This window comes from Sminthopsis crassicaudata, chromosome 3, assembly GCF_048593235.1.
Source record: "Sminthopsis crassicaudata isolate SCR6 chromosome 3, ASM4859323v1, whole genome shotgun sequence".
Lineage (NCBI taxonomy): Eukaryota > Metazoa > Chordata > Mammalia > Dasyuromorphia > Dasyuridae > Sminthopsis > Sminthopsis crassicaudata.
In genome coordinates, this window is record NC_133619.1 from 348,714,944 (window position 1) to 349,547,443 (window position 832,500).

Genomic DNA, 832,500 nt, shown 5'->3' on the forward strand with positions numbered 1-832,500 from the left:
TATGGGACCATGGTTATTCCAGAATGAAAGATTCTGTCTCCAATCCCTAAAGAATCAGTCCTTTCAGTGATACCTTGGCACATTTATGCTTTAAAACTCTTCAAATTGGGTATGTGAGCATTTTGGGAAGAAAAATATGTTTCAGCACTTGATCCTTGCTCGGCACTCATCACATTTGGTTGTTCTTTTGGCTGAGCAGTAGGAATGTAAGGTTAGCCAGGTTTACTGCTCAGAATGGCTGCTATTGCCCCAAAGTATGTGATGTGGATAGGACAGTCAGGTTAGAACCTATGATGCTGACGTTGTGTGCTTCAGTGGGCAGATCAGTAGGACAATGTGACTGCAACATAGAGTCTGGTTCCCAAAACAGTAATACTGGAAGAAGTATGGAGCAGCCTTCTCAGTGGGAAAAGAAGCAACAGAAGCAAGAGCAGTGGTGGTGGCTTGAGTAGCAAGAGCGGGAGCCCAGGTGAAGGTGGAGGAAGTGGAAGACTCAGGACTCCTGGCAGCCCTGAGCTCAGAGGTGGAAGCCAAAAGCCTGGAAAGCAGAGGGCTCGGTACCATAGGTTCTGCCTCCACATCCAAACTTGCTGTCTCCCCGGGAAGCTTAGATGGGTGGAAGAATAAAACAAAGGTTGAGGTTCCTCTCAGAAAATGAGTTACATCAAGAAGGAAGGAGCTCTGGGCAGGGCTGACTTGTTTCTCCACAGTTGGAAGCCCCGCTTACTCCTTTGGGGAATTAGGTAGGGAGAAATGATTAGGCTGTAGACTGGAGATGTAATCTTTATGGGAAAAAATCTTTTGATATTCATTGTTTTTTGACTCTTGTCATGCTTCCGGAACCAATTAATGATGACGTATAATGAGGTACCATTGCATCCCCTTAAAAACCTTATACCTTAAATGTTGGTAGGAAGGAATAGTGTCTGTATTTAGCTTCTTTCCTCTTCCTAGGCAGAATTCTGCTTGAGGCTGGGTTAGTATTGGCACCTTTACTAAACTGAGATCAACTCAGCTAGATGTCACAGTGGATAGTGCTGGGCCTGGGACCCGGAAGACTTAATTTCCTGAGCTTACTTACTAGCTGTGACCTGGATAAGTCACTTAATCCTGTTTGTCTTAGTTTCCTCACCTGTAAAATGAACTGGAGAAGTAAATGCCCAATCACTCCAGTATCTTTGCCAAAAAACAAAACAAAACCCATTAGCATCATGAAGAGTAGCATCGACTGAAATGAATAACAACATGAGAGCAACCCTAAAGTGTCATTCCTAGTACTCCTATATACAGGTATTATAAAGTTTTTTCCTAGGAAGCCTCTTGCTCAGATCTCAGAGTTCTCAATGGACAGATGGGATTGGGTGTAGGTCTCCTTAAGAATGGCATGATATAATCTTAGACAACATAATTACTGCCAAATCAAGTGCCTCCTTGAGTACATTTCTCTCAAAATCTTGACTCTGATCAAGATGGATTCTGGAAGAATCCAGGAGAAAAGGAGAAAAATTCTCTTCCTACCAAGCCTTAGTTACTGTGGAAGTCTGGTTCCTGGTTGGGTAGACCTGTGTGCTTCACTGCTTCTATTCTTCTTATCCCTATGCAGAGATAAGAAGTCCTTTTACACAGGACCAAGAGTCTTGCTGCTACTCATGGTCTCTAGGTTAGCAGTTCATGCCATTTTCCTTTCAACACAGCCAGCACAGGTCTTAAAACTTTGGCACACATTCCTTGCAATCCTGAGCCAGAAGCAGAACTTTTTCTGCACTAGAGTTAGTTTTCTCTTGACTAAGGTGTTCAAAATCATCATGAATGAATGAATGAATCAGTGAAAGAAAAAATACATTTTTAAGTGCTTGCTATGTTCCAAGTACTGTATTAAGTCCTGGGGATATAAATATAAAAGCAAAGACAGCCTCTGCCCTCAAAAGGCTTATATTCTTTTTGAACATTGAAAATTTCTTTAAAATAACAATAGCTTTTTATTTTTCAAAATATATGCAAAGATAATTTTCAACATTCATTCTTGCAAAACCTTGTGCTCCAAATTTTTCTCCCTCCTTTCCCCCAGACAGCAAGTAATCCATTGTAGGGTTAAACATGTGTAATTCTTCAAATATATTTCCATATTTATCATGTTGTGCAAGAAAAATGAGATCAAAAGCAAAAAAAATGAAAAGGAAAAAAAACCATGCAAGCAAACAACAACAAAAAGGATAAAAATATCTTATTGTGATCCACATTCAGTCCTTACAGTCCTCTCTCTGGATGTGGATGGCTTCCTCCAAAAGGGCTTACATTATAATGAAAAAGACAACATGTAAAAGGTAATAGTGGCCAGAGAGAGGTATTTTTGTCCTGAAAGACATAGGGATTGTAATTGAAGTCACAAGGAGAGTAGACTGACATAATCCTTCAAGAAATAATGATAGAGCTGTTTTGATTTTGATTCCAGAAATCCTGAAAATGTTTTCTAGATTCAAACATACCAGGACCACCATGCCCACTTTCTTGTGGATGACTACAATATCCCTGGAAAAATGAAAACATAGTATTATATAACCTAAATATAGGTTCTTTCTTGTTCCATAGAAGTCAAGTGCTTGCATAAACTTTGTAGGCTTCATATTTCCCATAAAGTGACTGTGATATAATTGTTACTTTGGATATATTGTCTATCAAAACAGGATTTACTACGTTTTCAAACTTTGCTGTCAGAGTTTAACAGAGTCCTATGAGTCGAGGTGGAAAGGGTCCAGGAAAGGTCAATGAGGACAGACTAATTATTTAGGGATTTGTGGCAGCCACTATCTCTGATCCTATTTCTGGTCCCTTCTATCAACCCAGTAGATTACAACTTCTAAAACTACTTGTTGAGTTCACATAGTCTACATGTGCCTATTTCACTCATTGAAAGAGCAAAACTACTGCTTGATTTATTTCGATGCCATTCCTGAAGAGGGAATCCTTGATCTTCCCTGCTAAACTTTTTAGTCTCTCTAGGAGGGGAGGACCTTGGCTTAATAGCCTGGGTTCCAGTAAGCTTCATTCTTATCTTCTTTAGTGTGAATTGTCCTTTTGGTCAGCCTTCTTTGGGCAGTGTAGAACAATTTTGTCTTCTGTTTGGTCAGTCTTCTTTGGTTTTGTTACTCTCCAAGTTCTCTTCTCGCCCATATATTTTGAGTCTATTAGCCTGATCAATCAGATCATTGCTGAATAACTATGGGCACTTATTGGAACTTGTACAGCTGTATGTATCATGTAAATATTCGCTCAACTATAGACTTTTGAAAAAATTACTCAGCTCAGTGTAGTTCCTTTATTTCCTGGCCACTTCACCTTTGATTTTTGTTCTTTGTAAAAGTCCTATCAATCTTAGCACAAAACTGGAGAGTCTTTCTCCCTCCTTCCTCTCTCCCTCCTTCTCCCTTTCTCTCCCTCATTTTCCCTCTCTCTCCCTCTCCCTTTGTACTTTTCTTTTTACCTCTTTCCTTCCCTTTCTCTTCCACTCCCTTCTCCTCTCTCTCTCTCTCTCTCTCTCTCTCTCTCTCTCTCTCTCTCTCTCTCCCTTTTCTCTTGGTCTCTCTCTCTCTCTCTCTCTCTCCCTTTTCTCTTGGTCTCTTTCTCTCTCTCTCTCTCTCTCTCTCTCTCTCTCTCTCTCTCTCCCTTTTCTCTTCCCTTTTCTCTTGGTCTCTCTCTCTCTCTCTCTCTCTCTCTCTCTCTCTCTCTCTCTCTCTCCCTTTTCTCTTGGTCTCTCTCTCTCTCTCTCTCTCTCTCTCTCTCTCTCTCTCTCTCTCTCTCTCCCTTTTCTCTTCCCTTTTCTCTTGGTCTCTCTCTCTCTCTCTCTCTCTCTCCCTTTTCTCTTGGTCTCTCTCTCTCTCTCTCCCTTTTCTCTTGGTCTCTCTCTCTCTCTCTCTCTCTCTCTCTCTCTCTCTCTCTCTCTCTCTCTCTCTCTCTCTCCCTTTTCTCTTGGTCTCTCTCTCTCTCTCTCTCTCTCTCTCTCTCTCCCTTTTCTCTTCCCTTTTCTCTTGGTCTCTCTCTCTCTCTCTCTCTCTCTCTCCCTTTTCTCTTGGTCTCTCTCTCTCTCTCTCCCTTTTCTCTTGGTCTCTCTCTCTCTCTCTCTGTTCTGTCTCCTCTCTCTCTCTGGTGGCACCCAATCATTCCTTAAGCATTTGAGATCTGTCATCTTAGGGTCACTGCATCTTTGAAGTGCATATGATATGGAAAGGTACAGGACTTTTCTCTTCATCCATGGGAGCATTCCTAATCTTTATTGGTCAAAAGTGAAGAAGGGGCAGATAGTTGGACTTCTATTGCTCACATACTTTTTTAGTGGTAAGATTAAAAATTAACTCAAAGTATAATCTGCCACAAGGTGGCACTCCAAGGCAGGGCTACCATCTCAAACTTCTTGATTAGTGAAAACTTGATAACCACTTGAGTTCTTTTAGAATTTATGCACAGGGACTTACTTGCTTTCTCTATCTCTTAGATTTTAGTACCTTGTCTTTGTTCTGTCTTGTCTTGTCTCATTTAGTTTAAAGTGGAAAACATAAAAAATAACAGAAATTATTAGGCTCATATCTCTTTTCTTCTTAAGGTTTTTATCTCCTTGCCAACTTCAGGTGACCCAAAAGAGTCTACACACACACACACACACACACACACACAATCTCTCTCTCTATACACACACACACACACACACACACACACACACACACACACACACACACACGCTCTCTCTCTCTATACACACACACACACATATATACATGTATGTGTGTGTGTATATATATATATATATATATAAAAATATATAGTTTACTTTTGAGTATATTTGCTCAAAGATATTTTTAAAAGTATATATAGTACTGAAATTTCTGACAGATTCATTCCCAGAAAGGTCTGAAAGTTCACCTTTCCAATGGCTATAGCAATTTCTTGTTAAGGTCTGAAGTCTGAATTCTACTTCTGCCAAAGGAACTGACACACATAGAGGTTACTCATAGAAAAAGGATATTGAACTTCCCTGATATAAAAAGTCACAAAGAAGGGAAAGGAAGCCATTTCACCAAATAGAAGATCCAGTTCAATTACAATTGGAATAGCATTCCTAACCAATCACCAGATGAAATCCAAAGTCTGATGATCAACAGAAAGTATTACTGATACTTGCGCTATAAAGGCACTCTAATATCCAATCATACTATATTTCACTTTATAAAATTTTCTATCAAAGCTTCAAGACCTGAATCAATTCCCTGACTGGGGCCTCTACTATAGATCTTTTCAACCCCCATTTTTGACACATAAATGACAGATATTAAAGGGAAAGCACCCAGGTACTACATTCCTCTAGACAGCAAACAATTTTGCAATTCCTGCAAAATTATGTAAGAAACATTTTAAAAATTTGCAGATATATATTATAAGTATCAGAATTCAATGTACTGAAGACAATTATCCCAATATCAATGTCAATTAATTATCCTACGGTACCTTTTATAGTCATCCAAATTACATGCATAATAAAACAGAAGGTAAAGTATTAATTGACATAACTATTTTAATGACTAAACCCCTAAATAGTAGACATACTATATATAGAATCAGATAGCAATAGTATCTATATATGATTGGTGCACAAGCAAATATAAAATGGCAGATAATCTAGAAAATATACAAATAGAATTAACACATATATCAATGCATATCAACAAATGCAAAATTGTATCCAAAGCATATGTTTCAGGTACATTTGTTTGTGTCATATGGCAACATACCAAATCCTTTTCCTTCTGTAATGAAGCAAGGTCCATTGGGTAGGGCATTGGTCTTGGAAAGTCAGGAAGACCTAAGTTTATGTTCTATCTCTTACACTTAACAATTATTTAATGTCTCTGTACTTCAATTTCCTCATTTGCAAAATGAGGATATTTAACTTGGTCTCTAAGACCCCTTTCAGCTCCAAGTCTTATGCTATTCTATGCTAGCTTTTTTACTGAAAAGATAATTCTAGCTCTTCTGTGACTTATTGACCATTCTGCACGTGTGCATGAGCTGGTTGAGGGTCTAGGCTGATTATCAACAACTCCAGATCTACATTCTTAGATTCCACCTGCATAAGTTGGTGGATGTCCCAGAGAGGTTATTACACAATCAAACATAGCAGATTGTCACAGTTCCCCAATATTCCAAAGTGGAAGCAATAAGGAAGGAAAAGTGCTAATTTTGAGCTTAGTCTTCTTGTCCCTTTGACTTCTGGACTGAGGTCCACCTCAGGCTGAAGGAGAGTCAATAGACCACATTCTCTTCTTCATCTGAATCATTACCTAGTAAATTTCTGTCTTTTTTAGATGGCTTCTTTACCCTTTAGTGAATAGTCTTTTCTCAGGATTTGTTTAGTTGATTAAATGGCTTTCCCTTTCTTTTACTCCTTCTGCTCACCACGGAGTTCAAATAATTCCTCTATAGGTAATAGGTGGTTGAAATTAATTATCTTTGTAGGCTCTTCTTCCTCCAAGTAATAATCTCTGGGAATACTTTCTCCATTATTCTGGAACTCTGTCTTCCCAGAAATCAGCCTGTACAGCTTGCCTTCCTTTCCATGCTCCTACACTCCCTCCAGGGAAGAACCCTCGTGGTTTGACACCTAATGAAATTTGGCAAATGGATGTGATCCATTATAAATCTTTTGGTCGTCTATCTTTTATCCATGTCGTGGTAGACACCTTTTCAGGATTCACATTTGCAATGCCAGCAGCAAAAGAGACAGCCTGAGTGGTCACTGAATTCCTTATACAAGCATTTGCAGTTATGGGTGTTCCACAAGCAATAAAAACAGACAATGGGCCTGCATATACATCTAAACATTTTACACACTTTTGTGCACAGTATAAGATTTTATACCACGGGCATACCCTTTAATCCTCAAGGATAGCAATAGTAGAGAGAAGAAACAGAGATATTAAGACACTCCTCCAAAAACAAAAGAAAGGGGGAGCCACAGGTAACCCTAGAGAACTTCTAAATTTAGTTCTCTATACCATTAATTTTTAAATTTTTGACAAAATGCACTGGCTCCAGTAGACAGGTTTTATAATCCACCAGAAGGGCAGTGTCCAGTGCGAGCAGCCCCACGTTGGGCGCCAGATGCTGGAACTCTGTCTTCCCAGAAATCAGCCGGAGTCAGGATCACTAAACATCTTTATTCTTGATCTTTACCGTCCCCTCCAACGCCAGGTCACAAGTGCGAGAGAGCGTGAGTTCCACCACCCAAGTTTCTCCTACTCCTCCCACACAAGTCACTTCCCCCTCTTTGTCCTACCAATCAAGTCAGCACAGAACAGCTGGGGAGGGTCAACCTTCAAACAAATTAATAGGGAATCGTCCAATTGGCAATTAGTCTCACGTGCTTCATTATCCAAGTGCATTGCTCAGTTTGCAGTAGAGAAAATCACTTGTGTGTTTCTGAAGCACCAACCTTTCTCTAGACTCTCATCTCACAACTACAATTAACTCAAGCATCATATCACCATTTGATATTTTGGAGCTCTCATCAGCTGAACTTATAACTGGTCAAAAGGCTTTCTATAGCTGACCTCTCAGCTGACAGATGACTGGTTATCTATACATTTTCATAATCTTTTGAGATGCCTAAGTAATAATGAAATTCATCCAATATCATCATTTTTTGGTAATCTTATATATATGTACCAGAAATATAGCAAGTTGACTCCACTGAGATTTCTGTTCAGACCTTAGAATTCTTAGCTTGCTTAGTAATGTATGATTAAAATGCTCCAGCTGTGGGTCATCTTGGGGATGGTGAAGTATAGTTTCAGATTTCTTGATTCTTTCCAAAACAAATGTTTCTTTATTTCCCACCTGGCTACACTCCTTTTGGATTTCTTCATTTCTTCATCATGCCCCCATGCTGGGAATCTTTCCTCCCTTTGCTTCCTGGTTGTCTTTTGGTGTGTTGTCTTCCTGCATTAAATTGTAAGACCCTTGAAAACTGTCTCTGTCTCTGTCTCTCTGTCTCTGTCTCTCTTTCTCTCTCTCTCTCTCTCTCTCTCTCTCTCTCTCTCTCTCTCTCTCTCTCTCTCTCTTTTGTATTTGTATCTCCTCTGCTTAGCATAGTAACCAGCATATAGTAGATGTATAATAAATATTTATTGAGTTGACTATTTCTCTGAAAAGCATCTTCTTAAAGCCTCTACTGAGATACTAGATATTTTTTTTAACTTATAATTTTCTTTTTCTTTTCTTTTCTTTTTGCTGAGGCAATTGGGGTTAAGTGACTTGCCCAGGGTCATTCAGCTAAGAAGTGCTAAGTGTCTGAGATCACATTTGAAGTCAGGTCCTCCTGACTTCAGGGCTGGTACTCTATCCACTGCGCCACCTAGCTGCCCCAATACTAGATATTTCCATAAAATAATGTTTCTCCACCAAAATTTTAACAACTTTAGAAACTTTATCTTGATTGGGTATATTTAACATTCCTGGTGAAATGGTTTGTCACCACTAAGATATGGCTTATATTTTTACTATCTTCCTCCAGAGATGCAAAGTCAATGTGCACAAGTTCCAAAAACATGGTGCTTATACTTTCACAATATTCAACAGAAGTTGGTTGTTCTTTCCTTTAGATGCACTGACCACAGGTTTCATACTTCTCAGTGATGTCTTGTCATATTGGGTAACTAGTTTCTTACTAGTTCGGGGTTTCTCTTTTGACCCCAAAGCCCAAAGTCATCATGCAGTGCCTCCATGATTACAGAATAAAATGTTCTTCCTAATGCCATGTGGATAATCAGTTAAAACTTGAGTCTAGCTTTTTGGTGCAGCCAGCATGCAGGAGAAAGGGCTTTCTTGAGTCTGCCTAGGCCAACATTGGTGCGTGTGTGAGGCACCTGATTGTTTGAATTTTTCATTCCAGGGATCTCCCCATAATTTGAGAGTGTTCAGACCACATGGACTCTTCTTGCTCTCATGCTTCCTTGAAAAGTTCTGAAGCCTTAAAGATTTTTTTAGAAGTGTCCAGTTAAGGAACATTTCTATCTTTTCTGGGCTAGCTTCCTTTGCTGATCTTTGTGTTTTGTAAGATCATCAGCCAAGGGAAAAAACTAGGCACTTTCACAATCAAGTGTTACAGATGTTAAAGACAGATTCATTTCTCTGTATTAATTTCTTCCTGATCCTGCAACATATTAGGGGCATTTTCTAGCCAGGTATCAAATATAGTTAAATGTTCCCAGTACATTTACTATATGATATTAGTGCTGGCAGCCTAATAGAGTAATGCTAGGGATGGTTAAAAATGAAAAAGGGGAAAAATGAGAGTTCAGATGAGCACTTCTAAATACTTTTCTGTCCAGTTCCATGTTCCTGTGACCTTCAGAATCCCTTGACATCCCTGCTTTTCTTCTTTCTAGCATCCTCTCTCTCTGCCTCTGAACCCACATCCTGGACCTGGCTTCAGGAAGCACAATTTGCAAAGATAATTCAATCAAGCACAGGTACCAGACAAAGGATCAGTTCCTAAGTCAAAATACAATTAGGTTCCAGTGTGTTTGGCACAAACATTATATGTTAGGGGTAGCTAGAAATGGAATGCCAGTGAGGAATGGAATTATTAGGAAGGAATTTCTATAAGAGATGAGTATGAACTGAGATTAGAGAGGATTAGGGAGGAGATTCCATGCATTAGAAATAGCCCCAACACATGCATAGACATAGCAATGTTCATGATGCATTCCACAGATAAAAAACTGACCCAACTGGCCTGCAGGAATCATGGTGGAGAAATATTATTATTATTATTATTATTATTATTATTATTATTATTCAGTTGTGGGTTATAGAAAACCATCAGTTCTAGGCTAAAGAATTTTTACTTTATCCTGAAGATCATGGGGAGCCTTTAATAGTTTACTAAGCAAACCATTGACAAAGTCAGGCCTGTGCATTAAGACCTGAAATTAATGTGAAGAAAAACCTGTGATACTGTATTTTAGACTTATGAGATGGGATGCAAGGAACCTAATTAGGTTGTTATCATAATCTTAAAGCAGGGCTTAAAGGTTTGAGTCTCTGTCATCAATTAGTCCAGCTAGAGTTAAATTACTTAATTAGTTAGCTAGACATTCAATGAATATTTGTTTATTATATGCAAGGCCTTGGGCTAGGCCAGGGAATAGAGACAAAAAGGGAACAGTCCCTGCCCTCAAGAATCTCACTATACACTGGAGCAGCTCATAATTTACCTCCATTCTTCACTGAAGATGTTCTTATTGAGCAGGTGCTTTATTTAATAAATATTTGTTTACTGGACTAGACCTGCACATGCTCCAGATGACCAAACCAGTGAAAGGTATATCATTGGCTAATTCAGAATGAGGCCACCTGGGAATTTGCTGAGTTCAAAAAAGAGCTACTCCGTATAATAACCTGCTTCTTTCTAGACTACAGAGGAGCAGACAAGATTTCTAAATATAAATTAATTTCTTCTTTTAGGAAGCCTTAATTTGAGGAGTTTGCATGAAAAGTGGAATGGAATTATCTCCTTTCTATTAAAATAGAGATAATTTTTCTCAAGTACAATCCGCAAGTTTAACAATTGCCAAAAAAGTTCAGTCATACAGATTTCTATATTCTAAGTATCCAACATTTTGATTATATTAGTAATACCATATTTTGTACATAGAGTATAATGCATTATGCATTTTATTTGTTATTTTTGATGCCAAATATAAATAGCATAGCCAATGCTGCATATTAAAGTTTAGTTAAATCCTGTTTTCCATATTGCCTTTTAAAAAATATGTCCTGGTGTATTTATTTTCATATTACTGGATCATTTTAGCTTCTCTTGGAAATGGACTAAAATTTTTTCCCTTCCAGAACTGCGTCCCTTTAAACAATCAACAACAACCATTTATTAAGTGTCTACAGTGTGCCAGCCACTGAGCTAAGTACTGGGGACACAAAGATAGCTAAAAGATCATGCTTGAGGGAGGCAATATGCAAACAACTCCATACAAACACCATATATACAAGATAAAATGGTGATAATCAACAGAAGGAAGACACTGGCATTAAAATGTATTGGAAAAGGCTTCTTGCAGATGGTGAAATTTTAGCTAATACTTAAAGGAAGCCAGAGAAATCAAGAGGCAGAAATGGGGAGGGAGAGAGGGATAAAGGGGAATAGTCAATGAAATTATCCAGAAATGGGAGATAATAGAGATACATATTAGAAAAAGAGCAAGTAAGCCAATGTTATTGGAATGCAGAGTATATGAGAGGGTATCAGTGATGTTGTCAGATGCCTTCAATGAGGTTGAAATTAGAATCGAGGCTCACTACTGCATTGATGATAAATTATTTAACTTGAAAAGACTGAAGTTAAGAATGAAGAGAAGGGGGAATTAGTGTGTGACTTTTTGTTTGCAAATGATTGTGCACTCGTGGAGCATTGAGACTGAGATGGAACAGAATTGATTCTCTGCCACTTGTGCTAATTTTGAACTGACAATTAACACCAAGTAAATAGAAGTTCTCCACTAGCCAGCATCACATCATATATATGTGGAATTATCAGTTACAGCAAATGAAGAAATTCTGAATGCTGTGATTAACTTAATTTACCTTGGCAGTATACTTTCTAGGGATGAATACATAGATGATGAGGTTGATTTATACATTTCCAGAGTTATTCCAGTGTTTGGAAGACTCCAAAGGAAAGTGCAGGAGAAAAGAGATATTAGGCTGCCTACCAAATTAAAGGTCTACAGAGAAATTGTATTGACTTTATTGTTGTACACTAGTGAAACCTGGACTGTATATCAGCTCCATGCAAGGAAATTTAATTGTTTCTATCTTAATTGTCTTAGGAAGATTCTGAAGTTTACCTGGAAAGATAAAATTTCAGACACTGAAGCTCTTTCTTGAGCTGAACTGCTAAACACTCAACCTCAATTGATAGGTTGGTCATGTAGCTAGAATACCAACTTACATTTTCTTAAAAGACTATTTTATGCACAAGGCAAGCACTCACACAGTGGGCAGAAGAAGTGATACAATGACATTCTCAAAGTCTCTCTAAAGAATTTTGACATTGATTGTGAGACATAGAAGACACTGGCACAGAAATGGCCAAAGTAATATACCCATATCAAAGGAGGCACTATATGAGCGAAACAGAATAGCATAGTTCAAAAGAAACGTCAGATGTGCAATTTTAGAGATCTCTCAACTCCAAATGTTCATACAGACTATCAGTGTCTATCCTGTTGTAGAGCCTACTGAGCTCGTGTTGGTTTGACCAGCCTCAGTCAGATACATTGTACTTTGATTGTGACATAGGAATGTTATTTTGTCTTCTTCAAACATGAAGGACAACAACCATGTATGGAGCGTGAAGGATTAAGAAGAGCATAAAGTTAGGAATAAGCCAATTTTGGAAGGCTCTAAAAGTCAAAAAGAAGATGCTATAGTTGATCCTGGATGCAATAAAGAGTCACTGAAGTTGACTGAATGGAGGTGGTAGAAAATGTGACATGGAGGCGTTAGGAAGATTGATTTAATAGCTAAGTGGAGGATAGATTGGAGTTGGAAGAGACTTGAGGCAAGTTGACCAAACAGTAAGCTATTGTAAAAAAAATCTAGGTGTAAGCTGATGAAGACCTGCTTCGCACAAGAAGAGGGCATTCTCAAGGTATGAATGGTACACAATGATAGCCCTTGACAGATGATTGAAAATAGGGTGAGAGGGAAGAGTCAAGGATGACATCTAGATTGAGTGACAGTTTTGGACCCAGGCTGTCAGATTCCAAATCTTAGACTCTTTCCCCTTTGCACCTAGACTAGTGATTTCAGAGTTTCACAAAGCTTTCTAATTCTCTCAAATGACTCCCTCACCTGTTCTACAGGTTTTTGCTTCAAATTCCTTTAAGAGGTTAATCATTACACAAAGAAAGAGGAGACTTTTAAGAAACAGTTGAAGCATACTAATTTATATTGATATAGGGTACAAATAAGTGAATTCAGATTTCCCTAGAGCCCTAGATTTACCTAGATTTCAGGTATGTTAGGGTTAAAAGGCAAAGAGAGCAAGAATGAGGATATAAACTGGCTAAGGGGAGTATCCTCAAAAGATTGGAGAATGAATGATTCAGAAGTGAGTGCTGGTTCATCAATTGTTACCAGAACAAATTTCTCTGGTTTCACAGTTTTATAGAGAGTCAGTTTATGGTAACAATATGGTTTGAGCATTTGGATTGAATAAGCCAATTCCAATTAATTAGTTTGATTTCTTCTCTGACCTGACCAAATTGGCTAAATCACTTGGAGATGTTGTAGTAACATTTGTTTGGGGAAAAGTCTGAACCTATGAAGGACAGCTTTGGACCAAGAGGAGGGTACAGATTAGTTTCTTTTCATAGGAGTAGAAGGGCTCTAATAATAATAATAATAATAATAATAATAATAATTCATAGTTCTATAGTGCTTTTAAGCTTTATGAAAAATACTTTACTAGAAACAACTCTGTGAGATAGATATTGCAAGTATTATTATTTCCATTTTCCAGAGGAAGAAAGAGAGACTCAATAACTAGTCCAAAGTTATAGTAAATGATGGTGCTGGGATTTGAACTCAGATCTTATCTGACTCCAATTTTAGCATTCTTTTCAGTAAATTACATTCTGTTAAGAGATAGGCTTGTATAGGCCATTAGCAGGTGTCATTTATTGTGTAATGGTTCATCTTGTTCTAGTGCCTTCCTAAAATGTTGGCTCCTCTCCTCTATTAATTAGTAAAATGATTTGTGACCATAAGTAAGTTACAACCTCTTAAATCTCAGTTGCTTAGATATTAACTGAAACAGTTATATTAGGTAATTTGTAAGGGCAATTCTAGCCCTAATGATTGGTGAATATATATGAACTTCAAATAATATTTGTCCTTCAATGACCAGTACAAGAGTACTTCCTCCTAGAAACATTTCCCAACTCTTTTTTTCCCTCTCAAGCTTTTAATTTTTGTCATTATGCTGAGCTTGACAATATTAACAAATGTGAGCATTTTCTCCTACAAAGAATAGAAAAAGAGAAATCTATGTGGAATTATTATGTATCAACTTTAGTTTTTAAAAAAGAATTAGAAAGGTTAGTTTTAAAACTGTTCTATTTGTCTGTCTCTCCCTCTGAATTTCCATCTCTTCTCTTCTATGCATTTTAAAAAATATTTCATTCGCAGTTTTTTCACAACTATAATATTTGTTCCTTCCTTAAAATAAATAAAAATTTAAAAAACCATAATAAAGCAAAACAAATCTACATTTGGCCATGTCTGAAAAGATATGTCTCACTCTATGGATCTATCACTTCTCAGTCAAGAAAAAGGAAGCATACTTACTTCATCATTGGTTGTTTGGAGTTAGGGTTGTCTAGAATTCTGAAATCTTTAAAAATTGGGTTTTTGTTTTCTTTTATAATATTATAGATCATTATATAAAGTGTTCTCATGATTCTGCTTACTTTGCTCTATATCAGTTCAAACAAGTCTTTCCACATTTCTCTGAATTCATCCCTTCATTACCTGACTTATCCAGACTACACTAATTTCTAATTTTTTTTAACTCCAGAAGCACTGTCTATACCATTCATTTAGTCTGTTTTTGTAATTTATCCTTTCTTTTTATCTCCCCAACTAGACTGTAAGCTCTGTGAAGTCAAGACTTGTGTCTTTAATGCATTATAGACCCCCAATGAGTGCACCAAATTCAAAATCCATAAATATTATAGTGACTGATTAATAAGTCATTGGAAACTACCTTCTTACTAAAATCATAGAACTAGAACCAAAGAGTCTAGCTCATTAACTTCATCTTCTAGGAAAATTACAAATGTTCAAGAAAGGTGTGGGAAAATAGGAGCATTATAATGTACTGTTGATGGAGAAGGCAATTTGGATCTATATCCCAGAAACCAATAAATTGTATGTACTTTTGACCAATCAATATCATTACTAGACCCATACCCCAAAAGATAAAAGTATGTACAATATTTCTGTGAATTCTTATAATGGAAAAAAACTGTACACTTAAGGGTTGGCTTTTTTTGAGGAATACTAAATTATAATCTATGAATGTAATGGAATATTGTTGTCTAATTTGAAATGGATGAAATGGACAGTTTCAGAGAAAACTGAGAAGACTTCCAAGCAAAATGAGCAGAAATAGGAGAACAATTAATTCAATGACAACATCATAAGAAAAATAATTTTAAAAGATTTGAGAACTGGGATTGTTGTCATTACAAACGAAGAATCTAGAAGAATGAAAATAAAACATGCTATTTATTCACTGTCTGAGAAAGAATAGTCCTAAAACGTAGAAAGAGACATACATTTCTGAACAAGGCCATTGAGGAATTTTCTTTGCTGGGCAATGAATATGTGCTCCATTTTACTTTTCTTTTTTTTACTGGTTTGCTGAAGAGGGGAAATAATAAGAGAGAAAAATAAATGAATGTTAAAAAAAACCAAATAAGTATCTTCCTCCTCTTTTCAGGTGATTAAAGTTCTGACTACAAAATTTTCTGCTTCAGATGAAACCTGTCATCTACACACCTGGTCTAAGGATATTACAGGGGGATGAATCAGCCCTTCAAAAGGGTGGTGAGGATGGAAAGTCAGGACAGGGACAATAAGTGACCCAACAAATAAATATACTTACTTTTCCCACACATTACACTCAATTCCTCTTCTTTAGGCAAAAAGGCAGGGCTAGTTCCCTGTGTAGTCAGAGAAGGCCACAGCCTATATGGATTAATTGGAGGTGTGCTAAGTCAACCTGCTTTACAATATGTTCTCAGCTGACTAGTCCATCTTCTCTTATTATCCAGTCTATGATTCCAAACATCAGAGTCTTTTCTTTGTGACAAGAAGGATACTATAAAAATACATAGATAGCTGTCAGTAAAGGAGGCCTATTCCTCTTTCACTGACACATTAGAGTAGTCTCCTAGAGTCAGGACAGGGACAATGAGTGACACCTAAAAATGGATATACATATTTTGTCCTCACATTACAATTGGCTTGTCTTCCAAAGGCCAAAAGGCAGGGCTGGTCCCTATGTGGTCAGAGAGGGCCACAACCCATATGGATTAAGGTTTATCCTTTTTCCACTGACTAGTTAGAGTAGATTTGTTTCTTAGATTAGCTACATGTCACTTTGGAAAGCAGAGAACAAGATAGTCTATTTTGATAGGCTATAGTGAAAGGAAAGAGAAAATCAAAAGATCAGGAAAGATCCAAAGTATGGAATGCCACTGGAAGAGAACAGATTTGGGTAAAGTGCCACAATAGAAAGAGGAGGAAAAGAGCATCCAGTAGACAGCTGACAGCATGTGATGATTGGAGGGTAGAAGGGAACAAAATACATGAGACAAATTTTACCTAGTTCAAAATTGCATCTGAGAGAAGTCCTACTAAAGCACATATATTTCTGTGAATGGGAATATACTGACATGAAACTAGGATTTCTTTCATAGTGCCAGATGGATGTATCATATTGTTTAACTCTGTATGAGTATTTTTGGCCATAATACATCAGCATCTGGGTCCACACTACCTAGCAATGAATTGTGCCCAAAGCTTCTCTACTAAGAATATCCTTATAGAACTGACTGCTAAATAGAAACACTTCTAATTACTTTTTCACACTGCCTGAAACTCTACTAGTCAATCTCTTGACAACAACTACTGTCTTTTAAAGTACTCATCCCCAGTCAGGGTCAGGACTAGAAGTCTATCACTTCTTGTTGTTGTGTTGTTTAATTTCTGTCCAATTACTATGCTCAAATGGCTATCAAAATGTGCATAGCCTTTGATCCAGCAGTGTTTCTACTGAGCTTATATCTCAAAGAGATTTTAAAGGAGAGAAAGTCACCCACATGTACAAAAATGTTTGTGGCAGCTTAAAGATGTTAGTGACAAGAAATTGGAACTAGTGGATGCCCATCAGTTGGAGAATGGCTGAACAAGTTGTGGTATATGAATGTTATAGAATATTATTGTTCTATAAGAAATGACCAGCAGGATGATTTCAGAAAAGTCTGGAGAGACTTACATGAACCGATGCTGAGTGAAATGAGCAGAACCAAGAGACCACTGTACAGATAACAACAAGGTTATACAATGATCAATTCTGATGGATGTGGCTCTTTTCAACAATGAGATGACTGAGGCCAGTTCCAATGATCTTGTGATGAAGAGAACCATCTACACCCAGAGAGAGGACTGTGGGAATTGAGGGTGGATCAAAATATAGCATTTTTACTCTTTTTATTGTTGTTTACTTGCATTTTGTTTTCTTTTTCATTTTTTCCTTTTTTCTTGTGCAGCAAGATAATTGTATAAATATGTATACATATAGTAGATTTAACATATATTTTCACCATGTTTAATATATATTGGATTATTTGCCATTTAGGGGAGGGGATGGGGAGAAGAAGGGAAAATTTATAACATAAGACTTTGCAAGAGTAAATGTTGAAAAATTATCCATGCATATATTTTGAAAATAAAAAGCTTAAAAAAATTTGTGTCCAATTGTTGACTGAATTTGGGGTTTTCTTAGCACTGGAATGGTTTGCTATTTCCTTCTCCAGCTCATTTTATAGATAAGGAAACTGAGGCAAACAGGTTTAAGTGACTTGTTCAAAATCAGTATAAGTGTCTGAGATCGGATATGAACTCAGGAAGATGATCCATCCTGACTTTAGGTCTGACATTATATTCACTGTGCCTTCTAGCTACTCCTTTCAGAATGAACTTTAAAAATCATCGAGCCCATTCTTATGCTAAGGATAGGAAAACTGAAATTCAGAGAGGGGAATTGACTTGCCCAAAGTCATACCAATAACTAGCAGTGGAAACCCAGATCTTCTAACTTTAATTAAATTGTTTTTTCCATTATGACACCCTTCACAGTTCAGTGATAGACTTTTCTGGAGGCAGGTTTCTTGAGAAGGGTAGAAAAAAGCAGAGACACTTTGAAGCCTACATTCCAGCAGAACTGAGTGCCCTGTAGAGGGATCTGGATAACCAGAGAATAGCACTGGGTATTCCCTGAGAATAGGTAGAAGCAGGAAAGAGAGAACCATCAGAAAGTGGAAGAGATCTGCAGTATAAGTTGTAGGATCATAACTTTGAATCCAGAAGGGACACTTAGAGTCTATTCTCTTGTTTTACCAATGAATCAAGTAAAACAATTTGGAGAACTCAAGTGATTTACTTACCCAAGGTCACCCAAATCAAAATTCTTCTTTCAAAAATATCACATAGTTTATCTAAGACAAGTTTGACCAGTTTCATGATTTTGTGGAAGTTCTCCACAGATTCTGGGCTCATTCTATGTCCATAAGTGCAAGACCACAGGAATGCAGGCCTTGGAAGTTTTTGAAGTTCTGTCCTTGGCCAACATGTGCATGAGGGTCTCTAAGTGAGCACAGTACTTGGAGCTTGGAGAACAAAGACACATGGATGCAACATTTTTCAGGCTTCCACTATAGGCTGACATCAATGACCCTCCAGGGAGTGTTTTGGTTTGGCAGGCATTTCTGAGTCATCTCCATAACTGTTTTCATTCCTCACCCCCCAAATTGTACAGCTGTCAGTCTTAAAATACTTCCAGAACTTGATTTGTAACACTGACATCATTGCAAATATAATGGGAAAATGGGGCCCAAGAGAGGAAGGACATTAGACAAACACCTTTACCCTTATCCTGATTTCCTGTACTCAAAGATTTCTGGTCCCATTTATATCTCATTGTCAAACTGTTCCTGAAGTTTACATTGATTTTAAACCAGCCAAAAGTATAATTTGATCCAGAGTGAAGTCTCAAGTTGAAGTTAATAACAAAGTGCCTCTTTTCACTTTGCAAAGTGATTTACAATCCATTATTTTATTTTATCCTTGTGATGTTAGGAAGTGTAGTAATATTAACACTATTTAACTGATGAGGAAGTTGACAGACATTCAGAGAGACTGAAATAACTTGTCTAAGGTCATGTGGTTGTTATTGGTTGACTGAGACTAGAACTTATATCTTCTACTCTGTTCCAGATACTATAATACATTTACTTACTCGTGAAAATTAATATCCCTAGGCTTTAATAGCCTTCTGTGCATTTGGCATGAGCAGAAGGCTAATAATGATAGCTTCAAAGTAATACGTCTAGACAAAGCAATTCCTAAATCTTATTAATATTCTTGTTAACATCCTTATTTTATCTTGTGTCAAGGAGCCTTTGGGCCACCTAATGAAGCCTGTGAACCTCTTTTCAGAATAATGTTTCTAAATGCATAGAATAATATACATAGAATTATAAGAGTAATGAAGAACCTTTATCAAAATATTGAAAAAATTTGAGTTCGCGGACCCCAGGTTAAGAATGAGTACCTTAATGAAAGTCTTAAAGATACCTAATGGTGTCTTAAAAATGTGAACTGTCATAAACAATAAGAAAGTTCAAAAGAAGCTGGTGTGGCTATTTTTGCAGTTACACCTTATATTGATTTTTATTATGTATATTATAATACTACTGAACTCATCATTCTTTCCCCCTTAAATACACCTTTCAGATTTTCACTTCTCCTTTTTTTTTCCTACTAGGCAATACAACTTTCTCACCTTCATGTATTCAAATATAATCTCAGCTCACAAAGTGCAATGACTGTCCAAGAGATTTTGTGTGTGTATGTGTGTGTGTGTGTGTGTGTGTGTGTGTGTGTGTGTGTGTGTGTGTGTGTGGTGATGAACAATCTCTTTGAATCACATATCCAACTGCATGTCATAATTTGGGCAATGTATTTCTTTTAACTGAAATATTTTTCCTACCTTTCTTTTGCTGAATTTTTACTCATACTTTAATGCTTCAAGGGATTCATGATCTTCCTGATAGAGTTATTCCTCTTCTAAATAAAATCTGCTATCTGTCCATGCCTTCTTATTTGGTTCTACTTTTATCCACGTTGCTCCACAAATCTCCCCTAAAGCTTCTGATCTGGGTCTGACTCAGGCCACTCCCTTGATAGCTTAGGTTTGATATTAGAACCAAATGAGACCCTAGTAGTTCCTTCAATATTTAACAACATGAGATGCTTTTAGTCATAATAGGAGATCTGGATTTAACAAAGATTTGCATCAAAGTTATTAAGTATTGGTTCAGCTGAATAAAGGTCTCCCTGCATCAGAGTTCTCCATTTTTCCTCCTAGCCAAACCTCAGAAAAAGGATGAAGTACCTTGTTTTTGTACTCAAATGATCAGAAAGTGGCGTCTACAATCTGAGCTGTTAGTCTCCTAACTAGGATGGTTTTAATACTTTTTTTAAAAAATTAAAAACTATTCCAACTTGCATGGGGAGGAGGGAGGAGTGGAGGGAGTGTATTTATTCCTCTACAATATTTAATCAATACACTGTAATTCTTCCCTTAGATCTTTTAACATGTTATGAAAATCAGGTCTTGAAATACACATGCATACATATATACATGCATATATATAATCCTTCATTTTCACTATATTTCCTTTTATGATTAAACATTTTCTTGATGATGATTTTTTATGCTTATTCTTGCACACGAGTCATTATTAATGCATTATTGCTATAGCCTTCATCTACTTGTGATATATCTCTTGATTCTACTTTTTAAAGTCCCCTACAATACTGATCCCTTGGAGATTGTGGCTTGTCTGGCTCGTTCACAACCACATAGAATTACTGTGAGGATATGGTATTAAAAAGATGAATTTTTGTATTGAGGAGAAGCTTGAGAGCACTGAAAATACTGAGTATTTTCTCTTAAGCAATCCAGCCTTCTTTCCTTCTAAGTATTTAATTACAAAACCAGCTCAGTACTCATTTGTAATGCCTGCCCAAGATATATGTGCTGATGGACAAATTCAGTGAACTGCCCAGCCAAATGCATGCTATATAATATTCTTGTTTTGTTTATTAGTTTTTCCCATGACAATGGTTCAGCTGATTTCTACTATGGCTGCATAATTCTTGAAAGTTCGACGCCCAGTGATTAGGGGAGTGGATCCTGAATAAGAGCTGTTAATGTGGGGGTACCCCCTACATTGTGATGAGGGATTTTCACAGTGCTATGAACTCTCTAGGGGAGTGTAAAAAATTGTACTAGGAAAATATGGAGAAAAGAGGACAGTGAGCTGACTTGCTTGAGGAGGCCCTCTAAAATTCTGGGGCTTAATGAAATCAGCACAAAGTCATCTATAATTGCGCACCTGGAAAATCTCAGTATCTATAAGAACTTCTTCCATTTGGAGTCTTTCCAGGAATCCTTCATGTTGATGAGAAAGGGCCTTTGGTGAGCACACATCTCTATGTTTTATGCATTGCTTTATCTTGGTAACCAGAGGTAACTTGAATAAAGTTATCCTTATTATGGCCATTGAAGGATCATGCATCATCCTAATTCATGCATAAGCGAGAGTTTATTGGAGAAGAACATGTAAGTTTGCATTTTGTTTTACTGCTTGGTGGGCGCAGGGAGGGGGGAACCAATAAACTATAAACGCAATATAATTCCTGTGCTTTTCAGGATGAGGCTTCTCTATAATTTTTAGGAAGATAAAGATATTGTCAGCTGTAGAAAATTTTTCTTTCAAAACCTGGCTATATGAGAGAGATTTTTCTTTTTACTTGTGTGAATGTGAAATCTAGTGATAAGATTTCAAAGAAAAGAAGTCTCATGAGGGCACTAATATAGTGAGTCCTTGATAGTAGTGGTAGTGGAACCACTAGGATGTCTAAGAAGGAACAGAAACAGGGTAGGTCAAAGTTTTTATGCTGATTAGCAGTGGGGCTGTGTAACAATGGACACCTGTACTTCTAGCCCACATGAGTTAGTTTCCCCCAAAAATGCATAGGAAAAAAAGGAAGAAAGTTTAGAAAGAAATAGAGGCAAGCAAGATAGTTTTGAAAGTAACACGTTAAATTTATTATACATTTAAAAAAGCAAACTCTACATAATGGATATCTACTTTTTCAAATATAGTACTTTTTACCTTCTAAATATAATGCTTTGTTTATAGAAATGTGATTTTATTCTTTTGTTTTCATTAAATTCAGAATAAAAAATAAAAATAAAGTTAGAAATAAAAGTTTTCCTGTTTCCCTTTCATATTCTCATCAAGGATGATCTTGATGCACATGTAAACCATTTAAATAAAGACTTAATAGAAATTATAGAGTAGATATATGGATTAGTAGATATTAATGTTTTCTCTGTTGCTTCATACTCATTTTATTAAGTTCTCTGGTTTTTAGTATCTACTGGAAAGACTGACACATCTTCATTTTCCTTTTAAGCTATTAGTTCAGACCACAAATTGTGCATGTTTAAATTCCCTATAGAGTATCTGTTCCATGCTAGGCTTGGCTCAGGATAACCCTAACCCTAATCCTAATCCTAACCCTAACTCTAACCTTTTTTTTTTTTTTTTTTGATACTTTAGGCTTGATAACAGTTTCCCTAGTATATTTTCTAATAATTCAGAATAGTTTCCTTATGATAACTTTTAAGTGGATATTTACAATAATCTATTATAATTTGTTTTACTGCTTTAGTCAGTAAGAGTATTATAGCTAGTGTTTAAAATAGGGTTTTATATCCTTAAAATATTGGCACCTCACTCATAAAGGCTCAATTATTTTTCTTTTTCTCGTCTCAGTGTCATCTCATATAAAAAAGAATGTTTCTTTAATGAAAAGAGAAATAACCCCCATATTCTTAGCAAAACTTGACTAATCCATTGAAAATTTCTGAAAATAAATTTAACCCTTCATACTCAGGAACCTCTTAACTTCTGCTTGGTAGAATTTGCCAGAACCTGTCTTCCACTTGCATAGTCTTTGTGAATCCATGCTACATTAATGCATTGAAGAAGTTTCTGAAGCCTTTAAAACTTGCATTCTACGTGTTCCCTATAGAGTTTCCTTGCCTTTCTTCCTATAGATCTCCTTTACAGAGGAATAATTGATAAAAACCTTTCTATTCCCTTTTCATATTTTCATCTAGATTTATATTACTTCACATTTTAGAATAATACTTTGTCCAAAGTGGGTGCTTAATAAATGCTTACTGCATTGAATGACTTTAAAGGATGAGGAGATAAAGAGTAACAATGCAGACAAAAAAGGCAAATGCACTTTTCCGAAAAAAAAAAAAAAACAAAAACAGATGTTTCACTCCAATTCCTTGGAATGTAATAAAAAAATTTAAAGGAGCTTTTGATTCATTCATTCAAACCTTATGAAGCAATTTTACAACAAAGTTAATTTTGGGGCATAGGTCATTCATCACCTCCAGACTATTTATACTTCTTAAAAATATGTAGTAGATTCATTTTTATGGAGGTTAAAAGGTGACCATGAAAAAAGAACCTCCAAGATTTTTCCCCAAGCACAGGTGGCAAATTCATTGCAACCTTGTTTAACTGCAGGGATCAGTAATAGATCATAAATAGGAGCAAGAAAGAGAAAATAATAATTCTAAGAAGGCTGGGAATGAAGGGATGCATAAAGAGGTTTAGATAATTGTAGCAAAAGAAAAAAGAAACAAAGAAAAAAAGCAGAGGTAGAGTCCTTGTGTACTCAAGAACTGGCAGAGTTTGATTTTGGCTGGAATGTGGTGTGATTTGGAGGCAAGATGAGGTGATTTTCATCTTTCAGAGCCTACGACCTCAAAATCCAAGTTCTAGTGGGAGAAGTAAGGTCAGAATGGCAGCAGCGTGCTTTGTAGCTTTTGAGTCACATCAATTTAAATAAATCTATTCTTCAAGTGAAATAAAATAAAGTGAAAATCAGTTAATAATTATTTGACCAGTATACAGAGGTAATGTCATTTTATTTTAAAGACCAAGGTATTTCTAAATATGGGTAAGAAAACCATTGACTACAGATAAATATATGTTTTGATTCTTCCAACTGAACAAGAACAATTAATAAATTTGTGTAGCTAATTGAAATAATCACTTGAATCTGAAAATAATTTTATGTTTTAGCTATGCATGTGATAGAAATATTCTATCACTTATGATATATTACTTTCATAAAAATTATGCTTTTATGAAAACACGTGGGGTACAACATAGAGCTTGGAGTAAGGAAGACAAGCTCAGATCTGGTCTCAGATACATTAGGTAAGCGACCTTGAGCAAATCACTTAACTGAGTTTCCTCAGCTGTAAAATGGGAATAGTAAAAACACCTACCTCCTGTGTTGCTGTGATTATCAAATTGACACTAGTAAATACTTTATACATGTTAATTTTTTTAAAAAAAGAAGTTTTGTGCCAAAAAAGAAGCTTATCTGTCATGCAATATTTTTTATGATGATCATTCATATTTGTTAAAATATGAAAATTATAAAGAATTTCTATAAACAAATCAAGATGTTACATTATTTTTGTTAACATTATTTTATTGTGTATTTGAGATGTTTGTATTATTATATAATTGTTAATTTTACTTAAAATGTATTTTTGTACATTATTTTATGAAAAGTATAGAAAGCATGACTTTTTTTTGGTTATTAAAAATGAGCTACTCTTCATAGTATAGGGGAAAACACTACTTCAAGGACAGGATTTTTTCTTCTTTATCTCTCTTGTAATTCTTATCCCCTCTTCTCTCTTCCCACTGTATAACTCTTCACATGGGATTTGGACACAAAATAGATTCTTATTAATACTGAGCTTCAGTTTTCTCATCTATAGATGAGACATAATAATAGTACATGCACTATCCTCCTCAGAGGATTATTTGGAAGATTCTGTAAGAATGTAAGTGGTTCACCAATTATAAAATGGGATATTATTTACTTAATAAGTCATTCTGGCTCTCAGTCCCTCCTTCCCCCCTCTCCATTTATCAACAAATCTCCCCCAGTCTTGCCTTTGGAGTGGCATGGAGGCTTCAAGTGGTGATAAATTGAATGTTTCCAGATATTTCTATGAAATATATATTTCCATTCATCTTGACTGATTTCCACCTCTAGAATCTCCATCATTATCCCAACAAATATAGAACTGCACAATAATCAAAGATGTGTCTGAATTGGGGGAGAGGGAAGGTGGTATTTGCTAAAGCTTCATGATACTGTCTCTAATAAGTTTTGAGGAACTACCCCAAATACAAAAAGAAATCATTATTTTTAAAAATTTTGACAAATTACACAATTTCTTTTCTTCTTTTCTTTTTTATTTCTTTTCTTTCTTCCCTTCTTTTTTCCCTCCCTTCCTCCCTCCCTTCTCTCCCTCCCTCCCTTCTCTCCCTCCCTCCCTTCTCTCCCTCCTTTCCTTCCTTCCTTCCTTCCTTCCTTCCTTCCTTCCTTCCTTCCTTCCTTCCTTCCTTCCTTCCTTCCTTCCTTCCTTCCTTCCTTCCTTCCTTCCTTCCTTCCTTCCTTCCTTCCTTCTTTCCTTCCTTCCTTCTTTCCTTCCTTTTCTTCTTTTTTCTTTCTTTCTTCCTCTAGTACAGAAACACTTACTCTTAGGCATTATAAATTAATCCAAGAGCAAATTATTTATTAGTTTCCTCATATGCAAATTGAGGGGACAGGACTAGGTGGTCTCCTGGATATCTTCTAGCCTCATATTCTAAGATTACGTGATTCCAAGATCACTCTTTTCTGCTTTGTATGTTGGAGTAGTTCTGCACTTAGCTGAAGAGGACCACCCATGAAAACATTGTGAAATAGAAGAAGGATCTTTACAGATAAACTACATTCCTTTCACATTTCATGCTTGAAGAAGTCCTCTCTGAGGAAAGAGTACAGAGCTGGGAGTCAGAAGATCCTGGACTCTAATCTTTGTTCTATCATTAATTCATTGTATGACTTCAGGGAAGTTACTCTATCGCTTTTGGCCTCGGCTTTGTCAACTTGAAAATAAGAGAATTAATAAGTAGTCAAAGAATATGATTAGGCAGTTTTTAAAGGAAAATATCCAAGATAGCAATAGTTAAGTAAAAGAAATGCTCCAAATCATTAATAATCAAAGAAATGAAAATTAAAATTATTCTGAGGTACCACCTAATACATATTGGTGTAAATAAGTTAGGTGATTGACAAAGTAGATCAAAAAGAAAATAACAAGTATTGGAGGAATTGTGGGAAAGCAGATATATTAGCACACTGTTTATGGAAATGTAAATTGGCTTTCCATTCTGGAAAGCAATTTAAACTATGCCTCCAAAGTTATCCAAAGTCTTTGACTCATAATATCACTGCAAGGTCCCTACTTCCAAGAGATCAAAAAAAGAGAAAGGGATTTATCATAGTAGCTCTTTTTGTTTTGACACCAAACTGGAAACTAATGGAGTATTCCAACTGAGGAAAGGCTGCAAATTATGGTATATAAATGTATGGAATACCTTTATGCTTTAAGAAATGATGGAGGCAAAGGTTTTAAAGAAACATGGAATGGCTTATAAGATCTGATGCAGAGTAAAATGAACAGAATCAAAAGAACTATTTATACAATAACAACATTTTAAAGACAACTTTGAAGGACTTTAGAACTCTGATTAGTTCAACAACCAACCAAAATTCCAGAAGGCTAATGATGAAACATATGAAAACATTATGCAACTCATGGTTCAGATTGACATATTTTTGGCATGGCCAATGTATGAATTTGTTTTACTTGTTCATATGCATTTTTTTAAACTAAACTTTTTTTTTTCCCTACAATGGTGGGGAAGAGAGAAGAAGGAGGAGAGAAAATAGATGGTTTTTGTTAACTGAAAAAATAACCAAAAAAGAAAGATAAGAGATTGGAGTAAAAAACATAGGAGGGTTGAACTAAATAAACTCTAAAGTTCCTTTCAGATCTGATATTTCGTGGTTTTATGATTCTATGTTATCAGGTTGCTTTTCACACTTTTTAGTTATACAGTTCAATATATTGTCTCATACAACCCCTTCATCCCATTTCCATCAATTCCATCCCTCTTCCCACACATCCTGTTTGACCTATACCTTACTTTTCATACTTATTCTTTTTTTTAATAATTTTCAAATTATATAATTCATAGGATTGTTCATTAAATTGTATAAAGATGTCATCAAAGTTATACATTTTTATGATGGGGAAAATAAGATTGGTTGGAAACATAGTGAGAGCAAGAGAGATAACTGATACTCATAAGCCCACATTCTTGACTGATATCCATCCATACAATGTCAAGAGATATAAAGGAAAGGTCCTATCATGTTATGTGGAGGGCCTGCTGTGTCAGATTTATAAGAGGTCAGGTATAAGATTACTTTAGGATGGGTAGACATAGATATGATCTATATACTATATCAGTGAGATCATAGATTCATCTAATTATCAAAACTTCTTTCAACAACAAAATAAACAAATATAATAAAAACAAAAGCCATACATATATATGTACACATACATACATATATACATACATATATATGTATATATACATATATATATGTACACATACTTCAGAATAAATATACTTTGAGTTTAGACCTTACTTTTGGTTATCTATTAAGTGTCAGAAATTACCTCTTTTCCTTCTGCTATATCTCCCACAGTGTCATAATATAATCATTATGTGCATACAATCACTGCTAATTATTGAATAATTGTTTAAGGCCCAGCTTCTGAAATTATGGCTTAAGACCCCACAAGGGCTCTTGTAACTGAATGTGAAGGTCAAGAAATTATGATTTCTTATCAGCAAATGTTTGATTTGTATATTTTATATATCTATTATATCAAGGGCCATTTAAAAATTTCTCTGGCCAAAAAGGGTCATGATAGGAAAAAAGTTTAAGCAGTCCTGGTTTAAGAAATATTTGTCATTAACCTAAGTAGTGGATGTGAAGTAACTAATATTTCCCACTCTGCGGTTATTTAAATGACATTCTGGGGCAGAACCAATAATTTGCCTGAACTCTCCCAAATTTATCTCCAATAAATATACAAATACCTTATAATGCCTTTATAGCACTTGTTCTCTCACCTGGACTTCTTAAGAAGTGGATTGAGGACTGAGGATAAAACTCCATGGACAATGGAAATATTCCTAAACTACCAACTGATCATACCCTCCTCATTCTAATAATTCTGAAGTGGTAGGTGATCTTATGTAGACTTTAAGCTTATTGCCTTCCCTTGTGAGAAAGAAGCCCATCTGGCTATTATCAGGAATAATCAAGACCTAGACTATCCTGTTTGTATGGAGTCATTAGAACTCTTTATCAGCCTCCATTGTCTACCCCCTCTAACATCTGGGCATCTTTCAATAAACTTTGAGATATTGATTAGTATATCTTTAGACAGACAGATCTGGGACCTGGTCTGTGAGGTATATTCCATCTAACTTCTCCTTGAACTACTAGACTCTTCCCTGCTATTTCCCCTCCTCCCCTGAGGTTATATTTCCCCTATAGATCTGTCCATGGTCTACACTATTTTTGCTGAACCCTATTTGGGTTAACTCAACACAGTATTTTGCCTTGTGGTGTCTTTCCTCTCACCCCCCATCGTGCCTTATGCTGTCTTTCTCCCTCTAATATGTAACTAACTCTTTTAGGTACTAAACACCTTTCTGGATTTAGTTTGCCAGTCAATGGTATACTTATATCTCATGGTACATTCTTTTAATGGTTTTTCTAAATTCTTTTCCTTGTAACCTTATTGCTCTCCAAATCTATTTCATATTTACCATCCCTTGTGCCTATTTTACCTCTTCATTTTGTTTATAACCACTTCTCCCAAGTAAAAATGTCCTTTTTGGCAAAGAGAATGGCCATTGTGAATTTGTCATCATATGTTTATTTTGAACTAAAAATTGCTTACATTGACCTCATTTCTAATGCTCTTTCCCACTACCCAATTCATTATTCCTATTCCCCAACAATCCACTCCAAAGCCCCTCTCTAAAGCTATTTGCCCTTTTTATTTTGCTCTCTGGAATACTCACTTTAGAGGCAACAAATTTATTTTTGAATGGAAATCTTTTCTTTTCCATTACTTCCATTTTTCTTTCTCACTGAGACCTGGCTTCCTCCTAAGGACACAATCTCTCCCTGGCTTCTTTTTTTCCAGCTCTGGCTGAACTTTAACTCAATCCTTTCTCTTACTTTTTGGAATCCTTACTCCCTGTTGCTACTTCCAAATTCTCCTTTTACCACCATCATATCTTTACTCAATCCATATCTATCATTCAATCAAAATTCTGATAACCAATTGTCTATTGCCCTCCAGAAAAGTCCCCTTTCTTTCCTTAACATGTTCAGTGTCTGGCCCACAGTCTTTCTCTCTTCAAGTCCTGCCTTTATGTTAGGGGACTTCAACATAAATATTGATACTCATTCAAACATCAAATATCATAGTTCCTTAACTTATCGATTTCACAAACCTGCCATTTCTATGTTCTTGAACTCTGAAATTTTCTTATCTGATTAAAATTTATTGTTATTCTATTTGTCCCTCTTTTGAGGTCTGACCTTAAATCCTTTTCTTTGTCTATACTTTGACCTCCAATTCCTTAACCCCTCAGGTTTTTTTTTTTTTTTTTTACCAGACCTTCTCATCACATTACACTAGCTATATTTTCCTCCCTTGCTATCTTGATCCTTTGGCAAACTAGTTGATTTCTGTCCCTTCTTCTCTGGGAGCCTTTTGGCCACTCATAACATTTCTGAACTAGACTTCCCAAAATCTTAGTCTTGGATCATTCCCACCGTCCAATATCTTTGTTCCTACACACATGCTAGTGAACAAAGCTGGAGAAAAATCAGAAAACTGTGTTGACTGCAAATTTATGTTAGGTAACATAAACATAACTATAAGGCAATCCTTTTTTACCTCTCTAATAAAATGGAGGAAATGGGAAAGTTTCCAGATAAGCATTGACACTTAATCTGATCTTTGCTTTAAGGGACCCAGAAATACCAAGTTGAAAAAGTAAGAAAGGAGAGCATAATAGGAATGACAATGTAAAGGCTCAGAGGTGGGAGTTAGTACATCCTATAAGGAAACATTTTATTAAGATTTAAGATGTCCTCTCCCTCAGAAACATTTGAATTATTTAAAGGAAACAAAATCCTTGGGACCTAGAAAATTACTCTTTTGGTGAATTCTAGGCTGCATGAAAAGCAATGAGAGATCTTTCAGAACACAAGCTTTTCTCGGGGCCCCTGATAGTAGTCAGATGGAATATAAATGAATAGGGAATAACAACAGAGTTGGTTTAGGTATAATGTGGAGTACAAGAGAGGCATAATATGAAGTAAGTCTAGAAAGTTAGGTTGGAACTAGATTATGAAGAATTTCTCTTTTACCCTAGGGATAAGAAGGACTCATTAAAAACTTCTTAAACAGTGCAGTGATGTGTTCAGCCTGAGCATTAGGACCACCAGTTTAGAATCCTCATGGAGGATGGATTGGGGAGAGAGGAGATTGAATAAGAAGGCTACCAATTATATGGCTTTGTAGTAAACAAGAGGTGAGGTGGTGAAGGATCTGAGAAGGGCATTATCAATGAGGGGAGAGAAGGGCACAAATGGTAGAATCAGAAATACTGAGTAATAAGGGAGAAAGAAAAGTTGAGGATGATGGATGTCAAGAGACAAACTATTTCTACAACATCTGGAGATGGAGAATATGGTAGGGGGAAGAGTTGAGGGTGACTAGTGCTGAGCACATCACTTATATCTACAAAGGAAAAAGAGGGAAAGGAGCCCTTTTTGGAAGCTGAGAGAACATAGATTCGGCTAGTTTTTCTGTGAATGCCAAAGTTGGAGGGGTAGCATTGTGAAGCCCAAATCTCTCACCAAACGCAAACACACCCTTGCCCAGGACATGCTGTTATGATTGCAGTGAGTCCTGAATTACTGGTGTTTCAGTGCCAGAGAAAGAGCAAAACCTTGGAACTGGGCTTGTGTTGATTCATATGGTAGAAGGCCCTGGGCCAAGCAAGTGGGGGCCTGGAGAACTCCTCCAGTGTTAGCACAGAGTGTCCTGGCATGAGGGTGTTGATTTCCTATGTGTATTAGAAATGATTTCTAACGGCAGTGTTATGTCTTACAAGCATCCAAGGGGTCAACCACATACTCACTCACAGGCTCACACAGAGGCTTACTATTTATTCCTTTTATAATTTTACTCTTTTGCAATGCCCCAATTCCCCTCAGCAGCTGCTAGTCCCTGCCTTCTTCTTGAAGCCAACGTCTGCCTGCATGAAAACATGAGAAGACTATCACAGGGATGGTCCTTAGATCTATCCAGTCCAGAATTCTGTCTCTGCTATGGGCACATAAATATATGTTCCAACATAGACAGCTGTTTAGTGTGTGCACTCAAGTTTCCTGAGAAGAGCCTATATTTTAAAAGATTCCCTCATTCTCTTCCATGGAAATGTAAATTCAACATCAGGAAATCATGTTGGGGGTCCCTAGGACTTAAAAGCCTGTCTTCTTCAATATGCAAATATTTTACATGAATTGATGCAAAGTGAAATGAACAGAACCAAGAGACCATTGTACACATTTGTGTATATTGTGTGAGTATCTTATGTGAATGCCTTACCTATTCTCAGTAATACAATGATCCAAGACAATTCTGAAGAACTTAAGATAAAAAGTGCTGTCCATTTCCAGAGAAAGAACTGGTAAAGTCTGAGCACAGATCAAAGATAATTTTTCTTCACTTTTTTTGTTTGTTTTAAATCTCTGTTTTCTTGACATAGAAATGTGTTTTACATCACTATACATATGCTGACCTATGTCAAATTGCTTGTCTTCTCAATGGTGGGGGGGGGAGGAAGAGAACAGAGGGAGGGAAAGAATTTGAGAATGTTAAAATTGTTTTTGACATATAATTGGGGGAAAATTAAAATATTAAATTAAAAAACAAAAACTAAATGTAAATATTCCTGGCAAGGTAGATATCTCATTGTCTGAAATCATGTTCTCTGAATAGGACATCTCTCCCATCTCTGTGCCTCTGTTTCCCTAAAATTTTCTTCCTCCTCACTTCTGGCTGTTGGTATTTCTAACTCCTTTCAAGGCTAAATTCAAGTGCTACCTCCTATATGAGGTCTTTCCTGATGTTCTAGTTATTATTGTTCTCTATGTTTCTCCAAATTACTTTGTATTTATTTCCTTCATATATACTTTGAATTTTATCTGTGTAAATATTGCTCCTTCCCTTTCACCTCCCCCACCCTTACTCCAGCCAAATGTAAGATCATTAGGGTCAAGAAATATATCATTTTTATCATTGTATCCCCAATGCCAAGCACAAATTGTTCCTGGAACATAATTTTTACATGAATTGTTGAATGTCATGTTTATTTGACAGTCAGATAATACCAAGGTCCTGAAGGAAAAGGACTTAGGAGAGATGTTTATAAGAGGGAGAATCAAAAATGAAGAGAGAATACCAAAATAGGAGGGGTCCAGCTAAGTCTCTATCATTTGCTGTCAGAGGGAAGGTTGGAGGGAGATGAGATATCCACATATTAGCCTTTTATTGATTTGATATTCTTGTATTTTTATGTAGACTAATTTTGACTTTGATTCAATTCAACTGGCATTGTTTTGTTCTGGACACTGTTCTAGTTCTAGAAACATAAAGACAAAAATAAAATAGTTGCTGTCCTTAAATAGTTCACATTCCACTAATGTCCTCTACTGATGAGATTAGATGATGCAATGGATAGAGTGCTGGATCTGGAGTCCGAAAAACCTGAGTTCAAAACCAGCCTCAGATATTTACTAGCTGTGGGACCCTAGGCAACTCAATTAACCCCAGTTTCCTAATCAAAAAACAAACAAACAAACAAACAAACAAAAAACCCTAAACAATAACAAGGAGATATCCTCTACTAAAATACTGCTATGGTGCCTTATCATGGTATGAAAGTGACCCTAAGTCCTTGCTAACAAGAAATTTTGCTAACAATTTTGGAATCTTCAAAGAGTTGAAGCCATAAATAGAGCTTTCCTCTCTTGAATAGCCTCTGACAGGAATGGCTAGGTAGCATAGAGGTTAGAATTTTATGCCTGGGATCAGGAAACCCCAAGTTCAAATCTTGTTTCAGAGATTTATTTTCTATGTGACCATGGGCAAGTCATTTGCCCATTTAATTTCTATGAGCCTCAGTTTCCTCATTTATAAAATTTGGAGGCTGGGCTTGATGGTGTTCATGGTCTGGGTCTAAATTTATAATTGTATGATCGTTTTTTGACTAGAGGTTTGGCAGAATTATTTGATTGAAATGTTGCATTCTGTCCACATGGCCTCATTTTTAGACAAAATTTAATAATTGGAAAGAGCTCTAGACCAAGAATCAGGACACTTGATTGGTATAGTCACTGGCTATGTAACTATAGGAAGGGCATCTCATTTCTTTAGGACTCAGTTTCCTATTCTTAGTGATAATAGTAGATATTTACACAGGATTATAAAGTGTTTTACATATATTAAGTAATTTCATTCTTATCACACCCCTTTATTGTATACAGTATATGTTGTATATATTGTGAGTATCTTTTTTTTTCAGATGAAACAAAGAACTTAAATAATTTGTCTAGGGTCAACAAAGTTAGTAATTGTCTCAATCAGGATTTGAACTTAGGACTTTCTGATTCCAACTCTTGAGTTGTGCTATTTCTAAGATCTCTTCCAAGTCTAATTAATGTAGAACTATGATATCAGAGAATGAGACCATCCTCCCAGTTTCTGAAGCTAACCTTCCAAGTCTCACCCATTTATATGTGTTTGGTGTGGTCCTGTTTCTTCAGTCAATCTTATTGTCTCAGACATCTTCAACCTATTCCTTCCTATAGTCTCTGCCTCAGCACACAAACATGCCTAGGCTTCCTTTATCCAAAAAATTCCTTTTCACTATTCCAGTACCTTCATCAAACCATTTCCTTATTTCTTTTTATCTTCACTATTAAACTTCTACAAAGTAGCCTACTCTTGCCATTATCACTTAATCCATTCATTTCCTTATAATCTGGCTTCTATCCCTCTTGTTATCATGGAACTTCTCTTTTTAATAGTTTTCTTATTGCCAAACCAAATGGCATGTTTTTTAGTACACATCTTTGATTTTTCTGAATTTGACACTGTTAACAACTTTCCTTTATGACATTCTCTTCCTTTGCTTTCCATTATATTCTATTCTCATGATTCTTTGCCTATCTCTCAGTTCTCTGTCCTTGGCCCTGTTCTTTAATTGATATACCCTCCCTTCATAATTTTGCCCATTCCCATACACAATCACTTGCCAAGTCTTAATAATTCTATCTCTATAATTTATCTCAGTTCTCTATTCTTCAGTCACATAGTCATAATGGTAGTTCAAACCTTTGTTACTTCTTGCCTCAACTGTTATAATAGACTTCTAATTAGCCACCCTTGTTTCAAATATGTCTCTTTTCCAATCTGTACTCTTTCAAAATGGTCTCTCTAAATTCAAGTCTGACCATGTCATTCTATTACATAAAAATCTTCAATGGTTCCCTATTGCCTTTAGGATAAAATATAAATTCCTTAGCATGACATTCACAACCTGGCTCCAGCCTACTTCCCCAGGCTTATGTCCAATTATTTCTCTTCATGCATTCTGTACTCTAGTAAAACTGGTCTTCTTGCTCTTCCTTGAACTTGGCATTCCATCTGTTACCTCTTTGCTTTTGCATAGACTGTCCCCCATGGTTGAATGCATTTAGTCCTCACCTCTATATCTTAGAACCCTTAGATATCTTCAAGAATCAGTTCAGGTGCCACCTCCTTGGAAAAACCTTACCTGAAACCTCTAGTTTTTAGTGCTCCCTCAAACTGAAATTGTCTGGTATTTAGGTATCTTATGTATGCTATATCCTCCCAGGTTAGTGCAAGCTTCTGGTAGAACCACCGGATTATAGATGTAGGGATGGAAGGGATTTCAGATACTATCTAGTACAAATTAGTTTGAGAAAATGGAAACTTAAGGAATTAATTGACTTGACCAAAGTTACATAGGTAGTAAGCATCAGAAGTAAGATTTGAATTCAGGCCCTTTGAGGTCAGAACCAGTATTATATTCATTATATGTCATTGATAATCAGAGACACTTCTTTTTTGTATCTCTAGCACTTATTATGGTGCCTTGCATATAGTAGATCTTTGATGATGTTCATTTAATTAAGTGAATTGAATGTACGTATGTGTATGTAACCATGTATTTCCCAATTCTACATCTGCAACTGTTAGAGCATTAGTCCTTTCTTCAGAGTTCTACTTCTCCAGCATTCTATATTTGCAGCACAAATTCCTCATGTCTAAATTTGAACTCAGTTTCCCTCAAATCCTGATTTTCCTCTTAATCTCTATTTTTGTTAAATTCTTAAGACATAGAGCTAGAAAACTGAATAATCTTTGAATCTTCCCTTCTTCCATAGACCTTCCAATTCTATTTCCATAGTCTCTCTTGCATGAATTTTATCTATTCTCCTTGGATCCTGATCATCCCAACTCTAGCCTTCATCACATATTTTATAAAATCCTCCTTTTGGGGTTTCCTGATTCCAGTTGTTCAAGTCTCACCATATCACTCTCCTCCTCAAAAATCTTTAATAGTTACTTATTGCCTTTTTAATAAAACATAAATTTCCTATTGTTAGCCTGATGCCATTCTGCATTTGTAGTTTTACACCATACTACTCACCTTTGTGTATTGCATGTTCAAATTGTCATATTCCTTTTTTATGGCATCCTCACTCCTTTCTGGTTTTTATTAACATAATTTATTCTCTTTATTTAAGGCTCATATCATGCCTCTTCCATGAAATATTTCTTGATCATCTCAGCCCAAACTGCTCCTTTCTTTCTTAAAATTTTCATAGCACTTTGTCTGTGTCCTAGGTTCATAGAGCTAAGAGCTGAGAACATGATCAAGTTCTCTTGCCTATTCTTCAACTTTTAGTAGTAAATGCTCTCTAAATGCTTTGTGGACAATATTATTTTAAATTGAAAGCAAAATCCAACTACATTTCAATTATATTCTAGAGAGGGACATTGAAAATTTTGCATCATGGTCAGATAGAACTTGGGTAAAAGTATGCCATTGACTGGCAGGCTAAATCCAGAGGGATTTAGCACCCTAAAAGAGTTAGTTATCTCTAAGAAGCATAAAAACATCATGAAGCATGGTGGGGAGGGTGAGAGGAAAGACACCATGAAGCTTTGGGTGGGGGGGAGGGGGGGAGATGAAGAAGAAAGACATCACAAGACAGAATGCTGTGGCTGGCTAATCCCCAAAGGGATTCAGTCAAAAAAACATGGGCTATAGGTAGATTTATAAGGGAAATTTAATCTCAGGGATTTGACATAATTCAGATTTCTGACTGGACACAGCAAGGTGGAACTATAGAAGACTTCCATAGGGTGGGACTGTAAGGATGACCGGATCCCTATCAGTGCCATGCTCCAATTGCCTCAGGGAGTAATCTTATCAATTCTTTAGGCTTTTTATGCCTTGTCTTTGTGGCAACTCAGCCTAGGAAAGACCTTCTGTAGCCTTAAATTTAGACATCTATCATCTAGTGAAAACCTGGCTGTTTCTCTTAGTTAAACTAAATTTGATATACTATAAGTGACATTAAGAGATTTAGTTCTCTCAGGATTGATAATTTGTTCAGTTTGAACATTGATACATTGATATAGTGAGGGTAATTAGAAGAATTCCTTGGTTTTCTGGACTGAGGAACCTCCCTGGAGCTGTTCATACAAATGGTCCCTTTTCTTTTTTTTTTCCCAGTTCTTCCTTTCTCATGGAAGGGAATTCCACCTTTATTAAATATTCATTTTTTTTCTTTCCCTTATATATATTTATTATTATAGTTTTTTATTGACAAAACATATGCGTGGGTCATTTTTCAACATTGACTCTTGTAAAAACTTCTGTTCCAACTTTTCCCCTCCTTTCCTCCACCTCCTCCCCTAGATGGCAGGTAGTCCCATACAAGTAAAATATGTTAAAGTACATGTGAAATACAATATATGTATACATATTTACATAGTTATCTTGTTGCACAAGAAAAATCAAATTTAGAAAGAAGATAAAAATAACCTGGTAAGAAAAACAAAAATACAAGCAAACAATAATAGAAAGAATGTAAATGCTATGTTGTGGTCCATACTCATTTCCCATATTCTTTCACTGGTTCTGTTTATTACTGATTAATTGGAACTGATATGGATCCTCTCATTGTCAAAGATATCTACTTCCATCAGAATTAATCTTCATATAGGATTGTTGTTGAAGTGTATAATGATCTCCTGGTTCTGCTCATTTTACTTAGCATCAATTCATGTATGTCTCTTCAAGTCTTTCTGCATTCATCCTTAAAAATTCTGGTCATTTCTTACAGAACAATAATATTCTGTAATATTTATATACCACCATTTACTCAGCCATTCTCCAATTGATGGGCATCCATTCCATTTCCAGTTTCTAGCCACTATGAAAAGGGCTGCCACAAAGATTTTTGCACATTCAGGTCCCTTTCCTTTCTTTAATATTTCTTTGGGATATAAGCCCAGTAGTAACACTGCTGGATCAAAGGGTATGCACAGTTTGATGAGTTTTTGAGCATAGTTCCAAACTGCTCTCCAGAATGGCTGGATGTATTCACAATTCCACCAACAATGCATCAATGTCCCAGTTTTCCTACATTCCCTCCAACATTTGTCATTATCTTTTCCTGTCATCTTAGCCAATCTGACTATACACTGACAGGTGCATAGTGGTATCTCAGAGTTGTCTTAATTTGCATTTCTCTGATCAATAATGATTTGGAGCATCTTTTCATATGATTAGAAATAGTTTCAATTTCATCATCTGAAAATTGTCTGTTCATATCATTTGACCATTTATCAATTGGAGAATGGCTTGATTTCTTATAAATTAGAGTCAATTCTCTATATATTTTGGAAATAAGGCCTTTATCAGAACTTTAACTGTAAAAATGTTTTCCCAGTTTATTGCTTCCCTTCTAAACTTGTCTGCATTAGTTTTATTTGTACAAAACCTTTTTAATTTGACATCATCAAAGTTTTCTATTTTGTGATCAATAATGCTCTCTAGTTCATCTTTGGTCACAAATTCCTTCCTCCTCCACAGGTCTGAGAGGTAAACTATTCTATGTTCTTCTAATTTATTTATAATCTCATTCTTTATGCCTAAATCATGGACCCATTTTGATCTTATCTTGGTGTATAGTGTTAAATGTGGGTCCATGCCTAGTTTCTGAGTTTCTGCCATACTAATTTCCAATTTTCCCAGTAGTTTTTGTCAAACAGTGAATTCTTATCCCACAAACTGGGGTCTTTGGGTTTGTCCTGTGAGCCTAACCTATTCCACTAATCAAATAGTCTATTTCTTAGCCAATACCAAATGCTTTTGGTGACTGCTGCTTTATAATATAGTTTTAGATCAGGTACAGCGAGGCCACCTTTATTTGATTTTTTTTTTTTCATTAGTTCCCTTGAAATTCTTGAAAAGGTCCCTTTTCAATGAAACATGTGTTCTGGAATTTACGGAAGGATATAATCTCTGCTTAGGTGACATCAACTCTTTATTTGTAGATCCTACAATCAGGAATTTATACTGATGATGATTGGTGACTGAGCGGGAAAGAATTGCTCACATTCAGAGAAGCTGAAGAGAAACCTGCATGCAGGGCAGGGCTGACTCTAGGAATGGTAGGTCAAGTTTCCCTTCCTCAGTTTCTCTGGTTCATTGTCACTCGTCTAGTGTGACTCTGGAGAAATCAGTACAACAGATCTTAGATGTGACTTTTGTCTAGAGTCCTCTTCAAAAGTGAACGAGTCCCTTCTAGAAAATGTACTTAATATAAATTATGATCATTGTATAGTAGAATCCTAAGTTTATTTTAGAGCTGAAAGGAACCTTAGATGTCATCTAGTCAAACCTCTTATTTTATATATGGGGAAACCAAGGATCGAGAAGTAAAGAGACTTGTTCAAGTTCATATAGGTAGCAAATGGAAAAGTCAGGATTGGAATCCAGGTCTTTGAGGTCCAATCCAGAAATTTCTCCATTGAACCACACTGATTCTCAGAATTGTTTCTTTCATCTACCACAAAAGAATATTTGATATAAAGACTCAATGGTGCACAACAAATACAACCCACAAAACGATAGTCCGTCATACTCATTGTATTTTCGTAGAGGGTAAACAAAGCTTTGGGGGGCTTCTAGACTAGCCGAGACTGATATTTTGTATTCAGGAGGATCTATACTCTTAGAGCAAATCACAAGACACTAATTTCCTGAACAGGAAGAAATCTTTCAGTCCTCCAGGTTTCAGGATAATTCTATTAGTAGTCATTTTTTTCTCTTTCAGAAGTGTTTTGTGAAAAATCACCTCCCACTGGGCAGCTGGCACTCAATTTAGAAACTCTTCAAGTCTCAAACCTATCAAATTACCACCAGGATTGAAAGCATTGATTTCTCAGAATTTGGGATCGTTGTCCTAGGTTCTGGGAAGAAAACAGGAAGCAGAAGTCATGTAGGGACATAAGTTCACTTAGGCAAACATGTTTTTTGCTTCCTCATGCTCACAGATATAACTGCTATTAGAAAGGTGAGGGAGAAAAGTTGCTGGTTTTCCTCTCAAATCTCAAAAGAGTCAGAGATTCTCAACTCCTCTGATAGTCCAGACAAGGAAGCTCTTTCTGGTTCAAGACTGATTATTTTGACACAACTCCTCAGCATTAAGTAGTGTCTGCAAATACATGTTCTTCAACAAGAGGCCAGAGAGTAGATAGTACGGAAGGGGGCCATAAAGCATGTATAGCTTCAAAGGAGGCCCTCAATCCAGATATTCAAGAGGTTCCTCTAAATATTCCACCCCAACACATTAATTTATATCCTCAGAATGATCTTGGCTGAAGCTACTAATATCTTAGGTGGCAAGGGAATAATGAACTCTTTTTTTTTTTTCCCTAAGAGTTGTGCTGGGCCAAAAGGCCTGCAAGTGGACTCTGACTTTGTCAGAACTTTCTACAACTAAGTCTAATCATATGATGACCAAGAACTTCAAGGATTCCTGGGGAACACAGATTTTTATGGCCTTTATGGTCTTGTAGTATTTCATGATGACTAGAGTCCTTGAGACTATGAAAAAAGGGGGCGACATTTTGCAGGAAGTTATTTAAAAATAGCCATTTTAGGCTAGTAATGGATTGCTGCTTGGCCTCCTGTCTTGCACAATTTGCTTATGAATAAGAATGCCTTTAGCAGCAGCACTGAAGGTGTCACTTGTGCAATCTGAGGAAGATTTCCCAAAGTCTACTACATACATAGAACCTTAGCCCTCTCCTTCCCCTATTGCTACTACAGACTGTTGACTCTGCCTGAAAGAAATTATTACAGATTGGGAATTGTTGGCAGTTAAGGTGCTGTTAGAAACTTGACATTGTCTCCTGGAAAGGGCATAGTATTCCACATCATTTTGATGCATCATAGAAATTTTGCTTTAAAATAAGCAAAAGAGGACTGTGCACTCTTAGGGTAGCATACATACTAGGTCTTCTTCTTTTCCTCCTCTTCCTCTTCCTCCCTCCTCCATCTTTTCCCCCTCTTCTCCTAAACAACATTTTATTTTTACTCCTGCCTATTCCTATTTTTAGTTCTTTCCATTGGGGAAAAAAGATGAACAAAACTCTTGTAAGAAATATGCATTGTCAAGCAAAACAGATCCTCATTTTGGCCATATCCAAAAATATATGTCTCGTTCTGCATCTTGAATCCAATATTTCTCTACCAGGAGGTGGGTAATGTGCTTCATCATTGTTACTCTGGAATTATGGCAGGATATTGTGCTGATCAGAGTTCTTATACTTTTCAAAGTTGTTTGTCTTTGCAGTGATGTTATTGTATAAATTGTCCTTCTGATTCTGCTTATTTTACTTTATCAATTCACACTGGTCTTCTCAGGTTTCTCTGAAACCACCATTTTTACAATTTCTCATGGCAAAATCATATTATATTCATATATCAACATTTGTTCACCCATTTTCCAATTGATGGTAATTTCTTTGGCTTGCTTTTTTTTGCCACCACAAAAAGAAGCTATTATAGATATTTCTGTATACATGGGTCTTTTTCCTCATTCTTTAATCTCTTTGAGGAATAAGCCTAGTAGTGATATAATTCACAATTCACAATTGTGTATTTTGGAACATAATTCCAAACTGATTTCCAGAATGGCTATACCATTTCAATAGTGCATTTATATTAGACCCTTCTCTTTTCACAGTTCAAAATAAAGTCAGTCTACAGACCTCCTCTCTTTTTCTCACCACCTTCACTAATAAACTTTGAAAGTTGCTATCAACAATAATCTTGTTTTTTTGTTTTTGTTTTTCCTGAGGCTGGGGTTAAGTGACTTGCCCAGGGTCACACAGCTAGGAAGTGTTAAGTGTCTGAGACCAGATTTGAACACGGGTCCTCCTGAATTCAGGGCTGGTGCTCTATCCACTGCGCCACCTAGCTGCCCCCAACAATAATCTTTAATATGGAAGAGCCAAAGGACACTGTTCATGAAAGTCCACTCTTCTCATTGACTGCATATACAAAACAGATCCAAGTTGACCATCTTAGATATTTTTGGTATCATGGGCTATCCCACATTCTTCAGAAGTATTATGATATTTTCCCCAGTGGACATTGAGGCGTCTTAACTTTCAGATTTCTTTCTAATTATTCTATTACTACCCAGGCTCTCATCCCCAGTGCTTTACTCCCAACCCCTATATCCAATATATTGCTAAGTATTGCCAATTCTACCTTCATAGCTTGATATGCCCCATTCTCTCTTCTAACATCGACACTTCCTAGTTGCAGGTCCATAGCACCTTATGCCTGGACTATTGTAGTAGCCTTCTGATTGATTTCCCTATCTCAAATGTCTCTCTGCTCCAGTCCATTCTATCTTCAGCTACCAAAGCTATCTTCCTAAAGCATCTTCAGGTCTGACCGTGTCCCTCTCTCTCTCTCTCTCTCCAACTTCCTCCCCTCCTTCCCACATTTAATATCAAATATAAAATCATCCGTTTTACTTTTAAAGTCCTTAATAACATGACTCCTTTTTTTTATCTTGGTTCTTATCTTCTTACTTCCAACTTCCTATGTCTTCTTACATTTGCTACTTTCCATGTTCTCTCAATGAAACTGACCTTGTTTTTTTGGATAAGATACTCCTTATCCCAAGTCCAGACATTTTTATTGGATACTTTTCATGTCTGAAATACTATGTCCCACTTCCACCTCTACTTTATGGCTTCCCTGGTCTTCTACACGTCTCAGATAATATCTCACTTTCTAGGAGAAGCATTTCTTGATCTCTCTTACTGCTAGTAGTTTCTCTATGTTGATTATTTCCAATTTATTTTGTCTACATAAAATTTTTGTTTCTTTTCTCCCCTGGTTATCCTGAGAGCTCTCTTTGTATCCACAGTGCGTTGTTTATAATTGTTGTTTTTCCATCATTTTCAAAGGGGATCAATGACATCACTGGTTATGTCTTGACTTGTGAATGAATTGGTTTTAACTAAGGAAGAATTGCAAAAAGCCATCCGTCTCACTCTTCAATGTGGAGTCATTGAAGTCCAGTGGCAGGACAAAACTCATGACAATTGGCTGTGGGATATAGTGGATGACTTTAGCATCCTTGAGGCCTAACTAAACTCTAAACACTCCACAGCTGTTTCATAGCTATTTGGACAAATTGCTCTTAGCCCATTCCACTGAGGGAAGTCTTCACATGCTTGGGATATAAATACCCCCTTCCTTACCGATGGATTTGTGGTCTTCTAGTTACTTTCAACCTAGTCCAGCACAGCTGTCAAGTTGGTTTTAGTAGGGGATGATCATTGGGCATGCTACCACTTCCACTTCTTGGAGCTACATGTGAGAGATGGACACCAAAAGTGGATGAACAAACCCTCAGAAGCGCTAGTTCTCCTGAACACCTCATACTCATCAGTGCATGTAACCACTTAATAAATATTTGTTGACTTGATTTTGGCACCAAGGTCCTGAACCTCCAGTGATAGTGATGTCTGTGCAGGCTGACAGTGTAAAATGACTCTTTCCTCCTTCCCTGAATATGTGAATTTTTTACGTCATTCTTAATGTGGAAACCTTTGGTCATACACTGGCTCAGAACAGTGTTGTCTTTTCATCTATGTCCCTTGGAGAGTATTGACCCTTTTTAGGCCCTGATGGTTTATAGATGCTTTGGGTAGGAAGGATTGGAAGTCTTACAGGGATGGTCTTTTGCTGGAGATCCATCAACAGGTCCATGATTAGACTTGGTTCACAGATTCTTGTTTGAAGATAAGTACTTTTCTCCATAGATCTGCAAAAACACATAGCATTTCATTCTTCACTTTTATTATATATATTTTTTGTGTTGCAGTAGTCCCAAAAGAAGTAGTAGTTCCCTTTTACTTGAGGTCTTCAAGCAGATCCTGGATCATTATTTGTTAATTATGTTCTTTCTTTCTATCTATCATCTATCTATCTATCTATCTATCTATCTATCTATCTATCTATCTATCTATCTATCTATCTATCTATCATCTATCCTTTCATGGATCTGTCTGTCTGCCTATCAATGTATCTATAGATATGTATACAGATCATTCTTTTTCAAGTATAGGTTGAACTACATGGCTACTGAGGTACTTTCTAATGCTGGGAATTTACGAATCTGTGAGATCTTTTTATGTGTCATAATGCTTTGAAGGAAGGTAGGAATAAATGTTTGATTTAAATTGTATATTACCCACAAGGCCTAATAGAGGACTGTGAAATTGGTCAAGAAGCATTTACAAAACATATACCAAGTGTCAGGCATTGTGCTAAGTACTGAGATACAAAGATAAAAGTGAATGAAAAAATGAGTGTGTCATAATCCAGTGAAAATTGTCAGCAAACATGAAAGGTCAGATGAATTGAAGCTGGTAAGGGAAGCTAAGAACAATATAATGTTTTTTCTTTCTTTCTTCCTATTTTTTAATTGAATGATCTTTGACTGGAAATGATAGAACAAAAATAACTGACAGGCAGTTGAGACTCAAGATAAATGAAGAGATATTAAGAGAGTGCGTAAACTGCCTAGATTAATTCAAGGCACCTGGCCTAGAGGAACTATATTCTTGAATCTGGAAAGAAGAACTAAGAGTCATGATAACTTGAGCTGCTATCAATGATAATTGAAAAATCATGGAAAATGGGAAAAGTGCCACAGAACTGAAAATAGTTTCTTTTTTCTTTCTTTCTTTCTTTTTTTTTTTTTCAAAGGTGAGAAAAATATTTAGACCAATGAGCTTGACTTCTTTTCCTGGGAAAATTCTAGGAATGATTATTAAGCCAATGGTTGGTGAACATTTAGGAAAGGAAGTATTGATTACAAAGTGACATCATCATGGTTTCATCCAAAACAAGTCCTGCCAGACTAATCTCATTTTCTTTTTTTGGACAGGATTGCTAAACTGAATGATGAAAATGATGTGTAGGGAGCCAGAAAACAGAAGCAACTCCATTTTGTCTGTAGTTCCTCTATTTTCTCTCTGATCTTGTTTATATTGCCTCCTCTACCTTGTTTAAGATCTTTCTTTGGAAACAGCAATTATCTGGAATAGTCCAGAGTTATGACAAATAGTTAACCTAAACAAGAATTTACACATGTCCAATCTTATCCCCAAACCCCTAGTAACAACTTGTACAATCAAAAGGTGCTCCATATACAATTTACCTTAATTGAAATCTATATAAGTCCTGTCCCTTTTGGCATTGATTATTGGTATTTATGGGCAAATTACTTAACTCTAAGGCATGTTTTTTCATCTACAAAGTGCAGAATATAATACTTGTTCAACTTATCTCAAAGGATTGTTATAAAAAATACTTTTTAAATCTTGAAGCACTACATATATTCTTTAGTTTTAATTTAGGATGAGAACTGGACCTATGAACTTTCCAAGCACCAATTTCCCGTTGAGAAAAGCAAATAAAAATGCATACAGGCTAGATAGTATCAGACACATCCATTTTGAGGTTCAGCTAAAAGTGTTAATGCTAATAGCAAATCAAAATCTGGGGGAAGAGAAAAATAACAATCCTCTCTCATCTGTTAATTTAACTAGGAGAAGGGCCTCTGCTTATCCCTTGTATTGAAAGATTTCAAATCATGGCATGAATGACTTCCTGGTGTAGAGGGCAGGGAGCCAAATATTCAGCTTCATTTCCAGACACATCTGTTATAGCCTGACTCCTTGACCTTGCTCCCTGGCCCAGGTGTGGGACTTCAGTCTGCTTACACCTGCCCTTTGGATTGAATTCCCTTGTTTCATTCTGCTTTAGTCCCACTGAAGACTGGGAAGAGTTACAGAATTAAAGCATTTCTCTGCAAAGAACTATCATTCTTGGCTCTGTTCTGAGGCCTGGACTCTTAATTTAGGCCTCCTACAATATAGCTGTCAATAAGCAGAATGTTTAAGAAGAGAACAGTTTGGCTGAACTGAATTCTTTCTTTAATCAGTTGAGGGCTAACCAGAGATCCTTTTTGTTTCAGCTTTAACTTGTAGCAAACCTTTTGTTATTTTATTTATTTTTAAATGATGGTTGAGTACTTGTTATACTCAAGCTGTATTGTTGTGTGTCTCTCCATCAGTCCAACCAAAGACTGTAATGGATCTGTCTTTGTAAACAGAGTTTCTCACACCCTCAAGGTCTTTTGTGAATGGAAATGGAGAAAATGGGAGAGAAATGGCTAGATGTGGTCTGGGCTCTGGAATATGGTGCTTTATTGAATAAAGAAAAATGATATTACTTCATTTTCCCTTATTTATTTCTAAACAAAAACATGGGAAGTTAAAACCAAAAATAACAGCATTGCTGATACCTAGAACACACTCCCTCATTATCCCTTCCATTGGAAATCCTTTCAATCCTTCAGGAACCTATTCAAAAACTACCTTCTTCAGGAAGACTTTCCTGATTCTATCTGTTAAAACCCTTCTCCTATTTCTCCACATTTTCCTAGACTTTTTTTGGGACTTCTCTTTTTGTCCACATCATCTTTTGTGCCATTTATTTGCATCATGATAGAGACTGTGGTTTGGCAGTTTTTCTCTCTGGGGACATGAAAGGCTCCTGGGAACTCCTAAATCAATTCATCAACAAGCATTTATTAAGCATTCATGATAACAGAAGTATTGTACCAGGTCATTTGGGATGCAAAGACCAAGAACAAAACAGAATAGTGAGACACCAAGCAGCAACAAGAACTATGTGTGGGTACAATTCTCAGAGATGTTATTTTCCCCTTTCATTTGCTCTTGAGAAACACTTTCTGTCCTTCATGGGGGACACAAGGATCAGAGAGCCGCTAAAGTTGGACAGACTTTCTGTCCACTATTTGGACTATGTGTAACTGAATTTGAGAATTAGACTCCTGGGTTGCCATGTGAGACAAAGGGAATGGGGAGCCACTACAATCAGGCTAAGACTTCTGGGTATCACAAGCTGCTGAGGCCTGAGCCTTTATCTGTCAAAGAGCCAATACTAGCACTGCAGAGGAGACCCAGATCCAGGAGCAGAAGCAGGAACTGGAAGAGAGAGAATATCGGAGTGCCAGAGAATGTTGCTGTCTTAAGTCCAGGCATATTGGTGAGCCAGGAGTGGGGAGACTTAGCTCCCTCCTTGTGCTTTCTCTCTCTTCCCTTTTCTTTCCTTACTGGGGTTCTGGACACATCTACACATACTCTCCCCACTTTTCAGCCACATTCCACCTTCAGTTGCTTCTCTGTATCTACAGGTAGAGAATGATTTAGAAATCCCCTGATCTCACCTAATGAGAATGATTTAGAAATCCCCTGATCTCACCTAATGAATGGGAAGGACTTTGGGGAGATATTTGGAAAGAATAACTACATGTAAGATTACTTAACATTTTTCCTTTCATCTTCTCTATGTTCAATAAACTATGTATCTATAATATATTGAATGCCTTTGCCATGTGGACTGGGGTTGGGGGGAAAGAGATCTTTTCTCAAAATGAAGAGATTACAGTTGTGAGGTAGGGATGGAGTCACAGATTTCTCAATTTAAATATTTTTGAGTAATATTTCATATAATTCTCTAGCTAAAATTCAGAAACCTGCCATCATAGATTTTAAACTGTTCAATGCTACCATTCAAAGGTCTGTATTATGGAAAACTTCTTCACACATGAACTTGAGATATTTAGACAAGGCTGGTATTTAGATAATAGAACTATTTGATGGATTCCTCTGATGTTAATGCTAATATAGTAGCATGCTGCCTTTTTATAGGCTTATGGAAGGCAGCACACCAGCCAATTGGGATCATTATTATAGTGTCTCAAATGTCATATAGTACATGAATGAAATATCTCATGTACAACTATAGGTGTCAAATTATATAGGATATGGTAAGCATCTTGAAGGAAATAATTATAGTTTTATTTTTGTTTTTTACCTTTTTATTCCCTTGGCACAAATGTTTACAGAATTAAATAAATGGGTAAACAAGGATTCTGGTAAAAAAATATCTAATGAATGAAAGCTTTACTGTTTCTAGTTCCTAATCTTGCTCTACTGATTCAAGTATGATTTATTCTTGGTTGCTGATTTAAAAGCAGAAAAAGTAACCAGAATGGATAGTGTGTATATAAAGGACAACTGTGTTGGAAATGAAGGACTGATTCAAGAAGCATATGAAGGAGAGGAAGACGTGAGGGGAAAAAATCTCATTTCTTACTGACCAACTTAAAGAGGAATTCCGTATAGTTTAGAGACACATAATACTCCTGTTTGAAGATTATATTATACTGCTGCATTAATTTCTGGAACATTAATGAGTTTCTTGAAAGAGACTCACAACTAAAGAGAAGAGTTTGTTCTGACCATCCATATAAGAATGAATTAAATGGATGAAGAATATTACCCTAATTCTGTTGAAAGGATGAGTTCAATCCCAGAACTCATCATCATCATGTATATTTGAAACAAAAAGTACCCATTGATGAGTTGGGACCAGAATTAAGCAAGAGAAAATCAATGGGGATGAAACTGCAAAACTCCTTTAATGATCCCAAACTTCTCATGGTAAATAACAAAATATGTTTAAAATATTAGTGTTCTATTATTTTTATTGTATAGCTGTAAAAAAAGGAATATCACAGACTTCAAGAACATGAATATTACAGAGAGGATAATGGAGAAGCCTCTGGTGGGACTGGCCAGTCTGTGATATATAATGATGAAAAATTTAGAAGAAGAATAGGAGTAAAAGATTTAGATAAACATTTAATAGAAAAAGAAGGTAAATTGGTCACAGGGTGAGTGCAAAGAATGATAGAACAAGTTCAAGTATTCAATTTATAACCTTCATATCAGAAAGAAGTGAGGAAAGCCTCTGGCACATATTTGATGGATTATCTTTGGTAAACTTTGAGAGAATATAGATTAATATCACCTAAGTTGTGCAAGTACAAATGATGTTCAATCTGCAAACCTGAAACAAATATACAAATTGGTGAGATCACAGATTCCTTTGTATTATTTGAATGATGATTTCTATTTCTGCTTCAGAAACTGCATCCTCTCTTTTACTCCTCAACTTAGCCTCTATAAATCCAGTCTAATGGTCACTTGCACCTCACATGGCTAACCTCATACTTCCTGTCTTTCCTGTCCATTTCCTGTCATTTTCTTGCTCCTCAATCAAGAGGGCTCCATCCTTCTCTCATCTCTAGCTCATGGTAGGTTCTGTCCCCAACTATACCAGGACAAGATCAGGAAGAAAAGCAGAAGATATTTGAACACATTAAACCATTGGAGAATATTCCAAACTAAAATTTCAGTGGTGGGGGAGATATAATGGAAAGAGAACTGAATTTAATGTCAAACACTTGGATTCAAAGCATGCTACTGCTACTTAAGACCTATGTGATTTTGATAGAGTTGCTTAATTGCTCTGGAATCAATCTCATCACTGATTTCATCACTTTTGCCCTGTAAAATGCATCAGTCAAGAAGTTAATAAGCATTTATTAAGTGCTTATTCTGTACCAAGTACTCTGTGCTCTATAACAAGCACTGGAATATAAATTTAAGTAGAAAGAGAATCCTTACCTTCAAGAAACTTACATTTTAATAGAGGAGACAATACGTAAAAGGAAGTTTAAAATGGGAAGGGAGAAAGGGAAAAAGTAGTCAGCATAGGGGTATGATAGAAAAAGTCTAGAGGAGTGAAGCCTTGTGAGAAATGAAGAGATAGCTGGCTAGGGCTTCTTACAAAGATGGAGATATTGGAAAGAGGTCTCCAGTCTTTAATCAGAGGGAGGGTCCTCAGGGGCAGAAGGTACTCACTTGATGTAAGTTCCAGAACTAACATAATTTTCCAAGATGAAGAAGTTTCTGGGGCATGATATGAGTCCTGAGGAATGCAGCTATAGGACATGTGTTTCTGACAATCTTTCCTGGGGATTCTGTGGTCTATGCAACACAAGAAAACCAATGAAGCTTCTTAGGAGGTTAGTATTACTAATGCCACTAATAATTAATAATTATTCCCACTTAATACTTATTAGTTATTAATAACATTGAGTTATCATTAACATTGCAGCATAAATCATAAAAGGCTAGCTAATTTGAAAATTAGATCAGTACTACTATTTTTCTGTATTAGCCTAACCTCAGTACTCTAATTACTTTAACAAAGCTATGGGCAAAAGCAATCAATTTTCACTTTGGGTACACAGTTCTAACTATGTTCCTTTGAGCCTGAATCTATTACTTAGACAACACTGTGAGTGAAGAGGACAAGATTAATTAAGAAGAGTCAGAATTGAGAATCTGATTACTTAGGTGGGGTCTGACAGATCAGAGATTGAGCTCTAGGAGAAATAGGTATAGAAATATTCCATCAATTAAATAAACAAGAGGTAGATGGAATCCAGAACAGCCAACTAAAGAAGAACTATAGGGCCAGAGAGATAAAGATCTGGCTGGCCAGAGTCAAATGTGGGAAGACAAGAAATAAGGGCATTGTTAAGCAAAGGCCCTCAAAGTAAACTCTGTTTCTAGGACAGAGGTAGTTTGCTTTTTGCTCTGTTTCATACTGTTTGCTGGGCATGGGGAAAAGAAGACAGGGGATAAGTGTACATAGGTGTTAAAAGGAAATCAGAGGTCTGAAGGTAAATTCTGTCACTTATTGAGGTTCTTGGATGACCTCATTGTCAGCTTACAACAAGTAGCCAAACTTGCTGGACGTGGATGCAATTTTCTTTCTGAAGGGGCAAGAATGAGTCATCATCAGTTTGAACTGTTCCAGATTCATGCCTTCTAGAGAAGCAGCTGCCAAAAGGGAATATGGGAGAGCTGAGCAGTCCTTGTGTGTTCAAAACCAGCTCCTGCAACAAGAAAGGCACCAACTCTTTTCATACGAGAGCAGGAAAACCAGAATAATAGGTGCATAATTCTCCTCTTCTGGGAGGTAGCACAGTATTGGAGAGAGCCCTGGATCTAAAATCAGAAGAAATCCTTACTAAACATGACACATGGAGCTTCTGGGAGGAAAGAGCTTTATAAACTGAAAAGCACCATAAAAATATGAGTTATTCACATTCCTGGGTAGCCTAGGGTAGAGGACAAAACATAGGACTTAAGAGTCAGAACAGCCCTGGGTTTGAATTCAGCTTCTGACCCTGTCAGCTGAGTGATCTGTGGGCATGCCCTTTAATTTCTATGTGTTTCAGAAAACCCTGAAGGACTTATAAGTCCACATGATGGTCTTCACTAGGAAAAGGAATTTTCTTTTTTTTTTTTTATTAATAGTTTTTATTTACCAGATATATGCATGGGTAATTTTACAACATTGACAATTGCCAAACCTTTTGTTCAAATTTTTCCCTTCCTTCCCTCCCCCCATGGCAGGTTGACCAATACATATTAAATATGTTAAAGTATAAATTAAATACAATATATGTATACATGTCCAAACAGTTGTTTTGCTGTACAAAAAGAATCAGACTTTTAAATAGTGTACAATTAGCCTGTGAAGAAAATAAAAAATGTGGGCGGACAAAATAGAGGGATTGAGAATTCTATGTAGTAGTTCATAGTCATCTCCCAGGGTTCTTTTGCTGGGTGTAGCTGGTTCAGTTCATTCCTGCTCTATTGGAAATGATTTGGTTCATCTCATTGTTGAAAATGGCCACATCCATCAGAATATAGTATTGTTGTTGAAGTATGCAACGATCTTCTGGTCCTACTCATTTCACAGCATCAGTTCATGTAAGTCTCTCCAGGCCTTTCTGAAATCATCCTGTTGGTCATTTCTTACAGAACGATAATATTCCATGATATTCATATACCACAATTTATTCAGCCATTCTCCAATTGATGGGCATCCACTCAGTTTCCAGTTTCTGGCCACTACAAAGAGGGCTGCCACAAACATTCTTGCACATACAGGTAGGAAAGGGAATTTTCACACCAGTAGCTACTCCACATTGACAAAAACAGATCCTTCCCATATTGATGTGTTGTTTCTGGGAAAGTTGGAAAGTAAAACTAGTGATTGGGAAGGAAACAATCATTTATTAAGCACCTAATATGTGCCAGCACTGTACTAAGCATTTTACAAATATCTCATTTGATGTTTACAACAATGCTGGGAAACAAGGAGCTATTATTATCACTATTTTGTATTTGACTAAGATAGATAGATGACTTGCCCAGAGGTTATAAATATAGGTTATAAATGTGAGGCTAGATTCAAACTCAGTGTTCTACCCACTGTACCATCCAGATGCTTTCTCTTGCTGCAAGGCTGCATTTCAGTGGAGTGTTATTTTTTATTTTTATTTTTATTTATTTTTTTTATTTTGCTGAGACAATTGGGATTAAATTGTCCATAGTTATGCAGCTAGGAGTGTTAAGTGCCTAAGGCTATATTTGAACTCAGGTCCTCCTGACTTCAGGGCTGGTGCTCTATCCACTGTACCACCTAGCTGCCCCTAGTGTTAAAATTTTTAAAGAAATTAGACTGTCATTTGTTCTACTGACTAGAAGCTTCGGTTTATTATGTTCAATTAGCAGATATTACCAAGGAGCCAGTTTTGTATATGGTTTGTCAAAAGATTATATGTCTAAGTAGAATGTACTGATTGAGCCCAATAAACACAATGAAGGTCCTAGTTAATTCTGCCAAAAGTCAGATATTCAATAGATTATCTGATATCACGTGACATATTTTAATATTAATAATCATTCACAACAACTGAATGATTTTTAATATGTTATTTTATTGTTTATCAATCATTTCAGTTGAATCTAAGTTTTTGTGATCCCATTTAGGGTTTTCTTGGCAAAGGTACTAGAGTGGTTCACGATTTCCTTCTCCAGCTCATTTTACAGATGAGGAAACTGAAGCAAATAAGATACATGATTTGACCAGATCTAGAGAATGTCTGAGGTCAACTTTGTACTCAAGAAGATGAGTTTTTTTTGATTCCAGGCTGGACACTTGTACCATGTAGCTACTACCATCAACATTGTTATTACTAAAAGTAACACTTCTTAGTTTTTAAAAGTCTATCATATGAACATTTTCCTCCTAGCTGAAACTCTGCCTCTTTTCATGGAGCCTTCCAAGACTTCCCAGGCTCATAGTGGTCTTTGTGTCTTTGAAGTTTTTAGCACTTAGAGTTTGTATCTTATTCGTTATCTTTTATTCTGTGAGTTCCTTGCTTCCGCTGCTAAACTCCCAATTAGTTAAGGGAGTATAGAGATCATGTTCTGTAACTTGCTTCCCTCACAGTGCCAAAAGCATTGATTCACAGAAAGTTGGTGCTCTGTAGCCCCAGGATCACTATTTCCCAGCTTTATGAAAGAGATGGGGAGGGAGTTGGGAGGAAGCTGCTCCTTTTGAAAATCCCTATCTTTTTGCTAATTGCACTTTCTCAGAATATTACAGTACCTACTTGTTTGCGTAGCTAATTAATCACTGGTTAATTAACTTTCTCCCTCACTGTTAAGCAGGTGAGTCAGGTGTTATTGCCACCACCAGACAGATGAAACAGACCCAGAGAAATAAAAATGATTTTTTTTTAGTTCCCTATACGTAACATTGACACATTGGCTGTGCGTTCAGGGCACTGAAAAATTTAGCAATTGGTCAAGAACTTGGTGTATCACTCAGAAGTTTAGTGTGGTCTACACATGGTCTTACTTATTCACTGACCCCTCAGGATGAGTCGACTGCACTGACTAATCAAATTCATTGCCAGGACTGTTAGTGCTCACTATTAGGTAGAAATGCATTTTACTGGATCGTGAATTCCATCCAAACTCCAAGAGCTTAAGGGGGTGCCTTACATGGGTGTGAATCTCTCACACAGTCCTGGAAACTGTTCAATTGCAGAGCAGATGCAAGCCATTAATGGCCAAGGAAGCATCTCTTCCAGCTTCTTTGCATGTCGAGGATAAGAGCTGTCTTGAAATATAAACAAAAAATGTTTCTGAACCTGGAGCTGGAAACCACATCCACAGGGCTCCAACGTGCCTCGGTTTGGGCCAGCGGATGGGTCCGCTCCCCATTCCAGAATGCCTTGGCCTCTTTCCACCCCCGAGGCCTCATTTATTCTTTTAAAAAATGATTTAGCCTTCGCAAGCTCAGCATCTGCAGCCTTCTGAACAATGAAGGATTGTAAAGTGTGAGCTGGGGAAGGAGCGAAAATCCTCACTTGGGTCACAGTTGCTCAGCGGAACTAGGGGCTTGTTCTGAGGAAGCGCAATTGGCAAAAGGGGGGACAGAAAGGCGTCTTCAAAAGTAAGACCGTCCTTCCAACTGCCCTCCCTCCACCCCGCAAAGTAGAGGACCAGTGATGCTGAGGCTAGCTCTTTAAATAAATGGACTCCTTCTCCGCTCTCTTGGCAACAGCAGGGGTGTTTGTGCTCTGGGACGGAGATCTCTAACCAGCTATATTTATCTTGTAGCTGTACACACACACACACACACACACACACACACACACACACACACACACACTCGCGAGTGGTTCGTCAATGAGAGTGGGGCAGTTGGCCAGAAGCCCGTGACTGCAGAAACTTTGTTTCGACCTCCCTTGACTTTCAGCTCCGAGTGCAGATAACAGGGTCTTGCTGCAGAAGAGCAAGACGCTGGCCCCCTGAGGGTTCCGGAAGGTATTTCCTTGACTCCAGGGGAAGGGCAGGGGCTGGGTACCAGGTGGTACCCTGGGTGGAATGGAGTTCCCCAGAAGCCCCAGGCTTGCCACGGAAGAAGGTCTCAGGAGATTAGAAGAGGAGGAAGAGGGTGATAATAGCAGTAATGTGGTACCGCAGGAGCTGGACTGGCTGCAGACGTACCTCAACCCGTTACCGGATGGCTACATGAAGGCAAAATTCACTCTGTCAGCCTACCTGGCATGCTGGCTCATCCTGAAGCTCTGCAAGGTAAGCGATGCATTTGTCTTTGGTGGTCTGTGGCTCTGGAGCTGGGCATGCAGAGAGAAGCACCGATGTGGATGGGGTGGGCATGGGGGTAATCCAGAACAAGGATCATGGGATCAGGGATTTAGAACTAGAAGATAACTGAACTATCATCCAGGACAATCTTTTTATTTTAAAGGTGAAGAAACTGAGGCCCAAAGATATGAAGTCACCCGTCCAAAGTCACCTAGGTAATTAAGTGGAAGAGCTAGCTTTTGAACTCAGGTGCTTTGTCAGATTCAGCACTCTTTCCACTCTACTGGGCTATTTCATAAGGCTGGCTTGTGGCACAAGGCTGAAATTAGGTTTAGGAACCCTAATAGCCGGTTTGTTCCATTCCATTCCTCTGATCTCCTTTCTTCTTAGCCTATCCCCTACCCCCATTTCACTGCTCCCTCTCCCACCTGCCTATATGTGTTACAAAGTCCTACTGTCTTTCCTCAAGACATAAGGAACATTTAAAAAAAAAGGTTAAAAAGGAACCTTAACTATTTTTTCCTGAATTCCATTGACAGTCTGTAGGAGCCTATAGAATGCTTCTCAGAATAATGTTTTTAACTTAACAAATTAAAATGCATAGGATTCAAAAGGAAATAATTTGTCTTGAAATGCAGTTATCACATTTTTTTACAAATAAGTTCATAGGTCTTAAGTCAAGAACTTTTCACTATAACCTACTCTTAGGAAAAGATTTGCTCTCCATTATTTACACCTCAGTATAAAGGTAAGTTGCTGGATTTTTTCTTGAAGGCATCCCTATTTTAAGTTTTATTTCTAGTTATATTATGAAAATCTTTGATCTTAAAAAGAATTTCATAAATTAGTAGTAAGGTGAAGGAGGGACTTTAGGGGACAGATAACTTTCTTGATGACAGCAGAATCATCTTGAAGACTGCCAAAGAGTATATCAGTATAGAAGGAACTAGAAAGGAAGTTGCATAGAAATACATTTAGGCATGATATAAGAAGGAAAAGCCTCTTTTCATCACTTAGAGATATCCAACAGTGGAATAGTCGGCTGCACCAGACTCTCTCCTTCACCGTAAGTCTTTAAGGGAAAAATAGATCTACTCAGAATTCCGGTTTAGCTAATGGTTGTGGTAAAGGGGTTTCCATATCCCTTCCAGTTTTAAGATTTTGAGATTAGGCTTGTGTTAAACTCTCCAGGGCCAATAGGAAGAGAACTTTAGAAAGAATGTTCATTACAGGTGGTGTTTTGCAGTTTAGGACTGAATTCAGAAAAAGGTTCCTGCTGAGTCATAAGATGCTACATATAGGGAAGGAACAAAAGGAACAAGCATTTATTCAGCAGCAACTATGTACTAGGAACTGTGCTAAGCACATTACAATTATCTCATTTGATCCCCACAACAACCTTGCAGAATAGGTGCTATTATTATCTCCCTTTTACACTTTGGAAACTGAGGCAAGGAGAGGTTAAATGACATGTTCAGGGTCACACAGCTTGTAAGTATCTGAGGCTTTCTTGATGTCCCCGATCTAGTTCTCTATCTGGTAGAGGAGAAACATCACACTCCTGTTTAGCAAAGACAGATTAAAATATAATTGGGAAATGATTAACGAAATAGATAAAAATATAATACAATATACTTAATGCTGATTTGTGATTTTCTAAGTCAGTGTGACACTTGGAGACATCCACTTGTAATTGGGTTTAACATTACTATAGCACCTATCTACTCTAAATGTAGAATTAAAAAAAAACTTTTGAGATTTATAGTTAAGGAAATTGAAGCACAGAGAAATTAGGCAATGTTCCTAGATTATGCATATTGCCCCAAATCCTAAGCAGATAGAGTTAGAATCTAGCCAGATGCCTGTTAAGGTATCAGAGCTCCAAATGGAGAGTTAGCTACTGAGTCAGTGAGAACATTGGGCTAGAGTCAGCAAGACCTGAATTCAAATCCAGCCTTAGACACTTACTAATTGTGCGACTCTGTTTGCCTCATTTTCCTACACCATAAAATGGGGATTGTAAAAATACCTGCCTTGCAGGGCTGTTGTGAGAACCAAATGTGATAATTGCAAATGTGCTTAGCACAACACCTGGCATATACTCAGTGCCTTATAAATGCTTTCCCCCTTCCCACAAATTCATTCAAAGGACCTTGCTATTGCAAAGAGAACTCCATGTGTCTACATCTGGAGTCTCTCCCCAAGTATTCAGTGAAACTTGGGTGTCACCCTGATTAACCTGACAATGTAGCCAAAAGAGTTCACAATGAGTGTCTGTATTCCCCAGGCCACCAAATGTTCCAATTCCAATTTTTTTTTTTCCTTTTACTGGTATTGTCATTGGCGACTTTTTTATTTTATTTTTTATTAAAGCTTTTTATTTTAAAAACCTATGCATAGATAATTTTTCAACATTGACCCTTGCAAAACTTTGTGTTCCAATTCCTCCCCCTTCTCCCTTCCCCTAGATAGCAAGTAATCCAATATATGTTAAACATGGTAAAATATATGTTAAATCTAATATATGCATACATATTTATATAATTATCTTGCATGAGAAAATTTAGATCAAAAAGAAAAAAATGAGAAAGAAAATAAAATGCAATAAACAACAACAAAAAGAATGAAAATGCTATGTTGTGATCCAGACTCAGTTCCCACAGGCCTCTCTCTGGGTGTAGATGACTCTCTTCACCACAAGATCATTGGAACTGGTCTGAATCATCTCATTGTTGAAGAAAGCCACATCCATCAGAATCAATTATTGTATAACCTTGTTGTTACCTGTATAATGATCTCTTGGTTCTGTTCATTTCACTTAGCATCAGTTCATGTAAGTCTCCCCAGGCCTCTCTGAAATCATCCTGCTGATCATTTCTTATAGAACAATAATATTCCATAACATTCATATGATGTAACTTATTTAGCCATCCTCCAACTGATGGACATCCACTCAGTTTCTAGTTTCTTGTCATGACAAAAAGGGTTGTGTGGTTGGCAACTCTCAAGAGGATTCCAAAACACATACTTTGAGGAAATTGGAAATCACATTTGGGAAGCAACATGGAATGGAGGGATGCCATAAGAGAAGAATTAGGAAACTTGAATTTTAGTCTTGACTTTGTCCTGAAAAGGTGTGCAGTATTGGCCAAATCAGTTAACCTATCTGAGCTTTCGTATACTCCTTGGCAGTTCAGGTATTGCAATTCCTGCTGGGCTTCAGTCACCTGATTTTTTTAGTTGTGGAAAGTGCTTTATGACCTCTTCATTCTATTCATACATGATGGGGTGATAGCACAATTATTTCTAATTGTGGCCATTTGTAAATTTCTAGGATATGTTTAAAAAATGAAAGGATGGGACTTAGTAGGTATAAGAATCAAACAGCAGTTGGATTTGGAGACAGAAAATTTTGTTTCAACTCCCATATTTCAAATATAAGTCCTATTACCTGTATAACTTCTAACCTCTTTAGTGTCAGTTTCCTCATCTATAAAATGTAGGGGAGGGACTTGATGGCTTTCAGCTCTAATCCATGGATTTGTGATTTTTTGATCCAATCCAATGTCCTGTGGTAGAATATAATCTACTTGAGGGGAGGAACTGTTTTGTTTTTGTCTTTGTATATTTAAGGCTCACCATGTGATGCTTGGACCCTAGAAAGTATTTAGAAACTAAACCCCAAGGTCAATGATTATTGTAATCATTTAGGGCTGAGCATAGTAGGGAAATTACAGTAAAGAGTTATCTCCATTTCTAATCAAAATACAGAATAATTACTATTTCTGTAATTCCATTAATTCAAGAGTCTTAAAACCTATGTCATCTCTATAAGCGGGGGAAGGATGAATATTATTAGTTCCAGAAAAAATTGTGAAATAGCTAAGGTTCACCTTCCTTCTTCCTCCCTCCTCTTTTCTTCCCTCTGCTCTTCTTTCTTTTAATAAATATTTACTAAGTAACGATTATGTGTAAGACACTATACCATTTAACCTAGTGATACCTGAGTGACTAGGTTTATTTCCTAAAGAATCAAAGAAAGAGGAAAATAATTATAGCAGCTTTTTGTGGTGCCACAGAAGTAGAGACCAAGGATACCCATCAATTGGGGTATGGCTAAATAAATTATAGTAAAATAATGTGATGGAATACTATTGAATTTTAAGATATGATAAAGGGGATGGTTTTAGAGAAAGATGAGAAATTTTTTTAAAGATCTGATACAAAGTTAAGTGGACATAATCAGGGGAAAAACTTATGCCAGCTATTTTTCTTTTAATCTTGAGACTCCTTTACACTCTTAAAAATTATTGAATATACCAAAGAACCTTTTCTTAGTTGAGATATACACAATATGTTTTATATGTGTGTATATATGTGTACATATGTAAATACATATTTATACACACATATATTTTATATACATATTTTTATTCCAAATAAGCAAATTTGCTCTTTTTGTGTCTTCTCTCTCTCCCTTCCACAAAGAGAGATACACATTATTGCCAATTAAAATATCTTAGTAGTATTATAAAAATAATTTATTTATAATAATAATAATAATTATTATTATTATGATCCTAAGACCACACTCTCCTAACCAATTATTTACAAGACTGTAAAAATAAACATTGGAAGACTCAATAACTATTATCAATGCATTGATCAAATGATTCCAGAGGACCAATGATAAAAAATGTTACCTTATCCCTTGAAAGAGAGATGATAGATTCAACATGCAAAATGTGACATATATTTTTGGATTTGACCTATAGGAGAATTTGTTTTGGTTAACTATGCATATTTGTTATAAAGGGTTTTTTTTGGGGGGAGGGAAGGTAGAAAGAAAAAAGAAAATGCTTGTTAATTTTTTTAAAAAGTTATTATAGAAATTACTGATAGGATGCTAAGCATTGCCCTCAATGCAATTTACCCAACATGACATAAATTCAAATAATCGTATTACAAAGTAATATACGATCAGATTATTAAGGATATTTCCTTCTTCCCTAATGTTTCTCATTTCTGTTTATCCCACAGATAAACAGAAACATTTTAGCAGTACTCTTCAATAGTTTGACTTGGAGGTATATTAGATGCATAGAATACTACAAGGGTAAAAAATGCTTAGATGGCAACTCTCCAAACTCCTCATTTGCTAGATGAGATGATGCTAAAGGAAATGTTAGATGAGTACTAGATTGGTACAGGTTTAAGGCAAGAAGACAGTATTTTTGCATTAGAGGAGGCAAAGTTTTTAACCTTTCCCAACAATTTAAAATTGGAAAGAGACCTTTAATCCAACCTACTAATTTTTTTAAAAAGGTACTATCTTCTTTTTTTGCTATAGAACTTTTATTTCCAAATATATTCCTCCCTTCCCCTCCTTACTAAATAAATAATCCCCTGTAATAGATATAAGGGTTTGGAGAAGGCTTGATTGAATCAAATAACAAACCAATCATCACCTCATTTTAAAAATAATTAACAAAATACTTTAAACCTTATAACTTAACAAGAGGAGATCATCTCTACTGAATGAATCAAAGGCATTGAACTTAAATTTGAAAAACTTAGTCAATGGATTTGGAATGAATGAATCTCACTGGCTGAAGAGAACTGAGGCTGCACAGGATGTATTTTGATACTGGCTCAGGAGATAATCATATTCTGTGGACCTTTTATAAAATACATGTTAATTTGGAAGCCAGATTACTCAAGTATCTGGAAGCTTAGAGGGAGGATTTTCTAGTTTAAAGTCCTGAGAGGCTTTTGTTGAGGAGCTGGGGACAACAATAGAGAGAGAAAGAAGTACCTCAACCTCAGCACCTCAGCTTTTGCTCTAGTTTGACCTTGTAAACTTTGGAGTGTTGGAGGGTTTGGGCTTTTCATCAGTATTCTAGCAGCATCCCAGCAGAAGCTATAACTGGCAACAGTGTCTACAGAAGGAGCCAAAGACAAAAAAGATTCACTAAGTAAAGGTATCTTCAGGACTTTCCAAGGAGCCCACAGAGAATGACATCTTACCTAAGTGGCATGCAGACTCTTTAAGAGAAGAAAAGGACTACTATGAGATACATGAGATATAATATATATATATATATATATATATATATATATATATATATATATATATATATATATATACTACTCTCTATATGTACTCTCCTAAATTGAGTCCACTTTCCGTAAGACTCTATATGTACTTCTGGGATAGTGTCCCATTGGTTTGATGGGAATGTTTTCTACCAACTGTTACTATAATACTTTAGGAAATACTGGTTTATAAAAGTTTATAAAAATTTATAAAAGTCACAGAAGCAATAAGTAACAAAATTAGGATTTGAATCCAGTTTCCTTTGCTTTTTGTTGAGTGTTCTTTATACCATGCAATAAATGATCCACTGGGGTTACTTGCTTCATCCATGGAAAATGTGAGCAAGAGGCTACTGTAGTCAGGGAAAAGAAGAATATAATCCCAGGGATGTAGGAATGACTTCTAGGAAGATGTCCTGACACAAAGAAAGAAGACAAGAAGAGCGTTCCATGGTCATTATTGAGTGAGACAAGGAATCGACACAAAAAACACAGACAAAGTAATTGTATACTTCTTTATATCCACATAAAGGGAAATGCCTTTCTCTTTGAAAACCAGGGAGCAATGATTGCAAGCTTTGAGAAGGGTTTTATAAGGTCGATAAATGGGAGTGTCCTTAGGGCCTGAAGGACACCATCTCATTTATAAATTCTACACTAAACAGAGTGAGATTGGGTAGGGCTTGCCTTCCCACCAGATTTATTCCCTCTGGAATTTTGTAATAATGGGACCATAGGCTATGGAACTTATGACAAATGTGCTTTTCACTCCAAAATCAGTGACTGAGCTGTCAAGCAGCATGAGACCATCAAGTGATAGCTTTAGTTGATTAATGAGCACTTTCCATACTGTATCAGGTAAATAGTTCAATATTATTTATTGTCCCCATGACACAAATGAAGAAATTGAGACTGAAATGTTAAGTGGCTTGCTTATAGTCACAGAACTAATAAGCATCTCAATCAAGCCTCAGACTTAGGTTTTCTGACTCTGAAACAGAGTTCTGACTGTTGTACCCCACTAGGTCTTTATAATATCACATATTTACATGATGCTTTAAGATTTCTAAAGAATTTTCTCACCAAAAATTCATTGAGGAAGGTATAATTACTGCTTTGCTGATGAGGAAACTGAGTTCCAGAGAAGTTAAGTGATTCATACAGCTACTGAGGATCAGAGTATATTCTCAAATCCAGGTATTTGGATTTTGAGACAAGAGCTCTTTGTACTGAACCATCTTGAATTAGGATTCTGACCATCATCTCTGGCAGCCTGTGAATACTGTGAATATACATTCAGAGAGTGATTTCTTTTTCTCCTCTACTTAACACAAAAAGAAGATCCCAGGTAGTTGATCCAAAGATGTGCAACAATCCTTTATTTTTTGGAAATGTGGCAGGATTGTTTGGAAATGTGGCTCACTGAATATCTGCCTCTAATCCAGTGCTGTTGGGTAGAAAATCCAATGATACCCTCCTTCAGATTTTGCTGTAAATTTTTACAGGAGTCTGTAGAATAAAATTCAAACTCTTCTGCTTAGCATTCAGGACCCTTTCCCATATTGGTTTGATCCTACGAATCTAACCTTAAAATCCTTCTTTCCAGTCAAACTGTTCTTACTATTCCCTCCATATACTATGTTAATTCCTTCTTCTATCCCTTAATCCTACCCTCTCCATTAAAGCATAATATAATAATATCAGTCAACATTGATTTATTTATTCCTACCAAACATTTAAACATTTGGAGTAATAAGTTATCACTTATTGTCTTTATTTTTGTTTTGTGAATTAGTCTTGTTTTTTAATTCACATGTAGATTATAAACTTCTTGTTTATTCTATAGTTTATTCTTTCCCCCCTCCAAACTTTTCTCACAGGTTTGGACACGCAAAAATATTCAATACGTACTTGCCTGATTTGAGGAAGGCTGACTCAGATCCCTATTGTGAGAGCCCAGAACTAACACCTTGTATCAATTATTTAGTCTGGAAAATGGGAATATTTTAAACTAATTCTTGCTTTGTGCAATAGCATCAAATTGCTCTAGTAAAACCTTCTTAGAGACCCAGGTGGGTATACAATGATCCCCTGTCTGCCAATTTAATTGAAGCTGGCACTGAGCAGTGTAGGGTGGTACCTTCTATTGGCATTAAGCTGCCTTTATCAATTTGATGCCAAGGAAGCCAACCCACCCACTTGGTATAACTGCATTCCAAAATGGCAACTCCTCCTTTTTCAAGAAAAGGCCAAGCCTTTGTATAGTATGAAAAAGCTATGCGTGACTGGCACTGGGGGACTCTGACCTTCCAAGATGCTGCTACCACACAATAAATGCAACTCTTCTACGTAAAGGCGGGGTGGAATATGATATGCAGTCACCCCATTGTATGAAAAACCTAAGGGGTTTTGGAGGCAAAGCAATCCTTGATGATTCAGAGTAATGACATCTCAGTCCAAACCTCCAGGGAAAAAGGAAAAGAGCAGGATTGTGTAGCACTCTTTAGGTCACCAGAGAATTCCACATGCTATAAATCTAAAAGAAAATCCGAAAATTTTAGGCCTTGTTTTAATTTATTATGCTTATTCCCCAGACATCTCACCATCTATAATTTCCTCTCTTTTATTCAGCCTAGATTAATCCTGTGTAACCTTCAAGAACAACTCAAGGATCATCTCCTCCATGCCAGATTTAGAAAATATAAGCAGCTAATAGAGAGACCCCAGATCTAGAATGATGATGTGAACTGCCTTAGTAGGAAGGCTCACATCAGTAATACTAGGGAGGCTGATTCTAATAGATCTCTTGAGATTGAGAGTTCTGAGTTTCAATGGGCTATGTAAATTGTTGTCCAAACTAAGTTCAAACTAATTGAGTCCCAGGGAGCAGGGGTATCACCAGATTGTCTAGGGAAAGGTGAATTGACTCAGATCAGAAACAGACTAGGTCAAATCTCCTGTGCCAATCAATTGTGAGGTTAAATTTCAACCTTGATGAGATCCAAACTTTAAAAACAAAACATAAATATGGTGACCCCAAAATTCAACTACTCCCTTTCCTTCTATTTCTATTCTACTTGTACAGACAATATAAATATACATGAAATAATAAGTGAATGATAAGATAATGTACAAGTAAGGGCTAATTTATGTAGGTCAGACCATTAAGTTTAATAGTACTTGAAGAAGGGCAGAAATTTGTGTACACTAGAGTGGTCCTCAGTGAAAACTTCATGGATTAAGCCTTGAAGGAAAAATGATATTTATTTTCTAAAAAGTAAAAACATATTTATATTCTCTCTTAAAGTTTACAATGCACTTTCTTTACAGTGTTCCTATAAGACAGGTAGCAAAGTTACATATATTCATATACATATACATACTATATATATATATATATATATACATATATTACAATGCATATTTAATGAATGAAAAAGCTTTTATTAAGTACTGATCATTTTCTAAGAACTATACCAAACACAAGGTAAAAATACAAAAATCAAAACAGTCCTTGCCTTTTAGGAGCTTACCTCTTTAAAATAATGTATGTATATACATACATGTGTGTATATATATATATATATGAATATGTGTATTTATGTGTGTATATGTATATGTATATATTCTCTCATAAATATACATATGTTTATATCTGTATATGAGAGACTATTCTTTTCTATTAGATTTCGAGTATCCTAATCTCTTTTTTTCCTTCCTCCCATCTCTTCCCCATTGAGGAAAAAAGAAATATAAAGTCCTTGTAATTTAGAAGCAGAATATAGCAAAATAAATTTCCATATTGATCACATCAAAAATATGTGTTCTATTATGCATATTAATCCATCGTTAATGAGTTAAATAGCAGTCTTCATCATTGTTCCTTTGGAATCATGGTTGAACATTGCATTGTTTAGAGTTTTTAAATCTTTCAGAATTGTTATTGTATTGATGATATAGTAAAAATTGCTCTCTTAGTTCTGCTAACTTTATATTGTATCTATCCATATGTCTCCTAAGTTTCTCTGAAACTGTCTTTTCATGTCTTATAACACACTATTATTTTACTAGATTCATATGCCATAATTTGTTCAGCCATTTCCCAATTCATAGGGCAACCCTTTAGTTTCAACTTTTTTGCCATTACAAAAAGCTGCTATAAATATCTTTATATATATGAATCTTTTTCTGTTTTCTTTTATTTCTTTAGGATATTAGGAAATCAGTGGCTAAACACAATTTAGGAACAATGGGGGAAATTTCAAATTGTTTTCATAATGGCTGTACTAATTCATAGTTCCAACAATGAAGCATCAATTTTCTTGCCAACAGTTTTTTCTCATTGTCACCAAACAGATGTGTGTGAAGTGGATGAAGGATAAGATTTAGATTCAGTGAAAGACAGAATATTTTAGATAGGGAGAATAGTGTGAATAAAGATAAGAAATTAGACACAAATATAGTGAGTTCAGGAAACTCAAGTTTGACTGTATCAGTTCCCTGCTGAAAAAACTCCAGTGGCTTGTTCCATCTAGAATATGAAATCCTTAATTTGGCATTAAACATGATGCTTTAGCCTACTTTCTTTTAGTCTTTTCCTACATTACTCCCCTTAAGATACAATTCCTTCTACCTAAGCTGCCCTACTAGTTGTTCTCTGAACAAAGTATCTCATCTCCTGCTTTTGTTTTGTCCCTTTGTATTAGTTGTCTTCCATGCCTGGAATGTAACCTTTTCTCATTTCTACCACTTATAATTCTCTGCTTCCTTTAAGGCTCACTCAATGTGCCATGCAATCTACTATAATAAGCTTTTCCCTATCTCTAATCACTCTCACCTCCCAACAGTTAATGCTTACTCCCTTATTCTCAAATTACATATAGTTTTCTGTATTCACATTTATTCTCCCACTGGTAGAATGGAAGTTCATTGAGAACAGGTATTGCTTTTCATTTTGTTTTGCTTATTGATCACTTGCCCTTGTAAAATAAATTGTAGATTTTTAAATGTTTCTTGTATTAAATTGGATTGGACTGGATTGGGGATAATGAGGAAAACAGTCTTCCTGGTTTTTTCTTGCTGGGCAGCTAAACCTTTGAAGGGCAATTTGGTCTTTTCAGCTTCATAGATGAAGTTTCAATGAGACAGATAACAAGAATATGAAAAAGACTAAACAAGAAGCATATTATAAATAATAATTTATATAATATTTTATAATATTTCCCTGGGAGCGAGATGTCTCTTCACATGAGTAGTGAATGAAAACTGGATCACAAGAATTGCTAACTTGAGACAGAGAAGGGGAAAGGAGGAATTAGTTTCTTTGGTAAGGCTTCCTGAAGGAGGTGGGCTTTTGCAAGGTAGAACCATACAGTAGTTATATATAAAATCTTCAGTTAGGCCTCTTTGAATGAGGCTGGTATTGGTCAAGGTCATATTTCCATAACAGGAAGGAAAGAAGCAGCAGCTTTGATCTTCTTGGGATAATGTTTAGAGACAGACAAATATGTTATTGAAAATACTGGGCTTAGAAAATATCAGTATTTTGGGGAGGTAGAGCATGCAATGCTTTAAAGAACACTAGGAAGGATTCTCTCCACTCAGATTGAATCCCTCCCCCAAATACAGTGACAAACTCATTAGTAAACTATGTGTGATAATACAATGTTACCTGATGCATTACTCTTTTTCCAGTTTGTAAGGATTTACCAAATTTTGAATTCCACAAATATAGCCTTTGAGATCATAGAATCCTTTCCACATCATGATTAAGCACCAGAAGAGAACTTTAGGGAACAAATCTCATCCCTTCCATCTTCCACCATCAATGTTATCTTTTGATGGATTCACTTTTAGTGAAATAAGTTCATTCTATAGACAAAAGTAACTTTCAATATGTTTCCGGGATCAGTTCACCTTCAACTTAATCCTTCATACATTCTCCATCCCCTCATCTATCTCAAAATCTATATAAAAATCACCTTTGTAATCTACATCAAAATCAGAGGCAATCTAGTTCAACTCATAACTAACCAAGAATTCCTCCTACAATGTGTCCACCAAATTCTCAGTTACCATTCATTCTGAGATTTCAAGTGAAGACAAATACCAATATTTTTTAAAGTAATCTTGGACAACTATAATTATTAAGAAGTTTCTTTGAAAGAAAGAAAGCAATCAAAGATTCATTATGCTATTATTGGGTGCAAGGCACTGTGCTAAGCTTGTTTGAGTCTATCAAAACTTCTGAGAAGTAGATCTTATTATTCACTTCTGTCTATCTCAGTTTCCTCAGTTGTAAAATGGGGAAACCATTTTACAATTGAGGAAACTGAGACAGACAGAAGCAAATTGACTTGCCTGGAGTCACATAGCTAGTAAATGTCTCAGATCGGATTTGAACTCAAGTTTTCCTGACTCTAGGTTCAGTACTATATCCATCTGCCCCATCTTTATATCAAACTTTTTATTATCTCTGGGCAATTTCACATACTACTTCAGGTTCTGTCTTCTAGGAGTTTAATACTTATTCCGAATAACACTTTGAATACTTGAAGGCAGTCACCTCCTCCCTTCTATGCCTTCTCTTCCTTAGACTAAGAGGCCTTAATTTCTTTACTGATCCTCATAGACCTTGATCATAAACTCTTCACCATCATCCTCAATGGCCTTCTGAACATACTTAAGACTAAAGAACTTCCTAAGATGTGAAAATGTGACACAGAACTGCACAAAAACTTTGGTATGTGGTCTGACTAGGGAAATGCAGTGAGACTATCATTTCTTTTGTCCTGGATCCAATGTCTCGAATCAGCTCAGGATTTTAGAAGCTTTTTGATGGCTATGTTGTATTGCTAACACATGGAGTTTGTAAGGTAGCCATATCCTTCTTCCCTCTCTCTTTTCCTTCCTTCCTTTCTCCTTTCTTTCCTCCGTTTTACCCTCTTCTCTTTCTCCCTTCTTCCCTCCCTATCTCCCATCCTCCCTTACCCCCTCCCTTTCTTCTTCCTTCATTCCCTCCCTATCTTGCTTCCTCCCTCCATCTGTCCTTCCTTCCACACTCTCTTCTTCTCCTTCCTTCTTCCTTCCTTCCCTTCTTTCTTTACCTCCTCCCTTTCTTCCTTCTTTCCTCCCTTTGTCCTTCCCTCCATTTTTCTGCCCTCCTTCCCTCTTTCTTTTCTCCCTCCCTCTTTCCCTTCTTTGTCTTCTCCTCCTTATCTCCCTCCCCTCCCTCCTTCCCTTCCTTTCTTCCTCCTTCCCTCCCTCTCTTTCTTCTTCCCTCCTTCCCTCTCTTTCTTCCTCCCTCCCTCCCTCTCCTCCTCCCTTCCCTCCTTTCTTCCTTCCTCCTTTTCTTCCTCCCTCCCTCCTTCCGTCCACATTGGGTATTACAATTGTACCTACATATGCTCTTTAAAACACTTTTTTTTTTCTTTTTGTATCTCTGAACCCTCCCAAGATTTATTAGGGTTTATTGGCTAGATTTCTTCCTTAAGGACCATGCTTTAAAACAAAACCAAAATTACCAAATTTTGAATTCCACAAACATAGCCTTTGAGAACATAGAATCCTTCTACATCATGATTAAGCACCAGAAGAGAACTTTAGGGAACAAATCTCATCCCTTCCATCTTCCACCATCAATGCTATCTTTTGATGGATTCACTTTTAGTGAATTGGCCAACAGTAGGTCCAAAGTGAAATCTCATTTGGTCATTTTTTGGATTCTGATTGACTCGGTTTGAATGTTTCTGCTTTGGCTAGAAACCCTGAGGGTCTTCACCTCCCAGATCAATTAATTAATTTAATTAGATTTTTTTGGACTGTATGACAGAGGAGATTCTTTGCCTCAATTGCTACCCAGCCTTAATCACTGAATGGGTGTGACCTCAGTTAAACTAAGTCCTGTTGAAGACCTTGGCTTAAAAAGGCCAAGGTCTCCCATTGCATCTAGGGCCATCTCCAATTGTCCTGATCCATATCTGGTCACTGGACCCAGATATCTCTGAAGGGGAAAATGAGGCAGATGATCTTGCCCAGCCCTCCCTCACATGAATCCAATTCACTTGCATGTTATGGCATCACCTCCTGAATGTCACGGTCCTCTTTGAGAATGAATAGCAACAAAAATCAGCCACAAACCCCAAGAATAATTTTTTGGGGCAATTTTTTTCAGAGTAATTTCTCATAGATACTCCTTCCTCATTTTGTACTTGTGAAGTTGATTGAAGAAAAAAAAAACAATTTTAGGTCTTTACATTTATCCTAATTTCATTTTTTCATATTTCATTCAGATCAACATTCTAACTTGTCAGTCTTTTGAGATCCTGATTTTCATTCAAACTATGAGCTGTCCCTCCCAATTCTGTGTCATCTGTAGCTTTGAAAAGCACACCATCTGTGGGTTTATCCAATGCCGCACATATTCCTATAACGACTCACATTTCTACTGTGCTTTATAATTCATGAAGCATTTTTCCTTACAGCAGCCCTGTAAAGTAATCCATACTAGAATTATTATCCTTATTTTATTGATGAGGAAGCTGGTTACCTAGCTAGTAAGTGTCATTGCTGGGATATGAAGTAGGATTTTTTTTTAATTCCAGCCCAGTGTTTTTCCATCTACTCCATATTATATCTGTGATTCTTAATAAATAATGAATTGACTCAAATAGGATGAAGATCACAAATCCTAGTTCCTGCAATAATCTAAGTCAGCAAAGTTCTGGTTCCTAGATCATACCAACAAATGTCAGTGAATATCAAATAAATATTCACTTGGGCATTCTAATTCTTAGAGGTTTATTCTAATAGAAAACATAATATTTATCTCTAAAAATAGGTCTTTTGAGGGAGAGAGTGAAGGGTGTGAGGAAGAAGGAAAAAGGCAAAACATGGACTCCTCTTTCAAATATTTGAAGAGCCATCATGTAGAAGAAGAATCAGACTCATTTTGAGTGGTGCCAGAGAATAGAACTAGTTCAAAGTTGCAGGAAATCAGATTTTGCCTAAAAACACATTTCTGAAAACTAAAATTATGGGAACATGAAATGACCGGCTTCTTTAGGCAGGACATTCCATATCCTTGACCATACGATCATCTGTCAGGCTGTTGTAAAGAGGATTCTTGTTTTGGGTGGGACTTTGGACTACATAACTTCAAAGGTCTGGGATGGTAGGATTTCATGAACTTAAGGGACCATCCAAGTCTTCTTTTCTTCTTCCTCCTTGTCCTCATCCTCCTCCCTTCTTCTATTTATTTTCCTCATCTATTAAAGTATGTTTCCTTCTTGGCAAACTAGGATTTTATGATGATGTGAGACATATCAGTATTCTGCTTCAACATGTACTTCACATTACTTGTTTACTGAAGGATTATATCATATACATTATCACTAAATTGACTTTCTCAGTCAGAAAGTCTGACCGAGGCTTAGATGTTTAAAGTTAGATGTTCAAAGTTCCCCTAAAACAGAGATTTTAATCTTATTTATCAATCAATCAATCTATCTGTAATCTATTTATCTGTTTGTGTCAATCTACCTCTATAGATAGATATAGAAATATTTTTGATTTCCTGAGTAATCATATGTGTTTTATTTTGTACATTTTAAAACATTCTGAGAGGGGTATCCATTGGCTTTCCCAAGCTTCATTACACAAAAACATACTTAAAACTCCTGAGGCAGTTAAGAGGCTGAGCCATTACTCCTAGGGAGGGGAAGAGGTAGCAAGAATGTGATCCAAAAAAGCATGGCATACTACATTGTGGTAGAACTGCTGGAAGCCTATCATTTGTTGAGAGCATGACAGGGAAAATAGTGTGAAACAGGGCAGATTACAGATAGTAGCTCCCCAGGGAAGTTAGTTCCTGGAGGGAAGCTTTCCAATTTTAGGATTAAACAGATCTTTCAGTTGATAAGACCCAAGATAAGTGAGGACATGATAAGAGATCTCCTGCCTGGGCCTGACCAAGTCCTGGCCTGGGTACTGAAAAAACATGATATAGTATTGCTGAATCATATTTATTCATTATATCCTTACATTCATCCATGTTCTTTCCTAATAAAATTCAAGGTTGGGAACTATTCCATTTATGTCTTTGTATCTACAAACCTAGCACAGAATATGGCATATGGCAGTCATTTAATAAATGCTTATTGATCTACTGGTATTTGAAAAATTATGGAAAACAGACAAGACGCTAGAGCAGAAACTGGGCCACTAAATCATAATAATGATACTTGTTGGCGCATATTGACTTAGAAAACCATATATTAGGATTATCTATGTTCTATTGTATTTTTATTTCTTTTGGGAAGCTTATGTTGAAACCCTCTTCAATAATTGTTTGATATTTCATGCTGAAAGATTTCAGAGAAGAAAATGTCCTATTTAGCATCTGAAACTATGCCCAAAGGGCCATAAATCTATGAATACCCTTTGATCCAGCAGTGCCATTACTGGGTCTGTATTCCAAGGAAATCATAAAGGAGGGAAAAAGACCCACATGTGCAAAAATGTTTGCAGCAGCTCTTCGTGTGGTAACAAAGAATTGGAGAATGAGTAGATGTCCAGAAATTGGGGAATGGCTGAACAAGTTGTTGTATATGAAAGTAATGGAATATTATTGTTCTATAAAAGATGAACAAGCTGATTTTAGAAAGGCCTCAAAAGATTTACATGAACTGATGCTGAGCAAAAGAAGCAGAACCAGGAATACATTGTACACAATAACAGCAAGAATGTGTGGTGATCAACTATGAAAGATCTGGTTGGTTCTTCTCAGTGGTTAAGTGATACAAAGCGATCCCACTAGACCTTGGACAGAAAATGCCATCTGCATCCAAAAGAGAACTATGGGGATTGAATATAAATCAACACAAGCTATGTTCACTTCTTTTTGTTCTGTTTTTAAAATCTCTCCCATGGCTTTTTCCTTTTGTTTTGATTTTTCTCTCCCAACATGATTCATAAAGCAATATGTATTAAAATAAATAAATGAAGAAACAGAAAAAGGAAAATGTTCATTACTTTTTTTCAAAAAAAAGAGGAAGAAGGTAGATTTTTTAAAAAAAATTCTTAAATGAGTGAATTTGTTTGATTTTGGATAAATGTCTAGAACATATTATGAAAGGCAAGAAATGACCACCACTTGGGTTCATCAACAGTAAGTTGTAGGATTCCCCATTTCTTTAATTTAATAAGGATATTAGTTTGTTTGAGGCCTTTAAATGGCTCAGTGAATAGAGTATTGGGTCTGAAGTCAGGAAAATCTCAATTGAAATTTGACTTCAGACATTCACTTGTTGTGTGATCCTAACAAAGGCACTTAACCTCTGTTTGCTAATGCACTGAAAAAGGGAATTGCAAATCACTCGGGTATTTTTGCCAAGAAAACCCAAGAAAAAGAGTTATGAAAAGTTGAACACAACTGAACAACAACAATAAATTAGTTTATTAGATCAAAGAATTTTCATGGATTTTATGTATAATTATGTGATCCTGGGAAAGTTATTTTTGACCTCTGCTTGATGGTACTAGAACAATGGCCTGGCATAGCTTCTTCACAAATTTGTAGAAGTAATAGACCTAGCAGATGTATTGAGATGTGGAATAGAGAAACGGTCTTTTCATTGGGATATTCTGGGAGTCTATGGCTGTGGTTCATACATTTTATTATTACTAAATTTGGGGCATTTAAGAATAATGACTGGGAACAGTTATGAAATGTATTTTTAAAATGTTCTATAAATGCTTAAGACCAAGAGAACAGTATTGCATAATGTGTTTACAATATGGAATTTTAGAAGCTTGATCATCTTGTGTTTGGATAAGTTGTATTAACATTGGCACCTTCGGCTTTATTAGGTGGTGAGTTTCCTGTCACTGAGCATGTTCACAGAGGGACTAGATGACCACTCATGGGGCATGATGTAGAGGAGATATCTATATTAGATAAGAAGTTGGACTGTATGACTTTTACAAACCATTACCACCTGAAATTCTAGGAGTTTCTTTCTGTTTTTTAACTCTACTTAGAGTTTTCACTACACAATTTCACTCTTGCTTCTGTGTTGATTAGAGCTGTTCTGTTTCATGAAGATGTCTATCCTAAATTGCTCAAAGCAGAGCGATCAAACATAGCAACACTTGGAGTACTCTGAACCAAATTAAAATGTAATTGTAAAATAGTTAACAAATAAAAATACAATAAAACATAGATAATGTTTTATTGTATTTTTATTTGTTAACTATTATTAACTATTAACTATATTAATTTGTGGTTTTTAAAGTCATTCTGCAGCCTACAGGGACTTGTTTTTATTTGAATATGATACAATCATTCTAGAGTATACAACACACAGTTCTATACACAGGTTGCATTCACTATACCTGCTTGATATTTGCTACTTGCATTTTGAAAAAAATGTCATTTCCAAGCAGAGTTTTGGATGACATTCTCTCACCCTAACTTGCCCTGATGCTTCTTTCTTATTTGGGCTAAGAGGTCTTTTAGTTTATACAGAAATAATTTCACACTTCAGCTACTAGAGAGTTTAAGCTAATATTGACAGAGCAGTTTTCACCTCAGGCTGCCCCTCTGTAATTATATAGGTCTGCCTCAGGCCAGATCACATCTCACCCTGTAGAACCCAACTGAACTTGTTGTAAAAAATGTTGAAGCCATTTTCTTTGGCTCTCCTGAGAGTCTGTGCATTCCAGCTGCTCTCAGTTGAAAAAGACAAATAAATTCTTGGTGTTTGCACACATTTTTTTGTGAGTGTATTTGGCTGCCAAAACTGACAGTTCCTATACTGTTGGAAAGAGAAGTAACATTTGCTTTTTTTTATTATGTTATTTTGTTTAAGACTTTGGTTGCTATCTTAAAGTTCCGGAAAGTTTCAAGGAAGGAAAGCATTAAATCACAGACTTGTCTATAACTCAAAGTCAGAAACTCTAGGTTTAAGTTCTAGTTTTTATCCTTTCTAACAGTATAGGCAAGACACTGACGTTTTCTGCTTCAGTTTCTTCATTTGTAAGAGGAATATAAGTCATATTACTTACCTCTCAGAGTTGTGAAGATAACATTTTTATAAACCTTAAACGAGCTGTGTAGTATTGGTGGAGCTATGAATAGGTCCGACTATTCTGGAAAGCAATTAGGAATTATACTGAGAAGTTTCTAAGTGTCCATACCCTTTCACTGGGAGATCCCATTGCTGGGAATACACACTGAGGAGATCAGTGATAAGAAGGATAGAGTGAGCATTTATTAACTGCTTGTTATGTATCAGGCACTGCACTAAGAAAGATCTCACATGCACCAAAATATTTATAATAGCAAAGAAGATGCCTACTTATTGGGGGACAGTCAGATAAATTGTGGTACATTAATATAATGAAATATTACTGAAGTATAGTAAATGACTTAAATCAACTGATAAAAAACAAAATAAGTAAAATCAGGAAAACAATATACACAATGATCACAACAATGTTAATGGAAAACATTATTGCAAAATAATCAAAATTGAATGATACAAAATTGTAATGACTAAGTTTTGTCCCAAAGAGATATGAAAGTTTGCCTCTTCCTTCTTTGCAGAACTAGGGGAACTATGGATATAGAACACTGATACGTTGATTAGTTTTGCTGAACTATTTTTCTCCTTTTTTATACTCTGTCATAATGGATGGTTGTCTGAATTCAAGAGAAAAAAAGGAATATTTGGGGAAATAGAAGTGTTATAAAACCAAAAGATTTCAATTAAAAATTTAAAATAAATACAAAACTAAATATACACTCATAAAATATATTATTTAGAAATAATGATTATCACAAAATAAACAATAATGGTCAAAATTACTGGATTGAACATCTGGAAACCAGGATCTCAGCAGCCACTTTGAAACTAAGTTACTAAATGATGTAGGTAAGTTATTTTACTTCTCTAATTTTCCAACTTATAAAATGGGAACCATAATGCCCTTTCATGTCTGCCTTGTCAATTCTTATAACTTATGGTCTTAGAGATTTATTTTCCTGAGACTTAGGTAAATGTCTAGAAACTCATCTATATTCAATCAGCAAACAAGCATTTATTAAGCAGCTACTATGAGCAGCTAGCTGGCACAATGGATGGAATGCTTGGCCTGGAGTCAGAAAGACTCATATTCCCAAGTTCAAATATGGCCTCAGATAGTTATTAGCAATTTGATTCTGGGCAAGTCACTTACCCCCATTTGTCTCAGTTTCATTATTTGTAATATGAGCTGGAAAAAATGGCAAATCATTCCAGTATCTTTCCCAAGAAAAAGGTCAGATATATCTGAAATGACGGAACAACAACAAATGTGCAAACCTCCGTGCAAGACATTGAATGTACAAATATAAAAACAAGAGTACATGCCTTCAAGGATGTTACATTCTGCTGGATTAGGGGTAAATACAACACATTCACAGTTAAGTAGATATAAAAAATATATAAAATACGTACAAAGTGATGGGGATGCTAACAACTGAGGGGCAATGAAGGTCTCCTGAAGAATGTGTCCTTGAGACAAGCCATGAGGGAAACTCCAAGGAGAGTAAACAAGAAAGTCATCAAAGGAGGAGAGAGGGACTGTCTTATATAGAGAAGATGGTACTAAAGTTTAAGATACATGAGAACAATAGAAAGGCCAATTTAGATGGAATGCTTTGTATCTAAGGAGAGGCTTAAGTAAATGAGTCTGGATATTCTCGAGTCAGATTGTGAAGGGCTTTAACTGCTACAATAAAATTCAGTAGCCATTTATTAAGAGATACTATGTACCTGGCATTTTGCTAAGCACTGGGGTTACAAATAAGAAAAAGAAAGACAGACCCTGCCCTCAAGGAGATTACAATCTAATGGGGAAGAAGATAACATTTACAAGGAAGCAGAAAAGGGAGAAGGGAAAGAAGGCATGGATATGAGGGTCAAGATGAGATGGACTCCAATCTATATGATAAAGGTGGAATTTGTTTATTAGTCTACATACAGTAGAGACCTCTGAAAACTTTTTGACCAGGGGAATGATATGGCTAGACCTGTGCTTTTAAAGTCTTAATTTAAAAATTACTTTTGTGGAGGATGGATTGGAAAGGAGAGAGCCTAGAATCAGGGAGAACAATTTGGAGGCTATTGCAATAGTTCAGGTGAGATTTGATGAAGGTGGTCGTGATATGAACTGAGAAAAGGATATAGATTGGAACACCTTGAAAAAAGAATGAATAAAACTTAGAAGTTGATTGGAAATGGGGAAAGCACAATACCTGGCACATAATAAGTACTTAATAAATATTTGTGCATTGATTGATTGATTGAGGAAAGAATCAAGGATGACTCCCAGGTTGTGAATCTAAGTGACAAGAAGAGTGGTGGCCTATTTTAAGGAAATTTAAAATTAAAACTAAAAAAGAAGGTGGAATGATAATGAAAATTTTGGACATGCAACTAATAAGTGTCAGAAAGTGGATGTGAACCCCAAGTCTTTCTGACTTCCAACCTAGCACTCATCCACTAAACCTCTGGCAGCCTACAGATTATCTCATGAGATAATGTATCTGGGGACATTTTGATTTTAGCTTTTATAAAGAGCTATTTATCATGAAGATAGCAAGGACAGAACACAAACACCAAATACCTAAGGCACATTCTCCCTAGTAACACTTCAATAACTGGGGAGTATGGGCTCAGTATTCTCATTAATAATAGATAAGTATATAAATAAGTAGGTAGTTAGGTAGATATGTAGATGGATGTATAGACCATTTATGCAGGGCATGTGCTAAACACTGGGGATATAAATACAAGAAAATAAGATAGTCCCATCTGTCAAAGAGTAGGGCAACTAGGTAATATAGTGGATAGAGTGTTGGGCTTGGAGTCAGGAAGAGAACTTCCTGAGTTCAAATTCAGTCTCAGACACTTACTAGTTGTGTGGCCCTGGGCAAGTCCCTTTACCTTATTTGCCTCAGTTTCCTCATCTGTAAAACGATTGGAGAAGAGAATGACAAACCACTCAAAACACTTTGCCAAGAAAATGGGGTTATGAAGAAGTAGGTATGGCTGAAAACAACTGAATAACAACTTTCAATGAAATTAAATTCTAATAGATGAAGATAAATCCTGAAGGGGGATAAAGGCTGAGATACTAAAGCAGTCTGGGGAGTGATTGAGTTGAGCTAGAAGTAAATAAGCAGCATCACTGGGGATCCTCAAAAATGACTGACAGGGGTTCACCAATCAATGAGCAGACCTCAGGGCAGAATCTTATTTAGGTGGGCAAGGCAGTTGATGGGGAGTTTGGGATATTCTGGAGATTGAGTTGAGTTGGGAGTGAACTTGGTTGCAATAGATTCACATCCATTTGCAGGCTAGTCCCTGGATGAGGGACTGTTGGTTCCAAAGGTCATTCATCTAGGTCTTAATTATGGACTGACTGGCTATCCTACCTGCATAAATCTATTCCATCATCTCCTGATGGCTTGTTCTCCTTCAGGACTCACAAAATCACAGCCATTTCTAGCCTCCCTAACCTAGAAGAAAGAATGAATACCCCAGAAACAGAACAAGTACCAGGATCATAAACTCTTAGCACAGGTTTTGAATGAGAGGATCCCAAGGCTCCTCCTTGGAGTACTTCCAAAGTGTTATATAATTACAAAATAATATTTACTAAGGATTTTAATGGCAGGGTAAATTCTAAGACTGTTGAGTTCTTTTACTGACTCTTTTTCTCACTTTATTTATGTGTATTTTATCTCCCTTTATACTAACCTAACTTATGTAAGATCCTTCCTCCACCTTTCGCAATCCACTGCTCTCTCCCTTTTACCCTCAGCTCATTTCAAAAGTCAAAAATATCTTCATCCCTGAGTCAGTATAGTGAATTGTCTAGAACAAATACTTGACCAGTTTGTGGCCAAGCTTCTGGACCAGTAAAGAATAGTTGATGAGCAGGGTACTTGGATTGGCAGCATCTTTTTGGGATTTCAGCCTAGAGCAATTGCTCAATTCACTCCCCCTACATACCTGACTCAGAGATGGTTGTCTACTTTAAGCTAAACTGTTTCGAAGGACAAAAATGACCAGCTATTTATTTCATACTGTTTCTCTTGGGGAAGAATGGGATCTTGGGAATAAGCCTGAGTGAATTCTCCTCATCTTACTCTTGGGGAGGGCATTTTCTAGACCCGAAGGAAGAATCTGGGTTTGGGGGTGTAATTTGGATGTTAGTAGAGTTTGAATAGGATAATTCTTATGTATTTTAATGTATTGGGCAGGGGTTCTTAAACTGGAGTTCATCAATTTTTAAAAGCTTTTTGATAATTGTATTTCAACATAATTAATCCTTTTATAATCTGATGTATTTTGTTTTAAGCATTTAAACACGTATAAATTGTAGATGCAGATGATTTTTCTATACATATTTGTATTCAAACATGTATGTATGTATAAATATGATTCCAAAAAGGGATGCATAGGTCTCATCAGTTTGTTGAAGGGATCAATGACATACAAAAAGATTTAGAATCCTCTCAATTATGACAGGTTAAGGCATATTATTTTTGGCTGATGAGTGCAAAGAGATTTGTTGGGAATACACAGAGTTTTGTCTATGCTACATTTCTGTTCTTCTCAAACTTCCCAGCTACTGGTTGATAGACCACAGGTATATGTGTTCATGTGTTCAAACATATTTATTTATGTAAAAATATGATTCCAAGAAGGGATCTATAGATCTCATTAGATTGCTGAAGGGATCAGTGACACGCAAAAAAGATTAAGAACCCCCTCAATTAGATGATCTGTTAATACAGGTTATAGCAGATTATTTTTGGCTGGTGAGTACCAAAAGGTTTGGGAATACACAGAGTTCTGTCTATGCTACATTTCTACTTTTCTCAATCTTCCCAGCTACTGACTGGAGAGACTATAAGTAAATGTGCAATAGAAAGTATACACAAAACATACAAAAAATAGGAAAATTATAATGATGATGATAGTATTTAAGTAGTGCTTTAAGGTTTGCAAAGTTTACAAATGTTATTTTATCTTCACAATGACTCTTTATTACGAAGTTGTTTATATTTTATATGTGTGCTCCTTCAAAGAAGGAATTGTTTCATTTATGTCTTGGTCTACCTAACCCCTAGCACAGTGCCAGGATACACTTGTGTTCAGTCATTTCAGTCATGTCTGACTCTTTGTGAACCTGTTTGGTATTTTCTTGGCAAAGATACTGGAAAGGTTTGCCACTGATACTCTATCTATTTCAGGGCTTAGCTGCCCTTAACAGTTATTGAATGCTTGTTGAATTGAGTTCTTCAAACTCTCTTACAGAGGTATACATGTAGCTTTTCTTAGACTTTTCTGGGAGTTCTATTTCCTACACTGGTCACTGATTTACTATATCTGTTTTGGGATCAAAGAGAATAATTCAAATCATTAAGGTGAATATTTGACTGAGAACCTACAGTGCTTAAATCACAAATGAGTTGTTAAAGTGACAAAGTCAAGACTTGAAAACACATTTTGGATCTGTTTTCAGGGGTCTTTTTTGGACCCAGACTTTAGATTCCCAGCCTTTTTTTGCTGTCCTGAATTTGTTCCAATACTATGAGTGGTGCTTTATTAGGTACTATGGTAGCAACTAAGAGAAGGAGAGAAAGAAACAAGCATGTATTTATTAAGCACTTACTATGTGCTCAACATTTCATCAAGCACTTTAGATATCCTCACAACAACCCTGGGAGGTAGGAGGAGGAGCTATTATTATTCTCATTTTGCAGTTGAGGAAACTGAGCCAGAGGTTAAGGGACCTGCCTAAGAGTACCTAAGTAGTAAGTGTTTTAAGGCACATTTAAACTTAGATCTTCCTAATTCCAGTTCTTTATGTCATCTAAGTTTTTGCTCTTAGGGAACTCCCCAAAAGATGTGAAACAGATGATTTATTAAATACTGGATTGCATTGAAGTAGATTGGCAAATCTCACTGACCTGCTTCTTCTCCAAGTCATCATCCCACTCCCTGCTAGAAAGATTTGATAAACTCAGAATCTTGGATTCAAATGTTGTACAATTATAGTTGAGATGGGGTCATTTGGGGGGTGCTTATATACTGGGGTTTAGCATCTTCTGAGTAAAAGTAGAGTTTGGAGGGAAAGAGAGGGAGTGATAGTAGGTCTGGGGAGTTGGAAAGGGCAACTTGGTGCACTAAATTGTCTTGGAATTTTTGGCTTGGCTTTCTATCAGCCCTCAGCTGTTCTGTTGGGTGTGTGGAATTTTGGGAAAAGGAAGCCAACTATTTTAGTAATTCACCTCCTTTATGGTTCAATTTACAGTAAATCTGCTAAGTACCTTTGAAAAGTTTGTCAGGAGACATGGTAGGGGAAACAGGATTGGAGGCCAGGGGTAGCACCAAATGACCTTTTCTGTTAAGAGACTTATTTTGCAATGAATAAACAGTAAAGGGGCCCTGTTTGACATTTCTGCCTGGGGAAGGGAGTGATGATAGTCTGGGGATGGGGATGATAAGCTAAAACTTATCACACTGAATTTGCTGCTACAATCCCTTTTTGGAAGTCTTGCTCTCAGATCACATCTCCAAGAAAAACATGAGTAATAATGAGAATACAGTTATCCCTGTGGCCCATTACTATGACCCCCTAACTTCTTTTTTGTCCTGGTTTACTCCCACATTCATGTCTTTTATATAAAGTATTTTTTGGTCTGTAGGAAATGCATTTTTAAACTTCACCTTAATTTCCATCTGTCTATCTGTCTAAATTTGTCTAAAGCCACTTAAATATTTGAGCTAACCCTCATAAATATTAACCATCTCAGCTCCTACAGCAAGACAGTTTCTATTCTTCCCCCAACACTATCCAATCCAAGTTTTTGGTTCTTTCTCCTTTCTAAAATTAACCTTGAATTAGTTTTGTGTTTATTTAACTGTGTGCCTGTTGGATACCATTCTCTACCATCAGTAGACTGTCCTCAAGGGCAAGAATTGTTGCTGTCTGGTGCATAATATGTGCTTAACAACTATTTCATGAGTTGAATTAAGTTGAATTGAATTTTTACCAGCAAAGGAAATGAGCAGCTAAACTATTCCCTGAGGAGTGCTGTGGAAATACCAATGTGTTTTATCTTAAGTAAACCTGAAATAAATACACACATCTAGTAATTATATGGTGATTACTCGGTCTACAAAGGGATTAATTAGAGGATTCTTTTAAGTAGTGCAGTTGCTAGTGGAATGGGCCTAGAATCAGAAAGATCTATTTCAAACCCATCGTCCAACAACCTGTGTGAAACTAGGCAACTCACTTAAGCTCTGTTGTCTAAGTCTCCTCAGTTGTAAATCGGGGGTAATAATTCTGACACACACAGTGTTTCATAAAAGCTTAGTTCCTTTTTGGAACATTTAAAACAAGGTTAAACTTATTCATTTTGAAAATTTTCACAGAGTCTTTCTAGAACATATTTATTGTATAAAGTGAGGTACACCTATAATGGCAAAGCTACCAGGGCTTCCTTTGTAGCCTTCTATTGATAATTCCCATTCATTTCATGTCAGAAGCATTTGTCATGACTTTGTCAATGGAGAAAAATTTTGCTTTCTTGTTTTCACTCATCTCTAATAGAAATCAACTAGTTATTCAAAAATGTTATTCTGAGAAAGTGTTCATAGGTTTTACCAAACTGTCAAAGGAAACTGTGACATAAAAATGATTAAGAACTTGCAATCTATTTCAACCTTATCATCTATAAAGGAGGAGACTGAGGTGCAAAGATTTCTCAGAAGTAACTAGGCATAGTAAGCATTAGCGTCAGGATTCAATCCCAGGTTTGATAACAGTTTATCTAAACTTCTTAGCCCTTAGCTTTCTCAACGGTAAAAATGACCTCAAGAGGCATCTTCTAGCTCAAAGTTAGTAAGCTTTCCACTATACTGCTCTGGTTGTGCTTTTGGTTATCAAATTATCTTTCTTCCTAACTTTCCATATTTTTTCTGTTTTTTATTTTCTTTCTGCAGAAAGCTTATGAGCAAAGATCTCGTTCATCTAAAGAGGTAAGACTTTTTTCCATTATGATCACATTACCAAAATGTATACAGTTAAGTGGTTGGAAATTCAGGAGTAGCCACTTCTTTCAACTCTTCAGCCAGGGAGAATTAAAAGCCAAGTGTTGGCTGATGACCACAAGTGTCATAAGTGATCAGAGAAGGAAGCCATTATTATGCACTGGGTGAGTAGGGAGATCTTTGCTCCTGGCATGAAGCTTAAGCTGGATCTTTGGGAACTTTTGACATCTTTGTCTTTCTCATTCTTGATAGGAGACATCTGATCTAAATAAATAATCTCCTTTTGCTTTTTCCCTTTTACCACCTGATCTGTAGAGTTTATGTGATACTTGGAACATAATGTAGAGCAGGAAGCTGCTCCAGATTTCCTAGGGCTATGCTTCGGGCAAGGTACCCCATTTTCAGGATCTCAAGAAAGTGCCTGGGCAGGGAACTTAATTCAGTTTCTTTGTCTTTGTAACATATGGAGAACTAGTTGACAATGAATTTCATTACTGAATGCCAATTGGATGTGTTTTGGCTGGTTAAGGGCACATGAGAAGCAATATGGAAGAAGATTTAGGCAGGAAATTGTGATGATTTTGTCATGCCTGATTCTTCTTGATACCATTTGAGGTTTTCATGGCAAAGATACTGTCATTTCTGTCGCCAGCTTATTTGACAGATGAGGAACTGGGGCAGACAGGGTTAAGTGACTTGTTCAAGATCACTTAGCTAGTAAATGTCTGAGGCCTGTTAGAATTCAGAAAGAGAATTCTGATTTCCAGGCCTTAAGGCAGAAAAATGTGGATTCAAATCTTGCTTCGGATGTTTACTAGCTGTGTGATCCTTCCGAAGTGACTTAATCCCTCCATATAAAGGGTGGATTCTCTGGCTTCTTAGATCCTAATGACATCAAAGTCTGTGACTTCTAAGCACTAAGGGATTATTTGCTAAGGTAACTTCAGGTAACCTTTCCTTTTGTCCTTCCAGGAAAGAGGAAAAGGAATCAGTAAAGATCTGTCATATCACCTACTTGTGGGCAGCTAGGTGGTACAGTGGATATAATGCTTGGTCTGAAGTAAGCTAAATAAATAATCTCTACCCACTCAAACTCTTCAGGGGAAAAATATGGTAAATTCAGAGCAATTGAGACTAATTTGGTTCAAGTTTAATTTGAAGAACATTTTAAATACTCCTTTTTTTTCTTGACTCAAAAGATTTAAAAAGAGGTATGACTCTTGATTGAAGGGGTTTACGAGGGCTTTTTAAAAATTAATTTTGTTTTAGTTCACATTTCTCTTTTAAAAAACTGGGTTCATTTCAGGTTTCAGCCGATTTATTGTGGTTCATTATGGTTTGGGCTTCCTGATTTGGTTCGGTTTAAGTGACCTTGTTTACTGTTATGGCTCATTACACAGTAACCAAATGGACTCTTCCCACTGGGAGAGTGAGATTTTTGAGAGCCAGTCAGTTGAGACTGATAGCTCTTGAACAGTCAGAGACAATGTTCTCCTTTCTTTTGTTTTCCCTACAGTGCCTCATCTGGGCAGGGGTACATAGTGGATATTCAGTAATAACCTAATAAATGAATAAATGAATGAATAGATGGATAGATTGATGGATAATGGATATGATAGCTGAATGTAGAGGTGGAACAGTTGGGTTGTAGTATATGACCATGATGGAGGCTTGATTTTTGCATGTTCCACTTCACCTCCTATTTGAGACTACTACTATTAGTTGGATATCATCACTGAATGCTTCATCTAAGGTTGAATGATAAGGCTGTACATTTAAGAATCATAAGACAAAAATAGACTCTGTCCTTGATTGGCTATCATAGAGTAGAAGCAACTAGGAAATGTAGTGGTTAAAGCAGAGAACTTAGAGATTTGAAATCAAATCCTACCTTAGACATTATTAATTGAGTGACTCTGTCTGCCTCAGTTTCCTCATCTGTAAAATAGGAGCAATAATAGCAAAGCTACTTCCATGTTTGTTGTAAGGATCTAATATTTGTAAAGCATGTTATAAATCTTAAAGTGTTCTATAATGCTATCTATCATTGTGAATGATTCCTAAAATACTTTTACTTGTTAAAACCTTTCTGCACAGGAGGATTTATAATAAGTTTGGTTCTTATTTGAAAATAGTTCACCAAGTGTTTTGAGAAATCAGCTTGTATACAATTCACATTTCAATAAAAATAAAATTTAGCTTCTGATGAACAAGATTCAGCAATTTTAAGTTCAACTTAGGTATTACCTCCTGATAAAGTCTGCCCTCATCTAAAAAATGGTTTCTTCTTCCTTAGACTTTTATGATACATGTCATCTATTATTATTAAATATGAGTTATTCTATTTTGTATCATTTTTATTTGTGTATATGTATTATTCTCTACTACTCTCCTGAGATTATAACACTGATGCTAGGAAAAAAAACTACTACCTTGCACTTAGATGATCAATAAATGTTGCTTGATGAAATTTTAAAAGACTTCCTGTTTTTAAATGCAAGAAAGAAAAAAATATTTTGTGTTTAGCTCCATTCAGCAAGACTTAACTGACACAATGAATGAACACTAGAAAAGTGGGGTATAGACTATATGTGTTGTAGTAATTCAGAGAAAGAAACTGTGAGTTTCATGGATAAAGAAGTCAGATCAAAGTTCATGGGGGAAAGAAGCTGAAATGGGTCCTGGACTTAGTTCTAAGTTGAATAGACAGATAAATGGTGAAGAGAAAGGAAGTTATTGTAGGAAAAGAACTCAGCATGGACAAGGATGTTGGCAGCACCCTGACTGGGGCAGCAATGATGCTGAGCCAGCACATGCAAGGGATCACACTGAAACACTCACAGATGGGTTGGATTGTGCCAGCATTGTGATTGTAATGGGTAGTTGTGTCTTGGGGGATTTGAGGAGGAGGAACACAGCCATTCATCATTATTGCAGGATTTTGCAATAATTTCAGTCACTTTAGAAGATGACTCTGACATTGATGAGCTCCCAGAATTCAAGATAGCTGTGCATTGCCTTTTTGAGATGCCCAGGTGATTTGCCTTATATAACTTTGTCACACTACCTCTTCCCCAGAAAGCCAACTCCTAAGAAAGGGCCAGGTTTGAGTGTATAACAAGCATCTATATAGCACCAACTATGTGCCAGGCACTGTGCTAACTGCTTTACAGATATCTCCTTTGTTCCTCACAATATCAGGAGATAGGTGCTGTAATTATCCTCATTTTATATTTGAAGAAATGGAGAAAAAATAGAAATTAAGTGGCCTGTCCAAAATTACATAGCTAGCAAGCTTGAAACTTATATTTTTTTTGACTCCAGGGCCAGTGCTTTAATCACTGTGTCACTTAGTTATGTATGTTTGCTCTACCTTTTGGCAACATGTGTGCTGTTACTTTCTGATGCACTGGGTAAGTCAAGCTTTAAGCTTTATGTGAGTCTGTGATTTTAAGGGACTTTGTAGGATACCCCAGAAGCCATATCTTGGTGTTAGAGTACTTCATAGAACTGTTCTCCATCAACCTTATGGGTGGGACTGGAAAGCCCAGAGGCATAGAGATAGAAATGAATATGGAATGTGCGTGGTGGGAGAACACAGGAGATTGATTTGGTTGGAGCAGAGAGTAAATATTGAAAAGTAATATTTGTCTGGTTTTAGCTGTTTAGAGTAAAAATTCCTATCCTAAGATCCACTGACCACTAGTCATCCAAAAACAAATTTCAAGGTATTTGTAAATATTGGTAGGAAAAAAATATTGCTAAGAAAAAATCCAACTCCTTCTCTCTCCCTCTCTCTCTCTCTCTCTCCCTCTCTCTCTCCCTCCCTCCCTCTCTCTCTCCCTCCCTCCCCCCTCCCTCCCTCCCTCCCTCCCTCCCTCCCTCCCTCCCTCCCTCCCTCTCTCTCTCTCTCTCTCTCTCTCTCTCTCTCTCTCTCTCTCTCTCTCTCTCTCTCTCTCTCTCTCTCTCTCTCTCTCTCTCCCCCCCCTCTCTCTCTCCCTCTCTCTCTCCCTCTCCCTCCCTCTCTCCTTCCCCCTCCCTCCCTCTCTCTGCCTCTCTTCCCCTCTTTCCTTCCCTCCCTCCCTCCATCATTTATCTGTCTATCCATCTATCCTTCATCTTTTCACTAATCTCTAAGTAAAATTTGTATTTCCTTCAATAATAATGATAAAAAAAAACAATCCAAACATTATTCTGAGAAAAGTTCCATAGGCTTCCCTGGAGAGCCAAAAGGGTCCTTAACCCACAAAAATGTAAGTATCCCTGAGCTAGAGATTAGCTTTTTAGCTAACTCTTTAGCTTTTTCAGGTCTTTGAAAATTCAAGAAAACTTAAAGCATGATACTTCTAGCCCAATCCTTTATTCCCAGAAAAGTAATTGCTGCCTCCATCTCTTTTAGTGTGTAACAAAGTCTCTCTGCTATTTGGGTGTTAGTGTCTTAGCTCACAGGTGCTTGGCTCTCTCTGTGCTTGTGCTCTGAACACAGTAGGTGCTTTATCGATGCTTATTGAACTAAATTGAAATGAATGGAATCTTTTAAATGGGTGCTATTGTTTGATATAAACTAGATATTGGGGGGAGGGGTTCCCAGCCACCCACTTCCTCAATTCCCTTTTAGAATTTGCCTTCCTTCCACAGGAGCCTCCTCTGTCTTTGGGAGAGGCAGCTGGCGGGAGGGCTGACCTCCCAAGAATATAAACTCAGAGCCAGCTAATCAATATTCCACTGCGGGGGCAGCTCCTTATGTGGTCAGTAATTACCTCAGGGATCTGCCTTCTCCCTTAGGAACTGCACCTTCTTTTCTTTCTCCCTATGAGCGAGAACAAAACATGTATACACATAGAACAGTAGAACAACTTTAAAACTGTTGAAATATTTAGCTTTTCATGTTTCTCACATTAGACCAAGTCCATTCACCTCTGCCCTGACTCCCTCCCCCAATCTAAAATGGATAAACATAACTATTCACAGACCCACAGAGAGATAGACACTACAATTCAACCACATGAAACCTCCACTTAAAGCCCTTTGAATTTTCTGTTTAATGTTATACCCTGCCTCCCTCCTCTCACATACACAACCAAGCAATGGCCCCTAATTCTGAACAGCATCCTCATTGTGGGTTTTGGCTACTGGGAGATATCTTGGCTTTTTTCCCCAGTACTACTGGAGGCTGGCTGGCTAGCGGTCTTGTGAATAGAATTCAGCTGAGGTCCTTGTTCTATCATGGTGTGTTCTGGGCTCCCAGAGGTTCATTCTAGACACAGAACAGGAGAGAATATGGGAGGAGGTATTTTAGGTATAGGTGCTTGCTGCAATTCTGCAGCTGGTATGGAAATAGGGAAAACAGATTAAAGAGGCTGTTGCAGTCTCCCCAGGAAGCCATAGTCCCATGGATAGGCTGAATCACCATCTCCCAGTTGCTGTGCAAAGCATAATTAGGTTTCGGCTCAAACCTATTCATGAGCATAAGCTAAGGTAAAAAAAATACCAATGCTCAGATCATAAATTAGAAATCACTTTATTTCAATTGCTTGAGCTGGTCCTGTAGTGTAATTGCTTCACTTCTGGACAGAGAGAATAGACTAATGACTAGAGATGGGGTGACTTACTCATTGTTACTCTGTCAACACATATAAAGGACAGAACTTGAATTTTTCCTGACTCTAAGGACTGCTCTTTATCTATTATATCAATTTGTCTCTCAACAATAACCACAACATAATAAAAATTATGCAGCAGCTAGGTAACATAATAGAGCACTGGCTCTAGATTTAGGAGGATCTGAGTTCAAATTCGACCTCAGATACTTATTAACTGTATGACTCTGGGCAAGTCACTTAATCCTGTTTCTCTCAGTTTCCCCATCAATAAAATGAGCTGAAGAAGGAAATGGCAAACATTTTCCAATATGTTTGCCAAGTAAACCCAGGAACAGCTGAGTGGTATAGTGGTTAGAGCACTGGCTCTAGATTCAAGAGGGTCTGAATTCAAATTCAGCCTCAGATACTTAGTAGCTACATGACTCCAGTAAGTCACTTCAGCAATCCTGATTGCCTCCAAAAAACTATGATGATTTTTTTTCTTTATGGTAGTTAAAACAATGAAGTTCTAGTTTTAATTAGAATTGTGACATATGTAAAATATGACTCTAAAATAGTTTTTGCTAGAATAAAATTTAATTTTCTGATTTAAAATTAAATAATGTATGATGATATTTTATACTTTCAAAATTTTCGGGTTATCTTTAGCTTTTAAAAAATCTATCTCATCATTGTATATGGCAACATCAATAGCACGATCAATTCTAATAAACATGACTCTTTTCAACAATGATATGATTGATGCCAGTTACTGGGTGATCTTGTGATGAAGAGAGCCATCTACACGCAGAAAGAGGAATGTGGCAACTGAGTGTGGATCACAACATAGGATTGCCACTCTTTTGTTGTTGTTTGCTTGCATTTTGTTTTCTTACTCATTTTTCCTTTTTGGTCTGATTATTCTTGTGCAACAAGAGAATTGTATAAATATGTGTACACATATTGCATTTAACACATATTTTAACATGTATAACATATATTGGATTGCTTGCCATCTAAGGGAAATGGGTGGAGGGAAGGAGGGGGAAATCTGAAACACAAGGCTATGTAAGGGTCAATGTTGAAAAATTTATCCGTGCATATGTTTTGAAAATAAAAATCCTTAAAAATCAAAAAAATCTATCTCAAGTCTCATACCCAATCAGTAATTGAAAAACAGGAGCTAAGAATCATCCTAATAGCAATGGAGAGATGCATGGTTGGTATATCAGATTGCAATATATTACAAATGAAGAATTATACTGGAGAAGAAGTGTAAAGGATAGTGTTAAAGAAATTTATGATTGAAAAAAGAAATGGGCTGAATATGTGGTAAGAGTAAGAGATAGCTGATAGACTAGCCAGTATGCTTCATTAAGATACAAATTGGGTAAACATAGATGGATTGAAATTTGTATCACTGGAGGGAATACTCTTATCAGTGAGATATCTTGAAATATGAAGTATGGAAAAGAATTGTGCAGAGTTACATGTGATTTTCCCATAGGGGAGAGTCATAGAAATTAAATCAAAGATCCATGAAAGTATCTACTTACCTCTTTCTACTCAAATGCAGAATGGACCCAAGATCTCACTGATGCAGGTATTTCTCCACCAATGCAGCCTGCAACCCATTCATATCTAGTCATCTTCCATAAATCAGGACATGTCCTACCAGAAATTCACCACAGGGGATGCAAACAACACACATGTTGAGGCTCTCACACACATATACAGAGCTAGATATTAATATAAGACAGTAAGTAAACACTAGAATAAGAAATACAGCTGTGGTATAGAAATTCAAAGAAGGAAGCGACTGAGCTCTAGATTAAAATAGGATAGGAGCTGGATAGAAGAGAGCGAGAGAGAGAGAGCGAGAGAGAGAGAGAGAGAGAGAGAGAGAGAGAGAGAGAGAGAGAGAGAGAGAGAGAGAAGATAAACTGTACAAGACAAAATCTGATCTTGTATTTTTCAGATCTGTTTTCTTCTCTGATACATTGATGATAGTGAGATAGTTTGGTCCCTGGAGACTGCTCTATGTCCTGTGTAGACATCCAGGACTGACTCATTATCTAGCATACACTAACTAAAATCTCCCTCACCACTACCTCACTCACACATTCTATGCATTTCATCTAAAACATTATTTCTCTATCTACTTGTCATCTGGTCTCTAAGCATCCACTTAACCAAATCTTAGGAATAAAATCATGTCCCAATACTCTTCAACAGTCCAGGAGAATGGCAGGTACCTGAGTGTGCCTTCTTGATGTCTTCATGGCAATTGTTGCTGCCTTCCATGTCATCCTTGAGCAGGGCTCCTGATACATTTATATGCATTTGCAGAACCATAGATTTCAAAATGGATGAGACTTATGAGGTCATCTAGTCCAACCTCTGTATTTTACAGTTGAGGAAACTGAGGGCTGGTGATTGTCTCACACATTTAGTGTGTAGCAGAAATATCTTTTGAGCCCAAGTCCTTTGACTCCAAATCTAGCACTTTTTCCATTGGCTGTTGACTTGTTTTTTGCTGATTATCTCCAGCTTCCTAGCTTTGGTAGCTCCCCCACCATGGTCCCCATAACAAATTTGTCTTCCCATGTCACTTTCCCTTGATTCCATAGGGAAGTAAGACTTTTGCTTTCTGTTTCTGATTAGAAGATGATCATATCTTAGGTAACTAGGAAGAAATGTCAATAGAAAAGGGAGAGGAAAGTTATGAGGTTGGGCAGTAGAAGTATTTTTCTAGCCATCTATGAACACACTTCAATAGGAGACCAGGCTCTAATTAAAGAGAAGTCCAAGGATTTGTATTTTTCTGGGAGGCAGCAAACTACCACTGTGTGTATTGTGCAATTGTCTGAATGTGTGTTGTATTGGTGTGGGATTTGTAGGTGTGTTTGTATGTGGGTGTGTCTGTTTGAATTATGCTGTGTTTTATGTCTTTATTTATACATGTGTATGAGCTTGGCTCCTGAGTGTGTAGAGTTTGAAATTTACCTATGTTTGCATATATTTGCGTGGATATTTTCTGTGTATATACTTGGCTAGTGTGTGTGTGTTGAGTTCTTCTGAGTGTGTGAAGTATGTTTGTATTGTTTTGCCTATTAATACATTATGTCTGTGAATAAGTGCTGAGTATTTCTATCCGAGTTTTAAAGCAAAGCAGATCTTTAAAACCATATGTTTCTCAAGGATTTTGCCAAATCAGGCAGAATGCCTCCTAGTGCTTTAATATAACCAAACTGTTAAGTTATCCCCCGTGACAACATACTACTTATGAGATCCTGGGCAAATAACCTATTCCTCAGTTTCCTCATCTGCAAAATGAAAAATTGACTAAGAAAGCATCGTAGATCTCTTCAGGTCTAGCTTTATGTACGAGAGAGAGAGAGAGAGAGAGAGAGAGAGAGAGAGAGAGAGAGAGAGAGAGAGAGATACACAGAGAGACAGAGATAGGGAGAGGCACAGATAGAAAGAGAAAAACATGCAGAAACATTCATACATATACACAGAGAGAGACACCGTGAGAGACTATAGAGACAGAGACGGAGAAGTCCTGAGTCTTTTTTCTTAGCTATGGCACATGTAGAGAAGAACCCCCTCTTCTGTTTTTTAAAAATTTTTATTTCTGTTTAGTCTTCAGAGTTGACCTCCATGGAAATCTGCTTATATGATAATTTATGAACCACAACAGAGAAGAATGTTCTGCACTCAATAAGCTCTTAGCAAATGTTTGCTCAATGCAATGAGATGGAATTGATAGGGAATTCCACCTTGGATGCTCACTTCTAGATGAGCTTAGGCCAATTATTTAACCAACCTCCCTAAATCTCAATTTCCTCATTTGTAAAGTGAAGAGGTTACATTAGATGACTTTTGAGATTCCTTTAGAACTCCACATCTATGATTCTAAGGGAATGAAGTAAAGTGAAGAGTAATAAAGGATCCTTCATACCCTGGGAGTGATTGGAAAAAAATTGTCTTCTTCCAGTATACTTGCTGCCTGGATAATAATGGGGGCTGGGGAAGCAACATCCTTTACATTTGTTTTAATTTTAAAACCCTTTTACCTCTCTCCTGGACTAATCTCATTTATTAGGAATTTTTAAAAAAGTCTTTATGAAGCTGATAATGTGCCAATTATTGTCAAGGAGAAAGAATAAATATAGAGGGTCACTACCCTTTGCTACTTTGAACTTTACCTCTGCTTATAACCTGTAATTTATTTTTTAGATCATTTACTTGCCCATTAAATGATTTCTTCAGATAAAGTTTTGTTGTTGTTTTGCATGTGTCTGTCACTTTGTGACCCTATTTGGGGTTTTCGGGCAAAAATACTGGAGTGGTTTGCCTTTTCCTTCTCTAGCTCATTTTGCCAATGAGGAAATTGAGACAAAAAGGTTAAGTGACTTGCTCAGGATCAATATATGCTAAGTGTAAAATGATTGGTACAAACAGTAAATGTTTTAAGAATTCAGAATACACTGAGGTGATTGGACAGTTTTTGTGGAAGAGGAAAAACCTGAGCTAATTTTGGAGGGTCCTGTGATCTCTGACACAGATACAGCCAAGAGAATAGAGAAAAGCTCAGAAGGTGTTGTCAAGGATGGAACTGTAAGTTAGAGTCATTTTCACTCAACTATTTTTATTTATTGATTGAGTCTTTGCCTAAGACTTTAGACTCTTTGTTGCAGAGATAAATAAGTAAAAATTTCCCTGGGAAATATGTAACACAGTGGAAAACAGATGCAGACATATGGGAAAACTTACCAGGGAACTATATTCCCTATAGCTATATATCTCTGTTCTTCTAAGAAAAGGACTCATCAGATTTCTTACTTTTCTTCCCGCTTTCCTACTTTTTCACTGAAATATAATCACAGCCCAAGTATCATCCCAAAGTCCCCAGGTTCTCTCTGAATGAAATCTTTGAGATACAGGTCCAGTAGAGACAAAGATCTCTGCTAGATCTGCTAGATCAAAGGGTATGTACAGTTTTATAGTCCTTTGGGCATAGTTCTAAATTGCTCTCCAGAATGCTTGGATTACTTCACAACTCCATCAGTAATGCTTTATTATCCCAGTTTTCCCACATCCCCTTCAAAATTTATCATTACCTTTTCCTGTCATCTTAGCCAATCTGAGAGGTGTGAAGTGGTACCTCAGTGTTGTCTTAATTTTAGGCAGAAAATATAGCATGAGCAAAGGTGGAGGGACAGAAATAAGCATTGTATGTTCAAAAGATAGGGTTCAACCTCTTTGGTTAGGGTAACCATCTGGTCAAATAGACTGTGACAGAATAGGACCTTTGGTTTCTGTTGAGCAGGATACAAGGATGATAAAGGGGGAAAAGGCTGTTAATCTTGACACATGGAGAAAAACCATATGGAAAGCCATTTTAGATAGGAGTAACCTCTTACATTTTTTTCATAGTCCTTTTACATCCAATATTGGTGTTATTTAGTCTTTTCAATCTTGTCTGACTCTTTGTGGCTTCATTTGGAGTTTTCTTGGCAAAGATACTGGAGTGCTTTGTCATTTCTTTCTCCTACATCCAATATATTATTATGTATTTGCACAATACACATACAGGAACCTACCCACCAAGAGTGTTAGGCAGCTTGATGCAATAGGAAAATATTCTATTTTTATAGTCAGAGGATCTGCATTTGAATCCTGGCTCTTTCATTTCCTAGTTGTAGAAACTTAGGCACATCATTTTCATTCTTTAGGCCTCAGTTTTTTCATTTGTAAAAAGAAGATATTGGACTGGATGATCTCCATCTATATATTTATATTCTTAAACAGGGCAGATGTTATTATCATTATTTGGCAAATGAGGAAATTGATTTCCAAAGACACAAAAATGACACAAGAATTAAGACAAAGAAGGGTAATGTCGGAAACCAAATTTCCTGGCCAAGGCTTACAGAGGTGAAGAAGTCAGCCAGTAAGTGTAGGAACTAAGAATGAGAGTAACACATACTTTTCTAGTTCCAAAGCTGCAATATTAGGAAAGAAATGAGTCCAATAGAATAGTTTTCTACAGAAGAAATTTAACCATGACCTCTTAGCTTCTTCAGAAATTTCTGTTTGGCCTTTCTAGGATCATATAGTGAGGATTTTAAAAAGCCTGGTATACTGGGCAGAGATGAAAGATTGCACTTATGGTTATACCACAAAGAAGAGATGACTTTAAGATGCTTCACAATTCCCAGTTATTGAAAGCAGTTTTTGTCTGAACGTCAGCTGCTGCCTCTGTGTTCTACCTGGAGGTACTAGTAGCTACAGGTACTAAAAGGAAGTAGATTATCTATAACTTAGGGAAGCTAGATGGTACATTAGTTAGAACGCTGAGCCTGGAGTCAGGAAGTCTCATTTTTCTGAGTTAAAATCTGGCTCCTGATACTTATTAATTAGCTATGTGACTTTGGGCAAGTTACTTAATCCTATTTGCCTTAGTTTTCCCATCTGTAAAATGAGTTGGAGAAAGAAATGGCAAACTACTCCAATATTTTTTGCCAAGAAAACCCAAATGTGATAATGAAGAGTTAGATGCAACTAATAAACAACTGAACAATAATAAAATATTGTATTCTTGAAGAATTAGTCTTAATGTCTATAATTTACAAGAATTTGAGTGTATGAATAGAATAAGAGAGAAGCAAAGAGAGGTTTGTAAACATAGCTGGACAACATAAACTTAGTATTTGGGTTTCTTAGGTATATGAGTAATTTATACGATAATAAAGCATTGTACTTAAAGGCAAGAAAACGTAAGTTTGAATCTTGTTTCAAACACTGTCTATGTGAAAAAGAACTTAATTTCTACCTCAGTTTCCTTATTTGAAAAATAAGTACAATAATAACACCTATATTAACAGAATTATAATGAGAATCAAATGTCATAACAAATGGAAAGCTCTTTAAAAACCTTAGAGTTTTATATAAATTATAGTAATGTTGATGATGATGAGTGACCCTAGTAGGTAGTATATATGTACTTTCCTAATTGGTCAAACTTTGGGAATAGCTTCAAGAAATTATAGTCCACTTTCCTAAAACATTTCATGTATGGTTCTAGACACTGTGTTCAATAGCCAGGAATTGATATATCTATTTCTTTTCCTTCTTTCTTTTTTTTTTTTTTATGAGGCAATTAGGGTTAAAAGACTTGCCCAGGGTCACACAGCTAGGAAGTATTAAGTGTCTGAGGCTGGATTTGAACTTAGGTTCTCCTGATTTCAGGGCTAACACTCTATCACACCATCTAGCTGCCCCCATATCTACTTCTTAAGAGAATGAGAGTATACTTAATTGAAGGGATCATGAAAGGACTTAGACCTGAAGAAATGGAGGTCTCAGAAGTAGACAACTCAGATGATGGATTTGTTTGAGTTTGTAAGAGGAGACCAGTTGATAGTTAGATAGTAGGAGAGGGTTGAAAGGTAGACCCATAACTAGTGTTGCCAAAACTTTGGGGTTGGCAGTTTCTTTATTAGTACCCGTACCTTTTTCAGTGGCTCAATTTTCTCCTGTTCCTAGTATTTAGAGTCCTTTGGTTGCCTAGTGCTCCCATTGTGGATAACAAAACCAAATTTCCCTCTTGTTTCCCTCAAGAGATAATTTGATAAATTGTTTTTTTTACTTTAATAAAATGTTCTGATGTTAGTGGATAATAGCTTTGTCCATTATCCTTCTCAAATGACATATTTGCATTTCAATGGGGGCCTTCTGTGTCTTAACTCAAAAGAGTAATGTGGGAATTTCTTAGCACTATGACAGACCATTAAGAGGAGATTTTTGTGGGCAGGGAGACCTACATGGTAACCCTCAATCCTCAAATCAAAATGTTATAGGTAATGGCCTAAGGCCAACCATACTTGCTGATGTGGACTATCAGAAAATGTTGATAGCTAGAGACCACAATACCATAAATTTAGAGCTGAGAAGGACCTTCAAGATCATCTATTCAATCCTCTTCATTTTATACATTTACCAAGGCAAAGAGGGAAAAGCCCAATGTTAAAAGTAGTAGAGTATTAGGAAACAGATCTCTGACTCTAATACTTTCCCCACTATATCAGGGGAGAAAAGAGGAATCTGTGGTATAAGAGGATTCTAGGCTGAAAAAAAAGTCCTAGAAGGAGGTGGGGATGGGGATGAAACCTATCCCAGTTATTTATATATATATATATATATATATATATATATATATATATATATATATATATATATATTTATATACATACATATATATGTACATATTTATATACATACATATATATGTACATATTTATATACATACATATATATGTACATATATACATATACACACATACATATATATATATATATGTTATAGTGATGTACTTACTAGTACATAACTTACTAGTTATGTGAATCTGGAAAAATCTCAACCTCTGGTTTTCTCAGTTTCCTGATCTATAAAATAATGGCACCTAAGGTGCTTGGTACAGTGTCTAGCATATAGTAAGTACTATATAAATGTTATTATTATTATTATGTCCTAAAGCTAGCCAGGGGACGCAGTGGATATAATACTGGGTCTGGAATCAGAACAACCTGATTTTAAATGTGGCCTCAGATATTTAATAAAATTATCTGTCAGTATTTATGTATAATAAAAGTATTATATTTAATAAAAGTATAAAAGGCAAATTATTTAACCTGTTTCAGCTTTCTTGACTATGAAGTGAAGATGATAATAGCAGTTACCTCCAAGGGTTGAAGTAAAGATCAAATGACATAATATTTTGTAAAGTGTTTAGCACAAAGTGCTTAATAATTGTTTCCTTCTTTCTTTCCTACTCTTCACAACAACTTTGGGACATAGGTGATATTATTATAATCATTTTACTGGGGAAACTGGGGGAAACTGAGGAAGACAGAAATTAAATAACTTGTTTAAGGTCATGCAGCTAGTATCTGAGATGAGATTTGAATTCATCTTCCTGATTCCATGTCCACCACTCTGTCCATTGTATTACAAAATTTTTATTGAATATTTACTACTTGTCTAGACAGAAAAAGTATAAGACAGGGTTCCTTCCCCTATGTGATTATGTTCTTTTTAAAGAACATAAGACTATAAAAATCCTGACACTTATTATTCTCATTTAACCCTAAAAATTCTCCTATTTTGTTCTTTTCTATGCCTAAATTGTTCATCAAATTTATCAAGGGACACAAATGACTGCTACACACCAGCCAATAACTTGTGGAATCTTTAAGTGAGACACTTGACTAACTAAACTAGAATCAAAAAGTCTCAGGACTGGAAGAGACTTCAGAGCCATTTTGTCCAAGCTGTTCTTGACTAGGAATCCTTTCCCAACATCTCCAATAAGTGGCTACCTATGCTCCACTTGTAATCCTCCAGTGAACAGGAATCTGTTATTTCTAGAAACAGCATATTCACCTTTTGGACATTTATAATACTTAGGGAGTTTTTCCTTATATTGAACCAAAATTGTCTTTCTAAAACCTCTTCCCCCTTTTCCTATGTCTGTCCCTTGAGACCAAACAGAACAAGTCTGTACCTTCCACATGAGAGAAATATACCAAGTTTCTTCATTTAGTTCTCATATGCCATTGTCTTTATCCATCAAAAAGGCCTTCCTTATCTTAATACTTTACAAATTATGGATGTCTCTCCTAAAATATCATCTCCAGAAGTGAAGGTAATACATATGTGGTCTGATCAGGCTGAACCTCCATCAGTGTAGCCTGAGATTACAATAGCTTTTTTTTTTTTTTTTTTTTTTTAACTATCATGGCACATGGTTGATGCATATCTACCTTGCAGTTTACTAAAATTCACTCTTTTTTCCCCCTACAAACTGTTGTCTAGCTATATCTCTCCCATTTTCTATATTTGTAAAGTTGATGTTCTGAACCTAAATGCAGGACTTTACATTTATCTCTATTAAATTTCATTTGATTATATTTAGCCCATTATTCTAACTTATCAAGGTCTCCATCTAATATGTCAATTGGTTCTCCCAACATTGTGCTATCTGGAGATTTGAAAAGCTTATCAGGTATACTCACATTTATGCCATTGATTAGAAAGGTTGAGCAGCACAGGACCAAAGACAGATTCCTGAGATACTCCACCAAACATGTCCCAGCTTACATGGAGCTATTACAAACAACTTTTGGGAGCTAGTTCAACCAGTTCTGGATCCAACTAACTGTATGACTATCTTGTCCATATTTCTCCATCTTATCCACAAGGAAAGTAAGAAACATCTTGCCAAATACTTTGCAGAATTCTAATTATACCTCATCCTCCTGATATACCAGTTTAGTTACACTGTAATTCAAAGGTCCAACCCTCTTCTCTTTCTTTGAATATTGAGAAACCTTGTTTTCTCTCCTTTTTTACTCCCGTCTCACCCATCTTCCATGATTTTCTAAAAATCACTGTTAATGATTTAGCAATAAAATCCAAAAAAAAAAACACTTTTCAGTATCTTGGGATATAGTTTATTAAATTTACTGAGGGCAGATGTGTATATTCTAAGTATCTTTTTATTTATTTATTTACTTTATTACCTTATTAGCCTCTTTTTATTCCTTCCACTCTGATTATTACTTAAACAGAGGAAAACAAAAAGCAAAATAAATACATGGTAGTTTTCCCTTCTTCTTGATGTCTGTGATCATAGTTCCACCTCAAGTTGCATATACTATCCCTTCTTTGATCATCCTCCTACTTCAACATGAGCTTCTTTTGTTCAATTAAGCATTGCGTGTTTCACAGAATCTGAGTTAATATCTAGAAGATTTTAAAGTTTAATTTGAACAGGCAAATCCATCAAAAATATAAATTGAAGATTAAATTTTAAACATTAATTCTTCAAGTAAAGCTCTTTCAAATGAACCTGTGATTTGATGCAATTAGGATGAACCTAATGATATAGATTACAACTCATCTGTGCCTTCTCATCCATTACAACTGTTATCCAGATACTCTCATAAATTCACCATCAAGCATCAGCCAGTCAACTAATTAGCACTTATTGAGCATCTAATATGTGCCAGGAGCCCAATATGTTAGAGCCCTTCTGTAGCGAGCTGTCGTCTCTAGAAGCTGCCGGATCGCTCTCTGGGAAGAGATCTGCTTTGTCTACTCAAATCTCTCAGACAGATTCTTCTTCCTGTAACGAACCGTTGTCTCCAGGCAGTTGCTGTTAACTCTTGTCCTTAGAAGTGACTTCCCTTCCTGCAGAGAGCCCCGTCAGGCCTGATGTAATGCAGAGAGTCTTCTTCTTGAATCCTGGCTCTGAATCTCCTCCAGCTCCTATCCTTCTCCAGGCCGATCTGCCCTCTGCGCCCATTGCTGTCTCTTTTTATCCTCCCAGAGAATGGGCGTGGGATAATGCAAGGGCTTCTGGGAAGAACCACCCCAGCCAATGAGCTTGCCCCCTCTATCAAGTCAACCTGAGTTCTCACCTTGTAATTGTCCAGAAAACCTGAATTCTCACCTTGTCACCATCCAGACAACCTCAGTTCTCACCTAGTAATCCCAACATCTCCCCCTTTCTTTTGATTTAGAACATAGGACAGTCATGACCTTGAAACATAAATCCATCAATATGGGAAATATTACAGATAATTACATAAATGACCTTGAAACATAAATCCATCAATATGGGAAGTATTACAGATAATTACATAAATTACATAAGCATATAGTAACATAGTAACATAACGCATGCTAGAAGTATATAACATAATCAAATAATCATAAATTGAAAATTTATAAATGTCCATAAGTCCATTGTCCATTATTCTCATCTTGTGTGAGGAAGTCCAATGATTCCTGCTGGTTTTTAAAGTTCTTTAACAGTCTTCTTATTATCCATGCTCTTTCAGTGTCAGATGTTTCTTAGATCTTCTCCTTTATTTTGAGGTCTTTCTCTTTTTCTGTCTCTCTCTGGTGGACAAGGCGAATATGACTCGTTGGCACCCATCTGATTCCTTCTCCTGCTGAAGAAATACAAGCAAACCCTCTCTCCCAGGCAGTTAACCTATCTAATTATTACCTTCTATTTACCACTTTCTGGATCTCTCCACATCACCTGGCGATTATCTAAGGACAGTGGAGATGCTCTCACTGGACACTGCCCTTCTGGTGGGTTATAGAACCTGTCTGCCGGAGCCAGTGCATCTTTGTCAAAAATTAGAAAATTAATGGTATAGAGAACTAAATTTAGAAGTTCCCTAGGGCTACCTGTGGCTCCCCCTTTCTTTTGTTTTTGGAGGAGTGTCTTAATATCTCTGTTTCTTCTCTCTACTATTGCCTGCCCTTGAGGATTAAAGGGTATGCCCGTGGTATGTAAAATCTTATACTGTGCACAAAAGTGTGTAAAATGTTTGGACGTATATGCAGGTCCATTGTCTGTTTTTATTGCTTGTGGCACACCCATAATTGCAAAAGCCTGTATAAGGAATTCAGTGACCACTCGGGCTGTCTCTTTTGCTGCTGGCATTGCAAATGTGAATCCTGAAAAGGTGTCTACCACGACATGAATAAAAGATAGACGACCAAAAGATTTATAATGGGTCACATCCATTTGCCAGATTTCATTGGGTCTCAAACCACGAGGATTCTTCCCTGGAGGGAGTGTAGGAGCATGGAAAGGAAGACAAGCTGTACAGCTTTTTACTATGCTCCTAGCTTCCTCTCTTGTGATTCCAAATTGTAAACGTAAAGCTCGAGCAGCCTGATGACATTTAGAATGAGATTCTTGTGCTTCCTGAAATAAAGGACTACTGGCTAACATGGTTAGAAGGCTATCTGCCTTTGAATTTCCATCAAAAATGGGACCTGGAAGTCCACTATGTGAGTGGACATGCAGGATATAAATCTTGCCTGGATGTTTTCTCACTTGCTCTTGAAGTTCCTTAAAGAGCTGATAAATATTGGAGGCTGCAAATTTTATTTGGGCTGTGGCAATTCTTTGTACTACACCTACTGAATAGGCTGAATCAGTAATTATATTTACGTCTCCTGGGTAATAAGTGAGAGCTAGCATGATAGCAAATAATTCATTCTGTTGAGTGGATTGAAAAGGAGTCCTGATTACTCTCTTTATGGTTAAATCATGAGAGTATATGGCACAAATATTTTCTTTGGAGGCATCTGTAAAGATTGTTGGTCCTTTAAGAGGAACCTTAGAAACCTTTTCTTCAAAAATCCATCGCCAATTATGTAGTAGCCGGGTAATCTTTAATGGAGATCCATGTGCAAAATTTGGAGCGGTGGCTAATAAAATTTGCCATTCTGGGATGGTCTCACAGCATACATTAATCTGTGCGTTAGTATAGAATGTGTATATTTTTTCAGGACTTATCCCAGATAATTGTGTTACTCTCTTAATAGCCTTTAATAAAATCCTAGCCACAAGCACTGGGTAAGGTGTAAGGCTTTGTTCTGGTTGTGCTGGGAGGTTCACCCACTCAATCACTCTGTCTCCTTGGTGAAGGACTGCTGTGGGTGCCTCTTTTGTAGCAAAAACTGATATTTCCAAGGGTTTTTGAGTGACTCTTTCAACCACATTGGATAAAGCCAGTTCAACTTCTCTCAAAGCCTTTTGTGCTTCTTTTGTAAGCTGGCGTGGTGAATTTAAAGCACTGTCTCCCCTTAAAATGTCATATAGTGGTTGTAGTTGATTGGTAGTTAAGCCTAACACTGGACGCATCCATTGGATATCTCCTATTAATTTTTGAAAGTCATTTAAGGTGTTCAACTTCTCTGTTCTTAAAGAAAGCTTTTGTACTGTAAGCACCTTAGGATATACTTCATATCCTAAATATTGAAAAGGAGCATGTCTTTGAATTTTTTCTGTAGCTATATGCAGTTTGTAGTACTTTAATGTTTCCATGGTCCTTTGTAGACATGCCTCTAACATTTGTTCCTCAGGTGCACATCCCAAAATATCATCCATATAATGTAACAATATTACTTTTGGAAAGGCTTTTCTTACTGGAGCAAGAGCAGCTGCAACATACATTTGGCACATAGTAGGGCTGTTTTTCATTCCCTGTGGCAAAACTGTCCATTCATATCTTTTATAAGGCTCAGCCAAATTAACACTAGGCACTGAAAAAGCAAATCTTTTCATATCCTCCTTATCTAGAGGAATAGAATAGAAACAATCCTTAATGTCTATAACCCACAGAGGCCATTCTCTTGGCAACTGAGTAGGAGATGGAAGTCCAGGCTGAAGAGTTCCCATAGTTTCCATCTGTTCATTTACTCTTCTTAGATCAGTTATCATCCTCCATTTTCCAGATTTCTTTTTCACCACAAATACTGGGGAATTCCAAGGACTTAGAGAAGGCCGCAAGTGTCCTTGGTCAAGTTGTTCTTGCACTATGTCTAATAAGGCCTGAATTTTATCACTTCTTAAGGGCCACTGTTCTACCCACACTGGTGAATCAGTCTTCCACTGAATAGGAACTGGTGAAAGTGCAGGTAGGCCTTCAACAGCAGCCCTGCCTAAAAAGCCGAAGTGCTTATTTGTAATCCTATCTGCTGTAAAATGTCTCTTCCCCACAGATTGATGGGGATTTTTTCAACCACAAAAGGAGTAAAAGCTCCTGTTTCTCCTTCAAATACCCATCTCAAAGGCCTAGCACTAACCTCTGCTGCTATTGATCCTCCCACCCCAGACATATAGGTGTCTGCTTTAATCTTTGGCCAGTGACCGGGCCAATTGGCACCTCTAATAACTGTACGATCTGCACCCGTGTCTACCAATCCTTCAAATGGTATTCCGTTTATATAAATAGTAAGCATAGGTCGGTCAGCTGTCACAGCTGCTGTCCAATATATTCCTGGATTTTGTTCATTGGAGTCAAAATCTAGGCGACTATCACTAGGTTGCTTATTAGGGGTCCGTAACAATAAGCCTGATGCTACTACTTCTCCTGGTTGATAAATCACACGTTGTCTGCCTGTGTTAGTGACTGGGATATTAGATACACGTTCTCCAGTCTCCCACATCAGTGTATGGATGGACACTGTTTTGTAGGCACTCTCAGAAGGTGAAATGGTCAAGCCTACTGTGCCTGGAGGCAAAGGATCCATAGGCTCAACAGGAACAGATTTCACTTCTCCAGGGAGTATCTCAGTAGTCTCTACTGCACACAACTCTATTTTTCCTAATTTCAATCCCTTTCTTCCATCTGATTGCCTTTTGGCTGATTGATCGTGTCTTAAAATTCTCTGGATGTAACCTCGGCTGCCATCATGCCCCACTTGGGGGGCTGAAGCTGGGCCCCACCTGTCATTTCCCTGTGTCAATCTACATTCGGAGGCCCAGTGGAGGCCCTTGTGACATTTTGGACATGGAGTTTTAGGTCTTCTCTCACCCTGTCTTCTCACTGTATCTCCATATCTACACTGAGCTCTTAGATGCCCAATTTTTCCACATTGAAAACATCGCCGAGTTTCTCTAGAAGGCCCTTGCCAGGAGGGACCCTGTCTTTCCACATTCATCATTGTCCGGGTGTAAAAAGCATTTGTTCCCACTGTAGCACAGCGTCTTATGATCTCCTCTAAAGGAGCATCTTTGTCTAATCCCCATATAATTCTTTTGCAAATTTCATTGGCATTTTCCTTAGCCAGATATCTGGTCATTATTTCTGTAGCTGAATTTTCTCCAATAGTTCTTTTGACAGCAGTTTGCAAACGTCCCACAAAATCTGCAAAAGGTTCATTGGGACCTTGCTGTATTTTAGTGAAAGCCTCTCCACGATCTTTCTGTCCAGGAAGGACACCCCAAGCTTTTATTGCAGCCTTTGCAATTTGTTCATATATTGTCATGGTATAATCAGTCTGTTCTGAATTCTCTCCATACCGACCTTCACCAGCCAAGTGCTCAAAAGTGAATTGTGTGTTAACTCCTATTTCCAAATTGCATCTGACTTGAATTTTACATAATTCATGAAATTCCGCAAGCCATAATAAATTTTCTCCAGGTTCCAGACATGTCCTTGCTATGGATTTCCAATCATTCGGGGTTAGGACTTCATAAGACAAACCATCTAGTAACATTTTGACATAAGCTGATGTAGCCCCATAAAGGGTACAACCTTTTTTCAAATCCTTAATTTTATTCAAATCTAAAGGTGCATATCTTCTCCTTTTTTTACCTACAGAGTCAGTATTTTCAATCACAGGATATGCATGTATAAAATCACTTATATCCTGTCCTTCTCTCTTAGCTTTAACCAATGCTTTTTCTAATCTTGTCATAGGCTTAGGCTTCTTCACAGGCAATTCTGTTTGTGTTTCTGCCTCTTCCCCTCTTTCTTCCTCCATCTCTGAAGGTGGGGTTGATGTGGGCCTGTCAATAATCTGTTCTCTAGGCAGGGTTGAAGCTTCTTCAAGAGAATCATACCATAATTCCTCATTTAAATCCTCTTGCTCTAGGGAAAGATCTTGATCTTTCCTTTTTTCCTCACACTTCCTCCTCTGTTCATTTTTAGAACTTTTCCTTCTCCTACAACTTGCTTGATAGTTTAAGGCTAATTGAACTATGTTGTAGATATAAAATACTTCTGCAGAAATTGAACGAGGCCCATTTTTTGCTTGAAATTCTTTCATTTCATATCCCACTAGCTTCCATTTATCTACATCTATCTTTTCTTCCTCTAAGAACCAAGGGGATGTGCGTCTTAATGCAGCCAAGAGTTTAGCAATCTGTACCCAGGTTACAAGTAAACTCTGCTCCTCAATTATGTTGATTATACTCTCTATAGTACCACTCCTGAATGGGGGTGGAGCTGAGGTTACTTCTGGGGCTGGGGATGAGTCGGCTGAGGTCCAGGGATTGAATATAGCTAACATCTGCCCCATTTCAGCTATAAGAGATTCCTGGTTTAGCCCTTAACAAGTTAAGTTCCTTATTTATCTATTAGCACGCTCACTTAATCTTTAACAAAGTTTCCTCGTTACTCACGGTTCTGGGTCAGAGAGACTGAGATCTAGATCAGAAGCTTTTCCACTGGAATCAGGAGCGTGTCTGTCCCTGTTCGGGCGCCAAATTGCAAAGGTCTGGTCTAGCTCTTCTTGTCAGGATAAGCAAAAGTCCTTGCCCCACGTTGGGCGCCAAATGTAGCGAGCTGTCGTCTCTAGAAGCTGCCGGATCGCTCTCTGGGAAGAGATCTGCTTTGTCTACTCAAATCTCTCAGACAGATTCTTCTTCCTGTAACGAACCGTTGTCTCCAGGCAGTTGCTGTTAACTCTTGTCCTTAGAAGTGACTTCCCTTCCTGCAGAGAGCCCCGTCAGGCCTGATGTAATGCAGAGAGTCTTCTTCTTGAATCCTGGCTCTGAATCTCCTCCAGCTCCTATCCTTCTCCAGGCCGATCTGCCCTCTGCGCCCATTGCTGTCTCTTTTTATCCTCCCAGAGAATGGGCGTGGGATAATGCAAGGGCTTCTGGGAAGAACCACCCCAGCCAATGAGCTTGCCCCCTCTATCAAGTCAACCTGAGTTCTCACCTTGTAATTGTCCAGAAAACCTGAATTCTCACCTTGTCACCATCCAGACAACCTCAGTTCTCACCTAGTAATCCCAACACCCTTCCTTGATTTATTCAGAAATTGTAAGGCTAAAAGGCTGTCCCTTTGTCATCTCTTGCTCTCAATATGCACATCTTCATTTTCTGTCATACAGATCATTGATAAAATACTTTATTCCTGTTCCTTCAGATCCCTTATTTATTATATTATTTGTTTTATATATATATGTATATATATATATATATATACACATATATATATTCTGCTTATTCTTAACATTCACTTCTCTGTTGAGTTTCATATAAAGTCTTTTCTTCCTCAAGAAGTCTTTCTTAGTTCTCAATTATTGTGCTTTCTTTTACTATATGTCTCTCTCTCTCTCTCTCTCTCTCTCTCTCTCTCTCTATATATATATATATATATATATATATATATATATGTATATTCTTATGCACTTTGTATAGTACTTACAGAATAGGTGCCTAATAAATGCTAGATCATCAGTTAATTCTTTCATTCATTTTCTATTTTTACAAAAGACAAAATAGACAATTTTAATAATTATAAAATTGAAAAGATTTTTTTCCAACAAAAATCAATGTAACTAGAATGGGAGAAATTACCAAATAGAAAATTTTTTGTATTAAGTATCTGTTATAAAAGTCTGACATCCAAGATATATATAAAGACTCAACATAAATAAGACTTAGAACCATTTCTCAGTAGCTCAGTGGTCTAAAGATATGAACTAATAGTTTTTCATAGAAAAGAAGTGAAAACTGTCAACTGTACCTCCAGCTGCAGAGTAAGCATGATACTGCCACCAGTTTTGTGGATGTGGTGAATACCTTCAAGAAAGTGGACCCTCAAGAGGCTATTAACTGTTTGATGAGAGCAATTGAGATCTACATAGACATGGGATGCTTCATCATCGCTGCCAACACCACATCTCCGTTGCTGAGATCTACGGAGCTGATGGACATCAAGAAGGTCATAGCTCATTATGAACAATTGGCCGACTATTACAAAGGGGAAGAATTCAATAGCTCTGCCAACAAGTGCTTGCTGAAGATGGCCGGCTATACTACTCAGCTGGAGCAGTACCAGAAGGCCATGATATTAAAAATGCTCTAATTAGCTAAAATAAATGCAAATAAAATGACTACAGGTTTTACTTTGTACCTTTCAAACTATCAAAAGATAGAAATGGGTTTGGAAAAAGTGATAGAGAAGAAGGCTTTTATAAACTGATGTAAGGCAAAGAAAACAAAATTAGGAAATGGTTATACCTAATGACTGCATTAATGTAAATAAAGACAACACCAAAAGATAGCTGATTTTAGATTACATACAAATACTAATCTTGATCCTGAAGAATATACTCTGAAACATACTTCTCTCCTCTTAGGAGAGAGAAATATGAATGAAAATATGTATTGCTATGATACAGTTGTTTTGTCAGTTAGTTTTAACTGTTCTCCTTTGTTGAAAGGGAGGAGTATATTGGCAATGACTGTGGGTTTTTTTTTTTTTTAAGTCGCATCAATACTATTTAAACACACACACAGACACAGACAAAAACACCCACAACCAAATACTTTAAGTAAACACACAAGAGTAATACCCAACTTATCTGTACCCAAGTTCAGAGTTCTGTCTTGAATAATAAGTATTCAAACTGTAGCCTGTGTTCCTATTTGGTATGTTACTCTATTATAAGAATACTAGACACAGAATAGTGTATACATACACACATATGTGTATATGTATATTTAATTAAAACATGAAACAAGATAAATAACAAGGAAAAAATCTAGAAATAAAACATCTTTGAGATCTGTAACCAAGAGAGTATTAATGCCTTATACCTTAAGGGGTTCTAGTCTAATTTTTCAATCTTTTCCTCAGTATAGGAGGACACAGTCACTTTCTACACACAAATTAAAGGGTAGACACTTAAGAGCACACTGTTTCTGTTTCTTGAAGACTTTCCTGAGGGTAGGTTTAAAAATAGTTGACAATCCCTCTCCCAAACTCTATATTCATCACTAGCATGTTTCAGAGACAGGATGCTGGATTCAGACAACCATGATTACTCCTGCCTTCCCTGCCGGGTCTCTCTTCTAACTTCTATTCTACTATCTCCTTATGCTCAAATATGCTGTCTCTGAGATTTTTTCAGCTCTTCCTTTTAAAATTTTCTACCTTCATCCAATCAGATTCCTTACTGGGTCACAATGTCACCATGCTGGGGGCCCATGTAAATCTTACATGGAAATGTAGTCCATGTGATATCCCCCAGTGAATGAGACTTTCTCATCCACAAGCACTGTGGGAAATCAAATTAGTACTGAAAACAAACTAGAATTGGATTACTTTCCTTGGACTCAGTTCAACCCACCTTGACTTGAGGCTTCTGATCTCCCAATTCTAAGAGTAGTGGTGGGGGGGGGAGAGAGAGAGAGAGAGAGAGAGAGAGAGAGAGAGAGAGAGAGAGAGAGAGAGAGAGAGAGAGACAGAGACAGAGACAGAGAGAAAAGAGAGAGAAAGAGAGAAAGAAAAGAGAGAGAGAGAAAAGAGAGAGACAGAGAGAGAGAGAGAGAGAAACAGAGAGACAGAGAGACAGAGAGACAGAGAGACAAGAGAAGCAGAGAGACTGGGACAGAAAGTTCTAATAAGAGTTGTTTTCTGTTTTTCTACTTGCAATAGAAGGACCTAATGACTGATAGATTAGCACCCCCTTCAGAGATTTTTTGTGTCTTCATATCCTTTCTACTATAGTCATATTATATGTAATATTTTCTTACTTTCCAGAGTTTCAGTAGCCAACTCCTCAGTTACTCTTGAGGTACACAAGTGCCACTCCTTGCTGTGAGACAAGTCAATTTCGAATTTAAAAAGTCTAAACCTGTTAACAACAGAAAGCCAAGTTCTCAACACAGTCATGTGACTTGTTTCTGTTCCTCCTTTCCCAGAAACATTACTCTAGCTAGAGCTGAGGAAGGAGAAACAAACTTTTTATTAACTGCCCCCACTCCCATTCTGAGTAGCTAGAAAACAAAACAAAACAAAACAAAACAAAAAACAAACAAAAAGAGAAATAATTAACTCATTCATACTGTTTATAAATTAGATAAACAAAAATTTACCTAAAGAAGAGTGACAAAGATAATTATCTCAAAATTCAAAAATACACTACAGGAAAAAATGGTTAAAAGAACATGGAATTTTTAGCCTAGAGAAGGGATAAGATCAGAGAAGGAAGAAAAAAGGAAAATAAAAGAAAGGCTTCCTCATTCTCCTGAGATAAGACCTGTTCTGTTTCTCTACAGAGGCAGAAGAAGCAATGGTTAGATATTTTAGAAACATAAATATAGAATTTATATAAGGAAAAACTTCCTAAATTTGTTCTGTTCCCAAATGAAATAGCCTGCTTCTATGAGTTTCCAGTCTCTAGAGTTCTTCAAGTAGAGGTTGCAGGACCATTTGTCAGAGGGTGAAGTAATGGGAAGGCTTTCAGAGAACCATTGAAAGAAAGCATTCAAAACTCTGACAGATTTTCCATGCATCTTGTGGTAAACTGAATCCATGAGAGAAGCATCTAGAGACAGTTTCTATTTCTTAAATATTAACCAAAATGTAGAATCTTGAAAGAAAGCCAAAGGATGTCTGCCAAGTGCCAGTACTCTTGCCCTAACGTGTCAGCCTTCATTCAAGCTGATGATTAAAGTTGTTGATGCCAGACCTTTCTGGCATTGCCAACTGATGTAGACCTGCCAGATACAACACCCAGACTCTACTGGAGTCAGGGAGAGGAGAAAGGCTCATTGGGTTGGCTGGAACCTTAGGAAAGAGTGCAAAAACCTAGGGTTCCATGGGGAAGGAAGCATGGGCTTTGAGCCTTGCGGGTTTGTGCCATCTGACAGCAGTGCCTGGTAATCCATTAGAGATTCAGCTCCTTTGCACTTCTCACACAAAGCTTACCATGTAATGATTTCAGAATTCCTTCAACACTTATATGTATTACCTGTCTAAACACAAACATGTACAAGCTCTCAGACAGACATGCATGTGGCCAGAGAACTCTCCTTGTGTAGAGACCAAGAACTGACCACCTCCAGTGATCTATCATTTCAGGCCCTTTGGTCAGTCTTACCTACAGATAACGCCCTCACAGACCTGCCATTGAGCTTGAAATTTATTATTCACTCCTTTGAATTAAGGTATGAAAAGGTTACTCTTAATATGCCTAATTGCTTCCAGGGTCCCCTTTACTCATCTTGGAACATCTAGCCAAGGACACTCCCCTAGATGTTTCCCTTCCAAGTATACACTAGTTCCTGATAGAGAATCTCAAGACGGGATTGTAGTCTCTCTTTACAACTGGGCTATTTGTTTCTCCTCAGTCGCTTCATTCCATTTCTTGACTTCTGTCTTTGTGCATGGATGGTTCCCACATCTGAAGTGCACTCTCTCTTCAAATTCACCTTTTAGAATCCCTAGCTTCCTTCAAAATTCAAGCTTTCCCTGAGGAAAGACTTCAAGGGGGAAAAATCTTCCCTAACCTCTTTAATTGAAGCATCAAATTATCTTGTATAAATTAATCAGTGCTTGTTTTGTACTGCCTTTCTGCTTGCTCTTCCTTCCCCACCACTTCAAAGTTGAATGTAGACTTCAAGGTAGAGTCTGGTTTTGTTTGTTTGTTTTTATTTCTTTGTCATCATCATTTAACACTACATTTTGCATTGGAGTAGGCATTGAACAAATTACTTGTTTGGATTAGATTGCATGTAGAAGTAAGTGCTAAGGTAATAGTAGTAATCATCGATGAAAAGTTATCTGATAGAAATTTAGTAGAGGCTCCGGAAGGTTGGTTATAGAGCCAATAAGTGGCAGAGGTGGAATCTCAGTCAACTTCTTTCTTGACATCAGCTTTAACATTCTCTCTACTGTATCATACTGTTTCTTAATAAAAAATAACAATAAACCCTTGTATTTGTAGAGCAGTTTTCCTGTCTGAAGACCTCTCATATTTATTAGATTCTCATGAAAAGGCAAATATTATTTTATTCCCATTGAAAAAATAAAATGAAAAAATAAAAAATAAAATGTCGACTTATCTATTTTTCCATAGTGAATCAACAGAGAGCTAGGAGCAATACCCAAGCATTCCATGACTCCTAAGGCCTGTATCTTTGTCCACCATATCACTGTATATCATACCTCACCACACTACAGTGTAATGTGGCAATTTTGTTCCATGAGACTCTGATAATTTGAACAAGAGTTAGACTGATGGATACTTTGTACCATTTGTAAAGAAAAAATTACTTAGTAAATTAAGAGTTTAAATTATATTGAGGAAAAATAGGGAGGAAGATTTTCCTTCTTAGAGATCCAGCTATTTTAAAGAACTTCAAAAAGATCTGTTTACATAAGCAATTTAAAAACTAATTAGAAGCCATTCCTTAATACAGGTCTACTTAGCAGTCTTTTTATTATGCATTGGGTTGTATTAAAGTACCTTCTTGAAAATAATACAAAATTTTGTTAATATATGAATTTTTAATTCTGATTTTTCATAGTCCAAACTAGACCAACTCCCTCTTCACTCCCTAGTTTGCAGTATCAGTGAGGTTTACCCAAAGTACCCACTGTTCCAAGGACCCTGGCCAGAAGGTAGCAGACAGTTTTGGCAGGTGTGAGCAAGTTAGAACTCATGCCAGGAAGTACCAGGAGATCAGACACTTATATTAGTGATTAGATTATTGCTCAGAAGGCTCTCCTGGGAGTTCTATAGCAAATAAAAATCTGAAAGTTTTCACTGTCTACCACTTCAAGTCCAAATTTCCTTGCTTGTCACTCAAAGCTCTTTATGATTTTGACTAAATATATATTTTCAAACCTTATCTTTTACTTTACCCAATATGTATTTTTAAAAAGTTTAATATGCATTCTTTTTTAATTTTTTAAAATATATGCAAAGATAGTTTTCAACATTCACCTTTGAAAAACCTTTTGTTCCAAATTTTTTCTCCCTCCCACCCTCCCCCACCTCCTTCCCTAGACAGTAAGTAATCCAATATATCTTAAACATGTGCAATTCTTCTATACATAGTTCCACTGTAACATGCTGCACAAGAAAAATCAGATTAAAAAGAAAAACAATGAGAAAGAAAACAAAAAAGAAAGCAAACAACAAAAAAAAAAAGGTGAAAAATACTGTTTTGCTCTGCATTCAATTCCCACAGTCCTCTTTCTGGATGTATATGGCTCTCTCTATCACAAGTCTATTGGAATTGTCCTGAATCACCTCATTGTTGTGAAAAAGCCACGTCCATCATAGTTGCTTATTATATAATCTTCTTGTTGCTGTATACAATGATCTCCTGGTTCTGCTCATTTCACTTAGCATAAGTTCATGTAAGTCTCTCCAGGCCTCTTTGAAATCATCCTGCTGATTATTTCCTACAGAACAATAATATTCCATAACATTCATATACTACAACTTATTCAGCCATTCTCCAACTGAGGGGCATCCACTCAGTTTCCAGTTCCTCACCACTACTAAAAGAGTGCTACAAACATTTTTGTACATGTGGGTCCTTTTTCTTTTTTATGATCTTTTTGGGATACAAGTCCAGGAGACACTGCTGGTTCAAAGGGTATGCACAGTTTTATAGCCCTTTGGGCATAGTTCCAAATTGCTCTCCAGAATGTTTGGATCAGTCCACAATTCCACCAACAATGTATTAGTAATTCCAGTTTTCCCATATTTCCTCCAACATTATCTTTTTCTGTCATCTTAGTCAATCTCAAAGGTGTGTAGTGGTGCCTCAGAGTTGTCTTAATTTGCATTTCTCTGATCAATAGCGATTTCTGGCATTTTTTCACCAACATTTACTTTTTATTTTAATAAGGCTATTTATTACTTTTAGTCACTGTCTTCAAACATGCCCAATTCTAATTTTAATGACTTATTTTCTTCAGCTAGCTTTTTTATTTCCTTTTGCATTTGGCCAATTGAACTTTTAAATGAGGTGTTTTGTTCATTAAATTATTTTTCCCCTTTCACAAATTCTGTTTTTCAGTGATTTGGTTTCTTTTTCATATCTATTTTGTAAGGAGTTATATGATTTTTCCATTTCATCAAATCTACTTTTAAGGAATTTTCCTTAGATAATTTCTGTTTTTCCTTTTCCAAACTCTTGCAAAATTCTCATTTCCTTTCTCCATTTTTCTTCTAACTCTCTTTTAAGATTATTTTTGAATTCTTCCAAGAGAGTCTTGTGAGATGGAGACCAACTCATATCACTCCTTGGGGCTTCATCTGGAGATGATTTGCCTTTAGGATCCTCAGGGTTTGAGATCTGTTCTTCTCTTTCTGCATAAAAGCTATCTATGCTTTTTTTTTTTTTTTTTCCTTTTTTGCTCATTTTTTTTTTAAATTAAGGTTTGCTCTTAGGGCAAAGTGGAGATTGTCCCAAGCTTCCTTTACAATTGTTAGCCAATTTAGGTTGCCTTGGGGCCAGTCTCCTGACTGACTTCTGGTATGGCATAGGGTTTTCCATTATTCTGAGATTCAGAGGCTTACTATTTGCCTTTTGTATTTGTACTGGATGTCTCACAGCTAATTCCTACCCCCTCTTTCTTTTTTCATACCTAATGTCACTTACTCTTCATCAAATCCCATCCCCTCTCATAACTGTAATTCAAGGAATGTACCCTGGGGTTCAAGCCTGGCTGTTGGCATAATACTTTCTTCATTAGTAGAGAGAATGCTTACTCATCGCTTTTCTCCTGTATGAGAGGAAGAGTTGGAGAATGCTTAGGAGAAGAGATTAGTTCTTCTGACTTTTTTTGCTGGGCATTCAGAGACAGAGGATGATTGAAATGACCTTTTCCAATCTAATGGTCTAATGATTCCATTTACTTCTAGTGCAACGGCCTAGTCACTTCATTTAAAATAACAGAAAAATGGCCCTTTGGCAGTTTTTTTTTTCAGTGAGAGAGGCTAACTTAAAAGTGTGTGTGTGTGTGTGTGTGTGTGTGTGTGTGTGTGTGTGTGTGTGTGTGTTTGATTTATTTCCCTGTAAACTGTGTGTATATCTTTTAAATAATTGGAGGTAGAGGGTAAGTAATCTTGCTGAAATCTGAATAATGCAGCTGGTGACATCAGCTTCCCTTTCAGGGAACATCTCTAAGAAATGCTTCATTCATCTTAATGCTTACCCAGGGCCTATGGTCAGAATGGAAAGGGAGGGAAAGAGAAGGGAAGCCATTAGAGTTTTATCACAGGGGTGATATAAGTGAATTAAAAGTTTGGGTTTTTTTGTTTTTTTGAGAAAACCTGCATCCCAGGAAGCCTGAGTAATGTAAGAGTTCAAGGAACCCAGGACCCTGCTGTGGACTTCAGGAAAGGTGCCAAACAGTAGCTCATGCTATGGAAACAAAGCCCTCTGGTGTTCAGGGAATTGAATAAAACACATTTATTGCCTAGATTGTACTTTTCTGTGGGCAGTGAGAATGGGGATGAGGTTAAGGCTAGGGAGTGGAATAGGATTAAGCATCATTTTTATCTATTATTTTATCTTTCTCCTCTTCCCACCTTTCTCCTTTTTTCTCCTCTCCTCTCTTTTTCTTTCCTCTCCTGTCTTCCCCCTTTCCTTCTTTATTCTCCATTCAGCTTCCTGCTCCCTCATTCCCAGCTTCCTTCCTTCCTTCCTTCCTTCCTTCCTTCCTTCCTTCCTTCCTTCCTTCCTTCCTTCCTTCCTTCCTTCCTTCCTTCCTTCCTTCCTTCCTTCCTTCCTTCCTTCCTTCCTTCCTTCCTTCCTCTCTCACTCTCTCACCTCCTTCCCTCTTTCCTTCTTTCATTTTTTTCTCATTTTATTTTTCTCCCCCCTCCCTCCTGTTATGTGGATCAACTTTCCTCAGTCTTATCACCATGAGAATCCACAGTCAGTCACTACCCAATTTTAGTGTCTATTGCCCATCAATAATGAACCCAGGCGTCTCTGTCCACTGCACAAATATCCTGATCAGACTAGGGCTCAATTTGTCATTGAAATGAGGCAATGGCCGGGAATGATTCTCTGATAGCTAGTGTTGCCTAGGTAACAGAAGGCTTTCAGAAGCTCTGTTCATAGACTCCCCTTCTGTGTCCCCTAGCTTCGAAACTTGGCACCAGTAGGCTTCTGGCTGAGTTTCTAAGAAATCTTTGCCCAAAGATGTTACCCTGTTCAGTTCACAGTCTGCAGCAGCCTGGGGAAGGAAGGTGGAAGGTGTTTGAGGTGTGTGTGGACTGGTAGTCAATGGTGGCAGAAAAGTCTAAGAAAACTCTGGGAAAGTTTCAGTGAGCAAAGACTTTGCTAGGGATAGAGACCAAGTCGTTAATAGAAATTTGTTCTACTTCCATGTTTACTACTTGTTGAAACTTTGAGAAAATCACTTTTATAATTATTTAGGGGAAAAGTTCTTTACAACCAATATCACTGACAAAGTAATCATCTAAGACTTAAAAGGATTTGATATGTCTACATAAGAGCAACAATCATTCTGTAATAGATAATTAACAAACAATTCTATAAATAAGAATAAATTCTCAACAACAATATAAAAGTCATCAAATCACTGACTATAAATGAAAATTAAAACAACTTAGGTTTTTCATCTAACACTTAGACTGGCATAGTAACACAAAAATTTAAATGTTGGAGGCACTGGAAGAAAGCATATTTACACACTCTTAAGATAGGCAAATTTAGAAGCTGTGAATTGCTGTAACACTTTGGAAAAATTATTTTGAACTACATTTTCACAATCACTAAACAAAATGTGCTCTTTGACCCATAATAGCACTATTAGGCTTATTCCTCAAAGAGAACAAAAATAGAAGGAAAAGTCCATACATGCAGGAATATTTATAGTAGTATTTTTTTGTAGTAGAAAACAACTAGAAATAAAGTATATATAGTTGAGGGTAATGACAGCAAATAGTAGAATGTAATTATTATAGAATGTTAATAAATCATAATTAATTACAAATATGAATAATTCAGAGAAACTTGAGATTTTAATGAATTAATGCAGAATGGAGAAATCAAAATCAAAATCAAATCAAAACAACTAACATAACAATCACAATAATATAAAGGAAAACACTAAAAGATCAGAACTCTCATCAATATAGTGACCAATCATGGCTTCAGAGAAGCTTCTCACCTTTTGGGAGAAGGTGGATTAGCAGCGAGGAATGACGCATGCATTTTCATCTATGGCCACAGTGTTGACTTATTTTGCCCAAATGAACTTATTTGTTAGAATAGAGAATTCTGCACTTATTTATTCTAGAGGGTAGAATGAGGAGGAAAAGTAGCAGTAATTTTGAAGAAAATTTAAAATATCATTAAAAACAACAACAAAAAAATGTTGGAGCACCTAAGAGGTTAACTGGCTTGTCACACAAACAACTTTTCTAGCAATGAGCCTTGAATGTAGATTTTTTGATTCATAGACCAGTTCCCTATTCACTGCGAAATATCCCTGTGAACTTAGTAGGAGTCTAATAAATATTTCTTGAATTAAGAAGAAAAGTAACTTCAGTTTTTCTGAGTCACAATTTCCTCATTCATAAAATAGGGAGATTAAATTTAATGACTTTTAAGGTCTCTTCTAGTTCTACAACTCACTAACAGAATGGGGATGATTATAATCATTGGCATTTATTTGTCTCTTGGTGTTCATTATCTCCATTTGAATCTTACAGCAACACTGAAAAATGTACACAAGAATTATTCTAAGTGAGGTATTTTACAGGTAAGGAAACTAAAGTTCAGAAAGGCCCCTAGTTCCACAGCTAGCAGGTATCAGAAGAAAGATTTAAACTGAAATCTTCATAACTCTTGAGTCCAGTATTTTGTTCCTATATCATATAGTAATGTTTCAAAAATGCACTACACATCTTCTAGGGCAAAAGACTGTAGGGGAAGAATATTAAATGAGGAATAAGGCATTCTAATATGAGTTGTTTGTAGGAAACTTGGGACTTTGAGAGTTGATGCAACTTGACCATGGCCCTATAGCTAGTAAGTATATAAGGGAGAATTTCGACTCAGGTCTCCTGACTTCTGATTCCTATTATACCTATTATATTACCATATAGTGTCCTAAAACTCCTTGCCTGTTTACCTGGCTTTAACGCATTTACTCATATCTTGTCCTCCCTTGAGCCTACTCTAGCACTTACCATTTGCAGTATTCACTCCTGTAGCATAGGACCAGTATCTTGTTCATAAACAGGACACAAATTGTGTCTGTGTAGCCAGTTGTCATTTTGATACTTGGAAGGATTTATTTGGAGTGGTTTCCTCTTGGAAAATGTTTACCTAATTTTAGCCAGTTCATAATGCAGGGGTAATTTATTAAGAAGATAAATTCCATAAAGACGATCTTTCAAAGGAAGAGAAAAATTTTCTGAAGAAATAGGGTTTCCTATAAAACTCAGGAGGATGAGGAATGACTGGGTGAACTTGAGAATTAAGAACCAATATACAGCCAAACTTGGAGTCTTTTTTCAAAATATAAATAAACCAGGATATTTAGAGAGTGCTAAGTGTGATTGGAAATCTCATAAAAAGACTTGTGGGTATGAATTTACATTTTCCTTGTATTTCTTTTTCTAAAGCTTCTGCTTTTATCTGAAGCTTAGCTCCCAGATCCCATGGGCAAAAAGTAAATAGTCTCTCTGCGGTATGTGGGTACATGCTGAAAGTGTAGGCTTTGAAATTTGCCAGGCTGTTCAACTTCAGAGATGTTCTACATTCAGTTAGGGTTCAGTGTGAGGATAGAATTGAATTATTTCATGTGGCTCCTTCTCCCTTCCTTTTGCCATCCTCCCCTTATTCTCAAAAGGAAAAAAAGAAAGGCCCTAAGAGAACAGATGGAGTTCCATGGAGCCTTTGGCATAGGAAACAGGGAATTCAGCAAAATAGACCTGAGGTCAACCTAAAAGGGGACTAACAAATGAAAGGCTGCCACTGAATACTGGAGCCAGGTTGGCAGCCTCTCTCCAGAGAACTGGAGCACAGCAGGGAGAAAAAGACTGACCCAGTGGGTAGACAAAACCCAATAAGCTGAAGAAAAGAGAAGGTACAGTTAACTCAGAAGAGAATGTCCCACAGGAATGAGCTCATAGGGAAGTCCTTAGACTCAGCAAGTTATCAGAGACCCTTACTTCATACTTTACTGAGAAAAGCTTTTTCATTCAGAGAGGCTATTCACAACTCTCTCTTCTCTGTTCTTCAACTGAAAACCCTTTGACATCATTCCCTACTCTCCCCTTTATTTACTCTGATGAAGAGTTGGCCATTCTCCTTGCCAAGGTCAACTTGTATCCTTGATCCCATACTCTCCAGTAGATCGCCCCCATACTCATTTCCCCACTCACACACTTACCTCTAATCTTCCATTTTAGGAGGGTTCAGCAATTTCATTAGGCTGTGTAGGTTGGGAATTTTATTTATTTTTAATACTTAATGATAAAAAACCTATCTATAAAATCAACAAAAGAAATTAAATTTAACTAGACAATTCTTTGAAGTTAACAATTAAACTTTTCAAAATACAAATTTAAAAAAGATGCAAAATGCCAAATTTTTGCTGTGTGATGAAGAATTTGCAAAGATAAAAGTAAATTTTTATGATTCTTATCTTTAATCAAATAATAATCTGAAGAGACAAAAGGAGATTAAATATCCTCATCTTTCTGTCCTAGAGAAAGATATTTTACCTAAAAGGAGTAGTTATATGATATAGTCATGAAGACCTGAATTCAAATGTGACCTCAGATGTTAGCTATGTGACTCTGTCTGGCTCAGTTTCTTCATTTATAAAATGGGGATCATAATACACCTATCTCCTAGTATTGTTGTAAGTATCAAAAGAGATAATAATTGTAAAATGCTTAGCATTTTGCTTGGCACAAAGGAGGCTTTTACGAATAGGTATGACTAACTGACAAAGTTAATTTTAAATATAAAAAGGCACTGAGTTAAGGCATTATTGGAACATTATATTTTTTTTATTTTCTTGTTTTTTTTAACATGTTCTAGTTACAAAAAAAAATTTAAAAACCTCTTTTCTATTAATAGCTTGTAATGGGTAAGACCACAAAGAACTGAATAGATCTGTAAAAGGTCTGGAATCTTCTTATCCCATGAAGCCAATTTCTGCTGGTATTTTCAGTCCTACCTTTATGAATAAATCCAGCTCAACCCCAAAGCAATCTAAATTCAGTTTCCAACTTACTCAAGGACACTTTGAATTTGTTGGCAATGATTCTCATCATTTTTGCCGTTGCCTAAGCTCAGCACTTTTTTTCACTGCAGTGGCAGTTTTATAAATCTTCTGTCTATATAGTGGTCAATGCTGGTAAATCACTGAATCTGGGAGTAGGTAAAACAAAGTTATTTTCTCCTGCTGAGCCTCAAACATGTCATCAATATAAGTGGACATTTTTTCCCCTTTCTTAATTGAAGAAATTCACATACCATTCTCCAGATACAGTCTTTGAAAAGAGATTAAAAATATCCTAGGCCACTTTTTGTCAAATCCAAAGAATTACACAAATATTTCATTTCTGTTATTGAAGTAAGTTTGATACCCAGTAGGTGCTTAATAATTAATAGCTTATAATAATTAATAACTGATTAAATATCTGGAGGTTGGAAAGCTTTACTTTGAACAAATCTGAAATATTGGGTGCATCATTTTGTAAGTAAAGATGAACTTGAAAGAATTTAGTTTATATTTATTTTCTATCAGTATGGCTTTTATTTTTATTACTGTGATGAGTTCTTTATTAATTTTTAGAAGGATTCTACAATGATGGAGTCATTTTATTCATAGTCAGCACTACTTCTGCTCTACATATTCAGTTTCTATTTTATGGTGATTTAAAAATTTTAAAGACCTCTCCATTAACAACGCATTGCATAGGACTACCCTCCAGGCATAAACAGTCTGAATAACACCAAAAAATTAAAGGCAGTTCTGTTGGTGTTTTTTTTTTTTTTTGAATGTGAAATATATGCATGTACTAGGACAGAGTTCATATAATGCACATGATAATGCACACAGAACATTTCACTGTTAGTTTCTTCATTCAATTTAAACTCCCTCAGGGCATGCAGATACAGTAGGCATGTCAGCAAAACTGACAGACATTGGTGATGACTAGTCAATTTAAACAATGCCAAGGACATCATTTAACTGGCCAAAAAGCAGACTGAGCTTCAGTTGTTAGTTTTTGAATAGACCCCAAATGTTCAATTGAAGACTATGTTTTTCATTGTCAAAACACCACAATAGACAACTGTTAACGGTGCCCACAGTCATTAAGGTTGGTGGTGATTATTAAGTCAATTTTTTTTTATTGAAGACATAATCTTTTGTAGCCAACTTTGCACAAAACCATGATGAAATCATTTTGGACACTACTAGACAACTAGATGATGCAGGAGATAAGAATGTTTGGCTTGGAAGGATTTCAGAAACTAGCTATGTGATTTTGGGCAAGTCATTTAATCTCCATTTAACTCTATTTCCTCAATTGTAAAGTAGGTTTAATAAAAGCACTTATCTTCCAGATTGTCGTGAGAATAAAAGTGAGATAATATTTATAGAGTTCTATGCACATCTCTTATTTAAATAAAATAACATTTTGAGGGAATAGTTACACATGCTTTATCATTACAGTAGGGTTTTTAATCTTGGGTCCATGAATGTATTAAATTTTTTTGATAATTATTTCAATATAACTGATTTCCTTTATAATCCTGTATATTTTAATTTATGCATTTAAAAACATTGTTCTGAGACAATTCTCAGATGATGAAATTGAAACTATATCCACTCATATGAAAGAGTGTTCCAAATCACTACTGATCAGAGAAATGCAAATTAAGACAACTCTGAGATACCACTACACACCTGTCAGATTGGCTAAGATGACAGGAACAAATAATGATGAATGTCAGAGGGGCTGTGGGAAAACTGGTACACTAATACATTGTTGGTGGAATTGTGAAAGAATCCAGCCATTCTGGAGAACAATTTGGAACTATGCCCAAAAAATTATCAAACTGTGCATACCCTTTGATCCAGCATTGCTGCTATTGGGCTTATATCCCAAAGAAATACTAAAGAGGGGAAAGGGACCTGTAGGTGCCAAAATGTTTGTGGCAGCTCTTTTCGTTGTAGCTAGAAACTGGAAGCTGAATGGATGTCCATCAATTGGAGAATGGTTGGGTAAATTATGGTATATGAAGGTTATGGAATATTATTGCTCTGTAAGAAATGACCAGCAGGAGGAATACAGAGAGGTTTGGAGAGACATCAACTGATGCTGAGTGAAATGAATAGAACCAGAAGATCGCTGTACACTTCAGTGCTGTATGAAGAGGTATTCTGATAGAAGTGGATATCTTTAATATGAAGAAGATCCAACTCACTTCCAGTTGATCAATGATGGACAGAAATAACTGCACCCAGAGAAGGAACACTGGGAAGTGAATGTAAACTGTTAGCACTACTGTCTATCTACCCAGGTTACTTATACCTTCGGAAGCTAATACTTAATGTGCAACAAGAAAATGGTATTTACACACATATATTGTATCTAGGTTATATTGTAACATATGTAAAATGTATGGGATTGCCTGTCATCAAGGGGAGGGAGTAGAGGGAGGCAGGGGATAATTTGGAAAAATGAATACAGGGGATAATATTATAAAAAATTACTCATGCATATATACTGTGGAAAAAAATTTCTAAATAAAATAAAAAAAATAAAAAACATTGTTCTGGAAGGTTTTCCTAGGCTTTACCAGATTGCCATAAGAAACCTTGAATTACAGAATCATATTTTTGGGGCATATCAATAAAATTAACAAGCCTTTCTCAAAGCTGTGAGATTTTTCATAGTGACCTCTGAATGAGCTCTCACTTTTTACCATACACAGAACAATCAATCACTTTATTACATTTGGGTTATGGTACCCGATGCTATTTTTTTAGACAAGTAAGCCTACATGGTTCTATTTAATAACACATGAATGGGTTTTCCTTTACTAAAAAGGTATTTTTCAGACACCATTATTTGGTAGGCATTATGCTGGGTAATGAAGTTAAAAATATTTAAAAACTACTCTCAAGTAATTGACAGGGGAAACAATAAACACATAACAAGTAAGTATATATAGAAAATGCAAAGGAAATATGTAGAGGAAAAATGTAAAAGAAATAAATCCATATAAATATTATGTAGTTAGAGAGAGAAGGCACCAGCAAAAGGGCAAATTAGAAAAAAATTTCATGCAGAAGCTAATATTTGAGCAGATTATTGAAGGAAGAGGATGGATGGAGAATTACTGGCCTTTTATCATCTGCTCTACCATTACACCATTCAGATCCCCAAGCACTGCTATCTGACCTGCCAATGAACCATAAGAACCATAAGAACACTTCTACGTATAGTGTTCTGTCAATTAAAATGTGAACTGCATGAGAGCAAGGGCTGTTTCAATGTTCTGTTTGTATCCTTAGCACATATCAAGGTTCTTAGTACATAGTAAATGCTTCATAAATGCGCTTTAATCATTCATTTCTTAATGAATTTACACACACAATCATACACACACACAATCATACACACACACACACACACACACACACACACTCATGCTCAATGGTATTCTAAAGCCCTGAAGAATTTAGAGAATGAGAAGATAATCTCTGTTTTTAAAAAACTGATAGTCAGGTGGAGAGACAATTTTTTTTTTACTAATATGGAAATATTATACATGATTGCACATGTAAAACCTTTATCAAAATACTTACCATCTTAGGGAGGAAACAGGTGAGGGAAAGAGTGATAGAATATAGAACTCAAAACTTTAAAAAGACAATCAATGTTAAAAATTGCTTTTTCATAAGATTAATATATAATTTAAGAAGATGAAGCTGGTGATAATATACAATGAATAGAATAGACAATAGATATTGGAGAAGATATAAAAAAGGCAGGAGATCAGTACAGTCTAGAGAAATTAGGGAAGGTTTCATAGAGGAAATAAAATTTGGAAGATAAATAGGATATAGATTAAGGAAAAAGAAAATTAATGAGGAGGGGGAGCAATATGGGAAACATGGGCTAAGCCCTTTCCAAATATACATTGTGAGCAAAGTTTCAGAAATAAAATACAAAAATAATGTTTGGGGGGCAGTGAGGAGAAAGTAGAGTTGGAAGGGATATGTAAGGTAAGAGGGGGAAATAAGGTTGGACAATCTATTGGGGCCAATAGGTTAAGAACCTATTGGTCTCCTATTCCAGGGCTCAGGGATGCTCTCCTAATTTGCCACTGTGATTTCCCCAAATCATACCCTACTTGCTGGCATCTCACGGCACCAGCCTGAGCATGTTAGTGTGATTTGGCTACACAGACACACTTCACATTCCTAATCCTACATTCTAACTTCTCTTCTCACTTCCAATCTAGCATCTCCAACTGCCTGTTAGAATCTGGCACTGGGAGTTCTACAGATATCTCAAGCTTAACATGTTCAAAGCTGAAATCATTATCTTCTCATCCCACTGCCCACCCCCTTCCCTAAACTTTTCCCTCTTTCTAACTTTCTTATGACTCTCAAGGGCATCCTCTAAGGCCTCCATAAGTTTGATCTTATGATTTAGGTGGAAGTTTTTAAAAGATGCTATTCCATTAATATTAATCCATTACGTTCTCTGTAAATCTCTCAAGATAAAATTGAAAAAAGAAGCTATGGATAGACAAAGATATTATCCTTGATTCATTAAAAATATTTATATAGTGTTTTCACACACACACACACATACTAAACTGTGGTTTGTGATCCTATATGGGGGTCTCATAAGTGAATGTGAGGGTCATGAAATTATGATTTATTATCAGTGTTTAATTTTATATCTATTTTATATAGTATATACCTGTGATCACATAAAAGTTTCTCAGGTGAAAAAGGGTTGTGAGTGGAAAAAGTTTAAGAAGGTCTGATCTAAGTCACCAGACTTACAGCCTAAGAGTATCCTTGACTCCTTACTCATTTTTACCCTCATTATTTAGTTAATTTCCAAGTTTTATCAATTCTATCTTTGTGGCATTTCTCCTATAAATCCTTCTTTCTTCTGCCACCACTCTGATACAGATTCTTCTCATCTCACATTTGGATTATTGCAACAGCCTTCTGGTTATTTTTACTGGTTCAAATCTCTCCTCATTCCAGTCTGTCTTCCACTTTGCTGTCACACTGAATTGATGATGTCATCCTCCAATTTAGTAAACTTCAAAAGTTCCCCATGGTCTTCAAGAGCAAATATAAAAATCCTGTTTGACTTTTAAATTCCTTTGTAACCTGGACTTTTCTTACTTTTCCAGTTTTCTTATACCTTACTCCACCTATTCCCTTTCCTATTCTTATGCTCTAAAATTCAGTAACACTGGCTTCCTGGCTTCTGTTCCCTAAATAAGACACTCTAAGCTTTTTCCCCTGGTTTCCTTCATGTCTAAAATACTCTTCTTCCTCATTTCTATATCCTGATCTCTGATTTCCAACAAGTTTCAGCTAACAATTGTATTTTCAGCAAGAAGCTTTTGCTAATGCTTCTTAATCTTAGTCCCTTCCCTCTTAGACTATTGTCAATTAATTTTTTTTTATCTTGTTTGTACAGAGTAGTTTATATGTTGTTCCCCACTTCCAGCTCCATTAGATGATAAACTCCTTGAGGCAAGTTTTCGTTTCTTTTTTCTTTTTTTCCTTTTTGTGCCATTTTTTTTTTTAGCACTTAATAAATTGCTGGTTGACTGATTTTTTTTTTTATTATTCTGTTAACGGCAGGGAAGCAATGGATTTTATTGAGTATGGGGATGGCATGGTTTTGGAGGATCATTGACAGCTCTTTGGAGGAAATAGTAGATTAAGGAGAAAGGCTGGAGATGTGGTAACCAAGCAACAGGCTCTGGCAGTGGTCCAGGAATGAGATGATGAGGATCTGCACCAGGATAGTGATATTGTGAGAGGAAAGAAGGAGGCACGTGAGAGAGATGCTGGGAAGGGAGAAACAGCAGTTCTTAGCTTCTGATTAGACATGAGGTGGGTGGGCAATTGAGTGGAGATTTGAGGATGACCTCACCTAGGTTGTGAGCCTGGGAGTCCGGAGACATGGTTTATCTTTTGGATGCTGACCCTTACCAGCTATGTAGCCTTAGGCCTCTTTCTCTCAGCCTCAGTTTCATCATTTTTTTAAAATAAAGGACTGCACGAAATGAACCCTGAAATCCCTACTAACTCTAACATTTTATTAGTCTATAGTGAGGGAGGAGTGAGCAGCATAAGACATGATCTAAAACCTGTGGTGTTCTGGGGGGAGGGAAAGAGGCTTCTAGTGGGCAGAGTGAGCATCAGAGGAAATAGGCAGAAAATAAGAGAAAAGTGATCAAGAGCTACCCCTCCAATTTTCCTATGATTGAGTCACTGGGGGGGGGGATGTGTCTCTGAGGCCAAGGGAGCTGAGCAAACAGAATCTGTAGGTGCATAATTTCCTCCCTCCCATTATTCTACATCTTCCCAAAACTAGCATCAAGCCAAATATGTGCCAGATTATAAAAATGTATTGTTTGGCAGTCATGCATGGAGAACAATGAAGGAGGTGGAGAAATCCATGGACAAAACACAAGAGGACATATGATAAATTTAATTTAATTTTTTAATGAATAAAAATTAAATTTTTCTCCTTTCCATCTCCCCCCATCAGGACGATATTTTGGGATAAATCTGCATAGTCAAATAAAACAGGAGAAGATATATTTCAGGACAACTTTGGGTTGGGGCACACATATATACTGGAAAATAGGCATGCCCTCCAGCACAGGTAGCATTGGGAGGAAAAGAAAGTAAAAAATACTCAACAGAGGAAAATTTAAACTTGATAAAATGTTAGGATTACTAGGTGAGAACTCAGGTTGACTTGACAGTTCTCTGGCTCAGACCTGTAAAGGGAGTTTACACCTTAGGAATCCTAGAAGGAGCAAGCTCATTGGCTGAAGTGGTTCTTCCCAGAAGCCCTTGCATTATCCCACGCCTATTCTCTGGGAGGATAAAAGAGGCAACTGGGCCTGGAGAGCAGATTGGACTGGGGAAGGACAAGGGCTGGAGACGACAGCTCGTTACAATTGGCGCCCAACGTGGGGCCAGGACCTTTCCTTATTCTGACAAGGACTTATTCTGAGCCCTTCAGAGGAGCTAGATTGGACCATAGCAATTTGGCGCCTGAATAGGGACCGACACAATCCAGTGGAAAAGTCTCCCATCCAGTTCTCAGTCTCTCTGACCCAGAACCGTGAGTAACGAGGAAACTTTGTTAAAGATTAAGTGAGCGTGCTAATAGATAAATAAGGAACTTAACTTGTTAAGGGCTAAACCAGCAATCTCTTATAGTGAAATGGGGCAAACACCTTCTGTTCAAGGAAAATGTTTAGAGAGCATCATCAAGGTTATGAAAAGCCAAGGCTTGATTATAATTTTGGAGGAGATTACTGAACTTTTAAGAACTGTGAAGGTCATATGTCCTTGTTTTTCTCTGGAAGAAGAATTGGATCCAGATGAATGGGAATTAGTAGGAAAGCAATTAGGTGAACACTACAATTCCAGGCCAAACTCAATTTCCAAAGATACAATTCATATATACAATGTAATCCAATTGGCTTTAAACAATGTTATTCTAAAGGAAGAGATGAAGGAGCAAAATGGGGAAGTGTCAACTAAACTAGGTGAAAAGGATGAATCAGATAACAATGAAGTTAAGTACAATTCTTAGCAACAGCAACAGGAGCACCTCCCATCTCCTCCCTCAATTAACCCTTCAGGGGTGGAGCAAGAAGGAGGAGAGGAAGAGGCAGAAACACAAATAGAATTGTCTGTGAAGCAGTCTAAGCCTATGACAAGATTAGAAAAAGCATTGGTTAAAGCTAAGAGAGAAGGACAGGATATAAGTGATTTTATACATGCATATCCTGTGATTGAAGAGATTGACTCTGTAGGCCATAAAAGGAGAAAATATGCACCTTTAGATTTGAATAAAATTAAGGATTTGAAAAAAGGTTGTACCCTTTATGGGGCTACATCAGCTTATGTCAAAATGTTACTAGATGGTTTGTCTTATGAAGTCCTAACCCCAAATGATTGGAAATCCATAGCAAGGATATGCCTGGAATCTGGAGAAAATTTATTATGGCTTGCGGAATTTCATAAATTATGTAAAATTCAAGTCAGATGCAATTTGGAAATAGGAGTTAACACACAATTCACTTTTGAGCACTTGGCTGGTGAAGGTCGGTATGGAGAGAATTCAGAACAGACTAATTATACCATGACAATATATGAACAAATTGCTAAGGCTGCAATAAAAGCTTGGGGTATCCTCCCTGGACAGAAAGATCACGGAGAGGCTTTCACTAAAATACAGCAAGGTCCCAATGAACCTTTTGCAGATTTTGTGGGACGTTTGCAAACTGCTGTCAAAAGAACTATTGGAGAAAATGCAGCTACAGAAAGAATGACAAGGCATCTGGCTAAGGAAAATGCCAATGAGATTTGCAAAAGAATTATATGGGGATTAGACAAAGATGCTCCTTTAGAGGAGATCATAAGACGCTGTGCTACAGTGGGAACAAATGCTTTTTACACCCGGACAATGATGAATGTGGAAAGACAGGGTCCCTCCTGGCAAGGGCCTTCTAGAGAAACTCGGCGATGTTTTCAATGTGGAAAAATTGGGCATCTAAGAGCTCAGTGTAGATAGGGAGATACAGTGAGAAGACAGGGTGAAAGAAGACCTAAAACCCCATGTCCAAAATGCAACAGAGGACTCCATTGGGCATCAGAGTGTAGAATAATTCAGGGAAATGGGATGAGGGGCCCAGGTCCAGGGCCCCAGGCAAAAAAGACTTGGGGCATGATGGCGGCTGATGTTATACCCAAAGAGTCTTTAGAAGGTCAGGACTCTGATTTGATCAACCAGCAGAAAAGCAATCACATGGCAGAAAGGGATTACCTGATAAGTGAGCCAAAAGGCAATCAGATTGCAAAAATGTATTACACTTGGGGAGAATACAGGCCTTTTAAAGCAACAGGGCTGTGTCCAGTGAAAGCAATTCCAATGTAATTGCCAGATGATGAGAAGAGATTTAGAAAGTGGTAAATAGAATGTAATTAGATAGGTTAACTGCCTGGGAGAGAGGGTTTGCTTGTATTTCTTCAGCAGGAGAAGGAATCAGATGGGTGCCAACACGTCGTATTCGCCTTGTCCATCAGAGAGAGACAGAAAAAGAGAAAGACCTCAAAATAAAGGAGAAAATCTAAGAAACATCTGACACTGAAAGAGCATGGATAATAAGAAGACTGTTAAAGAACTTTAAAAACCAGCAGGAATCATTGGATTTCCTAACACAAGATGAGACTAATGGACAATGGACTTATGGACATTTATAAATTTTCAATTTATGATTATTTGATCATGTTATTTGTTATATACTTCTAACATGTATTATGTTACTATGTGTTTATGTAATCTATGTATTTATGTGTAATGCCTCCCATATTGATGGATTTATGTTTCAAGGTCATGACTATCCTATGTTCTAAATCAAAAGAAAGGGGGAGATGTTAGGATTACTAGGTGAGAACTCAGGTTGACTTGACAGTTCTCTGGCTCAGACCTGTAAAGGGAGTTTACACCTTAGGAATCCTACAAGGAGCAAGCTCATTGGCTGAAGTGGTTCTTCCCAGAAGCCCTTGCATTATCCCACACCCATTCTCTGGGAGGATAAAAGAGGCAACATTGGGCCTGCAGAGCAGATTGGACTGGGGAAGGACAAGGGCTGGAGACGACAGCTCGCTACAATTGGCGCCCAACGTGGGGCCAGGACCTTTCCTTATTCTGACAAGGACTTATTCTGAGCCCTTCAGAGGAGCTAGACTGGACCATAGCAATAAAACAGATACACTAGGTGCTGATTCTATTCATCACAAATGTGTTCTTTACCAAAAAAATCTCTTTCAGGGTTTCTTCAAATGACTCTTCCCTTGTATTAAATGTTTTTAGATTGTTCTACAAAAAAACTGATGAGAGTAAGGCAGATTAAATATTAGAAATTAAAGGGCCAGAAGCTCCCTGCAAAGCCACCTGGGAGGAATAATATCTCAAAGCAAAAGTTAATGGTGAACTGAAAACCACTTGATGAGAGGAAGGCAGATTAAACCTTAGAAATTAAAGGGTCCCTGCAAAGCCACCTGGGAGGAATAATAACTCAAAGCAAAAGTTAATGGTGAACTGAAAACCACTGATGAGGATTGGGGCCCATTTTTTTTAAGAGCACAGAAGGGATGTGTCTGCCTGCTTATTAAATATGGAGCTTGACAGCATGAGTGAGTCTGGAATAAGAAAAATATAAGGAGGCCTATACAATAGGAGACAATTGCTCCATTTATGATAGAATCACAAAATAGGTGTCTGCTGTCAGCACGTCTGAGATGGCATATGGAAGAGGGATTCTATTTGTTCTGCTTGGACTCAGATGAGGCTGAAATAAAAGCAATAGATGGGAGTTTCAGAAAAGCTGAGTTTGTCTCAACTTAAAGAGAAACGCTGACAATTAAGAGATAGAGATAATGAGCTGTCTCCCTGAGCAGTGCCTTTTTTGGTTTAATTGGGTTTCTTCAAGTAGCAGCTGGGTAATCACTTGCTTGTTGGGGAAGTTGTAGGCTGACAGCCTCAGTGAAGGTCCACATGGCTCCAGAAAGACTGCCAACATACTTTACTCCACCTTTCTTCAACATGAATGGCACATCTGTAAAACAGGGTGGTGATATCTGCCCTATCTCAAATTTTTCTTCTGTTCTTCTGGAAGAGTCTTCTCAAACACAGTACCACTTTTCCTCTTTCACTTTTTCACACTATTTCTGCAGCAGCTATTCCCCTTTCTGGTCCAGCAGGCCAGTCCTCTCTTTCCTCTGACTCTCTATCTCTGTCTGTGTCTGTCTCTTTGTTTCTCTCTCTCTTTCTCTCTCTCTCTCTCTCTCTCTCTCTCTCTCTCTCTCTCTCTCTCTCTCTCTCTCTCTCTCTCTCTCTCTCATTTACCATATACATTTCTATCCAAATTTATATTCTTGTTCAGACTATTGCCTTGAAAGCCTTTTTGTCCTTCTCTACTTCAGCAGATCAAGTCCCACCCCTCCCAAGATATCTTGCCTTACTTCTCTGTGGCAAGGCAATCATAGGGTCATAACATTTAGGAGCATAGATTTAGAGTTTGTTTAGTCCAACTTCCTCATTTTGTAAATGAGAAAATTGAGGCTCAGAGTTTGAGTAATTTGTTCAGAGTCACAAAGGTAGATAGTGGGAATGAGATTCATACTCAAATCCTATGCTACAAATCCAGCCCTCTCCATAAAAACCATCACTTGGTTTCTGAGAGTCTCGTTTTTCTAATATGCAATATAGGGATAAAGTATTATATAAAGTCAGCTACTATTATTGACTTGTCTAAAGCCATACACATTACAAGCTCAGAAGTGTGATTTTAACCTAGATAAAGCTGATTACATCCTTTCAACTAGGCCCTGTTTATAATCTTTATTTTGTTTATAGTCCCTCACTAATTAGAATGTATATTTTGGTGTGGAATTATGTTCTGGTCTGCATTATTCTCTAACTTTTTATATGTACTAATTTTATTTCCTCACCTAGCTTGAAAGCTCTTTGAAAACAGAGATGGAGTTTTGATTTTAGGAGACAATGAAGCACAATGGAAAGAATGCTAGTCCTGGAACCAGATTTGAGTTTAAGACCCATATTTCACACTTACTAGCTGTTTGACTGTGGGAAAGATATTTCTGAATTTCAGTTTTCACCTCTGTAAAATGGTGATAATAATACATGCTCTATTTGTCTCACAAGATTGTTAGAAGGAAATTGCTTTATAAACTTGAAAGCCTCATATAAATGTTTGTAATTATTATCATTAATGAAAATAAATGACTGGTGTACTCAAACCTCAAAGCTTTGCCTCTGAATGTCCTCTGTTTCTTTAGTCTTCCCCCAGAAAGCAGTTGATAACTTAATATTAACGATCTTGACTGAGGCAAGGAAACTTCAGGTACTCAATACCAATCTTCTGCAATCTTCTTCAATTTGATTTGTCAGAATGTAGAATCAGAAGAGCAAAGGATACTGATTTAATCTTCCTTTAATTAACTAAAATTATGAAGTAATTATAAATTTCCATTTTATAGAAGAAGGCCTTTGACTAAGAAGAAAGTATATGTAGTATGAATATCTCCAAACTAATCTTGGCTTCTACTCCTGGCTCTGGCCCTAACTAGCTGTATAATTTTGGGCAAGTTACTTTGCCACCTGGATGGGTCTCAGTTTTGTCTTCTGTAAAATAGGGTTAATAATATCTGCCTTATATACCCCAGAGAGATGATGAGAACCTTTAATAGATGGAATATAAGATCACAGATTTTGAGTCAGAAGTAGCACTAAATGATGTTTAATTCAAATCTCTCATTTTATAGATGAGAAAATTGAAACCCAAAGAAGGTAAATTATTACCCATTTTCATAGAGCAAGGGCTTGAACAAAACTCTGTTCTATGACTCTAAAGTCAATGTATTGTTTACTTTAACATTTCTTATTTGGTTATCCTATATGATGCTGAAGACTTTATGGGCCCACAAGCTCAATATGTATGAAGCTATTGTGATTTTATATCCAATCTTTTTTGGTTTATAAATCTAGAGACAGATTTACAGTCAATGAGTATAAAAGTTGCAAGAAAGGTAGATTTTGGCTTAACAGAGTGAAAAATTTCCCAACAATTAGAACTTTCTGAAAGTAGAATGGTCTACTTCAAGTGATAGCAGGCTCCCCATCACTGGAAATCTTCACGTACGAGTGTGCTGGGCCCAGCTGAAACAGAGTGCCAGAGTCAATTGTTAAATTTTTCAATGTGAGCATTTACACTTTAGAAATCAGCAATTGCTACAAATTGGGACTTCATTTACTGTTTTTATGATTGTCTAGACTTAAGAAAGTTGATGAAGAAAATGTTAATAATGAAGATTAAACTTAAAAGTGTATACTGATACCCTTTTTTTTTTTTTTTTTTGAGAACTGAGTGTTAAACATTAACCAGTACATCTGTGATACTTCAGGCAGAAGCTGGATAATAATTTTTCAGGAATGTTGTGGACAAGATCTTCCTCAGCTCATGAATTTATGAAGATCTTTGAAAATTACTATATTAACATAAAGTATTACAACTATCAAAAGCAGTGTGGATAGCAAATAGGATGTTCATCTCTAGATTTGCCTTAGATAAGATACTTAACTTCTTTGTATATTGGGAACTCTCTATGATCTGAGGAAGGCAAGAAAGGACTTAGAGTTTCCTCTCCTGAGACAGCCAGATAGTACAGTGGTTAGAGTGTCAAACTCAAATAGAAATGAACCATAAAACTGTACATAAGGATCCTGTTGGCTGCACATTGACTTAGATAAACCACACATTAATATTATTCATATTCAACTGCATTTTTACTTATTTTGTTGATGTTTCCCAGTTACATATGATTTAAACTACACTTTGAAATGTTTCATGACACAATACTGTTTTCCAGGCCTGCTTGACATCTTTGGATCTCTGGACCAGGATGGAGGAATACTTGAGTTTAACATCATCCTCAAAATTATTTTTATTTATTTATTTTAAGGTCATACATGTACATTCATTTTTTTCTAATGGCATTTTATTTTTCCAAATACATGTAACATTTTCAACATTAATTTTTGTAAGACTTTGTGTTCCAAATTTTTTCCCTTACCTTTTTCCTCCCCAAGACAGCAAGCAATTTGATATAAGTTAAATAATGTATATTCATTTTTAACATATTTCCATATGAGTCATGTTGGGAAAGAAAAATCAAAACAAAAGGGAAAAACCATGAAAATAAAAAAGTTGAAAACAGTATGCTTTCATCTGCATTTAATTTCCATAGTTTACTCTGTGGATGTAGATAGAATTTTGTAGCGAGCTATCGTCTCCAGAAGCTGCTGGATCGCTCTCTGGGAAGAGATCTGCTGTGTCTACTCAAATCTCTCAGACAGATTCTTCTTCCTGTAACGAACCGTTGTCTCCAGGCAGTTGCTGTTAACTCTTGTCCAAAGAAGTGACTTCCCTTCCTGCAGAGAGCCCCGTCAAGCCTGATGCAATTCAGAGTCTCCCTCTTTCTCTGAGAGTCCTCTTCTTTTATTCTCCCAGAGAATGGGCGTGGGATAATGCAAGGGCTTCTGGGAAGAACCACCCCAGCCAATGAGCTTGCCCCCTCTATCAAGTCAACCTGAGTTCTCACCTTGTAATTGTCCAGAAAACCTGAATTCTCACCTTGTCACTGTCCAGACAACCTCAGTTCTCACTTAGTAATCCTAACATCTCCCCTTTTCTTTTGATTTAGAACATAGGACAGTCATGACCTTGAAACATAAATCCATCAATATGGGAAGTATTACAGATAATTACATAAATGACCTTGAAACATAAATCCATCAATATGGGAAGTATTACAGATAATTACATAAATTACATAAGCATATAGTAACATAGTAACATAACGCATGCTAGAAGTATATAACATAATCAAATAATCATAAATTGAAAATTTATAAATGTCCATAAGTCCATTGTCCATTATTCTCATCTTGTGTGAGGAAGTCCAATGATTCCTGCTGGTTTTTAAAGTTCTTTAACAGTCTTCTTATTATCCATGCTCTTTCAGTGTCAGATGTTTCTTAGATCTTCTCCTTTATTTTGAGGTCTTTCTCTTTTTCTGTCTCTCTCTGATGGACAAGGCGAATATGACTCGTTGGCACCCATCTGATTCCTTTTCCTGCTGAAGAAATACAAGCAAACCCTCTCTCCCAGGCAGTTAACCTATCTAATTTCCTTCTATTTACCACTTTCTAAATCTCTTCTCATCATCTGACAATTACATTGGAATTGTTTGCACAGGATACAGCCCTGTTGGTTTAAAAGGCCTGTATTCTCCCCAAGTGTAATCCATTTTTGCAATCTGATTGCCTTTTGGCTCACCTATCAGGTAATCCCTTTCTGCCATGTGATTGCTTTTCTGCTGGTTGATTAAATCAGAGTCCTGACCTTCTAAAGGCTCTTTGGGTATAACATCAGCTGCCATCATGCCCCAAGTCTTTTTTGCCTGGGGCCCTGGACCTGGGCCCCTCATCCCATTTCCCTGAATTATTCTACACTCTGATGCCCAATGGAGTCCTCTGTTGCATTTTGGACATGGGGTTTTAGGTCTTCTCTCACCCTGTCTTCTCACTGTATCTCCATACCTACACTGAGCTCTTAAATGTCCAATTTTTCCACATTGAAAACATCGCCGAGTTTCTCTAGAAGGCCCTTGCCAGGAGGGACCCTGTCTTTCCACATTCATCATTGTCCGGGTGTAAAAAGCATTTGTTCCCACTGTAGCACAGCGTCTTATGATCTCCTCTAAAGGAGCATCTTTGTCTAATCCCCATATAATTCTTTTGCAAATCTCATTGGCATTTTCCTTAGCCAGATGTCTGGTCATTATTTCTGTAGCTGAATTTTCTCCAATAGTTCTTTTGACAGCAGTTTGCAAACGTCCCACAAAATCTGCAAAAGGTTCATTGGGACCTTGCTGTATTTTAGTGAAAGCCTCTCCACGATCTTTCTGTCCAGGAAGGACACCCCAAGCTTTTATTGCAGCCTTAGCAATTTGTTCATATATTGTCATGGTATAATTAATCTGTTCCGAATTCTCTCCATACTGACCTTCACCAGCTAAGTGCTCAAAAGTGAATTGTGTGTTAACTCCTATTTCCAAATTGCATCTGACTTGAATTTTACATAATTCATGAAATTCCGCAAGCCATAATAAATTTTCTCCAGGTTCCAGACATGTCCTTGCTATGGATTTCCAATCATTCGGGGTTAGGACTTCATAAGACAAACCATCTAGTAACATTTTGACATAAGCTGATGTAGCCCCATAAAGGGTACAACCTTTTTTCAAATCCTTAATTTTATTCAAATCTAAAGGTGCATATCTTCTCCTTTTTTTACCTACAGAGTCAGTATTTTCAATCACAGGATATGCATGTATAAAATCACTTATATCCTGTCCTTCTCTCTTAGCTTTAACCAATGCTTTTTCTAATCTTGTCATAGGCTTAGGCTGCTTCACAGGCAATTCTGTTTGTGTTTCTGCCTCTTCCTCTCCTCCTTCTTGCTCCACCCATGAAGGGTTAATTGAGGGAGGAGATGGGAGGTGCTCCTGTTGCTCAGAATTGTACTTAACTTCATTGTTATCTGATTCATCCTTTTCACCTAGTTTAATTGACACCTCCCCATTTTGCTCCTTCATCTCTTCCTTTAGAATAACATTTTTTAAAGCCATTTGGATTAAATTGTAGGTATGAATTGTATCTTTGGAAACTGAGTTTGGTCTGGAACCAAAGGGTAAAATGTCACAAAGACAATTGTAGTGTTCACCTAATTGCTCTCCTACTAATTTCCACTCATCTGGATCCAATTCTTCTTCCAGAGAAAAAGAAGGACATATGACCTTCACAGTTCTTAAAAGTTCAGTAATCTCCTCTAAAATTATAATCAATCCTTGGCTTTTCATAACCTTGATGATGCTCTCTAAACATTTTCCTTGAACAGAAGGTGTTTGCCCCATTTCACTATAAGAGATTGCTGGTTTAGCCCTTAACAAGTTCCTTATTTATCTATTAGCACACTCACTTAATCTTTAACAAAGTTTCCTCGTTACTCACGGTTCTGGGTCAGAGAGACTGAGATCTAGATCAGAAGCTTTTCCACTGGAATCAGGACTGTGTCTGTCCCTGTTCGGGCGCCAAATTGCAAAGGTCTGGTCTAGCTCCTCTTGTCAGGATAAGCAAAAGTCCTGGCCCCACGTTGGGCGCCAATTGTAGCGAGCTATCGTCTCCAGAAGCTGCTGGATCGCTCTCTGGGAAGAGATCTGCTGTGTCTACTCAAATCTCTCAGACAGATTCTTCTTCCTGTAACGAACCGTTGTCTCCAGGCAGTTGCTGTTAACTCTTGTCCAAAGAAGTGACTTCCCTTCCTGCAGAGAGCCCCGTCAAGCCTGATGCAATTCAGAGTCTCCCTCTTTCTCTGAGAGTCCTCTTCTTTTATTCTCCCAGAGAATGGGCGTGGGATAATGCAAGGGCTTCTGGGAAGAACCACCCCAGCCAATGAGCTTGCCCCCTCTATCAAGTCAACCTGAGTTCTCACCTTGTAATTGTCCAGAAAACCTGAATTCTCACCTTGTCACTGTCCAGACAACCTCAGTTCTCACTTAGTAATCCTAACAGAATTTTATATCCAAAGTTTAAAGTTCTCTTTTGTTTTGTTTTGTTTTTCTATGAGGAAATTGGGGTTAAGTGATTTACCCAAGGCCACAAAGCTATTAAGTGTCTGACATTGGATTTGGACTGGCTTCAGGGCCATTGTGTGGCCTGTTTATTCACTGTACCATCTAACTGCCCCATTAATATTCTTAATAGCTACTCAAGTCACTTAATTATTTTCTGCCTCAATTTCCTCATCTGTAAAATGGAGGGCTGATGTGAGGATCAAATGAAATACTTGTAGAACACTTTGCAACCTGTAAAGCTTTTTATTTAGTCTAGCTTTGATGATGATGTTGATAATAAAACTATATATTCTTCAGTATTTCTTCCTTTCATAACATAAGTTGAAGAACAAGGTATTAAGTAGTTACAGATATTACTCCTAACTAAAGTTTTGAAAGGAACAGAACTAGAAAGCTTTAAATTTTTTTAAGATCTTCAAACTAAGATTATTTTGTTTGCTTTTCAAATAAACTTCTATAAAATCAAGCATTTTGATTACACAAGGGAGAAGCAACTTTATACTCCCTTACACAAGAGAAAAACAACTTTCAGAAAGCCAGGAAAAATCTGTTTAAGTTTTTTTTATTGTCCGTTCTTGAATGATGCAAAAAATCTCTAAGCATGTTACTCTGGGCCTCAGTTTCCTTATTTATAAAATGCAGAGGAATTGTAGTGGAAAAATCTGTCTTGTAAACCTTAATGTGTTTCACCTGCTGAACTGCTACTATTATTGCACAGCTTCCTATTGTAGTCAGAGTAGCACGCAGTTGACCTAATTTTAAAGTGTTGACAGTTTTACCAGGTTTCACTCACCAACCTTGATTCTCCCACGATCTTTGTGTCCTGTTTGTCAGCCCAGCCCAAAGGCAGAGAACACAAAATCCTTTTTCAGCCCTCTTTCCTCCTATCTGGGAATCTTGCGAATTGGCGAGCCATAACAATGCTCTATCTAATTCAATTCAGTTCACTAAAGATTTAGTAAGGGCTAGGAGAGAGGCAGCTTGTAGTGGTAGAAAGGGTGCTGGAATCTGAGTGAGAGGACTTGGATTCCAATCCCAGCTCTGTCACTAGATGTAGATGTTAAACTACTTGACCTCAGTTTCCACATCTGTAAAATGAATTTGGAGGTGAGGGGAAGAGGTTGGACTGAACCCAGATCAGGAAGTGAGAATCCTAGAAGTCTAGAACAGAACAAGCATTGGAGGAAGAATAAAGAATAAATAAAGGTTGCAGAGAGGAGAGGTTGAACAATGGCAGACCACCGAGTCACAGTTTTGTTAAGGGCCAGATTTGGACACATGATTAAATACCAGGGTTGGAAGGAACCACAGGAGATCATATTATCCAAGTCCCTCTTGCCAGAAGGTGAATAGTGTGGCCTATATTTCCCATGACAGAGTATGTCCCAAAAGTCCTAGTGGAGTTTTAATCTGTTAAAGCTTGATACAGAACTAGACTTGGCCTTTTTAATCTAAGGTCTTCCACAGAGGTCATACCCATTCAGTAATTAAGGATATATAGCAATTGAGGCAAAGAATCTCCTCTTTCATCTAACTATACAAATAAATGATTAGTGATGCAGACACAGTGCAAATAGTGTGAGATTTGTGGGTGGGTTCCCTTCTTCTGGACTCCACTGCCTATTCTTATGGGCACCTCCATCCCACTTCCTGAAAAGCCAAAGTATGGGTAGAATAGTTATAGATTATATTCATATATTCTTTACACTTTTACAAAGTGCTTTCTTCAACATAACACCATGAAATAGATAACAAGAAGCAATGTAATATAGTGCATAGCAGATAGGACTTAAAAGGAGGAAGACCAGGACTTTAATCTTATTTAAAAAACACTTAGTAGTTGTAGGTCATTGAACATCTGAATGTAAGTTTCCTCCTCTCTGAAATTAGGCTAAGGTTAATACCCTGGTTGTTAAGAAGCATAAATAATGTATAAAGGGCTTTTGCTATCCTGTATCTACATAAATTACAGCTATTACAATACAAGTATCATTATCATTTTATGATGTTGACATAGATCAAGACAAAGTGATTTGCCCACAGTTCTATATCTAGTAAAGGACAGAACTTGGATTCTAGTCCCACTCTATCATCCTGCCTCTTAAATGAAAGCTTTTTTTCATATTTCCAAAGCAGGATCTCTTGAATAAGGCTCCCATACCTTGGTTTTTCAGAATGATTGGTTGGCCTTTGGAAGTTGGATGGTGGGATAGACAGTGGAGTCCAGAAGAAGGGGTCCCAGCCACAAGTTCCACATATGGGGTGTGCATACATTGCTAATAGCTTTATTTATTTATTTATTTATATAGATTATTTTTTTGGACTAGGTGAAAGGGAAGATTCTTTGCCTCAATTGCTTCTTACTTTTAATCATTGAATGGGTGTGACCTCAATCAAGCTTAAAAAGGCCAACTCTGCATCCAGGGCCACCTTCATACTTTCACCTAGATGACTCTGGAGGGGAAAGTGAGACAGGGGACCTTGCCCAACCCTCCCTCCCTCACTTAAATCCAATTTACTTGCATGTCATGCATCACCTCCCTGATATTATGGCCCTCTTTGAGAACAAAGGACAAACAACAACAGGAGTCACCTAAACTCAGGCAGAATATAGCAGCAATCCCTTACCAGGAATCAACAGATGTGGTTATGGTCCTGATTCTGTGACTCTTTGCATCACCTTCAGCAAGTCTTTTGACCTTTCTGTGCTTCATCTTTAAAATGGGAATAATTTATGCCCTACCTATATGCCAGGAATGTTTGTTTTAGGGGGTGGGGGCAGATCTGTGATTTCACAGGATAGAGAATTCCTCTACCAATTTAGATGAGTTAGGCAAGGCAACAATCATTTATTAAGCACTTACAATTTTCACTTAAATCCGATACACTTGCATGTTATAGCATCACCAACCTGATGTCATGGTCCTCTTCAAGAATTATGACAAAGCAAAAAGAAGGATAATCCCTGCTTTCAAGGACCTTGCATTCTAATGGGGGAAGACAATACACAATGGGGAGCTTAAAAGCTGGGAGAGTGAAGGACAAGGTACCATGCAGGGGCACACTATCAAAGTCTGGAAAACCATAAACAGCCTGGGAATAAATGGGACTGGGATGAATGTCTCTCCAAAGTGGAGACCCTGGGATGAACTCACCAATAGGAGAAGGAGGCCAAAGTGTCAGAGGGATGTTAGGATAAAGAGTTTCTAGATGCTAAAGCAAGTTTCTGAATAACATGCACTAAGAGCCAGAAGTAAAGCCCAGAAGAGAATGAGATGGGTATTTGCTCTACAACTCAGAGAATGGAGAGTTATCTGGGTAAATGACTTGCCCAGGATTACAGTCAGCATGTATTAGACTTTCTGATTCTTGGATAGTCACTTTATCTACTGCAGGAAGATGTCTCTCCATGTTTAGCATGAAATAAAAATAAGATAGAAATGAAATCAGTTTGTAATAGTTAAAAGCATTGCACAAATAAAAATATTTTTATTATTATTAATATTTTTAAATCATTATTTTAATTATTACTATTTTTATTATTATTTTATATTTTATATTCATTTATTTGTTGGTTTGAACTTGTAATTTCATCTGTGAGGGAAAAATTTCTTTACCTATATAACTGAACATTCACAACTTATTATCTTTTTAATATTTAATTTCTTTATTTTCCCAATTAAATGTAAAACAATTTTTTTACATTTGTTTTTAAAACTTTGACTTCCAGATTCTCTCCCTTACTGCACTCTCATCCCTCATTAAGAAGGCATATGTCAAGTTATTCAAAACATTTCCCTAAAAAGTCATTATAACTTAAAGAGTTGCCCAGCTCAGTGAAAGGTCAAGTGACTTGCTTAGAGTCTGTCAAGAACTCAATCCAGTTCTTCCTGACTCCAAGCCCCACATTCACTAGATTTTGGTACTTCTCTGGTCACTGAAAAGTCTTGCATTTATCTTCCATAGCAAAGGATGGAAGCAGATTCCACTCTCCATTTGTTTCTCTCTGAAAAATCTATCACAAAGAACTGAAACTTGAATGGACTGCACCACCCCTAAATGGTCTAGACTCTAAAGTGAGTCATCCCATGAGGTACAATGAGTAGTCTGACATTCCAGAAAATGGTGAATGGGTTCTGTATGAACCAATTAGGAAAGGATTTTAGAGATATATGTGTGTGTGCATGTGTGTGTGTGTGTGTGTGTGTGTGTGTGTCCATCTGTCTTCCAGCCCATGTATATTATGAATGGAAAAAGAAATTAAAAGAAAAACTAATTTCAACCACAAATGACAAATACAAAAAGGATTACATTTAATTAGCACCAAGCAAGAAGTTTGAAGCAGGGATTAACAATTATTTATTTTTGGGTGCTGTGACTTGCTTTTTCATGCATGTTTCTCAGCCTGTAGCAATTAATGATGGTTAATATATGATTTGTTAGTTCTGGAGAAATCTCAACACAATGTACAATTACCACTGACAGTCTAATACTTAATGTTGTGAATCCAACGGAGCTGATGGAGCTGGGGCCACAGCTGGAGAATTAGGGTATGTCTTTGCATTTACTGTTGTAATTATAGCAACTCAAGAAGCATTATGGTGTTATTTGCATATGAAAAGTTGATAAGAGAGAAACAAGATTTAAATATTTTCCTTTTTCTATATATCTTTCTCTGCCTAACACTCCCCTTCTTTTTTTAAAATATGGAGACCAGATATTTCCCCTGGGATCCAGGGTGTTATTATCTTTGAGAGTTTGCTGAAGACACAAATTTAATCATAATTTAAGATTTAGAGATGATACAAGGAATATTAGAGATTGTCTAATCTAACAACTCTGCTTTTTCATAGAGGAGGTAAATGCCCAGGAAGTTGAGATTTGACCAATATTATACAAGTAGTAAGTGGCAGGTCCTCTAATTCTAAATTGAGCCCTCCCTATCACTCACTTAGTTCATAAAGGCAGATATTAAGAATAGATTGCTAATAATTCTTCTATAGGACAGATGGATGTGAATCTCTAGCTACTACATGTGCTATAACATCTAGCACATAGGATGCACTTACAAAGTTCTTTTTGATGAAATGTCAAAGGTAAAATAGTGGTATGACCTTAAAGTAATAAGAATGACTTTTTTAAATACATTGGCACATATCTATTAAAATGAATAAGGAAACTTCAAAAATAATCCACTTGAGAGTAAAGTTGTGTGCTTTAATTGTACAGAATAATGGACTTGGAGTCATGAAGAGCTGAGTTTAAATCCTTGCCCAGACACTGTCAATGCAATCCTAAGTAAGTCATTTAGCTCCTGTATACTTCAGTTTACTCATCTATAAACTGGGGATAATAATAGCATCTACCTCACTTATTTGTTGTGAGATCAAATGAGAAAATATTGGTAAAGCACTTAGACTGGCACATTGTTGTTCAATTGTATCCTAGCCACCTAGCTGCCTCCAGACCGGCGCTTAGTAAATGCTGGCTCCTGTTCTCTTCCCTATTCCCCTACTTAATTCCTGTGTGACTCTGGATATTTCTTTGGGCCTCAATCTGTGAGTTATGTGTGAAATTGGGGAGTTGGGCTAGTCCCCTTCCAGTTCTAGATTCTATAATTCCATTATTACATTGAACAACTAAAAAAAAGCTGCCTCTCAAGTTGCTTCCAAAAAAAAAAGTCTCCCAAATAGCTTTTCTTTGATACATATGTCAAATTAGTTGTCCATGGATTCTCCACAAGGCTTCTTTCATCTGCCCTGACCTTTCCTCTCATCCAGGTGCCAATCTAGGCCAGACCTTCAACATCTTTTGCCTGAATTGTAAAAGACTTCTAGATGTGTGTCCAGTTTCTCCCTTCCCCAGTCTTTCACACCATCCATAAGATCATATGACCAGACTTTACATAACCAAGTAGAAAAAGCCAGGGATTCATCTATAAACAATCCTCAGTTTCAAATGTTACTCTGGATGGTAGCCTCTCCTCTCCAAAAAAAGGGAAAATATTCAAGATTGCTAGAGCCAAGCAACCTTCCTCTCCAGTGAGCCCCACCTCTAAAGGAGCTACATAATCATCCTTACTTATTAAACTATCCTGGTACTGAGGTCCTCCTAAGAGGGGAATGTATTCAGGATAGACAGAGCCTTCTCTTGGCTTACCTAGTGCATATTTCTCATAGGACTAGAAAAAGGCAAGGACCTAATTTCTTTCTCTATAGCCATTGTATCAAATCACTGATATAGAAATGTAGAAATAGTGGCCATAAAATAATATGTAAGTATCTCTGCAGACCATATATTGACTCAGAAAACTACATATTAATTGTATTTCTAGTTTTCTGTATTATTTATTTTGTTAAATATTTTAATCATTTGGGCAGCACTAGAGAGTGTTGTGGGCCATATGTCGGCTGGCAGTATTTTAATGCCATTGCTGTATATCATGGCTTGGTTCTTACTACTCCCCTACTCTATCATCAGTTTTAATATGACCCAGAAATTCCTCTCCTTTTTCAAATAACTTGGTATGGTCTAGGATTTTCTCTGTTGAAGTTAAGAGGCTTAGTCCAGACACTTCTGTTGCCCGCCATTGTTCTTCCAAAGCACTAGATTACATTCTTAACATTCCCATCTTTGTCCAGTAGGTCCTCTCTCTCTTACAATTACTATTTCTGGGGCCATGTGGTTCCTTAAAGAGTTGCTCTCCAAAAATTTTAATCATATACCCTTATCAGTTATATTTTCAAAATTAGTGTACCCCCAAATATATGTTTATTTATTTATAAATTATATACATGTAATATCATATTAATTATACATGTTTCATAAATTATACAAAAATGAAAACTATAAAAGGATGCAACAGAGATGAGATATTTAGTCTTGGAGTCAATATAGAGACTCTAGAATTGGGGAGTGAAATGTCTAGATCTATTTTGATAGTTGTAAGGAAAGAAAATTGAAGGGGGGAAAATGGGAGTGGGGATGCCAATTTGGAGGCTATTATAGAGGAGAGTTACTGAGGGTCTAAACTGAGAATAAGGGACAAGATATGAAAGAGATTGTGGAGATATAAATGACAAGATTTGACATTCAATTATTCAAAAAGTGAAGAGAAGGAGTGTAAAGAATATAGGACAACACTGAGATTTTAATTCAGGGTGGTGGTACTCTTCACAGTAATGAGGAAGTTCAGAAGAAGGAGAGATTCTAAGGGAAATATAATGTAAGAAGACTTAAGATGCATATGATACCTCATTCTCTGTCTTGGATTGCTGAAGTCACAAAGTGATTTGGGAGCAGGGTACACGAAGGCTGAGAAAAGAAGGAATGGGAAAGTTTGCCTGAAGATGATTAGATAGAATCATCCCTAAAATTTCAAAGTTCGGCACTCTAAGAGACCAGTAATAGGAAAGGTTATTGTGGTGATAGTGGTGGGAATATTGGGCCCTATTGAATAAAAAGGATGTTATAGTGGGGAAGACAAGTCCATATCTGGCTGTCGCTGGGAGCATTAGATGTGGTACATTTTCCCTTCTATCTCCAAAATTGGATGATCCTACACCTTTTGAGGTCATGTCAGAAGCCCCTTTGGGTTCATGCCCTAGCCCTAAGAGGGTACGTGGCTCTCAGTTTTGCAGTATTAGTATTTCTGATGAAGTTATGCAATTGCACAGACTTCCCTTTAACCACCATGTTCAAAGTCTGTTGTCTGGCTCTTTGCTGACTGTTTGTCCCTGCTCTTCCTTATTGGGTGAAGCACCTGAAAGAGCCATAGAGGAGGACATAGACATGACAAGTGCATGGATAAGAAGGTCTGGTTGGATTTCATTCTGCATAGATTGAGGGAATGCTCACATTGATGAGATCACAGATCCACCCAAGTACTGACGATGGAAGAGTAATGTACTAGGCTTTCTTCTCCCCACCATGCTGCCTATACAGTGGGAGCCTTCAATGGGACTTTTATAAATAAAGCGTCAGTACAAATGCACTCTGCTGCTGTCATCCTCAGCCCTCTGTTACACGAATCTGCAGAGGCAGCCTCTGATTAGTCCCCCGTCACCTACAAAATTGTTCAGACTCCTTGATCTGGCGTTCAAGACCTTCACCGCTTGGCTCAAACCTACCTTTTCCTAGTACTAACCCTGAAATAGTTTATATTTGCCAAGTTGGACTGTTTATAATTTCCTGAATATGTCCAAGATCCAGGAAAACCCCACAAAAAAAGGAAATGGTGGACAAGATTAAATTTATATACATACAGAAGTACTCTCTTACTTTGGAAAGACCCTTCTTCTTTACTACCCAGAACTAATTGCTGCCAAATCCCTTCCCCACTTGTCTTTCATTCTACAACCAGAAATCAAGCTAAAAATGCTTAAACACACTTCACTTTGTAACTATATTCCATCATCAATACTGACCAAACCCACACATGGCCTCACATCGCCTCAACTCCTGGCCCAGGTTGAGCTGATGACTGAGCCTAGATCTTAGCTATTATTTTAATATATTCCAGCTGTCCAGCTCACCAATAGGCAGTGAAACCATGGAATGTAGAATAATTACACTACTAGAAACTCTGGAAAATTTTTTCCCAATCCTTAGGTCTCAGCTGAGACCCACCCAGTGGCCCCACAGGCCAGGTCTGCACGAGATTTCCCGTAAATAGTAACTAATAGCCATCCTTCACACTTGCATTCCATTTCATATTTTCCAAATTAGTTCATCTGTTTCTCACAAAACCCTAGAGAGATAGGCAGGGGAATGATTCTTGTCCCCATTTTCATAGATGAATAAACTGAAGCCAGGAGAGGCAAAGTGTTTGGGCCAAGGTCACTTAGCTAAATTAGTAGTAGAGCCAGAATTAGAACTTAGAACTCTTTATTCCCATGGAACAGTTCTTTCCATTTTAACAGATACTTTTACGTTGACACTTATTAGCAACTCACATGTCTATGTACAATCAGCTCCAGCAAGCATCTCTGTGTTGATGATTCTCAAATCTGCCTGTTTTGTCCGTTTTTTGCTGACCTCCAATCTCACAATTCCAACTACTTTTCAGACATCTCAAACTAGATGTCCAGTGGACATTTTATAGTCAATCTGCCCAAGACTTAATTCATTCTCTTTCCTCCTAAACTCTCTCAAACTCCTACTTTCTCCTATTATTATAGAGGGCAGCACCATCTTCCCAGACCCTCAGATTCACAATTTAGAAGTTATCCTTGAGTTCTCATTATCTGTCCCCCACTTCCCCTCAATCTGCTGTTAAAGTTGCTCATTTCCTCTTTGCAAAAGCTCTTGAATGTATTTTTTTCTCTCTGACCTGTCATCATCCTTGTGGTTCAGGTTCCCATCATCTCATGTCTGGACTATTGCTATAGCTTGCTGTCTCTCTCAAGTTCTTTCCCATTTATCCTCCGTTCAGTTACCAGAATGGTTTTCCTAAAATGCAGGTCTTACCATCTCACCCCTCTATTCAATGACTTCTATCATCTATGAGACCAAATACAAAATCCTCTGGCATTCAAAATCCTTCATAACCTAGTGCCCTCCCACATCTCCAGTGTCCTTATACCTTATTGACCAACATGTACTCTTTGATTCAGTGATACTGGCCTCCTGGCTGTTCCATGAACAAGGCACTCCATCTCTTTCCTTTTCTCTGGCAGGCACTTGTCTCTAGAGTTCTTTTCAGTCTCTGCTCCAACTACTGATCTCCTTTCTTTCCTTTAAGACCCAACTAAAATCCTACTTTCTTATTGAAAGCCTTTCCAAATTCTTTTTAATTCTATTGTCTTCCCTCTATTATTTCTTCTGTATATGTTCTCTCTATATATATGTGTACATATATTCCTGTAAATATTTCACATAAATATATATTCTTGTATTGCCTATACATATATTCCTATTTATTCTGTATATAGATTATTTGCACATATTTGTTTGCTTGTTATCTTCTTTATTAAATTGAAAACTCTGCAGAAAAGGGACTATCTTTTGCCTCTTTTTGTATCCCCATTGCTTAGCACAGTACCTGTTGTATAATAGGTGTTTATAAATGTTTATTGATAAACTAATAATATATTTTATGCTTTATAGTTTACTTTCCTCTTGATAATTCCATGATGCGACATGTATAAGGTAAGCCAGTTTCCTTCTTTAGCATTGGATTCCAAAGCATTGGATTTGGTGGCAGAACATTCGGATTTGAATCCTGTTGTTTCTACTTCCTGTCTGTGTAATTCCAGGAAAGTCACCTTACCTTACCTATCAGTGAAGAGGGTGGCTTGAAGGATTGATCTTTGATGTTCCTTCTAGCACTGATAAATCCTTTGATTTGTGGGATAAAAAGAGTGATTGTCATAACAAAAATTTTATTTCTTAACTCTATAGAACAAAGCTGTTTTTCCCTTTGAGGATGATTATATCTAGGGACTCCCCAGATGTTCTTTTCTTAGGACAGTTGCTTTAAAGCCTGTTCAGTTAATAGACTTGGGAGGAATCAGTTGTTTTGAGCACTAGTTGTACTATATTATCAGAGTGATACTAAAGAAATATTGTAAAAAATGAGATTTCAGCCTTCAGGGAGCTTATAATATAATTGGAGAGACAATTCAATTCAACAAGCATTTGTTAAAGGGACCTACTATGTATGAGCTACTGAAGTAGATGTTGGGGATGCAAAGACAAAATGATGAATCAGTCCTGCCCTCAAGAAGATAGTATTCTACTGTAGCATCATAAGTTGATCCACAGGCATTAATTGTGCTATATTACCAGGCCCAAGTTATTCTTGTTTTTCAATTATTTTTCAATTGTGTCCAACTCTTTGTGACTCCTTAGGGGACTTTCTTGGTAAAGATATTTAAGTGCTTTGCCATTTCCTTCTCCAGGTCATATTACAAATGAAGAAATTGAGGCTGATAAGGCTAAGTGACTTGACTATGATTACATAGACAGTAAGTCTCTGGGTCTTCCTGACTACAGATCTGGTGCTCTAACCAATGTACCACCTGCATGCCCCTATTAGGCTCTAGACCCTTGATAAAATGAGGAAATATTTGTACTAAGTGCTTAACACAGGTCCTCCCACAGAGTAGGCACTTAATAAATGCTTATTCCCTTCCCTTTCTTGAAATAGAAGAGAATAAGATGCTAGATTATATGGAACTGATGAGTATCATAAAATTTCCAAAAAAAGAGAATAATCTTATTTATTTATTTGGTGAGGGAGCCTATCAAAAGAATCGTACTGGAGGAAGATTAGTAGAATTTGAATTGCTTCTCACCTTTTCCCTCTAGCCAGTCTTTTATGTACCTTGGCTCTGTTCCACTCCCCACCTGCTATTCTGGAATCTCCCTGCCACCATTGGTGCTACTCTGTCAGGAATCTGAGAATATACAAACGTGGGAATCCCCCTCAGTTCAGACCTCCAAAGTTCTTCTAGGCTGGATTTCTGGTACCGTTTGGAAGAACTAAATGTGTGATTTTCTTTCTCTAAATCCTGCTTTACTCATATGTCAAATCAAACTGTTCATCTAGATGGTTCCTTCCTGTTCTAAGTCCTATGATATGTCATCCTATAGCTTTAAGTTGTGGTCCTCAGAACTGAGTCACCACAGGTTGGGTGAGATGGGAGGTTCCCCGGGTTCATATCCCTTTCACATCATGGGGGTTATGGGCAGGGTGCCCCTGCGTATTTGAACAATTCATGTAAAATTTTTTTGCCCTCTCTTTGTACCAGAGAAGAAGACTGAATTATTATGGTATTAAAAGATAAAATATGTTGTTATTGTACAATACCATACATATATTTTATGCACTTCGACTTTCTAAAATTTTTCTCCATTGTCTGCTAGTCTTCACATGTCATCTGTGGCTTCCACAAAACTCCTCCCAAATTCTCATTTAATTTCTTATGCTGATTCACAATAAATCAGAACCATGATAGGGAAAGGTGTGACATAGAAGGAATAACTATATATTAGGACAAGGCTTTTCCTGACCCATTTCTTAGATGGGACATTTTCTGAAATTAGGGACTAGCTTCTCTTTCCCTTGTATTCCCCCAGATTTAACATAATGTATATTTTGGTCCATTGGAAGTTCTCAATAAATACTTTTTGGCTGAATGACTTTCTAGCTTTTTTCCCCATGACTCCCCTTACCAGTAACTTTCCTGTCCCCCACCTGGAGTTACCCCTAGATGCCAGAGGACACAAATATAAAGTGGACATAATGGTCTAGATAAGTTGTGTCAAACTCAAGTAGAAATGGGGGTCACTAGATCATTCATGAGGATTCTTACTAGATGTGCATTGATGTCAAAAACTATATATTTACATTATCAATGTTGTATCCCATTTTTAATTACTTTGTTAAAAATCAATCAGTTACATTTGTCTGACACTCTTGGTCCAGATAATTATATTTTTAAGGAACCTACACTGTATGGCTGTGAAAGTTCGACTAGAAAAAATGCTAAGAATCAGTGCTTTTTGAATTGTGGTGGTGGAAAGAACTTCCAAGAGTCTCTTGGATAGCAAGGAGATTCAATCAGTCAACATTTAAGAAAGAAATTAATTCAGACTTTTCACTGGAAGCTCAAATAATGAAGCTGAAGTTTAAATCTTTTGATCACATAATGAGAAGACAAGATAAATTAGAATTGAGAAAGATTGAAGGCAAAAGGAGAAGGGAATGGCAGAGGATAAAATGTCCTGTCATGGAAATAATGAATATGAACTTGGACATATTTCAAGAGAGCAGAGCATAGAAGGAACTAGTATGTGACCATGGGGTTGTGAAGAGTTGGACATGACTGAACAATACCATTGGTATCCCTGTGGTTTCTCTCCCTAGGACAGTATTGAAAGAAAAAATTGTTAAATGCTCAAAAGTACATTGTATATATGCAACGTTGATACTGTCAGTCTTGTATCACCACCCTCATCATCATTATCAGCTGTTTTACAAATGATAAAATTGAGACTTGCAGAGTTTAATTGGCTAACATTACCCTGTGGTTACTATATGGAAAAAAGAATTTGAACGTAGGTCTTCTGACTCATATTTGATGACAACAACTATGATTTATAGGCTGTTTTAAGATTTGCAAAACATTTTACATATATTATTTCACTTGATTGTAACAGCTAGAAAGTGTTTGAAGCAGAATTTGAACTCAGCTCTTCCTTGAGCAGTTTCTCTGGAGTGCTGATTTACTAGTTAAAGTAGACATTTAAATAGGTCAAACCATGGGGAACAACTGTGGTTTGGTATCCATTCCATGCAAGAACTGGGCAGAGAAGTGATTGCTGGCCAGGGATCCACTCAGAACTCTATTCCAAGGAAAGCTAATCCTTTCTTAAAGTTGGAAAGGACCAACTTTATTCGCACTCCAGTCTTTGATGCAGGAAGGACTTGGCAGTTAGCTAAAGTCAATAGCCGTAGGTCCACCAATATAGACAAGGGGAGGCAGAAAGTGTACGTTTCTCACATAATCTTTGGGCTTGAAGCTCACTGGCCTGAGCTGCATGCCAGAAATTCAGTCCAAGTCTAGCAGCTGAGCATCTCAAGAGGTTGGCTCCCAGGGGGTTCCTGAAGAAAACCCAAGAAGAGAAATGTATAGAGAGAGCCCTGAGCGCTGGTATTCAAAAGACCAAACTTCTTGGCTGTGGAACTGTTCACTTTGTGACCTTGAACTTGACTGAGGTTCACTGGCATCTGTCAGAAAGGAAAAAGACTAATTACTCTCCCTACTCATTAGGTTATTTCAAAGATTAAATGAGATAATAGATATGAAGGTGCTTTGGGAAATTAAAAAATCCAAAAGAAGGATCAGTTGTAAACAAGAAGTTCTAAAACTTTTTGATCTCAGGATCCCTTTTAACTCATAAAAGAATTGTTTGTGTGGGCTGTATCTATAGATATTTATTCTCTTAGAAAGTAACGTATGTTAGTATTATTATGAAAACAGTTTTACTAGGTTTTTGCAAGTGTAAATGTCGAAAACTATATATGTATTTTGAAAACAAAAAAGGATTTCAGTTGTGAGGGGGGGAGAAAATGGTTTTGACATAATGGACTTTTTTGAAAGGGTCTTGATAATTCCTAGCAATCCTTGAACCACACTGAAAATTACTGGTGCACAAATTGTACCCCCACTGTCAACACTCCCCATTAACTCTGTTGCTTGTTTGTCCCTGGGTATGCCCAGGTTGTTGAGGGATAGAAGTATGTTTCTCTTTTGCTCTCCAATTAATCTTTATCCCCTTCCTTACTTCCATGTCTCTTTGAGGAAGGAAATGTAGATCCCTGTGCCCTGACAGAAAGAGGGACAGAAAAAACCTGCTACCCGAAGCTGGAGAAATTTCTCCTACTAGTTGTTGTTGGTGAGCTACAGAATTCACAATGAACCTCAATAGTACTGACCCCTGTGGACAGATATTCTTTAGTTTAATATTTAAAAAAAACTATTTTCCCTAAGACAATATTGAGAACTTATTCTGATCTATCTTGTCTACTGGCATGTAGAAATATATATAGCTCACATCTATTGTTTATCACATTATTTATTAATAAATCATTTGTAACGATCAGTGTCATGATGTGAGCAGACACTTATAAAGCATTCATGATCTGTAAAGCACTGTATTTCACTTGATGCTCATATTAACATTCTGAGGGAAAAACCATCTTTTAAAGAATCTTCTGAAACGGATTAAATTACTTGTCCATGGTCCTAAAACAGTAAGTTTCTGATGAAGATTTAAAACATAGCTTCCCTAACTCCATATCCAACACTCTAACCACAAGACCACCTAGCAACTACACTGGATAAAGGGCTGACCATAGAATCAAGAACTCAATTTAAATCCCATTAGTAATATTAGTTGTGTTCACTTTCCCCTTTTTTTCTCTTGTGGTTTTCCCTTTTGTTCTGATTTTTTCTCTCCCCACATGATCCATAAAGAAATATGTATGTAAAAATACATAAATAATCAGAAAAATAAAGAATTTAAAATTAAAAAATAATAGTAATTGTGTTGTTATTCAGTCATTCAGTCATGTCTAATTCTTCATGACCCATTTGGTGTTTTCTTGGCAAAGAATAGAATAGTTTGCCATTTCTTTCTCATTTTACATTTAAGGAAGCTGGATAGGTAAATGGGGGTCAGTCAGTGATTTGTCCAGGGTCACAGCTAATAAATACCTGAAGCTGGATTTGAACGCAGGCCTTCTTGATTTCAGGCCCTGCACTCTGTCTACTGTGGCACCCAGTTGTGCTGTTACTCGTCATATTCTCTCTTTGTGCCTCAGTTTTCTCATCTGTAAAATAGGGATAATGATACCTCTAGTACCTACCTCTCAGGGTTGCTGTGAAACTACAGAAAGCTAATGCATATCAAGTGCCTTGTAAACTTTAGTGCAATATGTAATTATCAGCTATCATTATTATATATACATTGCTTGTTCCTTGGTAACCCTTAAGACCTAAGTATTATATAAAGTATTATCATTGTTGCTCTTTTAAAATATTTTTATTCTTTGGACACTATTTGAGTCATCCTAATTTCCTTTTTTTCATGCCCCAGTGGAAAGTCAGCTGGGCTTCCCCACATATGCCACTCGGAAGGACTTAAGTGCTCTGCTTAAGAAATTAAACTGATGGCTGCCTCCCCAGGGTCTGGTGGCTTGGGACAGGAATATTTATGTCGGCTGCTCAGCTGCCAGGACTGTCTCTGTGGTCTGGGTTGTTTACAGGTGAAAGCACGGAGTGAATGGATTTCAGGCTGAGGGAAGCATGTGCTGGATCCCCAAGGGAAAGCTGCATAACACTGCTTCTGGGGGTCACTCAGCCAGACCAGATATTATGGAAATTAGGATCACCCTTTTGGTCTCAAGTTCCTTTGTGGGTTGGGTTTTGGGTTTTTTCTTCTTCCAGTTCAAAATAAGGCTGGATTATGACTCAGCCCAGATTTAAAACCACTGGAATGTGATCAGAATAAGGAGGTTACTTATTTAAAGAATAGAAGGAATCTGGCAGGACATGGGGAGAAGTTGGCAGGGTTAGAGAGGGTGAGCATAGCTCCTGGCGTGGCAAAAAGAATAGGGGACTGGGGGCCAAAAACAACTATTCAAATCTGTTCAGTCTCATTATCTGTGCGACCTCTTGGCACATCACTTAACCTCTGGATTCCTCAGTTTTTTGTAAATGATCTGTATAATTCCTTCCAGTTCTAAACCTATGATCTTATAAACCAGCCTCAGGGAGTGGGCCTTTTCTAATATATATATCCCATATCTGGGGAGTAGGGAGAAAGAAAGGCCAGCATCCCAGTCTAAGAAGTTACTTCCTCTTACACTGCTCCCCATGCTCTTTTCCCCTCAGGATTTTGGGGATCTTTTTGGGATAATGGCCTTTGGAATATGGGCCTGATTGTTTTAATCTGTCATAGCACATCCAGGAGTATGCTGGCAGTATGTTTTAATAAATGGCTCTCTGGAGGGAGGAATGTATGCAGGATGCAATTTTAAATGTAATCCACATTAACATTTTCTTCATTACTTTTTTAAGTCAAGGCAAATAAACAGAATGATAAATTAAGCTCTGATTTATACTGTTTGCTGATTTCCAGGCTATAAATGCTCACTGAAGATTTAACAGTCTGTTCTCTGGAGCCTGAATGGGCTGGCACAGCCTTGCCTGTACCTTCCACACCCTTGCTTTGGAGTAACAGCCTAAACAGAAACTTACCCTCAGGCTAGCCAAGAGTGGGCAAGTCAACAAGCAATATAAAGTACCTACTATGTGTAAGGCACTGTATTAAGTGATGGAGATATAAAGAAAGGGGGAAAAACTCCAATAGTCCCAGATCTCAAGGAGTTGTAGTCTAATGGAAGAGACAATATGCAAACAATTAAGTACAATAAGATATATACAAGATATGTTTGAAACAATTTTTGAGGAGCAGAATTAGCCTTAAGGGTATCTAAAAAGACTTTTTATTTATTTATTTTTTTGGTGAGGTAATTGAGATTAGGTGACTTGCCCAGAGTCCCACAACTAGTAAGTGTTAAGTATTTGAGACTAGGTTTGAATTCAGGTCCTCCTGACTCCAGAGCTGGTATTCTATCTGCTGCACCACTAGCTGCCTTCACAGAAAGACTTCTTGCAGAAGGTAGGCATTTAGTTATGGTGTAAAGGAAGCCAGGAGGGGAAATATTCTAAATATGGGGGAAAGTCAGTGAAAGTGGATGGAATCAAAAAATAGATTGCCCTGTTTGAGGAACATCAAGAAAGTCAGTGTTATTGGATCATAGAGTAGCCAGAGAAGGGTTAGTTGTAAGAAAACTGGAAAGATAGACTTGGGCCAAGTGATGAGTGAAGGGCTTTAAAAGCCAAATGGGATTTTAAAAATTTGATCCTAGAGGTAATAAGGAGTCCTTGGGAGTTTATTAAATAAGAGATTGATAAGTTAAGATCCTGTACTTTAGGAAGATTGATTTGTTAATTGTGTGAAGGATGTAAGGAGAGACCTAAGGTGAGGATACCAGCCAGAAGACTATGGCAATGGTTAAGCTAAGAGATGAGAGCTTGCACCAGGAAAGTAGCAGTACTAGAGGTATGAAAGGGGCACATGTGAGAGATGTCATGGAGGTAAAATCAGCAGATTTTTACAACTGGATGGATTAGATATGGGGAGCGAGAGAGGAAGGAAAAAGAAACTTGTTTACTTCAAGAGTGAAGACTGAAGGCATAAATGTTGCATAATCAACACTTACATAGAAGAGATAGCGAATCCATTCTTGTCCTGATCAAGAGACATATACTTTCAGCTCTTGTCCACATCCTCCCTGAGCATCTCCTTAAAGGGTCCAAGATCTACTCAACTTCTACAAGTTATACTCATCTCTCCTTCCTCTCCTTCCATTTTCAGTCACTATCTGAACTGTGTGACCTGAACTTATGAATTCATGTGTTCTTCTCCTGTCCTCTAATCATTATTTACTGATTTATCAAAACCACAGATTATTTAATACTTGGTAACTTCAGTACTTCAACAACCTGTGAATAAATCTGTCTGGGGACTCTTTCTGTTGTCTTCTCAGCATGATAACAGAATGTCCCCAAGGATCTCTATCTTCTCCAAATTCAGATAGTGAGCCTCTCCAGACTTAGCCAGGCTGGCTCTGGGATGACATGCAGTCCATCACTGGGCCTGAACTTGAAATTTTTCCAGCTTGGTAGGTAGGGCCTGATAGAACTTGTGTTTTGCAGCCTCAAAGTGTTTTAGAATCCAGGGTCAGCCCTATGCCATCAGGAGGCATCTGAGTCAAGCTTTAATGGAAGTTTTATTATAATTATAATTTGAGTGGATGTTTTATTATATTTCTAATGTATGATGTGAAGAAGCATGGCATGGAGAAACAAAGAGACAGAAAGAGACACAGATACAGAGAGAAGGAGAGAGAAAGAGAGAGACAGAGAGAGATAGAGAGAGAAGAGGAGAGGAGGAAGAGGAGGAGGAGGAGGAGAAAGAGGAGGGAGAGGGGGAGGGGGAGGAAGTGGAAGGGGAGGGGGGAGGAGGGGGAGAAGAAGAAGAAGAAGAAAAAGAAGAAGAAGAAGAAGAAGAAGAAGAAGAAGAAGAAGAAGAAGAAGAAGAAGAAGAAGAAGAAGAAGAAGAAGAAGAAGAAGAAGAAGAAGAAGAAGAAGGAGAAGAAGAAGAAGAAGAAGGAGAAGAAGAAGAAGAAGGAGAAGAAGAAGAAGAAGAAGAAGAAGAAGAAGAAGAAGAAGAAGAAGAAGAAGAAGAAGAAGAAGAAGAAGAAGAAGAAGAGGAAGAAGAAGAAGAAGAAGAAGAAGAAGAAGAAGAAGAAGAAGAAAAGAAGAAGAAAAGAAGAAGAAGAGAAGAAGAAGAAGAAGAAGAAGAAAAGAAGAAGAAGAAGAAGAAAAGAAGAAGAAGAAGAAGAGGAAGAAGAAGAAGAAGAAGAAGAGGAAGAAGAAGAAGAAGAGGAAGAAGAAGAAGAAGAAGAAGAAGAAGAAGAAGAAGAAGAAGAAGAAGAAGAAGAAGAAGAAGAAGAAGAAGAAGAAGAAGAAGAAGAAGGAGAAGAAGAAGAAGGAGAAGAAGAAGAGGAAGAAGAAGAAAAAGAAAGAAAGAAAGAAAGAAAGAAAGAAAGAAAGAAAGAAAGAAAGAAAGAAAGAAAGAAAGAAAGAAAGAAAGAAAGAGCAGAAGAAGAAGGAAAAGGAGGAGGAGGGGGGGAGAAGGAAGGAGGAGGAAAAGAAAAAGGGAGGGAGGGAGAAACTATGAGCTGGAAGTTTGGAAGATCAAAGTTTAAGTCCCTGCTTTGACACATCACCACTTTTTGACCCTCTAAAGTCATTTTAATCTCTCAGAGCCCCAGGCAACTTTCTATAAATATAAATCGCAAGGGGTGGGGAGATATTTCTCTGTAAAAGGAATTTACTCAACTGACTAACTGACAATTTAATCAACTAAGGTCTTATACCTAAGAAATCATAAATCCAATTTTTAAAAATTAACATACATATACAGAATGTCCCAAAAACCTTAGTTCAATTTTAAGTTACATTTGAACTAAGACTTTTGGGATACTTATTATCTGATGTATATATTCGTACTATACATATGAATATGCACGTATGTAGGACTGTATGGCATGTAGAGAAGCCACATCACGTCGGTCAGGGGCCAGTTGCTGCCTTTGCCACATACTACATGGATTCCACATCATTTCACCTCTCTGGGTCCCAACAACAGCCAGTTGCTAATTGGCACATTGGAGTTTATTCCTTGGAAGCTTCTCAAGATAATGAAATCAGTATGAACAAAACCCACCAGTGTATGCTATGTCATAAGTCTTGTTAACAAGTTGATTTATGCATCTCATTTGTCTCCCTGCCTCTGAAGGGCTGTTACAGAAGCTAGCTGAGGTGTAATGCAAAGAGCACTGAATTTGGAGTCTGAAGCCCAAGGTTGGAGGGAGGCCTGTCTTTATCATCAAATGGGCAAGTTCACTTAACCTTCCTGAACTTCTATAACCCTCTCTTTGGGATGGGTTGTTGTAGGTATCAAATGATTAATGACTGTAAATTAACCTCTATCTCTCAGTTTCTTCAATTGTAAAATGGCAATAATAATACCTAATAGGATTATTATAAGTGATTATTATCAATAATTCTTTCGTGTCTTTTAGCATATCAGAATTAAGTACATAGAAGATACTCAGTAAATTCATCCCTTCAGGAGTGATATAGGAGAGTACAGGATAAAAAAGATAATAAGTGAAATAGAAGAAACAGAGGAGAAAAGAAGAAAGACACTAATTTTTAAAAGGACAGGGAAGTCTTAGGGATAAAGAAAGAAACTTAATTTGGACCAATTCTTGCTTAATAGCTTTGTAACAAATGCTTTCTTTTTTCACTACCTCAATGGGTTGTTGTGAGAAAAATACTGACTTTTTGAGGAAAAAGTCCTGAACTTTGAACAGAAAGTCCCTATTCAGATGGGTAGGTGTTATCATCCTTATGGATAGTCTCTTCATTGATGTACCTTATATTGCCTGTTGATTGTACAATTTTTATCTAGTATATTTTTTTAAAAAATAGACTTTATCGATTTTTTTTACATCACTTACATTTCCTCCCATATTCCTCAAGGCATCCCCTAAGATGAAGAATTTTTTAAAGGATAAATAAAAAAGGGAAAATTTTTTTAATCATCAAAAATCGATCAATACATTACCTCTCTATATCTACATATACATATATATATATATATATAAATAATATACAAAATGTACCAACTCTATGACCCACATCCCTGCAAAGTTATTTATTCCTTTTTCTTCTCTGGGGATGTGATTAGATTGTATCCTTATAACTTAAATTATATTATTATATTATTTATGATCAATAGTCAATAGACTATACATTAATATGTTTTAAAACCTATTGAACCAAAGAAATAATTTTGAAATAAATATATTTTGAAATCTATATTTCAGTTATAGTGACAGGCTAGTAGTTAGTGGCCTAGGAGGCTAGCTTTATGGCATCCTTTCCCAGGACTTTCAAATAATATTCTGCCTTTACATAGGATTAGCCTTCTTTCCCCCTGTGTTTTTAAGACTGGATTTTTCCTCCAAGAGCTTTCCCCAAGTGCTATGTTTTCTCTTTTACTTTGCCTGACCACACCCTCCCCAGAGCCTGCTGGTGGACCACTCCTTTCAGGCCTGTAAGATTAGAAACATTTCCCACCCCCTCACCCCAGCAGGTGAAGTGCCCTGGAGCTGGCAGTTAACTCTGGGTCAGAGGATGGAAGAAGCCTGTGAAGATTAAATACACCCTGGCCTTCTTCCAGTCAGTCAGGATCCACTCTGCTATTTAGCACCCAGCCTGGCAGTTGGTATTTCCAATGAGCTTTTTTCCAGGACAGGGATCTCACTTAACAACATAGCATTCACTTTTCCTAAAAAGCTACACAGGAAGTTAGTGTGTGGAGCAGCCTGGTCTAGTCAAAAGAGCATTAGATTTAATGACCTAAGTTTGAGTACTTATTCTAGCCCTGCCTCCTACTATCTAAGAGATTTCATCTCTTTCAAGCTTTAGTTTACTCATCTGTAAAGAGGCTGAAAGAAAGGGAAGACATCATACCTATCTTAGAGCAATTTTGAGGGAAAAAAAGTACTTTGTATTTTGTGATTGCCATAGACTTGTAAATATGAGTTCTTATTTCTTTTTTCTTAATTTTTAATAATAGCCTTTTATTTTAAAAATTCATGTAAAGATAATTTTATCCTTGCAAAATCTTGTGTTCCAAATTTCTTCCCCTCCCTTCCCTATTCCTCTCCCCTAGAAACAAGCAATCCAATCTAGATTAAACCTGTGTAATTCTTCTAAACATATTTTCACATTAATCATTCTGCATAAGAAAAATTAAATCAAAAAATGGAAAAAATGAGAAAGAAAAAGAAAAGCAAGCAAACAACAAAAAAGGTGTACTTACTATGTTGTGATCCACATTCAGTACCCATCTGCCTCTTTCTGGATGCAGATGGCTCTCTCCATCACAAGTCCATTGGAATTGGTCTGAATCACTTCATTGTTAAAAACTTATTATTTCTTGAAATAGTGCAGTACTATGAAACAGACTGGACAGTGTAGCCAAGAGACCTGACTTTATGATGTTTAGAATTAGAAGAGGTTATAGGGTTGTAGGATCTGGAGCTAAAATGGACCTTAATGGCTGTGAGGTATTTTAGAAAGAGTGCTGGCTTTTCAGTCAAAGGAATAGACTCAATAATTATTTTGAACGTTCTTATTTTGACAGGTCTTTCCTCATTCCAGTCTATTCTTTACTTAATTGTCAAATTAATTTTCCTAATGTGCAGATCTGACTGTCATTCTTTGTAACCTCATTCAATAAACTTACGTGCTCCCTAACACTTCTAGATAAAATATAAAATCTAGTTGGAATTCAAAGTTTTCCTAGTTCAGCCCTTTACTCCCTTTCCAGTCTACTTACAGTTTGTGATCCAGGGATACTTATCTCCTCGTTCTTCCTTGAACTAGGCCTTTTATCTCTCTACTCCTGCAAGATGCTCCATTTCCAAATTCCAGGAATTTTCATTGGTCATCTTCCATATCTGGAATACTCCCCTTCTTCTTCTCTTCTACTTGCTTCCCTGACTTCTTTCACGTTCAAGTAAAACCCTATTTTCTAAAAGAAGCCTTTCCTAATTCCCCTCCATGCTGGTATCTTCCCTTTATTGATTATCTCCAGTTTATCAGGGTTATAGCTTATTTGTACATAATTATTTGCATGTTGTCTCCCCCATGTCTCGTTAAGAACAGAATATATTTTGCTTTTCTTTGAATTCCCAGAGTTTAGCACAGTACCTGGAACAAATTGGTGCTTAATAAATGCTTATTGTCTGACTGCAAATTTCAGATGAGTTGCTATTCTACATAAATGTCCAGGTCCCCACATCTGGAATCTCCTGCATTCAATTTCCCTCTTCATCTTCACAGATCAGAATTACTTTCAATTATAGTCTTAGAAATTTGCCTGACACTGTAAAGAGTTATATGACTTTCCTGGGGTCACAAAAATAGTTTGTGTCAGACCTAAGACTCAAACCCAAATTTCCCTTACTTAAGGATGAGCAAACTTTATCCTCTATGGCACCATAGAAGTCAAGAGAATGACTGGATGGAGAGCAGTGTGTTATAAGTGGAAGGAACCCTAGATTCAGGATCAGTAGACATTTAGCATTAATGTAGTAAGATAAGCATTAATAAATGCTTATCAGATGATTGATGAGAAAGAATATTGATGTTAATGAGATCATTTGAATGAGCCCTTCCAGGGGCTGCTCCCCAGCTTGGTCCATCTAGGATACAGGTTGACTTCCCAAGGTCAGTGGGTTCATATTCCTAAAACTCTTGCTCACGGTAAGCTTAACTTTAATAGTCATCTAGGAGATGTAATTAAATCAAAACAAAGGCAGCTGGTGGTACGGCAGATAGAGTACTAGACTTGGAGTCAGGAAAATCTGAATTTAGCCTCAGAAACATACTTGCTGTGTGGTCCTAGATAAGTCACTTACTCTCTGTTTCAGTTTTTTTGTCTATAATTGAGATAATAATAGCACCTAACTTTCAAGGTTCTTATAAAGATAAGATGAAACAATATTTATAAAGTGCTTTGCCAATCTTGAAGGGCTATATAAATGCTAGTTGTTATTAAGATGGCATAGAGAAAGCTGATAAATAGAATTATGTAAAGAATATTATATATATGTATATATGTTTTATATATATATATACATGCATACATAGGGCAGGAAGGAGGGAAGAAAAGAAGAAATTTATGTGATAACTATTATATATTTAAAATGAAAAGCAAGTTGTATATAATAGATTTTTTCAGCTTCATGTACAATGAATTTTGTTATACTATATTATGAAAATACTCATAAAATTCTGTGAATTAAAATAAAACAAAAACAATTTTTTAAAAAGATGATGTAGTAAAAACTATATCTACAAATCAACATCCACACTCTGTACCAATCTGGGTATTCTCTCCATGAACACATATGATATCAAGAGGAAGAATATGTACAAATTTTAGAGAACTCTGTTAGGGAGGTACTGATCTATGCGACTAAGGGAACTCACTGTTTGAGTACTGCAAGGTCCTGATATCTCTTTTCTCTTCTTGTGGTGTCCTCATGCTGTTTCCCTCTGAGTGAAATGTTTTTGCTGGCTAAATAGCTCTACTGCAACACACCATGGCAAATGTGGATTCCTCTCATCTGTTGCCTTCTAGTAGAGGAGGCCAGTGACCACAGTCCTCAAAGTTGCTTCTTGCCTCCAGTGTCTCAGAGCTGGCAAGGTTAACTTTTGGATGGTTATCTTAGGCATGATATCAAGCTCCCTTTCTCACATCTATGAGGAATTTTTCTCTTACAGCTTTCTGCAGGTATATCAGGGTGTGGGCAGGTTTTCTTTCCTTCAGTTTAACATATTAACACTTTGTTACTTCTGTTATCTGAGTGTATGTTTTATATATATATATTACTGCTCTATAATTCTATCTATCACCTGCCTCATTTCTGGGGGACAGGGAAAGGAAAAAAGAAGCAATTTCCTTTCTCCCTTTATAATATATACATTCACTAAACTGTATATATATATACACATATGTATATTATATATATATGTATATATATACACATTAGTGAATTTATATATATATATGTATATATATATATATACACCCACTAATGTGGGTAAATACATAATTGTAAATATACAAAGTGGATTATAAGAGTACTATAACACCATTTTTAGGTATCCAGAAATCTGCACGTAAATGTGGATATATATATACATACATATATACATACACACACACACACACACACATATATATATATATATATATATATGTCTATAGCTCAGGGAGAGGTTCTTTTGCTCATAGGTCTCAAAGTTAGATTCACATTGAATAGTTAAGTTACAAAGCTGGATTTTGTAGTCCCTGGCTGACACAGGGATAGATCTCCGCCCCTCCCACACCCCTTACTGCTAAATAGGTTTCAGGACACCAGCTGATTTTCTCTCAGGCCTGGCACAAACAGTAAATACAACTTCCACCCCCCACCTCTTCCTCAATTTGCATTTCCTCAATGGTGCTGAATTCCCTAGCAAAGAACTGGCTGGAGCTTTTAATAAACATGAGAAGGCAGGGCTTGGGGCGGGTGGGGAGTGGGGTGGTGAGGGAGGGAGACTGGGAATTCTGTACCCATTGCAAACCCACACAGGAGACTCTCACCCATTGACTAGGAGCTCGGGGCTGGCAAAAATTCAGAAGCCGAGGATGTAAGAGAGCATGTGCTCGCTCTGGAGATTCTCCAGCCACCAGGCTCCTCGGAAGGGCTCCCAAGCAGCCGTCCTTGCGTGAGTTCCTTGGGCATGGCATCATTCCGGGCATGCCTACTCAGACAGCTCTGGGGCCAGTAAACTGTGAACAAACCTGTTTGCTTTGCCTGCGTACAGTACAGTGCAGCTCCGGCAGATAAGCCTTAATTGTTATGCAACTCCTTAGCATAAGCTCCTGGCATGGCTCTAGTGCTTCACTGGGGCTGAGACCATCCAGAATAGCAGCAAGAAAGCATGGAACGAAAGGCCCAGTAGAAGAAGACGAAATCACTCCGGCTTGGAAAGCTCTAGGGATCGGACAGTTCCTGACTTGAAGCCTCCAAAATGCTCAGTGTGATGTATTTTCTCCGGAGCTTCTTCAAGGTAAACCAAGGAACTTTTCTTGGGCTGCTGCTTTACTTGGTAGAGAAAGAGAGGGGGAAATCTCAGAAGAGGAATGTGGGGAGGAACTCATGGGGGCCAGTGCCCGGCAGTAGCTGGGTATAGTTCAGGGCAGTTTGGTGTAAAGAAGATGATTATTTGCTTTAGTGTGTGTAAGCAAAATAAAAAAAGGGAGGGAAGTGGAGGGGGAGGTTGGAACTAAAGCCCAAATAAAATGTGTTGTTGGCTAAGTGGCTGACGGCAAACGTTTGGGGATAATAAAAATAGCTGACATCTCTATAAAAATTTATATTTTTCAAAAGATTTTCTATCTATGGGGGTGGGTATTAGACATATAAGTTGTATTAGACCAGTAGGAGAGATGACATCACTTGTCCATCAGACGGTCGGGGAAAGAATCAGAATTCTAAATGAGGCAAGTTGACTGACCCCAAATCTGATGTTCCTCTCACTACATCACCTTGCCTTCCTGTCCAGTTGTTTTCTGAGGATCTGCAGAATGCCAAGTGCTTTCTCAGGATGGATAATTTCCAAGGAAGCAATCATTCTTCGGATGATCAATCACCTTTAGTGCTTTCACTTTGAACATAACCTGTTTGCCTCACACATGGATATGAGTAGAGATATTTGAGTTCCAGTGCAGGTAGTTGGGTACTTTCTACATTAGAACTGAAAGGAATTACAATTATAGATCTGACCTCAAAGAATGAATTATCCTTACCTAGTGATTTGAACTTTCTGGGAGCTAAGTTCAAATCCCAGTTCTACTCCTTATTACCTGTGTGACTTTGGGCAAATCTCATAGCCGTTCTGGGTCTCAATTTTGAAGATGTTGTATTGGTTGCTCTGCGTCCATTCAGGCTTCTTCTGGACAGTGTGATGTTGCCCATGGCAATTATGTATCCATTTCTATTTGGTAAGGGACTTAACAATGCTTAGTGATGGATTGTTGTATTTCTACTCTTCCCTTGGTCATAGAGGCTTTAAATCATACCAGAAGCTCCATTTTATTGTAGAATGATTAAAAAAAGGTTTTTTCAAGGTGGTTCTTGCTAGAGTGCCTTGTCCTACAGAACACTCAGTGCCACCAATGAGAGCTAAGTTAAATGCCTTTTGGTTCTTGGGTAAGGGAACATTACAATAAAAGGGGGTTCTGTTAATTTGCACAAGATGAAAGGGATTATAAGAATCTTCCTTGGAAAGAAGGGAGCCCCCCTCCTGGATGAGCTGGTTACTTGTCAGTTGGTCTAACCTGCAATGTGTGATGGAAAAGCCATCACTCTAGAATCAGCTGCCATGAAACTTGTTGGCATTTGGGAAACTATTTTCCTTTAAAAAATGTTTTTACCTTCTCTCCTTTTCATTCTTCTGTCCATCTGGTCCTATCCCAGAAATGAGTAGCAATGACTATCAACTAATTTTTTTTTTTAATTTTAAAAAGTCAGAAAAGGAAATTGTTGATATTCAGTCACTGTGACTGACTGGGGCAGAGATTGTGAATATGTGATGAGGATGTGAAAACATCTGTCACACAAAGTCAGGTTAGAATTTCAAGCTCACAGATCCACAAGTGTAAGATAATGTTGAGTCCAAGGTAAGAAAATCCTATAGTTGTCCTCTGGTCCAACTGTAAGTTCAGTACTGTGGGGAGAATATTCATCAAATAGTTTATCCATGTTCTTGCGGTTGTTATCCAGTATGTGTCTGACTCTTAGTGACTTCATTTGGAGTTTTCTTGGCAAATATACAAGAATAGTTTGCCATTTCCTTCTCCAGCTCATTTTATAGAAGAGGAAACTGAGGCAGACAGGATTAATAACTTGTCTAGTGTCACATAGCTAGGAAACATCTGAGGTTAGATTTTAACTCAAGAAAATAAATCTTTCTGACTTTGTCAGATACTCTATCCACTGTACACCAAGCTGCCCCAACCATGATGAGCCTTCAACAAAATTGCGAAGTGCATACAATTTGTCACAGCAATGTTGCCTCTCTGTTTTTCAGACACTGAGTCTTCTTATAAGGGCTGCTAAGATAATGTCTACTAAGATATTAGTAACTGTATTGTGATCCTTGGAAATATTTGCAATGAGCAAAATTTAGGAAGAACGATCCAAAGAAATGCATTTCTAAGGAAAAGAATGTCTAATGGAAGTTAACCTGCATAAGCTAAGGGGAGATATGTTTAGGGAAGGGAGCTTTCCCAGTGCCCCTTAGCTCACTATATAAGATATACTTTACTGTATCTTTAAATCCATTCTAGGATTTTTTAAAATAGAGCAAGTTGTTAACTCCATTTAGTGCTACCAATGGTCTCTCACCAGAAAACAGAGAGAACTTGGGGTTTATTTTAAGTAGTTAATAGCCTAAGCAGAAGGCAGCACTAGAAATAGCAATAGTAAGAGAGATACTGTTGAACTCCACCTTTGTGAAGAAGCTTTTTCCCTGGCAGGGGAAGAAAATGAATTTAGTAACTTAGGAGAAGTTTTCCACTAAATTCTCCCCTATTTGGGTAGCACATATTTGGGATTGCTTAAGGACACAGGAAGTGATTTATGAAAAATGGACTCATGCCTTTGTTTAGAAAGCAACGCTGTTGTTATTACCTCTTATCACATTTAGTATCATTAATATTTCTTACCCAGTCTTGTGCTTGCTGCTATGATATGAAACAAAACACTATGTTTACTCTCACCAAATCATAGAACATCAGGGATGGGAGGGCTCATTGATATTACCTAGTCCAGACTATCTCCCCTTTTATAGATAAGGAAATAGAAGCCTAAATAAATGAAGTGATAAACATAATTATATTATTTTTATAAGGCAGGGCAATCATGAATAGTAGGACAAAAGGTGAAAATAAGACCAGAGAAAGGAAAGATTACTTTAGCTTAGATTAGGCAAAAAAAGTTTTATAAAGTACATGTGGCATGAAATGGATTTTTGTATTCAGTATTAGATATCTGAATAAAAAGTAAAAATAAGTAGAAAATCATCCAACTATTTCCAGATATTGCAATGTTTTGGGATTGTATAAAGGTGTTCTTTTGGCTTTCTGTGTCCATGGAAGTGAGACGTCATTAAGTAACAAACTGAGGACCAAATCTCTTTCTAGGGAGATTTACAATGAAGATGGGAATAGATAATACATGAATGGTAGTACAATTCTGTTATCATTCATTTTGCCTCTTAATACATTTTTAATAATACATAAGGACAGAGACTGGGACTGGGATTTCACGTTTTAGGGCAATGTTGAATGAGGAAACTCTATCAATGCAGATCCGCCCACCTATGCAATTTATAATCTGACCATTTTGAGAGTTGCTTAGGGCACTGAGAAGTTAAATAATTTTGCTAGGATCAAACAGACACTTTGTGTTAGAGGTAGAATTATAATGTACATCTTCCTGGCCTTCAGAGTCTCTATTCATTAGAGCACATTCCCCCCACCTATTCCATATCTTTTTTTTTTCTCATTTTTTCCCCTTCTTCTATATGCATAGGTGTGTTTCTACATACATAAACTCAGAGCTGATTGTATTAGAAATTATATGCACACACCTGGTTCAACTAGATTCTTTAAAATTCTTTACAGGTAAGGATTTTCCTACCTGGCCCTGAACGTGGTCACCAAATAGGCATTCAATAAAAATGAATGAGAAGAGCAAAGAAACCTGCATAGCCAGCTGTGAGCTACTGGGGGGAGGGTTATCCCTTATGTGATCTATGTAGGCCCCTTGTTCTGCATCTTTTTTCTCCTTCCTGTGATTTAGTACTTTGCTGTTCTGGAGAAAGCAGCTTAGGGGTGGGGAGGAAATGCATTTCAAAGCCCATTTCTCTGTTTGATGACCTACTTAGAAAACTAGATTATAACTTGTCTGGGAAGACATAGAGTGAGAAAAGAGTAAGAGAATGTGAGGTAAGGTTCTACAATCATCCTGGGGTTTTCAAATATCTGTATTTCATAATATTATATGGAGTGAGAATAAATGCATGAGAAAAGAGATTTGAGAGATTTCAGAAGCAGGTATGATAGATCTTGGCAACTGACTAAAATTACAAGCTAGAGGACAAGGAGATGACTTCAAACTACTGCATTATTGACAAGATTGCCATTCATAGAGCCATTCGTAGAAATAAGTAAGGTAAGAAAAGATTTTGGAAAATGTTGAGAATTAGGTTGAGCTTGAGGGGCTAATGGTATATTCTGGTAAAGATGTGCAGTGGTTGGAGTTATGTAATTGGTGTTCAGAGAGAGATTAGGGGTTGAGACACCGATTTAGGAATTATTTACATAGAGGTGATAATTGAAGCACAGGAGTAGATAAGGTTCCCAAGAGATGGTTGGAAAGACCATAGAAATGAGCCCGGGACAGAATAGTGGCCAACTCTGACTTTAAAGGAAGAGAAGGAGCTGGTAAAAGATACAGGGAATAAGTAGAAGTAGGAGAACCATGAAAGTACAATGATTCCAAAGTTAAGGGAGAGGAGGATATCAAGAAGGAAAAGTGATGCCCCATAGGGCCAAATGCTACAGAGAAATCAGAGAATTGGAAAAAGATTATAGGATTTGGTGATGAGAAAGTCTATAGTGACTTTGGAGAGAATAATTTAATAGATTAATGGAGATGAGAGACTAAATCACAAAGAGCTGAGTAGTGAATGAGGAAATGGAGGCATTAAGTATTTAATATGTTTTTTTCTTGGGGGCAGCAGCATGGCATGATGGAGAGAGTGCTAGACCCATAATCAGGAAGACCTGAGTTCAAGTGTGATCTCAGACATTTGCTAGGTATGTGACCCTGGGAAAGTTACTTAACTGTATTTGCCTCAGTTACCTCATCTGTAAAATGAGTTGGAGAGGGAAATGGCAAACCCCTCCAATAACTTTGCCAAGAAAATCTCAAAAAGGATCCTGAAGAGTCAGACAACACTGAATAAATGTTTAAATGACAAAAAAATGTTTCTTGGAGTATGGTAGGGAGGAAAGATGGAATTTTAGGTTGAAAGGGTGGGTAGAATCAGTACAAGTTGGTTGTTTTTTTTTTTTTCTTTTCAAAATAAGAGAGATCTGAACATATGTGCAAGATGTATGGAAGGAGTCATTTGAAATAAAGGGATATTGAAGATTTGTGAAGGGAAATAATTGATGGAAAAGTTCATAGAAAAAAATATTATGGGATGAGATCATGAGTACAGGCTTCCTGCAGCCAGAAGGGTCAACTCTTTTTTTTTTCTTTTAGTTTGGAGGAAAAAAATAATAGTTAAGGATGTAGAGATGAAACTGCCTTGTTAAGTAGTGAGCTCCTCATGTTTCTATAAATACAGGTCATGATATTCTCTGAAATGTATTATCTTAGAGAATTGCCTAGAATATTGAGAAATCAAAAACTCTGCAAAGTCATATAAATAATATATATCAGATGTGAGATTTGAACTCAGTTTTTTTTTTTTTTTTACTTCAAAGCCATTCTCTATCCACAAGAAAAACAAGTTCCTCAGGACCCGGTGAATCAAGAGTATAAAGAGTTAACCCAACAGAAAATAATGTTATCATAATTCATCCTTTACATTTGAGCCTATGGACTAATCTGTGTAGCTGGTAGGCTGCATAGTGGAAAGAGGGCTAGACTTGTAGTCAGAATGACAGACGTTGGAATGCCAGGTTAGTTATTTAACCTTAGTCTCAATTTATTTATCTGTAAAATGGTACCTTAGATATCTATAAATAGGGTCTATCTCATAGAATTGTTGGGGGGGGGGCAACTGAGACAATATGTCTGTTTTTACAAAGTAAGAAATTTAAACTCAAAGAGATTGCAGCTCATATGTGGTCACACACACAAATACCAAGGACAAGACTTAAATCTAGGACGTCTGAGTCCAGTGACAACATATTCTTCTCTATATCACCTTGACTTTTATTTTTATTAAAAAAAATCATCCTGTGTATCTGGTACTTATTTCTGGGGCTAACTTGTTATTGGTTTCTTTCTATTAACAAACTAGAAATTTAGCTACATCTATATAGTCTTAGAGAATAACCTCAATTTTTTCTGTACCTTGTAAAGATAACAGTAATTCTCACTCCCTCTCTGATGGTGTATTTTTCAAATGCTTAGTCCAGGGGCAATGACATTTAGAATTTAGAAGGCATAAAGATCCCCCTCTGTTATCTTTAATTCTGAGCTTTGGTAATAATCCCTATAATGATTTAACTTTTTTGAAGCACTTTGAAGTGTGTTTTACCATTGCATACTTATAACAAACTTTTGAGGTAGGTGAGATAGGATTTATCATCATTTTACAAATGGGAAAATTAAACCTTAGAGAGATGAAATGACCCCCAAGATGGTGACAGTGGTAGGACCAAAATTCAGATCTTTTATCTCCTCCGCTTGAGTTTTTTATTGCTTTGGCCCAGATAGCTAAGTTATTTGATATTTCCAGGCTTAAGTTTATCAATGCAAGATATATAGCCCCTAAATATTTAATGCAACTGAATGTACTTAGCATGAATTTTCCCAAATACTAGGAACAGTTGGGATGGTGATAGCTTTAGTTCCAGAAGAAACAGATTAGCTGAGTAACTGTAGTGACAGAGTACATTGTATCTAAGGCTTCTCCATTACCCAAGGAGCAAAGGAGCCTGTGAGTTAAATATAGAACTGGCAATGCAACATGCAGTCAAGGTTACAGCTGTCTTCCGGCTGTTGGGACCGATGTGGAGCACAGAATGTGTCAGGGAATACCTGGGCTGCCAGACGTGTCCTACCACGCCAACCATTCTTTACCATCTTTGTTTAGGTTCCGCTTCATTGCCCTGATACTCTCAAATACACAAAAACGGCCATGATCTTATCAATGTGGTTATCTCCTCCAGTGGAGAAGAACACAACCCCTTCATGCTTTTTTTTGGATCATATATGACTTCAGATCCTCTCTTGGGTTTGCTAAAGTGAATCAGGAATTAGAGGACCAACCTTCTCGAATTTCCCTGGACTTTCAAAGAATAAAAAACTGTCTGCCAGTTATTTCCCACTCTTGTTGCACGACCAGCCAGTCTCTATTTTTTGTTCATACCTTCCTTTAATGACTTATTTTTCTTTGACTCTTCCCTGTAATTCCCTATTTGTAATTTGTTTGCTCCCATTTACTTCTCTGTCCCTTTCCATTGCCCTCTGGGTGATATTCATTTCTTCTTCAGAAACAGCCATACAACAATGCCTATAAAATAATGGTTTTTAAAAGTTGGATCTTGGGTTCAGAGAAATGTTTAGGGTTATTAATATTTATTTACAGGTGTTTTGTCCTTTTTAATACCAACATATGGACAGCACTTTTCATCAGGATAATAGTGCATCCCCATAATAAAAACAGTGCCTACAGGTAGGAAAGGGATTCTCTTTATTTTGACAACTGATTTTTCTCCATTTATGATTTCTTTACTTATTTAACATCAATTCTGGGAAAAACTGTGAAGTTGATTCAGATTAATTTTCAGTGCCCTTCTATTTCCCCTTTCTGCTCCCCCTCCCCCAATCCTGGCTTTTCTTCTATGGATAATGCATTCTCTATAGTCCGCAGTTGTAAACATATAGAGATCCTGTAATCCAGTCCTTGATTCTTCATTTTGTAGGTGAGGAAACTGAGACCAGTACAAGTCAAATGAATTGCCCAAGATCATATAGATAGTTAACAGGAGAATGGTGATTGAAACTTGTGCCTCCTGTTTCCTATCCCAGTGTTCTTTTTATTATACTACAAAGAGGTACCCATCCATCCATCTCCAAAATTCTATTGTGAAAGAATCCAATCTTCACATTAGAATGTGAATGACAGGGGGAAAAAACTACTAAAGTCTTCCGGACACATAGAAAACTAAAGTTTGAACCCAAAGAAATGAATATAATGATGTTTCTTTCTATCTATCCGTTTTTACCTTTTATCACCATCAAGGAAGATGAAATCTCACTGTAAGTTTCACCAAAGGCTTGATTCTGCTACCATTAATAGGAATCTGGTTTAATCTTCCTCTACCATTTTACTCCCCAATGCCCAGAATTTAGAATTATAACTGTACATTTGGAAAAATCAGTTGATGGTGGAAAATATGGAACAGAAGATGGATTCAGTAATCAGTCCGTAGAGTTAAGGGTTATCACCCAGAGAATTTGGCTCTTGTTACAATGGAGATTGAGGAGAAAGGTGAACCCTAAGAAATAAATACCTTGGAAATGGAACTCTGGGAATCTTGCTTATGCTCAATTATCCATGTGCTACTGAAGGACCATCAAGCAAAATACTGGGATGACAGTTACCACAAGGAGGAAGAATGTTCCCTACTCAAAGGGACACAACCCCAAATGTCAATACCCTTATGCAATGCTCAATTCAGGTCAAGTTTCTTGGAGCTTTGCTGAAGCCCTGGACTTTGGCTAATGTAGACCATTGCTAGGGAATCTTCTTCCCACTTCCCAGGCCCCTCTTACCATTTCGTGGACTTCTTTATCTCCCAAGACTTCCTTCTAAATGTCTAAGAACCCTAGGAATTTTGTTGTGGCAATCATGGGCTCTTTCCCAAAACTATAGTTCAGGGAAGTAACCCTTGTGGGAGTGTGACCAGGCAATTAGCTGGATGGGTGCTATATCTCTCATCTCCTCAGCAACTTTGGATACTAAAGATCCCCAAAAGAAAATTCCCACTTCCACTGTCCTTGGCACAATCAAATGGTCCATCATCAGAGACAGATATGGTTTTATTAATGGAAACGACATTGCATGCATTACCATTGGTTTTTCTGATGAAATCTAAAGACCATTGGGTCTGTCCATGTGATTTGCAGTTTGAATCCTCTTCTATGCATTTCTCCCCCATTAGAAAGTCATCCTTTGAGAACAAGGACTATTTTACTTTTCTACTAATAGCTGTAGAGCTTAGTGCAGTGCCTGGTCCATAGTGAGCATTTGATAAGTGAATTTTCATTCATTCATGTTTGATACACTAGTTTGAGGGGCTCATAGACCTAAAGCTAGACGGGACCTTAAAGTTGATTTTACTTAAATCAGTTACATTATAGATAAAAAACAGAGATTGGGTGACTTGCCCAGGGTCACATAGGCAGTAAGTGACAGAACTGGAATTTGTATCTACATCTTCTGATTGCAAAAATGACATTCCTCTAGATGGCAAAGGAAAGAGTCTCTTCCCTTATCTTCTGAACTTCTAGGATGGAATTCAAGATGTATTTGTAAAGAATAGTGTTGTACAGGGAAGAGGGAGTATTATTGGTCTGGGGTACAAATTTTGCCTCTGTTGCTGACTACTTTTGTGTTCCTGGGTAAGTCCTCCTCTCTCAGCCTCATTTTTCTTATGTGTATGATGAAGAGGTTTGAACTAAGTGGTCCCTGAGGCCCCTTCCAGCTCTGGGTCTGGGAGTTTTGAGCATAAATGATCGTTTGGTTCAGCAGTACTGATGAAAAAATTTCTGTTGAACTTAGAATCAGGAAATCTTGAATTTAACTCTAGCCTGACTAGCTTTATGACCATGGGCAAATCACTTAAATTCTGAGCCTTTTTATAAAAAGTCAGGTTTATATAAAGTATTATGTGTGTCATCTCTATTATGGGTTAAATAGGTTTTTAAAGTTCATCTAAGCAGACCCCTTGTTGAATCCTTGGCAACTGAGCTTTAACCTAGGGTTCTGAAATGTAGGATGTGCATACTACTTGCATTTCTTAAGTGTAGCACCTATATCAAGAATAATTAGTTAAAATAAGAAGGTACCAGACCGAGTATTCTCTCTCCTTCTTTCCTTGTCTCCCCCATCTCCCAGCTCTTTCTTAGGCAAGTCTTCCCCTGAAGTTCTCCCCGACCCCAAGAGGTCCCCAGTGCAGCTTTATGGTGTCCCCCTCATCTATAACATGGGGTTAATAATACTTGCACTTACTACTTCATAAAGTTATTAGAGGATGACATAAAATAATGCATGTAAAGGTGCTTTTTAACTATAAAATGTTATCTAAATGTCAGTTATGGCCTTTTGGTGTCTAGCATAACTTTCAGCAAGGCAAAAAACCTTAGCTCCTTCAACTGTAAAGTGATGGAGGAAGCTTTTTTCCATCACTTCTGTGAATTTATGTGTTCAGAGTATGTGTCTTTAGCTGGACACATTATTCGAATGCCAAATGTATGCTTGCCAAAGAAATTATTTTAGAGGGAACCTACACAGGACAAGCACTCACTAGATGGTCAGAAAAAGCAATGTATTACTCTCAAGGTATCTCTTAAGAACTTTAGAATTGATTACATGGCAGGGGAGACATTGGCACAGGACCTCCCAGGATGGCATACCCTCATCAGGGAAAGTGCCATGCTTTATGAGCAAAACAGAATTGACTTAACTCAGAAGAAACATGAGATGTGCAAAGGTAGAGAAGCATCCCAAAGGTTCATGGGGACTTTTTGTGTCCAACCTGCGGTAGAGCATTATGAGCTCGTATTGATCTGACCGCCATAGTTGGACACACTGTAACTCAGCTCCAACGTGGTGATTTCATTTTGGTCCTCTTCAAGAATGAAGAACAACAACCAATAACCAATATATATATTGAACTGGAATACATGGGAACAAATTCTTATGGGCATGGGATGCAGTATAGGAGCCTGGCAGAGTGAGGCTAAGAACTGAAGTTTCAAAAGTTCAGCATGAATGTCAGTGAAAAAGCAGTTTGGTTAGATATTTACCACTCTAAAGAGAGCAAGACTGAAAAAGGGACAGTAGCAGGCTTGGGACATCCTTTTGGTAAAGCTTCTGCTGCTTAGATAGCCCTAGGAAAAGTGTTAGTCTCAACTGGTCCACTTCCATTTGGAAACATTTTCTGCTGAAAAGCCTAACATATTTTGGCTGTGAAAAAGGACTGCAAAACCAACAGAGCTTGAAGAAAACAGCTTTACAGTAAATCTAACATCAAGCATGTCCTGGAAAACTACATCAAAATCAATGTTATAATGGAATCCTATGGTAAATATTTTGGAAAAGGAATGATTGTGCCATTAATCTTGAACAATATAAATATGACTTTGTGTATATTGGATTGGATTAAAGTGAGATACAGCTGTGGCTTTGGGACTTAGTTTTTCAGTCTACAGACTAGAGAAAATACTGTGAAGATCCTCCTAATAAGAGGACAGATGAGTCTTAAAGAAATCTTGGCTCTGGCATTTACTAGCTATGGGATCTCATGGGCAAGTTACTTAAAGGATTATAAATTTAGAAGTATTGAAGAACCTTAAAGAGTATCTGATCCAATTATTTTTTCCCTTTCTATTGATGAAGAAAGTGAACCTTAGAGAAGTGAATTATCCAAGGTCACTCAATCACACAGTCAGAATTTGAGCCCAAGTCTGCTGACTCCAAAACCAATGAGTTTTCCCAGTGTCCCAGGATGCCTCTCAAATTCATCTGTTCTGAATCTCAGTTTCCTCATCTTAAAATGAGGATTATTTGCAAGACTTACCTAACTGGATTGTTAGGAAGAAAACATTATGAAAATTTTCAAGTATTATTAAATGTGATCTTATTACACTATTTTTGCCCATTCAGTCACTTCCAAACTTGGAGGAAAAGCTATTTCTTTGGGTTTTTCTGGTCTATAACTTTGCACTTTCAAATGCCTCATTTACCTCTCAAAGTAGAACCAGGAGTGGAATAAATTCAGATCCCCTTAAAGGAATAAATCCTGTCTGCTGAGTGTAAGCAAATCTGGCAGTCCCTGGCAGTCCAGAGGAATCTGGGACTGGGCCACCTACCTTTGATATCTCCCCTGTTAATTTGGAAAGAGCTTGAATTCTTTAGCCTCAGGCTCTCAGCCATTTGCCTGAGAGATACAGATCTTGGAGAAACAAATACATCTCAGGTTTTTAGGAGAGGAGGAGCTAGGGAGAGAGGCAAAGAGCACTTTTTGTTGGCTTTTCTAGTTCAGGGAGGGAGGTTTTTATAATTCATGAGCCACTAGTCAGCTCTCCTCATTCCACTGTCCTCCTACGACCTTTACAAAAACCTACTCTTGAACTCCACATTGCCCAGTGAGCACAGGAAGTCCCCAATCCTTCCTAGGAACGCAAGCTTCCAAAATTAGATTCTAGTGGGTAGAATCCCTTTTCATTCTAAAGGAATTCCAGGTTGTGTGAGAATGTGTGTTGTTATAAACTCACATAGAACACAGATAGTGTCTTTCTTGTACTGCTCTTGAATACCCCACAACTAGTAAACATATGGCATCCCAGTTTGGTCTCCTTGTCTCATTTTTCTCTTCAGTCTATCCTCCACATAGTTTCCAAAGTGATTTTCTTTAAGCCCAAATCTGGTTCCCTCATTCTCCTCAATAAGCTCCAGTAGCTCACTATAACTCCAAGGATAAAATATTAACTGTCTTGTAAAGTTCTTTCCAACCTGGTGTCTACTTATCTTTCCAGGCTTATAGTACCTGTTCTATACTCTGCATATCTAACCAAATCAACCTTTCCCCCCTCCCCCTATTTTTCAAACATACCATTCCATCTCTTTGTCTCTCTGCTTTTTTCATTGGCCATCAAAAAAGTCCACAATGCACTCTCTCCTTACGCCTGCTTCTTAAGAGTCTGTTTCTTCTTTCAATGTTTATCTCAAGCACTACCATCTACAGGAAAACTTTCCTGATCTACAACTATGATTGCCATTCTTCTCAAATTATCCTGTTTGTAACTACTTTGTATTTATTTTGCATATATTTCAATGTGTCCCTAATAAGAATGTGGCTTCTTAAGAGCAGGGATTGTTCATTCTTTGAATTAATATTTTGTCTGGTTCAGTGCCTGGCTCATAATAGTAGGCACTTAATAAATGAATATTGATGTATTGATTGACATGCAAATAATATTTATTGAATTGAAATTACTTCTTGAAATTACAGTGTGGCAGAAAGAATCCTGATCTGCGAATCAGAAGACTTACCAGTTATGGTGGGGAAACTGCCTACTGAATCTCTTTTTCCCCACATATATCTGATATTGTGATTCTCATCTGATGCCCAGATAAATTGGACCTGGTTTGAAATTATCTCAAGTTACATCTTGAAGCTTAAAGATAATACATCTCAACCTCCCTAATTTTATAGCTGAAGAAACTGAAGCCAAGAGAGGGAAGTGATTTATCCAGGACCAAACAGATGATTAATAGCAAAATCTGGATTCACATTCAGGCCTTCTCTCTTTGCCTCCCATTATTCACTATTTTCTTCTTCCCTCCTTCTCTTCTTTCCTTTTTCTTCCTGCCTCCCTTCCTCCCTCCCTTCCTTGTTTCCTTCCTTCCTTCCTTTTCCTTTTCCCTTCCTTCCTTCCTTCCTTCCTTCCTTCCTTCCTTCCTTCCTTCCTTCCTTCCTTCCTTCCTTCCTTCCTTCCTTCCTTCCTTCCTTCCTTCCTTCCTTCCTTCCTTCTCTTTTTTTCCTGCATTGATTCATTTGTTTAACAAACATTTATCAAGTGCTTAATATATAGAAAAGGACAGCTAGATGGCTCAGTGGATAAATAATGAGGCCTGGAGTCAGGAAGCTCTGAGTTTAAATCTGGTCTCAGACACATACTCACTGTATGATCCTGGGCAAATCACTTAATCTCTGTTGTATTAATCCACTGAGGAAGGAAGTGGCAAATCACTCTAGTATCTTTGCCAAAAAAACCTCTTAGACTGTATGATACACTGGGTCACCAAGAGCCTAACATAACTGAACAACAACATAATAAATAGAAATGACTGAAGTAGATGAATTCTAAAGTTCTCAGAAGTTCAGAAAAGCATTGGTTTTGAAGAAAATATATTTTGAAGAAAGAAACCCTGTACTCAAGGAGCTAATAATGATAGCGTTGGGGTAGAAAAAAAATTCAGGATACAGAAAACAATACAATACTATATAAAATCAAATGTTAAATTTTGTATTGGGTTGTGAAAGTTGAGAGAAAAGGAAGCTCATTAAAGGTTGGAGTCATAAGAGAATGTTCCATCCAAAAGGATGAAAGACAGAAAGCATAATAATGATAGAATCATAAACGCATAGAAATTTGGAACTGGATTAGGTTTTAGGAATCCTCTATCCCAAACCCTTTTACTATGAAGCCTTCCAGAAATTGGATCCTCCCAGGTCAGTTCAAGAACTAAAAGTGGTCTCTCTGATCTCAGATTTCCCAAGCCACTTTGTTTGACTGCTCCTATATAAATAATCTCTTTTCCAACTTATAGTTATTTATAAGCTAAGTACCTTATGAGTAAGAACTATGTAATTTTTCAGCTTTGTATCACTAATGCTTTGCTTAGAGGAGGTATGGAATCAGTGTTTATGGATTTGAATTGAAACTTAACAGCCTATGGCTTGAAAAATAGACTTTCTTCTGCCTTTACAATAATCGGACTTTTATCTGTCACTAATGCTGATGTGCTTCTCCTGTCCTCACTGTTCCTCAAAGCTCTTTACTGGGGGGATCAGCCAGGTTTAGGCCACAACTTCTTTCCAAATCCCTGGGTTGGATTTACTCTGAGCCTTGTAACTTGAACTTACTGAGGACAACTGTCTAACCATCTTCTTATCCGGAGATTCAATTCTTGGCTTTCCATTATTGTTCTAGTCCTTCCAGCTGGAGGTTCATTCTTTTCAGTATAGAAAACAAAAGCATATTTGGAATTAATGAAAACAAACAAATCCCATCCAATTAAAAAATAAAACCCCACAACAATCCAAATGAGGTAACAGAAAAAATAGTCAATAAAATAACATTTGATGAAGTTGTTTTGGAATATTGACCCCAAACTATCTTTTTGCTTAGAAGAAAATGAGATGTATGAGTATGGAGAAAAGCATTTAAAACAGATGTAAGGAACCACTTTAGTTTCTGGAGGGAACATTTAAGTCTTAAGCCAAAAATTCTTTGTCTGATGGAAAAGTTAGGACCTACATATAATGAGGCAACCACCTCTTTTCCTATCCCTTAAGTATTTCCTACAACTTCCCTTGATCCTGGGAAGAGCATCTGAGGGCATATGACCTCCTAGATAAATGGTTGGCTCCCCTCTGACTTGTGCCATTAACCCTCTAAAATGCCCTGAACATAATTCCAGGATCTGCCCACTCACTATTTCTCACCCTAAAAATAGGCCCCATTCTGTTCTTCTCCACCCCACTCCCTCCCCTTTTGGCGGCAAAACTCTGCTTGGAGAAAACTGTCACCGAGTTGACAGCTCAACAATACAGTGAATTAGCTGTATTCCAGAGGCCTATCCCTGCTCTTCTCTCTGTAGCCACAGACAGAAATAGTAACAAGGCCTGCCAAGTGTGAGCTCCATCTCCCGCAGCTCTGTCATTGGAAGCCAGGGTAGGGGCTGTGGCAATGTTGTACCACAGGGTCTAATTATTCATCAGACTCATCTGTGAATGGTTCAAATAATGCAGCATGCTTTATAGCTAAGGGGTAGTCCAGTCTGACCCAGGGAGGCACAAAGCCAGGCTGAGGCAAGGGAATGTTTTCCGGGAACTCATTACTCAACTATTCTTTACTTTGTCATCAAATCTCATCTGGCTTACCAAGAGGCAGCCCAAAGCCACGTTGTGAGGTATGTCAGGTGGGTCCTCTGAATTCCATCACCATTGTATTGTTCTTTCTCTTCCTTCTCCATTGCTCAAGTGCCTCAATGTTCTCTCAGGGTCCGGAGATGAACTCCTAAGCTTGTATTCTGTGTACCTGGGCAATTTTTTTCTGTATATTAAGCCCTTATAGATAAAAGCGCTGGTCCCAAAGTCAGAATGACCCAAGTTCAAATCCTACCTTAATCATATACTAGTTGTATGATGTTAGGCAAGTCACTTAATTTTTGTTTTCATCTATTACCTCATCTTTAAAAGAAGGAGATTAATAGCTTGGTGTTTTGTGAGGATCAAACTAGATGAAATAATACATGGAACACTTTGTAAACCTTAAAACATTATAAAAATGTTATTATAATTATCTTCTGGTCCATGTTCCAGTTAAGGGTGAATAACAGCTTTTAAGCAGCAGAAACTGATCATTTAATTTATACTGAGGCAATTATGATTGATACCAATTTGACTGATCCTTCTCATAACATTTTACCTCCTTGCCGAGCTTTTATAATGTCAAACTTAATAAGACAGGGATTTCGGGCCTCCTCCCCACAAGTTTCCATTAATTATTTGATGTAAAGGTTATCCTGGCTTCTCTAAGATTCTGTCAAAGAAGTAGAGACACAGGAACATCTTCCCAAGATGGAAAAGGCTTCAGATTTAGACTAGGGTGAGTCTGTTGGTAGAGAACCAAGATGGTCTAAGGGGAGACACTAGGCTGTGTGCATAGAATAATGAATTTGTCTTGCATCTCTTGATAACCATTGGCTAAGTGGCAGAAGGATTGCAATAATTTCATTTCTGTGTGTGAGTATACATACTGATGAATAGGATGACATAGAATCCTGGAACTAGAGCTGGAAGGGATCTCAGAGAACATTTAATCCAATGGGACATCTTACAAATGAGAAAACTGAGACCCAGAGAAGCTCAGTGACGTCCACAAGCAGTTAAGTAACAGTGAGAATTTGAATTTTGGTCTTGTACTACGCTTCATGAAGTAGTACATTAAGAACAAGTCTGTCTGTGATGGAGAGCGTTATGGGGGTGTGTTAGAAGGAGCTTTTGGGTGGTCTTCTGGAGTGTGAAATTTGGGATTTCAAGGAAGAAAGATATGGCAATAATAAACTTAAGCTAAATTGATCTAATTTGGGGATATGTTGAATTGCATACAAATCATTGCTTTGGCTCATATGGAAAGGGTAGAAGGCGTGCACCAGCCAACAGGTCCCCATCCTCTGAATCCACTGAAATGAAGCTACATATATTACTGCTCTTAGAAGATGATCTTTTCAGACTTGGGCCATGGAGGTTTTATCCTGAGATAAACAAAAGGAATAACTGGACTCTTATAAATGTGCCAATCCTATATAAGACAGATAAACACGAGTTGGCAGAATTTCTTCGGAGTTAGGGGATATTCTCATGGATATTCATCATGTTTCTACATGCACGTCTCCCCTTCTTCCTCTCAATGAAATCCCCAGATCCAACTGGCCTGCAAGTTTATCACATAGCTTATATTTACATTACAAAGGCATTCAAATGCATTATCCCTTTTGATCCTCAATTCAAAGTCCTCTAAGGTAGGTAATACTAAAACTAGGAATTTTGAACTTTGATCTTCACAATCCCAAAGTCCTTTGTGCCTTATTTTATTTGATTCTGACCAGAGAGGTGGACTGTGGAAATTACATTGAATTTTTACACAGGTCAAATAATTGACTCAAGGTCAAACTCAAACTTGGATTTTCTGACGCCAAATACAGTGTGCATCCTACTATTACAGTATTCTGCTCATGTGGTTATTCACTATTATACCTCAATGTAAGGCTGGTTCTTACAAATTTAATTGTGAGTCTAAGTTGTTGTTCCATGTTGAAGTTTCTTCCTGATTCTATTTCAGTTTCTATCCTCTCTCTGTAATCTTGGGGTTTGATGAAAAGCTGGGTGTGGATTCATTAGGCAAAATACTGGTTGAGACAAGGAGTGGCCCACAGGTAAAGCTCTGCTGTGTACAGAACCAAGGGTAAGAGACATTTAAAGAAGTACAAACCCTGATTATATTACCAGAAAGTTTTGCTTTCTGCATCAATCTTTCATTAAAACTTGCTTCTATTATTAGGAATTGTCATCAACTCTGATTCTAGTGTGTTGTTGTCATTCAGCATTTTTTCCTATGGCTCAGAGCTTTGGGCTCTGCATCTAGAATGAGAGGATCTGGGTTCAAAACCCTACCTAGGTAGCCTTAAACAATTAAGTTTTTTGGATCTCAATTTCCTCATTTATAAAATGAGGTAGTAGTATTGTTACGGGGTTAATGTTAGATGGATTCTAATTCCTTTTCCACCAACTTTAAATCCTATGACACTAAAACATTACCTAATAGGCCATATGAAAGTATTAAGAAGCTTTGTCTGATTCTCTCTCAGGTATACTCTCTTCCTCATGAATTTATTTTGTGTATGCTTCTGCCCTACTTCTCAATACAATATAAGCTTCTCAAGGACAGGTAGTGATTTTTCTTGTCATCTACACTCACCACCTGGCAAAGAAATTTCCATGTTTAAAATACAATGTTGACTTTTTCTTATAATAAATAGGCATTGCAAAGAAATTCTCCAGCTCTTCTTGCCATGACAGGAGTTGTGTTTCTATCATTGGAAAGGTTTACACTCAATAGTTCCACTATCTTCTGTTGTTCATGTGTGAAGCAGATAGCCTGAGCTAAACTATGTACTTAATGGTCACTCTGTGACCACAGGGTCAGAGATCAAAGTCTATAACTGGGGTTAGCTATGAATAATTAATTACCTGTTTTCAGTAATAGAGATCATAAGATCATACAGCTACAGTTGGACAAGACTTCAGTGACCATCTAAACCAACCCAGATTTTATTATCATGATGTCCTTCCAGCTCTAGAGATCTTATGATACTATAAGAAAAATTAGTTTTCCAGAAGATTAGAAAGAAATAAACAGTGAATCAGTTTTGTCCAAGGATACTTTGATAGGTTATATTGTTGTTTTTGAGTTGTTTTCATTCATTGTCAACTCTTAGTGATTCCATTTGGGGTTTTCTTGGCAATGATATTAAAATGGTTTGCCATTTCTTTCTCCAGATTATTTTTCAGTTGAGGAAAAGGAGGTAAACAGAGTTAAGTAACTTGCCTGAGGTTATTCAGCTAATAAGTGTGTGAGGCCAGATTTGAACACAAGAAGATGAATCTTTTCTGATTCCAGGCTGTGTACAGTTCTTCTATGTCACCTCACTACCTTAGGTATTTCTTCCATAATAATCATCAACTCAAAAAGCCATGTAAAACCTTTTATTACATACTTAGAGCATAGACTCACTATATAAAAAATTCAGTGAGTGATGAACAATAGTTTTAACAACCTTATGTAGGTTTTAGTTACAAAGACAGGATGACACAATATAAATTTTATGCAAAGAAGGGTGAATGTAATGACTTACACAATAGCAAAAGAAGAAAAATCTTTGTTAGGTAAAGTAACAAACTAGTCAGAAAACTCCAGGGTTATAATCAACTATTTATCATCAGAGCTAAAGTTGGTCTCAGCTTGATTTTGCAGATTCTACCTCATTTCATGATTTGCTCAATTTAAGAAAGTGATGGTAAGAAAGTTGAGCCAGAAATTCTCTTTTCACAATCAATAGTATTTAAATGCCTACTATGTGTCAGACATTGTGCTAAGAAAGGTAAAAGACAATTCCTATCCTCAGGGAGTTCAGAATCTAATGAAGAAAGAACGTACAAGCAACTATGCAGATATAAACTGAATTAGAAATAGAACATGTTGGAAATAGTCAGTAGCGGGAAGACATCAGCATGAAAAGGAATAAGAAAAACTTCCTTTAGACGGTATATTTTTAGCTGGAACCTGAAGGAAGCCAGGAGGCAGAGATGAGGAGGGAGATCATTCTAGGCACAGAGTAATTAATGCCTGAATTCTGAAAATGGAATGGATTGCTTGAGGAATAGAAAGAAAGCTAATGTTAGTAGATGGCTGAGTACATGAAGAGGGGTTGTGGAGAGTAAGGCTGTTATTCATTGTCCTTCATTCCTGAAGAGGACCATGACATTGGAAAGGTGATGTCATGACTTGCAAGTGAAGATGGTGTAAGAAAACTGGAAAGTTAGGAGGAAGACAGATTGAGAAGGCCTTTGGATGTTAAACAGAAGATTTTCTATTTAATCATAGAGGGAATAGGAAACTACTGGAATGGGAAGGGGTAGATGGCAAGGTCAAATCTGTGCTTCAGGAAGATTAATCAGTGAGCTGAGGAGCTGATGGATGAGTTGAGAGAGACTTGAGGCAAAGAGACCAAAGAAAGAGAAGAATTAGGATGGGCTATTTAGGAAGCTCAAGGAAGAGTTTTAAGGAGAAGGGCAATGAACTGTATGAAAAACTACAGCGTAGGCTAAAAGGATGAGGGCTAAAAAGAAGGGCCACTGGTTCATGTCAAAGGGGCTTTACCCAAGTTGATGAGAAGACTACTCCAGTGGTACCATCAATGATGTGGAAAGAAAGCCAAGAAAGCCTTTGGTATATCAGGCAGGCCCTCAGTGGTGATAGGATAAGGATGAAAATCATACAGGATGGGCAGGCTTGGATGAGTGATGATCAGCATTGTTGAAGGAGACTCCCAAGTCAATGAGATCACAGCTCTGTTTGAGTATTGAGTATAGTGGGTGAGGCACATATATTTGAAAGGAGGAAGTTGAGGAGGTTATTTCCTGAATAATATTTTAGTTTGGCAGACACCTTTATGGATTCACATGATATAAAGTGGATAGAGAATAGGTCTCAAGGCTGGAGTTAAAATGTTCTTCAAGTCAAGTGTGGCCCTTAGTAAATCATAACTTTTCAGTGTCTTCAGGCAACTAAGACTACAAATTGAAGTTTGTTCAATTAAAAAGGTTGGAGGTTACCTTATCACATGCTCTTAATAGGAATAAAATCACAGGACACTATGGCCTCTTTTCCTTCTCTGGGCTCAAAACATTATCCATCTGTACTGTCTTTTTTAGATAGATATAATGTTGGACAAGTTCTCTATAGTTTATTCAGAGATATAGGGTAATCTGAGTAACAGACATTTTTCATCCATTTAGGATGGATAGGATGGATTCCTTTGAATGATTGTGAGATCTCTTGCATGAGGCTTTGCAGTGTCCTGCAAACAGGACCATTTGGAGGACTCATTAGCCATATGATAGGAAATCCCTCCTCAAACTGAATTCTTTAGATCTCCTCTGTGGCAATGGAGAATATTTTTGGGGAGTATTCTTTTTTATATCTTGTCTGATGGTTATTATCAGAAGGTCTCTAAACAGGATTATTTTTGTTGTTTCAAGAAATTTTGAATGATGGTATGTAGATGAGAGACATACGTAAATTTGTCCTATTACAACAATCTACCACAGTATTTGAAATTCTTGTGATTTTAAGGCATTGTATTCTAAACTTCTCTTTTAAACCAGAAGGCATAACACATTAGGCAACCATCATTAGTATGAAATAATTTGTGGTGTGTGGATATAATTTTGCAGACAAGCTCTTGAGGATAGAGGGTAAATGCAAAAGGGCTCTTATTGGCCTCAGGTAACAAAACAGTGCTGGGCAATTGCAGACATTGGCACCTTTGGGCATAACTGAGGACTCATATCAAATTCCTGCTAACTGCTGAGGACAGGAGAGCATGATTGCTAGGACAAACTGATGGGTGTCTTTAATGCTTTCTCCATCTACATTCAGTAACTTATCCTTATTTCTTTCTAGCTTTTGTCTACTGGTATAGGAAACCTTACTTTCTGATTTCCTATTCCCAAGAACATCCCCTCTATTCTATATCCATTGTTCTCTGACAAAGTACTTTTTCAGTACTTTAAATACCGACAAACAATTGGAGCTTCATTTTATTTATATAAACTCATAATTACAGATTCATTCCTTTGGTTTAAACCTTGTCAATTAACTTTTCTCACTGCCTACTTCTCTTTTAAAATGTAGATTAATTCAAGGGACAGGCCATATATTAAGCCTCTAATATCAATGATGTGACTATTTGGTCTTATATGTTTTATTCCTGACTAAAGGAACCGGCCAACTCTGGATGCTGAGGGTGGAAGATGTTGAAAGTTGGGAAGGAAAGGAGATATGTAAAGAAAGGGGGAAGTAGAGGGGTGCCAAAAACTAACCACCTGCCTTGAAGTTTTCCTGAGATTCACTGTAATGCCCATGAAATCTCAAGATCATTCAGTTTGGTCCCTACTGCAAGCATAAATTCTTTCCACAATATTACTGACAAGTGGTTTTCTAGCCTCCACTTGAATACCTTTAATGACAGGATCCCCTTGTTTTCTAGAAGGCATTCAATTCTACTTAAGGGCAACTTTAGTCTCTTTGCTTGAGTGACCTTTTGCTGCAATTCATAATGTCTCTTTCATGCTTCCATATACTACTCCTTCCCCTTCCACTCTGATCATTAAAAACTTCCCTATTCTACTGCCTTCTCAGAGGTCAGTCTGGTAAACCAATCTGTTTATTGGAAGAAGATTAGAGAGTATCTCTGGAGCAGCTGGGTGGTATATTAGAGTGTTGGGCTTGGAGTTAGAAAAACCTGAGTTCAGATGTGAAATCATCCACTCATTAGCTATGAGACTCTGGCAAGTCAGATAAGCTCAGTTTCCTCAGCTGTATAATAATCATGATAATAGCACTTACTTTTTAGGATTGTTTGAGGATGAAATGAATTAATATTTGTAAAAAGAGTTTAATATAGTGCCTGGCATATAGTAGGCATTTTATAATACCTCCTCCTTTCTGTATTTTTGGTGTAAACTTCTGAAGTCAACACCTCTGTCTTTTCCTGTCTTACCTATGTGTAAAAATGGAAGGCCAGGTAAGAGGGAGAGAAGTTCAGGATGGTAAGTCACTGGAAGAGAAACTTTGGGGATAGGATGAGCTTTATGTCACCCTTTTAACCATGCTGTGGCATTTCAGAGCATTGCTGTAGGTAAGGTGGGCTCTAGCTGTATATCATTTTCCCACACATACCAAATCACTTAAGAAATAGCAAAGGGAGCATTAAGCAGCAGTCTGTGAATTTAGGAGTATTTACTGTTGCTTGGTTATTTACAGATTAGCATACACTTGGCATACTGGGACCACAGCCAGGGACCTTCTTGTATAAAATCAGCCGAGGGAAAGGGCAGTAAAAGAATGCATCAAGTACTTGAGTGGGCAGTCAAGGCCAACTGAACCAGTGTGCAAAAAATAACAGAATGACACCTGCAGAAAGGGGAGGAAGTGACTCCCTTTTATAATAAATATCACATTTTATGCATCTTATTTTATTTTTAGGACACTGATGGTTCAGAATTCCTGCATGCACCCTGCACATATATTGCATCATGTGGGCAGTCATTGACTATGTGTGGGTTTTACTCTGATGGTAATATCAATACCTAAGCTAGTGGCTGGGAGTGGGAGGCTTTGGCTAAGTTTACTCCATTGAGCTACAAAATTATAAAATCATAGAATGTTAGAGCTAGAAAGGATCACACAGAGGTTTGTCTAGTGTAACCCCCTCAAAACAATTTAATTTAATTCATCCAACACTTATTAAACATCTGCTATATGCAGAGTACCATGTGATACAATGAGAGAGTTATAAAATTTAGACAAGACATTTTCCCTGGCCTTGTGCAATTTATAATCCTTTGGGAGAAAAGATATATTGAAAGATAATTAAATACAAAATCTTATATGATAAGTAATGAGAGTGTGTAAAATAAAGTGGGGCCTAAGATGGGGGAACTCATTTCTGAGGTTGGGGAACTATAGAGATCAGGGATGGTTCCCTGAAGAAGGGAGTATTTGAACTGGAGTTTTAAAGGAAACTTTAATAATAAAAGGAATTTTAGTAATTCAAGAACCTAGGTGTTTCAGTGCATAGAATGTTGAGCCTGGAATTATTATGAGGATGACATAATGAAACAATAGCAATAATATCTTTTCTACTCACCTCCTTTGATTGTTGTGAAAGTGAAGTGAGATAATAGATATAAATAGCTTTCAAGAATATAAGGTACTCATGTTTAACTTATATTGGACTACTTGCTGTCTGGGGGAGGAGAAAGTGGAAGGGGGAAATTGGAACATAAGATTCTGCAAGGATTAATATTGAAGAATTATCCATGCATATATTTTGGAAAATAAAAAGGTTTAATAAAAATAAATAAATAAATGGGGGAAAAAAGAGTATAAGGTGTTATGAACTGAAAATGGTGATTTAAAAAAGCAGGACCTTGATTAATTACAGGTTCATTTACCCATTAGAAGAAGAGCAAATACTGATTTATTATCTGAAATATACAATTTTGCAGTCACTAATTCTCCAAGTAGGTATCTAAATTGTCCTTTACTTCATAGAACCATAAGATACAGAGTTAGAATTGGATTGTCTAGCCCAGCCCCTTTATTTAACAAAGTGCATTAGAAAGGCCAAGTGATCCTGTGGAAAGAGCACTATTCTGTCTGTCAAGAAACATGAATTCTAATCTATTTACTTACTGTGTGACCATAGTCAGTTTACTTCACTGTTTTGTTAATTTAGTCTTTTGTAAAATGGGAATAAAAACTCAGAAACACGGGATCCAACAATCACTACCTGTGGGATTGTTCGGTAAGCATCCGAGCCTCAGTGTACTTCCAGTGAAGTGTTGGACTAGGCAGCCTCTAAGGTCTATTCTAGCTCTAAACCTGCCATCCTTTTGATTTCACTGCCTGGCCTCTGTATCCAAAAAGATGCTTCTGTTCTAGGAATTGTGCTTTGGCTCCTCAGAAGGAATTGGATTCAATCATCTACACTTCTTGTGGAAGGCCTGAGCTAGGCTCTTAAGGGGTCTTTTAGAGCCAGGGCTGGGGTATGAAGTGAGACTTTTCCCTGGCAGAATGGGCAGATGAGAACAATTTTGTTCCAATGGCCATGAAGGTGGGGAATCCTATCCCTGGACTTCGATGAATCTGGAAGGAAAAGAAAGGCTGATGACTTTGTGCAACCCTGCCTCCCTTAAATCCAGTCAGTGCCTATGATGTTGTTGGTCCTTTTTGAAAACAAAAGATGAACAGCAATAATCTTGGACAAGTTATTTAACATCCCAACCTTGATTTCTCTAGCTATAAATGAGCGTGGTAAGGATTGGTGATTGATAAGATCCTTCTAGCTCTAAATCTATGATTCAATTTAAATCTGGAGTAAATCCTGCCTCTGACATGTACTAGCTATATGGCCTTGGAAAGTGCTTTGAATAATATTACTGGTGCTGTTGTTATTCATTCAGATTCTTTGGGACCTCATTGGGGCTTTCTTGGCAGACATTAGAGTGGTTTGGCATTTCTTTCTGTAGTTCATTTGATAATTGAGGAAACTGAGGCAAACAGGGTTTCAGTGGCTAGTTCAAGGTGACACAGCTAGAAATTGCCTGAGGCCAGATTTGAATTTAGATCTTCCCGACTCTAGACCTAGTGCACAATCACTACTCCCACCATTACTACTAGCAAGCTAGCATTTATAAAAAGCTTTAAGGTCTACAAAGCACTTAAATATATTTTCTCATTTTGGGCTTTATAAGAATCTCATGAGATAGAGGCTATTACTATACTCATTTTTTTTCCCCTGAGGCATTTGGGGTTAAGTGACTTGCCCAGGGTCACACAGCTAGGAAATGTTAAGTGTCTGAGATCAGATTTGAACTCGCGTCCTTCTGACTTCAGGGCTGGTGCTCTATCCACTGCGCCACCCAGCTGCCCCTACTATCCTCATTTTAAAGATGAAGAAATTGACTTGCCCAATATCACACAGCTAATTGTCTGAAAAAATATTTAAACTGAGGTTTTCTTGATTCCAAGTCCAGAGTATATCCACTGTGCTAACTAGTTGCTTATACTAGCATTTATTTAGTGCTTTGATAGTGCAAAATACTTTATGTAGATTATCACATTTTGGCTTCACAATGACTCTGTGAAGCAGATTTTGAACTCAGGGCTTCTTTTTCTATTTTCCTAATTCCCAGGCCAGCTTTCTGTCCAATTTAACATATAAATTCTTGCAGGGATGGTCTGCCCTTTCTCCCTCCCTCTTGGCCAAGTAAGTCTCTAAGACTATAAGTTAGAGAGTTGTTGCACTTCATTTGTGGGAGAGAAGACATACTGAAATTAGAGATCTGGCCCTACCACTTCTCCAGAAACAAATAGGATATCATTTACACTACCTACTTCACTAGGTTGTTGTGAGAGAAGTGCTTTGTAAACCTTAAAGGCTATTTAAATGTGAATTGTTATTATTACAGACAGGAGCTAAATTAACACACACCCCCATACACCTGGACCCTCTCCAGGATCTTTGATCCTCAGGCAGAAGCTGAGATGATGGATGTACTAACTGGCGTGGCGAGCTAATGACATTTCATCTGCAGCTGATAAGAGGCTGTAGGTCTGCACTTGTTGCCAAGATGCAACATGTTTGTTTGTTTGTTTATTTATTTTTACAGTTGGCATAAAGTAAAGAAAACAAAGTAGGAACAGAAAGAAGTGATTTCAACTGGGCAACTGCTTTTTCTGGCTCTTGGGCAACATACTATTGGCCCAGTTTCCAAAATCAGGGCCAGTTTGTTTTAGCAGCTTTGATGCTTTTACTCCTTGGACAGCCCAGCCTTTTCAAAAAGCACTAAATTGACTGAAATGCTTCTCATTGAGATTCTTCATGCTCAGATAACACATTTAAAAATAAGAAGGGAGAGATGATGAATAAGGAGCGGCTTCCTTGTCTCTGTCTATTTTTCTCTTTCTCTCTCTCCCTTTCCCCTTTCTTTTTATGTTTGTCAGTCTGTCAGTTTGAAATTTTCTCTCTCTTTGTCTCTGGAAAAACATATCTCCTTCCATTTAAAATATGGAAACTTACCCTCTGCCATGCCAGTACGAGATAAATTTGTAGCCAGAAGCTGGGGACACAGTAGCTTTGTCTCTGGGCCCTGAGACACAGAAGCATCTGGGGTCTTTGATTGCTTTGTAAGTCTTCACAAAGGCTGGTAAAGCTGAAGTCAGAGGGGTTTTGCTGGCAAGATTCTGGTGGTTTACACCCACACTTGTATTCAGATCACATAATGTGGTCTCAACATTAATGAAACCTCTATATTTCCTCTAGCCACTAGTCTCGTGGAGCACAAGATTGGGAATTAGTAGGCCAAAGTCTGATTTCCTGGCTGTGATGCCCAGCAGATGATCGGGCCTGTGTCATAGAACTTCTCTATTTATTTCCTCACTTATAACCACGGGACTCATGCCATCCTGACAGTCATCCCCACCACCATGTTTATCACTATTTATTCTCATTACTGAATCTCTAGCGTCACATTATTACCATTATTCACATATTCAGCAACTCTTCTATGGAAAGGAAGCCTTCTGTTAGGCACTGGGAAAGCTGCTGTTAGCAACAAACAGGCAAGAATAGAACCCGGTGGGCTGAGAACCAAGAAGAGTCTAGATACCCAGCAGTACCATCTCTGCAAGGACAATAACTAGATTCAGACTCCTTGTTGCTGCTATTGTTCGATTGTTTTAGTTGTATCTGACACTTTGTTATCCCATTTAGAGTTTTCTTGACAAAGATACTGAGGCAAAAAGAGTTAAGGGGACTTATCCAGGCTCACTAGCTGTATGAGACTGGACAAGTCACTTAACTCTTTTTGCCTCAGGTTTCTCATCTGTAAAATGAGCTGGACAAGGAAATGGCAAACTATTCCAGTATCTTTGCCAAGAAAACCAGATTTGAGCTCAGGAAGATGAGTCTTCCTGACTTCAGTCCTGGCATTCTATCCACTGAACCACCTCGATGCCATCACCCTAATTAATGGGATGCTTTTGGGGATTGATGATCTACTGATATTACAGAAGGTGAATTTTTTAAATGGAGGTGAATTTAAAAATGGAGAGGAAAAAAGCATTTTTAAGCACTTACTGTGTGCCATGCAGTAAGGAAATGCAAACCCCTCCAGTATCTCTGCCAAGAAAGCCTCAAATGAAGTCATGAAGAGTCAGACATGACCGAAAAACAACTGACTAACAAAATGTAATCCTGGCTAAGTATCATAATTTGGTTGTGCCTGATTTTTGCCTTCTGTAGAATAAAGATATTGGATTAGAGGGTTTCCAAAGTATCCTTCTAGCTTTAAATGATGTAAAATTGTGACCTGACAATGTGATTCTGCAGCTTCAGACTTTGTTATAGTGTGGCTGGGAGAGATTTGGAAGGGGTCTCTACTTTAAGTGAATCAGTATAGTCATGATAGTTTTTAGGGCTCCCTCCTTTCTTTATACGTTTTCGGTGACTTTCTCTAGTTCTTTAGCCTCAGGAGGATGCCCAGGAGGCATGCATTTAGTGGATGCATTTCCAGGGCTGTAGGGTAGCTAGGTGACAAAGTAGATAGAGCTCTAGGAAAATTTATATAATTAAGTTTGAATCCACATTCAAAGATTAGCTATGTGCCCCCGGACAAATCACTTAATCCTGTTTGCCTCAATTACTCTATTATAAAATTAGCTGGAGTAGGAAATGACCAACAACGACTCGAGTATCTTTGCTAAGAAAACTCCAAGTGGTATCATGAAGAGTCAGACATGACTAAAAATAATTAAACAGCCCAAGGGTATGGTCTTAATAGTACCGCTTGTTTCCTCTGATTGAAAACATGGAAGCAGAAATACAGAGCACACACTAAGGGGGGAAATCAATCAGGGAAGCAGCCAGTTTCTGAATTTTTCTGAAACCTTCTATTAATATTTTCTTCTTCCTCTATTTCAAATTGTAAGTATATTTTTGAAGGAAGGATATTAGATTTAAAAAAAAAAAAAAAGAGATAAGAGATTTCTGTGCCAAAGGAAAGTTTAAAAATCGTGCTTACCCCCTTAGAGCTTCCATGTTTATTTACTCATCAACCAGAGTCTGTGACTGTAGAGAGTAGAAAATGTCAGCAATGACCCTATATGTAAGCATTGTAAGAGGACTTCCTACTTGACATATGTATTGGACATTTCCTTGCCCCAAATATCCATATTTGGGAAAATTCCACCATTAGATATTCTTTTCTTTGGTACAAAGTTTTATCCCTTGGGGATAACAACAAGGCAGAATACATAAATTTATAATTAGTTATTTAGATTGGAGATACTGAGAGAATAGAACTAGTACTTCTGGGCAGCCAAAAAGCTGAGGTGGGGGCCAAACAGAAAAAAATAGAATCAAATACAGATCAAGACTATGAAAAGGAGCTAAGTACAAATGTCACTCTCTTCAGAGTTTGCTTAAGCAGAAATGTGACCAGGCAAGCACCTGGGGAAAATTCATTTTGGGGGTGCTGGGAGTGGGAGAGCGAAGAATCCAATCTGTTGAGATAAAGTTTCATCCAAAAGGAGGTGGTCTGTCCTGTGGTGGGCAGTGGTGGGAGGCAGGGCAGACTACTAGGGAAGGGCACTAATGATCATGAGTAGTTTTACATGCTGCTGGGAGGTGAATGGAAGGGAGGGATGGGGACAACTGTTGCCTCCATGAGAAAATGTTTCCTCCCACTCCCTCTGGAAAGCACAGTCTCAGATGCCAGCGCTCTGGGACACAGCCCGACTCCCTTGGCACTAATAGTGCTCTGTATGGAAGGCTTGGCCCTGGAGGAGTCTTTGTGGAATATTCAGTAGAATTCTTTCAGGCACTCTCTTTCTCTGCCTCGCTTTCTCTTTGTATTTTAGGTCTTTGGAAACAATGGTCACAGCCCGTGGACTTTTTGGATGCCTAGGGCATGGAAACAGAAAGGTACTTAGAGAGAAAAGAGCAAAAGCCATGGGAACCAGGATCAGAAATGTCAGAAGTCGCCATGATTGTTTGGGATTCAAAGCAATCTTTATTCTTCCTCTCCTCTCCCAAAGGACCGGGCCACCAAAGCGGTCTCAGGAAGCTTAAGCTTAGGCCTCCTAGGGGAGAAGCCCTCTCCTTAACCTTCCTTGCCCTGCCTGGCACAGAGAAACGAACCTGTCAGGATGTACACTTGGCAGAGCAGTGGGATCTTTCCGATCACCTCCCAAATTCTGAAGTGGGCAAAGTTTGTTTTCCGTGGCCTTTTTGTTCCTTCTGCCTCCGGGAACCCAGTGCGCTCGGGCTATCTTTCCAAATCTCTTTCTGTGGAGGTGTCTCTTGCCCCACACTCTCCCTTCTTAAGCAACAACCCCTGCCCAAACCTTTTTCTTCCTGCTCCCCATCGAAACAAATCTGTCCTTTGTTTTAAAACTTTTGTTTTTTGCCACTAACTAGAGGTAATTCTATTTGAAATGGGAAATTAATGGGTGATAGTTTTTATTAGTCTGCAGCAGATCTATAACACGGCTGGTTCTGGCCCCATTCTTTGGGGGACGGGACTGTTCCATTTGACTCCCTTCTACCCAAGTCCTCAGTCTCCTGAAGGAGTTGGAGCGTTTCAGTCATCTACTTATCACCTATATTCACTTTATTAATTAAGGGCCTGGTGGCTAGCACCCTAGCGTCAGGTGGTATGATGGGTCTGGAGTCAGGAAGTTAAAATCTGGCCTCAGACACTTACTGGCTGTGTAACTTTGGGCAAATCACCTAACCTTTGTTTACTCAGTTCCTCAATGGAAAAATGGGGATATAACAGCATCTGCTTCCCAGGGTTATTGTGAGGATCAAAGGAGAAAATAATTATAAAGTTCTTAAAATAGTGCCTGGCACATAGTAAATGCTATACACATGTTATTTATTATTATTGGTGTTGTCAGATTAGTTTTAAAAGGATATTTACTTCAAAGATATAGCAAAAACAAGAATATAGACACTTCTAATACTTCAGGGACATAATATCCGTACACTTCTAAGTCTGCTATGGGGAGGAGCAAACAGGAATTAGGCTCACAGTTGAGCTCAGTTCCTACCTACACAGCATTAGTTCCACTAAATTTATGTCCAAACTTGGCATCAGTGACAGCTTCTGGTAGTCTGGCATTATGGAACCCTGACTCTTCAAAGCCTCAGCTGCTCAGCTGGCTGCATTCAAACTGAATACCTGGCCCCCAGCTGTGGCTTGACTCTGGGCCAATTGGAGACTTTATTTTCTGCATCTAGAGTGAAAAAAGAACAAACAAAAAGGCCAACAAAAGAGGTCCATTTATGAGGACCACATGGCCTCAGGGGAAAAGGAGACTCCAAAGGTCTCCCCTTTTACTTCATGGTTTGAGTGAAGGATTCATCTGCACCCTTTAATTTGATTATAATAAAAGTCACAGCAGATGCTGTCGAGACGGTTTTACAACAGCACTAATTCCAGTTATATGACCAATGGAAATAGAGTCTTCCCAATTTATAGTGTCTACGTATGCTCCAATTATCCCCAGCATCTCTCCCAAGCAAATCCCTAGAGCATTTCATTGGATGATACTATCTTAGCCGGCTGATGGTGTCTGTGCATGCACCTGATCCCCATCACATATCTGTGTTAACAGAGGCATTTGCAGTGTCTTAACCCAATCTCATGAAGTCTAGCTTTGTTTCCCACTTCTTTATAGAAATGCCTCTCTCTAATATTACCAATGATCTCTTAAATGCTAAATTTTATGGATTTTCCTCAGTCTTCATTCTTGTTTACCTTCTCTGCAGTTTTTGGGAAGTAACTATCCCTTCCTCATGCTTTGACACTGAACAAGTGTCAAGCTCTGTATGGTTACCCTTCCCTCAGTTCTACTTGTCTTTCCTGAATGATATCACTTATGGCCTAAAGGGGTGTGTGTGTGTGTGTGTGTGTGTGTGTGTGTGTGTGTGTGTGTGTGTGTGTATTTGTGAATGGACTCAATCAGAATTTTAATTCTGTCTCCCACCCATTGGTTGACCTCTCCTCCTTTTGAAGGTACTGAATTTCAAGGAGTACTGATTGATCCTTGACCTTGGTATGATGGAATTGGTTCTTCATGGAAGCAGATGCTTTCCATATTTTTATTCTTAACTATATTGTCTTCATCAAATAAACTATTTCATAACAAAGTGATAATTCACAATAATAAACATCCACTATCAATTTTCTAAATCCTAGAAGTTTTCTAAATATAGAAATGATCCAGACTTAGAAATTCTAAGATGTAGAGAGCTTGAAATTCCTTTTGAACAAGCCAAGAAAGGTAATAACACATTTCTTTTGTAAAGTAGAGAGCTAAATGGTACAGTGATTAGAGTGCTGTACCTGGTCTGAGTTTAAAGGAAAATCACTTTCCCTTTGTCTGAATAAGTTGCCAATCTGTTAAATGGGGATAATAACAACATCTATCACCCAGAGTTCTTATGAGCATCAAAGGCAGTCATTCTAAAGTGCTTAGCAGGTGCCTGGCACATTGTAAGTACCATATAAATATTATTATTAATAATAATATAGCTTGATTCTTCTCTTAAGCAAGTAAAGCAAGGTAATAACACATTTCCCCTGTTATGTAGAGAGCTAAGTGGTTCAGTGGATAGGGTGCTACACCTGGAATCAGGAATACCCGAATTAAAATCCGACCTCTGAAACTTATTAGCTGTGTGACCCTGGGCCACTTAACCTGTGATTGCTTCAATGTCCTCAACTATAAAATGGGGATAATAATAGTAATTCCAGAACTGTTGTCAGGATCAAACGAAGTTAGAAAATAATATTACAGACTTTAAAAAGCTACATAAATACTAGCTGTGAAGGCTTCCTTTTATGTCCCCCTCAGACTTCTCCAAGGACTGGCTATGTATTTATGCAGGAACTCTGGAATCAGGTCTCTGCTCACTCATGGAGTGGGAACACGGAGTTTAGGTCCCCATTTAAAATAGAATGTGGATGAATTAGTCCTTGAAGTGCCTCCCAACTCAGAGGTCAGGTTGCTTACCTTTGACTTCAAATGAATGATGTAATCCTGTCACAGAACAGAGCTAGTGGATTAGGCATCCAAACCCAACAAGGAACCATTGTAATTTCTGTATCCTTTGCATTCTGTCCTCAACTATCGATCTATATGCCACTATATAATCCCTTTCTAGTCCAAGTGTCCCAGTGATGTACAGTGAAAAAAACACTAGTTCTGGAGTAGAAGATGTTGATAAAAATCTTGCCTCTGATGCAGAGTGGCTGTTACCTTGACCAGTATCTTTATCTTCCCGGACCTCAGTTTCCTTATTTGTAAAATGAGGAAATTAGATGGTTAGAGGGAGAATAGATGGTCTCTACTGTCCCTTCGAACACTCTAGATTTTTGGTCAGAAGGCTCTCTTCCACCTTAGTTTCTAAGGGAAGAAACTGTTTCATTTTTTCATCTTTGTATTCTTAGTCCCTAGCTTAAAACTTGTATAGAGTAAGGAAGAAGCAAATAAGATAAAGTATATAAAGTATTTTGCAAATCATATATATATATATATGCACATATATGTAGAAATAAATACATATCATATTTTGTATATTATATATGTATATAAATATATATTTAAACATATGTAAATTCTTCATCATCCTCATTATTATTACATATGATTATTGGCAAAAGAATTATGCAGATGTAAGATGTTACTTTATAAATGAGAGGATAATAGACAAGTAGCTCACCCCAGTTTTCAGTTGGCACCCCTTAGCCCCTTGCAGAAAGATGGAAGTGGGGTAAGGTTCTATTTATTAATAGTGTCAGCCAAAGTGCAGGTTACAAAGGTATATTTTGTCCCTGTTCCTATTTGGGCTCCTGCATGCATAGACTTGTTTCTGGAAAAGTCAACAACTTATTTTATCTTTCCCACTATCACACCCAGAGCTGCATTCCTCACTTCCATATTCTGCATTCCAGGGGGTAATTAGAACAAAGTACCCCAGCCTTTCCAGGGGAGTGTCATCAGTTTCTATTTGGCCAGGGAGGAAGGCCCAGGGCAACTGCTCAATAGGTCAGGACTTGCTCCCCCTCTGCCAGGTCGCTCAGCAAGGGTTTGTTTGGTGTGCCAGCCAGATAATCAATTGTAAGGTGGCCAGCTGCCAAAAGATACAGCTGGCACCTATTGTTCTTGAGGATGGAAAGTGTACAGGCCTAGGAGTCATATTAATGGTCTTCTAACCTTAGCTCTGCCTACCAGTCAGTCAATAAACATTTATTAAGTGCCTACTATTTTCTGAACACTGTAAATTGTTTTGTAACCCCAGGCAAGGCATTTCTCTCTCTGAATTTTAGTTCCTTTATCTTTAAAATGAGGATAAGAGAATTTTAATGACCAACTTCACAGAGTTGCAGAAAGAATCAAAATAATATAAAATATCCCCTGCTTTGAGGATCCTAGAATCAAGGGTTTGGAGAAGCAGAATTCCCTAATTACCTCATTTTACAGATGGGAAAACTAAGGCCCAGGCAGGTTAAATGCCGTTATCCAAGGTTACACAGAGAGAATCACCACATATAAAGTATGAAGAATCATACATAAAGTATATAAAGTGTGCAAATGCAAGATGTCATTCTAATCTATGGCTGGGTGACTTTGATCCCAGTCCTGCTAGTCACTCTATTATGAGGAAGGTTATGTAATCAGATCTGTGCAGTTCTTTCCTTCTTTTAATTATTTCTCATTTATGCTATACATAGCTCACTTCATATATATTTGTTTGCTTATTGTCTCTTCCATTAAATTGCAAGTTCCTTGAGGGAAGGGACTACTATTTGCTTCTTTTTGTATCTCTGGTGCTTAGTGCAATGCCTGGCACAGGTTCCTATGAAACTTTTTGAATGAATGAAAGGAAGAGCCTTGGAGCTGGGGAAGGAAAACATACACCTATTAAAAATGCTTTCTAAAAGTACGGGTAGAAAAAAATAAAAATAAAAACCAAAAAAATAAAATAAAAAGTAGGGGTGGAATAATGGAAAGTGCTAGATTGGGAGTCAGAAAGACAGGAATTTGAATCTAGCCTCAGAAACTCACTAGCAATTTGACCCTGGGGAAGTCATTTCATCATTTTGAAGCTTCCTTTCCTTATCACTAAAATGAGAAGGTTGAATTCTATTACCTTTAAGATGCCTCACAGGTCTAAAGCAATAAATCTTATCTTGGTCAACAATCATTTATTAATTATTTACTAAGTGCCAGGCTCTGTTCTAAGAGCTGCAGATATAAATCTAGATAACTAACCACGCAGTATAGGTGCTAAATGGGCAATAGCTGGTCTAAAGGAGAATAGAGGAAAGAGATTAGTGTGGGCTGAGACAGTCAATAATTAAATGCCAATTAGGTCAACTGCTGTGTCGAGGGGCACAAAGAAAACAAAAGTCAGTTCTTACTTTCAGGGACTACTTTCAGTTCACAATATAATGGGGAATGACGAGGGCGGGGGGGGGGGGGGAAACAGTACACATATACACAATACAACTATATACAAACAAGCTACATACAAGATAAACAGAGACAATTAATAGGGGAGATATTAATCCTCAGGAGGTGGGACTTCAGTGAGATGCTGAAAGATGGATATGATTTAGGTAGGAGAAGAGTAATGGGGAAGGGATTTCTGCCTGGGATGTCCAGGCCCATCCCTGGAACAAAGAGAGAACGTGTCTAGCACCCTGGTATGGTTAAAGACTGTTCTCTGATAGAGAAGTTGTATGAAACAAGCTGTTCTTTTGCACTGTTATTTCTCACTTGCTCCTTATTATCTCCAGCTTTGTTCCATCTCTCCTCCAACCTTGCCTTGGATTTGATAATCCCAAAACTCTGGCGTGGCATATTGTATAATCAATCCGGTGATTTGGATCATACCTTCTTTTCCTAAGAAGGTTGTCTCCCCTTGGATTCTGTAACTAACCACTCATGAGTATGGGCCCCAGTTCCTCGGAGGAAATGATGATGTACGATGAAAACCACCCAGATTAGCAGGTTTCTTCATTATAACTGTAAAATGAATACAAGAGGTATTTTCTTTTTCTTTTTCTTTTTTTTTCTTTCTTTCTTTTTTTTGTTTTGTTTTGTTTTGGTCTGAACTTGTAATTTCATTGCAGTAAAAAAAAAAAAAAAACACGCACATTGATGTGTGATATTTCCTCCACTGATGAAAATAGTCAACTCATCTGCAATTTATATTCTTAGAGACTTATCTGTGGTGCTAAGATTAAAAGACCTGCCCATAATCACACAGCTAACATGTCCAAAACAGAACTTAACTCCAAGAAACTGACTCCAAGGCTGGCACATGAACATACAAAGACCATATGGAGATAATACTAACAGATATTATTAACTCATTTTACAGATGATAAATTGAGTCTCAGAGAAGTTACTTTCCCATAGTTATTATAAAATCTGTAAATATTAGAGGTAGGATTCTAACCTAGGCCCTCCTAATCCAAGCCTAACTCCTCTTCTACTATCCTGCCCTGTGTCTCCCTTCTCTGAAATCCAGATTGTGATAACAATCAGAATGAGAAGTATTTGGGGGACAGGTGGAAATTTTGAAATCCTCACATTACCTCTAGCATATATATATATATATATATATATATATATATGTATACATATATATCTATATATATCTATATCGATATAGATATAGATATAGATATGCCTATAACTTTCCTACCTAGGGACTTGTTGCTTATCCATAGATTAATTGTGATCACTATCTATACAAATATTGCTCTGGGCATCATTATAATGGAATGTTGTGGAGAAAGAAGAATTCCCCTCCAGAAAGACTGTTTGATCTTACATCTACCAGCCTTCACCACAGGGAGTTTGGTGAGATTTCACTTTAATTGCTTATCTTGGCATAATTAGGAAGATGTTAGGGATGTTAATCTCTGTAATTTATCCTCTTATAGGTTTAACTATGTCAAAGCCAAACTAACTCTCAAAGGATTCTTCAAACACTGATTTGAGACCCTTTCTTCCCCCTCCCACCTTGCTTTTCTAGCTTCCTTTTTTTTTCCTATTAGACTGTAAATTCCTTGAGGATTATATATGAATCCCTAACACTTAGCATAGAGCTTGCCACATAATAGCTAATTAATATTGTGTGTTTGTCCTTTGTTCTTGAAGAGGACCATGACATCAGGGAGGTAACGCGTGACATGTAAGTGAACTGGATTTAAGTGAAGGAGGCTGGGCAAGGTCCTCTGCCTCCCTCTCCTCTCAGTTTGACTGAGGCCATATGTATTCAGTGATTTAGGCTAGGTTGTAATCCAGGCAAAGAATCTTCTCTTTCACCTAGTTTAAAAAATCTAAATAAATAAGAGGGGAACACTATCAAGGTTTCTGGCTAAAGCAATCAATCAAAATCAAAATGATCAAAGCAGGCTTGGCCTAGGTGGCCAATTACAACCCATTGGACTATTGAATGACTGAAGAAATATTTATTAAGCATCTATTTTGTGTGCATATTACCCAGGGTCACACATTACATAGCCACTAAGAATCTGAGATGGGATTCGAACTCAGCTATTCCAGTCTCCAGGGTCAGTGCTCTAACCACTGCTCCATCTAGCATTCCCTACACTTGACTTTGTTTTAAAAGGTAGTGCATAGTAAGCACTCTTCTCAACTTTGAGAATATAGTAACAAAAATTAAATTTAGAGTTAAAAAAGTACAAGTACTAATATTATTATCACTGGAAATTTCATGCTACCTATGATATTTATTACAATGTGGTTTTAACAATTAAGAAGCAAGGGCAAGATCCATTCAGGGGCATCTGTTTATAGAACCCACCCTGGCTTGAAGCAGATGATGGGATTAATTTTTTTCCAGTAGGTTAATCAGTGAAGGTACCACAAATATATTACTGTCTACAGTTTACCCTCTCTCCAAGGCTCCTTGTGTGGCCCAGATAATCAACTGCTCAAGGAAAGATGGGAAATAATCAGCAAATGGCACTATGATTATTGTCTCAGAGTCAGGCACTCCTTGGTCCAGAGTTAATAAGGTGATTCTAGAGAGTAAGCTCTCCTGGAGAGTTCTTGGAGAAAAGAAGAACACCCCAGCTGTGATATTCTGAGAAGGCTTTTACCATTATCAGGGTTTCCTGCTGAATCTTTCTCCAGATGATGGAATAACTAACTCTTGCCATCCAGACTGTTACATAGCCCCAGAGGGAACCCTTTACCAGCCTAATAGCATAGAAAAAGAGTTTTCTTGAGGTTTTTTTTTTTATCAACTTTGCACAAGTACTCTGGAAATTGGAAAGAGAAGGTGGGGATTGTAACTCCTGATCTCCTGACTTTACCAACATATTACCCCCAACTACTCTCCATACATACAATGCAATCTTATGTGAAAGTAAATGGGATATGGACTGATAACGAGAAGAAGTTGGGGGGCATCTATAGCCCAGAGAAGAAAAGACTTGAGGCAGTGTGAAGGGGGTGGAAATCAGTACAAATATTGGAAATTGTGGAGGTAGGAGTAGTTTTTTGGACTGTCACAAAGGTTAAGAATAGCATCACTGGATTCTACTTATAATGAGAAAGAATTCAACTCAATGTAAGGTGTATGTGTGTAGGGAAATCTTCTTACTAATGAGAACAGTTCCTAAATAGAAAGGGCTGCTTTTGGCAGCTAGGGTTTTCCTTTCACCAGAGGTTGTCAAGCAGAGACTGGATAGCTGGTTGTAGGGAATATCAAAGACTGGTTTCATGGTTTTGTTGGGACTTAAAACTAGAAAACCTGTGAGTCCAACTACAGATCTGTGAACTTCATTTTATAGATGAGGAAAATGAAACTCAAAGAAATAGAGGTGTTGAGGTGTGGGAATAAGGGGGAGAGATCCCCTCAGCTTGGAGATGCAGGTTCAAATGAGAAAGAATTCCCAAACCTTGATATTTGTGGCAAAAAAGGAAGTTTTATTGTTCTCTAAGAAGCTCTCTTAGGCAAATTCCTAATGAGGAATTTTGCAAAAAGTGTGTTAACAGACCCCTATTTTATGGGTATGTCTTAGCCTTGGAGCTAGGGGGCAATTTGAGCTGATTATCAGACCAAGATCTCCAATTGAATGAAATCATTTTAAAGGCTTTTTTTTCAGAGTCTGGAGTTTCCTGAAGAGGATCCGGGCCACCCCCAAAAGATCAATGAGAGTAATTTGACCAAGATCTCCAATTGAATGAAGCTGCTTAATTTGGGAAGGGCTTGTCTGGGAAAGTATGCTTTTTCCCATGGGAGAGTCTGAGACTTCGAATCTAGTTTCAGGGTTCACTCCCAACAGAGGGAAATGGAGAATAACAACTTGATCCCAAATTTGATTCTCTAATTCTGGGTTCCAGTTGCTCAGGACTAATTGTTTTTTAAAGGAGTTGGTCATAGAAGTTGGGCTTGAGCTGTATATATCCAGAATTTGGAGATTCGGAGGGTAGGGGGTGAATGAGGAGACCCACCTGGAGTTCTGAATTCAAGTCTGCAGGTTATATGAATAGAATGGTAATTTTAAAGTCAGGTCATATACTTCGGTGAACCTTAATAGCTATTTCCATACATCCTCCAGCAGCTGCATTTTAATGCATTTCTCCCTAGGGTGCTCGACATCTGTGTACAGTCCCTCTTTGAGGTTGGCTTTGCTGCCCTGCCCCATCTCTTGTCACACGACATCAGAACAAGAAAACATTCATCCTATTGAAGGAGCTCTTGAGCTCTTTTTATTCTGGCTTATTACTGTGGAGTCCCCACTTTGAATGCTTAGTTTCTGTCCATACTATTTGCTGCAACAGGAAGAAATTGTTTCCACCCTGACAAAGGCCAAAAGCAAATTGTCAAAGGAGGTTCTTACTCAGGGGTGGCCTGATGCATAGATGAAACAATTGATCATAAAGTTGGAGTGATTTCAGAAGTATTAGGAAGGCCTTCCTGCTTCATTCCTAAAACTTCACACTAGTTCTATCAATGCCTGAAAGCTTTTTAACATGAAAGAGTCATAACTCACACTTACAGAGTCTTTACGTTTACAATGCACTTTTTCATAATAAAATTATGTAATGTGAAACAGGTATTGCAAGTATCTCTGTCCCTATTTAATTTTGCTTTTTTTTTAAAATTATTTTTGGTTCCAAATTTTCTTCCTCTCTCTATCCTCCCTCCGACATGTTAAGATTATTACATTACAACGATCAGTATTATAAAATCTTTCAAAATTGATTATCTTCATAAAATTGCTGCTTGTGTATAGATTGTTCTCCTGATTTCTTCCACTTTACTCTCTATCAATTCATAGAAGTCTTTTCATATTTTTCTGAAGCCATCTCCTTCATCATTTCTTATAGCAAAGAAATATTTTATCATATTTATATCTCATAACTTGTTAAGCCATTTCCCAATTAATAGTCATCCTTCAGTTTTCAATTCTTTGCCCCTACAAATATATTTGTATATATGGTTTTTAAATTTTTTTAACCTTTTATTTTTTAGTGTCCTTGGGATAAAGCCCTAGTATTGCAGGTTCCAAAGGGTATATATACACTTTTATGACTCTTTGGATATGTTTCCAAATGGTTCTCTAAAATAGTCCACAATTCCACCAACAATGCATTCATGTATCTATTTTTGCATATCCCTTCCAGAATCTGTAATTTTCCTTTTCTGTCATGTTAGCCAATCTGATGGATGTGAGGTGGTACCTCAGAGTTGTTTTAACTTGTATTTCTCTAAATTAGTGATTTAGAGCATTTTTATATGACTTTTGATAGTTTTGATTTTTTCTTTTGAAAACTACCTATTCATATCCTTTGTTACTGTCCCCATTTTATAGATGAAATAACTGAGATTTACTGATTTGTCCTTTGTATGACTAGTAAGCTTAGATATACATTTTGATCTTCCAACTTCAAGTCTTATTTTCTTTCTATCATACCAACTACTTATAATTTTATATTAATGTATAGATCTAAGCATGCAAATATATCCAAGAGAAAGATAATGGATTTATTTTCATGAACTATAGCAGTGAATTAAACGTAAGACATAGCAACCAAAAACCAAAACAAAACAGTGAATGTGCTTTTAGGCTGCAGTAGAAACATGGCTTCTAGAATCATGGGAATGATAATCTTATAGTATTCTTTTCCTGATCCCACCATACCTGGAGTGTGGATCCAAACATTTAAGGAAGGATATTGACAAACTAGATGTCCAAAAGGACACCCTGAGACAGACAACCAGGATGGTATTTGGTAGGACCATGGAATTCATGCAAGAAGAAACTTTAGAGGCCATCTAAGCTACATCCTTATCTTACAGATGAGGAAATTGAGGAATTAAAAACCATGAAATACAAGGACCAACCGAAAAAAAATCCCTTCTTTTCCCTTACTCAGCAAACCATTCTTTGTAAGAGAGTATAAAAGAAAAAGAAAGAAAGCAGTTCAGCAAAACCAACAATACATCAACTAAGACTGAAATATATATGTAATATTCCACACTCATAGTCTCCTATCTCTGCAAAGAAGAAAGGGAGAGTTGCAGAAATTCACTTTTTCTATGTGGTATATAATCAGAGGGAAAGTCCTATATTCCTATACTCTAGTTCAGGTATTATTAGCCTAAGGGCTATGAATAGATTTCTGTGAACTTGAATAGGAAAACATTTTCATGATTGTTATTTGCTTTTCCTACAAATCCTACAAATTTTATTTTATGCAATTAAAAACACTACTCTGAGAAGAGGTCCATGGGCTTTGCCAGACTATTAAAGAGGCTTAGGATACAAAATGCTTAAGAACCCCTGCTTTAGGCCAAAATCTTAACCACAGCAACAATTTTACTTGCAGTCATGATGTGGAAATGGAGAGAGCATTGGCTTTGAAATAAGAAGACCAGACTTCAAGTCTCATTCTTGACATTTGCTACCAAAAAAATCAACCATAATATTTTTGTGCCTCTGCATTCTCATTTGAAAAACTTAGATAATTAGTTTATTGCCACTTCAAAGGAATAACTATGTGGAAAAGATTTTGAAAGCTTTTTGGTACTATGTAAATGTGAGTTATTAATCATTATTACAATATACCTGAAAAAATTATCTCTGCTTGAATATTTTCTGTGATTAAGCATGCACTGTCTCATAAGGCATGCAATATAGGACATTCCTAGTTCTTATAAATTGGTCCTTCCTTATATTAAATTGATACCAGAATGGCAGAGTAGTTAGGGGACTGGCCTTGGATTCAAGAAGACTCAGATTCACGACCTCCCTCTGGCATATGGGTAACCCTCAATGTCTCAGTGCAACTTTCTAAGTGTAGAAATTGGGGTCAGTTAGGTGGCACAGTAAGTTAGAATTCTGGGTTGAAATCGGAGGACCTGAGTTCAAATCCACCTCAGATACTTACTAGCTATGTGATCCTTGGCAAGCCACTTAACCTCAAAGGCCTCAAGCAAAACAAAACAAAACAAAACAAACTAAAAAAAAAAACCCAACCCACAAAACCTAAGAATAGAATTTATAAAGAAGTGAAAATCTCCTTTGGTGGATTGAGGTTATCTAAACCTTGGAGTTTCCAAATCAGGAACTAAATGAATGAGTGAATGAAAAAAATGAATAAATAAGCAGATAAATGGATAGATAGGTAAATAAATAATTGTAAACTAAATAAATATGAATGACTAGGCACACAAATACATAAATAAATGGATAGGTGACTGAATAAATGAATGAATGAACAAGCAAATAAATAAATGAACAAATGAAAAATAAATGGGTAAATGAATGAATAAACAAATATATTATTCTCTCTGTAGCTTCTATGTATTGGTTCTCCAGAACAGAATAAGTTCCTTTAGTTTGTCTATTGAATAATGAAAGTATACCTGCCCAACCTTATAGGGTTGTTATGACAGTTATATGGATAAATGAACACTTTAAAAAGTATAAAGCTCTCTACAAATGGGAAGAATCATTGTATTTGTCTTTTTCAAACATAATGAATAAAGTTCTAGCATAAGCAGAAAGAAAAGAACATTTAGCAAATTAATGAATTATGGTTCTCTTGGTCCTAATATTTTAATGGCTGAATTCTTTGTTTTTTGTAATGGGAAAGATCTGTGAGTTTTTTAAACCGAGAAATCATTAACTCTCTCAATTTAATCATTCTCTAACTCTATGTCTGTTGATAATTGTATGCTTTTTCCCTTTAATTCTTAGCAAAAGCTTTCTTGAACACCTGCCACACAGAAGAGAGATTTAAATCTAGGCTCTCTGACTCCAAATCGACTGCCCTTTCTATCATATCATAAACAATGTGAAAGTAAGGGTACAACTACATAGGAAAGTTAGCAAATATCAGAGTTAACAGTGTAATAGATTACACCAAATTGAGAATTTGAAATCATCCTCATTGTGAGGCAAGAGGCAACATGGTACATTGGAAACAGTCTTAGGTTTTCAGTCAAAACCCAATGTCAGACAAATCATTTCTTTGTTTTGGACTTTCTTCAGAGTTTCCCATCTTTAAATAAAGCATCTACTGTACTTTCTAACTGCTTAAATCTCTGACCCCTTTTTGCTAAAGACCATTTAATTAATGAAAATACATTTGTACCTACTCTAAGCAATTTAAATTTAATCCATTCTATATTTCGCTAAATGGGATCTAGACCAGTCAGTAGCTTCTTGTGCAGAATAAGCTACCTATAGGTAGAGGATGTTACTTAATACAAAGTGAATACATATTTCTAAATTTGCTAATTACTTTTCTGTTATATTTATTATCCTTTCAACTTGAATTATATATATGTATACACACACACACACACACACATATATATATATATATATATATATATATATATATATATATATATACATACATACAACCATTTGACGTGAATGAAAAAAGCATTTATTAAGGACTTAATATATACTTACACTGTGCTAAGTCCCTGGAATACAAATACAAAAGCAAATGATAATAAATAATAATAATAACAATGACATGTATATAGCTTTAAGCATTTGTAAATGCTTTTAAGATTTGCAGAATACTTTACTTATATTATTTTATTTGATCCTGACAACAATCCTAGGAGGGCATGTTTCTATTATTATTTATATATTATAGATGATGAAACTGAGGATGAGAAAGGTTAAGTGGCTTGTCCAGCATCAAGCAGTTATTAAATATTTGAGTCTGTATTTGAACTTAAATCTTCCTGACTCAAAGTACAGTGATCTATTCACTGAACCACCTAAAGACTAAGGACCAGTGCTTCCTCTGGGAATTTACATTCTAATGAGGGAAAAGATGAGCACTATAGTTCTCTTAGTGCAAAAACAGATGCTAACCTTCTAAGCCCTAGCAAACAGTTTTCCTAAGTTTTTGTGATCCTCAAATTTCATCATCTGGTAGTGCAGCTTAGAAGATGTGTCTGCTGACATTGCTTTCAAGGGCCTAAACTCCCCACCAATAAGGTATCTAGGGAAGACCTTAGTCAAATAATAGATACATGTCTCCACTTAAATTGGGTACTGCAACAGTTCTTTCTTCTGATCTCTTGTACCCTGGCAAGGGCTGCAGATTTGTGGCTGCCTCTGGGATTTTGGCAAGCAACAAGCAGGGCTTTGTTCTACAGTACTGCTGTCCCTGGATTCTGCTGTTAGTCATTCTACTCTGGGTCTCTATGGCAGGCACTGGGCTATGAGTTTAGGGAATGAGAGCCCCTTCTCTGAGAACAGAGAAGCCAAGACCACACAAGCTGAAAATACGATCAAACTCGCCTATGAGGAACAAAAATGAAGTAATTTGGGGCTGTATTTTACAGCTTGTCATCAGTCACATGTTAGATTTTTAAGAAGAGACTTTAAAAATAATTTTTAGATCCCTTTCCCCTTGTTTTTTTCCCAAAAAAAGAATACATTAGAGATAATTGATAGAGAAAAGGAATTAAGGGAAATCAGTAAAGGCTTCTTGTGGAAGATGGAGTTTTAGCTTGAAGTCAGGCAAGAGGCAGAGATAAGTAAGTGATGTGGTTCTAGGGGTAGAGAATTGAGGTGTGAGAATCCCTTCTGGGTGGTGCACAGGTCCAACTTGAAAGAATTCGGAATGTGAAAAGTCTGAATGGCAGAAAAGAAAAGTTTATTGTTCACTAAGAAGGAACTCTCTTAGCAGGCAAATTCTTAAAGAGGAATTTTGCAAAGAATGTGTTAACAGACCCCTGTGGTATGGGTAAATCTTGGCCTGGGGGCTGGGGAGCAGTTTGAGCTGATTATCAGACCAAGATCTCCAATTGAATGAAATCATTTTGAAGGCTTTTTTGTCCCAGAGTCTGGAATTTCCAAGGGGATCCAGACCACCCCTAAAAGATCAATGGAGGGTGATTTGACCAAGATCTCCAATTGAATGATGCCGCTTAACTTGGGAAGGGCTTGTCTGGGAAAGTATGCTCTTTCCCATGGGAGAGTCTGAGACCCTGAATCTAGTTTCAGGGTTCACCCCTGTCAAATGGAGGAAATTCTAGGTATGGGGTGAAAATTCATGAAGTTGTGGATTTTTTTTAATCATAAAGAAACTTAGCTTCAAGTAGAAATGATTTGCTCAATATCACTAAATGAGAACCAGAATTCAAACCCAGGTCAAGTCTCCTCTTTTCCCCCCACAAAAATCCATTTTTTTTCTGACCTTCTTCATAACTGTTGAGGACATCACTATTCTTTCAGTCAGGTTTTCAACTTTGACTCATTACTCTCATTCACTTCACATAGACAATTAGGTGGCAGATCCTGGGTTTCCATCTCCATAATAGGTCTCATATATGCCTGTGCTCCACTCACACAGCCACCCTTAGTTTGGACCCTCATAACCTCTCATTTGGACCCCTGTTTGTGTTCTGATGTCTCTTATCTCCCCATCCTGACTGAACCAACACCACTGCCAAAGAGATTTTTTCTAAAGCACAAATCTGACCATGTTGATCCTGCCCCTCAATGGTTTCTTGTTCTTCTAGGAACAAGTGTAAACTTCTCTGCTTGCCATTTACTTACTATCTGGTCTCTTTTTACCTTTTCAGTCTTCTTTCATGTTATTCATTAATTTTAGAGTCCAATCATGACTGACTTGCTAGTCTTCAGACATGACATTGAATTACTTGTCTCTGCAGTGATTGAACTCATTCCTGAAACTTCTACCCACTTAAATATCCTGGCGTTTTTCAAGAATGAATTCCACCACCTTTGATATCCTTTCATACTTACTCATTTGCTAGTTTCTTCCCATCCATGGCTACCTTATGTCTGCTTTGAATGTCTCATACGTGTATTGCCATTTTCCCTGTTAAAAAGCAAGTTCCTCGAGGGTAGAAGGTATTTTGCTTTTGTCTTTATATCCTCAGTCCTTCATAAATTGTTTACTGTTTGATAAAATCTTGTTGATTGAGTGATTTAACCCATTCCATTTACATACAATTCTAATTGTTGGAAAGTTCTCTGTACTGAACTAAAGTCTGCTTTCCTCTAATTTCTACCCTTTGGTTTTAATGTTGTCCTTGTAGAGCAAAACAGAATAAATTTATTCCTTCCATGTGGAATCCTTTCAAATATGTGAAAACATTAATCATGTCTCTCCTAGCACCATCCACCCCCATCCTCACCTCTCCCGGGTTTTGTCTTCTCCAGGTTAAACACTCCCAATTCCACAAACCAATCCTCAGCTAATATGGTTTTCACACTTCTTAATATCCTGCTCACCATCAGCTGGACACACTTCAGTCAACATTCCTTTGTGGTAACAATAATTAATACAATTATATCTGACCTGTGTTATACTGGATGGCTTAGTACAGTCATCTTCCTTTATATGGACACTGTGTCTTTATCACTACTGCCTAAGAGTGAGTACTCCTTCTCTCTCTCTTTCTCTTTTCTTCCCTTTTCCCCTCCATCCCTCCCTCCCTTCTCCCTTTTGTTCCCCCAATCCTTCGTTCTTTGCAAACTTGCATCATGCTGTTTACTAAACCCCACAAATCTTTTTCCTATTATCTCTTGTTAAACCAAGTTTCTCCAATAGTGTACTTGTAGAGTTATTTTTTGAAAATTAAATGTAGGACTTTGTAGTTATCTCTGTTAAGTTTCATCTTGCTTTATTTCAGTTCATTTTTGTGTCAAGATCATTTTGTATCCTGGTTCTGTCAATAACATTCCAATTTTCTGTCATTTCCAAATTTCATAATAGTGCTTCAGTGCCTTTCTGTAAAATTGGTTAAATAGTCCTACATCTGAAGAGAGTCTATTGATCTAGAAGCTCAATAGTATTTCATTTATTTTTTTATTTTTTTTTTTCTGAGGCAATTAAGGTTAAGTGATTTGCCCAGGGTCATACAGCTAGGAAGTGTAATGTGTCTGAGATCTGATTTGAACTCATGTCCTCCTGACTTCAGGGCTGGTGTTCTATCTACTGTTCCACCTAGCTGCCCCTACATTTATTTTTTTTAATGTGCTAAAGATGCCATTGACTTATCACCAGTGGTAGAACATGGGCTACATCTCAAAGAGTGGAGAAGGACTGAATTGATCCATCTACATATTCTTGCCCAGTCCTAAAGTCTCACATTTGTGAAATAGGTTGGAATTAAGGAGTTAACCTTAACTTTCAGGTAAACAGTAATATGTTCTGGGTCATGTTCTTCTAAGTACTTCTGAGGAAAGGCAATATGGGGAGGGAGCTTCCCTATTTAAGTTGAGAAAAATTCAATTTAGTTCATGTCATGTGTAAGTGCATTAAACTTGCTTTGCCTTATCACAGCTGGCAGGGAAGGAACATGAACTGGAGAGAAGTAAGTTTCTATTATTATTGTCTCTGGTGTCACAGAGTTTCTTCTTTTCTGGAGCCACTTGGTGTCCCCTCTCTACAGCCTCCATTTTTGGATATTTTTTATGCTGGTTACATCCCCCATCCCAATCCTCAAGGAACCTGAAACTATTATCTGATTCAGTGCTCATATGTTTAAATTCTGGCCCTCTCTCCAGATCCTCAACAAATCTGTTTCCTTTTATAGACAAGTCTGAGGGAATTCAGATCAGTGGCAGGCAGACCCATTCAAGTAAACATAGAATGCTATATGACTCAACCAACTATCATCACTAAGATCGTAGTATCTTGGGATCTCAGATTTAAAGCAGAAGGGACCTTAGAAGTCATGTAATCTAACCCTCTTCATTTTATAGATGAGATAACTGAGACTCAAAGAAGTTAAGTGATTTGCTAAAGATTACACAGGTAGAAAAAAATATTTAAACCCTCTTTTTTTTTTTAATACCTGCTTTAGCATACTTCCTCCTCCAGGGAGTCTACAGCTGTGAATTAATTCTTTTACATGGGATAAGTGCTGGTTCTTAGGCATTCCCCAAATTAATGGTAACTTCTGAAGGTTCAGACTTCCTATAACTGTATAGCCTGGGTATTATACTTATCCCCAACACATAAATGTTCAAAGTATATTTCTCTGGATTCACATTGCCTTATAAGAATCTGTCCAAATTTATAAAATAAATAGTAAATTAACAACAGAAAAAGAAATTTTAAAATAAAAGCAAAGTGATAGATTTAAAAAGAGAAAAGAAAACCCAAACATCTCCCCCTCAAAAAAGTAGGGGAGAGGAGAGAAACACTAGGCAACTTTACTAAAAAGATAAACTAGGTGGTCTCTCCTGATGTGCCTTTTTTGAGCAACAGATCTAGTTTAACAAACAACAATACAACAACACAACAATTCCAGATTAAAATCTATAAAACCCACAGGACAATAGAGAGATTAATATACAGTGTTCTAAGAAAAAAATTAGGGGCAGCTAGGTGGTGCAGTGGATAGAGCACCAGCCCTGAATTCAGGAGGACCCGAGTTCAAATCTGGTCTCAGATACTTAACACTTCCTAGCTGTGTGACCCTGGGCCAGTCATTTAACCCCAGCCTAAAAAAAAAAAAAAAGAAAGAAAAGAAAAAAATTGCTTCCTGTTCACATCCATTCCAATCATAGAATTTATCAATAGGACTTATCCAGTTCATGTTGCCATCTGCCTGCTGCTACTCCCCTGCTGCCCCTCACCTCATCCAGCCCATTCCATACCAAACCTGGTTATTGTTGTTGTTTTGTTTTTTTTTCCCTCTGAACTCCGGATCTCTCAGAGCCACACTCCCAGGAAGTTAATCCATTCAGCTTTGGAGCAGCCTTGCTAAAGCTCAGGTCAGTTGACTTGGTGATTGAGTGAGTGTAAACTAGTTCACCTAAATCATTCTATCTACTAGCTAGCTACAAGCACCAGACCATGTGGACCTGACCTCCACATACCATCTAGTCATTCAGCCATCCCCAGGCAATCTTGCCATCAACCTACCTCCTCAGTCAAGTAGTAATAGTTATTAGATCATAAGATTGTAGATTTTGAGCTTGAAGAGAAATCAGAGGTCATCTAAATCAGTGTTCTAGTTTTATAGGTTAAAAAACAGAAATCCCAAGAAATTAAGTGATTTACCTAAGGTAGTAAGCATCAGGGATCAAAATTGAATGTAGCATTTGGCTGCACAGCCAATGATGTTTTGCAAAATGTCAAGGAGTCAAAGATTTCCTAAACAGGAAAATTGACCATATTATAAAGTGGCGCATCTGACTAGAGGGTTTGCAAAGTCCTTTCAGTTTTCAAGATGTATTATTTTATGATTCTAAATTCATTGTTTAATGTTTCAAATTCTAATGCTCAGATACCATAAACTGAGCATTAAGGAATAGCTTCCTGAACTTGTTTATATCACTCATTATTTGATCCTTCTACGTGCTTCAAAACATTTCTCCCCTTAACCCTTCCCCTGTATCTCAAGCTCTCCTGCTCAGCTCCCCTTTCATTTCTCCATACAAATATCAGGACCCTTCTTAATTCTATTCCCTTCAAAATCTTATCCTTCCCTTGCAGAGAACTGCTGTAGTGAATCTTTATAATACTTTAATCAACATTCAGATAACAGCATTAACAATAATGCAATAGCTAACATGTATATTACACTTTAAGGTTTGAAAAGTATTTTTTCTATGTTATCTCATTTGATACTCATAGCAGTCCAGTGAAACAGATGATTTTATTACCATTTTATGGATTAAGAAATCTCCCTGCCTCAACCCAAGGAATTATACAGAGGTGAGAAATCTCACAGATCTAGTGTTAATCAGGAAACCTGGCTCCTAATCCGTCCTCTGCCACGGGGTCACCATATGACTATGGCAATCTTTCTCACTTTCTTAGTGTTTTTATTCGTAGGAGGAGATACTAAATGACTTCTGAGATTCTATAAGCCATTACTCTTTAGCTGTCTGAACTGATGTCAATCATTTCTAGCTCAATGTCAGGCTGACATTGTATAGGTAGGGCGCCTTCTTGGAGCCCTCCCATTGCACCTGGTAAGCAATTTTCTCCATATCAAAATAAATGCCATCATCTAGTAGCCCTGGGGGCCCAGAGCTTAGTTGTTGCCACAGTTCTGTACTATTCTAGGATGAATGGTAAGGAAATGTTGGGTTGCCTCTGTAGTTCTCTGTAACTGGAACTAATCAGCAAACATTTGGAACTAGTACAGCAGGGACACAATTTGTTGTCAGTCTTGTTCTGGCATCAGCCAAAAGGCCATTATAAGCTGCTCTCTGCTGCTTTCTCTAAACAGAAACAGTGTTTCATTATAGCAGGAACGTCCCCTTGGCCATTCAAGAACAATATTCATCTTTTCCTCATAATTCCTCATAATAAAAAAGACATTAAAAAAGAATTATATGTAGTTTAGATCCGAGGCCAGGGGTACTGCAGATTCCTACAGCTCTTCATTTTCCTCTCTATGTTTCTTGTCCACTCCTCAGAAAAAGCTGAAATCTGGCTCTTAAGGTGGAGGGGAACTGCAGCACTGGACCCAAAAAAATAGGGTTCCTTTGTAACTTATATTGGATGTGAATTCACATTCTTCTACTATTAAGAGGTCACTGATAACTTTAGAGAGAGCATAATCAGTAAAATGACAAGAGACTGAAGAAAGAGTAATAGAGTGAAAGCATAGGATATAGAAAACTTTCAGATCATTTTTCAGAAAGATGTGGCATAGTAGCAGAATCATAAAATCACAGATTTAGAGCTGAAAGGGATCTCAGAGATGAATAAATCTAACACTCTCATTCTGCAGATGGGAAACTCAGGCCTACAGGCATGAAGTGACTTACCTAGGGTCACACAGCTAGTGTCCCAGGTAGAATTTCCTGATAAGACACGATTCCACATTGAGAAGTCAAAGCAAGTTTTTTCAGGACTGAGCAGAAGTAGGCACATTTGTAGGCAGCTAGGAAGAAAGTAATTGTTACAAAAGATATAAAGATTGGTGTAAGAGAGAGAGGAAATGAAAGCACAAAGTCCTGCAGAAGACAGTTGGAGCAAGTCCCATAGGTGTATCCAATGGCTTTAGTTAGTTATAGCATGACTTCATCTTCTCTGACCAAAGGGAAGGAGGAGACATGGAGATGATGCTACCAAAATGTTTGAAGCCTGAAAAAAAGAGTTAAAAGGTTTTCACATGGAATGGCCTGTCTTCTCTGAGAAATAGGAAATTGTCCATACAAATTAGAATTAGCATTTTAAAATTCTTTTCCCCAGGAATATTCACCTCCATGTTTAATTATGGTCAGCCCTGGATGTATGTGCACATTCATTACCTGTCACCAATGTGTCAGACTATCTTTGTGACCTTGACCAAGGCTCTTCCTCTGAGCTATCTTCCCAGTTGTCTTTCCTGTGCAACGAGGGGCTTGGTGAGTAGACCTCCAGGGTTCTTTTTAATCTGAACATTCTGTGATTGTATGATATATTAAGCACTTCTTATGTGCCCAGGGCTGTGGGGGATGCAAGGCTAAAAAAGACACAGTCCCTGACCTTGAGGAACTTGCAATATTGTTCCGGAAATACAAATAACAAATATATAACAGGAAATGATACAAGGGATTATAGAAGTGCTAAACTGTATCCTGATAATTCTAAGAAGAAGATCAGTGCATTGTCAGCTGGAATATTCAGGAAAGGAAGGGCTTCATGGAAGGGGTAACACTGGAGCTGGGTCCCAAAGAGTGGGTAAGAATTGGATGTTTGGGGAGGATACAGAAGGACATTTTTTTTGAGAGGAGCAAGAATGGATGCATGATGGGCAGGAATGAAAGATAGTGTCTTTGAGGAAAAGCAAAGACTCCAGTGTACAAGGGAACAGAGGGAAGTAAGGTTGGATAAGGGTATGGGTTCAGGTTCTAAAAACCTCCTATTGGGTCAGCTAAATTTCTGAGTAACCATTCTTAGATGGGGAGATTTTGGGGGGAGATTGAGTTTCCAGCTCTCTTCCCCTGCTGCCCAAAGCTTAATCCTTCTGCCAGATTGGAGAGCAAAAAGAGAGAATGTAATTGCTTGATGGGATTTGGACAGGAAAGGACCTTGATCATCTGCATAAAGTTGGTCATTTTGCAAATGAGAAAAAATGGGAGCTGGGGGAGAGGGATGCATTAAGTGACTTACACTACTTCTGGTATATATCAGAATCAGAATTCAAACCTAATCCTAACCCCTTTCTCTAACTCATGTCAAAATATGATAGTCTTAAGGATTTCCAAAAATACATCCAATCTCAAGAGAAGCATCATAGTATAAAGAAAAGTAGCCAGAGAAACTTGAATTTCTGTCATTCCCTTTGATCCTTATATATGTGACAAACTCTTTGCACCTAGTTTCTTTATCTGCAAAATCAGAGGGGGGGGCTGTGCTAGATGGCCTCAAGAAATCCTTTGATCTAGAGGCAGAAGGGTTTTTTCTATTAATTGCCTCAGTCTCAGAAGCCATAATTAAAAACCATCCAGATGAGATAGAAATCCTTCTTTTCCTTGACCTGTCACTGAGTCTCATTCTTGGGTATGAAAGAATGCTGGTAGATAGGTTGGCAAATTTTCACTCTTTGCTCCAGCTTGGGCTGTGGCTTTCTGTATTAAAATTCTAGGCAGGAAGACCAGATCTATGTCATATTATAACCACAGAATTTACAGCTAAAAAGGACATCTTACTCTTGCCCCCTCATTTTGTAGATGTGAAGATCTGACTAGGCCATTGGCTAGGCCTTTGACACTGCACACGTCATTTTATATTTCTTGTTTTCTTCAGTAGAATGATGCTAAGAATACTTGACTGCCCACCCTCCCAAAATTGTTCTGAAAAAGGTATTTTGTTACCTGAAAGAAAGCGTTCTAGAAATGGTTTTATTAGTGCGAACTGCTATCTTGGGTATGAAGCCATAGGAAGGTCTCTTGGCCTCTCAGGGACTTAGTTTTTCCATTTGAGAGATAATAAAACTTGCCCTACTTTCTTCACAGGAGTGTGAAGGAGTTCAAAGGAGATAATGGATATGAAAGTGCTTTGCAAAATATAAACATCCTATAAACTTAAAGTAGTAGTAACAATAATAATAATAATAGTAACTGTCACTGTCATTTATCATGATGCTTATAATTTTACCTCCTGTGTCAAGGCACAGACTCTACTCCATAAGGAAATTTGCTTCCCAGAAAGACTGGCCAAAAGCCAGACCACTCCGTGGGGTGTATTCTCCAGAATTCTGCTCACTGTGGCACCTAGGTCTTAATTTTGTGATAAATAAAGTGGCATATACACTAAGATACAGGCAACTTACCAACCTAGTCATGAGCATAAGAATGCTATGCTCCAATTCTGGTAACTAAAGAGGTCAATTAGGACTCAGAAAATATATATAGGTCAGAGTCCCAGTGAGATTGATAAATAATAGATAGATAGATACAGACAGACAGATAGACAGACAAGTAGACAGATAGGCAGTTGAGATATAGAACAGAAAGATTTTAGTTATTAAAGGCTTAGTATATGACAAGTACTATGTTAAATACTGTGAATACACAAATAAAAGTAAGCCAGACAGCTCCTGCCTTCAAGGAGATTACATTCTAAAATAAGCTTTCAGAGCTCCGGACCCAACTTCTTCTGACTAAGGCAACCATCTTACCTCAGGCAAGAAGCTTATAAATATATTCTTTCTTCTGAGGGAAAGAATCAAATCCTGGGACATTATTTGTCCTGGGTATGAATTTATTCAACAAGTATTTATTAAGTGCTTCTAGTGGTGCTGGACACTGAAATTACAAAGATAAAAATGAAATGGTTTCTTCATTCAAGGAGCTTATATTCCCTTGTGGGCATCCAAAGTACACATACACATAGAACTATATTAATACAAAACAATCTCATAGGGGTAGAAACTGGCTGTTTAAGGAAATTAGGAAGACTTCATGAAGGGAATAGTACTTGAGCTGAATTTTGAAGAAAACTAGAGTTTGCAAGATATAGGGATGAAGGAAGAACACATTCCAGGCATGGAAGACTGACTATCCAAAGGAATGGAAGCAGGTAATGTGATATGCTGTAGACACAACAATCAAGGCAATTGGTTAGACCATAGGTCTATTGAATAGACCATCAGGTATTCAGCATCTTGGACAAATGATTAGCAGGCTAATTCTTTTTAGGAAGTTGAATATGAGAGCATATCCTGAATGACATCTCTATCTTCAGTATATTTCAGCTTCTGCACAAGGCTGACTTTCTTGGAGGCTGACAGAGTCAATCCCACCTTCTACCACCCTTGCCCCACTTATGTTAAGGACTTCCTGTGTGTTAGGGAAGGAACATAATGTAACTTGTGGACATTATGATACAACTTGTATAGCCGTAATAACCTACCTGGTTGTCTTGATCTCTTGGGTCATCTTGAGAAGTCAACAGAAGTATTATGAAGTATTCTTGAATCATGTGATTTAGATTTTGAAGGGAACCATAAAGATTACTGCCTTTATTTTGCAGAGAGGTAAGGTTAAGCTAAGGTCATATAGATAATGGATAGCACAGTTAGAATTAGAACTCAGATCCTTTGACAGCAAATCTAGTTCTTACTTTCCTGCAGAGTTATGGAAGAGAGACAATTTTCTCTGTGTCTGACTAGCTTGAGGTGCAGCTCATTTACCAACATAAAGATTCTTGGGGCAAAGTGTTCCTTCCCAAGAATCCTGATTCCCAGTGGCTGAGCCTGTCCCATAAACACACATGAAAAGCTTTTGCTCAAGTTTCACAGACTGACTCTTCAGCCCTTGTCAGCTCTCTGAACAAGGGAAAACTTTTATTTCCTTTCCTAAGTCCCCCGCCTTGCCTTTCATGTGGTTTGAGACATCTGGTGGCTTAGGGCCAGCTAGAGAGAGCCAGCCAACAATGTCTGCCTCTTTCTCTTTCAAGGCCCCTGCTCTCACTGCCCAGGGGATTCCCCCAATTCCTAAATCCTGCCTATTTGGGAATCTACCTTTTCCTGGGTAAAAAACAAGTTAACCCTTTCTATGTCACCTTGAAGCATGTCTACTTGGCTAATAGAAACATGGTATGCTTTGGGCTAAGATGCACAGAGACCTTTTTTTTTTTTTTTTTTTTTTAATTTTTTTTTAATATATATATATATATATATATTTTATAATATTATCCCTTGTATTCATTTTTCCAAATTACCCCCCCTCCCTTATTCCCTCCCCCCGACGACAGGCAATACCATACATTTTACATGTGTTACAATATAGTCTAAGTACAATACATGTGTGTGAATATCATTTTCTTGTTGCACAATAAACATTAGAATCCGAAGGTACATGCAACCTGGGCAGACAGATATTAGTGCTAACAATTTACATTCCCCTCCCAGTGTTTCTTCTCTGGGTGTATCTACCTCTGTCCATCATTGATCAACTGGAAGTGAGTTGGATCTTCTTTATGTTGAAGATTTCCACTTCCATCAGAATACATCCTCATACAGTATCGTTGTTGAAGTATACAGTGATCTTCTGGTTCTGCTCATTTCACTCAGCATCAGTTGATTTAAGTCTCTCCAGGCCTCTCTGTATTCCTCCTGCTGGTCATTTCTTACCGAGCAATAATATTCCATAACTTTCATATACCACAATTTACCCAACCATTCTCCAACTGATGGACATCCATTCATCTTCCAGTTTCTAGCTACAACAAAAAGAGCTGCCACAAACATTTTGGCACATATATGTCTCTTTCCGCTCTTTAGTATTTCTTTGGGATATAATCCCAGTAGTAGCACTGCTGGGTCAAAGGGTATGCACAGTTTGATAACTTTTTGGGCATAATTCCAGATTGCTCTCCAGAATGGCTGGATTCTTTCACAACTCCACCAGCAATGTATTAGTGTCCCAATTTCCCCACATCCCCTCCAACATTTGTCATTATTTGTTCCTGTCATCTTAGCCAATCTGACAGGTGTGTAGTGGTATCTCAGAGTGGTCTTAATTTGCATTTCTCTGATCAGTAGTGATTTGGAACACTCTTTCATGTGAGTGGATATAGTTTCAATTTCTTCCTCCGAGAATTGTCTGTTCATATCCTTTGACCATTTATCAATTGGAGAATGGTTTGGTTTCTTATAAATTATGGTCAGTTCTCTATATATTTTGGAAATGAGACCTTTGTCAGAACCTTTGTTTTTAAAAATATTTTCCCAATTTGTTACTTCCCTTCTAATCTTGTTTGCATTAGTATTATTTGTACAGAAACTTTTTAGTTTGATGTAATCAAAATCTTCTATTTTGTGATCAATAATGATCTCTAGTTCTCCTCTGGTCATAAATTCCTTCCTCCTCCACAAGTCTGAGAGGTAGATTATCCTCTGTTCCTCTAATCTATTTATTATCTCCCTCTTTATGCCTAAATCATGGACCCATTTTGATCTTATCTTGGTATATGGTGTTAAGTGTGGATCCATATCTAATTTCTGCCATACTAATTTCCAGTTTTCCCAACAGTTTTTTCCGAATAATGAATTTTTATCCCTAATGTTGGAATCTTTGGGTTTGTCAAAGATTAGATTGCTATAGATGTACCCTTTTTTGTCCTTTGTATCTAATCTGTTCCACTGATCTACCGGTCTATTTCTTAGCCAATACCAAATGGTTTTGGTGACTGCTGCTATATAATATAGCTTTAGATCAGGTACACTTAGACCACCTTCCACACAGAGACCTTTTTGAGATGCTCTTAGAACAAACTAAACATTCAAACTCTGATATCCGTGGCAGCTTTCAGCTCTAAGACACTAAGAACTTAAAGGTGGTAGAGCATCCTGACTGCCACTCAAAAGCTTTGTGATCTTGGGCAGATCACTGTGTCTCACAATGTCTTCATGTTTCTAAATTTATAAACAGAGGAGAATAAAGCCAACATCAAAGATCACATAGCAAGAACATTTTGAAAGTTTGTTCTTATTATTCAGCTATTTCAGTTATGTCCAGCTCTTTGTGATCCCTTGAGGTTTTTTTTTGGGGGGGAGAGGGGAACAAAGATACTGGAGTAGTTTGCCATTTCCTTCTCCAGCTCATTTTACAGATGAGGAAACAGCCAAACCAGGTTTGCCACACAGGTAACAAGTGAAAAAAATAAGATTTTACCTAGGTCATCTGTCTCTAAATTTAGTGAGGAAATTGGGGATAAGTGACTTTACCTATACAGAGTCACATGTTACACAGCCAGTAAGATTTGAACTTGGGCCCTCCTAACTCCAGAGCCACCTCGCTGCTCTAGCCACATATATACTATGTTTTAAAAAGTAGAGCAGAGTAGGCAATCTTAACCCTGAGGATATAGTAACAAAATTGAAACAAGGATAGGAGCATGTCTACCATATTATTACTTTGTGGGAGAATAAGCCAGTCAGTAAGTGACTGAGGCCAGATTTGAAGTCAGGAAGATGAATCTTCCTAACTCCAGACCCTCGTTCAATATTGACTTTGCTACCTAGATGTCCATTTTGAAAACAGAAAATGAGAAGCTATGAGTCATAGAATGTTAGAATTGGAAGAATGCCAAGCGTAGAACTCTGTAAATGTCACTTGATAGAATATCTGGAATGCTATGTTCTGTTCTGCATCATGAATTTTAGGAATAATACTAACAAGAAGGAAAGAAGGAAGGAAGGAAGGAAGGAAGGAAGGAAGGAAGGAAGGAAGGAAGGAAGGAAGGAAGGAAGGAAGGAAGGAAGGAAGAAACAGAGAGAAGAAGGAAGGAAGGAAGAAACAGAGAGAAGAAGAAAGGAAAGAAAAAAGAAAGAAAAAGAAAGGAAGGAAGGAAGAAAAAGAAAGGAAGGAAGGAAGAAAAAGAGATGGAAGGAAGGAAGAAAGGAAGGAAGAAAGAAAGGAAGAAAAGAAAGAATATTAACAAGCTGAAGAATGCACAGAAGAAGTTGATGAGGGTTATAAAAAGTCTTGCTAAAACTGGGGATTGTGGGGTTAAAGAATATGATGGCTCTGTTCAGGTAGCTGGAGAGCTAGCATTTTAAAGAGGGACTCGATTTATTCTGCTTAGCCTCATAGAGCAGAAATAGGTTAGAAACAAGAAAAACAAGAGACTGAGGTTTGACATGAGTAAAAACTTCTCCAAATGTATTTGGTTGTCTCTTGATATAGTAGGTTCTCCCTTTCTGGAGGTCTTTGGATAGACACTACTATGATCACTCCATTGGGATATTTCAGAGGAGATTTTTTTAGTCAGGTGTAAATTGAGTTAGACTAAGTGGCTTCTAACTCCTGAGATTCTATGACTAGGTGGTTTATTTTATAATTCTGTTTAGTGTTTATTATTTTGGGACATTCACTTATATGAGTCCAAGACAGAATACTACGTGACACATAGGTTAACTCTAGGTTAAACTCTTAGGTTTCTGAGCTTTTGATGACTTCTAAAGGATGTGTTTGTTTGATTTTAGACTGGCTCTCCCTATATTACTCAGGCAGAAATTGTAGGCAACTGTCAAAGGCAGGTTTTGTGTGTTCTTATCAGCTGGAGGGAGAAGGGGTTGACCTACTCCATTTCAGACCTGGGTCTGGTCCTTCCTTAGGAAACCTAGGGTCCACCTCCAGGAGCTCATCGTATTAGTGTCCCCGCTAGTATGGGCACCAAATTGGATTAACTCAGTGCAGGACTTAGCTCAGAACTCCTGAGCTCAGGAGATAATCCCTGCTTTAGCCTTCCCACTTACAGATATTACAGGTATGTGCTACCACACCTCACGATGACAAGTGCTCTTGTATTTTATAATTTAAAGTGTATGCTATTGGTAGTTACTCCTTTTGTCAGTCAAAGACATTATTCTTCCTGCGAATTGGTTGCTTGTTCCTAAAATAGTAAGCGGAAGCTTCCTGGGTGTGTGTATGTATGTAGGTTTAGGACAGGACACTTTGTTCTTGAATCAGGTCAGGTCCATCTTGAAGTCACCAAGCCAGGAAATGTACTCTCCTACAGTATCCTTCCCTCCCTAAGAGTTCCCCATCCAGAGAGTTCTGTCCTCTCAGGCTTAGCCTCTGTGCTCTCTCCTTCCCTTCCCTCCAAAGCCTTGTCTTTAAGGCTGAATCAAGCTCATTGTTGTACCTCCCTTTTCTCTCCTCTCTCCCCCATGACTGCCCTTCACAATCATAAATCTTAATGCCAGGGAAGTTCTTTTGTCCAACTTCCAGCTCTGTTCTTAATGAGGCCTCTAATCGAGGGAGTCAGAAAGGACGCTGTATTCTTGCCAGCCCCGGGAGAGAGGGAGAGGGAAGAATTTCCCTCTTGTTTTGGGAGTGGGGGTGGCAGAGGAAAAAGGATGAAGGTGGGGGATGGGGGAATTGGAATGGGGGAAGAAACAAGGTTGGAGAAGAGGGGATTGTGTTTTTTTTAAGAGCTTATAAAACTTATAAAACTAAGGAGAATCGAGAGCAAGACCAATTCTGAAGTTTGTCCTTGTTGGCCCAATGCTTTTCATTGTAGTACATCTTTACCTCTTTCCTACCCCTTGGAACCTTTTTCTCCAAAATGTCCTTTAACAAAGGTGTTTCTCTTCCCATAAGTATTTATATTTTCATAGGGTACTCTTAGAGGGAAGGGGTTACACTAGAAAAAGCAGTAGATTTGGCATCAGAAAAATTGGGGTTTATTTCCTCAATCTTTGTGACATGGACAAATCATGTTGCTATGAGCCTCAGTTTGTTCAACTGTATAATAGGAACAATATTTTGTAATTGTGGTATGATGGAAAAAGTATGAGATTTAGAGTTAGATGAACTAAGTCTATATCCAGGCTCTGCTACTAGATGACATTTGGCAAATCGATTCATCTCTTTGGATCTGAGGTTCTTTATAAAATGAAGGGATTAGAGTAACTGACCTTACCAGCTCTAATTTATAAATGTTGAAGCTGGAAACTACTTAGTCCAATCTCTTCATTTTGTGGATGAGGAAACAGGCCCAGAGAGAAAGAGGTATAGTCAGTTAGTCAATAAGCATTTATTAAGTGTTTACCATATTCCAGGCACTGTGCTAAGGTGCTAGGGATACAAATAAACAGTGAGAACATGGGCCTGGTCCCAAAGGAACTCACAATCTAATGGGCAAAACAACATGCAAATAACTATTCCCATACAAGGATCTATCCATTGTAAATAAAAAGAAAAGAATGTGGGCCTTCAAAGCAGAGATGAGGAGAGTGAACATTCCAGAAATGGGAAATAGACAGTAAAATGCCATTGGATTTGGCTCATAAAATGTTATGTGTGAAATACAGCATGCAAGCTGCTATAGCTAGATTGTAGAGGACATAGAGGGAAGGAAAGGAGAGCTGTGGAGGGAAGCTCCCCCAGCTAGGAGTCAGAAGACTTGTGTTTGCATTCCAGTTTTGACTTTTCTAATTGTATGACTATGAGCAAACTAACTTCTCTGGACATCAATAGGGATGGTAACACTTGTAGTAGCTTCTCTCACAGGGTTGCCATAAGAAAGATGGCTTTGCCATCCTAGGGTGCTATATGGATGTGAACGATGATTATGTTCAAAATAAATTTAATAACTTTTGTGTTTTACATTTCTGGAAATATTCTCTCACTTTCCTCCACCACCCCCCAAACCAAATTGAATCTTCCCTTTTAACAAAGGTAAACTTTCATTTCTACTTTAAAAGATTGCAGTGTTGGTCTTGAGTCCAGAAGACGTGGGTTCAAGTTTGGCTTGATGAGGTGGGCCTGGCATGTCACTCAATTTTTCAGTACCTCAAGCAACTCCGTAGTTCTGATCTATTTCTTCCAGGGGTGGGAGGAATTTCCCCTTATTGAAGAAATGACAAACCTTTCAAGGGTATTTACAGAATTTTCACCATAATTTTTATCCAGGGCTTTGTCCAAGATTGTACAACTTGTTAGTGGCTGAATTGACTCATTGTCTTCATTCCTTTAGATTGTGTCTCACTGATTCCTTCCTCTTGTTTGTAATAACATATAGGCTTACCTTCTATTTCTCACCTTCCTATCCTTGACTCTCTAATTGCTTCATGGCTCAACTCAATGTTTTCCTTCTTCCTCTTATTTCAAGAAGCCTAAATCTCTCAAATCCCCACTTCTCTCTTTACTTCTTTGAAATTTAGGGTTATCCTTTCTATAGATAGATCACGTATTTATTAATATAGATTGATTTAAATCAGAAGAGAAGTGCCCCTGCCTCAAAAGAGGCAGTAGGGTAGAATGTGCCCAGTAGGGTAAAATGCTGAATCTGGAGTTAGGAAAACCTGAGTTCAAACTCCTATGTGATACTGGACAAGAAGGAAATGGCAAACTGCTCCAGTATTTTTGTGCAAAAAAACTCAAATGAGGTCACAAAGAGTGAGATATGACTGAGACAACTGATGAATAACAATTCTTGTTAGGTATGAGGATAAAATGAAAAATATTTATAAAGTTCTTAGCTTAGTGCCCATATACATCCTTATTCTCTCGAAGTATTTCTACCTACCTGCCACAATCCTTGAAATTCTATAATTAGAGATCCACTCTGTTGGATTTAAAGTATTCACTGATTCCTATTAAAGAATAAATTATTCCAGAAAGATATTATTACATCTTCATCCATATTAGTATAAAGTAATTTTTGCAGATTCATCTATAATCAGAGGTAGCTAGGATAGAGTGCTGGGATTGGAGTCAGGAAGATCTGAGTTCAAATTTACCCTTAACACTCACTGTGGGATTCTGGGCAAGCCACTTTACCCTGTTTGCCTCAGTTTCCTCATCTATAAAATGAGCTGGAGAAGGAAATGGCAAATTACTCCAGTATCTCTTCCAAGAAAAGCCCATATAAGGTCATGAAGAGTCAAAGAGTAAGATATCACTAATTGACTAAAAAACAACAGCTACTATCAGAAATTAGAGGTATATAAGGAAGGTCTTCTTCAGACCTTCCCCTTCCTTTTCAAAACCAAGAGAGAGAGAATGATTTGCCCAAGATCACAAAAAGAATCATTAAGAGAGTCCTAAGTAGAAGCCAAGTCTTCTGACTACTGGTTAAGCATTGTTTCCTCTATTCAATGAATGACTGAATAAGTAAGCCAAGGACCAGAATGAGACACTCTGTGCCTGGGGGAAGGAACAAGATAAAAGAGTTTCTGGAGGGTTGGAGTGGGAACACCAAACACCAAATCCATCCTTTACAATTTTGCCAACTGCCATACAACACTTTTACTCTTTGGGATTAGTCCTTTAAATTTAGAAACTTCAGGGATGTGAGACCCATGTGTACAAAACATCTCCCAATACAGACTATGAATTCCCCCTCCTTTTCTCCCACCCCCAACTTATTAGTGAATCTTTATTAGTTTCTGTGGTTAAAAACACTCGGACACTGGCACTGAGACTCTCCTCTCTTAGTTAGGATACGCTTAGGCTAGAGACTTTCTGGATTGGTAGGTATTGCCAGAATTGAGCTTTGATGACATAGTTTTTAAGAACCAGGATAGTCTTCACATATTGTGAAGTAATGTCCTAGAATTTTAGAGGTAGGATCCATATTATTATACTATCCTTTAATTCAGGATATGTGAACCTATTTAAAAATATTTTGTTAATTATTTCAATAAAATTGGTTTCCCCTGTGCTCTTGTGCATTTTATTTAATGAATTTAAAAACATGATTCTGACAAGGTTTTATCAGACTTCCAGAGGAGTCCATGACAGAACTCTTGCTCTAAATGTTCTTTCTTATACATATTGTTCCCCTAGTTAGACTTTAATTATGTGGAAGACAGGGCTGTATTTTCTTTATCATTTACAGTACAGCCCAGCCCTATTTAGAGCACACAGTAGATGATCAGTAATAACTTATTGGTGTGACTATATTGATTCATAGTAATTCAGCTGACCATCTAACTCTGTACTGATTTAGTTATTATGTTCCATTCTCCTGTCTGAAACCCAATTATAGTTTATCTGAAAACAGTCCGGGGTTCAGCATGTTCTTAAGATGGAGAGTATATCTACTGATATCTTTCATCCGGGACTGGTAAGTGGGAGGTTCACTACCTGGGTCATTTACTCCCTACCCACACCACCTTACCCCTATCTCTCTTATCTCTGAACTACATTCCAAGGATAGTCGGAGAACTCCCTCCAAAAATTTTTCCTGGAGTTTTTAAGCTAAAGGCAACTTTCCAGTTCTCTTGGTTTCAACCAAATAAGGAATTATATCTCCACTATTCACCAGTGTGGAGTATGAAATGTCTGCTCAAATAACATACTGTCCTCTCCATAGATTTGGAGTATTTTCCCCAATACAATTTCCTTCCTTTCTACATATCTAAATAAAATTCTACTCATCCATCCAATCCCAGCTGAAAATTCCTTTCCTTCATGAAACCATCCCAGCCAAACTCTAGCCTACAAAGGGGCTTCCTCTTAATGTTGAATTTCCTTAACATTTCTTCATATTTTGCTCCACACCATCTCATACTTGTCATATGTCACCTTATACATACACATATATGTGCATGTGCATGTTTGTGTATGTACTATGCATGTATGTATATATCCATACATATATGTCTATCTATCTGTATCACCTATCAGAGATTGTTAACCTTTCCATGCATGGGTCATGACTCCTTGGGCAGACTGGTGAAAGTTATGGAACCTTCTCAGAATAATCTTTTTAAATACATAAAATAAAATATATATGAAATAAAAATAAATAAATAAAAGGGAATAACAGGGAATACAATAGAATAAAAGGGAATAAAGTAAACAAAAGGAAATAAATAATAAAGAGAATAAACAAATAAAAGGGAATAAAAGGGAAAGCAATTAATTTTGAAATGTAGTTATCAAAATATTTTTAAAATGAACTCCTCATTCCTAGGTTGAGAACTCTTGGTATAAATATTGTCTTCATATTCTATTCATGTAAAGCTGTTCTTACTGACTTGATTAAATGCTCTCTAGGAGTGAGATTATGGTTTTTTTTTCTTTCTGTAGCCTCTCATATTGCTTGGGACAGTTTGAATGTTATATCTCCAATTAGATTGTGAGCTTCTTAAGAGAAGGGACTCTACCTTTCTTTGTGTAACGAGTGCCTAACACAAGGACTTAAATATTTATTTGTTTTCATCATGGACTTCATTTCATACATTGATGCAGATCAATGAACCTTAGGATGTGTTTCATACAGGAATTTAGAGTTGGCAGGGAACTTAGAGGTCACCTAATCCAACCACTTGATTTTATAGATGGCAAAATCAAGATCCAAAGAGGTAATATGACTTGCCCAAAATTGTGGAAATAGTAAATGATAGGGTTTGGAGCTTGAGTTTTCCAATTTCAAATCCAAATTCTTTCCACGCACTAGAATATAATTTCAGGGGTTTCTGTGAAACTCTCAAATTCCATCACATAGTGACTAAATCCTTGTGGTTATGAGAGGACTTTACTAGATTACCAGACAACTGATAGACATTAAATCTATGCACCCTATTTATGCCTTTCTTACTATATAGTAATTGCCTAATTTTTGTGCTGAGCACATCCTTTGAGAGCTGATCCAGACTACCCCTTCATACTAGGAAGGAAACAAACATTCATTAAGTACTTATCTATTGTATCACCTGTCTCCATTGGAGATGGATATTAATGAATAGGTATACAGAGTAGGTTTTTAATCACATAAATGCTTGTTGAATGAATAAATAAATGCTTGCAAATTAATCTACCTTGTTTTTTCTGGCTGAGACCCAGAGGTTTTTAGTCACATTTTACAATTAATTATCTGGTTTCTAATGTGTACATTCCCCCTGACTTAGATACACTTCATTGCCTGCTCATATCTTAATTTAATGTCTTCACATGTAAACTGTATATATTTTGTAGTAGAAAACAGCCTCCAGCTAGCAAATAGGAAATCTGGGCTCTAATTCAAACTCTGCCACTAATACCCATGGACTTGATTAACTTTTGGGTTCACTTTCCTTATTTGTTAAATAGGGATAATAATTTCTGTCTGACCTATCTTGAAAGATTGTTATGAGAAACAAATGAGATAATGAATGAGAGAGAAAGTGTTTTGAAAAGAAAAAAATATTTTGCAGATGTGTGCTTTTTGTATGGGTCAGTCTTGCATCTTAATCAAGCAAACCACATGATCAGAAGAGACATGGATTAAATGGATCAAATTGTGAGTAAACTGCATAGTTGTAATGTTTTTGAATTGTGAGGGACTGGTTGTCTGCTCAATTATAATCCTTCTCTGGGAGGAGATCTGTAAAATCTTTTCCTCTGTGCGCAGGTTTATTGGGAGCTCTGAATCTCCTCCAGCTCTTGTCCTTTCTCAAATCAGACTGGTCTCCTTTCAGCCTGCCTGGCGTCACAACTCCATCCCAGAGTCGATTCTCTCAGACCCAATGCTGTCCTTCTTTTATCCTCCCAGAGAATGGGCGGTAAGGACTCAATGGGGCGTGGATAAATACTTCCACCAATGAACTTGCTCCTCTTAGGATTCCTAAGGTGTAAAATCCCTTTAAAGGCCCGAACCAAAGGTCTGAGCCAGAGAACTGTCAGGTCAACCTGAGTTCTCACCTTGTAATTGTCCAGACAACCTGAGTTCTCACTTGGTAATCCTAACACATAGTGATGATATTTAAATCTATAGGAGCTAATTAAGTCACTAAAATTAAAGAGAGATGAAAGAAGAGGACCTAATACAGACAAGATATGCCAATAGTTGAGGACAAGATATATATATGGTGACCTAGCAGAGGAGAGTAGGAAGAAGTCTAAGATAGAAGCAGAGCAGAGATAAGTGTTACTAAAACTCAGAGAGTAGTGAATATTCAGGAGATGGTCATCAGCAGTGGTAAATGCTATAGAGAAGTCAAGAAGGATGAGGACCACAAAATTTGGTGAATAAGAGTAGATCAAGGATAATTTTGGAGAAAACAGTAATGAAATTGCAGGGCAGATTTCAAAAGATGGGGAAAAAAGACCATGTAATCTGTAATTTTCTTTGAATAATGATTGTGTTTTAAAGTCTACGGAGAGACCACATGACATAGTAGCCTAACTTCAGATTCAGAAAGATGTAAGTCTTTTCTTTGACTAGCAATATTAACCTGGGCAAAAATATTTTTATTAAAATCCTAGGCATCCAGACACCCCCACCCACTTTCAGATAACATCCTTTATAACCAAGATTTTTTTTTTTAAGAAAAAAGGAAGAAAAAAGAAATCCAGCAAAATCAATCAAACCATTGAAAAAAAATGTGGTATTTCTTGCAATATTCTCTCTCCTTAGACTTCTGCAAAGAATAACAGGGAAATCTCTTCTCATATCTTTTTTGTTGAATGAAGCTAAGCTTCTTTGAAAATTTTCAACATTCAGTTTTGATGCTCTTGTGATTGTTCTTTTCATTAGCATTGTTGTAATCAGTGCATATATTGTTTTGTCACCTCTATTTAGTTCATCAGTTAATATGTCTTTCCATGTTTTTCTTTATTAACTAAATACAATGTTTTTACAGCAAGTAAAATTTCATTCCATTCATGTATCACAAATAGTGTAGTCATTTCCCAATCAACAGGTAAATATTGTGTTTCTAGTTCTTTACTAACACAAAACTGCTGCTATAAATGTTTTATTGTATATGAAGTCTTTGTTTTGTCAGCGACTTATTTGGGATCATATGTTTATCAGTAGAAACTCTGAGTTAAAGGGTATAGCCATTTTATTCATTTTCTTTGCATAATTACACATTGCTTTCTAGAATGGTTATACCAATTCACAGCTCCACCAACAATGTGTTAGCCTGCCTATCTTTCTAGCTCTCCAATAATGATTATTACCATATTCTGTGATCTTTGCCCATTTATCCTTGGAACATTAGAGAAATATTTGCAAGAAAACACACCTAGAGTTAGAGAGAACTCTTTTTTAAATTTTATTTTTATTAAAGGTTTTTAATTTTCAAAAAATATGTATAGATAATTTTTCAACATTAACCCTTGCAAAACCTTGTGTTCCAATTTTCCCCCCCTTCCTCCCACCCCTCCCCTAGATAGCAAGTAATACAATATATGGTAAATCCAATATAAACACACATATTTATACATTTGTCTTGCTGCCCAAGAAAAATCAAATCAAAAAGGAAAAAATGAGAAAGAAATCAAAATGCAAGCAAACAACAACAAAAAAGGTCAAAATTCTATGTTGTGATCCACATTCAGTCCCCATAGTCCTTTGTCTGGGTGTAGATGGTTCTCTTCATCACTCGATGAGTGGAACTGGTCTGAATCATCTCATTGTTGAAAAGTGCCACGTCCATCAGAATTAATCATTGTTTAATCTTGTTGTTGCCACGTACAATGATCTCCTGGTTCTGCTCACTTCACTTAGTATCAGTTCATATTTCTTCAGGCCTCTCTGAAATTATCCTGCTGATCGTTTCTTATTCCAAAACATTCATATGCCATAACTTATTCAGTCATTCTCCAACTGATGGGCATCCACTCAGTTTCCAGTTTCTTGTCACTACTAAAAAGGCTGCCACAAACATTTTTACACATGTGGGTCCCTTTCCCTTGGAGAGAACTCTTAACCCATTTTTCTGCCATAGAAAACTTCCAACTTAAACCACAAATGGAAATATAAATTTAAAAACCCACCTACAATCCACTCATTAATTTATCACTAACTGATATTCTGTGCCATCCTCTTGAATTCCTACTGCTACTCTTTCTAGTAAATTGAAGTTTCTAGCAATTGAGAATAATAAGTATTAAGAAAGTGACAAATGAAGCATTCTTTCCTGGGTTAGAAGGGTCATAGTGAGTGAGGTTCATGTATCACTTCCATTAATTTCTAAGACCAGTTTCATTCCCATCCTCCTCAAGCACAGATGCCAAACATCAATGAAGCAAGAAGAACAAAATACTAATCACTCACGTGTACATTTTGATTTATTGCTCACAAAAGACCATTTTCTTCAGAACTCTGTGAGACATAGTACAGTGTTTGGCACAGAGAATGTTTGATAAATACTTTCCTATTGGTTGTTGAAGGTGGCCATCATTAACAGATAAAGAAAATGAACCCCATAGAATTAAGAGTCTATAGCTGCAAATCTGGAAGTAGGAATACAAGTCTCCTCATTCCAGGTTTAGTTTGATATTGCCAGATTATGCATTCTATATGATTACTTTCCTAGAGAAGGTAAGTCTGAGAAATGATCAGAACTAACACTCAGTAAAATCAAGACATAGCTAAGATTGATCAATTCTCCCTGTAGTGTAATTTCCCTCACATTGTCCTTTGACTGCCTGGGTCCTCTCTTTCATTGCAGGGCAGGAGAGGTGAGGGAGGGAACTGTGGCTGATTCTTAGCTCCAAATATGGCAAAAAGGGGGCTTACATGCTTACCTTGTTGCTTGAAATACACAATAGACCGTAGACCCATGAATGTCTTCCAGATTATCTAGTCCAATGCCTTCATTTTACCTATGAGGAGTCAGATTTAGAGAACGAAGATAATTTGCCTAAGTTTACAGAAGTAGAAAATAGTAGAGCCAGGATTTGATTTTGTGATTCTGCTCTCCTTTACTAGAATATAAGCTCCTTGAAGGCAGGATCGATTTTAATTTTGTCTTCAAATCTCCAATACTAGCAGAGTACTGGGAAAACAAATTATTGTTTGATTGCTTCCCCCCATTAGAATGTAAGCTCTACAAGGGCAGAGACTATCTTTCTTTTTGCTTCTATTTGTATCCCCAGCTTAGCATAGTGTAATAAGCACATAATTAGCACATTAAAAAAAATATTTGCTGACTTGACTGTACAATTAATGGATCGAACTTAGATGCTTTGCATACAAATCCAAAGTTCTATTACATCATGGTAGATGTTCCTTGACAGAAAGTGTTGTTAAACACTTTAGCAGGCATATCAAAGAAACTTGAATAAAGAAATCCACTTTCTGGACATTTTTGAAATAAAATAAATGCTGTTTTGATCAGGGAAGTTTGCATGTTTTTGTAAGCAGTAGTATAGACTTAATGATCACTCGTGCCTCTCGATTCCAAAAAAAGCATTTTTAATTCCTGGGTATTTATTTCCATTCTCTAATGAATAACAAGGTGCTTCTCCCTTTGTTTATTTGGCAGCTCACCCAGGTTGTACTGCCCTGGAGTTAAGCCTAGATTTCCTGAAAAATCATCCCCTGTTTCCTCCTAAAATGCCTAATTAGACAAGCCACTCCTCTGCTAAAATAATATTATGTATTCAAGATCTCCCTCTGCTGGCCACAGACTGGTTAAAGTTTTAAGACTTTTTTTGTTCAGTTGTTTTCATTTATGTCCTGTTTTAGGGACCCCGTTTTGGGATTTTATTGGCAGAGGCAGTGTAGGTGGTTGCCGGTTCCTTCTCCAGCTCAGTTTAAAGATGAGGAAAGGATTAAGTGTTTTGCCTAGGGTCACACAAATACTAAGTATCTAAGGCCAGATTTGAACTCATGAAGATGAGTCTTTCTGACTCTAGGCCTGGAACTCTTTCCACTATGCTACTTAGCAGCCTCTTCAGGGATGAGATGAGCATGTTTTTAATATCTGAATCACAGAGTTATCAGGTGCTCAGAAATCATCTGATCCAAGGGTTCTTAATCTGTTTTCTTTCATGGACTTCTTTGTCAGTGGTGACGTTTATAGAAGATTACTCAGAATAATGTTTATAAATGTGTAAAATAAAATATACAGGAATCTCAAGAAACCAAATATTAGTGAAACTGATTATATAACACAGCTAGGTAGCATAGTTGATAAAGCACTGGCTTGGGAATAAGGAAGTCCTGATTTTAAATTCTATTTTAGCAATTCATTCTTTCAGTCTCAATTTCTTCAACTGCAAAATGCAAAATGCAAAATCTGCAAAAATCATACCCATCTAACAGGATTGTTGTGATGATGAGATGAAAAAATAGGCAATAAGCAAAAGTTAGCTATTTTTGTTCTGTAATTATATGATCTAAGTACATGAACTCCCTAAAATTTGTCCCTGGGATCCTTTTTAGTGTTTGTGGATCTGAGATAAAAAGAAAAAAATAATCCAATGCTCTCATTTTGTAAATGATGTAACTTAATCCAAAAGAAAAGACTTTTCCAAGCTATTGCCCAGCAGGAAATCAAGTCTCCTACTTCCCAGAACAGTGTTCTTTTCAAATGAAAACAGAGAAGATTTTGTTGACTAATGGGCTTCAGGACTTGGCTGAACAAGTGATCACAATTTAGCAAATAGAGGAGACACCAGGAAACTTATGAAGGGGTTTGTGTTTTCTGTTTTTTGTTTGTAAATTAAGTTACATTTATCATATTTCCATGAGCATCTGGTTCAACCACATGATTTATTGCCAGATTTCCTTTTGCAAGCTTAGAATTCAGGCAGCTTGGCAGGGTTGGGGTTTGGAAGGGTGATTAGTGGCTAGAGAATTGGCATTGAAATCAGGAAGACTTAGGTTTAAGTAATTCTGATACATATTAGCTATATAACCCTGGGCAGGTCACTTAATTTCTAAGTATACCAGGAAAACATGTATCATTGTAAATTGTAGTACATTAGAAGATATGTTGATTTGTAGTCAGAGGAATTAGGTTTAAATCCCACTTCTGATTCTTTCTACCTGTGATTTTATACATATCACTTAAAAGTCCTGGACTTCATTTTCTTTATCTCTAAAATGAGGGTATTGGGTTAAATGGCCTGATTTTTCCTTTGCAGCTGTATTTTGGAGCCTTCCATTACAGAGAAGTTGGCAATCTGCACTGGCAAAAGGACTTTCCATACCAAGAAGTCTCTACTTCACTATACGGATGAAATCACAGGTCTAAACAAAAAAAGCAAAAACAAAAACTTGAAGATGAGTTTCTAATAGTGAAAAAATAGCATCAAAACCTTAATCTACACACAAACGGATTTATTTAGGTCAAAATAATAAACCAGTATGAATCTTTACAGAATCTGCTGACTATGTTCATGCCAAAGAGGCCAATACTCACTGTGATCCAAGATAATCTCTAGACAATGATACAACCTGACAGGTGCAACTCATTTTGTATAGTAATTAGACTCTTAAAAAGCTATGTAGAACCTAAATCTAATAATTGAATCTTTGCAAAGTATGGGACTACAAGTCCAAAATTATTTAAGTCTCTATCTAGGCTCTGTAACTAATAAATAATATGACAATAAGAAGCAGCATGACACTTAAGTAAGGGAAGAACAATGGCTTTGGTTCAAATGCCACTTTGCCATTTACTACCTGTATGGCTGAGTATATTGTTTCACTCTCTAGATCTCAGTTTCCTTTTCTATTAAATAGGTAAAATAAATCCTAGAATGAACTTCCCTCAAATGTGTTCTCTAGTATAATCATGTCAAACTCAAATAGAAATGAAGGCCACTCAATTGTACATAAGGATCCCTGCAGTCTGCATATTTATTTTAAAAAACATACTAATATTACCCATATTTTACAGAATTTTTATTTTTGTAAAATATTTCCCAGTTATATTTTAATCTGGTTCAGGTCCCACTTGAGAATATTGAAGGCCACAGGGCACATGTTTGACACCTCTGAATGCTGCATTTGGAGGTCAGGAAGACCTGGGTTTGAATTCTGCCTCTGACATCTATTAGGAGCATACTTGTACTGTCTACTTCATAAATTGTTGAAAACTCAAATGAGATAATAGATATAGAAAAGTCAGTTATTATCTAATGAGATAATAGGCATGAAAGTGCTTTAGAAAGCATAAGGTGATACTCAAATAATATGTTTACTTATGATTGTTGTGTAAAACATAGAGTGGAGTAGTTAAATGCCACCTCCATAAATAACGGAGGTTCTTTTGAGTTAAATCAAAAGTACTTTTGTAAAGTGAATAAAAACCTGATGATTTTCTTTTCTGGAAATTTAATTTTCATATGCTGAGTTTGTTTAATGTGAACCCACCTGCAATCATGTTCCTCTTTTACATTGTTCTACCTAATTTTGGCAAATGATATAATGCGGATGGATTCAGCAAAGGACATCTAAGAACTATGAAACTAATACTATGTATCATCAAAGAATGAAAGACTTAAAAGGAACTTCAGGGGTCAGCTAGTACAATCCTCTCTCTATCTGGTCAATGTCCAAAAATAGAAATAACTACTTGTAGAAATTCTTATCCCCTTTCCCCAACCCATTCCCCTGTAAATCCTTAGTTAAAGGGTTTAATTCTGTCCAATGAGAAATATAGTTAACATGCTGAAGGTGATAGGAGGGGAATCTCATTCTTGCCCTCCCTGATGTCAGAAACCTTCATAAAAGTTTAAAAATTTTGAGGCGATTGGTTATGAATACCTCCCCATCCCTCTTCATCATATAGCCCTTAGCCTCCCTCTTCTAACCCTCACATACTCTTACACATGAGTTCTACTAATACATTCACATCCACTTTCCTGTTCCTCCTCCTCTGGGTCCTTTAGCTCTGCCTTCCTTGCCAAAACCTGCTTTCTCCTATCACTTTTCAAGGGCTTGACAAATTAATTCACACTAAGGTGTAAATGATGACTAAAAGCTTCCTGTGTGACTTTCTTGGGGCATAATGCTTTAATCTAGAGAAAGCAATGCAATTTTGAATACCCAGGCTGGTCAATGAAGTTTTGTTTTTCTAATACTGTTTCTCCCCCGGAAGAAAAGAGGTTTGAATCACAATATATGTGCATTTTCCTTTCATGTTGAAGATTGGCCCATTTTTTAGATATAGGGGAGTTAGGTAAAATTTTTAATTCGGAAACACTTTGTGAACTTCCCTTCTCTGGGACTTGTTTCTTCATCACCTGTAAATTGAAATGGTTGGAACAGACAACTTTTCAGGGCCTTCCCATATCTGGGAATCTATAATCTAGTCTATGACTAGATTATTATTTTACTCCATTCCAGTTTTTTGTTCTGTACCACAAGATGGCAGTCCAAGCAGGCTCCAATCAACAGGGAATTTTCTGAGGCCCTGAAAAAATGAAAAGCAGTGAAAATGAGGAGGAAATAGATTGATTTTGAGAGCTAATCATTGGACTGAAAATTATATACATAGCAAGCTAGACCCGGAACTATATCCTGGGAGTGCTCCCGTCTATAAAAGGTACAGGGGATAATCAGGAGACCCAGGGTCTGGTCTAAACTTTGTCACCAAATTATTTCTCTGACTCTGAGCCCATCACATCTCTCATCCTCAGTCAGTTTGTCTGTAAAATAGTTTGGACTAGACGATACTTCTAAAGTCATTATTAATTCTAATGTTTGCAAGTTCTATGAAACCAAGGCCCCTGGAGGATATGTCTTTGCATGTTCCTTATTTATCACATGAATTTCCCTTATACCTCTCTACCCCTGGAAAGCTTTCTTTATCAAAGTGCCAACTTCTTCAGGAAGGCTTCCTTGAATCCCAAACTAGAAGTGGCCTTTTATTGTTCACTTCTCTCAGGACTTTTTCTATTTCTGGTATACTATAGTTTATTATTGTAGTTTTTTGCATCTATCTTTTCTATCATTCTGAATTGTAAATTTTTTGAGAAACTTCATTGTTTAGTTTTGTTTTACCTATTATTAAATGAATATTCAACGAATTAAACATCTATTCTCAATACCTAATAACAATGTCTTATTAAATGAATGTTTGTTAAATGGAAGGCAACAGTGTAATAGAACGAGCCTTGGGCTCAGTACAGCCAGAGTACCTGAATTCAAATCCCTGTCACAACCTATGTGATGGAAGCTTTCACTGTTCTGGTGTTCTCATCTATAAAATGTAGGGGATAGTAAAGCTTATCCTAGGGTCCCTTATAGTTGTGATGATATCAATCATTCTGTGACTTGAACTGTATTTGACTAATGGTCATAGTAATTAATTGCTGACCTAGAACTAGAATCCAGGTCTTCTATGAAGTCAGTATTATTTCTACCACAAGAATCCTGTCCCCCTGTCTGCTACCAATTGTATTCCAGTAGAAAGACCAGACGGAAAACTAGTGGCATGTAACACTTACATTAATATACCTTTCCTCCAGAGTTATCAGCAAAGGAATAAGTGGAAAAATCCTTTGGACATTATTGCTATATACAAGTAAACATGCCATGACATTTCATATGTATATTCGTATTTATTTTACTAACATTTTTTGAGCAGGATAGGCAATTAGGGATTTTTTAAAAACAGTGTTTGGGGACAATGAGTCACAGTTCTTTGAGTGTTCAGGGCCAGAGCATGATTATGAGAAAGCTGATGGACCAAGGGATGATCTGTCTGCCGGCCTCAACCTGCCCCCAGCTGAATGCCATTAGAGGGAGAGAAGTTCTTAAGGAGTAGTAAGTAGCAGGGTGGAGTTAAGTATTGTGCACAACAATCTTTCTGGGTGGGTGGGCTCCAGATTTGGGAACCTAGCCCACAGTGGGATTCCCAAATAGAATCTCAACTCTGGAAACCACAGAAAGGACCAAAAGATCATAGAATTGTAGATTTAAAGATAGAAAACTTTTCAAAGGTCATTTTGTCTAACCCTTTCATTTTACACATGAAGAAATTAAGACCCAGAGAGCTTGCAGCTTGCCTACTTGAGACAGTGGCAGAGCTGAAATTCAAACCAAAGTTCTCTGATTCCAAACTCATTGCTTTCCCCTTCACCTCTACTTTCTTTCTGTACCATACTGCCTCTTTATAATGAAAATATAGAGAATGTCATTAGTTTCCCTTCCCCAGAGTGCTGGCCTTCTTTCTGCTTAGGCCAGTGCATTCCATTCACTTAGAAATTCATTTTTTTTCACTCAATAAACCTATAATAAAGTCTATATGTGTTCATACTTTTGCAAAATATAGTGGAAGGAAAAACAGAAACTACAAGATTTAGGAATTTGGAGTCCATAGCAGTGAATAAATTTGTTCCAAGATCACACAGCTAGTTCCTGTCTTAACATTTTAACTTCCCTGACTTAATCCTTTTCTATAATGATAACTTCTGAGATCCTTTCCAGTTTTAAATGCTGTCTGTGATGATGGAGGTCAAGCTTGTTCATGGTCCCACTTCCAATATCTTTCCTTAGATTCAGAAAATTTTCATTACTTTATAATACTGTCCATCAGAAAGAAGCACAGATTAGCTGGACAGCTTTGAAAGTTACAGGTTGAATGAATATACTTAGAGGAAAGGCAAGTTATACATAATAAATAGCTCCAATCATAGGTACAATTCTTTTTCTTTAGTTTACAATACTAAATGGGATTTTATTTGGTGCTTGTAAAAGTCAAAATAAATGCAATTTTTATAAAAATAACACAATTTGGGAGGATTCTGGGAAGATGGCAGATTAGGTTGGTAAATTTCAAGCTCTCCAGATTTCCTCCACAAACAAAACAAATTTGTGCCTCAGGATGAACACAAAGTGGTGAAAAATCAAGAAGACTTGGGGCAGAACAGGGATCTGTCCTCCAAGTTCAACCCAAGAAGATATGAAGAAAAACTGGGACTAGACATTAACTCATGTGAAGTGTAAACACCTCAGGGGTAGCTCCATAGAAACACTAAGTGGGGGGCGCACTAGGCTATCAAGGGTTGGCTGGAGCCTCAACAGGAAGCACAGAAACTTTTACCTCCTAGATTGTTTGTGGAGTCTGGGTCTGAGTCTGGGTCTGAGTCTGGGAAGACAGAGTGAACCTCAGCTTATTAGGAATCCCAGGCCCAGCTGTGTTGCAGAGATATAATCCTGAGTGAAAAGGAGCCAGCACTGGTGAGTACAGAAGTAGTGGGGCAGGGATCTTGCTGGCTGCAGGCACTTGCAGGAGTGGGGAGCTCTTGATTTGGGGTTGCAAGTCAGAGAGGAGAGCTAGAGGGAAGTTTAAAACACCATATCCCCATGCCACATTTAGAAGTGCTTATACTAATACCTCTTATTTTAAAAAATATGAACCAGCAAAGAAGAAAGAATCCTGTTCTCAACTGTGGGAACAGGGAAGTCGGTGATTCATCTTCAGAGGATGCTGAAGTAAAAAATCTCAAAGAGTAATGTGAATTAGTTCCCTGCTCAAAGAGAATTTATAGAAGAACTCAAAAAAGAATTTAAAAATTAAGTGAGAGACATTGAGAAAAAAAACTAAAAAAAATAATAAAAACCATACAAAAAATATTTTATATATATATATATATATATATATATATATATATATATATATATATATATATATATATATATATATGTTAAACTAGAAAAGGAGATATAGTCTCAAAAACAAAAATAACTCTTTGAAAATTAGGGAAGCCAGTGAAACTATGAGAGACCAAGAAATAACAAAACATTATAAAGAATGAAAAAACAGAACAGCATGTGTGAAACATCTTATAAGCAAAATGACAGATCTGGAGAACAGATCAAGAAAAGAAAATATAAGAATAATTGGACTGCCTGAAAATTGTAATCAAAAAAAGAACCTTAACATAATTATGCAGGAAATAATCTGAGAAAATTGTTCTGGAGTAATAAAACATGAGGGGCAAGTAGAAATAGAAAAAAATTCATTGATCACTACCTCAGTGAGATCCTTTGTGGAAAACACATAGAACATTATAATTAAATTTCAAAACCTCAGATCAAAGAGAAAATTTGCATGAAACAAGAAAAAATAGTTCAAATATGCTGGAGTTACAATTAGAATTGTATAGGACTTAGCAGCCACAAGAAAAGATCATAGGGACTGGAATCCTATCTATTGACAATCAAAAGAACTAGGCCTCATATCCTGCAAAATTATCTATAATATTGAGCGAGGAAAAAAATGAACATTTAATAAACATGAAGATTTTCAGAACTTTCTATCAACCAAACCTGAACTTATAGAAAATGTAACATGTAAGAGCCAATATCAAAGATCATTTTCAAAGAACTTACTCAACATGGGAAAATTGTTATATTCTTTTTACATGGGAAATGAATTCCATATGTTTAATATAGACATCAATAATAGGACAGCTCAAAAGAAAGATTGGAGCAGAGTTAGGGCAAAAATAGTGATTATGTTATACAAATGAGGTGCAGAGGAAGAATAGACACAGAAATATTAGGCGGGGAGGAGAGCTCATACTTCTAAATACTTACATCATGAATGACTTAAATAGACAACACTACATATATATTGTGAAGGATATAGCACCTTCCAAAAATCTCTAAAAAAATAAGGGGGAAGGGATGGGTGGACCAGGAAACAAAGGGTGTAGAAAGAACAAGAGAAGGATCCATGGATGGGGGGAGGGGAGATTAAGTAATAACAAGGCATATTAGGAGCAGAATAAAAGTAAAGAGTAAGCATGTGGAAGTGTATGTATGTGTTTATAGTCTATATATATATATATACATATATATATACATATATATATATACATATATATATACATATATATATATATATATATATATATATATATATATATACATAGCTACATATGAATACATAAATATATCCTGTTTGGTGGAGGGGAGAAAAGAATAAAGTAAATTTAAAAAATAAAGAATAAAGTAAAAAAAGGTGTGCAGCAGAGAACAAAAGAACAATTTACAAAGAAGTAAAGAAAAGATGGACACTCATGAATATAATTTCTTCTTTTAATATAAATATACTTTCTTAATCTGGTAATTTGTTGCTATATAGTTTAAATCCTACTTGATGTTTTGCTGGGCACATGACAATGTTCTCTTTTGTTTTATTTTGTTTTGTATTTCTTTTCTGTTTTTTCCTTATTCTGTTTTTAAATAAATAAATAAACAAAAATTTAAAAATAACACAACCTGAAATCCATCATTAGAAATTCACTTAGATTAGCAAATTAGAATTGTTTAGCCATTTTTCAGTCATATTTGACCCTTTATGACACCTTTTGAGATTTTTTTTTTGGCAAAGATACTCAAGTGGTTTGCCATTTCCTTTTCCAGCTCATTTAACAAGTGATGACACCGAGGCAAAAAGATTAAGCTACTTGTTGAGGGTTATATATCTAGTAAGTGTCTGAGGCTACATTTGAACTCAGCTCTTTGTGGATTCCAGGTCAGGCACTCTATCCACTGAACCACTAAGTTGCTGTTCTAACAATTAGGATTATCTAAAAATGGATTTGACTTTTTTGAAAGATAGTGAGTTCTCCCATCAATAGAGGTCTTTGAGGAAAAGTTGGATGATCACTAGTTTTTGATTGTTATAGAAGGAACTCCTGATAAGACAGAGAGGATAGATGAAATAAGCTCTGAATTTAGAGACTCCTTTATTATTCAATTCAAATAGGGAGTACAGATACAGAAAGGAAGGAATACTTCAAAGCATCTGGGAATAGCAAAAATCCTTTCAATAAAGTCAATCTGAATTCTTTATCTCTTTGTCTATCTCTTCTCTGTGTGTGTCTCTCTGTGTGTACATGTGTGTCTGTTTGAGATGGTGATAATTTCATCAGTGTTGGGTCTATGGCAGCTGAGAAGTAAGGATGTTAATAAAGAAAAGAGGTTTCCAAAATAAGGTAAAAATGGGTTCATTATTTAGATATGAAGAGTAATATTATAAGCAAATTAGAAGAACAAAGGATAGTTTATCTCTCAGATTTGTGGAGAAGGAAGGGATTTGTAGCCAAAGAAGGACTGGAATCATTACTGGAAAAAAGTAGATAATTTTGATTTCATTAAGTTAAAAAGGTTTTGTACAAACAAAACTAACACAGACAAGCTTAGAAGGGAAGCAATAAACTGGGAAAACATTTTTTACATTCAAAGGTTCTGAAAAAGCCTCATTTATAAACTATATAGAGAATTTAATCACATTTATAAAAATTCAAGCCATTCTCCAATTGATAAATGGTCAAAGGATATGAACAGACAATTTTCAGATGAAGAAATTGAAACTATTTCTAGTCATATGAAAAGGTGATCAGAGAAATGCAAATTAAGACAATTCTGAGGTATCCACTACACACCTGTAAGATTGACTAAGATGACAGGAAAAGACAATGATGAATGTTGGAGGGGATGTGGGGAAACTGGGACACTGATGCATTGTTGGTGGAGTTGTGAAGTGATCCAACTATTATAGAAAGCAATTTGGAACTAAGTTCAAAAAGTTATCAAACTGTGCATACTTTCTGATCCAGCAGTGTTTCTACTGAGCTTATATTCCAAAGAGATCTTAAAGGAGGGGACCCACATGTGCAAAAATGTTTGTGGCAGCTCTTTTTATAGTGGCAAGAAACTGGAAACTGAATGGATGCCCATCAATTGGAGAATGGCTGAATAAGTTATGGTATATGAGTATTATTGTTTGTATTTGTGTATGAATTGTATATGAATATTATTGTTCAATAAGAAATCACCAGAATGATTGCAGAGAGGTCGGGAGAGACTTACATGAACGGATGCTAAGTGAAGTGAATAGAACCAAGAGAACACTGTATACAATAGCAACAACAAGATTATACAATGATAGATTCTGATGGATGTAGCTCTTTTCAACAATGAAATGATTCAGACCAGTTCTGATGATCTTGTGATGAAGAGAGCCATTTATACCCAGAGAGAGGACTGTGGGAACTAAATGTGGTTCACAACATAGCATTTTCACTCTTTTTCCTACTATTTGTTTGCATTTTATTTTCTTTCTCATTTTTTCCCTTTTGATTTGATTTTTCTTGTGTAGCAAAATAATTGTATAAATATGTATGCATTATTGTATTTAACATTTATTTTTACCATATTTAACGTGTATTGGATTACTTTCAATCTAGGGAAGGGGTGAGAGAAGGGAAGGAAAATTGGAACACAAGATTTTGCAAGAGTTAATGTTGAAAAATTAGCCATGCATATCTTTTGAAAATTAAAAAGCTTTAATAATAAAAAAGTATGAAAACAGGTATCATTATATACTGCTCTAAGGTTTGCAAAACATTTTGAACTCATTTGATCCTCATAATAACCTATGGGGTAGGTGCTATAATTATCTTCATTTTACATGAAGAAACTGAGGCTGAGAGATGTTAAATTATTTGTTGGCAATCACATAACTAAAAATTTTGTGATTCTATTCATTACTATTCATCCATAGTCTGGGACTCTTCTGGCTATTGTATTGGTCTATCCCTGGCTGAAAGGAGGCAGCAGGAAGAAGTTATGGTAATGAGCATCCTCTTCTGTCTTGGTGGAGAAGGAAGGAGAGAAAAAATCTAGCCTTAAATTGAATCCCTAACCCTCATAATCTTTCTACTTCAGGAAATAGCATAGGCAAAGGCATAGAACTAGGAAATCTCAAGGAGTATTTAAGGAATGATGAAACCAAGTTGACTAGAGCATAATTAAGAGTTGGGGAAGAATAGAAGATAGTAACTCACATTTATATAGCATTTTCTTAGCACAGAGAGGTAGACTTGGAGTTAGAAAATCTGGTTCAAGTCCTGACAAAGTAGTTGTGTGATCTTAAGCAAGCTATTTCTCAGATTCCCAGGCTCCTTTGAGTCTTTCTTAGACTATACTTTTCTGAGAGAGTCTCTAATCTTCATTGGTAGAAAAAAAATCCCTCATTTCCCCACATACTTGTAATGAAGTCCTAAATCCGGGATTGTGCTAGGCTCTATACTAGATGTTAGAAGTAGGTCTTGCCCTCAAAAAGGTTACCTTCTATAAAGGGAGAGAACATGCAAATATGTAAGTATATACAAAATAAACACATACAAGGCAATTTTGTTGTGGGGAGGTACTAGGAGCTGGGAATATCAGGAAAAGCATCAGTATTGGGAGATGAGTTTTGAAGGCAACTGGATAAGACAAGATAGAACTGAGGGGGAAGTGCATTCCACTCAGGGGGACATCTTGTGCAAAGTCACAGAGATGGCAGGCTATGTTTAAGAAACAGCAAGAAGGCATTTCTGTCTTCACCAAAGTATTCCTGGCTGATAATTTATTGATACCGAGGTTATTTGGGATTCTTCCAAAGAACAGGAGTTTACAGAGCAAATTGTTTTTACCCAAAGGAATGATTTTGTAATGAAGATATTTCAGATGTTGAAGAAATATGACTATGGGGGGGATTCAGAATACATGTAGTAGGCAGCTTTGCAATGATATATAAGGGGTGGGTACTATAACTATGCTTTTGTTGCATTGATTTTTTTTTTTTTTGTTTAAATCGCAGATCATAAAAAAAAAAGAAAGCTGAAAGAAAAGCAGAGTTTGAAGAGAGTCATGTATAATAAGCTTGAAAAAGTATGTTAAAGTCAGTTTGTGAAGAACTTTGAATTCCAGACAAAGGAGTTTGTAATTAACCCTCGTCAAAATAGGGAGCCATGGAAATTTGTTGAGAAGGGGAGTGACATGACCAGACCTTTGCTTTAGAAAAATCAACTTTCCAGTTAAGGATATATTGGAGAGAGAGAGAGAGAAACTAGAGTCAGGGAACCAATGAAGAAACTAATGAAATAGTCTAAGCTAAAGATCCTGAGAGACTGAACTAGGATAGTGGTCATAGTAAGTTAGCAATAGAATGATTAGTGAAGATCATAGGGACCATGATCCTCATATTTTATTTAGAGGAAAAAAAAAAAAAGAGAGACAAATGACTCATCAGATGTAACCCATTTAGATCTTCTACAATCCATTGGCCCATGTTTTAGGCCTAATCCTGGCTGGGGAGAGAGTTCTCCTAAATTGTAGTGATGAGCATTCTCTCTCTCTCTCTCTTTTTTTTTTTTTTTTTTTTTTTTTTTTTTTTTTTGAGGACAGTTGGGGTTAAGCGACTTGCCCAGAGTCACTCAGCTAGGCAGTGATAAGTGTGTGAGATCAGATTTGAACTCAGGTCCTCCTGACTTCAGGGCTGATACTTTATCCACTGCGCCACCTAGCTGCCCCTCATTCTCTCCTTTCTGATGGAGAAGGAAGGAGAGAAGAAAATCTAGACCTAATTGAATGTCTAAGCTTTTATATTGCTTCTACTCTGAGGAATAGCCTAAGTAAACGCATAGAACCAGAAAATTTCAAGAAGTATTAAGGAAATGATAAAACCAACTTGGCTAGAGTAGAGCTAAAAGCTGGGGAGGAGTCTGAGATAGTAATGCACATTTATTTAGAGCTGAGATCTTATATTTCTAGCTGATAACTTATTTACATTGAGCTATTAAGGAGTCTTCCAAAGGGATTTGCTATTTTAGAAGAGCCTGGAAAGGGAATTGTCTTTATTTACCCAAAGGAGTGAATTTGTAATGAAGATATTTCAAATGCTGTAAAATATGGATGTGTGGGAGGTTCTGACCACATGTAGTAGGCAGCCTTGCAGTGGTATATAAGGGGTGAGTACTACAGTTATGCTTTTGTTGCATTGATTTTTTTGCATTATAAATCATTTATTTTTATAATTTTATATTAATTTTATAATCATTTCATAGATCATAAAAAAAGCTAAAGATAAAAGATAAAAGAAATAATCTAGTCCAACTACATTCATTTTACAGATAAGGAAACTAAGGCCACTAAGGTGACGCCCACATTTAGTGGCAGAGCCAGAACTAAGACCCAGAGATCTTCACTCCTAGCTCAGTTCTCTTTTAACTAGTGTATGATCATTCTCAGGGGTTTCTTACTCTTATCCTTCTTTCTCCCCTCATGCTATTTTCTCCCTCATACCTCCACCCCCAAGTTTCTTCTGTGATTTTCCATTGCTTTGAGTTGAACGCTTCCTTTCAGAGAGGGTCTGCTATCAGGGGCAAGAGCTACTCCTGAAAACCCTGGAAACAGCCTTCAGCTGAGAACCTGGCACAGATTCTGTGCTGATACTGTCTTTACAAAGGGTCCCCGATCCAGAAGAGGTTCATGAGAATCAATAGAAGGAGCCTACATTTCTTCCTGTATGTGCTTTAAGAGTTCAAGAACAAATGCCTTTTTGTTTTTCTGCTGGTAGTAAAGTTGGGCATGCTGAATCGAGTGTTGACTCAGTGACTGAATGTGGCCTAGTGTGTGGGGGGCTCAGAATGTTCTTTTAATGAGCTCATTATTCTGCTTGGTATAGTTGGGATTATTGGCTAATATGGTAATGTACTCTTGATTAACATCTGAACATCTAGTAAATAAGCTAGGCTTTCTTTCAGGCAACTTGACTGATGGATTAATTTCTAAGATGCTTCATTGTTTGGTAAATATTCTCTGTTATTCCTGAGCCTTTTCCAGATTTTCTGCCTGAATGTTGACATTGTGGTTTAGCCCTGGGAGAACAGAGAGACAAGCGCTGGGTTTTATGGACAATTAATTCTGGCTTTAAGCTGGCAGCAATGATGATCTCTGTAAGGGGTAGAAAAGATCTTGGATTGTGATGCAGGTGGATTTTTGATCCCTCTGTGATTCATTTTTTCAAAACAACAGTTTATCATGTCACTCCTTTCCTAAGGAATCTACAATGATCTTGAGTTGCTAATAAAATTGAAATCAGAGTCCTGTACATGTCATTCCAAGGGTTACCCCCAGTAGGCTTTGGATATTTGTTCAGTGGCTCAAAGAGATAGTTAAAGGGTTAAACTGGGAGTTAGAGGGTTAATGGTAAAGATTAGTTTCTGGATCCCAGATCTTTTTTAGATGAATTTCATAGCATCCAAAGCCATGAATTTACTCATATGAGAATAGTATTACACTATTTCCTATATCCAAAAGAATACTTTAATTTTTCTGGGCCTCAATTTACTCTTTTGTGAATTGGTAATAGCAAAGTTGTTGAGAGGACCAAACGAGATAAAATACTTAAAGTAAGCACCTGAAATATTATAAATGCCATCCAAATATAGGATGAAGGCATTATTACTATTATTGCCAATACTAATATTGCCATCATTATCATCACATCTGTCCATTCATATATGACTTTTCTTCCTCCTTTCCTGTTCTCTTCCACTCTTACAGGGAGAAGTTTAGGCCATCAGTAGCCTCTGATCTTTATCCTCTACTCTCCAGTACACTGAATGTCTGCTATCCTGACATTGTTCTTCCTCTATTCTTGGAAATTGACTTTGATTTGGAGTTCCTATTCATTCCTTGCATTCTGAAGAGCCCATGGAGGGAGAAAACAGGAGAGCTGGATCTGAGTTCCTCGAAGTTATCTCACAAAGGAGCAAAAGAAACACATAGTCATCATATATAGGACCCCTATAAAGTACAGGACTAGAATTATAGTTCATTTTAAGTAGTCAGACTTCTGACTACTTAAAGTGACTTTAATACTTAAAATATTTAAAATGGCAGAATGTTGCTTTAAAAAACCTTGCTAGTTGTAAAATAGTATGGCAGAAACTATGGCATCTCACAACATATACCAAGATAAGGTCAAAATGGGTACATGATTTAGATATAAAGGATGATAATAAGCAAATTAGGGAAGCAAAGAAGAGTTTGCCTATCAGATTTATGGAGAAAGCAAGAATTTGTGATCAATAGAGGACATTATGAAATGCAAAATTAACAATTTTGATTACATGAAATTAAAAAAGTTTTTCACAAAGCAAATGCAATCAAGATTAGAAGGGAAGCAGAAAGCTTCCATTTATAATTATAATTTATAAGAATATAATTTATTTTCCAATTGGTAGATGGTCAAAGGGTATGTAAACATTTTTCAGATGAAGAAATTAAAGCTATCTATAGTTATATGAAAAAATGCTCTAAATCACTATTGATTAGAAAAATGCAAATAAAAACAACTTTGAGGTGCTACTTCACACCTATCAGATTGGCTGATATGATAGAAAAAGAAAATGATAAATGTTGGGAAGGATTGAGAAAACTGAGACATTAATATACTGTTGATGGAGTTGTGAATCTACAATGGTTTTGAGTTGCTATCCAATAATTTTGGAGAACAATTTGGAACTATAATATACTCAAAAGAAAACCAAACTATGCATGTCCTTTAATCTAGCATACTATTACTAGATCTGTATCCCAAAGAAATCATAAAAAAAGAGAAAAGGACCCACATGAACAAAAATGTTTATAGCAGCTTTTTTGTGGTGATAAAGAATTAGAAATTAAGGGGATGCCCATCAATTGGGGAATGGTTGCACAAGTTGAGGTATATGAATGTAAAGCATACTGTTGTGTTAAAAGAAATGATAAGAATGAATGTTTCAGAAAAAAATTTGGAAAGACTTACATGAACTGAGGCTGAGTTAAGTGAGCAGAACCAGAACATTGTACATAATGGCAACATTGTGTGATGATCAACTATGATAGACTTAATTTTTCTCAGAAATACAATGATCTAAGATAGAATTATGGAATAATAATGTAGATTGAAGCATACTGTTTTCACTTTTCTTGTTTGTTTTTTCTTGTGTTTTTCTTTTTTGTTCTGATTCTTCTTTCACAACATGACTAATGTATAAATATGTTTAATATTATTGTTCATGTATAATCTATATCAGATTGCTTGCCATTTTGGAGAGAATGAAAGGGAGGGAGGGAGAAAAAGAATTTGGAACTCAAAATCTTATAAAAGTGAATGTTGAACAATAACTGAACATGTAGTTGGAAAATATAAAAATACTATTAAATAGGGGAAAACAGCAAAGACAAAAAAAGTTGCTAAAGGAAGAAAACAACAACTTGGTAACAAGAAAGGACTATTCCTGCCTAAAGCCATAAGTTGGAAGTAAAGAAAAAAACCTGCTGTATTCTTTAAGAAAGATATCTATGAACATCTTCATAATTCCTGGGAATCTGAAAGCAAGGATAACTTTGTGCAAATTTTGAAGTGATAGAAAGTGGTTTTAGGTTGCAAATCTTTGACTTTCTGTACACATATGACACATTTCTATACTTTTCCTTTGATTCTGTGTCTGCTCATAAGCTCTTCCAACCTCCCCCCAAACACACACACACAGTGCATATACATGCATGTGTATACACTGTCCCAGATATTCTTCTGTTTCAGTCTGAAGATAGCTAGGAATTTAAGAATTGTGTCATTAAAACATCTCATTTCTTCCTGTTCTCTCTCAATCATAGTGGCTGGAAAACTGACAGTGTTTTGTAGGAATCTAGGTATGTATGCCCGAGGACCCGGAGATGTAAAACCCTTCCACTCCTGGCTACACAGGCTTAACCTGGAACTTCTCTCCCTTTTATTTGTAGTAGATGTGTGTATGTATCACAGATCTGTGGAGTCTTTTCAGTCTCTAATGTGGAATGGTTCTTTGCTTCTTTGTATCTATAGTTAGTTATACATGTAGCTATAGATATATAGGCAAGGAAGAAGACACCACATGTGTAATGAAGCTTCATGTGTGGCTAGGATGTCATTGAGTTGGCTTGAAGGGATGCAAAATACACATCTCTAAGCTCTTCTATCCCCTATCCTTCTCTAAGGGAGACTTTTATCTTTGCCAAAAATGAAAGCAGGATGTTGACCTAGAGACTAGCGCTTTGCCTTCTATCCCCTATCCTTCTCTAAGGGAGACTTTTATCTTTGCCAAAAAGGAAAGCAGGATGTTGACCTAGAGACTAGCGCTTTGCCTTCCTCATAGAGAGGTTGCCAGGCTAGAAGTATATCTATCTGTTCTCTTAAATATTGTTTGTGGAGGAAGTATGTCTAAGAGGGTTTCATCTAACTAACTAATTGAGAGAAGAGAGAATACCAAAATCTATATCTAATACTTGACCCCTTCCCCACCTAATACCAATTCCACACTGGACCTAAATAGCAAATAGTAAAGAAGCACATTTATTTAAATTATAACAAAACAAAAATCAAAGAAAGTATACATAGGAAAACATACCCAGACAACAGAAAATAGATTTTTCCCATTAGGAGTGAGAAAATTATTCAGCTCAATTAAGAAAGTGAATCCTAGATCTCACCTAAAGGGAAATTCTGAAATTTCTAGACTAGTGATCTGGGAACGGGCACATGATGGAGACAGACAGCTCTTCTCATGTCATCCCAGAGTCTTTTCCTTCAGAAGTTATCTGATGTGGGGTAGGCCTCTTCCATTTTCTCTCTGAAAGTCAGCTTGCTGCCTGAAGAAAACCTGAAGCTTGACCAGTCTCAAAGTGAGGACTATTTTTTAATATCCTGAAGGGTGATCCCTACTTGAAAAGTCCCAAAAGGGGGATTCCATGGGGATTCTCACTTGGAGAGCCCCAGAGGGACAGAGCAAAATCTAGAGTTCTTTCTCTTATCAACTCTGTCTTTCCCCTCATATAAGGCTGGGTTTTTTTTTTTTTTTTATCTCCACCAATAAGGAAAGTGTCCCATGCCAATGGGCCTTTAAACAGCAATTACCCATAAATTTACTGTATACATAAGGGAAATTCTTTTTCCTAGCAAATGTTTATTTTTTCTAGAGCTGTCAATGTTACTTACGGGATAAGACATCTAGCTCTAAAGTCCCTGGAAAAGCATAAGCAGATCTGGAAAGCTAGCACAATGTAGAAGATTTGGAGTAAAATCTTGACTATTTTACTTACTGTAATTCAACTCAAATTACCTTTCTGGGTCTTAAGTTTCCACAGATATAAAATGAAAGGTTTGATCTAAGTCTCTCTGAGGTCTCTTCCAACTTTAAATACTTTGATTCCATATTTCCTTAATCCTGTTATTAAAAATATATGGTAGATTAGCAAGGCGTTCCCCAACCTAGTCCTTCTTCATCTCTTTCTGTTCTCAGTGGCTCTATTCCCTTACTAATCTGTACTCTGTACTTATCCTCTTTTCCTGTTACCTAATAGTGCCTTCTCTCAGGAAATGTTTTGATGTTAGTTTTATACAGTGATAATATGCTAGTAAATTCTTCTTCCATGGGGAATTTTACTTCTAAACCTCTTCTCTAATAATAGAATGGAAAGTTTTTTCTTTTGTAAAATGAATTTAGTGAATAAGAAAACAAGTAGGGAAGGTACAGAACAGGAGATAGAGAATAGAGAGCCTTCTCCTAGCTCCTTTATTTAAATCAAAGTTTTTCCTATAAATCCTGAAAAGAAATGTGTCTGGGCATCCTAAAATATGAAATTCCAGGAATTGAAGGGAGAGGATATTATTTATTTAAGTTCAGAAAATACTTGAATGAATATACCCAGCATTCCTACACTCTCTCCTTAAGCTGTCTGAGCTTTCTTCATCCCCAAAATGTTAACGTCATAGTGTGTTTAAGACATCACAGCTGGTCCCTATAGCAACAAGAGGCCATCAAATGTTGAAGTGAAGAGGCCCAGAATGAATCACTGAAATGGAAAAAAATAGACTATTGAAGGAGAAATCTATGCCAGCTTTGGTGCTGGATAAAAGCCTCTGAGAAAGGGAGGCACCTGTAGAGTTTGAATGGTCTGTTAGGTAGATACATTGGATTTCCAACACTTTTCTAAAAGAAATGTATTAATTAATTTGCAAGTTATTTCCTATTCAGTATGTGAACCACTCTTTGCTAGATTTTGTGGGATAAATTAAAAAGGGCACAACATCATCCCTAACCTCAAAGAACTTCAAGCTAGTTGGGGAGACAGGAGTAGCACATAAAATGTCTGTGCAACAGGAAAATAAGGGATCTTATTAAAGTGCAGTTATCCCTTCCACATCTTGACTTCCCTCATCAAGGTTTCAATATATTGTGGTTTGTCATAAGAAGCTAACTGGGAATTTGGGGAAGATTTGCAGAAGCTGCAGATGACATGTGAAGGCTTGCAGGTAACACAGAAAAAGGTTAGAAATTCAGAAATGAATAAAATAATAGATGTGATATCGACCCAAATTTTACAATAAGGTCTGTAAATACCCTATAAATGAAAAAAGAAATAAAAACAATCAGGCTTCTTCTCTGTACAAAAAGAGAGACAAAAAAATTTTTACATGGTTTTTCCAGATCACAGGATTGCTGCACCCCTAACCCTTGTGATATGGAAAGAATAACTGTATCAGATTCAGTATTATAGTAGGATAGGAGTTCATAGAAGAGCAAGAAATTCCATTGATTGATATGGTCAGGAATGACTTCTAGAGGAAGAGGTTTTAAGCTGAGCAGGGGGAGTGAGTAGAATGTGAATAAGTATTAGGGAGTGGGAGAGCATTTTGGATAAGAAAAACATTGTGAGCAAAAGAGGGAGGAGACTGGGAACCTAGTACATGGGAGACCTGGGGTGAAAAAGAAAAACCATGAAGTGAGTGATTGAGTTAATTTATGCTTTGGGAGAGCAGTGGGAGATAGGTTTGAATAGGTAGGGTAGGGGCATATTATAGAGGACCCTGAAGACATAGAATAGAATTATTATTTTGTATTTTTGTTCAATGATTTAGACTGGAATAATTAGTTGTTTCTAATAGTAAGGAACAAACTCTTCTAGCCTTGGATAGATAAAAATGTTTCAGAAATTTAGCCAGGAAATGCATTTTGAGCAACTAGCAGGCAATGAAAATTGATTCTGAAACTGTGAAGGCACATGAGCAGACATGATAAACTTGTTTGGTTGCTTGTAAAGTGTGACCATGATTCTGTAGGACTGCTGATTTAAAATATTGGTTCAGAAGGGCTAAGCTCCTTTATTTTCTTACCCATAGAGGGGCTAATGAACTCACCAATCAGTAAGGTCTTTCAACAAACCGTGGAACATAAGTGCGTTAATGTGGATTTAAAATTCTTTGTGCTTCTCCCCCTATCACTGTAACTTTGCTTATGTTGCTTTCTTTTTCTTTGTTTTAAATTTCTGCCCTGATGCTTAGGTTATTTTAGACTTCTCATCTGAAAAAAATGGTAATTAACCTTTACTGATTAATAGATTCTGTAAATCCTTGAGAAGTTGGGTTTTTTGATTTGTTTGTTTTTTATACAAGAAAGGATCTGAATATTTTGACTATGACCATAATAATAATTATGGCTAAAATTTATATAGTACTTTAAAGTTTGAAAAATATTTTACAGGTATTTGGTTTTATCCTCAAAAAAGAAAAATCTTGTAGGTAGGTACTATTATCATCCCCATTTTACGGATGAGGAAACAAAGTCATACAAAAGTTAAATGACCACTAACTAGCAAGTACCTGAGGCAGGATTTGAACTTAGGTTTTCCTAATTCTATGTCTACTACTCTATTCACTGTACCACCTAGTTGCCTTATAATGTAATGAGATCAGTTCTAGAATCTATGAAACCAGATGAGTGTATTATCTTCAAAGGAATCACTTTGGGAGTAAATAAACTTATTCCCATAATGTTACTTTTGCTGAAAACATATTTGGAGCTTGTCTTTTGCAATAACTTTCAGAGTCACAAAACAAAGACAGTCTTCATAATCTTATATCCATATTTCTTTTTTTGATTCAAAATAGAACTACCCAAACTTAGTCAACCACATTGTTCATTAAATTTGGTTTCAAAGAGCTTTGATCCATCTTTAAGAAAGTCCACTCTTAAGGCAGGAAGATTTGAAAGTTCAATGGTTTTCTGAGCTTTGACTTTATTTAAACAGGCTGTTTTTTGTTCAGGGAATACCCACTTTCTTTCTGGTTCTCTTTATAAATTCCTCCCTTTTCTGGAATTTTCTATACCCCGTGAAACTTCAATAAAATTTCAAACTTTCTCAATAGATTCTAGAGTATTGGTAAATATGTAACAACCAGCTTTCTAATGTAAGTTCATATGCTTTTTTAAAGTTTAATCTATATTATTAAGGTTTTCTCCATTATTTTTTAAGTTTAAACAATCAATAAAACAATAAATCAAGTACCAATTTGTAACATTAGTAATTTCCAAAGAAATTTAACCATCTGAAAATTTAACCATCCACTCTTCAAATCTGATTCAACATGTATCCAACATACCACTGACTCTATAAAAACCTGGCTCTTTGACTCATATTGAAAACTGGACCCTATTATTTAGTATGTAATCCAAGTACTCTTGTGCTCGACCCAGCAGAGGAGAGCCTAGCATGCTAGGAACCAATTATGGAGTGTGCTTCATTGATTGTCTTACTCTTCCAGACCCACAGACTAAAGATCATTTGAAGCACAGTAACCACTTTCCCACCTGAGTTGATGTGTCCCTCTATTTCAAGTTATTCTGACCCAGTAGTATTTATCTCTCCAATTATTTTGAACAAAATGTATCTATTGTTCTGAACCCCATTTTCCTTGTTCACTTCCTCATGTATCTTGCCAATTCAAGTTGGTCATTATGTCTATCCTTGTTGGGTAATTGTATAAATTAAAATATGCCAAATAAAGACCTATTTAAATACCATAGGCCAGCCTACATGTTCTATAGGGAATACATCCTTATATTTAAGAGAATGTGCCAGGAGCTCTTAAAGCAATTTCTCTTAAAACTTCTTGTAATACAGGCTTATTAAATTTTTTTTTCCTTCTAGCTCTATAAAAAAAAATCTTTTTTTGGTTTGATTGTTATTACACTTAATACATTAATTAATTAAGATAGCATTATAAAATTAACAATATTGGTTTGACTTACCATGAATAATTAATATTTCTACAATTATTTAACTTTGTATTTCTGTAAAGAGCATTTTACAGTTAGTTTCCTATAATGTGTGTGGGTTGATAGACTCCCAATCATTTTATACCTTCTGAAGTTGTTGGGGTTGTTTTTTTTTTAAATCTCTCTAGGTCTTCCTGTCAGGTTTTATTGTTAACATTCAGGAATTCTTATGATGATTTCTGTGGATTTATTTTTCTTATAACTTTGCTGAATTGTTTTAATTAATTTTTAGTTGATTCTTTAGGGTTTTCTAAGTAAATCTTCATCTTATCTGCAAAAAGTGATAGTTATATTTTATCCTTTGCCCATGATTATACACCCATTTGTGTTTTTGCTGTAGAGAATTTCTAACATTGTTAAAAAAGAAATGGTGATAAAAGAAAATTTTACTTAATCTCTGATCTCACTGGAAAGGTCTCATCTTTTTTTTATTATTATTATTATTATTATCAGTAATGTTTGTTCTTGATTTTAGGTAGATATTATTTACTATATTAAGAAAAGGTCCATTTATTCCTTTGCTTTCTAGTGTTGCTTTTTTTTTTTTATTGAAACTTGTTGGATTTGGCTAAATCGTTTTTGGCATCTATTATAATCATGTGGGTTTTATTATTTATGTTATTCACATGTCTTATATTTATAGTCCAGCTTATGTGGAACCAATCCTACATTCCTAGCACTAATCCAATCTGGTCATAGTATGAAATTTTTCCAGTATGTTAAGTCTTTTTTTAAACATTATATTTAATATCAATGTTTATTTGGGAATATTGATTTTTCCCCTAGCTACTTTGGAAGAGTCCTTTCTTTTTCTGTTGTTATAAACAGTTTATCAGTTTATATAATATTGGAATTAATTATTATTTGAATATTTAATAGAACCCATTTAGTCTTAGAACCACCCTTGCCCCTTACCTTTCTTTATAACTCATTCATGGTTTTTTTTTTTTTTTCTTCTTCTGATAGTAAATTATTTTAAATATCCACTTCTCCTTTTGTTAATCTGGGTGTTTTATCTTTTTATAAGTATTCATCCATTTCTTCTGTTATTAGTTTTGTTAGCATACAGTGTCCCAAAAGTCTTAATACTGTTTAAAGTTTTAACAGTTTAATATTGCAATAAGATTTATGAGACAGATTGAATAATTTGATAAAATTGTTTCTGATAAATTCCTATATTTTGTGAATTTTCCTTTTTTGGTTTTTGATATGAATCTTTTTTTAAATTTGTTTTTTAAAATGTGATAGATCTTATCTTATTAAGTCTCCCCCCCCTCAAAATCCCTAATGTTATTTCTCAATTCAATATTGTATGTTTGTATGTGTGTGTTCTGTTTTGTGCATCTCTTTAATTTTTAGAGTTTCTATTTTGTTGAATATATGGATAATTTTGATTTATTGGGGTTTTTTTAGTTGACTGCTCAATTTACTGATTTTACTGATTTACTGATTACTGAATAGGCATAAATTTGGCATTTGGCATTAATTAGGCAGCTAGGTGAAATGATAGATTCTGGGCTTGAATTCCTAAAGACCTTATTTCAAATCTGATCTCAGACACTTACTAGCTATGTCACACACTTAATCTTTGCCTCAGGTCCCTCATCTGTGGAAAGTGCAAATAATAAGAGTATCTACCTCCCAAGGTTGTCATGAGGATCAAATACGATAATAATTGTAAAACTTTTGACACTTAAGTATGCTATATAAAAGTTAATATTAGCTATTTTAATTTTTTTATCTTTTGTTATTAGAATCACTTGGAGATTGAAATATGACCCTCAGAAGAGGTAACTGTATCTTATAAATTTCAGTACATAGTCTCATTATTGCTACTTTCTTTAATGACATTTTCTTTTGTTTCTATAATTTGGTCTTTGACCTACTATTTTTTTTTGTTGTTGTTGTTGTAGAGGCAATTAGGATTAAGTGGCTTGCCCATAATGACACAGCTAAAAAATATTAAGTGTCAGAGATTGCATTTAAACTCAGATCTTCATGACTTCAAGGCTTGTGCTCTATTTACTGTGCCATCTAGATAATCTTCACTAATTTTACATGTCTTATTTTTAATATATTTTGTTATTTCCATTTTTAGTAAATAATTTAGAAATTTCATTTCTGAATACATATTTCTCTCTGTCCTATATATTGAGTCAACCACTATAATAAAAATTAATGGAAAGGGCAAAAAGCATCTGAAATCATAGGATCTGGTTTCAAATCCTGCTTTGGGAACTTGATAATTGTTTGATCTTTGGCAAATTTCTCAACTTCTCTGAACTTCATTTTTCATCTGTAAAATATGGGCATTGGATCAATTGACCCCTCTAGCTCTAGATCCAAGATCCTATGATTAAACATGAAAAAAAAATGAAGTTTGGAAAAATTAACTAACATTGACTGTCTAATCACAAGTGCAATATTTCACATCCACAGTTATATCTCATTCCCAACTCTGTCTCACATATAAACATTTCTGCAATAAGGGAGGGAGAGACATTTTTTTCAGCTCTTCTCCAGAGTTGATCTCAATCCTTATATTTAGCAGGCTTCAAGCTTTTGTTGTTGTTCCTATTTACATTACTGTATTAATGGTTCTATTATTTTACTTCATATCAGTTCATATGAATCATTACATGCTTCTTAGAATTCTTTATATTTGTTAATACTTAATGTTTAATAATATCTCATTTCACTCATATATCACAATTTGTTTAGCCATTCCAAAATTGATCAATGATGTAATTTTAAGGTTGAAGAAATGAAATCTTAGAGAAGTAAAGGGTGTTTGCCCCAGGGTACACGGGTAATATGCTTCAGAACTGGCATTACAATCCAAGTCATCTGACTCCAAATCTAGAATTCATTTAATTACTTTCTTCTAGTTTATTATTTAATACATAAGAGTAGCCAGATGTTTCATGGTCCTCCCAGTCTTCTCAATATTTATAAATACATCTTTGGAATTAGGCACATAGTAGGCACCTAGTAAATACTAAGTCAACTAAATAGAATTGGGCTGAGAATCCTCTCTGCTCAAACTCCTGAAGAAAGGCTGTTCAAATAAAATCAACAAGCATTTTTAAGCACTGTGTGTTAGGCACTGTGCTAAGTTCTAGAGAAACAAAAGAAAGGTAATTAAAAAAAAAAAGTTTCTACTCTCAAGGAACTCCTGATTCTCCTTTTTTCTTTCCTTTCTTGCATAGTCTGTGCCATTGTATATATCTGTACAGGGGAAGTTCTAACCCAGGCGTGGCAGTTAGGGGAAAGCAGGTGCCTCTTTTTGGATGTAGCAGGTTTTATGCTGCACCTGGTGATTCAGATCGCAGGGAATGGGAGCAGGGAGACACACGTTAGCAATGAAATCACCCTGGAGGCGATTTTCCAATTTCACAGAGCCTTCCCAGCAGCTCAGGCTCAGGCACATTTCCCTGGCTCTCTGATGGAAGAGGAGCTCCATCCCAGGCAGTCTTTGCAACTGGATGCAGCAGGTGAGGTGGGCAGTGCTTAGAAGGGGGCTGTGTCATGGGAATCTCACCAACAGGCTCATGGAGTGTACTAAATCTGCTAAATTGGATTGGGAAGGGATGACTTTGGGAGATAATAGGATTTTTTGGCTGAATAAACTCTATGGGCTTAATAAGACTACAATTCTCATTGTGCCTTGCCTTATGAGTTCAAGGAATCTTTTTACGGGAAACTACTAAAAAGTGGGTTAGATATCTCTTTTTCTCTCAATGAGTTGAGTAACTATCCTACTGGATGTTACGGAGATGGTCAGAGATGACCTTACCAAATTTCTTCTACTATAAAGAGTCAGAGAATGGATATAGTCTCTGAATTATTAACCAAGCCTTTTAAGTTAAAGACTGAGAGCACAAGCACCAACTTGTTGTGGATAGGATTGCTTTCTCTAATAAATATCTTGTCTTAAGTCAATTTCCATGCTCTTTGAAGGCACAGCAATGTAATTCCTATTTTTCTGTATGACAATAGTTATCAGAATGTGAAACTTATATAAATATGTTTGTGTACATGCCTACTGTGTATATAAAGAAGAAAGAAAGTGCCATTAAAATCAAATTGTTTCTTTCTGATCATTATGCATATGGCCGTAACTTTACAAATCCAGGTGCTGACATATAAGAAAAGTATATAAAATTCTGTTACAGAATATTAATGAAGAAGTCACATAGTCAAAAATGTCACTTAGCTAGTTGTAATTCAAAAATCATTGTTTATTTTGTCTTTATGATTCAAACACTGCTGGGGACTTGTTGAATGAATTTTTTTTGAGCATCTACAATGGATAGTCTAGCCCCTCTGGATACCATGGGGGATATCATGAAAAATAGGATCTATGCTCTCAAGGAATTTATTATCAAGTTGCAAAGATAAAACACACATGCCTGAAAAGATAATGGATCAGAGAAAGAAAAAAAAGAGGATACATGGAAATATCTGTAATGGAGGTGAACCTTGATTAAAGTCACTCACCATGATCAATGATGGACAGAAACAACTACACCCAGAGAAGGAACACTGGGAAGTGAATGTAAACTGTTAGCACTACTGTCTATCTACCCAGGTTACTTACACCTTCGGAATCTAATACTTAATGTGCAACAAGAAAATGGGATTTACACACATATATTGTATCTAGGTTATACTGTAACACATGTAAAATGTATGGCATTGCCTGTCATGTAGGGGAGGGAGTAGAGGGGGGAGGGGAAAATCTAGAAAAATGAATACAAGGGATAATGTCATAAAAAATTACTTATGCATATATACTGTCAAAAAATTTTATAATTATTAAATAAAAAAAACTAGTATAAAAAAATCACTCACCAAATATTGTTTTTCAGTCCCATCTGATTCTTCATGACTCTCATTTGGAGTTTTCTTGGTAAAGATATTGGGGTGGTTTGCCATTTCCTTCTCCAACTCATTTTACAGATGAGGAAAACTGAGGCAAGGATTAAATGGCTTGCCCAGGGTCACAAGGACAGTTAAGTGTCCGAGGCCAATTTTGAATTCAGGAAGATGAGTTTTTTGGAGTTTAGGTCCTACCATTCATATGCTGTACCATCTAATTACCCTTAACTAATATATTAAATATTTACAAATCATCTTCTGGGCATTGGATAATTGCTGGAGATATAAAATTTTAAAAATGAAGCATTGCCTATTTAGGAGCTTACATTCTACTAGGAATGAACATTATGTACACAGATAAATCAATACAAAATATGTAAAGTAAATATAATGTAGGCATACGTAGGTGGTGAAGTAGATAGAATACTGGTCCTGGGGTCAGGAAGATTCACTTAACAAGTTCAAATCTGGTATTATACACTTACAAGCTGTATGATCCTTGGCAAGTCCTTTTGCTTCTGTGTAAAATGAGCTGGAGAAGAAAATGGCACTATTTTGATATTTTTGCCAAGCAAACTCTAAACAGAGTCACAGAGGCAAACGCAACTGAACAATAAAAATATAATACAATTTTGGTGGAAGGGAATCAGAAAAGACATCCCATAGAAAGTAGGATTCCAGTGAGTTTTGTATGTAACTGGGGTTCTAGAAAATAGGAAATAAGGAGGGAATGCATTCCAGGTAAGGATTAGTATAGAGGCATGGAAGTAGGTATTCTAGACAGGGAACATTGAATAGACAAGTTTAGCTGAAGCCAAATGCTTATGAAGGGTAGTAATGTGTAATAAATCTAGAAAGGTGACATCTTAAGTTTCTCAACTTAGGATGAGTAGAATTCAATTAGTACCAGAGGAAGAGATCAGACATTCTAGAAAAGAGCCGTAGAGTGAGCAAATTTAATTTCTAGTCAAACCTCACTTCCACTGGAATCAGCAGCTGACACACAACTTGGTTTCCTAAGTGCATTGTGGGCTTGCTGGATCTGTTTCTGCTGATGCTGGATTTCATGTTCATGGAGTTGAAATGCATTTTGCATAGTGGTGATCCTGCAGCAGGCTGTGCCTCAGAGCCTGATGGAAATGTATTGTCTAACCAAAGCCTTCTTGTATTCTTGCATGATGAGTTCTAGTTTTTTGCTGAAGCCCTTAAACTTGTTATTCCTGCAAACGACTTCTAGCTTTCAAGGAACTTTTAAATAGTAATAAGGACTGAAAGCTGTTGGAGGACTTTGGTTCTGTCCAAGAAGAGCAGTACTGGCTACTGCTGACAGTTTAATCCCAGACCTGTCCATCTTCGAGTACTGGAGACTTTTTTTAGCCAGCTAAGACATAGGTGTCCTTCACTTTCAAGTCAGTCTGTCACTAAGTAGTTATTAAGTGCCTGTTATACGTTAGGTACTGTGCTAAGCGCCAGGAATACAAAGAAAGATAAATATGTCCTCAAGGAGCACACAGCCTAATGTGGGATTCAACTTGCCAACAAATACATACAGCAGGATAAATAGGAAATAATTAAAAGAGGGAAATCTTTTATAGAAATAAATAACTATACTACCCATAATGAGCACAGACTCTCAACTTCCTGGTCAGGAAGCAGGGGTGCCAAGATTCCAAAAGAATTCTGTCATTTGTATGTCAGGAAGAACACATTTACCTGAGTAGGAGAAAAGAAGGTTGTGAATTTATTAGGCACAGAAGAAGCTGCAAAGGAGAATAATTTTACCACAAAAATTCAAAAGCTGAAAAGGTTGAATGATTCAAAAAGGGGTAATCATGTGTAGTCTCTTAGGTCCGAGGAATCAAAGTAACCTTTACAATAACTCTACAATGCATGATCTAACTAGGAGAATGATACAAGCCCAGGCAAAGAGCCATGTTGAGGTAGAATGACATGAATATGTAAATCTCTCCATAGGCAAAAGCACATTCTCTTGCATTTATATGGCAATGTATATTTTTTCAAAGCTCTTTCACATGCATTGTTTCATATGATCCTTACAACAATGTTGTGAGGCAGGAAAGGCAGTTATTTGTAGAAGCCTTTCAGAAAGACAGCAAGAAGCCTTCTTTGTCCACAATATTTCCCAGATAACTTAGGCTCAGAGAAGAGTAGAGCTATAAAAGACCTTAAAATCTCGTCCAACTGGCTCCTTCAACAGTTGCGGAAACTAACGTTTAGAGAGAATCTGTGGTGACATGGTAAACAGGATTATAGAATCATTGTTTTTTAAGCTAGAAAGTGCTTCCAAGGTCATCAAGTCCAAACACTTCACTTTATAGATGAGGAAAATAAGGTTTAGAGAAGGGAAAGGTTACAAGTATTTATAACCCACAAAACTGAAACTCTAACCCAAGTCCCCTGACACCAAATTCAGTGTTCTTTCTCCAGAAGCCTTTGACAGAAGAGAATATTGAGGCACAGAGATAACTTAAAAAATTTGTCCAATGTCACTTAGTCAGTGAGTGGCAAGGCTGGGAGAATACAAGTAAACGATGGCTCCTGCTTTTTATACTTTTTCACCAGAGGAAAAAAAGAAAAAAAATCAGAGGATCTTTGAAGCTAGGAGAGCTTCCTGAAGGATATGGGTGGATAGAGCAGGAAGGGAGTCATGGCCTAGGCAGAGGTCTGGTGAAATGAATGCAGAAAACTTGCTGGGATTTGGATGAGCTCTCAGCTCTTGCTCTGGGCTTCAGAAGGAGCAGACTTTTTAGGAAAGCCAGTTCAAAGACAATGAGGCAGAAAAAGAAAGGCTGTGTAAGGAAAAGAGAAAAGGCAAGTTTGTCTGGACCATAGGGTAGAGGGAAGCTTCAGTTCTCTAGAATTAGTTGGTTATTGCCTCTATCAAAGTTTTCAAGTTTTCCCAAATTCTATTTCTTCATGATGTTTTTATTGTGTATATGGCTTTCTTGGTACTGTGTTGCATGTTAATTTCTATCCTTTGGATGAAATTCTTAACTTTTAGTGATGTGTGACATGATCAAAAGCCATGTTGCAGTTTTCTTACTTCTTTTAAGAATTCCATTGGGAACTATTCTGGAACATTTCTTCATCTCAGGATATCAGTATATTTATCAAAGTTCATTCAATGAGCTCATGACTTAAATATCCAATGAATTTGTTTTAAATCCCCAAACGTTTTTCTTTCTGAGGCAACTGGGGTTAAGTGACAATTAACCCAGGGTCACACAACTAGGAAGTGTTAAGTGTCTGAGGTCAAATTTGAACTTAGGTCCTCCCAACTTTAGGGTTGGTGCTCTATTCACTGCACCACCTAGCTGCCACAAACATTCTTCTCCATGGGTGGATGTTTAAAAATCTGATGAAGATGCCCAAATCTTATGGGCTCACTTTGACAACGTCTGAAAATACCTTTAGCTCTAGTTACATATAAATGAAAAAAAAAGAAGTCTCATCAATTAAAAAAAATATCTTTTTCCTTTCTTTAGAACTCTATTCTTCATATGATGCATGTTTTCTTCATAGTAATGGTCAATAGTACCTCAATTGGGCTCATGGTCTCCTCAAATGATTGTTTTTGAGATGTTTACAACAGCATCCAACCAAGACACACTGTGGCAAAAGCAATTTATGCTTGTGTCTCTTGCTTTGGGGGAAGGATTAAGCATGAAATCTGAACAGGAGCAGCTTTGCTTGTGAGAGAAAAAGAACTTTATTTAGTATAGAAAGCATTTACTTTTGAGAAATACCAGAAAATCAATATTACATGGAACATATTTTCTCTATCTGGGATATAATTTCAATAGGGCAAGAACTGAGCATAGCCTAAATGATTTTATTCACTCAAAAAAATTTTTATTAAGCTATGTGTTCAATTTTCTACTAGAAACTAGGATCAAAGAATTCAAATCTATAAGATTAACTACTTCTCTTCATTTTAAAGATGAGAAAATTAAAGTTCAGACAGGTTGAAAGACCTGAAAAAGGTCACCAAATATCTAATACTTCTATAGTACTTTAAGATTTACAAAACATTTATTTGTTTATGTATATGTGTATATATATGCACATATATGTGTATACATACACATAAAATCTCACTTGATGATAAAGCTATTATTATTCCCATTTTACAGCTGAAGAGACTAAGAGAGAAGTTAAGTGACTTGCATAGGGTCATTTCATTTATGGCAAAATAAAATCTCAGGTCTTCTTGACTCTAAGGACTCTCGCTATGCTCACTATGGCAGACCCTGATTCAAATTTAAGTTTTATTATTAAACAGCATGCTCTCTTCTTTTGTCCCTTTTTAAAAATTATCTTGATTTTCTCCAGTTACATGTAAAAACATTTTTGCTATACATGTACATTCATTTTTTTACATATTTCCATATTTATCATGTTGGGAGAGAAAAATCAGAACAAAAAGGGAAAATATGAGGGAAAAAAAGGTGAAAATAATAGATGTTGATCTATATTCAGTCTCCATAGTTCTTTCTTTTGATATGGAGGTGTTTATAGCCAAAGTTTATTGGGATTGCTTTGGATCACTGAACCAGCGAGAAGAACCAAGTCTTTCATAGTTGATCATTGCATAATCCTACTGTTACTGTGTACAATATTCTCCTGATTCTGCATAAATTCATGTAAATCTTTCCAGACCTTTCTAATATCACTGTTTATCATTTTTGTAGAAAAATAATATTCCATTACTTTCATAGTACACAATTTATTCAGCCATTTCAAAAATTGACAGACATCTAGTCATTTTCCTTGCCACCCCCAAAAGAGATGCTACAAACATTTTTGAACTTGTAGATTCTTTTCCATTTTTTATTATTCCTTTGGGATATAGATTTAGTAGTGGTACTGCTGGATCAAAGGATATACACAGTTTTATAGCCCTTTAAGTATAGTTCCAAGTTGCTCTCCAGAATCATTTAATCAATTCATAACTCCATCAGCAATAGCTTGCTCTTTTCACTATACTATGTGTGATGCAAAAAATGAAATCATCCCTCCTTTCAAATAATTTATATTCTAGTTGGGGATACAAGAGAAAGATATACATGAATAGAAAAATTTATATTTTAGGATCATAGATTTAGAGTGTGATCACGAGACCTTGGGAGATATCTTCTTGAACCTAGAAGAGTTAAGCGATTTGTCTAAGGTCCCACAGTGACAGTGTTGGTTTTTGGACTCAGGTCTTCTGATCCCAAATGCAGAGCTCTCTTCATACTACCATTGCTGTTAAGTAACAGCCCAAGATAGTAATTTGAGGTTACAAGGCCTTATGTGTTAATGAATGTTATTGACAGTAAGTCTTCTACATTTACAGAAAAAAAAAAAGAGACCTCCCTCAGGGGTAGAATAGCTGGTGAAGGTTTCATAGAGATGTAATGATAATTAAAGTGGGATTGAAGAAGATTTGAACAAATATTTAGTGAAGATTTACTGAACTCTGGATAACAAAGGTGTGTAGTATTGACATGTCAGAATTAGATTTTTTTACATAATATTTTATTTTCCCCATGTAAAATAATGTCTTAAAATGTTTTTTTAACGTTTTGAATTCAAGCCATTCTCCAATTGATAAATAGTCAAGGGATATGAACAATTTTCAGATGAAGAAATTAAAACTATTTCTAATCATATGAAAAGATGCTTTAAATCACTATTGATCAGAGCAATGCAAATTAAGACAACTCTCAGGTATCATTGTACACCTCTCAGATTGGCTAAGGTGATAGGAAAAGACAATGATGAAAGTTGGAGGGGATGTGGGAAAACAGGGATACTAAATACATTGTTGGTGGAGTTGTGAACTGATCCAATCATTCTGTAGAGCAATTTAGAACTATGCACAAAGGGCTATCAAAATGTGATCCAGCAGTATCTCTACTGGGCCTGTATCCCAAAGAGATCATAAAAAGGGAAAAGGATCTTTCTGCAAAAATGTTTGTGGCAGCCCTTTCTGTAGTGGGAAGAAACTGGAAACTGAGTGGATGCCCATTAGTTGGACAATGGCTAAACATGTTATGGCATATGAATATTATGAAATATTATTGTTCTATAAGAAATGATCAGCAGGATGATTTCAGAGAGGCCTGGAGAGACCTACATTAATTGATGCTAAATGAGGAGAACCAGGAGATCATTGTACACAGCAACAAGATTATACAATGATCAATTCTGATGAATGTGACTCTTTTTTAACAATGAGATAATTGAGGCAAGTGCCAATTATCTTGTAATGAAAAGAGCCATCTACACCCAGAGAGAGGACTGTGGGAACTGAATGTGGACCACAACATAGCATTTTCACTCTTTTTGCTATTGTTTGTGAACTTTTTTCTCATTTTTTCCTTTTTGATTTGATTTTCTTTTGCAGCAAGATAATTGTATGAATATATATGTGCATTTATTGTATTTAACTTATATTTTACCATGTTTAACATATATTGGATTATTTGCCACCAAGGATGGGGATGGGGAGAAGGGGGGAAAATTGGAACACAAGGATTTATAAAAGTTAATGTTGAAAAATTATCCATGCATATGTTTTGAAAATAAAAAACTTTAATTAAAAAAAGTTTTGTATTCCAAATTCTATCCCTTCCTTCCCTTCTCTTCCTGAGACTATAAGCAATCTGATATAAGGACATACATGTGCAATCATGTAAAACATTTCCATATGAGTCATTTTGTATAAGAAGATTTGAATAAAAAAGGAAGAAACAAAAAAAGAGAAAAGACAAAGAAAGGAAAGAGAGAAAGAGATGGGGAGGGAAGGAGGGAAAGAGGGAGAAAGGAGGAAGGAAGGAAGGAAGGAAGGAAGGAAGGAAGGAAGGAAGGAAGGAAGGAAGGAAGGAAGGAAGGAAGGAAGGAAGGAAGGAAGGAAGGAAGGAAGGAAGGAAGGAAGGGAAGGAGGGAGGGAGGGAGGGAGGAAGGAAGGAAGGAAGGAAGGAAGGAAGGAAGGAAGGAAGGAAGGAAGGAAGGAAGGAAGGAAGGAAGGAAGGAAGATAGTATGTTTCAATCTGTATTTAACAAATCAATTCTTCTTTGGAGGTAGATAATTTGCTTATCAGATGTTTTTTGAAAGATTAATTCATCCTAGCCCATGTTAGCTTTCTAATATGGCCACGTTAATGTTGGTGGTGGGGGGCGTATTTCTGGAATGCTGTCTCTTATAAAATAGTGTGAGCAGGTCACACCAATTCAGATACACTATCTATGTAGCTCACATATATATTATTCCATCGTGGCTACCTAGACACAGCCAAAATAGTTCAAAGCCATCTGTTCCACAAGTCCCAAACTGAGCAATAGAATGCTTTTGCTCATTTACTTGTTACTTTGATTTTTCTCCTTTTAACATTCTCTTTGATCTTATGGCAAAGAGCTCACCTAGGGAGATTTTTAACAGTCCCTCAATTATCTAAAGATCAAGGAAAGACTGTTCCTAATTTGAGAAAAGCTGGCATTAAGAGATCCAGAGTCAAAAGTACTTACAGGAGCCAGTAGGCAAATTACAAATAATAATAGCTAGCATTAAGGGAGGACTTTTAAAGTTTGCACAATACTTTATATGTTATTTCATTTCATCCTCACAATCCTGTTGTTTAGAATTTTTATCCCCATTTTATAGATGAAGAATCTGAGGTCAAGATATCACAGCAACACTATCTGAGGGCAGATTCCAAAGCAAGTCTTCCTAAATCTAAGTAAGTTTTTAGTAGGCTAAGGAAGGAAGATTTTTTTTAATGGAAGGGGGGAATTAAATTTTTTCATAACTGAAAATTAGATGCCTAACCTCTTTCTTTTACCTTTTTCCCCACTGAAAAAGAAAAATAAAACAAAATGAAACAAAAAATTTTATTACAAATATGCATAGTCAAGCAAAACAAATTCTTGCATTGTCCATTTCCAAGAAATGTGTTTTAATTTATGTCCACTTAGTGACTAAACTTTTAACATTTTAATGGAAATCTTTCTAAAGTGCTACATAGTTCCCTGCCTTATTAAGCTGAGCACAGCTTAATGTTTCCTGAAAACTTGGAGCCATAATTAACTTTATTTAACTGTACAGTACTGTAATATAGTAGCATTGTCAGATGTCATTGAATTCTGCCCTTGAAGTGACCATTTTCATATAATCGTTCTGTAAGAAGCAGTATTTCTTCCTGTTCTTTGACCTTTGTGGTTCATTTGTCTTTTGGTCATATCCAACCCTTTCTTGACAAAGATACTGGAGGGGCTTGCCATATTCTTTTTCCAGCTCATTTTACAGATGAGGAAATTGAGGCAACAGGGTTCAGTGACATGCTCAGAATCACACTAGTTAGTTCTTCCTGACTCCAGGCTTGGCACTCTATCCACTGTACAACCTGACCCTAGCCATTTTTGTTTTCTGTTGTCACTGCTGGCAAGTATCACCGACTGATTGTCTTGCTCCCACTACATTCCTGAATGAGGCTAAAAACAGAGTAAAATGTAATCCGGAAATATTTAATAAAATAAATATACAACCTTTCCCACCCCCCAGGAAAACAGATAACATTAAATTTTAAAACAAAGTTAAATGTGTGGCCTGCAGGGTCCTGAGGTACAATTTAGTGGCCCCTGTTTCTATGTGAGATTGACACATGGGTTACCTCATCTCACTGGAATCAAGTATCCATGTCACCGTTTGGACCTCTCCATACCATATTCCCTTGTGAACCCTTGCCATCATGTCCATCCCTCCCACTAGGATTGTAGAGCTTTTGTCTTATCTGACCCAGAAGCAGCCTCTAAATTTCTTGTCATCTCTGAACCATGAAATACACATATAACTTCCCTGCTTTTCTATCTTATCTTTATATATTTTATTTCCTCATTAAAACATAAACTCCTTGAAAGTAGAGACTGTCTTGTTTATTGTATCTAAAGTGCTTAACACATAGGAAATGCTCAATAATCTCTCTCTCTCTTCTCTCTGTCTCTCTCTGTCTCTGTCTCTCTTCTCATCTCTCTCTCTCTTTTGTTCTGTATCTCTCTCTGTCTTTTTCTCTCTGTCTCTGTTTCTCTCTCTGTGTCTCTCTGAATCTCTCTCTTTCCTTCTTATACTAGATGGAAAAGAGTTCTGGATAGAGCATTAACTGCTTTCTCCCTCAGTTTCCTCATTTGTAAAATGGGGGAAATAATAATGCCTACCTCATAGGGTTATGGTGAGGATCAAACAAGAAATGAGATATTGTATTCTAAAGTGCTTAGCACAGTGCTCAGCACATAGGGAATAAGCACTAAATGCTTATTCCCTCCCCTATTCCCATTCCCCTGTCTATAACCTACCACTGCTTGGGCTGAAAGCTGTTCTCTTTCCAGACATTTTTTTCTTTAACTTTCCTTTTACTCTTGCTTCTCTTCTTTATTTTTTTCATCTGCTTTTCTCATACTCAGCATTTGTGGTGATAGGGTTTGTCATTTGTACCCACTGAAAATCAAGAAGAGTCAATAATCGTCATCCTATTTTGTGAAAAGACTAATTTCACTGTATTTTCATTTTTTCTGTCTTTGTCTCAAACTTGATTAAGTTTATCTTGGGGCCTCTGTCACCAAGTTCCCACTCATACATGGGTCAAAGACATTAGCCATGTACATGGCTGGGAGTCCTTATGATACAGTGGCAGAGGACTTTCAGGGCTGACTGTGCTGTGCCAGCTGGAGCTAGGAGAGTGTCAGCTCATGAGGGCCAAAAGTAAGTAGTAAGTTAGACAGAGATGGTAAATTAGTTATCTGAGTATCAAGACTAAGACAAAGCAAATGGAGGACTAAGGAACTCTATGTGGAGCCTGAAAAGGTGGGTCAGTAACTATGCATCACTAAGATTTGCAGGATAAGGGAAAAATGCAATCCTACGTCAAGCCTGAGTTAAAAGAAACTAGTTTTCCCAGCAAGTCTTCATCTTTAACAAATAGAAGTCATACACCATTTGTCACTTAACGAGCTTAATTTGCATTCTTTTGAAGCCTGGGATTCTAACCCGTGTCTCCTTATTTTTTTGTAATGAATTTCAGCTGGGGACAGCTTCTGGCTATCTTCAAGAGTCAGGAATATGAAGGAATAAATCTGCAAAAAAAAAGTATTTATTAAATGATAACTCTGTGTCAAGCTCTGTGCTAAGAGAACATATGAGTTTCTTATGTCCCTACTCTGCCAGCACTTCTGTGTATCTCTCTATTTCAAAGTTATTACTATTGATAGTAAGACATCCAAGGATGGCCTGGGAAAAAATTGGAAATCATTGCATGGTCTGGATCCAGTCTTTAGACAATATATAAAGAGTTGCTACCCCAATCCTACAAATAATTCTTTAACATTCTAGGTCACTTCTATCCTTCTATCATCAATAATCAAGGTTGGTTTTATGTAGTAAATAATTTCAGTGTGTCTGAGGCATCCTAGAAAATCACCTTCCTCCTTGCTAAAAAAATAAAATCAAAGTGTTGAAAGTTTAAACATTAGAAACTCTTTTCTCTGATTTCAGCTTTATTATTATTTCCAGGATGCTCTAACACAAATTCCTCTGGAAAGAAACCCCTTGATATGAAAGTCTTTCTGTTCCTTTTGCTATGTGACTGAGTCTGGGGATAAGTGGAGGCACAAAACACTGCAAAATGTAGGGAAGGGGAAGGAGAAGAAAGAAAGAATTAGGATGCAGATAGGGAAGCAATAAGGTACATTAAGGGAAGTGGGGAGCTATCTGAGCAACAGATTTTATTGGGCAACTGATCAACAAATCTGCCAAGAAAGAGTCCTGACAATAATATTTAAATGTGGAATCTTAAGATTCATATTAACAGCCTGATTCTGGAGCAAGTTCCCTTACCCTCTACGAACCTCAGTCTCTTCATCTATAAAATAAAGAGGTTGGACTAGATGGATTATTAGATCTCTTCCATCTAGCATGACAGTGAAAACACAAAGCAACTAATAGTCATGGGGTGTGGTAAAAGTATCTGACCCAGAGACAAATTAATTAAGTCACTTGCCATTGTAGAAAGTTTGAGTAAGAATTATCATTAAGAAAAGACATTCTCTCCTCTAATTCCTTTGCAGAGGATGTGGAATACTGAATATATACCATTAGACATTTTTGATGGGATAACTAGTTTTGTTGAATTCTTTTAAAATTCGCTTATTTTTAATTTTAAGAAATGGTTTCATCATGAAATGAAGATAATATCAAAGCAAAAGACAGCAATAAAAATTTATTTTATAAAAATCATCATTCAAGGTCTGCTTTAAGTCCATACTTCTTCTAGAAAGCCTACTTTTAACTCTACTTTTAAACTCCTATAGAATTAACTGCCTGTACTATTCTTTAACTGATAATACAGGGGCAACTAGGTGGCGCAGTGGATAGAGCACCAGTCTTGAATTCAGGAGGACCAGAGTTCAAATCTTATCTCAGACACTTAACACTTCCTAGCTTTGTGACCCTGGGCAAGTCACTTAATCCCAACCTCAGGGGGGGAAAAAAAAAACCAACCAAAAAAAAAAAAAAAAAACCCAGCTAATACATAGTTTTCATGATGTCATATTATTTTTAAATATTTCATGAGTTAGTCTTGTCTCTTAAAATTATCATTATTAAGTTTTATTAATATCCTTTTAAAAATATATATAACCATACCTTCCTCCTCTCACCCCTATCCACCCACTGTCTCTTGTAACAAAGAAAAAAAAAATTAACCAAACAAAAGACTGACAAAGTACATAAAATCCACACCCATAGTTCTTTACTTCTTCTTTGAAAAACGTCTCCTCAAATTAGATCGAAACTTACTGAAGGACAGACAACTAGTCTTTTCTTTTGTATCTCAAATACAGGTCTGGGCATCTAGAGTTGCTTAGTAAATATTTGTTCAATCAATGAATGAATTGCCTAGAACTGAAGATATTGTTTCATTAACCGAAGAGAGAGCAGGCTCAAGCAAGTCCAAAGAGTTTTCAAGTTGTGGCTCAGAATTGATTCAAAGGAGGAAAATGTAAGAGGGATTTATAGAATCTCTCACTCTAAGGAATTTCCCTTGCATTAGAGATGCCCTATTCCCTAAATTTCCCACTAGCTCCCTAATTTCTGTTGAGGCACACTTGCTTGAGGATTGTGTGGGGCTTTGAGTTTCCTTAAAATTGGAATAGATCCTTATCTAAGTCTTGGGTTGGTTTTTTTCTACAGCTTCTCCATTGGCGTAGCTTATGCCTATTGTTAGCTCAAAGTCCTTGGGGAAATTATTTAGTGTCTCCAGGTTCGGTGATTTCCCTTTCAGTTAATCTTAACAGTGCTAATCCCTGGCACTCATAAAAGCACTTTTACTTTTTTCCCCTCAAGCTCTTTTACCTCAGTGAATTTATCTCATAATAAGTTTATAAAGTAGTCAGGGCAGCAAACAGAAGAAAACTAAATTTCAGTTTAATGGCAGAATTAGTACAAGGATTTAGGACGCCTCATTCTTGGACTAAGTTTATATTCCCCTAGACTTCATAGAGTTCAGAATTTGTAGGACCATGGGATTTGGAACTGGAGGTAATATGGAGATTATTTCACTCTCTTACTGTATTTAAAAAAAAAATTGATTCTTAGAGTAGGTGAAAGAACCAGTCCAAAGTCTACAGATATTAAGGAGCAGAGCCAGCTGCAATATTCTTTGCTCTTACAAAATTAGAGAATTTTTAAAATGGGGGAGGGGGAAAATTTTGAACTCCCTACTATCTTGTAAGAGATAGGCAGTGACTGGATTTTTAAATATATATACATACACACATATGTATGGAACAGCAACAATAAGATTATATGATGATCAACTTTGATGGAAGTAATTCTTTTCAATAATGAGGTGATTCAGGCCAATTCCAGTAGGCTTATGATGGTGAGATCTATTTGCATCCAAAAGAAAATCATGGGGACTGAATGTGAATCACAACATAGTTTTTTTTTTCATTTTTTTTGTTGTTTTCTTGATTTTTTTTCTTTCTCATTTTTTTCCCTTTTTTTGATCAGATCTTTCTTGTGCAGTGTGATAAATGTGAAAATATGTTTAGAAGAATTGCACATGTTTAACATATGTTAGATTGTTTGCTGTCTAAGAGATGGGGATGAAAAGAAGGGAGGGAGAAAAATTTGAAGCACGAGGTTCTGCAATTTTGTAAATGTTGAAAACTACCTTTATATGTATTTTGGAAATCAAAAGCTATTGTTGTCTCCTAAAAATAAAATATATGTAGATCTGTGTGTGACATGGTCAGACCTGCACGTAGAGATTACTGACCATTGAGTGGAGGATGAAAGGAGAGGGAAGAGACTTGAGGAAATGTAGACGATTGCAATAATTCAGGCATGAGATATTGAAAGCCTGCATAAATATGGTAGAAGTAGTAGAGAAGAAAAGGAGTCAGATGAGAAAGATGTCACACTGGTAAAAACCAACAGGTCTTGGCAACAGAATGGATACAGAAAGTGAAAAAAGAGTAATGAGTAAAGGATGACATCTTAATTGCAAATCTGAGGGACTGAGAGGATGATGCTTATAACAGTAATAATTTAGAAGAAGGGAGGTTTTCAAGGGTAATATAATTAGTTCAGTTTTGATATATTGCATTTAAGATGTCTACAAGTAATCCAATTAAATGTGCCTAGTAGATACTTGAAAATATGACTGGAAATCAGCAGAGATGTTAGGGCTAAATAAATACATCAGAGAATCATCGGTCTAGAGATGAGAATTGAATCCATGGGAGCTGTTAAATTCACCAAAGGAAGTATAGAGGAAGAAGATAGGGCCCCAACATCCCTTTTGAGAGATCCAGAATTATTGGATATAACCCATTTGAAGATCCAGGAAAGGACAATGAAAAGGGACAGTCAGATGGATAAAAGGAGAACCAACTAAGAAGAAGAAGTGTCATGAAAATTTAGAGAAAAAAGAATATCAAGAAGAAGTGAGTAATTCAATGGGAATATCAAGAAGTGTCAAAGCTGCAGAGGGTTGGGAAGGATGAAGCCTGGGAAAAGGCCATTAGGTTTGGCAATTGAGAGACAACTGGTAACTTTTGAGGGAGAAGTTTTAGTTGAATAATGAGGTAGAAGTCAGATTACAGAGTTAAAAGAGTGAGGGGAGAAAAAAATGGAGGCAACCATTGTAGATGGCCTCAAGTTGCCACAAAATATAGGAGACATATGGAATGACCACAGAATGGATGAATCAAGTGAGGGATAGGGGAGACATGGGCATATTTGTAGGCAATAGAGAAGCACCCAGTAGATAATTACTGGAAAAGATGTGATTCAGAGAAGGTATTAACCCTTTTCCACTTGGCCTCCAAGAGCAGAACTGGAAACAATGTGCAGAGCCTAGGGACTGGAGTGCTCTTCTAAAGTTGTGTTCTTAACTCAGTCTCATCACGTGTCCACAGATCTCCTTGTCGGTCCCCCTATGCCAAGCTGAGCTGTACAAATGGCTCACCATAATTTTTTCTGAATTTCTAAGGGTAGCTAGATGGCACAGTGGAGAGAGTGCTGAAACTGAAGTCAGGAAAACAAGTTCAAATCCAGCCTAAGACACCTACTAGCTGTGTGATACTGCACTTAATCTCTGTTTGCCTCAGTTTACTCATTTACAAAATGAGGATAATAACGGCAATTATCTCCCTGAGTTGTTATGAGGATCAACTGAGATAATGATTGTAAAACACTTAGCACAGCACCCAGCTGATAATAAGAGCTATATGAATATATATTTTCCCATCAGGTTTCAGTCTCCTCCATTTTCTAGATCCATTTGGGGAAGTTTGTGGACCTGAACCCACTCCACTGCTTTGCACTCATTCATTTTGACTCCACCTAATCCATTCTCCATTGATAAGGGCGGAGGCTCTGATGCCTTGGACTTTGTCTAAGGTGTTAGGATTTCAGAGTTCACTTCCACAAGTCACCATACATTTACCCTATTATCATAGAAAAGTGACTTAAACAAAAATACTAAAATTGCCATTCTCTTCCCAGGCTGGAGCTTTGTCAATAATTGAATGAACAGGTATTTAATGAGCACCTACTGAGTGCCCAATCCTGTATTAGATATTCTGAGAGAGAAATAAAAATTAAAGGGTGTCCTATTCACTAGGACGCACCCCATGTTCATTCCTGCTTCTTAATACTTTTAAATGCTTTACATTTGCATAGTATTTTACAATTTACAAAGAGTCCTTTTATATAAATCATCTCATTTAATCCTCACTAACAATCTTGTGAGGGAAAAAGAGCAGGCACTAATATCTCTAATTTACAGTTGAAGAAAATAGCAATTAGAAGGGCTAAGTGACTTGTCTAAAATCATCCAACCAACCAGTCAGATCACTCAATCCTTTCCAAAAAGTTCGTATTTTTCTTTAACATTTTATGTTATTATTTATTTATTTGAAACATTCTTTTCTTTTTGTTTTGAATTCCAAATTCTCTGCCTTTTTCTCATCCTTCATCCATCCACTGAGAAGGCAAGCAATTGATTATACATGTGAAATCATGCAAAACATATTTCTATGCTGGCCATATTTCCTCAAAAAGAAAAAAAAAAGTGAGAAAATTACCATTTGGTTTCTGATAGAGTTCATGAGTTCTCTCTCTAGAGTTTACACTTTTTTTCAGTATGGAGGGTTGTTATACAAGACAGGAGTTTGAATAATTATCTTCTTTTTTTTATAAGATTTTAAAAAATCATTTCATCTAATACTAAGAAATGGTCTTATTCCTAGAGCTTTCTCTGGCTTCACTTGTCCTGGGTTTATTGTAGGGATTTTTTCCTTTTTTTTTTTTTTTTTTTTTTTGCTGAGGCAAGTGGGGTTAAGTGACTTGCCCAGGAAATGTTAAGTTAAGGTCAGATTGGAACTCAGGTCCTCCTGACTTCAGGGCTGGTGCTCTATCCACTGGGCCTTGTAGGGATTTTTTAAGACCTCTTTTTATTGTTTTTGGATTTTATTGTAAATATTAGATCTCAGAGTCAACTAGATGGTACCGGGGACAAGAGCACTGAATCTGGAGTCAGGAAAAAGTCTGAGTTCAAATCCTGCCTTACATACTTATCAAGGATGTAACTCTTGGGGAAATAACAAACTCTGACTTCATTTCTCCATTTGTACAATGGGAATCATAATAATACCTACCTCTTATGTAATCTACAGAAAAAGTCCAATTTGTCTACTTCCCACTTGTATTGGGAATAATATTAGGTAACTATTTATAAACTGTTTTACAAAACTAAACTACATAAATACAATATCATTTCCTGCTTTAGAATGCCCATTAATCTTATTGGAAAAATGCAATTCATGCTCAGGTACTGACTAAGATCTTCATTATCTTTTAAAAACCTTGACATATAAAGGAATTCCCATGTAGCCATATTAGTGTCTTTAGAAAGTTCATTTGGCTTTTCTTTTCTGCCTGTCTGTGTCTGTTTCTCTGTCTGTGTCTGTCTGTCTCTCCCCTATCAGAGCTAACTTTCCCTAAGAAACATGGGCTACAATATTCTACCTGTCCATTTTCAGGACTCTGAAATCTTTTTTTTTTTTTTTCCACAAAGTTTAGGAAGCACATCAGATATTTTTTAGGATCACCTTGCTTATCCACTTGAACTCCAAGATGATGTGGTTACTGACATGGTTATAGATGACATATATATATATATATATATATATATATATATATATATATATATATATATATATATATATACTATATACATGGTCATAGATTTCAAGCTATGTGAGTTTTTAAAGGCCATTGAGCCCAAACCCTTTATTTTACTAATGAGAAATTGAGGCACAAAGAAATTAAATTACATGCTCAGGGTTTCAGACCTAGTAAGTAGCTGAAGAAAAATTTGAACTCAAGGCTTCCTGACTGTAAGTCTAGTGGTTTTACATTTAGCAGATTTATACAACTGCTGTTATCATCTTCAAGATTATTTTCTGAAGTAACATAACTTAGAGTCACTTCAGTTTTCCTTTCTTTCCTCTCTTCTTTTCTCACTAAGATTGGACTTGCATCCTGCCTTTCTACTTTGACACCATCATCTTTGACACAACTAGGGCTAAACTTCAGAGCTTCTTATTCCTAAAACAGAACTTTCCATTACCCTAAGTCTTTTGCTTATACAATTTCTACTTCTTTTCCTCACATGAATATCCTCCCTGTGTTAATACTTCAAGGCCCATTTAAAAATCCACCTCTGGAAGCCTTTCCTAAAGATTTAAATCCTCATTAATCTCTGCTTTCTTAACTATCTTTTCACTTTTGTCCATATCATTGAACTGATATTTTATTAAATATATTTGTGTGTATGTATATATATATATATGTATTTGCATATATGTATATATGCACACACACATATATGCATATGCTATCTCTTCTGATAAAATGTAAAGTTTCTTGAAGGCATAGACTTTAAAATTTTTGTCTTTATATACTCAATATTTAACTCAATGTTAAATATTGTAAATATTTAATAATATTTTAAAATATTTGTTATTGTTGTACTATCAACAATATGTCAGAAACATATATACTTTATTAATTGGGTCATATTAAGATGCTCTATCTTTTTTCCACAACTGCTCAAGGCTATAGTGGTCTGCTCCATTCTGAACTCTCCATTATACTATATTATATACTATATTTATACTACCCGGTATCAGTTATCTTTTCATGAATGTCCTGTTCCCTCAATGATGAACCACTCTACTCTCTCCAGTAGAATTTAAGCTCCATTTTTCACAAGGATAAAAGAGAAACATTCTCTGCCCTTTAAGGAGCTCAAGATTAATTAATGGAACACTATGAATATGGATTTTTAAGTACTAAATGGGTCATTTTATTGAGTAATGTGTGATTTGAAGATGACTTGTAGATTCCTAGCTCATCCAAATACTAGATGATTTTGAATACCTTTTAGCTTAGATTGTTTAAAAGCAGAATTAGTGTCATCATCTTAACCACAAACTCCAAAGAAAGCAAACTCCAAGTAAAGACTGGGAAATTTGTGGCGAATTATAAATGCCAGACACACCCCTTCCATCATACTACTCTAAATTCAATACTGTTGTTCTAAGATCCAACCAGGACATGGCATCCATTGCTAACTGGGAAAATAATGTTAGCTTTCTAGGAAATTACCAGAAAATTACTTAGATAAATTGATGGCTTAAATCATCCTCTCACATCCTATGGAAGACCATAAAGTGAAATCTTAATCATTAACAACATCAGCATTTCCTGTTTCTTATTGTCTGGCTCACCACATCCAGTGAATGATTGATAATGCCTCCAGAATGACTTGTAAAATCAAGGTCTGAGTTCCTGTTGTAGGCTGAAATAAGGGACAAAATTGTAGCCAGGAAAACTTAAGGAGATCCATTGTGTGGCTTCAGTAATCATAAAATTTTGTTATGCTTATAGAATAATTATTTTCAAGTTTGTGAGGGATTATCTTTTATTGTTTTTTGTATTCTTAGCTTTTAACACAATGTCTGGCACATAATAGGTGCTGAATAAATGTTTCAAGGCTCTCTCTCTCTCTCTCTCTCTCTATATATATATATATATGTGTGTGTATATATATATATATATATATATATATATATATATATATATATATATATATATATATGGTAAATAGGAAATCATCAACAGACGGAAGGCACAAGAATTAAGAGGAATGGAAAGGCTTCCCTTAAAAGATGGGATTTTATGTGGGATGTGAAGGAAGCCAGAAAATGGATATAAGGAAAGAGAGCATTGCATGGTGGAGGACAGATAGGGAAAAAGCTCTGAGTATCTTGTTCATAGAATAGTAAGAAGACAAATGTCACTGAATTACAGAGTGCATGGCAGGGGTAGGGGAGGGTGGGCAAGCTATAAGAAGACTAGAAAGGTAGGAGAAACTAGAACCAAACAAGAGAAAAGTGTCTTGCAAGAATATAGTTGTCTGTTGTGTTTTGGGGGAGTTTTGAGCAAGGGAGGATGGTGATGGTAGATTTTTCAGTTAATAAATATTTATTAAGCACTGACTCTGTCCCCAATATAGTGCTAAACTGGAGAAACTTATTTTATCAATGCAGATTGATACCTTCTCTGCAACTGTCAGATTATGACTTGCCAGTGGAGGTCAAAGATTTAGGTACTTTTGATTGGAAGTCCAGCTCAGAAATATTTGTTGAACTGAATTGTGAATTCTTTAAAAGAACCCAATTAGTTGTTATATTAATCATAGTTCACAGTTGTGATCATGTCACCTCAAGCAACTTCCTCCCAAACTAGTTACTACTCTGGAATGTCCTCCCTTTATAATAATCATTACATTTGAGTAGTATTTTAAGTTTTACAAAGTACATCCTTCACATCAACCTTGTAGTCAAATAATATGTTTTCCCCTTTAGAAATACTTGTTTATTGCTCAATATCCCTTTATTCTTTCTCCCTTCCCTTCCATTATTCACATTCAGGAAATCCTTGATATCAGTTATTGATACCTGAGTGTGAAAGTAGCTATGGTTTTTCTCCCAGAAGCCTTTACATTTTAAACTTAAAAAACAAACAAACAAAAACACACACACACACACACACACACACACACACACACACACACACACACACACAAAACAAACCCTTAGATTGTGCTATGAAAGGCTCTGCCCTCCTTTAAAAAAGGAATTGTCTCCTCTGCCTTTTTGTAAAGTCAGCTAGCTCTGGGGAGAACTGTTTCTCAACTCTAATCCATGAGTCTTACAATAAAGAAGAGCAAAAATCCACAAGCATGTCATTCTATCCAGAGAAGTTAAAGCTTAGTTCCATTTCTCCAGCTGTACTCTACTCTGTTCAGTTCCATTAGAATAAGTATTCTTTATCTTTTTTTTTTTTTAATTGTTCAATGCATTAGACAGCCTACTGAAACCTATGAATCTGCTATTAGGCTAATTGCTTATTAAATTAATAGTTAAAGAAAATGCTAAATTTCAGTTAGAAGTTAGTGAAAATAAAAATGTAATTTTTCCACAGTCAAATTCATAGGCCCCCCTTGAAATTTATCCATGAACCTCCTAGGTAAAGAGCTCCTGCATAAGAGAAGTGGCAAAAGTCAAGACAATGGGGTTCTCTTTCATTAGAATACTGCAAATCAGTCTTGAGTAAAGTAAGGGTTCCCAGACAGTTCAACTCCAATCTTGACTCAGGAAGTTTGATGGCTCATCGCTCAGTTAGTTCAGATGATAAAGTACAACTTGGTACAAGAACTACCTTAACCAACAAGCATTTGATTATTCAGAAACAAATACTCCCTCCAAGTTAGGAGATAATCAGATTTCTCCTCCCCACTCTATTTTACTCTGTGCCTACCCTTCAGCCAGTTTTCCTCTACTCTAGCTATTAATATTTTAGTAAATATTCATCTGTTTCATTTAAGTTGTTGATTCTGTTGGCATATTTTGAATCAAAAAAGTTTTTTTTTTTTTTTTTTTTTTTAATTCCTTAATGAACTCTTTGCTGTAATTCTGAATGGCAGTACAGAGAAATTATCAGTTGATAAATTTCCTTCAGGCAGAAAATAATTTCCAATACAGAGAAAAGATCTAGATTTAGAGTCTCTATGAACACATCTGGGTTCAGATTCTGACTGCCCTTTAATACTTGTGTGAGCTTAAACAGCTTATTCAGCTCCTATTTCTCCATATGAAAAAAATGAGTGGGTTGTGCTAGATGACCTATAAAGTCCTAACTATATCTAAATCTATGATTTATGGTATTTCTTTTCTTTTTTTTCTTTCTCAAATGAGTGGGTTGGACTTGATGAATACTTGCTATATCTAAATCTATGATTTTATAATTTTCTTTTTTTCCTTCTTTCTTCTTTCTTTCCCTTCTTCGTTCTTTTGTTCTTCTTTTCTTCTTTCTTCCTACTTTCTTCCTTCTCCTGGATTCCCTGTTCCCTGAACTGGGCCGCTTGTTTTTAGCTAACTAGTATTCTGGAACACATTAGCCACTTTCTCATCCATTAAAACCTATTCTCTACAAAGTCCCCCGTGATCATGTCCCATTAAAGATAATTTAACTGTGATGAGCAAAAAACCTGACTTGCAGGTTCCCCTATAATTCCTAGATATCTTTCCTATCAAAGCCCAGCACCTGGTCATAGGCCCATTGTTTGTCCATTCCAATCCAGCAAGCATTTATCATATATCCACTTTGTGTAAAGCACTGGGGATACAAAAATAAGTTGAAAAGTAGTTCTTGTTCAAAAGGCGTTTATAATCTCCTTCTCAGAAAATGGCTTTTATTTCATTTCTACACTACCTATGAGAAGTTTATAGTATCTGTGAATAAAGTCAATCATTCTCACCCAAAATAATTTTTTTTTTTTAAAAGACCTGCTAGTACTTGGGAGAATTCTTCAATTACCTTGTGTCATTCAGTGTGAGACTAGAATGAGGAATATAGAATTGACAAAAAGCAATTCTATTCAAATGGAATATCGGAAAGGGTACCTCATCAGGGGTACCTCATCATGGGTCCTCATCAGGGACAGAATCCTTGGCTAAAGTAACCCTAGGGCTAATAATAGGAGAACAGCCTATATAGGGTCAATATAATAATAGGGTCAAGTTAGAAACACAGTTCCTCTGACTACAGAACCAGTGTCCTTTGCAAGGTTCCTATATGGACTTTGATGGATTGGTAAGGTTTGCTATAAACGTCTTTTCTTTAACCCTGCCTATAATCCCTGCCCCAGGCTCAGGGTGTCGTTAAAGGCCAAAATTGCAGTAATCTTCCAACATTCTTCCTTCCAAGATTAGCCTCCCACTACTGAAATGACCCTTGTCTAACTTAGAATGTTTTCTAGGGCCCACTCTTCAGTAGGTGGAGAAGGGTACGTGCCAGGGGCACCGTCACTATCCTGTGGGTTGGCAAAACATAGATCTGCCTGTTCTCTGCACCTGGGAGCCACATTGAGTAATGGGGAACAAAGCCTGGATCTGTTCCTTGGGAGCTAGGATTTAAGAGAGAGAGGGAGTTTAGCACAGATGAGCTTAAACTGACACACCCAATCCTTAAAGGAGGAAGTTATGATTAGCAAAAGGGCCAAACTAGGTCCCCTGAATGAAAGGGGTCCATATCTCAGAGGGAACAGTGATGATAGAAATGGGAAACTCAGAGTTGTAAAGAAAAAATCTAGAGAATTAGAGCACAGGAGTAGTTTTGGGATCTGCAGGGTACCCAGAAGTCCTGACCCTTGTCCTAGTAGCCATTAGTCCTCAGACTATTAGTATACTTGCCATCATCATTATTAAGCTATTAAAACTTAGTCTTATGTCTAGATTAACCTGAAAGTGTAACTGGAAATGACTTGAAAGGTGCATAAAGGCCTCTTTTGCCTATATATTCCCCTGGCTTTTTATCACAGAGCTTTAGAGAACTTTTAGTTCTGGCCAAGCTTCAGAAAAGTTAAGTGGGAGCTAAGGAGCCTAACAAAGAGCAGTCAAATAAGTAGAAGGAAAACTGGGAAGGAATAATGTCCAAGAAAGAGAAGTGGATGGTCAAACAATGGTAAAACACACCAGACTAGATGGTGCAATGAATACAGGCCTAGAATCAGGAAGATTCAACTTCCTGAGTTCATATCTGTCTTCAGATACTTACAAGTTGTGTGACTCTATGGAAGTTCTGTTTGCCTCAGTTTCCCCATTTGTAAAATGAGCTGGAGAAGAGAATAGCAAACCACTCTAATATTTCTGCCAAGAAAACCCCAAATAGTGTTGTGAAGAGTCCAACAAAACATAAAACAACTGAATGACCACATATCCACACACATATCCACATGCATACATGTATAGGTCTGGGTATTTATATATATACATGTTTGTAATATATATATATATATATGTATGTATGTAATTGATGAAAAACATCTAGAAGGAATAATATATTAAAACTATTTTTACATATCTTATTGTATATGTATTTAAGTATAAATATAATTATATACTTCTATAAAACATAAAAACTACATGCACACACATATATATGTATATATAAGTCTATAAGTCTCCTGAGAGTGGGGATAGTTTCATTTTTGTTTTCACATAGTCATTACTTATTATGTATAGTACTTGTCACATAGTAATTAGTAAATACTTATTGACTGGTATAGTTCAAAGGACTAGCAGGTAATAGATGTTTTTTTTTTTTTTTTAAAGAATTGGGAATATCTGAACATGTTTGTAGGCAGAAGGAAAAAAGCTTATCAATAGCGAGAGATTAAGGATTATAAAAAGAATAGTTAATTGGACAAACACTATGAGGAAATAAAAGGGGATTTTCCAGAATAAAGGCATTAGTCTAAAAAAGGGGATGGATTCTCTCATCTTCATGTTTGCATGCTGTCTTTCCCATATTAGTATCTGAGATACTGGGGGATTGGGATCATGTTTTTCTACCTTGCTATCCCCATAGCTTAATTTATAGTAAGTACTTTATACAAGATTATTAATTGACTGGAACAAAAGATGAGAGAATGGGCAACTATACAAAAAGTTTTTAAGGTGTGGCTTAGGAAACATGAAGAAGCTTATGAAAGGCAATCTTGATTTCCTTGCTTAAACAGGAGATGAAATTATCCGTTGAAAGAGAACAGAGTTTTGGGAGTGGAACTGTGCTGGAACTCTGTCTTCCCAGAAATCAGCCGGAGTCAGGATCACTAAATGTCTTTATTCTTGATCTTTTACAGTCAAGGTCAGGGGGTTAGGTCTAGCTACCTCACACACACCTTCCTCCTCAAACGCCAGGAGAGACTGACTCAGCGTCTGAGTCTCACTTCCTCTTCTTCCTCCTCCTCCTCCCATACACGGCACTCCCCCCTCTTTGTCCCACCAATCAAGTCAGCACAGAACAGCTGGAGAGGGTCAACCTTCAAACAAGTTAATAAGGAACTGTCCAATTGGCAATTAGTCTCACATGCTTCATTATCCAAGTGCATTGCTCAGTTCTAGCCCTTTACAGAACTGGAAGATTAGGGAGAAGGTTTAGAGCAGCTTCTGGGAGAAGGGTGCTGGCCAGAGAAGAATAAAAAGATTGTTGCACATCATTAAGGGTTCTTTGAGACTCAGATGACACGGGTCTGTGGTGGGTTCAATCAATACTGTTTCATAACTTCTTTCAGTAGCTTTCAATAGCTTGAATGTAGATGATAGATCATTGGAATGACTCAGGATTGAATAATATTCCTCATGAGTGTTAGAAGGGCAAAGGTCAAGGGAGTCAAGGGAGTGGGGAGGACAATACATGGTTAAATAGGTTAACTAATGGATAAAGATTGTAAAGGGAAGGGGGAAAAGCAAGTCCAGGTAAAGGGTGATAAGCTAGGAAAATAGGGAGGAAGAGAGGAATTGTTGACCTGATCACTGAAGGAAACTAAGTATTCTGACAGATGGGGAAGATATGTGCTCCAGGTTTTAAGGATAGCCAAGGCAAAATCATGGAGGTGGGAGATGGAATTATCATATATGAGAAGCATCAAGGAAGCTATTTTAAAAGTAGACAGATACATAAATAGATATATACATGTATAGGAAGGAAGGAAGGAAGGAAGGAAGATAAACAAATGTGGGGATTAATATATAATAGGAATGGAAGAATAGCTTGAGACCAGGTTTTGAAGAATTTTAAATGCTACAGGAGTTTACATTAATTCTACAGGTCATAGAGAACCAATGGATTTCATGGGTGGAAGTGACAGGGCCATATTTGTATTTTAGGAAGGTCACTGACATCCAAGATCCTTGTGGGCTGGAGTGATCAGGAAGAAGCAGAATTTGAAATGAGAATAAAGAACAATTTTTAGAAGGAAGAAGCAGTGGGGAAATGAAGAAACAAATTGTGGTCAAAGAAATTTCTGAATTCAAGATGAAAGTGAAATAGTTGTGTGTGTGTGTGTGTGTGTGTGTGTGTGTGTGTGTGTGTATGTGGGTGCACGTGTGTGCTCGTGCACTTCTGTGAGATGTTGAGATCTAAACTACGGCCAACCTGTTCATAGCTCAATGAAGATAGGACCTGAATGATGATGATCAGGTCAAATAACACTTTCTACATGAAGCCTGGGCTGATGCCTTCTGCGGGTACTGCCTTTCTCCACAATTTATTTTCTATTTTGTTTAAACATATATATGTATGTATGTACTTGCTGTGTGTGTGTGGAAGCCACTCACTCGGCCTTTCTCCTACCCTGTCCCATGTTGTGATGATATCTTCAGCAAGTTGTAAGGTCCTTCAGGGCAGGAAATTTTGCTTCTTTTTGTACTTCATTTGTACTGGCTGCCATAGTCATTGCTGCCTATGTTATTCCCTATTTAAATCTGTCATTTTTCAGGGCCTAACTCAAAACTCACTTCCTCCCCACAGCCTTCTTTGGCTACTCTAATTTACACCCAACACTCCCTTCCTCATTTGTTGTTAGAACAACATAATTAACTTTTAATAATATATTACTCTGTGTTGTTGGCTAACTCAGAATCATAAAAACTATTTTAGGTATTTATGTCTTATATTTCTATCAAGACAGTAAGCTCCCGGGATGTAGGTTAGGGTTGTGCAGAAACTGGTTGCTAAATTTTCAGTATGAGCATTTATACATTAGTAATCAGCAAGTGTTATAAATCAGGACTTGCTTTGTTAATTGTTTAAACTTTTAAAATGTATTAGGAGAAAATATTAATAATGTAGTTTAAACTTAAGTGAATTTGTTGTTAAACATTTACCAGCATACCTTTGCATATAGTAATAGTATTTTCTACTTCTTTTGTATATATAATTTAATCTAGTGCAGGACAATTTACTAAGCAAACATCAGTGAGGCACTGAACTTTGGGTAAAGAGTTCTTGAGTCATTTCAGTCATACACAACTCTTTGTGGCCTCATTTAGAGCTTTCTTGGCAAAGATACTGGAGTGGTTTGCCATTTCCTTCTCCAATTCATTTTACAATTGAGGAAACTTAGGCAAACAAGGTTAGTGATTCACCCAAAATCACAGAGCTAGGAAGGACACTCATCTTGGAGTCAAAGTAGATCTGAATAGTTTAGATACAAGCTACCTGTATGATAATTGATATTTTGAACTGTTTCAGGTTTTTTTTTAATCTGTAGAGAAAGGAAGAAAGGAAACAAGCATTTAATAAGCATTTGTCATGTGTCAAACACTATGCTAACCTCTGGAAAATCAAATATAAGCAAAAAGCAAAACAGTCTCTGCCCTCCAGGAGCTTACATTTGAGCATAAAACTAAGGAACTGGATTCCATGTTTTCTATCCTATAAACTAACCTCAATCCCTGAGGGGTCTAAAAAGAGATTAGAAGTTCTAAACAAAAACGATTTCAATATATCTATGTGAGGAAACTATAGAATGCTAGTGATGAGTACTACCAATTTGTCCCCCTGGTAAGGACCTCCCAAAGGACTTTTTTTCATAGGATAATAAAGCCCATTTTTTATTGAACAAGAGCTAGTCTAAACTATGTAGATTAGAGTGGTGGTCTGGATAGGAGTGAAGAAATATTTTACCCTAAGTACAGAACCACTCAAAATGGTTGTCATGAGATGTCATGTCTATAAGGAATCATATGTTTCTGTTTAATTCATGGGGTTGGGGAACTATGGATTAGATCCAGATGATTATCTAGTTTATTTTTGCATATGAGAAAATGGAATCCTAGAAGCATTATGATATTGTAACATCAGTCAATCAACAAGCATTTATTAAAACACTAAGTATGTTCCAGGTGGGGTTGGGGGCATCTGGGTGCAATGCATAGATCACTGGGTCTGAAATCTGGATGACATCTTTCTGAGTTCAAATCACCCTTATTAGATTGGGAGCTCTCTGAGGGCAGGGACTATCTTTCAACTTTCTTTTTATTCTTATTGCTTAGCAGAATTCCTGGCACATAATTGATGCTTAATACGCATTTATTGATTAATTTGTATCTCCAGTGCATAGCAAAATTTCTTGATTGATCATCTTGATTGCCAATGCCTAGCACATAGTAGATGCTTAATAAATATATATATTTTTACTAACCTACATATATATTTTATAGGTAAGGCTTGGAGAGGCTAAACCAGGGGTTCTCAAACTATGACCCGCAGGCCAGATGCAGCGGTTGAGGACGTTTATGTGGCTCACCAGGTTATGGCAAATGGGCTGTGGGGCAGAGACAGAGTGTAAGTTTTTGTTTTTACTATAGTCCAGCCTTCCAACAGTCTAAGGGACAGTGAACTGGCCTCCTATTTGAAAAGTTTGAGGACCATTGGGCTAAACTATTGCATTTTCAAAATCACATAGCAAATTGCCATGGGCCAATGCAGACATCTTTATATACACTGGCTTTTTAAAAGAAGAAGTAATAGCTTGACCAAGTCCCAGACCAATCACTACATTGTTCAGTCATAAGAAGAGTGAGATTCTTGGAAGGGAATAGAAATGTAGTGGAAAAGGCATTGAATAGAGAGTTTGAATCCTTGCCAAACCACAAATTATGTGCTGGATACATAGTAAGCCTTCAATAAATGCTGTTGACTAACAGGTATACTTTGCTAAATACTATAGGTACGGGGATAAAAAGACAAAAATGCTTTCTCTGTCCTTAAGAAATTCTCATTCTCTCATTTACGCTCATTTCCCAGTGTTCCTTTTCTGGATGTAGCTGATTCTGTCCATCATTGACCAATTGGAATTGGATTAGCTCTTCTCTATGTTGGAGATATCCACTTTCATCAGAATACATCCTCGTACAGTATCATTGTTGAAGTGTATAATGAGTGTAAACTGTGAGCATTGTTGTTTTTTTTGTTTTGTTTTGTTTTGTTTTGTTTCTTTTCCCAGATTATTTTTACCTTGTGAATACAATCCTTCCTTTGCAACAACAACAACAACAAAATTCGGTTCTGCACATATATATTGTACTTAAGATATCCTATAAGATATTTAATATGTATGGGAATGCCTGCCATCCAGGGGAGGGGGTGGAAGGAGGGAGGGGAAAAGCTCGGAACAGAAGGGATTACAACGGATAATGTTGTTAAAAAAAAAAAAATACCTATGCATATGTACTGCCAAAGAAAATGTTATAATTATAAAAATTAATTGAAAAAATGCTTAAGAAAAAAAAAAGGTCACGGAGTTGCACAAAATTGAAAAAAAATGTACTACAGAAAAAAAAAAAAAGAAATTCTCATTCTCAGCACTTCCTTTTACTAGTTATGCAACTAGTTATCATCATCTGTGAAGTAGGAATAATACACTGCAACTGTCTACCTCACCTTGCTATGAAGCTTAAATGAGATAATAGACAGACAGACAAACAGATAGATAGATACACAGATAGATATAAAAGTACTTTGTAAATGGTAAGGGCTCCGAGACCACATCAGCCTAGCATTTAAGGCCCTGACCTCTCTTTCCAGTCTTAGTTTGTATTCTCTAAACTTCATATTCCAGCCAAACTGTTGATATATTCTAGCCTAGACTGGTTTTTCCTCTGATCTCATCCTGTCTTCTCCATCTCTATGCATTTTCACAGATCACTGTTCATGTGTGAAATGCCCTTGTTTTTACATCTCCCCTTATTGAAATCCTGCCTTTCTCTTTTTAAGACCCAGGTGCCCCGATTTACCCCTTCCACCTGGAAGTGCTATCTCCCATGTCAGATCTCTCCATACTACTCGGGATATCTCCTTTGCCCTTATATTCTGTTTTGTGTCCTCTTTATTTGTGTCCATCTTGTGTTCCTGCCAGTAACTCCGTAAGGATAGACAGACAGACACTGAATCATTTTTCATCTTTGTATTCTTAGTATCTCATAGAGTGCCCTGCCCAGAGTTGATTCTTAGTAAATGTTTATTACAAGGAATGATGGTGACTATTGTCATGATGACTTATAATCATTGGTCCCTCTGAAATTCACTATGAGAATATTCTCTTCTTGGGGAGCTCTGCCTCCAATGCCTTTTGAATCAGTCCAGCATCTAAGATGCAAATGAACTCTATGGCAGACTCTGGGGATGTGCTGGGAAAAAAATAACAATAAGAACAACAAAACAATTCTTGGGACTAGAAGCAAGCTCCAGAGGGAAGCCTGGTCCTTCCCAAGCAGACATGGGAAGCAACAACTGCTGCCAGCTCTGTGTAGTTCCCTGCGATCCATCAGTATCTCTGGTCAAGCCTTGCTTAGTCAGTGTTATTTCTGTTTCTCGTGGGAGGAGACTGACACCTATGACTTCTTATTAGCATGGGAAATAGCTTGTGTGTCTTTCCAGGATAGACATATATATATGTAGTGCTTATGACTGGCTAGACAGGTAACCAACAGCTGTGACAGCTGTGAAGAGCTAAGCACAATAGAAATGCAAGATTAAAAGTAAATGAAGGCAAATGGGACCCAGCTTATTGGAACTCACCTGTTTTACTTCTGCAGGTAGGAGCAATTTTTCTTCTAGAGGAGGACAGTTGAAGGGGGTTATTTGTGAGCTGGTGCATAAATTCTGTCTTTGAGAAGAGATGAGGTTGATTAGAACAATGTAGAGTTCTGATCTTTTGTAAAATGGAGGAGTTGGAACACTGTGTCCTAAAAATCTCCTTTGAGTTCTGAATCTATTAATTATGCGATTTCTCTTTAGCATAATCTCTACCATTTTCATGGTACCTAAATCAGTATTAAAGATCTCCTATGTTCTCTGTGCTGTGTTAACTTCTGGGGACAAAAATGAAGTAGTTAGACTTTTCAGGGACCTTACATTTTACTGTTTTAAAATGGTGGAGAATATAGCAAGTTTACAGATAAATAAATACAAAGTATAGACAAAATAAACACATAGTCATTAGACTGAAAGAAATCTGGAATGGCTGCCTGAAAAAAATGGCATTTAAACCTTGAAAGGAACTAAGGATTCTGAAAAGTGAGGAAAGAGAACAAGAGGTCAGTCAGGGGCAGCCTAGACAAAAACATGACATTAAAATGTATATTCAGAACAGCAAAAAAAGACGGTTTGGTTGGAATCATGTAGAGTTTAGGATGGGGAATAATATGTTATCAGCCTAGAAAAATAGATTGGAGCAGAGATTTTTAACCTGCACAGACTCCCAAGGAGCCATGGGTAGATCTCAGAAGTAGGTGAACTTGGGTAGGGAAAGCATTTTATTTCCAATTGTGCTTCCTTCATTTTCTTTACAATTCTATATATTTTATTTTATGCATCAAAAATCATTATTATGAAAAATGGTCCATAGACTTTACCAAACTTCCAAAGGGTCAGTGACACAACAGAGATTAAAAACTCCAAGCCTATAGCCAGATTGTGAAATGATTTAAATGTCAAATGGAAGAATTTGGATTTCATTCTAAAGGCAATGGGGAGCCATGTAAGCTTCTTAAGCAAGAGAATGACACAGTCAGATCTCTGTTTTAGGATTATCAATTTGGCAGCTATGTGGAGGCTAGGTTAGAGAGGAAAAAGGTTAGGTGCAAGGAAATTGGTTAGAGTACTATTTTAACAGTCTAGTCAAGAGATGATGAGGGCCTAGCGTAGCTTTAGTGTGAGCAGAAATGGATAGATGTGAGAAACATTAACTGGAATTGACAAGTTTTGAGAAGTGCTTGGATATGAGGCATGGGAGTAAGAATTGAGGATGACTCCAAGGTGCTAAATTTGGGTTATTGGATGAATGGTTGTATCCTGTATAAGAACATCTGTTGTTATGATTTGGAAATTTTTGAATTAAAATGTTTTTCATGAAGTATGAATTGTTTCCTATTATAATTTCCTATTATAGAAGATTATAGTATTTGTACATGGATGGAGCCCTAGATATCTAATTCAATCCCCATTTTACAGATGAAGAAACTCAAATAAAAATTAGACAGAGAGAGTTGGGGTTCTAACTCTAATATTCTTTCTATTTTAACTGGTCTTAAAACATTTTTCCTTAATTACATGTAAAAACAATTTTAACATTCATTTTTCTTTAAGTTTTGAGTTTCAAAATTATATCACTTTTTCCCTTTTCTCCCCCTCCCTGAACTAAGGATCCTTAAAACAGTAAGCAATCTGATATAGGTTAAACATGTGTAATCATGTAAAACATTTCCACATTAGTCATTTTGTGGAAGAAAACTTGAAATGAAGGAAGGAAGGAAGGAAGGAAGAAAGGAAGGAAGGAAGGAAGAAAGGAAGGAAGGAAGGAAGGAAGGAAGGAAGGAAGGAAGGAAGGAAGGAAGGAAGGAAGGAAGGAAGGAAGGAAGGAAGGAAGGAAGGAAGGAAGGAAGGAAGGAAGGAAGGAAGGAAGGAAGGAAGGAAGGAAGGAAGAAAAATGAGTGAGTGAAAAATAGTGTGTTTCTATCTCAGTTCAGATGTTATCAATATTTTCCTCTAGAGGCAGATAGGGATTTTTATTATGAGTTCCTTGGGATTGTCTTGGATTTCTGTATTGCTGAAATTGGCAAGTCATTTACAGCTGATCATTATATAGTATTGCTGTTATTGTGTACAATGTTCTCTTGATTCTGATCACTTCATTGTGTATCAGTTCATAGTTATGTTCTTTCTAGGTTTTTCACAAATCATCCTCTTATAACACAATAATATTTCTTATAACAATAATATTTAATTACAATCATATGCTATAATGGCTGAATACCCATTCCCCAATTGATGGGCATCTCCTCAATTTCCAATTCTTAGCCACCACAAAAAGATCTACTAGAAAAAAAAAAAATATATATATATATATATATACATATAGGTTCTTCCCAAACACCCACTTAAAAAAAAAAACAAAAAACAAAAAAACAACTCTTTAGGATACAGCCCTAGTAGTGGTATCGCTAGATATAAAGGGTAGTTATATGGCCCTTTGAGACTAGTTCCAAATTGATCTCCAGAATAGTTCAATCTATTCATAACTCCAGCAATAATACATTAGTATCCAAGTTTTTCCAAATCTCCTTTTCTTTTTTTGTCATATTAGCTAATCTGATAGGCATGAAGTAGTACCTCAGAGTTGTTTTAATTTGCAGTTCTCTAACCACTAGTGATTTAAATCTATTTTTTCATATTACTTTAGATAGCCTTGATCCCTTTGTCTTAAAAACTGTTGTTTATATTGTTTTATCATTTATTGATTGGAGTTATATTCTTATAAAATTGGTTCAATTCTCTATATGTTTGAGAAATGAAGTCTTTATCAGACATAATTTGCTGTACAAAAAATTTCCCTAGTTTTTTGCTTTCTTTCTAACTTTAATTACACTGATTTTGTTTGTGCAAAAACTTTTTAATCTTATATAATAAAAAGTATCTATTTTATATTTTGTAATGTTCTCTGTATCTTGTTTGGGCCTAAATTTTTTTCCTTATATAGATCTTTTTATAATGTCATATATATTGGTCTTATGTCCTCAAATAAAAGCTTCCTTAACCTTACATTATATAAGTTGAATAAATATAAGATTATCATATTTTGTTGTCTTCCCGGAATTGCTAGCCCAGGACTAGAAACATATCGGGAACTTAGTAAATTCTGGTTGATTGAATAAATGAGACAGTACTGAGTGAAAAATTTACAGAAAATTTGAGTTAGAAGGAACTTCAAAGATTATCCAGTACAATCTTACCCAAGGTTTCAATATCATCCACAACTCTTTAATAAATGAACACAAACAGACATAGATCTGGATGGTGGGGGTCATTCTTTTTCTTATTTCTACATTACTGGCTTTGTCCTTAGCCCTAGCTTTTGTATGTCCTCATATGACTTAGAGAAAGTCACTTGTAGAGCCAACCCTAAATGGATACCAAGAGACATTGGATAGAAGATTCTTTTTCATTATCAACTCATTGCCCGGTCATTAGAGAAGTCTCTCAGGAACCCAGATAATTGACCAGGTTTCTTTTAACCTTCTTTTTCTACAAGGGCTGGTGCCGTCAGAGATACGTCACAATTAAAGATTATCTCTAGTTTTTCAAATTTTTCTGCTTGTCTAGTTGTCTGAGAGAAAGAGAGACAGACAGACAGACAGAGACAGAGAGAGAGACAGAGATAGACCGAGACAGAGAGAGAGGGAGATAGAGACAGAGACACATACAGAGACAGACAGAGACAGAGAGACAAAAAGAGACACACAGAGAGATGGAGACAGAGAGATAAACAGAGATAGAGAGACAGAGACAGAGAGACAGAGAAAAAACTGAGAAAGACAGAAAGAGAACTATCCCCTTCCAATCCATACACAAACAACCAAGAATTTGAAAGCAGCTAATTAGCCCAACACTAGATTAGATTAGGTGGCCCAACTAATTAGGAAGTTAGGAGTTAGGAAGTGCTGAGTTAAAATTTGGCCTTACACTTAAAGACTTTGATTTTGGGTAATCCCTAAATCTATTCCTTCCTCAGTTTCCTCATTGTAAAATGGGAGTCTCCTAGGGTTGTTGAGATCAAATGAGATAATAAATGTGAAGCACTTAGCACATTGTCTGGCATATAGTAAATACTTAATAAATATTTCTTTCCCTCCTTCATCAATGATAGGAGGAATTTGGATTCCTTTTAAAACTGAATTTTATAGACATCTTTTATTTGTTACATCACCTTCATTTCTCAATATATTCCCTCTTCTCATACCCAATAAGTTATCTTTTATTACAAAGAATATAAAAGAAAGGATAAAAAAACAATTCAATAGAATTTACCAAAAAATCAACTGGGCCTGAAGGTATATGCACTGTTTTACACTCATTTTCCCTGCCTCTGCAAACAAAGGTCACTGTTGACATTAATAAGAGAAACTAGCCAATAACAAGTACTTATTGATTATGAAGGATCTTTGCCTTTTTCTTTCCGGTAGTGCGGTATGGGATTTAGAAGTAAATGGAAGTAATTTATAGTCTAAGTGGGCAGATAAGGTTAATGTCTGGTTATAAGAAATTATAGGAAAATTAAGTGCTTAACTATAAAGCCTAACCCTAAGTGCTGGGGAAGTTCAGAGGAGGGAAGGATGAGAGCAAGTCTGAGCAGTCAGGGAGAGGTAAGCCTTGATTTTGAACTTGGAAGATGACAAGGATTTTCCCAGATATAGAAAAAGGGATAATTACAAGAGTGGAAGGGTGGAGGAAGGGTGGAGAGTAATAATTGCATTAGTGAAGCTGCTAAATTAGAATTGAGCATGGAAAGGAAATAATGGCAATGGGACAGGAAAATAACTAGATAGAAATAATACCATAAGGAAATAATAGCAATGGGATAGGCAGAACAATGACCTGAATAAGGAAAAGATGAATATTGGAGAGTTGGAGAAGAGAGGGAAATACTTTTGGATAGGATGGGTAGAGTCAGGTTATGTAGGCCTTGAATGCCAAACTGTGGAGTATGAACACTGTGGCCAGCTTGTAAGTCCTTGTCATGTATTCCAATGCAGTAGGCAATGGTGAGACTTTGTAGGTTTCTGAGCCTGAGAATGATTAGGTAAAAGACTTGCATCAAACTATCCTTTGAAGTAATGAAAAGAAAGAAAATCACTTTAAATTGAGGTCTGTTTTATTTTGTTTATTTTCCTGGTGAGTAACCCAGGTTTTGTTTTTATTTTTGTTTTGTTTTGTTTTGTTTTGTTTGTCTTGCTTACATGGTATTCTTAACTCTGGAAATCTATCTCGGGTTGCAGGACTCTAATGCACACATTTTCATTGGAATATGTCTATATCATTTAACAAGAACCCCTTCCTCCATGCAAAGTTCTGCAGGGAAATAATCAGTGTAGGAAAATGGAAAGAGTTCAAGTCCTTTTTCTACTATTTGTGTGACTTTAGGCAAATTACTTAATCTCTCTATGTCTCAGTTTCTTCCCATATAAAGGCAGGACATTAATATTTGTACAACTGACCTTACAGGATGATTATGAGGATGAAAAGGGCCCTATATATAAAGTGCTCTATGAAAGCAAACTGATTTTTCTAACAACATGTATATAATCTACTTTATTTTTCATTTAACTTGTCTTTATTGAGAATCTACTTTATGCAGACTACTGTGCTATGGAAAAAGGGGGTCACAAAGAGAAATAAGACAATCTATGCCTTTTAATTTACAGATGTGACTTCTACACGTGAAAAATTAAGAAAAATGAAACAAAGTGGGATCCCATCAATTGGGGAACAAAGAAGCTAATCATGGTACATTTACATAATGAAATAATATATGAAATAATCAAACTGAGGGAGTGAAACACAGGAATACTTGTATGACTAATTGATACAGAATAAAATGTTAAATTAGAAGAAGAATATACAGCAACTCTAAAAATGTAAAAGAAAACAACATTAAAAGGCAACTAAGCTCAGATGAAATTTAATGACCAGGATTGCTTTGGGAGAGTGGATGATCAAATACTTCTCTTGCCTCTAGAAGGACTAAAGGTGTAGAATGCTATATATGTTGTCAAAGCTGCTTATTTGTTTTTCTTTGCTATTTGGTAAAATTCAGTTTGGGGATGATAGATATGTTGGAAAATGACTTGGAAAAATGAAACAGATCAATAAAACTTTTTAAAAAATTTAGCTTTGCAAGACAACAATAAAAGTGCCAAGTAATTAGTACAAATAATATTCAGAGATAGGATGAGGGAAAACTTGGGGAGATGAGCTACTAAGGAAATATGTATTTTCAAATCTCTTTGATTTAATGTCTTATTTGTATTTCTACAATCCCTCTGAAAAAGTAGACAGGAGAAGTATCATATTTCCACTCTACAGATGAAAAAACTGGCCTACACAGATAATTTTCAAAGATTATAGAGCTGCTAAGCCACCAAAGAGTAGACTTTGGAATTCAGGTCTTTTAATTCCCTTCTCTGCATTCTTTATATCTCTTTGAACAGTTGGGATCTATTTGCTTTTTATGTCTTAATTTCCTTTTTATTGTTATGAACTTTACAAACACCAATAAATAGGAATATTCTTATACAAAAAAAACAGAAAAAGAGCTCTCTATAAAACTATTTACCTTCTCTAAGTTCAGCTTGTAATTGTCTTACATGCTTCAAATTAAATCAGTTGTTTCAATACTTGCCCTGCTTGTATGTATCCTAAAGGTCCATTTGGAAGAGATCCTTCTGAGTTCACAAGTTTTAAATGTCAGATGCCCTAATCCCTTTCCCCCTTGAGATAATACATACATATGTGTGTATGTATGTATATATATATATATATATATATATATATATATATATACATACATACACACATATGCACATACACACACACATACACACACACACACACACACACACACACCTTTTTTCTCCTTAACCTGATTGGAACCCATCAGCCCCAGGACCCAGAGAACTGTAACCTCTGGCTGTAAATAATATCATTCCCAGAAGTACTGTTCCCCCCATCAAAAAAAAGAAACAAAACAATTCAAAATAATAAAGTCATACTGTTTAGCAAGTCACTCAGCCTTGACTACACATGAATTTCAAGATCCTTTATGACTCTCAGATTCTATGATTAGGCATGGAGAGCCTAGGAAAGGAATTGACAAATACAAATTTGTCATAAACCATTTGTTTCAGGTACTATTTCCAAGAAAGAAGGCATAAAAGTGAGAAGGGGATTCTCAGAGTCGGGGCTTTTAATATTTGTGTGCCATTTCTAAATTCCTTTCAGGCAGAATTTGTGTCTTCTCCACATTTGTTATCCTATCAGTACCTATAATAGAGCTGAATATGAAGAAGTTACTCAGAAGATATTTACTGAATTAATTCTGTTGTTGAGTCGGTTTCCAGTTGTGATTTGCAAATCAGTTATCCTGGAGTTCCCATGTACATGGAGACAATGCTATGAGTTGGTGGACTGCTTTGAAATAATCTAAAGATTAATGTTGAATCTTTCCAGTGATCCAAGTGCCACTTCCTTATAATGACACAATTTGGTGTTCAACCAAACCAATTCCCTAAAAATATGCCCTCTCCATTTTTCAACCCTTGGGCACTTCAAGGGAAATAAAACTTGTGATTCTAGTCTGCAGATGTTGTTGACTTCATCAATATTGTCCAGTGAGGGAACACTCTGTCATTCAGGCTGCTGAACACAGCCTTGAGGTTTCTTTGGGTTTTTTTTTTTAATCGGAAATCTTCATTGCTTTGAACTAGTTTTTGGTTTTTAGCCAAAAAAAACCAACCAGAGTTTGAGCAAGAAGTTGGAATCTCATTAAACTCCTACAAGTGAGAATAGGTTTTTGATTTGGATTATTCTTCTCAATTCCAATCATATTATAAGATCAGAGATTTAGAGCTAGAGGAGACCTTTGAAGAAATTCATTTTACATAAGAGGAAACTGAGGTACAAATTGGGTTAAATAAATTGTCCAGGATTACAGTAATAATAAATGACAGAAATAGTATTTGACTCCAGCCCTCTAACCATAAAATCATGCAAACTGAGAAGGAAGCTCTGTCTATATGTCCAAGTCCTGAGTACCAAGGTGATTTAGAATTTGAGATTCTATCATTCTTTTGGTCTAAATAAAATTGATGCATGAAACTAGTTGCAGATCTCATAGAGCTTCTGGTCTGAGTCTACTATCTGACCTTAGGTAACAATGGTAGATAAAATATATGCAGAATATGTTGCACAGTCAGAGGATGGTCTAAACACCATAGTGGTGATATAACTTAGGATAATTATACCTTTTGCTCAGATAAGCGAAAGATAAGCATTCCAAAAAGTTAAATGATTTATCAGGGTCATGAAATGAGTCAGAGGGAAAACTGGCGTTGGTTTCCAAAGACCCACCATTCTATGGACCCATTTTTCCCTGAATACTACTTCTATTACTACTACTACGAGGACGACTACTACTATTATTACTACTACTACTACTTAAACATTTCTATAGCACTTTTACTATTAAGTCATGCCCTATACTATATACTTTACAGTTATCTTATTTGGTTCTCACAACAACCCTGAGAGGTAGGCATTAGTATTATTCCCATTTTACAGATGAGGAAATGAGACAATATATCTGGCCAGTGTCTAAGATCAGATTAGAATCCAGATTTTTTTGTATCCTGTTTCACCACTCTATCTACTGCACCACCCCCATGATAATTATTATAGTGGTATTATAGTGGTTGTAATATAGGTTGTACTTTCCTCTCAAGTCAACTTTTGTAAGACAGAAGTGTAATCTATCATTGGCGGACTTGTTGTGGTACATATTTTTAAAAAAATAGATGATAAAGTATCTAAATTCAGGAGGACCTGAGTTTAAATTTGATCTCAGATATGTAACACTTCCTAGTTATGTCTTGCCTAGGTAAGTCCCAACTGCCTTGGGGGAAAAATACATACCTATATAGAAAGGAAGCATGGTATAAGAAGAAAGTTTGCTGCTTGCCTCAGACTCAGGGAAACTTGTATTAAAGCCCATTGAGACAGATATTGCCAAGAATATTGGGCAAGTCGTCTCTCAGTTCCCCCAGGAACTTAAGATGCTGAACTGCCAAGTACTGGCAATGCAAATATAAAAGCAAAGAAAGTCCTTGCTCTCAAGGAGCTTCCATTCTAATATGAAGAGACAATTAATTTAGAGGATGTGTCCAAGAAAAGGCACTCTGTTCCAAAAGTTGCCATGTGATGAGCTAAATAACACGATGCCAGGTCTGGAATCAGAAAGACCTAATTTTAAATCTAGCCTCAGATACTTACTGGGTAAGTCACTCGACTCTATTTGACTCAATTTCCTCATCTCTAAAATAATAATAGCTGTCTCTCAAGGTTGTTGTAATTATCAAATGAAATTATAATTGTAATGTCCTTAGTACAGTATCTGTACACATTAAGTACTATGTAAATGTTAGCTATTATCATTTATTATTATTATATTGACACATGTCTTTCTATACACTTACTGCAAATTCTCTTTTAAGCATTTTTAAAGACTTGATTTTCTTTTATTTCTTCTTTGATTTTTTTCCATTGGAAAATTGATTCTTTATATCCTTTCACCATTTATCAAGAGGGAAATAACTCATTCTTATAGATTTGACAAATTTCTTTATATATTTGATCTGAGACCTTTTCTGATAAACTGTCTATAAAATTATTTGCCCTGTTTTCTGCTTTCTTTATGTTCTTGGCTACATTTGTTTTATTTGTACAAAAATCTTTTAATTGAATGTAATCAAAGTTATCTATTTTACACTTTGCTTTCTATCTCTTGTTTATTTATAAATTGTTCGTCTGTCTATAAGTCTGATAAGTAATATATTCCATGTTTTAATTTTCTTATAATATGTCTCTTTTTACATCTAGGTCATATATCCATTTTGAATTTATTTTGGTAAATAGTACAAAATATTAATCCATGCCCAGTTTCTGCCATACTAATTTTCAGTTTTTTCCAACAATTTTTACCAAATAATGAATTCTTATCTGAAAATCTTAAATATTTCCACTTGACAAATACAAGGTTATTAGGTTTATTTGGTTCTGTTAATTGTATGTCTATTCTGTTCCAATGCTCTACCTTTCTATTTCTTAGCCAGTATCAGTTTTTTTTTTTAAATGCAAACAGTTTAATCTTATTGAATAACATGTGTATTTTTTTTTTACTGTTTACCTTTTTATACTTCTCTTGAGTCTTTTATTTGAAGATTGAATTTTCTATTCACCTGTGGTATTTTCATCAGAAAAGTTCAAAAGTCTCTTATTTCATTGATTGTCCATCTCTTCCTCTGAAAGAGAATGCTCAATTTTGTTGAGTAGTTAATTCTTGGTTGTAATCCAAGCTCCTTTGCCTTCTGGAATATCATATTCTAAACCCTCTGATTCTATAATGGAGAAGCTGCTAAGTTTTGACTAATTCTAATACTCCTTGATATCTGAATTTTTCTTTCTGACTGCTTGAGTATTTTCTCCTTGACTTGATAATTCTAGAATTTGGCTATTATATTTCTTAGAATTTTAATTTTTAGGATTTAATTTTGGGATGATTGGCAGATTCTTTCCTTTTTCCCCTTTTTAAAGAAGTTTTAATTTTCCTCCAGTCACATGTCAAGAAAATTGTTGGTATTCATTTTAAAATATTTTGAGTTTTGAATTTCTATCATTCTCTCCCTCCCCTACCAAAGATGTTAGGCAACATATGGTTTGTATGTGCTATCATATAAAATGGATTTCCATATTAGTCATAAATGTGAAGGAAGAAACAGATCAAGAGAAAAAAAAAAGTAAACATGAGAAAGAATAAGTTAAAAAAAAAGAATGTTTTGATCTGCATCCAGAATCCATCAGTTCTTTATCTGGTTATGGATAGCCTTTTCCTTTGTGAGTCCTTTGTACTTGTCTTGGATCACTGTGTTGCTCAGAAGAGCTGAGTTACTCATAGTTGGTTTTTATGGTTTTGCGATGGTTGATAATTACTGCCTTATAATGTAGTTTAAGATTTGACACTTCTAAACACTGGGAGGGGAATAAAAATTGTTAGCACTAATATCTGTCTGCCCAGGTTGCATGTACCTTCGGATTCTAATGTTTATTGTGCAACAAGAAAGTGATATTCGCACACATGTATTGTACCTAGACTATATTGTAACACATGTAAAATGTATGGTATTGCCTGTCGTCGGGGGGGAGGGAATAGAGGGAGGGGGGAGCAAATTGGAAAAATGAATACAAGGGATAATATTATAATATATATATATATATATATATATATATATATATATATATATATATATATATATATATATATATATATATATATATAATAAAAAAAAAAAAAAAGATTTGACACTTCTAAGTTTCCTTCCTTTACATTTTCTCACTCTTTCCTTTCATATTATTGACTTTTTTATTCTTCCAAATGAAAAGATGTAGAAACTGTAACCTAGAATAGTTGTGGCTTATCCATGTTTACACAGGGAGTAAGTGAAAAAGTTAATGTTTCAAATTCTCTCTTTCTACTTCCTCTTTTCCTACCCTGCTGTCATCAAGATGGAGGAATAAAAGATGAGGGGTAACAGAGTGCATCAGAAAGAAAACTGGGTATCAGTTTCATCATTTTTAAACTAATAGATTGAAACTAGATATCTCCTGTTATCTCTCCAGTATGAGACCAAACTAATTTATACTAAAGTGTTAATATGTCACAGGGAAAGTCTGAAATCCTAATGGAAGAGGTAACATTGATAAGGGTATCCTTTCCTGAGATCCTTGAACTTGTAAGATTGCATGAAAGTTGAATAAAATGCTATTCTCTAATTTCATCCTTCCAATGACCCTGTTTCTATTTGAGTTTGAACCACTGCCTTAAAATATATCAAGGACAAATTTGGTAGTGTCTGTGTAAAAGCAATGGTTAGCATGAAGGGGATGATATAATAATATACAGTTGAGTTAATCACTGTTTCCCATATTTTGGTTATGAAGCAGTGATCTATGGTTGTAAGAGAGTCTGAAAATCTAACTAGAGTCTTTGAGCTATTTCTAACTTTATTGTAACAATGACAATAAGGTGTAACATAGTCAGAGCTGTACTTAAGTAAATCAATTTAGCAGCAGTATGTAGCATAAACGGGTTTGGACTAGTGGGAGACTTGAGGAAAGAAGACTAAGTAAGAGACTATAAAATAATAAGAGATAATTAATAATTGACCTAAGATGGTAGTTATGTGAGTAGACAGAAGAGATCAGATGTAAGCAATATTGTGGAGAGAGAATCTAATTTGGCCATTGATTAGACATTTGGAAAGAAGGAAAATGAGAAGTCAAAAGTGATGTAGATTATAAACTAGAGGGAACAGACAGGTGATAGCCATCAACAGAAATAGGTAAATTTGGAAGAAGGGTATATTTGAGAACAAAGATAATGAGTTTAGTTTGAATATCTTCAGTTTAAAGTATCTCTGAGACATACAGTTTGAAATGTTGAATAGGCAATTGTTGATGTAAGACTGAAGTTCAGGGGAAAACTGGAAATAAGTCCACAGATCTTTAATTCATTTGAAGGTAGATGATTATTAAATCCATTGGAGTATGTAAAGTTATCAAGAGAAAACACATAGAGAGAAAAGATGATCTGGAACAGAATTTTGGAGAATATCCATAATTAGGGAGCATGGTATAAAGTCAATGAAGAAGAAGGAGGAGTGATTAGATAAGTCAACAAAAAAATCAAGAGATTGGTGGTACAAAAAATTCAGAGAGGAAGAAGTATAAAGGAAGAAAGGGTGGTCAGTTATGTCAATTGTAGCAGAGATAAAGTAGGATGAGGCCTGAGGTTTGGCAACTAAGAGAATGCTGATAATTTTGGAGAGAGTGGTTGCAGGGAAGTAATAAGGTCAGAAATTGGATTGCAAAGGCTGAAGAGTGGGAATGAGAGAGAGGAAGCAATGAGTGTAGACAGCTTTTTCAGGGAATTTGTCTGAGAAAGGTGAGAAAGACATAAAGCTATACCTTGAGGGGATCAATGAGAGGGTCTGATGAAGGGATGTTTTTAGGATGGGACTTAGGCATGGTTGATAACAGTAAGAAAGGTACCAGGAGAAAGGGAAAAGTTAAAACTTTGAGAGAGGAGATTAATGGAAAATATGATTAGAAAGACATGGATTATGTGTGTGTGTGTGTGTGTGTGTGTGTGTGTGTGTGTGTGTATCATCTAGCTTGTTGTCTTGAGGGGGGTTGAGAGAGGAAGATAGAAAAAAATTTGGTACTCAAAAATATTATAAAATGAATGTTGAAAAACTATCTTACATGTAATTAGAAAAATAAAATACTATTTAATAAAAATAAAGATATGGATGTGGGGGAAATAAATATTAAGAATGCACTTGTGGCTTGAGATGGTGAAAGGTATCCATGTGTGGGAGTGCATTGTATCACAAAATTCAATGGGAATTTTTTTTCTTTACTCCATGCAAAATGATTGTCTAATTAGAAAATATATTTTCTATATATAAACATATAAACTAGGAAACAGCAGAATTAGGCAGTGTATTTTCTACCCTTCTTATGTCATGAAATTATTTGCTCAGAAGATCAGGATTATTTAATGAGGATAGATACCAAATATTTGTATACAGAGGGGAAAAAAAAAACAATCACAAAGCTTCTCTCCTGTTATCATCCATAATTACTCTCCTTTCACAGTATACAGATAAAGTAGCTGTGGAGGGGGATTCTCTTCTAAAATCTTGTTCATAATCCTGTGACTTAAATTTATATACAATATACTGATATCTATAAATTCAATTAATTTTAAAATTAACCTTCCTATTACCCACATTCAATGGGTAATTTTTTAAAGCCCTGAAAAAATCAATACACAGCTTCATAGTTCAGCAAAACAAATTCCTATAGTGGTCATATCTTAGAATATATCTTATTTTGCATGTTGAGTTCCTCACCTCTCTATGAAGAAGTGAATGGTCTGTTTCATTGTCATTCTTTTGGATTAGAGGCTTATCATTGCATTGCTCAGAGTTTTAAAGTAATTCAAAGTTTTCTCCCTCTATAATGTTATCATTGTATAAGTTATTTTTCTAGCTTTGATTGCTTTGCTGTGCAGGTCTCATTTCCTCTGAAAGTATCCATTTGATCATTTCTTACAGTACAATAATATTCCATTACACTCACGTACCACAACTTATTTAACCATTACTCAAAAGGAGGATACCCTTAGTTTTCAATTTTTGCCACTTCAAAGAGAACTCCTATAAATATTTGTATCCATATGAGCTTTTTTTCTCCATTTGATTTCTTAGGAAACATAGACTTTGTATTAGTGGGATAGTGGGGTCAAAGGATATGGATAGTTTGGTAATTTGGGAGGACATAGTTCTAAATTGCTTTCCACAATGTCTAGACCAAGTGACTGCCTCATCAATAGTACACCATTCCAGCATGTTCTTCTTTTGTTATTTTTACCATCTGTTAGGTATAAAAAAGAACTTAAGAACTACTTTGCTTTGCCTTTCTCTAATTATTTAAGATTTAGAACATTTATTTCATATGGTTGTTTATATCTTATATTTCTTCCTTTTAAAACTGCCTGCTCATATCCTTTGACCATTTGTCTTTGGGGGAGTGGCTTAGTGTTTCACATTTTAATCAGTTCCTTCTATGTCTTGAGAATGAGACCTTTATCAAAGAAACGTGATGCAAAGATTTTTCCCCCAGTCACCTACTTTCCTTCTGATTTTTACTACATTAGATTTGTTTGTACAAAAACTTTTCAAACTGTATACATTTTATCTTGTGTAATCCTTTTAGTCATTTAGTCATCAACTCTTTTCTATCAATGGATCTGGAAAGTAATTTCTTCTTAGCGCCTCTAGTTTGTTTATATTACCTTCAATATCAACACCATCTTGGAGCTTATTTTGATGCGTGCCCTAAAACATTGCTCTAAACTTAATTTCTGTCATACCATTATTTAGGGTTTTTTTGTTGTTTATTGAGCACCTTTTATTTTATTTTTTTAACCTAGATTCAAATACATTTTTCTTTTACCTCCATTAAATTAAAATTTTAAATGTTAAGTTTTGAATTTTCTTTCTTCCTTCTGCTTGTCACTTATTAAGAAGACAATAAATGAGATAATTATATAAATGAAGTCATGTAAAATATATTTCCACATTAGCCATGATGCAAAAGAATTTTTTAAAAAAGAAAACAATAACAAGGAAAATAAAGCATAAGACAATATGCTTCCATTTGCATTCAGCATTCATCAATTCTCTTTCTGAAGGTACATAGAATTTTTCATCATGATTCCTTTGAGATTCTTATGGATCACTGTATTGATCAGAGTTTCACAGTTGATTGTCATTACAATATTGCTATTACTTTGTACAATGTTCTCCTAGTTCTTCTCATTTCATTTTGCATCAGTTTATAAAAGTCTTACCAGATTTCTGAAACCATTCATTTTGTCATCTTATTGCAGAACAGTATTCCATCAGGATTATATACTACAGCTTATTGAGTCATTCCCCAATTGAGGGGCATCCCTTCAATTTCCAATTCTTAAGCATCTTCTGTGTTAAGGCACTGTGGAAGGGAGAACAAATGTAAAAATTAAATCTTCCTTGCACTTAAGGAGGCTCTGCCACTTACTATCTCTATAATCCTGGCCAAATCTTTAACTACTTTGAAGTTCATGTTTTTCATCTATAAAATGAGGATGATCAAATTAGATGCCCTCTATGGTCCCTTTCAGATTTGAAATGATGATCCTATGTATCAAATGGCACATTCAGAAACTTGAAGAATCACAGAATCATAGACTTGTATAGCTGAAAATTTACTGCTTTCCATTATGCAGTGGAAGTGGCCTTCTCAGAGCACAAAAAAATTAATGGTATGTTTGGGAATGCTCCCAATGGTTTTTTGTCTGGAATGTTCCAAATTCTCTGTTTTCTTTCTCCTTTTTTCTTTCTCTGTAACTGTGTTCTCTCCCTGTGGGTGGGCAGAGTAGTCTCACCACTAGGTTCCACCAGATTTAGGAGGTAAATGGACCTTCTCCAGAGCTCCTGGGAATTTTACTGTAAGGAACTCGAGTGGGTCATAGCCTCTCAAGCCAAGTGTCTGCCCATGCCAGGAGGCATAGAGCCAAGGAAGTCAAACTTTCAAATGACTACCTAATTCTCCACCATCTGGGCAGCTGTTCAGAATTGCCAGTGGCAGGGGCCTGAGCTATTCTGGCAAGAAATCAGGCCTTCTTTTCATCAGCTTCTGAATGCTTATAAGGAATTCAGAAAGAAAATAAATCAGAATAACATGTAATTTGATGCATATTCTTCAGAATCCATCTCCCCCATGAAATCTTCTCTATTTGGTCTCACTTTCTCTTTTCTCAGAGAGGCACCTTTTTTGTATTGAATTTGGTGCTAAAGGATCTATGTTCAAATTCTATTTGATCCATTTGATATTTTTGTGACCTGGAGCAAATGATTTCACTACTCAGACCTCAGTTTTTATCTGAAAAATGGAAGGATATACTAAATAGTCTCTGAGGTCTCAGGTTTATACCATGGATCTGATAATCTGATCTCTGATTCAAATTTAAGATTTATTTTACACATTCAAGCTCTAAAATCATTATAAAGAGCCCTGTATCATTACCCTTACCCCAGAGGTTGGATATGAACTCTGGTTTTCTTTTGCTTTTGCTTTGTATTATATTTTAACTGGCTCTCAAACTTATCTTTTCTGATTAGACTGAAAAGTCACTAAGGAGCTAAACTATATGTCTTTTCCTTTTAGATGATATGATCATGTCTTAAAAATGAAAAAAAGGTATTTTTTTGGGTTTTTTTTTCCATAGTATTTTCCCCAATTACATGTCAAGACAAAATTAGCATTCATTTTTACAGTATTTTGAGTTCTAAATTTTTCTTGTTCTCTTCATCCCCATCTGGGAGTAATAGGCAATTTGATATAGTTATACATGTGCTAAAATGTAAAAATATTTCCATAATAGTCATAGTTCAAAAAGGAAAACAGTTCAAAAGGACAAAACAAGATTAAAAAAAGGAATAAGGTGAAAAAATATGCATTGATCTGCATTTAGACTAAGTTCTTTAGCTGAATGTGGATAACATTTTCCTTCCTGAGTCTTTTGTACTTTTCTTGAATCATTGTGTTACTGAGAAGAGCTCAGTCATTCATACTTGATCATCACACAATGTTGCTGATACTTTGTCCATTTTCTACTTATGCTCATTTCATTTTGTATCAGTTCCTATACATCTCAGGTTTTTCTGAAATCTTCCTGTTCATTGTATCTTATTGCACAAGAGTATTCCATTACATTCACATACTATTGTTTATTCACCCCTTCCTCTATTATTGGCTATTCCCTCAATTTCCCATTTTTAGCCACCACAAAAAAGAGGAGCTATAGACATTTTTTGTACAAATAGATTCTGATCCCTCAACTTTGTTTCTTCTTCAAATCTCTTTGGAATACAGATGTAATAATGGCAATGGGATCAAAGGGTATGCAGTTTTATGACCCTTTGGACATAGTTCCTCATTACTCTTCTAAAACCAGTTCACAACTCCACTCTTTTTTTTTTTTTTTTAATTCCAGCTGAAGCATAATAGATTCTGTTCCGGTCTTTTACCTTTTCTCTGTCTGTGTCTCTCTGCTTCATGTTGTATTGTAGACACTATATTGTAGGATTCTGTTTTTTTACCTAGTCTGCTATTCAATTCCATTTTATGAGAGAATTTATCCCATTTTCATTCACAGTTATGTTTTCTAACTTCCCTTCATCATATATTCTCTCTTGTTTGTTCTCTCATCCTTGCTCTTCTTGATGGTGTTTTGCTTTTATCATCTCCCCTTCTCTGCCTTCCCTTCTGCTATTCCTCCCTCCTGTCTCTGCCACTATCTTTAATCTCCTTCCTTTCCACTTTCCTATTGCGTAAGACAGATTTCTATATTCAACTGATTGTATATATTATTCCCTTTTTGAGCCAATAATGATGAGAGTAAGGTCTAAGAGATGCTCATTGCCTACTCTCTTATCTTTGCCTCTAATAGGTTTTTGAGTCTCTTCATATCAAATAATTTATCATTCTACCTTTCCTTTCCTTCTGCACCCAGTATATTTTTCTTTCTCATTCCTTAATTACTTTTTCCTCAAATTCACCTTATACCTGTACTCTCAGTCTGTATATTCCTCCTCACTGTACTATTAGTAGTACAATTTTTAAGATTATAAGTCTCACACTATACACCAGACAGATTGGCTAAGATAACAGGAAAATATAATGACGAATGCTGGGGGGAATGTGGGAGATTAATATATTGTTGGTGGAATTGTGAATGAATCCAACCATTCTGGAGAGCAATTTGAAACTATGTCCAAAGAGTTATCAAATTGTGCATACTTTTTGATCCAACAGTGTTTCTCCTGGGCTTATATCCCAAAGAGATCATTAAAAAGGGAAAAGGACCCACATATGAAAAAATGTTGTGGCAGCTCTTTTTGGAGTGGCAAGAAACTGGAAACTGAATGGATGCCCATCAGTTGGGAAATGACTGAATATGTTATGGTATGTGAATGCTATGGAATATCATTGCTCTAATAGAAACAATCAGCAGGACAATTTCAGAAAGGCCTGGAGAGACTTACATGAACTGATGCTAAATGAAATGAGTAGAACCAGGAGATTATTGAACACAGCAACAACAAGATTATACAATGATCAATTCTGATGGACATGGCTCTCTTCACCAGTGAGATAATTCAGACCAGTTCCAATGATCTTGTGATGAAGAGAGCCATCTACACCCAGAGAGAGGACTGTGGGAACTGAGTGTTGTTTACAACATAGCATTTTCACTCTTTTTGTTATTGTTTTATTGCATTTTATTTTCTTTCTTATTTTTCCTGTTTGATCTGATTTTTTTGTGCAGCAAGATAATTGTATAAATATGTATGCATATATTGAATTTAATATATATTTCTGCCATGTTTAACATATATTGGATTACTTGCCATCTTGAGGAGGGGTGGGAAAGTGAGGAAAAAATTAGAACACAAGATTTTGCAAAGGTTAATATTGAAAAATTATCCATGCATATATTTTGAAATTAAAAAGCTTTAATTAAAAAAGATTTTAAGTATAATTAAGAATCACAAGTATCTTCTTCCCATGTAGGGATACAAAAAGTTCATCTCCACTGTATCTTTTCCCTTTTTACCTTTCTTGGGTCTTGGTATTGGAAATCAATATTTTTGGGCACAATTCTGGTCTTCTCTTTATGAAAGCTTGCAATCTTTCTTTTTCACTGAATGGCCAGTTCCTCCCCTGAAGTATTATATTTAATTTTGCTGAGTAGTGATTCTTGCTTATCTAGTTCCTTTGCCTTCCAGAATATCATGTTCAATAACCTCCAATCTGCTAAATTCTGTGTAATCCTGATGGTGGCTCCCTGATATTTGAATTTTTTATTTCTAGCCACTTGAAGTATTTTTTTTTCTTTGATCTCATAGTTCTGAAATTTAGCTATAATGTTCCTTGTAGTTTTTATTTTTGAATCTCTTTCCTGAAGTTATCAGTGGATTCTTTCAATGCTTATTTTGTCTTTATATCTTTGGAACATAGCATAGTATCAGAAATAAAATAAGCACTAAATGCATGTTTGTTGAATGGATAGATAAATATATATATATATATATATATATATATATATATATATATATATATATATATATATACAAATTTATATATATATATGTATATATATACATATTACATTACATAAAGTCATTACATAAAAATTCAGACTTACAAAACTTATGGAGGACAAATAATTCCTTTTACAAAAGGTTTTACTTTAAGATTCTTTTAAAGAAAGATCTCTTTTGAGGTACTCTCTCCCTTCTCATACTGTCTTCCCTTTAATGGCATCTTTTTCCTTACTATAGTTAACTCTAGTTAGTCTGCTAAACTCCTCTATGGACTTTGCCTACCAGGCTCATACTTCATGGCATATTCCTTTAATGTCTTCTTCCAAACTCCTTCCATTGATAACCTTATTGCTCTCCCAATTCTATTTCAATATTTACCATTCCTGGTGCTTATTTTGCCTCCCTATTTTCATCTGTAACAAATGTACTTTTTGACTAAGGAAAAAAAATAAAGGAGCTCCTCTAGAGTATTTAAGATGATTATATCTTATTAATTTATTTAATAAAAGTGTTGGAGAAAAGACCAGTGATTTATTCAGTCAACAAACATTTATTAAGCACCAACTATGTATCAGGCACATTATTTAGCACCTGAAATACAGATACAAATAAAAACAAAGTCCTTGTTCCCAAGAAGCTTAACATCTATTGGGAGAACATAGCACACAAAAGCAGACTTAAAAGGGCAAGGGGAAACTGGGCAGCTACTCAGAAAGAGAATGAGGGAGAATTCCAAAGAAATTCAAAAGCAGGGTACCAAGGTGGGGAATGGAGACAAAAAACTATTGAACCCCTCTTCCTGTTTAAATTTTCTTTTTTCACAGTAGTTTTCTATTTTACCAAATATGGCATGAGGGATGGGAACTGGACCAGTGATTTTATTGATATGGGGAAATCCCAAATGAGGAAACTCTCTCTACCAATATGTCAGCATTTTCTTTGCAATTTAATAGTTTTAGAGAATTTATTAAAACTCTGAAAGATTAAATGATTTACCCAGAGCCATGTGGCCAGTGTGTGTCAGAAGTGGAACCTAATGGAGATGAAGAGGAAAAAAATTAACTCTGAAGGAATAATGTAAAGTAAGGGGAAGAAGGGATGCTTTGTAGAGGTCAGTTTAAATCACATGTAGCTTTTTAAAGAGTATAGCTATTATGTTATGTAGGATTTGCCTATAACATTTACATAATTAGGACAAATGGCTCAAAAGGCACTATAGAAGCATTCTTCCATTTTTTTAGATTCTAAAGAATTTAATTTTTTATATTAATAGCTTTTTGTTTTTCAAAATATGTGCAAAGATAGTTTTCAGCATTCACCCCAACAAAACTTTGTGTTTTCCCCCTCTTTCCACTCCTCCTTCCTCTCCTAGGCAGCAAGTAATTCAATATAAATTAAACATGTGAAATTCTTCATTCCTCCTTTTTTCTAACCAAAAATAATAATAAACTGTAAATAACTTGGTAGAATGATCATAGGAAGAAGCGCTCAGTGGCCAGTCAATCAGATGAAGAGGGAGATACTTGGTGACTACAGCAGAATCCACTAGGGGCTCAGCTACTGTCAATTTTCTCAGTTCCATGGTAACTGTCCGTTTGTCAGCTGCATATTAATAATGTGTTTTATAGTCCATATGGAAGCTGCATAGGAAAAAAAATCCTGCAAAACAGGCAGCCTTGGCCTTGCATCTTCATCTCCTTATGGTTCAGGATTCTTAGGACAGATTGGAAGATTGGTGTCCCTCAGGGCAACATAATACATGATTCAATTCAAAACAAATACTTTTGAATCATCTATTCTGTGTCCCCCTTTGTCCTAGGCATCAAATGTAAAAATAGAGAAAGAAACTATTTTGAGGAGCTTATAGTCAGATTAGAAGAGAGTAAAACAAAAAATTTTATATAGATGCTAAAAAACATTTTTCAGGGATGCTATAGAAGTTTTGCTACACTGAACATAGGTTGGATTAGATAATACCTTGAGTGCCTCAAAATTCAAAATTCTATAAATCAAGTAGAAACAAAAAGGTCTAACCTGTATTGTGGAGGAGGGAAATGTATGTACAACATAGTTTTAAGTCTAATGTATATCATTAACATTTTCATCACTTTTTCAGTATTTTTTAATAATAATTACTATTTCTTTATCAAAATACATGCAAAGATGGTTTTCAACATTCATCCTTGCAAAACCTCCTTCTCACTCCATCTCCTCCCCCTCCTCTAGATAGCAAGTAATCCAATATAGGTAAAACATGTTCAGTTCTTCTATACATATTTCTACATTTATCATGCTGCACAAGAACAATCAGGTCAAAAGAGGAAAAATGAGAAAGAAAAAAAAAAAACAAGCAAGCAAACAACAACAACAAAGGTGAAAATACAATGTTGTGATCCACATTCAGTCCCCATAGTCCTCTCTCTGGATGGAAATGACTCTTCATCACAAGTCTATTGGAATTTGTCTGGATCACCTCATTTTTTAAAAGAGCTAAGTCAATCACAGTTGATCATCACATAATCTTGTTATTCTCCAGTTTTCTTGCTGTTAAGCCATTTTTCAGTGTTATCTAACTTCATGACCCCATTTAGCTTTTTGTTGGTCAAGATACTGCATTTGTTTGCTATTTCCTTCTCCAACTCATTTTACAGATAAGGAAATCGAAGCAAACAGAGTTAAGTGACTTGTCTAGGATCACATAGTTAATAAGTGTCTGAGGCTGCATTTGAACTCATGAAGATGAATCTTCCTGATTCCAAGCCCAGTGCGCTACCACTGTGTCACCTAGATTCCTTCTTCAGTCTAAACAGTCTACAAAACAGTAAATTAAATCCTGGTCTGTAGCATTTGCTAACCTTGAGGTGCAAGTGCTCACAATGATAACTTAACCATTACTTTTCCCAATATACTCCTGATATTGTGTTGAGTCCCTATTATAAAAAACATGGGAAGAATTTAAAAAAAAAAAAAAAGGACGAGAGCTCACTATGGGATAGCATAGTCAGGGAAAGTGTCATGGAAAAATGAAATAAAAGCTGGGTCTTAGAGATGCAGCATTTAACTAGTTAGAATAGAATAGAGAAAATATTCTAGGTAAGGAAAATAGCTTGAGCGACTGCTTAGAGGTGAGAATTTAATTGAGTAGGGTGTAGTTTAAAATAAAATAAAAAAAAGATAACAGCTGGTAAGGAAGACACATGCAAACTTTAAACTCACAACCTCAGAATCCAGATTACATCTTAGAAATCACCTAGTTCAATTGTATCTAAATAAGAATCCTCTCTAAAATACTCACTTTGCTTGAAAAAGTGAAGAGCCAACTACACCCATTCCACTTTTGATCAGTTCTAATTGGTAGGAAGTTTTTCTTTATATTTAGTCTAAATCTGCTTCTATTCAACTTTCCAATTTTTTCCTAATTTTAACGTCCAATGCCAGAGGACAAGTTTATTCTCTCTGCCTAAAGGCAACTATTATGTCTTTTCTAGATCTTCTCTGAGCTAAACATCCCTAGTTCTTTCAATCTTTCTTTCTTTCAACTTTCAATCTTTTAACTATGATCTCAAGTTCTCTCATCCTATTTTGGCCACTTTGAAGTTTATCTATATCCTTTCTAGAACATGGAATCGATGGCAAATGATCAATCAATCAGCAAGTATTGATTAAAGCAACTCCCTGTGCCAGGCACTGTCCTAGTCACTAGAAATACAAGTAAAAGGAATGAAATAATTTCTGTTCTCAAGGAGCTAACATTCTAACCAGACTCCAGTTAATTCTAATCATTCTAATCAAAACTCCTTTACTCTCTTATCTCTTTTCCTATCCACTTTGGTGGTCTTGATTGCTCCATCTGAAGACATTGAATATGTAATTATTATCACCATAATTACAGAATACAAAGTGATTTCCTCACAAAGTCTTGGGAGGCAGATAGTTCAAAAGGTATTATCTCTTTTCAGAGATGTAGCTGGTGAAATGACTTGCCTGTAGTGAGCAAGCTTTTTGAGAATATGTCTAAAATGACAAAAGAGAGAGGGAAAGCCAATCTCAACTGGTTATTTTGGCAATTTGTGTGGCATATCCAAGCTGATGGTTGAATACACATTTGAATCTTTCTCTAATAATAGATTGGATTCTTGCGTATTTTGAAGACTGTGCAAACATTTTGGTTCCATAGAATCCCCTGCATTCTTTGTGGAAATTCTGAGGATGAGATCCATACAAGAACAATGGAGTCCCCAAAATAGGTATCCCCTTTCTGACTCCTCTCCTGCTACTCTCCCAATAGCCCACAGCCACTTTCCTATTGTTATTAACAATGAAGAGCCACAGTGATGTTTTCTTTAGGTGCCAGGCCTGTTTTAAACTATTTTTATACCTTTTTGTTTTCATCCTCACCATCTAATTAATGCTTAAATAACTTTGTGCTGGGGAGGGGAGAGATCTTATTACTCCATTTTTATAGACAACAAATACAGTCATAGAAAAACTAAGAAACTCAACCAGTCATATGCTGAGTCAGTATCAAATAACCATCTCCTCACTCCCTGTCCAGCCCTTGTTCTATTAGGATGTTTCTGCTTCACTTCCTGGGAGTGAGAACTAAGTCTTTCCTGTATGAGGCAGAGTGCTTGAATTCTAATTTAAACTTAGTTGTTTATTGTCTCTGAGACTTGGGGCAAGTTTTCTCCGAGTCTCACAGTTGTAAAATGGGAAAAAAACTAGCACTACCTTAAGAAATTATCACATGAGGGTCAAGTGAGATAATGTATATAAAATGCTTTGTAAACCTTAGAATGTGTGAGCTATTAACTAAATCCAAAGTCTCCTTTGTGAATCATTACTGACTAAACCACACAATGGACGACTTACTGGTTTGTATTGTTCTCTAGTTTTCTCACATATGTATTTATTTTGTCTTCCCAACTAAACTGTGAGCTCCATGAGGGCTAGCTCCTTTCTTCTAGGTTTTCCCATAGTGCTCAGCAGAGGGCTGGCCATTGCAAATTAGCACTCAGTAATAATTTGTTGTATTTAATTGAATCCCTTCATGTAAAGATCTTGAATATTCTTCTGCAAACTTGAATTATACTTTGGTCTTGATTTTGTTCTGAGACTATTAGGAAAACTAAAGCTTCTAGAGTACAATGCTAAAATATAGTATGTTATTGCTACATACTGTAAACGCCATGAAGGCAGGATCCATGGTCCTACCAATCATTGTATCTCCCATTCTGACTAATCAGTTGCTTTTTACTAAATAGATGAATGAACAAATAAAGGTGCAGATGATCTACAAGAATGGGTATACTTTGTATCATCAGAGAAAAAAGAAGATATAATTTCAGGGCCATTACAGAAGGCATGTAGATTGTGGTTATATCTTTGAATACCAAAGGGAAGCCTGTTCCTTCTAGTCAAACATGTGATTCTGCTGGTCTGATTCTTTAGTCAGGGACTTCCACTTAAATGGTTTCAAGAGGTTTGCATGAAAAAGTATTTAATGGCACCGTAAGCAAAAAATAATTGCCTACTTATGTTTTTTCTATTTTATAATTGTTATATAATATAAATTTTAATTTGAGCATTTTTTGAGCAAAAGTTATAATTGTAGTTATTAAAAGCACTTAACTAAATAATCTAAAAGGCTATTATGAGAGCATATTAAATTAATGGGGTGGGAGTTGGACACGTTTTCTTTGTTGTTGAAAAGGGTTCATGAAATAAAAAACAAATCTAGGCCCTAGAAACACTGGATAACCTATACTTCCCAATATTATTTTCCAGCCTTTCCTAATTTTGCTATGTCTCCATTTCAAATTCAATCTCTTACAGGAGAGATTTGCCAAAGACATGCTGACCAAGAGAGAAGACTGAATATATAGTATATGGGAATGGAAGAGGAAGGAGAGTGCTGCTGAAGTACAAGAAATAGTTTTATTTAGAGCAAGAGTTTCTATCTAGGGCTGCTAGCTATAAGTGGTCATTGGAAGATGGCTAGTGAAAGTCTTGTGAATCTGATCTGTTCTTCTTCCATTCTTTTAGCTGAAAATTGTCCTCAGCACCATAAAATGGCACTTATTTCTGTCAGGAAAGTCATGTCATCATGAGCTTAAATTTTTTTTCCAAATTAATTTAACAAATATTTATTGATCATTTATTTTGTGCAATGCATAAACATACAATTTTTTCTGGGTTTTACTAGTTGCAAGTGGCAAGCCATTTATTCTCTGTCTCTCTCTGTCTCTTTCACAGTTATAGTTATGTTCAAAATAAGATTCCAAATATGATTGCAAATAGCAGGGTTGGTGCTGTTTGTAATAGGTACCACAGTGTGCAAATTGTAACTCATCCCCTGCCAATACCACAAATAATTGTTTTGTTGAATCAAATCAAAATTTAGAAAACTCAAAACTTTTGACCATTGATACTAAAGCTCTGTTTTTTCCCAATAGGATTTTACTTTTCCAAATACATATATAGTTCTCAATATTCATTTTTGTAAAACTTGGTATTCTAAATTTTTCTCTCTCTTTCCCTTGTCTCCCTTCTCCCTAAGACAACAAGCAATCTGATATAGGTTAAATGTGTGTACTTCTTTTAAACATATTGCCATATTTGTCATGTTGTATGAAAAAAATCAGATTTAAAAGGGAAAAAACCACAAGAAAGAAAAAAAATAAGCAAGCAAAAAACAACTACAACGAAAGATGAAAACATTATGTGAAACTCTAGTTTTAAATAATAGTAACAAAGGCAAGTATAGAAATTGCTTCCTTCTGATTGCAAATGGCAGAAAACCCCCAAACCATATTTCTTTCTGTCCATCTATCTATCCATCCATCTATCTATCTATCTATCTATCTATCTATCTATCTATCTATCTATCTATCTGTCTGTCTGTCTGTCTGTCTATCTCTCTCTATCTTTATATGTGGATATAGAGATATATAGATACTAAACAAGATTCACAAGATGGCCCTCTAGACAGTACTGCTCACACACATGCTCTGGTCTCATAAGCCAGATGGATATCATGGTTTTCCCAAAAGGGATTCTCTCCCCAGGAGTTTAGGTAAAAGTAAGGTGATTTTTGGTGGTGGTTATTGTTTTGTTTTTAAAACATGACCATTATTTGCTTTATTTTCAGAAAGGGGGATCTGGGGATGAAGAGCATAGCCAAAGAATTTCTACATTCTAGTGAATAATAAGCTTGAACTCCTTTTCCCCATTGGAATGGTCACTCATACAAAATCAGGGAATATCACATTTATGGAAATAGGGGGAATGGGGGAACCAAGAGGGCTGTACTACAGAGGGATTCCTTTTCCTTTAAAAGATTTTTTTCTTCTGCTCTTAGCAGATCTACACTTTGTTCATTTTTCCCTTTGTAACTATTTACTTCACTCTTCTTCTGCCCTCTCCCAGTCTATACAGTCATTTGCACTTAGGCTGAGGGTAGGGAAGAGGAAACATAAGTGTCATAGATAGAATGAAGCTGGTAGGTAGAAATCCAGTCTATGTGACACCTCTTTAGTATCCAATTAAGCTTTGCATGGGCTTGCTTTAGCTTTTAGGTCCACATACATAATGATTATTAAAGCTGAATTAGTAGTTTTATCATCATTCCAGGAAGAAAAAAACTCAGGGCCTTCCCAAAGTCTATGCCATAGACCATGCTAGGCTTCTCTCCTAACTCTGCTACATTCAAAAGGAATCATCTTCCTGTTCCTTGGAATCCAAACTGGTATTGTACATAATCTGAGTTCAGTTGCCTTTTAATGTCCTTTTCATTTACATTCTTATGATTATTGGGCTAGAAGCTATGCAGAAGACAAAAGAGTTAAAGAGCAGAAGGAAACAAGCATTTATTATATGCTAGGCCCTGGGTTAAGTAATTTACAAATATTATTTTATTTGCTTTTCACAAAAATTCTAGGAGATAGGTTCTATGATTATCCCCATTTTACTGTTGAGGAATCTGAGGTTAAGTGATTTATTAGGGTCACAGCTAGTGTCTCATGCTGGATTTGAACTTAGATCTTTCTGATTCTTGACCTTACTCTCCCTCCATGGTACTACCTAGCTGCCTCACAGGGGAAAAAAACATAGTCTCTATCCTTAAGGAGTTCTGAGAGGGGCCTTATATTGTTCTCTTGTTTCTGCTTTACTCTTCCTGTTTGTAAAACTCTTCCCAGATTTTTTTCTTAAATTCCTCATTTTTTTTGGGATCACAGTAATCTTCTATTATATTCATATATCACAGTTTGTTTAAACTGCCTCCATAAAAATAAAAATAAAGCCATGAAAAATAAACCACTACAGTTTCTCTAGATTTTTGGATCACTGCTTGTTCTTGTGCTCTTCTGAGATCTTTATCATAGTTGTAGTAAGGCAAGTGAAGCTGTTCCACTTCCTCCAACACCACCATCTTGGTTGGTTCCCATCTCAGAAAATGTGCTCAGTACTATGTATGTCTTATACACAAGCTTGCCCTCTAGTTATTGATCAATTATGATAGCATTAGACAAAATTCATAACTGTTTATGTGATTAAAGATCAAATTTGTCCACCAAAGGGAAAAAAAGAAGCAACTTATTGTAGTGTGTTGTTTAGTTTTTTGTTCCAAAAACTCTTTTATTAAAAATAAGGATGTGTACCTCTTTTCCCATGCTAGGGTAGTTATGTAGTATGAAAGCTATCCTTGGATATAATAATACAGTTATTTTCTACAAAATTAGACAGAATTCAATCTTTAGCTATATATGCTCCATAAATACTCCCATTTATTTTGTTTTTTATGAGTGACTTTAACTTGAGGTTCCTTTTTCCCCCCATCCATTTGTGTCCAGTTCTATCACACATTTACCATGAATTCATTAATTAACCTCTGTTTCCTTATCAATAAAATGTAGTTATTAATAGCTGTATCTTGTTTCACAGGAGTACAAGGGGTTAATGAAAAGTTTATGAGTTTCCTTGACCTCATAAAGGAAAGAACAGCATAAGTATATAATCTGTCTGAGCATCTATTCATTTCTGAATCCTTTTCTTTTGTTTTCAGACACCAGAGCCAGCAGAACCCTCAACAGGTGACATTGAATTGGAAGACAACCAGTTCCTCTCATCCACAGTGGACCTAGACAAGCAAGGGTTGAGCCAGGAAACTGATGAGGATTATTTTGAAACTCGGTCTCATCAGAGTGAGTGTCCATCAGATGTAAGAACTGAGCCATTTGAGAGCGCTTCTGATACCGACTCACTGCCCAGTGACCTCGCAGCAGAAACCTGCTCCAGTTCACGTTTCCTGGCTTGTGAGAAGGAACCAATATGTAATGTGTCATCAGATACTGGGGCAGCCAATTCCCCTCAGGAATGTCATCTGGCTGATGCTCAGGGGCTTGGGTCAGAGCAACAGGTGAAATTGCCTCCTGACTTAAAGGGTCCTACATGTGGAGGTGAAGTCATATTGTCTGTGGGAACTGGAAAAGGACAGACTTTAGAAGAGATAAAACTGTCCAGCCTAGAGCAAGACCCTGAGTTGCCTTTTGAATCTCTGCTGGTGACCATCCCTCTCCAAACAGACATTGACTCAGAAAGCAGCAGAGAGGATGATAGCTTCCCAGCAGCCAAGGGCATCACAGTGAAGGGTCCTACAGAGATCTCAAATACTCCTCATGAGGTACCCACATCAGAAAACTTCCTGAGTGCTGCAGCAACCTATCTGTTTCCTTTCTGGTCCTGCAAATGGAGCCGGAGTTTGTCAGATAGCACCCTTGAGAAAAACAGATTTGATCTCAAAAAGAACAAAGAGGAATTAGCATCCCACCTTTGGCTTGGATCAGTGCCCCACATAGGTTGTCCAAGGAAGAAATTCTATAATAGTGAAACCTCTTTATTTTCAAGAACAAGGAAGAAAGTTCTAGAGACAAGAGGAGAAACATACTTGCCCTTAACCCCGCTCTGCCTAAAACTTCCCTATGGGCCCCCTGTCAAAACCCCTAAATTCTTACAGACTAAACTATGGCACAGTGTTCCAGAAAATATTGGTTCTCAAAGCAAGGGATTTTCAGAATACTGCTGTAGGTGTTCAAGTACATTTAGGAGGATCCGATCTTTGGCAAGTTTCCCCACAGCATGTCCTAAGGACCCCACAGGAAAGGACTTTGTTAAGTTTGGGAACCATTCTAAAGGAGCAAAAAAAGTAGATCAAGTTCTAAGGATACACAGCATTAGTCCTGGTGCCTGCCCAGATCCTGTGCCCAATCAGCTCCTACATCCACCTACTGCTTTCCAAAGGGGCACTACTGACCCATGGGATCAGCCAGAACTCCATGGTATTAATTTAGAAAAGGGCCTGCCTGGGAAAGACCTCAAGCTGAAAGGCTGGTTGGGGCATGATTCAGAGCAGTGCCAGATTTCTACACACCCCACGTCAGAGTCATTGAGCATCAATGCTGAGAAACTGCCTGGGCCCACCAACTGCAAGTCTAAACACGACAGAGGAACCCATGAGTTGCTTCATGGCATTGATGCTACCTCCAAAACTGCCAGTGTGGATGATAAACAAAATCATCCCGTAGATATTTCTGTCAAGACAGGAAATCAAACTAGTAATTATATAGCAAAAGATATTCCAAATGAGAAAATAAGTCTCTCCACTAACCTCAAACAAATTGAACTTCAAGCCTCGAGTCATTGGAGCAATACTGTGGCCTGGGTAAGAGATAGAGCTCCCATGGGGTGTTCTGAGCTGAATCAGAATTCAGATGATCCAGAGACTACACTAATATCAAGTGAAAGAGATATTGCAAAGGAAACAGATAACATTATGGTATCCAATCTCAGCTGTAATAACAAGGCATCAGGAGATCATTCTAATGTGACTGGAACCCCTTTGCCAGAAGTCAGCACTGAAGATGAAGCACATACTTCTGGATCAGCTAATAGGACTACATCCCCTCCAGCTTTTCAGCAGTCTGAGGTCAAGATAGAAAAAAACCCCAGGGGCAAATCAAGTCTCATCATTATAGCTGTAGAGCAGAAAGGCTTGCAGGCCACCAGGCAGAAAGCAAATCCTACAAATTCTGTTTCAGAAATTTGGCCTAATAAGACTCTTGGAAGCTTCCAGGATGAAAGTTCTGTGTCATTCACCAATGCCAGCTCAGCTCTCTGCGGACTTAGTGGGGCTGAAGAAGTAGAAACAGATGGCAGTGAATGCGGGCTACATGAATCAACAATCTTGGAAAGTAAAAATGACTCTCTGGTTGTGAATGTGCCCGGAGAGAACACAGACTGGGAAAAACAGGTAGTTGAGGAAACAGCCTTGGGAGTAGCTCAGGAGCCTGACACTGCCCCAGAGGAGGAGATCCAGAGTGATATTAACTTGCTTTTGGAAGGACCACAAAGAAATGATTCAGGCATCCTAGGGACTGAGTCCTTCCATTCAGAGTGGGTGGAGGGGGATATAGATGATGGATTGAATGACCACTTAGAAGGGGAGCTGCCAGTGGAAAGCCAGAATTCAGGAGCCAGATTTGATGCAAAGCAAGTGGATTTGGCTCCAGAGAAAGAGAATGAACATGCCATCTGTGAGGCTCATTTGATTCTGGAGGAGACAGATGCTACTCAAACATCTGCTTGTCTAAATCTCACCGACTCTGCCTTGGGAGACACATCTAATGCAGAGAAGATGCCCAAAGAGGGAGGAGATGAAAGGGAGAGCAAAGACCTGAGGTTGCCGAGCCCTGGTAATGATTTTCCTAATACAGAAACCAGCCTGGATTCCATCTTGGAAGAAGGAGAAACTGATGAGCACAACCATAGCCTTACAATGCCCAAAGCCTCTCCTACTCAAGAAAAAAACTTAGACCCAACTTCCCCTGAATTACTTGAGGTTGGTTTTGATAACATCAGCTGTGAAGACCTGGAATCACCTTCCCTTCATCATTTGACAAGTAATGGTAGCCTCTATAAGGCTTCACTGAAAGGGAGCAAAACTGGCATAGCTGGAAGGCCCTCCAAGTTCCTTATCTTTCCCAAAATGGCCTCTTTCAAGAAAAGTAGAACTCCAGGAATTGAAAATTTTCTGGGTAGCAGCACCCGCATCAGTAAAGTGAAGGTAGAGGACCCAGATGTCAGTAAAGATGATGGGGTACAGCAGGCCTCTCAGGCACTGAATACTGACTTGTCCAGTATGATCACCCCAAGCAAGGAGAGCTGCACATTGGAATATTCAGATGATGAAGAACTCAACGAGAAACATCCATTTAACAGAGTTAGTTTAAGGAGGGCATCCGGGCTTGGCAGGATTCTTTTGGAAGACTTAGATACAAGTATTCCCTATGCAAGTGTAAAATGCGATAGGGAAGGGGGAGGAGAAAAAGAGGGTAAGTTAAGCTTAATACAAAATAGTGACATGGAAGTATCAGAAGATTTAGGTACTAGACGGCTGTCCTCCGAAAGTAATGAATCAAAACGATTCAAAACCACGGAAAAAAAAATCAGGATGAGGTTGGCTCTTGCTCATAAATCCTTTTCTAACTTGTTTGAACCCAAAGGTCTGGAGAAGGAGAATGCTGACCACAGTTCTAGATGTTCCCTTAAGGCTGAAAAGGAGAAGACCAAACTCCGCCAAAGCTCCTGGAAATCACTACTGAAAGGCAGAGAAAGTGATGGAATGAGAAGGCCGGTGGTACCCAGCCTGGCTCAGCCTCGGGAAGTCTTTCGCTCCCCCAGTTGTCCCCTACAAGGGGTCAGTAATGAGAATGGGAAACTATCCAAGGACAGAGAGGAGCAGTCTAAGGAGCAGACGTTCCTAGGTGATCCCTTTGTCCCTCTGCAAGTCCCCTACTCCACCATGCAAGCCAGGGTTTTGGGGTCACCAGATCAAAGGAGAAAAAGTGAACCAGCCATCAAATGTATGACTGCCCGAGAGAGTGGAGAATACCTGCAGACAATGGTGGGTAGTTTGGCTGTCTCTCCTGAGGAAACCTGGCCAAAATCACCTGGAAGTCCCTCGATTCATCAGGTCACATCCCTTAGCTATCCGTGTTCCCCCATATATGACAGCAAGGACATGCCCTGCAAGCCCATGAGTCCCAAACCCCAGAGCCCCAGGCCCAATGCTCAGCGCAGAAGCTTTCAATACTCTGGAAGGGTCAATGCCATCTCCATGATTTCTCTGGGGAATTGCTATAATACAGAAGGCAGTTCTGAGGTACCTGAGAGGCCAAAGACTCTCAAACCCCGAGCTACTTTCCTACTTTCCTTGCATGATTTGGATCACGAGTGCCAGAAGGAAGAAGGTAGCACGAGCATCTTATCTCAGGGCAGCCTGACTACAGCATCTGCTGCTCAGGAGGTCCTGGAAAATAAGGTGAGTGCTCTGTAAAATCACACTGACTAAGTATACATCTCTCTTCTAGATGGAGGTGCATTGAGAGTGAGATTTTATGAATGAAAGAGTTCAAATCTAGGCCCAAAGAACTTCCAAGATATTACAAAGAGATAGCCCCATGGACCATCTAAGCATGAAATATTTGCATTTAATCAAATTAGATTTTAAGCAGAGGGGCAATGTAGTATAGTGTATAAAGGACTCTTTGAAGTTTAAGATATGAGATAGAGCTTTAATTCCTTTACTTACTAGTTATGTGACTGTGGGTAAGCCATATATACACTATCTGCTCCCATCAGTAAAATAGATTGATACTTACATTACCTACCTCACAGGGTTGTTGTGAGGAATGTACATTGTAAAAAGTAGCATATAAATGTGAGCTGTTATTATAATTTATTAAGCACTTATCTAAGATCTAACACTATTCCAGGTGTGGTAGATAGGTATAGGAGAAGAATAAATCATTGTCTTTCCCTCCAGTAACTTATAATCTACCCAGGGAGACAAAAATAACACACATAAAACAATTATGGCCAGTGAATATGACTGATTTCTGGCAAAATTTGATAACATATAATTAAAGAGTTTGTGTATGTGTGCATGAGTCTGTGTGTAGGCAATGCGCTTATGAGAACTGTAGTCTTAAAGAGCCTGGCAGCGTGGTTTCACCAATATAGCTTAGCCTCCTTGAGGGCAAGGACTATTTTATGTCTGCCTTTGTATCCCTAGGACACTGACTTACATATAACAGGTACCTAATTAATGCCCAGGGAATTTAAAGAACAAGTTATACCAGTTTTGCCTTAGTTCCTCTTTATTGACAGGATCATTAGATTGGTGGTCAACTAGATGGCACAGTGGATAGAAAGAAGTCAGGAAGACTCCTTTCCATGAGTTCAAATCCAGCCTCAGATACTTATTAGCTATGTGACCCTGGGCAAGTCACTAAACCTTATTTGCCTTAGTTTCCTCATCTGTAAAATGTGTTAGAAAAGGAAATGGCAAACCATGGCAGTGTATTTGCCAAGAAAATACCAAATAGGTCTATGAAGAATAGGATATAACTGAAAAGCAACTGAAAACTAGATTGATAAATTAAGGAAATCATATAAAATAATGATATCATTTTAAACCTTATAGCATGTATTATTTCATTTGATCCTCACAAGGATCCTGGGATGTAGGTGAAATGTATCCCCATTTCAGAGACATTAAGGCCAAGAGAAGTTAAATGAATTGCCTGGACTCACATAGCTAGTAAGTGTCTGAGGCAGGATTTTAACTCCTAAATCCATTTCCAAGTGCCATCTAGCTCCCTCCTACTATTGGGAGTATAGACACAGTATATTTTGATAGCATTTGACAGAGTTCTTCATACTATCCTTGAGGGAAGAGATAAACAGCCCAGTTGCTATACTGGAAACCCATGGAATGTTAAAAAAAATAATAACAAAGACCTTGAGAAAGCTTTCTAGGGTGAGTTTGCTTCTCTGTGGTTGATTTATGGGAAGAATCTCAGAATTAGATAGGACCTCAGAAACCTGGTAGTTCAACCCATACCTGCACCAAAAATTTTTTTCTGCAACCTACTTTAAGAATACTTATTTAGATCTCCCTATCTTCACTAGAACACCTCTAGTGAAGGGAAAAACATTATATCCTGCAGCAGTACATTTTAGTTTTTGAAAATTCTAACTGTTATAAAGTTATTCTTTAACTAAGCCTAAATTTTTCTGCCTATGACTTTTACCCTTTTTCTTATTTCATCCTCCGAGGCTACTGGGGTCAAACATTATAAATCTAAGCACTCTTTCATATAACAGATTTTCATATTTGAAATCATGTCCCCACCTATATTTTTTTTTCTCCAGGATAAATATCACTTAGCACCTTCAGCTAATACTGAATACATGAACTCAAGGTCCTTTACCATGCTGGTTATCTTGCTTTTAGAGTTCTACAACTCTGCAACTAGAGTTCCTAAAATATGGCACCCTAAACTAGATACTCCAAATGGGATCTGACCAGATCAGAATCCAGTGGGATCCCTCATTCAGGATCTTTTACTTCTCTAGATGTAGTCAAAGATTTAATTCTTTTCTTTGGCTTCTATATCACATTGTTGGTTCATTGAGCTTATGGATATTAATAACTTTTTTAGATGAAGTACAATGTTTTGCCCTGCCCTCCATGTTTATCAAGATGATTTTTTGAACCCATGTAAAATTTGACACTGATTCTAATTAAACTTAATCTCATTAGATTCATCTCAATATTCCATCCTGCCAAGATCTTTTTAGATATTGGCTCTGCCATTATAACACGTTAGTTATCTGTGCCAGCTGCATATTATATGCAAATTTATTAAGTCTTCTTTTTTCCTTAAGCTAAGTTATTGACTAATAAAAACATAGAGCCAAGTTCAGATGCCAGGGGCCCTCTGCTATTTTTCCTTCCAATTTGACATCAACCATTGATGACTGCTTTTTGATCTAATAATTTGAATACTTAAGAATCTAATTAATTGTATTATCACTTTGATGTTTTCCATTAGAAACTCAAAATCTATTTTATCAAGTCTTTGCTGTCATATAGGTAAACTGTATCTACATAATTCTCTTGGTTTTGTTTAAGTAACTATCAAAAAAGGAAAGATAGTCTAGTGTGACTTCATCTTGTTCAAACTATTGGCTAATCACAGCTTCTTTTTCCAGATAATCACTAGCTGATTTCCTTTTAAAATTTTCATAATTTTTTTTATTTTAACAACATAATGAGCTTCATTGTTTCTGATATACCCTCTTCTCATCAGAAACCTCCTTTGTAACATAGGAGAACAGTTGAACAAAGTCAACTGACTGTGTCTGACATTATAATAAATATTTAATACCAATAGTCTTCTACTCTTCTATGGAAAAGAGAAATGTTTCATCATCTTATGATTATTACATTTAATATGAATTACATGTCCTTTGTATTGTTTTCATTTATTACTTACATTATTGTAAGAAATGTGTGTATTATCCCCTGCTTCTGCTTTTCATCTTTATCAGTTCATACAAATCATCTCAGGTTTCTCTGAATTTGTCATATTTGAATTTTTCTTGAGATACAAAAACAATTCATTATATTCATGTAATTCAGTTATTTATCCATTCTCTAATTTATGAGCACTCATCTTGCTTATAGGTTTTTGATATTATTGATAATGATTTACTACCACAAAAAGTACTGATATAAATATTTTGATAAATATAGCAACTTTTTTGGTCTTTGACCACCTTAGGATCAAAAGGACCCAGGTGCTGGGCAAAAGCTATTAAGAACTTTTTGATGTATTTATCTTTTAATTATACATTCTAGGGGAAAAATACATTTTTTATTTTGGCAGAAATTGAAGTCAAACTCTCTGGTCTATAGTCTATAGATTCTATTTTCTTCCCATTTTTGACACTGAGTAAAACATTTGGAGAAGTACAGTCCTGGAATACTTCCACTAACCACAATCTTTCAAAGGTCATAGGCAATGGCTCAGCTATCATAATTTCTAGTTCTTTTAAGACCCTAGGTCCATTTGGGCTTGGTGACTTGAACCTGTCAGGAGTCGCATGTACTCTCTTACTATCTTCCTATTTGGGTTTTAAATCCCCATTAACCTTTTTTGTTGTGTTCTCTATTCTCTTTGGAAAAAAAGAAAAAAAAGAAAAAAAAAAGAGAAGAAAAGTAAATTATGCAGCTCTGTCTTCTGTTTATTGTTTGTTATCCCAAACAATCTGGGCAATGAAATTATTACTTCTTATTCCTCCTTTTCATCCCAGTTTAATGTAAATCTTTTTTTTTTTTTTTTGGTCATTGATTTTCCTTATCATCTTCAATTCATTTTGAACTTCAGTATTCATAATATTCTATCTTACAAACCCATGTCAAACTTTTTGATTCATTCAGTTAGCTACCATTGCTTCCATCTTCTGTACATTTAAAAATGTTTCCTCGAATATATAATGTATATGATATTACATATTATATATGTTATAGCATCCTTTAATGAATATTTGATGAATTCTTTGTGCATCCATATTGATCTTAATAAGGCAACTCTTTCTTTTTTTCTCATGAAAAATGATTTCTCTTTTTATTTTAGAGTTTCAAATCACTGAGCTTCCCAGTCTACTCCTGGATTTTGTCATCTTTTCTATCACAAATTACAAGACAGAGTAGTTTCCTCCCCCTAAGGCTTCCATCATCTTTAGCTCAGCAACCAATACTTTCTTGATTTTAAGAATCAGATCCAGATTAAAAATGCCTTTTGAAGAATGAAATTGTCATTAGAGGAATCAAAAAAAGAATTAATTCACTTCTCTGTTTTTGGCACACAGTGATCTTCAGCACATATATAGATGATGAAAGTCTCTATCACTGCTATATCACACCATTTGGCTTGTAATTTGGTTCTCAAAAAATGTAATTTTTCCTTAGAAGTGATTTTTTAAAATAATGCTTGATTAGAAATTTAATTTTGGAAATTAATAGGTCCATTTAAACGTGCTTTGCAACTATTTACATTTAAATTAGTTTATTTCAATGCATCATGACAATTTTTCAATCATACTGCCCAAGTTCTTGAAGATTTTTTGCTTTTTCATTCATTTTCATTCTCCTTTTATCTAGTTGTCGTTAATATGTACTTCATTCTTCTATTTCTGCACCTTTTTTGCTTTGCATTATTTCAGAATAGCCTTTCCATATTTCTTTGTATTCCTCATACATTGGTCTTACTGTAAAATTATATCAAAGTAACACAATTTATTTAATGCTTCATACATTGTCTTTGCTTTTTCATTCATTTTCATTTTTATCATTTATTTTATTTTAGTTGTGGTTAATATATAGTTTATTCTTCTGTTTTGCCTTTTTTCTTTATTGCATTATTTCATAATGGTCTTTATATATTTCATGGTATTCCTCATATAATGCTCTTATTGTAAAATTGCATCAAAGTAACATGATTTATTTAAATATTCACATAATGTTGAATATACTTCTATTTTGTTATTGTTATTGCAACTACAGCTAATATTACTGATAACCATCCTTTATAAACATCAGGATAATTTATTTGTTGTCACAAAAAGAACACTGTATTTGGATTCAAACTCAGGTTAAAATATTGACTGTCTCATTTCTACCGGTATAATCTTGGGCAAATCACTTACGTACTGTGCCTCAATTTCCTTATCAATAAGTGTGTCAGAGTAGAAGGCCTCTAAATTACCTTTTGGTTCTAAATTCATGATCTTTGAATAGACTATTTTTTGTTATGTTTTTGAAAATGCAGACAATAAAATCCCTGAGAGGAAGGGTATTATTATTTATTTAGATTTTGGGTTTTTTGTTTTTTTTTACTAAGTGAAGGAGGTGATTCTTTGCCTCACTTGCTACCTAACTATAATCACTAAATGGATGTGAATGGATGTAGCCTCAATCAAACTGAAACCTGTTGGAGATTTTAGCTTAAAAAGGCCAAGATCTCCCATTGCATCCAGGATCATCTCCCGTTTTCCTGATCTATGTCTAGTTACTGGACCCAAAGGGCTCTGAATGGGAAAGAGAGGCAAATGATTTTGCACAGCCCTTTGTCACTTAAATCTAATTCACTTGCATGTCTAGGCATCACCTCCCGGATATCATGATCCTTTTGGAGAAACAACAATAATTGCAGACTGTCGAATTGCTTTTCAAAAAGATTCTATGGGTTTGCAAAGTCCACCAATAAATAGTAAGACTTTCAATGTTTTAACTCAAAAGGTTGAAAATTGCTGCAACTTTAGGCCCTGTAACAGACTACTGGGAAGATTTAAGGGTACCCCTTACATCCTATCCTGTCTTTGGTCACTTACCCCAACTGTGTATGGGGCCAGCACATTGCAATAGCGGAGTTATGTATTTTGCCAGCAAAATCTAAAAGTCTCTATACACACAGTTGAAGGAATTTGGGAGACAAGAAATTATATAAAACAGGAAAGAAAAGTAAACAAACAAAAATTAACTCGGTCAAATGAAACACGTGTATTGGGGATAGGAAGGCAACTTGGGAGAGTGCGTGAATGCTCCCTCTTGTGGCTGCTCTAAAGATTGCTGTCTGGGAGTGACAGCCCAGGCTTTTCTAAGACTCAGGAATAAGCATCTTCTGTCTACCTGAGGCATTCCCATGTCTGCTATTACCCTGTGAAAGAGGAAGTGAATTAGGCTAAATTAAATTGAAGAGAGGTGGTGAATTTGCTAAAAATAAATCTATTAGCATGTATTAGGATTCATCACTAGAACTAAAAATGCTTTACGGAAGCATTAAGTGATCTAATCAATGCTGAAAGCAGTTTTTTGAGGACTTTTTATTTTATTTTAAACTTTTTATTTGAGCCCTCTGATTTCATTGGTACAGAGTAAAGAAATTCAATTTGCCAATGTTTCTATATCCACAAAGCAATTTATAATCTTAGAAAGTTACCTGGGATGCTGAGAGGCTAAGTTATTTTCCCAAAATCACATATGTATCAGGGGTAGTACTTGAATTTAAGACTGCCTGACTCCAAAACCAATTCTATCTACTATTCAGCTGCTTCTATGCTGAAAACAATAATCTTTTTATTTGATATCTTTTAGGGAAAGCCCCAAAGAGAAGGCTATGGGACTTAACTGATTGTTATTGTTACTGTTGTTTGTCTTTCCTTCTTGAAGAGGACCATTTCATCAGGAAGGTGATACCATGACATGCAAGTGAATTGGACTGAAGTGAGGGAGAACTGGGCAAAGTCTCCAGCCTCACTTTCTCCTCTAGAGTCATCTGAGTCCAGTGACCAGATTATGTTATTGTCCTTTATTCTCAAAGAGGACCAAAATGACATCACTATATTCTTCAACATCTTCAACTGTGGCTGATCAGACCAATACGAGCTCAGAATGCTCTGCCACAGCTCGGACACAAATAATCCCTGTGAACATATGGGGTGCTTCTCTAGCTTTGCACATCTCCTTTTTCTTCTGAGCTAACTCAATTCTGCTTTGCTCATAGAGCATGGCACTTTCTCTAATGAGGGCCTGCCATGCTGGGCGGTCCTGTGCCAATGTCTCCCATGTCATACAATCAATTCTTAAGTTCTTTAAGTACCTTGAGAGGATCCTTGTAATGATTTTTCTGACCACCTTGTGAGTGTTTGCCCTGAGTGAATTCTCCATAAAATAATTTTTTTGGCAAGTGTACATTTGGCATTTGAATAAAGTGGCCAGCCCAATGGAGTTGTGCTCTCTGCAGTAGAATTGGAATGCTTGGCAGTTCAAGAAAAGGCCTCAGTTATCCTTCCAGGTGATCTTCAGAATCTACCTAAGAAAATTCAAATGGAAATGATTCAGTTTCCTGGAATGGCACTGGCAGACTGTCTAGGTTTCTTTCACAGGCATTCAACAATGAGGTCAGCACAAGGAATTTGTAGACCTTCAGACTCCTCTCCCACACTTTTCTTAGGAACCTCCAAATGCTGGACTAAAAGCTCTGGCAATGCATATGTCAATTTCATTATCAATGGGGCCATCTCTGGAATGTCTATTGCCAAGGTAACACCTAAGGAAACAAAAGACAGTTACAAAAAAAGAGAGGGTGCTAAAGGTAGCCCAATGAACCACTATGTTCCTAGGGGTTCATATTTGTGTCTGACCTGTGGCAGAGCATCCTGAGACCATATTGGTCTGGTCAGCCATGGTTGGACACATTATAACTCAACTCTAGCAAAGGGATGTCATTTTGGTCCTCTTCGAGAAGAAAGGACAGCAACCAGTCAACCAACCATGTGATGACACTTTCAGACTTTGTCAGTCCACCACGCCCCTCATATATTTCTCCAAAGGAGACATAAGAAAGAGATAGTGCCAGTGACATCAAGAGGCATGCTTATATATTATGATCTCTAGGCCATGTTAGACTAAGTAAGTACAAGATGATCTGGAATTCCTGTATCCATGCTTCTGGGCAGCTCTGATATTTAAGAGTCAGAACAGCTCCTAAATCATAGCTACTATGGCATATCCTAATTATTAGGCAAGGGCTCACATTCAATTGGATCTGAGTGGTTTTCTATCACCACCACCCCTGAAATTGTAGCCAGGGAACTGTCAAACAGCTAGGAATCTGGTATTTTCTAACCTGAAGTGTTCCAAGTACAGAAACTTACAGATGGAGGGAGTTCTAGAGAAAGGGCCAAGTTCTAGAGAAAGGGTGTGATTAGCAGATAGGAAATAGGAGCTAAGCTATTTTATTTATTTATCTAGCTACCTATTTAGTTTTTATATTATCTTTTGCTTTATCTCACCTTCATTTCTAACTAAATCCCTTCTGTTTTTTCTTTTCATTGAACCATATCTTCTAATATATTTTTTAATTAAAGAAAAAGTGTGAAGGGGAAGTAGTTCAACAAAATCATCTACTGAATTTAAGAATATCATTTGTCTTCTCTATCTGTAGTCCCACCCCAACTCTCTAATGAAGGGGAAAAGGTGTATTTTCTTGTTTCTTCTTAAAGGGATAAACTTCATGACAGGGAATAGAGAGTCGGTTATACAGAAAAAGACTAGGCCACCAGAAGTATAGGCTTTTTCAGACTATGACAGTGTGTTAACATCTCATCCCATCAGTTCCATAATCACTGATGTGTCTAATGAAACTGACAAGTTTTCATTAAGATTGTCACCATATCACAGTCCAGGTTTTTTGTTTTTTTGTTTTGCTTTCTTTGGGTTTTAGGGTTTTTTTTTTAATTCTGGAACAATAGCACATACATTTGTGAGATAGCAAACAGAGGACATTTGTAAGTGTTTGAAAGGGAGACTTTACATTGGGGATGTTCTCTCCTTTAGGCTTTTAAATCTGAGGTTTAGTTGCTTTTGATTCTGGAAGAAGAAGAACCTGACAATTGTGGCAGCTTTCCTTTGGGATTGGAGATATACTGTGTATGGGTGAGAATAGAAGCCTGACCCCCTCTAACCTCAAATCCGGACCAAATGGAAAGGATAATGAATGAGGAGAGGTAGATAGGAGGCAACATGGCAAGGAATGTGAGGAGCTCTTGCCTTTCTCTTCTCCCATAGTTCCCTAGCTCTTTTACACATGCCTAGGTCCTTTTGAAATATAGACTCTAGAACTTGAGTTTGATGAGGGGTGCCTGAAACTGAAGGGAGGACCCTGAAACTCTTTCTCTCTAAAACTCTTGAAGTCCCCTCTTCAGTTTCAGGTTCCCCTCCTCAAGCTGATTTCAGAGATGATCTAGTGTGAATCTCATTTTCTTTTCAGATTGTAACCTCCCTGAGGACCAAAACCGGATCTTTATACTCTCTGCCAAGGAGATAGTTTGTCCTAGGCCTGGATTGGAGCAGAGATTTTGAATCAACATGAGGAAAATTAAAATTAAACTTTTGATGATTAAAGTTACCCACAAATAGAAATTACTGCCTCTATTGAGAGGGAGTCAAAGAGAAAATTATCATGGGAGGCAGCAAGATCACAGAAATATTAAAGAGGGGATTCCTTGTCAGGACATTCCTAAGTCAGGACTGTAGATAGAGCTTCTGGCCTGGAATCAGGAAGCCCTGAATTCAAATCCAGCCTCAGACACTAGTTATGTAACCCTGGGCAGGTCACTTAATTCTGATTTGCCTCAGTTTCCTCATCTGTAAAATGAGCTGAAGAAGGAAATGGCAAATCACTCTGCCAAGAAAATCCCAAATGAGGTCATGACTGAAAATGACTGGACAGATAATGATCATTTTTCCACTCCCCCTTATTACAAAGCAATACTTAAGGAGAAAGCATCCTGAACAAGAGCTCAGAAGAAGTTCTCAGGAAGCTGAAGGGAGAAAGAAGCAGGTTTTAAGCAAGGTAGGGACAGCCGAGGGAAGTGACCTGCCCAAATTTGCACAAGAAATTGAATTGTGTTGAATTGATGCAACAGAATTTGTCCTTTAAGCTCTGGATTCCTGGGCTTATTTTTAAGAGGTTACCTAGTTACTAATTTCATCCCCTCACTACCACCATGTTGCAAATGAATGAAATGTCACATTGGACTGAAAAGTTAAGTAATTTTCTCAAAGCTACATGTGCAGTGAGCAGCAGAGCCAAAATTCAAGCTCTTCTAATTCCATATACTTTTCAATATAAACCTTTGTTTATTCTGCCAGACAAGATTCTGTTTGCTCAGAAAAATCCCTGGTAGGAGGAAATCTGCTATTTCAAAACAGAAGGTAAAAGGATATGTTTTGCTCCTTCTTTCTTTTTTTTTTTTTTTCTTTTCATCTGCTTTCCATCCTTTCTGTTTTATATAAAGAAGCATTATGGCAAGGTGAATAGACATGGCCAGGAAGTCATGTAAATAAAACTTTTTTGTATTTTTTTTGTTTCATATTTGTCAAATGTTTAATGTTTTTTTTTCCTTCAAAATAAGTTTCTAACTCTAGGAATGATGAAACTAGCTGGATATGTAAAAATGTGTTATTTTAATATTTATTTTAAAAAATTTTAGTTTTTAATTCTCTCCTAATCTTCTCTTACCAATTGAGAAGACAAGCAAATATGACCTTATTTACACTATAGATATTTTGGTATTATTCATGTTGAAAAAAAAAACAAGAAAATTTAAGTGAAAAAAGTGTGGTTCAGGATGCACTCAAAGTTGATCGGTTTTCTCTCTGGGAATGAATCCTCTAGAATTGTCTTGGATCATTGTATTTTGATTAGAGTAGCTAAGTCTTTCATAGTTGATTATCATTACAATATTATTGTTACTGTATACAATGTTCTCCTGCTCACTTTACTTTGTATCAGTTCATGTACATCTTTCCAGGATTTTCTGAACCCATGATGTTAGGATCTTTATTCCTTTCTGAATACTTGTAATTATTTTGCTCCTTTTGAGTACAAATTATTTTAGCCTTTAATAATGTTAAAATAATTTTGTAGCGATAATGACAGTTGTGTGAAGACCTATTTCTATTTAGACATGTTTTTCTAATATTAACATTATACTTCTTTCCTCCCTCCCTCTCTTCCTTTCCTTCCTTCCTTCTTTCTGTTCTTTTCTTTCACTTTTCTTCCCTTTCCTTTTTTCTTTCCTATTTCTCTTTACTTCCTCTTTCCCTCCCTCCTTCCCTTCTTTCCTCCCTTCTTCCCCTTTCTTTCTTCCTCTATTCTTTTTCATTCATTTCCTTTCCTTTTCCTCTTCTCTTTTCCCTTTATTTCCCTTCCCTTCCTCCCTCTATCTCTCCCATCCTTCTTTCCCTATGAGGGTAGAGGAGAAAACATAAACTATGGAATGAAAAGGAAAACATGTAAGCAAATATACTATAGTTTGAATTTACTTAAACTATAAATTGAATCTTTTTTCTAAATGAATTTGATTATCTCATAAAGATACAAGTAGAACCTTTGACAGAGATAAAATTTTGTTATAGCAAATATCATCGCAACAAAAATCTCCAAAAGGAACAATTGTTTACTAATTGGTATAATATATCATAAAATTCCAATTCCACTGCAATCTGATTTGACCAACTTCGATCTTCATTGATTAATGTAATACTTTCCACTAAATAGACAGGAAATTCTCCTATGCTGCATAGTGATCAACTTTCCACTTCCTGAGGTGAGGATAGAATTGATTTTTTAGACTCTAATTTTGCAACTAGGATAAAAAGTTTACTGAGTACAAATTCTACAGGAGAAAGAACTGACATCCCACTCATGTGCCAAATAAGAGTTTTTCTGTGCTAAAGCAGTTACTCTGATTTCTTTGGATGCAAATTTTTGCAGGTAAGTCCTTGGTTAGAAATGAATATAAACTAGTCTAGATGCACCACCATTACTGTCTTTTCCTGCTTTGTACCCAAAACATGTGAAATCCATTGGAATAACCCAACTAGTCTTTAGATTTCTCATATTCCTATTTTTCTTTTAACAATTGAATTCAGGAATCAGACATTTTTTTTACTAAGACAATCAGAAAGGTCCTCAAGATACCTATAAGAAAACAGATGGTCAGATCTTTCCCAAAATCTCAGTGGAGAAAAAAAGGCACATCCACTCTATCTGGGACATACTATAGTATTGTCAAGAGAGAATCTAGATTTCTAGTTCACAAAGCAACAATTTTTTTTTAGGACTGAATTTTTGCCATTGAAATGATTAAATTGTGGAAAAGCACTCAGTGACTGTCAAGCATGTTGCTAATGACATTAGTGATTAATGGACCCACAGTTTGACTGATAAAATTGTTATAAATTTCACTATTCTAAATCCAGAGCTGCCTCATAGAAATTTTATAAAATAATAAGTTTCACTATTTTAATTGAAGTAGAAATTTTCTATCAATACTTTACAGATCTCTGACTTCTTTAACATTCCTGCCATCAAAAGTAGGTCAAGTCCCCTACATAATTTAGTAGGTAATCTTTCTTAGTTGCTTTCCCTCCTCTTCCCAACATCATCCCTTGTTGGACCGATCCTGTCATGATTATTCTTTTCATGTTAAATTCTACAAACTAACAATCCATTACCAGCCTTACATAAACCTTTTCCAGCTTGGTAGGTCCAACCAGAACTTGTACTCTGCTGTCATAACCTTTGAAAAACTCCTTTTACCTCTGTGCCATGATGAGGCATTGCAGTAGGATGTTAGTGGAAAAATAGGTCTCTTATTTGAAAATATCCAGTATTCATGGTAGTAGTTTGGTGAAAATATAAGAAATAGAGTTTATATTCTTTGCCATGTTTCTCTGAATAAGCATAGTAGCTACTTTGGTCAATCAACATTTAATATCTACTGTGTTGTTGAATATAGGTTGTATTTCCATAATACCAGAGCAAATAAACCAAATAGTTAATAGCATTTATTAAGTTACTACTATGTATATTGGAAATACAAAGATAAAAAAATGAAATAGCCCCTACTCTTAAGAATCTTAAAATCTATTGAGACACTATGTATGTGTGTATATACATACATATATTAATATTTGTGTATATCTATATATATGTATGTATATATGTATGAACATTGAAATATGTATTTAAAAGTGTAAGGCAAACACAAGATATTTCATGGATGAAAGGCCCTAATAGTTAGGGGGATCAGAAAAGGACTCATATAGTAGTGTTGAAGATAGTGGCAAGATTAAAAATCTGAGACACTGGAAGAATAGGTGGTGCCTTTGACAGAAATAGAAAATATTTAGAACAGGGGTAGGTTTGAGGGGAACATAATGAGTTGTCTTTTAGACAAATTAAGTTTGGGATGACACTCGTACATCCAGATGGTAATGTCCAGCTAGTGACATAGGGCTAAAATTTAGAGAAGAGATTGAGATTAGATATGCAGATCAAAGAATCTCAGTAGGAAGAAAGGACCCAGGGCAGAGCCTTAAGGAACATCCACAGTTAAGGGACATGATATGCATAATGATTCAGTAAAGAAGAAGCAAAAAAACAAAAACAAAAACAAAAACAAAAAAAAACTAGTTAGGTAAGAAAGTATCATTTAAAAAACAGAGAAGAAAAAATTTTTTTAATTTTTTTTATTCATTTTTCCAAATTATCCCCTCCCTCCCTCTACTCCCTCCCCCCGATGGCAGGTAATCCCATACATTTTACATGTGTTACAATATAACCTAGATACAATATATGTGTGTAAATACCATTTTCTTGTTGCACATTAATTATTAGCTTCCAAAGGTATAAGTAACCTGGGTACATAGACAGTAGTGCTAACAATTTACATTCGCTTCCCAGTGTTCCTTCTCTGGGTATAGTTATTTCTGTCCATCATTGATCAACTGGAAGTGAGTTGGTTTTTCTTTATGTTGAAGATTTCCACTTCCATCAGAATACATCCTCATACAGTATTGTTGTTGAAGTGTATAGTGATCTTCTGGTTCTGCTCATTTCACTCAACAACAGTTGATGTAAGTCTCTGCAAGCCTCTCTGTATTCTTCCTGTTGGTCATTTCTTACAGAGCAATAATATTCCATAACCTTCATATACCACAATTTACCCAACCATTCTCCAATTGATGGACATCCATTCAACTTCCAGTTTCTAGCTACAACAAAAAGAGCTGCCACAAACATTTTGGCACATACAGGTCCCTTTCCACTCTTTAGTATTTCTTTGGGATATAATCCCAATAACAGCAATGCTGGGTCAAAGGGTATGCACAGTTTGACAACTTTTTGGGCATAATTCCAAATTGCTCTCCAGAATGGCTGGATTCTTTCACAACTCCACCAACGATGTATCAGTGTCCCAGTTTTCCCACATCCCCTCCAACATTCATCATTATTTGTTCCTGTCATCTTAGCCAATCTGACAGGTGTATAGTGGTATCTCAGAGTTGTCTTAATTTGCATTTCTCTGATCAGTAGTGATTTGGAACACTCTTTCATATGAGTGGAAATAGTTTCAATTTCATCATCTGAGAATTGTCTGTTCATATCCCTTGACCATTTATCAATTGGAGAATGGTTTGGTTTCCTATAAATCAGGGTCAGTTCTCTATATATTTTGGAAATGAGACCTTTGTCAGAACCTTTCCTTTTAAAAATATTTTCCCAATTTGTTACTTCCCTTCTAATCTTGTTTGCATTAGTATTGTTTGTACAGAAACTTTTTAGTTTGATGTAATCAAAATCTTCTGTTTTGTGATCAATAATGATCTCTAGTTCTCCTCTGGTCATAAATTCCTTCCTCCTCCATAGGTCTGAGAGGTAGACTATTCCCTGTTCCTCTAATCTATTTATGATCTCATTCTTTATGCCTAAATCATGGACCCATTTTGATCTTATCTTGGTATATGGTGTTAAGTGTGGGTCCATATCTAATTTCTGCCATACTAATTTCCAGTTTTCCCAACAGTTTCTTCCGAATAATGAATTTTTGTCCCTAATGTTGGTATCTTTGGGTTTGTCAAAGATTAGATTGCTATAGATGTACCCTTTTTTGTCCTTTGTATCTAATCTATTCCACTGATCTACCGTTCTATTTCTTAGCCAGTACCAAATGGTTTTGGTGACTGCTGCTATATAATATAGCTTTAGATCAGGTACACTTAGACCTTCCTCTGACTTTTTTTTTCATTAGTTCCCTTGGAATTCTCGACCTTTTATTCTTCCATATGAATTTTGTTGTTATTTTTTCTAGGTCATTAAAATAGTTTCTTGGGAGTCTGATTGGTATAGCACTAAATAAATAGATTAGTTTGGGGAGTATTGTCATCTTTATTATATTCGCTCGGCCTATCCAAGAGCACTGAATGTCTTTCCAATTATTTAAATCTGACTTTATTTTTGTGGCAAGTGTTTTGTAATTTTTCTCATATAATTCTTGACTATTCTTTGGTAGATGGATTCCCAAATACTTTATACTCTCAACATTTGTTTGGAATGGAATTTCTCTTTGTATCTCTTGCTGTTGCATTTTGTTGGTGATATATAAGAATGCTGAGGATTTATGTGGATTTATTTTGTATCCTGCCACTTTGTTAAAATTCTGAATTATTTCTAATAGCTTTTTAGCAGAGTCTTTGGGGTTCTCTAAGTATACCATCATGTCATCTGCAAAGAGTGATAGTTTGATTTCCTCATTTCCTACTCTAATTCCTTGAATCTCTTTCTCGGCTCTTATTGCCGAGGCTAGCGTTTCTAGTACTATATTGAATAGTAATGGTGATAGTGGGCAACCTTGTTTAACTCCTGATCTTACTGGGAAAGGTTGCAGTTTATTTCTATTGCATATTATGCTTACTGAAGGTCTTAAATATATGCTCCTGATTATTCTAAGGAATAATCCATTTATTCCTATACTCTCAAGAGTTTTTAGTAGGAATGGATGTTGGATTTTATCAAATGCTTTTTCTGCATCTATTGAGATGATCATATGGTTTTTATTAATTTGATTATTAATATGGTCAATTATACTAATAGTTTTCCTAATATTAAACCAGCCCTGCATTCCTGGTATGAATCCTACTTGATCATAGTTATTATCCTAGGGATGATTTTCTGAAGTCTTTTTGCTAATATCTTATTTAAGATTTTAGCATCAATATTCATTAAGGAAATTGGTCTTTAATTTTCTTTCTCAGTTTTCGATCGACCTGGTTTAGGTATCAGTACCATGTCTGTGTCATAAAAGGAGTTTGGTAGGACTCCTTCATTCCCTATTTTTTCAAATAGTATATATAGCATTGGGGCTAATTGTTCTTTAAATGTTTGGTAGAATTCACATGTAAATCCATCTGGTCCAGGGGATTTTTTCCTGGGGAGTTGATTAATAGCTTGTTCTATTTCTTTTTCTGAAATGGGACTATTTAAGTAATTTATTTCCTCCTCTGTTAATCTAGGAAGCCTATATTTTTGGAGGAAGTCATCCATTTCACTTAAGTTATCAAATTTATTGGCATAAAGTTGGACAAAGTAACTCCTTATTATTTCTCTAATTTCCTCTTCATTGGTGGAAAGATCCCCCTTTTCATTTGTAAGACTAACAATTTGATTTTCTTCTTTCTTTTTTCTGATCAGATTTACCAAAGGTTTATCTATTTTATTGGCTTTTTCATAAAACCAACTCTTGGTTTTATTTATTAATTCAATAGTTTTTTTACTTTCAATATTATTGATTTCTCCTTTTAATTCTTGTATTTCAAGTTTAATTTTTGGTTGGGGGTTTTTAATTTGGTCTTTTTCTAGCCTTTTAAGTTGCAAGCCCAATTCGTTAATCTTCTCTTTCTCTATTTTCTTCAAATAAGCCTCTAAAGATATAGCATTTCCCCTTATTACTGCTTTAGCTGCATCCCACAGATTTTGCTATGATGTCTCATCTTTGTCATTATCTTGGGTGAAATTATTAATTGTTTCTATAATTTGCTCTTTCACCCAGTCATTCTTTAGATGAGATTATTCAGTTTCCAATTACTTTTTGGTCTATTTATCCCTAACTTTTTACTGAATGAAGCTTTTATTGCATTGTGGTCTGAGAAGAAGGCATTTATTATTTCTGCCTTCCTACATTTAATTTTGAGATCTTGTTGTCCTAATATATGGTCAATTTTTGTATAGGATCCATGAACTGCTGAGAAGAAAGTTATATTCCTTTCTATTGCCATTCAGTTTTCTCCAAAGGTCTATCATACCTAGTTTTTCTAATGTTCTATTTACTTTTTTAATTTCTTTCTTGTTTGTTTTGCGGTTTGATTTGTCTAAATCTGAGAGTGCAAGGTTGAGATCTCCCACTATTATAGTTTTACTATCTATTTCTAGAGAAGAAAATATTTATGAAGAGAGGGTGGTCAACAATGTTAAATGCAAAATTGAAGTCAAGAAGGAGGACTGAGAAAAGATTACCATAAGGTTATTGTTGGTTATTTTGAAAAGAAAAATTTCAGTTGAGTGATGAAGTTGGAAGACAAAATATATGAAGAAAAAGCACAGATGCCAAAACAGGAATGGTGTGTTTGTAGGATAATAATTTGACTTGAACAAAAGGATTAATGGAAAATAAAGTTGGATAGATAGATAGATTGGGATCAGTTATGAAGGACTTTAAATGCTAGTATAGAGGGAAGTAAATGTGTCTTGTTAGTTGAATTAGATAATCTCAGAGGTGCCTTCTAACTCATATTCTAGGGTTCTAGGACTTAATGACAGGCATTAGATAACTATTGTAGGATCTTAAACAGAAGATGAAAGAGGTATCTTGCTTAACTGATACCATAATATATTATATTGACATTGGGCAAGCTATTTGTTCTTTCTGTGCCTCAATCCTTTTCCAGGTATGAAATTGGAATAGAGTGAAACTTAGAGTCTCCTGTTATATTTTTCTCCCAATTAAGCAATTATCCTTTCATCTACCAAGTGAAGGCCTATAAAAAGTAATTTACCATATAGCAATTAACTTAACATCTTCTCTACCTGTAATTGAAAAAGAGCAGTCTTCTGGAAACAGTTAAAAGAACAGTTTCATCCTTTCTCCTAGATAATCTGTATAAAAAGCTTTGAGATCCCTTGGATGCCATAGTACAAGGGTTTCTTGTTATGTAAAGTAAGCTCCTGAGTATGGAATTATGGGTCTGGAGGAGAGTAGAGGACAAAACAAATCTTTTAAGAAAATTGGCTTCTGTAAACTGTCAAGAGGATGATTCTCAAATGCAGACAAAAGGTACCACCTTAACACAATGCCCCAAAGCCTCTTAATTTAAACAGTTCTTTTTTTAAAAATTTGATGTTAAGATCTTTGGTGTCTTGTAGATCAAAAGTCTCAATGTTTAATGGAAATTTGAAATGAATTGTTTGATAATTAGTCATTCAATAGCTAAGTGGTGATTTCTACTACAGAAGGAAAGAATTAAAAATAAAAATATCAATTATACATGTATTTATAACCTTATTCCCAAAGCTAATTTTTCAAATAAGAGCTTTTATCTGCATTACTGGACAATAATATATTAAAATACATTTGCATTTGAATAACATCTGTTAATTGCTAGTATTTTGGTAAATTATTTAACTTCTCTGAGTCTTGGTTTCATTGTAGATGAAAAGGAAATCAAGACTAGGGGATTTCTTAGATCCATTTTAGTTCTAACATTCTATGATTCCAGGAATTCATCATTTCTGTAATTGTATAATTTTAAATGTTACATTTTATATTCATATCAGGCTCAGCAGTATCTTTGATGCAGTAATGTTTCTGATCAAGGCAAATCTTTCTTAAATAATTAGCTTTGGGAATAAAATTGATTTGTCTGCTTCAGCCTAAAAATGTCAGCATCTTCAAAAGCCGTCATAAATGTGCTAGGTGTCCTAACCAAAGCACAAGGCTGTTGTCTGATTGGTAAAGGGTAAGGGCAAATAAAACCTGTCCCAAATTTATGTGTCCTTTCTTGATGCTTATAAAACAGGACCCTACCTTCCAAAACAACCCGCTGTCAGAAGGAAGACCAGGTGAGAAGCTGGTTTGCCACTATGGTAAGAGGGTCCCTCCCACAGTGCCCACCCAAAGACCCTTCTCCACCATTGAAAACATCACCTGGACTTTCCCCTTCCTCTCTGCGGACAGAAATCCCTCGGAAACATCCTGCAAGACTACAACAATGTCTCGGAACCACTATGCCAGCCTTGATGACTTGTGGCTGGAGAAGCAGCGGAAAAGGAAATTTAAAAAACAGGCCCATTTGGAGAGGGGGGTGCATGCTGGGACGCTGCCAAAGGACCTGGTTAAAGTAAGACCCTCCAGCCATCTTTCTTTATATTTGGCCTTGTACTTACTCCTCCTCTCCAGCTGTGCCTGTTATTTTCTGCTCTCACCATCCAGTCTTTCTTACGCTGTATCTTGTCTCCTCCTGGCTCCTGGCTGTCTGGAGTAGTGGCAAACGACTCTGTGGTAATCCTACCATAGGAGAACAGGTGTGTGTTTTGTGGTAGTTGTTTCTTGGTGGTTGTTTTGTGTGTGTTTTGTGGTTGGTGTTTCATGCTGTTCTTTCCCTGTTATGTGTCAAATTTCTCCTTATGGACATGTGGTTATATAGTACCCACTATATCCCCAGCCCTCTGTTAGATGCTATAGGGAATAGAAAGACATAGTCACAATCATTAACAAGCTTATAGAGGGGTCAAGAGAATACACAGATAATAAAACAAAATATAATATAAGCATTCGATAACAGCAGAAAATCACAAACAGATATTCCTAGGGAGTATGTAAGTAAGCATTCAATGTGTTGGAATGGGAAGAGCAGCCTTGAATAGTGGGTAGATTTGGAGATCAGAAGACCTTAAATACTAATTAGCTTTATATTCTTGGGTTTGTAATATAACTTCTTTAAGTCTCAATTTTCTTTATTTATAAAAAAGCAAAAGACTCAGTGATCTCACTCTAAATACATGATCTTATAATTTTAAATGTTTGAATCCCATCTCTCCCAATTACTATTTTGAATAAGATCCTTAATCTCTTTGAGACGCAGTGACTTCATCTGGGAAATGAAAGATTGAGCTACAGTACTGCTAAGATGTCTTCCAGCTTTAAATCTATGATTCTATGTATAGTACAGACACTAAGTACTATGTTTCTATAGGAGGGGAGCTCAGCATAGGCTGGAATGATCTGGGTAGCTTTCCTGAAGGAGATTGATGCACTTGATTTCTGAAGGGTAGAAAAACATAAAATGAGGAACAACTTTTGGGGAAGGTGGGAGAATATACATGCTGTGGGTAGAGGAAGAGAGAAAGTTGTGGAGGTAAGAACAAAATGTGTTTCAGCCAAAGTGAGTAATGCCTTTAGGAGGGGATTTTGTGGGGAGTAAGGGGAGATAGGATTTATAAAGGCAAGTTAAATCCAGATTGTGGATTGTGGGGAAAGCTAAATATTAGATTAAGGAAAGGGTGAAGTACATATATGTCTTTGCAGGTACACTTTCAGGCCACTACAGGGAAATGAATGCAATAATAATCATTTACATTTACTTGGTAGCTTAAGAACAAAACATCCCTAACAATGATTTCTGATTTGGGTAGCAAAAACATTTTTATTTCGTATCTATGATTCTTTCATTTAGGATATTCCTCAGATAAAAATGATACCCATCAGTACTCATGTGTAGCATTCTTGTAATATAACATCTTAACAAGTTACCTTAGACAGCAATAATTTAGATGACTGACTTACATAATGTGGGTCAGAAGAAATACATGAACTCATATCTCTTTCCTACTAAGGATGTCTCTCTATTCACTATACTATCTTGCTTCTGCTGAATTTTTATTATATACTGTTTGTGGTTTAAAAACATAATACTCAAAAAGATTTACTGATTTCCTCATGGTAATCATGCTAGAAAATGTCAAAAAGGGCATTTGACCTGGGGCCTCCTGATTGTCAAATTCAAATCTCTTTCCATTAAGAAAAAATATTTTTACTTTTTCTAATACTTGAAGGAAAGGCATATAAGACAAAAAGTAAAGGTTTAAAACTCATGCTAATTCGCTTTCTATGAGGCTCAGGTTCACTTGTATTCTATAGAATTAAACTGAAAGCCAATATTTGGAAATATAAGGCAATGAGGTTTGAGGAATTAGGTTTTACTATAGCCATGAAACTTGCAGAAAATATGCACTCAGACTCTGTGGCTAAAATGTTATTATTTTTCCAATATAAGTTTGCTCCTGTGTCTCATGGTTCTAGCCACTGCTTTTGTTACCCTTTGTACTCAGATTGAGTTTCCTGAAACACTAAGGTTATGTTTTGAAGGTTACCATGGTAACGGGATGTTGCCCAGGTGTTTCACAAAGTGCTAAATTTGACCTACTTTGGAAGGCTCCAAACAAAGGTGGGGGAGAAAAAGTCTATCACTTGTGTCACTTAAAAAAAAAAACAAACAAACAACTTAACTGTAATACTTCAGAAAACTGGGATTTCATTGCTGCAGGTACTCAGTGCATCAATATAGATTATAACTCCTCAATATCTTAGGAGATGGACTTTAGGGAATGTCCAGGCCCCCAAATTTATCATCTAGTAGCCAATCAAGTCATGAGCTTCTCAGTGTTCAGCTTGTATGATCCTCAGATGACAGATATACAGTCTGTTGCTGGGCAGATATTTGAATCTTTCTCAGGGTGTTAAGACCAGCTAGAGCTTGTACTCTGGTGCCATGGATTCCCAGAGTCATCTCCATGCTGTTATGGGAAATTGAAGGAAGGTTTTGTCTTATTTTTTAATTTAAAATCTTAAAAGAAAATTTTAAGAGAGAATTTCTGCAGACTATAGCAATTACTTGACAGTTGTGATATTTGACAGTTGTGATATACTCTCTGTTATAGACTTGAGACTCCAGAGATGGTGTCTACAGGGATGGACCATACTGCTTTTTATGAATGGCTAGAGACAGTCATTAGCAAAATGATGGGGCTTTTGAAATCTGTTTAGTATTCTCCTAGCCTATTCCTGAGTTTCTCTGTATTTTTCTAATGCTTTTTTGTCCCCTGCCCCTTTTCCAAGAAGTTTGTCAGCCATGGCAATCTTAATAATAATGTATATGGTGACACAATGAATAGATAGAGTATCAGATCCTCTGAGGAATCTATCCTTGAAAATACAAATCCTTAATCTTTTTTCATGCCATAAACCCCTTTAGAAGTCTGGTCAAGCCCATGGACCCCTTATCTGTGTGTCTGTGTATTTTCATGATAGAAGAAAATGTAAAAATTCTCCTATAGGATAGTGAAAGTAAAGATATAAATATTTTCTCACCCAAGTTCACAGGCCCTTTGAAATGTGTTATAAAACCCAGCAAGGAGTGTGTACATCACAGGTTAAGACTACTTTAAAATGATCTCTCTCATGGTGCTCAACCAACCCACCTTAAAACTTCCTTTTTCTGTGTGATTTGTTAAGAGCAAAGCAATCTTCTCAAACTAAATTATGGCCCATTACACCTTATGAAAAGTCAGTTCCAGTGATACTGATGAAGTAAATTTTTCTAAGCAACTACTATGCTGAAGGATGACTTCAGTTAGGCTTAGAAAGAAAGTAGTCTTGTTAAACCAGTTTACCTAAAATCTGAAGGAATAACTAATAATGCTATTACACATAAATACCTACACATAAGTATCCATTTATATACATTTATACAAGTACACATACCTATCATGTGTATGCATATACATATATTCATAAAAAAACTTTCTTATGATTATTTTTGAAAAGAAGATCTAAAAATTAAGTTCCTTCAAGATATTGATGGAATATTCAGGAATGAGTAATGGCAGTTGCCTAATAATCCATGTCTATTAGTAGAATTTAAAGACAGATATTTGAAGGGGCAAATGGTACATGGAACTAAGAAACAAATATTACAAAAGTTTTAATTTAATTTATTGATATAATTGATTTTATGGTTTGAATTTTTGATATAATATTGATTTTATTGATATAATTAATAAATATAACTATTTCTTTTTGAATGATCAAAAGGGGAACATATGCCTATAATGAGGAGACAGAAGGAGGACAAATAAGGAAAAAAGAGATACTCATTCATTTTATATGAGGTAGCATGGGGCATTGGAAGGAATTCTGAATTTTGAAGCAGAAGGTCTGGGTTCCCAACCCAGCTGTTCTGTGCTATATACTGTGTGAATTTGAACATGTCAATCAGTCTCTCTGGGATTCATTTTCTCTATCTGTAAATAAGAGGGTTGGATAAGATTACCTATAAGATCTCTTGCAGCTCCTGTGAGATCTAAGATTTTGTGATTTCTGCCTGCTCTAATGAAACAGATCCAAAAAAGTCTCAACTTACAATTTTGAAGGAACGAATAGTCAAATCATGATTCAAGAGAAAAATGCACAGCGAAGAAAATAGTAGGCCTGATTCTCTAGGAGTTGGCAATAATTGGCATTATACTTCTAATTCTGGGAATAGATACTTCATGCCAGAATAATGGGCATATATGAGATGCATATTTTTAAACAGAGAGGCATGATCCCATGAGTTTTATAAACTCAAAAGATATAGCTGCTTTGGTAAGGTGGTAAATGAAGTATACCTGATTATCAGTGAGGCATTTGACAAAGTTCCTTATAGTATGATCTCTTCTGAGAGAAGATGGAGAGAGATGGGCTTGGATGGCAAAAAGAATTAAGTGGATCCTGAATTGGTTGAATGACTGGGCCCCCAAAATACTAATAAATGGACCAAGGTCACTCTCTTGTCCTTGTCCTGTTCAATATTTTCATTGATAATTTAGTTAAAACCACAGAAGACATATTTATCAAATTTGTGCATAATATATAACTATAAGGGATAGTTAATATGTTGAACAAGGGAATTCAAATTTAAGACGATTCCAGCAAGCTAGAATCATGATCTAATACTCATGTAAAAATATGTATGTATATGTAGATAGAACACTGGAACTGGAGTCAGGAAGACAAATCTGGCCTCAGACACCAGTTGTGTGATCCTGGCAAGGTACTTCACTTCTGCTTGCCTAGTTTCCTCATTTGTAAAATAGGAATAATAATAATAATAAACACCCACATTCCAGGATTATTTAATGATAAAATGAGAAAATACTTGTAAAGTGTATTTGCATAATAATACTTGCATAGCATGTGAAAACTTACCAAGTGCTCTATTCTTTAAACAATCCTATCAGATAGGTAGCACAAACAGTATTTTCATCAATCTATAGAAGAAGAAACAGAGTTAAATGGGTCAGTCCTATATAAAGAAAAGAAAGCACATGTCAGTCAGAGGGGTGTAAACATATCCTGTGATGAATAATTGGGAAATGGGGAAGATGATCTTTTAGAATTGTCTTCCAATATTTAGAGGACTGTCATATGGAAGTAGGATTAGCCTTGTTCTGTGTCACTCTACAAGGCAGAACAAGAACTGACTAATAATGAAAGCTATAGGGAAGAAATTTTCAACTATAAGATCAACTATTGTTAGATCTGCCTAACTAAAAAGAATGAGCCCTGGATCACTGAAAAAATTCGAGAGGAGGCTGAATGACTGTTGTCAAGCATATTACAGTGGGTAATGTGAAGAGGGGTAGATTTCTGCATTATTCAGGCAGTTGGATTTCTGGGGGTCTTTCTAACTATATGATTCTATGATTCTAAAAATGTATCTGAGCTAAGAAAGAAACAATGAGAGTTAGTAGCACCAAGTCCTGATCCTTGCATTGTCCCTAATTGACTATGTCACTGAGCAAGGCATTCTTAACTTTTTTTGTACTCAGTTTCTTCAGTTGTCTAATATCCCAATTTGTTTCACTAAAAATTTTTATTGGGAATCAAATGAAAAGCTGGAAGCCCCTAAAAGTTAGAATTGCCACACAGAGGTAAGGAATTATGATTTTTTATTCTCTCTCTCTGAATGAATAATAAGAGAAAACTTACCTATGTCTAGGTATAAATTGGAAAATCAGTAAGCTTTAATTCCTCCTACTTGTGACATCAAAGTAACTGTTTTTAAAAATGAATCCTTCAAAAATTGGCTTTTATAGAAATGGAAAAATCCATTTTGTTCTTCATCATGATCTGGAAAATGTCACCATCCCACAATTTTACCTAGAGATCCTTTTTTGGAGGGGAGAACCCCTTATACAGATAATGTCATCAGGTTTCCATTTTTAAATTACCCTGGTAGAAATCAATTCACTTCAAGCTCTAAATCAATATGGAAATGCAGCTGATCAACTCTTGATTACTCCCCCCATCCCCAATCCTACATGTTGATCATTCAAACTCATGTATAATCTAAAAGTCATTTTTGCAGAATTTATTTGTTCATTTATCAATCAACTAGCATTTTTGGATACAAATTGTGTTCCTAGCATTGTGCAATCACAGGATGATAATGATAATAATAAAATGGCTAATATTTATAAGTCACTTTAAGCTTTGCAAAGCACTTTACATATATTATCTCATTTTTATCTCACAACAACCTTATAAGCTAGTATTATCCTCATTTCACAAATGAGGAAACTGAGATTAAGAAAATTTAAATGACTTGTTTATGGTCTCAAAGCTAAGAAGTGTCTGAGTTAGGATATAAACTGAGTTCTTCCTGATTCCAAGTTCAGTGCACTAAACCATCTGGCTGTCTTGTAGAATATCTGAACTAGAACAGATCTTAGTGGTGATCTAGTACAGGGCTTCTTAAACTTTTTCTACTTCTGACCCCTTTTTGCCTGTGAAATTTTTATGTGACCCAGATATATGTTATAGAAATCATTATACAAATCAAACATTTACATGTAATAAATCATAATTTGCTACCTCCGTATTTGGTTACAACAGGGATGAAGGATGGAGAACATCCAGCTCACAGTCCATATAAGGGATGCAAAAATCATTTGCTAATGCAACTTCAGGTGATAATGAGCTGAAAACTAGATCCAAGTACTTTCCACTGCTTGAGTTCTATGTGTTTATATGGACTGCAAATCATGTCATTAATAATCAAATAGTGCTTGATGGAAAAAAAGTTTCCCTACCCCCATTTTACAGGGATTTGGAAATCATAGTTTTAGAAGCTGTTATTTAGTACAAACTCTGCAGTTTTACAAATGAAGAACCCTATGAGATATTAAATAACTTGGACAAGGACACATGAATAGCAAGTAGCAGAACCAAGATCCAAACTCAGGGTGACTCTATATTCATTCTTCTCTACTATATACCATTCTGATTGAAAATTAGATATAGATGCAGATAAAGACAGATTAGAAATGTGTCCAAGAAAAGAAAAAAACCCAGTAGTTATAGAACCCACAAAAAAAAAGACCAATGCATCATAAATCAGAGAGTATTATCAAAACCTTAGTCAGATGACAATAGAGATCCTAGGGGAGAAGGAAACTTGTAACCATTAATAAAGCATTTCCAAGTACCTGAAAATCATCTGGATGGCAGACCACCTTTGGCCACTCACAGAATTAGGAATCCCCAACAGGGAATTTGAAGAAAAGGGAAGACAAGGTCATTTTCCTAGCATCAAAGTGTCTAGTTGGGCAGACAAGAAGCAATTAGAACAATTAGAGAACAAGATAGTATGTAATAAAGTGTCAAGAGGCTTGGTACAACCAGCAGGAGAAAATGAGACTACTTAATATGGTGTTAATTAGGCAGCATAGGCAAGAAATGCAAAACAGGTTGGAGAACAGAAGAACCAGAGTGAACTAGAATCATTAGAGAAATTTTCATGGAACTTGACTTGGGTCTCATAGGATTTGGAAAGGCAGAGAAAATAAGAAAGGGCATTTTAAACAGGGGGGATCAACTGAAAATTTAGATAGAAATGATTTTGTTTCTTTTACACAATTAACATTCAGAGATGGGGATAGCTCTATATTTATTGTCAGCTTGTACAGTCTCTTTCCTTTAAGAGTGGAAATTTGCTTGGTTATATGGACTATCCAGTGGCAGCTGGTTTTTAGATGTGTCAATAAGGTTTGTGACTATATTTGTATGTTTCATTAAGAAATAAGCTGCATAATGGGAAACACAGAATTTTTTTAGGCATCTCAGAGAGTATCTTCACAATCTGTCTCCAAAGCCAAGAGGTATTTTACTTAGGTTAAGGATTTAGGCATAGAATGTTCCAGGAATTTTTCTGGGGCATCACTGGATTTACTGGTTTCCTATTGGAGTACTTTTGATGGAGTATAGAGATGATATAACTATATAAAGCAATTACAGTATTTTTCAGCTTACAGACAATTAGTTTTGTGACTTTGTAGTCAAACTAGTTCAGTAAAATTTTAAAAAGCATTTAAATCCACATCCTACTCACCCTTCAAAATCAAAATTGCCTTCTCATCAGATCATATAACTTATAGGTGAAATAGACCATTGAAGTCATCTAGACTTATCTCTGCATTTTACTGAATAGACTGAGAACCAAAGAGACTAACAGACATGCCTGAAGTCTCACAGAGAGTAGATTTAGAGGCTGAGATTTAGATCCAGGTCTTCTAATCCCAAATCTAGTTCTCTGTTTTGCTGCTCTAATACACCTCCCTTAATTAACTTTGTAGGACCAGGGCAGTCTGCCTCCTCTGAACTCCATTTGTTTATAGGCTACGTCTATAATATTTGACCTAATACTTGTCATAAACTGCCTTGGATTGGTATTTTATTTTCCTGTGTTTATGTCTTATCTCTCCAACAAGATGAAAAAGCTGTCACTAAATCTTTCCCTGGTCATATATCTCCCGTAGCATTTAAAAAAGCACCAGGCATGGAATATACACTTAAATACTTGTTTGAGATTGATTAAAGGAAGACCTGGCCTTCCATGTCTGCAAAAGCTTTGGGAAACTGGAGAAAGATATGCAAGGTACATATCTTCATGCACATATATTCCTATGGTAATATTTGTGTCCTGACCCTTTAATGCCCAGCAGCTCAAGATGAATAAAATCAGGAAAGTATCCTGCTGTCATGGAAAGCACACTCACCTAGGAATCAGGAAATCTGAGTTTAGATCTTGGTTCTATCATAACCACAACCATACACATAATATTTATAAAGCACTTTAAGGTTTGCAAAGCTGAAGCATATTTTGATCCTTGAAGCCATCCTTTGATATGGGTACTATTATTATCCCCATTTTACAAATATAGAAACTGAAGCATAGGGTGATTAAGTGACTTGTCCAGGTTCAAAAAATCATTAAGTGTCTGAGATCAGATTGAAACTTAGGTCTTCCTAATAACAAATCTTTCTTGATTACCTATTTATTGCACCACCCAGATGCCTTATTAATTTGCTGTGTGATCTTAAAAGGCATTTCTCATCTCTGGGTCTCAGTTTTCTCATATGCAAAATGAAGCCATTTAACTATGCACCCTTCCAACTCTAAAATCCTATAATCATATGATTTGACTACCTCAAAATCTCCTTTCAGCCCTAAAATGCTACAGTTTTAGAGTCAAGCAACTTAACCCTGAAAGAAAAGAACCTAAATTAAAGTCAGAACTTGGGATAGATTTCTTACCTGTGAGAAACAGTATGTCCTGTCCTTGTCACAGCTCGGACCATCTCTTTTCCATCTTTGTCTGCTCTGAACTCCTTTACCCTAACAATGTTTTTTTTCTTTTTCTTTCTTTCTTTCTTTTTTCCTTTTTCATTTCCCTTTCTTTTTCTTCCTTTTCTCTTTCTTGTTCTCTTTCTTTCTCTCTTTTTTCTTCCTTTCTTCCTTCCTTCCTTTCTTCCTTTCTTTTTTTCTCTTTTTCTTTCCTTCTTTCTTTGTTTCTTTCATTTTCCTTTCCAGGGTGATATTTCAACCTTAGTGTTGGTGAATAAACAGAGAAATAATTTCATTTCTTTTCCAGAATCTATGTGAATTAAAAAGACATTTATATATCAAACTGACATTTCATCTTCTGGTTTCATTTCCCACATCAGGAAACATTTTAAGGTTCTCAGTTAAGAATGGGCGTGACATTTGTGCCAACAAGACCAACATCTATCCTTATTTAGGAAGACCATATTTATCCTCAGTACCTTCCCAGGTCTCTCACTCCCTTTCCCCTTAGATATGTTCTGCTCTCTGGATGTTCAGAGCTCCTAAATACGGAGGCTTCCACCATGACCTAGGTAGCTTGGAGTATATTCCCTATGTCTTTTAAAGCCCAGTTTATAGTTAACCCTTTGGGAAAGTAATCTCATAAAACAATTCATATTGAGATATTATAGCTGATTAAGAGATGATGGATTATATCTTCTATAATATAAAATTTATTTTCATCACTCTAATTTAAATATGAATAATTGCTTACATTTATATACTGTGCACTTCCTCAGAACTAGCTTTATGGGACATTATACAAAGTTTATTATTCCCATTTTATGGTTCATTATTATTTTAAAAGTCAGGAGATTACTATGATCTTTAGGAATGAAAAACTACTGTTGAGAATTCAAACACTGATATTCTGATGGAACAGCAAATTATATTTAACATAATTATAAAGATATATTTGAGAAGCAGTATGTTCTAATGGATAGGAAGAGTCTAACAGAATCATATTGAGGTCAGGAAGATTGGTGTTTCAATCATATCTTAGAGACTTACTAGCTCTCTGGACCTAAGTGGGCTTCGGTTTCCCCATCTGTGAAATGAGGGGATTGGGTTAGATGGCCTCTAAAATTCCTTTAAGCTTTAAGTCAATTATATAACTTGGGTTCAAACGACTAAGAGACAGGAAGACTTGGATTCAAGAGTGACCATACAAGAAGGCACTTGACCTCTCAAGTTAAGTAATTGCCTTAAATAATTCCCTTAAATAATTACCAAATGAGTTCCTAATTTGTACTGATAGAAGAATTTCCATACTGAGTTTCCCACAAGATGCACTATGTAATAGAGCTAAATATTGAACTGGCTCCATTGAGTTATATTTCTATACTGCAGTATAATGAACTGAGGCAAGAATTAGGGATAGGGGTAGGAGAGAGGAGGAAGGCCAAAGTTAGGAGAGAGATGCTGCTACCTCACTATGTGAGACTGGATACTGATTTTCTTTCACACTCTCTTGCTATAAATTATTCAAAGCCACACATGTAGCAATTTAATAGGTAATAGCTTATGATTTTTTAAAATCCCCAGACATAGTAATTTACAAAATAAGAATCTGACTTTACGATGTCTTGATGAGGTTTTGTTATTTTTAATTTTTGTTTCAGCAATGTAAGGCTGCTCCAAAAGAAATACATCTTTATGAGAAAGGATAAGGGACTGGAGCTGTGATTTCATTGGTTTAGAGAGTTAAATTAAATTTGTTCACTTAGAGAATGTACCTTCTCTGCAATTCTTAAGTTTTAGGGATACCTAAAAAACACTATCTTGCTCAGGGTCACCCAATCAGTATGTCAGAGGCTAGAATCAGTGGTCCTCAAACTTTTAAAATAGGGGGTCAGTTCACTGTCCCTCAGACTGTTGGAGGGCCAGACTATAGTAAAAACAAAACCTCAGTCTGTCTCCGCCCCTCAGCCCATTTGCCATAACCCAGCGGGCCACATCTGGCCCGAGGGCCATAGTTTGAGAACTCCTGGATGAATATCAACCAGCCAGAACTTTATGACTTCAAGGCCAGCATTCTCTTCATTCTACCAAGCTACCTATATATTCTTAAGAAACAAGTAAACCAAAAAAATTAGCACAGTCATGTCCTTCCAGTAAAATTGGGGCTCTATGAAACCTATGAGGATTCTAGACTCCCTTCAGAAGGAGAGAATTCTGCCAATGCAACCAGCAGGACTGGACCAAAAAAAAAAATGAAGGTACCAAAGTTTTTTGGAAGGAGAGGATTGGGAGAGGCCTATTCTTGTTTCTTCAAACTCATCCCCAGACACTCCAGATCCTCATGCTGCCTGAATTGCTTTGTTCAGGAAGGAACAGACTTAAAATGGGATCTCCAAAGAGTATATGCATTTAAAAAAATAATAAAAGATAGTCTAATAAGAAAAATGCTTAACTCTAAGAAAACACTATTAAGGATAAAATATGACGTACAATGACAGGCTGTGGGTAGTGATTTTGTTTTTGTTTGTTTTGTCAGAGAGCCCTCTCCCACATCTTTCACATTTTATCATATCAATGGCCATTCTACCTGAGGTGGACAAAATTTGAATTAAGAAGGGAGGAGGCAAAAGGGAAATTGACAACAAGAAAGTAAATCCTACTTCACTTTCAGTTATTTCTTTCTTCTCTCCATCTTCAGGCTCGAATGAAGATGTCCCTCACTTCCCCTGTGCCTTTAGACATTCTTGCTCTGAAGATACAACCATTCTCCCAGAGTGCTCCAACCTGTTTGGATCACAAGTGTTGGAGAGAACGCATACCATTCTCTGGTAAGTGCTCAATTTCCTTTCACTTTGGAGATACCTATTTACTTTTAGTTGGGAAGGCTGATCCATCTATTTTTTGTTGGGACCTGTGTTGTGTTTGTTGTGTTGGTTTGTTTGACAGAGGGCTGTGATGATAATCTATTTATGCTCCTGACTCTTTATCAAGAAAGAAGATTAATATCAAATACCATTATAACAAATACTATCACAAAAGAATACTCTGTATAACCAAAGAGGTTTTTCAGGCAGGATTGTACAATGGAAATTTTATTTTAAGTTCTCTTTAATAACAGATATTTCTGGCTTAGCCAAATAGAAGAGTAAGACCTTTAGAGTGTGATATAATTGAGATTCAACTGGTATGGAAAAGAACACAATTATTTTATAGAATTTCTTCTTTTCTATTTTACATCCTGAAGGATGAAATTGAGAATTCTTCCATTTGGAAAACACTGACTTCTTAGTTGTGTAGTCACAGCAGGTTTGCTTTTGGTTTTCACTTGATCTAGTTTGCTCAGAAGGAAGTAAATTTCAGTTCGGATTTATAAGAAACTAAGAATATTCAGGAAGGATTATACGCTAAGGATGGCAAACTGGACCTTTTAAGTTTTCTACCAGAAGGAAGACATAAAATGTGTACCCACCCACAACATTTCCATTAGGAAAGCAGAAAGGGGAGTATTTTCTGAGTCCTTTTTACAGAGGCAAATAGCCAGGAAATCTATAAAATACTTAGCAGCTAAGGTCAGTTGACAAATTATTTGGGAACCTGTATCTCAGTTTCATCTGGTGCAGAGGATTTATTGGAGGAAATTTATCATAGATTGACCAAAAAGTGATGAATTCAAAGATTATAGAAACTATGATCAGGCTCTTGTCTTTCTAAGCCAGCTTCTGCAAGATTGGCTTTTTTGAGAGGATGGGATAGTGCTGGAAGAAGAGTAAGGGTTGCCTGGCTTCCACACCATGCAATTTGGTGTGCCTTTCTCTCTCTACAGCTGCCATCCCCGTTTGGCCTTCTACAACTGAAAAACAGTTGAGTTATCCCTTTCCCCTCTCACCCCCCATTCATTCCCATGCCGTTTTAGGAAGGACCCTTGAGTAATGTGAGATGGATGATATTCCCAGCTCTACCCCTAGTACCAACTGTTGGGGGGGCTGAGGTCACATTGCTCAAATTTACCAACTTGACCTCTGGATCAATCTCAGCATTCTTTCCTTGCCCAGGAACAATGGGAGTGAAATGCCACAGTCAGGCAATAACAAAAGCCCCCTTCCTTAGAGAACAGAGACCTCCTCTCAGACTAAATCCCATCTCCCTCTTCTCCCTTCCCCCACTCAACATACTATATGGACTTGTTGTGTGATTCTTTGCTTGTCGGGGCACTGGCTTCAAGAGAGACAGTACTTGATAGCTATGTTTATTCACCGAGTCATAATTGTCACAGGAATCAATCTTTCCTTAAAGCAGGGTCCCTCACTTATTAAACTTTATAAATGCCATCTCTAAGTCCACCTCTTTTTCTTCTCCCTTATCTTGCAATCTTCCCCAAAATCAGCTGTTACTTCCCTAGGCCAACTCTCAGGAAAAGGTTGACATTAGCCAAGTTTTTTCTTGTGAATGACATGCCTTATAAACTGAAGCATCTTACATATGACCAGTGTGAGTCCTTTTGAATATTATTTAACATATATACAATTCTGGCTTGTATGTTGCTTGTGCTCAAATTTGGAGATTTTTTTAGTATTTTTTCCCCAACAATAAAAGAGCCATATTTTATGCTGCCTTGTCCACTTGACCTTATTCTGTTTTTCCAGATATACCTGGGCTCTTAAACTGATACTTGACAATAGTCAATGAAGGATTTTTGAGAACTTTTAGGAGTATTTAAGATAAAAGAATATTTTCTAATAGGAGCACTTTATTAACTCAAATAAATACATAGAAGAATAACTGAATAGTTAAAAATGGAAGAAAAGACTATTCAAAATAAGATTTAGAATCTTATGTGCTAGGATTTAGAATATTCTAGTAATATGCCTTCCTTTTGCCTCATTTAAATTTAATACTCAGACTTGTTATTTCAAAATTATAACGCAAATAAGGATTTTTTTTTGCATGTTTGAGCAAAAGAAGAAAACCTTAAAGGTCCATTGGTATTCTTTGGTAAGTTGGGAAGAAAAGACAGCTTTCCTTTTCCTTCTTATTAGATTTATTTCTTTTCCTCTTCAACTCTTTTAAACTAGTTGCTAACCACAGAAATACAACATTTACCTATAGGTCATGCATCTGTTAGTTTTAATAACTGGAACACAGATGAAAATAAAGAGGGAAAATAAAATGTCTGGTCATTTAAAATAAATGTCCAAAGTTGTTGTTCAAAGTTGTGTATGCCCTCACTCAAAATTACATATTCTTACTACACATACAATTAATAACATATCTGGCATGTAAATAGGACATAGCAAGATTCACAAATATCTCATTTTGTGCTATAGGATATAGGTGGCATTAATATACTCATTTTATAAATGAGAAAACTGAGGTAGACAGAAATCAAGTGACTTGCCCAAGGTGATTAAGCATCTGAGTCTGGTTTTGAACTCAGATTTTCTTGACTCCAGGTCCGGTATTCTATTTACTGTAACTGCCATCTAAAGGATTTAAATATTTGATTCTTGAACTCGCATGTGATAAGCAGCAAACTAGAGAAATAGAATTTGCTAATAGCAGATATTAGAATGGGAGGGAAAGAGAATACATATTAGCTGGCAAAGGAGGAGGGAAAAAACGATAAAAAAAATCCCAAAATGATATCATTTAGTTTTGGGGCAAATAGATCCTTCATACTTCAATACCCACCTTAGGCTATCACTCTGTGCAGTATGGTATAATAAATATTTATAGTAAAGATTCTGAATAATCAATAGAAGCTAAGTCATGGTCAAATATCAATCAATAAGCATTTATTGAAAAATGAACTATGCGCCAAGTATTTTGCCAAGCATAGGAATATGGACAGAAGAATGAAACAATGTCATAGTGCTCTTAAAAACAAAGAATCAACAATAAGTAAAGGATTGCTGCTTAGTAGAGAGATGTGGGTCATCAGTATAGAAATGACAGTCAAAGCCATGAGGTTATCTAGAGAGGGCAGGCAAAGAGAGAAGAGAAGAGGACCCATGAGAGATCCTTAGGGAACACTTGTAGTTAGAAAGTATGACATGTAGAATCAGCAAGCAAAAGAAATGTAGGAGTGGCCAGACAGGAAAAGAACCAAGAGATAGTTATGTCACAAAAACAGAGAGGAGAGAGATCCAAGACAGTAGTGTGATACCATTGTCAGATACACAGAGAAAAGACTGAAGGGGAACATACTACTTGTCTTTAAATATTTTTATTTAGAAAATTTTATTTAATTTAAATTTAATTTAATTTAAATTTTATTTAGAAGAGGTGGCAAGTTTGTGTTGTTTCATTTTACGTGATTCCCAAATAATTGCATGTGAAAAATATTCTATCATATTCCATGAGATAGCTTTCTGCTTAAAGAAATCTTATAAATATTTGGTAAAGCAATAAATTATCTTTAGTTTCTCAGTCATATATATCTAGAGAATCAAGAAATAAACTCTTTCAAGGCTATTTTTAATGAGCTAGGCCTGAGTGGTATGTCTCTACTAATTAAGGAAATTCCAGCCACTTCTGGTTCTGAGATACTATTTCACTTCTAACATGGCAGCACAACTTAGGACTTCAGAACTCCCCCAACAAGTATTTATTTAAGGATCCAGGGCCATCTCCTATTATCCCGATCTTTACTTGGCTCCAAATGGCTCTAGAGGGGAAAGTGAGGAAGGTGACCCTGCACAGCCCTCCCTTACTCCAATCCAATTCACTTGCATGTAATGGCATCACCTCCCTGATGTCATGATCCTCTTCAAAAAGGACAAAAAACAACATTTCCCTAGTACTAGAGTTACAATAAGAATTAGCACAAAATCCCCAAATTTTTCCAAAATATACTTCCTTTGCCTTCTTTAACAAAATAGATTGACCTTCATTTAAAAATATGATTCAAATACATTCTACATGAAGTTGATGCAGCTTTCTATATCTTTTAAAATCATCAGTCAGGGGATGCCAAGATATGTAAGTGCATTGGATTTAAGTGGAGGACTATGCAAAGCTTCTTTCTCCTCTTTCTCTACCAGTAATTGTTGCTTGGATGCCCTAAAGACGTCTTAAGCTGAACATGTACTCAAAACTGAACTCATTAACTTTCTAGTCAGCCCTTCAACTTTTCCAAACTACTCTATTTCTGTTGAGGGCCCCATCATACTTTCAGTCATTCACTCCTCTTCGTTCTTATCCTTCTTATACAATCAGGGCTAATACTGGCCCTTTCCCTTTATGATACTCTTGCATCTGATCTCCTTTTTTTTGATCCCTGGGGGCTATCGAATTAGTTCCAGTCTTCATCACTTCTTGCTCAGATTATTGCAATTAACTCCTCATTAGTCTTCTTGTCTAAAGTTTCTCCTCATTCCAGTTCATTCTATTTACTGCTATTGCTGCCAAAATGATTTTTCCTTAATTGCAAATCTGACCTTCCTATTCCCCTACTCAGTCAATTTCTCTGGTTCTCTATTGCCACAAAAGGTAAACTCCTCTGTTTGACTTTTAAAGCCTTTCACAATCTGATCCCAACATAACTTTCTAGCCTTTCTTGATATAATTTCCCCTTTTGACTTTGTGATGTAACCAAACTGGCTTGCCTTCTATTCTTCACACACATATCCTTCCATCTCTTTTCTCTAAGCCTTTCCTAGATTATTCTCAATTCTGGGATTGTACCATGCCTATCTCTCCCCCATAAAATCCTTCTCTTCCTTCAAGTCATAGTTCAAACATCACCTTCTATAAGAAGTTTCTACAAGAAACTTTTTCAATTCTCTCAAACTACTAATACCTTCTCTCCTTAATTGCTATTTAACTTCTTTGTATTAATCTGTATTCCTTTTATGTTTATTCTATATATACTCATACATATACTTCTTGTCTTCCCATGATTATGAAACTCTTTTGGAATATCAATAATCTCATGCTCTGTATTTGTATGCAGTCTTGAACAGTGTCTGGAACATAGTAAGTGCTTAATAAATGCCTCTCTCTTTATAAATATGTGTGTGTGTACACACACACACACACACACACACACACACCAAAAGAGCCTTCAAAGTACCAGAAGTTACACTGTTAGAATTCCTCCTTTGGATTAAGGCAAATTTGCCAAAAAAAGATGGATTATTTAAAAATGGTAAAATTTAGCTTTCATTAGTCATTAAACTTACAATCATTTATTAAATGCTTACTATATGCTAGACACTGTGTTAAACATTTGAGATACCAAAAAGGGCAAAAAGGCAATCTCTTTCCCCACAGAACTCACATTCTATTAGGAAGGCAACATGCAAAAAAAAGTGTACATGTAAAATACATAGTTTAAATCAAAGGTAATTGAATACATTCACATAAATCAGCTTATTGAGAAACCTGACAAACTGATTTTGATAGGAGGAGGAAATCACAAAGTTCTAGAGAATGGGAATAGAAGAGGATATCAGAACTAAGTCCCAAATGCTTGTAACAGCTGTGAGGGTGGTACAATGTAGAGGACACTGGATTTTTGTATGTTTACAAATGGACGAAGGATAGAACTAGAGAAGAGAGCAGATGGCGAATTGGTCACCAAAAAAAAAGGTAAGAGATGGGGCAAGCCTGCTGATTTCACAATTAATTAATATGTCCTGAGGTTTGAGGTCAGCTCAGAAAGAGATAAAGTACTAATTTCTTTGCTCTTTTTTTTTGAAGCCACTTGAATGTGTCCTAGGAATTTGGGGTTGAGGTGGGAAAAGACTGATCCTTATACCTGGGATCCTTTAATAGATTTGGAAAACATTAGCATATAGATGATAATTAAATCCATGGGAGCTGGTGAGATCATCAAATGAAATCTGGCTCCAGTTAGTGCACCTGGATGAAGATCCACAAAGGTTAAGCAAGAAAGGGCAATGTCACGAAAATCTAGAGAGAAGAGAATATCAGAGATGAGACCATGTTAAAGGTTATACAGAGTGCCAATAGGATGAGAATGTTTATGTCTTTGGAAAGCTTAGGATCCAGATGAGGAGAAAAACTAGCATACACAGAACTAGTTTATAGTAAAAGATAATATAGGGTCCTAGACAAGACTGGTTCACACTCTTTTAAGTACTCTAGGAGTTCAGAGTGATTTTTCTGCTTTTCTAAGAAACTCTTTAATCCTCAGGGTTGACCCTAGCTATCTCCTGTCTGGACTGGTTTTGGGAAGGTGTATCCAGATGTCAGACATTCCCTTAATAGTCCCTTATGTAACCTCCCCATAACTGGACAGTTGGCCTAGGCAGAGTTATAAACTCCAGAAAAGGGATGAACCAGGAGCTGCAGGAAAAAGGACATTAGCTACATTATGATTTAATTTTCTGCCTGAACGGAACTTTTAGAGTTTTATCTGGGCCATCCTTCTCCAAGCCTCTCTCTTTAGAAATATATGTGTGTGTATGTATATGTTTATATGGGAAAGTTAGTTGGTAAGTAACTTCCCTCTAGAAGATGAGAGGGAAATATAGTAGTTAAAAGGCAGCATATCAAGGTAGAAAGATAGAGTGGGCTTGGTATTATAAAGACTAGAAAGATAGAGTGGGCTTGGTATTATAAAGACCTCTTTTTTTTTTTTTTTTTTTTTTTTTGCCTCTGCCAAAAACTAGCTATAAGAGCATGACTAAGTCATCAATCTCAGGTCCCCAGAAGCTTTTCACCTACATTGGCAGAGGGAGTTTCCATAAAGGGAGATGCACTAATCCTAGGCCCAGAACAAATAAATGTGTGCATATATAACTTATTTAACCTCTTTAATTTGGAAATTGTAAATAATTTAAACAAAGCTGAGATCATTTCCCTTTGTGCTATCGATGAAGAATGGGTCTATGAATAATAGTGGTCAGCAGCAAGAGATGTTCAAGTTATTTAATATAAATTGTTTTTAGTGCTTTAATATTATCAGCTTGTAGACAAGCAATCTACTAATTAACAATAAATATTCTGTTTATTAAATCAGATCTAGCACGAATGATTTTTGGAACTACTCAATAAAGAGTTAATCACAGTTACTGTGAATACTTCAAAGTGAAAAACTTAATTAAAAACTCTATAATTTGGAATTCTTAAACTTAGCCTCCCCCTCCTCCCAGAATGATTCCTTTATAGTAAATCTGAATTAACATAATCTATCTATGCTCTATGATTGGATACTTCTATCTGGAAGCTTCAGGAACTCGCTGAGATGTTCATATTGCCTACAATATTATTGGTGTTATACCTACTATATGTACACTTCTTGTCTCTGCAACAGTCATCAGAAACTTTAACTAATCATAATAAATATCAAATGATGTAAGGACATTTCTAGAAACAGTGTGCTGTACACTAAGTTACATAGAAATAGAAGCGGGCCAATATTTCATCAAATTTCTATGGATATAGATAGACTTAGAAAGTCACATATTAGCATTATCTATGTTCTACTGCATTTTATTAAATATTTCTCAATTGCATTTAATCTGATTAGGGTCCATTCAATAATCACCCACTGATGATCTCGCTAATGTATCGGAGCAGGTGATGGACTTGTGCTCCGAAGAGTTAGTAATTTACCTACCAGCTAGTAACAGTGTGAACCTTAGAGTTAACTCCCTTATTCTCCCTAAGTCTGTTTCCTCCTCCGTAAAGTGAGGATAATAATAAAAGCTCTTTCCAGTGTTGTAAAGGTTCAAATCATAATTTATGTCAAGGGCTTTGCAAGCCTTAAATTGCTACACGAATGCCAACTTTTATTAATATTATTAAGATGGAATTGACATCCAGTGCCATGGAAGAATTTTGAATCCTGTGTTATATTGTCTCTTCCTAGCCCACACTATCCCATGTTCAATTGCTTTATGCATCCATTGGAGAAGCTTAAAGAACACTTGGGATAGTGAGTGGGTGAGTGAGTGAGACAAGAAAGGGATGAGTGGATTTGTCACAAACTAACGCCTTTTTAAAAAACATTTTAGTACAAAACTTGTCTGACACACAATATTCCATTAATGGCAGAGTAAAGATTTTAATAATGTGGCATAATGGTAAAAACAGTCAACTGGGGATAAGGAGATCTAGGTTACACTTTTGGTTCTGCCATTAAATTTTGTCAGGAGGGGAAAGTCAATTAACCTCTCTGGGCCTCAGTTTCCTCATCTGTCCAAATAATGACAGATTTTTAATCCATTCAGTAATTTTTAATAATAAAGAGCCCCTACCAGCTCTAATCCTGTGTCTCCTTCTGGTTTCCTGACTTCCGGCTCAGTGCTACAATGTTTCCCACTACCTCACATGACTCTTAACAGTATCCAGGTCACTTTATTCTATTTCTAAAGCTTTCATCAAAGCTCTGCTGTCTTTCAACTTTTTTTTTCCCCCTTTTCCTTGACAATTTTTTATCTCATTATTTTTATTCCTTGCATCCTACAAATGTTTGAATGTCTCCTTAAGGTCAGGAGTGCTGCGGAGTTACTAATGTTCGAACCTCGGCCCCTGCCCTCTAGGAGCTTACTAGTCTAGTTGGGGAGAGGAGACGGAAGGATTATAAATAACTACAAGACGGCTGTGTATGGTGATTGCCAGTTGCCTAGTAGCACTCAGTCTTTGCTGTTCCTCAGTGCTTGCCAGTGGGTAGTACCAAGAATTCTCTTTGGTCATTTGGTGTGTTTATGTATTCGGCCTCCCCCACAGGGCCTTCCTTCCTCTCGGGGGAGGCAGGGGGGCGTCTCACTCCCTCCACCCTCCTTCTCTCCAGCCTTATCTAGGGGTTTGCAAATACTGCGCCCTCAAGGGAATGTTGCTGCTTGCTTGACTGACAGTCTGGAACGAAGAAACGCTCCATAGCCTATGGTCAGTGTTGCCAGATTTAGGTTCTAAATCACTGCCTGGCGTGGGCGCCGGGCAGAGCCGGGTGTAGGGCTGCGGCGATATTGCTTTCAGCTCTGAGACGCCTGACTAATGCGCACAGGCTCTCTACCGCAGCAGATCCTTGGTTACTAGCAACTTCTGAGGCACTAATAGCCCCGACGTGGGGTCTCCGTGGGCCACCGTGACCCCGGAGAGCTTGGAGCGCAGAGGGAGCATGGCTCCGAGCGGAGACTATGGCGAGCACCGGCTTTATCGCTAGGGCTGCTGCGGAAAACAACCTTTAGCATTTTCTTCTCAGGCTTCCGCTGGCAGCGAAGCCCTTTTCTGCAGCCCCCTCAATTGCTCCCTCAGTGTAATCGTTTTCTCTCTTAAGTGACTTCTGGAAGTTACTAGAAAAGCGAAGCTCTGCCTGCAGCTTCGCGTCAGGGCAGCTTCTCTCAGGGTTGCCGGCCTCGGGGTGTCTGGCCGGGATGCCCGCAGCTCCGCAGTTACAGGTTAGACTTGGGCGGGGGGATTCTTAGTGCAGTATGTCTGCATTTTGCCGACGCCATCATCATCACTGTTGTCGATATCATCCTTAATATTATTTTGCGAACGCCATGCACTATGGAAATTAACCACTTCCCCAGACACTTCCAATCCTGGCTCTTCTGCCTGGGTGGCTTTGCACTTGCCTTGCAGGAAACGAGGCTTAGGGGCGGGAGAAGGGGGCACCCCAGCTGCTGAGCAGCGTCCAGATCTCAAAGCCCTGTCAGCTCTGGCAACCTCCATCTCTGCTGCCTGCCCTCTCCAAGGGCTCCGGGAGAAGAAGGTCTCTCCGGTCCTAGCACTTTGGAAAAGCAGCAAAGGAATACCTGCCCCCGCAGCGCCTTCCCTCCCTCTCTCTTCTCGCCCATAGCCCGGCGCCAGGTTTGGGCACCTCGCCCAGCCATTGGAGCGGGAATGCAGACCTGAGACGTGCCTCGGTTTCCACCGGTGGGAGCCAACTTTGCTTCCCCTCCGGACCCTCCTCCGCGCTCCCTCTCCAGCCCCGAGCTGCTGTTGCTGCTTCTGCTGCTGCAGCCGAAGCCAGAGGAAGGTTAGGCGCTCAGATACCGGCCGAGGGAACCTCCTTAGCGGAGCCCCATGATGTCAGCTTGCATCGTGCAGCCGACGGGCGGCGGTGGGGACGGGGACGGGGCTCCGCAGTCCACTCGGCTCTCCGACGGCAGTGCCGGCCCCTGCTCCGGCGCCTCCTCGTGCAGTCCCGGCTCCTGTCCCGCGACTCTGCTACCGCCGCCACCTCCGCCGCCGCCGCCACCGCAGAGCCTGTGGCTCGAGCTCCGACCCGCCTGCATGAGGACCCAGCAATGTCCCAGCGAGTCCAGCGGGCAGACCAGCGGCGAGATCTGCACTAGTAGCAGCAGCGGCGGCAGCAGCGCCGGGCTGTCCCCGGGCTCCGATTCCGACAGCAGCGGGGTGGTGTGCGGCGGCCGGGGCGGGGGCGGCGGGGGGATGCGAGGAGTCCTGTCCCGGTACTGGAGCCTGGAGAGTCTGCACTCAGCCACTGGTAAGCATCCCCTCTTCCTTCCCTGCTGTCGCTGGTTCTACCTTCGCCTTCCTCTACCTTCTCTCTGCTTCCCCATCCTTTCTTCCCGTCATCTTCATCCCCTTCCTCTTTTCATTTCTCCTTCCCATTCCTCCTTATTCCTTTGCCTTTCCCCTACTTCATCCCCTCTTTTCCTTTCTTCGTCCCCTCTTTTCCCTTCTTCATCTCTCCTTCCTCTTCCATTTTCCTTACCTTCTCCCCACCCCCCTTTCCTTTTCTTTCTTTCTCTTTATTCCATTGACCTTCGTGGCCGGGTCAGCCAAATTAGGTGGGATATCTGGTGAAACAGTTTGGGAAGACGAGGAAGCATGTGTATGTTTTTAAGGCGAGATTAGAATTTGGTCAGTTGCATCCCTTATCAGATTGCAACTGTGTTTGAATGAATTCCCAGATTTTGAACCAATGAGTAAAAGTAAGGGTTTTCCAAACTCTCGGTATGGGTATAAATGTACGTACATACATACCAGCTACCCACGGCGCTGGGATTCCCTTAGCTGCACGGGTGCAAGTCTGCTGTTGGGGTGTAGCACTGTGACATAGAAACTGGCCACTTGGTGGATTATTCTTATTTAATGCTTGAGTATGAGACACATTTTAACCTCTCCTAAGAACAAACAGTTTAGAGGTGATCCCCAGACGTAATGGTTTTCATTCATATTCACTTTCCAGAGGCCAGATTTTAGCTTCTGGCCCTAGTAAAGGAATTCTAGAACTGGAGTCTAGAACTACTCCAGTTGCCCCCTGGCTGGTACCTATCTGTACATGCCACAATTTTTTTGCCAGTAGAAAAAGGCTTTCTTGTTTGGATTCCAGGATCCTTGGGAAGCAAGAATAAGAAGAAATATTTGCAAGGATTGTTCAAGGAATTGATCCTGATATTGGCTTTTTATGTAATCCATTTCCCCTATATAGAATTAAGTGCTAAGTTGGTGACTTTATATTTGATTTTCTGCAGTCAGTCAATCAACAAGTGTGAATAAGTCACGATTGTACTAGGAAGAATACTAGATAGGAGTCAGACCAGATGGAGATTCCAGCTCAGTAGATGTGTAAACTTTGGAGGAAATCACATAATCATCATCATAATAATCACTCTTATGTTTGTATGTTTTAGAGATTGCAAAATACTTTCTTTACAGCAACCCTGTGGTATAGGCAATATAAAATAACTTAGTCTCCATTTCATATATTGAATATCTTATAGATAGGAAACTCACTCATTTAGAGGTTGTGGGAAGTACCCAGGAGCAACCTTTTACTTGAGCCTGAGATTTTTGACCTCTGGCCAGTGTGAAACCCGGAGTTTAATCTTCTCCAGGCTTCAGTTTACTCACTTGTAAAATGAGGAGACTGCTTCTTTCCAGCTCTGTTATTCTCTGAATCTGTGACAGATTGATAGCACTGTGGCATTCAGATATAACTTCAACAAGGTACCTTAGTATCTCCAACTGCAGGAAGCCAGGAGAACAAGCATTTATATAGTGCCTATTATGTGCTAATTGCTTTTTAAATATTATCTTATTTGATCCTTAAAACAACTCTGGTAGGGAGGGTGCTATTAATTTTATATATAATGGATTTTACAGTTGAGAAAACTGAAGCAGACAGGGTATGTGACTTGTCCAGGATCATGCACATATTGTGTCCACGGCCAGATTTGAATTCAGGTCTTCCAGATTCCAGGCCTGGTGCTGATCCTTAGCTGCCTAGCTTGCATGTAGGTGCTACAGAATTTTAACATCCAGAAAGTATTCTAAGAGTCCATCTAGTTATCCTTGTTCCTTCTATAGCTTTTCTGACAAGTGGCTATCTCCTAAGGTAGTCCATTCTTCTTCTGGAGAGCCCCCATAGTAGGAAGCTTTTCCTATTGATGTCAGAAACTACAGATTACATACATAATACATACATAATCTACATGCATAATCTCACTTAATCCTTATAATGACATTGGGGGATTTATGTTATAGGCATATCATTTTTATTTTATAGATGAGAAAATCTGAAGCTCAGAAAGCTTGAGTTATGGCCCATGGTCACACAGCAGCTATTAAGAATGACAAGTGGGAAGATTCTCTGTAGCTTTAATCCCATTGCTCCTATTCTGCTCTCTGGGACCAAACTGACCAAGTCTAATCCTCCTTCAAGATGATAGCCCTTCAATTACTTAAACAATCCAGTTCCTGCCCCCCACCTTTTACCCTCTATTAATCTTTTCTTTTTCAGAGAAGAATTGAGATGATAAAATACATTTGAAAAGTCACTTAAATAAGAAATGAATAACAATAATAATTTACATTGATTAGTTTTTTATGTCTTCAAATAAATAAATTCCATTCCTTCTTCCTATTGGAGAGGATGGAATGAACGAATCTACCATGTATCATTCCCCCCCACACACACTTTTTTTAAAAAAAATAAGATCATAGATTTAGAGCTTGAAGAGTTTTGGAAGCCATTGAGATCAACCCCCTCATTTTACAGGTGAGGAAATTGAGGTAAAGAGAAGTTAAGTTACTTGCCCAAGGTCAATCACTAGTAAATCACCGAGGATTCCATACAGTGTGCCAGGCTGCCTGAATATTTTTCATAAAATGTCCTAGTTATTCAATCATATATCATTTTCACATTAGTATCTCGGGGTTTATAGAACAGCCTTGGCCTTTCTACACAGACAAGAACACCATAGCCCTGAATGGCCGGCAATACTGACCCATATCACATTAGCAGCATTAGGCCTCAACTTCCCCTAAAGCTTTTAGACCCTTCTCTGTGAACCCAAGGCCCATAGATCTTTGTGCCTTGAGATGAGGACAAAGCAGTTGTGGGAGAATTGAGTTCACTCTCTGGGCTCCAGGGAAATCCCAGACTGTCTACAGAAAAATGTAGGAGTTCAGAGGGTGGGGTAAGGGTGAACACAGAGTCAGGCTCTTGGCTTAACACAGCTATTTGCTCGGAGAGTTTATTTGGTAGAGTATTACTGGAAAACTGGGATTGCAAGGTCTTCTGTAGAATAAAGGATTCAAATTGAGAAGAAATCATAGAGATCATCAGGGTCAGTTTCATTTTACACAGAAGCTGTAAAGACTAGAAGAACAGGGAGATGTGCTTATTGCCACAGAAAGAATGAGGAATGGAACAGAGATTGGAACACAGATTCTCCAACTCTAAAACCTCATCGTGATCACTGCAATTTTCCTGAAGGAATTATTTTTTTTTTAAATTTTTATTTAAGTTTACTGACACCAACCAAGTTAAGAAACCCTGAGAAAGATTCTCTCCACCCCTCCCATCCCCAGTCCATAATAATATCTAGGTCAGTCTTTAAACCCAGGGATTGGGCTAGGGAATATGTGTGAAACATTACTAAAACAGGATAAGGCTAGCCAATGTAGGAGCTTTAGTAAATCGATACTAGACAGTGTTTTGATGATTCTGGTGGTTGATGTAGTTGGTTGTTATTTTTAAGCTGCTAGATTGTTTTAAAGCCTCCAAAGGGAAACAAAAAATGGCTCATGCTGCAGGCTGAGACTATTTCTTTTGCCTCTGTGGCTTACTGTCAGGGCAGGAGCCTGTTGGTCTCCCAGAGGAAGCCAGGAAAACCCAGCAGAGGGCTGCTTGAACTCTCCTTGGCTCAGAGATACTCCTTGCATTTTTAATGTCAAGTCTCGGCATTTTCCATTGAAATGTCATCCTGCCTTCTTTGGTGGAGATTTCCCTTAGTGGTTGAATCCCAAAACAAAGTACTCACTGGATTCCTCCTGCCCTTTTTCCTATATCATCTTCATGCACTTTATATCAATATCCCTCCCACTCTTATACCCTTTCCTATCCTTAAATCTCAAGGTCTGCCTATTCCTGTGACTCTTACCTGCTTTTAAACTCTGGATGTGTTTTCCAACATTATTACAGATCAGTTCTTTGGGACACAGCCTGTATTTCATCAGTTTCCTTTTCAGAGAAGGTTCTATAGATGCCCCTTATTTGACATCAAGGAGTCTCCCCTATTATGTAGGGGTTCCCATTTTAAACTTAACTTCTTGTATCAAGGAATATCACTATAGGTAGGGTCAGGACCAATAAGCAAAAAGAAAGCAATATTGTTTCCCCTAATATTTAAGAATCTGCTGATACCTGAGCAAAAAATTGGGTGCAGGCAATCTGGGCTCTAGAAACTATCATCCATCTGAACTTCATTGTACCATAGTTGTCTGTCAACATGTTAGCACAATTCTGTCTTTGGGAGTGCTGTCACCAGCAAATGAAAAATGCTCACTATCAGTGCCCTGTGGTAGATTTGGAAAGAACAATAGCCTTGGAAATTATGAGGTTCAAAGTCCAGTTCTGTACCCTAAGTTCTCTGATATTTCTGCCATTTCATTAATGAAGAAATGAAGACAGAGAATATGTGGCTTTTCCATATCATAGGTGGACCTGGATTCTAAATAACTTGAGTTCATTAGTTGTAAATACAAAGGTTCTTAGTCATAGTCATAGCTTTCATTGGGGATACTCTAAATTCCAGTTCCTTAAACTGTGGTTTCAGACCTCATACAGATCTCATAACCGAATGTGGGGGTTGTGAACTATGATTTATTACCTCTAAATTTTTGATTTGTAGGCCTATTTTGGGATAATGTACAAATCTCTGGGATATAGAGAGTTCCCTAAGTTTGAGAAGTCCTACTCCACACTAGAGGTGTCAAACATACTAAACCCAGTATTCCTGGGTTCCCTACAGGTCAGGTCCCTACCCTGAACAAAGATTAAAATGTAATAGGGAAATAATTTACAAAGTAGGTAACATAAATACTGTTATTGTGTGGTTGTTTTTTTTAAGTTAGTATGCAGCCTGCTGGAGTCCTTATGTAATTTATATTTATTTAATGTGGGAAAAACATGAAAAAGAAACAACAAAAAGATGAAAATACTATGTTTTGATCCTTTTTCAGTTTCCATAGTTTTCTCTCTGGATATGGATGGTACTTTCCATCCCAAGTCTATTGGGATTGCCTTGAATCACCTCATTGTTGAAAAGAGCCAAGTCCATCACAATTTATCATCACATAATCTTCTTGTTATTGTGTACAGTAGTCTCCTGGTTATGCACACTTCAGCAGCATCAGTTCATGTAAGCTTTTCCAGGTTTTTCTGAAATCAGTCTTTTCATCATTTCTTATAAAACAATAATATTCCATTACATTTATATACCATAACTTATTCAGCCATTCCCCAACTAATGGGCATCCATTCAATTTCTGGTTCCTTATGGCCCTGATTTCTATTTGAGTTTGACACCACTGCTCTAGAGTTTTTCTAATGAGACTTGATTCTAAGCTCCAATATTCAGTGAACAGAATCTTTGCTGTCATGGGTTGGAGTATATTTTGTTGAAGTATATATGTTGTTGTCCTTCATTTTTGAAGAGGACCAGTGACATCATAACCGATTTCTTGACTAGCAAATAAATTGGATTTAAGTGATCAGCCTCATTATTTCTCAGTTATCAAAGTCCAGTGGCAAGCCAAAAATCAAAATTTTCATGAACCTTCTGGATTCTGCTAACTGAGGCTAGTCTTTTGTTTAGAGTGTTAATTAGAAATCCATTGTCAGAAGAGTAAGCTCAGGGGAAGTCTAGAAGCCCCCTACCTAAAAAAGTTGAATATATATTATGTTTCTATCCCTAAGAAGGAAAGAAGCAAAGAGATGGTCCCTGCCCTCAAGGAGTTCACTGTCTTTAGAGAGTTGTATAAAGCATGTGAAACATTTGGGGCATTATATTATTTCTGGACAATAGGATTCAGACTATGAATTCTGTTGAGTATTTGAGGAAGATTTCAAGAAGAATTTTGGCATTGATGTCACTGGCATCTGGTATGAACACAGAACTCTATGGGCCTAGATTTTGGCCTGTGGAGAGAATTGTTCCACAGTACAAAGTAATCCTTAGTTTATTACTAGAGCTTTTTTCTGCCTTTGGCAAAGGACTTGCAGGTGGATTGTTCCATAAGGAGGTCACTTAGAGGAGAGTGAAGAATTCTGGTCACCGGAAATATCTTAAAAATGCCTGTGACTAGAGTAATTTTTTTTATTACTCTGTTGATTGACTTGTAAGCTTCAATTCAATTCCTGTCATATTAGCCTGAGGACTCTCGTAGCCTGAGGACTCTGAACTGGACACTAGAACAACTAATAAACTTGCTGGTCCTGAGAAAAGGGTGTTGTCCATTCATCATTAGCAATTTTAAGGGGTTTTTTTAAGAAGAAAAAGGGCATAAGAATATGTATTAATGAACATCAATATTCTATCTTAAGCCTGAATGTTAGAGCTTATTTACATTAATTGAATGTACCAGTGGCAAATCTCTTAAAAAATTAAATTCTCCATCTATAGCTTTCCTTTGGCTCCCTATTGCATCTAATTAAAAATTTTCTGTATGGCACTTGCTCTCTGCAACCTTATCTTGACTTAGCTCTCTAAAGTTATTTTCTATTATCCCCAACACAAACTTTATTTTTAAAAATTGATGCCTTTTGTTTTTATTTTATTCATTTCCAAGTATAATACATCTGCCTTTCCAATTCAACAAGTTTTCCCTTTTAACAAAAATTAAAAAATAAACATAGTTCAGTGAAACACAACCTATTTACTTCATCTGACAATAAATGCAACATACTGAATCTCCCACCTTTAGTAAAGGGAGGATAGGACATTTTCTTAACTCTTCTGTGAGGTCAAGCTTAATTATAATTGCACCACTCAACCCTTAACTTTAGCCAGGTTAATTTCTTTATTGTCCCTTCTACACTGAATATTCATGTCCCAACTACAGAGTTTTCCTTATATATATTTTTTTATCTACTTGAAATTCCCTGTTTATTCTATCCAATCAATCTTATCTAAGATCCAGTTGAAGTTCAAGAAGAATTTTGGCATTGATGTTACTGGCATCAGTTGAAGTTCCAGGTTCTCGGAAGCCTTCTTTGATCATTCTAACCAATTTTATCTTTTTTCTTTGATTTCCTATAGTCCCACACTTCATAGGTTCTTATCCTTCAATTTTTTTTTATTGTGTGCATATTTGCAAAACACCACACTAAGCACTAAAGATACTAATAGAAAAGTAAAACAATTCCTGTCCTCAAGAAAGTTGCATCTTAATGGGAGAGATAAAATATATGAGAGGTTTCATCTGGAAATGTCCCATAAAAGATGCAGTGGCAGAACAGATGAGTATGCTTTTTCTTTAAGTCATTTCTTATAAAATTATATACATTTCTGATGTTGAACCATATGACAGTGCCAAGGATTTAGTGATAACTTTTTTCCCCTGGACATTGGGTAAATATGGCTATAGTATCTGAAGGATTAACTTTCTATTAAGGTTGATGGATTAGAGTAGGCCCTAAAAGGGTGGGATTTACATAGTTAGAGAATAGAAGCATTCCTTGTGGAAATAAAAGTATTGACAAGAGTTTGGTGGTTGGTATGAATACTACCTATGTGGAAGATAATGAAAAGTTGGCCTATTTAGAATAAAGAATGCACATAAAACTGAGGACATTTGAGTATAGGTCTTAGCTATTTTTCAATGAATGAGGGAAAGATTAAAGGAAGGGAATTAGGAACTCAGCAATTTTTTTAATGAATGTTAAAATATAATTTAAAAAATTCATATAAAGTTCAATGGAAGGTAAACTTGTATTAAATTGAATATCCATTGAAATTCAGGTAGGGGTTTGGACACAATCTGATAGTCAATGGAAAACCATTGTAGGTTTTTGAAAAGGGAAGTTACAACATATGGTTTCCTACCGAATTTCTGATATCATCACAGATTCTGTGATATCTTGTTTGTCCTAAGCATAATTAGAAGTTTTGCTAAGGGGAATATTTCAGGAAGACTGAATGAAAAGTATAGGACTAGTACATGATTTCTTGATCTTTTCACTGATTTTCACTGGGAGATTCTGTTAGCCTCTTAACCTTGATCTCCCTGAACTTCCTCTTTGAACTAAGCTTTCATTTTGGCTGCTTACTCTTCTTAGAGGTTGATGAAATTAATAACAAGTTTGTAAACTTTCTTAAATTGTTGGAGAAAACATTCCAATAACTAGAAATGCTTCTCTTTCTCTCCTTCCTCCTCTTCTCTTTACCCGCCTCTGCTGACAGCACTACGTTACCATCACAGTATTATTTATTACTCATAAGCACTTCTGCTTATGAAAATATGTGTGTGAACAACCTTTAGCGAAGACTAGGGATTTTCCTTCCTTCAGCCATAACAAATACTGGTTATGGAAACAATTTGTAGAAAATTAAAATAAAAGGAAAACAAAAATCTATGTGCTGGAAAATGGAGAACTGTTCAAAGAGCAAGGTATCTGTTAGCTAGTATAAGTCATATAGGACTCCAAGGATCTGAGTTGCCTGCTCTGAATAGAACTATTTTTAACTATCAAGTTATAGTCTTCCCCCTTTCCAATAGCTCAACACTTTTGCCTACATCTGCTTGGGAGTTAACAGCCTTCTACATTGGCTTCAGTTGTAATTGTGGTGTAAGAGGTGGTTCTGTTTGAAAGTCATCTGTTCTAATTGAAAGAGCCTTGAAGTAAGAGCAGGACAACATAGTCTCAGACTCTCATCAGTGATTTAGGGAATTAACTGTCTAGACAAATCATCTGGAACATATAGGAGCCACATTCCTATTCTCCTTCTCCTCTCCATTACAGTTTTTGATTTTTGTGAATTTCAATAGAATTTTGTTGTCCTTATTCTATTTATTATCAGTCCCTAGAGCTAGATGTTATCATATACTATATATTTTACCATCTGTTAATAGATAACAGTATAATAAGCAATATGTTATATTTTAAACTTAGTACAAGTCATTCCCTCTGGCATGCAGAACACAATTTATACACACCTTATCAAAATGTTTTATGAATTAACAGGATGAAAAAATATGGCATTGCCTGGTAGCCAGCTTTCCAGTGGTAACGCTCTCTGAATTTATCCAGGCTTGTCCTCTAATGACGGACATGCTGTCCATCAACAAGTTCATACCTGAACTTTTTCAAGCTGGCAGAACCTGTCTGAGCTTGCATTCTACTGACATGACCTTTGAGAACCCAGTTTCTTCTCCATGTCTTGATAAGTCATGATAATGCAATATAGAAGGATTTTAGTGTAGAGTGGGATTAGCATGTATATTATGTATGTGAACAATAGATAATCTATAATATTCTCAAATTGAAGACATTATTGCAGATAGGATAAATGTACTGATACAGGAAATTTTTAATTTAAATTCTGTACCATGAAATTAAAGGAAAATAGCAGAATGGCCAATTATGATGGATAAAAACTTGACTTTTAAAATACAGAAGGAAGGACTTGTTAAAAGTCACAGTTGATACCCATTCCACCATAGATAAGTCAAATGGCATGAGAGAGCTTTCAATATGGGAAATACAGATTGTTAATATCAACTTGAAAATATGTTCAATATGATTAATAGAGGTATAAATTAAAATAACTTTGAGATGCCTTCTCACACCTGAGAAATCTGAAAGAATTATTAAAAGCAATAAAAAATAAGTGCCAGGGGAGGGAGTAGAGGAGCAGATAAGGACATTCAGTGATTGAATTGTAATTTTGTATAATCTTTTTGAAGAGAAATCTGGCAGTTTTTAGGAAACTCCTGATTATGCTTACTAACTGATTATGCTATGAGCTCTCCTTTGTTGCTTCTCTCAAACATTCTCATTTCCTGTGAAAAGACTACCGGGGCCTCAGAACCGTGGCATTAAACCATCTCATATCTGATAGTAATGGTTGTTACCATCCTCAAATTTTTGAATTACTTTACAAGAATTAGTACTAGGACTCAAAGACACACAATCTTTGGCCAGCTCTAAAGAGAGAAAAAGAGAAAAAGACAAGACACACAGAGAGAGATCACCTTTCTTTTTGCCTGACTAATCTTCCTTCATTCAGAATTCACCAAACTCAATTCAACAAATATTTAATGAATATTTTAAAAATTTTAAACGTCTCCTTAGATCATAAATCTAGAGCTAGAGCTCCAACACTTTTTTTTTTCTACACAGGATGAAAGGGTATGGGAAAGAAGTTAAGAGAAATACCAAATATGGGTTTTGAATCCCAATCATTGGGTTGACTTCAGAACCATTGCTTTTTTTCACTGATCATCCAGGCAGATAATTGCAAATATCTTTCTGAACGCCCTGTCTTCTGAAACCTCAGTTTGATTTCCCCATGGTTTCTCATTCCTAATACAGAGAGAGTTGAAGTAACTTGCACAATGTGATTCAAATAGTAAGTGATAGGTGTGGGCCATGACTCCTGTTTCTCAGACTCAAAAAGCAGAATACTTCGTACTAAACCATGTTGTCAATCCACCTCTCAATTCAATTTCTAGTCTGACCATCCTTGATGTAAGGGATTTGTTGCACACCTGCAGCCTTATTTTTCTCCTCTACTCTTATTGGAGAATGGGAAAAAATGAAATTTGGAAGCAGCACCCACAGCCCTAAATGTAACCTGGAAATGGAGGTTCTCCCATTCCCTTAGGAAGAGGATTGATGACAGATTAGAAAGACACAACAAAGCCCTTCCATTGGAATTCTCTCACTAGGGTGCCCTCAGGTGATCTGCTCCACTTCTGTGCTGTCACATGGGCCCTGTTCCCATGGAATCATACTGTCACTATTGGCAACAAGAATAATGTGGTTGGACCCTTCTCATGCATAATAATTTCTAAAGATTTATGCAAATAAAATTTGGGAAGGGAGAAGGAAATCAGCAAGACATCAGGAAGTAATGTGTTGTAGACCTTCTCTAGCCACTAATTATGTGCACCTGTTTTCCAGGAATTATGACATCAACTCAGTAGTTTAGATCTTTCAGAAGTAGTATGGAAAACAAATCATGAGACAATGAGATTTTCATCACTAGAGAGGTTTAGGCAGAGGTTAAATGAACATTTACTTTTCTAATTCTGTTTCCTCTTTGATAAAATGGGGGTAAGCATCAAATTATTTTGAATAATATATAGTACTGTACAAGTATAAGGCAATACATTTTTAAATAAAATAATGCAGTATAGGAAATCATTAAATAGCTCTGTCTGGGGTGAATTATTTTGCAAAGCAAGGAAATGATTTGTCATAGAATACTAACTTTTTAATGGTCTAAATGTCCCTATCTGCATTTCACATTTATCTTTTAAAGCCAGTTTTCTAAGGAACATTTGATTTGAACCAAGTCTTATCTTGATACATTTAGTACCAGACTTAACCTCCTCCTTTCAGTGTTGTCCTTTCTCCAAACCCTACCCTAAATCCTACCTTCTCCAGGAAATCTCCCCTCTCTATTCTAGAATAACATAATCTCTCCTTTCTCAGAATCCTAAAAAACTTTTATCAGCTCTCTTCATTTTGCATAGAATCATGGTCTCAAATTTTAAAATAATTCAGAAACCATCTATATCAATCATACATTATTAATAATGATCTCTCCAGTATCACTTTTAAGTAATTATCCTATCTTCACCTAAAGACCCTCAGGAAGGGATAAATCATCACTTTTAGAGATATCCCATTTCATTTTTGAGTATCGCTTCAATTACTAGGTTTTTCCTTACTTAAGATCATAAGATTGAAAAGAAATTTATTAATAAATTAAAAAGACCTTAGAGCTCATAGGTCCAACCCTCTTTTTTCACATTATTCACTTATAGTTACTCAAGCTAATCACTTCTAATCCCTCTTTCATGTTGAGGCATTTTAAATATTTGAAGTTTGGTATTATGTGAATACACACCATACATATACACACACACACACACACACACACACACACACACACACTCCCAAAAATGTGGCATCCAAACTGGACGATACTTTAGTTATGATCTGATCAAGGCAGAGTATTGCACAACTGTACTTCTCTTATTTGGGATACTATGCCCTTTTTTGCACAATCTAAGACAATATTAGTTTTGTGGTTATTTTGCAGGAGGAAGGCGAATGGACTGCTATGTTACATTGTTGAAAATATTGAGTTTGCAGCCTACTAAACCCCCATATCTTCAAAGGAACCAGGAATATAGCCAAGTTTGCTCCTTTCTGAATTCATGAAGTTGATTTTTTGATCCAAGTGCAGAATTTACTTTTGTCCATACTAAATTTAATCTTAGTCAATTTGGCATATTGCTTTACCTTGTCAGATCTTTTTGTATTTGGACTTTGTCATCCAGTGAATTGACTATATCTATCTTAGCTGGTAATATCTGCAAATTTTATTAGTATATTTTCAATGACTTTATCCAAGTCATTTATATAAATATTATATTCTATAATACTAAGGATATTTCCTCAGGACTTTCTGCTAGAAGCTAAGAAGTCATCAACCCATTAGGGACTACTTTTGGGGTCCTGTATTCAACCAGTCCTGCAATTACTCACCTGTACCATCTAGACCACTACTTTACAATTTATCCACAGGAATATTGTGGGAAAGTCTATTGAATGCTTTCTAAAATCTGATTATCTTATTCTACATCACACTTAAAGCCTTCCCCAACCATCCTGAATCTACCTATTTTGCTTACAGAATGTGAATTCTGTTGTGATTTGCTCTTTGTGGAGCCATGTTTTTTTTAATCATCACTGCTTCTTTTTCTAAATGCTTACACACATTTCCTTTGATAATCTGTTCTCAAGTTTTGTCAGAAATAGAAGTGAAGCTCATTGACTTGAGATTTGCAGACCTCACCCACTTCCCTATTTGGAAAACTGGGGCAACATTTGGCTGTCTTCAGTCCTTTGGCACTTTTTCTATTTTCCATAATCTTTTGGAAGCCATCAACAATGTCTCAGAAATAACATCTGCTGGTTCTTTCAGTATCCTAGAGTATCATTCATTTTGGTTTGTTAATTCATTAAGAATTGGTAGAGTCTCTCAGCGTGTTCTCTTTTCTTCAGGTTATATTCCCTAACAATTTTCTTTCCACTTCCAGTTTCGAAGATTATTCTTCTTAGAAGAGATAAGAAATACAATAAGCATTAAATAGTTCATCCATGTCATGTAGTACATTTTCATCACCTCATCCACCATGTGGAGTGCTTCACTACTCTTCTTTCTTTTGCTACCAATATAAATTAAATAAATAATTTATTCTGTCATCAACATAAATCACATTCAGCTTTAGCACATTCTGGACTTTCATACTTTTAATGGTATTATTATAGGATTCATGGTATTTATTTATATTTATTCCCAGTTTCCTACTTTGCGTCCACCTTCTACACAGGTAACTACTAAAGTCTTAGTAGAGTTTTAAACTATCAAAGACTAATATTGCACAGAGGCTTTGGGAACACCATACATTTACCTTTTAAAAAGTGTTCCCTTTTAAAAAGTTGAGCCTGTTCCCTGTGCATTTCCATTGTTTAGACAGCTTCCTCCTTCTTTCTCTTTGGAGTTATATCTGTTTGTACCTTCAGAATTTTATTCTTGAGAATTTTCCATCCTTCTTGGAGATTTGTATCAAAGAATATTAAGCCTTTGCATTATACCTCTCTTTAATAGTTACCATTTGAAATGTGATCTTGCAAAATATTGAGCCTATTTCTGACTATGTCTAGTTTCCCACTCTCTCTTTCTGTCTTAAATTCTATGATAGAGTGGTCATTTACTTCCAAGGATCTTGTCAATTAATCAACAAGCATTTTTACTTACGTAACTGCTTCTTTCTTGTTGGTCAAAATTGGGCCTTCACCATTTCTTTCACCATTTGAAGGATAAATGATCATTAAATAGGTACATGTTTCTTCATATTGTGTTATGTTTCAATCATGTTAGAATTGTGTCCCTAATCAGACTCTATATTCTTTGAGGTTAAGGATCATGTTAATTTTTTCTTAAGTCCCTTACATTGCTTAGCACAGGTCTTAGAACATGGTAGACATATATGCTTGAGATTTAAGTGAAAGCCCTAAAAAGGGTTGAGAATTGATTAAAAAAAAAACAAAGAAGTTTTTTATTATGAGTGAATTCACAAGAAGGGAAAGGAAGGGAATGAAGAAAGAGGATGTCATCGTTTGGGCAACAATTCCCCAGGGCCATTGAAGATATATATAAGAAGTGACAAGCCATGCAATTTTAGGCTGAGACCCATACTTCTTTACTGGACTTTGTTTAGAAGATAGAAAAAGAAAACAACTTCTTAGGAACAAGGCACTCTTTTCCATGGCTCATTAAACAGTGAGCCACTTACTAATGAAGGAATAATCACATCAGCTTTTCTTTGGCTTTCTTAACCTCTCCTGTGTCTCACAAACTGGACAGCATCATATTTTGATCTAAAATTGTCTTGTACAGGAAAAGATAAAGATAAATGTTGGAAGGGAGGTGAGAAAACTGGGACACTAATGAACTATTGGTGGAGTTGTGAACAGATCCAATCATTGTGAAGAGCAATTTGGAACTGGGCCCTAAAAGCTATAAAACTGTGTGTACCCTTTGATCCGGCAGTGTCTCTACTGGGTTTGTATCCCAAAGAAATCATGAAAAAAGAAAAAAGAACCCACATGTGAAAATTTTTTTGTAACAGCCCCTTTTGTAATACCGAGGAACTGGAAATTGAGTGGATGCCCATCAGCTGCAGAATGGCTGAATGATCAGGCTGATTTCAGAAAAGTCTGGTAAGACTTAAATGAATTGGATTGTTTGCTGTGTAGATGAGGGAGGAGAGGGGAGAGAGGGAGAAAAATTTGGAACACAATGCTTTGCAGAGGTGAATGCTGAAAACTATTTTTGCATGTATTTGGAAAAATAAAACACTAATATAAAAATAAAGTAAAAATTAAATAAAATAAAATTGTCTTATGGCCTCAGGATTTAAAATATATATATTTATAAGGTTTGAGCAGAGCTCAGGACTCCCCCAGATTTGTTACATAGCAAAAAATAATAGGATATTCTACAAATCCAATCCAACCTCAATTAAATATAGGGCTCAGGGGATAAGAATTCTGGTGAATTTAATTTTCTGGATAACTGGGGAAGTCATGCAGAAAAAACCCTTTTATTGACCTAAAATTGAGAATTGACCTAAAATGCCTCATCCACAATTGACTTTTTCTTTGCTGTTCTAGTTCTGAAGAGCCTTAGATCATGTTTCTGTTTAGGAGAGAGAGAGAAAGAGAGGGGGGGGGTAAAGCATGCTTCTTACCACTGTGAGACACAGGGAATAGTGTGCTAAAACCTAAAATCAGGAGAGCATGGGTTCAATCCTGCCTCATATATGTATTTGCTATAATACTAAGCAAGTCACAACCTCTCTGAGCTTTGGCTTCCTTATCTGCAAAATGGCATGGTCTCAATTTTAATGATGATGTCTTCAATACTATAATAGCACCTATCTTCCAGGTTTTTGTAAAGTATCAAAAGAGATAATCTATGTAAAATACTCTTCAAATTTTAAAATGCTATGTTATTACATATCATGATTTTAGGATGCCCCTGAAAGTTGGATTTTTCATGAATCCTTAGTAGCAATGTCTTGTCATTTTTGGTTTTTTTGTTTTTTTTTTTTCAAAGCTATGGAAGGCTTCAGAGATACTGTTAGCTTCAGGATGATGATTAGTTGAGCTCTGCTCAATCAAATATTTTCTGTATCTATGTTTCTGAAATTGTGTATTTTTCATGACTAATCAAGGAAGCAGTTATATCACTGATAACTTGAAATAATCTAGAGTAGGTTGTTCAAAAGGAGCAAAGTAATCTCCAAATATGTTGTTGCACAATAAGAATGAAACTACATGATTTCTCTGTTAAAACATTGAACAGATCAGTTAAGTCATTTGATTTGTAGTGGTCTTTATTTCTGAGGACTTGCACTTCTTCCTGTGCTCTGTGTCCATTTGTGTTTCAGGTTGTGTGAGCTTCCTCTTTCCTCTTGAAAAGCTCTAATAAAGCATGTAAATCAATGATCTCCTTCTACATTCCTTCTTCTTTCCATCACCACTACCATTGTCATCATAATAGTTCATACTTATATTGTTAAATTCTTTATAAATATTATATTATTTGACCCTCAGAACAGTTCGGGGAGATCATCCCCATATTATAATCAAGGTAACTGAGTTAAATAACTTGTTCAAGAACTTTTTGCTAGTTAAGTTTCTGAAGGCTGGAGTTGAACTCAGATCTTCTCTACTCCAGGTCTGGTGCTCTCTCCATCATACCATGTTGCTGCCATTCCTTCCCTTTGGTCACAGAAGAACTATCCTTGTGTCCTATCAAGTCTAAGCATCTACATGTGCTCTTGATTGTATTCTATTCTGCTTCCTCTAGAATCTTGTCTCAGGCACCATCACCCCCTCTCTCAGGAATTTTCAGTCTCATTTGCTCCTTTTCATCCCACAAACATATTTCTCATCACTCTTTTTTTAAAAATTTTTTGTGACCTTTCAATCCCATTGAGCCATTCTCCAGTCCTTTCCTCCATTTCACTGTTAAATGTCTTGAAATAGTTGCTTACACCCAATACTTCCACTTTCTCACTACCCACTCTTTCTTCAAATACTTGAAATCAGACTTCTACCCTCATCACTCTACTGGAATTATTCTTTCAAAGGTCACTAATGATGAATCACTAAATTCAATGGTTTAAAAAGAGTCTTAACTCTTTTTGACCTCTGAAGTTTTCAGTACTGTTGGCTACCCCACTTGCAAGGTTTTTCTCCACCCTAACTTCAAAGAGACCACCCTCTCCTATCTCTCTTGCTTTTCAAGTCAGTCCCAGATTCTCCTCTACTGTCTTCTTCCCTTTTCTCTTCTTCAATGTCTTCCCACAGCTTCCCTAAAGCCAAGAGGCTCTTCTCTTTCATATTATATGAAATCCCATTGCAGTCTCATTTGATCCCATGGTTTCATCAACTACCTATAATGCAGATGACTCCTTAAACTATATTTCTAATCCTATTCTTTCTTCTGGAGATGATATGTCTTTAGTTCATCTCTGCCTGGATATCCTAGCAATACCTCAAATTATATGTTTCAAACTTATTTCATTATCTTTCCTCTGAAATTTGCTTTTTCTTTTGGATTTTGCAGTATCTATTTTCAGTATCCTATATACCAGCTTCCCATATACATATCTTTGGAACTATCGTTGATACTTAGCTCTTCCTTATCTCTCAAATCCAGTCATTGTTCTCACATCTCTCTCTATCCTTTCTGCTTTATTCTTACCACCAATACCAGGTCTCCATCAATACCACGTGTTGTGGTATATTCTTAACAGGTCCAGTCCTAAAAAGATAACTATAATATATTCCAAACATATCTTCTCATCACTTTTTGTGATCATCTTCATGTCACTAATATCATAATATTATTTCTGGTCATGTTACTTTCCTGTTTAAAAATCTCCATTGGCTCCCTACTGCCTCTTGAGTAAAGTGCTTTCTTACTCAGTTTAGGCTCTTCAAAGGACCTGCCCCACATGGCCCAATGCTTTCTTTCCAGAATTATCTCATATGTGTTTTATATTGTAGCCAAAATATATAAATCTTGACTTTTTGGACGTATACTGCACTCTCTTGCCTCTTGATCTTTGCTCAAGTTTATTTTATCATATCTGGATGCCTTCACATCCTCTCTTCACTTTTTTGAATTCCCATCTATCCTTTAAAGCCTAACTCAAAGGCTAGGAAGTCTTCCTTATTCTAAATGAGTAGCAATAGCTTTCCTTTATAGATTTCACATAGCACAATCTTTTTCAACTCACTAATGAATTTATCACGTTATACTGTACATTATATCTTTTGGTATCCTATCCTCACTACAAGATTATAAGCTCCTTTTGCTCTTAGACAAACTGTTTAATACCCCCTCAGAGTCTAGCACTGTGCTATTTACCTAGTAAAGACTTAAATGTTTGCTTGTATATTATCCCTCCACTGAAAAATATCTATCTTTGGTGAGGAAGACCTTTAGTTTCAGGATTGACCAGCAAAATATATAGTGCTTCTATTGAGTAAAAGAGGAGAAATATAGAAAAATAGAGACAGATAATCATTGTGACTTAGGTAGATAGAGAGCTGGACCTAAGACTCATGAATATTCAGGTTCAAGAACCACAGGCCTCTAGTACATAGTGGCTGTGTGATTAAACTCTCTAAGACTATAGTTTGCAAAGTTGTTGCAGATTTTTTTTTTTTGGTAGGAACTCTGGTCTAGGTCTGGAGTCAAGAAGATCAGAGTTTAAATCCATCCTCAGATACTCTCTAGCTGTGTGACTCTGGGGAAATTATTTAACTTTGTTTCAATTCGCTAAACTGTAAAATAAGGGTAATATACATCACCTAAACTCCTAGGGTGGTTGTAATGAATCAAATGAGATAATAATCACAAAAACTCTTTAGCACAGTTCCTGGCCCAACTTTATAAATATAAGCTACTAACACCATCATTACCATCACCATCATCATCATCACCAGTAGTAGTAGTAGTGGTGATGGTGGTGGTATCTGTTATGATTTATGCAGATATCTTATCAGTTATGCAGATATCAATTAATAGTTTAAAATTGAATAGACTTTTGTGACACATGTATTTTCCAAGATACCTTATCCAAATTGTCAAAACTGTAATATCCCACTCAGATCATGGATCCTGGTGGCCTTCACTCAGACCATATTAAGACTCATCCCAAGCCAAATCTGGGAACAGAAGAGATCTTAGTGCCCTTTATACAGATTTGTAGTATCTTAGTAAGCACAAGTGTGCAGGAAGTACTTCTGGAAGATCTGTCTTCTTTAGTCAAAGACTTACTCCATTTCCACAAGCATCATTCTGTTCTGTCTCCATGCTGTGAAGTCACACATCTATATTTGGAACATCTGAAGCTGTTGCCATAGAAATTAGGGTACTGATGGTGTGACTTTATTCTGTGAAGGAGGATAAGAGAGTGATGCTAGAAAGAAGGGATGGGAAGGAAGTAGGAGGAAAGTAGATGTGGAGTATAAGTGAAAACCTGTCAGCAGTGGTCAGGAGGTTAAAACGTTCTCCTCTAGAATATCTTGCTGAGTTTTGAGTGAATAGTAAAAAATAATAAAATTTTAAAAACAACAACAATTATTAAAGAAGCCTTTCTTAGTAATAGCACAAAAGTCCTCCCTCTCAGCCTTTTGGAACAGAGAAGACATTACTATGAGGTCAGAGGTGGAGTAATTTTGAAACTCTTAGAGATGCCACTTTTCCAAAGGATCAAGCAAAATTCTCACATTCATAATCCCCCCTCCCTTGTTCAGAGTGCTTTATATTTTTAGAATATTTTCAAACACATCATCTCATTTATTGCTGATGCTTTTTCTGTGATGATAGGTTAATGTGGCATTATAGCTATACTTTACAGAAGAATAAAAAGAATTTCTGAGAGATTTAGTGATTTGCTCAAGATAGCACAATTTATGGTTAGGAGAGAACTGCAAGCCAGATCTTAGTGAAATGTATATTATCATACAGTGTCAAAACTGACCATCTAAGTGTCTAAGTGTGTCTATATGTTGCTATTCTTCATTTTATAGATGAGTTTAAAAAGAGGAATGGATTACCTAAAAGTTACATGGCTAATTAGTCTGAGGACTTTCAGAATAGAGCTTTTTCTATGAAAACATTCCACTTTAGTAACTTAGATACACTCATAGCTATATCAATGCTCTTGTTATGTCTATAAACAATTAGTTGTAAATATCATATACATACAACACACACTTGCTAAACAGTCTTTTTAACTCCATACAGGTACCCCATTTCATGATTTAAATTTCTAGTTTTTCAATGCTATATGACATATGAAGAGTCACAAGATATAGTTTAATTTGTATCTATGTAGAGTCCTATAAAGAAATACTCCTGCAAAACAAACAAACAAAAAAAAAGAAATACTCCTGGCCGTATTTCAGGATGATTCAGGATCCATAACTATATATAATATTGTTGGAAGTGAGCAGAAAATAACAGTTCCCATTTGTGAAGGTTACCAAGAACTTTTTTTCAGAGAAGGTGCTGTCCAAAAGTTCCCTGAAACACAGAACATTTCTTTTTTTGTTTGTTTTGATATCCCTAGGATGTACTATAGTGCCAGAAACATAAAAGATGCTTAATAAGTGCTTATTGATTGATTCTAGAGTCAGAGGACCTGGAGGAATACATAAATCTTGTTTAGGTATAGTTGAAAATGAAGATCCCCAGTGGAACAGGGTCATCATATGTTTATGCTTTGCTCATATTTAAACTTTGAGCAACCTTCACTTTACACTTTAATAGATGACCTTCAAGAATCATGATAGCCAAAAGAGTAAATACTTTAATGAATTCTCCAAACTCAGATTGATTTTCAAGCAACATAGATTTCATTCCTGAGCCCATTCATAATGTCCTTCAATATGTAGGATATACCATCAATTATATTCTCTTGGCATAGAAAACACAGAATCATCTCTGAAGTAGGGTTTTCGTGGAGGATATATCAGGTACACAATGGGTTAAAAATCATCTTTGGATTTGCCTAGAAACTGATCGACTTCTGCAAGGATAGGATTAAGGCTCCAAACCAACAAAATTTTTTATGCAAATTTTTGAGAGGCAACCACTTTGTAAATTGGGAAATATCTTTGGTTTCCAGGTGATGCTAGTTGAAACACAAAGGTCCTGTCTTTTATGCTGTCTAAATACTGTGGTGAAGTTGTCACAGTTAGTTCTTCAAGTTTATTGTTAAGTAAGAAATGTCTTGTTCATTTAGATAGAATACAGAACCGCTCCCTGATCATGTGCTTATTGTTCAGTGAAGACTAACAACAGTGAAGACCAACCATTTGCACCTCTCTATAACTGGGAAAGCTATGTCATAACGAAAAGGACATTGGACCTGGAGACCTAGATTATACTCAGTTCTTTCATCCACTGCAATTTCCTTGGCCTTAGTTTCCTTATTTGTGAAATGAGGGATTTGGCTGGGTCGTCACTAAAGTCCCCTTCAATTCTAAGATCCTAAGGCTTTGAATTAATATGAACAGTCAAAATGGAATTCTAGAGTTAACCCAAATGGAATATGCTATTTGAATTTTACATAGTGAATGAATAAAGTCAAGATCTCCAGAAGAGTTCTCAGGAGCTCTTTTTAGAAAGTTAAATACTTTCTTTCTCTTTTCAGTAAACTTCTCTTTCTTTTAAAAAAATTAATAATAGCTTTTTATTTTTCAAAAATACGTTAAAAGATAGTTTTCAACATTCAACCTTGCAAAACTTTGTGTTCTATAATTTTTCTCCCTCCTTCCCCAGCTCCCTCTTCTCGTAGACAGCAAGTAATCCAGTATAGTCCACACATGTACAATTTCTCTAAACATATTTCTACATTTGTCATGCTGTACAAAAAAAAAATCAAATCAAAAAGAAAAATAATGAGAGGAAAAATAAGCAAACAACAACAACAACAAAAGATGAAAGTGCTATTTTGTGATCCATATTCAGTCCCTATAGTCCTCTTTCTGGGTGCAGACAGCTCTCTCCATCACAAGTATCTGTTGGAATTGACCTGAATCACCTCATTGTTGAAAAGATTCAGGTCCATCACAGTAAAACACTAATTTTTAACCGGAGAGAAGTGATTAAGATGGCAGAGAGTTTGGCTTAAGGAAATATAGTTTAGTCATTGGAACCACATTTTCTGTTCTACATTAAACATGGACACTCAGGTTATTTTTCCAGATCAACCTCATTTTGTGGAAGCTACCTCCGAATTGTATTTAGGCTTCTTCCCAAGATAAACATATACCTTTGGGAACAAAGAGAAGTAACTCCAGACAGTATCAGTCTTGGCTGCATCCTGAGTTTGGGATCTTTACTCCATAGGGGTCTTATTCTTGACTGACGGCATTGACCTGGTCAATTTCCCTTAGACTTCCTGTATGCATTGTTTGAGGGTGGCCCAAAGGCCTTGCACAGGCTGCTGCGTGTCTGGGGAACAAAGGGCTTAAAAGGTAGGTGCTTTCTTCCAGCAGTTTGAACTTCAGATGAAACAGTTGTCAAAGCTAACCTACGGAGGAGGATCTAGTGGGGAGAAACCTGCCTGTGCCCAACACCAGCAGTAAATAGCCCCAGAGCTATTTACTCTCCAGACATCTAAGAAACCTGAAAAGAGACCCAATTGTGAACCTCTATAGAGAAAATGCATTTTTCACTGAAAATCTGTTTGAGGATAAGTTTGCATCATAGTCTTTTTCATTTATTTCTAGGAGGGGAACCCACATGTAGTTTTAGGGATGAAAGTCATCTTAGAGATCACTTAATCCAAATGTCTCATTTATACATGAGGAAATTGATAAGTATTGAGGGCATACAACTAAGATATGAAACCAAGGTTTTAAGCCCGCAACAAATAATTATCATTATTCTTGGATAGATGACTACACATAAGTGGCTTTCCCTATTCATACGCATTTTGTCAATGGATTGAATATGACTTTCTCTAGCCATATTAATTTCTTGAAAGAGTAAAAGCAAAGTCACCTTATTTCTTAGAATATTTTTCCCTAGTTGTTCATTTTTTTAAAATGGCTGAAACAATGGCTGTCCATCAGTATAGTCTAAGCATTGGGGAGGAGTCTATTCTTTTTTCAGGGGAAAACACAACTGAGTGAGGTGTTTAAAAAAAAAAAAAGGAAGATGTTGTTATTTCTCTTAGTGATCAAAGAGACAGGGGCATTTGCCCTTGATCTCCCAGCACCTTGTATAAACTTGGGAAAGTCATTTATAACCTCTCTGGTTGTCACTTCCCTCATGTGTCTAATGGGGATAATATCTGTGGCTAAAAATCAAGTAAGTTAATACATGTGAAAGAATTTTGTAAAATATAAAATGTTATGTTAATGTAAGGCATGATTAACTATAACTGGAAGCAAAATCTCATTATTCTGACTCTTATTGAGAATTATAATGTTCTGGAACTAGAGACAGATAAAAGATAATGAGACAGCCCTTGCCTTTAAAGATTTAACCTTGTAGTAATAACATAGTATTTGATCAACTAATTCTGTTTCCTGGATACAACATGCTATATATAACCTATCTTCTTTATAGTATATCTATGTTCTTTACGGTTAATATACACAGAGAGTATTATACTAAAGGTATTATTCCAGGTCCCTGTTACCTAGAAGATTCTATATATTGTTTGTCTCTAAGGAATCACCTTTCCCTTTTTAAAAAGTTAGTCAAGGTAGGAAAAGCAGGTAGACATGGGAGGGAGGGGGAGGAGACTATTCTAAGGGGAATAAACAAACAAAGCAAGGGGTGATAGTGTACTAAGTCCAGAGATCTGGAATTCAGCCAATGACAGAGGCAACACAAGCAGCCAGAATCTTTTTGCTCAGACGGGTATTTTGCCCAAGAAACTATATTTGTTTTAATCACCAGCAGATGGCTTTCATTATATACTACATGCCTGTCTAATATATTCTACCTGTGGCTTTCATAGAATTATGGATCATTCCTGTAAGGTTTCTTGGGGTCATTGCCACATTTTAATAAGTGAGAAAACTCAGATGCAAAGATATTAAATATCTTGCCAGCAGACACAAAAATATATTGTTAAAACCTAGGTTTCCTTACTGCCCCATTTCTCTTCCCCTTACATCACTTTACTTTGTTCTTGCATGTAGAAGGAGTGCCATTCAACTATAGAACTAAGTTTAAATTAGATCATCTAATCAGTCAACAATCAAATTTTAAGTACCAGGTATGTGCATCTAAGGCCATAAGCAGAACAACATACCACAAATTCTTATGACAAGCTCATTATGCTTTAACTTCAATGGGAAATTGAAGTTACCCTCAATAATGGAAGGCATTAAAAGAGGAACCATAGCATAACAGATAGAGAACCAGGCTTAAATTCAGGAGACCCAAGTTCAAATCCTGCCTTTGACACATACCAGCTGTATGATCACTGGCAAGACATTTGATTTCCCTATGCTCCAGGCTAATCTTGACAAACATACAGGCCTCATGGGGCTCACAACATGTCTGAGTGAGCCTAAACCAGATTACAATGTAATTAAGAAATATTTGACAAAACAAAAATACAAGAAAACATAGATAATATGTGGTTTTTTAAGTTAATATGGAGTCCATAGTGATCCTTTGTATGATCTAGTGGCCCCCATTTAAATTTGGCTTTGACTCCTCATCTCTAGGCTGTTCTTTAGAATTTTAAGATGAAGAGAAGGTGTTGATCTGCTTGAGTAGTAGGAGTTTTCTCAGCAGGGAATTCCCTATACTAGTAAAAGCACAGGTTAATTCTTATTCCTAGTCCATAATAAGATTTGTGATCTTTGCCAGAAGTTGTCAACTGTTCTCTGGCTTCCTGTAACCCAGACAGACAGATGGTTTCTGTAGATAAGAACCGAAAATAGGGTAAAAGTCTGACTTGTAAAAGGACAATATAGAATACCATTGTAAATATTTGATACTGGCAACTGGGCAAAAGCAAAAATTTTTTTAAAAATTCTCACTGGATGATTAAAAGAAGGCAGATTACCTTATAGTATGCTTATTAGTGTATACATATACGTACATTGGTTTGTTTTTTCTTCTGCTTATTTGGTATACTTGCTTTTCCTCCCTTTGAAATAATTTCTCAGTTACTCCTCCCTTCCTCCAGTCTCTGATCATGAGGTAGCGGTAGCTCTTCTCCTTGGCAAGGAAACACACATCCCTCTGGTTTCTTCTCCAGCAATTGTTCCCCTCAACAATTTCTTCTTTCTAATCTTCAACTCTTCTCCATCCACTAATTCTTTCCCTATTTCCTTCCAAAATTACAAGCTTCTTCCATCCTTAAAAAAAACCTTCCCTAGTCATTTTTATCTTCTCAAGATATCATTCTTTATTTGTCCTTCTTTTCTCAGCCAAACTTCTTTTTAAAAAGCTGTTTTCACCTGTTGCTTTTACTTTCTCTCCTCTCATTTCACAGCTGTCTGCAGTCCAGCTTGCAACTGAAATTATTGTCTTCAGTTACCAGTGATCTCTCCATTGCCAAATCTGAAGGTTTTTTCTTAGTCCTCATGGTTCTTATCCGCTCTGCTTTATTTAATTCTCTTATCTATCCAGGTTATTCCCATATCTATATATCTAACTTTATCTTCTCCTTTAAACTTCATTCCTGAAATATCAACTATCTATTGGATATTCTCAGATTGGATATCCCAGAGATATCTCAAACTTAAAATGCCTGCAACAGAATTTATTATCTTTCCCTCCAAACATAACTCTCTTCCAGTTGTCTCTGATGCTGTTAAAGGCATTACCATTTTTGTAGTGTCTCATATTTATACTCTTAATTTATTCATGATTCTCATCCCAGATATCATATCAATTGTCAGATGTTGTTTCTACCTCCACAAACTTTGGCCCAGGCGTGCATCATCTCTCACCTTGATTATTGTAACAATCTCCTAAATGATTTGCTTGTCATATCTTTCCCGGTTTCCATCTATTCTTTGGGTTCTTGCCAGAGAAATTTTCTTTAAGAACAGATATGACTATATCACTCCCTGTCATATCAACTCCATCAACTCTAGTGGCTCTCTGTTGCTTTTAAGATAAAATAGATAAGCTCTCTTGTATACATTTTGAAGCACTTTACAACTTGCCCCAAACCTATCTTTTTGGCTTTTATGGATTATGTGATGTAGCCTGACTGGCCTGATTCTCTCTGTTTCTCACATATTGTGCTCTCTTATCTCCATACCTTTCTACTGACTGTGTCATGCCTGTGATTCATTCCCTCCTCACTCCTGCCTCCTAAAATCACCCTCTTCCTTCAAGATACAATTCAAACACCACATTCTACATCAGCTTTTCCTTGCTTATTCTCCTGCAACTTGTCCTCTCTCCTAAACTACCTTGAATTTGTACTTCTTTTCTCCACAAATGTTTTGTAATCTCTGTCTCTGTCTCTGTTTCTGTCTCCTTCTCCCACCTTCCTTCCCTCTCTGTCTGTCTCCGTCCATCTGTCCTTCCCTTCTTCCCTTCTTCTGTCTCTCTGTATGAATGTCTTTGTCTCTGGTTGAATATAAGCATCTTGAGAATTTATTTCATTCTTTTTATTTTTATCCCCAGCATCTAGTACAGTGGCTGGCACAAAGCAGATGCTTTAAAATGCTTTTAAATTTTAATTTATCTACCCTCAGATTATAAATTTCTGAGGGCAAGAAATGTTATTGTTCATCTTTATATTCCTTACAACTACTGTAATGCCATCTGTTTTTTCATTCATTCATTCCAAAAACATTTATTAAGGACCCATATGTTAAGGGATAAGGGAACATAATGTTTAAATAAGATACGGCCAATGCCCTCATGGAGTTCACAGTATAATAGGATAAGAAAACAATTTTTACATTTTAAGAACATTCAAAAGATATAAAACAAAGTTATATATGATATCTGAGGAGGGGAAGGTTATTACTAATAAGCCCAGAGGTAGAGAAAAGATATAAAGGAGAAATTTCATGGAGGAGCTAACATTTGGAGTTGGGCTATAATGGAGTGATTGGAATTAAATAAGCAGTGAGGTAATGGGAGGGAATTCCAAGAATATGAAGGAATGTAAGCTCAGATATAGCACTGGAAGAGTTTAGGGCATGTTCAGTAGGTAAAGTATAATATAGAGGAAGGGAGATGGTGTGAGATAAAAATTGAAAGGGAACCACTAAGGATTTTTAGCAGAGAAGTGATATTACTTGATCCATACTTAAAAAGTATTATTCTGGAAGTAATAAAAAAAGATTGACTGGAAGGAGGAGAGAATGGATTTGTGAAGATCTGTTAGATTCTAATAGTAGTATAGAGCAAGAGCACTGATAATCTATGTAGATTGGTGGCAGTAAGAACACAGAGGAAAGGACAGATGTTAGCAACATTTCATAGATGAATGAATAGTTCTTAGTAATTGATTGGATAGGAGAAGAAAAAGAAAAGATAATTTCAGCCTCATCAACTTGGAAGAACGGATGATGCATAGTGACAGTAATAATAATAGCTAGCATTTATATAGTATTGGGGGCAGCTGGTTGATGCAGTGGCTAGAGCACTGGGTTTGGAATCAGGAAAACTTGTCTATATCACTTCAAATCCAGCCTCAAGCACTTCTTAGCTGTGTGATTCTGGGCAGGTCACTTAACTATTTTTGCCTCAATTCCCTCATCTAGAAAATGAGTTGCAGAAGGAAATGGCAAACTACTCCCAGTGTCTTTGCCAAGAAAACCCCCAATAGTCACAAAGAGGCAGACACAACTGAACAACAACAATAAAACACAACACTTTGAGGTTTGCAAAGCATTTTTACAAATGTTATTTCATTTTATCCCCCCAATAACCCTGGGAAGTAAGTACTATAATCATCCTCATTTTATAGATTAAGAAGCTAAGGCAAATAGAGATTAATTGTTTTTCCAGGTTCACATGCTAAGTAAGTATCTGAGGTTGTATTTGAACTTAGGTCTTTCTGCCTTGAGGCCCACAACTCTATTCGCTGTACTACCTAGGTGCATTAACAGATGTCAAAGGATAGAAATAATAAACTCAAAAGGAGGAACAGACACTGGGGAGAGATTAATTATGTTCTTAATAATTTAATCTAGTGATATTGGGACACCATGATGGAGATATCCATAAGCAACTGAAGAATCAGGTCTGGAACTTAGAAAAGGAGTCAAGATCAGAGATACAGATATAGAGGTGAGAGTAGACGTTATAAGAATGCTAAAGATTATAAGAGAGAATATTAAGGAGAAAACAGTTAAAACTTAAACTTTAATAGCTTAAAACTGCATTAAAACTTTTTGAGACACTTTGTATAGAGTCATAATAACAAGTAATCACTTTAAATAGCTCTTCAAGATTTATAATTTTTTTCTTATTACATATCTGTAAGATACACAATACAGCATTAGTATGCCCATTTTGCAAATTAGGAAACTGATTTTCAGAGGGGGAAGGTGACCTTTCAATAACAGTACAGGTTGCATCAGAGAGAATTTGAACACTTTCTCCTGACTTTAATTGAAGTGGGTTTTTTTTGCCACTATAGAACTGGTTGGGGAAAAGGGGATAGTGGAGGGAAGGAGAGTGTTCGCTGCAGCAAGGCCACTCAAACAAGAAAGCAGTTGCTTAGTATAGAAAACCCTCAACATTGTAGAACAGAGTGTTCAAAGGAGAAAAACTGATTCAGGTAAATAAAAAGCATCTTCCAGGGAAGTTACAACTTCTGAAATTCCCTACCATGTTATATAAGAATCCTGGAGGATTTAGCTTTTCTACTATTGGGTCCGAAGTGATTTAGTTGTTGACTTCCAAAATCTTACTGTTCTTCTATGATTCTCAAAATAAGCTGTACTTTTCCCTCCAAGTTTGTCCTATAATTTCTAAGGGATAATTTTCCTCCCCTCTAATTTATCCTTCTCTTCTCCCCCCTCACCCCTGTCCCTCTCCCCTCTCCCCCATCCATTTGTGGGATTCCCTTGGTCTGTCCTTTTAGCATCTTTCCTGGTAAGCACTTAATATATGTCAGTTGATTAATTTGAGAGAAGGGTGGAAACTTCTATCATTTCCACCTGACTGGAATTTGCTCTGTTTGGGAAACTGGTATTTATTTTTTACTCAGATTTTTTTAATTTAAAATTTTCAAGCTTCCTGGAGATCTAAAAAAAAAAAAAAACCAAAATAATTATTCCAATCTAATCCATTTTTCAAAGCCCAGCTTATATTGCTCAGCTTCTGTAAAGCTTTCCTTGCTAACTCTAGTCTGTATTGATCTCTCTCCTTCAGTCCATCCATATGAGGAGGGGCGGGGAAGAAAAGGGAAGGGAGTAAAAATTTATTAAGTATAGTTATCCCTTTCACATGGCAGAGGAAGTGCATAGCTTCCTCCCCCATCTGGAAAATCCATGTAATTTTTGGTCCTCCCTTTATTCTTTTATGGTATGTTTACAGTACCTTATTGTAAAATTTGGATTAAGTACTTGGTTTGGGGCTACATGTAAGGCAATGTTAAGTTAAAAATACATTGTCCGTTGGTTTTCACTTGTTGTCTGTGGCTTCCACAAATTTCCCCCAAATTCCCCTTTAATTTCTTATGCCAACCGACATTATATCAAAGGTAAGGTGGGGAAAGTATAGCTGTACTTAGCTGTGTATGCTAAGTGCTTTACAGATATTACCTCATTCATTCTCATAGCTTTGGAAGATAGGTGCTGTTATTATCTCCATTTTACAGTTGAGGAAATGGGCAAATAGAACTTAAGTGGCTTGCCCACAATCATATAGCAGCTAGTAAATGCTTGAGGCCAGATTCCAAGCTCAGAGTTCTATCTGTTTCCATCTGTATCATCCATCCTTAACATTCAGCTCTTGTTTGTAATTAATCCATTGCTTAATATTATTCACTATCTTACCTTATATATAGTTATTCTCTGTATGTTAATACTGAGTTTTTGGCTGTCATATCCCTCTATTAAACTATTAAAGTTCCATGAGAAGGGACAGTGTCTTATTTAAACTTCTGCAGACAAGGACTGATTCCTTCCTTCATTGGGGTTTCATAAGCTTTGACTAGCTCAATAGCATTCTAGTTGTTGAATGTTCTCTTTTCTCTCCCTTAGTATTGCCTAGCATTGGGCTGAGTGCAAAGTGGGCATTATATACAGAAGGGAAAAAAGGAAATGGAGGTGCTAATAATATCTAACTTGAAAAAGAGGAAGAATAGTAGTTTTCTTACTTTTTAACTTTTCCCTTCTGACCAACATGAGCCTAGCTATCAGTCTCAATTTCTCTCTGTTAATTAAGAAGGCATATAGGTGTGAAGCTAGATAGACATAGACATATAGACCTCTGTCAGTCTGTCTGTCATTCTCTCTGCCTGCTTGTCTGTCTATATACGACTGTAACATAATTTCTAATATTTCCAGCATTAGATTTCTTGACACTATCATCAAGTCAGCCATCTGCATTATAAATCCCTCTCTTCCTTTGCCAGTCCACATCTTAGCTGACAGACAGGGATAGTCAGGCTTCACTCAGTGCTTACAGGAACATCATGTACGCCCTTGCACTTGTATGCCCAGGCTGGCTCTAGCAGATCAGGAATACCAGCTGCTCTAAGAGACTTAAATGGAGAAATATCCTATAATCTGTGCCACCATCCTAGCTAGTCCTCTGTACACTATCCCTTCATGCTACAGCATTCCAGAGGTTCTCCCTTATTCTAGTTTCTTTTCCTTTAAATCTATTCACTTGTCAAATAGTTATTAATTTTCTGTGCCTAGTGTATTATGTTAGATGATATTTCATATCATCTAGATAGAGAAAGATGCAAAGATCTGATATATGTTTCTGTCCTCTAGGAGCTTATGAAGTAATGAGAGAGAAATTGTTGGTTCTTCTTTAAATCACACCTAGTGTTGGGTCAGGTAGACCTTGCAAAGTGGCCAGAGTAGAATGCTATTGGGTCTCTTTTTAGCAAATAGCTGTCACTCCAGAAAGGAAATCAGCTAGACTAAAAGACTATGTATAGATTTTGTGAGTGCAAAATGACCTAACCACTCAGTTGAAGTAGTCTGAAAATTTGAAAGTTTCTTATCTATACCGGCTAGTCCAGAACACTTCATTATAACTCTTTAATTAAGGCTAGTGATGAAATGCCGGAGGAAGGCCTAAGTTCAAATGTGACCTCAGATAAAATAGGTGCATTTCTCCAGGGCAAATGACTTAATTGCTGTTTGCCTCAGTTTTCTTATCTGTAAAATACAGATGATAACAATAGCAGCCACATTATAGTGCTGCTGTAAGGATAAAATGAGATAGTTATAAAGTACTTTGCAAACCTTAAAATGCTAAATGTTATCAATTGTTATTCCTCAAAAATGCTATGAACTTTCCTGCTTCTTTGGCTTATCTTATACTTTTTCTTCAACCTATAGTACCTTTCCTGGAGTTTCCCATCTCCAACTGTGACTAATGCCCCATTATTACTTATTTTGTAGATATTTAATTTGTATTATTATATACTGGATCTGAGCTTCTTATAGTGAAGTCTATTCATTCTGGGGAATATTTTATTCTGTAGTGGTTTCACTAAGTTCCCAGGACTTTCTGTGTACATCCTTGATATCTGTCACTGCCATCTGCTAATTAAGTATTTGTGGTTAGTATCATTCTAGCAACTAGCTGCTTGAGAACTCATTGTTCACAATTCAGGGATTACTTGGCTCTTTATTGAAAGACAGACCTTTGTGAGAGTTCATTTTAGACACATTGCTTAATTCCTTACTAAGTGAGCAAGTCACTTAACCTTGGTTTGCCTCAATTTCTTCAACTGTGAAATGAAGATAATAGCACCTACATCTCAGGTTTTTGTGAGGATGACATGAAATAATAATTGTAAAGTGCTTACCATAATATCTGACATATGAGAAGTGTTGTGTAAATGTTAGCTTTTGTAATAAATTGAGATTTTTGTAAAGTGATTTATAAAGTAAAGTGATTTTTGTAAAGTTTGCGCCTAACACATAGTAGACCCTGAATAAATGCTTCTTCCTTTCCTTCATGTTGCATGTTGGTGACAAGTCAGTTATAGTGTTGTAGGATTTCAGAAGTGGAAAAGTCCTTAGAGATAGCCTATGTAGACCAACCTTTCATATGAAAGTGAAGATGAGGTAAAGTAACTTGACCAAAGAGCAGCAGAGTAGTGAAATAGATGGAATTCTGGGGCTGGGGTCAGGAAGACTCTTTTCCCCTAGTTCAGATCTGACCTCAGACACTTAATAGCTGTGTGACTCTGGGCAAGTCTTTTAAGAGAACCCCAAATGAGGTCATGAAGAGTTGGACATGATTGAAAATGACAGAACAACTACTCAATCATAGGTCATACAGTCAATTGATTGGAATCCATCTTCTCTAACTTTCACATTTCAGTTCTTTTGGCATTTTTCTTTGCTGAAAGCAGAATCTGTCATTACTAAACAATTTCCCTCACTCAAGAAATGTGTTTTCTGTAATTAATTTTCTATGTGCATTTGAGATAGGAGCAAGGACCATGTGACTGCTAAAAGGTGTTTTCAGTCCAGATTAGTGGAGTTTTCTCTGTGCCAGTGCCTGGGATAGTCCTCTCTGCTGGGGAATTTCTCTTTAGAATGGAGAGCTGAGAGAATGAAGGAAGACAATGGGAAATGGGGAAGTAGAGGGAGCCTCATGCTTGAGAAAGCACAGTTTAGGCTGGAGGTGTCTAGGAACATTTGGTTGCAAAAGAGCTAGAATAGTTGGATTGCTTTCTGGGAATCCGCTGAAAAAAATGGATGATTCATTTTGGGAACAGGACTGTTACTGCTAAAACAGCCGTGTAAATGTGTTCTAAGGAAGCAGAAAAAGGCATTTTTAAGTTAAAACTTGCAATGAAGCTTCTTTTCTCCATCTTGATCTCACTGCTTATAGGATAAGTGTTGTTCATTCATGTCAGACTCTTCATAAATCCATAGACCATAGCAAGCCAATGTTGTCCATTGAGTTTTCTTGGCAAAAATACTGGAGCAGTTGCCATTTCCTTCTCCAGTAGATAATAACAAACAGGTTAAATGACTTGCCCCGGGGGTCACACACCTGAGGTCAAATTTGAATTCAGGTCTTCCTGATTCTAAGTTCATCATCCATTGAGTCACCTAGCTGTCTCCTGAGGATGAATATAAATTCCTTATATCCTTCTTGAGTATCCTCCACTATCTGACCTTGGGATTATCCTTCCAACCTTTATCTTCTTCCATCCTACAATATTTCCATTCTGTTGCAACCCAACTGTTTTCACTAAACCAGTCCAGGGTCTAAGATTTTGCTCATGTTATTTTTGTGCCCAAAAATGTCCTCTCTCTCCCTCTTCTTATCCAAGTATCAAATATGAGTGGGAATTTGGTGACCTTTGAGATCTTTTCCATAACCAAAACCTATGATCCAGCTGAAAATCTGCTGTGCTTATGAAATTTGCTCCAGGCTTTCCAGTTGACAGTCTCTAAGTTTTTTTCTTGGATTTAGAGTCAAAAGACCTTGATTCAAATATCCATCATGATACCATCTGTAGGATTTTAGGTGAGGCTCTTCCCTTCTAGGAATCAATTTTTTCATCTATGAAGTGAGGGAATCACCTACATCTCAGGTGAAGTAAATGAGATAATAATTGTAAAGTGCTTCACACAGCATCTGACATATGAGAAGTGTTGTATAAATGTTAGCTGAATCTTAAAGCCCCAAGTCCTTTGATCTCATGAAACTTTTCTGAATTCCTTTTCATTTACTGTCTGAACTAATTATTTGGCAATTAATTAGTCACATACTATCTTAGATTGTTCTTTTATTTTTCTTGTGTTTTCAGTGAGTTGGTTTCCAAATGAATTAATAAGCAAAAAGTATTTGTGAAGTACAGTAAATTGACATACTTCTTCTAGAAACTAGGGCTTAAGAATTGGGATGGGGTGGGAGGAGAAGGAATGATAAAGCATGGCTAGAGTTTGTCTGAAATTGTAGAGCAGATGAGACAGTGAACAGTTAAGATTGTGTGACTTATTTATGAGATCATAAATTCTCTAAGTAAATACATTCTTCCTTTATTTCTCTACTGTTATCCTAGAGCCCTTAGCAAATTATGTGCTGATTTTGAATGAATGATTAATTGAATGAAATAATCTGATATGGAAGACTAGACATTTCTTAATAGGAAAACCCAACAGTGAATAGTCTCTATTGCAAATGATGAGGAAGGAAAATTACAGTAAAAATTTGATAAATTTGGAATCTCAGGTCCTGCTGAATTAAGGGGGGAAAATGAGTCTGAATTGCAGACAATTTAGATCTGACACTATCTGAATGGATGCCAGGTCATATTTTAAGTCATACTGATTTTTAGGTCAGTTTCATTTGTTCTGAACTCTGATTCAGTCCAATTCACCTAACTGAATAATTTGTGACAGCAGTTGTTGGAGAGATGCTAAAATGCAGACATTTTAGGGATATTGTTTGTGACAATTTCGCCTGGATGTCAGAGCGGAGACAGAAATGTCTTTATGACAGCAATCTCTTTTGGGTCCTTTGCCTCTGGAAAAAAGTTTGGGTCAGCTTTTTGTGACAATCAGAAATCTGGAAACATCTGAGAAATCCAACTAAATATATCAAAATCTTGATTAATTAGAATGCCCAGGACTTGGGCAGTTTTAGTGGAAACTGACTTTTCTGATAGAGGAGGTTTGGCTGAAAACTCTTTGTTTCAAATTTGGTTGAAATATTTAAGTCTTTTTTTCTTGCCTTAGTAATAAGTGCATTTTTTCAGGGATATTTTCCTATGATTGAATCAAGTTAATGAGCATTTATTGAACATCTACTATCTTCCCATTGCTGAATTTGGATGTGGAAATATATTCTCATTGTACTAGTAAATAATGGCAACATACTCTTTATGTCTGTGTTATTGTCTCTCTAAAATAAAGCCAGGGGAAGAGCTGGAAATCACATAGCACAGACTTTTATCTGTCTAAATGCCATTGCTTCTTTTGGCTCACCACCACGTTGTCTTTCCTTAAGATAAATAGGAAATAAACCTGATCTTTGGCTGGGGATGGGGAGGGGGAGACTAGGACAGGCAGAGAATGATAGAGGTGTTGGATGACAATGACCACTTGCATGGTACAAAGGAGAACCGAGGTCAGACCTGGTCCCAAGCCAAATTGTGGATTAAGAGAAGTTTATATTCTACATTTCCTTGCATGTTATCCCAGTATCCATCTCTTATGAAGTCCTATTTCTCCTCCTTCCCAGTTACTCTGGCCTATCCCTGTTATTCATGTTCTCTTTAACAATAAAATTCCTCCAATCTGTACCTAAGTGTCAACTAAATAATCTGAGATGTTAATCCAATAGAATATTAGTTCCTTGATGGGAGAGACTGTTTCATTTTAATCATGTTTATAATTGAAACTCTTAGCACAGTGTGAGTTTGACACATAATAGGAGCTTAATAAGTACTTATTTATTGATTGATTACTTAGAAGCTAAGGAGAAAGAAGAATGTCAATTCTAGGACCATTTCACTTAGACCATTATTATATAGTTTCAAGTGAAGCGTGGGACAACAAAAGAAGAAAATCTTCTTGATACTTTTAAATAATGCCCCATAGGAAATCATTTTTATGCTTATAGTTCTGACCTTCCTGCCAAGAGAACTAAATGTTTTAAACAATCCTCTGCTGCAGAGCAGCCTAGCCTTGCTCCATCTCATTGTGGGCTGAATCACGGACATGCTCCTGTATTCAGGTTCATTTCTGAGGATAATTTATGCTCCTGAGTTTAGCCAGGCCCCTCTGGTAAGTGGAATTTTCTTCCATTAACAAAGCCAGAGACCAAGGAGCTCCAACCAAACATCATTTATGGTTGGATGGTGTTCAAGGAGTGCTTTTCTCATTCCCAATGAAGTAGCTAATTGCCTCGCTTCCTCTTTTTCCATGCCTGAATAGTCTGCCACAGCCCAGCACAGAGTCCAGATGTGACAGAGAGAGATAGCAAAGCATGTAATGAGGCAGCCAGACCTGAGAGAACACAGTACCAGGGCAGAGAACAGCTTGGGAGCTTTAGGCAGGAGTCCTGGAAGGCCTGTGTGAGCACGGTCTTCTTGGCTGAATGGGAGGAAGGGAATGATGTTTTAGCTGTATTACTGGTAAATAACTGTTGCCTGCTAATTAGTGAATCAACAAACATTTTAGTCCAGACTTTCACAATCTAATGGACTAGATGGTTTGCAAACAATAGTATAAACACAAGGTGTATAAAAATTTTAAATGTTACTCCTTCCCTATATCACTTGCATACTTCCTCCCTCCCCCCAACTTCTGCTATTGGAAATAGGATAGCTTGAAAATCTGTACCAATGCCTTTGCTGTGCTTTATGCCTTTGCTATGTTTTCTTATTTATTTTCCAACTTTCTTCTGGTACTTTTGAAATAACCATTTATCTCACTAGCATCACTAACTTGTCAGTGAGTTAGAAAATAATGAGGACAGCTTTATACTGACCTCAGTGTAACCATTAAGGAAAAATACAACACTTTAATTCTTTCTGGAATGAAACTCCCTAAGTCCATCTTTTTGGGAAAAAGAAGCTGAACAACAGTTACAAGAACCACCTGCCTATTATACTTACTTTCTGAAATTAAGACATTTGATACTATTTCACTAAGGCTGGATTCCTCTCTATAACATATACCCACACTTATCTCCCATCTTTTTTAATTTCACATTTGAACTTGAAAAGAATGCAGTTGTGATTTCTGAAAAGATTACAAATTCAAGTAATATTGACTTTACAAAACAAAAATGAATGACATTCTTTAAATTTTTCCCCATAATACTGGAATTTTATTAGGAAAAAGGTCAGAGGATAGGGAGAATGTCCACAAAGTCATGTTCCCGCAGGGAGTAACTTAACATTTGGGCCAAGTCATTAGCATCCTACATTGCTCTCTGGGCACTCAGAGTGAATTGCCAAGCAGTGCAGCATAGCTTCCATGTTCAGTGCTTACCCATCACTGGCTGAGGAACAAGGTTATCAGAAATAGGGGTGCTGATTTGCATCCAAGATCCATATTCATTGCCAGTGCCTTAAAAAGGAAATTCTTTCTACAGCTCATCCTTCTTTTTACTTCATTATCTTCCTTTTTCTGTGGAGTTTCATGGGGTAGAAGGTTTATTTTTTTCTAATTCCTTAGCAACTCCCCTTCTGTGTTACCCTTAGTGCCATTACAGGTCTAGGCACATAGTAGGTGTTCAAGATATATAAGAAGGTGGTATAATTGCATATTGCATAATGATTCAAAGAATAGCGACATTGTTGGTTGTGTCATTACCCTACAAGTTGGTGCATGTGAACCTCTCCTTGGGCAGTTTACTACGGGAATCATGGCTTAATCTTCCTCTACAATTACTCAAATTTTCAGTTAGTCGTTACTTATATCTTTGATTCCTTCCTCTTTCTACTCCTCTCCACCCTTAATATCCAGGTCACCATGTTCTATTTAATGATGCTCTTGTACATTCATGCTGCTGGGTAAAAATGTTACTCTCAGGAGTTCTCAACTACAGATTTTAGCTTTTCCCCTTTTGTGGGTGGCAGTGTTCATTTTATTAATGTAGGGGTATATTCTGTTAGCATTTATCTAATTAGACTCTTGGCTCAGCCCCCACCCCTTTAGGAGAGTCCACTTTCTTCTTGTATTATCTAATGTAAATTGAATTCAATCATATGAACATAGCATTTGAAGCTGACAATGCAAGCATGACAAATATATGGTGTTCTTTTATTCATAATAAAAGAAGTAAAAGGAATTAATCCTACTAATAAGTACCTCCAGAGATGTGAGCCCACGGCCCTTCCCATTTTGGGGAAATTCCAAACCAGATTCTTAATCACTTGCATATCATTGACCCCTTTGATACTCTGGGGAAGCCTATGGATGACTTTTCAGAATATTATTTTTAAATGCATGGGATTACAAAGGGACACAGTTATATTGAAAATATTTTTAAAATTTTTTTTTTTATTTCTTGGACATCAGGTTGAAAACCCATAGTAAAAGATATGTCTTAAACCCATCACTGTAGGAACATAGTTCAGATTCATAAGCTTAAACCTCCTAACAGCCATGTCCACTGGGAGCTATCAGCCAACTCCTAGTATTTTTTCCACTCATTTCTTCTCATAGGATCAGTATCCAGTGTTAAACTCAGAATCTGAGTCACTAACACTGACTGCTTATTATTTTCTTCACCCCCATTGTCTGGATCTTCTAGCTCACTATTGGCTTCCTGGCATTCAATAATTGAACTGTATAGAATCCAAATTGCTGCTTATAGCTTTGTTCACTGCTAGTAAAGTGAACTCCATTCTCTTGTTCATGAATTGCCACTCTTCCATCTTTTCAGATGGTTTTGTATTATCTTGGCTTTATGAATAAAAATGTCTAGAGAGGCAGTTCATTCCCTTCTCCTCTTTCCCCCAGATCATGCCCTTGGATTATTACCGAATCTCTTAATGATCTTCTGGTTCTACTCCCTTATTACTTCAGTCCATCCAAGGTGTGGCCAATACACTAATCTTGGTGTACTGGCTGCTCTGAGTAACCACTCTGATCAAGTTATCCTCCCACTTAATAAGTGACTTTTCATTTAGCTATTCTAAACTCCTGGAATTCAAGGCACACTTTATCTGATCCTGGCCAATTTCTGCAACTTATTTCCTGTATTTGCCTCCTCTTTCCTCCCCTCTATTCCAGCTGAATTGGTTTACCCTTTGTCCCCTAACAGAGATTCCCATCTTGGTACTTTTGTTCACTACCTTCTGGCTTTCTGAAATGCCCTTCTCTTCTCCTTTACTTATTTGCATCTACCTTTTTCATCAAGGGTTAGCTTGAATTCTAACTTTCTAACCCTTCTAACTTCTTTCCTTTTGCTTCGTAAAGAATTTTTGTCAGTGCCATTTATTTGTTAATGTTATTTGTTAGTTATGTTTATGTGTGTATGAATACATGTACACATATAATATATGCACAGATTTGCTATATATATGGTGTATTTGTGTGTGTGTGTGTGTGTAATATACACATTTGTAAAACAAATTTACATGTATATATGTATTCCTCAAAGTGTAAATCTAAAAGACCATGCTAGAACAATTGCTTTTGTAAGTTTACCAAGCTTACCAAAGGTTTCAGGCACCTGATAGTCACTGGCTTATCGTTTGTCATCTGATGATCAGCCTAGTAAAACACAGATAGGTTGACCACCACAAGCTTGGTCACTAGTTTATAATTTTGAGGCCCACAGCACTTTTCAAAGACAATTCTACTAAAATGTGGAGAAGCTATCACCTGTATCAGCAAAGGCAATATTCATAGTAGTGACATGATTATATATGTATGTATATAAATATATTATATATAAATATGTATATGTAAGATGTAATATACATATATATATATATACACACATCTTCAAAAGATCTCAAATGTCACTGCTATGGATGAGTAATTATATTTATATATACATAGACACATATATACATATGTTATTATTTGATCAATTTATTATATATACATATATAAGTAATACAAATATATAGACCTAAAGTTCACAAATATATAAGATATTTAAATTTTTTAGCTTAAATATTAATCTTTAATAGTTTAAAATTGCACTACGACTTTTATGACACTCTGTTTATCTTCTGTCTCCTGTCTCAACTGTTAATTTTTGAGATCCAGAATGTTGACTTATATTTCTTTTTCTCCTTAATGCCATCTACATAGTAAGTATACAGTACCTATCTGTTAATGATACCAAGGATGTTTCAGACCTCTTCAGGGAGTTTCATTTTCAAGCTCCGTTATCAGCATCTTGGTCTTTGGGTGGAAAATCCAGTGAGACAGCTGAAAATTCTATAAGCCCAGAATATCTCTTAGAAGTTTATTTCCAAAACTACATCCTTGTTAACTTTGTCATTTTTCTTCTCTTTCTTCTTACTCCATTACTTGTGGAGTAATGAAGAAGGGAGTAGAAGTTGAATCTTGGGAAAGAGAATTCTAGTGTGTTGAATTTTATTGAAATATAGTTAATTCACTTGTTTAGGCATATTAGATGTCCTATTAAGTACAAAGGCAAAATATTCAGTGTACTGGAAGATTTGCTTTAGTTTTGCTAAAATTCTATGTGATTTTTGACATAATGGTATAAGATTCAATTTAATCCAATAGTCCTTTCGGTGTCTACTCTTTGGAAGGTATTGTGCTAGGCTCTGAGGAAATACACATCAAAATAAGAAGGTTCCTCATTTCAAGGAACACACACATATTCTACTGAGTAGCAGAGGGGGACATGGGAAAATGAGCTATGGTGGAGATCTGACATGTAGAGATAATACTAATATAAAGCAGAAAAGCAAATGAAAGATATAATTAAACATGGTACTCATAAGAAAAAAAACTGAGAAAGAAAAGAATGCTTTTACCTGATGGAGTTGGAGTGAAAGATCAGGAAGGCTTCATGGAAGAGGTGACAACTGAGCAGAGCATTGAAGGAAGAGGATTCTGAAGAGCAGAAATGAGGTAGGAGAGAGGAAAAAGGAGGAAAAAATCTTAGATGCAGTACTGAAAATTGTTCAAAACAAATACCACGAGCCAGAAAACAGGCACTAGTCTTATAAATGACAGAGCAGACCACATCTTATCAAGTGCTCTAGATAAAGTCTGTGTAATGTTGATATTACAAGAGTAGCCTATATATGACATTTTACGGATCTTCCTTCCAGAAGTTAGCTCCAAAAGGGAAGACCCTTGTCTTTTCCTTGCACCATCTCCTTATCCTGCTGTCCTTCCCCCAACTAGTGTCTTATTCCTTAGACACAAGCCAGACCCAGAATCACCACACCCCTTGCTTTCCTCCCAGATCATTCAAAATGTCAAAATAGGCCTTATCAGCAGTTCCCAAGAAATCAGCAAGAGCTAACTGTCAAACGGGGAAGTATAAAATATGTTCTCACTATCAGAGAAAAGTAGGAAGTCCATGACCAGATGTTATAATCATAGTCTTTGCAGAAAATAATCAAAACAACCTCTTCTATTTGTGTAGATATTTAAGAATTTGAGTTTAGAATTCAACTAGTTTAATACCCTTCTCTGATAGATGGTGAAACTATGTTATATGGTAGTTAAATGGTTTGCTCAAGGTATACAGAAGAGTCAAAACTGAGTCTTCTGATTTGAAGTTTAAGGTTCTTTCTATAAAAGTAAGAAATAGAGAGAGAGAAGAAATAAAATCATAGATTTAGAGTTAGAAAGGATTTTAAAAGACATCTGGTTCATATGTTTCATTTTACAAATAAGGGAAACTGGGGTTGAGAAAGATTAATATCCCCAAAGTCACAAAGATGGGAGCAGAGCTAGGATTCAAAGCCAGATCCTCTGACTCTGCATCTAGTACTCTTTCTCCTATACCATTCTTCTAGGAGAATTATTCCAGCTGGCATCCCTATGCTCTAGATAACATGGAAGACTTGGAACTTAGGTTCATAGCTGACATAGCTTGTTATGACTTCTCTGACCCTTAGTTTCTCATCTGTAAAGTGAGGATAATAACACCTTTTGTACCTACCTCATAGGTGTTTTTAGGTTCAAATGCAATAATGTATATGAAGCATTTTGCAAGCCTTAAAGTGCCATAAAAATGTCATAGCTATTATTACAATAGTTGAAAAAATGATCCCGAGTATTAAGAAGGAGCCCATGAAAGGAGAGATAGGATCTTTCCCTTTAGAAGTCTAGTTAATTTTGCAACTGATTCAAGGCTGAAGAGGAAAGGAGAACATATCTCAAATTTTTTCTTGGAATGCTTAGTGGAAATTTATGAGGATTTTTTCTTGAAATCTGCATTGCTTCAGCAATATTAGTCTTTCCTAATAATGAAAGGGATCACCCAGTTCATTGGATTGTATCTTTCAGCCACCCTCACTAGAAGAGGACAGAATCCTCATTGGAAATGAGCTGTGAAATCTGTTCTCTGAACAGCTGTCTCTCTCACATACTTACCCACATCCATGGATGAGTCATAAAGGCACCTAAACCATGATTCCTTCAGGGACCAGAGAAGATAAATAGCAAAAGAAAAAGGAAGGGATGAACTTTCTGAGGACCACACATTGTTAGGAAATTGAATTCCTTTGAACTAGAAGTTACATACTGATTTCTAGTATTAGCTTCATCACAAACTCCCCATGTGATCTTTTACAAGTTGTTTCTTCTGTCTGGATCTCAATATAATTAATAATAACTAACATTCACATAGCTCTAACTATGTGCCATGTCCTTACAACCATGGGAAATGTGTGCTATTATTACCCCCACTTTACAAATGAGGAAATTGAGGCAAAGAGAGGTTAAGTGGCTTGATTAAAATCACACAGTTACTAGGTATCTGAGGCTGGATTTGAGCTCTGGTCTTCCTAACTCCAGGTCTACTGCTCTATCCATTGGGCCACCTAAATACTTCTACAAAACAGTATGATACCCAACCTTCTTTAAATGGTTATTTGAGGATCAAATGAGATCCTGAATACAAAATTTCTTTAAAAAGTATGTGATAAATACCTTTCAGCTAAGAACAAAGTGCATGACCTTTTTGGTTGATACATATACATCTGATAGTTTTGTGGATGAGAGACCAGCACATCACCAAGTATCTATTGCAGTGGAACCTCTACCTTAGCCATTGTTTTTTCTGAAGTCCCTGGATACAACTGAGTAGAGTCTGCCCTCAACAAAATCATAAAGTTTGTCTTCAGTGCTATGGTCTTTTCTTAATACATTCCTTATTCCTTGTTACCTACTTCGTCCAAGTACTTACTACTCTTGTCTCACTCCCCAGTGCTCGGGAGTCTTGCTCTGAAAGCCCTAATTAGTTTTGATTTCCTATGTAGAACCAAGATACTTCTCTCTAGATATTTTCCTTTCTTCTTCCCAGCAAAACCTTGTCTTATTACTTCAGGGACCAACATGATAAATAGAATCATGTAAAAGTGTTAATGGTTTAATTGCTTACAGAAAAATCTGATTTTTTTTGTTTTTAAATAGAAATTTAGGATGACTTTATTTTAACACAATCTGAAGATATATGCAAATTAGCAAGTTTTTGGGAAATGTAGCATTTAACTCCAAAAAATATTCTAAAGAATCCTAAACTTGGAATTATGCAAGACCAGAGTTTAAATCCCATGCCAACACTTGACAGCTTTATGGTCATAGGTAAATCATTTAATTTCCTTGAGCCTTATTTTCCTCATCTGTAAAATGGAGCTAGTGTACCTTGAATACTGAGCTCACAATGTTTTTTGAAGTTCAAATGAAATAACATAGGTAAAGTGATTAAAAAACCTTAAAGGATTGTAAAATATTAGCTGGTGTTATTATTCATTAATGATAGAACTTGCACATTGTAAAATCTGGTTTGGTGATTAATTTAGGTTAAACCAGACTTCCTAGTATCTACCAAATAAATCTATGTATTTTTCCTATGATCTCTCTATCTAGCCTTACCTTTGCCATAACTCTGAGTTTCTAGGACCATTTATCTTTGAGGATCAGGTTGGGACTGTGTAGATGTAGGATGTAGGGAGCCCAAATAAAGGTTGGAATCATCTCAAAATTCCACACAAGTTCAAGGGCAGGGGAGTTGGGAGTCATCTTTGACATCTTATGAATATTCTCAGTTCTGAGTTTCCCAGGAATTCTCTCTCAGCTACTTCACTATAACAGGAGCCTCAAGGTCAGGGGAATCCAAGACCAAAAATATCCTTTGTGGAGCATATGAAATTCATTGCCTTTTTAAATTTTCAGAAATTCTAAGTCTCTGAAGTCAATGAGAATGGCCTACCATGAACTGAAGACCCCCCTCTAGTCACCATATATTTTCCAATGTGTAACTTTTAACTACTGGAAGGGAAGAATTGTGTTTATCAATCAGGGGTTAGTTTCTAATGCAAAATGTGAAACTCAAATTTTTATATATTCCATATAAAGAATAGGAGGAAATAATGGCTTTACAAAAGAATACATATCTATAAAATGATGAGTTTGTGTTCAATGGTTTCTTCCAGCTTTAAATCTTTGATCAAACAAGCAGATTTATAAGACTTCTGATATTCACCTTGTATTTTATCACCTTAGGAATGTGCTAGAAGCAGGAACTTACATGAGGTTGAAGAAGAGAAACTAGAAGTGAAAGGCTGTTGACAAGGCTGTAATATCCCTAACTGGTATTTGAAAATTCCAGACTCCTTAGTCTTCTTGGCTGGTCAAAACATGGGCATCTTTTCTTTTATGGTTTAAGTTCAGGAGGGTTACTGAAAATCCTTTTTAATTTTAATTTTCAGTGCTTTAAAGCCAGAGGAACATGGACTCCTCTGCTGAGAATATTGGAATTGAGATCACACAGAAATGACATATCACTGAGTACCTGAGCTACATCTGTCACTGAAAGACATTGTACGAATGTCCTGTTACACCCATAGTATTTTTTTTCTCCTTCTATGCAGGATAAATAAGCACACTGAAGTCAAGATGCTGTTCTACATTGCCTTTTACTTGAAACTTCAAAATAGGATTTCAATAATTAGTGTTGGATTTGCCATATGGCTTCAGTCCTGTTCCCTTAAGCTAATATTAGTCAGACTGACCCCTAGAAATCCAGAAGGGCAATGTTATATATCCAGAAGGGAAGACTATATGAAAGGTTCACAGATGAATTCAAGTCCTCGTTCTTCCATTTATATAACTTTGGGCAAGTCACTTCATTTTTTTAGGCCTGAGGTTCCTAATCTATAAAATGAAAGAGTTAAACTAAATAATCTCTATGGCTTCTCATGAATCTAAAATTATTTGATTCACTCTAATTCTCTCCTGATTGATAATCTTTTACAGTGTAGTTAACCATTCTCATTCCACCTAAAAGTAAACAGAAGGATAGAAAGGTTGGATGATGTGCCCAGCTCATGCATTAAGTTTCTACTTTTTTGCACTGATAAACTAGGGCAGGCCAACAAATGACATGATAAAAGTGAATGTATAGATTTTAAAGTGTGTTCTGTTAGGTAATATATATAACTATCTCTCTTTCTCTAAAAAGATCCTATGTGTCTCACCTTGTTTACTTTAATTCAATAATTAATTCAACACATAATCACCATTGGTTCCAGCCCTAGCCTTGGAATCAATCCCTGACACTGATCCAAGAGAGAAATTCAGAAGAAGAACAGTTTTGTGATAAAGAGGAAATAGAGATCCACAACTTACTATACCCATTAGTTTGATGGGCAATATTATGAGTCTTTGATCAAGCCAGAGAATGTAACTTTGCCTTCCAATAGAAAGACCTAAGAGTTTGGGGGAGATGGACTAGGATTCTTTAGCTTCACAAAAACTATGCTTGACATAAAAGGATGAACTTAACAACCAGAATAATTTGGGGGAAGGAGGAAGAATCAATTCAATAAGGCTGGAAATCTGAGGATAAAGCCCCCATCTTATGCTCACAACTCTGGGGAGCTATCCAGGGTACTAATCTTTTCCCTTAAAAAACTCTCCAACGTTCAAGAGCCCTCTTTGTCTGGCCACCTAATTAAACTTGCTTGAATCTTGCTTTTTGACTATGATTAGCTTTTATTAATGACCATTTGCTCCCAAGTTGTATTTTGTCTTATTTCATTTGCTTCCCATGCCAGCAATTGCTCCCATTCATGGATTCTTAGCCTTTGTATTATGAATCTTCTGGCAGTCTGATGAAGTCTCTATATTTCTTCTCAGAGTAATGTTTTCACAATAATGAATACAATTATAAAGAAACAATATATATTAAAATATTATATGTATATCTATATATCTATATCTATATCTATACAATCAAAAAAAATTATCGACTAGATTAAGAACCACTGCAAATCGGGTCTTATCAGAGCTGGGTCATCTTCTGTGTTCACTGTTTACTCTAGCAGTGTGTAAGTTACCTAAGTTATGTAATGGGAAAGGAAGGAGGAGGTCAAACTTGGATCCTTTCTAAGGCTCCATCTAGCTCTGAAATTCTGCAGTTCTGTAATTAGAGTTAGACATGTTATGTTGTATGTGATGTCATTTTCCATCAACCCATAATGGTTGCCCGAGCACATAGAAACTATCAGAGGAAAAAAGAAGTAATGCTTAAACTTAGGATAAAACATTGCCTACTTGAGACTTCTCTAAAATGTAAGCCCTGAAAGTGATCACATATTTAGCCCCATCTCTAATATCCTGCTATAATGTTTTATCAGATTTAGGGAGCATGACCATATGTTTAATCAAAAGCATTAGATTCTGGAAGGGCTGAAAGAACATTTAAAAAGTAGAGTATGGTATGGGGAAGGGCTGCAAGAACATTAAAAAGGAAGAGTAAGATATAGGAAAACTGGTATGAGGGTACAGGAATGGCTGATCCTATTTCTGGGTATGACCTCATAGAAGCCAGCTACCACACTGTCCCTCATATTTCCCATCCTAGACTGAATAGTCTTTCAAAACATTTCTCATGATTTTCCACAGCAAAAAGAATTGTTCATCTGCCCCCAACTACCTGGCATTGCCCTGCTAGATATTTGCAGTTGCTAACTCTGCTGGATCTTGTTGCAACTCACACTGTACTTCAGACCCTCAGGTGCTAATGAGCTCAGACAAGACTGAGAAAGTGGAAACTAGTTTTCTCAGCTGCTCCCATACGTCAGAAGTTCTAAATTGGGAGTGAGGTGATCTAGAGGTGGTGACACCCTATGTTTAAATCTCTAGCCAAGCCAACAAAAGGCAGAGAGTCAGATGTTACAAGAAAATTCATTTATCCTTTTAACCTCTCACTGCTCAAAATTAGAGGTCTGAATATAGAACATTGCCAGGGCAAATTCTTAGTGAGAAATTCAACACTAATCTCAACCTGTTCAGGTGTCCTGCTTTAGACTGTGGAGGACATGATAAAAATTACTGATGTTTACTGTGCAAACATTTAATTTTCAATATATCCTTTGAGATAGCTAAAATTGATGATATTTTCTCAATTTGGAAATTGAAATACAAAGAAGATAAGTGATTTCCTGAGATCACATAGCTTGTCAAAATTAAGCCCTTTTGTCCCTAGTTTTGCAAATTTTTGCAAAGTACTTGGTAGATATTTTTCTTCATTTGAGCCTTACAGCAAGGAGGTAAAGGGGTTCTATGTTATGATCATTCCCATTTGTAAAATGGGAAGAATTTTAACTCAGAGATTGAATGTATCACCCAAAGTCACACAGTGTCTGAGGCAGAATTATAATCCCCTCTTCCTTATTCTAAACTCAATACTTCAGTCACTCTGTACTCCATCCTGTCTCATGAGAGAAAATATAGCCTCTACTTTCAGAGTCCATTATCTAAGGAGATAAGATTGACTCACACACATGAGGAACAATGACTAGTATTAAACAATTTATGCAGATTTAAATTATGCAGTACTGGCTATAAATGCTATAGATTTTCTAAGGAAAAGAAGATGAAGGCTGAAATAGTCTCAGAATACTTGATGAAGAAAGTGGACTTCAACTTGGGCAAGACGCTGTATAAGAACTTTGTCCAGCACTATGATCTTAAATGTGGTAGGTATTCTAGCAGGCTTATGTGACAAGAAGCAGTTCTCAATTAAGCAGAAATATAGAAAAGTTCTAGACCTCCGGATCCTTGAAGAATAGTCTTCTGGTACTGTGGTTAATGCGCAAATGACAAACTGCTTCAGTCCAGCAGATGAAAGATGGAAATGAGGTGGGAGTGGGGGTAGATGAATAAAATGTGCTATAGCTAATCTACAAATCAAATAATCTTCTTTGAGTTGAATGATAGTCTACATTATTTACCAAAATTTTAGTCCTATAGATATAAAAATTTCAGAGATTTCCTTTCATATTTCCTCTCATAGTTTTCTGACTACACTGTTCATATGCAGCCTCTTTTGAAACCATATTCCTTGATTTGAAAGATGTGTCCCTTCTTGTGCCAGCAAATGCATTATCTAATTGCTTAATCCGAATTTAAATAAGTCCATTCATAGAGTTAGCTTGGAAAATTGTTCCAAAGAATAATAAGTCCTAAAGTTATGAGTTCTCTAATACCATAAATGGTACTTTAGAGTCAAATAATAAACATAACATAAATATATTTATATGTTACAAAGAAATTAAAGACATTTCATCAATGTTATTGAAGGTCTACTTTGCTTAGGGAACTCAAAGATACAAAGAGTTACAATGTGTTGTTGTTATCATCAAGGGATTTATAATCTAGTTGAGGAAACGGGTCACACATATAAGGCATGACTAATAATGTAATATATAAGTACCAAATTAGAGTCAATCTAGTATAGTGGAATTAGCTATAGATTTAGGGCAGAAAACTGACTCTACCTCTTAGTTGTTTAGTTTTGGATAAGTAGCTTCACCTCTCAGCACCTCTGTTTCTTCTACTATAGTAGAAGGAGGTATTGCTAGATGTTCTTTAAGATCTCTTCCAACTCTAGTTTTCTGTAATTATATGAACAATAACAGAAAAAAAGGGGCTACAGGAGTTGAGAGGAAGAAGTGATAAGAATTAGGGAGGTTGGAGAAGGGTTTATGAAAGAGAGGAGACCTCAAGTGGTCCTTGAAGACTGATAAGTTTTACATTAGTGGATAGGAGGAGAGGGGAGAGCATTTTAGCTAGCATAAGTGGTCTGAACATTGGTATACAAATAGATTTACTCATGGCATCTAAGAGTAGAGGTAGACAAAATGAACAAATAGGTTGGACATAGAATAGGCAGTGGATATAGAGAAACTAGGAAGTGTTTATGGGAAAAATATTTCAGAGTCAGATTCTGCTGGGTCTGATGGAGAAATTAAGACATTATCCTATGTGCATTTGAGAGCCATATTTTGAGTGAGGCATGATCTCATCTTAAGCCATATTTTAGGATGATTCTTCTATAGGTTCCATGCAGGATGGATCAGACAAGGGAAAGGCTGGAGGCAGGAAATCCATTGTGCCAATATGTAATATGAGAGGTAGGTGTGAAGCATTTAATTTTCAATATATTCCGTGAGATAGCTAGGGTCAATAATATTTTCTCAATTTGGAAATTGAAATACAATAAGGTTAAGTGATTTCCTGAAATCACATAGCTTGTCAAAATTAAGCCCTTTTTGTTCCTAATCTAGTCCATTTCCCACAACTATATCTTATATCAGTACTAAGAGAAATTGTGGACTTCTTTCTTCCTGGAATTTTTTAATAAATAGACACAATGGCTGGCTCTCTTGGAGTGATAACCATGGGATGAAAATTATATCCTGATGAAATTATATCCTTTTATGAGATTCTGATATTTGACATTATGTCAATAATAATAACTTCTTATATTGTGGTGTGTGCCACTTGCTATCATAGTGCCCATTCAATTTTATCACAAATTAGGACATCCATTTTTGGTGTACATTAAATGCTTATTCATCTAGTATGGTCAAGGAATATTTTTAATTAGTAGACAGATACTACAGATCTTATACATTGATTTTTAATTCTCAAAAATTAGAATCCCTTAAAATAAAATTATCACTGAGATATCTCCAAGAGTATAGGAAATAGTTGTCACAACTAGTTTCTCTAATGTTTGAGCAACCAAGTCAGGATTTTATTGCCTCAGCAACATTATTAGTTATACTAGGATTAGAATTCAGGTCTGTTAGTTCCTTGTTATTTCCATAACAGAATCAGAATTTCATAGTGGCAGAGGATTACTTGGCCTAATCTGTATTGGAGCAGTAAACTCCTCTACAATATCATAGATATATGGCACCCAATAGCCACTCAATAATTGTTTGTGGAACTGAATTGGAATGGAATCATTGTGGATGTCATCAAATCTTTGAGTGCTAGAAAATGCAGTTTTTAGAACTAAAAGGATAAAGATCATCTTGTCCAATCCCCTTATTTTATAGATGAGGAAATGGTAATAGCATAGTAGAAAGTAAAGGTATAATGGCATACTCAAAGTCACATGGCTAATTAAAGTAAAGCTAAGACTTGAATTCAGTTCTTCCAGATCCCAATCCAATGTTCCTATATAGTACAGATTATTATTACATGAAAATATGGACATGTATATTTTCAGGGAACTTTTTTTTACTGTATGCCAATGCTACATTGATGTTAGAAAAGCAAAAGCATATTCCCCTAAGTAGGCCAATTAACTTTCCTTCTAGTCCTAACATGCACTGCTCATGTGATTAGCAAATCAGGAAGGCTTTCACAGAACAGAATGAGGCTTCATTCCCACCCTAGCTTGATAATCACAAATTCCAAATGAGCAGAGTCTGAATTAATGAAATTTGACTGAGCTGGGCTCTTTCCTTCTGTAAGGTTCACAACTCAGAATGCTTTGCAAAAAAAGGTCAGTTGTCACAAACTAGATTTATCCTTTCACAAAGACTTCTATGTGTTGTATCATCAGTGTCTCCTTCCTGCCAACCTGTTCAAAGGCTCTCATTATTAATTATGCAGCTGAGCTCATTAGCAGTTTGTTAATTAAAATGAATGACTGAGAGATTGAGATGGCTGAAGTATTACACCTCAGTGAGCCAGAGATCCCAAGGAAACTGTCCAGGAGAAATCCTCCTGGGTCCTTGCCTTTCCCAAGGAAGTGGTGGAGACTTAAGTTATCAGCTTTGTTTAGTTACTGGATTGAAGGCAACCCTCTAAGATTTAGACTGCCCCTGTAGGTTGAGAATCTCCCTCTCTCCTCTCTAAGAAGCAGCAGCCAAGGTCATAAGAAGAGTTTCCCTCTAGTGTGGCCAAGAATCCCAGGAAAATTTCACACACCTCCCCCAGACATTACCTCCATGGATAGTATAAATTTAACATTCTCCAGCAGGAAGGGTGAAGGGAACAAGTCAAACCCAAACAAAGTAGAAATAATAAAAATGAGTTTGTGAGAAGACAGATAAGGGGAAAAATGAGAGAAATGGATTGTGTGTAGCTTAATTTTTTCAAACTTGCTATAAGCTGGGAGAGGGAGATATCCTAGATTATTTATTAGCTTAAAACTGTTAATTAAAATAATAGACTTAGAAAAGAAAATCCTAGAGGAGTTGAAGACAGGAAAGGGGAAGAAATCCATAGTCTCTAGGGCAAGGAAGTCCCTGAAACAATGTAGAAGAGGCCAAATTGGTCTTTAGTGCCCTTAAAGTCCCCTTTATGTCTCCTTTTTCCTATTTCATCCTCTTCTTTCTACTCCTTCATTATCCTAAAAGGCCAGTAATCCAGTGGGGCCATAGCCACTGGAACTCTCTAATAAATTATTTTATATTTCTAGAGTATTAGAGATTTAACCTATAATCATCCCCAGGAGATTTGCATTTTTAATAAAGAAACCACAGAAACAATACTTAATTAAAAAGAATAAATCTTTAATTTGGAATATGAGGTGCTTTCAACTGTACACGGAGGAGGAAGATTTGGATAGTGATGTCCATAGGTCAAGATGGCCTTAGAGATCACTAGACATGAAATCAGATGACTTGGGTTTGCATTCCAGTGCCATCATTTAATAGCTGTGTAATTCTGGCAATTCATTTCCCATTTCTTAGCTTTAGTTTTCTTATTTATAAAATGAAGAGCTGGACTAGATTGTCTTGAAGATTCCTTCCAGGTTCAATATTCTGTGATTGATGCATATAACTGTATGTAATGTCAGTTGCCAAAAATAATATTTGTTTATACCCTATCCTCCCTCACTCACGGATGGGTCTTTAGGAATCTTTTTCATTCAAAGAACTAATTTTAAACATATAAAAACTTCTGTTTATCTTCCTGTAAAGAGGGAAAATCTATCTTGTTCTCATAAGGCATCCTTTTCATATCTTGATGATTTTCTCCTTATTTGTTCTATTTTGGGGAACCCTATTTTGCTTTTTGATCTAGTTGCATAGGCACTATATTTTATTTTCTTGATGACTTAGATAGCTATGTATAATTTCTTAGTTCCTATAGTTCCTTATTCCTTAGTTCCTTTGAGTCAGGTCCCTGCATCCACATAGCTTTGAATCAGGGCTTTGAATCAGGACCTTATTCCTGGCATTATTTCAGTCTGAGGTTTTCAATAAAGTTCTATGATGTTCCTTAGAGGCCCTTAAGAATGTGCTATAGCTGAGGATTGCAAAAGTCATTCACTGGAAGTTTCTCTTTCCTTTCTTACTTTACACTCATTTATACAACAATAGCCCCAGGAGATTCTAGGAATCCTCTCAATGATCATCACCCTAAGAGAAGCAGCCTCCTGAGAGCTCAATGCTGAGTGACAGACTTCCTACAGAGGAGCAAATAGTTAAAAGCTCCCTTGTGGATTAGTGCCAAAGAAATGGAGAAGCAGCTGGGCTTATACGTAGACAGAGTAAGTATTCACACATACAGTGTGACTTGTCACATTACAAAACTCAGGTCAAAATACTTTCCCTATAGACCTAAAATGGTCCCTAAAATTCCATATTCATTCTCTTGGTTTGTAAAAGCTCTGGGGCTTTTATGAGCCTCTTGTTAAAATAATAATGTTATTATTTAGTTATTTTTGGTCACATCTAACTCTTCATGACCCCATTTTGGGGCATTTTTGGCAAAGATATTGGAATGGTTTGCCATTTCCTTCTCCAGCTCATTTTATAAATGAGGAAATTGAGATACACAGGGTAAAGTAGCTTACCAAAAGTCATATAATTAACCTATCTCAGATCCAGAATCTGATTTTTAAACTGTCCTTAATAAAAACACATTTTGCTTTACTTTTCATTGATGAATAAAAATATATTAACACATAAACTAAGACAAAAACGAAAACAATGAAAACAAAAAGCTTCAGGACTTCTAGTCTAGGACTCCACCCACTAGATAGTGATTTGGCTTCATGCTTATTTCCTTAATAAGGAATTTAGATTATGGTATTGTACGTACATAAGATTTTATAATTAGTAAAAGGTATAATAACAAAGTCAATAAAGGGCCATCTTAGAGGCAAGAACATGTATGTTCAAATCAATGTTATGCTGGTTAAGGTTTAACAATAGGTTCTTCCAAAAATGTACATACAACACTTTTTTTCTATTGATTTAATATTTTATTTTCCCAGTTACATATAAAACAATTTTTAACATTTGTTTTTAAAACTTTGAGTTCCATATTCTCTCCCTTCTTCCTTTCCTCCACATTGAGAAGGCACATGTGAAATTATGCAAAATATTTTCATAAAAGCCATGTTGAGAAAGAAAATATAGATCTTACCTCTCTAAAAAAATCAAGTAAAAAAAGGCTTTCATAACATTTTTAAGTTAAATCTGAATTAACAGTTCCTTCATGACTTTCTTAAGTCTTAGGCAATCATCAGAATGATATATGTTCTGATTTGTAGAACTCGATGATCTTAGAGATATAAGCACTCACAAAAATTTAACAGTTGTCTTTTGGGAGCCATTCACCTGGCTCCTGCACATCCTAGTTTATGTCTTTTGTGACTGAGGGCGTGTCCCACGTGACTCTAAAACTACAATTTAACAACTGACTTGTAAAACTCTGTCAAGAATTTCTCACATCCATGACCTTATAGATTCATACATTTAAAGCTGAATAAGATCTTAGTAATCCATTCCCTTCTTTCTAATATGTAAGAAAACTAAGGCCTTTCCTTTCTATCAATCTTGACAGCATCTCTTCAAATGAAAACATCTCAAGAGAAGCTGAGAATAAATGTGGTTGTGGTAGCCAGAGTGCAATGAAATTAGAGGGAATGGTATCTGGGTCAATTGTTTGACATGTCCTTTCCAGGATTAGTAGTGGTGACATAATAATTACTCTTCTTGGAATTAGAATTGGTAACAGGGGGTCTGAGGATGAGATGATGCTCACTGATCAAAAGTTTAGGGTCTTGAGGTGGAATCTTGAATTCTGGTTAGATATGAAAGTTTGGAGCTTTGGTGACATATTAGTTAGCTAGGAAGTAGCCTGATGGGTCTGGGTCTAGGTATATATTTTCTTTTGGTTTTTCTTTCTTCCTACTGAATATCTTATATTATTCGTAATGTCTTCCTATAATTCTTTGGACACCATTTGCCACTTCCTATGACATCCACATATCAATGTTTTGCCTTTCCCTAGTCATTGAGAATGAGAATAAAGACTTCAGAATAATAGAGAGGCAAGAATAGTAGGCTAAGACTGGAGACCTAAATTCTGATCTCGTTTTGGGCACTAACTTGTTACATGTCAATGACTTTTAAAGAAATTAATTTATTGGAGCCTATTTTCATCTACTATTCAATGATGGATTTGGAGCAAATGATCTTCAAATTTCTTGGTACTTCTAATAGTTTATAACTGTTTTGATGAAGGTAGTGAGGAAGATGAGGGAGTGAGTGAAGAAGTGATCCAGCTTCTTCTTCAGACTCAATGAGCATGAGAGTGATGCTCATTGGACCCCCATAGGAGTGTTTGAGCATCTAACACTTGTGGTTAGTAAATAACAGAAACTATCACCAATAGGCATGTGGATATGCTCCTGAACAATTGGTGAGAGTCAGTTTTGAAAGCCAAGCCTTTAAATGGTTGAGGAAAGTTCATTTAACTTGGATCCTCAAATATTTAGATTCAAATCATGAGAATTTTTTATATTAATTTATTTATGACTTGCTTTTTGCTTCTGTTAAACTTCTGGAGTTAACTCAGGTCTGGATTTTTATTTGTTCAGTAAGCTAACAGATACAAGCAAGAAGAGCATTGAAACAATGAAACATTTAATCAAGTCAGAAACAAGTAGCAAAATACAGGAAAACATTCATTCTCATTCCCCTAGAATACTTTTATCTTGAACCCCTTCTAACAAAATAGGAAAGGCAGTCTCTTTGAGCCGTGTCTTAATGTGGGCAGACTATTTGAATACTATTTCTGCCTGTATCTATGGTTTGTGGCCCTAGTTCCTGGCAACTATCATCTCCAGATATTTTCCAGATTGTCTTGCCTCAAGCATTGCTTATCACTTGCTTAGTTCATTTTATTCTACCTGTCTGTTCTTCCATACTAGAACACTCAGTTAAGTTCTCCATTGCCATCTATTTTCCCAGCAGACTCCTAACCTAATTAGCAATTGCATGAAGACATATAACCTCATAGGAAGTGGAGTACATGCTCTTCAGCATGATTATGCTCTGAAACTTGGCATCCTGGGAAATGTAGTACTTTCCCATCTTGATTATATATGCATGGCAACAATTGCTATTTCCTTTCTTAAAGTTTTGTATAAAAAGAATATCATACTTTTCTTTTATCCCTTTCCCTAACATTGTCTGTTAGAAACTATTCTTGGCATGAGATTTCCATGGCAATTCTTCCTCCCCCCATTTCCTCTTCCTTCCCCATGAAGATGACCCTTTGCTACTTTATTTCTTTCTTCTAACCCTCTGTGCCCAAAGTGGTCAAATTCAGTCCACTCCTGTCCCCATGTGTCTATTTTTAAGTTTCACAAATGTTTAAGATTTGCTTGGGTATTTTATGGGAAATATTTTGACAAGGGAAGAAAGATAGCCTTGAGCACATTTATTCTCAGCTTCTCTTGAGATGTTTTCATTTGAAGAGATGCTGTCAAGATTGATAGAAAGGAAAAAAATGGAAAGAAACAAATAAAATGGAATTTCTGGATTGTCTGAAAATTCGTGATAATATTCCAAGGCTTTCTTCTCCCCAAACACCATAGAGCATCTGTATTCACTCTGAATGAGCATTTCTAGAAACTACTTCACAATGAGTATGTACATACAATGCCCATCAGAGTAAGCATCTTGGTCCAAATGGACCCAGGAGAAAAGAAAAAAAAAGAATTTGGTTTCACTAGCATGTCTTCTAGGGATGACTAGACAGAGCAATTAGGAGTTATTGGTGTCAGCATGTGCAGAACAACTGCAAAGTGCCCAACCCTGTGGTATATGTTAGAGGAAGAGATATGGGGGAAAAAAACAAACACCACCTTTGCCACTGAGAAACTGACAGTCTGATAAAAAACCAAGGCAAATATCCATGAAACAGAGAACAAGATAATATTTAAATAAGTTCTAAACCTTGAAATACTATTAAGTGTCCTAGAAGTTTGTAGGAGCAAGAGACCCACTCTGGATTTGATGAATCAAAAGAACGCTTCATGGAGGACCCAAGGTTTCAACTGTGTCTTAAAGGATAGACAGGATTTGAATTGATAGAGGGTAGGAAGGGAGCGCGTTCTAGGTAAGGAGAAATTGCATAAATGTGTCTCGTGTTAAGAACAGGAAGCAGATGAAACCCATCAACAAGGACTTCTTTGGGGATAGTCGAATCCTCCAAAAGTATGTATAAATGGAAGACTGTCACTTAAAACATTTTTTCCCAGTGCTTTATACCAATACCTTCAACTCCAATGGGGAGTAATTGTGTTTCCACTATATGTAGCTTAGGATTATATGTGGTTTTTTTTGGTTTTTTGGGTTTTTTTACAAATTTAGTTCAATACCTACTCTATACAAGGCACTATGCCTTGTGTAAGTGATAAAAAGAAAAATGAAATAATATCTACCTCAAATATCTTATATTTCTACTGGCAATGAATAAAACGAATGCAGAAAAGTATAGTACAAAGAAAAGAATCAAGTGGACTAGAGAACTGTCAAAATGCTTCTGAAAGAAGATGAGAACAGTGTTCAATCTAGGAGAATTATGCAAATGCATGGAGACAGAAGTTGGCATTTAGTATTTGGGAATTGACTAAATTGTTCAATTTGTCTAGAAAATAGAGTATTTGAAAGAGAAGTGTCTAAAAGAGGATAGGCTGACCCAGGGCCAGATTTTGGGGGATCTTAAATATCACATTAAAGATTTTGTCTTTGATTTAGAAGCAACAGGGAGCTGTTGACGGTTTTTGAGGAAAAGCATGACATAAATCTGTGCTTTAAGATTATTTTAGTGATATCTGCAATGATTGCCCAGTGGAAAAACTATGGATTTCACCTAAATAATCAAACTTTGAATAGCCCTGTATCAAATATCTTTTCAGAGGCTCCTTCACCAAATTTACAACAGAAACCCACCCAAGTCAGCACAAACATCCATTCTTAAATTCCTAAAACTTTGGACTAATTCAGCAAATTCAAGACCTGTACTAGAGCCTAACTCTTTAAAGAAGTCTTCTGATTTCTTTAACTCTTAATTGCCTTCTTTTGGGGCTATATAGCATGTCCTTGGGGTCTACCAGAGAGGGATAATTCTTGTGAATTCCTTTGTGTTCTGCCTACACACTCCCCTGCTTCCCTATTCTCCTGCCTCCTGGAATCTCTATATTAATACTATGGTATCCTACATCCCCCCCCCCCTTCTCACTCATCTTTCTGCTTGCCCTAGATATAAAAATTCCTCATTCTAGCTCTGCATTTGGGAGTGAGATGTCCATGATTTTAGGTATATAAGGTTTGTCAAAGAATTGTAAAGAAGAATAGACAACAGTACAAGTGTAACTCAGGGAAGTAAAGAAGGGAAAACCAGAACCTACCACTGGCATCTCTGCATGATCCTTAATGCCAATGTTTTTTACCTTGGAGTGGTGCCTTGACTGACTATTTTCTTCCAATGGAAGCCTGTGGTATAAATGGTAATTCCACAGCAGCTGGAGTACTTAATTCTATCTTGTCCTAATCAGCTGGAATTGACTAATTAGCAGCCAGTCTGGGTTGTAAGGCAGTAGGGTAAAGAGTAGGATGGGGCTTTGGAGAGCAATCTAACTTTCCTCCCAGTGCTCATCAGATCTGGAAGAAAGAAATGGTCTGAGTGAGCAAATTTGGCTTTCCATGTCCCTGGAGCCTTACCTACTTTTTCCAGTCTGGTGCCTTGTATCAGCAACCTAAACTCCCTGCTATCTTTCTCTTAACCCCACTCTTTCCAGTCCAGGGGAACTGAGAAAAGGAGTAAGGCTGTCAGCTTGAGGACAGTAATCTCTTGGACTCACTAGTCATTTGGCAGTAATGATATAAGTCAAAATATTCAACTTCTCAAATGGCTCCACATTAGGGTTCCTGATGTCCAATTAAATCCTCTAAGACAACTGAACCTGCATCTCTGACACTCATATTAGCTATCAGAACTGGAAGAAATAAACAAGCAAGTAAGATAAGACTCAATCATATAGCAACTTAATGTTTGCAGTATATTTAGCATGCCTTATCTTTTTTGGGGAGATCTCAATGGGGCCTCTTTTAGAACTGGAAGGGACTGTAGAAACCATGCAATTTGTTCACTTCATTTTACAGATAAGGAAACAGTTCTAGAGAGACTGGACAATTTTTCTGAAGCCACAGAACTAGTTAGTAAGAGAATGAGACCAGAACCCACTACCTCTGTCAAACAATATAGATTATGTATATAGAGAGAGCTATGCTGTATGATATAAATAGGTCAGAGGAAATGAGATTTATTAAGAGCTGGATTCATCAGAGCTGGTTTCCTGGAGGAGGTAGGATTTATGGCTGGCCTTGAAAGATTGGTAGAATTAGGATATTGTTCTAGGATTGTCCTTTAGGCTGCGGCCAGGTGAACCTCTTTGCCTCAATTACACTTGGTTAAGGGCTCAGGGATGCATGGCACACATAAGAATTGTTATAAACTAGTCTTTGTGCAGCCTGGAAAACAAATACTGGACTGATGAGAAAGAATGTGAAAATAATCCCATGATCCTGACCCTGAACAAACAATAATATTTTCCAGTTCAAAGATAGTGAGAATCTATTAATAGCCTTGTAATTCCAGAGGCTAAGGGATTTGTTTTCATCAGATTCCATTTTGAAAGGGAGCATCAAAGTTCTAGCAGGAAGGACCTGCAGACGCCACATCAGCTACACACACACTAATAATAGTGCCGGCAGCACACCGGGTGCCCAGGGACAGCTTTCAACACAGACATCACAGCCTGCCTTGCTCCCAGAGGCCCAAAATCTAGCAATGGCAGCTGCTCCATTCCCTAGGAAAGATGATGAAAGAAAAAGAAAAGGGAACAAAATAACAATCGCAGTTTGCTTCAGCAAAACAATATTGTAATTTTTCAAGGAAAAATGGGACAATGATTTAGTCAATCAATCAATAGATTGTCCCTGAGAGCCTGTTTTCTGTCCAGTCTGATGCTATGTGAGAAGTAAGGAGGCAACTGGAAGAACTTATAGACTGGTTAAAGAAATAAGACATGTATAGAGAAGGAGCTAAAACTAACATTTTTCTACCTCAAGCAAAAACAGTTGGAGATGGAGGTGGGGGAGAAGGACATTGATTCAGTTACTGGAAGAGAAGGAACAGTCCAGTTCTCACACTAAAGAGGTTGGGGAAAGGGGAAGAAGAAAATTTGATCTTGAAGAGAAAATCTCCACAATGACAGGACTCTATGGGTGACAACTGCTCACAGTCACCATGTGTAAGAAACATGCCTCCCTCACCCCCTTTCAGCACCCTAAGACAAAGCCCCATTTGTTTGTTCCATGCTACTTAACAGTTCTGTACATATGAAACAATCAATGCACAATTAAGTACCAAACAGTGTGGTGCAGACTAAGTACTATAGGAATTCAGACAAAGGAAGAAATCTTTGTGGGATGTAGTAGTGAGGGAATGCTTTCTGGGGGAAGTGGTACATTTAAACTGGACCTTAAAAGTTTATCTGGGATTTAAACAAACTTACCCCTAGGTAAAAAGAATAGCCTAAGCAAAGTCATTGAGATGAGAGAATGGAATTGAACTTAGTATTTTTAGGTTAATCAGTCAGGGGACAGATCTGGTTGAAGCAAATGACTCTTGTTAGGGAGAGGTATGGGAGACAGGAAACAGACTTTGAGGAATTAAGGCATAAAGAGAACCACAAGTCTTTAGGAAAAAGAGACTTCTAATGGCATCTTCCTAGTCCCTAGTTCAAGATTCTTTTTCAGCTGCCCTGAATGTAGCTAATGCCAATTCTCTCTCCAAGTCTCTGTCTTCAAGACACAAAGATTTCACTTTTAAACTAAGAAAATGAGGTTTAAAAACTTAATAAGTAGAAAGTTCCTTTGTTTCTATATCTTGTCTTTGGCTATTTGAAGTTTTATAAATTTTCAGCACATTCTTCCAAATGAGTCCACCTTTCAAAATAGAAGTTATTAAATGTCAAACATTAATTTTTTAAATCTGTTTGTAAAGAATCTCACCAGTGAATACTTTCAGTGATCAACAAATACTTATGGCAAAAGATGCAATATAAAGTGAGAAAACATACAATGACATCCCAGTTCTTCTCACTTCAGTGTGTACTAGTTCATATAAAAGTTACCATGTTTTTCTGAAACCACCCCCTCATCTCCATAGTGCTCTCTCACAATCATGTGCCACACGTTCTTCAGTCATTTCCCAATTGATGGACATCCTCTTGATTCCCAATTCTTTGCTACCACAGAGATGAAATAAATATTTGTGTGTGTGTGTGTGTGTGTGTATATATATATATATATATATATATATATATATATATATATATATCTCCTTTTCCCTTTTCTTTGGTATCTTTGTGATTTGAACCTATAGTGAAATTGTGGGTCAAAAGGTATTTGAGCTCTTTAGACATAGTTCCAAAGTTGGACCTGTCCACTATTACATCACCAATTCATTTATGTAGCTGTTTTTCCTCATACCCTCCAGAATCTGTCATTTATGACCATAATGTAGTGGTACCTCAGAGTTGATTTAATTTTCATTTATCTAATCAAAAGTGATTTTAGAGCACTTTTAACATGACTCTAGATAACTATTTCTTCTTCTGAAAACTGCCTTTTCATATCCTTGACCATATATCAATTGGGGAATGGCTCTTATTTCTATAAATTCAACTCAATTATCTATATATATGAGAAATGAGGCCTTTATCAAAGAAACTTATTATTGGATATTACTTCATTATGTATAGTATCTTTTAGCAAGATGCAGTTTCCCTGATTATCTCTTTTACATTAGGTCTATTTTTGCTTTTGCTTTCTCTGAGGTCATGATTGCTTTTCCTACCTTTTTCTCCCACCAGCTGCAGTATATGAGACTTTCCCAGATCAATATCTTTTTTTTTAATTTTTTAATTATATATTTTTTATAATATTATCCCTTGTATTCATTTTTCCAAATTATCCCCCCCTCCCTCTACTCCCTCCCCCCGATGACAGGCAGTCTCATACATTTTACATGTGTTACAATATAACCTAGATACAATACATGTGTGTAAATACCATTTTCTTGTTGCACATTGAGCATTAGATTCCGAAGGTACATGTAACCTGGGCAAACAGATATTAGTGCTAACAATTTACATTCACTTCCCAGTGTTTCTTCTCTGGGTGTAGCTACCTCTGTCCATCATTGATCAACTGGAAGTGAGTTGGCTCTTCTTTATGTTGAAGATTTCCACTACCATCAGAATATATCCTCATACAGTATTGTTGTTGAAGTGTACAGTGATCTTCTGGTTCTGCTCATTTCACTCAGCATCAGTTGATGTAAGTCTCTCCAAGCCTCTGTGTATTCCTCCTGCTGGTCATTTCTTACAGGGCAATAATATTCCATAACCTTCATATACCATAATTTACCCAACCATTCTCCAACTGATGGACATCCATTCATCTTCCAGTTTCTAGCTACAACAAAAAGAGATGCCACAAACATTTTGGCACATATAGGTCTCTTTTCGTTCTTTAGTATTTCTTTGGGATATAAGCCCAGTAGTAGCACTGCTGGGTCAAAGGGTATGCACAGTTTGACAACTTTTTGGGCATAATTCCAAATTGCTCTCCAGTATGGCTGGATTCTTTCACAACTCCACCAGCAATGTATCAGTGTCCCAGTTTTCCCACATCCCCTCCAAAATTCATCATTATTTGTTCCTGTCATCTTAGCCAATCTGACAGGTGTGTAGTGGTATCTCAGAGTGGTCTTAATTTGCATTTCTCTGATCAGTAGTGATTTGGAACACTCTTTCATATGAGTGGAAATAGTTTCAATTTCATCATCTGAGAACTGTCTGTTCATATCCTTTGACCATTTATCAATTGGAGAATGGTTCGGTTTCTTATAAATTAGGGTCAGTTCTCTATATATTTTGGAAATGAGACCTTTGTCAGAACCTTTGCTTTTAAAAATATTTTCCCAATTTGTTACTTCCCTTCTAATCTTGTTTGCATTAGTATTGTTTGTACAGAAACTTTTTAGTTTGATGTAATCAAAATCTTCTATTTTGTGATCAATAATGATCTCTAGTTCTCCTCTGGTCATAAATTCCTTCCTCCTCCACAAGTCTGAGAGGTAGACTATCCTCTGTTCCTCTAATCTATTTATTATCTCCCTCTTTATGCCTAAATCATGGACCCATTTTGATCTTATCTTGGTATATGGTATTAAGTATGAATCCATATCTAATTTCTGCCATATTAATTTCCAGTTTTCCCAACAGTTTTTTCCAAATAATGAATTTTTATCCCTAATATTGGTATCTTTGGGTTTGTCAAAGATTAAATTGCAATAGATGTACCCTTTTTTGTCCTTTGTATCTAATCTGTTCCACTGATCTATCGGTCTATTTCTTAGCCAATACCAAATGGTTTGGGTGACTGCTGCTATATAATATAGCTTTAAATCAGGTACACTTAGACCACCTTCCTCTGAGTTTTTTTTTCATTAGTTCCCTTGCAATTCTCGACCTTTTATTCTTCCATATGAATTTTGTTGTTATTTTTTCTAGGTCATTGAAATAGTTTCTTGGGAGTCTGATTGGTATAGCACTAAATAAATAGATTAGTTTGGGGAGTATTGTCATCTTTATTATATTCGCTCGGCCTATCCAAGAGCACTGAATGTCTTTCCAATTATTTAAATCTGACTTTATTTTTGTGGCAAGTGTTTTGTAATTTTTCTCATATAATTCCTGACTATTCTTTGGTAGATGGATTCCCAGATACTTTATACTCTCAACATTTGTTTGGAATGGAATTTCTCTTTGTATCTCTTGCTGTTGCATTTTGTTAGTGATATATAAAAATGCTGAGGATTTATGTGGATTTATTTTGTATCCTGCCACTTTGCTGAAATTTTGAATTATTTCTAGTAGCTTTTTAGCAGAGTCTTTGGGTTCTCTAAGTATACCATCTTGTCACCAGATCAATATCTTTAACTCTGTGTGTATCTTTTTGTTTGCACTTGTAAACAACATATTGTTGGATTCTGGTTTTAAATCCATTCTGCTCTCCACTTCCATTTTATGAATGAATTAATTCCATTCAAATTCACAGTTATAATTACTAACTGTGTATTTCTTTCCATTCCATTTTCTTTTATTTAGTTTTTGTCTCTTTTTATCCTGTCTCTCCTCAATAGTCTATTTTGTTTCTAACCACTGCCTCCCTTAATGTGCCTTCCTTTTTATTAACCTTTCTCTCTTTCTCTTATCCTCCTTTCCTATTTCTATGTAGAATTGAGTGTGTGTATATATATATATATATATATATATATATATATATATATATATATATATATATATATATATATATATATTCTTCCCTCTTTGAACCAATTCAGATGAGAATGAGGTTCAAACATTGCCCATCACATCTTATTTTTCATCTTCTATAAAAGCTCTTCCTTGAATACCTTTTTATGTGTGGAAAATTTTCCCATTCTACCTCTTGCTTCTCTTTTCTCCCACTGCATCTCTCTTTCACACTTCTTCATTTTTTTGGTGATCATTCCAACATAATTCTCATATCCATAATCTCTGTCTATGAAAACTCCTTTTAACTGTCCTAATAATAATAGAGTTCTTATGACTTAACATGAATGATCTCATATAGCAATATAAACAATTTGATCTTATTGAGTCTCTTAGAATTTCCTTTCAGGTTTACCTTTTTATACTTCTCTTGAAACTTGTTTGAATGTCCAAAATTCTATTTGATCCTTGTCTTTTCATCAGGGATGCTTGGAATTCTCTCAATAATTATCAATTTTCCTCTTGAAAGATTATATTCAATTTTGCATGGCAGATTATTTTTTATTATAATCCTAGCCCCTTTGCCTTCTGTAATATTATATTCTAAGTCTTCTACTCCTTTAACATGGAAGCCATTATATATTATGTGATTCTGATTGTATCTCCAATATATTTGAATTGTTTCTTTCTGGATGCTTGAAGTATTCAATATTTTCTCCTTGACCTTGGAGTTCTGGAATTTGGCTATAATATTCCTGAGAGTTTTCATTTTGAGAGCTCTTTCGGGAGGCAATCAAAGGATTCTTTCTTTTTTTCATTTATTTATTTATTGCTTTATGAATCATGCTAGAAAAGAAAAATCAAAACAAAAGGGAAAAACCATGGGAGAAAAAAATAGACAAAAGAAGCAAACATAGCTTTTGTTGATTTACATTCAATCTCCATAGTTCTTTTTCTGGATGCAGATGGCATTTTCTATCCAAAGTCTAATAGGATTTCCTTGGACAATAGATTCTTTTAATATCTATTTTATTCTCTGGATCTAAGGTATCAGGACAGTTTTCCTTTATTATTTCTAGAAATATGATGTCTAAGTTCTTTTTGGTAACAATGGATTTCTGATAATCCAATAATTTCAAAATTGTCTCTCCATGATCTATTGTCCTGGTCAATTGTTTTTATGAAGAGATATTTCACATTTTCTTCTATTTTTCATTCTTTTGACTTTTTGGTTTTGTTTATTGATGTCTCGTGGAGCTTTCAACTATTCAGTTCTAATTTTTAAGGAATGATTATTTTCAGTGAGCTTTTTTACTATTTCCCCCATTTGGCAATTTTGCTTTTTAAGGAGTTCTTTTCTTCAATGAATTATTGTATCTCCTATAACACTTGATCTATTGTGCTTTTTAAGGAGTTATTTTTTTCAGTGAATTTTTGTGCCTCTTTTACTATGAGACCAATTCTGTTTGTTAAGGAATTGTTTCTTCAGTAATTTTTATGTTTACTTTACCAAACTCTTTATTCTCTTTTTATAATATTCTTGCATACCTCTTATTTCTTTTCCCAGTTTTTCTTCTGTCACTCATTTCTTTATTTAAATTCTCCCTGTTGAGCTTCAGTCCAATTAACATTTTCTTTGTGAGACTTGGTGTAAGTGTTTTTGTGTTATTGTCTTCTTCTGAATTTGTGTCATCTTCCCTGCCATTGTAGTAGCTTTTTATAGTCAAGTCTTTTTATTATTGTTGTTATTTGTTCATTTTTCCAATCTACTTTCTGTCTTTGAACTTCATATTAAAGTTAGATTCTGTTCATCTCAGGGTGAGGAGGCATTGTCCCAAACTTCAGGCTTTTTATGCTGCTCTTTTCAGAATTAGTTTTGAGTATTACAAGTGTTTGGTGTTTTCAAAGTGGTATGATCTGGAAAGAGGTGTGATCACTGCTTTCCTGGTCTATGCTCTGCTCTTTACCTAGGAAGAGCTCTTGCCTCCTTGCAACTACAAGTATTAACATTTCTCTTGGCCCTGAAACTGTGACTAGGGTCCTTGCTTCCTTGTGATGGGCCATAAGTGCTCCTCTCTACCCAGGAATTGTGAGTCAGAAGTACATATGGGCAATAGAGTTGTCAATCAGCTCCAGCTATACTCAGTGCCAGCAATGAATATTCTATAATCTCTAACCAGTTGTCTGATTCCTTTACTGTCTCTGGGTTGAGAACTCCCAAAGCTGCTGCTGCTGCTGCTGCTGCTGCTAATGATGATGATGATGATGCTATTGTGTGTATGAATTCTTGTGTCACAGAACGCTCACCTCCTGAATGTCTAAGTTTTGTTGGCCAGAAAAATGTGTCAATGTGACCTTTTGGGGCTCTGTCCCTCCAAAATTTTGTTTGTGATGTTATTTTAAAGTTGTTTGAAGGGGAATGTTGAGAGAGTTCATCTGGAATGCCTCTAACCTACCACTTTAGTTCTACTTCAACCTTGGGTTCATTTAAAAAAATTTTTGATAATTATTATTTCAATATTATTGCTTTCCTTTGCAATTTTATGCATTTGAAAAAACTTTATTTTATCACCTTCAGGAAGTGAGCAGTACTCTTCACCATCAGCCCCCTGGAATCATAATTGATCACTCCTTGATCAGAGTTTCAAAATTGTTTCTTTTTATACTGTTGTCTATTTTATAATATAAATTGTTCTTCTAGTTCTTCCCAGTTCATTCTGATTCATTTCATATGACTCTTTGCACTGTTCTCTGAAGCCACCCTGAACTATATATTAAGACTCTCCCTATATAATTATATCATATATACAAACATGTACATATTTTATTACATACATATTATATAAGCTATGTTATATGTGTAACTGTTATATATAATATATAAAGCATATATATTATATGTAAATATATATTATAGCTCATCAAAAAAGTCCCAGAAAAGATTTACTCATATGAATTGATATTAAGTAAAATGAGCAGAACTAGGAGAACACTCCACTGTAACAACAACATTGTATAATGATCAACTATGATTGACTTGTTTTTTTTTTTATCAATACAGTGAGCCAAAACAATTCCAAAAGATTCATGATAGAAAATGCTATACACATTCAAAGGACTAAGGGAATCTGAATGCAGATTGAAGCATACTATTTTTACCTTTTTACATGTTTTTCTCTTTTATTCTGTTTCTTCTTTTACAATATGACTAATGACTAATGTGGAAATAATTTTTACATGATTGCCCAGTTACTTCTTATTCTTTGTTCTTGAAGAGGACCAAAATGACATCACTATGTTAGAGTTGAGCTATAGTGGATCCAACTATGGCTGATCAGACCAATATGAGCTTGGGATGCTCTGCCACAGGTTGGACACAAATAGTCCTACGAACATTTGGGGTAGATTCTCTCACTTTGCACATGATTGCAAATATATAACCTATGTCAGATTGCTTGCTGCCTTAGGGAAGGAATGGGGAAAAAGAGAGAGAGAAAAATTTAGGACACAAAATCTCATAAAAATCTATTTTGAAAATTGTTTTCACATGTAATTAAAAAGAATAAAATATTATTTACAAAAAGGGGCTCAAACTTATTACTTGAAAACTTGTCTTAGTGATGACCAGTTTTTGTAATTACAGTTTAGTTTAATCTAATATATCTTTGGTACAGCTTTCTTCTTCATTTTCCTCAAATAGAAAAGGGCTTGGGATTTGGTGTGAAAGGACTAAATCTGGCCTCCGAAGCACAGCTCAGCTACTCACTTCCTGTGTAACTCTAGGTTAGCCATTCTCCCTCTTTTTTGGCTCAGTTTCTTCATTTGTAAAATGAAGGTGTTGGAGTAGAGATGACCTCTGAGACCCCTTGCAGCTTTAAATACTTTTGTCCTAAGATTTCTCAGTACCATACTACTATTTACTGCTACTCAGACTTCTCTGTTTGGCTGTGCTCATGTGTCTCCTTGTTCTAACACCTCAATTTCCTCTGTCTTTTCAGCCATCCGCCAGACAGCCCAGTAATGACAACAGATAGTAAATTTGGGTCTTCTGTGTTTTCCACATTAACCTCAGCTGTCAGTACCATTTACCCAGCTGTGCTGCATTAGTAGATCCCTTCAGGCAAGGCTTGGCTGCCCCTATGCCAGTCTCTGTGGGAGTTGTTGGCCAGCTTAACTCTTCACCTGCTGTTACCTTTTGGTTGGGCTCTAATAGCTTTCTCCCTACTCCAAGGTAATTTTTCTTTGTTTGACAGCATGAAGGGCAACTCCTGATTTTCTGGATTCACGTGATGCAGATGAAATGTTATTTCAGTATTTTAATATTTTATATATATGTCTTTAGGTTTTTTTGGTGTGTTTCTTGTAAGCAATAGAATAGGGTTTTGTTATGCTATTCAATCTGCCATTTGGGGGGGGACATGTTGTTTTATTGGATTATTTAATCTGTTCACATTTAAAATTAATTTTTCTCCATTATCTCTCATATTTTTATTAATTAGGATTTTTTCCTTTGTGAAGACAACACTTTGTTCATTTACTTTTGTCTAATCTGTTTTGGCAACTTTATTCACACTGGCTCTCTTCTTCATGGCAATATCTTCTCCCATTTGTTTTGTCATCACTTTCCCAGTTTTGCATTATTGCTTAACAGTATTGCTTCTTTTTCTTTTTTAATCTAGCTATTTAATTCTTCTCCCCTTTTTTCACTTAGTCAAATGAAATATCCCTTTCTTCACTTGCCCCCATTTTAAGATTTTTGTTTCATCTTCTGTGCCTTCTTCTAGAAAAAAGTTTTCTTTCCCTATTCCTTTCATTATTCCTCTACCCTTTCTGTCTAGGCTGGACTTCTATTCTTTGACTCATGGCCTTTATATTTATTATCTGCTTTAGTTTCTGTATTCCTCATGGAATGAAAACTTTAAAAGTACTATTTTGACTTTTCTCTTCTAAATAGCTTCTATGCTATTGCTTTGTAGATATTTCTCCTTTCCCTCTTTTTTCTGTGGTGACACTCTCCATGACATTTCAGGTCTTTATCAACTCTATCATCTCTTCTATTTGATTTCTACTTTCATCTTTATGGCCTTTTAGAAAGAAATTTTGTGTTTCACTGTTGTTGTTGATCACCCCACAGTTATCTTTGTCTCTCTATTTTTTTGCGAGTGGGTAGTTTACTTAATTATTTGCTACCTTCTTTGGTTGCAGTATTTGTTTACCTTTCCTATATTTTTCTTGTCTTAGTTACATTTTCTAGGATGCTTGTAAAGTAAATAATTTTTGCCCTAGTCTGGTTTTCCTGATAGGAATGCTTCAAATGCCTCTTTTATTGAATATATATCTTTTTTCAGATTTGAAGAATATGCCACGATTACCTTTGCTCTTTGTAATGCATTGTTAGCTCCCTGAGGTTTCTGGGATGCAGAATTATATTGTGCTATTATGAAATTATTGTGTTATTATGGAATTCATCCATTCTTTTATATCTTTCTCTTGTCCACTTGCAGAATTTTAGTAGAGAGCTTTTTTCTGGAGGTAATCTATGGATTCTTGGTTTTTTTTTCTGTGTTCAGAAGCTCTCTACAGCAGTTGTATTGAGCTCAAATAGAAGTAGAGGCTACTATACCTTACATAAGAATCACTGTGGGCTACCTATTGACTTAGAAAGATATAGAACAGTTTATATGTTCTATTTTGATTTATTTTGTTAAATGTTTCCCAATTATATTTTAATTTGGTTTATGCTGCAGTTAAGAGCCTTGGAGCAGTGATGCAGCCCACTGGCCACATATTTGACACTTAGGCTGTACAATTTTTTGTATTATTTCTTACATCATGATGTTTAATTTTTTTTGACTTGTCAGATTTTTTTCTGAAAGATGTCTCCACACTGTCTCCACACATCCTGTTTTTGAGATCAACATGTTTTGCTTGTACAAAGATCATGTTTTCTCTTAACATTATTGTTTGTTGTTGTTCTTCTAGTTTGTCCTTCCCAGGCATTCTCTCTTTTGTTTCTTTGGTGATATTTATCCTTATAGATTCAAATTTTCCTGTTCTACTACTTAATCTTTCTGTGCAGGTCACAATTTAAATTTCTTTTAAACCATTCAGGGATAGCTGATATAATTCCATGATCTTTTGGGATTCCAGTCTTGCAATTTTTTTTATCTTGCAATATTTATCCATAATTGTCTCTGGACTCTTTTATGCCATCTGATGACCATAATCCTTTCTGTTATTAATATTTCCTGTTGTGGGTTATTTCCTAATGTTCAAGGTTTTTAATTGAGTTTTCTTCCTCTGGAGATCTTTGGTAGTGTCAAGCATTTATTTTTTCTTTTTAGATTTCCCTATCACTCACCTTTTGACTTCTTTCCCTTTAATAGTGGTTTCCCTGTAGGTAATACCTCAACACTCTCAATCTCCTCCAATCCTGGGCGATTAATATCTCATAGACCTCAGTGTCCAACCCAAGTACCTTTGGGGGGAGGGGGAGAAGACTTAGCTCTAGCTGGAAACTAGGCTCTTTCCATTAGGTTTGGGGGAGTGCCACAGAGCCACACACGTATCATGCCTCAGTTCTCTCTGTTATTACATAGCAAAGTCCTGTCATGCTAATGTCCCAAATCCAACAAGTTCCTGTCTTTTCTTTTTCCTTCACTGGGAAAAAAGGAGGGATGAGTTAGATTCTGTTCTGTTCCAAGACCAGGGTCAGCATATGAAGCTCCAGGAGCATAATGGGACAGAGCGCATTAGGGGTTAGAATTAGCCTTCTCTGCTGTTAGTTCATTGAATTGTTATAGTTTTTATGTCTTATATCCTGGAGACCAGTGAAATTACTTTATCTCTTGTATATAATTCCTATTTTTGAGAGATTTGAGAGGTTGTAAGAATCAGAGATAATCTCAAAGTTATCTCAGCCTTTTTTATGTTGGGCAATTAAGCTTTAAGCCTTGGGCTTTGCCACAAGTGACTTCTGGGGGTTAAAACTGTCTCCAGCAGAACGTCAGCTCCTTTTCCTTCAGGCCTGGTGGAACTGGTGCACTGTCCCCTTTTTCTCTGATCCTCCATTCTCAGACTGAACTCCCCTACAACATAGTAGACTATCACAGTGACATTCCAGGCAGAGCAAGCTTCTGATTTTCAGTCTTCCATGGATCTGGAAGGAAGTAAAGTTGAATCCCTTTAACAAACTAGTATTTTGAGTTGTGTAGTTAGCCCTGCCAGATCACAGTTGATTGATGTGCTAAAGGAGCAGGTTGGATATAAGGAATTCATCTCTAATTAATTGTTTATTCATCAGAGTGTTGCCTTGACAGGTTCTTGATATCTTAGACCCAGGAAAACTGCTGAAATTGCTTTCTCTCACACTCAATTTCTATTTTGCAGAGATTTGAGAGGTTAGGCAGATTAGAGAAAATGCCTCGTCTTCCATTTTGTTGGCCATGTATTCTCGGTGTAAATTATGCTTTGTCTCAATTCTCTCTCTTACAATCTCTTACTACCTTCAAAACTCACTTCAAATGGCACATTCTACAGGAGGACTTCCTAGAGATTTTTTAGATAATTTTTCAAGAGCTATTTACTGAGTTTTCTCAGACCACTTAAAGGCCACATCATACACTACACCAACACACAACTCCTATTTCACACAAAACCTCTAAAACTGTGTAAGATCAATCAGCTGGGCTTCTTTCAGCTCTAATATTTTATGGCTTTCTGACTCTACTTATTGAGGTTTCACTGTTCACAGAATTCTGCCTGCAGGATAGAAGTAGCCGAGATTAGAGGGAGTAAGTAAGAATCCAGATTTGGGTTCACTACTCAACTGGCTGCTTCTTTTTTTCTCTTACTTTTGGAAAAAAAATTCACTTTTTCTTTCCTACCTCCTTCACACACACACACACACACACACACACACACACACACACACACACACTGGCCTCTTTGTTATATTTGAATGCCATCTACTGTACTTTTGATGTAAAGGGATCATTCTTATTTTTGTTTTTCTGTGATGCCCAGGACTTTAGTTAAGTTACTTTCTGGAAAACTGTTAGATTATTAGGACCTCAAAAATATCAGTGAACTGAAGAACAATGTGGGCTTCTGACTAAAATAAGATATATTTTGGAAATAGCAAAATCTTTCACATGTACATAGTACTTTAATACTTTCTTTTTATTTTATTTTATTTTATTGCTGAGCCAGTTGGGGTTAATTGACTTGCCCAGGGTCACACAGCTAGGAAGTGTTAAGTGTCTGAAACCAGATTTGAATTCGGGTCCTCCTGAATTCAGGGCTGGTGCTCTATCCACTGCGCCCCCTAGCTGCCCCTACTTTAATACTTTCTGAAGCATTTTTGTGTATATTATTTTATTGGTCTAATTTTCTTTTGTTTCATGGATTACCATTGCTAAAAAGATTTATCATCCAGTAGTGTGCTCAGTACTTACCACTCCGCCATATGTTTATTTCCCCATGTTAGAATATAAGCTCCTTGAAAACAGGCAGTGTCTCAATTTTGTATCTGTACTCTTGGTACCTATGCTTCATACAGAGTAGCTGCTTAATAACTTTTTTCATTCATTGTTGAACTTTCCTGTCATTAGCTAGATTGGACAATATAAAATAATCCAAATAAGTTTTATTTTACTTTGTTGTTTATAACTAATATCAAGGGTGATCATTAAGGCAAAACTTACTTCTTCCCTTTTTTGAATATGAGGAAACTGAGCTTCAAATAGATTAAGTTTACGAACACATAGCTAGTCAATAGAGCTATGACTAGAACCTTTTCTTCCTCCTAGTGCATCATGTCCTTCATTCACCCTAAGCTTCAGCCGCCACCATGGGTGTTTTTGCATTCTGAAAGGGCTTCTAGAGATTTTACAATCCATAGCTTCTGTGATGCCTTTTTGAAATTACCCAGAAAAAGAGCCAAATAAATCACCAATAGTTTATATGATGTTATATCAAGGTATTTTCCTACCCTAAAAAAAATCAGTCATTTTTAATGCTATAAAAAGAGAGATAAGACATTCAAAAAGTTCCTTGTGCTGGCTACATGTCTGTCACTTGATTTGTGGATTATTCTGAACAAGGTTTTAAACTCCATTCTATCTCTGTTTACAACTGCAAATTTTTCTGATCAATGATATGCAGTGCTTTCCAGTTTTGACTCCTTCTGGAAACTGACTTTTCCCTTCAGAACTATTTATTTTTCAGCTACTGGTACAATAGAGAAGAGTGCTGGGCCTGTTGTCAGGAAAACCTGAGATTGAATTCAGCCTCAGATGCTTCGGATTACCATGGCTTAAAAAAAAGATTTATTATCCAGTGGTGTATCTAGCACTCACCAATATGCCGTATGTGTTATGAGACCCTGAGACTTAGCTGCTGTGTGACGCAGTTTTTTCAGCAATAAAATGAGGATAATAATAGGGCCTCTCTCCCAGGGTTGTTGTGAGGCTCAAATAAGATAATATTTATAAAACATAACACAGTAACTGGCACATAGTAGATGATTAATAAATGCTATTTCTTTCTTTCCTTCTTTCTAATTGGATTGTATGAGGATGCGGATGGAATGGGGGAGGGATATGCATTTCAGGGATCCATGACTTTCATATTCCTGCTCATGCCATAAATTGCCTCAGAATAGGAAACTCAAAAGTTGTTAAGCAGTAACTACCTAGAGGAAAGTCTCTGATTATGATCCTCTGACTTCTTCCCTAAATCCCCCCAAAATGCCAAGAACTCTTTTTGGATCTTTGCATTCCAAAGTCCAATCTTCTCTACCTGACATTCAATGCCTTCCATATTCTGATAGCAACATTTGAGAGAGTGAGGAAACTAGAATAATTACAAGATTGCAGAACAAGGGGCTGGAAGGTTGGTGTTGTTGTGGGCAAAAGGGAGGTTTTTGGAAAGAAAATCATGAGTTCAGTCTTGGGTATGTTGAGTTTGAGAGACCTAATGACTCTCTAGTTGAAAATTTCCATAGTCAATTGGAAATGAATGACTGAAGCTCAGGAGAAAGACTAGGATAGGACATTTAAATTTGAGAGTCAACTATGTAGAGATGATAATTGAATTCATGGGAGCTGATGGGGATGCCAAAAAAAGTGTAGAGAAAAGAGGGGCTAAGATAGAACCTTGGGGTATACTCAGAAATAAAGGACATGGTATGGGAGATGAACCCAAAAAGGAGAAAAGAAAAAGAATAATAAGACTAGAAGAAGAGGAACCAAAACAGTGCCATGACACACTAGATGGTGATGAGTGCCAGGTAAAAACATGGGGGAGAATGAATTCTGAGAGAAGGTCATAAGATTTTACAATTAGAAACTGGTGGTGCTTTTGGAGAGAGCAGTTTCAATTGAGCAATGAAACAAAAATCCAGGTTGTAAAGGAGTGAAAGGTGAATGAGAAGGTAAAGGAAATAGGTGTAAGCACCTATTTCTGAATTTGTCAAAAGTTACAGAGATATTAGACAAAAATAATGAAAATTTTTCAGGATCGGGGAGATTTGGGGAAGTTTGTAGACAATGGGGATGATACTGAGAAATGAGGAAAGATAGATGATTAGAGAAGAGAAAAGATGACTGGAAGAGGAATCTTTGGGAAATGAGATGAGAGGATGAAGTACATGGAAAGAGATTGGCCTTGATAAGACATCTTCCATAGAAATTGTAATAAAGATGAAGAAATGGGGAATGATGTTAGTGGGTTGTGAGATGTAGAGGAGAAAAGGGAACTCACAGCAAATAGCATCTATTTTCTGAGTAAAAATATGAGACAAGTACAACTGAGAGGGAGGGAGGAGGTGATGGTGTGGGAGGCTTGAAGAAAGAAGAAAAATTTTATAATATCCTCTATAAGGAGAAATGTGGCAAAACAGGGAGGTGTAAAAGGACTGTCTTGCCCAGTTGAACTAATATATCGTAAATTTGTAATGGACACTGTTGACTCAATTGCATACAGAATGTGAGTAGGAGGACAGAAGGCAGATTATGGAAGTAATCCATCCCTGAGTCTGGTGAAGCATGAGCATAGTAGAAGAGGCAAGGAATTCAAGAGCTGAGGACAGTGTAGAGTTGAACCAATTAACCATGGTACTGAGATTATGAAGAGGGTAGAATGAGGTTAGAATAATGGTGATATTCTTGAGAAATATTGATAGATGGAAAGTTTGGAGGACCATATTGGACAAAGAATTTAGGTGGAGTAAGAAAAAAGACAAGGAAGTTATTTCTTATTTTTAATTTCAATAATATTTTATTTTTCCAACGAAATGTAAAGAGAGTTTTCAACATTCATTTTTGTAAAACTTTGTGTTCCAAATTTTTCTCCCTCCCTCTCTTACCTCCCTCTCTCCAAGATAGCAAACAATCTGATATAGGTTAAGCATGCAATGCTTTTCAACATATTTCCATATTTATCATGTTGTGCAAGAAAAACAAGTAAACAACAATAGTAACAACACTTTGATCCACATTGTCTCCATAGTTCTCTCCCTGGATGCAGTTGGCATTTGCCATACCAAGTCTATTAGAATTGCCTTGAATCACTGAATTGTTGAAAAGAGCCAAGTCCATCACATAATCTTGTTGCTATTATATACAGTGTAAGAACTTATTTCTTAAGAGACTGAGTTAGATCTCATGAGAAAGAATCTAAAGAGACATCTCTGGAAAGAACTAATTCTTTTGAAGTAATATTATGAAGAGAATTCATGAGACTATTATCCTGAGAGAGTTGAATGGCAGGATTATATTTCTGTAATTAAAAAGTCAACAGTAATAGTGATGATAGAGGTGAACTCTGACTCTGATCTTTTTCAAGTTGATGTGTTGTAAATAATTATTTATGTCTTTGTTTTATTATTACAGAGTTGATAAATTTGTAACTGGCAACTTTGGTTTTCATTTAAGCCTAAGAGATTCATGATTTTCATATATACCAAGATATGAGCAAAATTTTAATAAAAAAAGAGATTTCTCCAGTTTATTTGTTAAATAATTTCATAAGCTTATATGGAGACTCTGAGTTAATTGGTTAATGAAAGTTGCCATTTTAGTAATTTATGAGAAAACTATAGCCTTTGATTGCCTGAAAACTCAGAATGAGAATGAATCCCTACTTGAACCTACATAGGTGACATGTTGGGAGAAGAGAGAAGGAGGACAGGTCATCCCTTAAACCCTGATCTACTTGATTGATTTATTGTCAGAGCCTCAAGAGGCAAAGATCATATATTTTCAACTTGATTGTGGTAGAAACCTATAGTTGGACTATATGCTTTTTTAGAACACTCATTCTTCTTTTGCTCATACCTTGAAAAGACAGAAAATTTCAGCTTCCAGGTTAAGGTCAGTAAGCAATTTTTATAGCATTTTATTCATTTCAAAGTAATTTCATATCCATTTACATCCATATGAAATTCATAAAAGCCTCTCACTCTGGCAGAACAAGAATAATTTCCATTTTACAAAGAAAAACATGAAACCCCTTGAGCTTAAGGTCCTTCGTATTGATTCAGTTCAATTCCACAAACATCTATTTATCATCTATTATGTACCAAGCACATTTTCTAGGCACTTGGGACAAAAAAAAACACAAGAAGGAAATCTCTTTCCTTAAAGATTTTTCATTCTACTGGGAAGAAACTGTAGACTCAAATCAGTGAATTTTACATATATACCCCCAAGCATACCTCAACACGTATTATATATATATATATATATATATATATATATATATATATATATATATATATATATATATATATATATATATATATATATATATATATATATATATATATATATATATATATATATATATGTATAGATCATAAATATATACATACATATAAGCCTAAGTAGATACATTATATATATGCATATACTTTCATATATAAGTGTATAAACATGCACCTATACATACTTATACACATAATAGACGTATATGAGCCTATATAAATACACATATGATATACACATACATGCATGTACATACACATAGAAAGATATGTATAGATGCTTATATAGAGCTTTTGATAGGGAATACTTTAAAACCAGTTTGTATAGGTATGTTAAAGCCAAATTTTGAAGGACTTCAAATGTCAAAAAAAGCTTTTGTTTTATTCTAGAGGAAATATAGAGAGCCACTGAAGCTTTTTGAGCAAGGAACTGAAATTGTCAGATCTGTCCCCATTATCACACAGAGTCAGGATTAGAATTCATTTTTCTTGATTAATAGTCCATTCTTTTTTGCCTTTACCTATACCTAAGTTATAGGAACATATCATCTGAGTTAGAAGGGGCATTCCCAACTAGTCTAAGCTATACTTCAACAAGTATCCCCTTTCAGCATCCTGCATTAGTAGTTATCCAGCTGTCCAATAATGGGAAACTTCCTACTTTAACCTGAGGCAACCCTTTTCACTTTTGTATGGCTCTAATTATGGTTTACTCCAAGGGATTGCTATGGAGTAGAAAGAGTACACAAGAAATGCACTGTATCTTTGAAAAGCACTTCTTTAAAGTCCATGGGATTAAAGGTAGGCAAGATAAGGTATGAAGGAAGTGGTCCTTCTAACCAAAAAACATGCTTCCCATTTGAATGAAATGTCAGAGGCCATATCCATTCATAGGAGACAGACTTAGGACATCCCCACAAATAGAAAAATCCAAGAATACTGAGATCTTTTGTTTATAAACATCTTCAAGCATAAATGACAAGGGTGAGAAGTTCAAACTTTTGGGCTCCAAACATGGAAGCTTTTGAGATTCCTAAATTGTTACGAGAAAAATCTCCAAAGCACAGATTAAATTATCCTGGATGCCTTCACACCACTTCCTTCTCCTAAGGAACTGTTTAAGGGATTTTTTGAGCGGCTGAAGCTCCATGGATTCTTTCATATTTCCCACCCCTCCAAAAAAGCAACTCTCAATTTGGGAATAAAAGAGGAAATTCTTTTCAGTTCAGATGGTAGGAACTCAGTGTCTTGGGACTCTCCTCTGGGAGAGGAGCTATAGAGGATTAAGGAGAAGAAGAATGAAAACTATCTAGTCAAGAGCCTGGGAACAAACGAAGATACATCAGACTTTGAGACTGCTCAGGAAGCCTGTCTACTCTCTTGGAAAGAATACCAGAAATTGGAAATCTGAGCTTATTCAATTTTTTGGAGAAATAGCTAATTAATAGAAGGCATACCAAAACACTCTGTGCATTTAAACTATTAAAGCTTAAAACTGCACTTACTTGGAATACCCTGTATAATCATATTTATATAAAAAAGATAGCCTCATAGCGATTTGATGTTTATAAGATGTTTTCCCCAAACAACCAATGAAGTCAGCAAAGTAAGTATTATTGTCCCCATTTAACAAACAGGAAAACTGAGACTTCATGAGGTTCAGTGACCTGTGTGAACCAATATCTGGGAGAATTAGCGACTCTAACAGAGACCGCCTCTTTTCCCGCTGCACCATGCTGCCTCTAATTTGAGACTGACCTTATACATTGCACAGGTTAATAGGGAAAAAAAGCTTTTCTGGCTTGCCTTTGACAAGAATCATTGCTCACAGTACTTCATTATAAACCTCTCATGTGGCTGCGATTCGGAAATTCAGACACAATTTTTAAAATATATTGCAGCAGTTATAGGTTGAACAAACTATGTCAGCACATCTCACTTTGTGGTTAAATAATTTGGTTAAAAGAAGGGAGCTCTCTTCCCTTCCCCCTTTGAGAGATGAGAACTAAAAATTATAGGGTTTGGCTGATGGGGTGGTTCCATGATCTGTAACCACAGATTGTGCTTATTAAGGAGCTCAGGGAACAATGCATTGTGTGGGGGGTTGTTTACATACCATCCTCATGGTGGGTTGGAATTCATTCATCCTTCAGAAGAAAAAACTACAGAAGAAGTTGGATCAGGAATTAGGAAACCTGCATGCCAGTCACAGCTGTGACTCATTTGCTTTATGTGGCCTTGGACATTTCACTTCATTTTCCTGAAATGGGATGAGTATAATTTACAGAGGGTAGTTGTGAGATCAAACTAGATAATGAATGTTATGTTCTTTGTAAGTTAGAAAGTGCTATATAAATGCCAGCCACCAAGAGCATTATGTAAGTTGGATGAAAAATAAAATTTAAGGCAATGTGGTATAGTGGAAGATGTATTGATTTGGAGTCTAAGGTAATGGGTTCAAATCCTAATCTGCAACTTATGATCCAGCCTCTGTTTCATTCATTATATGTGCTAACTAGTCTCTTAGATTCCTTCCAATTCTAAAATAGAATCTGTGGTCTACAATATACAAAGCACTAGCTAGATGTTATGGAGAATATATAGAGGCATGAGACAGCTAATGTCTTGGAAGAGTTTGTGATTAATAAGAAAAGACATGATTGTAAAAGTGTTTATGATATCTCTTATTTGTGACTGGGCTAAGCCTTAGGGATTCAAGTTCAAAAGTACAGACAGTCTCAGCCTCAAAATTGCATTCTAATTGATCTGGGAAGTCCCAGGGTTGTTAAGTTGATATTTGATTGATTGGGTTGATTGTTGAATAGACTGGCACGACCCATACAGGAACAATGGCACAGTTCATTTGATTACAGAGTTACAGAACTGGAAAGGAAGGGTAGAAGGGTACTCCAGTGCCTATAGACAATTAGTTGTGAAAGAAATAGCTGGAGGTGGAGAGTGAAGAGAAGTCTTGCAATTGAGGTAACAATTCTTAGAACAGTATTTTAAAGTGGAAGTTCCTCCAGGGGAGTAAGGGAAGAATTAAGATTGTGAGAGAGATAGCCAGACAGTGAAGAATGAAGACATATGAGTCATAAACATCATTGCACATTCACATGAGCATATTAAGAATAAGTTTAATAATAATTTACGAAAAGATGGAAGAGCTATCAGCAGATTTTATTGCTGTTGCTGCAGTTTTGTCCAGCTTTTCATATTTGGAGTTTTCTTGACAAAGATATTGGAATGGTTTGCCATTTCCTTCTCCATCTCATTTTACAAATGAGGAAACTGAGGCAAAAAGGTTAAATGGCTTTTCCAGGTTCACACCTTAATTTTCAAATGAATTTTTCAAACTATAATTAATATAGAATGACTTAATTTTTCTATGCCTTGGAATTCTAATATATCGGAGGGGAATATTAGTATATACCCCAGCTGCTCATGTGTTCTGCACTGGGCTCATGATATCGTGTATGTAGACCTAAAAGGGATATACCAACCCCTCCATTTTGTGCATGAGGAACTGAAAGTCCCAAGACATGTTAAATGAATTGGTCACATCATTAATTGTCATAGCTGGAATTTGAATCTAGGTCCTTGATTTTAAATCCAATGTGAAGCTCACCAAAGATATTGGATATGAAAGCTACTCAAGAAGTGAAAAGGGCTATACAAATGTAAGGAATGAAGAGACCATGAACAATTATAAAGTGAACCTAGGGATATGTTCATCAGAACGACTTACTTCAAACATATGGGGTAGAGGGATTGCAGAAGGCTCAATCAAGAATTTTTAATTACAGTGAAAATAATAAATCTGTTGTCAGATTGAATGCCATGCCTGACGTATAGACCTAAGATACCTGAGTTGGAAGGAATGTGAGACAGTATCTAGTTTAATCCTTTATTTGGCAGATGAAGAAGCAAAGAATTTTTGATTGGCTATCAGGTTCATGTACATTTGCCACTATCTCTAGATAAAAATATTCTCTACTAGTCTCCAAGCAACCAGAAACCAAGTCTTCTGACTTTTGAAAAGATCTTGTTGTTCTATTTAAATTAGTCCAATTTTCTACCACATACAGTGAGATCTCAGCTGCCCAAGCGCCCTTATTAATCCATTTTCTCTCTACAGTTGAGTTGTAGGAGACAACATTGAAAGAGAAAAGATTCAAAATTGGGCAGTTTCCAAGGGATCACAGGATTTCAGAGTAGTAGGCAAACTAAGAATTCATCTAGCTTAACTACCTCATTTTATTAAAGAATAAACAGGCTTACAGGCCAGAACAGTTCTGCCCACACTCACATTTGGTGATAAGTAGTAGGAGCCTGGATTAAAACCTATTTATTTTGACATTTAATTCAGTGCCTTTATTCTTCTATATCCTGAGCTTTAAAAAGTTAGATATTCAACCTTATTTCCTACATTCTCTTCAATTCCACCCACAGCTCTGGACAGTAAACATTGATGATCAGAAGAGTGCCCTCATCAACACAGGAAGAAAGTTTCCATCATTGACACTAACTTGAACTGACTGATGTAGGCAAAGGAACTCAGACATTTTGGGAAAAGATTTTCCACAATAAAAGTTGAAAGAAAGGGGACTTCAGGATAACCACTAGAAAATTCATTTCCTCAGAGCAATTCTTTCCTGTTCACTTGGGTTAATTAAAGTTTTACAAAAAAACTTCAAGAAAAATGAATCCTCCTTTTCTTGTTGCTTTCTAGGCCATATGCTAACTGAAGGGGAGTTGCTCATTTTCACGGTAAAGAAATCCTTAAAGCTTTATAAAGTGTTTCTCCCCAACAAACTCTCCCCAAACATGACTCAAGGAATGGGTCATGAAAGTATGTTATTTTATTATTAGATTAATTTGATATGTGAGCCAACTACAGAGCAGAAAATGTGATGTGCCCAGAGTCACACAGCTAATAATTGGCAAAACCAGAATTTGAATTCAGGTTTCCTGAGATCAAGATGAATGCTTCTCAGTGGTACCTGACCTAAAAGTATATGGTATACCCTCCCTACCTCCTCTTCCTCCATCCTCTTTTTTTTTTTTTTTTTTTTTTTTTTTTTGCTTCTGGTTACTTGTGTTCCTCATCAGGATCTGTGATTCTTTAAAAACTTTGACAGAATTGTGCTTTCAATCAGTAAACATTTACTAGGAACCTACTATGTGCCAGACACTGTGCTAAGCCATTCACTTTTAATCCATTTTCACTCTGCTCACTAATGTGACCTTTATTGTAAGCTTTAGTCCATAGGCAGAATCCATGGAAATCAAGCTCAACCTTTGACTCTGTAAAATAATTCATATACACTCTACATATATCTGAAAGAGACTGGAGCTGAAAAGGTAAGCTAGTGTTCTTGGTCAGTATCCCCTAAATACTTGGCACATGTGCAATACAGGATCTTACCAAGAAACTTTTGGTTATGCTTTGCTTATTAATTTGATTATTATATTTAATAATTTCTCCAGGTCAAAATAATACATTAGGAATAGACTTGGCTATTTATAAAACACGTATATGTGATAGTCTAATTGCCTCTAGTAGCACAGTGGATGGAGCGTTGGACCTGGATTCAGAAATACCTGATTTCAAATGTGATCTCAGATCCTTACTGGGCAAGTAATTTAATCTCAGTTTCTTCATCTGTAAAATGGGGAGAAGAACAGCACCTATAACCCAGGGTTGTTGTAAAGATAAAATGAAGTAGTATTTGTAATGTGCTTTGTAAACCTTAACTTGCTGTCCCTTTATAGCACATTAAGGTTTACAAAGCACATTACAAATACTACTTTGGCACAGTGGATAGAGCACCAACCCTGAAATCAGGAGAACATGAATTCAAATCTGGTCTCTAGTCACTTACTAGCTGTGTGACTCTGGGCAAGTCACTACCTCCAAAAAAACCCACAAAAAAAAAAAGTGACATACTATCACTAGTTGTGATAACAACAGTGAGAAGGAAGACGATGATGATTGCATCTTGGTACTTCTTATTCAGTTCAGACTTTAACCTTCTATATCGAATGATCCTTATATAGTCCAAAATTCCATTGCTCTTGGGAGCTCACCAGTTTGAGTAACTCTTCACTGAGATAGATTGTAAACTTTCCATGCCTTCCTATCATGTCTAACTCCTCCTCCTCCTGTCATTTTTCTCCATAGATACTCCACCTTATGTGCTAGGGACCTTCCCTTAATTCTTTTGAAATTCTGAAAATCCCAGAATATCCCCGAAAAGGCTTACTGTACATTTAACTACATTGGTTTTCATTCATATTTTGGAGACAATTAGGTTGCGTAATAAGTAGAAGTGCTAAAATTGGGTCAGAAAGACTGAAATCCATATTCTACCTTAGATGCTTACAATCCAAGCAGATCATTTAATTGGCTGCCATCTGTAAAGTGTGAATAATAAAAGCACCTACCTCCCAGAGTTGTTGTGAGGATAAAATGAGATAATATTGGTAAAGCATTTTGCAACTTTAAAATGCTATATAAATGCTAGCTATTATTGTAAGGATAAAATAAGATAATGCCTATAAAATGCCTTGCAAACTTTAAAGCACTATATAAATATTAGACTTATAATCACTGTTTGACTGGTTCAATTTTTTTCAATGGTACATTTTTTAATGATATCTTTTACTTGCTTTTTTCATTATTCCTTATTTAAAGCGTGTTATGTTTCACAGTGCACCTCTCCATCACCCTTTGTATGATCAACCTCATCCTATATGTTTTATATAAAATATGTATTACATTTTTTAAAATTTATGAACTTTAATTCAATCTGACAAGTCACTAATGTTTTCAGTGCTTCAATTTCTTCTTTTGATGCAAGACTGATAATTTCAGTCCTGCCTTCCTTAAAGAACCGTTCAGAATATCAAATGAGCTAAAAGGTGTAGAATTGCTTTGAAAAGTTAAAAATGCCCTACAAATAAGAACAATACCTCGGTACTTCAGGAATTCTTTTACTGATATATATTGTAACTCCTTGCTGCCTTGCTAGAAAGTCTGTTTTCTTATATAGCCATTTATGAAGACCACTAACTAAGGAATTTAGAGGTCACTATAGATGTTTTGGGAGGGGTAGACCCTTAGAATTTATGGCCAGAATGCACACAGCTACTATTTACACACACTCTGAACCATCAAAACCCATAAGATAGGTAAGTGAGGCTTGAGACAAGAACTATTACTGGTCAAACAGTGTAAGCCAGAGTAATTTGAGTTTAAAGGCATGGTCTAAGAGCTCATATAGCCTTTGGGAACACAGATTCAAATCATACCAGTCAGTCAGTAAGCATTTAAGTGTCTACTATATGCTAAGCATTTAGAATACCAAAAAAAAAAAAAAAAAAAAAAAAGCAGAGATAGTCCCTGTTCTCATAGTCCAATGCGGGGAGACAACATAAAAACAAATAAAGGCTCTTCAGCACAAGATATAGTCAGGATAAATTGTACAGAGAGAAGGCATCAGTTTTAAGGGGAATAAGCTTAAGTGTCTTATAAATGGCAGAATTTTAGTTGGGATTTGAAGGAATCTAGGGGGTAGAAATGAGGGAGAACATCAGACCAAAACTTTAATGTAAGTTATTCATCAAAAGTTCAACAATAGTTATGTTAAGAAAAAAGAGCTTGGCTTTTTCTTCTTGGCATAGAGGGATCTAGTCACTTCATCTATCATGCAGGAATATGAGCAGGAATTAAGTGTAGATTAGAAGTCATGGGAGTTTTCTTGGCTTAACACCTGGACAAGTCCTCATCATTTTTGTTTGTTTGTTTGTTTTTGTTTTTTTTTAATACCTCTGATCCATTAAATTATCTTTCATTTTAATCAACAAGCATTTAATAAGCACCTCTTACATGCAAGGAACTGTTAGATTCTGAATATACAAAGATGAAAAATAATATTATCACTGTCCTCAAGAAACTTGTAATAGGGGAAAGAACTAAGACCTATACATAAATAGATGTCATATAAGCTAGAATGTAATAAGACCAATGGTGAGATCTAGACAAAAAGCTATTAGAAATTTGAGAAAGAGGGGTCAATTTCAGATGGGGCAATCATGGAAGACTTTATGAAAGAGGTAGAAACTAAGGCTAAACTTGAAGGAAGGGAAAGATGTCAAGCACTGGAATTCAAGCAGAGTATTTTCTATTCATGGAAGATAACAGGTAAAATATATAGAGAAAGAAAAGGGAACACAAAATCTGGAAATAGTAGCCTTGGCTGGAATACAGGGTATGTGACAAAAGGATTGATAGAAAAGTGGAAAGGTGAGTTGGATCTAAATTATAGAAAGATCTAAATGCTAATTTATATTTTATCCAGTGGGCAATAGAGAGTCACTGAAAAATTTTGAGCACAGGAATGACATGGTTGGACCTATGGATTAGGAAAAATATTTAGTATCTTTTGGATGATGAATGCTGGAAAGTAGAGAAGAAAGACAAAAATTAGCAAAACCAGTCAGGAACTGTTACAATAAACCAAGAAAAAGGCGATGCAGTTCTCAATTTGTGATGTTATCATTATTAGTAGATGGAAGGGGATGATTTTGAAAAAATATTGCAAAGGGACCATCAACAGGACTTGGCAACTTTTCAATTGGCAACTTTTCATGAGGGAAATGACGTTTATTTTTTGAGAATCAAAAGGATTTTATTATAAGTATGACAAGGTAGCAACACATTGATGGACTGATCACTAAAGATTAGCAATGGCTTCAAGATGGATCCAGCTTTTATAGGCAACTAAGACAATTCTAATAGGTCCATCTCAACAGAAGAAGTTAGCTCTTTGCATCTCAGTTGTTCCTGCCCAAGATGGCAAGAATATGAGGATTTACAGAGGTACATGTCAAAAAGCTGCAGACTGAGTATCCCCTTCCTCAGTAGAGCTTTCCCCAACACTGACTGATAAGAAGGATTGGGAATAATAGGATACTGAGTCAGCATAATGGAAATAAAGTTTCAAAACTTGAAATCTCAAGTTAACCTTTAAGACTAGTACTCAGCAGTGTAAGTACCAAATTCAATGAAACAGATGGCAAATATTCAAGGTGTACAAAAAAATAAACATAATTACCTACATCTCTTGTGTTCAAGGCACTCTATTAGAACCTTTAATACTGGAATGTCTACTTTCCACTCTAGGCCTGCATTATTCTGACCCAGATGAATTGCTGACTTTCCATTCAGGGAAGTCTTTTTGTCCTTTGCTCTCTCTTGCCCATACATTGGGATCCCTACAACCATCTCCTCCACAGGCACCTAAACCTTGGGCTTCAGCTCTGTTACACTGTTCTCTGATTCAGACAGACCACACCAAGCATGTGTCACCACACTGCCTTTGTCTGGGTTACACAGTCTGCTTCTGGTGCTACTAATCAAGTAGGGCTCTCCTGCTGTGATCATTTGGGCCTCCCCATGTTCTCCTGAATTAATAAAGCAGCAGTATTTCTACCAGTTGGAAAATTCAATCTGCTCTCAATGGGACAAGTGCCCAAGTTTGACTGACTGGCCAAAGCTCCCGCCACTTTCTGTCTAACAGGTCAGGGCAAACACTGGGCAAAATTTTGAAGTCAGCATAGTTTTTGCTTTGATATTCATTTCTTCAGCACTTCTTCCCACTGGTGTGCAGTACTGTCAGGCCCACTGGACCACAGAGAATAGGATATATTTACCAATTTACCCTTAAATATTAAAGACTTAATCTATCTCCCTTCCCAGGGCTATTTGTGTATTTTAAAAGTAGCACAAGGATAACATTGCGTAATCACTAATGCAGGAGTTCCAGATGCTAGTATTGAAGCTGTTTTGAAGAAGAGAATCTTCATATTATACCATGGAGGTAGCCACCTTCTATGTCTATATTTAAGGTGGTTTTTGTTATTGTCATTTTGTTTTGTTTTCTATAAAGTATCAGGCAACTCTTATCAGCTACCACAAATTAAATGGTCATAATGGACAAGACTAAAGGGGAAAATGTGATACCTCACATATGCCCTCATCTGTATCCAGGAGAGTTTAAGAAGCAGTAGATATTGCTCTCCTTTATCTGTCTTGCCAAAGTACTGAAGGTAAAACAGAGAAGTAATTCAATACCAATATATTATTGCATTTCTTATAGAGAGTCACTCCTGAGTCCAATAAAAGGAGATGGAAGCAAGATTTCATTCCAATGTCTGACAGCTTTCCCTAGTGCTATTGTCGTTAAACCCAGTCTAGGGTGAATACGGTACTTTTTCAGAAAGTCTTTGCATGTAAACTTCCTTTTATTCAGTTTCTCCCTCAATTCTGGATCAAGGTCGGGATGGAAAACATGATGTTAGCCATGCTTCCCAATTAAAATAGAAGACCTTTGAAGACAGGAATAAGGTCTTATTCTTCTTCAACATTGGTTTTATTTTATTTTAATAGATGTCCAGTGAATTAAAGTTTTTGACAAATGAGAGAAAATGAGGCACTAGCTGGCAATCTGACATGCAGAAGGTCCTATCATTGAACCCCAAAAGCTCCTATTCAGGGAAGAAGAGAAAAGGGCGTGATATATTTAACTAACCAAGAGCTACAACTAGACTCACCTCAGAAGAACTAACAGTTATGGTCCCTTTTTGTACAGTTGACTAATTCTTATAGAGTGGGGATCGAAAACCAAAGGTTCACAAATTTGGAGCTAGAAGGATCTCATTTTGCAAAGGAGAAATAAGTCGTTTTGTGCTAGTGGACATATTTTGAAATTAGCCAATTAATTCATAGCTATTCTTCTTAGCCCTAGGAATCTTGAGAACATTGGGGTTTTTTTCTTAATAATAATAAATACAAAAAGTGACATTTATGTTGTGCCTTAAGGTTTTCACAGCACTTCCTGTGTTTTCTAATTTGATCCTTATGAGATGTTTGTAAGATAAATCTAGTTATCACCCACATTTTACAAATGAAGAAAATGAGGTTTACAAATGTTAAAACACTCATCTATATTTTGATGTGACAGAGGTAAGATTTGAACACAGGTTTCTCTAGAGATGAAGTCCAACAGTGGCCACCCACCACACAGTTTCTCAGTCTAAATAATTTAGGTTCATAAACTAGAACAGGAAGGGACCTTAGAGATTGTCTATTCTCCCCCACTTTATTTTTAAATGTATAAGGAAAGGCTGTCATAAGTAAAGAGACTTTCTCAAGATTACACAGGTAATAAATGAGAGTGTCAGAATAAGATCATCTACCTTCAAGTCCAGAATTTTTCAATATGCCCCAGTGGACATATGTACATTGTTATAATATTACATAACTTTTGGCTCATTAGTCCAGTAGTGACTTATTGGTTAGTCATTTTTCAATCATGTCTGATTCTTCATGAACCCATTTGGGTTTTCTTGGCCAAGATCCTCGAGTGATTTGCCATTTCCTTCTCCAGCTCATTTTAGGATGAGGAAATTGAGGCAAGCAGAGTTAAGTGATTTACCTAGGATCAAAGAAAGAGAAGTCTTCCTAACTCCAGGTCCAGCACTCTATCCACTGTGCCACCTTGATGCCTCCCTTCCCTGATAGTGAGAACATCATGATACATGAAAGAAAGGTCATGGGCAGAAGTTCCTTATGGACTATTTAGCCTCAAGATTTTTCAGGGCCATAAATTAAAAAAAAAAACCAAACCATAGACTGTGCAGCTGCAAATGTCATATTTACTTACCCACTTATGATATTCAGAGTGCTTTACTAATAATTTTGAGGTAGCGTGAGTATCTTTATCAACATTTTACAAATGAAAGAACTGATATTAAGTGGCTAAATTACTTATGTGCTGTCCAGTGCCTGAGTCCTGTGCTTAACCACAAGCTGATACTTAATTCTGATTATGGATTGACAATTAATTTTAATTATAGACTAGTTATGACTACAGTCATAATCTGACCCTTAACTTCATCTTTGTCATAAACTGACCTCTATAACCAAAGAATATTTTTTATCACTGCCACAAATTGGCTCCCTAATCTTAACCAGAAACAGACCCCTGATCCCAGATGATTCCTAATTCTAAATAAAAATTAATTTCTAACACCAAAGATAGACCACAGACTAACCTTTGGCCCTAGACACTAATAGAGGTAGTAGAGATAGTCTCATCTCAGACTGACTCCACTCCCAGACACAGACTGATCCTTAAATCCCAAGGTTGAATCATAGTCCTTGCCGTAGACTGATCCCTAATCCTGACCAAAGAATGGCCTTGGGTGACCATCAAAGACTGACCTATAATCCTAGCCAAGACTTGACCTCCTTTGCCCAGCAAAAACCTGAACTCTAACTCTTACATTACAGCATGACATCATAATTCCTAACTCTAGTCCTGGCCATGTGTGGACTCTTTACCTTAATTGCCACTGACCCTCAGTTCTGGCCACCAATTGGCTCTTGTGTGCTCCTAGTATCATAAACAAGGCTTCAATGTGTGGCTCATTAAGGCCCATCCCCACTGCGGAATGCATCAGTCAGAGCCCACATTTTACTGATGGTGGGACATTAGCATCATCACATATAACAGATGGCATCTGATTTACTACTGCAGGAGTGTTCATTAAAAAAGGACTGAGGTACTGTGTGGATGACAGCATGATGTCTTGCACACAGCAAGTGTTCAGTAAGGGTTCATTGATTTAGTGTTTTTAGTTGATGATTGCTATTAAATGCAAATGGGAAACATCCTATCGACTCTCCAGATAATTTCATAGTTCACTTGAATATTTGGTACTTTTAGTACCAACAGATCATGAAAGCCTTCTTCTGAGAGGCCTACATACATACAAGTCCTTGTCTCATCTTATCTTTGCATGGGGTAGTAGAGTAGAAAGAATGCTAGATTTGTCATTTCTATCTCACTTCTGTCACCTATTGCCCATGTGATCCTATACAAGTTACTTAGCCTTGTGGAGCCTCAGTTTTCTTATTTGTAAAAAGAAAGGGATAGACTAGAAGAATACAAATGCCCCCTCTGGCTCCAGAAGTAACCCCATGTACTGACTAATGCCTATGCCTTGTTTCTCATTTGCAAAGTTAAGTAGAAGCTGCTTTCTAGGTGTGCAACTCTGAGTGAATTACTCATTACTCCTTTCTGGGTTTCCTTATCTGTAAAAAATGAGAGGGTGAAATGATTGGTAATATTCTTCCTAGCTCTAGAACTTATGTGTGGAAGAAGATGAGTTTTTGTCAGATCCCACCAAGGAGAGAAGGAGTAGAGTTCATTTATGCCTGAAGTCACTCTGATGTGATTTAGTGTTCATTTTAGCTTATCACTTATTACCTGTGTGACCATGAGCAATTCACATAATCTTGTGGGGCTCTGTAAAAAGAAGGGTTAAATGATCCCCAGAGTCCATCCCAGCTCCAAATCTTGATCCCATACAGTTTATATTCTGATTTGTTGTTTAGCCAATTAGTTGTATCCAACTTTTTGTGATCCCTCTTGAGTTTTCTTGACAGAGATAATGGAATGGTTTTCCATAAGGAAATTGAGGCAAACAGAGTTGAGTGATTTGCCCAAAGACACATGCTAATTAATAAGGGTTTGAGACAGAATTTGAACTCAGATCTTTCTGATTTCAGGCCTGACACTCCATTCATTGCACCAGCTAGTTGTGATGTGGAAAAGTATAAATAATAGGAGATGGGAAAAACAACAGAACAGTGGAGTCCTCATTTCTTAATTTATGTAGTATGAAGATTCAGTTTGCTAGAGGCTTAAAGAACTAGATCTTCCTTTGTAGAATGTGGATAGCACAAATCCTTAAAATAATTATTCCTAATGTGATTCACTTCATGGAACCTGTCACTTCTCATGAGGAGGTCATTAAACACTTGAAGCAAGGGATAAATGGTAAATTTTGACCAGAGATCTATCTGTATTCCTCTTGCTTCCCACATGCTACATTAATTCACTCAGAGAATGTCTGTGTTGAGATGAATTAGTTTAAACCGTGTTGTATCTTACCTTGTTGGTTTCAGCATCTGTATTCCCAATTCTTCTGCTTAATAATAGCTTTTTAATATCTCAACAAATCTCAACAAATGTCTTATAACTTTTAACATACCATGAGACATTTTCTTTATTCACATACCAATATCTCAATAGATTTTTATTAGATGCAATTTCTTAATATTCCTAGACGTTTCTCCTCGACATATTTCTCTCTTGGTTGAGCTGAATAATTTCTTCCATTTCATCCATAAGTGATGTGGGATAATGGGATTTTTAATGAGTTTTTCTGGTGTTTCCAGTAGTAATAACTATAGTTAGACAGACTCTTGTGTTCTAAAACTTAATACCATTATGAGATTCCAGATGCATGGAGAAAACTAAAATTGAAATGGGCAAGAATCAACCAGCAAACACTCATGGAGCATGTGTGCTAAGTATGGGAGACACAGAGAAGGATACATATGACATTTAGTGCTCTCAAGTACCTAACAGTCTAAATGAGACAGACTACTTATAAAAAGATGAAAAAGATGAGGCAATAGATCACACAGTGTCAGAATGGAAAGGACCTTGGAGATCATTTAATACAAAACCACCATCTTAAAGATGAGTCCCAGAGAAATAAAGTGATGTGCTTAGGTCATATGGGTAAAGTTGGAATTTGAATTCAGGTCTTCTGAGTCCAAATCCAGTACCATTTCCACTATACTTTCCTGGCTTCTATACTGAATAAACAATAATTATAATAATAACAAAAATAATATTTATCACTTTAAGATTTACAATTCTCATAACAACCTTGTGAGGAAGGTGCTATCATTATTCCTATTTTACAGGTGAGAAAACTGAAAAGGACAGAGTTTAAGAGATTTTCCAGAGTCATACAATAATATCTTGAATTTATGTCTTCCTGATTGCAAATTCTGTGCTCTCTCCCCTGTACCAACTTAGCTGCATCCCATTTAATGCCTACCAAATGAATGATAATTGAAAGTTTTGCAGAGACTCTGAGGAAGTCTGGATGGTCTGAGAGGTATCAGGGAATGAGGTAGGAATTGAACTGAATCTTGTAGAATAGGAATGGTAGAGATTGATAAAAGGAATGAAAAAATACATTTTAGTCTGGATTAACGACTTGAATGACACTAGAAGGCAAAAATGTACAAGGCTCATCATTGGGCATCAATGAGACCATACTGACTAAAGCAAAGGGTTTGTGATAAGTATCAGTAGAAATTAAGGCTAAAAAGGTAGATTAGGGCCAAGTTCTGATTATTCTTTGGATAGGTGAGACTGATTTTCCCATGCCTTTATGATACGAAAAGACACACATTCCCTGTTTGATTCTCACCTTATTTTATGCCCATTGATAGATGGGCACACCAACTCCATCCCCCCTCATTTCTCTGATAGTCCAGGCCCACAAAGGCATAATGGTTTAGCAGAAGCAGGAGTGGGTTATTACTGGCAACAGGGGCAGTTTGAGGATACTGCAAAATTTTGCTTGGGATCTTGGAATTTTAACTTCTGCCATTATGTTTGTCAGCCTGGTCTCTGACTCACAGATCAGAGATCAGGTCCCTCTATTCATTCAAATTCAGAAGCAAATACAGAACTCATAGTTCTTGTGAGAAGTGCTGAGTCTCCTAATGAGGAAGGAAAGAGTGGGATCCCAGCCAGGACAGAAAGAAAAGCACAATGTGTGGATTTTCTACTTGTGAACAGAGAGAAGGGCTGGCTATAAGCCAAAGAAGGGTAGACAGTTGCTACATGGTATGATTTGGGGGACACCAATGAAAAACCTGTCTTCCCCCAAACCTCTTAAAACCCATATACCAAAAACTCCATCATTAGAAACATTTTCTCAGTATAAGGCAGTGGAGCCAGAAGTGGAAAGGAATCTAGGACTCCTATTAAAATGCAAATTCCCATTGGGAGTGATAATATATTGCATAATTTTCAGCCATGAATACTCTTGTTTGAATTAATGTATTAGATTACCAAAGAGGACCCTGATAAGAAACATCCTAGTCAGTGGGCAGAGGGTCCTCTACTCAAGAAGAGCTGATTTCAAGTTCTCCCTGTGAGATATTGTCTATATGACCAGGATAGCTCACAATCTCAGTGTCAAAGACAATTCTATTTCCAAAAAGTTCATTGACAATAAAATCACAGGTACTTCACACACACACACACACACACACACACACACACACACACACACACACACACACATGAGCAACAACAGCAACAAAATTACTGTCTGTCAATATGCATTTATTAAGCATTTACTTTGTATCTGGCAGTATGCTAAGCTCTGGAGGTACAAAAAAGGACAAAAGACAGTCTCTGTTGGTCAAGCAGCTTACAGTCAAATGGGAGAAACAACATGCAAAAACAAATAAATACAACCAAACTATATACAAGATAAATAGGAAATAACAGAGGAAGCACTAGAATTAAGAAAGGCTTCCTATAGAAAATGGAACAGAAACAAAAAAACAAACCCAATGCTCAACAATATCCTGAATAGATAGATGAAATTATGGGTAGTAAAATAAGATAGAATGAAAGGTCTAGCATATAGACTGCTCCATAAATATGCTAATCTATGTTGGGGTCTCATGGACAAAAGATGATTATTTCAAACTTTACTTTATAGACCAGGTAAATATGAACAGAAAGATTTCTAGATTTTTGGAAGACTCAAACCTCATAGGATAGCAGTAAGAGGTTTGCTAATTTATAAACCAATGCCTCTGAGGCCCTGATTTTTCTCCCAGGTAATTCCTATTTCAAATAAGTTTTCTGGTAAACCTTTTCTGATTGATAGGTACATTTTGGAACAGCCTGATTTTCTTGGCTCTTGAGATGTGTATGCAGAAAGATAAAGAATAATCCCATTGAGAGCATGTTTGGAATACAAACCAGCTGTTTTTTCCTTGGCCAGATTTACTCTGTATCTAATAAAAGAGCTGCTTCTAGAAGAAAAAGCCCAAATGAGTTTAGCAGGTTTAAACCCTTAATGACAGGGCTTCTGGGGAGAAGCACTCCCCAAAGAGCCTTTAAAAGGTTGCATTAGAGCAGAAGAAAGTGGCCAGATCAAAATCACACGTGGATCAGATTAATTTAAAAAGACAAGAGCAGAGTGAGGTCAGGGGATAGACAGCCCTGTGAGAGGAAATCGTGAATCTTCCAAAGGCTGGAAGGCAAAGGACATAATTTTCCAAGAGCTTAAAGATTATGTGTTATAGACAAGAAGGTTTGCCTAGAGCCTTCTCACCTCAAAGATCCCCATGGCCAGAATCTGATCCTTGGGGCTGGAATTAACAGAAAGAGGCTCTCAGCCCCACTTCATTTCTATTTTAGGTGGGAACCAACATAATAACTAGCAGTTTCATAGATTTAAATCTGGAAGGGACCGTTGGGGTCATCCATCCTCTCTCACTTTAAAGATAAGGAAATTGAGTTCCAGAATATTGAAGCCAGCAGTTGCCCAGAGCTAGTAAATGGCAGAGCCAGGCTTTAATAATAACAGCTAATATTTTTATAGCAATTTAAGGTTTGCCACAGAGAAGAGGCACACACTTTCTATTGGTGTATGTGTACGTATGTGTGTTTGTGTTTGTGTTTGTGTATATGCATATTTCCATGAGGGTACTTTCAGTATTGCTTTGTGCCCTCCCCCTATTCTTCTCAGAGGCAGATGCTTTTTCTCCTCCTTAGGAACTTTTTCATGATGCCCTGGGGAGATAGGCAGAAAAAAGGCTTATCTCTCTCACAGATGGGGATACTGAGGCACAGAGAAGGAACATAACTAGCCTAAAAGAGTACACTATTTGTCATTGGCCCACAGGAGACCTTAGGTCCTGACTCCGCATGAACCTGAATCCTACTTCTCAGGCAACAGCCAGGTCTCTAACTGTTCAATGAATTCCAGATTAATGAACCCCAGGTCCAAGAATAGCCCTTGGGTTCCTTGTTGAAGAATCCAAACAGACAAAAAGCAAAATAGGAACCAGCTATCTCTTTAGAACATCTCCATTAACAGTTGGACCTGGAAAAATCAGTCACTCTATCAATGAGGATTAGCTGAGCTGGGGCTCTGTGTGCCCAGACTTCTGCTAGGTGCTGTGAGGGATATGAGAGGGAGGGGAAAGATGACCTTTCTCCAAAGAAGCCCATGGATCACAATCAGTCCTCACCTTCTGTTCTTGTGTAATTCTTGCCTATGTCTTCCAACAATTCATTTTTAAAAGGATCAACACTGAAGAACAGCTTCTAAGTTTTATAGTTTGGGTTTTTATGTGTTTCCTTTGATATTCTCTAAGTACCAGAAGATGACTTGGAACTGTTCTCCTCCATTAGACAGGTTTTCCAGAAGCCTAATAGTCTTATTGCACTTCTAAGAAATCAGAGGTTACAAGTTGTACAAAGACTTTTGAATACTCTGCTTAAGGCAATAGTATGGTAGCAGAGCCAGCCAAAAAAATGTAAAAATCATTCTTAGCTCACAATGCAGACAAAATTAAGCTTAGAGACATAGTTTACTGATCTCTGGCATAGTGGATAGAATCAGGAAATCCTGGGTATAAATTCCTGATTTGATACTTTCAAATTAACTTTGTATCGGTAAAATCTGGATATTTTGTATATGGGCAACTAAGTGATACAATGGATAGAATACTGGGCTTAGAATCAGGAAGACTCATCTTTCCAAGTTCAAATATGACCTTAGACACTTCCTAGCTGTGTGACCCTGGGCAACTCACTTAACCACATTTGCCTCAGTTCCCTCATCTGTAAAATGAACTGGAGAAGAAAAGGAAAACCACTCAAGTGGTTTGCCAAGAAAATCCTAAAATGGAGTCATAACCAGAACAGAAAAAAAAAACCCTTGGTAATAATTACCATGTATTTATTGCTATGAGATTCAAAGGAAATAATGTACATAAAGTGTTTTATGGATTTAAAATAGCTAGATAAATGAAAGTTGCTATTATTTCAATATCCCTTTCTTGAATGATATCTTTTAAGCCATCTAGGTCATTATTAATAATATGTGGTGGGGGCTGTTAGGTGACACAGTGGCTAGAGTACCAGCCCTGGGTCAGGAGACCTGGGTTTAAAATCTGGCCCCCCACACTTACTAGCTGGTTGATTCTGGGCAAGTCACTTAATTCCAAAATGCCTCCACCAAAAAGAAAAATATGACATGGCTTGTCTGAGCCTCTCCTCCTGGCCCTGTAGTTTTCATTTGTCACAAATGGCAGGCGTTCTGCAGGAGACACAGTTATATAGCATTACAGGGGCAATGTATATCTATGTGCCTAATCATTAGTGCACACAGTAAATTTTGGGGAATCACCAAGGAGTAGAAAACTCAAAGCTTAAGAAAATATGTGAAGCTGGCGAGGACCATGAAGGCTTTGGAGGGATTAGAGAGGAAAAGAAGAGTGAGGAAACCATTCCAAAAAAGAGAGTATAAACAAAAATATGTAGGCAAGAATAAACATGTGAAGAAACTGAAATTGTGGCAATGAGTGATTCCCAGGGCCCACACTTTGGTTTTGTAAAGACAAATGGTCTTCAGCATAAACTCAGCCAGATGATTAGCCTGGGTCCATTATGTCAGCATGATGACAGTTAGTCACCATATCATACATCTGCTGAGGTCAGCAGTTTCCCAACAGAGTTTGTTTCAATTTCCTGGAGCAGAAGACCAAAGATCTCATGTAATTCAGAGGCCTAATGTCTAGGTCCTATGGTAATGAGGAACATAAAAAAAATAACATTCCCTTCCCTTTCCTCAAGTATTAATGATGTTTTAGTAAGTATGTAGAAGTGGATAAATATCTTACTATGGTCACTGTCAGTTTAGAAAATCAATTCCAGGTTTGGCCTGGGACACATTGGGGAAATGATTCACGTTGGTTTATTAGCTGTGTTTTGTGCATGCAACAATTTAAATTTGGATTCCAATAGACTGCATCCAGAGAGAGGACTATGGGGACTGAATGTGGATCACAACATAGTATTTTTATCTTTGTTGTTGTTGTTGTTTACTTGCTTTTTTTCTCATTTTTTCCTCCTTTTTGGTATGATTTTTCTTGTGCAGCATGATAAATGTGGAAATATATTTAAAGAGTTACACATGTTTAACCAATATTGGATTACTTGCTGTCTAAGGGAAGGGGAAGTAAGAGGAGGAGGGGGGAAAATTTGGAATATAAGGTTTTTCAAGGTTGGGTGTTGAAAATTATTTGTGCATGTATTTTGAAAACTAAAAAGCTATTTAAAAAAACTCAACAATTTACATTTGGAACTGGAAAGACCCTGGAAATAAAACGGTCTTTTTTATAGAAGAGGAAACATGAGATGTAGAGAGAGATTAAATAACTTGTTCAAGGTTGAAGAGCTATAAATGACAAATATACTTAATCAGGACATCAGACCGCAAACCCAACATACTTTCTACTTCAAAGGAGATGGGAGACATGTTGATATGAGCTACAAAAATTGAGAATACTGACAAGGGGTGGGGAAAGCTGAGCAAGATCTGTTGACATGGCTCTGGAAGACCTAACATTTTGGAAATGTTTTCTACCTGCTTGTACATGTGTTCCTTTTGGCACTTGGATCTGGAGCACTCAAAGCTTCCTCTGGTGGTTATTGCTATGGGTAGCCATGCTGTTTGTTCATTGTTTATAGATTTTCCCAGGCTCTTATGCCCTTTGGCAGAGAAATAAATAGACAGAGTATGAAAGCTAAGCTCTAGTCTTCAAACCAACTCACTGATGCCAAAGATGGACTTGGAAATGAGCACATCTCTCTGGGGTCTCTGTTTCCTCAACTGTAAAAATTGTAAAAGCTGTAAAAGATTATTTGGGCCAAATAATCTCTAAGGACTTTCTGCTTGAACACGCCGAGTCAATAACACTGTTCAAAATGTCATCTGTGAATGGGTAAGGCATTAATCCCTTCCTTATCCAGTGTATGTAATCTGTAAATGGAGAGCCTTCTACTGATCTGTTGTTCTTGTTTTTCAGAAGTTTCAGCCATGTACAGCATTTCAAGATTCCATTTAGGGGTTTCTTGGCAAAGCTACCAGAGTGGCTTACCACTTCTATCTCTTTAACTCATGACTTGATCAGGGTCCCACAGCTCGTAAGTGTCTGAAGCCAGATTTTAATTCATAGAGATGAGTCTTCCTGATTCCAAGTGCAATGCTCTATTAAATGCTGCACCCAGCTGTCTGACCTACCTGGAATATAGGAGGAGAGGGGAGAAGAGGGAAAATGCTTCAAAGAAAGTTATAGAAAGTATTCAAATGCAAAAGGAATAAGTATATAGTAAAAGTCACGCCAGTCTGTCTTTTAAATCTAAAAGTCCCTTTTGCATGCAAAAGTGCTGCTGCTGATCCACTGGCCATCTTGCCATCTTGAGTTATTTCTCCTTAATTTGGGAAAACTTTTTCTTGAACCTCATATTTGTATGTCCTTTTTGTGAAAAATTAATTGCACATATTTGCAAGAATGGCTGTGTAGAGAAAAGGATTTGTCTGTACCTTGTAGGGTTTTTGAGTGTGGGAAGCTTAAAGACCTATTTGAGTATGAACTGGTGATTTTGGCCTCAGTACTTCCCAGTCAAGTGAACTGGCCCCAGATTTGAGATCAGAAATCCTTAGAATTATCATGTCATCTTCAAGCCAACTTAAGGTAACCAAGTAGGATATGACTTAGAGATCATCTAACTGAACCAATGTATCATCATAGACATGAAGGAGTCTTCCCTTGGATTCCCATAAATCTCTGTCTACTGGCCCTAACATAAACTCTAGAATAGAAAACTTAGGGAAATGGGATGACTATTTTCAAATATTTGAGGAGCTACTTATGAGGAATTAGATCTCTTCTGGTTGACCTCTGAGGACATAGTATGCCAACAAAATTTCTACTGTATTTTATAGTGTTTCAATGATTCTCAACTTAGGAAAGAACTGAAGAGCACCTCATCACTTCCCTCCTCAAGAAGTTTTAGGGACTCCCTGTTGCCTTTAGGATAAAATACAAATTCTTCTATTTGACACTTGAAGCTCTTTAAAATCTGATCCCTTCATAAGCTGGTTTCTAGTTGCTCCCTTTTATGGACTCTACATGCTATTCAAACTGATGTAGTTATTATTTACCATATGTAATATTCAAATAAAGAAATAAAACAAATGTAATGTTAATGGTTAATATTTATTATTATGTAATACTATATCTCCTATATCAAGGCCTTTGCACAAACAAAGGAATCTCCCAAAGAAAACAATCCCTGTGCTTGAAATGCTTTTTCTCCTCATCACGACCTTTTGGACTCCTCAGTTCTCTTAAAGATTTAGCTTACATGCAACAAGGAGGCCTTTCTAGATCTCCCCCCAAAGTTAGTAGTGTTCCTCCCCCACAAAAACTATTTTGTATATATTTAACATTTATTTATTTTTACCTACATAATGTTGCCTTATAAGATATAAACTTCTTGAGGGCAAAGACTATTGCATTTTTCCCCACTTTATCCCCAGTACCTAGTATTGCTTTTTAATGAATTAAATTGAATAGAATTTGATGAATTTCAGCAAGATATTTGTCAATCTCCTCTCATATCACTGTGAATGATATGAAAAGATGTAATGTGGATAAATGTATAATCATATGGAGGTAGGTAGGTTAGAAAGCTGGGTCTAGAATTAGAAAGACCAGAGTTCAAATCCAGCCTTAGAAACTCACTAGTTGTGTATCTTCGGGCAATTAAAGTACTTTCTGTTGGAATTAATCCACTGGAGAAGGAAATGGTAAACCACTTCATTATTTTTGCCGAGAAAACCCCATATAGGGTGGGAAGAGGTGGACATAAATTTATAGCAACAATAGTTATTTGGATGCAGAATTTAATGAATGACCAACTTTTGAGTCATATATTTAAAAGTAGGGGGAGCTTGGAATAACAGTGCCTAGTATTTTATAGTTCTTTAAGTTTTACAGTATAAAAAATACTTTATCCTTACAACAACCTTTGGGAGTCAATGTTATTATTATCCCCACTTTAGTGAGGAAACTAGGCAGAAAGCAGTTATGATTTGCTATGGTCACATAGCTAATAAGTATTTAAGGCCAGATTTAAATTTGGGTCTTTCTGTCTCCAGTGCTTAATTTACCATGCTGCTTAACTGCCTTTTAGAAGTTATCCCAACTCCCTCATTTTACAGATCAGGAAACTGAGTCCCAGAGATGTCAGGAATAACACAGGTCACACAGATAGTAAATAGCAGGTCCAGGAATGAACTTCATGTTCCCTGCTTCCAAATCTAGAGTTATTTCCACTGTACCACATTGTCTCTGAGTCAAAGGAGGGTTCTTGTCCTTGGTTGATCTTATGCTATTCAGCATTTTAATCAATGATTTTAAATGACACAGATTGTTTGATTTTGTGTGTATGTAGAAGAGATAAAGTGAGACAAAGGAAAGAGAGGGAAAGAAAGAGACAGAGGCAAAGTGAGAGAGAAGAGGGGGGAGAGGGAGAGACATAAAAAAACTAGAGACAGAGAGGGAAAGAGACAGAGAAGGAAGGGGGTAAAGGGAGGGATAGAGACAGAGAGACTGAGGTAAAAAGGGAAGGAGGGAGGGAGACATAGAGGAAAGGTGAAAGGGACAGAGAGAGGGGGAGAAGAAAGAACAGAAGGAAAGAGGCGTGGAGGGAAGGAAAGAGGGAAAAAGGAGAGGGAGAGGGGGACAGAGAAGAGGAGAGAGAGGAGAGGGGAGGTAAGTGGGACAGAGAGAGACACACACATTTAGAGATAGAGATAGGGACAAAGACAAGATAAACAGAGACATAGTCATACACAGAGAAAGAGACAGAGAAAAGGAGGAGGGGAGAGAGAGAAGAGAAAGAGGAGAAAGAAGAGGAAGAGGAGAAGGAGGAGGAGGAGGAGCATGTATATGTAAGAGACAGAACAAAATTCCTTCTTAGACATCATAGACTCCAGTTCTATAGAAGTACAATTAACTTTGAATGAGTCAGGTTCAAGTCCAGGTATCACACAGGCCAGTAATAACCAATTCAGTGGCTTTCTGTGCTACTTTCCCAGTGCATGAAAAACATCTTTTTTGTAAAGATTTCAGCCCTTAATCATCATAATGATACTTAGAGATAGGAAGGGTTCTAGGGAAGCAGCTTAGAATCAGGAGATTTTTATTCTTTTCCTGGATTTGCCACTAAACCAGATCTGTGATCTTGAGAAATCACATAAGCCCTGTAAACTATTTATCAGATGGAGAAAAAATGCCTATCTCAAATGAGATGATAAATGAAAAAGCAATTTGAACATTAAAAGGGTTATGTAACCTTAGGTTTATATTGCTTCATGTTTGTCATTTGCCATAGCTCTGCAACATATTAGGAGCCAATTCCTACCCTAAGGATAGTAAAACACATTTATAACACTTTTATAGCTTTCAAAGCAGTTTTATATCCATTCTTTCATCTGATCCCACAACATGCCTGGGAGGAAATTAAGACAGGTATTATAGTACTTACTTGGCAGATGAGGAGGTTGAAACACCAAAATCTTAGTGGATAGCCAAACTTAGGTCAGTGGTAACTTGGAGCCAGGATGTAAAGAAAACTGGTTTAGTAGTCAAAAGATCTGAATTCTCAGCCCAGTTTGGACATTAATGGGTCATGTGACCTTAGGCAAGCCATACCTCTAATGGGCTTCATGTTCCCAATCTGTAAAATGAATAAAATAGATTAAATCAGGGCTTCTGGGACCCATTTTTCTCTGAGAAATATTTATGTGAGCCTCCATATATAGGTATATAAATAGTCAAACATTTACTATAACTAGTCAAACATTTACTGATAACAAGTCATAAAGAAATTTATTTTAAAATAATTCTTTGGTATACATATAATTTTACTATTTATTAAAGATGAAAGCAAATTTGCATGCTAATGAGATGGATTGCTTAATATTCTTACATGAAGAATTAAATCTTGGTGGAATATTTGATACTGCATGACATAGAACATTCAAGGACTTTATATGGTTGCCAAATTTTTCATGATGCTCACAGTCAATTATATGATCCCATATGGCATTGCAACCCACAGGTTTAAGAAGTTTTGGACTAGATGATCCTAATGTCCTTCTCAGTTCTAAAATTCTTTAATTGTAAGATCCTTTTATCACTCTAGTCTTTCCATGCTAATCCGTATTACATATTCCTACAGTGTTTTTAATGAAATGAAATGAAAAGCTATTTATCAGGTGCTTATTATGTGCCAAGCTCTCTTTTAAGTGCTAAGGATACCAAGAGAAAATTGAGATAGTCTATGCCCTTAAGGAGCTGGCATTCTAAATAGGTGAGATAACACCTAAAGGAAGATTCAGTTTCATGACAGATGGTAAAGTCTAGGAGATTCTTAGGTCCTTGGAAGAAAAGTAGTATAGATATATATCCTCTGACCAAGAAGATAATGGACCCAAAAATCAAAGTAGGAAACTGAAATACTTTCAGCTCAAATGAGATAATATATGTAAATACACTTTGCAAACTTTGAAATGTTATATAAATGCCAGTTATTATTACCATTAATGTTTATAATATTATTAGAATTTGTATTAGTATTATCCTAGAATCACAGGCTCTCAAGGTTGGTGATGATTTCATTCCTTCATTCTTTTGCCCTCCTTAAGCTCAAACAATAGTTACAGGGCAATACAGAGATATGCTGTGAAGTGTTTAACCACTGAGTTAGAGAGAGAGGGCAGAAGAAAGCAGGGAAGAAATGTATGCATCACACTTTAGATTAATAAAATTATTAACATTTTCCATATCACTTTTTTAAATCTAGGCAATCACCAAAACAATATATCAAATCTTGATTTGTAGAAGTAGCAGATGTCTGAGATGCAAATGATTGCATTGTTCATTCACGCCATGGGAGCTAAATGATTTTAGAATATCTCTTCCTATAGCAGGAGCAGTGTTGCAAAATGGGAAAAGAGGTGAACTTGGAGTCAGGTGAGACCTGACCTTATCATTTAACTAATTGTGTGACTTTGGGCCCCTCAATAATCTCTCTGAGCCTCAGTTTTCTCATCTGTGAAGTGGGATAATAATATCTATGGTACCTATCTCACAGGATTGTTGTGAATGTAATATGAGATCAGGTGGGCAAGTATTACAGTATTATATAAATGCCAGCTGTTTACTGGATATGAAATGTTAGGGATTTGTTTTGAATATGGGACTAAATGGTAGTTTCACCAACAGAAATAATGAAGTCAGAAGAAGGAATAGATTTTGGAGGAAATCAATTAACCAATCAATAAACCTTTATTAAGGGCCTACTATGTGCCAGGCACTGGGCTAAACTCTGGGGATACAAAAAGAGACAAAAAAAGGTCTTTGTCCTCAAAGAGCAAACAATCTAATGGGGGAAACATTATACAAAACAAGTATATGTAGGATAAATAGGAGATAATTGACAGAGAAGGCATTGAAATTAAGAGATGTTTTTAAAAGGCTTCCTATAGAAGATATGATTTTAGTTTGAACTTAAAGAAAGCCAGGGAAGTCAGTAGTTAGAATAAAGGAAGGAGAGCATGTCAAGTTATGGGGGAATAGCCAGAAAAAAAATATCTGGAGCTAAGAGATAGAGCGACTGTTCCTAGAACAGCCAGGAGGTCAGTGTCACTGAATTGAAGAATACCTTCAGATCTTCAGGGAGTAACATATAAAAAAAAAGACTGAAAAAATAGGAGGGAGCTTCCATAAGAAGAGCTCTGAAAATCAAACAAAGCATTTTGGTTTTTCTCCTGAAGGCAATAAGAAGCCACTGGAGTTTATTGGGAAATGTGCTGTGATCAGAATTATCTTATACTTTAGGAATGAGTCTAGAGTCAATGCTTTCCCCACCTAACCATGCTGTTCCCATGATCTAAGCCTATATAGGTATTTAAATGATAGTCAAAATTCAAACCTGGGTCCTCCATTCTCAAAACCTGTACTCCTTGTAAATTACCACATTGAGCTACTGCCTGAAGTGCATATTTATTTAAGGCAACAGAAAAAAAAGTTAGAGAAATTTTTTACTCTAAAAAAATATTCTTTGGTTTCTCTCCTGTGTCTGGTCTTAAAAACCTTCAGGAAGATTCTAAAAGCCTTGGATGAATATGCAGATTTTATGGGAATCTGTGTGCTTGGAAATGTAGATTTGGAGTTCTGTAAAGAGATCAGATCTGGAGATATAGAGTTGAGAGTTATGTGCATAAAACTGAAATTTCCAAGGAAGATAATATAATAAGGGAGAAAACAAAGCCAAGAAAAATCTCTGGTTTAGTTTTTAGCGTCATAAAGATTTAGGTCCTGATTATAGATACATTGTGGATTTTGTTCTTAATTGAATAAAAAACCCTCCCACAAAATCAATAGAATTATATTTTGTTCTGGGAGCAACATTTTAGGATGGTCATTGATAAGACTGGAGAAGACCACCAGGATAATAAAGGAGCCCATCCATGCCATGCAAAGATTGGTGTAGTGGTACTCTTCTGAGCTTTTTTTCACTCAACTCTTTCTTCTGCTTTAGAATTGGGAGACTGTTGACCCCCTGTAGGAATTCACCCACTAAACCCTTAGAAGTACCACTGCTAAACACAGCCATCCTATTCGCTTCAGACGTTTCCATCACATGAGCCCACCACAGTCTTATAGAAGTAGTTAGCATTGGAAAGCAATGTCCCAGGAGGAATGATATGCTGCCTTCATCCTCCGGAAGAAAGATCAGATTTACTCTCTTCAGCTCCAGAGGGCAGAATGAGGAGCAATTAGGGAAAGCTACAAAAGGGCAAATTTAGGTTTGATGTAAGGAAACATTTCTTAACAATGAGAGCTCTCCAGAAATGGAGTGGGCTACCTTCCAAGGGAGTGCTTCTTCCTCCCCAACACTCCAGCCCTTCTCATTGGAGAGCTTTAGGCAGAGACTGGATGGCTGCTTGTTGAATGTGATATAGTGCAAATGTCTTTCAGGTACAGGTTGAACTAGAAATCACTGTGATTTCTCACAACTCAAACCTATAATTCTGTGTGAATATCATTTTTGATGAATCTATAGCATTTGTAGTTTAGTTAAAGTCTAGAGAAAGTCTAGTTGGTGTTAAAAAGTACAGTACCCAAGAGTTTGGTCTTCTTCCCACTTTTAATCTTCATAACAATCTTTAAGGTATAGCAGTTATAATTAACCCCATTTTACAAATAAGTAAATGGAGATTGAGAGAATTAAGTTAATTTGCCTAGCATCACCCATAGTTAACAAACATCAGAGTCAAGATTTGAACTCAGGTGATCATGGCTGCAGTTCCAGTTTAACAGTAATTATTGATTACAGTCATCGACTGCCTATGTGATCATTTGCTTTATGGAATAGAGTCTAGCTAGGGAGAGAAGATATACACAAAAAAAACCATTTAATAACATCATGAGGCAATTTATTATAAGTGCTCAAGTAAATGCTATAGATAATAATAGGTATTTCTAAAGGAGTTGGAGTGGAGAGTAGCAAAAGGGATGGGGGGAAGGAGAGAAGGAGCAAGAGATAGAGACAGAAGAGAGATATAGAGGGAGAGAGAGAGACGGAGACAGAAGAGAAATAGAAAGGGAGGGAGAAAGAGACAGAAGAGAGCTAGAGAGAGGGGAAGAGAGAGACAGAGGAAAGGTAAAGAGAGGGGGAGTGAGAGCCAGCACTTGTGGGGTAAGTCAAGGAAAATTTCATGGGAGAGATGAGACTTGAGCTGAATCTTAAAAGTAGAGAATCTCAGTGGGAAGATAAGATTCCAAGGATATCATTGCATGAGCAATGGCATGGGAGCATTGAGACCAAAGTGTTCAGGAATATTGGGAAAATGCTCCTAATTGGAGTTGAGAAGTTGGGAGAGAGTGAGAAACAAGAAAGGATAAGTAGTTTGGAGCCAGATTGGTTGACAGGATGAGAAACTTCAACTTGAATCCAAAACTACAGTAAGACAGCAGTCTGAAAGTAGAGTTTTCGGGAGATTAATCTGGTAGCAGCATGCAAAATAATTTAAGTGAAAAATAAGTCAGGAGACCTGGCAAAAAACTATGACAGGGGAAGAGACCTTCTACTTATTGGATACTGGCTGTCCTAAACTTAAGAGTGTGTGGGAATAAGGTAACAAAATAAACTAAAATTTATCCTTCAGAAATTCTTCCATGCAGAGTTGAAATAAGACACCTACTGTGTGTCAAGTACAGGGGATACAAAGACAAAAATAAAACTTAGAAACACGATTTAAAATAGGCACATATAATAAGTAAAATTAACAGTTGTCTCATTTTGCTCTCCTTCCCCCCATGCTGTACCCTACTCCTCATTTATCCTTGAGCAGCCTCCCCTGGTCAACATTTATTTCATTTTTTAAACACGCATTGCTTGATGAATCATGTTGGGAGAGAAAAATCAGAGCAAAAGGGAAAAGCCATGGGAGAGATTTAAAAAATGGAAAAAAGAAATGAACATAGCATGTCTCCTTAGTTCTTTTTTCTGGATGCAGATGGCATTTTCTGCATAATTTTCTGGTAAATATTTATATCAAAAATTTAAATAAAAGCCTATGTGACAGGCTTATCAAAACTTGCAGTTGAAACAAAATAAAGAGGAATAACTAATATATCAGATGATAGAATCAGTATCCAAAAAGACCTTAGCAACCCATGATGAAGAACCAAATCCATCTAATAAGAAAAAAATGTAGTAGGAATCAATGCAAAATCCTGTGCTTGGAGACTAAAAATTGACAAATATAATATAAGGAAAGCATGCCTAGATAATAATTCATGTTTAAAAAAAAAGATCTAAGGGATTTACCATGTCAGTGTGTGCTTGACAATATGAATGACTTGGCAGCCAAAAAAGGCTACTGTAATTTTAGACTGCACAAAAGGAGCCCTAGGGCCCAGGAAGTGACAATCTTGCTGCACTCTGCCCTGGCCAGGTAGGTATCATGGTGTGTAGTTGTGGGTGCCCTGTTTTAGGAAGTGCATTGACAAAGTGGAGTGTTCCAAAGCAGAGTCACTGAGATAGTGAGATGATGGCAATCCAAGGGACATGAGGATTCATTTTTAGGCTAATGGAAATAAGAATTTGCAGGGATGTCATAACTGTTTTCAAATGTTTGGAGAACGATTTTACTTGGCCCCAGAGGGTCAAACTAATTATAAGGGATGGTTGTTGCAGAAAGACATATTGTTGTTCCATTTAAAAAATGTTTCCTAATGTTGAGCATTGTCCAAGAAGGGAATGGGCTCTCTGAAGAGGTGGTGAGTTCCCTGGATAAGTGGAGATCTTCAAGATGTCAGGGAGGTTTGTGTCAGAGATTCCTGTTCATGCACAGGTTGGATTAGATGGCCTCTGGGAACAATAGCTATTCTTTAATCTGGATGCATGGCTTATTAACTCTTTACACCCAGACAACTACACTCCCTCCCCAACTCCAGGCAGACTTTTCAGAGCTGTAGGCAGTACGGGGAGACAGTAGTGAGTTCCAAAGTTTCTGTCTTTTCTCCTCCCCCAGGAAAGCAAATGCTTTATGACTAAGAAGATTAACCACCAGCCCAGCCTGATACAGTTATAAATTTGCCCTCAGGATTATTTTGGTGACATAAATTCCCATTCCCAGCTCAGATGCATGGCAGTTGAGTGCCACATTTTGACACATGTGTGGGAGGCCTACTTCAATAAATTCACAACATCCCCCATACCTGGCAAGCAGGAAGAGGAGATTTATGGCCCTGTTTGCTGAAATTCATCCAGTTAGCCAAATAGCCCAGCAGGGAATCTGCTTCAAATAAATTATATGAAGTATACTATGTTTGTATATGAGCCCGTGCCTGTACATTTTTGTACTCATGTGTGCATGATGAATATTGTTCCTTACTGCTCTGTGGCTCACCTTTTTGATCTGCCTCTGATAAGGAAAGAGCTGGCCAGCTGTATGGCCTCTTGATTTAATGATGTTTGTAGCAGCTGGCTCTGCAGTAAGGGGGGAAAAGGGAGAGATTAACAGCTTTCTTTTAACACTATTCTCCAGGCTCTGATGGCTTTGCTAAATCAAATGTCAAGAAGAATTCAACAATAGGATCACCAAAAGCGTTTCCTAGTTGGAGCCAGGTTATATAAGGCCATAGACACCAAGTGAAATCATTTGAATTTTATCCTGTAAACAAGAATTCTAGACTTGGAATGATTAGTCTTGGGTTCAGATCTCAATTTCGCCATTTCTTGCCTGTTGGACTTCATCTATAAGGTGGTAGGAGTGGAACTTGATGATCCTAAATCTCTCCATAAGCTTTAAATCTGTTCTTAGAAGCCATTACATTTCTAATCTCTGTCGTACAATACCCCCAGTGCACTTGAACCAGAATGAAATGTAATTGAGAAATGTATAGCAAAATATATGAAACCCAAGAGAATATAGATAATGTTAATATGTGATTTTCAAAGTCAATATGGGATCCACAGGGATGCTTAGCTAAGGTTTGTTGGTTCCTTCTTCTATTTGAATTTGGCACTTCTGCCTTAGAGCATGAAAAGTACCTTACCCTGACCTTGTACTGACATATAGCAAATGAATCCCTGAAGGCCATTAATTCTCAAAGAACTCTACACATTTTTCCCCAAGCAAAATAAATCTACTCAGAAATCACTGCAGAAATGTAAATACTAGTTTCTGATCAGTTAGTTGAGGAACTTTATGTTTGATGTTAAGCTAGGAGAGAAAGCATGAGATAATCCTAGGCTTGGTCAAGAAATTGGATCCATATTCTGCCTCAGAAAATTCAAAGCTATGTGGCCTGAGAAAGTAAGGGGATCATAGTATCATGGCTGGAAATCCAGACCAGAACCTCAGAGGCTACTCAGTTACAAGTGAAGAAACTGAGACCAAGGGAGTTTTAATGATTTTCCCATGATTTCTGACCATTTCCTCATCTGAAAAGTATATAAAAATAAGGGTACTTATTATAAGGCTGTTGCAAAGATCAAATGAGATAATGGATATGATTGCTATAGAAGCTCCTTAGCTGTTACCTGCCAACCATTTTCAACTGTAGATACTAAAAATACTTGGTAGGTAAAAGCTATGGGGCTCTGACCTTGTACTGACCCAAAAGGAAGAGAAAATTTCCCAGGAAATCTATTACCCTTCGTGCTGCTATTTTAAATCCTGGCCTTAAGGTCTTTTTCTAATTTACTCTTTTCCCCCAGGGACCTCGGATTCCCACCTCAGCTCACCACTGAATCAGACTCATAAGGCATCCTGGGGAGTACTGAGCCCTAAATAACCAAGTGTTTGTACAGACAAATCCTGACCATTACAGACCCGGCCCATTGCTGTTCCTCACATTTACTTCCCAGGGATGCTCACAAAAGCTGGGTGGGAGGGACTGAGGGGGTCTGTACCCTGGGAATGTACCAGTTTCTATTGAATTCTGGGAGTCCTCTCATGGAACGACCAGATTACATAAAGCTTCCATTTAAACTTGATACCTATTCCAATCAGTGGGGGTTTCAAATAAACCTGTCAAACTGACAGGAACGTCCATGCTTCCACCCGCCTGATTAGAAACTATTGAATTGTGAGCCCCAGGGAAGTGTGGGGGATGGTAGGTGGGTTGACAGATCCGCAGCTACATGCTTGCCTGCTTTGCAGGAATATAATTTATCACGGCAGCAGCCTCTTCAAGCTGTAGAACTTCAGTGTAGCTAGACAGTGTGATCCTGGGGAAACACTGTGGCCTGAGCTTTTAGTCCTCTTTCTGCCATTAGCAAGCTTGGACAAGGTAGTCAGCCTCTAAGGGTCTCTTTTCTCTCACTTATAAACCATACAAATAATAATAATAATAGCAGCAATAGCTAGCATTTAATATTGTGCCTTCTCTGTTCCAGGTGTGGTGCTAAGTGCTTTTAAAATAACATCTTATTTGATCCTCACAATAACCCTGAGAGTTAAGTGAATTGACTCATCTGAGATCACATAGTTAGTGTTTGAGGCCGTATTTGAACTCAGGTCTTCCTGACTCCAGACTCAGTGCCCTGTCCACTGAGCCATCTAGCAAAATGATTCCTATTCCACTGAGGTCATTGTTGTAAGAATAAAATGAAGTTGTTGATGAAAAAGCATTTTTGAAATTTAAACCTACTTTATCCTTCCAGTTTTTCTAGGTGAATGGAGCATGAAATCATAGCTGGAAGAGATCTCAGGGCCCCCCTCTGCCAACCCCTTCATTTTATACATAAAAAATGGAGACCCTGCAAGTGATTTCCCTAGGGTTATGAAGGCAGCAAACATCTGAAGTGGGATATGGGTCCTCTGACCCCACAGCCAATGTGGTTTCCTTGGTGCCATATATAATGTTGCACTGCCTTTGCCAACATGTATCTGCCTTTTGCCATATATAAACCTTCTGAGCCTAAAACATTATCCCAGGCCTTATGTCCTTGTCTCCTAGAAACTGTCCTCCCCCTGGCTTGTCCTTTTCTGGCTGCCATATCTTTGGAATTCTCCTCACGTTAGGCCCTGGTCTCAGTGAACTGCCTACCATCAGAACCAATTCTGCAAGTGGCTCTTAATCTCAAAGTTTTCAGGCAGCTGCTATAGGCTGGGCTGATTGCTTTGTTGTGCACTGACATCTCCAGACATAGGACTTTGGAAATATGGCAGTCAGATATCTTTAGGCTGGCAACCATATTTACGCAAAATTATGAGAAGACAATACAATAAAAACTACATGCAAAATGCTACTTTGGGAAGTGTCTCCTTAGCATATCATCTCTCTGATTCTTTAGAATTTAGCCCAGACTAAGATTCTTTTTGGTTAAAAGGAATTCTGAAATGAAAAGGAAATTGGGTTCTAAATAGCCTTGCCATATGTTGTAGTGGAAAGAAGACTGGATTTAGATTCAAAAGACTTATGTTCAAATTCTGATAATTCTGAAACTTTATGCAGCCATGGAGTTTACTGGCTAGATTTCATTCTTAAGGACCATGCCTTAAACTAAAACCAGTCTGATTCTCACTGGTCACCATTGGTCCTAGCACAAGCTCCATTTGGTCATTGTTTGGGTCCTGATTGATTCAGATTGAAAATAAATAGCAATAATTTATGCTTTGGCCAGAAACCCTGAAGGTTTTTCCCTCTCAGATTCATTTATGAAGATTTTTGCCTAAGAAGGCCTAGGTCTCTCACCGCATTCAGGGTCATCTCCAATTGTCCTGATCCAAATCTGGCCACTGGACCCAGATGGCTCTAGAGGGGAAATTAAGGCAGGAGATCCTGCACAGCCCTTCCTTACTTAAATCCAATTCATTTTCATGTCATAACATCATCTCCCTGATGTCATGGCCCTCTTCAAGAACAAAAGACAAATAATAACATATAGCCATTGGTAAGTCTTTTACCTTTCTGGCTCAGTTTCCCCATCTGAAAATGGGATTGATAATTAGCACCTATTTCATAGGGTTTTTTGAAGAAAGTATTAAATAAAACTCAAGGCATTGTATAAATGTGATTTTTGTCAGAATTCATAAGACTGTCTCCTTTCTAATTTACTCTGAGCAGTCAGTGAAGTCTGAATTCATAAGCTCTCTGGAATTAGGTGAGTTATAGGCCTTCCCAAGATCCTAAAACAGTAAAGGATACATATTTTACATATATCAGAGAATATATTTGTATAAATGGAAAGTCTGAGCTGTAGAATATTTTAAAGGAACATGGAACTTGGTTCATTTCAAGCAATTCAGACTAAAGTGTCAACAAAAAATTTCCAAGCTGGAATCTAGTGATAACAAATTTCAACTCTTGCTACAATTACTTCTATATCATTACATAATTTACTTTAATTAATTTAAAACTTTCCAGATTCTAAATGAGTGTTGTCTCAGTGAAGTGGGATTTTTATAGTAAATAAAATGATGGTCTTAAGAATTCTTGGTACCAAACTCTTCTCTCCATCTGGTTCATATTGTCAGTGTGCTATTATTGATGTAGAACTGGAGCTCAGAAGAGAGTTCAAGGAGATCACCTGCAGAGAGATGATAACTTAAAAATGATAGTTGTTGGTGTCATTGAGAGAATATATAAAAGGGAGAAGAGAAGAGGGTCCAAGACTCACAGGTAAAAGATAGGAGACAGAAGAGAGTGAGGAGAAAAGACCCTCATAGATTATTAGTTGAATTCACTGAGTTACTATAACCCAGCCCAGCCCTCTCCATTTTGAAGATGAAGTCTAGAAGAAGATTTGTCCAAAATCCCACTAGTAACAATTCATCATAAAGCTATTACTACATCATTTAACTCTAATTTGTTTTCATCTGGTAATGGGGGGTGGAGGGAAAGGAAACTAGATTATTTGTATTAAACCCAAATAAAAACTGCATCTCCATGAGCCATATATTGACTTAGAAAACCAGAAATTAGCATTATCTATGTTGTACTGTCTTTTTATATTTTTTGAAACATTTCCCAATTATATTTTAATCTGGTTCCAGCTAAAGTTGACATTTAGGGACTAAATTATTTCCCAGGTCTAAATCTATGATTGTAATATGTCTTTCACATGTTTCCCAAACACATAAAAAATATTTACCACTCCATGAAGCCCAGAACATTAGAATTGGGAGCAACCTTAGAGATCATTCAATTCAACCCTTTCATTTTTAGTTAGCCCTTCCACATCATGACTTTCCCTGTTGCAGTTTTGATATGTCAGGGTCAGCATAAGAATTTAAATGGGAGGAGTAGCTAGATTGCACAGTGGATAGAGCAACGGCTCTGAAGTCAGGAGAACCTGAGTTCAAATTCAGCCTCAAACACAATATTTCCTAGCTGTGTGACTCTGGGCAAGTCACTTAACCCCAATTGCCTCAGCAAAAAATAAAAAAGGAAAAAAATAATTTAAATGGGAATTAGGAGGGAGTTTTGTGGAAGCTGCAAATGACACAGAATCTATAACCATATATTTAACCCAAATTTTACAATTAGATATTTTAAACATCCCATAAAAAAAAGGAAAAAAAAATCAGGCTTCTGTGATACGAAGCAAGGGCCAAAAAATTTAATATTAAATTTCCAGCTTGTGAGGTAGCTGTGCCCTTAATACCTACAATGTGGAACAGATAACAGTATAGACAGTTACTTAAAGTCTCTCGGTCACAGTTTCCTCATCTGTAAAATAGGAGTACTTATCTCACAGGATTTCTGTGACTCACATGAGACATGTTAAATGTATCACAAATCTTAAAGTATTCAATAAATACTGCCTCATATTAGCATAAACATGGCAAATGATGACCAGATTCATGAAATCCTAGAGCAGGAAAGGACCTATGAGGTCCCTGGCCAATAATATACAGTGGTGTTTCTTCTAACTCTGATGTTCTGTTCTCTATCCCTCTTCCCAGGTTTGACTAGATCTGGAGGTATCTGTCTCAGTGTTGGTGAGGAAGAGAATGGTCTTGCCATTCTTCTGCTCAAAACATGGCAGTGGTAATTCATTCCCCCAGAGGACACAGCACAAAGCTCTTAACTCCACAGTCAAGACTCTCCATAATTTGGCCCCAACCTACATATCCAGTTGTGCCTCCTGTTATTCCCCAACATGAATTCCACACTTTAACCTCCAAGCCCATTTTATTCCCTGTCCCCTAAATATACTGTGTGCATTCTTTTTTCTGTGAACATAGAGCTTGCTTGAAATTTTCTCTTACCTTTTTTTCCAAATTCTGCCTATCCTACTTCTAGTCTCACCTACTTCGCAAAGCCTTCCTGATTCCATCTCCCAGTACTCTCCTATTCTTCTCATCTTTGGAGTTTTTATTCGTAGTCATATTTTAGACTTTCTTTCTCAGCACTTAACACAGGAAACATAGGAGAAAACCTCAATAAAGACTTGCTGAGTGAATGGATGAATGAAACAAAGTCCTAGTACAAATGTTTGGATCCTAAGGAAGCCAAAGCAGGCCTAAGGATTATCAGTTAGTCTTGCTAATGAAGCCAGACAATCAGAAATATGTAGTTTTGCCTTTAGTTTTCCCCCGTGATTTGCTTATAGGAATGTATGTTGTGGAGAGAACTTATGTTTCTGCTTCAGGCGGACAGATGTTTATATTCTTGTGACTTCATGAGATGAGCTTTGAGAATGAAGTAAGGGAAAGGGATGAAGTAGGAAATGGTAAAGTGGCCACTAGCCAGTGTACACTTTATGAACCAGATAGAAATTTTGTAGCCTGTTTGGGAAAATATTTTCAAGGTATCTTCTGTTGATTTTTAACTTGAAAAAGTATCCTGAAAGGAGCATTTATAATGAAAATGTTCACTTTATTTCCCACTTTCTTCTCTCTTCTGTTCTCCTTAAATCTGTGTCCCTCTTTGGTAAAATATCATTCTCTCTTGTTTCAGTGATTCCTGATGGAGCCCTGGATAAGTCAGCCCTTGGAGACGAGCTGGGGAGTGAGGAGGATCTGTATGAGGACTTCCGAAGCTCCACTCACCATTATGGCCACCCAGGAGGAGGAGGAGAGCAACTGGCCATCAATGAGGTAGGGAAATACTGCTCCCTAGGGAAAAGGGAAAAAGTAGTTTTTCTCAATGATGATTCCGTCATTAATCAACAGGCGTCTATTGTTCTCCTACACCAGGCCCTATTAAGATTATGCTGACAAACCACAAGCAGCCAGTTTGTAATGCTCTGTATTTTGCCTCATGAATCCAGTATTATCAAATAAAATACTTATCCTTTACCTTTCACCACCTTTACACACTTTCTGGTATCCAAATAGAGAACAATGCATGAACAGTCAGTTCCATGAATCCCTTTAAGACTCAGTGTATGGTAAAAAATGGGATTCTTCTACTAACTAGTTAGTTCTTTGTGAACCAAGTCTATACCCTCATTTCATCCTATTTCCATAGTGTCTCACATAATACTTTAGGCTTATTTTGGTCAAAGGCATAATTAGTTATCTGGAAAATTTTCTTGGACAGAAGAACTCACCCTTTGAGAATGTTAAGTCAATGAAGAACTATTGCATTATTATTTTTGTTTTTACTGTGTGTGGAGTCATTGCAAAAGTCTCCCAAGTCATCTGTGATTTCATTACAGAAGAGAATTCCTGACAAAGGAGCCCTTCCTACTAATGCAAATTGGCAACTGTTCCACAACTTAGAGTCTTTCAATGCTGCTGAGGGGAGTAACTGACCCATAGTCAGTCACACATCCAATATGATAAAGTAATAGAATAGACATTTATTAAGTGCATACTATATTCCAGGCACTGTGATAAGCACTTGGGATACAAATAAGAAAAACAAACAGTCTAATGAGGGAAAACAACACACAAAAGAAATCTGAAAAAAAGGTAGCGGGGAAGTCACCTGTCATGAGGATATAGAATCTAAACCAAGCAATTCAGATGGTGGGAAATGAAGTTTTGACTGGGCTTTTGAGCCCTCTTCAAAGGGAGAATTTGGGAAGTTTCTTGTTCCACCCTCCTGCCCTCCAGTCAGAGGAGCAGAGGCAACTAAGAATACTGATGTGGTGTTAGTGCACAAGCTGAAAAAATTCCTTGGGTTTACTGGTGATAAATTGGATCAGGAAAGGGGGGTGACATAATGATAGTGGAGTCAAAATCAAGGAGTGTAAATGATGGGAAATAATTATCCAACATGTATCAAAGTCAGAACTTTATCCTACCTCTTCCTGGATTTTATCTATTACCACTGGCTGCCTCCCATCTTGTACACAGTGCTAAAACATATTATAGTGCACCAGTCCTGAAGTCAGGAGGACCTGAGTTCAAATCTGACCTCAGACACTTAATACTTCCTAACTATATGCCCCTGGGCAAGTCACTTAACCCCAGTTGTCTCAGTAAATATATATACATATATATATTTTTTAACTTGATTTTTAACTTGAAAAAGTATCCTGAAAGGAGCATATATAATAAAAATGTTCATTTTCATATATATAATAGTGTTTTGGGAGTCAGATGGCACATATATGAAGAAATTCTTAATCAGCAGGAGAATATAATTATAAATCTATTATATAATAATAGAAAGTACTTTTGCTGTGGTATAGATTTCTGTTTCCTTGTTTAGCCACCAGAATCTCATAGGATCTATTTAGGTAGAGAAATAGTGAGACAAAGAATAGAGGCAATTCATTTTCATAGTGAGATAGAGTTTAGGATACTGCTTGTGGGTTGGCATGCTATCTCCCCTTAAGCTGATATTTGCCCAGCATCCTCACCTAAATGGAAGGACTAAGCAGGAAATATCATCTCTAGGAAGCTATTTCCTGTGCCTTGTTCTCATTTCTGTACTTATGCTCGTGTCCATGGAGAATAAACACTAAAAGAATGTTAAGACATTGAATTTTTAGTTGCTGACCTCATTGCAATAGTCACAGAAGAGAATAATGACTGCAATTTTCTGGTAACAAACAGAGGCTTTTTTTTCCTTGTGGATAGGTAACTTCCTGGCTCTTTTCAACTAAAATCTTCCTTTAATTATGCTGCACATGGAGGATTTTTCCACTGGGAAAGGGTTGATTCTTGAGTGGTTAAGCCTTCAACATTTATTGAGATTGATGACCTGCTGGACAGCTCAAGAAACAGCAACTGGTACACTAGCCATCAAACAGTGATACAGAGTAGTTGACATTGAGAGCTTGGAATGAATGGGCAGGTATGACCCTTAGGAGAGATTCTAGATCACAGTAAAAATAATAATGTACTAGAGCTTCATTGACCCAGCATCCTGACCGAATAAGAAAATTTTCCAGATAAAACTGATTATGCCTCTAAGTATCAATTACTTGAAACTTAAAAATTTGGAAAGAAATATTTCTAAATGTTCTCTTGCTTTAAAAAAATAGATAATAACTAACAGAATTTTGTCTTTTATTGATGATTCAAAATTTTTACTATGGACGTTATTTACCTTAGTGTACTGTGAATACATCAATAATCACCAGGGCTTTTGACTGTAGCAATTTGATTGTAGAAACCTATTCAACAGAATTATATTAAATATATAGTAGGTGCAAGGTGTTTTGACCAGGCTTTGGATGTTCAGAAGTAAAACCAGTATAATTCCTGCCTTCAAGAAGTTTGCAATCTACTAGAGAGATATAATGTATATTCACATAAATCAATGTGATAAAGTACAAAGTAATTTCAAAAGGAAGAAGAAAGAGAGGGATCAGGAAAGATCTTGTATAGGAGACATTTTTTAAGCTGAGCTTTGGAAACTGAAGATTCCATGGTGTGGAAATGAAGAAGAAATGCATTTGCAACATAAGGAGCTGCCTGTATATGAGTGTGGAGGCAGGAGATGGAGGAGATGGAGTGTCATTTTGTGGGAATAGTTACAGACCAGGTTGAACTTCAGAACTCCTTGCCCTAACAAAGTTCCACAGCTTTTAATGCTTTTCAACTTCTATGAAGTATTACAAAATTCTTAGTGCAATCTTTGGACTTGTATATATTTTTTTCTTTCTCTTTTGGGGCTTCAGTTTTTTCATCTGTAAAATGTGGAAATTAGATTAAATGATCTCTAAAGTAACTTGTAAGCTTAATTCCTATCATCACTTAAATAAGGTGTCAAGATTACACTTGTATCATGCTTGTACTTTTGGATCCATTATCACATTAAAAGTCTCATGTACCTGGATGGTGAAATGGGTGTGTGGGGAGAAAGGAAAAGTAGTTTGCATAACTCCTACTACATGACACTTTGGTAAGTGCTTTTAACAAGGTAGAAGCTGTTTTGTCCATATTTTACAGTTAAGGAATTGAGGCAGCCAGAGGTTAAGTGATTTGCTTAGAGTCATATAGCTAGTAAGTATCTGAGAATGTATTTGAACTCAGGTCCTCCTGACTCCAAGACTCCATCCATAGCACCACCTAGCTGCCCATTTTATAGATGAAGAAACTGAGACTTAGTGGCTCACCCAGAATCATCTGGCAAACTGAGTTTAGAACTCCCCTAATTCCTAGTCCCATTTTCTGTTCTAACACAGTGCCCCACAAAAATATTGAAACAAAACCACTCTTTCCAAGAGAACCTTGGAGACACAAAGAAACTTTACCTTTAAGCACACTCACAAGAATTTTGAAACAAAAGACAGCTCACTCATTGAGACTTTGGCACCCAAAATTCCTTGAGTCCTTAATAGCAAAGGCCCCTTGAGTAAAAGGTCCATGAAAATTAGTGAAGTCCCAACCATGTGTTTAGTAAAGAATTCTTTGTTGGTAATTTTCACATCGAGCTGTAATAATAAAAATGTCAGAGTAGAAGCCTTTTAAGATCCCTTTCAGATCTAAATTTAGGAACCTATAATCTCATAGGTTCACTGAAGACACCAACATTTGAAAAACCATACCAAGGAACTCATCCTGAAGTTACCATTGACCAGGCCATGCCCCCACATTGCCCACTGGCAGTATTACAAGACAAAACTTTCAGTATTAATAACCAGAGCTTTTGTGAAAAACGCCAAGTTCACATTGATCAGAAGGTTGAGGATCAAGTTTCCAAATCTTTCCTCCCACCTTTTAATATGAATTTTTTGAAAAGGAAAAAAACCACATAAATACTAGTTAGCTTTTGGATCCACAGGGAGTACATTTCCCAAGAACATTTTCTTTTTTCCTGGGTTCCCAGGCAGCCTATATTGTTCCTTGCATATTGATCCACACAGATTTGTTACTGTGTCTGTTCTATACCTAACATTATGTTGGCTTCTGTGGGAGATAAAAAAGCAATCTACAGCAGAGAAAAATCTTTTAGAGTTGTGGTTTGGAATCATGCTAAACACACATATTCAATCATATTTTCTAAAAGGATGGGAATAGGCTAAACTGCTTTATTCTTTTGAATATTGTCCATCTATCTATGGGACCCTGAATAAATCATTTAAACTCAATCAAAGCCTCTGTTTGCTTATCTGCAAAATATAGAGAATTTATAAAACAAAGTTGTTGTGAAGATCAAATGACATAATATAAGTAAAATGCTTTGCAAACCCTTAAAGTCTTAAACAAAAAAATGAGATATTGATTGTCTCAAAATGGAGATCTGACATAAGTTCTTTATGAAAAAGAAATCCAGTATTAAGGTCTTTTGAAGAAACAATAAGATATATTGGAAAGAACAATGGATTCAGAGGACTTGTATTCAAATATTCATTTTGACCATCTCCTACTAGTGTGGTCTTGGGCAACACTGGTCCCTGTATCTCTCTGAGCCTCTCTTCTGCCCTCTTAGACCAAATGCTTCTCAATGGTCTTTCCAATTCTAAATTTATCATTTTGTGAAGTCTGATTCTGATACCTTCATGTTTTCATCATAGCAGTGGGTGACAAAGTGCTTTGCCCATATGTGGATGATTCATGGCTAGAGAATAGAGGAGTCATAGAGAGTATGATTTTAGTTGCATCCCCACTACCAATTTTCTCCATAATTTGAAGAACCTCATCAGTGATGCAGATGTAACTGATGCTGCTTCTGTGCCATCAATTCAATTTCATTTAACAAGCATTTAGTAAATATTAAGTATGTGCCTGGTATCAGGTACCTGAGATCCATCTTCTGGAATCCCTCATTTCCTTCAAAGTTCAATTCAAATGGCACTTCCTTCTTGACATGGGGACCAGACAGTGAAGAAGCTTGGGATGGCGAAATGAAGTATTATGCATGAGAAACAACAAAGAGACACTGGATTGTAGGGTATATGATGGGGAGTAAAAATAAGAAGACCAGAAAAGGGTCAAGTTATGAAGCCAAATAGAGCATTTTGTATTTGATTGTGGAGGTGATAGGGAGGAAAGGGGCTTGAAGCAGGGAGACCAGCCAGAAGACCATTGCAAGAATCCAAGACTGAAGTGAAGATCTGTACCAGATTTGTGACAGTGTGAAAGGAAACAAGGGAGGATATACTAGAGATGCTCCAAAGATAGAATCAACAAGACAGCAACAGATTGGATATGGGAGGTGAGAGAGAGGGAGGAATCGAAGATGACACCTAGGTTTTGAGCTTGAGTAATTGGGAGGATGATAACTCCTTTGACAATAACAGGAAAGTTTGGAAGGGAGATATGGTCTGAGAAAAAGATAAGTTGTTTTGGACATGTTAAATTCAAGATGTCTAAAGGATATTTTGTTCAAGATGTCCAATAGGCAATTTAGTGAAGATCAGGAGAGAAGTTAGGGCTGGATAAGTCAATCTAAAAATCATCTGAATAGATGATAATTGTTTCTTTAGGAGCAAAATGGTATAGAGCATTTGTACTGCTAAGGCGTTTAACATTCCCCAAATACATCTTTTGTTGTGTATGTTGTTCAGTCATTTCATTGTTATCTAACTCTTTGTAACTTCATTTGGAGTTTTCTTGGCAGAGATACTAGAGTAGTTTGTTATTTCTTCTCCGACTCATGTTACAGATGAAGAAACTGAAGCAAATAAGATTGAGTGACTGTCCAGGGTCACACAGTTAATAAGTATCTGAGACTAGACTTGAACTTATAGAAATAAGTCTTCCTAACTCCAGATCCAGCATTCTTTCCACTCAAAATCTAGTTGTCCCACATATATCTTATGTTTCTAAAATTCTATACTTTGGTTTATACCATTTTGCTGCCCTGAAATGTCCTTTCCCACCTTTGTGTTTGCATAAATCCTTCAATCTCCCTTTACCTTCTCTATAAAAACCTTCCCTAACTGTCTCAGCTTGAAGAACGAACTCTCTCTCTTCTAAATTATCATTATTTTCTATATCATTTACTTAGCACTTAGTGATATATCACCATATGAATTCACTTCTACCAACCTCTTAAGCTATCATTTAAATATTTTAATATTTATCTTCTTTGTCTATATCTTGAGGTTTCTGAGGACAAGGACCATTTTTTTACTTATAGACTTACAAAATTTACAAAGTCATTTGGACCTAGTTTTCATCTGAGGCAGTTGGTTGAAAATGACTTATTCGAGACTAGTTAATGGAAAAACTGGGACCAGACCTGTATCTCCTGACTCATTGCCCAATACTCTTTTCACCATATGTTGGTATCAATTTGGCATGTGACTTTATTTTTCTCTGTCTCAATTTTCCTATCTATCATATTCTTATTTGTATTCTACCACAGCCCCATGCATCATACCTTGTGTTGTTGTTTATGTTATTGTTGTTATATTTGTCCTTTGTTTTCAAAGGAGACCAATGACATCAGGAAAGTAGTGTCTTGATAAGTGACGGGGCAAAGTCAGCAACCTCATTCTCTCCTCCAGAGCATCTGAGTCCAGTGGTCAGACATAGATCAGGACAACTGGAGATGACCTTACATGCAATAGGAGACCTTGGCTTTTTTTTAAGCTAAGGTTTTTCCCAAGTCCCAGTTTGTCTTGGGCAACACCCATTCAGTGATTAAACTAGGTAAAAAATAAGGCAAAAGATGGCCTCTTTTACCTGCTCAAAAACCAAACAATCTGAGAGGGGACTACCTTCAAGGTTTATGGCCAGAACAGAAGCAAATGATATTTGCACTCATTTTGAGTCACCTAGACCTAAACAATGACCAATGGAGGCTTGGACTGGGGCTTACTGGTCAATCAGTAACTGCTGACTAGTTGACATTTTTTTTAAATTTTGAAATCAGGAATCAAAGTCATAACTCTGACTTCAGTAATACTGAATTCATCAGGCAAAAACTGTATCTCTTTTATGTGACCTATTCACACCCTTTCCTCCAATGCAATTTCTGTCTCTTATTTTTCTCATAAATCGTCTATAGTGGAGCCACTGAAAACACAAGACGTTTTCCTCTGATTCTTTTAGTATCGCATAGAAATGAACACAGCACTTGGGCAGTCCATCTGTTCTGCCTTATTCTTTCTATGTAACCTGCCCACCTCCTTTTCCAATTATATATGTCTTTATTGCTCATTCATCCTGGCTCTTTGTGTTTTTCTTATTAAAAGCTTTTAAAGTTCTTAAACTTAGGAATCATAAAACAACAGCATCTTAGAGTGGAACTTCAGAAGTCACCTCGTTGCCCCTTTATCCTTCAAGAGGTCATCCAGTTTTTACTTAAAACTTCACATGAGAGAGAGCCCATTTCTTTGGAATTAACTCTAATTGTTTGGGACTTTTATATCAAAGCTAAATTTGCCAACCCATCTCTCTTATTACTGTCTTCTAAGGCCAAGCAGAACAACTTAGACTTGTTTTTCCAGTAACAACCCTCCAAACACTTGAAGAGGGCAATTATACCACCACATTCTCCCCCCAAGACTTCTATTCTTAAGAATTAAAACCTCTGCTTCTTCTATCAATTTTCATCTCACATAAATGAGGAATTTCCACAGGAGGAGATAAAGGGCAAAGGGAGAATCCATTCCAGTCAGGGGAAATGATGTAAGCAAAAGAAAACAGAAGAGAGAAAGATGAAAATGGATAATTTTACTAGTATATAGGATATGTGAAGGAGAATAGTATGAAATAAGTCAGGACAGGTAAGTATGAACCATATAGTAAAATAATTTATATTTTATTTAGTAGGCAATGAGAATCCTTTTAAAGTTTCTGAGGACAGAAATGAATGATCAGAATAAAGTTAGAGAGATTATTCAGCTGGTCCTGTGAAGGAAGGATGGAAGAAGAAGACAAGGGCTTCAAGTTCCAGCTCCCAGTGTCATCTTCTTCAGGAAACTCTCTTTAACTCTATCAGTCAAAGTGACCCCTCACTTCTTAAGTCTCATAAAGTGTTTATACTAACTATGAACTTACTCTGGTTTGTAATATAATTATGTATTTAAACTCTGCAACTTACTCATCTTGGGCACTTCAAATATCTTTACTGAATTTCAGAACTGTTGCACCCCAGTAAGTTTGTGGGGGAGATATTTGGACCAAAACGTTCTATTAGCATGCTCCAATTTAATAATTTATTCCATTTATTTCCTTGTTAATGTTCAGATTCAAGATGTTGAGATTTCATATCTATATATAAAAACAAACTAGAATGTTTTCCTCATAGAGGGAACAGCAATGCAGGGGATGTGACCAAATCTGTATGAATAGTATGAAAGCTGGCCGAATAACTCATAGACTATTAATTGTATGGTACTTTAGAAATACTGTAACCCTACCCTTACTGCTATTTTGAAGATGAGGAAACAGGCCTGGAGAAGTCAACTTATTTGTCTCAAGTTATATTTATAGTGAGGATTCATTTTAAAGATATTAAGACTTAATTTTCCTTGTCCATAAAACGAGGGAAGTGGACTAGAGCAGTGCTATCAAATTGAAATAGAAACAATCCCTACGGGCCCATGTGGACTTAGAAAATCATAAATCAACATTTTATCTGTTGTGTTGTATTTTGTTTATTTTGCTATTTACATTTTAATCTAATCCAAGCTTAGTTGGACTCCTTGAGGACTAGATGACTTATAATGGACTTGTAATATCTCATCTAAAAACTAAATCTACTATTCCAAGATGTAAGGGCTCTCCTTATGGAAGCATATGATCAACCAGTCATAAATACCATAGAATCATCAATAAAGAGTTGAAAAGACTCTCAGAAATCATCTAGTTCAACCCCTTCAATTATGTATGAGGAAAATGAGGCTCCGGAAAGTCAAATTACCTGCCCACAGTCACACAGAGGCTAGATTTGAACCCAGGACCTTTGATTCCAAAGCCAGTTTTCTGGCTCTTTTCCCTTTGCTTCATTACCTATAAACAACCATAAGAGGAAATGGTGACCACAATTATCCTCTCACAGCTGTTAGTCCTCCAGAAACAGAATGAATTACTCATAAAAATAGTCTTGGAAGTGTTCTTTTCTATAGTGGACCCCAATTAACTAGGATCTTATGAAATGAAAAGGACTTAGGAGGAGAAGGGTTGAGCAAAATGCAATCCATTCCTTTCATCTATGAAGAGAGGAAGGGGGATAATGAGTCCAGAATAGTGTACATTCTGTTGGATGTCACTCATGCTGTTTGGTTTTGCTGAACTTCTCCCTTCACCCCCCACATTTTTTTTAATTTCTGCAGTTATTGGTTTGGTTTGCTGGGGAAAGGAATGGTGGAAGAATATATGCAGAAATGAATGGAATATAAAACAAAATGCATCAATTTAAAAAAAAAGGAAAAGGACTTTGGCTTTTGAGACACAAGCATCTCTAAAAGCCCATGCAGCTATTCGGCATACAAAATTTTCTGTCTGCTGGGTTTTCTCCAGAGTAAAGGAGGGAAGAATAGTTTTAGCTTTTTCCCTTGCAGCAATGGAGTGCTGTGATTAGCAATGGAGTAATACGATTAAGAGCAGATTAAAATTTAATTAGTGCAAAAGGATAGAAAGAAAACTGAGAATAAAAACAAAGATATTGGGAAGCTTGTTTATAATAAATTGGGAGTATCAAAGGACACCATGGAAAAGGGTAGTAGAGAGATGGTTAATGGGAAACTGGACATTGGGAGAAGAAGAGCTGGGCAGGATGAAGATGAGAATCTAAGAGGAGGTAACAGGAAATGATGAATTTTTTTACCTCTACTAAGACAGGCACAATGTCCAGGACTAGGGAGGTTCTACTATGTTCTGCCCTCCCCAGACCTCATTTGCAGAACTATATTCAGTTCTAGGCAATAATAATGATAATAATTTTTGTGGTTTAGTTGTATTTGTCATATCTGACTCTTTGTGACCCCATTTGAAGTTTTCTTGACAAAAGCCACTGAAGTGATTTGCCATTTCTCCAGCTCATTTTACAGATGAGGAAACTGAGGCAAAAGGGTTAAATGATTTGCCCAGGGTCACACAACTAGTAAGTGGCTAGGGCTAGGGTTGAACTCGGGAAAATGAGACTTTCTGACTCTACATCTGACATTCTGTTCACTGTATTATGTAGCTTCTCCAATAATAACATTTGTGTAGTACTTATGTAAGAGGCACTGGGCAAAGTTCTTTACAATCATTATTTCATGTGATCCTCACAATAACCTTGGGAGGTAGGTGCTATCATTATCCCTATTTTACAGATGAGGAAATGTAAGTAAATAGAGGCCAAGTTTAAATGACTTGCCCAGAGGCAGAGCTTAAATGGCTTGCTCAGTGTCACATAGCTAGTAAGTGTCTAAGGGCAAATTTGAATTCAGATTTTCCTGGCATCAGACCCAGCTCAGGCCCTACCATCACTATGGTAGCTGTCTCTACCATAGGACACTGATAAAATGACTCTTTCAATAAAGACATTTGAAGTGTTCAAAATGAGTAAATCCCTATCTCCAGAGTTGTAAAAATTAAATAATCATAAACCAGAATAAATTCATGGGAGTAGTGCAAATGCTTTAAGAGATTTAAGAAGGGAGGGGTTGCTTTGGCTGAAAGAATTAAAGAGAATTTCTTGAAGATGACACTGAGAGTTGGAACTTGAAGCCATAGTCTTCCTCTTGCTTGGAAACCATCCTTCACAGAGCTAAGTAATCCTTATAACTCTGCTCAGATCATTCAGTCCTCTGCTCAGAAGCTTTAAATGGCTTCTCATTGCCTACTAAGTAAAATATGAATTCTTCTGCCATCTGGTTCACACTTACCTGCCCTGCCTCATTTCATACTACACTCCCTCACATATCCTACATTCTAGTCAAACCATTCATTTTCATCTTTCTCTCTTTTAGCCTCCTTTCTTTGCTTATAATCATTTCCCCTAATTGGAATGGATTTTCCCTGCACCTTTCATCTACATTTGTAGAAAGTCCTAAAAGACCTAGGGATACCAACTCTCCCATGAAGCTTCCCTGACCCACCGACACTGGACAAAAAAGTGATGTTGCTTTTCTAAAATGCCTCATAGTTTTCTTAGATTTCTTCTTTAAACTTATTTCCTCCTATCGTTCATTAATTTGGGTACATACTTTACATCCTCATTCCATTCAATAGACATACAAAAATCTATCAGATTGTTAGTTCTTTGAGAGGAGGGCTAGATCTTATCTATATTTATATTCAAAGAGTTTGGAACTTCATTCAGGCATCTTAAATTTAGTCTAAACCTCAGAACTATCAATAAAATTCAAATACACATAAGCAGAATAAAAATATTCATGAATATATTATGTATAATTCATTTTAATGTGTACATTAATTTTAAGAAGGTAGTAACAAAACTATCTCATTTGCTTTTATGTTTCCTTCTATATTCATTCTTATGTATATTTTAAATATTACTATATATATATATATATATATATATATATATATATATATATATATTTTAAAAGGTGTAAATTATATTGTCCCAATTCGGCTTTTTTTCTGCCTCTGCATTCTTCATATGTCTTCTCACATTTCTGTGTATTTTTTAGAGCTGTTATAGTACAATGGCATGTGGTGGTGGATTCTATTAGGCTTAGACCAAGAGACCTTTCTCCAAATCAGCCATTCAATCATTAAGCATTGAAATACTTCCAGACACCTAGAAAAGGAAGTGGTGATAGATATCCCCTCACAGCTGTTAAGTAACAAGATTCCTGCTTTTTATACTATCCACATTTCTAAGGACAAGTCACTTAACCTTGCTTAACCTAAGTCTGTTCTCATATGAAATGAGGTTAACAAGGCATGTAGTGTCTAAGATTGTTTTGAGATTCAGAGGAGATAATATTTATCAAGTGCTTAAGAAACACACACATAAGAACACACACATTCTCTTTTATTCATATTTCTAAAGTTTGTTTATTTCCCAACCATTGGCTACATGGATTATTTCAGTTTTTTCTACTATTATGAATTATGCTATGCAAGTATTGCTATTAAAATATGTATTCTCTTCCTGTCAATAACATCTTTAAAGTATAGGCCTAGTAATAAAATCATTAATATTTCAAAGGTAAAAATATTTTTGTTGTTTTTATTGTATAATTCTATATTCCTTTCTCAAAAGATGGGACAAATCCATACCTCTATCAGTAGTATACTAGACTGTCCATTCTTGTACAGCATTAAATTTTGTCATTTTTTAACGACCCCAATTTAATGGGTGCAAGGTAGTATTGAAGAATTGTTTTAAATTACATTTATATGAGAGCTTTATTAGAGAGTTTAAATAGCTTTTTATTCAGTTATGTGTATATCTTTATTGGAGATCTTCCTGGTCATTTCATTTAGCCACTTATCAATTGAGGAATGGGTCTAATGGTTATGCCATTTATACCAATTTCTTATAGATATTGTAGAAAAAGTTTTTATATGAAATATTTATCATAAAGATTTTTTTCCTAGGCTGTTTCTCTGCTTTTTCTTCTGAGTGCAGGAAATAACATACTGTTGTTTTAATGAAGAGATGCTAGGTGATATCATAGGCATACCTTTGGATTAAGTGACAGCAAGGAAGTAGAAGCACATCTTAGAAAGCAGTACTTGGATAACTGGAGTCTTGAGATTTTGGTTGATTGGGTACACTTTTCCCAAGAACTAAGAATACTAAGAGAAGGGGAATTGTTTTCTGTGATGCAAAGCTTTTTTATGAGTGCAAGAACTATTTTTATATCACCAAATCAATTCTTTCTCCTATAATTTCTTATTTTGTTCAAATGATTGGAATTTCACTTCCTTCTACAATTGCAATAGATATATTATTTCTTTTAATCTTGAAGATTATTTTAATAACATATGATAGAATCACTTGGAATTTATTGTTATTGTGAAGATAGAGAGAAGTTTATCTTGGAATGGGATTTATTAAATTTTTTTGTTTGGGTTTTTTTGGTATGAGAAAGCTAGACACTGTAGTAGATAGAGAATAGGACTAGAAATCTAGAGAAATATGAATTCAAATCCTGTCTGAGATATTTAATAGCTGGGAAACTCATTTAACCTCTGGCTACTTTGGTTTCCTCATCTGTAAAGCAGGGATAGTAATAATACCTACATCTCAAAGTTGTAGTGAGGACAAAATTACATAGTATTTGTAAAGTACTTTGCAAATGTTAAAAACCCTACATAAATTTTAATTAATATTATTGTTATTTTTGCCATACTGTTATCTGAAGCTTTAATTTGATAATGAATTATCCAGTATTTGGCTATCTCAGAGTAACCTAGATTCTTATCATATTCTCTGAGTTCTAATTCTTGATTATCCATTGATCTTTTCTATTTTACTGTGATGCCAGATATTTATATATTTAATTATTACTGCCGTACAGTATACCCCAAAATCTTGCAGAAAAAGTTAGTATTCCTTCTCTTGTTTTTCTTCATTTTTCCTTTTTATATTCTTGACAATCTAATTAGAAACACATAAGACTTTACAGACTCAAATGAAACAGTGAAAGACTAGTCTCAGACTGACAATTATAAGCCATGATATAGTAGGACATTATACATTAGTATAAACATAATAAAGATTTGGAGTCAAAGGACCTGGGTATGACTCTGAAACTTGCTAGCCATGAATTTTATCATCACTTAACTTTTCTGAGCCTCGGGTTTCTCATCTAAAGAACTTAGATAATAGACTTTATACTAAAGTTGTTGTAAAAAAAAAAATTATAAACCTGAAGTTCCACATACCTATATATCTGCATACAATAGATCTCAAGAACCTTTTCTTCTTTTCTTCCCCACCTCCAGGCAATTGGGGTCAAGTGACTTATCCAGGATCACATAGCTAGGAAGTGCTAAGTATCTGAGACCATATTTGAACTCGGGTCCTCCTGACTTCAAGACTGGTGCTCTATCCACAGTACCACCTAACTGCCCCAAGCCTTTTCTTCTATGAACATCAATTGTAGAAAGTCTGAGAAACAGGATGCAAAAACGACTGCTAATATTTTTGGTTTCTTGTTCTAATAAATCTCCACTCGTGGAAATAATTCTGGGGACTGTTTAGGAATTATGGAGAAGTTAGTTAGTGGAACAGAGTAAGAATCATACCAAAGGTGGGGAAGGGGTAACCTACCTCTAGAATGTTTTCCCCATCCACTAGGTGCAGGCACATTTTGGTTCTGATCCTAATTCTGATCGTTCCTAATTCTATCCCTTAATATCAGATGGCATTTGTCAATCACTTCCTCCATGTTCTAGCAAAAGTCTTTTTTTTTTTTCAACCAAGTCTAATAAAGCCCCTCAAGATATACTTCTGGAGAAGGTGTCGGCAAGATAGTATAATTAGGCATCCTTAGAACTGATGAATTATCTGATTGGAAAAATACTAATTAATGAATTGATGAAAAGCATAGAGAGTACCCCAAGTATCTTTAGTCCTATGCTATAAAGCATTCACCTCATAAACTTAGTGCATTCCCCCACAAAAATACATGTGTTAGTGAGAGTAGGCATAGAATACATTAGCAGAGAGGAATATAACCAATACTTATGGCTAAGGCTACTCATGCTTCTGGCCCTGCCAGCCCCCAATATCCTTTCTTTTCTCAGAGGTATTTTCATGATGTTTTCCCTAGGCATAGCAGTTTGATTTCCCTGAGTCTATTACTCCCCACAGCTCAATTCCTGACTGCCAGGACTAATCCTTCCTTAAACTCTATAGCTGATTTTCTTCTGTTACCAGAGGTGATATTTTTAAGGCTTTTTCCAGCTTCAGTCCTCTTTTTTCTGCTCTTTACTGGAGCAGAAATTCTCAATTAGGCAAGTACTAAGCTTAATAACTGCTTTCACACTCCTTAAAACATTATAAAACTGCTATTATTTCTCATTCTCTGATTCTTCTCCAAGCTAAACATGCTCAGATTCTTTAGTCAGTCTTTTGTATACTATGCTTTTAAGACCCTTCATTCTCCTCATCACTCTTCTCCTGACAGGCTCCAGATTGTGAATCCCTCATCAAAAATTTGGTACCCTGAACAAGATGTGATAATCCAATTATTGTGGAATGATAACTTCCCTTATTATGGATACCATATTTGTACTAAAATAGCCTAAGATTGCATTAGCAACTTACTTATATTGAATTTGCAATCAGTTAAAACCACTTGGTCTTTTTTCTCACATTACAGATATTTAACTATATGTTTTCTCATTCTGCAATTGTATAATAATTAATTTTTTATTCAACTATAGTATGTTTTGTGTTGATTTCTATTAATTGTAAATTTCTTAGTTTCAATCAACTATTCTAATCCCTTGAGGATTTTTGGTTATTTTTCTGTTTGGAAAAATACTAATTAATGAATTGATGAAAAGCATAGAGAGTACCCCAAGTATCTTTAGTCCTATGCTATAAAGCATTCACCTCATGCTATCCCTCTGATCCAATATCTTGGCAATTCCACCAAATATTGTGTCCTCTACAAATTGAATAAGGTTTTCATGTATGTCAATTGTAAAAATGTTGAACAACACAGTGTTATCTGCTGCTCTTGTGGTTTCCAGAATTGGAACCTGGAATTGTTATCTCTTCTTGTGAGCAGATGATGATGATACAAGGAGACGGAGAGGCAGTTGCAATGTCTGACCTCTCTTTTCTTTCCTCTGCCTCCAATTTATTTCATCCCCAGTCCACAAGCAACACCTGGGTCAGTAAAAGCTGCTTTGCAACTCCTACAAATGCTATGATCCACAGCTGTGGAGGATCTCAGAGAATTGACCTACCCCTTCACCTAGGCATGGGCCTTAACAACACAGGACTAAGAACAAATCCCTGGCATGCTCTACTGAAAATTTCCCTCAGTTTTGCATCAATTCATTAATCAATGCTCTTCCAATAATATCAATAATTAACCAGTTTCAAACCTGCTTAACTGTACTGTCTAGCTTACATCTTTCTTTATTCTCAGGGATATCTTGAGAGGCTTTATCAGACCTGGTTGAAAAACAGAACTTCTCTATCTACAAACCTATCAAAAAAGGAAATTAGTTTAATCTTTCTTGATGTTTTCTTTTATTTGTATTAACCTTACATTCTTTAAAAACATATTTCAGTGGTATTTTATTTTTCCAAATAGATGTAAAGATAGCTTCCAACATTCCTAAGACTTTGTGTTCCAGATTTTTTTCCCTCCCTTTTCTTCCCCTTTCCCCAAGACAGCAAGCAATCTGATATGGGTTAAATATGTGCAATTCTTTTAAACATATTTCCATATTTGTTCATGACTCTTTCTTAACAAACAGGCTGACTCACAAACTTATCCTTGATCATCATGTCATTTCAGAAACCATTTCTTTACTAGCATAGTTTAGAATTTTCCCAGGAATTTATGTCAAACTCACTATCCTATAGTTTGAACTATCTATCTCTTCTATTTCTTGAAAATCAGTGCAGAATGTCTGTGCCTCCAGTCCAGTGGCATCTGTCCCATTCACAGTTCCTTGAAGATCACTGTCAGCAATTTGGCAATCACATTTACAAGTCTTTTCAGTAGTTTATCTACTCCAGTAGTTCAGGCAAGGTGAATTGGACTCATTAACAAGAGATGAGTGATTGTCCCTGCTATTTGATGCCTCATTTATTTTAGATGCTGATTTCTTTTTAAAGGATTTTTGTTCTGTCTTTCTTTGCAGATCATTCAATTGGTAGAGGAAAAAAAACCAAATGGGAATTGAATAGTTCCACTTATTTTACACTATCTATTATCCTATCTATATCCCATAGATCTGTGTTTTTTCTTACTCTTCATATAGGTTTGTGAAAGCTATGTTTAGTTTTTATTAAAAGTCACAGCTGAAATTGCTTTATAAGTCAAGGTTTTAATTTGACTGTTAATTTCATTGGCCAGATCAAATATATACCAAGAAAATCCATGTTAGAGAGTAGAACAATCTTAAGAATATTATAGAATTGTTTTGTAAAGTAATGTGGAAGATGATAGTGAAATAAGAATGGGAAAACTCATTAATGGTATTATCCTCCCCCAAAAAAACCATTTGAGAGATTCACAATATCTACCAATTCATATGTCTTTCTTGTTTTAATCAAATCATTATTAGACTGATGTATTCTTGTATCCTTGGTGAAAAAATGAAGTGGGAAGATGCAAATTACTCTAGTGCAGTCTATATCTTTATAGTCATTCAACTGACTTTTAAAGTATATCTATTATGCATACATTAAGGTAATACAAAATTCCTTGATAAATATAATCACATTGGCATTGCTATTGAACAATCTTCTGATTGTAAATAAGGCATAAAACGAGGAGTTGTATGCTTGCCAAAGCTAATCACCATCATCATGGCTTATATAAAGACTAAATGGAAAGTGTTTCATATAGATGATGAGTTCATCTCAGGAGAAAATGTTCCTGTTTTGCAGGTAACATTATTTTGATTGTATCAAACCAAAAACATCACAGAATCTCCTCATTGAGATCCATGATTTTTCAAAAAATTGATTGCCATAAAAATTCATATAGAAAAAACTATTCACTATATTGTAATGCATCTGAATGATGAAAATTTGAGTTAGTTTACCAGTATACATATTTAGGACAAATACTATAGATGAACAATGACTTGGCGTTCATGATTTTATACAGTTATGAATTTTAGAATATCAAAATCTCCAAAAAAGCAAATTAATCAGTTGTCCAAATGGTAATGTAAATGTATATACTAGGCATGAATTTAAGCTACTTCAGCGATTTGAATAAGGCATCTCTGTATGAGTTTGGACAGTTTTAAAATGAAAAGAAGACATTTCTCATCTTTGTAGGCAAAGTTCCTCCAAATAAGTGATTGTGTGATAACAATAGTAGTAGAAAAGAGAAAGGAATAAATCCCATGAATAAGGCTAATGTGTTTAAATGAGATTTATTAGAGTATATTCTCTATACTAACTGGAAATGCAAGAGGAATACTGTGGTCCTCCAAACATGAATGCAGATTGGGATGGTATAAGGCAGTTCTTAAGATGATGGGCTCTCACTTTTCTCTTTCTACACAGGAAAATACTCATTTGTTTTGTGTTTATAGAAATGCTCCTTCCTTGATTCCATGATGGTGATTGGTAAGGAGCAAGGTATTATCTCTTATTTCCACTCTGTGGAGATTCCACAATGGTGATTGGTAAGGAGCAAGGTATTATCTCTTATTTCCACTCTGTAATGAGCAACACTATATAATCTTTGACTGTCATTATCAGTTGAGGAAGATGAAAACATGAAATTGGAATCTTTCCAATTTACTTGGAGATGGGAAAAAGGGGATTACAAATGGGATGTGGCAGATTTTATCTATGATCCTGGGTGGCATAAGGGCAAAGAAGGTAGGAAGGAGAGAAGGTGGATCAATGTAGCCTATTCCCATGCCTGAAAAAACATCTTAAAATGTTCATCTTGCCAATTGGCATTATAGCTTATTGGCTATGTGACAGTAATTTGCTTCTTATGGCACCTAATAGTTGTAAACAGCACCTGAAAAAATATATGCAAAATATCTGTAACTGCAAAGTACTCTGTAGAAGTAAACTATCATTATTGCTCTGATTAATATTATAATATTTGTGAGCCATGCACGGGCTACTATAGTTTCTGAAGAATTAAAATTATGGGTCTCCTAAAGGCTCGAAGAGAGTCATGGAGACCATTATCAGGCTGCAACAATTGCCAGTGAAAAATGCCATAGGAGAAATAATATCATCAGATGCAAGAACAAAAACAAAACACCTAATTATGCTGTCAGATAACCAATGGCTGGCTTTGTTGTTTCAATGTGATTGACATAATAATGTCAAGAGATATAGAGAAATCTAGGTGGCAGTGGATAGAGAGCTGAGCCTAGAGTCAGGAAACTAAGTTTAAAGGTAGCCTTAAATATTTAGTAGCTATGTGAGCTTGGGCAAGTTGGTTAACTTTTGTTTGCCTCATTTCCTCATCTGTAAAAGGCTTGTAACAATAGTCCTTACCTCCCAAGAGTGTTATGAGGATCATATAAGATAATGTTTGTAAAGTGCTTAGCAGAATGCTAAATTATCTTCAAGTATAGCAGAATGCTAATCACTTTACTTGGAACATAGTAAGCAGTATATAAATGTTAATTATGACTACTACTATTATTAGGAAGGTCCTCAACACATTAAGTGGACCTTCTTCCAAATATTTTTGGGAACACGTGAACAATAACTATTAAGGATGAGGAAGGCATGAGTGGGTCATGTTCTATATCTTTGGAGAGAGTCTCCCCATGCTGATGCCATTACATTCTCAAATGCTTTGAAGTATTATGTATTATTTTCATTATTATTACTATTATTATTATTATCCTGGTTATAGTATGCAAATCCAGGACTGGTCTTGATAGAGAGATAAAGGAAGATCTCAGTAACAAGAAAACCTGAGATTTATCACATTATGATGATTTTTGTGGTCACTATCATCAATTATTAACACCTGACATTCAATGACTCATGAGTAGTTGTATTGTGCAACTTCTCTTCATGATCTCATCTCTCTCATTCGGAACATGTAGTAAACAGTATATCTTTTTTTAAGTAGACACATTTTGGAAATTTTTGAAATCACAAAATTAATAAAATGTATCATTATTTCACTTTGTGAAATCTGATTGAAACCTTAAACTTAGCAAATAATATTACATTCAACAAATACATATTAAGCATCTTCTGTGTTCAAGAAGCTTGTACAACTCTTTTAAGAACGAGACCCTGTCTTCATAGAGCCTATCAGAGAAATCAAATACAAACCCTGATATTCAGTATCATTTAAAAGGTATTTTTTAAAGTTTTATATGAAGTATAGGTCATTACTAGCTGGGGATAAGTAAGGACTGAAGATCACAGAAGGCTTCAGGGCCATATTATCATTTGAATTGAGGATAATTTCATTTTACATCATTTCTTTCCATGTCCTCTCTATTCCAGAAAAAAAAAAACTAGTCTATTCTCTGTTTCCTAAATCTCTTTGCACATACTGTCCCCAGATCTTGAATGTGTTCCTTCTTCAGTTTCCCAATTTGATGATCTAGAAAGAAACTGGAAGACAAGAAAGAGTTGTTAGAGCCTCAAGATTTCATATGAGGATAAGTTGGAAGAACTAGGATTGTTTAGCATGGAAAAAGAAGACTTAGGGAAACTATGATAGTTATCTTCAAGTGTTTAATAAGCTGTCCATAGAAAGGGGTTAGACACGTCCTTCTGAGCTTCAGAAGGCAGATCCAAGAATAATGGATGGAAGTAGCAGTTATAAGGGAAAGGAAAGTAGTTGTTATAAGGGAAAATTTCTTAATAGATAGAGCTAGTCAGAAGTGCAGTGGAATAGAGTGCCATGTTTCTTTCCATAGAGATTTTTTAAACAAAGACTAGCTGATCTGTTTTGGGGGTGATGTAGAAGGAATTCTTGTTCAGATGATTAGAACAGATAGCCTCCCCTTCCAAATTTTAGCTTCTGTGATTCTGGGTTAAGTTTTAAAGGATGAATGGGAGGGAACTCAAGATTTCCCCAAAGTGGAATGACATGCAGTGTTATAGAATAGCTAAAGGCAACTAGGTGGCTCAATGGATAAATATCCGGCCTGAGTCAGAAAGATTCATCCTCCTGAGTCTAAACATGGACTTAAATACTATTTGTATGACCTGGGCAAGTCACTTAAACCTATTTGACTCTGTTTCCTCATCTTTAAAATGAGCTGGAGAAGTAAATGGCAACTTTTTGCCAAGGAACCTAAATGGGGTCACGACTGAAATGATTAAATAACAACAAAAAGCTAGTGAAATGTAATGGTGTGGGCAGAGCACATGAATCATGGTATGGAAGATCCTGGATTTTGGAAAGTGCTGCAGTGGGAGTGAACTGGCAGATAGTAACAAAAATCCCAAAAGGCATAATGACCACTGGTGTACTACTGTGTTGAGCATGCCACAGAGAGATGCTCCATCTTAACTACTTTCTCACCAAAAGTTTTACATTTCTTTTCTTTTAAAAATTATTTACAAGTTTTCAACATTTATTTTTATAAGTTTTGACTTTCATTTTTTTCTCCTTCCCTTTCCCCCAAAATAACAAGCAATCTAATATAGGTGCAATCATATTAAACATATTTTCACATTATACATGTGAAAGAAGAACCAGAACAGAAGGAAAAAAACCTGAGAAAACAAACAAAAAATGAAAAAAGCATATTTTGATCTGCATTCAAACTCCATAGTACTTTCTCTGATTGTAGATGCCATTTTCCATCATGAGTCCTTTGGAATTGTTCGAGATTAATGTATTGCTAAGAAGAGCAAACTCTATAAAAGTTGATCATCCACACAATGTTCCCTTTATTCTGCACAATGTTCCCCCAGTTCTGCTCACCTCATTCAGCATCAGTTCATGTCGTTTTTACAGGTTTTTCAGAAATCTGCCTGCTTATCATTTCTTATAGAACAATAAATAATATTCCATTGCCTTCATACACTGCAACTTGTTCAGCCATTCCCCATTTGATGAATAACCCCTCAATTTCCAATTCGTTTCCACTACAAAAAAGAACTGCTATAAATATTTTTGTACATGTGGGTCTTTTCCCCTTTTTTATATCATTAGGATAGACCCAACCGTGGTACTCCTGAATCAAAGGGCATGCACAGCTTTATTGCCCTTGGGCATAGTTATAAATTGCTCTTCAGAATGGTTAGATCAGTTCACAACTCCACAACAATACATTTGTGTTCCATTAAATTTATTTTTGTTGTTGCAGAGGAGTCAAAGGGTGTGCTTGGTGCTTTTAAATAAAAAGACTAGGGAAGTATAGAGTCGTGCTGAATTTGGACTCAGAGAATCTGAATTTAATTCTTGGTTTTATAATTTACCTGCTGTATAACTTTGGACAAGTCATTTAATCTTGCTGATTTTAAAATTCCTTTTCTGTAAAGTGGGGATATTAATATTTGTACTACCTAACTTTAGGGTGCTTTGTAAATAGTATTAGCATCATTTTATTGGAAACTTAGTTCTTTTTCATAGAAAATTGGAAAATAAAATTTAATTTACAGATATTCATTTTGTAGCTACATTTGTAAAAGCATGGATTTTTCTTAAAATGAAGATATGAGTAGTTTTCTCCTTAGGCCATGAGTCTTAGCTTGAAAGGAGTTTGATTTGATTTTTATCAGATCTGCTCCATAAAGTCTGCCATTACTCTAGCCCTTCTTTCTTTTTATAAGTTTAATTCATCTTTAAATCTTAGGTCAAGATAGGAGGCCTCCTGTCTTTCTTTTAAGCCTTAACTACCTTGACTCCTTTGGCTGAGATTTATCCCCATCCAAATTACTGGTCATGGCCCTGCCACTGTTCCTAGGTTCTCAAAATCTAATTCAGACTTTTTTTTTTCTCTTACTGACTACTGGACCTCTTCTCAAATAAAGATCCCAAGAATCTTTACTTGAGACTCTAAGACCCTATTCACAAGGAAATAAAACATGTAAATCCAGAAATAATTTACAAAAGCATAAATTATATGTAGATACAAGGGTAATCAAAAGTATACATTAAAAATTCCAGCCAGCCCAAACTTGCTAAATTTTTCTAACCTGGCGATTCTTTGAAGTCCACTTATTTTTCCAATTACATGTAAAAACAATTTTTAATGTTTGGTTTTTTTTTAAATTTTGAGTTCCAAATTCTCTCTTTCCCCTTATCCCTCCTTGAAGAGCTAAGCAATTTGATATAGGTTATAAATGTGCAGTTATTGAAAACATATTTTCCATATTAGTCATATTGTAAAAGAATGCACAGACAAAAACCAAACAAAACCCTAACCCAAGAAAAATAAAGTTTAAAAAAATATGTGCTTTGATCTTTTTTTAAAATTTCTTTGGGATATAGACATACTAGTGGCATCCAATAGTTTCCAATTGGGAAGCCCACTTTCTAAAGTGCTATTTTTTTAATGACATCTTGGAACTCAAAAGAATTATAAAATAATATGTTAAACTTTGATTTTATATTTAATTGATTTTTTAAAAGTTCTTTTAAAAATGGAATCCTTTTCTCTAGCACTTGCCCTTCCTTCTTCTTACCACCCTCTTTCCCTTTCTTTTCCTATCCCTGCTCCCACCCCACCCATACACCCAATCTATATTGAGGATTTTGCATATTCATTCATTATATAATCATAGTATACTTTTTAAATTAGAAAACTTCCTGTTTAATAATGGATTGGAAATGTGAAAATAATGCCTTTTCCTTAGCCCAAAGAGGCCAAGAGAAAAGACTTTATAAAATATATTAATGCACTTGTGAAAAGAAAAATTCAATCCAACATGCATTATATCCCATAGCAGATGGGATATATTGAAATATAAAGAAAGATACCTACAGAGGAAATACATCCTTTAGGTTACAGAATTCTATTTTGGCAGATGAGAGAAATAACTTGTAAAAATTTAGAGCAGGTCATGGACAAAACTGTTATGAAATTGGTAAATTTTGTCTTCATTCCTCCACCTCTTATATACACACATCACAATTGTGTCCTTTTCACTCGTTCTGCAGCTTACTTCTCCCCATAATATTTCTGCCATAATATCTCCCCAAAACCTTTCCTTTAATAAGGGAAATATCTAAATATCTAACCAGAATAGGGGATCGTGCCCTGGACTGTAGTCAGGAAGATCTGAATTCAAGGGGATCCCCTATGAAGAAATTAAAGTTATCAACAACCATATGAAAAAAGTATGCTGATTCACTGATAATAGAAATGCAAATTAAAACAACTCTACCTGAGAGTTGAGACTCTACCTCACACCTTTTGGCAAAAATGACCAAAAAAAAAAAAAAGAATTTTCTATAAGGCAGACACATTAAGACATTCTTGGTAGAATTGTGAAGTGATCCATTTCTTCTAGAAAGCAATTTGGAATCATATCCCAAACATCAATAAATTGTGCTTTCAAGCAACATCACCATTAGGCATATAATACCAAAGAGAACAAAGAAGAAATGGACCTAATATGACACATAGCAGCAATTTTTATTGTAACAAAGAACAGAAAAGTAAGGGGGTATCCATCAATGATAAAATAGCTAAATAAATTATGGCATATGAATGGAATGGAATATTATAATTCAATTTCATATAAATTGCAAATCATTTTGTGCCAAATTCAGCGGAGAGGCACATAGTAGATATAAGTGTACTACAACATAAAACCACTAAGAAATTCAAAGAAAATTGGAATAAAGAACATTGTCAAGGGTAGTCAAAAGATGAAGCACAGAGAGAAAAAGTGGGCAGCTTGAGTGTTCCATGGGCATCTTCATGATCTCAGAAGAAAGTGAGAAAGCTCAGAATATCAGATGGAAAGGTTTATGGGGAGACATGGATATCAGTGTCATAAGAATGGTTTGTAATCTGCTTCACTGTAGGGAACATTTAAATGAATGTTATTACAGATCCATTTGTGTGTCTTGTATTATTATTGCTATGATAATGTATTATATTATGTGCTTATATTAATATATTATATTAAGTATAACATGATATAACATAATGATAATATAAACATATATAATCACTGTGGCACTGTCACAAATAACATGTTCACCCTAAAAAAAAAATAAGACCTGGATTCAAATACCACTTCTGGTGCTGACTCATTTTATGACCATGGGCAAATCACCCCTTCTAAAACTTAATCAATACCCTAACATTTAATTACTTATGAGATCCAGATTTTTGATTCATTAATTCTTTTTAAACTCTATGTGAGAGATAGCTGACTTTTATCTAAATTTTCTTTCTTCTCCAGTACTTAGGAAGGAAATGAACCTTTTTCAAGCACTTACTATTTGTCACTTTTGGTAAAAGCTTACAGATATTATCTTATTTAATAATATTGGGAAGCAGGTGCTGTTATTATTCCCCCTTTTATAATTGAGGAAACTGAGGCAAACCGAGATTATTTACTTGCTCAGGGACCTACATGTAGTATGTGAGGCTAGATTTGAATTCAGTTCTTCCTTATTCCAAGCCCAATCCTTTACCCACTATACCATCTGGCTGTCTCTTTGTACAGTGTTTTATATTTGTTGTTTCTCCTTTGTTCTCAAAAACGACCATGACATCAGGGAGATAATGCCATGCCATGTAAATGAACATGTTTTTGCTGAATTGAATGGAGGCAAATCTTTTTAACTCATGATATCCCTAGTACCTGAAATCTACTGGGACCTGACATGGTGTTTTGCTTACTAACCAATAATCTGAAAGAGTTCATTGACTTAGTATACAGACTAGTCTCCCTACCATCGCTCCTTGCTTCTTCTGGTAAAATCAGGGCCCATGATCTATGCATACTTTAATGATTTTGTTTCTGTTGTACCTTACATACTATACAAAAAAAAAAAAAAAACACCCTGTTTGGGAACATTAAAAAAAGGCTTCAGAATCCTTGTATTTTATTCCAGACCTGCTTAGTCACTGTTCAAAAAGTCATAATTTTTCCTAGGCTTTGATTCCCCTTTTTATGAAATGGGTCTTTGTAGGGTAGAGTGAAAAGAATGTTAAAATGGGAGTCAGAAGACCTGAGCTCTAGGACTAACTCTGCCATGAACTCATTGGACAAATCACAAATGTGGCCCATTTCCTTCTATCAGATGAAGGATGTGGATTGAAGGGAGGTGGTTTGGTGTAGTGTAGGGCTCCTTAAACTTTTTCTATCTGTGACTCCTTTTCACCTGAGAAATTTTTATGAGGCCTCTCTAAAATCTAAGCAGAGGTGTTTCTTGCAGCATTTGTGTATGTGTCGTGCAAAGTGAGCATGTTGAGTGTTCAGTGCTAAGGTTGTAGTGAAGTCACAAGATACAACACAGGTGAGCAGAAATACCTTGGATTCGTTACATGTTTGATTTTGAATTATTTTTGGCCATGACATTCAGAAACCTTTTACAGTTGCTGAATTTTTGGGACCCCCTACCCACTTAATTACATTTCCACATGGATTCACAGCAAACAGTTTAAGAAACATTGGTGTGGTGGATGGAGTAGTCCTACAATTGGAATTAGGAAGACTAATCTTGTGTCTGATACTGATGCTTACTAATTTGGTGACCCCAGGTAAAGCATTTGACTATTCTGTTTCCTCAGTTGTATGGAACTAATGATATCTATCTATGTTGCCTGACTGACAGAGTTCTTTTCAGACTGGAATGGGATATTTATGTAAAAAAATTTTTTTGCAAATTTTAAACCCTTATATATCAGTCATTATTATTATAAATGGTCGTAAGGTCCTTTTCAATGCCCAAATCCCATAGACTTGCCATTTCACTTCCCACTCCCACCCCCAGAATCCTGTAAGAATTGTCTATTTTCAAAATGCTTTGCGATATCACAGAAACTGAAGAAATTGGGACATTCAACAAAGCTCCCAAGCTATGCATGCTGTCTTTCCATCTCCAGATCTAAAAACTGGGGATAAGAAGTTTACTCCAATCCAAATTAGTCCAAGTTTCTTCTAGTGAGATAACTAAGGAGGCATTTATAAAAATCCTGCTTGGTATTGATCTGAGTTCCTGAGCCCATCCTGGAACAAATCAAGGAAGCCTTATATTTGCTCTGGGATGGAGCCAAAGAAAATTCTGACTCAATAATGATGCACATGTCACCTTCCCAATGCTAACCAGGGTCCTGGAATGTGCTGACATATCTGGGTAAGCCAACCTAGAATTTCTGGGAGTGGGTAAAATTTTTGTTTTCAAAACTTTTACCATTTGATAATATTGTAAAGTCACTGAAGTCTGTCTGAATTGTCCCCAATCTATCCCACACCCTTACCTGTATCCTTTTCCCCTTTTTTTTCATTGGCCTTTTCTCCCCTAGGATCCAGGACTCTCACATTGCCATAAGTCATGCTTTTTAAAAAGGAAAGTTCTTTGGAAAGTTCACTAGGTTTAATTTCAAAACTCCTAATCTTGAGGCCTACCTGGACCTCTTATTCCAGACCATTGATTTCATAGGCAACTCTTGATTGATTGATTGATTTAATATTTTCCCCAGTTATATTAAAAAAAACAAAATAAAATTTTTACATTTGTTTTTAAATTTGTTGAGTTCTAGGTTTTCTCCCTTATCTCCACTCAATTAAGAAACCACCCATGTGATGGTATGCAAAATATTTCTGTAATAATCAAGTTGTGAAAGAAAATATAGATCTCCTACCCTAATGAAAATAAAAACTCTCAAGAAGAATTAAGTTAAAAAAGAGAAGGAGAATGCTTTAGTCTGTATTTAGACACAATCAGTTCCTTCTCTGGGTAGGGACAGTATTTTTCATCATAAGTCTTTCAGATTAGTCAGGCATCACTGTACTATGGAAAATAGCAAAGTCATTTACAGCTGATCATCCCAGAACATTGCTATTACTTTGTATACAGTACATTTCACTTTGTTTGAATTCATGGAGAACTTTCCAGAGTTTTTTTTTTAATTCTGAGAGCATCCTGCTCCTCATTTCCCATAAAATAATAATATTTCATTACATTGAGCCATTCACCAATTAATGGGCATCCCTTCAAGTTCCAATTTTTTTTCATAGGCAATTCTTAATAAGGAAAAACTCCACCCCACCAATGCAGATTGGCACTTGCTCTACAAGCTATAGTCTTAGTGATTTGTTCAAAAGTTGGGATAAGTCAGCGGTAAGAAATTCCTGTCAGAACTCCCTCATTTATAGCTAGCTCATTATAGCTAGTCTTCTGCACTATAGCTGGCTCTCTGATCTGCCACTTACTAAACTTTGTGAACTTGAGCAAATCTCAGGGCCTCAGGTTTTCTGATTCACTAATTAGCTCTAATTAGGGATAATAACTCTCTCTCACAGGGTTGATGTCAGACTCAAATGACACTGAACATTAAATTCAAGTTTATTACCATTATAAATTAACTTATATTGAAGTACCACAGGTCAACATGGTGCCCTTCCAAGGAATATTTGTACTTTAAAAGAGGATCTTAGAACTATGGAAAATGAATATAAATCAACACATGCTATGTTAATTTTTTTCTTCTATTTTTTTCTTCTCGTGTTTTTCCCTCTTGTTTTAATTTTTCTCTCCCAACATGATGCATAAAGAAATGTGTATTTTTAAAAATTTTAACATACATGTAGAACCAGAAAAAATAAAGAAAACAATAAAAAGAGAATCTCAGAAATGACAATGCTTATCCCCAAATGAATGGAGGAAATTGTAGTGTTGTCAGGGCAACAGAAAAAGTTGTTTGAGGGGCTGGGGTAGATCTTTTTTGTTATTGTTCAGTCACTTTAGCTGAGTTTAATACAATTCGTGGTGACCCTATTGTAGATTATCTTAGCAAAGATAGTAGAGTGGTTTGCCATTTTCTTCTCCATCTTTTATAGATGAGGAAACCGAGGCAAACAGGGCTAAATAATTTGCCCAGAGTCATATAGCCAGTAAGTATCTGAGGCTGGATTTGACTTCAGATCTTCCTGGTTGCAGGCCCATGTATTCTATCTATCCCACTGTTCTCCCTAGCTGCTCTTAAACAGACCTTCTTATTCCTCATGACATAAGTGCCTGTCTACTTACTTCCTTTGCAGATTACTTCCCCGAGGCATGCATATCCCGGATTCCAAAAAAGAATCTCACAGTGTTAGATCTGGAAGGAGATTTAGCTGTCAGTTAGTCTAAGCCCCTAATTTAGACACAGAGAAAATGCCCAAAGCCCCACCATTAGTTAATTGAAGGTCTCCTACTCCAATACAGGTCTTCTGACTCCCAGCCCAACATTCCCACACCTTCCCAGCTCTTCACTTCCCAAGACTGTCTCTGCCCTCTCAGACAGAGTAAGCTTTGTCCGTCTGCCTCACTGACACCTACCTTCCTAAAAGCTGAAATGTTCAGGATGAATAGGAAGAACTATATTCCAGGTGCTGTCCTTCCCCTCCCACTGTCCACCCCCTCCAACAGTCTGAACCACCTATCTATCTGTCCATCTAAGCCGAGTGTATGACTATACTGCATCTTCCCTAAGCACAATACCCTGCATTCTCTCCATTCCGTAAAGGGAGGGGAGTTGGGATTGAAAGCAAGAAAATAATCTATTCCTGAACCTCCCTAAATCCCCCTTCCCCCTCTCCAAATCTCCTACCCCCTCGCCCCTGTACTTTCTCCGTTGCTAGGGCCCCCGCATGTAACCTGGATACCAGGCTCAGCAAATAGCTAGCCGGCTCTTTGGGAATCCAGCATCACAGCCCAGAGCGCCCCCGCTCCAGCGCATTCTCCTTGCCGCCCACCATGGCAGGGCAGCGGCCCCATCCAGCTCTGCTAGGAGGGATCTGGGAGCAGCCCCACTAAAGGAGGGTAGGGGCAGCCAGAACTTAGAGGGAGCCTGGTGGAGCCGCATCTGGGACACGTGCATGCTCCTCTTGGCCGGCTGCCGAAAATGGCTTTGCAGAGAAGACTCAGGTCTCTGCTCCTGACGGCTACAGAATAGGTCTATTGTCTGGGGCTCCTTCTCCTCCTTCTTCGGGCCCCCTCCCCTCCTCCTTCCCCCTCCAGCCAGCCCCTCTCTCTGAACTCTCCTCTCCGGGAGCGGCCAAGCATCCGAATTTTCTTGTCTGGAAGCCGGAGCCCCCCTCCCTTCCCCCTCCACCCCCCCATTCTTCACCCAAGGCCAGCCATGGCGAAGGGCCCAGACTGCAGCCGGCCTCAGTGGAGCATCCTACACACCTTCCTTCGTTGCAACATGAACCCTGAGACTCAGCGAGTGGTGGTCTTTGTCATCCTGCTCTTCCTCATCATCATTAATGTCGTGCTGATGTTCCTGCTAGCTTTCCGCTGAGCACTGAGAGGGGCCGCAGAGCAGCCTCAGTAGCAGAGGCGCCCGTGGTGCCGGGGCCGGTGGCTGGTGCTGGTGGCTGGGGGTGAGCAGCACACAGGGCTTCCGGACCAGCAGGTCAGCTTCTCGTTGTCTGATTCTGGTTGCCTGTCTTCCCTGTCTGCCCCCTTCCCCTTCCTCTCCACCTCCCCATTCTTCTGTCCTATCAGGCCAGTGATCAAGGGGAGGGCACCCTGGTCTAATTTTGCTCTGGGCTCCTGGACACTGCCAGTGCCTTCTTCCTGGAAAGGGGCACATCAGCCCTCCAAACTGAACAAAGACCAAAGCCAGCTGTGGAAACTCCCCTTGTCCCCCCACAGTGGGCAGACTTGCCCCCCCCCAGGGTCTGCCTGTACTTTCAGAACCCTTTGGGTCCCCCTCTGTGACAGAGTGTATGCGGCTGTGCATGTGAGTGAGCTTGTGTCTCTGGTTTTAGGTGCAGCTGGACGTGACCCTCAAGCTGTGGTGGGGGACCGTGTATAATCATGTGGCCCCGGGAAAGATCATTTGCAGATCTCATAATACTGTTCTGTCTGTGCCTGTGTCTGTGCACACCTGCGTCTGTAAATTTGTGCCTGTGCGCATGTATGTGTGTATGTGTGTGTGTATGTGTGACGGTGTTTCTGTGTGAGGGGAGGATGGGGGATTGAGTGGGATGGAACCATGCGATTTCTGTGACTCTGGAGGTGTGACTGTGGAGGTGGGGACCATGCGTGGTAGGTGGGGGGCAATTAACAGCAGCTGCTTTCCTTCCAAGCCACACCTGTCTTTTGGTGAACTATCAATTACTGCTATTAACCAAGAGCTTCTTTGCTGAAGGTATCTTAAGCCACACTCTGCCCTCCACCAGCATCTTCCCTAGGCCAGGGCTCTAGAAATCATGATGAGGGCATGTCACTCTGCTGGGCCTGGGTTGCCTTCACTGCACTAACCGCACTCCTGCCTCGGTGGGTATTGTGGGAGTAGGGGTGTGGAGAAGCATGGTAAAACAGTGGCAAACAAACAGCTAACGGGAAGCCAAGACCTCATCATAGGTGCCCATTTGTGATGGGCCCGGTGTCAAGAGTTATGACAATTGTGTACTGGATTTAAAAGATCCTACTGGGGCCCGATAAAATGACTGAGGGACCCTTCAGGGCCCCTTCTGCAGGATCTCCATGTGAAGGGCTCTGGGTCCCCTTGACATTGGTACATGGTAGCTGTACATCCCCACCAGAAAAGCCTGTTGTCAAGTTCAAGGACAGAAATACCTGGACACTAAGACTTTCCTACCATCATATGTTCCTGCCCTGAACAACTTGATATACCACCCATAGGGCTGAGACCTTCTCCAAGGCAAATGATGGCAGCATCCTGAGCTGGACAGTGCCCATCCCCAGAAACCACCCCAGGGGTCATCGTGGGCATGTCTCTGTTATGTCATGGGCGTGGCGTGTGTCACTGAGATGCTGTGGACTCATCTTGTGTCTCTGTAATGTCAAGGATATGGAGCATGGCTTGGATGTTTGGGACATGGAATGTGTCTCCGTGACATCGTGGGTGTGGAACGTGACTTCATGGAAGTGAAGAATGTCCCCCGTGACATTGGGGCTATAAGATATTTCTCTGATGTCATGAACATAGAGTGTGACTCTATGATGTCACAGACATGGAGAATTTCTCTTTCATTCAATAGATGTTAAAAGCACATATAATGATGTTTGAGTTGTGGTTTTTTGTTGTTTTCTTTAAGCACTGTACCCTGCTCAAACTGTGGGAGTTTCCAAGTGGAATGAAGTCTTGGGGAAGGGGGTGGTGAAAGAAGATGGAAGCTAAAGTGGAGGTGGGAGAAGGCCACATGTTTTGTGCTTTATCTGTGCCATTTTCTAGGAAGAAAATATGCAAAATGGCATAATAATGCTAATTCTTTGTATTTTTATGGCGCTTTTTACTTCTCAGACATCTGTGCATTAACATTGCTAACACATTTGGTCCCTCTTAAGGAAGGTAGAAGAAGAATTAACATTCCCATTTGACAAATGAATAAACTGAGGCCTAAAAAAAGGTTTAAAGGATTTTTCAAGGCCATACAGTGATTAAAAAAGAACTAGAACCTGTTTTTTACTAGTCCCTCATTTTTTTTCCACCATTACCATTCACTATTACATACAGTGAATCTTGGAGTAGGGGATGAGGGGATATAAAGTCAAGTCTGTGGAATATCAGATGCATGTGTTTCTTTCTCACAAAAGAAGAAGCCTCCCTTTAAAATCTCTTCCCAAGAGACAAGCTCAGTGCTTCTGGTCTGGGATTTTGCTCATTTGAGGCTTGCAAGATAGCTAGTTCTGTTTTTGGAAAAAATCACACAGAAAAATCTCACCCACAAACATATACAATACTTCAGTCATTAGTCTAGGTGAGATTAACATTCTCATCCAATCCTTCCTTTATCTCTGACCTGTGACTGTGGTACAGCACAGGAAGGGAGTTGCTTTTTCATTTTTATCATTACTGATTTCTTTTCATAGGAAAAATTGAAAACACTTTGCCTTTCTGATTTGCAGCCAAGGATTAACTCATCTATTTCTGATGTATGGAAGTGAGGTGGGGTCTCAGTTGTAAGAACAAGGGGCCAGAGAGAGATTGGTCCCTGAAAAATGTCCTCCCACTCAGTCTTCCTGCAGTGGGCACCAGAAGACTTAACCCTGAGCTGCTCATCAGATATGTCTCTGGGACTTGGTAATGAATCAATTAGGCTCCTAGGTATGACTTTTGGTCCTGAAGTAGACAAGGACCCTCCTGAGACCACAGGTTCACTGGGGAATGGTTAAGGCAGCAAAGGGTAAGTAAGGTTCTTATGTATCCTTTAAGGTTACATGTATCCTTTAAGAATACATAAGAAACGCAATGCATTGTTCTATAGGACATTTTCCCTATCCTGTGTTCAATTCTAAAGAAAAGTCTGTTCCCTCATCCATGATTCCAGAATTTATCACTCCTTTATAGACCAGTGGAAACTCAAAGCTCCTTAACCTTATACCTCAACCATTCAGCACAAGCTGCCTGCCCTCCCCAAGGTAATAATTAGATAAACTAGTAGACCAGAGTATAGTAATGGAAGTGGGCACAGGGCAAGTAGTTAATAATCCTCGCCCTCACTGACTCATTTGTGACCTTCATGATAGGGATTTCAAGCCCATGACAAACCATTTGGTGGCTGTTAGAACCCATAGGTATAATAGGCATAGTTGATCTGAGGAGCTGGTTCCTGACAGATTCTATTTTTTGATATAGTAGAAAAAACACTTGCCTTGGAGTCAGGAGAAATATGGCTTCAAATCTCACCCCCCTTCCACACTTACCTTTTTGAGTCTCTTTTTCCTTACCTGTTATATCACAAGTTTGTTGTGAGGATCAAAAGGGGAAATGTAATAAAAACACTTTGCAGGCCTTAAAGCATTCACTCTACAAAATGTCCATTATTGTTGTGACTCCCCAGTGCCTTTCCCACTGATATCTAAAATTCCACCACTAGCACTAATTTTTTTGGACTAAGCATTGCTCTTTCTGCATTCCTGTTTTAGAATGATATTCTTGGGATTAGGAATGTGTTAGATGCTTTTTTAATTATTATTATAGCTTTTTATTTACAAGATATATGCATGGGATTTTATAACACTGACAATTGCCAAACCTTTTGTTCCAATTTTTCCCCTACTTCCCCTCACCTCCCTCCCCCAGATGGCAGGTTGACCAATACATGTTAGATATGTTAAAGTATAAATTAAATACAATATATGTGTACATGTCCAAACAGTTAAAGGTGTTAAATTCTTAATGTGTCTGGGTAAATGTGTTCCTCTTGCTTCTAGGAGCAAAAGTAAGAAATGTGGAAGCAGGGGGTTCCCAAGAAGCACAAAGGAAACTGTTGGGAAAACTGGAATTTAGCATGCCAGAAATTAGAAATACACCCACACTTAACACCATATACCAAGATAAGATCAAAAGGGGTCCATGACTTAGGCATAAAGAATGAGATCATAAATAGATTAGAGAAACAGAGGATAGTCTACCTCTCAGACCTGTGGAGGATGAAGGAATTTATGACCAGAGGAGAACTAGAGATCATTATTGATCACAAAATAGAAGATTTTGATTACATCAAACTAAAAAGTTTCTGTCCAAGAAGCACAAAGGAAGGGAAGGCAGGTGCCACAGAAATTTAATTTCATAAACCAATTTTTTCAAGGGCAAATTCTGCTTTCCCCATCCCTCAAATCCCATCACAATCATACCTCCTGTTGTTCAGGTAGTGCTATTGGACTAACAAATAACAAAATGATATTCATGCTTGGGGAGACACACTGGGGATAATACATTTTATAGCTGAGAAAGCTAAAGCACAGAGAAATTAAGCCAATCAATACTGAAAGCAACAGATCCACATATTAGGTATATTTAAGGAAAGGTCTCAGAAGAAAGGCCATGTGGCCATCTGGCTTAGGTGGAGATATCCAAGGGACAAAGAATAGAAGGATTTTAAGTACCACCTACTCATTATCACCACACACTTTACACTAGGGCCAGCACTGACACCTTTAAACTGGGACAGTCTACCAGCTTCTTCACACTGGGACTGGAATTGACACCTCCAAAGTGGAACTTGAAAAGGATTAAGAGAGAACCAGAGAGCCTCAGACATGATGGCCTTCAGCCCATGATAGGCAGGTGGAGTGGGGTGAGGAAGAGGTTAGCAATTGTCACTCAAGCAAGAAAGTACTCCAAGACTTGGATAAAGGTTCTACCCCTCTCATACTGTTATTCCTAGGACTGTGTTTCAGAACAACTCACCTCAGGCAGCTCAGGAAGCAGAAGCAGAGGAGCAGGTGGCACCAAGCATCAGAGCAATTCAGGTATTTTATAAAGAAGAAAGGGACTCCCCCTCAATTAGGTCTGATTGTTTCCATTTCTAAAGTCACAGATTAAAAAAAAAAACACCAATAAGCTAGGAAACTGGAACTTTCTAGCCAAGAAGCTTCTAGACTTAGAATCTAAAGAGAGAAGGTTCCAAAAATTGTGCAGAGCAGAAGGAAGACTATAGCAAGGAAAAATAGATAGCTTTCTAATTGGGAGAAAAAGAGAGGTTTTTTTCAGAGTAAAACATTATGATGTAAGCCAATGAATAATACAGGCAATAAGGGTTATGGAGAGTCCAGGAGACAGAGAGGATTGTTCTCTGGATTTTTAGAGGAAAGCTTTGTAGAGAAAATGGCTCTTAATTAAATTGTAATTTAATGCATGAGTAAGACTTGGATGGCCAGAAAAGAATATATTACCATAAGGAGGAAACAACATAAAAAAGGGTAAAAATCCCGACCACATGTTTTGAGGATATAAATAAGTAGACAAATATTGCCAGAGTTTTTCTTTAGCTCAATCTGCTTACCTGGTGCTTGGTGCCTTTTTTCTCCATCCCAACTACTCTCCCCATGTCCCTCAAATTTCCTACTGTTGTAGGAATAGAAGGTCACAACAATGTCCATCAAGTTCATAGTAGTAAAAAGAAAACTTTTGAAAATTGGCTCTTTCCTGGTACCTAACACTACACTGGATACAGCAGGTTTCTAATAAATGTTTGGTGTATTAAATTCGATGTAAAATAAAGTCTTCTATCCTGACAGCTTTATACATACATACATATATACAGTACAATACTTGGCATTAAAAACCCATATCTCTTTATGAGATTTTTATTGCTAATAAACCCTGCACTTCATAGCTATCTAGAAAAGGCCATAGTTTCTGCCCTTATACTTGTATTTCAAGAATATTAGTGAAATCTAATTTTCTCTAGTTTTCTAAACCTGTAATATGGACAAGTCCATGAATTCTAGTAATTCACTTGATACAAGCTTGGGATTTGCAAAAAGAGACTTATAGAATAATTAAAATAAAATAAAATAAAAAATATAAAATTGACAAATTCCTATCATACCAAAATTTTATCCCATAATAAGATAACTCATAAATTGGTTGGCATAATTTTAAATATGTTATCATATAAAAGATATATTATTCTTATCCCTCACTTCAGTACTTTTAAAAAGGAATCCTGATTGATAATGGTCTTTGCCTTTCTCACCCAGACATTTCTTCCTGAGAGCTTTAGACCATTCTACATTTATTTTATGGTATCATTTAAAATCTATCTCTTTCTACAAAGGCCTTATGCCTTCTACTGCTGGAAACCCTCATCTCATCCCTGATTCATTTCTCTCTGCTCAGGCTGGTTTACATGAAATATATTCACTAATAAATTGTTATCTAATTCTACCCCTAACAAACACAAATCTTAGTTTTTTTTATCAACATCTAAAGCATAAAATTACTAGTACCACAATTATGTCTAGTTAGCTTTAGGCATATTTGCTCCCTGCCATTGCTCCCAAAACAATCTAATTTTCTCTCCCTATTCTAACCTTCTTCTTGGAATCAGAGTTAGTTTATGTTTGCAATCAGTTGGGATATCTCTATGCACAATGTCAAAGTAGAAATAACAGAGATAGAGAGCCCTGAGACTAGTGAATGAATTGTTACCTGTTCTATCTCCATTCCAGATTCTTTTCCTCCCTCAGGTATCTTATTCTCTCCCTACTTACTCTAGTTACTTTCTGTAATCCAATTTTATGGGGTAATATGCATTAATTAAACCATTTCCACTCATAAAAGGAAAAGTTCATTTTTGTGGTAGATTTCCCACCCCAGTATTCCCTTCTCTAGTCCTTTTTACTGATTTTATCTATCACTAGGTGCCTTAGGGTCCTACTCTTGGCTTTCTGAGATTATAAACTGCTCAACTTGACCAATCTATGCTCAGACTTTTAATGGGAAAGGGATAGCACACATGGCTGTAGCCCTCCCTCTCCTCTCAAATGCCTTCTGGTGATATTATTTTTCCTTCTACTTTTATCTAACCCATAGGAATAAAATTCTAAGGCTTTCCTGCAATTTCATACCAAAAAGGAATGGCATTTCCATGTTATGTGGGTGAGGAAATATTTGAGGTACAGTCAAGACAACAAGAATTTTTTAAATTTCATTTATTTTTTCTCAATAGTATTTTTTCCAAATACACATAAAGATAGTTTTCAACATTCATTTTTGTAAGAGTTTGTATTCCAAATTTTTCTCCCTCTCTCCTTCCCCTTTCCCAAGACAGCAAGAAATCTGATATAGGTTAAATATATGGAATCCTTTTAAACATATTTCCATATTTCTCTTGTTATACAAGAAAAATCAGACCAAAAGAGAAAAAAATCATGAAAAGAAAAAAAAACTAACAAAGTCACGTGAAAATAGTATGCTTCAAACCACATTCATTCTCCATAGTTTTCTCTCTCTGAATATGATGGCATTTTCCATCCAGAGAATTTAATTATAAGAAAAATTTCTTAAGCACTACCTTGAACAGCTAAGCCAGATACTGTGATAATAAGAGTTGAGGTGCAAAAATAGGCACATATATACCCACACAAATAGTCCCAACTGTCAGAATTCATGATCTAATAGGAGAGACAACATGCAAACAAGTATATACAAGGATATGTACAAAATATAATGCAGATAATCTAGGGGGAAGACACTATGAGGCAGAATAAGAAAAGCATCTTGTAGAAAATAGGATTTTTTTTAACTGGAACTTGAAGGAAGCCAGGGAAATCAAGAGACAAAAATGAGAAAAGGGAGAATTCTAGGCCTGAGGACCAGTCAGTAGAAGAGCACGGGGTTGGAAGAAGGACCTTGTTCAAGAAACATTAAGTAAACTAATAAGTGAAAGTATGTAATACTAGCAAGGTTAGAAGGGACCAGATTATAAAATACAAAAGATGGGTTTTTTTCTGTTTGATCCTGGAGGTTATAGGAAGCCACTGGAGTGACTGGTCATACCTACTCTTTAGGAAAATCACTTTGATAGCTGAGTAGAAGATGGACTGGAGAGCAGGAGGCTTAAGGAACTGCCTAAATATGGGACAGGTAGATTTTGTTCCTAGGAAATAATCAAGAGGAGGTGAAATATGAAAGCATCAATTTTGCCATATTCCTCTTCTCAAAATATGATTCTCAAAATCTTTAGTAAGAAAAGCCTGCCAAGAAATCTTCAGCTATAAAATGGTATGGTTATCCAACAGATGAGGGGGCAAAGAGCAGGTATCTAAAAATTGTCTTTACATTTGCAAGAATGATGGACTTCGATGGTCTCTCTGAAAGAAAATTTAATTGGAGCCTGACCCAGACCTATGAAGCCATATAGACACCTGTGCTTGTCTTTCTGATCAAGGCTAGGGTAGCCATCATAGAACACATGCCTCAGTGACTTGGGGATTCCCATGCTTTACACTTCCCCTGCCCTACCTGTTCCTCTGAAGTGCTCATTATTTGTGAGTTATCTTTCTCCTGAAAGCACAGAGTTTGAGTTCATTTTTTTCAAAATTACTTAAGAATGAATGGCTTTCCAACATTTTCACTTTGGCAAAGTTGAATACGCTCATGGCCAAAGAAAGCCACTGTTTTGGCTTCTTATATTGGCAAAGGCAGCAAAAAGGGATTACTCATTGTCATTGCTTTCTTCATTGGCAAACTATATGATGATTATTGTTATAACTACAATGATAAAACTGCTTTCCAAAATTCTTTCCTATCTATTGATTTAGAAATATTAACTCTGCGAGGTAGATGGGCAAATTATTATTGTGTCCATTTTGAAAGGAGCCTATGGCCCAGAGAGATTGAATCCCTTGGCCAGTGTTGCACAGCAATGACAGAAATAAAACTAGAACCCAGGTGTCTAGACTTCTACACTAATGCCCCTTTCGTTGTAACACAGTGCTTTTCTCCCTGTGTATTGTTTGTTTTGCCAAAGTCTAAAGCATAGCAATGAGTAACATATAATGAATCCTTCCTTATGAAATGACAGAGAGTATTCCTTCCTTCAATCGTTCTAGAAAACTGAAACATCTTCTTCTACAAATACTCTGTCCATTTTCCTTGTTTCATGGATTCCTATGTCTTAGACTGAAAATCAGACAAATTTTCTTTTAAAAAGTGCTGCATTGTAGAAATTCCCAGTAGTATTTTTGCAAGTAGTTCAGTTCACTTTACCAGTGTAGCTTTCCTCTTAAGATAGTTTCAGAAAGATGCTTATAAATTGTAGATGCTTAATAAATATTTATGGATTCATTGATAAGAAAATCATTGGAAAGTTGGCCAGAATCAAAGACATGGGATTTAGCATGGGAAAGGCATTGGATTTAACCAGTAGAACTATAAAGTGTCCATTCCGGTATTACATGGATGACATTGATCAAATTACTTCCATTTTGTGAGCCTCAGATTCTTTAACTGGATATATAAAGGAGGCTGAATCTAGGGAATCTGTAAGGTTTCTTTCAGCTCCAAATCTTACATTGTACTTCTTACTTACCCTGAAAATAAGGAGATATGGCCTTGTCCCATCTTCCTGCCAGCCAGCCTGAGCAACTTTCAAAGACTGTATTTCTCCAAGAGCACATATGTAAGAGAGAGAGAGACAGAGAGAGACAGACAGACAGACAGAGACAGAGAGAGAGACAGAGAGAGAGAGAGAGAAACAGAGACAGAGACAGAGAGACAGAGAGAGACAGAGACAGAGAGAACACAAAATGGTACCACAGCAAAATCCAAGGAGATAGGGTAAGAAAAGACTTAGACAGATGAAAGGCTTCCAGCTAGAGAAAGCACCTGTCTCTGATTATATAGCTTTGCTAAAACAATGGCAGGGTGTAGTTTGTTCAGGACTCAAGAATGTCAAGTAAAAAACACATTGTGAGGAAAAAGTCACCTTGCTGGACATATGTGTATGCATGTATTCTGAGAGTAAAGATATGATATCCAGAATAAGAAAGCTTATTGTTGCACTCCAGTTTCCCTTGTTCTGCCAATTTCTGTGGCATTATGTTCAGTTCTGGGCTTCGTATTTTTATATTTTAAAAATATTATATATGTGTGTGACATATACACACATTTATGTGTACATGTATACATTCATATTCTCAGCTATGGGAATTTTCTCTATCTGTCCCCCTGACTGGAACACCATTCCTCCTCAACTACTGACTTCCCTGGCTTCCTCTGAATCTCAACAAAAAGTTCTTCCTTTTTAAGAAGTCTTTCTCAATCCCTTTTAATTCTAGTGCTTTCTCTCCATTAATTATTTTCTATTTATCCTGTATAGCTTACTTTGAATATATTTGGTTGTCTATTTTCTTCTCCATTAGACATGTAACCTCCATATTTTGAGAGGAGGAGTGGACTCTTGCTTCTTTTTTGTAACCCCAGTGCTTAGCACAGTGCCTGAGACAGTGTAGATGCTTAATAAATGTTTATTGATTGATAAGAAAGCCACTGGCAAGCTGAACAGTATCAAGAAGAGTGTTCCCAATATAGTGAGAGGATTAGAGTTCATGCTATATGAGGATTAGATCATAGAATCATATATTTTGAGATAGAAGGGACCTTAAAAGTCTTATAATTAACCCCTTCTTTAGATGAAAATACTGAAGTTAGAAGTGTAAAATGACTTAACCAATGGTTCATAGATACTGGCACCCAGTTCCTCACTCCAGATCCCAAAGCAGATAATAAATTAGTTCATTTTAAGTATTTGAGGGGCTGTCCCATGTGGGAAATATTAATCTTGTTTTTTTGCCCTAAGGGGCAGAACCAGAAGCAAAAGGCAGATACTGAACATGTAGGCACATATAAGCACAACATAAAGTAAAACTTTCTAATAATTTCTAATAATAATAATTCCAAACATGGAATGGGTTTCTTGGAAAAGTACCGCACTCCTTGCTATACATCTTCAACTAAAAGCTTTAGAACCATTTGTCAGGTATCTAATAGAGAGGATTTGTGTTCAGGTATGGAGTTTAACTAAGCCAGCCACTGAGGTGCCTTTAGATCTGAGATTTTGTGATTCTTTAAATTTAGTAAACATTTGTTTAACCCACAGTTTAACTGCCAAAAAGTTTCATTTTAAAGAGATTCTTTTTTTAAAGCTATGATATATAATATTGAAAGATCAGAGGTTTCAAAATCTCAAATTCTCATTCCATCTCTTCTATATGTTAATTGAGTGACTTTGAATAATAAAGTTCTCCTCTTCTAGGCTTTATGACTTTCATCTTTAAAAAAAAGAAGAAGAAGAAGGTTAGACTAGACTAGTCTAAATCTAATGTCCTTTCCCTAATATTTTGTCAATTCAAGCCAATAAGCATTTATTAAGCATCTACTATAATTAAGCACTTACTATATGCCAGGCACTGAGCTAAATAAACACTGGGATACAAAGACAGAAAAAAATAATCCCCATTCTTAGGAGGTTACAAATTATGGTCAGGACAACATGAAGACCACTATGTGTAAATATGATAAATAACCATAGGTATACCCACACACATACACATAGTCATAAATACACACACACACACACACACACACACACACACACACACACTAAATTGGAGATAATCTTAAAGGAAAAATATTAAAGACTTGGAAAGGCTTCTTGCAATAGGTATGACTTTAGCTGGGACTAATAGGAAACCAAGGAAGTTAGAGATAAGGAAAGAAACAGTTCCAAGCAGCTAGTAACACAATGGGTACAGTCAGGAACATCTGACTCTTCCAATTCTTACTATTTCTATGACCCTAGCCAAGCTATTTTATGTCTGTTTGCCTCAGTTTCCTCAAGCGTAAAATGAGAATAGAATATAATAATAGCACTTACCTCACATGGTTATTGTGAGGATCAAATAAGATAATATTTGTAAAAAGTGTCAGCTCATTGCCTGGCACATAGTAGGTGCTTCATCGATCTTATTCCTCTCTATTTCCTCCAGACATGGAGTGGGAGGGGAGGGCACACTGTGGGGGAGTCAATAAAAACTCCCTGAGTCATGAAATGGAGTGTTCTATGCAAAGAATGTCAAGGAGATTGGCATCTGTTAAATTCTAGAATAATACTCTCAAATTTTATTCAGCAACATTCCTTGAGGAAAGGATTCTTTTAAGGAAATGAATTTTCCTGGTGACTAATGGACAACCCCATTTCTTTTTCAGCTCTTATTAGAAAACCTTTCCAAAAATGTCTGATTCACTTTCCTGCCTCCTATTGTCTAATCTAGTCACAGTAACTACTTCTTTCTTTGCTGAATGAAGATTTTGTAGGACTTCGGAAACATCAGTGATCCTTCTCTAGAACTGTGGATGGAAAAGATTATTTTCATGTTTTTAAAGACAAAAATAAAAGTTTCTGTTCTTGCTTTCTCATAACAATATTTGGGTACTTGAAGAATTATAAAAACCACTTTTTTTTAAAAAGGATGGAGAAAAGGCATAAGATTATAGAATTAGATCTCAAAGGGATCCTCAGAGGTCACCTCTAAGACCCTCATTTCACAAGTGAGGAAACTGAAGCCAAGAGAACCCAGCTATAAACCCGGTCTTAGCTAGAACTCCAGATGCAGTATTTGTTTTCCATTACCACCAGTAAAAAAAGTTATCAGGCCACAATTGGGACATTTCTTTATCCCCAGCCAACTACAGGATAGTTTTACTTAACACTTTCCTGCTATAAATTCTATTCTTACTCTGGACCTTGATAATTAATGAAGTTTTGGTTCTATGACAAGGATGGCATAAAAAAATAACATTGGATTGCCAATCAAAATACCAAGATTTGAACCTTCAGTGTGTGACCTTTGGGGAGTTTCTTCATCCATAAAGTGAAGGATTTGGATTAGATCATTTCTGTGAGCCTTTCTGGCACTGACTTATCCCATCGGGTGTTCGGTCATTGCCACTCTTCCTAGCTTCTGAAATCCAACTTCCTAGCCCAAAATATGGGGGCAAAGGGGAAGAAGGGAAGGAAATTTCTTTATTAAACACTAACTTTAGGACAAACAAGGCACTTGGTGCTTTGTAAAATATTATCTCATTTGGTCTTTACAATAAGGTGCATTATTATTATCCTCATTTTCTTCTTGAAGAATCTGAGGTAGAATAGAACTAACTTGTGCAGAGTCAATAGCCAGTAAGTTTCTGATGCCACATTTGAAATCTGCTCTTCCTGGCTCCACTCCATGCTACCTGACATGTAAAAATCTAATTCTGGGCAAGTCCTTCTGCTGTCCAATCTCTTACCTTCTTGAATCACTTGACCTTCAATCCACTAGACAAAGTCAGATCTATCTGCTTCCTTTATTCCACACTATAAGTCTCTATACTATACCCCCATCTGAAACTGCCTTTTCTCAGCAGATTATACAGACCAGCTCTTTTCAGGTTCAGCCCACACAAATCATCATTTCCATCCATACAACATGAACTTTGGGCCAACAGGTCTATTGGGTATGTCTTTCCATAGGCTTATTCCATTTTTACTCTCACCAAACTAACCTGCTTTCTGTGGCTGAACCCATGTTCCTGTTTGACCTCCCCTACAACTCCCTACAAAGAGTTGTAACCCGTAACCATCAGCTGTGAACTAAGTTGATAAATATACCAAGGACCAATATAGTCTGATTATCTTTCTTTTGTCTTAGGGATTCATTCATTTCCCCATATTAGGATCTTGACTCATGGGTCCAATTAAGACCCTATCCTGAAAACTACATGTTTTCCAATAAAATTGGAAGGAAGGAAGGAAGGAAGGAAGGAAGGAAGGAAGGAAGGAAGGAAGGAAGGAAGGAAGGAAGGAAGGAAGGAAGGAAGGAAGGAAGGAAGGAAGGAAGGAAGGAAGGAAGGAAGGAAGGAAGGAAGGAAGGAAGGAAAAAATAGTCTCTATTTTGTCAGGGCCTGTGTTTCCCTGTAGATAGATATTGGTACTCAACTACTTTTAAAAAATATTTATTTTAAACTTACTAATCATCAAAAAAACCCAAACATAAGATAAGACATTAGCTCCTACATAAAGGCTTTAGCATTTCAATTAATAAAGCCAAATATAACAATTGAACAAAAAATGTTTTCTGTATCTCTTCCCAAGTACTTTTGAAGTTCTATGCCTTTCCTTTTTTTTCCTGTCTATTTTAGTTCTCCTAACCTTGCATTATGTCTCACCAAGATCTTTATATATTTCCTTGTGTTTCATACTTAGTTTTTTAAAAGTACTATAATAGTCCATTACACTAATATACCATAATTTATCCATCTATTCTTCAGTCATTGGACTAATGGATTGTTGACAATCTTTTTGTTATTATCAATATAGTAACTATAAATATGCTTATATATATATATATATATATATATATATATAGGTCTATTTTTTTTCTTTTGTGATATTTTGGGGGTAGAGTTCTGGAAATGAGATCTCTGACCAGCCAGAAAGTATAATTAATTTTTTTCATTGACTTGTATTGCATTTTTCTATTTTGCTCTCTGAAATGTTTGCAGTAGTCTGCACTAATGGAGAACCTGTTTCAAGACATCCCTGCCAACATTGTATTTTATCCTTTTTTTCTATTTTTTGCCACTCTAGAAGTCTCTCAAAGTTTTAAAGAATTCTGTTGTTTCAGCTTATTTTCTTTGAATCTGCTTCATCCTTCTAAAAATCAAGCCCAAGAGCAAAAATTGTCATTAAAAACTCTGAAGAATTGAATTCTAGTTATCTTACCAATTGTGTTCATAGTAATGATCCTGAGGTACCACAGGATTCTGGAGTGGCTTCTTAATCATAAAAGAATATTCAGTTATGCTCATTCCAGGTTTATTGTGCATGAGTCTTTGAAAATGAATAATCCATGTATGATCATTTCCTTCCTTACATGCTTGTTCATATCATTATCCATAGCTAGATTTTCATCCTTCACATTCCACTTACCCCATGAGCCTTTGCCTTACTTCTTCTAACCACAATTATTCCTCTTCCTCTAAATTTTTGTAACACTTCTTATTAGCACTACTCACTTGACCCTTAACATATGCTAATTTATGTGATTATTTCTCATATGTATGCATATATCATATGTGTATATAGAGATAAGTATTTCGCCACACACATACATATACACATGTCTCTGACATGTCTCTGGCCTCCAACCAGGTCTTAGACTAAATTCTTCAAGGGTTAAAAATTTGTACCTTACAATTTGTACCTTTTCCAATTTCCAACATAAGACTCAATAAATATATCTTAGTGAATAAGGTAGAGAAAATTATTACAGGTTTGTCTTATGGCAGTAGGAAAACAAAAAAGTTTATAAATTAAAAATCAGCAGATAATTTTTAAAGATCGAACTTGTTTCTCTGTTCTCATGAAGATAAGTACGCCAGGAATCTAATCTTCTTTATCTGTCAGTTCCTTGCCTTCATCTATGAAACTCAGGCAACTATGAAATATCCAAAGGATTCTTAGGAATATGGGATCTGACAAAACATTGATGATTTTCTCCATCCTTTCAATTTTTTTTTGATCATGTTAACATGTAGTTTTCAGGACGAGGTATTAGTTGGACCAATGATTCAGGCCTGATATGGGGAAGTGATTGAATTCCTAACTACAAGAACCTAATCATTTCTCCCCACCTTTATCTCTACTCTCCCAAATCAGGATTGGGTTTGTTTACCACCCTTCTGATAAAAACACTTAAAGACAGATTGTGGACATTCAGTTGACATATGTTCTTCATCCTCTCACTTAGAAAGTTATTAATTTCTCCCTTTAAAATCTTACAGGACATTATATACGCCTTTTGTTTCAAGTACATAGACAATTATTAATCATCTATCATATGCAAGTTTGGGGCAGCTGGGAGGTACAGAGTACCAGATTTAGAGTGAGGAAGATCTGAATTCAAATACAGCTTTAGACATTAGCTATATGACCCTGGACAAGTCATTAACCCCTATTTACCTTAGATTCTCATCGGTAAAATGAGGAGAAGGAAATGGAAATTAAATAGGATGCAGTGGATAGGGCAATAGGCCTAGAGTCAGGAAGTCCTCAGTTCAAATCTTTTCTCAGATACTTATTACTTGTATGAACCTGGAAAAATCACTTCTTTTCCTCATCTATAAAATGAACTGGAAAAGAAAATGGCAAACTACTATGATATCTTTGTCAAGAAAACCCCAAAATGGGGTCATGAAGAGTCAGATTGAACAATAACAATAGAATCTCATTTGATCTTCACAAAAACTCTATTCTCCTCTTTACAGATGAGAAATGTAGGCAAGAATATACACACACACACACACACACACACACACACACACACACACACACACAGAGTGGAGGGAGGAGAGCCTTTTAGAGATATGAAGTGATTTGCAAAAGTTGACAAGCTGAAAATCCAGTATGATGAGGAATTTTATTGGATCTTCACCAAAAACCTATTCCCCATTTTGTAAATGAAAAATATAGAAATGCATAATAATAACAATTAATATTTATATAATGCCATGCACTATACTAAGCATTTAACTCTTTTGGTACCTGGGAAGTAGGCAACAATTATCATCCCCATTTTACAGATAAAAAATTTTAGACAGAGTAAATGACTTGTTATCTGAAGTCAGATTTCAACTCAGATCTTCCCAATTCCAGGTGTGGTGCTCTATCTAGCTGTCCTGAGCAAAGATGTATATGAATGTGAATGGATATATAGACAAGTGTGTATATATGTGTGTATGTGTGTGTGATTTTTACACATGTGTTCAGAGATTTCGGTGATTTACATAAGGTCAGATACAAATCCAAGAATCCTACACCAAATTCTGGTTCCAACTTTAGATCAGATCTCACTTTCTATATACACTACTTCTCTAAAAATAGCTGGAATATTATTTAGCCCATACTTTTTAGATTACTACCTGCTTCCAGATAAAAGGAAGGACAGTGAGAATAGTAGGAAACGTTTTAGACTAGGAGGCAATAAAGAGCTGGGCTTGAAGTCCACTGCTAATACTTATTGACTGTATGACCATGAAGAAGTCATAGAATTCTTCAGAGTATAACCATTCCAAATCCATCATTTTATAGCTGAAGGAACTGAGGCCTTGAAGGCCTAAATGATATATTAAGGCTCACACTGTTAGCAAATAGCACTTACTATTAGTGCTCTCATATCATTTCTTTTCGTACAATTTATCTGCAATACGTAGAATGCATTCCTGCCTCAATTTATCCTATTAGTATCCTCAGTTTCTTTCAAAGCTCAGACATTGCCTTTTTTATAAAGCTTTTCCTGATCTTACCACCACTCCTTAGCTTCTAGGACTCTCTGTCTTCCCCCAAAAAATATCTTGTATTTATTTTGTATAGATTTTATGCAAATATATGTATATATCTTACAACAATGAGTTGCATAGATCTGTACATGTTTTTCTCCTGCCATAGAAGGTAGGTTCCTTAAGGACAGAAACAGTTTCAATTTTGTCTTTGAATCCATCAGAATCTAGCACTATGTTTTACAATGCAGTGTGGCTTACTAAAAGCATGTTAATAGAGTAAGATTCAAACCCTTGTCCTCTACCTCCAAACCAAGTGGTCTTTTCAGTATTCTGCATTCATGTATCTGAGTTTCTATTTACTCCTCAATAAAATGAGCGTACTAAATACTAAAATGTGTATTCACCTCATATAAGGCTTAAGTGAGATTTTATATATATAATTATATTTATATTTATATACTTATATGTTACATACATATAAATATATTCAATACATTTACATGAATATATAAAATTGTTGTATACATGCAATTATTATATGTGTATATGAGTATAGTGTTTTGTAAACCTGTAAATGTTTGCCATTATTATTGTTAATTCTCCCTGGGAGTGGGTACCCAGTAGTCTGTGAAGGAAGGAAGGAGGGATGTTGACCATTGCATACTTATAATAGGAGCTTATTCAAATGGGCTTCAGGGAGAAGAGGCCTGAACAATTATAAGAAAGAGATGAGTCATGTCCCCTTAGCTAGTCTTCTGGGCAGAAGCCAAGTCTGATAAAAGAAAATTGAGAAAGAAGGCAGGCAGGCAGTGAAAGAAAGGCAGAGAGAGAGAGAGAGAGAGAGAGAGAGAGAGAGAGAGAGAGAGAGAGAGAGAGAGAGAGAGAGAGAGAGAGAGAGAGAGAGAGAGAGAGAGAGAGAGAGAGAGAGAGAACAGAGAGAGAGAGACAGAGAGAGAGAGACAGAGAGAGAGAGATAGAGAGAGAGAATGATGAAGGGAGGAAAAGAGAGAAAATTAAAATAAGCTGGAGAGATAGACCAGGAAGACAGAGAAGAAAAGGAAAAGAAACAGAGCAAGTGCAGGCAGGAGAGTATGAGAATGAAGCTAAGAAGACATCCCGACTGCCCCTCACACTTAGGAGATGATCATTCACACTTGGTCGTGTTACCCTGTAGAAGCTGCCTCTAGAGACCGAAGTAATAAAGGACGTTGGATTTTGTGGCTGCTGCAAGTTCAATTTAATGATATTATTGCTCCCTCTTCTTCCCCAGGAACTGTACTGAACATTTGGGCAGCACAGCCAGGAGCTCCTATTTCTCCCATTAATGCAAAGGGTGGTGGAGAGGGAGGAGGAGATAGGCTGCCCAGAGATCAAGTGAGGTAATGATAAAGCACGTTGCAAACCAAAAAGGCCACATAAAGACTAACTCATTAAAAAATAGGTTATTGCGAGCAGTCAGCTTTTCAGAAATGGCTTCCTCCTTTAAGAACTGTGTAGAGGAAGCAGGCAGGACAGCCATCAAAGACCATTAACATAGCTTAGGCAAGTGTGTGGTATTAACACTACTAAAGTAGGCATTGGGGGCAGCTAAATGATGCAGTGGATGGAGCACCAGCTCTGAAGTCAAGAGGACCGGAGTTCAAATGTTATTGTCAGGGGAGAAAGAGGGGCAAGTCACTTACCCCCAGGATTGCCTAACCAAAAAAAAAAAAAAAAAAAAGAGAGAGAAAGAAAGAAAGAAAAGAAAGAAAGAAAAAGAAATGGGCTTTGTAAAACACGGGTGAGAAAAAAGTGAAAAGCCAATAGATTGTGGCTAACAGATTGTGGATAAGGAGATTTCAGAATCGTAGATCATGGAAGTGGTAAGTATCTGAGGCTAGATTTGATCTTGGCTCTTCTTGACTCCCTCACTTCATCCACCAAACCACCTTGCTGCCTTATTTTTTAAGCTTTTGTTGTTAGGAAGTTTATTTCCCTTTTACTCTTTGGTTCTAGTGTTACCTTTTAAACAATTCATGAGGCAGTAAAAACTACTGGATCTGAAGCTTGAAGGACTGAGTTCCAAAACTAACTTGGCCACTTACAACTGAGTTTAATCAGTTTAATCAGCATAAGTCATTTAAACTCTCTAGATCTCAGTTTTCTCATCTGTAAAATAAGATTAAACCAGATGAATTGAAAAAGCTTTTTCCTCTAGCCGATAGGTGACAATGAGTTGCATAGAGTGCTGGCACTGGAGTCAGGAAATTGTTCAGTTGTTTTTGGCCATGTCCAACTCTCCATAGCCCCATTTGGAGTTTTCTTGTCAAAGATAACCAAAGAAGTTTGCTATTTCCTTCTCCATTTTACAGATGAGGAGACTTAAGACAAACAGGTTTAAGTTGATTGCCCAGAGTCATAGGGGTAGTGAATGACTGAAGCCTAATTTGAATTCATGAAGATAAGTCTTCCTGATTCCAAGCCCAGTCTCTAACCACTTCATGACTAGCTGCCTTCAGGCTAGGTAACTGACCTCAATGAAGGTGTTTGACAACATGGCTGAAAATATCATGCTAAAAAGCATGGGAGCAAGTAGGTAGCCTTGTTTCCTCCATTGGTGACTGGGAAAGCTCAAGAGAATTGCCTATTGTCCAGACCCAAGCAAGCATGAAATTGTTGGGCTATCCTCATAAACTTCTCTGGGCCACCGAATTTTGACATAATTTTCCATAAGCCCTCACGATTGACAGTATCAAAGATCTTGGTCAGGTCTATAAATATTGTATACAGACCTTTCTTCTGTACTGGAATTTTTCCTGGAGTTATCAGGCAGCAAAGATCATATCTGAAAACCTTCTGAGCCACACTGGCTCTCAGGTAGATGACCTTTTTTTGGTGTAGGATCAGCCTATTAAGGAGGATTTAGCAACATTGGTCATTGGATTTTATCATAGTTAAGTGAGAAGGGGTCTTGTATTTGGGGGTAAAGAGTGGAGATAGGTGAGCCCATCCTATCCTTGTAGGTGACATTATTTCTATAGCTTGCTGCAACACATTCTTTTATTCCATGCATATCCATGGGACATTGAGTCAGGCACTGAATCTCAATACACACTGTGTATTCTACCCAGAGTTATGTTGATAAATGCATCACAACCAGTTCTCAGAGACTAGGGTAAGGAAGTAGGAATGTGCCCATGATACAATTTTAAGCTTAATCAGAATTATTAAATTGTAATCTATTACTTTCTTAACTCTAAACAATCCTGATTGTAAAGTTTGCTGATTTTTGAGGTATACATACTTACACTGAAATTTTAATAATTTCCTATAGCTTTTAAGAACTAGCTCCAGCTAGTCTGTAACCTTGTCTCTCTCCATTCTGTTTCTCCTCCCTGACATGCTCTCTGTTCTTCCCTTCTCTGTCTCTTCCCAACTTCTAACTCTCTCAGGTCTCTGCCCAAGTTCCCCCTTCCAAGAAGACTTTCTTAACCCTTCTAGCCACACAACTTTTCCCCTCCTTTGGCATTAATTGTATCAACAATTCATTTTGACACTTAATCATATATAGTTTTGTAGTTATTTTATCTTTTATGTCACTAGTCGTATCTTCTCAACAAGATTAAATATTCCCTTAAAGATTGGGATTCTTAGTCTTTCACATAACACCAACTTAAGCTTGGTTGGGTTTTTTATATATTCCTCTTTCCCAGTCTCTAATTCATATCCTAAATATTCATGACTAATAGAAAAGATTGTTATTCCATTAGATTATCCTGACACTTAGGCAATGATTAACTATCTACTATATACCCTGCACTTGGGTAGTTAGATCCTGATATAAAAATACAAAGAATAGAACAGATTCTTCTCTCAAGGATTTTACATTCTAATGAGAGACCACAAGTATATATTAAAAAAATTAGAGAATAAATACAGCATAGTTAGAAATGGAGGGCACTCGCAGTTGAGAAATTCAGGTAAGCCATCATGGAAAACGAAGTATTTAATCTACACCTTGAAGGAAGAGGAGAACTTTAGAAGAAGGATGAGGAATTGAAAAAGTCCAATGTAAACTACATTGTATATCATTGTACTAAACCCTGGGAATGCATATATAAATAAGCAAAGAAGAAAAAAAAGTCCCTGTCCTCAAAGAACTTTCCTTCTAGTAAGAAAAGACAACATATAAATGGGGGCTGAAAAACCAGGGAACAGGATAGAAAAAAACCAAAGAGAGGCAGAAGAAAAGTGAATGTGACTAGCTTAAGTTCTTCCTTAAATGGTGGTTCTGGTCCAGGATTCACCAATTGGAAGAGGAGGATACAGGGATATAAGAATCCCCCAGAATGAAAAGATGATGGGTAGAAATGAAAAGTCCTAGAAAGGAGAGAATAATCAGAAGGAGAGGGGTTCAGCCGCTTCAAATACAGTAGAGAAGAATGAGAAAAGACCATCAGATTTGGCTATTAAGAGATGATTGGTCACTTTGATGATAGCAGTTTTGATTGAGTGATGAGGTGGGGAAAAAAAAGATAAAAGATGGTTTTAAAAAGGGATTACATCTAAGGACTTGGTTCAGAGCCAAACTCTAGCACATTAGAAAGCTGAAGAAACTCACCTATCACTGGTTTTTAATTTTTCAAATGCATAATGAGTACATTAATAACTTAAACTACTTAATCATTCTCCCTCTCATCTAGCCATTCTGCTACAGAGTCTGTGCTCTCTTCTTAGGTAAATACTATACTTTTCAATTTTTATCCCAGTTCTCAAAGTTGTTTTTCTCATTGACTAATACAACTCCCAGAGTGCCATGCCAGCAACTGACAGTTGGAAAAGTCAAACTGCAAATATTTACTGATGTCCTTCAATATTATATTGATTCTGTAGGAGTTTCTTTTTTGTCTCTATCTACTTGTCTCTATCTGTCTCTCTGTCTCTATCTGTCTGTCTTTCTTCATATATGTGTATGTATATATATAAAATACATCTATATATGTATATGTGTATATAAATAATTTTATACAGCTCTGAGAGGAAAGTAAGGCAAATATTAATGTGCCATTTTATATGAGGGGCCCTGAGGTTAACCTCAGAACTAAATTATCTGCAAAGGTCCAACAGGTAATAATAGGTGACAAAGTCTAGACACAAACATAGGTCTTCCAACTTAAATTGTTTCATACTATATTAAATGGATATAGTCTTCTACTGACTCTATAAGTTTTTCACCATTCTATTACATATGAAATCAATTGTTTTATCAGTCAACAGTTATTTATTAGTCACCTACTCGATTCTAGAGACTGCACTAAGCAGAAAGTTTCAGTAAAAAAAATTGTAAACTGAATTTCCCTGTGGCTATGAGGGACACAACAGAAAATAAGGTCCCTGCTCTTGAGAGATGAATTCTCTTCACCTGTGACTCATACTTATATCTTTATCACACCAGCACTTCCACTTTAAATTATATAGTACATATCCTGTTTCCTTTCTGTCTATGTATAAGGGAATTCCTGAAAAAAGCATTAGTGTTATTGTGCTATACATATTATATATATAATTATATATTATGTATATATATATATAATAAAAATATACATATATATATGTTATTGTACTATATAATGGTGTGTTACCTGGCCTGCACATATACCAATAGCCAATGGTATTAAATGTTTTATGTGAGTGCTAGGAATAATGGTAATGATACAGTCTCCATCCAGATAATCAGTCATTCTCTAAATTTCAAGTGGCAGAGGGTTTACTACAAGACCCCTACCTACCATCTTGAATTTGTGTTATCTGTTATTCCCTTGTTCAGCCTAAATCATAATAGTGTCTAATGTTCTTATCACCCTAAAGTTTTCACAACCATAATCCCATTTGATCTTCATAGCAACTCTGTGTGGTAGAGGGAATAGATATGAATATGCTTATTTTAAAAGAAAAGCCCAAGACCTAGAAAGACCAAATCTTTCAGATCGCCCTGGAAGATTGTAGGAAGATTTACTCAGATAGAGCAAAGACTATATCAGTTAGCCAGTTAGTTTTTCAATAGCTGGGCATTTACAGTATGGTTGATACCATGCCAGACACCATAGATAATATAAAAGGAAAAGACATGGTTTCTGCCCTCAGAGAGCTTATAGTTTACTTAGTGAAAGAGCTATTGTACAAGAAACCAAGAATAATGCAAATTTAGTCAGGGTTCAAAATTAAAACCCTGAAAAAGTTCAAAGAATAGGAATCAAAAGGATAGTTGGGAAAGGCTTTATAAAGGAAACAGACTTGACTTAGATTTTAGCTTTGCGTAGGAAAAGAAACATGCTCTCCCTGTAGCATGCTATATAGAGTTGGAGGTTAGTTTATTTTTATTTTATCTACTTCCTGACTTCAAGGCTAGATTTCTGTCCACTACATCAACTGATTAAACTGCTACTTCTGAGAATATAAACTAGTTATTTAACCTCTCTAGGCCTTGGTTTTTCACATATGTAAAATGAGAACAGTGAGTCTTAACCTAGAATCTAAGAATTTGTTAGGAATAGATAGACAGATAGATAGACAGGCAGGTAGGCTATATTTTAATGTAATTGATTTTTCTTTGATCCTCTGTATTTTATTTTATTCATTTAAAAAAAATATGAGAATGAATAGGCTTCACCAGACTGCCAAGAAGATCCATGACATTTAAAAAAAAAAAGCTCAAAAACTTGGAGAAGATCCCTTTCAGCTCTGAAATCTTGCCTTCCATAAATAAAATCCTTTTTATTGTAGTTCAAAACCAAACATTGACAAAAATGGACCTGAAGTTGCTCATGACTAAGCAAGGGTTCTTATGGCAAATTGACTTGCTCTTTTGGGTGCTTTAGCTGCTTCAACTCATCAGCAAGACTAATGGGCAGTCAAAAGTGTGTGCCAAGAACTTGTCATTTAATCAACAAGATCATTTAAAATACTAATTGTGAAATGATATAGAAAACTCAAGGAGTAGCTAAGTGGTGCAGTGAACAGAGCACCAGCCCTGGAATCAGGAGGATTTGATTTCAAATTTGACCTCAGACTCCTAGCTGTGTGACCTTGGGCAAGTCACTTAATCCCAATTACAAGAAAGAGAGAGAGGGGAAAGAAAGAAGGAAGGAAAAAGAGGGGGGGAAATTTTTAAACAAGAAAAAATTCAGGAGTGGAACTGGGGAAAGATACAACACACATGCAACAGAGGACAAAGTTATAAGGCAAATGAACAGTATATACCATGAGAAGTTATTATACAGCTGGAACAGCCAGGCAAAACTTCATAGAGAGATTGAGTTTGGCTGGGTCTTCAAGGATGCCTAGGAATCGAATATCCAGAAGGGATTGGAGGGAATTTCAAGCGAGAGAAATGGCAAATGGTGACAGAGAGACATTAGAATGGGTATGTTGTACAAGAAGCATTGAAAAATCCCATCTGATGGAACAGAAGTTTCCAGTATGGAAAGTGCTATCAGAATAGCATCAATCTGTAAACATTTATAAAGCTTCTATTATATTCTAGCACTGTGTTGAGCACTAGTGACACAAATAAAGGCAAAAATACAATCCCTGCCCTCACATAAACAAAAGGCATGCCCAGGAGTATTAGATGGAGGTGATGTGAAGAACAGTTTAGCAGAAACCCTTTTCTCCTGGGAAGCCCTGTTGGTGACAGCAGCAGCAGCAGTATAACTAGTATTTATATAGCATTTACTCTATGCCAACTGTTGTGCTAAGTGCTTTAAAATTATCTCATGTGCTCCTCATGACTTTGGGAGGTAGGTGCTTTTATTATTCCCATTTGATAGATAAGGAAACTGAAGCATACAGAAATTAAAGGACTTGCCTACCTAGTGGACCGCTAATAACTGTCTGAGGCTGAATTTGAATTGAGGTCTTCCTGATTCTAGGACCAGCATCTTCCCTTGACTTACAAGTTATTCATCTTCCTCAGATGTAGGATTCTGATAGTATCCACTACATGAGAGAAGACAATGAGGGTCTTCTGGAGGTGAAGCTGGGTGACCTTGCACTGGACAGAGATTCTCCTAAGGAGCAAATAGTTGTGACTATGTTAGCTCCTGTGCAAGTGTCTGATAATAGTTCCCACAGGCAATGAGGTGGCTGGGGGAGATTGCAGCAGCCCACAATCCTACACTACTTAAAATAGAGCTTGTTCACCACTATCTTTAACACACTTGCTATAATAACTATGTCTACATTGAAAATAATCCTGCATGTATCACAGCATACATTTTTCATGTTTCTTTTTCCCTTTGGGTACAAATCTTCTTTCACAATATGATTAATATGGTAATGTTTTCTGTTTTTGATATAATCTATATCAAATTGCTCACTGTCTCAGGAAGAGAATAGATGAGGAAGAGAGAAAATTTGGTAATCAAAAACATTTTTAAATGAATGTTTAAAATGTAACTGAGGAAAAATAAAATATTAAAAAAGGAAAATTATATTTCCATGCCACTATCTTTGATATACTTTGCTAGGAAGAATCATGTTCATAATTGTTCTGCTCTGTATCTCTTGTCTTCTCAGTCTTCATACTTTTGCTCTGTTCAAAGAATTTTTACTCTTGCTTTTGTGAAGGTAGTTTCTGTTGACCCCATCTGCCTCCTTGGAGAAATCTGAAAAGAGTTTCAACTCAGGAAATCTTTTTTTGGGTACCCACTGTATGTTCAGTCTCAAAAATAATTGTGCCTGATGTGGTGGTCCACTCCTATAATATATCCTTCTAAGAGTGGAGACTAAAATTGTTAGATCTCACAAGCTAGAGAGTTCTGAGCCCCATAGGAAGTAAACTAATCAAGTGTATGCTCTGAATTCAGTATCAATATGGTGAGTCCTTGGGAGTAGGAGGCCATCAGGTTGCCTAAGAAAGGGCCCAAGTTAGAAGTGGAATGGGTCAAAGCTTCTGTGTTAATCAGCAGTGAGACTGCCCATGACTGGCTGCTGCATGTCCAAATGAAATAATGAGAACTAGCCTCAAAAAAATGTGAAATAGTTGTAGATATCTAGAAGAACATTTTTATTCTGCTGCCATTACTTGACATTGCTCAAGTTATGTAAATCCTACCCATTTCCCAAATCATACCTTATTTAAATGAAACCTTCCTTAACTTTTCAGCCATCATTGCCTCCTTCCTGTGAAATAAAACCAAAAGTCCTGAGTTCAGAGCCTGACTTTTGGTGTTTACTAGTTGGGTGACCATGGACTAATCAGCATCAGTTTCCTTACCTGTGAAGTTAGGTGGTTGGACTAGATATATCTTTTCTGAGATGTCTGTCTTCTCCAAATCTGTGATCCTGTGGAATCCCACAGCTCTTAGATTCTAAATCAAAGTTTAGGACTTACTGATTTTTAATTGTTTCATATCCTTATATTATGTCTAATTGTATTATAAATTCCTCAAGGACAAAAATTATGCTTTATATGTTTTTGTACGCCTATAGCAGTGTTTTACACAGAGTCGACACATAATTTGTTGTTGTTGAGTCTTTACTTATCAGTGTACTGTTGGATCTATCCACAGCTTATCAGTGATGGCAGTGTGGTCTATGCTGAGGCACTCTGGGACCATGTCACCATGGATGACCAAGAACTGGGATTCAAAGCTGGAGATGTTATTGAAGTAATGGATGCAACCAACAAAGAGTGGTGGTGGGGTCGGATCCTGGATGGTGAGGGCTGGTTTCCTGCCAGCTTTGTCCGGGTAAGACTTAAGCCTTTATGTTCACTTGTGGTCATTAGCATATGTCTTTGCTCTGTGCTCTTGCAGCATAAATAAGTCAGAAGTGATTTCTTCAATATCTGTTCAGTTTTCAATATACAAGAGATGTTCTTCCTTTAGTAATTCTGACCTGAAGTAACACACTCGAAGGCTTCTCATTTTTTAATGCTCTTAAATGATACCACCTGGATTTATCCTATTTGAGCTAATCTGCACAAAATTATAAAAACTAGATGAAGTTTGTCTCCTGTGCCCTTTCCTTTCCCCTTGCAATGCTATTCTTTTCTAATGCCTTCATGTTGCCCACTGTACTCCCTACCTATGCAGGCCTACATTTTCTAGTCAGTGTCCAAAATTTCAGGATTGTCAGTCAGTCGACAAGAAATCTTTAAGAGCTTACTATGCACTAGTCATTGTGCAAAGTGCTGAATATACAAGAATATATTGCACTTTTGTTCCTCTTCCCTAGCCCACATAACAATGCTCATTCTCTCAGCTATGACTGATAATGGGTAATATAGCACCCTTCTGAGGCAGTTGCATTCCAAATAAGGAGGTGAGTTCCACCTCACACCTCTTAGATCAGCAAAGTTGATAAAAAATGGAAAATGACAAATGCTAGAGAGACTGTGGGGGAAAATAGGTACATTAATGCCCTGTTGGCAGAAACTGCAATTTGGGATAGCTAAAAAACAATTTGGTGCTATTCCCCAAAACTATTAGAATGTGAATATCCTTTGACCCAGGGGCTAAATCCTGATCTAAATCCCAAAGACACCAAAGACAGAAAAGACCCATATGTACCAAAAATATTTATAACAGCTTTTTTTATTATGGCAAAAAATTGGAAAACAAGAAGCCCATCATTTTGATAATGTCTGAACAAATTATGCTATATGAATATGATGAAATATTATTATGCTGTGAGAAATTATAAAGGGAATGATTTCAAAAAAAAATTGGAGATGTGTGAACTGAGACAGAGTGAATGCACAAAACTAGGAGAACGATTTACATAGAAACAGCAGTGTGAAAACAAATGGTTTTTGAAAGAATTAGGAACATTGATTAGTGGCCATTCAATAATCAACCATCATTCCAGAGAACTCATTATAAAACATTCCATTCAATGCATGATAGTGATTACCTCAGTGCAGACTGAGGTATACATTTTTGGATGTTGCCATATGGGAATATGTTTCACTTGACTATACATGTTTGTAATGTATGCTTAGGGTTTTTTCCCTATGCTTTCTCAGTGAGGAACATGTCAGGAGGCGAGAGAAGAAGCTGGGAGAAAGGAAAGGTAGAATTTATTTTTGAAAAGTAAAATAAAATAAGAATCTTATTAACCTAAAGGAATGAGCCACTAATAAGCTGATGACTACTAATGTTGAATAATTTTTTTTAAACCAAACAAGAGAAATATTTGAGGGCAAGTTGTTCCCTATGAAGAAAATAAATTCTTTTTCTTCCTTCTCTTCTCTTCCGTTCCCATGAAATCTATAATCCTCAGTCAAATAGAAAGAGATTGGTTTCTTTGCCATTGAGCTATCTATAAGTTAAAGTCAAAGAGCTCATATACAAATGTCCCCACCATATCTGTCACTCTTCTCTCCTTTGTCTAGTGCATCTTGACTATTGAACCATTAACAATCAGTATGATTCAGAATCCTGTAGAATTTCAGCCTGAATGCTTTGCTTTCCAACATAGCTGCACACCCATTTTAAGTAAACACAATTTGTATGAGGGAAAATGATGTTCAAGTACTCTTTCTAGTGTTTCCCTTAGGGATCAAGCACTATCATGGCAAAGAAAAAAGGAAGGAAGGAAGGAAGGAAGGAAGGAAGGAAGGAAGGAAGGAAGGAAGGAAGGAAGGAAGGAAGGAAGGAAGGAAGGAAGGAAGGAAGGAAGGAAGGAAGGAAGGAAGGAAGGAAGGAAGGAAGGAAGGAAGGAAGGAAGGAAGGAAGGAAGGAAGGAAGGAAGGAAGGAAGGAAGGAAGGAAGGAAGGAAGGAAGGAAGGAAGGAAGGAAGGAAGGAAGGAAGGAAGGAAGGAAGGAAGGAAGGAAGGAAGGAAGGAAGGAAGGAAGGAAGGAAGGAAGGAAGGAAGGAAGGAAGGAAGGGAGGGAGGGAGGGAGGGAGGGAGGGAGGGAGGGAGGGAGGGAGGGAGGGAGGGAGGGAGGGAGGGAGGAAGAGGGTGGTGGGGGAGGGGAGGGAGGGAAATTTTAACAAAAGTTCCCTGGGCCCAAAGCAAAGCGGATGTGACTAGTCTCCGGGCTCGCGGTGCTGACAGGATGGTCCCTCCCACACACACCCCTCGGTGACTGGAGACTCGCGCCTCCCTTTACTAGACACAAGTACCGGACGCTTCCCCGAGAGCGGAGCGCAGGTCCGGTGCCGGCGCATCTTCCCCGCCGCGCTCGGTGTCCGGGACTGCCGGGGCGGCACTAGAGCTCGGGCTCCGAGCGCCGAGGACAGCGCGCGCCTGGCGCGGGAGCCGGGAAGGCCCGGCGCTACGGTTTACAGGGAGGCTCATTCCCCCTGCACGCGCGCCTTGGCGCCCGCTCCGAGCGGGCCGGGAGCCAGCATGCGGCCCCTCCGCGCGGCCTTCCCTGCGTTTCTCGGCACACCGGGGCTCTCCCCCTGCACTTTAGAGCGGCGTCCGGAGAGGACAGCGGTAACTCAGACACAAGAAGACGCCGCGCCTGGTGCGGCTGTTTTAGGTCTGAGGCCCGTCGGGCCGGGGCGGCCCGCGTGTCTGAAAGCGGCGGGGGGGAGCAGCTCCTTGGCCCCTCCGGGTCACGCGATGAAGCCCCAGAACGTTTGCCCAGAGGCGCCTGTGGCTCCGTGCCCGGCCGCGGCCCTCGCAGTGCCGAGCATCGCAGTTAGACTGATAAAACAGCTTCTCTGGCGCGGAATGCCCGGGACGGTTTCTTTCCGTCTCACCAGGTGAGCCGAGAGTGGAGAGCCATTGTCTCTACTGGGCCGCCACCTGCTGGCCATTTGTGAGAAAACATCCGGGCTTTACAGCTTAATTCAGCCCAAACTTCTGGGACTGATTAAAGCCTCCCTCCAACCCGCCCCTGAGTCTCCACATATCCTCCGATCCCCAGAACTTCTTCTACCTCCTATCCCTAGTACAAGCCCTTCCCTCCCTTCTTTCCTATTCCTCTCTGTCTCTTGTCCCTCAGGCGGCCGATTCTAGGTCAGCGACCCCCAAAGCCAAGGGGTATCGGTGAGGATTGCTCATAAAGGGATTTCTGATATTCTTTCCCTAAAATAAAATAATAATAGATGCATGATTTTATCACTAATTGAATTTAAAAAATTAAAATGGGCATCTGGCATATGTAACTCAGGAAAAAGAGCTTAAGGGTCGCGAAACCAAGCCGGGAACAGTGGGACAGAATGTTCGGTTCCCATCACATCAGCTCTTTACATCTTCCTTCCTCCACCCCCTCCCCCAACGCACAACCTAGTCCAAGCAGGCCTGGTCACCCAGACCCCCAGAACAGACATCCGGGACCCAGCTACACTCTCCAAGCTCATTCTCTATCAAGAAGGGCTCTTTGAGAGACCTGCCCCCAAGCCTCCCACCATCTTTTTGATAGGTGGTACCTAGAACTCCTTTGACCAATCCAAACTGGGCCAGAGCTATAAATTTCCCCCAGAGAAGAATCATGCAAATTTAGGGAGGCAGGATTTGGAATCAGACGTCTTGATTCTCCGCATCTATGTGGTCTTGGTCAGGTTACTTCTCTCTGGCATTTTCCTCAACAGTGAATACAAGTGTTGGAGTAAATAACCTCCGAGATTCCTTCCCTCTCAATTTATCATCCTGTGACTTTTAATTTGTACTATTCCATGAAAGATATCAATCCTTTCTGATCTGTGAAGTTTTAATATTAGGGAGAAAGGGAAACAGGAGGAAAGAGAACTGGTGTACAGAATGGGGAGAGGAAAGCAGACCGGCAGGAAATATTAGTTCCATGACTTTGCTGAATCCTGATCCTTCCAAAAAGGTTCAAATCAGAACACTCTAACCTGTAGGATCGGAGTATGTCTAACTATTTAACTCTCCATAGTGTCTATCTACCGCAGTTTAAATAACCTTAAATTCTATCAGAACCTTTGTGCCATAGCCTCTCTGGAACTCAGGCCTCTTCCTGCCTATAAGTCTTTACTGAAGTAAAGGTGATAGTCACATTTGGGACTAGGGAGGCCTTGCTTCTTTAGTGGGTGCTTTAACTTAAGCTAAAAGTCCTATCCCCAGCTCCCCACCAAGTACAAGGGAAGGAGGGAGACCAACCATCCATCTACAAGTTAAGAATAATAGTCATCCAGCCATTCTGGAGAGTGATTTAGAACTATGCTCAAAAAGTTATCACACTGTGCACACCCTTTGATCCAGCAGTGCTACTACTGGGCTTATATCCCAAAGAAATACTAAAGAAGGGAAAGGGACCTGTGTGTGCCAAAATGTTTGTGGCAGCCCTTTTTGTAGTGGCTAGAAGCTGGAAGATGAATGGATGTCCATCAATTGGAGAATAGTTGAATAAATTGTGGTATATGAATGTTATGGAATATTATTGTTCTGTAAGAAATGACCAGCAGGATGATTTCAGAGAGGCCTGGAGAGACTTACATCAACTGATGCTGAGTGAAATGAGCAGGACCAGGAGATCATTATACAAGGATACTGTATGAGGATGTATTCTGATGAATATGGCCCTCTTCAACAATGAGATGAACCAAATCAATTCCAATAGAGCAGTAATCTACTGAACCAGCTACACCCAGTGAAAGAACTCTGGGAGTTGACTAAGAACCACTACATAGAATTCCAATCCCTCTATTTTTGTCCTCCTGCATTTTTTATTTCCTTCACAGGCTAATTGTACACTATTTCAAAGTCTGATTCTTTTTGTACAGCAAAATAACTGTTTGGACATGTATATACATTGTTTTTAATTTATACTCTAACATATTTAACATATATTGATCAACCTGCCATCTGGGAGGGGGGGAAGAGGGGAAAATTAGAACAAAAGGTTGGCAATTGCCAATGCTGTAAAATTACCCATACATATATCTGGTAAATAGAAACTATAAAAATAAAAAATAAAAAAAGTAATAATAGTCACTGCTTTTCTGGAAATGTTGACTTCAGCAGGGTTTGCTTTTTTAATTGCATTTTTTAAAGTTTTATGGTTAACTTTTGTTTTGCATTGTAGTCATTTTTCAGTATACCATCCTTCCCTTTATCTCTGATAAACATTCTCATCATATTCCATGTCTTTATTTTCTCTCTCGAGAGAGAAGGAAAGTGTTTCTTTAGTTTTCTGCTTTTCAGATGGTGGGCATGTCATCAGAATACAGCTGTTCTTTAGCATAGATTTTATTTCATTAATGCATTACCTGTTTTTCTAGTTCTCCTGGTTCTGTTTATTTATTCTTATGTCACTTCAGAACAGTCCTCCCAGGTTTCTTTTAATTCCTCATTTCTGTTGTTGTTTACATTACAACTCTATTCCATTCTATTCATAGCGGGTTGATATATAACCAGACTTAAGTACTTTAAAAATACTTGACTGATTGATTAATAAACCAAAGTTGGTTCTGCCATTTCCCAATTAATGAGCATCATTTGTTTCCAGTTCTTACCAAAACAAAAACAGGACATATTTTGTATTTTTGTGTTGAATGAACAGAGAAATGGGCAGAGGAAAGAGTGGGAAAAGAATCTCTGGTTTTCTTGTATAACATAATAAAAATCCACAGTTGGCTGATCTGATGTGTATTGATTTCCTGATATTCAGGAAAAAAAGAAAAGGGAATTCTTTTTCTTTGCTTCATTCTTTATGCCCCAAAACTCTTAGCAATCAGCATATTAGTATGAAATATCTATATACTTCCATGGCTGACCATCTACTATGTATCCCATCATATGTTACTAGTGACATTAGAATAATGTCACATATTTATATTAGAATCATGTCACATATTTAAAATCAGTAAAGAGCAGTATATAATCCTTCATTAAATTTAGTATAGCTAGATTAAATTTAATGGGAAAGGTATATGATAGGAATTAGAGCGGAATAGATGATATATGTGTGAATATTGTATATGTGTGCTGACACATGAATGTGTGCATTATATGTATGTGCATGTAGTAGTTACAGAAATATGTATATATACATATGTATAAATATGTATATGTATATATATTTGTTTTTACATGAAATATATATACATATATTTGTTTTTATGTAAAGGCAGCTAGTTTAATGTCTATAAAGGGCACTTAGAGTCAAGAAAATCTGGATTCACATTCTTATATTTATCATGTATTATTATTTATTGTATTTATCAGTACTTAGCATAGTGCCTAGAACATAGTAGATATTTAATAAATGTTTACTGACTTAATAAACAAATGATGGTCATTAATTTGGAAATAGAAGAACCAACTATGGTTTATTAATCAATCAGTTAGTCAAGGATTTTTTAAGTACTTAACTAAGTGACTATGGGCCATCTATCTTTCCGGTACCTATAAAGATCCAAGTTATAGAAGTGTTGTCAGCTGTATAATTTCCTACCTAGAATAATAATAACTAGACTTATACAGACCTCCTATGAGCCAGGCACTGTGCTAAGTGCTTAATCTTGCTCTTCACTTGATCTTCACAACAGCCTAGGAGGTGGAGGCTATTATTATCATCCTCATAAAGTTGAGGAAACTGAGGCAGACAGTGGCTAAGTGACTTCCCTAGGAGCTGGTAAGTATTTGAGGCCAGATGGTGCTGCTTAGCTGTAAGAAACAATAGGTTCTTGACATATTGGTGTAAATATGGGCTAGTGCTTGTGCACTGACAAATTGTTATACTTATGGCTTAGTGCTTATTTATGGTGTGCATGCATGTGTGTGTGTCTGTGTGTGTCTAAAGAAAGTTGTCTTCTCCCTATTCCACTGTGTCCCATTTTGTACATGATGGTCCAGGTCATAACCATACATAGGGCTGTCCTGATAAATAACAGTTTAACAGCTGGTTCTCCTTGTCCTCCAAAAAAAAAAATGTATACATTATATACTTTTAAATTTTATATCTGCATTATTAACATTTTTCCATCATTTTTTAAAGTCTAAATAATCAACCAAAAGTAAATCAAACCCTGATTTGTTACCCATTTCTGAATAGCAAACACTCACACTAACATTTGGCTGCTCTGAGCTGGTTCAATCTGCAGCATGCCCCTGAATATGCCCTCGAATGTGGAAACCATTGTCCTGACAACACTGTGAATTTCAATTTAGCTTCGGGTCAACCAGGATGAGCCCATGGAAGACTACCCTGCTAAGGCTGAGGATGGCAAAGAAGCAGATGCTGGCAGTGTGTCCCGGCGCCAAGGCACAGCCCAGACCAGCAAGGATCAGATGAGGACCAATGTGATAAATGAGATCATCAGCACTGAGAAAGACTATATCAAACACCTGAAGGACATCTGTGAGGTGAATGGATGGGAGCTAACCTAGGTACCGAGCCAGGAGAGATCACTAGTGCACATTTCTGAAATGGGCTCTAACTTTTAGAGCTGGCCTCAAAGTGATTAAGAGTCAGAAAACAAGCCCTTGCCTTGTTATATTGCCTCATATTTTATAATACTTTTTATTTTTCAAAATACATGCAACTTTACTTTTCAACATTCACCTGTGCAAAACCTTGTGTTCCAAATTTTTCTCCCTCCCTTCCCCTAGACAGCAAGTAATCCAATATGTTAAACATGTGTAATTCTTCTAAACACATTTATCATGTTGTACAAGAAAAATCTTATCAAAAAAGGGGAAAAAATTGTGCCTCATATTTTTCAAAACTGAAACAGCCTGGGCTCTCACCCTCTCTTTGCTATGAATTTAACTTAAAAACAAGTTATTTTCCTTCCATGAACTTGTTTCCTTGCAGTAAAATATAAGGCAGAACTTATATTCTAAGCTTCCTTTCCATCAGTAAAAACTCCATAATCTCATTTTACCCAACCCTGTGAAATATATTGAACATACATTATTGTCCCATTTGAGTTTAAGAGATGAACCTGTTCCTAGATCACCCAGCACATTAGAAGCAGAGCCAGCACCAGAGTCCTGATCTTAGAATGAACAGTACTGGAATTTCTCCACAATATTTCTCTATTGCTTGGAGTTCAAAGTACAGTTATCCAAGCAAACATTGCAGCTAAGGCCCCTCTAGTCTTATGTCCTTAAAATCTTAGAAACTGAACTAAAAGGGGGACCTCAGGGCTGTTGAGTCTATTTTTCAGAGGAAAAAAGTTCAAAGCAGATTTAAAAAAAAACAACTTTTCATTTAGTCAACTGTCTTGTTTTATGTTGCTCTGTGGGTTCATTTCTAATTTTTTTAAAGACACATTGCTTTTATGAATCAGGTTGGGAGAGAAAAATCAGAATAAAAGAGGAAAACCATAGAAAAGAAAAAAAAACAAAATAGAAAAAAAGATGTGAATACCACATCTGTTGATGTACATTTAATTTCAATAAATCTTTTTCTTGATGTAAATGGCATTTTCTATCTAGAGTTTATTGGGATTGCCTTGCAACAGATTGGCCTTTGATTTGCCCAAGGTTGTATAGGTACTAAATAAGATTTAAATCCAGATCCTCTGCTCCAGAATACTAAATAAAGGGAACCTCTGTCATGGGTGCTGACATGGACTGTATCTCCCCCCCAAAAATCTTGAGACCTGATTTCTTTTTTCATTCCAGTCTTAGTCTCTCACACACTATTCATGACATTGATTGGACCAACAGAGGAAAAGATTGAACTCTTTTTGTCTTTATGAAGGCTTCCTTCGGGGGCTTATTTCAGTTCCTTGACTTACTTTATGATGTTGGGCAGGTCACTTGAAATCTCCATTCTCACTTTCCTCATCTGTAAAATGAAAGATTAAATTCAATCTACTGTTATACTGGTGACTTAAAGAATTACATATCTAGGACTATCACAATCCATCTGGTTCCATTCTTTCATTTTACAGATGAAGCCCAGGGAAGTAAAGTCATTTACTCAAGCTCTAAGTAGCAGAGGTGAGATCTAAATTCCTTTTCATCTCTGAGTACCTCACACTATGTTTTTCCTTCATCTGAGCAGACAAATCTAAGGTCTAAATCTACAAACCCTCATCCTTACTACAGGATCTAAGTTCTCTCACCTTCCTCTGTATTTCATTTATAAAGCAAACATTTATCAAACGCCTACTATGTAATGTGAGGGATATAAGAAAAGGAGGAGATATATTACTGTCCTCAAAGTATTTGAAAATTAGATGGGGAAACAATATGTACAAATATAAAAAGACACTTGTACTTCAAGTCCTCTACAAATGTCAAAATGAAAAATGAATGGTAGGGACAGAAAGTCCAGACAGAAAAACAGGAATTCAAAGAAAGGAAGAAATCTTTGGAAGCTGGGGTGGTTGAGGAAAGCTTTGGGGGAAGGGAAGCAGAGCTCTGGCCCAGAGTCAGCCCTGGCTCCCAGGCCTGTATCATTCCTCACCTGTCTGTCTCACCCACAGGGCTACATCAAACAGTGCCGCAAGCGGGCAGACATGTTTACAGAAGAGCAGCTGAAAACAATCTTTGGGAACATCGAGGAGATTTACAAGTGCCAAAAAAAGTTTGTGAAGGCGCTGGAGAAGAAGTTCAACAAAGATCACCCCCACCTAAGTGAACTGGGCTCCTGCTTCTTGGAATATGTAAGTGAGCAAGCTGTTATTCATAAGGAAATATTTTCTTTTTGGAAACCAGGCTAACTGGTCTTGTGCTCAGAGGTATGAGAAAAGGTGTATGATTTGGCAAATTAAGAGAACAATACAAAGTTTGGAGAGAACAGTTTCAGCTGAGTGAATGTAGCATGTAGCAGACCCAGGCCACACAGATTTGTGATTTCATCCAGCTCCAGTCAGCAGTATATGAATAGGAGCAAAGGAGGTGAATGGGGAGAGTGATCCAAGGTTGGTTTCCATGTTACCCATTTTGTAGACAAAATGTTTTCCAAAGACTCTACTTTCTGCTATGGCCAAAACACAGAATCATGTCAGGAAGACAAATGTAAAAAAATTATGATAATTAATAATCCTATCTCACTTCTCCATAGTACTTTTAATTTTTTCAAAGTACTCTATTTGTTAACTTTTATTCCAAATGATGTTATGCTTATTACTGAAGAAAAATCTATCTGTTGTATAAATATGGCTACTACAGAATTCTGGGCTGGTTCTTAATGGATAATGCTGCATGGCACATCTCCTTATAGTGCCATGAAAAGCAAGAGTCCTGGTGGCCACCAACATCAGTCTTATAATGAGGCACTGTACTACCAACCATATACTTAATAATAATAACTAGCATTTTTATAATACTTTAAATGTTAGGAAGTACTTTAAAAATATTTCATTCTATGAGTAGAACCAGGAGATCATTGTACACAGCAACAAGATTATGGAAGGATCAATTCTGTTGGACATGGCTCTTTTCAACAATGAGATGATCCAGGCCAGTTCCAATGGCCTTGAGATGAAGAGAGCCATCTGCATCTAGAGAGGATTGTAGGAACTGAGGGTAGATCACAACATAGCATTTTCACTCTTTTTATTGTTGTTTGCTAGCATTTTGTTTTCTTTCTCATTTTTTCCTTTTTTGATCTGATTTTTCTTGTGCAGCATAATAATTGTTTTTTAAATTTTATTTTATTTTTTATTATTAAAGTTTTTTATTTTCAAAACAAATGCATGGATAATTTTTCAATATTGATCTTTGCATAGCCTTGTGTTGAAATGTTCCTCTCCTTCCCCCAAACCTTTTTCCTAAATGGGAAGAAATCCAATATGTTATACATGTTAAAAGATGTTAGTTCCAATATATGTAAACATATTTGTACAATTATCACAGCAAGATAATTGTATAAATATACATACATATATTGGATTTGACATACATTTTAACATGTTTAATATATATTGATTACTTGTTATCTAGGGGAGGGGTAGGGGGGAGGAGGGGAACATTTGGAACACAAGGTTTTACAAGGGTCAATGTTGAAAAATTATCCAAGCATATGTTTTGAAAATAAAAAGCTTTAATAAAAAAATATATATTTCATTCTACCCTCTTAACAACGTTGGGAAGAATAGATGCTATTATTATATCCTTATTTTACAATTGAGGAAATTAAGACCAAATGAGGTTACATGAGTTGGCCAAAGTCAGACAACCAGCAATTGTCTAAGGCAGGATCTGAACTCAGTCTCCTTGCCTCCAAGTCCAAGTGTAAACACATCCTTGCCTTTGTTGTGCATCTGTGTGCTCCATTACACCAATTGAAAACAATCTTAATATACAATATGCTTCTTTTGTTTTCCTCCCTTGCAGCAAAATGATTTCCAAATCTACTCAGAATATTGCAACAACCACCCCAATGCCTGTGTGGAACTTTCTAAGCTGGCCAAAGTCAACAAGTATGTGTACTTCTTTGAAGCCTGCCGGCTACTCCAAAAAATGATTGACATCTCCCTGGATGGTTTTTTGCTGACCCCAGTGCAGAAGATCTGCAAATACCCTTTACAGCTGGCCGAGCTGCTCAAGTATACAAATCCCCAACATAGGTAAGTTGCCCATGGGGCCAGCAATTGTATTTGATGTTGCTGTCTGTCAATTCCATCCAACAGAGGCACGCGGCTGTTTCTTCTGCCATCACCAAAGCCATGAGAGCCAAGGCTAGCTGGATTTCAGTTCAGTATCCCCAGAGGACAGTGCTCATGTGGACCACTTTCCTGATGAGATACTGGCAGAATTTTGCTGCAGGTTTTTGATTAGGGAATTGATAGATAATGAGAAAGGGCTTGAGATCTGGTGAAACTTCTCCCAAAGCAGAAAAGGTCCTTTTGTTTCAAGGGCTATGAATTTTCCTGATTTGGCTAATGTTTCCAGCCAATAAAATCTCTCTTTCTAAAAATCCAATTATGATATGATATGATATGATTTTATTATGATATGATATGATAGGACACTGAAGGAAGGAAGCAAACATTTAGTAAGCATCTACTATATATCTCTCTCTGTATTCAGCATTTTATAAGTATCATCTTAATTGATCTTCACAACAATCCTGGGAGGTAAAGGGTATTATTATTCCCATTTTATAGATAAGGAAACTGAGGCAGACAGGGATTAAAGTTACTTGCCCAGGATTATACAATTAGAAAGTGTCTGAAGCTGAATTTAAACCCAGGTCCTAAAAAAGGGTACATCCTAAATAGCAATCTAGTGTTTGACAAACCCAAAGATACAAATATTTGGGATAAAAATTCATTATTTGAAAAGAACTGTTGGGAAAACTGGAAATTAGTATGGCAGAAATTAGATATGGATCCACATTCAATGCCATATACCAAGATAAGATCAAAATGGGTCCATGATTTAGGCATAAAGAATGAGATCATAAATAGATTAGAGGAACAGAGGATAGTCTACCTCTCAGACCTGTGGAGGAGGAAGGAATTTATGACCAGAAGAGAACTAGAGATCATTATCGATCACAAAATAGAAAATTTTGATTACATCAAACTAAAAAGTTTCTGCACAAACAATACTAATGCAAACAAGATTAGAAGGGAAGTAACAAATTGGGAAAATATTTTTACAGTTAAAGGTTCTGATAAAGGTCTCATTTCCAAAATACATAGAGAACTGACCCTAATTTATAAGAAATCAAACCATTCTCCAATTGATAAATGGTCATAGGGTATGAACAGACAATTCTCAGATGAAGAAATTGAAATTATATCCACTCATATGAAAGAGTGTTCCAAATCACTACTGATCAGAGAAATGCAAATTAAGACAACTCTGAGATATAATTACATACCTGTCAGATTGGCTAAGATGATAGGAACAAATAATGATGAATGTTGGAGGTGATGTGGGAAAACTGGGACACTAATACATTGTTAGTGGAGCTGTGAAAGAATCCAGCCATTCTGGAGAGCAATCTGGAATTATGCCCAAAAAGTTATCAAACTGTGCATACCCTTTGATCCATCAGTGCTGCTATTGGGCTTATATCCCAAAGAAATACTAAAGAGGGGAAAGGGACCTGTATGTACCAAAATGTTTGTGGCAGCCCTTTTTGTAGTGGCTAGAAACTGGAAGATGAATGGATGTCCATCAATTGGAGAATGGTTGGGTAAATTATGGTATATGAAGGTTATGGAATATTATTGCTCTATAAGAAATGACCAGCAGGATGAATTCAGAGAGGCTTGGAGAGACACACATGAACTGATGCTGAGTGAAATGAGCAGAACCAGATCACTATACACTTCAACAACAATACTGTATGAGGATGTATTCTGATGGAAGTGGATATCTTCAACATAAAGATCCAACTCACTTCCAGTTGATCAATGATGGACAGAAACAACTACACCCAGAGCAGGAACACTGGGAAGTGAATGTAAATTGTTAGCACTACTGTCTATCTACCCAGGTTACTTATACCGTTGGAATCTAATACTTAACATGCAACAAGAAAATTGGATTTACACACATATATTATAACTAGGGTATACTGTAACACATGTAAAATGTATGGGATTGCCTGTCATCTAGGGGAGGGAGTAGAGGGAGGGAGGGGAAAATTTGGAAAAATGACTACAAGGGATAATGTTATAAAAAAAATTACTCATCCATATATACTGTCATAAAAATTGTAATTATAAAATTAAATGTAAAAAAGAGAGAAAAAAAATAAAAATAAACTCAGGTCCTTCTGATTCAAAATTTCCACGCTATCTACTGTGCCACCTAGCTGCACTACACATGAAATCAGGAGACCTGGGTTTGAAATCGGCCTCATATGCAAATCACTTTCCTTCTCAGTGAAACAGTTTTCCTATCTGTAAAAAGAACAATAATAATACTTGTACTGTCTATCTGAAAAAGACAGCATAGCATAGTAGAGCTAGGATCAAAGCCAAGAAAAACTGCATTCAAATCTTGCTTCTGGGGCACATTGGCTTGATGAACTTGGACAAGTCATTTATTCCTCAGAAATCTAGTCTGGACAAATCTTGAAGACTTTAAGTTGCTAAGAAGGTGTCAAACTGCATCAGTAGAAACAGTTTCCTCAAATGAAAGTTCCCCTACAGCAATGAAATCACAGGTCTAGGCCCTGTTCCTCTCCATCTCATGGATTTGTTGCAAAAAAAAAAAAAAAAAAAAAAAAAGCATTTTGCAAATCTTAAAGTGCTATACAATTGTGAGATTGTTGTTGTTGTTGTTGTTGTTGTTGAGGTGTTGGGGGAAAATAATGTTTTATAGATTTTAATTCCCTATGATTATGAATATCACTGGCATGTTATACACTGCTAATGACATATATTTTACTTCAGGGATTTCAAAGATGTAGAAGCTGCCTTAAATGCTATGAAGAACGTAGCCCGGCTTATCAATGAGCGGAAGAGGAGACTTGAAAATATAGATAAAATTGCTCAGTGGCAGAGTTCAATAGAGGACTGGGAGGTAAAAAGAACAACTAATCCCTCTAAGTGAATATTTATTGGATGAGGATTCTTAGATGCTCAACCTAGTTAAAGCGTCATTAAAGGAGCAACCAGATTATCTCAAAATTTAATTTAGAAATTGTCATTCCCACATGAAATTTACAGCCTAGTGGAAGATACAAAAGTCATACTCCAACACATATCAAATATATGATGGTTTAATAGGGAACTCAGACAGATGTCAATGATGAAGAAAGATTTAAATCAACAAGCATTTATTGAACATTTTTTTCTGTGCCCTGTTCTAGGCATTCTAGCAAAGCCATTCTTTATGCTTCTGTTTAGACTTCTGTTTTATTATGAGAGAAATAACTTCCTCTCTAATTTCATGTGGTAGGTAATTGCTGCTCAATATCTATTTGCCATAGCACAGAAATTATAAAGGTAAATTTATTATGCTCAAACATCAATTCAGGCCTCAGAGAAAATCTGAACAACCATGAGAATTCAGACAAGGCTTCTTCTGGGGAAAGCTGTATCATAGTGACAGAACAATCTTGTATAATCCTTTTAAGACTACAAAAGTTAGAGAGAATAGATCTACAATCCTATATTTTCTTCAATATCATAAAAGTTGAAAAAACTTAAACATCGAGTCATAATTTCATCCGTCCCCTAAGGAAACAAACCTCATCAAACAAATTCTGTAAGTAAACTAAATCAGGTACATACAGATTAAACTACATCTAGAAGGTTCACAAATAGGATGACTGAAAAGTATTTATAAGTACATTGCATGGCTTCTTGTAGAAAGAATGTTTAAGGTTCCAAGTCAAGTCCTATGAATGATTTTTTGTTTTGGTTTGGTTTTTTGGGGTTTTTTTGTTTGTTTGTTTTTTTTTTTTTTGGTCAGGTGAGGTTTTTATTAAAACAGACTCTTAGTTAACCAAAATTTGTAGGAGGAATGGCCCTGAGGCCTGAATAATAAAAGGAAATTAAAAACTCCCATAATAGTTTCCAAGGCTAACTGCTCTTTAAAATAAGCCTTCCAGCTTTTATTAAGTCCATTAGCATACTAAACTTGGTTTCCTGGTATGAAATGTAAATGTATTTTCCAAAGGCAATTTCACTTTCACATGCTAACAGGGCTTAAAAAAAAAAAAAAAAAAAAAAAAAAGGCAGAGTTCTTAAACAAATAAATGGTTGTGCTTGAGAACAGGAAGTTAAATGAGAACAGTTTTCTAATTGTTCTTCTCACATAGCAGACATTACCTGGTTGATAAATATAATCCATGACATTCTGTTACTGTATTTGTGCCTCTTAATGGAAAGATGAAGACAAGAAATGCACTAAGATCATGAAGGTTCTTTTTTTTTCCTGTTTGTCCATTTTTCCATCTCCTATTTATCCCGTGCTAGAGCAGCAGTTCTAAACTAATTATTGCCATTACACTGAAATTTCTATTCTTCACTCTATGTTGAATGTTCCTAGGGCTAACGGCATTTCCTTGTTATTCAGAAATGCATTTCCCAGTCAGAGGATCCTCAGCAAAATTGTGAAACTGATGAAGTTTTCCCACCCACCTCTCTGTTCCAATTCTTTACCTCCTGCTCCCTCATGTTGTCCTTTGGCTATTTTAGAGACCCTTCCACAATCCCTCAAATGACTCTTCTTAGCAGGGACCAAGACGTCCAAACTTTCCCTAGCCATGTTTTCATTCCCCTAAGATCCCAATATCACCTAGCCAGAAGGTCTGAGAGAAGATGTAGAGGAAGAGAATTAAATTCCTAGTAAAATAATTCACCAGAAGAATGAATGACATTTAACGGATTGATAATACTACCTACCCTCATATACCCTTTCTGAGGATGTTTGCATTTTTGAAGAGCAATCCAGAGAAGGTAGTGTTTGGTTTTTGAAATGATGCTTTAATGGTTTCATTTCCAGTACCATTACAGGTTTAATATTAACCAGGGGAAGGAATTACCCAAAATCCATCATCACATCAGAACAGCTTCTTGATCAACCTATGCAGATTTACCCCATAGAGAAAGCATGCCCAAATTTTAATTCTACCCTTTACTTGAGATGTTATTCTTTTATTTCTACAGCTTCAAGTTCAAAAATTCACCTTTTGTCAGTTTATTTGTTGCCTTAAACCAGTCCTGTTATTAGAAAATGTTACTTTTCATAGGAAACAAGGAAGGATTGACATTTGACACAACATAATCACATTCTAATTTATGTGGTTTAGATTGGAAAGTAAAATATATGGGAGAGATTTGTGGTTCAAAAGTTTCTTGGAGGAGGTGAGGAGGGAAGCTTGGTGATTTGGGGCTCCTATTTCATTGAGCCATTGTTTGGGTCTTCCTTATGGTGTAGGGAGGAGCTCTTCACAGATCCCTTCTTCACTCCAACTAGGGTGAAGATGTCCTGGGCAGGAGCTCTGAACTCATCCATTCCGGTGAACTAACCAGAATCTCCCAACCCCAAGCCAAGAGCCAACAGAGAATGTTTTTCCTCTTCGACCATCAGCTTATCTACTGTAAAAAGGTAATCAAGGCTCTAGATCTACACTAGTCAAGTGAGCTAACCCTCAGAGATAATCAGCTAACTCTTTTACTTGGCTTCCTGGCTCCTCCTTTTCAGAGGGAAGGCCTGCTGACTTTCTAGTAGACTAAACAAATAGCAGGCCAGTTGGTCAAAGAAAATGCTCATTACCCCCATTTGAGACAGTAAAGGAGAAGGAACATGGCTCTGAAACATAAGATTATAGGAAAAAAAATTCAGAACTAGAAGGGACTAGAAGGGACACAAGTTCATCAGTTTACAGATGAATTATGAAGACTCAGAGAAGTTAAATAATTACTTATGGTCACATAGGTAGGATAATGGAAGAGCTCGTATTCAAACTCCCAACCCAGCACTTTCCACTGTCTGTTGGTGTCAACCAAATGGTATGAGATAGTAAATGCTAGGGGCCCAACAAATGGTGTAGATATTAAGCACCATTGTAGTTCGGAAAAAGAAAAGACCAATGTGAGCTGGAATAATGAAGGAAGGCACAAATGAGAAAGAATTTGAGTTAGGTCTTAGAGAATGTGTAGGATTTTGAAAGGCAGAAATGAATGAGTAAAAGGATATTTCAGGCAGAAGAAATGGGTCAAATTCAAATTTAAATGGATCCCTGAAAGCTACTTCCTGACTTAGAAAAACACAAATTAATATGATCTATGTTGTATTGTATTTTTGTTTATTTTTTAAACATTTCCCTATTATATTTTCATTATGGATCAATCTACAATGGACAGTTTTGTCTATGCAGCTGAGTTTGACACCCATAGACTAAGCAAAAGACTAAAGGCTAGAATACATAAAGTAAGGCCAAGTGGCTAGGATAACAATCTCATAAATGGAAATTAGAGATAAAGTTGGGAAAGCCAATCAATTATTAATTAGATAATTTTCTTAGTCACTCTTCATTTCTTCATCTGGCAGACTAAAGATACCTAATATTTTTCAGTGGATGGTCCTAAATATGTACAGAAATACCAAAAAATCAATAGAAGAAGGTCTTGCTTTATGCAAACCTCATAGATGGAATCAAATATTAACTTATAAACCACACAATAGGGAAAAACCATACTATGGACCCATCTAGATAACCCATATTCAAATATATCAATGGATATGAATATGAAATATAGTTATATTACATAAGAACTTTTTTCTATTATGAAGGACTAAATCTATTATGAAGGACAGGCATCACTTAAATACAGCTTAGTGGATTTAAGTATTTGCTTATAGATCATTAGCTCCTTATCAACATTAAAGTTAGAAGAGCCCCTGACCTTTAAAGAAGAATCTGAAATTTTCTCAGGAATGAGAGAATAAGTCAAAGGGATAAGTCTTCTAAAAAGACATGCAGCATAGAATGAGCACAGGATTTAGGAGTCAAGAATGACCTGGATTTTATTCCTGCTTCTAGTATTTACTTAGTGGTGGGCTCATGAGGACCTCACCAACTTGTAACTTTCTAAGCCTGATCTTCAACATGGGAACAATTAGGAATGCAGTATATCTATCTCATCAGATTTTTGTGGGAATCAAAATTGATGATGTTCATAATGATTTTAAAGATATAATGCAAATGTCAGCTATCATCATTACTGTCTTAAAGGTAACATTATGAAACATATTTTTTGCACGAAGCAAGGCTCACCCAAACTCAGACTCTGAAATTCTCTCTGAAATATCTCCTCATCTATAGCTATAGTATATGTCCTGGGCTCAGTCTCTGTTCTGTGCACACTATAAATCACATGCTTAACTCTCGGCTATTTTCTTAGAAAATACTTCCAATTCTGAACATGATCAGTCAATTAACCAGTAAATATTTATTAATTACCATGTCCTTAAAATTGTGCTAGGGTTTGTGGGGTAAAATATGGAGTATCCCTAAAAGTTTTAGTATATCCTAGTTTTAAGCTTTAGTAGCCTAAAACTATACTATGACTCTTGGGATACTGTGTAAGAATCAGTAAAGACCCAAAATCATGAAATAAGTAGTATTCTATGTAATCCCATTATTTATTGCTATTATAAAAGGCCTTTCTGACCAGATCTTCCTCTGGTCACTGTGACATGAAAGTAATCCAGGATTTTTGAAGGCTTTATAAATAGAACTTAAGTTCCCATGGGTCTTAAAATCTTAAATTTAGAACTAAATTTAGAACCTTAGAATTGTATGTAGAGTGGAAAGAGCACTGGCTCTGAAGTCAATGGTGGGTTTCAAATCTTATCTCTGTCAAATCATTAAACCTCAGTTTTCTTATCTGTGTAAGACAAAGATCCTTTCGAAATGGAGACCTGTGAGATGATAAATAAAAGTGAAAGGGTTTCAGTGAACATAAAGAGTTGTAAACATTTAAGATTACTTTTATTTTTCTTAGGACATGCATCGGTTTAGCAGTTTGGTTTGGGGATATAAATATTGGAGGCAGAAAAAAAAAAAAAAACCAAAAACTTTCACCCAACAAGTGAAAAGCATTTGCCTGTGGGAATCTACGGAGCTCAGATTTAGAATCAGGACACCTGGGTTCAAATCAAGACTTGACATGATCTAAATAATCTTAGCCTCAGTTTCCCCCATCAAAATAGGGAAAATAACACTTGTACCCTGACTCACTGGGCCCTATTAGGATATATGAAAAAAATAGCTCCTACCTTTGGTTTATGACTATGAAAAACAGAAGATCATAGAGGCATAGATTGAAAAGTAAAGTGACTCTTAGAAGCATTTTAGTCCACTTTACAAATGAGGAAAATGGGACCCAGAAAAAAATGCCCAAAGTCATCTAGTTGGCAAAATTAGGAATTACACCCAGGTCCTCTGACCCCAAATCTGGAATTATTTCTGCTGCATCCCAGTGCTTTCTGTAGGAATAACACATGAAAAGACACAATAAGAATGTGAAGCAAACCTATTCTTCCGTGTAAAATGCCCTAGCCAAGGGCTGGGTAGGCACTAAATAGTTAGGTGAGGTTACTCTGAGGCAATTCCTCAAAATTAGCTGATTCTGAGTCAAGTCACAAAGAATGTGCCCTTAATGCCCCCTGCTATGCACGATTTCCAGGACCTTCTGAGGAGGGACATCCTGTACTACAAAGGCCGAATAAACATGGATAACATGGAGATCATGGATTTGGAAGATGGGAAAGATAAGGACTTTAACATCAGTGTCAAAAATGCCTTCAAGCTTCATTGCAGCTCCACTGATGAAAGCCATCTATTCTGTGCTAAGAAACCTGAGCAGAAATTACGCTGGCTCAAAGCCTTTGAGAATGAGAGGAAACAAGTCCAGCTGGACCAGGAGACAGGTATGATTCAGCTCCTGCCTCATCTCCCTGTACCCACTCCCCCCACAACATGCACACATCTGCTTCTTGGTCAACACATCTTTATTAAAGCACCCACAATGTGCTAAGTACAACCTGACATGTCACTTTCCTACTCAAAGCTTCCTCTTGCTTCTGAGATAAAATAGGAGCTCCTCTGTTTGGCATTTAAGAAATGAAATAAGATTTCTTAATTATAGTGCCAGGCTCTGTGTTTGGCTCTGTGTTTGGCCCTGAGAATACAAAACAAAAAGCTCAAGGTTAGAAAGTTTGGTTAGAAAGAGAAAATGTTCACATATTGTCTTAAGGTGATCATAGGGGGAGGTACTAGGAACTTGGAGCTGGCAGTAAGGTGGAGCAATCAAGAAAGACCTCATATAGTAGATAGCTATTGAGATAGATTATGTGGCATAGGATATAAGTACTTAAGAAAGCTGGAGGAAAGAAAGATGGTATGAGCTGGTGGTAAGGAGAAAGTCTTCCTATGGGAAACCAAATCAGTCATGCTAGGGAAGGGAACAAGAGAATTTAGATCGGGTAGAAGACCATCAGGAGATCAAGTTTCATCTATTCTTTCTTACTCCAAGCATAAAAGAAGTTGAGAGTGTTAAAGTATAATCAGTAATGTCTTTGTACATCATTCTCCCGTGGTATATTTTTAAAGTGATTTGTCCACGAATGTCTGAGTTAAATACAGCTTTTTAGAAGTAGCATATCCTCAAGCCTTAAAGCACTATGCAAAAATGTAAGGTATAAGAAAAAATTGCACAAGATAGAAGGAAAAAAAAAAAAAAGGAAAATTGAGACTGCTTAGAAATGAGGAGAAATATGAGGGTCATGGAAGATTATTTAAGGCATGCTGAAGTTGATCCAAAATTATAATAACTTGGTCCTCTGCATACCTCTTGATAATTTGACTATGATGCAGTCTCTCAAGAATACCTACTGAATTCCTCTCTATTTTCCCTCAGGCTTCTCCATCACAGAGGTACAAAAGAAACAGGCCATGCTGAATGCAAACAAACAGCAGTCCAGTGGGAAACACAAAGGTGAGTGAAGAACCAGCAGAAGCCACAGAATTTGCTCCTTTCCCTGCCAACCATTTATCTCCCTAACTTCTCCCCAAGAAACCACTGGGCATATACTTTTAAATACTTGCCACGTCTTTCCTTAGACTTGCTTTCTATATGCAATTCTCATTCAATCTTTTATACTGCATTATTTTGGGAGTCATAGAAGTCAGTTTTGCTAAACTTTTAATGTTATAAATCATTGCATCCAAAGCTAGTGTACTTTTTAACCATTCCCTTCTCGCAAGTTATAAAGCAAAGTAAGCTTGGACGGGGAGGGATGGCATATATGTGTATGTATACATAAACATACACACACGGATTCAGAGGAGGATTCCTTTGGCACATTCCCCTGCTGTATCCTGTTACATTTATAGAGCTAGAAGAAGCTTAGAGCTGACTTCATTTTACCAATGAGTAAGTGATCCCGGAAAAGGGAAATTAATTTCCCAGTGATCTCACAAGAAGTAGAGCTAAGCTCTGAGCCCAGGACCTCTGACTTCCAATGAGGGCTCTTTCCTCTCGGACCACAGTGGCTCCTCTCCCGCAAAAAAGTGGTTCCTCCCGTTGTAGCTGGAGGTTAGTATATCTCGATGACCTTCTCTGCTTCCTCATCTGTAAAATGAAAGAGTTGGATCAATATGATCTAATAAAATCCCTGCCAGCTAAGACACGATCTGTGATTTTTTTCGAGGCTTATTTTCTCTTCTTCCCTTTCCCAGCCGTGAACCGGCCTTACTATGACTTCCTGATGCGCCAGAAGCATCCCACGTTGCCCGCCAATCTCCCACAACAGCAAGTCTTCATGCTGGCGGAACCCAAGCGGAAGCCATCAAACTTCTGGCAGAATATCAGCAGGCTCACCCCCTTCCGCAAGTGACCAGCCGGAGTGGGTGGCCGCTGTGCCCGTGCCTCTACATTATCCCTCTCCTCACCCTGTCCGATAAAGCACTTTAAGGATCGGCCCCCAATGGACTCATCACCGGCTCCTCCAGCCCTCTCTGCTCCATCCCAAGTCTCCATTCCCACGTCCCTCCTCTCCCTATTTATTTTGCAGACTGAATCCCCAAGTGGGGGAGGCAGCAATTCGGTGTCATCGGGGTTGGTGCCTTTTTTTGTTGTTTGGCTTCCTTGACATTGTGAGGGTGAACTAGGGAGATCATCCAAAACCAGACCACGGACGCCCAGGCAAGACTGGCCTTTGTGATGGATCTTTCCTAGCCGCCTAACAGCAACACTCCTTACCCCACCAAGCTGGGGACATGGGGGCAGCGTTCCTCCTCTCCCGCAACCATTTACCCACCAAAAGGATTTTACATTTTAACTGGTTTGCCCACCACCTCGACCTTCCTCACCGGCGCTGAGGAACCCCACCTGAAACAACATCTGGCACTGACTGAGGATGCTCAGAACAGGGGTTCTCACTGACTTGACTTCTCTCCAGTTTCAGGTTTTTGTTTCATTCAAGGGTCAATCCCAGATTCCTTCCTCTTTGGAGATTCTCCTGTGGCCTCGCTGTGGTTTCTTAGCAGGTGTAACCAATCATTTGGCCTTCTTTTCTGTCTGCCTGGATAAGGCTTGTTGTACCTGTCTCACTGACCCTTGTTACCTTCTTTCTGGCTTTCTCCAGGTGTGGGGGAGCCCATCCCTAGTACATGTTGAATGGTGCCATTCAGCTACCCGCATGGAGTAAATACAAGAAACTCTCAACCTAGTTTCTGATGTGTTTTTCCCCTCCTTTGAGTTAGGTAAATTAGGAAATGGGAATACTGTGCCTAAGCAAATCACGGATCAGAACGGTTCTTGACTTTCTATCTCATACCCTTCACTACATTGCTCCTGCCGGTTCGTTCCTCAATTCTGCTCCACTCCCAGCCAGTGAAAATGCCCTCTTCATTTGTAACATGTTTATTTATGGTCAAAAAAAAAAAAAAAAAGCAAAAACAAAAACAAATACAGTCAGCTGTGTATTTTGTAAAGGTTTGTAACCTGTCTCATCAGCTGTTGGTGACTCTCGTGCCTGTTTCCGTTATTTTTTTGTTGTTGATGTTGGTTTTTCGAGGGTGGGGGGAGGGGTTAGGTTGATTTTCTAACAGGAGAAAAAGAATCGATTTAATCCTTGGTTAGTAACAGAAAAAGATTTGCCTTACCATAGTGAGAGCTAGAAGCCATAACAACTGAATTCTGTAGTGCCAACTGCATTATGGAGAGGTGGGAGTCAAACACTATCCTAGAAGAGATGACTTTTTTGGAGGCTGGCCCAGGCTTCCACCCAGAAGCAAGTGGAGAGGGTGTAAGATGTTGGTTGTGACAGTTGGTCATTTAGCTTGGATTTGGATATCCAAGGATATTATGAATTCAGTATAGCATGTAAGAAAAAAAAAAAAGTCATTCTTGCACTATGCCTTTCTCTGAACCAGAGGCGACATTTAATTTCATAAAGAAACTTCTGAAAAGTGACATGCCCGTCATCGTGTTTCTGTCTTTCCTGTTGGTGTTTGTATTTTTTTCCTCTGCTTGGCCCTTCTCCCTTCCCATGGATACCCCCTTGTCCTTATAACCCCTGAATGGTCACATACCAATGTCTATTCTGGTAAATAATCTGTCCTCAAGCCAATCCATCCAATGTTCATCAAGTCCCTACTGCATGTCCATTCCTGTGCTGGGCAATTAGGGTAAGGCAAGCTGCAAGATGTGTTTCTATAGTCTCAAAGAAATAAGGTTAACATGAAGCAGTCAAATAAAATAGAAGCATTTGATGGAGTACAAAAAAAGTGTTATACAGAAATAATCCTTTTAAATCACAGAAGAGTGTGAGATGGCTTCTGGCTGGAAAGATGCAAGATCAGCTTCATATATAAGGTGAGATCGGAAGTGAATCTTAAAGAGGGGTCAGATTTGGGAAGTGGAGAGCATTCCAAGCTGCCATGTAGGGGGAGAGAGGGAAATCCCATGCGCAAAGGCCCTCAGGAAACAGCCCGAGAGTTCCACCAGCCTAATCTGCCAGAAGTTGTTGGCAAGTACTGGGAGATAATTCAATTCCACTGCACAAATTAGTTGAGGACTGTCAAGCTAAAAAAAAAAAAAAAAAAAAAAAAAAAAAAAAAAAAAAAAACATGGAGCAGTAAGTAGCCATGACAGGTTTTTAAACAAGAGTGACATCAGGAAAGCAATGCATTAGGAAGATTTATCTTAGGATCTTAGTCTTGGAAAGTAACTGGGAATCCCTACCTCAATATCTCTCAGAAGGGATCCAGCCTCTACTTAAAGACTTCTGGTAATAGAGTGTTCACCAACTCCTGAGGCAGCACATTTTACCACCATAATGCTTAGGAAATTTTTCTTCAAATTAATCCATAATTTACATCCCTTTAACTCTCACTCATGATGGTTTCTTTCCCATCAGCATATTTCCCCTTAGCAACAACTGCAGCTTAGCTTTGTTCTTCCTCATATCAATGTTCCATTTCAATGGAATATTTCCTTGCTGAGGCTATCAGGGACTTATTAAAGTAATTTTTATCACATAAATATTTTAAATACATTTGAACATAGCCAAGAAATTTTGAAGATTTTTTTTCTGCTATGTATGAATACACCATACAGCATTACATACAACTCCTGAATATGAATAGATAATGTAAGATGGAGTGAAGGGACTATTTGAATTAATTCAGGCATAAGTAATAGGATTTAGTGGCAATCAGAAAAATAATGACTAGCATCTTTTTATGCAGCATTGTAAGGTTTGCAAAGTGATTTATATAAACATCTCATGTCTTCACAAGGGGCTAATATTATCCACATTTTATAGATGGGGAAACTGAGGCAGACAAAAAGTAAGTGATTTCCTCAGGATCAAGCAGCTTAGTGATTGAGGTCAGATTTGTGCTCAGATTTTTCTGATTTCAGGTCCAGCCTTCTATCCACTATGCCATACAATAAATGATTCGTGATTCGTGAAGCTAAAGGTTTCTAAAGGTATTTCTTGGTCCTTGAATAATTTTCTCAGTGTAAATGTTGAAATAGTCAATTCCATTTCTGAAAATGAGCACTAGAAGAAATCACCTTGAGTTGATTCCACTATTTCACTTCAAAAACATATTTATCAGGCCTACAACTATATCAGGTAAAAAGAAAAAAAAAAAAAAAAAAAGGGCACAAGTTCCCTATCCTCAACAAGGTATAATCTAATTAGAGGGAGTAAAAACTAACAGAGATGAAAGGATTAGTGAATAACTGAAGGATAGTCAGGATCTGTATAGACAAAAAAAGGAATGAAGGTGTGCAGAGTATTCTATATAGGGAAATAGCAAGAGCCAAAGAAGGGGAGGTAGAAATGAGCATGGTTTTTCATGGTAACAAATGAGATTTTCTTCTTGTTTTTTAATAATTATTTTTTCTCCAATTGCATGTTAAAATAATTTTTAACATTGTTTAAGTTTTAAATTTCTATTTTATCCCTTCCCTCCCCTCTCCCTTCCTTGAGACAATAAGCAATCTGATATAGATCATATATGATTAATCATGTAAAACAATAAATGAAATTTTCTAGAATGGAAAGTTGAGAAAGTTGGAGAGAAAGCAGCCAGATTTGGAGGAGCTTAAGCTGAATGCCAGGCTAGAAACTTGCCCTGTAAATGATGAAGAGCTATTGGTTTTTTACATTTAAATTGGGGTTCAATTAGTTTACTATAGTTCTAGTAAGTATCACTACCAGGTCCAGAACTCTGATAGAATAAGATAGAAATAACAGCTTATATTGATAGTATTAAAACATTTTTACAAAACACTTTTACCATACACTATAGTCAACTATAGTCGACAGATGTATCATTGTCCCCATTTTACAACTGGGAAAACTGGGGTGCAGAGATTAAGTGCCTTGTCAGTAATCACAGAGCTAGTAAATATTAGAACAGGAATGTAAATGCTGGTCTTTTGACTTCAAGTTCAGTGTTTTTTTAATTACACAACCTGCTCCCAGAAAGGAATGAGGATTATTGTCCCAGATCCTGATTTTTGAGGCCCACCCACTGACAGGTAAACAATGACTGTGGGAGGCAGCTGGCAGAAAGAAAGCTCTGAGCATCATAATCCAAGCAATTAACCCATGACCCCTGTCCATAAAATCATCAATTTGCAATAGGTTGGATTAACCTTTTCAGCTCATTTTTCCCTTTCAAAGTTGCTCTTAACTTGATTTCATCTGTATACAAATGTGATGGAGGAAGAAAGGGGAAATAAGGCACAAATGCGTGACTTTTCATTATCCACTTTCCCATCTTCCTCTACATGGTCTGCCCAAGCCTCCCCGAATAGACTGATCAGGAATAATGTGTCTGAGTAATAAGGTGAATGAAGCTAATTCCTAGTACAGATATCAACAAAGATGATTCCAAAATCTCCTGGGGCTCCAGTAAAGACAAAAGACTGGCCATATATAAATTCTTAAGAGTAAAGATTGTAATTTTTTGTATTTTTATTCCCATTGCCTAGAACAAAGCATGGCACACAGTAGGTGCTCTTTTAAACTTGTTGATAAATTATGGATGTGTGTCCATAATACAACCATATTGCTTGTGAAATAGGTCATTTCAGAACCATTACAGCCTCAGAGTCAAGTCCCACTTCTAATATATTTGGTTGTGTGATCAAGTCACTTCACCTCTTTTGTACCAGGCCGCTAAGACTATGGGTTGTACAATAGTTGCCTATCTATAATGGTAGGGTGTTTTCTCACCAGAATTCCCTACACCCAGTAAAATCCCAGGTCTAGACCAAAAAACAAACTGTGTGGTGCACCAGACAGCCTGCTTTTGGATGCTAGTAAGACCAAGGGCCTTCAAGGTACAGATTCCTAAACCATAGCCAGATCTCTTCAGAAGCTTGAAGTCTGTTGGTAATTGATTCTTTACTTATTTTTCCTCCATTTCCTTTTCCTCTCCTCCTGGAACCTTTTCTATCTCATGAGCCCTTTGAGCAGTTTAGTGAAATCTATGAACGTCTCAGAATTATGTTTTAAGGGAAGCTAGTTGTACTGAAATTCATTTATTAAAATTTTTTTAAATGAATGAATTAAGGAGGCCAGGTTAAGAACCCATGTCTAGATCATTCAATTTAATTCAATTCTGTTAGGAGCTCTAGAGATATATAAACAAAAATGAAACAATTCCTGCCCTCAAAGAACTTTACTTGCCCTCTACTTGGGGGGGAAGGATAATACCATATAGAGATAAGCAAAATACAAAATAGGAAGTCAAGAGGGATAGATGAAAAATAAGAGAGATCAAAGTCTAGTAGGAATATTTGGGGGAGAGGGAGCACTAACAACTGGAGGTCTGACAGAAAGCTTCACAGATGAATACTAGGTTCCAATCTTTCAACAGGTAATCAACACATCCCTGAGACAGAGTTGACTAGTAACCATGGAGTTAATTGTTTACACTTGGGAAGCCTATGGTCCTTTCAAATGGGCAGCACTCATGAAGATGCTCTTAATGACCCAAAGAACTGGACTATCTTTTCTACCTACCAAAAACACTGATACTTACCTTACCAGAGCACTATTGGGCCTCTCTTGCTTTTCAGAACAATTCAATTTTAGGCTGTTCAAACCATTTCATAGGAATTCCTCTCTGCAAGCCACATGCTACTACATGCATCCATTCTATATTTGTTTGTATGTCTGTATATGTCTGCTGTGTTCATAATCACCTGATTGACCAAAAAGTACAGAGAATATGTATAAGATCCCACTGTGTATTTAGCTACAAAACTGGTATTTAAGTTTCTTTTAAAAAGCAACTACCCTCTTAAAGAATCTTTTCCAATGAGGTAACTCCCTTGCATTTACCAAAATCATCCAAGAAAACTTGAAAGATAAAACAACAGAGATGTTTTTTATTTCCCTCATTATTAATGTCAAATATGCACACAACAGGAAGAGATATTGTTAAAGGCATCCATGGAAGAGGTCTAGCTTAAAGATCAAGTCAGAAAGGGGTACCCTGTGGATGGTGAGGTCTTCCAAATGTTATTTGTTGATGTTTGTATGAAACCCAGCAACATTGAAGGACTTTCTCAATGAAATCCATGGTTATTCAAAGAAAATTTAGCCCAACTATCCACATAAGAAAGATCAAGTGGATGAAAAATACTTATTGTTAAAAATATGATTCGGATGGATAGCTTAGTTGAGGTTAGTTAGAATCCCACAGTCTGTCGGATTAACAGAATTAGTGGCTAGATTGGATTCTATTTTGCAAGATTAGTTTTTTTTATCAATATCCAGGAATTGACCAACTATGCCTAAGGGCCAAATCCAGTTCATAGCTTGATTTTGTATGGTTCAGTAGTATAAATCAAGTTTATTTTGAAATATAAAAACAGGCAGAAGCCACAATTTAGCCAATGGGCGGCAAAATGCTGATCTTTGAAGACTAGCCCAATACAAATATTCGGGATAGACACTACACATGTACAAGGAGATGAACAAGAGGAGGGGAGTAGGCTGGATAGTCTTTGGGAATTTACAAAGTTCATTTAATGATCACAGATTTCTAAACACAAAGGCCCATTATTTTAACATCAGAGTTCTTCAAAGGTAATGAAGAAATATATGGTGAGCATGAGTGGGCTACCACACATTGAAAATGAGAAATCATGCAAGAAAAGTAGTGTAAAGGATATCATCAAAGAAATGTATGTTGGGGGAAAAATGATGGACTACTCATATACTAAGAACAAAGGACAACCTAATGGAAAACCCATGTGCTTCACTGATAAAGGATGCAAGAAAGACCCCCACCACATTGTTCAGGTCCCTGTGACGAAGTTTTGGGAGTGTATGAATTAATCATTTATATAAGATAAGTAATGTGGATAGGGTACAATCTTCATAGTGGGATATAGCTACATCATTTGTATTACAGATCCCCATTATAGCATATGGGAATATTACTAGAGAGAATCATATATGGTGGATCTTTTGAATACCGCCTACCAACTACCAAGATAGCATTTCTTCATTTGAACTATTTCTCCAACAAAGAGGCTGAATAGCCCAGAATATCCACCAAGTGAACACATTATAGTGTTCTTATTGGGCCTGGATAACATATATAGCTGTACAATTGAGCTAGGCTCACTGTGTTAAACTGAAAAATATAAAAACCTTTTCTGGCTCATGGGCCAAAAAAAAACCAGTAGAGATCTGGTTGCTAATCTCTGGCATAGAGATAGATAAATTGACAGAAAGGACATATATTAAATATTTAATGATAAGATTACAAATACAAACAAGCAAGACAACCCGTGGGCTCAAAGAATTTATATTATTAGAATTACATTCTAAATTACATTTTAATACATTTTTCTATGAGCATAAAAATAAAAAGGAGCTGGAGAGGGGGAGAGAAAGAAAGGCTCAAACCTAGAAATATGGGGCAGATAATTGGCAATGTTTCTTTAGGAAATACAGGAGGAAAAAAATCTAAGATTGCATTTTGGGATGAGAGAAGTATGATGACTGTTACACGAAATGGTGAGATGGTCAGATGGAGGATAGAGAATAGAAAGCTGGTCTTGGAATCCAGAAGACCTGGGTCCAAGCCTATCTTTGATAACTATATGACTTTGGGTAAGTCAATTAACTTATGTGTTCCATAAAACCTCTTTGAGACAACAATTTGCAGAGAGAGAGAGAGTATTGATCAGCACTAGCCAGGGAGTTCTTTCCACCCATAAATCTGATCCAATATGCACATTTTATATATACACATATACATACACATATATATACATACACACACAATATACATATGTATGTACATGTCTGTATATGCATGTCATATATACATATATGTAAAAAACTAAATTTCTTTATATAAAACTGAAATGTTTTCTAGATCTTTGATTTCATTTATGAAGGGGGTTACTTCTGATATGGAAACCTCCTCTACTAAATGCTGATTATCAACTTGGCCAACTTGTAGTCTTCAAATTCCTTAGGACACTGAGAAGCAAGTTATTGGATTTTCTTATAGGTCACATTTCTATGTATCAGAGAACCTGACATACCTTCTAAACACAATGCCATGTTCTCACAAAAGTTGTAATACAGCTAAATGGGCAGAACCCACCTAAGCTGTTCCTGAAAACATGATCTTAGGAAAATTATTGTACAGTAGCAGTTATAAATGAGCAAGTAACCAAAGCATTATAACATCAGTTTTCATAACTTTATTATCTTCCATTGGTACTAATCTGATGCATCATCATGGAGTGGCTCTTGAGTCCTGGCAGGGGCACAGCTATGTGAATAAGCTTTGGGCAAGACCTCACCCACTGAAAAGGCTTCAAGGACAGAAGAATAGTATTCCAAAAGAGCCTGATAGTGAGTGATCCAATTTGGCTATGAAAACTATCCAGGGCACTTAGGTTGGTAGAGAGAGTTCCCACACTACTGAAAGGATCATTTTGAGGTACTGTATTTAACTGGCTTCAGACATTATATTATTGGGAAGTTGGGCTTTAAATCCTACCTCTGACAGAGAGTACCTGTGTGACCTCAGGCATTTAACCTCCTTAGGCTTCAGTTTGCTATAAGATATGTCTATACACAGTCAGAAAACAGACTTTAACTAGATATAATTTTTATAAATTGTATTTAATATTTAACCAGATATAAATAAGTTATCTCCCACACAGCTATGATTTGTCACTAATATTGGGGTTAATTAATGCTGCTAAGAGGAAAACAGAAATCCAGAACCTAATAATCTTAGGTAGAGTATGAGGGCCAAAACTTTCCTTCTTCTAAGAGGCTGGATATGAGCCATGGCACATGAGTCAAAGCAGCCCATTGAACAGGCAGAATGAGCTGAGGAAGGTCACAAAAGAAGGTGATTTTCTTACCTCCATTATTTTTGTAGGACCCCACAGGTAAGAAAAGCAGGCCTACAGACTTAGGGGAATTGTCAGTCCCCTCACCAAGAGTTCCCCAGAACTCTTAGCAAGGAGAGTCCTTTATCCTAGTCACAAACCCTGGGCCAGGGGCTTTCTGCTTTCTTACAGTAAGGTGCAAATGACAAATGTGCTATAAATTTTCTAGGGCGGAGAAGTAGAAAGAAGAGAAAATACCGAATGCCTGAAATATGGAAGGAGGCCAATAAAAGGGGAGATTGAGTTCATTAAAACTATAATGACTCCATAATATAGCAGGTCAGTGGAGATCACTCAATTATAATCCTCAAGGAAAAGACTGCTTCAAGGTGAGATGAGCTTCAGGAGGCTGAGAATGCTAGTCAAAAGAAAGCTTAAGATCAGATAGATATCAGTTAACATTAACAGAAAATCATTAGTCATTGATATACTGCAGAATATTTCAGAATAGGACAGAAGAGAGGTAATGAAAAAAGATGGCAGAAGGAAAAGAAAAATGCTATCTATCTAGCTCCTGCTCTAGATTGCACACACAGATACACAGACACACAGACAGACACACACACACACACACACACACACACACACACACATTTTGTCTCTCTGTCTCTCCATCTCATCTCTTTGGCTGGCTGTCTCTTTGTCTTCCTCTCTTTTTCTTTTTGTCTCTGTCTCCGTTTCTCTCTTCTCCCCCCTACAAAAATCATTATAAAGCAGCAAGTCCACATATGACAGGCAGATATTGCATCTGGGTCCTTATCTCCAGTAATTCAGAGTATAAAATAAATAGGTGAATTAGAAAGATCTGAGTTTCAGTCTGGCCTCAGAAACTTACTTAGCTGTATGGCTTTTCTTTTTCAGGGAATTCAGTAAATGACTCAAAATTTTTCTACTCTCCCCAACTCCTGCCCTCATACTACAAAACATCAGCATACATTATGACACTCACTCAAACTCCTAACCATCTCAGTTCTTCAATCTGCTCACTTCCCTTAAGATATAACCACCCCAACTCAACCTACATACAAAAATAGATCCTGGGCTCAGCTAGGTGGTACAATGGATAGAGGACCAGCCCTGAAGTCAGGAGGACCTGAGTTCAAATCTGGTCTCAGACACTTAACACTTCCTGGCTGTGTGACCCTGGGCAAGTCACTTAACCCCAATTGCCTCAGAAAAGGAAAAAAAAAAAAAAAAAAAAAAAAAACCTTGATCTTGCTTGCTGTAACCCATAAATATACCACCTCCTCATGCAAGAATTCTGAAATCCCTTTATATAATCATAATCTATTGGTCTGTAACTTCCCTTACAAGACCTTCCTTCCCCTTCATTTGCACTGATTTCCACTCCCTAGTCTCCTTAATTCTCTACAAGCCATCTCCCCTGCACTAGCTATTCTATTTTCCCCTTTTGATATATGATGAATGAATTCAATACTATCTTCTCTTAAATCCCTGCCCCCCTGATCATTTCACTAATTACAACTTGCCAAGTCTCAATCTTGGATCACTCCCACAATTTTGCTACATACACAGCTTAACAAAAAGAGAGAAAATCATATAATCTTCCTGATTAAGCCCATTACAGATCACAGAATCTCAACTGGATCCTCATTGCTGCTGAACAATACATCTTATCAACTCATGATCCCACTCTTTAACAGCAGCTCTTCCGAACTTGATCCCTTCTCAAACCTCCCATGGCTCACCTCTCTTCCTACTCTTAGCTGAGAATATTTTATAGGAAAAATTGAAGATATCTCCCATGTTTCTCCCCTCTTCAACTCCTAAATGAGCTGGTTTCCAGCTCTTTGTTTACCCATCTCACATGAAGCGATCTTACTCCACTCTAAGGTTAATCCTTCTACCTACTCAAGAAGCCTTAGTCCAATGCATCTCCTCTAGCAAACTGCCACTTCTGTCATCACTATGCTATCACTTATTCAATCTGTCTACTGGCTCATCTCTTATTACCTACAAACATAAACATGCTCACGACTTCATCACTCTTTCTTCCCTCTCCCCCACAAATCGTCACTTGATCTCTCCATCCTTATTGTTCCTTATTATTTCTTTAGCACATTGTAGTTAAACACTGAGAAAATACCAGCTACAGTAGATGCCCCCACTTTCTCCTAACTGTTTACAATCTGGCCTCTGACTTCATAATTTCACCAAATCTGCTCTCTAGTTACTAGCAATCTTAGTTGCCAAGTCAATTGCCTTTTCTCAGTCTTCATTTTGCTTGCCTTCTCTGCATCTTTGCACGCTGTTAATCACCTTCTTCTCTTTTCAGGACATCACTCTCATAGTTCTCCTTCTCCATGTCCTTTGCTGCATCCTCATTAGACCATGCCCTCATCCTATAGACATCCCTTAGGGTTTTGTTCTGGCCCCATTTCCCTTCTCCCTCATTTAGTGGTCTCGCCAGTTCTGATATTTACTTAACATCCCTGTGCCTATTCTCAACTCTACCTATTCTGCCCGTGTCTAATCTAGACTCCAATCTCATCTCTTCAGCAGACTTTCAGACATTTTGATTTGGATACCCAAGAAATATCTCAAACTCAGTTTTATGTCCAAGGTTCTAATATGTCTTCCTCACTTTCCCCTGGTGTATTTATTTCACAGTAATTCTGAAAGTGCTACAACATAGTTTAAAAATACTACATAAATTTGAGCAGACCTATCCATCACCCATAACTAGTATAAGAATTACTGCCAGCCAACAGGGATTTTAGAGCAACTTAGAATGTTATCATCACTAGTGCAATAAATCTTAATATTAGCATTACATCTATTTTCCCAATCTTTCCTAACATCCCATTCCTGGCACTTATTAGATACATGGCAATAACAAAAGGCTGGGAATATCATCACTAGGGTTAGAGGTCACAATCACAAAGATCACTTAAGGATCACCAAAACTCATAAAGAAATTGAGAACACATTCTGTACCTTTGGGAAATTTAACAATTTCTGAGAACTGAAATGTTTCCCACTTAGGGGAAGCAATGACCTTCATATGAAGATAACCAAGAATACACATCAAGAGATTGAAATTATTGATAGGTTAATAATACATTTGAGGTAAACAGAAATAAAGCATGCTAGATCTAGATGGAGTCAAGTTCAACCTTGTTTTGGATATAGAAAACACTGAAAATCACAACCCCTGAAGTGAGCTCCCACTGAGCACTTCACGTGAGCACATACATAAAGGACAAGGGCCTTGTCTTTTCCTTTGTGTCCACTATGCTTAGCACAATGCTTGTTAAATTATTATTGAGGATGACGATGAACATTGCAGTCTTGTGGCCAAGCCAGGCTAAGAATCCAGGCCTTCTGGTGTTTTCAAAATACTCATCCCTTACCATTCTGTTGCTACTATTCTAATCATTCATGTGACAAGGCTTGTGTCCTGAGTTAATAGATGTTCTTTCTCATACTGAATCATTTATCTTGGAAGGTATCTAAATGTTTCAGTGTGGATAGAATGCTAAGTCTGGATTCAGAAAAACATAACTTCAAATCAAGCCTGAGACACTCTTTCCATTGGCAAATCACATAACCATATTCCCAGAAGAGTTTGGAAAAATGAGAAACCAAAATAAGCAACACAAGTCAATCTTTATTGAAAACTGAAGTATTAATACATAACAATTCTTGTTACAATAAACGTGCTTTTTTAAGAATTTTAAATCTGAGCTCATCTACTCATCGGATTGCATAAAAAATAAAAAAGTATGAATTTACACATAATTGAACTGGCTCAGGATGGATTTTCCACACCTTCGTGTTGACACCATAAGTTCAATGCAGAAGTGAGTGATGCTTTTTAACATTTTGGAAGACAACACTTACCTAACTTTAAAAAAAAAAAAAAAAAAAAAAAAAAAAAAAGTACCAACATAACTGTCTGAAAAACAGTATTTTTTAAAAATCATAAAAAAGAAACCTGTGTCTACTCAATAACAAAATATGGAGAACTATTATTGGGTCCTTTTCATTTGTACTTTTGTTGCATGCAATCACTTGTTTTGGACACAGGGCAGCCAGTAAGAGTATTACAATAAAAAGAACACTAACAAACCCATTCTATTTAAAAACAAGTCTGTACAGGAACCAGCTAAAACAAACATTTCAAGACAGCCTACTGCTGGGACCCAAACCTGACTCTACCAACATGGTGGTCAGAATTACTCTTTCAATTCAGTTCCAGGAAGCTGGGAAAAGGCTGGTCATGTGATTATGACCAACGGGAATACAGGCTTCTGGTAGTGTCAGTGTTCACAAATCTTGCATTCCGACAATTTGACAGTTTTCTCTTGAAGTTAATCAGGTTTCCTCTCCCTCCACCATGTACACCAAGCAATGGTTTCCATTATCTGTACCCCTCCCTTGTTTCATCTTCAAAAGGTTCATAAACCTCATAGAAAAGTCCCAATTAATCTGGAAAGATCTCTGAACCAAGATGGGACTGCATGAATGACACAGGATGTTGATTGGGGCGTTTTTTGTTTTTTTTTTCTTCAGGGATTAAAAAAAACCCAAGGCCAATTTTCTTTTATATATTCTCTAAATAACCACCCACTCTACTTCTTTGTGTGTTATCTAAAATATACCAACTACTTTCCCTAGTAAATTTAGGTTCAATAAAGCACAAATGCCGCTTAAAAATAACTCTGAGGCTTCTGAAGAGAGCTTACTTAGTAAAATGAAAGTCTTCGATAAGAACTTTTTTCTCCCCTCACCTAAAATAAGTTCATTTAGCAAGGAGAAGCCTCTCCTCCTTTGAAGGAAGCAAGAGAAAAATTAGAACAAGTAACTTGTTCCAATTCAGCTACTAATTTATTACAGTCAAATTAAATCACAATTGATTAGGACCTTACTGCTGTCCCTCTGCTAAATGAAGCACAGTTGTTTGGGGGTATTTTTCTAAAAGCTTCAGACTAACATTCAAGCCACAGAAGAGAATTCAAGATGGTGAAGATATGTTCTCCAATCAAAACAGTACAGATCACATATGTCTTTCTGAAACAAATTAACAATCTAAGGGCAGGGAAATTGAGACAAATTTTCCAGAACACTTTTTTTGTAATGCTCCTATTTCTTTAAAAGGCAGGCAGATACAGTTGCGTTTGATTTCTCATGAAGGTTTTAAATTTCTGATGTGTTTCCCTGCCTTTTCCCACCCGTGGATATGCTAAAATAAATAACAGATATGCACAGGAGTACAAGCTACTAGATAAAATCAATTAAATTACTTCTAGTTTTAGCAAGAATGTATTTCCTCTAACTACTTGAAAAGTATTAACAGATACAAAGCATACCAATTCAAATACCTTTAGTTCTAGACCAGATGACACCAGAAAGCCTAGTATGACAAACTGGGTTGAAGGGTGACATCAGGTAAAAATGACAGGTAGGGTAAGAAAAGAAATTTTCTAATAGCATAGCCCAAAGGATTGCTGGTTCTTTACCACTGAATCAATATTTCATTTGCATAGCATACAAGGAAAAAGTTCTAATGAACAACAATTTTGTAAAACTAGTAATTTTACTAACATATTTTTCAAGTTTTATAAAAAGACTGATTTTTAAATTTTCTAAATTGCTTGGTTAGAAATGAACTATGCCAATCAATGACTGATGAATTTCTAAGAACAATAATTCGCCTTGTTTCCCAAAGAATAGCCTGTATGTGTTGCTAGGTTTAATAAACTGAACACTACCACAGATCCTAAACAAGATTTTTATTGCAATAAAAACAGTAGAATCTACAGATCTGATACACTAGATCTCTTGGGTCTTTAGATTAAAAGTTATATCATAAGAAATCTCACTCCTATAAAGCTGTCAAACATTGACAGGAATCAGTACATTTCCCCACTGCTGCTGTTCTGCTTCCATTTCCTAATAAGTCCCAAATGCTTGCATTTGTAGGAGTCCTGAATCAGGAATGTAATATAAAAAGGAGAGAAGGTTTCAGGAGGTTCTTTATTGCTATAATTTGTCTCCTAAAAATACAACTTTATAGTGTATAATTTTGACCCTAGTTATATTTCTTTATTTTTTTTAATTTAACAAAATGTCATTAAGATAAGATATATTTATCCCCTACCACCAAGTTTTGTTACTACTCTAATTATTCACGTGACCAGGCACGTGTCCTTAGTTAACAAAAGTCATCTTTCTCACTCTTTCTCTCATTATGCTGAATCATTTACAATAGATGGTATCTTGACAACTACAAAAAATGAAAATCTCTCTTTGTAGATGAATCCCATAATGCAATTTAGTAAAAGTATTCAATGAACAAGACTACCCAAATTTTTAAAAAGAGGAAAAGGAGAAGGAGGAGGTACAGAAGAGAAAGTATCACTGGGTGAAAAAAAATTACATTTGAGAACCTGATGTTAATGAAAAATGTAATATACAGAGAATCTCTCTCTCAAAAATGCTATCTAAGATAGCATTTAAGAAAATTCTCCCTCATATGGTTCCAATGTTTCATGCTTATTCCTGTGGAACAAGAAATTATACAGTAAGACTAAAGTCTTAGAGCCATTTTGTATAGTTTCTTAAATCTGAATGATTCCACGCCTCACAGCTATTTTTTTTTAAATCAAGGACATGCCTTAAGATGGTGAATCTCTTCTTCTAAACTAGATATTGATAAACTCAAAAAGTTTTTCAATCAGTTCATTCGCTTTAGTCCATGAAGCAGAGCATCCTATCAGTTACTATCTGCAAACCTGTTCATTATACAAATGGAATTATGAAAAACAGATTGGAACAAACTACAGATTCAATTTGTTTTGTCTGGGGGTAAATCTCTGCTCCATAGACATATATGGTAGTCCCTAAGATGCATTAAGTGCTCATGAAACATTTTAAAGTATTTGTAAGTAAATACTATAATTATGTCAAGAGGCATTAGGAATAAAGGGTCTTCTGTTTACAGTGATCCATGCAAAAATATTCCTAAATTTTATAAACTAAATTGTTGAAGTTAAAAAAAAAGAGTGCTTACTGTAAAAAATAAAGTTACTAAAGACTCTCACTCATCTCAATGGGTTGTTCAGGAGCACATCCCTCCCCCCCAGGGAAGGATACTGGAGTGGAGGCATAGGGTACTAGCTTGAAGGAGTTGTCAAATCCACAAAGGGAGCAGGGTATCCCACCCTCCCACAAAAACGTGCCATTCAAACTCACTTGTGGGTTGTAATAAAACTGCATATGCTACAGCCTAACAGACCTCTCTGTAAACTCTTAAAAGTGAACAAAATGTAGCCATTTACTGCACTATAACTTATCAGATTCACATATATTAAGTCAGTCAGGCTCAGGGGGGAAGGGGAGAGAAACAAAAACAACCCTTGTGATTTTTTCCCACAATATTCAGATTTCTAAGTTAAATTCCTTTCAGTAATATTTCTGGCATGCAAATTGATTCTAATGCTAGTCCTTCATTCCTAACAGCATTTACTTTGAGTTGAATTATTACTGTTGTAAGAAAGAAGGAAGGGACAATGGAATAGACTCAACAATAAAAAACACTAATCTGCAGTTGGACTCATGGTCATGCTTCCCAAATGACATCTGAGGTAAAATTAAATTTGTTTGCATCAAAAAATACTGTGACTCACAAGCAGCCCATACTATGGTCAGAAATCAATTGGCAAATTGAAAGAAAAACTCCCTACTTTTTGAATGTTCATATTTTCTGACAGCCCTGCTACAAATGTATGCATAATCCACTATAAGAAACATCAGATTAAGGACATTAAAAAAAAAAAAAACCCTGCTTTGTTTCCCTTAAATTCTTAAGCACACAAACTTTATTCATAACGTATAACTGAATTCTTGCTTATTTGTGGGGGGAAAAACACCTAGCAGTGCCCTACATGTTTTGTTACATTTTTTTAAAAGTAAGTTAGGTCAAAATGTACATATATTTTCAGCTGAACAGAACATTCTTTAGGAAACAAATGGAATAAACTGGAATCTGATATGTCCCAATAGTGTGGCAGTGTCACTTTTAAACCTATCCTTCATTGCATGGAAATATGATGATCATATACTTGATGTGTTTTCAATAAGATATAGAAATTACTTCTCCAGAATTTGTAGTAGAAATTTGCATTCAAAATTTAAGCAACCAAAAAAAGAAAAGGTGCTTTGTTCACGTTGCCTCTTCTTACTGGCCACACAATCTAGCGTTTCATTCTGATCTTTAAGAAAGTCTATGTAACACTGACTCCATATATTACAACTGAAAAAGGGATGCTTAGAAAACTGATTTTGTGCAGGAATTTTGTCCCTGCCAGATCTTTCCTCCAGTCACTTCTACTTATAATAGCTGAATTCAATTGGAAAAGAAATATAATTGCCTAAAATGAAAAAAAAAAAAAAAATCCATGTCCTTAACTGTCAACTTATCAACCCCCCAAAAGTTGAAGCACTTACTAATGAATATTATGATGTTCTATAAAGAAATTCACTTTCACGACTCTACCTTTTTAAGACTTTGCATACGTTACAACAGTGCATTGATAACAAGTTGTAAAATACTTTTCAGTTCCTTTGGATTTTGCATATGAGGGTTTTGCATCAGTCACTGCAGGTAGATTGAGCAAGCTTGTGTGTGTGTGTGTGTGTGTGTGTGAATGTATATGTGTGTATATGTGTGTGTGTCTGTAAGGGTGTTTGTGTATGTGTGTTAAGGGTATGTGTTTGCGTGTTTGCGTGTGTGTGTGTGTGTGTGTGTGTATTTAAACATGCATTCAACTAGATATGGATCAGAATAAATTTATACTCCCTTTTTATCATTATAGTTAGCTAAAAAATTGCAAGACAGTCCACAAAACAGGATTTGCTTTAAGACTAACTACTGGAGTTCCAAGATGTAAGATATGCAGCACTGGAAATCTTCAGTGATCTGAATTTAGTAGTGTTTAGCAAAGTGTTGAAAGCATTCAGAAGAAAGAAAGTCCTGGTTGGAGGCATGAGGGGCTTCAGCACCAACTGTTAAACCTCAATTACTTGATTGCATATCTCCCATCTTCAAACCTAGAGTTAAAGGAAGATACAAAAATAAGTCATCATTGATAAGTCAAATGGTGTCTTCAACTACTAAGTTCTAACATGCACTTTAAGACATTTGTCAGTCTTACAAATCACATCTTTTACACAGATAACCACACAAAAACACACAGAGACAGGCAGGCAAACGAACAGACAGAAACAACACACCTTGAATTCACCAAAAGGAAAGACTATTTTATTAAGTTCATTTTGTGTTGACTTGTAATTTTTAGAAAGTCATAATAATGGGAATTACAAGACAAACTTTAAAAGGTACATTATATTTATATCAATAAAGATCTATATGTAAATATAGTTTCATTTTTCACACAATTCCAAAAGTAAACATTAAAAAAAAAATCTTCATTATTGCTATTTAGCTGCTAACTTACATTTGCCAGGATGATCACCACTGTGGGGGCACGTAGCTATAGGTTGGTGTTCCTGGGGCCCGATATGTGGGCATAGTAACTGGATGAGGGGCTACTGGAGTAGGGGAATGAGTAGTCAACAAAGTACCTAAAAAAAAAGAAAAAAGATTATTTTCCTTAGCAGATAATGAAACTGTTTTCCAAATCAACTAAGGATCAAGTTGTATAACTTGCAGTAATATATTAATATTAATTCATGGCATAGTACATTCATATTTGTTTTTGAAGGAAAAGAGAAATAAGAATGGATACATGGTATATAGATATAATTTAATTCTGAGTTTGACAGAATGTTTATTGAACCCTAAACAAGTCTGAATTTATACTTAATATATATCCACAACCCAAGCTGGTCATAAGTATTTTTTCCCTAGTAAACCTATTTATTTTTAATACACTGCTTTATGAATCATGCTGGGAAAGAAAAATCAGGGAGAAAACCATGGGAGAGATTTAAAAAAAAAAAAAAAAAAACAGAAAAAGAACTAAAACATGGCATGTGTTAATTTACAAGTCTCCTTATAGTTCTTTTTCTGGATGCAGATGGCATGTTCTATCCAAAGTCTATTGGGATTGCTTTGGATCACTGAACCACTAAGAAGAACCAAGTCTTTCATAGTTGATCGTCACTAATTCTTGCTCTGTTGTTGTGTACAATGTATTCCTGGTTCTGTTTGTTTCACTCAGCATCAGTTCATGTAAATCTTTCCAGGCCTTTCTAAAATCAGCTTGTTCATCATTTTTTTTTTAATAGAACAATAATATTCCATTATCTCCATATATCACAACTTGTTCAGCCATTCTCCAACTGGTGGGCATCTACTCATTTTCGAATTCTTTGCTACCACAAAAAGTACTACAATAATTTGGCACATGTGGGTCCTTTCCCCTCCTTTATGATTTTCTTGAAATACAGACCCAATAATGGCACTGCTGGCTCAGAAAGTGTGCAGTTTTATAGGACCTTGGGCATAGTTCCAAATTGCTTTCCCGAACAGTTGGATCATTTCACAACTCTAGCAACAATGTATCAGTGTCCCAGTTTTCCCACATCCCCTCCAACATTTATCATCCTTATCTTAATCAAACTGAGAGGTGTGAGGGATCATAAATATTTTAAATTATGTATATATGCATGTATGTATACACATCTGACATGTATGTATGTATTTTTGAGTGTATATATTAATGAAAATGTACAATATATTCTATATGTATAGAAATTCAAGGTGAATTTATATACATGACTTTTGATGGTCCATGATAATATGCAGGACTCCAGTTTCTGTCCTGCAAATTTATCTTTTAAAAGAAATTTTTAAAAATTATATGTAATAATCATGCTTTTTATACTATTACATCTTTGCATATCACCTGAAATCTTTCTGAAAGGACCAAGCATGTCAACTTTTTATTATAATTAAGTTTATTATAATATTTCTGAAATATTTTCAAGCCATCTTTATTTTCTTTGCCTTATGGGGGGAATAATGTACTGCATCATTTCACACAATCTAATCCTTCTAAGAATATCTAAATTCCAGTTCTTTTAGTGTCAATCCTTGCTAAATTTTAAGGGTAAAAGCTCTTATTCCCAGACAAGCAATTTAGACTTAATCAGATTCTGTAAGGAAAATCCAGTTTTGCTTGTCTTATTCACGATAGTGCTAGGCCACTTTTAACATTCTAAAGTAATAATACTTTCCAACACACCAAATATATCAAACTTATACATAATTTATATGCATGTTATTTTTACAAAAATAAGTCTTTAGGCACATGCCTTGCAAATCCATACATCAAAATTTTTCTTATAGCACTTTTATTTCAACTAGCATTTTCTCCTACCAAATGTTTTCAGTAGACAACTTTTTTTTGCATCTCATTCTGCCAAGTTACACAAATAACAGTCAAAGAAAACACATGTTCTTTTTTTTTTTTTTCTGAGGCAATTGGAGTTAAGTGACTTTCCCAGGGTCACACAGCTAGGATGTGTTAAATGTCTAAGACCAGATTTGCACTCAGGTCCTTCCGACTTCAGGGCTGGTCCTCTATCCATTGCACCATCTAGCTGCCCTAAAACACATATTCTAAATGATAAAATCTAGACTCTAATGAACTGCTTTCCCTCTGATGTTTTGTATAAACTATTTGCTCTGTCAACGAGGAATCTAAAATAAAAATTATATAAAGTAACCTAGGAAAGAAAGATGGAAGGACATACTTATCCATTTTCTTGACATTGTTCTTATTTTACATATTATACACACTATATAATGGAATTTTATATATATGTATATGACTATGTATGTATGTGTGTGTGTGTGTGTGTGTGTGTGTGTGTGTGTGTGTGTGTGTATATATAAAAATATAAATGTTTTTATTTTCCATAACTAAAACTCTGAGTTGCTGGGAAAAAAAGATATCTTTAAAAATAACTAAATGGAAGCAGAGGTGGGCAGTTTCATAAAAATCTGTATTGTAGACTATGAGTCACAAGTATAAAATAATTTTGATTCAAAAATTTCCATGTATTGAATAAATTCATATTTACAAAACTCAACAAAAATGAGCATGAAGAAGACTGTTTAATAATATAGTTTAGCTAGTTCATGATCACAGAATTAAAGAATTTGGAATAATGAAATAGTTAACAATAATAAAGAAAAGTACAAGCTCCATCAAGATTCAGTGCCTGAAGAAATGAACAAAATGTTAGCCAATGATGGCATTCTAGATCAACTTTACTTCAAAACTTCTATATAATTTGGCTAGGAATCTTAAAATTAAGGAAGGCATGGGATTAAATAGCAACTTTTAAATATAAAGTTTTCTAAAATATAAATTTATTTATAAATTAAATATATTAAATTAATAAAAATATTTATAAATATAAATTTCTTATCCCCTTCCAATACAAATCAACTTATGAAGAAAAACAAATATATCCTTGTTCTTCACAAACTGTAAATGTAGAAAATTAACATCTTAAAATGTTAAAATGACCTATCAATATAGTAAGTAAGACGATCAAACCTGGATCTTTTCTACTGAATCTGATTCAGTCCAAACAGTCTGAGCATAGTTTCTGGGAATAAGATATTTTCCTTATCTTAACAAAATTTGACACTAGGAGGATTAGGATTTGAGAATTATTTGAAGGACCACGCTATATGAATTGATGTACGACAGTATTAGAGTTTTATATATCATCACAAACTATCGTATCATATTATTTCTCTAATTGGATTTTTGAAGCAACATTTAACTTTTAGGATTTTTTTTTTAGAATTATCAAAAATTTCTCTAAAACTAATAGAAATTTCATTCAGAAAAAAAAATCATACAATTTTAATGGTGAAAGCACAATAACTAACTCATAAATCGTTTGAAAAAAAAAAAAAAAAAGCCAAAGCTGTCACTTAATTTTAGATGTTACACTTGATATTGGCTTTGGACAATATGCTTGATTTCATCTTAGAGACTTGGGTTCAACCCCTAGTTCATGATTCATATTACCCCAAGAGACATTAAACAAGTCAGGTGAATTATCCTCATCTTTAAAATCAAAGTTTGAATCAGAAATCTTGCCTTCCTTCTAAATCTGTGATCATGGTCTTTTTAAGATTCAGTTTTTTTATCTGTAAAATGAATATAAAATCAGCACTATGGAATTATAAAAATTAAACACATATAAAACATTAAAAACAAAAAAAGATGCCACTTAATAAAGCTGGTCTGGAATCAAAGTCTATTAATATTAAATAATAAGAGATGCTGGCCAGTTTAACTGCTACTTCTCCCCTTAAAAGGGCAAAAAGGATCCACTAGGTATTTTCATGGGAAAGGACATGAATCTGTGAATAAAACAAACCAAAAAAGAGAACTATATGACCTAGAGTTTAGAACACTGAAATCTTATTTTTGTTATTATTGTTCAGTCATTAATTCTGTCATGCCTGATTCTTCATAATCCCAATTTGGAGTTTTCTTGGCAAAGACACTCGGTTTGCCATTTCCTTGTGCAGCTCATTTTATAGATAAGGAAAGTAAATCAAACAAGATGAAATGATTTGTCCAGGGTCACACAACTAACATGTTTCTGCTGCTCTATAATGTCCTGTGATATGATATAAAAACAACAAACCAGTTAAAAAGAAGATTTACCTGCTGACATTGCCATAGTGGTCCCAGCAACCATTCCCATAGTCACACCATTTCCTCTTGGTGGAGGAATGGGAGCAGGGTACATAGTTGCTGGCATGCCATTTGGTTGCACAACTGTGGTGTGATGAATTACATGAGGTGGTGCTGCATACAAAGGCTGGGTGTAGTAAGTGCCTTGCTGTTGGGAGAAAAAACAATTGCAATTCAGTTTCTCATAAAATTTATTTTATGTCTATACAACCATATACCCCTTCCCTCTATATTTTTTTGGCTACAATAAAATGCTCACATTATTTTCCTCAAACTTTTTCACCATTAGCCAATATCTTTCATCAGCAATTTCCCAACTAAATCAGATTTTTAAAAAATTTGGACCTAAAAAGCAACATGTTTGTTAAGATAATACTTGGACTTATCCTGAAGCCATCCAAATTGTTGGTGCTTATGATCATACCTGTGCATATGGATTCTGCTGTGGATAGGCACTTCGAACTGGGTACACTGCAGTCTGATAAGGGTTGGGTGATGACGAATAAGGTGGCACTGCTCCACTGGTGGGTGAACAGGACACTTTATATGGTGTACCGGGTGTATAACCTAAAAATACAAAATTGGAATTATCTCAAAAAGAAGATGCCAAATCATTTAAGTTAAATTTATTCATTTTGTAGAAAAGAAAAGAAGAGAGATTAAGAGAAGTTTACCCCACCAAATACCTACTTAATAAGTAGCTGGCCCATCCCAATCAGGATTGCTTCTATCAGTGTCACAAATGGAAATTAGTGGGACAGCATTATATTTGCTCTCCACAAGGGATCCTTTATAAGGTATGTGGCCAAGCCTCTTGTTTCTTAATAATCCATTAGTGATTTCTCATCTTTGAGTACTAATAATCAATAAGTGACTTACATACAACACCATTAGGAACATGAAAGTAATACTTCTTGCTGACAATCTCACTTAATTATTGAAATTCTTTTTTTTTTTTTTTTTGGCTGGGGTTAAGTGACTTGCCCAGGGTCACACAGCTAGGAAATGTTAAGTGTGTGAGACCAGATTTGAACTCGGGTCCTCCTGAATTCAAGGCTGGTGCTCTATCCACTGCGCCACCTAGCTGCCCCCAATTATTGACATTCTTACAAATAGTTAAAAATCAAAAAGAATGCACTTTCTTCAAATTGATTTCTCTCAAATGTGTTTCCTTACACATAAGAAAAAAGTTGCACTCTTCTAAAATAAAACTAGTGAGTGAGGAAAAGGAAAGAATGGAGAACAAAAAGATGTTATTGTTTTGTGTTGTTCTATTAGCTGAGAAAGTCTGGTAGAAGATTACGCTTGCATTTTCAACATTTCAGAAACAAGGAAAATATGGACAAGAAATAAAAACCTACTTTGAAGAGCAGTTTAAGGTGGGTGCTACCATGGAACAATGACAAAAGTGATCAAGTATTCCATTAGAGCAAAGCAAGATTCCTAACATGGGATTTGTGAATTAAAAAAAAACAAAAACAAAAACAAAAAAACTCCAAAATAATTATGTTTTTTATAATGCTATGTATATTATTTTATAGATTTAAAAAACTTATTCTGAGGAGTCCACAAGCTTCACCAGATTGCCAAAGGAAGTCCACAAGCTTCACCAGATTGCCAAAGGAAGTCTATACAAAAAAAGATTAATAATTCCTGTGCTAGAGTAAAATAAAGTGATGTTAGTTTAATCAAAGTATCTCCCACAATAAAATGAAAAATCATATGCAAAAAATTCTTCCCTTGCATTCACTGCACTCTGAAAAAGAAATCAATGGAAGTATTGGTTTCTATACATTTACTTTTGGCAAAACAAAACAAAACCAAACAAACAAAAAAAACAGCCATAGAATCTTATAAATTTTTTAATGATTTCCCTTGAATTTGAAAATATTCGTAATATACAGGAAAAACTTTTCCCCTTTCTTGTAGAAAATAAAAATTAGGTAAAAATATATGTGACAGTGACCATTATCAGGAAGTGTACACACTATTCTGTGCTAAAAAACAAACCCTTCATTCCTTTTTCATAAGGTAAGTTTTACCATATGTATTCTGAATCTATTAGTTCTTTAATTAGAGAGTTCAGCTTTCTTTTAGTAATCTGTATCTCTGAATTTCTCATATTCATCATTACTTACTATATAATATTCCATCACATTCACATACAACAGTTTTTTCAGCTATTTCGAAATAATAGACACACTGTTTTCAGTTCTTTGTTGCCAACAAATGTAGATATAAATAATTTAAAATGTTGGACTTGTGTTGTTTTCTCACATGTTCTATGGAATATATGCTTAATAATGAGGTTGTTAGGTGGAAAAGTGCTAAAAAGATAGCAAGAGGGAAGGAGAAAAGAGGGAGGTAGAAGGCAGAAAAGAAGGAAGGAGCGAGGAAAGAAAGAAAGGACTGATCAATCCATATACAATTCCATCAATAATGAATCACTGTGCCTGTTTTCCCAAAGCCTCTCTAACATTTGTCATTTTCTTTCTTCTTCTTCTTCTTCTTCTTTTTTTTAGAGTGATGGTAGTGGGTTATCTTTGACAATATGATGGTTGTGAAACGGACTATCAATATTTTTCTAATTATAAACCTCTTAAAAAACATGTTGTATATAGCATATATTTCTTTGCTTGTGAACTACTTGTTCATCAATCTTACCACTTATAATTGGAGAATGATTCTTATTCTTATAAATTTGAATGAGAATGACAATTAGAACAGGCCTTTATCAGAGACTTATTATAAAGATTTTTATCTCAGTTGGTCCCCTTCTAATTAAAACTGTAATAGATTTATTTTTAATCTTACATAATAAAAATTATCCATAGTATGTTTTGTGATCTTTTCTAAATACTGTTTGTCATGAACCCTTCCCCCACCTACAAGTCTGACAAGGTAACTTCTTCCCTGTTGATGTCATTTCACTTGGTATAAAGTATAAGACTTGGTCTAAACCTAATTTCTTTCAAACTGTTGTTCAATTTTACCAGTGATTTTTATCTAGTAATTTGGCTATTTGACTGGGTTACTGCTTTCATTGCTTTTTTTTCTGTCACTGATCTGTTTTTTCCAAAACTACCCAAGTTTATTATATAATTATTGCTCTATACGACAGACTACAGTCTGGCAATGCTATGCTCCTTTTATTACTACTTATTATTCCTACTTGCTTTCATCATTTCCTTTCTAGATTTCTTGTTCTTCAAGTTGAATTTTATTATTTTATCTCGTTTTGTAAAGTATCTATTTAGTACTATGACTATGACACACAATATTGGGCAGCATTTTTATTATCTTAGCATGACCAAACCATGAACTCACCAATTCTTAGTCCCTCAATTTCCATAAAGGATGTTTTAGTTATATCTGTGTAAAATTTAAAATTGTCTTTGCAAATAAATTCCCAAATATTTTATGCATTTTGTACTTATTTGAAAGGAACTTCTATTATTATTTATTATTAGAAGTTGTTAATATTTTAGAAACATGCTAATGAATGATTATGGATTTACTTGTCTTATTAAAGCTAATTAAAAATTAATTTAAAGGAAATCAATGAAGGTAAGTAATAACCTTCTTCATTGATTTCCTTTAAATTAATTTTTTTTTTCTTTTTTTCTATCAGGTTGGTAGTCTGTTTTTGTTAGTCTGTTCAAAAGTCAGCTCATAAAGTTTTATCAGTTCTATAGTCTTTATTTTAATAATTTTCATTTTCAAGATTTCTTCTATTGTATTTGCTTCATGGTTGCTGGTTTGTTTTTTTAGTGTATAACTGCATGCTCAGTTTATTGACCCGCTCTATTTTTTTAATATGTTTACAAAGATGGATGAATAGATAAGAGTGTTTATTAAACAGTTGATGTACTCTAACTGACCACTGTACTGCTTTTCTCTACGGATTGCTTTGGCTGCATCCCCTAAGTTTTGGTATGTTGCCTTCTTATTATACTCTTTTAATAATTATTTCAATAACTTGTTCTCTGTCTCATTCATTATTCAGCCGGTTATTAGTCAGTCTCAATTCAGGGCAACAGCTTTTGCTCATATTACTTTTTATTAATAACTATTTGGTTACATCTTGGTCTAGTCTAAGCACAATGCCTTCCTGGCACACATAAGGGGCTTAACAAATGCCTGTTAATTTACTAATTGAACCTTGAACAAAACTGTCATGGGGGTTTAAAATAAACTGGGATTCTACTCAGAAGAAATTTTTTTTTTTATTTTAATAGTTTTTATTTACCAGATATATGCATGGGTAATTTTACAACAATGACAATTGCCAAACCTTTTGTTCTAATTTTTCCCCCCCTTTCCCCCTCCCCAGATGGCAGGTTGACCAATACATGTTAAATATGTTAAAGTATGAATTAAATACAATATATGTATACATGTCCAAACAGTTGTTTTGCTGTACAAAAAGAACTGGACTTTGAAATAGTGTACAATTAGCCTGTGAAGGGAAGAAATTCTGATAAACCTTTGCAACTGAATATCTTTTTCAACTTTTTCCTCACACCTACTATTGGCTACTTCTTACTATAACATATTAAGTGGTTTTAATAATACCATATTCAGAAGGGCAGCAAGTGCAGTGGACAGAGCCCTAGGCCTGGAATCAGAAAGATCTGAGTTCAAATCTGGCCTCAGATACTTAGCTGTGTGACTATGAGCAAGTCACTGAACTCTTTTTGCCTCAGCTGAAGGAGGAAACTGCAAACCACTATAGTATCTTTGCAAAGAAAACTCCAAATAGGGTCACAAAGAGTCAAGGCACAACTGAAATGACTAAACAACAAATGCTATACCATCTGCTCTACAATCTTCCCCCTTTGTATCACTTTCTCAAGAGTTTTGGAGTTGGGTTTGATTCAAGAAATCTTAAAAGATCTTAAGAAAAAATATAGCTCATACTTTGAGAAGCTATTCTACAATACCATCCAATACTTCCTTCATTAAAATATATCTTAATGTAGAATTATTTCATGTTCTATTTCACAATGAAATATTACGTTGAATTATTTAGCCAATACCACCATATTAATTCAAGTGAACCCAAGATTTTCAAAGTATACATGTAAGTCTCTCATGGGGGATTTAGGTAGTGGAGAGGACACATGATTTAAGTATGTGGTACAAATATTGATCCAAGCAGAGGAAAGAGAGCAGCCACAGGAATTTTTATGTCCTCTTAGAAACTGGCTTAGAAATATGAATCTACTTGGACTGTAAACTTAGTTCTCTTACACCACTAGCCCATACTTTTATTAAGTATGAACCTATTAGGATTGTCTTCTCTTTGTAAATTCATCTCTAAAAGTAACATGCAACTTGAGCTCAGGGCCTGGCCTCTGATGTATATACGTTTATAATAAATTGCCTATTTTTCCCTACCCCATTTTTTGAGTTGCAATTTCACTCCTCTCAGAAGACTGAATCAGAGCTTCTTTTGCTTTTGTTCCATTCTAGGCAGGAGTACACTTACTAAGTAGTTAACCTGTCATGAAAAATGGGAGAAAACTGAGCTCCACAAGCTCAGGAAAGCATAAAGTATAGGTTGATATCTGAAATTTTGAATTTTTTTTTCATTTGCACATAAAGAAACAACAATATATGGAAAACAGACTAAATGACTAATTTCTGACTGACAGCACCAGTAAAGGGTGATATCAGTATCAAACACAATAGGACTGATGCAGAGTAAAGCCTGATGGACTTCCCATTAGGCAAGTTGTTAAAGGCTTAGCCCTTTTTAGCTAGGAATGTCAAGGAGTCCAGTGATAGCTCAGATGGGAATCCGTATTTAGATAACTGTAGTGAAAGAACTTGGACAGATAAATATAAGACTTTTGATTATTGTAAATTGTACATGTTGAAAGCTAGATTAGACACACTAAAGCCTAAGCAATTGAACTACTAATTCTGTTGGACCACTCTTTCAAATTGAGACTGCCCCAATTTACTAAATCCATTAGAGGTACCAATACAGAATTCTATACCACCTCCATATAATCCGTATACAGTAAGTAGAACTAATCAGAAGAGAAAACAAGTCTCCTTTAAACCAGGAGAAAAATGTGTTAGGACAATAAGCCACTACACCTTTTCCTAGGGACCCAGTCATCATTAAAAGAATCAAGACTATTATAAGAGCCACAAACCCCTTTTGGGAGTGATATGGATGAGCTATTAGATGTTTTTCTCACAAAGGATGAGAAAACAAACATCCTGTCCTATGCTATGTAGAGAATAAACATAACAGGATTATAAAGTTTGCAATAGCTCGAGATTAGAAACTCAATAAACAATAGATTGGAAAAAGTTTCATGAAACTACTCAAATTTTAGATAAATTACCCTGATGCTTCTATATCTGTTTGTATATTGCCTCCTAGAAATTTGTTCAGTTAGATCCATTAAATGAGTGATCTAAAAACTATTTTTCCAATCAGTAGCAGATATTCAATTACTTTTATAAATTCTGCTCTGGCTAAAATGGAAAGACAAGTGAAGAAGTCAAGGGATTGTCAATGGAAAACCAAAACAAAGAGAAGAAAATGACAAGTACACATTCCTGTTAGAACAGTAAGATACTATTACACTTGGATTCTGGGGAAAATCACTAAGGAACTATCTATATAGAGAGCTGAAGGGATCCTCTAAAGCTTCACACCCTAAGGAGTCTAGACAGAAGAAGGTTAGGCAACGGAAGCAAGTGACAGCCTTGTCACAAATTCTGGGATTGCCAAATCATTATTTTTTTTAATCTTCAATAGTATTTTATTGTGCCAAATATATATAGTTTTCAACATTTATTTTTGGAAGATTTTGTGTTCTATAATTTTCTCCCTCTTTCCCAAGACAGCAAGATATATATAATTCTTTTAAACAAAAAATCCAAACCACAAGAAAGAAACAAACAAAAAGATGAAAATATTATGCTTCATCTTCATCTAAATTGCACAGCTCTTTCTCTGGGTGTGAATGGCATTTTCTATCAAGTCTATTAGAATTGCCTTCATTCACTGCATTATTGAGAAGAACCAAGTCCATCACAGTTGATCATCACAATCTTCCTGTTACTGAGTACAATATTCTCTCAGATCCAGTCACTTCACTCAGCATAAATTCATGCAAGTCTGTCTAGGCTATTCTGAAATCAGCTTGCTCATCATTTCTTATAGAGCAATAATATTCCATTACATTCATATACCATAGCTAATTCAGCCATTCTCTAACTTTCCAGTTCCTTGCCACTACAAAAAGGGCTGCTATAAACATTTTGATTTCTATAATCACTTTATGCATTATATCATTATGATTAACAGGTTTGATAGTCCTTTGGACATAAGTTACAAATTGCTCTCCAGAATGGTGGGTCATTTCACACTTCCACCAACAACGCATTCATTGTGTGTCCCACTTTTTCCCACATTTACAATTCTCTTTTCCTGTCACTTTAGCTAATATGAGAGGTGTGAAGTAGTATCTCAGAGTTCTTTAAATTTGCATTTCTCTAATCAATAGTGATTTAAAGCATTTTATCATCTGACTAGAAATGGCTTTAATTTCTTCACCTGAAAATTATCTGCCAATATCGTTTGACCATTTATCAACTGGGGAATGACTTTATTCCTACAAATCTGACTCACTTCTCTATTTTTTAGAAATGAGGCCTTTATCAGAAACACTAGCTATCATTCTCCAACTGACAAATGGTCAAAGGTTATGAATAGACAATTCTCAGACGAAGAAATTGAAACTATTTCTAGCCATAAAAGATGCTTCAAGTCATTATTGATCAGAGAAATGCAAATTAAGACAACTCTGACAACTCTGAGATATCATTACACACCTGTCAGATTGGCTAAGATGACAGGAACAAATAACGATGAATGTTAGAGGGGCTGTGGGAAAACTGGGACACTGATGCATTATTGGTGGAGTTGTGAAAGAATCCAACCCATTCTGGAGAGCAATCTGGAATTATACCCAAAAAGTTATCAAAATGTGCATACCCTTTGACCCAGCCATACTACTACTGGGCTTATATCCCAAGGAAATACTAAAAGAAGGGAAAGGGACCTATATGTGCCAAAATGTTTGTGGCAGCCTTTTTCATAGTGGCTAGAAGCTGGAAGATGAATGGATGTCCATCAATTGGAGAATGGTTGGGTAAATTATGGTATATGAATGTTATGGAATATTATTGTTCTGTAAGAAATGACCAACATGAGAAATACAGAGAGGCTTGGAGAGACTTACATCAACTGATGCTAAGTGAAACGAGCAGAACCAGAAGATCATTATACAGTTCAACAATGATACTGTACAAGGATGTATGCTGATGGAAGTGGATATCTTCAACATAGAGAAGAGCTAATCCAATTCCAATTGATTAATGATGGACAGAATCAGCTACATCCAGAAAAGGAACACTGGGAAATGAGTGTAAACTGTTATTTTTACCTTCTGAATCCAATTCTTCCTGTGCAACAAGAAATTCGGTTCTACACACATATACTGTATCTAGAATATATTGTAATATATTTAACATGTATAAGACTGCTTGCCATCTGGGGGAGGGGATTGGGGGAGGAAGGGAAAAAATCTGAACAGAAGTAAGTGCAAGGGAATATGTTGTAAAAAATTACCCATGCATATGTACTGTCAAAAAAAAAAGTTATAATTATAAAATAAAAATTAAACAAACAAACAAAAAAAAATATCCTCCTACAGGGGAATTAAAAAGACAACTCTGAGATACCACTACACAACTGTCAGATTGACTAGAATGACAGAAAAAGATAATGTGGAATGTTGGAGGGGATGTGGGAAAACAGGGACACTGATACATTGCTGGTGGAATTGTGAATACATCCAACCATTCTGGAGAGCAATTTGGATCTATGCTCCAAAAGTTTTCAAATGGTGCATACCTCTTTGATCCAGCAGTGTTACTACTGAGCTTATATCCCAAAGAGATTTTAAAGAAAGGAAAGAGACCTGTATGTGTAGGAATGTTTGTGGCAGCCCTATTTGTAGTGGTCAGAAACTGGAAATTGAGTGGATGCCCATCAATTGGAGAATGGCTGAATAAATTGTGGTATATGAATATTATGGAATATTATTGTTCTGTAAGAAACGACCAACAGGATGATTTCAGAAAAGCCTGGAGAGACTTACATGAACTGATGCTGAGTGAAATGAGCAGGACTAGGAGATCATTATACACTTCAACAAGGATACTGTATGAGGATGTATTCTGATGGATGTGGCCATCTTCAACAATGAGATGAACCAATCAGTTCCAATAGAGCAGTAATAAATTGAACCAGCTACACCCAGCAAAAGAACTCTGGGGGATGACTATGAACCACTACATAGAATTCCCAATCCCTCTATTTTTGTCTGCCTGCATTTTTGATTTCCTTCACAGGCTAATTGTACACTATTTCAAAGTCCAACTCTTTTTTGTACAGCAAAATAACTGTTTGGACATGTATACATATATTGTATTTAAGTTATACTTTAACATATTTAACATGTATTGGTCAACCTACCATCAGAGAGAGGGGGTGGGGAGAAGGAGGGGAAAAATTGGAACAAAAAGTTTGGCAATTGTCAATGCTGTAAAATTACCCATGCATATATCTGGTAAATTAAAAGCTATAATAAAAAAAAAAAAAAAAAAAAAAAAAAAAGAAAAGATAAAAAAGAAAAGAAAAAAGAAAACTAAGAAACACTAGCTATAAAAAAATTTCCCTGGTTTTCTGCTTCTCTTTTACTACTGGTTGCATTAGTTTTGTTTATGCAAACCCCTTTTAATTTAATGTAATCAAAATTATCGATTTTGCATTTCATAATGTTCTCTAGTTCTTCCTTAGCCATACATCTTCCTTCTCTAAAGATCTGAGAGACTATCGCCTGCTCTCCTAATTTACTTGCAGTATCTTTTTTTAATATCTAAATCATGAACCTGTTTCAACTTTATCTTAGTATATGGTGTGAAATGCCTAGTTTCTGCCATACTATTTTCCAATTTTCCTAGAAATTGTTAAATATTGAGTTCTTATGAGATTGCCAAATTATGACAAGCCTTTTTTCCTTATTGTACATGAAGAGTGAGGAGATTCATCAGGAATCCTTTCCCAGAAACAGAATCCTATGAAGAATTTTCTGATTACTAATTCACTGGTTATTATTTATGCCAACATAATCTGATGGTGTGAAGCGCTGTAGTGCCTTTAGGCCTTCATGGCCTCTTAAACTGGTTAAGAGAACATAACCCCTTGCGCTTAGCTACTCATTAACTATTTATGTGTCTCAGTGTTGCACCCATTTTACTCCAACCTAATATTCATATCTTCTCCCACCAGCAGATGGTTGTTTACTAAGCCTCTTATCTGATCCCAATTTGTCCATTTGGTGTTGTAATATCTTAAATCCAGCTACTCTCCTTTCTGAACTTCTGAAGGATGCTGAGGGATCATACAGGAATGGAGATATTGAAGCCATAGGAATCTACACCCTAACCTCATAGATATTCCATTGGAGGAATGGAATAATCATTCACAATGTTCATGGATGGCTCCTCTGTTGCAAAAAAAATGGAACAAGGTGATTAGAGAAGCAGTTATGTCTCCAACAGCTACTGAGTAGGCAGCAGCAATGTCCAGCAAAGTGGGGGACACAAGAGGTCAAGTTGAGAGCACTGTTGGCCAAAGGACTTTCAAGTAAACATTTATACAGACGCCAAATAAAATCTTGAAGTCTGCCATTTCTCTAGGGACATATTTTCCTGGAAGAAACTGACAAAAGTGGAGAAAATAGGCAAGCCTACCATTTGAAGATCTGCAGATTGACTTTAATGAAATAACAAAATACTATTGACTGTAACTAAGAATCATTCTTTACCACATAAATAACTATATAGTTTTTCAAGTGTTTTGAGATAAACCTGAACTTACATATCCCTTTATCACCCATAATCATCAAGGGGACTCGAATGACTAAATAAAAACTTTAAAACTCTTTGGAAAATAGTTAAAATGGTCTCAAGCACTTCCTCAAATGGAGTTCCAACATCAAACTGGTAGTAGGCGGGATTGTAGATTGTTACCCTTTGGAATTCATCAACTACTATTCAAGAGTTAGACTCAGAGCCAGGATCTGGCCACAAGGGATGAAAGCTCCAATGATCTTTTACAGGTCAAGTCTTTACAACACATACACATTGCATGTTATAATAACTTTTTTTTTTCCTACCTTGATTTCCTGAGTTTGTCCGATTCATTAGGATGAAGACCTAACTGAGTTTCCCACCCCCCAACAATTGTTTTCTGGCCATACCCCAAAACAAGGGAATATTGGCAAAATGGAAGTCTCTTCCCATTCACTTTTCCTTCCAGTCTTCCCTTAAACACTCAGCCCTGGCCAAAGAATTCCTCTCTATTATTCCATCACCAAAAGATTTAGTAATGAGAGAATTAATATTTTTTAAAATATCTCTTCCTAAGTTTTCATATTTTAAAAATTTCACTTTTTGGGCCATTGGTGCTTCTTTTCTTTTCTCAATGCCTTTAAGATTATGAGTTTTAGACAAAGACAAAGAAAATGGCTTCTCATCCTTCAATGAAGGCTTTATTTATCTCTAACCATACAAAAATATACATTATATTTCATTTCATAGTCACTCACTGGAACCTAAATGTGTTTCACTTTCATGTATTTGTTCAGTCTGTATAATTAACATTCTGCTCAACCCTAGGTACTTGTGAATGAAAGAGTCATTCAATCATTCTTCCTTTTTTCCATACTGCATAATTATTTTCTTGGAGAATTAGTCTCAGCTTTGCAGGTTAGAAGTATTTGGGAGTATAACCTATTCTTTGCTTTTCAGAAAATCAGGTCTTTTCTGATTGTCTTTGAATGCTAAGGGTTTTCAATTAGCTGTATGGAAGACCTGTTTTTTGATTTGCCATTTCTGAAGTGTGACTAGGCTATTTCTGAGCAAAATAAATTTATTTCTTAAACTTATTTAATTAATTTCTACAAACATTTTATGCATGGGTAATTTTTCAGCATTGACAATTGCAAAACCTTTTGTTCCAACTTTTCCCCTCCTTCCCCCCCCCCCTTTCCCCAGATGGCAGGTTGACCAATACATGTTAAATATGTTAAAGTATAATTCAAATACAATATATGTATACATGTCCAAACAGTTATTTTGCTATACAAAAAGAATTGGATTAAGTTATTTTTCTAATGATGTTCTAGGGGTTACCTAGAACTGTACTCTGCTATCTGCTTGCAATATTTCTGCTCAATGATTAAGACCAAAAATATAAGATCCCCAAAACGATGCCTGATACTGAAATGACCCTAGGAATATGGCATCACCCCTTATGCACCAAAGGTTTTGTGAAAGGAAGGCTGGAAGTAGGGATGGAAAGGTAAAAAGGAGGGAAGGCTGAAGCCATAATTATTTCCTCTATATTTTTTCCTTATGATGGATTCTTTTACTTTTCTACTCAATGTCTTTGTTGCTACTGATGAAATCTGATTCACTTTTTGTGTTTATTGGGTGTGGTAAGAAAGGAGTTGTATACTCTGGGAAGGCTCTCCTATTTTATTAAGCTTGTGCTCTTTTCTACTTAAAATATATTCTCATTTATGTTCATGGGAACTAAATTATAAATATGCAAGTGATCTTAGTGCCTTTTCAGGAATAGCAAATCTATAATTCTCAATATCCTACAATTATTCACCAAGGCAACAAAGGTAGTTCCATTAACTATGAAAGGAAAATGAATCTGCTGTGGGACTAACTATGTATTTAGGATGTCAGAAACTTTATGTTCTTTTAATTTATAAGTTCTCTTAAACTGCCACAATTTTAAATCCATTTGCTAGAATCTTTTTTTTTTTTTCTTGAGGAAGAAAGGTGAGAGACGAAGGAATCACAGATTTGGAGCACAAAAAGAACTCAGAGGTCATCAAATTCAAATCCCTCATTCTTTATGAGAAAACTGAGGTCCACTGACTAGCGTGAGTAAGTCAGTCATGATCTAAACCCATACCCTCTCATTCCTGAATACAGCAGCCCATTAGTGGTATTTTGCTTACTTCATTCTGTACCAACTCATGAGTCTTCCAAAGATTCTATAAATTCTTCATATTTATACTTAAGACACAAAAAATACTTCATATGCAGCATGAAGTAATGGATAGAGAGCCTAACTCAAAACCAAAAAGGCTTGTGCTCAAGTTCCTCTTCTGACACATATAAGCTATGTGATTCTGAACAGTTGTTTAACCTCTCAATGGTTCAGGCCATTCTCCAAGAAAATAAACTGCAGAGAAGATGCCAACTTACACTGGTAAGAGATTCCTTACCACAAGTCCTTGTACCAATGAAACCACAGGTTCCATTCCTTGTTTCCTTATATTTATATACCACAATTTGTCTAGTTATTCCTCAATCAAAAGGTACCTATTTTGTGTCATCTATATTTCATCTTAAATTTATTTGTTCATATCCTATTGAGGAATGGCTCTTGATCCTATATACATATATGAATTCTCTATAAATCTTGGTTACAACAGGGCAAACTTGCATATATGAATAAATATCCATGTCTAACAATGTACATCTTCTTCTGCATCTAACTACAGCATTTCTCTGCCAAGAAAAAAGTAACTACAAACCCCTATCACTCGTGACTGGTTATTATTCAAACTTCAAAGTCTTTCAATGTTTTTATTTACGTTATTGTGGTCTTTCCATAAATTTTACTCTGGATTCATTCTGCATCAGTTCATAGAGGTCCTTTACAATGACTTTTGAATTCTTCACATGCATTATTCCTCATAGTTTTTTAGTCATTTCGGTCATGTCTGACAATGTGATCCCATGTGGGATTTTCTTGGTAGAGATACTGGAATAGTTTGACATTTTCTTCTCTAGCACATGAGGATGAGGAAAACTGAGGCAATCAGCGACTTAAACAGGATCACAGTTAGTGTCTGAGAATGGATTTAAATTCAGATTTTCCTGACTCTAGGCCTGGTATTCTATCTACTGTACTACCTAGCTGCATCATTTTTTATAGTGCAATATAATTGGTGTTATGTCACAAAATTTGTTCAGCCATTCCTTAAGTGATAGACAACTACTGTTCTTCCCATTTTACAATACAGAATTGCTCTAAATACATTTTGCAAATATTAGATCTTTCCTTCTATCTTTGACCAATTTGGAATCTATGTTTAATTCTGGATCTCAGGCTAATGTGCAAATTAATGGCTTTCCTATTCTGAATACTAGTATGGTTGAAGCAAGTCACAGCTTCACCAAAAGTGCGTTAATATGCCTATAGCAGAGATTCTCAAACTATGGCCCACAGGCCAGATGCGCCCCACTAAGGACATTTATGCGGCCTGCTGGGTTATGGCAAATGGGTGGAGGGGTGGAGACAGAGTGTGAGTTTTTGTTTTTACTATAGTCCAGCCCTCCCACAGTCTGAGGGACAGTGAACTGGCCCCCTATTTAAAAAGTTTGAGGACCACTGACCTATAGTCTCATAATTTATTCTGTTATCTTGATAATTTCTTATTTACTTTTCCTATTACTCTTAGCATTTCAACATCATGCTTGGCATTTAGAAAATATTTAATAAATGCCTTTTTGACAGAGTATTCACTATAGCATGACCTAAAGTACTAAATTTGCTATCAGGAAGAATTGATCTTAAACTAGCCTCTAAGGCTTATCAGGTATATTACCCTGGGTAAGTCGGTGATACTTTCTGAACTTCAGTTTGTTCATCAATAAAATGTTGATAGTAATAGCTCCTGACTCCTGGGCTTGTTGAAAGTAATCAAATGAGACAGTGCAATAAAGTGCTCTAGAAATGCTAAAGTTCTATAAATACCTGCTATCAATATTACTTACTTGAAACCTAGACTACTTATGATCCAGATTAAAAAATTAAATTAAATATAAAAATTCTAATGAAATATTTTAGATGTTGCGTGAAAAGCTCACTTTCTTAGTTTTTAAAACTGTTCTGCAATAAAAAAAAAAAATCTGTCATATCATCTTTGTATCAAAGACATAGAACATTTTATTTTACTCTATAATAGTATATATACTTTTCCTTTCTTCTTTATGCTACCCAAATATATCATAACGTACAAGCGATTGCTAATGAGAATCTTCAAATATTCGTTACATCAACTTGAACTTGCTGGCATTACTTTCCAAGTGTTTTACCAGTTGTTTTTATATAATGTGTACATGTACATTCTATATAAAATTTTGTTTTACATATAAGTAATTTTTATGTGTACATGTTTCCTCTCTCTCCTTAAAAAATTTTTGAGGGCATTTATTTTATTCTTATTTCTCTCCTCTTTTCCCTACTGACATGAGCAATATATACAATAGATGCTCATCACTAGTTACTAATGCTTTTAGTGATATTTATAAAACACTTAAAACCAAAGAAAGATCTACTTTCAAAATGACCTGATTAACTTTTTGCTTTTAAAATACATACAATCATGTATTAATCAACTATTTTATAGTACTTGTTTTTCTTATTTTTTTAAAAAACTTGAGAAATGCAAACTAGACTTTGTTGTAAGAATCAGATAGAAGAAAATAACTTTCTTAGAGCATTTAGCACATTAATTATAATAAATAATTAGCATATGAATGAACAAAGGAACTCTCTGTTGGTCTATACTATCAGATTACCTATTACCAAAAATTTCAAAATTAAAATTAAATTTTAAAAAATAGATACCTACTATTATTACCTGAGACAACCAAATTTATAACATAAGACTTGAGTTTTTAAGTAAAAGAATTCTATTTAAAACACAGATGGCAAAAGCCAATGAAATGTAAAGAGAGGACTGTCCTGGCTAAGCCTTCAAGAGGTAGAGTAGAACAAATAATTGGAAATTTATCTGTGTCAATTAGAAAATTTCCTATGCAAACTAATGTTCCAAATGTGGTACTAGGAAGTATTAATTCTACCATATGACATCACTCTGTGGTATTAACTTTATAGGCAGCATTCCCAAATAAACGAACAACTTCTGTGAACCACTCCTCCAATCTATCCCCTTCAAAACTAGAGATGCTTTTAACCATCCATTCATGACAAATACATGGAATACAATAGTGATGATGATAGCTAGTATCTATATAATACTTTGACATTTGATTCTTATAATCCTGTTAAATATATGCTACTATCATACCCATTTTACAAATAAGGAAATTGAGATTAAGAAAGGTGAAGGTCTTGCCCAGGGTCATACTGTTAATATATACCTAAGATGGAATTACTAACTCCAAGTCCAGTGAGCTTACTCAGCTAACAGGGATACCACTCAAAGTCTGACATCTTACTGTTAAAATGATTACCCTTTTCCCATCTATGAATTTATCTTTACAACATTACTACACAAGACCATAAAACTCATTTTTTTAAAAACCACTAATAATGTAAATCTTATTCTATTGTTATAAACATAAACTGAAAGCTTAGTCAGTGTGAAACAGTCTTGTAGTGTCTGGACTAGCTTTCTAGAGGATCTCTGGATGAGCCTTGGTCTTAGTGAAGGAGGCAGAAGAGCCACCATGAGGATGGTCAAAGATGGAGTCTGGAATCTTCTTTATTTCAAGTCCTCTCAGCCCTTAAATATCTTAGTAGAATCACATCATTACAGCACACTGAGCATGTGCCAATTCTAGAACCATTAATGTGCTAACTAGAGTGATTACATCATTATATCACACTAAGTATATGTGAACTAGAGAACCATTATCTCATCAATCACACTGATCACACTGAGTTAAGTGCTTAACTGTAAGCACCCTGCTGTCCTTGTTGCAAGTATACCTTTCCCAGAATTCTCCCACTATCTGGGGTTCTCTACACCGTCTAGAAAATCTCTCTATTTTTAGACTGTTTTTTTTTTTTTTTAATGGCAAATCAGACTAGAAAAAGTCATGTTAGGCTATTAACATCCCCACCCCCAAAAAAATGTTAACTAGTAAGAATAGTTTTCTGTGAACTTGGCCTTTTTTTTTTTTTTTTTTTTTTTTTGAGCAGAGGTTCTTAATCTGGAATTTACAAGTTTGTTTTTTTTTTAATTAATTTTATAACTATTTCAACATAATTGTTTCCTTTGTAATTCTTTTCACTTTATGCATTCAAAAACATTATTTTAAAAACAGAACACAGAAATCAGTTCAAAAAAGAAAGTGATTTTCCAAAATCAGGACTGCCACAGGACCAGAGTAAAGCCATATAGATAGAATATTAAATTTCAGTAAATTAAATTAATTGTAATATAGATATCTAATTTGATTTTTGTATTACATGAAGCTAAGAGGTAAATATCTAATACAAGACAAATTTGGGATGCAAAAAAGATCCTGGAATGGCAGAGTGATGTTTATGAGATAATATACTCAAAACTAGTCAGGAAAATGACAGTGGTGGTCAAAAAAAGGTGCTCTCAAGACTATATTAACAAGAGAATTGATATCTCACTGTATTTGCCCTAATTAAACATTTGAAATGTTATGCCTAATGAGGGGAATAACATCCTTGAAGTTGAAACATGCAGAGAAGAGGACAACTAGGATGGGGAAGAACCAAGGAACAATTGAAAAAACTAGGAATATTTAGCCAGGAAAAAAAAAAAATGAAGAAAGCTAAAGTAACTTTAAACATCTGAAGATTAAAATTCTGTGGTTTCCTATAATGCAGGATTGAAAGCAATGGAAAGTTAAACAAATCATCTATTTATCTGTTATCAATAGACTATATGTTCAAACTAAATATTGACAAAAAGAGATAGATGATAATAACTATTCACAGCTACTTAACTATATATGTATACATATTTTTATATATCTTTAATGTGTATACACACATACATATATACGTGTATGTATACTTATATCTATATCTAAACTTCTATCTACATAGCTATCTAGATAGATGTCCTCAAGATATTAATTATATCTAGCAATCTAGATATAGATGTGTCTAGATAGAGATCCATATCTAGACAGCTATCTAGAAAGACATATAGTTCATTCCTATCTGCATTTTCAGGATGATATACTAAGGCTTCCAAAAACAAAAAGTCCAAGTGGTTGCTTTTAGCTCCTCTACCAGAAACATGAATTAGGAAGATCCTAATTCAGAGCCACAGAGGCACAGAACAGCTAATTATTTATTCTTCCCCCATGGGACTGAAGTTCTAGGCTATTCTCTTTTAGATAGCTCTTATTAATCTCCTCTGTCAATACTATATGATGCTTACTTTAGATAGCTCTTTTTAACCTCCTCTGTCAAGACTATCTGAAGCTTACATGCTGATATATTATTCTTTTTCCTGTTTTTCTTCCTCCTTTTCCACCTTCACATCACTTCCATCACATCAGTAACCTGAATAGGGCCTTAGACAAAGAACATAAAGATACTATCTGCCCTCAGAATGATCACAATTTAATTTCAAAGACAATACAAATACATAAAAGAAGTCGTGGGGAGAACACAAACAAGAAATTTACCAACAAACATTTATTAAGGGATAAATATGCCAGGGATACACAGAAAAAAAAGCACTTCCTATCCTGAAGAAGTTTATTCTCTATCAAAATATGAATTTTAGTTCAATTATAGGTTCAATAAATAAGTAATGAAATCTTATGATATATGAGGAGATAGAAATGTTCATAAAAGAGAGATTAGCCTGGATTTGAGGGCCCTGATAGATAGCGAAAATATGGATATCAGAGGTGGGGATGAAGGGAATAAAGGAAAGGAGAGAAGATAATCTTATCCACACCAATAATCAAGGAAACAGCTGGGATCAAAATCAATTTGCTAACAAGTATGTGTAAAAGCATCTTAGCTATCTTTGCCAGGCATTGTGTTAAGTAATGTGGACATAAAAGACAAAAGTACAACAGAATTCAAGAAGCTTTTGTTATAACAAGGGAAAGGTGGTAAATGGCATAATTGAGTTTTGTTTCTTTTTTAAGTTGGACAGATAAAATGTACTTTGGTTAAAACAGAGAAAATATGTATACAACAAGGAAAATATGCTACTCAGGAATAGCTTTATGATTAAAATGCTATGACCCAAGAAGATTATACATACAATGAACAAGTCTTCAGTTACAATGCAAATTTATTAAATCTGAAACATTTTTAAAGCAGAAAGAAGATATGGAAAATAAAACTTTATAACCTAAACCAACCTGTTTTTACAATAGAATACTCCAGATTACAAGATGATATACCAATCCAAAAGTCAAAGGCCAACAGTTTATGCATGTAAATGTGATAATATTTCTATTTAGTTTCAATGTTAGAGCAGCTAAGCCTGAAGTCAGGAAACCAGAGTTCAAATCCTGCCTCAAACATTTACTAGCTATGTGATCGTGGGCAAGTTACCCTCTGTCTCAGTTTCCTCAATTGTAAAATGAAGATAAAGATAGCATTTCCCAGGGTTGTTTAGATAAAATAAAGTATCTGATAAAGCATTCTGCAAACCTAAAAAAGCACTATATATAAATGCTAACTAGTTGAAGTTGTTTCCAGTTACTAGGTTGAAATTTAACATCAAGCCAACATTAAGAACACATGAATTCTAATTTTATATAGCAGTCTCTCAAAATTTCCTACTCTCCCGATTCTTTCTTAAGCTATGATACACATTATTTAAAATCGTTAACAACAATTCATCTGTATGCATACCTGTTTGGAAAGTTGGATTTGCTCCAGGATACATATTAGGGGAATAGGCAGGAGCAGCCGCTGCATAGCCCATTGGGAAGCCAGCTGAGGAGGAAAAAAATTTCCAAGGTTATTCCATGATAATAGTTTTACAACTTGGATTGCCACATGTATTTAAATTCACATCCAAACTAAATGACTCATTTGTAAAGTCAGCATAAATGTTAGCAATGTCTTGGGTTTTTTTTTTTGTTTGTTTGTTTTTTTGTAATAGGCCATGTTCAGAGGGATGTCTCTTTAAGTCCATGATTAAATACATATAACTTTTGAAAAAAATGAGAGGTGACATGGTATAGGGGGAAAGAGAGATGGCTTTAAGGACAGGAGACCTAGGTTTGGATCCTGCTTCTACTATCTTATTAGCTATGTAGCCTGAAGAAATTCATGTAACCTCAGTATCCAGGCAAAATTTTTCTCAAAGTGGCAAAGAAAAGATCCCAAGTTCAGTTGACTGCTGAAAACAAAACTATGACATTGAAGTCATCTCTTAAGATTAACAAACTTATGACAAATTGCTAGAATTTGGTGGTTCAGCAAGTTTCAAATTTACATAACTAATATCATTCAGACAAATTTAACCAACACAACAACAAAACTGTCAAAGCCATTGTCAAATAACTGGATGAAATGAAGATGATTTCTGTATATAGCATCCTAATACTCTAATCAAAAAAAAAAAAAAGAAAAAAAGAAAAGAAAAATAGGATTAGCTTTCAAATGACTTGAATTTTAACAAACTCAATCAGATCTCATTATCTTCTAAAATATCAACAAGTTTTATATTTAATAATACAGTTCAGATTTTTATTGGAGATCAACAACAAATTTAAGGGTTTACAGTTTCTATAGTTCACTCTCTTATAAGAACATTTGTTAATCTCTAACCTTCAGGCAACTTTCCCTTTCTTCAGTTTCTCCAATATATTTTATAGCAGCCTTAAAATTCTTTGTTCCTTTCAGTTGAAAAGATAATTAGACTGAACTCATTTTTTTAGTTTATTCTGCTATTTCCAATTAGATCATTGTGCTTAATGAAGAAAATTCAATTTGAGTTATTCAATATTTACAAAGCACCTATTTTACCTAAAACATCACATGAGAAAATGGGTAGATTTAAATAGAAATGATACAATCCTTGACTTAAAGATTTATAGTAAAAAGATATAAAACATGAATAATCATGAGGGATTATTTTTCATAATAGAAGGTCATGATTAAAGACAAGGCAATGCTGGCTCTGTCATTTACTATCTGTGTGACCTTAGTAAAGTCACTCTCCCTCTCTGGTCCTCAGTTTCTTAATCAGTTAAAAAGGGAGTTGAACAAGATAAAGTTCCTTGAAATCAATGATACATACAATGAGAAGATGAGAACGAATGCTCAAAGACAGGAAAGGGAATATCAAGTACAGAAATCCTTTTTGGAAAACTGTAGAACACATTAAAGCACACAGTGAAACTACTAGAAAGACAAATCAAAACAAGTTTGTAGAGGACCCTGAATGCTCCCCAAAAGGAAGCTAGCCAGATAGATCAATTAGAAAGCTACTATAGATGAAATATAGTAATTATAATAATTATCCATAGCCATATTGACACAGTGCTTAAAGTTACTTATTTTAAAAGTAAACTATTTTGTGAGAAAGTACAAATGTTATTATCCCTGTGTTTCAGATGGAGAAACTGAGACTCAAAGAGATCATCCCTTCATGATGTAGCTAGTTAAATTTCAGCTGGTGCCAGAACATGAACTCACTCTCTTGACTCTAACTAAGCCCAATATTAATGTCTAATTTACAGCAGACCCAGCAGAAATGTAGCAAGATTTGGATTTGGAAAATATTTCAGAGGTAGAATCAATAGATATGGCAAAAAACTGGGAAGGCAGGTAGCCCAGTGGATAGAGTACTGAGCCCATACAAGAATAGGTGAGTTCAAATCAAGTATCAGACAATTACTAACTATTTGACCCCTGGAGACCTTATGATGAATATTAAATGTGATTCTAAATACTTATCATGGTGCCTGGCACAACGTAGGTACTATATAAATCCTGGCAATTACATCACTAACCCAATTCTTCTTGATCACAATTAAATCTAAAATAACAACTTATTTCTTTGCCTTCTCTACCTTCTTGGAGATGGAAGATGGAATTAGACAAGCTAATAATTTAATCAGGTACTCTGTTTTAAGAAGAGTAAGGTTTAAAACAGGTCTATAAAAGAGTGAAGTCTTCTATTACTAAAATCTTGTCCCTGTGTCAGTTTGGTAATCTGTATTAGGAAAGTATCAACTATATCCCTATTTGTTAGGCAATTTATAAATACAAATTCATGCAATAATACTGCTTCTGTTTCTTTCTTTTATCTTCACTCAAATGCTTTCCAAAATCTCCACACTTTCAGAATTATTTTATATAGGGGAGGCAGACTGTTAGGGTGACAGGAAGAGTCAGAGAATTTATTTAAGTCATGTTTCAACTCTAAGCTATTTTACCAGATATACAACCTTGAGCAAATCACTTAACCCCTAAATCTCAGTTTTCTCAACCATACAAAGTAGGGATGATAATATTTATTAAAAAATCTACCTAAAAAGGTTATTGTGAGGATGAAATGATACATAATACTATACTATTTTGTAAATCATAAGGCATTCTATGAATTATCATTATTATTATTATTATTATTATTATTATTATTATTATTATTATTATTATTATTATTATTATTATTATTCAGTACTTTTCCTCCTTCCTCCCCTTAACAGAACTAACTACACAACATTTCAGAGTTTCAAGTAACCTCAGAGCTATCTCACCCAATTCATACTTGAACAATTCTTTCTATTGGCCATCCAGTCTTTACCTGGGGATTGCAATTAAGGAAGAAACTATTACTGACCAACAAAGTCCCCTTCCACTTTGAGATAACTATAACTGATGTTTTCCCTTACTTCAACCCTGAATTTACCTTTTAGTCTTCTTTTTGCACTTTGGGGTCAAACACAACACCAAACCCATTTTCAATATGCCAACCCTTAAAATATTTATGTACTCTCTTTCTTAAAGACTCTCTTCTAAAAATTAACTGTTTCTAGTAACTTCAATTAATTTCTATGTGGCATGAACTTGGGGCCTTTCACCATCCTAGCTACCTTCCTCTAATATACTTTCAAGTATGCCAGTGTTTTTCCAAAATGTAAAAGTCACAACCAGTCAAGTATTTATTAAGTGCTTATTATGGGGGCAGCTAGGTGGCGCAGTGGATAGAGCACCAGCCTTGAATTCAAGAGGACCCGAGTTTAAATCTAATCTCAGACACTTAATACTTAGCTGTGTGACCCTGGCCCCAAGTCACCTAGCGCCCCCCCCCCCACCTCAGGAAAAAAAAAAAAAAAAAGAAAGAAAGAAAAGAGAATAAATTAAGTGCTTATTACATATGTACCAAACACCATTTTTTTTTTTTAAGTATTGAGGACATGAAAAAATAATCCTTGCTTGCAAGGGATTTCCATTCTAATAAAGAAAAGAGGGGGGAGGGGGGGAAAACTGGGAGAATAAGTGGGTAGATGTGAGATAACCCTAAAAAGGAATGCACTAGCAACTCAGGGAACTGAGAAACTCCTACAGAAGAGGCCTGATGGAGGCTATGGATTCTTCTATTACTATCAAAAATAGTAAACATAAACAGTAACAGACCAGTTTGGAAGAGAGGTTTGGGAGGAAGACAGTGAGTTTTGTTTTGGCCACACTGATAGAATCTGACATGCCTAGGGGGTATCCAGTTCAAAATGTCCATACATAGTTGTTGATATGAGAAAGGAACCCAGGAAACAGTCTCAGTTTGAACATATGGAAGTGCAGATCACCTAGACAGATAATAACTGAACCCATAGGTGCTAATGAGATAAATAATTAAGAGAATAAAGAAAAAAGAAAAGGGCCCAGGACAAAATCCTAGAGGACAACCACAGCTGGGTAGGAATGACATGGATGAAGATCCAGCAAAAAAGACTATAAAGCAGCAGCTGGATAGGTAGGAGAACCAAAGTATAGTAGTATACCAAAAACTCAAAGAGAAAATATCCAGGCTGAAAAGTGGTCAACAGTGTCAAATGTAATCCAACATTCCAGGACATACTACATTTGGATTATCACCTTCTTATACCTCTGTTAACACAGCCTAAAATTACACTGGCTTTCTTGGGTGTAGAATTAGAATGCTGATTCATATTAAACTAAGATACAACTCTTTAGGGAAACTGTTATCTATTCATCCAACCTCATCTTATTCTTGTGAAATTGATTTTTTTTAAAACTTATGAATATTTATCACTATTAAACTTCATTTTACTCAATTTTGCCCAATGGTCTAAGCTACCAAGATCTTTTTAAATAGTGGTTTTCATCTAGGGTGTTAGCTATTACTACTTCTTAGCTTTGTGTCATTTGCAAAAATGACAACCATATTATCCATGACTACTTCCAAGTCAATGATAAAATCAAGGACACACACACACAAAAAAAGTACAGATCCTTGGGTCATTTTCTTTCCATGTTGACAATGAATCATTTATGACTCCTCTTGTAACCAGTTTTGAATTCAACTAATTGAGATATAGTAGAAACCTCTACCTATGGAGACAGATCTGGTTCCAAACCTGAGCTCTGCTATTTTTAAAAACTTCAGTCTTTCGACAACTCTCTGGACATACTTCAGTTTCTTAATTTGCAACAAGAGATGAGAAATAGGACCCCTGAAATCCCTTAATCTCTACATCCATATATAGCATTCTTACCCATCTTTTCCATAAGAATAGCATGAGACACTGTGTCATTAAAAATCTAGACATGTCATACTTATTTTTCAGATCCACAAAATTTAGAAACAATGTACAAAAAACAAACAAACAAACAAAAAAACCAACCCTTTTTTCCCCCTTTTTCCTTGGGGGGAAAATCTTGTTATCTAACCAAAAAGTTAACTTCTTAATAAACTTAATTCTAATATCTGAATTAATGTTGAAACTTTTTTCTCTCCCTCACAGACTATAATAAAGATCAATGTTTGTAAATACATAGGCCTTACACTGTTAATCTATTTCTAAAACCACATTTTTTTTTAAGTTCAATAACAATAATATTTTGCAATGACTTACCTGGATAACCAATTCCTTTGGCATTTGCATAGGGAACCCCTGAAGATCCAGGGCTATAAACAGGATTCATGATTTCAAGAACTGAAGAGAAAAGAAAATAAATTTCAGGTAACCTGGTTCTCAGATTCTTCTACAGGTATTTTAAAATACTATTTAATATTTTATTTTTTCCCAGTTACCTGTAAAACAATTTTTATCATTTGTTTTTAAAACTAAGTTCAATGTGATTCTGTCCAACAAGGAGATGACTAATGCCAGTTCCAATGATCTTGTGATGAAGAGCCATCTACACCCAGAGAGGACTGTGGGAACTGAGTGTGGATCACAACATAGCATTCTCACTCTTTGATGTTCATTTGCATTTTGTTTTCTTTCCTTTTTGATCTGATTTTTCTTGTGCAATAAGAGAATTGTATAAATTATGTTTACACATAATGGATTTAACATATATTTTAACATGTATAACATATATTGGATTGCTTGCCACCTAGGAAAGAGGAAGGGGGGAGGGGAAAATCTGAAACACAAAGCTATGCAAATAAGGTTGAAAAATTATCCATACATATATTTTGAAAATAAAAAGCTTAAAAAAAAAACTGAGCAAGATTCCCTCCTTTTCTCTTTCTCATCTTCACCTCCATTAAGAAGGCATGTGAAATTATACAAAACAATCCATAAAAGTCATGCTGTGTAAAGAAAGCAGTCTCCTCCTACCTCCCCCCAAAAATGCTAAAAAATAAAATAAAATTAAGGTGAAAAAAAAATATGCTTGTAATCTGTATTCAGAGATGATGTTCTTTCTCTGGGGATGGATAGCATTTTTCATCATAAAGTTCTTCAGAGTCACTGAGAATAGCAAAGTCATTCACAGTTGATCAACTTACAATCTTGCTGTTACTTTGTACACTACAGGCATATTCTAAAGGGTCAATAGTCTACGGGCTTATTCATAACTTAAAGATAAGCTCTTCTATGAGGGTCTTCAGTCATTATAGTGAACAAAGAAAATGGTCAGTTGTTCTGTTTACCTAGATGACTAATTTAGGAAATAAAACTGTAGCTTTGGTTTAGGAGAAATTTTTCTGGTTTCCTGGGCTACAGAGAATAATTTAAAATGTCAAAATGATACTTAAAACGATTAAATAATAATGGCAATAAGAATTTGAAAGTAACACACAACCAATAACTTCACAGATAATTAGCAAGAACCATAGGCTAACCCATTCAACATTTTGCTTTAGAGACATTCAGTGGAGAGCAGAGTTATTTCTATACAAAATTAATTTTCGAAGTTAGTGATTATAGCAAACAATTATTAAGCACTTTAAGGGTTTGCAGAATGTACGTATAATAATTCATTTAACCCTTACAACCCATACTATGATCACATATGGATCCTTTCCTCTTTTATTATCTCTTTGGGATACAGACCCAGTAGAAATACTGCTGGATCAAAGAGTATACACAATTTTATAGCCCTTTGAGCATACTTCCAAATTGTTCTCCAGAATGGTTGTTTCAGTTCACAACTCCACCAAAAATATATTAATGTTCGTTTTCCCACATGTTCTCCAATCTTTACATTATCTTTTCCTATCATCTTAGCCAATCTAATAGATGTGAGGTGATACTTCAGAGCTGTTTTGATTTGCTTTTCTCTAATCAATAATAATTTCTTCATCTAAAAATTGTTCATATCCTTTGACCATTTGTCATTTGGGAAATTACTTATATTCTTATAAATTTGACTCCGTTCTCTATATAATTTAGAAATGAGAAGGCTGATTAGTTTAGAGAGCTCTTTGAAAGTCAGGCAAAAGAATTTCTATAGTTTATTAGTCAGAGTCACTGAAGGGTTTTAACAAAGGAATGTTAAGAAAAAAATTTTCAGCATTTTTCTCCAGATAAGTGGAGAGAGCTTATTCTAATATCACAGAAGCTAAGATGATATGATCAGATTATTTGCTGTGTTGGAGAAGGGGGAAGTAAGGGAGAGAGAAAAAATATTTGGAATTCAAAATTTTCTAAAAATTAATGTTGATATGCCTAAACGGCTATCAAACTCTGCATACTCTTTGATCCAGCAGTGTCTCTACTGGGCCTGTATCCCAAAGAGTATACAAAACGGAAAAAGACCCACATGTGCAAAAAATGTTTATAGTGGCAAGAAACTGCAAACTGAGTGGATACCCATAGGTTGGGGAATAGCTGAATAAGTCATGGTATAAGAATGTTATAGAATATTATTATTCTATAAGAAACCATCAGCAGCATGATTTCAGAGAGGCTTAGAGAGATATACATGAACTGATGCTGAGTTAAGTGAATAGAAGCAAGAGAATACTGTACATGGCAACAAGAAGATTATACAATGATCAATTCTGATGAATATGGCCCATTACAACAGGGAGGTGATTCAGGCCAATTCCAACGTCTTGTGATGGAAAGAGCCAACTGCCCCCAGAGAAAGAACTGTGGGGACTAAGTATGGATCACAACTAGTATTTTTAGTTTTTTTTTTTTGTTATTGTTTGTTTGAACTGTTTTCTCTCTCATTTTTTTCCCTTTTTGATCAGATTTTTCTTATGTAGCATGGTAATTGTGGAAATATGTATAGAAGAATTGCACATGTTTAACACATACTGGATTACCTGCCACCTAGGGATATATAGGGAAGGCATAAAAAACTATTGGAGTATTGTGAACTAGAGTGCTGAGAATGACAATGAAGAGCAGAAGCAAGAAATTTCACATGAAAAATATCAACAGGATTTAGTTACTATTTCAATATTGAGGATGAAGAATAAGCCAAATGATTCCATACTTTTGAGCTCAAGTGACTAAAAAAAATGATATTACGATAAAATAAACAAAGACAGTAAATGGTTTTGAAGGAAAAACGTTTAGTTTGGCTTTCTATTCACTGAGTATAAGGTAAGTATAAGGTGGTGAGAGGGATGATTTTTTTATGTATCCCAGCTCTAAAGTTTTTATTCTATATTAAGAAGGACTCAGCTAATTTTTTTTTAAAAAAACCTTAGGATGGGGTAACAGGAGAGAAATGGGGGGTAAGACTCAAAGATAAATTAGAATAGATTGTATTTAGAAAATTTTAAGGTAGAAACTTCTTAAAAGGGTTTTTACTGTACTCAGACATGTTAAATATAGCCTCAAATGAATGGCTAAGTAAAATATAATGAGTAATAGAGCTCTATAATTGCCCCCAACCAAGCAAATTAGTATTACAAGCCCAAGTCTTTAAAGAAATGAGGCAGAAAGCCAGTAACAATTTCCATTAGGTGATCTCCTAACCTTTTCAGCCCTTCCTTTTGTAAGGAAGTAAATCTCTTTTTAGTACATCTTTTTTTTTTTTTTTTTCAGATCCTTGCCACAATTATTTTCTAATACCACTAGCTTTTTCAGAATTATGTGTTTAAAAAAAAATGTAGAGACTGAAGCACAAATAATCATTTACTTTATGATCATTCAGTAATACAAAGAAAACAAGAAGAAGGAGAAGGAAAGAAGAAGGCAGTATTATTAGTTAGCACTGAAATGCCTTCCTCCCCTCCTAAAAAAATGAAAATCTGAAATACCTGGAGAGCTTTGAGGTTTGATCTTATTGCCAAGCCTGACGTCCTAAGTATTAAAATAAAATAAAATACTTTTCTCTTATTAGAAAACAAGAGATGAATAAAACAACTGCAAGGTGTTTTTGTTGTTTTCAGTACTCAAAATGTCTAACTAAGCTCTGAAAACAAATCTAGCACACTTCTGTACATCTCACAAAAGAGCCCACCATTAATAGTCTTTATGATTCCAACAAATGAGCTGAATCCACGTCCTAGATCAAAATGTATAATTAACCCATGACAATAACTGTACATTTTGAAATCTAACAAGTACCAAAGGAAATGAATTCTATTGTATGTGTGTATGCAAGTATGTGTGAGCAAATATGTGTGCATGTTAACAGAATTAGTGAATACTTTCTCCAATTTTGTTGTTCAGTCTTTTTATTTATGTGAGTCTTTATTATGGGCTTTTCTTGGCATCTGTACTTGTATGGTTTACCATTTCCTTTTCCAACTCATTTTATTGATGAGGAACTAAAGCAAATAGTGTGAGGAACTAAAGCAAATAGTGTTAAGTGACTTGCTCAGTCACACTGCAATTAAAGTGTCTAAGGGCAGATGTGAACTACTGAATATGAGTCTTCCCAACTTCATATTAGGCCTTCTATCTTTCATGCCATCTAGGTACCCTACTTTCTCCATACTCATTTTCTATTCTTTGTGTACATCAGGATCCAGTCATCACATACAAGTGATACAGGGCTAAGTGACAAGGCTAGCCCTGATTTTGGAGGAATTCACTATTCAAAACTCAATATAGGTGTTAGGTGTATAAAATTAGAAGTTAGAAATATACAGGAATAGACCCTGAAATGAAAAAGGGATTTCCCCCCCAATATCCTGTATCAGTGTGTCAAATCTTTCCCAATTAAATTTTAATCTGATTTGGGTCACACTGGAGTATTATGAGTTTCACATCTCTGCCTCAGAGAATCTGGGAGTTTAGTACTCAGGTTGAAAAAAAGATACAATCTTTCCACTGAACAGCTCAAATCCCTAGATAACATCCTTTTTTATGGCTTTATAGGAATGCATCTTTGACTCCTTTTCTCTAGCCTAGAACCAACAGCTAGAATTTCTAAAATTGATTTTTTTCTAGCCCACACAGGTTATTTACTCATATGGGGAACTCCTGATTAAAGACATTTTCTCCCCTTCATCAATGCAACCTGGTAATTCGGCTGGAATTTAGTCACCTGAAATTTAAGAGATTAAAAAATTGACCAGTCCCATAGCTACTACATGTCAGAAGCAGGACTTCAACCCAGTCTTATCTATGACATAACTTTTTAAAGGCTTTTAGTTAGAAATAATTAATTCATTCTGGTATTCTGGCATGTATTTTATACTTGAGAAATTCTGCATTCACTTTTCAAAAAAAAAAAAAATTGCTCTTCTATTAAAAAGGAGACAATGGTTTTTAAAAAAAACCAACCTTTAATTAAAAATGCAAGCCACCTGACTAAAAAAATTATTTTAAATGTATAATTTAAGAAATATAAATATATTTTAAATATGCAATTATCCTATCATTACTAATCAGATGAAAAGGCCAGCTACTAGTTTACATTTTGAAATACATATTTAATCACATAGTGCTAAGGAAATTTTTAACTTTAAGGACCTATGATCACCTGGTTTTATATCAAAACAATGTTTAAAAAGATTCAATTTGCTGGTATTTCTCAAATCTGAAATTTTTGTTTTGAAGTTTAACTCAACTGTAAGTAAAGGGTTATCACAAACAATATCAATCATATTAATAAATTAAAAATCAGTACCTAACAATTTGACATTCTTTGGGAAGTCTAAGCCACTATGTTCCTACCAGGTATAAAAAAGCAAAAAAGCATAATACGCTCCCAAAAGCTCTACATGTATTCACAAGGACTGTTATCTATCTAAGTAGATATAGTTAATCAAAAGACAGATTAAGGTTGAAATGCTGTCTTGAGAAATCAGAATGTAAAAGAATTACAGAATCATAGATGAGGAAACCATCTCTACCAAAAAAAATTAAATGAAAGGGGCAATTAGGTAGCAGGTAGGTGGCACAGTGGATAGAGCATCAACCTTGAAGTCAGGAGGATCTGAGTTCAAATGTGGTCTCAGACACTTAACACTTCCAAGCTGTATAACCTTGAGCAAATCACTTAACTTTTTTTTTTTTTTTTTGCTGAGGCAATTGGGATTTAATGAGTTACTCAAGATCATACAATTTCCTTTTTTTAATGAGCAATATAATTTATTTATTTTTATTTTTTTATTAAAGCTTTTTATTTTTCAAAACATATCTGTGGACAATTCTTCAACATTAATCCTTGCAAAACCTTGTATTCCAATTTCCTCCCCTTCTCCCATGCCCTCCCCAGATGGCAAGTAGTCCAATATATGTTAAACATGGTAGAAATATGTTAAATCCAATATATGCATACATATTTATACAATTAGTATGCTGCAGAAGAAAAATCAAATCAAACCATTAAAAAAAAAATGTTGAATGATTTGACTAACCAAGGTAAACATACATAGGATGAGCTTCAGAAGTAAGATTTGAACTTAGGACCAACTTAGGACCTCTGACTCCAGAACTAGGACTTTTCCCACTAGTAATGTGGTTAATATACTACAGTTGATCACATTAAGAAAAGTGTTCTTGTATAAGTGTGAAGACTAATGAAATTTCAAACCACAGAATCTCAACATAAGTGACTAATAAAAATGCATCTTAAAAACTATTACAATTATTACATGGATAGAAATGAGAATAGGTAAAACTTTCTGGAAAATCTAATTCAAATCAAAAAATTAAAGTGAAGTAAAATTAAAGTGATGATAGAAAAAATGGCAAATATCCTAATATGGCTATTAGGGCAAATCAATGGTTTTGCATAAATCACTTTAACAATGTCTAGAATGCAAACATTACAAATAAGTCACATATATATGTAAGGCAACATGGTGTAATCAACAAAGAATTGGGAGTGAGAGTTGGGAAAACCTCAGTCAAGAATTCTCCCTTTGACACATTCTAGGGACCTTACATAAATAATTTAAAATCTCAGTGCCCTCAGCAATCAGTTCAACACTAAAAATACAAATATAGCCAACAAATCACATGTATGACTATGTAAGGTAGTTTACTGGATGGAGCTAGTTACAGTGACCTGGGGTAGAGTTCTGCCCCATACACCCTTTAAATGACCCTATGCTAGTCATTTAACCTTTTAGTGCCCACCGAAATTTAACACTGTATCTTGCAGAAGTACCTCCAAACTGGAGTGTTAAGAGAAATTTCCTCCAAATTCCCTATGCCAATAAAATCAAAGATCTGATTAAAAAAAACAAATGCCTTTTTGAGAAAATCACCTCTTAGAAAACAAAGGAGTTTGTTTAGTTGAATTTCCACATAAATAAGTCCAAGAGTAACTTTCATGGAAAAAAATATAAAGAGCTCAAGACAATTCCTTGAGGAAAAAATTCTCAGCTTAGCCACTATTGTCTAGTTGTGTAATCAACATGGCTTTTTCATACATAAAACGAAGGGATTAACTTCTAAAACAGATTCTTTTCTGGGTCTCAGGGATGCCTTTAGGTGGTCAAGTGAAACCTACAGACCTCTTCTTAGATATGATTGTTAAGGTATAAAATAAAAAACTTTAGATGACAAGAGAAACCATTTATATTGAAATGCAGTTATAAAAAAATTTTAAGAACTAATTCAACCAATTTTTAATGTTCTCTGTAAATGATATTTATTACATGTGTGTTTCTGATAGGTGTCAGAAAACAGGAAAAATTATATTCCCCTAATATTACTTTATTTGCTATAGACAATCTGTTTATTATCACTGAACAGAATAGTGTTGACCTAAACTTAAATCTTAGATGAGTTAAAAAGAATCTGGCTTGGAAAATGATATATATTAAACAAAATCAATTTGAGGTTCTTTGAGAAAATAAGAAACATTTAAAAGTACATAATTTTAAAAGAATTTTGTGTTCACTGCTTTTCACATCATTCTTCCATAATATTCATGTTAGCTTTCCTTTAAACAGTAAATGAAGGCAACTCAAAAATATATCTAATGCCTGATCTTAAGCATCTGTAGATTTGCTTTAAACAGTAGATTAGCCTGGGGAAACATCTTAAAGTTATTATATAAAAGTTAACCTAGTCTGTGATCCAAATTTTCTTTTCTGAGCTCAAACATCTCCTTTATCACCCTTTCAAAGCTAGAGGTAGACAATGCCTTTTGCTGTTGTTCTCCAAAATTGAAGATCTGTTTTCTTAGCGGGAAAACTATCAAAATTTCATTCTGAAGATTACATTCAAAAGGACTCAAGAATCAAGAAAAATACTGCCCACAACTATTCATTTTCCTAAATATTAAAAAACGAAGCTTGGCATTACCTAAGGATTTTTAAAAAACACTCAAAATGCCTTACTACTATACTGAATATTGAACTGCACTTAGAAATAAACCATCCTTGTCATAGGCATCTCCTGAGCAAACATATTATTTGTACTCACATCTATTTTTTAACTTCCCACAGTGCCTAGTTTTCTGCCAGAAAAAAACTACTACCTACTTACCTGTAAACAGATTAATTTTCCAGATGCATGCTGTTCCTAATCAATAGGAACCTTTTAGTTTTTTTCTCCCACTAAAATTAATGCCCTTTTCTGGTTGAAAAATTTCTCTAAAATGCATGCTGCTGGCCTGTCTCCTTCCTATCTTGTCTGCCTTTAATAGCCCACACATCCATAATCTCTGTAACGGTCTGATCTTTTTCACACAAATCTAATAAGAACCTGAGATACATTCAACACGTATTTTCTTAATAATATATCTTTCAGACAGATAACCAAAAAAAGTACTATGAAATGTAATTTTTTTTTCTACACGAAAACGATTTTTTTTTCTCAAATATTTGTCAAATAGAATCAGATGCCAGGCTCAGACGCCTGGACGTCCCCTAAAGGGAGAATTCTCACTGATGGGCAGAAGAAGTAACTTCTAGATAAAGCTTTAGTTCCAAGTCTTTAATGTACTTAATATATATCAGCGAAGTGAAACCCTGAAATGCCTTGTTCCCCTGGGCTCCCCGGACTCTGGGAGAAGTAAACAGGTATAGATACAAGCAGTCTTTAAAGCTGGGGTCTCCTCTTTTGGTAGTTCCCTTAGCTCTTCAATCCTGAGGGATGGTGGAGTGGGTAGCAAGAAATCCAAAGTCCCAAACTTCCGTCCCGCACAAAGCAAGGGAAGTTCACCTGGTTCCTCCTGCCAGTCTCCCCTTCTCTCCGACCCAAGCAAAAAATCCAGGCGCATCTCCCAATATATCCAATGGTTTGAAACCCGGCATTTCTACTACGGAGTCTCAGTTGCTACCAAGATCCCAGCAAAAAAAAAAAAAAAAAAAAAAAAAAGGTAAAGTACATCGGTGTTTGCCGGGGGAAGTAGGGGGATAGGCGCGGGGGGAGGGGGGAGGAGGGGGAAGGTAAGGTGGGCCCTTTCCCTTCCGGAACTAATCCCCTAGACGGGTTCAACACAACAAAGAGAAATTTTAAATCGTATTACCTGCATTGCATCAGCCAAAATCTCGTTTAGGGTTAGAGAGAGGGGGAGAATTGGGGAAGAGATCGGATCGAATCCATCCCATCCACACCGCTCCTTCCTCTCTTCCCCCACCTCCCAGACACCTCCCCTGCAGATTCCGGAGAGAACGCACCCCGAGTCAGAACACATTAATACCCCCGCACATATGCACACTTTAGAGAGTGGGGAGGTCTGACAGTCAACACCTGCTCACCTAAAGTCTAATCTTATACTATCTTGTCCCCCCCCCCAAGAAAAATCACGAGTGTTAAAGGTTTGTCCTTCCCTAAAGTCCCCATCCCACACACATTTTACCTTAAAGCGTTCCCTCCCTCCGGACGGCGGGGGGGAGGGGGGGAAGAGAGGGGGAAGGGGGGAAGGCGGCCTTCAGCATCTTTCCCCCACACACACCTCCATTCACCTTAAGCCTCCCCCGCCCCGACTCTGGAAGCACATAGCGAACCAGGGCCTCCGCCTCCTCTCCCGAAAGCGATGGGGACAAGGCCTTTACCTACCCAGACAAACCACTCATCCCCTGTAGAGGATGGAAAGGTAGCCGGCCTCAGCCCAAAGGGATAAAGGCCGCAGGGGAGGAGCCGCGCCGCGGTTCGGGCCGCCGCCCCCCTCCCGGTGTCCCAGGCCCTTCAGGCGCCCAGGCCGCAGGCGGCATCCCCGGCCGGCCCCGTTATCCCGCGGGCTGCATCCCCGACCGGCCTGTCCCCGACTTCTCTCACTCACCGAGCCGCGACGACGGGGGCAGGCGGGCTAGCTTGCTCGGGTGGCGGCTGCAGGGCTCTCCCTGCTTCGGTCCCCCGGCAGCAGCCTCGGCGGCTGGGGCGCGGGCTCAGGCGGCGGCGGCGGCGGCGGCGGCGGCGGGGATTCGGCCTCGGTTCTCGGACGGCGCTGGACGCTGGGGATAGGGAGGCCCCGGAGGAGAGATGCGGTCGTCGCCGCCGCCGCCGCCGCCGAAGATGTTCTGGGCTCGGGGTGCTGATGCTGGGCTCCGGAGGCTAGTCTTCGTCACGGCCGGCGCCTTCTCAGAAGCTGCTGGAGCTACCCGGGCTGTGCGGCGATCTCTCTTTCCCACTGTCCCTCTGTCTGTCTGACGGTCTGCCTCTCCCCCTAGCTCAATCGCTCCCCTCCCGAATCTGCGCAGCAACCGGACACCGTCCCAACCTCACTTCCGCCCCAGATGGGAGGGAGAGAGGGAGAGAAAAGGGGAGGGGCGGAGGGGGAGAACAGAGTGACTCCGGCTCGCGCCAGACACCGCCCTCTCCTCTAGGCACGTGACCAAGGGCGCCCTCCCTCCCCGGGCCTCGGACGAACCTCCGGGGCAGCTCCCCTCCCCCTACGGAGCCTGCAGTCTGCCCCGCTGGGGTTCACAGCGAGCTTCTCGGTGTGCCCGGCCCTCTGCTAAGAGGGCTGGAGAGGGAGACCGTTGCACAGCCGTGTTGCTCTCTGCCTGTTGTCATTGGCTGTATGTGTGTGTGTGCGCGCGCGCTCGTCCGTGTCTCTGTGTGTGTATATATGTATGCGTGTTTGCGCGCGCGACTGTCATTGTCACCCTAGCCCCTTAGAAAGTGCCGGGCTTTTACGTAGGGGTAGCGGGGTGTGCAAAGGAGGAGAACGTGATTCCGAGTCTCCTGGGCTGGACTTTCATTTTCTTCCTTTCCCTCTGGGCAGAACGCATTGTCTCAGAGATGTCCCGGACGCTGACTTTTCCCTTCCCCTCCTACGTGCCCTATGCGCCCCTTACCCATTCCGTTCCTATTATCTCTTCCTGTCTGTTCCCCCTGTTTCTCTCTCCTCTCCGGTACAGTACCGAACAGTCATTCTCCATATCTACCTCCCCCTCTGAGCAGATCTGCAGCAAACCCTTCTTCGGCGCTCTTTGCCAAGTCCCCATAGTCTCCGGCGGAGTCGGGTCCCAAGTCTCCCACCTTCGAGATTTATGGCAAATCACTTAACCTTTCTTGAACCTGTTCCTCCCCTGTAAAATGGGGGTGATGGTGATAAGGCAGTTCCTATCTCACAGCCCACGAGACCAATGAGAATGATTGGAAAATTGTATTTAATCTAAATAAATGCCAAGGCATACATTTATTCTCTTTCAAAGATGTTTCAATAAATATTTTATTACAAGTTTTACAGTGAATAGCAATACAACTAATTTTGTTTAATGACTTTTATATTTAAAAATGGATTAATTTCAAGTCAGAGTATTTTAGTATTTTAAGCTTTTCATGTTTAAGTTTTAAGTTTTTCATTGCCTCTAAGTTTGACCAGGATTCCATTTCTTTGCCAGATCTTTGTGATAATTATAATTCCTAAGTTTTCCAAAATTTTCACCTTTGTTAGTTATAATATAAATTGTTCTCCTGGTTCTATTTAATTCACTTTGTATCAGTTCATATGTCTTCTCGTGTTTTGGTTTTTTTTGAAACCATCCCCTTCATCATCTCTTTCAACACAATAGTATTACATCAACTTTATATCCCATATCTTGTTCAGATATTCCCTAATTGACGGGCATCCCTCAGTTTCCATTTCCTTGTTACCATACACCAAAAAAAAGTATATGGTCCTTTCCTTCATTCTTTGATCTCTTTGGATCTATGTCACTAGGAGGACAAATTGGATCTGATTAACATCTACCACAAATAGTGGTAAAGATGTAATAGCTCATAAAGTCTTACTAAGATCCAGTCTATCCTGCTCTCTCTGAACTGGTGCAGTTACTTTGAAAACCAATTGGTTCACCATGAAATCATGTATTTATGCAGTGATTTCCAAATCTTTATCACTAGCTCCAAAATTTTCAGTTTTTAATTTATATTTCTGCATATTAGAAATCACTAAGATGTCCTGTTTGCAATTTGTACTCACCCTATGAGTACAATAACCAAATTGGTCATTCCTTTCCCCTTCCTCCATCTCCTCTTTTCATATTCCGGTACTACCATTTTCCCAGCTACCCAAGTTTGAAACTTTGGGGTCAGAGTTGATTGTTCTCTCTCCATCACCCAATTCCATCATCACATCCTGTATGCTCTGCTCCCAGAATTACTGTCTCATCCATTCCTTCCCATCCTTCCCACTTTCCTCCCTAATCCAGGCCCTCAATTAAAATAACCTCTTGAACTGCCTTTTTTCTTCTAGTCTTTCCTTTCTACTTCACATAGCTCCCAAAGTAAGCTTCCTCAATGTATAAATCTTATGTTACTTACTCTCTTGCTCAAAAACCTTCAAGTATTCTCTATATTCTACAAATAAAATATATATCCCTTACCCTGGCAATGAAAACTGTATATTTGTATATACACTTTATATATATATAATAATTTATATAATATAATAAATAATAATATAACTTTAAATAAAATATAAATAAACTTTATATTTCTATATATATATATAATATATAACTTTAATTTTTCTTTTTAGCTTTATTTCACATGACATCTCCTCACAAACCCAGTGTTCCAATCCAGTTTATTGTCTACCATACTCACCATTTCCTGAATTTCTCCTTTCTTCTGCCTCAGAATCTCTCCATAAACCTAAATCTGGAACAGATTGATTTCCATATCCTTTTCCTCCTTTAGGGCTCAGTTCAGGTGTCACTGAGTCGGCCAGGCCTTTCCTAAGTTCCCTAAGCAAAAACTTATATGCCATTCTCTTTTATCTATAGAAGGAAGGAAGGAAGGAAGGAAGGAAGGAAGGAAGGAAGGAAGGAAGGAAGGAAGGAAGGAAGGAAGGAAGGAAGGAAGGAAGGAAGGAAGGAAGGAAGGAAGGAAGGAAGGAAGGAAGGAAGGGACACAAACATTAATTCCTCACTGTCCTACACATTTGACCATAATCTGAATTACACCAGAGTAATTTTGTATCCATTTGCACATTTCTTATACCCTCTACTGAATTTTAAGCTCTTTGGGGGGCATTTTTCATTTTTCTAACTTCAGTGTGTTAGTACAATTACTTACAGAAAATAGCTAGTTTATTTGAATTTTTTTCTTCATTTGTTAGATGGTTTCCCATTACCTATAGAATAAATTCTAAATTTATCTGTCTATTGTGAGATGTGAGATACATCTGCTATGACCTTCCATAACAATAATAATTATTTTAAGGCCCCACCAACTATATATATTATATTATATATGTAACAAGCAAACAGGGATTTTTTGTTCCCTAAACACATGCAAAGAATTCAAGCTTTGGCACTTTTGTTTATATAATGCCTTCTCTCTGGAATGTCCTCCCACATCATCTCTGCTTGTTGAAATTCTACCCATTCTTCAGATTCTATATCCTCTGTGATTTTTTTTCTTTCTCCTACCCCTAACCATATGTGAATTCTTCTTTCCTCTGAAATCTCTATAGGGATTTTCTTATAGCTCTCATAACACATAACATAGTTTGCTTTGCATTATGACTATTTGTACACCCTCCCCACTACTTACTAGATTTAAAGAAACTTAGGGGCAGAAACATCCTATGTATTATATAAAAATATGCATATGTGTACTTATATATAGATATACATATTGTGAATGTATATGTGTGTGTATGTATGCTGAAAGTATTTTTTTTGGACAAATTTATAACCAAGATAAGATATTTATCGTCACTTCTGTGGTTGTTCAGTTGTGTCCACATGACCAGAATCTTGGCAAAGATTCTGCAATGGTTTGCCATTTCCTTCTCCAGTTTATTTTATAGATGAAGAAACAGAGTCAATTAAATGGGTTATCTGGGGTTTCACAGCTAGGGAGTGTCTGAAGCTAGGTTTGACTTCATAAAAATGAGCCTTCCTGTTTCTAAGCCCTGTGCTTTATCCACTGTACCACCTAGCTGTTGCTACATATGAAAGGTCCACACCCTTAAGAAATTTACTAGTTTCTTCTATTCACTCTTAGAAATTTGGAAAGCTGCTTTCAGGTGAGCAGTGGTCCTTCTTAGGGTAACAGAAGGAGCCTCAGATGATTATCAGAGGTGAAATATAGTTTGGAGGCAGCGAGGTGGCGCAGTGGATAGAGGACCAGCCTTGAATTCAGGAGGACCTGAGTCCAAATGTGGTCTCAGACACTTAACACTCCCTTAGCTGTGTGACCTTGGGCAAGTCACTTAACCCCAGCCTCAGCAATAAACAAACAAATAAATAAACAAATAAACAAACAAACAAATAAATAAATGAACAAATAAACAGATAAATGAATGAATGAATAAAGAAATAAAGAAATAAGTAAATGGATGGATAGATAGATAGATAGATAGATAGATAGATAAATAATAGTTTGGATATTAAAATAGCAGTAAGTTTTTGTCTCTAAATGACAAATGAATATGATCTATTAGGATTTGGCATTTGGCAGCTGGATTTCTGATCATGGCACATCTTTGTTTTTTCCCTCCTAATAAATCCAGGTGAGGTTCTCCAAGTAACTAGCTACCAGCTCCTCCTCAGAAGATGTCACAGGTATATTTCATCTCTCCTAGGGAAACTTCATGTTAAACTTTACCTAGAACTTTCCTTTGCAATCTTTTGGTATACAAGGAAGAAAAGCCCCTTCAGCAGCCTTTTGGCTCTTTCTCACTCTCTTCTTGCTTTTCTTTTGGTTAATTGAAGGAAGCCTAAAAGAAAACATGGTAGCCACATACCTAGCTTCCTCTGTGGCTGTTTCCCCTATTCCCCATCAAATTTGACCTTTTTCTTGGTTACCCTTGACAATCACATTGTGCCTTAGTCATTCCCTTTCCCTCTTTTTTTTTCCCTTCTAATGAATGGAAAATTTACATAGGAAGAAGTTTCTTGAGCTAAACTCTGCATTTCATAATGTGACTTTCTGTCTTTCAGAAGGCCTTACAAAGAAAAAAGAAAAAAAAGAAAAAACAACTAGCATCTCTGAGCATCAGAGAGTTCAGCCTGGGTCCTTAAACAGGTCTTGCCTCTCATCTTTTTAATCTCATGAATAGAGGAGAATGATTTTTAAATATAGTTGCACCATAGTACAGGAATATGAAATTTTAATTAATTTAATGAAGATTTAAGGAAAAATTCTTCAGAATTCCCCATGAAATTGTTTCAATCCTTTGCATTTAAAATATGCTTTAAAAATTAATTGCTTTCCTTGAACAAGAAAGCTGATTATATATTTTGATTGTATCCAAAATGTTAATATTACATGTGAAGAGTTGCTTCTCATTGATTTTTGCATATTATATAGCTATGCATGCACTTTCTTTTTTATGATAGGTTTTCATTTTTCAAAATACATGTAAAATAGTTTTCAACATTCACCCTTGCAAAATCTTATGTTCCATATTTCTTTTTTCTCTCTCCCAACCTCTCCCCTCCCCTAGACAGCAAACAATACAATATAGGTTAAGCACGTGCAATTATTCTAAACATATTTCCACATTTGTCATGCTACACAGGAAAAATCAGGTCAAAAGGGGGGGGGGCAAATGAGAGGGGAAAAAAACAAGCAAACAAACAACAAAAAGGTGAAAATACTATGTTGTGAGCCTCATTCAGTCCCCATAATCCTCTCTCTGGATATTCCTCTCTCTCTTTCCATCACAAATCTGTTGGAATTGGCCCGAATCACCTCAGTGTTGAAAAGAACCAAGCCCATCATAGTTGATCATCATCCACATAGATATGTTGCTGTGTATAATGTTCTTTTGGTTAGTCTATTCACTTCACTTAGCATTAGTTCATGTAAGTCTTTCCAGGTCTCTCTGAAATCATCCTGCTGGTCATTTCTTACAGAACAATAATATTCCATAACAATCATATACCATAATTTGTTCAGCCATTCTCCAATTGATGAGCATCCCCTCAGTTTCCAGTTTCTGGCCACTACGAAAAGGACTGTCACAAACATTTTTGCACATGTGGATCCCTTTCCCTCCTTTAAGATCTCTTTGGGATCTAATCCCAGTAGAAACACTGATGGATTAAAGAATGTGCACAGTTTGATAACTTTTTGAGCATAGTTCCCAATTGCTCTCCAAAATGGTCTCTAGAATATTTGGATCACTTTACAACTTCACCAATACATTAGTGTCCCACTTTTCCCATATCCCCTCCAACATTTATCATTTACCTTTTCTGTCATATTAGCCAGTCTGAGAGATATGAAGTGAAATCTCAGAACTTCTTAATTTGCATATCTCTAATCAATGCACTTTTAAAACATGCATGTTATGTCCTATATGTTGTTAGGCATATTGTCACTATAGCATACTTCTAGGTAATGTTCCATAGAGTGCCATGTCTATTGCATGTACTGTTAATGTGCATTTATTTTAGTTTTGTTTCAATGGTACTAAAAGTTGGTGACCTGGCAAACCAGGAAAATCATTTTTGTTGTTTCAAAGCATTGGTGTTTATATTTATACTGTATAAGATGCAGGTTTTAAACTTGATCCAACTAATTTTTGCAAGGTATTGGGAAAAGTTTATGCTCAGGAAAGGAATGTAACCCAATCTCCAAAACCAAATGTATGGGACTGTCTCCTCATTAGGAGAGATCAATGTCTTCTGCCTGCACAGAGGGGAAAAGCAGAGCAGAGAAGAGGAGAGTTCTCTTTAGTCTTTTTGGTTCTTCATTCTCTTCAAGGATTTTTGGCTTCCAGTTTCAAGAAAGAATAAAAATGATGCCAACCTTGCCTCATGTTGCTGAGGGGAGGAGGGGAGGAAAAATATATGGGAAGAAGCCAACATGAAAGGAGCTGGCAGTCTCCATTATGCTCTTATTTTCAGCTGGCTACACTAGTGACTGGGGAATTCCCTTTGGGTGAGTTCTGAGACGATCTCTTGGTTAAGCTGAACTATGCTCCTAATAGGAGAGCTCATTCACTCTATTTTTTTATTATCACATTGTATAAGTGGGTTTTTTTTTTTAAGAAAGTACGAGAAGAGAGAGAGAGAGAGAGAGAGAGAGAGAGAGAGAGAGAGAGAGAGAGAGAGAGAGAGAGAGAGAGAGAGAAGTGTTATCAGAAAAACTGTGCTCAGATTATATCTCTACATATCATAATGAGGCTAAAGGATAAGATTGGGCTAAGCAGATTCCACTGTTCCTCATAGTCACGCTATAAGAGTATTACTACATAAACAAAATTGATGTTTTTTTAGGCAGTATTATTTGAAACAATACAAGGCCTAAAATTTCCAGTGAGCAATAGTGCCAAAATCCCTATCATTAACTTTAGCTAAAGGAATTATTTCCTGAAGTTGTCACTAAAATGTGTATATGTCACAGAGGAAAATATTAATATTATTAATATCCTAAAAAGATTTTCTACATAGCCTTTTTTTCTTTTAATTGACAATTTTATTTACTCCTAAGACCTCAAATATCACAGAAAAGACTACCAAATTTATGTATCCAATTCATTTTGTAGAGTTCCAGCCTCATCCTCCCAAACTGAAGCTGGGTATTCTTTGGCTGTCCAGACACTTGACACTTTAAATTCTATAATTCCAAAATAAAATAAGAACATGTAAATGGACAAAGGAAGGACAATCTATTAGGCAGATTTTGATTCACTGGTTAGAGGAAAGAGTGTATAGTTTCACTTAGCTTTAATGGAAGACAGTTGAAAGAATCCCTTGGTCTGGAGTCAGAGGTCCTATATATTCAGATCCCAATCCTGCCATTGTGTAATCTTGGGCAAGTTATTTAAACTGCAGTTTCTAAGTATTTATTATGGTAAATATTATATATAATATATGTATATATTATATAATGCATGAAATTTTAATAGCCACATATGAAAAATTAGGAGATTGGTCCAGTTGATCTCTCAGGTTTCTTCTAACACTAGATTTATGATCCTTTGAAAGAGGTACAGTACAAAGTATTACAATTTAGATGATGTAAACCACTTAACTGAGTTTCAAGAAGTAGCTATAGTTTGTCAAGATTGCCACTGCTTTTTATGTTCAAATTGATCAAAAATTATCTATAGATGAATAATTCATGCTAACCAGACTCATAGGAAACTGATTTACAAACCAAGAAAAACAAATTATTCATAATGAGAATATTCTGAGTGAAGCCTAAGTTAAGCAGGGTGATTCAAACTCAGAGGATAACATTCAGTAAGATATTCATGGATTGTAAGATGCAACCAAAACATCTTTACTAATAAGAGACTAAAAGATCCCATAATTTCTAAAGTTAAAAAGGATATTGACTAGATAAATGTTGGTCATTCTGCCTCCACAGACAGGAATACAAGAAGACATTCCCTCCTATCAACTGGGGAATGATTGCTGTATGAATGTAATGGAATACTACGAAATGAAGAGCAGGCAAAATTCAGAAAAAACTAGAAAGACTTACATGAACTGATGCTGAGTGAAGTGAGCAGAACCATAAGAACATTTACACAGTAACAGCAACATTTTCCATTTATCCACTATGATAGACTTACCTCTTCTTAGCAATACAATGATCCAAGATAATTCCAAAAGACTCATGATGGAAGATGTTATCCACATTCAGAGAAAGAATTATTGAGTCTGAATAAAGATCAAGCATACTATTCTCACTTTTCTTTTGTTTCTTTGGGGGGGTGTTGTCATTTTTTATGTCTTGAGGAAGGGAAGAGAGAAAGGAATGGAGAAAAATTTGGAAAGAAGAAGGAGAAGAAGAAGGGGAAGAAGGAAGAAGAAGGAGGAGAAGAAGAAGAGGAGGAGGAAGAGGAGGAGGGAGAGGAGGAGGAGGAGAAAGAAGAAGAAGGAGAAGAAGGAGAAGAAAGAGAAGAAAGAGAAGAAGAAGGAGGAGGAAGAGGAGGAGAAAGGAGGAAGAGGAGGAGGAGGAGGAGGAAGAGGAGGAGGAGGAGGAGGAGGAGGAGGAGGAGGAGGAGGAGGAAGAGGAGGAGGAGGAGGAGGAGGAGGAGGAGGAGGAGGAGGAGGAGATGGCTTTCCCTAAGCAACTAAAGGAGCCACTCAGCTTGCATACTACCACAGCTGTATAGACTATTGGACAGGAATGCCATTGAGGAAGGGGAAGGGAAAGCAAGTATGGGGAGCCCTGGCAAAGAGTTGGAGAAAGAAGAGGAAGATGGGATTCCAAAAGTAACTACCATCTGCGTTTAGATGCTCTCTACAGATCTTGGTAGGTGATCTTAACAGGGATGGCTGCCCTTCCTCACTGATAGGCCCTATGCCCCATTGATTGTTTGCATCCCCAGAGAAGCCACCAAAAGGTAAAAGCTCAATAGAAGAATTTATGGCAACAATGGCAGGGCAAAACACGCACTTCTCTAATCCCAAAAGGATAACTCTTTGAAATGATTAAAATACTTGTGCCCTCAATTTACTCATTTCCCATGAATACCACCCAGTCTCACTCATGAACAAAAATGGTCATACTCTGATGATCAAAAGATCTTGCTATCATCTATAAATGTACCAGAAATCCCTATATTTACCCCATAATCTCTTGGTTTTTCATCTCTTCCTCTGCTTTCCTTAATAAAATCCAACTTTTTGTCTGTACCATGACCGCTAATCTCTTGACCCCTCAATTCTCTCTCACTTCATTCCCCCCTGCACTACCTGCTCTGTCCTCTTTTCCCCATATTAATCCCTTGGTCCACTTCTCTTGATTCCCTAGTCCCTTTATCATTTCACCAATTACGCCCAGCCAAGCCCAGCAGTCAATTATCCCCACTGTTTACCACTGTTTACCTTCACTTCTACACATGTGTTGCTGAACAAAAGTGTAGAACATTATAGATCCATTCTGACCACTACACATTTATATTATACAACCTTTACGGAGTCCTCAGAGCAGCCAGTCAACCCTGCTGTATCTCCCTTATCAACTCACCATCCATTCTCCAAAATGGTTCTTCCAAACCTTTAAATCCTCCCTCAAAATTCCTACGGTCTCTTCCCTCCCCACCCTCTTAACTGAGAACCTTACTTCATATTTTTTACAGAAAAAGTGAGGCAATTCTCTGTGAGCTCCCTCTTCTCCCGTCTTCCACATTTTCAACTCCCCAGATACCTTTTTGCCACTTTCTCCTCCTTCCCACTTTTCCTCTTGTGATAAAGTAGCCTTACTCCTTTTCAAGGCTAATCCCTTCCATACAGTCTTCTATGGATTGCTCCCTCCATCACCCTTACTCTATCACTTATTTTTCAATCTCTTCCTATCTACTGGCTTATTCCCTACTGCTTACAAACATACCCATATCTTCTCTATCCTGAGGGGAAAATAATCACTTTTTCCTTCTATCCCCACTATCTTCTGCCTTCAAAAAACCTTTCTTTAATAGATATCTCTACTTTCTTTCCTCTCACTCCTTAACCCATTACAATCTGGCTTCTAACCACATTAACCCACTCAAACCATTTTCTCCCAAATTGCTAATGATCTCTTAGATGCCAAAACTATTTGTCTTTTCTCAATTTTCATTCTCCTTGATATACTCTTCTCACTGGATTCTCAGAGACCCATTCTCTTCTGGTTTTCCTCCTATCTATCTGACCATTCTTTTTCTAACTCATTTATTGGATCCTCTTCCTAATCATGCCCTCTAATTGTAGCTGCCTGCAGGGCTCTATTCTGGGCCTTCTCCTCTTTTCGGTCTATATTCCTTCACTTGGTGATCCCATCAACTCCCTGGGATTTATTTACTTACCTTAGCCATGCTGATTATTCTCAAATCTACCTAACCTGCTCCAGGCTCTCTGATGACCTGCAATTTCTTTCATCTCTAACTGCCTTTCAGACTACTTGAAAGTGATGTCCTATAGAAATCTTAAACTCAATATGTGCAAAACAGAACTCGTTATATTCTTCTGTAAACCTTCCCCATTCTACCCTCCTTTTTGCTTTAGAGAGCAAGACTATCTTCTCAGTCCACCAGACTCACATCACCTCATTTCTGTACTACTGTAATTAGCATACTAATGGGTCTGTCTGCCTCAAGTCTTTCTCTCTATTCCAACCCACCCTCCATTTAGCAACTAAAGCACTGGTCCAGTCATGTCACATACTCTCCCACTCGATAAACTCCAGGGATCTCCTATTGATTGTCTCCAGGATCAAATACAAAATGCTCTGTTTGGTTCAAAGCCCCCTCATAACCTAGCTTCTTCTTACCTTTCCAGTCTTCTTACACCTTACTTTCTAACCTGTACTCTTCTGCCTAGTGACAATGGTCTCTTGCCAGTTCCATAATTAAGCTATTGCATTTGTTAGCTTCAAGATTATTTTTCTTCCTCTGTTTTGACACTCACCATGCTATGCTCCTTTAATGTCCAACTACCAAGAATCCTACCCAACTTCTCCAAATTCCAGTGCTTTGTCTCTTAATTATCTCCTCTTTATCCTGTAAATAGTTTGCTTTGCATATAAACTCACTCAGTAAATTGTGAGCTCCTTGAGGGCAGGAGTGTTCTTTTAACTCTTTTTGTATTTATAGTTTCTTCGTTCTGTGCCTGGCACTTAATGAGCACTTTAAAATGTTTATTGATTGATTTCGGTTAAGAACATCCCTTTCCCAATATCAAAGTACCAGAAAAATAAATGAATAATAATCAGGTTAATATAGCACTTTTAGGCTTGCAAAACAATTTCCTTACAGTTAATTAGATGCTTTAAAAATTATAGTAATTCAAGGCAATTCCAATAGACTTGTGATGGAAAGTGCTATACACATCCAGAGAGAGAACTACGGAGACTCTAGTGCCATCTCCTTCAAGAGGCCCCTACACCCTAAATTATTTTGAACTTGTTTTGTATATATTTTGTATCCACTTACCAACTTATATTGCTACATCCCAAATTAAAATGTAAGCTTTGTGATGTCAGAGACTCTTTTGGTTTTCTCCTAGTACCTCTATTGCTTAGCACAGAGTCTGTTATGTCAAGACATTTAATTTATGCTTGTTGAACTGAATTGTATCTACTGCCTCAAGGTGGAAGAGATGGGAGTGTGGATGGAAAGAGAAAAGAAAGAGCCTGAGAGAAAGATGGAACCAATTTTAAAGATAATTCAAACCAAATGCACCACTTTCTCTTGAGTGCACTGTGGGTAGTCTATAACAAATACACAGGCCACCTTTTAGCTTGTGGTGAAGAGCAAGTAATTACCAAAGCACTTTGCCGATGCAGGAGGGCATTTTAATTTCGGGGCAAAAGCAGGCAAGTCAGGTAAAAGCAAAGTGTTTTACTTCAATTAATCCTCCTGTGGAGACCCAACCATGTAATTGAGAGTTGAGTGCAGGTCCAGAACAAAAGGCACTACTTATCTGTAAAACAGTCCTTTGGGTAGTGTAGTCTTGCTTCAACTTAAGTGCTTTCTAAAGCTTGTTTATCTTTTTGCAGAGACAAAAATATGGAGAAGCCATTTGCCACCTCCAGTTTCTCAGCTGGAAATGAGTCAAAAAATATAAGACTAAACCACTTGGGAAGTTTAGATGAAAGATCGCAGATTCTCTGAGTCCTTCCAAAATTGTGTTTGTTCCCTCAGAGGGACTGGACTCTGTCTCCACCTGGATTGCTCCAAATTGTTATGAATAGGAGTGTTTTTTTCCCCTATTATTTTCTACATAAAATATTGAAAAATTTGATTGAAAAAGAATTCTGAAATGCCTGAGAATATTGTAAAAGAATAATGTAATTTCTGAGTCTCTAAACCAGCCAAATTTGTATAAAGGTGGCAGTTCCCATTACACAGCCTTCTCAAAGGGGGATTTCTAGACATAGAGACATAGAGAGAGAACCATAAGTGACTACTTATGTGCTATATTTTTTTTTCAATAGAAAAAATATTTAATTTAAAATAGATATTTTGAAAACAATTTATAAAAATATGTTATATTTACCATGTGTTGGATTACTTGCCATCTAGGAAGAGGGTGGGGGGAAGGACAGGATAATTTGGAACAGAAGGTTTTGCAAGGGTCAATGTTGAAAAATTATCCATGCATATGTTTTGTAAATTAAAAACTGTTAAGAAAAAAAAGAAAAATATGTTAAATGAAAAAAATTGAGCAAGCTTTTTCTTTGAAGATTATATAGGAGAGTACTGACAATCACAATCCAATTAGAAACTTGCTTCAAAATACCCAGTGTTATAGTTGCATACACTATTATCCCAAAAATATTATGTAGAAAGTTTTATTGAATAATAGGACCCAAGCTTTCCATAGAGCATTCCAACTTTTCCATTATATGTGTTTTAAGTCCTATCTCCTCAATAAATAAAGAACCACAACAAGAAATAAGATGTTTGATTTTTCCCTTAGCTCCCACCCAAATTTTGAATAAATTTAATGACTACACTGATATGCTCTATTTTCTTAATCTCATTAAAAATATCCAGGAATTTTAGCCACTTTCCCTCTTTGTCTGACTTGCTTTGAGAGTACTGATGTCAAAGTTTCAGGGAAATTTAAAAGTTGTTCCATGAAAAAAGGCTAGGGCAGCCTCGGCAATAAGAGCGGAGAAAGAGATTCAAGGAATTAGAGTAGGAAATGAGGAAATCAAATTATCACTTTTCGCAGATGACACGATGGTATACTTAGAGAACCCCAAAGACTCTGCTAAAAAGCTATTAGAAATAATTCAGAATTTTAGCAAAGTTGCAGGATACAAAATAAATCCACATAAATCCTCAGCATTTTTATACATTACCAACACAATCCAACAGCAAGAGATACAAAGAGAAATTCCATTCAAAATAACGGTTGACAGTATAAAATATTTGGGAATATATCTACCAAAGGAGAGTCAGGAAATATATGAGCAAAATTACAAAACACTTGCCACAAAAATAAAGTCAGATTTAAATAATTGGAAAGACATTCAGTGCTCTTGGATAGGCCAAGCAAATATAATTAAGATGACAATACTCCCTAAACTAATCTATTTATTTAGTGTTATACCAATCAGACTTCCAAGAAACTATTTTAATAATCTAGAAAAAAAACAACAGAATTCATATGGAACAACAAAAGGTCGAGAATTTCAAGGGAACTAATGAAAAAAAAGTCAGAGGAAGGTGGTCTAAGTGTACCTGATTTAAAGCTATATTATAAAGCAACAGTCACCAAAACCATTTGGTATTGGCTAAGAAATAGACTAGTTGATCAGTGGCATAGGTTAGGTTCACAGGGCAAGATAGTGAATAAAAATAGCAATCTAGTGTTTGACAAACCCCAAGATCCCAAATTTTGGGATAAGAATTCATTATTTGACAAAAACTGCTGGGAAAACTGGAAATTAGTATGGCAGAAACTAGGCATGGACCCACATTTAACACCACATATTAAGATTGATCAAAATGGGTCCAAGATTTAGACATAAAGAACGAAATCATAAATAAATTGGAGGAGCGTGGGATGGTTTACCTCTAGGACTTGTGGAGGAAGAAGGAGTTTGTGTCCAAGGGAGAACTAGAGACCATTATTGATCACAAAATAGAAAATTTTGATTATACCAAATTAAAAAGTTTCTGCACAAACAAAACTAATGCAAACAAGATTAGAAGGGAAGTAACAAATATAGAAAACATTTTTACAGTTAAAGGTTCTGATAAAGGCCTCATCTCCAAAATACACAGAGAATTGACTTTAATTTATAAGAAATCAAGCCATTCTCCAATTGATAAATGGTCAAAGGATATGAACAGACAATTTTCAGATGATGAAATTAAAACTATTTCCACTCATATGAAAGAGTGTTCCAAATCACTATTGATCAGAGAAATCCAAATTAAGACAACTCTGAGATACCACTACACACCTGTCAGATTGGCTAAGATGACAGGAACAAATAACGATGAATGTTAGAGGGGCTGTGGGAAAACTGGGACACTGATGCATTATTGGTGGAGTTGTGAAAGAATCCAACCATTCTGGAGAGCAATCTGGAATTATGCCCCAAAAGTTATCAAACTGTGCATACCCTTTGACCCAGTCATACTACTACTGGGCTTATATCCCCAGGAAATACTAAAGAAGGGAAAGGGACCTGTATGTGCCAAAATGTTTGTGGCAGCCTTTTTCATAGGGGCTAGAAACTGGAAAATGAATGGATGTCCATCAATTGGAGAATGGTTGGGTAAATTATGGTATATGAAGGTTATGGAATATTATTGTTCTGTAAGAAATGACCAACAGGAAAAATACAGAGAGGCTTGGAGAGACTTACATCAACTGATGCTGAGTGAAACGAGCAGAACCAGAAGATCATTATACACTTCAACAATGATACTGTACGAGGATGTATGCTGATGGAAGTGGATTTCTTCAACATAGAGAAGAGCTAATCCAATTCCAATTGATCAATGATGGACAGAATCAGCTACATCCAGAAAAGGAACACTGGGAAATGAGTATAAACTGTTATTTTTACCTTCTGAATCCAATTCTTCCTGTGCAACAAGAAATTCGGTTCTACACACATATATTGTATCTAGAATATATTGTAATATATTTAACATGTATAAGACTGCCTGCCATCTGGGGGAGGGGGTTGGGGGAGGAAGGGAAAAAAATCTGAACAGAAGTAAGTGCAAGGGATAATGTTGTAAAAAATTACCCATGCATATGTACTGTCAAAAAAAAAGTTATAATTATAAAATAAAATAAAACTTAAATAAACAATTATTAAAAAAAAGAAAAGAAAAAAGGCTAGGGCATCATTTCTACATCCTTTATTTTTATGCTGCCTAATTGCCTTAAAAATAAGCAAAAAATTACTCAATAATAATATACAATGGTTTCCTCCATTCTATTTTTTACTCTTCTAATTTGTTATGGGTAGTGAATCTAGATTTTTCTTTCATTTTTCTATTTTACTCTACTTTTAAAATTAAATATTATTTTATTGTGTGACTCTGGGCAAATCATTTAACCATGTTTGTCTCACTGGGAAAAAAATATATATATATATTTCTAGTTATAAATTCTCTTTCTCTAACTTTCCCTTTCCCCTCATAAAAAAGCAAGAAAAACAAAAGCCATTAAAGACACATATAGAAAGGGCAAGACTTAATTATTTGTATTTGTATTAAAGCTTTTTATTTACAAAACATATGCATGGGTAATTTTTCAACATTGACCTTTGCAAAATCTTTTGTTTCAAATTTTCTCCTCCTCCCCCCCCCCCCATCCACAAGATGTCAGGTAGTCCAATATACAAAACTAAATTTCTATATTAGCCACTTCCAAAAAAATGCTTGTTTTCACTCTGAGTTTGTTACTTCTCCATCTGGAATGAGGCAGCATTTTTCATCATGAATCCTCTGGAATTGTCGTTGGTGACCCTGGGTCTTCAAAAACTATACTAATTTTCTAGCTGTCATTCACAGCCCAGCCCAGTTACAAGCAGAGTCTCAACACCAGAAAGCTGCTCATACACTAATCAACTTTTTGATCATGCAAATCCTTAAGCAAATAGGGGGGAATTATGGTCTGTGTTAGTCAGGGAAGGAAAGAGCCAGCCTGATGAAACTATGACTCCTCTAATGTACCAAAGAGCAATGTATTTTAGGTTTGGGCAATGTGGTGCAATTCACTCAGCACAGCCTCAGAGAGTTGGAAGACTTGAATTCTAATTCTATGTTTGCCAGCTAACAAGCCATTAGACCCTGGACTAATCACTTATTCATTCTATTCTCCAAATATTTACTGAGCACTTACTTACTGGGAGCAAGGCACCGCATACTAAGTGCTTAGGAAGATACAGATGTAATGTGAGTAGCCGCTGTCTTTGCCCTTTAATGGACATTCCAATGAAACTTCAATTTACCCACAGTTCTGAAATGGGCAGAATTGTTCACTAGAGAAAGCTCTGAGCTGATTGCATTAGGTGAGCATTTATTTGAAAGAAGGCCAAGGTATCCACAAAAGCAGAAATTAGCTGTGGAGACACAGAGACATAAAGGAGAGTAGCTAAGATCAGGGAGGGTAGATATATAAGCCACCAGGAGAGTCCTGATTGTTGCAAGCGAAGAGCTGTCCAGTGTGGCCAGGATGAAATGTGATTTTTTCCAGAGCTTCAGGAACTATCAGTGTGTTGTGAAGTATCAGTGCTCCACAGCCTGCCCTTTTGGAATTGGAGCAAAAGAAATTCAAGAGGCACTGGTGATAGAAGTCTAGGACTATGTCTTTCTCCTGCTGTGGTAGAGCAACAGAATGCTTATTATCTGATGAAAATCTTTGTCATCTGTCTGTTTTTATTTAATTGTTTTCTTTTCAATTTATCTTTTGTACAGGTTCTGGAACAGGACTTTTGCTTTCACAGCCTGATAACTTCTGTCCGTGTTTCAGTGCATTCATGAAGCTCTTCCACTTTCCTTGAGTCTCAGTCAGCAAAGATACAGATATCCCGCTGTCTGCTGAAGGCATTTTAGCTGTCCTGATTTTTAATTAGGATAGCTTTCATGTCTAAAACTGACTACAGTTTTCAGCTACTGCACATTACCCTATTACAGGAAGAGGTTGAGAAGGTAAGTAGCAGGGATAGTTTACCAATTAATGTACCACTCTTTAATCAATCTATCAACAGCACTTTTCTATGAATTTTTCTGGGAAGTAATTTGATATTAAGTAAATCAGTTGGCTAAATATCTATGTTCTTTTACCTAGAGATTCCACTACTAAGCATATGCCCTAAGAGGTCATTTATAGAAAAGAAAGCCTCCATATGCAAATATTTATTTTTGTATTTTACATTATATAATATTTTATTTTACATTATGTTATATATATATATATCTTACATTAAATTATATTATATAGTATATATTAATATACACTTTATATTTTCTTGTTCAAGAAATAGTTAAAGTAACACTTTTTTTTTTTTTAATTTTTTTTATTATATATATATATATTTTATAATATTATCCCTTGTATTCATTTTTCCAAATTACCCCCCCTCCCTTATTCCCTCCCCCCGACGACAGGCAATACCATACATTTTACATGTGTTACAATATAGTCTAAGTACAATACATGTGTGTGAATATCATTTTCTTGTTGCACAATAAACATTAGAATCCGAAGGTACATGCAACCTGGGCAGACAGATATTAGTGCTAACAATTTACATTCCCCTCCCAGTGTTTCTTCTCTGGGTGTATCTACCTCTGTCCATCATTGATCAACTGGAAGTGAGTTGGATCTTCTTTATGTTGAAGATTTCCACTTCCATCAGAATACATCCTCATACAGTATCGTTGTTGAAGTGTACAGTGATCTTCTGGTTCTGCTCATTTCACTCAGCATCAGTTGATTTAAGTCTCTCCAGGCCTCTCTGTATTCCTCCTGCTGGTCATTTCTTACTGAGCAATAATATTCCATAACTTTCATATACCACAATTTACCCAACCATTCTCCAACTGATGGACATCCATTCATCTTCCAGTTTCTAGCTACAACAAAAAGAGCTGCCACAAACATTTTGGCACATATATGTCTCTTTCCGCTCTTTAGTATTTCTTTGGGATATAATCCCAGTAGTAGCGCTGCTGGGTCAAAGGGTATGCACAGTTTGATAACTTTTTGGGCATAATTCCAGATTGCTCTCCAGAATGGCTGGATTCTTTCACAACTCCACCAGCAATGTATTAGTGTCCCAATTTCCCCACATCCCCTCCAACATTTGTCATTATTTGTTCCTGTCATCTTAGCCAATCTGACAGGTGTGTAGTGGTATCTCAGAGTGGTCTTAATTTGCATTTCTCTGATCAGTAGTGATTTGGAACACTCTTTCATGTGAGTGGATATAGTTTCAATTTCTTCCTCTGAGAATTGTCTGTTCATATCCTTTGACCATTTATCAATTGGAGAATGGTTCGGTTTCTTATAAATTATGGTCAGTTCTCTATATATTTTGGAAATGAGACCTTTGTCAGAACCTTTGTTTTTAAAAATATTTTCCCAATTTGTAAAGTAACACTTTTTGTAGTAGCAAAGAATTAGAAGCAAAGTAGATGACAGTCAAATGGAGAATGGCCAAACAAATTGGTCATGGGATATTACTGTGCTATAAGAGGCAAATAGGATGAATAGAGAGAAATGTGGAAAAACATATAATACAAAGTGATATCAGAAGAGTCAAGAAAATTATACATACAGTGATGTATAACATCATTGTCATGTCAGAGGAATAATTGAAAATGAATGTTAAAAAATTTCAAAGATAAATTTGGGCCGAAAGAAGTGATATGAGCACCCCACTGTCTTACAGAAGTGTGTGTGTATGTGTATGTACATGTGTATGTCTATGTGTTTTGGTGGGTTGGAACATTCATTTATCATCACATATTTTGGTTGATTGATTTTATTGACTTTTTTTCTTACTTTTTCATTCTTTATAACTTATTTTTTTTGGTCTCTCATAGCTTCACTGGCTTTCCCTTGCCCAATTCTAATTTTCAAAGAGTTTTTATCTTTGAGACTCTGTATCTCCTTGTCTAGTTGGTTAACGTTTTGTTTTGTTTTCATAATCTTGTTTTTCTTGGATGGTTTTTATTTTTTTTTTCCTCAATGTCTCTCATTTGATTTTTAAAATTCTTTTTTGGTTTCTTCTATAGCTTTTCTCTGGGCAGAGAGACATTTCACATTATTCTTTGGGGTAGAAAAAGCTCTTTTTACTTAAATGTACTCCTCTGAAGATGAACCTCGGTCTTTTCTGTTTCCATAGTAAGTTTCTATGGTGGGGTTATTTGTTCTTTGCAGGTTCATTTTTTTTTTTTTAATAAGAACTATTAGTATATAAGCATCTCTAATAGTAGGGTGGGGAATGGAGACTCTAGCTTTACTTGAGTGCTTCCCCTCTGCCTTGAAAGCCCAACCAAGAGCTTGACCCTCCAGTTAGTGCCTGCAGCCAGCAGTGTCCCTGCCTCCCTGTCTCTGCACTCACTGGGTGCTGGTTCCTTCTGGCCCAGGGCTACATCCCTGCAGCACAGCTGGGCCTAGTGCTCCTAATCAGCCAAGGTTCCTTCAGTCTTCCTCTTTTCCATACTGGAGATGAAAGTTTCCGGTTTCTGCTGTGACTCCAGCCATCCAGGTAGCCCCAGGTTCCTCCCTTGATGTTTTTGTGGAGACAGCCTAGAGTGTTTTCATTTCACATGGGTTAATCCCTGGCCTGAGGTCTTTCTTCAGATTTCCACTTGTACCTGGAGGACTCCTGTTCTGCCCAAAATTTTGATTTTTCACCAGTCTCTGTTCCCCCTGAGTTGCAAATTTGTTCTATTTGTGGGGGAAATCTGGAGAGCTTGAAATTTATCCACCTACTCCACTCTCTTCCCAGAATCCTCCCCACCAGTGTTTCTAATAAAGGCTTCATTTCTAAAATATAAAGAAAACTGACTCAAATTTATAAGAATACAAGTCATTCCTCAATTGAAAAATAGTCAAAGGTTATGAACAATTTTCAGATGAAGAAATTAGAGCCATTTCTATTTGCATAAAAAAGTACTCCAAATCACCATTGATTAAAGAAATGCAAATTAAGACAACTCTGAGGTGCCACCTCACACCTCTCAGATTAGCTCAAATGTAAGAAAAAAATAATGATAAATGTTGGAGGGGATGTGGGAAAACTGGAATACTAATGCATTGTTGGTGGAATTGTGAAATGATCCAACCATTCTAGATAGCAATGCCGTAAAACCGTGCAAACCCTTTGATCCAGAACTGTCACTATTGGGTCTATATCCTAAAGAGACAATAAAAAAGAGAAAAGGTCCCACGTATGCAAAAATGTTTGGAGTAACACTTTTGTACTGTCAAAAAACTGGAAATTGATCGGTTGGGGAATGGCTGAATAAGTTATAGTATTATGAAGGTAATGGAATATTATTGTTCTATATGAAATGATGAGCAGGCTTCAGAAAAACCTAGAAAGACCTACATGAACTGATGCTGAGTGAAATAAGTACAATCAGGAGAACATTGTATACAGCAACAAGATTATGTAATGATCAACTGTGATGGACTTGATTCTTCTCAACAACGTGGTGATTCAGGACAGTTCCAATAGATGTGGGATGCATTCAGAAATAGAACTATGGAAACCGGATATGGGATTGAATTTTTTTCACCTCTTTGTGTTTTTTTTTCTTTTTCATGGTTTTTTCCCCTTTTGATCTAATTTTTTCTTACACAACATGGAAATCTATTTAAAAGGATTGCACATATTTAACCTATATTAAATTGCTTGCTGTCTTAGGGAAGAAGGAGTTCAAAGAGGGAGGGAGAAAAATTTAGAATACAAAGTTTAACAAAAATTAATGTTGAAAATTACCTTTATATGTATTTGTAAAAATAAAATACTATTGAAAAAAATGCTATTGATACCTTTTGTTTTTATATTGCCTAAATTTCCCCTTATGTTCCTCCTCATTCCTTTTCAAAAGCTATCCCATATAACAAATTAAAAGAAAAAAGGAAAAAAAAAAATCAGTAAACCTATCAATGTATGGGGGGAAATGAGACAATACGTGCTATGTTCCATATCCATGTACCTTTTACCTCTGAAAAAGAGTAGAAGGTTTCTTCTCACCTTTGGGGACAAAATTGTTCTTTGAACTTTGAAACATTCATTTTTGATTGCTATTGCTATTTACATTGGTATAATTGTGTATAGGTATGGTTCTCTTTGTTCTGCTTATTTTACTTTATGTCAGTTCATAAGTACCTTCCATACTTCTATGTAATTATGATATCCATTGTTTCTTATGTACAAAAATATCATCATGTTCATGTAGCACAATTTATTTAGCTATTCTTTCAATGACTCTCGGCTTTGTTTTTAGTTCTTTTCTACCATGTACATCCACACACACTCTGATATAAATAGTTTGGTGGCCAGGTATGGTGATACAAATATTATGATACTGGCTACTGAGAAGGCTGAGGAAGGTAGAATTTTGAGCTCAGGAGTTCTTTGGGGACTAAGATGGTTGAGTATCTGCCCTAAGTTCAGTATTAACATGATGATCCCATAGCAAGGGGTGGGATGAGAGATTTAGGGGAGCCCCAATTTACCTAATGAGGAATGGACTTGCCTATGCTGGAAGTAGAGCAGGTGTCAAAGTTTCCATGCCAAACAATAACAGGATCCTGCACTTCTAGCCAGGACAAAATGGACAAACCCATTTTAAAAAATTAAAATAAGCAGATAGAGCACCAGACCTGAAGTCAGGAGGACCTGAGTTCAAATCTGGTCTTAGACACTTAACACTTCCTACCTGTGTGACCCTGGGCAAGTCATTTAACCCCAATTGCCTCAGCAAAAACCAAAAAAAAAAAAAAAATTAAAATTAAAATATTTTCTAAAATTAAAATAATATCTAAATATTTGGTGTATATGGAATCTTTTTTATTATTAACGATTTCCTTGGAGTATAAGCCTTGTAGTAGAAACTCTGAGTCAAATAGTAACTATGGAATATGAGCACTAAGTCATCAAGTCCATGTGTATCTCCAAATTGAGAGATCATGTTATCATCACATTTTCCAGGAGAATTCTGGACACCAAAATGTTTTAATTTTTTCAAACTCTGAGAATAGCCTCTACTATCACAAAGTATTAGCACTTTACACAGAGGCTGCATAGAATAGTAGAAAGAATGCTGAATTTGTGTCTCAGCTTTTCCAATGATTTCCTGTAATGTCATTGGAAAGTCACTTTTTTCATCTATAAAATGAGTAGCTTGAATTAGGTGCTCATTAAAGTCACTTCCAACTTTAAATATATGATACTATACTAAATATATACTATATATATGGCATATTCTAACATATGATGTTATACCTGCCTAATCCTATGAGGTTTCCTATCCTAAAGAATATTTTGTGTCATGGCTGTTTTCAGTAACTAAATAAAATCAGCTCCATCTAGGGATCTGTGCAGCTGATATACCTGAAGGAGATATGGAACTCTGAGTTTAGAGAAGGCTTCAGTTGACTAAGCAGAAAATTCAAATCCAAATAGAATGATGCAGGTCAGTGAACAATTGGGAAATCAACTCCTGACCTTGTTCATCTTGAGTGACTGTTTTTAATTCAAGCAAAACCATTTATGACCACATTTGATGGTTATTTAGCTGGTGGGGAAAGAGTGGCAGTTGTTGGACCTGCAGTGGTTACAGAATTGTAAGCATCTCATTTCTTCCAACAGGATGATTCTATACAGCAGAAATACTTAACCTGGGGCATGTGGATAGATTTCAGGAGTCCTGTGAAATGGAATGGGGGAAAAAACATCATTATTTTCACTAAGATGTTCCTGAAATTTAGTATTTTCTTCACTTATTAATGTAAACCACACGCCATCATTACAAGGAGTCCATAGGCTTTTTCCCAGACTATCAAAAGGATCCAGGATATGAAAAAGATTTAAAACCCTGAAGCAGAAACATATTTAAGAATTTTTTGGGGGATAACTCTCTAGCTAGAAATGTCTCAAATATAGATTAATATTAAATTCAACTAACTTTTCTGGCAGCCTGGTGCTTAAATGCAGTTAGTATTAATATTTTTTTCCTTTGACTTTGAGAATGTTGGCCATCTAGTTTCACTTTAAGGCATTTTAGGATAACTTTAGTTGTCAGAAAGCTTTTTCTTACATTGCTTATTTTTACCTTCCACCTATCCCTCCTAGTTGTTTTCTCTAGTTCCAAGTAGTACAAATCTAGAGCCAAGTAAAACTGAACAGTTTTGTGTAATACAGATATATCTAAGTAGGGACTATATAACAACAGGATAATAATCTCCCTCTTCTCTTATATGACATCCCTTTAAAATACTTGAAAACAACTATTGTGTTTCTCCAAATCTTCTTTTCTCCCCAGGCTAAACATTGTAAGCCTTTTAAGGTATAATTTTTAATCACTTCCTCATATTTAGCCACTTTCCTCTGAGTACATTCCAGCTAGTGAATGTCATTTTCTAAAATATGATACTTCTAACAAAACTCAGTATTCCATATGTGGTCTAATCAGGATGTCTAATAGCAGACTATGTAAACCTTTACCTCCTTATCATGGACACTTTGCTTCTATTCAAGCATCCCAAGAGCATATTAGGTTTTGGGAGTATTACATTATCTGGTTAACGCATATTGTGTTTGTAAGGGAATAAAACAATTGAATATTTTACATATTTATTGTTGTATAGCCATGTCATTTATTAAGCACCTACTATGTGTCAGGCACTGTGCTAAGCTCTGGAGAAACAAATGGAGATAAAAAGACAATGTCTCCTCTCAAAGAAATTACACCTGAGAACATTTGGTCTTGAAGAAAGCCAGGAAAGCCAGTATTTGAAGGTGAGGACAGAGAGAATTAGAAATATGGAGACTGCCCTGAAAAGGTGAGAAGGGACTTGAAACATTCTATATGAGAAATAGCAAGAAAGCCAGTGTCCCTGGATCATAATATATTTGTGGGGAGTAAAACGTAAGAATCCCGGAAAGGTAGCAAGGGGTTAGATTGTGAGGAGTTTTACATGCTAAACAGAACACATTTATACTTACATTTGCTCATAATAGAAAACCCTGGAGTTTTCCCAATGGGAATAGGGTGTGAGGTGGGAGGAGATCTATATGATGAGCCATGGTTGTTTCTAATCTTATTGTTGTCAAGTCCTTTATGCCTGATTCTTCATGATCCCATTTGGGGTTTTCTTGACAAAGAAATTGGAACGATTTACCATTTCCTTCTCCAACTCATTTTACAGTTGGGGTTACAGAAATAGGGTTAAGTGATTCACTCAGGATCACACAGTATCTGAGGCCAGATTTGAATTTAGGAAGATGTCTTCCTAACTTCAGGCTTGATATTCTATCCACTGTGCCAGCTAACTGTCCCTCAGACACTATTGCTGTTTCTTGAATGGAATTTAAGGGAATTCGGCTTTTGATAAATTAATGTTTCACTCTCCACTCATAAAGACTGTTTGTTGCAGGCTATTTCACATTTCTAACTAGTTAGAATATAACTATTTGGCTGTACTTTATTAGTATTTTGTTTGTTTGTTTTTGCATCAGGATACTGTGCCCTTTGGTCTTAAGCCCTTTAATTTTTTTTTCCATCTAGAAGAAGCAGTTCTCATGTCTTCTGCCCGAAGAATTCCTGAAGTAGCATTGGCCCCATAATATCTTCTTTGAAGCACCCAATCAAATAAATTCTCCTTTGTGATTAAACATTGCTAGGTAGCCCCACAAATTGGGTGCTTCACTAAATCACTATCTTCTCATTACCCACTCTCCTTTAACCACTAAGCTCTGCAGAAGCCTTTCTGTAGATAAAATAAAATCTGAATACTTCTTATCATCATGTTGAAAGTTATTAGGGAAACTAAACAATATATCATGCAACACTGTTCCACTAAATTATCTATCCTATCTCTTCAAGAAGCATTCCAACCCTCAGAATTACAAATTTTCTGGGCACTTATAAGATCAAATGCAGGTCTCCTAAGGCTTTCCATTAATCTACTTAATTCTCTATATAAGGGCCCTGATATGCTGTAGCATTTTAGGGGCATAGCCTCTCCAGGACTCAAATGATCCCTCCTAAGATGGTGAAGATACTCTCCAAAGGAGGCTCTTCACTTGGCAGATTGAATTCCTCCTATTTACACTGTCTGGCTAATAGTTTGCCCTCCATCCTCAACATATCATTACTCTCAGAAATATTGATTTTTCTCTAGCAACTGTCTTGCCTTATCTTTAGTTAATCTTTCCCTCTCGAGGAAGGTTTTAAGCTTTCCTTCCATGGCCTCCTTTCAGTCACTAGATCCTAGGGAGGGGAACTAGTAACTAATTTCCAGGCAGCTTTAATTTTTTTTTTTTTTACTTTATATCATTGTGAATACTGGGGGTATTTATGTATGGGTGATTTGGTAGAGCATTGTTTTTGTATTGGCTTTATTAATGACCAGCCACACCAGTACCTGGATTTCCCCATCCTACACTAGGTGAAATTCATTCCATAACTTATTCAGCGTTTAATAGGTACCTTGCCTTAGAAGGAACCTCAATGCTAGTAATCCCTTTCTGGGACTGTCATATCTTAAGAAGCCCCAGCAACACTGCTCATTTCACTTCTTGCTCATGCTTCTGGTTGTTCCACCTCCACACCAGCTGCCTATCTTTCATGCCTACTGTTCCTTCCCCCTTACCAGTTTCCATTTATGTTTTGTCTTCCCCTGGTAGAATAGATGCTCCTTTAGAAAAGAGAAATTCTTTTTAATAAAAATAGTCTGTAGCATTTATGTGGTGCTTTAAGGCTTGAGAAGCATTTTACAAATATCTATGTTATCCTCACTACAATTTTTTAGGAGGTAGAAGCTATTACTATTTCTATTTTACAGCTGAAGAAACTAAGGCTGAATGGATAAGTGACTTGTAAACATAATTAATAAATGTCTGAGTTAGGATTTGAACTCAGGTCTTCCTGATTTCCCTTTCCTTAGGGCTTAGCACAATGCCTGGTATATAGTAAACACTTACTATGCTCCATCTCCATAAATATTTGTTGATGGGATTCCAGTTTCACTAGCATATATAACTTCCCAGTGATTGCTTAATGATTGCAATCAAAATGTATCCAACAACACAACAATTGTCAATTCTTAACCACATTTACTACACAAATTCAGCACAGTTAATGATTAAAAACATTTTCATAATTTGTGAGATCACTCTACAGTTGCTAATCCATGCAATAAGAGATGTAATGAAATAATAGTTTCAGGAGATTTTCAGTAGGAAGTAACAATGCAATTAAAAAAACATTTTCAATTATTAGTCTGTCAGTTACAGCCTACAGAAAGATGATGAGGAAAAAAATTCTCCAACGGAGCCTTCATCCACACTCAGAAGACTGTAAAATTCCAAAATATGGCAAAACAGAAAACAAATATATTTCTACACGTGTCAGGTTCTTCCCAAATGTAATAAGTGAAGGCAGGAGAAAGAGATACAACCTACAGTTATATATCCAGTCATATGGTTCTTTACATATTTTTCCCCTATTAACTACTGAGTTTTGTGTAGGGTTTTCTTCCCCCCAGCCCTAAGCTTTGGCTGAATTCACCTCCAAGCAGAAGTGGACTGATAAATGGTGAATGTTAACAAAAAAAGAGATAGAAAATGTACCTTTGACATATTTTTAAGCTTAATCTGCATTATTAATATTTTCTCCATAACTTTCTTAAGTCTAGACACAACAAAACAAAAAGTCAAGTCCTGGTTTATACTTTGCCCATTTCTAACATTAAATTCTTATACTCAAAATTTAACAATCAACTCTCATGAGCTAGTCTGTGCTCACTAGGAAGCTCCCTTCTGCTTAGATACAACATGCTGTTCAAAAATCACTCAGATTTCACGCCAATAGTGAAGAAATAAAAGCCATAAAAGGTACATCAGTGAGAACAGTCTTAATAACAGAAGCTGTATCAAATCTCAATCCCTATCCATCTACCCTGAATTAAGCCTCACTCGCTATTTTCTCCTTAGTCTGGGTTCCAAAGCTTCAGGAGAAATCAGGAAGTTCATTTGTTTAGTGCAAACCTCTTATCTAAATATACTACAGGGGCAGAGATCATCAATTTATTTATTAATAAGCACTTATTAATGCCTACCATCTGGGGGAGGGGGATGGAGCGAAGGAGGGGAAAAATTTGGAACAGAAGGGAGTACAAGGGATAATGTTGTAAAAAAAAAAATTACCTATGCATATGTACTGTCAAAAAATGTTACAATTATAAAAATTAATTAAAAAAATAAAGATGAAAAAAAGCACTTATTAAAATATCTATTATGGACTAAGCACTGTATTAGGCAATGGAGATATACATATAAAAATGAGAAGATCTGTGAATATATCTTGCTATTATATCTAGATGGTTCCAGAGAAGAAAATGTGATTGGAGAGTCATTTAAATATAATTCACTTGCATCTCCTCCCTGATGTCCTGATCCTCTTCAAGAATGAAAGCCAAACGACAACTCTGTAAGAGTAAAAGTTGCCCTACTAGGCGTCCTATTGGAGCTATCCAGTTGGGCAATGTAGCTATTTTCATTTCTTGTACAAAGAAAAGTGTAGACTCTCCCAAAAGTCTTAGTATAGTTTTAAGCTACAAAAACTTATGTAATGTTATTGTTTGCTTGCATTTTATTCTCTTTCTCATTTTTTCCTTTTTTAATTTTATTTTTCTTGTGCAGTAAGATAATTGTATAAATATGTATGCACACATTGGACTTAACATATTTTTGCCATAATTAATACATATTAAATTCCTTGCTATCTAGGGGAGGGAGTGGGGAGAAGGGGGGAGAAATTGGAACACAGAATTTTACAAGGGTTAATGTTGAAAAATTATCCATGTATATCTTGTGAAAATTAAAAAGGTTTAATTAAAAAAAAAAAGCTTATGTAAAATTAATACAAGGTAGTTTTGGAATGAGGAGGCATTAAGGGAGGGCCAGAAAAGGAGGCTTGTAGGAGTTGACACTTGAGCTAAGCTTTAAAAGAAACTAGGGACTTTGAGAGACAAAAATGATGTGGGAATGCATTCCAAATGTGGGGAATTTTACTTGTACAAAAACAAATGGAGATAAGAACTAGAATGTCACATCTGAGCAATAGCAAGAAGCTAGTGAGACAGGATTAGAATGTATATAAAAAGGAACAATGTGTAGTAAGCTTGGACAGGTAAGTCGGAGCCAGATTGTGAAGGGTTTAGAAGGCCAAATAGAAAGATTTGTGTTTGAGCCTAGAAATAGGAAGTTGTTAGAATTTTTTGATCAGAAGAGTGGTATTGGTCATTTGTATATAGGAGGATGATGTAAAGATATCAACTAGATTTGACAATTGATTTTTTTATGGAACTGAGGGAGATTGAAGTATCCAAGATGACTATGAAGTTACCAGTCAGGGTAATTAGAAACATGGTTATACTTTGACAAAAAAAATAAGTTTGGAAGATAGGTAGTCTTGGAAGGAAAGGTAATGAGTTTGTTTTGTATATATTGTGTTTGAAATATATATTGAATATCTTGTGGGAAAGATCCAGTGGATCATGGGATGAGGGATGAGGGACTGGAGTTCAGGAGAGAGAAGAGGGATGTGTGTGTGTGTGTGTGTGTGTGTGTGTGTGTGTGTGTATATATATACATATATATATATGTATATAAAAATCTGGGAGTCATTTGTGTAGAGATCAATCATTTACCCCAGTTAACTTGCTAAAACATCACCTTGAAATTCTCTTTGTTCTCACAGGACAGAGTAATATGAGCTTGTCACCCCACCCATCAAACACCCCAAAATGGTTTTTTATTCCACCGGGCTCCTACCTCCTGATCAACAATTTGTTCAGACCACCCATTATGCCTGGTTCACATCTGCTTTCATCTGCATGTTAGAGAATGTTCTAATATGTTGCTCCATATTCAGCAACAGTGGATGTCTCCTTCTGTTGTATCCATGTATCCTTTTGTCTTTTTAAAACTTTCTGGTATTAATTTAAACATACACACACAGAAACCAGACAGGTACTTTTATACTTCTAAAAGGTTGTCTTCCCAATGGAAATGTGGGAGAAAGAGGTTTATTTCTTGTCCCAAAAATCATGGTTATATAATCCAGACCCACGTCACAAGGAGTATATTAACCATCATAAAGGTTCTGGGAATTTGGTAAGTTTATAAAAAGCCTCCTTAATACATTTATTACTATTACATGTTAATTTATGAGATTTTATTGCTTTAACCCAATCAAATATTTTTGGTTTCATCATTGTGTATTAGTTATCATTCTCCTCTCCATTATTTTTCACATTCCTAGAAATGATTCAGCATGCATACATGTAACTTTTGTTTTCTAGTCATTCATTTTCTAGTGAATTTTGAAATTCTATTGCACTGACTTCCATTCCTCACATCTTAGCACTTAATCATACATTGCATAATTTTGTTCTCTAATTGTTTCTGAAGGTCTGCAGACATGTTTTCTTTTACTCTAGCAACCATAGTACCCAAATAAGGCTGGGCATATTGCGCTTATTCTATGTAAACTGATTGGTTACTTAAGTGGAAATAGAATACTACCTGGGAAGATAAATCTAGGCAATCTCCAGTTTACTAAAAGTTGTTCTTAAAATTTGTTTATAGATAAATTGTTTGGAGAGAGGCTCACATGATTGCCTTCTTTTTTCTGAATATGAATTTCAGTGAATGTGGGGGTTACGTTGAGAAAGAAACAGAAAAATTTCCTGAGGTAATTGGCCAAGAGCTGAAAAGACTTCCTTAGGATCATATATGATCATAGGTTCTTGTTTCAGCCCATTCAATAACTCTCACTTTCCCCTCGATTTATCTTGAATTTGCTTATTTTCCTATCTATTATGTCATGCCTCTTACTATCTCTCTTTTGCCAAGTAATACATACAGAGGGCTTCATTTTTATCTATGCAAAGCCCATTACACTGACTTGTATATAGTAGGTATTAAAGAGAAGTCTGCTGATATGAAGAAATTAGAAAGAAGTAAAAGTAAAGAGTAAGAGATTCATTGGAATTGAAATAAAATGAGCGGTCAGCAGTTAAAGATAGGAAAAATAAAGAGAGAAAATCCCACAACATAAATGGATAAAGATAGAGAAAAGGGATTGGATTACGCCATATATAAATTGATACTATAAACTTGAAATAATTAATTTTTAGACCGTTGGGAGGAGGGGAAGAAGCTGCAAAATAGCATGAATTTAATTAGTAACTGCATATAAACTAGTCCCCCTCCTGGAACACTGCGTCCAAAGATGTACAAAAATCACCAAGGGTCCTGCTTACATATGGAACAATTCATCTCATATTACAGTTCCATAAAACATTAAACAGCTATTTATCAAGTACCTATTATAGGTCTAGCCCCTGTATTGGTAGCAGGGCTGTGGGGTACATAAACTCTCATCTCCCCAACATTTCTTCCACGTGCAAAATGAGTCATTGCTCACATCTCTGTTTTTCTCATTCCAAATCAACATCCAAAGGGGAAAACTCCTAATTTATCTCAGGAAGGTTTAGCTTTCTTTAGAGCAGAAAGTAGAACTCTCATCACACATATGCCTGGTATGATTTTAGGGGCCCTTGGAAGGACAGATTTCCCTTAAAGTCTTCTCAGACCCCTAAATCCTGCATGAAATTCCATTGACAGAGCTCTATCCCTTTAGCTTAAGACTTTGATCCATGCTAAACTGTAGATCCCTGTGGGAGGGAGTCATGTTTTAAGTTGTTTTTAGTCAAGCCAGCTCAGTGTGAAGGAAAGATAAGTGCAGGTTTGGATGGGGAAGTGACTCCGGGAGCACTAGGTGTCCGAAGTAGATATAAAGGGAAGAATTGGGAAGTTAGAAATACCCAAACATACTTTTCAACTTAATTTTGTTGAGGACTGGCACAATAGGAAATGAAGATATGAGACAGATAAAAATTCTGTATTTCAGAGAAAATGCTTCTTGTTGCTATGAGACTGCCTTCATGGGAAGTGCTGCCAGAGGGATGTTATATCTCTCCTAAAAGATATTCCCAACTTGACGGCCACCCTGTGTGAGGATTATGTTAGAATAATATCAGCTACCAAAAAAATTATCCTCATCCTTGGGATAAAATGATAATCCAGAAATTATTCAAAACCCCCATCAACCATTAAATCTTTAGTAAGCGCTTACTCTGTACACAACTCTGTTCAGGACAAGATAAGGCATTTGTCCTCCAAAAGTTTACAATCTCATTGGGGATTTAAGGCTGAAATACATAAATTGATGAGGAATAAGACTATATATATGATGCAGGCATTTCATTTGTAGGATTTAGAAGTCATTTAATCAATTCCCCTAGTTTGGCCATTGTCCCTTAGCTCCAAAGGAACATAGCTGGAATTCAAACATGGGCTTCAAGATCTTGCTCTTTTCATTATTATATAGTGTTACTGAAATTCAGGGAAGAGAGAAATTAGTATTAAAGGTTTCCTAAGAAAATGAAACTTGAGGTGGTCCCTGGAAGAATTGTTATGATGAAAGGAAAGAATGAAAATATCCTAATTCAAAGGAACCACAGGAATAAAAATAATGAAAGCTGGAATAAACATGTCAATTCTATACAGCTTGTATAAGTCCCAGAATCTTTATCTCAATTCTTAACTTTCGCAGAAGAGTTCAGGTTCCTAAACGAGACTACGTCTTCCCTTAAGGGTATGAGGTACCTTTTAGCAGCTGGAATAGTGATGATGCTGATTCTCAATGGCGTGAGCTCCACTGGTGTGTTTTGCCACCCTCCCACCCCCAATTTATTATTTCTTTAGTCAACATTAAATGTTTGTTGGGGAACAGTAGTATCTAATTCAATCTACCCTTAAAGGAATTTACATTTTACTGGGGAGGGAGGAAAAGATTGGTAATGAAGAGGGGATAGAAAAGGCTTCTAATAAGAGGTAGAAGATTAGTTGATCCCCAAGAAAACCTAGGATTCTAAGAAACTAATATGAGGCAGCCTTTTCTAAGCATAGGGAGCAACTTGAACAAAGGCACAATGTAGTCAGTGTAGTCAGGAGTAAAAGTTGCTTTTTTGTCTATTTTGTCTGAAATAAAAAATGTGTGAAGGGGAGTATCAGAGATTGGAAGAGTATTACCTCCTCTTTCTTCTGTATTGAGATAATCAAAGGGAAGAATTAGGGTCAACTCTGGGTAAAATCATAAAAAAATGACATTTGTCTTGAATGCCTCTTGACTTCCAGTTCTAGGAGTACCATGCCATAGCATCCAGTGCTCTGTCCAGGGCCACCTTCATCTGTCTCATCACCATGTTAACCCACATGATCTTGCCTTGATGAAGAATTTCATGATTTCTATATATTCTCTTCTTCCATCAAAACTTACCCATCCTGTGTTCAACTAGGTTCCCTCCTTAATTCTTGCTAAGGGTTAGTGGATAAAAAAGACCTATTCTTTTATTTCTTCCAAGGAAATATATTTGCATTATACTGTGGCCTGTATAGGAAAGTCTCTTATCCCAAAGAAACAATTCTATGGTTAGAGTATTAGGTACCATGACAGTAGGTAGAATTCAGGAGAAGGCTTTTTATTTTCTTCTCTGTGTTGTCTTAAAAATAGTTTTTATTCAACAAGTATTTTTGAATAAATGAATGAATTAATGAAAAGCAGAAGAAATTTGTGACATTACTCAGATCACACTAAATAGGTAAAAGCTTTTTTAAACTAAATATAAGGTAGGCCTTGGGGATAAAATTAAACTCTGATAGGAAATAATCTGCACTCTATTAAAAAGTTAATTTTCTCTTTGACTCAGTGACTTAGCTACACATCATTATTTTTGCCCATCTGCTGCCCTTCAACAAAACTCCTAGAGAGACAAGGACAGTAGATAGGACAATCATCAACTAACTGCTGTAGAATTGACATATATATATTGGTTTCAAAATACTTCTGAACTCTGTAATGGGTAATTAAATACACCAGCAAATGCTTGAACTGAGGGCATTAATTGGACCCAGAACAACTATTATGGAAGGAAAAGACTTTATGTAAATACCTTGGAGCTATCTCAGCAACCTTTAATCATTCTCCCCCTCATTGTCATGAACAAATACACTAACTGGAGTTGTAACCTTTGCATATGGAAAATGAAAGAGGAAGCAGCTTTAAAAAATCATGCATATGCCATTTTTGTCACTGCAAAGTCATAGGAAAGAATCACTTGAGCTCAGAAGGCTTCTCTGCTGATCAATCTGCCAGAAGGTGATATCTCTGTTACCAATTGACTAATAGGGCAGCCAATCCACTGGTGCCATTTCAATACTATTTCTCAAGAGAAACCATCTATATCTAAAATTAGAATGAGTAACCCTGGGAGATAAGCAGAATGTGTCATAACTGCAATGAGATTCTTTGTTCCTTGTAAATGGAATTTCAGGCAAGGATGAGCACACTGCAAAAATATTTTTGAGGAGGTTTGAGGCCAGATCTGACCCCACGGTGTGACATGAGAGATGCCACAAGGCCCTCAGAACAAACGGCCTTTCTCTGACTCTTAGTGGAGATGTATGTGTTTATGACTGCTTGTGTTATTGTGAATTAGAAAAGGCTTTGAGTGAACATTTCCCCATTGTGGAGAGACTAACCATGACTCAGTCTGAATCTGGTGAAGTGGATGAAACTAGAAACACAGCAGGGACAAGTGTGGAATGTTAATTGGGCCCAGCTGGTATGGTCCAGCCAAGTCTTTCAAAAAAGGGACAATCTAGGAGAGGTGCCAATTTTGAATCAAAGGAATTAAAACTGAGGTTGAGGAGAGGACAAGGTGAAGATTTTCAGAGTCTTTTTTTTTTTTTTTTGATACTTTATTTTTTTAAATTAATTTTATAATTATAACTTTTTTTTGATAGTTCATATGCATGGGTAATTTTTTTTACAACATTATCCCTTGCATCAAAGTCTTTTCTGAAGGGAGCAAGAGGTTGTAATGGGGACACTTACGTACAGGTCTTCCAGAAGGTTTAAGGTACTTTGGGTATTCATCATCTCAGAATATAGCTCACAAACCTCCACTTATATGTATTTATTTTTGTCAGAGGACACAATTAGTTCAAAACAAAGCGGTTTAGTAAGATGACATTGTAAGAAAATTAATAATATTTTTTTCAGTAGAAAGGAAGAATAGGCTATTTAGGGAATCATGTTTTGGGGTACAGATGTAAGGAATACACATAGACAGTACAGATGATTGAGGGAACACATAGGCAGGGAAGATTTGTAATTGAGGCACATATGTGGAAAGGCAAAAACATCATTTCATTATTTTTTTTAGCTGCCTATACCTTTCTGAGCAATTCATTACTGATTTTCCACCAAGTGTTCTGTGCTTTTATTGGACTCATATTTGCTGAAATCCTTTCTACCTGTTTCAGAACTTTATCTCTTACTCAATCAATCCAAATATGTATGTATACACACACATATATAATATATATTTATAATGGTGATATTTGGGGGTTGGATTTGAGGCAGCTTAATGGCACAGTGGATAGAGTGCTAGGCTTGGCTTCAGGAAGACGAGTTCAAATCCATCTTGAAATTCTTATAGTTATGTGACCTAAAGTAACCTAACTGCTGTTTGCCAGTTTGTTCATCTGTAAAATATAGATAATAATAATAGTGCTCTGTTCCAAAATATTTTGAAGATAAAAATGAGATTATATTTGTAAAATGCTTTGCAAACTTTAAGATGCTATAAAAATGTTAGGTATTTTCTCATTATAGATTTCTCATCATAGCTGAACTTTAGAGATACTCTAGTCCAATCTCCTTGTTTTACAATTGAGAAAATTTAGACCCAGAGATAGAAAAGTACTTTATTCAAGGTTACATAAATAGTGTCCTTAAACCCAGTCTTTTGCCTTATCATGGCTCTCTCTCCTGAAATGAGCATGACATATAGTACACAAAAAATGACATTGATAGCAGTGAAGACCAGGATTTGTCAATATTACCTGTATTGTCAAGTGAAATAATTGTTGTTTAGTAATTGCACACATCAGCACTTAGTAAATGTTTCCTCCCTTCTCCAATCTTGTCCCTTTTTTATTATAATGTCGACTCATACAAGTGAGACCAACATGTTTAACTATACCTACGAGTTATAGGAGAGTATCCTCCTTTGAAGGATCACACATTTTAATAACTTTAGGAATCAGATTTCTTAGGATAAAAAAATTCTGATCTTATTGCACCTAAGAAGTGTTATGGTATTATGGACTTGAATTATGAAGTGAGTTCAAATCCTATATTCAGTATTTACTAATTGTGTGACAGAGGACAAATCACTTAACCATTTAAGTGGCTTAGTTTCCTCATATGGAAAATAGGAATCGTAATGCCTATGGCACTTCATTGAATTGTTATGAGATAATATACGTAAAATACTTTGTATAGCAAAAAACTGAAAATGAGTGGGTGCCCATCCATTGGAGAATAACTGAACAGATTGTGGTAAATGAATATAAAGGAATTTTATTGTTTCATAAGCAATAATTATGAGGAGTTGAAATAAAGATAGGAAGATTGCCAATAGGAAAAAAAGGAAGCAGAGCCAATAGAACTATTGGGAAACCACTGTAATATATAAGTGAAAATAATGAAATGCAGCAGAATTCAGATTAATCTCAGTGAGTTATCTTAGTTTCAGAGAAGAGACAATGAAATATACTTTCCTCCTCTCCATAAAGAGGTCTGGAGACTATGAAGACAGAATGGCAAATGAGGTCACTTTATCAGTTGGCTAGGTTTTGCTGAGCTGATTTTCTCTGTTACAAGGAAGGGTTCACTAGCAGAGAACGGGGATAGTTAGGAAATAATTGTGATATTGAAAAAAATAAATAAAAGGATCAGCAAAGTGAAGTGAGCAGAACCAGGAGAACATTGGATACAATAACAGCAATATTGTACAATGATCAGCTATGAAAGACTTAGTTACTCTGATGAAAACAATGATCCGAGACAATTCCAAAGGGTCCATGATGAAAAATGTTATCCATTTCCAGAGAGAGAACTTATGAACTCTGAATGCAGATTGAAGCATACTTTTTCATTTCCTTTATGTTACTTGCTTTTTATTGCCGTTTTTGGCAATATGGCTAGTATAGCAATATGTTTTTACATGACTTTACATGCATAATTGATATCATATTGCTTGCTTTCTCTCAATGGTTAGGGCACGAGTGAAAGGGAGAGAAAGAATTTGAAACACAAAGTTTTAAAAAAATGAATGTTAAACATAAAAATATTTTTGAAAAACATTAGTAAAATTAAAAAATAGTTTGTAGTCATGTAAGGTATATAAACTTGAAAGTTCTACATAAATGATTGCTGTTATTACCTTTTTAGGGTAAAAAAAAAAGTTTCTTAAAAATTCTACCCTTACTGCTAACATTTTATCCATCTATTTATATGTAATATACATGTATATGTAAGTATATGCATGTATACATACCTTACTATTAGTCTAACTCCCAAAACAGTAAGTATATTGCTTTATTAAAAAGGCAAGGGAATAGTTCATATTCATTGTGATATTTCATCCTAAAGAAATTTTGTTTTATTTATTTGCCTTTGGGCTCCAAAAGGAATTATTATTATTATTATTTTTAAAAGAGGTGGTTCTTTTCAAGGCAACTCTTATGCATACAAAATAATATTCCATGCAACTTTGTTTTCTGAAGGTTGCCCCTCTTATTCCTTTTCTCATAATAATCTTGAGTCTTATCCTTTCTACTGATTGCTTCCCTATTGTTTACAAACATTACCACGTTTCCTTTATCACCTTTACTTGCTAGGTCAATCTCTGCTAGTAATCATCCCGTATATCTCCTCTCTTTGTGGCTAAACAATTGAAGAAAACTATCTGCAACGAGGAAATTTCCATTTCCTTTCTTCTAATTCCCTTCTTAACTCTGGCTTCCACCTAATCATTCAACTAGAAAACACTCTCTCCAAAGTTATCAATGATTTCTTAATCTATTAGCAGCCTTTTGTGATACTGATCACCTCTTCCCTTTGATACTCTAATTTTTCAAAATTTTTGTGACACTGCTCTCCTCTGTCTGACCACTCCTTTTTTTCCTCCTTTATTAAGGCAATTAAACTTCATTAAAGTTATAAACTTCATTAAGATCATAAATTGTGATGTGACTCTCAAGGCTCTATCCTGGACCTTCTTCTCTTCTTCCTCTCCACTATTTCCCTTGTTGATCTCATCAGCTCCCAAGGATTCAATGATTCTCTCTATGCAGATGATTCTTAGATGTACTTATCCAACCCTAGCCTCAACCTTAACCTCGGAACTTGAATCTCTTACTGCCTTTTGGATATCTTGAACTGGATGTTTAGTAAATAAATTCAATTCAATTCAAAACTGAACTCATTATCTTTCTCTTCAAATCCATTGATCTTCTGAAATTCTCTATTATTCCTAAGGATACCACCATCTTCAGTCACCCACGTTCTCATTCTAAGTTATCACCCCTATCTCCCCACTCTCTCTTACCATCACTCCTTCCTACTCATATGGCGTCATGTCCTATTGATTTTATCTTTGTCATGTCTCTCTTCTCATACACTGCCATCACTCTGGTACAGGTGTGATTCATCACCTTATACCTGGACTCTTGAAACAGCTTTTTGATCGGTCTCATTGCTTCAAGTCTCTCTCCACTTCAGGTCATCATCCACTTGATGATCTTCCTAAAGTACCCCTCTATTCCATAAACTCCAGTGGTTCTCTGTTACTCTAGGATTAACTATAAAATCCTCTTGTTTGGCTTTTAAAGGCCTTCATGACCTGACCCCTTTCTACCTTACCAATCTTCTTATACCTTACTTTCCTCCATGAATTCTACTGTACAATAACATCTTCGCTATTCCTCTCACATGACATTCCATATCTTATGTGAATTATAATTTTCCCCATTCCTGAAACTCTCTTCCTCCTCATTTCCACATCCTGACTTTCTTAAAATCTCAGCTAAAGTCTCACCTTCTGCAAGAAACTCTTCCACTATATAGAGAGAACTGACTCAAATTTATAAGAATTCAAGGCTATCTCCAGATCAAAGGATATGAACAGACAATTTTCAGATAAAGATGTTGAAACCATTTTTAGTTATATGAAAAGGTGCTCTAAATCACTATTCACCAGAGAAATGAGAATTAAGACAACTCTGAGATACTGCTACACACCTGTCAGATTGGCTAAAATAACAGGAAAAGATAATGACCAATGTTGCAGGGGACATGGGAAAATTGGGACACTGATACATTGTTGGTAGAACTGTGAATAGATCCAACCATTCTGGAGAACAGTTTGGGACTATGCTCAAAAAGTTAATAAACTGTACATACCCTTTGATCCAGCAGTGTTACTCCTGGGCTTTATCCCAAAAAAAGATCTTAAAGAAGGGAAAGGGACCCACATATGCAAAAATGTTTGTGGCAGCCCTTTTTGTAGTGACCAGAAACTAGAAATTGAATGGATGCCCATCAGTTGGAGAACAGCTGAATAATAATAATTTATAAAGAAAACAGAAATCAGCTGAAGAAAACTATTTTCTTTTTCTTTTTTTTTTTTTATTCATTTTTCCAAATTATCCCCTCCCTCCCTCCACTCCCTCCCTCCGATGGCAGGTAATCCCATACATTTTACATGTGTTACAATATAACCTAGATACAATATATGTGTATAAATACCATTAAGAAAACTATTTTCAAAAACAGATTTGGCAAAATGAAAAAAGGAAACAACTCCTTGAAAAATGGAATTGGTGAAATGGAAAAAATCCAATAACAATTCCTTTAAAAGTACAATTGGCCAAATGTAAAAGGAGACAACTGAAGAAAATAATTTACTAAATTTACTAAATTACTAAAAATTAGAATTGGACAAATAGAAGCAATTTGATGTCAATGAGATCGTAAGAATAAATGAATAGAAGAAAATGCAGAACTACCTGAAAACCATGATTAAAAAAAAGAGGAGCCTAGACAATATCTTTCAGGAAATCCTCAAGAAAAACTGCCCTGATATCCTAGAACCAGAGGGTAAAATAAGCACTTCCAGAATTGAAGAATCTATTATCACCTGAGGCATTTCTTGCCATGAATCTTGAATTCCCATCTCTCTACAAAGATTCCTCATAAGTAAAAGAGGGAAGTTTGAATAGAATTCTAAGATTCCTTTCAGCTCTCAATCCTAGATAGTTGGTGATGCAGTAGATACAATATTGGGCCTGAAGTCAGGAATTTCCAAGTGCAAATAAGGTTTCAGACACTTACTAGCTGTGTGACCCTGAATTAGTCACTTAACCCTGCTTATCTTAGCTTTCTTATCTGTAAAATGGATATTATAATAATAGCACATACCTCCTAGGGTTATTATAAGATAATATTTGTCAAATGCTCTACAAACCTTAAAATACTAGCTATTATTATTATTCTTCAATCCTATGAACCTATATATTTAAACCTGTCCCAATTAAGAGAAAACTTGCCTAGGCTATAGTATCCATTCAACTATCATCTCATCTCTCTCCCTATTGTTACTGCAAAATCTCTCCAAATGTTTTTAATTATAAATCTTAATCTTCAATAAGCCCAAATACAGAAAACAACAACAAAAAAGATAATATTCAAAGCCAAAAATATTATTTATAATTTGTTTTTTAATGTGTATATTAACTTGGATATATAAAATGGATACCAGGAGGGAACAAGTAGTATTTTTTATGATCCCCTTGAAGGCCCTTTCAACTCTTGTAGAATTTCAAAAACTAGCTGGAGGGATGCACATTTCTAGGCTAATGGAGATCAAAAGAGTGTACTTCCATTTCAAACATGCTGCATAAGAGGGCAGTACCTATCTGGACCAAGGTCAACTTGTCTCAACAGCATCTCCTTAGACTCAAAGCATCATTCCAGGCTCAAGTGAATGGTGACTCAGCTGATGGAATGCTCTGCTGGCTACTTAGTACTCCATGTTCTCTTTTGTTTGCAATTGGTGACTAACCGATTCAATGTCCTTCCAGACATGAGAGCTGAAGTGGATCCCAGGGGCCACAGAAATGGTTTTCTCTATAGGAGGGACATCTGAAGGAGAAAGGCTAAATGAACATGTGAGCTGGGGTCTGTGACCTCTCAGATCCTCCTCCATTTTTTTTTATTGAAGCTTTTTATTTTCAAAACATATGCAAGGTTAATTTTTCACCATTGACCCTTGCAAAACCTTGTGTTCCAATTCCCCCCTCTTTTCTCCCCTCCCCTAAATGGCGAGTAATCCAATATATGTTAAACATGGTAAAAATATATGTTAAATCCAATATAGGCACACATATTTATACAATTATCATGCTGTACAAGAAAAATCAGATCAAAAAGAAAAAAATGAGAAAGAAAATAAAATTCAAGCAAACAACAACAAAAACAGTGAAAATGACATGTTATGATCCACACTCAGTTCCCACAGTCCTCTTTCTGGGTGTAGATAGATCTCATCATCACAAGATCATTGGAAATAGCATCAGTCATCTCATTGTTGGAAAGAGTCATGTCCATCAGAATTGATATTCCTATAATATTGATGTTGCCGTGTACAATGTTCTCTTAGTTCTGCTCATTTCACTAAGCATCAGTTCAAGTAAGTCTCTCCAGGCCTCTCTGAAATCATGCTGCTGATCATTTCTTACAGAACAATAATATTCCATAACATTCATATACCACAATTTATTCAGCCATTCTCCAACTGATGGGAATCTACTCAGTTTACAATTTCTGGCCACCACAAAATGGGCTGCTACAAACATTCTTGCATATATGAGGACCATATTTTATCAATATTGCAGTATGACAGGAAGATATGTAATGCAGCTGCTTTTGAAGAATTAAAAATGGGTATCACTTAGAAAAGCAAAAAAAGAGATGCACAGTGCATGACAAAGAGCCTATAACCTATACTCAATGAGAAACAGATGTAAAAGATCATCAATCAATTGCAAGATAAGTTGATCATGTGGTTAAGAGTGAGGAATGACAAGTGCACATTCAAAGCATTCTATTGTTGTTCCTCCTTCATACTAGAAGACCAATGACATAATGATATTGAGGTCAAGGTACAGTGTGTTCAGCTGTGTATAATCAATCTAATACAAGCTTCGAAGACTTTCCTACAGGTCAGGCACAAATATTCCATTCAACATTTGGGAAGGAAATTTCTTCATATTTTTACATCTTATATTTCCTTTGGACTACTACTATGATTCTGTTTTACTATCCCAATAAAAAGAGAAAAGAAAGATTCCCTGGGGTGAACTTATGGGAAGACACAAACAAGAGCCACATATGATGGGCAAGCTTGGATTGAATGGTTTAGGGTCATTGTTGAAGAGAACTCCCAAGTCAGTGAGATTTATTAGATTTAATTATTATTAATTATTAATTAATTGCTAACTATTATTAATTATTTATTTATTAAGTGTTATTTATTATTTAATTATTATAATAATAATTATTAATTGTTATAATTAATAATTATTAATTATATTAACTATTTAATTATTGCACCTAACAAGATAATAAAAAAAATCATATTTATTCCCTTGAATTTCTTTCTTTATTCTATCATTTTAGGGTGTTTGTTGCCATTATTAATAATAAACATTTTGGTAGCAAATGATTGGGAAATGAAATGACTGCTCCTGCCATGCACCATCTCTTTAGAGGCCTTAATTATTATACAACTTGTCTATTTTTTCATTGCCATGGACCTTCTTGTCTCACTCAGAACAATAGCCTGGGACTTATCTGGTAGTTGCATTTCCATAGTCATCTTGACATCAGATTTCTAATTAGAACCTTGTGAACAATTAGAGCTGATCTTTAATCTTCTTCATACGTGGTACTTCTCTTGTCCCATGGATAGCAAATTACTACATACTGCTAACCTAAAAGTCCATTACCCTGACTTTTATTCTTATCTAATTTAGCTTTCTCTATTTTGCCATTCATTTCTTCCCCTCTCCTTCCCTTCCCCTGTACCTTTTGGAACTCCTATTTTGTCACTAATAAAATCCTATTTATCCTAGATCTCTGCCTCTCATAATTTTTTCATTTTCTGATGCTATGGAAACCTGGATTTCCCCATAAATCCTCATCCTGACCAGCCTCTCCACTGTAACCTCCTACTACTTTTGTCATGGCCCCCATTATACTAGACCAGAAGGAGGTATCAGCAAAATTCTTGTACTTCACTGCACACACCCTGTCTGTGTTCCCATCTCTCAGTAGCATCTTTAAAATTCACTCCGTCCAACTCACACCAATAACATCCTTGTTGCCATCCTCAGAGAGACAATGGCATAGTGGATGATGTTCTGAATTTGGAATGAAGACCTGGATTCAAATTCCACTACTGAAACTTGCAGTATGACTATAACCAAGTTATTTTCTCTGACCCTGTTTTCTTAGCTCTAAAATAGGGATAACAATAATAATGCTATCATCATAGGGTTTTTTGGTTCCCATAAAAGAATACATAAAGTGCTTTGCAAATTTTACAAAATTCTATGCACATATCAGTTATTATTTTTACTGACCTCTAGACTGTTCTTCTTTCTTTATCAAGGATCTTAGAACCTGACTCACAGGCTTTCTTACAACCCCAATTCCTTCTCTCATCTTTTCTTTTATGATTTTAATATCCACATTATTTCCCTTATAACAGTTGTGTCAAATTCAAATAAAAATGGGAGCCCCTAAATTTTTTATTTTTATTTATTTATTTATTTTTCTGAGGCTGGGGTTGTGTCCAGGGTCACACAGCTTGGAGGTGTTAAGTGTCTGAGACCAGATTTGAACTGGGGTTCTCCTGAATTCAAGGCTGGAGCTCTATCCCCTGCGCCACTTAGCTGCCCTTAGCCCCTAAATTTTAAATAAGGATCTCTGTGGACCACAAATTCACATGGAAAACCACAATTTTTATGATTCTTTTTTAATGAATATACAACACATTGAAACCAAATAGAAATTACATTTTCATCTGTTTTGAGACTCACTCAGGAGTATTATGGACCACATGCAGCCTGCAACCATGTATTTAACATCACTGCCTTAGAATATCCTGGACTTGAACGTCCCAATTCCTTGCTTTCTTCAACCCTCATGATGTCTAAATCCACTCTGTCTTACCTGCTTGCAGGAGTAACTACACCATAGCCTTCACCATCACTTTCAACATTATTCAATCTGAAATTCTTCTATCTGATCACACTCTCATATCCTTCTACCTCTTCCTTTGCCCATTCCTCCTGTCTATTCTGTCCTCATAATGATCTTCTACCACTTTATCCCCAATTTGTTTTCCAAGTCCATCACCTATTCTGGTTTGACTTTTCTCACTTCAATCTTGACCCTTTGATTAATTAGTTCAAGATGGTAGATATATTTTTCATTCTTGAATCCTTGCTTTTATTTGCTCATTCCTTTAAAAAAATTTTTAAAGCTTTTTATTTTTAAAATAAACTCACAACAAATCCAACCATTCTGGACAGCAATCTGGAATTATGCCCAAAAAGTTATCAAGCTGTTTATACCCTTTGATCCATCAGTGCTACTACTGGGCTTATATCCCAAAGAGATACTAAAGAAGGTCGACAACAATACTATATGATGATCAATTCTGATGGATGTGGCCATTTTCAACAATGAGATGAACCAAATCAGCTCCAAAGAGCAGTAATAAATTGAACCAGTTATACCCAGCGAAAGAACTCTGAGAGATGACTATGAACCACTACATAGAATTCCCAATCCCTCTATTTTTGTCTGCCTGCATTTTGGATTTCTTTCACAGACTAATTGTACACTGTTTCAAAGTCCAATTCTTTTTGTACAGCAAAACAACTTTTTGGACATGTATACATATATTGTATTTAATTTATACTTTAACATATTTAACTTGCATTTGTCAACCTGCCATCTGAGGGGGAGGAGGAAGGAGGGGAAAAAGTAGAACAAAAGGTTTTGCAATTGTCAATGTTGTAAAATTACCCATGCATATAACTGGTAAATAAAAACTATTAATAAAAAAAAAAAGAAATACTTAAGAAGGGAAAGGGATCTGTATGTGCCAAAATGTTTGAGGCAGCCCTTTTTGTAGTGGCTAGAAACTGGAAAATGAATGGATGCCCATCAATTGGAGAATGGCTGAATAAATTGTGGTATATGAAATTATGGAATATTATTGTTCTGCAAGAAATGACCAGCAGGATGAACACAGAGAGGCTTGAAGAGACTTACATGAACTGCTGCTGAGTGAAATGAACAGAACCAGGAGATCATTATACACTTCAACAACGATACTGTATGAGGATGTATTCTGATGGAAGTGGATATCTTCAACAAAGAGAAGCTCTAATTCAGTTCCAATTGATCAATGATGGACAGAATCAGCTACATCCAGAGAAGGAACACTGGGAAATGAGTATAAACTGTTTGCATTTTTGTTTTTTCTTCCCAGGTTATTTTTACCTTCTGAATCCAATTCTTCCTGTGCAACAAGAGAACTGTTCGGTTCTGCACACATATATTGTATCTAGGATATACTATAACATATTTAACATGTATAAGACTGCCTGCCATCTAGGGGAAGGGGTGAAAGGAGGGAAGGGAAAAATCGGAACAGAAGTGAGTGCAAGGGATAATGTTGTAAAAAAAAATTGCGCTTGCATATGTACTGTCAAAAAAAGAAGTTATAATTATAAAATAAAATAAAAAAGAACAACAAACAACAAAAAAAAAAAAAAGAAAAAAAGAACATACAGATAATTTGACAACATTGAGCCTTGCATAGCCTTGTATTTCAAATTTTCCCCTCCTTATTCCCATCCTCTCCCCTAGATTGCAAACAATCTGATATATGCTATATATGTTAAATCCAATATGTATAAACGTATTTATATAATTCTCCTACTGCACAAGAAAAATCAGATAAAAAAGAAAGTAATTAAGAAAGTAAATGGGTAACAACCAAAAAACAACAAAAAAAGTGAAAATGCTACGTTATGATCCACATTCAGTTCCCCCAGTCCCCCTGAGTTTAGATGGCTCTTTTCATCACAAGGTTATTGGAAGGCCTCATTCGTCTCATTGTTGGAAAGAATCACGTCCATCAGAATTGATCATCATATAATCTTGTTGTTGTCATGCATAACGATCTCCTGGATTCTGCTCATTTCACTTAGCATCAGTTTGTGTAAGTCTTTCCAGGCCTCTCTAAAATATTTTGTTGGTCGTTTTTTACAGAACAATAATATTCCATTACTTTCATATACCATAACTTAGTCATTCTCCAATTGATGGGCATCCACTCAGTTTCCAGTTTCTTGCCACTACAAAAATGGCTGCCACAAATATTTTTGCACATGTAGGTCCCTTTCCTTCTTTTAATGCTCTTATTCTAAAAATGCTGAATACTTCTAAAGGAAGGTATACAACTATGATGACTCAGTTGACCATAAATTCTTTTTAAATTCTAACTTCAATTAGGTCTCACTGCTGCACAGAAATACTCTCATTCATCTCTCATTTGCTTCTTTATATTTTATATTTTAAATCTGACTCTTTAAGCCACAATACCTCCTTTACTCTAATTTTCAGCAGATGATCTTGCCTTAGCTTCCTTATGTTACCTGTTCAATATCTTAAAACATCTCTATGTTGAAAGTCTAAACATTTTTAAAGCAACACCAAAAGAAGATAATGGAATATTTCATCTGTCACAATAGTGCAGAGATGGAAAATGCTTACTTAGGCATTCAGTAAACAGAAGAAATGCTAGGAGAAAACATTTTCTTATATAAAAAAGTGCTTCTTCCCTCCTTAAAATGCATCCAGAATGCCACAATTTTTTTTAAATCTAACTTCAAAAATTTCAAGGAATTGGTCAAAAATCTGAAAGAGTAAGAATTATTCAGATAAGATTCTGGGAAGATGTTGGAATAGGTCAGATTCCTACCTTTCCAGATCTCCTCCACAAACAAAACAAAATAACAATTTAAGGTGATGATAAAGCTGTAAAAATAAACAAGTTGGGAAAGAACACAAGATGCCAGGACAGAGTTTGAGCAGTGTGAAACATAAACACCTCCAGGTTAGGTCTGCAGAAACAGCAAGCAGGGACTCTGGGGCCAGCTGGGTTGGGAGGTCTCAGCTCTAGCAGAGGAACTTTCTTTTTTTTTTTTTTTATTAATTTTATAATTATAACATTTTTGACAGTACATATGCATAGGTAATTTTTTTACAACATTATCCCTTGTACTCTCTTCTGTTCTAAATTTTTCCCCTCCTTCTCTCCACCTTCTCCCCTATATGGCAGGCATTCCCATACATATTAAATATATTATAGTATATCCTAGATACAAAATATATGTACAGAACCAAATTTTGTTGTTGTTGTTGTTGTTGCAAAGGAAGAATTATATTCGGAAGGTAAAAATAACCTGGGGAGAAAAACAAAAAAAAATGCTAACAGTTTACACTCATTTCCCAGTGTCCCTTCTCTGAGTGTAGCTGATCCTGTCCATCATTGATCAATTGGAATTGGATTAGCTCTTCTCTGTGTTGAAGATATCCACTTCCATCAGAATACATCCTCATACAGTATCATTGTTGAAGTTTATAATGATCTCCTGGTTCTGCTCATTTCACAGCATCAGTCTCTCCAAGCTTCTCTGTATTCATCCTGCTGGTCATTTCTTACAGAACAATAATATTCCATAACCTTCATATACCATAATTTACCCAATCATTCTCCAATTGATGGGCATCCATTCATTTTCCAGTTTCTAGCCACTACAAAAAGGGCTGCCACAAACATTTTGACACATACAGGTCCCTTTCCTTTCTTTAGTATTTTCTTGGGATATAAGCCCAGTAGTAGTATGGCTGGGTCAAAGGGTATGCACAGTTTGATAACTTTTTGGGCATAATTCCAGATTGCTCTCCAGAATGGTTGGATTCTTTCACAACTCCACCAACAATGCACCAGTGTCCCAGTTTTCCCACAGCCCCCTCCAACATTCATCGTTATTTGTTCCTGTCATCTTAGCCTATCTGACAGGTGTGTAGTGGTATCTCAGATTTGTCTTAATTTTCATTTCTCTTATCAATAGTGATTTGGAACACTCTTTCATATGAGTGGAAATAGTTTCAATTTCATCATCTGAAAATTGTCTGTTCATATCCTTTAATAATTCATCAATTGGAGAATGGCTTGATTTCTTATAAATTAGAGTCAATTCTCTGTATATTTTGGAAATGAGGCCTTTATCAGAAGCTTTAACTGTAAAAATGTTTTCCCAATTTGTTATTTCCCTTCTAATCTTGTTTGCATTAGTTTTGTTTGTACAAAAGCTTTTTAATTTGATATAATCAAAATTTCTATTTAGTGATCAGTAATGATCTCTAATTCTCCTTTGGTCACAAATTTCTTCCTCCTCCAAGTCTGAGAAGTAATATCCCATGTTCCTCTAATTTATTTATGATCTTGTTCTTTATGCCTAAATCATGGACCCATTTTGATCTGATCTTAGTATGTGGTGTTAAGTGTGGGTCCATGACTAGTTTCTGCCATACTAATTTCCAGTTTTCCCAGCAGTTTTTATCAAAGAATGAATTCTTGTCCCAAAAGTTGGGATCTTTGTGTTTGTCAAACACTAGATTGCTATTTTTATTCACTATCTTGTCCTGTGAACCTATTCCACTGATCAACTAGTCTCTTTCTTAGCCAATACCAAATGGTTTTGGTGACTGCTGCTTTATAATATAGTTCTAAATCAGGTACAGCTAGACCACCTTCATTTAATTTTTTTTTCATTACTTCCCTTGAAATTCTCGACCTTTTGTTCTTCCATATGAATTCTGTTGTTATTTTTTCTAGGTCATTAAAGTAGTTTCTTGGGAGTCTGATTGGTATAGCACTAAATAAATAGATTAGTTTAGGGAGTATTGTCATCTTGATTATATTTGCTCGGCCTCTGCAAGAGCACTTAATGTCTTTCCAATTATTTAAATCTGACTTTATTTTTGTGGCAAGTATTTTGTAATGTTGCTTATATAATTCCTGACTTTCCTTTGGTAGACATATTCCCAAATATTTTATACTATCGACAGTTATTTTGAATGGAATTTCTCTTTGTATCTCTTGCTGTTGGATTGTGTTGGTAATGTATAAAAATCTAGCAGAGGAATTTTCTTGGACTGTGTAGGAAGTTGGGTTTCTGATTGGTGTGGGGGCGGATTGAGGGAACCTCTGCTGATAAGGGAGACCAGGCCCAACTGTGCTGCCCACACATGGTCCTGACATGGTCCTACGTGAGAAGGAACTATTACATGCTCAGTGAGAAGCAGTGGGGCTCAGACCTTCCTGGTTGTGGCAGGAAGGCTGAGTTCCTGATTTCAGATTTCAGGCCATAGAGAACTGGAGGAGGACCTGAAGTCAGAGGCATACATCTTTAATAGCCGAGGGCCAGAGGTGATTATAATCACAAGCTGCCATAAAAAGGGGGGAAAAATGAGCAAGCAAAGAAGAAAAACCCCAACCATAGAAAATTATTATAGGAATATAGAAGACAGGGCTCAGCTAACAGAGCTGACACTGAAGTAAAAAAATAAAAAAAAAGAATTCATGGAAAATTGTTAAAAGCTTTTAAAAATCAAATGTGAAAGATTGAGGAATTAAAAAAAATAAAAACAATACAAGAATAAAATGATTATGAAAAGAAAGTCAGTCAACTGGAAAAAGAGATCCAGAATCTTAAGGGAGAAAATTACTCCTTAAAAAACAGAATTGAACCAAGGGAAGCTAGCAAAGTTTTAAGAGATCAAGAAATAATAAAACAAAACATAAAGAGTGAAAAAATAGAAGAGAATGTGAAACATAAGAAAAACAACTGATCTAGACAGAAATCAAGAAAAGAAAATATAAGAAAAATTTGATTACTTGAAAGCTACAATAATAATATAAAAATAATTGATTCAATAATACGAGAAATAATTAAAGAGAATTGTCTTGAAGTAATAGAACAAGAGGGGAAAGTAGAAATAGAAAAGATCTACTCATCATCACCTGAAAGAGATCCTGTGAGGAAAACCTACAAGAATATCATAGCCCAATTCCCAAACCCCCAAGTCAAGGAGAAATTATGAGCAACAACCACCAATACAAGAAATAATTCAAATACAACGAAGCCACAATAAGTATCACAGAAGAACAAGAAGTAGCTATATTAAAAGACCACAGGTCTTGGAACATTATATATCAAAGAACAAAAGAATTGGTATTGTAGCCCAAAATATCACCAATGAAGTTAAACATGATTCTGAATAATAACAACATTCAATGAATTTCCAGATTTTCAAGATTTTGTTGCAAAAAACTTAAAAACTTAAATAGAAAATTTGACATGCAAGAACCAAGAGAAACATAAGATAAACATCAAAGACTAATTACAAGGAATTTAATAAGAACAAAATAAATTTTTTTGCCTGAGGCAAGTGACTTGCCCAGGGTCAGTCACACTAGGAAATGTTAAGTGTCTCAGGGCAAATTTGAACTCAGGTCCCTCTGACTTGAGAACTCATGCTCTATCCACTCTGCCATCTAGCTGCCCCATAAAATTAAAAAATATATTTATGTAATATGTGTCAATGTAAACCATATGTCTAAGACTGTCATTAGTGAGTAGTTTAAAAGAAAGATTAGGATAGAGCTGAATATGATGTGATTCTAAAAAGAAAAGCCATGTAGGGGAAAAAAGGTTAAAAAAAGCAATTATTTTATACAAATGAAGTGTGAGAGGAAGAACTGAAGAAGAGGAATTACCTTTTTGATCTGATTTTTCTTGTGCAGAAAGATAATTATATAAATATGTATGCTAATATTGGATTTACATATATATTTACCATGTTTAACATATATTGGATTATTGCCATCTAGGGGAGGGAGATGGGGGAGGGGTGAAATTGGAGCACAAAGTTTTGCAAGAGTCAATGGTGAAAAATTATCTTTGCATATATTTTGAAAATAAAAAGCTTCAATAAAAAATTGAAGAAGAGGAATTAGATGGGAGAGGAGAGCTAGTATTTCTGGAACACTACTTTCATCAGGAATGGGTTAAAGAGGGAACAGTATATACATACATACATAGATAGATGTTCAGAAAGAAATAAGAGGGTAAGAGGTAAGGAAGGGAAAGATTTTCAGAGGGAGTTCTACTCACCTGAGATCTAAATTAAAGAGAAAACAATATATACATTTAGAAGGGAATAAAAGTCTTCTAAATTTATAAAGACTTAAAAAGGTAAAGGAACAGGATAAGGTGGGAGGGGGGGAATAGAAGAGTGTATAGGTTGACAGGAATGAGATAAAGAAGAAACACCATATATATTTGGAAGGTTATAAAAGTCTTCTAAATTCAGATAGAAACCAGAGAACAAGAGGAAAAAGGGGGAGAATAAGGAGGGGGATGAATTAAGTTATAATAGGAGGTGAAGGTAGTGTGTAGAAGTAAAGCAAAGGAGTCAGGAGGGATAGGAAATAAGAAATACACAGAAACATAAAATAAAGATCAGAAGTAGAATTTATTATGTAAAAAAACCAGGGAGAGTACTTATGATCTCAGACAAAGTTAAAGCTAAAATCAGAAGAGGAAAAATAGGGAAACTATACCATGTGTCAGCCTTATTAATATTGTTTCAGATTATTAAAAATAACTAGACAGTATAAAGTTGCTGTGGTATAGAAAATGATGAATTGATAGTTAGAAAAACACAAAACAATTTGAGCTTATGAAGGAAGATGTTATCTACCTTAAGAGAAACAGAGAACATAGTATAGTCTTACATAAATGCATATGAATGTATATGCATATATAGATGTATAATTATAGATATCTATATATGTACATATATATTTATGTGTGTATATATGCATGTGTGTTCATATGCATACATACTCACACATACCTGAGCTTAATTGAAGTCTTCTAGCTGGGGGTAAGGGAAAAAAGGTTAAAAAAAATAATGAAGTAAAAAGTACACAGCAGAGAACAACAACAAAAACCCTCAACAAGGAAACAAAGAAAAAGTGGAAAGCTTTGAACAAAATGTGTAGTATTTATTATATAGGCTTTCTTAAAATGGAAATGGAAATTTATTGCTGTATAATTTGAATCCTCTCATTTTCTGTCCTGTACATGTCATTTTTTTTCTTTTTCCTATTTTGTATTTAAGTTTAAAATAAATAAATAAAAACAGAACCATTCTAATAGATAAGTTGTCAAAAGATATAGACAATTTACCAAAAACAACCAACTAAACAACACATTATCAATCACCTGCAAGAACAGTGTTATATATTTAAGATAATCGATTAAGTGAAAATTAAAACAAATTTTCACCCATTTAGTTCTCCAAAGTAGTTAAAGGGAAAAGGGAGCAGCTATAAGGAACACTTAAGGAGGGAGAGAATATTAACATTTGGAGAAATCAGGAAAGAATAGACAGACAAAACACTCCTTCACTTAAATTTTGATGGATGATTCAGAACTTCAAAAGTAAAGAAAAGAAAGGAGTGTGTTTCAGGCAAGGGAGAAAAAAAAATCATTGAAGTATGAGAAGGTATAAGGTAAAAAAAAAAAAAAAATAGCTAGCATTTATATAGCTCTTTAAAGTCTGCCAAGTGTTTTATATATGTTAATTCATTGTAGGGAAAGGTTGTTATTTCATTGTTGGTTGGAACCTAAGGCACAAACATGTAGAACAGTGATATGAAATAAATTAGGAAAAAATTAGGCTGTATCCAGATTGGGAAGGCTTAAATCCAAGGCTAAGGATTTAATCCTAACAGTATTAGGAGCAGGAAAGTAACAGGATCAGATACTGTTTTAGGAAGATGATTTTGGCAGCAAATGAAGGATGGATTGGAGAGAAGAAAGCCTGGAAGCAAGGAGACCAATTAGGAAGGCAAGAGATAACAGGAGCCTGAATTTTCTTCTGAACTCAGATTCTTAATCTCCAAATGCCCATTGGACATGATATCTCCAACTCAACTTGTCCTAGATAGAATCTATCCTCTTCTCTGGTAATTTAATCCACTCCTAAAAACTTCATGATTTCTGTTTCTGGCACTGCCATTTTCCTAGTACCTCAGATTTGAAACACCAGAGTCTTGTTTGAATATTCTTCTCCCTTAATTGGTATATTCAATCTGTTGCCAAGTCTACTGACACTACTTGCCTCCAGAATATTATTTTTGTCTTATTTTTCCTCACTCACTCAACTCCTGTCCTACTATTTTATTAAAGCTAACCTCTTTCAAAGATTATCTCTTCATTGTTAAATACAATGGTGCTTTTTCAGTCCTTTTTTATTATTATTATTATTATAACTTTTTGTTGACAGATCATATGCATGGGTAATTTTTTTACAACATTATCCCTTCCACTCACTTCTGTTCCGACCTTTTCCTTCCCTTCTTCCACCCCCTCCCTTAAATGGCAAGCAGTCTTATACATGTTAAATATGTTATAGTATATCCTAGATACAATATATGTGTGCAGAACCGAACAGTTCTCTTGTTGCACAGGAAGAATTGGATTCAGAAGGTAAAAATAACCTGGGAAGAAAAAACAAAAATGCAAACAGTTTATACTCATTTCCCAGTGTTCCTTCTCTGGATGTAGCTGATTCTGTCCATCATTGATCAACTGGAACTGAATTAGAGCTTCTCTTTGTTGAAGATAATCACTTCCATCAGAATACATCCTCATACAGTATTGTTGTTGAAGTGTATAATGATCTCCAGGTTCTGCTCATTTCACTCAGCAGCAGTTCATGTAAGTCTCTCCAAGCCTCTCTATATTCATCCTGCTGGTCATTTCTTGCAGAACAATAATATTCCATAATTTCATATACCACAATTTATTCAGCCATTCTCCAATTGATGGATATCCATTTATTTTCTAGCTTCTAGCCACTACAAAAAGGGCTGCCACAAACATTTTGGCACATACAGATGCCTTTCCCTTCTTTAGTATCTCTTTGGGATATAAGCCCAGTAGTAGCACTGCTGGATCAAAGGGTATGCACAGTTTGATAACTTTTTGAGCATAGTTCCAAATCGCTCTCCAGGATGGCTGGATGTATTCACAATTCCACCAACAATGTATCAGTGTTCTAGTTTTCCCATATCTCCTCCAACATTCCACATTATCTTTTTCTGTCATTCTACCCAATCTGACAGGTATGTAGTGGTATCTCAGAGTTGTCTTAATTTTCATTTCTCTGATCAATAGTTATTTGGAACACTCTTTCATATGAGTGGAAATGGTTTCAATTTCATCATCTGAAAATTGTCTGTTCATATCCTTTGACCATTTATCAATTGGAGAACGGCTTGATTTCTTATAGAGTCAATTTTCTCTATATATTTTGGAAATGAGGCCTTTATCAGAAGCTTTAACTGTAAAAATGTTTTCCCAATTTGTTATTTCCCTTCTAATCTTGTTTGCATTAGTTTTGTTTATACAAAGGCTTTTTAATTTGATATAATCAAAATTTTTAATTTTGTGATCAATAATGATCTCTAGTTCTCCTTTGTTCACAAATTCCTTCCTCCTCCACCTTTCTGAGAGGTAAACTATCCTATGTTCTTCTAATTTCTTTATAATCTCATTCTTAATGCCTAAATCACGAACCCATTTTGATCTTATCTTGGTGTATGGTATTAAGTGTGGGTCCATGCCTAGTTTCTGTCATACTAATTTCCAATTTTTCCAGCAGTTTTTGCTAAATAATGAATTCTTATCCCCAAAGTAGGGATCTTTGGGTTTGTCAAACACTAGATTGCTATAATTATTGACTATTTTGTCCTGTGAACCTAACCTATTCTACTGATCAACTAATCTGTTTCTTAGCCAATATCAAATGGTTTTGGTGACTGCTGCTTTATAATATAGTTCTAGATCAGGTACAACTAGGCCACCTTCATTTGATTTTTTTTTTCATTAATTCCCTTGAAATTTTCGACCTTTTGTCCTTCCATATGAATTCTGTTGTTATTTTTTCTAGGTCATTAAAATAGTTTCTTAGGAGTCTGATTGGTATAACACTAAATAAATAGATTAGTTTAGGGAGTGTTGTCATCTTTTATTAGCTCAGGCTATCCAAGAGCACTTAATATCTTTCCAATTATTTAAATCTGACTTTATTTGTGTGGAAAGTGTTTTGTAATTTTGCTCATATAATTCCTGACTTTCCTTTGGTAGATAGATTCCCAGATATTTTATGCTATCAACAATTATTTTGAATGGAATTTCTCTTTGTATCTCTTGCTGTTTAGTTTCAGTTTTTTCATCAAAAATAGATGAAATTCACTTATTTCATTGAATGTCCATCTTCTTCCCTGGAAAAAGATGCTCATTTTGGCTAGGTAAGTTGTTTTTGGCTGCATACCAAGTTCCTTAGCCTTTCAGAATATCAGATTCCAGGCCCTTCGATCCTTTAATGTGGACGCTGCTAGATCCTGAGTTGCTGGAACTCTATCTTTCCAGAAATCAGCAGGAGTCAGGATCACTAAACGTCTTTATTCTAGATCTTTACCGTAGCCTCCAACACCAGGTCACGAGTGCAAGTGAGTGTGAGTTCCACCACCCAAGTTTCTCTTACTCCTCCCACACAAGTCACTTCCCTCTCTTTGTCTCACCAATCAAGTCAGCACAGAACAGCTGGGGAGGGTCAACCTTAAACAAGTTAATAGGGAACCGTCCAATTGGCAATTAGTCTCACGTGCTTCATCATCCAAGTGCATTGCTCAGTTCTAGCCCTTTACATCTCCCGCTTTCTTTTGTTTTAGACCACAGGAGGTCGCACCATCCCTGACTTTTCAGGGAGATGAGAACCCCAAAAAGGAGGTGATCACGCCCCCCCCTGACTTCTCAGGAGGGGAGATGAAAGCACTAAAAAGGAGATAATCACGCCCTCCCTGACATCTCAGGAAGGGAGATGAGAAGCACCAAAGAGAAGTGGGGATTTGCTAGCGGGTTTCTGGATTGAAGGGCCTTATTAGAGACAAGTATGCACAAACCCATCAGCATGGGAGTTATTACACAAGCACATAGCAATAACGCAGAGGCTATTAGTGGTGACTCTCCCCACAGTCAGTGCAGACTCGATGTGGTGTAACAAACAGGAATTGTACATGCAAGTAGTGATATAACAAACAATATAAATCAACATGGTATGTAAGAGATTTCCAGAAGTCCTAGAAGGAGGGTATGTAAACACCAGACACACATACCCCTTCTTCAGCAACCAAGAGATAGTCCAAAACCAATCTATTGTCCATTGCTTCACTGTTAGGGAATCCAATGATCCCCACAAGTTTTTGAAGTCCCACATCAGTCTTTTTATATGTTAGGGAATCCAATGATCCCCGCAAGTTTTTGAAGTCCCACATCAGTCTTTTTATATGTTAGGGAATCCAATGATCCCCACAAGATTTTGAAGTCCATCAACAGTCTTATGATGCCTCAGAGAATCCAATGATTCCTGAGGACTTTCAGTCCTACAATAGTCTTATGATGTCTCAGAGAATCCAATGATTCCTGAGGACTTTCAGTCCTACAATAGTCTTATGATGTCTCAGAGAATCCAATGATTCCTGAGGACTTTCAGTCCTACAATAGTCTTATGATGTCTCAGAGAATCCAATGATTCCTGAGACTTTCAAGTCCTACAATAGTCTTATGATGTCTCAGAGAATCCAATGATTCCTGAGACTTTCAAGTCCTACAATAGTCTTATGATGTCTCAGAGAATCCAGTGATTCCTGAGGATTTTCAAGTCTAACAGTTTTTGATGTCCATGGGTCAAACGCCATAACTGCCAGGTTCTTTCAGTGGTGGGCACAGTCAGCAACGGAACCACCCGATGTTTCTTGGGCCTTCTCCTTCGTTTCAAGGGTCTGCTCTGTCTCTCTCCGATGGACAAGGCGAATACGGCTCGTTGACACCCATCTGATTCCTTCTCCATCTGTAGAGATACAAGCAAACCCTCTCCCCCAAGCAGTTAACCTATCTGGTCCCTTCCATTCACCACTTTCTGGGTCTCTCCACATCACTTGGCGATTATCTAAAGACAGTGGAGCTGCTCGCACTGGACACTGCCCTTCTGGTGAGTTATAAAACCTGTCTGCTGGAGCCAGTGCATCTTTGTCAAAAATTAAAAAATTAATGGTATAGAGAACTAAATTTAGAAGTTCTCTAGGGTTACCCGTGGCTCCCCCTTTCTTTTGTTTTTGGAGGAGTGTCTTAATATCTCTGTTTCTTCTCTCTACTATTGCCTGCCCTTGAGGATTAAAGGGTATGCCTGTGGTGTGTAAAATCTTACACTGTTCACAAAAGTGTGTAAAATGTTTAGATGTATATGCAGGTCCATTGTCTGTTTTTATTGCTTGTGGCACAACCATAATTGCAAATGCTTGTATAAGGAATTCAGTGACCACTCGGGCTGTCTCTTTTGCTGCTGGCATTGCAAATGTGAATCCTGAAAAGGTGTCTACCACGACATGGATAAAAGATAGACCACCAAAAGATTTATAATGGGTCACATCCATTTGCCAAATTTCATTAGGTCTCAAACCACGAGGGTTCTTCCCTGGAGGGAGTGTAGGAGCATGGAAAGGAAGGCAAGCTGTACAGGCTTTTACTATGCTCCTAGCTTCTTCTCTTGTTATTCCAAACTGCAAACGTAAAGCTCGGGCAGCCTGATGATATTTAGAATGAGACTCTTGTGCTTCTTGAAATAAAGGAGTACTGGCCAGCATGGTTAGAAGGCTATCTGCCTTTGAATTACCATCAAAAATAGGACCTGGAAGTCCACTATGGGAATGGACATGCAAAATATAAATCTTACCTGGATGCTTTCTCACTTGCTCTTGAAGCTCTTTAAAGAGCTGATATATATTGGAGGCTACAAATTTTATTTGGGCTGTGGCAATTCTTTGTACCACACCTACTGAATAGGCTGAATCAGATATTATATTTATGTCTCCCGGATAATAAGCAAGAGCTAGAATGATTGCATACAATTCATTCTGCTGAGTGGACTGAAAAGGAGTTCTGATTACTTTCTTTATAGTTAAGTCACGAGAATACACAGCGCAAATATTATGTTTGGATGCATCTGTAAAGATAGTTGGTCCTTTAAGAGGAACTTTAGAAACCTTTTCTTCAAGAATCCATTGCCAATTATGTAGCAGTCTGGTTATCTTTAATGGAGACCCGTGTGCAAAATTTGGAGCCATGGTTAATAAAATTTGCCACTCTGGGATGGTTTCGCAGCACACATTAACTTGTGCATTAGTATAAAAGGTATATATCTTGTCAGGTCTTGTCCCAGATAATTGTACTGCTTGTTTAGTGGCCTTTAATAAAATTCTAGCCACAAGCACTGGGTAAGGAATAAGGCTTTATTCTGGTTGTGCTGGGAGGTTCACCCACTCTATCACACTGTCTCCTTGATGAAGGACTGCTGTGGGGGCCTCTTGTGTAGCAAAAACTGATATTTCCAAGGGTTTTTGAGTGACTCTTTCAACCACATTGGATAAAGCCAGTTCAACTTGTCTCAAAGCCTCTTGAGCTTCTTTTGTAAGCTGGCGTGGTGAATTTAAAGCACTGTCTCCCCTTAAAATGTCATATAATGGTTGCAATTGACAGGTAGTCAAGCCTAGCACGGGACGCATCCATTGGATATCTCCTATCAATTTCTGGAAGTCATTTAAGGTGTTTAGCTTCTCTGTTCTTAAGGAGAGTTTTTGTACTGTAAGCACCTTAGGATATACTTCATATCCTAAATATTGAAAAGGAGCATGTCTTTGAATCTTTTCTGAAGCTATGTGCAATTTATAATTCCTTAGTGTTTCTATGGTTTTTTGTAGACATGCTTCTAACATTTGTTCCTCAGGTGCACATCCCAATATATCCTCCATGTAATGTAATAACATTACTTTTGGAAATGCTTTTCTTACTGGAGTAAGAGCAGCATTAACATACATTTGACACATAGTAGGGCTGTTTTTCATTCCCTGTGGCAAAACTGTCCATTCATATCTTTTATAAGGCTCAGCTAAGTTAACGCTGGGCACTGAAAAAGCAAATCTTTTCATATCCTCCTTATCTAGAGGGATAGAATAGAAACAATCCTTAATGTCTATAACCCACAGAGGCCATTCTCTAGGCAACTGAGTAGGAGATAGAAGTCCAAGTTGAAGAGTTCCCATAGTTTCCATGTGTTCATTTACCTTTCTTAAATCAGTCAACATCCTCCATTTTCCAGATTTCTTTTTTACAACAAATACTGGGGAATTCCAAGGACTTAGAGAAGGTTGTAAGTGTCCTTGATCAAGTTGTTCCTGTACTATATCTAGTAAGGCCTGAATTTTATTGTTATCTAAGGGCCACTGTTCTATCCACACTGGTGTATCAGTTTTCCATTGGATAGGAACAGGTGAAAGTGTTGGCAGGCCTTCAACAGCAGCCCTGCCTAAAAAACCGAAGTACTCATTTTTAACCCTAATTGTTGTAAAATGTCTCTTCCCCACAGATTGATGGGGATTTTTTCAACTATAAAAGGAGTAAAAACTCCTGTTTCACCTTCAAATACCCATCTTAAAGGGGTAGCACTAACTTCAGCTGCTATTGATCCTCCTACCCCAGACATGTAGGTATCTGCCTTAGTCTTTGGCCAGTGACTGGGCCAATTGGCACCTCTAATGACTGTGCGATTTGCACCTGTGTCCACCAGTCCTTCTAATGCTATGCCATTTATATAGATGGTGAGCATAGGTCGATCAGCTGTCACAGCTGCTGTCCAGTATATTCCTGGGTTTTTCTGCTTGGAGTCCGAACATGGGTGACTGTCACCAGGTTGCTTATTAGGGGTCTGCATCAATAAACCCGATGCTACTACTTCCCCTGGTTGATAAGTCACACATTGTCTCCCTGTGTTAGTGACTGGGATATTATCTACACATTCCCCAGTTTCCCACATCAGTGTATGAATGAACACTGTCTTGTAAGTACTCTCAGGAGGTGAAATGGTCAGGCCTACTGTCCCTGGAGGCAAGGGATCCATAGGTTGGAGAGGAACAGATTTCACCTCTCCAGGGGGTATCTCAATTGTCCCAGCTGCATACAATTCTATCCTCCTTAATTGTAGTCCCTTTCTCCCATCATGTTGCTTCCTGGCTGACTGATTGTGTAATCCCTTTCTCCCCTCAGATGGCTTCGTGGCTGATGGGTCATGTCTGGGTATTGGACTTGGAGGCACTCTCTGGGTGTGGCATCGGCTGCCATCATGCCCCAAGTGTTTTTTGCTTGGGGCCCTGGAGCTGGGCCCCTCATCCCGTTTCTCTGAATCAGTCTACACTCTGAGGCCCAATGGAGTCCTCTGTTGCATTTTGGACATGGGGTTTTGGGTCTTGTTCTCCCAGCCTGTCTTCTCACTCTTTCTCTATGCCAACATTGAGCTTTCATATGCCTACTTTACCGCATTGAAAGTATTGACGAGTCTCTCTGGAAACCCCTTGCCAAAAGGGATCCTGTCTCCCCATGTTGGGATCTTGGGAAGTCTGCACCATAGCCTGGCTATAAAAGATATTTGTGCCCATTGTGGCACAGCGTCTTATGATCTCCTCTAAAGGAGCATCCTTACGTAGTCCTAGTATAATCCTTCTACAAACCTCATTGGCATTGTCTCTAGCAAGTTGCCTCACCAAAGTGTCTGTTACTTCATTTTCACCATTAGCCTGTATGACAGCTGTCTGCAAACGTGCCACAAAATCAGCAAAAGGTTCATTTGGTCCCTGTACAATTTTTGTGTAGGTCTCACCCTTGTAGTTTTTACTGGGGAGAGAAGCCCATGCTTTGATAGCAGCAGCAGAAATTTGCTCAAATGCTGTTATGGAGTAATTAATCTGTACCGAAGCGTCTGCATAAGAACCTATACCTATTAGTAGGTCATAGGTGATGGAAGTATTAGCTGCACTTTGACTATTTTGTTGGGCTTGAATTCTACAGAGCTCAGTAAATTCAGAAAACCACAACAAATTTTGTCCAGGTTCTAAGCACACTTTTGCAATGACTTTCCAGTCACTGGGGGTTAAGGTTTCATAAGCCAAATTGTGTATTAACATCTTAACATAATCTGATGTAGCCCCAAAGACAGTGCAAGATTTTTTCAGGTTTTTAAGGACATCCATATTAAAAGGAGCATATCTTCTACTCTCTTGACCTGCAGAATTATGCTGTTGAATCACGGGAAAAATTTGAAGTTTGAAATCATTATCTACTTCTTTTCCATTTTCAATTGCTTCAATAAGCCCTCTTTCTAATCTAGTTACAGGAGTGGGCAGTTGTTGGGAGGGGGGGCTCTGTGTGGGAGGAGGGGGGGGCCCTGATGATGTCACCGCCCCTTCCACTACTCCTCCTCCCTCCGTCCCAGAAGGTGGAGTGGATGTGGGCTGATCAATAATCTGCTCTCTAGGTGGGGTTGAAATTTCTTCAGGACAATCAGAGTCTACACACACAGATTCCTCATTCAAATCCCCTTGCCCTCTAGCAATGTCCTGAGTTTGCCTATCTTCTATCTTTTGTTCCTCACGCTTCCTTCTCTGTGCCTTTTTAGAACTCTTCCTTCTTCTAAACTCTTCTCGATAGCTTAAGTCTAATAGAATCAAGTTGTATAGATAAAATACCTCTGGGAAAATTTGACAATTCCCATTTTTTGAGTAAAATTCTTTCATTTCAAGTCCCACTAGCTTCCATTTATCTATACGTAGTTTTTCTTCATTTAAGAACCAAGGGGACGTGCGAATCAATGAGTGTAAGAGATTATTCATTTGTGGGATGGGAACAAGTAAACTTTTCTCATCAATTATCTTAATTATATCCTCTATAGCATTGCTAGATGAGGCAGGGGCTGGGGTTGGAGCAGGGTCAGCTGAGGCCCAGGATTTACCTAACATCTGCCCCATCTCAGTTACTAGAGATTGCTGATTTAGTCCTTAACAAGGTAAGTTCCTTATTTCTATTAGAATACTCACCTAATCTCCTGGTCACAGGAGGACTTAGGTGGAAGTAGGGTGCCAGCCACACGTTGGACGCCAAATGCTGGAACTCTATCTTTCCAGAAATCAGCAGGAGTCAGGATCACTAAACGTCTTTATTCTAGATCTTTACCGTAGCCTCCAACGCCAGGTCACGAGTGCAAGTGAGTGTGAGTTCCACCACCCAAGTTTCTCTTACTCCTCCCACACAAGTCACTTCCCTCTCTTTGTCTCACCAATCAAGTCAGCACAGAACAGCTGGGGAGGGTCAACCTTAAACAAGTTAATAGGGAACCGTCCAATTGGCAATTAGTCTCACGTGCTTCATCATCCAAGTGCATTGCTCAGTTCTAGCCCTTTACACTGAGTAATCCTTATTGTTGCTCCTCTATATTTGAATTTATTTTTTCTAGCAGCTTGCAGTATTTTTTCCTTCATCTGATAGTTTTGGATTTGGCCACTATATTTCTTGGAGTTTTGATTTTAGGGTCCCTTTCAGTAGGTGATCGATGAATTCTTTCAATGTCTATTTTACCCTTTGTTTCTAAAACATCTGGGCAGGTCTCTTCAATAATTTCCTGGAAAATAGTGTCCAGGCTCTTTTTTGATCATATTTTTCAGAAAGTCAAATAATTCTCAGATTGTCTCCCCTAGATCTATTTTCCAGGTCTGTTGTCTTCCCAAGAAGCTATTTGACTTTTTTTCCATTGTTTCATTTTTGTTTGGTTTTGCTTGACTGATTCTTGTTGTCTCTTTGAGTCATTCATTTCCATTTGTTTAATTCTGATTTTTAATGAATTATTTTCTTCACTTACTTTTTAAATATTTTTTTCTAGTTGTCCAATTGAGTTTTTAAGTGAGTTGTTTTGTCCTATGGAGTTTTTTTTTCCATTTCTCCAATTTTATTTTTTAGAGAGCTGTTTTCTTTTTCCAATTCACTAAATCTGTTTTCCTTGGAGTTGTTTATCTTTTCAGATTCACTAATTCTGTTTTTCAAGGATTTAATTTCTTTATCCACTTTATCTTTAAATGAGTGGGATGACTTATCCAGACCCTCTTGCCAAGCTTCCTTTTCCTTTTCCCATTTTGCTTCTAACTCTCTTGTGAGAGCCTTTTTAATTTCTTCTATGAGAGTCTTGTGTATTGAAGACCAGATCATATCCCCATTTGTGGATTCATCTGGAGACAGTCTGTTTTTAGTCTCCTCAGTGTTTAAAGTCTGCTCTCTATAAATATATTGTATACAGTATCTATCAATAGAGTCCATTTAAATTTTTCGCTCATTTTGTCAAAAAAGAATCAAAGAAAACAAACTAACAAAAAAACAAAAAAACAAAAACAAATGCAGTCTGCTTTTTTTTTTGGGGGGGGTGGATGGTATTACTGAGCTTCCTCTACAGATTGCAAGGGGCAGCAGCGAGGCACTAGCAGGACAGAAATGGCTGCGCTGGATCTGAGCTCTGAGGCTCTGAGAACATGCTGAGACACTTCGGGTGTCCACATTTGGGTGGGTGAGTTCAGGTCCCCAGAGACCCTGGCTTTTTGAGGTTATAGTCTTTACCCCCTGTATTTATAGCTTCTCTGTTCATCTAGCAGGCTTGCTGCCAGGGCAAAGTATCCACACTGTGGTGAAATTCTCCCTGCAGAAATGGTTAAGATCACACCCCACCCCCTTGCTCAGTGTGAGCTGCCTTCCATGCTCTCACTGCCTGCCTTCAGTATGCACCCAATCTAACCATCCCCACCCATGAGCAAAACCAGACCTTTTCTGGTGAATTTCAAGGATATCTTCTGTTGGTAATTATTTGTATTTTTTTTCAATCAAGCACTAATTCTGAGGCCTTGTCATGAAATAAATTCTGAGAGCAAAGACAGAGATTAAACAGATGTGTGTGCCTACTCCACCATCTTGGTCAGAAGTCTGCATAGGTCCAGTCCTTACTTTCTTTGACAAGTGCATCATTTGAATGATCCTTCCTCTTGAAACTTCTCTCATTTCTTGGCTTTATGGAACAAATTCTCTTGGTTCCCTGTTTACTTCCCAAATGATTTCTTCTGCCTTATTACCAGCTCCTTGTTCAGTTGCATGCCTGGTAAGATGGGTACCCCTTAAGGCAAGTTTCTGATCTTGGTCTTGGTCTATCATCCCGCTTCACACTTTGCCTTGTCAATTTCGTTTGCAAACATTTTTTTCCAATTACCACATATATGTAGATTACTCCCAACATTACATCTCCAGTTCTTGTCTTTCTTCTCCAGTGCAGAGAGGCATTTCCAACCATGTATAGTACATTGTCAAGTCCTATGCACCCCTCGAACTCAACACATCTAAAATCAATTATATATTTTCTCCTAAATCTACTTTTCCCCCTGACTTCACTATTTCCATCAGTGATACCATCTTGAGGTTATCTTTAACTCTCTCCTCACCTCTCATATTTATTCAAAACCTCTCATTTCTGATCTTTCCTCTCTATCTTACCAGTACCCATCTTTAGTAGCACAAGTCTGAATTCATTCTTCTATAATGCAGGGGTGGCTAGGGGAAAAAATATATCAATTGTTACAAATACCAAAACTGCTGATAGATAAAATACATTATGACAATATAATCTCCCTTTTGCTTAGATCTGGTCAACAATTTTCAGTGGCCAAAACTTAATTTCCTTTACCTAGCATTCAAGACTTAGTTTAGCATCATTCGAATCTTCCAGATTATTTCACATATTGGGATTGACTATCCTCTTGAGAGAGCCCTTTGCTTCCCACTTCTATGCTAATATATAGCCTATTTTATATGCTTATAATATGCTTACTTTCTCTTACTGCTTATTGAATTCCTTATCATATTTTAAATTCAATATCGTCCATCAATGATCTGGTGTCTGACAAACTTCCTCTTTAGATCTCCTATAGAATTTTGTTTTGTACTTTTCTATGTATTTCACATGGAATGAAATGTATCATAGTTACCTGTGTATGTATTATATCCCTCTATTAGATCACAAAATCCAGGACTCTATGGGAGTCCATTTAAATTTGCCTCTCCCTTCATCTAACATAGTGTTTTACTACTAGAAGGTACTTAATAAATGTTTATTGATTTCCATTGAATTGATGAATGAATGAGAATGAATACATAAAGGAATGAGCAATATCTGTAGATGTGTGATAGATGTTATATTAGAGAAACACTGTTACTGATAGGTTTTGCTCTATTTTTTGAATAAATAAATTTTTTTTAGTAATCAACACCTATGATAGTCTTTATACTTCTCAATTATCCAGTAAAGTATGCCTGTTCCCTTCTCTTTTTTTGAACAAGGATGTCCTTGATTTGTCCATGTGCCATGCTCTTAAAATTTTCTAACGAGTAATACCTGTTTTGAAAATATAAAATGTTGACAATACTGTATGAGGATGTATTCTGATGGAAGTGGATATCTTCAACATAAAGAAGATCTAATCCAGTTCCAATTGATCAATGATGGACAGAATCAGCTACACCCAGAGAAGGAACACTGGGAAATGAATGTGAACTGTTTGCAATTTTTGTTTTTCTTCCCAGGTTATTTTTACCTTCTGAATCCAATTCTTCCTGTGCAACAAGAGAACTGTTCGGTTCTGCACACATATATTGTATGTAGTATATACTATAACATATTTAATATGTATGGGAATGCCTGCCATCTAGGGGAGGGGGTGGAGGGAAAGAGGGGAAAATTCGGAACAGAAGGGAGTGCAAGGGATAATGTTGTAAAAAATTACCTATGCATATGTACTGTCAAAAATGTCATAATTATGAAATTAATAAAAGGGGGAAAATAAATAAATTAATAAAAGAAAATATAAATGTTGACTTTTAAGATATAAAGTCTTTTCTTATTTCATAAAATTCAATATGTATCCTACTAACAGCATAGAGCAACATTTTTCTTATATCTCTTCTATTATTTCCAGAGGGGAATAGAATGTAGCAGTCATTTTCAGCTATTATTATTGAGCATTCAGATTGCTGACTTATTGCAAGGTTGTTGGACTACTGAAAAACCTTTCTGTCTAAAGGCATTTCAAGTGGATTTAAAGGGCTCTTTGATGGACTCCAATTAGCAGTTCTGGGTTAGCATCAGCTGGTCACACACTAGTGGGCTCTTTGCCATATTTGTCACTGGCAGAGACACTTGAAAGTCTTTGGTGAGCAAGTCACTGTTTTGGTATTGTAATGAATAAAGGTCATTTTTTTCTGGCTGACAAAAAAACCAGCTGCTCTAGACTCCTTGTCCACTGTGGTGGGGAATGGGGGTGGGAGCATAACATCTTTTAAAAACAGATGTACCTAATACCTATTAAGATGTGTCAACAAGCAGCATGTTAAAAGGATTAAATATCGTTGTACTAGCAGGTTTGCTTTCTTTAACTTTTCCACAAACAGAAACTGCTTTGAAGTTCTGTCATATTAATGAACACAAACTGCTCTGCATGTGTAATACATATATATTCCATTAGCAGTCCCATTAACTATAATTGGTGGAAATGTAAATTGGTCCAACTATTCTGGAAAGCATTTAAAAATTATTCTTGAGAGGCCCAAGGCTAGACAGGTTTTTATTCATTTAAGTTATATATATAATCTGGTTTTTCTAATTCTCAGGTGGGGGTACTTTTTACTCCTTCCAGGTTGCCTTTTTTTCAGTAATGAGTGCTACAGTATAAAAATGTCAAAATATAAATTGTAGAGATAATAAACGGTATATTTAACTTCTAAAGCATTTCCTTTGAATAACTTCTATAATAGAAAAAATGTTTTATCTTCATATAATGGGATTAATATAGAAAATGAAAAGTCTATTCACTAAAGTTAAAAAAGTACTACAAGAGTCATGTAGTTCAGGGTTTCTTAAACCTTTTCTATATGTGACCCTTTTTTGCCAGAGAAATTTCTATCCCTTTTTGAATCTGAGCTGAGATATTTCTAGGGTTTCTAGGGTCTCTAAATCTTTTAAATCTCTTTAAAGGGTTTATGCATGCATAGTTCAAAGTGCACATGTTATGTGTTCAGAATCAAGACATTAACGTTGCTCTGATGCAACACAGGCAATCACTGCTAGAAATGCCTCGGATTTAATACAATTCAATTTAATTTTGAATATTTGGTCACTGCATTCAGAAGTCTTTTATTGTTGCCTCCCTATTCAGTGACTCATAGTTTAAGAAGCTTTGCCATAACTGACATAGACAATCTTTAAGGTCCCTGGCAGCTCTGGTACTTTTATGAATCTATAGGTAAAGTCATTCTTTGTTCATCACTTTAATAATGATATGAGTCAACATTCAATTTAAACTAGGAAAATACTAGTTCTTTCTTCCACTTCACGCTAATAAATTCATGAAGATGTTTTCATGATAAGTCAAAGCATTGACTTGACTCTTTTTAGGGCAACTTTTCATTTTCCACTTATAATTGGGGATTATAATCTTATAATCAGGGATGTGTTGATAAATGTTTAACAACTAAGTGTCCAAAAATGCATAATATACTTCAAAGTTTAAATTTCTTTATTGGCATTTCCCCAGTGTTTTTTTTAAAAAAATAAATCAGGTTCTTTATGTAGTATTTGCCAGTATCTGCTGTTGGGAAAATTTAAAAATCAGCTTTCTTATAACCTTCTAGGTCTAGGAGCTACTCTAGCACACACCTGGACAACCCAACCTTCTAAGTCTCTCTCATCAACCTTAAAAGTGAAGTATTTAGATTAGAAAGGTAATGTGTTGTAGTAGAAGAGTGGCTTTTAGAGTCAGTAGATTTCATCCTACCTCTAACATTAACTGTGTGACCATTGTGCTTAACAGAAAACTACTTCTCTAATCTTGTTTCCTTACCTATAAAATGGGAATAACTATATCTCTGGTGCTTATCTCAAATAAGATAATGCATTTAAAATGCTTTGCAAATATATTTATTTAAAATGTTATCTATTATTTTTACATAATCTATTAGGTCCCTCTCAGTTTATTCACTATCCTTTTTTTCTTTTTCTCTTCTCTAATCTCAATTAGATCATGAATTAAATTGCTAAAAACTGTTTGAAGTAGTTTCTATCATGAGTTATCTGAATATTTTATTTAACCCAAAACACAATTATCAGAGGTATCTATCACAGATATTGGTATTTTATTAAAAGTCCCTCTAGGAACCAGGAAGAGTTAGTGCTGCATTCAGTGGTGCACAATTTCCAAATTTAGACACTGACATAACTTAATTCAACATATGCTGCTACAACCATGTTAACTGAGATTATAATTATTATAAGAAAAAAAAAGTTGTCAATTCTTGTGAGATTATTACATAGACATTTTATTATACCTACAAACTATGAAAAGAAACTAGTTGCCATCCGTCTGGGACTGTAGCAGAAACCCTGAATTGGGAATCAAGAAACCTGGAATTGATATCAAATTGAATCAAAAATGAGCTGTGTAATCTAAGCCATTCATTTCATCTATCTAGGCCTTGGTTTTTAGCTCCAGTAAATTAATAAGGCTGAATTAGATCTTGTCCCAGCTTAATATTTTAAGAAGTTTTCTAACGTTTGCATTAAAAGTTTTGCCATACAATTTTGGATCAGAGGTAAAAACATTTCATCATGTGGACCTGGAACTGATCCCTCTGTGCAGAAGGGAGCTGCCCTAATGTCAGTCATCTCCAGGATGTGGTTCCGGGTTGACTAATAGAGCTACGTGTCAGTAGATGCGTGGAACTATGAGTCGCCTGGCCATATAAGGAGAAAAACGGCTAGGCATTGCTAAAGGAGCTGGCCCCGCCCACGAAGGGAGGAATCGGGGAGGGTCCAAGAAGAACCTGTATAAAAGTGATAGTCAGCAGCAGCTTGGGGAGACATTTTGGCGAGCAGACAATAAAGACCAGTTCTGCTACATGTTGGCTCTCTGTTTGCTTATTCCCCGCTTCCGTCTCTGAAGCCGGGCCGGAGACGTCCGAAGGCTGGAGGAAGCTAGCAGTGCGCGGTATGGTACTTTTGGTTTCCAATGAGACTGCAACAAGTGGTGTGGCAAAACCCCAACATTTCATATGATGATTTCAGATAAAAGAGGCCTCGGAAATTATTAAATATGACTTATATCTGAACTAGAGAAGAAATGATACTGGAATTAGCCCCAGCAGGGCCTTTGCTAGTTCTTGAATGAGTAGCTAATTTCAGGGGGCCAAAAAAAAAGTTGCTGCTGCCCACTCAGCCAGGTGCAGGAAGCTTGGGTCATGCCAAATGTTTCAAAATCTGGGACCCTGGCAGAGCCTTATAAGTTTTCAAAGTCTTGATAACTTGAAAGGTTACCTTTCCTGGAGGAGATAACCATTGCCTCATTCTATAAATACCCATCCCAAGCTACCTCCTCTGATCAACTAGTCTCCTGATGCTGCTTGGTTCCATTCTGCTTTTACAACAATGAAACCCCTTCCTTTGAGAAAAAAGTCTGGGTCTCTTGGTAATTCTTACCTATGCAACCTGCTCTCCTACAGCAATATCATTACTCCAACATCTAACCACTGCTAAAAGGAAGAATGCTAATGAGAGAGACACATGTCAGGACAGCTCATTTCAAGGTTGGACAGCTCTAATGTTAGGAAAGTTTACCTTAAATTGAATCAGATTTCCCTTTAATTTATTCTTAGAAATTCTCTTTTTTTCTACTTATTTTTTTCTCTATCTTAAAAGAGGGGGCATCTGTGCATTTGACCAGTCAATGATGCTCAAAATGGAATTCATGTATATCTTTGTACCAAAGATATGATGGATGTATAAAGTCTTGGATTTGGAAGAGTCTCAGGAATCATTTAGTTCTATCTTTATCTAAATCAATAATCCTTTTTTTAAAATAATATATCCAAGAAGTTGTTATCTGAATTTTTTTAGATTTTTTAGGAATGGGAAACACAGCAGTTCTTACTCTCTCTTGTGACAAGCAAGTAGTGTTTAATTGAGAAATTGTTTTAACAGATTTTGAATACTTCATATTTTAGCAGGAATCTACTCAGTACTTACCTCAATATTTTAGAAACTTATGATTTATCCATGTGAGTACCTCTTCCATTGATACTTCTTCCATGTGGTAACTTAGTAGGACTATCCATTCTCTAAAGCAATCAGCCTAAATAGTCAGAATACTGGGTTTTTTAAAAATTTATATTTGTAAAAGGATTTGATTTGTTTAGAAATCTGACTGCCCATCATTGGAAAAAAGTTATTCTGGTTGGTAAATAACTCACGTATTTCATCTATGTAAGGATTTTAAAAAATGTTTTCATAATACCACATAATATTTCATGGAATCACAGAAATTGAGTTGGAAGGGATGATCTTATCTATCTAGTTCATACAATATATAAAATAAATTCACACTATAATATATCCAACAAGGAGTCATTAAGTTTTACTTGAAGGCTTTCAAGGAAAGGGAACAACTTAAGTTGTTAGGTAGTGTTTCTTTTTTTTTTTAATCTGACTTCAATTTATCTTTTATCCACTTCTTCTTCAGGGTTTGCCCTGGGAAGTCTTTGACATACATTAACTCACATGAGTTTCAAAATAATATTATGAGGTATGGAAGGCAGGTCTTATCTTTTTATCCAAAAGAGAAAATGTAAGACTGAGAGATGTGACTTTATGAATGCAACAACTCATTATTGGCAGAACCCAGATTAGAATTAAGTTCTTCTGATCCCTAGTTCAATGTTCTTTGCAAGATCAATAGCAAACATAGTACAGAATAGATGGAAGAATGCTACAGAGTAAACTGAAGGAGACAGATATTTTTGAAGTTCCTTTCAAGTCTTTAGACTTAAAAAATACTATAGTCTAATGTAGTTTATTACTAATATATAGTATAATAGTATATTACTAAATATAGTAAATGTTTTTTTTTCACTTGGTGCATCTCTAAGTCTTTGATAAAAAGAAAACTATCCTAAACCCTCATAAAATTTTGTGTAGAAGTACTTAGATGCATTAAATGCTTAATAAATGCTTTTCAAAGCCAGAAATAAGATTCTAAGTCCTGTGAAAATGGATAACAGAAGCTAATATGAAGATAAAAAGGAGAGGAAATATTACAAAAGGGCAATGTTCAGCTTTCTAGGTAGTAGGTTTGGGGAGGGAATTTTACTTGATTGTGTTAATTATATATCTATGACACTTAAGGCTTTCTCTCTCTCTCTCTCTCTCTCTCTCTCTCTCTCTCTCTCTCTCTCTCTTAAGCACTAACAGATACTACCTTCTTCATTTCCTACTTGCTCAGTTTTGACCTCTGCATAATCCCTTCCCCCAGATGGCTAGAATATAGCCCCAATTAAAAAAAAAACCAAAACAGATTTGGGGCAATCTCCCCAGCTTTCCATGTCCTATGAAATGAAGATGGAACCTCATACAAACATATACCTTCTCTATGTTGTTAGCAGTCAGCTAAAAGCTTTGAGTGTTACCTGTTTCCAAGGTTTAAATGAAAAGCTCAAAGGAAGCTATTCTCTAATCTATGCAGTTGGAAGTGATTTGTTCGGATCTCACAGACACTTTGAACCTCTATCTTGCACTTCTCAAAGGATAATAGATTTAGAGCTTGAAGGAGCCTTAAAAGTCACATCCTCTGTATTCTGATGGAAGTGGAAATCTTCAACATAAAGAAGATCCAACTCACTTCCAGTTGATCAATGATGGACAGAAATAACTATACCCAGAGAAGGAACACTGGGAAGTGAATGTAAATTGTTAGCACTACTGTCTATCTACCCAGGTTACTTATACCTTCGGAAGCTAATAATTAATGTACAACAAGAAAATGGTATTTACACACATGTATTGTATCTAGGTTATATTGTAACACATGTAAAATGTATGGGATTACCTGTCATCGGGGGGAGGGAGTGGAGGGAGGGAGGGGATAATTTGGAAAAATGAATTAAAAAAAAAAAAGTCACATCTTCTCATTTTATAGAAGACTACGCTGAGGCACAGAGAAGTTGAGTGAGTGACCTACCCAGCTTCCCACAACTAGTGTCAGAGGCAGTATTTTATTTTAAGTCCCATTGTTTCAGCTGAAAAATAACTTTTTCTGTCTTGATTTTGTTTTGTAGCATATTATCTATTCTTCTCAGTTAGGTCAAGTATTAATAATATGATAAACCTATCTTCATCAAAGTTACTTATTTAAATCTTAAACACATCAGGGTGGAAAAATTAGCCCTGCTTAGTTCTTCCATATTGACATCAATTAATTAATACATTTGTTAGATGTCGGTATTTGACTTCTTCAGTATTTCCTCTGACAACAGTATAACCTTGTACACTTTAAGGAAAACTCCATTAATTCCTATACTCTCTAGTGTTTTTAATGGGAATGGGTATTGGAAAACAATACATTTCTTTAACAATTAATTTTAGGCTTTGAAAATGGATTGATGTTAAGAATCAATTCAATGCAATAAATGTTTATAAGGTTTGGATTATGTGCCAGGCACATAGTGTGCTATATGCTTCAGATAAAGACAGGCAAAAGATCATCTCTGCCTTCAAAGATCTTACAATCTAATGGGAAAGACAATGTACAAGTAAATATATACAAAGCAAGCTGAGAAGATGAATACTGATTCTGAATCATTTTCTTGTTGATCTTATTTATAATTTAAAATTTTATTTTTAGTTTATGAAATAAAACACAGTATAATAAAAGAGATGATTGTACACGAAATTGTAAATCTAATATGCACAATTTGCTGTTTCTTTTAAATATACAACAAAATTGTCATGTAAATTCCTTTTTTCCTTCTCTCCCCCTCCAGAGATGGCTATCATTAGACACAAATATATATATATATAAAATCATTCTATATATATACTTCTATTTATCAATTTTTTCTTTGGATGCAGATAGTTTTGTTCTACATATATCTTTTATAGTTGATTTGGGTATTTATAATAGTCAAAATAACTTATTTGCTTAAAGTCATTAAAAAATTTGGGGGGTTGGGACAGCTAGGTGGTGTAGTAAGTAGAATACCAGCCCTGAAGTCAGGAGGACCTGAGCTCAAATTTGGCCTCAGACACTTAACATTTCCTAGCTGTGTGACCCTGGGCAAGTCACTTAACCCCAATTGCCTCAGCAAAAATAAAAATAAAAAAAAAATTAAAGTTTTGAATTCCAAATTCTATTTTTCCCTTTCTTCCTCTTCTTCCCCCTTCCTGAGATGATAAGCAATCAGATATAGGTTAAACATGTGCAACTTTGTAAAACATTTCTATATTAGTAATTTTGTATAAGAAGATTCAAATAAAAGAAAGAGATAAAAATAAAGAAAGAAAAATACAGAAGGTAAAAAAATAATCTGTATTAAATCAGTATCAGCTCTTTTTCTGGAAGCAAATAGTATGTTTTGTCATTAGTTCTTTGGGATTGTTTTAGGATTGCATTTCTGAGAATAGCTAAATCATTCACAGTTCTTCATTGAAAAATATTGCTGTTACAAGTCTCAGATGAAGAAATTGAAACTATTTCTAGCCATATGAAAAGATGCTCCAAGTCATTATTAATCAGAGAAATGCAAATTAAGACGACTCTGAGATACCACTACAGACCTGTCAGATTGGCTAGAATGACAGGGAAAGATAATGTGGAATGTTGGAGGGGATGTGGGAAAACTGGGACACTGATACATTGTTGGTGGAATTGTGAATACATCCAGCCACTCTGGAGAGCAATTTGGAACTATGCTCAAAAAGTTATCAAACTGTGCATACCCTTTGATCCAGCAATGCTACTACTGGGCTTATATCCCAAAGAGATCTTAAAGAAGGAAAAGGGACCTGTATGTGCAAAAATGTTTGTGGGAGCCCTCTTTGTAGTGGCCAGAAACTGGAAACTGAGTGAATACCCCTCAATTGGAGAATGGCTGAATAAATTGTGGTATATGAATATTATGGAATATTATTGTTCTGTAAGAAATGATCAATAGGATGATTTCAGAAAGGCCTGGAAAGACTTATATGAACTGATGCTGAGTGAAATGAGCAGGACCAGGAGATCATTATATACTTCAACAACAATACTATATGATGATCAATTCTGATGGACGTGAGATGAACCAAATCAGTTCCAATAGAGAGTAATGAACTGAACCAGCTACACCCAGTGAAAGAACTATAGGAGATAACTATGAACCACTACAAAGAATTTCCAATCCCTCTATTTTTGTCTGCCAGCATTTCTGGTTTCCTTCACAGGCTAGTTGTACACTATTTCAAAATCTGATTCTTTTTGAATACCAAAATAACTGTTTGGACATGTATACATATATTATATTTAACATATACTTTAACATATTTAACATGTATTGGTCTACCTGCCATCTGGAGGTGGGGGTGGAGGGAAGGAGGGGAAAAGTTGGAACAAAAGATTTTGCAATTGTCAATATTGAAAAATTTCCCATGCATATATCTTGTAAAAAAAAAAGTTATAATAAAAAAAAAGAAAAATATTGCTCTTACTGTCTACAACATTCTCCTGGTTCTGTTCATTTCATTATGCATTTCTACATGTCTTTCCAGGTTTTTCTGAAATCATCCTGCTTGTCATTTCTTATACATCTTGATGTTCCATTACAATCATGTACCACAGCTTGTTTAGATATTTATTGATTGATGGGCATCCCTTTGATTTCTGATTTTTAGCTACCACAAAAAAAGTTGCTATCAATATTTTTGAACAATTTTTGATGTCTTTGGGATATAGACCTAGCAATAGTATTGCTGAATCAAAGGGTATGCACAGTTTAGTTGTCCTTTGGGCATAGTGCCAAATTGCTCACCAGAATGATTGGATCTGTTTATAATTCCATTAACAATGGAATTAATTAATTTCCCAGTTTTTTCCCCATCCCCATCCAACATCCAACATTTTCCTTTTTTGTCATATAAACTACTCTGATAGAGGTAAGGTGATAAATAAAAAATATTTAATTTGCATTTCTCTGGTCAATTGTGATTTCTATTACTTTTTCATATGACTTTAGATAACTTTGATTTCTTTGTCTGAATATATTTTTGATCATTTATCAATTGAGGAATGATTTATACATAAAGTGTGATACCATAAGCAAATGAAGAGAACGTGGAATAGTTTATTTGTCAGATTTATGGACAGGGGAATTTAGGACCAAAGAAGATACAGAGAGCATTATAAAATGTAAAATGAATAATTTTGACTATATAAAATTTAAAAAGCTTTGCAAAAACAAAACCAATGCAACCAAAATTATAAGAAAACTAAAAAATTTTGCACCAAATATCGCTGATAAAGGCCTTATTTCTCTTTTTTCAATTTTAGTATTTACTTTTTTTTATAAAGTTTTTTACTTTTAAAACATATGTATGAATAACTTGACAACATTGACCCTTGCAGTCTTATTTCAGATTTTCTCCTTCTTTCCCCCTACTCCCTCCCCTAGATGTCAAGCAATTCAATATATGTTAAACATGTTAAAATACATGTTAAATTCAATATGTGTAAACATATTTATACAATTCTCTTGCTGTACAAGAAAAATCAGATCAAAAAAAAAAAGTAAAAAAGTAATAAAACAAAATGCAAGCAAACAACAAAAAGAGTGAAAATGCTATGTTGTGATCCACACTCAGTTCCCACACTCCTCTCTCTGGGTGTGGTTGGCTCTCTTCATCACAAGATCATTGGAACTTCTTGTTGCCGTGTATGATGATCTCCTGGTTCATTTCACTTAGCATCAGTTCATATAAGTCTCTCCAGGCCTCTCTGAAATCCTCCTGTTGGTTATTTCTTACAGAAACACTGCTGGGTCAAAGATATGCACAGTTTGATTACGTTTTCAGCATAGTTCCAAATTGCTCTCCAGAACAGTTGGAATCGTTGGTTTATACTTCGTGTCTGTGAGACTGTTTTCCAATTTTTCTAGGAATTTTTGTCAAATAATGAATTTTTGTTTCAAAAACTTAAGATTTTTGATTTAGTACATATGTACTAGATTACTATGGTCATTTACTGCAATGTAATTTGTACTTACAATGATCCACCACTGTATTTCTTAGTCAGTACTAGATATTTTTGATAATTAATATTTTACTATTTTAATGACCTAGAAAAAATAACAACAAAATTTATATGGAAGAACAAAAGGTCGAGAATTTCAAGGAAATTAATGAAAAAAAAAATCAAATGAAGGTGGCCTAGCTATACGAGATCTAAAACTATATTATAAAGCAGCTGTCATCAAAACCATTTGGTATTGGCTAAGAAATAGACTAGTTGATCAGTGGAATAGGTTAGGTTCACAGGACAAGATAGTGAATAAAAATAGCAATCTAGTGTTTGACAAACACAAAGATCCCAACTTTTGGGATAAGAATTCATTTTTTGATAAAAACTACTGGGAAAACTGGAAATTAGTATGTCAGAAACTAGGCATGGACCTACACTTAACACCACATACTAAGATAAGATCAAAATGGGTCCATGATTTAGGCATAAAGAACAAGATCATAAATAAATTAGAGGAACAGAGGATAGTCTACCTCTCAGACCTGTGGAGGAGGAAGGAATTTGTGACCAAAGGAGAACTAGAGATCATTATTGATCACAAAATAGAAAATTTTGATCACATCAAATCAAAAAGCTTTTGTACAAACAAAACTAATGCAAACAAGATTAGAAGGGAAGCCACAAATTGGAAAAACATTTTTACAGTTAAAGGTTCTGATAAAGGCCTCAGCTCCAAAATACACAGAGAATTGACTTTAATTCATAAGAAATCAAGCCATTCTCCAATTGATAAATGGTCAAAAGATATGAACAGACAATTTTCAGATGATGAAATTGAAACTATTTCCACTCATATGCAAGTGTCCCAAATCACTATTGATCAGAGAAATGCAAATTAAGACAATTCTGAGATACCACTGGTTACACACACACACACACACACACACATATATATATATATATGAGACTTTTGGGGGACTATATGATTTTTTATTAACATTGTGGGATCAAAGGGTATCCAGTTTGATAACACTGTGGGCATAGTTCCAAATTGTTCTCCAGAATAATTATATCATTTAACAACTCCACCAACAATGTATTAGTGTCCCAGTTTTCCCACATCCCTTTCAACATTTATTATTATCTTTTCCTGTCATCTTAGTTAATTTGAGAGGTATGAGGTGGTATCACAGAGTTGTTTTTAACTTTCATTTCTCTAATCAATAGTGAGTTAGAGAATTTTTTCATATAACTATAGATGGCTTTAATTCATATAATTCCTTAACTCATGTTTACCTTTTTAAGTTTCTGTTGAGTCTTGTATTTGAATGTCAAATTTTCTATTTAGCTTTGGTCATAAGAATTAATTGATGGTCCTCAATATTATTAAATATTTATTTCCTCTGTTATGCCTAAGGATTATGTTTGATTTTGCTGGATAGGTTATTTATTTGTTTGTTTGTTTATTTATTTATTTTTGCTGAGGCAATTGGGGGTAAGTGACTTGCTTAGGGTCAACAGCTAGGAAATATCAAGTATATGAAATTAGATTTCAACTCAGGTCCTCCTGACTTCAGAGCTGGTGCTCTATCCATTGCGCCACCTAGCGGCTCCAGGATAGGTTATTCTTGATTGTAATTCTAGTTTCTTTGCCTTCCAGAATATCATATTCAATACTCTTTACTCCTTTGTGATAGCTCTAAATCCTGTGTGATCCTTACTGGTATTTGAACTATTTCTTTCTTATTGTTTTCAGTATTTTTGCTTTAACCTGAAAGTTCTGGATTTTGGCTATAATATTCCTGAAAATTTTCATTTGGGGATTTCTTTTAGGAGGTAACTGGTGGATTCTTTCAATTTCTATTTTGTTCTCTAGTTCTAAGATATTTAGTCAATTTTCTTTATAATTCCTTGAAATATAGTGGCTAGGTTTTTTTTTTTATTTATTCGTAGCTTTCAGGACATTTAAGTATTCTTAAATTGTTTCTCCTTGATTTATTTTCTAGGTTAATTATTTTCCTATGAAATGTTTAACATTAATTTTTAAAGTCTTTTTTCTTTGTTATATTTTTTGTTGATGATGCATGGATTCATAAGCTTCCACTTGGCCAATGCTAATTTTTAAAAAATTATTTTCTTCAGTGAGACTTTTTATTTATTTTATTATCTGATCAATTATGATTTTTATGGAGGATTTTTTCCTGTATTTCTTCTACCAAGCTGTTAATTCTTTTTGTATATTTTTCTTGAATAGCTCTCATTTCTTTTCTCAATTCCTCCATTGTTCTTATTCAATAAAAAAATTTTTTTGCTCATAAAACATTTCTTCAAGCCTTTCAAGAATTCTCACTGGTATTTTGTTCAATCTGCATTTTTCTTTGAGGCTTTGCTTATAGATGTTTTCAAGTCATTAACTTCTGTCTTTGTGTCTTGAATTTCCCTCTAACCTTATAGATTTTTATAGTTATGCTCTATTTTTATTTGTTCATATTTCTCATTTTCTTCTTGAATTTGAACTTTATGGTAGTTATGGATTCTGCTCACCTTTGGGGAAGTGAAATGTGTCGTTTAGGCTTCTGTCTTTTCTGTCTTTTTATTCTTATGCCCTTCTATGTTTTCACAGCTCACTCTGGGAACCTGTAAATTTTTTAAATGCTTCCAAAGTAGTATAATCCAGAAAGAGGCCTTCTCATTGCCCCCTCGAGTTTCAAATTCCTGATCCAGTTTGAGTCTGCTGGATTAAGTGTGGTTTCTAGAGATAGACTGCTTTCACAGTTTGAAAGTTGTGCAGGTTCAGAACTGCTTTGGTTTTGGTTTTGGTCTCCTGCCTTGGTTTATTCTACTACAAGCTTTTGTGCGGAGATAAATGAGGAAGGATCCCTTCTCTTCTTAGGGTCTCAAGTATACAACTGTAGTTTTGGAACTTGTCCCTTGCACCATATATATGTGGTTCCTGCTCCCTTGCAACTAGGACTCCTCTCTGCCCTGAAATTATGACTCAGCACTGGGGAATAGTCTACTAACTTTCTAAATGGCACCTGATCTTGCTCCCAGTGCTAGTATAGGATTTCTTTCTGACCAAATGTTCAATCTTGGCAGCTCTCATTCTGCCATCTTGATTCTTTAAAAAAATATATATGGATAAATGGATCATGTGTATGAATTCTTATACATTGATGTACAATAATAACTCTAGACCAGGGAACTTGAATTTATTCAAATCATCTAGGTATTCTTTTAATATGTCTTTTCCTATCTTGAACTTTAACTTCACTTAATTATATTTATTTATGCTACTCTTTCTATTCTGATGGTTTTTATTCTTGATTGAGAAAACAGAAAGAAATAAGGAGTCTAATACTTTTGTTTTATTTTTCTCTTCTGTTAACATTATACCATTAAAAATGTTTCCCCTCAACTTTGATTTTTGCTCTAAGAACAGTTTTAACCATGCTTTTTGTTGTTAGCATTTTTCATAAATCTCACCTTATTAAACTTTCCTGATGTTTTTCTAATAAGTGTGTACTACTCTTCTATTTCCTTCCTTGGCTATTTTCCTTTGATTATTGTCCATGTCTTTTCAACCTGGAAAGTATTCTGTTCACTGAACATCACTGAGATCCACAAATTCTATTCAATAAAATTATTAATCAATTATTATATGCATGCAATGTACTAGGTACTGAAGCAGAGGCAACTATTAAGATAATTCTATTTGTTATTATTCAACCTTAAAAACAGAAGTCTACTTAAAAACTTTGGGAGCTTATAAATGACAGTGAATGAGAAAATGAAAAAAAAAGGTAATTCTGTTCTCAGAAAGAATTCAGTTTAGCAGAGGGATTTTAACCTTTTTGTGTATCATGGATGCCTTTGACAGTCTGGTGAAATGAATGGATTTCTCAGAATAATGTTTTTAAAAGCATAAAATAAAATACATAGTACTATAAAAATAGATTATAATAGTTATTAATATACTAAAAAAACAAGTCATACGTGGCTCTTCCAACAATGAGATGATTCAGACCAGTTCCAATAATCTTGTTATGAAGAGAGTCCTCTACACCAAGAGAGAGGACTGGACCACAAGATAGCATTGTCACTCTTACTGTTGTTTGCATTTTGTTTTCTTTCTCAGTTTTTTTTTCTTTTTGATCTGATTTTTCTTGTGCAGCAAGATAATTGTATAAATATATATACATATATTGTATTTAATATATATATTTAACATATTTAACATGTATTGGATTACCTGCCATCTAGAGGAGGGAGTTAGGGGAAGGAGGGGAAAATTTGGAACACAAGGTTTTTGCAGGGGTCAGTGTTGAAAAATTACCCATGCATATGTTTTGCAAATAAAAAGCTTTAATTTAAAAAAAAATTTTTTTAAAAAGAAGTCATAGTCCCTAGGATAAGAACTCTAATAGGAGAAGTAATGCATGCATAAATAACTACCATAAGTATATGATAGGTACTTTTCACCTAAACCTCTTGGAACAGATGAAGAAGCCAATGTAGTTCAAGTAGGGGAGTTCAAGTAAGAGAAAGATGTTTATAAAACCTAGTGAAGATTCTGAAGCTACTCAGAGATTAATAAAGAGCAAATCCAGACCATAGTGCAATCTCATGTTGAAACAGCCTGAATTCTGGTTTCTTCATATATTTTGTCTATTTTTTTTTTTATACAACTCAGCTGGAAATTTTAGAACTTCTAGATTCTGTTGTCAGGTTTTTCCTTACAACTACATTGATATAATACTGTTCCAGATGGCACTTTTCTGCAAATCCCCAGAAATAGGAAGATCAAGAGGAGGTCCATGTTTGGAGAATAAGATGATGACTTTTTCATGTTGAGTTTGAGTTTATGGGTTATCCAAGTAGTATTAACTAGTTAATTTTAAAAATGCACATATAGAACTCAGAAGCCAGATATAGGCTAGAGATATTGTTTTAGAGTTCTCTGCTCAGAAATGATAGTTGCTTTGAACTAAGAGAATTTGCCAGGGCACAGAAGACAGTAGTAGGTGATAAATCTAAATGTTAGGCTTGGGACTTGCTGAGGCACCAATGATAAAGCTGTGTCCCGTTATCTTGTCAACAAGAAAGTATTCCATTCTTTTTTTTTAAATTTTATTTATTTATAATTTTTTTGGACAGTATATATGCATGAGTAATTTTTTTTAAACATTATCCCTTGTATTCATTTTCCCAAATTATCCCCTCCCTCCCTCTACTCCCTCCCCTTGATGACAGGCAATCCCATACATTTTACATGTGTTACAGTATAACCTAGATACAATATATGTGTGTAAATACCATTTTCTTGTTGCATGTTAAGTATTAGATTCCAACGGTATAAGTAACCTGGGTAGATAGACAGTAGTGCTAACAATTTACATTCACTTCCCAGTGTTCTTTCTCTGGGTGTAGCTGTTTCAGTCCATCATTGATCAACTGGAAGTGAGTTGGATATTCTTTATGTTGAAGATATCCACTTCCATCAGGAAAGTATTCCATTCTTATACTTCATACATACTAATATTCAAAAGGTAGCAGAAGGCAAGAAATACCTTGTTTTCTAATAGAGGAAATAGGGGCTTTGAAAGAAAAAAAAAGAAAGGAAAAGGGGCTTGTCACTAGTTATGACTGAATGAGAATCCCTTATTTTACAGATGACTTAAGGTGTGATGATTCTTACCAATCCCTACTACTTGGTAGTCTGAGACTGGTGGTTCTATTGAGCTGAGGATTTATTGTGTATCCACATTGTCAGAAAACCACCAATATAGTAAGATCCCAGGCTATATAAGGAAAAGGTAAAGTGGCTAGGGTTGAAAAGAGAGGAAGGCAAAATTTCCATGTAGATCTGTAGCCCATGAATGACTGCTGAACATCCAAAGTGAGATAAGACACACAGTCTCAATTTTTTTTTTTCATGGATGAAGAAATAGGAGTTCAGAAAAGTTTCAGTGATTTGCATGTTTTGTTAGTAGCAGAGTGTGGAATCAGATTCCTAATCCAGTATTCTTTTTAAACATGCTATTTTTTCTCTTGGAACTGTTGTTAGATTAAGCTGAAATCTAAAAAGTCCTCCTTGCACAAGAACAAAACCAAAAACTCCTTCAACAAATCTTGTAGAATTTGAAATTCCACCATTATCAAGTAACCTTTTAGGCTTAACTTTTGCCATCTTGGTGCTCCTTTTAAATGTGAATTGCTTTGGGAGGAACAATACATGGTTACCAACTTTCTGAAGTTTGAAGAAATTTATCAGGTCATTTTTTCTTGCAGAGAGGTCCATCTTGTCAAGACCATAAGGCAACTAGATACCTGAGAGATGGTGATAAACCCTAGAGGTGACAATAAGGACTCATTCTAGCTATCCCATTGCTACTGATACTTTTAATCCCAGGTCAGAGCATTATTTTCTTCACAAAGGTTTCCTTGAAAATTCAATCGTGCACTGTTATCTTTCCTTTCTGTCTCTCTGTAGAACTTGAATATATCATATATTTTACCACTTGCTTATATTACATTTCATTTATCTTCAGATAGTGCACTTTTTTTTTCTCTAATTATTTTATGGGATTATACGTAGCCTTTCAAATAGATGACAAATTCTTCCTTAGCAAAACTCATGTTCTTCTGCATCCTTTCCCATATGCTCTAGTTCTGTCCTTGGCATCTAGTGGAATTGGGGAGATATATTGGCTATACTGAATGTGAATTTTTGAGTTTTTTTTTTCATTTCTCTTTCTTTGTTTCCAACTCTTTGCTATTTTAGGGAGTACTGCTGGGAATAGCTTATTATATAGATAAATCTTTTCTTCCTATCAATAACCTTAACAAATCTTATTGTTTTCATTCTTCCTGCATTTAGCATTGCCTCTTTCCCACTTCCAATTTGAAATTTACAATTTGCAATTGGGAAACAATATACCCAACCTAGTTAGAAGTGATCCTAAAATACAGGCAAGCTAAGTGGCTAGTGTTCAGAGCTCAGGCCAGGAAGACCTGAGTTCAAATGTGACCTTAAACTCTACCTGTGTGATTTGGGGTCAGTCACTTAAGTTCTTTCTGACTCAGGTTTCTCATTTGTAAAATGAGGATAATCATATCACTTGTCTCTAAGGATTGTTGTGAGAATTGAGAGATATTTGTGAAGTACTTTGCAAATCTTAAAATCCTAAAGGAATGCTAGAGGGATGAAAAATAAGTAAGGCATTATAAATCACTGTGACTTATAGCCTGGGAGCTCTCCTCTTACTGTGGACTCTTGCCTCTGGGCTACTATGGTCCAGGTTCTTCACTGTGGGAAATTTTTTGCTCTCTTTGGTCAAACATTTTGTCTCCCCATTCTTAAAAAAACTTCACTTGGTCCTACCATCCTTGCAAGTTATTGTCTAAAAGTTTTCTCCTTTATCCATTCAAAATCCTTGAAAATAAAAATAACAATACAAACAATAACACTAATATTTAAATAGCACTTACTATGTACCATACACTGTGTTATTTAACTCTTACCACAAATGTGAGAGGTAGGTACTTTTATTATTACTTTCACTTCCTTGCCTCTTACTTTTTTTTTTCTTCTTGTTAATACTTTATTTTAATCTGAACTTTAAACATCTATATAGCACTTATTTTTTAAAAATTTCATTTATTTTATTTTTAATTTTTGGAATAAAACAAGCACTTCTATAACATAGTATGATTTAAAAAAGGATGATTGCACACAAAACTACAAATCTATTGTGTATAATTCTCTTTTAAAAATATATAATAAAATTATGTAAATTTCTTTTTTTTCCTTTTTTTATTTCCTCCCTCCATATACTAGAAATGGCTACTACTAGACACAAATGTTTATATATGTAAAATCATTCTATATATATTTCTATTTATCAGTTCTTTCTCTGGATATAAATAGCTTTTCTCTTTATAAGTCCTTTATTGTTAATTTGAGTTTTTATAATAGTCAAAATGACTTATGCAGTTTTTCTTAAAATAATCTTATTGCTACTCACTGTCTTTTAAACCCTCTACAATTTCATAATTCTACATTCACCACTCAACTGAAACTTGCTTTTTCCAAAACTACTAATCATCTTTTAACCACAAAATCTGATGTTGTTTTCTTAAGAATAGGGATCCTTCTGTAGCACATATGTGGTTCAGAAATGCCCTCAATGATACCATTGTAAAGTAGATAGTACTACTTCTACTGGGCAGGTAGGTGGTATAGTGGATAGAGTGCCTGCCATGTAGTCAGGAGGCCTATGTTCTGTGTTCATGACCTTGGGCAAGTCACTTAACCTTATTTATCTCAGTTTCTTTATCTGTAAAATGAGCTGGGAAAGGAAATGGCAAAAAAAAAACCAAAAAAAACAAAACAGTCTCTTTGCCAAGAAAACCCCAAACAGGGTCATGGAGAATCAGACACAGTTGAAATGACACTACTACTACTACTACTACTAACTACTACTACTACACATCTCATGCTTAACATATCTGAGATAGAATTCATTATCTTTCCCCTCAAAATCTTCCTGTCTTCTAAACTTACCTGTTATTATTAAGGACACCACTATCTCTATCAACCAGGTTCTCAATGCTGGTGTTGCCTTCAACTCTACTTTCCTTTGGCTCATATGACCAACCACCTACCAAATCTTGCCATTTTTACCTCAATATAAAATGGAGGCATTTTTTAAAATCCTAATTTTTAGTTTTTTTAAAAAATCTTAAGCAGTACTATTTCTCCAGCCTAAAATCTTTTCTAAGCCTTTTCCCTTAAAGAGAGTGGAAAGAACAAAATGTAGGGCCTTCCTTTGAAATAGAGTAAATCTTACTAAATGGATTATCACAGGGAAGAACTCCTAAAGGGAAGTGATCCAGAATAAAGCTTAGTGGTGACTATTCTGGAATGTTAACCCCAAACTTTATTTCAAAAAACACATTATGATCTTTTCCTTTTTCAAGATTCCTATAAATGTTACTTAAAAGTCTTCTTGGGGAAGAGAGTGAAGCTGAAAGGGATGGAAGACTAGGCTATTTAGACATCTCTCCCAACTAAAAGGCAGTGAGGGAGCACAATGCATTGAGCACTAGGCTTCATGAATTGAAATCTGGCCTCAGATACTTACTAACTGTAATCCCAGGCAAGTCATAGAACCTTACTTGTCTCAGTTCCTCATCTGTAAAAAATAAGCTGGAAAAAAAGGAAAGGATGCCTCATTCCAGTATCCCAAAGAGTCAGAAATGACTGAAAAGCAGCAACTTCAAACTAGAAATAGCTTGAGGGGAAGAAGGAGAGAGAGGGAAAGAGAATGAGGGAGGGAGAGAGAGAGATAGTGGGGGGCAAGAAGGAGTGTAGGGAGAGAGACAGAGACAGAGAGACAGAGAGAGAGGGGGGAAGGAGAGACAGAGATAAAGGAAGCCAGAGAGAGGGAGAAAGATGGGGAGGGAGGGAGAGAGAAACAGAGAGACAGAGAGAGAGGGAGGAAGGGAGAAAGAGAGAAACAGACAAAGAGACAAAGAGAGGGTGGGGGGGAAGAGAGAAAGAAACAGGGAGAGAGAGACAGAGAGATAGACACAGAGAGAGACAAAGAAAGAGAGATAAAGACAGAGAGAGGAAGAGAGAAAGAAAAAGGGAGAGAGACAGAGAGAAAGAGAGAGGAAAAAGGGAGAGAGATAGAGAGGAAGAGAGAGAAACAGAGAGATAGAGAGGGAGACAAAGACAGAGAAAGAAAGGGAGAGACAGAGACAGAGACAGAGACAGGGAGACAGAGAAATGGACAGATTAAGTGAAACTGTTTCTGGCAGAACTGAGCTTAAATAAGTATTAATGGGGTCTTTTCTCCAATAATCTTACACACACACACACACACACACACACACACACACATTCCCCTTTTTTTCTAAACATGACATCACCCCAGTTTGGGTTCTGCTAAATGTTAGGATATCTCTTACTTGGGGCATATTTTATTAAGTATTTGTTCAATATTTTTAATACTGTGTGTGTGTACACACATATAATATATAAACATATATATGTGTGTGTATATGCCAAGAAATTCAAAACTTTTTTTAATTTTATTTTTAATTTATAGAATAATACAAACTAATCTAGCATAGGCTCTAGAGCTATTTTCCTTACCCTTATTTGCACTGACTAGCTAAGTCCCCAAAAGAAAGCTGCATACTTTCCCAAGAGTATGAATAGAGTCTAAAGAGAGAATGTGTGATAAACAGGTAACCCAGCTCTTACTTTTCTCTCCTTTGTAGATCTCAAAAAGTTCTCTTAGGCATGAGTTTGTTTGTTTTTTGGGGCTCCTTACAAAGTCTTAAAATTGATTTTTCTTGGTGTATCTAATCTGTCCTTGCAACATTACCAATGTCCTTGTAAGCATGGTCCTTTCTCTCCAGACCCTGTTAAGATGCAAGGTTGTTCTTTATTCAAGAGGGGAGAGAAGAGCCTGAATCTCAAGCTTTAAAACGCAGCCTCTTCTTTCCCCCAAGAGATTTCTTCTCTGGGAACAGAGAATTTGTTGGAACATCTTCTACCTTTAATCTGCCAGATGCTATAATGCCAAAATGCAAACTAGCTTTTATATAAAACATATAGGATATGACCAACTTTACCTAAGGAATTTGAATAGAATCTCTGTGTAAATAGATGAAATGCTTTTGGTAGATAAGCTGATCAAAGAAATAGCTAGGGCTTCATACTTGGTTCATATCTCTTACCTGGAAAAGGTACCTGGTCTTATCTTCCTTAGCTGGAAACTAAGGTGGAGCTTCCCTTAAGGTGGGACTGATTAATTGAATGAATTAACCCACCTTCCCTTAAAAGTAATTCTGTTGTTTTGCTTCTAAAAATATTTATGAAAAAAAAGTAACCATTTTAAAAATTACAGCTAGAAAACCTATAATTATTGTTATCTCTTCTAATTTAGCGTGTAGGAGATAGAGAAGGGCAGAAAACATGGGGGAAAATATGTCATTTGAAACTTTTACTGGGTTTTTGTACTAAGTGGTTTACTTTGCTTTTTATAGTAATAAATTTAACTTTCAAAAATCTAGAAGGAATCTTATGTGTATTAATATGTATGTATATGCACACATATATACATAAATATATATATATATATGTACACACACACACACACACACACACAGACATACACACATATATATGTGTGTGTGGATATTTTTATTACATTTTTTTTCTTTACCAAATAGTAATTTATGTGGTTCTCAGGAAGATATGGGAAGAAGGGTAGTATTTGAGGAATACTGAGAAAGATAGTTTGGCTAGTTGTAGGGTACCTAAAGGGGAGGAATATTAGACAAGGTTACTTTTTTTTTCTATCTTTAGGAGCTTTTTTAGCCTTGAGACTTCTGGCTTACTGACAATTCTTCCTAAGAATCTCATCTTTGCTTTACAGAGTGCTCTTATCCCTTCCCTCTGTGGCTGCAACTTGAGAAATCATGGATAGATCTCAATGACCTAATTATCTTTTGAGTTTTCAAAATATTCAGACTAACATTCAAAGCCTTAGGTAACATAGAAGTAGAAAGAGTAACAATTTCTATTTTTTACAATTCTCTCCAGAAGCATTCTGGGCCTCTTCTGGTTTCTTTTGGATTGATCTGTCCATATAGCTGTGCCATGTGAACTAAGAGTAATAATATTCCAAATTTATTCTCCAGGGAAGTCATGCTTGTCAGGTTCCATTCAGAGATTTCTTTAGACAAGTCTTCAAATATGTCTTATTCGGGGAAATAAAATTGGTGTTAGAAAAGTTTTGGAGCAATTCTGAAGTCTAAGTCTGAGGAAAATAAAACTTCTTTGCACAAGAAGTTTTCACATTAATTCACCAAGCCTTTAAAAAGCTCCTACAGTATGAAAGGCACTGTACTATGACCTGGGGAGACAAAACAATAAACACTCTGCTCTCTCAAGGATTTTAGAATTTATAGAATCAGTTGAGGACGTCAGACCTAAGTCTTTATCCTGCACTTTATCCCACTGTGCTCCACCCCACCCCACACTTGTCCTTGAGTTCCAAAAAAAGAATTAATCAGGTTCAAGAAGTCTTGCTTTAAAAGACACAGAAAAAAAAAAGCAAAAGACAAAATTGAACATCTGGAGCAGACTTGTGTTGAATGCTGTAGAGGCTGAAGAAAAAATATAATTGATGGACCTTGTAATAAAAGGACTTAGGTCTACTTGAAGAGATAATACTAATATACATAAAATTAAATAACAATATAAGTATCACCCATACTTCAGTTGGGACTGGTCCTGACATGAATCTATATACACTTTTTCTTGAGGGTATAGTATCTAACAAAATTTCTCTTGGCTCATCTCCTAATCACGAAAAAATCTTGAGAACATCAATAGATGGTTCTTTTTGTTTTTACAAAAAGAACTTTTGGCTCCTCAATAAATACTTTTAAAAGTAATCAAATGTAGGATTTTTACATTTTAAACAAAAATATACAGAATGGGCTCACCCTTTAACTCCTCATAACTCAGGAAAACTTTTTCCCCTGTTTCTGATAGGTGTTAAGAAAACCTCCTTTCTTGTGGGTCTCACCTTTTCTCAGAATCTATATTGTCCACATGTCTCAGACTATGATACATTTGGCTTGTTCCTTGGTGTCTGCTAAGGTGATCCTTTCTCTCTTCTAAGGTCATGTAGAAGGAGCAGCCAGATGGCCTTTCTTTAGGTAAAAATTAGGCTGGAAATCTCTATTTCATTAGCTTCTTTTTTTGCTCATGTATGTTGTGAAGCTCTTACTTCTTTATTCTTAGATTCCATCTCTGCTACCTTGGACCACATGGTTCAACTTTAAGGCTATTTTTTTTTTCTTCCTATGTGTTCATGTCTGGCCTTTATTTCATTTGAAAACCAATCTTAATCAGCTCAGGCGAGTGAACTATGATTATTGGGGTATTATCTTGGATTGAGTAAACCTCAAAGGAGGAGAGGTTTTGAATAATGGCATTAGATGTACAGTCTCCATTGGTAATGGTGATCAAAGATCAAGGAATATCCCAAATCCAACACCAAGAGTAAAAAGCCAGATGAAAAGAGTGAGAAAGGAAACAAAAAGGCTTGAAGTGAAATCAGGTTTGTTACCTATGAAACAAGCATTCCAATAGAGGACAATGGAAGAGATGGGTAGATCTTGAGTGGGACATTGTAAGAGTCGAGAATAAGGGAGTAGGTGATGTGAGAACAGAAAATAGGGATATCTAGGGGTTCAGAATCACTGAGAGGAAGAGAATATGAAGAGGGAAGAAATATATTACTCATTGAAAAATGAATTAGAGCAACTTAATATTCTCAGAAGTCTGGAAACTGATAGGGAGGTAGGACAGTCCAGAGGATTAATCAGTAGAAAATGGAAGGTTGGATACTGGGACATGAAAGGGATATTTTAAAGTGCATCAATAAAAGATTTTAAGATATATATGTATGTATATATGTATAATTATCTATTTTGTTTAGGAGATAGTGGAAGATAAAGTCTGAAACTTAGACTTTTCTTGATGTATGCATTTCTACTCAAGATCATTGATATGTGAAGTATACATGAATGATATGGAGAATAAAGTGGTGAAATAGTTCAGAGAAGGGAGGGAATTAGGGTAGACCACTGAATTATTTGAGGGAGACAAGATTGACAGTAATGAATCACCAAATAAGCATTGAATGTGTCCTGGATGCCCAGCATTATCCTAGGTAAATTTTACAATTTAGATAGGAGATAATATAAAATCATGAAAAAATGAAATAAAATAGTTTATAGGTCATAGAACTTTATAGTTTACAAATAATAATAATAATAATAGCTCCCATTTTTAGCATAGTTTACAATTCATCCTCCCTCTCACGGTTTCCTTATCTATATACAATATGGGAATTGGACTAGGTGGCCTCTAAGGTCCCTTCCAAGTTCTAGCTCTACATCCTTTGATGCTATAAAACTCATGTGTTACAGTGTGGTATAGTGACTAGAGTAGTGGACTTTATCAGAAAAGTATTGCATCAGGAAAACCTTGCTTCAATTTCTGCTTCAGAAACTTGCTGTGTGATCCTGGGTACATCACTTAAAATTCTGAGCCTCAATTCCTTCAAATTTGAGGAAGGAGTATATTATCTCAGAGTTTTTAGGATGAAATGAGATAAAACGCACATTGTGCTTTACAAAGCTTAAAGTGTTACATAAAAGCCAGTTTTCATCATCATCATCACCATCACCCCTTTCTGGCGAAGAAACAAATCAAATACATAGAAAAGCTAAAATTCCTGTTTCTGATTCCAATCTAGTGTTCTTTATACTACATGATTCTACTTCTCAATATAATGCTAAACCTAAATTATTCCTGCTTTCAAAGAAACTACAATCCAGTCAGAGTGACAACTAGAGAGCACTCTATTGAATAAACAAATGTTAATTGGTCTGTTTTAGAAACTATAAAAGCCTAGAATAGGAAGAAAGATATGCACTATAGTACTCTAGGAAGATTTGTAGATAACATAAAGCTGAGAGCAATAGTTAATACATTGGATAACAGAATCTGGATCCAAACAGATCTTGGCAGATAAATGTATTTAACCTAATCTAGTAAAATGAAATTCAATGAAAATCAATGTGAGGTTTTAAACTAGAGTTCAAAAAATAAACCCAACATATATAGTCTGGAGAAAGCATGGTTAAGTAGTAGTTTGAAAAAGTTCTTGGGATCTTAGGAGTTTGCAAACTCAATATGAATTGTGATGTGACAGCCAAAAAAAAAAAAAAAAAAAAAAAAAAAAGCTCATGATGGCAAAAAGCTTTAAATCCACATAACATGAATAAAGATTGGAGAAACAAGATATTTAGTTTGGAAATCAGAATGATGGGCATTGAGGTCCCTTTAAGAACCTCCCCCCCCCCATGGCTGACCTTTGATTTACAAATCCTGGTCATTCGGGGCTCTGTCCCAGCCCCCACAGGATCTGAGCCAACTTGGGACTTCACCCACAAGCCCCTTTAGGTATAAAAGAGCCAAACTGGAGCTCTCTCTTGGCAGGAGCCCTTCCCCCCAAACATGGTATCCTTCTGGCATGTAAGGGTCCCTGTCCACCCAGTGACCACCTCTGGTCCTGGCGTCTTTCTATCTTTAACTTTACTTCCAAATCCCATAAACCTTTTTATCAATCTAAGTTTTTGGGCCTGTAAATTCGTTTACAGGGGACTTTGTGCCATCACACAGCTATCTTTGCACTGACCCAAACGGGGTTTCCCCTTCCCTAACTCTCATCATGAAGACTCAGTGAGCACATGATAAATGCCTACAAGTTTTTGAAATACTTTGTTCTATATTATACTGGAGGTTGATGTTAGGTAGTAATGAGATAGAAAAGAGGACAATTTAGAATTACTTTCAGGAAAAAAAAATCTTCCTAATAATTAAATCTGTCTAAAAGAGGAATAGGCCAAGAGAGATAGTAGGTTCTCCCTACATTTAAGCAGAGGGTGGATGACCACTTCTAACAGGGACCCCTTTCTGGCACTGGTCGAATTACATGGTATAGATGAAAAAGATGGTATGCTTTTAGAGGCCACTATCCCTTCAAACTCAAATATTCTATGACTCTGATGTAGGAATTGATCTTTTACATAGTTAGCATAGTGGATTAGATACTGTAATGCTGGAGAAACTAAGCAAGATAGAGATTAGAGAGTATTTAATAATTTATTAAATGGAGTGATATCCTGGGACCAATGCTGAATGAGACTATCTTCTCCAAGAATCCAGCAAACTGATTAATCAGGATTCTCAATGACTTTATACATGTGTCTCAGATGCAGAGGGTAGACTGAATCAGGGGTGGAGTCAGGGTACTGAGGGCATCCCAGGCATGGGAGAGCCATCTTGATAAGACTGTATTTGATATTCTAATAGCTTGGGATGGGAAGAAGCATTCTGATGTTCTTTCAAGTATTCTGATAAAGAAGGACAGGAGGTTTTGCAGAACTGAAAAACATCTTACATTTAAATCCAACTCAGGCATTTGACTAGCTCTGTGACTCTCAACAAGTCACTTCACCTGTCTACCTCAGTTTCCTCAACTATAAAATAGGCATAATAATAGCACTTACCCTCTGGGTTTTGAGGATCAAATGGTATATTTGTAAAGTGTTTTGCACTAATTCCTGGAACATAGTTGGTATTGAATATTTATTTTTTCTCTTCTTCTCTTCCTCCTTTTTTTCTTCCTTCTCTTAAGAGAAATAATTGAGGTCACATCTAAGTGTTTTGATATCTTTAACCTTAACATTTGCCTAGATTGTTTTGATTTGGCCCTTCAAGACAGGGACCCAACTACCTGTTTCCAGGCTTCTTTTAAAGATTTTTTTTGTTTTTGTTTTTTTCTGATGATTCATTCAGTTATAAAACTAGTGAAGTGTTTCAAACTTCCTGGAGCTGTAAATTGCCTTGGGTAGTTTGAATGGATAAATATCACATGGGAACAGTTCACATTCCTGAAGGGACGTTTGCTAATCTTCCAAGTTCAACTTATTCAAGTATCTACTCTTTGGGCTTTTGGAAAACAACTGGGGGAGGCTCTCTTTGTTTAAAGTTAATCTTGTAATTAACTTTTCAATCTTTTCTCCAGAAAGATGTCAATAGGTAAATAGCATTTTGTCTACTCCAATCTGAATCTTAAGGAAACATTCTGCTTTTTATAAATCTATCCTCTTCCCTTGCTCTGATTCTTTCTGTGAGGCTAATACTGAGCCATAGAATCCATTACTTTTTGCAAGTAAGGGCAGTCCTCAGATGAACTATGAAAATTCTCAAGTTATTTTGTATATCCAGTCTTCCTTTTCTATGCTTTCCCTCTGGATTTCCCTTGTACCCTCTGTTCCTCTTATTCTTTTATGTAAAAGTATAAATTAGAGCTTTAAACTTAAGGACTGAACCACAATACAATGTAATTGGGAAAAGCTTAATAAAATCAACAAACATATTTTATTTATTATTATATTATACATTATTATAATATATAATTATTAAATATATATTACAATTAAACTATCTGTATAATATGTATTATATATTATACAATATAATTATAATGTTAAATATTATATATAAAACAAAATCTATCTATCCATAGACACACACATACATAAAATTTTTAGTTTTTTAAATCAATATGCAGCAAGTATGGACAGCTTCTTGCCTAACCCCTTAGGTTGAAGGTCATGGTTCAGTGCTTCCTCTTAATATCCCCAGTGAATTGGGATTAATACATGACCCTTGTAGCTGCCTTTCCCTTCTGTAGAAGCAACATTTATTCTAATCTCCATCACCATTGAGAGCTGCCAGTCTGCCATTACACTCTCTAAAGTCAGTAATTACTCATTCCTCTATCACCAAACCCCCAAGGTGTGAAGCAAAGACACACCTATAACACAGTAATCTCAGTCATAGTCACAGTTCTCTCTCTCTTTGGGATTGTGTGGACCAAAAGGATGTTGTGAAATAATATTTTACTTGAGACTAGAGCTCTCCTGCACAACATGGAGGTATCAGTAACCTATTGGTACCCAGCACAACTGAGATCTGAACACAGGTTCTCTGAATCCAACACAGCATTCTTTTTACTGCAATGTTTACTCTATTGAAATCAATTCAGGAGTGTACACTCCTCTACTGCCTTGTTCCCTGGGGAGAGTGGATTCAAACTTAAAGTGGTAACTACCCATACTCCATCCCCTGTTTTGATGGGGGTTGAGGTCCCTTTAAGATTTCCTTTCTGATTCCCCAACCCCCATGGCTGACCTTGATTCACAAATCCTGGTCAAAAAGCACCCTTTTGAATATCTGGGCCCAGCCCCCCCAGGATCTGAGCTGGCTTGGGTTTTCTCACTATCTGCCCCAACCCCCCCCAGTTTCTTCCTTATCTGAAAAGCCCACCAAGAACTTGGGGTACCATCCACAAGCTCCTTTAGGTATAAAAAGAGCCAAACTGGAGCTTTCTCTTTGCAGGAGTCCTTTCCCCCCAAACATGGTATCCTTCCAGCCATGTAAGGATTCCGGCCCGCCAGTGACCACCTTTGGCCCTGGCGTTTTTCTACCTTTAACTTTACTTCCAAATTTCTACAATAAACTTTTTATTTATCAATCTAGGTTTTTGGGCCTGTAAATTAATTTTACAGGGGACACTGAGCCTCATGGCATTATCTTACTATCTTTGGCCGAGCAACGGGATTCCCCCTTTCCTATCTCTCATCATTTTCACTTTTTCTTGTGGCATTGCCATTGGATGACTAGTAACCATCTTGCTTGCTGGATAGCATGTCTTGGCTGCTGGGATGATGCACTACCAGGATGTACAGGACTGGCTCCTTACTGGAGCTTGTAGCTACTGACTGATTCTGCCATAAACTTATTTCTGTACTGCTTGTGGCTTTTCTAACCCTTGGAAGACTTCCCTCTTCAATATTTATTCACTGAAGGGGACAAGGGACAAAGAAATAGCAACATAATGTGTTCATGATGATGAGATATGGGGGTTGAATCCCCAAAATATATTAGGATTTTGAGCTGGTGTCATGACGTGATTCAAAAGAATTTGTAGACTTAGACCATCTCCAAATCAAGAGGTAAAGATTTTATTATGCTGTTGGCATTGGCCTAAGTTCCTAATAAATTAGAGATCAACAAGGAAAGATGGGGAGGAATGACTTGACATCATAACGCAGGCAAGTTCCTGATGAACTAGCCATAACAAGAAAAAAGATGCTATAAGGCAGGCAAAGTTCCTATATAATTTGCAGCCATAAGATGGGCACTTAGTTCCTAATGAACTCACTATTGTGATGCTTAGTAAGTGAGCTGAATTCCTAAAAGGTGTTAGGGAAGAAGTGGGGTACTAGTAGGTTCTTTTATAGGAGAAAAATAACCTTGAGTTGACATCTATATCTTGGTTTTCTGATTGAATATAATAACTTCGGAGTCAGGATAATTTTATCAATGGGAGGAATTTAACAAGGGCCCACTATAAGGTCCCTCTTAAGGACATGATAATCCTGTCAATGCTCTCTCTGCTTACCTCAGTATTGAACACAAATTGTATAGAGTAATTCAGGCCCTCCACAGTTAATTTCCCTCTCTATTAGCTTCCTGGATACCAAGGACCTGGTCTTTTTTGCTGGGGTCTTACTCACCCCATCATTTTTAACATGATGGCTGCAGTAGGGTTGCTTCCACAGTGTCTGCCTCACTATTCACCTGGAAGGCTGTGGTGAAGATTAAATGAGATTTGTAAAAGATTTAGCAGAGCCTGGAATGTTTTATAACTTTTAATTATCATCATTGTTATTATTTTCCTCAACTATAAAGTGGGAATAGTCATAGCTCCTATTTCCCAGGGTAGTTGTGAAAATCAAATGAAATTTGAATCATCTTCATCACCACACCATCATCCTCTTCCTCCTTCCTCAACTGCTAAACAATGATAATTAGTCCCTAATAATATCATAGATAAATAATAAAACATAATAACTAACCCCTGACTTCCAGGGTTGTTCTGAGGATTAAATAAGATACGTGTAAAGCGCTCTGCAAAGTTCCTGGCCCACAGTAAGCACTTAATAAATGCTATTTATGTTATTTATTGCCCTTCCAAACTACCACTCCCAGAAATCTTCGCGGCGCACGCGTAGCTTGCCCAGCCCCCGGGTAGGAGTGACGTTGCAGCTCGGTGACCACTTCTGACCTACTGAATCTGCCTAGTGTCCCGTAGGGAAGAGCCGGAGTAAGTGCGTCCGTCGTTCCGTCCGTCAGATTAGGCTCTCACATTGAGAGTTTCGTGGCCTGTTGAGTTACCCGAAGGTGAGCCTGTGGAGAGGTGTGTTTGTGTGGGGTGTGGTGTGTATATGTGGGGTGTGTGTGTGTGTGTGTGTGTGTGAGGGTGTGTGAGGGGCGTGGGGTCCGGCGGCGAAGTCCTTTCTAGCTTTTACTTCAGACCCCCCCCCCCCAGCCCCATTTCACGAATTCCAACACCAATCCCGGGTCCCAACTCTCAAGCCCATCCGACTTTTCTGTTCACACTCTTCGCTTTCGTCCAGCAGGTGAGGGATGTCCTCATCCATTCTCTTGCCCTACCTCTCGCCCCCATTTTTTTCCCGTACCCTTCCCCCACCTCATCCGTCCTCCTTCCTCAAGCCAATCGTTCCCACCCCCCCCCATCCCCATCCTCAAACTTCCCGGTTCTCTCCCGCCCCGCCCCCCACGGCTCACCTGCTTAGTCTCCAGTCGCCACCCCTGACCCCACCCTGCTCCTCGTGCGGCTCCACCCTCTATCCATACCCTGTCCCACCTGCTGTCCCCCAAATCTGCTTCAGTCTCGGTGCGCATCCTCTCCTTCGCCCTGCCCATCTCTGGATCCTTCCGACCACCCCAATCTTGAGGATGGCTTCCGTCTCATCTTTTCATTTTCCCAGCTTCTTAAGACTTTCTTTTAGCCTCTTTTGGTCCCACCCTATCGATTTTTGCCTTATTTCAATTAAATTTTATTTTTCTTAATCCCTGGAAATGTTTTTTTTTCTTTTCTTTTTTTTACATTTAAATAAAATACGTAGTCTCTTCCTCCTCCCTCCCCCATTGAGGAAGAAGAAAAAATCCCCTGCTGACTAATACATATGGTCAAGCCAAGTAGGTTCGCGTTGGCCTAGTCCGAAGCTGTCTCACCCCGCGCCCAGTCCGCTTCCTCTCCCAATCCGTCACTTTCGCTGTAACCCTGCTAAAATCCCCTGGATTACCCACCCACCCACCGTATCTACCCGTCTATCGGGATGAGTTGGCGCCCCTTGGAGCCGAGTCTTCCTTTTTGCCCCAACCATAACTTTAACTTCTTTCCCTACTAATCCCGCTTCCCCAATAGGAGGAGCTTTATGTTATTTAAATAAAACCGGTTTCTGCCGTGTATTCCGTGTAGACTGTGGTAAGGACTGAGATCCGGGATTGGGGATTTCGGTCCCTGTCACCTGACCGGGTTTGTTATCTGCGAGGAAAGCCGAGGGTGGAGTGAACCAGGTCACCGGGGCCCAACCTCCTGTTTTGTAATCTCTGCGTCTGGGGGGGAGTTGCCCTGGGCTGCCTGAAAGCGAGCGGTGCTCTGGAAGGCAAGTTTTCAGGACCGTTTGTCTCCCCCTGCAGTTACACTTGAGCAACTGATGGAAAAAGCTTTCCCTCAGAACGGTACTTGAGTTATGTAACCCAGAAAATAAGTTCTTTGAGTACATATTGTGATAGAATAAATTGTAGCATAATAAATCAGTTTACTTTTTATAAGGGTTACTCTCGGGGGGTTCGGGGAAAGGAGTACTAGCCACCTTTGGCTGAAATGACACCTGTTATTGCTATGGAAGACAAGAGGAGTTGGATTTGGTTTGAAAACTTTTCAACAAGGAAAAAAAATTTAATCCTTTCAATAGTGAGATTTTTCAACAAGAATGTAAAAGGTTCATCATTGTTACGAAAAAAAAAGAATTGTGTTAAGTAATGGAACAATAATTTTTTTTTCCACAAAGTAGAAAATGACTAGAAAGATGAGTATTTAGAAGCACTGGGCCATCTTAATTTTTCCTCAAATCTGAAATGGAAGATTCCTTCCATTCTTAAAAGTCAGAATTTAGTTTCTTGTCTTTTTTACATTTTTTCCCTTAGTTATTTTATTATTATAATTACTAATTGTATCAATGAATTGATGTATCCTCTCTCTTTCAGTATACTTTTAATAGTATTGGATATTTTTTTGAATAGTCAAAATTTATGGAATTTTTTTTACCTTTGGAAAATTCCTTTTTACCTGGCTCCTTTGGAAATTTTGTGTGATGGAAGCAATGCGTTTTCTTATGGGATAATTTCCTTCCTTCTCCTCCCCCCAGAAAAAAAGCAATAATGAGATGTTATTTTCCCAACATAAACTTTTTTTTTTTTTTAGGTATCTTAAGTAATATTTCACTTTGTTGGGGGAGGAGTGTGACCTAAATTTTCTGGTTACTGGCAGAATTGTAAATTGAGTGCTAAATAATTAGTGCTTTTTATAGCAGCCTTTTAGAAAAAAAGGAAAGTGGAAGTTGCTACTTTTTTTTTAAAGCTTTCTGTGTTTTGAAACTATAGCCTAGGGTTTGATATAGCTTGATGAATATGATTTCATTCTTTGAAAAGAAAACAAGCTAAAACTTTGATTTTTTTAATGGAATAATAATTTCTAATCAGCTTAGATTACCTCACCAAAGATATGGTGTTAAAATATTAACTTGAAGAATATCACTTTGCAAACTGCTCTCTCACTTTTCTTTTGCATTCATAGTGGAACCATCTTTTAGAAGATGGTAGAATTTTAGAGGTAAAAGAATCCTTAAAAATTAACTAGTTCAATCTCCTCATTGACAGTTATGTGCATTCCCTATCATCCCCACTAGTTGTGAAAGATAATGAAAAATTTAGAAAATCACTTTTCATGAGATATACTCTACTTTTTTTAGGATCAGAGTTCTAGAAAGAATCTCAGAAACATTGACAAAGCCCCTTCATTTTATGAAAAACAGGTCAAGTTCGTGAGATCAAGGGATTTTACTATAAATTTTTAAAAATACTATAATGGTTTTCTAGAAGACAATAGAATAAATTATGATTAGTAAAAGACATTAGTTAACTATGTTTCTTTCCCAGGATGGTGCTTCGCCTCTTACCACCTTTTCTTGTGCCGGTCATATTTTCCTATCTTAATTCTTTCCCAGACCTGCATTGGCTGCACTCTCTTCCCTTCCCTATTTTAATTCCTTTGGTGGAAATCTTCTGAGCTTTCTACTCTACTCCACTCTAGATTCCTTTGCTTCCTTGTCCTGTTGCTCCCACCCTGATGTGGCTTCCACTGTTTGCTATATTTGCTTTTATTTATGTATAGAGCTAGAAGTAATCAGAAAACTGCTGATTGGTCAGATTACAAATTTATGGCATGTAATTTCATCTTGGCCCTCATAGAAGTTAGGCAAAATGGATTCTTCTTTAATTGATTTACTATCCTATTTTTAAATAGTTTCAGTCCTTCTTGCAAGCCTAACCTCTTCTCCACCTTTTTGTCAAAGGACCTCACCTCATTTTTCACTGAAAAAATGAAACCATTTTAGGAAAACTTCCCTCCCTGACCTCCATCTCATGTTACCCAATTATCTTCATCCGATAGTTCCTCTTTCACTCTTGTCTCCATAAAGAGATGGAATTTGACATGGAAGGAACAGCAGAGAGATCTACAACACTGGATTGTGGTATATAGAGGAGAGATGGGAAGGAGCCAGCTTACTAAGAGCTTTAAAAGTCTAAGGGACCCCTGGAGTTTAATGAATAGATGAGGTAACATGGTCAGACTTGTGATTTAGGAAGATCTAGAAGAAGAGGGTGATCAACACTTTAAATGGTGTAGAGTTCAAGATGAGCTTTAGAATGTGCAGATTTAGTTGAATGCTGGTCAGTTGTGTCTGACTATGAAACTCTATTTGAGGTTTTCTCTACAAAGATGCTGGAGTGGTTTGCCATTTCCTTCTCCAACTCATTTTACATATATGAGAACTGAAACAAATAGGATTAGATAATTTGCTCCATCAACCAATAATAAATGTTTGAGCCTGGTTTGAACTCAGGAAGATGTCTTTTTCCTCACTCCAGGCCTAGTGCTTTATTCACTTGAGCCATCTACTTGCCCCAGAAGCCAGATTGCAGAGTTAATAAGGAGGAGGAAAGGGAGGGGGGCAGCTAGGTGATATAGTGGATAGAGCATGAGTTCTGAAGTCAGGAGGACCTGAGTTCAAGTGCGCTTAACACTCTAAAATCTGTGTGACCCTGGATAAGTCACTTAATCTCAATTACCTCAGCAAAAAAAAGAAAGAGGAAAGGAAGTGAAAGCACCTGCTATAGATGACCTTCTCAAAAGTCATGGGACTCTCATAGGAAAGGGAGGAGAGCTAGATATAGGACAGTGTCCCTCCATTCTGGGAAAAAACCTTATTTGATCCATTCATCCCCTAAGTACCCCTACTTCTAAGCCTTCTTCAGTCTTTCCAACGTTATCAATGATCTTTTAATTTCTGAATCAAATGATCTTTTCTTAGGACTGATTCTTCTTAACTTCTTTGCAGCAGCATCTTTTAATTACTCTCTCCTTTGGTTTTTCATGATATTGCTCTCTGTTGATCTATTTGTTTGACTGCTCTTTCTTATTCTCCTCTGATATTTATACAGCTCATGTTCTTTATGGGTGTCCCTAGAGCTCTTACCTTGGTTCCTTTTTTTTTTTTTTTTTTTTTTCTTTTTACTATTTCATCTGGTGATGTCATTATCTGCTTTGGGTTCAAGTCTATCTCTGCAGATAATTCTGCGATTAAAAAATACCAACCTAATCTCTTTGAGGAATTATAATTACACATCTTCAGTTCCTCTTGGACATCTTGAATCAGATGTCTTGTAAACATAATAAGATCATCATGGCAAAACAGAACTTGGGATCTTTTCACCTAAACCTTCCCCCTCATCCAGACTGCTGTTACTTTTGTGGTATCCTTACATTCATAGTCATCCCAGGCTTCCAACCTTGGCATTATTCTCAGCCCCACTTCCACTTATCCTGCATATCTAGGGATTGCCAAACACATTTTGTCATTTCCACCTTCACAACATTTCTTTTCTATGCTCCATTTTCTTCACTCAGGTACAACTCTAGTTCAATCCTTCATCACTTCTGTTTTAGATTTATGACTAGTCTTGCCTCAAGTCTCTTCTAATTCTAGTCCTCCTTTCACTCTTACTTCCAAGTTAGTTTTCTTTTTAAGAATTTTGACGGGCAGCTAGGTGGCGCAATGGATAGAGCACCAGCCTTGAATTCAGGAGGACCCGAGTTCAAATTTGGTCTCAGACACTTAACAATTCCTAGCCATGTGACCCTGGGCAAGTCACTTTAACCCCAGCCTCAGGGGGAAAAAAAAAAAAGAATTTTTCATTTATTTTTCAATTAAACATTTTTTCATTCTTTTTCATTATCCCACCTGAAGGGGAAAAAAATACCCCACCAAATCCATATCAAATATATGAGTCAAGCAAAAAAAAAAAAAAATTGTTCCATTGACCATGCCCCAAAATTTGTGTCTTATTCTGCATCTTAAATACATTATCTCAACTGTCTGGAGGCAGAGACATCCTTTGAAATTCAGGTTGATCCTTGCTTTGATCAGATCAGTTCTTTAAAAGACTTTTGAGAATTGTCTTCAAACTGCTTTTGTTATTGTCTGAACTGTTCTGCTCCCTTTTACTTTGTTTTAGTTTGTAGAAATCTTCCTAGGTTTCTCTTAAACTTTCCCTTTGCATCATTATTTAAGGCTCTATAGCATTCTCTGAAGGTTTAGCTCAAATCTTACCTGCTGAGACTTGCTAGTTGGGCCAGCTTCTAATGCTTTTCCTTTTCAGATTATTTTCTTCTACCCTTGTGGCTTTTTTGTATTTAGTTATTTGCATGTTGTCTCTTCCATTATAATGTATATATTTTTTAGAATTGGGCTTCTCTTTTGCCTTTTTATTCCCTATGTTTAGAAATATGCCTCTGAATAGTAAGCTCTTAATAAATGCTTGTTAATTGATAGCCTTGCCCCCTGTTGTTAAGTCACTGTGACTTTTACCTTTCCTAAGTGTTTGTAAGTAAGTAATTGCCCAGAATCACATAATTCTCTAAGTCCAGATTTGAACTCAGGAAGATTAACTTTATTGATACCAGGTCTGGCCTGCTCTAGTAAAAGCTCCTCTCTAATACTTGAGCTATGAGGCTTTCTTTGCAATTGTAGGTTTTGTTAGCATTTCACAGAGACTATTACATTCACAAAGTCCATTCTCATGCCTTATTGAGATAGTGAGATGATTCTGAGTTTTTAAAGCCTATTTCACCAGAGTTTAATGTCTAGCAGATGCTATATGACTGGAAAAGCATCAAGGGAAGTTCTGGCAGACTGCTTTCTTAGCTAAGACTAGAAAGACAAATCACTAGTAGGCTGGACATTTGGTCATGTGATTTTTGGACAAGTTAACCCATGAAACAAACAAACAAAAAAAAAACCATGTAAAATGACTCAATCCTCTGTGATGATGGTGATAAAAGTAGTGGAAAAAGGAGCAGAAAATAAGAAACACCTAGTCTCCAAATATTAACGATGGTTGGTATTTCAAATGGAACGAAGTGAATTATTAGTCTTCATAATTTTTTGAAAAAATAATAGAGGAGTTGTGGAAATATGGAACCTCCGAGATCCCTTATAATTTTAAAATAGTATGATTCTGTGACTCTCCTTCCAGTCTTTTGTTCCCAAGTTCAGTATTCTTTTCAGCATGTCATTGAAATATATGGAAGCTTGTCCCTTAAAAGATTCTTTTAGGGGCAATTAGGTAGCACAGTGGATAAGAGCCCTGAAGTCAGGAGGACCTGAGTTCAAATGTGTCCTCTTCCCTAGCTGTGTGATCCTGGACAAGTCACTTAATTCTAATTGTTTCAGGGGAAAAAAAAGATTCTTTTAGTTGGGTAGAAACCGCTGAACTAATAATTTTCAAATTTGTATGGAGCATTTTTAAAGCCCTGTTCTTAGCATTCTCACATTGCATTATAGCTCTTCTTTTCTTTTTCTCTCTCCATTGTATGTGAAGTAAATGCCTTTCCCAGTTTTTAAGCCTATTTAATTAATGATGGAATTGTCAGAAGTCAGTAATTTGTTCATAATATTCCAAGCTAATATTGACTATTTCATGAGTTAATGATTCTGATTAAATACTTATTTATAAGATTACATGGAATAATATACAGTAAATATATTGTATTCCATGTAATCCTGTAAATTACCTAATATATATAATGTACTCTTTTTTTGGATAGTTTAGTTTGCTCAGCTTTAGGTGTTTTAAGCCTGGGGTAGGGTAGGGTTGGGAGCATAGGAGATAGTTTTATTTTTAGGTCATATTGAATTACTTAAAGTTCATATTAACTTAGCCCTCTATCTTAAGACCTGCTTCAGAACCAACTTGATCTCCTTTTTTGTTTTGGTGGACACTAGAAGATAGTGTCCACACCTAAACCTGTGCAAGTGAGAGAGATAGATATATACAGGGGAAGAAATGTAATAAAAAGCTTATTGTGATTCTTTTGGTTACTTGTATTGATATTTTGCCTGAATTTTCTCTTATCAGGCAGATTTTTATTTTATCATCGTCACATTTCAAAAAAGTGTGTATTGGTACATTGGAAGTCATATGACTTAGGCTCAAATTTCTTAACATTCTACTTCTGTGGGCAAGTCACCTCTATGAGTACCTTTATGAGTCTTGCTTTACCTCATGTGTAAAATATCTTTTATTATTTTTCACTTCTAAATACTGCACATTAGATTTCATTTAATTTTTAATCTTCTCTTTGCTCAGCAATGAGCACTTAGGTCACCATTAACATTCAGGTTTAATCCAAAATAATTGCTCATTTCTTTCTGTCTTTGTTCTTTTCTTGCCTTTCGAGTCTTAAAAATGTATGTATACTCAAAGGCTCTCAAGGAATTATGGATGGCCTTATTTCTCAGTAAAAGTTTTTATATCATGTTCCACAGCAGTACACTGGCAAAAAAATATAGCTATTATTAAAATATTTATAAAGAAGAGGACAAGGGAAAAATAAAAAAAAAGCTTAAAATCATTCTTTTTTATAATACCGTTTTATTTTTCTAAATATATGCAGAAATAGTTTTCATCATTCACTTTTGTAAAACCATGTGTTCCGAATTTTTCTCCCTTTTTCTTTCTCTCCCCCTTTCCCTAGACAACAAGCAATCTACCATAGGTTAAACATGTGTAGTCTTCTAAACATAATTCTATATTCTTCATGCTGTGTAAGAAAAATCAGATCAAAAGAGAAAGAAAATAGAAAGAAAAAAAAAAACCAAGCAAACAAAAAAAGTGAATCTATATTCAGTCTCTATAGCTCTCTCTCTCTGGATGTGGATGATTCTCTTCATCACAAATCTGTTGGAATTGCCTTGAATCATTTTATTGTTGAAAAGAGGGGCAGCTAGGTGGCGCAGTGGATAGAGCACCAGCCTTGAATTCAGGAGGACCAGAGTTCAAATCTGGTCTCAGACACTTAACACTTCCTAGCTGTGTGACCCTGGGCAAGTCACTTAACCCTAGCCTCAGAGAAAAGAGCCAAGTCCTTCACTGTTGAAGTTCATCATTCTGTTAGCACCAAACCCCGAGTTGATCTACAAAGCTGAGAGTAGGACCTAGGATCCAGGACAATAGGCTTGTAAGGAAGATAAAGGGCAGGAATCTATATAAACAAAGAGCCAACACAGGATTAACTATTGTAGAGAAGGGCAGTTTAATACTGTGAACTTTAATACTTCTGTGGAAAACTTCCTTACAGCAGAGTGGGGCCCATCTTGCCTGCTTACTGGATCATTCAGAGAGAGACCAGTAATGGAAACACATTCCGAATAATGGGTTGGGCTCCTCTGGAGATTGATAGGAAATGGATTTCAGACAGAAATATGGATGCTTGTGTCCTGTGGTTCCACACAGTCATCCAGGTCCATACAAGCAGTACTTGTGGTTATGTGTGATACATGCCAAGGACAGAAAATTAGCAACCCTGCCCATTTTATGTGGTGACTGTGAGCAAATAAGAGCTGATATATATATAATTATAGCTGAAAAATTAATGCTGAAAAATTATCCATGCATATGTTTTGTAAATAAAAATTTACAAAACATATGCATGGATAATTTTTCAGCATTGACCCTTGCAAAACCCTCTGTTCATACATGTTAAATATGTTAAATACAATATATATATATATACAATATTTATACAGTTATCTTGCTGCACAAGAAAAATCGGATCTAGAAAGTTTAAAAAAAAAAAAAAAACAACCTGAGAAGGAAAACAAAAATGCAAGAAAAAAACAACAGAAAGAGTGGAGAGCTGATGTTTATGTAGGAAGTATGTTTTCATGTAGTTCTTAAGAATGACAAGCAAAATTACTTAATACTTCATTTCAGAGATTAATAAAATAGCTTCTGTTTATATTGTACTTTACATGTATGATTGTGCTTGATTTTCATAACAGTCCTGTGAAGAAGATGCTATTATTCAAATTTTACATATCAGGAAACCAAGGTTCAGAGAAATTATGTGAGTTGTTTCAGGCCTCATAATTAGTTAATAAGTATTTGAAGTGAGATGTTGAACATAAACCTTCCTGTACTTCCAGAGAAAAGGATCAGAAATGATTAAATATATGTAATATGATCTCTAAGAATACAGACTAAAGAAGGGCAGGACTGAGTGATCATTTAAGTAAAAGGTACAATATACTGGGAAAGGTAAAAAGCTTATATTTTATTTTCACTGAGAACAAGACAGGGAAGAATTAAAATGGCAATAAAAGAAAAGGAAATCCTTCCTAATTTAAGATCTTTGAGATGCTGGAATATAGTTTGAAGAAAGGTTGTGAGACATATTTTCTTAAAAGTATGTAAGCAAAGTGTGTTTAAGGATTGGTTTGCTCACAATCCAGCCTGAGAGTAATAGTAGATAGACTTGATCCCTTAGTCTCTTTTCATTTTTTTGAGTTGGAAGTTCCTTTTTACTGGGTAAGTATGTAAAATTAATGCTTTTTCAAGAAAAATAGGTACTTAGTAGTACAGACATATTTTCTTTTAAGCAGTCCTGATATGTGATAATTTTTTTTTTTTAATTTAAAAATTTTTCATTTTCCCCAGTGGCACATTAAAAACTTAAAAAAACCAAACCAAAACAAAAAAAAGCTGTCTACATACAGTCATTAAAAAACCCCACAAAATTTCCTTGTGAATCCTGTTGGGAGAGAAAAATAAGAACAACAGGAAAAAACAGAAGAAAAAGAAAAAAAGTGAGCATAGCATGTGTTGATTTATATTTAGTTTCCATCCTTCTCTCTCTGGATGTGGATGGCATTTTCTATCCGAAGTTTATTGTGATTGCCTTGAATCACTGAACCACTGAAAGTCAGGGCTTCTGGTTTCTCCAGTCCCACTAGTCATATGATCAGGATTACTTCTTTAGTTTCATAATTTTGTCATGCTCCTTTCATTTATTTTCTAAAACCTTTAACCCTTTTCTTTCTAATTCATCATGATATATTAGAATTTTGGCACTTATCCAAGTTTTTTTTTTTTTTTTTTTTTTTTCTCTCGTTTCCTGTGACCCTTTCGCAGACTGAAGAAGTCTTTTGAATTCTTCTTGTAATTTTAAATATAAATATATATATATATAAATACACACACACACATATATTTGAGACAATTGAGGTTAAGTGACTTGCCCAGGGTCACACAGAAAAAAAAAAAATTAGAGGAAATGCTAAATTTCAGTTGTAGGTTAGTGAAAAGCCTTTTTTTTTTTTTTTTTTTTTTTTTTTTTTTTTTTGGCCATCCAAGTTCACATATTCCTTAGAAATCTATCTTTAGATCTTTTGAGGATCCAGGTTAAATATTTCTGCATTTGATGCTTCTTACAGTAATACCTGTTGAAGAAGAGTATCAGATATGATTTAGAATATAGTTTGAATCTAATAAATAACCAGGAAAATAACTAGTCTAAAGTACATTATTTGCAATGATAACCAGAATAAGTACTACATCTGCCATGATAATTAAGCCAAACTTAAAACTTGGAGTTCTATTCTTTATCCTTCCCTGTCTCCCCCCCCACCCCCCCAAAAAAAATTAATGGCACAATAAGCAAGCAGCAAAATTGGTTATCTTTATGTGTGTTTTCATCTAATGCAAAGAACTGTCAGAATTGGTTCAAAACTAATAATTTGACTAAAGGGTTGACTTCTTATCAGATTTGTCTAATAGCAGACAATTATCTTAATTATTGCTTTTCAGTCTGTCTTGGCCATTTTTTGTAAAATAATTAATGAACTATATTGGTTTTTTTTTTAAATGCTAAACATTCATTATGGATAATTGAATAAAATTAATATATGTTTGAAGAGATAAGAAAGCATCAAGACTTTGATGAAACATCTGCAAACCTAGAGTGTCAGAGCCCAGTGGCGAAAAAATAAATTCAAATAAACAAGCATTATGGAATGTATGTTGGTTGTATTCTAATTGTGTAATGTTTGTGTACATTCTAGTGATCTTGGTGAAATATAATATTTTTTATGTATTTATAAATAGAAGATAGCACATTTAAAAATAAAAATCTTAAATTTGAAATCTGAAAACCCTTTAAAATCTATTGAATTTTAGACATGTCAGACAAAATGCTTAGCTAGTACATACATCATTGTCACAAGGTACTTTATTCAAGTGGTTTGTTGAGTATTTCAGTGATAACATTATTTTTCTTTCTCCCAATATTTGACATTTCTATTTTATTTCTCTTGAATCATATTCCAATCTTGATTCTTATCCCATATGATGAAATCAGTCATTCCTATACTTTAGCCATTTGTGTCTAGATTTCAGAGGCCATGAGTTTTGTTGCTGTCTTTCTCTTTTTAAAAATATTTTTGTTTTATCAGAGGTAAAGAGAAAGGGAAGAGTAGAGAAAGGAAGAGAGAGATTATGTGTGCAATGATATCCTTCTCTAAAAGCTACTATATCTCTTATGTTATCTAGTCTGGTGGATACATGTATATTGGCAGATTTCATTTCTTCTCAATTCAAAGTCTTTTTGATTAGATTTGCAGATATATTCATATCAATCCTCTGTAGGTGCTGGACAGGAACTTGTCTCATTTTAAACTTTAATCCAGAAAGCCAGATTTGATTTCATTTAGCAGCTTCTTCAACTAGCTGTTTACTTCTTTAAAAATAGTATACTATTTTCCCAAATACATGTAAAGATGATTTTCAAAATACATTTTTGTAAAACTATTTCTCTCCTTTACCTCCCTTTTCTCCCCAAGATAGCAAACAATCTGATAGAGATTAAATATGGACAATCCTTTTAAACATAGTTTCTTATTTGTCAAGTTGCACAAGAAAAATCAGACCAAAAGGGGGAAAAATGGGAAAGAAAAAATATACAATCCAATTTTCTTGTTGCACGTTAAGTATTGGATTCCGAAGGTATAAGTAACTTGGGTAGATAGACAGTAGTGCTAACAGTTTACATTCAATTCCCAATGTTCCTTCTCTGGGTGTAGTTGTTTCTGTCCAACATTGATCAGCTGGAAGTGAGTGGGATCTTCTTTATGTTGAAGATATCCACTTCCATCAGAATATATCTTCATACAGTATCATTATTGAAGTGTATAGTGATCATCTGGTTCTGCTCATTTCACTCAGCATCAGTTGATGTAAGTCTCTCCAAGCCTCTCTGTCTGTATTCTTCCTGCTGGTCATTTCTTACAAAGCAATAGTATTCCATAACCTTCATATACCATAATTTACCCAACCATTCTCCAATTGATGGACATCCATTCAGCTTCCAGTTTCTAGCTACAACAAAAAGAGCTGCCACAAATAATTTTGGCACACATAAGTCCCTTTCCCTTCTTTAGTAATTCTTTGGGATATAAGCCCAGTAGTAGTACGGCTGGGTCAAAGGGTATGCACAATTTGATAACTTTTGGCATAGTTCCAAATTGTTCTCCAGAATGGCTGGATTCTTTCACAACTCCACCAACAATGTATCAGTGTCCCAGTTTTCCCACATCCCCTCCAACATTCATCCTTATTTGTTCCTGTCATCTTAGCCAATCTGACAGGGGTGTAGTGGTATCTCAGAGTTGTCTTAATTTGCATTTCTCTATATTCAGTAGTGATTTGGAACACTCTTTTATATGAGTGGATATAGTTTCAATTTCATCATCTGAGAATTGTCTGTTCATATCCTTTGACCATTTATCAATTGGAGAATGGTTTGATTTCTTATAAATTAGGGTCAGTTCTCTATATATTTTGGAAATGAGACCTTTGGGATTGGTATTTTCCATCAGAAGTCTATTGGAATTACCTTGTATTACCTGATTATTGAGAAGAACCACATCCATCAGAATTGATCATCAAATAATATTGTGTTGCTCCTGGTTTTGTTGTTCTCCTGGTTCTTATCATTTCACTTAGCATCAGTTATGTAAATCTTTCCAGGCCTCTCTGAAATCATTCTGTAACATTCATGTACCATATCTTATCTAGCCATTCTTCAACTGATAGGCATCCACTCAGTTTCCAGTTTCTTGCCACTACAAAAAGGGCTGCCACAAACATTTTTGCGCATAGGGATCCTTTCCTCTTTTCTATGATTTCTTTGGGATACAGGCCCGAGACACTGCTGAATCAAAGGGTAGGCATTAATTGTTCACTTTTCAACTCTTATCTTGTCTTCTGTTGCCTACTTTTGGCAACAGTGATGAAAGTATCATCTGTGCTTAGTAATTTAATAAGTCTTCAGGTTTTTCCCCCCATGTCTTCATAAGCTGTCAGTACCTTTTAGAGATCTTATGAGTTCTGTACATATGAGTCACCAAAAGTTGGTAGCAGTTATCTGCTTTGAAAAATCTTGTGAGATTCTAGTTATTATGTCCTGGATATCTTTTGCAGTATCTTTTCTTATTATTAGTTTACAATAGCTGCCTCAGTATCCTTTTGTATTATATCATCATTCAAAAAAATTCTCCTCCCCTTTTTGATCCTTTCTAATTGACGTATCATCTTGCATCCACATCTTTATTGGACAGTAAGTAGTTACTTCTTTTTCAGGGAGTCAGTTCCCTCCTTTTTGGCAAGAACCAATTAACTGACCTTTTTTTTTTCTTTAAAGAATATTTCATTCTTCTTAATAACTTGGATTGTAGAGAGGCATTCTTTGAGTCCCCTTTACCTTCTGTTCTAGGAGGGAGATCAGCCTATGCTGACATAACATTTTTTGGCTAAGACAGAAAAAGAAACATGAATTTTATGTAGTTCCTGGAAATACTTTCTTATTGTTCATGGCTTCTGGAAGTATTCCTCAATCTTTTGTTGTTCTAATAGTTTCTCTGGCCAATTCTCTAGAGAACTTTCACCTAATTAGTACCATTTTGCCATAGGATAGTCAGCTCTAACTTCTGTTCTCATGCCCTCTCAACTTCATTTTTATTCTCTTTCTCCTCTGAATCCTGTTGCTCTTGGGGTCATTTTTTTCTTACTCTGCTGAAGTTCTTGTCCCCAAATTCCCTTCCAGAAGCTAAATCTCGAGTCTCTTCACAATTACAAAACCTTTCAGATATTATTTTTCACATTTTTTTTTTTATTCAGGGACTGCTGACCAACGAAGCTTAGAGTTTGGGAAACAGATTTAAATAAGGTTGAGACAGATACCTCACAACAACTTTGCCAAAATAATGGAAAAGAAACCTATAATTTAATGTCCCCATAGACAAGAGTGGGCTGGTCATAATTGAAAACTCATACATGGGTCAGTAAAAAGAAAAAAGGAAGGAACTAAGAAAGGAAAGGCTTTTTTTTTTGGGGGGGGGGCAGTATATGGAGCCAGGATTATAAATAATAAGACCTTAGTGATGGTTAAAATTCACAAATTTTATTCCTTTTCAACCTTGGGCTTTAATTATCTGTGTTTTATTCTATTCTTTTTAGATTGAAGATCATTCTCCTTGCTGAAGCAGATAGCTACAAAATATGAATGAGAATTCTATTTTGTTTTTCTGTTAGCGTTATGTGATGTTTATTTGCTTTATAAAACAAATATATAATCCCAGATTTTAACTAATTTGTTTTTTGTAATTTGTGTAATGTTTCAATTGAGATTATTGCTTTACTTTTATCATAATAAATATGGAGTTTTCAAGATAATATACAAGTTTAAAGATAGCTTTAAAAATTGTGTAACTACTACTTTGTAGAGAAAATTGGTTATAAACCAAAGGAGAAAAGAAGCTATTTACAAAATTGAGATTTTTAGCATGGAAAAGGCTTTCTAGCTGAGGGTAAGATAGATACATTTTCATATGCAATTTGTGATATGTGGATTTTTACATTTAATTTTTAATGCAATGGTTAGGATGTTAGAGCTGATTTGGGGAATCTGAAATTGGAAAAATAGAGTGGATAGCAAAGCGTTATTATTAAGTACGATGCTGAAAATCTGCAGGAACAATTTTCCTTTGGGCTTTGAGGCAGAGAAATAGTTTTATTCTGAGATATTTTATGTAGAAGTTATGCCTACTGGTCCTGAGGGAGCCTATTTTAAGGACATCTTCCAGTGGGATTTGGTATTCACTATGCCAGTGTGGGGATTGAGTCACCTCCTCATTATTCTTGAGCTTCCTCTGCACCATGCTATTAAGTTTGTTCTAGCCTCAAGCAAAAGAAATCATTTTTCATAATGCCACATTTGATCATACTGAACTTTGGAACTTGAATTGCAGTAAGACGACACATTACTCTCACCTGACAGTTTTTTTTTTTTTCTTTTTAGTTTTATAAGATATAGCTATTACAATAGTTGCTGGTCAAGTAATAACATTTAAGAGAGAGAGATATAGTAGTTACCTCTGTGACACAGAAAACAGAAATTGTATAAGTTGTCAAAACACTTACTGTAGCTTCTATAGAAATTGGTGCAAAAGGAATGTGTCCCCCTTTCTCTTTTCTTTATCTTTTATCTTTTACCATCAATAGGAGGGTAAAGAGAAATGAATTGGAAGTAACATTAATTTAATAGAGCTAAAAGGAGAAATTGAAAATTAGGCTTATCCCTATTTTTCAGGTTGGACTAAAACTAAGACATGTGAAAAGACATTTTTATTCATAAATTCATTTTGGGAGTTTAAGATGAATAGGGTGTTGATTTTGTACTCTCTTGGAAAATACTGTTAGCCATTATTTTATTGTGTGCTAACATATGGATCTAGCACAGATAGTATTGATATTACCCAATTTTTGTGATATCTGAAATATTTTCTAATTATTATGTATCTATGAAACATCAATTGTGGGAAAAGCAACCTGTTTTTTTTTAAACAAAAGTCAGCAGTTAGGTTATACATTATCAACAAAAACTGCTGGTTCAATTTAATTTAAAAACCTTTAGGTGGCTAAGCTATAAGGCACTGTGAATACAACTTTAATTTTCCTAATGCCATATTGAGTTTTCGTCTCTGTCAGTTTAAAAACATTTGACTATTTGCATGATGCTGATAGAGAATGAAGCTGGCGTTTTTCCAGTCACTTGTTAAAATACTACCACCAGGAACAGAGTGGCAGTTTTTGTTCTGAAGTGATTGCTTTTGTCAGTTAGAGCCCAAGGAGTTATAAGATATAAATTTAATTGGGTGCTATTAAATATATACATATTTGGGAGTTATGTATTTGAATCCTTGAGAATAGGTAAGCTTTCAGAGAACAGGTATCTTTAATGTGTGAATAGCTGGATTGGGGACTTGAGGACCAGATTTTTCCTATCTGGATCCACTCTCTCATCTTTATGCTTAAATTATTATTCAGACCATTTGTTTTCAATTTATTTATTAGTTTTCAATATTTATTTTTATAATATCTTGATTTTCTTTTTTTTTTTTGCCCCTCTCTTCCCCTTTCCCCAAGATGACAATCAGATATGTATTATGCATGTACAATCACATTCAGACTCTTTAGTTCTTTTCTCTGGATATGGATAGCATTTTCCATCATGTGTCTTAAATCATTTTATTGCTGAGAAGAGCAAAATTTATTAAAAGTTCATCATTGCACAATGTTGCTGGTAGTTTGTACAGTGTTTTTTTGGTTCTGCACAAAATATCAGTTCATATAAGTCCGGTTTTCTGAAATTCTGCTCATCAATTCTTATAGAACAATAGTATTCCATTACATTCATAAACCACAATTTGTTCAGCTGGTCCTGAATTGATGGACATCCCTTCAATTTCCAAATCTTTGCCAATACAAAGAGAACTGCTATAAACATTTTTGTACATGTGAGTCCTTGTCCATCTCTTAAGATCTCTTTGGAATACAGACTTAGTAGTGGTATTGCTATATTAGAAGATATGGACAGTTTTATATCTTTTTGGGTTTAGTTCCACATTGTTCTTCAGAATGCTTAGATCAGTTTGCACAATTCCACCAATTATGCATTAATGTCTCAGTTTTCCTACATCCCCTCCAACATTTATTATTTAACTTTTCTGTCATATTAGCCAATGTTAATTTGCATTTCTCTAATAGTGATTTCTTATGACCATGACTAGCTTTTTGACTATCAGTTGGACTATGCAGGCTATTTAAGCTATGTGCTTCAATACCCTTGAAAAATGGGTCGCTTGCTACTTTTCTGTCATAGTAGTGAGACTGAATTTTTTTAGTAACTGAAGGAGGTAGGTTAATTGCATTTTTAAGAAAAAACATTAAAGTAAAAAAAAACACTTTATTTTTATCACCTATTGATAAAATATAAGAATTAGTGACTAATGGTAAGTAGAAATACACTAGAATGTTATGTTCTGTTTGTTTACCTCATCATCGCTTATGAATTTAATCATTATTTTTATATTGCTGACTCCCAGAGCTATTTATCTAGTTCCAGTCTCTCTCCTGGGCTCCAATATTGTTAGCTTTGCTTATTAGTAAGTATGACTATTTGGTTATAACTAATAAGGCAAACTTAGCACTTGAAGAGAGAGCATAAAATGTGGCATGTAAGAAGCATTTAACAAATAAATACTTCTTAAATTGAAAGTGATTTTTAAAAATCTCATTCCGTTTGTGATTTTAATAAAAACTAAAAATATGTCTAGTCATTTTCATGTCTAGATTGCAAAATTTCTAATCCTGTCTTTTTTTTCTAAGGTGAAAGGATGGCATTTGTGAAGAGTGGTTGGTTGCTTCGACAAAGTGAGTAATGGGTTTAAATTTTTTTTTATACGTTAATAAATTCTAGAATAAATACTTTCTATTGTGAAATAAGACTTTTCAAAAGAAACATAAAACTTTATAAACAGGTTCTTAATTTTTCTTGAAGAATTTTCATAGTTCCCAGAGCTTATGGTATAATGAAAACAATAACAACAAACAACCCAGCATTGGATTTGGAATAAAAATATCTGGGTTGAATTTCAATTCCAACATTTATTGATTATGGGCAGGTTATGTAACCTTTATACACACACACACACACACACACACACACACACACACACACACACTCTCACACACTCATCATCTTGGAGATTACTTCACCTTTGGTTTTCACATGTCATTTGTATCTTTAGGCCCCAAATCACTGCAGTCTCTTTTAATTTGCCATTAGCTACTCTGTTTGGTGTATACTCCATCATCATTGTCACAATATCATGATATTCTGGAGTTGAAGCAATAAAGGAGGGAGAGCTTTTAGCTTTCTTTTGTATATTGTCTTCCTTAAGTTAGATTTTAAGCTCCCTGAAAGTAGAAACTATTTAAGAATTAGTGTCCTCTATGCTTAGGTCAGTGCTTGGTACATAGAAAGACCCTAAGGAATATTTATTATATCTATCCACAAGACTGTATGTACAACAAATGCTATTACTCAGAGAGTTAAAATCAGATTCTAAATTTGAAGGACCTGAAAATGGGACTAGACCAGATGGTGCTTGTTTAAAGGCTTTTCTAACTTTGTGATACTTTGAACATAGTATAGGATACAACTCTTAGGATATCTACCTTCTTTTTACTTAATGAAGCAGCATCTCCCTTATGAATATTTTCCACTACTTTGTTTTGTGGTGGAAAAAACACTTGACTTTTTTTTCCCTTTTTTAACACCTGACTTTCTAACACCAATTCTCTTTTCTGTAAAATGAGAGGATTAGACTAATTGAATTCTAAGGTTACTTCAAATACTAAATTATATAATCAGACAACTCTATTTTTCTTTACATTAAACCTAAAGCCATATGATATTACACATCATAATAGTTAGGAATCATAAGCAATTTATGTAGGGCATTTAGGTTTACAGAGGACTCTCCTCTGAACAACCCAATCCTGCGACAGAGACAAGAAAAGTAATTTAGAATGCACAACAAAGCGGACATAGCACAATCGAAGTTCTTGCTCACAATCACAGAAATCACCAATCACAACTTGAACACAAGTATTCTAGTTCAGGTTGAGTGCTGCTTTCTGTTTCCAAGATGTGTCTAGGTAATCAGCAAGTATGTGGAAATGGTTTGAAAAGGGGAAAAGGGAGAAGTGCTGTTTCTGGGACAGATATCAAAAGAGATCTTTTGAGAGCTAAGAGACCTAAAATTTAATCTTTTAAGAGGGCTAAGCTAACATATTGTAATCACCATGAGCTGAGTATAGGGAATTAAATGGGAGATAGGCTTCTTTAGCTCAAATTGACATGTAATATTCTGTGCTTAACTTACTTTTAATTGTGCACTGAATGGACAGTATTTTAGTGTGCATTATATGTAAAATAGTGCATAGGACATTACCATAACTGAAAATTTTTATTTCACTGTGTACTATTTTATTTTATTTTTTGATTGCCTAGTGAAAGTACCCTCTCAGCCTTCCCCAAAGAGCCAAGTAGGACAATTTCTTTTGTTTATATTACAATATTGTGAAAAGAGAATAAGCTGATGTAGCTTTGAATCTAAATACACTTATTATTTCATTCAGGTACAATTTTGAAGCGGTGGAAAAAAAACTGGTTTGATCTGTGGTCTGATGGCCACCTAATCTATTATGATGACCAGACCCGGCAGAATGTAGAAGATAAGATTCACATGCTGGTGGACTGCATCAACATCCGAATGGGAAATGAATGCCGAGGTAATATAATTTTGCTTCATGCAAATTAAATCCTTTCCTTCTATTTCCTTTACTTGACTGGCCTAGGAGACATTTCTGTATTTACTTTTACCATTTTGTACTTTGTTAATGGATTGAAATAAAACAGGAGCGCATGCATACGTGTGCAGTGGCGTCTGACTTGGCGACCTCAGCTTGTTGGCAGGAGAAAAATACTGGCGTGCTTGGCCACAGATCCCGTGGCACATGCAAGGAGAGAGAGGCCTTAGTAGCAGCAGGGGGAGGTCAGGAAGCGACTCTGCTGGCATCTGAGCCGAGGCTGTGTGGGCCTGTGCAGAGTCCCGAGACCTGAGTTCCAGTCTCCACCACCACTTCTCTCGGTCTCTCTCCATTTGCCAAATGAAGGGGTTAGGCTGGACTTCCGAGGACCCTTCCAAATCCAGATGAGGAAGTCCTGATATTTAATGTTGGGATTCCATGTAATAGGAGCTTATCAATAGGCAATATATGGTATAAGTTGAATTTCTGCCAGATAGATTTATATGTTTGGATTTGTGAAGGGTCTCCCCAAACTTTGTAATAATAAGTACAAGTTGGTCACTTTGTTATGTGTTCAAAGTTTAGTGTTGTGTATTTTATCCAGTTTTTGATAGTTAACTATAATGAGGTTAAAAAAAACCAACAAACCCCCCCCCCCCCCACCACATATTTTTGTTTCAACATGCTTCCTAAGGTAGTTTTAAAATAAATTATTTTAGAATTTTAAGACTTTATATTTCACCCATATATTTTTCATTAATAGTTAATGAGCTATGAATAATGAGAATGATTATCATTTATATAGTGCTTTAAAGTTTGCAAAAGTACTATGTATAGTTTGTCTTAGAGAAAAAAAAGATCTAAACAAATTTGTCCCAAATCTTGAAAAATACAAGCTTGGGAAAATTAAATGTTTGAATTCTTAAGGAAAAGTAATTATAAACCCCAAGAAGGCAGAAAGCAGCTTCTGTGATAACTTAATTTAATTTCTGACAGTGTAGTGCATAACAAAGTGCTTAGTTTTCATTAAAACATGATGACTGAAGTGTGATCCCCAATGAAGTAGATAGTACAAGAAGTAATAGCCTCATTTCACACATGAGAAATTGAAGCTGAGAGAGAGGAAATGATTTGTTCATGATAACATAGCTCTACATGTTAGAGAAGACCTTGAACCTGGGCTTCCTGACATTCAAATCTAATATTCTTTACACTGTACTATGTAACATTTTAGATAGCGTCATTGAGTCTTAGAAATTAAAGGGATATTTAAACTAATTCTATTCTTTTACCCAATATCCTAGATTTTTAGTTACAGTATTGGTATTTATGTCAATTTGCCATTCTGTCTTCCGCCATCCATGTTTGAATTTTAACTTTATGAACCTACAAATACTGCTATTTAAAATTTGATTGTTTATATAATTTGATTAAAAAATGTTAATAGGAACAGATATGTTGAATTAATTAGAAGGGATTTCAGACTATCTAAGTCCAGGTATCTTTCTTTTTTAACAAATAATGGGATAGGCCTAAGGAACTTAAGAGCCCATGGTCTCATAGGTCTTGTCAGAGATGGAATTTGAACTCAAATTCTATTTCTGCTGTATTTCATGGTCTGGATTCTCATTCTTATTAAAGTAGTTTATTCTCTTCTTTCATGCTTGCTGCTAGATAAAAGTTCATTTAGCTTATTTTATATAATACCTTGAATATATCTTGAATTTGGGTATAGAAAATCAGGGTGTATTCTACACCATCCCTTTGTATGGAAATAGCATTCCTTAGAAAAGTGTTGAAATTGCCAATTTATTTCCCTGAAGGAAATTGAATGAGAATGACATTTTTAACTTCTATTTGTTTGATTATAGAAATAGAAAAGACTTGTTCACTTAAATAGAAAAGTCTTTTCACTTTACATATATTTTAGTGCTTAACTATGTTTTTAACCCTGGTTAAAAATGTAATGTAAGCATAGTGTTATTTTTTTCTTTGGTATATAGTTGGAGGCAACTTTGGTAATGAGGGGTGGTTTTTTTTTTTTTTTTTTAATGGGGCCATTACCTTTATTGATTTATGTACAGACTGAGTGGTTGCCTCTTGGTGGTTCCATTTTGAAGAAGTCTCCATATTTGCTGAAAAGGGAACTTTTCTTTAATTTCCTCTGCCTAAAATCTCTCAGAAAACACATTTATTTTATTCAGGCTTATTCTTTGATTTGAGAGGATGTGTTTAATATGTGTCTTAGTGTCCTGAAATATATATATATATATATATATATTTTTTTTTTTTTTTGTTTTACTTAGTCTTTCATTTTTCAAAACTCTTTCTAATCTTTTCCCAAAGATTTTCATCCACCTGAAGGCAAGCCAAGAGACCGCATACTGCAGATTGTTTGCCGAGATGGAAAAACTATCAATCTCTGTGCTGAAAGTGAAGATGACTGCTTGTAAGTGTTCTCTTTTTGCATGTCTGATTTGAAAGAATATTTTCTGATTTGATTTTCAATTAAAGTTTTATGTTGTTGAGTGGGTGGAATTGAGAGTGGGAGGAGTGTTTCCCTTCAGGCTGTAGAGTAAATTACTCTAGGAGAAGAGATGAGGGAAACTTTAATAGTTCTCTAATTATTATGATCCTGTTTTTGATTCTCCTAAGCTTCCTTGGTAATGTTGCTTTGAAATGAGAATAACTTCACTTAGCAACTGTACAATTGCTTTATACTTTCTTCTTCAGTTTGGTGAACATTTTATCTTGAATCCAAATTAGTTAGCTAGCTGAGTTAAATGTTCTTAAATTCTGCTTATTTTTTGGTTATTTCCATATTTCTCTTTTTAAGAAAAAAAAAACATGGAAACCCTGTGATCTTTTTGAAAATGTGAAGAGTATTAACATTTATATTATTTAGTCTTTTGCTTCTTAGCTTCCTTCTTCCAGTTTGAAAGCAGTACTGTTCTTCCATTTATTGAGTTGTGCAGCCTTGAGAGTCCTTCTGTTTCCCTCACATGTAGCCACTGTCCTTGCTCATGCCTTCATCCCTGGCAAATGCTGCAGCCTTCTAAGTGAACTGCTTGCTTCAGGTGTTTCCCAGCTCTCATCCATTCTCCTTCACAACTACTTAAGTGCTGTTAGTGAAGCACACTTCTGACAGGGTCTTAAAATCCTGGTAAATCCTGTTTTCTTCAAAATAAAATAGACATTCTTCTGGTTCACTTTATCTTTTTTTTTTCCCCCCCCCCCGCAGAGGCTGGGGTTAAGTGACTTGCCCAGGGTCACACAGCTAGGAAGTGTTAAGTGTCTGAGGTCATATTTGAACTCAGGTCCTCCTGAATTCAAGGCTGGTGTTGCCCCCTCACTTTATCTTAAGTTTAATTGTTTGACCATACTATTTTCCTTAACTGGATACAAGCTCTTTGAAGACATAAATGGTTTCAATTGTGTTTGTTTAGATCTAATTCCTGTTATATAGAATAATATGTTTGTTGCTTGATTGTTTCTTTGGTCATTTCCCTGTTCATCTGGAGGTAATAGGTATATTTTTATCTATTCCATTGTTATAGGTTGGTTCTGGCTTCAGTAGACCAATATACAACATCTGAGGTTGCTGTTTATATTGTATCTGAAATTATACTCTTGCCCTTCATGGGACAATTTCACATGATCCACATGTATTGTTTTGTATCAGAATATTCTTATTGCATATCCTTCCACTCTCAACACACAAACATTTTACAATGTTTATTGACTTTTCTTTGAATTTATTTTGGATTTCAATTATTGCAAATCTTGAGTTATTATAATGTAAACATGGAATTTCTAAGGGCAAGAGACTGTGTGTTGCTTTGAGAAATGAATGGAAAAACTTCCTGGCAAGCTTTAAAAGATGATTAATATAGTTTAGTGTTATGATGCTGGAATTTATATTAACAAAGCACAGTTGAATAGAATAATTATGTCTAATTCAAAAATCTACCTTCTAAAAATGACACTTGATGCATGGTCAGCAAAAGCCTATGCTTTGCATTGCTTGTTTGCAGTATATCTGGTGAAAATAAGGAATATCTATGAAATGTGAAACTAACTGATAGTGAATTTGGACTCACATTCAAAGATTCACAGTATGCCAAAGATATAAGGGAACTTTAAGACCATCCAGTCTAATTCATATCTGAAGAGGAATGCTTTTTATATATCTTACCTGACAAGTGATTTATCTAATTCATCCTTTGCTTATAGATCTTCATATATAATTCATATAATTAGGATAATTATCATCCAAAGAATTCTATTCTATTTTTGAATTATTTCTAAAGATTTTCTTTTTTTCAAGCTTAAATTTGTGCCTCATTTGTCCCATAGCCTTTAAATTAAATATTTTTTTTCAATTGGCAAAAATCTACCTTCTCATACCCCTCTACTCCCTCGACTGCCATATCCTCAAATTGAGAAAAACAAAACTCCTATTATAAATATGTATAGTCAAAACAAAAGAAGTTTTTACTTTGGCTACTTGTAAATATTTATCTATTTCTTTTTTTTTTTTTTTTTAATTTTATAATTATAAAATTTCAGTACATATGCATAAGTAATTTTTTTAAAATAACATCCCTTGTATTTATTTTTCCAAATTTTCCTCTCCCTTCTTCTACTCCCTCCCCTAGATGACAGGCAATCCCATACATTTTACATGTGTTACAGTATAACCTAGATACAACATATGCGTGTAAATCCAATTTTCTTGTTGCATGTTAAGTATTAGATTTCGAAGGTATAAGTATTTATCTATTTCTTTATCTAATTATCTATCATTCTTCATTCCTAAGTCACTTCTCTATCAGGAGTTGGGTAGTAGGTTTCATCGTTATTCTGCTAGACTCATGGTTGGTTATAACACAGATCAGAGGTCTTTATCTTTGCAAAATTGTTGTCATTGTATTAACTGTTCTTCTGGTTCTGTTCACTTTAGTCTGTATCAGTTCATACAAGTCTTTCCAGGTTTCTCTGAAACTAATCCCTTCATTATTTTGTATCATCTGAAATTCCCATTCTTTTTTACTTTAAAAGGAACTGTAAATATTTATGTACATCTGTAGAATTTATTTTCCTACATCTGATCTCTCCCTTGCTCTACCTTCTTAAGAATCCTCCCTTCTCCCCTTTTCCTCCTGTTTCTCTTTTGAGTGTCCTTCAAGTATGAAGAACTAACGAGGTTAAATCTATAAAGTGGACATCTATAAGAGATTTTAATTGTTAGGCAACCCTTTGAATACATAAGGATGACTTAACCCTTAAGTAAAAAGTAAAATCTTTTTTCTACCTCCAGGGCCTGGAAATTTGCACTCCAGGATGCCAGGACAAATACTGTAAGTTTTCAGGTTTGGTGTATACATCAAAACTTTTATGATCAGACAGACTTTGTCATTATTAAATATATGTGATTGGTTAAATAACCTTACTGCACCCAACGTGGGGAAGTTTGAGACAAGGGAAATGGGAATGGTAATATGGGCTACTACATTGTATCTCCCATATTGCTTTACTTGGCAGCATGAATAGGTAGATGAAAACAATGAAAGTAAATTACACATTGAGAGGAAGCCCTTGGTGCTACTAACTAAACTGTGGCTACTACCCAGGTAGTTTGGTTTCACTTTACACCTTCTTATAGATATACTGTTGATCACAGAATATTATAAATTATATATTATAAAATTTTACACAGTATGAGCATCCCTTTGTTTTGGTTTGAAGTACAAAATGTGCCAGCAAAATAACATGTATTCAGGTTTTCATATATATATATATATATATATATATATCTTGAAATTCTGAAATAGAACATAATCTTGAAGGTATGTAATCGATATATGTTAGTATATCAAAATCTCCTATTTTTAATCATTTTTTTAAACAAATGGTTTCATTATTCCTGGATTTCACAGCCCAAATATTAAAGTCACATAGTATGTGAAACCTTTGGTTTCTCAGATAAAACAAAATATGAAATACAGCCATAGGAGTGAACACTGTAAAAAGCTGAAGTAAAGAAAAATTTAAAAAATTGTTTAAAATGTAAGTTTGTGAGCAGCACGCTCAGACCTTTTTCCATGTCAAACCTAATTTTGGACTGGATTAGCATTATTTCTGTAGTGAGTGCTAGGAGTCACTATGATTCATTTTTATGTAATTTGTAAGTGAATATGGTATGTATGTGTGTATGTGTGTATACATATATATGTACCAAAATGAAATCAAGATGGGGAAAGTCCATGTATTTTTTTTTTTTTTTTTAAACTAGGGAGCAGTTAAATGTAGTATACTTAAAAGGCATGTTGTTGTTAAAAACTACAACTATATCTCTGTAACATCTCTATATATCTCTGGAACAAAATGCTAAGGAATGCTAAGCTTTTTTAGATTTCAGCTTTTGTCACTGGCAAATTTTGACAGCAAAAAATATGATTATGATTTCATAAGAGGCATTTTAAAATAGTTTTATAAATTTTTCATTTTGGGAGAGTCTTTTTTGAAAGTTTTTGGCCTTAGTCTTTATTCATATGAACATGATACTATTGTAGATGATTCCATAAAGATTTACAGATGTTACTAGTCAGTTTCTTTCATACCACAAGTTTGATTCTTTTTGTTTTTGCCTTCTGCTTATTTCATTGAGCATATTTACATTTCCTACTTATGAATGAGTCTGATTTTCATTTTATATGTCCAGGATGTACACAGTAGACTTTGAACCAGTTTTTCATACTCTCAAAATAATTTTCTTCCATCCTTTCTTTATTATTATCTAGGCCTACGTTGGCTCAGAAGTGATGTATGATGAGACTGCTGTTGCTTCATCTCCACCTCCTTATACAGCTTATGCTACGCCATCTCCCGAGGTATGGAAGGAAATTTAAGAGAATAAGTAGAGTCCTAATTAAGGATTTTCATTTTGAATACACCATCACAGAACCTAGGATAGAACCAAGACTTGAATAACTGAATTATTCAAATTTAGATAACTTAGAAGTTGCTTTGTGCACTGGAAGGCTGCCTAGCAGTTTATAGTGTTTTGTTTTTTTTTTTTCCTTCTTTTTTGACCACATTTAGGAAACTGTTTATTAAAGTATGGAGTTGTTACAATATTTGTCAGTGGAAGTATCGCTCAAGTGGATAAAATCAGGCATTTTCTAAAGTTTTGCATGGTATTCTATGAAGGACTGTGGGTTGGATGTAATAAAAGACACAAATTGCTATCACAGCTGATAGTCTTAATTAGTTTAATTCAAAAAGCATTTATCTTTGCTTAGTGGATGCCAGGCACTGTGCTATATATATGCAAAAACATTACAAAATGGAAAAATAATTTGAAGGAGCACTAAAAACTAGGGGAGTCATGATAGATTCTGGGAGAAGCTAGTATTTGAGCTGAGCCTTGAAGACAGCTAAGGATTCCAAGGAAGTAGATTAGGAGAAAGGACATTCTGTATCTGTATCTGTAGGATAGTCTTTTCAAAGACATAAAGCCTGGAGATGAAAAGTTATTTACAGGAAATATCAAAAGACTAGATGGGCTAGAACATAGGGTGCATGAAGGGGACCATTTGAAATCAATCCTGTGTACAAATTGGAATTTTAAAGGAAATGTATTAAAAGAGCTGAATTCCTCATGAATTCAAGTAACATCATTATTGTGTGTGTTTATAAATATATATTGACTTTACCACATATAAGTCAATGTAGTATATAGATAGGCTTAAAAATTTGATTTTTAACCTATAGTTCTTATATAGATCAAAGTTCTTGTACTGCAGCTATAGCCTTTTAAGGTAGATTCTCTCTGCCTGCTACTTTAGCAATTTAGCCCTTATTGGTCCATGAGTAACTGATTTAATAATAATTTAGGCAAAAGTAGAACTACTGAAAATAGTAATAATAATAATAATGATGATGATAAAGTTAATTTGAGTAAAGGAAACCTATTTCTCCTATTCCTTTCTCTATACTGAGTGGCTATTGCTTATGATGATATGTTTTAATCCTCTTAAAATATTAAATTTTAGGTCTCTTAACCCTAAAACGATCTCTTATGACATTTGTCCCAGAAACAGGTAGGCCTCAAGTCTAGATATTCAATAGCTAAGTTTTGTACAGGACTTGAGACATAAATGGGTGCTTAATAAATGTTTATTGATTGACTTAAGAATTAAAAATGACTTGAGGTTATCTATTCTAAACCCCTCCATTTATAGGCCAGGATATATTAAATAATTTGCAAGGTCAGGTAGTTATTTAATAGGTTTAGCATCAGTACCTAAGCTAAGCTCTCTATACCAGTTCCAGAGTTCTTTCCTCTATCATACTGACTTTTAAATTTTAAGTAAAAAAAGCAGCTTAAGAATTATAATTTAAACCATTTTGTTCAGTTTTTTAATAAATGTTTTTTAAAAGTAAAAACTTACCTACACTGCATTTCATTGTGTATGTTTATATTAATTGTTAAAATTTTGAACTACAATTTAGGAGCGGGAATCTTAATATATTTTCTTGAGTTTCAGAAAAGATGTTATAAATCTTATCATATGCCTAATGTTCCATTGAAACAGATGTTTGGCTATGGTCAGTATAATGGAGTGTACCCTCCAGGAACTCAAGTTATTTATGCTGCTAATGGGCAGGCTTATGCGGTACCATACCAGTATCCATATCCAGGTAACTAATGGCAATGTTATCATCTCTTTAATTTGTGTGTGTGTGTGTGTGTGTGTGTACACACATATGTATGTATGTATGTATGTATTGCTCTCTTAATTTTTGCTAATTTTGGAATATTCAATTTTTTGTTTTTAATTTAAGTATGATTTTCAAGTCAAACATCTAACATAAGAATTTCATATTTTCCAATTGCTTTGAAATGGTGAAATAAGTATAAGGATTATATAAGTTGAATCCCAACTTATTGGGGGAGAAATCATAATTAATTAAGTGCATTAATATGTAAAATTACTCCAAGGCAAAAATGAAATGCCTTCATGCATGCCTTCAAGGGGCTTACCTTCTATTGGAATACATAGTACTTAGATAAATACAGATATATTTGATGAGGATCAGGAAAGGCTTTGCATAGGAGTTAGCATCAGAACTGACCTTTGAAGGAAACTAAGAATTCTTTATTTAAAAAAAAAAAATTATCTTTTGCTTTGCATCATTTTTGTTCCCAAAGATTCCCCTCTCTCCTTAAAGAATTACCAGACCTTGTAATACAAAATTTTAAAAAAGACAATTTAGCAAAACTTACCAACAGCTCTGTCAAATTTGAGTGTATCTATCTCCCTTCTCCTCCCACCTGCCTCCCCCCCCCAACACTTTTGTAGGAAATGATAAGAATTCTAAAAGGTGGAACTGAGAATCTAATGCATGGCATGCATGAGGGCAACCTGTGGGAAGATGTGGTGATGGGAATATTGAATTCATGGATACCTAGTAGATCAATTTTGCTTGAATGTTAAATGCATCTTGGAGAACAGTATGAAATAAGTGAATAAAAAGTAGGTTGGGCTCCAATTTGCAAGGCCTTAAATGCCAAGTTGAAGAATTTATAGGGGATTGCTGAAGATTTTTGAGCAAATAAGTGACATGATCAGATTTGTACTTTAGGGAGATTATTTTTGGCAGTCATGTGAAAGTTGTATTGAAGAAGATAAAGCCTGGAAACAGGAAGACCATTTAAGAAATTAATTAAGTGTAATTTTTTATAATATCGGTCCACTCAGAAGAATAAAATTCTTGGCAGGGAGGTTGGGGATAACATTTTGCTGAATTGGGTTAAAAATGAATGTTCTTTATTGAAATTGATTGCAAATGTTCATCCTGTTGATCTTGATTAATAATGTGATTTTATGTATTTCATTTTTGAAAATAATTTCACACAGGTAATACTGCCAAATAGCATTTGTACAGTGAGATGGATTTTGAAATATGGAGATTTCTTTTGCCTTTGTATCAAGGTCCAGAAAATTTTGCTGCAACTGTAGTTTGAGTTCAAAAAATATTCTTATCTGTTAGACTATGTGGGAATATGAACGAATGAATGAAACTCTCAATTCTTATTTTTAACTTTTGACAGCCTAGGAAGTATATAAAGTATCTTGATATTCCTTGTGATTCAAGTAATGTTAGTTGTCCTGGAATTGAATTTACCATACCATACATTTTGTATGTAAGTGCTGTTTTGCTTTGCAATTTTATGTTGCATTTATTAAGAAACATGAACAAATCTTGAGTAAAAATTAATTTCAAACCATTCAGAGTCAGAAAAGTGGTTGAGGATGGTTCTTCTCATTCAGAAAAAATTTGAGTCTTTACTCTGAGCTCTCTTACCCCCTGCAAAAAACAACAACAACAAACGAAACAACCCTACTACTTTTTTTTCCCTTTTTCTTCTCATTTTAATATGATGGGTGTGTACTGATAATTAAAATAAAAAAAAAAAAAAAAAGATTTGAATACAACAATATACATAGCGCCCAAAATGTTGTTGTTATAATTTATGTCACTGTGCTTTGTAGTACACTGAGCAACGTGATAGTGTTATATATGGTCTCTAACATAAGTAGTCGACTTTGCTGCTATGGGAAAGCATATATGGACAGTATTAGAGTTGGGACCAGAGCCCATGTCACTTAATTCCCAGTACCTTGCCTCTTTTATACTCAACATTACATATAAATACAAGTATTGAGTATGAAATATCTTAGAAGACAGTAGATGAGTAAGTGCTAAATGTATAATACTAATAAGTAGTATAAGATTTCAGAAGAAGAGATTGCTACTGGCTAAAACGTCAAGGAAGACTTCATGAATGTGGTAGCTTGTGAGCTGGGCTTTAGCACTTCATAAGATTTAACAGGTGGGAGTAGTTCAGGCTTGAGATAAGGTATGAAGATGAGAATGCTAGTGACATTTTGTGAGAATGGTGACTAAAATGAATGTCTGAGTTTAGAAAAAGAATTTGAGGTTAAATGTATAATCATGGCTTTATTTTTTAGTTATGGGAAGCCATTGAAAGCTTTTGAAAAACGAAGATTAATCAGTGGTGTGTAGTAGAGAGACTGTAGGCAAAGAGATCATTCATGATAATGATCTTTCATTCTCCTTTTACCTTTTGCTTGAATAATAACTTTAATATTGTGAACAGTAATAGTGTAGATTGTATAATATTTAATTTAAAAGATTTTTAGGAAAACTGTGTACTTACTGCTCTTAGATATATATAATAAATGATTTCTATATAGTTGATAAAAACAAAAGCAAGTATACAGAAAGATTTAGTTCTAATTTAAAATCTAATTTGCATGATTGAAAGTTTCTGTTTTAAAGTTCATAACTGCTCTATTTAAGCATGATTCTTAGATAATAATGGTTTAAAGTTTAATGAGTTTGTCCTCTCTCCTTCTGTTATACTGCTAGCAAGCTAATTAACTTTCTAACCACTCTTTCATCTTTGGAATTTCTATGGAATCTTGGATTTTCCACAACTCTGCTCATTTCTCAGTTATTGCTCTATCCATTTGTTATCCTGATGGATCTGTACTTAGCTGTAGGAGAAAATAGAAGCTGAAGTGTTGGAGATACATTAAGGCATAATAGAAAAATTGCAAAGGAGTACAGTGGAAAGAACACTGGTTTTGGTAGTCAAGTTCTGGGTTCTAATTTTAGCTCTGACATTTACTGCCAGTGTGGTTTTAGGTAACTTAATTAACCTCTTTGGGCCATAGTTTGAGTAAAATTAAGGGGGTTAGAGTTCTCTTCCAATTCTGAATCTCTGAGACTTTGCAATTTTTTATTTTAGTGGGGTGGTAGGTATTAGTGGAGAATTTATGTGACTTGAGTTGATAAGTTTGATTTTCAGTTAGCATGAGTTTGAAAGTGGATGGGGTCAAGAATTGGAACTACAAGATATTAGTAAGTCTTTTCTAAATTCAGTTTTATTTTATTTTCAGTTCTATTCTCTCCCCCCTCTAACAATTGGGAAGAAGACAAGAAAAACAAAACCCATTATAATAGATATAAGGAAATCAAATTCATGCTTTCTCTTCCAAAAAGAAAAGAAAAAATATGCTCTGATCTGCACTTTGATGAGTCAGTCCATCAGTTGTGTGTCTGGAAGTATTTCATCATGAATCCTGTGGCATTGTGGTTCTCCATTGTTGATTAGAGTATAAATTTTTAACAGTTAATTATCTTCACATTATTATAGTTACTTTTAAAATTATTTTTGTGGATCTGTTTACTTCACTTTGCATTAGTTCGTATATGTTTTTCTACTTTTTGAAAGCCAAATAATAGTAGAAAAGTGGTGGGATAGCAAAAAAGAGCTATTGGATTCCACACTGGAAAGTTAAAACTTTCCTTGTATAGCTTCGTTTACAAGAATATAGGTTGTAGGTCAAAAATTCAAATAGAAAATGGCTTATGTCTGTTTAAAGAAAAGTTAACTTTATTTGGTTGATTTAAAAGGAAATATGTTGTACTGGTATGTCATAAACTCTGAGAAAAAAGTCTTTTTTTTTAAAATTAATTTTATAATTATAACATTTTTTTGACAGTACATATATACATAGGTAATTTTTTACAATATTATCCCTTGTACTCCTTTCTGTTCTGAATTTTCCCCTCCTTCCCTCCATCCCCTCCCCTAGATGGCAGGCATTCCCATACATATTAAAATATGTTATAGTATATACTACATACAACATATGTATGCAGAACCGAATTTTGTTTTGTTGTTGCAAAGGAAGAATTTTGACCTAAGTATTAGATATAAAATAAAACTGTTCTTCCCTTGTCTTGTGCTTTGTTTCTTTAACAATTTGGTTTTACTGATACTTTTGTTATTTTATATTGGCCATTTCTATATGTCTTCTCTCAAAATATATATACGTCTCTTATCTACAATAAAAGAAAATAGTCAAGCCAAACTAACTAGCATAGCAGCTGTTTCTGACAATATAATGTAACATTATATTTTATATCTTTTCTAGGACCTTATGGACAGCAGCCTGCCAACCATGTCATCATCAGGGAGCGTTACCGGGACAATGATGGAGACCTGGCTCTGGGCATGCTGGCTGGAGCAGCCACTGGCATGGCCTTGGGATCTTTGTTCTGGGTCTTCTAAGTTTCTTTATATCTTTGTATTTGTAGCCTGCAAAACCTATATTTATTTTCTGTGTGTGATAATATATTTTGCAAGGTATTCCTGTTTTACTGTAAAGATTTTTAATGACAGTTACAATAGTACTTTTAAAATAGTGACATCTTAATTATAATTAGTCAGTATAAATTTCACAAGGCAGGATAGTAAGTGTGCTCTTCAGTTGAAATATAAAGGGGATACTTGATCATTTTAAGTTCTTTTATGGAACTTACTTGTATAAGAAGGACTTATGAGCTCATTCATTTTGAAGAACATTATTATTGCAGTGTTAAATACAGAGCATAAGAGATACAGCTTTGTCATCTGTATAAGAAGTACACTGCTCATATAATGACCCTTGAATAGATAATTATTTCTGGCAGGGAAAAGCCCAATTAATCCAACTGCTAATTCTCAACTTAAGAATTAACTAATGAACAGCTTGGATGTTGCTGTTTGGCATGGCAGAGTGGTAAACTATGCACGATGCACGATAAAGCAATATAGACTTTTTGCACTACATACTCCAAAGAATTCCCTGAGGCAGTGGTGACATTTCATATACCTCTGTAGTTGGCTCTGTCATTATCCAGTGGTGCTCTACTGGTGGACTTATTTTCTCTATTTGAGTAGATTTATTGCCTAGGGATAGGAATTGGTAAGATTCTTGTAAAGAGCGCCCAGTCAGGACAAACTCTTGTAAACAGGGGTAGAAACCTGTAATTCTCTGACATAGTTATACCATAGAGATTTATAAAATCAATTCAGAAGCTGAGGTGGTAGGGTTTTTGGTTTTTTATTTCTTTGAAAGTTGGTACTATTCATGCATCTAAAAGATGACAGATATGGCTTTTACCTTCTAAACTTCTATTTAGCATAAGAAAATATATTCAAAGTTATTGAGTTAATTTTTTTTATTGTATATCTGAGCCATCTCCTCTCTTTTCACCATGTTTTGAAAAAATGAATATTTTGACACCTTACAGGTAATGCTTTTGGTTTTATTTGATTGCCCTGCTACAGAATATTGTTCTAAGATGGAACAAACTGAACAGTAAAAATAAGGCAAAAGAATTAAGATTAAACTCAGGATTATTAGTATGATTGTTGAGTTCTTGATCATTTTGTAGAATTTAGGTAAAGTGGAAGGAGGAGGCTAATGGGAAGAATTTATGACAGGAGAAAATGATTATAGAAATTAGGAAAGAGTGCTCTTGAGCACATGTATCCTGTTGTAGACCTATAGATCAGTAAATAGGTAGCTGATTTAAGTCTTATTTCATGTGATGTTCCACTAAAAATTTTATTTTTGCCAACAATCTTTTAACATACTTTGAAAATATGTATATGCTTTAAATCCCATTTTAATTTTGTGATAAAACTCCTCATCCTTATGAACTAGATATAATCCTTTTTCATGGACCATTTGATAAAATCTGCTTTCCTTTACTTGAAAAACCAGTGTTTTATTCTCCAAATCTATACTTAGTTGAAGCTAAGAAAGCAGTAGGAGGGAAACAAAGGCCCAAGGAAATGAGTTGTATATTGTTAGTGAACAGTCATTCCAGAATTTGTAATGGTAAGATTGCCTCATATGTAGATTGTATTTGTTTTTCACTTTCTTGTATTATTTATAGGTTAGGCATTTTTGATGCTTCCTAAATTTTTTTTTTATTGTAATTTACTTAAAAATCACTAGTTAATAAAGTTACATTTAAGGAGTCAGGGAAATAGGATGAGAGCCATGGTTGCAATATTAAAGTAATTCAAGATTGTCTTAGGTTTTTTATAAAAGGTTGTACTTTGCAAATAATGCTATTATCCATCTTTCTAAAAGATATAAAAAATTGGTGATTGCACTGTTATGACTAAGTATAGTTAAAGAAATTTAGATACCTTTAACTATATTCTATTTGACCAAGTAGACTGGCACATTTGTTCTCATTACTTTTCTCTCAAAGCTTATAATTTATGGTTGTAGTATAACATGCTTCTTTGGAACCCACTTAGTGAAATTATGTAAAAGAATAAAACAACCAAAATCTAAAAGGTAAACCCAAACATATCAGGCAGCTAATAACACCATACAGTGATTTGATTATTACTTAATTCATTAAAGAAATATTTATGGAATGCCTGCCACATGCAAGACAAATTATGTATGATTTTTTTTTTAATCTATATTTTAGTTTGAAATTTTCCCGTCACAGTATAGTGATGATAATTCCCATGAAGTCTGTTTTTTTTGTGATACAAATTCTGTTTTGTATTTTGGATGACTATTGTATATCATTTTTCTCAACCAGTTAACTAGTTCTGTGTCTGATGAAACAAAAATCCATGTCAAATTGAAGGTCAAACCAGCTTTATAATGAACCTTTGGGTTCTTGGCAATTTCTGTAGCCCCCCTTTCTTTTTTTTTGAACTGGAGATGTCTGTGTCAGCAGACAGTATATGTACATGAGTGCCATCTCACTTGATATTTGACAGTTGGGGGGAAAAAATCACATAAGGCCTGACTACAATCAATTTATTCTTTGAAATCATTGCTGTTAAGACTTTGAATTTTATGTAACAATATTAAATTAATGATTTAGACAAGGTAGTTTATGTGAATCTTCTAAAGCACTGTGAATTGAAGGGATATATTTGCAATAAAACTGCTTTGAATATTTCACTGGGTTGTTAATATGACTCAAGAAAAGCACCATGTCACTGGCTCATTGTCTGCATTATAGGGCTAAAATATCTCTAAATACATACTCTAATCTCTTGACAGTTCTCATTATCCAGGGACCAAATGGAGTATATTGTTTCCCTGACTCCCTTTGGGTTTGGATTGGGATCTCCATCATCTGGTATGGAGGCATTATGCTTTAGTCTATAGGACCTTAGCCTTTAGAAGAGCCAGGTCTTTGGATGAGCTTCTCCAAAACTGTGCCTTTCATTGAGTTCCTCAGAAACTTCACAAGCATATTTTCTCTTACCTTTGTGTAACTACTTGCATTTATGGTCACCAAATTGTAGAGGATGGTACAAGAAGGTAGCCTACCACAATCTGTTTCACATTGGAATACCCAGAAGGATAAAGAAAGTGACTTGTCCGAGATAATTAGTTGATGGCTGAATAGCAATAAGAACTCAAATTTCCTAATTCCCAAGGCAATGTATTTTTCTATAAGCTAGGTAGAGTTGTTAGTGATTTTACCTTAAGATTAAACAAATACAGTACATTGGATAGTTTCTAAAATCTTGTTATTCTAATAACTAAATTCTTGATAGTCGTTGTTTTTGACTGATTACCTTTTTATATGGTGTTTTGCATAAATAATCCTAACTAAAGAAATTACCAAACTAAGGCTTTTTTGGTTTGTGTATCTGGCAAGGTTTATTGTCTTTTACCTTCCATTTGCATTTTTTCTTTTTTTAGGAACTTAGTCCTACCTAGGGGAAAAAAAGCAAAAAACAAAAACTGACCACCCATGTTTTATATGTGTTCTTTCTGACGGCTCTAATCAAAAGATTCAGGTATCAGGTATGATAGAATTGAATTGTGAGTAAGATAAAGGAAAAGTGTTTTTGGCCTCCATGCAGCTTTTCCCTCAGAACTCAGAGGAAATGGACTAGAAGTAAAAATATAGCTTTCCCAAACCAAGATATCTGTCTTCTCAGAGAGACCACAGTGTAAGTATAAGGCAACTATCTAGTTAATAAGGGCAGAATATTAGTTTTTGAGATGTGCTGCAAGTGATGCAAATTTCCTATCTTTGTTATTTTGGACAATCTCTTCACAGCTGTTGTAGACATTCTTTTAGAAAGCATTGAAATCTCTTTGCCTGAGATTTTTTCCTGTGGTTGCCATCTTTCCTCTACCATCTTACTTCTAACTGTTATGCCCGTGAAACCTGTTCTTCTATGCAGAATATGTTTTTATAACATAGTGAAAAAATGTTAATAAAATGAGTGTGGAACTGCATATGATATGTTCTCTTGTCTCAATTTTTTATATTAATGGGATATGGTATCTGCTTTTTCTGATAACGTTTGATCAACAATTTGATAAGACTTAGGTATTTATATCTGTCTACCTACCCACCTACCTACCTATCTTAACTGTGTTTTCATTTCTTTTAGTAAACTTAATATGAAAACAGATTAATCAGTCACTAACCTGGAAGATAGAGCTCAGATCTAGAGTTCTTATACTTAACTGTTCCCTGATTTGGTCTTACTATTTATTGGCATCAGTCATCCCTTATGATTGAAATTCATTTCTTCTTTGCCTGTTGAAATTATTGGTATTTCTTCTTGGCTACATCACAAGTTACTAGCCATTAAAACTATTTTTGTACATAATATGAGAAGGCACTTTGTCAGTTTTCAGCTATCATTTAGGATGATGTCTTGTATGGTTACTTGGAGTTGACTTTTTACTCTATGTATATACATTGGCCAAAACACTAAAAATATAAGTCCTACATTCTAGTCTCCTTTATACCATGATGAGACATTTGTAAGCAGACTTTAAGAAAGTGGAATGAATCAACAACAAATAGCATGATTTAGGACCTAGAAAATATTAACGTGTGTGGGTGTGGGTGTGGGTGTGTACATAGAAATTTTAGTTCTTTGAGAAAAAAAACAACAGGTCTTTTGAAGACAATCTTTTGAGAGTCTGTTTTGTTGTCAAATACTAACTCCTAGCCCCTAAAACTCTTATTACCTGGCTCTATATTAGCTTTCCAGCCTTAGTAGTCATTATTCTCCACAGACCACATGATTAAGCCAAACTGGCGTTCTTGGTTTTTTTATACTTGGAGTTCTTTCTTATTCTTCTTTTCTCAGTCCTCATGTACCCCTGTTCCTGTAATGAAACTCCTCTTCTTTGACCTCTACTCTTAGATTGCCTGGTTTTCTTTTTAACACTCATTTATAGTCACTGTCTTATATATGTAGTTCTTACTCTCTTAGTAGCTACTGTCTTTCCTTCCAAGGTTAGCTATCATCCCTATTAAATGTAAATTAAGGCCATGGACTTTGGAAGCTAACACTAAATAAATGCTTTATTAAGGTTTTTTGTTTTTTTTTTCCATGTAGGGTTCTGAAATGGATTTTAAAAAATGATCTGAGGTGTTTATTCATGTTAGATGTTTGTGGATGGAAGCAGACAAGTCCTTTTGAGTTTATCTTTTTTTTTTTTTTTTTTTTTTTTTTGGGCGGAGGGAGAGGATTTGAGTTATAGTGCTTACTGGGATTTGATATCAGCTGCTCTGGGTGTACCATAAGGTATGACAGCTCAGAAAGATAATTTTAAAAAATAGATGATAAGATATAACTAATGAATGATAAGCAATGAGCAAAAGCTTCCTATGGACTCATTCTGAGCCAGCTGATCTAATAGTTTTACAAAATATTGCTATGTCCTGATTTATGTTGACAGTTACATTAAAAGTGAATTGGAATTTTTATTGGTTCCATACATTACATGAGCTGTTTAAAACTTAGTTTATTTATATTTTCATAGCATGTACTCATTAAAAAAAATAGAGGGGTTGCAAATTATATATAAATTGCTAGTTTATATGCATGATATACATGATGTACATATTATGCCATAGAAAGTTTCTTTTTTAAAGAGGTGGAATTTTAAAAAAAATGTTTATTTTAAAAATTAAAACATTTTATTTTCAAAATACATGCATGGATAATTTTCAACATTCACCCTTGTAAAACCTTGTGTTCCAAATTTTCTCCTTCCCTCATCCCCTTCCCTAGAAGTCAAGTAATCCAATTTATGTTAAACATGTACAATTCTTCTATACATATTTCCACAAATATACTGCACAGGAAAAATCAGATCAAAAAGGAAAAAAATGAGAAAGAAAACAAAGTGCAAGCAAACAACAACCAAAAGAATGAAAATACTATGTTGTGATCCACATACAGTTCCCACACTCCTCTTTCTGGGTGTAGATGGCTCTCTTCATTCTAAGACCATTGGAATTGGCCTGAATCATATCATTGTTGAAAAGAGCCATGTCCATCAGAATTGATCATCACATGACCTAATTACCTGCCATGTACAATGATCTGGTTCTGCTCATTTCACTCAGCATCAGTTTATGTAAGTCTCTCCAGGTTTTTCTGAAATATTCCTGATAGTTTCTTTTTCTTTTTTAAATTAAATTAAATTTTTTAAAAAAAAATTTATGCATAGGTAATTTTCTAGCATTGACAGTTGCAAAACCTGTTGTTTTAACTTTTCCCCTACTTTCCCCCACCCCTTCCCCTAGTTGGCAGGTTGACCAATACATGTTAAATATGTTAAAAATATAAGTTAAATATATGTATACATGTCCAAACAGTTATTTTGCTGTACAAAAAAGAATTGGACTTTGAAACAGTATACAATTAGCCTGTGAAGGAAATCAAAAATGTAGGCAGATAAAAATATAGGAATTGGGAATTCTATATAGTGGTTCTTAGTCAACTCCCAGAGTTCTTTCGCTGGGTATAGCTGGTTCAGTTCATTACTGCTCTATTGGAACTGATTTGGTTCATCTCATTGTTGAAGATGGCCACGTCCATCAGAATACATCCTCATTCAGTATCCTTATTGAGGTGTATAATGATCTCTTGGTCCTGCTCATTTCACTCAGCATCAGTTAATGTAAGTCTCTCCAGGCCTTTCTGAAATCATTCTACTGGTCATTTCTTACAGAACAATAATATTCATATACCACAATTTATTCAGCTATTCTCCAATTGATGGGCACCCACTCAGTTTTTAGTTTCTGGCCACTACAAAGAAGGCTGCCACAAACATTTTTGCACATAACAGGTCCCTTTCCCTTCTTTAAGATTTCTTTGGGATATTAGCCCAGTAGAGACACTGTTGGATCAAAGGGTATGCACAGTTTGATAACATTTTGAGCATAGTTCCATATTGTTCTCCAGAATGGTTGAATCAGTTCACAACTCCACTAATAATATAATAGTTCCCAAATCTCATCCAACTTCATTATCTTTCCCTATATTTTTAGCCAATCTGAGAATTGTCTTCCTTCTCATTTCTGTAGTAAATAGTGATTTAAAGCATTTTTTCTTATGACTAGAAATGGTTTCAATTTCTTCATCTGAAAATTGTCTGTTCATATATTTTGACCATTTATCAATTGGAGAGTGGCTTGAATTCTTATAAATTGGAGTCAATTCTCTATTTTAGAAATGAGGCCTTTATCAGAACCTTTGAATGTGAATTTTTTTTTCTAGTGTATTGCTGCTCTTCTAATTTTGATTGGTTTCATTTGTACAAAATCTTTTAAATTTAATATAATCAGAATTGTACATTTTGTATTCAGTAATGTATGCCATGGCAGAAACTAGGCATGGACCTACATTTAACACCACATACTAAGATAAGATCAAAATGGATCCAAGATTTAGGCATAAAGAACCAAATCATAAATAAATTAGAGGAACATAGGATAGTTTACCTCTCAGACTTGTGGAGGAGGAAGGAATTTGTGTCCAAAGGAGAACTAGAGACCATTATTGATCACAAAATAGAAAATTTTGATTACACCAAATTAAAAAGTTTCTGCACAAACAAAACTAATGCAAACAAGATTAGAAGGGAAGTAACAAATATAGAAAACATTTTTACAGTTAAAGGTTCTGATAAAGGCCTCATTTCCAAAATATATAGAGAAAATTGACTCTATAAGAAATCAAGCCATTCTCCAATTGATAAATGGTCAAAGGATATGAACAGACAATTTTCAGATGATGAAATTGAAACCATTTCCACTCACATGAAAGAGTGTTCCAAATAACTATTGATCAGAGAAATGAAAATTAAGACAACTCTGAGATACCACTACATACCTGTTAGATTGGCTAGAATGACAGAGAAAGATAATGTGGAATGTTGGAGGAGATATGGGAAAACTAGAACACTGATACATTGTTGGTGGAATTGTGAATACATCCAGCCATCCTGGAGAGCGATTTGGAACTATGCTCAAAAAGTTATCAAACTGTGCATACCCTTTGATCCAGCAGTGTTACTACTGGGCTTATATCCCAAAGAGATACTAAAGAAGGGAAAGGCATCTGTATGTGCCAAAATGTTTGTGGCAGCCCTTTTTGTAGTGGCTAGAAGCTAGAAAATAAATGGATACCCATCAATTGGAGAATGGCTGAATAAATTGTTTATGAAATTATGGAATATTATTGCTTTGTAAGAAATGACCAGCAGGATGAATGTAGAGAGGCTTGGAGAGACTTACATGAACTGATTCTGAGTGAAATGAGCAGGACCAGGAGATTGTTATATACTTCAACAATGATACTGTATGAAGATGTATTCTGATGGAAGTGGATATCTTCAACATAGAGAAGAGCTAATTCAGTTCCAATTGATCAATGATGGACAGAATCAGCTACATCCAGAAAAGGAATACAATTCTTCCTTTGTAACAACAACAACAACAAAATTCGGTTCTGCACATATATATTGTACCTAAGATATGCTATAAGATATTTAATATGTATGGGAATGCCTGCCATCAGGGGATGGAGGGAAGAAGTGGAAAAATTCGGAACAGAAGGGAGTACAAGGGATAATGTTGTAAAAAAAAAAATTACCTATGCATATGTACTGTCAAAAAAATGTTATAATTATAAAAATTAATTTAAAAAAGGAAGAAAAAAAATAATGTATGCCACTTCTTCTTTAGCCACAAGTTCCTTCTTCCCAGATCTGAGAGGTAAACTATCCTTTATTCTTCTAATTTGTTTATAATAGCACTCATGTCCAAATCATGAATCCATTTCAACCTTATTTTGGTATACGGTCAGTTAGGTGTGGGTCAATGTCTAGTTTCTGACATTCTAAATTCCAATTTTCCCAGCAGTTTTTGCCAAATAGTTCTTATCCCAAAAGCTGGGCTTACACTAGATTACTACAGTCATTGAGTATTTTGTCCTGTGAACCTAACCTATTTTACTGATGGACTACTTTATTTCTTAGCCAGTACCAAATGGTTTTGATGACTTCTGCTTTATAAGATAGTTTTAGATCTGGCACAGCTAGGCCACCTTCATTTACGTTTTTTCATTAATTCCCTTGAAATTCTTGATCTTTTATTCTTCCAGATGAACTTTGTTATTTTTTTCTAGTTCTGTAATTTCTTAAGAGTTTGATTGGTATGGCATTGAATAAGTAGATTAATTTAGGTAGTATTATAACTTTTACTTGGTCTACCCATGAACACTTGATATTTTTCTAATTGATTAGATCTGACTTTATTTGTGTAAAAAGTGTTTTGTAGTTGTGTTCACATAGTTCCTGACTTTGCCTTGTGCCATAGAAATTTTAAAAGTTATTCATTAGGAGCAGCTAGGTGGCACAGTGGGTAGAGCACCAGCCCTGAAGTCAGGAGGGCCTGTGTTTAAATTTAGCCTCAGACACTTAACACTTCCTAGCTTCCTAGACCCTGGGCAAGTCACTTAACCCCAATTGCCTCGGCAAAAACAAAATTATTCATCATTGGACAGTTGACTAGAGTGTAATAAAAGAGCCCGGGATTAGAAATTAAAAGAAAAAAGAAAAAAAAAGAGGGACCTTACCCTTACATTTTCTCTTTCAGGGATTCAGTTTTTTCATTTATATAAATATAAACGAAGTTGTTGAACTAGATGATTTTCTAGGCCCTCTCCAGCTTTTTCTAATCTTTATTTGTGTTGATTAATTTAGACCTAGAGAAAGATGTCAGCCTTTGCTTGGAATAATCAGGAGTTTATGGTGTCATGAGAGCACCCGGGTGTCCTTTGTCAGGGGATTTGTCTCAGTAACATGTTTAGTTGAGGTCAGGGGTTTTAATCTTTGGTATAATGGCAATCTCTTGAAGACTATGCACCCCTTCTTAACAAAATGTTTTAAGTGTACATAATAAAATTCGTAGGACTGCACAGGAAATTATTATATTGAAATTTAATTTAGCAAAATATATTTTTAAAGTTTATGGACCACTGGTTTACGGAATCATGATTTGCTTTAGATAATTAATTGCTCTCCCTGTTTATTACTTCTCGTGCTTATTTCCTCAGTCTAAGGAAAACTTATAGGTAATCCCTGATTTGTGATGACCCAGGAGAGAAATCATTACTGCTTCCTTGCTTCATCTGTTGGGGAAAGCAGATGTGTGAACCACTTTTATCTAGACTTCTTTTTCCTCAAATTTTTCTCACTGCAAATAACAAATGCAAATCAAGAGTTAGTAACTGTTGCTTTTTTTTTTTTTTTTTTTTTTTTTTTTTTTTTTTTTTTAATAACTGGAATGAATAATAGCAAGGAGGGAATAGAAATTATATGGGGAAAGGAGAACAAAAAAGGGCTGATCGGTACAATTTTGTTGGAAGTAGCTGATGCCAAATGCCTAAAATTAAGTGAAATGGTGAAATACCATTTCTGCAAAGTGACTGCACTACAGAAATGGGGAGGTGTTCCTTGTTCATGTTCTTATGGGATATCGAGGGGAGAGAAGGCTAGGGGGAAGAAGAGAGGGAGGGCCAAAGGCATCTAAGAGAGATTTCTCAATTGCTGGAGTCTTAACATTATCAACTCAAATGCAGTAGGAGAGGTGGGAAGTCGGGATTGAGATAGATTCTCACCAATTATTGTTAGGGCCTTAAACAACAGCAGTTTGTCTATGTAGAGAGAGGGAGAAGTCCCAACAGTGCCAACGTGGAGGACAACTGTTGTGCTACAGAGATCTGTTGGAATGCGTGGGAGCCACCTGACAGTGGCTGCTGGAGATCCAACCCAGAATGGATCTCCTCTTGTGAAAGGATGGTACGAGGAGACTGAGAGACAGTTGCTATTTTCTGACCTCTTTGACTGAGAGGCTGTTGCTTTGTCCGACCTCTCTCCTCTTCCCTCTGCCTCCAGTTTATCTCGTTCCCAGTCTGAAACACCTGTGTCTGCAAAGACTGCCCTGCTGCTCCTTCAGATGTTATAATCCACAGCTGTGGAGGCTCTTGAAGAATTGACCTGTCCCTTAACAGACAACCTTTGCTCTGAGATCTTTTCGAATTCTGTGATTTTACTATTCTGTAATGTTTGGAGAGAGCTCATGCTCAAAATTATCACTCCTATTCTCTTTTTGTTCTCACATTGGATCTTTTCTAATACCCAATTCAGCCCTCTGTAGAGGAGAAATCTATTGAAAGTTTTACAGGTCTAAAGATGATCTGATAATAATGATGAATGTTTCAGTGAATCTTCATGAAAGTCACCTTGGAAAGCTTGAAGCAACAGATATTGGACAGATGCTGCAAGTGGACAATGAAATTGGCTCAAAGTGGATCAGTGGAAGAGCAGACTAGGCTTCATTTGAGAAATCTCCCAGCTGTAAAAGCCATTTTATTTTCTTAACATTTAGGTTTTTTGCTCCAGGTCATACAGGTAGTAAATAATGAACTTATTAAAATATACATTTCCTTTTTTAACCCCATTCATCTCTATACAAGTTACTATAAACTCCATAAGTGATCATAGATCCAGGTTTGAAGATACAACTTTATTGGGAAAAAAATCTCATAGGACCAATAGCTTCAGTGGAAGTTAAAAAAAAAAGTTGTTTTAAAAATTAGTAATTGTCCTATTCAGTGATAGTGCCTAATGAGTTTTGTTGTGTTAAACAGCAAGTTCTGTGGGTAATAAATTAGCTGTTTATTTGCCAGTGTAGTTATTACTCTGACTCTCTTCCCCACTTGCAAACCCAACAACTGAAAACTGTTAAAATATTTGTATTTGTATTTATATTTATTTCTTGGGAAACTAAGTCTTCAAAAACCTAAGGACTATGTTTCCCATGACCACGTTTTAGGCATGATAGAAGGATTGAGAAGATATTTTGGGTAATTGAGTAAATGGGGTTTCCTGACATTCTTCAAATACCAACATGTAGGTGTAGAATGGGACTATGTGCTAAATGGGGCCTTCCAGGATATGCCAGATCAACTGGAAAAATTATAAATGTTTTCAAACTTTAAAGTGAAGAAATGTCATCATTCAGTTCCTTCAAGTCAGAATTTGGAAAGTACTTTAAATTCTTGTGGGAGAAACTATACCAAAAGGTAAATTTATTTTTGCCATTGAAAAATGATAGTGATATACTGAATAAAATGAAGTCCACTGTACATCACTCCATGATGAAAGTCAATAAGAAATAATAAAATTACTTGCTAAAAGAATTTTTAAAAGGCACTTGGAAAAAGGGAACTGGTTGAGGTATCCTACCAAATTGTCTAGAGCCATTGAAGAAGTTTTAGTAATTGTGAGAAATACTGATGAAAGAGGAAATAGGAAATGAGTAAAGGTCCCCCCCCCCCCCCCCCCCGCAGTGGAATGTCGAAGTAGGAAAGCGTAAACATATTTTGCTTTTTTTTTTTTTTTTTTTTTTTAGCTAGACAAAGTTAAGTGACTTGCCCAGGGTCATACAGCTAGGAAATGTTAAGTATCTGAAGCCATATTTGAACTCAAGTCCTGACCTCAGGGCCAGTGGTCTATTCACTGCACCATCTAGCTGTTGCAAATGAAGAGTTTTCCAAGCCTTATTAGGGTTTAAAAAAATTAGCTTCAAAAGTATAGAATGTGGGCAATGTAGCTCTGCATCAAGTCAAAAAGAGCTGGGGATTGTAGAGACCTGTTAGACTTGTCAGTCAGCAGTGTTAGCTAGTAAAGCTCAAGGGATTTCCTGCTACATTGAGAGACATGGTATCCTGAGCAAGAAAAGCAATCATTCTAAAATGTTTTGTCCTGATCAGGCCAAATCGGGGGATTGGTTTCAGTTCTAAGTACCATGTTTTAGGAAGGACATTGACAAATTGATATGCATTTAAAGGAAGATAACCAACATAGAGGGAGGAATTAAAATCTCACAAAACTAGAATTCTTGAAGGAGCTGAGGGCATTTTAATCTTATAGAAGAAAAGACTGGGAGAACATGATAACGATCCTTATTTGAAAAGATGTTAAAGAAGACAGAGCAGACTTACTGTGCTTAGGCCCAGAAGGCAGAACCAACGAAGCAGTGTTTTGGCTCACTATAAAGAAAAAAAGGACCTTTGTAGAAATATTTTGCATAACTTCAAATGTGCCTTCTCAATGGAAGGAGGGGGTGGGAGGGGAGGAAGAGAGAATCTAGAACTGAATGTTTAAAAAACATGTTAATGTTTTAAATATAACTGGGAGAAATAAAGAAGAAAAAAATCCTGGCAATTAAGAGTTATCTAAAAGTTGTATGTGTGTTTTAGTAAGGAATGAGTTCCTCATGACTGAAAGTCTTCATGCAGAGTAAATAAACATTTTTCAGGAATATTATGGTGGATTTCTGTTTGGAAAAAGTTGGAGTAAGTGACCTCTGAATCTTTTCCAGCTCTGAAATTCAATTATCCTTGTGCTTTAACACCCAGCTATGATTCCCTATCCAATCAGGTGCATCAAGCTTTAAAACATTGGTAGATTGTGTGGCTTGATTTGACAATGTTTAGAAGATTTCCTTTTCACAAAGAATTAACCCATTGTACTTAGGTGCTATAGTGTCTGAAATTTCATCATTAAAAATTCATTATTTTGAATCATGAGCAGTTTTTCCCAAGTTCCTCTTTGAAAATGCAAATACTATAGGAATGGGAGGGGTGATACATTTAGGGATACATTTAGGCATTATTAATTATTTAGAGAGTACTGTGAATTAGTTACTTAATTATTTTTTTTTTCCTGACAGGTGAGAGTTATGCTGTGTGGGAATGGGGATTTTAATTGGGGTTAGGGCAATAAAAGATTTTTGAGAAATGCAGGGGTAATTTTAGTGCATGGTTAGAGTGATCATGAATTCAGAATTTTCTGGCACAGTGTTCCTTCTAATAAAGTATACCCTGTGTTCTTTAAAGTTGGATTTCAGCTTGGAGAATTCTGGGGGAATAGGAAGAAGATTTTGATGGCTCCTTTCCCCCTTCCTCACTGGTGTCCCATGTCCATCATTTCATGGCATCCTCGGTGGCTACTACCCAGAGCCTTATCACTAACAGGACCACTCTCAAGGTAGTGCTGGGAACTTTCTTTCCCAAGGAAACTTTTTTGTGTCTCACATTCTTGGAGCCTTCATGAGACCATGTAATGACTTTTAGAATTGAAAGTGACCTCTATCTAATTCATCTAATACAAGCTATACTTCAAAAAATCCCTTGTATACTTGACAATTGGGTCAGCCAGCCTCTGCTCAAATACCTTTAATGAGGGGGGGAACCTCCTCCTTTCTAGGATGTTCTAATTGTTAGAAAGTTTATTGCTTTGTTTTGTTTTCTTGATAAGACTATCCAAGTGACAATTAGTTCTATTAGACAGTCAGGTCTTTGAGAACAGAGAGCAAGACTTACTCTTTGTATTCCTCATTGCACCTCCAGCAAAGGGATTGGAAAGACAGTAAGTAATTACATTTTGGTGAATAAATAGTTGACTAATCAGTCTGATAGGAAATCTGGTGTCATAGAAAGTGTCCTTGCCCCCAAACCAGGAGATATCCGAATTTGACTCCTGCCTTCAACATGAAATTGTGAATTTAATCTCAATGAGTCTAGTTTCTTGTTTATGAAATAGGAATAATAAATACTATAGGATTTGCTGCCCAGGGTTGTTAAAACTCAAATGAGATGATGCTTGTAAAGCGGTCTCTGAACTCTAACAGTGCTATCTATAAATGTCAGTTACAAACTCTAATTGGAGAGAGTTGGGGGAAAATCTCAAGAAACAAGAATGATGTCTGGAGGTAGCATCCTCTATTAGCCGAGAGGGCCAGACATGTAGAATTGCAAGAGAATGGAGAAATTATTTAGTCCAACTCCCTCATTTTACAAATGAGCAAACTGAGAACCAGGGAGGTGAAAATGCTTTGCTGAAGATCACACAGGATGGGAGCATATTCTGGGTTTGTAAAATTCCAAAGAGGAATTTCCCTTCGGGGATTTCAGCAAGGATTTGGTATAGGATTTTTTGGGAAGGAGGCGAGCAAGTCTTTCAATACTTTTCACATCACAGAGCCTCCATTGGTACACCCACATCACCTTAGTAAAACCCTCTGGGGATACGAGATGGAGAAAAAAACAGCATGGGATAGTGGGTGGGATGAAGGGAAACGTTTTGGAAGAGAACAAATGATTTTCTGACTGGATATTTCTCTGTATTGCAAGTGAACAACACTAGCCTAAGCAGAATGGATAACTATGCAATGGTTATTTGTGTGGTAGAATTTGATAGAATATAAGAAACTTCTTCTAAACTCAGAATGTCCTCCCATCCTGTCTTTCATTGATGCTTAAAATTTCACCAGTCATTCTTCTTGGTTAAAGTATTACTCACTGTTAAAACGCAAATACCTCATGAAGGTTATGGAATACTATTGCTCTGTAAGAAATGACCAGCAGGAGGAATACAGAGAGGCTTGGAGAGACTTACATCAACTGATGCTGAGTGAAATGAACAAAACCAGAAGATCGCTGTACACTTCAATGTTGTATGAAGATGTATTCTGATGGAAGTGGATATCTTCAACATAAAGATGATCCAACTCACTTCCAGTTGATCAATGATGGACAGAAATAACTACACCCAGAGAAGGAAGACTGGGAAGTGAATGTAAACTGTTAGCACTAAAGTCTATCTACCCAGGTTACTTATACCTTCGGAATCTAATACTTAATGTGCAACAAGAAAATGGTATTTACACACATATATTGTATCTAGGTTATATTGTAACACATGTAAAATGTATGGGATTGCCTGTCATCGGGGGGAGGGGGTGGAGGGAGGGGGGGATAATTTGGAAAAATGAATACAAGGGATAATATTATAAAAAAATTTACTCATGCATATATACTATGAAAAAAAATTCTAAATAAAAAAAAAAAAAAAAGAAAAAAAGTACCCACATATAATATCATAGCTCCACTAATGTTTGGAACAGGGGAAAATAGAATATGTTTAATTGTAAAACCATGATCTATTTAAATAAGTAATTTCCATTGTGAATTCTCAGTAAAGTTTCACCAAAATACTGATTAAAGAATAATTTACCCCTAAAAAAAACAAAACAAAACGAAACAAAAAAAAAAAAACCACAAATACCTCTGAAATAGGCTCACTCACAGCTGTTTGTTTCATAAGTGAATCAAAATAATATCTTATAGGTCCTCTAGCAAGGCTTGTGACCCCTTTTTGTCATTACATTACTTTGGTATATAAAATATAGATATGAGCACATATACACACACACAATATATATACAGAGTACACAATATACAGTATATGTATATACAATTTTACAAATTAAAATTACGAACATTTATCAATTAATCATAATTTCACAATGCCCACATTCAGTTACAAAAAGGGTCATGAACCCCACTTTAAGAAGCTGGACTCTAGCAAAGTAACTATCTGATGCCTGGGGAATAGGAAGTGTTAGCAAACCAAAATGTATTGATATTTTACAAATGTGAGTATAGAGAACAATTGCTGATAGCAACAAATTCAGAAAAAAAAGCATGAGCACTCCAGATCTATCAAGGAAATGTGGCAAGGAAAGTATATTTAAATTCTTCTCTCTCCCAACTCAGAGCTGTTCAAGTTCAAGTTCAAGGATGACGAAGTTCAACCTTTGTTTATTTCATTATTTTGCTGCATGCACAATGGATCTTAACTTCAGCTCCCTTATTTTACAGGAGGACACAAAAAGATCCCCCAGGTAGTAATTACACTCCTCATTGTCCTTCCTTGCTTTGGGGTATTAGGAACGGTGCACTTTGGAGTCACTCAGCAACACGAATGGATACCGGGTCCTGTCTAAAACATCCATGGGCTGGCTCTGCTCTTACCTTTTTATGGCTGGGGGGGAGGGGACTGGACGGGTTGTCCAAGGCCCCATATTCTAGATGGGATGGCTTGGACATAAAAAAACTTATCTTCCCAGGAGGAGTCGGGTCGATCCCATATATAGACACTAGGGGGCAGGCCAGCACAAGAAATCTATACCAGACCCAGTTGTGCTCTTCCAAGACCGCTGTCTGGTTTTGACCCTTTAATGTCTAATGCAATGGGAGAAGGGAAACTTTGCTGGGGAAAAATGGACCTCATATTTGCCTATTGTTCCCCGCTTCCCCTTGCATTAGTGAGAATTCCAGAAGATCGTTTCCTCTCAAAGCTTTTCTCCCCAAGTAGACAGTAGGAAGCACTGGATGTTACCATGTGATAACAGCTGGCTTTTATATATAGCCCTTTTAAGGTTTGCAAAATTTTATTTTTTAAATGCTCAGTAAATATTTATTGATTTGAATAGTCATACATGTAATTTGAAAAAGATGCCATCTCACTCAGTGGGTGTGACAGTGCAGATGGGCAAAATGTAATGATTTCTATTCTATAAACATTCTGTGATGAATATAAGAAATACAGGTGGACTTGTAAAGCCAGAGGCATTAGTGACTAACCTTACAGAGAAGGGCCAGCCCTTTAATATTTTAGTAATATGTGCCTTGTTATCTTGCTCTCTGTGCTTGATTGGTCTCTGAGCAAGCTGAAAACCTTTGCTTCAAATTGGAGTTTAAAATGCTACCTAGAACCACAACCCCCTGAAGAGAGAGAGATTAGAGCAAGAATAGGAGAGGGACAGAATTTCTGAATATGCACGAACATTATCTCACTTGAACCTCATTATAACCCAGTGTAATAGGAGATTGTATCATCATTACTATTTTGGAGAGGAGAAACTGGAGGCCAAAAAAAGCAATTAAGTGTCTTAGGTGAAAGGGAGAGGAAGCATGTATTTGGCATGTACTTTATGCTGGGGGGTGCAGCTATGTGGTGCAGTGGATAGAGTGCTGGGCTTAAAGTCAGGAAAACTCATCTTTCTGACTTTGAATCTGGCCTCTGACATTTACTAGTTGTAACTTTACCCTGGTTTGCCCCAGTTTCCTTATCTGTGAAATAAGCTGGAGAAGAAAATGACAGACCACTCCAATATCTTTACCAAGATGGGCATCAATGGGCATGACTGACAGCACTGAACAATAACTTATATATCAGACACTCTGCTGCTGCTTTATGGATTTTATCCTTTTTGATCTTCATAACAACTCTGGAAGGTAAGTGCTATTATCCCCATTTTACAGATGAGGAAACTGAAGTTAAGTGACTTATTTAGGGTCACACAACTAGTAAATGTCTAAGGCCACATTTGAACTCAGGATTTCCTGACTCTAGGCCCAGAGCTCTCCACTAATCCTCCTAACTGTCTTGAGATCTCGGAGTAGGACTTTAATACTAATATAGTCTTTCATATGTGTGGCAGCATGATGCAGTATATAGAGTACTAGACTTGAAATTAGGTATATTTCAATCAAGATCCTCCTATCTATTAATAAACGTCTATTTTAACATTTGCTTCTGCCCAGCTTTGTGTCGGATTGGTAGAGAATACAAAATAAGGAGAAGACTCCATTCTTGCCTAAAAGGGGCTCACGGAATAATGTAATATACATGAAATGATGAAAGAACAATTAAAGCTTAAGATGTGTAGTTCAGACCATTAAAGCTTTAGTCAGTCAAAGAAAAAAATGAGGTCTTTGAGGAAAGTTGGGAGGGATGGGAGTGGGGAGGAAAAGCTCCATGTCATCCACCTGGAACATCTTACCATCTGCTCTGCCTCCTTCTTCATACCTGGAATAATACTTTTAGGACTGGATCTGCAGAGACCCTATCCTCTTTCTTGAAGAATTAATCAAATTCTTTGAATCATTAAAACTCTGCCCTGAGACTGAACTTAGATTGGCAAACCCAAGTAACTCTATATCAGTTGAGCCAACCACGTGTCATACCATAGATCCTGGCCATTCTCCCTTCTTTCTAGTCCCTCCCCATTCCAATTCCCCAAACATTTTTCACTTCTTGGGCTGGGAATGAATACCATTGCTTCTGGAAAGGAGGTAACAACTACCTCCATCTATGGGCCATTCTTGTGCCTTCCCAAACTAAAACTTACTTCATTCCCTTCTGACATGTCTCCCATTATTAGAATATAAATGCTTTGAGGGAAAAAATTGTTGCACATTTGTTTTTGTCTAGCATCTAACACAGATTTTCACATGTAGTAGATGCTTGGCTACTATTATTTTATTCATTCATTCAATAGGTGGAAAGGAATGAGCAGGGCATTTTAAACTAACAAACAGCAAAGAGTCAGACAAACTGAACTGCTGCAATAGTCTTAATCCTTGGGTTTTAGTTTCATGTTTGCTAGACAACAATTGGCTTTGGTTTAGCATGGGAGAAGAAGCAAATTGGTCCCAAGGTTGCTATAAATTATCTGTGTAATTATAGGAAGTCACAAGCAAGGCTTCATGGGCAAGGCACTATTTGAATTGGCCTTGAAAAATTGAATAAATATTCCACAATTAAAGTTGGAAAAGTAAAACATAAGTACAAGAAACAGTATGAGCAAATGCAAGGAAGTGGGAAAGGACAAACAGATCAGGGGGTACAGATTGCTCCATTTAGCTGGAACATTGAATATTCAAAGGGGAATAACATGCTTGAGATCACATTTTGGGCAAAGAGCTGAGAAATGACTGAGAATCCCCACCCATTCTGCCTTGGTTTCTCACTGGCTGTGTGATCTCAGAGCTCTGGGCAAGCCACTGAGTCTCATTTTTCTCATGTGTAAAATATGATATATATAACAAAATATAAACAAAATAGTAAAATATGATAACACCCATTCCAGGGTTATTGTCAGAATCAAGTAAAATACTTTATGCATTTTGTAGTAATGTCATACATTATGTAGAAATTGCTTTGTGAACTTTAAAGCACTGTGTAAGTGTGTGCATTTCCCCAAGATGCTCCTTCTTGAGAGGGGTTAAAATGCCTTCATGGTGTTCTTTATGTTAGTCTCCAGCTTTGGTTAACCTCAATGACTATAGGTTTAGGAGAGCCACAACAGGTTAAGAAAGCAGAAGAGGATGCTGAGCCAACAAAAACTATCTTCAATAAATCAATAGCTGCCTCCCCAGCCACTTGAAAACCAGTTGTTTCAGATGTCACCATCCTGACTAGCTCTGTGCCTGGGTCGATATGCCACGGAAGCAGTGTAAGTATTCAGATGAGCTGTCTCTGAGAACTAATTGTGCCAAGAGCTGGACCATTTCATTTGGCAGGTTCCTTAAGATTTTCCTGTCTAAGACTGTTTCCAGGGTTGGTCCTCAGCCAAATTCAGAAACTGTCAAGCTTGCCTTCGTTTTTTTCCCTTCCATCCTCCTTTTTTATTTACTTTCAGGTACCGGACTCATCATTCTCAAGCCACTTTAATGCTCCTACTTGAGTCCCTTCTGTCATGGGAGAAGGCTCTGAGAAAATCATTCTGATTGAGGTATTAGAGGTTTTATGGATTTATTTCTCCCAGAGAGATTTACATATTTTAAAAAAAGGATCCTGAACTAAGGGTATTCTTGCTCCAAAAGAATGACTTTTTAATGATGTAATTTTAGGTATCATTAGAATAGATGTTATCAGAGGAAGAGCCTTCTTTAGCTTTCCCTCAAATTCCATATGAAACTAATTCTACTTAGTTTTAAGGCTTATATTATTTGTGCCTATGTGTGTACAGGTAGGAGAGAGGAAGAGGAAGCAGAAGAGGAAGAGAGACAGATTTAGCTGATTATGAGCAATATGTTTATTTGCTTTGATTCTCATTTATTAAACTATTAGGTCCTATTATTCAAGAGGTCATGAATGGAACTGACAATTGGGGTGAGCAAGTCTTTTGTAATTCTTATAGGAAAAACATGAATTTTTACAAGCAGGGAAAGAATTCATATTTGTACCTCAGAGGATGAACTGGAGAAATAAAAGTCTCATGGCTATTACCCACTAGCATCATTGTCTGGAATCTTCTATATCCCTGATCAAGAGAGGTGGAAAGAAATTCTGTTAGCACCCTGGAAATAAGGGAGAAAAGGGAGAATCTAAAGGGAATTTCTTTGAAGCATGTTTCAATAACAGAGGAACATGTTTTCCAAAACTTTCATTTTTTTTTTCCAAATAAGAAAACTGAAGTCCAGGGGATTAGGAGTCATATAGTCAAGATCATCTTCATAGTTACAAAATTAGGGCAGGAAGCCAGGCAAAGCTGTAATAATGCAGGATGATTTGGGCTTTGGCCATAGAACATTAATTAGAGTTCTGATAGTTCTTGTATTCCTTTGGTAGTATGGACACAATTGATCTTAGCACCTAGTGAAAAAGAATAGTTAAAAATAACATAAATAATAATTAATTAGAATATAAAGTTACCAGGTGGTCTGCTTCCTTTTCTCTGACCTTCCCAGGAGAACTTCTCCCCTTCCTGCAGACACAGTAGCCTCCTAATGCACTGAAATCACTGCTCATGGAAACTAGTATTACAAAGTCTTCCCCACAGGGAGTGAAAGATTCTCTTCTGAGGCAAACAGAGGAACTGATATTTTATCCTAAATGTTAATGAAGAAATTCAGTAGAGGGAAATAGGAAATAATGAGTCTGTTTTGAATATTCTGAGTTCAAACTTTTGTTTGGACATCCAATTCGATATGTGAAATAATCAGTGATGAGGAACATCCTGATGGACAGTGATTCTATCCTTTTTTAAATCTTGCTATTTCCCCCATTGTAATTCAGAATTTTTCTTTGTTGTTTTTGGATTTCTTTACATTTGACTTTTTAAAATTAAAATTTTAAATGTTTCAATAATTTTGCTAGCCTTTGAGTATTTGAATTCTTGACATTATTCTTACAAAATTATGCCACAATTTAGTATTCATTTAATGTACCTTACTTCTACCTTCTTTTTTTTCCCCTTTTTTAATTTTAATTTTTATTTTTAATTTTTTTTTAATTTTAATTTTATTTTATAATTATAACATTTTTTTGACAGTACATATGCATGGGTAATTTTTTACAACATTATCCCTTGCACTTACTTCTATTCAGATTTTTTCCCTTCCTCCCCCAACCCCCTCCACCAGATGGCAAGCAGTCTTATATATGTTAAATATATTACAGTATATTCTAGATACAATATATGTGTGTAGAACCGAATTTTTTGTTGCCCAGGAAGAATTGGATTCAGAAGGTAAAAATAACAGTTTACATTCATTTCCCAGTGTTCCTTTTCTGGATGTAGCTGGTTCTGTCCATCATTAATCAATTGGAATTGGATTAGCTCTTCTCTATGTTGAAGATATCCACTTCCATCAGCGTACATCCTCGTACAGTATCATTGTTGAACTGTATAATGATCTTCTGGTTCTGCTCGTTTCACTCAGCATCAGTTGATGTAAGTCTCTCCAAGCCTCTCTGTATTTCTCCTGTTGGTCATTTCTTATAGAACAATAATATTCCATAACCTTCATATACCATAGTTTACCCAACCATTCTCCAATTGATGGACATCCATTCATCTTCCAGCTTCTAGCCACTATGAAAAAGGCTGCCACAAACATTTTGGCACATACAGGTCCCTTTCCCTTCTTTAGTAGTTCCTTGGGGTATAAGCCCAGTAGTAGTATGGCTGGGTCAAAGGGTATGCACATTTTGATAACTTTTTGGGCATAATTCCAGATTGCTCTCCAGAATGGTTGGATTCTTTCACAACTCCACCAACAATGCATCAGTGTCCCAGTTTTCCCACAGCCCCTCCAACATTCATCGTTATTTGTTCCTGTCATCTTAGCCAATCTGACAGGTGTGTAATGATACCTCAGAGTTGTCTTAATTTGCATTTCTCTGATCAATAGTGATTTGGAACACTCTTTCATATGAGTGGAAATAGTTTTAATTTCATCATCTGAAAATTGTCTGTTCATATCCTTTGACCATTTATCAATTGGAGAATGGCTTGATTTCTTATAAATTAAAGTCAATTCTCTGTATATTTTGGAGATGAGGCCTTTATCAGAACCTTTAACTGTAAAAATTTTTTCCCAATTTGTTACTTCCCTTCTAATCTTGTTTGCATTAGTTTTGTTTGTGCAGAAACTTTTTAATTTGGTGTAATCAAAATGTTCTATTTTGTGATCAATAATGGTCTCTAGTTCTCCCTTGGACACAAACTCCTTCCTCCTCCACAAGTCTGAGAGGTAAACCATCCCATGTTCCTCCAATTTATTTATGATTTCGTTCTTTATGCCTAAATCTTGGACCTATTTTGATCTAATCTTAGTATGTGGTGTTAAATGTGGGTCCATGCCTAGTTTCTGTCATACTAATTTCCAGTTTTCCCAGCAGTTTTTGTCAAATAATGAATTCTTATCCCAAAATTTGGGATCTTTGGGTTTGTCAAAGATTAGATTGCTATTTTTATTCACTATCTTGCCCTGTGAACCTAACCTATGCCACTGATCAACTAGTCTGTTTCTTAGCCAATACCAAATGGTTTTGGTGACTGTTGCTTTATAATATAGCTTTAAATCAGGTACACTTAGACCACCTTCCTCTGACTTTTTTTTCGTTAGTTCCCTTGCAATTCTCGACCTTTTATTCTTCCATATGAATTTTGTTGTTATTTTTTCTAGGTCATTAAAATAGTTTCTTGGGAGTCTGATTGGTATAGCACTAAATAAATAGATTAGTTTGGGGAGTATTGTCATCTTTATGATATTCGCTCGGCCTATCCAAGAACACTGAATGTCTTTCCAATTATTTAAATCTGACTTTATTTTTGTGGCAAGTGTTTTGTAATTTTGCTCATATAATTCCTGACTCTCCTTTGGTAGATATATTCCCAAATATTTTATACTATCGACTGTTATTTTGAATGGATTACTTCTACCTTCTAAGTTTTATAAAAACCTACACTGATTAATGAGTTCTCTATATACTCCCAACATTGTCTTTTTCTTTTTTTAAATATTATTTTATTTTTTCCCAGTTATATGTCAAGAAAATTTTTTTGAGTTCCAATTTTTTTTGAGTTTCCTCCCTCCCTTTCGAGATGGTAAACAATCTGATATAGATTATACATGTACTATCATGTAAAACATATTTCCATATTAGTCATAGTTGTGAAAGAAGAAACAAATCAAAAAGAAAAAGAAACAGGAAAAAGAGTAAAGTAAGTTAAAGAAAATATACTTCAATCTGCAGTCTTTATCTGGTTATAGATAGCACTTGCCTTCATGAGTCTTTTGCATTTGTCTTGGGTTATTGTGTTACTGAGAAGAGCTGTCAATCATAGTTGAGCATCACATAATGTTGCTGCTACCTTGTACAATGTTCTCCTAGTTTTACTCACTTCACTTAGCATCAATTCATGGAAGTTCTTGCAGGTTTTTCTGAAATTTGACTGCTCATCATTTCTTATAGAACAATAGTATTTCATTAAATTTATAAAGTATAGCTTATTTAATCATTCTTCAGCTGATGAATATCCCTCCAATTTTTAGCATTTTGCCACCATGAAGAGGGTTGCTATAAACATTTTTGCACATGTAGGTTCCTTTCTCCTTTTTTATGTAATCTCTTTGGGATATAGACCCAGTAAAAGTATTGTTGGGTCAAAGGGTTTGCAGATTTTGCTTGTCCTTTGAGCATAGTTACAAATTGCTCTTTAGAATGATTGGATCAATTCACAACTCCAGCAACAGTGCATAAGTGTTCCAGTTTTCCCACATCCTCTCCAATATTTATCACTTTTTTTCCTTTTCATATTAGCCAATTTGATAAATGTGAGGCATTTTCATTTGCATTTAATTAATTTAATTTAACTTTAGTTTAATCTCACAATTGTGAGATTAATTGCTTTAGTGTGCATTTCTCTATCAAAATTATTTGAAGCACTTTTTTCATATGTCTATACATAGCTTTGATTTGTTCATATGAAAACTTTATATTCATATCTTTTGACCATATATCAACTGGTTAAGGCTTATATTCTTTTTTGTTATTGTCATTGTTGCCAAAAGGATCTTTATTTATTTGTAACTAATAAAGCTTGATTAGCATACTAGTTTAGAGATATTGTTGTTTAAACATGGGAAAATGTACTTTCACAGTCTTCTTTATAGTCTTTGTACAGCATTCAATAAATATGATAGAGAATAGCTCTTTTCTTTTTCTTTTAATGTAACTACCTTTGATGTGTTGTATTTGCCAATATTGTAACAATCTCCATTAAATCTTTTGTGATGGATTCTCCCATATGGTAGTTTTGTTGTTTTTTCTTTACATTTAGAACCATATATCAACTGGGTAAGGCTTATATTCTTTTTTGTTGTTACCAATATTGTAACAATCTCCATTAAATCTTTTGTGATAGATTCTCCCAAATAGAAATCCCAAACTGTGAGTCATTTTGAAATTGTAGTTTAAAATAGAGATTATATCTAATCTCATTCATTTTGTTGATTTTTCTTTACATTTAGAGAATGTCATTGTTATTTTTATACCTTAAGTTTTAGGATCTATTCCCATCCTATCTCTTGGATCTCTAACCCCAAGAAGAAGTATAATGTAGTGGAAGAAATATTTAATTGGAAACTGGAAAACATAACTATTTTATATTAGATTTCCCCCTCTTTTTTGTACTTAGAAGTTTGTATTTATTTACAAAAGTTGCTTATTTTTCAAAATACATGCAAAGATAATTTTCAGCATTTACCTTTACAAAATTTTGTGTTCCAAAACTCTCCCTCCCATTCTTTCTCCTTCCTTAGATAGCAAGTAATCTACAATAAAGTAAACATGTGCAATTTTTCTAAATATGTTTTCACATTTGTCATGTTGCACAAGAAAAATCAGATCAAAAGGGGAAAAAAACACAAGAAAAAACCAAATAAACAAACAACAATAGCAAAAGGTAGAAATACTATTCTTTGATCCACATGAAGGTTTGTATTCTTAAAAAAATTGATTTAGTTCTCTATATATTTGAGAAATGAGGCCTTTATCAGAGACACATGCTGTAAAGATCATTTCCCAGCTTTCTGCTTTTATTCTAATCTTGATTGCACAGTTTTGCGCGTACAGAAGCTTTTAAATTTAATATAATCAAAATTATCCATTTTGCATTTTTAAATGTTCTCTATCTCTTGTTTGGCTATGAATTCTTCCCCTTCCCATAGACCTGACAGGTCTAAGATTGTCTTTTTCTACAACTACTTTTTCTCTCCATTAGAATTATTTCTCCTGAGTCTTCAGAAATTCTTCCTTGAGAGTTTTCCATCCCTCCTATGCTGATTTCTTATATAGAATTCTGATCTACATAATTCTATTTTTACTCTGAATTGAATTAAATATGTTCTTCCTAAATTTACTTTTCTCTACTTTATCGTAAATTCTAAGGTAGAATATTCACTTTTCTCCAACGTTGCATCATTTTCACTCCAAAGTCTTCCATGTTGATAAGATAAAAATCCACAATAGCAATTCTTTTCCTTGGTTCTTTTATCTTTGGAAGGTTGAAATTAATATTAGGCTAAGACCAGAATGGTAGCTTGTAACAGCCTTGTGTCCCTAGTATCCTAAATCTTCTCTTCTGCTGAATAATTCCTCCATTTTGTAATCTGCCTTTATGAGAGGGATAGACCTATTTTTTTTCATTTTTTCACATTTTAAAAACACCAAATGAAACATACAGGTTTCATCACAGTGACCTGTTTGAAACTCCAAAGTCAATAATGTAATGCAAACTTTGTGAAAGCATCATGAGCCACAAACAAAGATGACATTGGTCTTCTGCATTACTATCCAAAAGTTCAATTTACAATTATGACAAATGGATCTGCTTAGCCCATGCAAGAAAACTCTATAGGTAGTAAATACTTAAATTATAGTCAAAAGCCATAGCCTGCTTGGGATTCCACTCTGAATATATGTATAGAGATTCTTAGATGTTCCATTTTCATATCCTATTTTGGGTAGAAGTCATTATCTTGAGTTATTTCAGAGATGCCAGAAATAAACAGTCATTCTCTCTTCTCCCAAGGGGGATGTCCAAGGCCTGCTCATAGACCCATCAGAATGATTGGAAATGTGCTTTGAAAAAGTCAGTCTTTAAAAATGCCCATTTCAGAGACAGGGATTAATAAATTTATTTAAGACCATATAATTGGAATCCAAATTTATATCTCCAGTTGCTTTGAGCATATATTTTTGTGTGTATCTGATCTTTGTTTTTGTGTTTTGATTTGTCCCTGTGGGAAGATTAGGAGATTTTATCCTCTTCCACTACTTTCTTTCCTCTACACCAAGTGGGATCAAATTACCTATATCATTGTAAAGGAAGTGTGTGTGTGTGTGTGTGTGTGTGTGTGTGTGTGTGTGTGTGTGTGTGTGTGAGAGAGAGAGAGAGAGAGAGAGAGAGAGAGAGAGAGAGAGAGAGAGAGAGAGAGAGAGAGAGAGAGAGAGAGAGAGAGAGAGAGAGAGAGAGAGAGAGAGAGAGAGAGAGAGACGAGAGAGAGACGAGAGACAGAGAGAGAAAGAGACAGAGAAAGAGAGAGAGAGGGGGGGAGGAAGAGAGAGAGATGATGATGATGATGCATGTAGCCAAGCAGGTAATGTTTATCTTGTTTTTAGCTTACATCCTGGGAACATCTGACAGGTAAATTTAACCAATCTATATCCTCCAAGGTATTGGAGGTCAGAGGGAGAATTATTAGGACATTTGTGTTGTGTTGAGTGTTCAAAACATAATGAATATTCATAGGATTTTGTTTAGAAATTATTTCAAGGACTGTATTTTCCTTAATTGTTTTGTAAAAACCTATCTATAGATGTAAATAATTTATCAGTCTGAATATTTTTCTTGCTAAGTGGGTCTCATTTGCCCATTTATTAAATGCCTGCTATATAGGTAGAGCTGCAAGTTGGGCCTATGTGCCAGAGATTAAGCTCAAGGTCATCTAGTTAATTAAAAAGAAAGTGTAGGTTAGAAACCACATCTTAGAAGGGCAGCCGGTGGCCCAGTAGATAGAGAATTGGTTTTGGAGTCAGGAAAATTTGAGTGCAAATGCAGACTTAGATACTTAATAGCTGTGTGATCCTGGGTGAGTCATGACTTTGCTTTGTTTTCTCAACTATAAAATAGTGAGTTATCCTGTAGATTGTAGAGTTATCCTGAGGATCAAATGATATCATATTTTTAAAATAAAATTTATATAAATATTAGCCTTATTATTAAAGTATTTAGCACAATGTCTGGCACATGGCTGTTGTCATCAAAAAAGACCATGATATTAGGGAGGTGCCATTTACAAAGGAATTGGATTTAAGTGAGGGAGGTTGTGCAAGGTCGTCTACCTCACTCTCCCCTCCAGAGCCAGGGGCCAATGGCCAGACATAGATCAGGACAATTGGAGATGTAGGCCTTTTTCAAGTCAAAGTTTTCAACAGGTCTCAATTTGACTGAAATTATACTCTTTTAGTCATTAAGACTAGCTAGCAATTGAGATAAAGAATGGCTTCTTTTACCAATCTCACCTCCCCCCCAAAAAAGCACATGGCAGGTGATATATACATAATTGTTCTCCCTCCTGACTTCTAGGGCTTTTTCTTCCATACCTCACGGTCGCACCAAGACATGAATACACAGAGGCAGTATGGTCAACTAGAAAGGTTTCTGGGCTTAGAATATAATTTGCCCAAGAGTTATTTTCATAATTTAAAAAAATAGATACGATCACATTTGTACCATCTATCTCAGTGGGCTTCTATGAGGAAAGTGCTTGATATACCTTAAGGTGCTTAAGGTGAGGAAAATGAAATGATTTAGACTTTCTGGGATTGAATTTTCTAATTAGTCAAATGTGGGGGGATGGCAGGAGGTGGTGGAGGAAGGAGGTGGGTAGCCCTTATCCAGTTCCTTAATAGAGTGTTGTTAGGATTAAGTGATATACCGTACATGAAAATGTTTTCAAAATATAAAATTCTATACAAATATAAGATATAATTAAGAGAAATGATTCTTTCTCTCATGTTAATAACCAATTATTGAGATTGAGATTTTTTTCTATTTCCTCAATCAGAAATAAACTCTTCCTACATGTTATATAGTCAATCTTTGATGGTTATCAGACCTTGATCCCCAATCTTCCCCACCTAGATCATTTTATCTAGGTATAATTATTATCCTGTCTGATTAAACAACTTTACCAAGAGAAACTAATCTACTGAATTTGTGGTCCATTGTATTCTATCTCAGACAGACTTGGGTATATTCCTTTTGTGTAGATTGCCAGAGAATGGAAGTAATATAGGAATAAAAGTCATCTCCCCCAGCTTCTCATTAGAATAGGCCCACCTCTAATTATAATATTCATTTTGTCATTAATTGTTAACCAATCACAGTCAATTGTTGTCTGGACTCTCTAAGGGCATATAAACATTGAGAGGCTTCCATGATCTACCTTTTGGTTCATGAGAGAAGACCAAATGACTATCCTTTTATTAATTGTTCATTAGCTATGATTAATAAAATGATTAATTACTTAGAAACTTTGTCTCTCAAACTTTTCATTTATTATATAATCATAATAATTTGCTTGACTAAAACTAAATATGTTCAGACTACACATTTACATACAAAACCAAGAAATCCTTAATGCAAATTATTATCCAAACTCCTCATTTATTTCAAGCCTCTCATTTCCCACTCCACCCTGGGCCACCTCCTGTCCCCACCAATTTGGTGTTAATTTCCTTCATGATTAGATTGCTCAAGAATATCTTTAAAAAGACACTGTGACCTTATTGTTTTCATATATAAAGAGAGCAGCCTAGCACCAGTTCTCTTATGGTATCACAATAATCTTTTCTTAAGGGAGAAACAGCTTCCTTTTGTCTTCATCCTATCAGCTTTGGGCTCATGTAGACTGGATACAACCTTGAGAAATTTGTTAATATCTCTAAAGTTCATGCCTCAATCCAGGGTTTCGCTTAAGAATTTCAGAATTTGGCTCATTTTGCCTTCAGCCCCATGTTTCCCCTAGTGAACTTAGCTGAGGTCATGGCCTCCACACACAAAAAATGGGAAAGGATCCTCAGTGCTAATATAAGCATTCAGCCAACAAGACATCAACTATGGGGTAGATTTTTGTAGGTAAAAAATGTGCAAAGAGGACCCCAAGTAGTCCAGGTAACTTCTATTCCTCTCTGGAAGACCTTTTCCTTCCCCCTTTCCTATACAGACTTTTAGATTTGTAGCCCCACACTGGGATTCAGGAACTCTTAGAGAACTGGCTCACTTCCTCCAGACCTTCCTAGTTCACATGCCTCACACTACAAGTCTATTATCAGATTTGCTTCCCCTCATTGTGACTCTATGCCTTGCTCCTGACTATTCTAGCTCAGTCGGGTCCTTGGTTTTGTCCAGGAATTTTTCTGCCTGGGTCATAGCCCTGTTATTAACTCCATTTGCTGTCATTCTTGGGACAACACAATTTCCTGGCAGGCTCCTAGATATTCAATCTATGCAGCGGGGGTGCTGGTAAATGTTTAACAACTTGTTCTCTGGGGGAGAAAATGATGCTTGATACACTTTTAAGTTTAATATGCACTCACCTACTGAAAGGGACCCTAAAATCAAAACGCCAAGAAATATAGTGGCCAAGTTCAAGAACCATCAGACAAAGGAAAAGATATTGGAAGCTGCTAGAAAAAAACAATTCAGATATGGAGGATCCACAATAAGGATAACACAGGATCTAGCAGCGTCCACATTAAAAGAACGCAGGGCCTGGAACATGATATTCCGAAAGGCTAAGGAACTTGGTATGCAGCCAAGAATAACTTACCCAGCAAGAATGAGCATCATTTTCCAGGGAAGAAGATGGACATTTAACGAAATAAATGAATTCCATCTATTTTTGATGAAAAAACCAGACCTACATAAAAGGTTTGATCTTCAAATACAGAACTCAAGAGACTTCTAAAAAAGGTAAAAAGAAATCTTGAGAACTATACTTCTGTCAAAAAAATATGTAAAGAACATATGTACAATTTGTCTTAGAAACTAGAGGTGGAAAGAAGATTATATCATAAAAAAGTATAAAGTGGTGGTACTACATCTCATGAAGAGGCAAAGGTAACCTATTATATCTGAGAGAAAGAAAGGAGGGAGATGAACATAGCGTGTATCAATAGACATATTCGATTTATGGTGAAACTTCTTCCACTTCATTGAAAAGTGAAAGGGAAGGAGTAAGCTAAGGGGAAGGGAATACAGTAATTTCGAGGAAAAGGGATAAAATAAGGGGAGGATCTTTAAGGTGGGGGAGGGATCCTAAAAAGGGAGGGCTGTGAAAAGCAAGTGGTGTTTACCAGTTTAATACTGGATAGGAGGGTAAAAGGGAAGGAAAGGGGAAAAGCATAAGCAGGGGTTAATAGGATGGCAAGCAATATAGAATTAGTCCTTCTAACCATAAATGTGAATGGGGCAAACTGCCTCATAAAGAGGAAGCAGTTAGCAGACTGGATTAAAAGTCAGAATCCTACTATATGTTGTTTACAGGAAACACACCTGAAACAGGATGAGACATTCAAACTAAAAGTAAAAGGGTGGAGCAGAATCTATTATGCTTCAGGCAAAACCAAAAAAGCAGGAGTAGCCATCCTCATCTCAGATCAAGCAAAAACAAAAATTGATCTAATTAAAAGAGATAAGGAAGGGCATTATATCCTGCTAAAGGGAAGCATCAATAGTGAAGCAGTATCAATATTAAACATGTATGCACCAAGTGGTGCAGCATCTAAATTCTTAAAAGAGAAATTAAGAGAGCTGCAAGAGGAAATAGATAGCAAAACTATAATAGCGGGAGATCTCAACCTTGCACTCTCAGAATTAGATAAATCAAACCACAAAATAAATAAGAAAGAAGTCAAAGAGGTAAATAGAATACTAGAAAAGTTTGATATGATAGATCTTTGGCGAAAGCTAAATGGAGACAGAAAGGAATATACTTTCTTCTCAGCAGTTCATGGAACCTATACAAAAATTGATCATATACTAGGGCATAAAAACCTCAAAATCAAATGCAGTAAGGCAGAAATAGTAAATGCATCCTTTTCAGACCATAATGCAATCAAAATAACATTTAATAAAAAGCCAGGGGAAAATAGACCAAAAAATAATTGGAAACTAAATAATCTTATACTAAAGAATGATTGGGTAAAACAGCAAATCATAGACATAATTAATAACTTCACCCAAGAAAATGACAATAATGAGACATCATACCAAAATGTGTGGGATACAGCCAAAGCAGTAATTAGGGGAAGTTTTATATCTCTACAGGCCTACCTGCATAAAATAGAGAAAGAGAGGGCCAACGAATTGGGTTTACAACTAAAATTGCTAGAAAAGGAACAAATTAAAAACCCCCAGACAAACACAAAACTTGAAATTCAAAAAATAAAAGGTGAGATTAAAAAAATTGAAAGTAAAAAAACTATTGAATTAATTAATAAAACTAAGAGTTGGTTTTATGAAAAAACCAACAAAATAGACAAACCCTTAGTAAACCTGATTAAAAAAAGGAAAGAGAAAAAGCAAATTGATAGTCTTGAAAATGAAAAGGGTGAACTCACCACTAATGAAGAGGAAATTAGAACAATAGTTAGGAGCTACTTTGCTCAACTTTATGCCGATAAATTTGATAACTTAAATGAAATGGAAGAATACCTTCAAAAATATAGCTTGCCCAGATTAACAGAGGAAGAAGTAAGTAGTCTAAATAGTCCCATCTCAGAAAAAGAAATAGACCAAGCTATTAACCAACTTCCTAAGAAAAAGTCCCCAGGACCAGATGGATTTACAGGTGAATTCTACCAAACATTTAAAGAACAACTAACTCCAATGCTATGTAAACTATTTGAAAAAATAGGGATTGAAGGAGTCCTACCAAATTCCTTTTATGACACAGACATGGTACTGATACTTAAACCAGGTAGATCGAAAACTGAGAAAGAAAACTATAGACCAATTTCCTTAATGAATATTGATGCTAAAATCTTAAATAAGATATTAGCAAATAGACTTCAGAAAATCATCCCCAGGATAATACACTATGACCAAGTGGGATTTATACCAGGAATGCAGGGCTGGTTTAATATTAGGAAAACTATTAGTATAATTGACCATATTAATAATCAAATTAATAAAAACCATATGATCATCTCAATAGATGCAGAAAAGGCATTTGATAAAATCCAACATCCATTCCTACTAAAAACGCTTGAGAGTATAGGAATAAATGGACTATTCCTTAAAATAATAAGGAGCATATATTTAAAACCTTCAGTAAACATCATATGTAATGGTGATAAACTAGAACCTTTCCCTGTTAGATCAGGAGTGAAACAAGGTTGCCCACTATCACCATTACTATTCAATATAGTACTAGAAACTCTAGCCTTGGCAATAAGAGCCGAGAAAGAGATCCAAGGAATTAGAGTAGGAAATGAAGAAATCAAATTGTCACTTTTCGCAGATGACATGATGGTATACTTAGAGAACCCCAAAGACTCTGCTAAAAAGCTATTAGAAATAATTCAGAATTTTAGCAAAGTCGCAGGATACAAAATAAATCCACATAAATCCTCAGGATTTTTATACATTACCAACACAATCCAACAGCAAGAGATACAAAGAGAAATTCCATTCAAAATAGCAGTCGATAGTATCAAATATTTGGGAATATATCTACCAAAGGAGAGTCAGGAATTATATGAGCAAAATTACAAAACACTTGCCACAAAAATAAAGTCAGATTTAAATAATTGGAAAGACATTCAATGTTCTTGGATAGGCCGAGCGAATATAATAAAGATGACAATACTCCCCAAACTAATCTATTTATTTAGTGCTATACCAATCAGACTCCCAAGAAACTATTTTAATGACCTAGAAAAAATAACAACAAAATTCATATGGAAGAATAAAAGGTCGAGAATTGCAAGGGAACTAATGAAAAAAAAGTCAGAGGAAGGTGGTCTAAGTGTACCTGATTTAAAGCTATATTATAAAGCAACAGTCACCAAAACCATTTGGTATTGGCTAAGAAATAGACTAGTTGATCAGTGGCATAGGTTAGGTTCACAGGACAAGATAGTGAATAAAAATAGCAATCTAATCTTTGACAAACCCAAAGATCCCAAATTTTGGGATAAGAATTCATTATTTGACAAAAACTGCTGGGAAAACTGGAAATTAGTATGGCAGAAACTAGGCATGGACCCACATTTAACACCACATACTAAGATTAGATCAAAATGGGTCCAAGATTTAGGCATAAAGAACGAAATCATAAATAAATTGGAGGAACATGGGATGGTTTACCTCTCAGACTTGTGGAGGAGGAAGGAGTTTGTGTCCAAGGGAGAACTAGAGACCATTATTGAACACAAAATAGAACATTTTGATTACACCAAATTAAAAAGTTTCTGCACAAACAAAACTAATGCAAACAAGATTAGAAGGGAAGTAACAAATTGGGAAAACATTTTTACAGTTAAAGGTTCTGATAAAGGCCTCATCTCCAAAATATACAGAGAATTGACTTTAATCTATAAGAAATCAAGCCATTCTCCAATTGATAAATGGTCAAAGGATATGAACAGACAATTTTCAGATGATGAAATTAAAACTATTTCCACTCATATGAAAGAGTGTTCCAAATCACTATTGATCAGAGAAATGCAAATTAAGACAACTCTGAGGTATCATTACACACCTATCAGATTGGCTAAGATGACAGGAACAAATAACGATGAATGTTGGAGGGGCTGTGGGAAAACTGGGACACTGATGCATTGTTGGTGGAGTTGTGAAAGAATCCAACCATTCTGGAGAGCAATCTGGAATTATGCCCAAAAAGTTATCAAAATGTGCATACCCTTTGACCCAGCCATACTACTACTGGGCTTATACCCCAAGGAACTACTAGAGAAGGGAAAGGGTCCTGTATGTGCCAAAATGTTTGTGGCAGCCCTTTTCATAGTGGCTAGAAGCTGGAAGATGAATGGATGTCCATCAATTGGAGAATGGTTGGGTAAACTATGGTATATGAATGTTATGGAATATTATTGTTCTATAAGAAATGACCAACAGGAGAAATATAGAGAGGCTTGGAGAGACTTACATCAACTAATGCTGAGTGAAACGAGCAGAACCAGAAGATCATTATACACTTCAACAATGATAGTGTACGAGGATGTATGCTGATAGAAGTGGATTTCTTCAACATAGAGAAGAGCTAATCCAATTCCAATTGATTAATGATGGAAAGAACCAGCTACATCCAGAAAAGGAACAATGGGAAATTAATGTAAACTGTTATTTTTACCTTCTGAATCCAATTCTTCCTGTGCAACAAAAAATTCGGTTCTACACACATATATTGTATCTAAATTATACTGTAATATATTTAACATATATAAGACTGCTTGCCATCTGGGGAGGGGTTTGGGGGAGGAAGGGAAAAAATCTGAATAGAAGTAAGTGCAAGGGATAATGTTGTAAAAAATTACCCATGCATATGTACTGTCAAAAAATGTTATAATTATAAAATAAAATAAAAATAAATAAATATTAAAAAAAAAAAAAAAAAAAAAAAGTTTAATATGCACTATTAGCATTTTCTCCATCACTTCTTGAAGTCTATCAAAACATTAAATCAAACCCCAATTTGTTGCATTTACCCTTTTTGGAAGTATAAATGCTAACGCTGAAAAAAAGTAATTAGTTCTTGTGAGTCAAATAAGCTGACTCCAGTATATCTCTGAGTCTGTATTTGTGAGTAAGATCCTCTCCTCTTTGTGCTTCTCTCTACCCTCTGGAATCCTTTTTAAAGGACAAACCCAAGGATGAACTTAGGATCCTAGAATTATTGCCAAGAGACTCCCTGGAGGTTGTCTGATTTACCCTCGTTTTATAGTTTGTAAATCTGAGCCCAGAAAGAGGAAGAGCCTTGCCCAAGATCATACATGTAGCATGGGATCTTTCTACTACCATGATCTTCACCAGGGTCCTATTGTTGGAACAATAAGTACTTAGAATGGGAGGAAATTAAACTGTCAAAAATTGGATTTTATCCAGGGAATAGTTATTACCTTGATCAGAAGACGATTGAGGATAGAGGGATTTTTCCTGGTGCCCACCTGGGGACAAGTACTTCAGAAGCACAGTTTGTATGTTGTGACCTTTACTTGACAATGGGATCAGAATGATCTTACTTCTGGCTTCTAATTTTGGGTTAGTCCACTTAGGATTGGTTTCTTAGTTCAGAGGGGCAGGATAGCTACTGACATGATGACATAATGGAAATGTAAACTTTGGCATCAAATCCATTATTACTGAAATCAAGTTGCTCTTGCTTTCACATGTAATACATAAAAACTCCCATTACATGGGTCTTCTTTTCATTACTAGAGCTGAAAAAAAAAGGTGCATTAGCAAATCAAAACACTAGCCTATGTAGAGAGAGCTGATTTATAAATAAGGAGAAACGTTGATTTGTTTGAAAATGGGTTTTTTTGGAAGTAGATTTGGATCCTTCCTGTGTTGTTTCTTTTTAAATTTTCTTTCCTTAGGAATTCTTTTACTTTTAGATAAATAGGTAAATAGATGGTAGATGATAGATTGATGGATAGATAAAACATTTAAATTTTTACTTTTTGCCTAGTGCTATGATAACCAATAAAAATATACTCCTTTTTTTTTTTTTTTAACTTCAGCTGAAGGATAAGCTTGAAAATATAAACACAAGCAAAGAAGATAATTTCTATTCTCAGGGAGCTTACATTTTAATGGGGAAGACAATGGGTAAAATGGAGCTTGAGTGGATATGAGGAAGATAAAGAGGAAAAAGACCTTCGCCAGCTTGGGAGCAAAAAGTTGGTGAATAGAGAATATCTCCAAGTTTTTCAAAGTTTGTCTTCACAGTGTTATTATATAAATTGTCTTCCTGCTTCTTTGTATCAGTTCACCCAAGTTCCTCTGTAACAGTGCCTGGTATAATAATTTCCCTCCACTATTCCTCAGTTGATGAGCCCTTGTTGTTGTTGTGGAAGAGGCTGTAGGGCATCGTTTCAGTCTTTTGTGACCTCATTTAGAGTTTTCTTGCCAAAGATACTTGATTAGTCTGTCATTTCTTCATTTAGCTCATTTTATAGATGAGAAAACTGAGGCAGGGTTAAGTGACTTGACCAGGGTCATACAGTTAGTAAAATGAATCTTCTTGACTCTAGGTCTGGCACTCTATCTACTGGGTCACATACACTACAAAAAGAACTGCTATTAATATTTTTGTACTTGCATTTCCTTCTTGTCTTTGATTGCTCTCTTTGGGGAATAAGTGTAGCGGCGACATTACTGAGTTTAAACTGTATCTCAAAAGAAGGGAAAGATTCTGTGTAGTGGAGGTGAGGAAAGAATACACTCTGAACATGGGGAATGGTCAGTGCAAACATGAAAGGCAAGAAATCAAGTGATGTGAAAAACCACATGATTTTGTTTATATATGTGTGTGTATGTATATATATATTCTCTTAGTCTTAAGTTTCCTTTGTGAGTCTTGCTTTTACAAACTAAATTCCTTAATGAAAGAGATTGCATCTTAACCTTAGTCAACTTGTCCCCAGAAGACTGCATTGAAACTAGTGTCCAACCCTGAGTTATGCTATGTTCTCAGTAGGTATTGAGTAGATGCATGCTAATGTAGTGTACCTTTCTCTCTGTTTTATCCTTCTTTCTATCCCCAACAGGGAAAGGTAGGACTTTGCCTATAGGTAGGGGTAGCAAGAGAAAAGGTTTATCATCCAACGATCAGATACCGTCAGATATATTCCTCACAGGATCTGAGAAGGTCATCAGTGCAGCTTGCCTTTGCTAGAGCTGGCCTTTGGGGTCACACATTCTGCCCACTCTGTGAAAAATGAGCTAGCAGTAGCAACAAGAGGTCAGACTGTCAGGACACCCAGGACCTAGAAAAGGATTAGATTAACTTTTTCTTGATTCTGTCCATGTCCCTGTGATACAAGAAGAACTAAGATTCCCAAGTTCATTGAATTTCAAATTCCTGCCCTGTGTATCCATAGTTTGGAAAGAATGAGCTGAATTCCCAAGTAATCATTTGATGACTCTTCTCACTGGAAGCATGAATCAGACAGTGAGTGGGAACTACATTTTGCATTGCTTGCATACTTTGGGCCATTCGTTAAGAGTGAGTCCATAGGAGACTCAATAAATTTAAAATAAGATTTTTTTAGAACTCTAGGTTCTAAGCATCTAAGCAGTCCTACTATTTAGGATTGATGGTATCTGGGAGAGGCTGTAGGGTACAGCTGAACAATAGATATTTTATGCTATTTGCTTATTAACTTTATATTAAGAGTAAACACAACTATATATTTTTAAGCTGCTCATCTGCTTCTGGGGGAAGCTGATTCCAATATACCAGTGTTGCACAGCTACAATTTAGGGAAATATGACAAGTGTAAAGAGGAATTGGGATTTCCTATAACTGGCACTTAAGAGTTGATTTCTGATGGAGTAGATCCATAACGATCCCAACTCCCTCAAATAATAAACCAACATTACCTGACAGAGAGAAGTATATCTGAACAATAGAAGATTTGATTCAATGAAAAAAATACAAAACAAAACAATATTATTTTGTAGGCCTGTAAATATAACCAAATTCAAGTCCTGGTGTCATTAATTGCAAGTTAAATGAATCAGAATGTGAGTGGGACTTGATAAGCAACTAAAGCACTATTGAAAGGGACAGATTGTGCAGAACATAGTGCAGGATAGTCTGCTCTGGCAAGGCCACATTAGTAATATTGTATTTTGGGCACTACATTTTAAGACAGCAATTAATGTAATGAGAGGCAATTAGGATTCTACAGGGAGTTGAAAACATATACAAAGACCTATTAGGAACTGAAGATATTTAAGTTGGAGAAGAGATTTAAGGAGGATATGATAGTTGCCTTTAGCACTTGAAAGGCTCTTGTGTAGAAGGAGTAATTATACTGGACCCTGGAGAGCAGAGCCAGGAGGGTAAAAATTAGGGTGAAAGCAGATCAAGGCACAATAAGAAATTTCTTGCAATTAGAACTGACAAAAAATACTGGCCTTGAAAGACAGTGAATTTACCAACCCTAGAGGTGCTTAAGCAAATGGTTGAATGTTCACTTGTTGGAAATGTTTGGAGGGGATTTCTACATCATTGGGGGGATTACACTATGACCTCAGGTCCCTTACAATTCTGAGATTCTATACTAGAAGAAATATAGATGACCTTTCAACATTCCTAATTTTCTACATCATAAATGTTTCTTATTTTAAGGGAATGAATTCAGGTCTTCCGAGACCTCCTATGGTAGGCCACTATGGCAAAATTGTGACTTCCATGAATAATTCATGATGTGTGGGCCAAGAGAGACGTTAGTAACCAGAGGCAATTGACTGTCATGATTCCAGAACTTCTGGAAAGTCTCCTTTGATTTCAGACATTCTCCCCTTTATAAAAGTAAATTCTACTGGGAAGGATGAGATATCACTTTGATAGTTGAATGGAGAATGGACTAGAAGGGAAATACTTGAGGGAGGGAGGGTAAAGTGAGGAGACCAACCAGAAGGATATATTACAAAGGTCCAGGTGTGTTGAGACTTACCCTGTTGATAAGGCTTAACTTTTTGGTGATCAGTAGAGTAAATATTGCTAATGCAATATGATAGTGACAGGTGTGCTCATCAGTGAGGTGAGAACTGTGGGGCTAAAACCATCGTTAACTTTTTCTTTTTCCCTTAAAAACTGATTAACATGCACATTGGAGTTTATTTCAGGAACTGTTTTCATCCAGAACAGCTGGGCAGCCAATTGCTCATTCTTTCCATTTTCAGATAAAGTGGTTTCTAAGATTTTTTGACTCCAGGGACTCCAACTTGAGATAAATTTCAAGATCGTGTAAATAGGCTGCAACTTGGAGATTGTAGGAGCTATTCTGGCTAATGTATTACTCTCATTTTCTTCCTTTCTTTTCTTGATTCACACCCATTTTCATTTTACATTCCTGCCAAATGCTGGTTGGTATGTCTCAGGCTTTTGAAGTGAGTTCATGTACAGCTTAGCTTCTTGATTTGCATGTAAGTCACTGCCCTCTATTAGAGAACACTCCAGATGCATGACTTTGATAGTGGATTCATTAAGAAGAATAAATGGAGCACCCCAGTTACCTGTTCTTTTCGCAGTTTGGGCTTCATTAGCAGGGAAGACAGTTATTTGATCTAATAGGAAGAGGAGGAAATTCTCTGAGCTGCTGAGCTTATTGAAAAGATGCTACAGAATAAAATGATTTCAGATTTGTCAGAGACATCAGAAATCGTTTAGTTACATTCATCTTTGAATAGAAATCCCCTCCATTGGATCCCTAGTAAATGGTCATTTAGCTTCCATTTCAAGACCTCCAGTGCCCAGAAATCTACTAACTCCTAAGATATGTGTGTGTGTGTGTGTGTGTGTGTGGTGAACCTTTCCATAGTAAGTGATTAATAAGTGCATATTCACTGCCAGCTTCCTGTCTAAGGGATCACTCTAATTGCATTTTCTCTCTCTTTTAAACAACATCATATTTATTTATTTGCTGTATCTCCCTCAGTAGAATGTAAGCTCCTTTAGGGCAAGACTTTGTACTTTTAATGCCTTATATGGCACCTTACATAATAGTAGGAATCTAATAAATGCTTTTTGAATTGAATTCTACTTTTAGGTAGTGCTAATTAATTTCAAGAAATCAACAAATGCTTAGTTTCAAAAGTTTTATCAATTTAGAATCAAGATAGTGGGATAGTAGAAAGAAGTACAGTGAGTACCTCCCATCAAAAAAAGAAAATAAAAAGGATCCCCCCAATCCTAAACTAATCATACCAGATCAAATCCTGATTGAGAAAAATATCATAGTGAGCCACATTTCCAGTCCAGGTTAGCATTGGAAGAAAGAAGTTCTTGGATATTGAGGAAATGGCCTACTCAGGAGTGCATGGTGCTGAGCCTTTTTACCACAAGGTGAGACTAGGTACCAGGTTAAGAGGAGGTTCCATACTGAGATATTACAACTGGATGCAGACTGCAGGAGCAGATTGCCCACTGGCTTTTTCTAAATCACTATATTGGTCATGGATCCAGGGCAGAGTAAGCAAGGGATCTGAACCCGGAGGTAGTTTTCCAGGATGGGATCCTAATTGTAGATTGAAAATGGAATTTTAGAAGCAATGTGGAAAGTCTCAGAAGCAGAGCAGAGTTTCAGTTCCAAATTGCAGCCCAGATTGAAAATAACTAGAAAAATAACTAGAGTAGAAATTCTACTCTAAGTAGGGAAGCTTATAGTTTTGTCACTCTAAACCAGTAGTGCTCCCTAGATAACTAATTGTGGTTGAATCTAGTAAATCCTATCAGGTACTTGAAGAACTCAGACTGGGGCAGAGCAGTGATCAGACTTTACCTTGGATTGGATAACTTTGATCCCACAGAAAGTTTGCAGATTACTAGTCTGTGCTGTCTGTCCCTGAGAAGCTGGAATTACACAACACTCAATACCAAAAGAAAGTAGCAACGGATCAACCCAGATAAGAAGTAATGATGTAGGCTGGAAGAATGGACCGAAAAAAAAAAAGAATACCACTATAAATCTCTATAAATATAGCTATTATGTTTATAGATATGCTCAAGATACAAATCCAGAGGAAGAAAATAACTTCAAAATATCCACTGACCAAGCTTGAAAGGAAAACTTTGACACAGATTAACTAGAATTTCTGGAAGAAATGAAGCAAGACTTTTAAAAAAGTGTTAAAATGTATTTATAAATAAAATGAGAATGCTAAAGAAAAAAAATTAGAAAGAAATGGGACCCATGGAAGAAAGAAATGTTAAGGGAATTAACAGCTTGGCACCAGAAGTGCAAAACCTTGTTGAAGGAATAAACACCTTGAAAAGTCAAATGGATTAATTGGAAACCAATGAACTGATGAGCTGCAAGAAAAAATAAGAGCATAGATGTCCAATGTCAAGAAATCTTTTTAAAAAACTGTCCAGATAGAACTAAAAGCAAAGTAGAAATAAAAAGAATCTTTGTCACCTCTAAAAAGAAACCCTCAAATGAAAATTCTCAAAAACAGGATAGCAAAAATCCAGAGCTTCCAGATCCAAGAAAAAAATATTTCTACTAGCTAGAGAGACTTTAAGTACTGAGGAACCACAGTTAAGATTACACATGATTAATCAGCCATCATTATAAACAAGTGGAGAATTTGAAATCTAATATTCCAAAAAGCAAAGGATATAGTTAAGAATAACTTGGCTAGAAAAACTGAGAAGAAAAATGCTATAGTAGAAAAAACAAACCTTTAATAAAATAGAGGGTGTCCAAGAATTCTAGAAGACAGAGATATGTAAATTTAAAATTCAAATTCAAATACAGAGGTTAAGACAAACATAAATATGAGCAATCACAAAGGACTAAACAAGGATACACTACTTAACATATAGAGATGATACATGTGTCCCACCTGACCTTTAGCATCAACAAAGATCATAGAACAATAGTTATATAGAAGGATTGGAAGTGTTTTTGTTATGTCTTGATGATTTTCAGAATGGAAAGAGAGAAGAAGAATACAGTTTGGGCAGAGAAAAGGAATGTTAGGGAAAATTATCTCCTATAATCACTGTGCCTAAGTAGACATCTATACAAACAAAGAGGCAGGGAGAAACTGTCACTTAAACCTAATTCTCATTTGAATTTATTACACATAGAAATACATTTCAATCAACAGAGAAATAAAAGAGGAAGGAAAGAAGGCAGGAAAAGGGGAATTAAAAAGGATAGATTGAGGGAAGGAGCAATTTTAGTGAAACAAACTCTAAGGATGTACAAAAATATTTAAAGTTCTTTTTGAAGTGGTTTTCCTGGAAATCCAAAGGAGTGCCCATCAACTGAGGAATGGCTGAACAAGTTATGAAATATAAATGTGATGGAATATGATTGTACTTGAAAAAACTATAAAAGGATTGGTTTCAGAAAAAAATCGCAAAGACTTATATACACTGATGTGGAGTGAAATGAATAGTGTTAGGTTAAAATGAGCCTCATATCAGAATTAGGAGAACAATTTATACAATGACAAGAATATGGGCAAGACAAATATTTTTGAAAGACTTAGAAACTCTGATCAGCATAATGAGTAACTATGACTCTTCATGCCTAATGATGAAACATGCTATCCATTTTCTAATGGAGAGATAAGAGACTCAGGGATGGAATGAGACACATACATATGAACACACATATGTACACAAAACATATGCATATATCTATACACATATGTATTCCTTCATTTTGGACAACACCAGTGCAGAAATCTGCCTTGATTATACATACTTATAAAAGCATTTTGTTTCTCCTTGGTTTTCACTTGAGGCTGGGTAGGAAGGAAAGGTGAATTTTTTCAGATTAAAATTTTTTTTAAGTTTGATTAATAATTTTTTATAATATAGTAATTTTATAATAAAATCTCTTTGAAATAGAATCTTTGTTCAAAGTAAAAAAAAAAAAAGAAAAAGAGTCACTGAAACTATTCTAATAATGTATATAATATTCTGTATCCATAGTTCTCTAAATCTCTTCTGAAAGAAGAAAAGTCTGTCATATTATCTATTCTCTGGACTCTATCTGAATTCCCTGATTTTTAGTTCAACAAAATTTTACTAAGGACCAATTATATGCCTACAAGGAATATAAGGCAATTTAAGAAAAACTTTTCTTTACCTTGAGGTGAAATTTGCCTCTCTGCATCTTCCACCTATGGGTTTGAGTTATGTATTATAAATAAGATAAATGTAAATTTTCTTTCATATGATAATCTTTCAAATACTTAATAATAGTTATGTCATCCTTATGTCTTTTCCAGGCTAAATGGTTCTAGTTTCTTCAATGATTCTTCTTAAAACTTAATCTCTAATCCTCTCAACATCCTAATCACATTCTTTTGGGAATACTCCAGGGCCTTACACAGAGTAGGTACTTAATAGATGCCTGCTATATTGGCTATTTGGTTGTTTTGACTCTGACCATCAATAACTATTCAATGCTAAGATGAAAAATGGAAAAATTCAGGCAAATACTTAGGTTGCCTTATTTGCAGGGTCATAAATATCTAAATAGCTTGAGAAATCTATATAACCAACTCAAATCTTTTTTTCCATTTTCCTTGCAGCCATGTGGTATTGGAATTGGAAAATATGCTATTTTATATTTATTTTTGGTGCACAGAGGGTCAGATTGGCAGCTGGACTCACATTGAAGCTGGCTTTTCATGTGGAGGGTGCATTTATGGCTTCAAAATGGGGGTCACTGTATAGAGATGTGAAAAAAATGATCAAAATAATTATTTTTAATAATTAGTAAATAACTGAAGATAAATAAATCAAGGTAAAAAACAAATGGGTTCATGTGATTGCCTGGAATTTGCCAAAGTTTCTCCTAATACAAAAGTCCTTGTTTAATATGAAAGTTAAAATGTATTTTTTATTTTTTTTTTATTTTCATCTAAAAACATTGCCAAACAGGGAAAGAAAATGCTTAGGTTGACATTGACGAAGGGAAAGAAAATAGAAAGGCAACAAGCAATCCATCAGCTGGGCCAGTTTCATTATTCACTGCTCATTCATTTTCAGCTAAAGTTTAAATGTCTCAAGAATTTTCTTGGGGATTTATCTCCTTAAAATAAGTTTTTATTTATTAAAGAAGGGAACAACCTATTTGATATTAATCCTTCATCATTTTGGTTTGGGAAGAAAAAGAAATGAAAGGTCAGTACTAATAATCTCTAAGGTGCCTTCCAGTTCAGAAAATCTTGTTTTTTGGAGGCAGCTAGGTAACATAGTGGTTAGCATATCAGCCCTGAAGCCAAGAGGACCTGAGTTCAAATTTGTCCTTGGATACTTGATACTTACTAGCTGTGTGATTCTGGGTAAATCACTTAACCCTGATTGCCTCAAAAAAAAATCTGTGTTTGTTCATGATCAGTGTCCTCTTATAGCTATTTATTTAAAGGGACAAAGAGGAATTATGGCAAAGGATGTCTTTTTAAAAATACTCATTCCAGGTCAAATGTTTGGTTTGGTTGTTTATTATTTGTGTAATCCTTGAACTGGAGGCTTTCATATGGTGAGAAGGACCTAGGTATATATCAAAAGAGTTCCCATCCCCCTCATCCCACATTGTCTCCAGAAAATCTCTATGACACATATATATGCATATATATTTTTTGATCATGTAAACATCCAACTACTACTGAAAAAATATTCCAGAGGTTCTGTATGTCCAGAGATAGGAAGAAAAATAGAGAGACAGAGAGACAGACAGACACCAGGAGACAGACAGAGAGACACAGAGAAAGATATACACAGAGATACAGAGACAGAAAGACAGAGAGAGACATAGTAAAAGAGAGACAGAGAGAGACAGAGAGAAAAATGGAAACTGAGATAGACACACAGAGAGACACAGAGAAAGAGACAGAGACAGAGAGAAAAATAGACAGACAGTGAAAGAGAAAAAAAGAAAGAGACAGAGAGAAAAATAGACAGTGAAAGAGAAAGAAAGAAAGAGACAGAGAGAAAAATAGACAGTGAAAGAGAAAGAAAGAAAGAGACAGAGAGAAAAATAGACAAACTGACAGAGACACAGAGAGAAAGAGACAGAGAGACACAAAGACAGCGATACAGATACAGAAAGACAGAGACACAGTGAGAGAGACAGAGACAGAAAGAGAGAGACACAGAGACAGAGGAGGAAAATGTATGACAGAAAGGGAGAGAGAACAAGCATACAGGAGATATATAAACACATACTAGGTTTTTTCCATGATGTGCATTGAGTATTGGGTTCACTTGTCAATTCATTCATTTACTCACTCATTCATTTGATTAAGTATTAGTGAATCTGTAGCACTGTGGGAGGTTAAAAAAAAAACAAAACAAAAACAAAAAACAAAAAACCCCCAGCAAGGTCTGGTCCCTGACCTTGGGAAACTACTTCAGGATAAAGATTAAAAAGTACATGAAAAGTTAAAGAATTGCAAAAACAACTCAAATGATATTTGACATTATAAGTGTTAAAAGAGAAGAGACAATAGGCATTTGGAAGAGAGAGTGTAAGCTAAAAGAGTAAGGGAAGTTTTCACTGAAGAGGTGTCATTTGATCTGTACCTTAAAAAGAGGGGTAAGATTTAGATTAAATCTAAATCAATAAGTATTTATTAGGCTGCTGGGTGATTGAGCTATCTAGACAAAAACAAAACAGTCCCTGACCTCAAGAAGATTACATTAAATAGGTTGGTTCCAATATGCCCACAGATAAGGGGTAACAGTGACTCTGACCCCTCTTTCTCTCAGAGCCAGGTATGCTCTATTTCATCTTTCCCCTAGAAGTCTTAGGAACACTTAATATAGGTGAGGAGTATCTAGTCTCTAGCACTCACTCAAACCTTCACCTACTGTTTTCCCCACAATTTTGGGGGTCTTCAGCACCACAGTTCCAGTTAACCATTGAAGTCTGATTAGGTTTTGTAAAGGAATATTTACCTTAAAGGCATAGCAAGGACAAACAAATAACTATCAGTATCAGCATGATGGAGGCGGAATTCTCCCTACCCCCTTATACTACCTCAGTCTTTGGGAAGGAGAAAGGAAGTAAATTCACAACTTAATTCAGTTCCTGCATGGTGTCAGCCCCACCATGTTCCAAGTCCAAAGTCCAAAGCATCCTTGGGCTTGCATGCAGGCACTATGACTTCTTAGGGATTTTCTGCTGAGCTAATAGAAACATCTGACCAGAAATTCTGGCTCCAAGGCCACCATGACTTAAGTTCTTAGTTCTGGGGACTTTCTTCCCATCATTAAAATTGAAAAGGACAAACAGACCCAAAATCTGGGCCTGTTTCTGCAAGGCCTAGGGGGAAGAATAAGGTGACTTTTTCTCCCATCTAACTTAGCTCATGGCATGTGTGCTGTGCTGGGAGTGAATAAGACGCCTGGATACCATTGAAAGGGAGTCATTGACCCTACCCAGTCAGGTGCAACGAACTCCGGCTAAGTGGCAAGGGAAAGAGGCTATTTTTACCCCCATGGTAGAGGAATATAGTATTTCTTCTCCCAGAAGCAAGTTTCTAGCATTTTTCACATGGGTACTCTCCATCTTAGTTTACCCAGGAATGTGTCAAAGTCTTGTTTTATGAATAAATACTGAGTAACTTTAGGAAGTGGAAATGGGCACTACCAATTTGGAGGGTCTGGAAAGACTGAGGAGAAAGAGACATATATACAGGGGGATGTGAAATCACTCGAAAGAAAATCTGGAGACAAATAAAGAAGGGTTTTAAATGCTAAAGAGTGAGATTCTAGCAAAGACAATTAGGAGACCAGACATGTTTAAGGAAAGTATAAATGATAATTGTTGCATTGAATGAATCAATTAAACTGTATTTTATTCTAAAGGCAACAGGGAACTATTAAAGAAAGTCAGAAAAGAGAGAATGACATTCTAGACAGGGAAATAGTGAAGGTGAAGAATTAAAAATGCACAACTATACTCAATACCAGTATGACATGGTAACTAGAAAGACATGAATGTAATCTTAGGCCATCTTTAACAGAAATAAAATGTTCAGAACTAGGATGCACCATAGTTCCATTCCATTGTATTCTGCCCTAGTCAGTCCGTATCAGGGGGGCTGTACTCAATTACAGATGACACATATTAGATAGGACATTGGCAAACTGGCAAGGACCCAGATGCTGGTAACTGAGCCATTCTATATATACAAAGATCATTAGGAGGATTTTGAGATGGGTACCTGGAGAAGTGGGGACAAAGGGCACCATCCTATTTGAAATGAAATATTTGAAGGGCTATCACATAAAAAGAGGAATTAGACAATTTTCACTTGGTCCTAGAAGGCAGATTTAGAGTAGCTAATGAAGGTGCAAAGAGGAAAGTTTGAGTTTAATAGAAGGAACAATTTCCTAACAATTAGAGCTGTCTAAAAGGCTGTTATGGGAGGTAGTGGATAGAGAGGCCTTCAAGGACAGGGTAGAGGCCCACGAATCAGGTGTTCTATAGAGAGGCTCTTGTTCAGGTATGGGGTAGGATATGAGACTATTCCAACTCTGAGATTCTAGTAAAGACAATTAGGAGACCAGACATGTTTAAGGAGAGTATAAACAATAATTATTGCATTGAATAAATAAATTAAATTGGTTATTGACAGACTAATGGGAATAAAACAGTTGCTCTAGTCGCATGTTTAAAAATAGTTTCTCCCTCTCTGTCTCTCTAACTCAATCTCTCTTCCATCTCCATACACACACACAGAGGCACATATATATGCATAGACAAACAAGTAGGTACATACATAAATATACATAAAACACACAAGTATATACACAAATATATAAACACAAATGCACACATAAACACACAAATACATGCATAGATACAAGAACACACACACATACAAAGAAATATATACAAATATATACACATATAAACACACACAAAAATGCACAAACTAACAAAAATATAATAGACAGATATACACATTCTTTTGGTTCATTTTAATCATTCCAAGTTGGATGAAGGAGAAGTCATAGAGAATATATTCCCAGCTTTGACAGCTGCCAAAATAAATGAAGTTTGGAGAAGAGAAAATAGTAATTAGGCACAGAGCAGGTCTCCCTTTTCCTGACCTGAAGACTTTATATTTCTACTCTCCTTTTCTTTTCCCTAGATCTTTGGAATGAATTCTGAAAGTTCAGTCCTTTTTCTTTGTTGTTTAATTTCCAGAGGAAGCTCTAATAAGAACGGACAGCATTGTCAGCACTGAAACAAGCACACAAGCTCCAGAACACCCCATGTCACTTCCCTGGGGAGTTGGGCTTTAACGTTAATGAAGCCAGCTCTGCTGAAGGAAATGACAAACTGGAGGTCACATGTCCATCAAAAATGGCATCGTGCTGTCAGAATGGCAGTGCCTGCAATGACCCAGTGTATTTTATCTGAAAAGCTCAGGTCGCTTTTCAATGTGAATGGGCACCCGACTGGGTAACTAGTCATATAGATACTTTTTTTCCTTTCCTTTCTTCTCTTACCCTTTTGTTCTCTTTCTTCTCCCTTTTCTTTCTCTAAGTTTCATATACTTATTCTTTTGCTGTTGATTTGAGGACAAAATGAAACATGATTATAGGCACTTTAAGAAAGCTTTAAAGCTTTCCCCAAGCAAAAAAAGACCCAAAGGTCTATACTTTATGGTTCTAGCTTTTTGATTTTTGTATGAAAAAGGAATACTAAACATTTATCTAGTCCTTTGCCTTTTTTTGTTTCCCTCCTAATTTTAATTTATTTTTAACATTCATTTAAAAAAATTGAGTTCCAAATTCTCTTTCTCCTTCCTGCCTTTCCTCCTCCTGTTGAGAAAACAAGTAATATAATATCAGTTATATATGTAAAGTCACATAAAAACCCACACAAAACACAGAACAATAAAAAGCAAGAAACATAAAGAAAGTGGAAAAAAGTATGTTTCAATCTGTACTCAGATTTCATCAGTTCTCTCTCTGGAGATGGACAGCATTTCTTATCATGATACCTTTGAAATTGTCTTAGATGTTTTCATTGGAGTAGCTAAGTCTTTCACAGTTGGTCATCATTATAATATTGTTATTACTGTCTATAATGTTCTCCTGGTTCTGTTCACCTCATTTTGTATCAGTTCATATGTTTTCCCAGGCTTTTCTCAAGCCATTCTGCTTATCATTTCTTATAGCACAATAGTATTTCATCACAATCATGTCATAGTTTGTTCCACCACTTCCTAATTGATGGGTATCCCCTCAATTTCAATTCTTTGCCACCACAAAAAGAGCTATGATAAGTATTTTTATACCTACAAGTCCTTTCCTCTATTTTTTGATCCCTTTTGGACACAGACTTAATGATACAAAAAATATTTCTGAATTAAAGAGTAGCAGAGTTTTATAACTCTTTTGGGTATAGTTGTAAATTGTTCTTTAGAATGGTTGGACCATTTCACAACTCTCTCAGCAGTGCATTAATATACCTATTTTCCTACTTCCCTTCTAATATTTATCATTTTCCTTTTTGGTTATGTTAACCAATCTGATAAATGTTATAATTTTAAAACTCCTTGAAAGCATAATTTCATTTGATTCACACAAGTATCTCACTGAGGCAGGTAGACCTTCTGTGAAGGTGTCATCTCAGAGTTGGAAGTGGCCACAGAGATCGTGAAGGCCAATCTGTATCACAGTAATAATTTCTTCTATTCTATTCTGATATGGCCATCCATTCTTGTTTAAAGACTTTCAGTAACCAGACCCTATAAAATAGCTCATTTAACTTGTAAATACTTCTAATTGTTAAGAAGTTTTTCCTCATAAAAATTTGAAGTTCCTTTCCTTGCTTAAAACCTTTCATTTCTCTCATTTCTGCCCTTTGGGCGTAAGCAGATTGGGCTTAATCAATCTTCTTACAGGTGTCCAAGAAGTTTTAATAATAGCATAAAACATTTAAATATGACTATCTGTCAAATTTAGTGGTACAGATAGAAAGTAAAATGGGAGTTTAGAGAGGGTATAGATCAGCATGTGTCTAACTGATTAGCGAAGACTTCCTTGTGGAGATGAAACTTTACATGGGCCTTGAAGAATGGCTTATTTGTTCCAAGCTTAGAACTGAAAAAAGATCTTAGAGATAATCAAATCCAATCCCTACAATGTAGATGAAGAAACATAGATTCAAAGATATGATGTGCCTAGGGTAATAAACTGAGATAGGATTCAAAATAAGGTCTTCTTGACTCCACAAGTCCAGTACTAGTCATTGAACCATTTCTTTGGGTGTGGATTCATATAGGGACAATGGGTTAGGGAAAAAATTCCAAGTCAGGATAATAGTATACCATATACACATGTGGATATGGTAAGATTGATACTTGTTAAGAGATATACCAGTTTCTTCCTATCCTTCTTAATTTTTGTGTACCAAGGAACAGCTAATTGGTGCAGTGGATAGAACATTGGTTTCGGAATCAGGAGGACCTGAATTCAAATCCAGCTTCATATACTTATAAATTGTGTGATTCTGTGCAATTCACTTAAACTATACCTCCAAAAATTTTTTCTATGCAACTGGAGGTGCAATGAAAAAGAATGCTGGCAATTGGCAATGAAAGTAATTCACAGACAACCATTAGAAAAGATTATTTCTGGACAACTCTTTACAAAGGGGAAAATTTGACAAAAGAAACTGTTAGCCATACATCTATTTGTACCATTTGATTTTCTCTGAAGACTATATAAAAAGCAAGTTATTTTGTAGATCCAGATTTAGCAACGCTCTCTATTTTCACCAAGACATTTTCTGTCTTTCACCAAGACAATCTACAAAGGAAGAGTCCAAGAGAAAGTAGAACTCATCCAATTTCAGATAGCATCCCCTGTGATGAATAAGTGAGCATTTACGTGATTTTCCTTCAGGCCTCCCATGATTCATGCCTCTTCGATTTGCTGCAGTTAGGACACCTCTCTGTGTCCATGGTGGTACTTTTAGAGGGAATTTCTGACTGAATTATTAGGCTCTTAGATACTGGCATCTAATTCACTTAATCAGGAATTGAGCATTTTATTTATTGAGTTCAGTCAGGATAAGTAATTATAAAGAACACTGACTGGAGTCAAGACCTTTATTCCTCTCTTATTAGTTATGTGACCTTGGACAATTTGTCTTTCTAAATCTTGTTTTGTCATTTGATTATATGTTGATGAAATAAACATTTATTAAGTCTATACTATGTATTCTATATTGTGCCAAACCTTGGGGATACAGAAAAGATAGCTTCTACCCTTAAGTATCTTATAGTCTAACAGGGGATATATGTAAACAAACATGTAAACAAATGTATGCAAATAAAACTGTGTACAGGATAAATACAAAATAATTAATAGAGATTGGGGAAAACTTGTTGTAGAAGATGGGATTTTGATGGTATTTAAAAGAAGGCAGGTGCATCTAGAAGGGAGAGCTTTTCTGGCATGGAGAATTACTAGAGAGAATGCATGGAACAGAGAATGCATGGAGTGTGTTTGGGGAATAGTCAGGAGGCCAGTGTTATTGAATCAAAGAATAAAGGTCAAGGAGTAAGGTGTAAGAAGATTGGAAAAGATAAGAGAGGTCTAGGTTATGAGGAACTTTGAATGCCAAATGGAGCATATGAGGATGTATGATATGCGGATAATAATAAAAACCTTTTCTATTTACCTTAGGGAGCTACTGGAAGTAAAGTATTTTGTAAATGAATTTGAGCCTTTGTTATTACTTTTTTTTAATTAAGGCTGTTTATTTTCAAAACATATGCATAGATAATTTCCAACATTTATCCTTGCAAATTTTTTCCCTCCCTACCCTAGACAGCTAGTAATCCAATATAGGTTAACCATGTGCAATTCTTCTATATATATTTCCACAATTACCATACTGCACAAGAAAAATCAGATCAAAAAGGAAAAAAAAATATGAGAAAGAAAATAAAATGCAAGCAAATAACAACAAAAAGAGTGAATATATTATGTTGTGATCCACATTCAGTTCCTGCAGGTCTTTCTGAGTGTAGATGGCATTCTTCATCACAAGACCATGGGGCTGGCCTGAATCATCTCATTGTTGAAAAGAGCCTAGTCCATCAGAAATGATCATTGCACAATCTTGATGTTATTGTATACAATAGTCTCCTGGTACTTCTCACTTCATTCAGCGTCAGTTCATGTAAGTCTCTCCAGGCCACTCTGAAATCATCCTGCTGGTTGTTTCTTATAGAACAATATTATTCCATAACATTTATGTACCATAATTTATTCAGCCATTCTCCAACTGATTGGCATCTGCTCAGTTTCCAGTTTCTGGCCACTACAAAGAGGGCTGCCGCAAACATTCTTGCACATGTGGATCCCTTTCCCCTCTTCAGTATCTCTTTGGGATATAAGCCCACTAGTAACACTGCTGGATCAAAGGATATGCACAGTTTGATAGCCATTTGGGCATAATTCCAAATTATTTTTATTTTATTTATTTCTTTTATTATTACTTTCACCTTGAAAGATGGGTTCACATAATGAAAGCAACTGCTTGCCCATTTCCTTTTTCGGTTGTAGCATCAATAAGCCCAAACATTTGGAGATACAAATAATAAGGAAAATAAAATAAATTGAGTACTTTTATTCTATAGTTAAGAAAAAGAGAAATATGATGAAAATATGTTTAAAATAATTGTATATGTATAATTTATATTAGGCTCTTCGCTGTCTTGGATAGGATAGGGCAGGAGAAAATATTTGGAACATAAAATCTTACAAAAATGAGTGTTGAAAACTATCTTTAAATATTTTTGAAAAATAAAATGCTAATGAGTTAAAACCAAGAAAAATTATATATATATGATCTGTATCTCAACAGTTTAATCAAGTAGAAACAAAATTCCTTGATTTGAATCTCTTCACTTATTTTTTTTTCTATGCATTTAAACTATGTTGTTGAAACTCTTAAAAATAGCTATATACTTATCTTATATATGTATATGTGTATACATATATGTGATGTGTACATTTATATATATATATATAGTGTGTGTGTGTAAACACATATAAACACATTAACCATACCTAAGGATATACCCATAGCTCTTCACTTCTCTGCTTAAAGGTGGGAGGTTTATTGTATTATTAGTCTTTTGAAGACATGAATGACGGGTCACTGCTTTGATCAGAATTCTGAGGTTGATGAGGTTTAGATTTAGGAAACCAAAATGAAATTAGGGTTTCTGGTGGTCAGGGAGTTAAATGATAAGGTCTAGTGGCAGGTTCTGGGTTCAGGGAACCAAATGGAGAGATTTGGTTCCCCTGCAACCCCTTGGGATTCAGCACAAGGGTAGGGAGTTTTGGGGACTCCCTTTTGGTGGAGCAGAGGTTCTCTGTAAAGGAATTCACAGACCCAAAAACCTAGACTGATAAAAGAGGTTTATTATGGGGATTGGAAGTAAGATGAGAAATCCTGACAAAGAGGCAAAGTCTGGTTAGGGAAATAGGTGAGGGTAAAAAGAGGATGGCACTGGAAAGAGTATTCCAGTGGACAGAGGCCCTTGGCTTTTGTAGCCAAAACCCCCTATGCTTGGGCTGGCATGTTTGGAACCTCTGCAAAGAGAGGATTTTAGTTTGGTTCTTTTATAATAGGGGGTTTTGGCTACAAGCTGAGGGGGGCTCGTGGGTGGAGTCCCAAATTGTCTCCTCACTGGATTTCAGCTTGAGCTGGAATTTGAATTGAATTCAATGAGTCTCAGGACTGAGCCAACCCCACCCAGATAACAAGGAAGCTGTTTGTCCTTGGGGCAGAGTCCCTTATTGAGGCAGAGTTGAAGGAGATTTTCTCCTTCAAGGATTTTCAGAGTTTCAGGATCCCCTCTTCATTCCCCCCTCAAGCAGTCAAAACTTAAATTCACTTAAGGGAAAAAGGACTTGGGGCAGTGTCCCTTATTGAGGCAGAGTTGAAGGAGATTTTCTCCTTCAAGGGTTTTCAGAGTTTCAGGATCCCCTCTTCATTCCCCCCTCAAGCAGTCAAAACTTAAATTCACTTAAGGGAAAAAGGACTCGGGGCAGTGTCCCTTATTGAGGTAGAGTTGAAGGAGATTTTCTCCTTCAAGGGTTTTCAGAGTTTCGGGGTCCCCTCTTTAAGGTCATTGGCCAATCCAAGCAAAATGGTAGATCTAGTAACTCCATATAAATACAAGAGCATCAGGAATGGTGCAATGAGGGGTCCTACTGATGACAGTTAGATCCCTTATAGAGCTTATTTTTCATTGTGTCCTGTTTTAATAATCCTATAGTTTCTGTTAGCAATGCATGTCTATTTAGGTTTGAGGAATCTCCATTCTGATTTCCTAAAAGTTGCAGCAACTCCCTTCACCTCCAATATTTGCACTTTCCCCCATTACCCCACACCTCCCAGCACATGGTTCCAATATCCTTTAAGGACTAGACTCAATGCAGCTTTTTCCACGAAACCTTCAGAGATTCCTTGCCTTGGAAATGATATTTGTCTCCTCTGAACTCCAATAAATACCACAATACAGACAATACATGATATATTCCATCCCAATTTTCTATGTAGGTGTACTATCTCCCTTACTGGATTGTAAGCTTGTCCTGTGTATTTATGCCCTTGCAGTTCATAACAGTATTTTGAAAATAGCAAGCCCCTAATGAATATTTGCTGAATATGAAATGAAGAAAAATTGATTGTTGTACAGATTGCATAACAGAAGGACAGTAAGGTGGACTTTGTTTTTGTACTCAGTTCCCCAGGGTGTCAATGAGCTGGGGGAAAGGGAATGAGAGGGGGCAGAAAAGCAAAACATCCAGTGCTGAGATTTGAATTCCAACCACCCTTAGAACAAACAAGTTGCTGAAAGGCAGAGCCTGAACTCCAGTGGAAGATACTCAATCATATGGAGGGCAAAATATTCCAAAGCAGATCAAAGAAAAATAACCAAATGCCAAGCTGAGGTTACAGTAGCTGGAGATCATCTGTGGAGGATAAAATATTCTTTAAGTGACAGAGGAGACAATAACTCACAAGAGGCAGATTCTCAAGTGAATTATGGGCTGTTGCTTCCAATGAGTCAGTAGAAATATTGTACCAAAATTTAGAAAGCCTCATCCATCATGTATTCTATTTACAAGAGTTTATAGATATATCTCTATCTATCTCTCTCCATATATGTTTTCAAATTCTTTTTGGAGGGGGAAGTGGGGGATATTTTTAGGGGGATATTTTTATAGACTTGACATTTTAGCTTGGTTGTAGGCTCACGGCATCACTCGAATTTGTGGTAATTTAGAGATGGGAATAGGAGGGAGGGAGGGAAGCTCTGGAGAGGGCCTTGCCTCTTGGGAGTTATTGTCTTCTCCATCATTTAAAGAATATTTTCTCTTCTACAGATGATCTCCAGCTACTGTAACTTCAGTCTGGCATTTGGTTATTTGTCTTTGTTCTGACTGAATGCCTTTCCTTGGAGCCAGCCCCTCCCCTTCTAGCTTTTTGTTTGTTTTAAGTATAGAATTCAAGGCTTTGGGTCCTGTGGTTTTCCATTCTTTGCCTCTGGGGGTTTACACAAGACATAGAAATGCCCGATTATTAATCCTGACTTATGCCCCTGGCAGAAATTTCAGTTATAACATACTATTACTTTTCCAGGTCTGACTAGTAGCTTAAAAATCAAATCAAATCAAATCAAATAAAAGCAACAACAAGAAGTCACCATCTACGTTTGAAGGATGAAAGAAATTTCTTTGAAACTTTTTATTGCATGCCCACACAAAAAAGTCTCTACATTTTTTCCAAGTATTATTTTATAACCTGTATTTAAAATTTTCTCTGGCAAAAGAAAGTCATTTTGTTGAAGGGTTTATGTTTTTTAAGTGGGTTTCTTTTCACTTTAATTGCTATCTTAAATTAGTTGAGTTCTCCTGTTTATGGGGCCAATAAAGGCTGGAGAAAGCCCATTTCCTACGGCAGACTTCAACAGGCAAATCTCAGTGGTGAATTTGGACTGATCACAGTGAAATACACCAAAAAAAAAAAAAAAAAGCCTGGTTTGGAACAAGGCAGCAAATGATTTTGTTAGTTTAATCTGAAAGTGGGCCCCCAGTAATGATTTCTTTTTTTTTCCATAGTTTATCATCATCTGATATTTTAAGTAAGCAGACTGTTTCATTTGGAAATGTTTGTTTTTATTCATAAGGTGTAATTTAGACATTTTAAAAGAGACAGATGGACTCAATCTATTAAGTGCTTTATTCATTATTGAATGGCTACTGCTAACATAGCTTGACAGGAGAATATGCTGCAGGAGTGAAAAAAAAAGATTTCTTAATGTTAAATCAATGATTCATTTACTGCTCCCAAGATTAATTGCAAAGTATTTAAAACACTAATGATTTCTTTGGCTACAACACAATTTATTAATAAGAATAATAATAAAAATTAAAATTAAAATAAAATCTATTCTGAATGAAGCTATGGTGATTTTTCTGGCTATGTTTGTAATTCAAATATCTTTGTGGTTCACTCCCATACCCGATCTCCCAGGGTTTAGGGAAAGCATCTTAATCATTCCAACATCAACAACTAAGAGTGTCTCTTGGCCATATAAGAAACAGATAGCTTGAAAAACAAATGCTTTTAATAACTCTCCACATGACTTACAAATGCTTACCTATAACTTGATTAACTGCCCTGGTGAAGGAGGAGGTGGAGGGGAGGCAAGTCTCATGGCTCTGCTCATCTATCTATATTTTTTGCCTAGCCAAATTGTTAATTGAACTAGGTCCAAAGGCTTCCTTATAATCTCTCCTTTATTGTAGAAAGTGGCTCTTAAAGAAAATAAGACTTTAAATGAAATCCCCAATAGGTGATTAGATCAAGTCTATTTCCAGAAGCAATATTCAGAGAATCTCAGAGTTGGAAGGATTCTCAAAGTCCATGCAGACCAAATGAATCTGAACAAATCTCATTTTTACAATGGAGAAGATAAATGGTCACTACTTTTGTTTAGAGATGATGGGGGAAACATAACCTTCTGAAGTGGTTCACTATACTTTTGAACAGTTCTAATTGTTATTAAATCAGCTATCATTTATTCAAACCTACTATGTGCTGTATAAAACACTGGGTATATCGATTCAAGCAAAAAGTGAGGGTCCTTGCCCTCAATCATTTAATTAGCATTTATTAAGCAATCAGTATGTGTTAATTTCTGGGGATACAAATAAAAGTAACTCTCTCTGCCCTCAGGAAGCTTACAGTCTAATGGGGGAGATAATATGTAAAAAAATATAAACAAATAAGATGTGTATATATATATATACATACCCAATGAATATAGCCATTGATCCAATATGCAACTACATTGCAAAATAGCTTTCTTCCATTCATACCCTTTGATCCAGAAATACCACGATGTCTGTATTCCAAAGAAATAAAAAACAAAAAGAAAAAGGACCTATAGGTACAAAATATTTATAGCAGCTCTTTTTTTTTTGTAGTGACTAAGAATTGGAACTGAGGGAATTTCCATCAATTGGGGAATGGCTGAGCAAATTGTGGTATGTGATTATGATAGAACACTATTGTGCTATAAGAAGTGATGAGCAAGATGTTCTCAAAAAAAAAAAAAAAAAAAAACACCCAAAAACCAAAAACCAAAACCAAAACCAAAAATGGCCCTGGAAAGATTTAGCTGAACTGATATAAAGTGAGGTGAATAGAACCAGGAGGATACTGTACATAGTAATAGCAATATTGTATAATGAGCCTTGGGAATGATTTAGCTATTCTCAGCAATACAATAATTCATGACAATTCCAAAAGATTTATGATGAAAAATGCTGTTCATATCCAGAAAAAGAACTTGTGGAGTCTGAATGTAGATTGAGGCATAATTAAAAAAATTTTCTTTAAAAAATTTTTAGTCTGTGTTTTCTTTTACAGAATGACTAATATAGACATGCATTTTACATGATTGTGCATGGTACATTTTATCTTCACTTTGCTCGTCTTCTCAATGAATGGGGAGGAAAGAAGAGAGAGTGAATTTGGAATTCAATTTTCAAAAGCAAATATTAAAAATTGTTTTTATGTGTAACTGGGTTGAAAAATAAAATATTAAACAAAAATCAATTCTCTAATACCTATGAACAACCACTTAGTCAGACTTTTCATGACTTAGCCTCTAGTAAGTAATCATCAGGATAAAAGGACCATAGATCTGGAGCTAGAAGGGACCAGAGAACATTAAATCTAAGTGACTTGCTGAAGGTCATAAATTTAGCCAGTGTCAGAGAGAGGATTTAAACTCAGGTAGCCTTTCTGCTATTGATACACTGCCTACTACTTCAGAAAACCCCAATTTCAGTCTCATTTAGTCTCTTTCCTATTATGAAAGGTTGGAGAAATTAATGGTGCTGGAAGAATGATAAAAGTTTTTCTACTTTCCTGAATTGTCTTGTTCGTAAAGCTTCTTTTCCTTTCACCTCTACTCTATAGCTGGAGTTGTATAGGCTAGGGTTATATAGGCAGTCATATTGCTCATGTTCATTTTTACATGTCTCCATCTGGAGGTGCTGATTTGATTAATTGCAGTCAATAAGTAGGATTATTGGATCACAGATTTAGATTTATAGCGGTTATTGAAAATGAACTTTAGAGAAATTAATGTACTCAAGATCCCATAGATAGCAGAGGTGAAATTTTAGTGAAGGTCCCTAGACTCCAAATTCAAAGTTCCTTCTGCTTCACCAAGGATTTTGGAAGAACTACTCTATCCCCAACTTCTGTTTATTGTTGTAGGAGGAGCAGAAAGAAGAAAAGTATCCTCAGAAGGACTTTCATTCTAGTTGGAAGGGCAAAGCTAACAAGAAAATACAAGACACTACAGACTCTGGTCTGAGATTGTGTGACAGAGACTGTCAAATATCCTAGAAGTTCAGCAGAGGGAAAGATCAGAGTGAGCTGGGCTAAGTGAGAAAAGCTTATTGGCAAGGGTGAGCCTTAATTAAAGTATTTTATTGAAATGATACTCTGGTAATTCATGTAACCTCATGAATGTTTGACTAAGTATACACATGTGTGTAAGACAAACCTGGTAATTTGGTCTACCTCTATAAAATCCCCAACATCTGGATATGGACTGGAACTCAGACAGAAATCAGAATGTTTGGTTTAGATGACTTCAAATAGCTGTTCCATGAATAAAATACTTCATCTCTCAGATCCTGGAAAGCTTTGCCTCCTCAGTTCCCATTGCTGGCCTCCCTGATTTCCTTTAAGTCTCATACAATCCCACTGTATAGGAAGCCTTCCTTAAAATCTCTAAATTTCAATGCTTTCCCACTTTGTGTAATTACCTATTTATCCTAAATCTTGCTTTATATATATATTTGTTAGCATGTTCTCTCTCCCATTAGAATGTAAGGTCCTTTAGATAAGGGACTGTCTTTTGTCTTTTTGTATCCCCAAAGCTTAGTTAGGATATTTATTGTCCAGAATAGGATAAGTATTTAATAAATGTGTATTAATTTATTAACATGTAGAAATGTTTTTTTTAAAAATTATTATATCTCTACAGTCCTTGCTGCTGCTGAGGATAGCAAATGCTAAAAGAAATATTGGTAAAGAAGGACAGTATGTTGACCGCAAAGTCTAACTCTGACTGGAGAGTCCATCAAAAATGGCAGGGAAAAGGACATCTAAGGAGAAAACCAAATCAAACCCAGAATAATGTTTGCCAAATCTAAGCAAGTTATTTTAGTGGGAGTCAGTTCATGTAATGAGAAAGGAGGCAACACTACAAGATGGGTCAAGTAATTTATAAAATGGAGGTCAGAAAATAGCAAATTCAAGTGTCTGAAATTCATGCTATTGAACATATACTTAAGTAATAGAATATGCTTCATCATCTATTGCAGATTGCTCCCTTTGCAATTCCTACTTTCTCACTAAATTTCTTTCTTCTCCCTCCCCCCCCCCCCGCCCCCCAGCAATTGCATTTGAGGTTGAGTTTGAACTCAGGTCCTCCTGACTTCTGGGCCAGCACTCTATCTAGTGTGCTATCCGGCTATCCTTTCTTGCTAAATTTCAATTTTTCCCTTTCTACTGGCTGCTTCCCTGCTTCCTACAAATATATCCATGATTTCCCTGTTAGGAAAACTAGGGTTAGAAAATGACCTCTGACAAAGTTTCTTTTATTTCTTTCTTCCCTTTTTTTTTTTTTTTTTTTTTTGGTGTGTGTATGTGTGTGTGTGAGAGAATTTTTTTTTAATTAAAGCTTTTTATTTTCAAAACATGCATTGATAATTTTCAGCATTTGCTCTTGCAAAACCCTGTGTGTCAGATTTTTTTTTCCTCTCTCCCCTAGATGGCAAGTAATCCATCATAACAATATATGTTAAACATGTGCAATTCTTCTATACATATTTCCATAATTAGCATGCTGCACAAGAAAAATCAGATCAAAAAGAAAAAAAGAGAAAGAAAAGAAAATGCAAGCAAACAACAACAACAACAAAAAAGGTGAAAACACTACATTGTGATCCAGGCTCTCTCTATCAAAAAACCATTGGAACTGGCTTGAATCACCTTGCTTTTGAAAAGAGCCATGTTTATCTGATGTAGTATTTCTGTCTGGTGCTGGGCAAGATACTCAATCTCTAAGTGTCCCAGAGCAACTTATAAAACTATAGATGGTGGCATTTCTTTATTAAAATCTCTAAACTTTTTTCTTGTGCACTTATGTCAATAATTTTTTTTTGATGTATGTATCAACATATGAATATTTGCTCATTTATTAATGGTCCACAGATACTACTGTAGTAATAAATATATACATCATAAGACATCTACAGAAATAAAAAAAAAATTAAAGGATGAGGTAAAGATAAAATCACATTTGTCCTTGTAGTCAGTGGTAAGCAAAGAAGTTTATTCAGTAAGGAATTACCAAAGTCAGGCCTGAACTTTAGGAAAATTACTTTGCCATCTGTATGGAGGATGAATTGTACAGGAGAAAGAATTGAGACATGAAGAACATGTAGGAAACTTTTGGAAAAGTCCAGAAAGAGATGAGGTCTTGAATTAATGTGGAAATTATATGAATCAAGACACAGATACATGAAGTATTGTAAATGTATAAATAATAAGATTTGACAATTAATTGTATATGTGAGATAAGTAAGATTAAGGTTATTGCAGATAACATCAAAATTGTGAACTTGCGTGATTGAAAAATTGATGATGTCCTCCAGGAAATTGGGAAGTCGAGGGTGGGTTTGAAAAGTGGGAAAGATAATGAATTTTATTTTGAACATATTGAGTTTGAGGAGTCTTTTGAATATTTACTTTGAAATATACCGTTGGAGACGTGACTGTCTCTCAGGAGACATAGTAGTATGTATAAAAAGAAGTTAGGAGGTGTGATATGGATGATGAGCCAGCAAAGGAGACTGACTGAAAAGGAGTAATCAGTTAGGAAAAGAACCAGGAGAAAGCAGGATGGCAACAAACTAGAGGAGAGAAAATATCCAGTAGGAAAGGACCACCACAAATTTCAAAAGCTACCTAGATTTTGAGAAGGATGAAAAGTCAGAAAAGATCATCAGATGTGATAATTGACATCACTAATAACTTTGAAACAACAGTTTCAGCTGAGTGAGGATCCAAGGGTAGAGAGGAGATGGAGAACAGAGGACACTGGGAGAATGATGGAGTCAGCCACAGGTATAGAGAAGAAGGATGGGTAAGTGGGTAGGGGAAAGCAACCTGTTCATGATTGCTTCTACTATATACTTTTTCCCACTGAAAAATGAAAAATTTGTGTATATGTTTGGAAGAATTTACTTACTGGCCAATCAAGCAATCAACAGAAATTTATTAAGCACCTTTTATACTCTAAGCCCTGTGCCAAGCTGGGGACACAAAAAAGGAGAAGGCAGTTCCAGTCCTCAAGGATTATTAGATTATAAATTATAATCTAAAATGTAAACACATATATACAAAGCAGACTATGTACGAGCTAAATAAAAGATGACTAACAGAGGGAGGGCATAAGAATTAAGAAGTGTTAGATCTTTATTCTAGAGCACAGAACTCATTTGTAAATTAAACTAAGGGGCAGGGTATGTGTGTATATGTAAATTTCCCTGAAGACCTTCTATAGGTACCTGGGTTGAATTAAGCAATATAATTGCCCTAATGAACAATCTGGTGTAGTCATGGAAGGCCAGCTGTGGAAGAAGATGGGGTTAGGATGTATATGTATAAACACACACACACACACACACATACACACACACACACACACACACACACACACATATATATATATAAGTATACATACAGAAACATAAACATTTATATATACATATAGACATATATGTATATGAGTTTGTATATATGTATTTATAAATGTACATGTATATGTGGTTCTCTGGTTTCATTGATATAGATTACTATCAGTTAAGAAACATTGGCATCTACTCTGCAATTTAAAAGTCTTAGAGAGTTGACCAGGAAACCAAGAAATCAGATGACTTATCTAAAATCACATAGTATATGTCAGAGACAGTTTGTTTGGAAACTCAGGGCTTCATGATTCCAAAATTGTTTCTCTATCTATTTAGTCAAGCTGACTCTCTTAACTATTCTTTATATAAAGAGACTTTTTTTTTTTTTGGTTGTTGTTATTGTTCCTCTTTTTTTTTTTTAAGAAAGCTTTTTATTTACAAAACATATACATGAGTAATTTTTCAGCATTGACCCTTGCAAAACCTTCTGTTCCAAATTTTCCCCTTCTCCCTCCCCCCTCCCCTAGGTGGCAGGTGGACCAATACATGTATAATATGTTAAAATCATATAAAGAGTTATACAATAATTTTGCAGACAATTTTCCATACTAGCACATATCTTAACACACTTGTATGAAAGGTATGGAGAAGGTAAGTTTCCATTGTATATACATTTTTGTTGACTAAAAAAATCATTTAAAATTATATTCAGTCTTGAAGGCTTTCCTTCAAGCACACTCAATACATATCCATACATATCCATATACATGTTTATGTGTGTATATGTATATAACTAAAAAATGCTCCTTAAAGAAATAAATAACAACTTAAATATCTGTAAGCACATTTATTACTTATGGCTGGGCCGTGATAATACAATATAAATGACAACACTACTGAAATTAATTTGTAGATTTAATGCTATATTGACTAAACTATCAAATGATTACCTTGTAGAATTGGAAAAAAAATTTGATGAAATTTATTCATAGAAACAAACGATCCAGAACATCAAAGGAAATAATTTAAAAATAGTAGAAATAAAGGATAAATAGCATTTTCAGACTTCAAACTATACTATAGAGCAGTAATCATCAAAACTATTTGCTACTGTTTAAAAAATAGAAAACTAGAACAGTGGAATAGATTAGACAAAGAAGAATGAAAAATTGTGTAACTCAAAAACTGAGTGCTTGATAATCCCCCAAATATAAATTACCAATGAAAGTTTGACAAGAATTATTGGGTAAATGGAAAGCAGTCTGGCAGAAATTAGATTTAGACAAATATCTTGTACCATATATCACAAAAATCTGAAATAGGCATGTGACCTGAATATTAACGATCACATCATAAAACAATGAGAGAAGCAAATCTTATATTTCTTATAACTATAGTTAGGGGATGAATCCTTAACAAAACAAGAAATAGAAAAGATTATTTGGGACAAATGTCATATAATAAAAGTAGTTGTTTTATATAGGATTTTCCTTTCTATTATTTCTATTTCTATTATTGGAATTTTGTTACTGCTATATAGAAATACTATTGCTTTTTGTGGCTAAAAAAAGAGCTTTCAGTTGATCCTACCATTCCCTTCAAGTTATCATTGTTTATCTCTTCTCTTTCTTAGTCACACTCTTAGAAAAAGTTGTCTATATCCATCATTCCCAATCCCTCTCTTGTTTACTCCTAATTCCTTGGTATCTGTCTTCTATTTTCTAAAACTGCTTTTTCTTAATTCCTGTATCTGATTCTGTTTTACTCACTCTTCATCTTTCTTGATTCTAAGTGGCATTTGATACTTTTGATTACCCTCTTTTGGAAAGGGAAGTTTACTCTTTCTTCTCTAGATTGTTGTGAGACTTCTCTCTTTTGTTTCTCCTTCTAGCTGCTGCTTTTTAGTTTCATTTATTGACTCATAAGTCATATCATATCCTTTAATTGTGGTACCTCATTTGAGATTCCTATTGAATTTAATTATCATCTTTATGCAGATAATTCACAGATCTATGTATCTAACCTCAACATTTTCTCTGAGTTTCAATCTCATATTGCCACTTACATGATAGCTTAAGTTCAACATATTCAAAACAGAGTTCATCATTATTCCTTAGTGTAGATCTGACTACTCTCTTCTAAATAAACTCCAGGGGCTTCTTATTGCCTCTAGGATCACATATAAACATTTTTTTTTGTTCACCTTTTAAAGGCTATCAGAACCTGCCTCCAACCCATATTTCCAGACTTAATATTCTCTTTTCTTAACTCTTCAGTTTAGTCAGACTGGCTTTTTTTTTTTTACCCCTGATCCTCAAACAGCAAACTCCATTTTCTTTTTGCACTGACTGTTCCTAGTCACTGGAATGTATTCTCTCCTCATCTTTGCCTCATAGAATTCCTTTCTTTTTTTTAAGATGAAGCTTGAGTACCACTTTTTACACAATCCTCCAACTGCCAATATTCTTTCTCCAATTATCTTGCATTGAACTAATTTATATTCATTCTTTATAGACACATATGTACTTTTTTTCTCCTCTGTTAGAATGTAAGCTTTTTAAGAGTCAGGATTTTAAAAATTCTGTGAACTTATATCTCCTGTGCCTAAAATAATGTTTTAAATAAGTACTTATTAATTGCTTTTCTGACTTCATTCTTTGGCAAAAAAAAAGGAGTTTCCAATGGTTGAAAAGTACTCTCTCCTCATCTCCATCTTTCTTCAAGGTTCAGCTAGGAAATTGTCTCCTCTGTAAAGTTTTTTCTGATCTCAGTTATTCATACTCTCTCCTTCCTCAAATTTCTTTAATGAATAAAAGAATAAAGTATTTATTATACACAAATCACCGTGGTAGAGATACAAAGAGAAATGTAGACTGTTCCTGCTTTCAAGAGGGAGAGAAATGGAATAAATATTTATATAGCACCTACTCTGAGGCAGGTATTATGCTAAGCACTTTTACAAATAATATGTCATTTGATCCTTATGACATTTCTGAGGTAGATGCTATTATTATCCCAATTTTTGCAGTTGAGGATACATGTTAAATATATTTACTTAATTTCAATAATTTAATGTGTTTATTATGTGCTTACTATGATACAGGCTTGGTAATGCTAAATGATATGATATTAGTAAACTAAAGCACAAATATATACTGCATTGTAAAGTGTGAGTGACTAATTGTTAAGAATATAATAACAATAATAATAATACTAATGCTTATATTGAGCTTATTTTGCTCCAGACATTATGCTAAGCACTTTACAATTATTATTTCATTTGATCCTCTTGAGAAGTAGGTGCTTTTATTATTTCCATTTTACAGAGGGGAAACTGGGGGAAATAGAGATTAAGTGATTTGCTCAGAGTCACTCAGCTAGAAAGTGTCAGGACATTTTGAACTATCTTTTCACCTTCTAAAAAGAGAGATTAAGCATAATATTGTATTTCTCCCCTTCTCCCTACTCTATGGATATACCATGTTCTCCTAGTAGAAGATAAGCCCTTTGATGGTATTTTGTTTTAAATTTGACATTATCAGCATTTAGAAAAGTACCTAGGCCATAGTAGATGTTTAACACAGGTGGATTTGATGTCAGATATTGGGGACAAGTATACTAATTTACAGAAAATATTCAACTCACATTTTATAAATGACTTCCTGATTTTTCTATATGTAATACTGTTGCTATGTGTGTATGCAATTCAATCGAACAGAGATGGGGTGAGGTTCTCTCCACTTTTTATGTATTTAGGTTTTCAAGGTCAGAGCTTTGTAGGCTGAATTTCCCAAATACTTCGGCTGTAATTAGGTTATAATGCCACTAGGTGGTGGTGGTGTCTTGACTAGCTGGGCAACTCTGGTTGACTGAGAAGATTGAGCATTTGTGATTTCTATCTTCTTACATCAGAATAGATTCTATCCTGTTTAAAAAAGTCAATAAATGTTAGACGATTACCTAAGGAAATCTGAGGGCAGCCTCTCTCTCTCTCTCTCTCTCTCTCTCTCTCTCTCTCTCTCTCTCTCTCTCTCTCTCTCTTTCTCTCTCTCTCTCTCTCTCTCTGTTTGTCTCTCTCCTTCAATGTCTCTCTCTAAATAAAATTAAAATATTTTATTTAGGTTTACCTTTGTCTCTTCTCTCCTTTCCCTTCTTTCCCCTACCTTTTTCTTCTTTTTTTCTCTAATTTCCCTCCATCTCTCCATCATGGTCTATCAAAGTGCCCTAATTTTGAATAATTGAATAATTCATTTGCAAACATGTGAATGAAAAACTGAGCAAGTTTTAGTAGAGGTAGATCAATATTTTCACACTTAAGTTGGGTTTTTGTTTTCTTTTGTTTTGTTTTTTTGGTTAGCCAGAAAAATAAATTGTGAGCTGCAATGTCTTTTGACTACAGAAATTCTGTCTTATCTTAACTTTGTTCCTTACTGAGTACCTGTACGTGGCAGGTACTTAATACATATTTATTTAATTGAACCGAATTGAATTAAATAAATTAAAGAAAGCTAAACTGTTTTCTTCAAACTGAAAGATTAAGTGAACAATAGCTAAAGAGTCAGTAATCAGGTGAGCCAGTAAGTAAATTTAGTGATCAAGGGGCAATTATGGATTCTTTGCTGGTTTTGGCATCAACTCTATGGAGAACCCCTTTGGGAAAAAAAAAGAAAGTGCTATTATGCCATAATTAATCTTGGGATTGTGGGGGAATCTTTATACTGAATACAGACAGCTGTTAGGATTTCAGATCATTAAGGGATACATGTGTATCTGTGGAACTATAAATAAGGACAGATTCTCAATTACAGTTAGAACAGCCCTAAAGACATTGTAGCTTGAATGCTCATTTTCCTTCTTATTTTCCTCTCCTAGTACATAAAGCTTATCTTATTGTCCACAGAGTCTTATTTTCCAACTGGTTCCTTGTGCTTAATTCAGTTATTCAGTGTCATGAAGAAAAGTCTAGAGATTTGCTAGGACTCTCACTTCCAAGTTAAATGATGAATTTTAAAATATACAGGCTGAATTTAAGAAAGTAACTTCCAACAAGGAAAAGAAATAGACACAGATGAGCATTTCATCAAGGAAAAGCCAGTGGAAATAGGGGATGGAGTTATTGGGAGAGACAAGCATGAAGCAGATCATTATGTGACCTTGAGTGGGTTATAACCTCTCTGTTTCAGTTTTCTCATCTGTAAAGGGCAAGTTATAATAGATTCCAGGCCTACCTTGTTGTGAGGCTCAAATGAGATGCAAAAGCACTTTGAACAATATTAAAGGCGGTAGAAATGTAAGGGATTATTATCATCATAATAAATACAGTGATGGTTCATTTATCCATCATCATTGGGGTATAAGGAATTGTATATCACTAGATTTTCTACATAATTGAGTTTACACCTTTAAAGCATTGACATCGTTTTTATTTTGAATATTTTAAATAGACTTTCACACTTCCCTGCATTATTGGAGAGTAGTGAACACAGTTTAACCTTTTCTTGATGACTTGGGGTCATCAGTATGAACTTCAATTACTGTATTGTTGCATAGCCAGGCTCTCAGGAACAACTGAGGTATGAAAGGCTGTTTGTCCCTGTGTAGAATAACTGTAGACAAATATTCTTTTCTGAATTGTAATTTCTTCAGTCTTATTCCTTGCCTTAGCAGATCAGTTTGAGCAATACCTCTCTAGTTGTAATTTCTGGGGAAGAAATGAAGGTTGTCAGGAAAAGGAAGAACTACAAGCCTGTTAAATCAGGAACCCTAATTGTATACATAATGCCAGCTTAGGAGGCTCAGATCTGAGGGCACCTTCAGACTTTTTTTTACCAAGTAAAATGATTAAGGATCAAAGGATGAAGAATTCAGTGAAAATAAGAGTTAGATCATGCATTTTCAAAATCTAATAAGCCTTACATAACATTAGGGTGATGAGATGGCAGTTCAAGAAAGCAAAAAGACTTTCTTCTTTCAGAGCATAGAATAAAGATCAATAACTTGATTTCTAATACATGTGCTCCCTATAGAGATTTTCAGAGGAAGAAAAGAGGACAGCAAATCAGACAAACTTGATCAGTTTCTCAAAACATAATCAAGTAATTCTGTGTCCCTACTTCCTAACTCCAAAAGATGACTGTTAAAATATCTCCCATTTTACTGTTGAATTTATTGACTTGGATAAAGGTATTTCTTTATTTTCACATTTGCTGCAGAAAGAATAAAGCAGGATTTGCAAAGGAACATGCACTTCTGAATTCTGAAGAGTATACTACAATATTTCACCTTAAGAGATACAATTTTATAAAGCACCTATACATTTACTCCTAGTTGTGAGTCAAATGAGATAGTGTGAAAAAATACTTTGCAAACTTGCAATATATGTATATGCACATATATGTATAGGTGCATAAATCTATACATGCATGTACACACTATATAGATATATGTATACACATGTATGGACATATAAACATGTGCTTATATATGTGCATAAATATATAAACATCATTTTTTATTATGATTGATAAAGTATACCTCTGATGGATATTCATTTTAGAAAGTTTTATATATACAGAAGAAGAGTTGCAGAAGGATTCAGAACTGGCCTTAGAAACAAGAAAACCTGTTCAAGGTTTGCTTTTGACATACACTATGTTTATATCCTTTGCCAATTTCCAAATAGATAAAGTTACATATGATGTAAAAGTATAACTTATTTTATTTTTTACTAGTAATTTTTAATAATATTTTATTTTTCCAAATACATGCAAAGATAATTTTCAATATTCACCTTTGAAAAATTTTGTATTTCAAATTTTTCTCCTTCTCCCCTTTCCTCTTCTCAAGACAGCAAGCAATTTGATATAAACTAAACATGTGCAAAAGAAAGTAATTTATAATTTCTTATATTGGTGTTAGTGTTCATTTTTACTTTAAAAATTTGACATTAAGCCAATGGTTAATAGTATAATTTCCTATTATCACAAAATTTCTTTGGAAAAACTATATTTACTTTACATAATTTCTAGATAGGTTGTATTTTCCAGAAAAGTGCTTCAAAGTAACTGTGAGAATTGCCTGTATATTTCTGGGGGAGGGGTTGTGTGGTATATTCTTGACTTGGAATCATAAAGACCTAAGTTCAATTCCTATTTTACTAATTGTATGACTCTGGAAAAGTACTTAATCACTTTCAGTCTCAATTTCCTCATCTGTAAAATAAGAATAAGAATAGCATCTGCCTCATAAAGGTTGTCATAAGGATTATGCTACACTAACATTTTTGGGACATCCCATGAATGTAAAATACATTTATAAAACTTTTACAAAATTTGTAAATGCTAACTATTACTATCATTACTTTTTTTTTCCTCTTGAATAATCTGGCAATGTATATAGGAATTAATCAATAAGTGTTTATTAAACATATAATAATATATGCTGCTCTGTTAAGCAATTATTTTTTAAAATTAAAAACAATTTATTTTTGGCACTTGCAAGTTTTTAACACTTGTAAGTGTTAAAAGTTTGAGGCCATATTTGAACTCAAGTCCTCCTGACTGCAGAGCCAGTGCTCTATCCACTGTGCCATATAGCTATCCCTATTAGGAAATTTAGAAGGTAAAAAGAAAGTATAAGGAATGGTTTCTGTTCTCAAATAGCTTAGCTTTTTAGGGAGGTAAAACATAAATACATGAAAAATCAACTAACAATATATTAGCCATGTTAAAAAGGAAAAAAGTCTACTATGGCATAAATTTGTAAAATAAGGTGGCTTTTTAGATTAGGAAAAAGAGTAGTCTCAATTCATGATTTTGCTGAAATTCCTGTGGATGCTAAATGATATAGTCAGAGAAAGGAGAATGCAATGTGAATTCAAGTGATTTGTGAAGGTTTCACATAGTATAGTGAGAAGTCCACTTGATCAGGAGAGCCTAGGATGACATATATTAATATTGATCATTTCCTATCTGTGTAACATGGATCTCAGTTTCTTTATCTGAAAATGGGGCAAGAGGACTAGAATGAGAAACAAGAGCCTCTTTGAGTTCTAACATTCTAGGATCTAAGCAGAGCTTGAGCATGTTATTAGATTAGATGTAGTGTCCTTCCAATCTCATTTCTTTGTTTCTTTCTTTCTTTTAATAATAACTTTTTATTTCCAAAATACATGCAAAGATGTTCTAAAATTTTCCCCTCCTTCCCTCTCCCCACTTCCCTAGGCAGTGAGTGATCTAATATAGGTGAAGTATGTGCAATTTCTTCTAAACATATTTCCACATTTATCATGCTGCACAAGAAAAATCAGATCAAAAAGGGGGTGAAAAATAAGAAAAAACAAGGAAGCAAATAACAACAACAACAAAAGATGCAAATACTATGCTGTTATCCACATCCAGTCCCCACGGTCCTCTCTGGATGCAGATGGCTCTTTCCATCACATGTCTATTGGAATTACCCTGAATCATCTCATTGTCCACTCTCATTTCTTAACACTGTGTGATGTACCAAGAGAGGTTTTTCTAAGTGTTTTATGAACATGACCTCATTTGAAGCTTACAATAATCCTCGGGTAGAAAGCATCATCCTAGTTTTATTAAAGGGGGGGGGGGACTGATGAAGTCCCTTTATTTGCAGAGTTAGTGAATGACAGGGGCAGGATTAAAACTCAGAGCTTCCCAATTTAGATATGCTTTCTTTGCGCTGTACTGCAATGCAGATAATTGCCTTACCCTGGGGAGGCTGAAAACCGACTTTATTAGTCAATGACTGCATCAATCTTTTCCCAATGTTTCTCTTCAGTATTTCTCACAAAGTTTTCCAGGTCTCCCAGAGTTTAAATCTTCCCAGTTGTCCCTTGCTACAGCTCACCTCTGGGAGAAATGACACTTTTTCTTCTGCCCGGGCGGGCAACGGGAATTACAGTCCCTGAAAGTGTGGAAGACACCAATGTTATGAATGCCCTCATTTTCTATGCAATCACAAACCATCATCCTCTGCTTTTGCTGGAGGAAGAGCCCTTGTGGTGCCCCATAAAAATGATTTAAGGGCATTTCAGGTGTATGAAATTATCTACAGTGAAAACAGATAAATTAAATGATGTTTACGTTTGTGCTCATTTAAGCTCCGAAGGCGCCTTGCTTAAAAAGCAGTCACATAAATTGCTGGAGAAGGAAGAGTCAAGATTAATTGAAATATTAAATCAATTTTATGGGTATGAGGGAGAATGCATTTCCAGTATATTTGTCACCAAGTTCACTAAAACAGCGCGTTTTAGGTTGTTGATTTACAAATAGTGGGGGGAAATGACTTGAAAACCAGAATACTTCAATGTGTCACCAAATTAAAGGATTTTTATAAAATGAAGTCATTCTTCCGTATTTATCTGAATGTAAAATCAAGTGATTTGTGTCAAAGGAAATAATGAAATTGACTTTCTGTCTCCCCCTTTCCCTTTCCCTTTCTTCCTCCTATACTCAAATGTCCTCTCTCTTTCTTCTCCTCTCTCCCACCCCGCTCCTTTCTTGTTCTCCACACTTTTGGAAAGATGAGTAAAGTATGGAAAGTTTTGATTATGTTCGGGTCTACCACCAGAAATATTCAGGAATTTTGCAGTTTGAAAAAAAAAGAGGCCATAAAAAACCATTGCAATGTATCAGGGAGGATTTTTTGGGGAAATTTCAAACTGAAATCCTTAACAGCAGCTTGGTACCTAGTTGGATGCACTGGTCTCTTATTTTAGTATCCTTTGATATCAACCCCTTGTTATTATTGAAACATGAATGGAAAATAAGGTGGATTATTTTTAATATAGCAAATTCTCTGTTATTTTTCTTCATTTGAGAATAGGGTATTCTGGGTCTTAATTAAATATTCTGAAGATGATAATTGTAAGATGTATATATATATATATATATATATATATATATATATATATATACACATGCATACATATATACATATATATGACCAATTTTCAATGATTATCATAGGCCTATATCCTTCTCCCAAAGATTTAGTAAGATATACATAATTGTAAAATTCTACATATATGAAGAGTTCAGTATCTTTTACAATCTTCAAGCTAACTTTATGAATGTCAATTTTTACTGCTGAGAATTATAAATAGATATGGATAAGTTGTATATGTATTATAAATCCATTGTTTCTGTGATCTAAGTAATTAGAAATTATTTATTAATCTATTTTTTTACCCCTGTCATAAGGTTGATTCCTGAGACTTTACGTTTACAGAGGGCATTACAATGGGTCCCTCATCTCAACTAGGTCTTTAAAGTAGTATTTCTAATGTATCTGGCTCTCTAGGGAATAAAGAATAAATATAATATACAATCTCTGCCCTCAAGAAGGTTGTAGAGAACAGTTATACATATATGAAATAATGAAAAGCTATATATTTTGATACTTCAGTAAATCTATTATTTCATCAATGTATGTACTTCCTATGACCCTTATGACCCTGCAAGTTGCCATAAATCTAGATCTTTTTATCCTGTATAACTTGTCCATGTCTTCCCATGAATACTTTGCAAGGACTACACCCAACTACACCCATGGAAGGGATGTTGACAGCCTCCTATTAGAACTGTTGACATTGTACGGCTATAGTCACAAGAGTTGCCCATAAACTTTATCCAACATGCTCTATCATGATCAGCATACTTATTCTCTTGTCATACATCTCTCTAAGGATGCTATTTAGGGTATTTCTCTCATTTAGCTCTTCACTGGTAATATATTATCCTTAATTCATACCTACCATGTGTCTTTCCACTGTCCTTTGGTTGACCCACTATTTTAATTCTTTGGAGACAGTGATATTTTATGATTTATAGCCATAGAGCTCCTTTGGAAGAATACCAATGTTAAAATGATGAGTCTTTGACATCTCTTGTATATGACCTCTAAATTGTATTTTACAACATTTTTCATCTCCTTCCCCATGCTCACTTTTGCACTGAGATCCTGGAATATTAAAATTTATATCCTCTTAATTTGGAAGGCCTTAACAAGTTCTTCCTAAATTTCTCTACTTCCTCATTCTCTGTAATAATTGTGAGTGTCTCTCACCTAAAATTACCTGGGGGTCTTTTGGATATTGCTGCATATTTGTATCCATGGTGTCTTCCTTGATATCTAAACTCTTTAAGGGCAGGAATTGTTTCATTTTTATCTTTGCATCCCTAACATGATGACTGGCACAATAGTAGATGTTTAATAAACTCTTGTCAATTGACTGGTTGATTGATGATGGCACAGAGATTGCTATCTTAATATTGTTCTTCTTGTGAATAAATGCTTGCTCAACCCTTTATTAAGAGATAATGAAGTGTTCTGTGATTGCTCCTTTTGGAAGCGTGAAAAAAAAAAAAAAGCTTTTACAACTCTTTCTCTTTCTGTCAAATCAAGAATAACTTGTGAATCCCTTCCATTTAATTGAAACTTTTTTTTTGTTTTCTGGTTTCATTTATGGTGATGATTTAAAAAATAATATAATTCAGTTCCTGCAGCAAACTGTCCAAAACCAAAATTGATTTTCTTTTCCATAAAGCTCTCCCCTCTTCTAAACTTTCTTATATCTGTAAAGGGCATCAGTGCTTGTTGGCTTGACCATTTTTCTCTCTGAGGTTCTTAACCTTGGCAATACTGTTGACTCCCTATTTTTCTTCATTCCAATATACTTTGTTCTGCGAATCTCAATCTTTCAATCTATTTTTTGCAACCACATTCTTCTCTCTAGTCATACCATTATCATCTTAATTCAGGCCCTCATTACTTCTTATCTAGACTATTTAGAGTAGTGTTCTTTTAAAACAACATATAACCAATTCTCCACATTACTATCAAAACTGCCCTACTTTTCTATGCTTCCTTCTGTCTCTTGTGCATTTAAAAAAGTTACAATGCTCTCCCTCTCTTTTTTATATCACTATTACTTATACCTATATTCCTCAATTTACTGAGAACAAAAACTCTTGCAATAAATCAATGAATTAAAATAAAATAAATTCGTATAGTAGCCATCTCAAAAAATGACTGTTTGACTTTGTTCATCATCTCTCTGTCAGGAAGTGGGTAAAATACTTCATCCCTGGGCCTCTGGAGAAATGATTATTACATTGATCAGAGTTCTGAAGTTTTTTAAGGATGTTTTTCTTTACAATGTTGCCATCTTTGTATAAGATTCTTACTTTGTTATGCTTTTTTGGTTATACTTTGTTATATTCATATTACCTAGGATTCTTTGAAATAATCTTTCACAATTTCTTACAAAGCAATATTTTTATTGCATTCATACACCAAAATTTCAGATGTTTCCCAATTGACTAAGAAGTAAAATAATACCTTGAATTTTAGTTCTTTTTTCCTCTCTCCTCCTTTTAATTCACTCTTCAGGATTGGAAAGTGTTTTGCTTGTGATTCTTCTTTCCCAGATATTATCTTCTTTCTTAACTACCTGCTTCATTTCCCTGCTTGTTAATTTGATGTGTTTCTATCACAGTATAAAAATGAGTCCAACCCTCAGGAGCTCTGTTTTCCTTATTTAACTCCCTTGATACTCTTTGAAGATATTAAAGTTCTGAAAAAACACTAGTTACTTTTCCCTCTGTTATAATATTAGCACTACATTATCATAGAGCTCCTTCCCATTGCCCAGAAAAATTTAATTTTCTAGATTTTTCTAGAATCTTGTATTTGTATTTTAAATTTTCTACTTAGCTCTAATCTTTTCATTAGAAATGATTGAAAGTCTCTAGCCATTAAAGGATAAATTATTCTTGGTTGTAAGCCTGTATCTTTTGCCATTGGAATATTATATTCCAAGATCTCCTGATTCTTTTGTTAGAGACTTCCAGTTCTTACATGATGTTGATTGTCATTGCTTTGTATTTGAATTGTTTGTAACAGTGCTCATGTTAGGAAGATGATAAGGACTACAGGTTGAGAACAAGAGATGTGGTAAGGAGATGATAGGAAATTGGGTTCAGGTGTGATCCATGATAAAATAAGAGCCTGGTTTTAAAGTGGCTCCCAGCTCTGCCATAAAGGAATCATGCGAATTTGAGCATACCATTTTCCCTCTCCCTGGGTCTGAATGTCCTCACAGGTAAAATGAGAGAGTTGGAGTTGGATGGCTAAAGGTCCTTCTTGCCATATCATTCCATTATTCCATTATTCTGTTCCTGCTACTCTTCTCTGAACTAAAGTACTGACAAATAGCATCACACAAGTTAACATTTGAATATCCTCTGCTAGATCAGCAGAGCTAGCATGATACAGTACATAAAGAGACATGACCTGAAAATCAAAATGGCCTAGATTCAGGTCCTTATTCTGACACTTCCTGGTGATGTGATCTTCTGCCAGTAATTTAAAACTGTCAATGCTGTAGGCCAGGAATGTTCAACACAGATAGGAAGAAGACCACTGAATCATATATAAGAATCCTTGTAGGTCACATATTGATTTAGAAAACTATATATTAATATTATCTGTGTTCTATTAAATTTTTATTTATTTTGGTAAACATTTCCCTATTAATTTTAATCTGGTTCCTTTCAGATTTTAGCAATTTTGAGTTTGATATCTGTGTTCTAAGCAAAATTATACATTTCTGAGAAAATATTGACAAGCATTACTCTATGCCAATGAACATGTGGCTTCAAAGTCATACAGCAAGGGCATATAAGCCGCTTGAAAGGAAACTATTTCCTCTCTCCCTCCCTTTATCCTTTCCTTCTTTCAAAAACCTTTACTGGCTCTTTGATCTTTGGAATCAAGCATAAAATTATTTAATTTAACAATGAATTTAGAGTTAAGGATTCAATTCAAATTCTGACTTATTAACTACCTATGAGGCCTATATTTTCAGCCAGTCACAACCTCTTTGCGTCTTGATTTTTTTCTATATGCAAAATTAGGTTATTGGATTAGTTGACATCTTAGGATATTTCTAGTCCTTAATCCTATGATGTATGATCTATATAATATGGTTCTAATTTCCCTCTCCATCCTTGCTTTATATTTCTTATCCTCATATCTTATGTTCTTTATCCACACTAAATCATTTACCATATCTGTTTTCTTTTTTTCCTTTTTTTTGTTTCTGTCTTTGCTATGACCTCCTCCCTCCCCTTTCCTAGATTCAAGTTCTTCCTCATGATGAACTGCCCAAGTCCTATCCTTTTAAGATTCAGCTTGGGTACTGCCTTTTCCATGAAGCTTTTCTTTTTTTTTTTTTTTTTTCAACATTCATTTTTATGAGATTTTGAGTTCCAAATTTTTCTCCCTCCCTGTGTCTTTTCCTCCCTCTCCAAGACAGAAAGAAACCTGACATAGGTTATATTTGTACAATCATGTTAAATGTATTTCCATAATACATCCTTCACATATTGTGAAAGAAAAATCAGAACAACAGGGAAGAATCATGAGAAAACACAAAACAAAAAGTGAAAGTAGTATGCATTGATCTGCATTCATATTCCATAGTTCTTTCTCTGGATATGGACAGCATTTTCCATCATGAGTCTCTTGGAATTGCCTTGGATTGTTGTATTGCTGAGAATAGTAAGTCATTTATAGTTGATCATTGCATAGTGTTGCTGTGATTTTGTTCAAAATTCTCCTTGTTCTGCTCACTTCATGTGAGTCTTCGTGAAGTTTTTCTTATCTTCTCACACCCCCACTGTCAATTCAAAGTGATCTTAGAATCTGGAAAGATACTCATAGATTTTGTCTAAAGTCTTTTGTACTTTTAATTCTCTTTTTTTGTGTGTGATACTATCTGTATGATTGTCATTTGCCCTTATAAATATGGTAGCAAGTGGACTTTCTGTTAAATTTGTTATCCCCAGTCCTCTAGCATAGTATTTTACACAAAGTAGGTCTTTCTTTAATTTAATTGAATTGAATCAATGGATAATGTAACAAAATAAGATTAGACTTTTTAAAAATTCTTTCCTCCTTATACATGTGTATTTCTAGTCTTGCAGAGCTCAAAAACATTTTAGAAAATAAAAATAAGATAGATGACATATTAATAACTACCTAGTCTATATGTGTAGTTGTATCCCTGCTATAGAGGTAGCTGTGCAAATAAAAACAATATGCAGAATTTGGTCTTCCTTCTCCCTGGGTTTTATATCTTAGGAACATAATTACTTTGGCTTCGGGGTTGTAATGAAATATTACTCACTTTTAATGGAGTTTGCCTTAGCCTGGGTGACCCATGCTTTTGATTAAACTTTGTGACATAAAGAAATGGTGGAAAGCAAGCTTCCAAGAAACACCTTTATTAACTTTATTCTCTTGATTGCATCCTATGCCATATTTGGCTACAAAGGAGAGTAGATCCACTTGGGGTAGAAAGTTGGACTAGATGATTTCTTAGGTAATCTAGTCTAGGAGGCTGTCATTTAATTAAGGATTACTTAACACCAAACCTGTGTTTGGAGAAGGTTTTGCAAGAAAGGGAACAGTACAATAAAGGCAGAATTTCTTTGTGCTTGGGTACTTGGAGCTGGGAGGTAGGGAGAAAGGGACCAAGTTGTGATGTACGATAGTGATTTTTATATCCTTTGTATTGTTTAATGTTTTAACCTTTTGAGTTCCTTCTATCTTAGTAGTGTCTTAAGTCAAATAGAAAGGAATCCCTATAGTTGCATATTAACTTAGAAACTCAAATTAACATTATCTTGGCTATGTTATAATTTTATTTATTTTATCAAACATTTCTCAGTTACGTTTTAATCTGCTTTGACACCCCTGCTCTAGTTATATGATGGTCTTTAGCAACCATATTAAACTTATGATATTGAAGATATGCTATCTCTTTGGCTTTTGATGATACCTGATGGCTAAGGAGGAAAAGAGAAACATTAATGTTGAATCCATTTGAGACTTCCTAAGGTTTATAGAAAATAAGGATCAATTAGAGGGAAGTATCAGCCATAGGGACTTCAAGGCTAGGTAGAAAGCCAGAAAGAGAGAAAATCAAGTTGGGAAATAAGCTTTCCAACCCTGGGAATGATAAATGTTGAAAACAATTTGTTGTCTGAGACCTCAAGATATACTCTTAGGCTGATGGGATTAATACTTTTTTTTTTTTCATCATCAGTAGAGCAACAGAACTTTACTGTGACAGCTCCCTTTCTTTCTCTTAATTTGAGTAATGATAAAGGAATTGTGATGTCCAACTTGGGTACTGACTTCTTCTATAGCAACAGTGCTAAACAGTGAAGAATATGTCTTGCAAAATATTATTCTTGAGCATATCAGGATACTTTAGTGATGGAACACATGGAGCAGGAACTATATCAGAAAAGAAGCAGATGTTTCTGAAAGGCTTTCTGATCTCAAACAGAATCTTCTGTGAAATACCAGTCCATTGACATAGGAGCAAAGTACCAAGGGCTTCCTTATGTCACAAGACCCTTGAGTGAGGGACATTTATATTTTTGAGGTTTATCCTTATTATTTAATTAACTGAAGAACAGATCCATAGAACACCTAAATCAGATAAATTTATTCTGAAGAAATTCAGACAAAGTTGCAGTACCCTTCCCAAAGCTTGGAAGTTCACTGTGAACAATTCAAACTCTGATAGTGCAAAGACATCATTAATTAGGCTGGTCAAATTTACTGATATTGGTAACACTGCTAATTCCTTCTTAAATCCCTAATACTTTTTTTTTTTTTTCCTGCAACAAAAGTAGACCAGCATAACTCAATTGTGACAGCTTCCTTTCTTTCTCCTAATCTCAATAACGATGATATAAATTGTGATTTCCAGCTGTGGTACTGACTTCTATAGTAGCAGTGCTAAATAGTGAGAATGTGTTGTAAAATATTGTTCTTGAGCATATATGGACACTTTAATAACCTACTTTGCCTTTATATTCCACATGCATAGTCTATTCTTATGGTGAATATACATTCTAAAGTCTCTAGGATAGTCCTGATTTTAGATATTCTGTCCTGTTTTACCCATAAACCATTGACATAGGTAAGAAATTCTAAGATTTCAGCAAATAGCAATGGAATTAATCAAGTCACTGGAATTATGGTAAAAATAAATATAAAGCATAAAAGATTGAGAATTTAAAAACAGGGAGAATGATAGCCTGAAAAAAATTTATAGTTATTACTCATGAAAAATATATAGTACAACATTGCAGAACCCTACAGAGAGAAATTCCCACTAGTTGGTGGAGTGTAGAGATAAAGAAAGACTTTATGGGCAAAATAAAGTTAAAGTTGTATCTTTAAGGATGAGTGGGATGGGAAACAAGCTTTTATTAAGCACCTACTATGTCCTAAATGCTTCACAAATATTATATCATTTGATCTTCATAACAATCATGCAAAATTGGAGCAACTTTTATAATGTAGGACTTGACAAAGCAGATACAGGGAAGGGGAGAGTAACTTAGGTATAAGAAACGATGTGGACAAAGGCAACACAATAGGAGATGTATAGGGAATTGTTTGTTAGTAGTGTAGTTTAAGCATAGAGTACAAGAAGAAAAGTAGCACGAAAAGGCCATAAATATTAGGTTAAGTACTTTTAATTGCTTTTTTTGTTAAGTAATGGCAACTATTGGAGGTTGTTAATGAGAGGTAGTAAACTAATAAGAGTATTAGGAAGATTAATAACAGTGTGTGAATGTACTGGAATGGAGAGAGAATAGAAATGAAGACTTTAATTAGAAAACACTTGCAATTTTTCAGAAAAAGATGATGTCATTCAATAAATAATATTAAGTAGTTATATGCTTGGCACTGTGCTGTGCAGTAGGAATACAGACAAAAATAAAATCACTTTTTAAAGAAGCTTATGTTTTATTAGTAGATACAAGATTTGGTGATGTCACTCTCTTGATGACAAATAGGGAGATTGAGAAGAGGAGAAGTTTTTTTTGGGGGGGTCATTGTTAAGTTTAACTTTAGATATGTTTGGTTTGAGTTTTACATGTTGGTGGGAAATGCTTACCAGTTGTGGCTTAGCTCTCCTGTTATTCTCATATTTCTTGTGAGAAGTAGCATCACTGAATAACTGTGATTCAGATAATAAGCTATAAAACAGACCTCGAGATGTACTAATGCTTTTTTAAAAGTATCTCTTCTAATCTAAGATTACCTTCCAAAATAACATAGGCAAGAATGATTGTGGAATAAAATTAATCTGATAAGGGAATGTGGACAAGGCAATATTTTCTTGAATCAGTCAGTGGCTGAAAATCCTGACTCTGGGCAGGATCAGATTTATAACTAATGATTTTGACACCTGACTAATGTGGTAATATGAGTGTATAATGAAACTTTATAAAATGTGCCTGAGGCAAATAGCATAAGACTACTCAGATTTTAAATAAAAGTTCAAAATATGATGAATACAAAGAAACATGGGAAGACGTAAAAACTGGATGCAGAGTGAAGTAAGCAGAACCAGGAAAGCAATTTACTTAATGACCATAAAAACATAAATAGAAAAAACACTGATAATAAAACAACTAAAAATGATCACAGTATAATTTTATTAATCAAACTTGATGCTTTTGTATGATAAGTTGGAGGACTGTGGGTATGGAACACTGCACATGATGCTAGGCTTTTTTGATGGGTGTATTATTGGCATTGTGGTATAACAGACGGAGCACTGAATTTAAGAGACAAGAAGACTGGATGTAAATCTTGTCTCAGATACTTCTGAGCAATGTGTCCCAGAGCAAGTCATGTAAACTCTCTGGACCTCAGTTTCTTCTTCTATAAAATGAGGAAGTTGAACTTGATAAGCTTAAAGAACACTTTGAGTTTTAAATATATAGTTTTAGTTTTATTGTTTTTTTTATTTTTTATTTTTATAAAGAAAGGATATCTGAACGAAGGCTTATCGAGTAATGTTTGTTGCTGTTTAATTGTTTTAGTGTGTCCTATTTTTGGTGACCCTAATTGGGGTTCTCTTGGTAAAGATTTTGGAATGGTTTGCCATTCTTTCACAATTGTTAATTTTTACAAAGTTGTTGTTGTAGTAGAAACTGTTGTTCTGGATGTGATCGCTTCACTCTGCATCATTTCTGACAAGTCTTCTGAGACTTCTCTGAAATAATTTTCTTTCTCTTTTTTGGTTTGGGAGGAGGCAGAGCTGAGATGGCAACTTTTAAGTTTGGTCTAAGTTTGGAATTGGAAATTGAAGTGAGAGAGAGAAGAATCTTTTGAAGTGAGAGGCAGAGTAGAAGGAGGGACCCCAGGAAGGTAACACTCTCTGGGCTGTCACTGTGAAGAGGTAGGTATCTAGGCAAAGTGGCCACTTTCCTGTGCAGGATTAGTTGACATTCTCATAGTGGGAGAGAAAGGAGAAGGTGGGTATTTCTTCCTTTTGCTTTTGCTTTCCACCCAACCTCCCAAACCTTACAAATAGTGCTGCCTAATGAATATACTACTTTTATTTAAGATTCTCTTTCTACAAAAAAATCTTCCTGGCATTGAAGACAGTGATTGTAATATGGGGATCAGTATAGGAGTCTTTAACAAACTTTAATTTTAGCTCTGCAGGATTTCTCTTATCTTTCTCCTTAATCCAGGATTGTATTCTTTAGAAAGGTAGTTTTAAGCAGGTAAATACTCCAATCTCCCCTCCGCCCAGTGTACAAAGAATATAAATATAGTGTGTATGTGTGTATGCATGTGCAAAGAAAGGTAACTGTGCTGCTTTTAGGTAGGGCAATGAAAATCATCAAGGACAAATACAAAGATGTTTTGGTGATTATAATAGATTCAACCTCATACAGAGGCTCTTTTCAGTACCTAATACTATTAAAGAAACAATAAGGTTAGACAAATAAGAACAACGGGTATTGTCAACTGGGTCAGTGATTTTTAAACAGATCCTTCAACATAACAAACCTACAGCAGAGGGCCACCTGTTAAGGTGAGATTCTATTCTGGAGAGCAATCAATATTAAGTAATTTTCATTTTACATTAATGATGGTATTTTCTTCTACACAAAGTCAGCAGCAGCGCCTATTATTCCCTCTTTGGAATGGGGGAAACAGTCACAACCTTGCTAGTCAAATGGCCCTTTGCAACAGGGTGGTAATTGGGGATGACAAAGATAAGTAATTGGGAGATAAATATTAGGTAAGATTTTAGTTGTTGAAAGAATTTACGAGATTTACTAGACACCAGGTTTCCATTTGAATGTTATAAAGATGAAGACCTTAGAGAATTTTTTCCCTTAGGTGTTTAGGAATTGGAGATTTCAATGGGGATGGTTTTAGGTACCTGGGGGCTGGTCAGGGCTGGAAAGAAATTTGCTTCCTCAGGTATGAAGACTGAAAATTGCATTTAATAATTAAAGTTAAAAAGAATTATGATTAAGAAAGTATTGGTGAATTTGTAATGAATATTTTTAGTAAAGTGATAGGGATAGAAGCCATCTTACAGTTTGTTGAAATAGATAAGGGACGTAGGTTGTACAGTGGGTAGAGCACCAGTTCCGGAGTCAGGAGGACTGGAATTCAAATCTGACCTTAGACACTTGACACTTACTGGCTAAGTGAAACTGGGCAACTCTGATCGCCTCAAATAAACAAAAAAAAAAAAAAAAAAAAAGAAAAAATAGATAGATACAGCATTTCTTAAGTGCTTGTTATGTGTCAAGTAATGCTCCATGTTCTGGAAACATAAAGAAAAGAAAATAAGATGACCCCTACTTCTTTTTTTTTTTTTTTTTTAATCTTCATTTCATTTTGTTTTTCTGTTAATCTTCTCTCCCTACAGTACTTCCCCATTTGTTTTTTTTAAATTATAGCTTTTTATTTTCAAAATATATGCATAAATAGCTTTCAACATTTACCCTTGCAAATTACAAATTTTTCTCCCTTCCTTTCTCCCACCCCTTCCCCAGACAGCAGGCAATTCAATTTTTCTGTACATATTTCCACATGCTACACAAGAAAAATCAGATCAAAAAGAAAACAAAATGAGAAAGAAAAAAATACAAGCAAATAACAACAAAAAAGTCAAAATACAATGTTGTGATTCATATTCAGTTTCTCCAATCCTCTCTCTGGGTGCAGATGGTTCTCTTCATCACAAGGCCATTGGAACTGGCTTGAATCACCTTGCTATTGAAAAGAGCTATGTCCATAGAATTGATCACCAAATAATATTGCTGTTGAGACCAGTTCTCCTGGTTATATTCACTTCACTCAGCATCAGTTCATGTAAGTCTCTCCAGGTCTCTCTGAAATCATCCTGCTGATTTGTTTCTTATAGAACAATAATATTCCATAACATTGATATGCCATAACTTATTCAGCCATTCCCCAACTGATGGGCATCCACTCGGTTCCTTGCCACTACAAAAATTTTTGCTATAAATATTTTTGCACATGTGGATGACCCCTACTTTCAAGAAGTTTATATTCTAACAGGAAAAGACAACCTATAAGGGAGAGGGGAAAAGTGGGGAGTAAAGAGGAGGAATGGTAATGGTAGGCAAGGCAGCCAAAGTAGAGTAAGTTTGGAGGAAAATGAGCAGAATGACTACTGTTCCCCAAAATACAGTGCAAGGATTCACTCTCTAATTAGACTTTGGATATAGTTATCTTCAGGCTGGAAAAGGGCAGTTAGAAAGGAGAATGAAGCAAGAGGGAAGTAAGAACTATGGTTTAGACTTCTAATGATAGTAGAGGTGTGTTGGGAGGGTAAGAGAGCAGAAAAAGTGGTTCTAAGTGACTTTTACAAGAAGTTTATAGATGAAAAGGAAAAGAGAGATAGGATGAGAACTTGAGAGTGTATCAGGCTAGTGGGAAAGTCAAAAGAGCTGTTGTTAATCTTACTTTCTTTATATATTTTAATTCTATGGTGGTGGTGGGGAAATCTCCAAATCTCAGTTTCTTGTAGAAATATTAAGAGGTCCTAAAATCAAGATTTATGAAAGGAAATGAACTCCTGGAATAATCACACCAAAAGCACCCCTCCCCAAACTGGATGAGCATCAGGGGGAGTAATAATATGAGGAATGAAAAATCCACACTTTGCTCCCCCTTCTCCACTATGAAAGAGAGAGAGAGAGAGAGAGAGAGAGAGAGAGAGAGAGAGAGAGAGAGAGAGAGAGAAAGAGAGAGACAGAGAGAGAGAGAGAGAGAGAGAGAGAGAGAGAGAGAGAGAGAGAGAGAGAGAGAAGGAAAAAACATAGAGAGGAAGAGGGAGCGACAGACAGACAGAGACAAAGATAGAGAGAGAGACAGACAGACAGACAGACAAAGACAGAAAGACAGAGAGAGACAGAGAAAGCATGATTTATGGTCTACTTCTTGGAATTCAACCCACCAACCCTATATAAACCTATAATTTGGCACACAGGATTTGAAGGTTATGTAGTCATCTGATTACATATCCTTTCAGCTCAGTAAAATCGTGAACCCCATGATAGTGGGGCCTTTGTCATGCATTACCAGCTCTTAGTGCAGTACCTTGCATAGAGCAGGCTATTTAAAAGGTTTGTTTAATAAAAATTTAAAAATCATGATTAAGTAAAAATTCTGTTCTTTTATGTAGACAGGAAACTTTTTCTTTCCTTTCAAATTATGAATGATTGCATAGGGATCACAAATCTAGAATTGGAAGGTCCTTAGAGATCACCTCATCTTACTCCTTTGTGAGGAAAATGAAGTTTGGGAAGGTTGGGACTTACTCAAAGACACTCAGATAATAAGGGGTAGCCTCAGAATTTGCATTCAAGTCCTTGAATCTTTAAATTCTATGTTCTTTCCGTTGTCGTGTGCTGCTTCTATTTAGTAACCTATTTAGGAGACATCATCATTAATGTAAAATGAAAACATTAGGCATTAATTACTTCATCATGGGACAGATTTACTGAGAACAAATGTTGGAAAGCTATCCAATGGTAAATCTTTAAGAATGGAGATAGAATAAGGTTAAAAAATAGAGGCAGCATATTATAGTAGAGAGAAGGCTAGGTTTGGGATTGGGAGGAACTGAGTTCCAATTTGATTTTGGCACTTATTGGCTATGTGATGCTGAGAAAGTTACTTATATTTTATGTGTTATAAATAAACAGCCTTGTAGAATTTTTCCACTGAGTATATATGCTTATATATCTATCTCTGAGAGAAGGAACTCGGGGACTTCTGTTCACACAGAAGTACAAAGGAATGGGGTCAGAATTCTTTCTTGAGGACAAGTTGTGATAGCTGCACAAGGGCACTGGGTGTCAGAAGGAATATGTGGGAAGGGAGGAGAATGAGAGACCACCTCCCTGGAAAGAGGAAGAAAGCGGTTAGAGATGCTTTACACTTGTGCCAAGAGCTGGACCTCTAGGCTTTCTCTTCCAATGCTGAATCACAGGCTTGGGGCGGGCACAGCCCAGTGCACAGCAGAGCTGTTCTTTCCTTTGGTCTAAACCCAAGACTCCAGAGAGAAGCTGTATTTCATCAAATCATGGGCTTATAAGAGATGAGCAGTTGTGAGGTGCTAAGTGCTAGCAGGCACTCTGAACTCATTCTTCCAACAGCTGTCTAGTCACCTGTAAAAACTGCTGCATCCTCAGGGAGCCTGCGGGAACACAGCCACTAGATCATGTGTCCAAGCAGTGAGAGCCCAGAGTCTCAAGGACCCAGTGGTCATTTATTTTTGGCCAGCTCCTGTGTTTCCAGCTTGGCCCGTGTCTTGTGATAAACCCTTTCACCCGGCATTCATAGTTTAAACTCTGAAACCCCAAGTGTGTGATATAACCAACCAATCAATCAATCAACCAAGAAGAATTTATTAAGCTTCCTCCATGTGCCAGTTAGAATAACATGAGACTAGGAGTCATGAGAGCCGGCTTTTTCTGTTCTTGGACCTACCACTAACTAGTTGTGTGTCATGGACAAGTCACAAATAGGATCAGAGACCAGAAAGGAGACTCAGAAGCTATCTTTTTACAGGTGAAGAAACTGAGAATAGAGAAGTTACCTGATTTGTTTAAGGTCATATAGGTAGAAATCATCACAGGAGGTATTTGAATGCAGGTTCTTTGACTCTAGAACTACTAATCTTTTTCTTACAATCATTTTTTAAAATGTATTTTTTTTTCTTTGTTACCAGTACTCTTTCCACATACTATGCTAATCTTCTCAGGGGCCCAGATTTCTTATCTATAAAATGGATGTACTAATCTTAGTATTATCTTTTACAGTGATATGGTGAGGATCAAATAAAACAGTTCACATGAAAGTGGCTTCAAGATCATATTGAGGTATATGAACAAAAGTATTGGTTTTTTTCAAGTGGGTCTCCTGAGGTTGGCTTAACTCCCAAAAGAAAATGTTTTTCAGTTTTCAAAATATAAATTAAACAGCTAAAAACCATACATTTTAGTAATAATAATAATAAAATATGCATGATATTATTCTATGTAGCTAAAAGTATTATGTAGCTATGTTCTCTATAAATAAAAATGTCTACAGGACACACCCTCCTTTACTTTTTTTGTTTTTTAGTAAAAACAATAGAATGACAGGATTGTTTGAAGTAATTTAGCCCAATCTTTCCTTTTTAAAAATGCTAACAAAAAAAAGGCTTTACAATTAAGTGATTTATCTCTGGACATTTTGGGATGTTGTATGTTAAGGATTTTCTTTTCTTTTTTCACTTAATAGTATTACTCCCCTTCATTACATGTAAAGATAGTTTTCAAAATTCATTTTTCTAAGATTTAGAGTTCCAATTTTTTCTCCCTCTTTCTTTCCCCTTCCCCTTCCTCATCCCCAAGACAGCAAACAATCTTTCAGAACAAAAGGGAAAACCAATGAAAAAGGAAAAAAAAATTAAAAAAGTGAAAATAGCATGCTTTGAACTGTATTCAGTCTCCATAGTTCTTTCTCTGTATGTGGATGGCATTTTCCACCACAAGTCTTTTGAAATTGTCTCAGATCACTGTATTGCTGAGGAGAGCTAAGTCTACCATAGTTGATCATCACAGGATTTAATTTTCAAAATGAGGTCCTATCTCAGATATCACTGCATACTACTCATTTTGAAAACATCTTTTCTGTCACAATCAATGATGTAGCTAGTATCTGAGTAATAATACAAGCCATCATATGATTGGGTTCCAGAAAAAAAGTTTTTATATTTGTAGTCAAGAGGACCAGCTGTTTAAGAGACTATGGTCAAGTCATTTAATTTCTTTACAATAATCTATAAAAGAATCTATAAAAGAAGCAGAGGAGGAGAGAGAGAGGTTACTTCAAAGTTCACTTTTAACTCTAAATTTATGTGTCTATAATGAGTTCAGAAAAGGAGCCATCAATTTGGGTAGAAGAGACCTGTGAGGTCTTCATGGAGGAGCTTGGACTTGATCTGGGTAAAATTTTCACAGGCTGAAAAGATTTGGATAGACTGAATGACCTCCTAATTGGATGGTTTTGGAATTGACTAATCCATCAGATTCAAAGTGAGAGGCTGATTAATGAGCCTATTAGAATCTGGAAAGTTATCTCAAGTGAAGTGTCATTTGTCCTTGGATATGTTCTATTCAATATTTTTAAAAAATTAGTTTTCATGGATGAAGATATAAATGGCGTGTGTACCAGTTTTCCAGATTTGGGCAGCTAGGTGGCACAGTGGGCAGAGTGCTGGACCTGAAATCAGGAAGATTCATTTTTATGAGTTCAATTCTAACCTTAGATATTAACTAGTTATGTGACTATGGGCAAATCACTTAACACTATTTGCTTCAAATCTTCATCTGTAAAGTGAACTAAAGAAGGAAATGATGAACCACTCTAATGTCTTTGTCAAGAAAACTCCAAATGGGTCACAAAGAATTGGACATAACTGAAACAACTGAATAACAACAAATGAACTAGGAAGAA

General features: G+C 36.2%; 3 protein-coding genes and 1 long non-coding RNA gene across 9 annotated transcripts; 2 read left to right on the forward strand and 2 right to left on the reverse strand.

Annotated features, from left to right (window-relative positions):
* The first annotated feature begins 54,543 nt into the window (after positions 1-54,543).
* Positions 54,544-557,720, forward strand: ARHGEF4 (Rho guanine nucleotide exchange factor 4). 5 transcript variants are annotated; one of them, XM_074301690.1, is made up of 15 exons: positions 54,544-54,661; positions 81,838-81,873; positions 316,546-320,859; positions 339,874-340,194; positions 352,220-352,349; positions 476,615-476,754; positions 533,835-534,014; positions 541,355-541,549; positions 543,625-543,804; positions 545,480-545,712; positions 548,500-548,629; positions 551,033-551,164; positions 554,251-554,494; positions 555,484-555,561; positions 556,305-557,720. In XM_074301690.1, the coding sequence occupies exons 1-15, from the start codon at positions 54,599-54,601 to the stop codon at positions 556,460-556,462; spliced, it is 6,534 nt and encodes a 2,177-aa protein (XP_074157791.1). In that variant the 5' UTR covers positions 54,544-54,598; the 3' UTR covers positions 556,463-557,720. The 5 variants fall into 5 exon arrangements, with proteins under 5 accessions (XP_074157791.1, XP_074157792.1, XP_074157793.1 ...); XM_074301691.1 differs by lacking the exons at positions 54,544-54,661; positions 81,838-81,873 and adding an exon at positions 161,001-161,482; XM_074301692.1 differs by lacking the exons at positions 54,544-54,661; positions 81,838-81,873 and adding an exon at positions 256,517-256,729.
* Positions 147,322-159,001, reverse strand: LOC141561736 (uncharacterized). Its single transcript, XR_012488140.1, has 3 exons — positions 157,677-159,001; positions 150,863-150,978; positions 147,322-149,373 (listed from the first exon to the last, which is right to left on the reverse strand). It is a non-coding gene; the product is annotated as an uncharacterized LOC141561736 (long non-coding RNA).
* Positions 557,721-571,268: 13,548 nt separating the features above from the next.
* FAM168B (family with sequence similarity 168 member B) lies at positions 571,269-614,694 on the reverse strand. The gene is made up of 7 exons (XM_074301695.1): positions 614,224-614,694; positions 604,251-604,331; positions 599,050-599,133; positions 579,670-579,812; positions 579,216-579,393; positions 575,010-575,136; positions 571,269-574,602 (listed from the first exon to the last, which is right to left on the reverse strand). The coding sequence occupies exons 2-6, from the start codon at positions 604,318-604,320 to the stop codon at positions 575,024-575,026; spliced, it is 588 nt and encodes a 195-aa protein (XP_074157796.1). The 5' UTR covers positions 604,321-604,331; positions 614,224-614,694; the 3' UTR covers positions 571,269-574,602; positions 575,010-575,023.
* Positions 614,695-710,078: 95,384 nt separating this feature from the next.
* Positions 710,079-746,146, forward strand: PLEKHB2 (pleckstrin homology domain containing B2). 2 transcript variants are annotated; one of them, XM_074301696.1, is made up of 8 exons: positions 710,079-710,255; positions 728,289-728,333; positions 730,107-730,259; positions 732,624-732,726; positions 735,598-735,637; positions 737,081-737,170; positions 738,878-738,983; positions 743,315-746,146. In XM_074301696.1, the coding sequence occupies exons 2-8, from the start codon at positions 728,297-728,299 to the stop codon at positions 743,449-743,451; spliced, it is 666 nt and encodes a 221-aa protein (XP_074157797.1). In that variant the 5' UTR covers positions 710,079-710,255; positions 728,289-728,296; the 3' UTR covers positions 743,452-746,146. The 2 variants fall into 2 exon arrangements, with proteins under 2 accessions (XP_074157797.1, XP_074157798.1); XM_074301697.1 differs by lacking the exon at positions 728,289-728,333 and having other exon boundaries at positions 710,163-710,286; positions 730,073-730,259.
* The last annotated feature ends 86,354 nt before the right edge of the window (positions 746,147-832,500 follow it).

What these genes read in the sequence shown, in the direction of transcription:
- ARHGEF4 (XM_074301690.1), top strand. Translation starts at nt 54,599, where the DNA reads ATGAAGGCAAAATTCACTCTGTCAGCCTACCTGGCATGCTGGCTCATC. An exon ending in GCTCCTGCTTCTTGGAATAT is followed by an intron (nt 543,805 to 545,479) that starts GTAAGTGAGCAA and finishes CCTCCCTTGCAG; the next exon opens with CAAAATGATTTCCAAATCTA. An exon ending in TATACAAATCCCCAACATAG is followed by an intron (nt 545,713 to 548,499) that starts GTAAGTTGCCCA and finishes ATTTTACTTCAG; the next exon opens with GGATTTCAAAGATGTAGAAG.
- FAM168B (XM_074301695.1), bottom strand. Translation starts at nt 604,320, where the DNA reads ATGAATCCTGTTTATAGCCCTGGATCTTCAGGGGTTCCCTATGCAAAT. An exon ending in AAATCCAACTTTCCAAACAG is followed by an intron (nt 579,813 to 599,049) that starts GTATGCATACAG and finishes TTGTATTTTTAG; the next exon opens with GTTATACACCCGGTACACCA. An exon ending in CACTATGGCAATGTCAGCAG is followed by an intron (nt 575,137 to 579,215) that starts GTAAATCTTCTT and finishes CTTTTTTTTTAG; the next exon opens with GTACTTTGTTGACTACTCAT.
- PLEKHB2 (XM_074301696.1), top strand. Translation starts at nt 728,297, where the DNA reads ATGGCATTTGTGAAGAGTGGTTGGTTGCTTCGACAAA. An exon ending in AATGGGAAATGAATGCCGAG is followed by an intron (nt 730,260 to 732,623) that starts GTAATATAATTT and finishes CTTTTCCCAAAG; the next exon opens with ATTTTCATCCACCTGAAGGC. An exon ending in ATACCAGTATCCATATCCAG is followed by an intron (nt 738,984 to 743,314) that starts GTAACTAATGGC and finishes TATCTTTTCTAG; the next exon opens with GACCTTATGGACAGCAGCCT.